Below are 1,093,421 nucleotides of genomic sequence, written 5' to 3' on the forward strand. Positions count from 1 at the left end.
TGTGTCTCTCCTTTCTGTGTCTGTATGCTTTCAAATAAATAAATAAATCTGTTAAATACATATTTTTACCCCCAAACAAATTTATTCCATTTCCACAAACTTTTGCAAGTATACTTGTATGTACAGCTTGTACCTCTGGCCACAGCATGGTGAGCTGTGAGAGTGAGAGTTAACATCAGTTAGCCTGAGTGGGGCCATCATCTCGTGGTATATTTGCAGAAATCAAAATACCACCTTTAATATGCACAATACCTTAAATATGCACAATTTTTACTTGTTATTCATACCTCAATCATTTGGGGAAAGAAAGCAACATGTACGCATTTTTTTTGTATTTGTTATTGGGAAAAGTAAGATTATCACATGCACTTGGTACATTTTAGACTCTCAGTAAATGGTAATTATTTTTCTTCTTCTTTTTGCGTGTTTGTTGCTATACAGGATTGGTATTTGGGTTAAAACCACTGTTTCTGTAACAGATAGAGGGATAACATCTCCCGGACCATGGCCTGGCGATTTAGAGATTTCCTATTGGCATACTTGAGGCTTTTTTTTTTTTTTTGTCATGAAAAATGGACCACTAAGGAAGCTTCAAAACAGAGTGCCGGGGGCGGTAGGGGGGCCTGTTGCACACAAGGCAGGACCAGGGAGGCAGCGTGACCCTTCCTTTCTTGGAATTGATAGCACTGGCTGCTTGTAACTCAGTCTGTAGTAAGCACTTTAGACTTTGTTCTGCCTTCTTCATGACCGGGGATTATATTTCTATCTAGGGTGCCATGTGGGTAATGATGTTCCCGTTTTGCTCTTTTGTGGTTGTGCCAGATTGGGTACAAGAGCATGCCACCCCTTCCCAGCTACCTCACATCACTCTGCTTACCACGGCAGCCCCATTCTCAGTAACCTTCGTACTGCAGGCCCGTGCCCTGGGCATGCCACCGCTCATGGCCCAGGGTGAGGACCCACTGTCAGAGCCTGTCTGATGGAATAGCTCCTTCTCTTCTGTGCAGCAAAGTCTCCAGAGCCTTTGGGGAAATGTTGATTCCCCCAAATCAGCCTCATTAGGAGAGGCTTTCCTGTTTATTTTATTAAAAACATTTTTTTGTTAAATTTTTTGTTTTAAAATTTTGGATTTTATGGTACAGTTTCGTATAAACTGGGGATTCCCTCCCCTCAAACTTCTACCCCCAACAGATTTTCCCCATGTTGCTACAGTAGTGTAGTTTTTCATAAGGAGTCATAATTCCATCAGTTGATTTTACTAAAAGCATTTTTATTTACTTCTTTTCATGTTTCATTTGAAAGGCAGAGGTAGAGATGGAGAGAGATCTAGCTGTGTCTCGTTCCCCCAGATCCCACTAATAGCCATGATCTGGCTGAAGCCAGGAGCCTACAACTCCATCTGGAATTCTCATACGGGTGGCAGGAACCCAAGTAATCATTTACTGACTCCCAAGACGCACATTAGCAGGAAGCTGGGTTGGAAGTGGTGTGGTCCGGATTTGAAGCAAACACTCTGATATGGGAGATGGGAATCCCACGCAGTATTTTACGAGCTCTGTCCCACACGTGTCCCAAAGAGCGTTTCTTCAGTGTGGAAACTGTGTATCTTAAGAGGTGTGTAAGTTGTCTACTAGATGCACAAGTAAAAGCAAGGTGAAAAATGAGCCTACTTAACTCTGGGGTAAGAGGCCCGATCGTAACTTTTTAGGACAGTTCTCCTATAAAGCTGTGCCTGAAACAACGTGTGTTAGTGATTAGATTGTTGAATCGTGGGGATCTCTGTTGTGACTCGATCAGAATTTGGCTCCCCAACCTTATTTATGCACCAAAGCCCTGAAGTCATGCTAATGATTGATGAATTAATGTTGAAGGTTGGTAGATGAAGGGTAGGCTTCTGATCCAGTAAAAGTGTCTGAAGGTAGGGCCTTCAGAAAGGTAGGGCTCATGGAACCCATGAGGGAATCCTGGTGGTTTCATGAGGGGAGCTTCCTAGCTCACCATAGGAGCCACCCTGCTTACACATCCCACCCTCAGAAACTGACCCCGTGGAACCACCCCAGACTGAGCTGGGAACCTCGAAGACCTAAGCTGACTTCAGTTTCCTTACTTCTCAAGTATTTTAGTTAAAGCAACAACAACAAAAAAAGCAGACTAATGTAATATCTCAGAATGTATACAAAAAAATAACACCGGCCCTTTAAGTCTCCTTAACCTATGGAGACTCCAGAAACTCAAGCCACTTGTGATGAAAAATGTATTTATGTCAGTGCAAATGAAGTCAGTCTGCCATTATGATCAATTGAATTAAAATAAAAAATAAAGGAGGAAGAGGAAAATAATCCTCGTGACCAGGCCTCAGGAGCTATGTGTTTGCAAGGATCTGTGTTGAGTGGTTTCATGTGCACTGTTTCGTGGGATACGCATAACGGCCCACATAACCCACAGGGGCATGCTCTGTGAGCTCTGTTTATAGAAGAGGAAGCTGAGTCCCAGAGAGGGAGACGAGCTTGCTCAAGTTCGCACAGAAATAAATGATATAGGCAGAGAATTTAAAAGACAGTCTGACCAACGTGAGAGCTTTCTGCCTAAACTCCGTGCCTTTTATTTCTTAGCATTTAGATCCTGTGGATGGATTGAAGAAGATATGCAGCATACCATGTCACACCATGTAAACCTTCCCTTAAACACACACACCCCAAAAGACACCCTCCTTGATTTGTAGTGTTTGCTAGTGTCTGTGGTGTAAATATTCCCTCTCTGGTTAGTTTCAAGCTGTTAGTGCTTTATAACCAAGCTTATAAAGTTCCTGAATTTTAAAAAATTGTCTCTCTCAACTGCTGGCTCCAGGATATCACTGCCTGTAAATATGTTGTAGGAGAGTGTCTGACATGGATTTCGTAGACGTATGCTTTCCTGTTTCCTCATCTAAATGACATTGCAGCAACACACAACCTCTTTTGCACTGCCCAGACTGCCCCCGGTTATAAAACAAAAACTTAGAAGAATCAGTTTCCTTGATCTCTCTTTTTTTTCCCCAAGGAACCTTGGGAAGAGTCTGTACATCATACTAGATCAGTTTGCAAATTACAGTAATTTTTAATACAAACATGGAACATGTGTGAGTCACTAGAAAAGTCACTGTTTTTAAAAACACTTACAGAGAGAAGGTGAGACAGAGAAAGAGAAAGAGAAAGAGGTCTTCCATGTGCTGATTCACTCCCCAAATGGCTGCACTGGCCGGAGCTGAGCTGATCCAAAGCCGGGCACTTCTTCCGGGTCTCCCACATGGATGCAGAGGCCCAAGAAATGGGACCATCCTCTCTGTTTTCCCAAGCCATAGCTGGGACCTGGATCAGAAGTGGATCAGCTGGGACTAGAGCCAGCAGCCATATGGAATGCCAGTGCTACAGACAGTGGATTAGTGTGCCATGCCACTGCACTGTCCCCCTAAAAGGTTCACTTTTAAGAAGACACATTCAGGGCCTGGTGTGATGATTCAGTGGCAAAATCCTTGCGTTGCATGCAGCAGGATTCCATATGGGCAACAGTTCTTATCCTGGCTGCTTCACTTCCCTTTCAGCTCCCCTGTGGCCTGGGAAGCAATGGAGGACAGCCCAAAGCCTTGGGACCCTGCTCCTGTGTGGAAGACCCAGAAGAAGCTCCAGGCTCCTGACTTTGGATCAGGTCAATTGCAGCCACTTGGGGAATGAACCAGCAGATGGAAGATCTCTTTGTATCTTTTTCTTTCTGTACATCTGCCTTTCCAATAAAATAAGTAAATCTTAAAATGAGAGACACATTCAATTTTAGCTTTCAGTTCAATAAATACAGTCCTCTATTCCGCTTTCCACCTGCTTATCGTGTCTACAATCTTCTTGACCTTGTCTCCATGTTGGGCAATAGTTGGAACGGAAACAAGTGAAGTAGCTTTGCAGTTTTACCTTGAAAGAATTTTGATTTCTAAAGGAAAATGTTTTTGTGACTTTTAAAACGATTATTTATTTATTTATTTGAAAGAATTATGCAAAGAGAACACAGAGAGAGAGAGAGAGAGAAAATTTTCTGTGCACTGGTTTGTTCCCCAAATGGCTATAACAGCTGGAGCTAGGCCAGGATGATATCAGGAGCCAGGGACCAAGGCACTTGGACCACATTCCATTGCTTCCCTAGACCATTAGCAGGTGGCTGTATTGATAGTGGATCAACCGGGACACCGGACACCATCTGAGATACTGGTTTGTAGGCAGCTGCCTTACCCACCACACTACAACACCAATCCCAGACCACTTCTTCCTTTTGGGTAAGGGCCTGAGAGGAATCACAAGCGAAGATAGGATGATCTGGAGGAGAGTGAGAGCTGTCCAAGTCTCCCTTGGCCCTGAGGACCCGCAGTGCTCCAGTGTCTGTGCTGTGGGCTTAGTCAAGCCTTCCTGGCCACCACCAGGCCAGGAGCCCCCGTGCCACAAAGCAGGAGATGCCACTTCCTTAGAACCGCCCACCCTGAGCAATGACTTCCCACCTAGACAGTGGATGCTCGGAATTCCTCCATTTTAGGCAGCCACACCTTTTCTAGAACCTACTTTTCATGAAAAATGTAAATGCCTCCGAGGAGTCCCCCCAAACATATTTGATGGTTTGTTATCATTTGGAGTTTTATAGCTTGTTAAAATAGACACAGAATTTCAAAGACCCTAGCAAGGGAAGCTTATGTCACTATAGGATGTTGTTAATGAGAGCAGGACAGGATTCAGCAGAGAGGGGGAGAAGCCTAAGGCTGGCTCACTTGGGAAGTACCTTTCAGCACTTGCCTGTAGTCCCCCTCCCTTCCCCAAGACGGGACCAGTCTCTTATTTGAGTGTCATGCGCTGCTCATTCTAACTCTACAGTTCTGTGGACAAGCATGTTTGATGTTGCATTCACCTCTCTGCTATTTAGATATCTCCTCGCCCAAGCAAGGTTCACAGGGCGGGAAGCAAACAGAAACAGAAATGAGAAGAACCATCCCCGAAAATCTTTACAGTGTGAGCAATGTGGGCCAGTCTCTGTGTGCTGTTCCTGTACTACATGTGCAGTGCTGGCTCAGGCTGGTAAGCATCCGTCCCCAGAGAGCATGGCTCCTGGCCGTTCTGTAGAGCACTTAGCACATTCTGAGTGTTTTTGGAAATCTGAGAACAGGAGGTTATCTTCAGAGATGTCTCCTCAGAGGAAGAAGGTGCTATGCAAATCCTAGTATTGTTATTCTTTGAGCACAAATTTATAATTGACTTTCTGTTCCACAATGCGGCGAGTTAAATTAATTCAGCATGATTACAGTCATTAAACCAATGCCTGGTAATGACTGCTTTCTTATTTTAGCAATTCCTCAAACCACTGGGGTAATAGCACGTAAGGCTTTCTTTCAGCCACATTGTCAGATTAACTGGAATGTAACAACCTGCGCCCCTTGACAAGAGCGGGCACACTGCCTCCCTCCAAGCGGAGGCACACTGATTTAAGGCTGCTTCTCGACTGGTGTTTCTTCTCCTTTTCCCTTCTGCCCTTGCCATCTTGTGACATATTGTTTACTGGTTCATTATAGCCTGCGAGTAGCTGAAAGCAATTCCCACCTGTTTTTTGTTTTTTTTGTTTTGTTTTGTTTTGTTTTGTTTCAAGAAAGAGAAGAAAGGTGCTGTTTTAAACCCACAGCTGGGGCAAGAATTCTCTCACAGTTATTCCTGGGATGCTGAAATGGACCCCGTGTGAGAGGGATGGTGAGAGTTTGAACCTATTTCACTGGGGAATGATCGTCCCACGAGTGAGATGGTAGCACGCAGGAGAGAAACAGTTAAGTCCTGAGGGCTCTGCGGCAAAAAACTGTCCGCCAGGGAGAGAAGCAGCACAAGAAGTCCCTCCCTGGCCAGGTGTGGATAGAGGCGGGCTGCTGTCCTTCAGCCACTTGACGTTCACGGTCAGCTGTCTGGTGCCACCTCAGGAACTGGCCTGTTTCTGGAGAGGACATTGAGTGATAGCTCCCTGCGAGTCAGCTGACTGCCGTGTCATAGCTGCTGCTCTTGGCATTCTAGCAACTGGCAGCTCTGGCTCCTGCAGCGTTCCCGTCGCAGCGCGGCAAAGCGGAGGCATGGGACTAGGCACAGAGCAACCGAGTTTTAAAGTCTTACTTGCCTGCGACTCTGCAGTAGCTTGTCTCACACGAGGAGTATTTACCTTCGCTTAGCCAGGAGCCGAGCTGCAGTCTGCATGTTTGTGATGGCTTCTAACTTGGCAGCGTGAATTTGCAGCTGAGCAGGTATTGCTTGGAGCCTGGGGACCAAAACCGCCTCAGCCGGAGCCATGGCTGGTTTCCCATTACTTGTGTGAATGGTCCAGAGGGCTTCTTGATGCCAGCCTGGCTCTACCTGCAGCAACCAAGGCTAGGACAAAGGAGATGGCGCTTGCCACGGTGTGCCTGGCTGGGGCCTGGGCAAGCGGCTCACCGAGGTGATGCTGTGCGACTTCCCAGCTCACAATGTAGGACTGGTGCAGAGCCCCGCTCCTCAGTTAGAACACCGTTGTAAAGGACTCATCAGACTCTGTGACTTAACTCAATGCCAGTCCGTCCGTGGACACGGGACAGCTGTCGACTGGCACTGCCACCACCGGCCACCGAGCGGAGAGTCCCTGCAGCCTGTGAGAGTGACACAGTCCGATTTTGGTGATCCAAGGGTTTCTTCCGGCTTTCCTTAAATAATCGCACGCGCTAAAGTAGACAATGGTCTGGATTAGTCTGCCTGCCCCACAGTCCTCATCATCTCTGGCTGGAAATCAGGGTGCCAGGCAAGCCTGCATTAGCACTGGTTCCCTCCTGCGGGCTGCTGCTCAGCCAGGATGGGTCCACACTGACAACAAAGAAGGAAGCAGGATGCTCCACTCTGTCTCTTCCTCTGATGTTAGTGGAACCTGACTCTTTGGCAGTGATGCCCTCGTATGTGTGTGCATGTACGTGAGTCCGTGAATGAGTGTGTGTGTGTGTGTGTGTGTGTGTGTGAATTCCTCTAATCGAAGAGCCTAACAGAAAACATCACGGATGCAATTTTTAATGATTCGGGGGTGGGGGATGGGAAATGCAGCCTGTGAAGACAGCTATTTGCGAGGGAGAGCAGCACATGTAGGTTATTGCCAATTTGAAATATTTGGTTTGCGAAGCCCAGCCCTAAGGGACCAGCTCGGTAACTGAGAAAGAGATCGTAGATAAAGAAGTAAAAATGACAAGCCTAATGGAGGCTCCGAGAAGGGACTGTCAGAGCATCAGTTTGTGGATGGCAATTGCGCCAGGCTGAGATTGAATAATTCATAGATTGAAATTACCCTGCTTTCACCTTTCCATTTAAACCGGCATGATCTGAATCTCTAATAAATTTTCAAGATAAAGTAAAACGCCAGTTTGAATCTGAAGAGCTTTTCAAACCAGATGCTGCCTCCCTGAATCTTTCGGCATCTTTCACAATTATCCTATGAGAACCACACTTCATCATGAAGCACTATTTCCAGGGAAAATCACTATGATTACAATAGCAACAATAGAATGCCTCCCAGTGCTCTCCAATTTACCTAATTTGCTAAGACTGCGTGGGCTCCAGACTCATTGTGTTACTATGCCCAGCGTCTGTGGATCTTTTTTTTGTGTGTGTGTGTGCTGGAACAAGAAGTGAGGTGTTGTATAGACCTACTAGTGTGATTGTGAAAGCCTACTAGACAGCATTGTCGAGGCAACTCATTTGGTTTGCACGCTTGTGTTTCTGGTTTGTGTGTGTGGTGTTTTTCTTTTACTGTTGCTTGTGCCCCCAGATGTGTGTTTGGGGAATGGTGAGCCTGTCGTGGATGGCAGGCTTATTCTTTGCCACAGGAAAGCATCGGCGTGTCCATGCACACACCACCCTCCTGACTGCAGGCAAGCACGTGTTTACCACCAGAGAGGAAGAATTCTGCTCTGGGAGACTGCAGCCGAGTTGTATGCGCTCTTTTCTGCTGTGAAAGCCGTCTGCTTTCAGGTTAGCAGCATTGCAGGGAGCTTCATCCCCAGCGTGATTTGTTTCAAACCTCTCAGATGTTACTCAAGCACGCATGCTGGATGCGGGGCAGCTTTGGCTCTGCTTGTGTGTGCTGTGTGCACTGACCACATCGGTCTTCCAGGGAGCTCGTTTTCTGACTGACTGTGCAGGTCATCTCACGGTCACCGTGCCATCCTGAGAGGGTGGCCTGGGTCATAAATCCTCCCTGGAGAACAGACTGCAGTCATCTAGAAGGCACGGTGGCTTCTGGATTTGTCAACAGCATGGTGTCACTATGAGTCCCTCCTAGCCAAGTGGTGTCTCTGGGTTTGGTTCTCTGCCATCTCAGGTCAGGGACACATTTGGGAGGAGGGTAGCTCTGAAACATCCCTGTCCAAGAATCTTAGGTATGATGTGTTCCTTAATCTGTTGTGATGGCTTTACCCCTTCCTGTATCCTGAACCAAGGAGGTAAGTTGTGTTTCTAATCATTGTTTCAGAGTTGACGGTTTTCTTACTGGTGTTTTGAGTATGTACTTGGTATATTTTCTGTCCACAATCTGCTCTTCTCCCTTGCCTCACAACCACTCACAACTTCCAGCTCCACCTCTGTGGTTTTCTAAGTCAAATAAAATTGTAATACTTTAAAATACGACCTAATATAGTTTTTGGCCACTTTAATTGCATGAGAGGTTTCGGTGTTTTTCAAGGGGATGCGGGGAGCAGTGTATGATTTGCGTAAGTCACCAGATAGGAGCTGTGTTACCATATTGCTCTCTTTAGCTGGCTCACATTTCTAACACTAGATTCCTTATTGTTATCTGCCCAGAAAGAGCCTAAATGGCGAGGGTTGGGGGGCTTCTCGACGATCCCCCTGCCTGTGTGCCGAAATGTTTTCTGTTCTTGCTAAACTGCAGTCTGGAAATTCTATAAAGGATTTTAAATGTCTGGCATTTTCAAGTTCTTCAGTAGCTCAAGTTTGAATAGGTAATCATGGATGAGAACTGGTGTTTTAACTCATGCAGCCATCATAAAATCATCTAGGATCAGAAATCAGATGTTGGTCAGGTTGTGAGGACTCAGACTCTAACTGCATTCACCTAATAAGAATAGCAAATTTAGAGCTAATCACTTTATGATTTAAATATCTGTCATTTATAGTGTTGGGAAATGAGTTTTGTTTTGTTCCATTAGGATGCAAGTGCAAGGATATTATTCCCTTCGATAAAATACCAGCAAGAAAGTACTGTCATCATCTGTCAGTGCTTGATGAGATTGGAATTTACTTGTTTTGACACCAAAAGACAGAGAGAGCGGGAGAAGGTGTGTCAGACAGAACTATTAATTTGTAGGAGTTGAACTTCACTATTTCTTTGAAACCAAAAAATTTTTTTACAGACCTTAAGTAACTGAATATAAATGGACATTTTCTTTCAAAATAAGTTTGTGAGATTTTAAAAAATCTTTATTGACACTCTAAGATTTATAGACCCGTCTTATTTACAGTCCTCTAGGTAAGCTAAGTGTAAAGGGTGGAAAGGCTATAAGGATGATTTTATAACTGCAGGTAATTGGAAAATAAAGCATTAGCTGTGAAAGTATGCTGGTCGGGATTATTTTAAGTAAACTCTGAGGCAGTTGTAGCTAAAACCTACTGTATACGTTTTTGTGGAGAGAACAGGAGAAATAAAGTGAAATGAATACACAGTCTCTCTCAGCCCCCCAGGGCATCACCTGCAGTTGTAAAGTGTGGTTTAACATTTAAACACCTGCCAACAGCCTCATGGAATCCACAAAATCTGCCTCGCTTTCAGATAGGCTGTGTAATTGTATTATTCAGTTACTTCTGGAATTGAGTGTGTTTTAGATTTCATCTCATCCTCCAAGTTCAGTTGGGAGTGAAAAACAAATTTAAAAAAAAGCAAACTAAATGACAAATCTTCACCAGATAATGTATTAATTGCTCCAGTGTTAATGAGTTCACAAACACGACAGCGAATAGATGCATTTCACACATCATCAGATGGGAGCCATAGTTGACAAGCAAAGTTGGAGATCTCTAATTAACATAATTTAGAAGAGCGATGACACAGCGTATTTCCCCCTGAGTTTTAAGTGAGAATTAACTTACCTTTATCAATATCAGTATCTGTACTGTGCTGTTCTGTCTATGAGAAAGTGGCAAGCCAAAAAAAGACACAGAGAAGAATGAAAGAAAACACTGTCATGTATTAAAGAACTGATATGATTGAAGAAGATTAATAACCTTGTGTCTGTACTTTTTTTTTTGATTGATTGATTGATTTGAAAGAGTTACAGAGAAAGAGAGGACAGAGATTCCATATACGGATTCACTTTTAAAGTGTCTACAATGGCCAGCGGGCCAAAGCCAGCAGTTTCTTCCAGGTCTCTGGAGTGGGTGGCATGGGCCCAAACCCTTGGTCCATCTTATGCTGCTTTACAAAGGCCATTAGCAATGAGTTGGGTCAGAAGTGGACTTAAATTGGTGCCACTATGGGATGCCAGCATTGCAGGTGACAGCTTACCCACTCCATCATGACACTGGCCCCCCATGTACTTACTGTCTTTTCAATGACACTCTTGTCTCTAGTAAATAAACGTTCTTTCCATAGTCTATCAACATTTCAAGTGTATGTGTAAGTCAACACATTGTGAGCATCCATATGTCAACCACTGTGAATATATATATATATATAAACATTTTAGTCTACCTTTTTGGTCATGTAGCTTCCCAGCTATCCATCCTTACATGTACTCATCAGCCGATCTTATATTCTGCGTTATCAAAATGAGCTGCAGATGCAGAACATGTACCACCAGGAACAGGCCTGTTGAAGCAGTCAATTAGAATTCAGCCATTGTTTACAGTACCTTCCTAAGTCAATTTGGTACATATAGCAGATGGCATTTTGAACAATAAAGTGCTGTGGTTTTTTACATGGCACAAACCATTGGTTTAACATGAGCAGAAGCCTGAGCCCTACCTCCTGATTCTATGTTTTAACTTGAAAGGCATACATGTCTTATTCACGGTCAAGGGAAATCGTTTATGGGAGAGGCAGTAGGCGATCACCAGCCTGAAGCAGCCCAGCAGGCCAGCTTTCCTCTACCACGCCCGGAGAGCACAAGGGGCTTGCTTCCAGTCTTGGAGTAGATAAGGAATCAGGGAAGAAATGAACAGTTCCCAGGGTCTGTTCTTACTCCTGGGCCAGTATTCCTTCTGTCTCCTAAAGGAACCTGAGAGTTCAACCCAGAGAGCTCTTAAAAACACCAGGCCTTCGATTTCTCTCTACTCTCCTTCTTCCCTCCGCCACTATTCCCATGTGACCTCCCCTTGATTCTTTCTCATAAATGTTTTGTTCCCGGGGGGGGGGGAATTCATTCTTGTTCCACTTCACAGAAATGGTTGTAGAAAGCTAAACTGAGGGATTAAAGAATCTAGCTTTATCATGCAATTCTAAAAAAAATACAGTTCTAAAGGCAGGTAGTTTCTCTTGGCTTAAATGAGTTGAGGATTGCTCTCTCAAGGTCTCCACAAATTTATCCTTTTGAGTCTAGTCTTGTGAATGACATCAACTCATTTCTTTCTCTTGCTCTTTAAATATTTATTTATTTATTTTTATTGGAAAATACAGATTTGCAGAGAGAAGGAAAGAGAAAGAAAGATCTTTCATCCACTGATTCACTCCCCAAGTGGTCACAATGGTTGGAGCTGAGCCGATCCAAAGCCAGGAGCCAGGAGCCTCTTCTAAGTCCCCCTGTGTGGGTGTGCAAGTTCCCAAGGAAACTGTGCCATCCTCTGCTGCCCCACCTTCCCCACCCCCAGGGAGCTAGATCAGAAGTGCAGCCACTGAAACACAATCTGGTGCCTATATGGGGTGCTGACACTGCAGGCAGAGGATTAGCATGCAATGCCCTGGCCCCAGTTATTTCCTCTTAACTGGCTCCCACATCGTATCACACCTACCAAGCTTCCCTGAGATTTGTGCTGATAGAGCTCTTCAGAATGGGATCATGCTTTATGTCCCCCCCACCCCCCAGACTACCAGGTTTTATGGACTCTAGCTGCCAGTCACTGTCTCTGGTCCAAAGCACTTCCATTTAGGAGCGGCATGAAGCTGCATGTCTTTGGTTCTTGCCCTCTCCCAGGCTTTCTTTGCTACGTTTTCATCCACCTGTACGAGGCCAACAGTCAGCTTTGATGCGGTTTCTCCATAACTAGGCCATTTTTCTTTATTCAGTGCAACATTTAACACTGTGTCTGTCCTTGGCTAAAATTCTACCAATTTTCCTATCTTTATAAAATAGTGATTGGATTTAACAGAGTTTAGGCTCTGTAGTAAGTTTAGGCTCTGCAGTATAATCTCAGCTTTGCAACTTAACTAGCAGCATTACTCCAGGCAAGATATTAAATCATTCTAAGCTTCTTCCAAGTGTTGCTGTGTTAGCTGACAGTTATGTGTAATAATATATGGAAACACAGCACGGTGCCTAAGACTTACTTGGTTCTCATTGTGGATTAGTATCGTTACATTATCACTGTCAATAAGTACCCTCTCATCCAACAATGTAGCCCTCCTTCCTTCATGATCACCAAAAGATCCTGGTACGCTGCCCTGTTTTCCTATGTCCAAAAATAATTTTAAAAGATATATTGATTGATTTGAAAGGCAGAATAAAAAAGAAGGAGCGAGATCATCCATCCGTTTGGGTCATTCCCTATCAGTCAGGGTTAGACCAGGTCAGAGCCAGGAGTCAGGAACTTCATCCAGGTTTCCCCTGTGGGTGGCAGGGAGTCAGGCTCTGCACCCTTATCTGCTCCCTTGCAGGCGCATCGGAAGTGAGCCTGATCTGAAGGACTGGGGAACCCAGACTGGACCTAGGCACTCTGATGTTGGATGCAGACTTTCCAAGTGATGGCTCAACTGATTATGCCGCAGCACTCTCCCCATTCACCTTCTTCTCCAAATTTGCTTATTTTAATAGGCCTCCTATTAAAACTCTTCCTTTTTAAGGTCTACAAATGTCCTATGTTTCAGCCCAGTGTAAAGCTTGTTGACCAACCTGGCCCGCCAGTATGTTCCACAGCAGGATCTTTTTGGAATTAAGTGTATTAGAAAAGCAAATTATTGAACATCCCCAAGCATAATTAAAATGCAGTTTTAACAAAGCGGCAAGCAGAAAGTCTTTCTTTCTATGAGGATCTGTCTCCTAACCCTTTATATATCAGGAAACATAGCAGATGACTAAGATTCTACCAGAGAAACATGACCCTTAGGCCAGCAAGAGAGCCTGCTAGCCTGGCCCCACACTTCTTTCCCAGGACTCTGCCCTTCTGCCTGCCCTGTCATGGCCCCGTCCCTTGGAGATGGAGTGAGTGTCTCCCCAGAGTTTTGCTTCACACCCTTGCAGAGCATGCTCTGGTCTCCCCAGCTTGGAGCCCTGGGCCCTCTGCAACTTCAGAGCCTGCGTGGGCTTCTTCCTGGGAAGATCGTGGTGCCCAAGGGCCTGCTAACGTGCACACTGTGAGGCAGCAATGATAGCTCAGAGTCTTAAGTCAAAGGCACAGCTGGGAATCAAGCCTGGACACAATATGGGAAGTGGACCTCCCAAAGAGCATCTTAAATGTCGAATGTCCATCCCTAGCTGAAGGTGATAGTCCAAACATTTTTTCAGGTCAGTAAATCCTGAATGTATTCATATTTTAAATTATGTATAAAATGGGAAAATAGTATTTACATAGTTACAGAAAATTTATATGAAACAACTGCGTGGATTTCAGTTTTCTTGCAGCAATATGAATTTATCATTTAATTACCCTTTTCCATGAACTTTTTAGAGTGCCTTTATGTCGTGTAACAAGAGGAAATAATGTTGTTTGCTGATGTCTTTCTCTCTACTGGGATAGCCGGAAGGTTAGCTGTTTTTGTTTTTTTGTAGTGGGTGTATCCAGAAAGCGGGCAGCCTAGCCTACTGAGTTACGATTGGGCTCAGCACAGTGAAGGATGGGGGGCCCCACATTCTGGGTTGGTTTGAGCAGCATGATCATTGTTCCCCCATGCTGAATTTAGTGCTTGGTTCTGAGCTGGGAAAGTGAAAACAGAGATGTTAAGATGTCAAAACTCAGGAGCAGAGAGTAATTTTCTCCATTGGATTTCCAAAAGAAAATTCACAGGAGACACAAAGCAGAAGAATTGGAAAGTATGAGGAAATAACATGCCTGAAACAGTGCAGATGTTTTACATATAATAAATCATTGAATGCAGATGTCATTCAGTGTAGGGCAATGTCCCAATGGGAGCAAATATGAGGATACTTCCGAAAGTTCATGCAGGGGTGGGCACTCTGGGGCTGCAGCTTAAATCACTGCTTGGGGTCCCTACCTGTCATATATTAGTGCCTGGGGCCACTCTCACCCACTCTATGTTGAATTCAACTTGTTGCAAACGTGCCTGGGAGACAGCAGAAGATGACCCAAGTACTTGGGTCCATGTAACCCATGTGGGAGACCCAGACAGATTTTCTGGCTCTTCAATTTCAGCCCAGCTCAATGCTGATTGCTGTGTGCCTTTGCGAAGTAAAACAGCAATTGGAACAACTCTGTCTCTTCTCTCTCTGCTATACTGCCTGTCAGTTAAATAAATAACTTTAAAAAAAAGCATTAGTTGGGACTGACATGGTGGCTCAACAGGTTAATCCTATACCTTCAAGCACCAGCATCCCATATGGGTTCATGTCCCGGCTGTCCCACTTCCAATCCAGATGCCTACTTGTGGACTGGAAAAGCAGCAGAGAATGGGCCAAAGGCTTGGGACCCTGTACCCCTGTGGGAGACCCAGAAGAAACCCTTGGCTCCTGGCTTTGGATTAATTCAGCTCATTTGAGGAATGAACCAGAGGATTGAAAATCATTGTCTCTCCTTCTCTCTGTAAATCTGCCTTTCTGATGAAAATAAATAAATCTTAGAAAACAAAAAGCATTTTGAATAAACAGATAAATATTCGGTTCATAGACAATACTGTTTCTGTGCAAAATTTTCCAATCCACATATAATTCTTTTGTTAGTACACATTTTCCATGAACTTTTAAAAAACCCTTTGTATGCTTGAATTTTGAAATTTGTTTGCACCAAAGTAAACTAACCTTTCAAATCTAGTTCCCTCAAGTTTTTTAGTTGTTGGTATTGTTTGGGGTTTTGTTTTGGCAAGGTTGAATTGTTTATTTGAAAGACAGAGTGACAGAGACCCTTCCTCTCTGAGTTACTCCCCAGTAGTTGTCATAGCCAGTCTGGGCCTGGCTGGAGCTGGAAGCCAGGAACCTGCCATAGCCAGTCTCCCAAGTCCCCTGTTGCCCTCCCGAGCTTTTTATCAGGAAACCAGATGGGAAGTGAAGCAGATATAGGAAGGGCATGGCAAGCCTCAACTTAGCCTGCTATACCACAATGCCTAGCCTCTGTACCAAGTTCATAGAAGACCCTCAGAGAACCAAGCTAAAGCCAAATGAATAGGACTTGAATCCAGACTTTGTTGCTTATTCTGTGCAACCGGGGTTGAATTTCCAACTCTTTGTTTCTGCTTGCTCAGACAGAAAGCAGCAATCCTAATGCCTTCCTCAGAGAGAAGGAATAAGAACTCACTTAATAAATATTTGCAAAATTATTAGAAGAGTGTTTGGCATGTAGTAGGCTCTGAGAGTACTTGTAAAAACATAAGGAAAAATGAAAGATGAAGAAGTTGAAACCCAGAGAAGTTATTAAGTTGATTTCAGTTATGCTGTGTACAATAAGATTTATCATCTGGCCTGGCTCGTCGTGGAGGTCCAGCTCTGAAAACTGTCCATTGCCCAAGAGCTGCTTTTGACCAAGACAACATATAAATTTTCATCACTTATTAGGTATCTAGTGGAGAAATGAAAAGAACTACAGTGTTGCACTGACAAATAATTTAAGTTTCTGTCTAAAAAAAAGTCTCCTGTGTTTTGTGTTTTTCTTCCCATATTCTCATTGTATTCCCTCTTCAAGTTAATTTCTTATTCTAGACCCATCAGCATATTGAGATACATGATTGCTTCACTTCAGTTGGTTAGCTACTCCAGAGAAGGGTCAGTGCCCCCACTCGAGCCCCATGCATTGCTGCATGGTGCCTGAGATCACACACACACACACACACACACACACACACACACACACACAGTCTCAGGCACTGGTCGTGCATTGCATATCCTACATTGTACCCATATCATTTTTTTCTTTTTTAAGAAAAAAAATATAGTTTATTTGAAAACATAATGACACAACAGGACAGGGAGAGAGAGAGAGAGATCTTCAGTCCACTGTTTTACTCGTTAAATAATTGCAACAGCCAAAGCCACGCCAGGCTGAAACCAGGAGGCTAGAACTCCACCCAGGTCTCTTACGTGGGTGCCAGGGACCATCTTGGCAGGGAACTGGATAGGAAGCAGAGCAGCCAGTCCTTGAATCAGAACTCTGACAATGGAATGTTGACATTACAGATGGTGACTTAGCCCTCAGGCCACATGCAGGTCCCCTACTTTTTGAAAGTAAATATAGTAACACTGTGTTTCCAAACCACTGAAGTATTGTCTTAAAAATGAATTCATTTAATTGCTCTTATTCAAATGTAAAAATCCCTCTAATAGCACAAAGATCCCCGTAGTTTTTATCATAAGTGTAATCACCTGACTTGCTACAATTTTTCATATGACAAGATAAGATTAACCAGACCCATTTTCTGGGCTGTAAGATTCACCATTGAACAACAGGCCCTTTCCCAGGCCCTGCAGGAGGCTTTACGTTGGGCAAACTGCACTGACTCTGGTCCCAGGGGTAAGGACCTTGCTTGCAAGAACGCATGCTCAGCAAACTGGGAGTCATAGGTTAAAAGTCACGGAGGCTTTGGCCTCTTAGAGTACAACGGGGGAAAGAACCAGACCCGCTCTGAGAGTGGAAGGGAGGAGCACTACTCGAGAGGCCAGGGTTCCTCCAGAGGCTGTTGAAGGCAGCCTGGAAGTGGCAGAACCTTGACACCAGAACATGTTGGAATTTGCATACTGTGCTGTGCTGCTCTGACACCTGCCTATACTTCAGAGCTTTGTCTGGGCACAGTGCTCCCCCATGACAAAGCTAGGAATATCCTCCCCTAAGTGCAACCACGTTCATGTCCCAGGCCTGTCCTCAGTCCCAAGGGATGGAAAAGGACAGCTAGGCCACAAAAGGGATTGGGCTTCTGGCCAGCGCTGGCTGGTACTGATCAATCCGATGATTTGTTCAGAAAGATCACATGACACTTGAGCAGCAAGTAGACTTCATGCCTGACTCTTACGTAGTCCTCTGGCAGGTGTCACTTCCTGTGTCTGATTCTTTGCTTAGAATAAACTCCTGGAAAGGAAATGAATTAGAAAAGTCCAAATAGTTTAAGACTTTTTGCATCTTAATGCTAAGTGTTTGCATTTTTTTCAAGGATACCGATTTCTTCTGTTTATCGCTAAGAGAAGGTTGTTAGGAAAGGGAGGACAAGCAAAACGAGAGTAGTTAATTGATCCTGAAGTATAATTGATCATTATGTATAAGTTTCTGTCTCTATACCATCCCAGAAGAATCGAATCACTGAAGAGATAATTAATCATGAAACATTTAAGCAGGCCCATGTAAATTTCCGCATGAAAAAGTGAGTGAGCTCTACCAGTTGTGCGGACTGTCAGAAAATCATCTAATAGACTAGTGAAAGATAGGCACTGGAGTAAGTCGAGGCAGTTCTGATCTGTCCCCTCAAAACCTCATTTTTTGTTTTTTTGCACAATAGACAGTTTTTGATCCTATTTTCATGCTAACTTTTTGAAGTTCCCTCAGCTCCAAGATCAGAGTCCCATTTTTATCTAATGCTTACAGAGGGAAAGTTGGAGGTTGGGGAGGAAAAACAGCTTGGTCAAAGCCGTGCACCTGGAGAGTTGGCCGGGGAGCTAGACTGCAGTACGAGGCCACTTAGACTCCACCAAGATGTGCCACAGGTTGTGAGGCGAAGATGAGCCAATTGAGACATGGTACCAGCTCCTGTAAACAGTCTTTTACAAGACAATCATTTTTGTTTAAGTTTATTTAAAAGGCAGATTGTGGAAGACAGGAAGAGAGGGAGAGAGATATCTCACTCTTCTGATTGACTCATCAAATGCCTGCAGCAGCTGGGCCAAACTAATGACAGGAGCCCCAAACACAGTCCAGGACTCCCAAGTGGATGTCTGGGATTCCAAGGACTTGGGTCGTCATCTGCTGTCTCCCATGGCATACATTAGCAGGAAGCAGATCCAGGACTTAAACTAGGTGTGGTGTGGGTTACAGGCATCTCAGCTGGCATCTCGACTGCTGTGCCAAATGTCTGCCCACATTGTATGTATATTTGCCTAATATAATCTGATTGCCTAAAAGTTGATCTTTCCAGCTGTGAGTTAGAAGAAAGTAGGATCCAACATTGTGAATGTGGAGATGGCTTGGCAGGGGGATACATGGAATGGCCTGGGGACAAGGGGCCTTGACCTGGTCAACTGCAGGGTGCTGGAGGTCCACAATAACCGTGCTGATTCTCTTTCCCCTGGGCCTGCGTCTGTGGTTCTTGCCCATGGCCAAGTGGAGGTGATTTTTGAGATTTGCCCACCAAATGGTAAGTCGCTGCTTGTATTCCACTTTCCTCCCATACCCTGGGAATTTCCCATCAGAAGCTGCAGTGGATACTCTGCTCGGGGTGTTTCCTTGTTTCATCATTGCACTTGACCTTTAGAAGGATGCATTCTGGGCCCCAGTTGAATAAATGCTGAAGATGAATGAGCATTCATTCAGAATGTCAATGCTGTGGATACAAATAAGAAGGAGATTGTGAAAAAAATGCTTAATTTCATTATCCCTGCTTATAATCTTTTAAAAAAAGGATTTGTCTATTTTTGTTTGTAAGGTAGAGCTACTCAGAGAAGAGACAGATCTTCCATCTGCCAGTTTGCTCTCTCAAGAGCTCCACAAACTCATCTCTTTGATCTTCTAGTCTTCTAGTGTTCATAGAGAAGAAGATAGAGAAAGAGAGAGAGAGAGAGATTGATCTTCCCTCCACTGATTCACTCCCCAAATGGCCACAATGACTAGAACTGAACTGATCCAAAGCCATGGACTCTCCCCAGGTTCTCATGCAGATGCAGGGTCCCAAGGCTTTGGGCCATCCTCTACTGCTTTTTCAGGCCACAAGCAGGGAGCTGGATGGAAGTGAAGCAGCTTGGACACGAACTGATACCCGTATGGGATCCTTGTGTGTGCAAGGCAAGAATTTAGCTAATTGAGCCGTCGCACTGGGCCTTCCTTTTAGTTCTTATACCGGGAGCATTCACTGTTTTGTCAGAGTAACAGATATTTGCAAATTGTGGTCTCCAAAAAGATACTGCGCCTTTACTATAATGGACAGTGTAGATCAAGCCAGCTGATGGGAGGCATGCAGCAGGGTACTGGTAAGCACCCTGGACCATGGCATGGGACCATGGCATCAGCTTGTCTTCAGCTTTGCTGGGAACTAGTTCTGTGACCTTGAGGAGTTGTGTACTCTCTTTTTTAGTTTCTTCAACTTCTAAAATATTAGCAAGTAGCCAATAGTTAGTATTGAGGTGAGGTCTGCTACTGCTAAAGCATGCACTACTCATACACACAGCACTAGCTCCTGAGGATCTGCTGGATGGGTGCTTGACTTAGAGCCAGCTGACAGTTGCGCTTCACATAGAACCTGGTACATGATGAGAGAATTATTTTCAGCTATCAGTAGGTACTATTTAGGAGAATTCCATAGATGAAACTGGTGATGTAATAATAGTAAGTACGTGTGAAACAGATCATCTAACTGATTGATGTGAAAGGATTCCTGGTTTTCCTTGTGGTTACATACAAAGACTAGAGGGGAATAAAATGTCCCTCAGATTTGCACCATACATGGGGAGGAAGAGGGACTTCACCTCTGGTCTCGCTCACACTCTTGGGCTGACAAGTCCAGGCTGGCCTGAATCTTCAGGGGGTTTGTGAAGTTGCAGCAAAATTACACCACATTTGCAAAGCTTGTGAAAGTTCATAATGCTGCATTGTCTTCCCTCCCCTGGGGCAGGAAGGTTTGTCTGGAAAAGGTTAGCTGTTGCCATTACAGGGGTCTGGCGTAGCCAAGAGAGAAATGTGAGGCAGAAATAAACCATGAGCTCTCAACACATTTGCCAAGTGATTTACACATGTGTTTACTTAAAAAATAAGCATCACACACAATCTTGTATAACATTATGTCTAGGGAAGTTTTGTGACTGTATTCTGAAATGCCCACATCATACTCAAGTAAATCCTCCACATGTGCCTCGTAGGAATTTAGACCAATTCTTAGCTTTATCCACATGCATTTTAGTAAACAAACCTGGATTTCCTGCTAGTATACTCACACCTCATCTATTGAGTAGTTTTTTTTTTTTCTTCACATACTCGAAGCCAGCTTTGTATAAGGAGAAGAACCTCTAACACAGCCTCCTTTGGAAGTGTCCCAGTGAAGGAGAGGGCACGGAAGGTTCTAGTCGTCTAGTCTCTCTTGATGTTTTATAATGCTTTGAAGCGTAGCAGAGACACTGCTTTCAAGTAGTAAATCAAATGATCGCAGACCTAAGGGATCATCTGGTCAATTGCTACGTCGTGGGCCGATGGACTTCTAGATTCCTGAGGCAGATGAAAATGAATATTTCTGAACTCAAAGCCCTTCAGAGATAAAAGCCTCTATCACCTGGTTGCAGGTTTAACAAAAGTTCCCTACATCAGACTGCAACTTCTCGTCTTCCACGTGACCCCTGGAAAAGAACTGATCTTGTGGGCAAGACAGACAGATGGATAGACTCAGCACCAATTCCCTAGCACTTTTTCCTTTCCTGCCTCTACTACAGAAACTGGGAAAATGTTACCAGCTTCCTTTGTAGCCAGGAGTGATGATGTGAAAACTCGGGCTCATTTTTAGTGGATGAATACCCTCCCAGAGGCATGTGAACAGGGTCAGGGACAAGCTTTGTTCCCTTGGTAAAACATGACAGATATGTCTAGCCACGCTGGTTTTTTTCCTGTCTTAAAAGCCAGCAGTGAAATCTGGAGCTCCAGCACTGTTTTGGAATCATGAGGGAAAAGCCAGGGGACCTACAATGATGGTATACACATTCTTCAGCTACCGAACTCCGCCAGCAACCACTAAGCCATAGACTGCCACTAAGAAAAATTTGCCCCGTTCCTTTCCATCCCTGTCATTAGTTTTTTCTGTCACTTGCAGTTTACTTCAGTGCTATGTGAAACACATCAACTCAAAGAGTGTGTCGCTGAGAAGACATAAATCGGCAACTTTCTGAGGTTGGCACTGTTGTACACATTTGCATGTTGTCAGCTCCCCCCATTCCCAATCAAGCTCATGGAGGCATTAGTTCCTTTATTGCTTTACCTGTCTTTGTTCCACTTCTGTCTCCAGATCAATGTCTATTCTCTCCTTAAATGCACATACCTACCCTACAGCCTTCCCCGTGACCTGTGCAGGCACCACTGTCCCAGTAAGACACTTCTGGGGCTCATGTTGTGGCATAGAAAGTACAGCTGCTGCATGTAATACCAGCATCCCTTATGGGTGCTGATTCATATCCCAGCTGCTTTGCTTTTGGTCCCATTCCTTGCAAGTACAAATGGGAAAAGCAACATCATGGACCAAGTTCCTGACCCAAGCCAAGTATGTGAGAGACCCAGAAGAAAGGACTGGCTCCTGTTTCCACCTGGCTCATCTCTGGCTGTAAAAGCTATCTTGGGAATGAATCAACAGGTGGGAGATGTCTCTCCCTGTCTCTCTTTCTTGCTTTCCCCTCTCTGTAACTGGTTTTCATATAAAGACATCTGCTTAGCCACACTCTAGTGGAGACCTTGCTGTGCAGTCCCAATGAGGATTCTGTCCCATTGTCCGTAAATGTGTTTGCACGTCCCCTGGTGTGTGTATGAGAGAGGCAATAACGAAATGAATTTTGTTTCTCTTAGCTTAATATGCATTTGAAGGATAGGGTCATAGATGCTTGCTGTCTGAGTTCTTCACGAACAGACTGTCAAGTTACAGGGTAGCTCATCTGCTGCTCCAAGCGCCTCCCTTTGCTAGAAACAGGAGCAGGGTTCAGGACAGATGTTTCATGGGGTGAAGAAACCACATTAAGGGCTACTGGCTAAAGGGAAAATGCCCTGAAACATTAGTTCTTCCACCATTCCCTGTAATCATGCATCTTCTGTGTATAAAAAGGAGTTTCTGGAGCAGATGTTTGGCACAGTGATTAAGATGTTGGTTGGGATGCCCACGTTTCATGGAGTGACTGGATTCAAATCTTGCCTTCACTTCCCATTCCTAAATTCCTAAATTCATACCCTGGGAGGCAGCAAGTAAAACTTCAAGTACTTGGATCCCTGTTAGCCCAGCAGGAGACCCAGATCATGTTCCAGTTTCCTTGTTTATGTGTTACTGTGGCAGATGGAGAGAGAGAGATCTTTCTGCACTTCTATTTACTCCCCAAATGCCCACTACATCTGGAGCTGGGCCAGGTCAAAGCCATGATACCAGAACTCCGGGTCTCCCACATGTATGGCACGGACCCAAGCGTTCATTCTAGGGCTGCAGTGGGGATGTACAACACGAACCTACAACACATTGCTATGTCATAAACCAAGAACATGTTCAAGGAACAATGGAGCCATGTAAGACAACTCAGAAGGTAGACTCCAGTAGACTCCTTTTGGCCAAATCTCAGATAATTCAAGTGTTGCAATAAAACTATAGTCTCCCATCACTATCTGTGGGGGAACTGGCTCCAGGACCCTTATGGATAGCCAGATCCACGAAAGCTCAGTTGCCTTTTGTAAAACCTCAGATGCCTCCAGACACAGGTAAAGTCACTGCCTGTGGTGCTGACACATCCTGGCCTCCAGTTCTAATCCCGGCTTCTCCACTTCCCATCCAGCTCCCTGCTTACGACCTGGGAAAAGCAGCAGAGGATGGCCCAAGTCCTTGGGACCCTGCACCCAAGTGGGAGATTGCAAAGAGGTTTCTGGCTCCTGGCTTCAGATCAACCTAGCTCTAATCTTTGTGTCCATTTGGGGAAGTAAAGCAGCAGATGGAAAAATCTTTGTCTTTAACTCTACCTTTCAAATAAATACACCTTTTAAAAGACATCCAATGTTTGTCTATGACTTGCATGCAACCTCCTATATGCCTCTCATTACTTCCAGATGGCTTATAATTCTGCGACTCTAATGTACATCTCCAGATGGCCTGTAATTCTATTACTATAATGCACATGCTCTGTAAATAGCCAGTAGTAGCCTTTGTTTATGGGATGACAAGAAAAACTCGGTAGAATCTTTTTTTCCCAAATAGCTTTGATCCAGATTTGGTTGAATTCATGCCTGCAGAAACTGAGCATACCCAAGGAGTGACTGCACATAAATACATTCCTGTGTACTTAGTAACTCATCATCTACAATGGCCTGACCCAGTCTCAGCTGTTGTGTGCGTGTGGAGAGTGAACCAGCAGAGGGGAGTTCTTTGTCTCTGTCGTCTCTGCCCTTAGGATAAATAAAATTCTTTTTTTTTTTCCAAAATAAAAAAAAAATTCCTGAATCAAAAGTACTTCTGCTCCCAGGCTTCTTAGAAAAAGGAATGTTGGGCCTGGCACGATAGTGTAGTGGTTAAGGTCCTCACCTTGAACACGCCCTGGGATCCCATATGGGAGCTGGTTCTAATCCCGGCAGCTCCACTTCCCATCCAGCTCCCTGCTTGTGGCCTGGGAAAGCAGTTGAGGACGGCCCAAAGCCTTGGGACCCCTGGGAGACCTTGAAAGAAGTTCCTGGCTCCTTGCTTCAGATCGGCGCAGCACCAGCCATTGTAGTCACTTGGGGAGTGAATCGTCAGAAGGAAGATCTTCCTCTCTCTCTCCTCCTCTCTGTATATCTGCCTTTCCAATAAAAATAAATAAATCTTAAAAAAAAAAGAAAGAGGAATGTCCAGTCCATGTGAGGAAACCTTTGAGATTATCCATAGTCAGGGGTACTAGCAAAACAAATTCTTGCATGAAATTGTGAAAACTTTATGGGAGATATTCGAAGTGAGAAGTGGTAAACACTTGGCCTTGTTGGATTGCAGCCAACACATACTGGACAACGTTTTGAAATCTTTAGAAATTTTTTTTTCATTTACATACTACATAATACCTTATCTTTGTGTCATGTTATGATGACCCTATTGGCACAGGTTTTTACACATTCTCTTACCTGGCTTCGTCGACCCTGAGAGATGACGTTCATCAGAGTCTAGATTTGAAATTCAAGGTGAGATTGAGTTTAGAAACCGTGGGAAGGAAGGAAAGCTAATTTCATGGTTCGTGTGGGTTTTTGCTTCATGTGAATAGGTATAATCTGAAAGAATCAGGAATAAGACACCTAGATCGCTTCCTGGGAGGGAGCATCCAGGAGATAACCTAGGCTGTGATACTACACTGCCCCTTTGGCTGTGGCTGTGTCTAGTGGCCTCAACTCGGTGAATTTCTCATCTATCTCTTAGAGTTGTCTTAAGCAATATACAAGGAGAATTTTTGTGTTGCAAAACTCATAACGCAGAAGGCCTTTGCATGGAAATACCTTGAGATGACTTTAAAACAATTTATTTTATTAGAAATACAGATTTTTAAGAAATATTTATTTATTTTTATTGGAAAGGCAGCATTATATAGAGAGAAGGAGAGATAGAGTAGATTTTCTATTCACTGCTTCACTCCCCAAGTGACTTCAAAGGTTGAAGCTAAGCTGATCTGAAGCCAGGAGCCAGAAGCCTCTTTGTGCTCTCCCATTTGGGTGCAGGGTCCCAAGGACTTGGGCCATCCTTTGCTGCTTTTCCCAGGTCACAGGCAAGGAGCTGGATGAGAAGCAGAGTGTCCAGGACATGAACTGGCGTTCATATGGGATGCTGCACTTGGAAGTAGAGAATTTACCTGTTGAGCCACAGCACCAGCCCCTTGAGATGATTTCTGTTTATTAGTCTACCAGAATGATTGATATAATCTGTTACTAATACAATTCATACTTATGTGTCAGTTACTGAATTGATGGAAACAAACAGATTATATAACCGTAGTGAGTAATCCTTAAACCTCAGTGGCTGTCAAATTGAAAGGCATGTCGTTATTATTCGTTCATTCTCTTACTTGAATGGCACACATAGAGAGAGAGAGATTTTCCATCTGCTGGTTCGCTCCCCAAATGCCTGAAAGCTAGGAACTGACCCCAGACCTCCCGTGAGGTTGGCAGGGGCCCAGCTCCTTGACCTATCACTCCTGCTTCCTAAGGTGTGCACTAATGAGAAGCTGGAATCAGAGGCAGAGCCAGGAACGCAGATACAGGAACTGCTGAGCCCAGTACCAGCCCCCTCCATTCAGGGAAGTTGTCCTCCTCAGGGTGGTTCAGCAAAGCTCCTCATCCAGACTTCCACGATGCTGAGTCAGGAAGACAGAGTTACATAACTGAGTACTGGCAACTTGATGCTTTGACCCACATAGGAAACGCCATTGCCACTTCCATTTGTGGTAAAAGCAAGATAGATGGCTAGAAGTAAGCTCAAGGTGCTTAAGAAATGCAACCCTCATGTTCCCAAAAAGAAAATGAGAAATATTAGCACTTGGCTCTGCTAGCTTCAAGTCTGCCATCATGGGTGATCTCCAGTTGAGATCTGGGGAGGGAGTTGGGGAGGGAAGTGGTCAAGAGTTGAAAACTAGGGTGGGGAGAACCCAAGTATCTATGTAACTGTGACACATAATACAATGTAATTAATGAAGTTAAATAATAAATAATTAAAAAAAAAGAGTTGAAAACTGTGGAAACTGTAGTGGACACTTCAGTGATTTCTGAAAATAATATAGACTCTTAATAAGGCTATTTTTTTTTAAATTTTTTGATAAATTCTATTTCTTACATGCTACAAAGAGCATGCTGCTTGTTCCCTGCTTTTTTTTTCCTGCACTTTTATGACTCGAAGAGATGGCAGTAAACCAAGTGCACACAGTCAGACTTTCAACTCTTTCTGAATTTGAACAACACCATCTTGAAGAGACCACATCTGCAAAGGCAGGCAATTGATAGATCGCAGTTCACGTCCAAAGTCACAAGGCACCGAGGGAGCCAAAAAGAGACTTTGACGTTCACTGCCATTAGCCACAAGAGTGCTTTTATAACTTCCTTGAGAAAAGTTGGCTCCAAAAGAGTTATTCATGTTTGTTGGCAGTTTGCAAAGGTGATTACCGCTTTTAGCCTTGGACTATGCACATGCACAGAGCATTAGACACAATGGTAGTGCAAAATGATGTCAGATACAGTTAAACACACAGCCTGCATGCAGGTCCCCTCGCAGATAGTCTGGAGAGAGAAAGCACACGACTGCTTTTCTTTGCCAGGTGCCTCTCTGCAAAACCTCTGCCACTGCGCAGTCAGCATCAGTACTTCCTGTAGCCTTTCCTATCTTCCTGATAGGAACAGCCTGTCTGTCTTATACTGGATTTTTATCTCCCTTAAAGATACAGATCTGTTTTTTTTTTTTTTCCTTTAGGATCTACTTGTTTATATGAAAAGCAGGGTTATAGAGAGGGACACACACTGTGTGAGAGACAATATGTTTCAATTGACAATTCACCACCCAAATACCCTCAACTGCTTGTGCTGGACCAGCTGACATTGGAAGCCTAGAACTCCATCCAGGTGTCCTAAATGGATGCTGAGCTGCAAGCTCTTGGGCCATCTGCCACTGCTTCCTCGGGTCCATTAACAGGGAAATGGATCCGAAAGGGAGCAGCCAGGACTCAAACTGGTGCTCATATAGGATGCTGGCATCACAGGCATTGACCTAACCCACTACACCACCATGCTGACCCCACAGATCAGGTTTTATTTAGGTTTTTATTTTTTTTTAAACTGTGAAGGCCAATTTGCAGAGAGGAGAGACAGAAAGACCTTCCATCTCCTGATTCATGCCCCAGATGGCCGCAACGGCTGGAGCTGAGTGGATCCAAAGCAAGGAGACTGGAGCCTCCTTAGGGTTTCCCATGAGGGTGCAGGATCCCAAAGCTTTGGGCTATTCTCCATTCTTTTCCCAGGTCACAAGCAGGTAGCTGGAAGGGAAGTGGAGCAGCTGGGATATGAACCAGTGTCCCTATGGGATCTTGTCATCGCTTGGAGGTGGAGGATTGGCGAGATGAGCCAGTGTGCCAGCCCTTATTTAGGCTTCTTACCCCTTACACCCAACTCGGAGACTTAAGCAAAAGGGAGAGAAAATAGGTCTTTGTTGAATTGGACAGTGAACATACATTCACTTCATAAACCCCAACTGTAGTTTTTAACCATATCTTTGCTATGTCTTAAAACTACCAACCAACACCTATTTGCTAAGAAGGACAAAACCTGTGTTTGTATTCTCCAGCCAAGGCACATATCATGCCAAAAGAGAGAACTGATTCCATTTGAGAGCTGAAGCCTCAGGTAGATCCAAATTAATTTGATCCTCAAATGACGAAGCCGATTAATTGTCAGGTCTGGCCTTTTTTCCCAGTCAACCTTAATCCCTTGTAATTTGCCATGAAATTAGTGGGAGTTGACTGTTGCAGGCATGAATAAGGTAGGTCTTGTTCAAAACCTCCCCGGGCCTTATTGAGGCAAGAAGGGCGATGGGGCTGGCTGCCCTGTGGAGGAGCAGGTGTAATGAGGATTAGCTCACATGGTGAGAAGGGGGCTGCAGCAGGCGGGCAGCTGGTGAAATCCCAGGTGTGTGTGATTTGGCAGGGGTACAAAGAGAGGAGAGCTGCAAGCAGCTCAAAGTCCCTGGGCTGTGCAGGTGCTTGTTTGGCACTTGTTTGGGACCCACCTGTAGTGTTGATGGGCGCAACCCACTCCTAGGAGCAAGGAAACATGAAAGGTCCATGAAACTGCAGCAGCCACGCCCCTTCCAGGCAGAAGGCTGGAGGAAGCCAGCTTTGCCCACTGACGGCTGGGAACGCGCATCAGCACATCTTGTAATCTTACAGTGCTAAAACACGGGAGATCTATGCCTTTTCTGTTTCAGGGGTTGGCCCTTGGGAGGACTAAGATAAAGTTACATATTTTCTTTGCCTTCAGGTACCTCTTCGCAAGCACATTTAGAAAGTAAGCAAAAAAAACAAAAAAAAACTTCTTGAGCCGGAGAATAAGTTAGCAGGCAGATACTCAGAGGAAAAAAAAAAAAACAGGCTTAAGGCTAAAATGCAAAAACAAATGACGATCCTTTCTCCCGAGCTGTGGGGAGCTCGAGTAAACAAGCTCATCAGAACAAGCCCTTGTTCATCTGTTTGTGTCCCAGTGCTAATAGCTCTTGCGGTTTTTCGCGGGGTGGAATACAGTCTCAGTGCTGAGGCTAGTGTTTCAGATTCAGTGACTGAGCTATGGGAGGTCTCTTGCTCTCCAAGGAGCTGCGAGCTGCAACTCTGACCAGTTGTACGTGCAGGTCAAACAGGAGTCTCTCTCAGATGTGCAGGCTGGGAAAGCACCGTTTTCTCCTCTGTCTGACAAGACTGGCTTCTTGACCGCTCACTGTTTCTTTTGGCTTCCCCCATCTCTGCTTTTGAGTACAAATGGTAGAACCTGCCGATTCACGCCATGAACTGCCATACTCTTTCTCCTAACAGAATCCTCTTTGGGACAAGAGGAGAGTAACAGTGTACACGGTGATGACATACTCTCCCAACTGGACTGCCATACTTGGGTGTGCCTGTCTATAACTTGGGTTGTCAAGAAGATTTAAGCAAAGAATGCCTCCCAAAGACTTCTCCACATAATCATGGCCCATTCGGAATGCTTCTTTTTTTTTTCCCTGCAGGGAACGCCAAAAAGGTATCAAATATGTGTTGCCTCCTGAACACCCTAAAGATACCATAGGAGAACAGAATGAGTCAGGGTCCTTTGTGGCAATAGCCGGGGGCTGGACCCAAGCCCTTACTATCGTCTCCTGGGCTTCCTCTTGGAAAGGATGACCTTGCCAAACTTGAGTGGACATGTAAGACAAAATAAAAACTGTCCATTGCAGAAGCATTGACTTGCAAGCCTGAAATTTTGTACAGTTCCCACAGGGTATTGGTTTCAAGGCTGCTCAATTCTGTATAAAACGGTGTCATATCAACACACGCCCTTCGCCCCTCTATACTGTAAATCATCTCTAGATTGTTAAAGAGGACCTTAAACATACAATGTGGATGCTTGCTGTACTATGTTGTTTAGGGAATGAGGACAAGAAAAAAGTCCATGTGCAGTGTTGATGCAGTTTTTTTCCGATAATTTTTGATTCTCAGTCGGTTGAGTCTGTAGATGGGGAACCCGTACACCCTGGGCTGACCCTGTTCCTGACAAGTTCCCGGATGCTGCTGACTGGAGACCGTATTTTGAGAACCGTCTGGGGTAACTGAGCTGCTGTCTATAAAGGTCACTCACAGTTGCACACTGTCCCAACTGACGCTGCCCTGAAGTTCTCAGTGCCAGTACAGCTTACCAAACCCTTCCCCTCCAGAGAGAGGTGGAAAGTTCATAGAACCAAAGGCGTAACTGCTCCATGAGGTTTGCCTTCGGTGTGGATTCTGACAAAAGAAGGAAGCATTAGGCCGAAGTGAAGAATCTCTACTGGGAACTCTGAGGTGTCATCGGAGCTGAAGGGAGGAGTTCGCTGGAGCAGGAGCCCAAACTTAGACACTCTGATGTCAGACTATCCAGCCCATCGCTTTGTTGACTTGCGAGTGGATTTTCTCTGCACCCTTTCACTCTTTCTTACAGTGGAATCTGGGGGAAACGATATAGCATGTAGGAGCCTTGGTTTTCTCATCTATAAAACTAGAATGATGATAACTTGTCACATGGGCTTGTTGTAAGGCCCGAGTGATGTCCGGGAGTCACAGATAACCCAAGTCTCTATTGTTGGAAAGTAGAATGGTGTGTGTGTGTGTGTGTGTGTGTGTGTGAATATCACAGAGATAACAAACAGATGTCTCAAACAGATAGATGCACTTGAACAATCCCTAAATTAATACAGGTATGTAATGCACTGGATTTTATGAATTCAACAAATATGTATAAAAAACAATCCCCCCATACATAGCATAAACAAAGGTAAGCATGAAATACATTAAAATGGTATTCTGTCAGGAGGGGGGAATGGGGATAGGATATGGATATCAAGTTTAAGAAATAAGAGTGCCCATCAAAAAATTTTTTTTGACAAAAAACACAAAGTCTGAGAAATACCAAATTTTAATGAAAATATGGTGTCCGATGAGCTCTCCCATCCTGTTGATGGGACCAGATGTTGGTGTAGCCTGGTATGGCAGTAGTGGTTCCCAGGACCCATTTCTATGGCTAAAGAGTGGAATCATGGTTCTTTAGCCAGGCATGTGGTCGCTCTCTCCCCAGAATTAGGTGTGATCCTATGTATAAGTTCTGGCTGGTGGTATAGCACTAGAAATACCATCAGCAACTTCTGGACAGTTTCCTTAAAGGAAGAGAGCTGAGTAAAATGACTGGGGACGGGGCAAATGCCCGAAAGAGATGGAAAGACACATCTCTCCTTTGAGCCGACCCAGCCCCCAACTGGGAATTAAGCAACTGTAAATGCTCATGCTCTCCTCAAGGGCTCTAGGAAACTACAGCGTGATCAGCCAGGGTGGGACGTGTCAGCATGGCTGCATCCTGAGAGGAGAGGCAGCTGTAGAGAGACCTGACGCTCCAGCACGGGGGGCCCCCGGAAGTATTGACGCCTCATTCCTGAGCCTCTGCTGCGGCCTGGCGATTTGTGAACAGCAATAGTGCTTCTTGTTTGTGCCCTCTTCAACATATACACAAATAAATATCTAAGAGCTTGTGGTTTTTTTTTTTTTTTTTTTTTTTGGTGACTGGGGAGCGCCCTTACAGCAAAAACAGTTATGAGTTCAATTTGTTCATATTTCTCTTTCCTTAAAAAAGAAGGCATTATGATTCTTAGTCAGCTGCCTTCTTTAACAGTGTGTTAACCACCGAAAGCCATAGCCCACATCTGTTCCTAATAAAAGCCCAGCATCAGCAATGCCCGTTGCCTTTCAGAACTTATTTCCTTCATTCCCAAACTATGCACGGACCTGGCCAAAGCTTGTTTCTGTTGTCACCGAAGACATAATGGCATTGCATTTATTCCAGGATAAATAAATCAGCCATGATTCCAAGTAGAATCCGTGTTAGCCACTTAGGCTATTAAACATTTAAGTCTTAACTGCAAACTGAAAATTTCATCCAATAAAGTGCTGAAGTGTACAAGCTGTTTGTTTTTACGTTTATAACATTCAACTCTTTATGATACTTGGTTTCAGGTCGGAAGGCTAAAATACACTTGATAATAAAAAACAATCCACATTTTCAGAACAAAAGGGACTCTCCAAGGAGCAACTTTCACACACACACACACACACACACACGTTTATAAAACCTGCAGACTTCATACTGATCCTGCAAATAGCAGAGTAGTCCACTGTCTAGCAAACGCCTTCTTGTGGAATTGGCCTGGAGGCTAAGAGCCCTTAGATATGGGATTCAGAGACAGCCTGCAGTTCTACTTGTAGCCTGTCTGGCTGCTATGTGAGATCAGTCTGCTGGGCTTGTTTTAAAAACAGCCTTTATAAAAGCACAGTATATAATTCTAGGTGAAAGTTTAGGGTCACTTTTCCTGGCAGTGACAAATCCAATATGTTTTATTTTGCTCCCTCTGAGAACAGTTGATCCTCAATGTTTTTTCAGCTTTGAGCCATTTTCAAAGAGAAGCACATGTTGGAAGTTTTAGCAAACTTCCATTTGTCCTAAAGCAACAGGGTAAGTGTGCAAAGCAGTGTACAAGAGGACAGAATACGGTGACACAGGCAGCAATGGGGGCCCAGGAGCAGCTGCAAGACCTTAGAGGATTTGAAGCACTTGTGTGCATAGCTACCCAGGCATCAAAATGGGAGCCACCATCCTGCATGAGTCCAAGGTGGGCCTGAACCCACACTGATCACTTCAGACAACAACATCTCCGAGTTCCATTTCTCATTGCTAGTAGGTGTCTTTGCGCTACAACCAGCTCATTCAAGGATGCAGTAAACAATTTACAGTAATCCCTTTCAACAGAGTGCCTCATTGTGCAAAACCCCGAAAATTGTAAATCCTGTTTTATAGAGTGTCACCAATTGAGGTTTGGGGAGTGATAGGAGGGGAAACTCATTGCATAGAAGGAACATGAAGAGGCTGTAATTTGGAATCTTAAGTATAAAAATGGAAGGTGACTTAATGATACTTTTTTTTTTCTCTCTACTAGGGAGCTGTTAATTGTGAAAGAATCCTAATTTTTTTCCCAAGGCAAGTAGCCTTAAATCTAGTAGTCCTGTTCTGTTTTGTGCTTCATGAACGAATGAGTTTGCACACGAAAATACGAAGTTGATTTTCCCAGAAAATCCTGAAAGAACTGGGATTGTGTTCCAATGAGACAGCGGGTAACATCCCAGGGGTTGAGGGGAAAATAAAAACATTGCCTCCTGATGAACCATGAGTGAGTTCACAAGCCAGACACAAGAGTGCACTGGCATTATCAGGGACCTTCGAAATAAAATGGTGGATTGCAAAGTGTCCTCTAGGGCCAGAGACGGGACACTTCAGGTATGTGGTAACGACTACAGTCATTCCATCTTAGCATCTGAACTGACACTAAGAGACTCTGTGTTGTCTGCAGGAGTTGAGACTTTGTTTTGCACTGAGCACCTGGAAGGACAAGAAGACAGGGAAGCAAGGAGACCACCTACGTCCTCTGATTCCCCCGCCAGGCTGGCGTTTTGCCTGTGAACCAGGTAAGGGTAGACCCAGATTCAGAGAAGCTGTTGACATTTAGGACTTGGGGCAGAAGCAGAGCTGGCTGCCTTCCCTCCCGCTTCCCCCTTGTCTCCAGAACCCGTGAAGTTCCAGTGCTGAAAGACGTGACTCCCACACGTTCATGTGCTACATACAGGGAGGATCTGCTGTATAAGTGCTTACAGAGCCACATAGCTCTTGGGAAAGGCCGAGGCAACTGTCCTCGGCCAAGGATAGTTACCAGTGACTCTAAATGGCCTTCACTTTGACCTTCCTTGCTTAATTTATTCAGTAGCTCTTCATGCAGCATTGAAAAGGCACCATGCACTCTTCTAGGTGATTCAGACATAGGAATGAACCAGAAGAAATCCTTGACCTGGTGGGGTTTACATTTTTTAAAATTTGTATCTGTTGTTAGTAGATCCTGAGACATGTTCAAACTGCATAGTCATTGAAAACTTTTAGAGCAGTTATGTTTCAGAGTTTATCCGAGAAAGACAATTCATAAATCAGGCAACACTCAGAACCAGAAGCTCCAAGGGCTCTGCAGGGCAGCATGGCTGAATTCAGGAGCAAAGTCATCACCTGTCGGCAACAGCTTATTTTGGCAGGGTGTGTTGGATTGACTGGCTGTAGGTGGATGAAACCCAGCTGTTCGTGGTTGGCTGGAACCTGGCTTTTGTTAACAAAATAAATATTACTAAGCTGTAATAGTAGTAGTTAGTAGTCGTCGTAGTAGTATAGGTTGTTTGATGGGAATGTTAAGGATGGAGGCAACCTCAGGCTCATGGACACCTGATTATTTTGCCATGATGATAGTACGTTAGACCCCAATGAGCAGTAAGAATTCATGGAATTTATATGTACAGTCCGGTGGGAGTCTGGGTATTTGTGTTAAGATGGTGGCGTTTACGATAGTATGAAAAGGAGGCCTTGTAGCAAGCTATGCAGATGCATGCGTGCATGCGTACACACACACACACACACACACAAAAGCATTTCAGGCAGCAGGCAGGCAGGTGCCAGGACCTGAAACAGGAATGCCCTGGAATGCTGGAAGGACAGTGACGTGGTTGCTCAGGTTGGACTGGATTAAGAAAGTGAGAAGCATGACGTCTGACAACCGACGAAAGTCCTCATGCTGCAGTGTCATGGCTGCTCTGTCATCCTGTGTGTACAGAGGGGAAGCTGTGCGAAGGGGTGGAGCAAAGCTGTGAAATTATCTAATTTGAGGGGGGATTTTTTTTTCCTTGAAAGGGATATTTTTCCCTTAACAGTTATTTATGTAAGTTGCAAGTCAGAATTACAGAGAGAAGGAAAAACAGAGAGTGATCTTCTGTCTGCTGCTTTACTGCCCAAATTGCCACCAATGGCTACAACTTTGCCGGTCAGAAGCCAGGAGGCTCTTCTGGTGAGATGCGGGTACTGAGTCCCAAGGCTTTGGGCCATCCTGTATTGTTTTCCCAGACCATAAGCAGGGAACTGGGACCAGGAAGTGGAACATCCAGGACTTGAACCAGTACCCATATGAAATATCAGAACTGCAGGTGGAGGATTCGCTTGCTAAACCACTATGTTGGCCCTGAAAAGGAGAGATTTTACCATTCACATCAGAACAACTCTCCCCTGAAATACTTGCAAAGATGGGCTCATTAAAAAAAAAAAAAGGCGTAGTGTAGCATAAAAGTCTTTGAGTTTGGGGAACTTGAATTTTTATTGCTTCTGAGCATTTCGTCTAACTTTGCCCTCAGCAGAAAGCCATCGAAAATGAAAGTTCCCTGAAGATGGAGTCGATTCCCAGGCTTGTCCCATATGGAGTCTGGAACACAGACCCAGGTAACTCAAAACTCAAGCAGTAGACAGAAAGGTACAACCATTCCGATGCTCTGGGGGCTCTGTCCAAATTCTGCCCTTTAAACTGAGGTCTGAACTGTATAGGGAGCCCTGCTAAAACTATATATGGCAGTTACTTCTGCTAAGGATTTGATCAAGTGCTGGATACCCGTTTCAACAGTGTCCAAAGAGGCTGTGAAGAGAAAGAACAAGAGGATGACTGAGCAAGGGTGCTGTGGCTAACGGAAGCTCCAAGGAGGTGCATCTCTGTGTTAAAGGAGAGTGATATTACTGGACCTTCTTTCCATCCTATGAGGTCAGAGAAAACCCCAAGCCAGTCAAGGTTCTAAGACTTCTGCAAGGCTTGACCTGGAATTGCTGTCTCTACTGGGGTGAGAAAGCAAGAAAGTGTGTCTGGGGACACCTGGAGCCCTTCCATCTGTTTCTCCTGTATGACAGCTGCATAGCATGCAGAAAACTTCAAGGATCTCCAGATAAATCTTCATGGACTCTTGTCTCTACATAAGAGCCCACTGCAGTATTAAAAATATTTTCATTTAAAAAGAAGGATTCCTGTTTACTAGAACAGAAAACCTTGTGGGGACATTGTGTGTCTGACTCAAAAGCCAAAACCAATTTAGATTGTTCGATTTTAGTGTCTGCTACCAAACAGGATGTAACTTGTCTTTATATAGAAGGGGGAAATGAAGGTTAAGAGGTAACATTTGCCTACAGGTTGGGATTTGTACACAGAATTTCCAGAATGCTGTAATTCAACAGGGATCACCATAGAGACATTGGAACTCATCCCACAAGGATTTCACAGGTGAAGGGCACTTGACAATGTTGATTTCTCTAATAAGTGACAAAAATTATGTGAGTAACAATTTGATGTCTGCTGAGTTAAAGTCTCTATTGAAATAGAAAGCGTAAATTAATACTCTTAGGAGACGTGCTTAAAGGAAAAAACAGAATGGAGATCATAAACCCTATTAACTCAAATGTCTCAAGTCTCTAATGAAAACTTCCTGAGTGAATGTGGAATGAGTGGGACGCACCAAGACCTCAAAACATTGTAAAGCTCACGAACATGAGTTTTATAGAGTTTCAACACAGCGTCCTGAACTTATTTTACAACTGCAATTTCCACTTCTAATCAAATAGAATACATAGTGAAGAATGACTCTGCTAAGCCCTCTCTGCAGAAAGAATGATAAGCCTCACCCCCCAAAAAAAAATATTTACTTCGTTGAGTAGTCTACCTTTTTCTGTAACTTCACACTGCCCCAGTTAGAAACTCAAAATCTATTGTTGTCATCAAATCAATTTCCCCATAGAATGAAGAATTCAGCTGCCACAATCCTCATCAGCTTTTAAGAACTCAAGGCAACAAGAATCCCTGAGATTATCTGGGCCCAGAGATTAAAGGCAGAGGATGCAAGGGAAAAAAAAGAGACACACACTGATGATTTTCCAAAAACTGCTCATCTTATCCAAAAGTGAAAGAAATGAAATATAAACAGATTTATTTAAATTCAGCTTCTACTCTTCTGCAGGTCCCTTTATATGCAAAAAATAATTTATTAAGCTAAAAATAAAAAGTATTTGGGGGCAAGAAAATTTGAAATCCATGCAGTTTTTCCCCCAGCTTCCTACTGATGTGCACCCTGGCAAGCAGCAGATGCTGGCCATGTTAGTAGAATCACTGTCGCTCATAGAAGAGATGGAGGCTGAGTTCCTGGCCTAACCTGGCCCAGCCCCAGCTGTTGCAGTCATCTGGGGAGTGAAGAAAAACTAAAAAAAAAAAAAAAAAAAAAAAAAAACAACTTTAAACTGACATTTTATTCCACTTTCACTCAATTTTTAAAATACTCTTGAATGCCTAAAATTATTTTTAATGGAATATTTTTAATGGGCACATAAATTTGTTCTATTTATGACTAATTCAGTACAGGTACATAATATGTATGCTCAAGTCAGGGTAATGCCTCTTTTCAAATGTATTTCTACATATTGGGAAACTTCAGACTCATCTAGTTATTTTTAAGTATAAATGACTGTTTACTATAGTTATGCATTTAATTTTTTTAAAAAGATTTATTTATTATTTTTATTGCAAAGTCACATATACAGAGAGGAGGAGAGACAGAGAAGAAGATCCATTGATTGACTCTTTGTCACCGACCTGCAACAACACTACTTACGAGGCTCACTCTTGAGGGTCTGGGAAATCAGGAACCGCAACTGGACCCCTTATTGCCAAAAGCGGCTGCTTTGATACCCTTTCTCTGCTGCTTTCCTGCTTTTCTCTCCGTTCTTCTCCCCGTAGGTCTTACTGCTTTTGTACCCATCTCTGCTGCCACGTTCTTCTCCCCATCCTCCTCCTTAGCTTTTAGCGGCTGCTTTTATACTACTGCTCTCCACCAATCACTTCTCCCCGTGGGTCCACTTGGCGCTACCTGATAGGCCAGTAGCAATGACATAGTTGCAGCGAGGGCATCAGCCTATCCCTGTGACTTCCTGTTTGCCTGCTGGCAAGACCAACCCCGCCTCCTGGCCCTGGGCCAGCCGCCATCCTGCGACAGCCTTTCCTATTCCTGGGAGCAGCTTCGGCACCCCACTCCCCACATTCTTCAAGCAGCCACAACTGCTGGAGCTGAGCCAATATGAAGCCAGGCACCAGGAACTTCTTCTGGGTCTCCCACTCAGGTGCAGGGTCCCAAGGTTTTGGGTTGTCCTTGACTGCTTTCCCAGGCCACAAGCAGGGAGCTAGATGGGAAGCGGTGCGGCCGAGATTAGAACCAGTGCCCATATGGAATCCCAGCACATTCACGGCGAGGACTTCAGCCACTAGACTACTGCGCTGAGTCCTAAAATTTTTTTTAAAGTAAAATAAGTTCATAAGAGTAATATCCACAATATATTCATACCTACTATGTGGCAGACTTTTTATGTAGTTATGTACTAATATTTTCTACAACTCTGAAAAGAAGTGTTAATATTCCCGTGTGACAGATGTGAAAATAAACTTAGGGAGATTGTCCAAATTTGAATCAAGTTTTATCAGTCAAAAAATATGTGTAGAGCCAAATCTGCACCTGCATCTAACTTCTAACCCTGGGACCCTCCCACCTCAGTGCTCCCTCAATGCTACAGCAATTAGCCAGCTGTCAGAATCCAAAGACACCAGCTTTCACAAAGAAAACTCTTCTTCCATAATGAAAGGACATACATTCATTTCAAATATATTTGTGTGCATGATTCTTCTAATCAACTCTAATCAGCTCCCTTGATTGAATTCAAATTTAATAGACTTCTTGATTCTAGCATGAAAATGGAACTGTTCTTTCTTCTGCACTGCTGGAACACCCACTGTGACGTGCAGGATTGCTTCAGACCCTGGGAGGCGAAGGCCTAAAGGTTTCGAAGTGCCTGCACTACCGCTGTAGCAAGAGCAAGTTACAAGCACTGCAGAAAGTGTTGGAACACACTGCTGTGAGATGCCACTAACACCGCTGCCAAGCCTGACTTGCTGATTCTTCACCTTTCATCTCCTCTATCCATGTGGCAGTTACCCAGGATTTTGCACTGTGTGTTTGTTGGTGCACTTGTCTTATAAGTTAAAGGTGAGCAGAATGCTGGATTAGAGGCTGGTTCTGCTGTACCTGTATCGTGATGTGCAGCTTCTCCAAGGCTCAGTTTCTTTGTAAACCTGGGGATGGGAGCCGGCGTGTTAGGGAGCTGTGGCTCAGCCTCTTGCGCACTCTGTAAGAACCTGTGTGTGTGGCTCCTCATTTCCACTCATATTCTTTTTGTTGCTCTGAATACCTGAAGTGTGTGCTTTGGGAACTGGCTGATTTCTCTGACACACTGAGCACTTTCCACACACCCAAGTTATGTCATAGCTAGAGCATCACAGCACTTCCTTGCCTATGGAAGCTTTTCCCATGTGTAAACTTTGTCCAGTCTGGTCTGCCAGCTCCCTCCTCTGTGCTCACACATCACTGAACCCACATTTCCAGCACAAAGCCACAATTTTCGTTGAGTTGTTGATGGTCACCTTCTGCACCAGCTTTTAATAATCTCTAGTCCTCAGTGCACTCAGAATAATGATGGCTGGAACAGTGCTAATAGATTCTGAACAAATAGATTCTCATTGCAATAGAAGGAGGCTGGGTGGTTGGCCAACGTGGTAGCTTAGTGGCTAAAGTCTTTGCCTTGCATGTGCTGGGATCCCGTATTGGCACCAGTTCGTATTCCTGCTTGTGGCCTGGGAAAGCAGTGGAGGACAGCCCAAAGCCTTGGGGCCCTGCACCCACACAAAGAGACGTGGAAGAAGCTCCTGGCTTCAGATTAGATCAGCTCTGGCCATGGCAGCCACTTGGAGAGTGAACTAGTGGATGGAAGATCTTCCTCTCTGTCTCTCCATCTCTATATCTGGCTTTCCAATAAAAATAAATAAATCTTAAAAAACAAAAAAAAGGCAGAGGGCCCGGTGTGATAGTGTAGCAGCACAAGTCCTCGCCTTGAATGCGCCAGGATCCCATATGGGCACCGGTTCTAATCCTGGAGGCCCTGCTTCCCATCCAGCTCCCTACTTGTGGCCTGGGAAAGCAGTCAAGGACGGCCCAAAGCCCTGGTACCCAGCATCCACGTGGGAGACCCAGAAGAAGTTCTTGGCCCCTGGCTTCAGATTGGCTCAGCTGTGGCCACTGTGGTTGCTTGAAGAGTGAATCAGTGGATGGAAGATCTTCCTCTCTGTCTCTCCTCCTCTCTGTATATCTGCCTTTCCAATAAAAAATAAATAAGTCTTTAAAAAAAAAAAGAAGACAGAGAGGGCAGGACTCCCCTGTAGAAGTGATGCTACAGGAACACAAGCAGCATTGAGCAGTGTGTCGATGATGGTATAATCACCTCCTGAAGACAGCAGAGTGCACACAACGCTGAATGTACATGACTGTTTGCTGAACTTGGGTTTGCATATCCCTACTTACTTACAATGTAGGCATTAGTATAGTTGATAATATGGCATATTTTATAATATACTGTATAAAACATATCTTTCTGAATCATCTTGCATTTCAGGTAAATATAAAATATTCACACAAGACAAGGTTTGCATTGAAGAGATAAAAGAGTTTTCATACTTTCTTGTGGCAGCCCCCACAAGAACACTTCTTGGCTGATCAGCACTATTTTTTTCTGATAGAAGAAAATAAGTCATGTTTTTCTTTCCCTAGTCTACTCCCTGATGTTGGCTGCTTCCTCTCTGTCTTCAGGTTCTCTTACAAGACCATCAACATTCTTCAAATATTGGTGCAATAAGACAGGAAGAGGGTTTGTTGCTCGGGAGTCTCAGAGTGGAAATGTTACAGTTTAATCCCGAGGGTTTGCTGTGAAGTTGTAATCATGACACTGTGAAACTTGACAAATTATTCTTGAATTCTTTGTTTGCTTTCCTTGTGACCTGACTCATAAAATTGATTTTATTTTTTTCTTGCAAACTCCCAGAGTATGTGGTCATATGACTTGAGAAGAGAAAAACACTGTCAAAACATTATCAAGGAATTGTCACTTTTACATTGTCATCTTTAAATAAAAAGCCTCAATGTACAGACCTAATAATACATTTTTATTTGTAGCTCAAAGAATCTCAATGCCATAGTTATTAATATTAGCATTAGTTATTATTTGTAGTATTATTATAGCTTTATACTCTAAAGAAGCAGTCAATAAGTATGAAAACACAGAATTTTTTAGGAAAATATATGCAAATGCCCACAACATTGAAACCATTTTAATTGCTGCCATGCACAAGGAAAAGATGAGATGGATATTTTATACATATACTGAGAAGGATTATCTTAGATGATGAGAGGCTGAGTTTAATTTTGTTTTCTTTATTGTATATTTTTGTGATTTTTTTCCAAACATTCTGTCATTCTTAAGAAGAACATGCCTGCCAATGCTGTGGAGTCATTGGCCCCCCCAGGAGAAAACTGCTTATTGTTCCTAAGTTCTGTACTGCATTTTAATTATAACACAATTTAAAAAAAGATTTTAAAAGGTTTATTTCGTTTTCTTTGAAAGACAAATTTTAGTAGGAGAAGTACGAGAATTAGAGACAGAGAGAAAGACCTTCTGTCTGCTGGCTCACTCACCAAAGGACCACAGTGATCGAATCTGAGCTGATCTAAAGTCAGGAGCCCCCTCTGTGCAGGGCCACAAGGACTTGGGCCATCCTACACTGCTTTCCCATGCCATAAGCAGGGAGCTGCATTGGAAGTGGAGCAACTGAGACTTACACTGGCACCCATTTTGGGATGCCAGCACTACAGGATGGAGGATTAGTTTGCTGTGCCACTGTGCCGCCCTTCATGTAAAACAATTTTTAATGTTATTTTGTTTTTGTGTAAAAAAAAGTTGGATTTTATTTATTTTTAAAAATTTCTTCCTTTTTGATTTAAAAAAAAATTTTTTTTGCCTGAAATATAGGATGATACAGAAAGATAGAGATCTTTCATCTACTGTTTCATTTCCCATAGGCCCACAGTGGGCTATGTTGGAGCCTGGGACTCCTTCCTTTTTCCCACAAGTGCTCGTGGCATCTTCCAGTGGTTTAGTAGGCACATCCACAAGGAACTGGATTGGATGTGGAACAACTGGGAGTTGAACAGATGGTCTGGTAGGGATGCAGCTTTTAACACACTGTGCCACAACATTGGCCCCAGCCCTATAAAATTTTAACTCAATTCTGTTCCAGAAAATCACCCTATTGATTTTGTTTTTGCAATACTAGTTCTGGGTTTTCAGAATAATGGTTAACATGTTCCTTTAATTCAGGAGTCTAATTTGTGGGTTCAGAACACTTGGGCCTTGACCTGGTACTCTAGCTGTCTGGGGCCCACATGCAGCAGCCTGCAGAGCTCTTATTTGGTTTAAGATCCTTGGGAGCCTGAGCCACGACATCACGCAAGGCAGTCACGTTGGTATTCTCTTCGGTTTCCATAGGATCTTAAACCACACTTTTCCCCCCAATTTCCTTGTCTAGGAAACTGCATTTTGCTCCCCAAGGCTGCTGCCATTTTCCCAGGACCCATTAGCTGCTGCAGGAGTAAAAAGGCTATTCTATCATTGCATAGAGGAGGCACCCATTTGAGACTGTAGAAAGACAACTCGACCCAGAAGTGCCTTGCTTCTCCATCAGTCCTTCTCTCTGTCTTCCCTGACAGAACCACCGCTTCCTCTGGACCTTCAGACTGCGTTTCCATCCTGCCTCTCTTCTTCCCATTCCACAACTCGGAAACCCATTGGAGCAGACTCAAAACTTTCTGCTGATTTGTTGCATGAAATAACATAGTCATTATTCTTACAGCTTCTTGCTTCTGAAATGATGTGGGCAATGAATATGTCAGTGCGGGATCCAGGTCCATGTCTTCCGCAGAGCTTAGCAATGCTAAGTGGAGGCTGGCATCCTTTGCAAATAGGAGTGGTTTTTTCAGCAGGAAGAGAATAAACACACATTCACATGGCAGTGGGGGTTGCCCCACACTGAGAGAAACCCTATATGAGTGGGCTGCAAGAACTGCGCATGAACAAGAGATAGAGAACACTCGAAACAATAGCTCAGCGTTTGTGGTTCACTGTGAAAACAGCACAAAAGGCAACTGTTCTCTATGCTGAACTCTCTCCCCTTCTACTTCTTTTTATAATGGAAGGGTTGTGGAGGGTGGTGCTGCAGTGTAACAGGTAAAGCTGCTGCCTGCAATGCCAGCATGCCATGTGGATACCAGTTTGAGTACTGCTTGCTTCACTTCTGATCCAGCTCCCTACTGATGTGCCAGGGAAAGCAGCAGAAGATGTCCCATGTTCTTGGGCCCTACACTTCCATGGGAGACTCGGGCGAACCTCCTGGCTCCTGGCTTGGGGCTGGCCCAGCGCTGGCTGTTGCAGCATTTGGAGAATGAAACAGCAGATAAAGAATCTCTCTCTTCCTCCTCCCTCCGTTTCTCCCTCTTTGTAACTGTGCCTTTCAAATAAATAATAAATCTTAAAAAAAAGAAAGGGAGGGTGGTGTCCTATCCTGTTATGCAAACAGGGTGGTGCCTGAGCGTGTGCTCTGCTTCCAGATGCTTAACAGTTAAAGAGACAGCATCAATTTTCAAGGACACAAGAGCTCCAGCTTGCCTAAACTTGAATTAACTAGCTGTATCAAGAGGACTCACAGAAGCCACATTTTTTTTAAAGATTCATTTTTATTTTTATTTGAAAGATTTACAGAGAAAAGGAGACAGAGCGAGAGAGAGATATCTTCCATCTGTTGGTTCATTTCTCAATTATCCACAACAGCCCAATCTGAAGCCATAAGGCAGGAGCTTTTTCTGGGTCTCCTAAGTAGGAGTAGGAGCCTAGGGGCTTGAACCATTCTCTGCTGCTTTCTCAGGCCACGAAAAGGGAGCTGGCTTGAAAGTAGAGCACGTGGAACATGAGCTGGTGCATCCCATATGGCATGCCTGCACGACAGGCTGAGGATTCACTTGCTATGTCATGGCACAGGCCCTGACAAATGTTTTTCAAAGCAAAAATGCCTGGCCAGTGGCCTCCATCCCATGCTTTGAGAGTGGGCATTTAGCCTAGTAGTTAACACACTGATGAAGATGGCTGTGTTCCACAAAGAAGTGAACCAGCTCTGGCTGCTGACTTTAGCTTCCAGCTGTTGCAAACTCTGGGAAGCAAATTCAGGTCCCATCACCCCTTAGCGGCCTAGATTGCCTTCCCAGCTTCTGGCTCAGGCTGCAGACCCCACTCTGGTTGTTGCCAGCACTCAGGCAGTAGGCCAGCAGGTGGGGACTCTTGTCCCTTTGGCTATTCCTATCTGTGTGTCTGCCTCTCAAATAAACAAGTAAATAGCCAATGTTTTTTCTTTTCCATTAATCAAGAAATATACTTAAAGGTACTAACACCCATCTAAAATATTCTTTTTTTAAGACTTCATTCGAAATTGTCACAGTCAAGTTTTCTTTTGGGATCCCAGAGTCTCTAAATAAGGTGATTCAAAAGACTCCTATGTAAGACTATTTGTCAAGCAAACAACAGCTATGTTTATTGCAGGACTATCATAATAGTACATTTGGCAGTAATCTAAAAGCTGACTAATGAGAAAATGATTAAGTAAGTTATCACATAGGTATTCAGTGAAATATTGTATAGTCTTTAAAAAAATTAGCCAAAAAGCCCAATGTGATAGCCTCACCTTGAACATGCTGGAATTACATACAGTCGCCAGCTCTAATTCTGGCGGCCCTGCTTCCCATCCAGCTCCCTGCTTGTGTCCTGGGAAAGCAGTCAAGGACAGCCCAAAGACTTGGGAACCAGCACCTACATGGGAGACCCAGAAGAGGCTTCAGACTCCTGGCTTCAGATTGGCTCAGCTCCAGCTGTTGGCGGTTGCTTGGGGAGTGAGTCATTTTACAGGGGATCTTCCTCTCTGTCTCTCCTCCTCTGTGTATAATTGACTTTGCAATAAAATTAAACAAATCTTTAAAAAAAAAGTTAGCCAAAAGGCATGTAAGCCACAAGATTACATAATTATGCGATAATAAATCCATCCATAAGGTGTCAGGGCGGGTGTTTGGCCTCATGCTTGCATTCTATAGCAGAGTACCTGTGTTAGATACCCAGCTTTAGCTCCCTGCTCTAGCTTCCTGCTGTTAGGACCACGGGAGGCAGTGAAAATAACTCAAGTAAGTGTGCTCCTGTTGCCCTAGTGGGAGGCTTGATGCCTGGCTCTTGGTTTGGGCCCCTGGTTTGGTCCTGGCTGTTACGGGCACTGAAGAGTGGAAGTCATAGAAGATCTCTCAGTTTTTGTCTGTCTGTCTGCCTTTCAAATTTTCTTTAAAAAATTTTTTTTAAGTAGGAAAAAAAATAAAAGTAGGGTATCAACTTGTATAGATGATGATAAATGATAAAAATATTTACTAGGGAGCATAGGAAGTTTACTAACGTACAACGCATGATGGTGTTTGGGTACTCAGACTATGGGTAGTCTGTTTCTTTGCTTCTTTTCTCTATAGACAAAATTCTCTGCAGTTAAGTCTGTTTTATTAGGGATAAACTTACAAGGTCATTAATCATGAGACCAGTTTGAACATACAGGATCACCCTGAAAGTATGAACCTTTAAGCTGAAGCAGGAACATAGAAGCTGTATGAAACCTGAGCATTGCATGTATGTCTTCATGACATGCCCAAAGTCCTGTGCTTTAAATTCACCTGTCATTCATTTAGTGGTACCTTTTTTCCCAGTCAGTTCCATTCTTGGGAGTGTAGTCAAGAAGTAGGTCAAAGTAAAAAGTAACAAGGTTCTGGTAAGCAGAGGGAATTGTCAGAGCCTGCATAGCTCTCAGCCACAGCCTCTCACCAAGAACCAGTTAGGCTTATTCTTGCCCCAATCCTAACAAGCTCCAATTTCTAGGCCACAGCATGTGGAAAGCAGGAAATGGAAAATGGATGGGATTGCAAAAACAGGAGTATTTGACAGCCAAACTGTCCATTCCAGAGATAGAGTAAACCACCCCAAAGTGGACCAAACTGTTTTGGTTACCGGATGCCAAGTATAACTGTACTCCAGCTCTCTCTACTGAAGTTGGCTGTACTGATGACATTGGCGTGCTGGAGAGCAAGATACTTACCCTACTTGGAATGCTGTCTTGTCACAGAAACGTGTGGAATACACACTTATAGAAAGAATTCTACATAACATGGTTGCTTTTCAGAATGTCTATTTGGTGCTTGTTTTGCCTACAAAGAAACAAACAAAACCACTCTAAGATCACTACCAAGACTTGCTCACTCCTCTCTGACAGGCAGTAGAAGAAGTTATAGTTGGATTTTTCATGGCCATTTCTAGAAACAACTTTCTTCTCAAATCTGTCTCATTTTGCTCTGTTGCTAATTAAGCTCCCTGAGAATGTTTTCGTCTCAAAGCTTGCAGTTTGTCCTTTGGTCTGCTTCTCCAGACCCTCCACCCACGCCTGTTCCCCTCCTTGCTTATCACAGGCTTGAGCTGCGCCAGTCTCGGGGGCATTAAAACGGAGATATGTAAATGTCAATTTCTATTATAACTAATAAGAAACCCTTCCCACCAGCATCTCGGCAAGTGCTCCCAGCCCTGGGAGATGCCCGGGTATCGCAACAGTCAGGCTGTTTGGAAAGTTTTCAGCTTGTTTGGTGAGTGGATTCATTCCAAGCGAGGCGCATGTTTTTTCAAGAAACGAATGCCAAAGATAACAAAAAATGCAAAGGAGGCAGGGGGAGGAGTGGAGGGAGACTTATCCAAAGGGCAGGAGTGAACCAGGATAAGACTTACTAAAGAGCAGAATGTTCAAGGGCACTTGAAACTCCATCATAGTTAGAAGAACCCGGAGTGCCGGAGGTTAAAAACAATGCAGAGTCGTTTTAGAAGACGGTGATTTGGGACTCTTGAACATGTTTCACATCTTCACGGCACTTGAGGCACAGGTCACTGTGTTATTGTCATTTTAGATGTTTACAGCTCCACTGGAGTGGTCTTTGCTGACCATGTTGTTTCTGAGTAATTTCCTGAAAACATTATGATTGCTGTTCCCTGTCATTAGCAGCTGTAATTTGTTTTCAGGACTGATGGTCAGCATTGTCATTGTGGGGAGAACACTGAGTGGGTTTGCGTGATGTTTGGGTGGGCTTCTGTTTAAACTTATGCTATGTGTTGAACATGTTTTAGAATTAAGAGAGTATGCCACTTCCATCTTTAAGGAAGCTCACGAACGATGATTATTTCCATGTTGTTCTAACTGAGCCATTCACCCAGCATTTACCTTTCCAAGGACATTGTGATCAATTATCCAGCCTTGTACCCTTGAGCTCGACACCATTTGGGTTTCTCTGATTTCTAGATAAACCGCAAAGGATTGGAGAAGGGTAAGTTGGCTGAAGAGAGGTTCCTCCCTTCCTGTCAGGATTCTCATCTTTTTTCCAGGCTACCCCACCCAACTGGGATATGCACAGGCTAGCTTCGGGACTGTGTTTGAAGTTTTATGTTTGATGTTCTCTGGATGTGTGTATAAAACACATTCCAAAAATCAATTAAAGATCATTTTTGGATTATCTGATGTTCTGGATATTCCCTATTAACTTTCACTTCCATTCATTCTTGAAAACCTGGGTTGAGTTGTTCATTTATGACAGGCAACACCTTAGACTCTAGGGGGAGATGAGGTCTGTGGGCTAGCAGCCAGATGGGAAAGGACAGAGGTGGAAAGATGAGCCCATGAGGTGCTTGTTACTGTCAGAAGGTACTCCAGGGAACCAGTGCAGTTGTTTCTTGGGAAGTCAGGGATTGTGTTTTTGAACTGGAATTTAGAAACCGCAGTTTTGTGTGCATTAGGATGGGATGGATAAAAAAATGATGGAGACAAACAGCTTTATTCTAGATGACACAAGGACACAGAAAATGAGAACTCAGGGAAGAATCACTCATTTGCCCTGATGGCTTGTGGTAAGGAAGTGTGGTGAATTGAAACTGGAAAATGATTTGGAGGAAAGTTCTAGATGTTCTTGAATTGTCTGCTGAATGGGATATACTTCTCCATTAAGCCGTGTCTCCCCAGTTGGTCTGTAGGTGAATGGAAGTAGCAGAATATAGAGAAAACAGTGGGTATCATTACATACATATGAGAGATGATTGCAGAAATGATGAAATGTGTGGGTAAGAAATGAAGTGAACAGATAACTGAGAGAAGTGAGCCAAAGAGCTGATTGTTCCTGACTGTCATCCCCTTGTGGAGGTGGCTGGTTCACAGTGTCAGCAGAGGGAAGAGTTAGGGGCATCATGACTTCTAACTGAGACCTCAAGGAGCCTCAGAGACACCTGTCCCTGCAGCTCACCATCACAGGGCTCTCTGGTCACCCCTGGATGTTGGCCTTAGAGATAAAGTGATCAAGGTATAAATTATATTGGTGGGTTTTGAACCAAGCAAGATTGACTAGAACCATTTCAGGTTTTATATCATTAGATAAATAACATCTTGAAGAGCTGCTCATTTATTTACCATTTGTAAGAGATTAAAGGGTTCCAGACCCTGTGACTGGCAAAACTCATTTGTTCACAGATGCCTCTGTCCACTCCCTTCTGATTTTTCGTCTCTGTCCTGTACTACATAAAGATGTCTTCAGGACAGATTGCACAGATAAGCCAACAATGTCAGTGACACTGGAATCTCTGCATTCCACAGAAATGTGTGAGACACATCAGAATCTTTGTCCATTTTGCTCTGCTACATATCACCCTGCTTGGAAAGCTGCCCCTCAGGACAAGTGGACCTGCCCACCTGATCTCAGGCGGGCAGGAAGAGGCAAAACTGTCACTGGAAGAGGTAAAACTCTCACTCACCAGAGTGTGGCATCTCAACAAAGCAACATATCAGAATTGTTTTCAGGGCTTGTGTGGTGACACAGCACACCAAACCTTCACCCTGTGGTGGTGGCATTCCATATTGGCTGCTCCATTTCCTATCCATTTCCTATCCAGCTCTCTATTTATGGTGTGGAAAAGTAACGGAAGATGGCCCAAGTCCTTGGAACCCTGAGCCCACATGGGAGACCAGGAAGAAGCTCCTGACTCCCAGCTTTGGATCAGCTCAACTCTGGTCATTGTGACCATTTGGGGAGTGATCCAACATACCAAATACCTTTTCTCCCCATCTCTCCTTCTCTCCGTAAAATGTACCTTCAATTAAAAATAAATAAATCTTTTTTAAAAAGTTGTCTTGAGTAAATTCTAAAGACATTGTTGAAGACATCTTCTTAGTAGTGACTAAATAGGCCTCAGCACAATTTCTAAACGCAGGAACCTCAGTTATTCTGAATGAAGAAAATTAATCAATTAGGAATTGTTTTATGAACTAATGTCCCTGATCATTAAAATGATTGTGAATGTCTTTCCCACCATCATGACTTGAGTTTCCTTTCTTGAGTCCTAATGCCCAGTAAGTTAGAATGGGACCTCACTTCGGATGGGGTCCTTCTAGAGGTAATCAAATTAAAATGAGGTCATTCCAACACAGTATAAACAGTGTCATATGTACAGGGGAAAGTTGAATACAAAAGCACACACAGAGGGTAGACAATGTGAAGAGATCCAGGGAGAGGGGACCATCTACATACAGCCCAGGACAGGAGGCCTAGGTAGTTTTTTCCCTCATAGCCTGCCTAAGGAACTAGTCATGCTGATACCTTGCTTTTGAATTTCCAACATTCAGAGGCGCAAGACAAGAAATAATTAAGGTGTAAGCCAGCCAGTTTGTGGTGCTTTGCTATGGGACTGTTAGCAAATGACCATTGTACCCCCAGTACAATGACTGTTGGAATTCCCTCTCCCTGGTATTCATCAACATAATTAAGAACCAACAGAACTGACAGCATTGGATGAGCTGCTGTATTTTTAGCTTTAAGCTAGATAGTAAGCTTTCCCTGCAAGAGCTTCCTTTTAAGTTTACTGATTAAATGGTTTCATATCTAAGAACAAATATTTGAATATTACTCTTTCTGGATTAAAAAATTTTAATTAAGCAATAACTTAGAGGTTGTAACCAAGTTGGAGCCCAACCTAGTGGTGACAGGTGTTGGCTGTAGCTTGGGTGGACTTCTACAGAGCTACCAGAAAGCATTAACAGTGTTCGGGTCAGGTCTTGACACAAGCATATGCAGCTTCTTGCTTATGATGTGTGAGCAGCCTCTTTATTCATCCCTTTTGCAAGTAATTTTCAAGACAAGCCCAAACATAGCTCTCTCAGTTGGTTGCTAGAAGAGTTAATGACTCCAACCTCACAAAGAATGGCTTTTTTTGATTATCCATTTGACAAAATCTCCCTAAGGCCATCACCTTCTACCCCCTGCCTACTTCCCTAGTTGAAGTTAGTGACCATGTATTAATTAGTTGAAGCCAGATTTCAGAAAGCACCAACCCTAGTCTTTTCTGGTTAAGAATACTAAGTTCACATTAGGAGGCAAATAATTCTAAAATTACCTTCAGGCTTCTTGCTATGTATCCTGAAAGTTTCCTAAATATTTTGTTCAAGCTCCCTAAGTTAAGGACTTGTCATCCCAGTGACCTTGACTCTCCAGGCATGCATGCAGATAATTGCTTACCTGAAACTATTAGAGCTAACATAAGCAGAATCCTCTTCAAAGCAGTTTTTACACTGGCTTGCCACAATTGAATGTCCTAATACACGGTGTGTAGAGTTAATCACTGTCTTCACTTCTTTATCAAGATGTATCATCCCTGGATGAATTAACCTCTGGTTCCTACCTGAACCTATCCACAGGGTTGGGGACCATATAGATGTAAGCCGAAAGAGCCACACTACAATCTGGAGATTGAGGTTCAGTTTTCCAGGAAACACTGGGACACCCTGTAACCAAAGCAACCAAGGGAGGGCACCAGGCCCAAAGTGTTGAGAGACTTGTCAAGATCAAGGTTGAGTTTGCTGAGCTCCTGCCTAATGGGGCTTCAGTTTGTACAGGTCCCAGCTCAGCAGTACCACCAGAGTAAGAAGCCCATCACTGGATGGATAGAGGACATTTGGAGGAGCGAGTATGTTAGTGCGAATTAGATCTTTGCATGGAATTTTCTGTGGCTCAACTAATGAGAACTGCATGAGAGGCTGGGTCTCCACTGGGGACTGCAGGGAGATGGCACCAAAAAGAATAAAAACTGAAAATAAGCCTCTTGATGATTCTGCCTCTATTGGATAAGGACTTTGCATTTTTTGCATGTCCTTTTGGATACAGAGAATGGAACTCTGGGTAACTTAGTGATACAAACACTTCAGGAAAGCAGATTGCTTATTTGGCTTAGCAAAGTGAAGAGAATTCTTCAGGCATAGTACACAGGGATTGGCAGGCTTTCCAACATTCTCTGCCTGCCAGGTGGCATCCAGGCTTCTGTTACCACCAGGGTCAGCTGTGTAATGTGTGTGGTCAGTGCAGAGTGAAAGATGCAGGGCCCATCGTTCTAAATGCAGAAAAACAAAAGACATCCCTCAAGGGCATAAAATAGAAAAGTCTTTTCTTTCTTCCATGATTTCTCTTTGAAGTCATGATTTTTAAAAATTTTCTATTTGGTATTGTTAAGTAAAAACAACTTGAAATTTTAAGTTGTTAGCATGAACTCTAACATTCTGTTTGTATGAGACTGATATTTTAGATGATTTTAAACTCATGAGGAATCTTCTTATTGAATTTATGTGTTTTTGAAGTTTTACTTTAGTTTTATTTACAGAGAGGAGAGACACACAGAGAGGGGTCTTCTATTCACTGATTCACTCCCCACGTGGCCACAAGGGTCAGAGCTGGGCCAATCTGAAACCTGGAGCCAGGAATTTCTCTCCAGGTCTCCCACATGGGTGATGGGGTCCAAAGACTTGAGCCATCCTCCAGTGCTTTCTCAGGTCGTAAACAGGGAGTTGGATCAGAAGTGGAGCAGCCATGATACAAACTCATATGCCTATGGGGTGTGGGCGCCTCAGGTGGAGAATGTTTGCTAAGCCACTGTGCTGGTCCCAAATTTCTGTTTTATAGCTTATAGGTGGTTACATGTTTTATTCCTACCAAAGCAGAAGAAACGCTGCACAAACTATCTCAAGCGCTTTTATTTTTCTTGTTACCCACACTGTCTGCCTTACCCCACTTATCACTCAGAAAGGATTAAAAGCAAATGGAATGTGGGTAGCCTCCCTCTTTCCTTCCCTCCGTGTCACTTTCAGCCTGTGTGGCTGGCTATTATCAAGAGAGGTCCGAATAGGAAAGAACAGGGTACTGTGCTTTGGTCACCGTTCTGCTTCGAACACCATTGCCTTCTTTCTCCTTGTGAAGCAAGTTTCAGCTTAAATGGAAAAGGTGTCCTCTGTGGGCTTACAGGCTCTTGCTCTTGCAGTGGTAAACAGAACACACTTTCCTTGAGCTCATTTGGAGTCCTGCTAAACTCCCATGCTCATGGTTGAGTATCTGTCTATGGAGTATTGCATATTGCCAACAGGTTCCAGCATGCAATGGTTTGGACTTGACCATGATAGGAGAACCCCACACACTCAGTAGAAACTGTGTTTGGAAGTTGGGTTTGGCTCTTTTCCCAATCTAAAGCTATGCATTTCGATCCTCTCCAGTGATGCTGGGCCATGCCAGTGAGTGCACCTCTCAGGCAGCCCCAGAGTTACAAGGGAACCTCCACAAACACACTTGTTCTGCAGTGTACTGAGGTACTGGGCCAAAATACATGGGAGGTTAGGGGCATTCAGTGGATTTTCCACTTGTGGTGTTTTCAACCTGTGATGAGTTTATCAGGATGCAACCTCACTGTGGCAAGTCAACTGCATTTGTATTGTAAATAATGCAGCAATGAGACATGCCGTTGCATTCTCCATGGTCCCTTTAGACTTTATGTGCACAATGTCAAGTTCAAAGATGAAATCTCTGAGACCATCAAGACAGTGACAGTGTTGAACCGGGAGCCAAGTGCTTCTGGTACATGTTTCATGCCCATGAAACTGATCCTGGTATCACAGTATGCCATGTGAATTTCAACCACCGCCAATCCCTTCTCACCCACCCACCATCCTTCACTCCTCCATTCCTGTGATCTTCCATTTGTCTCTTTTCTCTTTAATTATCTTTATCTCCTCAGCATTTCTCAAGGTCAGTAAGCACACTTGGGTTGTTTTGTCTGCTATTCTGTGTTGAGTGATATTACCCCCTCTAAAATGTATCTTAAAGTCTTACCTAGCAGTGTCCCAGGATGTGTGCTTATTTTGTGATTGTACTTATAGAAGTAATCAAGCTACAATGAGGTCATGGTAGGGATGGGGTTCTAACCCCATATGATGGTGTACTTATGAAAAGGGAAAATTTGGACACAGAACACACATATGTATAGGGAAGAAAACGTTGCATTAGTCTGGTGGGGCAGCTGTAACAACATGCCATTGTTAAGCAACATTAAACATTGACATTTAACAATGTAGATTGGCTCAACAGTTCTAAGGGCTAGTAATGTTAATATCAGGGTGCCTGCTAATTTCATCCTTGATGAGGGCTCTCTTTCTGGCTTATAAGAAGCTGCACACTTGCTGTGCCCTCACACGGGAGAAATAGTTGGGGGTGTGAGGGGCAGGCAGAGGAAGCGCTGTGGCACTTTTCTTTTAAGAGCACTAATTGTACTGTAAAGGCCACATCTTCATGACCTTTTGTGGAACAATCTTCCAAAGAATAAACATTTGAGGACTTATAAAAGCTCTTGGAAAATGCATAGTATAAAGAAGTACAACAGATATTAGCCGTTGATCACCACAATAAGATACTAGACAAATTCTTATGAAGGAAGGCAGTTTGTTTTGGTTCGTTATTTTGGAGGTTACAGTCCAAGACTGGTCGGCTCCATTGGCTGTGCCTTCTGATGAGGCTGGAGGGTGGCAGTGAGGGAGTGGGCAGAAAGGAACAATAACAAGCAAGCTGGGAACCAGAGCAGCTGAGCCTGACTCTGGGTTATCTAATCAAACTGCTCAAGAGAACTGCCTTCTAAAGACTCTCCTCAATGACTAAAACCCTCACACCAAGCCCTCTTCCTAAATAGCATGATTGCGATGAGTTTCCACCCTCTTAATACCATTAACTTAGGACTGGGGAGTTTAAACGTCTGCATGAATTTGAGAGCCATGCTGCTTGAAATATTGGCACTATGCATGGGTTTCAAAGTTATTTGTACCAAAAGAAACTTAGATTCTATTTTTCCACTAACTTTTTGAAGGAATGCCCCCCTCCCCCAACCCCACCCCATATCAGCACTTGAGGAATAGGATTTCTACAGAGGAATTTTAGGGAGACACAGCTCATCGCACTGCAGATACACATGAAGTCGGGGAGAGGATGACCATCTACAAGCCAGGAGAGGGCTGGGGCAGATTCCTTCCCTGCTCTGAGAAGGAGCCTATACTGCCAACTCTCTGGTCTCAGAATTCCAGCCTCTGGAAATGAGTAAAGTATCGCTATCTGTGCATCTTTATTATGGCAGCCCCAGAAACTAATGCATGTGCTTCACATTGGACTCGTTCATTGTGTGAATATCTGTAAATGATTGAAAATGCCTTTCTCCAAATGGTCTGCTTCTTTGTACTGGAGGCTACAACTATACACTCATTCAACATCCAACCTTCCAGGGATATTTAAGGTATTTTAAAAGTGAACTGTTCTGTTCTGTGTTCTGGATAAGATATGGGGTAATCAGCCCAGTTTATCATTAAAAATAAATACAGTTGGGTAAGATGATGAGATAGTCCTTCATATGAGAATTCGTGGAACCAGATCTTGTTATAGTCAGCAAGCAGTGCCTACTATGTATAGTATCGGGATTTTAAAATGTACAGACACAGTTCATGTAACAGTTCTATGATTTGAATTTTAATGCAGACACGCACTAATGAAATAGTGTAGTATACCTTATCCCCTTCTGTAGTTGAGAAAGGTGAAGTGCAGAGCAATAAAAGCACTTCTTGGGCATCATGAAATTTGTAAGAGGATTTAATTTCCAGTAGTTAGGCTCTAGAGTCTCAGCTTTTAATCACTAGGCTGTTCTGCCAGAATATTTCCTTTAGCAATGGAAAAATAAAATGAAATTGTAACCCTACCTCACACCACACAGAGAAATGCACTCAAACCGAATAGGAAACCTGACTGTGAAAACTAAAGCATATTTCAAATCAGTACATGTTACTGGGTTATTATTTCCTATCCAAAAAAAAAAAAAAAGTATACAATTAAGAAACATTTAGCTTGATTTGTTGTCTTTCCTCAAGTGGCTGTCCTACCCTTAACTTTTAAGGTTTTGTCTTTAGACTAGCAAATGTACCTTCTCCTTCCACTAACGCTGGCTACATTCTGGCTACTTGATCACATTATTTTCTTTTGATTGTTATTTTCCCCATCAAAAATTTTTTATTCATTCTGTATCATGCCAAACCACATAATCTGAAAGAACAAGCTACAAGTCCACTTGGAAAGACCTAATTGGGTTTCAGCCATTGCAAGGAAAATTGTGGTCCCTGTTCAAAATTATTAATTCAACTGGCCAAATGCCTGTTATTCCCAGATTAATAGTTTCTCCATGGTGCCTAAAATCTTGATGTTATTTTCAGTTTTACACTAAATTTCTGCAAATTGGAAGCAACAAAGTCCTAGTATGCCCTCAATTTCATAAATAAAAACTTCTGTTGTTTTTCCCATTCCCCACTTCAATAAATCTACACTTATGAAAGTAATTCTCACTGCACTAGTTTTCATGATCTTTGTCCATTCACCTACCCATTTGCTTTTGCTGTTGACAGAAGGAAACACTGGCTTATCCTGCATTTGTTTCATTCAGAGGAGCCTTGACATGTCCTACTTTAAATTATATGTATCATCATTAGTCTGGTGACAATAAACTATTTGTGGACCAAGTCAAGTTTAGACAGTAACTTTGGGATTGAATTAAATGCAATAAGTTTGCAATAGTATGGTATATATACTGCTTTAGTTATAAAGCACTAGGAAATCTATAAATCTATAAATCTAAAAATGCAAGCTTAGTGCAAAGCATAAAATAAAATACTCTTTCTGCTGCAAGGTGTTAAGTATAAAGTTTTGAAACTCTCAAGGAACCATCAGATATTTTCTGGTAATTAACAGAACTATTAAAAAACTAAAATAACTTGAACATTTTAGTCTTGGCTCCCTCAAGACAAAGTTTGAATCTGTTAATGACAGCAGGGAAAATAATTTATTGGTTTCCATGGCTTTCTCTTCTTTCTCTGTCAACCTTTTCACCTCCAACTTCTGAAATAGCCCAAAGTCAGAAAAATGTTAATGTGTAACTCAAGGGCAAATTTATGTACAGTGAGTAAAATCCAGCCCTGAAAAATCTGAAGCTGGGACTGCAATTCTAGAAAATTTTGTAAGGACGAGACAATCTAGAAAATCAATTGAGGAGGCTGTACTTAACATCACTCTGGGACCCTTGCCTTAGCCCAGTCAACCCAGTGCCCTGCCCCAAACAGGGGCATTTTGCTTATGAGGATGGTGATTACTCTTGGGCGTTAAGCCCTCTCCCCAACCTGTTATTGATTTATTGTCTGTATGTTTTTCTAAAGCCTAAAGCTATTTGTCTTTTCACGGACATAACAAATTATGTGCATATCCGATCTGTTACATAAAATGGAACTTCCTATTTATTTATCCCTTAAACCAACATTTTTAAGCTTCATAAAGATTCTGAGATTTGGGGAACAAGTCCTTACACAGATTTCCCCTTAATTTTTATGACTATATGGACTTTCATGAGTCCCCTCAGCTTTCCCCTTATCAGAAATACTTATCACAAATACTTTTATCCCAAGAAACATGGAGGAAAAGACTAATCATGGGGGAGGGAATGGGAAGGGGATGAAGTCTGGATTTGGCCATGGCACTGCAAAGGCTTCTGCTAAAGCTAGGGATAGCCCCGTAGCAAGTTCTGCGCATGTTGAAGAGGCAGGTGGTTGAAAGAAAGAGCTGCAGATTAAATCAGTTGCTACGCGCAGCAATAGGATTGATAACAAGTTTTAGCATAATAGAGAGTTTCTAGGTCTCAGATTTTAAAACCTCATTGACAAAACAAGTCACACACTGGTGTGATTTCACGTATATGAAATATTGGAATGGGCAAATCCATTGAGACAGAAGATTAGTGGTGGCAGGGGCCTAAGGTGAAGAGGGGATGAGGAGTGGATGATTAATAGGCACCGGTGTCCTTTTGGGGTGATAGACATGATCTGAAATTGGACAGAGGTGATGAATACCCCACACCCCCACACTGTAAATGCACTAAATACCATTGCATTGGTGTGCACTTTAAAATGGTGATACTGTGTTTTGTGAATTTTAACTTTAAAAGACCCTTAGAAAAAAAATTTGAGCAAATAAATAAGGAATTCATTGTAATGGAATTCAGTTATTACAACGCACATTAAAATTTCAATGATAGAACCCTTTATATCCAATTCTCATTTTATAGACATAGTGTATATATAATACAAGTAGACCTCAAACGGTTCATGGAAAATGAAATTAAAGATGAATTTATTTGAGTGCAAAGATTTTTTTTTAAATCCATGCCCAGCTTTTTCATGCTATGCATTTTCCATGAATTATTGAAATCCCTCTGTATGTCTTGAATTAGTATTTAACAAATATTTGAGTGACAACAATGTGCCACCCACTTTGCAGCTAAGGGAATTTGTCAATGGAAAAGCTAAAACTGACTCCAGTCTTTCCGGAGTTTTCAGAAACTAACCACACAATCATGGTGCTATGCGAACAACACTACAACAAGAGGCACCTGCAACTGTGGGAGGGGTTTGACACAGACTTCCTTGACCATCAAACATGCATGTGCTTTACTACGCTAATGCAGATAAGACATTTTGCTGTTAGTTCTAACGTTTTCAGGTAAATGATTCTTTATGGTTACCCCACAAGTTATTGTTGGTGTGTTTGTCTTACTCATTTTTCTCCGGCTCTCACTCACCCAGACTTCTCTCAATGTTGACCCAGACCGCCCACATTTCTGGTAACCTTATTAAAATTAGACTCTGTATTTCATAATCTGTGATGGTAGCACTTGGTTCAATTTACTGACACACTTAACCTGACCAAAATTACTTGAGCAGAAAGCTCTGTAAGAACCACTGATTGCTTTTATTCCGTTCCTAGGGCAAAATGCTTTCATTTCTTCGTAAAGCTCCCCCCCCCCTCCGCTGCCTTTTTTTTTTTCCTTTCAGAACTAGATTTGTTTCCCAGCAAAACCCACAAAAAACTTGCAATTATTGCCAGTTGTTAATGGATGCTAGCAACAGGCTTTTCCGTAGTAGAGTCAACCACATGAATTAGAAGGGTTGGGTAGCCTGGGCCAGGATGAATGAAGGGCAGGTTAGGCATCTCCGAGCAGAAATCTCCCCCAGGTCACCCTGGCCCTGGTGCCTGGGACTTCACCTTGAGTGAATCACCTCTTTGTAATAAGCATTACTTTCTGGAAGACATTCTGCAAAGAAATATCAGATTTAAGTCCAGTTGGTGGGCCAGCAGGGTGAGAGAGAGCACCACACAAAGGGAAGAGAGTTGAAATAAAGGTGTTAGCGTAAAACCTTGTGTACTGACAGTTTTATTAAGGATTTTTGTTACAACACCGGTACATGTGGAATAGGAACCAATTATGAGAGGATGATTCCAGGATGGTTGGAACCCTGAGCACATGCTTGATATGGTCTTACTATTTATTTATAGGAGAGCTTAACAAACAACCACAGATTGGGGCCGGTATACTGGCTCAACTGGCTAATCCTCCACCTCCAAGTGCAGCATCCCGTATGGGTGCCGGTTTTTGTCTGGCTGCTCCACTTCCCATCCAGCTCAATGCTTATGGGCTTGGAAAACCTTGGGACCCTGCACCTGTGTTAAAGACTCGGAAGAAGCCTGAAGCCCCTGGCTTTGGATCAGCTCAGCATCGGCTGTTGTGGCCACTTCACAAGTAGATCAGCAGGTGGGAGATCTTTCTGTCTCTCCTTCTCTCTGTAAATCTGCCTTTTTAATGAACATAAATAAACCTTAAAACACACAAACAATTGTATGTTTAATTGATTTTTAAAAATAAGCACAGACCTGATTTGAGGTTGGCCTAATTCAATACGAATGACATGTTTTGGGCCCAGTGCCGTGACCTAGCGGCTAAAGTCCTCGCCTTGAATGCGCCGGGATCCCATATGGGCACCGGGTCCAATCCTGGCAGCTCCACTTCCCATCCAGCTCCCTGCTTGTGGCCTGGGAAAGCAGTCGAGGACGGCCCAAAGCCTTGGGACCCTGCACCCGCGTGGGAGACCTGGAGGAGGTTCCTGGCTCCTGGCTCCAGATGGCACAGCACCGGCCATTGCACTCACTTGGGGAGTGAGTCATTTTACAGAAGATCTTCCTCTGTGTCTCTCCTCCTCTCTGTATATCTGGCTTTGTGATAAAAATAAATAAGTCTTAAAAAAAACCAAGTTTCTTTAAGACAATAATTTTTCTACTCTGTGTAATTCTGCCCTATTCTCTGAGAAGCTATTGGCAACATCTGGAGACATTGGGGGTTGTTGCGTATGGGGTTGGGAGATGGAGTTCTACCAGTGTCAAGTGGGTTGAGGCCAAGTGATACTGCTAATCACCCTCCAAGGCCCAGGGCGGCCTCATTACCCAGGCACTCCTGGATTCAGGTTAGGTCTTCCAACTTGACTAGGGTACCAGAAGCCTGAGCTGGGAATGGAAGAAACCTGTCAGTGCTTACTGAACCCAAGCCCACCCTACCCTCTGAGGGTGATTCTCCTCTAGCATCAGCAGGCTTTTTTCTGAGCTCTGAGTCCCAATCCAGGCGAGACTCCTGGATGCAGATTCTGTGTTTTCTTATGAATACCTACCGGGACCACTGATGCTAAAAAGACTCCTTTGTATCAGTACTGCAGGTGCCATGACTCAGCACCATGGAACCTTACACCGTCCTCTGCTCTTTCTGACTCGGATCAATGGCATCTCTGGGCTGCTGGGCTGCTGGGCTCCAAGCCTGTTTCCTTGTTTGATACTTGCTGTATCTGACTTGACCCTGGCTGGTCTGTATAGGACATTGCTGTGTGCCGAAGACAAACATCCAGATCTCCTGCTGCCCGAGGGAGAGAGGATGGTGCTAATCTTTGTTCTTGCAACTGAGATACATGGGCTGGGAAATGTCTCATCTGTGACAATCTTATCACGGCTTACTCCTTTGTAAATCCCTTAGTAAGTCAATCAGAGGAAGAGAGGGGAAAAATAGCCATGTTCTTCTCTTCCCCTAGTTTTATTCTTTTAGTCAAGTTGTGACAAACTACTGATTTCTGCCCTATTAATTATTTAGAATCCCATCTTCACGTTAGAATTGGAAAATCAATCTCCCTGATTAAAAAGTGACCAACCCCATGTTTCCAAATGTCTCTTTAATCTTTTAATTGTGTCTGGTTATAGATAGCATGAGGCCCAAAGAAGCTGAGAGCTGCAGTCTGTGCTAACTGAACTACAGAACGCAAAAGATCTATAGTTCAGCAGCCTTCTCACTGAACCATTTGGCATCGTTACTGTCAGGGCAAACTGCTCTCAGAAATATTGCTGGACACCAAGGGACTTGCAACTATTATATTTCTATTTCAAGGTCACATTAAGGCTTCACATTTTCTAACGTCTCCAACTAAAACCGAATTTATAGAATCTAATGAAAGACACTGCAAATATAAATGTCAGTTTAATTTTTAAGAAAAAAGATTTAAAGCATGCAAATGTCTGTATACTGGCCTGAGAATTCATCCCACACCCACCATCTTGGGAGTGCCAGCATCCCATACTGGAGTCCAAGATGCTCCACTTTGGATCCAGCTTCCTGCTAATGTACCTGGGAAGGTAGAAAAAGATAGTCCTTGGGTGTTTGAACCCATGTGGGAGATCCAGATGTAGTTGTAAGATTCTAGTTTTAACCTGGCCAAGCACTGGCTGCTGTGGCCATCTGGAGAGTGAACCAGTGAATAGAACTCTGTCTCTGGCTCCCCCCACCTTTTTTTTTTTTTGCTGCTATGCCTTGCAAGTTAAAAAAAAAAAAAATCTTAAAAAAAAAAGCAACGACAACAAGAAGAAAACCCGCTTAAATAGAAAGAGCTAGAGTAACCTGTGTGTGTGTTGAATATTTTATTTTACTTGAAAATGTTACACAGTAATTGTGTGTGTGTGTGTGTGTTGAAGATTCATTTTATTTTACTTGAAAGTGTAACAAAGAGAGAGTGGGAAACACAGAGGGTGATATCTTCTATCCACTGTTTCACACGCCAACTGGGTACAGTAGCAAGACCTAGGCCAATCGCATGGGAGCCAGGAGCTCCCTCTTGGTCTCCCATGTGGATGCAAAGTCCCATGTACTTGGCCAATCTTTGGTTGCTTTCTTAGGCCATTAGCCAGAAGCAGGGTTGGAAGTGGAGCAGCCAAGACTTGAACTGGCAACTCTAAGAGATGCTGGCACCACAGATGAAGGATTAGCTTACTGTGCTGGCCCTCAAGTGCAGTATGTTTTAATGGGTTTACAGGTGGCAAAAATTTTGGAATGAATTATAATCACTTCAGCAACCCAATCCTCATAAAAACCACATCTCCTCTCTGACAGGCAAGATGAAAAGCAGACACCAGAAGGCTCCCAAATGTAAACCTAGGCTGCCAAGTGCACAAGCAAAAACCATGATAAATCTCACAGTGATTGCTGGAAGAGTCATGTATCAGGTACCTTACCCACAACTGCAGTGAGATCTACAAGGAAGTGTCTTCTGGAACAACCCAATCGCGGCTGACTCCTTTGCAAATCATTTAGTTAGTCAGAGAAGACAATAATAGAACCAATATGGAGAACAGTAATGTGGTCCAAGAGACCAAAGCTGGCAAAACCCTGAACACAAACTGGCATGGAGCTATTGGAGATTTCATGTCCGAAAGTCCATGAGCAGAACCCTCAGCTGACTGCTGGGTTTTTGAAACACAGCTGCTGTGTAGCCTGTGCTCTCGTTGTGATGGGAATGCCAAGGCACTGCATCTCATACTGCAACAGGGCATGCCTTGGAGGTGGAGCTGTGGGCTCTGACTGTGTGGTTGGGGTACTGGGGTACTTAAAGCCTCAGGGAATCTGAAGCTCCACACTGAGCAGCAGGGGGAGACACTGGCTGAGAGGTTCCTGGGATATGAAGGCCCTGGGCAGTTGGCACTGCCCCAGGCTGCCTTGGGCCAGGCAGGTTCTGCCTTGACAACCCCCAGCCCCCGGAGCACACCCTGTCAAACCTGTGTGCATCGCTGATACCGCGAATATGTAGATCTCTGTCTCTTCAGGGACAACTTCTTCATCTACCCTTGTGTTTCTCAACCATGCTGTGGTGTTGTAACAACCTGAAGAATTTCTGAGCAACTTTAAAATGTCTACTTTAAATTTTATGTTAAATCCTTCTGTTTGAAACCCTGTAATCTGGAGAACACACACTGTATCTGTTATTCCTAAAGGATTGGGAAGATCTTCAACCCAAAGGACGTCTGGCCTGATTTTTTTTTCTTATTAGTATTGTTTTATAATACAGTTACCTAAAACCCCTCCTCCTCACACTGATTTCCCCCATATCATTACAATAATATAATTCTTCATAAATAGTCATAAGTCTATCATTGCGGGCATGGACAATGGAAGAGAGTCAAACATCCTGTTGTCAAGATACATCCAACAGTTTCATTGGGCGTCCATCTTTGATCTTTGACCTGTTAGTAGAGATGCATACTACGTTGTGTCCTCACACCTGGATGTGATGGGCTCCACTACATAGTCATTACACTTCACCCTAAGTTAAAAGCCATAAAACAAGATCAACAACAGGAAGAAAAGCATAAATTTACAATGCCATGAAGTTAAACAACATGCCACTGAATGTCCAATGTGTTGCTAAAGAAATGAAAAAAAAATCAAGAACCTTGTTGAAAAAAAAAATGATACTACCATATGATCGATGTCACTGAAGAATTTAATATGAGAAAAAATTTTGAAGAAATTAAAAACAAAAACATTAAAATCCATGAGATACAGTTTCTGCTGATCTTTGTTGGTGAAATAGGTCTCCTGTAGGCAACAGATAGATTATTTTTATTCCAGTCTAATAATCTATGACATTTGCTTGATGAGTTTAAGTCATTTACATTCAGGGTTAATATGAATAGTGGCGATTTGGTCCAGTCATTTTAGCAATGGGTTGTTCATTGTTTGATTTAGTCTTCTGTTGTTATTTTACTGGCATGTTCTTCACATTTCCCTTTGGCTTTGGTTGGTGCTATTCGTTTTCTCTGATAAGAGGACATCTTAAAGTGTCATTTGTAGGGCAGGTTTGGAAGAGGCGTATTCCTTTAAGTTTTCTTTACTGTGGGAGAATTTTATCTCATTTTCAAAGACAAAAGAAGGCTTTGATGGTCTGAAATATGTTGCTCCATCTCTTCTGGGCTGTAGGGTTTCCTGTGAGAGATCAGTTGTGAATCTTATATGTCAATTGTTTTTTTTTTTAAAGATTTATTTATTTTTATTGCAAAGTCAATATACACAGAGGAGGAGAGACAGAGAGGAAGATCTTCCGTCTGATGATTCACTCCCCAAGTGAGCACAACAGCCGGTGCTGCGCTGATCCGAAGCCAGGAGCCAGGAACCTCCTCCAGGTCTCCCACGTGGGTGCAGGGTCCCAAGTCTTTGGGCCGTCCTCGACTGCTTTCCCAGGCCACAAGCAGGGAGCTGGATGGGAAGTGGAGCTGCCAGGATTAGAACCAGCACCCATATGGGATCCAGGCGCGTTCAAGGCGAGGACCTTAGCCGCTAGGCCATGGCACCGGGCCCTGTCAATTGATTTTTTTCACAAGCACATTTAAGGATCTTTTCCTTATGTACAATTGAAGAGACCTTCATTATGTATTGTGAATATCACTTTTGGTCAATCCTAATGGGAGTCCCCTCATTGATGTTGTTTCCCAATTCTTTCTCCGGGTTAGGCAAGTTTTCCTTTATTAATTCATTTAATACATTTTAAACCCAGCTTCTCTTTCTGTGCCTTATGGAACTCCCATAACTCTTACATTTAGCATTTTAGTAGTCTCTCTTAATTTTTGAATACTTTATGTAACTTGACCCAGCTCTGCTTCCAGCTTTTTGATAGTTTCCCCATTGTGACAAGAAATATCTTGTCACAGTTCTGACACTTTCTTCTGCCTCATTCATTCCATTATTGAATTTTTCCTCTGAAGTTTTCATTTGCTCTATTGCATTCTTCATTTCCAATAATTCTGCTTGATTTTGTTTCAGTGTTGCTATTTCCTATGTGATATATTCCTTAAATTCCTTGAACTCCTTTATGTGCTTCTTGTTATTGATAAGAAGCTTTATAACGAGTTTTCTGAATTCTGTACTCCTCATTTTCTTGATGTCTCCCTCGGGTAACTCTGAAGTTGGCCAAGACTTTTGTCTTTTACAGGGTAGTCTTCAGTAATATTCATTGTGCCTCTGTTTCTTTTGCTCATTTTCATTGTACTTCTGGTTCCCAGGCTCGTCTCCTTAGGGCAGGTTTCCAAGCTCTGTCACCCTCAGGTCTACAATTTGATTTTACTTGTTTCAGTTGGTACCCACGGCTCTTTGTTTGCAGCCATTTGTGCCGCTCCCTCCAGCCAGTTCCAGATCTGGGCTCCTATGTTAGACTTCCACCAAGGTCCCCATAGCCCCAGCTCTTGGCTCACCATTCTCTACCTCCTGTGATGCCATGCTGGGGCTGCACTGTTGTCTTACAACCTTTCTCCCACTTCCTGTTCGAGCAGTTCCCAGGATTAGCGAGACACTAGGTGTCCTAAATAGCTAGGTTGTTGGTGGTGCTGATCTTGCCAGAACATGCTGGCCATTAGATCTGAGGGACATTTGGACATATGTTGACCTATAGGATGCCAAAATCAATATTATTTTCCTTGTGGTACCAGTGTAATATCCTGCGTTGTAAGTAACTTTGCTCTCAGTTCAGTGCATGCTCAGCTCACTGTTGTCCCTCCAGTAAAAAGTCTTTGCTACACTGTATGAAATGGTACCCGATGTGCCACTGGTGGAGGTCTGGATTTGCTAGCTGTTAGGTCTAGGGGATACTCAAATCTATTTTTAGTAGAATGTATAGGATGCCACGTTGTTGCAGTTCACTGAGTCAGAAATGAGTTCATTCCCAGCTTAATGCATGTGCAGTCCTATTCCATAGCCTTTACCTTCTTAAACAAAATCGTGCCCGATGCGGCTCTGGTGAAGGTCTGAGCTTTGAAATCCACCCTGCTCCTACACCAAGATGGGCCATTCTTTGGGTTCACCTCTTGATCTCCTAATGAACTGCCCTTCCCACCTGGTTGCCGTTGCAGGTCCAGCTGCTGGTTGAGCTTAGATTGCCGCTGACTGCCACTGGGGTATCTAGTCACTGCAACACTTACACTGTTGTCTCCACTGTTTTTCCATGTCCCTCAGTCTCCAGGTGCCCCTTTGCCATTGGCCTTTCTACTCTTTCCTGGAATGTGCCCTCTCTGCCTCACCCTGGCTAATGATTCTCTGTCTGTGTCCTTACCCTATTCCCACATCTTGATTCCTTAAAAAAATAAAAATAAAGTTTTAAAAATATCCTGGCCTGATCTTCACTGTGAAGGCAGGAGCATGGCTGTTTGGCCTGGGGGTCAGCCAGGGGTCCCACGTTGCTATGCCTGGGTTCCAGTTCTGGCTTCTGATCCAGCTCCATGCTAATGCAAACTCTCTGAGAAAGTAGTAATGCCTCAAGTTGTTGGGTCCCTGCCTCCCATTTGGAGAAGTGGATTGCCATCCTGGATCCTAGCTTTAGCTCAGCCCAGCTGTGGCTATTGTGAGCATTTGGGGAGTGAACCAAGATCAGGGATGTCTTTCTGTATTCTATGTCGGCCTCTCAAAAAAGAAAATGAAGAAGGTGTTTAACAGCCAGATGTTACTGGGCATTCAGGGAACACTAACAGAGAAGGGGCCATTGGTTGGTGGGTTCCTTTGGGATAAGCATTGTGCTGAACATGATGGAATAAAGGAAGGGTTATGCATACTATTAGAGGTCAAGGGACTTCCAAGCTAATTAGGAAGACAAAAATGACCGAAAGAAGCATGTTAAAATTCAGTGCTAGATTGCAAACCATGTGTTACTATTTATAGCAACTGGAGCCTTATGTGCTGGTCCAAGGTGGTATCTGTTCCAGGGAGCTTTGGTCCTGTTGGAGACAGAGGTGGAGGCAAATATTTTCCTGATTGCTGCAGTAAGAGCAGCACTGTGGCTGGAATTGTGTGTTACGAATAGCCCTTGTTACAGCACAATTGCTTGTGCTAGACAATGATGAAGGATTGTGTAACCAAATATGTCTGCTGCCTTCACAAATGAATTAGTGAAGGGGGGAGATGGCTGGAGACACCACACTTCAGCTTGTAGGTGAAAGCTGCAGACATGGACTGCTATCCCTGTTCCCTCTTGCCTTCTGACTTTCATTGCAGGGGGCTCCAAACCATGCCTCCCTTATCATTTGAGGGTCTCCTATGTGAAAAGATTGCCAGGTGGTCTCTTGAACTAAGAGAAAGAGCCTCAGTTTGTGCAGCATACAGAATCATGGCTGGATGCAAAGATAATGAGTCATATTTTCAGCACCATTAGTGATCCAAGAGTTCAGAAGAGAATGGGGGTTTATTAATATCAGCCAATAATTAAGGAAGAGCACAGCAAACAGTGATTCATCTAGTAAGAAAATACCTCAACCTGTGGAATTTGGACTTCCTTTATTTACCCATTCATTCAGTACACATGCATGAAGAGCCAACTTCAGGCCCAGCACTACACCAAGTTTGGGGCTACCAAGAGTAACACATGGTCTCAGCACTTGAGAGGGTTGGGTGCCTTGGTGGCGACAGAAGGGAAAAAGATATCTACCATTAGTTCTGTACCCACATCCTATCAAAAACTGCTGCCCCCAGGAGTTTACCTGTCTTGCTCATTTATTGTTACTATTTTAAAAAGATTTATTTGAAAAGCTTAGGGAGAGAGATGGAAAAATAGAGAAAGAACTTCCATCTAGAGATTTACTACTCAAATTGCCACAATGGCTAGGGTTGGGCCAGGCCAGATACAGGGGTCTGGAACTCTATCTAGGTTGTTCATGTGGATGGTAGGGTCCTAAGTACTTTGGCCGTCTTTTGCTGCTTTCTCAAATATCAGTAAGGAATTAGATCTTTAGGAAAGTAAAAAATAAATAAGAAAACCAAAAGAGATGATATTAGATAATGATATTGATCCAGAATGACCAATAACTGACTGATTGTTTCATAAGCTAAAGGAGGTGGGAGGGAAACAAACAACAAGAGTTACGGTATAAGAAAATTTTACAGGCTTTTAGAATAAAAGAACAACTGAAAGGAAAGACTTGACCAAGGAGCATCGTTTTGAAATTTCAGACCTCCAGATATAACACAATGTTCACATGAAAATGACAGGGAATTAAAATCACATTGAACTTGTAAACAGAAACCTTGAAAGCTGGAAGATAATGGTTCCATTACTTTAAATACAGATAGGAATTATGTTAAAACTAGAATTCAATTCTCAGCCAAACTGCCAAACAAATTCAAAAGTAGAATAAAGATACTTTCAGGCAGGAAAATTCCCAGTAAATTTACCTCATATGCACTCTTTCTCAGGAAGGGCGTGCCACTAAAATGTGGGAATAAAACGACAAAGAGGAAAAACATGGGAACCAGGTAGGCTAGTCTCCAACACAAGAAGGAGGTAAAGAGGGTCACTAGGATGATGACTGAGAGATGTGCCTGAATATTGATTCAGCCAAATTTGGGAGCAAGAGGAAACAGTATTGAGAGCTAGGAAACTTAAATCCTCACCCTTAATCACTATAATAGTCTAGTAGAATATGTGCTTTATTTAAAAATCCTAGGACATTAGTGATATCATAGCCCAATGGAAAACCAATAAGCTAGTACACATTGGGAAGGAAAAAAGCCACCCCATAAAGAGAGTGATAAATTTATATGTTATACAGCAGTGTGTGGAAACTCCGAGAGACTGTTAGAAATTGTGGCAGGACTTAAAGACAGTTGCATACAAAGCCAGAGTGGTGAAAAAGCAAGGCAATTGTTAACTCCAAGAAAAACAAAAAGTTGTACAAGAAAGGAAAAGTAATTATAGTGTAGCATTAGTTCAGTGGAGAACATTATTTATATAGCTATAATAATATAAACCTGGAATATTGATTTAGTCAAAACTGGGAGCAAGAGGAAACAGTATTGAGGACTAGGAGACTTAAAGCCTTACCCACAGTTGCTAAACCATAGTCCAGTAGGACACATGCTTTATTTTATTTTTTATTTTTTATTTTTTTGGACATGTACATTATTTAAAACTATGGAAATTAATCCCAGAAGAAAATTAAAATTAATTGAGAAGTAGTTTCATCCAGAAATATTTCTAGTGATAAAGAGAAATGACCCAAAAGATTGTGTTTTTTCCCCTTTGTTAAAACCTTTTAGTAATATTGATTTTTTTAAATGTGTGTGTTCATTCTAATAAATTTGCACCTATTTTTAAAAATATTAAGTTGCCATAACTTTGATTACTAAGGCTAGTAAGATGACATGTTCTACAAATTAGATCCATTTCTGCCCCTCATTAGTCAACCACGTAGACAACAAATCTGGGAAAACCATTTTCTAATGTAACGAAGTACAGAGTTAAGAAGCAGCCTGAATGTCTTTCCCCTGTTTTTCCTCTTCAGTTTGTAGAAATACTTAAAATGAAGATGCAACATGAACAGATAACTACTGATGTTCTTCCAAAACGTTTACTGGATTAATTACGTCACTACAATCTGACTGGATATTTGAACATGGTAGCCACTTGTTCACTGAAGTACTGTATCTTTTTTGGAGGGTAAGTTCAAACACACAGCACCGGGGGTCACTGAAGTTGGAGCCAACGTCTTTGCATAAACGACATGTGTAATTTGAAGGATGGGAGATAGTTCTGTCCCCTGATGCACAGAGAACAGTGAGCAAACAGGAGAGTTGTAGGTCAGATTCAGAGTCGGAATGGTCCTGGGGTTTCTCAGAAACTTGCAAGGTTTGGAGAAATAAGATGTTCAAGAGTCGTGAGAATGTAACCTGCTAATTCATCCCTAAACTGCAATCTCTTGGATCACAGCTGAAATCCCTGATAGACTAATAAAGACTTTTCGCCTAAAGCAGTGTCAGCCCCGACCAAGCAATAGCTAGCCGCCTCACAACAATAATAACGTGTTAATGACTTTGATAAGAGAGGATACATATCATTATCACCTCTTAATTACCTTTTGGGTAATGGGAAAGCAGCTGTAGAATACACAAATCAAGAAGCTGGGGGAGGAAGTTTGCCTCAAAGTGGTCCCTGTGATTGTTAATTTTGTATTTTCCTTGCCTCCCTTCCTCAGCCTTTTTTTGCTTTTTTAACCATTGCCTGCCATTCATTAAGCAAAGTAAAGTGGTGGATTCAGTTTCAATTGCAAACATGGGGTTTCACTCAAGGAACAAGCTTACAGTTGGCACCCATTGTTGATTTCCCTAGAGTCATCACTGGAAGCAGCTCTGCTCAGGGACCTCACAAGCCAAGACTGGGGAGATGTGTTGTCAGAATAAAATTCCTTAGGAAAGCAATGCCCAGTTTTTCTGTTCCAAGGCACCCAGCACAGTATGACATGAGTCAGCCAAGCAATCAATCTTAGCTGAGTCTACTCCAGATGTTATAGACATTATGCAGGTCTCACTCTTTTGATTTGAGAGTCCTGATATTTCACAGTAAATATGGCCAAAGCTGGACCATCTCTGCTTGTTCCACACCATAGTCACCCAGATACCCTCTGTAAACTACTTCTGTTTGCCATTCCAGGGAAGGGCAGGAATGGCTGTAGTTCTAACCAAGATTGTCCTTATGCTTTCTACATGTGGGATGGGGAACCCCCAAAATGTCAATCCTGAGGTAGCCTGTCCTTCAAAAGTCTGCCCAGTGGCCAGTCAGGGAACAAATGACTCTGTGCAGTCATTCAATACCCTCTCTCTCCCCACACCAAAGTCTGTCCCAGACTTCACAGAATTGGAGGTTACCTGACCACGATTCCCAGGATCACTTCAGGATTCCTCTGAGTGAAGAATCTTAGTCCTTGATGGGATTCTTGTTGGGCATAAAATTCCCTGTTCTTCTTTTGCTGTTATCAGTTATAATACTTAATGATCCCAAGACAGCTCATTTCTCTATTGGTTGGCAAAACAATTGTCAATATTCTGCCAAGAGACAGGATGGGGCAGGAAAGCTGAGAGAGCCAGAGAGAGAGGGTGGGCGGGAGGGAAGCAGTTAGGTAAGGGTCGGGGGGGAAGAGGAAAGAAGAAAGTAGGTTGGGAATCAAGTCAACTGAAAAAACAGTGAAATGCTGATTCTTAAGCTTTCGACCTTTTTTTCAAAACTAATTTTGTCCTAATTTGTGTTTTAGGTCTGTAGCAGAAGTAAAAACATGGCTGATGTATTTTATATTCATGAACTCAGGGCAATCTAAATCTAAGATTATCCTTCAGATCTGAAGTTAACATAAACCCACAAATGATGAGTGGGCAGCTGAGAGGACCACAAATTCTACTCTTTGGGTGAGTTCAAAATAAATGAGAAGTATTATCTAGATTAAGAGCCCTGCTGGTTTTTCTACTGGGTTTTTGTATCATTACTTTTTTTTTTTTTTGAAAGTTAAACAGATCATTTGAATTTTGTTGAAAATAAAAAAAGTAATAGTGCAGGCAAATGCAGTTCCCTGGGCTCAAAGCCCCTTGCTCTCACCTCTTGGTGGTCGCTGCTGCCAGTTCTCAGCGTCTGGGGCTAAGCAAGAGGCCCTCCCAGATAGGAGAGGAAATGAGAGAGAAATAGAGAGAGAGGCCACCCAATCCCACTTCCTCCTTCCCCAAGCCTTATTCAAACCCACCCACAGCCACTCCGCTCTGTTCTAGAGTCCAGTCCCCTTTGTAGCCTGGGGCAGACATTTTGCTAGAATAAGAAGTTCTTGCTCTAGAGAGTGGTGTTTGGGAATAACCTCCAGCTGACTTTCATCATCTTTGAGTCTTCCTCTTCCATGTTTGAACTTGAAGATGAAGGAAGGGCGTGAAAGCTCTACACTGAGCTGCCTTTACTGTCAGCATCACAGACAGAAGGCATCTGCAAGGTCAGGAGGAGGGGGAAGTTTCTGGAAGTCAAGCCACCCAAACTGCAAGTCTGATACCAGAGCAGTGGCGGCAGAAGAGACAAAAGTTACCTTATTTCAAACGCTCTGCCCTTCTGTGGCAAAAATCAGAGTGCCAAACTCTGGCCTGAGATATTCAGTATATTCTCAGTTTTCCTACTTATATACTGGGTGACTTTTCTTCATCTTCCAATTTTAGTATATGTGCTGCCGAAGTGAACACTTTTCTTCATCTTCGAAGTCGCAGTTTCTCACCCATAAATTGGTTATGAGAGTGCACTGGGCTGCTGTGGAAATTAAAGTGATCATCAACAAAGTAGTTCTCATGGATGCTAATATCTAATAGTGTCTAGTTAGTGTGTAATGAGAATAGAGAACTCCCAGTGAACACTAAACTCCTTTACTCCAGGTTCTCCTCAGCACTCAGGTCTGTGCTTTGGATATGTCACTCTGAACCCCACAACCACCCAGGAAGGAATGAACTGTCTTAGCAACTGTGGAAGCTGGGGGGCCAAAGGGCATCTCGTAATGGCTTCTACCACCAGGAAAATGGTCCCCAATTCTTTCCAGCATAACTATACACATTTTAGAGTAAGAAAATGTAGCTGTGGTGCACAGCGCTTTTTTTTTTTTTAGAAAAAGTATTATTATCTTATTTTTATTTGAAAGGCAGAGCTACAGAGAGACAGTGAGACAAGATCTTCCACCCACTGGTTCACTCCCCAAAATGGCCGCAACAGCCAGCGCAGAGACGGTCTGGAGCCTCCTCCAGGGTCTCCGGTATGCGTGCAGGGGCTCAAGGACCTAAACCATCCTCCACTGCTTTTCCAGATCATAGGCAGGGAGTTCAATCAGAAGAGGAGAAACCAAGACACAAACCAGCACCCATGTGTGATGCTTGTGCCACAGAGAAAGGCTTAGTCTGATAGAAATCTCAATCTTCCATCTTCTTATGACGCCTTGAAACTTTGATCCTAAGCTGGGGATCCTGGGTCACCATAAAAGCTTCAGAGACTGTCACGTCCTTCACGGGACACCTGGAAGGCAGGTGGGAGGGGCAGGATGCCGTGGCGCCAATGTGCAAAGTTGAAACCCTATCGCTTTCTGAGCAAATCTGTTTACATATGGTTAGAGCCTATGGTATTAATATTATACTATGCCAAACTTTAGGTACATAGTCGAAATAACAGGCTTTTGTGTGCTAGTCCTGGGACATAAACACACTATGCAAAAACTTTGTTTGAATTAGAAAAAGGGGTTCCAAAGTCCCAAGGAATATTCTTAGCAACGAACTGTTTGGGCACAACTGGTATATAATTTGCAAACATCCTGTGTGATTTTTAAGTCAACTTTAGTCATTTGTGCCCTGAGAAGATGGAGATCCTACCATTCAGCCAACACTGGTGTGCCTTCGTACTGAGCTGCTCTGCCCTCAGAAGCCCTGGAAACAGATGCTCAGTGGTGTTGGGCACTTTCCTCTCTCTCTCTCTCTCTCTCTCTCTCTCTCTCTCTCTCTCTCTCTCTCTGCAATCCCAAACCATCCTCTGGTACTGTTCTCTTTACCTGGCACTGTGTTTGTGGCCATGAGACTGAACTAGGTTTTGGTTACCTTTTTGTCCCGAGATGAGCAGAGTTCAGGCTCCAGTAGGTGCTGCAGAATGTTTGTTGACTGAAATAAATGACTAAAAGTTCTGAGTGCACACATATGAGTTCTGAGTAAATATAGTAAGGTGGGAAGGGAAGAAGGGGAAAAGTGGGAAGCAAAAAGGAAGGAGGGAAGGAAGCCAACAAGAAGGGACCAAGTCTGTGGGTACCTGTTGAATACAGCAGTGTTTATTTCCTGGATTAAAACACCCCGATTCTAAGATTCCATGAATTATTGAACAGCTGTTATGTGCTTAGCACAGGAGGAAAGGCAAGTGGGGGGTTAGCAAATAAGTATTGATCACGGAAGTCATTCTTACCATGAATGTATATAGGAGACTAAAATGAACACATGAGGCAATCAAAGGACATTAAGTTCTAATGAGACTCTAAACTACTGAATACAGACAGAATTACGAAGGCAGAAACCAGCAGTCCATATGAGCTGGGGGAATATTGAGTGGAGTCTATGAGTTTGGGAATTTGGGAGCCCTTGAATGTGACAGGGAGGAGGGAGGAGCCCAGTGGGGACCAAAGAAGGGATGCCACCGGGTGGGCATCAGTGAGACCAGTGTGGTTGGGTAAGGTGGGACCAAATTACAGATGGCCTTTGGAGTCAGCCTAAGGTGTTCACATGTGACATGGGAGCAAAGAGATGGGGCCCCAGAGGTTTTTGGGCAGGACTCGGTGACTTGCCTGGCTAGAACAAGTGGCTGACGAGCTCCTGAGAACGTGGTGGATGAGAGTGATAGAGGAAGCACCAAGATGTCTCTCACCCCAGGTGCTGATGAATCTGGACCAAGAAGTATCACTGTTTCCCCAAGTTCTGGGGCTTCGCGAATGTTGCAGGGAAAGGGGTGGGAGATGGGAATTAGGAGCTTGCCATGAGAGCATTGCCAGGCAGTATTTTGCGAGGGGCATTGAGTGTCAGACTCAATCGGAGATGCTGCCCACAGGTGTGTCACTTCTCATGCCAGCTAAGACATCAATCAGAACAGTTGGGGTGCTTTCCTCCTTTGCAAAACACCCCAACCTTTCTGTACCCTGGAGATTTTCTGATAGTCAAAGCAATGTTTTACCTCTATCTTTGAAAATACACCTCATACACACAGTAATGACGACCAGTGAAAACAAAAGGTGCCACAATCTTTGAGCTAGCATTATATCATCCTGATTATCTCAGAAATAACTGCTTGGAGTGATTGTGGTATTTATAAATATTGGAGCTTTCATAAAACGAAAACATGTCATAAAATAAATATCTTCAAAATTATATGCAAATGACTCATTTTGAATAAAAGAAATGTTAATTAAGATTGTATATGCAAATTAATTCTTATCAGCCATGTTTTCATACTTAGCTATTAACCACAACTTTGTTTTATAACTCACTGTAATTGGCTCTTCATTTAGAAAATATTAACGAAAGAATGCTTTATATTTTTATGCATTAAAGATTGAATGTTATCATTCAAATAAAAAAAAGAAATACACTTGACAATTACTATGAAACAATGAGGAACAATTTTATGGAATGAGTTTTATGTTAATTTGAGAATTGAGACTAGAGAAATTACGTGCATGTATGCTTCTAGTATGGGAAGTATGTTCAGAAAGTTAGTGGAAGTGTATAATATGAAACTAAATATGTTTTTGAAACATGTTTTGCACCAAGATAAAATTAGTGGTAGCTCCACTTTCCATAAGCTTTCTGAAGAACCTTGTATCTCTGTGGTCCCCCCTTGTTTCTCCATCAGACTGAGTTTTCAGATTCTTTTTATTGTATTTTATTTTTTGATAATGTTTATGTAGTTGATCAGGGTGGGAAGGGTCAAGGATTAGAGGAAAGTGAGTGAGATCATTGTTTCCAAATTTTCTTTTTCTTCCTCCTGTATCTGGGGGAAGGGGAGAAATATGGGGAGAAGCCACACTCAGCCTCCCAACTGCTTCAGTACCCAGGGATGACCACCCAGTAGTATGCCAGGGTCACCAGAGAGGAGCTCAGAGTTTTGACATATGAATTTGGAAGGGATCTGGACGTGCAGTCCATCCCAGTCTCCTAGACCCATGCTGTCCAACAAAATAGTTACTAGCTGCGTGTGGCTACCAAATCCTTTAGTGAGGCTTATGTCGAGCGACACTGGTGAGTACAAAATGCACACTCTCTTTTGAAGACATAAGATGCATAATACACTAGAAAATACATTATCCTTAGTTTTTACACTGTTGATGTGTCGGATGATAGATAGTATCTGGAATACATTGGGTCAAATGAGACTATTATTACATTTTATTTTGTGAATTTCTTCTCTTATATAATGTAGCCACTGGAAAATGAAAAATGACATTTGTGTCTGACATTCATGGCTGGATGATACAATCTTGTGCTCCCACCCACCAAAAAAAGTTTCAGGCAGCAGAAGACCACAGGTACACCTGTCATCCCATGAAACAGTGGCAGAGCTAAAAAGCTTCTGTCACCTCATGACATCATAGCCATTAGCATGGCCTAGTGTAGGGCATTACTCACCTACTTGTGTAAGGCTGATGCCAACACAAGTGTGCCACTGGTTGTGTAGTAAAGTACAGCAATGCAATTGCATGGTACATGATAGAGATTTATATCTTTAGTGTCTACACTTGATACAGTGATTTTTGAGTAGACTCCTTCTTACTTCTGTATTAAAAAGTTTACTGTCAAACAGTACACATGACACCAGCCTGAGCCTCACACAATCTCTTGCTTATTGTATCTCTTGAGTGTGTCAAGTGCTCACATTGAACAGTGGATCTGCACCATCCAGTTTAGAACAGGTGCAATGGAAGCTGTTTCCAGAATTTCCTCCCTCCCCATTGTTATTGTCTCATGTGTTTGATAGTCACAAAAATATTCATAACAGATCTCGGTAAGACCTCTCTTCACAGCCTCACTGTTTATCATTGAGACTGATCAGTGCTTTCCATCGTAAAGATTTGGAGCTCAATATGAGCAAACTAGGCAAGGGGCTCATCTTATGGGACTTATTTCTGCCCAAGGGGCTGGAATTGTGATGTGCTGAGACCAGATGCCACCTGCAACACTGGCTTCCTGTGTCAGAGCACCAAGTCAAAGGATTAGCAGCTTTGCCCCGATCCAGCCTCTTGCTAATGTGCCTGGGAAGGCAGAAAAGGATGATCCAAGTGCTTGTGTCCTTGCCTCACATGAAAGAGACTGAGTTGAAATTCCTGGCTCTGTCCCAGCCATGGAAATCATTTAGGGAGTGGATCAGTGGAAGGAAGATCTTTCTCCCCACCCCTCCCCTCTCGAAACCATTTTACTTTTTCAACTGAATAAATAATGTAAAAATAAAATGATAAGTCAAGTAATTGGCTGAATGCAGTTCTAACCTGGTGACATTCTGGATGTAGCATTCCTTTTGAAGGGATGTCTGATTTGGGCTGTTTTCCTTATGTTTTGTTTTTCTTCTTTTTCTTCCCATATAGTTCAGATTATTTTAGCTTTCTGTTCGTGTTTTGGCAAGGAGTTACAACCTCACTTAGATTTGATGCATGCAGTATATGAAGTTATTGAACCAATACTTCTTGTTGCTGTCTCCCTGCGCAGGAAAAGCACAGATTCCTTGAAGTTCTTGGTCAATTATTGCAGGAAAATAAGTTTCCCTCATTCAGTCCCTAGGAGTGGACACCTTCTCCATTCCTTCTGCACCCCATATGGTTTCATTTTGAAAAGTCCAATTTGAACTTCCAGATCTGGATGTCTTGCTCCCTATAACTTCCTCTTCTCAAAACACAACAGTTGCTTTGAGATTTAGATTAGGCACATAGGCTTGTGGATTTATATGGTTATTTCCAGTGCTGCTTGGATTCTGTTTTGAACTGGCAAGAGGTAGTATTCTCTTAAACTCTAAATCTTCAAAATTCAGGCAGGCGGGCTCCCCATGGAAGCAAAAATAAATTGGTTAGTGATGGGTGAACAAAATTATCTTGTTATAGAAACCACTTAAGGAAGACTGGGATCAGTTTGCAAATACTGTGCTGCATTATTCAACCACAGGAAGAAGGAAACCACATAACTTTACACAACTTGAGTACCTCATATAACCTTCCAGAACCACCCCCTCTAGACAGACCCACCCCTGCCTTTAAAGCGCCGTAATTTTCTGGAGTAAAAACTTTGGCTAAAATAAGCCTAACTAATTTAGACTCTGTATGATGTATGACTGTGTTTAATAGTGGAGAGTACTTGATTGAAGAGGAAGAGTTCCCCAAAATTTCAACTCTCTTCATGGGTACATGGCAGGATTGGGTGCACCTTCCCATATTGTTGGATTTAGAGGCCATATAAGTGGCTTTGACTGATAAACTATGACCAGAAACAGTGCACAGCATTTTTTTAAAAAATTATTTATATAAGTCAGAACGAGACAGAGAGAGAGAGATATCTTCCATCTGCTGGTTCACTGTTTAAGTGGCTGCAGTGGCAGGAACTGAACAGATCAGGAGCCAGGAGCTTCTTCTGGGTCTCCCACGCTTTCCCAGGCCAACACAAGGAGCTAGATGGGAAGTAGAGCAGCTGGGGCATGAACCGGAGACTATATGGAATCTTTGCAGATGCAAGGTGAGAACTTTAGTCACTAGGCTACTGTGCCAAGCCCAAATCACAGCATTTTTAAAAATGTACTTATTCATGTATTTATAAGTTAGAACTGGGAAGGGAGAGGCAGAGAGAGAGAGATCTTCCATCTGCTGGTTCATTCCCCAAATGGCCAGAATAGCCAGGACTGGATTAGGCTGAAGTCCTCGGCCAGGAGCTTTATCCAGGTCTATCATGAGGGTGCAAGGAGCCCAAGCACTTGGGTCATCTTACACTGCTTTCCCATGAGCATTAAGAGGGAGCTGTATTGGAAGTGGAGCAGCCAGAAATCAAATTGGCCTCCCTGTTGGGTGCCAGCACTGTAGACAGGGGCTTAACGCTCTGCACCACAGCACCAGCCTCCAATGTGCACCACTTTTGTTCAGCTTTGAGACAAAATGACCATGGCAACAAGCATCAGATACCCAGATGTCTACATAATCAGAGTCCTCCACACATCCCCTTTGTATGAGGGATATTCAGATAGTGTGTGGAAGTGCGTATTTCCAAAACAAATAACAACCAAAAAAAAAAAAAAACCCAAACAATAACAGCAAACTACATATAAATTTCAAAATAAATTTTACACCAAAATAAACTTCATTTTTAAAATATTCATTTATTGAAAAGGTGATTGTGCAGGGGAGAGAAGCAGAAGGAGAGAGATCTTTCGTTCTCCAGTTTACTCTTCAAATGGCACAGCAGCAGGTCTGGGCAAGGCTGAAGCCGGGAATGCAGAGTTCCATCCAGATCTCTAACAGGGATGGCAGGAACTCGTGCACCTGACCCGCCAGCTGCTGCCTCCCACAATGTGCATCAGCAGGAACTGGATTGCAAAACAAAATATCCAGAACTCAAACCAATGGGGTTCAGGCATCCCTTGCAGTGCCACGACCCCTTCTTCTACACTTATCTTTCGATTGCGTTTTCCCATGAACTTTCTACAGTACTCTCATGTATGTGGCATGAAATACTAAGTCACTAAGGTATATATATATATATATATATATATATATGTATATATATATATAAATATAAATAAATATATATATATTTTCATGACTATGACATGCCCTAGTCTGCCGTTACTAATAGAACACATCACTGGGTATCTAGCGTTTTCTCTACCTTTCAGCAAAGATAATGGCTTCTTCCCACCTTTCCATGGAAGGGGGGAATTTTATAAGCACATTTGAAAGAGTTCATTTCCAGAAAGAGATGCCCGGAAAGCACAGGGTGGAAAGCACGTGGTCTTCGGACAGCAATTGTTTCTCCTTCCAGGCCCTGTGTGTCTCTCGTCTGTTTTCACAGTGCCCCTTCTCCACGTTCAATACAGTGCTTTGCTCCAGTTTATAATCTGCGCCGGTTCAGCAGCAAAACCACAGAACTGCTTCTAATGACCAGTTTTTCCATGGCCTGATTTTGGTGTCAGCCAGTTTTCCATGATTTCTGCTATTTGTGGTCTGTTAGAAAGGAGACTCCCTGCTCGGAGCGGACACCTGCAGGGCTTGGACTCTGTAACCAACTTTTCCATGCACTTTTTTTTTTCAGTTTCCCCTTTGGGTACTGAGCACAAACATGCAGGCACGAAGGCTGGGTGCTAATAACAAGGGAAACTGGAGTTGCCTGTGATATGTCTAGGTTGGAGATTCTTCTGGCCACCTGGGCATGGGTCGAGCAGGTTGCCTCTGGTGACTCGGAAGTTTAGTTCTTTTCCTCTTTGGTTTCCATTTAATTTGCTATTTCATCAACATGGAACATGAGCAGCGTTAAAAAGATTGAATAATACTACAAAACCTGCTGTGGAAAAGCACCATCCATATAACTTTGTTTTCGCCCTTGGTTGATACATTAAAATCTAGTCATTGCTTTTCTCTGTTTGCAAATCACCCGGTTCTCCAGAGCTGCATGATCTTTTGGGCTTAGAAGTATCGATTTCCCATTGTAGAAACTGGAACTTCGCTTTATTTTATTAACACCTTCTACACGCACCCCTCCAAAACACACACACACACACACACGCACGCACACGCACACGCACACAGAGCTGTAATTCGTTTTCACTGTGTTAACAAATCGCCCCAGGACAGATTGTTTAAGGTCTTAGTACTTTGCCTCTACAGGTGGGAATTGCTGGACAGGTGATTTTAGTCATCCATGAGCTCCTCCCCGCAGCTGCCATCAGATCCTGGGGCAGCAAGGGCTGGCAGATCAGATGGCTCCTGCCAGGATGCTGTTGTACACCCTTTGCACTCTGTCACTTTCTCCCTTGCTCAGAGGATGGGTTGGGTTGTGGGAGGAAGCTAAGCTTCCTGAGGCTTGCGAAGAACAGGTTCGCTGGAGTTTCCTCTCATCCTCTCAGTCCTGTGGGAGGGGAGGAGACGTAGACTGCCTCTTCATCGGAGATGCTAAAAAGCCCAATTGCAAAGAATGCAGGGAAAACAACTGTGGGCATTTTTGTTACGTTTGACATAATACACATACGACACAGACACACACACAGCCACACACGCATACTTCCTCTTAGCATCGTCACCAGCATTCTCTTTAGCTATAAAATACCATGTAGCACCACTGGGAGTTGAATCTACGTTCAGTATTTACATTAGTGTGATGATAGATGTCTATTTACAACTAGACCTCATAATGAACCAAGATTATTACTTTTTCTTATATTAGGGTGTCGGCAACAATGCCCTCAGAGTAAATAACTGTTTTGAGTTGTTTGCCTGGTTTTCATTATGTAAGGACCACAAATTCTGCTCCAAGCTCTTGGCTGTAAGTGTAATTTCCTAAGAGCAACCACAACATGCATAGGGTCTGTTTCCACCAGCACTCCCGCCCCCTTGTAGTTATTCCCCTGGAGCCTGCTCTTCGGGCCTGCTACACCCATAATCACCCAGAGCTTCCCCAAGCTATGTTTGTCAGTGTTCCATCTTCATTCTGAATTTTCCCTCTTGTTGGAGTACTGTATCTCCCAGCAGATTCATAAAAAGGCATGCATTGGAGGCATGTTGAGTGTCCCAAAATGCTTATCCCATGGGGCACCTGCTTGGCAGTCTGCAGCAGTTCCAAGATGGGATTGATTTTCTTCAGTGTTATTAACCATTACTCTTCTTCCTTCCAATATTATTTATGAGGACTCCAAGGTCATTCTTTTTTTTTTTTAAAGATTTATTTATTTTTATTACAAAGTCAGATATACAGAGAGGAGGAGAGACAGAGAGGAAGATCTTCCGTCTGATGATTCACTCCCCAAGTGAGCCGCAACGGGCCGGTGCTGCGCTGATCCGAAGCCAGGAGCCTGGAACCTCTTCCGGGTCTCCCATGCGGGTACAGGATCCCAAATCTTTGGGCCATGCTCGACTGCTTTGCCAGGTCACAAGCAGGGAGCTGGATGGGAAGTGGAGCTGCCGGGATTAGAACCAGCACCCATATGGGATCCTGGCACGTTCAAGGCAAGGATTTTAGCCGCTAGGCCACGCCACCGGACCCCCGAGGTCATTCTAATGCCTGATCCTTTACATATCATCATAGTTTCTTTTCTAGAAGTTTCTAGGATCATGTTTATAATTAGGATCATACAAAGGGATAACAGGAGTCTTTTTTCATGATATAGAAACATCTATTCCTTTCTTTAGGGATTCTTCTTGAATATCATGTACAGATGCCCTAATATTCTTTTTATTATAAAACTATTTGTTTTGTCTCATTTTAAATCTTTGAGTGGCTTTAAAACGATTTTTTCTAGACCCAGTGTGGTAGCCTAGAAGCTGAAGGACTCACCTTGCACATGCCAGGATTGCATAGGGGCACCAGCTTGTGTCCTGGCAGCCCTGCTTCCCATTCAGCTCCCTGGTTGTGGCCTGGAAAAGCAGTTGAGAATTACCCAAAGCCTTGGGACCCTGCACCCGTGTGGGAGACCTAGAAAAAGCTTTTGGAGCCTGGCCTCGGATGGGAACAGCTCCGGCCATTGCAGCCTCTTGGGGAGTGAATCAGTGGACGTAAAATCTTTCTCTCTGTCTCTTCTCCTCTCTGTATATCTGATTCTGAGAAAAATAAATACATTTTTAAAAGCAATTATTTTTTCTACTTAATCGTCATTTTGTTATTTTTAAATTACAAGAGCTCTTGGAATTTTCTAAGACTTCTTTTTTAACAACGTGCTATTCTTGTTTCATAGATGCAGTATTTATAAATCTGTTTTTCTTCTGCTCCCTGGATGTCTTCCTGACTCTGTTATGTTTGCTAACTTTAGACGTTGCCTTTTGTGTTACATTTTTCCCTCAAATGTTGTTGCCTCTTGGCTCTCTGTTTTTTACAAACCCTAATAAGCTGATGGTAGCTAATGTTTGCAGCTGAGGTTCACCAGAGAGTGGTCAGGTATTTTGTATTTGTATTTGTTTTCCATTGCAGTTGTAACAAATTACCATGTACATGGAGGCCTCACAACAAGAAGATGCTGTTATACTGTTGAAGGCCAGGAATCTGAGACCAGCTTACTGTGGTAAAATTAGGAGGAGGCTGTTGGGCTACCTTCTTTCCTGGAGCCTCTCAAGGGGAATCTATTTCCTTCCTTTTCGTGTCTTCCAGAAGACTCTAATAGCAATCGGTCTGGGTGTTCTCACAGCACGTGACTTTGATGTTCTTTCCTGCCTCTCTTCTACCTTTACAAAGCTTGGTGATTATAGTATGCTGGCCTGGGGAACGTAGGATAGTACCACCTGATTAACCAACTTAGCATACCTGTTATCTTATTTCCCCTTTGCCACAGAACCCACCACACAGATTCCATCTACAGATATCTTGGGCCTATCAGTTTATCCAAGAAAGGACTCTCAGCTTCCCTCCATGCCTGTACAATCCTGCCAACATTGTAAGTCACAGGTTGAATTGTTGCAATGCCATAATTTGGTCTGTCATGTCCCTTTGTGCTTTACAAACACCATTGCCCTCAGCTGTGTTTAATTCCTCCCTCTAGAACCGTCTCGTCAACCTTGTTTGGGAGTGAAGCTGCAACCTTGGGTGATTTGGAGCAGACAGTAGCAGGCGGGGCAGGATACCGTTAGAGAACCCACGGGTCAAACTACGCCTTAAGCAGATCTTGCTCACTACTCTTGATTTCAGCCCTGCCCACACCCTTTCCAAGGCAGCTGGTGTCTATTGCTGGGACTCTCCAGGACTCTGTAGTCTCATTCAAGCTGATTTTTTTTGGCTTTCCTTTTACTGGCTCTTACCATACAGTCTTTTCTTGCCTGGTAAGTCAGTGATTGCCAACCCATCTGCTCTGTGGTGTTGAAATACTGCTCTAGAGAAGGACAGTGTGCCCTTCTGACATAAGAAAGAGCATTCTATGGGGATGGATTCTGGGACAGGCACCGCTCTTCCAAGGTGAACATTGTAAGTAGAATCTGGTGGGAAGGCCAAAAGCTGCAGCTTGTGGAACACCAGGAGCATGGCCAGGCCTCTCACCAGGAATCAGCTGTGCCTGTTTGCACTATTCAGTGTTGTGCGTTCTGACCTCGCAGTGTGGATTATAAAACCCACGGGCTCCTCACAACTCCCCAGGAGGAAGAAAATCCACTGGCTGCTTTTAGTCCCTTCCAGAGTACAGGTAAAAGTCTCTCCAGGTCAGATCTGTGGGTTTTGACCTTGGATTTAATAGTTTTCTGCATGAGCTCTGTTGCATTTAGGACTCTCATAGCACCACTGCTGTTTCCTGTTTTGCTCTCATGGTTCTTATTGCTGTCTCCCTAGTGTGACATAGGGGAGTTACAACTGTTTTTTTTAAAGATTTATTTATTTTTATAGGAAAGGCAGATTTGCATAAAGAAAGAAACACAGAGAGAAAGAACTTCCACCTCCTGCTTCACTCCCCAAGTGGCCACAACAGCCAGAGCTGTGCCTACCCAAAGCCAGGTGCTTCTTCCGGGTCTCTCATGTGGGTGCAGGGTCCCAAGGCTTTGGGCCGTGCTCTACTGCTTTCCCAGGCCACAAGCAGGGATCTGGATGGGAAGTGGAGCAGCAGGGATATGAGCCAGGGCCAATATGTGGTGCCCGAGCATGCGAGGCAAAGGCTTTAGCCACTAGGCTACCATACCGGGCCTGGGAGTTACTATTTTAAGATGTACTGATTTACTGGAATGTCTAAGTGAGAGAGAGAAAGAGAGATCTTCCACATGCTGGTTCACTCCCAAATGACTGAAACAGCCAGTGCTAGGCCAAGCCAGGAGCTTCTAGGTTTCCCATTTGGGTGACAGGGTCCATTTGGACCATCCTCCACTGCTTTTCCCAGGGAGCTGGATTGGAAGTGGAGCAGTCAGGTCTTGAATTGTTACCCATATGGGATTCTGGCAGGACAAGTGGCAGCTTTTCCTGACTCACCACGATGCAGGCCCCTGTGCTTTAACCTACCTGTGTAGCTGGAGGTCCCCATACTTTGTTTTCTGGAGCACCGAGCAGTTATGGCAACAGTTATATTCTTTGTGTGCTGCATGACAATCACTTTTCCATTCATTTTTATTTAATGTCAGTGATAAGAATTCAGACATTTTTGTATTCCCTGTGAAAGAAAAAATTCTTGGAATAATGGTGTCAGTTATCAAGTGGCAATCTCAAAATAGTAATGTAAGAATAGCCTGCTTTTCTTGGTCCAGAGCAAGTGCACAATAGGACGTTTGTATGAGTTTCATGATGCCCAAAATACACTCCAAGAATCATGCAGGTTCCGATATTAGCCCCAGTATCCCTAAGCATAAACCATGCATACTGACCTGGTGCTAAATAAATGATGAATTTGCTCATTGTTTCTAGATTGAAGCTAGGAAAGCCAGCCTGTGCCCAGTGTTGTAAGCAGATACTGAAAAGTGCTGCTTCCTAATCAACTTCAATAAAAGTCAAAGCTTGAATTCCCTGGAAAGCATTGAACCTGGTATATTGACAGAAGGTCAGCTAATTTTATGTGCAGATATGTGGGTTTTATTACCTCCTAGTTATATTAATATGTGATTATGTTCTCCTACCACCACACCATGCTTTCATTGTTTTATTCTTTTCTGACACCTTGCATTCAAGGAATGAAAGTTGGGCCAAGTTTTATTGTGACAGTACAGGTGAATAGGGTGGGACATCATCCAATTAGGGGTAGCATGAAAGCTACAATCTGACTTTCTTTTCCTCTAGCACCTTGACTCTTTTTGCAAGTAATTGCTGCCCCTCTTGTTCCCTGTGGATATCTATGAGAGGTGTGGGAGCCTTCACGCATGTAGCAGTTTGCTCAGCCCAGTAGTTAGTGCGGCAATTCATCAGATGCCCCCAAATGAGGATGCGGGCTATTTCCAAAAGCCTTCTCCCGGCCTTGAACCAGTGCCCCCAATTGTACTGGCTTCTACTGACCCCCAGGAGCAGCATCTGTACCCAGCACCATTATAACACCAGAGCTTTATTGTGTTAGTAAGGTCTGCTTCTCTGAAATGCTACTAATACGCTGTTAACACTTGGCACATTCATACACAACTCCCTGCATAGAATAGCTAGCTCAACTTGAGCTTAGAGTTGATAGCCACTGAGAAGGAATGGTTATCACACATTCTGTTCCTTCAGAGTAAAAAAAAAAATTATTGGATATATTGTATTTAATAGTACTTTGTTGTGTCATTATTTAAGGCTCCAAACGTGGACCTTGATTGGAAGGCATGTTGTGGAGTGGGAACAGAAGAGGGGGGAAAATATTTTTTGGTAATATGCTTTGCAATGACCTGAGGAATTGAAGGGATACTTATTAAAACCTTTACTAGCTTTGGGACCTTGGTCACAATCTTTCCTCTCTTCTGACTTGAATTTTTCTTGGTTTGGAAATGAAGGGATTGGATTCTTTATATGTTAAACTAAGATTTTTTTTCAATGTTAAAAGGTAATTTTCACAAGTAGTCAGAGAGCCTGTGAAAAGACAAGTCTCGTATTATGTAAGGATTTATAATTATACCCAGCTTGGATATAGTTTTAAAGTCTTCTATAACAAGTCCCTAGCACCTGTATTTATGTAATGGTGAGGAGTAGACTGAAATATGGAATAGAAAGAAGTAACATTTTAGAAGCTTCTAAAACATACTGCGAGAGGGGCCAGCGTGGTGGCTTAACAGGCTAATCTTTACCTGCAGACACCAGCATCCCACATGGGCATCAGTTTGTGTCCCAGCTGCTCCACATCCCATCCAACTCCATGAATATGGACTGGGAAAATTGGACCAAGGATGGCCCAATTCCTTGGGTCCCTGCACCTATGCGGGAGACCCAGAGGAAGCTCTTAGCTTCGAATTGGCTCAGCTCTGGCTGTTGTGGGCATTTGAGGCCTTGGTTTCTCTATCATGTGTAACACTCATGCCACAGTGTCTTCAGTAATTTGCTTTGTGGAACAATGCCAGTCTGAAATAGCTTACATATACAGAGAGATCATTACTACAGACTTATTCTGATGTGCTCATTGCAATAAACAAAATGACAATACCATACCACTGAATTTCACATGTCACATGCTTTAAATCTGACTGATAGCCTAAAATGCCAAACATGTTCATGCCAAACATTCAATACCTTTTGGGGACAAATATCATGGTGTAGCAAAAACACCAGCATCCCATATGGGTGCCAGTTTGTGTCTCAGCCACCCCACTTTCTGGTCCAGCTCTCTACTAATGGCCTGGGGAAAGTAACCAAAAGATGGTCCAATAATCTTAGGACCTGGCACCTGTGTAACAGACTGGATGGAGCTCTTAACTGCTACCTCGCCCAGTGCTGGCTATTGCTGCCACTTCTGAGTGAACCAGCAGGTGGAAGATTCTCTGTTTCTCTCTCCTTCCCTTCTTATTTCAAATTTTTAGAACATCATTATCTTCCAGCTTCTGTCATGCTTTGGTGATCTTCCTTTCAAACCTGCTGCTATTCTGACACTTGCTACTCATCCAGAACCTTCCAAGGTATCTTGGGCTCTGATCTCAGGGCACCCTTAATTTTGATCTTGAGGTCACCAACATAGAAGCTATGGACATTCTCTACTCTCACTAAGGGAAAGCAAACACACACATACACACACCCCTTCCTGTTAGCACACAGTCCTGGTCTTCTCTATCTTTGAATGATACCTGTTGGAATCCAAACACTGCAGCCATTAGTGTCTTGTTTGAAGCCAATTTATGATTCTCCAAGCTCTGCTCCTTTCTATGACTTCACCCACCTAGGGTTAGACCAACATGTGAATAATGAAGCCCTGGAAAACAAAGACCTAAGAAAGGCAGAAGTCTCAGTTCTGTTCCATGTAAAGGAAGACTTCAGCAATTGGTCCAGAAGAGTAGCTTCAGAAAGCGGTCACTTTATACACTCTTTCTGCCTTGCTGTATGGCAGTTCTTACTACAGGGCTTCCCCCGTGCAGTGAAAGACACCTGCTTGTGTCTTATCCATTTGTTAGCTGCCCTGAGCTCAATACTGGCCCCACTACTTGTGGGTGTCTGATTTGGATGTATCACTTAGCTTTTCTAAGCAGCTGTTACTTTCCATGAAAAAAGAGTTTACTCACTTCACAGGGTTTTCTGGGTTAAATAAGAAAGTGCTTTACAAAACATAATATTCTGGGGCTGGCACAGTTGGCTCAGGTCTGACTATTACAGCCATTTGGGGAGTGAATCAGCAAATAGAAGACCCTTCTCTCTTTATTCCTCTCTCTGTAAAATAAATGAATCTTTATTTAAAAAGAATATTCTGTACAAATAGTGTAACTTGAGGCTTGAAGGATCCCAGGTTGATACAGAAATTCCTCAATAAACAGACATTGTTGCATACCTATTGTATGCTGACAGGCAAATTAATGCTAAAGAGACTGTGGTGTGGGATTACCTACGTTCACATGCCAGTTCCAGCGCTTGCTAGCTGTGTGTCTCTAGGCAAATAGCATGTGTGTGCATCATTTTCTTTCTCTAAAACAGAGCCTAGGACTCTATGTAAGTACACACCACTGGTATGTTCACTTAAATTCAACAGTTCTCATAAAGACCGATACTGGGCTTAGAAAAGGCACACAAGTGTTGACTACTATGAGCAGAGATTGTGTTATTGCTAACTGGCCAATGGGAGAGGTTAAATAAATATCTGGGGTGACATTCCACATTAGTACCAGAGCTGGGATTTGAACTCTGGCCTTTGTGAATATTCTGTAATCTGTAAGTCCAATTGGAATGCTATCCAGTTCATACTTACCTACCTTATTTCTAAGACCATCAAGGAAACCTTGGTTAAATGTTTTCCTGGATTTCTCATTGTCTTGGTGGTGCAGGGGGTGGTGGACAAGAGAGGTCTGAGTCTCTGAAGACAGCAGCAAGGTAGATTAACATCCTGACCTGGCATGCAGGGGATTGCTTGGGGATACAGTTGATGAGTTCACTGCTCCTGAAATTATTGAAAAGCCCCAGGCCAGGCAACCCAGTCTGGTTCTTTATGTCATGAAAAAGTTCCCTAAAATGGCACCTTCTTACTTGAAAGTCCGTTTCTGGAAGTTGTATGTCATACTTCCCTTTATGTCATTAGCCAGAACTTAGTCACATGGCCACAGCTAGCTGCAAGAGAGGCTGGAAAATGTGGTATTCAGATACTTGTAACAGAGTTTAATGGAAATGTTGTAGGGAAAATCACATATCCTGGATTTTTTTTCTATGATTAAATATTTCTGAACTAGTTTACTGGAAGGACTTCAAGATAAACTTAGGAAGTACTGCCCCATGTAAGACAAGCCAAAGAGGAGAGAAGATGTATGAAAGACTATGTTAGGATATGTGAGATATGGATGTCTTAACACATCCATACAGAACTCCGTGCACCTGTCAGGGTGATTCAAGGTCAACAGCAGTTATGGTTTAATTAGAGATATTTCCATGGATAAATTTTATCCCACATCAAAAAGGAAAGATATAATTATGCAAGATAATCAGGCAAGGTCTTTCAGGAATGAGCAGAGTTTCTCTTTAAAAACTTCATAAAGTAAAGAAGTTATTCTCAGTGCCCTTAATTCCACCCTACTACAGAATTTTCCTCCTTGTTTGCACTCTTTGGGTATATGATGTGCACACGCACACACACACACCCCACACACAGTCTACACAGAGGTGTATACTAACTAATGTATTGGTGAACCATTGAGGAAGGTAAAAAATGAGTCTACTGAAAATGAACTCTTACCTACTTGAGATTTCACTTGCTACCCATCCCAAGAGGACTGTGCAAATTAAAGGTTAAAACTTCCCAGGAATCATTATATCTCTGATTCTATTAACAAATTCCTCGGGGGGGGGGTATATTCTTGCACAATCCTCAGAGGATTATAAAGAATACCTCAAAGAGGTTCTACTCCTCTATGTGGAGAGCCAGGCCATAAACCTCCCAAGAAAAATGCCCGATATGATTATTCAAATTAGTATGAGGGACCTGGGACAGCAGAGTGTCATCATAGTTTAGAAAAAGGCTAGCGGGCAATGAGTCGTACTTTTTAGGAAAAAGTGAAAGTGGGAAGAAGGGAGCACTTAGGTCAGGTGGAAGGACCAAGCTGAGAAGAGTACAGAGGTGGACAATGGTCAATAGTCTGTATGAGGGAGCCAGACTGTCGGGGGCCATCGTGAGGCTCTGGGCTGAAAGTACAGCTGGAGACCTTGGGACACGAGTGAGGAAAGAGGCCATACCTGCCAAATGAGAAAAAATCTGGAGCAGGACTGATCCCCAAGTAATGTCTCCTGTGGGCGGCACACTGACTGAAGGCTGAAGAGGCAGGCTGCAGGCAGGTGCAGTTGGAGACCAGATTCTGTCCAGGTCAAGAGCTACCAGGGACAAAAGCGGAGGCTGTGGAGACTGAGAAGAGAGAAAGCATCACTAGGTGTGGGAAGATCACATCAAAAAGAGTGGGATGTTGCGGCAGGGAGGGAGGGGAGACCTCGTAGGAGCAGGTGACAGGAAGTCAGCCCTCCACATACCCCAAGCTTAGGGGGATGCAAAGGGAGGAAAAGGCAGAGGAACTGCAGTGAACCAAAGGCGAGAATGGAAAAACAGAATCATGGATTAGCAGACCATCCACAAGTCTTATATATATATATATATATATATAGTAACAGAAGCAGGCTTCAGGGAAATATTGGTATCCAAAGAGATGTGGGACACACCTCTGCCCACCCACCCATCCCTGATGCTAGTGACTTGGCAGGAGAAAGAGAGATTACACATCCCAAACCACTATGGGGTAAGTCATGAAACAAATAACAAACTAGTGGAGACGACAATGCTTATCACAGATAAATGGCTCGTCCTTCATAGACAGCATGTTGACTGATCACAGGAAGTACAAGATGAAGGACCCAATAAAAACCAGACAAGATCCTGGGCAGATAGTTCACACACACACACACTGGCACTTATACAAATAGAAGAGACTCAACATGACCCAAAGTCAGAATGAGGCATGTTAAGATGACATGGTTAAGATTGTCAACAACAATACAATAAAAAAAAAAAAAAAAAAAAAAAAAAAAAGATGACATGGTTATCATTTCCTACCTCTTAACTGAAAGGTGGACCCAATATGGCTGATGAGGTTGTGAAAACATCAACACTGTTTTGCTACTGAAAGCGCAAAGTGTTACAACCCACAGGGAGGGTGACATGGTGAAAGTGATGGAAATTGCCACTCCTTTATCCTTCGACCCAGCAAACCAATTCTGCTTCCTCCTCTTTATTCACACACTTGTATGTGCATGAAACAGCATATACATATAGCTGTTCTTGTGGCATTATTGGAAAGAAAACCAGTCAGCTAACAGGAAGAACTGGTTCCCGAAACAAAAGAACAGCTGCCTTGTGGAATAAAATGCAGCTGTGAAAAGGACACAAAAGGTTCTTTATACCTTGCTAGAGAATAAGCTCCAAGCTATGTTGTTATGGGAAAAGCATGATGTGGGATATGCTGTTAAGTAGAAGGGAATGCCAAAGAGTGTATGGAGAACAATTAAAATCTGCTTGTTTGCAGCATCTTGAAATCCTTGCATTATAAAGGTCTTCCAAAACCTCACAGAAACACATACTGTCAAAAAGCTAGCCATGCATTTCAAACATTTCTGCACCAAAATAGCAATTTAATGTCCCCAAAACTTTTCTGGAGCACCTTGTATGTTATTTTTGGTGTTACAGAGAAGAAAAGTGCAAGTTTGTTTTTAAATTTACGTTTGACCTTGCAAAACACTGGATATATAAATGAGAAACTAACAATGTCAACCTCTAAAGGGAAGGGAAAAAAACTAGACAGTTTAATATAGATATTTATATTTCACTTTGATTTTTGTTTGTGTCCTGGATGTTCCATTTCCCATCCAACTTCCTGCTTAGGACCCAGGAAAGCAGGAGAGAATGGCTCAAGTCCTTGGGCCCCTACACCCACATGAGAGGCTTAGAAGAAGCTCCTGGCTCCAGGCTTCTAACTTCAGGTGACTCAGCCTCATTTATTATAGCCAGTTGGGGGAGTGAATCAGCAGATAAAAGATCTTTGTCTCTCCTTCTCTGTAAATATGCCTTTCAAATAAAAATAAATAAATCTTAAAGTAGCCATACTGTTGTAGGGTTTTTTGACCCTGATTATGGCAGCAACCTCAATTCTTGTCTCGTGGGAAAGAATAATTTTCGTGCGGACACAGTTTAGTTTTAAAGCAAGATTTATTAGAAAAGTTGAGAAAGGAGACTCCCATCCTAGTGATGGGAGGGGGCTTTGAGATCCTCTGCCATTGTGGCGGGAGGAAAAGCAAGAGAGAAAAACCCTAGTCTTCTGCCATAGTGGCAGGGGGAAAAGTAAAAAGAGACCCGCATCAATGGTGGGGAAAGCATCTTTTTTATTTTTTTATTTTTTTAATTTTTTTATTCATTGATTACATTGTATTATGTGATACAGTTTCGTTGGAACTGGGAATCACCCCATCCCCCCCCCCCGCCCCCCCCATGTGGAATATTCCACCTTGTTGCATATCCACTGATCAAGTACTGTTGAAATTCCCTCTTTGCAAGCATAAACTAAAAATAGAGGTTCCCCTCAAAGATGTTTCTCCATAAACAAAGAAAATTCCTGGTTTCCATGGTACCTGGCCTTGGGACAAAAGGCCAGAAAGGTGTCACTGGCCAACTTCCCTGGTCCCTTTCTATTGATAGAGGCCAGTCTGAGGCCCTCCCCCTTGGCAATGGCCAGAGACAGAATTGGGCTGAGACTTCAGGTGGGGAATAGATACGTTAATGTCGCCCTTGTCTCTTGGGGAAGCATGTTTCTGATAAGTTAAGATACGCACTTGTCTTGGGACAGACGTGCTCTGGTGAATCCAAGACATGGTGGGGAAAATACCCCTTTATATTTGAGAAAAAAATGATGACTTGGGGACCCAGAATTCCCTAACTGCCTACTACCCGGTCTAACTCCTCTCACAATACCATAGAATCTAGAAGCACGACTTGAAATAAGGCATCAATGATATTATCGTATCCAAGAGATTTGTCCTAACCGGAGCAGTCAGGGAGGGTTCCTTGAACTGCGATCTGAACAAAGCATTAGAATCTGAGAGCAAATCTGGGAAGCAAACCACACTTAGGAAGAACTGAATGGAAGCAGTAAAGCAAATCAAACACGGAGACAAGGCTGGACCTGTAATGGCAGGCCCCACTTGGGGCTCGTAAGCTGTGCTGAGACATGTGTATTTTAATTCTAACAGTGATAAGAAACTGTTAGAGGGTTCTTAACTGGCAGGCATGAGCAAGTCCAGGGTTAGTTTATACTTTATTCAGGGGATTATCCATAGTTACTAAAAACTGTCGAGGCAAGATTTGGTGCAGTCACCACACACTTGCTTATGGAAAGAACTGCTGGTCTCAGTTTTCCCACATTCACCCATAAAATCACACAATACTGCTAAAAGCATTGTGCATATTTTAATTATGACCCATCATTTGCTATTTGCTGAAAACATTACACAAATTGCACAAAGGATAAAGTTGTGATAGTGTAATTTACATTGGAACTTATCTTCGTTTCCAGGCAACATCATCGCCCTGGATAATGATGGCTCCAACCCTTGGAATCTTTCACAATTTGGTATGTGAAATGAAGGAGGAAACCAATTTCTGTGTGTTCAGGCCAGTATTGCAGTCTATTACATCCAACCAGGAAATAAAACCCATTGTTAATGTACCATTTGATAAGAACACTTAACCTCGGCATGTGTTGTAATTAAAGAGATAATTAGAACTTCACTAGAACTGCTTCAGACCAGACATACATTTGATATTCACCTAGAATGAAAATGACATTGTCTAAGAGCAATGCCAGGTATTTCTTTTTTCCTCCCAGGTTTACCTTCCCTGCTCCTCCTACCCCAAAGCTTTTACAATCTAATACATGTGAAAAGGTAAGAACTTTATAGGCAGTGTATATCATAGAAGGCTAATGAGTTCAGTCAAAAAATGCTTTACAGTTATGTGAAGACGAGAGGAGAAAATCATAATTTTGAAAGCCAGCTTGAGAGACCAAGCATGGAAAAGATGAAATGAGTCATGTGTGCGGAGAGGAAAAAAAACCCGCTCATGCATGAATCCACTCATAAAATGTTAATATATGCATAAGAAAATTGTGTTCCTTAATCTCTGAAGAAACACTTATCACTAAGAACCCTTTAATGCTTTTCCTGTGCTTGATTTATTAGCTTATGAAATTATGTTAATAGCCTTCATGTTAATGGTTTGGGGGCTCAAATGACCTGATTTTAATAATGAAGTAATTTATGCAATAAATGCAATCAGCATCTATGAATCTTACTTAACAGAACATATTGGTGATTAGCCAGTGCTAAAACAAGTGACTGTCAGCATGGGGCAGGCAAGGCTGTGCTTCTGCTGAGAGAACCAAGCTGCTGATGGCAGGGGAGGATGTGGGCTATGTGCGCCATGTGATCCGGGCTGCGGCTCTTGGCTGTGAAGGCTTTGCCAGAGTAAGGGAGAGCAGGCATGAAATTAATTTGCTAAGTGTTCAATGAGTCTGGTACATCAGTGACTGCAAAGAGTACATCTAAATGGGCTGTGTATGCGTGACGAGGAATATCTGTGTCTTCGGTGGAGTGCAACAGTTCCTAGAAAGAGACTGGAGAGTCCAGAAGACAACAGCCAGCCTGCTCTCTGTAAGAGAGCCCCAGGAGAGGAAGACCCAAGAGGAGCTGGCAGTGGGTTAGAGTGCGGGGGAGCAATTACGATCATCTTTAACAAGCATCTTGTCCTAGAGTAATGGGGGTGCTAGTGTTTCTCTTTGGTTGTCACTGGTGCTGTGTGGAATGCCACTCTTTTGGAGGTCTTCACTTGTTGCTATTCCCTGGAGATTTAAGCTTAAAAATAACACACCCACAGGCACCGGTGACAGTGCACAGGTACACTCATGCTGCACTGGCTAGCTGAGAATCCTTGCTTACCAATTCCCAGGAATTAAGTTTCCTTGACTTTTTCTTACTATGTAAATATGCCTTCTAGGAATTCTACAGGAGGACTTAAAAAAAAATTCATGGAGAATGAAATGAAAACACATTGATTTGGTGCAAAAAAAATTTGAAACCCAGGCATAATTTTTTTTTCAACAGTACACATTTTGCCATGAGCTCTGTGATGACCCCTGGAATCACCCAAGTCAAATCAAAGAAACCATTCTGTGACTGTCTAGAAACAGATGACCCTCACTACCATCTGCCTCCCCAACCCCTCTGACATGTGAAGCCCGAGCCTGGCCTATCTAGAGCTGGTCAGTCATGGCAGCGTGAGTTTCTCCAGGGCTCACCTGCCCGGCACAAACTTCCTTGTAGCCCCAACTCCACCCCAACACAAAGATGCCACAAACTGCTTTTCTAAATGCCTTAGAACATGGTCAACTAGGGGGGATAGAATACTGTGCTTGCCTCTAAGAAAGCTTAATGTCAACTAAGCTTTGGCCAAACATTAAGTGCAAAAAGAAAGAAAGAGAGAAAAGAAAATATTAAATTACCTACACTCTGAAGGGTAAGGTAGTAAAAATGACATTGACTTTGGAAGTAAACTTGGCTTCCATCTTCCATTGCTTGTGGAATTGGTGAAAGTACCTGGCTTTTTGAGATTTTTATTTCATTTTTTCTAAATTTAAATGACTGGGTATTATGATGGTTAATCCTATGTGTCAGCCTGATCAGGCTGGGGCATACTCAGATTAAATGTTATTTCCGTAGGAAGTCAGCATTTGATTGGTAGACTCAGGAGGGCAGGTTGGCTGCCTTCTGCCAAGTGGGAGGACATTGCCCGATCTGTGAAAGACTGGAACAGAGCAAAGAAGTGAAGAAAAGGGTGGGCGTTTGGCATAGCATTGAAGATCAGTGAGTTTCCTGGTCTAGTGCTTTGGTTCAGTGTCTGGCTCTGGCTCCTGGTCCCAGCTTCCTGCCAATGCAGACCCTGGATGTCAGTGATGATGGCTGAGGTCCCCGAGTTCATACCACCCCTGAGGGGCACTTGGATTCAATTCTCCGCTCCTGGCATCTGCCTGGCACAGTTCTAGCTATTGCAGGATTTGGAAAAAGAACTTTCTCTGGTTTGTTCTATCTCTCTAATTTAACAAGTAGAGAGGTTAGGGGCTGGCATGGTGGCATAGTAGGTAAAGCTGCCAACCTAGATGCTGGCATCCCACGTGGGCACTACTTCACATCTCAACTGTTCTACTTCCAATCCAGCTCCCTGTTCATGGCCTAGGACAAGCTGGGCCCCTGCCACCCCTGTGGGAAACCAGAGGAGATTCCTGGCTTCAGACCAGCCCAGGCCAGCCCAGCACAGCCCAACACAGACTAGCCCAGCTCAGGCCCAGCCCAGCTCAGGCCTAGCTCAGCTCAGCTCAGCCAAGCCCACACCAGCACAGCCCAGCACAGCCCAGCCCAGGCCAGCACAGTATAGCCCAGCACAGCCAAGGCCTAGCCCAGTCCAGGCCCAGCACCAGCACAGCCCAGCACTGCACAGCCCAGGTCCAGGCCAGCACAGCACAGCCCAGCACAACATAGGCCAGCCTAGCCCAGGCCAGCCCAGCTCAGCCCAGCTCAGCCCAGTCCTGCCCAGCACAGCATAGGCCAGCCCAGCACAGCCCAGCCCAGCCCAGCCCAGCCCAGGCCAGCCAAGCCCTGCCCAGCCCTGCCCAGCACAGCATAGGCCAGCCTAGCCCTGCCCAGCACAGCCCAGCCCAGGCCATGTCATGTCTCACTGTTGCAGCCATGTGGGGGATGAACCAGATGATGAAACCTTCATTCTCTCTCTCCCTTTCCCTCTGTAAATTTGCCTTATAAATATGCAAATACATTTTTTTAAGTGGAGGAGGGTTAGATTTTGCTCCCTTCCTGCCTGCTGAGCTGGAATGTCAGTCATGGGTTTCAAAATTCTTTCTTCACCAAAATAGACTTTTTAAAATTCCATTTTCCCATGAACTGTTTGGAGTCTTCTTGTATATCTTCTATTGGTTCTGTTTCCTTGAAGACCCAAAATGCAGGTATTGATTTTATGATAAAGTCACAATGTGTGTGAGTTTGGAAAATACATACAAAATACTGCTTGTAAGCAAAGAATATCAACTTTTAGCAGAATTTTAATTTTAATATTTTAATATTTGAATTTGAATTTGGGTCATCCTGAAAGCTCATGTTTTAGACATAACCTTACACCCCTATTTTTTTTTAATCTACATGAGGTTGATCATAATTTTACAACACTGTAAAATATGAAATAACATGCTTATGAAAGGCTTTCTGTAAAACCTGCAGTAAGAGCTTCCATAAGCAATTCCGTGGTGTAAAACAGAGTCAGGGACAGGAATGCCTTTCCCTGCAGTGCCCCCGATTATCAAGCTGACGTTGTGCAGGTGCAAGCTGAAGATTAAACAAGATCAGCTCACGAATCACTCCTGCTGAAGAGTTCCATGGAGTGTTGCTTGCATTTCATAAAGAAAATCATTCCCCAAGAGATGTTTGTAACCCCTTCTGTATATCTCCAAGCACACTGCCTGAGTATTTCCCCAACTATGATGTTTACTGCAACTTCACATGCTCATCAAACAGGAGTTTAACCTATGATGTGATGCATAGATTCATTCATAACATTGCGAAGAGCTAGTTCTGAGAGTTACCTTGAGATATCTCATGGAAAAAGTTGAAGTTTCCTTTTCCAAGTAGAAACCATTATAAAAAGGAAAGAAAGCCTATTTTTCCCAACACTGATATGGGAGAGATTTTAACTAATGTGTTGACGCTAAGGGATAGCATCTGAGACGTCCAACTTTGCTCTTGAGTTTTTCTGGAATTCTATGGCTTTTCATATTTTTCCTTGGTTCTTATCACTGCTATTTTAAGCGACTTTGCCGTCACCAGTGAGTGAATGAAAACTCCTAAGAAGACATTCTTCCATTTTTTTGTGGCAACTATTGTACTGTGTGAGGCAGGGACAAAAAGTGATGGCTGCAGTAGGAGCTGGTTGGGAAATGATTATTCTTTCCTCCCTTTTCTGAGCTTTGATTCTACACAACCCTCCCTTCATTTGGGGGAGCTAATGTCTTCCTTCCACCTTCTTCCCACTCCTCCCTCAGGTGCCACACTGTGCCCTTCTACCTTCAAGGCACAGTGGCCAGTTCATAACCACTTTGAGCATCATGAGAGGTGTCATAATTATTTTCTAGGTGGAAATAGAAGGTTAGTTACCCTGTGGGCTTGAGGTGGCCATTATGTTTCAAATACAACCCTTCTCTTGTTCTTCAGGGTTTATTGGCCAACTCATGCTTGTCTTTCGGAAGCATGGGCCTTTGTTAACTCAAGAGCTTCTTGTACCTGCTTACTCTCTTGGTTCAGAAGACACTCCTCCTTCTGTGCTTTAACTATGGCATCTTTTGCATTAGTTGCTGCTGTTGAATATTTTAAACCAGTCATTGTGTCAAAGGAAATGTGTTAGCATTTCTGCTATTGGTTATTTACATCTCTCTCTCTCTCCAAGCCAGGGACGAAGGGCTGAGTTCCTCCTGGTCATGTGCTTCTCCTCTCCTCCCCACACACCACTGTTCTCTTCTGGGCAGGGCAAAGACTCTGGCCCATTTTACGTTTGAACTCATTTTGGAAAATGAATGGGTAGCAGAGGGGGAAAAAGTTCCGATCGCTAAAATAGCAATTGCTGGGTTTAATGAATATAATCCCCTCCTCCCCCTCAAAAATAGCCAGAAATAGATTATTTTTTAAATCTCAGTGTCTTTTTATAACACAGAGCCACAGTATTGTGGTGGAAAATGTGGGTTCTGTAGCCAGAACGGTCCGGATCTGAATTTGGTCCCTTGTAATTGCTATGTGTCTTCAGACGGTGTCTTACTCTTGTGCTGCTTGCTTGGTCCAAGTTTAAAAGGAGGCTATGGGTGGGTGTGGAGTTCGGCTGCCACTTTGGATACTCACATCCCGTACCAGAATGCTAGTTCAAGTCTTAGTTATTTTTTCTTGCAGTCTAGCTTCTGCTAATGGGCAGGCCGCCAACCAGCTTAGGAAACCCAGATTGGGTTTCTGAATACTGGCTGCAGTCTAGGCCAACTCTCCCTGGTGTGGGCATTTGGGGAGTGAACTAGCAGATGCAAGATCATCTGTCTCTCTTACTCTTTTTTTTAAATTTATTTTTTGTTGTAAAGTCAGATAGAGAGGAGAATAGACGGAGAGGAAGACTCTCTCTGATGATTCACTCTCCAAGCAGCTGCAACAACAGCCAGAGCTGAGCCGATCAGAAGCCAGGAGCCAGGAGCCTCTTCCAGGTCTCCCACATGGGTGCAGGGTCCAAGGCTTTGGGCTGTCCTCGACTGCTTTCCCAGGCCACAAGCAGGGAGCTAGATGGGAAGCAGGGCAGCTGGGATTAGAATCAGTGCCATTTTGGGATCCTGGCACGTGTAAGGCAGGAACTTCAGCCACAGGCTACTGTGCTGGGCCCTTGTCTCTCTCACTCTTGCTCTCATGCAACCTTTAAAATGGATTTATTTTTTAAATAACAAAATGGAGGTAGGAATAGCCCCCACTTCAGTTGTAATGCAGACTGCATGGATTATAGATATAAAACCCTAAGAACCTCGGCACAAAGTAACTGCTGAATTCCTGTTATCTATTATTAGAGTAATATCGCATGCCAGGTCCAGTCCCATCAGTAAAATGTCTCTCAGGGAAAAGACTGTGGAACAGTTTGAAGGGTTTTTCAGACAGGACCAGGAAGAAGATGTTTTGCTCTCATTTCCTCTCTAAAACATTGTCCTATTTACTGTTATAAAACTCCTTTGATTAAGCACAATCTTCAGAAGATATTTATCAAGATAGCTGCGGGGTTGTATGTTTAAAACCAGATGATTTAGAGGCAATGAGATAAGTAAATGACTGGCAAGGCTGAGAACCCTTGACAACCCTGGTTGGAACCCTACGTTCCAGAAAATTCTCAAAGTGGGTGGCTCAGTCAGCTTCCTTGCAGAAAGAAAAAGCCATTTCGGACTGGAGGAAATTAAAATATTTGCCATTATCCTGCAAGAATTGCTCAGCCCACATATAAACTAAGGGTTGCTGTCACTGCATCAGGCTTTGAGGAGGGGAAGTGAAGATAGGGCTGGTGGAAGGAATTAAAAATTACTCATCCAAACTGTCCTACAACATTGTGTGGGGGGTGGGTTCTGGCAGGAAGGCCACAGTGTCTGTTCCTTCCACCCCATCAAGATTATCCTGCAACCTGACGTTTCTTAATCTGAGTTTATTTTCCAGGTCATTAATTTGATTTCTCAATGTTTTGCAGCCTTTGGAAGTCTCCATTAAAAACAGTATCATCAACATCAATCGTTTCATTTCTTCCTTATTTTGTCCCTCCTGTTTTTTTTTTAATCTGTTTTCTATCACTATTTTTGAAAAGTATCTGGCCTGTTTGCATTAACTGAAGCCAACCCAACTTAATGAATCAATTTTGAGTTTCTCAAGGGAGACAAATGGAAATCCAGGCAGACCTAGTTCCTGGGTTGTGGAAGCCAAAAGAGGAGCAACGTTCAGGTGTATTTTTTGTCTTTGCAGTTAAGCTCTGCAAGAAACAAAACTGACTTGCAATAAAATAAAGGACAATGCAGGCCCAGACATCCAAAACCCTGGTTACCCTGCACCCCAGCACCCACATGGGGAACCCGCGGGAAACCAGCTGTGGTCGCTGCAGCCACCTGGGGAGTCGATCAGCAGAGCCAAGATCTTTGTCTCTTTCTCTCCTTCTCTCTAAATCTGAATTTCCAATAAAAACAAATAAATCTTTTAACAAAGAACATGGCATGTAAAAGCTTCTTAGAGAGAGAGAGAGAGAACAATGCAAGGGAAAAGTATCACACCCCCCACCAGCAGTGTACTTCCATTAACTGTCTTTATCGTTTCTCAGCACAACCATGGGAGTATTTCCCTTAGCATCCTGCATGCTCTACTCTTATTATAAATATGGAGGGCATTTCTTTGCCTCTGCTTTAGGCAGATTGGATCTCCCAGAATATTGAAACTCCTAAGTGAATCAGGTTTTAAATTCAGAAGAAATTAAACTGAATTCCAGGAATTTCCCTGCTTTGCTGTTTAAAACAGAAAGGAGTTCAAATGGTGTGCTGAGGTCTTGGGCAGTAGGGCCCCCAAGCACCCAGACCATCCTTTGTTGCCTTCCCAGGTGCAGTAACTGGAGCTGGATGGAAAGCAGAGCGGGCTGGACTTTGAACCAGCTATCTGATAATGAGATGCCAGTGGTGTAAGGATTTAACCTGCAGAACCTTAAAAACCTTAAAACTGGCCCTTATTTGTTTAATTACTAGGTCTGGTTACGTATAAAACTAGGGCTAGCTATCTAGGAATAAGCACACTTAGTTTTATTTTGTTTTGGTTAGGGTACCTGAGGTCTGAAATGACTTGGCATTCTCCATTCTTACTGACTGCTGTCAGGGAAGCCCTGGATGTCTTCACCTAAACTTGGTTGGTTCTTGAAGACTGTTCTCAAACACTTCTGCTTCCATGGTGATCCAAAGCAGGACAGCAACTTTCTGCAGAGGCCTGACTCCTATCCCTTAGCCATTCGAAATCTCGCTTGTTAAGCATCACTGTCACCTGCCGAAGCGCTTCACATGAGAGCTAGATATTCTCAAAGGATAAGGGCAGTGATAGATAGGTGATTCATGCTATATGATCTTATAATTAAAAAAACTTCAGGGCACAGTGCAATAGCCTAGAGGCTAAAGCCCTTACCTTGCACGTGCCAGGATCCCATATGGGCGCTGGTTCTAATCTTGGTGGCCCCGCTTCCCATCCAGCTCCCTGGTTGTGGCCTGGGAAAGCAGTCGAGGACTGCCCAAAGCCTTGGGACCCTGCACGCATGTGGGAGACCTTGAAGAGACTCCTGGCTCCTGTCTTTGGATCAGTGTAAGTCTGACTGTTGTGGCCACTTGGGAAGTGAACCAGCAGATAGACGATATTTTTTCTCTCGCTCCTCCTCTCTGTATGTCTGACTTTCCAAAAAAAAAAAAAGAAAAAAAAAAGAAAGAAAGAAAGAAAGAAATCTTTTCTAAAAATTCAGAATACATTTTGCTTAAAAAAAGACTTATTTATTTTGGAAAGGCAGATTTTCAGCGAGAAAGATCTTCCATCCACTGGTTTACTCCCCAAACAACCACAGTGGCTGGAGCTGAGCTGATCCAAAGCCAGGAGCTTCTTCCAGGTCTTCCATGCAGGTACAGAGAGTCCTAAGGCTTTGGGCTATCGTCTACTTCTTTCCCAGACTACAAACAGGGAGCTGAATGGGAACTGGAATAGCCAGGACACAAACCAGTGGCCATTTGGGATTTCTGTACTTGGAGGTGGAGGATTAGTCCATGGATTCTGGGTCTTGCATTTGCTCTTAAAGATGTTAGGTACTTCTGTTTTCATGTTTACTATGAAAATTTAGTCAAGCTGTAAGGCAACTGAATTGGAATGTTGTGATTCCTCAATGTTCCTTTAAGGAAAACAATGAAGTATTCCTACAGTTGAGGTTTTGGAAGCAGGATGAGAACTCTGCCTTTGCTGCAGTCCCAGACTCCAGAATGTCATTTCTTTGTATCATCTCCTCCTTCCTCACTCAAAGGCAGAAGAATTTCTTTCTCTTTTTCTGTTTTCCCTCTGGAAGTCTGAGTGGGCTGCTTCTGTCCTCCCATAGCTTCTCAAACCTGTCTGCCTCATGGAGTCCTCCCCAGCAACCAGAGGAGGGAACCCAGGAGCAGGTGGTGACTGAACTCAAGAGAGAAGTTTCCTACAGCTTGTTACTTAACAAAGAATGTTCTGTCTCAGCTATGCAGTCCTTGGGGACTGCTGGCAGCGAAGAACGGTCGCTGGCATTATCCAATAATGCCCTAGTCATAAGACAACTCCATATCCATTACCGCACTTGGTGCCCACTAGGAATTTCCAGGGTAGGTGTATTAATCAGTTTTCTATTACTATGGCAAAATATTTGAGTTGGGTCACTTATAAAGTGATTTATCTCAGAGTTTCATGGTCTGAAAGCCCAGAGTGTCTGGTGCTCATTCTGATGAGGGCCTCTTGGCTGTTATACGCTGTGGGAGGGGGCACCCATGGTAGAACACATGTGAAAGGAAGAGCCACTTAGCAGGACAAGAATCCTGCACAAGGCTGGAGTCTCAGAAGAACTGTGCTAATACCTGCCTAGGGAAGCATCCATAGTGGCCTGATTACCTCCTACCAGGCTCGCCCTTTTAAAGGTCTTACCACCTTTTATTTGTATTATCATAGTGTGAGCCACTCTTCCAGCACATGAAATTTTAGGGGAAAATGCTGAAAGCATATCCAAATTTAGAGAGAACATATCTGAAGCTTGAAGGTGAGTGTCTTGAGATCGCTAGCAGAGCTAGGATTCCAAATTATCTTCTTTGGGACATTCTTTGTTAAGTAACAAGCTGTAGGAAACTTCTCTCTTGAAGAGTATCAACTCAGTCTTTGGTATGAATTCATGGTAGAGGCACAGGTAGAGCAATGATAGGATACATTTCTTTTTACTGCTATTAAGCAACTTCCCTTTGTAGGTTAAGTGATTTTTATATTTTAAAAGCACTATACTTTAAAGTTTCTTATTCTGTTGTAATCATGCAACGGCTCAGGAGCTGAAATTTTGCAAAGCAAACTTAATAGTATATAAAACAATTTATTTCAGGAATCCATGATTGGGCACTTAGAATTGTATCCATATTCCATTAGTAAATTAGTAGAAATATGGGATTATACCAACACAGACAAAATAACAAGTGGAACAATTCAGTAGACACTCATGAAAAAAATTTTTTAAGGAAAAAAATAAATACTTATCAAGACCCAATGAGCAATGTCATGCTAAACAAATTTCCCACCACATTCAGAAACGATATTGCTACCATTATTCAGAAAATGACGTGGAGCCAGTTGGCATTGGTGGGGCATTTTGATAGGGAGGAGAGAGCATTGCAGAATAGGTACCTGAGAAATTTGCCCTCAGATCCTGGGCCAAGACTTGAAAGTTTACGCATGGGACAAGATTCTGTGACACCTGTTGTAGGGAGGCTGAGAGCTGAACAGAGATGGTAGATATGACACAGAATTTGCAGACATTGAAATGGTGGCCCATCCAGAGTACAGAACCATTGCTGAAAACATTAGGTTTTAGTCAGAGTTCCAAGAGAAGTCCTGCTGTATGAATCAGGACCATACCCGAAAGTAAGGGACGTATGCTGGAGCTCAGGTCAAAATGGAAGGAGACTAATTTAACAAAGCCCACAACAAAATCTGATCAGGTCAAAATCTACTAATTACACAAGTGCCTACTAAAACAAACTTCAACACACTTTAAAAGTAGACAATACAATCTGTTCTCTCTGCAATGTCTAGCATGCAATAAAAAATTACTAGACCTGCAAAGAAGCAGATGGTTAAATCCATCATCGAGGGTGAAATAAAGGAAACAGACCTTGAAATAACCCAGATGCTGGGAGTAACAGATAAAAAATTTAAAACAACTATTAGAAAGATGCTTAAGGATGTGAACTAAACCGTGAGCAAGAAGGAAGTAAGGAATCTAAAAATATTACAACTATTTAAAAAAAAGAAGAGCCAATAGAAAGAGCAGAGCTGAAAAAATCCTGAAACAAAAGACCCCCTGGATAGGTTTAATAGCATAGGATACTACAAAAGGAAGTGTCAGTGAGTATAGTTTTCAAACTGCTAGACACACAGAAGATTGAAATACAAATGACCAAAGCCTCAGAAACTCAGGGGACATACAAAGTGTTCTATTCTATTGTCAATGGAGATGTAAGACAGGAGATAACATAAGGAAAACTTGTAAGTAGTAGTAGCTGGGAACTTTTGAAAATTGATGAAAAACATCCATCAATAAGAAAATCATACACAGGTAATCCTCATCAAACTGTTGAAAGCAAAGCTCAAGATAGAACTGTAAGGCGTTCTCGGAAGAAAAAGACACGTTATGCAGCAGGGAACAAAGATAAAGATGATGAGTGACAATTCACAAGCAACAATCAAGGCCAGGAAGTAACGGGATGATTCATACAACAGAGAATTCAACAGCTGGAGAGAAAGAAAGTTCTTCAATAAGTGAGGTTCAAGTGAGTTTCTGAATCCAAGCGTCCGAGGGAATTCATCACAAGCAGTTTGACTTGAAGAGAAGCTGGAAGGAAATATTAGCAGATGAACACCCAGTTATACAGAAAGAAACAAAATCCCACCCATTACTGTAAGCAAATTTCTTAAAAAGAAAATTATTTACATCAGTTATAAAAGCACTGCATTGTGCATTTTATCATATCTCTATGCAAACAAAATATGACAATTCACAAAGGATGGAAGCATGTTGAATTGTGCTGTGGTAATAGTTTTAGGTTTTACTCTGAAGCATTACATTATTAATCTAAGTAGACTGTGACAGATTAACAGTGCACAATGTAATTCGTAGAGCAAAAGTATTTTTAAAATATAGAGGAATAATTCAACACATAGAGAATCTACAAATGATGATACCACAGTTAAATGTCCACGTGCTAAAGTCCAACCCATACCTTACCCTGTATGGAAAAAGTTCATGTGATCAAAGATCATAGTTCAAAGATTTGCCTTTTGGAAAAAGGTTTCTGGAAGCAGGATTTAAAGGAACGTCTCACTGTTGAGAATACAATTTTTCTTTATGTACCTATCTACATGTTTTTCAAAAGTTTTAGGACTTACACCTAACAGCGTAGACTTCATATTATATACATTTTGCCTAAATTGAAAATAGAACTTAATACTCATAACAAATATAACTGAATCATGAAGAAATAGAAGGAAATCTTTATGTATGTTACACAAAGAACAAGACATAATATATAAATAGATGCAAGAATAACAAATTTTTAAAATCAGATTTCTAAGTTAACTGGATAAAGAGCAAGAAGGAGGATCAGTATTACAGAAAATACAGAAATTTTTCTCAGGTTTGAAGGAAAATGTTCTATTAATGAAAACAGGTGTAAAATGATGAATTATATAAATAATTCTTTGTTATAAAATAACCTCTACCCTATTTGTTAAAAAAAGTTTAAGGAAAAATTCTAAAAGCTTTTAAACAAGATTCAGACTGCCATTAGATATTAGAAGAGTATGATAGAGAAATAGCTTTAAAGTTACCAAAGAAAATAACTTGGAGCCAAGAATTCTATGATATATAAATATGTAAGTATCTATGTGAATATTCATAGTGTATGGATATATATGCATACGCATATAGCCAAAAGGAGAAACAAAAGAAGAAATTGTTGAAGAACTAGGCATAGAAAGGCACATAATTATGCAGTAAGTAACAATTAAATGAAGGAACTAGACTTACAAGTAGCTCTGCCACGTGTAGCTCTACAACCACTCTCCCAAGAGCAAGTTAAAAAAAAAAGTTATAGTATGATGCAATGTGTGTTAGCTGAAATTATCCTTGTTATGGTTAATATTATCATCAGAGAACATTCTTTTAGAGTTCCTTATGTGCCATTTGTGGTGTTAATTCTGTGTTTTAGTCTATTTAATCATCATATAAACTCTGTAGAGAATGACTGTCACCAGTTTACCAAGAAGAGAACTGAGTATAGAAAGTGCTTTATCTCAGGTCTCAGAGCTGATAAGTAACAGAGATGGAATGTGAATCCAGGCTGAACAGTAAGTTCAAACTGTATGCTCTACTGCCTCTTTGCGTTAACTTTCTGGTTACTACAACAAAATACCCAGAACAAGATGTTTATGAAGGAAGTAGGTTTGTTTGTTCCTCACAGTTTTAAGACCTCAGAGTCCAAATCAGTGTGGGTAGATTCCATTTGAACAGCAAGAGGTGAAGATGAAGGATGACAGTGGTAGAATATGTGCAGAGAAAGGATCCCAATGCAAGCTGGAAATCGGAGGGTAGGACGTAACAACTCAGGTTTTCTAACCAGTCCTTTCAGGAGAACTATCTTACAGTGATACACCCCTGATGACCTAAGGCCCTTTAAACAAACCCATCTAAGTCTCCACCCTCTCACTATTATCAACTATGATTTTGGGATTCAACCATTTGCATAAATGTGGGAACCACAGTCTCTGCAAATCATAGCACCCTTTATGGTGTTGTCTTACTCAGCAAATGTAGGAAAACGTGGTCAGGAAGATTCATCAATTTAATTAGAGTAATGATCTTGGAGCGGGGAAGAAAAAGAATCAGATGAGGGAAAGATACCAATTTCCATTTGTAATATTTTATCCCATTAAATAAAGCAAAGCAACTATGGCAAAATAGCGTGTTGAATCAAAATACAAGGTATATGGAACATTCTGTAAGATTATCCCCTGTGATTTGCCACACGTGCAAGCTAATTTAAATCAAAGTGATGAAGCTGCAAATTCTTTTCAGTTCTTGTATCTGTACATAGATGAGAGTCAGTGAATAAAATTGTTTTGCCAAGACTCCATAAAAGAACTGCGAGCCTCATGACCTCTGATTCTTGAGTAAAGAGACTTAATTTTATTGCTGCTTGTATTTTACAAGTAACTCATATTTCATATCAAGATGATAAATCCATAAAGAGCCAACCAACAGAATGGCAGAAAATATTTGCAAACTGTACATTTGCTAAAGGAACAATATCCAGAATCTTTAAGGAGCTCAAGAAGTCTAACAACAAAACAACCTAGTTAAGAAATGGGGTAAAGCTCTAGGGCTGTCCCTCACCCCCAGGTGCTGGTGTAGTTTGATAGAACAGCAGCAGCCCTCTCCCCTGTCTCTGCTGAGGATGCAGAAAACAAAACAAAACACCAAAACAAACCACTGAAACGCATGTCCCATTCACCTTCCTCCATACCTGACCTTCTCCCCCCTGAGCAGAGGCCCACATGTGTGTGCATCCCTCTCAACCATGCAAGCAATATTCAAAATAAATTTTTTTAAAAATGGGGTGAGGGTATGAATGGGCATTTTTCAAAGGATGAGATACAGTCAACAGCCACATGAAAAGATGCTCAGGATTCCTAGCCAACAGAACACTGCAAATAAAAACCACAGCGAGCTTAAACCTCACCCCAATTACAAAGGCTGCCATCCAAAAGTCATGAAAGAACACTGGCAAGGATATGGGCAAAGAGGTGCCCTAAAACATTGCTGGTGGGAATGTACTGCCATCATGGAAGACAGTGGAGATATTCCTTAGTAAACTAAAGCTAGAGGCACCCCCTGACTCAGCCATTCCACTCCTGGGGATTTACTTAAAGGGACTGACATCAGAATTTTCTGTGTGCCGTGTTTATAGCATGTTACAGGTAGGACGAGGAATGAACCCAGATGTCCATTAACTAATAATGACTGAATACAGAAAGTGTGATGCATATATACACGACAGAATACTACTCACTGTAAATGGGTGCTTAGGGAAAGAAGTCAGTCCCTGAAAGACAAAGTTGATGCATTTTCCCCCTGATTCATGGTAACAAATATATAGAGCACAAAAATGTGTATTAGCAAAATTGACATTTTGAGATTTGATTCGTGTTTAGAGTGATTGTCTACAGTCTTGAGGAACAGTGGTTTTTCTACTTGTTGAATTCTTTGTTTTGTGCAGGGTGAGGCTTATGATTGTAAAACGTATGGAAGGCATGTCATCCCAAGCAAGATTTCTTTAAATGAGAGAGGATGGGGGAGGGTAGAGTGGGACTGTCACTGTGTCTTTAGTATTGTTTGTGCAAAACCATGAAGCTTGTTCTCTTTAGCTACATTTGAAGGTTCTTTTAAAAAGATGGTGATTATACAGTTCACCATGGTCAACGTAGTGTTGGAAGTCTTATGACTCAACTCCTCGATGCAGTGGTGGCTCAGTCTCTTTTGTGAACTCGTTTTTAGAATTCGAGTATCTCACTAGCTTCACTGGACCAAGAGCCACAGCAAAGTCTCTCTAAATGAGTTGCTCATAAAAGCAGAGAGCTTTTCCAAGGCAATCGATCATGTTGTTTACAATGGAATTCAATTGTTAGCATGAAATTTGATTCAGTCAGACCTGCCAGTGGCACCATATTGTTGAAATTTCATTTTTGTGCACTCCTTATATGGAAGTGACATTAAAAAAAATCCTTATACTCAGTCTTCTTAGTTTCATGTATCCGGCAGTTAGTTTGACTGGGTCCTCACAGGGTAGGGGAGCAGTCAGCCTCATAATACCTGATTTTTAAGCTTTCAGGGCTTTATGTTAAACACAGCACTCTATTCTAAGTGGGAGTGAATACAAAGAAATATAGGTTAGGGTGTCTATTCTCTAGAACTTTCCAGTTAGGAAAAGATGTGCAACATTAACATAAACAGCTATAATGTAAGTTAGAATGAAAGATCTCCAGTGTGTGTGTCCAAGAGATACACAACCAGCCCTCCAAATGTATAGGTTCTGCCTTGGTGATTCAACCAACCACAGATTGGGCATATTTTAAAAATTCTATCTGCTGACCATGGAAAGATTTTTTTCATGTATTTATTCCCTAAGCAATGCCGTATCACAAGTGACTATACATTTATAGTATAGTTGGTATTAGAAGTCATCTATAGATTTGTATTATGCAAACCCCATGATATTTTACATGAGGAACCTAAAAATTCATATATTTTTATACCTGTGGGGTCCTGCAACCAATCCCTTATAGACACCAAAGGCAATTGTACAACTAAAAGGCTTGTGAGATTTAGAGAAGGAAGTTAAGGGAGTTAAGGTAGGTTAGCAGGAAAGACTTTTTTTTTTAAAGATTTTTTAAAAAGATTTATTTTATTTTTATTTGAAAGTCAGATATACAGAGAGGAGAAGAGACAGAAAGGAAGATCTTCCATCTGTTGATTTACTCCCCAAGTGGCCACAACGGCCGTAGCTGCGCTAATACAAAGTCAGGAACCCAGAACCTGTTCCGGGTCTCCCACTCAGGTGCAGGGTCTCAAGGCTTTGGGTCATCCTCCACTGCTTTCCCAGGCCACAAGAAGGGAGCTGGATTGTAACCGGTGCCCATATGGGATCCCAGTGCATGCAAAGTGTGGACTTTAGCCATTAGGCTACTGCGCTGGGCCCAGGAAAGACTTCTTAATGATCATGAAGTTTTTATGAGATTCTTTGAAAAATCAGGCATGGGAACTGAATATGGAAGGTAGTGGGATGGTAGGCACTTTAATTTTTATTTTTATTGTACATTTAAGAGAAAGATCCTATCTGTTGGCTCACTTCCCAGGTGCTCACAGTGGTCAGGGCCAGGGCACTACAAAGCCAGGAGCCAGGAACTCAGTCTGGGTCTCCTACATGGTCTCCTGGTTGTCGGGGATCTGTCCCCTGTGGTCTTCCATTCTGTATTATCAGGAAGGTGGAGCTTGGAGTGGAGCTGGGAGTTGACCCTTGGTACTCTGTTGTGGGAACAGAATATCTCAATCAGTATTGCATCTGGTTGGCCAGATGTCCACCACTTTGTGAGGTTTTTAGTAGATAAAATTTCCATCACTGGGCAAAAGAAAAGAGTGTTGGCTGGGAACAAAATGGGAAGATTCAGATAAGGATGAGGCTAAAACAGGAAATGAAAGATGTGATTGACAGGCTGATTTTACTGATTTAAGGTGAGGACTGGGATGATGTATGGTCTTGCAGCTTCAGCAAACAGAAGGTCAAACCATGGAAGACTAACCCTCTGTTCCGTGGTCCTTGGGGGAGGCTCATTTCCATGCTCCACAGTTGAGCAGGTAACACTGAAAGCAGATTTTTGCCTTTGCTTGTGACTTTCAAGAGCATTGAGTCCTGTATGTCTTTTCTGTTTAGAATAAAGCTTCAGACATGTCAACACACTCCTCCTGTCTCATTGGCAGACTGGAAGGTACAGCACCTTCCGGAACAAACACTGCATCATTCCTAGCTCGATCGGGGATTCCCTTTTCTCCCAAGCTATATTTCTCCATCTGAGATAACTGGATCTGAACAAATTAAGAATGCTTGTGGGATCAAAGTGTAAGGAATGGCAGTGGGCACTGCATGGACAACCAATAATACGCACCATGGGAACGAACCTGTGCAATGACACAGGTTTGCAGCGATGTTGAGCTTGTCTAACACATGCACAGATCTAGATCCAGGGGAAGCTGCCCAAGGGCCAGGCTGAGATGTCTGAAGCTTTAATCCACAGCAAAAATGCCTTTGTACAGGAAAAGGATACAATCAGAAACAAGTTTTGGAGGCTCAAAAGAAAGACACTTGTGGGAGAGGAGAAATTGTACATTTATCCAAGAGTAGTATGACTTCTTGTCAAAAGTACGTATAATTTTCCCTGGCTTTCCTTTATCTTTGGATTTTGTTAGTACCCCTTCTTTCATTCCTCTCTTTGGCATTGGGTCAGTTCAGCTCAGCTTGAACAGCACATGGAGCACATCTGATTTAAGATAAGGACTGGGATGATGTATGGTAAACGGATAAATCACAAATAACAAATAGCCTCTCATGCTACTCTGAGGGGCTTTGTATAATTGAAAAAAAGGCAACATGATCATTTGGACCAGTGGTGAAGATGCTGCTAGGGGTGTCCGCCTGCCATGTTGTGATGCCTGGTTCAAGTCCCATCTCTGTTTCTAATTCCAGCTTCCCACTAACGCGGTGATGGCTTGAGTGTTTGAATCCCTGCCACCCATATGGGACACAAGTATTGATGTCCAGGCTCCCAGCTTTGGCCTGTACTGGATCCAGAATATTGCTGGCATTTGAGGGACGAATTGGCAGATGGAAGATCCCTGTCTTTTCAGTCACACGTTGTCCATTTCCATGCCCTAGGTGTGGTGTTTTGCCTTACCCACTGCATGGTGTACATAGTTCCCTAGCTGGATCCCCTGTTACTCTCTCCTCTTGCTCAGTTCCCTGCCTCCATATCTCCAGTCCTTATCTCTCTTTGGTCCTACCCCAGCCATTAGGACATTTCCAAGGAAGTCTGGAGCTCGTTGCTCTTAACACACAGGATCCATCTCCTCCCATTCGTGTTCATGTGGTTTTTTTCCATACATCATTACCTTACTTGATCCAGACACATAGTATCCTTGTTCCTATGTTCAGGAGGAAGTGAGATTATTGAGATTTATGTTTGTTTTTTTAAATGTCTGAAATATATTTAGGAGTTGATATTTACCACCAGACTGTAAGAGGGTCCAAAATATCATAGGATGAGATTTAGATCATAAAATATTAATGCTGTCCCATGACTGACAGGTGCTAGGCAGTTGGGCTCCACACTCCTGTCTGGGGCCTGGGAGATCAGCCCCTGCCCAGGTCCAGCTGATAGAGGTCTGTGCTCTCACTGTGCCTTTTCTCTGGTGCCTCTACATCTCACCTTCCCCTACCACAACCCTCCACCCTGCCCCAGCCAGATTCACTGCGAACTGAACAAATGGGTGGCCTTCAGAAGGGAAAAGAGAGGAGAGGCCAAGGCCAGGCCTACAGAAACTATCTTTTCTCCTTTGTCATTGCCTTAAGCAATTCTACAAACACCTGTTAGTAGCTCAAGGAGAAGGCTTGTGGCAGGCAGCTGAACCCTAAGGTCAGTGAGATGAATTCAGAAGAGGTCCTCCACCAGGTTTGTCTTCAGGATTAGCATATATGGGGACACCTTCAGCTATCTGTTTACCCAGATTTCCTTCAGCTTCTATGTCACTATTGTCAGACAGGAGGCACTGCATGTGGGACTGCATATCCATACCACCTGCCTTTTTGGAGTTTGGGGTGTACTTTCTCAGCACCTGAGAAAGGTGGCTTTGTTGTGTTGGGAGACTGGACTGGGCTAGAGGCACACACAGTCTGCACGTGAAAGCCACAGGCAGAGCTCCAGTCCTGATCGCCCAGCACGTGAAATGCTGATCTAGGATGGGAGCTACCACCACCCTGCTCTTCCCCACACCCCGTCCCATCTCCCAAACCCTTTGTTGTGGCTCCATTCCAGGCAAACTGGGCTTTTCCAAGCAGAGTCAACCGATTCGCTCTCCTAGCATTTACTTGGGACATGCCGTCCTGGACTTAAAGCTTTCTGGGTGAGCCTTTTCCTCTAACTGCCTCTAGCACGCCTTCTTAGTATTGAGCAAACATCGATTCTGCCGATGTCATGATTTTGTCAATATGAACTGAAAATGTGCTGGCTTGTTTTATCATCACTAACAGCTTTCTTAATTAACCCACTGATAGAGTCAACAGCACAGTTCACTGTTCACTGTTGGCTCTGCAGCCACCGCAGAGCCAGGATGCTCTTGGAGAAGTACAGAACACTTGCCTGAGGTTGTTTTGTTTTCCAGTAAGAAGGGGGTTGGGGGGTGGGGAAATCACCACCGCAGTGAATTTGACTTAATTGCTAAAACTTCCTTTGGATTGTTTTGCCCCCGAGTAACAGCCCTTCCTTAACTAATAGCTTTAATTATAGCCACCACTAGTTATAAAAGTGTACCTTTTTTCTTGACTCGGTTTGTTCCAGCAAATTCTAATTATGAAACCAGGGAACAGGAAGTCAGCTTTACAGGTTTCCATTAAAAAGGCCGAAGCTTATAGATTTACCAGCTATATGAGAGTTCTTCAACAAGTTTGTGGAAAATGGAATGGAAAGATTAAAATTTTTTTCACATTAAAAAATGGAAATCTGTGCATAGCTTTTTATAATACACATTTCCAAGAATTTGGGGAGGGGGGCCTCGCTGGCATTTCTTGCTTTTGGAATCAACCCATCATGGCTTCAAATCTACTGGACTCTGTTTTGGTGGTTTGCCTGACATATACGCAGATAAAGAAGTAAAGTAAGCATTCGGTCCTCACGGAATTCATCTTTAGCGGGTGCTGAAGTTGAAGATGTTGTCTTCCAGCTTTAAGATGAAATGTAAATTTCCCACTAAACCCAAATCCTTCATTTCAAAAAGTGGACCAGGATGGTACAGTTATGGTTTTAAAAATCAGCAGGCAGCTAAAAAACCCAACACACGCCTGTTTTCTGGCTCTGTACCCAGCACATTTTCATGTGATCATGAAGAAAATAACATCTTCCTACACTTGAGGCTATTTTGTAAGATTTTTTTTTCTTTGTTAATGGGATGGTTTATCTGTCAGGGACCAAGTGAGGTTTAGGGCTGGTGAGAAACTGCTCCAGTGACCGTCTGTGGCTGCATCGCTGCCAGGTGAGGACAGTCTCATGTCTGATGACACATTGGAGCAAGATTGTGCAAACAGCAGGGAAGTGTTTCTAGACTGCTTTGCCTTTGCTTGCATCACCCAGCTTATTTCCCTCATGTTCCCATGCAAAGCTGCTCTTTTTCCTTCTTCGAAAAATCCCTTGGTTCCGCCCCCTCCTGTGTGATGGTGTGGGATGACCATTCTCCCCCTAAGCCCTCCGTGGGCAGCCTGTGGTTGGCCTCATTCTTGTATCCCAGGGGACATGAGGAAGGAAGGACCTTTCACAGCATGTGGCCCCCATGTGTGGACTGGGGATAACTGGGTGGGCGGTGACCACTGCCCGTCCTTGCTGTAATGAAGGTGGACAGCCCTACCCACAGACCACAAGAATTTCCCGCCGACTCAGTTGCAATGTTTGATGCTGGCAGATGATTTCCAACCAGCGCCTGTGTGCGCCTGATGGGAGGCTAACCCACAAGTTTCACTTCTTGGAGTGAGGTTTTCTCACTCTCTTTCTCAGTGTTCAATTTTAATTCGTAAGTCATTAGTCATTTCTCTGTTCTAGAGATAGCAAGCTTTCTTGGAGGGTTCCTTGGGAAAGAGAACATTAACATAAAATTAATGAGTACATCTCGGAAGGGGTGATGTGGACTGGCTGTTTTAGTTCGTTTTCTGTAACTATAGTAAAATACCTGGGACCAGGTACTTATAACCGAAAGAGGTTTTATTTAGTTCACAGCATGGTGCTGACTCTGGCTCATGGTGACACTATATATGTTGTGTAAGAGAAGGAGAGAGAGACCAAACGGGGTACCAGAGACGGAGAATGGCCAGCCTGCTCTTTCTACAATAGCCCTTTCCACAGAACTAACTCAGAATTCCCTTGAGGCTGCCATAATCCCTTTTGAAAATAGAACCAGCGGGACCTAATGTTATCAGAAAAGCCCAATGGTTCTTTCCTCAGCTTAATATAGAAATTAAAAGGTGGGAATCAGTTGCAGACAGAAAAATTTAATTATGAAGGGACCAGATGAGTGGGGACAGAAGAGGGAAGGGGAAAACACCTGCTGGGAGGTGGGGTGCCTCTCGAAAGGAGAGAGGGAGAGACCCCAAAGGTTTGAGGAAGGGTCTTAGGCTTTTAAGCCTTGCCTGACCCCTCCTTGTTGGGTGGGAACCTACAGGTAAGATGTTTCCCATTGGTGGTCTTTTAATCAGTTAGGAAATGGGTGGGCAGTGCTTGTGCCACCCACTTGAAGATGTGGCCAAGAGCTCAGCAGACCAGAATGGTCTCACCTTATAAACAGAAAACAGCAAGACCTAATAACATCCATTTTTTAAACAGCGGGCCACCTCTTCACAGCACCACACTGAAGCCTCCAAAGATGAATGCCTGGAGGAGAAACCACTTCCATACCACAGTGCAGACAAGGTATGCTGGTGGGAACACACCACAATGGTGAGGGGTCAAGGGGTCAGGAGAGGCAAACCCAGTTCCACTGGGAAGAGCTGGGGAGGTGGTTCTGGTGTAGGAATTGTGCAGCCTGAAAAGTCCTCTGGGCCCACGCGTGGGTCTGAGTGGGTATGCTGAAACTGCTAAGCCCAGGAATGCAAGCACAGAGCTGTCGGTCACTGGAGAAGATCTTCAAAATGCCATAGGTGCAAAGCCCCAGACCTGCAGTGGCACGCTGATGGTGGCTGTGGGTCTGCATTAGGGTGCTGCTGAAGGTTAGGGAGCCACCAGTGGGATGGTCACATAGTGCCAGTTTCCTCTCTGAGAAGTAATAACCTGGGTAGCTGATAGGGATTGAGGAGGATTGCATATCCACCCATCCCTGGAAGCTCAGGTCAGGTGTAATCTGAGAAACAAAGGATGGGGCTGACTTCATTGGTACCCAGAGGCCACAGAGATCATTTAGTTCTCACTTTGCAGGGGAGAGTTCATTAATCCAGAGCAATTTGTCCTCATTACAAAGCAAGTAATGAGAAGTATATGGTGCTGGCAACCAGGCCATTATCTTTCTGTCAAAACCTGAGTTTCCTGGGGTGGGTGTTTGACACATAGTGTCACCTATGAGACCTCCACTCCATATGGGAATGCGTGGGTTCAGTCCTTATTCCAGATTCCCACTAATGCACAGCCTGAGGGACAGCAGGTGTTGGCTCAAGTAACTGGGTCCCTGGCACTCACATGGAAGACCTGTAATTGCATTTTAGCTCCAGTGTCAGGTTGGCCCGGCCTGACCTTGGCTATTGTGGGTATCTGGGGAGTGAACCAGCAGATATGAGATCTTGTCTCTCTTAGTCTTACTGACTTCTAAGTAAATGAGAAATAAATAACCTGCTTCTCCTTCTAAATGAATTTTTTTTTAAAGTCTATGGTTTTGGCGAAGGGATACAAACTTCTTCGTTTGGAGTTTTGAGATTAAATGAATTTTTCTGTTTATTTAATGAGATATATGTTACCAGGTTTTCTTCAGTCACTAGGAAATCCTAGTTGTTTCTTGGTAAAATGACATCAGTAATGAATCTCTTTACTTCTGATCCTAATCCCGAATCTCTCTCCCAGGCGCTGGTCCTCTGTGTCCACTATTGATGCTACCCCTTTTCCTGGATGGTCCGTGAGCACTACCCAAACAGCCTGGTCAGAAGCTAATGGCTCTCCTGGGCTCCACCCAACCAAACCCCTCTTCAGAACTGACCTCTTGGAACTCCTCCCCTCCCTCTGGCGCAGCCCGCCAGCCTTTCCTCTCCATCACACGATGTCCTATTTTTTTTCCTGGCTCGTTAAATCCAATTTTCTTTCCTCTTTTTCAAACCCCACCATGGCTGAAGTACTTTAGGCATGTCTTATCTTTGATTTGGACTGTGAGAGTCTCCTGATTGGCTCTTGGGTTGTTCTCCCATTGCAGATTCAGAACGTATACCTGTGATCTTGTTACTCGTTAACACTGCTCTCTAGGCTGCCAAGGTAACCTCCTACCCCTTCGTATGTAATGAGGGCTGCACGGCCACTCACTCCTGTCTCAGGCTTGCCTCTCTCCCTTCTTCCTTCCTGCCTGGCCTCTAGGTGCCAGCCAGCCCCAGCTCTCAGACATCTATCTTTTTCATGCCCCCCACTCTGCCCTTGGGAGTTCCCTGCCCTGGGAATGTCCCTGTCCTAGCCTAGTGACCACTGTCAGTTTTGAGTGTCTCTTCTCCAACAAGCTCTTCCTAACCTCTCCATTGCCTGGGAGAGTTCCACCTGAACTCCATGTAGGTTTCTACCCTGGCACTGCTAACATTTCAGGGCAGCAAGTTGTTTCATGTCTGTCCTTGCTTTGTGACACTGAGGACAACTTGACGGCTTCTAAGCATATCATATTTATCCTTGGTTTCCTAGTAGCAAGCACAACACCTGTCATATAATAGGTACTGGATAAGCATCTGAGAAGGAAAGAAGGAAAGAAAGGATGGAGAGAGGGAAACGGAGAGAGAGGAATGACTGAGTGGAGACAGAGAAGGAGAAACTGTCCCAACATACAAGGATATTTCAAGAAGTTTATGAAAAAACAGTCAAAAGATAAACTTATTTTGGCACAAAAGTTATTGGAAATCCAGGGAGTTTTTTCAGAATATAAAGGTCCGATGAACTTTCTGAAGACCTTTTCTATGATTGTTTCTTTTATTTTTTACAAAAAGGCGTATTGGTTACACTTGTCACTGTTTCTATAAAACACTTTCTATGGTAGTTATTCTTATAATAATAGGTAAACCTAATTAGCAAAGGCAGTCAGGACTTCAATTAGCAGTGTTGAATAACAGAAATACTCATTGTCATGTTTTATATGATATGACCATTGGTGAGGTGTTCACAAAATTCTGTTGTGTCTAGAATAGACAGTGGCAATGTTTAGGGTGTCCAGTGTTGTGGGGTATGAGAGAGATCACGCCAGACAGGTCCAGGATGTATTAAGAAGTCTTTATTAACCAAACTTGGTGATTGTAGGGCCCACTAGAAATTAGCAAATGAAGTCATTGTGGCAATCCAGTCTGAATTGAAACCCTGAGAGAAACAAATGGTTGTTACTATGAAATCTGTCCATTAAATTGAAAACCTATGTTCCAGCTTCCCCAGCAATATAAATTATCCTAAGAGATGTGCAGCAAACAATCTGGACATACTTATAAAGCTGTAAACATCTACCTTTCCCTGGGTCTCTGCCCATATTGCATTATTGCTAGGCCTCACCTCTCCCTGAACCCTTGAAAGCACACATATTAGACATACAAGACATCTTAGCATTTGTACTTCACTGACTCACACATGTAATGAACAGAGGGTGAGGAATACAGATACACAGGGGCCATGTTCAGTGGCTACCTGTCCTCAGAGTCTGTCCATGGCAAGCCAGAGAGCAGGCAGGTATTCAGAAGGCCAAGAGGCAGAGTGCGAGAGTGATGGAATCATGCAATCAATACAGAAAGCCCTTCGCCATCACGGGCCTTTATGGGGGCTTGAGAGATTGAGAGAGTGGTTATGCAACAATGCAATACCGTACCCTCTCAGGTTCAAGGTGATGATGGGTGAGTGTCACCCTATACACAGGCAGGCAAAAAGGACCATGTAGGTGGTGGGGGTGTGTGGCTTCTAAGCTTGTGATCATGCTGAACTAGCTGCCTAAGACTACATCATCCAAGTGCTCTTCCTGTGCCTGGAGTACTGGGGAGGTACAGTCCATGTCTCCATAGTGACTACTGAATGCGGTACCCGCATTTGCAGACAGGGCCCAGATTCATCTCTCAACAGGGTTTAGCAACTAGAAGTACTATGAGGAACAGGAGTTGCAGGCATTAGGAGGTGTGAAAAGAAAGAAATTCCATGCTGGCAGTCCAAGACTTCACTGGCCATTCTGCAGGGGGATGTGAGCCCGGGCCCAGGGGCATCGCTTCTCTTTGTTTCCATTCAGTTTCCCAAACTAGTCCTCCGATTGCCCTGGTAGTTTTCTGAGCCAGCTATAACACTTTGAGCCATTCCCATTTATGATCTGAGTGCTTTCAGCTGCAACTGGCAGATCCAAAGATCCAAGACTTCTTTGGTGTTCATAAATGCTTCTGGCATTTCTGCTATTCGTGCCTACCATTGTGCATGATTTATATGACTCTAGTTGATAAAATATCTCATTCCTAGAACAGTCAATGGCTAGTACATTTCCACATCATTAGATAAATTTTTCTAGGCAGATTCTTTTCCACAAAAGCTTCCTCATGGTTTCCCCTTGTGTACAGTGCCTACCATAGAGGAAGGACTCAATACATCCTTGCTGAATGGGCTAATGGATAAATGATTTAAATCCAAGAGAATGTTACCTGAATTTACCACATCAGATGGATGCCTGGCATAAAGAGAACACGGTAGATGGCCTTTAGAAAATCTCTTTTCTGTGTGACCCGTTGAGGAACTCACACAAGGGCAGGGCTTGTAGGACGTGTAGTGAGCCGCTCGATTCTAGGAAAGCCACTGCTCCCTGCTCATCCTCTCTTGCAGTATCCACAGGCAAGCTCTGCTTCCTGCACTGGCTGTGATTCCTGGCCACACTTCATGTCGATTTCCCTCTGTATTCTCGCCTTTGCTATTCCTGTTCTACACTTAGCATCTTCTCTAACATTTAGCTCTGAAACGCTCACAAGCACCTTCTCTGCTGGATGCACTAAATCCCTGTGCACAGAAAGGCGAACACAGTGTGTCTTACACTCATGAGGTTGACGGAGAAGTTGGGAGATAGATGGGCCAAGGCACCAGAAAGTGTGATGAGAGCAGAGGGAAGCAGACACAGACAGGGCAATTAATGGTGGGAGCATGGCAGTCAGGGAAGGCTTCCGGGATGAGCTGTCTCGAGGGCAGTCACAAAGGAGGAGAATCAGAGAAAGCAGAGTGGTGCTCCAAGAAAAGTGATCCAGATAAGCAAAGGCCAACATGGAAAACATGGAAAACTGTAGAAGGTGAAGTTTAAGATAGGATTGAAAGGAAGCGCTCGGTGGTGTGGGGGGAAGGGTGGAGGAAGAGGTCAAGTCATGGAGGACTCCATGGGGACTCCAAAAAATTCATGAAAAAAGGTTTATTTTGGCTCAAAAATATTTTTTTTTTGGAAACTTTGAAACAGTTTATTGAGTTGCTTTATACAAGATTAACAATTTTCACACCACCCTGAACACCAACATGGTGGCCACACAAAAAGCCACAGCCCCTCTCACACCTAAGCAACGGCCGCGCCCACAAGAAACCAAACCCCTGCAGCCCCCAGGCCCCGAGCCTACTCTGCCCAACCCTCCGCTGCAGCAGGGCCTGCAGATATTTTTTTTCTTTTTAAAGATGTATTTATCTTTACTGCAAAGTCACATTTATAGAGAGAAGGAAAGACAAAGATCATCCATCCACAAGTGGTCACAACAGCTGGAGCTGAGCTGATCCGAAGCAAGGAGATAGGAGGTTGTTCAGGTTTCCTACACAGGTGCAGGATTCCAAGGGTTTGAGGCTGCTTTCCCAGGCCATAAGCAGGGAGGGAGGGAGGGAGGGAGGGAGAGAGAGAGATACCAAGATAGAGATCTTCTCTTCATGGTTCACTCCCCAAGTGGTCTTTGTGTATGTAGGAGCCCAAGTACACCTCTGTGTCTTCTGCTGCCTTTTTGTGTACACAGAAAAGCTTGGTGGATTCTTTCCTCAGCTTAATATACAAATCATAAGCTGGGAATCAGATGCAGACAGAGAAGTTTTATTTGTGAAATGAACAGCTGAGTGGAGAAAGAAGAGAGAAGGGAATAGCACCTCCCAATAAACAGCCGGGAGGTGGGGTGCCTCTTGAGATAGGGAGGGACACCTCAAAAAAATTCTATGAATACGTAGGATCATCAGAAATTTCATGAAATATGTGTATTGTGAAAAAAATGCATGAAATTTTTTTTTTGCACCAAAACAAATGTATCTGTTCATTTTGTTTGCCTTGGGCTTTCTGAAGTTATGAATAGGTTGTTGTACATTGGGTGTGCTTTGTTGTGGTGGATGTGTTAGACAAGCAGAATGGCACTTAGGCTAATAGGAAGCCCTGCAGGACTGTACATGGTGAGGTGTTTTCAGTCACTGGTGTGTGCAGGATAGTGGCTGGAAGGCACTGGCTGGACAGGAGGAGGCCCTTGAGGAGGTTATCAGCCTGGCCCAGGTGCACTAAGATCGCATGAGCCCCAAGTAGGGAAGTGGTGGGAGAGGCGGGGATAAAGAGAGGGAACAAAGCGGTTGTTAGGAGGCTCTGAGTCTCTGCAGAGGTTCACCTTTGCTCTTTTTCCTGGTTATTGTCACAGCCTGAAGAGGCTGAGCTGGTAGATGCGTGATAAATGGTCCCTTGGCATACCTCTCCCCCAGCTCACCACCTTCTGATACGATGAGATCGTGCCCCATCAGATTGGCAGTGAGGGTCCAAACCATCTTTCATCTCCCTTCAAAAGTGACAGGAGTAATGCAAAGGCCCCTAATATTTTTTCCGTGTCAGCAGACATCTTTGACATAGCGTAAATTATTAATATTTCTGGGCTTCCTTATAAAATATTTTCCATTTATCAAGACTGTCTTATCCAGAGGTTCAAACGAGTCTTTATCTAGAATGGCCTTTCTCCTTTTTACTGGCTAGCCGAAGTACATTCAAATCAAATAGACAAAAGAGAAGAAGAAGGAGAAGGAGAAGGAGAAGAAGAAACTAAAAGGGTAAACACACGTGACCAGTGGCTAACAATGTCAGGCATGGCTGTCCAATTTTGTCAGCGAGAAATGAGGCCAAACTGCTAAAGTCACTGGGATTTGAAATCCCCACTCCCCAAACAAATCTATGCTCGCACTGGTGTTCCGGGACTGGGCCCAGCAGACAGTCTGAATTCAGAACTGGTGATGCAGATACACTGGCTCTGTTCCCAGCAGGCAGATCAACAGGAGAATCAGTATCTCAGTAGCTTGGGATTGGGATAGCAAATCTTGTCCTTAATGGAAACAAACATGAGAACCATAAGACATCCTGTATCGTGCAGAGACTGATAGGGAAGAAGTATTTGGCTTCCTTGCAGAAATGTGTCCATTATGCTTGAACTTTGGGATTAGTACAAATTGCATTTGAAAAAAGAAAAAATCCTCAGAATGAGATTGAGGCTGCTCAGGAAGATGGTCATAAGTAAGATATTAGAGAGCCCCCACCCCAGCAAGCCCATTTTAAAAAGTCCAGACAACCGGGCCCGGCGGCGTGGCCTAGCGGCTAAAGTCCTCGCTTTGAATGCCCGGGATCCCATATGGGCGCCAGTTCTAATCCCAGCAGCTCCACTTCCCATCCAGCTCCCTGCTTGTGGCCTGGGAAAGCAGTTGAGGACGGCCCAGTGCATTGGGACCCTGCACCCACGTGGGAGACCTGGAAGAGGTTCCTGGTCCCGGCTTTGGATTGGCGCACACCAGCCCGTTGCGGCTCACTTGGGGAGTGAATCATCGGACGGAAGATCTTCCTCTCTGTCGCTCCTCCTCTGTGTATATCTGGCTGTAAAAAAAAAAAAAAAAAAAAGTCCAGACAACTGAAATTCATCCCTGCCAAGTGGTACAGTTCTTGTTTGTGCCAAAGGAAAAACATTAAAATCACAGTGGATTCCTATCAGCTCCTGCTAGGGGGACATGCATTTGCAGGTATACCTGGAGGGGAGTTCCACATTTAGCTTGTTCTGCCTCAAAAATAACGAATGAGAGCAACTGTATTTAGAAATGGGCTTTTCCTCTGGGAGAGCCCATGTCTACCTTGTCCTAGGGCACTCGAATTTTTCATTTCTAGACAAGCTTTTTCCTGGGCATTTTTTGGTCTGGCACTTCCAGGTGTCCAAGAAGAAAGAAAAAAAGAAGAAAAAAAAAAAAAAGGTCTGTAGATGGAAGGGAGTGTCTCAAAGACCTAATTGCAACTCTGACAAGCTTCAGATCAAAGGAGACTCTCCTAGCTTCTTTGATCTCCTGATAACCACATTTAGCACATCCCTGGGCTGTGCCTGGGGCAGGCAGCCCTCCCTGCAACTCCCTCTTAAATAATTCAGCTGCTAAGCATTTCCAAAAGAGTGAAAATAAGCAAATTCTTGAGGACTCAACTCCTTTAGTAAAGCCATCTTAACATACAAGTTTGGAAGATAAAAATCCCCCATGGAATCCCCAAGAGCGGTGATGGTTGGTGGTGTGGTGTCAAGGTTCTCCAGCCGTATTGGACTTGAAGTTGTGCAGTGAATGCTCAGGATAGGCTAACAGCTACAGCTGTACCAGCCGAGATACCCAGGTGGGGACAAGCAGGACAGTGGCTTCCTGTCCCTTTGCTGATGAAGGCAAGGACCTGAGGTGTCTCCCTTATCATCAACCTTCATCTCTCTTTCCTTCCTCCCTCCTTCCACGGTGCCAAGATAATTCAGTGAGATTTCATCCCGCATCTCCCAGAGTCCTTCCAGTGCTGGATTACCCCATCAGGTGGGCACAGCCTGTTCTACTCAGCAATGACCTTCATGGAAACATCAGCAAAGGAGAGGAAAACTGTGCTGTGAAACAGTGAGTAAATAAGAGCAGAGGACATCGGGTAATGTTGAATTTCAGACAAATGACAATAGTGTTTTAGCAGGAGTTTGTCCTAAATGGACCAATGTGCCTGAAACACCATTCATTGTATGACATTCAGGTGTAACTCAGTGTCCTGTATTTTATCCGGAAACTCCACCAGGGTGTCTTTATTGCCCACTTTGCTGGAATGTCAAGGTGTTGTCCAACTTCCGAACACCACAGAGACTCGGCTTCATCCTTACACCTCCTTGAGAATCTGGTCTTTTCCAGGTGGTGGCAAAGCCTTGGAGGTAGCATTTGTTGAATACCTGCTTGCTTGAGTTCCTTCTGAGTTTCATAATACCACCTCCCTGCCTCCCAGGGACTGCTAGAATATTCTTAGTTCCCTTGTATATTTGATGGAATTGAGGCCTGGAAAGCAGGTGGCCAGTGTAGCGGGGAGGATTCTAGCCCAGGCATCCCAAACACCAATGACCTGGCCGGTACCTGCTGCCTGCTGCTGGCTCTTTCCCCCTCCCCAGTGGAACAGGGCAAACCTGAGGCAAAGGGACTTGTTCCAACGTCAACAAGCTCCTGTCATTCCAGATCTTTCCACATCAATCATGAACTTCAGATCTTATCCTCTGGAACCCTGTGTTCCACCATGAGCAGCAGAGGCCTGTGGGAAATCCAGCCTGAGAATGAAAGATAGATCTGAATGAGGGTCTTAGGAATGGACATACACTGAAGGGAGTCAGGAAGAGTTTTCCTGCTGCATTCATGTGCACTCAATGTTGAAGTAAGACACCAGCATGTTAAGAAATCTTGGCTTCCTTGTTCTGGAGCACTGTGGTTCTCAGCTTGGAGTTGCTTCCAAACCTCCTGGAGGCCTTGTTTAAACACAATTTGCTGGTGTGGCAGTTGTGGCATAGCAAGCTAAGCTGCTTGGAACACATCCCATTTTGGAATGCCAAGGATCAAGTCCTGCCGACACTTCCAATTCACCTTCCTGCTAATGTGCCTGGAAGCCCCAGATCTTAAGGCTTCAAGACTTCATTTCCTACCCCCCCCACCACCACCACCAAGGAGAGCCAGATGGGGTTCCTAGCTCTTGGCTCCAGGGGTCACCAGAGGACAAAGGGAAGAAGAAAAGTTCATACAGAGGTGGGAAACGATATGACAAATTCAAGGGCTACAAGAAGTTTTCATGGCTGATTTGGTGATGGATGGGGTTAAGGGAGATTTAGAGGATCTCAACAGACAGGTCAGGCTACCTTCCTTGACTTCAAAGATGGTGATGAGGCATTGGGTGGCTGTTTAATTGTGGGATACCAAGATTAACCCCATAATTTTGTCAAGTTAGTAGAGAGGTTAGTGTCTTATGTTCAGGATACTATGACAAAATACAGTGAGCTGAATTAAAAAGCAGCTGTTAAAAAGAAGAAATAAAAACAGTAGAAATGAAAAAGAGATACTAATCTGTTTCTCACAGTTCTGGAAGCTAGTAAATCAAGCATGAAGACAGAAGTAGTGTCTGGTAGAGGCCATGTTCCTAGCTTATCACAGCATCTTCTTGCTGTTTTTTCACATGGCAGAAAGAGAGCTCTCCGGTGTCTCCTAGTAGGACACTGATCCCAGCTGTGAGGACTCTGACCTTCCTCCTCTCATGCTGTGGGGGTAGGATTTCAACATATAAATTTGGGGAGGGTACAGGCCATGGTATCCAGGAGTACCCCACACGGGGGGCAATGAGGGTGTAGGGGAGTGTGAAGGCTTTCCAGGCTGAAAGCAGAAGCAATACTGATCTGAAAAGAAAACATTTGTTTCACTCCCACTCCCATCTACCACTAAAGAAGACTACACGCGTGGCGGAGTAAGATGCACATGTTCGTTTTTTCCCCTCTCTATGTATATGTGTTTAATTTTGTTCATTTGTTGTCAGTTTATTTGAAAGGCAGAGAGAGAGAGAAGAGATTCCACCTGCTGGTTCACTCTTCCAGTTCCTGCAACAAACATCCGAAGGCCAAACTTGCAACGAGGCCTCCCAGGCAACAGATGGGGACTTAGGTCCTTGAGCGATGTGTCAGCTGTTGCCTGGTAGGCTGTGCACTAGCAGGAAGCAGGGTCAACAATAGAAGAGGAGAAACTCACCCAGGGACTCCAACATGGGATGCAGGCGTCAAAACACCTGCCCCTTTCTGTGTTAAATGCTCTGATCCCAGGCTCTGCCCTAAAGTGTGCGTTCTGCTCCTGGGATTTTTAACGATGACTTTTTTTGGTAATCAGATATGCAATTGCACTCTGCTGTCCATTCCTAGATGTCTGTTTATCTGTGCAAAATCATTTAGTAGCTTCCTGGCTGGAAAGGAAGGCAGACAACTGGAATTCACCATGGCACATAGTACAATGGGGGTGTGCGACAAGACCAGTGCAACCAGACAGGAAGGAGGAAAACACCCAAGCCCAGTTGAAGAAAGTTATCTTGTGAGCTTGAACAGAAAGCACTGACTTATCCCAAAGTTTAAAAACCACCTCCATGACGATCATGCATTTTTTTCCTCTTTGTAAGGCCTGATCTAACAGTCTCAGTACAGACACTGGATAAAATATTTCAGTGACTGAGAAAATGAAGCTCCTGTAACATATTAATCTCACTTAAGTATCAAAACTCTAAAATTAGTAGAACTGTCTCCATAATCTGTTTTCCAAATGCAAATATTTTATTTGATTTAAAGATATTTTTTACTTATACTAAGCGAAGGCAAGACTGTGTTATCCCAACCACCAAGAACACATGCTTAGCCTTAAAGAGAGAATCTGACTTTACCTTGGGGAGTGTTTCAATGAGAACATAGATGAAAATATGTCAATGTTCAGGAGTGGGAATTTAGAAGTTAAGAAAATGTTTTCATAAGTCACTCCTTCTCACACACTGAGAAGCTTTAGTGACACGATAAATCATTTGACTCTCTTTAAATTAGGCAAGTTTGAAAAATCATCCCCCTAGTGATTTGATGCCAGGTGCTTGGGGTGGAAGTGATAGAAGTTGTCCTGAAGCACAACAAAAACACCTTTCGCAGGGCCTCCTGTGGCCACAAGGTCAACCTGGACGGTAGCTTCCCTTCAACTCCAAAAATGACCTTGGATAACTCGTGCAAAGCAATGTCACTCTCTGCGGTGCCCACCGCACAACTGCTGTTTGTCTTTGGGAACGACCAGCAGCTCCATCCATCAACAGACCAGCCGTGCCCCTGATCCCTCTCATCCCGATGTCCTGACCTCACAGTGGGGAAAACCCAAACTCTCTCAGCCAGAGGAATCTCCAAAATGAAATCAAAGGCAAATTAACTGGGAGAAAGCTAGAGGAAAGAAATGAAGTGGCATGATTCATGATCCTCCTCCTTTTGGCTCTCGGTGGCACGGGTTCACAGTTGGTTTTGTTCTCTGCATTCAAGATCAGCCCTCAAAACGTGTGCAGCCCAGTGAAGGCAGCCTCATGGGTGTCCTGACCCCAGCCCTGGGAGACCACCCAGCTGGGGAGGCTGGCCGGCAGATTCCTAGTGTCAATCGAGACCAAAACCAGGAAGACATGTTCCCACACCTCTCCTTTTGCCTCCTTAGGACTGATGTAATTGCTAGCATTGTTATTAACCTCTTGGAAAAGGGGTGTGTGTGAAGAGAGAGACCATAAACATCTGTGACATCAAATTTGCAGATTCAAAAAAAAAGTGTGAGTGACTGACATACCTGAGAAGCTGTCAATCCTGGGAAAATTACAAAATAAACAGGCTCATCATTACTAGCACTGCCTGCTGCCCTACCACCTCTCACCTGCCTCACCTGGACCTTTCCACTGCCTGGCTATTTTCTGTTTTCACATATTTCCACTCTTTGGACTGCCTACACACCCCTGTTTTAAAATGTCTCATATATGGAACCACTCTTCCCTATTCCTCCTCTTGGGTCCAGCTCTGTCCTCTATACCATCAGAAATCACCTGCCTGGAGGAGCAGGTGAGTCTTCTGGCTGAGTTATTTGCACTCAGGTGAGAACGGTGTCAGTAAGAGCAGCAGGGCAGCCACTGGCTCATCCATTCTCTGTAGCTGTAATCCCAGGACCAACTTGTTTTCTCAACCAATTTGTTCTCTTGGCTGGCCATGAGTCACCGTGTTGGCCAAGGAGACATCAGCGCAAATCGGCTAGGGGTGTCCTTGAAAGTGTTTGCCTGATGGAAGGGGTCCACACACCCAGACTCTTTCTCTGTTCACTTCTTGGGAGCCAGCACCACAGCTGCAGGTAGCAACCAGGCTGCTGGTGCCAGGAGGCAGCCAGGAAGAGCAAAAGAGTATGGGATAGTCCTGTTTCCAACCCGACCCATGTGCAACCCAGGATCCCTACAGGCATCCTCTCTTGGCAGCATCCTTCATCCCCTTGCGTCCTCCTATGACCCTCTGTCCTGGTGACCTGGATCCAGCTGCTTCCTGACGTCCACCACTGAGTCGGTTTTGTTCTGTTAGTTGTGGTGAGAATGTAGGAGATGTGGTCCACCATCTTGGTAGAGGTTTCAGTGGCTGACTCAGCAGGGTCAGCTACAGGAACAACACTGAAGAAAAGACCTTTAGAACTGGCTCATCTGGCCTAGCTGGCGTTTCATTCCTGTGGATGTGCAGCTAACCTTTGCCGCTTCCTTCCTGGCTCCTGGCAGCCAGGACTTTTCTCTCTGCTTCTGTGAGTGTAAGTGCTGGAGACTCTGCCCCAGCCCCGTCAGATGGTCCATGCCATGCTTGTCCTGCTGTGCCCGGCTTAGCTCCCTGGCCATGTGGCAGATTTTCGTTCTTTCCGAAGGCTAGCGAGTATCCACAGCACATCTGAGGTCTTAACCTCAGTTTTCATCTTTACCGAGGCCTTACCTGGAGTCAGTCTACATTCACCCTTTCCCACAGGCACCGAAAAATGGAAACTATTGAAAATCAGTAACTTTTCCTGGCACTTCAGTCATGGGGAACTTGAAGACATCCCATTGTAAGTTCACCAAGTGAGATCTGCCTCGCCCTTACTGGTTCTTTCCTCATCATTACTGAGGTTACAGTCAGAGATGACCTCAATCCTTTTCCCAACTCTGTTGGAAAAACTGTTGCCAGGTGACTGAATTCCTTTTACCTAAAATTCTTCCCTTGTGAAATAAAATAATTTGGCATTTTTTAAAAAAAGACTTATTTTTATTAGTAAGCCAGATATACAGGGAGGAGCAGAGACAGCGAGGAAGATATTCCATCTGTTGATTCGCTTCTCAAGCAGCCACAACGGGTGGAGCTAAGCCGATCAGAAGCTAGGAGCTTCTTCCGTGGTCTTGGGACCTTGGGTGCAGGGTCCTAAGGTTTTGGGTCGTCCTCAACTGATTTCCCAGACCACAAGCAGGGAGCTGGATGGGAAGTAGGGCCGCCAGGATTAGAACCAGAGCCCATATAGGATCCTCAGATACGCAGGGCGAGAACTTTAGCCACTAGGCTACCGTGCTGGGCCCAATTTGACATTTCTTTATCAGTATGATAAAAGAAGTGCAAATGAACATATCTGCACATAGTAAGTATTTAGTAAATGTTAGCTATCATTTTTTGACAAGGTGTATGTCAGTACACAACGACACCTCTGCCACTTTAAGGCCACTTTTCTAGATACCATCTACAGTTCATTCACTGGGCTAGGCATCTGCTTGTCTGCAAAACTGCTTTTTATTCTTGAAAAGAGAAGAGAATTGGCACACAGACTTGAATTTGCTGGAACAAGCTGGCATAGAATCGGAATACTGGAGGCTGACCCAGTCTGTCGAGGGCAGTCAGACAGGAAAGCAACTGATGGGAAAAGTGGAAGCAACTGGGATCAAGACACATCGGCCCCAGACCTGATCCTAATTATTGCTTTTTCTTCTCTGTTGCTATGTTCACTCCCTTTGGTTTAAAAATATAGTGTCCTGTTTTAGCTCTAATTACGCCTTTTATTTTCCTATTTATAAGATTGCGTAACTTGTCCGGGACAAACTGTGATCAGAGTTGCTTGATGTGTGTTGTGGAGGGAAGGGAAGGCAGGCCTAGAGCCCAGCCCCAGTAGTGTGTGTAGCATGAGAACTAGTTTGCCGTAGGTTTGGGGATTGTTCTCCTAGCAAGGAAAACCAACTCAAAAGAAAACAAACAAGCTTGTATTCTGGGGGGAGTTATTTCCCAGAAAAGATGCAGGTATGGTGAGGAAGCCGGGGTTTGGTTTTGTTTTTGGAGCTGCAGCGGGTGGCGAAAGGTCAGTGCTGTGTTGTAATCCACTCTGTGCCTCTCTCCCGTCATCGTGACCACAGGCCTCTGAAGGCTGTGCAGTTGGCAGCTACAGGATGAAACTGCATTTTCTAGATGCTTTTTTTTCCTGATACCTTGACGAGTTGATGCTAGGTTTTGGGAATGTTGTGGGAAAACTCTGGTGGTTGAAATTGCAGAATTATTTCCCTGTGAGAAAGCTGCATAGACTATTTCCCTTTTTAAAAGCCAGTGAGGCCCCCAAGACGAGGCTAGGGTGGAGGGGGGTAAAGGTAAGGATCAGGATTCCTCTATCCCCTCCCCTCTTTTACAGTACTATAGTGCTGTAGTAACAGTTACAAGTTTAGCTTTCTGTTATTGAAGTGTATCATGGCATTGTAGATATCGGCAAAGATAGACAACCTAGCATCATACTGTAAGATCTATTTAACAATGTCATCGGAAGGACCCCTTTTATTCAGCCGTAGATATGCATACTGCAATGTGTTTTCACTCCTAGTATGCTCGTCTTTATTATACATTTCATCTATATTATTATTTCATCTATATTATACATTTCATCTATAACAATATATGTAGATACTTAATTAGTTATAAATCTATTTTGTACTTTTCATGAAAGCTGTCTTAAGTCAGAGAGACCATATATTTGTCTTTTGGGGGCTGGCTTATTTCACCAAGCATGATGGTTTCCAGTTGGGATCACTGTTACAAATGCTAGGATCTCATTCTTTTTTATGGCTGTGTAGTATTCCATGGAGTGGATGTACCACAATTTATTTATCCATTCCTCTTTTGATGGCATCTGGGTTGATTCTATGTCTTCACTATTGTGGATTATGCTACTATGCAGTAACTAAATAATTTTTTAAAACTTGTTCCTATTGGAAAGTAAAGATACAGAGAGAGCTAGAACTCCCATCCATTGATCCATTCTCCCAAATGCTAGATAGGCTAGCTTGAAGCTAGGGGACTGGAACTCAAAGCAAGTCTCTCACAGGGTGGCAGGGACTCACACACCTGAGCCATCACCTGTTGTCTCCCAGGGTGGGCATTAGCAGGAAGCTAGAGTAAGGAGCCAATCTTAGATTCATACCCAGTCACTCCATATATGGGCATTCCAGTGTCCTAACCACTGTGTCAAATGCCTGAACTAAAAGCAGCATCACTTACCCATGTGTGAGCGTGGGTTGCTAAGAAATCCACCACCACTGCACTCTGCATAGACTGCATCAAGCACAGTTTATCAGTACCAGCAGGAGTCTGTGTCTCCTGGATGGAATGCCTTGCCCTGGCCCATGATCTCTCTGGGGTCCTCATCTTCCTGTGTTCGAAACCTAGAACAGAACTGGCCACCTGCATATACTCAATGAAGCTTTCAAATGATGGAATTGCACAACAGTCAGTACCATTAGGGAAGGACATGCTGCTTAATGCAGGTTCCAGTCTCAAACTGATTAATAGTCCTAACTTCATTCATCTCATTTCTAATTAGTTCTGGCATTAAAGACTTAATCCAGCCTCCGCTAGGAAGTTAGCACTTGACTAAGTCGAGAGGCCACCTCCTCTGCTGTGGATTGACTTGCCTGCATTTCCACTCACAGTTCATATGGTGAGATTGTAACCTGCATGACCTGAGACTGTGACCCATTCAGGAGATAGTCTTGGCAGAGGTGAAGACACCAAAGCAAGGTCATGAGACCGGGCCCTGCATAATCGGACTGGTGTCCTTATTAAAGGGAGAAAAACGGACACAGACACATGTACTCAGGGAGCAGGTGCATGTCAGATGAAGGTAGAAGCAGAGATGGGTGTGGTGCTTCTGTAAGAAAAGAAGACCAGAGATGGGCAGCTAGGGAAGATGGTGCAGCAGGTGCCCACCCGCCCCACCACCCATCTTTCAGAAGAACCGACTCCATAATCCACGAATCAGGTGTCCAGCTGCCAGAGCTGTCAGACAAGGCATTTCTGTTGCTTAAGCCACCCCAGTATGTGGACTTGGTTATTGCAACCGAAGAAAATGATTCCATGTCGGGGGCTGAGGGCCCTTTGCTCAAGAAACAGGACACTACCATCATGAGCAGGAGAATAACGGTACTCACTTAAATTGGGGCAGCTTTCCACAGCCCTTGATCAGCAGCATGTTCCCAGAGTGGCATGCAGGGTTCTTACAATAATGAATAGAATTGCAATGCTTATGGTTAAAAAGCAAAATGCATTGCTTCTCAGTCATTCCCATCTGCCTTGTGCTATTATAGAGTTAACTTAATACCCACACATCCATGGTGTGAGGAAGATGAGAATGATTCTTTTAAACTCTGAGTACTACAAACCCATCTTATAGTACCTTTGACTTCACGATATTGTGTGCTGCCGCCACCCCACGAGCAGTACACATCTAAGTGAAAAAAGAACAAGAATTCCTGGAACCCGGATGTCAACATGTCCTGTGCCATTCAACAGCAATGCTGCATTAAATGTGAACATCTTCACTGCTCAAAATCCCTGGAGCTCAATGGGAGCCTGAAATGTTCTTAAGTATTGATAGATCCCTTTGGGGACCATGACTGATATTGCCAGAATTAAAAACACTCTAGCAGATCCCAGATGAAACTGTCTCTCCATTTCCATAAGGATATTGGTTTTGGAAAGCTTCATGCCTGGGACCGCATGCTCTGTGGGCCTTATAAAACACCCTCTTATACTGGAAAACTAACCAAGCAAGCTGACTCAATATTATCCAGCAGTTTTTCTGAACTCACTTTGCGAAAATCATCCGTGGAACTGATTATTAACATGTGAGCCAGTCATGAAAGCAAGTTTCTCCTTGAGAATCTGTGATCAGATGGGTTGGTACTTCATCCCCCTCCTCCAGGCGTTGCCCCAGCACCACTGGTACCACCGCCACCACCAACCCCAATATTTATATCTTCTTCCATGACTTCCCTTTGATTTTTCCTTCCAAACAGAAATTTCAACAGAACTCCACCCCAAAACACTTCCTTGTACTAGTGAGCCTATGCATTTTTATAAACAGAAAGCTGGCATTGGATATAGCATTAAGCAGAGTAGAAAGATCATGATTCACTTTATAGTTCTAAAGTGTACTCCTGTGTCCAGTCTGCAAATGCCCAGGTCAACATTTGGTGTTTTGAAGAGGAGGGAGGAAGTGGCACTTTGGCAGGTGGCTTCCAATCAAAGCATCAAATAATTGCTCTAGGATATTCTTGTGAGCAAGGTGTTTTAAAATAATTTTTTACATAAAACATGTCCATAAATATGTACAAGGACATAAATACAAGTGATGTAAAATAATTCTTTGCATAAAACATGTCCAAATACAAGTGATGAGGTCATGAATGTTGAGTAGTTGACCACATGGAAGGTGTGCCTCTGTCAACCTTCCCAGGGTTTTATCTTCATTTTTCAATCCTCTCTTGTAACTGTATGGGGACAGTTATCTCCTTGAAAGCAGTGGCCATGACCATGAAGCCCCAGGCATTTGGTAATGAGCTATCAGAACAGGAAAAGCTCAGTGTCTACAGACAGAAGCCTGAGTGCCATGGGGTCTCTGTCACCTTGCTTGCCGTCTGATCTCAGGAAATTACTCACCGCAGGGTCATTCTGAGGATTAAATGAGCTTGTGGGTAAGCACTGTCAGAGCAGGTGCTCAATCTTTGCTTTTACTACTGCTTTTGTTTCGGGGTAGGCTGGGCACAGAGTAGATCTGGAGGGGGACTCTTACGGACCCTGTTGGCCTGGCAACACTCAGTTGCTTCAGAATAGTCAGTCTCCAGCTCTGAGAATTGCTAACCCTGGCCACACTGGCACAGGTGACACTTTCCTGGAGCCTTGTGCTCCTTCTTGGAACTCTTTGCTTCTTTGGTTTGGGCCATGCTGCATTGCAGTGGACCCTCACCTGTGGAATGTCTTCTGTTCTGCCTCCTCTTTTGACCTCAGACTCGATGGTCTCCTAGACTGTGTTCTAACCCAGGGCTTGTAGCATCAGGCTCATTGCTCTAGCTGTCAGCTGAACATGTCCATGGGGGGTGCCTGTTAGCATTTCACATACAGTCAGTCCCAAATCAAACTCAGCAGGTTCCTGACCAGGCCCAGCCCTATCCCCCATTATAAGCTCATGTGTCCCAAAGGTCATAATTGCCACTGCCCTAGCTTTCAGGCCATCAGTAACACCTCTATTTACTGTTGCGAGTATCCCTCTTTCTCTCTCTCTCTTTTTTTTCCTTCTGATTTTATTCTTGCTCTGTGTGAATCCATCCTTCTAGAAAAATCCTAAAATATGGACTTGATCACAGTCCAGATGCCTCTTTGTCATCCATCCACAGAGAATACATTCCAAGATCACTAATGGATTCCTGAAACCATGGATACAATCAAATCCTGTAAATAATCTGACTCTTTTCCCTATAACACATATCTACCATAAAATTTAATTATAAACTGGACACAAGGAGAGGTTAATAATAGTAATCAATGACAATGTAGAGCAGTTATAACAATATACCATAATAAAATTGCCAGCATTGCTACTGTTGTACCTCGCATCCATTTAGTAAAAAAAAAGACACTTGAATATAATAGCCCAATAATTGATGTGATAATAATGGAACAGCCACAGGGTGACTAAGGGAGGGTAGCATATCCAGTGTTAATATACAGGGCAAAGAAGCAACTCAACGCCTGAGGAAGATGGAGAAGGACAGGGTGATTCTTAAAAATTATCTATTTGAGAGGCAGAAAGACACATATAAACACACACACACACAAAGAGAGTGAGAGAGAACCCCCCAGATAGCTGCAATGGCTTTAGGCCTGGGGCAGAAGCAGGAAATCAGGAACTCAACTCCAGTCTTCCACCTGGCTGGGAGGAACACAGTTCCTCAAGTGCTATCACTGTTACCTCCTAGGGTCTGCATTCACAGGCAGCTGGAGTCAGAGTTGATGGCAAGGCATCAAACTCAGGTACTGTGAGATGGGGCAGGGTCACTAGGACCATTTTGTCCACTCAATGTGATGAGATTGCACAAAGCTACTCAGACCAGTCCTCAATAGGAAACTTGTGAACTCTTTATTTTTGAAACGTTTAATATCTTTGGCCCGTGGTTGACCTCACTAAAATTGTCTAAAAGTGAAATTGAAGATGAAGAGTACCCTACTCACCCCTCAAACACATCCTCCATACATACTGACACCCCTTCAGCCTGCCACCCAGCAGCTCCGCTCTGGCTCCAGCTGGTCTTCCTGCCTCATCTGGGACACCAAACCAAACCACCAAATACCTCTAGTGTCATCCCAGTACACCAGGCTCCTGTTGCCTCCCATCTGACTTCACCTCCATCCCCTTCCTTCTTCGTGGTTCTTAGAGTGGATGCTCCTGACACCTGCTCGGATGCCACCTTCCTGCCATGGTTCCTTGCTCCAGCGCTTGACTACCACTTCCCTTTTGATACTAAGCTGTTCCTAGTCATTCAGCTCTGTGGAAGTGTGTGCTTTTGCCCATCTCTTCTCCAAACCACCTTGCTACATGTCTAGAGCAGGACTGGAGGGTGCGCTGCCCTCCCCTGCGTCTTCCCTACTTAGCGTTTCTGAGTACATGGCTTTGCTAGGGGGAGCCTTGTGCAGGGTCAGAGACCTTCAGCTCTGTGGGCTGTTCTACCTGAGCACCTCACGACCACACTGGAACATCACTTCTTCCTCCACGAAGCTGATGGCTTAGATGGACAAGATCTCTTCAGTTTTTGGTTGTTCAAATGAACAGGCTTTTTGTTTCTGTTCATCTCAATACCTATGATAATACGTCCTGTTTCCAGAACAAGTTAACTGTTTTTGCTTATAGTGTTTATCTCTTAAGCCAAATAAAGTATATGTCTAGGATATTTTAACCTTTATCATAAGGAAAATTTTACTTTCTCACTTGTGCATAATTAGTTCTCAACAGTGACTCCAAACATATAATCATATATATGCTTCAAAATGGCATGTGTATTAATAAGAGACTTTTCTTCTTGCAAAGTGAGTTGCTCTAGGAAGATTGGCATGGGTATAACCTGTGAGTCATAGAAGACACTGGCATTAAGCGTGAGATGTGCACATGTCTGGAAGTGTCCCATTCTGTTCAGTATGAGTGCTTAGCAGGTACCTAAGAACATTTGAGAGTGCCCATTTCCCACACAGACACCGAAGAGGGGCAGAGAAACTGCTGGAACCGGGGCCAGGGCCCAGCTATGTGAGCTCCACTCTCTCCTCCTTCTGGCTTCAGACCCTCTCAGCTCCTACCTAGGTCCCAATGTCTTGGCTCGGCTTGTTCCTTTCAGCAGGTTCTTCCACTCTTTCTGGGATCCTTGATCCTGACCAGGAAGGCCTCTGTCTTCTGCTCTGGGGCCAGTCTCGTTTCCATCTCTGTCTGTCAGAGGCCCTCACTTCTCCTGAAAAGTCTGATCATGCCAAGAATTTGCCTACACAGACATCTCTAACTCTCGGTCAAAAGTTCAGTCTCCATCTTCCTGACAACAGAATGCCTGTGCCCTCAAACCTCCGTGTGTGAGTTTGTTGATGAGAAATGCGTGGGGAAGGAGGGTGCAGGACCAGCTGTCCTGAGAGCTTGATCTCTGTTGGTGTTCCAGCCTCCAGAACGTCCAGTGCTGATACTACAAAACCAAAAAGCTTTGAACCTGTTCCTCCGGTAGAAAGCCATCCCTTCACCCGACCTTGTACATCCTGGGTTTAAGACTTTATTTTTTCAGTTGCTTATCATTTATTTCTATCCATTGGCATTAGGTATCTAAGGGGTTCTGCATCCAAGGATTGACCCAGTCACAGAAAGAAAATACTTCAAAAATTTTTCAGAAGTGCATCTGTACTGAAGATACAGATTTTATTTCTGCCATGTTCACCTGCACAATACAGTAAAGCAACATTTTACATTACATTTGATTTCTGTTAGGAACTGTAAATGACCTAGGTAAAGTGTGCGGGAGGATAAAGACAGGCCCTGTGCAAACAGTACACCATGTCATAGAAGGCACTCCAACATCTACAGATTTTTGTATCTCTGAGAAATCCAGGACTCAGTGCCATGCAGATACAGAAATAACTGTATCTTGAAGTCTGGCTACCGGAAGTGACACTCAAATAGAGGTGGTCAGTGTCTGTCTTCTCCTTGACAGAGAAGAATTGAAATTCCAAGCATAAAACTACTCTTCGGAGGAAGTGCCTGAAGGAGCACACTGGAACTCAGGATTCCTGTAAGACATGCAGAGCTGGAATGGCAGCATGAAGAGTGGAGCAAAGAGCCTGGTAACCGATCCCCCAGCACCAACGCTGGAGGGAGGCTCTGTTGCATGGGAACGCGTCAGCTTCTGCAGCAAGCCATGGCCATCACAGGCCGGGAACCCAGCAAGAGGAGCTACCTGGAGCTTTGCCTCAGGGAAGGAATTCGCTTTGTCCCCAATCCTCCAGGCACAGGCTGTGGCAGTGTGAAACTTCCTTGAGAAGAAGACCAGATGGATACTGCCCTAAGGGTGAAACCACCACCCCCTGCAGATCCCCATCTTGCAGCTCCCTCCCCTCCAAGTCAATCCATCTCACTAACAGAAAAGACTACGGCTTCTTCAATCCAGCCAGACCTCAGGCGACTGTGGCCCCATCACCTTAGTTGAAGTAGTGCCTGTACATCAGCATAGGTGCTTCCACACAGCAGCATGGGATTTGCCCGTGGGCCCTTAGGAGCACTGGTGTGTGGCTTTCCAGTTTGAGACTATTCCCACACATTCCATACTGTTCCCCCAGGGCAATGCCCATCACTCCATACTGAGCCAAGCTGGGCTGTGACTCCATTTCCAAGCCTTCCTGGCATTCATGGGCCATGCCCATCTACCATGAACTTTGGTCTGGCACTGTCATGACTGCAGGACTTCCACACTCCTGCTGGGACCGGGAGGAGTTTCCCATTGTCTCTCCTGCTCCCACCATTGACGACAGTGGGAAAAGATGTAGGGAACTATTCTTCAACATATAACCAGCGCTGAGGCCAAAGTAGCCTACCAAACTGGTGTCTGAAGGTATAACTTCAGGAAAACAGCTTTCATCCACAAAAGGTCCTCTGAAAGCAATAACCTATCAGATGCATAGCTGGCGAGGTAAGGAACAAGAAGTATGGAAGAGCGAGGCAATGTGACTATCCAAAGGGGACAAATAATGACATGGTGTCAGCTTCCAAAGAAAGGGAGATTGATGAAATTCCTGATTTAAAAACATTCTAAAGAATGATTACAAAGCCACTCAAAGACAATAGAGAACACACATAGCAGTTACATAGAATTAGGGAAGAATGCATGACATGAATAATGCATCCAACTAAGGGAGATTTTGAAAAAGAACTATACAAAAATGTTAGAAATGAAGAGCTGAACAACTGAAAAGAAACAAAGCAAAAAATGCAGAGTTGAAAGCCTTAATAACAACAACAGAGAGCCTTAACAACAGATTAGATCAAACAGAGAATTTCTGCCTTCAAGGTAGGTCTTTTGGAATAGCCCAGACAGGGGCAATACAGAGTGAAGACAATCTCTGAGTACTTTGAGATTAGAGGAATCTCGGGTAGACAAAAGGAGCAAGGGTACAGAAAAACCTATTCAATGACACAACAGTGAAGAACTAACCCAATCTGGGGATATACATGGATATCATGTGTCAGATACCCTGAGGACTCTAAGTAGACATGACTATAAGAAAATACTCACTGCAGGGCCTGGTGGCGTGGCCTAGTGGTAAAGGTCCTTGCCTTGAACTTGCCAGGATCCCATATGGGCGCCGGTTCTAATCCCAGCAGCTCCACTTTCTCTCTCTCTCTCCTCTGTATATCTGACTTTGTAATAAAAATAAAATTAACTTTAAAAAAAAAAAAGAAAATACTCACTGCAGTTCATTACATTCACACTGTCAAAGAGAGAATTCTAAACTAGTCAAGAGAAAGCTGCCAGATCATTTTTAAAGGAAGGCCCCGTTAGGCTATCAGCAAAGGTTTCACCAGTACCCTTCTAAGCCAAGAAGGAGTAGAAGGATGTATTCCACATTCTGAAAGAAAACAATGAACCTGATAACCAAAAATACTTTACTCAGTGAAACTATCTTTCATACACAAAGGAGAAATACAGACTTTCCAAGACAAGTAAATTCATCACTACCAGACGGGCCTTACAGAAGATGCCCAAGGAAGCCTCTAACAGATAAAGATGGCCTCCATCACAAAAACACGAAACCCACTAAAGAAAGAACAGAAATCATCGAAAAGCAGTGGAATTTTTTTTTTAAATAACAGGACTAAGTCATTGCTGATTAATAATCATCTTAAATGCAAATGGACTGAATTCCCCAATGAAAAATTATGGACTGGCTAAATGCATAAAGACACAAGGTCCTATGACAAGCTGCCTATAAAAAATCATTTATACCAGCATAATCTTTTTTTGAAAGATAAACAAAAGTAATGAACTTTTAGCTAGACTTAAAAAATGACAAGAGATTCAAATAAAATCAGGAGAAAGTGGAAGTATTCTGGTCGATACTATGGAAACATAAAGGAGTAGTGGTTATTTTGAACAATATACCTGAACAATTTGGAAAACCTAGAAGACATGAATAAATTTCTGGACATACAGAAGCTACCAAAACTGTGAGAATATTTAAAACACCAACAGATCAATAATGAATCTATAACGAAAAGTCTCCTACAAAGAAGACCCCCAAACCAGATGACTCTTTTATCCTAAACTTAAAAAAAAACAACAACCATTTTTTGAGGTTAGCAAAGCTGTCTTTCTTTTCTTCTTAAGAAGATATTTGTTGATATGAAAAACAGAGTTGCAGAAAGAGAGACAGAGAATGGATTTTTCTACACATCGAATTATGTCACCTACAAAAACAAGGGTAGGCAGAGATATCAAATAACCCATTTGTGGGTGACATGATCCTATATGTAGAGAAATCCAAGACTCCAAAAATGACTATTAGAAGTTACAAACCAATTCAGGGAAGTTTCAAGACACACAACCAACACACACAGATTGGCGCTTTTTAGAAGATTTATTTTTATTGCAAAGTCAGATATACAGAGAAGAGAAGAGAAGAGAAGAGAAGAGAAGAGAAGAGAAGAGACAGAGAGGAAGATCTTCCGTCTGATGATTCACTTTCACAAGTGGCCACAATGGCCAGAGCTGAGCTGATCCAAAGCTAGGAGCCAGGAGCCTCTTCCTGGTCTCCCACATGAGTGCAGGGTCCCAAGGCTTTGGCCTGTCTTCAGCTGCTTTCCCAGGCCACTAGCAGGGAGCTGGATGGAAGTGGGGCAACTAGGATTAGAACCATCATCCATATGGGATCCTGGCATATGCAAGGCAAGGACTTTAGCTACTAGGCTATTGTACCAGGCTCCCAAATTGGAATATTTTTGTACAACAGGTGAACTTACTGACAATAAGAGTAGTCTCATGAACAATAGTTACAAAAATACTTTGTAATAAATTTAGTTGAGAATGTGAAAGATCCTACCATAAACATTTAGTGTTGGCAACGCCCGCGTCGCCACGTACCCCGAGCCGAGCGGAGGGACTAGGGTTACACAAAAGACAATACGCAGAGAGCCAACACAAGACGCAGTACACCGAATGCCGATCTATGATAGATTGATCTTTATTGCAACTCCAGGCTTTCTTTTATACTCTCCCTAGCTCCTCCCAGTGTTTATCCAGTCCTCAAGGGACCACCCTAAATCTTCGAGTTCTTCCCAGTAGTGACCACCCTAAATCCCTTGAGTTCCTCCCAGTGTTTATCCAATCCTCTAGTGGCCACCCTAAATCCCTTGAGTTTTATCCAATCCCTTGGCAGATAACTTGACAAATAGGAAGTAGGAATTTGCGGTTAAGCCAGTGGCTAGATGTATCAGGCCAAAATTACCAATCCTGTTATGCTCTGAGAAACAAGCTAAGCTGTGGAGTTAATCCTTGGGAGACCGGGGCCTGCAATTTAGAAGTACTAGTGAAAGAAATTGAAGGAGACACACAAGAAAAGGAAAGAACTCCCATGTTCGTGGATTGGAAGACTCTATTAAAATGTCCCTGGTGCCCAAAGTGACTTATGGATTCAATTCTGTTCTGTCAAAATACCAATGATGTTCTTCACAGAACTAGAAGAACAATCCTGAAATTCATTTGGAAGCATTGCAATAGTTTAAGACATACAACATAACTCTATTATTATACCTAAATATTATAATACTGGCATGGAAGTGGACATAAAGACCAATGTAGCAGAGCAGAAATCCCAGAAGTGGGGGCAATTACTATGGCACAGCTGGTTAAGTTACCACTTAAAACACTGGCATCTCCTGTGAGAGCACCAGTTCAAGCCCTAGGTGCTCCGCTGCTGAACAAGGTCCCTGTTATTACGCTGGAGAAGCAGTGGAGGGTGGCCCACTTACTTGAGCCCCTGCCAACAATGTGGGATACCCAGGTGGAGTCCCTGGCTCCTAGTTTTGGCTTGACCAAATACTGGCTATTGCAGACCTTTGGGGAACGAAGGAGTGGACCACAGATCTTTACTACTCTCACTGTCCCCAAACTCTTGGTAACTTTTCCCTTCAAATAAACTTTTAAAAAAATCCCAAATATGAATCCATGCATTTACAACCACTTGATTCCCAACAAAAGTGTCAAAAACACATCATTAAGAAAGAGTGATCTCTTCTATAGCAACAGTGCTAGGAAAGCTGCATATTCACTTATAGAATGCCATCCTATATAAAAGTCAACTGAAAATAAACGAAAGGCCTAAACATAAGACCCAAAACAGCAAATATACTAGAAGAAAACTCATGGGAAATATTTCAAGTTCCATAGGCAAAGCTTTTTGGGTAACATTTTAAAAGCACATGCAACAAAAACAAATGTAGGGGCCAGTGCTTGGGCATGGTAGGCTAAGCTTCTGTTGGCTGCAGCAGCATGTCCAGCTGTTCCACTTCTGAATTACCTCCCTGCTTGTGTCCTGGGAAAGCAACAGATGATGGCTCAAGTACTTGGGTCTCATTTCCATGTAGGAGATCCAGAAAGAAGCACTTGGCTACTGGCTTAAGATCTGCTCAGCTCTGGCTGTTGTAGCCATTTGGGAGGTTAACTGGTGGGATGGAACATCTCTTTTTCCATCTCTCCTTTCTGTAACTCAACTTTTCAAATAAAAATAAAATACATCTTTAGAAATAAAGGATTTTTTAAAAAAGTAAATTAGGACAAGTGGGTTTATATCAAACTCAGAAGCTTCTGCACAGCAAAGAATACGAGCAGCAGATTGGCGAGACAGCCAACAGGATGAGAAAAGACATTCGCAAATTATTTGAATGTCCAGTAAGTAATATCCAGAAAGTATAAATAACTCAAAAATTTCCACAACAAGAAATAATCCATTTGAGAAATGGACAAAAGATCTGAATGAAAATTCCTCAGAATAGGAAATGAAAATGGCCAACAAATGTTGAAAAAAATATTAAACACTATTAGCTATCAAGGCAATGAAAGTAAAATCTAAAATGAGGGATTATATCATCCCAGTTAGAGGAGCTATGATCAAAAAGACGAACAATCCGTAAGGTATGGGCAAATATATGGACAAAAGAGAACCCTGTTACATTGGGGGGGGGGGATGCAAATTAGTACAACCAATGTGGAAATTTACACTGAGGGTCCTTAAAAAGCAGATCTAGCCAAGTTCTCAGTGTATAGTCAAGGGAAATGAAGTCAGCCTATCAAAGAGACACTTGCACTCCCAAGTTTTTTGCAGTAGTATTCACAATAGCCAAGGGTAAAAAGTTATCCTATGCGTCCATCAATGGAGGAATGGATAAAGAGGAGGCATTTGTGTGTGTGTGGCAACTAAGTACTTTTCAGCCTTTAAAAAGTAAGAAATCACGAGACTTTGAAGGACTCTGTAGGAAGTGGTGGTAATTAGGTTAAGTGATATAAGCCAGACACAAAAAGAAATTTACCATGTATACAGAAGCTAACAAAGTCTGTCTGAGGAATGTGATTGCTAGGAGCTGGAAAGGCAAACGTAGTGAGAAGTTGGAGCATAGGCACCAAGACACAGACACAAGAAGTAAGTTCTGATGTTGCATAGCGCAGCGAGATGACTACAGTCTACGATAGTATGGTATCAACTGTGTAAAGATCTGGAAGAAAGGAGCTGACAGGCTCCAAACACAAAGAAAACATACAGAATTATGGAAAGGCTGCTTGGTTTGATTGATTGATTAATTAATTAATTAATGTGTGTATATACACATACATACATATATATATGAAATATTGCAATGAGCCCCATGACATCTATAAGTACTGCGTGTTAATCAGAAGCTTTTTAAAGCTTCAGAAGAATTAAGAAGTCTGTCTAGCACAGAAGTTCATCAAGGCTGATGTTAGGAAACAGCAAAGAAGTGGTGTTCTGTGAGAGCTGGCCTGTGTCTAACTTTCCCAGAATTTACAGACCCAGGATTCCCTCTAATTGTAGAAACTCTCCCACCTCAGATATGCACACCTTAATTGCAAATGTTACCCAAGAATCCATGGTTACCCAGGCATCACTCCCATCAGAAACTCCTTGGGTGCTTGTTATAATGCAAATTTTCGGTTTCCTGCAGCCTCCCTGAGTGGAAATGTTAGGGTAACTTCCAAGGGCTGATTTTTGTGCTTATCGTGCATTTGCATGCATGTGAAACATCTCCGAGAGTTGTAGTGGAAGGTGTGATCAATTCTTGTAGGAATCTGAGGAATTACAACTAATTTGTAGGCAGAATGAGAAGCTGGAAGGATGAGATGGGGGCAGTTTGAAAATTGTACTGTCTTTGGGAGGCACCACCTGAGTTATTAAGATCTTCTGTCTTCTCCAGCTGGCTTGCACCTGAAGCCTACAACAGTTCAGAAACTTTGAAAATGAAAGCGCTGCTGAGCACTGGCACAAAAGCCATTGGTGTCAATAATGTGGAGCCCCCTCTTTCACAGGCTGACAGCCATGACAGTCGTTTTATGCACCAACTGGCCAAACAGGACATGTGCAGGTTTTAGCTTCCTCTTCTCCATCTTCTCCTGCTTGTCCATCTCCTGGGATGGACAGCCCATGTGCATTCCTCTTATGTTGCCATCTTCCTCTGGACCAGCAGCAAGGGGTCTTCCTGTCCCCAAGAAGTCTTTCTGACAGAGAGCCAAGTGACCTTTGCAATGCAATTAAAAGTGCTTAAGAACCAGCCCCCAGCTGCTGTTTTCTTTTCCAAAAATAATTCTCATATGGTGCATTTACCAAGAGGAGTTAATATTTTTGAACTTAAATTGTTGACTATTAATATAGATATCCCATAACCCCTGGGTAATCGTCCAGTGCATAGACTCAGAGTACATTTCAATAGTTGTGACCAATCTATCCTACAGCGACACACCAGTCATCTGCTTTTGCAACAAGATCCCTAAGAGACTGCCGTCCCTGCAATATCGTGTCCAGCAGCACACATAGGATGAGTGACCCAGTCCTGGAGATGTATTCTGGTAAGTCTCTGGATTCCTGTGAAAGTGACTTGGCTCTCCAGGGAGACCTTGCAATGAGGCACGGAATGAGTCTAACTTTGTTTCAAACACCTAACCACATAAATACTAGATGTTCAATGCAGTTATTGGTTTGGTTTTTTCTACTGCCTTTGATGAAGGGAAGACAGGATGTGCACACGATGTCAGCAAGGAAATATGCAGGTGCCATGGCTCAGGCTAACAGTATTTTGCCTGTTGAACCTCATTTGATCACCCTGCTACCAGTGGTTTTGTGTTTTGAAAGAATTGTCTGTTTGAAAATTAGAGTTATAGAGAACCAGGAGCTCCACCTGGATCTCCCATATGAATGCAGGGGCCCAAACTCTTGAAAATTCTTCTGCTGCTTTTGCAAGCCATCAGCAGGGTACTGGATTAGAAGTGGAGCAATTGGCGGTCCGGCATGATGACCCAGTGGTTAAATCCTCACTTTACAAGTGACTGGATCCCATATGGGCATCAGTTTGTATCCTGGATGCTTTGCTTCCCATACAGCTCCCTGCTTGTGGCCTGGGAAAGCATTAGAGGATGGCCTAAGGTCTGGGGACCCTACACCTGTGTGGGAGCCCCAGCAGAAGTTCCAGGCTCCTGGCTTCAGCTCAGCTCAGCTCTGGTTTTGTGGCCACATGGGGAGTACACCAGCAGATAGAAGTTCTTTCTCAGTGTATCTCTTTCTCTTTGTGAATCTGCCTTTCCAATAAAAATAAATAATTCTTTTTTAAAAAATGAAGCAATCAGGACACAAACCAGTACCCACATGGGATGCCAGCATGGCAGGTGGTGGCTTTACCCACCAAACCATACGAGTGGTTTCTAGTTCACGTGGTGGAGACATTCAGACATGGGATCTGGAAGGCTGGGCTTACTCTGCTCTTGCACAGCAAAGCTCTCTCATTCTTGGATCAGTATCAGACAACTGATTCAGAAGCTGACTCTGACTTCTGTGTCATTTTTGATACTGGCTAAAGACACTTGGACTTCAAACGGATATGTCACTTCCTGTCTGGAAATCAAATCACACTTTGCCGAGTAATTGTGTAAGTTAGACTTTGACATTGCTTCCCTACAACACACACACCAACACACACACAGGCTCATGGCAATATATTAATGACTCAAACTAGAAAGCAAAATGGATAGTTAATGAAGATTCGTGAAATTGCCTTTAATACTAGTGATATTGGGAGCAAGAATAATTATAAACTGTAGGAGTTGAAGTTAGGATGACTGTGACAAAACATTGAGTTTATCAGTTTGCTATTTTTCATGGTCTAATTCCAGGCATCATCTAAGCCACATGTTTCAAAAATAATAATGTGAGAGACAATTTTTTTTAAACAAAAGAAATGATTTAAAACTTTCATTTTGAGTAAACCATTTATATGCATTATTCCAATAAAAATCTACTTTCAGCTGCTGTGGTCCAAGTCTGGCTGGGACTATGGTTTTCCTTTACTGTGATGGTGGAATTTCCATGAAGGTCAGAGTTTATTCCTGCAGCAAAGGTTAGACAGGGCAATAATTTGGCAGTGGAATAAAGGATTCAAGAGGGACGGAAAAGAATTACAGCGAATATAAAAAATATGGGCTGCTCTGTGAAATGTAAAACAATTTACCCTAGGTCTCACGTCCCTGATACAGATGAACAGAAATGCAGAGAAGCCAGTCAAAGAAAAATTGTTTAATTTTGCTGTTTTTTTTTCCAAAGGTCTTTGAGGCTGTACAGACACACCCAAACCATTTTGGCTTGTCCCCAAAAACCCCAGACTCTAGTGCTGCTGTAAAAATAGCTGTCGGGCTACAAGGAATTGGGGGATGGGGGGAGTGGGAAAAATCTACATTTCTAAAAGGGGCCTTGTTTGCTTTCAGCCTCAGAGGCTGCCTCATGGACAACCTCATTTGTCCACATGGATAAATGCAGCCATGGCGATATTCGCATTCCCAGGACAGCGTCACGTGAAGTCAAAGTCTCCCACAGTGTCACGCTCAGTGGGGGCAAAGAAAGTCGGGCAGTCCAGATGTGGCTAGATAATGCTGAGCTGTTTCCATGAGGAGTTGTAGCAATGGCATTAGCTCACATGGAAATAATGTTTTCCCTAGCTGGGAGTGGTTCCTGGAACATGCCTTGATTCTGCCCAGATCTAACCCACCCTGGGCCACTGCAGAAACCCTACCCAGACGGGTATACCAGATGAGGAAAAAGACTTTAGTAGAACCCTGGTACACATAAAGTTGATTGGAAAAGGCATGGGCTCTATCACTGCTAGTCTGGGTTAGGTTAAAGGGCCTCTGAGAAGCAAGAACAGAACTCAGCCACAGCTCCTCAGAATGCTGCGATAATGCTGCAATGATGCCTAGGAAAGCAGGGTGATGAGTGTTGGGAGAGAGAGGGAGGAGAGGGAGAGGTTTCCAAGGGATTTGGAGGCTCATGTGCAGCAGCAGGCAGGAAAGCTAACTTCTCTACCTATCCACTGGGTTAGATCTGCCACTGATGGACTGTGTTTTTTTTTAATTCCTTGTCTATAGCAAACATTCCTGGCAACATGAATTCATTTCACCTGATTTTCATTCTAAGGCAATGTTGAAATGGCCAGCTCAAGTTAATATCTCTATTTCAGGGTAAGAAAGCGTATACAGAGGTCTTTGGAATTAGGCTTGGAGCTTGAGCCCAGCAACGACCGTCTCCCCTCCAGCACTGCCATTCTAGCATTTATAAGATAAAATGATGTTAAAAATTAGTCCAAGCAAGGTGTACACTCCTCTCTTAGGCTAAGACCTGGCTGCCTCTCCACAGGACCTGTTGATGCCTGCACTACTGTGAGAAACTCTGCAGAACCAAGCCTTAGCAGGATAGCGCTTTGAAAGAACATCTCTCTTTCTGTTTCCTTCTGTGGGCACAAGATTGTTGATCTGAAGGGTTAGAGAGGATCCATCAGATCTTTGAGGGTAGCTGCGCAAATATGGTACAACCTCATTTCATGACCCTTGAAGTCAGCTACTGCCTTGGCAGAGAGCAAAGCGGGTTCCCAGCTGTGGTATGTGCTTTGGAGGAAATCTACCAAAGAGAAAAGAATCACCTTGGGAAACAAGGATGTATCTGCAAAGCCAGGTAGAGACTGGGTGGGAGGAAGAGAAAAAAAAAATGAGAGGCAGAACTTGACAGTAGAAAAGCACATGGAAGCTAACCATCCCCTTTCAAGCGTTGAATCCCATATGGTCGCCAGTTTGTGTCCTGGCTGCTCTACTTCCCATCCAGCTACCTGCTTGTGGCCTGGGAAAGCAGCAGAGGATGGCCCAAAGCCTTTGGACCCTTCACCTGCGTGGAATACCCGGAAGAGTCTCCTAGCTCCTGGCTTCAGATCAGCTCAGCCCTAGTTGTTGCAGCCACTTGGGGAGTAAACAAATGGATGATCTCTCTCTCTCTCTCTCTATCTCTTTCTGTAAATCTGCCTTTCCAGTAAAAAGAAACAAATCTTTAAAAAATAAAAAAGGAAAAGCACATGAGGCATTAAGCAGATTTGGAAGGTGAGACGCTGGTATACAAAGAAAGATGGCTTTTTGAATTTAATTTTTATTGTTATTATTTTCCATGATATAGTTTTGTAGGTATATGGATTCCTCCTCTCCCTCCCCTTACTTCCTCCCTATTTTCCTTTCCTGGTATTTTCCCTGATAATATCACAGTATAATCAGAAAGGTGGCTTTTTATAAAGAAATTGGAAAAACAAGGAGCAGCTATAGAGACTCAGATTCTGTGCCAAGGAAGACAGCACGACCCCATTGGGTCCCTCCCTTGGCCCTTTGGAGAGTTGAACAACAGGTTTCACTGAGAAAGTTAAATATGACTTTAGTGAAAACAACATTCAGTTTGAGTCATGAGATCAAATCCAGGATGGCTAGCGCCTGGGACATACTGACACTGAAGGAGTTCTCCAGCAGTCATTAGCTACAGCAGTGGTATTGCTGTTTGGAACGTCTGCAGCCCATAGCTCAGTGCCTGGCCAAGTCCAGGTCCTCTGTTGGCAATCCAGCTTCCTGCTAACGTGTACCCTGGGAGGAGCAGATGGTAGCTCAAGTCACTGCCTCCTACATGGGAAACTTCCTTAGAATTCCTATCTCCTGGCCTCAACCTGACACAGTTCTGTCTATTGTGGATATTGAGGGTATTTGGCAGAGTGTCTCTACCTGTGAAATAAAGTGAAAAGAAACAATTTTTAAAAATTGATTTTGTTGTTTGAGATTCAAATGTAACTGGGAATCCAATAGTTTTATTTGCTAAGACATGCAATCCAGATTCAGTTTGCTAAACATAGTATGATTACTTAAAACTAGCTACAGACTACATAGCAGGCTTGGGTACATGTCCCTACTTCTTTTTATCTAAGAAACTGAGAGATGAGAGGGTTTAATCTTTCACTGGTGTGGCTTGGAAAACAGCTTGTTTTCGTCTCAAGTCTGGATCCCAGCATGCAAACCATATGCGGTTTATGAGCCACAAACCACACCAACTGTACCAGGACAGCCACTGACTGTTTCCAGGCCATGATTGCCAAGTCATTGTCTCCTTCATGCATTTACTTTATGCACTGTTGGTCAGGCAAAGCTTTGTTGGCCTTCAAAAGACTTTCCAAAAGGCTGAATAACCTTCATTTTTCACCCATTTGGCATTTCCTGGGCCTTTCCAGGCAATCTCTGCACAGTCTGGGTTCCCACTGGCAAGCTCTCCCTCTCTATTTCTCTTGAGATACCTACCAGTAGATTTGAGGCACTGTGGCAATTGGTTTCTGTCTTCTACTGCTTAGCTGCCAACTATACCCTCTGCTACAGTGTCACTCACTGGCTCCATGGGGGTGATGAGAACCCACATCTCCAAGCTGTGCTCTCTCTCCTGCGTCCCAGACTCCATTGCCTGTCACCTGGGTACCCGAGACCATCATCGAAAGTCAGGAAAGCATATGGACCTAGCTGCAGAAGGGGGAGTGCCCTGGAATGCCAGGAAGGAGTTTCACTTGGGAAGTGCCCATCTTATGGGACCTTTGGAGGGTTAGAACAGCTCATGAAACTCTGGGAGCGAGTTCCAGTCCCAGCCTGAAGGGCAGATGCAGGGCATAAAGCTCCACTTTTTGAGCCAAGGGGCCAAGGGAGAGGCTTTCTGGTGCCAGGAGAGACAGCCCACACTTGACAGGAAGATGGAGGGAGGGATGAGGACATTGACTCAAAGAGTACTGAGGGAAGTGGGTGCTGAGCTGAGGGTACGAAGTACTTCCCCCTTTTTCTTTCTTGTGAGCTCCCATGAGAGTTTAGCTTTGTTTTGTGGGGTTCTTTTGTCTTCTCGCAGTCTTGTAGAGGTTAACCCTCCTGATTTATTAGCATGTAATACTTGTACTTATTTTGGGGATTTGATGTCATATTTTAATACCTATAGACAGTTTATGAGGACCAAATTAAGGTAGTTAGCATTCCCACTTACTTGTCATTTCTCTGCGTTTGGAGCCTTCTAGGTGATTCCTTCTAGTTCTTCATGAAACAGAACAGGTTATGGTGAACTACAGTTCCTCACTGTGCTGTGAAACACTGGAGCGTATACCTTCCTTCTACCTCTGTTTGATATCAGTTACACCATGTCCCTTTCTTACCCCTGTCACTACTCTACACTCAGATCAAGTATTTTTAGCTTCTACACAAGAAAGAGAACATGCAGTATTTGTCTTTCCGTGTCTGGCTTGCTTCGCTTAAAATAATGCAGTTCTTGATATTTTATGGGTGGTTACTAGAAGCTCAATAGCATCCTCTTTAAGGATAGCAGTGGGAGCATTTAGCCAACAATGTGATAGGGGGTGACAGGTGTAAACCTGAGAGAGGTTGGTTACCTCCGTGGGTGATATTGGAAGAGGCAGACTTGATCAGCCCAGTGGACTGTTTGCACAGCTTAAAGCTTCAAATGAGATTATTGATTAGGTTAATTTTCCGAGGGATATTGGATTCGGTTTGCACTTCAACGGCAGAGTTCATTAAATTTGCATTGCGGTTGATTATCTTCCATTAAGAAGCACAACTTCAAGTTTCATTACTGGGAAATGTATGTGCCTTGACACATCTTTCGTTCTGACGTTAAGAATGCAAATAGAGGAGCTTTCTGTTGATTTCATCGAGTTTCCCTAGGTGGCCTAGGCCCATATTCTGTTTGAAATTCCTGTCCCAGCTTCTTAAAAAAATATATGAATACCACTACTAGTAACAACAAGGCAGGCAAGGCCAGAGCCCCTATGGGCCCATTACATGATGAACAGAATCATTTAATGAAGAAAACTGCTTTCCACAACAGTTCTAAGTTAGCAAATACTTCACTCAATGACTTTTGAGGATAAGTCACTAAGGGAAATGGAGATTTAGTGTTTTGTTTTGTATTGTTCTGATTTTTGGTTTTCAAATAGTATGATATCCGGGTTTCTAAAACTATCAAATGGTACTTCAGCAAGTTCATGGAAAATGGAGTTAAAAGGTTAGTGTGGGGCAGGCATTGTGGCACAGTAGGTTAAGTTATGCTTGGGACATATGTATCATATCTGAGTGTCTGGGATAGGGTTTTGCAGACCAGCTTCCTGCTAATATACACTCTAGGGGGGCCTAGCATGGTAGCCTAATGGCTAACGTTCTCGCCTTGTATACGCTGGGATCTCATATGGACACTGGTTCTAATCCCAGCAGCCCCACTTCCCATCCAGCTCCCTGCTTGTGGCCTGGGAAAGCAGTAGAAAACGGCCCAATGCATTGGGACCCTGCACCCATGTGAGAGACCTGGAAAAAGTTCCTGGCTCCTGGCTTTGGATTGGCACAGCTCCGGCTGTTGTGCTCACTTGGGGAGTGAATCATTGAACGAATAATCTTCCTCTCTGTCTCTCCTCTTCTCTGTATATCTGACTTTGCAATGAAAATAAATGTATCTTAAAAAGAATTTTTTAACATATATATATATATACATATATATATATACACACACATACATACATACAGTCTGGAAGGCAGTAAATGGTAGCTCACATACTTGGGTTCCTGCTTCACAAAGAAGGCTTAGATGGAGTGCCTGGCTCCTGGCTTTAACCCAGTCTAGCCCAGGTGGTTTCAGACAGGGTCAGAAGATCTCTTTCTTTCTCTTCTCCATCCCTTGCCACCTTTCAAATATGTTAACAATAAATCATTTTTGTTTTTTAATGCACTTTTTAAAAAAAATTATTTACTTTTATTGGAAAGGCAGATTTACTGAAAGAAGCAGAGATAGAGAGAAAGATCTGTCTGCTGATTCACTCCCCAAGTGGCTACCATGGCTGGACCTGAGGTAATCTGAAGTCAAGAGTCTGGAACTTCTTCCAGGTCTCCCACGTGGGTGCAGGGTCCCAAAGTTTTGGGCCATCCTTGACTGCTGTTGCAGGCCACAAGCAGGAGCTGGATGGGAAGTGGAGCAGCCAGGATAGGAATTGGTGCCCATATGGGATCCCGGAGCACATTCAAGGTGAGGACTTTAGCCACTAGGCTACTATGCCAGGCCAAACAATCTTTGAAAATGATACAAACACAAAAATTTTTGGAAAACTGCACATGATTTTTTTCATAATACATATTTTGCAGGAACTATTTGAAGACTCCTTGTTTGCGTAGATTTCTCTCTTTTTTTGCACCAAAATAAACATCATTTAATTTTATTTCTTCATGATCTTTTTGAAGTGCTTCTATATTTCACATTGATAATCCAAACACGATACATCCCCCAAGAACCTGAGAGCTGGAGAGCCCTCAGTACATCCCATGAACACTCATCAAAGATGAGTGAAAACATCCTCCAGGAAGGCCAAGGTCACTTGGCAGAACTCCAAGTGTCTTAGCCTTGGCTTCAGATGCTATAGGTAACTTTTCTTTTGTTATTATTATTGTTATTATTATTATTTTCATTAAAAAGAGAAAGAGGGAACTCCTATCCTTTGGGTCACTCTCCAAATGGCCAAAACACCTTGGAACTGGACTATGCTGAAGCCAGGAGCCAGGAACTCCATCCAGGTTTCCCTTATAGGTGACAGGAATCTGAGTACTTGGGCCACCTTTTGCCTTCTTAGCCACATTAGCAGGAAGCTGAATCAAAAGTGGAGCTGCTGGGACTTGAACCAGAGCTCATATGGGATGACAGCATAGCAGGCTGGGAACTTAACCTATTGTGTCACGACAGCAGGCAACAGAGGCTTGCTTCTTTAAGGCAAAAGCACATATTTATGAAAAATAAGAATTTCCAAGGAGGACTTTACAATGTTTAGACTTTATTTTTAAATCTCTCACTTTTAAGAAACCTGGGCTGCCAGGAGTTTAAGTAAAGCTGTTGAGAAAGCTCTCACTCGGTGTTTTGGGTTTGTTGTTGTTGTTTAACCATAGTACTGGGCCTCAGGCATGAGAGAGAGAAAGAAGGTGCTTGTGAGCCCCAGTGAAAGTCTGCCGGCATTCCAACTCACCCTGTTGGTGACAAGGTGACGTTTAGAGAAGGTCTCACAGTAGAGCACAGTAGTTCCAGGTTGGAGCTTGGCAGCGATTTGCACCAACACATGCTGTGCACTTCGGTGCCACGTCTGTCTGCCTGTCTGAGGAGTTTAAAGTTCTCTGTTCAGAGCTCTGGCTCCCAGTGGGAGTTTCTGAAGTTACACGCACCTTCTGACTACCCCTGGGGTCTAGAACCCAAAGCTTCTGGTGAAGACGCGAGCCCTGCAGATGTGTGGTCTCAGCCCTGTGCTTGTGATCCCAGCGTCTCCTGCAGTCACGTGTTCTCTTGAATTAATGTCTCACCAGCACTGATTGAAGGAGAAACCGGGAAGTCACATCCGAGTTTCTGGATGCAAAATGTCCCTTAAAATGCCTTTTGATATGGCTCAAGTTTTCTCCAAGAAAAGTCATATTCAAGAAATCTCGAGGAAGGCACACTTCAGAGGATTAAAAAAAAATCTGAGGCAGGGAATCTGTAAGCCAAGACAGTTGCAAAGGTCAGAATCCAGAGCAGACAATCAATTCAGGTCAAGTCAATTGAATACAATAGATGCATAAGATAAAACCTTGCACAGAGCCCAGATGCAAATTCAGTTATGTCTGGGCTGTCAACCCCAACTATACATTGGAATCAACTGAGCTGTATTTTAATCCAAATCCAGTACTCCATTCCTCCCTGTGTTGATTGGAGGTGGGATTGACTCTGAGCATCACTGTCTGAAATTCTTCCCAGGGGACTCTAATTTGAATCAGACCTGAGAAGAACAAAGTTAGTGCTTTTCTTCCGTATTCTTACCTGGGACAGTAGTGGGCCATCCTAGAGAGCAGGAACCTTGCCCTACGTAAGGACAGGGAATGGATGATGCTGGGATAAAAGGAACATGGAAGGAAGCAGCTGAAGGTAGAACTTGATGCTTGTGCAGCTATTTCCAGCCTGGATTCCAGAAAACAGAAGTGCGTCTGCTTCTTAGTTCGCACCAGCCTGTGTGGTATTGCTGGTATGCCCTCGGGTCTTCACGAGCCTCACTAAGTTAGGCGGCTCCATTGTTGCTTCTATTTCCTCATCGCTAAACTTCCCCATGGGGATCGTAGCACTGGCTTGTGTGCTCAAGGCCCTGCCATCTCAAAAGACTCAATTCTGTAGGGCTCCATTATCCGTCTCTTGAAGTTCCCTCATTTCCCCCGGCAAACTCTCCAGTCTCCGTGGACGACTCTAATGAGGCTCTTCACATCCGTCCAATATGGAGCAGAAGCAGAAAGCTGGTGTACTTTATATTTCTGTGAGCATCCAAGATCTTGTTGTTGTGACACAATCAGCTGAAATGTAGGTGAGCTAGAACTCATGTCTCACTACGTACTGATGCTGTCTCTCTAGGTATTGGTGTGAGGCACCCACCTTCTTAGAATGCACCTGTCACATCCAAGGCCAGGGTGCGTGCTGAGACCACACTGCATCTGCAGATCCAGCTGAGGGAGCACCCTCTTCCATATAAAAGGAGATGAACTATGCAAGAGAGCTCCTTTCCCACCATGGGCCCTGCTTGGAAGTACCATCTTCATTTTCTCTTCCTGCTGCAGACTGGAGGCATCTCTCCAATCTCACATAGAGGTACCGTTTCTGATTTTTTTTTTTCTTTATGGACAATTCATGTGACTCACTTGTGTTGAGTAGTTTTCAGTGGAAGGTGGCCCACACTGTCATGGGAATGTTTATTTATTCTCTTACTGCCAAACTTCCTATTTGCCCACGATAGGATGGCTGTCTCTGCTTAGTATTTCTGTGTGGGAGGCAAGAATCTGGATTTAAAAATTGATACGTTCATATCCCCTTTCTTCTTTGATCATGAAAGAAGTCTCGTGCTAGTCAGCTCAGTTACAGAGACGGAAAGCTTGCTGGCCCAATTCAGAGTTCCAAACAGACATTATAACTTCCTCCCGGCATGGCTTAATCTATCCTCTAACAGTCACCCTGGTCAGTTCCCACTCAGGGAGCTTCTCTGTTTCTCTTGGAATCTTCCAGGATTAGAAGATTGTGATTTCTTTCCCACATGATGGGAGCTGTTCTATCTGCCACTTTTTCACCTTCTGAGCTCTGTTTTGGATTAAACTGGCCTGGTAGTTGAAGTTCTTCTGAGCTCTGTTTTGGATTAAACTGGCCTGGTAGTTGAAGTTCTTCTGTGGTAACTCTGATTCTATTATTAAATCTGTTTTTAAAAGTCTTCATCTGCTTTTTGAGAATGATATCAGTAATTTCTAGGTTATGGGTATAACATATCCACCAGTGGGATCCTTCTGGCTGTAACAGAATTCTCAAAATTGACCACTGCCTTTCAGAAAGCCAGAACTCACAGAATTATTTTTCCTTTGACACTCATATTCTCTTTCAAGTTTCTCTTTTGCTTTTGCTCTCATAAACGCTCAAGAGTTATTTCTACACCTGAAGACACCCGGAGTGCAAACATAGCCCGTTCTCCAATTTCTTTAATAAAACCACCCAGGATGGCATCTGATGATTTATTTTTTTCTTATGATTTTACTGCAGATTCGAGAGCTGCCAGGAAATGGTCGTATGGTAGGTCACATGGCCTAGGACTATTTCCCTTGCTCTACGTTTATTCCACTCCTTATATTCTCCACTGAAAAGAGTGGGTTATCACTTTGGAAGACAGTGTCCTCAAAAGACCCATCAGGAAAAAACAGCATCTCTGCCATATATCACCTTGAATTAAGAACATTTACACATTGATGGCTGTTGTGTCGGGAAACAAAGGCTTTATTCTCTTTAAAATTTGACTAAGGCAGAGAGAGGAGCTCTTCCCACTCACTCACTGATTCCCCACATACTCCCAATAGGCAGAACTGAGTCAGGCTGGAAATGGAAAGGATGGAATTCAACCGGGTCTCCCTCAGGTCCTTTAGACCTCACCGGCTGCTTCTGATGTGTAGCTTAGCAGGAAGTTGGATGGAAAGCAGAGGTAGGACTTTATCCTAGGATCCAGGATGTAGAGCATCCCTAATGGCTTCTTAACTGGACCAAATGTTCCACCCTGCCTTTTTTTTTTTTTTTTTTTTTTTAGTTTTAAAGCGAGATTTATTAGAAAAGTTGAGAAAAGAGACTCCCATCCTAGTGACAGGAGGAGGCTCTGAGATAGAAAGGAACCTTACCCCCTGCCATAATGGCAGGAGGAAAAAGAGAAAAACCCTAGTCCTCTGCCATAGTGGCAGGAGGAAAAGAAAGAAGACCCATATTAGTGGTGGGGAAAGCATCTTTTAAAGGTTCCCCTCCAAGATGTTTCTCCATAAACAAAAGAATTCCTGGTTTCCATGATACCTGGCCTTGGGACAAAAGGCCAGAAAGGTGTCACTGGCCAACTTCCTTGGTCCCTTTCTAATGATAAAGAGGCCAGTCTGAAGCCCTCCCCCTTGGCAATGGCCGCAGACAGAATCTGGCTGAGGCTTCAGGTGCACCCTGCTTTTCCTTTTTCCTGTTTTGCTCTTTTCAAGCCTCTCTTCCAACACCTCAAGATCCAGACCACCCCTAGACTCCACTCAGGTCCTTCCTTTCATGGTGTCAGTGCTGCCGTTCTGGAGATTGGCTGCTCCCACCCTGGACGTTCTTGCTCTGGAAGATGGAAGCTTGTAGGGTTCTGAGATGGATTTCTTTTGTAGGGTAGTTTTAGGTTTGCAGCACACTGAGAGGAAGGTTCAGAGATTTTGCAAATGTGTCCTGTGTACCCCAGCACGCATGTGGTCTCTTACTGTCATCAACATCCCTTCCAATGAACATTGCAATCAATGAAGGCGTTTTGGCACACATGATTGTCAGCCCGGGGCTATGCTGTGTGTGAGGACTCTCTCTTAGCTCTCGCTTGGTGAATGGGAGCATTTTTTTAGCTCCCGGTTTTATGACACCTGCTCTGTTATTTGGGTTCATGGAAAGCTAATGAATTGTTGCTTTACCCTGCCTGCCCCATCAGTGGACCTGAGATGAAGAATCTTAATTCTGAGTTCTTTCTACTTCCAAAGGCCTTCAACATCCTGCCATTAGCTATTGCTATGAACTTAAAGTTCTGGAATATAGAATTTCTCCCCCTGCACATGACTTTAAACAATTCCTCAGGGTCATCATGTTCTCATGATATCACAGGGGTGAGTTTTCAGGAAAGGGATTGTCTTGGCCTGTGAAGCTAGCCATGGAGATCTCTTGATAGTAAGTTAAACAGTGCCAGATGCAGGGTGTTCAACTGCACCTGCATTATGGAGAGTATCAGGGTGCAGGATAACAAGTTACAGGATTGTTTAAAGAGAAACTTGTCCCGATTGCTTTGATTACATTTGGATTCTCCACCTCCCCCTAAGGTAGTCTTGGCTCCAAAGCAAATGCATCCTAGTTCATGTGGCCTGCTGGGAGCTTCTTCACCGACCAGGCCCTGACAGCTATAGTTTGTGAACACTTGACTGCAGCACTTTTTGCTGAGTTTTTTCATTGTGCAACTGGAAGAGACCCCTTCATTTCTAAAGGATTCCAAAGGCAGAACTCATCTCAGAGAATGGTTTCTCAGGGAATTCATTTATAGCAAACAATGAGAATTTTGAAGCCAGTCTGGGTTATTGTTTTGTACGCCCTGAGACTCTTGTTAACAAGCTAAAATTAGAAAATAGAACTTTTTTTTTGTTTTTGGACAAATAGACTCAAAGATAAGAGGAGAACCTGGTGACTTTTATATATATGTATGCACACATACACATTATATATGATGTATTTATAGAAAAGTAAGGTCTTCCATCTGCTGGCTGACTACCCACACGCCTGCAGCAGGCTGGGCCAGGCTGGAGCCCTGAGCCAACGACTCGGTCCAAGTGTCTCAAGTGGGTGACAGGCACCCAAGGTCTCGGGCCGTTATCTGCTGCCACACAGTTGTATTAGCAGGAAGCATGCAGTAACCAGGACTTAGACAGGTGCTCCATTACGGGATATGGGCTTCCCAAGCTGTTGCACAATTTGCTGCCCCACAGTTCTCATCCCTGCCGCTTTTTTTTTTAACTTTATGCAAAATAGGTTTCTTTCTGGAATCATGCCCATTTAAGTTATGAATGATGAATATGATTCCAATTTTTCTTTCACAATGTATAAAACATTTGTAAAATAAGAGTTAAGGGAGATGCAAGGAAAAAAAAGGAAGGTGCGTTTCCTGGTTTTGCTGCCTTTCTTAAAAATAAAGCTTGGTCCAAAATGTAACTTTGTAAAACTCTGTTTTGAAAATTCTCTTTGGGAGAAATAAGGATGGTATTTTCCAACTTCTTTTACTCTGTCGTATTAATAGTAGTCTCTGTGTTGCTTTTATCATTTGATTTATTAAACATTTATTTTATTTTCTTATTGGAAAGTCAGATATACAGAGAGGAAAAGAGATAGAGAGAAAGATCTTCCATCAATTGATTCACTTCCCATGTAGCCATAATGGCCGGAGCTGTGCGGATCTGAAGCCAGGAGCGAGGAGGTTCTTCCAGGTCTCCCATGTGCGTGCAGGGTCCCAAGGCTTTGGGCCGTTTTCTACTGCTTTCCCAGGCCACACACAGGGTGCTGGATGGGAAGTACAGCCATTGGGATACAAACCAGTGCCTATATGGGATCCTGGCGCCTCATGCTACGCAAAGACTTTAGTACTAGGCTACCGCGGTGGGCCCTCATTTTATTTATTTTCTTAAAGATTTATTTCTTTTATTGGAAGGCAGATTTACAGAAAGGAAAGACAGAAAGAAAGGTTTTCCCTCTGCTGGTTCACTCCCCAAGTGATTGCAATTGCCAGAGCTGAACCAGTCTGATACCAGGAGCCAGGAACTTCCTCCAGGTCTCCCGCGTGGGTGTAGACAGGGTCCCAAGGCTTTGGGCTGTCCTCTACTGCTTTCGCATACCACAGATGGGGGGAACTGAATGGGAAGTAGTACAGGTGGGACATGAACCAGTGCCCATATGGGATCCTAGTGCGTGCAAGGCAAGGATTTAGCCACTGAGCCATTATACTAGGCCCAGCTTTTATCATTTTCAACTCTTGTTTGAAATACATACATTAAAAAAACATTTGTATTCTTATAAATCAAGTGAAAACCTCTCTAGAGTGCCATCTCTTGAACTAAGATGGGTCAAGCATCTTGATTTATTTTAGTGTTGTATATTTTTATTGCAAACTGGCTTCAACCAATTTGGCCATTCACAGTTAACCTCAGGAGGCTGAAGGCAGTGATGTGCAGGCAAATGTTTAAAAATCACCTCCCATAATGAGGAAGGCTCTGATGTGGTCACTTTCTCATTGTTATAAAGGATTTCTGTCCAATGTGTGGTGTCACTGAGTACAGAATTGAGATTTGCATAATCAACTCAAATATGCAGACATAGAAACACATATGCAAACACACACCCGTACATTCTTAAGTTACTTTTTTTTAAGATTTATTTTTTATTGGACAGCCAGATTTACAGAGAGAAGGAGAGATGGGAAGATCCTCTGGCCCCTGGCTTGCTTCCCAAGTGGCCACATGAGCTGGAGCTGAGTCGATCCAACACTGAGAGTCAGAAGTTTCTCCCAGGTCTCCCTCACAGGTGCAGGGTCCAAAGGTTTTGGGCTGTTCTCCATTGCTTTCCCAAGCAGGGAGCTGATTGGGAAGTGGAGAAACCAGGGCACGAACCAGTGCCCACGTGGGAGCCCAGTGCATGTAAGGTGTGGTATCAGCCACTAGGCTACTGTGCCAGGCCCATACTGTTAAGTTTTTTAAAAAAGATATATTTAGGGCCCAGCACAGTAGCCTTGTAGCTAAAGTCCTTGCCTTGCATGCACCAGGATCCCATATGGGCATTGGTTCTAATCGCGGCAGCTCCACTTCCCATCCAGCTCTCTGGTTGTGGCCTGGGAAAGGAGTCTAGGACAGCCCAATGCCTTTGGACCCTACACTTGTGTGGGAGACCTGGAGAAGAGGCTCCTGACTCCTGGCTTCAGATTGACATAGCTCTGGCTGATGCGGCTGCTTGGTGAGTGAATCAACAGACAGAAGATCTTCCTCTCTGTCTCTTTTCCTCCCTATATATCTGAATTTCCAGTAAAATACAATAAATCGTTAAAAAACATTTATTTGTATTAGAAAGGCAGATTTGCAGAGAGAGAGAGAGAGAGAGAATCTTCTGAGCCAATCTGAAGCCAGAAGCCAGAAGCTTCTTCAATATGCAGGGTCCCAAGGCCTTGGGCCATCTCCACCGCTTCCCAGGCCATAAACAGAGAGCTGGATGGGAAGGGGAGCAACCTGGACACGAACCAGTGCCCGTGTGGGATACTGGCACTTGCAGGTGGAGGATTAGCAGATTGAGCCATCCTGCTGACCTCACTCCCATGTATTCTAACCACTAAGGATACAGTGAGACCAAATCCCAAACTGATTCTACAACCATCTAATAGCAAATAGGCACACAGGCCACCCCCACATGTTCATGAAGGCAGATGAAGAAACCTCAGGTCTTTGTCCCTATTGAGAAATGCTTTCAAAAAGATTTGTTTGTTTCTGTTGGAAAGGCAAATCAGATTTTACAGAGGAAAAGAGAGAGAAAGAGAGAGAGATCTTCTATCCACCAGTTCACTCCCCAAATGGCTACAATGGCTAGAGCTGAGCTGATCTGAAGCCGGGAGCCAGGAGCTTCTTCCCGATCTCCCACATGGGTGCAGCTTTGGGCCATCCTCCACTGCTTTGCCAGACCACAAGCAGGAAACTGGATGGGAAGTGGAGCAGCCAGGACACGAACTGGCGCCCATATGGAATCCTGACACTTGCAAGGTGAGGATAGAGCATCAAGCCATTGTACTGGGTTTCTAATGAGAGATTTAAAAAAAAGAAAAGGATTCCTTAAAAACATACATTCCCAAATCGTGATGGAAAGATTCTGTTGGCTTCTCAGTATCAAGTAACAGAATCAAGCCCAAAGCAGATGCTATTGTGAACAACTCAAGTTCTTAGGCTCACAGCTCCCCCGGTCCTTGTTGGTATTGGGCAGGGGGCTCTCTAGGTCTTTCCAAGGCAGTCCATGCATCTATGGATATTCCCCATAGAGACCATGCTAGGCTCTCTCAGGCTGGGAGATGAGAACAGAAAGCTGTGTAGCTCGGAAGTTGGCTCTCCCACCCAGGGAAAGGCCTGGGCTAAGATAGCTGGATGCCAGCCCATGCCCTCCTGCTCCCCGGGACCTCTTCCCTCCTGGTCTGCCTCTGCAAGGGAAGGGAAGCCAGGAATCAGAAGATGGCTCTCAGAAAGCAATCCACTGACTGCTCCAGCTGCCACATGGGTCTCCTGGTTTCCAGGTTTCCCTGTGGAGCCGGTCTACCCATTTTGTGCATTTGCTCTCAGTCTGTCCCAGTGAGGTTGGCTAAGCAGTGAAAGATTTGGAAGTGAAGTGAGCAAACAGGGTAGGTTTGGCAGGGGCAAGTTGAGGGTGAAGATGACAGGGGACAGCTGAGCAGCCCACCAAACTCCTGGGCTTGAACAGCAACCTGGGAGACAGCTGACATTTCTACCAGCTCATTTCATGGAATGGCCAATCTGTAATACCTGCTTGACATGGGGATTGGGCAAAGTATATAGTGCTTTGAATTTCTATTTCCTCATCTAAAAGAGAGCTTTAGGGACAGGGGTTTGATATAGCTCTTACGTTTCCACTTGGGATACCTGCATCCCATATTGGAGTCCAACTCATGGACTTCCCACTCCGCTTCCGATTTTAACATCTTGCTACTATGCACTCTGGGGATGTACACCCTGGTTCATGTCCTTGGGTCTCTGCTACCCACATGAAAGACCTGGACTGAGTTCTCTGCTCCTAGCTTTGGCCAGGCCTAGCTCTGGTTTTTATGGGCATTTGGGAAGAAAACCAGCAGATAGAATATCTCTCTCTGTGTGTGTGTGTGTCTGCCTTTCAAATAAAATTAATCAGTTCCTTCTTTAGAAAGCCAGGAAGTGATGCGCCTTGCTTGGGGAGGCGATATTGTCAGGTAGCTGATAGGACAGTGATTCTACCCTGTTACTGTGTGTATTACAGGCACAATTTTACATACTTTGGCTAATCTTGACTGATAGGTTTCAGGCTAAACATCATAGTCAATTTCACATTACAAGCAACTCCATGAGACCCTAAAAATGTGCTTTATTTCCCTAAAGTTTTTCTTCCTGGGAAAATGTCCCTAAAGTTTCTGTTTTCAGCCCAATCATTTATTCTTACTTCAGTTTGTTGAGTCAATGCATCAATTAACAATCTCTCTTTTTGTTTTTTAAAGATTTATTCACTTTATTACAGTCAGATATACAGAGAGGAGGAGAGACAGAGAGGAAGATCTGCCGTCCGATGATTCACTCCCCAAGTGAGCCGCAACGGGCCGGTACGTGCCGATCCGATGCCGGGAACCAGGAACCTCCTCCAGGTCTCCCACGCGGGTGCAGGGTCCCAAAGCTTTGGGCCGTCCTCGACTGCTTTCCCAGGCCACAAGCAGGGAGCTGGATGGGAAGTGGAGCTGCCGGGATTAGAACCGGCGCCCATATGGGATCCCGGGGCGTTCAAGGCAAGGACTTAGGCCGCTAGGCCACGCCGCCGGGCCCAACAATCTCTCTTTTTTTAAAAAAATTATTGATTGCCAATCTGAGAGATGTGGGGAGGTGCCGGGCAAGGACTAGAGGAAAAAGTGTGCTCACCACCATTTTTACACACTAGAAAAGAATAGCTAAGAATAACTGATTGGTTATGCAAGAAGAAAAGGATCTATATTTGACAATCTCCCCATTTTTATTTCTGCTAGACTGCCATGCCTCCTACTGTTTTAACCCAGTTTTGAACATTTATTTTACACATCCCAGCAGTATTCTGCTGTCACGAGTAGTTTTTATTGCCATGCTGTATCTCACGCCAAGAGGTCTGTGGCTGCTGAGAACATCTTTAGGGGATGATGTGGTTTTGTGATTGGGCCTCTGTGAGTAAGTGTATAAGCACAGACATATGCTGGTACCCCTAGACACCCTCAGGTCCACAGAGAGTTTTCAGTTTCCCCAAATGGGCTTGCATCTCAGGATTTCCTTTTGTTTATTTCTTTCTTTCTTTCTTTCTATTTTGTCTGCAACTCCCTAATGGCCTACCCTGCACCTGCATCAGGCAGAGCCTGGCTGTGACCTACCATCCTATTGTCCCATCACTCCAGTCTCCCAAGAGGCTGGGCAACTAGTGTCGAGCCAGGACCCACCCCGGAGCTCAGGCAGAATGGTGAGCACACTCCTTTCCTCAGCCCTTCCAGGGAAGGCCTGTGAGGCCAGCAGGAGCTCCAAGTCCCCAGAGGCCGTGCTCTGTCACTTCCACCAGGCTGTGGCAGCCTTGCCTTGCAGCTCACCTTAGGAGCACCTGCCGACACATACTAGCCATCAGCCTTCTGCCCCACGGTACTCCCAAGATGCTACAGTACGTAAAATGGAGAGACACACCATACATAGTCTGATGTCTGCTATGTCAGATAATGTGTGCGTCACCCAACTGAAAGTAGCAGGAGATCTGTGAGATTCCACTGCAGCCCACAGGGCCCTGAGCAGGGTTTCAGTGCTAGTACAACCAGAGGACACCTGTGGCTCCTGGAAGCATCTGAAGAGATAGACTCTGCTCAGTAAAGGGAAGAGGGCAGGCAGGAAAGGGGTCTGTGCCCATTTTAGAAATGTCTCTGCCTAAAACCACATCAGGAAGGGTATCCCCAGCAGCCCTGGCCAGCAGATAAAATAAACCTCTGAACATAGAGGGCTTCCCTTGCTGAGCCAGAGCTGTGACCACTTGTGTTTAGATGTGAGGACGGCAAGTCACAGAGCTATGGAAACAGATGAAACAGTATCTGTCATACACATCAAATGTATATATGAGCGTCTGTTTATTTCCTTGTCTATGAGGACCAGATCTGTTCCCCAAAAGATCCCCCTGGATCAAATGGAATCAGATCTTGGAATGCCTACCCCTGACCTTCCAGATATGTCAAAGCCCTAGAATGAATCCAGCTAATACTTCTGATATGGACCTCTCTGAAAAGTGCAATGCAGTGCAGGTGGTATAGGCAGTGACAGGCCCCTAAATAATTAAACACACTCAGTTAAAAAAAAAAGTCTTGTTGTCTAGCATCTACTAAAACATTACTGCACACCAGCCACTGCTTTAGATGGGTGTCTGGATTTAGATGAGCCAGATGGTTTCTGCCGTCAAGGAACTAACTGACTGATTTTCTCGCTGCAGAAAAAGGAGTGAAAAGTTGATTGTTTTTCAAGGGGACTGTCAGTAAGACAGAGTCCAGATAATTGAATGGGATCCACTTTAATGCTGAAATGCAGAATAAAGCTTAGCTCTGAGGGAGTTCTGGGAAAAGGGCTGAGAGAGTTGGAGGAAAGGCTTGTGAAGATGGAGGTTGGGAACAGGTGAAAGGAAGAGCATCAGGAAGAGGAGGGGTGAGGGCTTGAGGCTGGGCCATTGCATGCGAGTTGGCAGGTGCATGCAGTCACCTGCAGGGCAAGGCAGCGAATCAGACCACACTCAGACTGTAGAGAGTATTAAAACCCAGGCAACAGGAATGACCTTGGCCTTTAATCTTGTTCAGAAAAGTTGACTGTTCTTAAGGGTGAAGTGGGAACCCCAATTTTTTTTTCTGTCTGTGTGTTTCTGAAATCCTGAGGGACCAGAGGTCAAATTTTTTTTTTTTTTTTTTTTTTTGCCAGAATAACATCTGAGAAGATGGGCACAACCTTAAAATATCAGGGTAACTTGGAGACATTGCATGCTTCCTGTCCTAACCATGATCATGACCTTCACTCCCACTTCGGGCAGGAGGAAGCTGAATGTGCATGAGGTTTGCAAGAAAGGGTGGATACACATGCAGTGCAGTATATCAGCACACACTCAGGTGTGCCACTGCTGCTTGGCCTCAGGCGTGGGGCTGCCAGAGATAAGGACTTGGTGATGCTGTAATCCAGCTCCCTGCACTGAAGCACTTGGGTTGCTGCTTGACCACTGCCCCAGGAATGGTTTCCCGCCCTCCTTCCCCACACACCAGCAAAGCCCTATCTGTGTGATCTTAGCTCCCATAGACATAACATACCCTTGAATATAAATTAATGCTTATTACAAATCACGCGATAGCAATTTTTTATGAAGGGACAAATGGCTTTGCGTGCCATGTGGCCCAGTTCTGTTACTATAGTGTGTCATCAACCATGATCAGTGAGACTTATCACCATGAGTCACTGATTGTGACTGTGTTCCAATAAAACTTTATTTACAAAATTAAACAATGGACCAGATTTCCTCTACAAGCCATAGTTAGCTGGCTGTGACTGTTTCATATATGTAACAGTGCTTTTGAAGAACCTGTTATTATTTTAGAAATGTTTGCAAAGTCTTAATTCTTCCTCACAATCATGACAGATGGGTAGGGTCGGCATTGAGCATACCGTCTTATTAATAACTTGTTTGAAACAGTCAAAAAATTAAAGTGGAAATTCAGACCCAAACACATGTTTTCAGAGTTCAAGATAACTTTGTATGTCGCTCTAGCCTCTCTTCCCTCCTTTCCTTCTTCCCATTATTTTTGAAAGAAGGAGCTCTCATCCATCTGCTGGTTCTCTCCTCCAGATGCCTGCATGCAGCAGCCAAGGTTGGGCCAGTAGCCCAGGACTATCAATCCAAATCTCCCGCCTGGGTAACAGGAACCCAGTCTCTTAGGCCATCACTGCTGCTTCCCAGAGCTGTGTTGAGTGAAGAGAAGCATAGAGTGCTCCCAGAGGCTGATTCCAGATACAGGCACCTTAACTCATCTCACTGTCTCTCACTCCGGTGATTTCCAGCATGTATCTCTCCTTGTCAATAGATGTTATAGCAAAAAGGAGTTCTGGGGTCCAATAAGTATATTTGACCTTAACCAAGGTTAAGGACGATTTTCATGTTTGTTCTGAAAGTCCAAGGACAGATTATGGTAGATTGAGTTTTTCCTTCATATCTTCTCGGGTCTTACGCTTCTTGGATTGGTACCTGAGAACACCTCACTCAGCATAAACACAGCCAACAAATCAGAGAAGAAATTGCTGAGATTGCAAATAGGTTAAGGCCCTCATGTAGCTCACCTAAGACAGACCCTAAGTTTGGATCACATCCCAATCCAAAAGAGTAACAAGTGGATAATATAGGATCATCAAACTCCACACCTAAATTGTGGTGACTGAAAGAAGTCTGGAGGGAGATGTATTTTGCTTTTCCCACACAGTAGCTGGCTGTGTGCTTTGGCCTTCTCGGGAGGAATTCCCATCTCCTGGGTCCCAGTTCAAGTCAATGGTTGGGCTCTTTCTCCCGTAATCTCTATTTTAGGGAACAGGTGCTAGCCAGGACACAGCGTGTGGTTTGGTTAGAGTTCATGCTTTCTGACAATGCCAGGTGCCAATCACAATTAGTGGAATATTTCTTTGATGAAACAGTTATGTACTTCTAAACATGTTCCCATATGAACATATGTCTGTTTGGTATGCTATAGTGGTGACTATGGTAGCCCCAAATAAAAATATGTCCATCAATGAATGTGACCATGTTTAGGAAAATGCTCAATTAAGTTAAATAATTTTTAAAATAATTATTACCAGGGCCAGTAGGATGGTTCAACTGACTAATCCTCTGCTGGCAAGAGCTGGCATCCCATATGGGTGCCAGTTCCTATCCAGTTGCTTCATTTCCCATCCAACTTCCTGCTTATGGCTTGAGAAAATGGTGGAGGATGGCTCACAGCTTTGGAACCCCGCACCTGCACCTGCATGGGAGACCCAGAAGAAGCTCCTGGCTCCTTGCTTTGGAGCAGCTCAGCTTCAACCACTGTGGCCATTTGTAGAGTAAACCAGCAGATGGAATATCTTTCTGTGTCTCTCCTCCTGTCCAATAAATTCTCATTTGAAAAGATTTTTCTTTTCCAAGAAAGTCTTTTTTGGTAAAGATTTATTTATTTTTAGTTGAAAGGCAGACTAGCAGAGGTGTTTCATATACTGTTTCTCTCCCTAAATGGAGGGAATAACAAATAGGGATGCACCAGGCCAAAACCAGGGGCTGCATCCAGGTCCTCTCTGGGGATGGTAGAGGCCCATGTATATGGGCCATGAATTACTGCTTTCCCAGGAGCATTGTCAGGGAGCTGGAGAGGAAGTAGAGCAGCCAGAATTCAAACCAGCACCCTGATTCGGTGTGTCGGTGTCTCGAGTGGTGGTTTAATCTGTTGTGCTACAACACTGGCACCTAGAATTAAGGATATTGAGTGGAGGAGATAATAGTGGATGGTTGAGGTTGGTCTAAACCAAGCACAGATATTCTTAATAAAAGTACACTGAGGGAAAGTGGTGTGCAGAGATTTGACTAATACTGAAAGTTACCAGAAGCTGAAAAAGTATGGAAAAGTTCTCCTTCAAGCCTTCAAATGTGGTGCACATGATGTGGCCAGCATTGTGGCTTAGGCTGTTAAGCCATCTCCCATGACTCCCGTAGTCCATGTGGGCCCTGGTTTGAGACCTGGCTGTTCCATTTAGGATGAAGCTCCCTGCTAATGAGCCTGATTCAGCAGTGGGAGACCTGATTTGGGACAAGAACCAGCAGATAGAGACCTCTCTTTCTTTCCATCTTTCCTTCTCTCTGTGTAACTCTGCCTTTCAAATAAATCTTTTTGTTTTAAGAAAGGTAGTGCCACTCTGCTGGAAGTAAACACCTTTGAACTTCTGTCCCCCAAAGCTGAGAGCGAATGGGTTTCTGTTGTCGTAAGCCCACCCCTTGGTGATCATCCTTCATAGCAGACACAGTAAGCAAATACAGGCATCAACTTTTTCAGTCTGCTTTTTTTTTTGTTAGGATTTATTCAGTTTATTACAAAGTCAGATATACAGAGAGGAGGAGGGACAGAGAGGAAGATCTGCCGTCCGATGATTCACTCCCCAAGTGAGCGCAATGGACCAGTGCTGCGCCGATCCGAAGCTGGGAACCTGGAACCTCTTCCAGGTCTCCCATGCGGGTGCAGTGTCCCAAAGCTTTGGGCCATCCTCAACTGCTTTCCCAGGCCACAAGCAGGGAGCTGGATGGGAAGTAGAGCTGCCGGGATTAGAACCGACTCCCATATGTGATCCCGGGGCGTTCAAGGCAAGGACTTTAGCTGCTAGGCCACGCCGCCGGGCCCTTCAGTCTGCTTTTTAAATTAAATTTCAAATGTCACAGACACAAGGAGATGCTTCTTCACATTGAATGTCTAATTCTGCCCCCTGCAAGTACCAAGACCATATTCTAGGTCTACACGCAACCCTGAGCTAGCTCCAATCCTGACTTTAGAATTGGCAAGACTGGCTTCATGCGGGAGCCCTGTTTGGGTGCAGATGGAAAAGAAGGACATTCAACCAAGCAAGCAAATTAAGAGGAGAAGATATTCACAGACTTTGAACAGGGACTCGACTTAGGTTTCACAGAGGATTCTGGTAGTGCTACCAAATCCAGCCCTGTTGGCACACCAGGCTAAACCACCAAGAATAGCTGTGCAGAAGTATGCATCTGAACAACTGATACAGTTTCACCTGTTAACTTATGGCTGTGTGTCACACATACCTGCCACCTCCAAGCCTCCTTCTCATTTAATCTAGTACGACACTTTAATTTTGTCATGATTTTAACATCTTAGAAAATCACTGATGGCTTATACCCCAAGTTGATTCTGTCTCCCTCCAGAAACTGCAAGGGCCAGGGTGACTCCCAGGAGACAATTGCAAAGGATTTGGTGGGGGAAAATTTCTGAGTTTCCAATTCACACAAGTACTTGGAGAACTTTTTTTTTCTTCAGTCAATTAGGTCAAAAGGGATAGCAGATTTTGAAGGGATGAAGTGACCTCAAGGCACCCCCGCTTCCCCCAGCCCCGCACAGGATTTGAACTAGCACAATTCAATTAAGTTTCCCACAGGAAGGCACCTGATTTTTCTAATACACAGGTATCTAGCAAAAAAAGCTAACAGTAAGCAATAAGAGGGCAATAGGCATTGTTCCCAGTGGTCACGTCTCAATTTTCAGTGTCCTGTGACGTATTTTTCCACTGAGGGGGAAAAAAAAAACAAAGCAAAGGAAGCTGGAAGTTACTGCCAAAACAGATCAGTTCACCCAAAATGCACCAAGCAGGGCTCTACTTCCTGCTCTGGGAAATTATGTGGTCCTCTCCACCCTTCTAAACTACCCTGACCTCGTAGACTTCGTGTCCTCACTCATATACAGAGCACAGCTATTAGCTGATAACGTGGCCTGTGCTACTTTTGGCAGAGATCTATATTTTTTTTCCAAGAACAGAACTCAAGTTCTGGAACACCAGGCTTTTGGAATTAATGGCCAGTTCTTTGTCCTTTGCAGCGGTGTGTGTGTGGGGGGGTGGGGTGGGGGTGTCTCCTCTGTTACATCATCCAGCCATCAGCCTGGAGGCTACAGCAAGAGTGTCCGTGTCATAGTTCTTAGAAATCACAACTAAAGGAGGGGGTGTGTTACATTACCTTGGAAGTTTGCCCCAGATGTGTCTCCCTCCCTCTGTGCTCCATAAATATCCCTGCGTCTTACACAGAGGGAAGTCTGCTCCTAAGTTAAAAGTCATCACAGGTTTGAGGTCAAAATAGCAGCTGATGACCTCAAAATGGGTCAGGATTCGGGTCTGGTTGACCTGCTCAGAAATTCCCCGACAGCAAACTCCAAGCTGGCCCCAATATTTAACTTCCCACTGAAATGAAAACATTCGATTCCTAAATGGTGGTTTCAAATACAGGCAATAATTTGTTCCCAGCTGCTGCAATTGTTTAATGAAATGCCTGCTGGGTCTCCAGAAGCCATAGTCTCCTCTTCTCGGCAACAATGAAAATTACCCCATCTTGGGGGTCACTCACTCAATCCATGCAAAATGTTCTCAACTTGAAGTAGAAGGTTTTCAATGACAATAAGTTGCCATATGGAAGAAAGAAAAAAAATTTCAGAAGTACACAGTAACCTGGAAGAGAGGGGAAAAAATTCTCAGCTGAAGGCTTGAGCTATTTCGCTATTGGAATAATTATTCTTCGAATGCGTTAATCAAAGGAAGCTGCCTGTCTCTCTCCCTCATCTGTATTCAAGCCACCACACTTTGTAGGTGTTCATCTCCACGCCTTCAGGCGGTTCGAAGGAACGGAAATTGGCAGTGCCTGAACCGTAGAAGCCTGTAGGAGAACAGTACCCGGCACTGCCCTTAATTATCTCGATTATGTTAATATGTGTTGTTTGTCAACAGCTAGGAAGAGAAGAGAGGGAAGCAAGTAGGTGGTGGGTTTTTAGATGTCAGCTTGGGTGATGAAGATTGACTTTCTTTCATGATTTTTAAAAGAGTCTATTAAACATTGTCTTTATGAGAGTGGAAAAAGGGACTGAAAACTGCCCATAATCCCAACAAGTATTTTCTTAAGAGCATTTGTCCAATGTGGTTTCAATAAATTTTGTTTTTCTTTCTCACAAGTGATCCAAATGTTTGTCAACATAATTAGATAAATACAAATATTTGGCACAAAGGATCTGAGGATATAGGATGACAGGAATTTATTTTGCAGCAGCTAAGCAAATATATAAATTATGATATCAAGTCAGTATCACAGACTTCCAAAGGCTATCCAAGGAAATGATAACAAAACCATTTCATATTCAAAACCTTAAAATTAGTTGATTGTGCTAGAGCAATATAGAAAAATACATGTTGCAACATTTTAAAAAGTTTGTGGAAGGACCCAGCAGAGCACTAGTGGCTAAAATCCTCACCTTGCACATGCCAGGATCCCATATGAACACCAGTTCTAATCCCGGCGGCTCCAGTTCCCATCCAGCTCCCTGCTTGTGGCCTAGGAAAGCAGTCGAGGATGGCCCAAAGCATTGGGACCCTGCACCCATGTGGGAGACCTGAAAGAGGCTCCTGGCTTCATACTGGCTCAGCTCTGGCTGTTGCAGCCACTTGGGGAGTGAATTAGCAGAGGGAAGATCTTTCTCTCTGTCTTTCCTCCTCTCTGTATATCTGACTTTGCAATAAAAGATAAAATAAATCTTAAAAAAAAAAGATTTGTGGAAAATGGAATTAAGTTTATTTTTGTGCAAAACCTTTGAAGGCCAAGAACAGTTTTCCCATAACATACAATTCCCAAGAATTTTTGTAGACTATGCATTTAATAGGAGTCTTGGTCAATTTTCTATTTCCTGGCACAAACAGCAGCTCTTACCCAGCCTAGGATACTCAAGTATGGACCACAGAGGGAAGCTGACCTAACTCCTTTAGTTGTCATCCATCTCTGTTCACACGTTCTCTTCTGAGCAACAGAAGAGAGGAATGTGTGCTGATTTCCTGCAGCTTTGCACGGGAGTGTGTTCACCTTCGATTATCTAGTCCACGTTCATGCTTTTCTCAGAATGTTTCCCAGGTTTTCTGGCCTGAGCAGTCTGGACCCTGGTAGGAGAGAGAGCAAGCAGTAGATTGCCTGAATGTTGTGGAGCCAAATTCAGACTGACTGGTTTTAGCAGCCAACTCTAAATACCTCTGTGTTGTGGCTTGCTGGAGAATCCTGGAAGAGGAAGAGCAATAAATGTAGAAATGACATGTGATCATCTGGCTAATAGCATCAAGGGTGCTGGAGCTGAGCTGAGCTATTCTATTCTATTCTATTCTATTCTATTCTATTCTATTCTATTCTATTCTATTCTATTCTATTCTATTCTTCTATTCTATGTTTTAAAGTCTGAGTTAAAGAAATAGAGAGAGAATCTTTAACCCACAGATTGAGCTGCAACAGCCAAAATGGGGCCAGGCTGGAAGCTTCCTTTACTTCTTCTTTTTTTTTTTTAAAGATTTATTCATTTTATTACAAAGTCAGATATACAGAGAGGAGGAGAGACAGAGAGGAAGATCTTCCATCTGATGATTCACTCCCCAAGTGAGCCGCAACGGGCCGGTACGCGCCGATCCGATGCCGGGAACCAGGAACCTCCTCCAGGTCTCCCACACGGGTGCAGGGTCCCAAAGCTTTGGGCCGTCCTCGACTGCTTTCCCAGGCCACAAGCAGGGAGCTGGATGGGAAGTGGAGCTGCCGGGATTAGAACCAGCGCCCATATGGGATCCCGGGGTGTTCAAGGCGAGGACTTAGGCCGCTAGGCCACGCCGCCGAGCCCTTCCTTTACTTCTTCCTTGTGGATGCAGGGCCCAAGCACTTGGACCGTCTTCTGCTACTTTCCCAGGTTCATTCATGGGGAAAAGAATTGGAAGTGAAGCATCCAGGGTATAAACTGGTACTCATATGATGTGCTGCATTGTAGGCAGTGCCTAACTTGTTAGTCCAGTCCTTGGAGTCTTCTTTCTGAAGTCCAGTGTGTGACTGCCTCCTACAAGAGCCCTGAAATAGTTGGGCCACAGAGGGAAGGAACAAGATAACTATATATTAAAGTCCTAGATTCGAGTTTTGATTCCATCATCAACTGTCTGGGCAAGTTGGGCAAGCCACCACCGCTAACCAGGTGAGTTGAACCAGCCACCAGTTACAAGTTTGTTGAGTCGGGAAGTCATGATTTCCTAGCTGGGAGAGTTGAGTAAGTCACTTAACATGTTCAAAATCAGATTCCTTACCTGTGCAATGGAACCAGTGCAGTATCTCTTACACCGGGTTATTTGTAAAAATTGAACTAATCAAATTAACAAAGAGAAAAATTTTATAGAAAGTGGTATATGGTATCAAGTGCTATGAAGATGTACTCCTGCCCCCACTTTCAAAAAATATTTATTTATTTTTATTGGAAAGTCAGATATACAGAGAAGAGGAGAAACAGAGAGGAAGATCCTCTGTCCATTAGATTCACTCACCAAGCAGCCGCAACAGCCGGAGCTGAGCCAATCTGAAGCCAGGAGCCCAGAGCCTCCTCTGGGTCTCCCATGCAGGTGCAGTGTCCCAAAGCTTTGGGCCATCCTCAACTGCTTTCCCAGGCCACAGGCAGGGAGCTGGATGGGAAGTGGAGCTGCCGGGATTAGAACCAGCGCGCTTATGGGATCCCAGCGTGTTTAAGGCGAGGACTTTAGCTACTAGGCTATCGTGCCAGGTCCCTTCTTTTCTTTTTAAAGCAAATCCTACTTTTCTGTTCAGAACACTCATTCCCACTGGCATGCTCAAAACACCACCCTCAAAACACTCCATGCTTCCTATTTGATCTACCTCCTTGGTAATGTGTTAGAACACAGTTCTACGGGGGTGGGAGGGAGGGGATGTTTTGTAGTGAAAGAGGATATTTTAAAAATTCTCATTGAAAATGAGGCCAAATCAGATACAGCTGGCCCTGGATATCCACAGATTCTGAGTCCAAGGCATTAGCCAACTACAGATCACAAATATGTAGAAAAAAAATGTGTCTGTACTGGGCACGTTCAGTCTAATTTCTGCCTGTTGTTAGTGTCTAACATTAAGGTACAACAGATATTTAAATATCACTTAAACTACGGCAAGTTCTGCAAGTAAACTCAACACGATTTAAAGTACACAGGAGGGTTGTGTTATGTTATATCCAAATACTACCATTTAATGCATAGGGCTCAAGCATCTGCCAATTTCAGTAGCTGTGGGGAGTTCTGGACACACTCCCCCTGTCTCGATGCTAAGAATTCACTCGATACATGTGAGCTAGAAAGAGCTAAATGGAATGTAATTCACTGTGTACCTCAATTGCAAGCAAGCTGAGAGGGTGGAGCCTCTTTCTGTTCCGTAAGGGGACACAGCGAGAATGACAAGGTGTGAGGGCCCTAGTCTTACAGATGCCTTCTCCTTGATGCCCAGCTCAAGCACAGATGCCCAGTGGCAGCTGCTTTCCTCCTAGCAATAGCCAACAGTTGTAGTAGAGTTCAGTACAGCCCAAAAGGCCCGGTTAAGGTGCAATGTCAGATAGACCATGAGAAGTATTTTAGAAGTAGGTCCTAGGGGTCAGTGTTGTATTACAGGGAGTTAAGGTACCATGTGTGGTGTGGCTGCTCTGCCTCTGAACCAGCTTCCTGCTAATGAGTCTGAGAAAGTCGTCAGGGATGACTGCAACTGTTGGGCCCTGCCACCCACGAGGGACACCCAAATGAAGTTCCTGGCTGCTGGCTTCAGCTTGGCCCACAGTAGCTATTGTAGCCATTTGGGGAAGTGGCCCAATGGAGAAAAGATATGCCTCTCCCTCTCTCCCTTTCTCTTTGTCCTTCCGCTCCCCCACCCTCTCTTTTAAATAAATAAATAAATCTTCTTTGGGTCTGGCCTGCTGGCATAGTAAACTAATCCTCCACCTGCAATGCCAGCATCCCAAATGGGTGCCAGTTTGAGTCCCAGCTACTTCACTTCCCGATCCAGGTGTGTGCTTATGGCCTGGGAAAGCAGCTCTCAGGTCCTTGAGCCCCTGCACCCATGTGGGAGAAGCTCCTGGCTTCAGATAGCTCAGCCCCAGCCACTGTAGCATTTGGGGAATAAATCGGTGCATAAAAGATCTCTCTATCTCTCCGTGTCTCCGCCCTTCCTCCGTCTCTAGCTTTAACTTTCAAGCTGAATAAATAAATCTATAAAACGGAATGAATAAATAAATCTTTCTAGAAGAAGTATACCCTCAATATTATAGCTAACCTCCCTGAAGCGTTGCCTGTGGCAGAGGAATCAGTGCAAACCATGGGCTTTAGTTCTCTTTGTAAGAGAAGATAATGAAAGCCAGGTTCAGCCTTCTGACTTTATGCCTGAGTTTATGGAAGCCAGGAGAGTGACCCTGCAATAAAGAAGACCAAGGTCAATTTTCTACCTGTATTGCTAGTGTGACTGATTATTTATTTATTTTACTTGAAAATCAGAGTTCAAGAAAGAGAGAGAAAGGCTCACAGAGAGAGAGAGATCATCTACCTGCTGGTTCACACCCTAAATGGTCACAAAGGGCCAGAGCTGGGCTGGTTCGAAGCCAAGAGCCACGTCTCCCACATGAGTGCGGAGTCCCAAGGTCATGGGCCATCTTCCACTGCCTTCCCAGGCCATAAGCAGAGAGCTGGATCAGAAGTAGAGCAGCTGGGATTCAAACCAGAGCTCATATGGGATGCCAGCACGGCAGGCAAAGGATTTTCTTGCTATGCCACTTCACCAGCCCCGTGATTGATTTTTAAAGCCGGTTGACACACCATACTGTCATAGTTCTGAAGAGGTGCTCGCCAGTTGCAGGGACTATGTTGTGTTCAGTGGGAAGAGCCAGCTCAGGAAGGGCCCTGAATGAATGAATGAATGACTCTGTAACTGCGCAGGACAAGGTGGAGGTCCTCTGTTCACCATCCTTAATTAAGATAAGTCCATCATTAAGCAAGGGCAAAATCAGAGAGGGGCAAGATAGGCAGCTGGCGTGAGGGAGATTTTTAAGAGAATTCAGAATGGAAATGTATCGGTCACAGCTGCTTTGCCTGTCCTACCTGCACACCCCCAGGATGCCCCTTCTAACAGGTATGTGTGGGCGTCCCCACCCAGCACGCCAGCTTCCTTTCTTCCCTGGGAAGAATGGAGACAGGATATTGTTTGGATGCACATTTGCAACTCAAGGACAAAGCACAAAACAAAACAAAACAAAAGCATGTAGCGTAATTAAAGCTGGATTTGAAAGCAGGCTGGAAGCCTTACTGTGGCGGATACAGTGGGGAAAAGATGATATTCAAAGGCTTCAGCCCCATAATTATAAACCAGTCCTTTTTTTTCTTTTCAAATCCTTTCACCTTGTCCTGTGAGACACCAGGTACACACAGAGCATTATAAAGAGAATGCTAGGAGATAAGCTTTGTCTTAGCACTTCCTCCCCACACCTTAGAGCTGGCCAAAACACTCCAGTGATGCCACTGGCCAAGTCTCAATGCCCGTAAAACACTTTTGGAACTGCTATTTATTATAGTGTCTTTTGTGACTTGCCTTTAGTAGCACACACAGGCCACCAAGGGACTTTCCCCTTCCTGTTTATCCATTAGCACCAACGCCTTGGCAAGGCCCCCCTCGGAGACTGCACAATCTCACACCTGCCGGTGCTGGCAAGTGGTGGCAATGAGAGCTGTGTGCCAGAGCCCCCTGTGCAGCACTTGACTCCGTCCAAGTCCTGCCTTCCCCCTGGCTGTTGGCAAAGCAACTGATTTCTTGCACTTGCTGAAACTTTGGCAGCAACAATATGCAAACAGCCTATGCAAGGACAGAGGAGGATGCCAAGATCCAGGGGTTCTCACAGGGATACTCTGGCTGCCTCACATTTCCACCGCTTTCCACCATGCCCTCATCTCCATGTTCCTGTGCTCTTGATGAGAGTTTGCAAGAATGAGTGGAAAGACTCTGACCAAGAACATGTTCGGAGTACCGACCCTTGGTGAGGCTTGGTGTGAGGCCCATTCCTAGATTTGATCTCCTCTGATGCTACAGGCTATTCTGGATGGTCATGAAGGCCCCCATTTTATAGAGGAAAAACTTGTGGGTCAGGGAATGGGATGTTTCAAAGCTGAAAGCTGATCTTTTTTCTAGACTACATAATAATCTATTATACAATCTGTGTCCCAGTTAAAATTCCTTCATCAACTACAGCGAACCCAAGAGAGGACAGCAGTGCCACTGAATAGCCCACAACATGAAGACAATGCCCACGGATTTGGCCATAACATCATCACGTATGCCCACTTATTGCTGCATTCTTCCTGGACAAGAGTCTGGCCTATGCCTGGTCTATCAGATGGACTGGGCCCATTGAAAGCAGAGGAAGAGTGACAAATGTTTATGCTCCGTTCTCCTGAAACACATTCCAGCTTTTCCCTGTAGGTTGGCCATGCTCTATTAAAATTGCTGCTTAAAATTATCTTCATTTGATACTTTACTGAAGTATTGAAGTACCAATCACCTACCCAGTGCCATCTTCCTAAATGAACCAATCTTAACACTGTGCTTGACATCTGTTCATACACTCCTGCTTAGTCACGGAAAAATATACAAGCATCTCATATATTTATCAATGGGCAGGCTTTGATTTCACTACCAGAGACTCCTACCTGCTCTGTAACTCTGTAACATAGAATTAGATTACTCAGTGTGGCAAGGCAAGGATATCTTTCCCCCTTCCATTGCAAGGCTCGTGAGAGAGCCTGTATAATAAGCAACGTAGGCTAACAAAGAACATTACAAACTTACTTAAGGTTTTCGGTGATGCGGGAGCCGTTAAAGCGTGAAGAATCAAAGAAGCAGAGAGCGGCTGTGTTTTTATGCTGCGGTGTGAGGAAGAATGGACAGTCACACAGAAGTGTGGCTGGACAGAGGGGCACAGTCTAGTAGAAATAAACTGCTGGCCACATAGCAAGGCCCATTTGTTCAGCTTCTCTCTGGGTGTCTCCATGTCCTTTCCCAGAGTCCAAGGAAGGGCACCTGTCAATCAGAATCTTCAGGGCACAAGGGCAGGAAATGCTGCTGTCTTCTCAAGTGGCAAGGTGCCATGTTTTGGTGTATCATTTTCCTCACCCAATATTTAGGATATCCCTAAATCAGTTTTCTCTAATTTCTTTGCATACAGTTGAACTATACAGCATCACAGATTCACTACAGCATCATACAAGAAACTATGCCTTTCTAGGGCATAGCTCTTTTGATCTCTTCTGGTTCCAGGTTTCGGTCACAGTGAACACAGAGGCAGCCAACACTGTCTAATGCACTGCCTTAAATCACTGTGTCTACGGAGAATTTTCCTGGAGTGTTAACTTAGAGTATACTTCCATTTTGTCTCGTACAGATGTGACTGGAGCTCTCTCCTAACAGGCTGTAGCAACAATTCACATTTCAACCAAAACAGGCACGCACGAGCACTGCTTGCTTCTACCGGCCGGCTGGCAGGCAGGCAGGCAGGCAGGCAATGTTGGCAGTTTCGTCTTTTCTCAATAGAGTAGGTGTAAATGGGCACCTCATTATTTTAAGGCGCAGTCCCCTTACTGCTGGCGTAATTCAGCATCATTTCCATATGTTCTTGACCTTTTGAGTTTGCTTTTCTCTAAGTGCCTCGCAATTGCCTAATTGTTTCTCGCGCTCTCCCTGGAGTACACTGCCACTCCGGCAAGTGCCAAGTTGATTCTGTTACTCTGATTGCTTCTGGCTCCTGAGCAGTGTGCTGGAAAGTAGTAAATGCTCAATAAAAAACCATGGAATGAAAGCATGAATATTCTTCCACCTCGCAATTGTCCTCCAAGGAACAGTGCTGAGGAGGTGATAATGGTCGTGCATGAGGACTGCCAGTAAGAGCATGAATTATAGCTTTGTTTGTAACTGGAAGCAAGCTAAAAATTTCAATACTAAAGTTATAAAATACATAATGATATGTGACCCGGAAGGAAATGGATTGTGGTAACTAGAGGAGCTAGCTTTCACTTACTGGATAATTTCAGGTAGTGGGCTAAAAGTTTTCTTAAAACAAATGTTCTTAATAAATCTTCACAATATATTAAGTTCTTACAAAGCAAGTATAATACTATCTGCATGATGAATCCATTTGAAAGAAAGACTTCTCTAAGCATGTATAAATAACCAGAAAGATTCACCCCCAAGGGATCAGCAATGACATATTTGTGTAAATAACAAAGTACAAATTATTTTATTTTATGCTTATCGCTACTTTCAACATTCATAATAGGAAAAAGAATGTTAAGGAAAACTCTTAATAAATATTCTGCTGTCTAGTGATTTCTTCTTGTTTCCAAAAAGTATGTGTATACATATATGTATAAACATATAATATATTTGTATACATATATTTAAGTATCGATGTATTACCTATTCAGATTCACATGGAGGTGGGTCAGGGCCGATATGTACACGAATTTCTTTTAAGCAAATGAAATCCTGCAATAAGGCTGATAAATACTGAATGAAATAATTCATTGGCTGCCTCATTTTTCCCAGATAATGTATGTCCCGGGGCTTATTTCTCCACGAATGAGGCAAATTTATCTCCTCTATTTTTTAGGGTTGACCCATAGAGGCATTCATCATCCTGTCTGGAGCCTAAAGAGAACCCTCTGGAAACAGGCTGAGGTGCAGCGAACCTGTCGGCCACCAAGGCAATGATGGAGGTGACTGTCTGCCTGGCTGCAGCCGGGCACAGGAGTATGTGCTAAGCAACAGGTTCATTTCCCGCCTCACTAGCCTACACCGCAGGTGAGGCACTCTCGCGCATGCACCCAGAGCAATGGGGATCACAACTGGATGACTGTTCTGGAGGGCAGGGCTGACGTGCAAGGCAGTAAATGGTACCAGAACGGGACAAAGAAGCACTTGACAGAAGGGTAGGAGAAGGGTCTCCTGCTGCCCCTGCCTCCCCCAAAACATTTCAAACAAATTAGAAAAGAAAAAAATTCAGGGGTCAGTGTTGACCAGCACGTTAAGCCACAGCCTGCTGTGTTGGCATCCCACAGGAGATCCAGTTGGAGTTTTAGTTGTGTCACTTCCCATTCAGCACCTTGATAATGAGCCTGGGAAAGCACTGGAATATAGGCCAAGTCCTTGAGCCCCTGAGCAGGATGCCCATGGAAACTTGGTGCTTGAGGGGGCCTGGTGGGAAGGGTCTGTGTTGTGGAAGCAGTGACTCCAGGAGGGGACCCACTCCTTTCTCCCAGGGATGACTGGACATCCCAGCGGTCCAACCACCCCCCCTTCTCTCATATGGCTTCCCACCAAGAGCACTTGTCCTCCAGCAGCAATGCCCCAGAATCCAAGACCGTGACTCACTATGAACCTCTTTCCTTTATGAAGCACCTCCCAGGTATTCTGTGATAGCAACAAAAGAACTACGACCCTGTCCCCACAATGCCCCCAACACAGAGAAATACAGACAGAGCAAGTGGCTTTTTCTTTTTAACTTTTTATTATTTTTGATGATACAGGTCCGAAGGCTCAGAGATTTCCCCTCCCCCACTGATTTCCTTATATTATTACAATAGTATAATCCTTCAACAACAGTCACAGATGCCTTACTCTGCTCTTTAAGTGTATCCTGACATTGTAGGTATAGACAATCGTAGAAAGTTCAGCATCCTATTGTCAGGATATATTTAACATTTTCATCGGGAGTCCATCTTTAGTTCGGGAGTAAAATGCTTATGACTCTTAAAGTCTAAGTAGAATTCCTTCTTCGCAGTTAATGGATTTTGCTATTTGAGGAAAGTACACCAGGAGTGTTGAATTTGCAAATGTAGACACCTGTGTAAGCCTCCTCCCGTCTACACACAACGCCACTATCAGTAACAAACATTACTGTGAGAAAAGAGATTGGCTAAGTACCCAGAGCTACTCATGCCACAAGAACATTCTCTTTTGTGCAGTTACATTGACTGTGGTGGTCCCAGGCAAACATGCTAATTTGTATTTCCATCTCCTGCTTTATTCTTACTGCACAGGCCCCTCTGTCTCCTTTTGGACTCCACGACTTAAGATATTTACCGTTTCAAGGACAGACTTTGCCCAGGGCATTTTGATATTGGTGGAAAACAAAACTAGATTCACTTCAAAAATGACCCAAATGTTGTTACATTTCTGATTTTTTTTTAAATTGTCCTCAACCATTTAAAAAGAAATTCCTGCTGTTTGAAATAATCACCTGAGTCTCCAGAGAAGCTTTCAATCATGTTAGACAATTAAACAGATTGCTTGCCATCACCCTGGCTGTCTGCGGGTTGGGGTGGCTTGGAACAGCGCCACAGAGCTGGAGGTAGTAATTGGAGGGCACCCAGCAGTTGTAAGTGATGTCTTTTTTTTTCCCCCCTAGCAGAGTCCACATCTCAAAGTTGCTTTGATAACATCCCTGCAACTTGTCAGTGTGACACTTCCAGCACAGACTTGCTGCAAAATACCTCTTGTGTTGATAAGACCACATGGGTTTGGATCCCAGCTTGTTTTCTCACATTCGATACATTAGAAAAAGACAGAACTAGAGGACATGACGGCAAAGACGTCAACTTTCTTTTCCATGATTATCTATAGCACAGTGTGTCGCTGGGGCTACGTGTTGGTGGAACCACAGTTACAGGCACAACTAGCATATGCTGGTGCCAGGGGCCTACAGGAGCGGCCAGCCCCTAAGCACAGCTGTCTATATGGACAGATGGACAGTAGTTTTAGATCACTGAAAGGTTAGTGAGGAAATCTCAAATGTATGACAGTCAGAACGCTTCTGCCTTAGAAACAGTGCAGGGGTTAATGTGGTGGTGTGCCAGCTTACATGGCTGCTTATGATCCTAACCTCTCACATGGGAGGGCCAGCCTGAGTCTTGGCTGCTCTGCTTGCAATCCTGTTCCTTGTTCATGTGCCTGCCAAGGCAGCAGAAGATGCCCAAGTACTTGGAGCCTAGCCACCCAGACAGGAGAGCTGAATGAAGTTCTAGGTGTTTTGCTCTGGCTTGGTCTAGCCCTGGGTGTGGCAGCCATTTGGAGGATGAAGCAGCAGATGGAAGATCTCTTTCTTTCTCTCTCTCTCTTTTTTTTTTTTTTTTTTTTTTTTTTGTGCACTTGATCTTAGCAAAAAGGCCGAGAAGCAATTCTCTTCTTTTTAAAGATTTATTTATTTTTACTGGAAAGGCAAATTTACAGAGAGAAGGAGATGCAGAGAAAGATCTCCCACCTGCTGCTTCACTCCCCAAATGGCCACAACAACCAGAGCTGAGCCCATTTGAAGCCAGAAACCAAGAGTTTCTTCCAGGTCTCCTGTGTGAGTAAAGGGGGTCGAAGACCTTGAGCCTTTATCTGCCACTTTCTCAGGTCCTAAGCAGGGAGCTGCATAGGAACTGGAGCAGCTGGGACTCAAATGGGAACCTATATAAGATTCTTGTGCCATAGATAGAGGCTTAACTTGCTATGCCATGGTGCCAGCCCCATATACAAACTTATTTATCTAGATGCAATGGTGGACTTTGGATGCCAGTTTCAGATGGACACAATGAAATTGTTAAAAATCCCGATACCTTCAGGATTCATTTGTAAGCAACCTGGGTACAGAAAGGATATGGTAGCTTACAAAAATATATGAAATTTTAAACAAGATTTTTAAAGCTTTATGAAAAGTGAGATAGAGTGAGAGGTGTGTGTGCATGTGGGGAGGAGACAGAGCGAGAGCTTCCATCCCTTGGTTCACTTCTTCAATGCATGCAGAAGTTGAGCCTGGCCAGGCTGAAACCAGGAGCCCAGAATTCCATCTGGGGCTGCCATGTGAGTGACAGGGACCCAAGCACGTGGCTCATTATCTGTTACCTTCCCAGGCACGTTAGCAGACGGCTTGATTGGAAGTGGAGGAGCCGAGACAGGAACAAGCACTCTCACACAAGATGCAGGCGTGGCGAGCGGTGGCTTAACCCCCTGCACCACACAGTGTCCTATCTCTTTTTAAAATTCTGTTTAAATACAAGTAACAAAATGTACCCTCTTACCAACCTGCAAGTGTACAGTGTAGTTGCAGTATATCCCGTATTTTTACCTGGTCTTTAGAATGTTTTGTTTCACCAAACTGAAACCTAAACCCATGAAACAGCTCCCTAATGGCAATTTGTTTTACATAAGAAAATTTTGCATTACCCACAATACGTTTAAAAATTAACCAAAATGTGATAACCTTTGCTAGTCTTTCAGGAAAGCTTTTGACTATGAACGCAGTGATTTGGGGGACAGAATAAAAAGCTAATAAATGAACTGGAATACAGTGGCATGAGAGTAGGGAAGAGCAACCAGGAGCCGTAACTTTAGCACAAGCATGGTCAGTCTGTTGCCGCAGTTGATCCCTAACTTTCACCAGAGGTTCTCAGCAGCCATGGAAGAGTGACAGGCAAGCAGAGAACCAAAGCTAACTTTTGCAGCTTTCTTGAGAAATCACCAGAAAATGAGTTTCAGGAAGGGGGTTGTCCAGAAGTTTAAAAAGCATGAAAATGAAAAAAAGAGGCAGCTGAATAGAATTTGGGTGGATCCAGGGCAGGAGGCTAAGGATGCTTCTAGAATGCTTGCACGGAAGGATCTGAGTACTATGCACTTGACCTAGGTCTGCAGTGAGCGACAAAATCAGATAAACTGATCTGGAGTGTGGATTCTGGAGCATCGCGTAGCGATAACTGGGGGAAGATTCTGAGGCATTGCTGCATTTGTGAAGGGAAGTCCCTCTTCAGAAAGAACCTTCCTTATACCCAAGCCAGTGAGTAAGGTAAGAAAAAGTCACTCTCTCTCCCTCTTTTTAAGATTTATTTATTTTAATTGGAAAGTCAGATATACAAAGAGACAGAAAGGCGGAGAGAAAGATCTTTCATTGACTAATTCACTCCTCAGGTGGCTGCAATGGCCAGAGCTGAGTTGATCCAAAGCCAGGAACCAGGAGCTTCTTCTGGGTCTCCCATGTGGGTGCAGAGTCCTAAGGCTTCGGGCCGTCCTCAGCTGCTTTCCCAGGCCACAGCAAGGAGCTGGATGGGAAGTAGAGCAGTTGGGACAAGAGTCACTCACTCTGAATTCAGCTTCTTAGCTCAGCACTTGAAATCTATATCCAAGTGAGTAAAATATATTTCTATAGTCTGCATTCTGTAGTCCACATTGCACTTGCAAGGATTCCAAGACGATATCCTAACAAGGAAAATCCTTTGGCTGCTGGCACTAGAATCTACTAGCAGAAAATAGAGAGAACATCTGCTAAATTTTAGGAAAAACAAATGAAAAAATTCTGTTTCAGGATTGATGGCACGGATGCTATGGAAGAGAAAGTTTTCTTAGGTTCATAAAAGATACTTTTAGATCCACAGAAGAGAACTAGTCAAACTTGGATGTTCTTGACAGTGTCTCACAGCTTTCGTTGGAAGAATTTTAGCAATGTTCCCCAAAATTTGGACACTTTTCAAGCATATTCTATGACATTTTTATAATGCTGTATGCTACAGCACAAGTGTATGACTCTTAAACCATACAGGCATGTTACCATGGCACGAGGGCTGGGGCAGGTGCCATGGTAAAGCGGCATTAGATTCTTGACAAATTCTGTTACTGAACAGATCTGTGATAATGGGAAAATCAATCATTCTACATGTTCATCTTGCACCTGTGATATAAGGGTGATAAAAGTGTCATGAAAGTCATGGGGTCCAGGCATCTGGCCTTGCAGTCAGGATGCTGGTGAAGACATCCAAGTCCCACATCCACGTGCCTACTTTCAAGTCCCAGTTCTGCTTTCACTTCCAGCTTCCTGCACAGCCCGGGAGGCAGCAGTGACGGCTCAAATCATTGGTGTTCTTCCACTGATGTGGAATCCTGGCTTGTGTACCCCACTTTTGACTCCAGCTCAGTCCAGTCCAGGCTTGGCCTTTGTGACTCTTTCTCTCTTTCTTTCTCCTTCTCAAACAAATATATATATATATATATAAATTTATATATATATATATATAAATTATCAGGAAGAATGTGGGTTTGCAGGATGAAAAAGTGCTAAATGAATTTTAAAATTCAGTATATTCCTCCCTTGGTATCCTTAGGTTAGTTCCAGGATCCTCTAGGAACACCTGGGTTAGCATATGCTGAATATTCCTGTATGAAGCAGCAGAGTATTTGCAAGTTATCTACTTTAACTTATCTCTAGATTGCTTTCAGCACCTAAATCAGTATAAATGCTGTGAAAGTAGTTGTTACACCATGTTGTCTGGGGAATAAAGACAAGGAAAAAATGTCCATACATATTGTGCAGAAGCACAATGCTTTACTTAGACTTCATTGTTCATCCCGTTGCTTAAGTCCACAGACAAGCAGGCCTATCTGTACCTTACAAGACACCCACATAGTGGACACAGCATACACCTAGAATTGTAGATGGAGAACTACAGGCTAATAAGAGACTTGCAAGTGACAGAAACAAGTGAAGTCAAGACCCAGAGAGCAGGTATAACTGAAGAAGAAGTGGCCCCAAGCTTTCACTGGGTTTCTCAAGTTCTGGCTGCCATGTGGCGTGTTTCTAGTGCCCACAAGCAGGAGATGGGTGAGTGGTCTCTGCCCACTGACATCCTGAACAGAGAGCTCCTGTGGCCGTGGTGAGCTGTGCTAATTTGCTCAGGCTCCCATGTAAAGACACTACAGTCTAGGTGGCTGGAATGACCCGCACAGGTGTATTTATCTGGAGGCTGAAAGCCCAAGATGAAGCTCTGTCTTCTCTGTGGCTTGTAGATGGCCGTCATCCCCTTGCTGTGTCAAATCCTGGGTGTCTCCCTCACATAATGACGTCAGTGGTAGTGCCTGGAGCCTTTCCTGACACCCTATGTCCAGGCACAGCGAGATTCTAACCACTGGAAGTTAGTACTTCAACACCTATGTTTACAAGGGATGTAATTCATTCTGTAACAGGCACCGTCAAAAGGCATGCAGGAAGGCCTAGAGAAATAGCATGAACATTTGAGTCATCTCACCACTCACCGAGGGTCTTGAACAGGAAGGGGAAAGCTCGGCAGTGAGAAATAAAAGGCCAGGCCTACAATACAGATACAGATTTGCATTGTGAATATATTCTCCCTGTGCAGTGGGGCAGATGTGAGCTCAGAAATGTATATAAAATGCTGGCTCAGGCCCCAGCTGTTGCAGCCATGTGGGGAGTGCTCCTCAGGATGGAAGAGAACACTTCCCTTCCTCCCTCAACCTTCTCCTCCTCCAGCAGAAACATTTTTTAAAATGCATGGGAAGAAAAAGGCCAACTTTAGCTTGAGGCTTCCCTCAGAGGGGAATGATGTCCAGAGAGGTCTGGGGGGAAAGTATGATTTGGTTTTTAATATTTACTTATTTTACTTGGAAGAGTTACACAGAGAGGTGGAGGGAGAAACAGAGAAAGGGAGATTTTCTATCTGCTGATTTCACTCCCCAAATGGTCCCAGTGGCCACAGCTGGGCTCATCTAAAGCTGGGATCCAGAAGGTTCTTCCAGATTTCCCACATGAGTGAAGGGGCCCAAGGACTTGAGCCATCCTCTGATGCTTTCCCAGGTCATGAAGAGGGAACAGAATCAGAAGTGGAAAGCCAGGATTTGAAATCGATGTCCATATGAGATGCCAGCACCAAAGGTGGAGAGTTCGGTTCAAATGCCACAGCACCAGCCCCAATCCATGGCATTTTAAAAGAAGATACATGTGTTTTTATTGGAAATGCAGTTTTACAGAGGAGAGACAAAGATTCATCTGTTGGCTCACTCCCCAGTTGGTCAAAATGGCTGGAGCTTATCCGATACAAAGCCAGGACCAGGAGCTTCTTCTGAGTCTCCCATGAGGTTATAGGGTCCTAAAGCCATCCCGCACTGCTTTCCCAGGCCACATGCAGGGAGCTGGGTGGGAAGTGGAGCAGTTGAGACACAAACTGGTATTCCTGTGGAATTCCGGTGCTTGAAGAGGGAGGATTAGCCAGTTAAGCCATCACACTGTTCCTAATCCACAGCGTTTTTTAGCATTCAGTTCCTTCACATGTGAGGAAGTGTATGACATTATTGTCACAATCTATTTTCTGTTGTAAGAAAATACCTGTGACCAGGTAATGAATTAAAAATGAAGGCTTGGGCCTGGCAGCATGGCCTAGCAGCTAAAGTCCTCGCCTTGAACGCCCCGGGATCCCATTATGGGCGCCAGTTCTAATCCTGGCAGCTCCACTTCCCATCCAGCTCCCTGCTTGTGGCCTGGGAAAGCAGTTGAGGATGGCCCAATGCATTGGGACCCTGCATCCGTGTGGGAGACCCGGAAGAGGTTCCTGGTTCCTGGCTTCAGATCGGCGCGCACCAGCCCGTTGCGGCTCACTTGGGGAGTGAATCATCAGATGGAAAATCTTCCTCTCTGTCTCTCCTCCTCTCTGTATATCTGACTTTGTAATAAAAATAAATCTTTAAAAAAAATGAAGGCTTACAGGGGGAATCAAGAGCGATCCTGACAACCTCTTAACAGGAGGTCATATGCACAGAGCAGAGGGGGACCCCAGAGTGGAGCAGGGGGACAGGAGGAGGTTTGTATCCCAACCCTGGAGACTCACGGATCCTCACCAAGGACTATCAGTACGGGCACCAAGGACTACATCCCAACTGCCAAACAGACCACAGGGAATTGGAGTGCCTTCGGAGGCTGAGAACTCTGAGGTCACCCACCCCCATTTGGATGAAAGAAGGGATGAAAGAAGCCCAAATCCTTCCTTGCAGGATCCAAGGTCATTGGAACATCCAGGAACCCTGAGCAGTCCACAGAAACAGAAAAGTAAACTTCCTTCAGGACTAGGGAGAGGAGCTTTCTCTGGTCCTTACTTAGTTCCAACTTTGGATCCCAACCCTCTCTTGCAATAACCATCAGGGTTGCTCCGGAGCCCCCCCCAAATACACACACACACACACACACACACACACACACACTGGAATAGATCGACAGAGAACTACAAGGAAAGCTTAGATAGATCAACAGAGAACTACAAGAAAAGCTTAGAACCAGACAGGAAACGGTCAGCGTGGATTCACATATACCTTACTAGGTAGGACACAAAGATTAGTTACTCCTCCTAAGGTATTGAAGATTTCTCTACACACCCCTCCTAAAACTGTTCTGTACCTCAATTGTTGACATATGCCTTGTTAGAGTTATAACCCAGTTTAGACTATCCTAAAATCTGCCAAGTTCAGCAAAATTATGCTTCAACACTATAAACTGCTAAATACTGAAATGAAAATAGACACGAGATAGCTGAATAGTACCCTATAGCCATTTTAAGGTGTATAGAAATTGGTAGTATGTAAACTAAAATTGAAATGTCAATGAAGTAGTCACAGGATGGGAACTTGCATTTTTTAACATATTGGTTACTCAATACCATGTCAATTAATTCCATAATGTTATAAATTGTCATTGCTGTTAATATTGTGGCTTTTAATTGATGGGGATGATATTCTGCCAGCTCTGCCTTCAGACCAGAGATGGTCTCCTCAAGAAACCGTTGAATTTACCTGGACAATAAGATGCTGGACTCTATGCTTGGTATACTCTTTTTTTTATTATTATTTATTATTTTTAATTCATTAATTACATTGTATTATGTGACACAGTTTCATAGGTACTTGGGTTCTCCCCACCCCGCCCCAAACCCTCCCACCATGGTGGATTCCTCCACCTTGTTGCATAACCACAGCTCAAGTTCAGTTGAGATTCCCCCACTGCAAGCGTATACCAAACATAGAGTCCAGCATCTTATTGTCCAGTCAAGTTCAACGGCTTCTTAGGTATACCCTTTCTGGTCTGAAGACAGAGCCAGCAGAGTATCATCCCAGTCAATTGAAAGCTCCAACATACCATCAGCAAAAATTTACATCATTATGGAATTAATTGACATAGTAATGAGTAGCCAATATGTTAAAAATAAATGCTAGTTCTTAACCACCTTCTGTGACCACCTCATTGACTTTTCAATTTTAGTGTATACACAACATATAACATACATAACATGTTATACATAACATCATATCATCTTAAATTAAGGCGAACATGTGGTATTTAACCTTTTGGGATTGGCTCATTTCCCTTAGCATTATGGTTTCCAGTTTGGCCCATTTGGCCACAAAGAACTGCATTTTGTTTTTTTTAATAGCTGAGTAGTATTCCATGGAGTAGATGAACCATAGCTTTCTTATCCAATCCTCTGTTGATGGGCATTTTGGTTGCTTCCATGTTTTTGCAATTACTGATTGTGCTGCTATGAACATAGGAGTGCATGTTGGTTTCTCATAAAACATTTGTTCTGGATATATTCCTAGGAGTGCTATTGCTGGATCATACGGTATGTCGATTTTGAGTTGTTTGAATATTCTCCATACTGATTTCCATAGAGGCTGTACCAGCCTGCAGCCACACCAGCAGTGGAGTAGGGATCCCTTTTCCCCGCAACCTCGCCAACAAGTGTTGTTGGTGCTTTTATTCATGTGGGCCAGTCTTACTGGCGTCAGGTGGTACCTCATTGATGTTTTAATTTGGATTTCCCTTATTGCCAGGGAACTTGAGCATTTTTTCATATGTTTATTTGCCATTTGGGTTTGTTCCTTTGTGAAGTGTTTGCCCATTTCCCATGCCCATTTCTTGAGTGGCTTGTTTGTTTTGACATTTTGGTTGTTTTGTAGCTCTTTGTATATTCTGGATATTAGCCCTCTATCACCTATGTCGTGTGCGAAGATCTTCTCCCATTCTGTGGGTTGCCTTTTTACTTTGTTGATTGTTTCTCTAGCTGTACAGAAGCTTCTTAGTTTGATGAGGTCCCAATTGTTTATTTTGGTCTCGATTTCTACTGCATTTGGAGTCTTTTTTTGGAAGTGAGGGCCTACCCCTAAGTGTTGCAGTGTGTTTCCAACATTTTCTTCCAAAAGTTTAAAGGTTTCTGGATGTAGGTTTAGATCTGTTATCCATTTAGATCTGATCTTAGTGTATGGTAAGAGATGTGGATCTATCTTTTTGTTTCTGCAGGCTATTAACCAGTTTTCCCAACAGCATTTATTGAACAGACCTTCCCATTTGCCTGGATTGTCGTTTGTCTTTTTGTCAAAGATTATTTGGCTGTATCTGTGTGGGTTTCCTTCTGGTGTTTCTATTCTGCTCCATTGATCTTCCTCTCTATCTTTGTGCCAGTACCAGGCTGTTTTGATAACCACTGCCCTATAGTATGTCCAGAGGTCCGGAACTGTGATTCCCCCTGCTAACTTCCTGTTCTTCAGGATGGTTCTAGCTATCCGTGGTTTTTTGTGTTTCCAGATGAACCTTTGGATCATTGTTTCCACTTCCATGAAGAATGTTTTGGGCAATTTGATTGGGATTGCGTTGAATGTATATATTGCTTTTGGCAGTATAGACATTTTAATGATATTGATTTTACCTATCCAGGAGCATGGGATGTTACTCCATCTTTTGAGGTCTTGTTCAATTTCTTTTTTAAGTAGTTTGTAGTTTTCTTCGAATAAGTCTCCTACATTTTTGGTTAGATTTATTCCCAGATATTTCATACTTTTCTCTGTTATTTTGAATGGTATCTTGCTGGTTAAATCTTTTTCCATCTTGGGGCATTCGCATACACTATGGCTGTTGATTTCTGTTCATTAATTTTGTACCCTGCCACTCTACCAAACTCTCAGTATACTCTTGCAATGAAAGAATCTTGACTGAATTTGAAATGTAATACAGCAACAAGGTAGAGGAATCCACCATGGGGGGAGAGTATGGGGAGGGATTGGGGGAATCCCAGAGCCTATGAAACTGTGTCACATAATGCAATGTAATTAATAAATAAATATATATATATATATATATAGATAGATAGATAGATATATTAAAAAATGAAGGCTTGTTGGCCTCATTGTTCTGGAGGCCAGGAAGTCCAAGAAGTTGGCACCAGCACCTGCTTGGCACTTGGTGAGGGTCTTGTCCTGCAAGTGAGCATAGTCGAGGCTCACAGTCCAAGTCTCTGTTATGGTCTCCTTCCACGCACATCAAAAATACTTCCATGTCAACCTGACTCTGTATGTCCTAGAAGCAGTTTAGCACTCCTGTGTTAATAGCAAATGTAGGATTAAAGGCTTTTTAAGAACATGTGCCAGTAAACAGCCTGACAAGAGAGAGAGAGAGTGTGTGTGTGTGTGTGTGTGTGTGAGAGAGAGAGAGAGAGAGAGAGAGAGAGAGAGAGAGAGAGCGCGAGAGTGAGAAGAAGGGAGATTACAGGAAGAGGATACGCAATCAAGTTGTTGCCCGGATAGGAGACCCTGCTTTATGGGAAGACCAGGGTCCCTAACAAACCCTTCTGATCATTTCTGGTGCAGTGGAACTGTAAGGGTGACCTCTGCGTGGAAGAGGAAAGGACACTTGTCCCGTTGCAGTGCCTGCCAATAGGGAGCCCCCGGTCCAGCTGAGGCTCAGGGTGATTGTTATTCTAGCCTGGGGAGAAAAAAAAAAGTCAATTCAAAAATTGCTTGTTCATGTCATGGTAAATCTTTAATGCTTTTAATGAAAATTCTTCTCCTTCATGAAATATTTTCTATTTTAAAGAAGAACAGCAAATTAATACAGCATTTCCAATAGCCTTTAAGTCAGGTTTAATTGGGACAATCCCCTCCAGTGAATCGAAAGATGACATTCGTCTTCATTGCCTGGGTGGAATGTTAAAATGGAAGCAGGGAGGAAATGTCAAGGTAAAATAATGCTAATAATTATTCTGAATGTTACATTCTCCTTGACCTTGGAATTTAAAGGGCCAAAATGAAGGCTTTTTGTCAAAAGTCAAGAAGTCATCTAGAGACACAGCTGACATTTATGATTAATGTAATCTGGGATGATTAGGAGAGAATGCAGAATATGATTAGCTCTTAGTATCTCTGTAATTCATTTTTATATTATTATAGAAACCATATAGTATGTGGACATAAAAAGAGCTGACATGCTGTGGATAATCCTAATCTCTAGAAATTTAAAAACGAAACCTTGAATGATAAGTAAGACTTTTTAATTAAAGCAGCAGTGACCAAATAATTAAATTTATAGCTCAGGAGTAAAAGAGGGAAGAAAATGACCCCGGTCTTGGGAAAGATAATGATTTCTTCTGCACCACACACATGTGCACACAAAAGAAATGAAGGCCCTCTCTGCTGGGGCCCGTCACTTCAGAGAATTTTCTGGTTCATTTGCAGTGACAAGAGAGACCGAACGCAGCTCGCGGCACTGTGCCCTGAGCTGGCAACTCAAGCTGCTGCTGAAAAATGAGGCCGCGGCTGAGAGCGAAACACCTCTGTGGGAAGAAGGATGGCCCAGACAAGCTGGGGCGGAGATGCAGCTCCTGTTGCCGGCACCACGGTCAGGGTCAAGTACAAAGGCAAGAAGAACCGATGCTTCGTGACTCAGTTTCCCTGCTAGCTCCCTCCACCCCCTCCTCGGTCAATTCATGTCATTTTCCTGTTTAGCCTAAAGCTGAAAGGCAGAGGACAGAGCAGCAGGGGCACTGCTTCTGAGACGAAAGAAAAATAGCAAACTCCCATACGAAGAGGAAACAAAGCAAGACGGCTTGCGAGAGAAAAAATAAAAACATAAAATTTTCCATTCCATATTTTAAAAAGAACTGGAAGTAAGTGTTATGCTATGCAATCAAGTAACATTCTGATACATAAAAAGACAGCATTTACATGAAATACAATACATTATATATATGTACATATATACACATATACACACACACACACACATATATATATACATATATATGGAGAGAGAAAGATAATTTATGTCAATGTTTTCCCCCAAAAGAACAGATGAGGGATAATGAAGGAGAAGAGAAAGAGGAGGTAAGAAAACATTAGGAGGGAAATAGATGGAGCAAGGGCTATGGACCGAAGAGTAGGGCCAAAAGGAAGCAAAGGCGCAGGTCGGGTATTTGTTGTGCCTTGGTGTACCTCAGGGGCACGTCTGATGGCTGTTGATCAGCTCTCGGGCAGTTGACAGCAGATTGTCTGAGGTCTCCCTCTTGCTGTGCTGGCAGCATGGCTCTGGAGGGTTGGGTTGTGGGTGCTTTCCCTGTGTGATCTACAGGCACCAAGTGAAAGCCCCTCTCCTTCGTGGGCCCGGACAATCTGCATGATGCTGCAGACATTTAGCCTCACGATTAAGAATAGTTTGGAAGAAGCAGAGAGAGGTGTTATTTAAAAAGGCATCCTATGAACATTTTCACTTGCCATGTTGTAGGGAAGGTGCTTGGGAAACAAATGCAGGTAAGACACCTGCAAAATCCCAGTAAGGCTGAGAAATTTTTGTTCAAAATATAACTAAATTAACACAGCCAACTCAAGGACTTGAGAAGTCTGCAAGGTGTCAGGTCTGAGGTGAGGCAGCAGTCATAGTTCCAACATCCCTTCCCCACAAGCAGGTGTTGCTGTCTTGGACAAATAACAACCCTCAACCGATGCCACAAGAATAAAAGACACATGGCCAGTTGATGTTGAAAAGAGAAAGTATCCCAAGGACATAACCCACCATTAGACAGTGACAGACTATGGGGCTGATGTTGTCCACTAAGACCTCCACATGTCACTTCACTCCATGTCAACAGCATGTGCTGTGGCCCGTTGGCAGACCCTGCTCTGGGCCCTGGAATGTGGGGATGAAGAAGTGTCACAGCATTAGCCACCCTCCCGGTCCCCTGGAGGAGGCAGACAAGCAATCCAGCAATGAAAGGGGAGTGCTGTGAGAGCCTGGGTGCCAACAAGAAGTCCTGAGGATGTGTGGACAAGGACATTGATTCAGCAGGTGCACGGGCACAGGAATGGGTCACAAGACATCTCTGCAGAGGTAGCCCTTTAGCTGAAATCTTACTGACAATGGAGGAGGAATCACTCAAGCAGGAAAGGAAGGGGGTGTAGATGAGAGTGGGTCGGGTGGGGAATGCACATTAATGGGAAGACCCCCACATAGGCCATCATGCTGTGCAAGGCAACAGCAAATCAATAAGCGGCACTATGGTCCATCGAGTGGCTAAAGGCAGAGCCTAGGAGTCACGCCTAATTCCCCTGTGGCCCTCACAGCTCGAACCAAATCACGAAGTCCTGTTGAGTTGGCTGTAAAATAGCGCCGGAATCAGTCTTTCTTTCCCATGCAACTTCCTGGTACAGGCCTTGTCTCCTCTTCTCCAGACCCTGCAAATGTTCTCCTCATTCACTGTTCCAGACTGAATGTGTAACTTCCTAAATCCACACAAGGAAGCCCCCACCCGCAGAGGAGGTAAACATCTCCACTCAGAGAAAGTGAATGAGCCTGGCTCGGCGGCGTGGCCTGGTGGCTAAGGTCCTCGCCTTGATCCCATATGGCCGCTGGTTCTAGTCCCGGCAGCTCCACTTCCTCTCTGTCTCTCCTCCTCTCAGTATATCTGACTTTGTAATAAAAATGGAATAAATCTTTAAAAAAAAAAAAAAGAAAGTGAATGAGCCAAAGAATTGAAGCAAATGGTATTTATTGAGGGGCTGGGGGGCAATCCCCCAGCGACAGAAGAGAAACTATCAACCGGGGCAGGCATGAGACAGGAAAGAATTGCAGCTGGCGGAGGAGGCCACCCAGAGAAAAAGCGGGTCTGCTTTTGCCTGGAGCATCCTCGGCCTCTCCCTGCTAGGTGCTCAGAGAGGCCCGTGGAGGAAGACTGCTGACCCTTGTACAAACTGATGTGGTCTAACGGCACAGCTTAGGAGAGCTGGAATTCTTACACTCTACCAAGTAACATTTGTCTCTTTAACTGTCGACTTGACACACCCACCTTCATAGGCTGCACCTGTCGCGTCCCGTCTCCGTACCAAGGCGCATGCCCAGACCCCCTGCTCTGTTTGTATATCCGGCTAAGTATCACACCCCCTACTTCCAGAGGCTGAGAGCGGGGAGAGATCTCTGTCTTCACCACGGACCACCACCTTAAGAGGTAGGGTTTTCATTTTTTTTTCTTTCGCAGACAGCTCTGTGGCCCCCTTCTGTTGGGTGTTCCTCTGTGTGCGCGTGCGGAGTAGGGGTGGCAAGAACCTGGAGTAAGGATTAAGATGTTCGTGCCCACATCAAAATAACCCTGTGTGAGACTCAAGTGAATAGCGCCAACCTGCTGGGAAACCGTTGAAAATTTCCAAATGAAAGCCGCTTAGGGGCAGGTAGAAGGTGGGCTCCTGTGGGAAGCAGGAGCTCCCCATGCAGGTAGGGACCCACGACCCTCCTGCCTCCCCAGGAACTAGGAGAGGCCTTCCCACTCTTTGAATTCCAGCTCAGCTTGACCTCCTGATGTCATGAACTGCTATCTTGAAAGATTTCTTCCTCCCAGCGTCACTAGAAAACAGGGACAAAAACCAAAGGCAATGCTGTGGCATCCAGAGAGCCCCTCATTCCTTAGAACAGTTGGTGAACCACGAGGAAATGCCTCAATACCTAATAAAGGTGTTCTGCTTTCAGTTAGAAATTACATTCTCCAGCCTAGTCATCACTTTGACTCTCCATTGTTTCTAAATATCAGATCAGCCGCCGAAAGTCAAAGATTTGTCAATTTTATCTAAATAAATTTCGACGGCTTTTTTAAAAAAGCATTTGTTTTTAAAGTCTGAAATCAAAATGGTCTCAAAGCGATGAAGTGAGAGAGGTCCCTGGGATGTAATTTTGAGCACGTGCATTTTAAAAGTATCAAGTATGAACTGATATGTTTGTATGCATTAGGATGATAGATGAGTAGCTGTACATGTCACACACCAGAGAGACTGTCAAGATACTAATGGAATGCTCCCAGAATCTCATTATTCTTGAGGTTAAGGGTCAAGCAAAATGTAATTACAGGGTGTGCAAACTAGCCGCATGATAATCATCCACTTTGTTTAGTTTCACTTTTACAAAACATAAAGATATGTCTCCAGTTTTATTTCTAAATTTTTACTGCATGATAGCTGACATCAGTGTGGCTACATTTATAGCCATTAAATGCAAGACCCCATTAAAACGTTGTAGAGAGAGATCGGTAACCCTTATTTGTGACAACACGTCTTTTCACGACTGGCTTGCTATAGCTTCAACCAAAGTGCTGAATCTTCTACAGTCCATTAAATACGTTATCCTACCAAACTGAAAAGGTCATTTATAAAACCCAACAGTAACATTCATAAAATATTGGGGGTAGATGTTAAGTATTTTTTTAAGATTTATTTTTGCTGGAAAGGCAGATATACAGAGAGGAGGAGAGACAGAGAGGATGATCTTCTGTCCACTGATTCACTCCCCAAGTGGGTGTAATAGCTGGAGCTGAACTGATCTGAAGCCAGGAGCCATGAGTTTTCTCTGGGTCTCCCACGCAGGTGCAGGGTCCAAAAGCTTTGGGCCATTTCCACTGCTTTCCCAGGCCACAAACAGGGAGCTGGATTGGAAGCGGGACCGCCAGGATTAGAACTGGTGCCCAAATGGGATCCCAGCGTATGCAAGGTGAGGACTTTAGCTGCTAGGCTACTGCACTGGGTCCGGTAGAGGTTAAATCTTTTGAAGAAATTCTATATATTAGAAATTTTCTAAATTAGATTTCATCAGCCCCAATTACCCAATTACACAAACTATTTTGAAACACCATTGGCTAGCTATAGCACTTATTGCTACAGTAGTGAGGGTCAATGCCAGAACAAACTCCAGCCGCGTTCCAAATTAAGAAACCAACTGAGCAACCCATCAGGATTAGAAAATTTCTTAACAGGTTTCCCAAGCAACCATCTGACCTTATGATTTAAAAAAAATACATAGCTTTATTTACTTACAGTTTACACACAATTGACACACCCTGTGTAGAATACAATCGTTTTGGAAAACATATTTGATTGTGTAATTATCACACTGCCACTATGACTCAATTATGAAACATATCCATCAAGCTCCCTTGTGTCTAGTCGTATTCCATCTTTAATGGTTATCTGCAGGCAATTTCTGACTAGTTTTCTGTTTCCACGAAATTGCCTTTTCTGGACTTGTGGTCTTTCTTGTCTGCCCTAGGATTCATCTGATGTTTATACATGTTTGGAAGTTCATCAGCAGTTCATTTTTCAAAGTCCAAAAAATTCTGTGACTCATTCATACTTCATCTGTTCACTTGTTCACTGATAAACACTTGGACAATTGCTAGACACTTGGACAGTTCCATTTGCAACTATTGTTCGCAATTGTATTTACATGTTCTCACTCATATCTTTGTGCAGATATAAGGTTTTACTTCTTTTGGTAGATACTAAAGATATAATCACTGACTTGTATGTTAAGTCTATGTGTAACCTTTTAAGCAGAGGCCAAATTATTTTCTCAAGTGATTGTACCATTTTGTATACCTACCAATAGTATATCAAGATTCCAGGTTCTCCGTATCTTCACCAATATTTGGTACCATCATACTTATTTATTATAGCCATTCTAGTGGATATATTGTGGTGGTTTTACTGTGTTTTGATTTATAATGATGTTGAACACCATTTCAAGTACTCGTTCACTGTTAGCATGTCCTATTCAGTGAAATGGCCACTTAAATCTGCCAATTTTAAAAATTGGACGGTTGTCATATTACTTGGTTGGAAGCGCGTGTTTCAAGAAGAGATACAATCCACCACCAGGAGCACTGGTGCAAATGTGTGGAAATCTCAACTTTGCAAAGACAGATTTTGGTGCTGCTCCCTGTCCAATTTACAAATACATTTTTCTCGTCTGCTGCCTCTTAATGGTGTCTTATGAGACACAAGCTTTATCTTTGATGAATCCAGATTTTATTTTGGATATATGTGTATTCAAAATGCACATATGTATATATTTAAAATTATTTATATTTATTTAAAATAGATGTGATGCTGGTATTTATTTAGGAAGCTTCTTTGCTAATGGTTACAAAGATTGTCCTGTTTCCTTCATGTTTTAGGCTGTTACTGCTTCCATTGTAAGTCTCCAATCCATTTTGAGTTGATTTCTGTGTATCACGCCAGGTTTACATGGATGTTTTATTCCGGTGGACAAATTGCCAATTGTTCCAGCACTGTTTATTGAAAAGATTGTTCGTTTTCCTGCTGAGCTGGCTTTGCACTGTGATAAAAAAAATCAACAGACCATAAAGGTGAGGCTTTATTTCTGTTTTTTTAGTTTCGTTTCCTTGATCTGTGTGTTTCTCCTATGCCAATCCTATAGCTACCCAATTTTGGTGAGCTTCAAAATTGGGTAGAAAGTCATCAAACTTTGTTCTTAAAAATTGTGTTGGCTGTTTCAGGTCCTTTGCCTTTTCATATACACTTTAAAATTGGTGGAAAATCTACAGATTGGTTTAGAGAGAAGTGTTGTCTTAACAAAATGGAGCACTCTAGTCCACAAACATGAACTGTCCCTCCATTTATTTAGCTCTTTATACATTTTTGTCAGCAACATTTTTAATTTTCAATGTGAAAACATCTCATTGTGTTAATTTTTTCCTAAGTAATTTGCACTGGAAGCTATTATGAATAGGATGTTTCCCTCATTTCAATTTTTGGTTTATTGTTATTGAAAAATAATTGGTTTTGTATTGATTTCTGTGCAATAATCTTTTATCCTGAAACTTTTCTAAACACTAATAGTCCCATTAGTTTATTTCAACGGTGTTGGAGGTATAGTGGTGAGCATAGCTGCCTGCCATTAATTTGTATATTCTTTTAAAACTTAAAAATAATTTTAATATTGCTTATATAGTTGAGGGAGATGCACACCCTGTGGGCCTCCAGTTTTGGCGGGGTGAGTCGAGTCATGGAGCAAGGTAGGTGGGAGCAAATGTTTTAGTTCTTTTGTTTTTATTCTCCTGCTCTGCTGTCAAAGTCCGTTTCCGTTAGCACTCCAGGACTGGGGATGGTCATTTGGTGATGCCTTAGAGATCTCCATGAGGAGAAGAATGTTCCGAGGATGTTGCTTGAGTGCCTTTGAAAGCTCTAGGCCATTGTCAGCTTCATTGCGCCAGGGTTGAGTTATTGGCTGACCATGTCCATCTCAGTGTGCATCCATACACACAGACACTTGTTGCAAAGCTTGGTCATGAGAGTCGTTCAAACTGTTCTGCTTTCTAACCTCTGATGAGGCATTCAATATCCTCTGCTCGCCCAGATGAGCTGGCCGTCACATCCCCCGTGTGCATCTGGGCATGTTGTCCACTACACAGGACTGAGGAGGCCTAGTCCTGATACATGCACTCCAAGGTCAGGCCATAAACCTTGTGATTTCCCTGTGGCTGGAGTTCAAGTCCAGCAGTGTAATTGGGGAGTTCCCCAAGAAAACTTGCCTGGGTTGACCTCAGAATTGACTCTTCTGTGTGTCAGCAAGTACAGAATCAAAATTTTTGGAAAACCATGCAGTTTTTTTTTTATAATATACATGTTCTGTGAAACTTATGAAGATTCCTCATAAGCAAAGACTGTAAAATTTTTATACCACAATTTTATTTTTCAATTTAATATTTTGAACATTATTATTTTTAAATGTTATTTTTAAAATGCCCTTTTATGCCAGCTTCTTGAAGTACCATTATATATCATAAAGCACAATGACACTGTGTTAGCTTATTGCCTTATATGATCATACATATAGTTTAAACAACCTGGGTGGAAGTCTTTCCCTGTTCCTATGTCTTGGAGTGTGCTTCCTATGTTTTCCTTTAGTAGTTTAATGGTTTCTGGGTGTAGGTTTAGGTTCTTGAGCCAATTAGAGCTGATTTTTGTATAGTGCGACAGGTGCAGGTCCTGCTTCTTTATTCTGCAAGCTGCTATCCAGTTGTCCCTACAGCTTTTTTTGAATAGACCAGGTTTTTTACCTGGATTGTTTTCAGTTTTCTTGTCAAAGATTAGTTGACTATACATGTGTGAATTCCCTTCTGGTGTTTCTATTCTGTTCCACTGATCTTCTTCTCTGTTTCTGTACCAGTACCAGACTGTTTTGATAACCACTGCTCTATAGTATGTCTTGAGGTCTGGAATTGTGATTCCTCCGGTTTGATTTCTATTTTTCAAGACAGCTTTAGCTATTCGTGGTGTTTTGTGATTCCAGATGAACTTCTGTATCATCTTTTCTATTTCTGAGAAGAATGTTGCTGGGATTTTGATTGGGATTGCGTTGAATCTATATATTGCTTTTGGTAATATGGCCATTTTGATAATGTTGGTCCTGCCAATCCAAGAACATGGTAAGGTTCTCCATTTTTCAAGGTCTTCTTCTATTTCTTTTTTAAATGATTTATAGTTTTCATCATAGAGGTCTTTCACATCTTTAGTTAACTTAATTCCTAGGTATTTAAGATTCCTTTCCTCTATTTTAAAGGGAACTGTACTTACAATTTCTTTCTCAACGGTGGAATTATTTGTATACACTAGTGCCATTGATTTGTGTTCATTAATTTTGTATCCTGCTACTTTGCCAAAGTCTCTTATGAGTCCCAATAGTCTTTTGACAGAGTCTTTTGGTTCTCCTATGTAGAGAATCATGTCATCTGCGAATAGCGATAATTTCAATTCCTCATTTCCAATTTGTATTCCTTTAATTGCTTTTTCTTGTCTAATAGCTCTGGCAAGGACTTCCAAAACTGTATTGAAGAGTAGCGGTGAGAGTGGACATCCCTGTCTAGTTCCAGATTTTAGCGGGAAGGCTTCCAATCTTTCCCCATGTAGTATGATACTGGCATTGGGTTTATCATAAATTGCTTTGATTATGTTATAGAATGTTCCTTAATTTATACTGCATTCTCTATTTGCCCACATATTTATCAACCCTTATGCTTAATTTATTTTCTACTTATGTGTCCTCTACCTCAACTCCTCACCCCCCATTTGCCCTCCAAGTGATCCAGCTGGAGAAAAACAGGATGATACCATAAAAATACCCTGAAACCAAACACAGTCTGCAAATTGTGTCACTGAACCAATTCCTGAAAGGAAGAAACTTCATAAAGGGTTCAAGTACTATTTTGCCAAACAGCCTCTTGCTGTGAATAGAGAGCTCTGCATTCTATAATTTCACTTTCTTCTTTTTAAAAGATTTTATTTATTTAATAAAGCAGAGTTACACACACACACAGAGAGAGAGAGAGAGAGAGAGAGAGAGAGAGAGAGAGAGAGAGATCTTGCTTCTGCTGGCACACTCCCCAAAAAGCCATAATGGCGAAGGCTGGATCAGGGTGAAGCCAGGAGCTTCTTCCTGGTCTCCCACATTGCTGGCAGGGTCCCAAACGCTTGGGCCATCTCCACTGCTTTCCCCGAGGCATTAACAGGAAGCTGGATTGGAAGTGGAGCATCTGGGACTTGAACTAGTACCCACATAGAATGCTGGCATTGTAGGCAGTGGCTTTTACTGTCTACACCACCATGCTGGATGCTATGAACTGGTCCTTTGTGGTTGCTGATTTACTTGTTCCCATGGTTATTCTTGGCCGCCTCATCTGTGTGTTTCTAACATCTGGATGCTTCTCTCCACCTCTCAGTGAGAAGATTGATTTCATAGGTATGATTCCTTGGAATAATCATCCTAGGCATTTTTGAATGAATTAGATTAATATAAAACATATCTTTATGGAATGCAACAATTTAACGCAGACATAAGTCTTACAATACCACTCTGGGAGCCTAGTGGCTAAGTCCTCGCCTTGTGTCCATTGGGATCCCATGTGGGCGCTGGTTCATATCCTGGTTTCTCCAGTTGCTTTCCAGCTCCCTGCTTGTGACCTGGGAAAGCAGTGGAGGATAGTCCGAGGTCTTGGGGCCCTGTGCCCACATTGGGGACCCAGCAAAGGTTCCTGGCTCTTGGCTTCAGATCAGCACAGTTTTGGCCATTCCAGACATTTGGAAAATGGGCCAGTGGGCGGAGGATCTTTCTGTTTCTCCTTCCCTCTGTGGATCTGCCTTTCCAATAAAATTAAAAATAAAATCTTTGAAAGAAAATACTGCTCTGAAAAGAAACCCTTCAAGGTCTTTCAACTCTGAGATAATTAGTTAAATTCATAGACTTCTAAGTTTTTATTCCAGGTACTGATAAAACTTGACTAAATGTTTTATTATAATATAATTATGGTTTCAGTGTATCACTAAGAAAATATTCAGACATGTGATATCTGTTTTAAGTGGTTATATAAAGCTATGCACATAATTGCTTTTGCTTCATCAATTTAATTATATATTTGTGTTTTGAGTTTTTTGTTGTTGTTACTTGGTGACTTGGCATTCCTAAAATTACTGCTCATACAGCTTCCCACCCCTTAAATTAGGACTATAATGTTTATAGTCATAATCTATGCGATAGGGTGGTCTGTACAGATCATAGGTAGAAGGAGAATAAAGAAGGAAGGAAAGAAGAGTGGGAAGGAGGGAAAGAGAAGAGAAAGAGGAAAGGCAAGCAGAGGAGAGAGAGGTGGGGGGGGGAAAGGAGAAGAGTAGAAGGGAAAGGGAGGGGAGTAAGCAAAGTCGGAGGAGAGAGAGAGAGAGAGACGGAACTAGCATGCTTTGTGCAGAACTTGTGTCCCCAAATCTGTACAGATGCTTAAACCCTCAATGCCCTTTTTAAAAGTTTGTTTTAATTGTTATATTTTTGATGATTCAGGATTGTAAATATACAACTTCCTTTCTTCTCTCCCTGTTTCCTTCTCCCACCATTTCCCCCCACATTATTACAGTAGTATAGTCCCGTTAGTTACAAGTTTGGCATTTTGCTGTTTAAGTGTATCATGGCATAGTGGGCATAAGCAAAGCTATAACATCTAGTAGCATACTGTTGATGTATTTTTAATAGTTTCATTGGGAGCCCTTTTTCTGTTCAAGAGTAGAGATGCATACAGCAACATATCTTTGCTTCCTGGTAAGCTATAAACAGTTCATCTGTAAGAATATATTCATATATTTATTTGCCTGTATATCTATTTATTTTGTATTTTGTATAATGATGGACTTACATCAGAGAGCACATTTGATATTTGTCCTTTGGGGATTGGCTATTTTCACTGGGAATAATGGTTTCCATTCTGGGACCAATTTGTTGTAAATGGTAGAATCTCATTCTTTTTGATGGCTGAGTAGTAGTCCTTAAGGTAGATGTACCACAGTTTCTTTATCCATTCCTCTTTTAATGCGCCTCTGGGTTGTTTCTATGATTTTGCTATTGTGAATTGTGCTGCTGTAACTATATGCAGGTCGATTTCTTGTATGCACATTCACTTCATTTGGATATATTCGCAGGAGGGGAATAGGTATATCACATGGCAAATCCTAAATTCTTTTTTTTTTTAAGATTTATTGTTATTGGAAAGCTGGATATACAGAGGAGGATAGACAGAGAGGAAGATCTTCCATCCGATGTTTCACTCCCCAAGTGAGCCGCAACGGGCTGGTGCGCGCCGATCCGAAGCCAGGAACCAGGAACCTCTTCCGGGTCTCCCATGCGGGTGCAGGGTCCCAAAGCTTTGGGCTGTCCTCTCCTGCTTTCCCAGGCCACAAGCAGGGAGCTGGATGGGAAGTGGAGCTGCCAGGATTAGAACCGGCGCCCATATGGGATCCCGGGGCGTTCAAGGCTAGGACTTTAGCTGCTAGGCCACGCCGTCGGGCCCTAAATCCTAAATTCTTAAAGTTCATGCTTATGGATTAGTATTAGTGGTTGATGGGTAGGGGTAGAGGTGTGTTCTAGTTAGGGTGCCTGAAAATAGGGATCTTAGGAAGTAATTGTGTTGAATTAGCTTGCTAGGATGGAGCCGCAAAGTGAAGTCACCATGGCTTCACAAAGAGAGGTATAGGGACCTGGGAAAGTGTGTGTTCCCTGAGAGCTTCCTGGCTTGGCATGTCATCACTGCTCCCCTACCCACCAGCCTCACAAAATGGCTGCACCCATGGAGGACCTGATGCAAAGCTCCAAACATAAACTGAAAGAGGCCTCCTAACTTTCTGGGTGGTTGCTCTCGGATATTTGCTGAAGTAATGAAAAGATGAGTAATTTGAAAAGAAAGAAAACTATAAGCCAAACAATGTAAGGATTGGAAGAAATAGCCTTTGCCTCATCCTTTGGTTCTGTTACTACTCAAGAACACAAAACCGTGGAGCCCTAAAATGAAGGAATTACAGAATAGGGTCTGGGAGAAAACTTTAGGAAACTGTATATTAGGTCCTAATGCAATGGCTCAGTGGCTAAATCCTCACCTTGCAAGCATTGAATCCTATATGGGTGCCAGTTTGTGTCCTGGCTGCTCCACTTCCCATCCAACTCCCTGGCCTAGGAATGTAGTAGAGGACAGCTCAAAGCCTTGAGTCCCTATACCTGCTTGGGAGACTCAGAAGAAGCTCCTGGCTTCGAGTTGACTTAGCTCCAACCATTGTGGCCACTTGGGGAGTGAACCAGCAGATTCTCTCTCTCTCTCTCTCTCTCTCTTTTTCTCTCTCTTCATCTCTCCATAAAATCTGATCTGCCTTTCAAACTAAAAATAAATAAATCTATTTTAAAAATAAACTATATATTAGTCATCAACATGCTTTTTTTTAAATTATTTATTATTTAACTTCAGTAATTACATTGTATTATGTGACACAGTTACATAGATACTTGGGTTCTCCCCACCCCTCCCCAAACCCTCCCACCATGGTGGATTCCTCCACCTTATTGCATAACCACAGCTCAAGTTCAGTTGAGATTTCCCCATTGCAAGCGTATACCAAACATAGAGTCCAGCATCTTATTGTCCCGTCAAGTTCAACGGTTTCTTAGGTATACCCTCTCTGGTCTGATGACAGAGCCAGCAGAGTATCATCCCAGTCAATTGAAAGCTCCAACATACCATCAGCAAAAATTTACATCATTATGGAATTAATTGACATAGTAATGAGTAGCCAATATGTTAAAAATAAATGCTAGTTCTTAACCACCTTCTGTGACCACCTCACCTATACTTCAATTTTAGTTTATACACAACATATAACATTCAAAACATAACATGTTATACATAACATCATATCATCTTAAATTAAGGCAAACATGTGGTATTTAACCTTTTGGGATTGGCTCATTTCCCTTAGCATTATGGTTTCCAGTTTGGCCCATTTGGCCACAAAGAACTGCATTTTGTTTTTTTTAATAGCTGAGTAGTATTCCATGGAGTAGATGAACCATAGCTTTCTTATCCAATCCTCTTTTGATGGGCATTTTGGTTGTTTCCATGTTTTTGCAATTACTGATTGTGCTGCTATGAACATAGGAGTGCATGTTGGTTTCTCATAGAACAAGTGTTCTGGATATATTCCTAGGAGTGCTATTGCTGGATCATACGGTATGTTGAATTTGAGTTGTTTGAATATTCTCCATACTGATTTCCATAGAGGCTGTACCAGCCTGCAACCCCACCAGCAGTGGAGTAGGGTTCCCTTTTCCCCGCAACCTCGCCAACAAGTGTCGTTGGTGCTTTTATTCATGTGGGCCAGTCTTACTGGCGTTAGGTGGTATCTCATTGATGTTTTAATTTGGATTTCCCTTATTGCCAGGGAACTTGAGCATTTTTTCATATGTTTATTTGCCATTTGGGTTTGTTCCTTTGTGAAGTGTCTGCCCATTTCCCGTGCCCATTTCTTGAGTGGGTTGTTTGTTTTGACATTTTGGTTGTTTTGTAGCTCTTTGTATATTCTGGATATTAGCCCTCTATCACCTATGTCGTGTGCGAAGATCTTCTCCCATTCTGTGGGTTGCCTTTTTACTTTGTTGATTGTTTCTCTAGCTGTACAGAAGCTTCTTAGTTTGATGAGGTCCCAATTGTTTATTTTGGTCTTGATTTCTACTGCATCTGGAGTCTTTTTTAGGAAGTGAGGGCCTACCCCTAAGTGTTCCAGTGTGTTTCCAACATTTTCTTCCAAAAGTTTGAAGGTTTCTGGATGTAGGTTTAGATCTGTTATCCATTTAGATCTGATCTTAGTGTATGGTGAGAGATGTGGATCTATTTTTTTGTTTCTGCAGGCTATCAACCAGTTGTCCCAGCAGCATTTATTGAACAGACCTTCCCATTTGCCTGGGTTGTCGTTTGTCTTTTTGTCAAAGATTATTTGGCTGTATCTGTGTGGGTTTCCTTCTGGCGTTTCTATTCTGCTCCATTGATCTTCCTCTCTATCTTTGTGCCAGTACCACGCTGTTTTGATAACCACTGCCCTATAGTATGTCCAGAGGTCCGGAACTGTGATTCCCCCTGCTAACTTCCTGTTCTTCAGGATAGTTCTAGCTATCCGTGGTTTTTTGTGCTTCCAGATGAACCTTTGGATCATTGTTTCCACTTCCATGAAGAATGTTTTGGGCAATTTGATTGGGATTGCGTTGAATGTATATATTGCTTTTGGCAGTATAGACATTTTAATGATATTGATTTTACCTATCCAGGAGCATGGGATATTACTCCATCTTTTGAGGTCTTGTTCAATTTCTTTTTTAAGCAGATTGTAGTTTTCTTCAAATAAGTCTTCTACATTTTTGGTTAGATTTATTCCCAGATATTTCATACTTTTCTCTGTTATTTTGAATGGTATCTTGCTGGTTAAGTCTTTTTCCATCTTGGGGCTGTTCGCATACACTATGGCTGTTGATTTTTGTTCATTAATTTTGTACCCTGCCACTCTACCAAACTCTCGTACAAGTTCTAGCAGTCTCTGTATTGAGTCTCTTGGCTCTTCTACATAAAGAATCATATCATCTGCGTATAGTGAGAGCTTGACTTCTTCGTTTCCCATTTGGATTCCTCTGATTTCTTTTTCTTGTCTTATGGCCTCAGCGAGTACCTCTAGGACTATGTTGAATAGTAGTGGAGAAAGTGGACATCCCTGTCTTGTTCCAGATCTCAGTGGGAAGGGTTCCAGCTTTTCTCCATTCAGTATGATGCTGGCGTTGGGTTTTTCATATATTGCTTTAATTATGTTGTGGATTTTTCCATCTATGCCTACCTTGGTTAGGGTTTTTAGTAGGAAGTGATGTTGGATTTTGTCGAAAGCTTTTTCCGCATCTATTGATACTATCATGTGATTCTTGTTTTTCAGTTTTTGGATGTGGTGTATCACATTTATAGATTTTCGAATGTTGAACCATCCCTGCATTCCAGGGATGAATCCTACTTGATCTGGATGAATGATCTGTCTGATGTGTTTTTGAATTCTGTTGGCTAGGATTTTGTTGAGAATCTTAGCATCAATGTTCATCAAAGAGATAGGTCTGTAGTTTTCCTTCTCTGTTAGTTCTCTGTCTGGTTTTGGGATTAAGGTAATGTTGGCTTCATAGAATGAGTTTGGAAGGGTTGCCTCTTTTTCTATTGTTTTGAAGAGTTTGTAGAGGATTGGGGTCAGCTCTGTTCGGAATGTTTTGTAGAATTCTGGAGTGAAGCCGTCTGGGCCTGGGCTTTTCCTTGTTGGGAGGTCTTTAATCACTGATTCAATCTCTACTTCAGTTATGGGTTTGTTCAGGTCGTTTGTTGCCTCTGGGCTAAGTTTTGGCAAGTGGTAGAAGTCTAAGAACTTTTCCATTTCTTGGTGATCTTCTGATTTGTTGGAGTACAGTGCTTTGTAGTAATTTCTGATTATGGCCTTAATGGATGCGGTGTCTGTTGTTATGTTGCCTTTTTCATCTTTGATGCTGTTAATTCTTGCCTTCTCTTGTATTTTCTTTGTCAGTCGGGCCAGTGGAGTGTCTATCTTGTTTATCTTCTCATAAAACCAGCTTTTTGATTCATTGATTTTGTGTATGGTTTTTTTTATTTCTATCTGGTTGATTTCCTCCCTTGTTTTGATGATTTCTTGTTTCCTATTGTGTGTGGGGCTCTTCTGCTGTTGTTTTTCCAGTTCCTGGAGGTGTGTGTTTAGTTCCTGTATTTGGCGCCTCTCTTGGGCCTTGACATGAGCTCCAATTGCGATGAGTTTGCCCCGTAGCACTGCTTTGGCAGTGTCCCACAAATTTTGGAATGTTGTGTCAGAGTTTTCATTGGTTTCCATAAATTTTTTGATCTCATCTTTAATTTCTTCTCTGATCCATTGTTCGTTTAGTAGCATATTGTTCAGCCTCCAAGAGTTTCTGTATTTCCTGGGGCATTTTGAATTGCTGATTTCCAGCTTCATTCCGTGGTGGTCTGAGAGGGTACATGGTATGATTCCTATCTTTTTGAAGTTATTTAGGTTTGCTTTGTGTCCTATCATGTGGTCGATCCTGGAGAAGGTGCCATGCACTGCTGAAAAAAATGTATAATCTGTGGCCTTAGGGTAAAAAATTCTATAAATGTCAACCAAGTCCAGTTGTTCTATTGTTTGTATGAGTTCTGTTGTTTCTTTGTTGAGTTTTTGTTTTGTTGATCTGTCTATAGTTGTTAGTGGGGTGTTAAGATCACCCACTATTATTGTGTGCATATCTATGTCTCCCCTTAAGTCCGTGAGTAATTGCTTCACGTAGCTAGGTGCGTTTGAATTTGGTGCATATATGTTCACAATGGTAATTACTTCCTGATGGATCAGTCCCTTCACCAATATATAATGTCCTTCCCTGTCCTTTTTGATGTGTGTCAGATTGAAGTCCACATCATCTGAAATTAAGACAGCTACCCCAGCCTTTTTTTCTCGTCCATTGGCATGAAATATCTGTTTCCAACCTTTCACTTTCAGCTTCTTTGAATCTCTTCTGGTTAGATGTGTCTCTTGTAGGCAACAGATAGTTGGGTGCTGTTTGATAATCCATTCTGTTAATCTATGCCTTTTGATTGGTGAGTTCAGGCCATTTGTGTTGAGAGTTAAAATTGAGAGGTTGTGATTTTGCCCTGCCATACTTGTTTTTGTGGGTGTTGATATCTGTGTTATTGCCCTTCCTTGTGTGGACTTTAGTGGGGAGACCTTCCTGTTTGCCATCTTTGCTTATGATTCACCTCCTTTTTTTCTGGAATTAGTGCATTTCTAAGGAGATTTTGTAGAGCTGGCTTTGTGCTGGCATATTCTTCTAATTTCTCTTTGCTGTGGAAGTATTTGATTTCGTTCTCAAATACGAATGAGATCTTTGCTGGGTACAATAGTCTTGGTTGACAGTTGTTCTGATTCAGGATTTGGAAGATCTTTGTCCATTCTCTTCTTGCTTGTAAGGTCTCTTCAGAAAAGTCAGCCGTGATCCTGATTGGTTTTCCCCGGTATGTGATCTTTTCTCTGCTTCGTACTTGTCTCAGGATTCTTTCTTTGTCTTCGTTGGAGTGGAACTTGAGCACCATATGTCTGGGTGAAGATCGCTTTGGGTCATATCTGCTGGGAGTCCTCTGACCGTCCTGGATTTGAGCTGGATTCATGTTCCAAGTGTTTTGAAAGTTTTCCTGTATAATTTCGTCGAGCACCATTTGCATTCCTGATTCTTTTTCTGCTCCTTCAGGAAGGCCAATAATCCTAATATTTGATTTTCTGAGGTTGTCTTTCATTTCTTGTATGGTCTTATTGGCTTTGTTCAGACTTGTCTCCAGCTGTTTCAGGAACTGGGTGTGTTCGTTTTGTGTGTCTTCCGTTTCAGAGATCCTCTCTTCTGCTGTATTTGTTCTGTTGGTTAGGCTCTCAATTTTGTGCTCTAAGTCAAGGATTTTACTTTTCATTTGTTGTATTTCTGAGGCTATGTGGTTCTTGAATTCCTTGAAGTCCTCCCAATTCTTCTCATTGTCTCTGACATATTTTAACATTATTTTTTTTAATTCCTTGTCTGGTAGATCTTCTATGTCTTCATCTCGCATCTCTGAAATAGACATTGGCTTTCGATCCTTTATTGGTAGGGTGTTGGCACTCTCATCTGGATCATTACCTTTTCTGGTATTTCTTCCCATTGTGTTAGTGTTTCTTTTTTGAGAGACCTAGGCACCAGTGTGCTGAGGGGTCTCCAAGCACTATCCTGTAGAGATCGGAGTCTGCAGGCGTGGAGTAGCAGGGTGTGGGAATTTTCAAGGCACTTTTGGTGCGTCTCCAGAACACTGGACCTCAGGGCGCCTCTTCCAGGGTCCAGAGGATTCAAAGCGCACTCTCAGCTCGTCCCCTACAGGTATGCTACCACAGGGCGTGGGGGAGTGAAGGCACTCTCTGTGCGCGCACCCTGTTTACTGGATCACAGGGCTTGGAGCAAGGGACTATAGGGCGTGTTCCAGGTGCTCTCTGGAAACGCCTCCTGCGCAGGTCCGCCCACCCCAGCACTTGCAGGGGACCGACCGCCCCTGCGCTAGCAGGGAACTGCCCAGCCCAGAGGCGTGCTTGGGTTCCTGTGGGATAGCACCGCCCAGCTGAGTGCCACACCGCAAAGGCACAGGGGAGTATCCAGTGTGCCTTTTGCCTTTCTCCCAGACACAGTTTTGGCAGTCTCAAGGCACTCGCCCTGTGTCTCTAGAGGCTGGAGCCTGGGGGGGGGAGGGGCGGGGAGACCAATTGTGTTCAGGCTCTGTCCGTGCCCCTGGGGGGCCAACTCCCGAAGCCTCCAACCCACCACTGTCCCCACCCAACTCACTCAAACCTCAGGTTCTTGCAGTCTGCCTCTTCCTCTGGTGGGAATCCTGGCCGCCAGTGCGTCTCCCGACTGCTGCGTCCGTTGCTGGTCTCTGCGGGTCGCAATGGAGCCTGGAGGCTGCGGCTGGTGCAGGTCCCGGGGGTTGGCGACCAGGGTGGGCAGATGCCGGCGGGTCCTGGTGATTCAGGGTCCTGGTGTCCGCAGCGGGGCAGGTCCTGGCGAGTCCTGGTGACCAGGGTGAGCAGATGCCAGCGGGTCCCAATCACCTCCGGTCCTCACGGCCACAGCGTCTTCAGGTCGGTCTTTGGGTGGGTTCGGCGGCTTTCAGCGTGCTTTTGTCGCGTTCTAGCCCTCTCTGTCTGTGAGCTCTCTCACAGTCTTCCTCCTATGTCGGCCATCTTGCGAGTTCTCCATCAACATGCTTTAATTTAAAAAGGTAAATAGGACATTCTTCTGCCTTTAAACAAAAGGCCTGTTGAAATGGAAATCAATGGTGTCTTCGTAGGAGGGAGGGATAAGAAAGGGTTTGATGCAAAAAAATAACTAATATTCGTCACAGTCATTATTTGGTTATTGACAAACAGAAAGCTGTAGTTTAAAATTTTATCAAGTTTATCAGTTCCACCTAATTAAGGATAAAACCAAAGAGCATAGTCAGCCAAGCTCAGCTAACTTGTTTCTGTGCTCCTGGTTATTGTGAAACCTAACATCCTTCCTGAAATGTGACTGGTCGTCTCTGCTCATCTTGGCAAAAATTGGAAATATAACTCCAGGGCAACTGTCTGCTCTGGCAGTACCCAGGATAGAATTATCTAGAAATGACCTTGTTGGTGTCTGTGAAAAAGCCTTGTCTCCTGCCAGAATATTGTCCGAGAATGCATGAAATTTGTTCATCATCCCTCCAGGATAAAGAACATCTATAGAACCTTGGTGGAGGTATTTTAAAAGCTATTATTTCAATTACTGTTGCCATCTTCTACTCCATTTGTTCTAAAGTGAAGTCCAGCATCTTTTCAGAACCTTGAAGATGTTTCAGCCTGAGAGAGTCAAAGAGAGGCTTTTGAAATAAAAAGTTAGAAAAAGGAGGAAATTAGAGGTGCATGCCCATGCAAACACCTATTTGCTCCTTATTTCTCATCTTCTACCTCTTTCTCTTTCTTGGGAAGCTCATTTTTAATCTTCCTTCCACCTATGTTCATAAATATGGAGAAGCTTAAGAAGCAAGCTGTCCTTTTCCACAGCTCTGGATCATGGTGAAATGGGGGTAGCCACAGGTGCCTGCAGCTGAGAGGCCAAGCGGATACAAGTTGGGTATCCAGACTCAAGACAAACACCTATGAAGGCAAGGGCCAGGTGGAGAAAGAAGCCAGGAGCTAGAAATCTACTTCTTAGCCCAAACACACCAAAAAGTAAGCAAATGCTGGTGGTACACAGCAATGACTGAGTCTTCCACCAAGAACTCAGAGCATTAGAAAAAGGGACCCCAGAAAGGTGGATCCTTGGAGGCAAACATGCGCTTGGGGCAGATAATATTCTGTACTGAGAACAGAGCCTCAAATGCACTTGCTACCTGTCTCCCAACAAAGGAGTGATGGGCTGGGATCCGACTGCTTTGTGTCCTCTACAGGTTCTTTGACGCTGTAAGTATCTTTGTGATTCTTACAAATAACGTCTATCCCTCTGTAAGGTGGTGTTGACCTGATAATCGTAGTCTTGAAATGTAGAGCTGAGAGCCATCAGGGCTGTAATTTCATTTCCCTTAGTTACACAGATAGGGAAACTGAGTCTCAAAAAGACAACCTAAGATTGCACCTGAAGTTAAGGCATCGAGTTAGAAAACTAGTTGAGGACCTGGAAAAATGGCTCAGTGGCTAAATCCTAGTGTTGCACACACTGGGATCCTATACGGGTACCAAATCTAATCCGGTGGCCCTGCTTCCCATCCAACTCCCTGCTTGTCATCTGGGAAAGCAGTGGAGGATGGCCCAAAGCATTGGGATGCTGCACCTGCATGGTAGCCCCAGAACAAGCTCCTGGTTCCTGGCTTCAGATCAGATCCTCTCCAGCCATTGTAAACACTTGGAGAGTGAACCAGCAGACAGAATATCTTTTTCTCTGCTTCTGCTTGTCTCTGTAAATCTGCCTTTCCATGAAAAAGTAAATAACAAAACAAAGCAAACTTAAAAAAAACAACCAACTAGTTGAGTCACAAAACCTTATGCTCCTTTCAGTGCTTTCTATCCTATCATATGCTATCTTCCCTTCTGCAATGCCTAGAGATGCCAATACTATACTTTTACTTTGGCTTGATTTGACCACACCCTCTGGGTACTTTTATTTTCTCAAGGGAATCTTTCCTTAATGGGAAGGATACTGGGCTAAATTATACAAAATCTGCAATACATACTTTAGGAATTTGGCTTTTTCTTGCATAAAACACACCAAAGCCAGGAGTCAAGAACTCCATCCTAGTCTTCTACCTGAGTAATGGGGACCCAACTACTCAGGGCATTAACAGGGAGCTGGATAAGAAGCAGAGCAGCTGAGATTTGAACCAGTACTCCACTGTAGGAAGTGGCTTAACCCACTACGCCATAGTGTTGAACCCCAGGAATAACTTAGAAAAAAAAAACCCCTCTCAGGCAAAGAACCATTTCTGTAGTCCAGAGAAGTGAATGAACATTTGTAAAACTTAGGAGTGTTATGGCCATAGAATCTTTTCTCTTGGATTTTCCTTCTGAACTCTTTAACTGCCGTGATCACTTTTAAAGATATTATTTCCTTGTCCCCTTTACAACTGAAATAAATATTACCTTACTAAGTATTGAAAATTATTTGTGTTGAAGAACTAAGAATGTGGCTTGTGTTCATAGAATAACAGGTTAAGCCGCTGCCCACAGTGACAGTATCCCATATGGGTACCAGTTAAGGTGGCAGTTGCTCCACTTCTGACCCAGCTTTTTGATGATGTTCCTGGAAAAGCAGCAGGTAATGGCTCAAGTACTTGGCCCCTTATCTCCACAGGGGAGACCTATATGAAGCTCCTGACCTTCACCTGGCCCAATACTAGCCACCTGGGGAGTGAACCAGCAGATGGAAGACTTGTCTCTCTCTGTCTCCTTCTCCCTTGTAACTATGCCTTTCAAATAAATGTCTCAAAAAATAAATAAATAAGCCACTTCCAGGAATATTCCATGAATATAATTCTCAGGGAATCCCATTCTGGACAAGATGGAATGAAGTGTGGTGGGAGGAAGCATCACCTCCTCACTGGGATTCATATAACGTTCTGGGAGAGCATAGGCCAGGGTCTGCTTTACAGATTCGTCTTTGGCATTTCCTGCATGCTCACAGGAAATGTCCTATTCCTGGCCCCTTTTCCAGGGCCAGCCCTCAGCAAAAGAAAAAAAACTGGGAAAAGTTTGCCTTCTATAAATTGAGTCTATGTTCTTCCAAGGAGTTGATGATTTTCCAGTCATATTGCCTGTCTTGCTATAAAATCCTTTCTAGCCCCGTCCTTGCTTCCTGTTTTATTGACACATTCCACCCCTTCTCTGTCACTTCAGATCTAATGATCTCAGGCCTTTGTGCTTTCAAAAACTTCAATCAGTGGATTGTCTTTCCCAAAGGTGCTAAAGACATAGGATGTATTCATGGGTGTAGAATAAAAGGTTATGTCACTGGGTGACATAAATAACTGACTTTGGGATGTAGATGGGTAAAGCGTCTTGGTCCATATGCACGTGCAAGCTGCTTTGTTGGGAATTTTCCAGTCATACTGTTGTGGGACAATGAAAGCAATACCGGTTTTTGTCTCACGCTGAAGAAGAAATTCCACCCAGACAGGGACAGTGAGCAAAGTGAGATTTATTGAAAGTAAGACACCTCCTGCCACAGCAGTCAGGAAGGGAGCACCTAAGGGAGGAGCTGCTGGGGTGGCTTGCAAGTGCTGTGGCTTTTATACGTGAAATTGTCTCCTTTCTGAGGAGTATAGATTTAACCAATCAGGAGGCCAGAATAATAGCCAACCAGGACGTAAGGATTAGTAACTGTGCCTCAGCTGGTTTTCACCCGCCCCTCTGGTGATCCCAGACAAGTCCCCTGATATCCCATGTCACTTCTGGTATGTTACACAAGAAGTGGCAGGAGGACGGTGACTTTAGTTGCTTGGATCCTTCAGGACCAGCACCGCTGTTGTGTTACAGTTCTGTTACAGCTCTCTCCTCTCGCGGATCTGTTGAGTGCTGCTGCCTTATGGGTTCCAGTTTCCCTTCTCGGATGAGTTCTGTATCTTACAGTCTTGAAGGAATGAGGCACAGGGGCCAGGAAGTGGTGAGTGAAGCTCTTGGGTAGGCGCTTCCTGGTGTTGCCTGGTACAGGTGCTTCTCCAGACTACCTGGCTTAGACTTTTATTCATTTCTAAAACAGGAAGTTCTTCCCAATTGGTAGGTGTGTACGCTAAGGAGCTATGTTACATGATGCCCTCAGATAACTGAAAGTGCATGCTAATGACACCTGCTATATAAGCCAATGAACCTCAGAGCAGTCTGATTTTCATAGTAGTGTGCAGCATGCTCAGTTAGGTTTATTGGACAGAATCAACAACATCTGAAATTCCAATTTGTTCCTCCCATCTCCTTGGATCCTACTCCCTGAGAGCTCCTGGAGAGAGTTGTCATGTGCTTTTTTTTCTTTCCTATGTTTTTGTTTGTTTCCTTTCCAGGAATTCCTGGTGTCCATAACTCCCAATAGGAAAAAGGATGCTGGCTGTGCTTGCTGGTCATATTGGCTGCTTCATGCTAAAATGTGGGTGGGCATTCTTGAGGAATGGTAATGGGGGACCATCCCCGGAGATCTGTCAAGGGGTCTCCAGTAAATGGAAGTTTCCATGCCAAGTTCCATCTGCATGACCATCTGAAGCTTGATTAGCTCTAAAGAAGTGACTCAGGTTTGAAGATTGACGAGACAAGACAAAGACTCAGGGTTACCCTGAGCAAGTGGCCACTAAGGACCACAACCCTCGGAGGTAGCATCTGGTTGAGTACCACTATTCATGACAGTGACTTACCTGGGTGATGGTGTTTTCAGCCCTGTCCATGTACATGAAGACCCTACAGCTTAGCAGTGGCACCACTGGGTGAGGTCAAGAAAACAGGAGGATGAAAGGACAAGGCACACCAAAAGGCATACTATGAAACTGTGTCAACAGCATGCCCTGTTATAATCTGCCCAACCCCAAGGGGAATTGTGCGGAATCCTGCCTGTGTGATACCAGTGATCAGAAGTGTTGCTTCTGCTGTGAGGCTTTTATTGCCTTTTCTCTTGGCTGCCTGTAGGTGTTATTATTTGCCTTGCAAAGCCTTCTACCATTGGCAGAAGGACGTGCTGGCACTGTGGGGGGAACACAAGGCAGCTGCCTCGCTCGGAGCTTCTTGCTCCTCCTCTCCTTTGTGCACAGTCACAAGGGAACTTGCCTTGCACGTAGGCTCATTTTTGCCCCTGTTCTTCCACTCCCAGCGGCAAGGAGAGCAGGGAGACCTCTTTATTCTTCTCTGTGATCTTGAGGCACCATTCCAGCACACACGCGCACACACACACCACACATACCACACACACCACACACACACACCACACATTTCTGAGGAAAGGGACTTTGCAATCAAGCTGGTTGTCTTATCCAAATATCATCCCATTAGGCCTCTCACCCTCTTCCTGTTCATAGGTGTCTGCCATCAGAAACACTGATGGTGTGTAGGGTTTGCAATTGATTCTTCCAAGATCAATGAAAATGGCCTTTATCTCAATTCAGCTTGCCTACTGCTAGCAAGCAACAGACTCCTGTGGAAATGTGATGTGAGAATGAGGAAACCCTACCAGATGTGTTTTAACCTTATTTGATTATATGCACAGCACATCTGTAGCATAGAACAGCATCACTTCAACTTTTCTAAATCCAACTTTCCTGTGGAAGCTGTAATTTCTTTAGTCCATTGTTATTTTCTGTACCTCCCAAAATTTGTTTGAATTGCTCAGTAATGCAAAATGTTTACCTATAAAATCAAGCCTTAACTTCAGATTAAGTTGTTAGAATTGGGGAAATTCCTTAACATGTGTTGTGGAAGAGTGTGGTCCTTGGAGAGTTCCCATTTCATGATTATTTTTAACCTTTCCCATTTCATCTTAATAGGGGGATATTGGGACCCTACCCTTCATAAGAAGTTCTTCCAGAGTAAAGGGAAAGGGGAGATCCCTGTGCCATTTTGGCTGCAAGGTCTGCTATGTGATTTCCCTTAGTTAATTTATTGGTCCTTTACAGCCTATAATCTAACACACCATCGAGTGCATTGACCTCTCTCAGAGTAGCTCCACTGTCAGACTGGTAGCCACCTTGTGCTTGGACAGCTTAGGAAAACTGAATAGATGGCTCTGTATCAGAACATAGATCAAAACACACAGACGCACCCCACTTTGCATAACCTGAAGCGAAGCTCAATACGAATGACATTAATAGTTTGAGTGAAGTGGTGGACCCCAGAGCTACCCAGAGCTGGCAAGATGGCAGAATTCATGGAGCATCAAAGTTGTCCTGCAAGAGCTGTGGAACTCAGTGATGTCTAAATATAATAGGAAATCCCCAGCTACCAGAAGGATGGTGTCCCAGCAACCCACCAAGAAGGAAAACCACAGGGCCCTCCCCTCATCCACTGCTCCTTCAGTCCATGTCCTGATAGGATGAAAAGAACCAGCACCCAGCTCTCCCAGACTGGCCAGTACCCCAAGTGCCCAGTGGTCTAAGCTGTGGAAAGACCACCTGGAGACAACTGCAGGCACAATTGGTCCCTCTGAGTTGTTCTCCACCCCTACAATACTTTCGCCTTTAAACATGGGAGAGGTTTTTCAGCAGGGATCTCACTTGGTCACCCTTACAATCCGTTGGGTACAGTCCGGATCTAGCAACTGCAACAATAAGAACTCTGGATCTGCACACATTGGCATTGACGTGGCTGTTCCTCACAGTCACCTGCAGGGACCAGGAAAGAACTGAGTGTGCAGCTGGGCCCGGGATTTGGACGGCTCTCTCCAAGCACATCATCATGCTCTCTACCCTCTGCTCAGCTGTGCGTGGAGCCAACATCCAAGCAGCTCATTGTGTCCCCAGGAGTCGCCTTGCTATTTTTTTTTTCAGCATAACATTTGTGCAGTTAACTAAGCTTCACCCCCAAGCAGTTCTGTCAAGTCTGAGAAGCAACTGATGCCTCCTCTCATCCCTCTCTAGGGAAACCCCAGCTCCAAAGAGGCAGCATCCTGTGGGCAGAGTCCAGCACAACAGCCTTCCACAAGCAGCTCCCTCGTGTACAGAGCACTGTCTGATTGTAATAAAGTGTGTACTGACATTTTTTAAGAAGCTATCAGAAAACTGGTATCCAAGAGCTGTTATCAGACTGTAAATCAGATTGCATGGGTCTTTAGGGAAGAATGCAGAATGAAAAAATTGTGAAAATTTTTAAATAGCCACGGTTGCCACAGGATCATCAACCTGTTAGTTTTTTTTTTCCTAGAACATGACTGAAAGTTTAGTCTCATTCTGTATCTTGACAATACTTTTAATATAATCAGCATAAGCTAATTAGTTTTATCTTTTGACATTTCCAGGGGCCCTTCTGGAAACATCAAAGTTTAAAAAACTTTAAACATTGGCTTCAGAAAAAGAAAAATCTCCAAGAGGCCAAGAGTGCTTAAAATATCTAGTCAAAATAGGATCCCTTATCACCATGAAAGAGTGCCCATCCATTTAGTCACCCATTCGGAGTCCAGCTTTAGTCATGGCTGTAATGCCTTTGAACATGATCCCTGCAAAACAACCAGAACAGCAAAATGATATTTGCAGGGCTACTAATGTACACAGACTTTCCCCCCTTTTTTCTTATGTTTTAGTTGTATTTTTTTTAACTTATCTCACACATGTAAAAGAGAACATGCAATATTGGTCTTTCTGGGTCTGGTTTATTTCACTGTGATGTTCTTCAGTTGAGTCAATTTTGCTGCAAATGATAGAATTTTTTTTTCATAGCTGATAATATTCCATTCATCTGATGATGGCACCTTGGCTGATTCCAAATTTTGACTATTGTAGATACTGCTAAAAACATGGTGGTACCATAAATTCTGTAATTCATTGTATTGTAGTTTTTTTGGGGGGTATATACCCAGGAGTGAGATTGCTGCATCCAGCAGCAAGTTTATTTTAGTTTCTTGAGGCATCTTCACGCTGTTTTCTACAGCGACTGTAACTAACGTGCGTTCCCACCAATAGTGTACAAGTGTTCCACCTGGCTCACATCCTTGCCAGCATTTGTTGCTTTCTCTGTGTTTTGCATTTTAGCCATTCTGACAGAGGTGAGGTGACATCTCAGTGAGCGTATGACTTGCATTTCCCTGATTGCTGGTGATATTGACCATTTTAAAAATATATTTCCATATATTTGTTGTCTATTTGTATTTCTTCTTTTGAAAACTGTCTATTAAAGATGTTTGCCCATTTCAGAACTGGATTGGCTGGCATTTTGTTGTAGAGTTTTAAAGTTGCCAATATATTTGGGATATTAATTCTTTGTCAAATAGGTGATCTGCATATATATTTTTTTTACCATTCTGTTGGGTGTGTCTTTCATTCTATTGATAGTTTTCTTTGCTGTACAAAAGCTTCTGAGTTTGATAGAATCCCATTTATTTAGTTTTGCTTTTGTTGCCTGTGCTTCGGGGTGGGTCTTATCCAAGAATTAGCCCCCACATAAATATGTTGGATTATTCCTCCTACATTTTCTTCCGGCAATTTCTAAGTCTCAAGTCTTAAACTTAAGTCTTTGATCCATCTTGGATTGATTTTTCTATGGGATGGGGATATGGGTGTAATTTTGTTATTCATATATACATCCAGTTTTGCCAACACCATTTGTTGAAGAAATGATCTCTATTCCACTGTATGATCTGAGAACTTTTGTCAAAAATCAGTTGGCTGTACGTATGTGGATTAATTTCCATGTATTGTGTTCCATTGATCTATGTATTGCTTTTCATGCCAGTACCATATGGGTATTTAGTATGGCTTTGGAGAATGCTTTGAATTCAGGTATTGTGATGCCTCCACTTGAATTTTTTCTCGTGCAGGATCACTTTGGCTACTCTCAGTCTTTCGTGATTTCATATGAATTTTAGGACTGCTTTTACTAATTCTGTGGGAAATGTCATTGGTATTCTGATACAGATGGTGTTAGATCTGTAGATTGCTTTGAGCATTGTAGACAATTTAGAGATATTGATTATTCCAAAACATGAGCAAGCAATAGCTTTCCATTTTTTTTAATGGGTTGAGGATTTCCCTCATTAATGTTTGATAATTTCTACTGTAGAAAACTTTTACTTTTTTGGTTAAATGTATTCCCCAAATATTTGATTTTTTGTGTGTGTGTGTCTTTTGTGAATGTGATTTGTTTCCTGATCCTCTTTCGTGAGCTCATCATTAAAAAACAAAACAAAATACTGCTTTATGTTTTCTTTTTTGTTTTTGTAGCCTACAATTTTCCTGAATTGGCTGGGAATTCTAACAGCTTTTCATAGAGTGTTTTCCCACCTACAACATCATGTCAGCTGCAAACAAGGATAATTTGACTTGCTCTTCTCCAATTTTGATGCCCTTTATTTCTTTAGCCTCCTTAATTGTTCTCACTAAACCATCTGTGTTATGTTGAATTAGAGTGGCAAGAGTGAAAATCCTTGTCTTGTTCCAGATCTGAAATACTTTAGCTTTTCCCCATTCAATAGGATATTGGGTGTTGGTTTGTCATATACAACTTTTATAGTTTTGAGGAATGTTCCTTCTCTACATAACTTTAGGAGGATTTTTATCATGCAGGGTATTGAATCTTATGGAATTGTTTCTCTGCATCTATTGAGGCCATTCACTTTTTGTTCTTCGTTCAGTTGACATGATTTACGAGACTTACGGATTTGGAAATGTTGACCCACCTTTACATTTCCGGGATAAATCCCAGTTGATCATGACGTATGATCCTTTTAATGTGTTTTTGGATTCAATTTCCTAATTTCTTTGCATCTATTTTCACTGGGGATATAGGTCTATAGTTTTCTTTTCGTGCAATGTCTCTGGTTTTGATAACAAAGTAATGCTGACCTCATTAAAAGAGTTTCAAGCTCTATATCAATGTTATAATGCCATAGTTTTAATTATCTGTGATTATTTTATAATTTACTAAAGATGGGTGAAATAGTGATTTTTCTGTTCAATTATTGATGATAACCATTGTTGGTATTTCCATGAAACTAAGGTTCTTTTTGCTTTTTCCTTATTAAACTTATTTTTAAAAGCATTAACCCTTTTACTGTAGTACAAATATAAAAAGTTATCTCAAATATATATTTTTTATTGGAAAATCAGATATACAGAGAGGAGGAGAGACAGAGAAAAAGATTTTCCATCCGTTGAGTCACTCCCCAAGTGGCTGCAATGGCCAAAGTTGAGCTGATCTGAAGCCAGGAGCCAGGAACCAGGAACCAATTCTGGGTCTCCCACGTGGGTGCAGGGCCCCAAGGCTTTGAGCTGTCCTCGACTGCTTTTTCAGGCCACAATCAGGGAGCTGGATGACAGGTGGGGTTGCTGGGATTAGAATTTGCAACCATATGGGATCCCGGTTCGTGCAAGGTGAAAAATTTAGCCACTAGGCTACCGTGCCGGGCCCATCTCAAGTATTTTAAGACAAAGAAATGGAAAAGGAAGGAGAATGGGAGGGAGGGGGAAGGGAAGAAGGAGGATAATGCCATTGTGTTTTTGGAATAGTATCCAAAAAATCACATTGAGTCTATTAAATATTGCTTAAAATTTAAAAAATATTATTAGGAGGACATGAATGCATATAAGTTATGGAGTGCTTCCTAATTCAGAAGCAGGAAAGATAAAGGTTGACTAGAACAGTCAGAGAGAGTTACTGATTAAATGGAAACTGTGAAAGAATTTTGGGTATGGAGGACAAGTAGGGGAAGTAGAAGGACCAAATGGATTCTTTTGTGGTCCTGGTCAAGACAAAACCACCACAGTACTTGAGTCAAGCTGACAAACTTTGTAATCTCGATTGTCTCATAGTACCAAGAAGCCCTGTACATTAGGGACCTCAACCCACTTCCTGCTTTATGACAGAAGATATCTAATTGAGGAATGGTATTATAGTTAATTCCAGCCTGCAGAGGCCAATTTTGCCTATCCTCTGGCTTGCAAGGAAGTGGGCAGATCAGGCATTTTTTCTTCTTTCATCTCTGAGCATCGAAAGAATCCCAGTGTCTCAGGATGTACCCCAAGGGATGCCTGATCTGGATGGTTTATTTTCCATCTCTAATGAGAGGATAAAAACAGAAGTATCTTTCAGGTTTTTAAAAAATATTTAAAATTTTTTTTTAAATTTTCATCTGAAAGGCAGGTTTACAGAGAGAAGGGAGATAAAGATCTTCCACCTGCTGGTTCACTCCCCGAGTGGCCACAACAACTGGAACTGAGTTGATCTGAAGGCAAGAGCCAGGAGTTTCATCTAGGTCTCCCATGTGGCTACAGGACTCCAAGGACTTGAGACATACTCTGCTGCTTTCCCAGGTCATAAACAGGAAGGTGGATTGGAATCGGGGCAGCCAGGACACCAACTAGAGCCCATATGGGATGCTGGTGCCTACAAGGTGGAGGATCAATCTATTGACCCACTGTTCTGGCTTTAGTTTTTCTCTCTCATTCTCTTTCTGCCTACAGCACCCAGACACGCACTGAAGCCCACAGGGAGGGTAGAGGGTGGAGGTGACACTAGCATGGATTACCCACACTTAGCCCTTCCTCACTTGTTACCTGGACAGTACACTCTGGACCTATACAAATCCAAACTGTGTCTTATAGGCCTGAATTTAGAAGTGAGCCTCCATGACAAGAGTCTAAACTGGTTTTTTGAGCTAGAGTTTGCGTGGATAGCACCAGCCCTGGTCACCATCCAGGTCAGGGACTTAGCTGGTGAGGTGATAAAGGACCATGATAGGAAGGTAAAATGTCCCTCCTCAGGACGCTACCTCTGAGATGTGGGCTATACAAAGGACCCAATGGAGGGTAAGGGCAGGCCACATAGGGAAAACCCAGAAAAGGAAGGAAGAGAACATCCAAGAACATGCTGGAAGGCTTTTCTCTGTCAGTCCAGGTCACAAGGCACTCTATGCCTGAAGAAGTGACTGGATGGAAAGGCCACCTGATTCTGCAAGGTGATATCTAAATTCTGATCCCCCAAATGAACCCCATGTTTCAGGAGAAGCCAGTGATGTCACAAATCTGAATTCATACAAAATGAGGAGAGTTGGCAGGACCAGGAGTATCTGGGGTCCGTGGGGTAGTAAAGCAAGCAGGGGTGCAGGGAAAGATCAAGTTGAAGTCTGGGATTAAAGTAAGACCTTGGGGAATGACACCCATGGTTTCACTCCAGGCTGAGCCCCGTCTCAGTAGTACTACTCCCTGCACAAACGGTACTTCTCAGCCAAGCCCCATGGACTGTCAGTGTTTGGAGGCCAGCAAGCAGACTTTTGAGAAACACCATGGTATAGCCCCAGTCCCAATCCAACAGTCATTTCAAAGCTTTCTCCTAGTCTCTCACAACAGGCCAATCCATGCAAGAAGGAGGAATTAGACCAGAGTCTTGGATGCAAACGATTGTGATCCAACCCTAGTTAGCAAGGCAGAACTCTTGAGTCTTAAGATCTGCAGCCATGCTAACCACTTTTAAGTGGCTGGCCAACAAGAACCCAGTGTTGTTGAGAATGGCTATGTAGGAGAGTGGGGCAGAGGCAGGCAACTTGCTCACCTGTCTGATGCGGCAATCCAATGCAAATCTGAGTCAAAATATTGCAGGATGATGAGAGTGATATAGACTCTTCTCTCACACCAGAGAAATATTTCCACATGGACAGGACAGTGAGCTTATCGAAAGCAAGAAACCTTCTGCAGCACCAAGTCAGGAGGCAGGTTTCAAGGGAGGAGTTGTTGAGGAAGCTTTCAAGTGCTGGTTTTTATATCCAGAATGTGGCTCTCTCTGTTGACTTCTTCTGAGAAGTGAGTATGGTTAACCAATCAGGAAGGCACAATAACAACCAATCAGGATGCAAGGATTAATAACTATATCTTTGCCTGTCTTTGCATATTCCTCCACTGATCCTAGGCCAGACCCCAAATAAATTACGGAAGTTCAGGTGCAAGTAAGACAGAAATAGTAGCAGTAGGAGTCTGTGACTCTACTTGCTGGGTCAGTGTCTCAAAGCGATATAGCAGGTCCCCTTTTCTGGGCTTTATTTTATTGTTACTACTAGTTGTTTTCCATGAGACAGCTTTGCTGAGATAGGCTTTCTTCCCTCTGCTTTCTCTTCCTCCCTCCCCAACTTCCCCTCCTGCTGTCTTCCCCCATATTACCACAGTAGTATACTCCTTTAGTAGCAGTTACAAGTTTAACATTCTGCTACTTAAAGTAAATGTAGAATGTCTAGTATTATACTATCAGGGTCTACTTTTTGCTTCATTGGGGGGAGTCCTTTTATTCAGGAATGGACATGCATACTCTAATGTTTCTACTTCCCAGTATTTTTTTACTGGAGTCTTCAGGAGTAGCATGGCTCTCATGCCCTAGCTATTTCCTCTCTCCCAGATCCATTGAGTGCTACCACCGTCTGGTTACAGCCTCTCTTCTCTGCCGGGTTCTTTGTCTCATGACCACAAAGAATAAGACAATAGACAATGAAAGAGTGAATGAAGATTTGTAGTAACCAGGATGGCCTGCCCCAAAGGGTTGCCTGCTGGAAGCTCTTCTCAAGACTGCCTGGATTGAAATTTTAAAAGTAGGAAGTTCTCCCCAATTGGTCGATGTGTATGCTAATGAGACATCTTATGTCAGCCAATCAGGATGTCGACATTGGAGTAGCCTGTTTTTCACGGAAGTGTGCAGTGTGCTCAATCAGCTCTGTTCTACAGACACAACATCTACAGGTTATATTGTATATGCTTCTCTCCAGATTGTATTATCCATGTTCCTCTTCTCCTTCAGGGATCCAGTAAAAATCATATCTTCTGTGTTTTTCTTTCCTATGATTTTTCATTTACTTTCCATGGGCCCCTCGAGTCCTTACCAGCACAAAACCATGTTGAAAGAAAAAAAGACAGCTCCAACTTCATAATGGTTGCACAGTAATTTCCACTGACTCTTTCCAAATGTGTATGTCAAGTTTCTTGACCATTTTTTAAGTCCTAGTGTGTCTGTTTCACAATGTACCTAGTACTAAAAATAACAAAGAATAAAAACTTCTATTTCTACCTGCAAAATGTCTATCACATGTAAAAAAAATATATATAGCTGTAGCTTGACTGGTGGGCCTAACCAGGCATGTAAAAGATCGCTTTTCCTAGGATTCCCATCACAAGTTCCAAGGAGCCAGAAAATATGGACTCATTTTTCATATAAGCCAGAGAATGGTTTCAGATCCCTTCCACCCAATTTGCAGAAGGCCTGTTAACACAAACCATACTGTAAATAGCAAACAGGATGATGGAGGCTATTTTTATGATGTTATTCCTCCCATCTGGGGAGCAGGAATCAGAATATCATTTTGAATCCTGGAGGAGCCCAATGCTGAGCCCCAAATGTCACAGCTTGGTCATAAATGCTCACCATCACCTTGACTGTTTTGGAAAAAAGTGGCACTATTCCACTGTCCTTGATTTATATTTGATGTGGTTATTCCTGCTCTGCTTCGTGCCAGCCAGAAGGGCTCTGCCAAACTCTGTTTTTCTAGCAGAACGAGCACGACTTACAAAAATTCAGTCTGACAGTGAGTAAGTTTGTGCATCTCAAATCATATTGGATGTCTTGATGCAGAATTCTAATATTATAATCAAGTCATAATGTTTCTGGGAAATCTAATTTTGACCAACTAGTTACAAGCAGTGGGCAACGTCAAACAGGAAATTCCATAATTCAAATAGACCATTTATCCATTTTCTGAATTTCAGAAAAATCCTTGATGGGATTTGAGTTTTTCCAGTTTTCTTCTAGGGCCATTGATTCATTGGGTTACGTGCAAAGTCCTTCTGGTTTTCCATTCCAGCTTCTTGACAAGCGGATCGTATGCCTGCCCCTAGCATTTGGAGAGGAGGAAATCACTTGAAAGTGACCTTGAGTTTTGTGAAATGACAAAGTTTATGCATCCATTTCTCTTGAAAACAATCCTTGAAACCATTCCAAAACAAAAAAGAGATGAAAACATAAAGTTATCTTTAAGGAAACAGGTCAGGTGTAACTACAGCAGCAATGAATCGTGATGGGGAGCAAGGGAGGCCTAGGAACCACTTTATAGAGGTAGGGATTTGAACTTAAGTGTTGACAGAGATGGGCATTTTTCCTCTTTGAAAATTGAGGAGAGCACAGGTATTGGGACATTCCTTTCAACAGAAGAAAAAAGGTATATGTGACATAGGAGATAAACATAGGGAAAACATCCTAAATACTGTGTGGAAACGAACTGACCCTGGCTCCTTCTCCACCTTTGTTGGGGAACATGCTCCAAAATGAACAAATCCATAAACAAGTAAGCTCCCCTTCTTTCGTAAAAAAAAAAAAATGGAGAGAGCAGAAGAAAATGTCAAGACATGATACACCTAAGATGTGATTTTAGAATGACAACAGCAACAACAATAATAATAATGTTCAGCATCTCAGAGCTCCTGAAAATGGAAAATATGAGACTTTCAAATTGATTGAGCAGATGGAAGATGGAGCAGCATTTTATATATTGTGTATATATATAACAGAATGTTACACAAATACATATAATATATGTTTATTATACAGAGTAGGGACAATAGAAGGAAAAAGGGTTTAAAAAAAACACCGTGGATTAGATGAGAATATCCAACACCCAAATAATAGGAGTTCCAGAAAAGCATTAAGGAGAATACTATCTAATAATAACAGTAATGATTTTTTTAAAAAGTAAAATTCTAGAACTGAATTTGGTGCCTGGAGCTTAAAACTAAAAATACCCACAGAGTGAATATTGAAAACAAAGGATACAAAATGTATTATGGTAGTGCTGAACACTAGAAACAAAAGGCAGATCCTGAACGCTTCTAGAGGTCATGTGCAAAGCAGCTAGACTCAAATTAGCACTCAGCTAACCCTCCACCTGCAAGCGCTGGCATCCCATATGGGCACCAGTTTAGGTCATAACTGCCCACTTCCAATCTAACTTCCTGCTTGTGGCCTGGGGAAGCAGCAGAGGATGGCCTAAGTCCTTGGGACCCTGTACCCACATAGGAAACCTGGAGGAAGCTTCTGGCTCTTGGCTTCAGATAGCTATTAAGTTAGCTATATGAATTATATCACAGTCATACAATGGAATAGTTGGTAGTTATTTAAAATCAATCTTAGAAGAAGAATTAGCACATTCCAAAAACTAACAAGACGGTGAAGGTGAAAGTGTGACAAAGCAGTATAAGTGACACAATCCAGATTGGGATTATCTGTCTCTCTGAGGGAAATGTATCAAAATATCAATGCTTATCACTAGATGAGAGAGTTGCTTATTGGTCTTGTTTTTAAAGGTGGTCTTATTTTTTAGGGGTTTACTTCACTTTCTAAATATTCTACATCAAACATTTCACCATTTTAGAATATGCATGTCTATTATTTGAAAAGCACATTATGATATTTGGCTTTTATGAGTGCCCAGCAGATTAGGCAAGTTTATTTTCTATACTACTTCCCAGCACATGAACCGTGAACGCTGTACTAGCCACAAAAAGCAATGGGAGTGTGGTTACAGGCAACACAAAGAACAAATGAGAATCCTTTGCGAGGTGTGTGCATCAGCCTCTGTGTTACTGCAGGGGAGACAGGCTGCTTTTAGAAGTTTGTTTGCTTCTGGAAGTGTGAGGTCCAAAGAACATGCGCAGCCTCTTTGGAAGACCCCTACCCTGCTTCCCATAATGACAGTAGTGTGTGTCTATCTCTGCTCTGTGCACTGTCTCTCCCAGTTCCCAATCAAGCTACCAGAATTCAGTCCCAGGCAAACCACCCTAATAGCATAATCCAATCACTTCCCAAAGTTCCCACTCCTGAAACCTCATTGCGGGATGAAGTTTTCATCCTCTTAATCCCAGTAGCATAAGATTTGGGAGATTAAACCAAGCACAAGCTCAGCAGGATAAATCCTTTTCAAGCAGGACTAGGAGGCATTGCCATGCCTGTGAGTGCTGGTGTCCAAAAGTCCACCCTCCTATTCAATGTTTCCATGACCAGAAATTGTATAAAAACATTTGCAGCTTCTAGTGAAAATTTCCTCCAGGGGCCTTAGGACTTGAATAATGCTTTCTCTCTAGACCTCAAAGGGAATTCCCAGAGGAAAGGCAAAGTTATGCTCATGCCAACCAAACTCACCTAGTATTTCAGTCTCACTTTTTCTTTCTCTTTCCTTTTCTTTCTAGCAAAGAACTTCACTGGAGAAGGAGCCGCCTCACTCCCCAAGCAGCAGGTAAGCCCTCTCTCTCTCAAGCCCAGAGTTGTGTTGGCAGAGCCCTCTTACAGGAGCAGATGGACCCAGAGAGTTGGCAGAACTATGGAACCATAGTAGCGAAAACAGATTTATTTTTAAGTTTTCTCTCACCAGTGGTATCTGAATCTATACCAAGCCCCACAGATTTTACTCATTAATTCATAAAATTACTATAAAAAATTAACCATGTAGCTACAATAAGCAAGGAAAGCATTTACAATTGGACACTATCATGGAAGAACTTGCAGTCCACTGGAAGTGGCATATTCTTATCTCACCTCCAAGAAAGATGGGCACATTCTACTCAGGATTACCCAGCATCTTTGACAGAAGTCTCCAAATAAATGATGCTCTTGCTAGACCTTCTCATATCCCAGTTCCCCCTTGTCATGCCCACGTGGGACTGTGTCTGTTTCCATTCTACCCTAGACCTGGAATCCTACCATGAAAATGCCTAGCCAGTGATTCAGCCAATCCTTGGTGTAGAAATGAGCAATGGCTTGCTCTTCCAGTGCCTCTAGTAGCCATACAGATAATTCTGAGGTCTGGGTGCTATTTCCCTCTTCACTCTCCCGATTCCCCCTCTCAGCCCTCTTCCAGCTCTTCTGAAGCAGAACTGAAGCTCCTCCCGTGAGCCGTGCACATCCTCAGTGGGAGGGAGAGAAGGAGAGGCGATGTGAGCAGTTCATCGGCAAGCGCCCTGAGCATGGCCATAGGGACCCCAGCAGCAAGTGGCACTGCAGTGAATCTCTGGGGGACTAGGGGAACATGCCCTTCCAGAAGAAGGCATCAGAAGAACACAAGTGCCAGATGTAGAGTTGGCAAAATCATATGGAATCGATCTAATGTTTAGTAACAAACACTGTAACACCAAGGCTTAATAAAATTAGCATGCCTGGTGACGATACAAAGAGGATTAGAAAAAAAAATGTTATGTGGGCTTGAAACACTTGAGGAACCAGTGTTGTAGTACAGTGGGTTAACCCACTGTCTGTAAATGCCAGCATCCCATGAGTACTGGTTCAAGTCCCAACTATTCCACTTCTGATTTGGCTCCCTGCACCTGAGAAAATAATGGAAGATGGCCCAAGTACATAGACCCTTGCCATCCCATGGAGACCAGGAGGGATTTCAGGCTCCTGACTTCAGCCTGGTCCAAACTAGCCACTGGGGCCATTTGGGGTTTGAGCCAGCAGACAGGATTCTCTGTCTTTCAAATATTAAATTTAGAAAAACATTAAAAATTGTGAAACAGCAACACTGCAGCTCAACTTAAAGAAATTCTGATAAGAGTACAGAGAGAATAAATCATAGCATTAAACTTCAGCCATTAGTGAGCCATCATTTATTCCACAACACTGTGTATATTAAAACACATAGTTCTGCATGAGGACTTTTGTTTGTTTTGCAAAAAATAAAACGCAACTGTATGTTACAACATAGGCTGACTGCCTCCTGATCCCTAAGTCCTCACAGTTCTTGATGCATCTTCCCTCTAGAGATTCATCAGGGCCAAGTTCAGTTTCTGAGCATGAAAAAATAGATTTAGGGGTGTTTAATGGATTCAATAGTGCCCTCTCCCAAAAAGATATACTGAGGTTGTAACTCTCACTACCCCATCATGTACAGTATAGTACACTTGGTAGTACAGTAGTTGTCAACATGCTGGATCAGGATGAGATCATATTGGGTGAACTGTTATCCAGTATGACTGAAGAGAAGACTGGCATGCCAGAGGAAAATGCCCTGAGATGCCAGCAGAGGTTGAACTGGTACATCCATAAACTTGAAAACACAGTGGTCTACCAGCAGCCCAGGAAGGAGCATCCTCTGCAGCCTTCAAAAAAAGCATGGTGCTGACAACTGAATTCCAGACTTCTGAATTCCACAACAGTGCAAAAATAGATTTCTGCTGTTTGCAGCCACACAGCAACCTTAGCAAACTAAGCCAAGTGGTCAGAATGTGTGGGTAGCTCTCCCCCAACACTGTGCAGTCAGTGCAGCGTATCCATCAGGTGCTTCATTTGGTTGAGAATCATATGAAGTCAAATGGCAACTGGTGAGTTCCCTGGGTCAAGTACAAATGAGACCGATGCCTCATTTTCAGAAGAGGGGAAGTGAGATCCTCATTGAGGAAGGTGTACAAACACAGGCTTCCCATTCAACAGAGTTGTGGGAAATGATTTAAGGTTTCTAGATACAGAACTGGGCTCTAGAAGCACCCAGAAGTATCTCTCCTAAGTCTTTGCCTCGGGCAAGGTCCCTTGTGAGAAGTGTGCAGAATCCAGGTAGGTCCAGAGGCCTCCTTGGTCAAGTCTTAAAGAAAAACAGTGTTGAGCAACTTGTATCCAAAGCTGTGGCATATACCTTAACATACTCTCCACATGGAAAGTAGTCTGAATTTCCTGATACGGACTTTTGTCAATGCCTTCACATATAAAGATGATCCTTACTGTAGGTTAGATGTTATGTTCGTTTTCTCTCACATTTAAAATCTATTGAATCACATGCCTCTTCCTATCATGCTGCATTAGCATGACTGAGGTAGATTATTACAATGCTCCAAAAGAAAAATGTGGCTTCTCTGTGAGAACCATGTGCCCAGGCAGTTAGATCACGTGCCTGGTTTATGGCTCATTGGAAGCCATGTGACGCTCAGTGACAGACGTGAGCCGATCTGGGGTCTTGTCCTGCTTTCTGCAGAAGTAGGCCAGGGAGAAGTTGCAACCCCAGAAATCAGAGTGGAAGTGGCAGGGCACATCTGGGACCTGCAGAGGTCCAGGACACAGGGCATTAGTGTGCTGTATGGCTCATTTAGAGTTTCCAGCAAGCCCCCCCACAACCTCTCCTCCCCCCGCCCCAAAAAACAAACCAGATGCTGTGTTACACACATGACAGCCTAATTAAGGGCAGGACTAGTTTTCTAAAAGGAAAAGCAATTATTCTCTGTTTTAATTGTAACTGCTTGGCTTATGTAAAAATGTATTAGGAAGTCAGAATCTGTGTTTTTTTAAACATTTGTTTTATTTTTATGGGAAAGTCAGATATACAGAGAAGAGGAGAGACAGAGAGGAAGATCTTCCTTTTGTTGATTCACTGCCCAAGTGGCTGCAACAACCAGAGCTGAGCCAATCCAAAGTCTGGATCCAGGAGCTTCTTCCAGGTCTCCCACGCAGGTACAGGATCCCAAGCGTTTGGGCCATCCTTGACTGCTTTCCCAGGCCATAAGCAGAGAGCTGGATAGGAAGTGGGGAATGCCAGTGCCCATATGGGATCCCAGTGTATGAAAGGTGAGGACTTTAGCTGCTAGGATACCACGCTGGGCTCTATGTGGCTTTTAAATAGAACTTATTGAAAATGGAAAGAATCATCCAATAGCTATACCTATGTCTACAGCTCCGTCATTTAAGCAGAAGCTGAAGGGTTGGTTGGTTGGTTTTCTACTCTGGTGTGACTGCCAAGTTCCAGGAAGTAACTTGACAGATGCTGATGTGTTTCCTTATATACAGGGGAGTTGGTAAAAACTGGCCAAACATCCGTCACTGTAGAAAAAAGTGTCTGAGGTGCCCCAATTCCTTATTCACCTTTACAAGTTCCCACACCAACTCAGTTTGAAAGCCCAGATTTCGGACTTTGTACTTGCCTAGCCCTCATTGTCCTTGTGTAAATATGAATGAGAGCTGGCTCTATCCACACCAACCCAGTCTGCCCATCTCAGGCCTACTGCCAGGGTCTCTGGTCCCAGTCCATATTCCCGCTGGTTCTCCAAGCTCCACAGGTCACATGCTACAGTCGTTCTGAGAGCAATGGTCAAACATTGAAGTAAAAGCAACCTCAGCTCCATTGGACGAGCAGAGTAGAATCAGGTGTGAATGTCAACCAAACTCCAGCAAGGAAGGCAAAGGAGCTGCACCACACACACACAGAAGTGTGGCGCACCAAGGTGCACTGCTCTGCCATTGGATCCACTTCTACCTGTGGCAACTGCAGGCTGTCAGTGCCAGAACTCATTAAAATATCCACTTTGTCAGGGAAATAAAAGCTTTCAGACTCCTTTCTGTCTGCCTCAAGACTCTAGATGAGAAAAGTGGGTCATGAATCTTGTGGTCAGGCAGAAGAGTTCATTTGTGTGGTCTGAGCACTTACAGGAGGGTTCCGTTTTGGAAATGTAGTCTTAGGTGTTACAAATACAGTTATCAATTCTTGGTTAATAGTGCTGTAGTGTGAAGATCATTTCACCAGCATTTATCACACTATCCATCAGTGAATGAAAAAGCACCATATAATGGAATAATACTCAACTACACAAAGGAAGGAGGTACTGACATGTGGCTGTGGTACTCATGGATGCTGTGTACATATTACACATATGATTCCAATTATATGAAGTATTTAAAATCATCAAAAACAGAAAGGAGGCTGGTATTAGAGGAGTTTTAGGGTCAGGGATAAGAGATAATGGGAGGTGACTCGTCCAAAGATGGGGAGTTCCAGAAGGAGATAGTGGTAACATTTGCGCAAGAGTGGGAACACGAACATCCTGTCACCAAGTGACATCCTGTCACTTTACGATGGTTAAAATGTGGACTTTGCTACAGGTTTTTAAAGAGACGATTAAACCTCTGTATTTTGTTCCCTCAACTCTAACTGTACAGATTCTTGAGTCCGTCTTCTCTAATCTAGTACAAGAAATAAAGAAGTGACTTGATGAAAATCTTTGCAAGTGAAAATGTGTTTGAAAGGAGGCAATAAGAGGCACCCTGCTGAGTATATACTTGGTGGCTAAAACTGTCCAGGTCCCTCTGGCTAGGATGTTAAAGGAGGCAGCTGTCCTCTCCGACACCTCATGGGGCAGCCTCTCTGCTGCCCACTTTTCCTGTTCCCTCCCCACTGCAAGCCCAGCCCCTTCCCCAGTGACTCCTAAGATAAATTGCCAGTCACAATTTACAACAGGAATACTACTGAGAAATAGAAACAGGCCGCTGTGCTTGTTCCTGATGTATTCCAGGCACTTGATATGCAGAGAGCACAAGGCGATCTTTTTTCACACGGCTGAACTCCTTAGGGTCTGTCTTCTAGACCATTTCATCGGTTTCAAATACACTGTGGTTCAAGCATTGTGAAATCGGCCGGGGTGCCTGGAGCAGGGAAGAAGGGCAATTTGGTTCACCATGCTGAGATTTTTCTTGTATTTAAATCATTTAAATGTCCAACTCCCATCTTTTATTTCTTTCAACAACACTAAGCGTTAGTGTGTCACTTGCCCCTCTGTTTCTAGGAACCAAGAGTAGAAATGTTAATACAAAACATTAACTCAGGGGCCTGATCTGGCAGCGTAATAGATCTTTAGAACTGCAGTGGCAGGACCTGCCCGAGCTTCCTCCAGTCACAATAAAGCACTATAATTCTTTTATTGAGCCAAGAGCGTTTAAGTCACAAATATATCTATGCAGGAAGCAGTTGTGGCAGCTCCTGGAGTACATGACTGAAGGAACCATTCAGTAGCAGCTCTGATGGGGCCTGGTGCTAAAGGTGAAAATAACAGGGTAGATTAGAAAGAACTGCTCAGACCCAGAGCAATCAATGACACCTCAGAATTGCCTATTGGAGCTGTGATCACTCTAATTTCACATGCAAGGCACACTGCATTAGCAACCAGATGGTATCTTCTTTTTCCTTGCTGGACGTCCTAGGGTTTCCAAAGACCCTAGCCTAAATTATTTCACTTTCGCCAGCCAGCTTAATAAGGTTGCAGCTAGCTGACAAGCCTGAATACAAAGAAAAATGAATCCCAACATATAAGCACAATTATATATTGGGTTTAAAAGAAGAGAGGAGAGAAGAAAAGAAAGCATGGCTTAGACATCAATGAAGTCAGTATCTGTGAGTCTCTCTCTTTAATCCACTGAAAACTCACACAATCTCAAATCTGGAAGGGATATCAGAGGGTAACTAGTCAGTGTGTTGAATTAGATACCTACTAATATATAATACATCTTCCCAACATCCAGAGGCTTGAATGAGCAGCATCTATTAGCTCAGCACTTCTGCAGTGCCAGGAGTCCAGGCATGCCTACATGGGTCTACCGTGGCTGCAATTCTGGAGAGAATACAAGGGCTGCAGTCACCTAAAGGCTTGTCTCACCCTCCCACCATTCAAGAGCTTATAGGCTGGAGTCAGTCACTCCTGGAAGGCTGTTAGATGGAGGACATCGGCTCTCCTGAGCTGTGAGCCAGGAGGCTCTCTCTGTTCCTTGATGTGTGAGCCTCTGCATAGGGTACATTTCTTGTTACCCTGTATACAGATAAAGTGAAGAGTACCTATAGGAGATTGGGGGGCGGGGTTAAGGAGCAGCTAGCAGAGTGAGGACTAAATGAAAACATGTTATGTGCTTGCTCTGTTATTTAAAATTCGGTGGCCTGTGTTCTGTGGCCATTAACATTGTTCCCTAGATTGGAGTGTGTAGCTAACATTAAGCTAATCAACTTTGAAAAAGTTGTCTCATGAGTTGGTTGATTCAAATAGACATGTTTCAAAATGAGCAATGGCAGCAAATATTGCACCAGAAGCAAGTAAGATGCCACCTGAGTCCATTTGCTGAAATGTTCACTTGTGAGCCATCCAGTGGCACCATAATTAATTGAGAGTATATTGATCTGGTTTTTGCCACTTTCACTTTTTAGCTTCCCCTCTCTGCTATTTACATTTGCATCCTTAGAAATAAACTGTGACATCCTAATTCTGTATGCATTTCCCCAGCCTTCAGGGTGGGGAATTTAAGGATGAGAACCAAAGAATGCATGGACTCCATCAGCCCCCTGACTCCAGCACTTGTCCTACATGCTACAGAGCAAATTTGACATCCTCATTAAGACTTACATGCTGAGTCCCCTATTGGTGAACAACAACATTAATCAGTAAAACAAGTATCAGTAGAGGATGAATGGGAATACAATGAAGTATGTCCCCAGAATTCATGGGAGAAACTTAATTCCTCCTTGTTGAGGCCTAGTGGAAGATGTGTTAGTCATGGCATGGAGCCCTCATAACTAGATCTTTGCTTTTCTCATGGAAATATATTCACTGTCATGTGAATTTTACTCCTTTTCTCTCTCTTCCACTCCCACCCACCCATTTGCTTTCTGTTTTCCACACTGAGTTCACACAGCCCTCACCAGACACAGCTGCCTCATCTTGGGCTTCTCATGCTGCTCCAGAGCCATGGGCCAAAAGAGAGATCTTTTCTTTATAAATTGGCCAGTATCAAGATTTTTGTTGTTGGAGTATTAAAAGGACTAAGACAGGTGTGTTTTTACATCCGCAAATAATAGTAAGCAACCATTAGGCCTCTAGAGATATATTAGTGATAGTGTATAGAGGAATATTACAAATATGAGTCAAAATTTGTTCTCAGGTGCTGAAAGCACGTTTTAGCAAATATGCAATCATTTGGAAGTACAAATGTATTTGTACAACAGGCCTGAATTAACCAAACAGCCGTAGAACAAAGGTTTTCTAAATGCAAGATTCCTCTAGAGCAGCGAACTGACCTACACGCGTACACACCACTCACCATTTCAGGCCGGCAAAAATAGATAAAAAGCTAAAAATCAAAACATTATGCTTCAACATTTAATTTCAAGGAAATTTAAGGTGTCTTTAAGCAGTTCAACTTCAAATAGAAGCAACCCTTACTCACACACCTATCAAAATTTCTTTCAGATTTTCATATTCTGATTCACAAGTTTCTAAGCGAATGATAATAAAGTATTCTCACCTCAAAGACGTATATAGTTGTCCTTCAGTATCCAGGCTCATCTGTGGATAATAAAACTTAATTGATGCTCAAGTCCCATGCATAAACCCATGTAGTATTTCACATGTAACCTCTGCACATCTTCTCATGTATACTAAATCACCTCTAGATTACTTAGAATACCTACCAAGCCTTATCGTTTAGGAAATAACTAAAAGGCAAAGACCATGTTCAGTGCAGACATGTTTTTCCCCAAATATTTTTGATCCACAGTTGATTGACTCTAGGGATATAGAGCCCACAGAAATGGAGGACTAACCATACTTTAAAGAATGTATCTACTGGCAAATTAGGAGAAAGGAGCCAGGGAGTGCTTCCTTCCTCCGTCTTTGTCCCTTAGAAGAAGATGCACAGCGGGCTGCATAAATCCTCCTCCTGCTTCTGTGGCCTGGGCTCTCATGAGATGTGAGAATAAAGAAGATCATTCCATGCCTCTGTCTTTGGCCTGACTTAATAACTTACTAATTGTAATTGACTAAACACTAGGCATCAACTCACACATGTCAAGACTCATTCCTGTCACATTTTTGGACCCATTGTGTTTTACAGAGAAGCACGCAGTGCAGGGTTTAATAGGTCAGCACAACATGGTGGACCCAAGATCCATATCACAATCATCCAGAATAGGAGGCCAGATGGTCTGAGAGGCAGGGACAGGAGCAGGGAGGTGCAAGTCAAGCAGACGCTGCAGGAGGAATGACCAAGGCCAGCAGTCCCGGGCTCCTATGATTGAACACTCCCTGAGATGTGTGAGTGAGCGCAGCTCTGAAGAGCCACAGTTGGAGCACTAGGTTAGGGGATTTTTGAAACTGGGTTCATCTCACACCTAGAGAGAGCCACTGCCCAGGCTAAATAGCTTCCGTTCTGGACACCTCTGAAGCATCTAATCCCCACAATTGGAGTTTGTTCCTCTGGGGAATGATGGACCAAGGGACATGTGACTGGTTACCTAGAAATACTATTTGCCTTGATTTGGGGATGAGGAGGATGTGAAATAGGATCACACCCTGAAGCAGTTTCACCCAGCCCATAAGCACCCTTTGTCATCCTCCTATCGGATTATCCGGGGAAGTGGCATGAGGAGGGTTAAATGTCTTGGCCCAAGACAGTCAGAGTGGAAAACCTGAGCTATAACCAGGATTTAGAGCTTCTGAGTTCTAACTTGATGCTTTTTCTACAGCTACTCTGCTATCTTTGCACATAAGTTGTTAAGATAAAATTCCTGTTTTCATTGCCGCCTAACACATATGCAAGATAGAATTATCTACAAAACGGAGCCCAAGAAACATTATCTAGTAGAGCACTGCATGTCAAGGACACATCAACTATTAGAATGAGGCAATGAAGGGATTATTGCTGCCCCAGGAGTTGGTTTCGGGAGGGCTGTACATTTTTACCCGCTTCCTGTGGACCCTGAATGGAGACACTTGGTTTTTTGATGGTGACAAAATGTATAGAATTAAACACCTCAGTTACTTGTCATCTCACAGTTCAGTAGCATTAAATATGTAACGTTCGTAGGCAATCCTTCTCATTATTCGTCCATCAAACTCTTTTCATTTTGAAATCTGAAATTCTGCTTGGAGACACCATTTGAAAACATTGTCTGTAAGGACCAGTTTTCTTTTCTCTGGCGTCTCTCAAAGGGCTGTGGGGTTAATTGCTTGACAACTTTCTATCTCCTCACCCCTCCCAGCCCAGGGAATGGCACTGGGCCCAGCCAGCAACCTTTGCTGTAATCTCTGCTCCTCGGAAGAGACAGGGCGGAGGCTGTCTCCAAGCCTGTGACTCTGATAGGACAGACTTCTTCTCTCAACACTGTATTTATTACTGGGGTGTGAAGCACAAATCTGCAGCTGCCTTTTCCATTTGCCTGCTGTTAGGAGCCTGCTCAATAATTTATTTCTCTCTCTTCCTTGCAGACATTTGGGCTTGTTGGCTATTGCTGAGAGTATGGGATAGGGTTTGGGGGTGTTCTGAGTCCTCCCATCCCCTCTGCCATCCTCCTTTCTGGCTGGCTGGCTCTCATCAACATGAGTTTGCAGCTGTAGAGGCAGAGGCTGTTTCTTTCCAGGGCAGCCACAGCCATTATTGCTCTTTCACAGACATGGGACTGTGCCGGCTCCCATTAGATTATCACTGCAAATTGATGGTTACTTAAAAAAAAAAAAAAAAGTAAAGGAAAAGACAGTCACAATAGGAGACCAAACACTGGCAACAGATTAAACAAAAAGAGGCACTGAGCTCTTTAATTAAGGTTCATGAAGGCATGTGAAGCCTGCCTTTCAGTTCCCCTGCTGTGCCTCTGCCTGATTAGCTTCAATGCATCTGCTCGGTTTCCTGGTATCCATCTGTACCGTGAGGGAGCAATGTATTCGGTTTGCCCTGATTCTCAATAAGATGACTGGAAGGCATCAGCTGCAGATAGACTAATGGTTATGCGTGTTGACAGAGTGTCTCTTGTGCTCCTTGCTGCGTTGACATGCAAAATCACACCACCTTACACGTACCTAGGCATAACCTACAGCCATGCAGGCAGCCAAAATGAAATGCCTGCTGCAAGGAAGCCCAAAGATTTTTAGGATGGCTCATTTCCCTGTTGTGGTGTTTTTGGTTGGAAGTAGACCTTAATCACACCCTGTTCACAGATTCTCCCCATCTTTCCACAATGGCTAGCACCACACAAATGCTCCATGTGTGAGAATGACAATGAGAAGTGGGACTATTCTGCACAGGGCAGCATGGGGACTTTGCATTTCAATGCAGCAGTGGCAGCAAGGAGTGTGTGTTGTGAAGAAAAGAGCAGGGGAGACCAAAGCCACCTCGGTCTGGAGCTGTGTGGGCCAGAACATGCTTGCCACTGAGACGTGTTGGTTCCGTGTAAATTGAGAGAGCTAATCCAGGTCACGTAGGAAAATGAGGATTTGTTAGAAAGTAGCACTTCTCTGGATTCTACCATTCTCGATCAAGGTGCCATTGTGTGGTTTATTAGCGCTGATTCCATGAGCTCAAATCATAGAGTTTTCCTTTATACAAACTCAGGTGTTTGGAACTTGAAAATATTTTTCTAAAACTAATGAACACTGGTGTATTTTCGAATTAAATTTACACTTGTTTTTCTTACTTAGGTATAAATAAAAGCAAAACTTAGTTTAAGCTTGATATTACCAAGAAGGGAAGAAAAAAAGTCCATCTGGCTGTCTGATCCCAGAAAGACAGGGGCTTAGGAAATCATGGATTAAAATTTTGCTATCATGAAATTGTTGCTAATTTAGATCATTTCATCACTTCTTAAACAGTTTAATTTGCTACAGTGAGGCAGCAAGGGCCACAGTCTTTGGAGGATTTCATATTTTTTTTGGCAAGAAAATGTTCAGATTGCATGTCTTGAGCTATGAGGTTAATAACAGGTGTAAAATACTGGGATTAAATCCATTTCAGGAGGAATTTCTCCTATAAAGTGCCTTGGCTTAGAAACCTAATGCAAAGCTTTATGAATACTGGGAGCAGACTGGGAGCAGACTGGGAAAGACCAAGCATTGTTTTCCCTTTGTCTGCCAGATTTCCGTCTGCTTGTTCACACCAGCACATAAATTAGAGTTATATTTGGGGCAATTATCATTAGACTAGCTCTAAAGAACATTAAGGAACTCGTATCAGAAGCCCCACTAGAGTCTTCGAGATAACGTTTTTCTTCCCAAGTGTGACAAGTAAGGTTCAAAAAAATTGAGAACACCCAGGCAGAAAGAATTTGAAATCAAGTGTTGCAAAATTATAAGGTGTAATTATTATTTTTTAAATTTTACTTATTTGTTACTATTATTTTGATTTCATGATACAGTTCCATAGATCATGGAATTTTCCTTATCCCCTCCCCAAATCCCTACCCCGACCCACTGAGTTCTCCTATATAATTACTAAAGTATAGTACTTCATGAATAGTCATATGTCCATCATTGCAGGCATGACAATACCAGAAAGTCCAGCATCCTGTTGTCAAGATATACTAAACAGTTTCATTTGTAGTTAATCTTTGGTCTGGAAGCAGAGATGCATACTATATTGTATCCTCAGATATGGATATGATAATCTCCATTACACAGTTACGATACATCCCCTTAAATGAAAAGCCACAATACAAAATCAACAACAGGAAAAAAAATAGAAATTTTTAACACCATGAAGTTAAATAACATGCTACTAAATGCGATAGTCTCCATTACACACTTAAATGAAAAGCCATAAAACAAAGTCAATAGGGAATGCCTTTGGTTTTGGTGGGTGCTATTCCTCTTCTCTGTCGAGAGCACATCTTTAAGAATCATTTGTAGGGCAGGTTTGGAAGAGGCATATTCTATGTGTCAACTGATTTTTTTTTCACGTGCACATTTACGGATCTTTTCCTTATGTTCAATTGAAGAGAGCTTGATGATCATGTGTCTTGGTGAAGATCGCTTTTGGTCAATCCTGTTGGGAGTTCTGTGCCCCTCCTGGATGTTGTTTCCCAATTCTTTCTCTAAATTAGGAAATTTTCCTTTATTATTCCATTAAATATATTTGCAAACCCAGCTTCTCTTTCTACACTTTCTCGGACTCCCATGACTCTTATATTTGGCCTTTTAATAGTGTCTTTCAATTGAGTCCTTTTTAGGTTGAGTCAGCTCTGCTTCCGGTTTTTTGTTTGTTTCCTCCTGGTGACAGGTAATATCTTCAATTCCGAGATTCTTTCTTCTGCTTCATTCATTCTATTTTGGAGACTCTCCACTGTACTCTTAATTGGCTCTACTGTGTTCTTAATTTCTGGTATATCAGCTTTCATTTGATTCATTTCCAATGTGACATATTCCTCAAATTTCTTGAACTCCTGTATTATGTGCTCTCATTGATAAAAAGTTTTATAACAAGTGTTTTGAAATCTGTATGCCCCATTTTCTCAATGTCTTCCTCAGTTAACTCTGAAGGTGGCAATGGGTTTTCCTCCTTCGCAGGCAAATCTTCAATGATAATCATTTTGCCTTTGTTTCTTCTTTTGCTCTTAGTCATTGTACTTCTGGGGTTATCAGATTCTTCTCCTTGGGGCAGTTTTCCAAGCTGTGTCACCCACAGGTCTACAATGCGATTTTACTTATTGCAATTGGTACCCGCGGCTTTTTGCTTGCATCCACTTGTGCCACAACCTCCAGCGAGTTCCAGGTCTGGGTTCTTATGTTAGATTTCCACTGTGGTCTGCACAACCCCAGCTCTTGGCTCACCACTCACCACCTCCTGTGATACTGTGCTGAGGCTGGACCGTTGTCTTTGCAACCTTTCTCCCACTTCTGGTTGGAGCAGGTCCCAGGATTAGGGACACACCAGGTGTCCTATAGAGCTAGGTTGTTAGTGGTGCTGTTCTTGCTGGGACCTGTTGTCCATTAAGTCTGGGTGCCACACGGACCTATTTTGACCCATACGATATGAAAGCTAGTATTATTTTCCTATGGGACCAGTGCAATGCACTAAACTGGAAGTGATTTCACTCCCTGCTTAGGGCATGCACAGCTTGCTGTTATTCCTGAAGTCTGAAAGCCTTTGCCACAGTGTACAAAACTGCACCTGATATGCCACTACTAGAGTTATTGATCTGCTAGCCATCAGGTCTGAGGGCTACCCACACCTATCTTGAGTGGAACCTGTAGGATGCCACATTGTTGCAGCTCACTGAGCCAGAAATGAGTTCACTCCCAGCTCAGTACATGTTCAGTTCTGTCCCATAGCCTTTGCTTCCCTACACAAAATGGCACCCAATTCAGCTCTAGGGGGCTGACTGGGCTGTAAAATCTACCCTGTTGCCATACTGCCCATCTGGGGCCTGCCACTCTGTCTCTGCTCCCAATGAAATTAAACAAATCAGGATGAGCAGTTCTTTGTCTGGATTCACCTCCTGAGTTCCTGGTGAAAGTCCATAACCCTGTGCTGTTGTTTTGTCCTCTGCTATTTACTGAAATGTGCCCTCTCTGCTTCACACTGGCCAATGTTTCTCCGTCTGTTTAAACATGTCCTTACCCATTCTGCCATTTTGATTCTCCATAAAGTATAATTATTATTGTTATCATGGGCAGCCACTGGACCAAAATCACTCAGCTGCTTAAACCATGGAAGATTCTGAACTCCAAAGAGCCAGGCATAAGTCTTTATAATTTAATTATGGACAGTACTGAATCCCACATGAGGAAGTGTTTAATAAATAATCAACCAATTGCAGTGTGGATTCTTTAATCCCAAGCCAGAGGAAAGGATCGCTTTCCTCTTCAGCAAGAGCGCAGGCTAAAGAGAAGGCATTTGTCCATCAGTCTGAAAAGAAAGCAGAGGAGAAGTTTGCAAGTTTTCCTCAGGGAGAAGACTGTAATTGTTAGGAGCTGCTCTGTTACATCCATTTAAAAGTTATATTTCTGAATTAAGAGAACATTGAGTGGGGAAAATACTTTCTTTTGAAAAACTAATTACCAACCCAGTGTTTGTATGCCAGTACCCTTCCTAAGTACACAAGTCATAGCCTGTTTTGTGCACCAATGACACCTACCAGGGCAGGAAAAACATCAATCTTGAGATACTTTCCTCGCCGTCCCCCATTTCTCTTGATCTCCCCCAAAGCCAACTCCTTTAAAAACAGATCAGGTTGAAATAACCATGTTCCATGCTAAATATCAACAAGATCCATGGCAATGAATGAGAATGAAGGAGAACATTTCATTTCATATTTAAAATGTTAAATTGGGTGCTTGTAATTCCCCTGATTTAGTTTTTTTTAATTAAAAAATTCAAGCTTTATTCAAGATTTGCATATTCATGCCTCTATAATGTGCACTGATTGCATTAAAGGCAGAGAAAAAGCATGTTAAGTGCAGCACAAATATAGTCACTCATCAAGTGTACCATCTATGCATGCATAGATAAATATTTCCAAACAAATTAACATGCACCCCAGTGCAGGTGCTCTGGCCTCATAGCTCCCCCCAGCTATTTCAACTCTTCGTTCAAGTTTAAAGAACCCAAAAATCAGTTTAGAAATGGTCTAATTTGGTGATTTATAGAATTAAGGAGCCTTTTGACAAGTCACTGAAATCATTGGTCAGAGTGATTGCTTTTTTTCAGTTTATGTATTTCAAAGGCAGAATGAGAAAGCAAGAGCAAGAGAGAGAGAGAGACTGAGATCTTCTGATTGCTGGCTCACTCTCTAAACGTCTATACCAGCCAGGGCTGGGCCAGGTGGAAGCTAGGCACTGTATCTGAGACTCCCATGTAGGTTGTAAGTACTTGAGCTGTTCATTGCCTGCTGCCTTTCTGGGTGTGTTAGCAGGATGTTCACTTGGAAGCGTGTTGGGCTTGATTTGAACAGACACCATAACATGGGATGCCAATGTCCCAACTATGGCTCATTCTGCTGAGCCACAGTGTCTATTATATGAGTGATTAACTCTTTTTTTTTTTCTAGTAACAAAAATCCATATGCATATTCCTTGACTTTCTTTTTTTTTAGTATTGAATTTTTTTGACATTTTATTTTTTTATTATTATCATTTTATGATACAGTTCCATAGGCTCCTGGCATTTCCCTTATCCCCTCCTCAATTCCCTCCCCCCCACCTAGTTCCTCTATATCATTACTAAAATATAGTTCTTCCTACACAGTCATATGTCCATCATTGTGGGCATGGACGATGGCAGAGAGTCCAGCATCCTAGTGTCAAGATATAGTGAACAGTTTCATTGTAAGTCTGTCTTTGTCTGGGGGTAAAAATGCATACTACATTGTATCCTCACATCTGGATGTTAGTCTCCATTTCACAGCTACTGTACATCCCCTTAAATGAAAAGTCATAATACAAAATCAACAATAGAAAGATAAATAGAAATTTGCAATGCCATGAAGTTAAATGACATTTTACTAGATATGACAGTCTCCATTACACAGCTACTATACATCCCCTTAAATGAAAAGCCACACAATAAAATCAACATCAGGGAGAAAAAAGAAATTAACAACACCATGAAGTTAAATAACATGCTATTAAATGACTAACATGTAGCTGAAGAAATGAAAATTAAGAACCTTCTTGAAGAAAATGATGCCACTGCATGATCTACGAGTCATTGAATGATTTAATCCGAAGGAAGTGTTTTGAAGAGATGAAACTAACAGAAAAAAACAAAACCCTTGTGATATAGTTTCCACTGATTTTTGTTGGTGAAGTGTGTCTCTTCTAGACAATAAACAGATGGGTTTTTTTTTTTTAAATCCAGTGTACTAATCTATGATGTTTGAGCTTAAGCCATTTACATTCAGAGTTTAATATGTATGGGTGTTACTTTGGTCCTGTCATTTTAGGAATGAGTTGTTTGTTCATTGGTTTAGTCTTCTGTTGTCATTTTACTGGGATGTTCTTCCCATTTGCCTTTGGTTTTGGTGGGTGCTATTCCTCTTTTCTGTCAAGAGAACATCTTGAAGTATCATTTGTAGGGCAGGTTTGAAGGAGGCAAATTCTTTTAGCTTTTCTTTACTGTGGAAGAATTTTATTTCATTTTCAAAGACGAAAGAAAGCTTTGCTAGATATGTTATCCTAGGCCGACAATTTTTTTCTTTTAGAATCTGGAATATGTCACTCCATTCTCTTCTTGCCTGTAGAGTTTCCTGTGAGAGATCTCCTGTGAGTTTAATTGGCATTCCTTTATATGTCAACTGATTTTTTTCACGTGCACATTTACGGATCTTTTCCTTATGTTCAATTGAAGAGAGCTTGATGATCATGTGTCTTGGTGAAGATCGCTTTTGATCAATCCTGTTGGGAGTTCTGTGCCCCTCCTGGATGTTGTTTCCCAATTCTTTCTCTAGATTAGGGAAATTTTCCTTTATTATTCCATTAAATATATTTGCAAACCCAGCTTCTCTTTCTACACTTTCTCGGACTCCCATGACTCTTATATTTGGCCTTTTAATAGTGTCTTTCAATTGAGTCCTTTTTAGGTTGAGTCAGCTCTGCTTCCAGTTTTTTGTTTGTTTCCTCCTGGTGACAGGTAATATCTTCAATTCCGAGATTCTTTCTTCTGCTTCATTCATTCTATTTTGGAGACTCTCCACTGTACTCTTAATTGGCTCTACTGTGTTCTTAATTTCTGGTATATCAGCTTTCATTTGATTCATTTCCAGTGTGACATATTCCTCAAATTTCTTGAACTCCTGTATTATGTGCTCTCATTGATAAAAAGTTTTATAACAAGTGTTTTGAAATCTGTATGCCCCATTTTCTCAATGTCTTCCTCAGTTAACTCTGAAGGTGGCAATGGGTTTTCCTCCTTCGCAGGCAAATCTTCAATGATAATCATTTTGCCTTTGTCTCTTCTTTTGCTCTTGGTCATTGTACTTCTGGGGTTATCAGATTCTTCTCCTTGGGGCAGTTTTCCAAGCTGTGTCACCCACAGGTCTACAATGCGATTTTACTTATTGCAATTGGTACCCTCGGCTTTTTGCTTGCATCCACTTGTGCCACAACCTCCAGCGAGTTCCAGGTCTGGGTTCTTATGTTAGATTTCCACTGTGGTCTGCACAACCCCAGCTCTTGGCTCACCACTCTCCACCTCCTGTGATACCGTGCTGAGGCTGGACCGTTGTCTTTGCAACCTTTCTCCCACTTCTGGTTGGAGCAGGTCCCAGAATAGGGAGACACCAGGTGTCCTATATAGCTAGGTTGTTAGTGGTGCTGATCTTGTGGGAACCTCTTGGACGTTAGGTCTGGGTGCCACACGAACCTATTTTGACCCATACGATGCCACAGTCGGTATTATTTTCCTATGGGACCAGTGCAATTCGCTGAACTCAGTGAGTTCTCACGAGCTCAGCACATGCGCATTTCACCGTTGCCCTCTGCAGTCCTAAAGCTATTGCCACAGTGTACAAAATGGCACCTGATGTACCAGTGCTAGAGTTCTTAATCTGCTGGCCATCAGGTCTGAGTGCTACCCAGACCTGTCTTGGGTGGAACCTGTAGAATGCCACGTTGATACAGTTCACTGAGTCAGAAATGAGTTCACTCCCAGCTCAGCGTATACTCAGTACTTTCCTTTGCCTTTGCCTCCGTTAGCAAAATGGCACCCAATTCAGCTCTAGGGGGCTGACTGGGCTATGAAATCCACCCTGTTCTTGCACTGTCCGTCTGTGCTCTGCTGCTCTGTCTCTGCTCCTGGTCAAATCAAACGGACCAGCAGGATGGACGGTTCTTTGTCTGGATTCACCTCCCAAGCTCCCAGTGAAAGTCCCGTCCCACCTGGTTGCTGGTGGAGTTCTGTCTGGAGTTCAGATCGCCATTAGCTGAATGCTGCTGGAGTATCAGTCACTGCAACACCATACCACTGTGTCCGCTGCTTTCCTGTGTCTGTCAGTCTCCAGGTACCCCTCTGCTGTTGTTCTGTCCTTTCCTATTTCCTGGAATATGTCTTCTCTGCTTCATCCTGATTAAATGTTTCTCTGTCCGTTTAAACATGTCCTTGCCCTATTCTGCCATCTTTATTCTCGAGTGACTAACTCTTTAGCCAGCAACAGCCAGGAGAGAAGAATATTCAGCTGTACTCTGTATTAAAAACCAAAGGTATGGTCCTCGGCACAATGGCTCAGTGGTTCAATGGCTAAATTCTCACCTGGCAATCACAGGATCCCATGTGGGTGCCAGTTCATGTCCCAAGTGGAAGCACCACTTCCCATCCAGTTCCCTGCTGTGGTCTTAAAAAGCAGTAGAGGATGGCCCAAGTCCTTGAGATCCTTGTACCCAAAGGGAGAGGCTCCTAGCTGTTGCCTCAGGTCAGCTCAGTTGCAACCATTTGGGGAGTGAGTGAACCATTGGATGGAAACTCTTTCTCTCTGCCTCTCCATCTCTCTGTCTGTCTGATAAAAATAAATAAATCTAAAAACAAAACCCAAAAGAACAAAGGTACATCTTCCATCATTGATAGACCACCAACTCTGTGTAGCTATTGGTCACAGGAAAAGATACTTTAAATCCCTGAGAAGGGAGTCAGTTGGCTAGGCCTGATGGATACTACCGATGGTCCAGCCAGAGCTAGTCCCCTCTGACTTCCAGCCCGTTGACCATGACTTTGTATGAAACCGCAACATGCTCAACTCAGGAATAGGCCTTGCTGTGTTGGCAAACTACCATGGTCCAAATTCAGCCCACCACTTGGTTTTGTAAACAAAGTTTATTGGGAACAGACATACATATTTATGTGCTAGTTCAGGACAGACCTGAGTAGTTGCAACAGGGATCATAAAGCTTGCAAAGTCCAAACTGTTTACTCTCTGGCCCTTCAGGGAAAATACCTGCCAATCCCTGGTCCAAGCTAATGCCTGCCAAGTTCCCAGCCTCTCTTGTAGCTAGGAGGATACGGAATGCTGCACAATAGTGAAGGAAGAGAATGTTGCTGCGGGCTACTCTAGGTAACAGAATACATGGCAGAAATACTTGCTGAGACAGGAGTTGTGGAAGTGCACTGAGTTTGGGGAATGAAGGGAAGAAGATATAATTTCAGGACATCAGAGAATAGGATTTGAAGTACCTAGGGGAAGTCAAGTAAATATGTCAATATTCAAACACAGAACTCAGATAATTTCTGAGGAGTAGCCCTAAGATTTCAAAGGTGATTTGTATGTGTGACTCAAATAGACTCTTGCTGGGTCTTAGGCGATACAAACTGTGAATTTTTAGATCAGTCGTCTTGACCAGTGCTGCCTCCTTGTCATTTGATTTTCATTTAGTCTCTGCAGCATTAGTGGTTCCCTAATCACCTCTCAGACTGCCCCTTGGTCTTTCTGCCCGGATCTCATCATTTCACCCCCAAACTAGGGGATTCCTTCAGATTTATTCTCAAGCTTCCATGCTCCCTTTACTGTGTTCTTTGCACCTTCTCATCAACCTCATAACTTTCAAGCAAATGACTCCCAAATTGACATTTCTAGCTCATATCTCATCGTTTTCTCTGGACCACATCTCTTTCTTTGATTTATGTTTGCAAATTTCCAAATAGGTACCTCGTTGGCAACTCAAAATCTGCATACCAGAGCTAGTATTGTGGTCTAACAGGTGAAGCCACCACCCGAGATGCTGGCATCCCATATGGGCACTGGATTGTGTCTCAGCTGCTGCACTGCAATGGAAGATGGAGCAGCTCCTTGGGCACCTGCCACCCACATTAGAGATCTGGACAGAGCAGCTGCCTCCTGGCTTCCATCTGACCCAGTGCTGCCCATTGTTACCATCTAGGCAGTGAAACAGTGAATCAAAGAGCGTTCTCTCTCTCTTTCCCTCTCTATAGATCTTTCAAATATATGAATATGTATTTTTTAAAAATACATGTAGCTAAAATATTTAATTATCTTCCTCCATCCCCCCTAAACACAACAGGGAAAATACCTGCCATGGTGTCAGAATTACTCATTTTGAGCACTGGCTTTGAATCTTAGTAGTTATGTAAACTTTTACAAATTCCTTAATTTGCCTCTATTTCATCATTTCTATGTGCTTCCAAATGAACCCAAGGTCTTCCCCTTCTGACTGCTGACTTGGAATACATAGAGAAAGAAACCTGGAAACCTATAGACAAAGACAGTATGTGATTTGAAGAGTGTAAAGACTTCAAAAATCCATAGTGTGTCCTTTGATAGCGCCTGAGTTTAGTATATGCTGCAAAGGAACACACTTCCATCCCCAGTTGGAAAGCCGAGACAATTTTTTTTTTTGGTTGCCTGCCTCAACTCCCTTAGTCCAACTTCTGTTCAGACCCAACAGATCTACCCAACCCACTTTGTCTCCCAGATATTCCTGAACTCTTGAATTTCCAAGTCAACTGAAATTTGACCTCAGGTTGGCATCTGCTTTGTCCTCTGTTTTAACCTCCCCGATTGAAAGCCCCACACCCAATAACAGCAGTAACAGAACAATGGACTGAGCTTCACAAAGAGACAGTGTGGGTTTAAGTCCCGTAAACCATAGGATCATAAGCAAGACACTAGCCGCAACTTTCAGGGATGTCCCTTTATGCCAAGCAGCCAGAAAACTCTGTGGCCCTTCCCTGCTGTGGCTGGCTTGCTGGTGGTCCTTCTGGGACTTGGTTTGTAATTGAAGGCAGTGGGCCTTTCTGGCCTCACTTGTTTTCTACATGACATTTCCATTTAGGTTTGCTGAAAAGATCAACTTAGAACCTTCCTGTTTGACCCAAAATGAATCTTTTCCCTCCAAAATCCATACTATTTGAGCAAGCAAATTCCTTTTTAAAATCTTTTCAAGGCTATCATTTCAGGGATTTCTTTATTCCTATTCCTTAAGAAAATAAGAAAGCAAACTGGGTTATGAATGGAGGACAAAAAATGATTTTTTAAAAGATTTATTTATTTATTTATATTGGAAAGGCAGATATACAAAGAGAAAGAGAGGCAGAGAGAAAGATCTTCCATCTGCTGATTCACTCCCCAAGTAGCTGCAATGACCAGAGCTGAGGCGATCCGGAGCCAGGAGCCAGGAACTTCCTCCAGGTCTCCCATGCGGATACAGGATCCCCAGGCTTTGGGCCATCCTGGACTGCTTTCCCAGGCCACAAGCAGGGAGCTGGATGGGACGTGGGGCTGGGACTTGAACCGGTGCCCATATGAGATCCTGTTCCATGCAAGGCAAGGACTTTAACTGCAAGGCTATTATTGTGCCAGGCCCAATTCGTAAGCCAGGTAGCTTCAACACACAGAAAGTAAAAGATGGGGCTTCCTCTGATCTGACTCTAACACATTCTATGCATATACCAAAATGTCACATGGTAGCCCATAAATAGATACCATCATCACATAGCATAACAATTTAGAAATACGTACTTTTTGAAAGGATGCAATTCTCATTGCTGTCTCCTGTTCGCTGCGTTAGGATTGGGAGCTGCCCAGACAGACAGAGTTAACACAGACGCCAAACTCCTCTATGTGAGTCCAGCAGCAAAGTTCTCTCTTGGTTCTCTCTTTGTAGTGAGGACGAGGTGCTTCTGCCAGTTAGCGTGGGGCCATGGGCCTGGCATTTGAACAAGAAGTGAGGCCAAGACTAAACGAAATCAAACTGTGAATAAAGGAAGATTAAAATAAAAATTGACAGCATGGTTCACAGAGCTAGCGCCGTGGCTCAGCTGCCTGGAAGTCGTTGCCATCATACACTTTGGACACAAGACATGAAAAATTGCCTCGAGAGGTACTGGCAAGAGAAGGTTGTGGGAAGCAGATTTGTCTGCACTTTGTCGCGCCCACAACACTGGAAAGGTAAGAGGGGCTGGTGAGAATGTTGACAGGCTGATAAGTTCCTTTGGAAACAGCTCGTAAAGACTGCCAACAATGTGAGAAGCTTCATGTTCTTATTCCAAAGTGATACTTCCCCTGCTTTAGGACCTCAGCAAGATGATTTAAAAATAACTCTTACAGAAAGAACATGGGATTAGGGATTGGAAATGTAGAGCGTTTTTTTTTTTTTCTGACAACTTTCCTTTTCTCTGACAACTCATCATCTAGCTTTGCATGAGACATCTAGCTCCGACGGGTTAATGTGCTAGAATTAGGAGTATTTTCAGTTTGGGGCAGGGGAGGGAAGAGACCTGGGGAAATTGGAGAGGGTTTGGGAGGAGACTTGGTTCTGGTCTAGACTGGGCAGAGATGTGCAGAACAGGGCTGGGCGACAGCTAGTCCACAGGCTTGGGTTTATTGCTCAGCATCTTGATCGGAACATTGGGTTGATTAGATGTTCCTAAAGAAGATATCCACGTCCTCACCAGCAGAAGCCATGAATGTTATCTCGTCTTTGAAAAAAGAGTTTTTGGCCCATGTAAATGAGGATCTTGAGATGAGACCATTCTGGACTTGGGGTGTGCCCTTTATAAAAGCAAGCAGAGGGAGGATGGAGATACTCAAACACACAGGCAAGAAGGCCGCATAAAAACCAAAACAGGGATAGAAGTCCCCAACCCCAAGGCCACTGGAACCTAGAACCCCAAGAAGGTGTAAACAGCAGCAAAGGATTCTCCCTGGAGGTAGTAGTGGGAGTGTGCTCTGCCAGTACCTTAATTTCAGACTCTTAACTTCCAGAACTTGAGAGAATAAGTGCTTCTGCTATTTTACACCCTAGAGCTTGGGGCAATTTGTTACAGAATAGCCTAGGATCTTTCAAAACCAAATGCAAAAAACCAAAGCCTTCTTCTAACCTTGTGGTTTTAGAAACTTTCACTTAAATAAGTTTCACTCTCCAGAGAAGCAGGAGGCAGGGTGGGAATGTTTTTCCTCTAACCCTTTCAAACACCAGTTATTCAGGAAGAGGAGGGCTTTCTGCACTCATCTAACCTGAGCGCAGAAACCCAGAATCAAGTCTCATCCCATCCCCTTGCCAACCTCTCTGGTCTCTCACAGTCTCCTACCTCCCCTTCCCAAACTGAACTGTCACAGCAGCAGCTGTGTATGAAGAATTAGGGTCATGGTGCTGGGGGTAGAGGGAGACATCTTTCCCACAGGTATTTCCTAAGGGAAGATGAGAGATCACAAAACAGGAACAACCAGTTTTCAGTCTCAGTCCCAGCTGGCGCAGAACTCTCGCACTCTGTGTCATGTGGTTGTAGTTCCAGGAGTCCACCATCACCATGCTATAGACTTCATACAGGTCCCTGATACCACCTGTCCTCCCATGGGTAGGAGTTAAACTCTTGGGCTTCCTACATTTTTCAATCCAATAGTTTCTGGGCCCCAGTGGTTGATATTGCCTGATTAGTGCTCACCACCCCCAGCTTTGACCCTTGTCCCAACACAAACCGTGGCAGGTGTGTGCCAGAGAAGGGCATGGCTGTGGTCCTCGTGTGTCTTGTAGTTGATTGGTTGAGCAACAAGTCAAGGAAAGGACCATGTACAATAAAGATGCCTGCATTTTTCCAAAGGAGCTGGAGTGATCATTGATTTATTTTAAATACCCATTGAGAACTTTCATTACCGAATTCACTTGCCTCCTTATGCCTGGACCAAGAGAACTTTTGTATAGAGCTTCGTTCAGGTGGAACAATCCTCTTTAATGCTTCGCAGTGCACTGATCTAAGAATAGGAGCTACAAAAATATTCTAGGGGGTATTCTCCTTTTCCTTAGACAGAAATGATTACAATCTTGGCTACACCATTTCAGTTTTAACTAGTTAAATGTTTTATTATTTCTACCATTTTACGTGTTCCGGAGTATTAAGTAATCACTAAGTGAATGGCAGTTCAATACAATTTTACTGGTTTAATGGCTCCTCACCAATGAAGTGAATGTGGTTCATTGTACTCACATAGCTATACAACACATAGCTATACAATCTCTAGAACCTTCTCACTTTGCAAAATTGAAACCGTTTCTGTTTGATTAATCCCTATTCCCCTTCCTAAGCCCCCACCCCTGCCCTGGGCAACTATTCTCTGTTCCTATGAGTTTTACCATTATGGTTATTTCTTCCATGTGGAAATCATACAGTGTTTGCCTTTTTGATAACTGCCTTCTGTCATTGACTATAAATTGCTCGGGTTTTGTCCATGGTGTAGCATGTGTCAAGATGCCATTCATTATTATTATTCCTTCAGTCCTTATTATTCATTCCTTTCCAAGACTAAATATTCCATTTTTGTTTGCATCACATTTTGGTTATCCATTTACCAAGTGGACATTTGGATTGCTTCTACCCTTTGGCCATTGGGAACATGCTGCCAAAACATAGTTGCACAAATGATGAGTGAGAAGTTTGTGGGCTGAATGTTCCTTTCCATATCTTACTCAGTACTATTACAAAACCATGTCATTGTTATGAATGTCCTCAAAGAGATTCCTGTGCTGTCTCTTTGCATCCAAGGCTCGCAAAGGATCCCATAGCACATTGACAACTCATTCCTGGCTGTTGCCATCTGCTTGGTCATAAGGAATCCTATCAGTGGCCTTTGCCACTTTGCTACAGTATGTCATCATTCACACAACAGAACCAGAATTGATTTTCATCTTCTACTCATTTATTCTACATTTATAATCCTGTGGCAAATGCTGCAATGTTCTGAGATATTGGTTGCTAGAACTTCTGACCCTTCCTATCACCCTGATACAATTTGAATGACATTCTGTCAGAGAGAGACCATGCTTTTCATCCTTGAATTTCTAATGAACTCTTCTGTTACCCTAACTTACCCTGAAATAGAGATTTCAGGGTTTGCATCTCTTTCAAACAGGTCCTGTGGATCTTATAAGCATAATTGCAATGCTTGACAATGGCATTGTCTTCTTTTTTCTTCTAAGATTTATTTATTATTATTGTTATTGGAAAGGTGGATTTACAGAAAGTAGGAGAGACAGAAAGATCTGCCATCTACTGGTTTACTCTCCAAGTGGCCAGAATGGCCAGAACAGAGCTGATCTGAAGCCAGGATCCAGGAGCTTCTTCCGAGACTCCCACACGGCTGCAGGTCCCAAGGCTTTGGGTCATCCTCCACTGCTTTCCTAGGTCACAAGCAGGGAGCTGGAAGGAAAGTGGAGCAACCAGGATACAAACCAGCTCCCATATGGGATCCCAGTGCGTGCAAGGCGAGGACTTTAGCTGCTAGGATACCATGCTGGGCCCAGAATTGCTTTCCAAACACAGTCCAACTCCACTGAAAATCTAAGGCCTCTATTTAGGTAGCATGGACATCAACCCCTCCACTGTAGAAAGAGGAAAGGATGCAGAGGCCACCATGTGGTTTTGGGACCAGCCAGGATGCTCTGAATCATTATTGTCCTAGGTGTTCTTTGATGTCACACTCAGAAACAGCAAGTGGAAGGGTTAGAACTGTTGAAAGCTGATTATTAATCCATGTCATCAAAAAGTGTCCCTCTTTGCCAAGTGCTTGGAGTCTCACCTTGGTTTCATCATGTAAACACTCTCATCAGTTTGCTCATCTGTAATAAGGGATTAATGATTGTGCCTGTGCCACTGTGTTAAAATTATTAAGCCAGTCAACACTTGTAAATGCTTATACATGTACAAATGTATATCTCAATATCCTATCACCATGACCAGTTTACTTGTTTGGATTGGTTTTGGGCCATTTTCCATTATTACTCACTCCTCATCTGCCCAGTTAGCCATAAAGGAGAAAGATTTGTTTTGTTTTTATGATGAGCTAGTCATTTAACAGGCAAATATATTTTTAAAAAACTGGCATTTTCTCTGTCCGGGGAGCTGCCTTGGACAGAGTCGAACCCTGCTGCTCTAACGTGGGAAAGATCCGAGCTCTAAACCTCAAGCCAGGTGGGTCTACTGAACACACATCATTGCTGAATCATCATTAACTTGCATCAAGTATAAGTTGGGAACTATCTGTATGAGTGGCATAAAACAGGACAGTTTTTGAAACTTGTTCTATTGGTGGTACCAATCAATGTAATGAATGATACATGGAGGAAACGTCTTAAATTAATATTTATTTGATAGAGACAGATCTCCCAATGTACTGATTTACTCCCCCAAATGGCTACAACAGTTATGGCTGGGCCAGACTAAAGGCTGGAGCCAGTAGCTTCTCCTGGTTATCCCATGTGGATGCAGGGCCTTATTCATTTAAGCTATGTTCTGATGCTTCCCAAGGCACATTAGCAGGGAGCTGGATCCTGGGACTCAAACCAGCACCCATGTGGGGATTCTGGCACTGCAGGCAGCAGCCTAACCTATGACACCACAGTGTCAGCCCCAGTGGAAAAGGCTTTGAAGGCCATTTGGAAAACCATACAGAGTTAAAGAAGGAGGAAATTCCAGATACCAGCTGCCAGCTGCGGTGGCCCCTCCTCAACTGGGTCCTCCATCCTAAAGCCTGGCCCAGGCTAGGTGATGAATAAGCTATAGAAGAAACACATGCAATGCCAGGCTCAGTTTGCTTGGGCTGCTTATCATAACAGCCCGGTCATCTGCTCCACTCGAGCCCTTCCTGCCAGACCCTCCCACTAATTCTCAGAATTCTCAGTGCGTACCCTGAGCTGCTGGAGACTATCCTTATCTTTTATGTAAACAGCCTTTCAAAGTAATGAGAGAAAGTTGTGGACCTCTATGGCTCATAAAGCAGCTTGTACATATCCAACGTAGCACAACCAGCTTCCCTTCACAGTGCAGTTTAACACATCTTCACACCCCGGGGATCTTGAATGTTCAGTAGCTAACGATGAAGTGAGAAAGAAGCGAAGGAGGCTGCATGAAGAGGCGTGCTTGTAAATGAGTGGCTGGTGTCCCATGTAAGAAACCTAACACCTTCCAGACATGACAGGGGTAATCCTGTGCGTGTCATCACAGAATAGCTATGAAGTTTATGATGGTTTGGATTGTGTCTTCAAACCTGTAAGCCTGATATCAAATCCACTTTCATCTCTGTTTTTTTCATATATGGTATCACAGTGTTGGGGGTTTGTACATACATTGCTCGTACTAGGAAGGTTGTGGCCAGGTTACAGGGGGCTACCAAATGTATCACAATTTCACTCATACTGGGGAGCTGGCCCAAACACGTATCCACTTTTAGACAAGATGCAGCTGGCCCTGAAAGCTGACTGACTCATTCCAGTCTCTTGACAGGTCTTGCTGTCTCTGCCAATTTCCCTTCTGACCATGTTTCAGCAGCATGGTCCCTCAAACACAGCTACAGGTCAGCCCTTTCCTTCCGGCTGGCATGGAGAGATAGAGGCCTGAAAGTCAGCCTGTGTCCTGCTCATAAACCCTCAGCTCCCACAACCCACACAGCCCCAGCATATCCACCTTCCTGTACCTGCCTTTACCACTCCCTGGTACCTGTATGAAATTTCCACACACCTGCTCAGCATGTCCCTTGCCAAAACGATTACAGTACCCATTACCAGTCAGGTGACTGGATGCCTGAATCCATGGATAGTGCCAAACTCTATTGGTAACTTCAAAAGTTTATGGAAAAACAAAATCAAAAGCTTATTTAGGTAGCAAAAAAATATTGCAAATGCATGCATACTTTTTTTTTGCTTGTGAACATTAAGACTACTGCATATAGAGATTTCAAGGGTTTGTTGCATCAGAATATATCTCTTTTCATTTTCCATAAACTTTTGGAACTGTTTTCTAAAGACAAGTCCTGATATGAATTTTAGTTTATAAATTAGGCACAGTAAGCAATTAATCACAATAACGAATCAGAAAGTAAAACAAGTATAACACTATACTGCAATGACAGTTACATGAACGTCATTTATCTTTTTGTACTGTAGTGCTCATCAGCCTCAGCATCTGATTCCTATCTTGAATTATGAACTTTGGCTTAAAGGAAGCACTCCGTGTCTTCTCTTGGTGTGTCTGAAGTGCATGGCTCTTGCACTTCAGTATCATAATTAAGTAAAATAAGGGTTCCTTGAATTCAAGCACTGTAATACCGTGAGAGCTGACCCAACAATTGGGGTAGTTATTAAGTGATTGACAGGATGGGAAGCATATATGGGCAAGAGGATGAGTCTCATCCTGGGTGGGGTGAAGCAGGTCACTGCAAGATTTCATTAGGGTTCTTACAATGCCATGCACTATAAAACATGCACATTGTTTGTTTTTGGAATTTTCCATTTCGTAGTTTCAGGCTGTGGTTGACTGCAGGTATTGAATCCTCAGAAAGTGAACTTAGCGATATGGGAAACCTGTTGCATTCCCAGTCCACCTCTTGTCCACCATTCTGCAGATGGGAAGGGAATCAGCCCCAATGTCAAAATGAGGAGAGTATGAGGTGACTGGCAGCCCTGCAAAACAGAAACAAGCCATTTATCGAGGAGGGAAAACTGAGGCAGCCGCTGGGTGCTGCCATTGTAGCTGCAGGCTGGGCAGGGAGTCATCTCTCTCCTTCTCTCCCCAATCCCTTCTGCATACACTGATAAGGAAAACACATGTGCTCTCCTGCTCTGGGCTCCCTGGTTCTCTCCTTGGTCCAAGGTACTGAGTTTGTCTTCCTGCCCGAGGAGCCCTTAGTTCTCTTCCTTAGTCTCTCTGGTGAATGATTCCCTGGACCTTTCGGTGCTTCCCGGACACCTTCCCACAGCTGCAGCTCTCATGAGGCATCCTTGAGACATGAGGGGTGGCACATTAGTCGGGACAGACTGAATACTGGTGTCCCAGGTGGAAGCCGCCTCACCCCCAGTTGTCCAGGAAAAGTGCGCCTTGCACAGTGTAGTTGCTACTCCGGTTTTCATTTAGAATCTTGTGTTTGTTCTCAACCAGTGAACACTGCCATAGCCGACAGATGCTTGGTGCATACTCCACATTCTCCAGCAAACAGCAGATGTGAGCCAAGCACTCAGCTTACCCACAGTTACAGGTTCATGTTTTGTTTTGTTCTTTTCCTCACTTGGAAGTGACATTCTGGGCCCATTTTCTCATGAAATAAAGAGATCTTTCCTTCCCATCGCTCAAGCATAGGTTTTTCCAAATTTTCTTCTTCCATAGAAGCCTCCAGAAATCACTTCACATCAACAGACACCACCCCCTACTGTGAATTTTATTTCACTTACAAATGCCACACAACATATTCATTTCCAAATGTCAAAATCCCTTCGTTATTTTCTTCATGTTTACCTTCTCTTGGTAAATATGTCACACGTTTTAAATGCTATTTTTGTAGCATCTGTCCCACTTCTTACATCCAGTAGCTCCATCCTTAGGTTAAGTTACACATTCTTGATTTTGTGTAATTGTATTAATTTGTTGAGCAAATCCTCTGTTTAAAAAACAGTAGGTAGACATGAGAAAGATAAAAATAACACACAATCACAGCTCTTGAGGATTTCAGACAACACTAGGGGTGAAGTTCTGACAAAAATATTGTCATAGAAATTTGAATAAAGTTGGGGAAATGGAAGAGTAATTCACTTTTCTGGAGAAAGATTCAATGAGGGGACATCATTGTAGCACAGCAAGGTAAGCCACCATCTGTGACACCAGCATCCTATACATGCCCTGGCTTATAGTTTCAGTCCTGCCTGTTCTACTTCTGGTCCAGGTTCCTACTGACATGCTTGGGAAAGAACAGAAGATGGTCTGAGTGCTCGATCCCCTGCCGCCTACATGGAGTTTGAAGTTCCTGGCTTTGACCTGGGCACAGCCCTAGCTGTTGTAGCCATCTGGGGGAGTAAACCAAGGGATGAATGACCTCTCCCTCTCTTTGTCTTTTCTCTCCCTCCTTTCTGTAAACCCTGCCTTTAAAACAAATAACTAAATCTTTTTTATAAGGGAAAGAGGAAGAGCCTTTACAGTGGGAGCAGGGATGTAAAGGATGCAAAGACGTAACCCTCACAGCAAAGAAGGAAAGCTGACCAAGCAGAGGATGTATACAGACAAAGGCATCATCACTGTTAGCCATGCGTGGTTTAGAAGACAGGGAAAAATCTCAGAAGACCTGGGGTGAATTGCCATGGAGATGATTCACAAGGAGTAGTTTGGCAAGGCAGGTTGCCAACATAGAGTAACAACGGTAGGGGATGCCGCAGAGTTTAAATATGATGTGGTCAGCACACGGTAGGGATCAGTTTGTAAAGTCACCTTTAACTTTAAATGTTTTAAAACTAGGTGGCAATTTCCAGCATGGCAGTTGTGATTAGGATGTGTGTGAAGTTCAGGATGGTGGTAAGGCCACAGAACCCATTGTGCTGAATGTGAGTTCCGAAGGGAGAAATCACTTGGCCAAACCTTAGTTGTGACTACCCAGTCCACCCAAGAAAGGTCGCTGCACCATGATAATAACCCAAGTTCCTCTTCTCAAAAAGCATAAGTGCACACTCAGCTGTGGCCAGGCCATGGTCATCACTGGAAGTGTAAGCATACTGTTCGGTCTCATGGGTCCTACTGCTCTCCGGGATTGACGCCGGGCTCTGGTCCACCTCACTTCCACTTCATCGCCAAGGGAAGCGAGCACAAACCACATCTATTCATTCCCTTCATTCTAGTAAAGGCCTGTGATTGGTCCCTTTCCTAGCATGGCCGAGGAAATGGCTATCTTACATCTGGAAATAAATGCAAAGGTAGACTCATCAGATATAAATATTTTACAAAGTAGAAACAGATGGTTTAACATTTTTGTAACACTCAAAGCTTGTTTTATCTTCACCCTTCTTTAAAGGAAGTGATTAAAGAAATCTCTTCAGGTGATATCAGTCATCTACTAGCTGTGTGACTCCAGTTAAATCACTTCTTCCTCTAAGACTCAGTTGTTCTGTAAAATGGGCTATGGTGAGGTTGAAATGAGATGATGTACAGAAAGGGTGCAGAACAGCACCTGCTATAAAGTTGGTTTCTTTTTAAAAATGGATTGATGGATGGATTTGAAAGGTGGGTGGAGAGGGAGACAGAGGGTGAGAATGAGAGAGAGAACCTACTGGTTCATTTCCCCCAAATAGTTGAAACAGCCAGGAGCCAAGAACTCTGGGTCTCCTATACCGGTAGCAGGAGCCCAAGCACTGAGACCCTCATCTGCTGCTTTTACAGCACATTAGCAGGAAGTTGGGTCAGAAACAGAGCAGTCAGGCTTCTAACAAGCACTACAGTTTGGGAGCTGGCGCTGCAAACAGCAGGCTAGCTTATTATGCCAGAACACTGATTGCCTACCCCAAAGTTAGAGCTTAATCGATGACATCTAGTACTTCAACAAACTCCTTTAGATACCCTTAGAGCTTCTAAAGTCTTTGAATGAATTAGTTTCAAGAAGTTTCAGCATAGCCATTAAGTATATAAGGATGATATTTTGGGGTAGTATCCAGAAAATTTCCTTCTTAGTTACACTTGATCATGACCCCAGATCTTCCCTTCATGGTAATTCTCAGCGAGTCTTTAGCTTAGTTTCTTACTAGAACTGACTCTACTTGGCCAAAGTGACCTTAGCTCAGCCTAATTCCGCAGCACGCTTGGGGACCAGCGGTTCTAACGCCACTCACAAGTTTTGTGAAATGATTCCATCCTGGCATAGGTGGAATCCTCCAGCGCCAAGGAAGGGAAGGAATGCTAGTCAATTATTCATTGCTGTTCATTATAGATGAGGGGAAAAAGTAAGTTCACGTTTCTTCTGACCTCTTTTGAAATTCAAGGCAGGCGGGTTGTGAAGACAACACCCTCTCACGCATCCAGAATTGGTGGGATAGGACAGTCACAGGCAAACAGTCAGTCCCTGAACATCAGATCCTCCAGTAAGAGCCTGAACAATCCATAGGGCATTTCCATGGAGGAGAACCATGAAAGCCAACAAGGCAGCTCCTGCACCTTCACTCCCCACTTGCCACAGCAAACAGATGGCTGTGGGATCCAGCCCTCAATCCAGCAAGGGTGCAAGTTGTCAAAATGCTGAAGGATGGGAAATCTTTACAAAGACATTCGCGAATTTCTATGTGAATTGCTAAACGTTTTACAAGTCTGCAAAGACTGAATTATTCCCTTTCCTTAATCTGTCTCTGAAGAGTGGAGTCTGTGTCTGCAGACAAATCCCAGGTGCTATGGACTCCTAAACTGGAGCTGTTAAGGACAGGGCAGCCCACAGCTATTCCCAACTCAACACTAATCAGCGTGCTGCTAAGATAAGGTCCTTCTGTGCTCTGAGCGCATGTATAAGTCACCTGGACAACCTGAAGAAGAATTAACCTAATGGCTGAGTCTTATTTCTAGCACAGGATTCTTGAATTTTGTTGCATAGAAGAATCACCTGGGGGAAATTTTAGACTTTCCAATGCCCGGGCAGTACCCCAGACCAATGTTACTTTCTCTGGAGATGGCAGCCCAGTACCCAAAGCTCTTTAAAAGGTCTCATAGGATTGAGAACCAGTGTGCTAGAACTTCTGATCCAAGTGGTAGTAGATGGCCCTATGGGACCATCTCATTGTCCAAACCCTGCTCTATCAGCAGCGAAATAAGACACAGATGACAAGGAGCCAATCAACAGGGACACATCCACAGGAAGGAATATGGTAGGAAGGACAGAGTGGCCTGGATGGCCTGAGTGGACTGAGGTGGACAGTCTTGGCATTCATTTGAGGGGACCCCTTCACTATTACTAACAGAGCATGATTTTGTTCTGTTTTAAAAGCCCCATGCTCCAGGCTGGTTCACAGTAATGAGCAGACACGCACTGAGCTGCCAGCAGGTGGAAGTGATAAGGCAGAGAGCCTACAAATGCACTTCGAAAAGGAGACTACTCAGCTGTAAGAGCTTCTGCTGTTGATCCTTCTCCTCAACTCTTGCTGGAAATAAGAGTGGGAAGCTGGAGTGTGGGACCCTGACAGAACCTGGAGGACACAGCCACGGCACGCCAACAAGGTTGGTACAGAAAACCTAGAAGGATGGAAGATTCTGAAGTCACCAAGGAGCCGCTCAACCAGCCCATCTGAAGACTGCAAGTAAGAGAATTATCCCTGCTCTGAGCTTTTTTGTGTGTTTGCTTTATGCTTCTGTTCTGGGTGGTACACCCCACTCCACCCCACACCCAGGGAAGAAAGAGAAAAGATGAAGCTAGTGAAGTAGGGAAAGTATGGAAACTCATTGCAGAAAGTGTGCATTAAAACCCTTGAGGGAAGGGACAGAAATGTGGTAGAGAATGTCTATATTTGAAGGATAACCTGTCTCTGTCATGTTAGTATTTCTGTTTTTCACTGTTTGTTTTAGTTTCATGACTCCTTTTGAAGTTTCCTTGAATTTGACTACTTTTCCACCATAACAACTCTTACAATTGTGAGCTCTGTGGCTTATTGTTGACGTATCCAAGAGTACATAAAGTACTCCAGAAAGCTTGTGGCAACTGAAATGAAAAAGCTTATTTTCCTATAAATACGTGTTTGAAATTCATGCATCCTTTTTTTTTTTTGCAAGTTATTTTCTGTTGGCTTTTTAGTTATTTACTTTGTCCATTTTTTTCTGCCTTTTAGAAAAATACATGACTGACCAAGAGAGATCTCCCATCAGTTGTTTGAACCCCAAATACTCACAATAAGCAGACCAGTTCTGGGCAGGCTGAGGCCAGGAGCCAAAACTCCATCCAAGAGTAGTTGAGCTATTACCTGCTGCTTTCCAGTGTGCTCGGGAGTGCGGTTAAGTTGGAGAGCTTCATCTCCAACCAGGCACTCAGATACAGGTTGCAGGCATCCCAAGCCATGGCTTGGTTGCTGCGTGAAATGGCCGCCCCTTCCATGAACTTTAGCTAAAGACCTTGGGTCTGCATGGATTTCAAAATTGTTTTCCACCGGGACAGATTTATCTGAGTTGTTTGGAAGTTCCTTGCATATGCAGTGATCATGCAAATAAGTGAAACCATTATATGTGTGTGGGTTTTTTTTTTTTTTTTTAGCACAAAACATTGTCTTAACCACAGACAAAAAATGCAAAGACATTTTTTTCTTTGCTGTGAGAGATCTCCTCGGACTGAACAGAATTCGACACAGCATAGATACCATTACATGTTTCGAAGGAAAGAGGAAGGGTGGAAATGTCAGTGGGGCACCAGGGAAATATTCCCTCCGAGCTAGGGAAATTTTAATGCGGAAAAATGCTTTTAAGTCACTGCTGGCCACTGGGTAGTGAAGATGTTTTGACATAGTTATTCATGTGCAGTGATTCTGTGATGGCACTTCAACATTCTATAAGAAATTTTAAGGTAAGCTTATTTTAGTATGGGTTATTTTGAAATCGTGCCTATTTCTTCATGATGCATGCTTTCCATGAACTTTTTAAAATGCTTTCCTCTATGGGACATTTCAAACATTTATAAATAGTATTGTTTCTTTGCAGAATTGACTTTCTCACCAGTCCTGGGAGTCTTCTCTGTGTTGCTGATCATGCTTAGGGATTTCCGCAACGGAAACACAGCTACTTTTAATTTGTCTCATTATTAGTGAGAATTCTTTTGACACTGTACAAATTAATAAGCGGTTCCAAATTTCAAGGTGATTGTGTTCAGTGAGGTGACTCCTGTAAAGTGCCTACTCGTGTGCTAGCCAAGCTGGAAGGTGCATGTTGGTTTCTGTTGATTGATTTTGGTTAGGAACATCATGTTCTGGGATGGGAGTTATTGGTGTAGCTTCTAGTCAGTGCTGGGATTTAAACATTCTGAAGTAATCTTACAGTTCTTGCAAGTGCTACTTCCAGTTGAGAAATTCTTAAATTGTTGAAGTTGACAAATGTTAATTTTTTTCAGTTCTGTTTTACCTCTTTGCTAGTCCTTTCTGACACTAAGATGACTGGTTAAAGTGGCAGCACCAGGTGATGGGGAGTGGCTCACAGCTGTGAGGATGACAGCGCTATTGGGTCTCCATAAATGATAGCCCTTGTCTCACTCCCTTCATGCTGTCCTTGTATGAATGGACAGGAAACTTACAGCTTCCACTCTTCCTGGTGTTGAAGAAGCTAATGAAAGCGGGAAAAGCATCTTGTTTCGTATGCACAGGTTACACTTATCATGGAAAGATGCAAAGAAGGAGATTTTATTTCCTTCTTCATGGAGTTAACTCTATGTCTATACCACAATGGGTGACAAATTGATACAGACCCAGTGGGTATTGATCAAATCAGGCTACTAGAAAGTATTTCAATGTTCACAAACACTTTAAAAACGTTTCAAAACTCTAAGTGTACTCTGTGGAGTACAGAATAACATTTTAACAAATGTATATAATACTTTGGACCAAATGAAAAGACAACACCTCCGTTTCTCTATTACTATATTGGAGCCTTTGAGTGCTTCTCACCTATTTGTTCATAAAATACGCGATGGGTTACTGTGAACTCCAGTAGCACCATGGACCTGAAGTCCCCTAGACTCACATTTGTGCCTAATCGAGTGTTGGTACCTGTTACTCAGCCTCCCCCTTCTGCCCTCACTTTTCCTAACCTCTCGTAAGCACTTAGGTTCACATCACGTGAGAGAACAGGTAACACTTGCTGTTCAATCTGATTTCACTTAACGTGATGCTTTCCAGTTCTACATTTTTCTGCAAATGATAGAAAAGCTTGTTTTTTTATGACTGATATGTCATGTGATATAATCTGATATGATGTGAATATATCACATTACATTATCTTTGTCCACTCATCTATTGATGGACAACTACATTGATTCTGTAGCTTAGCTATTGTGAATGAAGCAATAATAAATGAGTTGATATCTCTTTGATATGATTGTATTTTTAGTTATATAACAAATAGGATAGTTTACATCACAGATCTCTTAGGTTTTTAAAAACATGAACAATATATAAGGGTTTCAGTTCCCACTTGCAATGTGTAAGGGTTCTCTTTCCTCCAAAACCTCACCATAATGTGTTTTTTTTCTTTCATGGTAGCCATTGTAAATGGAGTCAGATGATAGTTCATTGTGATTTTTTTTTAAAGATTTATTATTTTTATTAGAAAACCGGATATATATAGAGGAGGAGAGACAGAGAGGAAGATCTTCCATCCGATGATTCAGTCCCCAAGTGAGCTGCAATGGCCAGTGCTGTGCTGATCTGAAGCCAGGAACCTGGAACCTCCTCCAGGTTTCCCACAAGGGTGCAGAAACCCAAGGCTTTGGGCCGTCCTCAACTGCTTTCCCAGGCCACAAGCAGGGAGGTGGATGGGAAGTGGAGCTGCTGGGATTAGAACTGGCGCTCATATGGGATCCCGGCGTGTTCAGGGCGAGGACTTTAGCCGCTAGGCCATGGCGCCGGGCCCATTCATTGTGATTTTTATTTAGTTACTTTTATTGGAAAGGCAGATTCACAGAGTGGAGAGAGAAATCTGCTGGTTCATTCCCCAAATGATCTCAATGGCCAGAGCTGAGCTCATCTGAAGCCAGGAGTTTTCTCGGGTCTCCCACATGGGTGCAGGGTCCCAAGCACTTTGGCTATCTGTTTTTCCATATCACAAACAAGGAGCTGGATAGGAAATGGAGCAGCTGGGACATGAAGCAGCACCCGTATGGGATCCTGGCACATGCATGGCAAGGATTCAGCCTGGAGCAGCCAGGACTGAGCCATCGCACCAGGCCTCCCTTACTGTGATTTTTTTTGGCTATGATTTCCCACGTGGCTAGCCATGTTGAAATTTTTTCACACATTTATTGGCCATTTGGATTTGTTCTTTGGAAAAATTTTTCATGTCCTCTGTTCTTACAAAAATTTATTCGGTTTATTTTTGAGCCGTTTGAGCATCTTCTGTATCCTGGATCTTTAAGTCAAATAGTTGGCAGAAATTTTCCTCCATTCTTTCTCTTCCCTCTTGTTGAACAGAACTTTCATAGATTAATATAATCTCGTGTGAGTAGTTCTCTGTTGTATGTGCTTTTGGATTCTTAGCCCCCCAAAACACCCATTGCCTACACGCGTGAAGTGTTTCCCCTGCATTTTCCTCTCATAGTTTTATACTTTCCGGGTTTGTATTTAGATCTTTGATCCATTTGGAGTTGCTTTTTGCAAAGAGTGAATATGAATAGCAAGTTTCCACACACCATTTCTTGGAAAAACTGTCCTTCTGCAGTGTTTGTATTTGACTTTGAGAGTCAATAGGCTATAGGTGTGTGAATTCCTTCCTAGGGTCTATATTGAATTCCATTGATTTACATGTGTTTTTATGCCTATCCTGTACTGTTCAGGTTACCAGGTGTTGTGTTATCTCCAGGGTTTTTTTGTTTTTGATTGTTTTTCCTATTACTTGCATATGAACTTTATGATCTATTCTAGTTCGGTTTCATTGAATCTGTCATTTTGGTTAGCATAGACATTTTAATGCTAATATTTCCAATCCATGCGTATAAGAATTCTTCTATGCCTTTCTGAATTTCTTTCACAGTGTTTAACTATTTTCACTCTGGTGGTTTTTCACATCCCTGGTTAAACTTACTGCTAAGCATTTTTTGAAGATTGATTTATTTTTCTTGGAAAGGCAGACTTACAGGGGAAACAAAGGTCTTTCACCCACTGGTTCACTCCCCAACAGAGCTGAGCTGATCCGAAGCCAGGAGCTTCTTTCAGGTCTCCTGTGTGGATGCAGGGTCCCATGGCTTTGGGCCATTTCTCCTCAGCTTTCCTAGCCACAAGCGGGGAGCTGAATGGGAAGTGGAGCAGCCAGGACATGAAGCAGCACCCACGTGGGATCCTGTCATTGGCAGGTGGAAGAGGAGCAGAGGCTGGGGGCCGGCACGATGCCTTTTTTTGTTTGTTTTTAATAGCAATTGTGAATAGAACTGTTTCTCTACTTTCAGTGAGTTCCCCACTGGTATATAAGTGGTTTTTGTTTTTGTTTTTGTTTTTTTGTTTTGTATATTGTGTACAACTTCACAGTTCCAGTAGTCTTTAGAGTATTTAGGTTTTCCTGTATAAAGGATCATATCAGCGGTAACTTGACTTTTTCCTTTGCTGTTTGTATATCTTTTGTCTAAGATTTTGTTGTTAAGATTTCAAATTTAAAACTGAATGAGAGTAGACACCTTTGGCTCCAGATACTGCAGAAAATCCTTTCGGCTTTTCCCCATCAGCAATGCTATTGGCTGTGAGTTTATCACTGACCGCCTTCCTTAATTTGAGGTGTAATTCTTTCATTGACTTAATGATAATTTTCTCAAGTACTTCCTCTGCATCTATTGAAATGATCAAATGATTTTTATCCTTCATTCTGTTGACATGTATCGCATATTGGTTTGTGTATGTTGAACCAATGCTACATTTCTGGGATGAATGTGACTTCATGGGGCATGATCTTTTTGAGATGCAATTGAATTTAATTTGTTAGTATTTTGAGCATTTTCAATTTACACCAAGGAATATTGGTCTACAGTTTTCTTTTTTCATTGTCTTTTTTTTTTTAAATATGGAACACTTCACAAATTTGCATGTCATCTTGTATAGGGGCCATGCTAATCTCTGTATCATTCCAACTTTAGTATATGTGCAGCTGAAGTGAGCACTCATTGTGTCTGTATGGTTTTTCTATCAGAGTATTGCTGGTCTCATTCTGTGAGCTGGGGAGGGACCCCTTGTTTCAGTGTTTCTGGGGGAGTTTCAGTTTCAGTTTTTTGGAGAAGAATTTGTGTGCTTTAGAAAAATTTCCAGGATTTAGGCCCAGCACAGTAGCCTAGTGGCTAAAGTTCTCACCTTGCTTGCACCGGGATCCCTTATGGGCGCTGGTTCTAATCCCAGCTGCTCCCTGCTTGTGGCCTGGGAAATCAGTTGAGGATGGTCAGAGTTGGAACCCTGTACCTGCATGGTAGGAGACCCAGAGGAAGCTCCTGGCCCCTGGCTCCTGGCTTTAGGTCGGCTCAGTCCAGCCATTGCAGTCACCTGAGGAGTAATGCAGTGGACGGAAGATCTGTCTTTTTCTCTCTGTAAATCTGACTTTCCATGAAAAAATTTTTTTTAATGTCCAGAAATCAATAATGAAGGTATCTGTGTTTGAGTTTTTCATTTTAATGGAAACTTTAAGTTACGGATTCAGTCTCATTACCAATCTGTTCAGGTTTTCTCTGCTTTCATTGTTCCAATTTAGTAGGTTATGCAAGTCTGTTTCTTACAGGTTTTCCGACTTGGGCATATTTATTCCTAATAGTGCTAATGACCCTTTCTGTTTCTATAGTATCGGAGTTTTAAATCTCTAGTAAAAATAATAGATGCAAAAATTGTACATTTTATAACATCCTTTGATCCAGTGTATTAATACATTGTATAATATCTAACCAGGGTAAATATACTTACACTGTCATGTATTTGACATTTCCTAATAGTGAAAACTCTTTAATTCTAGAGAAACTTACACTGTCTTCTTACTAGGTTGTAACAGAACCCCAGAACTACTACTTCTTAGCTATACGCTAGTGCCCTTCAACCAGTTTTCCCAGTCCCTCTCTCCTCCCTTTTCTCTGCAGCCTCAGCTGATCACAACTGCGTCTTTAACTTCTAGGAGGTCACTTAGATTCCTCATGATTTATATCGTATAATGTTTGTGTTTCTGGGCTTGGTTTGTCTCACTTAACATAATCTGCAGTACCATGCATGCTGTTGAAAATCAGAAATTTGAGCTTTTTATGGCTAATATTTCATTTTGTATATCTGCCAGTCTTTATTCATCAGCTAATGGACTGGTCACTTGTTTGTGTTTCCTGGCTGCTAAAAATGGTGCTAAAATAAGTGAAGGAGTGTAGAGATCTCTTTGACAGAATAATTGCATTTTCCTTGGATTTTATATACCCAGAGGTGTGATGGGTTGTATGGTGTGATGGGTTATATGGTAGTGCTATTTTTCACTTTTTCTGCAATAACTGGACTGATTTAAATTCCAGAGTGCAGCAATTTGTTTTATCTTTTTGATAATAACCAGTTTTACTGGAGTGAGACAATATCTCATTGTAGTTTTAATTTTCCTGTGAACAGCTATTTGGAACGTTTTTTCCTCTACTGTTGGTCATTTTTCTGCCTTTTAGAAATGCCTGTTTAGACTCATTACAGTCTTGACCTTTGTTTTTGCTATTGCTTGAGTTTTTTTTGTATATTTTGCATAATAAGTCCTTGTCAGGTGCATAGCTTATGTATACTTCATCCCATGTTCCGGGTTGTCTGTTTCTTTGGCTATGTAAAAGCTCTGCAGTTTAATGAAATTGCGCTTGTCCACTTTTGCTTCTGGTTCCTATGCTGTTGGGATTTGATCCAGAAAATCCTTGTGTATTCGAATGTTCTTGAACATTCTCCCTATGCTTTCTTACAGTGTCATAATTACAATTCTTGCATTAAGTCTTCAATCCATTTTGTGTTAATTTCTGTAAATGATAAGTAGGAGTCTATTTTGATTCTTCAGAACATGCATATCTAAATTTACCAGCACCATTTATTGAAAACACCATCCTTCCTCAAATGTGTGTTCCTAACACCTTTGTTAGGATCTGTTGGTGGCTAATGCATGGATTCACTTCTAGGATCTCCGTTATGTTCCACTGTCTTAAGGATCTGTTTTTAGGCTATTTGTGCTGCTGTAATTACTTCAGCTTTGTAAAGTCAGATGGTATATTTCCTCTAGCTTTGTTCATTTTGTTCAAGATTGCGTTGTTTATTCAGGGTCTTTTGTAGTTACATATGTAAGTTTTTCCTAGGTCTGAGAAAAATGACACTGGGATTTTAGTCAGGTTTTCTATCTGAAAATTGCTTCGCGTAAATGTACATTTTAATGAGCTTGACTTCCCAAATCCATGAACATGGGATGTCTTCCCATTTCTGTTTGCTTCATTTCACCCATCAGTTAATTATAGTTTTCACTGTAGAAGTCTTATCTGTTTGGTTAATTTTTTACCAGGTATTTTTTATTCTGTAACTAATGAATGTGGAATTGCCTTCATATCTTTTTGGGTGACTCATAGATATATAACAGTGCTGCTGACTTTTGCACAGTGAAGTTGTAGGATATAAAGTCAATGGATTTGTTTATGCTAACAGCTTTTCATTGAATCTTTGGAATTTTCTACAGAGTAGAAATTTGACTTCCTTCTTCCAAATTTGGATGATCTTTTTCTTTTGTCTAATTGCCCTAGCTGTCACCTTCTGTATTATGTTGAGTGAAAGTAGATATCCTTGACTTGTTCCAGACTTGCAGAGAAAGCCTCAGCTTTTTACCATTCAATAGTTTAGATTTTGGCTTGTGTGTATGCTGTACATTGGGTTAAAGTAGGTCCCTTTATACCAAATTTGGTCAGGGTTTTTTGTCATGATGGGATACTGAAATTACCAAATCATATTTCTGCATCTGAAAATGATTATCATTTTTGCCCTTTATTCTGTTGATGCAGTGAATAACTTACCAATTTGTTTGTTGAACTAGCCTTGCATCCCTGGGGTGAATCCTACTTCACTGTGGTGAATGACGATCCTAATCAGCCATCAGGTTCAGTTTGATAGCATTTTGGTTTAGAATTTTTGCAACTGTGTTCTTTAATAATATTGGCCTGTAACTTTTAAAAATTCATGTCCTTGTCTCCTTTTTGCTATCAAGGTAGTACCAAAATCAGAATAAATTTGGGAGAATTCCCTCTTTTAGAAATAATTTAACAAGGATTGGTGTAATCCCATCAGTGAAGCCATACATTTGTTACTTTACTTTTCTTTCCCAATAGTTTTTTTTTTTTTTTTAAGATTCGTTGTATTGGAAAGTCAGATATATAGAGAGGAAGAGAGAGGGGAAGGTCTTCGATCCACTGATTCACTCCCCAAGCAGCCTCAGTGGCCCGAGCTGGGTCAGTCCAAAGCCAAGAGCCAGGAGACTCTTATAGGTCTCCCATGTGTTGCAGGGTCCCAGGGCTTTGGGCCATCCTCGGGCCACAAGCAGGGAGCTGGATGGGAAGTGGGACTGCTGGGGTTAGAACCAGTGCCCATGTGGAATCCTGGTGCATACAAGGCAAGGAATTTAGCCACTAAGCTACCACGCTGGGCCTTCCTGATAGTGTTTTTTATTTATTTATTTATTCATTTATTTTTATTGGAAAGTCAGATATACAGAGAGGAGAAACAGAGAGGAAAATCTTCCCTCTGATGATTCACTCCCCAAGTGAGCTGCAATGGCCAGTGCTGCACTGATCCGAAGCCAGGAGCCAGGAACCTCTTCCAGGTCTCCCACGCGGGTGCAGGATCCCAAGGCTTTGGGCCGTCCTCAACTGCTTTCCCAGGCCACAAGCAGGGAGCTGGATGGGAAGTGGAGCTGCCGGGATTAGAACCAGCACGCATATGGGATCCCAGGGCGTGTTCAAGGCAAGGACTTTAGCCAATCTAGCCACTGCTTACTGAACTTCTTAGGCATTCTGTTTCTTCGTAAATCTGGGTCATGTCAACATGTCCAAGACTTTGTCCATTTTCTTCTAGATTATTGAATTTGTTGTCATAATAGTTGATAGTAATCTCCCAGTCCTTTGTATTTTTCTGACGGTGTTCATGTCTTCATTTTCCTATGTAATACTATGCTGTTGAAACTTTCCTCTCCTAGGCTACTCTTAACTAAGGGCTGCTTAACTGTATATTAAAGAGTAAGACATCAATTCATTGTGTTTTGTTGCTGTTTGGGGGCATTTTTTTTTAGTTTGTATCGTTTATTTCTGTTAGTTTGAGTTACGTCATTTCTTTCCTGCCAGTTTTGGATTTGATTTATTACTTTTCTGGTTGCTGCAGGGTGCTGTGCTAAGTTGTTGACTTGATCCTTGTGAATTTTATCTGTCTTTGATGCAGGCATTGGCTTGCTGTAAGTTTCTTAGTACTGCTTTTGCTGTATCCTGAAAGTTTTCATTGTCATTATGGAAATACTAATAAAAATCACGTTGAGATTCCACCTAACCCAGATGAAATCGCCTTCACATTTGGAAATGTTAACAGCTGCTGGGTGTGGCTGTGGGAGTAGAGGACGCTACCCCCAGTGTTGGTAGGAACGTAGGCTGGTGCAGCTGTTGTGAGGGAAAGTATGCAGAGTGCCAAGACAACTGAAAACTTTGTACTATACACCCAGCTATCTCACTCCCAGAAATGTATCCAAAGGAAGAGAAATCTGCATATCAAAGAGTGACCTGCAACCCTATATTTACAGCAGCACAATTCACGAAAGCAAAGTCGTGGAAATAACTAGATGCCAATGGAAAGAAGAATGGATAAAGAAACTGATAGATCAACTCCATGGAATACTCCTCAGCCATTCAAAAGAATGGGATTCTATCATTTGCAACAAAATAATCCCAAGTCGAGACCGTGATGCTCAGTGAAATAAATCAATAAAGGGCAAATATCATATGTTCTCTGATAAGTCAATCTCCTCGCAAAATGTAAGATACAGATATATATAAACATGTTTACTGATACATGTTTCAGTGGTTGAACTATATAATGGAACCTAGCATACTGAGAACTGAAGATATGCTGCAAAATGCATCTACTCCTGAATAAAAGGCAGACTCCCAATAAAACCATCAAATATACCTTGACAGTAGGGTATTAGACTATCTACCATTGTCTACACCTACAATGCCATGACACACTAATTGACAGTGGTGGGCTTGTGACTGTGGAAGAATTATACTATTGTAGTAATATGGGAGGAAATGGAAGGGAGTTAAGAGGAGGGGACATTCTTGTGTCTATGAACCTTTATCATGGCATTTTTAAAATTAAAATTAAATACAAGAAATCAAAGAAATCTTTAAATCTCCTTTATTTTCTTTGATCAGGAGTAGCTGTTTAATTTCCACGTATTTGTTTTTTATTAATTATTTTGCATTATGTGACAGTTTCATAGGCTCTGGGAATCCCCCCACCCCTCCCCCTCCCCTCCCCCCTGGTGGATTCCTCCACCTTGATGCAGTATTACAGTTCAAATTCAATCAAGATTCTTTCCTTGCAAACATATACCAAGCATGGAGTCCAGCTACTTATTGTCCAGATGGGTTGAACAGTTTCTTGGGGAGACCATTTCTGGTCTGAAGTTAGAGCTGGTAGAATATCATCCCAGTCAATTAAGAGTCCCAATATAACATCAACAGCGATTTGCAACATTATGGAATTGACATGGTTTTGAGTAACCAGTATGTTAAAAAAAAAAAAAAGTCCTAACCACAACCTCTGATTAGCTCATTGACATTTCAATTTTAGCTTATATTCAGGACCGGCTGCTATATACCTTAAAATGGCTATAAGGTACCATTCAGCTGTTTCGTGTCTATTTGATTTTAGTATTTAGCCATTTGTTGTGTTGAAGTAGAATTTTGCTGATCTTGGCAGATTTTAGGATAATCTAGACTGGCTTGTAACTCTAACAAGATATTTGTCGACATTTAAGGTGCAGAACATTTTTTTGGGGGGGGGGGTGTGCAGGAAAATCCTCAACACCATGGTAAGGAGTAACTAATCTTTGTGTCCCACCCAGCGAGGCATGAGCCAATCCACGCCAGCTCTTTCCTGTCAGATTTCAACCTCTACTTTCTGTTGTTTGTCTATTTATTTTAAGTTTTTTAGTTTGTATGATTGTTTGTTTGCTGTGAGGGATTTTCGAAGCGATCCTGATGGTCATTGCGAGGGAGGGCGGGGGTCCAGAGGTGGAGCCAGGAATTTCCACATATTTGTTTACTTCATAATTTTCATATTGGTTGGTAGTTTGAAAATCACACTGGATATATATATATATTTTTAAAGATTTATTTTTATTACAAAGTCAGATATACAGAGAGAAGAGACAGAGAGGAAGATCTTCCCTCCGATGATTCACTCCCCAAGTGAGCTGCAACGGCCGGTGCGCGCTGATCCAAAGCCAGGAACCTGGAACCTCTTCCGGGTCTCCCATGTGGGTGCAGGGTCCCAATGCATTGGGCTGTCCTCGACTGCTTTCCCAGGCCACAAGCAGGGAGCTGGATGGGAAGTGGAGGTGCCGGGATTAGAACCGGCGCCCATATGGGATCCTGGGGCGTTCAAGGTGAGGACTTCAGCCGCTAGGCCACGGCGCCGGGCCCACACTGGATATATTGAGACTTGTTTTTAGCCTACTGTATGATCTGTCCTGAAAATTTAAATATTCTGTAATTTTTAGAAGAATGTGTATTCTTATGCTATTGGCCGAAAACTTCTGTAGATGTCTGTTAGATTACACCCTTGATCAGTTGGCTCTTTGTTTAATTGATTTTTTTGTCTAGTTGATTTGTCCATTCCAGAAAGTAGGGTGTCAAAGTCCCATACTACTACTGAATGGGAACCTCCTTCTCTCCCCTTAAGTCCATTACTAGCTTTATAGATTTGGGTGCTTTAGTAGTAGGAGCCTTTATATTTGAGTGTTATTTCCTCCTCCTGAATTGAGCCAATTATTATATGATCTTACTGGTCTCATTTTATTTATTTATTTTTTTTACAAAGATTCATTCTTACTTGAAAGGTGCATTTACAGAGATGAGGAGAGACAGAGGGGGGAGTCTTCCACATACCAGTTCACTCCTTAAGTGGCCTCAATGACCAGAACTGAGCTGATCAGATGCCAGGAGGTTCTCCTGTGCGCGTGCAGGGTCTTAAGGACTTGAATCGTGCTTTGCTGCCTTCCCAGGCCATAAGCAGAGAGCTGGATCAAAAGTGGAGCAGCCAGAACAAAGACAGGCACCCATGTAGGAAGCTGGCTTCACTGGGTGAGGATTAGCCTAAGTGCCACAGCTTTCAACTGCTTTTTGATTTGAAAATCTATTTTATTCTTTCTTCCTCCAATTGCATATTTTGAAATAGTCTACCTTTGAGCTCCCAGATTCCTTCTTTGATCTATGTTGCTATGAATGCCTTCTATCTTGTGTTTAATTTTGCTTTGTGTATTTCCCAGTTGAAGGATTCTTGCTTGATTTAGCTCCAATAGATCTCACTATTGGATCTGATAACATACTGAATCATTTCTCTATGTTCTCTTGAGTTTGAGTTTGCTTAAAATGGCTGCTTTGGGATCTTCACCCAAGCATTTGAAAAATTCAGCTCTTAGGTGGTAGTTTTCTGGCACCTTAGTTCCTTTTTCTTTATTTTCGAGCAAAGAAACACATGAGTTAGTAGAGAAGACCTCCCATCTGCTGGTTTACTTCCCAAGGAGCTACCATGGCCAGGGCTGAGCGAGGAGCTAAGAACTTTTTCCAGGTTTCCAATGACATTTGGGCCATCTTTTGCTGTTTTATAGTAGTTCATTAGCAGAGAGCTAGATCAGAAATAGAGTAGCCAGCACACAAACTGAGCTGGTGCCCATATGGTATGGAGGTATCACAGGCAGAGGCTTGACCTACTCCATGTCAGTGTCAGCCCCACTGTTCTTTACATGAGGTAATGGAAGTTCCTGATGCCTGTTGGAATATGATGTCCTCTGCACATTGTAGGTTTGGTTTTTATAAACCGGTTTCACTTATGGATATCCCTCTGGAAATCCTAAGAAGTCTGTTCTGCTCCTGAGATGGGTATAGCATTATGGCAGTGACCCCCGACAGCCCCTGGAGATGCTATGAGGCATACAAGACTCCTCAAGAAGCACCATGAGACTCCCCTGGGTGCTGCAGCCGGCCCAGAGGCGCCATCTGGATGGAAAGTGACCTGGGGATGGGGATTGCTCAAAGGGACTTGGTGGTGGGTGTTCCCAACGTGGCACAGAATCAAAGCAGGCCTGGGAGTCCTTACTGTCTGCCCAAGGTTGGAGGAGGAGTGAGAAGCAATTCCTTCATTGCTCAGGTAGTCCTCAGGCGGGTCACATCTGGTCTTCCAGTAATGAGACCCTAAGGTGTCTTGAGGGTAGACACTAGGCCTGCAAGAGACTGGTGGCGCTCCACACCAAAACACACCCATCTCACTAGGCATGACTCTGCCTGATACAGGGGCAAGTTCTGAGATTAACCAGAGGAACTGGCCTAAGGGAGGAAACCATTAAGACTTGCCCCACAATGGGTTTACCAGTCCACCTCTGGTTTGACACTGTATCTTGCTGTCTGCTCAAATCAGAAGGGTGACCAGGGTCCTCTACCCGCCACTGACATTGGCCTCAGTCTGGTCACATCTGCGTTCCAAGTCCCCAAGCCTCACCAAGTCCTGGGGCTGCCTCCATGCCCCCCCCCCAAGGCTGGCAGCAACACACTCCAAAGTGAGTCCAACCCACAGGAGTTCAGGGGTCTGCCTGAAGGCAGGCGAATCTGGAGAGTCAGTTTGTGAGCCCTGGCTGGGCGGTGGAGACCTTCGGACTTGAGCAGGTTTCAGGTCTGTACATGGGCAGGCTGGGTATGACTTCCAAGGCAGAGTTCTAAGCTCCTTCTCCTAGCTCCTGCACGCCTAGGAGTTTCCTTTCTGTGGGTGGTGTGGAAGGCCACCTGATGTGAGTTTCCAATACTCACTTCAGAGCTAAGAGTCTGGTGGACTCAACCCGATGGAGTGATTTTCATAGTGGTGCAAGAATTCCATGTTCTCTTCTCTTGCATGCCATGCTCCTTGAAGCCATGGCAGATGGACATGGAGAACACTTTGCTTCTTGCTTTTTTAAATGTGGCTTTTCTTAAGGTCATAAGACAAGGTAAAATGGTTGCTCACTTGACTTCCGTAGCTCTCAGGAGGTGATCTGTGGTGGGCACCACAATTTACCATGGCTCAGCCTTGGTATTAGTTTTGACACCAGTTTTTTCATTGTGATAGCATCATGAATCATCTGTGTCCTTTCTTTGTATTGTTTCTTGTTTGGGCTACCTAAAGGTTTGCCCAATTTGTCTACCTTTAAAAAGCAAAAGCTATTACTGATTTTTTTTCATATTTTCTTTTGTTGTTTTCCTATTACTTTGAAGAAGGGAAATCCACCTTCCACCCACTGAGTGGATACCCAAATGGCTTCAATGGCGGGGCTGGGTGAAGCCTAAGCCAGAAACAAAGAATTCGTTCTAGGACCCCAATGTAATTGGAAGAAGCACTTGAGTCACTCCCCATTGCTTTCTCAAGCACATCAGCCAGGAAGTAAATTGGGAGCATAGATTTAATCCACTGCTAAAGTATGTGATACTGGTATTTCAGGCAGCAATTTAATGTGCTGTCTTCATTAGCCTCTCTGTCTGGTTTCCAATTCATGGAAGTTCTCTTTTATTGTAAATACTCATTGTGGCAGTCCAGTACAAATATGTGACAGAAAACTAGTGAAGATGGATAAGAATAAGGACTCATGTTCTGCAAGATGGGCAATGCTGCCATAGCATCTATCTCAAACCTTTGGAGTCGATCTTCCAGAACAACTCGGAGGCATTAAAATGTGAGAGTCAATCATTGGCTTGTGAAGCACACCCAAGAATTGGCACTATGTAGGTGTAAACCTGCCCAGAAAGTTGCAAGGGGAGTGTAGCTAATGTGGCTATTTCTACTCAGGTGAACACAGTGTTATCTAAGAGTAGTTGATCCTCCTAAACACTTCTTACTGGACAGGCTCCTAGTACTGGATTCAGTGTTGCTTAGATTGACCAGTCTTCAGCTTTAAAGGGAAAGCTTTGCTTGAATAGTATTCTTGGAAATTTTTTGTCTCCTTTGTGGTGTTTTTATTATCTTTTATTATATTTTTGACAATCTTTACATAGTTAATTAGGGTTAAAAGGTTCAAGGGCTATAGGAAAGTGGGTAAGACTATTATTTCCATATTGTTTCCTTCATGTGTCTGAGGTAAAGGGGGTATTGAGGGAGAAGCCCCACCCAGTTTCCCACCCAGCCCAGGTCCCGGATGTAGGGCATGCTCCGAGATTCTTGCTCAAGTGGTTTTGATAGTTCACCAGTTATGAATCGCTGCCAGTCTCGCCACTCCAAGCACGATGAGGTCTCTGAAGAATCCACTGATGGACATAGTCCATCATAGAGTCTCCATTTGCCCAGCATTTCGCTGCCAACATACAGCTGAGGTGGTTGATTGACTTGTTCTGTCTTCTATCTTCTTTTGATAAGGGTCTTGAGTCCGGCAGTTCGATTGAGGAGATCCCCAAAGAAACTTTGTCTGAGGTGATCCCAGACTAGATTCTTGTATGTACTAGTAATTATAGGGCCCGGCACAGTCCATTGCCCCAAACAGCTGGTGGCTGCAATTGCTGGGTTGATTCTGTTTTCAACCCCGACTTCCACTGGAACCAATGGGTGTTGCAGTCCAGCCTGGTTCTGCCCAGCACATACTCGGCCCTCACATAAACCAGTGGGAGCTTCAGCCTAGTCAGAGCGACCCACACTAACCCCTACCAGGCCTGCCCCCTACACTGGTTTGCCAGTATGTGTAGCAGACTAGTCCAGTCTGTCCCACATCCCATTTAGCTGTTGTACATGTGGATGGGTATTGAAGCTTAGTTCCAGCTAACCAACTCAACTATCTAACCCTCGCGGGTATTGTTGAGTGCCTCTCTGTCTAGCCACCCCAGCCCCTGTCCTAGTTTTCATGCTCTCCCGTGAGAGTGGTAACTCAAGAGGGAGGAGCCCACTATCTGCCCTCCAAGCCACTCCCATTCCCGGATTATGCACTCTCCAGGTGGCTCTGTGGTTTGACAGAATTATCCCCCAGTGCCACCTTCTGCCAGCTGATGCTACGGCTAAGGCCAAACAACCCTCACCCCTATTATTATTAGGCCAGCCTGGCTTTTCTCTGATCTAGTCCACATGAGGCGCACAGGTGTTGTAGCCCTGCTTAGTCTGGTATGCCCACATTCCAGCTCATGCTCTCCAGTGGGAGTAGCTGTGCAGCGAGGGAACCACCCCTTATTCCCCTGCCGGCTCTGCCCCCTCCCTTCCTGGTTCTCACGCATGCTGGTTGGGTGCTGTGGTCACATCTGATACAGGCAACTTCACCTTGGCATTCCGTATTGTGCACTGGTTTTTGTCGTGACCGAACCTGGCCCGACCCACACTCTGTTCTGGTGCTCAGATTTGCCAGTGGATGATGTGAGCTGATTCAGCCTAGTCTGTCCCCGACCCATGCCAAATGTATGCCAGTGGGAAACTTCTCATGGCCTACTCTGGGCTGTTTCCATTCATGCTTCTTGCACTTACCTGCCGGGTCTGTGTCCTGCCAGAGAAGTTACCCAGGCTCCTCCATCAGAACCCCTCTGAGTGCTAGATTTCACGCATAACCAGTCGGTCCATGAGCCAGCCCTACTCAGTTCACTTCCTGTCCTAGCAGGAGCAGTGACTTTTCCAAACTGGCCTTCAACCCAAGCTGCTTCTTGCTGTTGGATGTTTCAGCCCAGCCACGGCTCGTCTGCACCCACATACGGCTCACACATGGCTCAGTAGGAGTTAAGACCTAGCCTAGTCCGTCCCACATCTACTGTGGTCCTCCAGGACACCAGACAGTGTTGGAGTCTGGCCTGGCTTGGTGCGTCCAGTCCCAGTCCACACTTGTGCCAAGGGAGACTACAACAGTTTCCTGATCAGAACGCAGCCCCCATTCCAGCCCACGTGCCCCTTGGTGGGAACCTCAGCCCAGTTAGGGTATCCCCTTAGCTCCCCAACCAGGCCTGTTCCCAGCTGTAAATCACATGCATGCCAGTGGTTGCTCTGACTCAGCTTGGCACAGCCCGTCATCTGTCATGACCCCTGCCTTAGACACTGTGGCTTAGTGTCCCAGACTCACACAGACCAGTAGGTGCAAGAGCCTAGCTTGGCATGAGCTATGCTCCATCCTGGTTTCTACTTTCGCTTGTAGGCTAAGGTTGCTCAGTCCTGCCCAGTACATCTTGTTCCATTACCAATTCACATATTAGCTGGCTGTGGGAGCTAATTTGCCCAGCTTGTCTGACACTCAGGTCTGGACCACATGTTCACCAGTGGGAGCTATGACTCGCCAGGGGAGTTTCCCAAGTTCCTCCACTTGATCCACTCCCAGACCCAGTTCTCATACATGCCCTTGGGTTTTAGGCCAGTGCCCGGCACAGTCTGGCCTTCCATTTGGCCTTGTATGAGCTGGTGAGTGTTGCAGCCCGGCCCACCCCACACCCTATTCAGGATGCACATTCGGGTGCTGCTGCCTTGGCCAGTCCAGACTGTTGTGGGTTCCTTTACCTGTGATCGATGGCAAGCTCCTTGGTCACACCTAGCTTTGTCCATCACTACCCCAACTCTTAAAGTAACCAGTGGGGCTAGTGATTCCACAGGATTTGGCCGACACATCCCCCACAGAATCTACCCCCGGATATGGTTCTTGAGTGCTAGTTAATGTCATGGCCATGCCTAATGTGACCAGTCTGTTGATCTACTATCATGTCAGGTAATATGATATCCTGCTGGACAAGCCCCAAGCCTTAGATTTTGCATGGACTGGTGTTCAGTGCTCAGCATTAAGTGATTACAAGCCTTTCAAAGGAAGAGTTACTGTTTAGGATTGATTCACAAGCCAGAAAGCACAGTGGGTTCAACCTGGAGCTACCTAAGCAGCGATTTAAAGAACCAAAACCCCAGAGCTCCTGGCCGGGCGGCCAGCAGGTGGACCCTAGCACCAAATGGCGCACTGGCCGCCTAGGGACAGCTCACCATATGCATGTGGTGGCTGGAGCCGGGATCCGAGCAAGATGCCCCGTCCTGAGGCCCCCCAGCAGCCGGGCGGCTGCTGGAAGTTTAAAACCCCAGGCCCAAGGTTGTGCCCCTCTGGTCTCCTTTGTTTTTTAAAGATTTATTTATTTTGATTGGAAAAGCAGGTTTATAAGGAGAAGGTCAGACAAAGATCTTCCATCCACTGATGAACTACCCAAATGGCCACAACAGCCGGACTGAGCTGATCCAAAGTTAGGAGCCAAGAGCTTCTTCTTGGTCTCGCATATAAGTGAAGGATCCCAAGGCTTTGGGTCATCCTCTACTGCTTTCCCAGGCCATAAGCAGGGAGCTGGATGGGAAGTGGGGAACAGTTAGGGACACAAACTAGTACCCGTATGGGATGCTGGTACTTGGAAGTGGAGAATTAGCCAGTTGAGTCATGTCAGCCCTGGAATTTCTTGTTTAACCAAGGCTTGTAAGATAAACCAGAAACCTGGGGCTAAAATTAATAAATTTCTGTTGAAAATCAGCTATTAGTCTAATGTATGTGTCCCTTAAATGTGATTTGGGTTTTTCTCACAGATTTTAGAATTGTTCATTTCTTTGATTTTAATGTGTCAATGTGACACATTATCTGATCATGTCTACTTGGCGTCCTGTACTCACTGTCCATTGTTTTCTCATGATTGGGACCACTTCAACTGTGCCTTTTTCTTTCATATATCCCCCAGGTTTCTTTCACATACTCCCAGATTTGAGTATTTCTTTGCTTCATGGTGTCCTAGAGATTGTCTTTTTGTTGTTTTTTGAGGTATTTCATAAGTCCTGTTTTAAAACTCAAACATTATTTTATTCAATGTTATCTGTTATTACAGTAAATAAGCAAAATAGAGTTACAAAATAATCGGGGCTACAGGGAGAGTTGGAGATATCTTCATCCACTGTCTCACTTCCCAGACGGACGTACTGAGCTAGGGAGAAGGTAGGTGTCTGATGTCTCCTCTGGGTGACCTGAGTGAGAGATGCTCAGAAACTTACGTCATCCTCTACTTTTCCCAAGCCACTAGCAGAGAGCTAGATTACTTTGCTTACTTTGCTTGGTATAATGGCTCCCAATTGGGACTGTTCTGTTACAAATAGCAAGCTTTCACATTTTTATGGCTGAGTAGTACTCCACAGAGCAGATGTACCTCAGTTCCTGTATCCATTCTGCTGTTGATGGGTATGAGGCTTGTTCCCATGTCTTAGCTATTGTGAATTGTGCTGTTAACAAACACAGGATTGCAAGTCACTCTCTGGAATGCAAATCTTTTTTCATTTGGATATATTCCCAGGAGTAGGATGACTGGATTGAATGGTAGATCAGTTTTCAGTTGTCTGAGGATTCTCCATGCTGACTTCCATAGTGGCTGTATTACTTCACATTCCCATCAGCAGTGGATTAGGGCATCTTCCCCCCATCCCATATCCTTGCCAGCTATTATTTGGTGGCTTCTATATGTAGGCTATTCTTACTGGTGTTAGTTGGAACTTCTTCATGGTTTTTATTTGCATTTATTATAGCTAGAGAACATGAGCATTTTGTCATGTTTTGAATTTCATCTTTTGAAAAAATGTTTGTTCATGCTTTGCCCATTTCTTGACAGGATTATTTGTTTTGTTGGAATTCTTTGTAGAACCTGGATATTAGTCCCCTGTCTGTTGGCAGTGTATATGAAGATTTTCTCCCAGTCTGTTGGTTGTCTCCTTATCCCTTACTACACAGTCACTTCTTAGTTTGGTTTAGTCCCATTTGTTCACTAATTGTTCTTTTGGTGTCTTTTTTAAGACTTGGCCTACACATTTGTTTGGATTCTTCATCAGGCATTTGATCAATCTCCTTTCCTTTGGAGACGGTTATTAAAGCACCAATATTTTGGAGGATTTTCATGCTCTTGGTTTTTGTACTTGTATCCTTGGATTGATCTTTGTGCATTCCATAGATGGGCTCTTTCTGTCATTTGTAAAGGGTGGTTGTCAGGGCTGACATTGTAGTGGCACCCATGGATGGGTGCCAGTTTGAGTTCTGGCTATTCTACTTCCAGTACAGCTCCATGCCAATGTGCCTAGAGAAAGCAATAGAGACTGACCCATGTGCTAGGGCCTCTCATACCGGCATGGGAGATGCAGAAGAAGCTCCTTGCTTTGGCATGGTCCAGCCTTCACCATGAGACCAGCTGGGAGGTGAATCAGCCAGTGAAAGACCCCCACACCTCTCTTGCTCTCCCTCGCTCTCTCAGGACCTATTTTTAGTGGAAAGTCAGATATACAGAGAGGAGGAAAGACAGAGAAGATCTTCTGTCTGCTAATTCACTCCCCAAGCGGCTGCAATGGTTATAGGTTAGCCAATCTGAAGCCAGGAGCCTCTTCCAGGTCTCCCACATGGGTGTAGGGTCCCAAAGCATTGGGCCATCCTTGACTGCTTTCTCAGGCCACAAGCAGGGAGCTGAATGGGAAGTGGAGCAGCTGGGACACAAACTGGTGCCCATATTGGATCCTGGCACATGCAAGATGAGAACGTTAGCCACTAGGCTACAGCACCTGGCCCTTTCTCTCTCTTTGGAACCTTGCCTTTCAAATAAATCTTTAAGAAAAAATTTATCTTAAAAAGGCTGGCTTTTATGACAAAGGCTTTTTTCCCCTGAAGATAGGCCTCTGGTTTGGTAGCCTGCTTTGGCTTTCGTTTCAGCTGAGTGCTTTAGTGCAATCGCCTTCTCTTGGGGATTGGTGGTGGTGGCAGCAGTGGCCTGGTCCATCAGTCCCAACTAGGTTGCATGGGTCCCTTGGTGATGGTGCAGGAGCCCTTCTCGCAGTCCTGGGGCAAGGGATTTGGGCTGTAAGTCCAGCTGTGGTCCGTGGGGGTATGAATAAAGTCACAGGAATGCTGATGATAGGTGAAATGGGATGGGTACTCCTGAAGGTGGCCCAGGATGTTGTGGAATTGCTGCAAGTCGGGAGGGAGGGACCCTGGCAGGAGCCCCAGGCAGTGAAATCACAGGAATATGGCTGTCGGAAGCCTGGGCAGAGTCTTCGAGGTCAGGAGGAAGCCAAGAGCCTGGAGCTGTGGTCAAGGGGGCCCTGGCTGGCAGTTCCAGTCTGCATGTGTTCCTGAGACCGTAATAATGCACAGGTGGCAGAAGGGGAAGCAATGCCAGGGGTGGCACCCATACATCCATACCTCTAACACCTTGCCAATGGGGTCCTCCTGCTGTACCCTTGTCCTCTGTAGGGCAGAGCAAGGGCAAGGGCTGGGGTGCTGGGTCCCCAGGAACTGGGCTGAATCCAGTCGGATTTGGGAGGTGACAGCCCCTTCTAGTGTGGTGGGATGTCTGAGGCCTCAGGGATGAGATGCCAGGATTTTTGTTCCCTAGGTAGGATGAGTTCCCACTGTGACTGCTTTCTCAAGATGGCATCACACTGCCTTGGCCTGTGCTCTGGGTGCCTGGAGGAGGACGACGCAAGACATCCTCGGAAGCTGGGCTGTGTGTGTCCTTGGGTGTCTCCCCTTTCTGGGCTCCAAGTTCATGAGGCCTGTGGATTCTTCGTGCTGTGAGGATTCCAGGGGTAAGGCATCCACGTGGCTGCTCTCTGCTGGAACCTTCCGGTTTACCTGGCCCTCTGCAATGGGGATCGCTCTCGCCTGTGGGGCCGGAGTCAGTTGCTGGTTTGCTTGATTCCTCTCCTGATGCTGCCTTCCCAGGTCTCCATGTCACATAGCCTTCCCACATGGCCCCTGAGGAGTCCCAGTGTTCCTTCCGCCTCAGGCATGCACATAGAAATGCAATTTTTGTGTTTTGAGTTCTTCTCTGAGGAGGCAAGTGCCAGGCACCATGATTCAACTATCTTGAAACTCAAATCTTTTTTGAAATAGGTGGAAGCATTGATTTTAAACGGATTAAACAACCTACAGGTCATTCTGTCAAACCCATAGTTGTACAAGGAGTGACAAATGTCAATGTTTTTGATAACTGTAGAATACAAATACTGATTTAAAGAAATTTAGTTTGCCAAAATGTTTTATCTAGAAAAGTAAATCATGCAATTCAAAACAAATTTCCATTGGGAAATTGAAAGTTATTCCCCAAAGATATTCTATTTGGGGCTGGCACAATGGTGTTACAGGCTAATCCTCCACCCTGTGGTTCCAATTCCCTAAGGGCACCGGTTTATGTCCCAGCTGCTCCACTTTTGATCCAACTAGGTTTATGGCCTGGGAAAAGCCTTGGGACTCTGCACCCACGTGGGAGACCCACTAGAGGTTCTGGCTCCCAGCTTCGGATCAGCTCTTCTCTGCCCACTACAGCTGTTTAGGTTGTGAACCAGTGGATGAAAAGACTTCTCAATCTCTTCTCTCTGTAATATCTGCCTTTCATATAAAAATGAAGAAATAATATTTTTAAAAATATTCCATTTTAGTTTTAAAACTTTTTATTTGAAAAGCAAGAAATAGCCAGAGAGATTCCCCCAAATACCTATAGTAGCTGGGCAACCAAGCTAAAGCCAAAAGCCTGAAACTCAGACTCTATCTCTACTTGGGTAGCTAGAACCCAGGGACTGAACCATCCTCCCTCCTCTGCGTGCAAGGATGCACATTCGCAGGAAGCTGTAACCTGAAGTCGAGCTAGACCTAATCCTGTATACTCTGAGATGGAATGCAAGTACTAAGCAGGTGTATTAAACCCATGTGCCAAATGCCCATCCCTGAAGCTACTTAAAACTTATCACACTCATTCATAGATGATGACTTAGAAGATCAGAGTGTATTATGTAAAATTTCGAGTAATTTTGCATGGGACAATGACTTACCAGTTCAGAAGATGGGCTGTTGCTAGATAATAGTTCAAGTAACAAATGTGGCTTTTTAAGATACTGCCAATAATCCCTATGCAACAGTGCAAGCGTGTTCACTCTTCTGCCTGTCTCTATATTCTAAAGCTTCCCACTGAACATTTATACGGAACTGCTGAACACTTATAGTTCCTGGTGAAAAATAGAGATTGACTATGCAGCAATGTTCAAAACAAGGTATTTGATATCCACCTAAACGGATGTAATAACCCCTCACCTATTTTAATATATAATAAGAGTGAAAATTAGCGGGCTTCAACAGAACCATTCTAGTACTATCTGACTCATTCTCTCCCTCCGTGCATGCAAAAATGATAAAAACAGATGAAACGACACTAGGAGTATGGCACACTGTAGGACACAGGAAGCCTCTCCTTTGAGGTTTCAGTACCCACAGTGAGTGGCCTGGAAGTCCTCATTCTTGTCAATCCATTTGATTTGAAAGGAGAGGAGGGAAACTCCTAGGCATTGCTTTATTCCCCATACACTCAGGAGGTGAGAATTCCAGCCACTTCTTCCGTGTGGGTGGCAGGGAGTCACCTGCTTGAGCCATACCCAGCTGCCTCCCAGGGAACTCATGAGCAGGAAACTGGAATCAGAATAGAACTGGGTCTCAAACCCTGACACTTACCTATGCAACACGAGCATCCCAACCAGTGTCTTAAATTCTGTGCTAAATACCTTCCCCAGATTTAAGAATATCAACTAAAACATTCCAGAAGTAAGCTACTTATGAGGTTTAAACTGCACACAATTCTGAGTGGCATGACAAGATCTTGCTCTAGCTTGCTTGGGATGTGAGTAATCCCTTTATCCAGCATGTCCATACTGTGTATCTTCCCTACCTATTAGTGACTTAGTAGCTGTCACAGTCATCAGATCTCCTATAGAGCTACCATAGTGCTTGGGTTCAGATAATCCTTATTTTACTGAATAGCCGCAAAGCCTGTGAGTAGAGATGTTGGCTGTTTCATCATTAGTTATTGTCATTAGTTTGGTTTAACTTACCAATTAACTCTTATGTGTGTGGATGTATAGATGTGTACATATACATGTACATACACAGATAATGAAAATATAGGATGTGGTACTATCTACAGGTTCCAGCATCCACAGAGGCTATTGGGATGTGTCCCCCCACAAATGAGGAGGAAAAGTGACCTTCTAGAAAGCAAGCTCAGCTATTCCAGGCATTCTATGTTCCCCAGGCTTAGGAAATTGATGTTTTGGCGGGTTCCAGAAAAAAAACCTTGGTTAAGTCATTCTGTTGACTAGTGAAGCCATAGGCAACTTCAAGCATGGTTGAAACAGAACAAGGGATGGCAAGCATTTACTTTCAGCTTATCTACAGTGACAGTATAATGGCAACGCTCTTTCTTTTGCTCGGTCAAGTCAGCTGGTTCATTGAAATTGATGGTTGTAGTTGAGTTTTTTTATTTTAAAAAGAACTTCTTGGTCTGGTGTTGTGGCATAACAGGTTAAGCTACTACATGCAGCACCAGCATACTATGTGGGTGCCAATTCTAGTCACAGCTGTTCCACTTCTGATCCAATTCCTAGCTAATGCATCTGGAAAGGCAACAGCAGAAGACAGCCCAAAGCTTAGGCCACTTTACTTATGTGAGAGACCTGGAAGAAGTTGCTGGCTTGGGTCTGGACTAGCCCCAGCTATTGTGGCCATTTGAGTGGTAAACCAGTGGATGGAAGATCTTCTTCCCCTCTCTCCTTTTCCCCTTCCTCTCTAGCTTTGCCCTTCAAATAAAATCTTTAAAAAGCAATGACTTTATTTTTTTTTAGATGTATTTATTTTTATTGCACAGTCAGATACACAGAGAGGAGGAGAGAGAGAGGGGAAGATCTTCCCTCCGATGATTCACTCCCCAAGTGAGCCGCAATGGGCCGGTGCTGTGCCAATCCGAAGCTGGGAACCTGGAACCTCTTCTGGGTCTCCCACGCAGGTGCAGTGTCCCAAAGCATTGGGCCGTCCTCGACTGCTTTCCCAGGCCACAAGCAGGGAGGTGGATGGGAAGTGGAGGTGCCGGGATTAGAACCGGCGCCCATATGGGATCCTGGCACGTTCAAGGCGAGGACTCTAGCCAGTAGGCCACGCCGCCAGGCCCAGCAATGACTTTAAAATATATAAACCTCCACTCAGTTGAAAATCTTTGTTACCCCAGAGTCGTTACTGTGAGTATGGATCTACTACTTGCAACCAAGTCCTTCTTGAGCAGATCACATCCACAAATGATGCTCTTCAATTCTTAGTGTCTGTTTAGGATGGCCTGAGAAAGTGGTCATGTGTGAGAATCTGGACGCAGGAGCCTTCCAGACACAGCTGTGCTTTCAGATGGCTTGTTTGCAGTTTTGTGTAGCATCTCCCCTGAGTCCTTTCTTTGTAAGTCACTCAATTTAGTTTTCACTGAAACCATGACTATCTCCTCCTTTACAAACTTACATTCAATTTAAATCCATGTCATAGGTGTAGTATGTAAACGCTGTCTGCAGGGCACGCAGCCGACCCACTTTGAGCTGGCAGAAGCGCCTGTGTGGCACCCAGGGAAGGAGGAGCAGCCAGTGACGTCAGTTACAGGGTGGCTTGCTACCAGAACTTCTCCTATGCTTACTTGTTAGGAAATGTACATGTTGACAGCGTTTGGGGACTTTGTCTTCTGAATGCTTCCTCGTTTTGGGTGACTTTCATGTCTTTCACTCAATGGCAGAGCATAGGATGTTTTGCCCTTCACTGCTCAAAGGGTACAGCCTCTGGAGAAGGTTGCCATGGGGCTGAGAGAACCCTGGCTGTCCACAGAATAGTCCAACATTTCCCAGTATCTCTTTGTGATTTGTTTATTGTCACAATGTAAGATCTTTAAAATGCAAATTGCTGTCTAGCCAAGCTGAAGAAGTCACTGGGGATCTCTGATACTTGGCTAATAAGATGTTGTCAGACGTTTTTATATTAACTGTATTCCATTTCCTAAACCATTGGAATAAGCATTCCACAGCTAAGTGAACCCCCCGCGTGGGATGTGAGGGAATGGGGAGTGGCTATGCAGAGGGTCGCTATCATATGGATTCCATTTACAGAGCTCATATGTCAATGTGTGCTCTATAAACCAGGAAATGCTTGTGTATTATTTCTCTTGAAAAGAAAATGCATTAAAACAATGAAATGCCATTTTACAGCTACTGTAATGGCTAGAATCTAAAAAACTAAAACTGCTGATGGGGATATAGAACAGCAGTCACATTCTTTCATTATCATTTTGTGTTTCAACAAATGCAGCTATTTTAGAAGATGGTTTGGATGTTCCTCAAGACACTAAACATTTTTTTTTTGCAGTGTAACCCAGCAATTGTGCCCCTTGCTATAGACCCAAATTAGTTGAAACCTTTAACATGTGTGCACGCATTTGTATGCATTTATCAGTTTTATACACAGTTACAAAGCCTGAAAACAAAGATCTAATGTTCTTAATAGGAGAATGAACTAATGGGTTTGGCATACCCATGCAACTGAATATCATTCAGTGACAAAGAAATGAGCTACCAAGAGGCAAAAGGACATGGATAAATTTTAAATGCATAGTGCTGATTTAAAAAGTTGGTGTGAAAAGGTTGCATATAACATTTCAAGAATAGTCCATTCCAGGAAAGACAAAACTAGAGAGCAGATTTCCAGGACCCAATAGGTGGGTGAGAGGGCTGAGGAGGTAAAGTATCAATACTTCCCAAGGCATTAAAAAAAACTGTATGCTATTAAAGTGATAAAAATAAGACATTTAGTATCTGAAAACTCAGAGTAACCATAAAATGGTACAAATCTTAATCATTTCTAAGGTGAGGATCTTAATATCTCAAATGAAATAACTTCATTGATGGTATCAGAATAAGGTGCTGACCACAAATGCTTTAGAAATCAGCGAAGTCTTAAAAATAAAACAAAGGGAATTGGATGAAATAACTGGTCAGACTGCTTCCCACTGGGGTACAGGTTAGTAACTTGTATGGTTATCCATTTGTACTGGAATTGAACAATTTAGTGAATACACAGCAGACAGTGGGAGCCAAGTTTCTCATTGCTAAAGTGCAAATTTACAGATGAACACCAGTTAGAGGCTAAAATCTTGTATTTATAGATATAGCAATATATAGTTTAGAATTGCATAGAATTGGAAATATTACTGTGAACTTATGGTTAGTTTAATAGATTTCTTACACGTCTGTATACACACTTATGTACACACACACACACACACACACATTTCTCTTGCTTATCAGCTGACAGGGCTTAAAATAACCAGTTGGCAGAGAATCAAGATGGTGAAATAGGGCAAGGACACTTTTAAACAGATGGAGAATGGTTACTCAGGGCGAAGCAGATAGGGCCCATTCCAGGAAATGGGAGAGGATGGGCCAACAGCAGAGGGGAACCTAGAGACTGACGGAAATGAGAAAGCAGCAAAGACAATGGCATGGTGTTGCCGTGAGTGACCAGATACCTAAGTGGTATTCAGAGAGCAGCGATCTGAGCTCCACTGCTGGCCAGAACTCTCCCAGCAACCAGGTGGGAAGGGACATCCACTGGGGATTTAGGAGTAAACCCAGAAAAAGAACTGCCCATCCTGCTGGTTTATTTGATTTGATCAGGAGCAGAAATGGAGCAGCAGATCCCAAACAGGCAGTGTAGGAACAGGGTGCTTTTACAGCCTGGACCCCTAGTAGAGCCAAATGGGGTACCATTTTGTTTAGGGAGGCAAAGGCTATGGTACAGGACTGCGCATGTGCTAAACTGGAAGCAAACTCATTTCTGGCTCACTGAATTGCAGTGACATGGCATCCTACAGGTTCCATCCAAGATAGGTCTGGGTAGCCTTCAGACCCAACAGCTAGCAGATGAAGAAATCTAGTAGTGACACATGAAGCACCATTTCGTATACTGCAGCAAAAGCTTTGAGACTGCAAGGAGAAGAGTAAGCTGTGTATGCCCTGAGCTGAGAGTGAAATCACTGAGCTCAGTGTATTGTACTGGTCTGACATTGAAAGTAATACCAACTTTGACATTGCACAGGTCAAAATAGGTCCATGTGGCCATCACACCTACAGCCAACAGGTTCTGGTAAGATCAACACTGCCAAGAACCTAGATATTTAGGGCACCTGGTGTCACCCTAATCCTGGGAACCAGAAGTGGGAGAAAGGTTGTATAGACAATGGTGCAGCCCCAGCATGGCATCATCGGAGGTAGAGAGTGGTGAGCTAGAAGCTGGGGCTACAGAGCTTGTGGTGGAAGTCTAACACAAGGGCCTGGATCTCAAATGTGAATAACATCTCAATAGAATAACAGAGGACTAAAAGAACAGCCTATTGCTAAAATGACAGACCAAATTACCACCTATTCATATTAACCCTGAACGTAAGTGGATTAAATCATCAATCAAATGTCATAGATCAGTGGACTGGATTAAAAACACAATCTGGGGCCCAGCGCCGTGGCCTAGTGGCTAAAGTCCTCGCCTTGAACGCCCCGGGATCCCATATGGGCGCCAGTTCTAATCCTGGCAGCTCCACTTCCCATCCAGCTCCCTGCTTGTGGCCTGGGAAAGCAGACGAGGACGGCCCAATGCATTGGGACCCTGCACCCACGTGGGAGACCCAGAAGAGATTCCTGGTCCCGGCATCGGATTGGCGCGTACCGGCCCGTTGCGGCTCACTTGGGGAGTGAAACATCGGATGGAAGATCTTCCTCTCTGTCTCTCCTACTCTCTGTATATCCGGCTTTCCAATAATAATAAAATCTTAAAAAAAAAAAAAACACAATCTGTTGCCTACAGGAGATACATCTCGCCAACAAGAATCAGTGGAAACTATCATTTTGATGTTTTTGTTTCATTTCATTAATGTTTTCTTGTTAAATTTCTGACTCATACAGTAGCATAATTTTCAAGAAAATTCTTGATTTTTTTCAGTGATGCATTAGTCATTCAATAGCATGTTATTTAACTTCATGATGTTATAAGTTTATTTTACTTCCTGTTTTTGTTTTGTGACTTTTCATTTAAGGCAATGTATAGTAACTGTGTAATAGACTGTCATATCCAGTGACATGGTGTTTAACTTCATGGCATTGTAGATTTTTTTTTCTGTTTTTTTCTTTTGTGGCTTTTTTAAAATCTAATTTTAATTTTTGAAATTCATCATACAATTCTGTATAGTCTGGGATTCCTCTCCCCTCTTTTTCCATCCCTGGTTGATTTTTCATAATGTCACAAATCTCCGTAAGGAGTTACAATTCCATCAGTCTATGTGTGTCCCAACATTGCTGCTACAGACATCAGACAGTCCATCAACCCAATGTCTAGATATATCCAACACTTTCATTGGGAGTCCATGTTTTGTTTGGAAACACAGATGCATGTCGCATTGTCTTCACTTCTGTATATGGTAGTCTCCATTATTCCACCACTCTACATTCCAATTTGCGTGACAAATTCCTTACTAGAGCATATGGTATTTCTCTTTTTGTGATTTATTTCACTGAGTATAATGGTCTCTAGTTGGGACCATCTAGTTGCAAATGATATAATTTTCATGATTTTTAACAGCTGAAAAATATTCCATGGAGTAGATGTACCACAGTTTCTTTAGCCACTCCTCTTTGAATGGGCATCTGGGTTGTTTCCATGTCTTTGATATTGTAGATTGTGCTGCTGTAAATACAGGATTATAGATCCCCTTCTCATATGTAGTTTTAATTTCTCTTGAGTATATTCCTAGGAGTGGGATAGCTGGGTCATATGGCAGGTTTATTTGCAATTCTCTAAGCACTCTCCATACTGATTTCCATATTGGTGTACTAGCCTGCACTCTCACCAGCAGTGAAAGAGGCTACCACTCTCCAAACATCCACACTAGCAGGTATTGTTAGTTGAGTTCTGAATGTAGGCCAATGTCACTGGAGTTAGGTGGTGCATCAAGGTGGTTTTCATTTGTGTAGCTTCGATGGTTATGGAGCCTGAGCATCTTCTCGTATATCTGTTAGCCATTACGATCTGTACTTTTGAAAATTCATTTCCTTTGCCCATTTGGTTACAGGGTCTGTGTGTGTGTGTGTGTGTGTGTGTGTGTGTGTGTTTTGTTGTTGTCCCTGGGTTTCTGAAGCTCTTTGTAAACCCTAGTTATTAGTCCCCTATCACCTCTTCACTTTGTTGCTGCCTTTGCTGTACAGAAGCTTTTCAGTTTGTAGTTCCATTTGTTAATTTTGGCTTTGATTGCTTTGCTTTGGGCATCTTTTTCTAAGAAGTCTTTCCCTGTTCCTATATCTTGGAGTGTGCTTCCGATGTTTTTCTTTAATAGTTTGATGGTTTCTGGGTGTATATTTAAGTCCTTGATTCATTTAGAGCTCATTTTCGTATGTGACAGGCCTGGGTCTTGCTTCTTAATTCTGCACGCTGCTATCCAGTTGTCCCAACAGCATTTGTTGAAGGCCAGGACTTTTGCCTGGATTGTTTTCAGTCTTTTTCTCAAAGATTAGTTGACTATACATGTGTGGGCTCCCTTTGGTGTTTCTATTCTGTTCCACTGGTCATCTTCTCTGTTTCTGGACCAGTACCAGACTGTTTTGATAGCCACTGCTCTGTAGTTTTTTTTTTTTTTTAAGATGTATTTATTTTTATTACAAAGTCAGATATACAGAGCGGAGAGACAGAGAAGAAGATCTTCCATTCGATGATTCACTCCCCAAGTGGCCGGTGCTGTGCCGATCCAAAGCCAGGAACCTGGAACCTCTTCCGGGTCTCCCACGTGGGTGCAGGGTCCCAAAGCTTTGGGCCGTCCAGGGTCCCAAAGTTTTGGGCCGTCCTCGACTGCTTTCCCAGGCCACAAGCAGGGAGCTGAATGGGAAGTGGAGCTTCTGGGATTGGAACCGGCGCCATATGGGATCCCGGCGCATTCAAGGCGAGGACTTTAGCCACTAGGCCACGGCGCTGGGCCCTAGTATGTCTTGAGGTCTGGAATTGTAATTCCTCCAGCTTGATTTCTATTTTTCAGGATAGCTTTAGCTATTCGTGGTCTTTTGTGATTCCAAATGAACTTGTGTATCATCTTTTCTATTTCTGATAAGAATGTTGGGATTTTGATTGGGATTGCATTGAATCTGTATATTACTTTTGATAATATGGTCATTTTGATGATGTTGATCCTGCCAATCCAGGAACATGGTAAGTTTCTCCATTTTTCAAGGTCTTCTTCTATTTCCTTTTTAAATGTTTTATAGTTTTTGTCACAGAGATCTTCCACATATTTAGCTTAATCCCTAAGTATTTGAGAGTCTTCTCTATTTTAAAGAGGACTGTGTTTACAATTTCTTTCTCATCAATTAAATTATTCATGTACTCTAGTTCCATCAACTTGTGTTCATTATTTTGTATCCTGCTACTCTATCAAGTCTCTTATGAATTCCACTAGTGTCTTGACTGAGCTTTTTGGTTCTCCTATGTAGAAAATCATACCATGGGCCCGGCGGCATGGCCTAGTGGCAAAAGTCCTCACCTTGAATGTGCCGAGATCACATATGGGCACTGGTTCTAATTCCAGCAGCTCCACTTCCCATCCTGCTCCCTGCTTGTGGCCTGGGAAAGCAGTCGAGGACTGCCCAATGCACCCATGTGTGGGACCCTGCACCCATGTGTGGGAAACCCGGAAGAAGTTCCTGGTTTCCGGCTTTGGGCTGGCTCAGCTCCAGTCATTGCGGCCACTTGGAGTGAACCATCGGACAGAAGATCTTCCTCTCTCTCCTCCTCTCTGTACATCTGACTTTGTAATAAATAAATAAATAAATCTTTTTTTAAAAAATGTCATCTGCAAATAGAGATAATTTCAGTTCCTCATTTCCAATTTGGATTCCTTTAATTCCTTTTCTTTCCTAATAGCTCTGGCAAGGACTTTCAATACTGTATTGAAGAATAGTGGTGACAATGGACATCTGTCTAATTCCAGATTTATTGGGAAGGCTTCCAATCTTTCCCTGTTTAGAATGATGCTGGCATTAGGTTTTTCATAAATTTTTTTGCCTGTGTTGTAGAATGTTCCTTCTCTGCCTACCTTGCTTAGGGTTTTCAGCATGAAGTGATGTTTGATTTTTGTCAAATGCATTCTCTGCATCTATTGAGATGGTCATATGTTTTTATTCATCTTGTTGATGTGCTGTACCGTATTGATTTGCGGATGTTGAACCATCCCTGCATGTCTGGGATGAATCCCACTGTTGGGTCCCGTTGGCTCGTATTTTGTTGAGGATCTTTGCATCCATGTTCATCAAGGATATTGGTCTATAGATGTTTTTCTATTTTCTCTATCTGGCTTTGGTATTACGGTGATATTGGCTTCATAAAGAGTTTGGAAGAAATGCCTCTTTCTATTTTTGGAAAAGCTTGTGGAGCATTGTCGTAAGTTCCTCTTGAAATGTTTGGTAGAATTCAGCAGTGAAGGCATCTGGTCCAGGACTTTTCTTGGTTGGGAGCGCTATAACTACTGATTCAATCTTGGTGCATATTATAGGTCTACTTAGACTGTTAATTGCTTCTTGATTCAATTTTGGAGTGTATGTGTCCAAAAATCTATCCATCTCTTCTAGGTCTTCTGGTTTGTTCGCATATAGTTGCTTGTGATCGTTCCTAATAATCCTCTGTATGTTTGAGGTATCTGTTACGCTTCCTTTCTCATCTGATGCTATTGATGCGTATCTTCTCCCTCCTTTTTTTGATTAGTTTGGCTAGTGGGGAGTCTTTTTTTTTCTCAAATAACTAGCTCTTTGATTCATTGATCTTATGTATAGTTTTCTTGGTCTTTATTTGGTCTATTTTGTCCCTTATTTGATTTCTTTTTTCCTAGTAATCTTGGGATTGCTTTGCTGTTTTTCTAGTTCCTTCAACTATAAGGTTAACTGATTTACTTAATGCTTTTCCAGTTTAACATAAGCATCGATTGAGATGAACTTTCCTCTTAACACTGCCTTGGTTGTGTCACAGAAGTTTTGAACATGGTAAGCTTCTCCATCTTTCTCCATCAAGGTTATGTTGATGCCTTCATTTGTTTCAGGCAAATTTTTTTAAAGAATTGGTTTTTTTTTTTATTGGAAAGGCGGATATACAGAGAGGAGGAAAGACAGAGGAAGATCTTCTGTCCGATGGTTCACTCCCCAAGTGGCCGGAATGACTGGAGCTGAGCCAGTCTGAAGCCAGGAGCCAGGAGCTCTTCCGGGTCTCCCATTAGGTGCAGGGTCCCAGAACTTTGGGCCATTCTCAGCTGCTTTCCCAGGCCACAAACAGGGAGCTGGATGGGAAGTGAAGCTGGAACACAACCTGGTGCCCATGTGGGATCCTGGCACATTCAAGGTGAGGAATTCAACCACTACGCTATCACACTGGGCCCCTCAGGCAAATTTTTAATTTCCCCTTTGATTTTCTCCCTAGCCCATTACTCATTTAGTAACATATTATTCAGTCTCCATGCGTTTGCAAGTGTTTTGACTTCTTGGTCTCTAATTTTACTCCATGATGGTCTGAGAATATACATGGCATAAATTTGATTTTAAAAAAACAGGCTTATTTTGTGACCCATAACATGGTCAATTCTGGAGAAGGCTCCGTGCAGCTGGCCCTCATATAAATATAAATAAATAAGAAATTGAAGAAAGACCAATCCCTTCTACCAAATGGCGATTTGTATTGCTATTCCCCTCACAGGCAGGTGCTGCATGACTGCTTCCTAAGTGTGAGCTACACATAGGACTTACTTCCAAAAACAGTCTTGATCCCTGAGCTAGTGGGACCTTGATTGCTTAAATACATTGGGAGACAAAGATGCACGTGCCTCAGCTGCACCCTGGACCTCCTCAGTCTCTAGGGTCTGGGGTGGACAGGGACACAAGAGCTGGCAATTCTCGCTTTCAAAACCAAACATGTCCTTTTACATTAAAGCATGAGAATGACAGCTATAGGAACTTAACGTTCAGGATTTCAAAAATAAAGTATTTATTTGCAATGAATGAATAAAGATGCCACAGGAAGAAGCTATTTCTTCATTTTACAGTATAATTTATTCTTTCAAAAGCGAATAGCCTAGATAAAGGGAAGAGGATCACAAGCTACTTCTAGGATGAAATTTAAATATAACCTCTTCCAAGACAGCAGAGCTTTTTGGATCCGGATTGAAATAAGTCAAAGTCAAGATAGTATTTTCAGACTATCTTGGAAATGTAAATACAGAATAATATTGACTGATACCAAGAAATCTATTTTGTGATGGTGTATATTTCAGAAAATGCTGTTCCTTGTTTAGTGTGGCTCCAGTGATTTGAAGGGAAGTCATGGGACAACTTGGTATGTGCTTTAAAATGTCATCAAAAATCGGAAAATGGCTGTGTATGGAAGCAAGTATAACAGGTTATGGTTATTGAGAATGAGTGGCAGGTGTATGGAGTTTGTGGTACTTTGAACTCTTGCATTTATTTGAAAAATTTTCATAGCCATTGTTGAGGATACAAGGGAAGAGCACTGTATGTAAGAGAATGACTTGCCTAAGGTAGACGTCTAGGAGAACGGTTTGGCTTCACAAAGTTATAGAATTACCATATCACCTCGCAGTTCCACTCCTACATGTGTGGAAGAAAACTACCAACAGTTGCTCAAACAAATACATGTGCATGCATTGTCTTAGAACTACCCGCAATAAAGGGGGTGAGAGTCCAAAGCTCAAGAGATGAACAATTAAGTGTGTGTGTGTGTGTGTGTGTGTGTGTGTGTGTATAATTGAATCTTATTCTGGCATGGGTATTACCAAGTTCTGAAAAGAACGGGTAACCTGGCAGTTAAGATGCTCATATGCTCACATTGCATAGAAGAGTGCTTGGGCTTGGTTCCTGGTTCCACCTTCCCTGGGAGGCAGTAACAATGGATCTATGCCACTGTCAGGGGAGACCTGGGTTGACTGGGTGGAGCTCCTGCCTCAGGGCTCTAGGCGGGACATTTCAGAAATTCAGGAAGTTACCAACAGGTGGAATCTGTCTCCCCCTGTGCACTCTGTGTCGTTGCACACTCATCTTTTTGTGTAATATTCAAGGTTTTAAACCATCAGAACTTTGCTGTCTTGCCATGTGTATGAACCTTTAAAATGTGCTGACAGACACAAACGGACATACTTGCAGTGTGAATTTCCACTTACTTGAGGTGTCTAGAATGGATGAATTCATACAAGGTAAAACAAAGGCTGCCAGGGCTCTGAGTAGGCAAATAAAGACCTTCTACTTATGGGGACAGTTGCTCTCCAGCAATTAAGATTCTGGAAATACAGAGATGGTTGTATGGGATTTGTGGATACACTGAATGCCACTGAAATATTCATGGCAAAATGCATGTTGTAGGAAATTCACCTCAGTCTTAAAAATAAGAGGAGGAATGCTAGGCAATGGTGAGGGATGTGAGGGTAGTGGAGGGTTTCCCCTATGTCAATGAAACTGCATCTCTATCACCAGGTCCTGTCTTCCTGGCCAATGGGAACATATGAACAAAAAACACCCCCACAACAAATGACCACCCATGTTTATAGAACACTAAACGTTGTAAGGCTTTAGCACATTTTGCCCACATTAGCATCTTGAGTTTCTTAGAATTTTAAAAATTATGTGATTCTACCATTTTAGGTTGGAGTCCTTACTCAGGAAAAACTTGTTTTGAGGTTTGACTGGATGAAATCCACAGCATCAGAGTGAATTCTAATGCACTATATCTTTGACACCATTATTTGACATAAGAGCGATGCTTGTCAGATGGACCAGAAGGGGTTGGTGAGAGCTGTCAGCATGAATGCCTTCCCCATTACAAATACACCTTCTGAAGGTTCAATGTGTTGAGTGTGTCTGGACACAAAATGAGCTAATAAGGAGGGATGCTAACAATTAGTGTTCTCCCTTGTAACCAAAACCACCAGAGAAGGGGCAGGTATTGCACCTGCATGCTAAGATGGTGATTGGGATATCCACATCCCACATCAGCATACCTGTGTTTGAGTTCTGGTTCCACTCTCAGTTCTACCTTCTTGCTAATGTACACCATGCAAGGCAGTGGTGAGGGCTCAGCTGGTTGGTTGCCTGCTACCCACATAGGAGACCCTGGTTGAGTTTCTGGAACCTGACTTCCACCAGGCTCAATCGTGGACATGGTAGACCTTTGGGACGTGGACTAGTGGTGGATAGGAAATCCCTGCCTTTCAAATTAGAAAACAAAATACCACTACAGCAAACTATTACCTGATACCAATTCGAGATGAATCAAAAGTTTACATTTCATCTGACAGTGTCTCAGGAAATCCCTCTTCTTTGCTCTCTTGCAGGACTGTCTTACTCCTCATCCTGTTACACCCAAACACTGTTACTCAGTGTTCGAAATACACTCCCACTCTTGTTCTTTTGTATAATGGGCTTTTCCCTAGATTGGCTTTAGAGACAGGTGGTGGACAATATGTTGGAGAATGTGCGCAGCTGGTGCCTTCCAAGAGGTGTGGTTTTACTGATGACCCAGGGTACATCCTGTGCAGACAAGCATTTCTGAATGTTTTAGCACACCCTGCCTATGGGTTCTTTGCCTTTCAAATAAATAAATACATAGTAAAGAACAGTTAGAGATATGGGAGGTAGAAGAAGAGAGGGAGAGTGAGAGAGACAATCTTCCATCCACTGGTTCATCCCCCAAATGACCGAATAGCCAGGGCTGATCTAGGAAAAAGGTGGAAGCAAGGAATTTCACCCAGTACTTGGGCCTTGCTCAGCTACTTTTCCAGCCACATTACAGGGAGCTGGATTAGAAGTGGAGCAGCCAGAACTTGAAGCTCCACTCTCGTGCTATGCTGGCATCACGTTGCACCTCAATGCCAGCCCTTGCCTGGCTGCCATGTTCAGATGGGTGGGACAAGGATGTGCATGAGGAACTGAGGGGAAACTGTTCTCCAGGGCCTTTGTCCTCTGGGCCCTTGCCTGGGTCAGATCATGGAATTCGTTCTGTGTTTCCGTCTTTTCATCCAGTTCAGGGAAGAACTGGAGCCTGTGTGGTTTTTGTTTTTTGTTTGTTCTTGTCTTTAGAATTTTCACTCCAAGTCTGTCCACTCCTTTTTCCTCTTTGCCCTCCAACATTAGGGAGCCACCCCAGTCTTCCTACAATCCATGGTCTAACAAGTTTTCCTCAGGAGGAGGCAGACGGAGCCGGACAACTTCCGTGAGAATTGAAAGATGTCAAAGATTCGGAGTTGGAGAGTTGTCAGACTTCCGTTTCCATGAGGAGAAACTCTATTTTCACTCGTAGCCCAGCAAGAGATTAGCAGCTTGAAATCACTTTGACAGCGTCAGTTGCTCTATTGCATACCACAGGGAATTTTAATTCCAGCCTGTGAAATTGTAATTGCTTCTCAAGGAGAGGTGAGGAATCCTGGGTAATGGCCATAGTCAAGCTCAGTGTCAGAGCTGCCCGTTGCTGCCACATCAGATATTACTTGCTGTTATTCAAAAATCACTCCAGCTTTCCATATGGGAAGTTGAGCCGGGGAGTGAAACTAAATTAACAGAAACTGTCAGCTGTTCAGAACAGCACAGACAGCAGTGTGACAGGTGGGTGACTTCCCAGCAGAAAAGGTAACTTTGCCCCTCTTTCTGGTTAAGATAACGAGTTTCACAAATTTCATGACTTAAGGTATGCCACTGAATGATGTCATTATTAGGCAAAACATTATCTGGTGCGTGGTATAAGATTAAAGCTGCCAATTTCTGTTTACTCCTTCTTGGAAAAAGTATAGGGTAGAAAAAGTAGCCTAAAAGAATAAAAATAATGAAGATAACAAGTCCCTGTCAGGTGGATGTCTGGTGGGTTGAAATGACGATCTCAGCAAGACATTTGAGAAGTTCCTTTCTCAAAGATGTAGAAAATCACTTCCGGGGGGGGAGGGGCTACTTGACCAGTAATAAACAGCACTGAAATTCATGTTTACTGTCTCTGTGGAAGGCCAGAAAGAGGAGGAGCTAAATAGAATAGTCCAGAAAAAATTAACAATCTGGTGTTGTGTGTTGGATTTTTTTATGGAGAAAATTCTGTGTTCTGCATATCCATATTTGATCATATTTAGTGCAGATTACAGGTGCATGTCAGATCATTTTCTGGCCAAAAGACATTCTCCTACTGAAAGTGCTACTTGCTATAACTTTATCTTTCCAGTGAAAGATGGCAAGAGGTTTTGTGCCTATTTTTGAGTGCTGTCTTCTCCCACTACTATTTTCACTGAGTTGACTCTCTTTAATTTAGAGCCTGACACGGGGTGGGGGGTGCAGCATGATGGGTTAGCACATTAGTGCTATACCTGCAACCCCTAGGGGCACTAGTTCATGTCACAGCTTCTCCACTTCTAATCCAGCTCCCAATTTATGGTCTAAGACAGAAACAGAGGATGCCCAGGTCCTTGGGCCCCTGAACCCATGTGTCTGACCTGGAGGAAACCACTGGCTCCTGGCTTCAAACTGGTTCAACAACTGTTGCTGTGGCCAGTTGGGAAGTGAACCAGCAGATGGAAGATCTTTCTCAGTCTCTCCCTTCTGCAAATCAGCCTTTCAAATAAAAGCAAAGAAATCTGAAAGCCTGATGCTGATGTCTTCCAGTGTCACTACAACTTGATGCTCCTCCCAATCCACTCAGCTACCAAGGTCTGTTTTGCTTCTTCTCTGAGTGAATAAAATCTTTCTCCAGTTATTGAAGATGCAAAGAAGAGGCTTAATTTTTAAAAAGATTTTTGATGGATACAAAATTATATGTACTTAAAGGGTCTATAACATTTTATTGTACGTGAGGTTGTGATACACACATTGACATTGGAGTAATTAGCATATCCCATTTCCATAAACAGTTATCATTTCTTTGTCATTAGAACATTAAAAATCCTTTCCTAGCAATTTTGAAATAAACAATATATTCACTGTAGTCACCCATTGTGCAATAGAACACCTGAACTCATTCACCCAATGTTACACTGACTAATTGTACCCACTGACTAATCGCTCTACCACTTCTTATAACTGCTAGTCTACTGTCAGTTGCTAAGGAATCAACTTTAAAATTCCACACATGAGGACGATCATGAGATGTTCCTCTACATTGTTTATTTCATCTAGCATCTTCTAGGTTTCCACTTGTTGCAAAGGACAGGATTTCAATACGTTGTCTTTAATTGTCATTTTATGATACAGTTCCATAAGCCCTGGGGTTTCCCAAACTCCCAAATCCTCCCTTTTTCCCCCCATTTATTTCCTCTACATTGTTAAAATAGAATAGTTTTTCCTTGGCAGCCATGAGTCCATCATCGCAGGCATGGACAATGGCAGAGTCCAACATCCTACTTTGAAGACATAGTAAACCGTTTAATTGGGAGTCCATGTTTGATGTGGAAGTAGATATGCATACTGCATTCTAGCCTGACATCTAGATGTGATACTCTCCATTGCATAGTTACTACACATCCCCTTAAATGAAAAACAAAAAAAAAAAAGGAAAAAAGGAAGAAATTTACAATGCTATGAAGTTAAATAACATGCTGCTGAATGACTAATGTATCACTGAAAAAAATCAAGAACCAACTTGAAGAAAATGATGCTGTCATTTTAGCAATTGGCTGTTCTTTGATAGCCTTCCATTATTCCACTGGGATGTTCTTTACATTTGCCTTTGGTGGGTGCTATTCCTTTTCTGTCAAGACAACATCTTGAAGTATTATCTGTAGGGCAGATTGGTAAGAGGCATTTTCTTTACTGTGGAAGAATTTTATTTCATTTTCAAAGACAAAAGAAAGCTTGGTTGGGTACACTATCCTGGACTGGCAATTTTTTGCTTTTGGAATCTGGAATAGGTCTCTCCATTCTCTTCTGGCCTATAGTTTCTTGTGAAAGGTCAGCTATGAGTCTGATTATCATTCCTCTATGTCAATTGATTTTTTTTTCATGTGCACATTGAAGGATCTTTTGCTTATGTTCAATTGAAGAGAGCTTGAATATCATGCGTCGTGGTCAAGATCACTTTTGGTCAACCCTGTTGGGAGTTCTGTGCCGCTCCTGGATATTGTTTCCCAATTCTTTTTCTAGATTAGGGAAATTTTCCTTTATTTCACTAAATATATTTGTAAACCCAGCTTCGCTTTATGCACCCCGTGGAACTCCCGTAACACTTTATGTTGGGCCTTTTAATAGTGTGTCTTAATTCTTACACTTTTTTTTTTTAGCTTGACTCAGCTCTGCTTCCAGCTTTTTGATTCCCCATTGTGACAGGAAATATCCTCCATTTCTGAGATTGTTTCTTCTGCCTGCTTCAATCTATTATTGAGACTTGCCACTGAATTTTTAATTTGCTCTGTCACATCCTTCACTTCCAGTAATTCAGCTTGATTTTGTTTCAGTGTTGCTACTTCCTGTGTGGCCTATTCCTCAAATCCCTTGAACTCCTGTATGTGCTTCTCATTAAGAAGCTTTATAATGAGTTTTCTGGATTCTGTATCCCCCATTTCCTTGATGTCTTCCTCAGTTAACTCCGAGGTTAGTAAAGGCTTTTGCTCTTTTGCAGCGCAGTCTTCAGTAATATTCCAGTAATATTCACTGTGACTTGTCTTTTCTTTTGCTCTTGGTCACTGTGTTTGAGAATATTCCATCGTGTGTGTGTGTATATATGTATATATGATATTACATATATATATCATATACATGTACATATGTATATATTACACATATATATCATATGTACATATATACATATATCATATATATACATATACATATATCATATATACATATATATATGTAATATCATGCTTGCTTCACCCATTCATCTACTGATGGACATTCGGGTTGATTCCATATTTTGGCTTTTATGACTAGTGATGCAGTGCACACGCCAATGCTTATGTGTCCTTGGACTCACTTTACTTCTGTGGACACGATGCCACTGGCAGAACTGCCCTATGATAATTGATATATATATTTTTTAAAGATTTACTTTTATTGCAAAGTCAGATATATAGAAAGGAAGAGAGACAGAGAGGAAAATCTTCCCTCTGATTCACTCCCCAACTGAATGCAATGGCCAGTATTGCGCCGATCTAAAGCCAGAAGCCAGGAACTTCCTCCAGGTCTCCCACACGGGTGCAGGGTCCCAAGGCTTTGGGCCGTCCTCCACTGCTTTCCCAGGCCACAAGCAGGGAGCTGGATGGGAAGTGGAGCTGCCGGGATTAGAACCGGCGCCCATATGGGATCCTGGCACGTTCAAGGTGAGGACTCAGCCACTAGGCCACCACACAGGGCTTTTTTTTTTTTTTTAAGAACTATATTATAAAAAATGTTAATTTTATCTTTGGAAATAAATTCAGAAAACTGACTTAGAAATTTTGAATCTCCCCATGCATATTTGTATTAAATTCATTAAAGCATAAAGAATGCACTAAAATTGTTTCAAACCTGTTTCCCCAAAGATAACTAAAGGCTTGAATAATTTCATTGGTCAATTTTGGATATGAAAGAAATAATAGCATAATAACCTTCCGAAAATAAGGATCTTTCTCATTTTAAGAGACAAGCTTAACTGTGCTATCAGTCTAATGAGAGAGGCTGCCATTGTGGCACACTGTGGGTTGAGTCACTGATACCAGCATCCCAGATGGGCAGTGGTACATGTCCTACCCAGCTGTCCTAGTTCCGTTCCAGCTCACTGGTGAAGTGCCTGGGAAAGCAGCAGAAGGCCCAAGTCTTCGGGGGCCCTACGACCCCTGTGGTAGACATGGAAAGAATCTTCTAGCTTCTGGTTTCTACCTGGTGCAGCCCTGGCCGTTGAGGTCATTTTGGTATGAACTACAGGAGGGGAGATTTCTGTGTGTCTCCTGTCTCTGTGACTTTACCTTTTAAATAATCTTTTCAAAAGACAAAACCTCCTGAGAGGGCTCAGTGTAGTGACACTGTGGGTTAAGCCATAAACCACTACCCAGCATCCCTTCTCCTGGTTGCTCTGCTTCTGACACTGCACCTGCGACTGTACCTGAAGAGGCAACAGATGCTGATGGCCCAGGTCTTGTGGCCCCAGACTCCCTTGTGGGAGTTCCAGGTTTTGGCCTGGCCCAGCCTTTACTGTTGCAGCCAGTTAGGGAATCAACTGGCAAATGGAAGATCTATGTCTCTCCCTCTGTGTCATGTTGCCTCTCAATAAATAATTTAAGAGCACTTAACGAACACAAGAATTCTTATAGTCCTAATTCATACTGATGAAAATACTCTTAGATAGCAAACGAAATCCACTGAAAATGTAAAAAATAAAGCATGAAGCATTACATGTTGGTGTCTGCTGCATAGTTGACGTTAGGATTTTCAGGGTGATGGTTATTTTACTTCGAATCCAGAACTCCCTTAAGTATTTTGTAAGACTGAATTGGTGGGGAATTTTCTTCTTTTTTTTTTTTTTAAAGATGTATTTACTTTTATAGGAAAGGCAGATTTACAGAGAAGGGACATACAGAGCCATCTGCTGGTTCACTCCCCAAGTGGTCACAACAGCTGGGGCTGAGCCAGTCTGAAGCCAGGAGTTTCTTCCCAGGCTTCCACGTGGGTCCAGGATCCCAAGGCTTTGGACCACCCTCTACTACTCTTTGAGGCCACAAGCAGGGAGCTGGAACGGAAGTGGAGCAACCAGGGTATGGACACCTGGGATAACCCATGCCCATATGGGATCCCAGTGCATGTAAGGTGCGAACTTTAGCCACTAGGCTATTGCGCTGGGTCCCCTACAGCTTTTGCTTGCTATGGAAAGTCTTTCTTAATTTCTCTTTTTTTTTTTAAGATTTATTTTATTGCAAAGTCAGATATACAGAGAGGAGGAGAGACAGAGAGGAAGATCTTACGTCCGATCATTCACTCCCCAAGTGACTGCAATGGTTGGTGCACGCCGATCCGAAGCCAGGAACCAGGAACCTCTTCTGGGTCTCCCACGTGGGTGCAGGGTCCCAAAGCTTTGGTCCGTCCTCAACTGCTTTCCCAGGCCACAAGCAGGGAGGTGGATGGGAAGTGGAGCTGCCAGGATTAGAACCGGCACCCATATGTGATCCCAGGACGTTGAAGACGAGGACTTTAGCCACTATGCCACGCCGCCGGGCCCCTTAATTTCTGATTGGAGATTCCACTGGATGTAATATTGTTGGCTGGTAACTTGTCCTTTCGGGACTTAGCATATTTCATCTCCTTGTCTCCTGGCCTGTACAGTTTCAACAAGACTGCCTTAAAAGTGACTGGATGCTTTTCTGTGGCAGGTTTTAGAATTCTTTCACTCCAGTTTGCTGCTGCTGTTGGCTGGGTTTGCTATGCCTCAGAGCATCTCTCTTCACTGACTATCAGGGTCATCTGAACTTCTGGACCTGGATGTTTGTGCCTTTCCCAAGATTTGGAAAGTTGACAACAATGATTTCATCAAATAGGATTCTATGCCTTTTGCCTTTTTCTCCTGGAGTGCCCATATGTGAAGATTTGCTCATCTGACGGTGCAGTCTTTGCTCCTTTCTTTAAACTTAATGTCCCTTTTTGGATTTCAAAAGACCTATATTTTAAGCTTGTTAGTTCTTTCCTTGACCTGCTCAATTCTACTTTTGGGCCTTTCTGCTATATTTTAAATTTTATTCATCGAGTTTTTTAGCTCCAAGATTTCTGATTGGTCCTTCTTATTTGTCTCTTTGAGTTCCTCACTGAAATCAAGAATTGAATAGTCTTCATAATGTCATTGAGTTACCTGTGTATATTCTGATCCATCCAAGTAACTTTCTGTAAAATTATCCTGTTTTTTCCTTTCCAGTTTTATTTTAAAGGTTGAGGGTTACAGAGACAGCAAAAACATTCCCCACACAAATGTACTTGCTTAAAAAGGCAGAGTGGGAGCAGGAAGGGATGCATCACTACAGTTTTCTTGCTTTGTTTAACATAAAAGAAACATAAGGTACAGAACATTTTGTCTTTCAGCTCCTGTTGGCTAATATTTAAATACTAGCCCTAGATATCCCTAACTAACTGTTGATTCCTTCCACAAATTTTCCATTCCTTTGTTTTGTTTTTAAAGCTGAGTTAGAGAGGGGCTAGATCTTCCATCCACTGGTTCACTCCTTAAATGACCTCAGTGAACAAAACTGGGCCAGACTGAAGCCAGGATCCAGGATCTTCTGCAGAGTCTCCCACAAGGATGCAAGGGCCCAAGGACTTGGGCATTCCTCTGCTGTTTTCCCAGGCACGTTAACAGGAAGCTGGATCAGAAATGGAGCACAGGGATTTAAATTGGGCCGTCACGGCATGCTAGCATCATAGACCGCTTAACCACTACACCACAATGTCAGTACTGCCAGCCCTGTTGAAGAAATTCTGCTAGTTTCCCCTGGGGGACCACCTTGTGGGGTACAGCAGATTAAACTGTTAACGTGTAACATTGGCATCCCATGTTTGTCCCACGAGGTTATATCCTGGCTGCTCCACTTCTATCCAGTTCCATACTGATGCCCTATTGGGAGTGAGTCAGCAGATGAAAGGTCTGAGTGTGCGTTTCAAATCTTTTTTAAAGATTTATTTATTTTTATTGGAAAAGCGGACATACAGAGAGGAGGAGAGACAGAGGAGGATTTTCTATCTGATGGTTCACTTCCCAAGCTGCCACAATGGCTGGAGCTATGCCAATCCGGAGCCAGGAGCCAGGAGCACTTCTGAGTCTCCCACACAGGTACAGGGTCTCAAGGCTTTGAGCTGTCCTCCCAGGCCACAAGCAGGGAGCTGGATGGGAAGTGGGGCCGCCAGGATTAGAACCGGCGCCCATATGGGATCCCGGGCATGCAAGGCAAGGACTTTAACCACTATGCTATCTGTGCCAGGCCCTCAAATCTCTTTTAAAGAGGCTTTTACAAAGCCACCAAGACCCCCTACAATGAGCCCCATCCCCTGTGCTCAAAAGAAAGGCAGAAGGATCTCCCATCTGTTGATTCACTCCCCAAATGGCTGCTTCAGCCAGAGATGAACTGTTGCTAAGCCAGGAACTTCCGCCAGGTCTCCTACACAGATGCAGAGTCCCAAGGCTTTGAACCATCCTCTACTGCTTTCCCAGGTCATAAGCAGAGAGGTGATGGGAAATGGAGCAGCAGTGATTAGAACCAGCATCCATATGGGATGCCAGCATTTGCAGACAGAGTTGGCCAGTTGAACCACAGTGCTGCCCTCTCCACCCCCTGCACAACTTCCTTGAGTTTGATTGGATGTAAAATTTTCAGTCATCATGGCTGTTAGAGGGACCTTCCCAAGGGCCAGCCCTCAGTGGATGTTGAGCGAAGCCTGGCTCACACCTGATCTTCGGCCCCCAACTTCCAGGTCAAGACCGAGTCTGCCCGCTCAGGCAGACCAGCAAACTGTTACTGCCTCTTGGCCTATGAGTCATAGGAGGGCTTGCTGGGCTGACTCTTTAAAGCTCAGTCTCTGCCTCCACCTCCTGTGTCTCTAACAATTTTTTGAAAAAAAAATTAAAAGGTTTTGTGTTTATTGGAAAGGCAGATTTACAGAGGAGACGCACAGAGAAAGATCTGTTGGTTCACCCCCCCAAATAGCTGCAATGGTGCATCCCGAGCCAGGAGCCTCCTCCAGGTCTCCCATGCTGGTGCAGGGTCCTAAGGCCCCAGGTCGTCCTTGAGATGGATGGGAAGTGGAGCAGTCAGGACACGAACTGGTACCCATATGGGATCCCAGCAGATGCAAGGCAAGGATTTAGCCACTAGGCTATAGTACTGGCCTCTTTTGATTTCTTTATTAGGTAGCTATTTTCATCTCATTTTTTTATTGTCTACCACTAGGGAACGACTGTGTTCCTTTGGAGATGTGGTGTTAGCTGCTTTGTGTGTGTGTGTGCCTACATTGACTTGTGTAAATAATGGGTGAGTTGCTTCTACGTTTACAGTGGTTTACATGGTAAAATATGTCCTGCTGGATGTTGGTTGGAACACAGCATTTGCCTTGCTTCCAGATGGGTGACTGTAGGCATATGGGCTGCTCTACAAGTTCACATGCCACTGCCTTGGGCTGGCAGGTTCATTGGCAGCTGTGTGCGTGATGTAGCAGCTGGATATCTCCCATCAGGTAATGCAAATTGTTAGGAGCACAGCGCCAACCCTGCAAGCCCAGGTGTGGCACAGTGTGCCTGGTTACAAGTTGGCATGATGGGGAAGGAGGAAAGGGAGTTGAGCTGCAACACCGTGCCCGATGGGGAAGCATACAGGTGTCTAAGGTAACTCCATGGGACCTCTGGGGGCTGACCTGCTCCTAAAGGGTCTGTCCAGTTGCTTCCCAGGACTAAGGATGAGTGAATGAGACCAATCCTCTGCTTATGGCCTCAGCAGCTACAGCTGCTAACTGTGGGCTGTTCAGCCGCCTCTTGGGGCCACAAGTCGTGGGTGGGTGAGGATGTTCATCTGCTTCCGTGGGCCTCTGTGCACCAAGAGCCTTGGAACTATTGCCTGGTTGCTTTCTGAGTTGAGCGTGAGTGAATAGGGTCACTTGTCTGCTCCTGGGGCAGCAAGACAATGGGTATGGTACCCACAGTTCTCTGGGGCTCCTCACTGGCTAAAACACTCAGGAAGTACCAATCACATTCTCTTGGGCCATCAAGGGTAGGTGAGGCTTGCTGGCTGGGTCTGTGGGGCAGCTAGGAGCAGCGGGTTCACGGGCCTTCAGATGGGTGAGCGCCTCAAGATGACTCATGTAGGAGGAGCCTGGGGGAGAGGGAGGGTATGCAGAGTGGGCTGGGCCCTGCCTCAGGAAGCTGTTCCATGGTCTAATAACTGTGCAGCACCTACGTTGGCCTTGATCTGTGGTGGCCTTGGTTCTCCAGCAGCAGGTGCCTCGGGTGTCCGGTGTGAGTGTGGATGACTGGAGGCCTCCTGTTCACCCTTCCTACCTAAACCCCTCCTGATTATGGGTTGATCTCAGACAGATCCCCAACTGCTATTTGCCTGGTTGCCTTCTGTATAAAGCCATTGTGTGTGTGTGTCTGTGCTGCCACACTCAGTCTGGTGCCCTACTGCCAACTGCATACCAGAGGTTGAGAAACCCCGGTCCCCTGGCCAACATACTTCCATGGACGCTGGTCTGGGGGTGGACACCGTGGAGCTCTGCTTGTTTCAGGGTCAGGTGCTAGGGCCTACACTTCATTCTCCCTGGCTTCTCTAATGAGCAGGCTTCTCATTCCATGTGCGCCGCTTGGAGGTGGGCTGGAAGTGATGTGGGCATTTCCTCCTTCCTGCATCTTACAACACTGAATTGAGGGTACCGTGATCCCTTGCCTGGTTTTCCTAGCTCTCGCTAAGAAAGGTTGTGTGAGCAGCTACTCGAATTCTGTTCAAATTGGTGTCTCTGTGGAGGGTCTTAGCTACCATTTTTGTTCTACCCTCACCCTTACTACTGAGAGGGTGTTTTTCTTTTTAACCCTGCTTCTCTTTTTCCATCATCAAATCCAAATATTTTTAAAAATCCAATTTGTTTGAGATGTTATACAGATAGTGATCGGTCTCTTGGTCATTATAATAGGCTGGGTGTAGGAGAGATGTTGTAGTGCAGTGGGTTAAGGTGCCACTTGCAACAGATCCTTACATCAGAGTGCTGGTCTTGAGTCCAAGCTACTTTGCTTCTGGTCCAGTTCATTACTAACCTGCCAGGAAGGTAACCCCTGCCAAACATGGGAGACCTCAATAGTTTCTGGCTTTGGCCTGGCCCAATCCCGGCTGCTGTGGCCATTTGGGTAGTGAACGAGCAAATGAAAGATTCATTCTCTCTCTCTCTAGCATTACCTTTTGGATGGATAGATGAATCATTTGGTCTTTTAAAACATGGGCTCTGGAATACACAAAATGGTGACACTCAATAGGCACTAAGGTAAAGTGGCCTTTGTTTCAAAGTGAAAGGCCCAATGGTTCATTTGCATAATATGTATCTAGATGTGCAATAACCTAAACCTCCATGCTCAGGTAGTGCGTATTGTGAAGAGGTATCCAGTCAGTCTCAAAGCCCACGTCATGCCCAGCTCCATTTCCTAGTGAGCCGAAACTCCATTCTGCTGTTGGTCTGGACATACCGACCACGTCATGCCCAGCTCCATTTCCTAGTGAGCCGAAACTCCATTCTGCTGTTGGTCTGGACATACCGACCACGTCATGCCCAGCTCCATTTCCTAGTGAGCCGAAACTCCATTCTGCTGTTGGTCTGGACATACCGACCACGTCATGCCCAGCTCCATTTCCTAGTGAGCCGAAACTCCATTCTGCTGTTGGTCTGGACATACCGACCACGTCATGCCCAGCTCCATTTCCTAGTGAGCCGAAACTCCATTCTGCTGTTGGTCTGGACATACCGACCACGTCATGCCCAGCTCCATTTCCTAGTGAGCCGAAACTCCATTCTGCTGTTGGTCTGGACATACCGACCACGTCATGCCCAGCTCCATTTCCTAGTGAGCCGAAACCCCATTCTGCTGTTGGTCTGGACATACCGACCACGTCATGCCCAGCTCCATTTCCTAGTGAGCCGAAACTCCATTCTGCTGTTGGTCTGGACATACCGACCACGTCATGCCCAGCTCCATTTCCTAGTGAGCCGAAACTCCATTCTGCTGTTGGTCTGGACATACCGACCACGTCATGCCCAGCTCCATTTCCTAGTGAGCCGAAACTCCATTCTGCTGTTGGTCTGGACATACCGAGCTCTCATTCCATTTATTCTGGAAGCTGTTTGCTCAGAGCCTCTCCTCTGGCAGAGGTTAATCACATTAGATGACAGTATGCTGAAAACTGTTGCACAGCAAAATCCAGAATTTAATCCCCGAACATCCTGACACCAAATACTTGGGAGACTTGCTCAGAAATGCCTCCGAAATCAGAGGTGTTGCCTTGGGTGAGTCTCTTAAATTTTCCATCTGTACCACAAGTAGGTTCATGTATGTGATCTCCTGGATCCCCTTGCTTGTTCTCTAGGTTGAGTTGTAAGACTGGCATCCCATGCCTCTGCAATTCCAGGTCCCCCATGCAACAAACACACAAATTGCTTTTCATCAGGCACTGAGAAATAGCGCCTTATTGTGACTCTCAAATCTCCACTCAGATGTCAGATGCTACTGCAAAAACGCTTGAATTCCCTATGTGTTTCAAAGAAACAGGCTTTTTAGGGTTGGTTACCAGAAGGCAGCCAGGGGTTACTTTCCAGCGCCTTCAATTTGTGACCAGCATCGGGTGCCACAGGCTTTGCTATTAATATTAATTGGAGTTACTGTAGCACCTCTGTCAGCTTGACTCTGCCACATAGCGTGAGGGAAAGCTGGTGTTAAATTGCCTGGGTTTTCTTCCCCCTCACTCTCCTTTTGATTTGTACGTCTGAAGCATTAAAACTATTCTTGAACCTGAACCACAACATTTTCAGCTGCTGTTTTTTTTTTTTCTTTTATCCTACTTTTGGCCCAAGGCAGTCTGGCTTGATAAGATTAAATTTTTGGGACTGGTATCCAACTTTTTTCTTAAGCTTGCCTTGGAACTTGCAAGCTTTCAGCTTGCGCAATCTTGGAGGATGTCGGGTTAAAAAGGAAAAAGAAGAGAAGAGGACCCTAATGGAAGGCTTGAGACTCTCACCTTGAATAGAGGGGTTAGAGATCAGACAGGTAGGAAAAAACTAGTGGAGAATCAGAGATGAAAAGATGTAAAATCAGGGAAAGATGCAAGCATTCAAGGGCAGCAGTTACAGCACACTTTGGGGGACTTCTAGATCATTCTGTTGAAAGGCACAAAGCCCAAACCATTGTGGATGTTTCTTCACCTAAATCATTTTCAGGATAACTGACCAATGCTCTTTTTCCCTGTCCTGGTGAGTGGGCCTGCCTTCTTCCTTCACTGTAACTTTTCACTGGACTTTCCAATCAGGAGATTGCTATGCAACCATCAAAAGTAAAATCGTTCCATTCCCTAGTGAATTTATATGAAAGCTCTTAGTAAAACCAGGCCCAAGTGCCAAAGGAGACACTGGAGAAGAACCAGGCCAGGTTGGTAAGGAAATGTCCGTGAGATGAGGCATGTAACTGTGTTATGTCAAGGTCACCATCTTAACAAGCTCCTTGGACAGCCAGACAAGTATTTTTGGGACCATGATTTTCTTCTTTGAATGAGCTGCACTACTCTGTCGGGTCAGTAATAAACATAATGAAATCTTTTTTGAGGGAAAAATGATCGTTTACTTCTCGAAGTTCAATTTTTGGCTGCGTGTTTTGTTTGGCTTCTGATTTTACTTCCAGATGTGGGACCAGAGGAGACATGATCTTGACCCCTTTGCCTTTGATTCCTAGGAATAGACAGAGCTTGACACCAGGTTGACTTACTTGGCCCTAAAACATGGAGTTGAGACCAAGGGTTTTTCCTATCTGACCAACATGTTATGAGGTACTCTGATCAGGATCAGAAATTCAGTTTTCCTATCAAGTTTGGGTGAGGCATTGATGTCTTTAGGAGAAGTCCTTTCTTTGTAGCTCAAATAATAGCAAATTAGTGGTGTGATTTTTGCCAACTTAACAAAACTGAAAACAAAAAAACAGGAATAAAAAACCAGGAACATCTGGCCTATAAGATTATAATCTAATACTCAAGAGGCTTTTTGTGAAGCGTTCGTGTCCATCCGTTTATGAAGAATAAAGAATATGGACGCTTAACAGGTGTAGTAACAGAATTTGAGAAACGGAAGAGCAAAACCAGAAAGACTGGAGTCAATTGTTTCCATCTCAGTGGATCAACAGAGAAGAGAGGTGCTGGGGGGTTGCTGGGTCCCCAGAAGCTATTCATGGTGGAAGTGTCAAAGCAAGGATTAAGGATCAATAAGGCTAGCTACAAAAACAGGAGCTTGTTCTTGCTGAAACACTTGCTTAATTAAAATAAGGATGGGATCACAACTGCACCACACACACACCAGTGTCGGCATTGGCAATGAGGAAACCAAGAGCCACCACCACCTGCAGAAGCTGGGGCTTGCTGACAGGTCTTGCGGACAATGAACACCCTTGGGAACTTGGTTTCAGTGTTTTATCTGCTGCCAAGGAGGGATTAAATCTCTTCCTACATCTTGCTTAGGAAAATGGCTGCCATGTTGTCTATTTCCAGAAGGGTCAGCACAGAACTAGGTGCCCAGTGATCTGGATCATCAGCTAGAGAACCCGCCCCTTGGCACGTTGTTACTAGACCCTTCTCACAGCCTGCAAGTTCAGCAGCCTGCAGTGGCTCGTCCTGAGCAGAGCAGCAAAATCCTTACAGTGTGGCCTGGGCTGATGGCTTAGCCTAATGTCCCATCACTTCCCATATATGAAGATCCTTCTAAAAAGGTCATGGAAAATGGAACTAAAATGTTCTTAATGCAAAACATTTTTGAAATCCTTGCATAGTTTTCTTATCAGATATTTTCTGTGAGCTTCTGGAAGACTTCTTGTATCATGGATTTCAAAGATCCTTGGTGTCGTAACATGCTTTTAATTCCTTTTTCCACGACCTTTTGAAGTACTCTCTCGTATGTTATTTTTACCTCATACATCCTGAAAAAATTTGTGCCAAAGAGGAACTCCCCTCCCCCTCTGCTCATCCCCTGGCAGCCTCTGTGTTACTTTCTGTCTGTATAATTTGTCTATTCTCGGTGTATCATGTAAGTTTGTCTTTCTGACTTATGTTACAAAGCACATTTTCAGGGCTTATCTGTATTGTGGTACCTAACAATTTCCCTCCTAATTTTAAGGCTGAAAAGAATTCCATTGTTTTGTACATTCTTCTATGTATTCACCTCCCAATGGACACTGGGGGAATTTCCATCTTTCAGCTCCTGGGAATGCTGCATGAATGTCGCGGTACAGGCATCTGTTTGAATTCTGCTTTCAGTTCTTTTGAATTATGGATTTATTTTGGATTATGTATTTGGATATATATATTTGTATTTAGAACTGCTAGGGTGTGTGATAGCTTTTTTAAAGACATTATGTGTTTTTATTGGAAACTCAGATTTATAGATGGAGAGAGGAAGAGCTTCCGTCCACTGATTGATTCTCCAGGTGGCCGCAATGGCCAAAGTTAAGCTGATCTAAAGCCAGGAGCCAGGAGTTTGTTGCAGATCTTCCAATGTGGGTGCAGGGTCTAAAGGCTTTGGGCCATCCTGTACTGCTTTCCCAGGCCACAAGCAGGGAGCTGGATGGGAAGTGGGGCAGCTGGGACATGAACCGGCACCTATATGGGATCCCGGTGCATGCAAGGTGAGGATTTAGCCACGAGTATTTAGCCTGTATGATAGTTTTTAAATTTTGAGCAGGGCAGGTATTGTGGCCTGCCTCCAATATCCAAGCACCAGTTTAAGGCCAAGCTACTCTACTTCCCTTGCAGGTTCGTGTAGATGCACCTCCCGCGAGGAAATAGACAATGCCTTAGTTCTTCAGTCCTGCCACCCATATTGGGAGACCCCAGTTAGAGTTCTGGACTTCCGGTCCGGCTGTGCTTGTGGTCAGCATGTAGGGCAGTGATCCAGCATATGAAGATCTCTTTGTCACTCATTGTCTTCCAAATATAAAGATTTTTGAGGAACTGAGCCATTTTCTATAGAAGCTATACCAATTTTACATGTTCAAATTATAATGATTCTCAGGAGCAGTCCTAACAACCTCTTAACAGGAGGTCATATGCATAGAGCAGGGGGGACCCCAGAGTAGAGCAGGCGGACAGGAGGCTTGTATCCCAACCCTGAAGACTCCCAGATCCTCACCAAGGACTATCAGTACGAGCATCGAGGACTACATCCCTACTGGCAAGGAGACCACGGGGAAATGGAGTGCCTTCGGAGGCCAAGAACTCTGAGGTTACCCACCCCCTTTTGGATCTACCACATGGGATGGAAGAAACCCAAATCCTGCCTTGCAGGATCCAAGGTCATTGGAACAACAACCAGGATCCCTGAGCGTCCGCAGAAACAGAAGAACAGTAAACTTCCTTCGGGATTAGGGATAGGAGCTTTCTCTGGCCCTTGCCTGTTCCCAACTTTGGGTCCCCACCCTCTCTCGTAATGACCATCAGGATCACTCCAGAAACCCCTCAAAACAAACAAACAAACAAACAGAACTAGAATAGATAGAGAACAACAAGGAAAGCTTAAAAACAGACAGGAAATGGTAAGCGGAGATGCACTTATAACTCACTGGGTGGGACACAAAGATTAGTTACTCCTCACTTACAAGTGTTCTCTCCTGTATGTATTGACTGCTTGTGTTCTTGGTGGTATCTTCTGATACGTAAGTCCAACTTATCAATTTTCCCTTTTGTCTGTATTTTTTGGTATCCTATCAGATTATTGCCAAGTTCAGTGTCATGAAGATTTTCCATATTTTCTCTATGAGCTTTATAAGCTTAGCTGTTAAATGAAGGAAATGAAGGACTTTAATTTATTATGGGTTAGTTTTTCATATGATGTAACATAAAGGTGAAACTTTATTCTTTTGCTTGTTATTTGGCTTTTTACTACCTATACTAAAAGTACCATTTTTATTGAGTAGTTGTGACATCATCAAGAATCAGTTGATACGTGAGGATTCATTTCTGGGTTGTCCCATTCTGTGCCATGGTCTGTAAGTCTAACCTTAAGCCAGTGATACATTCTTTTAATCAATGTAGTTGTAAGTTCTGGAGTTGGGACATGTGGGTCTTTGATCTTTTTCAACACAGGTTTGGCTATTTGGCGTCTTCTGTGACATTATATGAATTCTAAGTATCACTTTTTCCATTAAAATGTTATTGGAATTTTAGATTTCATTGATTCTATAGCTTGCTTGTTATTGACATATTAAAGATGCTACGTAATCCTGTCCATGAATGTGGGATGCTTTTCTGTTTTCAGTGTTCTTACGTTTCTTTCAGCAACGTTTATTAGTTTTCAGGATAAACATCTTTCACCTTTGGATGTCAGAGAGGTCTTCATGAAGTTCATGGACAAAATGTAGTATGAGAAACTATACATGGATTTTAAAAAATGACACTACAATTGAATTCTAATGTACAATACTGGTACATTTTTATGACTATGGTATAATACTTCAAAACAGATAAGCAATGTAAACTGATTGGGGCAACTGGCATTTCCTTGTCCTTTGGAGGTTGCCAGTGCCGCTGTGTGAGTGCTTCTGACTGTGTGCTGTGATCGCAATTGGTTCCTCCGCTGTGCGGTGGAATGCCAGAACTTTTCCTTTGATCTACCCATTACCACATAGCCCTCCATAGTCCCCCTCCACCACTCCTATGTTCCAGCAATAGTTAAGTTCAGATAACTTTCTAAAATTCCCACATAGGACAGAGTGTCTGGCTTGTGTGACTTAACATAATAACATGTAATTTCCTTCATTTTCCTGTAAATGTCAGGATTTCATATTTTCTGGGTGGATGGAATAGGAATTTAAATGACATTTTCTTTCATGGGTAGACACCCAGTTCAATATTTTGGTTTTTGTAAAGAGAACTGCAAAAGGTGTAGACTGCTTTTATTACTTTAGGCTATATATTCCCTCCCCTTCAAACCCTCCACCTAAACCGGGTTATTATGGTAGATTTGTATTTATATACATATTTTTTAAAGTTTATGCATTTTAATTTGAAAGTTAGATCTTCCATCTGCTGATTTCACTCCAAGATGACAGCCACAGCTAAGGCTAGACCAGGAGCTATGAGCTGCTACTTGTTCTCCCATGTGGGTAACAGGCCATTAGCAGGAGCTGGACCGGAAGTGCAGCTGCCAGGAGAGAAGCCAGAGCCCATAAGGGATGCTGGTGTCCCAGGAAGGTGCTTTACCCACTATGCCAAAATGCTGTCTCCTATTTTACTTTTTTGAAGAACCTCTGTACTTCTGTCATAATTGTTACATTCCCATATCTCTTCAAATAGGACATATGGGTTTTACAGATCCTTGCCAATACTTATTTTTGTTTTTGGTAATTGCCATTCTGAATGGCTGTTGACACTTCATCTCCCTGATGATATTGAGAATCGCTTTCTACATTTGGTTTTCTTTAAGAAATGCCTATTCAGATCCGTTGCTCATTTTTTCATTGGACTGTTATTGCTGCTGTTCTTGCCTACCCATTAAATTTTTTTACTTGTAAGGCATAATTACAGATGGAAGTAGAGACGGAGAAAGATCTTCCATCTGCTGGTTGACTCCCCAAATGGTCAGAGTGCTAGAGCTGAGCTGATCTGAAGCCAGGAGTCGCCAGGAGCTTCCTCTGGGTCTCCTGGAGGGTTAGGGTTAGGGTTGATGCTGCCTTCCCGGGCCATAAGCAGAGAGCAGGAAGGGAAGTGGAGCAGCTGGGACATGAACCATACGGGTTGTTGGAACCATACTACTCCAGTTCCCCTCCTACCCCACCCTCCACTTCTTAACTTTCACTTGTTGAGTTTTGAGTTCCTTATATTTTCTGGATATTAATCCTTTCTCGGAAGCATAGTATGCAACTATTTTTCCCTTTTCTATCAGCTGTCTCTTGACTCTGCTCTGTGTGCAGTAGCTTCTTAATTTGGTATGATCTCATTTATCTAGTTTGGCTTTATTACCTGCATTGTGGTGGTCTTACAAAACAAAAATCTACACTAATACATCCTAGTTACAGAGTTGGGTCTTACGTTTAATTCTTTGATCCATCTAGGGTTAACTTTCATATGAGGTCAGAGGTAAACATGAAGCTTCATGTTCTGCATATCAACATCCAATTTTCTGAGGCCGTTTTTGTCTACAGTGTGTATCTTTGCTAGCCTGGTGGACGGTACTCCTTGAGGACTCTGCTCGTTGTTCTTTTGAGTTCTTCATCAGGCATTTCAATCAGCTTTTGTTTGGAGTCCATTAGTCAAAAATTACTGGGTTCCTTTGGCAACATCAGACTGCTTTGCTTTTAACTGTGCTTCCTAAGTTCATGTGCTGGTATCTGTATTCTGGCAGTGTTTCTGCAACTTGTGTAGGCTGGCACTCCTGGTGGAAGACTTTTCTGAAGAGGTGACTTTGAGTGTGCACTTCATATTTTGGTTCTTACTGGATGGAGAGGTACATCCTCCCTAACCCTGTCTTCCACTAAAATGGATGGCAGCTGAAGTGGGATGCTCCTCTCGGTTCCGGCATGGGTCTCAGCAGAAGCCAGGAAGGGGGTGGCCTTTGGGGCTGTTGGCTCTCAGTGCATGGATGTTGCATGCATAATAACACAGGTCCAAACTTCCAGGAGAGTGTGCACAGCCCTTGGGGGTGGATAGTAATATCAGGCTGAAGTTTGGGGCAGGTGCATAGCTAATCACTACTTAAGTCTTAGAATTTTCTATGATGTTTTAATGCCACTTCTTTTCCCCCAAGCATTCTGTGTTGTGCTGTCTGGGGCTCGGAGAGGACTGAATAAAGCAGTCCTATAATGGCCAACACTGCAATGCTGCTAAGAACCCATAGCCTACAGCATGACAGAACATTGCATGCAGTAGATCACAGCCCATGTTGTCATGGGCCTCCTGCTACTGAGGTCACTGTACTCAACCACAGGTCATCCTGACTGGCAAGTTTTCTTGTCTAAGGCCAAAGGTCTCCATCTGGGACAAAGTTCAGGGGCTCCATCCATGAGCGATGTCCTGGGACAAGACACTGGCCTGGCACTGAGTTCCAAGATGAGGTCTTGTGCTCCCCTTGGTGCCCTTCTCCTTGGTTCTGGAGTCTCACTCCTTGCTGTTTGCCCAGGATTTGGGGAGGGCTGGTGAAGGGACCCTCATGACCACTAAGACTGATGGTAAGCAGAGCTGCCCCTGCATCGAGCAGTCAGTGGACTCTCCGCTGCTTTGTGGATGGGTGCTGGGCTTGTACAGGTCTCCAGATGACAAGGGCTAAACCACTTTGCCCTAGCAGGGCACAGGTCTCCTTCTGATGCTATGTCTTGGTCTGTGTCTGAGTTTGGGGAGCAGGGGCCATGGGGCTCTGATACTGGGGCTCACTACAGTGGGACTGGCATTGAGCTTCAAGAGTCCAAATACCTGCCAGAAGTTGGGGTTGGGGTGGTGGGCTCAATCAGTCACCTGACTGTGGACAGGGGTTAGTGTGCAAGTACTGGCTTGGGGGCAGGGACCATGGGGTCCTACCCAGTCCTGGGTTTCAAGGTCAAAACCTGGATGTAATTCCATCTTCCTTCCCCTAGTACGAAGCAAAGGGTCTCTAAAGGCTGACACAGGCATGTTTCCTTCCAGTCCTTGTTAGTATATCTTTATTAAGTCAAAACCAGAATTCTGGGCTTCCCCTTGGCTTCCTTAGCTCTTGGGATGGTGATCTGCTCATTCGTGACTGTTCACATTGGTGGCTGGGTGTGCTGATGACTGCTGGAATATCTGACTCAACCCTCATCTTATTCCTCCCCTACAGTTTATTTAACTCCATTTTTTTCCCATGAACTTTTGGACGTACCTTGTATCAGTTGGTGCAAGGCAAATTGAGGTCAAATGTGAGACAAAGGAGCAGGAATATTCTTAGCACATGCATGCAAGCTTTGGAATTGAGCTGTGTCCAAGTCCTGCCCCTATAATTTAGCTGGTCTGTGTTTTCAGAAATTACTTCATCTGTTGGCTTTGAATTTTTTTAGTAAAATGATAGTAATGCCTATCTCATTTCTTCAGAACAATTTTAACAACTGTACAAAGCACATCTAGCAGATTTAAAGGATAGCTTATGGTTATCAATATTATCATAAATGGAACTACAGGCCCAGTGCAATGGCTCAACTGGCTAATACTCTACCTCTAAGCGCTGGGATTGTATATGGGCACCAGTATGTGTCTGGGCTGCTCTACTTCCTATCCAATTCCCTTCTTACAGCCTGAGAAAGCAGCAGAGGATGGCCCAAAGCCTTGGGACCCGGCACCTGCATGGGAGACTCAGAGGAAGCTCTTAGCTTTGGATTGGTTAGCTCAGCTTTGGCCATTGTGGCCATCTGGGGAGTGAACAAGTAGGTGGAAGATCTTTGTCTCTCCTTCTCTCTGTAAATCTGCCTTTCCAATAAAAATCAGTCTTTTAAAAATATTTGGACCTGTGCCATGGAAGAGAGGAACAGACAAGGTCTGTAGAAAAATATCGAAGGTTCAAAGGAAAAAATTTAGTTTAAATCCACTGCTGGCAGGCATGCAAACTGATACAATGATTTCAGAAAAGCACTCGGCTGTGCCCACTGAAGCTGAATTGCTTTGACCCAGCAATTCTACTCCTAGGCCAAAATTTACAGTGTGTGCCAAAACATGCTTCTAGCTGTGTTTTCCTAATAGCGACCAAACTGGGAACAAATTACGAAAGGATACAACATGATAGAGTCATACAGTGGAATACTACTAAGCAATGAGCATGAAGCTCACAGCCACTGAATGCCTCAGTTTGGAGTTAAAGGAGGCAGATTCAGAAATGATACTGTGTGATTGCATTTGTATAAAACTGATCAGGAGGCAAACCAAGCTTACAGTGTTAAAGATAAGTAGTGGTTCTACTTCAAGGAAGTAGCTGGGAGCAGGTGTGAGGAGCCACCTGGAGCTGGCTGCAATGTTTGTGCAGTCTTTCAAGTTTCTGCAATTCTGCACTTTTTCATAAGGATATTCTACTCTAATAAGGAGTTGAGGAAATTGTCTAGGCAACAGATAAGATTTCTTCCTGGTTTCTGTTATACAGGTGGTGGGGGGACACGTGAAAAAAAAAATAGGTGTTACTAAGGGAAAACAAAAAACATAGCTGTGTTTTCAATCTGCAGGTAAAGTGTCCCACCATGCTGGGAGTTGGGCCACGCCATGGCACAACCCCAAAGTCCAGTTATTTCACACAACAAAAGCACACTGCCTGTTCACTGGTGCATCTTTGGACATGCTGCTGGGGGCTCTGTTGAGGATCCTTCACAGTGGTGGGACAAGCACATGGGGAGCTCTGCTACACAGGAACATGTGCCCCATGCATTCATACTTAAACAAGCCATGTGGCCATGCCTGCCTTCAAAGGGTGGGAGTGCAGGCTCAGCCCTGGGCTTGGTCCTCTGCAGAATGCCACTGGTAGGTGTCTACATCACCACCTCCCTTCCTGTCGCTGGAGGTAACAGGAGAGCAGCAGCTGGGCTTCCAGACTTTTGTTAACACTCTGGGTCACGGAAACAGTGGCTGAGATCACGTGTGCTCCAGGCTCTGCTGCACAGCTGTGCCTCTTGTCCCTGTCTGGACCAAACGGACAAGGGAAAGTGGCCATCCGGGCAAGTTGCCATCCTGGCGTGGTCTGCACAGCCGGAATAATCCTTGAGGACCCCTGGCCAGGCATGAGCTGGATACAGTGTGACTGTCCAATAAAATGGGAGGGGAAGAGTGGGGGCAGCAGGAGCAAAAGAAAGCAGCAAAACCTGTCGGATATGGGGCTCAGGGTTCTTAGGTGCCGCACAGGTGACTCAAGGCTTTAACATGGTGTTTTTCTCCCCTGGGTGTTGGCTAGATGAGTATCATTTCTATTCACCTGTCTGGTCCAACTGTGGACAGCTCGCAACTGGAAGCATCCTCTGCCAGCCCTCCAGACTTCCCCAGAGAAGTGAGGGGGCTCCCAAGTGGATACTGGACTCATCTTGGATTGTAAATGTGAGTTCTCCTTACAACACATAATGGGTTCAAGAGAAAAGTACTAACACCTAGAAATAAAAATATTAAATACATATATATGTGTGACTATATATACATAAGTTTAAATTCACCAACCAAAGGCATATTTAAATTTTAATATGCAAGTACCATTACAGACATGCAAGTGTTATGGGTTTAAAATCCGCAACCTCCACCAGACACCTGATTTTCATTTGCCTGAAAATCCAAGTAACTTGAAATCTGACAAGTGTTGCATTTCTTTATTGCACCAGTTTTTTTTTTCCACTGCAAGTAGACTCGCTGAATTCAATGGTGTCAGGTAGAAAGAAGACGTTAGAAAATGGGTACGGTCTGTTTCTGACAGATGCCGTCTGTGGGAGTCTGTGGGTGCTGCAGACAATAGGTGATGGCTCAAATTTTACAAAGTGTTGAGCAGAGTCCTTTAATTGGTGGCCTTTTCCTGTGCCTTCCAAAAATAGGCTTCAATATAAACTTCTTCGGCATACATCTGCTGTGAAAAAAGATGTCTGTAGCATTAAGACTTTAAACAATGCATGAAGGGGAAGGCGTATGTAAAAATGTTTATTAAAAGTTAAAAATTCTTCCTGGGAAAAAGATGATCTTGGTCATTGTACTGACTGCAACATTTTTTTTTAATGCCACCACTTGCATTGCTTCCTAAAAATAAACCAAAAGGAGTTTAATTTGAAAAATATGCTGTGGCAGTTGGGATTAGGTTTCAGGTCAGATAACCAAGGGGCCCCACTCCGTGAGAGACAGGGTGAGCCTCATTAAGAAGTGTGTCGGGGAAGAGGCAGCTGGGCTCGCACAGATCACTGCCCTTTGGAGAACTGATGTGGTGGCCTTCCTGGCCACTGAGGATTTAATTAGAATTCCTTCTTCATGGACACTTGGTTTGGTTGTGTTCTAATTACAGACCCTGACTAAAGAAGCCACGAGAAACGCCAGCAGCGCGAGGCCCACTGCGACCCTCAGGGCGCAGTCCTCATGCAGCCTTGGTGTCTTCTGCGCCGTTCTGGAACTTGCTGCGCTGCGGGATGTGGAACTGTGGTGAGTGCCGAGCTTGCTGGTGGTTTCCTAAGGAGACAAACAGGAGAGAAGGTGACTTGAGGATGCGGAGTCAGCCCTGCTGTGAGGTCCAGCAGTGAGCAAACTCCCCACTGCAAAGCGCATGCCGTTGAACACTCACTGTAGACCAGGTGGCCCAAGGTGGGTAGGAGTAAGTCATGGTTGCTTTCCTTGATGGGCCAAAGCCACCTCATTTTCCTAATGCAAGACTACAGGAGGAGAAACAGTATACCTACAGTGAACCAAGGGCAGATTGATGAAAGGTAGACTTTGTGACTTAGATTGTCCCACCAGAATGTTCTAGGGCTGCAACTAGGCTCACTCAAAGAATGAGGGTAGAAAAAGATGAGAGCCATTATATTTAGCAAACACCTTCCTTAGGACCGACTTCTAGCTGCTCTGCTGGAGGGTCTGGGTGACAAGCAGATCCCACCCACAGGCAGTCCCTGACACTGACCCCACTGTGCCAGGTGAATTCTGTAAGGCCCAGCCGGGGTGGGTGACGGGAAGCCTACGTGGAGACTGAGAGGGCCTCACCAGGAGAAGGCAGCTTCCTCCTGGGCCAGCAGTCCAGCAGTGACAGAGGGAACCACCAAAGTTGAAGGCACACTCCTTTGTCCCCTAACCTCACCTCTACAGCCCCCCAATGAAACAACCCCTCACATTCCCTGGGTGCGGCTTCCCTAGCCCACTGTCAGTACCAGACCAGTGAACCTCGCCTGGGAGTGCTCCCAATAAAGCTTGATTCAAGCTGAACTCTATTTTTTTTAAGATTTATTTTATTGCAAAGTCAAGATATATAGAGAGGAGACAGAGAAGATCTGTCCAGTGATTCACTCCCCAAGTGACCACAATGGCCAGGGCTGCGCTGTTCTGACTGGGAGCCAGGAACTTCCTCCAGGTCTCCCACACAGGTACAGGGTCCCAAGGCTTTGGGCTATCCTCGACTGCTTTCCCAGGCCACAAGCAGGGAGCTGGATGGGAAGTAGAGCTGCCGGGATTAGAACCGGCACCCATATGGGATCCTGGCCCATACAAGGTGAGGACTTAAGCCGCTTGGCCACTATGCCAGGCCCTGAACTCTACTGTGTGGATTTCTGGTTCTGAACATGTCCTCCAACTCTATAAAGGCTATTCCTCCAACTCTATAAAGGCTATTTTCTAGGTACACCAGGCATGGAAAAAGCTCTGAAATGATTTTGGAGACGGTGTGAGTAGCTGGGACCGAGACCAAGGAAGAGCAGGTAGGGAGCACGTGCCATTTGAGAGCTTTTATTGTTTCTAAGCGAGTTTGTGAGGGGAGATTCCCTCCCCCCAAGGTGCCACTTTAGGAGCAGTGTCACCTCCCCCTAACACTGTGAGAAGTGGGCGTGGTAAAGAGGTGGATGAGAAATGCTGGAAGGAGAAGTGAGGGACATCCTGGAGGCAGGACTCAGAGGCCGCCAGGGAGGAACCAGGGAGTCAGTGCAGCACGGAATGCAGCCAAGAACCATTTTCTGGGCCCATTTCTCCCAGCATGTGCTCTCCGCTAGCTGTTGGTGAATTTGCCTTCTTTGGGGTCACCATGTGTGCTAGATGGCGCCTGTGCAGGGATGTGGGGGGTGATGAGGGAGGTGCAGGCATCCACCATGGAGCAGATCACCAGGGCCTATGTTGCAACTGTTGCAGAGGGGATGGAAAAGGAAACAGTTGTTGTGGACACAGAATGTACAGGATGTGAATGCATGAGTGGATAGTGAGAGATACTTTCATTTCTTCATTCCTATTCTTTGTAACTTCCACAGTGCAATTTCCACAGGCTAATATTTACACATGATGGATGAGGAAGGAGCCTGGCTTTGACTGTAGGAGACTAATTGCAAAATTAATAAAGCTGCTGGCCTCTAGGATAAATCTTGCAACCCTGATTAAAGTCAAACCATCATTTACATCCCTGCTCCCAGGTAGCTGGGCCCCTACTCTGTGGGTTTCCTTGAACTCTGGGTCCTGCCCAGGCCGACACACAGCTGCACCGAACGGAGCAGCCATGCCCACAGCAGGAAGCACTGATGGTTACGTTCACGGGGACCAATGACGGCGTAGCCGAAGCTGCTCCAGCCCCTGGGAGCCCCTGGCTTTCCGCATGGTGTTCTGAGGTTGGAAACATATTGATGACCTTCCATTTGGATTACAGATAGCTCCAAGGCTGCAAGGGCGGGGGCGGAGAAAGATGGTGGCTGAACAAGGTGATCCTCTCGACCGAGATCGTGAGGTGGACCGTGATTCACATACTAACAAGAGGTAAGGGAGCCGGGTGAGGGGCCAGAGTGTCTGCTTTCAATATACTAACAGGAGAAGACTCGCTTAAGGGAGCAGAAAGGAAAGAGTAGTCGTCTCTTTCTTCCACAGTCTGGAGAAAGATGCCTTGCTTTCTGTTGGCATGAGGTGACAGTGAGAGAGAATTAAGCTCAGTACCAGGCTGCTTACCATGCAGCCTAGATGAGGTCCCACTACCCCTGTGCCAGGCCAGTACCTGTAGTCTTTGGGCCCTCCTTAGCTAGATGACCAAAGGCCTACACCTCCCCCAGTTTCTGGTACCAGACTAAGCTCCAGGGGAGGTCCACGGGAAATTGAGCTTAGGCCTCTGCCTTGAAGCTGAACGGCAAGCTTGCCTTGGTGAGTCCCAGCACCAGACAGGGCCAAAGGCCACTCTGCCCCAGGCCAGTGGTCACAATGCCTGTGAATTGGCCTGACGTCACACAGGGACCTGCGCCATGGTGGGACAGATTCACTTTGGTGTGTGTCACTGCTAATTGCATAGGGCCTGGGTGTGCACTCCTGAGACTGCATGGTACCTGGTGACTCAGATAGGTGAACAGCCCAGGTCCTAGCCAGGGTGGCTAAAGGGGCTGCCACCATTTCCCAAACCTCACTCAATAAGCAGGACTTGAACTACAAGAGAGTAGGGCAGGAAACTGAGATCAGAGTTTGCCTGCGGCTCATTGCCACTGCTACAACAATGAGATCCAGAGGTCCCTAGCCGCAGGCCAGTATCTGCAAACAACCACCTAAAGACCAGTGCCTTGATTCCTAGGATGGATAAGTGTCTTAGCCTGTACGACCATATCTTCTTGCATGGATCTGGTACAAATATGATAGACTGTGCAGAGCCCTGTGGCTTCCTTCAAGTCTTAGTACGTGTAGCCCAACTTAGTGTCTGTCTAGTTAGGCAACAGAATGTTCACCACCCATCCTTAGAACTCGGTGTTGGGGCCCAGCGGCATGGCCTAGCGGCTTAAGTCCTTGCCTTGAAAGCTCCGGGATCCCATATGGGCGCCAGTTCTAATCCTGGCAGCTCCACTTCCCATCCAGCTCCCTGCTTGTGGCCTGGGAAAGCAGTTGAGGACGGCCCAAAGCTTTGGGACCCTGTACCCGCGTGGGAGACCCGGAAGAGGTTCCAGGTTCCCGGCTTTGGATCGGTGCGCACCGGCCCGTTGCGGCTCACTTGGGGAGTGAATCATCGGATGGAAGATCTTCCTCTTTGTCTCTCCTCCTCTCTGTATATCCGGCTTTCCAATAATAATAAAATGTTAAAAAAAAAAAAACTCGGTGTTGGTTGGTGAAACAATCAGCAGATCCCAGCCATCTCTGCTCCATGCCAGCATCTCTGGATAGCGCCTCTGGTACCTGCCTTGGTACCATCTGGATTACTGTGGCACTGGATAACTGGACTCATACCCTGGTCACTATCACCTGTGATTGAAATGACCCTGGGGTGCAGCTGTACCTCAGCAGTGTGAGCCTTGGCCCAATCCTGTGCTGGGGGCACTGCAAGGTAGACAGCTTGCTGCGAACATTCTCAGGGCATCTGCCACAGTCCCAGGTAAGCTAAGTTTCCTTGGGGGATGAACAGGTACATTCCACAGAAACTCGGGGCTGGCATGACTATGATCCCAGTGCTGCTCCTGCTAATGTGGGGCCCTAAGTGACACCATGGGGCACTACTGAAATCCATGCAACTCTGAAAAGGTTGGGAGGTGTGCCACGTAATACAGGTAGGCTACGTTATAGCCTCCAGCTGAAACCAAAGCTGAAACGGTCTAACCAACCAACACCTAGACATACATTTTCATGAAAAAGCCATTTGCCCTGAAACACTCATTAAAATGTATAGAAATAACTGGTCATCCACTGTGCAAATATCAACATGTGGTTGGAGGAAGTATGGAAAAGCAAGGCAGTATGACGTCCCCACAGGAAAACAGTAAAAGAAAGGAGAAGGAGGAAATGCCTGGTGAAGAACGCAAAGGGATGTCAGACAGTTGCAGGATAATGTGCAAAACAAAGAAATTAGAAAACCAATGCATGACATGAGAAATTCCACAAAGAGAAAAGACCTTAAGAGTCAAACAAATCTTGCAAAGATCTTGCTAAGCAAAAAACATAGTTGAACACCTCAAGAATAGATAAGATGAAGTGGAAGAAAGAATGAATGTGAAGACAACTTTTTGAAGTATCTATCAGATGATAATAGGCTCCCAAACGTTCCTTTTTTAACTAAGCATAGAAAACCCATTCCCTTAAATAATAGCTTTAAAATCCCAATATTGAGAAAGATGTGAACATTCAAGCATAGAAGGCCCCCAGAGCCCCAAGTAGACCTGCTCAGAAAAGATCCTCCTTGCAATGCATGGAAGTGTTAGAGCAAAACTCAATGGGAACACAAAGTGATTATTAAAATCTGTAAGATAAAACTGACAAGTTCTACTTAAGGCAGCACTCACTAGATGAACAGATTTTCCTTCCAGTAGACCACTTACAGGCCAGTAGGAAATAGAATGATATATTCCAGGTTTTCAAAACTGCACCTTTCAGATAAAAATCTGCCGCTCAAGAATGCAACACAGAAAAGTTCTAAAAGTTGGCAGAAATAAAGACCTCCCAAGACAAGTAAAACATGAAAGAAGGAAGCCGCATCAGACCAGCCTTGCTCCAGAAGGACCCCCTTAATTTCACCTTCATAAAAACACGCGATGCTTGGGCTAGGCATGCAGATGGGGACCTCTGCTCCATCGGCTGCTTTTGGCTGATGGGGCGGGGGGGGGGTGCAGCCTCGCCCAACTGCTTAAAAAATCAACCAGCGCCATCTTGGCTCTGGTGGCACCTAGCTTTGTCCACTGGCTGCCTGCCGATGGGCTCTGGGCTCATGGGGGTGTGGAATAACTGCCTGGGGACATCCATGGATAAGGTCATTGTACAGGCAGGAGAGGAATGAATCCTGAGGCACTCACAATGCCAAGGCCATTGTACTTGCAGGTAAACCAGGGGACTGAGCCCTGGTGGTTTGGAGGGGAAAGACTGGAGGGTCTGTATAGGCCAGACTGATTCACCAGCCCACATGGGAGTCCTGCTTGTTAATGCAGAACATCGCTGACTGCCACAAGCCAGCCCACATGAAAGCTGGGGCTGGGGACCTCTCTAGCAGGGCCAGATCCCAGTCCCTGACTCAGTGTCAGAACAGGGGACGGCGTCACATTAGTCCGGGCCATGACACTATCCAGCACGTAAGTGAACTAGGTCTGGGGCTAGATTCTGCAGGGGGTAAGTGAGCCCAACCCTGTGGAAATACAAGTCCCACTGGTTAGCTTACGAGTTGGGGTGGTGATGGACTGAATTAGGTGTGATCACGGAACATGCCAACACTCATAGGTCCTGGGACCGAGAATGGGCTAGACAGGTTCAGGTTGTAACATCTGCATGTGCATGGCCCAGCAGGGGAGTCCCATGCAGCTCCCCTGCCCAGTTCACACCCTACCCCCAGGGTCTCACGTGTGCTGGTTGTGCACTGCAGCTTAGTCTAGCATGGCCCACCTCACCTCGCCATTTGCCAGTGGGTGCTGTAGCCTGGCTGGGCCCAACTCACACTGTTGGGGGCTACAGCCTAGCCTAGCCCAGTCCAGCAGGCTTCCAGTCCTGTGAACTGGCTTGTGTTGTGGCAACCCACACTCCATTCTGGTGCTCAGATTCATCAGCAGGTGATATGAACTGGCCCAGCCTGGTTTGCCCCCAACCTGAGCCAAATGTATGCCAGTGAATACCATTACCTGGCTGGCCTGGGCTGCTCCCTATCATGGTTCTTGTGTTCACTTGCAGGGACTGTGTCTAAAAGGAGTTCCCCAAGCTCCTCCATCAGAGCCTCTCCCAATGCCAGATCTTGTGCACACCGGTAGATCCCTACTAAGTAGGCCAGCCCTACTTAGTCCCCTTCTTGTCCTAGCAGAGATAGTGGCGTTTCCTGACTGGTCCTCACCCATTTCCAGTTTTTACCATTGGGTGTTACAGCCCAGCCAAGCCTAACCCACACCCGGACACAGCTCACACATGGTTCAGTAGGGGCAGAGACCTAGCCTAGCCTGTCCTACACCCACACTGGTTCTCATGAGCACCAGTGGGTGCTGGAGTGTAGCCCAGTCTGGTGCACCCCAGACTGCACCTGTGCCAAGGGAGACTAACCATATCCAGACCGGACAGCAGCCCCTATTCTGGACTTTGCACCCACCCTGTGGGAACCACAACCCAGCCAGGGCATCCCTTTAGCTCCCCAACCAGGAGAGTGCAATAGCTGGGGGGGAGGGGGGCAGACCAGAACAGGCTGGGCAGGGCTACAACACCTATTTGCATATGAGCTGGATCAGGGAAAAGCCAGGCTGGGTTGACTGTTGCTACTGGTGCATACAGAAGCCAGAGTGGGTGTGGGTTGGCTGGGCTCTGCCACAGTATCCACTAGCAGACGCTAGCACGGAGGGGTAATTCTGTCATGTTAAACTGCAGACCACCCGGGGAGTGCAAGGTCCAGGAGTGAGTGGGCACCTTCTTCTTGGGTTGCCACTTGGACTGGCAAGCATAAGAACCAGGACTGGGGCAGACATGTGGCTAGACAGAGGTTCTCACCAGCAGGTGTGTAGGTTGCATAGTGGGACTGTTTGAACTGGGCTTCAGTGGCCACTGACATGAGCGCTGAATGGGATGTGGGACAGACTGGACCAGTCTGCTGTACATACTGGCAAGCTTGGGAACCAGGGCAAGGGGCAGGCCTGGTGGGGATTATTGTAGGTCACTCCAACCAGGCTGCAGCTTCCACTGGTTTGCATGAGGGCAGGATCAGGCTGGGCTCAAACACTGGTTTGCACAGAAGACAGGGCTGGAGACAGAATTCATCCAGCAATTTCAACTACCAGTGTGTGTGACAGAATGGCCAGAACTGGTATTCGCAAATATAAGAATCCGGTCTGGGAATACCTCACTAAAACTTTCTGTGGGAATCCCCACAACTGAATTGCTGGACTTAGACTCCCAACCACGGAGGAATTGCAGAATTGTGGAGTGCATGTGTTAGAGCTGGGCTGCCTCTGTGGCTTAGATGGAGCTGTGGACAGCATATCCACGTGCACATGGGGGATATGGCAGTACATTGGAGCCTACAGAGGATGGAGAACAGAACACCTTGATCAACTACCCCAACCACATGTTGGCAGTGAATACTTGGGCAAACAGACTCTAAGGTAAACTATGTCAACCAATGGATTCTGTAAAGATTGGATGATGCTTTGAGTGGCGAGATAAGTAATTTAGAACTGTTGAACTATCAAAACTTCTTGACCAGGACCCCTGGAGCTTGCCCTACATCAGAGACCCTGGGATGGTGTCAGGTGGCTGTCTTCCATCCCAGGATATAAAGGCAGCTAGGAAACTGGGTGTGGCTTCTCCCCATTTCCCCAGATGCAGGAAGAAAAAATGAAAATAGTGGTTTCACCCACTTTCCTGACCCTTTGCACCCAAATCAACTAAAACATTAAAAAATGTAAAAATATATACATGAAACTACAAGGGAAAAGGTGTGCTGATTTTGCCCTGGGAAATATACAAGAACAAGGGTATAGGTTGGCTGTGCAAAGTCTACAGGAAGAGGGTAGACTGCGCAAGGAGCAGTGAGTGGGACAAGATGGGGGTGGGGGACTTCCACAGCCAGTGGCTGGAGGAGGGGGATGTTATCAGAGTAAGGAAAGAGAAACCAGGGGCAGCTCCTGGTACTGGTGCTCCCCAATGCCTGGGGGAAAATGTCGTGGTCACTACTGGCTTTGAGTTTGGCCTGGGTCCCTGAAGCAAGGGCATGGTGCTCCCCTCACTCTCAAAAGGTGCCTGATTAAACTTCCAAAGTGGAGCACCAACCTCTATCGGATGGGGAGTCTCGTGGGGCTGGGAACACCTTGGTTGTCCCTGTGACCATGCAATGGGCTGTGCGGGCGTGGCTCCAGCAACTGAGCTCCCTGTATAGACCCTGAGTGGGTGGGACATGCAGGCAGTGGGGGGTCGCCCTGGCAGAGAGCTTTGTCAGGATGTCAGCATGCACATCACCACCCTGTCTCTACCACTTGCTGAAGACAGAACGGCCATGACCAACCTGGTGTCACTCTGGACTCTTGCCCCATCCTTCACTGGCTGGACCGCTCAGGCCACACTATGCATCCTTGGAGCCTCAAGAAGGAACACACACTCCACTGAGCCAGTGACAAGTATTTCAAAGAGAAAAGGTCTCCGAGGAGAAAACCAACAAGTGTTTCTACTAACAAGAGGTATAGAAATACAAGGAAGACACAGTAACATTTCAATATTACAATGTGAACATGAAGAGACTAACAAAATGCCTGAAAATTTGAATGAATGGTCAAAGAACAGCGACCCAGCTGTTCCACTTCTGATCCAGTTGTGGAAGTAGTGGTAGATGGCCAAAAGCCTTGAATTCCTGCACTCATGTGGGAAACCTGGAAAGAAGCTTTTGACTCCTAGCATTGGACCTGCTCAGCTCTGGACATTTGGGGAAGTGAACAGTGGATGGAAGATCTTTGTCTCTCTGTAAATCTGACTTTGAAAAAATAAAACTGGATCTAAGAGCACCTTAAAAAGATCATTCATCCGGAGCAAGGGATGCTGGAATATTCAGTATACACAAAACAGACATAACCTATCACAAAGTCATATAATCATCTCTACAGATGCAGAAACAGGCATTCAATAAAACATTGTCACGACTAAAGGCCTACACTAATTAAAAGGTAGAAGGATTGTCCCTTAAAGTTATATACAACATATGGACAGCCAGTTTATCATACTGAACGTGGAGAAGCTGAAAGCGTTTTCTCTATAATGGGAAACCCACTCCCATTAGTCTTGTTCAGTAGAAGTCAAGAAGTTCTACCCAGGGCTAATTGAAAACAAAGAATGGTAAGACATACACATAGGGACAGAAGGGTCAAATTATCACTGTGGATCATGTGAGACTGTGTGTGCATTACAACCTAACCACTCCATGGAGAGACTAACCAGAATCGACAGATGAATTCAGTAAAGTTGCAGGACACAAACACCTATAGTCGGCAGATTTATACACCAATGAGAAACTCAGAAATTAGAACAGTGTCATTCACCATAACTGCAAATGTAAAAACCCTGAAATAAATTTAAACCAACAGTGTAAATTTCCCCAATGAAAGTTATATAAAACACTGATGAAACTGAAGACATGCAAAGAATAGATTCCATGTTCATAGATTAAAAAGATTCTTACTAAAATGTTCATAGTACCCAAAGCCATTTACAGATTCAGTGTATTTATTGACAAAACTAGATAAAACAATCCTAAAATATGTATGTAACCGTAAATGACCCCAAATATCCAAATCAAACGAACAAAAAGAACAAAACTAGAAGCATCACAAAACTTGATTTAAAAACATACTACTGAGTAACTGTAACCAGAGAGCATTATACTGACGGAAAAGCAGACACATAGACCCCAGCAATGAATCCGGTGATTCTTGACCAAGGTGCCAAAGACATGTATTAGAGAAAGGGCAGCCTCTTTAATAAACGGTGCTGGCAAAACTGCATAGAAGATTTAATCTTATATTTCTCCTACCATTAACATTCACCTGTCACAAAAATCAACACAGCATAAATCAAAGACCTAAATGTAACACTGGCAGCCAGGACAGTACTAGAAGAAAACACAGGGGAAACCATTGAAGACAACACGGGCAATTTGGTTTTCCAGAAAAGTCTTCAAAAGCAAATCAGACCAATGCAAAATCAGACGAATGGCACTGTATCAAACTCGCACGACTACACAGCAAAGGAAATAATCAGAGTGAAGAGAATCAACATGGGAGAAAATATTCCTAACTCGTCTAAAAAAATTACACAGCAAAAAGACAAAATGAAAAAAGATATTTGAAACGAGTGATCTGACAGAAGATTAATATGGAGTTTTTGAATTCTTTAACAAGAAACCACCTTGTTAAGAAATGGACAAAGGAGCTAAACAGATGCAAATGGCTAACAAGCATACGAGCAAATGCTTAACATCACCAGGCCACAGGAAAATATACTCCTCATGCTGTTATAAAAAAGACAGAAAATAAGTAATGTTGATAATGATGGGGAGAAATGGGGATATCAAACCAATGGTAGGGGTGCAAAGCAGCATAGGTTCCTCAGGAAGCTAAGACCAGATCTTCCATATGGCCCCGCCATTTCATTTCTAAGTATAACTATAAACCCAAATTAATTGAAATCTTCACATGAGAGATGCATTTGCACTGTCATATTCACTGTATCACTATTCACAATGGCCAAAACATGGAATCAAACCTGGCATTTATCACTGTGTAAATGGAACCGGAGGTCATTATGTTCAGTGAAATTAACCAGACATGAGATGACAAATACCACAATTCTTTCTCTTGTGTGAAAGGTAGAATAATGATTACTGCAAGTTATGAGTGGGAGGGGCAGAGGAGATAGAGGGCAGTTGGGTAATGGGTGCCAAACACGGTGATGTAGAAGCAACAGGTTCTGATGTTTCACAGCATAGTGGGGCAACTGTCACTGACAATGTAGTATATACTGCTTGAGGATAGGTTCCCCATCTAGAGACAAAAGTGCGAATTAACTGAAGTGGTCCATTTACTGCATGCATGTGTTAAAATATCTAATGGCATGTTAATCAAGAATTATATACATATAAAAAGAAGGCAGAGTCCCTCTTTGTCTCAAGTGATGGAAGGTATTTGAGTTCCCAAGAGGCAGCAAGAATGCCTAATTCTTCTCTGGCTTCCCGGAAGGGAGTGTGGCTAGAGAAGTGTGTAAGTGTGTACGAATGCATGAACACAGAGCAGTGTTTTCCAATGAGCTCTGTAACCACCGAGGACACACCTGAGATTCAGGTCCATGTGTCTGTCACATGGTATTTTCAGGGCAATGGCTGCACATGAGTCACGAACTCTTGTCTCTACTAATTAATGAAATCATCACTAAGATTGGTTTTGCAAGATCAGAACCAAGAGGCGGAATTAGTGTCTCCTAGACTGGAGTCTTCATGTTTGCCACTCACAGATGGCTCTGAGATGTCAGTGAGACCTACAGACTCTTTCCCAGAGATCTGCACACAGCCACACTATTACCACAGCCAATTCAGAGGTAGCTGAACTTAGCCATGCATCTAGATTATGTACATGTTAATATCTTTTCCTAAATTTCCAAAAAAATTTTTTGTCTACCAACCGGTTCATTTCTCAAATGCTGGAAGGCAGAAACTCCATCTTGCTCTGCAAATGTCTGGTGCTGGGATACAAATACCTGATTCATCATCTGCTGCCTACCAAAGCGCTCACACCAAGAAAGCCGGAATCCACAGTGCAACCAGGGCTCAAAGCGAGGCGCTCGGTGTGGGTCATGGGGATCCAACACTCTGTTTAGCAGCCACACCAAACAATTACCCCGATGCCTTCTGTGTGTGTGTGTGTGTGTGTGTGTGTGTGTAAAACTATGAATACAGAATTAGGTACAGGTCTTAAAGGAGTCCTTCAAAGTAAAAAGTACTGAAACCCCAGCTCCACTAGGGAAAAATCCACCCCTGCCCTCAGCCACAGAGCAGAACATGACCTTGGTTCTGTGCCTGCAATTTGAGAAGTGGCCACTTTGATTAGCGATGTGAGGGCAGGGGTCGGGTTGACCCAGGCAAGGGTAGGGAGTCTTAGAGCATTAAGCACCAGCTCTGGGTTCATAATACATTCTGCTCCACAAAGCTATTCCGGGAATGCGCCTGTGCTGTTGGCCTGAATGCAAAAACAAAAACACAACCCAAAGCCTTCTGACATCTGATGTCAATTTCAGAAGATTTTTTCTTGGAATCACTCGCAGAAAAGTTTTGCTTAGAATACAAATGTTACCTATTAAACTATGGAACTAGGTTATCAGTGGCTGCTTTCAATGGGGTCATTCTCCCTTGGATGTTGATTTTTCTTTTGGCCCCTGAAACATGAAGTACATCTGCACAGAAGGGTCTGGAGCTGCCCTGCGGTTCCAAGTGGGACAGCTGTTCCGAGTGTTCCAAGTGGGACAGCTGTTCCGAGTGTTCCAAGTGGAACAGCTCTGTGCGGCTTCTATTTTCAAATCTTCTATTTAGCAAATCAAGATCTTGATACTGTCCTTCCATATAAAACTGAAACACAAATGTCTCTGCTGACACAGTTAGTAACCACTGACTCTGTACATTACAACTGTCACTACCTCCAGGATATGACAGGAAAAATAACTTGGAAATGTGGGAAATACAAGGTCTTCCTCATAAAGTTCATGTTCAATCACTGAAATGTATAACCACAGCAGATTTCTACAGGGTTACAAACTAATGTAGCACTTCTAAATGTAACAAAAAGTGCTCACAGGTGAAATGTTTATGAATAGCCAAAAGAATGCACAGTCATGTATACAATTGTTGAAAAATTCAGTATGTTAATATTTCTAGAATAGGAAGCTCAAACCTGCCCTAAGCCTTTTAAACATCTTCAAGGGTATTTCTGAAACTCTTGCCACATATAATATGATATATAAGAGATTCTTTTGTTAACACAGACCAGATGTCCACTTATTAGATGTCATTTGAAAAAAGTAGAATTTGGGGTTGGCATGGGGCACTGGGATTCATTTTTCCTTAGGATGCTTACATCCTGTTTCAGAGCCCCTGGTTTAAACCTGATCCAGCTTCCCGCCTCTGTGCTCCCGGGAAGGCAGCAAGTGATGGCTCAAGAACCTGGGCCACTGTCGCCCATGTGGGAGATCTGCCCTAACTGCTGTGGGCACTCGGGGAGTGAATCAATCAGGAGATGGAAGAAATCTCTTTGGTCATCTCTCAGCCCACCTTTCTTTCAAGTCAAATGAAAATAAATTCTGTTAAAAACCTCCATTTCTACTCAGAAATGCCTCTTTCACCACAGGACAAAATTTGAAACAAGCCAAGCTTTGATCTTTGTTAAAAAGATCCATGTATTCAGATACGGTAGCCCAACAGTCCTACTAGGAAGTCCCATCAAGTACTCTCGTTATATTTTATTATCCTGTGTTTTCTCCCCTTATAAGTTTCACTGTTCCCCTAAGTAATTTCTAAAGCTACTTGCTAACTCTTATGCTCTATTTTTTTGAAATTTAGAGGAATAAATTTATCAACAACTGCCCAAGTAAGAGATGTGTTATAGCAGAACCAAGTATATAAAATACAAAGGAAGAAAACTTTCACGTTCAGAAACTTGAGGGAATGGATTTCAGTCAGTTACAAAGGAAGGTGGAGTCAGCGGGAGGCTGAGTAAGATACTCCACCAACACAGATGGCAATTCAAACAGTATCTCACGCACCAATCTACCTTCACAAGAGTGGGGAAGCCAGCCCAGAGACGATGGTACATGGCTTAAGTGTAGTAAGTAAATAACACTGAAGAAGGCAGGAAGAAAAGTGCTGACTGTCCCACCCCTCCCGATCTCTAAGCAGCAGGTTGTGGAGAGGGACACCTCTTGCTTGAGGAATGAAGAGGGAATTTAGTGCAGGTCTTAGTACTAGGCGTAACACCAGGCTTGCCATGGTAAAATCCAGTGTTGGGCAGAGCACTAAAAACTGGTGGCCCAAAGCCAGGTCCTATGCACTGAGCCTCTGGACTTAAGATAGCCAACTGGCCAAGGAATGCCTCTATCACATTTCTACAACTCTGTATGGTATGGACGAAGACCAAACTCACTGCAGAGGTTGGAGGTTAGAGGGCAGGAAAGAGAGCAGGGACACACATGATGGCCTGTAAAGGGAGCTAAGCACTCAGCAGGTGCTGGTCTGTCTCCTGAGCCCAGGGGCACTTTGCTTGGCAGGTAACGGGAAAACAGGAGGGCCCTGGCAGTCACCCCATGTTATAGGCACCTGAGGCATCTACTGCTGGAGAACCCTGGGGCCTGCAGGCCCTGAGCTTAGCTACTGTGCTATGTGGGATGAGGAGCCCAGCCTATGTTGCACCCTTTGCATCCAGCAATTGTACTCCACACGACCAATGGCCCCATGAAGCATGTTCCACAGACAGCCCTGCAGCTCAATGGGGAGGTCCTACACACCCTCCTGTGGCCCCAGGGAGAATGTGGGTGGCATGCCCTGAGCAGCTTAGCCTGCAGGGAACCTGAGAAAAGAGTTGGGTGGCCCAACCCACTCATCTGCTGTCCCAGAAGCAGCTTGTTGGCCAAATGTACCCACTCTGAGCCATGAGGGAAGCATCTGGGGAACTAACCTTGAGTTGCTTAGCACACAGAGGCTGCACTCATGTCTCCAGGAAGCAACTAAGTAGCTTTCTTGAGAGTCATTAGGCAGCAAATGGGTGGCTTTGCCTACCCCCCTGTCCTCAAGGCTCAGCTGAGCAGCCTAGCCTCGCAGCTTGGTCTACTGAGACCTTGAGAAGCAGACACATGGCATTGCCACCCATTTTCCAACCTGGGAAGCTGATTTTCAGTCCTCCCTGGGCAGGTTGCCCCCCTCCCCTGGAGGACCTGTAAGTTACCTATGCAGTCTTCAAACAGCAACAGGCACTCCGCTTATTGTGGCCCAGCCCTTTTGCAGAAAAAGACACTGACAAGCATGCCAACCTGCTACTGTGCACACTGCACTGTATAGACCCATGGTCACAGGACCACATCAGGAACCTTCTCCATGTAAGGGAGCTACATGGCACCTGGCAATGCAATGCCCCAACCCCTGCAGCTCAGGCCACTGAGATATCCTCGGATATCACCAATGGTGAATACAGCTGAAGAAACTATGTGGATGCTAAAATAAAATGCCTATCTGGAACCAGTCAGCACAGTATATCCAAATGAAACTCTAGAACCAGCATTATCTCTGGCATATTTACTATGAAAGATATCCTGCAATATTGCTAGTAGCAACTGACCTATTAGCACAAAAATTCACATAAGGACACAAGAAGCAGGAAAAAAGCAAGGTAGAATGACATTTCCAAAGAAACACAATAATTCCCCAGTAATAACATGCTAGGGAATGGAAACTAACTGGCTGACAAAGAATTCAAACAATTTTAAGGAAGCCATGAGGGACATAAAACCCCAGACAACTCAATGACATTAGAAAGCAAGCTTTCGATATAAGACACCCTTCGTGCAAAGTACAGAACAAACAGATACAGGTAATCGTGTGTGTATATATACATATTTATTTATTTATTTATTTATTTATATTTTCTCAGATGAACTGCATAATGGCGACTACCATGCCAGGAAGTAAAGATCCATTGTAGTACATGTCGCTACTCCCCAATAAAAGTAAGATTCCCAATGAAACATTTAAATATACCTTTACAGTACATTGCTAGATTTTCCTACCTTTGCCTATATTTACCATGCCTTAATACACTTAAATAGCAGAAAGCTAATAGCTGAAGGGCTAACTTGTAACTATTACTAAGAGACTGTACTACTGTGACAATGGGGGGAATGGCAGAAGGAAAACGGAGGGAGGAAGAGGAGGGAGGAACTCCTATTCTTACAAAGGTAAATCATTGAAAACAGTAATGATGAAAGTCATAGCTAAAAAATAGCTTTAAAAGATTTAAATTTTCTCCGAAGAAATGATAAGTTGATGAAATGACTGACAAGTTCATGAGTTTGATTTTTCTAATTTGCATAAAATTAAAAATATCATTCAGCCATAAATACATGCAACTGTCATGTCAATTAATTGAAATTTTGTATAGATAATAATAAGGGGCAAAATTGAGAATCCAAGGTCAAAAATAGAGATTTAGAGATTAGTAATTGCTGAATTGTTAAAATGTGAATAACTGATTAATATGCAAGTTATTATATTCTTGTAATCCTGGACAAAATAAAGCTATCAAGACTTGCAGGGCGGTATTTCACAGTTTATGTGATGGGTGTTTCAGCAGAAGAGAAGGGAACAGACATATAAAACATATTCAATATACAATAATTTCTAAAAACTTTCCAAATCTTAAGAAGGATATGGAAACCCAAGCCCAGGATGCCCAAAGTACCACCAGTAGATTTAATGAGAAAAGATACTAAGATATATTATACTTAAACTGATATTTGAAAATATTCTAAAAACATCAAAAGGGGAGTGGATTAATGGATGGAAGATCTTCCTCTCTGTCTCTTCTCCTCTCTGTATATCTGACTTTGCAATAAAAATAAATTTAAAAAAACACTGAAAGCATTATGTGTGTCAGGTCATTTCTAAAGGAATTCACATGAGATTAAGAGATTTCTCAGTGGAAACCTTACAAGCCAAGACAAAATGAAACAGCTCCAACTCCTGAGGAGGAAAAGAGTATTATACCCAGCAAAGCTAGCCCTTAGAAATGGAAACAGAATCCATGGCCTCTAGATTGGCCTACAAAAGATGCTTACTGGAGTCCTATATGAGAAACTAAGGAATGACACCCACTATCGTGGAAACACATGAAAGTATGCATCCCAAAGGTAGAACAAACATGGAAAGAGAAAGGGGAAAAACCCTAATCCAAATCTTTGTTTATAATAGATTATATTTGCGATACATCTAGCTAGGAGTATTTCCAGTGTTAACTAGGATTACAAATCTCTAATTTTTTTCTGGCATTCATTAGGCTTTGATATCTAGATATAACTGGTCTCGCAAAATGAGTTGAAAAGCATTTTAGCCTTCTGTGTTCTCGGAAAGAACATGCAGTATTACGAAAATAATTTAACATTTTGTAGAATGCATCAGTGAAATCATTTAGGCCTTTACTCATCTCTGGGGGAATATTTTCACAGTGAACTTAATATTTTTTTATGTATTTGATAGGCAGATTTATAGAAAGAAGGTTACAAAGTTACCATGCGTCCATCCACTGGTTCATTCCCCATATTGCCACAACAGCCAGAAGTGGTTCAGGCTGAAGCAGGCTAGTCAAAATGCTTTCTTTCCATGTCAACTTTTGGAATTTGTGTTTTTGAAGAAATGTGTTCATTTCACTTAGTTGCCAAAATTGGGGAGAAAATTGCTGAACATCCTTAGGAGAAACAAAAGTTGAGCTACCCCATGATGCAATAATCTTAGCATTGGCTACATATCCAAAAGAAAAGAGTCAGTCTCTCTGAGACATCAGGATACGTGTCCATTAAAAGAGGAATGAATTTAGAAAACGTGGCATTTAAACAAAATGAAATATTGTTCAGACATGAAGAAGACCAAGTGTTGTCACTTGCAACTACAAGGATGAACCTACAGGACATTACATTGGGTGAAATCAATCGGGCTCAGAAAGACTAACACCACAAGATCCTTCGCAGGAGTGGAATCTAAATCAGTTGAGAGAACAGTGGTTGTCAGAGGGTGGTGATGAGAAGGGACATGGGTAATGAATGGAGAGAGTGGAGAGAGGTCATTCACGATGTGCGATGTTATAGTCACATTGGAAGAACAAGTTCTGGTGTTCTAGCACACTGCAGGATGATTGGTTAACAATAACGAACTATTTTATTTCAAGATAGAACAGGTGCTGAATGTTAACAAAAACAAGGCAATGGGATAGACATGTTAATTTAATCATTAGATTGTGTATGGATGTATCAAAATGTAACACTGTAAATCATAAATACATATTTATAATTATGTGCCAGTCAACAAATCACACCAACACAATGTGTCCAGAACCCAAGCAGAAAGCCTGGGAGACAAAGGTTTACTCTAAAGAGCTGACATTACTGTGACATGATAGGAGTGTGCCTTGGAATGGAGGCCAGGGTCTTTGTGCCACTCATCAGAGAACGGAGATGATGACAGTGCCCCAACCTGAACATGGCGTTACCGTCCCAAACACAGACCCAAAGATCTCCTGTCCACCATGCAGTCAGCCATCTCTCACTGGGCTCCTACCCTTGGCAGTCTCTTGTTGCTGTTTTCTTCCACAGGACATGCAATAGGAATCTCTCTTTCAACCACCGCCTGCCCAACATGAGCCTGCAGGTCCTGTCCACTGGCCCTCAGCCTGGCACATGTTAACAGTGATATGAATATCTTGCTTCCTGTGTCTTGTGCTGCAGGGTGCCAACTCCTTCCAAGGAGCATCAAGGAGAGAACACCTGCAGCAGAATATCTGATGCTGGCATTTCTATCTTAACATTTGTATTGCTGCAAATATTCTTTTCCCAGTGAGTGGTTGTCTACTTATGGTATTTATATGCTCAGGATATTTTTTCCCCTCAGACTCAGGAGTTTAAACCCCAGAGTCATATGTTACTGGTCCCGAGAAAGTAGACTTTTGCTGCATTATGGTATATGGGGCTGGAGCCTCTGGGAGGTGAGTAGATTGGCTTGGTTTGTTGGGTTGGAGCTGCCAGCGCTGAATCCTGGTGTTCTATAGAAGAGCTATAGAAGGACATATGCACCCCTGTCCCTTGCCATGGATACCCCTTATCTCTGGGGACTTGGTCAGCATGAATGCCATAACCAGAGGCTGCTCAAAGGTGGACTGTGGACTTCCAGAACTATGAGCTAAATAAACCTCTTTATGAAGTCGTCCGCAGCAGGTACTTTGTTATATTAATGAAGTGCAAAGACAAGCATCTCTCATGAGATTGTCAGGTATTAGAAACACAGAGTCACGCATCACTAAGACCTCATGCCATGAATAAAATAGGGCCACTAGGGAGGAAAAGTACCAATGTAGAAACAGCATGCTGTATTAGTACTCTCCGATTCTTTAAAAATGACCACAAACCTAGGGTGTTAAGCAACATAAAATCTCTTCACTCTGGAGGTCATAAGGTCTAACTCAAGGTGTTGGCAGGGCTGTTCCAGCTGGAAGCCCTGGGGGAGGTTCAGGTTCCTTGCCCTTGTACCTGCTAGAGGCTGCGTGCAGCCACTGGCCTGTGCCTTGGAGTGCATTTTTAGAGCCAGCAATACAGAATGGTTTTACAGGATTTTTTTTTTAACAGTGGAGTCACCTATAGAATCTAGGTTCACCACCCCCATCTCAAGATCATTAACTTAAGCACAACTGCAGAATCTCCTTTTGCTAGAAGGTACCATAGTCTGAGGTTCAAGGCATTAGGACGTGGATATCTTTTGGGGGGGAGCACTGGTACTCTCCAGGCTCTCATCAGCAGATGTGCTCAGTGACATTACAGTTGAACCAGCAGCCAAGAGAACGCACTCCAGTGTAATTGTGATGCCCTCTTAGGCTACCTCCAGGGCAGATGGAGGAGTGCAGGGCCTGTGGCTGGCTGACCCTGAGGCATCCTGCCCTGTGAGAGGAACACACACGCACCTCCAGGGTTGTTTACAGCCTTTCCTTCCACTGAGCTAGGGCAGAGCTGCTGAGCCAGCTGCCGGCCAAGGAAATGGGGAGAAGATGGGCTTTCGGGACCACCCAGATTTGTTGTACCCATTAGCTATCAGAGATGAAGACTTGAAGGAACAGGTGCCTAGGAGGCAGTCTATCCCTGTTTCCTGGGGCTTACTTGTACTTCTATCACTTTGTATTCTAGAGCCGCATTTTCATCTAGCCACAAATATCCTTTTCTTGGAAGGTGCATGGCCTTAGGCACTCTGTGGAAGAAGGTCACAGTACTCGGGGGCCATTCTTAACCAAAACACTTCCTTTTCACCAAAAATACGGATAAACTTTAACATGGACAACAACTATGGAACCAAATGAAGAAAGATCCCGTGAGAAAGGGAGAGGACAGGATAGTCACAAAAACAGTAACCAGAAGAAACATTGATGGAATATTAGAATAAGACCAGTAGGGTTCTAAGGACTCGGCCTGCCTTTTCCCCAGTTTTCAGTAGCTCAATGAAGGAGTCAATGAGATTATGAGTTAGCCCCAACTTCAGCCACTAAAAATAGCAGATGCAAGTCTTGGCATTAGTTGCACTAAGCATGGCCCTGTAGCAATGTAAGTAAATGAGAGAGAGAAATAGAGAGAGAAAAGCTGTAGCAATGTAAGTAAATGAGAGAGAAAGGAGGGTTGGGGGAAAAGCAAAACACAACATGATCGGGGCTTGGCATGGTAGCTTAGTGGCTAAAGTCCTTGCCTTGCATGCTACAGGATCCCATATGGGCACTGGTTCTAAACCCAGCAGTCCTGCTTCCCATCTAGCTCCCTGCTTGTGGCCTGGGGAATCAGTGGAGGACGGCCCAAAGCCTTGGGACCCTGTACTCACATGGAAACCCAAAAGAAGCTCCTGGCTCCTGGCTTTGGATCGGCACAGCTCCGGCCGTTTTTCACTTAGTTGGGTTTATCCACTTTAACTTGCTACTGTGTCTTCTGCAAGTAATTGTGGGCTCTCGTGTTTGCCTTCCAGAAAAGCCAGCCTTGGGGACGCAGAGACTTCTCTGCCATGCCAAGCTTCAGTGTGGCCTGTAGACGGCACATGGCTGAGAAGTCGCTTGACACATGTGCATACACACACACATGAGAACACGTTGCAGAAATGTGTTTTAATGAGGAACAGTTGGTCTGGTTCTGCTCAAATAAAAGATATCCCTGTAAGAGAGTTGCCACCTGTCTCCCCATCTTGCAGTGCAGCCTCTAAATGAGTTCCTCTGTCCCTGACACCAGCAGGTGTTGCCAGCTCCCTGGCTCCGGTTGACAGACAACCCCGCCCCTGGGCTTCCTGTCATTACCAGACACACACACAAATGTAGAATGAGACTGAGGGCGCAACACTATTGTTCGGCAACATCCTTCCAGATATTCCCCAAACAGGGCCATCTTAGTATCACATAAGCAGCAGTGCCCAATTAGCTGCCAACCAAAGCTGTTAGCCTTGTCTCATTCTTGAAGCCTGTGTCAAAAGGATGTTAAATGCAGAGTCCATCAGCTTTACAGGCACGTTGGAATGTAACAGGATCAACACACCTGGAATTAATTATGCCTTTTCCTTTATTGTGGAAAGAGCATTTACATTTTAAAACCTTTGTCACACAGTCACATGATGAGAACACAATGCTGTCAGCCTTTCTGTATCATTTTTGGGAGTAATTCTCTCCAGCAGACCTAATCCAGATGAAAGTCTTCCTTTATCTCCTTACCTCGCCTGTGTAATTGCTATCAAGTCATTAAAATTATGATGGGGAAAAAAACACTCTAAATTTGAAGAAACAGACCAAAAAAGTCACTCTAAACTTAATATCATAGATGAGTTTTTATTTTAGTTTGGTGAGAGTAAAAACAAACACGAGGCTTTGCTAATAAGGTGGAACATAAATTATTAATCTTTCTACTGTGTGATCAAACGCATCTGAGACTATCTTTTCTGAATAATCTTGCCTTGAAATTCACCAAAGGGATGGATCTGACGTGCCCCTGTGGTCCTGGTGATCCCTCTCTTGGAGAATGCCCAGTCCTCAGACCTGGGCCATGCCAAATGAAAGAAAGACATACTCAAATCACAGCCCGGAGTGTGGCATCTGTCCATTACCTAATTATTAGCTGTCTGTAAAACCCCGTTTTATCCGACCTGAGAGATACAAAAACAGTTCTCTGGCTCTGAACTTACTTTAATGGATTCAAAACATTTCTTATGTGTAAATTTTTCTCACAGCTCTCTCAGAGGCACTGTTAAAGCTTCAAATGTGAGCTAATAAGGATAAAGGGGGAAAAAAACCAAAAAATGTGTTTGATAACCCACATCTCAAGATAAATCAGAGTTCAGAACAGGTAGTTTTCAGCACCCTGCTCCCTCCTGACTGACCCTGAACGTGGCAGCAATGCAGCAAATCTACTGAAACTGAATACATGACTGATCCATGATGCTCCTGAAATACGCATCATGCAACGCAGAATATGCTCAGAAGGGAGTTTTGTAAAGTTTGTGGGTTTAAAAAGTCTGCTTTGAATATAAAACTGTCCCCTTATCAGAATGCTATCTCTGTCCCAGACGTATCTAAATCCCCAGAGTATGTGCTGGGGAAGTCCCTCCTTGTCAGGGCTATGAGCCTGAGCAGTGGCATCAGTCCTCCAGGGCAAGGAGCCTCGGAACTGGCCTCTCAGTCATCTTAGCACCTTCACAACGCTCCACTTGTGGGCTCCTGTCCGTCCTTTCGTCCCTAGTATTCTTGGTCTTTGTTTCATTCAGCACCACCTGTCCAGTCAAATGAACTTGTGCTCTCTCAGTGTTGGTCTGATGCATCTACCAGAATAACACAGCACAGACTCTTCTTTGGAATTTGTCTATGCGCAAGTTCCTTAGTTCCACCAAAAGTGGGTACTTGGTGTGGAAAGTGCACATCAACTACTCAAAAAAAGACAAGGCCAGGGTCAGGCACAGTGGCTAAATCCTTCCTCTGCTAGTGCCAGGATCCCATACGGGCTCCGGTTCATGTCCCAACTGCTCTACTCGCCACCCAACTCCCTGACTGTGGTCTGGGAAAGCAGCAGAGGATGGCTCAGATCCTTGGGTTTCTGCACCCACATGGAAGACCTGGAAGACTCTCCCGGCTTCAGCTCAAGCGGTTGCAGCCACATGGAGAGTTAACCAGCAGACAGAAGATCTTTGTCTCTTCTCTCCATAAATCGGATCTGCCTTTCCAATAAAAATAATTGTTTTAAAAAAAGAAAATGACTTGGATATGTTTACTATAACTACATTAAATGAAAATATCTGAAGAAATTTTACATCCTTACATACTCTCCTATCATTTCCAACGCTCCTTTGCACGTTCATCCAGAGTCCCAGACCAAGGTCCACTCATGCTACTTCTCTTTTGAATGCAGATTATATTTTAAAAGTGGAAAACAAATCATGGTCCTAATAAATACCCTTAAAATAACTGGGAATAAATTCATGCCAAAAGATTTAATGATTTATATGAGTATCATTATCAAGGGTGGTAGCAGTTGTGAACACGGCCTGCAATGATCTTTGCCTCCCAATATTCACACCCTTGTGTAAAGCTTTCCTCTTGATTCTAGGATGAACTTTGCAACTTGCATTTAATTAATAATGGCTGATATAAGGATGAGCTGTCACTTCTCAAGTTAGGTTACAAAAAGCTGTGGCTTCCATTTTTCTTGTTCTCTCTGTTTATCATGCTGTGAGCTGCTTGCAGCAGAAACCCACATGCAAAGAAATTAAAGGAGGCTTCTGACCAGTTCCCTGAAAAAGGCTGTGCCCTCATGGTCACAACTCAGCAGGAACTGAATCCTGCTTTTACCATCCTGGGTATCTGGGTGCAGCTGCAGCACTGGCTGTGTCCCTGGGTTAGGCCAAGGCACCCGGATTCTAATGCATGGAAATTGTGAGGCAGTAAACATAGTTTCAAGTAGCTACATTTTTGCACTCAGTTGTTAAACAATGATAGATAACTAACACAAAAAGTTAACAAGTAGAGTGTTAAAAACCAACACATACACTTGCAGGAGTTTGATTTATAATAGATCTACTTAGGGTCAGTAAAAGGATGGAGTTTCAATTGAAAAAAATAAAGACCTAAAACGATTGGCTATTCATCTGTGAACCTAAATCTCTACCTACCATGTTTAGAAATCCATTTCTGGCAGATTAAATATCTGGCAAAGGCGCAAAACTGGAAAAATTACAGCAGACAATATGGGAGTAATGTAACCGTAAGGTAGAGACATATTTCTTAATCCAATTGCAAAAATACATCAAGTTCTAAACAGACAAAGAGAGACTAAGGCTGCCAACTGGGAGGAGACACTTGCTTCATATATAGCTGACTTTAGCTTATCTAAAGAAGCCACTGCCATCAACAAGAAAGTGGAAGAAAATGTAGAAAAGACCCGGATGCATCAGTGAAGAGGAAACTAGAACAGACTAATAAACAACTTCATTTGCAATTAGAGAAATAACTTAAAGACACAATGAAATACTAATTCACACGCACCAGGTTAAAAGCTAAAAGCTTTAACACTGGCCTCACACAATGGCTCAATGGCTAAATCCTCACCTCAGAAGTGCTGGGATCCCATACGGGCGCCGGTTCATGACCCAGCTGCTCAACCTCCCATCCAGCTCCGTTTGCGGCCTGGGAAAGCAGTCGAGGATGGCCCAAAGCCTTGGCACCCTGCACCCATGTGGGAGACCTGGGAGAAGCTCCTGGCTTCAGATCGGCTTGGCTCTGTCCATTATGGCCATGTAGGGAGTGAACCAGAGGATAGAACTTCATCTCTTATCTCTTTCTCTTTCTCTCTCTCTCTCCTCTCTACAATCTTGTCTGCCTTTCTAATAAAAACAAATACATGTTAAAACAACAACAACATTAACACTACCAAGTCAGTGTTTAACTTTTTGAGAGTGTGGGAAGTCAAAGCAGTGGGACACTGTTGCTGTTACAGGGGCATCCACATCACCCCTAGGCACCCATGGGTAACTAGTGAGGCAGAATACAAGATTGAGAGGTATATGGTAAGACAGAAACTATCACAGCAGCTTCCCAGGATTGCCACTCCTAGGTGCATCAGCCAGACTGGGAACAGTATTAGACAAGTGAGAACCTCAAGCTGCCATCACCGAACAGGGTGTGGACTAGAGATGGGGGAGAGCGAGAAATTGGTTAAAGATCAAGAAAGTGGCCCCAGGACATGGTGCTCAAGACCTGTGGAGCTGGCTTCTGAAGAATTTAACTCTCCACACTGTCCAACAACCTTTCTTTTTTCTAATGGGCCCCAGTCGACTCCCTTTCTTGTTCTCTTTAGCACTCTTCTTTCCCCACCTCTCAAGTCCTACGTGTTCCTTTCCACAGCATACCCCAATTTGCTTAAATGATAGGTCATTATGCAAAAGAGATGAGACATGAAGCCCCACATCTCCTCATTTATTCATGGCTTCTATGGGATAAAAATCGGAGCCTGGAATTGTTTCCTAGGGTTGTTGTAACAAACTACCAGTAACTGACTGAAAGCAACACAAGGGTATGATTTCACTGTCTGGAGCTCAGAAGTCATATAGAAATCTCACTGGTATCAAATCAGGCAGGGTGTTAGCTTCTTTCTAGAGGCTCCACGGCAGCATCTGTCTCCCTGCCTTTTGCAGCTGGCATCCCTTGGCACGTGGCCCCTCTATCTTCAAGGCCAGCTTTCCCGTTACTGTACCTCAGATTCCCCTGCTTTCTACACTGACTCCTGGGAATCCCCATGATTACCTTGGGTCCATCTGATTAATCCAGAATCATCACTTTCAGACCACCTGATTCCAAAATGTAATTCCAGTTGTAAACTTAAGGACTTCCTGCCATGAACCTGACATATTCATGCGTCCCAGGTGTTAGGATATGTATGTTGTTGGAGGACTATTACATAGCTTATCACAGGCCCTTGTGGTGAACAGGATGGGAGTGTTGGGTACAATACAGAGAAAGCACCTGGAGTACAGAAAAGACAATTCTAGCCAAGGTCTCAATTGAACCAATTTCAACAAGCCTAAAATTTTCCAAATGTTTAAGCTTAGTGAACTAGAAATGTTTTTAGTTCTACTGAAATCTACATTTATTTTTACTGACATCTAGATTTCAGGTTCTTTTTTTACTGGATCATGCCCTTCCATTTCTACAACTCACTAATAGAGAGCTGTAGGGATGAGATGGACAGCTAGAGTCACGTGTGAGTCCTTGTGGGGTTATATAAACTGAGTGGAAAGATGGGAACATCGCAGACACAGACACCCCATTGCACAGGGTGTGGCCAACTCACACCAATGGTTCTAGCTCTTTCCACTTCCCTGGACTGAGATTAGCCTTGGGGCTTAGTTGATCACTGAAATGTTAACAAACATAAGGCACGCCAAGGCTTGAAGCACAGTTCCGTACATCTACCTGCACGTTCTACCAGGAGAACGTGTTCCAGTTGGCCTGTTACAGGATGTGACACACGGGGCTGAGCTGATTCACTGGAGCCACCAAGATGTACCAACTTCAGCTGAACCCCAGACACGTTAGGGAGCCCACCAGGGCTGGATGGGCTGCTGAGCCACCCTGCAGGTGAATACACATTTGTGAGTGAGACCAGTTGCCATCAGTTAATTCCCCCTGGGGCTTTGTGGTTTTGTGGCTCTGTTTATCATGGGGCATCAATGGTGGCAACAGATGTCTAATATGTGGGATGATGTAGGATGACCAGATAGGTACTCCGGCAATCCTTCCACTGAATGGGTATGCCCAAGTCTCCAGAGCAAATTCTTCCCTTCAGACATTTACTGAGCATTTGCTCCATGCCAAGCACTTTTCTAGTCGTTAAAAACAGAAGAGAATGAAGCAAAGTCCTAGCACTTAGAAGCTACAGACAAACACATGAATGGGGTGGGTGTTATGGCACAGCATGTTAAACTTGGGCTGCTCACATTCCATGTTGGAGCATCCGCCTAAGTTCTGGCTACTCTGATTCCAAACCAGATTTCTGCTCTTGAATCCGGGGAGGCAGCAGAGGATGCCTCCACTGCCTGGCCTCCGGCAGTTCTGGGCTCAAGACCTTGGCCTGGCCCAGCCTGGCTCTCATGGCCATTTGGGAAGAGAACCAGTGGATGGAAGGTCTGTTCCTCTCTCCCCCTCTATTGCTCTTTCTTTTAGGTAGATGAAAATAAATCAGTAAGCATTAAATGAAAGGAACATAAAGATTTTGTGCATCTGATGGTGAAGAATACCCTAGGGGTTGATATAAAGACAATCGTAGGGGATGCTGGGAAAGTGTGACTTTTATCCAAGGTTACCCAGAATGTTCTCCCTGATAAGGCACAGACCAGAATAAAATAGGTAACAGAGAAGACACAGGGCCTATAGGAGAAACACATTCCAAGAAGAGAGGCTGGCAGTGGAAAGGCCTTTGCTAGGGATGACATGGTGTATTCATGTCTTGGGAGCACTGTGGAGGCCAGTGCTGTTCAGGGTGCTCACGGTGAGAAAGGTAAGGGTCTTGGGCCTTGCAGACCACGGGAGAGCTCTGTAGCTTTTGCTCTAAATACACTGGAATACCCCTGATGGTGTTTTTTTTTCCCCCAAGTGAATGTTTTATTGTGGTAAAGCAAATAACATCAGATGTTTTAAAGCAAATAATTCAGGGACATTGATCACATTTACCACTGTATATACACAGATCATGGTCACCAGGCTGTGTGGTCACCATCGTCTCTTGACAAACTTTTCCCAAACTGAAACTCTGTAACCATTAAGAAAACAACTCCCCAATCCCAGCACCAGATCCTAATCAACTCCAACCTACTTCAGGTCTCTGAATATGCCTATTCTAGAAAACTCACATACATAGAATCATACAATATTTCTTCTATATTTATCTGGCTTATTTTATTTCACATAATGTGTTCAGGGCTTATCCATCATGTGCCAGAACCTCATTTCTTCTCATGGCTGAATAAAGTTGCATTGTTACTCATACTACATTTTGCTTATCCATTCACCTGTTGATGGATATTCGGGTGACTTCTACTTTCTCGTTATTGTGAATTATGCGGGTATGAACACTGCAGTACAACCGTCTGTTAGACTGCCTGCTTTTCAGTCTTTTGTGATTATGCGTAGGAGTGGAATTGCTGGGTCACGTGGGACTCCATAGATGATGTTCAGCATCGGAGACAATCTGATTTATATACAGGGCAGAAACAGGGAGACCAATTATGCAGATTATTCATGTGCTTTTTAGATAATAAAGGACAGGTCAGGGAAAATCACCTCCCACAAGAATATTTCGGAGAGAAAAGCTCACTGTGAATGACACTATCTTATCGTATGAATACCTTGTTGTTCAGAGGAAATGACCTCACAGGGAGAACAAAAGAAAAAGGCACCTAAAGTCAGTGAGTGAAAAGAGGAAACTTAAAAACACTAGCACAGAGCATTTATTGGAGACAATGGCCAGTTCTCGAAAGACCAGTGACCAAGTATTCTCCTCATGGTACATACGTAATGGGGCAAAGCATCACCCATGTCCATGGATACTATTAGTGTCTTCTTTTTTCAATTTTATTTGAAAGGAAGAGAAATAGACAGGGACAAGGAGGGAGATGGGGGAGACTGATTCTCTGTCCATGGGTTTACTACCTGAATGTCCAGAACAGCCAGGGCCAGGCCAAAGTTGGAGTGGGATCTCCATCCAGGTCTCCCACATGGGTGGTAGGGGCCCAATCACTGGGGCCTGCTGCCCCTCAGGGTGCATGCACAGCACGGGAACTGAATCGGAAATGACGTAGCCACGCTCTGATATGGAATATGGGCTTCCCAGATGGGAACCTGACCACTGTGCCAAACACCCTAGTACCTGATTAACTGGACTCTGAACAAATCTTCAGTTATCACCATGCCACCAATTCCACTCCACATATTGATTGATCAGTTACCACAGCCACGGAACACTCCGAGTGTCACCCATGTTGTTCCTGACTTCACTGTCCAACCACTGTAGCAAACAGGGTGTTCCGGTCCCCAACTGATAGGTGAGGAAACCCAGAAAGGACAGTGACCAGATGATGCTCACCATCATTAAGGGGAAGCAGCACACCTGCAAAGCTGAAGTCTAACTCCAATGCTCATGTGTAAATGCTACTCTATTTTTTTTTAATACAACTTTGCAATTAAGGCGGCCTGGGAGCCAGAGATCTGTGGAAAGAAAATGTTGATTATTGCAGGCTGCAGTGGTCCTTGCCTTATGCTGTCCTTTGGATTTCTCTGGCAGATCTGAAAGGTTCTGCATCCTATTTTCATAGTTGAATGACTTGGCATATGGCTTTAAATAATTTGTGTTTCTAGGGAATTTTATATGAAAGCATGGATGTTTAAAATTGTGTGTACCACAAATAACTTTTAATTCTACTTTTCCATGAACATTTCAAAGTCCCCCTCATAGAGCTGTATTTGGGAGAGAAGGATGGGGAAATTTTGTTTTTCCCAAGTCCTTTAAGTTTAAAACACAGCAGATTATGCAGAAAACAAGCATGTTCAGCTTCATTAATTTAAGCATATTCTATTTTATTTAGCTAAAAAATAGGGTTCTATTATTTTGGGCACGAAGTCAATCCTCTGAAAGTGACAGGAGAACTAGACTGTCACTTTCATCATTGAAAGGAAGAAAGAAAACTAAAACTTCTGGTTAGAAGCAAGCCCTGCTCTAAAGTACACAGTCTTATAGTTCCCATGACAAGAATTTAAATGTACAAGATTATTATCAGTTTTAAAAAGAGCTTTTGCAATCTGCTTATCAAGATGTCAAGTAACTTCTAAGAGCAAGTTGGGTGGCTTGACTATGTGTGTGTTTAAGCACTCAATGAATAAATTAATGTTCTACGGAGAAGTAACAGAAGATTCCAAACTTGCATATAGTCTCAACTTTCCTGTCCCTGGTGCAGAACTCATCCATTCCACCATATTTGTCACTGAAAGTCAAGTTCACGCCACGGATACATGCTGAACATCAACTCCAAGGCAGCCACCATGCTAGGGCCTGAGCTGGTGGTGAACAGAACAGAGTACACAAAGAGACCTTCCACTCCAGAGCTTGCATTCACTTATTTATGGTCACGCTCAAAAAAGTTCCTGTATACACGGTACGAATTTCTAGCATTCATCCATATCATCTCCTTATTTATATATAAGTATGCATTTCCCAGGCTCCTGACATTCGAGGGGGCAGTGGACATGAACAGAAATACCACATGCCTCTCTGGTGTTGAAGCAGTGAACACCTGAACTTGCCAGCAAGGCTCTTTTCTTGCCACAGACCCACGTTGTCAACCTGTGTCCATGAGCCACTATGCGGAAAACACAGCTCTTGATGCCAAAGTGCCTACTGAATGGTAAAACTCATCAGTGTGGGCAGGAAATAAACCTATGTAGGTAAAAGAGCACAAGTTTCATTTGTCACTGGAGTATATCCTAACTTCTCCTGGATCGATAGATGTACTGGCAAACCTATTAGGTATTAAGGGATTTGACTTCAAAACCCAGAGGTCCTACTCCTTATATTGAATGTCATTTTCCTCTGCTTCCCAACTACTCCCAAATCACACTTATCCCTGCATATCCTGTCCCGTGACCTCCCTTTCACAATGAGAAAATATCCCTCTTCACTTGTTGGAGTAGGGTCCTTTTCCTCTTCAAAGTGCAGTTCTAATCCTACCATGCTCGTATACCCTCTGTAATAGAAATTGGATATCCTGCACACATTGTAAATTCTACTTTACTGGTATCAATTTCAAATAAAACAGTTCCCAAACTCCTTTTGTTCTCAGGCTGTAAACACAAGACCCAAGTCCCACAAGGCCGATGCAGCACAGTCCCTGCCTGCTCCCATTCCTTCATGTGCAAGGAGCTGACCAGGTATGGGGCCTCCGCCTAGCGGAGCAGGTGTAGCAGTCACAATTCCAGTAGCAGTCCCTATGCGGTTCTTGGTACTGTTTCTGGAAAACTCTGTCCAACCCTTCTAACAATTCTGTCAACTATCCAGTGCTCCTTTATAAATGCCTTCCTGTTTAAACTATTGAGCTGTTTTTCTTTTGTCTGCAATGAACCCTGCTCCAAATATCCCCTTTAAGTCTTCAAAGACCTCCCATCCTCCAGCCCATTCAGACCTGATGCCACTCAGTGTAGCATCTGAAATATTACAGACTTTTATTCCCATGCACATAATGTCTCAGCCTGTTAAGGCTCCTAAAACAGACCAAAAAAAAAAAAGTGCTATAAAGTGAGTAGCTTTTACTTTTTACAGACATTTACTTCTCGTACTTCTGGCGGCTGGCGTGTCTAAGTTCAAGGCACTGGCAGAGTCCATGTCCAGTGAAGGCTTTCCGGTTCACAGCTGGTGCTTCTGGCTACATCTTCACATGGCAGAAGGGACATGGCAGCACTCTGGGCCTTTATTATAAGGCTGCCAACTGCAGCCATCAGGCTGATGTGCTTAGGAACTAAGTAAGCACTCCCAGTGCCCTACCAGCACCCTGGTGATTGGAGATCAATACATGATTGTGTTGGGAGGCGGGGGAGACATCAACATTCAGACCACAGCACAGTATTCTCTTCCCACTGGATTTGAGCTTCCTTGAGGTCAGGGTCACATCTTAGATGCCTATATCTCAAGCAACACTTAGCTTGGTGCTGCATCTGTTTTAAGAATTCACAAGATGAATCTAGGATTTATCATCCAAACCAGGACATTTAGGGGAGTAGGAAAAGAAAAAAAAAGGGAAGCTCAGTTAGTGATGCCAAAACAACAGGTGTAAACCAGGACATCCCCTGATAGGCTGAAAGACGGGGCTGCTTGGCATTGATCGTGACCAAACGTAAAGGAAAGTGCCTGGAGGGGAGGTAACACACTGGAAACGAGAGCCCTGAAGCGCAGTTCTGGACACTTGGGTTCAAATCAGTTCTGGAGGTCAGACTGCCTTGAGGTCTCCCCAGCCCCAACCTGCATGGGGGAGGCTGGGCTTAGAGGACCTTTCAGCTGCAGCTGGCACACGGCTTTGCTTCTCGTAAGGATGCTTTTCCTAACGAATGCATGAAGAACATCCCTGGCTCACAGGAGGTACCTTTTAGATTTGGTAACAAAACCCCTGAAATTTTAACCACAAGAGAAACTGCACTATGCAGGGCCACTTGTGTACATATGTAAGGCCCTTCCCTCAGCCAACCCCTCCCATCAATGCCTCTCTCTGTCTCTCTCTCTCTCTCTCTCTCACACAGACACACACACACACACACACAGCAGTACTACCAGAAAAGCAGCCACAGTAATATCTCCTCCAAGGCCAAGACCACATTCATTATTTTTATCTTCATTTGTAGTCCAGGGCCTAGGTAATGTTATGTCTGATAAATGGTGCAACATCCAAGAAGTTAGTCATTACCTGTATGTTTGGATATGTGAGTAATTTAAGCTAGGTCGACTGATTCTTTTCTCTCGCCCCCAGCCTTCCTTGCTTGCTTCTTTGTCTCAAGCTCGTTGCTCCTTCTGCCCCTACCCCAAATGTGGGCAAAGAATCTGGAGGTAGGAAAAAAGGCCTGCCCTATTTCCATACAATGATGCCTCATTGTGGGTAAGCACAGCAGTGCTGACAGCACTTGGCTGTGGTCTGGGCAGCCTAGCACACCAAACCGAGATAATCCAAGTAATACTCCTCCATACTGAGCACACAGTAGAGGCTCACTGAAACCCAGCCATTGCTGTCAGTTACCATCATTGAGGCACAATTGGCTCTTTGACACATTTAAGTCCTCCTACTATAGCCCAGCTACGATCCTCAGGAGGAGGAAAATTTTCATCAGTGATTGCACAATTAGTGTTGCAAGTGAAACGAAAGCTAATTGTTTAGCATCAGTTGGCTGTGATGATGCTTTGGATGGTACTCAAATTGGTACATGGAAGGTACCATAAACATGCTAAACACAGTTCTGGCTGACATAATCATGCAAGTACAGCTGCAATGGTCCAATAAAACACAGCTCGGCAGCACCGAATAAAAGCTCTGTAAATAAATGGTAAAACTCAACTATGAAAAAGAAGAAACGAGCAAAATATTAAATGTGCTATGTTTTTATTGTCTGTGACACCAGTGCAACATATGGGCAATAAAGAATCCAATCCTGTATAAAGTTTAAGAAAAAATAGAACTGGAAAAACTGCTTGGGACTAGAGCCAATGTCTTGGGGGTGGAAGGAGACTGGGAAGGAACACGCCCTCATTTGCTTCCAACACGGTTAGCTGGTCTGTTTGAAATTAGATCCACCTTCAACTGTTTTAACTTAATTATTAAGCCATTTCTTAACCTCATGAACGCAGGTTTCATGTGCTTTCAAATCTGGCCCTGAACTAATAGACCCTTTCACTTCACTGGTTTTGGAAATGAATGTTAGGTGAAGAGGAAAGCATTTTCACGGTGTTTTTCTAGGGGTCAAAGCTCTGAAAACACAGTCTAGGTTGTATATAAAACTCACCACACCTGAATATCCTGCTGGCGCTTTGTCTACTAATGAGGCAAACCATGCCACCCTTTAAAACGTGCACTTCCTTTCTGAGAGCAGGCGGCTACGTGGGCGCTGGGCTGCCCCGCTGCTCCAGTGAATCCATTAATAGCATCAAAGTCCCAATAGATGGGAAACAGGTGTCAGCCAGGCACCTGGGCGGGGGGGCAGTTTTCTCTTGACTTGTGAGAACCAGAATGGCAAGGCCAGGTATCCATCCTAAAACATTCTCCTCACAAATGGGACATAAAGAATAAGAAGCAAAAACCATCTGTCCACAGGAAGAGACAATGTATGGGACCGCTGCTGAACCTCTGCCAATTTGTCATTCCCATTGTGTGGGGGAATCTCCTAAGTGGATCCAGATTTATCGACCGTTTCATAAGAAACTCATGGCTGGTCAACACAAGATTTGAAATGACAGAATACTATGCAAACTTTATCTGCACTGATTAAAGCAAAATCACGCCTTGGCATGGATCACAGATTACAATAAGAACAGGAATACTAGGCAATGTTTATGAATCGCTAAGCCATGTCCGTGCAGAGCGGAAAGAACCAAGGGTGAGAGAGATTAAGAGGCCTAATTTTTTTCTTGATAATGGTTTAAAAAAGAAGTTTGAAGTCCAGGTAATCAGAATCCAGAATCCATGTCTTGACTGCTATACTATACCGCACAATGAAATCCAGAGCAAAGAATCTCTTAAAATTAAAGCCTTCAAGAAATCAAAATAAAAGTGAAAACATTACTGTTTTTTACAGCTATTCTTTAAAAATTTTTATTATTTTTAAAAATATTTATTTTTCTTGGAAAGGCAGATTTACAGAGATGGAGAAACAGAGAGAAAGATTTTTAGTTCACTCAAGTGGCACAATGGCCAGAACTGAGCTGATCCAAAGCCAGGAGCCAGAAGATTTTTTTTGATCTCCCATGTAGCTTTTGGCTCTGGCCACCAGCAGGGACCTGGAAGGGAAGTGGGGGCGGCAGGGACACGAACAGGCATGCATATGGGATCCCTGTGTATGTAAGACAGGAATTTAGCCACTAGGCTACCATGCTAGGCACTTTACATTTATTCTTACTGAATCCTTTTCATCAAATATTTCACATCCTCTTACGTGTCTGTCCACATCATCTACTTTAATCCTCTTTGAATTGGTCATTACCTATATTTTACAGGACACTGACTCAAGAAAATGAGTTGACTAGAACCTCAGGAAATGTAGTTGTCACTTGAACCCAAGCCCCGCAGACTCCAGATCCCCCAGCTCCTTCCCCAAGGCCACCCTACCTCTTGTCACTTAAAAGTGATCCTTTACTAGTAGGAAAGAATGCAAAAGGAGCAGAAAGCCTTTGCAGAAAGTTTCTGCAATAAAACCGAATTTTAAGTGGACATTTTACAAGGGAAATGTGCTTTTCATCTTCCACCAGGCACAAAACAGTTCTGATTTCTTAAGTATCAATTGAAGAAGGGCTAAGAGTCAAGAGATTTGCTATAGCATCAGTCATATAAGAAGAAACATCAGTAGTAAAACTGATGCACAGTAGCAACATACATATTCTCATCTGAAGGCAGACTTATAACTCCAATACCATATTTAAATAAACACACAAAACATGATTAATACCGCACGTGTTCACATCATTCCCATTCTCTTATCCCCTGTAAGCTTACTCTGGTATACAAAAGGGATCTGCTATCTACATGTTATCAAATAGGTCTCAATTGAAAAGGAAAAGACAGTCTGAACTGACTTAGGCTTAAAAACACAGGCTTGGGGCTAGCATATGGCATAATGAGTTAATTACGACAATGGCATTCTATGTCTGAGTGCTGGTTTGAGTCCTGGCTGCTCCATTTCTAATCTAGCTCCCTGCTCATGTGCCTGGGGAAAGCAGAAATTGATGGCCCCAGTTCTTCGGCTCTGCTGCCTTTGTGGAAGACCAGGATGGAGTTTGAGACTCCTGACTACAGCCTGGCTCAGACATAGCTGCCACACCCATCTGGATAGATGCATGAGGTGGGTGAGTGGCTGGGGGTGTGTGTGTGTCCTCTCTGTGTAATTCTGCCTTTTAAATAACTTTTAAAAAGAAAGCCATAGGTGTGATCCATATTTGATAGGATGATTATTATTAAGGAAACAGGAAATAATTAGTGGTTGGTGATGGTGATACAATCTGTAACCCTATGCATTGTTGGTGGACATTCTAAATGGTACAGCTGTTGTTGGAAAGAGAATGTTGTTTCCCTGAGAAAATGAAAGAGGGTGGCATTTGGTATAAAGGTAAAGAGACCAGTCGGGATGCTCGCATCCCATATTGAAGAGCCTAGGTTGAGTGCTGGCTCTTCTGCTTCTCATCAAACTTCCGGTGTACTGGAAGGCATCAGATGATAGCTCAAGTACTTTGGTCCCTTACTACCCACATGAGACACAACGGTTGAGTTCTGACCTCCTGGTTTTGGCCTGGTCCTGTCCTGGCTATTACAGACATTTGAGAAATGAACCAGCAGATGGAAGAGGATTTCTCATTCTTTTTCTCTGTCTCTGATTTTTCTAATAAAGTGAAAATTTGAAAATAAAATCAGGGGCTGTTGCTATGTTGTAGCAGGTAAATGCTCTAACTGTGGTGCTGGCATCCTATATGGGCACAAATTCAAGCCCTGGCTGCACAACTTCTAATCTGTTTCCCTGCCGATATGTCTGGGAGGGCTGTGGAGTCCATGCAGGAGATCCATAGGGAGCTCGTGGCTCCTGTCTTTGGCGTGGCCCATCCTCGACCACTGTAGCCATTTTGGAAGGGAACCAGTAAATGAAAAATCACTCCCTCTTTCTCTCCTACTCTCTCTGTAACTCTGTCCAGCAGGTTAAAAAAAAAATCAGAATTACTATATGATCCAGAAATCTTACTTTTGGGCAAATATCCAAAAGAGCTGAATGCACAGCTCTGATGAAATATTTGTGTACCCTCATACATGGCAATAGCATTCATTAATAGTCAAAGGGTAGAAACAACCCAAGTGTCTACCCATGGATGAATGGATAAACAGACAGCAGCACACACATGCAGTGGAATATTACTCTGGCTTCAAGAGGAAAGTTTTGATTCATGTGTATGATTCTGATTGGAAAGCTACTGTGCTTTTCGATCAGATGTGTAGAATGGAAGTAGACTGAGTTACCAATGGCTGGGGAAAGGGCAAAACAGGGAATTACTGCCCAATGAGTACAACTTCCATTTTCAAAGATAAAAATTTCTGGAGATGGGCAAACAACAATGTGAAAGTGCTGAACACTACTGAATGTGACACTCAGACAGGGCTACAAATCATATTATGCTGTACATATTTTATCCCGATCAAACAACAAAAACACGAGTCAGGAAATGCCCCTCCCATGACTCTAAGTTCTTGAGCCTTCGATGCTCTGATTCTGCAGCTGTGAAATGGAGATGCTAACAGCTCCTTCCTGACAGGGCTATGAGGACAAGAATACATGCGCGTAAGGTAATGAGGACAGCAGTTGGCCCAAAAGCAGCCCTTTGTGCCTCTTAACTTCAGGGAACTGTGGTAGGGTGTAAGAATTTGACCCATGGCAGTTATAGTGCAGTTATTTTTAGATTCGATGATGTATGCAATTGTGTTGTTAAAAGGAATGTTACAGGTATTTACCGATACATTTCTAAGTGAGACGAAAATGACAAATCCTCAAGAATAACCAGAGCGGAGGGGGTGGGGGCAAGTGAGAGTGACATAACACTGGCTACGGTGTGGCAACTGTCACAAGCGGGCAATAGGTTTCATGAGATTATTATCCCAAGCCTTCTACTTCTGTACGCGCCTGAAATTATCCATAAATATATTTCCATAATACAGATTAAAAATCACCAATGCCAGCCTTTGTTGGTGGCGCTTAGAAAATTTTTCTTAGTGTTGAAGGGTCCTAGATTTGGTAGAGGGGACCTCAGTTCTGACTCCTGGAGGTTTTCTTTAGGCAGAGTGATTGAACAGAGCAATAGTCTCACAAGGAAGTCTCGGGGATGTAAGATGCTTCCAGTGAACAGGCTACCACAAAATGAGGTACTCTGAGAGGAGTGTAGTAAAACTGCCAATGCCTCAGCATCTGAAAAACTTTTTTTTTTCTGATCTCCTATTCTTCTGTTTCTTTCACTGCATGAACGTGTGCACACCCACACCCACTCTCTCTCACAGCCCCACCTTCATTTTTATAATCACTTTCTGAAGAGCGATGACTGCCTGTATCTCCAGCATGCAAACTGGCATTGGGAAGGCTTGGTATTATTATACTGTAATATCAAAACTTCCCTGATAAACACCCAACCCTGCTCTCTGTCGTATGAATCCTTTTCTTAGACAGTGGATCTCAAAGTTCAGGGCTTGCAATATACCACTAACATCTGGAAAACCCAGATGCTCAGGCCCACTGCCAGATTTTCTGAGTCAAGAAGCTTAACGTGGGCCCAGAAATCTGCATTTCACAAGTTCCCAGAGAATGCTGATGCCGTGACTCTGGGAACCATGCTTTTAAAACTACTGTCCTAGAATGTCCACGAACACTTGTCTCTACTTTCTGCTTACTCCATACTGTTTTTCCATTCTAAGCACAAGGTCCCTTGACGTATCCCACGGAAAAGTTCATGAGCCAGGCATCCTTTGATTTTTATTTATCCCTTTGAGCTTTGGGATGCTTTCCTTTGAATAATTATTATGCAACATCTTTCTGAAATTAATTACTTATTCAAAAAAATCCCTTATTAGGTTGGAGGTGCATTTTGGCATCCCATTTTTCCCTAAACATAATCAGGCTAATTTCGTCTCTCCTATTTTCCCATTTTTCTCTTTGTCCATCCCTCTGATCAAGCTGAAATGAGGAGTACTAATCACAAAAAGATGTTGTTTTGTGGCTTTTCCATTAGAATAAAATTTCTTAGAGGACAGTAACCTTTTTATTTCCAATGTCTTATAGCTTTTCCTTTCTATCATGCTATGGGCAGCTAGTTAGTATTATCTGAAAATAACAAGGCTTGCCTGATAGCTATTAATATTTATAGAATTCAAAGGATAAGCATTTGTTCTATTTCTTTTAACATTTCGAAATGTATTTGAAAGCCAGAGTTACAGAGAAACAGGGAGAGACACAGAGAGATCTTCTAATCACTGCATTTGCATCCATTTGCCTTTTCCAAATGAATGTGACAGCCAGGGCTGAGCCAAGAGCTCAGGCCAGTCTCCTGTGCAGATGTAATGGCCCAAGGACTTGGGTCATCTTCCCACTGCTTTTCACAGGCCATCAGCAGAGAACTGTATCAGAAGCGCAACAGCCAGGACACGAACCAGTTCTACATGGGATGCCAGGGTTGAAAGCAACAGCAGCAGTTTTACCTGCTATCCTAAAACACCAGCTCTCAATTCAATCCATTTTTGCTAAATAAAATATTTTAATCGTAGGATCTCCTTAGGGTGCAAGGGTTCTTTTATGATCACTACTTACTATCATTTCACATGTGAGACAAACAAGGTACAAGAAACCCAATCATGTACAAATAATCATCACATATGTTTCTGCAAGAAACAGATTATATGGTTCAGACCCTGGACTACCAGCCCAAGCTTTTCCCCTGGTCTGTTGTACTTCTCACTCTTTCCATCAAAGGCAGCCATTCATGCCTCAAATGAGACAAATAAAAATAAAATCCAAAGCATGGGGAAATTGTTCCAGAAAAACTCTGGAGCAGCCAGGAGGATTTAGAAAGACAAAAATTATGATGGGGTTGGTTCTGTGATGCTATTATTCATAAAGAGAACATACACACTTCCTTGCCCAGCTCACCAAATACAAGGTTTAGTGCATGAGCATGGCTCAAATAATGAAAGAGAAACAACAACAAAACTGTTAGTGCCAAAGTCATCCATAGCTGGGTCATGCTAGAGGCAACCAGATTAGGGAGAAGAGAAAAGAACTACTCGGTAAATACAAACATAGGCCAGGAACAGTATCTGTTAGTTCACAGGCACTACTGAGTGTACGCCTTTCATTAACATTATTAGACAGATGTCAAACCTCAGCTCTATCCAACCCCCACGACCTTCACTCACATAAAGCTAAGTTGGATTCTATAAGAACAGGCTTTGATTTAGTTTTTTAGGATTTATTTATATTTATTGGAAAGTCAAGTATACAGAGAGGAAGATCTTCCATCCAATGTTTCAATCCCTAAGTGGTCGCAGTGGCCAGAGCTGAGCCAATTCAAAGCCAGGAACCAGCAGTCTCTTCCAGGTCTCCCATGTGGGTACAGGGTCCCAAGGCTTTGAGATACCTTCAACTGCTTTCCCAGGCCACAAGCAGGGAGGTGGATGGGAACGGGGCCACAGGACATGAACCAGTGGCCACATGGGATACCGGCATATGCAAGGTGAGGACTTTAGCCACTAGGCTATGGTGCTGGCCCTAATGTATTTTCCATGAGCATGATCAATGTTGGTTGAGCTATAACACAGACCTCCAGTTGCATGTACTGCAGTTTTAAAACAAAGTGGGAGCGGGGGGACCCTCAACTGTTAAGCTTGCTAAAACATTTCTACACTCTTTGCTATTTGCATAATCTGGAATGCAATCTGTAACTACAAGGCTCCTTGGTGTATTTATGAACAAACCACTGTAATATCTCCCCGTATAAGCTCTCTGCTGCAGTCAATCCTGTATTTCCCTGTCTTGTAACCCTACCCAATCCCTCCTCCTGCTCTGTTAGCCCAGCAACTGGTCTGGGCACCCCATCACTTGCCCCGCCTAAGGCAACATCTGGGAAGATTGCGATTCCCAAAGCACTCAGCCAGTGAGGAACTGGGCGAAGGGGTCTGTGTACCAGGAGATAAAACAGTGCTTGGTTTCTGTCCTGGCTGTGCCTGCTACCAGCCACTGCCCTGCAAGGTCATGCATGAAGCTTTGCTTCTCATGACCTTCCTGTGTCAGTCCAGCCATCAGTGGGTAAGTGGTCTCAGGTGGGCCTATTTCCCACAGTTCTTCATTCGAGTCCCACAGGCAGCATTAGCTATCAGGTCAAAAAGCCTGAATCATGATTATAAACTCTATCTACTTAAAAAATGAATCCTACAAAATGCAAGTTTCCTGATGAATCTGTATAGGTTCATAGTACTGGCAAAAACATGTGTTAATAGTAGGTCGAATTCAATAAATAAGGCCTTTTGATCTTAACACATTTGGCATATCTTTAAAACTAATAATGAGTAAAAAGAATGTTTCCTAACTTAGAGCAAGTCAGAAATAGTGATGAAAGACTTGCCTGATGTTTCCTGTAATGTGAATACTCAAATCAGTCTCCCCAACCCTGTCGCCACACACATGCCATAAAGCTGCTGGAAGTCCAGGAGGGCCAGCGGTCAGCTGTCCTGTTTCCCTCATCTAATCTAGGACTTTTGGGTCACCGTGATTTGCAGCAGGCTGTTGGCAGGACTGAAAATACTATTTTCCAGGCTGGAAGAAGAACAGATAGAATAAAAGACTAACCAGGAAAACTTCAATGGGGATGCCTTTTCAGAAAGTAATTAGAAATTAGTTAAGGAACTAGTAAGTGGACAACACTTTTCCTTATCTATGCATTTTCCTTATCTATGCACTATGCACCGTGGCTCAGTGTCTAAAATGGCTCAGTGTCTAAAATCCTCGCCTGGCACATACTGGCTCAATTCCCCGCTGCTCTGCTTCCCATGCAGCTCTCAGCTCATGGCCTGGGAAATCCGTGGAAGATGGCCCAAAGTCTTGGGACTCTGCCCACCCATTGGAGTCCCAGAAGAAGCTCCTGGCTCCTGGTTTCAGAACAGCTCAGCTCTGGCCGTTGTGGCCATTTGTGGAATAAACCAGCAGATGGAAGATCTTTCTCTCTGTCTCACCTTCTCTCTGTAAATCTGACTTTCCAACAAAAATAAATAAATCTTTTATCTGGATAATAAGATGCTGGACTCTATGCATGGTACATGCCTGCAATGAAAGAATCATGACTGAATTTGAACTGTAATACTGCAATAAGGTGGAGTAATCCACCATGGGGGAGGGTATGGGGAGGGGTTGAGGGAACCCCAGAACCTATGAAACAGTGTCATAAAATGAAATGTACTAAAAAAAAGAAAAGAAATAAATCTAAAAAAAAAATCAATTGCTTAAAACACACTATGTAAGAAAGTGAAAAACTAAGTCAAAACTTTCTAAAGTATTAGCGAACATTTCCAAAACCAAAGCCCTGGTTTTACAAAAGAGGCGCTAGATTACACTGTTGTATTGTGGCTGTCCATCCCACCCCTCCCCTCACAAAAAATAATAGCAGGAGAGGCAGCAGATGTGGCAGTTAAGATGCTACATGTGACACTGATATCCTATACCACAAAGCCTGCGTTCGAGTCCTGGGACCTCTCCTGATCCCAGCTTCCAGCTACTGTGCATCCTGGAAGCAGATGATGGATGGCTCCAGAGTGGAGAACCTCAATGGAGTTCCCACATCCCAAGCATTTGGGACGTCTCTTGCTTTTCCTCCCCTCACCCCCAAAATTAAAAAAACATTTATAGAAATATCAGTGATGAATAGCTTTAGAATTCTCCTGGGTGAGCAGGAAGACCCACTGAGCATGGTTTTGACAAACGGTAGACCACACCTTTCTGTCATGTACCAGAGCAGAGGTCATGAACACAGCCCTTCATATACACATAGCAAGCTCAGCAAGTGTCACTCCAGTTGGATCTGAGAGCCCAGTATCTAGTCCATGGGAATATAATGTGCCTTCTTTGTCACTATCCCCAAAGGAAAAGCTACACTCCCTTCCTTTACTTTCACTAACATGCTCATCCGATTTATTTTGTAGGAAAAGATAATGCACAGATCAAGACAATTTTAGAATTACATGGTCAGATAAGTATCAGTTACCCTTTTTTTTTTTGGTATGTTAAGTCACTGCCATATACTTTTTTTTTCCAAGCGCTTAACAATTGTGTTGGAGAAAGGACATCAAATGATGCTTAGAAATGTGATACACATTTCCATTTCACACCCCATCAGCTTTTACAACTGTAACTCAATGCAGTGTAGAAGAGAACTTGGCAAACGGCCATATTTACCATGGTAGAAAATAGGGGTCAGGTTACTTTTTTTATAGGAAAAAAAAAAGTTTAATTTTCACTCCACATGAATCAAGGAGATATGCAGCTAATGCTATAGAGAAATGCACCAAACCACACATGCGACTTGGTATGCTGCCTATTCAAGCACATGTGGGTTTTTACATTATTCAAAACAGCTTTGCAAGGAAAGAAAGCCCTGCTTTCCTCAGCCCCTCTATTGCAGATCCACTGATACAGAGACAGGCTGTATCAGCTTATCTTCAGTGTTCAACCTCTTACCTGCAAAGAATGCTTTTGCTCTCAGCTTCCAGCCTGCAAGCAGAAACAGCTTATTCCCTTTGCAGTAGGGAAGTGAAGCCGTAGGCATTAGCAAAACCACATTTTTCTAATTCAGGTTTCAGTCTGTCAGAAAGGATTAAGGCCTCATGCCTACATGAAAAGGGACCCGTGAGCGATCCTGGAGCCACCGCCTCACCCCAGTCTCCCTCTTCGGCATGGCTGGGAGGAGGACGGCATCTCTTACCTTGGTCAAGCCCGAGACCTGGCCCTTGGCTAATGGTGTGCTGATGGACGGTGTGTATACTTTGGCGTCTGATACTGGCTGTCCTTTCATAAAATATTTTCCCGATTCATAAATGTCCACTTCAACCATTTTCCCCAGGAAGGCGGGATTCTTTGGCACTAAAACCTTTTAAAAAATTCAGAAGGTTAAATTTTTCTGAGATAAACTTTGGATTTAAGGTTAGAAACGTTGTAAAGACAGAACACAGAGTTCCTGTATATTCACACCCAGCCTCCTTTGACTACAGTCACGCCTTAGGTTGGTATAATACATTTGTTACAATCAATGGACCCAACATTGATAGATGACTATGACCCAAGACTTCTGCCTTCCTCAGTTTTCCTCTGAGGTCTTTTTTCTATTCTGGAATCTATTCTATTCTGAAGTGGGTATGGCCCCCACTTGTAGCATCCAGGGGGTGTTCTGCAGGAGGGCAGACCTGGGAAACAGTCTAGGAGGCAGCTAGCACCCCTTGGGCCTTTCAGAGTCAGCTCCTGGCTGTCCCACGCAATGCAGGAAACAGACAACACTGGGGAAAGCCTTGGACTTGATTTGAGTTCATAGTTCAAATAAGAGTTTGTATGTGTATAGGTATGTACATAGGTGTGTGTGTGTGTTGCATTGTATGTGGCCATACACACATGTGTGGGTTTCAGAAGAGAAACATTATAAAGCAACCGTTTCTATAACCCCACACATTGGCAGCTGGAGCTACATGACTCCTGTAACTAATGCCTGCTATGCACTTCTCCAGCTCTGCTAGAAAAACAAAACATGTGTATGTTAGTTTTGGGAGCCCACCTTCACACAGAAGCAGCTACTTCAAGGGTACTTTGGCCAGCTCACAGGAAGCTGTCACATGTTCCCATTTCACTAGATAGAAGCACTACTGACCCGGAGCGGATGCTTTCCCTCCCCAGCGGCTTACAGGTGCTTGGTGCGCATGATGTCTCCCCTTTCGCTTCTGTTTTAGTACGTTAGCTACCTGCCAACCTTGTCAAGTGAGGATCCAAAACAAACAGGCCAATTATAATCCAGCAATAATTTGACATTTAGATACAATCATCACTTCTGGAACTCATTGAGATATACAGTTCCTACCATAAATGTATGCTTCGTTGTAGACACACACACACACACACACAATCAGATGAGAGCCAACAGTTTTACAGCCAATCTCTCTGAAAAGCAAACTCAGTTCTCAGTCTTTTGTGAGTTTGATTTTTACAGTGACCAAGTACACTGCTTCATGACAGCACAGGTTGCCAGCATGGTGAATCACTCAAGGAAGGCAATCGCACTGAACTTTAGGATCGGGATAGGCTTTCTAACAGAAGGAAACCTCCAGTCGAAAGTGGCCCTGGGAGATCTGCTGCTCTCCTGGGGCAAAATGTCTCTCCTTGGTCTGTGTGAAGGACTTGGTGTGTTTTCCTCCTCCGGTTTTAATAATTGGAAAAAGCCTGGCTGTTTTAAATGGGAGGAAATGGTTAATGAGGCATGCCATTGCCTTTAAAATGAAGAGAGGGAGAAAAAAAAAAAAAAGCTGCCTGCTGCGGCACAAACCCAGATGGCAAGAAAAAAGAGAGGGAAGGAGCCCCTGAGACACAGTGGAGCCGCTCCCCAGGGCCCAGCTGAAGTTTGGCCTGCAAAGGACGATGGTTCCCTAGAGTGGGAAGATGGTGTGGGGCTCAGGATGAGGCTCGGTGCACACCTTGGGCACTGGAACCCCTTCCTCATGTGGGCTCCACAGGGTGCTGAGCATAGCATGTGTAGTCTGACTCTGCAGAGCTGCCTTTCCATTTCCTGAGGGCCCTTGGCCCAGTCCTAGATGCCTCCCAGCACAGCATCTGCACTGGAGGCCTTAAGAGCTCTTCTGCTGTTTCACGCAGACAGAAGCTTCCCTGGCTTGCACTGTAGCACAGCCTGTGAAGCCAGTGCTGGCGTGTCAGCATCCCACTGAGCACTGATTCCAGTCCAAGCTGTTGCACTTTTCACTCCCGCCCAAGTGTTTGGGTCCATGCAACTGTGTGGGGCACCTGGATAGAGTTCCATCCTCCTGGCTTCAGACTGGAGCTTCCAGCCTGGCTATTGCCGACACTTGGGGAGTGAACCAGCAGATGGAAGATCTCTTCCCAGCCGTCTTCCTCCCCCATTTCTCTATGTCTGTCCCTTTCTAAGTGTGACTCTCATTGCAGATAACGAATCTTAAAGCTTTTTCAAGCCTCAGCTCCATGATATTCAGGAAAATGAAAACCACTGCTCATTTTAATGAAGAATGAAAGAATAGGGAAGCCCTTTGACTTCAAGCAAAGATCACAGAGTGCACAATCACCATGAGAATCCCTTCACCTGTGGGAGAGGCCCTAGAGCTTTTCCTCTCGGCCCCCAGCCACAGTTACTGGGGGAGGCACCCTGCGTGCTTCAACTGCTTGTAAGGCCTTTTTCCAAGGGACAAGTGGAAGCCCAGAAGCTGTACCAGAAGTCAGGCTCCCAGCAGGACAAGACGGGCTGGCATAGTTGGGTAAGGCGGGGAGATTGGAAAGTGGTGAGAGCCCAGGCTTGGCCTTCAGCACTCTCCACAATGGCGTCCAAGTTCACAAAAGTTGGGTGGAGGCCAAGTAGTAGATTCCTTTTCCATTGTTCCCAGCATAGTTATCAATGCAGACATTAAAAAAAAAAAAAGACTAAAACTAAACACAACTGGAAAATCAACCAACTGCCCAAACAAAGCAACTGGACGAGTGGTGTGGCAGCAGAGGAAATCCCTGCCCTGGGTGCTGGTGTGGCCCACGCACACATCCTTCCTGCCGCCTCAGTGGGACCTTCCAGCGCCCAGCCAGGCTGTGGGAATCCTGGCAGTTCCCCTGGCCTCCCACAGGCCTACAGCTGGCCCTGTCAGAGATTAACACAGACCACAACACACCAAGCGTACTTACTGCTCTGTATAGAATGCACTGTGGAATATGTCACAAAGCTGGGCTCCAGCTTTAGCCTACTTGCTTCATGCTATAAAGTAGCTTTCCCACGGTAAGAGTCAACTTTCTCCCCTCTTTTAAATCTCTTCTGCTTAAACTTTTGGGACTCTTTCTTGTTTTGGAGGAAACACAAGAACACCAAATATCTCTTACCTGTTCGTAGAATCGATTGTGTGCGACATAAAACTTGGAATCAAAAGATTCTTCGGTTATTAACACTTGCTGTCTCTCACCAATCTGTGCAGAGAAGAAAAAGGGGAGATAAGGACAGATACCCAAGAATGCAAAACTCTCCCATCCCAGTGCCTCTGCACCCAGTGGCGTCCTCCTGGATTGAAAGTAGACTAAAACGGCAAGTTATTTCACAGTTAGCACTGTTTAAGCCACCAATTCAAATTTCTTGAAACACAGAATTGTAGAGTAATATACAGAGTAGGAACTCTCTTTTCTTACAGAATTTTTTTTTCTTACAGGAAAAAAAACCCAGAATTTGATCTTATTTTTTTTCCTTCAACATAAGTAGGATAATTAAGGCTTCTAAGACATACCCAAATCTTCTAAATATCACTGTTTCTTAAAACAAAGTTTCAAAACAAGCCAGAACAAGCTGCTTCTAATCCAAATTCATGAAAATATTTTGGCAATATGAAAGAATAGTAATAAACATTAATTTGAGGGATGTAACACTAGAGAAAATGCTTCCCCAAACTAGTCGTCAGGCCCTGGTGGTGCACTGGTTTACACGCTGCATGTGATCCAGAGAAGACGAAAACACACGGCTTTGATTATATACATTTTTCTCTGTCACAGGTAACTGTCTCTTTGCTGTGTCCATGACCTTTGGTCGATCTTTTTTTTTTTCCGAAGAGAAAAAGCAAAATCCAGGACTGTTATAGCTACATATACAATTTAAGTACATATCTCTGGTCAATAAGAAGTTAAATAAATTAAAACACTGGCTAAGGAAATAGGATTATCCTCAAAAAAACAAACAAAAATCAAAAAACAGGAAAAAACAAAAAAAGAGAAAACACCCACCATTTCCAAGTTAATTCCACAGTGAAATGCAGCATTTAAAGTATCAATTACTTTTTTTTTAAATGAAGTTGTCATCAAGTCTGATACAGCAAACCAGCTGGATTGAATGATTGTGCCCAGAATTATTTTTGCCACTGCTACTTGATAAATACAACCCTCCAAATTGAAGCATACTGGCAAGATGATTTTTCTAAAAGAAATCCCTATTCTCATTTGTAGCAACTTGTCACCGTGTTCAGGCGGTTACCATTTAGGAAACAAACACAGCTGCACTCAACGGACCACCTAACAATTAAAAACAAAACAAAAAAATCAAAATCCCATCTCTACCACACAACGACAATACCTAAAAACACTGTGATTTAATGTATGGCTTTCTATCTCATTCCAAATGCAGCCCCTGTAGCCAAAGGTTGTAAGGTCTTTGTTCCAAGATGACACTTACGAAGACTCATTTCACTCCCTGAAAGCCAATGAAGGTTCCCTGACATCAATCTTCAAAAAAGTCAGGTAGCAAAGGTCGGCACCGTAATGGAACAGGTTAAGCCAATTCTTGTTATGCCAGCATCCCATATCACAGTGTAAATTCCAGTTGCTCTGCTTCCCAGCCAGCTTCCTACTAGTGCACTGGGGGAGGTGGCAAAACACGGCCCACGTATTTGAGTCTCTGCCACCCACATGGGAGATCCAGAGTGTTCCTAGCTCCTGGCTTCAGCTCGGCTACCAGCCTGGCCAGGGTAGCCATTTGAGGAGTGATCCAACAGATGGAAGGTATTCTCCCTCAAACAAATAATTTTGTTTTAAAAAGCAAGTGCCAAAAACAGAGAAGTTCCCCTAACATCCACTTTGAACTCCGAAATGTGTTAAAAAAAATAGTCTAATACTGGGTGATTTCATTGACGTATATTCTTCTGGAAGAAGGCTTAGAATGTTGGCACACATTTCACAGTGTGAGTTGTTCATGACTTAGGATAAGTATCTGTCAATGGTTCTTAAGGAAATCTGCAATTACACTTCCTCTAACACTAAGTTTTCAGGAAATTAACCTAGCAACAATATGACACTGCAGAGTCACTGAAAATGGATCCTGTGACATTGCTCTTGCTAAGATTAATGTGGACAGCTTGCAGCCATCATCACCTGAGATGGCCACGAAGACATCAAGGCATACACATCAAGCTAGAAAGACTTACTCTTCAGGACTGGGCTCTCCTGCATCCATGAGAGAACTATTCATATATGTGAGTATTTACATACTGTTTGTCAATAACAGAATTGTCAAGCATGGTGTTTTCAAAGGGCAGACACCTCTCTAGTCACCTGAGGTGTGCCCTTTCTTGCAATGTTGTTAAAGTGCATTTCAAATACAATCTTTAAGAGAACTGACTACTTCAGATTTTTTTTTAAGCAGTAATAAAGAAGGAGAAATTCAGATGGAACTCTTGAGAAAGCAAATTTTCCTGGGTGACAATAAAGAAACCTGGGGGTAACTGAGAAAGTCTCAAGTCCATGGCATGCAAAGAGGGGCAAGGCTGTAAACAGGCTTGGGCCAGTAAGACCACATCTCCCAACTACCTATGATGTTAAAGAATCCATACAGAACATAGAGAATCCACTAGAAAGGAGGCAGGTGTATTCAACTAATGGTGAGATGCCTCGCTGTTTCTGACAGAACCTCTCCTAGAGGCTGATGCTGTGTCACAGTGGATAAAGCCAATGTCAGCAAGGCCAGGATCCCACAGGGACAGCACTTCATGTTCAAGGGGCTTCACTTCTGATCCAGCTCCCTGCTAACACACCTGGGAAAAGCAGTGGAAAATGACACAGTGCTTGGGCCCCTGCCATACATGTAGGAGATCTGGCAAAAGTTCCTGACTCCTGGTTTCAGCCTCATCCAGCTGTCACCATTGTGGCCATGTGAGCAGCGAATCAGGGGATAGAAGTTCTCTGTCTCTTCCTCTATCTATAATTCTGATGTTCAAATAAAGAAACAAATCTTGGGAGGGAGAGAGAGAAACTCGCCCAACAGCTGAGACCACCAACAGGTAATCTGCCTGCCAGTTAACATTACTCTGAAAGACAAAATTCTAGAAGTATGGAAGAGGTTGAAAACTATGGTTTTCAAAAGTATTTGATGGGCAGTACAGTTGGGCTGTTCTGCAGAGATGATTCAAATACACCTGAAATGGCACATCCAGAAAGCTCTTGTGGTTGGCATCAGGGGACTGTGATATTAATGCAGGAGGGAAGGGTAAGGTGGCAAGGACAGAGAAGGAAACAGTGAGAGGTTCCAATAGAAGCCAAGGCAGAGGAGCCAGAAGGGTTATTCACTCCCCGCCCCGGTGTCTGGATAGGCCAGGAGGGAAGGAGGATAGAGGGTCTGGCAGATCATTCTAGAGATTATAGAGATTTGAGTATGCTTTGGGCTTTCAATATTCTTATCTACAAACTGGAAGGCAGACAGAAGTGATGGAGTGCAGAGCTGGAGAGCAGGTAGATAATGGTACCTATGTAACACTTCTACTCCCAAGTTTTCAGTCCTTGTTCATAAGAGATTTGTAGGTCAGGGGCTGACATGCCCCTCAAGGGAATCACCAGAAGAGAACCATGTGTTCTAAATCAACACTGTGTCTTTTTCTAAGGTAAAGGCATGCTTGGCAACCTCTGCGAAGTACAGCCATTTTCTTGCTGCACTTAAACAACTTGATTTTTGGGGAAAAAAAAGATAAATATATTTGAATCATAAAATCACAGACACTGTAGATGAGACTGACAGCGAGAGACCTTCCATCTTCTAGTTTACTTCCCAAATGCCTCCGAGCTAGGGTTGGTCCAGGCTGAAGCCAGGAGCCAGGAACTTCATTGGGGTCTTCCATATGGGTGACAGGCATTCAAATATTAGGGCCATCGCCCACTAACTTGGTGCGTTAACATAAAGATGGATTGGAATTGCAGAGTAGCCAATATTGAAACAGACAGTCTGATATGGGATGCCAGCATCCCAGGTGGTGGCTTAACCCACGGCACCACAACACTTGCCCACAGCTCGATCTTTTTTTTTTTTTTTTTAAGATTTATTCATTTTATTACAGCCAGATATACACAGAGGAGGAGAGACAGAGAGGAAGATCTTCCGTCCGATGATTCACTCCCCAAGTGAGCCGCAACGGGCCGATGCGCGCCGATCCGATGCCGGGAACCTGGAACCTCTTCCGGGTCTCCCACACGGGTGCAGGGTCCCAATGCATTGGGCCGTCCTCCACTGCTTTCCCAGGCCACAAGCAGGGAGCTGGATGGGAAGTGGAGCTGCCGGGATTAGAACCGGCGCCCATATGGGATCCCGGGGCTTTCAAGGCGAGGACTTTAGCCGCTAGACCACGCCGCCGGGCCCCACAGCTCGATCTTTAATACCCACCAGAAGATGACAAAATCTTTCAAAAGGCTATTGTGTGATCTGATGTCTCCTTAGTGCAGCCTGTCAAAATCTCTACGAAGTCCTTTCTTTTCTGATGTGCTACATAGGTATATACTTTCTAAGTGATTAAATAAGATGCTTACTTAATTTCTGGTACATGCCAGACCATAAGAGCTATTTTTGACAATACAGTGCCCTGCGACAGCATTTCTAGGGGACATTTAGTTTCCCTTTACAACACTTTGATCTGTAGGAAAATAACTTGATTCCAATGATCTGAGAAAAGGAGTAATCCTTACCCTTAAAGCTTGGGTCCTTCCCGAAATGAGCTCTGTCAACTTTTGGATATGGCCGTCATTGTTAGTATCAGCTTTAACAAGCTGGGTACTCCTGCACTTTACAATGAACTTATTAAATGTAAAATGTGTTCATTATTGTTTCTTAAGATGTACAGGTCTTCACTTAGTCCATCTTAGCTCTATTTTATAAAAGCAATTTTTATAAAAACCAGATTTGTAAGAAGAGTCTTGTAAACCCATACCTTCCAGTTCACAGACTGCATCACTGGAGTGAGGGGACCTGCAGACCAACACTGCCCCTCCTCCCTCACCATGACCATGCATTACAGGGAGCAGACCCTGCAAGAGACGCCTGGCTGTGGGGTAAAACGGGCTAAGCAGGGGGAGCAGTAGATGATGCTAAGCCTTGGGAAGGGAATACAACAAAAGCTCTGAGAAGAGGGGACTTTAAAAATGCCCTTGTGGAAAATGGAACTAAAACATAAATTTATATTTTGCTGCAAACAATTACTGAAATCCACGCATACTGTTTTTCATAATACATTTTCATAAATTTCTGAAGATATCTTTATGTGTGGATTTCAGAACTTCTGTCATTGCTATTGCTATTATTAGTATTATTGTTATTATTACTATTTGAGAGGCAGAGAGAGACAGCCAGAAAGACACAACTAGTTTAGACCCCCAAATGGCTACAGTGGCCAAAGCTGGAATAGACTGAGGTGCGGAGCTGGGCACTCAACCCAGGTCTACCGTGTGGGTTGTAGAGACCCTAATACTTGAGCCCTCAGTGCTGCTTCCCAGGGTGCACATCAGCAGGATGTTGAAGCTGGGACTGGGGCCAGGCCTGAACCCAGGCATTTCAATGTAGGACACGTGTCCCCCCAACTTATTTTTTAACTTTTAGGCCACATGCCCTCCCCAACTTATTTTTAATTATTTTTCCTATACATTTTTCAAAGTACCCTCATGTTTTTTTTTAATCCTCAAAGGGAGAAAATAAAGGCAGTACTTGCCCAGACAGATACACAGCGTAAGAACTCGGACGGGGTTCAGCAGTCTCCCTGCTGTCACAAGGAGGGGACACGTGTCCAGTGAGAGGGGCAATCTGCTCAGAGGCAGCGGCAGAGGGAAGAAAAAGTCTTTGAACTGTTTCCACTACTCCTGTTTAATTGTTAGCTGTAGAAAACTTAGAAAGCAAGGATTTAATTCAGCAGTGTATGACTTTCCTTGAGGAGAGAAACACTGAGATAAACAAAAAGCCATGTTTCTACAATTCAGATGGCTGAGGGTAGATTTTTCAGTATGTTACAGAATCAGCCGGCTGTGTCATTTGTGTCACATCTATGCTTCAATTTTCCAAAGTGCCTGGAGTTGTGAGAAACATCAGTTTAACCATATGGCCAGAGAACACACATCAAACACAAGTTTGCATTTAAAAAAGCAGTGGTTACCAACAGAACTCAGTTGCTGAATGAAGGCTCATTCAAGGACACTATTCCCCCATTTGTCCTGAGACAAACACCACTCCACGGCTGTATACAAGGATGTAAAGACAAAGTGAAAAGAAGTGTTAAACAAAGACATCAGGGTATTTGGGCTAATGCCGTTAAGTCGGTGAGAAACGTTAGCTGCATTAAGTACTCTTTTGGCTAGAAAAAGCCCAAGATTTCTCATAGACATATATGGCTCCAAGCAAAAACTCTGTTCGAGTACACTTTTATTGTCATTACTTGTTTTCTGTCTTCACTTTAACTTACTTAAACAGAAAAACTGAGATGGCCTTATTGAAAACAGCATCAATCCAATTTTATATTCTGAAACGTTGAGTTAAAAAATTATTATTTCAGTGTAATAGTTTAAAAAAAGTCTCAGAGGATTAGAGCGGTCCGCAGAAACAGAAGACAGTAAACTTCGTTCGGGACTAGGGAGAGGAGCTTTCTCTGGTCCTTGCCTGCTTCCAACTTTGGGTCCCCACCCTCTCCTGTAATGACCATCAGGATCGCTCCTGAAACCCCTCAAAACAAACAAACAAACAAACAAACAAACAAACAAACAAACTAGAATAGATAGAGAATAACAAGGAAAGCTTAGAAACAGACAGGAAACGGTCAGCGGGGATGCACTTATAACTCGCTGGGTGGGACACAAAGATTAGCTACGCCTCACTGGGGTATGAAGATTTCTCTGCACACCCCTCTAAAACTGTTCACCTAAACTGTTGACATATGTCTTGTTATAGAGTTAGACTACCCAAAAAAACAGCCAGGTTCACAGAAACCATGCTTCAATGCTATAAACTGCTAAATACTAAAACTAGAATAGACATGAGACAGCTGAATGGCGATCTATAGCCATTTTGAGGTGTATAGAACAGGGCTGAATATAAAGCAAAATTGAAATGTCTATGAAGAGGTCACAGGTTGTGGTTGAGAACCTGCATTTTCCTACTAACATATTGGTTAATCACTACCATGTCAATTAATGCCATAATGTTGTAATTGGTTGTAAATATTATGTTGGGACTTTTAATTGATTGTGATGATACTCTGCTGGCTCTACCTTCAGACCAGAGATGGTCTCACTAAGAAACTATTGAACTTACCAGGACAATAGGATGCTGGACTGTATGCTTGGTAAATACTTTCAATGAAAGAATCTCCACTGAATTTGAACTGTGGAAATGCAACAAGGTGGAGAAACCAACTTGGGGGGAGGGTTTGGGGAGGGGTGGGGGGAATTCCAGTGCATATAAAAATGTGCCACATAATGCAATGTAATTAATAAAAGTCTTAAACTCCAAAAAAAAAAGTCTCAGAGGATTATATATACACACACACACACATATATATATAAACAATACACATAAAACATATATGTGCTATGTATGTATCTGTGGATCTAAGATAAACGATTGGTTTTTTTTAAATAATTATAAGGTGATAAAGAGTATTACTTTGCTTTCCCCTCTCGAGTTCTTAATCATGATTTTTCTCTGTTCCTTTTTGCCTTAGGGAAAGAATGGAGATTAAAATACACTTATCACAAGTTCTTATACCATCATGGTCCTAAAAAACAAAAAACTTTGATTTTATCTCTGTTTATGCCATGAAATATTCTGACATGCTACTTCTGCAACTAAGCCTTTTTCTTTTTACTTCTGTAGATAATAAAATACAATTTTTCTATCTGAGTGGTTTCTGAATGCATGACTCTGGGAAATGTCAAATGTCAAATGTCTTTCTTTAGCTCAAGTCAAATTAGTTTTTTTTCCTTCTTTTTTTTTCCCCTAAGCTGCCTGGAACATGTTAAACACAAGGCTGTGACCTTAAACTCTGAAATAATATTTCTAGTGTCTGGGCAGAGGCTGCCCTCATATACACCTTTAGACTAATTACTGCACTGTAATGTTGCCAGTGAACCGCTGTAATTACACTGGGAGAAAAGTATGGTCTTGTTCTTTCCTAGCTAATGAAAATGATAACCTTTCCATTTTGATTCATCATTCACAACAGGCATAGGCTGCGATGCGGGGTCTCCGGGGTATACAGTAATTTTCCCGACTGTTTAGGAACACTTTTGCTTTCTGGCCTTGTAGAAGCTGGGAAGAAAGAAGCAGGCACACTTAGGCTAAAAACAGTCAACAGTAATAACAGCAATGACATTAAAACTTAATGTCCTTATTCCACAGTTCCATTCTATAATGAAACAGGGCCATGACACGGGGATGCGTGTCAGAAATGATGGTAGTACAGAAAAAAACAAGCTGTGAGACTTGGTCCCCGATATTCAAGATATTTCACCAACGTTCACTGGGCTAGCTGAGGATTCTCCAGGGAAGGGGGTGGAGGGCTTACTTTCATAGGGGCTGCACTTGTATCTAACTCTTAATGACAAAAAAACGCTTCTCAGATTTGTAAAATCGTTACCCTGTTTAGAGGGGAAAAACAGTTGTTAGCTATGCTTAATAATAGGATTACATTTATCTAAAAGGAAAAGAATGTTCCTTTCAGGTGGAATATCATGCTTTTATGTCTTTAATATACTCTTACCTACATGTCATGAGTCTCGCAGTGACCCTGTTTCCAGAAAAAGACTTAAACACAAAGAAAAGCTGCAAAGCAGTTGGGTTCTGCAAAAGTCCCTCCTCTAGAAACAACCAGGCAAGATGCACAGATCAGACTTGGGGCAGCTCTACTGAATCAAACCACATGATGAAGTTTCTTCTGCAAATACCTTCCTTGATGTTTTTCTTCCTTCATTGGCTGGTTTTCTTTTAGCCACATGTGTGTCCACCAGAGTAAGAGGACAGCTCAAGGTGGACTCTGCTGGAAGCACAGTCTCATTCTCAATACATCCACTGACGGTGAACCCACAGCAACGACAAATGGCCCAACCCCTTTCTAGCATCAAAGATCCACACCCAGTATGGACTGAAGTCCCAGTTCAACCAAAGGTGGAGTTAAAACTACCTGCGTACACATTCTTCACATCTACAAGGCATTCACACAACTTCTTTAGTTTATAAATTGTGTTAAGACACACAATGAATATTCTCTCCATAAACTCAGACAAGTTGACCCTATAGACTTGGTTCAAGTACATTACTTCAATTTTTCCCCACAACAAGTAAACTCTAGTCACACCTTAGCAGTATGGGAAAGTGCTCAACATTTATAAGAATCTAAAGTCCTATGGCCAGACATCACTGGTAATATTTATTCATGAGATCTTATTATAGATACTAAATGGGACCCTCAGGAGCTACATGCCTAGAACCTTTTCCTTTTAAAAACTAAATCCTAAAAACTGAACATATTCTCCATTCACCTTTAAACTTCTGATCTTTTCCACTGGTCTCTGTCAGGCATTGTTTGGTAGGCATGTGTTAATCTTCTTTGGTAAGCTTCTTTTAAAGGCACATATGTGCACTGAATATCTTAAATAAATGTAAACAATTGTCTGAACACAATTTTATTTGTTAATTAAACCTCAAAAAAGATGGAAAATACTTTGTAAAATTTTGCTTAGCCACATAATATTGTAAAGACCTATTTTTAATATAGTGCCATGTTACTAAAAATGAGACTTTTTTTTTAAATAACAGCTTGTGAGTTTTAAATCGCATGCCCTTCTGAACAGAGTGCTGAAATCTCACACCATCCTATTCTATCTTCCCCAGGATGTGGTATCCCCACTGTAAACATCACTGCTCATCAGTATTCATAGCACAATAAGGTATTTTCAGAGGAGGAAGCCATATTCATATAACTTTTATTACAGTAATATTATTACACTTTTTCCTTATTATTGGTTTTAATCTCTTACTTTGCCAAATTTACAATTAAACATTATCATGCATATGTATATAGAAGGTTTATGGCACGCATACATCAGGGGTATGAACATATGACCTTTAAGGAGGGAGGGTCTTTACAAATCTCTCTTTAGAATAAGGGCTACTATATATAAAGTACTACCAATCAACAAAGTTAAAAAGAAATTGAAAAATTTTACTTACATGCTGTATATTACATATATGAGGGTACCTTAAAAAGTTGAAAAAATTTTTCTTCATAATAAAATTATTATTTGTCTTAAAGATTTTTATTTTTATTGGAAAGGCAGATTTGTAGAGAGGAGAGACAGGAGCAAGACCTTCTGTCTACTGATTCACTCCCCAAGCGGCCACAACGGCCAGAGCTGAACCAGTCTAATGCCAGGAGCCAGGCGCCTCTTCTGGGTCTCCCATGCGGGTGCAGGGTCCCAAGGCTTTGGGCTGTCCTTGGCTGCTTTCCCAGGCCACAAGCAGGGACCTGGATGGCAAGTGGCGGTGTTGGGATATGAACTGGCTTTAAGGCGAGGATTTAGCCACTGAGCCATTGTACTGGGCTCAACAAAATTATTTTTAACTTCATGTTTTCAAAAACTTTCTATGTAAAAACAGGTTTAATAAAACAGTAAAAAAAAAAAAAACAACGGAGGTTCTCATTTCAAAGAACTCACTGACAGTCGGGAGGAGTGGAGGACAGTCACTTAGCCTACAGGTTCACATGCTGATTCAGAGGCCTGAGTCCCGCACAGGAGTCCGTGGCCCTGCTCTGGGGCTTGGGCCCCTAACTGCAGCTTCCTGGTAGTGCAGGCTCTACCTGGGAGCTAGAGGTCATGGTTCAATCAATTGGGTACCAGCCATCCACGGGGAGACCTGGATTAAGTTCCTGGATCCCTTGGCTCCAAAAAGACAAATATCATACGTTCTCTCTGATCTGTGACAACTAATACACAGAGCATAAAAGTGATCACACCCAACCAGCACACGTGAGATCCAGGAAGGAAGGGAGGGGCAGAACTGGCGGGGGGATTAAGGGGCTGGTTCCCTCGCCGGACAGCTACTCCCACCGGAAGGAGAGCGTGGGCTGGGATAGAGACAGACTAGACTATGCAAGGCTACAACACCTGTGCGCTGCATGTGGAATAGATCAGGGAAAAGCCAGGCTGGGCTGATTATTCCTGCTGGTGCAAGCATAAATTAGAGTGGGTGAGGGATGTTTGGGCATAGCCGCAGAAGCTGGCACTGGGGACTAATTCTGTCAAGTCAAATCACAGAACCACCTAAAGAGTGCATAAACCGGGACAGAGAGACCTGGGAGGGAAAAAGTGGGTTCCCCCTTCTTGGGTCACTAGTCCCGTGGGAGGGCATGAAAACTAGGACGGGGGCTGGGATGGCTAGATAGAGAGGCACTCAACAACACCCATGAGGGCTGGATGGTTGAGTTGGTTAGATAGAACTAAGCTTTAATACCCATTGACAAGTGCCAGAGCCAAATGGGATGGGGGACAGACTGGTCTTCTGCTACACATACTGGCAAACCAGGGTAGGGGGCGGGCCTGGTGGGGGTTATTGTGGGTCGCCCCAACTAGGCTGCAACTCCCACTGGTTTGTGTGAGGGCCGAGTACGTGCAGGGCAGAACCAGACTGGACTGCAGCACCCATTGGTTCCAGTGCAACTCTGGACTGAAAACAGAACCAACCCAGCAATTGCAACCACCAGCTGATCGGGGTGATGGACTGTGCCGGGCCCTGTGCTTGCTAGAACATACAAGAAACTAGTCTGGGAATACCTCAAAGTTTCTTTGGAGATCTCCCCAATCGAACTGCTGGACTCAGAACTCTAATCAAGAAAAGACAGAAGACAGAGCAGACCAATCATTCATCTCAGCTACATGTTGGCAGCGAAAAATGGGGCAAACGGAGACTTTATGATGGACCATATCAATCAGTGGACCACCTCATCGAGTGAAACTGGCAGCGATTCATAACTGGAGAACTATTAACACCACTCAAGCACATATCTCAGAGCATGCCCCACATCCGGGACTCGGGGTGGGCGGGAAACCGGGTGGGGCTTCTCCCTCAATATCCTCCTTTACCTCAGATACAAGATGGAAACAATATGGACATAATAGTATTGCCCACTTACCTATCCCCCTGAACCCTTTTTTTTTCTTTCTTTTTCTTTCTTTAACTGTAATTAACTATGTAAAGATTGTCAACAACAACACAATAAAATAGATTATAAAAAAAAAAAAAGTGATCACTGTAAATGAGATTACCATAGTGGGAATATAACACGCATCTGTACTCCTGAGTAATAGCAGCATTTCCATTTCCTATTTTCTTTATTTTCTTTCTTCTACTTGCTACACCAAGACACCTTTATATATAAGAAAGTTAAGCTTGTTACTGTGCAGTGAATGAATATGCTATGGTAATAATTTAGGGAAAAATAAGGGGGGATACAGGAAAGGAGGAGAAAGAGTAGGGAGAAATCATGAAAAATGTAATGTACTGATTTTATACACATTTTTCAACAATAATCAAATTAAATTAAGAAGTTCTGGCTCCCTGACTGGGCCTTGCCCATTCCTGGCTGCAGAAGGCATTTGGGGACCAAGTCACTAGACAGGAAATCTCTGTGTGTTACCGCTGTGGGGGATCTTGGCCTCTCAAATAAATAACGAAAGGAATTTTAAAAACAGACAAACCAGAAAATCTGAATTATCTATAGATATGTCAAAAACTTCCACTTCACTCTCAAAGAAACAATGAATAAGAAAATACCTCTTGTTCTACAAAGGGGTCAAAATATGACCACACGCCACACTCAGAGTTTGGTTGAAAATGGAAGTTTCTGTGGGGAAGGTCTGTCCCCCTATTGATCAGACACACACATCAGCCACCATTGTTTTCAAAAAGAAAAACAGAGGCCCAAGCTGAGTCTGAGTATTGCTGTGTTGCTGTCCTCCACTTGCCAGTTCCCTTTACACCTTTGTTCAGATCCTCACTGCCAAAGCTGGGGGCAGGGCACCTCATCTGCCCACACCACCAGACCGCGCCCCCCTCATTTCTACAGGACTCAGAGGAGCTTATGAAAGACCCAGACATCTGCAGGAAGAAGGGCAGGGTGTACAGGTGTGAGTACACAGGGCACTGTCCAGCCTTGACTGCGACCCAAGAAAACGTCTCCTCAAATACAGAACTGTGAGTGGAGATGGACAAGTGCTCGCTGACTTGACCTCTGAGAATTTCTTTAAAATGAGGCATTCAGAGCTGGAGTGGCTGAAAGGTGAGACCTGGCCTACCCTTCAGTCCATTTTCCCTACATCAGAAGACAAAGGCACGTTGTGGAGTAAGTGACTTGCTCAAGGTCAGACAGCTGGTAGTATTTAATCCATATGTTAAAAATGTATTTTATTTCCTGACAGTCATTATAGGCAAGTGGGAAATTCCTCAGTGACTCAAACTGTGGCCTCCACTTCATGGGCACCAGCCCCAAGTGGCCTGAAATGTGGCTGAACTCAGAGGTGCTGTAAAGTGCATGCCGCAGATAACCAAGCATGAAAGACAGACTATAAAATTCCTCATTTGTTTCCCTGTTGATCACATGATAAGGTGAGAATACTTTTCATGCATTGAATCGAGTAAAATTTATTATGGAAATGAATTTTATCTGTTTGCTTTTAAATTTTTAATGGGGCTTCCAGAAAAATTAAAACAACATTTGTAGTTCACCTACGTTTCTATTGAACAGGGTTGCTCAGGGATACTACAGTCCTCCATTTCACAATTTCAGAATCAGAAATTCATCACAAGAATCCTAACTATAGCAATCATGGACTGTAATGCAGTGCTTTAATTTTAGGAGAGAACGTATACACGGCTATACATTGTAAAAGCCAAAAATTTGAATTTCTGGTTTTGACCTTTACATTATTCTTCCCTCTCCGTGGTTGACCTCAACCTCCCTAAAATCTGAAGGGTGTTGGCAGGGATATGAAGGCAGACAAGCAGCAGTCATCTCAGCTTTCCAACCTGTCACTTCCCACTTGGTGTGCCTGAAAAAGCCAGTGTATAAAAAAACAACGGCATTTGGACTTCAAAGGCAGAAATCAGTCATTCTCAAATTCATTAAAAAAAAAAAAAAAAAAAAAGAAAAAGGCCATCACGGAATGTCCAAAATACATACTGCCGTTGGTAAGATAAATCTTTCATTACTCACCCTATTACCAAAGTCCTCAGCATAGATGTGAGCAAGAAATAACACGTGCAGAACATCCTACCATCTTTCAACCATTTGCCAGGCAGGGCTCTGGCTGAGGAAGCAGAAAGGATTAAGCAGAAATCAAAGACAGCCAGGCTCTAATGGTGTCTAATTAGCATAACAAAAGACCCGGCCACAATCTTTCAGCGGTGGGCAATACATCTCATTAAAGGAGACTGAGTAACAATTATTCTCTTCTGCCCGCCGCCTTCCCCACCCTGCACTTGTTGAGACGGGAGAGCTCAGCTCGAGAGCTTCTGCCTTATTGACCATTCAGGCTGCAGGGGAAAGAGCCCACTTGTATTACTGTGCACCTGCATCTCAATGCTTTATTCCCATTTCCTCTCCTGCTGTGAAAATGCAGCTTCTTCAAGCACATACAAGTCCTGCTATGCCGTTTGTACGAACAGAACATTGGAAATGTCAATGAGGATAGGAAAGAAGCAAAAAAGAATATAGCTGCCTCTAAAATGTCTTTCTTTGTAAAGAAAATGGATCTATTTGGTTCTCTTTGCCTATTCTGTTTTTCCTATTTAATACTACTTCACTGTCTAGGACTTAATGAAGCCAAATTGAAATTCTACCAAATTTTACAGCAGCCAGTAATTAGCCATGTGCACGTGCACACACATGCGTACACACACGCACACACATTCTGCAAAATAAAGAGGAATAATTTGATCCAGACCTCTCCTCTCCCCGTTTCCTTTTGCTAACAGTTTAGTGAGAAAATATGCTACTCAACACAAGGAAACAGACATTTCAGATGATCATACAGTGAGTAGTTTTCTGTACATTTTTGTGTGAAAAATTTTTAAACTGTATTTTATTTTTTACATGTTAATATGATACTAGTACAAATAGAACAGATTCAATATAATTCATAAACAAGTTCTAAGAATATAAAAATATCCCCTCTTTACCTTCCTTCTTCCCTCTGGTGTTTGTATACATTTAAAGCAAGAACAAAGATTTCGCCTAAATCAAGAATTAAAACGAAAAACCTCTTCTCTCATGTTTAATAAGAAATCTAAAAGCTCCAAGCAATCTTGTGGACTTTTTCATGTTTACTTTGGAGAAAGAAGTGAAGGGGTTAAGGCAGAAAAAAATGACAGTTATTTAATACAAACAATGTTCAATGGTGAGCTGTGTTTTTTCTTGTTTAGCCACACCTTTCAAAAGGGATTTTGGGGGAGGGTTTGGAGGGGGCAGCGTGTGTGTCTGTCTGTCTGTCTTTCTGTCTTTCTGTCTGTGTTGGGCTCTTCTGCGAAACACACTATCAAGCATCTGCTTGCGCCTGAAGACTGCCATGTCCCCAGGAAAAGCAGCTTATCACGGATGCAGGCAGGAACCGTGCCATTATTCCTGCACTGCACAGCAGAGACGCAGTCCACTCGCAGGAGTGGCTGGGGAAACCTGCTGAACCTATTTGGTGTGCGTGGATTTTCCCAACTGCTGCAAAAGCTGCACTGTGAGAGAACTGAGAGACCTTGAGACTATTCAAGTCATTAGAACTATAGACTGGAGACCTGGGGTGAGACATTTTAATGCTCTAATACTCTGCATGTCACAGCATCCACTTAAAATAAACCTGGGGACATCACTTAAATCCTAAAATGCCCTTCTCAACGTGGGGAACTACTTGGCATTCAAGAGTGGCTTGTGGATTTTTATATCTTCTCTCCTGCTGAATTTCTTCTGCTTAATAAATCACGTTGTCAGACATCCATATTTTTTACTTCTTACCTATCTGCATTTTAGTTTTGTCAAGAAGGCACGCAAATGGAAGCTTGCATTATTACTGTGAAGCTTGCACTGCTGTCTGATGTAAAGTTCATTCACATGAATTTTGTATCTTGATCCATAGTCCCTTGTTACAGTTCATGTGAGTTAGAACCCTGGCCAAGGGAATGGGGAGAGATCCAGCAGGGAGTTGGTGAGCCTCAGTCTCCCCTGAGCCACTAACTAGCTGCCTAACCCCAAGCAAGTCACCGTCTCTCAAGCCTCAGTTCACGCTTCTGAAAACAAGAATTGGTGCCTTGGATGCAGAATGGAGATGCCATCAAGCCCTAGTCCCTCAGCTTCACAGATCTTCAAAAATCAAACATCTTACCAAAATGAACTCATTAAATCCAGGGACTGGTCCACTGGCCCCACAGAGTCCTTGATCACAAGACACAAGAGGTCATTTCTCCTCCCTTTGGATAAATGGATGCCTGGAGGGATTCTTTCCCAGGAACCCCAGGCACACCACAACAAGTTGATTGGGAACCGACAATGCTATCACCAAAATTCCATCATCAAAAGTTCCCAAGAAGGATCGTGTGCACCACAGACTAACCAGGGATCTGCATAGCAGATGAAGATGTTACCTCTCAAACCCAACTTCCAGGTGTAGCACCCCTTATCCTTAAATCCTGCAGGAGCCCAGAAACTAAGGAAGAGTAGCCCACCTCTTTGTTCTCTGCACTTTGCAGAAAGTACCTACTTCTTCCAGCCACTCCAATGTCAGTGACTGGGTTGCAGCATACTGGGCAAGCAAGCCCAGGTTTGGAAGCTTCTTTTAACATCTCTTAAAGTAAGAGAACCAAGGAGGTGTCCAGCAGTGCCCAGTGGAAAGGGAGGTCCTACTCTCCAGGGCTGGGGCATTTGTGTAGGTCCTTCTCCCTAGACACAGTTAGGGCTGGCTCTGGCCTGGTAGACTGGCCTTCATCCCATCACCACCACTGTCCTTTCCTTCCACAGCTGGCACCCAGTGTGGGATCCAAAGACAGAATGAAAGAAGTACCATTTGGGAAACTGTTTTCTTTCTGAAAGGAAGCATTAACACTAAAGACAGTGGCAGGAGTCACGGTACAGAGAAACCCAACGGAAGTGCCAGAGAAGTCAGGTAATTATTGGGAGCAAGCCTTGTGCAACTGATAGCACTTTCGTAATCTCCAGGAGGGTCCCTTATCAACTGAGCTCTCCCTATATCTTCCATGAACTAAGAGAAGATCGCTCTGTGAGTTGAAATGGACTCATGGTTTCAACATTATGACAGAATATCTTTAATCAAGCCTCAATTTTAAGCAGAATACTGTCCTGAGGTTTGGTTCAACTACAGCTTCAGACTAGAAGCAACTTTTAGAGAGGAACACTCTCTGGATGCACAGCTAATTACTTGGAGTCCAGATTGTTGTAAAAAGCACTTAACAAAGCGGAGGGCTGCAGGAGGCATAAGGATCTGGGATCTGGTGAGGTACAGGTTAGCATCCTGCAGGCTGTTTCCTTTTGAAGCCATGGCTCCGAAGGATTGCACAAAAGACACAACATATGTAATGGGGAGACTGGAGGAACATTTCCCAAATATAAATCAATCTGCAATTAATTCACGTTTCAGTAGCTATTGGAAAGATGGATGACACTGGAAAAAAAATTCCAAGCAGTTTCTTGTCATTCCTAAAACATGATTCTCTGCCTGCCTGAAAGAGTTAAGGCTGTAAGCTGTATAAATATTTATCATTCTTCTTTCAAAAGAATAAAGAAAGATTTCCTCTGCATACATGAATTACAGATTGCTAAGCAAACATCAGGATATGGTCAGGGAGCCATCATCTTAATGAGGATATGGTAATGATAATGATTTTTTTTTAGCTTGCTTATATGTGATCAAAACCTGGAGTCTGTGATTTTTATACTCAGGCATGCATGGATCCAAGAACAGTTAATGCTTTTGGAAGCATATGGATGGGATGACAGGAATACCATCAAGGGCTTACAGTGGGACCAGGGTAAAAGATTCATTAAAAGTGATAAATGGAATATGCCTTTCTGAATGTTCTGCGATTGCATATTCAATACAGCAGGCTAGTGACTATGCATTTTAACTGTCTTTATTTTTAAGAGAGCTGCCAGATTTTAATTACAGATTAAACAGTTATTTGCAAATGAGTACCTCTTCATTAACATCCCAGAACCATAATAATAAACCATTCTCTTACTGAACAGAACATAGGATAGTATGAAGTTTATTAAGAATAATCTGTATGTATGGCACCAAGCAGGGCACAATCTCTTCTCTATTTTGAGCAAACTGATGACCTTAAAATGTGTTAAGGGAGATAAATGACCTCAGTGAAAGCCCACAGGATCCGAAGTTTCAGCAGTGGGGGTTCTGTTTGTGTGCAGCTGTGTTACTAGTGCCTAACAAAATAATGCTTTGGTCATAACAGCTTCTTGACAAAAATATTAGTTATAGGAATGAATAAATGAATCTACTCTTTTAATATGCAGGCAGCTACATTTTTGCAATTAAAATGTCAAGCCCTGATACCTTTAGAAAAATTTTTAAATCGGAATCAAGTTTGCCTACTCGGTGTTTTTCTCTAAGGATTCCATCCTGTCGTGTGTCCTAGGGGCATTTGAAGTACATCTTTCTGTTACCACCAGCACCACCAAGGGCAGCTACGATAACCTGATTTCGGTAGTGCCTTATTTTTCATTTTCACTTGTACTTTTGTTGATTCCCACCCACCTGAGAAGCACAGGGAACTTAAGTAACATGGTTCAGGGTGACTGTGTTAGACCTCTCAGGTGACAAGTATCCTAACCTGATGTTTTGGGTGTGACATGATGCTGTCCATCTCTGCTACTTCCTGTGACTGGAAGCAAGCCTAAAAGTTTTCTGAGTGGAAATAAGAGGTTCACGAACAGCCACTAATCATAGATACTAGCTCTACAATAATGTAGAAAAAGATGGGGAATGCAGATTTTTTTTTTCGTTATTATAGTTCACTCATCAGTAGGGGAAGATGGAAGATACTGCAAACGTTCTCTCAATATAGCCATCAAGAGTTCTTTGCTGCTTTGTATTATTCACACCACAGAAAATACAAAAATGCTAGCATTACAAGGAGACAATGAAAAATTGTCTTTAAAACCAACATATAAGATTTGCAAATGTCTCCATCTGGTTTGTGTTGTTGTAATGGAACACCTGAGAATGGGTGATTTTATAATAAAAAAAATAATAAATTTACCAAGAGGCTGAAAAGTTCAAGATCAGGGGGCTGGCATCTCAGGAGAGCATTCCTGCTGTATCACTCCTTGGCAGAAGGCAGAAGGGCAAACAAAGGGTGAGGGGGTGTGAAGCTAACTATTCCTACTGTGGAGAACTCACTCCTGTGATCACAGCTTTCATCTATCCATGAGGGCAGAGCACTCAGCACTCATGGCCTGTTCTCTCCTGAAAGTCCTACTTCCCAACACTGCAGAGTAGGGGGTCATGTTTTCCACACATGAACTTCAGAGAACACAGTCAAACCCCCCACAATCGCCACATCAGCTTGTGCAAGATGAGGACAGGCTGGGGTTCCACCGTTCAGAGACAAGGAGGATTGGAGGACATGAGTGAAAGTCAGATATGGACAGGTCATTGCTGGCCAGATCACAATCAGAGGATGAAACCACAAAAGGCTCTTTAGAAGATGTAATTTAAAAAAAAAAAAAGAGGGGAAGGGGTTGGCATACATGATTAAACTGGACACAGCAACGTTGGCAGGGCTAAAGAAACATAAAGAAAGGAGGAGAGAGGGTATGGTGAGAAGCATTACTATGTTCCTAAATCTGCATCTATGAAATATATGAAATATAATCACCTTAAAAGGCTAAAAAATAATTTTTAAAAGGCCAAGATGTTTCAAAATTAAAAATGTTAATCCAGTCTCCTTAACAGTAATTTAGGAGTGGCCGAGCGATGGCTCAATTGACTAAATTCTCCTTTGGCCAGCGCCAGCATTCCATATGGGCACCAGTTCCTGTCCTGGTTGCTCTACTTCCCAAACAGCTCCCTGCTTGTGGCCTGGGAAAGCAGTCAAGGACGGCCCAAGGCCTTGGGACCCTGTACGTGGGTCCTGGAGGAAGCTCCTGGTTCCTGGCTTTGGCTCAGCTCAGCTCTGACCATTGCAGCTATGTGAGGAACGAACCAGCAGATCAAAGATCTTTCTGGGGCTCTTTCCCTCTGTAAATCTGCCTTTCTAATAAAAATAAATAAATCTTAAAAATAATTTTGCACTGGGAAATATTCTAAAATACCCTAATACCCCATCATGGTTTAGAATGATAATACGAAATGTATTTTCTACCATTTTGCTTCCCTTTCCTTGGATACTGAATGACTATCCCTTTAAATCTTCACCTACTTTCCCTCTGCATACAACACTGGCAAAGATGATCTTGTAAATTGCATTTTCTTTATTTTGTTAATAGACTACAAAAAGTATGAATTAGAGACAAAACAGGTTGAGTTCCAGAGAGATTCTTACTCTTGTGTGGACCAGCTTTTCAGTTCCGCCTTTTATAAAATGAGAGAAGTTTATAGCAAAGACTATGTATGAAAAGATCAACTAAAATACTATAGTATCTATTTTAAAATTTCATATTTTCCAAAGAAATTATTTTTGGTGAAAATTTCATTCCTTATACTGATTTACTCAACATTTTGAGGAGGCTGCAAGTCTAAGAGAAAATTTCAGAAAATCACAAGATGCATCATTCTATATGCTTTCCTGTATTTATTTCTAGCAGAGCCAATATCAGGCTAATTATTCAACACACAATGTACCTCTTTGCTGCTGGAAAACAGAAAAAAAACCAGGTCATGTGATGCTTTTAACAAATACTCAGCCAGACTCCACATCATAATGCACTCTTTACATCAAACCTCTAGCAAATCCAACCCTTGTTTTGTGTACAACACCCACTTTGCTCATCTATTCATTATTAGTAATTAATGATACAACAGAGGAAAAACATCATATAAATTGAAGCTTCTGAACAGAATTAGGCAGTTAAATTAAATCTATGCAAAATTTGTTATCATTATAAACCTGAACTGGTTCTTTCTATATTTGATAACAGATACACTATCTACAAAATAAACTGCGGAGGAATCAAAGTGCAACTGATCAAAACAGTACCAGGCTACTTAAAAAATGGAAATAGAAAGTGAGGCCTTCCATCTGCTGGCTCACTCCTGAGACTGCTGCAGTGTCCAGAGCTGAACTGACCTGAAGCCAGGAGCCAGGAGCTTCCTCCAGAAGGCCATGTGGGTGCGGTGGCCCAAAGACCCAGGCAACAAGCAGGGAGATGGATCGGAACTGGCACCTGTATAGGATGCTGGTGCTGGCAGGCAGAGGCTTAGCCGATTGAATCAATGTGCCAGCACTCATGTATTTCATATGTACAATTCTAAGAACATAATAATATTTCACATCCCCCAATTTTGCTCCCATCCTTTCCTGATTTCTTTATTTTTCTTTTAATTTTTTGATGACATACTTTCAATTTACTTTATAATCATAAAATTAATTCTCCATTAACTAAATGAATCTAGCAAGTAGTAAGAAGAGAGCTCACTGTTCTGCCTCTGGAGGATAGCAAGGGCTGTAATGCCTTTCTAATAAAATAAACTCTTTAAAAATACTGCTTTGAAAAGGAAATACATGAAATCTGTTTCCTTTATAAACTTAAAAAAAATTTTTAAAAAAAAGGATACAAACTGATACATTAAGGTAGAGAGAGAAGACACTCTAAAGTTGAAGGGAAGAGATTTAAGTTTAAAAATCATGTAGTACAGTAGATTTTTATTCAGTTCAAGTCTACCTAAATTAACTGAGAATACCCAAATGTCTAAAAATGCATAGTTCACGATAACTTTAATTTAAGGAAGAAAAACCTTGCTTATGTAAACAATTCAAACAATCAGGGAAGTTGGTAAGTTTTCTAATCATATTTTTTTCTCTAATAATCGGGGGGCTGTGAGAATTGCTTCTTATAAACTGACTTCCATCAAGTGAAGAACGTTTCAGACTACAGGGACAGCAAGATCCCACGCCTCAGCTGCCTTCTGATTCTTAATATGCCACATTCCAATGCACACCTATCATGCTCAGTGGGCAGGAGACTATCTGTCCACATTTATAAATCGAAAGCAAAAACTTTAAGGGTTCTCTTATTGCAGCATTGAATATTTTGTGTTCTAAGGAGGCCCACTTTAGGTAAGGATCTATCCATTGTACTTTTTAATTGCATAAAGAACCATTGCACAGGCCTTACACATTTTTATGGTTCAATGTCACGTAAAAGCACCACCTGGAGGAGGGATCTTCTTGAGGGGAGTGAGGTCCAGGGACACCAATCCCTTGTCTGCGATGCCACAGCTGGTAGGTGACAGGCACAGCCTGAATTCACACTGTGCACTTTGGTGGAGTCTCAACTACAGTGGCACGCTATTCCAGCCAATCTATAGCCAAATCTTAGTTATAAAGCAACAGTACACACATTTCCTTAAATCTAGACGTGTACTCTGCTATGGAAGTAAAAATAGTTCTTTCTTCTTGGAAGATCTTTCCTAAAACAATGTGAAATATTCACAGTGTTAGGAGATCAAAGTCAAATGACACCTTAAAGTCACCAATAGATCAAAGAGACTATGCAGTGAAAGTGAGAATGCCAAAGTTCACTTATTTATCAATAATTCCAATCTGCTAGTTTTTAGGAACGGATAAATTTGTATGCAATAAGTACTGACACAGCCTTGGAAGATGCAGATAAAAAAGTGAATCAGAGAACGAAACGAGACGCCAATTACACTCTAGATCGAAGTTTTGGTCACTCTCCGGAGCTGGGTGACAAATTTGTTTCTGAGCTTCCAAGGGTAGTTGCTAAGTTCCACTGTCTCAAAAAGGGAGTGCTGGGAGTCTCTGTCTGCAATGCGAATGGAAGGAAACAAATAGATTCATAATTCCAACCAGTTTAATGGGTGGATTTTCCATTCTGGAAACCAACATTTTATCATCATTGTCAAGGTAAGTGCATTGCATGCATGCAGCAGCTCACAAAATATGTCCCAACAGTACACCAAGCTATATTGCCCCGTGGAAGTATATTTTGGCTGCGTGACAGCACTGTCTCAGCTCTTCACTGTCACAGAGTCACCATTAGTGCTCAACTGAATTAATGGGCTTCTAATGGGCTTCCTGACTCAACTCTGTCTCTCACCCATTTCCCATAATCCATCCAGAAAGACAATTTAGAAAACGCCAAGCCTGGTCATGTCTCATCTTCACTTAAAACCCTCTGCTGGTTTCCCATTGCTCCCAAGAGAAAGCCCATGACCTCATGTTGCCACACAAAGCCCCACTTTCTTTTTGAAATCTGTGCACAGCAGGACTTAAAATGAAGTTGCTTTCCTATTAAAAAACATTTGGCTTGTTCACAAGTTTTGGCTATTACCAATAATATAATGTCTCTTTGGAGAGGTAGCTGAGTTTTTCTCTAGAAGTGTAGTTATCAGGTTGAAAGATGATTATTATATGATTTTCATACAAACAGATATGGAATGTGTGTATACCAACAACCAGCTTAACTAACATGGCTCTGTAGGTTAAATCACCACTTGTGACATCTGCATCCCTTTTCCAAGTGCTGGTTGGAGTCCTGATTGCTCTGGTTCTGATCCAGCTTCCTGCCAGTACAGCAGTGGACATTGGGTGATGATGGCTCATGGACTTGGCTCCACTGCCAACACATGGGAATCCAGGATAGGGTTCCAGCTCCAGACTTTGGCCTGGCCCAGTCCTAGCTGTCACGCACATTTGTGGAGTGAACCAGTGAATGAAAGGTAATTCTCATCTTGTCTGTCTCTTTGGCAGATGAAAACAAACAGTAAAAATAATAATGAAAACATGGGAAGAGTTGATGTCATCATTCTGTTATACTGTTCCATCTAATATGCTGTTTTATTAAGCATGCTTTTCTATTCTTCTGAAAATATTAGTTTCCTGCATAAAAGTCTTAAATATTATTTCGATATATTTATTTCTAGAACTCAGTATCTGTTTAGTCTCTTCTGTGAATAAGATCTTTTTTTGCTGCATATATTTAAACTGCCCTTTCCTATTAATGTAATTGATGAGATCTTTTAGCCAGTTCATAACTGTTTTGTTAGTTTTTCAACTAGTTATTTCTGTGCCTGTCAATATTCTCTATCAGATTAAAAATTGCATGACAGATAACATCTATCTGTTCCCATTATTGCCACTGCTGCATAGGTAACCAACGAATACCTTCTGAACTAAATGGAACTGACAGTACAGAAGCAGGCCTCTCTTCCCGTGAATGGGTGTAAGCACATGTTCAATTCTCCTTGTGAACTGAACTCCCTGAAGGAATGAACAGAGGATTCTCCTATCTAAAAATGTGATGATTGGTGGGTGCAGATAACACATTTGGAAATTCAGAACAGTTTCTAAAGAAGCACTGGATTGGAAGACAGAAAAATTCCAAGTCAGTCAATTTAGAAGACATGAACAATAAAAGAATAAGATATTCAACTTTTAGCATTTAGAAAATGAAGTCATTCATTTTAAAAAGGGGTTTACTTATTTATTTAAATGACTGGGTGGTCGAGGGAGAGATGGAGAAAAAGATCCTCTTTCTACTGGATCACTCCCCAAATGGCCATAATACCCAGGGTTGGGTAAGGCCAGAGCCAGGAGGCCAGAATTTCATCCAGGTTTCTCACATGTGTGATAAAAACGGAAATAACTGGGCCATCCCTGACTGCTGTACGGAGCACATTAGCAGCAGGCAGAACTGGAGCTGGAGTAGCTGGGACTCCAGTCAGTGGGGTAAATCCACACTGCCACAATGTGCATCTCTAAAAGTAACACTGAATACATTTCTCTTAACGGGCTCCAGGCAAGACTTGCAAGAAACATCATCCTAAACTTACAGAAACAGATTCATGACATAGAGTGTGACATTTTAGGAAGGCAATGTGACTAAGATTAGAAAAAGTGGACCAAATTAGACGGAAGAAAGGATAGGAAAGTTAAGAGCTTCTCTCTCCTAAAGGCTGTGGTAGCAGGGTTCAGCCAGTTGGCGCTGGGGTGGAAATGTCTTGGCTGTGTCCAGAGGCCCTGCTTCCCTTGTTCCCTTGATTCCTGTGACCTACAGTCAGCCACAAGCAGAAAACATTAAATAGAAAGTTCAGGAAGTAAACACTTTGTAATGTTTAAGTAATTTGTATTATGGCATACTGCTATCATCTGTCAATTTTATTATTTTATTATTGCTCCTATCAATCTCTTACTGTGCATAATTTAGAAACAAAACTTAATCCTAGGTAAACATGTATGTGAAAAATATGGCGTATATAGGGTTCAGGAGGACTGATGGTTTCAGGCATCCGTTGGGGTCCTCAGGATGTTCTCCAGGGCGGTAGCTGAAACAGGAAGAACACTGGAGCAAGCTACCTTCTCCGCTGCACTCAGATGTAAGGATGAAATGAAACAATTCCTGCTTAAAGCACTTAGTATCATGGCAGCAACCAAGCACCTATGGCTTTTGTGAAAGGATTATTCAGTGTCCATTTAAAATATACAGGAATCTGAATGCCTGTCAAGACATCTCATTCTGAAAGGAAGTAAAATTGTTTGGATGAGATTCTTAAGTGAGTCATGGCCCTTAATATGATCTGACGTACTGCCACTAAACTCACTCCTCAGTAGAGTCCGAGAGCAACAATCTGGGCAACGTTAAGTGGAAGAAATACAGAGGTACAACAAGAGAAGCATTTACCAATATCATGAAAGGTTACTTTTTGGGGGTCAGTGGCCTCCTGGTGCAACTGTACACAGGACAGCTCTTCTAGAAAGCATTTTGGCAGCATCTATTGAGATGCTTAATCCAATACTATCTGTACTCTTTAACTTAACAATTGTACTTCTGAGATAAAAATAAAAGTGTGTATAAGACACTTAATATGAAGTAACTTAAACAAAGTAATGAAAACAATTTGCTCGTTAATAAATTGGTGTACTCTTTCAATGACGTAGTATGGAACAACTAAAATCAAGCTTTCTGAGCACTGCAGTAACACAAGCCATTGTAGACAGAACAGTGACCTCATTATTAAATAAATGTTCTTAAAGGAAAAATACCAAGCTGACCATAATGATTAACTCTGGGAGCTAACATTGGGATCATTAATGATTTGCCTTTCTTATCAGATTTTCTAAAATGAATAATGTTTTAAACATATACTTACTTATATTGGGAAGTCAGATTTACAGAGAAGAGAGAGAGAAGTATCTTTCATCTACAGGTTCACTCCCCAAGTGGATGCAATGGCCAGAGCTCAGTCGATTCAAAGACAGAGTTAGGAACTTTTTCCAAGTCTCCCCCTAGGGTGCAGGGTCCCAAGGCTTTGGGCCATCCTCGACTACTTTCCCAGGTCATGAGCTGGGGGAGTGGATGGGAAGCAGAGCACCCATATGTGATCTTGGCTCATGCAAGGCGAGGATTTAGCCACTAGGCTATCACATTGGGCCCAACAAATAATCTTGTAAAGATTTATTTATCTATCCAGAGAGAGAGAGAGAGAGAGAGAGAGAGAGAGAGAGAGAGAGAGATATCTTCCACCTTCTAGTTCACTCCCAGACGGCTGAAATCTGCAATGACTGGGCAGGATCAGCATGAAGCCGGGAGCCTGGAGATTCTTCTACCTCTCTTACAGGAGCCCAAGCAATTGGGTCATCTTCTGCTGCTCTTCCAGGACACTAGCAGGCAGCTGGATTGGAAGCAGAGCTACTGCAATACAAACTAGAGTCTATATGGGATGCTGGTGTTGCAGATGTAAGTTTTTGCAGCTAAATCACAAGGGCAACCCCAGTAAGTATTTTTTTTTTTAAACAATCAAGGGAAAGCCATTAAAATATCTTAATAAAGCAGACAGAGGCTGGTGCCATGGTGTGATAGATTACGCCTCTGCCTACAGTGCTGGCATTTCATATAGGAGCTATTTTGAGTCCCAACTACTCCATCTCTGATCCAGCTCCTACTATTATGCCTGGAAAAGCAACAAGAGATAGCTCCGGTGCTTGGACCCCAGCATCTACCTGTGTGATCTGGATGGAACTCTAGGTTCCTGGCTTTGGATCGGCCCAGCTGTGGCCAGTACAGCCATTTGGGGGGTGAACCAGAGGTAGACTATCTCGCTCTGTCTCTAACTTTGTCACTCTGCCTTTCAAATAAAAATAAATTTGGAAAGAAAAAGCAGCTAACAGCAGGTCATCAGACGGTACTACTGTTTACCATGTGTGGTGATAATAATATTCTTTCCATTTTCTGTTAGGTATTAAGATGATTTAAAAATACTACTGATGAATGACAGTCCTACAAACAAGCATCATTTCATGTCTTATGTATCACCTCAGAATGAGGGCTCAGAGAAAGGTATCCGGCTTGGAAGGTCAGGGTAATGTCTTCTTTAGTCTCTGTAAATTGCAGGCTTTCCCTACCATCCACATGAAAGTATCAGTGAGAAAAATTCCATGCATCAGCAACATTATAGAAACAGTACCATAAATTTTTAACTTTATAAGGAAGAAAGAAAATCTAAAATAGTTCTCAAGTCATAATTCATGAAGGTACTCCAGAAAGTCCACAGAAAATAGAATTTAATGTACAAATTTCCTGTGGTGGAAAAATTTTGGTGCAAATTTTCTTTCATAATACATGAAAAATGCTTATTATGAAAAACCTATGCAAAAATCTCAACATTGTTTTTGCATGAACATAAACTCATTCCCCCCCCCCCGCCCCCCAGAAAGACTAATTTGGAAGGTGGCCACAACACTTGGGACTAGAACATTGTGGGGAGCCAGAAACTCCCCTGAAGTCTCCCTCATGGGTGGCAGAAGACCAAGTGCTTGACCATTATTTTCTGTCTTCCTAGGTGCATTAGCAGAGAGGTGGTCAGAAGTGGGGTAAGCACTCAAACCAGCACTGAGCTATCGGATGCACACATTACAAGCAGTGGCTCGATCTACTGCAACATAATGGTGGCCTAAACTCATGCCTATCATTCTGCTGCCCACAAACCTTTTGGAGTAACCGCTTCCATGAAATCACACAGCCAATACAATTCATGTTGCTGTTTCCTCCTGGAACTTCAGCAGTACAAGAGGAGATGTATCTATCAGTGTGTCGTCTGAGGACGAATACCAGCCTGGCGGTCACCTTGGGAAGTTTGCTTCCGGGATTTCATCAGAGCTTAAGACAGGTGCACTGCACATCACTGTATGAGCCACAGATCATTAGCTGTCTTTGCCATTACTGAGCTTCTCTCAGTGGTGGGGATGAATTCATCTACATGCATCAGACATTTGATGGCTTTTCTATCACTTTTTTTCTTCATTCTGTCAGAAAATTGACAAACCCACTGAGAGTTACGCTAGTCTGGTAAACATCACTTTTTAAATTACACAGGTTTTCAGTGCGACACAGGTGCACAGCATCTATAATAGCTGCTCATCTCTATTATCATCAGATGGTGGACGTTGAAAAATACCTTCACTGCAATTTTTTTTAAATGCACAACATGTAGATCATGTTATTTCACACTGGTTTATTCCTTTTCTCTGGAAACAAAAATCACCCTGCAGTGGTTCCTACTGTCTCTAACTAAGCCATTTTTTCTTTGCTTTTCTCGCCTGATTGCTCTACAAGCTTTCACTGACCTGGAACTCTGTCCTGCAGTCCAAAAGATTGTATGTGTGTTAAACTGGTTCTTTTCTTGGGGAAAAAAAGAATGATACACTGACATATTTATGAACTGATGAAGGTGGCTATTTATAAAGGCAAAAGGGAAGGAAAGAGATTAAGAGAGGGAGAGAGTGAAAAAGAGGGAGAGAGTAGAGAGGCAGAGAAAGGGAGAGAGAAATAAAGCAAGACAGATGAGAGAAAAACTGAAGCTCTATTGGTTTATTGTAAATACATTATCAAGAAGAAAACTGCTAAAAAGCCTACTATTTACATGGGCTATGGGTACAACAGTGCATTAGAAAATGTTTTTATAGCTCTTTGAAATGACACTCATTTTTAAAAAAATTCCCTTTAGCTCTTAGAAACAGATGGTGAGCTTTTTATTTTGAAATTACCCCTTCCAACTTTTCCCAATTGTGGCATATTACTCTCTGATTTGTAAGGCAATAGCTCTGAGTCCAAGGAAATGTACAATTAGACACACGCACGATTTTTCTCATGTGTAGCTATGTCAGTGAAGTAGTACAGGTTCTTCCCACTAGTGAAATCAGAATTAATCTCTCTGAGCTTCCATATGTTACCTGTAGAGCAGCTGCTCAAATGAGTTGTCTTTCCTGCCTGGCTGACATTTTAGGACCTGATAATGATGCCATCTTGGTTTAATCTCAACGGCTCTTCGTGAGTGATGCTGCGGAAAGGGCTGGAGCAGCCCTTGTCATGTGCGATGGATCTGGATCTCACAGAGAGGCAGCTGGGTGCACTGGTGCTGGAAGCCCCCTCCGGGGAAGGCTCAGCCTGACTGCACTGACTTCAAGTCTCTTAGACTGTTGCTCTCAAGTCTCTAGTAGGGTGCACCACGTAGCCAGCTGCTGGCCCAGGTGCAGAATGGAATATAACTCCTTCATTCTGTAGGCTGCCCACTCAGTAAGGCTGTTGGACACACCTTCTTCAGTATCGCCCGTTGACTCTGTGGATCACCACAACAGCTTCTGGGGCCTGTGAAGGCATCAACAGGAGAAGGTGCCAAAGGGCTTCGAAAGCACTGATGTCCATTCCAACATCAGCTCGATGGTCCTGTGTCTTCTTCAGTATGGCTCAGGAAGCCATTGCTAAATACATTTTTATTAGATCAAATGCAATCTAGGATGATCCTGACTTCTTCCTCTAGTGACCAAGGGATGTTGTCTAAAGCATTAATAACACAGTAACGATTTCAATCAGTTGACAAGCTTCATGGTAGTCATTTGAGAGTGGGCATCTTTTTGTATCAAGGGAAGGATAGACAAAGCCAAATCTCTATCCTTTCCATGAACTTTATGTAGGTTTCCTTGACCACACGAGGAAGTCTGAAATGATGCACTAATCATGATGACACGGGCTAGAGGATAAAGCTGAGCAGCTACTGTTGGATAAGTTCCTCATGTCTGCCATAAATGAGTCATGGTCTTTGCTCTAAGCTAATTACAAATTCTCTGGTATTTATACAACAGTCATTCCATGGTTCATATGGAAATTGGTCATGGTTACTTTTGGTAGACAGTCACTAGAAGTGATTAAGCCAATCCATGGTAAACCTTGTCATACATTTGGCAGAAATGTTTCAGAAAAGCAAATCTGAGATCATAGCCTAAAAGCATCTGTATTTAACCTTCTCACCTGAAACGCGACAGAATCAGAGGACAAACAGAAAACTCAACCTAGCCCATGTTAGTGTCCCGCTCAGCTAGCCAATGTCTCTGCTGCTTTTCTGGTCTCATCCTGCCTTCACCAATATTATCTCATTTGATCCCGATGACAACCATGGACACAGGTGAGGAAACTGAAGCTCCCAGAGCGTCAAGTGACAGACCAAGGTCAGCCAGCAGGGTAAGTGACAGAACCAGACACTAGTGTTTCCAGGATAGTTCCCTTCCACTCTCCCACCTGCCCTCCCAGGGGATTGGCACAGATATAGTCATGAATAGAAGTAACAGGTTAGATCGAGCTGGGTACCATGTATTTAATAGAAGCTTTTTTTTCACCAGTTGTTTGATTATTACTCTAAAAAAATCTGTATGGTCAGCATTATGTTTGCCTATGAGAGCCTGTTTGAATCCCGGCTGATTCTCTCTCTTTTTAAAAATTTATTTATTTTTATTACAAAGTCAGATATATATAGAGAGGAGGAGAGATAGAGAGGAAGATCTTCCATCCGATGATTCACTCCCCAAGTGACGGCCAGAGCTGAGGCGATCCGGAGCCAGGAGCCAGGAACTTGCTCCAGGTCTCCCATGTGGGTGCAGGGTCCCAAGGCATCGGGCTGTCCTTGACTGCTTTCTCAGGTCACAGCAGGGAGCTGGATGGGAAGTGGAGCTGCTGGGATTAGAACTGGCGCCCATATGGGATCCCGGGGCATTCAAAGCGAGGACTTTAGCTGCTAGGCCACCACGCTGCTGATTCTATTTTTTTAAAAATTTATTTATTATTTTTAATTCATTAATTACATTGTATTATGTAACACAGTTTCACAGATACTTGGATTCTCCCCACCCCTCCCCAAACCCTCCCACCACGGTGGATTCCTCCACCTTGTTGCATAACCACAGTTCAAGTTCAGTTGAGATTCCCCCATTGCAAGCATATACCAAACATAGAGTCCAGCATCTTATTGTCCAGTCAAGTTCAACGGCTTCTTAGGTATACCCTCTCTGGTCTGAAGACAGAGCCAGCAGAGTATCATCCCAATCAATTAAAAGCTCCAACATACCATGCTGATTCTATTTTAATCCAACTCCCTGCTAATAGCCTGGAAAAAACAGCAGAAGTTGGTCTAATGTTTAGGTTCCTGTATCCATGTGGGTGATCCACAGGAAGCTTCCGGCTCCAACCTTCAGCCCAGCTCAGCCCTGGCTGTTGTGGCCTTCTGGGGGTGAACCAACACATGGGGGATTTTTTTCCTCTCTTTCTCCTCTCCTCTCCCTCCCTACTCTCATGTCTATCTCTCTCTTTCTGTCTCTCTCTCTCTCTCTGATGTTCAGTTCCTTATAGGAACTAAACACTTTCCCTTCCAATAAAAAATTATCCACTGTGCCATGTTGATTAGTACGCTGAGAATTAATCAAGCCTTTATCTACCTAAAGGTTTTTCAAGACTTAAATTCCAGATGAGGACGCTTGACTTGCTTGGTGACCAGTGTGTCCAAGAGTCTGAACTGTCACGCATGTATGGAAGCCATCACGCTGCAACTGAAGTGTCAGGCGGCAGGTGCTGTCTTCCTCAGTCCACTTCAGAAGGTCTAAGCTCTACAGTGTTTCTTATCTGGCACGGTATCTATGATCTACTTCATGCTATCACCAATCGTTGCTTTTCCTAGCATTAAAACTGATGAGATAATCGTCTTTATAAAGTTTGAATCTAGTTACCAGAAATCTTGTAATGTCCCCCAAAACCCACAGAATACACTCTAACCTAAACTGTGTGTACACTTCCCGTGTCTCTGTAGTCTTAGGTATAATGACTAATTTGGGGGCAACAGTGTAAAATAACATGAAGAACACTGAACATGATCTGTTCTCATACACATGTACCATTACAATCATTCTTTTTCTTTCCAATTAAATTCTCAGATTGACATCTAGTAATAGTGAAAAACTAACTCTATGCCAGACTATTATGTTCCTCCCATGCATAGCAAAAACTGTGGTTATTTTAATATACATATAAAAGATTTAGTTATTTACAGATTTATTTATTTGTATTTGAAAGGCAGATTTACAGAGAGAAGGACAGACAGAAACAGGAAGATCTTTCATCCAATGGTTCATTCCCCAAATGGCCACAATGGACGGAGCTGAACCAATCTGAAGCTAGGAACCAGGAGCACACAGATGCAGGATCCTAAGCACTTGGGCCATCCTCTGCTGTTTTCCTAGACCATTAGCAGGGAGCTGGATGGGAAGTAGAGCAGTTGGGACATGATCTGGTGCCTACATGAGATGCTGGCACTTGAAGATGGAAGATCAGCCTGTTGAGCCATGGCGCTGTCCCTACTTGATTCATTTAAAAGGTGGGGCTATAGACAAACAGGGACAGAACGAGTTCTTCCGTCGGCTGGTTCACGCCCCCAGAATGCTGCAATAGCCAAAGCTGGGGCAGGCCAAAGCCAGTAGCTTCATTTAGTCTCCCAAGTAAGCGTAGGGGCCTAAGGCCTCAAGCTATCTTCTGCTGTTTTTGAAAACCATTAGCAAGAAGTAGAGCAGCCAAGATTTGAATCAGCATCCATGTAGAATGCTAGCATTACAAGCAATGGCCTAACTGTTCGCCGCAATACCAGCCCTATTTATTTATTTTAAAGAGAGAAAACAAGAGATAATACCATCAACTTCCTGGCTCATTTTCCAAGTGGGAACAACAGGGCTGAGCCAGGCTGAAGCTAGGAGGCGAGGGTCGCCTAGCTTGAGTCTCCTGTGAGTGCCAGAGAGCCAAGTACTCAGAGTCATCACCCCTGTGTGCCAGAGTGTGCATCAGGAGGAAGCTGCCATCAGAAGCAGAGTGGAGACTCAAATCCAGGCGCTTCTTTATGGGATAGGAGTGTACCAAGCAGTGTCCTAAATGCTGCGCTGCACACCTGCCCTAACATGTACTTGAGCATGTGGGATGCTTACAACAGCTCTGCGAGGTAAGCACCATCTGATAACAAGGAAGCTACTGGCACAGAAAGATAAAATTGCTTTTCAAAGATCACACAGATAGTTAATGGAAGAACTAGAATGTGAATTCAGGCGAGCAGTTTTCCGGACATATTCAAATCAGGGAGTCAACTCTTAAGCTCAGGTGACACTTCTGTGGAATGTCTTCTGAGCAGCCCCTAGCCTTAGCAGGTGTGTGACACACCCTCTTCTCAGCTGCCACACACACCACATCACATACTGATCTGTAATCAGTGAATGAGACTCCCTCCTGACCTGCTTGACTGGGAGGTGAGCACTGCCCCATCCATTCTGTGCCCTCCACATCTTTTACGAGTTTGGGACACAGTCAATGCTAAAACACTGCCTTTTAGTCCAGCAAAATGACAAAAAATGTATATTATTACAACGTGAGTAGTATGTTAATATGATTATGTGCTAACCTAGTTTCTTCTAAAGGCTTTCAAAAAAGAGCATTTTTTTCTTCTTTACAAAGCTCAAAGATGCATAATTCTGAAGTTTTTTTAAAAAACCTAAACAGGAAAGAAGCTATGAATGTATTTGTTATATCTACTCACAAACTTTTGAGAGCAAATAATCTAACAATTGCATCAGCTATGCCTTTGTAGTACAGCCTCAGACTCCCTTCATGACACAACAGAGATGTGGGTACCACGTGCTGGGGAGTCGGGCAACAGAGGGACAGCTGACTGCAGTGAGGGGTGTGATGGGCAGAACCTCCTGATTAGCTTGGTTGCTCCACAGAGGCGATCGGTCCTTCCCTCCCAAAACAGGAAGTGGAAGGGAAGGCTGGAGAAGTGGGTGTGAGGGGTCGCCTTTGCCACTGCCAGGGCTCTGGTTAGTTGGCAACTTGGCTCTAGCCAGCAAGGGGGTCTGCTCCTCTGAAGAGAGGCTTTGAGGAGGCAGAAAAGGTCTTCTGCTATCACATGGATTAGCTATGTCTGCTGCCTCACCATTGCGACATCTGCAGAGTGCGTGCTAAGGACGTGAAGATGAACTAAGACAGGTCTTGGCCAAGGAGCTTCACAGTGCCGTGACGGCAACAGAGATTCCTTCCAGCATCAGTGGTGCATGCTGTTGAGGGAGGGGCAAGCACACGGCAATGTGGCAACACACAGGCTGGCATACTGCCGGTGCCGCTGGTGGTGTTGTGTTTCCATGAAGTTCAACAAGGTGGGAAGGCTCAGAGGGCATTCTGACCTCACTGTAAATGCCAAGGATTTCTGGACTCGGTGTGGATGAACATTTACCTTGTACCATCAGTGATTTTTTTCCAGTTTAGGTCAAGGATAGGGAAGGGAGCTAGTCCATGGCTTGTGTGTGATGCTATAACACTTGGACTTCTTTTTGTTTTTCAATTTCTTAACAGCCACATTATCAATTGTATATTTATGGAGCACTATGTGATGTTTCACTCAATGTATATAACATATAATATCCAATCAGAGTAAAGACAGTTATCCTTCCAGATATTGCTTTTACATATGATGGTGGCTGCTGTAGGTCAGACATGGTAGTCATATACACACACGCACATTTAGTTTAATGCCTATGCTCACAGTCATTTCTTAACAGGAAGGGGTTTTCAAGGGCAGACTTTAAACTGATCACATTGTATTGTTCTCAGTATTGTTCTATGTGTAGATTGGAGAAAATGTCACCCAGGACCAGTATGTAGTGGAACAATAATGAGGAGTGCTTGGATGCAACATTCCGGGTCTTCATTAAGATTAAGCAGAGGGCCAATACTGGTGATGGGGAGCCCAATTAATTATTAAAATAATAGCATTATTTTATAAACACAAAGTTTAAAGTAAGATTTGCTTTAGCACTCAACTCTATTTGCCTTTGCCTGGTTTTCATCTAACAAATACCTGCGGTGTTGCAGCCTGCACACAATGGGGATGTTGGACAACGTGGGAGCCTCAGACGAGTGTGGAATGAACCCGAGTGGAGAGAAACATGCAAGGCTGGCAGAGGAGATGGTGACTTAGAGAGACCCTGAGGGCAGCCATGCCCCTGAGCTGCAGAAGGTACGGCCTGGGGTCCTAATCTGATGCCTGTGGCGATAAAAGCCCTGGACCCAGATCACCGCAGCTGGAGCCAGACAGGAGGCCTCTGCATACCTGAGAATATGGAGTAGAGCAGCTCACGGAAGTAACCCAGGCAGAAGGGGTTGGTGGCACGAGATGGGAACAGCCAGCAGTAACTTCCCCAGGCGGGAGTGTGCAGGGGTGGGAAAAGATGTGAGGGAGAGTGGCATTTGCTAGCTTCACACATAAGGCATGATTCCTAGGTCCAATTCTGCATGCTGGGCGCAGAGTCCCAGTGCCCTTCTGGCTGGGTGTGACCTGAGCCAGTCCTCTTGGTGGGTCATGACAGGAAGGCTCGGACTGGCCCTAAGCAGGAGAATCAAGCCAGGCCTGCTCTAGATCTTTCAGAGCAGACAGGGGGCAAGGACATTACAAATGGGAGGTTGAGCCTGACTGAGCTGGGTGGTGTTTTGTTTCTATTTTCTATGTCACAGCAAAATCTTTTTTTTCCTGAAGATTTATTTTATTTGTATTGGTAAGTCAGATATATAGAAAGGAGGAGAGACAGAGAGGAAGATCTTCCGTCTACTGATTCGCTCCCCAAGTGACTGCAACAGCTGAAGCTGAGCCAATCTGAAGCCAAGAGCTCAGAACCTCTTCCGGGTCTCCCACGCAGGTGCAGGGTCCCAAGGCTTTGGGCCGTCCTTGATTGCTTTCCCAGGCCACAAGCAGGGAGCTAGATGGGACGTGGAGCAGCCGGGTTAAGAACCACATCCGTGAGATCCTGGTGTGTTCAAGGTGAGGATTTGGCTGCTAGGCTATTGTGCCAGGCCCACAGCAAAATCTTGATTCCAGGGCCTGAGCTGATTTTAGGTGACACAGAAATTGTGAAACAAGCCCGAAAATTCTGTGTCCTTTTACCCTGTGTCACTCTGAGGCATATTTTTCAGCTTTGCTTCAGTTGGGAAGATATTTGCTTGTATGTCCTCAAATGGGAGAAAATTTTATGAGGAATTAGGAGAGAGAGAGAGAGAGAGAGAGAGAGAGAGGAGTTGTACCCCTTTGGCTCTCCTGACAATCACATCATTAAAACTGCTTTTGGATGTTTTCTAGACTTTTGGTAAAATAGCAGTAAATTGAGGTTGATAGGCAAGAATGCTTTTAAGACAAGATTTCAAAAGAATTCTGTAGCGGGTCAGTACAGCTCACTATATACAGTGTAATATTTATAGATAAAGTTCCAGCACCAAATAAATCAATGCTCAGGAAAAAGTTCCCTAAACATCAAAGATGCCATGCTCACGGATACATTTTAGACAGAATTTTAAAGCAAAGATTGCAAGAATAAGGGCCCTCTGTTGAACCTGGAGACAGCAGCTCACTGTTACAAACCACTCCAGGATTCTCCCTGCAGATTCCTGCAAAGGTCTTTGTGCATCCCATGAGTCAAAGCATCAGGGAAAATGGGATACCTGTTTTTGGAGTTTGAAACTGTTCTTGTCTCTCTTTGCTAAGGTGCACCTGAATCTCCAACCGCTTTAAGAATATATCACCATGAATCAACTCGCGGAAGCGGTGTCTGTTTTGCTGAGGAAGACTCTGGTGCTAGGCACTGTGGACTCTTGCACTGAATTCACATAAATGGCAATTTGCATTTTTCCATTCAAATGCGCTTTCTTTTGCACCAGTTTCACTTCCTTCTAAATGTAGCTTTTCAAAGAAAATGACAACAATTAGGAGCCCTTTGAGACTTAAAATAGGAAATAAAGGTCTAATAAATTCCTTTATGTGTTACATTATGTCTGCCTAATTACTCCGTACCCATGGAGGAAGCAATGTGGAAATGGAGTTGATATATTCACTTTACAGAAGAGTGAATTTTGAGATGCTTTTCTCGAAATTTAATTCTCTGTGTACATTTAAACATGTTTACTCAGAGACACTATAAATCTAAAACACAGATCATTCTGATAAATGTACTATGTGGATAAAACTGATTAAAATCATCAAAAAATTCTTCATCTCAGAAACAGCAGCTTACCAGGCCAGTAAGCATCTCTTTGTATTGTTCAAAGTTTATCTCTTCCGTGGATTGAAGTGAGAGATATAACATGTTTGCCTCAACTACCAATACAGTCAGGGTTTTCTACAGAATGTAAATAATGAGGCAGGCAATCATCCCTACTTGGAAAAAACAGTCGTTGTTTATCTGCTGCTGTTTAGGAAAATCTAGAAAGCCACATTATCATTATGCTGGTAATACCCATCTTACATGGTGTCTCTGGAGAAGGTAGAACAGTCTTGTACAGTACATACGGAAGACGGGCAAAAGTGATGTAAGGTTCATGTCTTCACTTTAGAAGAGGGCGACCATGACTTTTGCATACTGATCTGCAAGGTCAGGTTGGACACCCCAGGAGGTCTTCTTCCTTGTGGCTTCTCGGGACCTCTGATGCACCCCCCAACACAATGGGCCTCCTCCATTAAAACCAGTTCTCATTTTAGCCGTAATTTGAATTGTAGAGCTGTTCAGCGCATATACATATATATATACACATATATATATACATATACATATATATGTTTTTGTTGTCACCACTAATTTTTATACATCTTTTGATCTGGGAATTATGAAACAGAATTAATCCAGCCTCACTGCACAGGTCTTTTTCAACAGTGGCTAGAAATATATATATATTTCTATAATGGGAATAGCCACTGCTCAGGTGAAAATGTTACACACAAAAATTGTTCTTCAGGGGTTGGAGTTGTAACAACTGTGACACCACCATCCCACATAGGCAGAGTTCACATCCCCAGCTGCCCCACTTCCCATCCAGCTCCCTAGTAATGGCCTGGGGAAAGCACTGGAAGATGGCACAAGGATTTGTGTTCTTGCAAGCCACCTGCGAGACTCAGATGCAGCCCCTGGCTTCTGGTTTTGGCCTGACCCAGGGCTGGCCATTGCAGCCATCTGAGGAATGAGAAGAAAATCCATTTCTCCATCTCTCTTTCTCTCTTACTCTCTGTCTGGACCGCTTTCCAGATAATTAAATAAATCTATAAAATAGTAGTAGAGAAAAAAAAAAAGCATTTCATTCCTCTTCAAAACAGAAAGAATGAGAGCAAAAAGGAAGGCTAATCATTCCAAAGACATAAAGGACATACTCTCTCACCAAAACTTTTAAACTCAGGCCCATAGGACTGGAGGTAAATCTGGTGACATATCTACAGAATACCTGTATTTCAAAACAAGCAAGATGCTTCCTCAGAGAAGATCCAAAAGTAAAGAAAAGCAACTGATGATTCTAGGTCACAGAACAGATCCTATGTTTTTGTTGTCACCACTAATTTTTGTACATCTTTTGATCTGGGAATTATGACACAGAATTAATCCAGCCTCATTGCACAGGTCTTTTTCAACAATGGCTAGAAAAAGTCAACAATATACCTTGGTTGTGTGCACCAAAGCCATGCGTCTGAACTCCTTCTGGAAGCATCAAACCCTGTCCAAGCAGGGGTTTGCATTGCAAAAGGCTGGTCAGTGGGTCAGTCAAAGAACAGAAGGTGAGACTTTGGCACTGTGGTGATCCGATGAACTAGATATTGCCACTCAGAATGAGTTCCTGCTCAAACTTGACCAGGGCAAGCAAAGACACGCTGTCACTGAACAAAGTGTGCTATGGACACCATCTTTTACATTGAATTATTCTACAACTCTTCTCTGGGCATCTACCACAGGCCAGTTACTATGCTGCGTTCTTCTAGAATTTACTTTCCAGTGAGGGAGACGGAACAGGTAATCAAACCCACCACATAAATGAAAAATGGCTCCGTAGGTCACAAGGAACCACAGGTTGTTATGAGTGAGTGACCCAGTTGGGACGGTTAGGGGAGGGAGAGTGGCGGGTAGGAGCAGGGAGGGCAGGCCAGATGTGAAGAAGTGGTCCATGGGCATGTGACTGTGGTGACAGCGAGGGGCTGAGAGGTTCAGGGGAGTGTGCGGAAGAGGTCTGGCTTTGCAGATGCATAAAGGTTTTTTGCCTTTTTCTTAAAAAGCACGGAAAGCCATTGAAAAGTTTAAGCATTGAAGCACAACAACAAACAGATGTGTTTGTATGAAAGCTTGTTCTAGTTTCCCTCTAGACGACAGACCTGACACGGGATGGAGGATGGATGTGAGGCGCTGGGTAGTCAGGGAGAAGCAGGTTGTCGGGGCTAGACTTGACTTTCCACAGAAATGCATGCATATGGGAGTACTTCATAAAGTTTGTGGAAAGTGAAAATCAAAGATAAATTCATGTTAGTATAAAACAATTTGAAACCAAACCCAAGCACAGTTTTTGTTGGTTGTTTTGTTGTTTTTAAATGCTATGCATTTTCCCTGAGCTGTCTGGAGGCCACTCTTATTTCCCAAGCAGAGCGCTTCACCAGCGCACAGTTTCCTAATTTTGAATAATAGAAGCTGCATTCTACACTAGAAATGAATTTAGTCTCAGTTTTATTTCTTTCTCTTTGATTCAAGACATTTTTTGGCCCAATATCTTGCTAGTAGAAAGATGCCAAAGAGAACGCCTAGACACATTAAGATACTGCAAAAAAAAAAAAAAATCTGGAGGAAAGGCCAGAAAGTTATCCACAGGCACAGCCTGGGACAAGCTCAATAACTTAGCTTTGTTACCGGATGAAGCTACTCGTGACTGCCTCCGTATGCAAGTTCTCAATCAGATGCCTCTAACCCCAGCTGCGGGCTCTGTGGGACTGAAGCCTGGCCAGGGCAGCCCTTCCAGAGCTGCTGAGCGGAAGACTCACCAAACTGCAGGAGCACAGAGCGCAAGGGATGTATACCACAGAGACCCCAAGGATGGAGCTGCCCCAACTGCTAGTTAGGTCGTACAAACAGACCCACTGTTTGTACTTTACTAGGGGAGAAAAAACTGTCTAAAGAAAAAAAGAAATGCCTTGTTTTTGATGAGCAATAATATAGAAGTCATTAAAAATTTTAAAAAAAGTTTCAGAAATCAATGGCCAAGAGATCTCAGTGCAAGGCATTAGGCAAACACCTAAAAGTTCGCAATGGTCAGAATAAGCATGTTTGGAAAGGATCATTTCTCCTAACGAAATTTAAGAAGAGCAAATCAAATATAAGTTTATAAATAATCTTCAAATACACGTGTTCAGTTGTATATATTTCTAACTGAAAAAAATAAAAGAAGCTGAAGACTCAAGTGGGAAATGTATGGGAATATTTAGTTACTTTGGTCAGAGTTTTAAAAGATGAAATATTTCTATTTATCTCAGATCACTTGAAACTCCTTGAGTATAACATCCTTGATATGGAGACAATAATGAAAAGTAAAATAAGCTAGTAGCAAAAAGATTAACATCATAAGCTTTTTATAATATAAAGTAGCTAAAAAAGAATACAAAAAAACAAACAGGAGTGAGCTTGTCACGTCGGGATATGCTTGTCCTTTTCAGCACGTTTACACTCCTGGGGAACTGTGGGCTTCTCGTTTTTTAACCTGCCGAAAATTACAGTCAGTGGCAGATAAAGCCTGCAGATACACACTGGAGAAAATTATACCTTAGCAACAACTGATGGGGCTAGGGAGGCAGGGCTGCTGCTGAGTGGAGCAGGGCCGTGCGCCAAGTGGAGTCGTCTTCTCAGACTCACAGCCAATCTGCACTCTTTGTATTCATGAAGCATTTAATAAACAGAAAAAACTAGAAAATTAACACGTGGGCAGTAGGTTTCAAAGAAAACACAGGTAAATTCAAACTTTTTCATGAAATTGCTTTCAGGTTGGATATAAGGTGCAAAAGAAACAAATTAACTTCATGTTTGGATTCGAGTCTATCCTTAACATATCTAGTTATGTGTGTGAAAATACTCCAAAATTTTAAAAAAAAAAATCCCACATCTGCAATGCATCTGGTCCCATGGATTCTGGATGAAGGACACCTAGCTTGTGCTGAATGATGACATTCTTACTAGAATTTCTAGATTTAAATGGATGCCATCCGATAGGCTTTGCTTGTGGTCACTTGGGTCTCAAGAGAAAGGGAAATGCTATATGATATTTACAAAATGAAGCCGTTATTTCTGACAGCGATCAAGATACAAACCCATCCTAAGTTTATTTCCGCGAGGGAGTTAGCAGTGCCTGCAGTTATCTGGCTCGCCGTCTTCACCATGCTAGTGTACATCTTGCCCCTGAGCAAAGTGTACACACCCCTAGCAAAGGCTGGTGCTGAAGGCAATGGAGAACAAAGCTTTGACACTGCAATGACAGGATCGAACAGACTGCAAGAAGCAGTAATAGCAACAGGATAATCTGATAGACTGGGGTTGTAAACTTTGCCGGAAGCTAAACTGAGCTTACAGTGGAAGATAAGGCGACACCATTTACTTTTCTGAGTAAAGTAAGGTTGGGTCAAGTCAGGCAAAGAAACCCCCTTATGTAAATGGAAACTAGTTCACTATCAATGCACACACAGAATATGTCCATATAAAAACCACAGGCTATAAACATATATAAAACTTCATGCTAACACATATGTATACAAAGCATTCATCCATTGGCCTAAGAATAGATGGTAGGAAAGCCAGAAAGAAAAACTCTTGTAAAAGAATCTTCCAAATGGAAAGAGTACTCTAGCAATTTTAAGCTCACTTAGTATCATATTGCTGCGCAAGTATTACAAATAAAATGCCTCTGCATCACATTGCTTTTCCAAATAAACAAGCACATGTAGACACAGATTTTGACTGCGAAGATTTAATTCACAACAGAAGGATGTTGCTTATGGAGTGCGAAGTGAAATCACATCCCCCTGGGCACACGCAGGTGCTCCACCAGCTCCCCAGAACAAGGCGGAGCGATGTGCTGGCAATTCCGAGACTGTTTGCTTTCCATAGACCACTTTGGGTGACAGTGGATGTCACAATGCAACAGGAACACTATCAAACAGCTGACTATGGTTAGCAGCAGTCAGAACCAACCAAGCAGGTTGTTTGCCTTGGTGAAGATTTCTGTCCTAGTTATTTTCTTGATAGTACCGAGTAGAAACTACCAAAAAAAAAAAAAAAAAAAAGCCAAACAAAAACAACAACAGAAACAAAGCAAGATGTCAATACAAGTGTATGCTTTTCCAATAAGACACATCGGGATGGTATAATCAAGAGCAAAGAGTATCTTAAGAGCAATGGAAGACAGTAACTTAGCAACAACTCGTGACTGTCTATTACTGTGAAAGGCACTGAGCTGGTGACTACACACAAACACCTCGTATAAATCTCTGCAAGGGAATTGTTACTAACCTCATTTTAACACTGCTCACTCAGCACAGAACCAAATTCACCCCAGGCCATGGAGCTTACAGGTGACTGAGCAGGGAACAAACCTGGGTCTGATGAATTCCGTCAAGCTCAAAAGCCTGTATCTTTACTCTAAATATCATGGCAGAAACAATATGGTGCAGAAAAATAAAGCAATAAACATACACAAAAAGACAAAAGAATGCATGGCTAACACGTGCTTAAGTCCTATGTTACAATAAAACAAAACCACCACAGCTGAGACAGGCCATTCTCCTTGGCAAAGTTTACCAGGAGTGTAATATTCAGATCAGTGCTACGTCCCACAGCTCCACACTCCTAAGTGGATGCCACGCGAATGCCAAGACAGCAGCACGCCTGCCAATCTTACTCCCAGGATCCAGGCATCTTGCCGAGCCGCTCTTCCAGGATTGTGTTAATGTCACCATGCAGATTCTTTGGTAGATGCTGCTTGGAGGTGTTGACTCATCTCTTTCTTTCCCCCTGTGCACTGTTCTTCCTCCCTCCCATGCATACTTCCACGCCTTACAGGTGCGCATGCTCCACCCCTCTACAAAATGACACTGGAAAACTCTCCTTTCTCCTTGGTTTCCCCTCCCTCCCTTCTCTACAAAAAAAAGTAAGACCATTTAAAATAAAAAGAAAATACAAAAGGGCACAAAAAGGAAAATAGAGCCACTCAAGATTATGACTCTTACAGGTAACTCCAGAAAAACTGACAGTGTATTTACGGTACTTCTAAAAGTTCATAGGGGAGCTGATGTTATGTAGCAAATTAAGCTGCTGTCTACAACCCCAGCATCCCATAGGGACTTTAGTTTGAGTCCTGGCTGTTCCACTTTCAATCCAGCTTCCTGTTACTGCGCCCTGGGAAAGCAACTAAGGATGGCTTACCTCGTACCTCATGAAGATGGCAACCATATGTTCGGGCTCCTGCACCCATGTGGGAAACCCGACCAAAGCTCTTGGCTCCCAGCTTTGGACTAGTTTGACTCCAATAAGTGCAACCATTTTGGGAAGGAATCAGTGGACAGAAGATATTTCTCTTTCTCCTCTTATTATAACTCTGTCTTCCAAATAAATAAGTCTAAAAATAAAGTTCATGAAAAAATGAAAAGTTTTGCAGTAACAATATTTTGAAACTTGGGCATAGCTTTTTCATGATGTATACTTCGCATAAACTTTTTGAATAGCACTCCTATGAATAATTTGAAAAATTTTGCAGCAACATAGATTTACCTTTTAATTCCATTTGCCACATACTTTTGAAGTGCACTCACACTTTATCAGTCTTATTTTTCTAAGCAAATAGTTAATAACTGTTTAATAATATTGATGTTATAGATAGGTCATCTTGAAACAATTTGTCAACTTGACATATAAATGAATATCCTCTACTACTTATGATTAAATATGCTCACATAGCAGGTTTGTAGTGACTGCATGGCATTATAACATGAATAAAGCATGTTAAGTTGTTGCCTATTGTTGGACATTCTGGCTGCTCTTTAAATTTTATTATTTTAAACTATTCTGCAATGAGCAGCCTTACTGATTTATGTTTTATCAGATCGGTGACTCTTCATTACACATTCCTCAGCATATTTGGAAGAACCTGATACATACGGTCAGGCTGCCTTGCTCACAGATCTTATCAACTTCCATTCCGTCATGACTCATTCCTGATGCATGGGAAATGGGGATTTTGAACAGAATGAATGATTCCCAAATGACACAGTGACTTAAAAGCGAGTGAAGTCATTCACTTAGTACTCATGAGCCCTTTACACATGTGAGACACCAGGGCTATGGCATGCTTCCTGCTCCTCCATGGCTTCCTGAGTCTTGAGTGGAAAGCAGAGCAGTCACAGCAAGCCCAGAGAGGTGCAGCGAGGGGAGCCGATGTCCTGGGCAGAACCAGGCTTCTCCAGCCCCTGCTCAGACTCAACCCCTTACCCTCCAGCCACCAAGAGCATCCTTTGCCCTTGTCCTCTTCCATGTCTCACTTTGGCTGGTGGACCACAGGGCACTCCCAAGTCCAAAAGGAAGCCCTACTAAGTCCCATAGCATTGAAAAGTTATTGATCCTCGCCCCACTAATTATGATGAGTAATTCTAGAGAAAAACTAGAAAAAAAAAAAACAAAGCAATTACTTCGAGGGGAAAAATGTCCTAAATATTTAAAAATCTAAATCTAAGTGTTTTCTAAATGTATTTATTAAAATGAGTTTCTAGGAATATTGTCATCAACAATATGGTAAACAATTCCGATGAACATAACCAAAATTGCTCAGCACTGAATGGCTTGAGGGTTCTGAATGGAAGCAATCACAACATGCAATAATTGCAGTCTTAAGATCATGTCATTATCCCATGTGCTTTAATATTTAGTGTTGCATTTAGCCACCACTGAAGCTTAACTTTTGCAAAGTAATTTACTTTTCCATTTCATGTAGGCAAGAATCAAATGACTAAAACTCTTAACATGTCTGATGAGACCTAGTTACAACACTGCTTTAGAAACAAAATACATTTTTGCTCCAAAGAACAATTGTATAAAGATTAAAAATATAATCAAAACTTTAAAATTTTGGCTTTGGGGATGACATCGCATTAAAGTGAGCACAATAATTTTGATAATAAATTATTAACTGACTTGTTCAGGATACAAAACACTTCATACTTGAAGAGTTAAAATTGATAGAAGGGTTTTAAGGAACCACTTTTGTTTTCTTAGAATGGGTTTTAGATGTATGCCTTCTTTGTAATTAAGTTCACAGTAAATACATAAAAAAACAAACTCCAATCTTCTAGCAAATGCATGTCCATGAATATGGGAGATCTGGATGGCATTCATCCTAAGCAAATAGTTCTCCGCTTGCTTCCACATGTGTTAATTTAATCAGCAAGACAACTCATTGAAGAAACAAACTTTCCTTATTCCAACTGTCACGGATGATGAACACAGTGACTTCTTTCCTCAGGGTAGACAAGTAGGGATAGCAGACTTGGGAATCCCAGCCACGTGTGAGCTCCGGATGCCACCTAGGGTGGCCCTGTCCCTCAGACCCAGATGATGAGCTCCCACCTTCCTTTCCCCTCATTCTTTGAGTCACTTTAAACACTCAGGGCTGTGCATTCTCATGATCCGACCCAGCTCCCAATTTCTCATCTTGGTTCTGTAAGTATCAACAGGAAGAGGCAAACAAAGCCAAAGCTGAGCATCAGTCATTCCCTACTGCTTCCTCCTCTTTCAGCACCCCTTCTCTATGCTGAGAAGAAAATAATCCATTTTTCCCACTATGCAGAAATTGCTTCAATTCTTCACAGCCGTGTGGCTAACTCCCACTTTTAGGGCTCAAGTTCTTGAACCGTTATCTGTTGCCTCTTAAGAATGTTAGCAGGGTCTGGCATGATAGCTTAGTGGTTAAAGTCTTGCCTTGCTAGAATATAATGGGCCTATATACATAACAACAAGCAGAGAGCAGTCTTGTAATTGCAGACCTAGAACTCTGACACTACCTAGTGAGAATGTCCCAAGAACAGTGAACACAGGGCCTGGCGTGATAGCCTAGTGGCTAAATCCTTGCCTTGCATGCACCAGATTCCCAGAAGGGCACCTGTTTGTGTCCCAGCTGCTCCACTTCCCATCCAGCTCCCTGCTTGTGGTTGGGAAAACAGTAGAGGATGGCCCAAAGCCTTGGGACCCTGCACCCGTGTGGGAGACCTGAAAGAAGCTCCCGGCTTCTGGCTTTGGACTGACACAGCTTTGGCCATTACCAGCATTTTGGGAGTGAATCAGCAGATGGAAGATCTTTCTGTCTGTATCTCCTCTCTATATATTTGCCTTTACAAAAAAAAAAAAAAAGAAATAAATCTTAAAAAAAGGAAGAATGTTAGCAGGGAGCTGGACCAGACGTGAAATAGCTAGGACTCGAACTGGCACTCCAATGAGGAACACAGGAATGCCAAGTAGTGTCTCAACATGCATTGTCACAGCGCCCATCTCTGAACTGAATGTGCTATTTAGTTTCCTAATCAAAGTCAGGCTACTCCTGAGAAAAACTCCATTGTGTGCTAAAACAAGGACTCCACTCTCCCCACATGTACATAAAATATGGAAATGAGACATCCTATATTACAATTAATATAAAATATTACAACTGATGATTAAGCAGCTGCCATAACAGAGCAGATGTAACGTATGTTCGCTAAATTTTCAGAATAGAGGCAGAAGCAATGCAAGTTCAAAGGGAATTAGGTTAATGCTTTAAAGTCTTAAATAAAACCATATGGAAGCCATTATTAGCTTTTTTTTTTGTATTTGAGAACTCATGGTTAGAAATGACAACGCTTATGCTTTTTTTTTTTAACCAAAAGAAATCACATACCATTACCCTGCCAATTAGGTTGTCAATACAAATGACAAGTGTTAAAAAGCCATGCCAAAACATGATTAGAGACAAAGGTTAAAAAAATAATTGGAGGCAGACACAAATTTCTAAATCATATATGTCTAGTTCACATAAAAATGAACTTGTAAATTCTCACATATATCTGAACTAGTGAAACTGATTTATTCACATGGTTTCATAAAGTAAGAGGATGACAAGAACAGAAGAAAGAAAAGACACGAAAAAATTTATAAGATATATCACTGTTTCAAGCCCAAAGTATTTCGGGAGCACCAACATGCAACGTCACCCACACTGGGCAGTGTTTGGCGCCTCTCAAAGTTGCATGGTTGAGAGGGTGAGTGGCTGAAGCTGACTTGTATTTGGGTATTCTCTCAAACAAAAAGAAATCCTGTTTTTGAAACAGTCTTTGCTTTCAAAACGTGCTACAGCAATAGAGGAAAACTTGCATTAAGTTTGTTCTATGTGAGGGGTCTTCAAAAATGTCATGAAAATATACATTGTGAAAAAATATGGAGATTTCAAAAAAATTTCCTTATGATTTATTTCATTTATTTGAAATGCAGTTGGGGGAGAGAGAGAGAGAGAGAAGAGAAGAGAAGAGAAGAGAAGAGAAGAGGAGGGGAGGGGAGGGGAGGGGAGAGGAGGGGAGAGGAGGGGAGGGGAGGGGAGGGGAAGGGAGGGGAAGGGAGGGGAAGGGAGGGGAGGGGAGGGAAGGGAAAGGGAGGGAAGAGAAGAGGAGAGGAGGGGAGGGAAGAGAAGAGGAGGGGAGGGAAGAGAAGAGGAGAGGAGGGGAGGGGAGAGGAGAGGAGAGGAGGGGAGGGAAGAGAAGAGGAGGGGAGGGAAGAGAAGAGGAGAGGAGGGGAGGGGAGAGGAGAGGAGAGGAGGGGAGGGAAGAGAAGAGGAGGGGAGGGAAGAGAAGAGGAGAGGAGGGGAGGGGAGAGGAGAGGAGAGGAGGGGAGAGGAGAGGAGAGGAGAGGAGGGGAGGGGAGAGGAGAGGAGAGGAGGGGAGGGGAGGGGAGAGGAGAGGAGGGGAGGGGAGAGGAGAGGAGGGAAGAGGAGAGGAGGGGAGAGGGGAGAAGAGAGGAGGGGAGAGGGGAGAGGAGGGGATGGGAGGGGAGAGGAGGGGAGGGGGGAGAGGAGGGGAGGGGGGAGAGGGGAGAGGAGAGAAGATAATAAATGCATCATTTACTGCTGGCTTACCCTCAAATGGGCATATCAGCCAAGGCTGTGCCAAGCTAAAGCCAGATGCCTGGAACACCATCATGGTCTCCCATGTGTGTGGTAGGTGCACAAGCCCCGGGACCATCGTCTGCTGCTGTCTGAGGGGCAGCAAGAGGGAGCTCGACCAGAAGCAGAAGGGCTGGGACTTGAAGAAGAGCTCCTTATGGGATGCCAGTGTCGCAGGTGGTAGTTTAATCCACGGCACCACAATGCTGGCTCCTGATCTCAAATTATTTTTTATATCAAAGTCAACGTATCTTTGAGTTTCGTTTTCCATACACTTTTGAAGAAGTCTGCTTGCAAACTTACTTCATTATTTGGGCATACAGATAAGTTCAAGACAAGCAGTTTGGCTAGTATGAGCTCTAGGAAGAGCATTCACTTGCCCTCCTAAAGACTGTTCTTCCCAGTTACATGTTGCTTGATCTCAACTCACTATGTTTGCTATTTTAATTGCAGGCCACCCATGCAGCAGGTTCCCTGTTGGGCAGGTGCAGCAGGAGAAAACTGCTTAAGAGAAGAAACCATACACACAAGCTATATACCTATTGCTTGCCTCACCACCTATACCCGTGGAGCGGTAGATTCATTTTCAGCAAATTAATGGTAACTGGGTAGCTGGAAGAAACAGGTTAAAGGGGGGAGACTACTGCTGTGCCCATCTGAAACGGAGAAGGAGTTACAGGGAGAGGAAGACACAGGACTTGTGGGGACGGTAGATAAGGGATAAGGATTCCAGGAGTTCCAGGAGTCATGACTGAGCTTGGTGACGGAGGAGTGGATGGTGTTCTGAGACAAGAAGGAAAGAAAGAGAAGGAAAAATACAATCAAGCCATGAAGCACAGACCTGTGTGCAGGGGCAAAGAATAGGACATAAGGACACACACTCCATCTTCTCAATGAAAATGATAACATGTCCATGAAGGTGCTACTGTCAGTAGAGCCTGCTGCACGTCAGGAGAGCGGAGCAAGCAGGCTCTGAGCCCTGAATTGACAGAGGCAGAGACCAAGCACCATGTTTCTGCGTAAGTGGGAAGGCAGGACAGAGTACGCGACAGGTAACAAAACTGCTTTAGATAGGAGCCTTGCTTTTCAAACCAATGTTTTAGTTGTTCAATAGTTTTATCAAGAACTGTGCTGGGTACTGGGGGTGAGGGGAGCATTAGAGAAATGTAAGATAGGACTCTTGTCCCTGAAAAGTTAAATAATAACCCAAGATATCTCATGGCAAAATGTGTAGATATGTCAAGAGAGAGAGAGAGAGAAAGAGAGGACAAAATGCTTCGGAACAAGAACTATTCATCTCATATTTTCCTGTATGTTACAGTCTAATAACTGCCTGCTCTATTATTTTTGATGTTTATTGTGTGTTTTATGGTCAATAAAAAGGCTGGATTTCATAGAATAGTTAACAGACATTTGAGTTCTTTGTTTGTGAAAAACAAAAACAAAAAATCCTCAAGGTTCAATGAGTCCCGGGGCTCCGGCTGCATCCGGGTCATTCATCAGGTGGACAGAAGGGGCTCTTTGTCAGCAATACACTCTGTTGACCTGCAAGACTGTTTCCTGGGACTCCACAACACACAGCAACTGTTCTACTGCTCAGTCACACTCGAGGCTGTAGCCGATAGGGTTAAACTAAAAACCAAGTGACGTTGCTTCCCCTTTGGTTCACTACAGCTTTTCTATAATTCTCTAGAGCCACGCAGCTGACAGCATGGATTTTTATTGAAGAAATGCTATGACATTTGTTCTAAATGTCACATTTCTCCCCCACAAACTAAAAATAGCATGTCACCATACCCCTACCCCTAATAAAATTGTTGGCTTGGAAATGACATTGATAAGCAAAATGAAGCATATAACCTTTTTTCCCCTTTTCTATAAATGTTTTATTTACTCCCAAGTAACATTTGGTATCTTTTGTGGGCTGAGATCAAAGGCAAAAATCAGTAAATTTTACTGCTGGGGTAGTCTTTATGGGATGGGACTGTCACTTTTAAAGCGTGTTCCAGGCAGGCGCAGCTGTCATTTGAGTAGTGATCTAGTGACTGAAAGAAAATATCTGTGGAAATAATGTGTGTTCTCATAGTAATGTGACATTTTATGAGCAGTTTGACTGTTTTCATTACTCTGATTTCAGTTTGTTGGAGAGTCAGTTAGAAAGCCAGCAATGGAACACAGAAAAAGACTGTCAGCATGGAGTTGTTGGGACAACCCTGAAATGGGGCGACTACATTTAATAAGACTTGATCAGAATTATCTGAAGCCATTATAAATAGTAAGTTGCCCTAAACGCTTAATCTGATCAATTCCAAGGTCACTCGCTTTATTGACAAGTGTGTTTGGCCAAGTGACGAGCTGAAAGTCAAGTTCCAGACAAACTTTTAGGAGGCTTTGGCTTGTGCATTTGCCTTCATTATCTTAACTCTGTTTTTATCTGAGAGTGAAGATTGAGTTATACAGGGGAAAAACTTCATTACCATCAACTCTGTGTCCAAACTGTTCTCTTCGGTGGCAGAACTGTGCTAAGAACATACTGCTAAACACAGGTCTTGGAGTACAGGACCTGGCTATGACAATAGCTCATCCAGAAGCTCTCCAGGAAGTCACCAGATTTTAACAAGGCAAGGAAGGAATGCCTGTGTACCTTGCTTATACATGCCCAAGGCCCATTTATCTCTGGCTACTGGTGAATGTGTGGTGTAGGTGGGAAATCCTGAGATCCCACAACTCCTGCTTTGAACAAGGTATGCTCAGAACACACATGTGCTTATTTTGTTGATGCACAAGTTTGGAAGTCCCAGACTACATCGACATTGAGAAAGTGGAGTCACTTCATGAGGGACATCAGCCCATTCTTCGTGTGCACCTGCATAGAGCTTACTATTAGTATCAGTGATTTTGCAAATGCCTGAAGATATCACTCAAATTTTTCTATTACTTCTGAAAAAAAGTTTAGGGGACAGAGGGAAGCTTCTATCTGCTGGTTCATTGCCCAGATGTCCACAGTGTCTGTGGCTAGGGAGGGTGTGTCAAAGTTGGGAGAAGCAAAATCAATCCAGATGTCCCCGGTGGGTGATAGGGAGACAACTGCTCAAGCAAGTTCCTGCTGCCTCCCAGAGTCCGTGTAGGCAGGAGACCAGAGTCAGGCATCAAATCCAGGCACTATGACCTGGGGTAGGAGGATCCTAACTGGAATCTTAATCACTAAGCTAACAATGCCCTTCCCTCTAAAGCTTTCTGTGGAATTCTTAATATTCACAGAGGCTTAAAATGGACCATTAGCAAATGTCAACAGACTACTACTTACCAGGAATGTACAAGACTTCCAAAACTAGGTGGAAGGATGAAGTTGAAATATAAATTTATTTTGATATGAAACTTTGAAATCCATGCAGTTTCTTTCGTAACGTGCATTTTCCATAAAATTTTTTGAAAAACAAAGCATTATTTCCATTGACTATTATTAAAATAATACTTCATTGTCTTCATCTAAAAGATTCTGATTTAATGCTGTATTTCCTGTGTTGCTGTAACTTTGAGTTCGCTCTTTGAGGATGGCTACTACTTTACAATTGTTGGTTTCCCTAAGCACCTAGCAGGCATCTGCAATGTCCTCCAGCAAACTAAAGCCAATGTCTGTCCCACTTCAAGATAAAACTTTATCCTGGAATTCTAGTATTCAAATAAACACTGTCTTTACTTCATAGAGTTATAATGTCTAAACCACGTTTCAACACATTTCACTGATTTATTAGTTTCTCAGCAGCCACATTTATTTGAACACTAAGGGGATGGAGAGGGACAGAGAGATCTGGCCTAAGCTGTTCGCTCTCCAAGGCCTGCCACAGCCCGGGCTAGGAGCACGGCTCTCACGCCAGGTGTCCCACGGCAGTGGCAGCGACACACACATTTGAGCTATCACCTGCTGCATCAGAGGACATACATTATCCAGAAGCTGCAACTAGAGGCGTGCTGGAACTATAACTCCAAAACAGAGGGCAGGTAACCTAACTGCTGTCTTAACTGCTGCCCCAGGCCTCTGGGGAGAGATTGAGAGGAACAGAGATTTTCAGCCTGCCGGTTCACTTTCCAAATCCCCAGATGTCATCAAAGCCAGGAGCTGGGAACTCAAGATAGGTCTCTCACACGGAAGGCAGACATGTAAGCCATCACATTTTCCTCCCAGGGTGCGCATGAACAGCATGCTAGAAGCAGGAGTGCCACTGATTAAAATTCAGGCATTCTGAATTAGGATACGGACATCCCCAAATAGTTTTTTTTAATTATTACTTTTCCATGATATGGTTGTGTAGGTGCAGAGATTCTCTAGTCTACCTCCCCTTCTGAAACACCACATACCCAACTCATTGATAATCTTTTCAAACTGAAAAAAATAAGTCTGCAGTTCACATTGCCTTGCCTTTCTGCCCATCACCAGATTTTTATGGTCTATTCCTAGGGACACCACAGTCAAGACACTGCTATTCTCTGAGTATAATCAGATGCTTTAAAACTCCAATCATTTCCTTCAACTTTGAAGACATAATTAGCAAGCTTTGACAAAGCTCGCAGCCATAGCTGCTAGTTTAAAAAAGAAAAAGAAGAAAGAAAAACATACTCAGAAAAACCTGTAACAGTTTGAGAAAACAGGATGAAACAGTACTTTAGTTGGAACTCTATAATACTGTAATTCTGGTCTTTTTAAGGATATATAACACTGAAAAATAAATGTTTCTGAATTTTGCAAAAGAATCATATATTCTGTTGTATTTGAATGAGTTTACATTTTTGCATAATGGTGCTTATTATTTTGTTATGTCGGAATTTTTTTCCTTAAAACGGATAACTAAACGTGACTACTTTTCTCAGGTGAGTGGAGCTATCCATGTAGATGCTCCAGGCAGAGAAGGACCACCTCCCCACCTCCCCAGGACAGGGCTGTCCTTCTGAGGCCCCCTCAGGTAAGACATGGCTCCTGTGGTTCACTCTCAAACACGTCTCCCTTCTGGTCTCTCGTCCCATCCCCCTCCACTCCAAACAAAACATTTATTAACTGAAGCTTCCAACTGTGACAGAAATTACAGTCATGTTAATGGTACAGATGGTGCAAAAAATGCAATCAAAAAACATGATTAAAAACTCACAAGCTAGGTAACCCAGGTTCATCTCGGACATGGCTGACCAGACATTGATGGGGAAGGAAATACACGTTTTTGGTTAATTGGTTTGCTTTTATCCATCCCTGTAATTAGAACATGCTTTCCCCCTACTTAATCCTAAAACAGTCATTAGATTTAATAAACCTTTCTCGATTGCCACAAATGAGAAAATGAATTAGTTAAAAAGTAAGCATTAAGCTGTATAAGCAATATGATTGTAACATCATGTGCATAGAAATGTTTTTGTTTAATTATTAAGCACTAAATACATCATTTTGCAGCTTGGTGCAAGAGATCATTCAGGTTTTTCTTTCCCACCTTCTTCCTCATGTTGGTTCAGAATGGAGTAAAAACATTAATTTTGCCTCCACAGAAGCTTTTAAACCAAATGGAAGGGATTATCACTCATTCTTTCCACAAATCAACCCACAATTAGCTCCTTCTCAGGACAAAGTGGAGCCGGAGTCCCATGGGACCAAGGGAGGAAAGGTGGTCTTGGTGGCGGGGTACCAGCTCAGAAACCTGGAGGAAATTACTCCGGGACCTCAAGGCCCGGATCACTGACAATGGAAACAGGGCTACAGGTCATCTTTGTTTTTCTTGTTATTTTCTTCCTCCTTTCTGTTTGGTTTTGTTTTAGGGCTTATTTATTTATCTGAAAGGCAGGATTACAGAGAGAGAGAGAGAGAGAGAGAGAGAGAGAGAGAGAGAGAGAGAGAGAGAGAGAGAAACAGAGAGAGGTTTCTACCCACTGGTACACACCCCAGATGGCTACAATGGCCAGGGCACTGCCAAGCAGTAGCCAGGAGCTGCATCCAGGTTCCCCTGTGGGTGGCAGACCCCTGAGTACTTGGGCCATCTTCTGCTGCATCAGGAACCAGATCAGAACTAGAGCGACCAGGTGACTCCCATTTGGGATGCCTGCTCTACAGGCAGGAGCTCAACCTGCTGTGCCCAAACTCTGGATCCTATTCTCATTATTTTCAGTCTTGAGCCTTTCTGTGAAGCTCAGACCTTCCCAGGAGTCCCCCTCCACTCCAATTTTCACCTCCATCACAGTGTATCTGCCAATCTAGTAACTTACATAGTACAACTCATCATTTGATCATAGGTTAAAGTAATTTCAAAGAGTTTATGCATGTGTGATGGTGGTCCCTAAGGTTATACTGCATAGTGATTTCATAGTCCTCTTAGGTTGTGTACATTTATCCAATGATGTTTACAGAAGATTGAAACCACCTGATGATGCACTGCCCATGATATGTCCCCATTACTAGGTGATGCATGATTACATTATAAAGCTGACGACTGGGACCAGTATCTCATACAGGTGCCAATCTGAATCCTGGCTGCTTTGCTTTTGATCCAGCTCCCTGCTTCTGGCCTGGGAAAGCAAGAGAAGATGACCCAAGTGCCTGGTTCCCTATACCCATGTGGGAGAACCAGAAGAAACTCCTAGTTCTCGACTTTGGCCTAAAGCAGCCCTGGCACTTGTGGCTATTAGGTGAGTGAATAGGTGGATAGAAGATCTCTCTCTCTCTCTCTCTCTGAAATTTAGCCTTTCAAAGAAACAAATGATGATGATAATAATAATAATAATAATAATAATAAACTGTAGATCCAGGCTTTCTAAGCTGCCATTTTGTTGAGCATTCTCTGTGCTGTTGGAGTCCCTCTCTCTTTTTTTTTTGTCATTAAACATTATAATGAAACAACTTCCTGCAACTAAAATCTCAAATTGTGTTGAAAACATTAATGTCAGAACTCTTTCCAATAACTTCTCTGTAACTCTCTCAAGTAAACAAAATAAATAAATCTTAAAAGCAAAACTATCTGCTCCCATGGGTGCACTGGCTTGTTCCTGGCTTCTCTGCTTCCAGTCCAGCTCTCTGTTAATGCACTTGGGAAAGCAACAGAAGATGGCTCAAGTGCTTGGGCCTCTGCACCCATGTGGGAGACACAGAAGAAGCTTCTGGCTTCTGTCTGGCCTAGACCTGACTTTCATGGCTACTCAGCAGTGAACCAGAAGATAGAAGATTTTTCTCTCTTTCTCTTTCTGTGTCTGTATGTATGTGTGGGTGTCCCTGTTTCTTATTAGTTGAGATGACTTTATTTTTGAAATTCCTCTCTTTGCATGACTTTCCCCTATCACTGTATCTTCTAGGTTCTTTTGAGGTCAATAGGATAATTTACAATTTTGAGCACATTTCACAGAGCAGAAAACTGAGGCTCAGAAAAGCTAAGTGATTTGTTCAAGAGAACAAGATTTGGTGGTGAGATGATGAATGTATATAAAATACTAAACAAACAAAAATGAGATGATTTGGGAATATCTAAGTGAAGGCAAAAATTATCATTTCATATGGAATGGCATTCTGACTTTTGCTAAATATGGCTCCTAAAAATTCAACGTCTTTCACCTTCAGACTCGAACTGCACTTGGCCATGAAGAGGTGCTTGGCCTGTGGGCTGGGCTGGCAGGTTCTCTCACCGAAGCAATGCAGTCAGTCATCCGGCATGTGGCAGAGAGCTGCAGCACACAATTATGTGCCCTGCGAGGGTCCCCTAAGACCCAGACCTGGAGAATTACGGTATTAAGAAATGGTGCTTGGTCTGATCAATAGTCTCTCAGGTTGACTTAATGTGGAAAGAAAACAGCATTAAACAATTATGTCGCATAGGCGCATGCCACAGAGGAGGGCACTCTTGACCATTTTTATGGTTTCATAAAAACATATTTGCTGTTTGTTTATTACAAATGCACGAGGAAAACTGAAACTTCTTACACGGAATGGCAGCTGGTTGGCAAAACACCAGCTCAGAATGAAAGGCAGGCAAACTCAAAAACACAAAATGCCAGTTTCTAATATGTGAATAACATCAAGACCATTTATTTTGTTTAAAGACAAAAACCAGACTGTTGTTTGAGGCTGCTGGTTACCCTCATGCTTCTTCAACAGCAAAACGAACAGGGAACTTTTGTGATGAAATGCCAGGGGGAACAGTTGGTTGGGCCCTACCTTGCACTCAAGAGACAAGCTTGTCATTGCAGACGCACTGGCTCTGATGACACAACACTTAAGTAGAGACAGGGAAAAAAAAACAATCTACAAATTACAGAAATGTCAAGGGAAAAACAAACTTTCAGAAATGTGTTACTGAGTGTGTTTGAGCTTTCCTAATCAGGGTATACTGCTTTATCCTATTAGCTGATTTTATTTTTGATCTGCTGGCAAAATGGTGTTTTTAACTTCTAAGAAGTGAAATATAACTAACTGAAATATGAACGGTGAGGTTTCTGTTTTACCATCTGAGAATAAAGATTAGGGCAAACCAGCAAATTAATTATGCCCCCCTACATTTTGAGCCTGACAGAATGATTATTTGGCTACATGCTGCATAGATCACGCATTCTTGTCTATAACAAGGCAGATTAGATATTTATGCTTCCACTGCAAACAATGCAGACACACTGTCTGGCAGGGCTTTTTACTAAGCATTCCTGTAAGGAAAGCTTTGGAGTCTTTCCATGTGGCGGTGCAGCCTAGTGTACACACATGAACAGTCTTTATGAGGGTCACATGGCTGCCTACTGAAACAGCCAGTGATGGGATGGTTGCCATTACGATCTCCAGGTCCCAAGGATTCTGCAAAAACGGTGCTCTTGGTATGAATTTGTATTCAAACTAGCTCATATTTTTACATAAAGGCTGTGTCATTATCTTGCATACACCCCTTTTCCTGGAGCAGTCTGTTTGTGGACTTGTCCATCCTTTGGGTTCAAACGATCAACACTGTTCATCTGAATCTTCACGGTATTGGCACAAGTCTCCCACCTCCAAGAGAGGTCAGAAACTGTCTCCTGTAATCTGCTCAGTGGCTTCCACTGAGGGTCCTGGGCTGAGGCACCCAGTCAGCTCCACTGGTTCTACAGCAGACCACGGTCAGGGTAGAGAGAATGTTGGCATTCACTAGGTCTTCAAGGAGACAGATGTTGGACCTTGTGGTGCAGCCACATACCCTGCTCCTGGAGTAAACCGACCTGGGCATGCCAACTTCTAGAGTCCTGGTGCCCTGCCAGTCTGGTGTTATGCATAGGAGTGACCTATGTGCCCTGCCAGCCTGGTGTTATGCATAGGAGTGACTGCTCTGATTTTCAGATTGGCTTGACTGTCACAGTTAGGAGCTGCCTTCCCCAGAACTCCAGGGACCCAGAGAGGACTCTGACCCTACTCATTAGCCTCCATCTCAAGCCAGGCATCCTCTGCCTGGATGGGAGAAGTGAGGGAAGAACTGAACAGTTTCTGCTTCTTTGGCATCCAGCTTGGAGTCTGGTAGGCAACAAGCTGGATTCTACTGGGAGTACCAGTGCCTGTGTTGCTCACACTGCCTGTGCTAAGGACCAGAGGCTCAAAGAAAACCCTTCCTTTTCAGGGGAAAAAAAAAAAAAACCCTTCAGATCCATCAGGAACCAATTCTTTACATAATACAATAAAAATTCAAGACTAGGAAAATGGAATCACCGAAAAATGAAATCTAAGACAAATTTTGGTATTTTAATGTAAGACTTGGGTGAGAAAAAATTCAGTCAAAGCCCTAAATGCTTAGCTCAACTTCTGTGCCAACCTTATTTTCATACATTTGTGGACTTACTAGGTGGCCCCAGCTGCTATGTTCCTCTCCCAGCTCTGGCCGTTGTGCAGTGACTCAGGCCTGAGTGTGTCCCCGTGTAAGCGTACTTTCTCCCTTCTTGCTACCACTTCCCTGCCCCTGCACAAGGAAGCGTTCCTTCCTCCATAAGGCCAGTGTTGTTGCTATCCATACCCACGCAGGCCTCCATTTTGGGCTCTTCCCAGTCATGGAGAACACACAATATCATTTTCTTTTCTGACAATGCTAATGATGGAGTCATTCCAAAATTATTTATTTCGTTGCTCCACTTCCCATCCAGCTCCCTGCTTATGGCCTGGGAAGGCAGAAGACGGCCCAAGGCCTTGGACCCTTGCACTCATGTGGGAGCCCCTGAAGAAGCTCCTGGCTCCTGGCTTTGGATCAGCTCAGTTCTGGCTATTGCAGTGATTTGGGAAGTGGACCAGCAAACACAAATTCTTTCTGTTTTTCCTTCTCTGCCTGTAAAAATCTACTTTTCAAATAAAAATAAAATAAATATTTTTAAGGATAATTTTTAAAATTTTATTAAGTATTATATATCAGAATCTGAGCAAACTGTTGGGACATGCAACTCAAGAGACAGAAAGTCAGCAAGTCACCCGACGCAATTCGCTGGGATAACGGTCATGCCAGAGGGAAGACACGTGAAGGTGTCAGAGTTGTTGAAGCTGCTCGGCTCCTTCTGGGTGTGCAGTGAACACAGGCGTCATGAGCACCAAAGCAGAGGGCTCAAAGGGTAAGGCATCCACTAGGGGCCAAAATGGCACAGGATCTGCTGAGATGCAGAGGTACCCACAGGGCTGGGCCTGCCCAAGAATGAGGTGGCTCAGTAAGGCTGAAACACAGTGTGGGGGGCAGGGGGGACAGCGAGCAGGAAGTGGAACGCAGAGCTGGTTCATCATGAGTAGTGCAGTTTCCTGCTGAGACTAAATGCCAGGAGTACTGCCCACCCCACTCCCCGCCCCCCCCCCGCCCATCCCCGCCAGCCATGGACCCCACTGAGAACCCGGGGTACTTGAAGATTTGGTCAGGAAGCAGAGAAATCTCTGAAGTGGTAGCAGCTTGCCCTGAAGTATAAAGTGCTGTTCCAAAGGCACAGCCAAGGGAGAAGAAGCCACAGCAGCCACGTCTAAGGGATGTCCAAAAAAAAACCATGCCAGCCTTCGCTAGTGCTTACACCTGGTCTCCACCAAGTGATTTGTAAGTAACTTTGCCATTAATTCAGTTCCACTCAGTAAGCATTTACTTAGAACCTATTAAATGTCAACCACTAGCTGAGGTTCCTTTAAGGGTATCTGAAAACATAAGACAGAGCCCCTACTCTTGAGAAATTTACAATCTACTTGCTCAGATATAGTGCAACAAATACACCAGGTAATATATAAGCCAGGCTTTGACAGCATATTATTCATACGTTTCATGGGAACATTTAGTAATTAAATGGATTCTTTTTTTTAAGTCCTTTTCTTTGTTCTTTCCTATCTGGCCCAAATTCCCTATCAGGAGAATAAAAGAAACAAGAAGTCAGCAGAAAACTGAGATCACCAACAATTACTTATAAGTTTTCCAGTTTTTCCCTTATTAGGGGTTGTGGAGAAAATAATACTGCAATTTAACCAAGGTGTGTATGTGTGTGTGGGAGAGGCGGGGGAGGAGCAAAGATCCTCTTGCTTTTGCTGCATATCTTAATAGTTAATAAGATTCTCATTCATTCTGGGATGTTTTCTGTAAGCAAAGTTCCAAAAGATTTTTATTTATTTACTGAAGAGGCATAGTGAGAGTGAGAGAGAGAATAAGGAAGTGAAAGAAGAGAGGGAAAGGGGGGGGGGCAGAGGAAGGGAGAGGAGGAGAGGGAAAGAGGGGAGTAGGGCAAGGGTGAGAAAGAAGTAGAGAGAAAGAGAGAAAGATTTTCCATTTTCTCAGTTGCTCCCCAAATGCCTATAACAGTCAGGACTGAGCCAGGACAAAGTCAGGAACCTGGGACTTCATTTGGGTTTCCCATGTTTATGGCAGGGGGCAGTTAGTTGGGCCACCATCCGTTGTCTCACAGGTGCAGTAGCAGGAAGCTGTATGAGAAGTGTGGAATCGCTGGGATCTGAACCTGCACTCAGCCCACGGTGCCACAATGCCCAGCCTTGGTACAGTTTCCTCATATCTATTTTCCATTTCCTTTTTGAAGATTCCTTACGATAGAAAGAAGGGCAAGGAAGTGGGAAGTATTTTATAGTTGCTAGAAAAATGGTATCTTCACAGTGGAAATTATTTTCCCCAGATCACAGATGACAAAATGTGAGGGTCAGAACCGTGAGAAGATGTGTGGTGAACGTGTGGAGTGGCAGGTTAGCAGCTGCTCGTGATGCGCATGTCCCCTGATTAGAGTGCCCAGGATGGAGTCCCATCTCAGCTTCCCGCTATGGCATAACCAGAGAGGCAGCGGGGAAAGGCTGCAGGTGCTTGGCTCCCCGCCACCCACTTGGGAGACCCAGGCCGAATTTCTTGTTACTGACTTCAGCTCAGTCCAGTCCTGGATGCGGCAGATATTTCAGGAATGAACAATGGATGAGAGAGATTCTTTCTTTCACTCTCGTTCTTGCTCGGTTTTCAAATAAACTTTTTTCTTAAAAAAAAAAAAAAGAGGATAAGGAAGAGAAAGAGGAAGATGAAGGGAAAGAGGAGAGGAAGAAATAAACAAAGAAAAAGATGAAAATGTGTCCAGAGTTTCACATCTACTCCATGAGGGAATGGACATTCCAGGCCAGCGCCACACAGCTGCACAGCTGCTGCTCTTCCCAATACATGCCCAGCATGACGCCTAGATTATAAAAATAGTAGAAAAATGATTTTTAAAGTAGCTTTCAGTCTTGTGTATCTGTGGTTGAAATAATAAAAGGATATCCTACCCTACCCATGTACGCCTGTTGTTGGTTATTATGGCTCAGTTACATTTTCTGTTGCATGCTAGCATTTATAAGGCAATAAACTACCCACCCAGATTCCTGGGAAGAGGGCTGCAAGCATCTTTTGACACAAAACATGACTTCAGGATTAACGTATGGAAGTGAATTACATAGCTGATGTTCAAGGGGGTGGGGGAAATAAATGAAACAAGAATGAAATGAGACCAGAGGGATGAGCATGGGTGGGGGCTGCTCCACAGCACAAGGTCCATGTGTGCACTGCACACAGAATTCTAGAAATGGCTATGAACTGTAAGTGCTTGTGGCATGGCAAGCTGTGGGAGTAAGGCTCCTGGCTCCCAGGGGAAGCTGGACGCTGGTGTTCGAAGTGCTTTGGTTCTGATGAGCAGCTTCCTGCCTTCTCTAACACTCGTTCACACTCATCACCTAATATTCCAATGTTCTTTCTTCACTGTTTCGGTCATCTGAAATCAGCAAGTTCATGCAGGAACTGAGCCCTTACCGTCTTCCCTGTGAGTGGTTTCTTCAATGACGAATCCTAACAGAATGAACTCCAGGAAAGACAAATTTCTATTCTCTTTGTGTTCTAATATAAAAATGGCTAAATCATAAGAATTCTCTTAAAAGACAAACACTCCCATATTTACAAGACAACAGTGCCCTGTGGTCTCTGGGCTTCCACACTTTACCTCTAGAACAGGTTGTGGGAAAGACAGCAAAGGGGCTATTGTCCCTCTCCTTATACAATGCCTGCCAGTGGTGGTGAGTGTCAAGTCTGAGCCACTAACTTAAATGAGTCACAACTAGTAATACACAGGTTGATCAGCTCTGGTTACAAATAAACAGCTCTGTCACCAACAACAGTCTCTTCACCTCAAAACAGAATAGTTGCAGGATCCTGGATTTACTGAAGTGAAGCGTTTTCAGAGCGAAGAACAATGTTCTCTCCCCATTACTGATGTGATGAGTTGGTGACCTTTCATTCACAGGGATGTCCCCAGACTGAATAACGCATGACTGCCCTACCCCATTCTCGCACAAGTCCTCTTAGTAGTTCCCTGGCTTGAGGGGACACAATTGTATGAGGCGATGGAAACGGGCTCTCGATAGCCTGGGATGCCTTTGGAAAGAACAAAGGGCAAATCATTGATTCCAATAAGGGAGAGGGAGCTAGGAAGTAATTCCTCAGTATCATCTTTATGATATCAGAGTCAAAAGAAGTAACACATGAGCTCGGCATTATCAGATGGCCATGTGGTTTGTACTCCTTGCTTTTTTTTTTTTTAACAACTTAAGCCAGATGTAAAACTCTGGTACCCAGAATTACCATGCTCCTGATGAAGCTGGCACAAGAACCACAACAATGTAGACAAGCATCCAAATAAGGTCTTTAGGGGAGGAGTAAGTCAACATTTTCAAGGTTTTAGGAGAAATTATTTGAACCAAAGAATGCACGGATCGTGGTTTTTCCCCACCACCCTTTTTTTACTGAATATTTTATTCCTTCAGGGTTCCAAATGACTCACAGTTAACTGTGGTTCCTTTAAAACATATTTATGCTTTGCTATTAATTCTCCCACTAAAAAGAGAGTAATTAATATTATTAGTGTTACTGACATCCTGTATGAGTGTGGACTTAAAATTAGCTTGGGGCAGGTGTTGCGGGGGCAGTGGCTTCATCTGCTGCTTGGGCTGCCCACATCTTAGGTCAGAGTGCTGCTTCTGGCAACTCCACTTCTGAGCCAGCTTCCTATTACTGCACCCTGGGAGGCAGCAGGTGACAGCTCAAATACTTGGGGCCCTGCAACCCATGTGGGAGACCTGCAAAGAGTTCTGGGCTCCTGGTATTTGCCTAGTCCAGCTATATCTGTTATAGTCATTTGGGAAGTGAACCAGCAGACGGCAGGTTCTTCCCTACCCCCTACTCCTGTTACCCTGTCTTAACATTTTAAAAACTAGCTGTTCAAGACATGGGCCTTTACTCAATGGTTAAGATGTCTGTCAGATGACTGTCCTACAGATGACTGTCTTGAGTTGGAGTCCCAGCTCTTCTCTGCTTCCAGCACCTGGGAGGCAGTGGGGATGTCTCCAACAATTGGGTTCCTGGAGCCATGACGGAAACCAGAGTCAAGTTCCCAGCTCCTGACTTGGGCCTGGCCCAATGGAAGCAACAATGAGCCAATGATAGGAAACATCTCTTTCTCTTGGTCTCTCTCTCCCTCTCGTCCCCCATCTGTCTTTCTACCCTTTAAATAAATAACATGTGCTGTTCAGCTCCATCATCCTCACAGATGAAGAGTGACATGGTATCTTACTGTTTGTAAGACATGGTATCTTAGTGTTTGTATTTCCAGCGCCTTCTACATCCATGATTGATTCATTCATTCAGTGTGAGACACATAGGATTTTATAGAATTCTATTGAGTTCCATCATGAAGACTTAGTTTTTATGTACATGCAAACCGGCTCTATGGCAGTAGGTCCAAGTTCACAGGGGTTATATGACTTCACCCAAAATATTAAACAGCAAATGTAACCTACAATCAAAGTTATTTTTCCTTGATTTTCAGAATCTATAAATCTTTAGACAAGCTGGCAACATTAAGAAGTGCTTAAAAAAACCTGAAAATACTATGTCAATGGTCCGATATCAATGACAATGTAAAAATACAACAACATAAACTCATTAAAAATACTACAAATAGGAGTCAGTATTGTAATGTGGATTAGCCCAGCAAATGCAACACTGGCATTCCATACTAGACCACTGGTTCGGTGTTAGCTGCTCTACTTCTGATCCAGCTTCCTGCTAATGTACCTGGGAAGGAAGCAGGGGATGGCCCAAAGGTGTGGGCTTCTCACACCAGTGTGGGCGACCCAGCTAGGTTCTGTCTGCTGGCTGCTGTGGCCACACTGGGGAGTTAAGCAGAAGATGGGAAATCTTCACCACTGCTTTTTCCCTAACACTGTGTCTTTCAAATAAATGCATAAATACATCTTTTTAAAAGTTACAATGAAAAACCCTTTGCGGATACCAGTATTGGATTAAGCTGCCACCTCTAACACCAACAGGTGCTAGTTTGAATCCTGGCTGCTCCACTTGTGATCATGTGCCTGGGAAAGCAGCAGTATGTTTATAGGGGCTTCCTCTTTCAGTTTGGTCTGAGTTTCATAATGAAATGCCCTTAGTTTTTTTTTTTTTTTTTTTTGATGATGTTTACATAGTTGATCAGGGTGGGAAGGATCGAGGGTTAGGGCAAAGTGGGTGTGATCATTGTTTCCAAATTTTCTGTTTCTTCTTCCTGTATCTGGGGGAGGGGGAACATAATGGGAGAAACCACACCCAATCTACCAATGGTCCAGGGATGGGGAATGGCCATCCAATATCAATCCAGAGTCCCCAATGTGGCGCATGTTTCGAGGGTTCTGTCCAAGTAGTGGTTTTACTAGTTATGAAATGTTGCCGGTCTCACCGATCCAAGGGTGAGGAATCACTTCCAATGTCCATTGGCTGGCATAGACGGTCTCAGAGCTCTCATTCTTTGACTCGGGTAGTTGTCCAATTTGTTCTGTCCCACTTCCTCTGCTATGGTACCAGATGTCCTCTGTAGGCCCCAGCGGGCTGCCGTATCATCTGGGCCAGCCATCCACTGCTCTATCTTTTCTACTGAGGAGGTCCAGCTCTGACACATGAACTCCATGTTCAGACCACCAATCCTGAACATGAGACCCCAGGCCCCTGCATGCACCCACCTGTGCCATTGCCAGACTCCTGCAAGCCCACACACCAAGTCTCCACAAGCATGCCCCTGGGTGGCCAGTGAGATTCCCCAGGTGCCATAAGCATACCAGGTAATCTGACTAGGGCCCTGCAGGAACCACCCATCACAGGGGCTCATGGACCCAGCACCCACCATACAGGTGGGCCCAAGGACACAGGCCAGGCAACCCAGCACCACTAGACTTCCCACCCTTGGAACTCACAGACCTGGCACCCACCATGAAGGTGGGTCCAAGGACACAGGCCAGGTGACTCGAGCCCTGCCAGAATCCTGCCCCCAGGCTAACAGTCCCGGCACCCACCATGCAGGCTAATGCCCTCAATTTTGAAGTTACAGTCCAAATAGCTTTCATGTTGCCAGAAGTGTAAGATCCCTTACAGGAAGAAAACAAGTTTTAATCTCTACCATAAACTCTAGGAGGGAAATGTGGCCACTGGGAAATACGTGTAGCCATCATCCCATTGGTTCCTAAAACCTTCTGTAACATAGGAAGAGAATGCATCATTGTGCATACACTTATGAATAGAACATGAAATTCAGAAAATTCTTATCAAAGAAAATGTTGGCATTTTTGTCAGACTTAAAAACCTCTAACACATTCATCTCACACAACCCCCCCCAAAACAGCTGACAAGTAGAACAGTCATGATCTCCATGTTTAAGATAAGAAACCAGTCTTGAAGTTATTAAAGATACCTCATTATTTTTTTTTTTTCAGGTAAAAAGCTCACTAAGACTCTCAAATCTTAAAAGAGAGTTAGCCAGGAAATGGACCAGCATCAGTTTAGACTTAGTTTTTGAGATCATCCAGCCAGCCGGCAATCAGAGCCAAGATTCAATCCCTTCCTTCTTGGAGCCAGATAAGTTCTCTCCATAAACCTTCTAGAACCCCATCCAGGTTTACCTGTTCAACTCGGCCTCAAGTCAGACTCCGGATTACATAATATCTGCTCCTCACCGTATTCTTGGCAGTGAGGGTATTTCTTTAAATTCATATGAGCAGATTGAATTAAAGAATGGCAGGAACTAAATTACTGGAAGAAAGAGCTAAAAGTGATTTTAAAATAAAGGCCAGCCGAATAGGAAACTATTTGTTTTACCCCTGAAATGATTTTTTCCCCCCAGCTTTCTGGGCAATGTTCTCTTAGCATCTTAAATTCTAATAATGGAAGTTTGTATCCACGTACTACAGTCTCTGCACTTTCCATCGGTACTGCTCACAGTGCTTCTGCGACTAATTAAACCTCTTTGTAATTACATTTCAAACAGAAGCTGCAGTTTACTCATTTCTCAACACAAACTATGATCGTGTGCCTTGCTTCCCATGCATTATCCCATGACTGATTGCTGGTACAGTGTGGGCCGCATTTTGCATTCTGTAGCACACAAACATTAATCTGCACTTATTCTCCAATCAATAGTCTCATTCATTATAATGCATACTTTAAATTTGAGGCACACAGGAGAAGATGTACCCACCGAGGAATACAGTGCTCTTATGACCAACACAATTAATAAAACATAAAATGTGTTTTATGAAGTTACAGTTTTAATTTGCTACCTCAAGAAATATGCTCAAGCAGTTTTGTGCAGGGTAACTTCCCTGGAGAATTTAAATCTCCGTTACTCCCCCTTCCCTGGGTCCTGAAAGGATTATGATTAATGCACGCTAAATCTCTCGGCACTGGAAAAAGTCCTAGCAAATTTCTAAAACCGAACGTGAGCTGCTGATAAGTACTGTAGTCTGAATCTGGAGCCCAACTTTGCTTGACTTGTGAATTCCTCCTCTGCCCTTCCTGGCCTCTCTCATCCTCTCCCTCTCCGCATCACTGTTATCACACAGCATGGGACCCAGGCAGAGGCGGCACAAAAGAGCAGGACCACGGCCATCCCCAGCGGTCCAGGCAAAAATCGATGACCTATATTAGGTGCCAGGAGTTCAAGCGAGAAAAAGTGAATCTGGGTTGCAGCTTGCGTTTAACCTGGATTCCAAGAGGCAATTAGAGAGATGCAGAAAGTAAACATGGGTAAATATGTGTGACAGACACACATCACTCTCAATTCATGGGCGATGCCAGCAGAACTGTATGTGTTCATGGAAATGTGCACATGGTCTTCCTTCTCTTAATTCCTCAATCTTCATAAACAAATGTACTAGTAGGAGGTTAGGCCGAGTAAAAACAGCACTAATGGGCCGCATATTAATATTTATGCTTTACTATATAAAGACCTTGCATACATTATGACTCTGTTTTGCAAGCCGAATGAATAACTAATGTTACATTATGTATGGGTACATATTAAGCAGACATGTCTACACTTTCTTAGTTCAGGATATGATTAATGCGGCCTATCAGAAGCCAGATGGTGCAGAACCACAACCATCAATCAAAATGAAAAGACCACTGCGCGCTATCCACAATGAGGTTCTCACAAATGGAGATTCTGTTCACAGGCCCTAACTGGTAATAGGCAGAAAACGCCAAGAACATAGCTGCACGTCCCACTGGGATGAGAAGTCGTAGCTCAGGCTTGGCTGCATAAAAAATCTGGCATAGGAATATTCAGCCTGGAGTCCTGAGTATCAGAAATGGGAAAGCCTGGAGCAAAACACCATCACAGCCTGTCCTTAACAATATGGGGGGGGGGGAGGGAGGCAGCAGCAGCTTTTAAATTATTTTAATAATGTTTGTGCTGATGACAGTATCTGTCAAACAGTCCCCACTTCCCATTTGATTTTGGATGGGACGGTGCCACGGAGTAACAAAGCAGCTGCCACAGTCTGCCTGACACGTGGACTGGCATCTTGTTTCTTTTGCACAGGTTTTATTATAAATAACCCCACATGCTTTTGTGTTATTCTGCAGCCTTTCTCCAAGGATCTCTGGGAAATGATTTTTACTCTCTGTTAGGTGTAATACGGATGGAGATTGTTAGGGCAGTTGTAGAGAGAAAGGAGGCGGAAAGACACTTCCTGTCCCTTTAATGGCTGTTCATAGAAACAGCTTTGGAAACCTGAGGTGCTTTGTCCTTGTAAATGGATCTTGTATACCTAGAAAATGCTAAAATATCCCAATGCACTGTAAGACCTCAAACAAAAATCAAACAAATATGCAGGTTTCATTTCTCAAGATTCACTGAATTCAGAATTTTGTGGAGTTTGTCAGGGGTGAACAGATATGGAACAAAGGAGAACATTCCATGACCTACAGCTTCTTCCAGAGGAGCTACGCAGTAAAATGCTGAGTTACTTAAATTTAATATACTAAAACCATAAATATAAAAGGATGATGTCATGGGTAATATTTGGAAAACCTAAATGCATTTTGGAAAACGAGGAGCCAATTTTACATTCAGTAACACTGAAACAGGAGTGAGAGTGCTTATTAACATACATGAGGCAAATACAAATTTATTACACAAATGTAATATAAGTAAAATGATTGTCTTTTATCTGCTATTTTCATAATCATGTAGTTCTAAAGTAGGACTGTCTTCCTAAATATAAAATTTTGTTACCTTCTCTTCCCACTAATAACAGGAATAGTTAGTAGCTACACTGGAACAGACTCGGCAGAAATGTTTTTCAGCTGGGTGTTGTTCCTCTGCTTTCCCCCCTCATCCTGCAATTTACTTAGACAATTAATTTCCTCAATAGCCAGAAAGAATGTTTTTCCCCCCTCTCCTTCCTAGTATCAATAACAATGCAACAACCATCTCTTGTAAAAAGAGCTATTTCTGTCTTTACGATTACTTCCTTAGAATAAATTTTTACAAGCCAAATTGCTGAGCTAAATGATATCAACTCTGAAGCTGGTTTTGAAATTTACATTTTCATGCAGCATGCAGGAGTCTCAACTCAAAAACCTTTAGTAATTGTATAGATGAAAGCAGTACTTGCTGCAATTTATTTTGTGTTGTTTTAATTACTAGAGAAATTACAAACTGTTCAGTGGTTAAAAAACTATTTCCATTCTAAAGTCTTATGGGTATCTTTAAAATACAGTTTATATATTAATTCTTGCCTCATTACAAAAAAAATCACAAACTATTCCTCTTTAGAATGCCGATTTTGTCAAATTAGTTGAATGCCTTGAGTTTAATTCACTTAGACAATATTTAGACTCTGCACTAATTTAGGCAGGTCTCTCATGAAATTATTTCAAATCAATGACAACATAATTAACTAAATGCTCTGAACTATGGTCACCTATTTTTATGTTTTTTTCAGTATTAGCAATGTTAGTTTTCTTAGTAGTGCTTGCAATATTACTGCTTTTCTGCTATCAAACATAATATTGCACAGTCAAAATCAAATTGCATTAGGCTCAGAATCAAATTGCATTTGGCATAGCTTTGATGGCTTCTCTGATAGATACATACAGATCATATCTATGTAACAAAGATGTGTGATATAATATGAAAGAATAAATAGTTGTGATTAATCTTCAAGACTATTAAAGTGATTCAACAAAAAATAAAATTAAGTTGATACAAAATTATGTGTGTTTTTAGTAGACATAATTAAGTCAAAACCCTCAAAAGACAGTATCTATCATGAATAATTGGGGTTTCCAAAATTCAGTGGTGCTTACATTTAAACTGCAAGTAATATATAGCGGGAAGATTACATTTTTATATAAATAAACATATGTATACATGTGTAAAATCAGAAACAACCAGAATTTAAACAATAGTCATCCAAATTTTCTCTGACAAAGTCACAGCCTCTTTTACGCCTCACTGTTAAAAATCATGTTCCATCAGTGGTAGATAATTCAGAATCACAGATACACACATGGCTTTGCTATTCTGACTGAGTATGCTGTTGTGTGCCTGCTCCACGGCTCTGTGCCATTCAGCCTCGTCTGGGGTCACACTTCCAGCCTGAACATGGTGGCTGGAGCTGAGCAAGCACCAGAGGATGCGAGTACATTCAGCACCACTGGTCAACGAGGAATGAATTCCAACTCACCACTGACTGGCAGGTCCTCTCTGCCTTGGCACTGGCAGTTTCTGCCATCCCGTCCTCTCAGCAGATTACTTTCCAGCTGTTTAGTTGGGTTTATTCCTGGGGTGGCAGCTGCAGTGAGGTAGGCCAGGGAGCTAGAACTGCCCTTAGCCTGGCCAATTCAGAGGCTTTTCACCAGCAAAAATGCAACAGTGGCAAGTCAGAGATGCTGTTTGAAAGGACCAAGAGCAGTAGCTGGGTCACAGCACCCCAGTCTGTGTCTCTTGCCCCATACCACATGGAAGCGTGGTAGCCTGGAAATCCACTGCTCAGTTAGGCATATCACCTGCAGAGATCAAGTAGCGTGTTAGGTCTGGTAGGTCTGGTTTTGTAAAGGGTAGAGCACAGTAGAGTTCTGAATTTCAGAATGATGGAAAATAAAAAGCAGTTTTGTCCTGCAAATTACAAACACTGGAAATCAACAGCTGTAAATAAACAACAAATCCTGCCATAAAAACGAAAATGTTCACAAACAGCAAAAAAAAGCGACCCCAACCAAAAACAACCAAACCAAACCAACAAATAAAACGAAACAGAACATCCTGGGCTAAGCGAAAGATATTTCAGAGTAGGAGGCAGAAAATCGGGTTTGTTATTAATTATCTAACTGCCTATGGGCCCTAGATTCAAGCTCTAAATTAAAAAAAAAAATTGAAAAAAGCAAAGACTGTATTAAGTGGATCCTAAAAAAATCCTTGATGCCTCTCAATGCTTACACTTAATTATTCTAAAAATATACCCTGTTACTTTATTTTGGGGACAAACATAAAAAGCAATCAATCTCCACCACATTAGTATGTAAAGCATTCCAGGTGATCTTCTTTTGGGTTCTATCTAGAGCTGGTAACACAGTGACTAAACTATTATCCCCCTGTACCCTTTTAAGCCAGTAAACTATATTCAGAATATAGCAATCCTGGAAGACAACAGACCTTGTCAAGTCAGCCACCTAGACACCAATGACCCTGCATGCAGCTCAGTGCCATTCTGAGGCCGAGGGGCTGTCAGGAAGTGGCGAGTAATCAGGGCTGCTCAAGGTTCACACGTTAGCTAGCTTTTCACCATTATGGCATCTTGGAGAGTTTCAGTGCTTGTCTAAAAACATTTCTCTCTATTACAGTTCCAGCCTGTTAAGATTTCTTAGGTAGTTGAAGGATTCTGATGTAATCCTTTTCAAATCAACTAGAGAATTATAACATCTATAATTTTAGGTAATCAACATCAAAATATTCAAATGTATGAAGCAAACATTCTTAGAGCTAAAGAGGGAAATACACAATGACAAAACAATATTACCAGATTATAATATCCCACTTGGAAAGATGGATAGAGAATCTGCATAGAATGCAAAGAAGCAGAGGAGCTGAGACATACATGATCCAAGGGGCCTAAGTACATGCAGACTAGCCCACCCAACAACAGAACATACATGATCCAAGGGGCCTAAGTACATGCAGACTAGCCCACCCAACAACAGAACATACATGATCCAAGGGGCCTAAGTACATGCAGACTAGCCCACCCAACAACAGAACATACATGATCCAAGGGGCCTAAGTACATGCAGACTAGCCCACCCAACAACAGAACATACATGATCCAAGGGGCCTAAGTACATGCAGACTAGCCCACCCAACAACAGAATAGATGTTCTTTGTAAAGCCGAAGGGAACAACTGGCACTACAGAACACATGGTAGGTCATAAAATAAGCCTTGATTTAAAAGAACTGAAATCTGATGCTATTTTTTCAGCATTTAATTGCATGCTTTCTTTAAGTACCATAAAGATCTCACTGCTGACATATTTATGGGCATTTAGTCAGAGGAATCAATGTTTACTGATAGAATTTTTAAGAATCATCCTAACTATGATTTATTAAGCCCTGACTACATTCAGGGCAGTAGGCCAATGTGTAGTAACAGATCTTCTATTGCTCAATCTTCATTATAACCTTGGGGGGTAGGTGGTAGTTTCTCATTCCCATTTTAGAGAGGAGAAGGCTGAGCCTTGGAGAAGTTTCCTATACCACATAGTGAATAATCAGAAGAGTCAAACCCAGGCCAGATTATGTTTCTGCTGAAAACTGTCCAACATGGTTTAAGAGCTTATTGGGTTTTATCAATTTTATATCATGGTCCATTATGCTGTTCAACACCCCTGCAGAGGAAGATGGATGGGATATACTCCATTTAGAGATTTGCCCTGAGAGCAGGTTGCCACTCCCCTTAACTGAGAGCTGTGCATTTAGCTGCATTTGTCTTTTTGCCTTTGCTACCCTGAAACCCAGCCTTTGATCTCAGCTGCAGCAACGTCTCTGACGTTGAGTGAACAAGTACTTATTGTATCTTAAGTATCTTTTTTCTTTGAAGACTTATTCACTTATTTATTTGAAAGGCAGAGTGACACAGAGGGAGAAGACAGAGATTGCCAGTCTTCCATCTGCTGGTTCACTCTCCCAACGGTGGCATCGGTGAGGGCTGGGCCTGGCAGAGGTCAGGAGCCAACAACTTCACTGGGTTCTTCCACGTGGGTGGTGGGGACACCAGCACCTGGGCCCCGACTGCTGCTTCCCCAGCAGGAAGCTGGACCATTAGTGGAGTAGCCGGGGCACAATGTGGCACTCGGGCACAGGATGAAATCTGCTATACTACAATGCTGGTCCCCGTTCCACATGTCTTATTATGTGCTTTTTATATAGGCTATGCTGAAGCTTCTTTAGACAACAGCACAAATAAAAAAACACAGGTTTTAAGTAACAAAGGCCATGTATTAATAAAATTACATTTTAATTATGAAATTTTATTTGGTCAGGTAAAGTCAACCTGATGAACTAGTAAAATTAACAGTAACAATTAACGCTGACTTCTCATTATATGCTTTAACATTTATTATCTCATTTGCTTCTCACATAAATTCTGTGAGATGTATTACATCTGCACTTAGCAGATAACAGAACCAATGATCAGAAAAAATAAATAATATATCCAAGGTCAGACAGATAGTTAAATGGCAAAGCAATCTGAAGTCAGTTCTTCCATTACACTGATCTTATAATATTTATTAAAATAACTTTTAATATGCCCAGAAGAATTAAACTAATTAATTCAATGATATAAGTGATTTCTTACACTATTTCGAAAAAGAATACAGCTATTACTCTTTTTTTTTTTTTTTTTTGCATTCACTTCAGTAGGACTTTAAAATGGTCTAAAATAAGCAATTCTACATGTAACAACAGTTCAAATTAAGCATATAGTGCTCAAATGCTGATATAGCCTTTCTGGACAGATAATACTGGCATAATTTGCAGTAGTTGAACATCTGTAATTTCATCTTTGTACATTCTTTACTCCTTGGGCAGTTGACAACGACTTCATCTCCCAAACATCAGCCAATGTGTCTAGAGTGCTTGGTTTTACCCCAAGTCCAGGGGGTGAAAATCCTGATTGACTCAATTCAACTCACTCAGTTTCTCTGGTCCAATTCGGGTCTGTACCCCCAGCTCAGAGCACTCAATGGAACTTTGCTTAGCTTTTGCAGGCCTTCTCTCTCGTTCATGTCTGGTGCTAGGCATGAGGTGTAGACCTGCAGCAGCCACTTTGCTGGTTCCCCGTGGGTAAACCTTAGATTAGTTGACAGATCAAAGACTGCCAAGTGAGGGCTACACCAGTGTACTCTGAGTCATGAGTCAAGCCTTGCTTAATGCTGAAACAACCTTGACAGTTCAATTAAGGAAGCCAATAAATTACAAATATAAATTACCTCTTTGTTTTAAACAGTATGAGTTGGGTTACAGGATAGCTCTAAATAAAATATCCTAAAAGTCAATTAAAATCCTCAGGGCCAAGCATTACATTATCAGATAAAGTACAATATGGATAAAAATAAATATTCAAAATGATAACGTCGATTCTGTTTGGGCAACATAATAGAAATGAATTCATGGGAGCTGGGGAAATCCAGCATGAGCCAGGGAGCCAGGAGGATCAAGGAAAGTGATGACATTCAGGACAAGAGCCAGGAAGAATGTGAGAAGAAGCTGACTGGATAGACGCTCTAGGATCAAGACTGGCTGTCCAGCTGCTGTGAGATGGCTTATCTGTGCACTTAAAGCAACACAACATAGGCACAGTTGTGTAGACGCAGGGCTCTAGAGCAATGTTCTATAAAGAATCCTGAGTGATTCTCATGTGTCATCCAGTGTAAGAATCTCTGAGAGGCGGAATATGGGTCTGAGAAATAAATAAAACCATTCTTGTATGCAGAGATAACAGCCAAAGAGAGGACTATGTCAAATTTACATAAATCAGATAATATGCATAGGAAAGTCAAATCAATTAGAATTATTGGGAAGGGGATGGGCATTTGGCCTGATGGTTAAGACCAGTTAAGACTCAGGTATTAGTGTTTAGCCAGGTTAAGCTTTCAATTCCAGTTTCTTTCTAGTGTTCAGCCAGAGAGGCAGAGGTGATCGCTCAAGTAGTTGGGGCCCAATCAATTATGTGGGAAACCAGATTCGAGTTCCTAGATCTTGGCTTTCACTTTGCCAAGCCCTTGCCTTTGCAGGCACTGATTAAGCCAACTGGTGGGTGACAGCTCTCTGTTCTTTCTGCCCCATCCTGTCACCTGACTCTCACCTTTCAAATTAAAAAAAATTAAGCTGCATGGAAAATATATTATAAAAACAGTGTTGGGTAAAAGGGGAGGGCGAAATTCAAAATGATACCCTGGTTTATGCCTTAGTTGCTGGAAAGATGTGAGAATATTCAAGACACTAAACACTGCACACAAATGTGTATTGAGTGCAGTTGAAGGAATACAGGAGGAGACAGAGGGAAACATCCCAGAGTCGTCTAGTAGTTTGGGATATCCAAGAACAGTCATGGGCTACTGAGAACAGGGATGCTTTTGTGAATGCGCAAGAGCAAAATCAGACAAAATTGAGAAGCAGCTTGGGAGAGATCAAAGAGGTAAGAAGAAATCCTGTTAGTGATCAATACAGCCTACTATTCAAATATTATGAATTACATATACTGAGATAAGCTTAGTGTAATCCTAGTAGGAAGTTACATGTACATGTCAACTGCACATTCAGATTGTGTTTAATGAACACTCATGAAAAGGATTTTTTTACTTCTGAGTTCAAAAACATTATTTTAAATGAACACATTTGCATCTTACAACTGGTGAATGCTTCAATCTATCACAACAGAGTTCTGAATCACTAATCAGGTCTTGAGACAGACCCCTGAGAGAGCTGAAGTGTTAGCAGCTGTTGACCTTTGGGGCACCAGTTTGGTGATAGCTTGGTAGCAATGCAAATCGGTCGTTCAAAGCCTTACTGCAGACTGTGACAGTCTTTCCATGGGAGATGTTAGGATTGTCTCAGTTTTTCAGGGCCAACTTTTCGGCTTTGGCCTTTTCTTTCTCAAGTAAGTGCAAGGTGAGGGCCGGTAAAGTCAGACACGCACATCAGCAAATGAGTCAGTGATAGACGCAGACTTTTAGAACCGGTGAGATGAACTTGAACCTCAGTGGCTGCCTGGACAAGAGCAAGGGCACTTGAGTCTCCCTGACAAGGCAGGAGAGCAGGGGCAGGCTGTACTGTAATAAACAGGCTGAGTTTTTAACAAAACCCTGACTTAAACTCTATCTACTCAATGTAAGGCAGCAATATCCACATTGAATTCTGAGTACACCCCCAAGTTTTAAGGTCACTCAGAAGATGGGAAAAATAATATTAGCCAGAAACATGGCTTACTGGTACAGAATTAGTTTATCCTAGCTCATTTTGGTATCTACCAGACTTTATGTGTTAGTCACAGCATGCATATCTTTCCCTCTTTCTCTTTATCCATTTACTAAATTTTACATATATAACAATTTATAAAGACATATTAAACAATTTTTATATTATGAAAACATTTTATATTTGCCCTATTCAAAATAAGTAAATCAATATTACACTTTAAATTTTCAAAGATCCAGAATAGACTTAGGGTATAGGGGTATTCAAATACACCTGCTCCAGTTAAAGTCCACAGAGGACTTTCAACAGGCAGTCTAAAGTAGGAAATTTCTACGATTCAAAAGGAAGAACGTAAGGCTATGGAGTCTGTGGAATATATGAAGATTTTCCTGAAATCCACGGCACATACAGCCAACAAACTTGACTTGGTTACAAAATTATGACAGTCATGTACTAGTAACAATGCTTGTGTCAACAGCTCACCACATACCTAATAGCGGCCCTTCCCTCTGTATTACAACAGAGCCCCAAAAGTGCTATGGCCTTTGATGTTGCTGTAAACATACCTACTGAGCAATCATATAAAAGGATACTAAGTACAGTTGTACACAATGCATGGCATCAAAGAATGATGTTAAATGATTCTGTCACTAGTTTATTATTCGCTATAGCTTTGTCCATTTTTTAGAGTTCACATCTTCTGTTTATAATACGAGCCAACTGCACAGGTATTTGGCAAAGTGGTTCAGGTCCGTATTGCGTGGTTGGTTGAGTCAAGGCTTCCTGTGGATGCAGGCCCTGAAGAAGGCAGCAGCCATTGCATTCCTTCTGTCCACCTTGAGTTCCTGGCTCCTGGCCCGTGGCTTCTGGCTCAAGCCTGGCTGTTGCAAGCAATTGGATGGAAGATCTTTTTCTATCTCTTAAAGTCATTCATTCTACTTTCCAAATAAATTAAAAATCTTGAAAAATAGTCTGGTTGTAAAACCCTATGTGCTGGCCCCATACCTCCCATTTTTACACAATCTTGCCTCAAAGACCATGTCTCTTGATTGTCCTATACCATCTAGGCTTGTGTAAAGATGAGAATACTTTGAAATGTCAATAAAAATGTATCTGTGACCTGTGAGCACCTGTAACTCACAAAGAATAAAGATTTTTAAAACGTAATTTCACCTTCCATATTAAAGCTCTTATGTTACCAGTGCCCAAATCAATAGTTTCTTTTAATGCACAGTTTTCAGCGACCCAAACTGAAACTATACTATTATAGTGAGTATGTGTTAAAAGCTTAATATGGTCATAAAAAGATCCTATTATAATTGGATGAAATGATAAGATTGTAATCTAGATTTTATAAACTGTTGACTGAACTCTAAGGTAAGCTGTTCTACAGATTCTCTGCAAAAATGTTAGAGGAGGAGACAGATCAGTTCCTTCAATCAACAAATAATTACAGAGTATCTCTCATACGGTAAGCACTGTTTCAGGTTTTTAAGGATATAGCTTTTAACAGATAAAATCTCTCCTTATCTGCTAATAACTATAATTTTACATTAATAAAAATTAAAAGGTATTTATTGGAAAGGTACTATGTGGCGAGTACTGGCAGTATATCTGACATTTCAGTAATTTTAGCTTTAGGAAGAATAGTCAATTATTGAGCACTTTCGTGCAGGGGGGCATTTTCTGGGTACTTCTAATTTTATCTTACAACAACTCTGAAACATAATTGAAAACTACAGGGCCTAGTGTGGTAGCATAGTGGCTAAATCCTTGCCTTGCATGCACCAGGATCCCATGAGGATGCCTGTCAGTGTTCCTGATGCTCCACTTCCCTTCTAGCTCCCTGTTTGTGGCCTGGGAAAGTAGTAGAAGATGGCCCAAAGCCTTGGGACCCTGTGCCTGTGTGGGAGACCTGGATCCTGGCTCCTGCCTTTGGATCGGTTCAGCTCTGGCCATATTGGCTGCTTGGGGAGTGACCCAGAGGATGGAAGATCTTTCTCTCTGTATCTCCTTCTGTGTATCTGCCTTCCCAATGAAAATTACATTAAAAAAAAAATAAATGAAAACTGCATGCATATGGTTCTCCCCCTTTCCCATAACATGAAAAGATGGTAATTAAGTTGGAATAGCATATACTATACCAGGGTTGGTGAGGAATCAAGCAAACACTCTCCCACACTGTTGATAAAGCATTCTTTGGAATTCTTGCTTGACTAGGGACCTGGCAGTATCCACTCTGGTTAAAAATGCACACACTTAATATCCAGATATTACAGTTCTAGAAACTCACCCTATAGCTAACAGTTACAAATGCATGAAATGACCTGTTTGCTAGATTATATAACTGCAGCACCATTTGTAAAGGCAAAGGATCAAAAGCCACTCAAAGACCAAAAGTTCAGTTAATAAACATCCGGTAGAGTTTATATGCAGCTGCTTTCTAATAAAAGAACGAGCAGCTCTTTAAGGGCTGACTGAAATGATTTCTAAGACACAACACAAAGCGCAAAAAGAAGAAAGTGACAGTTTGACTTGAGACAAATATTTAGGGATTGGTGTTGTGGTAGAGCAGATTAAGATGCCTCTTGCAATGCTGGTATCCCATGTGAATGCTGGTTAAAGTCCCAACTGCTCTACTTCCAATCCAGCTCTCTGCCAGTAATACCTAGAAAAGTAGGTGATGGCCCAACTTCTTGGGTTCCTGTAACCTATATGGAATATCTGGATAGGGTTCCTGGCTCCTGACTTGGGTGTGGCCTTCCCCCGTTTTGTCCCCCTGTCTCCTTCCATCTGTCTCTGTGTCACTCCTTTAATAAATAAGTTTTTTAAAAAAACATAGATGTAGATGTATAAAATAAATCTAGACACATATACACAAGGAAGAGGGGTTGCTTCCGGGAGGGGAGAGTGGTCAGTAGAGCAGGGCAGAACGGGAGATTTTCCTTAAAATGGTAGTAAGTTACTTAACACATTATCTCTGTCTTTACCTTTCTCTACAAACATCACCAGAGAAAGTTTTGAGAGAAAGTAATTGAAGAAGCTAAAATAAACTTCCCTCAGTTGACAGCAAACTTCTGGGCTTTCCCATAAAGCCACCAGCTAACACCTGGGTGAGAAATTGGATCCATTCCTCTGTATGTCCAATCCAGGCCCAGGGCTTATAATGTCTGTCTTTAGCAAAAATAGGAAGTTGAGCTTAAGAAGTTGAGTTTTTAACTTATAATATTTACATGATCCTCTGAAATTTTTCCTATATAATCTAATACATATACCCTTCTCTCTGCCTCTCAGATGAAAATACATAATTTTTAAAAGAAAATATTATCTTTATTAAATAGTCTTTGCATCATTGTTGACAATCAATCCTGTATGTGTGAATTTACTTTGAACTCTGAATTTTGTTCCCTTTTTTTGATGTCTATCTTTATGTCAGTAGCACATCATCTTGATTATTGTATGTTAATATTGTTATTAAATAAACAACTGTGAATTCTCAAAAAAAAATGGTAGTAAGTACAGGAGTTACCTATTTTCCAATTAAACTAAGAGCAAATTGAACATATTCTTCCATAGCTGTGTCCATTATTCCTTCTTTTTAAGATTCATTTATTTATTTTTTATTAGAAAGGCAGATTTACAGAGAAAAAGAGACATAGAAAGATCCTCCATCCACTGGTTCACTCCCTAAGTGGCCACAATGACTTGAGCTAATCTGACCCAAAGCCAGGAGCCAGGAGCCTCTTCCCAGGTCTCCCATGTGGGTTCAGGATGCCAGGCTTAGGGCCATTCTCTAGTGCTTTTCCAGGCCACAGGCAAGGAACTGGATGGGGAGTAGAGCACCTGGGAACCAGGAACAGGCACGAACTGGTACCCATATGGGATCCTAGTGCATGCCAAGGCAAGGATTTTGCCACTAGGCTATCATGCTGGGCCATTGGTTCATTATTCTTGAGACATTCTCACTAGGTACTGACAGAATTCCAAATCTGAAATTAGATGACTGGATTTCAGTTTTCTGCTTTTTGTTATGTATATACATAAGCTTATTAAATTCTAGCTCATATCTCAAAGTCCTTGCCTGGTCAGGTAGGGGAACTCACAAGATACGGCCTTGTTTTTAAGACACTAAAAGTGTAAAAGGGCAAATAGTGATGTCCACAAATAAACACACAACAGAACAGGGTAATTACCATACAGGTTACCACCATCTTGCCTCGTTTTTAGACTATGTATTACCTAGTTATTATTTCTGTCTCCTAAAAAAAGTGATTACTTCTTGAATTTTAAGAGCACAGCAAATCAAACAACAATTATGTGAAGGTACTTTTAGAAATTGATTGAGAATAGAATTAAGACATAAGCCTTAAAAAATTATCAATTCATTTGAAAGAGAGAGAGAGAGGGAGAGAGAAGTCTTTCAAATTCTGGGTCAGTCCCCAAATGGCCACAGTCCCTGGGGCTGGTTCAGGCTGAAGTCAGCAGCCAGGAGCCAGCAGCTTTTTCTAGGTTTTCCATGTGGGTTCTGAGGGTTCAAGCAACTGAGCCATCCTCCACTGCTTTCCAAGGCATATTAGCAGGGGGCTGCGCTGGAAGCAGAGCAGCAGGGAGTCATACTAATACCCATATACTGGATACCAGCACTACAAGCTGCAGTCACAGCGCTGGTCCCAAGAGGTAAAGTTTATTTTAGTGCAAATTTTTCTTTCTGAAATCTCTGCAAAAAATTTTTTATAATAGCATTTTCCATGAACATTCTTTTTTGGAAGATTCTGCACAGTATTTATGATGGACCCATACACATAGGTCCTTGATGTAAGTTCATGACAACAGAACAATTCCGTGTATCAGGAAGCATGCAAAATGAATGTTATATGTTGTGTATAAACTAAATTGAAGTATAGGTGAGGTGGTCACAGAAGGTGGCTGGGAACTCGCATTTACTTTTAACATATTGGTTACTCATTACTATGTCAATTAATTCCATAATGATGTAAATTTTTGCTGATGGTATGTTGGAGCTTTCAATTGACTGGGATGATACTCTGCTGGCTCTGTCTTCAGACCAGAGAGGGTATACCTAAGAAGCCGTTGAACTTGACTGGACAATAAGATGCTGGACTCTATGTCTGGTATACGCTTGCAATGGGGGAATCTCAACTGAACTTGAGCTGTGGTTATGCAACAAGGTGGAGGAATCCACCATGGTGGGAGGGTTTGGGGAGGGGTGGGAGAACCCAAGTATCTATGTAATTGTGTCACATAATACAATGTAATTAATGAAGTTAAATAATAAATAATTAAAATAAAAAAAAAAGAAGGGAAGAAACTCAACAGGGTCTTGAAGGATGATGAAGAAATCAATAGGAAAGGGAGTCTTGAGGCTTTATAGAGCGGAGATGGCATCACATGAGCTCTAAGGGGCTTCTCCAGTTTATGCCTCTCATCAGGGAGGAAGGACAGACACATTATTGTTTCCTGTTACAACCTGCCGTAGAAGAGAAACAAGGACTTCAAGGTATGCTGTTGAGAATTCCCAAATCACACTGTCCAGAAGGAAAATAACGGATTGGGGAAAACTGGAAATTTCTAAGAAATTACATGGAGAAAATATGAGTAGCAAGAATGTATATAAGCTATTCAGCCTTCAGGAAAAGAACCTGAAGACAAGGAAGATAGTAGCTGTTACCATACAGAAGGGTAGGTAGGGAAAAGGAGGAGAAAAGCAAATTTGCATTAACTTAAAGTCTTAATGTTATAAAAGTGCTGATAAGAAATAAAAATAATCAAGACAAAAAACCCCGCAGTTTCAAAAACAACTCTTAGCCCCCCTCCAAAAGCCTAAAATAAATTGGCAAGAATTCATAATTACTGGGTTAATTTTTATGCTTCTCCCTAATTAAAAATGGAGTAGTCTCCTTTTATACCCAGGTGTGTACCAAATGATGGCTACATTCAACAGGATTTGAGTATTTAAAACTCCTTCACTTTTATTTGACACATGTGCATCTACACTTCTAGAATCCTGAAACGCACCCAAAGATAGGGTGTTGGATAATGGTAAACATTACCAATCATTCAAAGCAGCAAGTTAACTTATTTTCTTCCCAGATGCTAAAACTTAGCTTTTCAATTCCAAGACAACAATGTTAATGCATATATATTTTTTCAATACATAGTTTAATTGTGCCATAAATGCACACTCTAATCACATCTTCTTAATCTTATAGGAAAACTCTGCAGAGAATGAATTATTTGCCTTGGAAATACTTTTGACCCACTACTCTTTGTAAACAGAATCCTGGATATTGTTTTGCACAACTCAGAATCTGTTCTGAGGGTTGGTAATCATCCGAGAGTGGCACCAGGTCTGGGACCTCTTAGTGAATAATGTGCTGAGAAAGACAGAGGCCAGGTCTGGGGAGCCCGTTCCTCAAACAGCCTCAGCCCACATTCTGCCCAGCACAGGGCTCTGGACAGCTTTAAAACACTTGGGCTGTAGAGCCAAGAATAGATCAGGCAGTATGCGCTTCTTCCTTTCTCTGCTGGATGCCTGCATTGCTTGCTTTAACCATCCTTAGCATGAATGTTTCTCAGAACATTTCAATAAGAATGACTTGAGCCACAAAGAAGTCATTAAAAATATGTTGTGATAAAATGTATTGCTGAGAAACAAAGTGTATCTGTTTTCGTGGCGGGGAAGTGATTTGAGAATTCTTCCTTAAAAATATGGATGGTACTGTGTTTTCTTCTCTTTCTGCCTTCCAAGATATCATCCAAATGAGTGTTCTGTTGCAAGATTTGAACATCATAGTCAAGGGAGTTCTTTTTTTCAGTAAGTCAGTAAATGTTGGGCCAACTGTAACTGACACATGCCATGGCCTTTTACAAGGAGGTTGGGCACATTGCAAAGGAAGGTTCATCATAGTAAACAGAGTTTACAATAATTTTTTAGTTCACTCCACTGTAGATGCTAATTTCCTTTTTGACATTCCATCTTCATTTTGCCCAAATAAAATATGTACTGTGCAGGCAAGTGGCACTGCCACATAAATAGGACCCAGAAATCAATAAGAATTTCAGTCCAACATAAATAAAATGTTAGTATCAATATTCCCACATACTGCATGTCATACTACAAACATGATCAATCCACTGCTTTCCTAAAATTCACATTTCATTGGGTTTCTCATATTATTAGCTATGTCCTATGCTTAACCAATTGAACGCAGTAAAAGGATAGTAAGCCAACCAAGAGGCTGAGAAGAGTTGAGGGACAGAAAACCCTGGTGGTGAAGACACAGCAAACACAGGGTTGATGGGAACAGAGCATGTATCAAAACCCTAACACTGTCAACAAAGGTGGTATACCGTGATGGGGCTCAAGGTCTGATGGTGGAGGACAAGCCAGGGTACCAAGCAGTGCAGTGGTATGGCCTGGGCTGCTACTGATGGATGGTCCTCATGCTGGTTCTTGGCACGATGCAGTTGCTCCTTGCTGCTCTGCTCACTGCTTCCTTAGGCTAGTGAATTCCACAGAAGCAATACATAACCAACTGACAGTGGAAACACACATGTAGGCTTAGTACGTAGTTTGAAAATACAGCAACTGCTGTAACTACATAAATCTTTTGACCAGCTTTTTATCAACACTTTTTATATGGAATGTTAGCTAAGGATTTGACCATGAGCTGCATTTGATCCCTGTTGCTGATACTCCTGGGAGAGCTTGGGTAAGAGACAGAGGAAAGAAAAGATGTTCTTACATAGGGTACTCTAAGACAGAGGAACTTACCAGTATCTGCATCCTGAGCACAGCTGTGTTTAAAAGGAATTCACAGGATTAATTTCCTCCCAAATTATAACACTCTACACTTTCCCAATTTCAGGACCAATATTGTGCTAATCTCTACAAGTATAAAGTGACGTGATGGCTGGCTTTGTAGCACAGTTTGAGCAGCTACCTGTGACACTGACATCTGATATGAGTGATGGTTCAAGTCCCAGCTGTTCCACTTCCTAGCCAATTCCCTGCTAATGTGCCTGGGAGAGCAGTGAGGGATAGCCCAAGTGCTTGGGCCCCTGTACCTATGTTGGAGATCTGGTTGGAATTCCAGGCTTTCAGCTTCTGAAATTCTTGGCAGTGGGTCCCATGGTAGCGGTTACACTCATCTGCGCAGTGAACCAGCAGATCGCTCCTCTTCCCACTCTGCTTCTCTATAACTCGTTCAAATTAAAATTTTAGAAATCTTCAAAGGGGAAATTAAATACTATCTATAACCTTGTATTCTTAATTTTGCACATTCTGGGGAGAACGAGTAAGGACCCACTGAAATAATTTCACCTCACTACACTTTGTAAACAGTATTCTGGAGAATTTTGCACAGGTCAGAGCTGTCTTGAGGAGCTTACATTATGCCATAGTGGATTAACCCACAGCTGGCAATGCCAGCATCCCATATGAATGCCAATTCAATCCCCAGATGTTCTACTTCTAATTCAGTTCCCTATTAATGTGCCTGGGAAAGCAGCAGAAGACAGCCCCGATTGCTTGGGCTCCTACCACCATAGGCGAAACTCAAAAGAAGCTCTTGCCTTCTAGCTTCAACCCGGCTCAGCTCTGGCCACTGAGGTCATTTGGAGAGTGAACCAGCAGCTTGAAGATCTCTTTTTCTTTGGGTCTCCGTAACTCTTGCCTTTCAAGCAAATCAATATATATATTTATTTAATTATGGAAAGGTAGAAGTAAGGGGAAATTTTGTTGCAAACATACATAGTTTTTTTTCCCATAATGTGTCTTCCATGTATATTCTGAAGCCGCCCTTTTATGAAAATTTTTCAGAACAGGGCTAACTATGTGACGTGCCTTAAATGACTGTTGTATAATCATCATTGCAATAAAGGTTCACTCCAATTTCCTTTCTAAAGCAGTCGTCAGGGCACAACTGTGGCATCTACAGCACTGTGGTATTCTGCGTCTGTAACAATATATTTGGTTATACCGTTTCAAAATCTTCGCACTTGCCCTTGTACTACCCATCTTTAGGGTTCTAGTAACAAGTTACTTAAGCCAGTATGTGCAAAATAAGATTTAACACTGGAAACAATACAACATGAAAAGAAAAAAAAAGTGTGTTGGGGGGGGACATCTGAGAACAATGCCAAAGGCAGGCCCAAGGGTACTCGATGATGTGCTACTCAATTTGCATCACAAGTTCTTGAGTTAGAAAGTGAGGAAGACATTCTGGACCACTTAGGTACATATGAGGGAGGGAGAGTGGGTAAGGCGCCCTGGCAGAGACAGGAGACAGCTGTGTCTGCAACTCGGGTACAACAACATGATCACTGGGAAAGGGAAGCTATCTTTTTTTTTTTAAAGATTTGTTTTATTTTTATTGCAAAGTCAGATACAGAGAGAGGAGGAGAGACAGAGAGGAAGATCTTCCATCCGATGATTCACTCCCCAAGTGACCACAAGGGCCAGTGCTGAGCCAATCTAGAGCCAGGAGCCACGAACTTCCTCCAGGTCTCCCATGCAGGTGCAGGGTCCCAAGGCTTTGGGCCATCCTAGACTGCTTTCCCAGGCCACAAGCAGGGAGCTGGATGGGAAGTGGAGCTGCCGGTATTAGAACCGGTGCCCATCTGGGATCCTGGTGCGTTCAAGGTGAGGACTTTGGCTGCTAGGCCATGGCACCGGGCCCCAGAGGGAAGCTATCTTAATGAAAGAAAGCTCAGGGCTTACACCAAGTTGTCCTGTGTGCCCTTTCATGCAGTTGGCTCCACAATGGAGTCGAGGCAGTGCTCTCAGTATTTACTCAGGCACTCACTTCCTTCCATCACAAGGCCACGTTCTGAGCACGGTTTTACTAGAACATACAAACCATAAGGAAACTCAACCAATTACATACGTGTTCAGTTGTTCTCGATATTTAGTAACATCCCTAAAATTACTTTTGAAACATTTTTTTTAATCTCTGCCAAAGATGAGAACTGGAGTTCAGTGCACGGATGGCTTTGTGCAATCTGCTGCAAGGAACTGTCTGAAGCGTGGCATAAACACGCCAGATCAATAACTTGTTTCTTCATCTGCACGTGCCATGCAAATCTGGCTATCATCGAGTGCCGGATCCATTAAAAACTGAATTTGCTATTTCCAGACAGCAGATAGCTCAAAGCTCAACAGGGCCAGCAGGCAGTCATCCAAATCCACATCTCTGTCTCCAGGAGAACAACTCAAAGCACTCTGCTGCTACATTATGTTATTCAAAGAGCAGGAGATAATGAAGGCTTGACAACACCGCGGCTGTTCAGGAAGGAGTCAAAGAGCCCTTGTGTTTCCAACGCAAAGTGACTTTGCGATCTGACATCACCAGACAACCCTGATCTAACACAGAAACATGCACCAATAAGTGACTTCTGAAATGAAGTTGCCCCTTCTGCTGAAGAGGCATGCGAGAGATATTTATGAAACCTGATGCCACAGAGCCTGCTATTTGGAGGGAAGAAGGAATGGCACCTTACACTTTGAAGAAAGCTTACTTATTCTCATTACTTGAAAGGCAGAGCAAGGGAAAGGATGGACAGACAGACAGATGATGAAAACTGATTTTACATCGGCTCATTCACTCCCAAAACACCCACCACAGCCAGGGCTGAGTTAGGTCAAAGTCAGGGACCTAGAACTCTGCACAGGTTTCTCATACAGGTGGCAGGGAACCAAGCACCTGCGCTAGCTCTGATTACCTCTCAGGATGCACTAGCAGGAAGCCAGATGGGAGGCAGAGTAGCAGGGACTAGAACTGGTACTTCAGTCTGGGATGTACTTTTCCTAAGCAGGCGTCTAACATGCAGCGCCACAATGTCTGCCCTAACACTACACTTTTAAACAAAGACTTTTACTGTATGCTTTTTTTTTTAAAGATTTATTTTATTTTTATTACAAAGTCAGATATACTGAGAGGAGGAGAGACAGAGAGGAAGTGGAGCTGCTGGGATTAGAACCAGCGGCCATATGGGATCAAGGCAAGGACCTTAGCCACTAGGCCACGCTGCCGAGCCCTACTGTATGCTTTTGCCCAACGCTGCAGAAAATACTTTAAGTATGATATTTTGCTGTATACCAGCAAAGATAAATCACAGACTTTTAAAAAAAATTAGTAACAGTTTTTGGGGAGTAACAGCCTTGGGGAATATTGATTATTGAAACATATATCAATGTTTTTTGCATATTTAATACTGGAATAAGGATCCTCTGTATTGATACATTACTTACAATTATTTCACTTAACTAGAAGTCTTTGTAGTATCTAATTACATGAATAAATCATTTTTAGTATTATTGATACTACTTCCCTCATTTTTTACTCTCCTAAATCTCTGTTGTACCTTAACCAACCACCAACACATAGTCAATTGTTTGTGATTTCTTTTTGGTTAAAACACTCTCAACAGTAATACTCCATTTACTTCACCTTTTTAAGAAACAGCTATTCCTAAGAGGATTTTGAACAGACTTGTTCCTTAAAATACCAATGTTTCTAAAAATAGTACATGCACACTTCTACTATTTGTAAGTGAAACATCTGTCAAACCAATGATGTTCTCATGGTACCACTGACTGCATGGGGCACACCTGGGTGTTTGGGTCTACAGAAGTGGCTTCAGGCAGCTGCTCTGTTGATGACTTGTGGCTTTTGCAGCCCGGACTCGCTTTCATTCAGCATACTGTCACTGCTGATTTGAACTCTGACTTCCTGAAGCAATAGCCACCCTCTGTGTTAACTGGGAGAGGGAGGGAAGGAAAGGAGAAGGGAGAGAGAGAGAGTGTGAGCGGGCTGCTTGTGGGCAGGGGACTGAGCAAGGAATGAGGTGAGGGGCGAGAGCCGAGCAGTAATGTGCATTCGGGCCCAGGTTTGGTGCAGGTTCTGTATTGTGCCGAGAAGGCCCAGATGACAGCACCAGGACCTCTGGTTGACTGACAGCAGTGATGAGTTAACTTATCAAGGGCATTCATCCATGGCTGGTTTTGCAACAAATTTGTTCATAGTTCCATTGGTGTATGTCTACAGATGCAGAAAAATTATTACAAATCATGATAGTCAACAAGAGATAAAAAAGAAAGCCCACTTCACCAATGCAAGGACTGTATATTTCTTCTCAACATGTCCCTTTACTTATATTTATATGTACACAAAAGATTAATGTAACAAGTCACTAAAGGAAAATGCGAAGCCCATCTGATAAAACACAGCAAGAGCATGAAGACTCACTTTTAATAGCAGAGTAAGTCCTGATTCAGATTTACCATGTTTAGGAACTGATTCAACTCTGTGCTTTTGCCCAAACTGCTCTAAACTTCAAAGAGTTCTCTTACTTTTTCCTTCACAGAGCTTCCATATTTTTATAAGAACTTTCTATTAGCAGATTATAAACACCTGTATTTAGTTAGTAAACCTAGATTTCGCCCAAATTCCTGATAAAATTTACCAAAGGAAAAAAAGATACCTTTCATGTGCAAGACAGTATTTTCTTCAAGTCAAGGACACACAGCACATGCTGATTTATATGACTTTAAAGAAAGTTTTCTAATTATAGCATGTCTTGACTGACCCTTGAAATTATCCAAAGGAAACATTCAACTCCAGCTTGGCCTTCTGCAATCTGCAGGCCTCTAGCCCTGTCACCTTTCCTGGAAGTTGGTCAGGGAAGTTTTCAGAAACTGCCAGCTGTGCTTACTATCTGTTTACTAAAGCAACAGGAAAGGAAGCAGAGCACCAGACAGAAGCAGGTGACCCGCTACTTGGCAGTACCTTTCCTAATGTTTCCTTTCATCAGGACACAGCAACGGGAGCTAGCTTTCCTTGAGCCCCGCCCCCTTTCTTTTTCTTTCTTTTTAATCCTAAGAAATCTCAAAAACAATTTTTCAGACATGAATATGGAACCGGGGACAAACTGTCCCAAACCAAAATTTTTTTATGGAGGAACTCAAAGTGTTTCTTGAGATGTATTTTGGGTGCACATTTTGTGCTGAGCTGTATTTGCTTTTTGCAATGGCACTGAAGAAAAAATCAACTGAGCATTTACTGCCTAAACAATGGCTTTAGGGTATGACTAAGAAATGCACCTGGCCTCTCTCAAACAATCCGTTTGTTTAACCTGGTGACTTTCCTGTGTCTGGGGTCAGGTAGAAGCAATCTTGCTTGGGGAGGAGAGAACAGCCAAGAATACAGCCTGACTCATGGAGAACAGAATGGCTGGACTAACTACCCTTGGTAATTACAACTGTTTTAACAGTTTCTATTAGGCAAGGTTATCATTTAAGTGACCATCTGTAATTTGGGATCAAACTCCAGGAAATTATGCCAACTTTAGAACAGGGGTTGCATTTCTGAGTTTACTCAGTATCAGGAATCTACTGAAATGCTGAGTATTCCTTCTCTGGTACAAACTGACGTCAAGGGAAAAATTAACACTAAAAGGAATTGAACTAGAGAGAAAAGACGACCCACAACCTTCACTCCTAGGAGCAGACCTTAGTTTATTTTACTTTTCGTATCTATTTTATTATGGGAAATTGCAATCCCATGAAAAAATATACAGAACAGAATAATGAGCCCTCACAATCCCATCAGTCTGTTTCCATAATCACCAACACATGCTCAATCTTATTTTACTTATTTGACCTTGTCCACTTCGCTTTGAGTTTTTTTAAAGCAAATCCCAGACAGCTGATATTTGATTTTATATAAGCCTTTATTTACAATGCACGTATGTATTTTCGTAAAGATTATTCTCCAAATCTCAGCAAGCACGAGATGTTTAAAACAACCTGAACCACGTCTTGTAAAACACTTTACACTGAAACCTATCTGCCTAGAAAATGAATCTGCTGGAACACAACTGATAATTGAAATGACAACATAAGCTGAAACACAAGGCTCTATTATTTCAGTTTTGGGGAAGAAACACACACACACCCACCATTCCATGGCTGAGAAAACAGAGCATGTTCCTTCATTCCTATGGTTTCTAGTCTTGGTGGACATTCCAGTCAACAAGAAGCAAAGTCAAAAGCAGTATGGTTAGACTTGCCTGGATGGAGCTGGGAAAGTAGGAAGAGGCTACTAAGAGGTCAGGAGCTGCCTGGAGCGAAACTTTTCCCCTCCTTCCTTCATCACGTACTCAGAGAATTCACCAGGCTAACCTAGGAGTCTCAGAAACCACTCACAGAGCCGACCAGAGACTTCCAGTAATTTATTGCCCATCTTAAAACAAAGATCAAAAGGAGCCCCATCTAGCATTTATACTCCTCACTGCCTGATGACTAATTTGTAGAGGAATGAAGTCTTCATAAGGGTAGCCAAAATAATCTGAGGTGACTTTGATACAATGCCACAAAGGATATGAAGAGGAAGCCGGGAGAAGCTGCAAATGGCTTGGTTCCATTAAGACTTGTAATAAAAGAATAATGGAATTTCCCTTAACTGTGAATTTAAAAATGTTAGAAGTGGGTAAAATTTAGGTAAGTCAGGCAGAATCTTTGATTTTCTCTCTTTTGTCTCTTTCTTTCTGGTTGAACTTTAGCCACTTAATTTCATTAAATGGTTTCATCTGAGAAAAAAAATGCATCATTCTCATTACAAACGTGGCCAATTGCATTCCTTTTGTTGTAGTATTGCTTGTCAGCCTGCACCTCTGTATGCACTGTCAAGACACTACTGGTTCTCTCAGTTTTTCAAATTCTGTGTTCTGCAGAGCAATGGATGAGGCTAGAAAATCATACTTCAAAACAACAGAATTTGTAGTCATGTATATCCCCGCCCTCACACAGAACAGAAACACATCTTTCGCAAGTTTTTACTGCTGAAGTCCATGGGTCACTTTAGAAACACTAGCAGCTACTCCGAATCACTGAATGACTATGAACAACTGGCATGACTTTTCCCTCCTGAATCCAGACAGCTCTGTATTTTCAACTGAGGAAAGTAGTTTTCACACTACTTATTTTGGCTAGTTAAAAAATCCCTACCACATGTCTCCTTGTAAATTCATAAAGATTTAAGTTTATATTAGCATTTCAACTGTGCAAATTTTTTGTTTGGTTCTGAAATCACCTCAAATTAACAGATTGATTGGAACCCAACATGGAATAGAAGTTTCACACAAGCCTCAGGAATCTTGTGATGCAATTCCCCACAAAAACATGGTGAGAAGCATTTTCTTCAAAACAGCTATAAGTTTTAAAGTAATCACTCTTTTATATTTTAAAATGTACAGTAAGATCCTTCTAAGAGAAAAGGCATGTGGGAATTCTTCAGATTTGGGGATGGAGTGTGTGTTGTGTAAACGCAAAAGCAACTATGAGTCTATGAAGTTGTATGGGATGGTGAGCCAGGACAATGATCATACCATTTGGTTTCCTGGGCAAACTCTCAGCAGTGAGCATTTCAGGCATGATGTCACGTCCTGCTTTTTGTTAATAATTTATTCAGAAAAAAATCTTCTATGAGGAAGACAGAGAACCAAGATCCATCAGCCAATTTTTCAACTACACGAATCTGAAAGCCAAGTTCATCCATGGCAGAACTTGGAAAGAGAAAGCCAAAATGAACCCAGCAAAGAATATCCAAATATCTGTCTTTCCATGGTCTTTGCAATTTCAGTGACAATATGTAGCTAGATTTTAATGTGAAGGCAGCATAACAATTTCAGTTCAGAAATACAATTTTTTGTGTTCTTTAAAAAGTTTAAAGAATCAAAATGGAAACATAACTGGCTAGAGTACTTCAAAATCACCTTCTATTGGTTAAAATCGGGCTATATCACTCCAAAAGAGAAGTGTAGCTGGTTTCCTGATAAAACACCAAGTCCTAGGTTTTATAACAACACTAACCATCATTAAAACTCCAGTATCTAATACAGAAATGAAATGCATCTCTTACCTTATGATCATACGGATTGTAAGAATGAAACACTCGCGAAAGATCTTTTGTTCTTTGCTTTTTCTGCCAAAGGAAAAAAAAAATTGAGAGTTGGCAACTGTCAATATATGTATATTTGCATATATATGAGCGTATCTATTTTTATCTGTTTATAAATAGACTTTTATTTTTACTGTTCTGCTGTCTTCCTATACATAAAGTGTAGGGCGACACAAAGATGCAATTAAGAACCAAAGTCATTGTGGGTCACAGTCACAGAGCAAGCAGGCAACCTCTTCCTAAAAGGTTTTATAATGAAAACACTACCAACAAAAAGATGCATAACTCAAAGACTAAAATGAAGAAAAAACAACAAAGAGAAATAACACAATATAGATTGAGGGCACTTTTAACTCCTTTGTAACATCAACCACTGTCTCTTGAATTTGGGCTTCGAATCTTCATACACATGAGGCTACTTCAATATGTTCATGGAAGATGGAACTGAAAGATGTTTCTGAGTGCATTTTTAAAAAAAATCTGTGCATAGTGGTCTCATAATACATATTTTTCATGAGCTTTCTACATGGATTTCAGAATGCTTTACAATGAAATACACTTAAAATTCTGTTTTCCATGAACATTTTGAGGTAATCACACACAGAGGTGATCACTATTTTGAAAAAAGGAACCCATTCCAAAACAGTGTTCTGTAATTTCCTTTTTTCCAGGTCACAGTTTATCCTTGCTCAATTTCCATGTTTTGGTATAAAGACCTGCAGGTCCTGATGGGGACTTCTGAAATTAAAGACCTTTTGAAACTCAAACTTCTCTCTGCAATTCATTTTAACTTTTTAAAATATCATAACATTCTTTGCACAAATATCTTTGCCTGTATCAGAATGTGTACTTTTAAAATAAATTATGGAATGCAGTTTGAGGGTTAAACAATTCTGTGTGTTCCTTACTTTGAGAGCTACAAACTGTCTCCACCTACCACTCAACTACCACTCTGCTTACTTGCCTTCTCTTAAGAGAGGATTAAGTTGGAAATTAATGTACACCTTCAATTTAAAGGTGTACACTTCAAAACTTAGGTCAGATTTAGAATACTGAATATTTCTGCACTTCCTAATGACAGAATTTACTCCTTGTATTTATTTCTTGTCCATCAGAGTTAGCCACAATGACACCTTAAAATTGACATGCAAAAGACCCGCTGGCCTTTAACACTGCCCTTGCCTTGCCTCTGGTTCTATCTCCGGGTGATTATTCCAACTGCTAGGCAACATAGCTGCTTCTTGGCTTGGTATCCACGTGTCCCTTTATACGCTGGCATCCTCACTTGACTATCACAATTCCTCAATGTCACAGATCTAATCAGATCCCAACATCCACTTGGCTGAGCAGTGAGATCTGGTGTTAATCAGGGGCTTGTCTTAAAGTCATCCGTACACACATAAACAGTTCCCATAAACCATTTCCTTCTTTCAGAACCATCACTAGAGTTACAGCGTCAGCAGTCAGCCTTCAAAGCACTTGGCCTGTTGTTTCTTTCTGATGCCAATGCACTTCATTTTCCCTGCAGCTCAGCTGAAGTTCCCACCTCCTCCGGCCACCTGACTAGTGTTTCTGACAACCTACCCTAGAGTAATTTAGCACTCCTTCTGCCCAGAGAGCAGAATCATGTCTCTAAAATGATTGGAAACAGTTCCCTGGGCTAATGAAATGTCAGCCCGGAGAGCCTTGGAATCTGCTTTGAACAGGTCACTTGCCCATCAAAGTTTCCATTAGCTTATAATTTTCTTTCCTTTCCATACACCCACTTATTTGGTCTAACAGTTCTTGGCTTATACTTCAATCAAAAGAAAAATGATGGAAACTAACACTTCCTTTGGAAGGAGACTTGATAGAAAACATTAGGGAAAAAAATGGGACAGGAAATTATGCTACAGCAGATAAAATAGGCATTATATCAATACTCCATTTAGGAGGGATCCCATAGTCTGATGGATCTCCCAAACGGCTGAGCTACCAGCTTGAGTTGGCAGGTGTATAAGCAAGAATAAGAAGCATAGAAGTCATTGCGTGAGACTGTTTTATGTGGATTTAGATTTTATCTTCTATTTTGATCTCGAAAACCTACATATGCCTTTTATCATAAGCAACTTCAAAGAATTTTGGGAAGGAAGTGGGGTTAAGCAAATTAAAAAAAAAGTATTGGGATTATCTTCAAAAACAAGTCACTTTTTATGACAACAAATTTATTATGTGAAATCACAATTAAGTCTTGGCCATGAGTATTGCTCACTGCTTTTTTTTTTTCCTCCCTCCCCGGAAGTCAGTTATATGGCTCAATGCAAATCTTCTGCTATCCAAAACAAGGGTAGACAAAATATGGCCCATGGACCAGTTCAGGCCACTGCCTGCTTCTATAAGTCAAATTGTATTGCTGATATACAGCTATATCCACTCAATTATTATTTTCTACAACTGCTCTCATAGTACTACAGCAAAGCAGTTATAAGAGATTGAACATATCTTATCCTAAACTATTTTTAGGTTCTTTATAAATTAACCCCTTGCATTCTAGAATCTATCCCTTAATCCCAAATCAAAGGGATAGTTAACTATTCATCTGGATAAAGTCTCTTCCTCTTACTTATGTGAGGAAGAACCAATCATAACCCACATCCTGACACATTGGGAGGAACACATCAGGCTTAGTGACAACTTGCTGTGTTGCTGCACTGCATTTTAGGAAAAGGCAGAAAATATTACAGGTTAGTTTCTAGAACATGTTGAAATGAGTCTTTCACAGCTTTCTGCATCTACCTGTGACTCTTGATCATGGGGGCCCTGATAAAAAGGACTGTCATTTACATTGTAGTGCTACAGCCAAGTACAAGGTTCCACAGACAAGTAACTAAAACATGGCCATTGTTATTGGCGAGCTAGCCAGCCAGGAGCAGGTAAGGTTGAGTACTGCTCAGCAAAGCTTGTTGAGCCTTGCTATTAGCACTTTTAACTGAAACTCAATTCAGAGCCAAAAATGGAATAATTAGGTATTTTCCTATTGCATCAGAGTGTATGTCTAAATAACCTCCCACTGTTTAGCCTGTTAAAACAAACATCTCAGTCATGCTATCACCTGTTGATTCTTCAAGTGTTCAAAAAAGTAAACATGTTCAACAAGTTGTGTGATGAACTTGCTGCGAGGGTGGCCAAGGTACAGTGGGTACGGCAAACACCTCTTCCAGAATTGTGTGAGGTACTTGCAAAGTCACCTTCATTAGTAATCCCCATGTACTGGTCATGGAAAGGAGAGTACATTTGAAACTACGGGCTGAGTCTTGCAGTGCATGTGGGCTGCAGTGGCACTTGAAAGAGAGGGCAGTGTGAAAGTTCTGCAAAAACTTCTAGACTCCTGAGAAAGCTAAACACGTGCAATTTCCACTGCACAGACACTTTATACATTGCTTTTGCAGATGGATCTCCTTAGCAGAAAACAATGAAGACTCCCTTTCCTTACACTCATGTTTTTTCAAAGCCCAACAAATACAACTAACAGCCTTGAGGGAGTCTTTTTAACATAACATAATTACCAGATAACAAATCATTTCAATTTTATCAAAAGTATGTAGCACAGCTCCGACCTGAAAGAGGTTCCCTGTGTCAGGAGAACTGGCATTCTGAATATGAGGTTATACAATCAGCTGCACTTTAACAATATCTACCAATTAAACTCCTTTTGGTTCCTCAAACTAATTCCATTCTCTTTGCTAGTTTGGAGACTTAAAGTCCTGCCCCCCTCCCCGCAGCCCAAATCACACTACCATTAGGCAAAGCTGAAATAAGACAATGGAATTAGTTTCCACACGTGGATTATCAAAAGGTGAAAAAGCCAAAAAATTTTGTGAGAGTTTGATAAGTTTAAAATGTACTGTACTAAAATGGAAAATGCTCAGTAAGTTTTCATCATCTTTTATGGTAAGAAGCCAAATGGGCAAGTTTGAGTTTCAACACACTTGTTTTTTTTCTCTGCTTCCTTCCTGGTTGACAGCCTGGTTGGAAAAGGTAAGAGGAAAGATAAGAGGCTAGGACAGCCCACAGACTGGACAGTCAGGCTCTGAATAACTCAACGCTGTGTCACACAGGGCCACTTGTGGCAACTGGACAGTGATTGGCGGAGATGGACGGCTAGTCTCTCAAAACATTCCCAAAGAGCCTGGAGTCCAACTCCAGGTCATAAAAGCTAGGGATCAAGGACTTGGCAGTTAACTACGTGCCAGGGACAAACACTGTGTACAGAAGGCAGAGAACCATAATCTAAGGCAAAGAAAGGGTTGGCAGCAGCCAGAGGGTACAAGACAAAATCAAGTAACTGAGTGTCCAGGAGTCCTTGGAGAACTGGTCAGAAACTGGGAGAATCACAATTGAGAATCAGGGCTTGGCAAGAAGTTGTAAGGGACCCTCAAGTCAGGGATAAGAACTAAACTAGCTAGAAAGCCTTAGGAGGTAAGTGAAGGTATTAACCACCAAGGATGTGGCCTGCCGTTAAAGGTAGGTCTGCCATTTATCTTGGAATTGCCTATTTTGTACTGCAGGGCAGGTTCAAGGTCAGGGAGTGGGCCATGGTGAGCCTGTGAAATCTGGTGTGCAAGGTGATAGCAATTGGTTGAAGCAGGAAAAATAAAGCTTACTGGAGAGTTAAATCTTTGATAAAAAAAACAAAAAGCAGGGACTAAAGCACCAAACTCTACAGATAAATGGCGCCATGTATAGATTGCAAGGAATCAGGTAGAGCGTGGCCGTGTGAAGATAGAGGGAAAAGGAAAGGACCTTATTGAATTTTTTTTTAAATTATTTATTATTTAACTTCAGTAATTACATTGTATTATGTGACACAGTTACATAGATACTTGGGTTCTCCCCACCCCTCCCCAAACCCTCCCACCATGGTGGATTCCTCCACCTTGTTGCATAACCACAGCTCAAGTTCAGTTGAGATTTCCCCATTGCAAGCGTATACAAACCTAATGCTGAGAACACATGATTATAAGAAATTTGATCAAGTTTCTCTTTCAGATATAGCACCCCAATGTTAAAGACAGAGCTAATGTGGGAACAAAGCTAGAAGCACAAGATGGTATGAGTGGCTGATATAGTCAATCAGGAAAAAAAATAACATCCCTAATGAAGACAGAGGCAGTGGGAGAGGGCAACAGAGAATTCTTAAGAGCCATGAGGCAGGACCGACAGCATGTCATGACTGAAAACTCTAGAGTCCATGAAGGAAGGGCAGAGGACTGACATTTCTGAAGCAGCTCACTGTAGGGACAGAGGGCCTCTTTGATGATACAGGTGATCTGGATTGAGCAGCAAGTTTGGGGACTTGGTGGGGGGGGAGGGGAAGTCAGGTTTTAATGTTCTGACTGTGAGACACTTAGAGATATGAAATATGTACCACAGCAGTAAATAGTCCTCAGAAGAGAGATATGACCCACAGTTCTGCGATTAGGGCCTAAACAATGATCTAACTTACAATGGGGAGGGAAATGGGCTCACAGAGGGCGTATATACAGTGAGGGAGGTGAGAAGATGACAGAAGATGGAGGCAAAAATCCTGACAAGCCACAGCTTTCTGACCCTGAGACAAGTGGCTTAGGTCTGTGATTCTAAATCCTGGTTGACTTCAGAATTACTGGGGAATTTTAAAATATACTCATGCTCCAGTCTTAGTCCCCAGTGACTCTGATTTCACTGGCCTTCTAGGACCTGGGCTCATGTATTATTTAAAAGCTCTTGGGTATTTCCCATGTGTGGCCAAAGGTGGAATTCCCTGACAGAGATGACCCCTGAAGTCTTACCACTGTTGACCTTGGTGCTGCTTTTAGTAACGGTCACTTGGTGTTCTGAATTGTATCAGGTTTTTCATTTCCAATCTTGCTATTATGGCTGGAACTTGGCCATGTTTCCTCTCCTCCTGTTTTACTTAGAAATGGACTCCACAGGCAGTAATCTCTATGGGCACACTGAGGCTTTGGCTGCAGGACAGGCTGCTGCTATGTATCTGGTTCCCTATTGGTGAGTGCTTCCAAAAAATAAGTGTGAAGCCCATTTAATAACCCAACTGCATTTGTTGTTATTGATGTCCAAAATATCACAGGCTTAATTAAAAACCCCTGACAACATTTGTACTCTGTCACAATCTCATGTTTAAGCTGTCCATATTTTGATTGTATCCCAAAGGCGGTAGGTAACACTCCTCCAAAAATCAGTGAGATGGGGAAAGATCTTGGGAATTTGGACATGAACCACGAAATCTGGTGGAAAACTCTTGATGTGAAATATGCTTGGCAGTCAAGAAGTATCCACAAATACACAGGGAAACAGGTAATCTAAGGATCTAATCTAAATTTCCTTTGTGAGGCACATATGTCTAATATTTTCCCATTCTTCTAAGAGAAAGAATGTTTTCATTAACGTCCTTGCAAAAGGAAAGGAAAACACAGCTGTTCTTCCCAATATATTTTTATCCCTTACTGTATTAAGATCTGCAAAACAACTGAGATGACAATAAAGGTAACTAATTGTATCCCTGGATTTCCTTCCCTTCATATAGTTGCATTTAGCTTCTTTAGTTTCTTCTTTGTCTGCTGTACAGCACACAGGGCAGGCATGTCTTGCAGGACTTAGAACAGTACACTTGTAACAGAGCCAGAGAACAGGTAAGGGAGGAGTTGGATGTGGTGGTTAACAAGCTATTGGGGACTCCTGCATCCATACTGGAGTGCTTGCATTTGGGTAGCAGTTCTCTCAATTTTAGCTGTCTGCTTATGCCCACTTTGGGATTCCCTACCATCTATGTGGGAGACCCCGATGGAGTTCCTAGCTCCTGGCTATGGCCTGGACCAGTCTTGGCTGTTGCAGGAATTTGGAAAATAGCCAGGGGCTAAGATAGCTCTGTATACCTGTGTCTGTCTCTGCCTTTTAAATAGAGAAAGAAGAAAGAAAGAGAAAGAGGAAGGGAGGGAGGGAGAAAGGAGAGAGAGCCAGAGAGAAAAGAAAGAAAAGGAAAGTAGGTAAAAGAAAGAAAGAAAGAAAGAAAGAAAGAAAGAAAGAAAGAAAGAAAAGAAAGAAAAGAAAGACAAGTAGACTTGTTTATCTACCTGATTGGCATCAAAATATAACAGCTAGGTATGTGTGGAAGCACACAGCTGATTTCAAAGCATAGGAGAAATCATTGTGAAACACTTTTCAGCCTTACAGATTCTAACATAACCTTAGAGGAAAGAATGCATGAGTAATATTCTCATTTTCGCTGGAGGCAGAGAGAGGGGTGGTAGAGGGGCAGATACCATTTACCTGGTAAGTCCTTAACTAGGCAACAAATGCCGGTAGGAAACGCAGAGAATTTTGCATTCATTCAGGAATATGTGATTTGATAAAATAGAAGTAGCCGTATCATCTCCCAGCAAACTGATTCTGTTTTCCAAAGAGAATGTTTGCTTTCAAGGAGAGGCTATTCTTTGGCTACTAAGGCATGGGCAGCACACAAGGAAGGAAGGAGACGTGGGTTAATTTGTAGTTATCGCATAGGGCCAAAATGAGCAGCCATCACAACTGGGACAGAAAGAGCCTCTCTGCTAAGGTAAATCTCTGTGCAGCTTAAGGTCAAAGGGCTCTATCTGAACAGTTTGCTCTGATAGCCCTGGTATGGTCCCGTATGGGTGCTCACAGGTCCCTCACAGAGAAGGGTATGCTCTGAACATGAATTCAGCATCACAAACCCTCACACTGTCCTTCAGGCTGACCTCAACAGAGCACTGCCCTGGCCTCTTGTTGGGATGAGGACAGTCACATTTGCCTCCCTGGCCTCAATCTTCTCCCTCTCTCTCGACGATCACCTAAATATTGTTTGTGGCCCAAATACAGCTAGCTGACTACATTTGTACAGTCTGCATTTGTTTTTACATTTTTTTTTCCCCATGGCTGGGAAAGAAGCAGAATATTTGTGATATGTGCAAATCCCATGAAATTCAAGTCCCATACATCAGGGGTGACTGGAACACAGCCACACAGCTGTCTCTCGCTGATGCTGGGCTGTCACAGCAGAGCTGATCGGCTGCAACACAGACCCTCCGGCCCAGAGAGCTGAAAAGATTTACTGCCTTGCTCCTTTCTGGAGTTTGCCAAACCTGGCTCTAAATCGCAGACTCGCTACTTTAGTTGAACACTGGAATCTGGGGATTTAAGTAATATGGACGCCTGGGTCTCAGGCCTAGAAATCTTGATCGAATTACTTTGATGTTTAATTGCTTAACCTACCCTTCTACTGAGTGGAAAGCAGAGCAGATACAGTACTATCATCATCTAAGGTAGCCTACCATCACTCTACTCTTCAGAAACTCCAACGGCTCCTCACTGCTCAGGGAATCCCATTTCAAGACTGCATCTCACTCTTCCTGCTGGAACCAGTATTTCGTTCCTAAGGGACCCTGAATTCTCCTGACTCTACATCTTGCCAATGTTTCTCTCTTTGCCTACAATGTACCCATCACCATCACAATGTACTTCATTCATTTCTAAAAAGCAACTGAGTGATTCTCTCTTCCTGGATTCCTCAGATATGCCCACCACATTCAAGATGTGTTAACTCCTCCTCAAGGAAAGAAATAATGTTGCCATCATGGGGACACTACCCCATTCCCTCTGCAATTCTACATGAAAGTGCCTAGACCTGTAGCACAGTGGATTAAGTCACTGCCTCCCAACTCCAGCACCGTATATGAGCACAGGTTTCAGTCCTGACTGCTCTTCTACTTCTGGTACAGCTGCCTGCTAATGTGCCTGGGAAGGCAGCAGCAGGTGGCCTGATACTTGGGTGACTGTCACTCACATGGGAGACGCAGTGTTCCTGGTTTCTGACTTTAGTCCGGCCCAGCTCCACTACTGCAGACATTCAGAAAGCAAAACAGCACATGGAAAATCTGTTTTTGCTTTCTGTTTGTTATTCTGCCTTTCAAATGAAATAATCTTTAAGAAAATTTTTCCTTTCTGCTTTATTTTGAATTCTATGATACAATTCCATATGCTCTGGGATTTCCTCCTCCCAAATGATTTTCCCCATATTATTACAATAAGGAAGATGCTTAGTAAATATTTCCCACCCTTTAATTCTACAACCCTTTTGGTTCGTTCACATTCATAGAGTCTTCTCACTCCTTCAACTATCCACCCAGGTCATCTGTTTCCTCTAGGCTCTCAATTCATGACACAACACCTTAACTTCTTTCCTGTCAGTAACCTCAGCTTCCCCTCGCAGACTCTCCCTCCCTCCACTCGCCTTATGCTAACCTGAACGCCACAGCACTGAGCACTTGAGGACTGATTCTTGGTTGTTGTTTCTATCCCTGTCCAAAGCCTCCCAGCATGTTTTCTCATCTCCACTCTCCCTCTCTATGCCTACAGTCCATTTGCTACAGGTTAAAGCTTATGTGATTAACTGGATGACATGTCCAGTCGACACTTCTACTGCACACATGCTGCAGGCATCGCAGCAGTGAGAGAAAGCAAGGTGGATAGGCAGTGAGGCCACTGGACTCAGCGGGGCTTCAAGGCAAGTGCGGCATGTCAAGCAATGGCATACTTAACCAGCAACCAGGCATACAGTAAGTGCTTAGGTGCTGGCTGGATGACTCCAAAATTATTATTAATACTGCTCTCCAAGTAGCTATGTGGATGAATGACCTGCTCACAGTTCTTAAGTAGATTACTAAATCAAATGCAAATTTTATGCTCTATAAATTATTTTTACAGTTATAAATAGTACTTCACTATGATAATTATAAACATTGTGGAAATTGAAATTTGTTTTCTGCTGGACTTTAGTTTTGAGTATTTAGTATTTCTAGATCAACACATGGATAGTAATGGTGCCCATGCTTACAAACGTCACTGTTTTTCCTAAAACACAAACTACCCCTTGAACATATAAAAAGATAGCTATTCTACAGTGATGACTTTGAAAGATTAGCAACTTTGGTGCTAAAAGTTAGCCTTATCCCTACAACCCAGTGTGAGACCACAAATCTGCTGCAACCCAAACTGTTCTTATTTCTGTCTTCAAAGTTCCGTGTTATAGTCTTCATGACAATTAACAGAGTAGAAAGTGTGAGGCCTTATTTAACAAGTTTATACATTTTAATAATGCTTGATTGCTACAAAGTAATTTAGTAAGGCCAAATAATGCAATTAAACAAAAGGTAAAAACAGAAGTCCTATTAGAGATGTTAACTATAAAGAAGTAAGATTTCCCAACTGGAAACAATAAAAGCAGTATGGGTTTTGCTAATCAGTACTCTAGAGTTCTATGTAGGAGTTCTTCTAGAGTGTCACTAACCACCTCTTGCATGTATGGAGAGATGTGTGAGCAGTCCATGAGGACAGGATGAGAGCCAAGCTCCGCCGAGCCTGGATCTACATGAACTCTATCAGCACTAGAGCCACACACTAGTTTCTAGGGGATAATCTGCACAGCCCTCAAGGGGGAAAGAGATGAGAAAAGAATGGAGAAAACAAAATTTCTCTGACCCATGGATAAGCCACTACACAGTTCTAAAAACTGATCAAAACGAATGCATTTCATGTCATGACCCCAAATAACCCCGAGGATCACCTCACTGGAAAAGCTCAAAAATTGTCCTGTGCCAGTTATTACTGAATCTCTAGATAAGTCCACAACTCATTTTTATTATGATTCCTCAGCTGGGACCAGGGAGGTCAGACATGACAATGTAGGCTTGATAACTCCACTGCTTTCTACATCTAATTTAGCACCTACTGCAAAAAAAAAAAAAAATCATTTCTATCAGCCATGCAACCATCATTGATATCTCTCTCTGCTGCATCACGCCAATAATAAGAGTCTCAAATTCATTTCAGGGGTGGCTGGGCTTTTTGACCTATCTTATCCTCAACTACTATGTCAAAAATAGTCTTATTTTTGTTCCATATATTAAACATACATATTTTCTTCTTTATCTTTGGCCTTTATGACAAAAGAGTCTTTATTTGATAACCAGAAGATGATTTAATACACAACCTGTCTTTACGTCACTTCAGAAAACAGTTGATGGTTTTCTTAGGTTGTAGGGTGAGGTTACTACAGAGATTACCAGTGAAACAAAATTTCTAAAGTTGGCTCATTGCCAAAACCTATTTTTCAGTTACAGGCAGGAAGGGGTCGTGTTTGTGATGGGAGAGAGCAGAGGCTGAGGAATAGTGGTCTAGGGAAGAGGCCAGGCTGCAGGCATGCTTTGCAGAGAAGGAATGACTTCTGCAGTCTTCCATAGACTAGGCCACTGCACCAGCAGGTAGGTGAGGGAGCTGAGACACAAAGCAAGTAAGCTGGGCTTTCCCCTATGCCCACCAACCCTAGCTCTACATAATTCATGCTATGAAATTATCAACCACATTCACTTCATCTGGCGAAAAGATGTCCACACAGTACAAATAATGCTTCAGCTAAGTCCACAGAGCACACAGGCATCTGTGGGGCTCGAGTATTGCTGTTCTTTCATTCATCCTCATCACCCTCAGGAGCCCCGGGCCCATGGCCTGACACATATTCTCACAAGCTTAGCTCAGGGCTCTCTGTTTAACCTCAAGAACCTGTCCTCACAGCCAAGCCTCTTAGCGCTCTGCCCCTCCACTGTCCCCGTCTTCATTTAGCTCTTTAGAGACAAGAGCTAAGTGAGAGAACTGAATCATTTACGGACTGTGTATGCAGCAGATTTTCTGGTTTTTCATTGAGACAAGATTCTGAAGTATTTACCTGCCCCCTCAAAAAGAACTGAATTAGTTTAATACACAATAGCACTTACAAAGTTCATGGAAAATGGAATGAAAAGATATTTACTTTTGGTACAAGATTATCCTGAATCTTAGGCACATGGGAATTTTTCAGTTTCTGGGAAACACCTGCTCTTAAAAAAACTATCCATGGAAACAGAAATTCCTTTGCTCCAAAATACACATCTTTTCAATCCACTGTACAGGATTTTTGGAAGAACCCTTGTAGATAGATACATGATTCGGATGTAAAATGACAAGTATATCTCCGGAAAGCTCAATGAACTACCTATGATGACTATAAAGAAGGGATATGTAGGGCCCAGTGTAATGATCTTGTGGTTAAGTCCTTGTCCTGCATGCACCAAGATCCCATATCAATGCCAGTTCCTGTCCCGGCTGTTGCATTTCCCATCCAGATCCCTGCCTGTGGCCAGGGAAAGCAGCAGAGAAAAGTCCAAAACACTGGGACCCTGCTTTCAAACAGGCAACCAGGAAGAAGCCCCTGGCTTCAGATGGGCCGCCTGGGGAGTGAATCAGCAGATGAAAGCTCTTTCTCTCTGTATCTCCTTCTCTCTCCACACATCTGCCTTTCCAATAAATATAAACTTTCCTTTAAAAAAGTTAAAAGTATATAATCCATTTCAAAGTCTAAACACCTTTGATATTTACATGCCATTATTTATTTTCAGTGTTCATGGTTATATTTTAATGATAAAAATACATTTGTCCAAAGCTTTATTGATTGCAAACTCCATGCATATCAGCACACTACCTCTTTTATTTTCCCCCATGTCTTCCTCTGTGTCTGACAGCTAAGTACCATCAATTAAAAAAAAATCGTACAACATTAAAAGTTCCTTATCACTCTATTAATCGTAAAGAGAAGCTCTATGTTCGTTTTACTTTTTTCTTCTTATTCAACAGCAGCATCTTTCCAATTCCTTATATTCCTGTGCACCTGGAGACGATTCTAGGGGCTTTCTGGAGCAGTGGGCATTTATGCACTGGTGGAGGACAGCTGTGCAGGGGCCAGTGTCCTTGTGCCAGTGACTTATCTGGGATACTGTGGTCTGGGGGAATTCCTTGGCTATTCTTCTCACAGGCATGTGAGTAACAGAGTTCCTCTTTATTGGCCCCATTGGTTACGTTCTGAAATGAGTGATTCCATTTGACAGTAGTCATGTTCGCCACATGCATATGAGCTGAAAGCGTCAACAGCTCAGCAGCTCACCAATTTCCTTAGTTCATTCTCTTGACATTTGTGTCCAGGCCACTAAACAGCATGTCTTTGCTGTTGCACTTGTTTTTTGGTGCTAACACCGTCTACTGACTTCATACTTCATACTATAAAAGATGACATTGTAATCTTCCCTCTGGCTGTTTAGGTTATTTGTATGGTTTCCACCTCTGCTTCACAAGACAAGTCCTTCCTGCCATTCATATTTCCATCATTTCTTTACTTCAATTACATTTTCATTCCTGTATATTTTGTTTTCCTTGGTAGCTAAAAAAAAAAAAAAACCAACTTTTTTCCTTCGCTAAATTTTCTATGTATTTATTGTAACTTCATTTCCAAATTTTCTTCTACTTATCTAAATCATCACTGTAGAATTTTATTCATACTCAGTAGTAGCCTTTTTAAAAAATTAGCTTAAAGATGAATTTTACTGCATGTAAAATGATATAAATGATGTCACACTATAAATAGCAAAAAAGTTTATAATGAAGTAAATCGGCATATTTTTCACCTCACATTATTTCCAACTTCAGTGTGTACGTAGCAAGGGCAACTAAAATCTATGATTTTGGCAAAGAAATGGAATACAATACAATTACATTAAATAATGTTCTCCACAAGCCAACTCTGTAGAATTGCTTTGGTCATTCAAGGTTTTTCAAGACTACATATTTCAGGATTATTTGCTTCTATTTCTCTCTAAAAAATTTTTAAAACTATTTACTTATTTGAAAGGTAGAGAGAGGAAGGAGAGACACAAAGACAGGGAGAGTATGAACGACAGAGAGCAACAGAGAAAAAGAAAGTCTTCCACCTGCTGGTAAACTTGCCAGATGGCCACACAGCCAGCGATAGGTCATAACCAACCCAGGAGGAGGAACTTCGAGTCTCCCACAGGGAAACAGGGATCCAAACACTTGTGCCGTCCTCTGCTGCTTTTTCCCAGGCCATCAGCAAGGTAGACTGCATGGAACTGGGGCAGCTAGCACTTGAACTGATCCCCATATAGATGCCAGCATTAAGTGGAACTATTTTCTTGACCTCCCTTTTGGCTAGATTATTCATTCATAAAAATGCAACTGGTGGCTGAATTAGTAGTAATCCTCCAACTGCAGCTTTGGCATCCCATAATGGTTCTGCTTCTAATCCAAGATGCTCCACTTCCCATCCATCTCCCTACTAAAGGCCCGGGAAAGCAACAAAGGATGGCCCAGGCTTTGGACCCCTGTACTCATGTGAAGGGCGTGGAAGAAGTTCCTGGGTCCCAGTTTCGTACTGCCCATCTCTGGCTGTTGCAGCCACTTGAGAAGTGAATCAAGAGATGGAAGCTTTCTGTCTCCCCTCGCCCCCCACTTCTTTATAAGTCTTTTAAGTAAAATAATTTTTTCTTTTTTTAAAGCAACTGATTTTTATACATTGATTATGTACCTTTGCAAGCTTACTAAAGCATTTATTCTAATAATTTTTGATGGAATTTTAGGGCATTTCTACACATAGAATAATACCATAAGTAAATAAAGTTACTTCTTCCTTTCCTATTTGAATGCCTTTTTAATTTTTCTTGTCCAAGTGCTTATGCTAGTACCTCTAGTACCATAACTACAAGAGTATGTAATATTATCTTGTACCACATATTAGAAGAAAAGCTTCCAAGCTTCTCCCCATTGGTTATGATGTAAGGTATGTGTTTTTCAGAAATGAATTTCATTACATGCGGAGATCGCCCCTGGGTATCTGCCTGTTTGGCCTATGTGGTAGGTCCTAAGGACAGGGGAGTCCCCTTACAATGGTCTTGGCACACCAAGACCTCAACCTGACCTGATCACTGGCCACACAGGCAAGAGCACTGGGCCGCACCCCCACATTCCTTCTCTCTCCTTGGATGAGCTGCACTGGGGCTTCCTTGTAAACTAGTGAGAAGTCAGTGCGGTCCCACATTACCTGCCAGGTGTAAATTATATGTGTGACCTGCAGCATGGCTGGCAGCCGTAAGTGATGTATGTGACCTGCAGCAGGACTGCAGGGTCCAGAGACACAGGGCTGCCCTTCTAGCCAACTACAGCGCTGTTGGTGGGTTATAGGATTGCCAGGAGATGCCCTTCTGCCAGCCCATTTTCTGAGCCTATGTAAGTTTGTGTTTGCTTTACAATAAACAGACAGTCCCTGGTATCTCATCATCACTGCCACTCATCTCCTTGGTGGTTGCCAGGGTCAGAACCTGTGAGAATTATGCTGAGAAATCATTTTCTTTCTTTTTAAAAAAATTTATTTATATGCATGTGTTACATCCCAGGAAAAGAATCCAGAATTTTTCCCTCCTGTGTGTCTTGCTTCTTCACGATCTATGATGCCAGTTGAGATTGTCAGTACAACGATATCAAACTTGCAGGATGGGAGCAGATTATCTGCCAGGTTTCTAGATCTTTCAGCTGCATGTCCAATCTGGAGCTGATACTTTACACTTGTTTAACCTGTCCATGAGTTTCCTAGTTCTGTGGTCACCAATGAGTTCACTCACCAATGTACCCAACTTCATCATCATGGGGAGAGAGCGGACAGTGTCCTTGGAGTACGGCCCAATGAAGAGCTGGCATTTGCCTATTTTCTCAGCACTGTAGATGCTCTACAGGGCATTGGCCAGGACACTCATGCATGCTGTTGTGGTGCCACCGAAAGATGGCACCAAGAGAACTCTGCTATTCCTAAACTATTGGAGTTATAATCCACAAAGGCTGTTGAACTCCGTCAAATTTCTGAGTCAAATATTTTCTTATCTCATTCTGCTAATGAAATATATTACATGGATTCTTTTGCCTATGTTAAACTAGGGATATCAGGGATATGCATATTAGCGATACATCATATTTGCTCATGCTGTATATAATCTTTGGATATGTTGCTGAATTCAGTTTTTTTTAATTTTACACTTTAATGGTGTTCATTAGAGATACTGGCCTGTGATTTTCTTTGTTGAGGCCTATGGATGAAGATGGAGTTGGCCTTTTGGCTAAGATCAAGTGTCACCTATCTTCATCTCACCAAAGATGCTTCTGGAAGGCTCTGTTGCAATCTGGCCACTCTCCAGCTCTGCTGCCCAGCTGTCTCTCCTCCCGACACCCTGGAGATCCTGCTTACCACTCTTCTTTTCCTTTTTCTCCTGGCCTTCTCTCATACCTCACTCTCTTGTTGATGATGTTCAGAAGATTTGGGAACACTCTGAGAAGGGGTATGCTGAAAGAGGAGGGGTGCTGTGATGTGGTATAAAATTCTAGCAGGAAAAGTACTATTCCTTAAAATGTAGAAGATATTCCTCATTCGTTGTCTGAGTGCTGCTGAGAGGTTTGAAGCCATCCTGTCTGCCGATCGTAGAGTGTGCCTTCGTCCCTGGGCCTATTCTCTACTCAGTCCAGAGTGACTGTTTCATTCGCCAGTTCATGCCCTCGCATAACTAGAAATGTTCTTGAACTACGTCATTGATTATTTTCCCCTTCTCCTCACTGATTTTTGGAATACCAATTATCTGAATGTTGAAATCCTTTCGTATTTTTACTTTTCTGCTGTTTCTACTGTTTTCTATCTAGAGATTTCCTGTTTTAGAAAGTTGTCCCAATGTTATTAAAAATTTTTTTGCAACCCACTTTTTTAATTTCTAAGAATTCTGTTTTGTATTGTAAATCATTGTTTTTGTCATGGTACTTTGATCTTATTAAATTAATTCAAAACTGACTCTCATTTATCTGGGAATATCAATGCTAGCTTTTATTTTCTACATCCTGATTAGTCCTGTTTATAATTTTTTATTTTTAATTTTTCTCACTTGTCCCTGTCTGCTTGTGTGGGTCCTATGACCAACTGCTGAGTCACCTGGTGCCTTTTTTCAAGTGTCTGGTAATCCTTGCCTGTCACTGATACTTAAGGGACTAAAAGGCTGGCTGAAAGGTCTGGGTTGATGGTTGTACATGTTAATATGACACTGGTTATAGGGATGATGTGGCTGGACTGTTGAATTTGTAAACACTGATAGCCAACATTTTTACAGACTGGATCCAACAGGTTTCCCAGACACTTTTCTAAACTCTAATCAGGATGGTAAGCTCATGTTGGACTGCCAGTCTCCCAGCTGCTGAATGAACAAAAAGGGCATTAGACATCCGTATGCGGACCAAACTTCTCTGACCCGCGGTGTCTTTCAGCCTACAGATTTTGTTTCCCCAAAAGAAAAAAAGGATCCAATATTTTGTTGGGGGAACTCTGGGATGCTACCTGGAAGTCTGAGTTGTGGACAGAATGAAAGAATTTAATGGCTTCTTACACAGTTTTTAAACATTCTTATTTTATTGCCTCTCTTCCTATTTTTCTTTCAGACATACCAGCCAATTCTTCTACTATCTGAGGACTCTGTGGTATACAGCTGTCCATTATTATCTGAGGATGACTAGTTCCAGGACCCTTGTGGATCCAAAATCCTTCGGATGCTCAAGTTCCTATATAACATGATGAAGTATTTGTATGTAACGCACAGAATCCTTCCATATTCATTAAACTATATTATTATAAACTGAACTTTAGTAACAATACCAAATAAAATGTAAATGTCATGCAAATAGTTTTATGCTGAAATATTTTTTTGAGGAATAATAACAAAGCAAAAAATGTGTACAAGTTCAGTAGACAATAATACCTTTGTTCTACAAGTGGCTGAATCTATGGAAGCAGAGTCCATGAATCAATATCAGGTTGATATTTAGAATTTTAAGTTTGGTGAAATTAACTGCTAATTGTCTGTATTGTCTCCAGTTATTTTTGTGTCATTATTGCTGCTTCCATTCCTATGGTTTTTATCCTTGAGGGCTAATAGAATGTTATATACATATAAAGCCTCCATGCTGTAGTTTTGCCAGGATTTCTTAACCAGAAAACAGACTTAGTATTTGAAGCATTTAATGAAAAAAGCCCTTAGTTTACACGTACACATATGGAATTCATGTGTCTTGTTTCAAAATAATCAACAAAGAACAAATTGAGTTATAATCTAACATTAGGATCCCATGCATAGATGAAAGTGAATTTCACATGAGGCTAGAAATTCTATGATGATCCCCCTCCGGCCCCCCTTTGTTAGATTTATTTACTTTTAATTGGAAAGGTAGATTTAGAGAGGGAAGGAGAGACAAAGAAAGATCTTCCATCCACTGGTTCACTTCCTGAGTGGCTGTAATGGTTGGAGCTGAGCTGATCCACAGCCAGGAGCCAGGGATGGGAAGTGGAGCAGCCAGACGGGAACTAGAGCTTCTGTGGGATCCTGGCACTTGAAAGGCAAGGATTTAACCTACTGACATGCAGTTCTGGGCCCAAGGATGACTTTTTTTGTTTTAAGATTTTTTTGCAGTCAGTGTTATGGCATAGTGGATTAAGCTGCCATTCAGAGCACTAGCATCTCATCTTGTCCTTGTTACTCGTTCTAAACCTGCTCACTGTTAACGCAACCAGGAAGGCAGTAGAGCTAAGTACAAAGGGTGCTTAGCACCCTTCACCCACATGAGAGACCCAGAAGAAGCTCTTGGCTCTGGGCTTCAGCCTGGCCCCGCCTGGCCACTGCAGCTATTTGGGGGGTGAACCACCTGATGGAAGACCTCTGGGTTCATCTCTCCTTCATTCTCTCTAACTCTGCCTTTCAAATGCATAAAATAAAACTTTCAAAAATAAAACTTACTTTACTTGAAAAGCAGAATCTCTCTCTCTCTCTCTCTCTCTCTCTCACACACACACACACACACACACACACACACACACACACACACACACACACAACAGATAGAATGAATGAATGAATCTTGTGTCTGTTGGCTCATTCCCAAATATGCCAAATAGTAAGAGCAGAGCAAGTCCAAAGCCAGGAGCCTGAAACTCTATCCATCTTAGTCACGTGTGTCGTAAGGACTCAAATACTTAAGTCATCATTTGTTGCCCCCCCACCCCGAGGGTGATTAGCTGGAAGCAGAATATCTGGGATTCCTACCAGGTACTTTATATAGGACAGAAGAGAGGCAGCTTAACCCACTGCACCACAACGCCTGCTCAGGGTTCCAACCAGGCACTTCATATAGAATAGAAGTGTGGCAGCTTAACCCACTGCACCATGATGCCTGTCCCTTTCAGGTATACTTTTATGGCTTTCTTTGTCCCAGAGGCTGTACCAGAGTCCCTACCAGCAAAAGGAGTTGTGAAAGTGGAATCATGTTTTTTTTGTACTTGACTCCAGAATCAGCTTAGAATATTAGAGCATTGCTTCCTCACCTTTTTATATTTGTTTGGCCTAAAACAGCAGATTCAAAACAGCATTAAAGTACTTTGAGAGTGAATCTATGACTCACCAGCTAACACAGGTTGAACAGAGATATAGGATACATGGGAAGTATTTTTGCCTATGTGGTTTGCCTATGACACTAACTCATGTCCAGATAGAATCAGTGAGTCACTATCTTAGTGCTTCAAAATGAACATTTTGCTCATGACCTGGGAATTTCCCCATAAAAGTTAAAAGATTCAGCACTCAAAAATTCACTTTTTAAAAAAACTCATATGTCTTTGATCTGTGCAATTTTTGAAGATGAAGGTGTATGTGTATCACCTGCCTAATAAATAGATGAACCCTTCAGTGAAATTCTCTACCTTTCCAATTTTGGTTTCCAAGTCACTTAATACCCAATTTATTCCACTGTGTTTTAAAATACACACACACACACACAGTCTGAGAATGCAACACTTCCAGAAAAAAATGCAAAATTTACAACAAAAATGTTTAGACTGTACAAACGTGGCAGTTCAAGTCATCATACACTTTAAAACATGGGGTGGGTACTGTGACTCCATGGAGTATGTACTGTGGCTCCATGGAGTATGTACTGTGACTCCACGGGGTATGTACTGTGACTCCACGGAGTATGTACTGTGGCTCCCCGGGGTATGTACTGTGGCTCCATGGGGTATGTACTGTGGCTCCATGGGGTATGTACTGTGACTCCATGGGGTATGTACTGTGACTCCACGGGGTATGTACTGTGGCTCCATGAAGTATGTACTGTGACTCCATGGAGTATGTACTGTGACTCCACGGGGTATGTACTGTGGCTCCACGGGGTATTACTGTGGCTCCACGGGGTATGTACTGTGGCTCCACGGGGTATGTACTGTGACTCCACGGAGTATGTACTGTGGCTCCACGGGGTATGTACTGTGGCTCCATGGAGTATGTATTGTGGCTCAGCATGTTAAGCTGCACCTGTGATGCTGATATTGGAGGGCTGGTTCTAGTTTCAGCTGCTCCAATTCTCATCTAGCTCTCTGCTAACATGCCTGGAAAAGCAGCAGAAGATGGGTCAACATGTGGTGGGCGAACATGTGGTGGGAGTTCAAGGCTTTTGGACTCTGATCCAGCTCACGCCACTGGGGTCATTTGAGAAGTGAACCAGCTGATGGAAGATTCATATTCTCTCTTTTTCTTTCTCTTCTTTCAGGGATGAATGTTTTACTGTTTGTAAGAGCAAGGAACAGGAAGACAGAATGCAGCCCAGGCACTGAGCTTTTTTCACTTAGTTACGGAATCTGGGGTAAGTTGACTTAATGAAATACTGCTGAAAGAATAACAAGAAACAAAGAATGCAAGAAGCACACACTATGCTTGAGTGCAGTAACATTCACACAATGGAAGCTTTTTCCCCTGCCCTAGTCACTTCTTATCTTATACAGCACTTGTCTGAAGCCAGACTATTACGAGTACCAAAAATAAAGGAACAGAACATTCATCTTAGATTGTAAGACTTGAGATGGAATACAATAGAGGAGTGTACTTTCATCCATTTAAAAGCTTATCTGGCTCATATTTGATCAGTTTTTCCTTAATGCTGAAATAAACATGGTAACCAGGGGCAAGTATCAGAATGGCGTTTCACACTGGATTACCAGATACACCCTGCTAACCAGAATACACACTTAATGTTAGCTTTACCATTGAAAATTACATGTTTAAGTCTCTTACAAGGTTATAAAGTTATTAATGAGCCACAGTTATCACAGAAAAGAGAATCAGATTAGAAAATCTAGATAAGTTTTTTTTTTTATCTTTAGAAGTTACTCCAAAGAGTCTACTCACTCGTAACACTGTTATTAGGGTAATAAAAATGAGTTCAAATCAAATATTATAATTTTAATAAATCAAGTTCATATCAAAGGCGCAAAGGAATTATAGAGGTCTCTAATTTTTCTGAAACTTACATAAAACAAAGCATGTAGAAAAGTTGGACTGAAATATAATAAAGATGACTTTCAAAGAATAAAATTCATATTCTCTTAATACATATTTATCCAGTCTTTCTGAACCCTGGTATCTACCAGCACTCAGCATCTCAGAGTCAAACTTACCACCACCTATCTTATTACTCTTTTGGAATTTTCTAAAAGCAGTATAATAAAAAGAAATATCAAAAGTAAAGCAAAAAATTAAACCCGAGTGCATTTCTTCTACAGAGTGTTTCCTTTCAGCATTTTAAATGATTCCCAATCAGCTCACTATACGCCAGAGATTAAGACTACTAGCACTGAAGTCAGGGTCTCAAAATGTATGAGTCTTCAATACTCTAAGGTCCATGTATTTAAGCACACTTGAAATACTGACTTTCCCAAACAAACCCCAAGTCCCCCAATACAGACATTCCTGATTCTTCCCTGCAGTGGCTTATAATTAACCAAAGAGTTAGATGAACGGGCCTTTGGTGTCTGTGGGATTTTTCTTATCATAACCTTCTTGGACAAAAACCACTTGCCAGAGAAACAGGGTCATTTCTGGAGTTAGCTGATGCTTGTCATGCGAGTATGACACACGTTCAGTTCAGCACCAGCAGGTCAGAACTGGACAGAGCTGCATGGTACTCTGCGTCAGGCAGGTATGAGCGTAGGGTGAGAGGGCAGAGTTGTGAGGCGTAGCAAGAGAACACAGGGAAAGATAGGTTCGGCAAGGATGCTTCTGGCAGAGGAATCAAGAGTGTGTTCTTGAGAATTCACCTGCAGCGGCCCTGGGGAGCACGCTCCTCTTGGCGCTTCTCGGGGGCCCTCCGTACAGGTCCCCGTGCACCATGCTGTGAACCCCCTCCAGAGCATCTGCTTCTTGGAATGAGTGCTTCTTCCCTTTCACAACATACTGACCAGACACCTGTTTCAATTCAACACAGACTAATTACACTTAACTTTTCTGATGTCTCAACGTTCAAGACGGAAGACACCAAAAGGCTTTGTGATGTTGGCAAGGCCAAGACAGCATGTGGGCACTGGCAAGCCTCCTCCTGTGCAGCTGAGCTGAACAATCACCTTTTATATGTTTTACGTTTTTCAGTTATATAAATATTTTTACCTTCTTTTCCTTTAGTGTCTTTAAAATTTTAGTGTGAGAATGGATAAATGGATAAAAGGGAACCACTCTGCTTAAAAAGGGTTTTTAAAAGAATTTCCAATTAGATCTCCAGTTTCTTCAAATGTTCCCAAATCCAGCATGTTCATTCTCATTCTCTCTGTCTCTCTCTCTCTCTCTCTCTCTCTCTCTCACACACACACACACACACACACACACCCCACAGACTGAGTTGATAAGCTTATCGTCTAGTGCTTAGAATAACAAAAATACAAAGATAAAGAGGCTACAAGGAAAAAGCCAGTCTCGTAAATGTAGAGCTACTCTGGCTTCAGAACAGACAAGATCGCGAAGGGCAGACAAGGGGAGGGACCAGAAAGCAGTGTACAGGGGCTGGCAGCTCCAAATCAGAGTGGAAGAGGCACAAGCCTCATCCAGGCAGTAATCTCAGGACTGTTAGTACTGGCTGGAGTAAAAGGCAGAAGAAATTACTGCTGCAAGTTTTAAAAAACATTCAAGGGTCCTTGTAAAATGTGCTGTCCTACCAATACTTTATCTACAAGTCTATGTGGCATTAACAACAGAAAGAGAAATTATCACAATTAATTCAGCTATCTTGGAAAGTCAGATAATTCTATAAGGATTAAAATATCCCACAAGGGCTGGTGCTGCAGGGCACTGGATTAAGCTGCCACTTGTGGCACTGATATCAAGTACAGTTTTTAGTCTCATTTCCTCTGCTTCTGATTTAGCTTCTTGCTAGCGTGCCTAGGAGGCAACAGATAATGCTTCAAGAATGTGGGACACCCTGCCACCCATGTGGGAGGATGGAGTTCGTGGCTTGAGGCTTCAGCCTGGTCCAGAGGTGGCTGCTCTGGTCATTGGGGAGTGAATCAGCAGGTGCAATCAAGCAATCAGTCTCTCTCTCTCTCTCACCCTACTTTATAAATAAATATGCTGTCAAAAATAAGTTATCCCCCAACTAGTGGGTTAGTTCCTTATTGTTGCACTAACAAGTTACTGCAAACTCAGAGGTTTAAGACAACACAAACTGAATATCTTATAGTTCTGGAGGTCAGGAATCTGAAATGGGCTTTGGAGCAGAGAGCAGGCTCTTAGGGAGATCCTGCTATGCTGGATCCTTGGATCCATGGTTCATTCCTTCCCTGACATTCCAAGTGCATCATTCTGCCATCTGCTTCTGTCCTCTCATTTCTAACTTCAGCACTCTTGCCCCCTTCTCAACAAGAGCCTTATGATTACAATGAACATACCCAGAAAATCGATAGGAATCTATCTTAAAACCTTTCATTTAAACACGTCAACAACTCCTTTTCATTATGGAAGATAAGAGTTGCACATTTTATGAGTGAGAAGTATATATTTTGGGAGGGGGTCATTACTCTGCCTACACTGACTGGTCTCATTGCTGCCATGTAAACTGCATAGAGAACTGATTTAGTTATGTTTCACTGCTCCTGACTGACATTCAAGAAAAATTCAATCACTTGATTATATGAGCAAAAATGAATCATATTTATGATAAAGTTAGAAGGTGAATAAATGTGGAATGGAGATACAATGGTCAGGACAATCATCTAGGGCAAGAAAAAGTATCTAGATCTTCTTATATACAGTTTGAAAGGCAGTCTTAAACTGAAAGACAAAGAATCAAAGGCTTTTTAGGAAATTTAGAGAGATCACATAAACAATCATAATGAAAAAAATCTGGTAAGCAATCTGTTGCTATCTAGACACAACAAAACCACGGTTAGTTGAAACACTCAGTGAGGAATGATGTGGTCTGGACGTTGGCTGCAGTAGCTTCAGCTGCTGGAGCCCACTGGGATGGATTCCTGGCTCCTGTCTTTGAACTCAGCCAGCTCCGGCTACGGTGGCTAACTGTGGAGTGGACCAGTGGATCAAAGCAACCTCCCACTTCCTCCTTGCCTCTTCTTCTGTCACTTTGCCTTTCAAACAAATCAATAATTTTTTTTTTTCAAATAGAAGAACCAAGTGGCATCAAACACAACTACTTAGATAAGAATGTCAAGATAGCCTTAAAAATGGGAAAATGAGAAGTATTTTTTCAGAAAATGGCTCTCCTAGAGTCACCAGAAAGCCAATCAGTAATAAAAAGCCTGCTAGAATCTACAGCGTAAGAACTCCTGAACTGTTTTTTCCCTGGGGTTGGTGTGGTGCAAGCAGTTAATGCTACCGCCCACATGCCAGCATCCTATGCGAGTGCCAGCTTGAACCTCAGCTGCTCTGCTTCCAATTCAGCCTCTGAAAAATAGTCCAAGGACTTCTGTCCCTGCAATCCATGTGGCACACGGCACTTCTGGGAGCCGGTCTGCCTGGCCCAGCCCTAGCTGTCGCAGCTATCTGGGGACTGAACAAGATGAAAGATCTCTTTGTCTTTCCCTCTCTAACTTTTTCACACAAATAAATATTTTAAAAAATTTCTTTCCTGTTTTTCAAAGAAAAAAGTTTAATCTGAAGAACTAGGATTTTTAAATAATTATATCACCAAGAAAGGTAACAGTATCAGCTCTGTTCCTATTGAAGCAACTTAATGGTTTTTAAAATGCTGAATTGTTAAGTGTAAAAACAACATTCTGAAAAAAAAAGTTATAAAAATTTTACAGAAGGTGACATTGCCCTTTTATATACTATGCTTCGCTTCTTTCACTTTTGTTTCTACCTTATCTTGGACTTCCAGGCAGCCAGTTTGGGTGAGTCAATACTTAACTGGCTTCTACATATGATTTAAGAGCATTCCTCCTTTATATTTATTCCTACTTGCTTTGAACAACCACAGCAACACTTTACTCCTTCATGAGAAAATTCACCATGGACAACTTTGGCGAGTCTGTCTCTTTCAGTGCCAACAATGTATCCCACCAGTTTCACCAACACACCTCCTACTCAGGTTTGAGGAAGGAACACTCCAAGTCCACAGTCCACTGTGGCCATGCTCCCTGGATGCAGACAGTCTAGCTGCAGCAGGTAACTAAGCAATGTTTGCTTTATGCTGACAAAGTTGAAGGCATTGTCTTTACTCCCTGGTTCCAGGATGTTAAGAGAAGTAAGCAGGTGCATTTGTTATTATGATTTAACTCCACAAATCAACAAGAACACCCCGACAGGCATCTTTGTCATCTACAGCAGTTCCCCCAAATCATAGCATCTAAAAACAAAGAATTCATTATTCTCTACCAAAATTTTCCAAAAAAAGCAGTCTGGAGCTGATAGCTAAGGATCAAAGTATTGTTAAACTTAGGCGACCTTTCATGGGCAAACCAAAAATCTCAGCCACATTTTAAAATACTACTCTAATTACTTAAGATGCATGAAGGTTAATTAAGAAAACCTTAATGGAATAGAAACTACACACATGCAAATTTGACTTTTCATGTAAAATTCTAAAGTCACTTTCATTTGGCTTAGGTAATTTTACTATCATTTCTTACACATTACTACTCTTACAAAAACTAGGCGAAAAGTTTTAAGTTTATTCTATTCACAAAAAATATATTGCTCAATTTATTTTTATGTATGTTTAAGAGGGTGATATGCTTTACTTGGTAGGCAATAAAGCACTGGCAAGAAATTCTTCTTTCATTGCTGAACAAATGCAGAATTCAACCAAACAGTACTCCATTCATTTGGTGTTTTAAGTGATTAAAGATTATGCACAGTTGATTCATTAGAGTTCTCCTGTAAAACACTAAGACACCAAACTTCATTTCTACTAAGTGTTTGTGTAAAAATAGAGAAAAGCATATACTAAAATTACTTCTGTTGTGTATGAGTAAAGCAAATGCTTTGAGCAGAATTAAAAGAGCTAAGAAAATGCTATCTCCTTTATAAAAAGCATTCTAAAATTCAAAATTAAAGCCTTAAGTAGGTGGCATTTAATAAGATTATTTTACTTTTTTTGGCAAAGAAATGAAAAATGATCAAATATGAAAAATTTGTTGCCATTTTGTAATGGCGTTACAGTGAATTCTTCATGTATATGGCAATTTCAAAAGCTACATGCGACAGGAAGAGCTAACCATATTAATTTTTGGTCAATGTAGGAGAACCAACAAGGCACAATACACAATACATACATATATATATATTTATAATCTGAGATCAAAAAGAAAATATGTATATTCTTGTGTATGTGTATATATGTATATATTCTTTTTGATTTCAGATTCATTAAATATTTGTTATACTTAATTATTTTTGAAACTCTTTTATTATTTATTTGAAAGGTAGAGTGACAACAAGCGAGGGAGAGGCAAAGTACTCTTCCAGCCACTGGCTCATTCTTCAAATGGTCACAAAAGCATGGCAAGATCTCCATGCGGCTCTCCCTCGGATCATCACCAGCTGCCTCCCAGGTTCATCAGGGAGCCTCTGGCTTGGAAGCAGAGCCTGCACTTGAATCTAGGCACTCTGGTGTGGGATGTGAATGCCCCCAGCAGCATCTCAACTGATGTGCCAAATGCCCACCTGCCAGGAATTCTCCAATCTTTTTACCTAAACTTCTGAATTGCTTAGAGGAGCCTCTTCCAAGTGATCACTTTACCTGCAGTGTAATTGTAGTAATATAAAGGAGTGTTTTGGACTGAACTGTATTTATTCAAAAGGTTGTGCTGAAATCTTAATTACTGGTACCCCAGAATACAACTTTATTTGCAAATAAGGTTACAGACTGCATCCTTAATTCAGCATAATTGATGGTCCTTATAGAAAGATGAGGCCAGGGATGCACGGAACCCCTCATGGCAAGGGTACAGACTAGAATTATTTAAATGTAAGTCAAAGAACACCTAGGGTTGCTAGGAAGCGGCAGAGGGCAGAGGCTTGTCTTCATACTTGGAACCTACAGTCCTGGGAGGCAGTTCAGGTCTCTTTTGTACCTTAGTAGAGCTACCCCAAAAAACCAAGAAGAGGCTGAGTGAAGAGACATCTGAATGAATGAAGAATTCGGATAGAGGGTTTCCTAATACTGGGTTTCTGAGAACACAACAATGGGACTGCAAATGATGAAATAAAACTCTTACATTACTAACCTAGAACAACCCTAATCTTTTTTTTTTTTAAGATTTATTTTATTTTCATTACAAAGTCAGATATACTGAGAGGAGGAGAGATAGAGAGGAAGTGGAGCTGCCGGGATTAGAACTAGCGGCCATATGGGATCAAGGCAAGGACCTTAGCTACTAGGCCACACCGCCGAGCCTGAACAACCCTAATGTTAATATACAGTGAAGAGTTGACAAGTTTTATAAGTGACACATGCAAAAAAAATCTACTTTAGGAGAACACAAGCCATAAAATGGGAGAAACACACAAAACACATAATGATTAAAAATACTGTTATCTAAAATATACAAGGAAAGCTCAACAACAAGAAAATAAACAAGATGGTTTAAACATGGGTGAAAGAACAGAACAGACAGCCACCCCATCAAGGAAATACACAGGGGTCAACAAGCATTTGAAGATACTCCGTATCACACATCATCAGCGCCTACAGTGAGATACCAGCACACCTACTGTGACAGCTGAAATCCTAAATGACAACATCAAAGGCTAATGAGGATGTGGAGCAACAAGAACTCCTGATGGCTGCCGGTGGGCAGCAAATGTGAACAACACACTGATCCACGCTGTGTACCACTGATGTGGTAACAACCACTTTCAAACAAAATGTAGTGGTTGCGGGCCCGGCGGCGTGGCCTCGCGGCTTAAGTCCTCGCCTTGAACGCCCCGGGATCCCATATGGGCGCCGGTTCTAATCCCGGCAGCTCCACTTCCCATCCAGCTCCCTGCTTGTGGCCTGGAAAAGCAGTCGAGGACGGCCCAATGCATTGGGACCCTGCATCCGCGTGGGAGACCTGGAAGAGTTTCCTGGTTCCCAGCTTCAGATCAGCGCGCACCGGCCCGTTGCGGCTCACTTGGGGAATGAATCATCGGATGGAAGATCTTGCTCTCTGTCTCTCCTCCTCTCTGTATATCTGACTTTGTAATAAAAATAAAATCTTAAAAAAAAATGTAGTGGTTGCTTACAGCACTGAATACAATCTTACATACAATTCAGTACTCACACTCCTTAATGTTTACCTAAATGAGCTGAACACTTATGTCTATGCAGAACCCTACACCCGGATGTTTATGGTAGTTTTGCTGATAACTGCCAAAGCTCGGAAGCATCAAGATGTCTTTTAGTAGGTAAAGAAACTGTGGTATGTCTAGATATTATTCAGCAATGAATCACATTCAGTGCTAAAAAGCAATGAGCTATGAAGCTGTGAAAAGACATGGAAGAATCTTAACTGCATCTCAGTAAGTGAAGGAAGCCAATCTGCGATGGCTACATATGTATGTTGCCAAAGACATGACAGGCAGGGGAAGGCAAAGCTCTGAAGAAAGGAACAAGATCAGCAGCTGCCAGAGTTGGGGGAAGCAAGGCATGAACACGAAGACAGCTTGTAGAGCGATCGGACCACTCTCACAATACTGTGGTGGTAGACATGTCATCATATATTTCTCAGAGCTCACAGAATGGATGATGCCAACAGTGAACATGGAGTGCAACCCAAGACCTTGTATAACAATCACAATGTCAGTGTAGGTTCACTTGAGTGTAAAACGTGGACTAGGCAGGTGCAGGATGCTGACAATAAGAGGCTCTACACGTGTGGGGACAATGAATAGAGTGTAACTCTATAGGCTTCTGGCTCAGTTTTGCTGTGAACCTAAAGTGCTTTAAGAAAATAAAGTCTAGGGAAAAAAAAGATTCCACCATGCAAGGTTTGAGCAGCTGCTGTGTGAAAGCGTGAGAAAGACACTGAGAGGCTGTGATAAAAAAGGACAAGACAGAAAAAGCTCTGGGGAGCTGGGACCCAGAGAATTCCATTCTGGTGGAAGGAAAAGCAACATTGCTGCCGTGAGCAAGTACGAGTGGAGAAGTCAAAGTGCTAACTCTAAAAGCCACCAAGGCAGTGAGAACCTGAGGGACCCAGCTCTGCACCAGAAGGAAACCCACAGAGGACAGCTCAGTCTGCAGAGCCAATTTCCCTGCCAGGTGTTTGTCAAGCTGTAAGTAGCAGTTGGGAGGTTGAGCAGCCAAACAAAAGCTTAGAAAGCTGAAACACTACACTGAACCTGGTACACTGGCAAGAGCTTGGGGTGCTGGGAAGGAGGGGTCTGCCATGAGGGACAGGCTGTGGGTAACACAACAAGGTTTCAGTTGGGAATCAGAACTGCACATGGTGATATGCTGGACCTAGCTCACACAGGCTTACTAAAGGTGGCTGTGTACATCTTCTGCCAATTTTGTGGCCAGGGGTGTGGTGGGTTTGAAACCAGCAACACTAGAGAGGTTTGCATCAAGGGATCCGGCAAATGCTGTATGTCTAGACCCATTCTCCCGAGAGGCAGCTGTTAAGCAATTGCCAGCACACAAGGCCAAGGCAGAAATAAGCTAATCCTCTGAAAGACTGGGAAACCATTCCAAAAAGCAAAGCAGTCCAAGAGAGAGGTAAAACGGCTAGTCCTTCCTTAGGGCCCTCCTTGCCCTCTAAAACACACAGGGTTTGTTTTGTCTGATAAATGATGGTCATTACTCAACAAAAAGTTATTATGGACATAGAGAGGAAAGAGAAAAAAACCGAAGTTTTCTGTTTATATTGTTTAAAGAAATTAGGAAGGAATTAAGAAGAAGCGAGATTTAGACACTGGGGAAATTAGAAAGTAATACAACAGTAATATGTTCATAAAATAGAAAGGAAAATATGGAAATCTTAACTAGAATAATAGAATATGAAACAGAATCAATTTCTAAATCTAGTAAAAAAAATGAACTAATATTAGAAATTTCAAAAATGGATTTTGTAGATTGAAAATAAATAAAGGGTTGACTTTGGGAAGGAGACACAAGGGCCCAGTTCTGTTCAGTGGCACATTGGATGTACAAGCCAGTCAAAAGGAAAAAGAAATAAAAGCTATGAGGATAGAAAAGAAAAAATAAAATCATAATTATCAGATGATAAAATTGCACACACAGAAAACATGAAAAATTAAAACTACAAATAAAATTAAACAAATATATTTTTTAAATTTCTAAAGAGCAACAAAAAAAATGAAAACCAAAAATCTTAACCATAGCAGAAAGAGATAAATCTAATCAATAATATGTGAGACATACAGAGAAAACTAGGAAGCATTACTGACGGAAGTTGGAGAAGATCAAAACAACAAAATGCCAGTTAATACAGGGATAGAAAACTTGATAATGCTATAATGTCAAGTTCCGTCAAGAATGACCAGTAAAATAACTACCATGCTAATAAAACTGACGGCCCGATTTTTGCTAGACCGACAAATTTAGAAGATTTTACATAACTGCAACTGGACCATAGCTGTAGAAGTACAATGGAAAATGAGAGAACCTGTAAGATGGTGTGGTAAAGTAAAACGTTTCTTTTTTTTTTTTTTTAAGATTTATTTTTATTACAAAGTCAGATATACAGAGAGGAGGAGAGACAGAGAGGAAGATCCTCCGTTCGATGACTCACTCCCCAAGTGAGCCGCAACGAGCCGGTGCTACGCCGATCCGAAGCCGGGAACCAAGAACCTCCCCCAGGTCTCCCACGCAGGTACAGGGTCCCAATGCATTGGGCCGTCCTCGACTGCCCTCCCAGGCCACAAGCAGGGAGCTGGATGGGAAGTGGAGCTGCCGGGACCAGAATCGGCGCCCACATGGGACCCCGGGGCGCCCAAGGCGAGGACCCCAGCCGCGAGGCCACGCTGCTGGGCCCAAGTAAAACGTTTCTTAAACAGGACACAGAAATCACTAACAATAAGAAAGGTACTCCTATCACCGTACTGTATTAAAGATTAAGGATGTGCTTTGAAAGGTGCCATGATAACAGCTGAAATGACAAGCTATAGAATGCAAGAAGCTATTTCAGCTACCATGACCTAACCCACAAAAGGTTTATTCTCAAAATTCCCAAGTAATTCCCATTTATCAGGAGTAAACTTGAGAAGTCAAAAGACAAATGAGAAACAGAGTTGAATGGGCACTAAATGGAAAAGGACAGTCAGTAAACGCACTGTACTCAGTATCACTGGTTAGCAGGGAGATGTTACCTCAGAGTGAGGTACATTCTATTTCCTTCAGAAGGGTTACCACTGCCAGCACCACACTGCCAAACGCTGCAGAGTACGGACAGCAGCTATCACTTTCATATACTGTGGCTGCAAATGTCATCAGTTTGAAAAACCATTTTGTGGGTCCAGGATGAAAGCGTAGCAGTTAAAAGTTCTCACCTTGAGCATACCAGGATCCCATATGGGTGCCGGTTCTAATCCCGGCATTCCCCCTTCCCATCTAGATCCCTGCTTGTGGCCTGAGAAAGCAGTCAAGGACAGCCCAAAGCCTTGGGACCCTGCACCCCCGTGGGAGACCCGGAAGAAGCACCTGGCTTCAGATTGGCTCAGTTCCAGCCGTTGTAGCTGCTTGGGGAGTGAACCATCAGATGGAAGATCCTCCTCTCTGCATATCTGCCTTTCCAATAGAAATAAATAAATCCTTAAAACAAAATGGAAAACCATTTTGTATTATCTACCAAAGCAGCTCAACTGCACCATATATAACTAAGAAACAATCCTCCTAGTTGAACACAAAGCACAAATGTGGACATGCGGGTAGCACAGGAGACAAAAGAACTGATTAGCTGTACTAGAAATATTGGATTACTAAAAATGCCCATTTCATTTGCTTTTGTTTTAAATTGGAAAGTTGGATTTACAGAGAGAACAAGAGACAGAGAGCAAGATCCTCCATTGCTGGTTAGCCTCAATGAGGCTATGATGGTTGGAGCCAGTAGCCAGGAGCTTCTCCTGGGTCTCCCACACAGCTGCCAACTCCCAACGCCTTGGGCCACTTTCTGCTGTTTTCCCAGGCCACAAGCAGGGAGCTGGATGGGAAGTGGAGCAGCCAGGTCACAAACCAGTGCCCATATGGGATCCCGGTGTGTGTAAGGCAACGACCCCAGCCTACTGTGCTGCGCCCTTTTTTTTTTTCATCTTATCATTCAACATTTCCAAGTCTTTATTTTTATCAAACTCAGAACACGGTGACAAAAACACCCTTGTATCACTGCAATCAACTAATCAACTATGACACTCAGACATTTATCCTTGCATTCCGTAAAAACTGGGCCCAGAGCAATAGCCTGGTGGCTAAAGTCCTTGCCTGGCACATGCTGGGATCCCATATGGGCACCAGTTTATATCCCGGCGGCCCTGCTTCCAATCCAGCTCCCTGCTTGTGGCCTGGGAAAGTAGTGGATGACAGCCCAAAGCCTTGGGATCTGGCACCCACATGGGAGACCTGGAAGAGGCTCCTGGCTCCTAGTTTCAGATCAGTTCAGTACCAGCTGTTGCGCTCACTTGGGAAGTAAATTTGCGGATGGAAGATCTTCCTCTCTGTCTCTCCTCCTCTACATACATCTGATTTTCCAATAAAAAAAATAAAAATAATTTTTAAAAATTTAAAAATAAATCTGCAAATTCATAGTAACTGAGGACACATGATTTCTTATTAAACAGCTCCAGTTCATGTGAGCAAGCATTAATAAATTTTTTAAATGCATCAACATGGAAAATGTAACAGGTTCAATCCTTAATTTTTAAAACATTTTGTAGGATTACATTTATTCACAAGAGATTGTGTCAAATGTGTTCCACTAAAACTTTCTCCATCCTTTTTCCTTTCTGCTGCATACTGCTGTTTTATTATTATCTTTGATTCCATACGAAAGCTACTCTTACAGTTTCACGCATGGGGGCAAACTAAGGCAAAAACTTCAGTTTCCTTGACATCCAGAGTTCACTTTCAGGCAGAGTATGATGGAGCAGGATGTTAGGGCACTGTGGGATTTACATTCCAGTGGGACCAAGGGGCATTCATACAAGTTAAGAGGTTATGGTAACAGGAGAGCAGGCGAGTAAGAACCCACGATGAGGAAAGACCAGATTGCAGGGCAGTGTGATCCGGCCCACTATACACTCTGATAGTAAGCAAGGGAATGGCTACCCCTTGAGAGTTGAGGCAAGGAGAAGGAAGCATGGCATCAGACCTTGGCCCCGGTTCACTCAGTTCGTTAGGCTGCCATCAACTTTGGGAGAAAACATAAGGCATTCTGTGCTAATGTGATCAGCTTTTATGGCACCCTTTCTCTGCATTCTGTTCAGAGGAAAACCCTACTGGCTTACAAAGTCATGGAAAGTGAAGCATTACAGGTGCTGCATTGATGAGAGGGCCACTGGAGAATGTGTTTCCAGGTAGCCTCACTCAGTTTTAACAAAAGAATGGAAAAAATTGTGATATACACATGCATGCAATCCTATTTGTCAATGAGAACAGCAATTCAGTACACCATGGAAACCAGAGCCTAGTTTCATTGACATAATATCAAGGGGAAAGAAAAGACCGTAAAAACTCCCTGCAAATTCAAACACTGGTAAATTTGTCCAATTAAGTGGAAATGTAAAACATTGGCAAGCTGATACTTGGTATCTGCAGGAGTGGCAACTGTTTCCTGTTAGGAAGAGAAGGCGTGGCTCAAATGCAATAATGGCACCACAGAGATCTTGCCACGCTGGACATTTTTCTTCATTTGTTTTCCTTCCCTTCCCTTCCCTGCCCTTCCCTGCCCTGCCCTTTCCTTTCCCTTTCTTTCTTTTCTTTCTTTTCTTTCTTTCTTCCCTTTCTTTCTTTCTTTCTTAATAATTTTTACCTAGTTGAAGGTACACAGAGATAAAGAGGGGTCTCCCACAAGCTGCTTGCCTTCCCAAATAGACCCAGGTTGAGTTCAGCAGCCAGGAACCCCATCTGGGTCTCCAACATGGGGAACAGGATCCCAAGTACTCGAGACATCTCCTGTGCTGATGCAGGCCCAGAGGTAGGAAGCAGAGCAGCTGGGACTTGAACCAGCATTCTGACATGGGATGCTGGTGTTAGAAACAGTGCCTTAACCTGTGATGCCACACCAACTTCTCCCATTTGCTTTGACTCGTTATTTTAATATATACATGCACAAATTTAAAAAAATGTTTTTGGCACCAACACAACTTACTTTTTAATTTCATTTTCCAAGCACCCTCCCACAGATAGCTAAAGAGCAGGTAACATCTACACTTATTTTCACAATGTGATGTGAACCTCTTCAAAAGCAGCAAAAGGGTATATTTTAGCTGCTTACGGTCATTGAGTTTCTCTGAGGTCACCCTGGCTCTTTCCCTCTGTTTGGAAATCTTCCTGGATTTTACATGAGTTACACCACAAGCAAGTTGTGTTTATGTGAACGACAACAGCGATATTATAGCTACTGAAAAAAATAATAATAAAAACACCTTACAGGAAAAACATCTTACCACGTGTGCTGGAACTTGTTCCATTTTGGCAGCAGGGGTTCCTGGTCTTGGGTAAAACTGGTTAATAAAGAGGCTTGGAAATCTGTACTCTTCAACGAGTTTCACTGTTTCTTGAAAATCCTGATCTGTTTCTCCAGGAAAACCACAGATAATATCTGTGGCAATGGTTATTCCAGGAACTCTAGAAAAAAGTAACAAGACAAAAATGTAAAAAAGGTGATTTTAGGTCATAATTATTCTACTTCCCTGACATACTCAATACCATTTAAAAAATTAATGTTTTAAGTAAGACACTTGCAGATTGTCCTTAAAAGCCCTAAATATTAAAAGCTTATAATGAAAAATGGTGCCCTCACGTCATCCTCAGAAACATGCATTTTAAATTTAATGTTTCTTTGTTCCTTCCTCTCTGTTAAAATGAATGATTTTGCCATTTATAGATTTTACTTTTTTAAAGAAATGAGGACTTAAAAATATTTACTGATTTATTTGAAAGGCAGAGTTACAGAGAGTGAGGAGAGAACCTGGATCAGCAGGCTCACCCCGCCACATGGCTGCAGTGGTTTGGGTAGTGGTTGGGGCAGAGTCCGGAGCCTCTTCTAGGTCTCCTTTGTGAATACCAGGGTCCCTGCACTAGGCAATCCTCCGAGGCTTTTCCCAAGCCATTAGCAGAGGGCTGGAACAGAAGTGGAACAGCCAGGATACGAACCAGCACCCATTTGGGATACCAGCGTTGCAGGCAGTAGCGGTACATGCTATACCACAATGCTGGTCCTCTAATACTGATGTCTAAACACTGAATGTATTATATAATCCACCAATTCTTTTTTTCTTCTAGAAATGACTTTCTACTTTCCTTGGTCATGTGTTTGTTTTATAGTGAATTGGCTATTATCCTTGGATGTTGCTATCTGTGTCCTTCCTTTCAACCCTTTTTGAATGGTCCTATTTCTGCGTTTCTGATTAAGCCGGGAAATGCCACTACTATGAACTTAGCATGTTTGCATGTGTCTTCATCTTATCCAGCTGTTGACAGCAAAATTGTATAGCACATTCACAATGGAAAAATAGTATCGGAATTTTGTACTACTTTTGTTAAGCTGGTAACTTAGCTGATTTCCTCTGATGCACACTTCATTATATGTGCCCCTAACACTCCTAAGCATCAATTACTCCTGATGATTGTCGATTTTACAATATTATGAATTGGATGGCACCTTTGTATCCTTGCATGAGGTACAGTCCATACATTTATGGTCTTCAAGCCTGGGAAATGTTCTTCTTTACTGCTTCCTTAGCAATTTTTCTCTTCTTAAGAATGCTCTCTGAATATTGAATCTACTGCATTCATCTTCTATTCGGTTTCTCTTTTTTCCCATCTTGGCCCATTCGTTCCATTTCCTGGAAATTTTACTTGAACATATGGGAGTACTTCAAAAAATTCACAGGAACAGGAATTAGAAGATAGTTTTAGTCTGTGTAAACAAAATTTGAAATCTCTCCATAGTTTTTTCATAATACGCATGTTTTCCATGACGTTTTTGAAAACTCCCCGAATCTTCCAACTTTCCTTTCGGCAGAACTTTAATTCAGCTGTATAGTTTCAATTTCCCAATTTTTTTGCTTTTTACAACATTCTCTTCTTGTTTATCTGGGTTTATTAACTAAGCCTGTTGGACTTTTTCTGCGGCTCACTATATTCTGTCTATATCCTCGGGGTTCCTGTGTTCTCACATTTGGGATTCAGGCATGGCTTTCCACTCACAAACAGTAATTCTTGCTCTCCTTTGCTATTTAAGAGTAAATCACTGACAGCTTTGCAACACAGAATGACTGGCTAAGAAGCTGCCCTTGCACTGGATGGACCCAATGTTATAGCTTACAAGTGACTTCTTTGGTCATTCAATAGCTCCATGTGTATGCTACAATGTCTCATTGTATTTCAACAGTCCAACAACAAACAAATGACATTACCAGTACTCAAAAAATACAGTACTACTCTGAATCTATGAATTACAGGAAAAACAGCCTCAAACATTTCAGTTCATAACTACTACAGAAAGCACTATCGATTTTCCTATCATCTCAGTGAAGTTCTACAGAGCAATAAAACAATCTAATGGAGACATTTAAGACAGCTTGAAGCATAAAAGAGAACCAGGACATACCAATGACAAAAGGCAAATTACTGGATTTATAATAAAACAGCTCCATTAAAAAAAAGCTTTTCATATTTTGCTTATCAAACACATTAATGTCTGTGTAAAAAAAATCACAGCGTATTAAAAATCTATTTCATTTCTCATTTCTACTTGGTCTCACCTACGTAGCTATTAACTCATTTGAATTTTAATTAGTAACATAAAATCCAAGGATTGGAACATAAATCTGCAATGATAAGTAATATTCATATGTAAAAAAAAGAAATAGCAGTATTTAGAACTTCAAAAATTTCATTGTCATATAATCACAGTTCCCTTCATTAAGGGTGATTGTTAGTTACATTTGAAAAATCACAAACATCATATGCTGTTATTGTAAGTTGTACATACAAGACCATTTATTTAACCAACAACAAAGCATGTGGAAACGGAAAAGTTAGGTGAATAATTTTTAGTTAGCAAACTAGCTAATGACACTTGTCCTTAAACTACTCCAAATCAAAATAAGCACTTTAAGTAAAAGTAAATAAAACAGATTACAACAGATAACAGAGAAGAGTCCATCAAACACTTGGAAACACACACACACAAAAGTCAACCTTGAACTATTGCAGAAACAGACAATTGTTTATTGTCTTCAGTTATGAATTGGAACAAACTGGCACTGGATCACGGGGCATTCCCGAAGGAAAGTACCTTACTGATCTTCCCCATCCCTCTGGATCCATGCTAACTGAGCTCAGGATTGTGTAACACCTGCTCACTTCGGCCTTCAGGTCGACACACAGAAGGAAAAGACAAGCATTCAGAAGGCTCATCACAGATGTTCCAGAGGATGTTCCACACGTGGCTATATTTGATGAACTATTCTAAAACTTTACAACCTAGGATGAATTAGTGACTGACACTAGTCAATATTTCAAAGCAAGGGTAGTTTATCTGGTTTTAAAGTATATATGGATCTGATCATTTAGATTTTTATAGCTGTAGAGTGTAATGTCACAGGAGGATCATCTATACATTAGTTTTATGTATGCAAATGGTGCCACTTACATTCCTGAAAGCAATTTGGCCCCTTAGGTGAGCCAAAAACAATCTCATTTATACTGCTAATTTGCCTAGTAAATAATTCTTCTCAGTGTATGAGCAAATCATAGAAGTTTGAAGTGGAACAAATTCTAAATTAATAGCAAACAGTTTTAGGGGTGAAAAGAAAATAATAAGAAGGTGTAACAGGGAATATTAATCCAAATATTTAAGATGCTAACAGTAGGTAAACGCTCCCTTGAGATGCTATGAGTTTTTAAAATGCTACCTTTCAAAAAGTAATTTCCACAAATCCTCTGAAGTTCAGAGGGTAATGTATGTAATTTCTAAGTAATGTGTTCTTAAAATTTAAAGACTTTCCATATTTATTTTTCGACAGTTTTAAGAAATATTCTGAAGGATGAAAATGGACAGAATCAAGCCCTTAAATAACTGTTGACACATTATAAGTTGTTTTTTTTTTCTCTCTCTCTCTTTCGCCTTATATTTACTGGCCAAAAAAAAAGGCCTATCATATAACTTGGGATTAGAATTTAAAAATTCCAGAAACCATTTATAAATCAGTGGGGGCATTTTCAAGCAGGTTAAGCTGAGCGTGCCACATGGGAATCCCACATGGCAGCAGTTTGAATTGCTTCACGTCCAGTCCAGCTCCCTGCTCCTGCGCCAAGAGAAGCAGCACAAGATGATGCAAGCACCTGGGCCTCTGCCGCCACGTGGGAGACTCAGAGGGAGTTCAAGGCTTCTGGCCTCTCAGCCTGACTCAGCCCTGACTGTGGTGGTACCCGGAAATGAGTCAGTGTACTGATCTTTCTCTCCTTTGTCTTTCCCTACCTTTGTTTTTCAACTAAACCTTTGTAAAAAAGCAGAATGCAAACTACTTGTTGGCTCTAAATTAACATTTCAGAGACACCTAAATATTCTAAGACCTCATTACTTTTTAAAAAAGATTTCTTTATTTTTATGTGAAAGGCAGATTTAAAGAGAGAAGTGAGAGAGAGGGAGATCTTCCATTTGCTGGTTCCCCTCATGGCCCCAACCGCTAGAGATGGGTCTCTTGGAAGTCAGGAGCCAAAAGTTTTCTATATGTCTCCCAAATGGTTGCAGGGACCCAAGGACTAGGTTCTCTGCTGCGGCTTTCCCAGGAGCATTAGCAGGGAGCTGGCTAGGAAGCAGAGCAGCCTGGATTAGAACCGCCACCCATATAGGCTGCCATCACCACAGGGGAGAGGCTTAACCTCCTGTGTATTATACCAGTTCCAAGACTTCATTATCTTATTTTGCAGAAAAAATACACAATATTATACATTACACTTTAAACAACTGAAATACTCCTTAAAATAGTGTAATTTAATTCATCTCAATATGTTCAATTGAATTCACTGTTTCATAAGGCAACATTTGTTTTTTTACTCCATCGTTTAGGTTAATAAATTACATTTAAATTCCACATGTAAACAAAAGTAAAACTAACACAAATGCTATTTGTATCAAAAGGAAAAGGAATGTGTGGCAGAGGATGAAAGTCATTAGAATAAGGCATAAATAAAACCCATGGTTAGAAGGAACATTTTCTAGTTTTATGGAGATATATTTAGTATTTTTGGGAAAAGTGAACAGGAGGTAGGTAGGGGAGAAAAACGTCTTTGAATGAATGAAAATGAAAGTGTAACACATCAAAATACATACACTGTAGCTAAAGCATAGCTTAGAGAGAAATTACAGATTTAAATGAATACTAGATATAAAGAAAATAACATAAGCTTCAATCCTCAAGGAGCAGCAAATCAAATCCATAGCAAGACAAAGAAAAGAAATAATCAAAGAGAAAAATCAATCCTATGAAAATAGTAAGAAAATTCAACAAGACGGAAACGAAATATTTGAAAAAAAAAATCACTAAAGTACTATGTAAGCCAAGAAGGAAAAAAGAAAGAAGAAAAAAAAAGGTTGACCAACTTTAGCCATGGAAGAGGGAATGATACTACAGATGCCACTAACAGTAAAAGGGAAGTAAAATTGTTATAAACCATTCACAATTTAGATGAAATAGGAAAGATGCTGGACTCTATGTTTGGTATACGCTTGCAATGGGGAAATCTCAACTGAACTTGAGCTGTGGTTATGCAATAAGGTGGAGGAATCCACCATGGTGGGAGGGTTTGGGGAGGGGTGGGGAGAACCCAAGTATCTATGTAACTGTGTCACATAATACAATGTAATTACTGAAGTTAAATAATAAATAATTAAAAAAAAAAAAAAAAAAGAAAAGTAGAAATTATAAAAATGAGTCTAAGGCAAAATGAAAAAGCCTTTTTTTTTAAAGATTTGTTTATTTTTATTGGAAAGTCAGATTTATGGATAGGAGAGACAGAAAGACCTTCTGTCCACTGATCCACTACCCAAGTGGCCGCAACAGCTAGAGCTGAGGCCATCTGGCCAGAGTTGATCCAAAGCTAGAGCCAGGAGTTAGGTCCGGGTCTCCCATGTGGATGCAGGGTCCCACCGCTACTGCTTCCTTAGGCCACAAGCTATAAGGGACAGGATCCCACACATAAATAACATTTTATTTTTATATATTAATAAGTAGCAATCTTAAAATGAAATCCTGATGTCATTTATAACACCAAGAAATACTCAGGAATGAATCCGAGAAAGCAAAAACGGTAAACACTAAAAATTAAGAAGAAAATTTTTCTTAAAATTTGCTGAGAAAAAATTCAAGAATGAAAAAAACAAAAAAACAAAGATAAATGGAGAAATGGAAATAAAGAAGATTCATCATTAAGATGGAAATTCTCTCTAAATTTGTATGTAAGCAATATAACTGCTCTAAAAATATCAGCAGGATATCTGCAGAAATTGAAAAACTGATCTGAAAACTTACATGGATTTAAAATAGCAAAAACAATTTTCAAAAGGAAGAAAAAATTTAGCAGAATTTAAGAAATTTAATTAATTGGCAGGGACCAGTGTGATGGATCAACTGGCTATTCCCCCATCTGCAAGTACCAGCATCCCATAATGGATGTTCAGTCTAGCTGCTCCACCTCTGACCCAGCTCCCTGCTTTAAGGCCTGGGAAAGCAGCGGAGGATAGCCCAAATACCTGGGACCTGCACCCATGTGGGAGACCAGGAGCTGGCTCAAGGCTCCTGGCTTCAGATCAGCTCATTTGTGGCTGTTGTGGCCATTTTGGAATAAACAAGTGGATTTCAGATTTTTCTCTCCATCTCTCTCTCTCTGTAAATCTGCCTTCCCAATTAAAAAAAAAAATGGTATGGGGGCTAATGCTGTGGCACTGCATCTGAAATCATTGCTGGTGATGCCAGCTTTCTGTCCTGGGACTGTCAGTTCACCCGGCTGCTCCATTTCTGCTCCAGCTTTTGGCCAGTGTGCCTGGGATGACAGCAGAATATGACTTAAGCACTTGGGTCATTACCTATCATGAGGGAGACCAGATCCCGGCCTGGCCCAGACTTAGCTTGTGTCGTTAGTCTTCAGGAGTTAACTCAGCACATGGAAGATTTTATGCTGTTTCTGTCACTTCTCATGAAAAAAAAAAAATCACAAATCTTTTTTTTTAAATGTGTCAAATCTTTAAAAAAATACTATTTAGCATAAAGGTATAATAATCAATACCATGCGACATCAGAACAATAATTAAATCAAGTAATATAGTCCAAAAACAATTTTCTACATTTATGGTTAACTAGTTTTTAAGAAAATTGTCAAGCCAATTCATTGAAGGCAGGAGACAAATAATTTTCAATGTTGCTATAACAACTGGATAGCACATGAAAACAAATTTATTTCATCTTCATCTTACACTATTCAAATTTTCAATTGTGTCACAGACTGAAGAACTGGAATTATTAAATGTCTGGAAGAGAATATGAGAGCAAATCTTTGTGGCCTCAACTTAGACAAAGATATCTTAACCATAATAGCAACACTGGAACCACAATTCAGAACAGAAAAACTTGATATACTAGTACATTTAGCTTATTATAAAAGGTACCATTAACAAAATAAAAAGATCAACCATACATGGGGAGAAAATACCTGCAAATCATTTAACTGCTAAAAACTTATTTCTGGGGGTCAGCATGATGGCCTAATGGCTAAATCTTTGCCTTGCACATGCCATGATCACATATGGGAGCCACTTCCTGTCCCAGCTGCTCCACTTCTCATCCAGCTCTCTGCTTGTGGCCTAGGAAAGCAGTCGAGGACGGTCCAAAGCCTTGGGACCCTGTACCCGCAGGGAGACCCGGTAAAGGCTCCTGGCTCCTGGCTGCAGATCGGCTCAGCTCTAGCCATTGTGGCCACGATAGAAGTGAACTAGTCGATGCAAAATCTTTCTTTCTGTCCCTCCTTCTCTCTGTAAATCTGATTTTCCAATAAAAATAAAATAAAATATTTAAAAAACAAAAGTATTTCCAAAACATATCAAGCTCTCTTTTTCTTTAATGGAGTCCTTTTGAATGTTTATTTTTATACATTTGAAAGGCAGAATGACAGTGAGAAATAGAGAGGATTTTTCATCTACTAGTTTAGTCTCCAAATATTGACGACAGCCAGGGCTGGGAGAGGCTGAAGTCAAGGACTCCTGTGGGACCTCTCAGTTGGGTGGCAGGGACTGAGGCATGGCAGGCATCCTCTGCTGCTCCCAGGGAGCGCATTGTCAGGTAGCTGGTTGGCGGGTAGGATGGGATCCAGGCACTGGGAAATGGAAAGCAGGCACCCCAACTGCCAACTTAACTCAATACGCTGTGTCTCCCACCACATATTAAAAACTCCACCACTCACTAAGAAAAAAAATACAGCCATGCAATGGCTTAAAGATTTTTACTAACACGGTATCCAAAGAAGAACATGAACAGCTAATAAGTCTATAAAAAGTTGCTCCACATGATCAGCTGTTAGGCAAATCCCAGTTAAGCCCATATAAAAATCCAGTGGAATGGATTGTTACCAGGAAAAGATGAAAAAAGAACGTATGTTGGCAAACTGCACAAAAACAGAAACCATAGTGCACTCACTTTGGGAAAGGATTGGACAGTTTCTTTAAGAAGTTCAACATATATCTGTAGTCACACAGCAATTCTACTACTACAATCTAGTCAAGAGAGATGATAATAAAATCTCACAGGAAGTTGTGTACCTGGATGTTCACAAACCACTCTCCCTAGGAACCCTATGCTGGAAGAGTCCATGTGTCCATCAAGCAGAAAAGGATCAATGTCTCAAGGCACATCCCAACAATGGAAACTGACTTACAATCGAAAGAGAACCAACTGCTGATATACACAACAACACAACAGATTCCCACACATTCTCCAGTCAAAGAAAGGAGACACATGGGACTACTATTTTATGATTAATTTATATGGAATTTCAGGAAAGCAAAACTTCCTACAAGATTCACAGAGTAGCTCAGAGTTGCCAGGGGCTGGGAGTAGGGACTCATTGCAAAGACAAGAAGAAACTTTCTGATGTGATAAAAGCTTTCTAAACTTGAACTCTGTGTGTGTGTGTGTCTGTGTGTGTGTGTGTATGGAGGTGCCTGGTATGATGGCTCAAGGGCTAACCCTGTGTCTACAAGAGCCAGCACCCATTTGGGCACTGGTTCATGTCCTGGATGCTCCACTTCACATCCAGCTCTCGGCTTACGGCCTGGGAAAGCAGTGGAGGTTGGCCCCAATGGGACCCTGCAGCCACGTGGGAGACGCTCCTGGCTCCTGAGCTATCGGGTAAAGATCTGTCTTTTGCTCCTTTTCTCTGTAAGGAGAATAAATAAAAATAAATGAATTTTAAATACAAAAAAAAAAAAAAAACCTGAATCATGATGGTAGTTGGCACAGCTACACTTACCAAAAAGCTTTAAACCACACACTTACACTTGATCAATATTTCTCTCCAAAATTAAATCCATGATAAATAATAAATCTGCTAAAAGGGAAGACAAAAAAGCTTTCTGAAGACAGCAGGAATCTTCTCATTCTTAGAAACATGTTCTGAGAAACCTTTTTTTAAAGTTTTATTTTATATGAGAGGCTAAGTTGGAGAAGGAGAGGGATAGACAGAAATCTTCCATCTGTTGGTTCACTCTCCAAATGGCTGCAACGGCCTGGCGCTAACAGGCGAAAGGAAGTAACTTCTGCTGTGGTTTCCACCTGGATGCCGAGGCCCAAACACTCGGGCCGTCCTCCACTATCTTTGCCGGCACATTAACAGGCAGCCGGGTCAGAAGTGAAACAGTTGTACCACACTGCAAGCTCAAGAGGGCTTCACAGCTGAACTTATGACTGGGTGTAGCAAAAAAAAAAAAAAAAAAAAATTAAATGGGACAAAGAAAGGCAAAGGCAAAGAAAACACAAAGCAGTAAGGTTGAAAGGAATTACGTTCAGAGCACAAAATCTTGAAGAACTCAAAGTAAAACGTAGGGGGCCCACACAATGGCTCAACTGGCTAATCCTCCACCTCTAAGTGTGGCTTCCCATATGGTTGCTCTCCATTTCCCATCCAACTCCCTGCTTGTGGCCTGGGTAAAACAGTAGAGGATGGCCCAAAGCCTTGGGACGCGGCATGGTGGGTGCCAAGTGGGTTCCCACGTGGGAAACTCGGAAGATGCTGTTGGTTCCTGGCTTCAGATCAGCTCAGCTCCTTCTCTGAAAATCTGCCTTTCCAATACAAATAAGTAAATCATTAAAAAAAGGAGCAAAACCTAATGCTACACCCCACGAAACACCCATGACAACAAGGGATGTTCCAACTGAACTCAAAGGGTAAGTTTAAGGAGAAAGAAGTCAACATTTCTAATGAAACATCAGAAAATTTTCAGCAGCTCAAAATTGATTCTCAATCTGATGAAAAAACAAAAAAATCCTAAATGACCTAGGCCAAAAACAGACAAAGCACCAAAACCTTTGGAGAAGGGTGGCAGAGCAGCAAGGGTCTCTTGGACAAAGAAGGACTCGTGCGATCTGGGAGTTCATCACTCACCTTTCAACAGGAGTATGTGGTCCAAGAATCGGCCCTTCCATAACTCAGCTTTTCCACCACTAATTGATGCTTGCTCTTGGGATGACACAGAGAATGCCAGAGTACCCACAGGTAAAAGCAATGCATTCATGGACACACAGACTGTTCAGAACAGTGTTTGGTATGAATTCACTATTATTGTTGTATCCTTGTTAGAGCAATGATACCAATTACAATTATAGAATCCTGTGTACCACGCAATACCCCTTGTTTAACCAACCATCTGTAAGTAGATTGTATTTCAATCTCTATCTGCAACTGACAAAGTACAATTGAGCAAGCACCATTCAGAAGGGGAGAGTTCACGCTCATTGTGCCCAAACCAGCGCATGGTACAGGAAGGATCCCCACCACCCAGGGCCACCTGCACTGATGTTCTGCAGCACAGAGAAAACAGGTATTACTGTTAGCACCCGTTTAGTTCAGCTTACTACAATGTGGTAAAGCCTGCCTGTGTTTTGGAAGTACAATTTTACAGAGAAGGAACAGTGGTTTGTAGAGATTGCGTGAGTGATGACAGGTGATCGAGTTATTGCTCGCAGGATGAACTCGAAACTTCCAATTCGATTTGTGCCCTTTCTATTGTTTTTGCTTCAAACAGGGAGGAAATTTCAAACCCAAGTAGCTACTGGCTAAACTGATTCTTTCTAGGACACTTTCATTTTTGTTTGTGTGTCTCTTTTCAGATTTATTGTGGGCCTGGTGCTGTGAGCATGGCTGGTTATGCCAGCCTGTGACAACAGCATCACACCTACAGGACCCAGAAGTTCCTGGCTCCTGGCTTCAGTCTTTCCCTGCTCTGGCCATGAAATAAATCTTTCAGAGAATTTTTAAAGATATGCTGTTCATTTGAAAGACAAAGTTAAAGAAAAGACTGATCTATCTTCCATTTGCTGGTTCACTCCCTAAAAGGGTGCTAGGGGCTGGCCAGGCCCAAACCAGGAGCTCCATGTATGTTTTCCACACAGAAGCAGGGATTCAGTTAAAAATACAGAACCCTTCACAAGTTTGCGTGTCATTGTTGCACAGGGGCCATGCTAATCTTCTCTGTCTTGTTCCAATTTCAGTGTATGTGCTGCTGAAGTGAGTACAGAAGCAGGGATTGAATCACATGACCATCTTCTGTTGCTTTCCTGGGAAATTTAGCAGGGAGCTGGATAGGAACTGGAATAGCCAGGATAATGCCCTGTGACCATATGGAGAGTGGCCTAGGAGGCAGCTTAAGACACTATGCCAAAACATCAGTCCCACCTTAATTCTGGTTTTTGTCATATCATCCCTCATCAAGGAATGAGAGTCTTTTTTAAAAGGCTGATTCATTTGTGTGAAAGGCAGTGTGATATAATGGGAGAAAGCGGTTTTCCTTCTGCTGCGTCACTCCTCATCTGCCTGCAATAGTCAAGGCTGGCACAGGCTGAGGTCACGAACCTGAACTGCCTCCAGATCTAGCATGCAGGTGGCATAAGCCCAGTCAACTTGGGCCATTTTCTGCTGCTTTGCTAAACTGACACTCCATAATGGGATGATGCCAGCATTGCACGTGGTGGCTTAATCTGCTCCAAGACTATGCCAGCTCCTCATTAGTTCACTTCGCACACAGTTCAAACAGAAGAAGTAGCAAGAGTGTCAGAAGAAAGGAATCACAATTTAGGCTAAGAAAGCTTTGGGGCCATGGTTACAAGCCACCTTCGTTCAAGTTTTCTGACTAATCAGACCCTCAGGCCCTTCCCCGGAACAGGGCCAACATCACATCTCTGCCGGCCTCACTGGGAAGCTCAAGTCAAGCAATCAAAGTACAGCATTTGGAACAGCAGCTTGCGCACAGCAGGGAACTGGCAGATGCCAGTTGGCTTTGGATTCCTTGAGACTGACAGACGTGAGGACCAAACTGCACCAGCCGCCCTGAACCTGGATTTGTCCTTCCAGCACATTCAGGCCCCCTATGCATGCTCACCTTCCCTCTCTGCCTCTGGCACTACAGGTCAACCATTGGAAAACCACGGAGGGAATGTAATCAGAATCTAAAACATCCTGAATGAAAGAGACCTTCCACAACATGACCATCAGGCTTGTCTTTAGCACAAACTGTATCACTTGAACTTGGAAGACACTGACATTTGGTGAGCTGGTTTATGCATAAAAGATAAGAAACCCTAAAATACTTTAGATCTGGTAAACCTTCTGGCTGCGGTAAAACCTGACAAACAAGTTTTTAAATCTCTAATGAAGGCATCACGTCAGCATGAAGTTTGTTTCTGAAAGTTTGTTATGTCAAAAGTGATTGCATAAATAAAAACTGGCCAAGCCATGCTGAGCTCTAAGCAGACAAGATTTCACCTAGAAAGTAATTCGCTTCTTAAGTGGCAGTTTCATACAAAGTTTTGTCTTTGGTAACAGGTGTTCATTTGATGAGTAGCTATGCATCCATCTGTCTGTCCCTCCATCCACTCATCTGCCCTCTAACTGCGTTGTCACTAAGTACCTGGGATCACTCTCCTATAGCACACTTATGAGCAGGTGGACACTGTAGTTTCAAATAGGCAAATTTATAATGAATAAAGATGAAAGAAATGCCAAGGAAATCAAACAGCTTGACAGCACTGCCTTCCCTACCTTTTTTATGTCATTCTGTTTATTTATTGGTGTCAGAAGCCCGGATACTGTACGCAAAATAGAATGTGACATTTTTCTAAGGGAAGTGGTTATTATGATCTTGTTTTTTTTTGGTGGGCTTAATAATATGTTAATAAACATGTCTGTGGAGTTTTAGAAAAAAAAAAAGATGACGGGCAAGAGGTAACCCTAGAACTGGTAAGACAGTCCATGATTAACAGGGAAAGAAAGGTTCATCCAAGCTGAAGTCATCTTTGAAGTAGTGTCTTGTACGATCCATAAACTGAGACACAATATGCTGTTGCTTTGGGGAAGTGTGCAAATTAAAAAGTGGACAAATGTCACTTTCGTGTGACTTGACTTTCATAAAACTCACTAAGTGAAACTGTCTCCACTTTGTCAACTATTTTGGTATTTGGAGATCACGAAAACAGATATTATTCCTACTGACTGGGAGTCTCCAGAAATCTTCTGGGCTGTAACACTGGAGCTGTGCATCCAATGGATGGCACTTTTTGCTTCTAGTTCTGAGGTTGAGATTCCAGGGTCTAGGACGTGCCATGGCATATTTGATCATCAACCCTCTTCCATGTTGCTCCTTTAGTTAACAGTCTTCTGAGCTTTATGCAACCAATCTCCTATGTTAAACATTCTTGGTGAGAAACACCAAGCATAGGCATGGGTGTGATGATACAGCTGGTGAGGCCACCTCATGAGACACCTACATCCCATGTGAGACTGCCATGTGCACACTGGGTTGCTCTGTTGCAGATCCAGCTCATAATATACCTGGGAAGGCACACAATGGCGCTAGTACTGGGTGCCTGTCACCGGCATGGGGGGACCCAGATGGAGTTCCTGCCTCCTGGCTTCACCTTGGCCCAGCCCAGCTTTTGTAGGCATTTGGGAAATGAACCAGTAAATGGAAAATCAATCTCCCCATCTCTCAGCTTCTCTGTGACAACGTGCCTTTCAAAACTAAATAAATCAATCTATTAAAAATGTTAAAAAGGAGTCTTAGTATGGTTTTTCTTCCTGACAAGACCCTGATCAAAAAAAAAATATCAAATTCACCAGTGTTTAGATTTAATGAGAATATGTTTACAAATCTACATATTCACTTAGCAATATATTGGAAAGTGACAATTAAAAGGTAGACTTTTAAAAAGTCTCAACTGTATTTACTGCAGACAAAATAGAATAAGAATATATATGTATTCCTAGGCAAGAATAGGTGTCATTTTCCATTGAAGAAAACCTATAAAATTTCTTTCTTTTATACAGAAATCTGAATCTACTTGTTTGTAGAAATTGTTCTCAAATGTTGGGCAAGAGCTAGAGGATAGCAATCAATTAACTTACCCAACATACTTGATATTTATAATCAAAGGCAGCCTTTGAAGGTTTCTTTCTGAAAAATATTTAGTAGCAATTAGTTTTCAAACTACTCTCTGCCTTTGAAAGAAATAAAACTACTTTCAGAGGTTAAAAAACAAAACAAAACAAAAAAACCAAATAATTCCTACATGAGTCATTTTGTTTCAATTTCCTATAGTTTTTGAAGCAAAAAAAGCAATCTGTAAAACAAGGACAAAGAAATACATGGATAAAATGACTTAAAAAAACGCTAAATATCTGTGGTAACAACTGGATAGATGTATTGAAAAATCATTTCTGAAACTCGAAATGCAACATGGTTGTCATGTGGCCTTAAAAGGGGGAAGGGAGACAAGGTACGGTCAACACACAGGGATGGCACCAGGAATTCAATGCCATTCGTTGCATTTCTAACTTGGCATGAATCCAAAACATACAGTTTGGCTTCAAGTAAAACTCAAATGAATCATCAGTGTTAACCGAAAATTAAATAAGAACGTTAAGTAAGTTTTCTATCCTGTAACATTATGCCGGCACTCCACGGCAAATATTTTAGAATCAGCACAAAGCTTATATAAGAGCAAAGATATTACTTTAAAAATTAAAAGTAAGCATACTGGATAAGATGGTTATAATATTTAAAAGGGACCATATTAAATTTCAAAGAATCCTTACACATCTGTTATTAAAATCATTTTATGATCCCGCTGGTTGGAGTGAAGGTATTTACTATCTATGGTACTGTTAACACAATTCTTATATTGAGTTTTTCTGTTTCTATGGTAACATGAATTACAAGGTTCAATGAAGCCGGATTCAGTAATGTGTATTTTTCTGTTATTCAAGGTGAAAAGGAAATGAAACATTTCTAACATTCATAAACTGCAGTAAATGTCTGAATTCCATTTGGAGATAAGACGATAATTATTAAAGTAATTAGAATTCTTCCTGGATGGAATTATTTTACACACAGTGGAGATTTAGATTTGGGAATGAAAGCCGAGGCCAGAGTACATTCAGCATCCGTAATTAATTACCCCCCAAACCAGTCCCCCATCCCACCATGTCGGAACACATCACACCTTCTTCGGCTTGCTGCGGACTACAACATGAAAGGAAACTGGGCTCCCACCCCTGTCCCTCAAGTCAGAAAGATAAAGTGGGTGAAATCATTTTATTCAAGAGAAAATCCAATTACAGAAATAATCAACCTTACCCTCTTGCTTTATTTTTTCATATTTGAAAGGGCATTCACATTAGCAGAACCAATTAAACGAATATCGGGACAGGGCAAAAATTACAAAATTGAGCAAATTTCTTAAATCTTTTGAAATTAAACTTTGAAAAAATACCCCACTTATTGAAATTTTATAGACTCAAACTCAGCTCAAAGTATTCTTTAATTGAAAGGCAAAACTCAAACGTGACTAAACACCAAGTATCAGGAAGAATAATTTATAAAACCATACAGTTGTAATGCAGTTGTCTCTATTGTCCATCCAATTATTAATAAGAAATTAGCCAAATTATTATCTGTAATAGAAATGGCATCATTAAGAAATGGTACTCAGAGACATTACAGTTCAAGTCATATGTCATTTGAAAGTACAATTTGTGCAGAATCATCATAAATAATCCTGAGCAGGAATTATGAAAATCAAATTCCAGAGAGAGAGAGAGCTGGAGAAAGGTAGGGGAGATGAGAGGACAGAAACTAGAACAGAAACCATTCAATCAAAACAGAGTGATTTCTATTATTTTCTTTGTTCCTTATTCACTGAATTTCTGTTGTTGTCTTGGCTTAAAATTAATTTACCTTCATTAGGCCATGGATTAGCAAACTATATATCATGTGTCAAATTCAGCCATTGCCTATTTTTGTAAATAAAGTTTTACTGGAACACAACTATATCATTCATTTGCACACTACCTATGGTGCCTATGGTACAACACGGACTTGAGTAGTTGCAACAGATCACATGACCCTGAAAGCCAACAATATTTAGCATCTGCCTGAGAGCCTAACCAACTAGCCACATGGTTCTGATATTTGCTAAACAATGCCAGTGACAATCCATTGTAAGTTTCAGGGACAGTGGGTATATGATACTCTTATTGATCCAACTCAGATGCAGCACCCTCACTGCAGCTGAACATACTATTCAGAGTGGCTTATGTCTCTGAATGAAAATTTCCTTGATTTTCTCTTAGTATCTTAACTCATTTACAATTCCCTATAGTAACTGTGTTAACTTTTTTTTTTTTTTTTTGCTAGCATCAATCTCAGAATTTGCCTGTGAAGTCCTGGAGGTTATCCAGAACAGGGGAAGTGCCAGTGGAGATCCAAAGGGCTTTGTAGGCCATGGGCTTCTTTTGAGGACAGGCCAGATGGTGGCTGCTGCTGAGAAAACGAGAGCTGCAGTTCACCTGATCTGCTTAGAGGCCCAGTCGCAGTTCTGAAGTCAAAACGCAGTTGGAAAAACATGCTGTGTTTTTAACATTTCACTTGAACATTTCTATTTCTAGGAATAATTAGGATGTTGAGACTGGTTCAATATTTATACAAAAGGGTACTGTGAAAAACCGGTGGAAAAACAGAATTAGATGATGTTTATCTGGTTCTAAACCATGTTGAAATCCATGCCTATTTTTTTTTTTTTTTTGCAACCTACACATTCACTGGGACCTTCCTGAAGATTACTCACTGCTATGCATGGACTTCAAAAAACCTTTCAAGCCAAAGTAAACTCAGCTTTTAATTCCATTTTATATAATCTTTTTTTGTAGGACCTGTATATTAAATAATGACTTTACCTACAACATTCTGTGAAAATGTAGGCAAAGGGGTATAGTATAGGCTGTAGTCAAGGGTCCTGAAAAGGAGTTTGACCCTAATTCTGCCTCACGGGTGATCACGTTTGCTTTAGAAAGGGAGGAGTCCCATCACTCCCATACCAGTTATGGACTAGATGGTGTGTTTTCCTCAAAGTTCCCAGTGGTCACCACCTACGAGGCCTGCTGTGGTTAAGGATGGCAGTGCCCAAGAACCCTGTCCACACAAACACATCTGCAACCTGACTGCTTCTGTCAGGGACTTCGCCCTGTTCGGACACAGCCTCTCAGATGCCCGCTGGGCCTGTGTCTCTACCACAGGAAAGGGCTTTGTGAGGTTGTCACTGGCTGGCTTCGCAGCTGTGCCACTTCCTGGTTCCCACAGTCAGCCACCACAGAAGCCTCAGATGTGCTTCGTCGGCCTGCAAGACGCTCCAAGGTCATCCCAACTCCCAGTAACCCAATTCCCCTTGGGCCACTGCAGCTCTTCCAGAGTCTTCTCCTTCACCCTCCTCAGCAGTACCAGATGTTGGGTGTCAGTACCACACTGGCAAAAGCAGAGCTTCGACCAAGAAACACTGCAAAGCTCGAGAGTGAAACCACTCCATTAGGGAACATCGGGGTCATTACAGCAACCCCCAGAGTCATCATGTAGGGAAGGAAAGAGCGTTAGTCACACATGAGCTGGCTCCACATGGGGTTCAGACTGTGGCATTCCCACCCTCTCTAAGCTTACGGTAATAAAAGCTGCTGCTGACACTCTTGCAAGGGCTTTTCGTATGATGACTCACTGATTCCTCAAAGCAGGCTAGGAGACAGGCCATCTCCTCAGTTTATAGGACTGGTATTGGAAATGCAGCAGAGCAAAGCCACCTACTGAGCAACACCCAGCAATGAGCAGCTGGGTCTGGAACTGAATGCACCTAGCACCTGATTTCAGAATCTGTGATCAAGCGAACCACTGCCTCCTACTGATGAAGGGCACTGAACACTGAAGGATGCCAGATACACCGCTCCCAAAGGTCCTCTTCTCTCAGAAATTACTACTGGATATCATCTCTTAGGGACTTGCGACTGCTGTACACGAGCACCAATGCTGTCCCATGACCCTGTAACTGCTACAAAAACCCCCCGTGTAATGTTAATTTTCATCCACTCTTCCATTATTAGATTGCTACCCCCATGTTAGAAAACAAAACAAAACAAAACAAAACAAAACAAGGCACTGAGGCCAGGTCGCTTGCCCATGCTTACGCAGCTAGCTGATAGGAAAAAAGGCCTGGGATTAGCACTTCTGGCTCCCAGGGCTCTACTTATGCATTTGTCGTTTCAGCCAAGGAAACATAAGGAAAAAAAAAAATCCTCACCGGATAACATATCTGTGCCAGTTGCCAACAAAGAGAGATTCACAGAAGCTTACATCTCATCACACATACTTTCTGGGATGTCAAAATGAGGGAAACAGAGATAGGATCCCATGAGACTAGAAACATTAACAGATACAAGTAGCCTCTGGCTTGCAGTCAGTGAGAAAACAAAAAATCTTGTTAATCTTAACACTTTACATCATGCCACAAATCATGCAAGGTCTAGAAAGTAGCACTGATTACATCACATTTTGGCAGACTGATCACTACATGGCAGCACTGGATGCCAGATCCTGGACAGTTCCTACCTTGACACATACACCAAAGTGTCTATGTACGATTCAAACCAGAGGCATGCCTTCACAGGCTCACAGAGGACCACGCAGAAATGCCCACCTTTGTTTGGTTTTGTTCTTGTTTTTCACTGTTTCCTGCAGAATGCACGCTCAAACGTAATCCCCTCAGGTACTAAGAGGTGGGGTCTTTGGATGGGGATAGAGTCATGAGGGCTCCATCTCATGGTTGCGACCCAAGGGCTGGAGGTTGAAGGGAGAGCTGTGGCTGGCCCTTTCTTCTCTTATGCCTGTGAGGACACCCATGTGACACCTTCTATGAAAAGCCAGCCTGCATGAACCACTGAGCCTACCGGACTGTAGGTTTCCCAGCCTCTGACACGGTAAGAGATAAACTTCTACTGCTTACTCAACTGCATGGTCCCAAGTACTCTCAAGTACCAAAGCCTTGGGATCCTGCACCTGCATGGGAGACCTGGAGGAAACTCCTGTGTCCAGATAGGCTCATTTTCAGCCATTTGCAGTCATTTGGGAAATGAACCAGAGGATGAAAGGTCTTCATCTCTCCTTCTCTCTGTAAATCTATCTTGCCAATAAAATAGATAAATCTTTAAAAAAATATCCTGAGAAGGAAGGGGTGATAAGTTTACTTGCAAAGGGCAATCAGAATCTGAACACTATTGTCTCCAAAGAGGGTAGTAAAGGAGAAAATTCTGTGATAAATAGTGGAGAGAGGAAGTGTATGGAGGCGATTACGAAGTAGTAGGTGGTCAGGTGTATCAGGATGGCATCTTGACTTAATGGCAGTTTGATTCAATTCAACTAGTATGAACTGAACACCTATCAGCAAGCAGTAGGAAACAGACGCAGAATAGAAGGCTGTACAGCATTTACAGCACTATTGTGCCAGCTGATGAGAGCATCAGGGGACAGCCTCAACAAGACAGGCACCACAAGCCTTAGAGAAAATGACCTTGGAATTACATGGGGAGAGAAAAAAGACACTGTGGGGGTTTAGCAGGACATGAGCTATAATGAGCTGCCACCTTATGTTGAACTGCAACAAAGCATGACACCCTTATATTTATATTCCATGTCAACCTTTATGCATGTAGCTTTAATTACAGCAAACATTTTCCTTACTAAAGACTTTTTTAAAACAAAAATCATTTCTGACTTAAAAATAGAAAAAGAAATGAAGAGACCCCAGACAGCAAAACCAAATTAATTACTGTTATCTCGCCACGGTAACTGTCCAAAGCAAGAGTCACCTGTTGAGAGCCATAAACTTGCTGCCCGCTCTGAGCTCCCCGCTCTTAGTACAAAGCTGCATTCCCTGGGGGGCTGTGAAGAATTGTTTTTCATTGTATGGGGATGTGTTCTGCACATGGGATATACATAAACGGAACATAACAATCCCAAGAACGACTCTGAGAAAGTGCACAGGCATGTGGGCCCTGTAAATCAGAAGGATGGACAGAGCAATGTTCAGTGGCCCGAAAGTGCGGAGAGAAACATCAAAGTGTGGAGAGAGAATACATCTCTAAGTGAGCCCACAACTTTTTTTTTTTTCAAAAAGAGAGGACAGTCGTAAGAAGCATACTTAGGAGTGTTGGCCAGGACATACCACTAGGAAAAGCAGAAAAGGAGGAAACAATATCACACAGGAACGGAAAGCCAGAGAGAACTTTAAATATTAATGCAGTTTTCCTCAGACCACAACCATTTTTAAAAATCCTGCAGGCAGAAGAGTTTCTTTGGGCTTTGATGACTTCTCAAAGCACATTCAATTTAATCAACATTCGATTAAGTTGCTAATCTAACCAAAGCTGTATAAGGACCTCCTATGTTCCCACACTGTGTGACATGCCAGACACCAGGATGCTACACCTTCGTTAAGGTCTCGCTCACAGAGATCAGCACAGCAGACAGCAGAAGGGGAAACTGCCCAGAAATGCACGGACCATGTCTGCTTCAGATTTTTTTTTTCAGATTTGAGAATATCTGCATAAATACTGAGGCAGCTGGGGATGCAGACTCAAATCTAAATAGCAAATTCAATGTTCCATATATTCCTTATACTCATAGCCTGCAGGCAGTGTGTCCTCATTTTGGCTATGGCCCAATCACAGTAAATCATGTTTGGAATTTTTCTCTTTTTATCTAATCCTCCCAGCACTTGGACAAGGTAGGCACTATCACCATCCCTACTTTTTCCTTTTTTTAATTTTACAAAAGCATAGAAGGCTTAAGTGACTTCTAGGTAACAGAGTTAGTAAAGATCAGAGCTGTGATGTGAATCCATGAAGCTTGGCTCTGAATTCTCAGCCTTGTGCTCAGTCATATCTTATTACCCGGTAAATCAATCCAACCCAGAGCACATTGCAAAACTGCTACACAAGCACTGTAGGCTCAGTACTGCCATGCAGAGAGTGAGAGATCCAAGATACCTTCATGAAAGTCGTACAGGTGTTCATATTTTACCTGAAGAATCATACATACAGAATGGTCCCTGACAGCAGAAATACGGTACAAGTAGAACATACATTGATATGTTTTCTAACAGTCCCATTAAAACAAGTAACAAGTGAGGCTGGTGAAGTCGTATAGTATGCTAAGCCTCTGGTTGCAGCCCCAGCATCTTGTATAGGAGCCAGTTGAGGAAGCTCCTAGATCTTGGCTTTGAACTGGTTCCGTTCTGGCCATTGTGACCATATGAACAGTGAGCCAGCAGAGAGACAATCTCTCTCTTCCTCTTTCTGTAAATCTGCATTTAATATAAAAGTAAATAAATCTTTAAAAAGTAACAGGTGAAATTACTAACTTTTAAAATATATACGCTTAATATTTGAGAAACAGACAGAGAAGTGGAGATGGAGGCTGGTCTTCCATCTGTTTGGTTCACTCCCCACGTGCCCATGATAGTCAGGGATGGCCTAGGTTCCTCCATCCAGGTCTCCCAGTAGGGTATCAGGAACCCAAGTCTTCGGGCTACCTTCTACTGGTATCTCTTGGGAATTAGTAGGAAGCTAGATTGGACGCCAGGAGCTGGGACAGGAGCTGGCACTCTGATACGGAATGTGGGCATCCTAACTGGTAGTTCACCCCACTGCACCACAAGGTTCGACTCAAGATTCGTAACTTTCCAAACACAGTATATGAAAATTATTTATCAAACATGTAGTTAATATAAAAGCCAGTGATATATGTTATACTCTTTTGAAATGTTGTATGTATTATATTCTTATAGCTAGCCATATTCTGCATGCTCAACAAATGCTATGACTGCACTGCTGACTCCAGTGGATAATGTGAGTACAGAAAGGCATTCAGTAACAAGAAACCAATCCCAAACAACACGGGATGCAATGTGTATGAATGAAAGTGATGGAATATTTAGCTACAAAGGAGGCTAGGACCAGCACATAAAAGAGTTTAGCAGAAAGCAAGGCCAAAGAGACTTGGGAGAAGCCATATATAAGTAAGATGATTCTGGTAATAAGCAAGAATGGTTTCAGTGAAAGATGATATAAAACCAAACCAGGATGATCTCAACTAGAACACTGACAAACAGGGAAGGAATAGGGCTGGTTGTGGCTGGCTAGGGTAAAGGCATTGCAGGTAGAACCAGATCACTTGGATTTTTAGTATTCCCAGTGCTCAATGCACAAGCAGCACCTAGAAAGTTAAGTAGCATGGAAAGAGAAGCCAAAGGGCAAAGAGAGGCCAGAAGGAAATGATCATGTAAGGTTACACAAGACAAACGAGCATCCAGTAAGTGGAATTAGTGTACCCCATTGATAAGAAATACTGGGAAGGAAATTGCAGCTGACTTTAAATGGACTGTGAATGGAGGATTTCAACTTGAATTTTCCCTGGTAGTTGAAAGCAATAAAAATAGTGACGACATCAAATTGCACTCTAGGTAAGTGTTCCTTTATCACATGAAAGGTGCAAGCATCTTAGAAAATACGCTTACCAGGTAAGTCCTGCTTCAAACATTTGAAAGAAAATACCTTCTAACAGGTAAACTGTGTTACTCCTGGAATTTACTTCATCAAAATCAATCTTACAAATGAATGCAAAACATTAATGAAGTGCTTCTTTGTACCCTGATTAAATCAATGTGACTTTGCCAGATTATTCGCTACTAATCATAAAAACGGCGGGATAGATACATCAAAATTAATATAGTCCACAAAATTTAAAAACAAAAGACATAGCAAATCTCCAATATTAAACATGATAAGCAAACACTGTAGACCATATAATGAAACCCCTTTTGCAGAAAAAAAAATTTGAAATGTAAAGAAAACAAATGATTTTTTGGAATTAACAATGAAAAAAAATATATGATAGAAAGGTTATTTGATGCGAAAACTATTTTATTAAATTGGGAATATAATTTAAAGGAGCAATTTTTAAGCCTGAGTTTTTTGTTCAAACCTTCTGTTTCGATTACTTTTTACAAATTTAAATCTGCTGACGGTGTGCAAATTTCCAATAAATACAACAGCATGAGACTCTATACTAGCAGGACACCTGCTGACATCTTTTATTCATGGACGTGCTCCCAGTGCAAAGCAATTATATTATTTCAAATACTTTAAAATGTTTTCTATTACTGCTTCACATAACTGTGGGTTACCTCACAAATAATCGCTTTCCTTTCGCACTCTCTGTCTAATCTATGAGAAAAAGCCTTATCTGTTGGTGTTGCGTACAGAAGTCAATAATAGCTTACAAGTAATCTCGGTCTGGTTTTGCTTGCATCTGATTACAGACGTGAGAACATTGCTTCCTATCAAATGCAAGAAAAAGACATGCACGTAGAGATTTTGTTTCTTATCCTTGATCCAGCTCCTTGGAATTGGTTTCCAATGTTACAAATGCTGAAGCTGGAAATGAGTGTTAAAAGCTAGTTATTACAGCTCCAAAAACCCAGCAACAGTCACTGTCCCCCACGGGGAGCTTATCGTCACATAACTAACCACAGTCTTGTCAGCTTCTCATTGTTAGGCATGGACATAAACATATGTAAGTGTAGAGTGTTTGAGAGATAGAGAGACGGGGGAGGGCGAGGCAAAAACAAGCAAAGAGCCAAACCCAGTTTTGTCATATTTGCCTCTACTATTGCACTGGAGATAATTTAGTTACAGTTTGCAGCTGAAAATGATAAATCTGAAAGGCAATGGATTTCTGAATGCTAGTATTAGGTTGACATATTATGGATATATTATGTCATTTATTCTCAGTGTAAGTATCCAAGGTGAATACAAGGCTAGTGCTGAAGATTAGGAAAAAACTGTGCTTTTGGCACTGAAGCAGTAATCCCAATGTTTAATGTTATTTTAATCAGAAAATATTGACATATGCCTAAAGAAACCAAGGATTTTCAGGAAAGCCACTCCATCTATTTAAAGCCAAAATTCGCATAACCTACTAAACATTAATTGTAGCTAATATCTAATTGGCGATAGCTTATCTCTACCCATTTCCAATCTGAGCTTTTGCAGCTGATGATGACTACTCAATGAAATATACACTTCATCTCAATCTCATAGAGATGTCCTTTATAAAGAGAATAGCCTCACATAAGGCTTTATCGTATGAATCCGAGCCTGCAGACCATCATTATTTTTATGAGTAAAAAAAAATGAGTGACTTAAGACAAAAAGCTCAACATCTTTAAACTTCATTTCTATTCATTCTCTAATAAATACCATCTGTTGTGTACTTTAGGGATCTAATACCGTCAAAAACTCCATCGTATTATGAGAACCAGCACCAAGTTGATCTGAAATGCATATTTGAACAGATGTGTTTAAATTACATCTCCGTCTATCCACATGCAGAAATTCAGAGCAAGCGTGTGTTGATTTAAAATGCATAAAAGAAGGATTTGGAGATGCATCAGAAGTGAACAGCATCTCAATGGATCAAGGCTCACATTATGAAAGGTCATTACTAAAAATAAAGTTTGCATTTATTAAGGTTGCACCAGGGGGCTGTACGTGGGGTCTGACTTAATGTTTGTGGCACAAAATCAGTCATTGAAACAATTCTAATTTTTCCTCCATGTAAAATGTGAAAACTGTCATGCGTGAATACAGAAAAAAATGGAATAGTAGACATCAAAATAGAGAAAATCATACAGTAGATCTATTGTTTTGGCTCATACAGCTTAGCTGCCCATGTAACAAACTTACTATGCATACTTTCAAAATGTTTGAGTGACTTCTGCAGGCATATTATTATTCTGATTTTGTGTTTCATGGATATGAAAACAATTAAATCCCTTTGGACCCGTGGGGTCCATCAACATTTTAATCAGAAAATATTTTAATCAGAGAAACTAAAAAAGTCAAAATAAGGGCACAAAAGTGCAGGCCTTTAAAGGTATATATATAATATAAAGATGTATTCTGCAAGGCGATCATTTTTTTTTTTGCTGGCTTTTATTTTCAATAAATTTTACTGACGAGCTGGTGTTACCCATCCTCCACTAGCGGAGCAGCACGAAAAACAAGAACTCTAATTGCGGAGTGAAATTCTGAGTATCGGTGCTAATTATATGCTACATACACGTGTGGCTTCTCAGCTTTAGCACAGAAGCTGAATGTAAAATAAATACATCAGACCAATTCTTGAGTACTCATTTCCTGGGATTGCTATTACCCAAACAATTGTTAGCTAGACCATACACTAATATTTTCTTTATTCATAGATGAGGAAAGTACAACCCAAATGTCAGGGCCAGCACTGCGGTATATCAGACTAAACCTCTGCCTGTGATGCCAGCATCCTATGGATGCTACATCAAATCCTGGCTATTCCAGCTCCCCGTTTATGTGCCTGGGAAAGCAGTGGCGCATGGCTAAGTCCTAGGGCCCCTATACTCAAGTGGGAGACAACAACAACAACAACAACAACAAAAAACCCTGTTGTTAAATCCTAAATATTTTCAAGGTGTGCTTGGGCTGGTTATTTTGTCCTCTCCAGCTCCCAGCTCTTGCCATGGCCACTTTGCTGCCCAGCTGTGGGCCCCCAGAGGCTAGTCCACTCCCTTCCCTGGCTTCCACAGCTTACATGTGACAATCTGGTCCCTGTGACTTTCCATTTTTTTAACCCCTTTACTGTCTTGCCTACATACATACACTTCCTTGTTGCTTCCAGAAACTTTCACAGAGCTAACTTCTGCTCTATGAGGGTCTCAACAAGACTTTTCATTTAAGGAATCTTCCCTGAATTTAGAATATATTTGGTATCTTCTCAAAGCTGCCAAGTCCTCTATCTGTTCTGCGGTTCCATTACACCTGCTTGTGATTTCTCATTTGCATTTCCTAGGACTGCTGTGGTCCTAGCCCCTCTAGGAACTTTTTTTGAGATTTGACTCTCAAAGTTTTATCTGTAGTAGGTAAAATTAAATAAATATTAATGGGAAACATTTAATAAATTGCAGCAATCTTTTAAGCAAGTGACAAAGTAAAGAAAAATACCTGGAAAATGGAGTGAGATTGAATGAAACCATTATCTACAGCTAATCTGACCAATATGGTAGATGCTAATCACACATGGATATTTAAATTAAAAGCTGTTGAGTGAACTAGTTTCCTCTGGTGTTAGATTACCATATATAACCAGGCACAACCACAGTCAAAGCCATAGGTATAGAATATTTGCATCACTGCACCAAGAACTACTTTAAAGAGTAGAGCTCCTGTAGGTGTTAGAACCTAAAGAACAAACAAATCCATACCAATAAACACTCATTTCCTCATTTTACAAAATGGCAATAAAACCCATAGATCGCACTGCAATGTTAAATAAATGATAGTGCAGTGACTAACACATAACAGGGATCAAAGCAGCTTCCTCTCTACTCCTACCATGTAAAGGTACTACGTTCAAGGCAGATCCTACCACTTGGTGGAAAACTGTCCTTTTCTTACTTGGTGCTAAGAAAAATGTTTTCCATTAAAGATTTATTTTATTCTCATTGGAAAGTCAGATATACAGAGAGGAGGAGAGACAAAGAGGAACAGCCTCCATCCGCTGATCCACTCCCCAAGTGGCTGCAACAGCTGGAGCCAAGCCGATCCGAAGCCAGGAGCCAGAAGGCTCCTCCGGGTTCCCCTACAAGTGCAGGATCCAAATGCCTGGAGCCGTCCTCCACTGTCCTCCCAGGCTAGAAGCACGGAGATGGGCAGGAAACAGGGTCACCAGGGTACGAACCAGTGCCCACACGGGATCTGGGTGCGCACAAGGTGAGGACTTAGCCACTAGGCTACCATGCCGGGCTCAAGAACAATATTCTTCAAACTGTTATTGAGTGAAAGGGAAGACCAGGTGGCACTTCAGGACAAAGGGTGCCAGGGCCTTGCACTTTCTGACTCCAACAGAAATGGCTTCAGAATTAATACATACCCTACACATCTCTCTCCCACGCTTTGTCCCTGAGAGAGGCCAAACAAACCTACAAGCAAATGTCCAAGAAATAAAATCCCCTTATTTAAAAAATCTGTCCTGTGGCTGGGAGGAGCTTCCACCTAACCTTCAATAGGCACCGACTAGCACGATGTAAGACACCCAGAGAAGAATCTCAGAATTTGTGTCTTTCAAGTGATAAAACTGTTCAATAAAAACCATGCTATCCTGATATTTCACGACTGAATTCTCTGGCAGTAGGATCTGTGTGAAGAAATTTTAAAAGATAAATTATCTTCCGTCTCAATACATATCAACACTGACAAATCAATAATAATTTACTTTAATAGGACAAACATAAATTTTAAGGTAGAATAAGAGAAATATTACTCAAAGTAATTTCATTCCTTTCAACAGTAGACATCTCTAACAAAAAAATTGCATACATTAACATTACTTTTTAATTGCCTCAATTAACTAACCTCTCTTCCCTCAGATATATTCTTGGCTCTTTATCAACAAAGATTACTAATTTCTGGCCCAATCATCTTGAATAGCTTAAAATATCTGTAAAAATAAAATTCTCCTCTCAAATTGAGCTGTGCTTGAAAGAACATCCATGACAGTTAAACCATTTTTAGAATAATGACTGAGACTCAGTGTGCAGGAGACTCTCAGCAGGGCATCAAGCTAGATGCACCTTTTCCCAGAGACTGCCCAGGCTTTCTTTTTTTTTTCTGGATAATTTCACATACAGAAATTGAGTGGGTTTAAAACAGGCTCAGTTTCCAATGATGGATCTCAAAATCTTGCTTATTGAGAAATTAACTCTTGAAAAATATTTAATTCTATGCTCCTGTGATTGTTGTTGCTAAAGAACGATGTTAAAATAAAGTTCACTGAATCACAAACATCAACGCATGCAATCATTAACAGAATGTTTCAATATGAAAAGTCCTTAATATGCCATTGCATTTTTATTCTATTTCATTAAAAACGAAACCCAGTAAAAGACATTATCTCCTCACGTGTGATATGTGGGTTATTCATATCGTAAACTTCATAGGTTAAAACATTTTAAAAGCAATTGAATTTATAATTCACAAATAAGATTCCTAAAATCAATGCCTGTGCCTTTGTGCTGCTTGTTTAGATAGGGGAAAACGTGTCAGACAGCAGTTGTTCATGTTTGCTTTCTCTGTATTTATCAGGTATACCAAGACTGGTTATTAAAAAAATAATAATTTGCTGAGATTAGATTATGAAACAGCTATGCTAAACTAACCCTATTGCTCCCAAGAATGACTCTGAGATGTGCTAAACTTACAGGCTGGTTGCACTGGTCTGAGCTGGACCAAAGCAGATGTTTTCTGAGTACTGTGGTTGCTTCATTACATAGATGTGTACTTTACAAACTGCTTTCATTTCTCTACAATGGGCCCGTCACACGAGCCCATACCGCAGCCCCTTTAATAGCCCACGTCCTTGAAACTACACAGGTGTGGCTGCAAGACTGATTTTTAGTTTGGAAGTATTCTTTATCATAAATCCTTGAAAGTTAAGCAAGGTAAGACTAGAAGCTGAGTCCAAGGTACAAAACCAGCAAGTGCTTACAGAAAATAACGCTGACTCATTAACTGGGAAGACGAAAACCATGTGGCAACACTGAGTTTTAACTTCATATTCCAGTGAAGTTTGGTTGAAGTTGCTCTATTTCTTCCTAGACTCCAAGGAATGCCTTTGCTGCTCTGTCACAGTTCTCTGAGTCCTGTGCCTGCTCCTTTCTTCAGCATTGCCATGCTCTCCCCCTGCATTCTAGCACCTTCCCTTGGCAACTAGACACTTTCACAATCTCCCTGCCAAGGCCCACCACTCTGCCTCTGCAGTTACGGAACAAGCCAACCCAGCTCGCCTTACCTAACTCCTCATTCCCCTCTTCTTAACTTTTCCCTCCTTCCCAGACTTCCTGAAGAACAGACTTTGGCTGGTGCTTTTGTTTCCTCACCAGTGATTTCCGGGGAAACTCTATAATCTGGCTTTCCACCCCCAAGCATGCCGAGGAAAACATAATCCCATCACTGGCAGATCTGTCCATATTAAACAGTTTTCTGTCTTAATTGCTCATGACTTAGGTATCCACACTTTGAGCTACCTTTTCCTTAACTGCTCATTTGACAGACAGGCACTTGGTACCCATGACAAACCAGGTTTCACAGCTGCGGTTGCTACCTTCATGCCCACAGCCTGGTATGAGAGAAGTGACACAGCAGGGGCCCAAACAAGCCACACAGGCAGTAAGGACATTTTGAGAAAAAGATAGGACAGGAAGTGGAGGAGGGAGTGGAGGAGGGACCCCCCCTTGCAACACTCTTTGCTTGGCTTGTGTTTCAAAGTCATTTATAGGATTTTTTCCCTGGAGTCCTCTGTAATTCCTTCCCAGGGATTTTGATATCACTTTCCAAATGACATTGATGTTTCCCGGTCAGGTTAGAAAATGCTGAGTCAGCTCGGAGGCATCTGTTGCATCCTTTACAGTCAAGCTCTAGTTAAAAAAATGCATGACCCAGTCTCACAAGCTCGCCCTTCCTCATCCCTTCCACCTTCCACTGCCAACCTTCATCTCTCAGTGGTCACCGTCACATGCTCTCCTCACCTGTCGGCAAAATTTATTATTCCAAGTGCAAAAGCACAGGCATAATTTTTAAATCCCTTAAAACTTTAAATCCAGTCTGGCTGTCCATCTGCACTTTCAAACTTCTCAACTATACTCTGCCAAAATCCAACCTGTTTTCCAACTGGCAAAAATACACGTTCTACTAATCTCTAAAGCTGATTTGGAGACACTCTCACCTGGACTGCACCCTCTCTGTTGAGCAGCCAAATGGAAAAAGATCCTCAATACCCCAAATCACTCTTCAACAACAAGAAATATTTATGAACCTTTACAAGGTGATTACTGCTGCCCAGGCATTATTCAACTCATTGAAATGCACCAAAAAATTAGTTAGCTTGTACAACAAAGAAGTTGACAGGCATTATAACCTATTAAGAAGCAGAGAAGGGGTAAGCAACTTGCCAGTCAAAAATGGACAGAGTCTTCTCTGTAGAGCACTTCTGGAGTAAAGAAGCGAAGGGGTGATCTTTCTGCATCATTCTGCTTGCGGTCTCTCTGATGTCCAGTACAAAGGCAAAAGCGGCAGGTGCCAGGGTGCCGTGCTTCCTTCATGCAGACACCAGAACAGTCACTCTGCTACCCAGGCACAACACAGGCCTGGGATTGCATTGGAATGAGCCAAAGGTCCATGACTGCTATTACGTAAGCAGCACAAGGAAAAAGCAGCTGAGAAAGATGGGGCTTCTAGAAGCCTCAGTAAAAGGCAAGCTGTGTCTATCAATTTATTCAGATACAGGCACCGTTGAGCAAATAGGGTACGAGGAGGATGCCTCAAGAAGACTATGGAAAGAGGGAATTAGGTTATATTTTAGCATGATAAACATTGAAATCCATGCAGTTTTTTTTAAATGAACTTTTTAAAGATCTGTTGTTTGGATTTCAGAGGTTTCTGCACTAAGATTAGCTTACCGTTTTATTCCAATTTTCCATTAACTTATTGAAATATCTTCATGTTAATGAATATGCCAGGCAGAAGCCAGATGTTCCTCATCAAGCAAAGACAAAGTCACAGATAATGGCAAGAACACAGGGTTAGGTGATTGCCTATCTGGGAAGTTTAGGGACTTGAAGGCATGTTCCGAGTAATGCTCAAAAGTTAGGCAAACAATGCTCTGAGATTAGAATTGGTAAGGAGAGAAGAGGAAAGAACATAGGGTTGGTTGACTCCTAAAGCATAGGCAGACTGACAAGATGAGTTAGACTGTGAAAATAATCAAGCCCACTGCTCTCCACCACTCCCAGTGCTAATTTCTACCCCAAGGCACTGTTTCCAACCCTATACAGGAGTTAAGACAGTCCTTATAACCCAGTATAAAATTTGAAAGAGAACGGTAAGAATTCTCCTTCTAGTCGTCTAGATTCAAACTTAAAATATTTTCCTCATTATTTCTTCACATTGTTGTTGTTGTTTGCATTTTAGTTGAAAGGCAGAGACAGAGAGTTTACCACTGGTTCACTCACTGAAAGGCTGCAAAAGCCAGGTTTGGGATAGACTAAAGCCAAGAGCCAGAAATTCCATCCAAGTCTCCAACACGGATGGCAAGGACCCAAGTAACTGAGCCATAACATGCTGCCTTCCCAGGGAGTGCATCAGCCAGAAGATATACTGGCAGCAGTGTTAGGACTCAAGTCATCACTATGACATGGGATGTGGGCATCCTTCAGCGGTATTCTTAACTGCTGTGGTAAGGGTCCATACAGGCTTTTTTTTCTGTTTTAATTTTCTTTAATTTTTACATATTATTTGGGATACAGAGAGATAAAGTGAGTGAAAATGATTCTCTCTCTCTCTCATACACATACAAACACACAAACCCAAGCTAAGATACTTATGTATGTCACAGGAACTTAGCTACTTGGGCCATCACCCCAGTACTCTGAGCCTGCATTAGCAGACAGCTGGAACCAAAAGCCAGAACTGGGTATCTAATCCAGATACTTCAATAAGGGAAAGGCAAATGGCCTACCCTTGAAAGGAAGAATCTTTTTTTTTTTCCTGGCAGGAATTTAAATGGTGCTCCAGGTTTTGTAAACATCTTTTTAAAAATGTTGTAAAATCAAATTTCAAATACTTCACAGATTAGGAGCCTCATGATACTCCCCACCCTATCCTCCCTGTCTGTATGCCTCACCCACCTTTCTCCTTGACAAGAAGAATTCTAAGATTGTTCCTAATACCTTCAATCTCTGTCGTGTAGGTGCTTATCCCAGTTAGTCCACCACACACTTATCTGTGTTGCTGCTTTTAAAGGATACTGCACATGGAATTAAAGTCCTAAATCAGTGGACCTCAAGAACATCCTGATGGATCTGATCTAATCAGAGAAAGAGTTCAAATAAAGCAAAAATGCCTTTTTAAAAGTTCATTTATCTGAACATCAGAGTTGGAGAGAGAGAGAGAGAGAGAGAGAGAGAGAGAGAGAGAGAGAGAGAGAGAGATCCTCTACCCACAGTTTTCTCTCCCCAAATGGTAGCAACAGCCAAGGATTAAAACCATGAACTTCACCTGAGTTTCCTACATAGATGTAAGGGCATGAGGACTTGGGTCATCTCTTGGTGCTTTCCCAGGCACATTAACAGGGAGCTGGATTGTAAATGGAGTAGCAGGGACTCTAAAAGGCATCCATTTGAGATGTTAGGGACGCTGACAGCAGCTTAACCCAGTATGCCACAACACTGGCCCCATTTTTCCCTCATTGTTGCCAGGAAGGGAAGTCAGAGAGATGCTCTGGATGTTTTATTAAAATTAATTAGACATCCATGTTCTCAATTACCAGTGGGCGCCATGTGGCAAAGGGCCACAGGCATCCCACAGGAGCTGCTCAAGCTGAGAATGCTGCTGGCTAACAGCAGCTAGCAAGAATTCAAGCACTTCAGTCATAAAGCTGGAAGGAAGTGCACACTATCAACAACCAGGGAGCTTTCCAGAGGACCCTGTGTCCTAGATACACGGTCCAAGAAACACGTTAGTTCCAGTCTGATGATATCCTGAGGCGAGAAACCAGCTACACTGTGCCAAACGTCTGACTACAGAAACTGTGACATAATAGTTTGTGTTCTTTTAGGCAACTGGGTTGATGGTCATGTGTCACACAGCAGCAGAAAACAAACTCACAGAATGCAACATGAGGCAGAGTCTAAACATCTGTTGGCACCCCATCTTTACTTAAAAGAAAATGAACAGACAAGTGAATGAATGAGTGAAGTCTTCCTTCTTCAGTTCCTCTAGATAACGGTTAAAGCGAAAGATACACAGGCAGGCACTTCAAAGAGCTCCTGGAGAGGCAGCCGTTTGTCACAAGGTTCAGATGCCATTTGGGAAATGTGCATCCCATTTTGGAGTGTCTGAGATGGAGGCCCAAATTTGCTGCTTCATCCCAGTTTATTGTGAATGAGCACCATGATGCTGATGGTGGGAAGAACAAGTGAACACTTAGTCCTACGTGTGTGACTCAAGAACTTGGATGTGTGCCCCCCACATAGGGATGTGGACTGAGATCCTGGCTCCAGAAGATGCTACCTTCATCAGCTCCTTCACACTCACTAGTACCAGGGCCTCCCTGATTCTGTCGTATGTCCTAGCCCCCTACTCTAGTGCTGGTATACCATTGTTTCTAGCTCAGGTGTGGCCCAGTTCCAGCTGTGGAAGGCACTGAGGGGCAAACCAGTGGATGGAAACGCCTTTGCTCCTTCTACCTCCTGTCACCCTGCCTTTCAAATAATCTTTTATTAACACCTAGTAGGCAATTATTAAGTAGCTATGTGACTTTGAGCCTTTTTAAGTCTCTTTTTGAAGATTTTATTTATCTTTATTGGAAAGGCAGATCAGATGGATGTAGGTGTCTATTTTTTAGTCTATAAACGGAGGGTAATAACTGTTACAGACTGCACTCTATCTCTCCCAAACACCTGTATGCTGCAACTCTATCTCCAGTGTATGCTACAGACACATCCTTGAGGTATGGAAGGGTGAATGAGATCATAGGCATGGCGTATTGATTTGAAAGGGTCAGGCTCTGGGTGAGAAAGAGGAGACCCAAGGGAGCTCTCTCTGCCCACCCACTCATGAAGAAAAAGTTACACAGGGAAGAGAAACAAATGTCTATAGGCCAGGAAAAGAGCTCTCACCAGAGACCAAGTCTGCCAGCACCTTTGCGTGCAATTTCCAGCCTCTGGAACCCTTAAAAAACAAATTTCTATTGTTTAAGGCACTTGGTGTGTAGCATTTTTTTTTCCCAGCAGCCTGAACAGACTAATACACTTGCTGGGTACAGTAAAGATCAAACATCTATACAATCCTAAGATACTGTCTGATACACAGCAATGCATTATGTATCATTACCACTGGAATGTAACAGCTGGATCAGAGCCAGAAAAACAAAACCATTTAGGAGGTTCTTTGAACTGTCCAGAGACAATATTTTACTGACAGGCCCTCTGGATCTCCAGTCATCATAGCGTCACCATTCTGCCCAGAGATTCCTGTCATTTGGCCTTGCCCCATGTGAGCCTGGATGGAGAGCCAGATTCTCTTGCTGTTCAGTTCCACGGAATGAGGCTTGCATCCTTACCCTTGGGGATCATACACGTCATTAGACATACACATATAATCCCCACAAAACGCTACCTCGGCAGTCCTTCAGATGCACTAGTGCCAGGGCCTGCCTGCTACAGTCACAGATTCCCTGCCTTCTCCCAACACTCAGAATACTTTCATGTTTCCTTTCTGGATCTAGTTAACACCCTGGGCCTCTGAGGTTTACCTCGGATTCATGGGCCAAAGCCTTCGGCTGACTTCACATGCTAGGCCTCCAACTAACTCCATCTTCCAGAACATGGCTATTGAGTAATGCCACCTCTCTCACTCCGGCCCTCTATGGATCAGCTTCAGTCTACAGAAGAGGCGAAGTGGTAACTTCTCAGACAAGAGGATGGAGAATCCAACTAGTATGGAACTGTGTTTTGAGGAAGATAAGGAGAGGGAGAGTGTGCCCACTGTTGAGGAGAGGCTTGAACAAAGCTGGAGCAGAGGACAAAGATTGGACATGGCTAACACCAACATGGAGGAACAGGCTGAGGCACTCAAACAGGAATGAATGTTAATAAAATAATACAACTCCCATGACAAAGTTTAAACCAGGCCTGGCCAGCCCGTGAAGCAATATGGAAGAAAAAGGTAGGTGGAGAGACAAAGGCCAGGGATGAGTGATGCACAGGTTGAGGAATGCCAAAACCAATACCAAAGATATTACCGAAACAGAGCATCCATGGTAGATGGTGGAAGACTAAAGAATTCAGAGAGGTAGGAAGCCTGGAGATCAATATTAGGATGAAAAATATGAATGGAGAACAAGAGCAGGGAGTCTGAATCTCACTGGGACATTTCTGATCACCCATCTGCAGTCATTTCTAGTGACAAATAAACACGAGCAAACAACCTCAAGTGCCTGAAAAAGAAAAGATCTGAGATAACATCTCAGTTAAGACTGCAAGTGTGTCTGGTTTTGAACACAGGCAGTCTGTTGTACTTCTCCTTACAGAGAATTCCTAGAAGACGCATCATAAAATTCTGCCTTTTCTCCTAGGAATACTAAAAACACTGACTGTTGCTCTCCTGATGGTGACGCTGCACAAAGTCGATTACAGATAAGACCAAGAATATATCATAAAAGCAAAGCTGTAATAATAAACCAATGCAATCACTTTAAAACAGTGAAACGATAATCCAAGTTGTTCAAATGATGGAATGTTAGAGCAATGGAGGACCTCGGCATCTGTTTAACTTAATCCTCTTGCTGAAAACTCGAGACTCAAAGTGAAGCCAGAAAGATTAAGTCGGTTTTTTCCCCCAACTCATCAACCAGCACAACAAACTTGTTTCATCATTCTCAAATGCTTTCATGGCTCATTTCAAACAAGTCTCACAAAATAAGCAAGACACGCAGTGCATTCTGGAAATGGGAAGATAATCAGGGTAGTTTCATAAACAAAAGTACTTCAAAAAGTTCATGTAAAATTTATTTACTTGTCGATTTATTCATTAATTAAGACTTCGGTATTTGAAAAGGAGAGTGATAGAGAGGGAGAGAGAAACAGAAAGAGAAATCTTCCACCCACTGGTTCATTCCCAAATGACTGCAACAGCTGGAGCTGGTGCCAAAGAGAAAACTAGGAGCTTGAACATCTATCAGGATTTCCCGTGTTAGGGGCCCATGTACTAGGGCTACTTCCTGCTGCTTTCCCAGGCACATCAGTTGGAAGTTGAATCGGAAGCAGAACAGCTACGACATGAGCTGGCACTCTGAGATTCAGGCATTGCAGGACGTGTGTATCACTGAGCCAAATACCATCTCTAGGTAAAGTTGTTTTAGAGGTGAGCATTGTTGCAGGAGTTGAGCTGCTAACTGGGGCACCTGCTGCCTGTATCACAGTGCCAGGGTTTGAGTCCTGCATTACTTTCTGATTCCAGCCTCCTTTTAATGTACTCTCTGGGAAGCAACAAGTTATGATTTAAATACCTGGATACTTGCCACCCACATGGAAGGCCTAGATTGAGTTCTAAGCACCAGGATTCAGTCTGGCTCGGGTTTGGCTGTTACAAGCATTTGGGAAGTAACCCATCAGATAAACTGATCTTATTCCTTCCTCATTTCCTCAAATAAAATGAGAAATCAACTTTTAGAAATGAATGAATAAAAAGCCAATTTTGAAAAAAAAAAACCCAACAACCTTGAATTCATGCACACAAAAAGTTTTCAAGGACTTCACAGAGGGACCAGTGCTGTGGCAATAATGGGTAAAGTGCGGCTTCTAATGCTGGCATTTCATATGGAAATAGGCTCATGTCCCAGTTGCTCCACTTCCAATCTACCTTCCCATTAATGGCCTGGGAAAAGCACCAGAACATGGATCAGGTGTTTAGGCCCCTACCACTCTTGCGGGAGACCCAAATAAAGCTCCTGGCTTCAGATAGATCCAACACTGCTGTGGTGGCCATCAGGGAGTGAACAACTGGATGGAGGGTCTCCCTCTCTCTCTCAAACTCTTTCAGAATAAGTAAATTGGTCTTAAAAAATTAACACTAAATGTATGCTATGAAAGGATGTGATTTTAATTTTTTTGCCTCTATATAAATTTATCTTTAAATTCCATTTTCAATGAACTTTTTGAAGTATTTCCATATATGTACACAGATACAGTGAACCTACAGAAGCAAAAAATGCAAATGTACTTCGCCGTTGTTTCATATTCCCTAATACTGCAGTAATATTATATGTATTCATATTTGCATGCATTTTTGTGTATCTGCATGTATTTAACTCTTGCTTCTGTGGTATCCACCTTGAGAAAAGGAAAAACAATCCACTGAGTTGTGAATTTAGACAACAACATAGTTGAAATCTAGTATCACTGTATTTTTTTTCTATAAGGTTATGTCATGTCCATTGTAAGCCAATATAAAGTAAACAGATAAATTTGGGCCCGGCGGCATGGCCTAGCGGCTAAAGTCCTCGTCTTGAAAGCCCCAGGATCCCATATGGGCACCGGTTCTAATCCCGGCAGCTCCACTTCCCATCCAGCTCCCTGCTTGTGGCCTGGGAAAACAGTTGAGGACGGCCCAAAGCTTTGGGACCCTGCACCCGCGTGGGAGACCCGGAAGAGGTTCCTGGTTCCCGGCATCGGATTGGCGCGTACTGGCCCATTGTGGCTCACTTGGGGAGTGAATCATCGGATGGAAGATCTTCCTCTCTGTGTCTCCTCCTCTCTGTATATCCGGCTTTCCAATAACAATAAAATCTTAAAAACAAACAAACAAACAGATAAATAAGCTGTCAGGGAAATTTGGAATAATGTTTTCCTTGCAGCTAGAAATAGGAACAGAGGGCTTCATAACACTATTCTACTGTTTGTTTATTTCCAAGAAAATGTAAATACTCAAAGAATGAGCTAAAAGTTTTAGGTTCCATGATCTAGAGAAAATACTAGTTTGAATTGTCTTTCTGTTCACCTTTACTTCCTTGTTCATGACCTTCCTATGCCCAAACTAGGGTGTCTCTATGTGTGTCCAAAGAGAAAGCTGAGAAGAGATGGTCTGAAAGTTCTAGAAGGAAAAAAACATATGTAATATTATATATTTTTAGATATATATTTCTAGATAACATATCAAATATATATTTTATGTAATCTAAAAGTATTTATCTAAATATTTTAGAGAGAAGCCCACTTCCACACTTTAAAGCCTGCTTAAATATATACTATACAAGGAAAGCAAACCAACCAAACCAAAAATACTACAGCAGTAACATAGACCTTTGTGAAAAATGGAACCAAATACACGGAGAAGCAAATAGATACGAATATTGAATGAAAAATAAAAACCTAGTGTGTTTCACTATCAACTACACTGATAAAAACATACAGTCATAGCTCATATTTATAGTCCAAAATACAAAGAGAATTCTGGGGAGGGAAAAGGTTGAGGACAAGGTGACTGATTGTGAAACCAACAATTTACCAGAACCAGTATTCAAATCACTTATTTCTCATCAATTGTCTAAAAATGGATTAGTTACATCACACAGATTTTTTTTTAAAAGCCTGAGGATCTTTCCTTGATTGGTAATAACACACAACTCCATCACAGATATTGTTTGAATAGTATCAACATTACTACCACTCTATACACACACTAGTTCCCAGAAAGAGCAAACCAGGGGCCAAAGAACACGGGACCTATCAGCCCCTCTAGACGGTCTAAATTAAAATAATTAAACCATGCTGCATGAAGGCTTTGTGTTGGCCTTCCTCGGGACTCTGATTTGGCACTCTGTTGCCTCCAGTGAGAAAGAAAGGAAAACAGCTCCCCTGTGGCTGGGAATGAGGCATTGTGTTACAACAAGTCTCACAGGTCAACTTTTTGCTCCCATCTCACTAATAAAAATTCTTGTGTTTGTGAACTCCGAATCTTTAAGCTTTTTGAAGATTTATTTATTTTAATTGGAAAGGCGGCTATACAGAGAGGAGGAGAGACAGAGAGGAAGATCTTCCATCCGATGGTTCACTCCCCAAGTGGCCACAATGGCTGGAGCTGAGCCAATCCGAAGCCAGGAGCCAGGAACTTCTTCTGGGTCTCCCAAGCAGATTCAGGGTCCCAAAGCTTTGGGCTATCTTCGACTGCTTTCCCAGGCCACAAGCAGGGAGGTGGATGGGAAGTGGGGCCGATAGGATTAGAACTGGCGTCCACATGGGATCCTGACACATTCAAGGCAAGGACTTTAACTGTGATGCTATCGCACCGGGCCCCAGAATCTGTAATTTTTTTAAAAGATTTATTTATTTTTATTGCAAAGTCAGATATACAGAAAGGAGGAGATACAGAGAGAAAGTTCCTTCATTTGATGATTCACTTCCCAAGCGGCCACAACGAATGGTGCTGTGCTGACCTGAAGCCAGGAGCCAGGAGCTTCTTCCAGGTCTCCCACACAGGTGCAGGGTCCCAAGGCTTTGGGTGGTCCTCAATTGCTTTTCCCAGGCAACAAGCAGGGAGCTGGATGCAAAGTGGGGCCGTTGGGATCAGAACCTGTACCCATACGGAATTCCAGCGCTTTCAAGGCGAGGACTTTAGCTGCTAGGCCACAGTGCTCGGCCCAGAATCTTTAATCTTACAGGCTACCATCATGTACATGACAATGTTTCTCTCCTTGTATCATCTTATACAAAGTACAAAGTCAAACATGCAGGCCAAGCCAGATAGTTTTCTGGTAATAACCGTAAAAAAACTGTTACTACTGAAACTGCATTGGCCCAGGTCACTTATCTTCCACATTTTGTCCCAGGAAAGAACACTGTTTCTAATGTTTACATTTCTTGTTGACTCACTCATAAAATTAAACCTTATGAGAGGAAAGCATAACCCAGCAGATATAAACTTATTAAGATATGTATTATTGTTTCCTAAAAGCTGGTGTGCAATGGCCAAATTATTTGTAATTTGACTAGTATGTATATATTCATAAATCACTCAAAAAAGAAACGATATTCATTAGAATTCACAGAACTTTCTATAGTGGAGGATAATTTTCCCTTATTTGATGATCTTGCGTAAACCAAAGAACAAGCAGTGAGTGACTAAGGCACCCACTAAAATGAATGACAAGAGGAAATGATGAAGCGTCATGAAAGATTTGTTCCCATTTTGCCATGGAAAAGCTAAATGGATGTGACCCTATGTTAAATAGAAACATATGTGTCATTCTGTTTATTTTTCTGTTCTCAGTGAAAATTTGCACACTGTTCCAAAAATAAATGGAAACAAAACTGGAAAGTAAAATACAAGCCAGGAAAAGTTGTAGAACGTATTTTCTCAAAGCTTTTACCATTAGAAAACAGAAGTATCCACAAAGGAGAAGCAAATCATTTAAATGATTTAGAGACATTCAAAATTGTAAAGGGAAGGAGATAAGGGTTATCCAGTTCGATAGCAGTGTGGCGAAAGAATCACTTGACCTATGTACTAAAAGGGCTTGGGTTTTCCAAACCAAAATCTAATTTACAGAAAGAACACAAAAGCAATTCATATCAAAACACTGCCCTCAAGGTTTCCTGAGACTCCCAGCCAGGTCCTAACAGGAAAGTGTAAGGTTACAGTCACCTTGAGTCACCTGCTGGGGCTCAGCTCTTCACAGTGCTTCATCCTCCAATTAGGGTATTCTTTCTTCCAACCCAGAGAAACACATATCTCTAGAGAAGGGCTTAAATCACTGCAGAGTAAATAGACCAAAGCTAGTATCCAGGAGGTATCAAGCTTCCATTTATGTGTGTGTCTACATTTTAAAATAATAAATCATGACTACTGAAGTTCAAAGAAATAAAGTTCTCTGCTAATGGCAAAGAAGAAAATTTAACTGAAAACCACTCTTTTTCAAACTTACACACAACAATAGAACTGACATTAAACTGTTAATGTCTTTCACATATTTATCCTCATGCTTTCAACCTTAGATCACTCCTAAACCCACATCTAAACCTGAATGATCTAATCAAAAGTAATACAGATGATTCATGCTGATGCAACATTAATTCCTGCTCTGCTCTAGCCTAAAATGTACTAGAGACAGGAGTTCTTCCTGAAAATCCACGGAGCGCTACATGGCATATGGATACAAATTCTGATACTGTGAACAGCAATACATTTGCTATTAAACATCACCAGCACAAGCTAGATGGAGCAGAAAAAGCTGGATGGAGCAGAAAGCACACTCTTACTGTGGCGGCTCCGCCTGGCATTTGAGTGGCTACAAGGCCAGGGGTGCACATGATGACGGCAAGAAGAAGTTTCTAAAGCCAGGACACCCAAGAAGTCACAAAGGACCACACACTCAGGCTGGGTGGAGCCTGCAGCAGGCACGAGGCAGGAGAATGTGACCAGACAGCAGCTGCCGATTACTGGTAAAGGTTTACAGTTATACCAGCTGACCCAAACCAGAGTCAGGCCTAAATATGAGTCAAGCTCTCTTGACAACTTAAATCAACAGTCCGGGTGTTTGTAAGCCAACCCACCACTTAGCTGAGTTCCCGCCACAATGCATTGTTTGGAGTTAACTAAACTGATTGCATCTCATAGGACTCTGGGCAGCAGCCAACCCAGGAGAGCCATGAAGATTATCTATCCCTGCAAATAACACTCCAAGTTAACTCTGTACCTGGGCAAGAAACTGCAGGGCAACTTGGGACAGGCATTCTTTAACTTTATTTATTTTGAAACAAACGGTAGAATGAGATAATGTTTGACGTTGTGTGAGGCTCAGCAAATGAATACTGATTTGAACTATAACTGCACTGCCTCCCTGGGAGAGCTGGCAGAGAAGCGGAAAGGGAATGGGCATGTGCATAAGGGTGAGACAGTAAGATTCCTGGGCCAGACTCACTTTCCACACAATCCACTCTCACAGACACTGGCCGGATCCTGCGAGAACTGCATCAGTCTCTTCTGAAAGCAATGCTCTCGGTGAGCCAATCACCTTCCTCTAAGCCTCCCCTCTAACACACACACACACACACACACACACACACGCGTGCTTAGAGATCCCACCACCTCAACATTTCCACTCAAACCATACGTGAACTAAAGTACTCACACTGGGTCCCTTCAGTGCCCAAGCTAGCTTCTGCATTTGCTTTAAGATGTGAAGATTCAGTAAGCTGGCAGGTAATCAGCAGTGACAGGAACACAGGGTGTCCCAGGAAAGCAAATATTTCTGAGCAAAGACTGAAATGTATGGATAGCTGGAAATACGAGGCACGGAAGGGGAGTATGTCAGCTGCGGCAGCTCTTTTCGGTGAGGGAATAAAGGAAGAAATGTTTACTTGTGGTGAAAACCCTGATCCTGAAAAAAAAAAATGTCTAATTTCAACCCTGAAGCCCCAAGTCATTACATCATTCTTAGAGGCATTGGTGGACAGCAATTAATATGTAACTGGGATATACTCACCCAGCTCTCTTAATGCTTGACAGTTCCGCCTACTAAATTATCCTTTTAGGAAGGGCACATTTTACAAAACCCAGCAGAATTACTACAAAAGCATGTTCGCAGTCTCTATTTGGTTTCAAACTGATTCGTGTGCATTTTAGAATAACAGAACTGGGCCCGGTGGCATGGCCTAGCGGCTAAAGTCCTCGCCTTGAACGCCCCAGGATCCCATATGGGTGCCGGTTCTAATCCCGGCAGCTCCACTTCCCATCCAGCTCCCTGCTCGTGGCCTGGGAAAGCAGTCGAGGACGGCCCAAAGCCTTGGGACCCTGCACCTGCGTGGGAGACCCAGAGGAAGTTCCTGGCTCCTTGGTCACTTGGGGAGTGAACCATCGGACGGAAGATCTTCCTCTCTGTTTCTCCTCCTCTCTGTATATCTGGCTTTGTAGTAAAAATAAATAAATCTTAAAAAAAATTTAAAAAAACAGAATAACGGAACCATGAGTGTGGGCTTCCAGCTATCATTATGTGCTCATCTTTAGGTTGCATTTGTTGGCTGTATCCTCAGTGGTGCCACTTGTTTCATTATGGTTTAATTAGAAGAAATGCCAGGAGAGATCATTCAGTTAATGTTTCCCAGGACTCATTGAATTCACCAAAAATCTTAAAGAACAGGTATGAGAACAGGTATGACTCTCCTCATTTTACAGACAAGACCAGCAAGTCAATACTACAGAGACAAGTTTCACACCTGGTTTACCTGACATCATGGCTGTGCTCAGTGACTGGGCTACAACGCATTATTGATCAAGAGTTCTTCAGTTTTAATGACTCTCATAGAGAAGCTACTGTTTAGAATGAAGTACTGGCAGCAGCTGGCTTCACACCCTCTGCCTGAGTGGCGGGATTCCCAAGTCACTTGGCTTCACATTCTTTGTCTTTTTATTTTCATTCACGTACGTGTACCTGTGACTCAGTGCCTTTCTATCAAGAGCAGCAGGAAGTAGTTGAAGATATGGTGCTAGATCAAGGAAATCCCCTTGATGTTCCTGCTTGGAATTTTGAGCAAAGAAGCCTTTTCAGGCAGCCGAGGTATACCAAGGTTGACCAGAGATGAACTTGGCCACTACATGTAAGAGAGACAGAGAGAAAAATTACTAATTTTTTAGGCCTCAGTTAAAAATAAATTGTGGTTTTAAGCTACTTTCTAATTCCACATGTTCATAACCAAATTCATTAACCTGGCAGAACCACATACCTGATACCTTTTCTTTTTGAAAGGAAAAGAGAAAAAAGGTTTCTAATAGGGTTAATACAATAGTTCTTAAGACTTCTAAACAGTGTCATTTGGAATACTGGCATTAAAAAATTTTTTCTTTTGAAGATAAAATTTTTGTTGAGCAATAGAGGAAAAAAAAAGTGAAAGAGGAACACTGGCCATTGTATAACGATCTTACAAAAAAACAAGAGAGAAAAAACTAAGCTGCAAGCAACTCTTAAGATTCTTTCCTCAGTGCTAGTTGAAACAGGTCAATGCAGTAGCCATATTGCTGTTTAGCATCTCCTAGTGGCCTGCTGGTACATGAAGCATCCTGATGGCTAACATGGAAAAAAGTTGATTTGTTCCATTGCTATATGGGTCTCAGTTCTTATATTCAGTGAATTAAATTAAGACACAAATTTAAAAACCCACATAGTACACCTTGAACAAGGCCATATTTCAGCACTCATACCAGCCAGCCACTGGCTGTTGTGACAACTCCTACAGCTTATGGCAAAGGCATTATTAAAATCTCGTATACCTAAACCACTAACACGCTGTACTACATCAAGTCTGTTTTTAAAATGCAAAACAAAAGTGCTCTGGGAGCTACAATTATATACACAGAACCTGACCAGTAGTAGGAAGAATACCACAAGGATACTAATCAGAAAAAAAAAAAAAGCAATATATTTGCAATATTGTAGCAAATGGGCATCTGTAGAAATAATTTCCTTTAAAAACCGGAGAAAAAGAAAAAAAAAGGGAACAACTCAGTGACTTCAGGGGGAAAAAAGAACAATTTGTTCTGTAAGATACCACAATAAATAAAGAACGTGGCAGATTACAGCAGCAAAGAGTTTGCGAAGCAGGTGGCTGGGCCTCCCTTTTGCCACCAGAAAAACAATCTACTCTGTATGAGGATTTGACATCATCTAAATAATCATGTTGGGAAATAATAGAAGAGTGAGTTAGCCAGAAAATCTCTGCCATCGTAAATAACAAAAACTAATGACTGGAAACAAAACAGTGCTGTACGAATTTGTGCTATTACATTTTAGGTTAATGAAGGCTTCTTGTGTTCCAGAAGATTTCATTTTACCAGAAGCACAATGTATACAGCACTGGCAAGAGATCAGGTAGTTCATTCTATGTCTAAGTACAACCTCTATGACTCAGGCAAAAGCTTATCTAAACACTCAGTAACACAAGAGAATTTCATTTTTATAAGAATACATTCCACTAAGGTGACATGATATAAAAAGACATCATAACAAAGTGCTACATCCACATATTTGCACTTTCAAAAATCAACTTCAGTATTAACACTTCGTTTTAGGAGAATTAGAACCCAGTTAGTTAGGCTGGAATCAACTTTATTTTTCTCGGCAGCTTTTGAAAGCCAAAATCCAGCAGTAGGGGCCTGTTTACAACCAGAGCCAGACTGTACATTCCTGACTTGGTCGTCAGCTTTATTTCCCTTGGTATGACATTATTTCTAAAAACATAATGTTGGCCCTGCGTTTGGCTATCTAACTTGGAAGTGCTACTTTAACCCACACCTCTTTTTAGGAGATGACTATTTCAGTGATTTGTTTTGAGGAAGGGGTAAATTCATACTGTGCTTTCTGCTGGTACAGCAAACACAGCAGCAGCTTCCGCGCTGCCGGCTGCAGGGAGGGCACGGCCTGCTCTCTGACTCCGGCTAGCAATCAGTTTATGGCCTCAAGCACAGAGCTTTGTAGCCCTTGCAATTCTAGATTAGCTTTTGGAACACTTGGTATTATTCATATAAATGTCAAATTCTTATTGCTAATATGACCTAACAGTGTTGGTGACCTCAGCTTACACTCTCTAAAACATCTCAGAAACTGAGAAATTATATTAAATTTTATGTATTTGAAGTTAAGCTCCCAAGAAAGGGCAAGAACAGAGTTTGCTGCTACACATGGGCTACCAATGCTGTGTAAAAGCCAACCATTGAAGCAATACAAACAGGCTTCACAACACCAAATCATCTTACAACAACAACGAAAATCGTTCTCTTTGAGCAAAGAATCAGGCAAAATAGTTAAGAATGCAATTAATTTTCAATGGCTGTTTTCTATTAAAACAATTATTTTGCCTTAAAGTATGGGATATCTGGGTGTGAGGCTGCCAGCAGGCTGTATGTACTGAACAAAACCCTGCAGACATTTGCCCAACCTGCAAATCTTATACACTTAGGTGATGATGCCGTCATCAAATAAATTAGACTTACATTCCCAGTTCTTGAAAGCAGAATTCCAAAGGGAAGAAAGAACAAAGCCAACTAGTGAATCTACTGTGAAGATTTAGAACAAACTGAACAATGGATCATATTTGAAGGAAAAGCCCCAACAAAATAATTACACAAGTATATTCTATCAGTGATGCAACTGAAAGTCTGAATCATAATCAATTTTAAAAAAGTACATGGTAAAGAGTCACTACTGGACAGTAGGACCTAAGAAGGGAAGCTAATGTTGAGCTTTGCTTACGTAGCTTAACAAATACAATTTGTTCTAAATAACCATTAGGGGAAAAGATACCTGTTAACATACTTAAAGAATATCAACAAGAAACTGCTGAAAGGAAAGATGCCTACTCTTAGTATACTAATTCCTGGACATGTGATTTGTTTAATGACAAAACACTGACTCACAAAAAAAAAAAATTATGTGGAAGATTAAGGGAAGTTAACTTTTTGTTTCCTGAAAGCAATTATACCATCGTAGTATCCAGTAAAAAATAAAGAGGAAAGAAGTTAGAAATAATATATTCAAGATAAATCAATCAAAAAAACATGATTTGGAGTGATTCCCCAATTACATGGCACTTGGTACATGTCGCCAAACTATTTAGCATACAATTTTCCAAGTGCAAATTTAGTATTATACCAAAAACAATACATTTTTCTTCTGATAACTATTCCAACGATATTTATTTATTGACTCAAGCAAGCAATGGAAGAAAGGGAAAAGAAGTTGACTATCTCAGAAAGAAATCTGACAAAAGATAAAACTGCAGGGCCAGCATGGTGGCATAACCTGCTAATCCTCAGCCTGTGGCACCAGCATCCCATCTGGGCACTGGTTTGAGTTCCTGCTGCTCCATTCCTGATCCAGCTACCTGCTTATGGCCTGGGAAAGTAGCAGATGATGACCCAAGAGCTTGGGCCCCAGCACCCATGTAAGAAACTAAGAAGCTCTTGGTTTTGACTTAGAATCAGCCCTGCTCTGACAACTACGGCAATTTGGGCAGCAAGCCAGTGGATGGAGAGAGATCTCCCTCTGCAACTGATCTTCAAGTAAAAAAAATAAATCGAACAAAAGACAAAACTGCAAATGTGACCCTTAAAGATGTTCAAAATAACACCTTAGTCAAAGACAGTCAAAATGAAGAAGTGAAGTCAGGAAACATTTTTCTGGGACTTATTCTGCCTAAATTATCTTGTAGGTGGTTATTCATTGCCTAGAAACACATCTGGAAATTAATCTAAAAGGAAATCTAATTGCCTAATCCTTAAAATTTTTAATTGTTCTTATTTTTTGTAGTTCCTTTTCTTCTAATCAGACAAGTAGTGCTACTTATGTGTCAAACCATTAGAAAGAAAACTAAATGGACAGGGCAAAATAAAATACAATGTAACTTAACACCTTTCAGCAGATGTGTTTCAGTAACATCACATGCATGGTGAGGATGAATAATAGGAGAAAAAGACAGACACAAAAACCTTCAACATATTACTCAATTAGCATGAAACTCTGCATACCAACTAAACCTAGGCCCTAAGAAGGCTTAGCAACTTGAGCTGTGCCTCACAGAAATCATCACAGCAAAGTGACACTGCTTTGTGGCGACAGTCAAGGGTGAAACCCTTTCCAGAAGGCTATGACCTCCCCTCGGTTTGCTGCCTCAGGCCCAATTACTCATTACTTACTTTCTGGGGGATTGCACTGGGCAGGCTCTGGGTAAATTCAGAAGAATGGATTTCAGAGCGCTGAAAGTTCACTATTTTATAAACAAGGCAACTTAATCCAGAAATAAAATATACTGTGAAATGGTAACAGCAAATTCTGTGAGGGCTAATGTTATGAGGTTAAAAATCACTGCAAAGATGCTACAGTAACACTAAACTTGCAGGCAAAAATGTAACTTCATTAATTCATTCAAATATAAGTACCACCTGAGGCAGGAGATCTCTGACTACTCCTTTATCTGTGTCACTCAGCCTTGCAAATAAATTAACACATTCATAAATAAATTTTGTCTAAACAGGCATTTTAAAGAATAAATGTTCATTTCTTAAAATAGGTGTATTAATGGGGCATTCTTACATGTTTCTTTCACACTTTAACGTGTGACTTTGAAAGCGCCAACTCTTTTCTTTAGCATCATATGCATGTTTGCCACAATGATGACTCATGTTGGAATGTTTTGAATATATGCTAATACATGGTTTGTGTGGGACAGTGTGTGCATTTAGTGTTTTTCAAATATGGGGGGGTCCTATCCAAGTTCATGTCCAAGGTCCCTAGGTCCTGGGGACACAAATTATATAATCCCAGCATCTCAAAGTAAAAAAAAGAAAAAAAAAAAAAAAAGTCCTTGAACTGAAAATTCTCTCAAAATTGTGTGATAAAAAATTTTTAATCACAGCATTCTGAAACATTTTTTTAAATCCCAGCAATGAGAGAAACCAAATAAGAAACAAAAATAATAAAATTCGTGAAATATTTTTAACATGATTCTACATCTAGAAATGTACCTTTGTTCTGCAGAGTTTCTTTCCACATCTCTAAAAATCTCATATATTTCAAGGCATACTAGCCATTTAAATAGAAACATCAAATTACTTAATAATGTTCAACTGCACTAATAAAGCAGAATAGGATAATTTCAGACACGAGTCTGTTTAGGGCCAGCTGTTGTGAATTAGTGCACTGAGTGATTTAGGCACTCTTTTCTGCAAAGGTTGCACCATTTGACAAATTCCCAGACGCCTCTGCACGTGCCCACACTGCTAGGTCATCTTCAGTCGAGGTGCTGTTAACCATCAGGACTACTGACTTTCAAACAGCTGGAAGGAAGGATGAATTAGCTGCAAGTTGGCTCAAATGTAAACTTCTACTGCTAAGAGCTAAAACATGGGCCACTTGCAATTGTAAAGAATTTTAAAAAAATAAGATTTCATCTCCACCATGAAAAACACGCTCCACAAAATGCCACTTGACCAGTGGTTTCAAAGTATATGGCTTCAGGTGAACTTCCTTTGCTTGGTTTCTCAGTCTCAAATGCTGTAGGTCTCAAGGATTGGACTGGCTTGAGGAAGCAGATTAGGAAATACCTCCTTTGTAATTTCTAACATGAATATTTAAGAAGTCTCAGAAAAAAAATTAGATTTTCATTTGCTAACAGTTCAATACACACACACACACAAATAAGTTTTCAAAAACTTCAAGAGAAACAGGAGATACAAAAGCAAAGAGCCACTAGTTTAACAGGGTTCTAAAATGCAATTAAAGAGGAACGCACCAAGTGAGACATTTCAAGTCAGGGTCATTTTAAGAATGGCTTTTAGGCACAAATCAGGGCCAGGTAACAGTATTAGGTGTTCTAAGAGTGGATATAACATACTGATTGAATTCTAATAAATGCTGGATGACACAAGTTTTGGCTGGGTCAGTTATGTTAGCGATTCTACAGAAATCCCTGAAACTTTGATGTCTCCAAAATAAGCACTACTATTTGTGCAGAAAATAAGCAAGATACATGACAGAAGTTGGCATTTATTTCTAAATTTATTTCTAAATTCCCACAATAGCTGGGAAGTCCTCCCTCAATGGTCAGACTCTCCCAAAGGAAACAAAAATTCTTTTTTCCAAAGTTGGATTATACTGTTATTTCACATCAGCAATAGATTGGACTGGAGAAATACAGAACTACCTGGATTTAGCAAGCTCATGTAGTATAAAATATTCACTTAATTCATAGCTATAATCTAATTTCTTAAAAAATACAGAATCCCTGAAATTTACTCTGTTCTCTGCTATGTATAACAAGTAGATCCCATGGTCTCCTTGCCATGGTATTCCAAAATGCCTTGGTTATCCTCTAAATGTAAAACTGTTCACCAGGTGGCTTCTGTGTTGCTTCATATTTGCAACACAGAGTTGATTTTAAAATCTCTTAGGGATGCTAAATGCCTAGATTTATACTCTACAGTCCCAGTAACTTGCAGCATTTGAAATGAAATCCAGCACAGGTATGGGGTGGAGTGTTTTCCACAGCACCCCTAACATCCTCTTCCAGGGATCTGTGATATTTTCAGTACTGAAGGTATGAGAGATCTTTGGGATTCTGCAGCTAATGTTAAATCTACATGAATGCCCCAAGGTAATTCAGAATCTAAAGAAAAGAACCTGGGTTTGATCTATGAACAAACAGACAGGTCACTATTTCCTAACACCTGGATGTGATCATCCTCTGACCTTTATGTAGCTCGCAGAGGATGTTGAAACTGTTCAAGATGCGATGGACTTGACAAGTCCATCTTCAGAGCAACATAAAAGGTTGGAACTTATTGCGAAACTGTTGGCCAGTTAAGTAGCCACAGTAACAAACAACTGAGTCAGCAGTCACCCAAACACAGTAAAGGAGAGGTGTTGATTCTCATTAAAGCTCATTTGATCCTATCAATGCAACAAACTATTTGGAAAGTGTTCTGACCTATTCTGCACAACAGCGTGCATGTCCACACTTGGAAAATGTTGTGCAACACGTAGGAGGGCTGCACATTATTTGCTGCTGCTTCCACAAGGAGGAGGCAAGAAATTTCATGGGTACAACAGTTTCCTTGCAACTTTACAAACAACATATTCACCAGTGCCAGTATGCCCAAAGGAGTCTCTTACATGAAACTACTTCAGCTAGCATAAACTAGAATGCCTGCAAGGCAGTGAAGTAGGCCAAGATACTGAACAGAAAAACATTTATTCGTTAGTCATGACGTATGCTGAAGACCCAATGACTAGTGATGGGCTAGTGACGGGCTCTTCTCTTTGTCACTTTGAAGGCTGTGTATACTTAATGATTACAATGATGAAATCTTGGGATAAATATACCTTCTACTTAGTGATTTGAATATTCAAACAATTAGATGTATTTATCTCAACGCATAGTGTCTTTATTCCCAGTGGTTAGAATAATCAAACGCCTAGAGGTGGAAAAAAAATTAGACATGAAAGAAGGATGGGAAAGGAAAGAAAAATAGAGGAAGGAAAAGACTTTGAAACAAATATAAACTAATCATACCTGCATAAAACTTCAAAATGGTACGAAGGTGCAAAATTATCAACAAGATGATGGAAACAATAAAAATGTCTCTTAATGAAGAGCAATAAGAGGAGGAGAAATTCCGGAAAGTAGGAAGACCCATACCACAACTATGCAAAGAGGAATGGCACACTGCTTCCCCCTTCGGGAGAGTTCTGTGTGACCTTGGCTGGCACTGCTACTTCCTGCCTTGTGTAATGTGTGGTGGTGAGGAGGAGGAGGATTTTGAAGAACATAATTAAGGACTGCAAGTGTTTTCTGTGGAAACAAAATTATCATTCATGTTTGAGATTGTGTAAATATGTTTTAATTTTGGTCAGCAGTGATTTGAGCTTTTAAAAACTAGAACCCTCAAACATAGTTATAAATCACAATTCTTCAAGTTAACTACAGGGGTTTGTGTATAAAGGTAAAGAAATTCCAGATACTCTGGTCAAAAGATTATTTTGTAGATTACGATCTAGCTTTTGGTGACACAAGATTTGGCCTACGTCCATGTCAAAACCAGCTTACACCTTCAAAAAGCCACATTAAAGGTGTGTGTGTGTGGGGGGCGGTTAGCAGAGCAAAGCTCAAGCAGTTTTCATCTACCAGGCCAGGTATAAAAATAATCACAATTCACGCTACCTTAGGAAGACTGGCAATCTTACACAAATTAATGGTGTGTCATGCACAGATGTAAGGTGGAGAGAAGCTAGGGAGAAAGGAGAAACCACATCAAGGGCGGCTAAGGAAACTAAAGGCTTTTGAAAGCATCCAAGGTCTCGCCTTCTGCCCTGCACACCTTTAATTGTGAGGTTGAAGTAGGTGCATTTTGGCCACATGCTTTTGACGGAAGAAAGCTATGGTGATTTTCTTAAGTACTAACAGACTTACTTCTCCTTCAGGAAATCCACCACGCTTTTGAAGTCAGTCACGCAGTACTCTCTCTTCATCGCCATGAGCACACTGTCAGAGGCTGACTGGACTGGGATGTGCAGGAAAGCATAGACTCTGGGGTGATTGAGGATTTTTGCCATCTCCTTCAAGAGAGGAAAGAAGAAAAATATTCATCACTTGCACAGATCTGGGAATGATCTTCAGCTCCAGGCACACAGATGCAAGCTGACAGACACAGCTGAGAGGAAAGCCATCATCAAGACTGCAAACGAGCAACCACACAGATGCTTTATGCTAGCCCTGGGTCAGGACAGGTGACTTTCGGAGGATCCCATACAAGAGTTATTTCCTGCCCTGTCTCTCTCCCAGGTGACCGGAGAGACACAAAGTCACATGACGGCAGCCAACCAATTAAGAGGTTTTTAAGGACTTGAAAACAAACGTCCCTGCTTCATGACCTCAGGTTTGCTATTCTGCTTTGTGAGGCGGGGGGGAGGTGACAGTATTTCAGCAGTGACATCCCACTCTCCTGGACACGTAACACCCCACTTCCGTGGACACCTGAAACGGACAAGGTCTCCAGATTTCCAGGAGTGGCCACACTGAGAAAAAGTGACCTGCAGCGCATCTGCTTCTTCTTTCTTGTTGCACTTATTCTAAGAACCAATGTCATTTTCAGTATCAACTATGCACAAAGCACCCGGACAGACAGTGAGGCCGGCCAGTGGGCTAGTGGGCTCCAAGGCTCAGGACACAGACTTCAGAAGATGACAAAGAGGGAGGAGAAGAACTACCACGAAAAGTGACACAGAGTAAAGCTGAGGGAAATAAATGAGGACATTTTTAGAGCATTTTATAATTCTTCTCAAGATACAAGGTATTTATCAAAATCAAAAATTGATAGAAACAAAGTTGTGCTCTGAGCCAGCAGTGTAGGCAGAAAGACAACGGCTGACTTGAGCGCCCCACTCCCCTACCCCCGCCGCCAGCCATCAGAACATCAAATTGAGGTGGGCTGTGAACCGAGGGTGTCACGCAGAGGCCAGCAGTGTTAACAATGGCAAAAAAAAAAAAAAAAAGGTGCTTTTTAAAAATGTCCATGTGCCTTGTGATTTTTCCGCTTTAAAAGTATCAACATTTTCACATCTGTTAATGATACTTCAGCCTTACAACAGTATTGGAAGGCTCTTGTGGAGTTAAAAAGCCAGCCAGATCCACAGGCTTGCTTCATGGTAACTTAAGAGCCAATCCTTAGTTAACTGCACTCTTTGCCTCATTTCGTTCTATTGTGTGTATTGGGGTGTTTACCCAAGTGGGACGGAGAAGTCCACATCACTGAATTCTTAAAAACAACAACAAAACCCAGGTATATTGGAAGACAGACAGGTGGAGAGACAGACAGAAAGAGATCATTCACTTACAGCTTCACTTATCAGATGGCTGCAACGGCTGGGGACCGGCCCATCCACACGTGGGCGGCAAAGGCCCAGGTACCTGGGCCAAGTCCCACTGCCTTCCCAGGTGCATTAGCAGGGAGCTGATTCAGAAGTGGAACATCCAGAACTCCAATCACTGCCTATATGGGATGCTAGCACTGTAGACAGCAGCTTTACCCGCCAAGCCACAACAATGTCCTCCCAAATATCTTGACAAATAGGACGTTATATGAAAAGATTCTTCACTCAGTCTCTGTGGCCTTAATTTTCTCATCTATAAAACACAGGCAGTGATAATTTCTACCTCTTACTACAAAAATGAATTGGGAAAACCAGTGTGTGCTTATACAGCAAGCCGTCAATGCAGAAATGATCTAATGTTCTTTCTCCTTGGAAAATAGCTAAGGCTCCTTATAAAAAAAATACACTTTCATGGAATTAAAGTGGTATAATAATAAGCCAGCTCTAAAGCTAGCAAGTAAAGGACAGCTAACTTCTGTTGACTGGTGTTACCAAAGACTCTGGGCGTTTACCAGCAAACATGACCTGGGTCATGAAAGGCAGTACAGTTTTTCTTGGAAACACTCAGGGTGGTCTTCTTCTGTAACCAGGTTTCCATGCTAAGTCAAACTCTGCCCTGTTACAGGATGCCAATTTTACACATTAAAATGTTAATGATGAATAATTAGGATGAATGTGGTAGCTTTTTTCCCTTTTAGTTCTCAAAATAAGGCTTTTGTAATGACCTGCAGCTTCATACTATGGAATCGGCAACTTAGAACATGTTAACTGCTGGAATACGAAATAAAACGTGCTTCTCCCAGGCTGCGTCTGCCACCAAGGACACCCCAGGACTTAGAATGCTGCAAGCTAAGGACACAGGTTATGTAATCTTCTTCGGTTAGTTTCTTTGATGGTCTTCTCATTCACTATTCCTGGTTAACAGAAACACTGCTCTCTTCTGTTCTTTTTCAAAAACCTCACCCTGGTGTTACCAAAGGGTTTATGCAGTTCTACCTGACAACATGACAATGGACTTCAAGACTGAATGCCCTGGGCTCGGCGGCGTGGCCTAGCGGCTAAAGTCCTCACCTTGAGCGCCCTGGGATCCCATATGGGTGCCGGTTCTAATCCCGGAAGCTCCACTTCCCATCCAGCTCCCTGCTTGTGGCCTGGGAAAGCAGTCGAGGACAGCCCAGAGATTTGGGACCCTGCACCTGCATGGGAGACCCGGAAGAGGTTCCTGGTTCCCAGCTTCGGATCGGCACAGCACTGGCCCGTTGCGGCTCACTTGGGGAGTGAATCATTGGATGGAAGATCTTCCTCTCTGTTTCTCCTCCTCTCTGTATATCTGACTTTGTAATAAAATAAATAAATCTTAAAAAAAAAAAAAAAGACTGAATGCCCTACAAAAGCAGTGTAGGCCAGGTTTTTGCTTGTGTGAAAGAATGCCTAAAGCAATTATGTTGGCTTATGGGTCTAGAGCTGCAAAGCTTATACAATACCGAGCAAACTTTTCCAGGGGTCCCTGGGCAGCCTCAGCTGCTACTGAGGGCAGGTGTTTGTCTTTCTGTGTGATCTCCCCTTGGCGGGTTCCAATTTAACAACAATCTAATCCAATCATTTCCCAGGGTTTGCCCTCTAAATATCATTGCGAGGTCAAGCTATCTCTTACTACCATTAATACAAGGAATTTGGGAATTAAACTCCTGCATTAATTCCAGTGGATAGATAATATTCAACCACGGCAGGTGGAATCACGTCTTACTTCTTTTTATGGTTCTTTTTTTTTCAGGATTTTTAAATTTATTCAAAAGACAGCATTACACGTGTGTGCGTGTGCACACACACACACACACTCACACACACTATACCCACAAGTCCATGCCTCCCCATAATAGCTGGGGCTAGGTCAGATGGACACCAGGACATGGGCTGCCCATGGCAGTGGCACGGCTGAGCAGGGTACACATTAATAGGAGGATGAATTTGGAAGCAGAGCCAAGACCTGAACTGAGAACTCAGGTATGGAATGTGTACTTCCCAAGAATGACCCAAATACTGCCATGAAAAGCCCACCCCTAACATTTTGTTATCAACTGATAAGTATCTATACATAGTTATGGAGTACAGTTTCTGATCTATATTACATACATTATATATAATATAACATATAAATAGAGTGCAATCAAATCAAGGTCAAATATATTTACTTATTTTATAGAAAATGTCAAATTAGGAATAGTTCAGTTTGGTTAAAGCAAGCAAACAAACGTCTATTTAGGTGGCTAATCGACCTGCCTTAATTTTTGGAAAAAGTGAAAAGTTACATGGGACTCTGTCAGTAAACCTTCATATAGGTTCCAAAAATCCAGAGAATTTGGAGTGAATCCCACTGACCTGTATTTCTAAAGCATCTGCTGAAGCTCTGGATTGGAATCATATACTCTTCTACTTTCTTAAGGATATAATTTATAAATGATGTGTAAGAATGAAGTTCCCTGGAGGCAGAGGGAGCACTCGGTTCAAAATCAGGCTGAGGAAGAATGGCAGCCATGAGTTTCGAGTGCTCTGACCTGGATGAGAGCCAGAGCACGAGCAGAGGGAGTGGGAGGCTGGGACCGGGCTCTCAAGACTTCCAAAGGCACTTTGTGTGCACACTGTATCTGCTTTAACATTTTGCATGCACACTGTAACTGTTTTAACTTCAGGCCATTTGTAAGCAAAGGATTGATGTGGCAAAGCAACTATTTCATGGGCAGGGACTGAAGAAGAGCTAAGCAGATTAACAAGACAGTTTTTCTCTCCACCACTGATTTACGAGGGGAATCCTTCTCACCAACTGATAATTACATCAATGTTTAGAACTACTTATGCTGAAACTAAAATATAAGGATAAACCCAGAATAAACTGAATGAAAACAGACTTGATTGGTAAAAATGCAATGCTCTGTATGGCTATGGTTTGGAAGGAACTAAGCTTCCTTTTTTTAAAAAATATTTTTATTGCATTTTTTGAATTAATTTATACATTAATTACATTGTATTACGTGACAGTTTCATAGGTACTGGGATTTTCTCCACCCCTCCCCAAACCCTCCCCCCATGGTGGATTCCTCCACTCCGTTGCATAACCACAGCTCAAGTTCATTTGGGATTCCCTCATTGCCAGCATATAACATAGTCCAGCGTCCCATTGTCCAGTCAAGTTCAACACCTTCTCAGGGAGACCCCCTCTGGTTTGAAGGCAGAGCCAGTAGAGTATCATCCCGCTCCGTCAAAAGCTCCAACATACCATCAGCAGCAATCCAAGTACAATGAGGCAGGTGCAGAGTCCACTGATTGACATAGTTCATCATAGAGTCTCCCCTTACCCAATGTTTCGCTGTCAACATATAGCTGAGGTGGTTGGTTGATCTACTCCATCTTCCATCTTTTCTTGGTTAAATGCCAAGGCGAGGCTGCCTGTGCCTGTTAGGAACGCAGCACCCAACCAGCACACATCCCACTGGTTTAGGTGAGGGTCGAGTGTGTGATGGGCAGAGCCGGGATGGACTGCAATACTTATTGGTTCCGGTGGAGGTCAGGGCTGAGAATAGAACCAACCCAGCGGTTGCAACCACCACCTGATGGGGGGACGGACTGAGTTGAGCACTGTGCTTGCTAATACATATAGGAACCTGATCTGGGAACACCTCAAAGTCTCTTTAGGGATCCCTTCAATCAAAATGGAGGAAACAGAACATTAACTAAGCTTCATTTTTACATGCCCTCAGGTATCAAGTTAATCATCATCTTCCACCTGGTTTGAAATATAATATCCCAGGGCCCGGCGGCATGGCCTAGCGGCTAAAGTCCTCGCTTTGAAAGCCCCGGGATCCCATATGGGCACCGGTTCTAATCCCGGCAGTTCCACTTCCCATCCAGCTCCCTGCTTGTGGCCTGGGAAAGCAGTCGAGGACGGCCCAAAGCTTTGGGACCCTGCACCTGCATGGGAGACCCGGAAGAGGTTCCTGGTTCCCAGCTTCGGATCGGCACAGCACTGGCCCGTTGCGGCTCACCTGGGGAGTGAAACATCGGATGGAAGATCTTCCTCTCTGTCTCTCCTCCTCTCTGTATATCTGGCTTTCCAATAACAATAAAATCTTTAAAAAAAAAAAAAAGAAATATAATATCCTACCAGCTAAAAGAAACTACTGTGGGTGAGGGTGTGCAATATGCTAACACGTGCCTTCTGACGCATGTGTATTCACACCGATAGTTATCAATCAGAAATAATTCTCAGATTACAGCTTTGTTATGAAATAATAGGCATACTTAAAATGCTGAACTACACGGTGCCATGTTTTCAGCTAATCTGATTGATAAAGCAAAAAAAAAAAAGCCTTTAAAAAGAAAAAAAGAACTTGCACTATTTCCTTTCTAAGACTTAAAAAATAACTTTTTAATTCACATATCAAGCTGACATAGTCAAAGTACATGATTAAATTTTGAAGCACATTTACAGAGTTGTACCACGATCCCCACAACCTGATTTCAGAAGAATTTCATCAATCAGAGCAGTACTCATTAGCAGTCATCTGCCTTTCTCCCACTTTCATCAAATTCCCCCAGGCCCAAACAATGGCTAGTCTACTTCTGTTTTATGTTTAGGTAGATAAATTTATATATTTCTGGACATCTTATATAAATGGAATCCTATAATGTGTTACTTTGTGACTGACTTACTTATAATATTTTTAACAAACAAGATAAATGCTGCAGCATGTAAAAGCATTATTTCAACTAAATTATAAAACACAGGGTTTAGAATTTATTGCACAGAATATTCTAGGTATAATAAGCTATTATTAGATTACTACAGTGGTAAAAAAGGTTTCACCCATGCATAGGGAATTTGATAATAATAATAAAACATTCTAATGGCATAAACCTCACAGCTATTCCATGTAAGGTTTAATTAGGGAAATACTAATACAGAGATAAGATGAGGAGGGAAATATTAGGAAATTTTCCCTTAACAACTGGTGTGCTTAAAATGAGAATAATGAGAGCTATTATTATATGGTTTATGTTTAATTGTGGTGAAGTATATAACACAGAACTTACCATTTCGACCATTTTCAAGTGAACAGCTTGGTGACATTGATGATGCCATCCACCCACCATCCAGCATCCATCCCCAGACCTCATCCCTCTTCCCAGATCAACGCTGTCATCAGGGCATAATTGCCCTTGCACTCTTTCCTGGCCCCTGAACAGCAGCACTCTGCTTCCACTCTCTGACGGGGACTCCTCCACCTGTCTCATCTAAGTGGAGTCCCATGGCCGAGTGCTTTTTGACCTGGCTGATTCTACACAGCACCGAAATGCAAGGTGCATCCCTGCTGTTGCAGCATTACACTGCCGTTGTTTTCCACATGTCCTGCCTTGGCAGCAGATGGCTCCCTTCTCAGGGAAGGAGCCCACGGATCAGACTTTTGTACTGTTTTTTTATATTTCCATGTCATGCAGCATTACCGCACATCTGCACAACCCAAGGTGCTACACTACTATTTCTCAGTTCCTTGCTCAATGCCTGGCTCTTCAAAACTCAAATTACAGCTGTGTATATGAAAGTTGGAGACAAGCACTCACCGAATGATCAATATGACCCAATCAACTATCGGCATGGTTCTTTTGGAGCAAGCCCCAGGACTTCTAAAAAAATAATCAAACATAGGATGCCTGTGCTCCAGGAAATCCTATTTCTGGAATCATCTCAACACTATGAAGTCAGATAAGTCAAGATGGACTAAGTGTAGTAGTCTATCTCATCCATTACTTCATTAGTGAACTTCTAACCACCACTAAGTGAATTACCAGTACCTACATTTATACTCAGCAGCTCGGTAATAAATTATCATTAACAGCATCAGAAAACTAATCAGGAGCATAGGAAGGGAAAATTTCCAGGCCTTACGTCCCAAATGGAAAGGGTTAGATTCTGTGAACAGATCCTAATTTACGTTTGACCTATAACTTAATTAGAACAGGAAATTCACCTTTAAACTGCAAAGAGTTAACATTTTCAGTATTTATGCTAAAACAGGTTGACACGGAGTGTCTGGTCTAATTAGCTCTCCCAGACATGTAACAGGACTTAGTGTTCCTTCAGCATCACCACTTCAGCTCAGATCAGATTCAACAGTCAGACTCTGAATTACGGAGATAAAAACATACATCTTGATACTCATGTCAAGATGCTGAGTTTAATTACACACACACACATACACACATATATTTTCAAATGACATTATTAGTATTTTATTTTCAAGTTATTATTTTGGCCTGTTAAGAGGCAAGATCGTGGCAGTGCTTTCATAAGTCTACACATATATTTAAACCTCATGAAAGGGAATATACCAAAAAGTCTATTTTATTACAATAATATTTACTTCTTTATTTGAAAAGCAGGAATCCAAGGCCTGGTGCCATAGCCTCGTGGCTAAATCCTTGACTTGCACATGCCAGGATCCAGTATAAGTGCTGGTTCGTGTCCTAGCTGCTCCACTTCCCATCCAGCTCCCTCCCTGTGGCCTAGGAAAGCAGTGGAGGATGACCCAGTCTTGCGACCCTGTACCCACGTGGAAGATCTGGAAGAAGCTTCTGGCTTCTGACCTTGGATCAGCTCAGCTTCAGCTACTGCGGTCACTTGGGGAGTGAACCAGTGGATGGAAGCTCTCTGTCCCAGTCTTTCCTTCTTTCTGTATGTCTGCCTTTCCAATAAAAAATCAGCTTAAAAAAAAAAAGAGCAGAGGGCCCGGCACCGTGGCCTAGTGGCTAAAGTCCTCGCCTTGAACGCCCCGGGATCCCATATGGGCGCCAGTTCTAATCCCGGCAGCTCCACTTCCCATCCAGCTCCCTGCTTGTGGCCTGGGAAAGCAGTCGAGGACAGCCCAATGCATTGGGACCCTGCACCCGCGTGGGAGACCCGGAAGAGGTTCCTGGTTCCCGGCTTTGGATCGGCTTGGCACCGGCCCGTTGCGGCTCACTTGGGGAGTGAATCATCGGAAGGAAGATCTTCCTTTCTGTCTCTCCTCCTTTCTGTATATCTGACTTTGTAATAAAAATAAAATCTTTAAAAAAAAAAAAAAAAGAGCAGAAATATAAAGAAGCCTTGTATCTGCTAGTTCACTCGTCAAATGCTCACAGTAAGTGTGGCTGGACCAGGATGAAGCCAGCAGCCAGAAGCTCTGGCAGAATCTCCTACCTGTGTAGCAGGAAGCCAAGTACCAGACTGCTACCAGCGGCAGGGAGCTGGAGCTGAAGAACAGCCATGCCCTCAACGAACATTCCCACATGAGAAGTGGGTACTTCTTCTTTTTTTTTTTTTTTTTTAAGATTTATTTTTATTGCAAAGGCAGATTTACAGAGAGGAAGAGTGACAGACAGGAAGATCTTCCATTCACTGATTCGCTCCCCAAGTAGCCACAATGGCCGGAGCCAAGCCGATCCAAAGCCAGGAGCCCAGAGCCTCTTCCTGGTCTCCAACACAGGTGAAGGATCCCAAGGCCCTGGACCGTCCTTGATTGACTTCCTAGGCCACAAGCAGGGAGCTGGATGGGAAGTTGGGCTGCCGTGATTAGAACCCACGCCCATATGGGATCCTGGTGCATGCAAGGTGAGGACTTTGGCCGCTAAGCTATTATACCGGGCCCGAAGTGGGTACTTCTAAGGAGAAGCCTAGCCTGCCGTACCACAAGGCCAGCCACCACAGTACTAACTTTAAAATAAACCAGTAAGGAGCAAAGAAACAGTAAAATCTGTGACCCAAACCATATAGGACGCAACAGGGACAGTTAAAAGAAAAATGTTAATCCACTTAGAAATCTTTTTTCTGCTTTAATTACAAAAACACACACCCGCAAAAACTAAAAACAAAACAAAACAAAACAAAACAAACCAACCTGAGTGTAACACTTAATATCAAAACAAATCAAACAGGTCAGTTTAAAGGAAAGTACTCAAATTCAGCATGAAGACAGGACAGTTCTGTTGGTTTCTCTTAAATGATATAAAGAGTTAAGGAATCCAATTGAAAGTAGGTGTAGAAGATATATATTTAGATATATTTACACTATAGGGTGGGCCCTGGGTTAGCCCGCTGCTTGAGACACGTACATCATAATGGAGCTCTAGTTTCAGTCCCAGTAGCTCCACTTCTGTTCAAGTTCTCTGCCAATGCATCCTGGGGGCAGCAGATGACACGTTGAGACTCTGCCGCCTGCATGGGAGACCTGAATGCAGGTTCTGGCTCCTGGCTTCAGCCTGGTGCAGTCATGGCTATCGCATGGCTATTGAATGGGGTGTGAGGAGCGCAAGGGGCTGGGAGAAGCAGCAGATGGAAGATCTCTCTTCGTATTTCTGCCTTCCAAATGCATGAAAATAAATAAACGTTTTTTAAAAACCTTTCACATTGGTTGCCTGTGGACGGATGTCCGAAACTGCGGCTGAGACTGAGAAATTTTTGCTTCCCATTTTAGGGAGTCCAGAGTAGGGAGAATGGTCTAGTATCTTACGTCACTGCTTCAATTCTGAGTTTCTCAGTGTGCAACTAAAAAGGTACTCGCTAAACATCACACTTTCCGGGCTTCAGAACACAAAGCAGACAAGACCTTCCTAAGTCCTGGCATTTTGTAAAGTGCACAAATAGCGCTGCCTCGAACAATGGAGCAGAGCGTGTGCGGTGCTCTGCTCACGGGTTAGGACCATCTCATTCACCTCACTGGTTAGGCACATCACTCAGTATGGATCTTTATGGTTTCTGTGACTGATGTTACCATTTGCCAAATATTCTGACATCCCTGCTTATGAAAGTAGCATAACCCTTGTCAACACCCAAGAGTTAACTGTGTGACTTGCTACAATGAAACAGGGACAGAAGTGACCTATGTCAGTAACGGAGAGAAGGTTTAAAATCCATGGTTCTCTCTCTCCCTGCCTTCCCTTCTTGTTCCACAGTCTAATTAAAAAAACAAACAACTGGAACACACCTTTAACCAGTTCATGATGGATGTGCCGAGCAAGAAACAAAAGTTTTTCTATTACAAGCCACTGAGAAATTGGGGGGGGAGGGGAGGATGTGCTATATTACATAACTCAAATAACCTTTACAAACTGTAACAGCTGACATTTTGAGTCAACCTGACTGGGCTAAGGGATGCCCTGATAATTAGTTGGGACATCTCCGGGTGTGTCTCGGAGGATGCTTCTAGAAGAGAACAGTACATAGAGCGCTGGACAGTAAGAGAAGGGACACCTTCATCCATTGGAGCAGCCACCACCCAATCCACCAAGAATCCAAACAGAAGAAAAATGCAGAGAACAGAACTTTTTGTTTCTTGAGCTAGGCCAGCCTAGACCTAGTCCTAAGAGCTTCCTGACCTAAGTCAGAAGAGCTGCTGGTGCCTGTGGTGTGGGCTCCCTAACCACAGGACCCTCGCGATGCGCAGGAGTCTGCTTAATGTGCGGACTCTGCTGCTTCTCCAGCTTGCACACAATAGAAGGAGAGACATGCAGGTCTCCACATCCATGACAGGCAGTTCCCAGAACTAATCTCCTCATGGGGGTGTGTGCTCCTCTGTAGGACTCTAGGTAATCCATTTTAGAGACAAAATTATGGGTTTTCATGTGATGACTTAAAAAATCCAATGTTTAGAGACATTCAAAAGTCACATGCCTGCAATCAAGAGTACTGTGGGGAATAACTGGATTCAGAACCGCTACACTGCAGAATCACTTTTTTCTAAACACCTTTCAATCACTACTGGAACAGAAGCACGTATCAATTACAAAGATAGAAGAGGGGAGGAAACTATCAGCCATGTTATATAGGAAAAGAGGATTTAGCAGAGGGAGAGCTCAATTTAGAAAGGTTAATTTTTTTCCACTTGGAATGCAACAGGTAACACATACATTTAAATAATAAAAAATGGATGCCCAATGCTTGATACCACAAGGTCAACCACTCACAGGTAATGAGAACAGGTCATCCTCACTTCTCCACAATGCTAACCCTAAATATAAACAAAACAAGTTGGTTTCTCATAGATGAGATTCAAATGGAATCACAGTAGGTACTGTGCTCAGTGCAGCAAGACACCGCTTGCAGTAATTGGTTCAAGTCCTGGCTACTTGGGCTCAGGCTCACCTTCCTGCTACTGTGCACTCTGGAAGAAAGCAGCAATATGGCTCAAGCGCTTGGCTCTCTGGCACCCACACAGACGACCCGGACTGAGCTCAGGGCTCCTGGTGTCAGCCTGGCTCAGCCCTCACTGCTGCAGGCAACTGGAGTTTAGAACAGCAGATGGAGACGGATCTCCATCTCTGCCTCGCTGAACCTCTCCCTGATTCTTACATGAAAACAAAAGTTAAAAATACACACACACACACACACAAATCAGAGACTATGTGATGACCCATCACACACATCAAAAAAAGGTCGAAATAATTCCGCTTTCTTTCTTTGACGAACCCTGCTAGAACACTGAGATTTCCTACAATTTTGAGTTTGAGACACACTGGTCTACTCACTATTTTTTTTTTGTATGCACAATAAACTATTTAAAACTCTAACTTGAAATAAATTCAGAAATACATACAGCAATCTCTTAAAACACATGGTTCTTTATTTTATAAATCATCCAACAACCCGTCATGTCACATGTATGTATGTAAACATGCATTTACATACATACATATACGTGTATATATGTGTACATAACTACAAACAAGAAGCATACTTTTAAGGGCAGTAAATCGATAGCTGGAATGAATTTTTCCCATGATCCAACAGGTTTTTCACAGATGATCTGCATTTGTAGGTGTAACTGGGAGTCTTATTGCCATTAGCTTTGAGACTTTTGCAACGCACTACTACCCAACACCTATTTCAATTAATCTGCAAATTGTTTCAATCTTTATTAATACCATTCTAAAGACAGAATTATTTTAAGGTTGGGCTTATAAGAGGTTGAACTGGTTACATTTTCTTAAAAAAAGAGGCTTTAAATAATTAGTGCACGTAAAATAAACAATTTTTTGTTAAACATACAGTAATGTGTCCTGGGCTACTCCCGGATCATGTACTTTCCAGGTGGTTCTGCAGTTTAACTTGACAGAATCAGCCCCCAGTGCCAGCATCTGCCAGCTGATGCCAGGCAAAGCCCAACCAACCCTCACCCATTCTGATTTAAGTGTGCACCGTAGGGACAGTCAACCAGGCCTGGCTTTTCCCTGACCTGGCTCACATGAGGCCCACAGGTGTTGTAGCCCCACCTGGTCTGGTCTGCCCACATCCCAACTCATGCTCGCCAGTGGGAGTGGTGTTCCAGCAGAGGAGCCCTCCACATTCCCCCTACCAGCTTTACTCCCTCCCTCCCTGGTTCCTACATGTGCTGATTGGGCGCTGAGGCCCAGTCTGGTATGGCTCCCCTTCACCTCAGCATTTGCCAGTGGGTGTTGTAGCCTGGCCCAGTCCGGCCCGGCCCACACATACTTCCAACTGACGCTGGTGAGGGTTACAGTCTAGCCCAGCCCAGTAGGCACCCAGTACCAGCTGTAATGTGTACTGGTATGTGTTGCAACCGAACCTGGCCCGGTCCACACTGTTCTAGTGCTCAGATTTGCCAGCAGGTGATATGAACTGGTTCAGCCTGGTCCGTCCCAAACCTATGCCAAATGTGTGCTGGTGGGTACCTTTTTCTGGTCTGGTCTGGGTTGCTCCCTATCATGGTTCTTGCCCTCACCTGCAGGGACTGTGTCCTGACAGAGGATTTGACCAGGATCCTCCATCAGAACCTCTTCTCAGTGCCAGATCTCGCACACATCAGTGGGTCCATCAGCCAGCCCTACTTAGTCTACCTCCTGTCCTAGCAGGAACAGTGGCCTTTGCTGACTGACCTTCAACCCATTCCAGTTCTTACTGTGGGATGTTTCAGCCCAGCCAACGCTTGTCCATACCCAGACACAGCTCACACATGGCTCAGTAGGGGCAGAGACCTAGCCTAGTCCATCCTACATCTACCCTGGTCTTCCAAAGCACCAGATGGTGCAGGAGTCTAGCCCGGCTTAGTGCGTCCAGTCCCAGTTCACACTTGTGCCAAGAGAGACTGCAGCCATATCCAGATCCGAATGTAGCCCCCACTCTGGCCTCTGCACTAAGGGGGCCAGCTAGGGTGTCCTCTTATATTCCCAACCGGGTCTGCTCCCAGCCATAGGGTTATCACTCCCACTGGAGAGCTGGATGGTGGGCCTAGGTGGGTTGAACTAAGCTTCAATGCCCATTGACATGTAGGAGAGCTGAATGCAATGTGGGACAGACTAAACAAGTCTGCAGTACATACTGGTAAGCATGGGAACCATGATAGGGGTCGGGTCTCATGAGGGTTATTGGGAGTCGCTCTGACTAGGCTGCAGCTCCCACTGGCTTACGTGAGGGCCAGGTGTGAAGTGGACAGAATCAGGCTGGACTCTAATATCCACTGGTTCGTGTGGAGGACAGGGCTAGAATCAGAACTGACCCATCAACTGCAACCAGCAGTATGTAAATAACCTGATTAGGGCAACGGACTGTGCCTGGCTCTGCACTGGCAAGCACACACAAGAATCTGGTCTGGGATTGCCTTAGACAAAGTTTCTTTGGGGATCTCCACAATCGAACTGCTGGACTCAGAACCCCAACCATGAAGAGAAGTACAGGTTCCATGTTCTGACTATGGAGTGCAAGTGTCAAAGGAGGCTCAGACGGAGCAGTGGACAGCATATCCAGTGGACAGCATACCCAGGTGCACATGGAGGATATGGCAGTCCATTGGAACCTGCAGTGGACACCTGGTACCACAACAGAGAACGGAGGACAGAACAAATCAATCAACTATCCCAGCCATGTGCTGGCAGTGAAAATCTGCGCAAATGGAGACTTGAAGGTAGACTATGTCAGCCAGTAGATTCTGAAGAGATTTCATTGCACTTGGAACGGCAAGATTGGCAGCAATTTAGAACTGTTGAACTATCAAAACCACTCGAGCAGGACCCTCAGAGATGCCCCACATTAGGGAACTGGAATGAGAGGGAGACTGGATGGGGCTTCTTCCTCTATCTCCCCCTTTACCCCAGATACAGGAAAAAAAAGCAATAATGTGGAAACAATAGTCTTACCCACTTTCCTGTAGCCCTTTACCCTTTGTGCCATAATCAACTATGTAAAGATAGTTGAAATAAAGCAGTTAAAAAATATACAATAATACGTATGTAAGACATTTTTAAATAGAAAATTCATCACTGCTCAAACCGATCATTATTAAAATAATTCATCTTTGGAATGACTCAATAACAAAATTACACCTGATATTATCTCCTTGGCTTAGGAAAAGTGAAATAATTTTTAAAGATCAAAATATTGAGGTAGCAGTATTTCCTGACATCAATATAGCTAAGCTCAATTTCTTCCAGAATAAAGGAGGAAAACTTTTTTGTAAGCAAGGTCCCAATCACCTAGGCACTTATTCTCCAGCGATCTAATGCTTGCACAATAATGTAACAGGAGAGAGAAATCTGAATATGAAAACAACAAAGGAGAATCCGAGATAAAATTCAGCAAAACCACCCAGCATAATTCCTGAAGAAGTTATTACCTTTACTTGTCCCTGGAGCTATGAAGACAGAATGGAAAAAATAAACAGACATGAAAGAAAAGACCTTTCTTTGTTGGAAGAAACATTAAAAGAAAGAGAAAGAAAGAAAAAGAATGATGGGCAATTGTCTTCCCCCTCCAAATGTATTATAATATAATGGAAGCTTCAATAAATTTTTATTTTTTTAAGACCTCAAGTCTGAAAAAACTAGAACCGCAAGAAATGTCTTACTTGCCAGCTGTAGGCAGCTTTTGCTGCTGGGAGAAAAGCAACCACTAGCTGGCAGATATTCTTTTAAAGATAAGTGGGAGGAGCGGGTTGGTACCCACCAAAAGACCAGCCCAGGGCCCATGGTGGTGGGGCGGGAACAGGGTAGGTGGGGAAGGAGTGGTTGCTGTGGGTTGTTTGGGAATGTGTGGGAGTGGAAGCATCCCAGAGAGCACAAGGACCGGGAGTGGTGACAGGTTGAGTTGGGCAAGACCATGCAACTCCAATGACACGGAACCGTACTTGGGAGCAGGCTGGGCTGGCCCAGGCTGCAGCACCTGCGAATGCAATTACGAACTGGGTCTGGGGTTGGGCCGGGACTTGGTACCTATCAGCATATGCAAAGGCCGGGACTGAAGGTGGACTATACTGGGCACGGGTCTAGCACCTGCCAGGACATGTAAGATCTAGGTCTGGACCTAGGGCCTGGTAGGGGGACCAGGGGGACCAGGGGAACTTCCTTAATAGGCCACACAAATGGTGAGCATGAGGGCTGGGGTGAGCCAGGTCAAGCAGTGCTGAACCACTGGTTAGCATTTCTGTGGTCTGCTCAGGGGGCAGAGCAGGCTGGGATGTGCCAAGTCTGGCTCAGCACAGAAGGGGTTAAGTTGGGGGGAAGACAGGCCGGGCTGGGGCTGGCCAAGCCTTAGTACCCCCTTTCACGTACAGGAGCCAGGATGGGGTGTGGACTATGTTGGGCTAGGCTACTTCACCTGCCAGTTCATATGAGAGTCAAAGATGGGACGGGCTGTGCAGTGCTAGGTCACAACATCCACCAGCAGGAACCTTTTGCCAACATCAAAAACACAGAAGAAGCTCCTGGCTTCTGGCTTCTGGCTTTGGTTCAGCCCCAGCCATTGTGGCCTTTTGGGGAGTGAACCAGTAAAATGTAAGATATTTTTGTTGCTTTTCTCTGTAACTCAGCCATTCAAGTAAAAACAAATCCTGGGGGAAGAATTAGCAGCAAGTTACAGTGTGTGAGAATCAGAGACAGCAACAATAGAGAGAGAAAGAGACCCCCCCATCTGTTGGTTCACTCTCCAAATGCTCACCAAGGCCAGAGTCAAAGTCATGAGCACGAGTGAGTTAACTAGTGTGGGTGTGCACACTGAACCCATTACTCAAGCTATTACTGCTGCATCCCAGTATCTGCATGAGCAGGGAACCCAGAACTAGGACTGGAACCTGGGCATTCTGATGCCCATGGGAAACGGGCATCTTGACTGCTAGACTAAATGCCCACTTCATATAAAAGAGAACTGTTAATGACTGGCTAACCAAAAATTACTTGTCATCATTTGTAAATATAAGAGACCAATTATGAATATTACTAAATTATAGGGGCCTGAAATAAAAACATTTTTAAGTGAAACAACAACAGCTCAAGAGGCAGCAGACAAGGCCATTCAGTTGATGAGTAAAATACACTAAATAGTATGTTATTGCTCAAACATAGATCTCCTGTTGGAAACAGATTTTGTGAATACAGAAAAACTCTACCCTTTACTTAAAAAAATAAATTCCATATTCACTAGCTATTTCACTACCCCTGTCACAAAAATATGTATAACATGAAATTGAATTTTTTTCACCGTACCATATGTACAATGAGAAATGTTCATAGCCCGTATCAAAGAAAATGTATCATATCCCATCACTCAGTAATAAAACTACTAACTTGCAGTCTAAAGAGAGTCAGGACACTCGGTAGTCTCAAGCACAGCTCAATGAAGTACTATCTGCTGCTTTACCCTACATCTACTTCATGTTGTATTTTCACAGACTATTTTTTTTAAGATTTTTTAATTATTATTATTGGAAAGCCGGATATAGAGAGAGGAGGAGACACAGAGAGGAAGATCTTCCGTCCGATGATTCACTCCCCAAGTGAGCCGCAACGGGCCGGTGCCAAGCCGATCCAAAGCCGGGAACCAGGAACCTCTTCCGGGTCTCCCACGTGGGTGCAGTGTCCCAGTGCATTGGGCTGTCCTCGACTGCTTTCCCAGGCCACAAGCAGGGAGCTGGATGGGAAGTGGAACTGCCGGGATTAGAACTGGCGCCCATACGGGATCCCGGGGTGTTCAAGGCGAGGACTTTAGCCGCTAGGCCACGCCGCCAGGCCCATTCACAGACTATTTTTGTATTGCTAGATACAACCATGTACTGCTGTTAAGAAAGCCTTAATATCAAGCCTCTTTTAGTCTCATCTGGATGCAATAAAGTAATGCAAGTCCAAAATGGTACAAGTGTGAAAGCAAACATCTACTTTTGATTGTAACAGAAACAGCTGACTGGCCCTTTCCTCGCCTACTAATAACGCTAAGGAAAACACTGGGCACGCGTGAAGCTCTGAGCCAGTCTGAGAGTCGGCGAGCTACACACAGGTTGACTCGGTTTCAAGCTGACTTTACAAAACCTGATCCAAGGTCGAACCTTTGCAACATTTTTTGTGGAGTGTCCTTTGGGATTCTGATGATGTAGTAGCTGAGTAGCCACATCTGCAATGGGTTACAAAACCAAAGCAGTTGCCAGTAAAGTTTTTAGTATTTTATTTTTAAAAACATACAATTTTGGTTTAGAAAACCTTCTATTATCTTAGTAGCTGAAGAACCTCAGTATTTTCTGCTTTTGTGATTTCTGCCTTACTTGCTTGGTTGGTGGCTGGGTGAACTCCAGGCCTGGCAGTCTATGTGACACCTGGCAGGTCACGTAGGCAGAGCACTCCTCAGGAAGGAGGCCCCTGGTGTCAGATAAGACTCCTCACTGCCTTATAGCCCACCAGTTTGTACTATTTAAAATTTGCTTGCTTCAAACCCACCGATAGAAGTCTGCCAATTTGCTCTTTGAAAAAGTTGATAAACTGACCAATCATGACTGCATAATTACATGGAATTGGCTTAAAATGTATAAAAACCCTGTGCTGTTGAACCTCGCGCCCTTCCTCTGCCTCTTCTGCTGCAGCTTCTCCTGCTTCAGCCGCTGCCGTGGTGGCTGTCGCTGCTCCCCCATCCTGCTGCGCTGGGAGCCTAGGTTGGTCTGAATAACCCACCCTTACGTGTTTGCATTGACTTCAGACTCCTGATGATTTTCTGAGGATCACAAAATCTGGCCATAACATCATGTGCAATTTTAGATTTACTTCCATGACTTTAACTAACCATATTTTTCTCTTCCTTGCATCAGTGAAATTTGATTAATTAGACTGAGTTAAATATCATAAGGAAGTAAAATATTGACCAACTTTAAGAGACTTACAAATAAGTCAGATAAAAAGAAGTTGAAAAGATCCAAAAGCTCATATAGATCAAACTTGCCTCCCATCACCCTTATTTCTAAAGTCATGGATATTGAAAGGAGTTACATTATCTGCCTTAGGTCACGTGCCAGTCGCTCGGTGCTAGAGTTAGAACCATGGTCTTCACATTTTTGTAACAGTGACTGCTTAACTGTGACTTGCACTATTTAAAAATTACGGATTTATTTCAATCATGCCAGAGTATGTTTTATATTATATGTTATATGTTTAACAGTTTGGATACCTGTTATAATGTTTTCCAGCAGTGCATGAAGGTTCCAATTTCTCCTGATCCTTGGCAACACTCATTATTTTTAATACAGTCACCTCAGTAGACATGAAGTGCTATCTCCTAGTGGTTTTGCATTTGCCTGCCTGATGCTGGTACGCATACTTTCTTTTTCTTTTATGACACCATTTAATAGGCACTGAGGTCTCCTTTCTCGTCCCCAAGTTCCCTCCCCTCTAGTCTTACAATGGGTGTCTTTCATGAATTTCACAAGTCCATCATGCTGTCACTGAGGTGTCTCCCAACAACACAGGAGATTGTTAGCCATATCGCTGTGAGTTCATCCTTGTACTACATGCATGAGGGCATACTTCTGTTTCCACCTATGAACATATTAATTTCCACTACATTTCTATTATGCATCCCCTTGAGTACAGTCTGACATGAGGAAAAAAGTAAAAACAGACATAAAAGAAAAAAAATAGTGAACCTCACATGAGGTTGATGAACATGTAACAAAGGTATCAGTGTGGCACTAGGGTGGTGAAAGAATGTCCAGCAACTTCACATAAATTCCAGTTTGTGCCCCGTGTACAATGAGGCGAACTAGATCATTATTACTTATGGGCAGCAGCAATAACAGTGATATAAGGGACATTGAAAATCTCAGGTGATTACAAGCAATCAGTCTCTTATGGATGATTGATTAATGAATTACATTATGAAGTCTTATTGCAAAGGTACAAATAATTAGGAAGTGCAATAAGATAGAATTCACAAGAAAAATCCTTAGATTTGACATATTATATTATATTGAGGCAAACATCTTGACATCTGATCTTTTGGGATCGGCTCATTTCCCTTAGCATAATGGTCTCCTATTTGGCCCATTTGGCTATAAACAATTGTATTTCATATTTTTAAATAGCTGAGTAGTATTCCATAGGGTAGATGAACCAGTTTCTTAATCCAGTCCTCTGTTGATGGGCATTTAGGTTGCTTCCACGTTTCTGCAATTATTGATTGTGCTGCAATGAACATTGCGGTGCACGTTGCTTTCTCATGTAACAAGTCTTCTGGATATTCCTAAAAGTGGTACTGCTAGGTTGGATGGTAAGTAGATTTTCAGTTTCCTAAGTATTCTTCATACTGACTTCCTTAATAGTTGCACTGGCCTGTAATCCCACCAGCAGCGGAATACGGTTCCTTTTGCCCCGTCAACCTCATCAGGTGTTGATAGTTTTTCTGTATGTGAGCCATTCTCACTGGAGTTAAGAGGAACTTCAGTGTTGTCTTTATTTGAATTTCCCATATTGTCAGAGAGTTTGAGCATTTTTTTCATATGCCTATTAGCCATTTGGATTTGTTGCTTTGAAAAGTATCTGCCGATTTCCTTTTCCTTTTTCTTGACTGGTTTACTTATTTTGTTGCTATGGATGTTCTGGAGTTCTTTGTATATTGTGAAAATTAGCCCCTTATCTCTTATATAGTGTACAAAAATCTCCCATTCTATTGGCTGCATTTTTACTTTGTTGATCGTTTCCTTTGCTGTGCAGAAGTTTTTTTTTTTTTTTTTAAGATTTATTTATTTTTATTACAAAGTCAGATATACAGACAGGAGGAGAGACAGAGAGGAAGATCTTCTGTCTGATGATTCACTCCCCAAGTGAGTGCAACGGCCAGTGCTGCGCCGATCTGAAGCCAGGAACCTGGAATCTCTTCTGGGTCTCCCATTTGGGTGCAGGGTCCCAAGGCTTTGGGCCATCCTCGACTGCTTTCCCAGGCCACAAGCAGGGAGCTGGATGGGAAGTGGAGCTGCCGGGATTAGAACCGGTGCCCATATGGGATCCCGGGGCGTTCAAGGCGAGGACTTTAGCTGCTAGGCCATGGTGCCGGGCCCACAGAAGTTTCTTAGTTTGATGTAGACCCATTTGTTTATTTTGGTCCGTGCCTACATCCTTCTCTTGCAGAGCATTTCCAACTTTTTGCTTCCAGAAGCTTAGTCATTTCAGGGTGTAGTTTACATCTTTAATCCATTTAGATTTGATCTTTGTGTACGGTGAAAGGTGTGGGTTTGCTTGGTATTTCTGCAGGCTGTCAACCAGTTGTCCCAATAGCATGGTTCTGGCTATTCGTGGTTTTTTGTTTCCAGATGAACCTTTGTATCATTTTTTCCAGCTCTGTGAAGAATGTTCTTGGTGTTTTGATTGGGATCACATTAAATGTAGATATTGTTTTGGTAATATGAACATTTTGATGATACTGACTCTAACCATCCAGGAACATGGTCTGTTTCTCCACTTCTTGAATTCTTCTTTTTTTACTGTTTTGTAGTTTTCTTCATAGAAATCTTCCACATCTTTTGGTTTATTCCAGGTATTTCATTTTCTTCTCTGTTATTTTGAAGGGTACTATGCTGGTTAATTTTTTCCACCTTGGAGTTGTTTGTATACACTATGGCTGTTGATTTCTGTTCACTCATTTTGTACCCTGCCACTTCACCAAACTGTTGTATAATTTCTAGCAGTCTCTGTTCTCCTATGTACAGAATCATATCATCTACAAACAGAAATAGCCTGACCTCCTCAATTCCAACTTGAATTCCTTTGATTTCTTTTTCTTGTCTAATAGCATTTGCAAGCACTTATAGTACTATGTTAAGTAGCAGTGGCGATAGTGGACATCCTTGTCTGGATCCAGGTCTTAGTGGGAAGGCTTCCAATCTTTCCCCATTCAGTATGATGCTGGCATTGAGTTTTTCATATATTGCTTTGATTATGTAGTGGACTGTTCCTTCTATGCCAACCTTGGAGCTTTTAGCATGAAGTGTTTGATATTATCAAACCTTTTCCTGCATCTATTGAGACTATCATGATTCTTGTTCTTGAGGTTTTTGATGTGATGTATCACAATTACAGCTTTAGGTATGTTGAACCATCCCTGCATGCCCAGAATGAATCCCACCTGGTCTGGATGAATGATCTGTCTGAAGTATTCTGTTGGCTAGTATTTTGTTGAAGATCTTAGAGTCTATATTCATCAGGAATATTGGTCTGCAATTTTCCTTAGGTGTTTATTCTCTATCCAGTTTTTGTATTAAGGTGATGTTGGCCTATCAGAATGAGTTCGGAAGAACTGTTTCCCTTTCTGTTGTTTTGAAGAGTTTATAGAGGATTGGGGTCAGCTCTGCTTGGAATGCTTTGTAGAATTCAGCAGTGAAACCATCTGGGCCTGGGCTTTTCTTTGTTGGGAGCATTTTAATTATTGATTTGATCTCTGCCTCTGTTACAGATTTAGGTTTTCCGTTGCTTCATGACTAAGTTCTGGTAAATGGTGGGAGTCCAGGAATCTATCTATTTCATGGAGGTCTTCTGTTTTGCTGGCACACAGTTGTTCGCAGTGATTTCTAATTATTTTCTGTATGGCTATGGTGTCTGTTATGTCCCCTTTTTCATCTTTGATACTACTAATTCTTGTTTTCTCTGGCTTTTTCTTTGTCAGTCGGGCCAGTGGGGTGTCTAATTTGTTTATTTTCTCAAATAACCAACTTTCTGATTCACTGATTTTGTGTATTGCTGTTCTGCTTTCCATTTGGTTTATTTCTTCTCTTATTTTGATTAATTCTTGTTTTCTGTTTTGGGGGTTATTTTGCTGTTGTTTTTCTAGTTCCTTCAGGTGTGTACTGAGCTCATTTATCTGTTTTCTTTCTTGTTTCTTGACATAAGCTCCAACCGTGATAAGCCTACCTCTTAACACTGCCTTGGCGGTATCTTACAAGTTTTGGTATATTGTGTTTGGGTCTTCATTGGTTTCAAAAAATTTTTTGATTTCTTCTTTAATTTCTCTTCTAAGCCATTGTTTGTTCAAAAGCATTTTGTTCATCTTCCAAGAGTATACAAATTTCCTGGGGTGTTTAGTTTATTGATCTCTAGTTTCATTGTGTGGTGGTCTAAAATGCATGGCATGATTTCAATTTTTCTCAAGTCCATGAGACTTGTTTTGTGTCCTCTCATGTGGTTGATCCTAGAGAAGGTGCCATGTACAGTTAAAAAAATGTATATTCTGTATCCATGGGATGGAAGGTTCTGTATATATTTATAAATTTTCTGAGGTATACAGACATACACACAGACACAGCAAGAGAGACAGAGAGAAACTCTCATCCGATAATTCAGCTCCTAAAAGGCTGGAATGGGACAAACTGAAGGCAGGAGCCCAGCCAGACCTCAACTTCTCATCTCCCACACAGGATGCAAGCTAAGTATCTGAGCCATCATCAGCACATTCCCAAGTCTGCATTAGCAGGAAGCTGGAGTCAGGAGCTGGAGGCAAGAATGTGAACCCAAGTAGCCATATGGGGGCAGAGGCATTCTAAACACGTGGCTAAATGTCCACACTTACATCCTAGGGGAATAAAATCCAGGATATTTATCCTTCCATAGAAAATATTAATCTTGGGCCCGGCAGCGTGGCCTAGCGGCTAAAGTCCTCGCCTTGAACGCCCCGGGATCCCATATGAGTGCCAGTTCTGGTCCCGGCGGCTCCACTTCCCATCCAGCTCCCTGCTTGTGGCCTGGGAAAGCAGTCGAGGACGGCCCAGAGATTTGGGACACTGCACCTGCATGGGAGACCCGGAAGAGGTTTCTGGTTTTCCGGCTTCAGATCGGCATAGCACCGGCCATTGTGCTCACTTGGGGAGTGAATCATCGGTTGGAAGATCTTCCTCTCTGTTTCTCCTCCTCTCTGTATATCTGACTTTGTAATGAGAATAAATAAATCTTTTAAAAAAATAAAAAGAAAAAAAGAAAATATTAATCTTATCCATGTTCATGAAATTCTTCAAGTGTAAGATTGTAAATCTACAGATACACTATCAACTTTTTACAGAAACTAAAATCATTGTCCATTTTGTGAAATGACTAAGTCCATGGTACTGTTTCTATTCCAATATTGTTATTCAAAAATTGCTTTGTATTTACATTGGAGAACAACCATCTTGATGTAATTGTTTAACATTTTCTCAAGTACAAATGGATGAAATATATAATAAACACACATAACAAACATATGCACTCAACAATAAACCTAAATAATATGCAACAGAGTTGCCTGATGAAGTCGTGTATGATATATAGCAAAATAAATTACACATCAGAGCTCCTTGCAGACAGCTTCAAGAAAAAACTACTAAATCCAAAGGGATCAGATGATCTGGAGGGGAATACACAAAGAAAATCTCTCTTGGATGGGGAAATCCAAACAGAATGGAACCTGAGCAATCTCAGTACTGGTGTCTACAATGCAGGCTACCAACTACACGGAGGTGATGGAGAGTGTCTGTACTTCCAGTGTGGGTTCACAGATTGTTTGCTAGGCATGGTGATACGTAAAACATCTAATACTAACTAATATATTCCACTTAGCTCTGATTATAGAGTACTGGACATTTTTGAGGTAACAGAAGCAGGTAAGATGAATATCTAGATTGTGTTACTAAAAACAGCCTTCCTCTTTGAGCCACGATCCAAATACCTTATTTTTAAAATGCAGCTGATATTGAAGCCTTATCAACACAGCATCAGTCTCTCAGGGCAAAACAAAAACATAAAAACAGAAGTTCTTCCCTATTAATGTTACATATTATACAAACACAATCTGATTTCTCAGATAATAAAGTGAACTTGAGAGCCCGGCACCATGGTCTAGTGGCTAAAGTCCTCATCTTGAATGTGCGGGATCCCATATGGGCACGAGTTCTAATCACGGCTGCTCCACTCCCTGCTTGTGGACTGAGAAAGCAGTCAAGGACGGCCCAAAGCCTTGGGACTCTGCACCCATGTGGGAGACTGAGAAGAAATTTCTGGTTCCTGGCTTCGGATCTGCACAGCACCGTCCATTGCGCTCACATGGGGAGTGAATCATTGGACAGAAGATCTTCCTCTCTGTCTCTTCTCCTCTCTGTATATCTGACTTTATAATGAAAATAAAATAAATCTTTAAAAAAAAAGTTAGCTTGAGCTTAAAAAAAAAAAAAAAGCATTGAACAACCAAGTATTACTTATTTCATGACAGAAAAGAAACACAATGTGCTTTCCATTTTCATTATCCACCATAAAGCTATGGCAGATTGAGCTCACTGCCTACTAAAACCCTCTCTCCCTCAATCTTTACCTCAACAGAACTCCTGAACTTTAGTCCACGACCGCCTAGGGCCACGTGACTATTTCGGGGCAAGGGCACATGACCATCACCCGATTCCCTCTTTCTGGCCTGGATGCAAACAGCAGGGCAGGACACACAGCTCTCTTCCCCCAGAGAGGGAAGACATAACCTAACGGAAGGCAGGACTCCACAGTGGCTTTGGATCATGCTACTCTGGCCTGTGACACTGTTCAAAGTCACCATACTATGTCGCCTCCTATCCAGACTCCCTAGCTAACACAGCAGTGTAAAAGATTTCAGAGAACAGCGTTGTAGCACAGCAAGTTAATCCACCACCTGCAATGCCTGCACCCTGTATGGGGGTCAATTCCAACGTCCATACTCTTCTACTTCCAATCTGGTTTCCTTTAAACATGCCTGGAAACGGAAACTAAGACCCAAGTGATTGGGCTCCTGCCACCCATGTGGTTGATTTATATGAAGTTCCTGGCTCTTGACTTCAGCCTGGCCCACCTGCAGCCATTATAACCTTATATATAGAAGATCCCACCTAACCCCAAAACTATTTTCCAAATTAACAAATAACTCTTCAATAAACACTTGAAGATGAAGCATTTTTCTACACAACACAGCATCACTCTACACTTGTTTCTCTAAAGTTTTTTCTTCAGCCATTGTTGGTGAACACAGAGCCAGATGGGGACTGTTGGCAGGACCACGGTAGGTGAGGCAGACACACAGGCGACACGGGCACAGCTCTGTGCTTACAGTGACTGTAGCATCTCACATTTTCATCAACAGCTCTCACATACATCAGGCTCCTCCCTACTGACTGGATACCACAATTTGCTTTGCTCTATCAATCAAGGGATTCCCAATGAGGGAAAAAAAAACATGAAACTTGGCATATCTAATATAAAAGATCCTTTTATATAGGTAAATAAGTTCTATATTTTGAAATATTTGTGGGTGCAATTTATTTTTTAAAAGATTTGTTTATTTTTATTACAAAGTCAGATATACAGAGAGGAGGAGAAACAGAGAGGAAGAACTTCCGTCCGATGATTTACTCCCCAAGTCAGTGCAATGGCCAGTGCTGCGCCGATCTGAAGCTGGGAACCAGGAACCTCTTCCAGGTCTCCTAAGCACGTGGGTGCAGGGTCTCAAGGCTTTGGACCGTCCTCGACTGCTTTCCCAGGCCACAAGCAGGGAGCTGGATGGGAAGTGGAGCTGCCGGGATTAGAACCAGTACCCATATGGGATCCCGGGGCATTCAAGGCGAGGACTATAGCCGCTAGGCCACGGCGCCGGGCCCATGCATGCAATTTAATACAAAAATTACAAACTCCCTCTCACAATAATTTTCATTGTTTCCTTATTTTTCAGAGAAATGTTATATTTGTATAATGCACTCCAATGCCAGGAATGGCAAGGATGGGGAGGCAACACCCATGCAACCTCATGTGGGGATGAAGGTGATCCTCAGAGAGAAGAGGCCCTCTGACCTCTGATAGGTCAGCAGCAGAATGGCACAAGGGAGGAGCTTCTGATTCCTTGGCAATGGCCAAGCAGCACACACTGTTCCAGTATCAGTTCCTGAGCCGGCCCCACTCACTATTCAAATCCTGACACCAATAATGTTAATTACTGCTCTGTCAATGGTCGGGCAACACTTGTTTGGAGCTCCAATCTGGCTACCTAGAGCATGGAGGTGCTACAGAAAGGTTCTTTAGATCACTCCTCTGGCCTACTCAGGAGGAGGCAGGCAGACCCAGGTTGACTAAGTTCTTAGTACAACAGCGGAACAGAGTGGGAGAATTAAGTATTACCTCCAGGAGTTTTAACTGCTGAGCCCCTACAGTGTGCTAGGCACTGTTCTTAGCATTCTATGCAATTGGATTCTTTGTTCCACGAATATTCATCTATCACTAAACAGTGGTATTCTGTTACATAAAGTCTTTCATTTATATAGCATCTCACAAAGCACTGCTGATTGACTATCCAGTATTCGTTATATAGGTATCTGCTCATATGCCCCCTTACGCTGTATCTGAAAGCATCAAAACACATAGAAATGTGAAAATGTGTCCAGTACTCTGTACAACTCTGAACAAACCCCAGGCTTCATGAAGCAGCAGCCTTGATTGCAGATAAATAGCAACACTCAGTTCAGTTTTTATAAACACTGAGATGTAAAACCAAGCTCATTTGCTCAAGGAAAGAGAAAAGAGGCCCCTGGTATATGCAGCAGTGAGGGCTGGAGATTCAATCATCAATAACCCACAGTCCAAGGAAGAAATACACTTGAAACTAAAGGAATGAACGGAGGTGAAATGGGTTAGGCTGACGGAAGAGTAAAAGATGAATCAATATATAGGTTATTGTTTAACTTATTGTCACTTAAAAACCTCCTCCAATGCCCCCCAAAGAATCTGGAGGAATTGGAAATGAGAATCTTAGAAACGAAATGACAGGCTTTTCCACATAAAATTGAGCGTGTAAAAGGATGAACATTTTCCCCATGTACCTGGGAAAAACAGGAAGGCTCACCAAGCACCAGTGCAGTGTGTAAGGGCTAGGAATAAAGTGTCAGCCAGGGGGTCGACCGGGAGGTTGCAGAGATCACAGCCACCAAGAAGGTCCCCCACTCCTCTCCAAGGTCATTGGCAAGAAGAGCGCCATCTGCAGAACCATCAGTCCTTGAATGGCAGGTTTGGCCAGGCCATGCTTCTGCATACATTTCATTTTCATATGGTTACTTACAGAATGAAAAACAGAATATAGGAAAGGAGGGTCATGTTATCTTAAAAAGAATGCTTACTTCTTGGGTGTAAGTGCAAGACTCAAGCCCAGGGAGTGATTTTCTGTGCTCACCAAAGCAACAGAAGCTTTTGTATTCCGAGGCTTTCTGACACAAGGTTACATAAATATGATTCACAACAGTCAATGCCAGTGTTGAGACGATTATTCCAAACCAAATGACAGCTTACAAAGTGGTTCAGCCCTTATTTGATATGCTGCTTTTTTCTCTCTTAAATTCCAAGTCTCATCAAGCAAAATGAGCTTAAAAAGAGTTTTAGCAGGCCGAGAATTAGATATCACAAAGAAAATCAAAAGTCTATTTCACTCAGGTCAATCCTTTTAATATGGCTATGCTTTTAGGAATGACTCAGATGGGAATGGAGTGATTAGGTTCAACTAGTTTGTAGACTAGTGACAAAACTGACTGTAATTTAAATTTCTGGAAAAAATGTTTCATTTATTTATCGGAAAGGTGGAGTAACATACACACACGGAGGGAGGGAGACAAAAAGAAAGATCTTCTGGGCCAGGCATGGTAGCCTAACGGCTAAAGTTCTCACCTTGCATGTGCCAGGATCCTATAGAGGCACCGGTTCTAATCCTGGCAGCCCCACTTCCCATCCAGCTCCTTGCTTTTGACCTGAGAACACATTTGAGAATGGCCCAAAGCCTTGGGACACAAGCACCCGTGTGTGAGACCCAAAAGAAGCTCCTGGTTCCTGGCTTCAGATCGGCTCAAGTCTGGCTTTTGCAGTCACTTGGGGAGTGAACCAATAGATAGAAGATCTTCCTTTCTGTCTCTCCTCCCTTCTGTATATCTGACTTTCCAATAAGAACAAACAAATCCTAAAATAAAATAAAATAAAATAAAATAAAATAAAATAAAATAAAAAAGATCTTTCATCTTCTAGTTCACTCTCCAAGTGTCTGCATTGCCCGCAATAGCTGGAACTGGACCAGGATAAACTTAGGAGCCTATAACTTCATTTGGATCTCCCATATGGGTGGCAGGGGCTCAAGTCCATGGTCATGATCTTAGGTGCATGATCCAATGGTGCATTAGTAGGAAGTTGGGTCGGGAAAAAAAAGTTGAAATTTGCACTCTTGATATGGGATTCAAAGCATCCCAAGTTGCAGATGAACTCACTGCACCACAATGTCCAACCCTAATTTAACACATCTCAACTTCCATCACCTCTCCATACAATAATTCATTTGGTTGAAAAGATAAAACTAAAATTTCAAAAAGATTTACCAAAATGCTGGAAACAGAACTGAGCCACACTAAAGATTGTATTTATATCCATGGTAGAAAAACACTACACTGCAGATTTCAACATGTCTCTTTCTCAAAATTGAATACTCCCAAAATAACACTAGCAGTGCACTGAAAATTCTAGAGTTTAAACTATTAACTTAAACTTTACCATATTTTTGTTTAGTAAAACAACACACAAATGAACAGGTTCCTGATTGGTGCACTCTGCTTTCTAAGACACTACACAGAGGATGAAACATGGCTTTGAGACAGACCCTTCATCTGTCAGAAAGACGAAGATCTCCCAGGAATCCAGCCCAAGAGAGGCACCAACAGCATCAAGCACATCAAGCACATGATTAGAACTTGACTACCCATTAGAATAGGAATTTAACAATATACGCTTTGAGGCTTTGCATGAAAGTATCAAAAAATGGAAGGAGGCAATTCATAGTCATGGACGAAAGTGGATGTGTACCACATCATTTTGACATTTTAATCTGTACATATATGTGCTTCCCGTGATGGTGACTCAATACTGACTGTTGGCAATCAATAACCTAGTAAGGACATAAAATTCAAAACCATTAATAGAGTCCATGACACCATAAGTGATGGATGACACCTTTGACACAGCAATCAAAAATTAAGAAAACTGATTCAATCTCAAACACCAATGGCACAATGGCCAAAAGAGTATCAAATATCTAATAACATATATCAAACTATTTTTATGTCAACAGCAGTGGTGGATTAAAGACATCTGAAAATCCTCTCTTCTACCAAAACAATGAGGTTACTGACCAAAATCAGCTTTTTTCAGAACTCTGCAAAGTTGCTGTATAGCAACTTGGAGAGTCTTTATTCAAGAAAAACAAGCAGACCACAGGAAGCACATAAAGTGCACCGTGTTTTCAATGCACCCTACTCTCACCTTCTGCTTTCTGGGTTCAGAGTTTCCTTGAAGCCTTCAGTCATGATAGAAACCAGTAGCCAGGCAACCAATGGAGTCAGCAAACCAGGGTTTGAGATGCTTCAAAACCCCATTCCCAGAAAAATGCCATTATCTGACTGCCTGGAAGCGCCATGGAATAAACCACAACTTGCTCATTTCACATGACCTGGCATTCACCCAGTGAGAATAGCCTTCTGCCCAAGGGCATTTGTCAAAAATAATCAGCAGCGATTGTTTAAATCACAGCTGCCTACGGCTATGAATTACAATTGCTAACACTAAGCAAACCAGAAAGCTTAAAAAGAAAAGCTAGGGTATGAGATATTCATAGGGGGCTTTGACAAACACTACCTATTCCTTGGAACCTAGAAGCCCAAGTCAGTGTACAGGGCTACTTGTGTTCGGTTGAGCAAATGCTCAGCAAAACCCAGACAAGGGGGCCTGGCATGGTGGCCTAGCGGCTAAAGTCCTTGCCTTGAATGTGCCAGGATCCCATATGGGCACCAGTTCTAATTCCAGCAGCCTGGTTTCCCATCCAGCTCCCTGCTTGTGGCCTGGGAAAGCAGTCGAGGATGGTCCAAAGCTTTGGGACCCTGCACCCGCATGGGAGACCTGGAGGAGATACCTGGCTCCTGGCTCTGGATTGGCACAGCACCGGCCATTGTGGTCACTTGGGGAGTGAATCATCGGACGGAAGATCTTCCTATCTGTCTCTCCTCCTCTCTGTATATCTGCCTTTGCAATAAAGATAAGTGATTCTTTAAAAATAATAAAAAAAGAAAACAAACCCTGACAAGGAGTTAAGCTTCACCTCTGGATAAATCTGAGCCTTTCTGTACAAGGAGGTAATGAAAGTGTAAGTGGAGCTGTAAACTAACAAGCTGAACACTGCGGCATACCTGCATGCCTTTACAAAAACTGAGAAATGTATTGGGTCATATCATTAGCTGACCACTAAGCTAAATTGGTAGAGGATCTCACTGTCTTCATATGAAAAACAGTACAGTCTTACTTCACAGAGTAAGGTCAGAAAAGGCTTTATACAAACAAGGGTCACAACCATCATGGGCATGCAGGAGAATCTGATTTCTAGAACTGCTATAATCATATTATTTTACAAGTCCAATTTCAATAAAAAGTTGTAAAATATATGAAAAAACAAAAAATCCCCCCCCTTTCAAATAAGAAAATATGGCCCCATATACTTAAGAAAAAATATGCTCAATAAAAAGTATCCCAGAGAAAGTCCAGTAATAAAATGTAATGATCAGCAATTTTGATGGTTAAAGAAATTTTAAAAGCACATTGAAAGGAAGAAACAGAGAATGATGTCTTACCAAATAAACAATATCAATAATGAGAACAAATTATTTAAAATGATCTCCAGAGAGAAATTTTGGTATGATTCATCCAAGAACTGAAAGACAAAGTTCACTATAAGATTTGAACAGGCAGAAAAAAATAGTAAGAACTTGAAGAGTCAAATGAGGTTATTTGGCCTGAGAATATAAGAAGAAATGAATGTATACACATTGACAGAGCCTTACAAATCTGTAGGAAGCCATCAAGCATGCCAACATATATGTAATGGGGATTCCAGAAGGAGAGCAAAGAGTATAAAAAGAACATCGGAACAAATAATGGCTGAATTCTCCCCAAAATTTGAGAATTGATATGCCCTCTACAAATTTTACTGAGAAGCACAGATATCTAAGCCTATGAAAACCACAATTGAAAAGTTCAAAGTCAAAGCAAAAAGAGAATCCTGATAGCAGGAAGAAAGAAGCAACAATCCTGATTAAGAAATCCTAAACAGGATTAATGTCTGATTTCTCAAAAGAAAATACAGGGGCCAGAAGGAAGCGGGAGGACACAGAGCATTGGAGGACAGTCTTGTCAATGGTGCCAGTCCAGACCATAAAATCTGAGACAATAAGGCTAGCTCTCCTGAATCATTTCTGGGACGTATGCACAACCTTGGGTTCTCGGAAATGTTTCCACCTTCAAGACCCTAAGCTAGGCCCTGGTATTGGCCCCTGCATCAGCACTACCCAGTTTATATAACCCGTTTCAATTATTTGTGGCAGAAAATAAAAGGGTAGTTCTAACTCAGAGCCCAGGGCCATGGCAGCAGCTGGTAGCTCATATGTCAGAGGCTGGACCCAGTAGTTGCAGGATAGCTGTCCAGCCTTTGGTTGATGGTAGCCATGGCTAGTAAAAGAAGTTGAAGTTTGTTCTGGGTCACAATCTCCCACTTGTAACCCCCCCACTCAGCGGAAGCCCTCCTGGGAAGCTCTCCAGACAGCTGGCTAAGAAAAGCTTCCCTAACTCAATACCAAGCTTTACTTTCAGACCAGCCCAGGATAAGATTTCTAGTAACTTCAACCCTCAACCTCACTGCTTTGCTCCATGATGATTACTTACCTTGACAACTCAGTGCATGACTGTGTGTCATTGAAACCCTTTCTGGCCTGTGCCCAGAGTTGACTGATATGCCTTGAACTGATCCAGATGAGGTATTGTACACTGATGGGAGCAGCTTCATGCAGAGCAGAGTCAGGTATGCAGGAGCACTGGCTATTAAAAAGAAACAGCCTGGACGCAAGTCCTGGACCATGGGATCTCTGCCCAAAAGGCTGAGTAAACTGCTCTGATCCAGGCCTTGAGATATTCAGAGGGGAAAGTGGACAGCACTTACACTGACAGACATTGCTGCCTCTGCTACCACCCATGTGCATGGGTCTCAGTATCAGCAGACAAGATTATTAACCTCAAAAGGAAAACAAAACTGAAAACATTCCAGGGCCCAGCACGTAGCCTAGAGGATAAAGTCCTTGCCTTGCATGAGATGGTTCATGTGCCAGTGGCCCTGCTTCCCATCCAGCTCCCTGCTTGTGGCCTGGGAAAGCAGTCGAGGATGACCCAAAGCTTACACCTACGTGTGAGAACTGGAAGAAGCTCCTGGCTCCTGGCTCTGGATTGGCTCAGTTCCGGCCATTGCAGCCACTAGGGGAGTGAAACAGCAGATGGAAGCTCTATCTATCCTCTCTGTCTCTCCTCCTCTCTGTATATCTGACTTTGCAACAAAAATAAATAAATCTTTAAAAAGTTAACTCTCATTTTATTTGTCCAAAAACCAGATCTCAGTTGTAAAAACGGTCATTTCTGCCAGCTGTGACTGTCCAGACTTGGACGAGTCCAATACTGGACTCTGACTAAAAACCAGTGGTGAGAGTGACAGCTCAAACAATGAAATATGACAACAGTAAGGCTAGATCCCCTGAGATATTTCCAGGACGTGTCTATAGCCTTAGGTTCTCAGAAAGACCTTGGGTTCTTGGAAGTCCCAGGAATGTGAAGTAGAGTGCTGATTGCAAAAACCATCCCATTCCAGGATGAGCTCTTGCTCTTCTGTTACAGCTCATGGAGTAAGGCAATTGCCCCAAATTGGTTTCTGTGCATGGAAGTGGAAGGATCTGTCTGGATCTGTTTGGTTCAGTTGTTTGCCTCTAGACAGGATGCAGCTCCTACTTACTACACAGTTTAGACAGCAAGATGCTTAAACTAATTATCTGTTTAATACCACTACAGTTAACTGAATGATTTGTATTGTGCACTGACATAAGCTTTGTTAACTGAATGATTTGTATCATGTGCCAGTGCTCTTAGTTGATTGGATGATCGCTGCGTAAAAACCCCTGAGCATGGTTCATCAGGGTTGCTCCCCTCTTACATTTGCAATGGTATGGGACAGTCGACTGGTTGGCACCAGCCAGTGAATAAAGACTCTGGAGCTTTCCAGAGTCTGCCTCTGACTCATTTCTGGGATTACTTCAGTCAATTCATAACATCAACCAAGATTGCTATCAGTAGAGAAGCCATTGCTCAAAAATGAAGAAATCAAGACATTGTCAGACAACAAAAAAACCAGAGAATTCACTGCTGGCAGAAATGTTTTCCCAACAGTATTAAGTTGTTCACACTTAAAAGAACACTGGGAAGGAACTCCAACCTACATGAAGCCATGAAGAGCACTAATAAAGACAGCATTTGTAAACATGAAAAACAGTACTATGTATCTTATTTATAACTCTCATGTTTATCTTACCTGATTAAAACGACAACTACATAAAATGCTAATGTGAATCTATTTTGATGGTCACACAGTATATAAAGACAGTTTATATTATGAAAAACCTAATACAAAGAAAGAGGGTAGAAAAGGGGCTACCCCCATTGTTGTTGTTTATTTTCTTGCAAAGGCAGACAGACAGAAGGAGATAGAAAGATCCTCTGTCCACTGTTTCACTCCCCCAAGTGGCCAAAATGGCCGGAGCTGAGGGAATCCAAAACCAGGAGCCAGGAGTTTCTTTCAGCTCTCCCATGAGGGTGAAAAGTCCCAAGGCTTTACACCACCCTCTACTGCATTCCCAAACCCAAGCAGGAAGCTGAATGGGAAGTGCAGCAGCTGGGATAAGAACCAGCGTCCATGTGGAATCCCAGCACATGCAAGGCAAGGGTTTAGCCACAAGGCCATTGCACTGAGTCTGGAACAAAGTTTTTATATTCTGATGTAGTTAAGTCATATTAATGCCAATTAGATAGTTATAAATTATTAATTATATTCCCAAAGCAACAATTGTGTATTTCATATCATTTACATAGAAAAATAAGCAACAAATGAGTCAAGATGGTACACTAAAAAGTTGCTATGGTAGAATTCTGTCCCCTAAAAAGATGTGTTGAAGTCCTAATCCCAAGTTAAAGTGAACATGTTTTCATCTGTTAATAGACTATTTACAGAAATAACCAAGTTGAACCAAGGTCACACTGCATTAGGGTATGCCCGATCCAGTGACTGATACATAACAAGAAAGCATTTCAACACAGAGACAGACAGAGAGAATGCCAGATGAACCAGCAGCTGCGGATCAGAGTGATATGCCTGCAAGCCAAGAAACCCCATGGCACTCCAGGAACCTCCAGAAGCTCTGAGTGTGGAAGTGAACAGAATTTCACTCATAGCCCCCCAGGAAAATGACCCTGTGCATACCCTGATTTGGGACCATGCACCTCCAGAACTCAGAGAATTAACCTCTGCTACTTGAAGCTACTGAAATTGTGAGCCTTTGTTCCAGTCACTGAAGTAGGACAAAGGCAGTAACACAGGAATAGAGGAACCACAATCAAATTAAGTTTTTTTTTTTTTCTTTAAGGTGAAGAAAACAAAAACTGAAAGTGCTGCATCCAGTTAACTAAAAGGCTAATGTCTAGTCAATTCCCTAAAATAGCGGAAATGGCCAGGGTTCAGCCAGACTGAAGACAGAAGCCGGAACTCCATCTGGGCATCCCACAAGGGCTGTAGACTTAAAGAGTCCAGCCATCAGCAAATCAGAACTGTTGAACTATCAGAACCTCTTGAGCAGGACCCTTGGAGCATGCCCCACCTCAGGGACTCTGGGATGGTTGGGAGGCTGGATGTGGCTTCTCCCATTATTCTCCCTCCTTCCCTTAGATACAGGGAGGAAAAAGAAAAGGTAGAAATAATGGTCTCACTCCCTTTCCTGCAGCCCTTGACCCTTTGCACCCTAATCAACTACGTAAAATAATCAAAAATAAAAACAATCATCTTAAATTTAAAAAAAAAAAAAGGAGAGTCAAGCCATCATCCACCGCTTCTCAGCGCATTAGCAGGGAGCTGGATTGGACGGAAGCAGCCAATACAGGAACCAGTGCTCTTGCAACACCAGGGTCCACTGCCTTACAACACCAGCCCTGGTGATCACTTCTGGATTGCCAAACACTACCGACAAATTTATTTGTAATATTTTCCATGCTCAAACAATTCTTTATGGGAGCAATTCAAAATTCCATGGAAAAAGCAGCTAATAGTAAGTTTATACATGAAAAACATTTATGAAACTTTTGCATAACTTTTTTCATAATATGCATCTTTTACAACCTTTTGTGAAGACCATGCATACATGCCATAAAGAGAAACAGAACAGATTTTTTTTTTTACCCCCTCAAACTAACGAACAATTGGAAAGCTGTCAGTATTATCTAAACAATCAGCTTGATTTTCTCTGGCTCACATACAGAATTTTCTGATGCTAAAGACAACCTAAAACACACAGACCATTTGTGCCCATTATAATTTATTTGGTTGTTGCTACCATTCATGAAAGCGAATGAGTTTGTAACAGCGGTTGTAATGATAATAATAACACAAAAAAATTTACTTTTCCATTTTGGACACAATGATTATTCATTGTTAAAGAAAATGCGGCATTTTGGGACTTAAATTCTGGAAACTTAACATTTTCCTGTAGATTACTGTGGTGGTAGGAAAAGTAAGATGAGTGTGTGGGCAGGTGGGGGAAGGATAGATCAACAAAGAAATCAACAATTTAACAGAGTCAAAGTAAACAGAAGCAGACCACAGCTATGAACTTTGTTTTCTGATAAATAGGCAATGTCCCTCAACTATCAATTATTCTATGAACCATTAACTTCATTACCGATCTTGCTGTTCTACACCATGAATCTCCTGAGAATTCTATTACACACCTGATACAAACTATGAAGATTTCATTTCAGCAAAAGCTGAATTATCAAGTGCCTAAGGTAGCTTCTCATTTGCTCATCCGAGCAAAGAAATCAATAAAGGACTTCAGAATCAAGGGAAAAGAGTAAGGGGGACTATGCTGCTTGCCTTATGTGCTAGCCTTGCGGTGTGCTTGAGCAAGGAAAGGTAAAGACAGCCTTCCCCAGAGGTGTGAGCCTGACTGACTTCCTCAATTAATAAGGAAGTCAAAGTCTGCATTCGGCTCACTGTGAGGGCTGAACTGTACTGATTTTGACAGGTGACATGCAAGTCTTCTCAAGTACTCCAGTGAAATTAAGGAATCAGGGCACTGGCAAAGTAAAAGACCTTTTAAGATGCAAATTAAATCATAACCCTGTCTAATGCCCTCCGATGTAAACTGAAATATACACTAAAATGAATGCCATAAATGAACTATTTAAATTACCAGCTTCTTCAGTATGCTCAAATGAAAGAGATTTAACTATATATTTTAGAAGTCTGTTTTGTAATATATAGAAGTCTGTTTTGTTAACAGCAAAAAAACGCATGGATCCAAATACCTGATTGTGATGTCCATTTCTGTATAAGGGATTTGCTAAAGCATTTTCACTCATTGCCCTGAAACACTATTTTATCCCTACATTCTTCTTTTTCTCTCAGCAAAACATCAGCTTTTGGAAATGAACATCTGTAGTTACAACATTCCATGAACAGTATTCTGTAATTTAGGCCAACTGCAAGGGAGAAAATGGTATTAGCAGTTGGGAAGCTCCAAAGTTTATGCCATAGCATGGACGAAGGCATTTCAGGATAATTAAACATGATTTGGCCATTTACATGTCCACCCTGAGCCAAGAACCTCTGTGCATTCTATCTTGTAACAGAATCTGGAACTAAGGTGTGAGGAGAGTGGGTCTCTTGATAAATTATTGATGGCTAAAACAGAGTTTTGGAGTAAGGCATTTCCCCCATTGTGCTCAAGGGAGACATATTCAATATTACACAAGGAAATCCATATTCATTCCCAGAACAGCTTATTTTCCCCTCTGAAAGCATACACAGGATTATAAACATTGTGCAGCACCAGAGAAAACTTATTCCAAGATCAAGTCTATCTACTTAGGCGCTCATTTCTTTCCTGGGTCCTCAATCACCCAGACATCTTACTACTCACTGAGGCTCAGTCAGTTAGTAGTAAGTTATGCACACATTTCTGAGGGATCCTTGAGTTCAAGAAAAGCTTAGGCTCTGTGGCAGGGCTGGAATCCAGGGCTAGAGCCTGGACAAGAAAACAAGTGAGTATCCTGGGAGAGAAGAGGCAGAGACACAGTGACGGGCAGAGAGGTAAGGCTGTTGGTTGGCGGAATATCCCTACTGAAGCTGTGTTAGTGCTTGGGCCCAGGCCCAACAGGCAAGGCAGTGTTGGGTAAGCTGGAAGATGCATCAGAAATCTCTCTGTCCTTGGAGGAAGTCAAATCTGAACCATCTCTTCCACCCACAGCTTCACTTCCTGAGGGCCTGCTGCCACCTATGAGAATTCAGTGCCTGGTAGAGTCTGGGTAACTTTCCTTAGTGGGCAAAACTCTTTTCTTCTCCCTCCCACCCTTACTCCTGTTTTTCAGAGGCACAAATCTTGCCCACACTTTCAAGGGATTCACTGACCTCTGAAAATTTATTCATAAATGCCATGGTAAGAATGAAATAGAGTTCTGATGATTACAAATAGCAATAAGCTGGTGCCAAGAGTATGGTCAAACCACACATGGTCATGTCTCCAAGACTATCAGTGGATGGCAGAAAAGAAGGATTTTCCATTTCCTTGCTCAAAATAAATCATCTAGCATGTCCTCTTATTTGTCAAAAAGGAAGGGAATGTTTTAGATACAACAGTAGACTGTATATACATATATTTCTCTTATTCAGAAAAGTATAAACCCTAAGGGGAAAAATTCATAAAGGCCACCTATGATTTGCTGTGTTCAATTTTGAAACTCTATTGCTTTGATGAAACATTAAGCACGAGTAAGTATTGAATGTGCTATTATTTTAGAACTATGAGGTCTTTTCAAAAGTCTGCATAACCTGAGGTATTGTTAATGATCATAAAACTCCAAGCAACAAAAGTCTGTCCTTTGCCAGACACAATGATTTTGCTAAATTTACAACTGTATTAGGATATAGGTTATTTAACTAGAAGAAAAGATGCAAAAATCAAGGGTAGCAGGAAACCAATTTTCTGTATCGAGTAAGACTATCAAACTAAAACCACAGGGGATACTGAATGATCACTACTTGTGACTGTCTTCATGATGACATATAATATAAAACACCTAAACGTAAATGCTGCATAATACATCAATTCAAGCTAAATAGTTGTATCAATGTGAAAATCAGCATCCATGCTTTGTAGTGATATCTTATGAAGATATTAACATGCAATTTATTGCTTCAATCACAATTTAAATTTAATATCCTTAATAAGAAGCATTTGCACTAAAATTAGTTGTCTCTGAGATAAGCACCTAAGTGATCATTAAAACTCTGATATCATGTTGAGACATACTGTACTCTTGAAGTAAAATAACTGCTGCTTTAAATTATTAACAACTCCAGGAGAACCAGGAGAGTTTAGATAAGCCTAACAAACACACAGCTCCAATTTTCCTTACCACTCAGAGTCAGTATTTTTCTCTTATCAGTCAATCCTCAAAACTATAATCATCACAAACTGATTTTAATTTCTCCATAACAACCTACTGCCCACTTCCCTAATGAAGATTATAAGAAGCAGAAGAAAGAAGAGTGTAATTTAATAACTGCACAATGAGCTCATTTGTCTCTGTGGCATTTGAACAGGGCAAATAAAGCAAAATGCACTCTCAGGTGAGATTTCTGTGACTCAAGAGAAAAATAAATGATGAAGACTGCAGTGCAGGAAGTGAGCTGCTGCCCTTGATGCTGGTACCCTGCGTCAGAGTACCAGTTCGTGTGCAGGATGATCTGCTTCCAACCTAGCTCTCTGCTAAAGCACCTGTGAGAACAGTGGAAGACGACCCAAGTGCTTGCGTCCCTGCTATGTACATAGATGGCTCAGAAGTTTGACTTCGGATTTCAGCCTGGTCCAGCTCTTGGGCAGTCACCATCTGGGGAGCTAAGCATTTCTCTTCCTTTCTCTTGCGCTCTTTCCTACTTTCCTCGCTCTGGTTTTTTCCTCTTTCCTCCCCTCTCCCTCTCTCTGCCACTGTCTTCCAAATAAAATAGAGAAAAATGCTTGCCGGTTATCCCTAACTCTCCCTAAACTAGCTGCTCTTCATAGATATGAAGGTATCCAATTTATAACTACATAACACAGACAAGGAACAGCTAAAAAGCTAAAACTCAGAGCTGTCACATTATGCAATACACACTGAGTGTGTGTTATCAAAGGTACTGAAATGCAAAGACAAGTGTGACAGCCTCTCCCTACAGATGACAGTGCTTTTGTTAGACATGCACGTTAATAATCACTGAGCACCACAATGAGCACTGAGAGAGACCTGCTGACCAAGTGCAACACTTCACAGAAGGTAGGCAGGAGCAGCCCAGGAAGGGGAAAAGTGCTTTATACTCAAGCAGTTTCAGAAGCTAGCGAGCAACATGGCTTAACCAGTTACTTAATCTAATACTTGGCTACCCAATCAATAAGAAGACAACAATATCCATACAGTTAGCTTGCTGTTAGGAGAAAAATTATCACAGATGTTTAAGAAATCAGCATGGTGTCTTAAAAGTCATAAACACTTGACAAATTATACTGGTCTCACCATTATTGCTATCGTTGTTCAGAACCAAAAAGAAAAGAGGCTACCAGTCACTTCTGACGTGCCACTGGCAGTAGCTGTTACATCACTACTACTGCCCTTACCATACCATCTTGGGTTCTTTTGTACTAGCTTGTGGGGGAAGTAATGGTTCAACACGGACTGCCTACCATGAGGATGGCAAAACTAAGCAATGCAGTTAAAAATGCAGAAAAAAAAAAAAAGAGGAAGGTGGATAAGAACCATGGGAAAAAGGGAGGAAGGGGAAAGGTATCATTACTGTGAAATATGTGAAATTGTTCACCTTCCATGGATAAAATAAATTTAAAAATGTGTATGCAAGGTCCCAAATCATTTCACTTGATAAAATGAGAGCTGATTAAAGAGGGGCACGCTAGGGTTATGACACTAGCAGTATCAACAGCAAAGGAAGCACAGGAATACCATCTCTTGCGTGCCACTACAGGATCAATACTACCAGTTAACATGACGGGCTCGCAAACAGGAATGCATCTGATTCACATGACTGTTACTACCATCTGCCAACATACAGTGAGTATGGAAGAAGAGAAAAGTAAAGTGGAAACTTCAGAAATACCAAGTGCTGAAAAAAATAACAAGCAATAATGAAGGCTGTACAGGAGGCCTGACAAGAGCACTAAGGGGAAAGGAGCCCAGGATTACAAAGGCGAAAGTCTATTGAGGATTGCACTTATCATGCCAGTGAGCCAGTCTTCAGCCTGCCGGCAGTGGCAGAGGCACCAGCAGATGAGCTCAAACAAGTGTTCAATCTATTGGTTTACCACTTCCACTATTTTTCCAAACTGAATACAGTATTACATAAGCTCATTGTCATGATTAATGCCAGCGTGTTTCTACAGTATATACATTTGAGATAATGTTGGCAGTTACGTCATCATTACAATGAATCCTATATTGTTTTTAAGTGGGGATAAGTTAAAACCAGGGATGCTGAAGGTTACAGAAGGTCACTTTACTTTGTGCCTCCCTGTTGCTGGGAATAAAGACTTTCCCCTCCCTCCCTGTAACTTAGTATGCATTGATTCAGTATCTACCATATAACATGCCGCACACGTTAGGTTCTTGATAAAATCTTAACAAGTGCCTCTCATGTGAAGTGTAATAGGTATCTTCTATCCCCAGGGAGATTTAATCAAATGAAATCTCAACCATCTATTTTTCTACACCATACTATTAAACAATACGGTAAAAGTCTGGGTATTTTCCTTTAATTTTTTTCCCCTTTAAATTGTTCAAGAATTTTTTTAAGCTGGTGAAGGTTTCTTTCCTTTTGTTTTTGTTTTTTTTTTAAAATCTCGATTGTTAAGTGAAAATGAAGCGAAGGGAAGGAGATGGAGAACAGCCCAGTGAACCGCTCTATAAAGAAAACCTGCCCCATGATGCACCTTGCAGACACACAGGAGAGCTGAGTTCTATCAACAGCGTTCTCCAGAAACCCTCCGAGGGCAAAAACGCAGTAGAACAATCATTTCAAGGTAGAATCCTTCAAATCTTCACTTAAAAAAAAACCTACCACTTTCTTTCACAGTCATTAGTTTCTTTCTGCTCCTCTTTTCTTTCTCTTATTGATTAGCACTCCTTAGATAAGCCAGGTCGTTTTTATAGAGTGGCCTGAATGCGTCGGAGGAAAATGGAAAAGCCCACGGGCTCCTAGGCTTGGAGATCACCCTCACTGGGCTCCTTCCCACTCTCTTTCCAGATACCAGAAGCCATGTGAGCCTGCCACATGACTCACTTTTCTTTTCTGCCAATCAGGTTGTATCTGTGGAGTGGCAAGCTCTGGGCTCTGCCACCCAGATAAGGATGAGGAGAATCCATCAGGAATGAAGGTCATGTCAAAGTGACAACGAGGTGAAAAGGCTCCGAAGTTCAGATGGCATGGCTTCCATGTGCCCATTTGCCTTTGTTTTCTTTTGCCCCTTAGCTCGGGTTGGTGTCTCCCCATTGGAGTGTCCAATGGCCCAGTCCACTCTGCCTGTGAAGTACAAAGGACTGGAAGGCTTTCTAAAGGTCAGATCCTCATCTGGGAAGTTCATTTACCCCATCATGACCTGATTTAATTTTAAAGATTTATCTATTTTTATTGAAATTCACATCAGATTTACAGAGAGAAGGACAGAAAGTTTCTCCATCTGCTGGGTCACTCCCCAAATAGCCATAACAGCTGGAGCTGAACCAACCGGAAGCCACGAACCAGGAACTTCTTCTGGGTGTTCGATATAGGTTCAGGGTTCCAAAGTAGATCATTCTCTACTGCACTCCCAGGTCACAAGCAGGGAGCTGGATGGAAAGTGCACCAGGTGGGACACGAACCGGCTCCCATTTGGGATCCCAGGACTTTCAAGGTGAGGATTTACCACTGAGCCCTTGCACTGGGCCTCTTCTGGTCAGAGAGTCTACATTTAAGGTATATGGCTACACTGTAAGCTGTACAACTCATTTTAAGCAGAAGGCTGTTTGATTCCTTCTCTCCTTCATTCATTTATTGAGTCACTACTGGGAAGGGTATATCCAGAGACAGAGATGACAAAGTCCTGTTTTAAGATGGCAATGTAGGAGGAAGACCAGATTCATACATACCTTTAACACAAAAACTTACTATAAATGATGACAAAGTAGAACTTGCGATCACTTGTCAGCTGTGAACCAGACATCTGGTATCTCCCAATAATACTACAATGTTGTATTTTGGAATGTTTCATTCATCTTCAGATCCTCTCCTCCAGCATCTATTTTGGACTGCCTGGATTGGCAGCACTGGCACTGGTTTAGGTGGTGAGCTTGAGGATTTGCTATGCATTCTGCCTTAGCTAGAGAAATCTTGTAATCCACTCAAATGATGAATTTAGTTCAAGTAGTATTTGGGTTAGTCTATTCAGAGTTAACACATGAATATTTCTCCTGTGTGGACTTATCTGAACTTCTGACTCCAGCTACTACGGGACTATCCATTTCTTCACTTCAAAGAAATTAACATGTTATCACAAACCATATATGGGTGAGGCCTGTTTCCCTTTATGCTCACACATTCACCGCATCCACTGGTGTTCACAATGTGTGTCTCACCTTTACTGCAAACAGAGCATGGCTGTCATACTTCTTGGTATATTTTGTTTTGGTTGAGATTCAGTTGATCTTACAAGTGTTGAGTCAAAGTGCTGAATAAAATTGGACATGACTATGACAAATTTGTAAACAGCAAGTCTTAATCATCCTACACTGAAGTACTCAATAAATTTAACATATAAATCACATATAGTTACTAAAATGACCTACCAAGGGAAACAAGAACAATGCTAAAATTGCTAAGTCTCTTTCACTGTATATTCATAGTAAACAATCAGATTGATATGAACCACACAGAATCGCTAAAGTGTTCTTCTGGTAAGGCAGAGGCTGTTCACTAAAACTTCACCAAGTATAGAACTAGGCATCAAACAGGAGCTCCATGTCCCTGAGCATGTAATGGTGGCTGGGTGAGGCAAGGCAGCCTAGGTCCGTGACTGGTGACTTTGACCCCATCAGTAGCCGAGAGGCATTGGCAGCTGCTTTAGCTGTGCTAGGCACGCCAAGCAAGAGCTCCATCTCCACTCCAACCCCAATAGCATTGCAATCCCTACTACTGCCCATGCAGCAATATCAAGACCCGTGTCAGGAGCAAGAAATTGGAACCATTTCTCTTTCATCTGTAATTTTAAGAGACTGTACCCTGGTGATGCTCTACCTAACATGGTTAGGGGATGTTTTGTTGTTCTTCTCAGGGAATGGCTTTTTTTGTTTGTTTGTTTCAATTTACAGTTTTGTGGTATCAAATCCAATTATTTTTTCCTGTGAATTTACCTTTTCACACTTTCTAATTATTTATATCTTTCTCAAAAACTTCTTGTGATTCATTAATTGGTCATCCATAAGAGACTGCTTGTAAACATCTGAGATTATTTAATATATTTCTATATTGAATTTTGAATTATGTGGTACAATTTCGTATAGCTTGGATTTCCCCTCCCAAACTCCCATCCCTCAACAGATTTTCCCCATTTTACTACAATGGTGTAGTCCTTCATAAGGAATCATAATTCTATCAATCTTATTTCAGTGTACCCTGACATTGTTGGTACAGTGTCAGACAGTCCAGCATCCCATTGTCTACACCTGTCCAACAGTTTCATTGGGAATCCATCCTTCGTCTGGAAGCAGGGATGCATGTTGCATTATACCCCCACGTCTGTATATGATAGACCCCAGGACTCCATCACTATACATTTCCATAACTGAGAAGCCATGAAACAAGGTCAACAACTGGTATGAGAACAGCCACAACAACAACAAATTACAGCAACATGAAACTATATTATTTACAACTAGGTGGTCCCAACTGGAGACCATTATGCTCAGTGAAATGAGTCAATCACAAAAGAACAAATACCATATATTCTTTCTTATATAAGGAAACCAGCATGGAAAGTGTAACTTCAATAATCCGATCCATACTGCTCTTTCTTTGTTTGGCTGTATCACATGTGTTTTGATGTCTTCTATTTCAATTTTGTTTATTCCAAATAATTCCTTTTCTCTTGTAAAATTCATCACTGGCTCACGGATTACACAGAGGCATCATTTTTCTCAAGAGACTTTTGTGTTTCCTTTTTGTCAGTCTTGTGTCGGTTACTCAGTGGCGGTTTTTTAAACACCTGAGACTGATAATGTGCCTTTTATCACTGTTATTGCTACATCTCATGAGTAGCAATGTTCTAGTTTCTGTTGTAATCTCTTTAGCACAAATGTGGCCTGCGCTAGCATCTATTCCTACATGAAGGTTCTTGACACTCTCTCACTGCTCTAGTGATGCACGGGTATTTTCATTGCATGTTCGTTAACTTTATGTTTTGAAAGTTTGCTATTTTTCTCCCCATTGTGGACTGTGTACATTGGCTCTGTATTTAAAGGGATGCATAATAGAAGTATAGTGGAAACAAATATGTACAGATATGGAAACAGAGCAGTATGCCCCTATGAACCCCCAGTGAAATGGCTGAAGATGTCCTGACAGTAGGACCCTGGACTCTCCAACACTGTCCATACCTACACTGTCGGGAGACACTTCAAAGGCAGCATGATGGACTTATGACTGTTCATGAACGACACCCACTGTAAAACTAGAGGGGAAATCAGTGGCTAGGGGAGGGAACTTGCAAAGGGGGATGGGAAATTCAAGTGGCTATTAAATTCTGTCATTAAACAAAAATTAAACAAAATAATATAGAGAGCTAATTTTAAAAATGACAACAGTAATATCCATTCAATTGTCAGATGGTTAAGGCCTCTTCACAAAGTTTATGGGAAATATATACTATGGTAAAAAAAAAAAATACAGACTTTAAATCGGGAGAAATAATCTTTTAAATGCTTAGATATTTGCATTTATCAATTTCAGAAACTGCATTAAATTTCAGCTTTTGGGCCCGGAGCGATAGGGTAGTGGTTAAAGTCCTTGCCTTGCACACCTGGGATCCCATATGGGCACCGGTTCTAATCCCAGCGGCCCTGCTTCCCATCCAGCTCCCTGCTTGTGGCCTGGAAAAGCAGTTGAGGACGGCCCAAAGCCTTGGCACCCTGCACATGTGTGGGAGACCTGGAAGAACCTCCTGTCTCCTGGCTCCAGATTGGCTCAGCTCCACCTGTTGCAGCCGCTTGGGGAGTGAATCATCAGACAGAAGATCTTCCTCTCTGTCTCTCCTCCTCTCTGTATATCTGACTTCCCAATAAAAATAAATAAATCTTTAAAAAAATTTAGCTTTCTTCTGCACAAATATACTGCAAAGAGCACACTGATTTAAAGTAAGTGACTTTCCCCCAGATTTTATACAGCGCTTGACAGACTGTATGTCCGTCACTAAGAGTCTGAGGTAACTATTCTGTTTCCCAAATGACCTTCAGGCAACCAGTGGATACTCTCTAAGCTAAATGCTTGCTCTCTTGTCCTTATTCATTGCTCCCTGTTTAAAAAAATTTATTCAGCTGTTTATTTCTTCGAAAGACAGGAACAGACAAAAAGGTGGAAAGGTAGTTCACGGGTACACTCCCCAAAAGCCTGCAACAGCTGGGGTCGGACAGGCAGGAGTTGGGCATCAGGAACTGAATCTGGGTCCTCCACATGGATGAGAGGGATCCGGCTGGTTAAGTTATCACTGTTGCCAGCCAGGATGCATGTGACAGGAATGGGAGCAGAGCCAGGACTTGAACCCAAGCACTCTAATATGGGATACAGTTGTCCCAAGCACTGCTTTAATGGCTAAGTCAAATGCTCCCCATTTCCCTGCTGCCACTTGTCATCTGGTACCACAGTTACGTGGACATATGTCCATTTCTCTCACTTTTTCACTTGAGCATGAGCACACTGATGGGTAAGGAGAGCATGGGTTTAATGACCTCCTAGTTCGTTTGCAGTGACCCTAGATGAATCAAGTGGATGGACATCAGACTCTGGATTTCCCATATACCATTCATCCCCAGATGAAAGAATGATGTTGAAATCCATCCTCTAACTGAAGGTGTGGTATTCTTCCTCAAACAGGTTAAAATATTTCAGGTAAAAACACAGTGACTGTTAGTTGCAAGGATTACTGTTATGTGACAGCAGCCAGGAACTAGAGAGGGTTCACCAGGGAAAAACTAAGGTAAATTTTTATGATGAAAAGGAAAAGCTGCAAAGAGCTAAGGTGGGAAATATCGAAAAAAAAAAAATCAGGCAACATTCATTAATGAAGAGGAAGGAAAGAAAACGAACAGGCTGGCCACAGTCTGAAAGTCTCCATTCTCCATCAGGCGGCACTACAATAGAAGCTGGAGGCAACCGCATGGCAGTCTGCAATGACTCACATGGGGAGTCAGTGATGCTGGCCCATGCTCAGGCCTGCTTAGGCTCCGTGTCTTGAGTCAGTGGCTCCTTTGCCTTACCTGCAGATGCTCCAAAATATAGGGTGGGTTTGTCATGCCAAGTCTCAGCATTGCTCCCTCGGGGATTACTTCAACCAGCTTCCACAAGAGCGTGGGGAGGTCAGTGCCAATATCTCTGCCGTAGGCACCTGTGTCCTCACTGGTCAGCCAGATCTCACAGACGCCCTCTGGAATCAAGGAGATAATGAACAAACCTGTTAGGTACTGTCTCGGGTGGCATAGCTGCTCACTCTGATGCAGTATTTCTCAGCATCATTAAGCAGTCAGTCTGGGTATGCAACTGCAGAGAGTAGGCAGCTTATCCCATGGTAGCAGTGGGTTAATAAGTCCATTTTATTAACACCAAAGAGTAACAACATTGCTGTGAAGTATCAGTGCATTCTATGAAGTGATTAACATTCACAGCCAATCGGTTCAGCTGTGCTTCCTCAGAAGCACTTTGATCAAGTCTAAAGCTTCATCCCACCTCAGAGCATATCTACTGCATTGAACACCACCAGCTCTGGAACTAAAACAGGCTCCCCACAGAACAGGTACCATCAGCAGCTAGCTCACTCATCAGCCTGTCACCAGCTCTAGAAAGTATGTCAAATGTAGCTTTAACTCACAGAATTTCTCCTGCAATAGCTGTTCAAATCTGCCGTTTTTATGCAAATAAAATATGTGTTCATTTTATTGCTGCATTCAGAAAAGCTGACTGATGTGTTAAGTTCTTTGTGTTAGAAAAACTTCACAGATAGCCTGCATCCTATTTTCTATCAGTCAGGCTAGGAAAATGAATACATGCACACAATACATTCTGCAAGCAATCTGGGTACCACACACACACACACACACACACAAAACATGCATATACAAAGGTGTGTTTATGTGTGCATGTATATGCTATCATAGATGTACAAAATACTGACTGCAAATATTACAGCTTATAATAAAATCATTCTGAAAATCAACAGGAAATGCTTTTAGTTCACTGGGTGCTACTTAAAATGAATGACAGTCAGCAAGAGTCATCCAGATTTTCATGGTCCACACACAGAACTTTTCAGAACTGAAATTCCAACGATGAGCCTATTTCAGAAGGCCAGGTGATTGACAGGGCTAAAACGCACAGGGAATCGAGCCTGGGAATTTGGTCCCCGTTCAGGTGATTTGCTGCTCTGAAGAATCCAACACGTACACAGGCCATAAAATGATACTTTAGCTTGATCCAAGGTAGATGTTTCTAAAGAGTATCTTAAAATTGTAATTTTAAATTGCCTTTAGTTGACAGTACACAAGAATTGCAAAACACACTTGGATATTCCTTGTCAAGAGACACATCAACATAAAAACCCCACAAGTAGTCTTTGTGTGAGTGTAGACTTAAAAGTGAAATAAAACAGCAGAAAATAAAGATCTGTAGTCCTTAACATATTCCATGGAGGCAGAATAACACACAGCACCAGTATCTCCAAAAATGATTTTTTTCCTTAAAGATACATTGACTTTATTATTTTAAAAAATGCCCAATCTATGTAAAAACATTTTTTTGTATTTCCCCACCTGCCTATCTTTGAGACATGCATATCCTCACCCATATCCATTTGTCATCATAAAAAAAAGCATCCCGAGGAGGGAAAGAAAAGTTTAGCTTTCCAAAATTACAGAATCAATGACTTAGCACTGAGAACAGAAGACACAAATCACAGCTCCATTTTAAAAAGTGGAAAATGTTTGTAGTTTTTGAAAACCAACAGTATTAGGAAGCCATGGATTTTTCTAATTAAAATATCTAACTGCAGAAATAATCTTTAGTTTTAATCATTTAATAACAAGTCTGTATCTTCCAAAGAAATAATCTGGCATATACATAGATTATCTTTGTAGTCTCAATTTTATAAATATTCTGTTCATGGAATATTTTTCTATTTAGAATTGGACTGCAATTAGCAGTATCATCTTCATATCATATATGCCATCAGACACTGAGCTAATAGTCTCTCTTTTCCAAAAAAATATTTTTAATCACAAAACCACTTTAGGAAAAGATGGCTAAGTAACAACATAAACAGATTTCAAAACATTCTAAAAGGGGTTATAAAAACAGGACATTATCCATGATTTTCCAGTTACTGGCATTTGAGCAACACAATGTGAATATTTTAAAATGAACAGAATAATTTTAATTTATAATTTTTCCATCCAAATGGTTCCATGTTATGCCGTATGTAGAGGGAACGATTTCTTGGAACAGTGCCTCGGTTGCTTGATGAATATAGAAGGGGAAAATCACCATGAATAGGAATGGAAATAACAACCATGCAGAAAACAGCAGTCGGCTCTTAAAGCTACATAGGTGGAGGAGACCAACAGCCCCCTGGTGGGGTGAACCACCAAATGAAATCACAATCACACACACACACACACACACACACACACAGAGCTGCTGGAAACCCTCCTATATGGGCAAAACAAACAAGCAGCAGCCTGGGTATCTCCAAGATGAAGGTAGCTGAAATACAACATGTAACAGCAACCTGGTACAAGAACCAATTAAAGGACAGCACCTGTGCAAAAATACACACACACCCCCACACACAATTCTTTACTCAACCACTGAATAGTTACTAGGCCCTCACCTACTGCAGCTGTTTCAGCTCAGCACACTGATTCATTATTAAGTTTCTGTGAGCATTGAGGGCCAACGCTGTAGCACTCTGGGTTGAGGTGACATCCTATATCAGAGTGCTGGTTCTAGTAGTCCTGCCTCCTCAACTTCAAATCCATCTCCCTGCTAATGGGCATAGGAAGTCTGCCTAAGATGTCTTCTCCTCGTACTTGGGCCACTGCCAACAGATGCAGTTAATAAGTTTTGGTTTTTGCCTGGCCTAGCCCTAGTGTTTGCAACCATTTGGAAAGTGAACCAACAGATGGAAGATGACCCTCTCTCATACCCTTTCATAAGAATCCTTTTTCAAAAATCCCATCAACAAAAACTATGACACAGGAGCTGATGAGGAAACACTGACAGAGGGCAAGTTCATGTGCTTCCCTAGCGGCAGTGCCAGAAGGGGACAGCTGGACCAGTCTTAGAAACCAAATGAAGGAGTTGCTGGGATGACCTAAAGTAGATAGGACATCACTCCAAACGAGATAAATGCAGGCTGCACCATAACTTGGACTTTGTGGAAGAACTGAGAAATGATGGTACACTAAGGAGTCCCAGACCTGTAAACAGAAACACATGCCAACAACGGAAAGTGGTGGGAAGCAAAGCACGACAGAAATGAGCTGTTCTTGCAAGCTTTCAGAAAGAAATTTTTACATTTTCCCATGACTGTTCATCTGTCTGACATTTACTTCCCTGAAGTTGTCCAGTCTCCTTGACTACTGTGATGCAATGCTGGGTTCACCGAATCATGTACTATCTTCTAGATGAATTCACCTTGAAAAGCCGAAGCCAGTACTAACACAGAATGAAATGCACTTCACAGAAGAAAGCCCTTAGAAAACAGCTGACTTGTTGGAATCTGCTACCATCTCACAATCACAGATCAGTCTGTAGCTGGAACACACAGCTATGTTCCCATGCTCACAGGGCACCCTCTACAGTCGCCTTGTGATCTCCAACTGACAGTCATGTGAGATGACGACAGCTGACGGAAAAAGTAGGAGACATAAAAGGTTAATAATAAAACAAAGATAATGTCCTCAATAAAACAATCCTCCAACAAAGAAAATGTGCTGGAAAAACTGAACTTTGCCAAAACTCAATTTCAAAAGTTGATGACTCACTCTGACTTTCCCTAGGTACGAACTTTTTTGTAATGAGTTAAAATTTGGGTGAAGATGAATTCCATCTGGTCAGAGAAGAGATATTTCTCTAGTAGCTCTGGCTTTATCGTTGAGAAAATTTCCACAATAACAAGTTGTTCAAGTATTCCAAGATGAGCAGTCTTCAAAAATAGGAACTAGAAAAATAAAGAACTGCAAACAGGTATTAAGGGGATTACAATTACAGGTTCCTAGATGAAGAGACAATCACATCAATTAAACAATCTGAAAATTCCCTCCACCTGCACCTCCATCTTCCTTTCACTGATGTACAGCTCTCCTTGCCCTTTGTTCTCCATTCCTATTCTTTTCTCTACTCCTTCATCCTCCCAATTTTATACCCCATTCTCCAACATCCTAATGCAGGTTTCACTCTCCCATAAGGAATAAAAATGAAACATAGTATTTGTTTTAGTAATTTAGTGTGCATTAAATGATCTGCTTTTACTTCTTGTCACTTGATTCTGTTAGAGTACATATTAATTATGTTATGAATTATTTCTTCATAAAAATAATCTTAGAAAGTCAGAAATAAATACGGCCTTCCGTTCAAGCATTTGAACGGTGATGGAGCGGCCAGGGCTGTACTGCAGTGGATGGGGTGAGCTACTGTGGTCAGCATCAGCATGTATATGGGTGATGTGTCAAGTTCTGGCTGCTCCACTTCTGGTGCAGCTGCCTCCTAAAGGCCTGGGAAAGCAACAAAAGACAGACGTGTGCATGTGCCCCTGCTATCCACATGCAAGATCTAGATGAAGCTCCTGGCTTCTGTGGCCGCCTGGGGAGTCAACCAGTAGAAGAGTCTCTCTCTATCCCTCTCTCTCCAATGGTAGTGCCTAGTAGACAATACTATATATGAATACATATATATGTTTATTGTCTACTAGGCACTATCATATATTATACAGGCTTATTTTTTTTTCTCCCCAAACCATCTGAGAACTGGTTGCAAACATTATAGCACTTCACTTCTAAATACATCAGCACATGTTTTCTGGGAACAAGAACACTCTCTCTCAACTAGTGCTCTTGATGAACAACACAGCAAAACACTTCCACTTCAACCAGGATAAATTCTCTGTAGCTCACTGGGCAACTCGTTGAAGTCTCTGTGCTTTAAGCATACACTGTTTCCCCTTCCACTCCTCTTTGCATAACGACTATTTCTTCCAGAAAATTTTCATGGAAGCTGAAAGTAATTTACCTTCTCTCTTTTGTGTTCTCAACTACCAGGTACACAATTCCCTAACATACTGTTACAATTATTCACTTGACTTTTCTCTATTGACAGAACATAAATATCACCTGGACAGAGGTGCACAAATCTTAACAAAAGCTCATAGGCCTAGGACCACTGACAGCGCCTATCAGACAGCAAGCACTCAGGACATGTTGATTCCATCAGCAGCATTTAAAAAGGACGTTTTCATCACCAAAAATGTGCACATTTAAACATATTTTATGTATCACCTGAAAAGCATTTAATCTAACACACACATAGCACATGTGTGTATGTACACACATGAGCACATACACAGTGGGAAGAAAAAGCGTGCACAGGAGAGGAGGAGGTTCTGTATTAGCCAACGAGGAAACAATGTGTATATTTCTTGGACAATATAGACATGCAGCTTAAATGCTGTAAATCTGGTCGCAATTCTCTTACCTTCTTCACAAAATCAGTAATTTTGCTTTAGCCACAGCCCAACAACATACTACCTGGACATCTTTTTTGTTAGAAATGAGATTTCTTTGTATAAAACTATTCATCTTTCAAAATTAATTATATGGACTTCATAACGATAACAAACAAGCGGAGAGGCCCATAGTCCCGCAGTTACCATGCCTGTATCCCACACTTGTGCGCCTGAGCTTTGCCCTTGACTAACTGCTAGAACAGGCTATGGGACACGGGAGGCAATGGGGATGGCTCCAGGACTCATATTCCTTTCCAGGACATGATAAAGAGTAGGAAACAAAACAGAAAAAAAACAATGAGGAACAAAGTTGAAACTTTTTAGGAAAAGAGTATATTTTTAAAAGATTATTTATTTATTTATTCATTTATTATTTGTGAGGCAGAGTAAGAAAGAAAAAGAGACACACAGGAAAAACAGAGATTTTTCTCTCCACTGGTTAGTTCCCCAGACATAATGAAACCAGGAGCCTGGAAGTTCATCCTCGTCTCCCACATGAGAGGAAGGGGTCCAAGGGCTAAGCATCTTCTGCCTTCCCAGGTGCATTAGTATTAGCAAGAAGCTGAACGGGAAGCAGAGCAGTCAGGATTCCGACTGACACTGATAGGAATCCTGAAGTCAACAAACGCTGGCTTAAACCAGCGCACCAAAATATCAGCTCCAAAGACGAAGTATTTTTTTATGACTCGTGTCTTTTTAACCCTAAAAATCTTTCTGAAGAGTGGTATCCACCAACGTGTGTTCAATAGAACCTGAAATTCTGTGGCTATAATAGTAAAATCTATTTTTTAAGATAAAACTTCTAATTTGGTACTGCAAGTATATTAACTATTAGTTTTCCATTGTGTAGCTATAATCTTACATTATATAACTGAATATTCAAGCTGAAGGTGTAAGTGTTCTAATGCAAATAAAACATAATTTATTCTTTGTTCCTTTCATCAAATTATTGTTGAGTGTCTAACTAGACACTGCTTTGAATATTACTAATATTTCTGCCTTCATGAAACTTATCCAGATGGCAGGGAAACTATTCTGAATCAAGTGGCATACTGTCAAGTAGCAATAACTGGTAATAACATTTCTTAATGGAAGCTAAAAGGTACGAGTGATAAAGTGACTGGAAAAGGAAGGATACTGATATTTCCAGCAGGGAATCGTTGAGGAAGACTAAGGATGATCTAAACCTGTGTGAGCCCAAGCAGTAAGCCACCTCAAGCTGTCCTACAGAGGAAGGACACCAGAGGCAGAGGCAATGGAAGAGCAAAGCGTGAGTGTGCCTGCACTTCCCTTGAACTCCAAGAGACCTGTGCGGTTGCAGTCAAGAGCAAGAGGCACTGTGATGAGAAAGAATGGTTCAGATGGGTACCGACTGCTGCACAAGGTGAACAGGGCAGGGTTGAGCAAGCAAACTGACACACCGGCAAATTATGCACCTTCATACGCAATCAGCACGCGACAGGCCTACTGTACTATCCCCGCCAGTGAAAGCTCTCAGGATCTCCATGCTTCACAGGGCACTCATGCTTGCGCTGATTAACACTGAATGCACTTCCAGGACCCCCAAGTCAGCACATTTGGTAAAAAACAGTCAGGAAAGGAAAGAATGGATGATGTTCCTATCCAGTCTGCTCCACCAAAATCCTTCACTGTTTTTTGCTGGGACAGGATATTTACAATTACTGACAAAGAATCAAGAAACAACACTGACAAATATCAATGGACACAAGGAAAAGGAGCCCCAGATGAGTAAGACATGCACTCATTCACCCAGCATCACCTCAAAGGAAAAGAGCTGGTGTTTCTCTTTCATAACTTCTCCTTTTTCTTCCTTATTTTCCAATAGGGACTAAATACTATTAACTATTGGGTCTCAGCTTTCTTCTTCGCATCACTTAACCTGACACCCCCAAATCAGCCACTGCTTTGCGACACACTCCAGTGTCTCAGAGTCTGAAGCACTGGGATGGCTGCAGAGCAAAGGGCAAGCAAGAGCATGTAAAAGGAAATCTCTTTCAAGCAGTGAGCGGCAGGGCAAGAGAAGTGTGTTCTCAACCTACGAGCACATGCAAGTCTCTGTTAACGACCAATGTAACCACCAGAATCACTGCTACTCTTTTCCACAGAATAAGCAACTGATCAAAGGGTGGTTTAACTAAAACAGTCTTTCTGTGTGCCTTTTTCAAGCCCGAGGTAAAACAGAGGTCAGAGGTTTATGCCCTACAGAGAATACAAAGTGAAAAAGTGTGTGTGTGTGTGTGTGTGTGTGTGTGTGTATGCACGTACGCACGCAGGAATGTATAACATGCAGGACAGACTGCTGGCTCTGGCCATACTAACGACAACCAGAAAGCTTAATTAAAAGAAATACTGAGGCACTCTGACACACAAAGGAGTAACTGTTGCAAGGATTATCTTAACACTATCAACAATTAGAAAATTTAGTAAAATACATGACTCAACAACCAGTAGATCAGGAAAAGCAGTTAGTATAGGAGCATGATTCTTTTTTTTTTTTTTAAAGATTTATTTTATTTTTATTACAAAGTCAGATATATACTGAGAGGAGGAGAGATAGAGAGGAAGTGGAGCTGCCGGGATTAGAACCAGCGGCCATATGGGATCAAGGCGAAGACCTTAGCCACCAGGCCACACTGCCGAGCCCAGGAGCATGATTCTTAAGAGACAAATGCAGCAAACCTGAGGACTTCCGGGCCTTCTGTGGGGACCAGGCATTGTGTGGGCCACAGTGCACAAAGCAGCAAACAGACAGACCTCAAGGATGAGGCTAAGTTCAAGCAAAAGATACCCAAGTTCAGAAGGTACCAACTTGCAGAGGAGAGAGCTACACAGAGACACAGCTCCAAAGGTCAGGAGGAGGTTCCCCTCCAATTCTCAGCTGACTTGTATTGGGCTTGCATGAAAAAAAAAAAAAAAATCCCACAGCAGTTCCCAGAAATCATGTGGGAATGAGAGATGATGTTCCTACAAGCAAAAGGACAGACACTGAAATGTGTCAGTCATTGGATAGTCTCATGAAGTGTATTGCCCTAGCGATGGAAGAAACATGAGTTTTAACTGAAAAATGTTCTGGACCTGTGCTAATATGCTTACCAAAATCTACAAAGAATTTAACTAATACCAAGTAACTTTACACAGAAAGACACTGAAAATTTTTTAAAGAAATAAATCTGACAAAAAGAAGGCAAGGACAATGAAGTGCTCTGGTTCACCCTGTTCTCTGTAAGACGATGCTTAGTAATTGGGGCCTGGGCCCTATTGGGGATTGTGTACTTCACCGTACAAATGATATAATCTCATTTGGGGGCCAGTTCACATGCTGGTTGCTCTACTTCTCACCCAGCTCCCTGTTACTGGACCAAAGCCTTGAGACCCTGCACCCACATGGGAGACCCGGAAGAAGCTCCTGGCTCATGATCCCTGGCTCTGAGTTAGCTCATCTGTGGCTATTGCAGCCACCTGGGGAGTTAGCAGCAGATGATCTTTGTTGCTCCTTCTCTGTAAATCTGCCTTTGCAATGAAAATAAACAAATCTTCACACACACACAAAAAAAAACACAGCAAAGACCAACAGTCAACAATGTAAATTTCAAAATGTCTGACATGAAAAATAAAATGAATAGACCCATAGGTAAGAAAAATACTGGCTCTGGTTATGATGAAGAAAAATATCCATTAAAGCAAAGACAGCCAGAAACAACCGAGATGGGAAATGGAAAGGTATGTGGGATATTTGACTAGCTTACAACGTGTATACGTGGTGGATTTCTGCACTGTATGTCATACAATGGATAAACATTACATGTTCATCTGAACTTTTAACAAATGGATTATATTTAAAAAGAGAAAGAATTGATGGAGATAGTGAAATTAGCAAACACCTAAATACAAAAAAAAAAATGAAACATTATGAAAAAAAGAAACCAAGTATTAGAAAAACCCTCATTTGAGCTTCTGGAGATGAACCTGATGACCTATTAACAAAAACAATGCAAAATAAGCCAGAAGAAAAAGAGCACTGGGAACAAGAAGGAACAGAGCAGGAGCCAGCACTATGGCACAGCCTGCAGTGGTGCAGCCTGTTACGCAGTCTCTCGAACTGATGGCACCCATATCAGAGGTTCAAGGCCCTCAGGTTCAACCTCCAGTAGATCTGCTTCCAATCAATCACCTTACTAATGTGCTTGGGAAAACAGAGGAAGATGGTCCACGTGTTGTGGACCCTTCTACCCACAGGAGAGATCTGAATGGAGTCTGGAGTTGTGAGTTCTGGCTTAGGTCTTGACCAGCCCAGGCAACTGTGGCAATTTTGGGAGAAATCAGGAAAAGAAGATCTCTATTTTTCTTTCTCAGTCACTTTACTTTCAAGAAAATAAAATGTTTAGAAAAAACACATGAAGAGAATAGAAAGACTAACAAATGAGTAATTAGATAACCTAAAATAATAGTTAGATTTTTCCAAATTTGTTGCCAACCAAAAACCACAGATTGAAGAAACTCAACCTTTCATAAGAATAAATATACAGGACAGAAATTAAAGTCACAAAAAAGAAATACTTTAAAAAACGATAAACAGAAAAATGAAAACCAGGGAATGTGGGGAGATGTATACAGGCACAAAGATGAGAACAGAAGGGTATTTGTCAGAAACTATGAAAGCCTAAGTATCATGGAGAGACATCTCCCAAAGACTGAAAATAAATATCAACCCAGAATTGTTTATGAAAACAGCCAAGTGATTCTTACATCCGAAGGCAAAGTACTATGAAGACAGACGAAGCACAGAAAAGTCAATGTCAGCAGACCTCTCTTCTAGGGAATAATGAAGATCAGGAAGTAGGGGAGACACCATAGCACATGGAAAGCACCAGAGCATCCCCAAGGGAAAGAGCCGCACCACAAACAAGCATGCAGGCATGTGGATTGCAACATTTTCCCACCAAAATAGCTTATTTTTAAAGGATTTATTTATTTATTTGAAAGGCAGAGAGTGACGGTGTGAGTAGGGGAGAGATGAAGTGAGATACAGGGAGGGGGCGAGAGAAGGGAAGTGGCAGACAGAAGGGGCGAGGGTCCTTGGAGCAGCTGTTGCACTCCGCACACGCCTGCAACAGCAGGGCCTGGGTCAAGATGACGCTAAGCAGGTGTCTCATCTGGGTGGCAGCGGCCCAGTGCTTCTCCCACCTGCCATTGCTTTCCCAGGTGCATGCGCAGGTAGTGGGATCAGCAGTGGAACAGCTGAGATATGAACAGTGTTTTTGGGGGGATGATGGTGTCCTGGGAGGGGTTTAACCCTCATGTCACAATGCCAGTGCGGATAATTTTTTATTTCTACTAACCCACAAACTTTCTAAAATATAATTTGTTTCTCATTTTTTAATCTATTTTTAGGATGAAATATTGATGATAAATGTGGTTTTTTTTTTTTTTCTAGATTTCTTGACTTGAAGGCAGAGTTACAGAGACCAGAAACAGAGAAACAGAGAGATTAAGAAAATGAGACAGAAATAAAAATGTCCCATCTGGGGCCTGGCGGCACGGCCTAGCAGCTAAAGTCCTCACCTTGAATGCCCCAGGATCCCATATGGGCGCCGGTTCTGATTCCGGCAGCTCCACTTCCCATCCAGCTCCCTGCTTGTGGCCTGGGAAAGCAGTCCAGGACGGCCCGGAACCTTGGGACCCTGCACCCATGTGGGAGACCTGGAAGAGGTTCCTGGTTCCTGGCTTTGGATCTGCACAGCACCAGCCGTTGCACTCACTTGGGGAGTGAATCATTGGACGGAAGATCTTCCTCTCTGTCTCTCCTCCTCTGTATATCTGACTTGGCAATAAAAATAAATTAATTTTAAAAAATGTCCCATCTGCTCATTCACTCCCCAAATGGCTAGAAAAGCCAAAGCTGGGCTGGGCTTGGCAGCCTCTTCCCCATCTTTTTGTTGCTTTCCCAGGCACATTAGCAGGGAGCTGGACTGAAAGCAGTGCAGCTACGACTTATCCAGTGGCCTTAGGAGATGTCAGCATTGCAGGCAGAGGCTTAATTTGCTATGCCATGGTACCTACCAATCACTCATTTTTAATCTCTTTGAAATGTAACTGCTTAAAGCAAAACTAGCAACAGTATAGCATGGGGTTTACAGTTTGTAAAATCATGACACTAGTACAATGGAGCAAGGAAGGAAGGAAGGAAAGAAGGAAGAAATTTTTTATAACTATAAAGTTCATACACTATAACTGGAGCAGTGAAATTAAAAGTAGATTGTGAAAGCTAGAGAAATATATTTACAGTGTAGATAGAGCAACTCCAAGTCAATGAACAAGTCAAAAAGGTCTAGCTAAGAAGACAATCCTGGAAACGAAATGGAATTACAAGACTCAGTCCAAAAGCAAGAAGGGGAATCTGTGAGAGGAATTACACCAAATGATGAACTCCAGAGGAAACAGAAGGATCACAGCAGATCCAACCAGTGGGCTTCAACACCAACCCTGTTTCTTTAAAAAAATTTTTTTTGGAGTACGATAAAACATTATGATGTGATACAAATGGAAGATGTATTTTCATATGTTGGAAATAGTTTTAAAATTTCATAACAATAACCAACATGATTACACAAGTTTTGATGTCCGTTGTGCTTTTACTTCAAAAAACATTTAGAAACAAGCTCAGTCAACAAGAGAAGTATGTGTGCTTCAGAATAAGCATAATCAAGTAAAATGACATTTACTGAATTCTGGTAAGGGAGGATAATATAGAGAGCTGGTATTTAGGATTTACAAAATACAGACTGTTGGGCCCAGCACAGTAGCCTAGTGGCTGAAGTCCTATCCTTGCATGCATCGGAATCCCATACGGGTGCCTGTTCTAATTCCTGAAGCCCCACCTCCCATCCAGTTCCCTGCTTGTGCCTTGGGAAAGCAGTCAAGGACGACCCAAAGCCTTGGGACCCTGTACCCATGTGGAACATCAAGAAGAGGCTCCTGGCTCCTGGCTTCAGATTGGCTCAGCTTGGGCTGTTGTGGTCACTTAGGGAGGGAATCGGTGGACAGAAGATCTTCTCTATCTCTCCTCCTCTCTGTATATCTGATTTTTCAATAAAAAATAAACTTCTAAAAATTGTAGGTTATTAAAAAAAAAAACCCAAAAACCAGATTGTTACCACAACACTGCTCAAAGGGGCAAAACAGAATAATTATGTTTAAATAATTGTTTCATTGAAGGAAAAAAAATGTCAGTTTCTTATTATCAAGAATTCAGTTTTTCAAAGAAAGAAACCATACAACTAGCTGGTGATACAGAGGAAAAAAAAACAAACAAGTCCGCTTAGCTCACTTTATTCCAGACCAAATTAAACAATTCAGAGCTTCCCAGTTTTTACCCAGATATAAGATTTTTAACAATTTTACAACTAAGCATGAACTAACCTGGTTTCTCTGTCTTCATGGCCTACTGCCACAGTTCACTAAAAGTAAGTTCTATTAGGCCCTTTTCAATATCACATCTGAATATACTTGGATGATTTATCATTGTATGTGAATTTTTTAAAAATGCATAATGTTTACAATTAAGAATTATCAAGGGCCCTGTGCAGCAGTTGCCTGTAATGGCTGAAGTCCTTGTCTTGCACGCAATTGGGTCCCATTTGGGTACCTGTTCTAATCCCAACTGCCCCGCTTCCCATCCAGCTCCCTGTTTGTGGCCTGGGAACGCAGGCCAGGATGACCAAAAGCCTTGGGACCCTGCACCAGCGTGGAAGACCCGGAAGAGGCTCCTGGCCTCAGATCGGCACAGCTCTGGCCATTATGGCCACTTGTGGAGTGAATCAGCTGATAGAAGATCTTCCTGTCTCTCCTCCTTTGTACATCTGACCTTCCAATAAAAAAAAAAAAAACTTAAAAAAAAAAAAAGAATTATCTAATGACAGAATGCCAAACACCTTTATCCATTCTAATCTACTAGAAGGCTCAAAGATTAGAGGCGTGGAGAGACTTTCCCAAAGACACGTAATAGCAGCAGCAGAGCAAGGATTATAATTAATCTCTCAATCTCCAGGAAGCAACTCTAACATCAGTATTTTTATGTCGATTTAGTGACTCAAACAGAACACCTATGAAATACTGGTCATAATTATGGTAACATAGCAAGTACCTCCAAAAAAGCCTTAGGAGCATCAGAAGCAAAAAGTGAAGGACGGAGACCAGAACAAGAGATGCAACAAAGATCAAATGAATTAACCGACACTGCCCAGTGTGACTACTAAGCGCCAGGAATACAGTTTTCTGAAGTGAAATGGCAATGAGTTAGTAAGAAGAAAATAATGCAAGACATTAAGATTCTTCATATTAATTGCTACTGACACAATGACAGTACGGCATATTTTGAGTTATTTAAAATTAATCAAATAGGCCTGGCACTGTGCTACAGCAAGCTGGGCTGCCCCTTTCAATACTGGTATCCTATATTAGAACGCCATTTCAAGTTCCAGTGGTTCTGCTTCCAACCTAGCTTGCTACTCACGTGCCTGGAAAGGCAATGGAAGACAGCCCGAGTACATGGGCCCCTGCTATGGACATGGGAGATCAGGACAGAGTTCCTGCATCCTGGATTCAGTACCACCCAGATGGGGCTTTTGCAGCCAGCTGGGGAGTGAACCAGCAGGAGGAGATCTCCGTTCCTGTACCCTTCCTTCCTTCCGACCCCACCTCTGAGTCACCTGACCTTCAAACATACCCTTATGCAGAGGTCTTTGGAAGGCTGGGTGTGGTTTCTCTCCTCACCTCCTCCCTTCCCTCAGGTACAGGAGGAAAAAAAAAGAGAGAGAGAGAGAATGTGGAAATAATGGTCTCACCCACCTTCTTTTAGCCCTCAACCCTTATCACCCTAATCAACTCTAAAAATCATCAAAAATAAAAATAAGCATAAAAATATTTCAAATAAATTCAGCCTGCATCTTCTTAATATGGCTACCAGAAAAAATTTTAATTACACATCTAATGCAGAAATATTTCTATTGATAAGCCCTGCTGTGGAATACAGAATTGTCTTCGCTGAAGAGCTGGAAGAAATAACATGATTTTCTATTTCATGTGATAGCATGTGAATAACACTATACATCTTCTCTCAGTACTTAACAGCAGAAGCTGACAATTCTTCATCGTTAAATAAATATAATTTACAGATTTGAGATGCTAAACCTTTGGGTAAAGAGACCACCTACGACACTGGCAGGTCACATGGGGAAGGATCAGTCCCCTGGTCGCTCCACTTGCACTCTAACTCCCTGCTAACAGCCGGAGAAAAGCTGAAGATGTCACAAGCACTTGGGCCAGAGGATGCTCCTGGCTTCAGGCTGACCTGGGCCTGGCCACCGCAACATCTGAGAATGAAATCAACCGACCACAGTCAGCACTCTCTCGCTCACTCGCCCTCTTCCTATATCTATAAACCTGATTTTCTAACCTTAAAGGAGAAGATGTTAAATCCTTTCCATTTTTGTGCTTCTTTTACTTACATTTAATTTCTGTTTTTCTGTGTTGACACATTTCACTCAAACTCATAAAGGCAGTAAGAAACATCAGTCACAAACTTTAGAAAAAACCATTTTGAGTGTTCTTTCAGTTACATAATTACCTGAAACTGAAATTCTGCTGAAGGTTTCACGTTAACTGAATAAAAACCAACACCACCCTCAGCCTCAGTCTCTCTCCAGAACACAAGCCATCCCACCCCCGCCTGCTCTCCAGCCAATTTGTTACTGAAGAATTTACTAACTATGATTTTAAAACAAAACGGAGTACTTGTGAAAACTGTGCTGGCCCCAACTTCAGCAATTACAAAAAAACTACTTTATTACCGTTTCTAAGTGTGCTATTATGTTTTTTTTAAAATATTTATTTATTTTATTACAAAGTCAGACATACAGAGAGGAGGAGAGACAGAGAGGAAGATCTTCCATCCGATGTTTCACTCCCCAAGTGAGTGCAACGGCTGGTGCTGTGCAGATCCAAAGCCAGGAACCAGGAACCTCTTCCAGGTCTCCCACATGGGTGCAGGGTCCCAAGGTTCCGGGCCGTCCTGGACTGCTTTCCCAGGCCACAAGCAGGGAGCTGGATGGGAAGTGGAGCTGCCGGGACCAGAACCGGCGCCCATATGGGATCCTGGGGCGCGTTCAAGACGAGGACTTTCTTGTGTGTGCTTGCCAGTACAGGATCTGGAGGAGTTCGTTGCCCCATCAACTTATGCATATGCTGGTGGTTGCAATTGCTGGGTCAGCTCTGTTTCCAGCCCTGTCTTCCACGCGAACCGATGGGTATTGTTGCTCAGCTTGATTCTGCCCACTTCATACTTGGCCCTCATGTAAACCAGTGGGAGCTGCAGCCTAGTTGGGGCGATTCCCCATAACCCCCACTCTGGCCCCCACCCTCAGAGAACCCCACTCCAGCTAGGATGTCCTCTTATACCCCCAACTGGGCCTGCTCCCAGCCCTAGGTTGCTCTGACCCAGTTGGTTTAGCCCCTCACCTGTCTCAGCCTTTGCCTTCAATGCTGTGGCCTAGTATCCCTAGGCTCAAGTAGACCCAGCAGGTGTAAAACCCTAGCTTGGCATGACCTGTGCTCCATCCTTATTTCTGTTCTTCCTTGTGAGTTAAGATTTGCCCGGCCCTGCCTGGTCTACCCGTTTTCAGTTGGAGCTCGGCCCACACCACATCCTGTTTTAGGATGCACATTTGGCTGCTGCTGCCTTGACCTGCCCAGACTGTTGTCAGTTCCGTTACCCATAAGTGATGGCAGGTTCCATGGCCACACCTAGGTCAGCCCATCACTACCCCAAATTGTGAGCTAACCAGCAGGACTTGTATTTCCACAGGGTTCGGCCTATACTTACCCCACAGAATCTACCCTCAAATCTGGTTCTCTCGCATGCTGGTTAGTGTCTTGACCCTGCCAAGTGTGACCCGCCCCCCGTTCCATCACTCAGTCAGGTATTAGTACCTAACCGTGCCAGACAGGCCCCCAGCCATAGCCTTCATGTGGACTGGTGTGTGGCAGTCAGTGTTGCTCGGTGCGAACAGCCCATCTCAGCATTCCCATGTGGGCTGGTGAATCAGTCTGGCAGAAATATATCTTATGGACTCTCCCCTCCAAACCACCAGGTCTCAGTCCCCATACCTGCCAGAAAGTTCTGTGACCCATCGCTGGGAATCACCGAGAACTCAACCCTCACCTACACTCACACTACACTTCTCCATGAGTGTCCCTAGGCAGCAATTACATGCCCTAAAAGCCCCAGAGCTTGCTGCCGGTTGGCCAGCAGGTAGAGCCTGGCGCCAAACAAGCCTAGGACTTGGTCACCACTTGGCAGCAGTGACCATGGGCCTGAGCCCCCAGCATTGGTTCCAGCCTGGCTGGGGCACCCCCTGTAGCCGCCACGCTGAAGGAGGCTTCTTTCGTCCCAGCCCTAGGGACAAACACTACCCCAGCTCTTCTTGCTGCCAGATGATAGCAACAGGGCGGAGCCAGGGCCTTAATTCAGTTCCCAAACTTCCCTTATGACATACTTACCCTGAGGGAGTAAGTCTCTCTGGTCTGGAATCACCTAGGACTTGGTCACCATGTGGCAGCAGTGACCATGGCCTGAGTGCCCAGCATTGGGTCCATTCTGGCTCGGGCAGCCCCTGCAGCTGCCACGCTGCAGGAGGCTCCTTTTACCCCAGCCCCACGGCCGAACTTTTTTCAAGATCTCCAATTGTGCCATATAAAGAGAAATAACTCTGGGATGTTGTGCAGGGGAGGAAAACATGGAAGGAAGAGTGGGAGGGGTATCGCTCTGATACTCACTGGATGGTTTACTTCTGATTACGTTCACCCCACATGTAGAACGTAAAGTAGAATTAGGACTGGGATTGTCTTCGATTTTATTCACTGATTAAAGCTGCATTAGAACAGTGCCTAACACCTGGGAGGCACTCAGTGTACATCCACTGACTATATGACCTTATTATGCTTTTACACGGCAGAAACACAGGAAACTAACAACTGTCAAATGTATACACGCTTATTCTCATTACAGGAAAAATTTCACAATCAGCAAATGTCCACAATACATTTACACGTATTCATTTAGCATATATAGGTATTTACACATATATTTATAAATTCATGTATTTATAAATATATGCATATATTTACACTTATATCTGCATAGATGTGTTATTATATATTTACAGATACATATTTAGTAATAAAATAAAAAAAACAGGCTGATAAGAATTATAAAAAATGTTTGAGCTTCTTATACCTCTCTCCTACTTTCCACAGTTTATATCTTTTATCTACTCAGACAAATGCGGAGTGGCAAAGACACATTCAGAAAGCTTACAGAGAAATACACAACACTGACACAATGCTGTATCCATTTAGTTGATGCACATTCACTTTTTAATGAGAAAAAAGTAGCATATTTAATTTTAATACGAAAAGGGCAAAACCTCATCAGAGACTCATGTGAAGACTAGGAGGTCTCCACTGAATCCTCATCTTTTGGTTCCAGTTGAACTCCACAAACATGACATTGAAGACTTTAAGGCAGAAGACCAATTTGCCAGGAGCAAGGAACACAGGTAATGATTGGACTTTGGTTTTTAAATACCATGCTTCGATTTAAAACGAACAAGAAAACCAAAAAACCTACAGAAGACAGGCTGGGAGGGATAGGTCAGGCTGTTGCTTCTGCCAGGGTTCAAAAGCTGAATTGAAGGATGGCCAGGTAGAGAGGCCTGGAGGGTGTCTCCTGGCTGGGTCACTGCCCCTGCTAGCACGTGAAGATCTGAGGTAGGGGCAGACTGAGCAGGGCAACCTGGCTGGGGGCTAGGATGTTTGAGTATGATTACCTCAGACCACTAGCAACCCTGATCTTGGTGAACAGAGCTCACAGATGTATTCCAGCCTTGGAGCACAAGCTGCATGGTTGGCCACCTCCTCTGACAACTCCTGGACAAAGACGAAGAACTTACCCAGGTGCTCACGAAAGATGAGACACCCACTCTCCTGATCCAACTGAAGACCTCAAGTATCTCTTCAAAAAGTGCAAAGATAAGCAAGCTGACCAACTCTTCAGGCCAAGTACCACAAGCAAGCACCATGTCATGGAAGGTCACTGATACACTTAGATCAATAAAGAGCTTGTGTGGGGATACATGAAACTTGTCAACTCCTGTTCAACTGAACTGAACAACTTCCCGGAGCAATCCAGAAGATCCAGGGGACAAAGTGATGGGCACCATATGGAGGGTCTGCAACTCAGAAGGATCCATTTCAAGAGAGAATGAAATGGGACAACTAGGCAACACATTAAGATTGTGAATTGGAAGTCACATCTACCCTGCTCTATGTAAATCCCATGCACATATCAGTCTAATAACCAGAAGCCAGGTCCTCCCCCAGGATGTTCCTCCCACTCCCAGGGTCCTGTGACTACTCCCCTTCCCTGGCACCAGCAGCTCGGAGCAGGGACATGCTCTCTCCCCCCACAGACACACAAGGTAAAGTGGAAACATTCCTCTCACCTACCTTTTCCATCCCTGTTCATGGCACAAATGTGTTTTAATTTATAAAAAAAAAATTAAAAAGCACGAAGTTTGCTTAGAAAAATGGTTGATTCCAGCTGCACTGTTAGAACACTGTCTGGCACTGGAAAGTAAGAAAGTGGTCACAAACAATGAAGGACTCTCAAAAAACATAGTAGTCAATTTGAGGAAGCTCCCAACCGTCCATCTGGGGCAATTTGAGCAAAACAAACAAAAAAAAATAACAAAAGGAATGTAATATAAAGTATAGAATGATGAAAAGGAATGGGTCCATACTTAGAACAATAAGTAACTGAAAAAGTAAAATAAGTGAGAGAAAAAGTACAACTCTTAATACAATAAAAGTCCCTATTGGTAAAAATGAAAGACAGAGGCAAGAATAATCGGTGGGTTTCTGTTAAAAAATTAAGATGTATTATGTATACCTGTATGTGTATATGTATGCATTTGAAACACAGAGCTAGAGAGAGACTGGAGAAAGCCTTCCATTTCCTGGTTTATTCCTGCAATAGGCACATCTGAGCCAAGACAAAGTCAGGATCCTGGACATCCATCCTGGTCTCCCAAATGGGTGGCAGGGGAGCCACTTAGCAAATCATCTGTTACCTGATCAAGTTCATTTACAGGAAGTTGGATCAGAAACAGAGCAACAGGGATTTCAACTGGCACTCCAATATGGGAAACTGGTGTCACAAAAGGCAGCTTGAGGTGTTGTACCATAATATATGGCTTAGAAATTTCTGTACTTTAACTATCCTTATTAATTTAAATGCAGGGAGAGGGGAGAGAGGGAGAGAGGGAGAGAGGGAGAGAGGGAGAGAGGGAGAGAGGGAGAGAGGGAGAGAGAGAGAGAGAGAGAGAGAGAGAGAGAGAGAATTCACTTCCACATCCTAAGTTCATGCCCCAAATGCGTATAACAGCCAAGATTGGGCCAAACTGAAGCCAGGAGCTTGGAATTCATTCTGGGTCTCCCATGTGGTGCCAGGGACCTAAGAATACTTGAGCCATCATCTGCTGCCTCCCAGGCATTCACATCAGCAAGGAACTGGAAATAGACGTGGATCCAAGACTTCAACCGAGGAACTTCCAATATGGAATGTAGGCATCCCAAGCAGATTCTTAACCATTAAGTCAAACGCCTGTCCCCAATGATGCTAAAGGTATTTGGCAAAAGTGATAAAGGGACTGCTTTCATCATATTGAAGTATTTTTTAATAAGACAATCATTAATTAGAAGGACAAATATATTAAGTACACAATGGAGAAACCTGGCACCACTTTATTAAAAATGAAGCTCACTGCTAATGATACTTCACTTCAACACTGCCCTTCATACCCTACAAAGCGTATCATTTCAAAGGTGTCCTGCCCAAAGGCAAAACCCATAATGAATAAAGCACAATCCTGAGACAGACCCCTTTTGAGAGAACTTCTATAAGACCCCTGGACCGGCACATTTCAAAAATATGAGGGATTTAAAAGACAAAGAGCCGAAGTCCTGACTTCTGCTGCAGGTGAAGACACTATGGAAACACATGAACTAAGCACAGCCTGGGCCCCTGGGTTGGATCTGGGACCAGAGACACAAAGTGAGTCTCACAGTGAGTGAAATCTGAAGCTGTCTGTAGCTCAGAGTACGTAGATTATTTCTTCAATACAGAGCGCCTATTAAATGGTCATGCATGATTTGAACACTAGAGGAAGTCAGAGGAAAAGTAAACACAAACTCTGCATCGTTGATGCAACACTTTCGGGAAATATGGTTAACAATGAACAAGGAAGAGGATGAAGGTGAGTGCTGGCATTAGTGCAAAGCACCACAGCTATGTGAGACTTTGCTCACCAACTTCCGCACTAGAAGTTTCAGGTGAGGTATAAAGTAGGGCAGGCCTAGCAGCTTTTGCCTGATGCAAATCAAGAACTAGTTTCCTCCAGTGTTGAGTCAAAGCCTTCTAATTAAAAACAGCTATTATTAGAATGCACCTAAAAATCATTATCTTATTTAAAAAGCCCATCAGAGGAACACATTCTTCAAAGAAGTCTCATATACTACAAAAATGGAAATCTGTAATATCCTGTATCTACAATTTGAAACTTAAAGGGGGGAAAAGTGTCTTCTGAAAGAACTGTCTTTATCATCATCAAATATAATTTCTTAAGTAGTTGCCTCCAAGCCCCATGTGAAATTTCTCAGGGCATACATAAGCTAAATTGAAAACAAGGCACTGAATGAAAGAAATTCAATGCAACGAAGAATTTTAACCTGAAATGTTCACAACACAGCAAAGTGCAAGCACAGGCAATAGGTAGAGTGGATGTGAAAATGACCATGACTGTTGGCAGTGGAAGGAATGTCAGTCTACATTTTTTAAGATCTAAACTTATAAATTCACTTATTAATCTGCCTTTTTTCAACATGGTTGATCAGATTAACAATCTAAACACAATGCTTTAACCATTACTGGCATTCAGTAAATAACAAATTACCATTTACTATTAAAACCAAAGATTAAACAGTGAACAATAGAGGGTAGAAATCTCTAGTGACCACAGAACTGCTGTGACACTACAAGCTATATTTTACTATAAAAAGGTCTCAAATTACAAAATATGCAGATTATCTTTATGCAAGAACTGTACCAAATATTCTAAGATTCAGAGTGCCTAAAAATATTCATCCAACTGGGATGATTTCAGATTAAAGAAAATAAGGCCTGTGTAATTATACACACTTACCTTGACAAATAGAAAGCAATCTGTGATTAGAACACAGCAATTAGTTACAAAATGCTTCACATGGATTTAATTACCCATCCGTCTACATGTAGCTTAATTACTTTTATCTCATTGCATCAGTAAGAGATTTCTGCCTGAGGCAACTGCCAGTCATATATTTATAAGGCTTCTAGACTTTACAGTGAATTCATTATAATATTCAGGCAAATGTGCTAAGTTACAGTTGCAAAGGCATTCCCAATCTTGAGCCTGTAGTTTTAGTTCAGAACCGTCTCTTCTCTTTCTTAAGAGTCAACTCCCATCTAGTTTTCAAAATGACAGCATCACCTGTTTGGTTAAGTTACACTGTTGACATAAACATCAGTTCTGTTTATTCTAACACAGAAGGACAGACCTTCAAAACCAAAACAATTACCTTATTGCCCTGCAGGCTACAATAAACAATGGAATGCAGGAAGGAGATGACCCCACTTTCTTCAGGATGGTGAAGAGGCCCTTCTTGCTCCCTGATACTCTGCTGATCATGGCTTTGTTAAGACAGTGGCTTCCAGGGATGGGCTGTTTTGTGGTTCGGAGTAGAAAGTGCTATCTTCCATACACTTGTCCTTGGAATGAAGCATGTTTCAAAATCCAGCTAACCAGATTTTGATTCCTAGCTTTTTTGTTGATGAACCCAATATCTTTAAACATGTTACCTAATTAACCTGAGGATAAGTGATAACAATCTCATTCAAGTGTTAAATTCAATAACACCATTAAATGAGAAAATAACTAGTAGAGGGCCTAGCTCCAGTGAATCCATAATAAAAGTTAATGTTCGCTGGATTTACCTTTGAGAATCACATGAATTGTGGAGAAAAAAAGGGGGAGTTTCGTGTTAACTAATTAGAAAATACCCTCCCTGTACCTTTTTTGGAAGAAACATTTTGAGGGGGAGTAGGCTCAGAAATTAGTTTCTTTCAAAGGTGAGACCTTTTCACGACTGTGGAATCTGGTGTTGTAGAGTCTGGCTTGATACCCTGCATAATGGACACAGGTGCAGGTAGAGTTAGATGGCACTGCATCAACTCACACAAACCTAAAATGGCTTCCACCAGATCTGGCAGCATTCCTCTGCCACCCCTTTCACATCATACTTTCTTCTGCTCTGCTTTAATACAAACAATATTGACAGAACAATGATGCTCAAGTGTTACTAAGCTCGAGTCACCTATAAAGAACAATGTACAACTCAAGTGGGAAGCAGGGGATGAGATGCTAATTAGGGAGGTGTGCAGTGATGTCAAAGATTGTGATCATTGGTGATCTCGACAACGAAGTTGTGAGACACACCAGGTTAGAATCACGCCAGGAACACAAGAAATAGCAACAACAGCCTAAATCACTTGCTTGTTGGAAGTTGAAAAACATTTGTAGACCTCTCAAAGACTATTCCTCCCTTGAATTTAGTTAATGCTCACACTATGATTTTATTCTCTCATTTACACATCTGCCAAAGGAATTACTGATCTCCCAAAGGAATAAAGGCCCTTGATTCTTAAAAACAGATTTAAAAGGGTTCATGTATCACCATGATGCATAACTTCTCCAACGCAGTTAAAAGAAAAAGAACTGGGTAAAAGAGCTTCATGTATGACAAGTATATCAAATATGGGCATATCTACGCCCAGTGCAGTAGCGAAGAAGCTGACAAGTCCTCACCTTGCACGTACTGGGATCCCATGTGGGCGCTGGTTCTAATCCCAGAAGCTCCACTTCCCATACAACTTCCTGCTTGTGGCCTGGAAAAGCAGTCCAGGACGGCCCGGAACCTTGGGACTCTGCACCCGCGTGGAAGACCCAAAGGAGGTTCCTGGCTCTTGGCTTTGGATCAGCTTGGCTCCGGCCATTGCAGCCACTGGGGGAGTGAATCAGCAGATGGAAGCACTTCTTCTCTGTATATCTGACTTTTCAATTAATAAATAAAGGAGGATATCTATGACGTGAAATCAATCCAATGAAAATTTAATGGAATTTTTCACTCCTTTGTAGAACTCATAGCAAGAACTAGATACTAGTTGTTCAGGAAACATTCTGAAGTTCTTTCACAGAAAGTGGGGGTATTTAATCATTCAGTGTACCCTGCTGCTGTTGGGACAGTGACTACAGTTTATATTAAGTACTAAATTGATGCCTGAGAAATGAAGGAAATGGATGGGTTGGAAACACTTCAAAAGTACCCCCTTCTAGGCAGGGAGGTATGTTTTCCAAAATGTTTTTCCCACTACTACAGTGGGTAGAGAATCAATTATTACAAAGTGTTTTAAGGATAATCAAAAGCCACGGATATAAATAACCACTAAGCATTTCAGAAAAGAGCAATTACACTTCAATTTCTTTGTGCAGTTGGTCCTCACCTAGCAAAGGAAGAAGAGCTCTGTTTGGAGACAGTCTCCCTTAAATTTGCCTTTAACAAGGTCATGAAAAAACACGTCTATATATCTTATGCCTTGATCATAAAATGGCCATAGTGACACTGCATTAGTACAATTCACTGAGAGTAAATCTCACAATAAAGGACCTGGCACAAGACCTGCTAGCTGGCACAACACCAAATATAAAATTCAGTATATTCAGCATGAAGTGACTCCAAAGATTAACTATAACTAGAAAACCACTGCAGATAAAGTGGGAAAAGCCCATTCCTATGTATCAGCACAGAGCCAGGATTCATCCATGTTAAGCTTGGCTGCAGGTCATTCTGGGTTAGAATCCGGCTGTGCCATTTATAAGCCACATAGCCTGGGCAGATTTAACTACACATCTTGGAGTTTAGGCTTCCGAACTATGAGATTATAATTGCAGCACGCACCTTGTAAGCCTGATGTAAAGATTAACTTTATAATAGATGTAAAACACCTCCCACTCCACTTGACGCACTATGAGAAATAACACTGCAGATTTATTATTTCGGTAGGTGACCAAGTAATGAGGGGTGTGGATCCAGCCCAGATCGCCACATGGCTTTTGTTGGCTACACAAGGATCCACTGCCATTGGATATAGGAAATCACAATATGTTGAGTAACACATTTGAGCTACTCTAGAGTTTGCATATAGAGAAAAAACTACCTCTGTGACAGTAAAGTTCCAATAAAAATGAACAATTATGGCATAGCTTGAACGGACCGATGTGCAGAAATCACTCCAGTTGCAAATGCGAACCACCCAAGCACAGAAATACAGCTTGAAACAATGAAGTTAATTAAAAGAAAAACATACTTTTAATAGAGTTCAAAAACAAGTCAATTTTCTTTTCAAATTTACATTCATGGTGTTAACAGTCAAGCAGTTAAAAAAGCAACGAAATAAATGAATAAAACCACTTCAACTGACTTGTCTTAAATAGCTTTCATTAGTTTGGTGTGAGTATGTGTTTTAACTCATTAAGTATTTTGAAAATTAGATCTGTTCCTTTAATGTAGCTTTTCAGGTTCTTTACTTTATGGCAAGAAAGACATCCCAAAATCACTTACACTTTTGATAAAAAAAAATAAACTCAATAAATATTATAGTAAAACAAGTATATTGAAGATAAATTCAAAGCAAAAAATACAGAAAGATAGTCTCAAATGACAAAAATAAGTGCAAAAGTCATAAATCAGGAGAAAACTTTCTTTTAATAAATTACACTGTGTCCCTGATCCCTTTTTTCTCCTCATATTTACTAGACTATAAACAAGGAGAGGGCGAAACGAGTCAACCCAAGGCGAACAAGACCATTTGACAATAACTCCTAAATGGACACGTGTCAGATAGTCAGCCAGCAAAAATTAAAAACAAATCAGCCTACCTGCTGCAGCAAAGTAACACCCTCAAAGCCTGTTTTGACCTTGGTGGAAAAAAATTAAAAGGAAAAGTTGCTGCAAAGAAAGTCAAATTACAGAAGGTGAAGATTAAGTATGAAGCTCAGATGCGTTATCATTCCTACATTAATGCTTTTGTCACTATATTTTTTCTTAAAAATTTTTATTTTTGTATTTCAAGACAGAGTTACTGGAGTCAGGAGAATCAAGATGGTGGAATAGGGTAAGGACATGTTTAAACACAGAAACATTATCCAGTATGAAGCAGAGATGGCACATTCCAGGAAATAGGAGAGGACAGAACAACAGCAAGGGGCATCCAGAAACTGACAGACACAGGAAAGCAGTGAACACAACAGTGTGGTGTTGAAGTGACCAATAAACCAGCAACATTCAGTGAGTGGTGATCTGAGCTGCACCAGGAGTAGGAACTCCCCAGCAACAAGGTGGGAAGGGACATTCACCTGGAGCTCATGAGGTGAACCCAGACAAGAACTGCCCATCTTGCTGTTCTGTTTAATTTGACCAGGAACAAGACAGAGCAGCAGGTCCCAGATGGGCGCTATGGGAACAGCAGGATTTCACAGCACACTCCACTCCCTAGAGCCATATCGGGCACCATTTTGTGTAGGGAAGCAAAGGCGAAGGGACAGGACTGAGCATGCACTGAGCTGGGAGTGAACGCATTTCTGGCTCAGTAAACTGCAACAATGTGCTATACTACAGGTTCCATCAAAGAGAGGTCCCAGTAGCCCTAAGATCTGACAGCCAGCAATCAAGAACTATAGTAGTGGCACATCAGGTGCCATTTTGTATAATGTGGCAAAGGCTTTAAGACTGCAGGGACAACATTGAGCTGTTCATGCCCGGAGCTTAGAGGAAACTCACTGAGATAAGTGCATTGCACTGATACCACAGGGAAAATAATACCAACTTTGGCACTGTACAGGTCAAAATAAGTCCGTGTGGCCCTCACATGTAATAACCAACAAGTTCTGACAAGATCAGCACCACCACCCACCTAGCTATACAGGACACATGGAGTCTCTGTACTCCTGGGGAACTGCTGGAACCAGCAGTAGGAGAAAGGTAGTATAATGACGCAGGCTCAGCATGGTATTACAGAAACTGGAGACTGGTGAGCCAGGAACCAGGGCTACAGAAACCATGGTGGAAATTTGACATAAGAACCCAGACCTGGAACTCCCTGGAGGGAGTGGCACAAGTGACTGCAAACAAAGAACCATGTATCAACTGTAATAAGTAAAATCGAACTGTAGACCTATAGGTGATACAGCTTAGAAACCTGCCCCAAGGAGAAGAATCTGATAACCAGAAGTACAATGACCAAGAGCAAAAGAGACAAAGGCAAAATGAGTATTACTGAAGATTCCCCTGCAAAGGAGCAAAAGCCTCTGCCAACCACAGTTAACTGAAGAATACATTGGGAGAATGGGGGATACAGAATTCAAAACACTTGTTATAAAGCTTCTTAACAATGAGAAGCACATAATACAGGAGTCCAAGAAATTTAATGAATATGTCACACTGAAAATGAATCAAATGAAAGCTAATACATCAGACATGAAGAATACAGTGGAGCAAATTAAAAGTACAGTGGATTGTCTCCAAAATAGAAGGAATGAAGCAGAAGAAAAAATGTCAGAATTAGAAAATATTTTCTGTCACCAGGGGGAAACAAACAAACAAGCAAAAAGCTAAAAGCAGATCTGTGTATGCTAAAAAAAAGTATTCAAGAATTTAAAGACACTATTAAAAGGCCAAATCTAAGAGTTATGGAGTTCCAAAAGGAGCAGAAAGAGAAGCTGTGTTTACAAATGTATTTAATGAAATAATAAGGAAAAATTTCCCTAATCTAGACTAAGAATTGGGAAACAACATCTAAGAGAGGCACAGAACTCCCAATAGGATTGATCAAAACTGATCTTCACCAAGACACATGATAATCAAGCTCTCTTTAATGGAATATAAGGAAAAGATCCTTAAACGTACATGTGAAAAAAAATCGGGCCTGGCGCAGTGGCCTAGCGGCTAAAGTCCTCACGTTGAACGCACTGGGATCCTATAAGGGCACCAGTTCTAATCCCGGCAGCTCCACTTCCCATCCAGCTCCCTGCTTGTGGCCTGGGAAAGCAGTAGAGGACAGCCCAATGCATTGAGACACTGCACCCGCGTGGGAGACCCGGAAGAGGTTCCAGGTTCCCGGCATCGGATCAGTGCCCACCGGCCCACTGCGGCTCACTTGGGGAGTGAATCATCGGACGGAAGATCTTCCTCTCTGTCTCTCCTCCTCTGTGTATATCTGGCTGTAATAAAATGAATAAATCTTTTAAAAAAATCAACTGACATATAAAGGAATGCCAATTAAATTCACAGGAGACCTCTCATACAAAACTCTACAGCCAGATGACAATGGAGACATATTTCAGATTCTAAAAAAAAAAAAAAAAATCAGCCCAGGATAAAATATCCAGTAAAACTTTCCCTTGCCATTGAAAATGAAATAAAAATCTTCCACAGTAAAGAAAGTCAAAAGAACATGCCCCTTCCAAACTTGCCCTACAAATGATAAAGATGTTCTCTTGACAGAGAAAAGGAACAGCACCCACCAAAACCAAAGGCAAATGTGAAAAATACCCCAGTAAAATAACAGAAGACTAAATCAATGAATACGTTGCTAAATGACAGTACCAAATCGCCACCCATTCATATTAACCCTGACTGTAAATGGCTTAAACTTATCAATCAAATGTCACAGATTAGCAGACTGGATTAAAAAACAAAATCCATTTATTTGTTGCCTACAGGAGACACATTTCACCAACAAAGATCAGTGGAAACTGTATCTCATGGATTTTTTTGTTAGTTTCATCTCTTCAACATACTTTCTTCTGATTAAATTCTTCACTGACTCATAGACCATACAGTACCACCATTTTCTTCAAGAAGATTTTTGATTTTTCATATTGTCAGTACACATTAGTCATTCAATAGCATGTTATTTAACTTCATGGCATTTTTAATTCTTTTCTTGTTGATTTTGCTTTGTGGCTTTTCATTTAAGGGGATGTATAGTAACTGTGCAATAGAGACTATCATATCCAGAAGCATGTTATTTAACTTCATGGTGTTGTAAATTTCTATTTTTCTTCCTGTTGATTTTATATTATGACTTTAAAATTTAAGGGGATGTATAGTAACTGTAGTGATGTGAGAAAAAAATGCAGTATGCATCTTTAGTTTCAGACAAATATGGACTCCCAATGAAACTGATAACTATATTTTAAGAACAGGATGCTGGACTCTGCCACTAACCTTGCCCGCAATGATGGCCATATTACTGCTTATGAAGAATTATACAATAGTAATAATATAGCGGAACTTGGAGGTGGAGTACTTAGGAAGGGGGGTAAGAGAAATCCCAGGGCCTATGGAACTATATCATAAAATGATAGGCAGAAAAAAAAATAAAATGAAGGTGCTAATGAAAATATCTCAAAAAAAAAAACAAAGCAAAAAAGCAAGCAGAGTTACTAAGAGAGAGAGAGAGAGAGAGAGAGAGAGAGAGATCGGTCCTCCATCTGCTGGCTCATACTTAAATGGCTGCAATACCCTAAGGCTGGGCCTGATCAACTGCAGAAGCCATGAGCCCCATCCATGTTTCTTCATGTGGGTGACAGGAGCCCAAGTATTTGGGCTGTCTTCTGCTGCTTTCCCAAGAGCTTTAGCAGGAAGCTGCTTTGGACCATCCAGAACTTGAATCAAGGCTCATATGGGATGTTGATGCTGCAGGCACTGCTGTGTCACAATGCTGTCCTCAATCATTGCTTTATGTAAATTATCTATTTATATGACACAATGACAGACAGTATTTCCAATCTCTGATTCACACCCCAGATGCCGGCAATAGCCCTAGGCCAGGGCCTGGATCTCAATCCAGGTCTCCCACATGGAGGTAGGAATCGAAATGCTTGAGTTATCACCACCTCTCAGGGTCTGCCTTTGCAGGAGCCAGGGTCAAGAGTCAGAGCTAGGAACTAAACACAGATGTTCCTTTGTGGGATGCTGGCATCTCACCTGTCAGGCTCAATGAGCCCTCCAACTGCTTTCTGGAGCACCAACTCTGACCCTTTAAGAACCTCCCGCAGGAAGGGTGAGGTCCCTACCTCCCACAGGAAGGGTATCTTTATGTGTCCCCTCTGCTAGAGAAGTCCTAGGCTTCCTAAAGGAAAACCTAGCTAACAAATGGTTACACACATGCCTGAGACTTCAACTAGACAATCTTTTGCAGGTCTACTTGGAACCCATCACTATGTATGGGACTTCCAGGGTTTATGCATATGACTTGGCAAAAAAACAAACAAAACCCACCAACACTATGCTTCCATAGTTTAAAAATTGTGGTAGAAAGGGATTTTTCTCAACTAGAATATGTAATAAATATTGGCTAGCTTTATAGATATCCTAAAACTAAAAGGAGAAACAAAACAATATTCTAAGATAATATGAACCCAGTTCAAATGTTTTGAGTTGAATAAATTTCTGTATGAAAAAGAGGTCATAATGTTTTTTCAATTCTAGGTTCTGAACATCAACTTACAGAAGAATATTGGAAACCTTGACAACAGTCTACAGGAAAAGAAATCATTTCAACTGTAGCCCTTCTATTACTGCCTCATATTACATAAATCCCTTGATTTCCATCAGCTTCATTTTCTTCATCTGAAAAATAAGAAAACTTGGTCCAGGCACGCAGCTCACATTTCTGGATTAGTGATCCTCTTTGGCACTGAAGCAAGTTAAGGAACATTTTCACAATTAAGCTACTGTCGCAACTAAGTCGATATGTTAGGTGATTTATAGATCCTTGGAAGCACATATGTGAAAAACTTCTGAACTACATACATATTAAGTGTGATGTTACATTCAGTGCACACAAACACATTTTAACAAGCAGGTATCTGTTTTGTGGAATCCTTAGAACTAGAAAATCAACTTCTTTACATCCCCAAATAGCCACTGAAAAATTGCTTGAAAAACTTAAAAAAAAATGTTGACATGACATTCACACTCCCTTCCACTCTCCGTGACTGTAACATAATCAGGCTTCCAGCTGAAGACACTGCAAGAATCATAATGTCTTGGTCCTGAGACTGTATAAATTCTCCCCCAACATCAATGAGATACTGTTTAAGGCTAAAGGGACATTTCCAACACTTCCCTTTTACATCAACTGCAAGCTGTTTGCTTAGGAAACGAAAACAAGAGTGGTTATGAAAGAATTCTACTGATCAGCAGACACGTGATCCAATTTAATAAGCAACAGTATGAAAGTTTAGTGAAAAACTGATATTTTTGTATCAAAGACGAAGATAAAGATCAAGATTACTGCTACAGAAAATAAGGAAATTAAAGATGTACGGCTGTTTTACATTTAAATGAGAAGACACCACTTTGAAGAAGAAAATAGCCATTATTAGGGATTGTAAGACACCAAGGCAAATAGGCAAGTATGAAGAAATTTTAAAATTAAAAATATTATTGCAAAAGTAGGATAGTCCTTTTGGATTATTAATAGGCAATACAACTGTAAAGGTCTTTGTTGGCTAGCTATTCTTCACTGCCCTTGCGAACAGTTTCAGAATAGGAGGTGCTGAAGCATGAAGACTGTTTGCAACCACTGCCTTCTGAAATCACAGTGTGGGGAACTGGCGGAATTCTTGCCACCTTGGGTGATTATCAGATACGGTGAACTCTGTTTGAAAACCGACTATAAATTCTCGAGGGGGTCCCTTCCATCAAGGAAATATTTAAAAACAATCCCCATCTCCCATTTTAATGTATTCTGCCCAAAGACTGCCATAAATATTTAATATAAGAAAGGCACTATTTAAACACAATGGATAGCTTAAGAAATTAAAGTTGGCAGATGGATTACACTATATATATCATACACTGTAAATAACGACAAGGAAAATATGAGCAGCATTGCTAACTTTCTCTTATTTCTTTTGACACTTCTTAAGGAATATTTCAACGATAATTAGATGTGAAGGTCCTAACTGACATCAGAGTATGACTAACCCTATAAGCCATTCTATTGTTGACCATGTATATAAACAACTTTGTGCATTAATACACTGAAATGAGGCAATATGCTTTCCATTTCTCAAGATGCCTCACTTCGTTTGCTACCCACTTTTACAAAAGTCACAGAACTAGTAGGGATGCCTTAGGTACAGATTCTTGTGTTTAAACTGGAGTCAGCATGTGCCGTTAGACATCGCTATCAAAGACATAAAATACATGTTAACCAAATGAGTACATACAGTTACTACCAGATGCAATTTTCGACTGCATCCCAGATTCTAAGCAAAGTTATTCCTTTCTCTTTCTGGTACTACTCCAACAACCAACCTGCATGTTTTCAATCCCCTTGAAGATCCATTTATTCTCTACCTAAACAGAAGTAGAGAACAGCTAGCTTTTCCTCTCCTTATAACTCCAGGTCATTTGATTCTTACGTCCAAATCAAACAATTTACACAATTTTTCATTTTCCCACAGGCTCCTTTTTTTTTTCTAGCCCATTTTCATGGAACTTCTGCAGAGTGTAATAGAAGAAATTTTCTCAATATTTATACAGTATGCCCTAAGGCAATCTTAACTCATACAAGAATAACACATCTTTGACAAAATCTTTTTTTTTTCTTTGCTGGGTTAGTGCCAAGCCCCATTTCTTTACATGAGCAACTCCACATTCAAAACACCACATGGTTATTGATGTTTCTGATGAAACCTTCCACAGTTAATCCAGATTCTGTTATTCTCTTGATACCACTGATTTTTCCCATATTGATATCATGCATCAATGTTTTTCATTATTTTGTCATTTTATAACGTTTGTGTGTTTTCCACTCCATTTAATAAATCAAAGGCAATACTGTTCTAGGCTAATCATATCATCTGTAGAAAACCATGCCCAGCAGCTGGGGGAGATCTGTATAGTTACCTAGAACACATGCTGATTCACTTCTCTAAAATTCGTACAGAAAAAAAAAGGTTGGAATATCCTCATGATTAGCATTAGTGTCTAATTTTAGGTACATCCTTAAACATAACTAACATAGTATTACTAACACAGAGGAGTTATTAACATGAAAAGTCAGACTATTACTAAATTGATATTTTGTGCTAGAATTCTAAACATCTTAACATATTAAATATCTAGGTTTATGTGGGGATGTTTTCCTCCAAAAAGACCTGTCAGCCTTATGTAGTTTCTAGCTTGTTTTAACGAAGTACCATTTAAAAGATTCATTTCATTTATTCTGAAACTCAGCATTCCAGGGTGGGAGAAGAGAAATCTTCTACCCACTGGTTCACTGCCCAGATGGCCACAACTGCCAGTTCTGGGCCAAGCCAAGGTCAGGGGCCCAGAGCTTCATCAGTATGTCTTAGGCGGCTGGCAGTGCCAAGCACTTGAGACATCTTCTGCTTTTCCCAGGGAATTAGCAGGCAGCTAGTTGGAAGTGAAGCTGCGTGGATACAAAGAGACATTAGCATCAGAGACAATGCCTTTACCCATTACATCACAATGCCAGCCCAATAAGAACTTCAGTCAAATACCACACCTCCACTATCCTTACGTGTATTATTTATGAGCCCTAAGCCTAAATTGTGGTATCCATTTATCAGAATATCATGATTAATGGATAGATGTGCCTAACATACAAACCATTGGATAAATTTAGGAAAGTTCTATATATTATCTAGACTCACTGAAATGAACTTTTTGTATCAGACAAAAACTTCCCAAATGATCAGTTACTGCTTGAATAATTATAAAACCTACAAAATTGAATTTTTATTTTACTAGTTAAGGGGTCATCAAAACTTTCTTGGAAAATGTGCATCATGAAAAAAAGCACATAGACGTCAAAATTTTTTACATTAAAATAAACTTATCTTTTCATTCAGTTTCCAACAAACTATTTGAAGTTGTCTTCAATTTGCATCCCAGATGTAAGTCAGAGAGCATCAACTGTAGGCTGTTGTTACATTTGGTGAAAACATACGTTCTCAAACTATTAAAACTTAACACTGAATGTAATGAACAAGAAATCACCCTTGGTTTGCACCTGCCATGATCCTGTTGTAGAACCATACACATCTCTCTTTACAAGGCCGGGCACAGGGCTCCGGTGTGGTAGCCCAGTGGCTACTCACCTTGAAGTGCCGGGAGCCCATATGTGTGCAGGTTCTAATCCCGGCGACCCTACTTGCCATCCAGCTCTCTGCTTGTGGCCTGGGAAAGCAGTGGGGGACGGCCCAAAGCCTTGGGACCCTGCACCCTCATGGGAGACCCATAAGAGGCACTGGGCTCCTGGCTTTGGATCAGCGTGGCTCTGACTGTTGTGACTGCTTGGAGAGTGAATTAACAAACAAAAAATCTTCCTGTCTCTCATTCTCTCTGTGTATCTGACTTTCCAATAAAAATAAATCTTTAAAAAAGAGCCAGACACATACACGCATGGACATACGCTACCAGCTGTGCAATGACTCAGAATCATCACTGCAACACTGCCCTACCTTTCCCAGGGGAGCTCACTCGGATCTGATTATTTCCATGATCCCTCATCAAACCTCCCAGCTATCAGGAATCCTGTGAGTGAAGAAAGAAAAGCTTCAAATATAGGATTTCTTCATAACCTAGTAACCCTAGACTTGTGTCTCCCGCTCCTCCTCCTTTAAAGAAGAGAAAAGATGTCCGGCACTAGTAAGGCCACTAGTCAGGCCGGGTCCCAGATCCACGGAGCAGCCTGGTACTCACTGGCTGTTGAGGCCATGGGTGAAGAATGCGAACTAGAGAAACTAAAGGCTCACACCGGAGAAATGACTTCAGCAGTAGGCAGTGAAATGACGGTGCTCTTAGCAGTCACTGCCACGTGCTAACAAACAGGCTGTGACACAGCCACACAGCATGTGCAGAGGTGGAGGATAACTGTGACCTGACGACAGGCTGGCAAGGGCAATCCACTAGGTTCCCACGTCAGAGGGAGAGTACGCAAAAATAAGGTTCTTAGGAAAGGTATCCAGGTTCCTTTGTATTTAAAAGTTACTCTGCTATGTCAACTGAAAGCAGACCTGCAGAGTGAGCTATTTCACCTCTGTGAAGCTTAGTTTTCTTTACAAGTTAGGATGGGCAGGCAATCTTTTCCTTTGTGTTTTGCAAGGCTTCAAGATCATTTCTGTAAAGCATCTAATGCCTTGAGTTTACCTAGTTGGTCCTTAATAGGTGGAAAATATAACCATGATCACTTTCTCTATTGGTAAGAACATGTAACAGGAAATTTTCAGCTCCGTATCTAGGGGAGAAGTTAATTAAGATCAATCTTAAGTGAGATAGGCACTTAGTAGTACAAGTCATTATTAGAGTCATACTGCCTCCTGCCCACCATGTTCCCATGTTACATAACTACTTCAGCAAATGCTCACTGCAGAAGTCTGTTGTTATATTCCATGCAGCACTAGCAGAGCTTTTTAAAGAGCTGATTTAAATTGTACAGTTTCAAAAACAATGAAAAATAGACAGGTAGGTCAGAATTCAAAATTTTCCACTGACTACCTGTTAGGTACACAGTACTGTTTTAACATCTCAGGATACAGTGGTTTAAAAAAAAAAAAAAGTCCAAATTCTCACGGAATCTACACTGAATTGGGATGTGGTAGAAATAAGAAAAAAAAAAGACAAACATAAACTAAATCAGATCAGATTACGAAGTAAAATCAGGGAAGAGATGAAAGGTGGTCACTTTGAGCAGTGACGGGTACCAGTGTAGGGAGAAAGCACAGGTAAGGCCTCCCTGAGAAGGTGATTATGTGGATATTCAAGCCAGTGTGACCTGCAAAGAATAGAGAGCCTGACTGGCTTCCAGCTCCTGTCTGCTGACTGGGCTGTGAGGCTTTCATAATACCTCTGATTTCATTCCCTAGTCCTATCTCTCTCACTTGTTCCTGAGTCAGGACCTCACTCCTACTGCTCACCTGACGTTTACTTAGGAAATAAAGGCCTGACCAGCATACCACCTCCTCCCCGGAGACTCATCCGCAGAAGCAATGCTACTAAATCCATCTCCTCATCCAGGCAGGAAAAGTCTATTGGGTTGGATTGGACCACACTTCAGATGAAAAAGCAAGCAGCAAACATTAGCTAAATGGAAAGTTGGGGGCTTAGAAAAAGAAGAACACTGGACACATCTATGAATTTAATTCAAACAGTAACAATAATAAAAAATTCCTGGCAAAAATCAACAGCAGAATCAGGGGATGTTTCGTTCCCTCTGTCCCTAATACATATATCTTAAAACAGGCAATGAATCAGGGGCATATTAATCACCAGGTGGTAGAAAAATACAAGCCATATCAAACTATTGGGTGGTCCTTTTTCTACAAGGAAAGTTGTCAGATCCATCTGACTTTGATCACTCATTCACAGAAACAGCCTGGAGAAACTTCTCCACCCCATAAAAATAATAAATCTGAAAAGCCACACACTCTGCAGGCCAGAAATCACCTCTGGTGAGAAATTCTCTATGCCAGCGGGTTAAGTAAGCAGACATTAACTGTTCAAATGCTCGGTTGGAAACATCACAGTGGGAGAAACCAAAAAAGAAAACACTGAAATGGGATGAGCCAGGGGAAGGAGGATCTCCACCTCTCCATCTTTCTCTGTCACTCCACAATTCAAAGTAAATAAGTAATTCTTTTAAAAAGTTAACCAGACTCGCATGCTCATCTGTTCCTTGGGAGAGTCTAGAAAGCTGTTAAGCAGTACCCCAGAAATCACTAACAAAAACATCTGGGGAACACTAGGTTCAAAATACATTAGAACAGTGAGAGGGTTGGTGGTATAATGAGAGTGATAGAGACAACAATCAAGAAAACAAGAGCTGGAGATATGAATGCTTTTCTAGTTCAGAACACAAGACAGGGAATAGGGTCAGAAAGTCACAGTACTCGGCTTTTGGCGATGGAGTGGGATGCTAACTCAACTGTTAAAGCTGTTTCCTCGGGGCCCTTCTAGTCGTGTGGACCTGCTAACCTCACAGGACATCTTGACCAAGGTTGCTTTGGGAAAGGAAAGAGGACCTTTTGGAGTGTGCAGCTCAGCCCCTTCTGCAATGCGTGCTGGAAGCGAGGGTCCTGCCTGGGAGGGGACTGCACAGAAAGATGATCTGCCTGCCTACAAAAGGAGAGTCCAAGGGCAGAACTGTTCCTTGTTTCCGGGTGGGCTCCCTGCAGCTCACAACACTGTAATATGTTTCCAACAATGGAAAACTAACAAGCAAAACCAGGGAAAGCATCACATTTAAAAACAATCTGTCTTCTAAGTTGATTTTCAACAAAGCACCTAAAGCATTTAATTAAATCTGATTGCAAATGCGGTAATAGCTTGGGTTTGACTACTAGCCATTATAAGCGAAGTATTATTGGTTTATAAAACTGAACTACACAGGCTCGGCACAGTGGCCTAGCGGCTAAAGTCCTCGCCTTGAACGCACCGGGATCCTATAAGGGCGCCGGTTCTAATCCCGGCAGCTCCACTTCCCATCCAGCTCCCTGCTTGTGGCCTGGGAAAGCAGTTGAGGACAGCCCAATGCATTGGGACCCTGCACCCGCGTGGGAGACCCGGAAGAGGTTCCCGGCTTCCCGGCATCGGATCAGTGCCCACCGGCCCACTGCGGCTCACTTGGGGAGTGAATCATCAGATGGAAGATCTTCCTCTCTGTCTCTCCTCCTCTCTGTATATCTATCTGACTTTGTAATAAAATGAATAAATCTTTAAAAAAAAAAACTGAACTACACTAAGGAAGTGAAAACTCACAGGATTAATTCCAAAAGATGATAATCATGACATAGTCTTTGAACAGTGTGACCCATTTTTTGATCCTTTCACTGATTCTGATTATCTAATTCCAATTATCTTCTAGTACTAGATGTTTGGAAAGATCATTGAGCTTGGTATAAATAGGATCCTGTCTCATCGAGCCTAAATTCAATGAGATCATTTGAGACCAAATGAAAAGCTAAATTAATTCATACCCAGAAATACCGCCCCCCCACACACACACACTTTCATACTATAGCTTACTTTAGTTTTAGAATTTTTCCTAAGTGGTTACATTTTGTTTCATAGGTTTATTAGAAAAGGCTGCAGAACAAATGGGGACCAAGCAGAATATTAGACAACTCATCAGAACATATTTGCTGTCCAGTATTCATTCAAATTCATAGTAGCAAGACTCAAGGATGAGAAATCTATGACAAAAGGAATCACAATATTATGACTGGACCAAAAGCAGTTCTTCAGTAAAAACACAAATTAAAATTCCTTTCAGAAAAATAACCAGGCACAGTATGTAAGTTGAAAAAACGTATTTCATCACATTATAGTACAAACATTTTGAGACAGACTACAATGGAATCAGCCTACAATGCACTGTTGAAATGCCAGGAGTCCATTCACCAGAAGGCTGCTATTTAGGATAAAAGTGTCTGTAAGTCTATTGCTGCCAATTGAAAACAACTTTTCTCCTACAAACATGATGAAAGAAAGTCACACAAAGCATTAATAGGCTCATGTGTGTATATATGTATACACACATATAACTTCTTTAAATCTTTATAAACAAAGATTGCAAGGATGAGAAGCTATTAAACATTTAAATATAGCATTATGGTGGTGCATGATACATCCAGTATTAAATCAAGTGATGTGTAGTTCAGGATACTTTTTTGTTTGCCTAAGTTTCAAAAGATTCAGAAAGAAATTCCTGGTTATTCATCAATGAATTTTTTATTTGCCTTTATAACTCATATGTACTTAAAACTTACAGTTTCAACCAATATTAAATGTTTTCAAATAATTATACCCAGCCCTATTCAAATGAGATAAGACAATATTCAAATCTTATGACAGTGACCATGGATATTCAAGATTATCACTTGTCATTTAGTGAAAAATATACTTTCTCAGGTTTCCATTTAATAATTCTAGTATTTGAAGTGTCTCTATTCATCTATTTATTGGAATATTTGGGTTAAAGAGAAAGGAAAAGACAGAGGAATGCTCCATACATTAATTCATGCCCTGAAGCATCCACAATCTGGCAGGAAATTTTTCTGGGTCTCCCACAGGAGTGTCAAAGGTCCCAGCCAGTTGGGCCATTTTCAACTGGTTTTCTCAGCCATTAGCAGTGAAACTGCAATGGAAGTAAAGCAACTAAGGTGTGAACCAGACCCGACATGGGATGCTGGCACTGCAGGCAGCAGCTTTACCTACTATGTCATAGAACTGGTCCCCAATTACCAACTTTCAGGGGTCCCAATGTTCAGATTGCATCTGTGGCAGTTTGTTTTGTGTGAAATGGCTATGCTGGGATCCCCCAAGGATACTACTCTGGACAGTCCTAGCGCTCCAATGGCCTAAGAGGAACTGGTATGAGACCTAGCAGCAGAATCAAACAACAATCACTCTCTCTTCATGAAGGCTGTCATGGTTGCCAGTGGTGGCAATGACACAAAGAACCCAGCAGGTCTCAGCTTTTCTTCATCCTCCTCCTCTTGGCATTCAGGCTTCAAGGCCAGCAGAAACTGCTGAACAACAGAACCCCCCGATCACCCAGTGTCTGCAGCAGAACCACTAAGCCATTGCTGCACACTCCCAGCTCCCCAAAAGCCTCATGACATTCACCTCCACTACCCACTTGGGCAGCCAACTGTCCTGGGATCCTTGTATTTCTGCTTGGCCCACCAACCCACCCTGGCTCCTCCCATCCATGAAAGTTTCAGTTCCTAGAGTAATTCCCTTGTCCCAAAATTTGGTGGTTGGGCTCACCCCCACTGATAATTTCATTTTGCCCTCTGGCTCCCAGATTCCAAACTTTCTGGTGAAAAACTCAAGGAAAATCCTATTGCTGTTCCATTATATGTGATAAAACAGCTCTCTCTCATTGTTTCCCAGCTATTATCTAGTTTTTCCAACCTCTGAGTTCATTGTACTTGTAGTTTACTGAGCTTATACAATCATGTCTTTCAGTAAATCTGGTTAAGTATTCAGTCACCTTCTTTTCAAGTGGTCACAACAGCCAGAATTGAGCTGATCCAAAGCCAGAAGTCAGGGGTCAGCGGCCTCTTCCTATTCTCTGATGCAAGTGCAAGGTCCCAAGGCCTTGGGCTGTCCTCCACTGCTTTTCCAGGCCACAAGCAGGGAGCAGGATGGCAAGTGGGATGGTTGCTGGGACTCAAACCTGCACCCATATGGGATCACGAAGCACACAAGGCAAAGACTTCAGCCACTAGTGTATCATGCAGGGCTCTCTTGTAAGACTTTCACAAGCAACATATTGATACATTTCAATGGTGTGTTACAGGTTCCCTTTTTTTCTTATTCAGTTGCAATCAGCCTATTTTCAAGGTCATGGATTCTTGCCTCTACCTTCTCAGAACTCCCTTTAAATTACTCTAGTGAACTTTCCATTTCAATCATAATACTTCCCAGCTCTAGACTGTTTTGGGTTTTTTGAGGGGTATTTCTTTTCTGTATTGATATTCCCATTTTCTCATGTTTTCTTAATGTTACACTCATTTTTGTCTATTTAACGTTTTTTTAATGGAGAAATGATCTACACTGCAGCCATCATTCACACTTTTAGGATGACATCTATTTCTTTTAACATTTTAACACAAATGTCTTAGGTTTTATTTGGCAGATGGGCCATGAGGTATGTTGTAAACATATTTTTTGTGGGGCCTGGTGCCGTGGCCTAGCAGTTAAATTCCTTACCTTGAACACACCAGGATCCCATATGGGTGCCGTTCTAATCCCAGCAGCTCTACTTCCCATCCAGCTCCCTGGTTGTGGCCTGGGAAAGCAGCTGAGGATGGCCCAAAGCCTTGGTACCGTGCACCCACGTGGGAGACCTGGAGGAAGTTCCTGGCTCCTGGCTTTAGATCGGCACAGACCGGCCATTGCAGCCACTTGGGCAGCGAATCACTGGAAGGAAGATCTTCCTCTCTATATATCTGACTTCCTAATAAAAATAAATAAATCTTCTTAAAAAGAGATTTTTTGTTGCTGGTGGTTTTATTTTTTCCTCTGAACGGGCCACATTTACTTGACTTACTACATTACTACATAATGTTTTCACTTTTTTTCCCTTCTTTATTAAAAACTAGTCATTTCATATAATAATGTTGTAATTGTGGAAATAAAATTCTCACTTCCTGAGAGTTCACTGGGGGGTAGGGATGGGGCGGTGTTTTGATTGCTGTGGTTGCCCCTACCCCAAGGATCACCCACAGGTACAAACTTGACATCTGTTCAGATGTTTTCTGAATCTGAACCACTCCTGGGCCGTGTGCCATGAATTTCTAATTTCTCCACACATGCCACTGCCTTTGATTATCCTACTTTTTCACTATCTGGCTTCTAAAAGGGGCAAAATGATAAAAATAAAGATCAAAGAGGATCTAGTCCTTTCATTTCCCTGAAAGTTGGAGGAGGAAGGCTCCACAACAGCAGCTTCCATATATCTGTGTGACAGGAAGCAGTAAGAACACAGAATGTCCATCTTTGAAGATCAGGGTCCTTGTTATTGACCCCTGCTAATACAAGCTGCTCCCGGAATAGGCATAAGACTGCCTGCCATGACGATGAAGTGTGAGAGTGAGAAGCTACTACAATGCTAAGAACTGTAACAAACCAAAATGAACCACAATTCACCATCCATGACGTCAACAAGTTTTAACAGATCCCAGAGTTCCAAACTAGTTAGATCATATAGGTCGGTCCTGCCACTGAACCTGCTGTCTCAATAGGGAATCAGATTCCTGACACTTCCTATTCTGCTATTGTCTCAGAATTCTCTTCTGTTAGTTACTTTTCAACTACAGTTTCTAACCCAAAAAGGACTCATGTTTATCATAACTAAATTAAGCAAATCCAACTATACCCTCAGATATAAATGCACATGAATTTCAAAGTTCGTTTCTTAGGTGTGATTATAAACACTATAAAATAAAACATTTTCTATTTACAATTTATACTTTGACTACCGAATTCTCTTGTTCTCAGTGACCATGTTCAAGTAATGGAAATAGTCATGATTGAGCAATCACACTAAAGCATGGAGTAGCAGAAAAATCATCCCATCTTCAATAAATACCTAAGGAGCTCTGTAAAAGCAGCAAAGCTAAAAGAGGGAACATCAAGATCGATCTCTGCAGACTTCTAAAATAACGCATATTACTAATGTTCAATTATAAAATCTCACAGGAATTAAGGCTGAGTAAAGTAATGAACATGCATTTACCAACTCCAGCAGCATGTATTCAAGAACACGTCTCCAAATAACGATGCTTGGGAAGATTAAACGAGATAGTGTTTCAAAGCCTAACCCAGGGCTGATCTCCAGAATATACAAAGAGCTACAAAACAACCAAAATGTCAAAACTAACAAGCCACTCAATAAATGGGCACGGGAAATGGGCAAACACTTCACAAAGGAACAAACCCAAATGGCAAATAAACATATGAAAAAATGCTCAAGTTCCCTGGCAATAAGGGAAATCCAAATTAAAGCATCAATGAGGTACCACCTAACGCCAGTAAGACTGGCCCACATAAATAAAAGCACCAACAACACTTGTTGGCAAGGTTGCGGGGAAAAGGGATCCCTACTCCACTGCTGGTGGGGCTGCAGGCTGGTACAGCCTCTATGGAAATCAGTATGGAGAATATTCAAACAACTCAAATTCAACATACCGTATGATCCAGCAATAGCACTCCTAGGAATATATCCAGAACAATTGTTTTATGAGAAACCAACATGCACTCCTATGCTCATAGCAGCACAATCAGTAATTGCAAAAACATGGAAGCAACCAAAATGCCCATCAACAGAGGATTGGATAAGAAAGCTATGGTACATCTACTCCATGGAATACTACTCAGCTATTAAACAAAACAAAATGCAGTTCTTTGTGGGCAAATGGGCCAAACTGGAAACCATAATGCTAAGGGAAATGAGCCAATCCCAAAAGGTTAAATACCACATGTTTGCCTTAATTTAAGATGATATGATGTTATGTATAACATGTTATGTTATGAATGTTATATGTTGTGTATAAACTAAAATTGAAGTGTAGGTGAGGTGGTCACAGAAGGTGGCTGGGAACTTGCATTTACTTTTAACATATTGGTTACTCATTACTATGTCAATTAATTCCATAATGATGTAAATTTTTGCTGATGGTATGTTGGAGCTTTCAATTGACTGGGATGATACTCTGCTGGCTCTGTCTTCAGACCAGAGAGGGTATACCTAAGAAGCCGTTGAACTTGACTGGACAATAAGATGCTGGACTCTATGTTTGGTATACGCTTGCAATGGGGGAATCTCAACTGAACTTGAGCTATGGTTATGCAACAAGGTGGAGGAATCCACCATGGTGGGAGGGTTTGGGGAGGGGTGGGGAGAACCCAACTACCTATGTAACTGTGTCACATAATACAATGTAATTAATGAAGTAAAATAATAAATAATTTAAAAAAAAGAAATTAAAATTTAGATATTCAGCATTACAGTCTTTGTGTGTGCGCTTCCACGAGACAGCAAGTGAGAGTGAGCGAGCACCAGCCAGTCTGGCTCTTCATATAAAAATTAGGCATGGAATTTAGGTTTAAAAAATACACATTAAAAAATGTCCTTGAGGCCAACATTATACATCAGCTGGTTAAATCAACACTGTTAATCCATGCGTCCCAGCTGCTCCACTTCCAATCTAGCCCCCTGATAATGTGCAAAGGAAAGCAGTGGGAAATGGTCCATTCAGTTGGCTTCCTGCCATCCGTGTGGGAGGCCCTGAGAGAGTTTCTGGCTCCTGGCTTTGGCCTGGCCCATACTCAAACATTGTAGCCACTCGGCGAGTGAAGCAGGGAATGGATCTTTCCCTCCTTCTCTCCTCTCTCTTTAAACAAACAATACATATATCTGTATGTAGATATATGTAAATCTTTTTAAACCTTTTATTTTCCTCAAGTCACAAATTGGAACTTACTTATATCCACCTCAAAATATCAGTAACTTCCAATTTCACCTGAATAGCATCTTGTCTACAGAACATAGTGGCCGCTAAATGAAGGAGACAAAACAAAGACAATTTGTTGGCAAAAGCGTAAGGATCAAGTTGACCACATGGCCCGACTCCTGGGTGAGTTCTGCCCTGGCATTTCTTCATGTATCAGTTGTTCACTGAAACCTATTCCTCCTCTTCTGTTACTGTACTTCTGCAAGCCTCCTCTTTTCTTGTCTCCTGTTTTGCATGGTGTAACTGTTTGAATGTGATTTTACTTAAACGCTCCAATACGATTTTAAACTGCAATCTATATTTCAATAGCTCGCAAATTTTAATCTGCAGTACAGATTCCATTTTTACTCTTCAGATACACATAAAGGGAATTCAGAATGTTCATAGAAAAAAATGTAATGAAAAGATGCTTGTGTCAGTAAACAAAATAAAACAAAACAAAAGCCTCACAACTTTGACAAATCTTCCATCCACTGTTTCACTCCCCAAGTGGCCCCAACGGCCAGAGCTAAGCCAATCTGAAGCCAGGAGCCAGCATCTTCCTTGCAGGTGCAGGGTCCCAAGGCTTTAGGCTGTCCTTGACTCCTTTCCCAGGCCACCAGCAGAGAGCTGGATGCAAAGTGGAGCACCTGGGTCATGAACCCACACCTATAAGGGATCCTGGTGCATGCAAGGCGAGGACTTTAGCCACTAGGCTACCACGTTGGGCCCCCATTTTTTTTACATAAAATACATTTTCCATGAAATGTTGGATGAGCTCTTAATTTAACTGCTTCCCTGAATATTCTTTTGATATCTTAATGATTTCTGCTAGCCTTCAACATTCAACTCCTTACCTAAACACCTGTAAACTGTAAATGCTTCCTTCTTACTCATGTGGCATATCTAAATTCAGCTTATGTGACCTAATAAACAAATTGCATATGAGTGAACGCTTGGTGAAGATGTTTATTGCTCTCCCTATGTGAAGCCACCATGTGACACCCTCAACTGGACTCTTCACTTACATTTGAGATACCCAAACTGTGTGCTGCACATTGCAGCTGCTGATCTTAGGGATTAAGTCCGATAATGCCATCCCATACTCTATGGTCTTCCCATAGCTTCCTGTCACGGGAAACGGTTCAAAATACATAACGGGTCCCTGTGAAAAAGCCAAAGGGTTGCAAGTGCTAGAGATCTGGAGAGGAGCGGCACATTGCTTTCTGAGCTGCTGGGATATTCTATTTCTCAATCTACATACTGCATCCATTTTGGGAAAAACATAGCTTTAAGAGTTGCTTCTACATATATATAAGGGTACTTATGTGCAGAAAAATTTGAAATCCATCGAATTTTTTTGTAAGACACTTTCCATGAACTTGTACCTTTATGCATAAATTTCAAAGATGCTAGAATAAAAAAATAGACTATTAAAATTACATTTCTCAGGAGCTCTTGGAAGGATTCTCACATGCTATGTTGAATAAAAATAAACTAAAAGCCAAGAGGGAAAAAAAAAACAGGCAATAATCATAGCAGTACCATTTCCATCAATGTGCATCTGCGAACAGGCCAGGTAGCATGCATCAGGGCATCAGGTGCACCCGATCTAGACTGCTCTCCCACTGGCCTCCTCTCCCCAGCTCGTCCCCGCCTCACACCGAGCAGGTGCCACGGTATCACCTCTGGATTTCAAAGCAGACACAAAGGCTCCTATCCTCATACACGGGCACCAGTGGACATCACCTCATCATGGATAACACAAAAGGACACTTCCCATTGATTTTCACCACAAGACTGTTTCAGAAAACTATTGTCAATTACATACCATTTAGGACAATGTTTTTTTTTTCACTTAAATTTAACATTTTCTTTCTAAAAAACAATTTACACACATGATAAAATAGGTCATTACAGGTTCATAAAAAATTTCCTTAAGGAAACGGACCACATTTTCTTCCATTACTTAGGTAGAAATACTACGGTAAGATTTTGAAAATGAATTTGTGTTTCCTCCTTTACGAAGAAGAAATCCATTAGCAAGAAGCGTGGTGACTGCATAGAAAGAAAGATGGAAATGACTCTACCCTAAAGGTGTTGTTTAAAAATGACATTTCTGACAAAGGAGCAGATGTGTGGGCGGAGTCTTTCTGAACATGCACAGTTAATGACACTCAGACTCATCATTAAGTTTAACAGCAGCCCTTTCACTGGAGGAGCCCATATCTGATGTGCCACCAGCAGCACCTACTTAAGGAGCAGCAGCTTTAATTTGCAGCCTGCACCAAGGCATGGGACATTTCAAGTGGGAGTGGGAGGGGTTACATGACAGCGCCGAGGAGTGTCTCACAGCTTCCTGAGGAGGCAGCTTCGTTAGCACTGAAATCTTTCACTGTAACAGTTCGTAGCCTCTCTTTCAAATGTTTGGAGCCATGAAAAAATGGTTTCCATGCTGTCACTTCTACCCACTGGCCTTCAAGAGTGGCTTCAGTGGGATCCTACTCTTCCGAAAGAGCGAGCCAAGCACTCAGTCACTATCTGAGAAGCGATATGTGTCAAACTCTGTGGTGATCTAGAGTAAAGTAGGAGGGACTGTTTGATTTAAAATCTTCTCAGAACAGTTATTGTAGGTGAAAATACTAGAATATTGAGAAGATTAAGTGTACACAGAAACTGTACCCCAGCACAGTAAAGACAGATGGTTCTGTCGTGTCTCTCATCATCCGGAAGCACCTGTATACGATGCTCATACAGCATGGCCACAGTGCATACACATTTACACTAACATGGTCAAAGCTTTCAGGCCTATTTTGCATCCACTAGATCATCAGCAAAATGGGGAAGAAAAAAGATACCTTTCAGATTTGTGAAACTAAAAATACACCAATGACATAAAAATTATCTGGCAAAGTATCTATGAAACATCCTGCTTTTTAAAAAAAGACTTTAAAAAGCCAAACCATTCAGCATTAAGAACATATACTATGTTCTAAAAATAATACTCCATTAATAAGACATAGTGTGACATGGTAGCTCAAGAACACACACAGCAAGGAACCTAGAAACTCTCTTGGTTGTGCTCACTGGTGTTAGCTTTAGAATATAAATCCTGTAGCTTCCTGCTACTCAACTTCAACACAGATAAAATGTGCAGTTCAGCAAGATAATCTTCAAGATACTTCTTGGCAGTAATATTCTGTGCAGGAATCCTGGGAGCCCTCTACTATGAGCGGAAGCTACTGTGAACTAACATGGAGTAGGAAGAAACTGTTTATAAAATTCCATTTTAAGATAATATGTAGAAAAACCATATCATATGTGAAAATCTCAAAATATTTTATATGATTTATTTCATAAGACCTTATTTGATTCAATAACTTTCAGGATAATACCACTTCAGTAATGTCTGGTTTAGCAGTCTACTTTAACAATTAGTGTTCCTAATCCTATGAAACCCATAGGATTTATGAAGAGGAAACAGGTTTCCACCCCTCCGACTTCAGATGCCCAGACAAACAGTCATTAGTCAAAAGAGGAGTCCACTGGAGAATGACGGTACCCCATAAAAATCAGCTCACCTTCAAGAAGAACCCATGAGAAGCTTAGGAGGTCACTCCCACAATGACAGTCCCATCTAAGAACCTCTTCCAGTCATTACCTAGTGTTCCTAAAAAGCCCATTCAGAACACTCCAACTGGAGAAGGCTGTAGAGCCATCAGGATCAAGAGGAAGTTCCAAGTAACACAGCAGGGAGAAAGGGAAAGAGCGCTGCACAAGTGGACAGAAACAAAGAATGGCATACAGCTCAGAAACAGGGACCAAGAACACTTAGAAATGCGGAGAAAGACAAGCACAACCAGATGACATCTACACATCAGTAACAGTTGAGGCAAGAAGGGAATACAGGTAACTGAACCCAAACTCAGCCCCAGGAGAAGCTACAAGGAGCCTAACCAGGCTGCACTGCAGAACACAGCTGCCACTAACTACATGCAGACCCAAGGGGAGCCAGGTTACCACTCCCCACCCAGAAGAAAAGGAATCATGATTAATAGGACTGTACCATAAAAAAGAAGCTACATTTTCATGGTGTTCACTACAGATTCTGAAACTTGATTTATCAATTCATTAGATCTCTGAGTCATTCATATATTCTAGTGTTAAATAGATTTTTAATGTGTTTTTAATTATGCCTTAAAATGCATCTTAATTAATTAAATATATTTAATTACTTTCTAATTAGGAAAAGAAGGCTTATTCATGTTTGTAGTAAGAACTACAGATGAGCACTATCAAAAATTTCATGAAATAAAAATTTTAAAGAGTTCACACAAATGCAAAGAGAATCATTGAAACATTTTTTTATGTAGCCTTGTTTCTAGACATGAGACTGTTTTACCTTATAATGCAGTGATATCACAGTTCCTTAGTAAAAAATATAAAATATTATCTGGACTTAAAACTAAGATTTTATGGCAGAACAAAACAAAATTAGAGCAATTCCTGTTCAGATCATCATCATGATTATTTGTGTTTCCTGAATTACTGATAGATGCTATATGAGGTCATGGAGGTCATGACCTGTAGCTGGTCTGACTTGGGACAGCATGGGGCAGCCTCCACTTTTAGCCAGTTGACATGCTAATGAATCCTCCATCACAGCCAGCTCTTCCCTCATGCCAGCCTCTGTGTTTAGTATTTCTACTGCAATTCAGCAAGCCAGTATACCTACCTGCTTGTGAAGTCCCACTTGACTTTGCCTTTTTGAACAGATCTTCAAAACTAAATCATCTTTAACAATAGGATATGAATTGGCATCTTCTTGGCATAAAGAAGTAGGACCTTGGTGTTGGGGGTTGGGGTGGAAGGTGAAAAATCCTAAGAATATCCTCCTAGAAAACTGAGTCTGGTCCCTTAAGAAAAAGAGGAACTGGTCGAGCCCTGTGCTATCTGAGGACAGGTAAAAAGTTGTTATCGGGGAAGCAGGGAGTGGATCTCACCATATCCTGACAGGCCACACACTGTCCTCAGAACTGGAGTCTCCACAATGATGAGCAGTAAGCTCCAGGCTGTTTGTAAACCACGCCAGTCTAAGACAGTTTGCTACAACAGCCCAAGCAGACTGATTCAATCATTTCTGAATCATTTCTGACTCCACACCAGAGTCCCAAGGTCACAGGTTTCTTTGGGAGGTCTAATGTGAGGAGAGTAGACAGAGGGGCCAGGAAGAGGTTAAAGACATGATCTCTGGCAGACTTCACTGCCACTGTGGTAATGCCTGGTAGTCTTACTCTGTAACTAGAGGCACAGAAACCTAAATGGTAATTAACTAAATAAAGAAATAACCCCTTAATTTGATGAGCTCACAAATCAAACCAAACTGTATTTTATTTATTTTTAAAACCACAAAACTCAAACCATGGCCTTCATTAGTGATTTAAAATATTCTTTACTCGTTACTTTGTTTAGTGGTCAAAAAGTCAGTTAAAGCAATTTCAAATACATGGATTTTACATCAAATGGACACACACAAATGTGCTTACTAATTTGTTTTGGCCAAGGCTTTGTAACATGTTCTTTCTAACCCCATTTTCAAACTGCATAAAATGATTTCAAAAGAAAAGCAGCCACTTCCAATCCCCATCTCTTCATTTGTATCTGTCAGTGTCCCTTTAAGTCCCTGCCCAGAATGTTCATATTTTTTTTTTTCTGACAGAACTCCAATGATCCTGGAAACCAGCTGCAAATGGTAGAGTATGGGAAGCCACACTGCAGAGGGAAATGACATTTCTCAGTTTTATCAACAGGGCCACTGGGCATTCAAAGCCAATGAAAAGACTACAAGAAGAAACTGCTAAAATAGGCATATTTCCATAAAATATGTGTTTGGCTTTCATAATGTTTGCACTAGAATGGATCCTTATGGGGAGCCCACCCCATTTCTTTCCAGAAATGATGCAAACCCCTTGAGATAAGCACCTCTGGCATGGATACATCCATACGGACCCACTACCACCTCATGCCAGAACGCAAAGCCATGAAGTCCATTCTTGCAGTGGATACATTTAATTCTGAATTTGGAAACTGAAGAGTAAGCAAGGATATGGAGGCAAGGAAGCATTACACTCTGCTAGGAAGAAGTCTACGAGAGCACAGAGGTAAAACTCAGCAAGTTGAAAATAAGCCTGGGGACCCGGCGGCGTGGCCTAGCAGCTAAAGTCCTCGCCTGGAACGCGCCAGGATCCCATACGGGTACTGGTTCTAATCCTGGCAGCTCCACTTCCCATCCAGCTCCCTGCTTGTGGCCTGGGAAAGCAGTCGAGGATGGCCTAATGCTTTGGGACCCAGCACCTATGTTGGAGACCCGGAAGAGGTTCCTGGATCCTGGCTTTGGATCGGCGCAGCATCGGCCGTTGTGGTCAATTGGGGAATGAATCATTGGAAGGAAGATCTTCCTCTCTGTCTCTCCTCTTCTGTATATCTGACTTTGTAATAAAAATAAATAAATCTTAAAAAAAAAGAAAAAAAAAGAGAATAAGCCTGTTTATTAACACAGACTCTCACAGGAAATATAAGTTGAAATAACTTACATGTGTCCAAAAGGAAACACATTCAAGGATGTTCACTATAATTACATAACTGGAGACAAATCCATCGCCACATGAATGAACTATAAATTCACATAACAGGACTTTATACTGGCACTACTAAATGAAGTGATTCAAAGTTTTGATCTTTGTCATGAATCATAATATTGATATATCCACATTGCTAATAAAAACATGTATGCACATACATGTATAGAATATGTCGAGTAAAAATGCCAAAATATTTTAAAAATTGTTAATCTAAATAAATTAATTCAACTCATACTTTTCCGTATCACTCAAAACATTTAAAAATAAGCAAAAAGAGTGAAATATATGTAGAAATTTATAGTTCTTACATGATATGGTAAGAGAAAATGGCAAGGTTTTAAAAACATGAGCTTAAGGCCCAGTGCTGCAGCCTAGTGGCTAAAGTCTTCGCTTTGTATGCGCCCAGAACCCATATGGGTGCTGGTTCATGTCCCAGCATCCCCACTTCCCATCCACCTTCCTTGGGAAAGCTCTCAGGGATGACATAAAGCCTTGGTCCCCTGCACCAGCATGCGAGATCTGGAAGAAGCTCCTGGATGTTGGCTTTGGATTGGCTCAGTCCAGCCATTGTGGCCACTTGGGAAGTGAATCAGTGGAGGGAAGATCCTCCCCTCTGTATATCTGACTTTGCAATAAATAATTTTTTAAAGTGAGCTTATAAACCATATTCTAATATCATAAACTAACAAACATACAACTAAAGATAGAAAGAGGGAGGGAGGTCTTCCATCCTCAGGTTCACTCCCAAATGGCCATAACAGCCACACGTGGGCCAGTCTGAAGCCAGGAACCGAGAATTTCCACTGAATCTCCCACCTGGGTTCAGGGGCCGAAGGACTTGAGCCATTCTTTGCTGCGTACCCAGGTCATAAGCACGGAGCTGGACCAGAGACGGAGCAGCTGGGACTCAAAACAATGTCCATACGGAATGCTGGTGCCACAGGCAGAGGTTTAGCCTATTTATTAAAAAAAAAAAATCACAAAAAGAACCTAAAAAAGCAGGTGACAAAACTAGTATCTGTCCATCATTCTCTAAGAGGAATTCACCAGTGTTAGCTATATTTTCTTTTGTAGTCTGTGTTGTTTTTGTCAAAAACTATACTTGAAAAGTATCTTAATGTAAAAATTCAAACAATGGTTATTGCTATGAATGTAGAGGTAGTTACTCTATCCAGCATACTTCTTCAAACTTTCCAAGAAAACTAAAAAAACTGCTTGTTCAGACAAGCAGCTTTAAAAAGAAGAGTATCTATCAAACTGTTCTAGGAAAACAAAGCTGCTTAAACCTGACATTTTAAAAACACAGGAGTCAAGTTTGTTTTTTCCCCAGGTTTCCTGAGTTATCTACTTTATGTTTGGAAGCACAGCAAACAATCATGTAGGCTATAGATTCCGAGGTTACTTCTCCCAAGTTGTAATATTTTTACATTTACCACTATTAACTTAGATCATCTGAAGAGAGCAAGAATAAAGTACCGTTAGAAATACATACTAATTTCTTAAAATGGCATCTATATAATCTGTACCCTTTATACTAATAAACATTTAATACAAATACTAATTTTAAAGCATACTTGACTGAAACATTTAAGATTTATTTATGTGGAAGACAGAGTTACTGAATGATCATTTATCTGCTGTTTCACTCCCCAAACAGCCACTAAAGTTGGGGCTGGGCTAGGTAGAATCCAGGACCTTCATGTGGGTCTGCCACATGGATACAGAGGGCCTAACACTGGACCCACCCTCTACTTCTTTCCCAGGCACATTAGCAGGAAGCTGCATGGAAAGTGGAGCAGCTAACTCTTGAATCAGGGCTCCTATAGAATGTTAGTGTTACAGGCAGTAGCTTAACCTGTTATACCATAGCAGTGGCCCAAAGCTTGCTGTCTTTTCAAGTTTATTTATCTGAAATACAAAGAAATGAAGCATCTTTCATGTGCTGGTTCACTCCCCAAATGCTCAGCAACAGTCAGAGCTGAGCCAGATCAAGACACACGGTCTCCAATGTGGGTGGGCAAGCACCCAAGGAGTTGAACTGTCACCTGCTACCTCCCGAGTGCTCATTAGCAGAGGCTGGAAAGGAAGTGGAGCTAGTACTTGATTCTAGGACTGTAACATTGGATTCAGGTGTCCCAACAGGTAGCTGAACTTGCAGTTCCACAATGCCCATCCCTATTCTAATTTTTAAAAGCGGCCAAGAATGCGATGAATAATAGGCTGAACTAAAACTACTGTGGCATTCTGACTTCAATATGCAGCTAACAAACAAATGAACTACCAAGATCCTCAAATATACTTAGCATAGAATCAAATATCTGAAATGTTTAACAGATAAGTGGGAGTGGGTGAGGGGGGAAGGGAGGTAGGGAGTGGGGAAGAGAAAACAGGTGAGCTCCCATGTTCTTGATCCCTTTGCAAATGTCTACATTGCCAGGGCTGGTCCCGGTCCATCAAAGTTTAGAGCTGGGAATACAATCTCTGTCTCCCACATGAGTGGCAGGAACTCACATGACATGAGCCAGCCCTGCTGCCTCCAAAGGGCTTGCATCCACAAAGCTTGAGTCAGGAATCGAACCTGCACCCTGCTGCGGCATGGAGATGGCTTAACCAGCTCTAGGATAAACTTTTTTTTCTTTTTGATAAAGAAGTTTTACTCACAAAGCAAACAAATAAACATGAGAAAAAGGAGGGAGGGAAAAGCACATCATAGAAGGCATCTGGGAACTGGGGAGTCTCCTGAAAGATCACACACACACACTCTCTCTCTCTCTAGCATGAACTCTTAAAACTCACATTTACTTTCTGTACATTTATAATTTCAACTCTATTTGCATCATTTGAATGCTTTGACAAGGGCTGTCATACTGGCATGAAACAATGTTAAATGTTGCTCTAGTAAGAAACATTGGGGGCAGGTGTCACAGCACAACCAGTTCAGCTGCCATATGCTGCTTTATGAGATGCCTGCATCCTATATGGGAGTGCTGGTTCAAGTCCTTGTTACTCGACTTCCAATTCCAGCAAATACAGCCCAGAAGACAGGGGATCTAGCTCAATGGCTCCTTTCCCTGCCATTCACATCAGGGATCTATATGTAGTTTTAGGAGTCTTGACTTCAAACACAAACAACCCTGGTTGGTGTGGGTGCTGGGAGACTCACTGGGGAATACAACTCCTGCTCCCTGTCACTCCTACTTCCTAGAAGGAGAACACAACCAACCATGAAAAAACAGACAAACAAAAATGCTATACCCATACACTACTATACTACCCCTACTACTTATAACTGTCCTAAAATCAAATCTTGAGCACTTACTCCATGTCTTGCACTGTGTATTTTTTCATTGAATTCCTATCCCAACTTCTACTATCATCACATTATAAAGCATGAATCTGATGTCACAGATATTAAATATCTTACTCTAAGTCAAACTTAGCAAACAAGAGAACAGGGCTTCACCTGATATCAAAATTCAATTATTCAACCATTATAGATTTTATTTGACTATAGAAGTCAAACATTTAACTAATGTTCTACATATATTCAAATTTTTTTCAGAAAGTTGAAAACAGCATATGTGTAGTCATGTTTAAGACAACAGATAAAGCAGTGAGGTAAATACACTTTAACATTTATATTAATTTTCCCTATGGTTACACCTTTTTTGCTCAACAAATCCAGTCACATACCCCTTAACTTATATCCCCTGGTCTTCGCTGTGACTGCTAGAAAGCATTTGCTGTAGGCATGAGATCTAAACTGAATATGCCAAGAACCATTTATTTATATGTGGGGAAAGCAGGCACAAGGCATGCTATTGTTCTTTTGCTCTAAGGCAAGCAAAAGGCCAGTGAATACTCGTGGCAGCAGGCTGCCTATAAACTGCCTTCAGAATAGCAACTTGAATAAATCATGATTCTCTTACTGACTCCAGTCAAAATCCCAAAGAATTTAGCATGTTATTAAGATGTCCTAATGTGCTGCTTTTGTGATGCCAAGTCAAAAACATCAGCTATTAAAAATGAGGCTGTACAAAGGGCTGCATATTTGGGATCATTCCAGACCCACCTACAGGGTAATGCTGTTCTGCTGTCAACAGCTGTTTCTACTTACCTGAGGTGCGGCAGGTGCGGAACAAAAGAAGCAAGAGACTCTGCATCTGCTCCCTCAAATTCAGCTCAGGTAAATCAGTTAAAGTGACCTTTGTGAGTCTGTCACAAGCAGCAGATGTCCAGTGGAGGACCAGGAGCTTTTCATCCACTTGACTTTGCCTCAGTCTAATTCATTCACTTTAACCAATCTGATCAGATTCTATCAACAGATGTTTAAGGCCACTGCTTCCAAGAAAGTTTGACTTAATTTAGAAAAATCCTGTCAGGAAATGCTGGAACCAGATCTTACCAGACCAAGGTGGAAGCTGGTAGTTAGTAAGAGGTAAATGGAGACACCTTAGGATACTGCAATGTGAAAACTGCCTTATTAAGTCTGGATATTAGTGTAGATGAAGAACAGTCATGAGAACCTATTTTAAACTTTCATTAAAACATATATAATGTGAAGGTACATCAAAAGAACATGGGAAATTAAATCAAAGATAACCTTACCTTGCTGCATTTAACAATCTGTGCAGTTTTTTCATATGCACATTCCATGAATTTTCTAAAGAATTGAAAGTACCGTATAATGGATTAACAAGTACTTATTAGTTACTTTAAATAAATATCAACCCATAGCCAGTCGCAGAATCCACTTCCCAAAGATTTTTTTATTGTTACACAATAGACTTACACATTTTTTTTAAAAAATCAGGAATATTTAGTTTTTAATTGCCTTATAATGGCCCACTTAAGGTCCATCCATTGCAATTCCCTTAAGTCTTTTAATCCCTACGGTCCCGTCCCACTTCAGCCTCCACCACCTTTCCACATAATGCTCCCTATCTTTTTCTTTGTTGAAGAAATTGTTGTTATTATTATTATTATTATTATTATTATTATTATTATTAGGTACCACAGTTTGTCTCAGTCGGAATTTTGCTGACTGCGTAACTGAGCTGCAATACTGCTCTATTCTGCACCATTCTCGATCAAATTCAAGTTCAACTTTTGTCAAGCTCCTTTATGGCAGGCTGTGTGTAAAGAGTGTGGAAACACTTATTTTTAATAGAGATATACACGCAACATTCACATGTCATGCAAGTGCTAAAGGGGAGACAAGACACCAAAATATGAGCATTCTTATTATAAGAATGTTATAATGAACACTAGGGTTGAGGGGAAAAAACTCTGCAGACAAGATGAAATTTGAAAAAGGGTAACAGATGACCACCAAGAAAGCCCAAGAGCACCATATGCCATCAGAAACGAGCAGGATGGGCAACAGAGAGTAGATGCATATGGAGCCGAGGTCAAGAAGACCACTGCACTGGGGGCCGTCATTAGCTGTGCTAAGGGCAGGCTGTGCACACCCACTGTCCTGCTGCTAACCAGGGCCCAAGCCAGAGCTCAGGCAAACACTTCCCACTGGCAGTCGGTTCAAGATCAAAGCTGCCTGCAAGGAGATCAGGAGTGCGGCACAGGACCATGGTTATCCCCATTTACTCACCGCAGAGAAACTCTTTCCAGCCTCCCTTCCTCATCACCAAATCAATCTATTCCACCATTTCCACCAAAGTAATCTGTGCTTCCTGCATCCTTGATGGCGGTCACTTACAGCACTGGGTCAGCCATAAGTGCTGCAGTTGAAATCTAAGGGCTGCCTGACCCTGACACCTGCGGTCCAAGCAAACATCATCTGCTCTACCTGTGTCCGTTTCAGTAGTAAGATTTTAAAAGAAGGAGGTACCATTTTTTTTAGAATTAAACTAATATGAACAAAGTTTTCAGAACAGTCACTGAACAGTCAGCATTCAATAGTATTATCTTTACATTGCTTTTATTACTATTGGATTGAACTATCAATCTTTTTGGTCACCAATAAGAACTACAAAATCTTAACTGAAATCTTCATATATATTCTTTTCTCTTTTTAAAAATATTTTTCTTTGAAAGGCAGATTTATAGAGGAAGAGAGAGAGACACGTCTTCCATAATCTGGTTCACTCCCCAGATAACTGCAATCTCTGGAGCTGAGCCAATCCAAAGCGAGGAGCCAGCATCTCCCATGTGGGTCCAGGGACCCAAGGACATCTGCCATCCTCTGCTGCTTTCACAGGCCATTAGCAGGGAGCTGTGTCAAATGTGGAACATTTGAGGCACAAAGCAGTCAGCGCTTGCAGGTAGAGGACTAGCACACTGAGCTACCAACTACGCCAGCCTCTTCCTTTACATTCTTTAACATAATGTTTATTGAAAAGGACTAACATCATGATCCCTGCCCATCCAGACAGCACAGCAGTCTCCAGGGCATGAGTGTAGGAATCACACTTTGACTAATACTAGCTAACTCCTTTTCACCTCTTAATTTATTTAGTTACTTCCATTTTATTTGAAAGACAGAAACATACACAAAGAAACAAGACTCAGAGAACTCTTCAAGACACTGGTTTGTTCTTCAAATGCCCCAAAACAGCTGGCACTGGACCAGGCTGAAGCCAGCTGCCAGTAACTCAGACCTTTCCTCCCAAACGTGTGTCACGGATCGAAGTTATTGAGCCATCACCTGCTCTTTTCCATGGCAGCATCAGCAAGAATCTGGAATTGGAAGCTGAGTAGGCTCCAGACCACACACACTCTGGAATACAGAATACAAGTATTTCCAAAGAACATCTTAACCACTGTGTCAAATGCCTGTTCCACCCCCAACTCTTTTACAAAGAAATGTTGAAGACACACTTGAGAGCCCAGGAGAGAAAACACGATGCCACCAGAAGGCTCCAATAACCATAACTTTCATTCAGCTGTATATAAGTTATGTTGGCCACTGACAGAACAACCTTATTTCTTTTTCTTTTTTTTTTTTTTAAGATTTATTCATTTTATTACAGCCAGATATACACAGAGGAGGAGAGACAGAGAGGAAGATCTTCCATCTGATGATTCACTCCCCAAGTGAGCCACAACGGGCCGGTGCGCGCCGATCCGATGCCGGGAACCTGGAACCTCCTCCGGGTCTCCCACGCGGGTGCAGTGTCCCAATGCATTGGGCCGTCCTCAACTGCCTTCCCAGGCCACAAGCAGGAAGCTGGATGGGAAGTGGAGCTGCCGGGATTAGAACCGGCGCCCATATGGGATCCCGGGGCTTTCAAGGCGAGGACTTTAGCCACTAGGCCACGCCGCCGGGCCCCACAACCTTATTTCGTAAGTGCTTTTCCTTCCTTGAAAATACATCAAACTGCCTATCGGTTCTTCCACATTATTGAGTACTATTTTCTGGCAATATTGATTATGGTACTCCAGTCCGGGCACCAAAGATCTTATTTCAGGAGAAGTTCTTGAGAAAAGAAAACAAAACTGCCAAGAACAGTGTGCATCTTCTTTAGCATCTACAATTGATAATGAAGCAGTAAGAGATGTGGAGATGAGGCCTGCAGCACTAGCTAACACACAAGGTGTGCACGCTGCGTGACAGCAGGCCGTCACAGCCCCAGGGCAGTGCTACCAGTTCCACGAACATGCAGTTGTTTGATGGTGCCATGAAACTCATGGATTTTTGTTTTTCATATCACTAGTCTTTTATTTGATAGCAAATTTATATGAAGTGAAACACACAGATCTTAAAGTCATTCTGGCAGCTATGTACATCTGTACTATGAAAATTACTTTCTAGCCACTTAACACTACAATTCCTCTGGCAAGAGACCCTAGGAGCCACCTCAGACAATTTCTCCCCACGCCCATGTCTGGAAGTAATGCAAGTATTTTGACTTTTTTCCTACTCTGCCAACTAAGTTTGCCTCTTCTATAGATCTGTATAAATTGGAATCGTATTTTGTGGACTTTTTGCATAATGCTTCTGTCACTCAGAATAAAATCACTGAGCTAAATCCCTGCTGTTGCCTGAATCACTGGTTTCTGCTTGTTTTTTTTTTTTTTTTTTTTTTTTTTTACGATTCATTTATTTTTAGTAGAAAAGATTTATACAAAGGAGGAGAGACAAACATCTTCAACGTGCTGGTTTATGACCCAGATGGCCTCAAGAACTAACGCTAAGCAAATCCAAAGACAGGAGCTTTTCTAGATCTCCCACACAGGTGCAGGGTCCCATGGTTTTGGGCCATCCTTGACTGCTTTCAGCTGGATAGAAGAGGAGCCAATGGGACACAACCCATCACCCCTATGGGATTCTGGTGCTTGGAGGTTGAGGTTTAGCCAGTTAACCAACATGATGGCTCCACTTCCTTCTTTTTGATCCACAAACAACTTTTAATTTTGTCAATAAACCTCATGCTACTTCTTTATTCTTTTACTGAGGGACACACATGCTGTTTCTAATTGTTAGAACTGATAAAATCGATATCAGCATTCTTGTACAGGTTGTCTTGTAAAAAAACTTCTGCAATTCTCTTCAGTAAGTACAATTACTGAACATAGAACTCATCATAGAACAAGTGGATGTTTACTTTCATGAGAAGCTATCAGACCTTTCTCCAAAATGTTTAGAAATCTTGAGTTCCCAGCAACAAAGTTCAAGGATTCCAATTGTTCCACATTCTTGCCAATACTTAGTGCTGCCAATCTTTTAACTCTTATTATGCAGCAGTATGCTACTACAAACTAAATTCTTTCAGGACTGATAAAACTAAACATTCTTAATATTTCTGTCATTTGTATCTCCTGTTGTGGAATACCAAATCTTTTGCCCATTTGAAAATATAGTTCAAGTGTAGGAATTCCTTATGTCAAAGATATCAATTCATTTTTTTTTTAAATTTCAGGTGATGTTTACATAGTTGATCAGGGTGGGCAGGATCTAGGTTGAGGGAAAAGTGGGTGTGATCATTATTTTCCAAACCTTCTCTTCCCATTTCTGGGGGTAGAGGGGAGACAAAGGGAGAATCCATACCCAGTCTCCCAATACCCCAGGACATAGGGGTGGGAACCACCATGCAGTATAAACCCAGGGTCCCTTTATGGCACACCCTGAGTGTTCTGCCCAGTTGGATGCTGTAGTTATGAATGCTGCCAATTTTGCCAACCTTTGGATAAGGAAACCCTTCCAATGAAGGACATCAATTCTTTACAAATAAACATACTATGAGTTTCTTCTCCCAATTTGTGGCTTGATTATTTTTAACAGTGTCTTCAGTTCTAATTTTACATTGCATACACATTTATTACAGTCACAATGTTATGCAAAAATTATTTCCAAACTTTTGTCATCGCAAATAAACTGTGAATCTTACTATTGTTGAACACCCTATAATGTGTTTATATTTTTTCTAGAAATATGTGCTTAGACCCTTTCTAATCATACTATTTACGTTATTGATTTCAAGACTCACTTTATATATTCTGGAAATCATACGTCAAATCTATCACTTGCAAATATTTTCCCCTATTCTGTAGACTGTCACAGTCCATTGCCACATGAGTTTGTTTTATAGAATTACAATTTATCTATTTTTATCCATTAATTTGTGGTTTTGGTGACATGTCAGCATTAATTGCTAAATCAATCACATTCTCTGTTTTCTAGAGTCTTAAACTTACATTCAGATTCATTTTGCTTTTTTTTTCCCCCCTTAGATTTATTTCCTTTTATTGGAAAGGCAGATATTGGGAGAATGAGACAGAAAAATCTTCTATCTACTGGTTCACTCCCTAAATGGCTGCAAATGCCCATAGCTCAGCTGACCTGAAGCCAGGAGCCAGGAGTTTCTTCCCAGTCTCCCACACAGGTACAGTGTCCCAAAACTTTGGACCATCCTCTAGTGCTTTCCCAGCCCATAAGCAGGGAGCTGAATGGGAAGTGAAGTAGCCAGGATACAAACTGACACCCATATGGGATGCTGCTGCTGGCAGGTGGAAGTTTAGTCAGTTGAGTCATCATACCAGCCTCCTAGATTTAGTTTCAATCAATCATTTAAACAGTGTGAGAGAGTTTAGCACGATCCTTTTATGTGGACAGCTGTGATGTCCCGTGCCAGCTGATGAAGAAACTATTCTAAGTGGACTTGTGACACTTGTCAAACATCAATTGGCTAAATATAAAGAGTTTCCAAATCCATCTCAACTGATCAATATCTATTGCTATGTGAGCACTACAGTATTTGGACTATTGTAGCTTTGTAGTGACTGTTGAAATTGCAAAGTGGAAATCTGCCAATTCTATTATTTTTAACGAATGCTCTTAGTTAACCAGGACCCATTCAAGTGCCTATGAACTTACCTATTTCTGTAAGAACAGGAGGGTGAGACTATGACAATTTTCACAGGGATTTGATCAAACTATAGTATACTTCAGCTCATAATAATTTTGTACTAAATCTACCCACTCCAGAAAATGGTAAGTCCTCTAAAACATATTTCAGTAATGCTTTGTAGCTTTCACTGTACAATTCTTTGCAGTGAATTTAGTCCTAAGCACTTTATTTCTTCCCATGCTGTAAGCTGAATTGCATTCTTTATTTCCCTTCTAGACAGTCCCATTTTGTGTAGAGAGACACCAATTTTCATGTTCTCCTGTTGTGAAACCTTGCCAAATTCATTTCTTAACCCCATCAACCTGCATACTCTATGGTTCCATTTATGGAACATCTGGAAAATGCAAAACTATAGCAGCAAAACCCAAGCATGAAGGCACCAAATCTTGTTGTAGGTTTCTACTACACTCTGCCTAGGCGTGCATTTTAACGAATACTTTTAACTATGTAAATGGTGTAACTGTGCTGTACAATGCTTGTAATGGTGCCTACAGTGTCCAAAAAGACAATATTTTAAAGTGTGTGAATAAAATAAAATATTTAAAACTTATTTGGAGGCAGAATGAGGAGATTCAACATTGTATAAAAACAAAGGACATGCTAGAATAATAATAGCAAGTAAAGCAACGATAAGACATTTGGCAGATAGTTATTTTAGGACTAATTAGAGATCAGAGAGAGAGGAAAAAAAGTACAATCGACTAGTCAGAAGCCCCAAAAGGATCAACTAAGAAGCTACAAGAATAATAATTTAAAAATCAAATCAAGTATCTACAAAAGGTAGCAAACTTCTCAGGTTCTTCATTTTACAAGGGTTGGGTTAGAAAATTCCTGCAAGGGAAAGAATTCAATCATCAGAGTGCAGGGAGAAAAGAGCTCAATAATAATAATGTATGGGATTCAAAACAGTAAGTGAAAGTTGAACCACTTATGTAATATATATACTGAATAAATGTTTATGAATATACATGGCAAAGAAAGAATCATCAACCAACAGTGGAAGAATGCTATGTCTTCAGGCTTTGAAAAACAAATTTTTACACTCAACTCCAGACTGACTGAATTGCACACTGTGAGCACCGGGCTCAGTGAACTTTAGCAAGTCCTTCATGAAACTGTCATGATACTGTTGCTGGGGATCATGCTTGCACAACTGTAAGTAACAATGAACAGTGATGATGGAGGGCAATGGGCAACTAAGTGGAAGAATATCAAATCAGTCTTTCAGATACACTAGATCTGCTTTATGTAACTTCTATGTAGACAATCATATATGAATGAACAGCAATATAAAATAGATAAGCTTATTTGGTGCAACTAAAAACAATGCTATGTAATTTTTCCTGATGTGCATTTTCCATAAAATTTTTCAAAGACCTTTTACAATGCACACATTTAAAAAAATTAGCACTAAAATCAATTCATCTTCTAATTCCATTTTCCTAAGACCTGCGTGTGCATGTGTGTGTGTCTATTTTTTATTTATTTCTATATATTTTTAAAATATTCTTGTATGTGTGTATTTCAAAAGCTTATCCATGTATGGGCATTTCCATCCTGACATAGTGTTGCGGGGAATTCGATGGGAAACAAGGCAGCAACCCCATTTCCTGTCTCACATGAAAAGAATTTCATGTGGACAACTCTAGTTTGCAAAACAAGACTTATTTAGGTACAGGAGAAAGAGGGCTCCTGGCCGGGGTGGGGGGTGGGTGGGCTCCACAGGAGGAAATACCTGAAATGGTGGAGGGAAGGGGGCTCACATGAGTCACCCCAAGGGCAGAAAGAAAAAACCTCATTTGCAATGGGCAGCCATGTCTACCACCTCTCCAGAGCTAAAGGCCATCACGGGGTGGGACTGGTGGCTTCCTCCTCGCATTCTGATTAACTGAGAACCAGGCAGCATCTCTGATGGTAACCCAGACACAGGAACAGTAATGGCTATGTCTCCTCACTTTTGTTAGGACAGCAACTCTAAGAGATGAGAAGTGATATGTTGATTTTGTCCCTTTGTTTTCCTTGGGGGAGAGGAAGTGTGTTCCTGGCAGAGTAAGAAATGCGGAAGAGCACCAATCTACAGTTTAAAAGGTAACTTCACCAGGGACCAGACCCCCTAACTGCCTACTACCCTGAGATTCCTCACAATAAGCTACATATGGAAAAACAGTTAGGGATTAATAGGTTTTTGCGATGCAGGTGGCTGGCCAATTCCCTCAATTGTCCTAGAGGATCCTCTCTGGCCAAGGGAAACCCCCTTCCCTGGCCAGCAATCAGGCTCCTGTAAATTCCCCTCTACCTACTGATAGGTGTACTTAACCGGAAGGAACAAATTCTCTAATTCTTGTTTCCTAAATCTTACAGGAACTTACTTAGCAAGCCTACCCACCAACATTCTTATAGTACATAAATTATCTATTTGGCTTTTGGATAATTAACTTTCAAAAATTTAGGAGGATTTAGGTAAATATATATGAGATGTAGAAATTTATAAATAGAAAAAAGTTGTGCTGTGACACATTATAGCATTTTAACAGCACATGTAAGATTTTAAAAACTGAAAGAATTTAATTTCATTGACAGAATTAAACACACAAAACATGTCGAACTGTTCACTATTGCCTCACAGACACCTTACATTCTGTCAGCACTGGCTGAGATAATTACTGGTGGGGGAGATTTACTTAAAATCTGATAGACTTGTGACAGCATTAAAGATTTAGTGAGTTAGCAACACTTGAAGGAGTCCAGGACCAAAGTGTTCTGTGTAGGAACAAGGGCAGGGTATGCTCTAGGGTGTGTAAGCACAGGAAAGGCTGGTGTGGGTGAAAGCTTCCTGGGAAGAAGGAGCAGCTCATTAGATGCGAGCAGATAAAGAGGGCATTCAATCTCCTTCTTGGTTATTCCCCGAGAGCTGGGTCTCCACTCTGCTCCGTAAGCAAAAGTCACTAGATGGGAGATTGGCAGAAACAATTCACAATCTCACGGGATGATAAGACATGACACATACAGCCACAGCACATAATGAGAAAAACAAAATGCCATAAAATATACACAGGGCCAAAAAAAGAGAACTCATTTCTGGTGGAAAAATCAGGGCAAGTTTCAGATGTGACATGGCAGTCTGGAGCTCAGCCTGGAGGAAGGGGGCAGGCCCAGCCTCACCTGCTCAGCAAGGGCAAAGGCTTGACAGAGCAGCAGGGAGTAGGGGGTAGGCCTAAGACTGCAGGTAAGACAGCACAGATGGCCTAAATTTCCAGCATTTGGAGTTAGGATTATAAAAATACAAAGTCAACTAGTAACATTCAAATGTCCAAGTCAAAACGTAACAAGAGATGCTGCTTCAGAGAGAAGGCAGGCTCAGTTAACTCCCAAGTAGACAACAAGGACTGTGGCATGAGTCATGTCTGGATGAGCAACAGTAAGAAACAGACAGGGAATTCACCGAGAGTCACAAACAGGTTCTCATGCTGAACCTTAGCTGAAGAAGCAGGATCATGGCCAGCCAGGGTGTTAGAGGGTGAGTCACTAGCAAATCAGTGACAAGGCTCTTAGCCCGAGGACAGTGAGCTCAGGTGGCCTGCATCACATCCAGACAGACCGCTCCCAGGCTTGCCCAGTCTGGGAGGACACCCTAAGACTGGCTGACAATGGGAAAAGGACAGCAATGTTAGAAAAACAGAGGGTCTGAAAACACTTGGGGCACTTTTATTTCAGCAGATTTTAGAGGGCAGATGCTTCTACATGACACACACCAGGCTGCCAGGGTCAAAATCATCGTAACCATTTAACAGTGTGCAGTGTTTCCATGTGCAAATCCTAACTGTTGTGTTAAGTGTTCCACATTCTACATCCCTTTCTGCAAGAGATCTTTCCTAACCACAGGGCACTGGTCAAGCTGTCACATAAAAGCTTACTGATTTTCCTATATTCTCAGCAGTTGCTACCCACTACCCACTAGACTGTACGCTTTGAGGCCAGAAACGTAACCATCACCATTACGCCTCGCAACACTTAGCACATACTCAGGGTTAAATCAGTGTGCTGATCAAACAAGCATACTGAGTTGTCGGCTAGCTCTGACTAGCACGCAAATGTATAGCATGTACAAGTCTCATCTGTAGTAGGACTCTAACAAAGCAGAGATGGATGACAGACCTGTGTGTCTGCATGCTCACATGTGATAACCACATGTACCATCCTGTCACTGTCTTCATCAATGAAAAGGGCTAAAACGTAACACTCAAAAGGAAACTGTCTTCATTTGAGGAAAGAAAGAAAACGATAGTCATATCCTGAATTCTGGTTTCTGCTTCTACTTATAGAATCAGAATATACTGGGTTTTCAAGTCACACACAACCATGAGTTATTCAGCACATTAACATGTTTCCATTTTGAAGCACCAAAAAGACAAAAAACCAAAAAAAACCACCTTACATTGAATAATGTATCCTATTCTTAACTCTATACTTAGGCACATTAAAAATAAAAGCCTACTAACCACAGAAGTAACTTCTCATCTATGAAATGAATCCACTACTGTTCGGGTACATGATTATATAACAAATACTAACCCTTCACATCAAATTTTCTGTTCATATTTGTAGTATCAAGGACCTCAACACAGTGTATAACCGGCACAGACTCCAGGAGAGGAATTACTCCTCCAAAGGACACAGTGTTAATACAGGCCACAGGGACCTTTTATTTACATATTTCTAGGCTCACAGAAACCGTACCAGGAATGGCAGTTATCCGAGGAATTGGATAATATGAATTGTTCCAATAACTTTACTATACAGATAATATTATTGCTCCTTTCCAGATGAGCAAACTAAGGCTCAGAAAGTTTCAGAAAATTGTTTGGCAAGATCAAATGGCCAAGAAGTAACAGAATCTATATCCATATCTGGTGATACCAGACTTGAAATTCAAACTCTCAAAGAAATCCCTATCTCTTACATGCTCACACTAAAAGCCGTGGACATGAAAAAAAATATTAAAACAAACTTAAAATAGACTATGTAATTTCCCAATAGTGTTTATTGTCATTTTGCCTAGCATATGTTTGACAATATCTAAGACACTATTGCTAAACTGAATTCACCCTCCAAGCATGACCCACACTCAAAGGTAGTGGCATGGCTGATGTTCCAACAGTCAGCAGCAAGTGTACGGCCTCCTTGTTAAACCGGCCACATGTGTGCAGAAAGGGCACTCATTCCCTGTCCCTAGTGGAACACTCTCCTACCTAAAATCACAGCGACTTTTTTTTGATCACCAGTCCAGCTTAGCCCATTTTAAACAACACACTCATATTTAAGAGGAACATTACACCAGTGGGTTTAGACCCTGTGTGTTTAGCTGGTAAAAACGGAATGCTAATTCATTACAGATGGCAAAATGTTGCTTGTGTTTGAATACATTTACATTTTCAGAAATTCTGAATCCGCAGTTCACAGTGCCAAATTATTGTAACGTATAAGGTTAGCCTTTTTAATTGAGTCCATGCACAACAAAAGTAAGTTTGCATGTTAAAAATTCTTCTAGCAAGCCCTATTAGTTCTATATTCCCAGAGTTGAGTCTTTGTTGAGTGTCTGGCTAGATAAATCACACTTAGAGTCAGGTCAAAATGAGGCCTAAATCAGACCATAATGTTTCCAATGGAAGTATTAGTTGTGAGGGTAATTTTATATTTATACAAATGCCATGTTTAGAAATGTGAGACTAATAAATGACTAAATTGTAAGATTATTAAATAGCTCTATAGTGCTAGTTTTTCCCCCCAGTGGTTTAGATTATAGGGACAGAAAACGCATCATTACTTAATTTTAAAAAGCAGCATTGAAGAGAGAAAGGACGCACCCACATAGAATGCTTACAGCGCTGCTGCCCCCTCCTGGAGTCACTCTTTCAGCCCCTCGTCACAGCGCAGAAACTGCAGCAAAGGGGAAATCTCCTAATTTCCAATAGTAAAACATCGGATAACAATGCCTATGACTTCCTACTATTTCTTTTCTTCTCTTCCACCAACATTCTACATGGATATATTTAACCATCAGGTCACACACAACCATTCTCATTCCTATTGCTTACTGGAAGCAGACATCCTTAACCTCTCACTGCCTCCTATGAAGAGTCCCCAAACCATTCCTTTAAAAGTTTCTACTCTTTCTAACATAGGTTAAAAAAAAAGAAACTGGGGGTGGGAGGGAGTTGGCACAAGAATGCTCCTCTTTCCTTGTTATGTCAAAGTAAAAAATGTCCCTAAACTTTTGATAGTCTAACATTCCTGCCCTTTCAAATCTCTTTCAGAATGATTTGCCCCTCAACAAAGATGCCTGATGCTTTCTCCTTTCTTGTTCTTTGCCATCCAGAACAAGGTGTGAGTGCAGAAATACCAACTCTGCAAACAGCTGCGTTCTCACACCCATTTTCCCCCATAGGAAAAATGGAAGTTTTCCATGGGGCTTTAGTAATACCCCGACTCCAGCCTCAACTATTTACCTTTATGTCCTAGGCCCAATGCCACTACAACCAACAGAAAATACACAATGTTAAGGAATGTAGGCATGCTTGGCTTAGGACTGCCATCTCAGGCCCATTCTACACGGACTACTGCATCTCTTTTTGTTATTTTAAGGATTTATTTATTAATTTATTTAGAAGGCAGAGTTACTGAAAGAGATCTTCCACCCACTGGTTTCCTCCTCAGATAGTCGCAGCTGAGCTGATCAGAAGTCAGCAACCTCCTCTGTGTCTGCCACATGGATGCAGGGGACCAAGGAATTGGACCATCCTCCCCTGATATCCTAGGCGCATTAGCTGAGAGCTGGAATGGAAGTGGAACAGCCAGGACTCAGAGCCAGTAACCACGCAGAACACTGGCAAAGCAGGAAATGATTTTAGTGCCTATACCACAGGACCAGTTAGAACTCTTACAATTTCCACAGTCCTGCCTTTATTTCCTTCCTTTCCCTCTCAACCCAGTTCTCTGCAACCTAACGTTGTCTCCAATTATTCACTAAAATTTCATGGAAGTGAAGAGAAGCCTGGTCACTTACTTACTTTAAGGCTCAAAGAATATCAAAAATTAAGCAAAATCACAACAGTGTCACAAATCAACACATTTGCAAATACAGCACCTATGGGTATGTGAGTCTAAACATATGGACCTCCTGGAACTGCTTTGATAGGTCCAGCACTATTAAATAAACACTGACTATTAGCATGTACTGGGAATACCACATTGATCAAGATCTTGGGCTGCAGACTCATTTCCTGCTGTGTAAATGTTTTAAGGAGTGAGCTTATATATGTATGTATTTAAAAGGCTCAGCACAGAAAAAAAGGAGATGGAGGAAGAAAAGAGGGAGAGAGAAGACAAGGAAAGGAAGAGGGAGACAGGGACAGAATCTTCCATCTACTGGATCAGTCCCAAAACGCCTGTAACCGTCAGAGCTGGGCAAGGCAAAAGCCAGGAGCCAGAACTCTATTCTGTTCCCCTCATGGGTATGAAGGACTCAAATATACTTTGGTCATCTTCTACTGTCCTCTCCAGGCACATTAGCAAGGAGCTGGATAGGAAACAGAACACAGGGTTTCAATGAACATTTCCTTAATAGATGCCTGAAGATACAAACAAGTCTTAACCTTCTACACCACAAGGGTAGCATCTGATAGTATAAATTTCATCAAACTTCCATGTGATTCTGCTTCCCACTTACACAATACAAAAGCTTGTAGTGCGTATCTGCAGTGTTCTTAAGAATGCGAGGTGAGTGGATGGACAACAGAGACAGGAGGAAGAGTAGGGTGGGAAGTTAAACTACACCTCTAAAATTAGTATTGTGAAATTTGTTCACTTAATAAGTTTTCTTTCTAGGGGGACAAAAAAGGAAGAGAAAGAAACTGATTACAGACAAAAATCTGCCTAAAATAGTTCCTAGAAGATACTAAGTCCTTAACATATCTCAGCTATCACACTACCATCATAATCTTATCTTCATCTGAGTGCTTATTAACCTGACTTCCAGGTCCTGCATTTATAATAAGCTCCTGAGAGACCCTTTCCAGTGTTTTGCAAACCCAAATTTGAGAAGGACTAGTCTTAAGAAATATGTCTTCAGATAACCGACAAATTTCGAGTCATCACATCAAATGATCTCTTCAACGTTATCCTACCCAACCTCTGCAAGAGTTGGCAGCCCATTAGCCTTCCACTGTAATATTTGAATCCTAAAACTTCATGTGGACTTGAACTATGCAATTGAGCTTCAGAGGAAACTCTGGACTAGACCACTGTGTGACTATTTTTCCAGGGAGAAACACTTAGAGCATATTTTACTCTGTCTAGGTTGTTAAAATGAAATGCCTCGGACTAGCTAATTCATGAAAAAGAATTAGCTTCTCACAGTTCTGCAGGTTGGAAAGACCAAGACCAAGGCAGGGAGTGGCAGATCTGGTGTCTGGTGAGAGCCCATTCCTCACAGAGAGCAGTGTCTGTGTGTCCTCACTGGGCAGGAAGGGAAAAGAGACAGCAAGAGGCAGGTATGGCTCAGTGAGTTAAGCTGCTGCCTGTAATACCAGCATTCTAGTTGCTATGCTTTCTACCAGCTCCCTACTAAAGAGCCTGTGAAGACAGGCTGACTCATGTATTTGGGCCCCTACCACCCTTGTGGACGAGCTGAGGCTCCTGGTTTAGGCCTGACCCGGCCTCAGCTGTTGCAGCCTTTTAGAGGAGGATTATGACTCTGCCTCTTTCATTGCGAGTTTGCATTTCAAATAAACATATCTTAAAAAGAGAGCGGAAATAAAGGCAGCAGCAGTTTCCCCAACCCCTACAACACTCACGTGCTGCCACTAGATTTTTTTTATAAGGACATTAACTCCACTCATGAAGGTTCCACTCTCAAGATCTGGTGGCTTCCCAACAGTCACAACTCTTAACAGGAATACACCGAAGAATGAGTTTCAAACTATGAGTCTCGGTGGAACACACACATTGAGCACAGCCCTGGATGGGGCTGGAGACTGCGATGCCCCTTTCCTGGGAAAGCTGCTGCTCTTCTATGACCACTCCTGCAGCGCTGACACGCCTTCTCCAAGCCCTCAGCCAGCCGTGGTCTTCTGTGCCTGTGCTCTTCCCCAGTCCCGGATATTTCAAGATCTGTGCTCACCAGCATCCTTTGCTTCTGACCTATCCTTTTCAATAACCACTGCTGAAGTGGAAATTTCACACCAAGAGCCTTTAAAAACAGCCTTTAATGATCTTCTCGGCTTCCCATGTCTTCCTGTTTCAAACCACTTTTGATTCTACAATCTGAATCATCCTAAAATGTAGATTTGTTCATGCACTCTGAGAGAAAATGGAAATATTTATTTCTTTACAATGGCATGTACAGTGACGGTTAAGCTTATTAGCATAGGATATTTGGTCCCTGGAGCACCCCACTGCACACTGCCATGTAAGCACCTATTCAGACTGCACAGTGCACCCGACCAGCATACACATGCCCCTCTTTCATTACTGGCTCTTGCAATTTCTTCAGCCACAAATGGGAGCTTCCCTTCCCATATTACAATTTACTGCATCCCAAGTGTCCTTTAAAATCAGCTTAAAGGTCACTTCCTCTAGAATCTTGTGCCATCTTAAAAGCCAAAATCAATCTTTCACTACCCTCTGACAACCCTCACTGCAGTGATATTTTTACTCGGTTCTGAGTACAATTTTGACAATCAAAACTATACTAATGGATTAATCTACTAAAGAAATAGGCAAGAAAGTGTACGTGGGCTGGGTAGGTGGGAGGAGGAAGCTTTTTACAGAAGAAAATTCTGCTGTCCTAAAAACACATTTTAAAGGAAAATATTTTTTAACATACAAGTTGTGTAACATATTTGTAAGCATAGGATATATTTTTGTTGCCTTTCTTTTCTATATTAAAAATATCTGAAACTATGCAACACCAAGGAAAATGCTAGATTCTTCTCTATTGTCCCATAATTTGGCGAGAACATTTTAAGACTTTTGTCTAGACATCTCTAAAAGTTCAAGCCAAATCATTCGCAAATCTCAACCTCATAATCTTCTTATGCACTCTTTGTTCAGAGACAACTTGGGCTGTAAACTAATTGTCACAGAGCAGTGACACACAGATTCAACAGTGAAAGACACATATTTCATAGAAAAATCAGGTTGTAGTTCAAATGAGATAACAACATCTATATTCGAATTTAAAAGTAAGGAGCTATTTCATATCCTAGGACATAGCTAATTTTACAGAATGACAGAGGTAGCAATGAAGGGCTCATCAACCAGCGGTCTTGGTCAATGGCTGGGACAGTATTAAGCTACTGGTGTGACACTGTTAGTCTGTTTTTAGATTATTTTTCATATTACCAAGTGTGTTTACTAGTGTTTGTCATTAAAGCTATGTCTCCTTCATTAACTAGGCTAATTCTGAGCTGCCTACACGCTACTGGGACTAGAAGTCTTATGTCTAAGCCCTGAAGGACAGATCTGGGAGACAGAAGGGGAGTCTGGATAGTAACGCTGCCACCAGACCCTAAGAAATCAGACACTGCCACATCACTTCAGTCACTCCAGGTATCCAATCACCCACTACTCTGAAATTATTGTATAGAGCACACACAGAGATACATCCTGTTACTCAATGGATTGATAAAGCAGCACATACACTACACAATTTTAGATACTAATATTAAATTTAATTTACCGCCTGCTCTTTTAACCCTTTAAATGTTATTTTTGTGTATTTGAAATTAGAATCAGAAGGGACCTATTAGATAGAGAACACTTCAGAAAGTTCATAAAAAGTAAAATTAAAAGATATTTGTTAACCAAAAAACTCATAATGTAGAGCTCTAATAAATTTTTAACATACCTTAACAACGTACATTTCAACATTTTTTTGCACCAAAACCAACGTATCTTTTAAGCTCAATTTTCCTCAAACTTTTTGAAACGCTGTGTATTTCTAATTAGCTAACGTCATCTTGTCAGCTGGCATTTTTAAAATTGATGATATTGAAACCATTGCAGGGGTGGTGTTATGGCCTACTGGAGCCGGCCTCTGCTTGGAAAGCAGGCGTTGCATTGAACAGCACTGGTTAGAGTACAGGATGCTCCAGCCACAATCTTGTTACACCCCTGGAAAAGCACAAGTGTTTGAGCGCCATCACCTACTTGGAAGACCAAGAGGAGTTACTGGCTTTAGCTTGGTCCAGTCCTATCCCACTGCGGTCATTCTGGTGAGTGCACCAGTGTTTAGAATCGATCTGATCCTCCATCATGTCACTCTGCCTTTCAAATCTGTTTGAAAGTATTTATTTACAAATACTATGTAAAGAAAAAATATCACCCTTGTCCTTTAGAAATGGACAGTATTATGAAATATAAGAATGGATTACTACTCTTCTGGAAGTAACGTAAATGCTATATATAGCATGAAGTTTTAATTGTCTCTGTGTTATGTATCTTTTGTTGGTAAACAGAAACTGTAGCAATAATCTTCCAAGGCCACATACAGGGTCAACGCTGAGGGTATATTACCACGATTTCTCACAAGTTGTATAAGGTAAAGAATTATTATGTTTATGTTACAGTTAAGAAGCATGAGGCTAAGAGTCACTCCTTTCTCAAACCCATAAAGCTGGTTAGTGGGCAAGCTGGGATGTGAATAGCGTGACTACCTGCCCACCTCTTCACTAGCTCAGAGCCTACTACACAGGAAATCAGCAAATACATGTTAGATGTATAGCAGGTGGTGTGGGGCGGGGAAAGGATGAACATCCTAACATCTACATGCTTTGAACATAGTTTACTGCCATACTGTATAGTGCTAAGAGATAGCTGAAAGAAAGTTCTCAAACTCTTCTCACAACTGCCCTAAGTCATTTTACAGAAGGAAAATGGGCAGGCAGAAGGGAGAGAAAAGAGGCACATTTTATTAGCTATTTAATGTGTTTATTCAATGCAAGCAAGTTAAAATTTTAATTTGGCATTGAAGTATTAAAATAGCTTACAAATAACAGGATCCTCTCCCAGTACCCAAAGCATCTGGACACCAGGTTGGGAATCAGGAATGAGATATGCAAATGGCAGGAGTGCCACCAACAGAAAAGCCACTGTGGCACCATGACAGGGGACGGTGCGCTAAGGGAGGGGCTGTACCACTAGGAGCACCCATGTAGTGTGGGATCAAACTGTTGTGTTCTTCTTTTTAAGACATCTTTTCGTGTTTATCTGAAAGATGGAGAGGTGGGGGAGGGGTTTACAGAGACAGATCATGAGAGCTAGACAGGGACCTTCTATCTACTGATTCACTTGACAAATACCTGCAACAATAGGGGCTGGGCCAGGCTGAAACCAGGAACCTGGAACTCTTATCTGGTTCTCCCACATGGCAGTAGTTGAGCCATCTTCTGCTGCCTTCTCAGGCCCAGTAGCAGGGAGCTGGACAGGAAATGCAGCAGCTAGGACTTGAATTGACATTCATGTGCTATACCAGCATTTCAAGTGGCAGCTAAAACCATTCTGGAAATGAACGACAAGATACCTAGGGATCCTCTAAGTGGAAGATTTTAGTGGGGGCATTTCATTATCTATGGAAAGCTCTTTAAGAATCTCTGACTACAAATATCATACTGAAAGTTTTTAAAAGTGAGAGAAAAATCATGAGTCAATTAAATGCAGTCACAAACACTAAGCCTGCCCAAATTATTCTAGCACATTGCACTGCTATAAAATATATTAGAAACAGGTCAAGTTTGACTCTAGTAGCATGTATTTATATAACATGCAGAATAATTTTTTTTATTATATTCACACTGATAAAGAAACCATATATGAACAACTTTCTAACACTATGCTCAGTGCTTTCATCATATTATTGCAATGTTACATGCGAGAAGCATTTTACTTCCCTACACAATATACATTTTGAACACTATTTTTTCATTTTCCTTTAATCTTTTTAAACATTCTTAAGTATACAAAGTCCGGTGCTATTCAGTCTATACCTATATGGTTGGGCAATCACTACCATACATTCTCATTTTGAAACAAGACTAAAAACCTAAGTTTTTGTTACATTTGAAGTAAAAAAACTGTATCCGCATCAGCCTGTAGTAATAACACACGGGGGGCTGGGGCCTGCCTGATGCTGCCTTAACTTGGGAACCCTGACTCCTTACTATGGAATACCTGAGTCTGAATACCAGCTTTGCTTCCAACTGCAGGTACCTGCTGGTGTACACTCTGAGAAGCAGCAGGCGATGGCTCGAACCCATAGATCCCTGTCATCTATGTGATGGTGGATGACTTAGCTCAGCCCTTGCTGCTACACGCACCGAGGAATAACGCAGAATATGGAAGGTCTGTCAGTGTACAGCCTCTCTCCCTATATCCCTCAAATAGAAATAAATAAGAGCCATAGTTTAAAAAAGAAGATCAACGTAAATGCAATGTAGCTCTTTTTAGATGTTATACTTTATAAATTTTAAAAAACAAAGCTCATATGGTTGTACAGATAGCATTATTAAAAACAAACTAACAATTGCTTACAATCAGATGGCCATGTGATAAGTGTGCATTATTCAGAAAAAATCAGCTGGATGATTTAATATATTTCACTAGGCAAGGTTGTGAATTACATCATATCAATACCACTGCTGAGAGCAACTTCCACCTAAAATGAGATGGGATTCTGAACAGATGAAGTGCTGTTCAAAGTCAATGCAGCACAGACTTAGGGGACAGAAGAATTAATGAGAAAATGAGAATCTACCAGATGGTGCTGCAGTATCCCTCGCTGCACATCCTCCTCAAGCAGCTTCTATACATGCAAAGCCCCAGGGCCCCCACCTGGTAGCGGCATAATTACCCTAAATGTGCACTTGTGTTTCATTACACCTTGGCCATTACTATGTGCACTGATTACAAGTATCAATCCCTTTCATTTCCATACACCTCTGCAGTTCCATAGCATTCAACTGTGAAAACTCAGCACTCCAGTCACTTCTAACACATGGCCCATGCTGATAAAACCACAGAGGGTAAATTATTTGTCACTCTACAGGGTGCCAATTCAGTTTGATAAGGATGACATCATGCCCATTTTACCAATAACAATGGCACTAACAAGAATGTGTAATCAACAAACCTCAGTCCTCTGCTAGCCCTGGCAGGTGCAACTCTTTTTTTATGCTAAAAATAAGCCAACATTAGCTTCCAGCTCAAAACTATTTCTTTTATCACAATGCTAAGCAGAAGTTGGCTTCCATAAGGCACTGCAGCTGCTGCTGCCGAGGCCGCTTCTGCAGATGCCTGCATTAATTGTATCAAGGACTTAGTGCAGTAAGTGCTTATTCAGCACAATGGCTATTGGGGAGCAGCTGGAGGCACAAGACAAACCGTCTTGAAGAGACTGTACCAACCCAGTGTGTAAATTACAATGATGAAGTACAGAGAGACCCTAAGCTTAAGGGTATACTCGAACTGCAGCACAGCAGGAAAACTTAGTGTTACCAGTGGTGCCTGGGTCAAATAAATACGAGCAGATTCTGTCAGATTTGACCAAAACTGCTTTCAGAATGCAGGTGCTACTCAGCACATTTCAACACAGCAGAAACAGGAAAGTAGGTATTCATAGCATAAACAGCATTGACACTGCCCTTCTCCTGTGTATAAATCATAATACAGTTCCCTCCCATATGTATGTGTACATGTATGGGCATTTCAATTAATGAATTAAATAGCAATTTAAGAACAGCATTGTTTATTACAAGAAGCAACATTTGGCTCAAAAGACAGTACAGCCTTCTTCCTTATCCTCTTTCCAGCTATTCATGAACTCCTTATACATTAGTTTACACACTTCAGTCATTACCCCTCCATTTTCTAACTTCCACATTAGAGAGAGGAAATGAGATAATGGTGACTAAAGGCTATATTCCAGGTGACCACCAATTACAGCACTTTTGCTTGTGTCGGTGCAGTGGTGATACAGAAATGGATCAGTATAGATACTGCTAGAGCACACGGGGATGTGAAGTGAGAGGAGCAGCCTGGACCCTGCCCTCAGTGGTATGGTTCTCCATTGGCCTGTACTGTGCTATCTGTCCTGGCACTGAAGCCCTTGACAGGAGTCTGAAGGTCTCTGCACTCCTGTGCTGCTTGGGAAATGGGCCTGAAAACACAGTGGTCCCCATGATACAGATGTCCCTAACCAAACTGTCCTCTGAGATGACAATCCATCTGCTTTGTCTTTGCAGCTCAGACAGCATTGTCTCAATGGTCTAGGTCAAAAAAGAACCCAATTTTGAACTTTCATGTGATTCACGCTACTAGTAAAGAACTCCAAAAATTAGAAGTGACCTCAAAACAAAATAACTAGGTAATGACAAATTTTCAAATACTAGGGTCTTCAAAAGCTCACTGAAGATATAAATCAAACTACACATGGACTTCAAAATCTTTCCTGCCCAAATAATTTTTAATGCCACTCAACATGAACTTTTTGAAGTAGCCTCATATTAAAATATTCAAGTATTGACAGACATCATAACAGAGGTTAGGATAGTACTGTGGTTGATTGAATTTAGATGACATCTTCCACACAGAAAATATTTCACTATGTACAAGTAAAAACTCACGTGAGACATTTTTGTACACTGTAGTGAGACACCTTAAGTGCTTAGCCGCCGACTAGACAGGGCTCTCTTAACGATGATTTGCTCTTTCTATTTGGGCTTCAGAGAAGATGCTGTCCAAATACAAATCCAACTCTCAGATAATTCAAATGGATTTTCTTCAAACTCCCAAAGTATGAAGAAACAGCTTACAAATGAGAATGGCATTCCACAAAGTCACCCATTGCCAAGGGTGTCTGTATCAGCCACTAATACAAGGTGCAGATCAAGTACAGTTTGCTTTAATTGAGGATAAATATGAAAAAGGTGTTCTCCACCAAGAGAAGGGCAGGTTCGCAAAACACAGGGAAGCACACTTACACAACATCAGCTGCATCTGTAATCGGTACGAGGCACCAGATTCCTCTGTCCCCACCAACACACACACACACACACGCACACACACTTACAATAAAAATGTGTTTTTACATAGAATCTTCTAGTATAATTGTGATGATGTTAAGATGGTGCTACTGTCATATACATACCATTCTATTATCTTCAATCCCATAAAATACCATTTAATGATATGTCTTCAAATGATAAATGAACGCTCTCAAAAAAAACGTAGCTGACTTACTGACAGCAGTCCTAGCCCGAGCGAGTGCATCCAGTGACCCATGTCACTCCAATCTATAATATAATAGCTGAATAAATATCTAAGGAGTTAGAAGTAAGATAACTTTTATGAAGAGTGAGAGCAAAATTTCTGATGCAGAACTCGAAGTACCACAGCTCTTGTGCCCAAAAGGGTCATGACAGTACTTTATGCTGAAGCAGTCCTGTAAATGTCTGATCTTTGACAGATATACTACCTCTTGAGCAGCACTGATCATGTTTATTTTAAATAGGTTTGCCTTGCAACAGCTGCCTAAGATGCTAATCTCCTTCCTTGGACCTTTTGTAAATATTTGAAATGACTGTTCATTAACAGTTGCACATTTATTCAATCCTGTTGTACAGCTTGAGAACTGGAATTAGTTTTATTTTATTTTTCCTATCTGTTGGCCAGACTAAAGAAACCCCGCTGTTTGGGTTCAATCTGTCAAGGTTCAAATTACCCTCAAACTGAGAGTTAATCAAGGGCACCTGACCTGGTTTGCAAATAAATGCGGGACAAAAGTGGGTTTATTTTTTCTTTCTTTGCAGCATTGCTTCAAGAAAGTGAAGCAAAACAAGAGCAGGTCACAAATGCAATTGCCTGAAATCAAAAACAGGCATGAGCAGCAGCTGAAGATGAACTGGATTTACTCAGCGTTTCTGAAGCCTTGGATTGCAAGCTGTAAATCCATTTTTTACAGGAATTGGTTTGCAAATACACTTCATATTAAAATTCACAGTTCATTTAATGCAAGTCTGTGGCATGAGGAGCACAGAGATTGCAGGCAATCTCGCTGCTGGGATGGGAGCGTCATACACCATAAGCATCTCCACGGATCCCAAGCTGCAGACTAATAGGCATGTGCAGCAGAACTAATCTTTCTGCATCATTAACATCCTTACCATGTCCATTTTATGTACGTCTCTGAAACACGCAATGGAAGTGGCTTTGCAACATCTTCAATGCCCAAGCCTGACAAGCATATTTACAATTCAGGAGAGTTAGTTTTAAATGCACCTTAACAAACTACTTGGTGAATGTACTTAAATGAATTCTTATTACTAACACAACATAAAACACTATATCCTTACTATACTGAGGTTCCCAAAGAATAAATAATAACTGATTTCAGCATTCAGTTGTTTGAAAAAAAATTTAATCATTTGAAACAGATTATTACAAGGAAACCAAAGATCTGGGAAATGTGTTAGGGCTACCACTCAGGACTATTTTGATTGCAATTCCACTAAAAGGCTTCCCTCAAAATGATTCCAACGGATGAAATGACCCTGGTTATCCTAATCAACTAAACTTCACTATAGAAACCAATGCATTCACAATGCCACAACACTGAGTACAACTTCTTCCCCAAGGGGGCCAAGCTACAGTGTGAAGCACACTGGCTCAGCAATCAGGAAATCTTTATTTCAAAAGCATTCCTCACCCTCAGTGTCACTGCTCTGTGGCTTGGTAAAACAGGGATCACAGTACCAGCAGCGAAAATTCAGTGTAGAAAAAATTTACCAAGCCAGAAATAAAAAGCTAGGTGTGGAAGTGCAAAGAAAATTATTTAATATACACATATCTCTTAGGCCATTTTATTAACATACGTGCCTAGGAAAGAGCATACTGTCTGGAACAAACTTTTAATCATGATGACTGACATTAAAAACAAGAGTGAAAATTAAACAAGGAATAACAACACCAGCAATATACAAGCAAGGGCTCTACTTTATGTTGACTGCTGGTATAATATACCGATACGATGTAGCACAAAGATTTCTATTTGTTAAATGGTGTCAATTATGATTCTTGGAGCCAATACAACTAGTAATACAGTAGTTATCTGATGTCAAGAATTAGTTGCTAAGATGCAACTTGAAAAATATCTCACTTTACCTAAAGCATATATGTAAAATATTTAGTTACCCCCTTATTTCAACAATTAGAAGACAGCCAACATTAAGTACCACCTTCTATTTTAGCAGTTTTCGATTTCAGAAATATGAAGTTTCATAACTTGCTATCAACTGCCTGAGACAAGAAGTTGACATTTATGTCAGAAAACTCAAAATGTAAACTGCCTTTTAGCAAAAGCCTTTTCTTTTTTAACTTACATTAATCTGAATGGCAGACAGGCACAGAAAGAAAGAGCAAGACTGATCCTTCCATTCACTGTTTCACTTCCCAAGTGCCTGAAAATAGAATGGGCCCAGGGAAGACAAAAGTAGCAGCCAGGAACACAATCCCTTCCCTGCGGGTGCTGGGACCCCATGTGAAGTCATCACCTCCCCATGTGCACATCAGAAGGAGACACGAATCAGAAGCGGAGCAGACACTGCAGAGACACGGCAAGCAGACATGCCAAAAAGTGCAGCCTCAGCAAAAACAAATCAAAACTGTCCTCTGGTTAAGAGATATTTGACAAATTCTGATAAATGAAAGTGAAAATTAGCGTGCACACTACTCTCAATGGAAACAATTCTTTTGTATTTACTCAAGCTTTTTTAAAAATTGCTTAAATTTATTATTAGATGTCATTAAGTTCACAAGCATGGAACACAAATGTTGGTTCACCTGAGGAAAAACAGTTTAAAATTATTTGGAAAGCATACTCTTCACATAATTGCAATATTTAAAAATTTTCAAAAACTATGCACTGCTTTAAAATTTAGTTTCAGAAATATTTTGCACAACAATGATTAGACTAATAGCATTACAGAAGCTATTTGGAAATATTTATTCAATTTATTCTCAGAGTGTCAAGTTTCTTTTATTCCCCCCATACACACATTGTTTCAACTAAAACTAATCAGACAGCGCATTACATATTACAGTCAAGACAACTGCAAGAAAACAGCAGCACTGTTTTCATATAAGCTACGACAGTCCACAGATAGACATTAAAACAGAAACCAATTGACTTGTATACATAGTGACTTCATTTTTCAAAGGGAACATTTGTCTTTTAATTCCAGTTTTCTTCATCATTCCCTACGTAGAAGATATGTTTTGCCTCAAAGATCACTCAATTTGTTATGACTTTTTTATGACAATGTATACCAAAACACTGAGAGAAGTGAAGTCTTAACCACGTCTCATCCACACTGCACTCCTGGAATCACCTGGCATTTGTAAATACTCCATCATTCCCTCATCATCTACCAAGGGTATTGGGGGTCTTTCTGTCAGGCTCCAGGTTCCACAGGGAGAGAAGGCTCAGTTTAAAGTGTTCCGCACTTTCTTCAGGGGAGGTTAAAAAAAGTCTCAATTGTACAGTACTGAAATGCACAAGAGCATGCATTCATTCCAAATGCATTTGTTGGAACTGTGATAGGCTCACTAAAACCCAAACAATCTATTGCACAGAAGGAAAAATGGAGGATATGAACACATAAACAAATCACTTTAAACACACCTGGTAAGCATTATCAGGCATCCTTACAAAACATTGTGTGTGACTGGAGAGCAGAATACACAGTACAGAACAACATGAATAGCAGCTCAAAATAAGAGATTGACTAAAATATAAAGAGACACATACTCTAAGAGTCAATACTATCAGCATCACCCAAAATAGAGCTTAAGAATGTAGATTCTTGGGGGGCAGCACTCCAGTGTAGCAGGTAATAGCACAGCCTATGATAACAGACCCCCATTATGGGTCCCAGTTCAAGTCCCAGCTGTGCCACTACTGATGACCTGGGAAAAGCAGTGGAAAATGATCCAAGTGCTTGGGCTCCTGCCACATACGTGGGAGACCAAGATAAATCTGCTGCTTCCTAACCTAACCTTGGAGCCAATCAGGGAATAAACTGATCGAAAAAATCTCTGCCTCTATCTGTCTCTGCGATTTTCACTCCTAAATATTAAAAAAAGGAATGAAATGAAAACCATCCAAATAACACAAACGTAACCACAATTCTCCAGTGATTTATACACTGTAAAATATGAGAACTGTGCCCATAGCAGTGTTTGTTTTAATATGTCTTTCAGATAGACAAACGAGGCCAGAGAAAGAGAACAAATGGTTATCTTGGAGTCACAAAACTAACAAAGCATAGAAACAGAACTGAGCCCACTATGCTCTCCAGCAAAACGCCATAGCATCATGTCTCATCTGCATCCTCCCTCTTACCACCCAGATATAGACTGTGAGCTCCTTCATCACTGGCTCTGGGGTTTTCAGTTCCCTCTATGGCTAACAGTTGCTAGTAATAAGACATCAACTGCTAAACCACAAACCCAGTATTATCACTTGCTAATCAATGATGTAAAACGTAACTGGATTTATCTTTTTTTTTTAAGATATTCTTTTTCTCCCGGGTCTCCCCCGTGGGTGCAGGGTTCAAGGGCTTTGGCCATCCTCTGCTGCTTTCCAAGACCACAACCAGAGAGCTGGAAGGGAAGTGAATCAGCTGAGACATGAACCAGCATCGATATGGGATCCCAGTGCTTGCAACGTGGATAAGCCAATCAAGCTATTGCACCATTATGCAAACTTTTAAAAAATGAGTTATTTATTTTATGAGAGAGAGAGAGAGAGAGAAAACACACACACTTCCATCCTCTGGTTCACTCCTCAAATGGCTGCAATGACTGAGACTGAGCCAGTCCAAAGCCAGGAAACAGGTCTTCCATCTAGCACATGGGAACAGGGGCCAGGAAACTTGGACCATCTTCCACTGTTTCCCAGGCACATTATCAGAGAGGAAGTTGGATCAGAATTGAGACTACTGAGACTTCAACTGATACCCACATATGATGTGAGTATTAGGACAGGCAGCTTAATACACGATGCCACAATACCAAACACTATCTGACTAATCTGAAAAGGTCAGAAAACATATGAAAGGCAGCATGCTATTTTTTTAAACATCAAGGACAATACTTCTACTGCTGCAAGATACATGTTGTACAAAAATTTAGTAATCTAAAATAGTAATTATTATCTCCTATTTGGGTTAGGCTCTGGTGCACAAGTCTTTTAATCAACATGGTGGCTCAAATATTCAACATGGCTTCTTGAATCACCTGTTCAGATTGTTGGCTGAAAATCAAGCACATCTGAGGGCTGACTAAGTCTCACTGTCCAAGTAACATCATCAGTAGGGTAGTTACACCCTGATCCAAAGTAGCCTGGGGTTATAAGCAACAGTGGACAAGAACAGGTGCCATTCAACAGGCTTATCAAACTTCTGCTTGCATCAGGACTTCTAATGTTCCCCTCATAAAAGCACAAGCTGGCAGCCAATGCGGAAAGGCTCTTAAAGCATCACGACTGGATGATCGACTCAATGCGGGCTACCGAATAACAGCCTGCCAAATAGCACACTTGTTTTTCATCACGTGTCAGGAAGCAGGAATTATGGATGCTCCCGATTACTTAATATATACGTAAGTAATTATAAAAAAGTCAGCAAAGTGTCAACATTTCAATTACGTTTTAATGTCAAAATTGAGCTTTGTCCATTGCACTCATGGCATTTAAACCCTGAGTCAAGTCCTCCACAAGTGGCAAACGCTTGGGTTTGGGGAAGGAGAAGGGAAAGGGACGGGAAGGGGAAAAGACAACACAGGAGAGAAACCAAGATGAAGAATGCTGGCAAGGAAGCAAAGCGTGATATTCAAGAAGCAGAGATGAAGGCTGACAGATTCCAGAGCTATGGGTAGCCTGAGTGGGGCCTGAGAGCAGAGCCAGAGCACAAAGGGCCTCTGGGGCTTTGACCAGACGGGAACTGCACTCTCCTCCAAATAGGCAATACCCCATCCGACTCTATTCAAGCCTGTCCTTCTAAGAAACTACTGGGTATTCTAGTCCACAATGTTCCCTAAACTTCTGCTCTTCATCTCTTTTTCTCTCTTCCATATGCTTTGAAATATCTTTCCTAAAGGATGCCCCCAATGCTTTAGCTGCGCAAAGAAGTCACTACCATGGGTGAAAGGAGCCAGAGGGCGCCTCCTACCCTGTGGAGCAGTGACTTCTCCACGTCTGGAAGTAAAAGGCTAAGGACTGCAAGGTCTTGCTGGAGTGCTGCAACTTCTGACTGAGTCACAAGCCTGTACTTAGTACTGTAGAATGAGGCAGGAAGCTGGAAAGCCAAAGTCAGGTGCTTCCAGGTGTTTCCTGAAGCAGATCTTCAGAATAAGGTGTGTTATTAAAATTCTTAGCATATCAGACCATCGTACACATCGTACAGTGTCTCCAACCATTCCAAAGCAATGCACAAATATCTTTAGTTCAATAAATGCTTCTATAGTCACATTTCTGTTTCCGTGTCTTTAGCAATCAAAAGCGACTCTGATTTCAAACCTTTGTGACTTAGCTTTCCTTACTGAAAAACTCCAGTAACAGGAAATTACTTCAAAATAGCCTTTTTTCTATATTGTTTCTATACTTCACCTAAAGTGAAATGTAGCTATGAAAGACTTGAAAAATGCTAAGAGGAGAAAAAAACTAATACATTCTTTATTACTTGAATAAAAGTAACTTTTGGGTTTCATTTCTCCTTTTTTCTGTGCTTAATTTTTGGCTACTTCTTTTTCAAAAATCAATTGTGATAGCACAGTTCATATGCTTTCCCCTGTCCCTTTTAACAACAACAAAAGCCCCCAAACCAAAAGCAAACAAACAAAAAAACAAAAAAACAAAAAAACAAACCCTAGCATCTGGTTGCTGTCAACTCACAAAAGCTTACTCAGTGATCAGGCAGAACCTGACCTTGCCAGGCCTTGATCGTGGCCTTCTCAGCCTTCTGTGCTGGAAGTAATATATTTACACTGGTGAGGAATTTCCCAGGCAAAGGCATGCTGTGACAGCCGTCTGAATGGACTGCTGGACTACAAGCCTCCTAGTGTCATTTTCAAGGCTCCCTGAGTTTAAGAATCTCTACTCTAAAAGACTTGCTGAAAAGGGCAGAAAGGCTCTAATCTGTAAGAAATTTTCCCTCTTTAACTACCCTTTTGGTGCTACAGTTTGAGGTAGGCCTTTCAAAACAGAACATCACAGTGTCATAATCAGAAGAATAAAGGGACCATAAATTCCCTTGTATATATTTAATAAAACAAAAATGCCCATATTATAGAAATGACTATTATATATAAACCTGTTAGAAATAATTAGCTCATTTGTTTTAAAGGTATAGGAATAAGACGCATATTTGTGTAGTTTCGGGACATATGTGCATTTTTCTACTATAGAAAAATACATTTAAGATATGCTAAATCTATACAGTACTTAAGTCTGTATCCCCACTAGTTTGGAAAGCACTTGAATTTGAGGCATTTTCACAAATGGCATAATAATGAAGTCTTTTTCTAAGGGGACAAAGGCATCACTTTTTTTTTAACAGTTTATTTGATCTTATTGGAACATCAGATTTACAGAGAGAAGGAGAGACAAAAAGAAAGACCTGCTTACTGGCTCACTCCCCGAGCGGCCATAATGGCTGGAGCTGAGCCAATCCGAAGCCAGGAGCCAAGAGCCTCTCCTGGGTCTCCTACGTGGGTGCAGCGTCCCCAGACCCTGGGCTGTCTTGGACTGCTTTCCCTGACCAAAAGCAGGAAGCTGGCAGGGAAGTAGAGCAGCGGAGACGTGAACTGGCACCCATAAGGGATCCCGGTACACACAAGGTGAGGACTTTAGCCACTAGATTCCCGCACTGGGTCCAGGTCTTCCTTCTTAACATAGTGGGGGTTCTCTTTGAGAAACACAAAGTTTCAGTCCCTAACAGAGAGCTGGATGAGAATCAGAATTCTTTCAGGTGAAGCCTGGGAAATCAGTATTTTCAACGTTCTCAAAATAAATATTGACATCTAACGCCCCAGATCTTAGACGTGGTGTCCTTGATGGAGGGCTCTTTCCATCCCATTCCACCCATTCTGGCTTGTGAGGACACAACACTCCACCCTGCCGGAGAACTAAGCAGCAAGGCTCCATAATGGAATATGACAATGAGCCCTCACTAGACAGGGTATCTGTCAAGTGCCTGGGCTTCCACTTCAAGAGTGGGAGAAAGAAATTTCAGATCTCCATAAATTGCCCATTCTGTGGTACTTTGTCTTAGCAGTGCGAATGGACTAAGATAAAGGGGCTGGCATGGGAAGAATGGTTCTGGCCCACCGAAGGACTAAATGGGAACAATTAGCCCAGGTTGTTACAGCCTCTCAGCACACTTCTTTCCCATCTCAAAGGAGCATCATGATCAGATGATTCGGGGTACCGAAGCAAGAATGTCCACTATAAGTAAGCTCACTGGTGTGTTCTTCAGATCACCTGCAACCATCGCAATTATTTGTAATGATTCACCAGCGACCAGTTTCTCAGTCTAAGAAGGCTACGAAATCAGAACTGCTGAGAAGTTTGTGTTTCAAATACATACCCCTGAGCTCCAGAAACAATTCTTATCAACTGCCAAGGTTTAAACTGACTTCTACAAATGATGACTGCCTCACCATTCACCTTCCTGAACAATTCAACAAACCAAAACAATCTATGTACAATGTAGGACCATTTGAATCATTCATTTCTTTCTTTATTCTTGGACTTATTCATCACATCTTTCTCATTCTTTCCCAGTTAAATTGTTACTGACTAATCTTTTTACCCCCTAATTTTCACATTTTGGACACTACCAAAAACAGTGATCTAAAGCATAATTCCAAATATCAGCCACCGGAAAAATTTTTTCTTGTAATAAGCAAGAGATGGCTTGCAACTCACCAAGAGAAATAAAAAAGCTTAAGTGAGAGCAACAAATGAAGAAACACAGGAATATATCTCCCAGAATAGCCAAGGTCCCACTAACAAGTATTTTTCTCACGCACAAAGTTGTACATCATACGGGATGCTGCACAAGTATGTTTACTGCAATTTAATATCCACACAAGCAGAAGAAATTTAATAATTCTTCAAATGAAATGAATTGACACAAAGTGCAAAGAAACTGCAGACTCCACAGAATCAATATAAGCTGCTGCCACCACAAGGTAGTACTTTTGCCCAGAAAACATCTCAAAAGGTCAGGTTTGCAAACCACCAGGTAGCAGGATCACTTTCCCATCTTTCTAGGGCTATTAAAATTTCATTAAACAACCTACCAAAACTAACCAGCAGTCTTCAAAGTGCACCCAAACCATCACAGGGATAGTTCAACCTCAGTGGAAACTTGGAAAACAAGCTCTTGGCTAACTTTAGCTGCTGTGTCATCAAAAATCGTTCGCAGAATTATATTTAGGAAAAGGAAAAAAAATCAAAGCAAACACATATTTATTTAAAGCCATCAACGTGGGGTGAAGCAGATGCACAATTTTAGTCAGAGGATAGGCATCCTCCAGAAATGGCATTTCAAAAGTAAATTCATTACCTGTTACAGACCCAGGAAAGGCACCCCGAGTAACAGCTGCTACTACACAATGACGCCAGTGTTACAAGACTCGGCACTCAACGGTGTGGAGGAGCACATTAAACTATGTGCCTTTCGTGTATTCCAGGAACACACTGTATTCTCACTACTGGCTCCAGATCACACGTGGAATTTCAGCAGGCACGATCAATTCTAGATTAGTTACTCATTTAACATTTACTGCGCACGTGTTAAACTCACAGCCACACTGTAAAAAACCTGCTGAACACCAAAGCCCTCTCAACTTAGTATTCCAGCATCTCAAAGACCTTCCTGCAGTTTAGGAGGATATATGCACTCTTGGGAATGAAGTGCCTTTCTCAACTTCTGGCCAGAGTTGCAGAGCTGCCTGTAAATGCAGTACTGCAAAGAGCATAAACTTCATTACTGGTTTATCTGACTTCAAAACCAGATGCACGGGCACTCAATCATAACAGAATAGGGACACCAGCCCTGTTCAAACCACACACCTGGTTCCAAGAATGATGCTCACATGGAAAATAGGCGCTCTCTGTCCCTCTGTATCTGTGGTCTCCACATTTTTCACTGTTAGTTTTTCTGAGTCTGTTTAAAATTCATCCCCATGGATATATGTCTAAGAATCACATTCATGAGCTATTACACTAAATAAATGAAACAAAAAAAGGATTTATAAAGTAGGAAAATGCAAACACACATTCTAGTGTCTGTTTCCTGTGCTCTGATGTAACACCTCCCAGAGCAATGTAGGACGTGCAAATGCCTAAGCTACCTGCCTCCAGCAGAAGCCCTTGATGGCACCCAAAGGCTACAGCATGAGCTAGACCTTGAGTGAGTGGCCAAGGTATCATCCATGTTGTCTTGGTCTCCCGAGAAAGCATTTTGGCTTGTGATGAGTGTGATGGGAGTACTGCTGAGACCGACTTTGACTCCCAGTTCTCAATAAATTGCTACATGAAAACTTCAAAATCTAACATCAAGCTGGTTTCCTTCTCTCCCTCCTTCCCTCTCTCACAAACATAGTAAGCCTATGGTAAGTTTAGGGTTAAAAACAGGAACTAGATTTTTAGAAAGCCCCCTTGTGATTATGGTGTATTTTCCCGAGTCTTCCAATTCCCCGTCAAGTCTTGAGGTTTCTATTCTCGTCTGTTTCCCCAAAGTCTCATTATTTTACAATTTTCTATTCCATCTTACATTTGAAAGTTGTTTTGTAGAACACAATGAAAATATAAATAAAACTCACTAGAGACAATGGGGTAACAATATGGCTTTCACAAATATGGACACAAAAAGGTACTTCTTAAAAAAAAAAAAGAGGTGGGTATTTCTAGAAGCTCCAGATGTTCTGTGCTTTAGATCACCTGGAACCCTGAAAAGTCACAGAACTGTGAGCATAGGTCATCCTGTAAGATGCCCTCAGTATCCTGTTTCCGATGGATAGAATGAGCTGTCTGATCGGTTATCGGCAAACCTTGTCTGCTTGCTCCCCTCCTCCTTCCTCCACTCCCCTTCATCCCTGACTGAAGTAGTCAAACACTGATTATAATAACTGATACATAATAACTGATTATAATAACCAAACAGTTCTAATAGTTACTTTAGGTAAAAAGCTACTTGAGTTTCTTTCATGAACTTCTAGCATCACACAAACCACACGATTCAGAATGGAAAGTAGAGTTCATCTCCACTACTAGGTGTAATCCAATGGAAATGGCTAACAAGAACTCCACAGCGAGAAGAGATTTGGTGAAGATTGGCAGCGCATGTGGCAAGTTAGGGAAGGTAGAGTGGCCACACAAATATTGTCAATAGCTGCCACTACCATGGACACATTTTGGATGGCCTGTGCACAGGTATTTGGCACCAACTGCAGTACCTGAGTTTTAGTCCTGGCTTTCACAATTTCAGCTTCCTGCTAATGTGCATTTTGGAGAGCAGCAGGTGATGGGTCGTGTCACTCACGAAGAGAAGCAGCCTGAGATCTGGCCTCCTACTTTCGGCCTGGTCTAGCCGCTGTGGTTACAGACTTTCAAGGAATAAATCTGTGGAAGGAAGCTCTCACATTCTTACATAGAGAAAAAGCCTTTACAAAAGGTAAAAAATAGACCAAACACTAACCTATACCAGCAGATTCTGGCTGGATGGGACAGGTTCTGGGGAAACCTTTGATGTTCAGGAAACCTGAACAGCTCTTACAGAAAGTCAAAGAATGGAGCAGGCAAAAGCCAGGAAAAACACACGATTTTTGCCAGGGGTGGTAAAGGACCAACAGTCTCTGAAATCAAAGTGATGAAACTTAGTTTTAAATTGAATGGAGAGGGCCCGGCGCAGTGGCCTAGCAGCTAAAGTCCTCACCTTGAACGCACCGGGATCCCATATGGGTGCCAGTTCTAATCCCGGCTATTCCACTTCCCATCCAGCTCCCTGCTTGTGGCCTGGGAAAGCAGTCAAGGACGGCCCAAAGCTTTGGGACCCTGCACCCGCGTGGGAGACCTGGAAGAGGTTCCTGGTTCCCGGCTTTGGATTGGTGCAGCACCAGCCATTGTGGTCACTTGGGGAGTGAACCAGTGGACGGAAGATCTTCCTCTCTGTCTCTCCTCTCTGTATATCTGACTTTGCAATAAAAATAAATAAATCTTTAACAAAAAAATAAATTGAATGGAGATGTGACTATCTGAGCATTACACCCCCCAGATAGGTATTCTCTTCACCTAGCTATTAAAAAAATTCACTTTTAAAATTCTATTTTGGGTTCATTTTCCATTATATAAAATTCATATTCAAGCATCAATTACAAAACTCTTGATAATATACTTCCTGCCATCTTTGAGTCTCATCTCTAACCACTCCAGTATGAAAAGACTGGAACATCAATTACCTTAAATTCTTCCTGAAACAAAGGCAGTACAATCAAACAAACTAGGAACACACTCTGTCATTCCTAGATTTTTTTCCAAGAGGACTGATAATCAGATTTGTTGTGAATTTTCTGTATATTGAATGAATGAAGATAGAAATTGAAGATTAATATGTACATTTACATGATTTCATTTTTGTAAAAGGCAAACGTGCATTTATGTGTGTTTATATATACTTGTATATACAAAGGAAAATGTTTCAAAGGATATACTTTAACTTGTTCACAGTGATAACCTCTGGGGAATGGGATTAGAGGGAAGGGGATTTATGTAGCTGTCTGTATACTGGGTGGGATATTGTGCTTTTATTTCTGTATTTGAATTTTTAATAAATATGTATTATTTATAATAAAAAAATAAAGAAATGGGATTCAGAGTGAAAAAAATAAAATAAAATTCTATTTTAATATTCTGTTTGGGGCTTTTTCAAGAGCATAAGGAATCATCATGACAAACTATATACTACCTTTTATGCACTCATATCAACTCATGCCAATATTTCCCTGTTCTGGAGAGGTAGAAGTCATCACTTGTGGAATCAACTCTTCCTTCAAAACAGGGGACAGTGTTTTCTACAGCTTCTACTTTCACAGTCTATTACATGCAATCATTTAATGTAAGCTGCCACAAATCCTTTTTGAAAGTTGACAATGTATAACAAACATGTAAATTAGCATCATTAATCCCATAGAAGAAATGGATTTCCCAATTTTATTTCAGCATTGCCCAAATGAAAAGATAAGAAATTAAAGAGACATTTAATTTAACTGCCATAAAAATTAATGGAATGCAATTACTGGACCCTTTTTGATCTTGGATCAAAATCATTATATAGCAATCAACATGAGAGGTGATCAAATGATGTACACAGCTCAAGTGAATAAGCTGATGCTTACACATAAGAGAATCAAATACTGCTCATATTACTTCCAATTTGAAATGGTACCAAGTAATGTTTCATTTCATGATTAATCTATTATACAACGGACAGGACCATTATAAATCTTAAAATACAGCAGAAAACAAACAAAATTCTAACATTAATAGTGCAATCACTGAGCATCAGGAAATTTTCTCTGGGCTCATTTTAATTCATTTTACCTTTCTATAACCGGTTTATGCCGCTTATCTTGCGGGAGAGTTTCAGATTTATGAGGGTGGAAAAAAAAATAAACCCCACAACACACAAATGAGATCTAGAAAAGCCTGCAATAGCTATAAAAACAGCTCATCCATCATCTCTACATTTTGATTCCAGAGACAGCAGTGGAAGGCGTTTCCACACCACTCACCCAGCACACTTAAAAAGGTCTGCTCCGTCACTTGCACAACTGAGACTGATTGATTAGCTGCTAGAGAAAAATCAATACAAATATCCTGGAAAACATTAGCTTGTAAATTCCTGGCCCCCAACTAAGTCCTGGCCATTGCTTGACATGTTTTTCCAGATACCTAACCCCAAGCCCTGAACACAGTTAATGCCAGGAATTGTTAAAACCTCTATCTCAGTATAGGTAAGGAAGGAAGGAAGGAGGAAGGTTTCCCAAGAGTCCCTGAGAACTATGGCCTGACAAACAGAAGCTGCCTGGAAAATTCTACACTGAGAATGCAGAACTGTCCATAAAAAGAAAAGGCACACAGGGAAGGGAAAAATAGTCAATGAAAACATGAAGAGGAGTAGGTCAAGTGGAGGGTGAGGGAAAAGCTAGGAAACCAATTAAACACATATTTTCTCTCATTCTTGCTCTCCATCTCTGCTGCACTCACTCCCCAAACCCCTGTGAGATACACACATATGCACTCAAAGCAACATTGGAAAATTCATAGAAAAATAAAACATTTATTTGATACAGAATAATTCTGAAATCGATTTATATGGGGGATCCTCGAAAAGTTCATGGAAAATATGTCTCATGAAAACCTATGCATGGATTTCAAAATATGCTAACTAAAGAAACTTACTTTCTGATTTCCTTTTTGCACAAAAATTTTTGCAGTGCACGCATATATGTGGGCACATATCATGTATAAGAGAAATAAGTTTTCTATTTAAAAGTTCTATTACAATGCTATTTATTTTAAGTTGGCAAGGTTTGTGTCATTTTTACCAACTACACACAAATGAAACACACTTTCAGCAATTAAGGAACAATTTTGCAGTTAATACTTTTCATAGTTACTGCAAAATTTCTTCTGTTTCTGATTTTTAGGTTAGCCCTAACATTTTTCTCCATTCATTAGACAAGTAGTAAAATAGACACGGAAAATGTTTCAGAAGAACAAAAGTCATAAAGAAAGTTGTGGTTTTATTGTATATTCAATCATGACAGGCAACTTGGTTTCAATCCCAATGCCTAAACTGACTTCAGAATTCTCAAACTGAACATTGTATTTCTGACACTTAGTACAGCTCCAAAAAACAATGACGAAGATGACAAGAAAGAGGCAAGAGTTTGGACTAGCAACTAAAAAACTGTTCAGCACTCCCATACTCCATCCGTCCCTTGTAAATGCTCATGGGCTCAATACGCGTCTCTGATTCTCAACTCCAGCTTCTGGCAAGGCCAACCCTGGCAGGCAACAGGTGGATGTCTCAAGCAGTTGGGTTCCGCAAATCCACATAGAAGCCCATGGTTGAGTTTCCCGTTGTTACTTCAATTCCCAGTCCAACCCCAGCTGTTGTGCTCACCTGAAGAGTGATCCAGCACACAAGGGCACTCACTCTTCTCATTCCCTCCTCCGAAGGCCTCTCAAATCAATTAAAAACGTTTTTGATGGAGGAAAGAAAAAGTAAGGAAATGTCACTTGGAAGGAAAAAAATAGCTTCTACCAATAGAACGGCTAGAACCACAGATGGAGAATTCAATGACAGCATATTAGACTTTCCACTTTAAAGTAACTTCTCAAGAAACTGTTTTTCCATTGCAGAACTGCCAAGGTAATTATGGTAAAAATAAAAATTAAGTGGGCCCGGCGGCGTGGCCTTGCGGCTAAAGTCCTCACCTTGAACGCCCCGGGGATCCCATATGGGCGCCGATTCTGATCCTGGCAGCTCCACTTCCCATCCAGCTCCCTGTCTGTGGCCTGGGAAAGCAGTCGAGCACGGCCCAAAGCATTGGGACCCTGCACCTGCGTGGGAGACCCGGAAGAGGTTCCAGGTTCCCGGCTTTGGATCGGCGTGCACCGGCCCGTTGCGGCTCACTTGGGGAGTGAATCATTGGACGGAAGATCTTCCTCTCTGTCTCTCCTCTCTGTATACCTGACTTTGTAATAAAATAAATAAATCTTCAAAAAAAAATAAAAATAAAAAATAAAAATTAAGGACTTCTAGACCAAAACATATTCCTAACATCTCAATGACTAAAAACTAAATATAGAAGATAAATAAGAGAATGAGTTTTCTGTTCTATAGATGCTTATAATTATCCTTCACAATTTTAAAGCTCAAATTGCGGCAATCTCTGATTAGGAAAATCTTAAAGTCCTTTGTAGATAAATCTACTAACTCAATGTCTTTATAATATGAGCTTGCAGACTGATATTCCATATGGTAAAAGCAGTTAGAAGGTCACCTCTAGCGTGAATCTGTCCTTCTCCAGTTTGGAAAGTAAGAAGTAACTCTCTCAGTGAGGAGTCCTTTGCTCTAGAGAAATTTTTCATGAAACATGTATTTTAGAAATTTTAAAAACCCTATTTTTAAAAAAGATTTATTTATTTTTATTGCAAAGTCAGATATATAGAGAAGAAGAGAGAGAGGAAGATCTTCCATCCACTGGTTCACTCCCCAAGTGACCACAACGGCCAGAACTATGCCAATCCTGAGCTGGCAGCCAGGAACTTCTTCCAGGTCTCCCACATGGGTGCAGAGTCCCAAGCCTCTGGGCCATTATCAGCTGCTTTCCCAGGCCACAGCAGGGAGCTGGATGGGAAGTGGAGCAGCTGGGATTAGAACCGGTGCCCATAGGGGATCCCGGGCGTACAAGGTGAGGACTTTGGCCGCAAGGCCACGTTGCCAGGCCGAAAAACCCTATTATTTTATTCTAATCATTACCATCTTCCAATATGCTCGCCCAAAGTTAAACTAGTAGATTCATTTTCAATTCCTTCAGTATAAGTAACATGTCTTCTTCACAATACTAACACAGCAAATGACTTGACTTTGTTATCTCAGATCTTACAACAAACAACAGTAAATGTTCTGGTGTGGAAGGCATCATGGCTTGTCCAGATCATGTGGCTGTAAACAATACTGCTGCAAACTCCAATGCCACCTATAGCTAAGAGCCCCAAATATGTCACCACTTAACATTTTCCTGAGCACACGGGCTCAACCAGCAAGTTGTGACCTCAACGCTTTAGCACCACATATCAGTCACACAAAACTACTTATCCACCAAGTTAGTTCACTAGTCCAAAACCTGATGATCACTTTCAACTCTGACTCACAGATAGCAAAGACTCCAGAAATACTGCACACTGCAAACAGTGCAAGACCCGGAATAAAAAGTTATATATACACGTCTGCTGGGGCTCACGGTCACCCCTCTAACACTTGTGCCATGAATAGTCACCATATCTCTGCTGATTTGTTCTTTGACTTACTCAGCTCAGCTGGCCCAACTCACTAGAATAGGACATTATTAACTGGAAGCTAAAGACCTATATGCTGCATCTCTTACTCACAGGGTATTTCTAAAGACAACTTTTGAAAACTCAGCTGTGTAACTTTGGAAAAATGCTGTAACTCTTTTATAAAGCCTAAGTCTCAGTCTTCTCTCTAATGTAAAGTCAGGAAGCAACCATATTCAAATGTTACCCTTATCATCGAAGAGTTCAGGCAAAAATATGTGGAGAAATTACTTTCACCACCTATGCCTGGTGATTTCTCTAAAGAAAAAGTTTTCAACTAAACAGAATCAGATATTATGAAATTGTATGCTGTTGTACTTAGGCGTAGATAAGAACCCTGGCGTAGCAGTTACGACTTCACTTGTAGGTCCGGCAGTTTGGCACAGCAAGGAAAATCATTCTTCTGTAATGTGGCACCCCATGTGGTTACTGGTTTCAGTCCAAGCTGCTCACATCCAATCTAGTTCCTCATTATTGACCTGGGAAGTGCGTGGAAGAGAATCCAAGCACATGGGTCCCTGCCACTCACAGGGGAAACCTGGAGGAAATTCCAGCCAGGCCCAGACACTGAACCAGCATATCAAATATTTTTGCCTCTCCCTTTCTCTCCAACTACGGCTTTCTCACTGATCAATTAACCAAGCAATAAATCTTAGGGTGGGGGGTTGACAGCACAGTGGCCTAACAGCTACTCACCTTGCATACACCGGGATCCCATATGGGTGCTGGTTCGTATCCTAGCTGCCCAACTTCCCATCCAGCTTTCTGCTAATGACCTGGGAAAGCAGGAGGGGATGGCCCAGGGCCTTGGGACCCTGTACGTGTGTGGGAGACCTGGAAGAAGCTCTTGGCTCCTAGTTTCAGATCATCTCAGCTCCCGCTATTGTGTCCATTTGGGGAGTGAGCCAGTGGACAGAACTTTCTCTCCTCTCTGTAAATCGGACTTTCCAATAACATAATATATTTTGAAAATAAACAAATGTCAGGGCCGGGGGGTGGGGGGGAGAAGCGACTTCATTTAAGACACCCATATCCCACACTGTTAATACATGGTTTGAGTTCATGCTCCACTATGTGCAATGTAGCTTCCTGCTAATTCACACCGTGGGAGGCAGGTGCGATGGGCTGAAGTATTTGGGGCACTGCCATGCAGATGAGACATGCAGACTGGTTTCAGGATTGCTGGCTTTGGCCTGGCCTACTTCTGCCTATAGTGGCCATTTGCAAAGTAAAACCAATGGATGAAACACGTCTCGTTCTTGCAAATGAAACAGAAACGTAAAAAAAATTTGAAATTGTGATTTTATAAACACTAATTTCAAGGTCTTCTAATTAGTTCAATTTGGTAGATACAAATATATTTAATATCCTCATTATCTACAGAGGGAAAGGCAACTAAGAATTGTAGCAAGGACCAGCCAATGGCTCAACTGGATATTCTCTACCTCTAAGTGCTGGCATCCCATATGAGTGCTGGTTCATGTCCCGGCTGCTCCATTTCTCATATAGCTCCCATATTATAGCCTGGAAAAGCAGTGGAGGATGGCCTTGGGGCCCTGGCCCTGCACCTATGTGGGAGACCCAGAAGAAGCTCCTGGCTCCTGCCTCTGGATTACATCAGCCCTGGCCATTGCAACAACTTGGGGAACGTACCAGTGGATAGAAGACCTTTCTGTCTCTCCTTCTCTCTGCCTTTCCAATAAAAATAAATAAATCTTTTTTTAAAAAAAATCACAGCAAAGGCATCAGGTTTTCAAAAAGACCATGTTTCTGTGCAAATTTGTACCCACAAGCTGGCTACCTTAAGGGTTTTTCAAATGGGTTTTCCTTGGATGAAACAATGGCACGGTTCTTTTTTTTTTTAAGATTTATTTATTTTTATTGCTAAGTCAGATATACAGAGAAGAAGAGAGACAGAGGGGAAGATCTTCCATCTGACGATTCACTCCCCAAGTGATCACAATGGCTGGTGCTGTGCAATCCAAAGCCAGGAGCCAGGAACCTCCTCCGCGTCTCCCACGCGGGTGCAGGAACAAAAGTCCTTGGGCCATCCTTGGCTGCTTTCCCAGGCCACAAGCAGAGAGCTGGGTGGGAAATGGAGCTGCTGGGATTAGAGCCGGCGCACATATGGGGTCCTGGCGAGTCAAGGTGAGGACTTTAGCTGCTAGGCCACGCCGCCGGGTCCTGGCACGGTTCTCAAAACTGAACAGTAGCAAGAGTCAATGCATTTCTTTTGCTTCTCTTCAATTCTATTTGAAAGTGAATGGAGGAGCTAACTGAACTAAGGAAATTTAAAAATTGCTGAGCAGCATTCATAAATCAAATAAGGGTATGCTTATTTGTATTAAAAGGAACATTCCCAGTGCATACTACTGATAAACACTGTAGGTAGACTACATGTTTTGGGAATTCACACTCTTTGAGGTTCAGGATATGACCTACTAAAAATAGCACAGCAAGAGACTTGCTGGGGGGGAAGTACACTGTTGGTAATATAATCCACAAGATTATGAGACAATAGGTTATCTCATGTTGGGTGTAAAAACACACCGCTATTATTTGCTCGGATGATGAACAAAAACAGAAAAGGAAGTTCAAGGTTAAGCAGCAATGTATGGGCAAATGTGTGACTCATATTATAGATAAGTCTCTCATTCAAAGTAAGACACAGCTAGACAATCAGTTTCCAGCAAATGATGACTCATTAGCATTCCCCAGCCAATCCGTTCCTTACTGGACTAACAGCTCTGCACCTAAGGAAGGAGGTCTTCCCTGCTATTGCCAGGAAAACTTAACTTCTCCATCAAAACTCCTGGAACCTTTCACTTGCCTTATTATTTAACAGCCAAAAAGTGAAAAAGTAGTAAAATCTAAATATCTCACTCCATAGATAAAAAGACTGATATTCGAGTCTCGTGGGTATCATTTTTTTTAATTTTCACCTTTTTTTAAAAAGACTATTTTTATTAGAAAGGCAGATATACAGAGAAGAGGAGACACAGAGAGGAAGATCTTCTGTCCAATGGTTTACTCCTCAAGCAGCTACAAAAGCTGGAGCTGCGCCAATCTGAAGCCAGGAGCCCGAAGCCTCTTATGGGTCTCCCATGTGGGTGCAGGGTCCCAATACTTTGGACTGTCCTCGACTGCTTTCCCAGGCCACAAGCAGGGAGCTGGAGGGGAAGCAGGGCTGCCAGGATTAGAATCGGTGCCCACATGGAATCCAGGTGCTTTCAGGGAGAGGACTTTAGCCATTAGGCTATTGAGCCAGACCCATAAATATAGTTTTATTTTTACTTTTCTGGAATCTAGAGATGGGTAGTAAAGTTTGATATAGATTGCTTAAATGATAAATACATGGAAGGACAGAAGTAGAATAATTAATACAAATAACACAATCCCAACCAAAGCACCAAGGATATTCTTATCAGATCTAGCTAAAATTCATATGAAAAACAAGACAGCCCAATAACTAAAGTAATCTTAAACAACAAAAACAAATATGGAAGCAACACACTGTCCCATAGAAGACATAATACAGAACAGCTGTAACGAAACAGCCTACAACTGGCACAAAAATAGACATGCAGAACAATTGAAGAGGTGAACCCCAGAAATTAACCTACACATTTACAGCTGATTTTTGTAAAATGAGCTAAAATCAATTCCTGAGAAAAAACAGTCTCTTCAACAAATGGTGGAGAAAATTGGATCTACATGTGCCAAAGTATATTTAAAAAAAAATCCCTCTCTCACACCTTATATAAAACTCAAGTCAGAATGGATCAAGAATATAAATCTATGACCTGATACCACAAAACATTGGGGAAACTGCAAAAACTTTAGCATAATGACTTCTTGAAAGCTCAGGTAGTACAAGTAAAAAATGGGATTATACCTAGCAAAGTATCTTCTGCACTTAAACACTCAATGAAGTGAAGAGTTACCAACAAAATTGGAAAAAAATACTTGCAAACTATGCAGGTGCTCAAAGATTAATACCCCAAATCTATAATGAACTCACAAAACTCAGTAACAACAAACCACACACACAATCCAGTTAAGAACCGAGCAAAGAACACCTTCAAGGCATTCTTTCAAGGATGAGGTACAAATGGCAGACAGACACTTGAATTGATGCTCAGGACCACTAGTCATCAAGGAAAGGCAAATAAAAAGCATAGTGAAGTTTCACTTCACCCTACGTAAAATGACTGGTGAGGATGCTGGGGGTAAGGCAGTATAAATCACTGTTACTGGGAATATACACTAGTATGACCATTATGAAACACAGTAGAGAGATTCCTCAAAATTCTGAAAATAGATCTACATTCAGTATTTGGAAGATTTATTTGTATACTCATGTTTTTTGCAACTCAACTCATAATTGCCAAGACATAGAATCAACCCAAATGCCCATCAGTGATGATCAGTTAACCATGTGCTATGTATACGCTATGGAATACCACTCAGTCATAAAGAAATTCTGTTTTTTGCAATAAAACTAACACAATTTAAAACCAGTATGATCAATAAGTAAGTCAGTTTAAAAATTGCAAATATCATGTCTTTTTCTTACAACATATGGCAGTTAATACAGAATTTAAAAAAACATAGGAATGAAATGGACATCTTGTAACATGATTTGTCACTTTTAGCTCCAGTTTATACTCCTGTGGAACTCTGGTCTTCCTGCTTCTTACCTGCTGAATATTATGGGTAGCGGTTAATTGGGACTGAAAACACTGGTTTTTGAAGAAACTGATGAAAACGAGAGAGGAAAGGGAGGCAGAGCTGGGAGGAAGAGTGGGAACCACGGCTTTATTCTTGGATTATACCTACATAGTGCACACAAGTTACTCTTACATTAATTAAAATACGCAAATAAAATCTGAGTGGCTGCATCAGTACACATTTACTTGTACCCGAGGCAAGATATTCACAAATTCTTTAGAAAGCTAAAGATATCAAATGTGAAGTGGTGCTTAGAAGACTAATGTAACATATTGTGTATTCCAAATAATCTCTTTTCTCTAGTTGAATTCATCACGGGCTCATGAATTATATGATGGCATCATTTCTCCCAAAAGACTTATGTGTTTCCTTTTTGTCATTCATTGATTACTTAGTGGTGCATTTTTTTCATGGTGTTATAATTTGTTGTTGTTGTTGTTATTGTTATTGTAACTGTTCTAACTCATACCAGTTGTTGACCTTATTTCATGGCTTCTCACTTATGGTAATGTATAGTGATGGAGTCCTGGGGTCTATCATATACAGATGTGGGGGTACAATGCAACATGCATCCCTGCATCCAGACGAAAGATGGATTCCCAATGAAACTGTTGGGCAGGTGTAGACAATGCGATGCTGGATTGTCTGACATTGTACCAACAACGTCAGGGTACACTTAAATAAGACTGATAGAATTAGGATTCTTTATGAAGGACTACAGTAATGTAACAAAATGAGAAAAATCGAACGGGAGCTGGGAGTTTGGGGGGGGAATCCCAGCCTATACAAAATTGTACCACATAATTCAAAATTCAAAATAAAAATATATTTAAAAAAGAAGATTAATGTAACATTAAGATCAGCTTCTCAAGGATTTAGATATTCTTACCTTGAAAAGACTGCTTGGCTCTATCTACGAGTTCATCAATTGGATAACTGGCCAAATTTCCTCTGGCATGTTTAGTTTTGCAGTAGGTGCAAGCATTGAGACACCTGTTGAAGTGACAGCAATAAATAAGGATCAGAATTATAGATGGTATGTCCTTAAGGGGAGACCCACTCAAATACACATGATAGTGCTATCAGTAATAGTTGCTTAATACATCTGGATTTTAAAAAATGAACATATCCCATATTTATTTCCACTAAACCCAGAAAGTTGCAATTGTTTCAAATTTCAACCATTCCAGATGATTGTATAAATCATGTATTAAGTGCACATGTCCAAAAGGCAGTTTATAAATGTTTATGATGAATAATCTGAAGACTGTTTAGTCACACACCTTTTTGCAGTAAACCACTGACATTTGGCCATCATAAACTAGGAAACTGTAGTACTGCTCCTGTGTGTGTGTGTGTGTGTGTGTACATCAGAAATGATGCAGACTCATCTAACTTGTAACTAACAATGTAAAAATAAATAGGCCACATGACATTCAAGAAAATACACCCTTAGAAATTTCCTAAAATAGTTTTCATTCCTTGAAATCTGATAGAAGGAATATTAAAACCTTCCCAGTGAATATTTCCTGGGATTGCTTTAATCGAATTAAAGAAGTAGAATGGCAATGGTTAGCTTTAAAAATTTAGAAACTAGATTTTTTTCCCCAATACTTTTTAGGTAACTTTCAATGTGGTAGGTTCTACTTAGAATATTTAAAAATAATTTAAATATACACTTGTTACAATAAAAGCAAAAGAAACAGTTACAGCATAATAGTCTTTCTTCCAATAAATGAATCACAGCAACACTGCACAAAGCAAACAGGAACATCTCTTCAGTGATCCAATGACCCTACTAACAACATTTTGGAAATGCCATCCACTATCCAAATGAGTGCTTTAAAATTCCACACCCCCCCAAAAAAAGAACTTTCAATCACTGGACCTGACAGTTTTTTTTTTTAATTAACACATGACTTCAAAATATACACATTCACTGTACTTAGCAGTCAAACATGCAAAGCTTAATTTCTGATCACTTTCCCATGGAACTCCTACCGTCACCTCCCTATGCATTGTGAAATGTGCTTCGCTGTTTAAATAACCATACTATCTTAAGTTGCTTATAACCTACCACGTAAGCAATTTATATTATTTCTATAAACGCAAACTGCGGTGTTGGTTATGTGAGTACAGTTCCCATTCTTTCTGAAATTGTGAAGTGAGTAGAGAACACTCTTCTGGTTTTCTGTCCTTGGGATACAGACAGCTGTCTACACTTATTCTAACCTCAGCAGCGATCTTGCTTCTATTGAGACCTCGCTGACGACCAGCCTCTGACAGATGTTGTATCTGCTTTATCATTGAGTATTTCTAAAGTCGGGCACCACTGACTGCATCTTACAGACAAGAATCTACCCCCAAATATTGCTCAGGGTCATGTAACAACAAATTTAAAATCTGGTCAGTCAAGATTTCAAACAACATGGTATTTCCGTATCAAGCCACCTCTCTTGGGAAAGTGTGTTAGGCCTCCTAGTTCTATTCCAAAACAAAGAAAAACACAGCAAGACATTCAACAGAAGATACAAAGTAACAGGCCATCCACATTCCAAGATGTGGCTAGGACTTGTTTTCCTGTGAATAAAACTGTAAATCATGCTATTCTGCTATTCTATGGAAGCCTAAGATCAGACTTCTGGTACATTCCCTGGCTCACACGTGCCACTTTCATCCTCCTTGCTATTGTTCAAGCTGTTTTGATCCTTTTGCTGGTTCTAGGATCAAACACGTCATCTCATTGGATCTATCCTGTTATAAATTCTATAGTTCAGATTACCTAAGCTGTTTGCTGGGTCCACATCCCCTCAGACATTTTTCTCAAGAGTCTCCATAACTCACTGTATTTAGGAGACCCTGCCACTTACCTGTTATGCCTCCTTATAGCTTTAATTCCATGATATATACAAGAAGTACTCAAAAAAGTCAGATGAAAAGCTATGTGTGGATTTAAAACAAATTTTTGTAACACTAAACTTTTGTTTAGTTTCAATTTCCATTTGCTTTTTGAAACATTTCTATAGGTTTTCATCTGTTGTGCCTGACTGGTAAGACCCTCCCCAAAGGTATGTCATAGCAATGTAAACAGGGCCCAGCACTACAGCATAGTAGTTAAGGTCCTTGGCCTTGCATACACTGAGATCCCATGTAGGCACCAGTCTGTCCTGACAGTCCCGCTTGACATCCATCTCCCTGCCTGTGGCCTGGGAAAGCAGTCGGGGACAGCCGATGGAACCCTGCACCCGCGTGGGAGACCTGCACCCAGCTCCAGTCTTTGTGTCCACTTGGGGAGTGAACCAACAGACAAGATTTTCCCTCTCTGCCTCCCCTGTCTCTATATATCTGACTTTAATAAAATGAATGCATCTTTAAAAAAATTAAAAAAAAAGAAATGTAGAGAGTGGGTCATAGGAAGCTTCCAATTCCTGCAGGCAGCCTGTCCCACATACTGGAGAAAGGAATGTGGAAGAATCTGAATGGAGAGCCCGTGCTGCAGTTTCCCCACTAGTCTGTGACTCAATGAAGTTCCAATAAAAACCCAAAAGGTCGGGATTCCAAGAGTTTCCCAACTGAACATGTGGCGGCTCCTGGAGTGTGGCCTCTACAAAACACAAAGAAACTACTCACTTCTCTCCAAAACTTGCCCTATTCATCTCTGCATCGGAGTACTCCACAGTATCCAGTAAACAGAAGTGTTTCCCTGAGTTTCAAGAGCCCCTGTAAGACTTTAAACTCCAGGAGAACAAAGGCAAAACAACCTGGGGCTTGGAACGAGCACCTACAGGGGAAGGAGTTAGTGGGAGTGCAGCCCTGCATTGTGGGAGCTGACACCGTGTCCGGGAAGACTTCTGAATGGAACTGAGTTGGAGGACATGGGGCTAATGTGCACCGCTGCAGCAATGACTGCTTGCTTATTGATGGGGAGAAACCTTCATACCTTTTGAGGTCACAGAATCTGTGTTGATTGTGCGACGAGAATAGAGGGGGGGAAAATGTATGTTTTTTTTTTTTCCCTAAACAACTGGCATTCATACAAGTGAAGTAAGCACCCTTCCAGGGATCTGCCACATCGCCTACTGGTACCACACGGGTCTCTAAATGGCTTTCTCGTATTCATCCTCCTATCAACGGACTGCAGAGTCATCAAATAGATGATGTTAATAGAATTACTAGTATATTTGACTTGGGTTATAACATAAAATGAGTTAAGCCATGTAAAGCACTTGGCATAGTTCCTGCCCTAGTGATCGATAAGCATTGGTCACTAAGCCCATTAGCATGACTGTGTTTAAACAACTGTACAAGGAAAAGTAACGCATTAGCATGTCCTAGGTACACCCAACTTTATGAAACAGATGTGTTTCTGATGCGTTAGCTAGCACAATGTCGGCATCCCATGTTGAGTGCCAGCTCAAGCCCTGGTGGCTTCACTTTCAATGTGCCTGGAAAAGCAGTGCTCAGGCCCCTGACACACACGTGAAGGACCTGGGAGAAAACTCCTGGCTCCTGCCTTCAGCCTTGGCTATTGCTGGAAGATTTCTGTCCTTGCTCCACTTAATTGTGCTACTCAAAATTAGTCCATAAATTTTTTTTTAAATGTTTTAAATTTTCCTTGGAAAAGTCAACTTTGTTAACCAAATCATTTTCCTACTGCCCCACTTTGAAAAAGTGTAAACATGTTCGGAATGAAAAGTCAGTCATGAAAGCTACTAAAAACTTCAAACGAAACATGGTGATAATACAAAACAGTACACTTAAAACAAGCCAGTAAGAACAAAAATTGGATTATGAATGCTAAATATTCTTCACTGAACTGTTTTTCGGCACCTGATCTTGGCCAAAAGGCCGAGAAGCAATCAACTGCTTTTCTGAAATTACGCTATTTAACAGTCCTAACTCAAGTGTCAAAGCTACCTCGTCCTGAGGCTAACTGTGTTACAGAGAGTGAAGCTGCCATCTGTGACACAGCCATTCCGCACAGTTCAATTCCCAGCTGCACGATTTCTAACCAAACTCTCTGCTAACGCACCTGGGAAAGCAGAAGACAGCAGAAATGCTTGAGCCACAGTCACCCATTTGCGAGAACAGAATGAAGCTCCTGGCTCATGGTTTTGACTGGGCTGTTACGACCATCATAGCCAATTGGGGAATAAGCCAGCAGATGGAAGGTCTCCTCCCCTCTGTGTCTATCTTGTCTCTCTCTCTCTCTCTCTCTCTCTCTCTCTCTCTCTCTCTCTGTCTCTGTTAATCTGCCTTTCAAGTAAATCAAATATAACTTGTTAAAAAGACTATTAGCAATTAGCTTCTCAATCCTCTTTGGTTTTGAAACAATTTTTCGGATCACCAAGAATTATGTTGATCAATCATTTCACCAAGACATGATTTCCATTAAACAAAGGATTTCATAATATAAATTTTTAGTAAATAATTCTAATTCTCTGTAAACAACTAAGGAATTATCTAAGAGGCAGCACACTGAGCGTGATTCTTAAGCCATTCCCCAAACACAAGATCTTTGAAGGCTGTCTGTTGAAAGTCAAAACCAAGAAGTGATGCTTGCAGAAATTCAAGGAAGACAAATTCATGAATCACCCACGCTCTTGTGATAGGAAGATAAGGCCTACATACCACGTCTCCTCATCGTAGTGAACTGGCCGCAGGCCAAGAAAGAACTGAAAGCCTCAATAGCATGGGGAGGTTAAATACTTAATTAAGTAGTAAATTTCTGGCATCTTAAAGGTTTAAGGTTGCATATTAGTTTTTATTTAATTTTTTAAAGGCACAATGAAAGACAGAAGAAAAAACTCACGTCCCAAACACCCAAGATGGCAGCAGACATAACTGGCTCAGGTCAAAGCCACGAGTTTGCAAAGTGTTTCGGACCTCCCACACGGACGGTAGGACCCCAAGTATCTGAGATGCTATCTTCTCCTTCTAGGGTGTACATATGCAGGAAGCTGGATTGGAAGTGGAGAGAGTAAGACTCAGACCAAGCTCTTAGCTCTGGGACACAGACAAGTGGCAACTGCTGTATTAAATGCCAGCTTAAATTATTATTGATTTCCAATAAATAAGGTACATATTTCACATACTACAAAAGAACATTCTCTTAGTAGTAGCTAAGCATTGAGAAAATCCTACTTTGATCAAGCCACTTCCTACACTTTGAATTCTCACCAAAGAAAAAAACAGTATTCCAAGAAACAAAAAGTAAACATGGTAGACGAAGCCAGACTGGTAAATTAATTCTATTGTGAGCTGTCATCTTGGTTTGAAAAGTTTTTCCAGAAAAAGTACAAACCTTTGGGTCTTTTACACAAATACGGGAGATTCTTGTATCACCAGGGTCTGATTTAGATCTGCAAGTGATAACATAATACCTGTCTGCCAAGGCCAAAATCCTGGGCAAAGAATGACATACTAGGAAAATTTGCAGAACATGGTTTCAGATTCCTAAATTGTTTAAGCTTTCTGTGGCCAAAGCTTCTGCATCTAAAAGGAATCCGTTCCCTTGGTTACTGTCCTGACCTCCTGCGCCAAATCCAATTTCATATTCTACTAATTAGCTTCACTGTCTCCCACAGTGCCCACTCTGGAGTTTTCTCGCTTCTGCATCAGAGAACTTTCCTGAATTAACGCAACTGCTGCTATATTTTGTCATCTTTTATCCCCATATCAAAAAGTCATTCCAACATATTATAACTCCCTATCATTGTTTCCTCAAATTCACCTGCAAGCCTCAGCTATCAAGCAACAACCGCTCTAAAAAAATCACACTGAAGGAAAAGTGGCTAATAATAAAGGATAGTTGCTAAATGCTTGCCAAATACTCAATTATGCATTTTTACATTATCTATTCTACTTTCCTTATAAGAAGCTTGAGTAAATATTATTCCTACCTATAGTGGAGGAAATTAGCACTCAGTAAGATTGAAAAACTTGCTCATAGCTACACTAACAGTAAAGTCAAGTACAGAATCTTATCTGAAATTCCTTTATCAGTTATTATACTCTAAAACAATTACTCTAAATGCTTTTTCCATTGTACAATTAACTTAGGGAACAAGTATACATATGAGTGTATATATATCTTACTTATGTTGCTAATTGCATTTAGCACAGCACTCTATATGCTAATAGACTTATCAGTAAATATCAAAGCTCTTAGTGATTTCATCATGGGCAAGATCAACATTTGGACTACAGCTAGAAGGTATTCTGGAAAAGGTCATTCAGTAAACTACAAGGTGGGGAAAGGGAAGGCAGGAATGTAAAAGGCATGCAGGAGTCACAATAACACCCTTGTCTTAGAAGTCAGGAAGTTGGAAACAGAAAACTAAAGCTTAGAGACCAAAACTTTAAGATCAGGGGCCTAAGACTAGGTATAAACACATTACAAGTACACACCATCCAAGAGACTACCTGCAAGAGGTTAACACAGGAGAAGTGAGTTAACCAGGGTGTCACCTCAAGATTTGACTAAACCACACACTAAATACAGTGATCAAAAAACAAAACAAAACAACATTGAAGAATGGGTCCCAAAACACTGTCTGCAAGTAAAAAACAATCAGCAAGCGGAGCTATTGCTTTTGCTCCCTTGGGAACTTACGGCTGGTGTCTACTGAGGTGGAAATCTCACAGGAAACACTGACGGAAGCTAATTCCCTAACATTTAACAGGTGCCGCATTTTGGCTCCTAGGATAAAAGGTATTATTCTTTTTTTTTTTGGGGGGGGTGTAGCCAGAAATTTAATTTCTTTTTTTTTATATATTTTTTATATTCATTTATTCATTAATTACATTGCATTACATGACATAATTTCATAGGTACTGGGATTCCCCCCCCCTTCACCCCAAACCCTTCCCCCATCATGAATTCCTTCACCTTGATGCATAACCACAGCTCAAGTTCCGTTGAGATTCCCTAATTAAAAGTTTACACCATACAGAGTCCAGCATCCCACTTGACCAGTTCAAGTTCAACGGCCTCTTAGGGAGGCCCTCTCAGGTTTGTAGGCAGAGCCAGCAGAGTGTCACCTCGATCAATTAGAAGCTTAAAAGGTATTATTCTAACAGTGGTCAAAACATGCTGGGAAAAGGGGAAAAAATCTTGTATTTCAAGGATTTTGAAACTAGAAAGTTAAATTCAGACAAATTTGTAACCTCAGGTCAAGTAATGATATGAGCAACCACATAACAAAGAGACACGAGGTGTTTAAACTGAAATGGAAAAGTCATGCCTGGGCATTTACCAATTAACCACCATTTTTAACTTCAACAACCCTTCTGAGTTAATCCACATAATAGTACTTCACCTGTCCCTATTTCTTTTCCTTTTTTTTTTTAAGAGATCACAACCTTAGAACCCCAACAATGAATAGACTGTCAGCCAGTGGATTCTGAATAGGGTTCATTGCGATTGGAACTGCGAGATTGGCAGCAATCCAGAACTGATGAACTATCAAAACTGTTTGAACAGGACCCTCGGAGCGCGCTTCCTGTTGGGGATCTAGGGTGGGTGAGAAGTTTATTCAAGCTTCTTATAAGGAAAGTAGAATAGATAATGTGGGGTTTTCCCTTTGTTTCTCCCCTGACCCCAGATACAGAGAAAAATGATAATATTAGTGTGGAAACAATGGTATTACCCACTTTTACCCTGTAGCCCTTGACCCTTTGTACCCTAATCAACTAAGTAAGATTATTATAAAATAATTTTCAAAAAAAGGAAAAAAATAATAAAACATGTGACTTGACACAGGTGCAAAAAAAAAAAAAGAGAGAGATCACAACCTGAAGAGGGATCAGAACAAAGTATACTTAAGAGAGAAATGAAATGAGGAAGTACAGGCTCTTCATCAAGAACCAACCAGACTTCAGGCTGGCTGCTCCCATCTCTGCAGGAAGAAGGCTTGCTCACTGGGTTCTCATTCACACAGTTGGTTCAGTGTATCTTCTCCCTCGTACACAACATACCTTATTCCCTAGACCGACTGGAAGAATCACTACTGATCCAACAACAGCTCTTTCTTACTTCATTGGGATGTGGAGAGGGAGTGATAAAAAAAATATCCCTCTTAAATACAGAATTGAATTGTTCATAAAAACAAAGACAAAAACAAAACTAAACCAAACCGCACTGCATTTAGACAGAGTGAAATGGGGTATGAGGCGAGGGTAGGGGAGGATTTGAGAAAGAAAGCTTTCCATTGCTGGTTCATTCCACAAATGACCAAAAATGGCTGGGGCAGGACCAGCTGAAGGCAGGAGCCAGTAATTCCATGTGTATTATCTACATGGCTGGCAGGGGACCCAGTACTTGGGCTATGACCCACTTAGTGTGCAGGTGTTTTTGCAGGCAGCTGGACTGGAAGAGCATCCAGGACTGCAAACAGTGCTCCACATGGGATGCTGACATCACAAGCCAGGGATGAACCCGCCAGTTCAGAAAGTCCCGAACAGGGGCTTCCTAAGCTTCTACTGCTTTTCAGCAACTGGCAAACACTGGACTTGACAGAGAATAGCTGAAACTTAGACTATCTATACATGACTATCTTAGAGGCATTAACTTTTTTTTTTCCTCAAAAAAGTTATTACTGAGACAGGAGAAGACATGAAACAGCCAGATACAGAAGACTCCCATACTCCAAACAGCTCTCCCCAAACAGCTGGGATTGAGTCAGGCACAAGCCCGGAACTCAGAACTCAACCTGAGTTTTTCACCTGGGTGGCAACTATTAGAGACATTACCTGCTGCCTCACAGGGTGTGAGATAGAATTGGAAGAACAGTCATGACTTGATCCCAAACACCCAATATGGGATGTGGACATTTCCAGCACAATCTTACCAGGCCAGATGCCCACTCCCTGCCTTCTTTACAGTGTCTGGGGACAGATGATCGCTGCAGTTACAATGTTAGCACCGAGCACTGGAATGCTTGGATCTGCTCATATAGACCTGGGAGGCAGCTGGTGATAGACCAAATGCCTGCGTCCCTGACTCTCATAGGAGGCCCATATCCAATTCTGGGATCCTGGCTTCAGTTTCGTACTACTCATTGCATTCATTGCTGGTCATCTGGGAAGTGAACCAGTGGCTGGAAGATGTCTCTTTCTCCTTCTCTTTCCAACAGTAAAATATATATATCAGGAAAAATGAAAAAGAAACACTTCAAAAATCCGCAAACATTACATCTTTGGTGACATGACAACAGCAGTCTAGTGAATCAACTAGCCTTGGCAACACCATCATTAGTTTGATTTACATCAGGTCTTTTCTTTGCTCACTGTCAATTCTTTTGCAACTCCAGGTTTACTTTACCAGTATGCAGTCATGTATCATACATCTGTGGCTTAGTCACAGGACAAGCACCCTTATGTTCTCTTTGTGTCTGCACAGGAGGTGTAAAAAAAAGCATGGGTGAGAAGAAATTCATGGGTATCTCCTGGAAGAACTAGAAGTTGGATAGGAGTTAGAAGACAACAACCAAATGCCAGGTTTTGTGTTTGCAACTATTTTTTTTTTACTAGTCTTTGGCAGGGGACTACCTTATTTCTTAATATATACCATTTAATGAATAATTGTAACATTTACTGAAGTAAAACCGATACAATATTAAGCGTACTTTTCTAAAATGTGTAATTTGGTAAATGTTAGTTTAATGAACATAAAATGTGAAATTCTTTCTAAATCAAGACAATGAGTTTCTCCATCACCCTAAAGGTTTTAACGTCTTTGTCACCTTTTCTTCCCAAGATCCAAGAAATTACTGTTCTTTCTTTCTTTCTAAGGTAGCATTCATGAGTAATTAGTTTATAACAATTTTATATAAATAGAACAATAGAATACATGCTCTTTTTGGTCTGGCTTCTTTCATTCCCTCCATGGAGAACAGTAATTGTCCACTCTTTGTTACTGCTAACTATTATTCCATGGATTTTGTTTTGCCAGCTGCCCAATGAGTCTTCATTAGAAGCTAACAAATCATAAAAAAGCTGGACAAGAGAGAAGGGATTGCTCTTTTTTTTTTTTTCTTAATTTGTTTCTTCTCATTTGTAGCACTGGTTTCTAGGTCAATATCAGAACTCATAACCAATGAGCACATGCCTTTAATTCCATGATTTTTCCAGACAGTTTTGGTTTCACAGATGCTTCAATTTAAAGCATCTTAAGTGGGAAAAAGAAATCTTAAGATTGTGGAAATGTGTTGCCAACTTCTTCTGATCTAGATAAACTCAGGCTGAAAGCAGAAAAGCGAGAAAATATGCTAGCAGTACACAAGTTCCTCTTCCTCCAGGACTCCCAAAAGCTCTAACACCAGCAATTTGGACTCCAGCAAGGTTCAAACAAAAGCCAAGGAAATAAACAGAAAGTCAAGCCGTAGAAGCCAAGCTTGGATTTGTGAAAACCCAGACTGGAAAAGTTACAGATTCCATAGAAGATGATATTGGAGCCCAGAAGATATCTAAACCCCACCCCCACAGCTGTTCTTTCCCAAGCACCTCCAGGAAAGCAAGCCTTGCCCAACAAAGACAATGCAGCTCATTGTGAAAACACAACAGAGATGCAAAGGGCAAGCTGAGGCCACTGGAGGCTAGGCCTTTAAAGTCCTAAGGTACAGGTAGATGCTTGTAGCTTCCAGTGGGAGAATCCTAGACTTGGCAAGGATAAAAAGGCTTGGCCTTTGGCTGTGGTTACTGCAAATGGAATGGACCATAAACAAGTAAACTGGCAGTTCCCTTAATTTTTATGGGAACTGACTGGACCAAAAGAGCCACAGAAGCCTGCTGAATGTCTCAGTAGGTGGTTCTGAGTCGGAAAGAGCATCAGAGGTTCTGACAGTCTCATCCAGGCCAACTGTGGGACCCCTCAATCTGACTCAAGTCTGCATCCCAGTGACAGTAACACTGCCGGGCATGGGACTGTAGCCTGAGAGCCACAGTAAGGCAGCCCGTGAGGCACTAATTACAGAACAACAACGGAATATTACTGTTTCCAGATCAGTCTTTTCCAAAGGCTGAAAGGCTGCTAGGAACACAAGGAAGAAAGCCACACAAGCAGGGAAAAAAATATCAGATGCTCTCAAATACACTAAGAAATTTAAATTTTCTGCCACCTTGGGTAACATTAAGTATTCCTGGATTATAAATAAAATAACCAATGTGTGGTCTTTCTGGTCATCCTCCTTTTAAAATGAGAATTGTTTTCAAAATCACCCTGTTCCTGCTCAGACATTAAAAGGCAGGCACACATGACTTACTCTTCAGGCGTGGGGTGCAAGACCATCAAGTGTTCCATCAGATTGAGACAGCATTACATGGACCCAGGGATCCTGGTCTTGAAACACGATTAAACTCAAGATCTGTGCTCTGCAGTGTGGTGGGATACTTCCTTTATGAGCAAGTTTCAATTAAATACATGAATAGAAGCAAAGGTGTGGATATCAGGGAGGAGAAGAGGTGACACACTCAGGGTGTCAGACTCCTACTTAAACCTACTACTTTCCTAAAATATTAAATTTGATTTGAAAATCTACTCTTCTGTCCTGCAGTCCAGAAAGCTCAAGGTAAACCAACCCTAAACACTAGCTCCAGAGTAGAGTTCAAAGGGAAATCGCTTTTTCTTTTTCCGATAAATGCTTAGTTCAGGACCTCAGGCCCAGGACAAAAAGGCACATAGCATTCTTGTGGAAATTGGAATTCGTTCAGAATTATGCATGGGACTAAATTCCTATCACTGACATGTCAACGGACTCTAAGAAAAACACTGCTCTTAAAACAGAGCCCTTTTCTTTTAGCGATTGTGACACGTTTGTTCTCAGCACCACCTGACACTCAGCCTGAAAGCCAAAGGAGGTACTGTCCAGGAAATCACAGGAAGAGGCCGTCAAACTGCTGGATTGAGGTATACTTCTGAATTTGAAATTATGCAACTCATTGCATTTAATTACCGTTGGGTTATCTATGATGTGCAGTGGAAATAAGCATCTCAATAAGCAGCACAAGTATGAAAACCACTGAGAGCTTCAAAGAACCAACTAAACGGTGACTGCCACAATAATTATATATTCACTTGAACAATTTTCTTTCTATTTACATTCTTCTAGATGCCAACTTCCAAGACTACCTGGTATTGAGGTAAATGAGAGTTATTAGGAGAATAAAATACAGTCTCTAGCTTCAAATGATGCAAGTATTTTAGGGCAGGCATGTTGCAGAGCTTTTATAAAAGCTCATACAGGGTAAGCTGCTAGATTTCTGAACTGGAAGCTTTCCTAAGATTTAAAAATCTGATGGATATAAAAATCAAAAATAGAAAGCCCCTCAAACTACACATCTACTTACACCTTCTCATTCTTTCAAACACAAAATTTGAAGAAGCAAAACACAGGTTTTCTGGAAAGCAGCTTAATACCTCTACACCAATGGTTCTCAATCCTTTTTCTTGGCCAAAGGTAGTGCTAAGATATGCCCCACCCCCCACAGAAACGTCAGCAGAAGGCAAGAAGAGGTATAGGTATACCAGACAGAGAAAGCAGTGAAGAAGTGAAGAGGGATACAGAGAAATGCTGCTGGTGGATGCGAGAGAACAGGCCGAGAATGCTAGAACATGAGCAATGCTGCTGAGGGAGGAAGTATGTTTTACTGCTGTCTCAGTGGTTTCGATATTATGCACAGTGTTCTCTTAGTTTGTGTTAGAAGTTTTAATTTAGCACTGAAATACATGATTCTAAAATTCACTTCTTCAGAAGAGAAACTTAGTGAACTTTCAGGAAATGATACGAGTGGATTCCTTGAATATTATTATTCTCAACTTGGTATAAACATTTTCATGTACTACAGAGATATAGGACAAAAATATAATAATATCATTGTCTTTACAATTGGATTAATTTATTTGCAGAAAACGAAAAGGGAGTCATACTTCTCTTATCTAATTTTGTTGATGTTATTATTCTAAAGTTTAGGTTCAGCATAGTTCAGCTATGCAGTACTGGAGAAAGTGAAAAGGGACCCATACCTCCACTATCAAGTTCTTTTTTGTTGATATTATCATACCACAGTTTAGGGTCAAAACAGTTCAGCTGTGATGTCACTGGTAGGCAATAGTTCACTTTAGAGTGAAAAACAAACCGTTTTTAAAAATAAAATCCAGAAATTCATTGTCATGGTCACATTGGAAAGAGCTAATCAAAGCATTGAAAAGTTACACAGTAAAGGTTTACAGATCTTCATACCTTCTATAAGCCTGGGAAATTAACATTACTAAGGCCAGTCCATTTCCTTATGCTCGATACAGAGTGACCTCAGATAAAACAGTTCAGGAGACTTTTTTTCCTTTTTTTAGGGGACGGGGATGGGAAGGTGGTCATCTCAGCCTTTTGGATATCATGGAAAATATTTATCAAGAATCCTGCAGAGAAGGTTGTACATCTATGCCAAGGGTGGCCCTGTGTTAACTTGTATGAAACACAGACGGGTAAGGCCTGCCTTGCATGTAGCCAATTAAGTTTTCCTGAAATGAGGGAGCAAGCAGAAACAACTGCTATAACTAAAATGTGAAATATTCATTATACTACACATGCCAGAATCGAAATGGATTTATTAAGGACTAAATATTGGCATGGTGGATAACAGTGAGGCTTTGCTGAAATGTAATGACAGGATCTCAAAAAAAAATGTATGTAACACAAAATCCCTGTAAACTGTAAATATAAAATGACAAAACCACTAGTAGTTTTTCAAAAAGTCAAAAACAGGATCACCACATGAGTCAGCAATTCCATTTATGGGTACATAGACCAAAGAACCCAAAGAAGAGATGTGTATGTCAGTATTCACAGCCAAAGTTCTTCACTAAAGCCAAAAGGTGGAAGCAATCCACATGTCAAGCAACACATGGCATATGGGAACAAAATGTGACATGAGCACAGATTGCAATATTGTTCAGAAATAAAAAATTAATCCAGGAATTCATTTTATCCAGTTTCTGCTTACTAAATAGTTTTAGGTTGGGAAGGTGAAAAGTTTCTGGAGATGGAAGATGGTAAACAAAATGAATGTATTATTGTCACTTGATTGTACACTTAAAAATCATTAAAATGGCCCATTTGATATAATGCATGCTTTACCATAAACAAAGGGCATGAGACAGGTTAATGTTAACACTGCATTAAAAAACTTGAAGAGTAAAATAAAATTCAAAGGACTCTCAATCAACCCCAAGTTATAAATGCCGGTTAAATTTCAACATAAATATGATAGATCAGGTACCACAATACTTTTTATAAAAATTAGTTTTGTATTATCCCCAGAATGACTGCCAACTAAATCCCATGCCTACATATAATAAAAGTTTATTAAAACTAAAACTGTTTTTCCCACACTAAAATAGGGCAATTCGACATTTGTTGTTTGTATTTCATCACTGTTTTTCAGACAGAACAAGAGTTCTGCTGCCTACACACCATTTCTCAGCATCAACACCCATTTTCTTATGCAATTTTAAGTTGGCAGGTTTCAGGCATTTTTTCCAACCACAGACAAAAACTTCTTTTGATACTCTAAGTGAACGTTCAAGGAAATGTTCCTAATAAAAAAGACTATTTAAAACAATAATGTGAATGTGCATCAACAGTCTAAGGAAAATCTAAGCGGTAATGCAATGAAAACTTCACTTCTAACTACAGGATCCGAGGACTCTGTAGGTACACCCTTGAAACATGACCTCTTGGTCTCTTCAACAAGGAAAAAAACAAATGTCTGAAGAACATAGAATGCTAGAATGCCTTAAAATGAGCAAAAATACATTACCTAGTAACCTATGCCAGGCCATGAACTTTTATCACTTCAAACACTATCATGCAATAGTCCTTGATGATTAAAAAAAAAAATCTTTAGCTTCATTTATTCATTCCTTAAAAGTTACAGACAACTGGGAGCAGCTATTTAGCCTATTAGTTAAGACTCCAGTAAAGACATCTACGTCCCATGTCAGAGAACCCTATTTTAAGTCCTGGACCTATTCCTGATCACAACATTCCACCAATAATGGAGATCGTGAAAAACAACAGTAATAGTTCAAGGAATTTGGTTCCTGCCACCCATAGGCAAGACTTGGATTGAGTTCCTGGCTCATGGCTCTGGCCTCAGCCCCACACTAGCCATTGGGACATTTGGGGAGTGAATCAGCAGATGGTACTTCTGTCTCTGACTCTCAAATAAATCACTTAAAATCTTAAACAGTCACAAAAAACTGACATATATTGAAGAATATTAGCTTGAACACAAGTTCTAATTCTTGCTTCAGGCAGCTCATAAAAGTTATTTTGTATAAAATAAGAACACCAATGATGACAGCAAAAATTTACACAGCATGTATATGGCAGAGCTAGGTATGGCTATAAGCACTTCACATGTACTAAGTCAGTTACTCCAGAACACCAATCAGGAACTAGGAATTACTGTAGTTTCCAGTTGTCACAGGGAAGAGGATGAGACATGGAGTGGTGAAATGATTGAGAGATCGCAAGAATATCGCAGTCGGTCAGTGGACTCAGCACACTGAGGTTCTTTCAGGCACTTGTCAGGTGCACATTACCGATCATCATATGCTGGGAAGTACAGATCATTTTAATAAATCTCTTCAAAAACATAATAGAAAATTTTTCAGTTGCCTATGGACCACTGCAATGCATTAACTGTTTCCTTGGGCATTTTTGGCTGTCAGAGCTTTTGTTTTTAACTCTGTGCCTCCGCAAGAAGAGCAACAAGGACAGGAGTCACTATTGGAACCTAGACTCTAGGTACTTTCATAAGAAAGAAGGAAGTAAGTACCAGAAATTCGTGGCTAGTTGAAAAAAAAATCTTGAATTTTTCAATCACTATACAAGTATAGAAAAAAAAAAAAAAAACCCGACAGGAATAGGTGTTGGTTTGTCAAAGAAAGAAACCATATCCTTCTATAAGGGGTTTAAAACACAGCCAGCCAGTCAGACTCACTAACAGAAATATAAAACTGAAATTTTCAAGATATTAGTTTCAAGATGCTGAGGTATAGGTAAATTGTCCAAAATAATCAGAGGCTTAGAGGAAGGGCAAAGTTCATGGTCAGTATGACTCACACATGGCTCACAGCAAAACAAAAACCACCAGACGGTTTATCTTTCAAAACAAAAGACACTGAGTCTGGCACCAGCCTGCAAAGCAAGAAACACCATGTGCAAGTCAGACGTTCCTGTGAGGTTTAAAAATAACACGGAGAGCTAGGCACATGAGGAGTGATGACATCTAAAGCCGACCTTCTCTGAAATACATAATCCATTTATAGCTTCAAAAAACAAACAGAAAAAAAACCCTCAAGCACCTGAAAACATCAACTTTGACAAGCAAGTCAGAAAAACTAAAGCCTGAGAATAAAACACATTACAGTAAAAAATTACTATATTTACAGAGAAAAAAAAAGTACTGTTTTTGCCATACTGAATGTGATAATGAAGCAGGGTACTCCTTCTCTGTACTCACATGAACTCCGTGAGATCAGCTGTGCCTTCCCTTCAGCCAGCCTAAGCTGGCCTGGGTGCACTGGCATACGAACCATCTCCCACCTAGAGAAACTGTTCCCCAAAACTTCAACTTGGGGGAAGGTGTTTTGGCATATCAGGTTAAGCTACCACCTGAGAAGTTAGTATTATATATTGGTGCTGGTTCAAGTCCCAGATGTTCCACTTTGAATCCTTCTCCTTGCTGATGTGCCTGAGAAAGCAGCAGCAAATAGCCTAACTGCTTTGGCTCCTATATGCTAGTGGGAGACCAGGAAGGAGTTTCTGGTTTCTTGTGTGGACCTGGCCCATTCTCACCTATTGCAGTCATTTGGGAAGCAAATCAGCACACACAAGATCTGTCTCTCTCTGTGCACCTCTGTCTTTGAAATCAATAATCTTAAAAAAAAAAAAACACTCTGGAAAACCAAGATGGCAGAATAGGGTAAGGACATGTTTAAACAGACAGAGAAATATTAGCCAGCGTGCGGAAGAGAGGGCACATTCCAGAAAACAGGAGAGGACAGAACAACAGCAGAGGGGTACACAAAGACTGACAGACATAAGAAAGCAGCAGACACAACAATGTGGTGTTGCAGTGACTGATACCCCAACAGCATTCAGCAAACAGCGATCGAAATTCCACCAGCAACCAGGTGGGAAGGAACGTTTACTGGGAGCTCAAGAGGTGAACGCAGACAAAGAACTGTCTGTTTTGTGGTTTTGTTTGATTTGATCATGTGCAGAGACAGAACAGCAGGTTCCATATGGGCACTATGGGAACAGGGTGGATTTCACAGCCTCCTAGAGTCAAATCAGGCGCCATTTTCTTTAAGGAGGCAAGGGTTATAGGGAGGGACTGAGCATGCACTGAGCTAGGAGCAAACTCATTTCGGACTCTGAACTGCAAAAACGTGGCAACCTACAGGCTTTACCCAAGACAGGTCCAGGTAGACCTCAGATCTGAAGGCTAGCAGATCAAGAACTCTAGCAGTGTTGCATCAGACACCATTTTGTATAATGTGGCAAGAGCTTTGAGACTGTGGGGACAGTGCTGAACTGTGCATCCACTGAGATCAGCTGGAACTCACTGAGGTAAGTGCATTGCACTGGCCCACAGGAACATAATACTAACTATACCACTATACGGGTCAAAACAGGTCCGTGTGGCCCTCACACGTAACAAGCAACAATTTCTGACAAGATCAGCACCACCAACCATCTAGTTATTTAGGACAGTTGCTGTCTCCCTAATCCTAGGACCTGCTCCAACTAGCAGTAGGAGAAAGGTTGTAGACAATGGTGCAACCCCATCATGGTATCACAGGAGGTGGAGAGTGGTGAGCCAAGATCTGGGGCTACAGAAACCATGGTGGAAATCTAATATAAGAACCCAGACCTGGAACTCCCTGGAGGGAGTGCACAAGTGACTGCAAACAAAGAACCATGTATCAACTGCAATAAGTAAAATCGAACTGCAGACCTGTGGGTGACACAGCTTAGAAACCTGCCCCAAGGAGATGAATCTGATACCCAGAAGTACAATGACCAAGTGCAACAGAAGAGACAAAGGCACAATGAATATTACTGAATACTTCCCTATAAAGGAGCAAAAGCCTTTGCAAACCTCAGAGTTAAAGGGGGAATACATCGAGACAATGGGGGATGCAGAATTCAAAACACTTGTTTTAAACTTCTTGTCAACAATTAGAAGCACATAAAGCAGGCATTCAATGAATTCAAAGAGTATGTTACACTGGAAGTTAATCAAATGAAAGCTAATGCATCAGAAATGAAGAATGTAGTGGAGCAAGTTAAAAGTACAGTGGAGAGTCTCCAAAACAGAATGAAGGAGGCAGAAGAAAGAATCTCATAATTAGAAGATATTTCTTATCATGAGGGAGAAGCAAACAAAAAGCTGGAAGCAGAGCTGTGTCATGCTAAAAGAAAGTATCCAAAAACTGAAAGACACTATTAAAAGGCCAAATTTAAGAGTTATGGGAGTCCCAGAAGATTCAGAAAGAGAAGCTGAAGTTACAAATGCATTTAATGAAATTTCCCTAATCTAGGCAAAAAATAGGGAAACAGCATCCAGGAGGGGCACAGAACTCCCTACAGGGTTGGCCAAAGCGTTCCTCACCAAGACACATGATCATCAAGCTCTCTTGAATTGACATAAGGAAAAGATCCTTAAATGTGCACGTGAAAAAAAAAATTAATCAACTGACAGATAAAGGAATGCCAATTAAACTCACAGCTGACCTCACAGGAAACTCTACAGGCCAGAAGAGAATGGAGTGATATATTCCAGATTCTGAAAGAAAAAAATTGTCAGCCCAGGATAACGTACCCAGCAAAAACTTTCCTTTGTCTTTGAAAATGAAATAAAATTCTTACACTGTAAAGAAAATTAGAAGAATATGCCTCTTCCAAATCTGCCCTACAAAGATACTTAAAGATATTTTGACAGAGAACAGGAATAGCAGCCACAAAAACCAAAAGCAAATGTGAAGAACATCCCAATAAAATAACAGAAGACTAAATCGATGAACAATCCCTTTCTAAAATGACACAACCAAATCACCACCTATTTGTATTAACCCTGAATGTAAACAGCCTAAATTCATCAACCAAACATCACAGATTAGTAGACGGGATTAAAAAACAAAACCAATCTATTTGTTGCCTACAGGAGACACATTTCACCAACGAAGATCAGCAGAAATTACATCTCTTGGTTGTTGACTTGTTTTTGTTAGTTTCATCTCCTCAGAACACTTTCTTCTGATGAAATTATTCAATGACTCCTAGATTACACAATATCATTTTCTTCAAGAAGGTTCTGGATTTTCATTTCTTCAGCAATACATTAGTCAGTCAATAGCATATTATTTAACTTCATGGTGTTATTTTTTTTTCTTCCTGTTAATTTTGTATTGTGGCTTTTCATTTAATGGAATGTATAGTAACTGTGTAATGGAGACTAGCATATCCAGATGTGAGAATACACTGCAGTATGTATTTCTACTTCCAGATTAAGATGCATTCCCACTGAAGCTCTTTACTACATCTTGATAATTGGATGCTGGACTCTGCCATTGTCCACGCCCGCAAATGATGGACATATGACTGTGTATGAAGAACTATACTATAGTAATGATGTAGGGGACCTCAGTGAGGGGGGAGGGAATTGGGGAGGGAAAAGGGAAATCCCACAATCTATGGAACTCTGTCATAAAATAATAAAAAAAAAGGATTAAAATAAAACTGATTTCCATCTAAACTGAGAAATGTTAAAGAGACACTGTACTTTCTATATGTATTTAGATACAAATTCTACTTCAGAAGTATACAGTACATGTTGCAAGAACATCCCTTCTTGGACCCAGTTCAGGTCCTATCGATGGGCAAAGACCAGACGATCTCCTCAAAGAGTAATGTAATACACATTACTGAAACAGGATCTGATAAATGGAGAGGAGACACTCATCCACCAAAAACAAACAAAAAAAGCCATGAAAGTACGTCCACTGGGGACTTGTGGTACTGTCTCTATCGAGAATTGAAAATCTTTAAAAAAAAAAATCACAGTATTTTAGGTCCAGCACAGTAGCCTAGCAGCTGAAGTCCTGACTTGCACACACTGAGATGCCATGTGGGCACCAGTTTGCAACGCAACAGTCCTACTTCACATCCGGCCTGTGGCCTGGGAAGGTGGTCGAGGACAGCCCAGGGCCTTGGGATCCTGCACACATGAGAGAGACGCGGAAGAGGCTCCTAGTTCCTGGCTCTGGATCAGCTCAGCTCCGGCCATGGAAGCCACTTGGGAGTTGATCGCCGCTTACGGAGTGAACCAATGGATTGAAGATCTCCCTTCTGTCTCTCCTTGTCTGTGTATATCTGACTTTCCAATAAAAATAGATCTCCAAAAAAAGATTTTCAATATTTTAGTAGTGTTATAGAAAGAAAAGGAGAAACAGACAGCAAGATACAGTGTCTGCTGCTTCACAATCCAAATAACCACAAGAGCCTGAGCTGGGCCAAGCCAAAGCAAGAAGCTTCTTCTGGGCCTCCCACTAGCGTACAAGATCCCAAAGACGTGGATCATCCTCATGCTCCCCTTGGCTAATAGTAGAGAACTGGATGAGAAACAGAGCAGCCAGGACTCCAACGGGCACCCATGAGGTAACGGCTTAGGCCATGGTGCTGGCCGTAACATTTTTTAACACATAACTAATAAGCAACTTGAAGTAAGTATTGGTAAACTACCCATTTAAAATTCTTTAATTATACTTGCATAGTCACAACAATTTTCAAAGTATTTACAGTATCTATAGCCTGTCACTAGGGGCTATGCTCTAGGGGCTATGCTCTCATGTCACAAAGCATTTCTAGGCGGAATTAAACACAATATAGCAGCTCAGGAGAAGAGGGATAAAAGCCTAGGATGTGATGCGCTGGTAGCAGGCTCAAGCACACACACACATGCATGCACTCACGCGCGTGCGCGCGCACACACACACACACATACACACACACACAATCCTACAAAAGCTTCTAGGCAACCTATTTCTGCACAAGCTCTACCACAGAGCAGTAACATGCCCTGCCACACCAGCAGCATTCCACCTTCTGTGCATCACTGATGTATAGCTATCTCCAGCTTCTTCCTTACAAGCCCCAGAAGGCTGGAGTCTCAACAGGACCCACCTGAAACCTCAGTCTCAGAGAAGCAAGCTCAGCATTACTGTCTCGTCATTTAAACCATAGAGCGACCACACAGTTTCCGAGCACATAAACTCATTGAAGAAGCAAGTGTAAAAGTAATTAATCTCTAGTAAGAAAAAAGAAAATGGTCCAAGAGAATAGAGTTGAAAGGAGTAAAGAAATAGAAGGGGGACCAGAAGCAGAGCTGCCTGGATGCAAAGGCAAGGGCTGAAGATGTAAAACATAATCAACAGTGTAAGATCCTACCCAGAGTTCATGACTTGATGTGTCTGCTCTCCAGCAGACTACCTCAAAGAGCTGATAAGAAACAGATGACGTATCAATGTAAACTCAATGAGAATTACTAGGTAACTACAACCTATCTCCTGGAAGTACAAATGTATTTTAATTACTCTTATGCATTCCCACAAACACCATCCCAAAAGTTCACAATATTTCACGCACAAGCAAGTGAACTGGCCCTTCCACAGGCAGAGGATTCTCCCAACAGCATGCTCCACGTGAATGGGCTTGTTGGCAACAGACTATATTTAGCATGGTCTGCATACGTCTACCTGCTGGAAGCCACACCCTCCCCTTTAGGTGTGGACAGCACCTCTAATTTGAATCCAATGAAATACGACCAAGTTGGCATGGTAAGATGCTGCCCACACAACTGCACATGATTGTGTTATATTTGACTACAATATCAGTCTAGCTAGGAACCTTTTCCTTTACTGGCTTTGAAGAAGCTATCATTTTGCACACTGCCAAATGGAGCAAACCATGTGGCAAATAATCAAGGTGGCCTCTGGGTGACAGCAAGAAATGGAGGTTCTCAATCCAAAACCCAGTCCCTAATGACCAGATGACTTTGGATTGAGACAAGACTTTGGATGAGATCCGTTTTACAGAAGACCCTAAGCTGACCTGGAACCCGATCATCACAGATATAGTATGATGATCAAGGCAACTAGGTTTGGAGTGCTATCACTTGAAGACAGTAAAGAACACACACCAAGACTTTACAGTTGCCAATGCATTCCACTTACGGATACTTTATGATCCTTCTGACAGGCTGGGGAATCCACAACCCCCACCAGCCACTGAAGATAGCAGGACCTAAAGCATTTGCAAGAGCAATGGTAGCAACAAACTGCTTTGGTAGGTCAAGCCATGCTTGTATCCACATGAGGGTGAATTCACAAATGTTACACACACACTAACTACCACCCACGTGGGCCAACAGCAAAAGTGCCTCAGCACAGTTTTGAAAATTGTGACTTGAGAGCAATGCAGCAGACTACACACCAGGACAACATATCATGTGCAAAGACCACTCTACACTGAGCACTGTGTCATCATCTAGGCAAGTCCAGTGGGCAAGGAGACCTTGACAAAGGGATGACACCTGAGGAAATAACAGTGAGGAGCACAAGAATGGGCAAACCAAGCAAAGAATCATGGTAACCAGAAGCAGGACAGTAAATTCACAAATGGACACCAGGGCATGTCCCCAGATGGAGACAGAAAAGCTGCTGTGTGTGATGGGGGGCAGGAGAGAGAAGACAGATGAGACAGGGAGCTGAGAGAGGCAGAATGAACCGACAGTGTGAGCATAGGAAACAGTAGGTGTTATTAAAGTATAATCAGGCTGGACCAGAAACTGAACATCAGATGGAAAAGCCTGCACTTAATTTACTAAAGATTCAAAGCAAAATTTTAAACAGCTAGGGTCAGAGAAAACGATGCTGTTTGCCATTTGGCCTGATGTTATGAGATTCCAAAACTGTTATTTAAGGAGTGTCCCTGAGGCTAGAATTCTCTTGGGGCTTGGTCTGACTGCGGAAGGTGGGACTGCAAGGGGGCAAAGTAGGAGGGACTACAATATCTAAAATCACTTGTAGAATTCTGTTTTTAATTCTGCCTTTTGATATTTTGCAAATAAATCAATGTGGTTGAGATAAACTATATTGTTTCAAATACATTCTCGTTGTTCAATATTTGCTCTCATTAACATTACTTTATAACACATTTTCAGATGGCAGTAAGATCTGCATTGCAGAATATATAATACCATAAACATAAGGTGTATTAGGACCTGGGGCACATTCTGCCCCTAAAGAGCCAGCCAATAAATATTTCAAGTTTTAAAGGCCACAAGGGCTGTTTCACAATTTCCCAATTCTGTTGCTACAGAATAAAGCAGCCACTAACAATGTGTAGATGAATGAGCCCAGTAGACCTGAAATGAAATTCTACTTGCAAAAACAGGCCACAGCCTGAGTTTAGTCCATGCATCACTATTTGGTGATCTCTGACCTATATTCTCTAATATTAATTTATCTCCACATAAAAGAGTAAAATGTGACCTTATTCTGCACATCAGCTTTATAATAATATAATCGTAGCAATGTCTGAGGTTGACTTGCATGCCAGGTTCCAAGTTATTACCTGTAATCTATTCTTCCAAAAATGCATGAGAATATACAGATGGAAATTCTATCAGCTCTGCCTATAAAATACACAAACTCCTCTCCTCCCCAGACCCAAACTCTTCACACCTCCTTTTGCCTCAGTACTTAAGCTGCCCACTGAGTAAGCACCTATCAGACGCACACTTTAGGCCAGGATGTAACTCAGTTTGGTCCGGCTAAGCCTGGGCTGTCCTGGAACGAAGCACGCATGACTACAGCCCTCAGGTGGAGGCTCCCCACAGGATGTTGTTGCCACCACTAACCCTAGGACTCCTCAGCAGCATCTCAGTCTCTAGTCTTTGGTTCTGACTCCACAACAGAGGTTCTCTATGAAGCAGTGCAACAGCACTGCCAAGCTCACCTTCATATCACATTCAACTGCAGCACATGGCGTACAACGCCCAGAGGCCGACCTAGCTCCTGACTACATCCCCATCTCACATCCTACTACATGTCCTGATACACTGCTCCATGGATCCAGGACCCCACCCTCAGCATTGCACCCCTGATGCCTCATATAATCTTGGCACAGAGGAGCCTCCAACGAACATTCCCACAAGCTCATGCAGCAGCCAAGTGGCCAAGCCAGGACTTGTGCCTGTAAATGCTGGATACCAAGGCCACACTCCTTACCAGTCGTCACCAAAGGCAGGTCCTCCTTGGGAAAGGGGCAAGACAAATCACCAAGTCAGCTGTGAGGACAAGGCCTCTTAGCCCCAGGTTTCAACAGATTTGTGACAGTCCACAGATAAAACCTTCATGGCTAGTCACTGTTTCTAGAACCTTCCAGGACTGAGAAGAAGAATATTCATGCTAATATTTTGTAACTGTTTCAAGAAAGCCTGGAACATTACAGGTGAGCATTATGTATTTACTATCCTCCTCCTCATCGTCATCATTACCAGAATGAAATGGCTTGTAAGCATGAACACTCGACTCCAAAGAAACTGAATATACACAACCCTAGACAACCACTGGAGGAGGGTGATTAAAACCAGAAGCTGTCTCCCTCCTCCCAGGTGTGGGAGGCAAGAAGCTGTAGACAGGTTTTCAACCCATGACACTCCACTCTGGTTAGTGAGGTATGGACAGCACCAAGAGCGAGCAGGAATGAACTCCTCGAGGGAAGTCACTGGCCCCCACGGCAGCCCTCCAACCAGCCATAGGGAAGCCTCCTCCAGGTAGGACAACCGGGGTACTAAGCTGTAACGTTTCCAGGGCAGGGCATCCTGGATAGGGATAGATACTGCCATATGGGGCCTCTGGCTGAGAGGCTTGGGCTACAAGGTAGCTTCCTCGGTAGTAAACAAAACAACTCTACTTCCTCCACACTGCATTTATCGCTATCATCTCATGAGCTCATGGTCCTAGCTGTTGAGTCCAGCTTCTTAAACAGACTCTGGAAGGCAGGGGTGATACCATAACTGGGGACCTGCTCCCTCATGGGACCCCAGGATTGTATTTCCAGTTGTGACCTTTGGCCTGGCCCACTATGGACATTTTGGAGAGAATAAACCAGCATAGAGGAGCTCTGTCTACCTGCCTCTGCATATTCATCTCTCTCTTAAATAAAAATCTTCACACTGTGTTTGGACTTAGTTTCAAGTAGAGAAAACAGCCTCACTTGTTTATTGATCAAAACTTTCAATACAACACAAGATAAATATACATCATGATTTTTAGATCATCTCATGCCTGAGTACTTGGTCACTAAGGATAACATCTATTTTTTTTTCCTTTAAACTAAAAGTTTGGAAAGCAAAAGTTCAATTACTAGTTTGAACAGCAGCAACCCAGAAGCTGGAGCCCGCCCTCACCCCGCCGCCAAAAAAAAAAAAAAAAAAAAAAAAAAACACATCTTACTGGACCCGATACAGTGGCCTAGTTACTAAAGTACTTTCCTTGTACGTGCTGAGGGCCCATATGTACACCAGTTCATGTCCCAGCTGCCTCTTCCCAACCAGCTCCCTGCTTGTGACCCAGGAAAGCAGGAGTGGACGGCCTAGGGTCTTGGGACCCTACATCCACATGGGAGACGGAGAAGAGGCTTCTGGCTCCTGGCTTCAGATCGGCTCGGCCCTGGCTGTTGCAACAACTTGGGGAGTAAACCAGCACACGGAGGATCTTTCTCTCTGCATCTCCTCTCGGTCTGATTTTCGAATACAAAATAAAAAAACCTATTAAAAAAACCCCACATCTAACAATTTAATGTACTACCACTCCTTTTAGAAGTGAAATTCATAAAGCTGGAATCATACAACATCTACTAGAAGCACTGTCTCAGAAGTTTTCTAAAATTATGAGCAAATTATTTTAAGTCAAAATAAGAGAGCTTTGATTAAAACCCTTTGTAGAAGACTGTCATCTATCTATGAATACAGGTCAAGAAAATGTGCTCTAGATAGACAGAGATGCTGCAAACCATGGAAAAATAAAACAGCTCATACTGAATCAAAGTTTTGCAATAGTGTAGAATAACTATGTGGACGAGAAAAGAAAGACAAAATACCATTTGAAAATAGTATTCTCTGAAGTTGTTCTGAATGACCAAGCTCAACTGAGTCCCATGTGAAACACCATCAACTCTAGTTTAACCAGATGACTGCTTTAATTCAAATCATAAACCCATCAAGCGCTTGAATCACCCAGAAAGAAACAAACTCCCTTTGCCAGTTAATAACCCAGAGGTCATGAGCAGATATCCAAAACACTCTGTTCAACCTGAATTCTAAGCACATGCAATAAGCAAGATGTGCCATAAGGTGAGCAATGCTCCCAGTAGTCCCATCTGATGTCATTTCCAGCAACAGAGACATGTGAAAAGTACCACATGGGTGCACCATAACACATTTACCAAATTTTACCATGAATCTCCGATGTTTATTGACGCTTAAGCATCTACTTTAGCAACGTTTATTCTTTGATTCTGTACCATGTCTTATAAAACCAAACCAAGAGGGCCCCCCCCAGCACAGTAGCCTAGTGGGTGAAGTCCTCGCCTTCACACGCTGGGATCCCATATCCCAGCTGGTTCTAATCCCGGCAGCCCAGCTCCCCATCCAGCTCCCTGCTTGTGGCCTGGGAGGGCAGTTGAGGATGGCCCAAAGCCTTGGGACCCTGTACCCGTGTGGGAGACCCAGAAGAGGTTCCTTGCTTTGGACTGGCTCAGCTCTGGCCGATGTGGCTAGTTGGGGAGTGAATCAGACGGAAGAACTTGTTCTGCCTCTCCTCCTCTCTGTATATCTGACTTTCCAATAAAACTGAAACTAAAACTAAAACTAAATAAAACCAAAGCTATAATTATGTAATCATGCTTCCTTGTTTTGAGTATTCACAATACGGTTATGTAAGCTTATTTTAATTTGTTTTTATTATTATTACTTGAAAGGCAGGAAGAGAAAACTCTCGCATGTACTGGTTCACTCCCCAGGCACCCACAGCACCTAGATCGTGCCAGGCCAAAGCCAGTGAACAGGAACTCTATCCAGCTCTCCCACACAGCTAGCGGGTACTCAAGTACTTGAAACCATACCAGTCATCCTCCAGGGTATGGGTTAGCAGGAAGTCGGAAGAGGAGGGAGAATCAGGACTCAAACCCAGGCACTTTGACATAGGATGCAGGGGTCCCAGACGGAATCTTAAAAAATCAATATACAACACATCTGCTCAGCCTCTTTGTACTTTTTAAAAAGATTTTAAACTTTTTTTATTGGAAAGGCAGATATAGAGAAAGAGATCTTTCATCCACTGGTTTACTCCCCAAGTAGCTGCAATGGCCTACTGCTTTCCCAAGCCACAAACAGGGAGCTGGATGGAAAGTGGAGTACCTGGCATTAGACCCGTACGGGGTCTCATATAGGGTCCCAACGGATGCAAGGTGAGGATTTAGCCACTGGCTATCGCGCTGGGCACTACCTCTTTGTACTTTCATAAGTGAAGTTTAGGTTCTGCTGAGCAAAATTTATAAAGTGAATATTAATCAACATCTTGACATGCTAGCAGTCAGCTACAGCAACACTACCCCCATAAACAGATTTACCTACAGTGCCAGATCACTGGGAAAAAAAAAAGAACTGGAGTTCACACAATTTCCTTAGACGTTTACCCCAGTTGATTTTAAAAGATGAGAATGCCCTTTCATTATTCTTGATAATAATTTGGTTGCTTTTATCTTTAACTAAATAGAATGATTTTTTAAATCCAAATTAATCATTAAAAAAAAGTCAATCCAGTTGCATTAGAAAATCTGTAAATATGTTGCCTTATATTTCTGTTTCTGTTCGTTGCCTGGTTTAGTTTAGTAAGTCATTCCTGACCCTTTTTCATGATATTCATCCTGGTCCTTACACAACACACAACACTCCTCAGTCATCTTTCTCATTTCTTATTCAAATATTTATCTACCACCCCTTTTGCTTTTTTTGTTATCTGGCCAGTCAATAGTTATTCTGTATTACAATGAGTTAAGTAGTATTGCAGCTGTGTTTAACACCTCGCATGTTAAGTAGCCTAGATAGAGGACCTTGGAAAGCAGTATGTAGGAAATGGCCCAGCATCCTTGATGTTACTCTGTATACTACGGTGTGCTCTTTCCCATTTAGTTTTTCTTTAACTCCTAACACTGTACTAAAGCTATGCATCACACCTATTATAAGTATTACAAAACTTAACACAAAAAATTATTGCTTGGCTCCTGGTGTGTTTTGCACTAGTGCTCAGACTAATGTTTTGCTAGAACCAGCTCCTTTTGTTCTGTATGTACAGGCAGCCTCCAGCTTAGGCAGGGGGTCCTGTAAGCATCTCGCAGGTATTCTACAAAATAGCCCACTCTAAAAAGTGAAGGAGAATTTTGCTTAGTTTTATTCCCATTCATATATTATCTCATCACTGTAAATGACAGGTCAAAAAGTCAAGGATGGTGGACAACATATTTTCATGCCAGTAACTTTTTACAGTGAGGAATTTTCAATGTTTCACAAAAGTACAAAGAGTCCACTGATTGTGTTGTTTGAAGAGTAATGGTGATGTTGTTCCTCCACCTACAGCAAACACAGAGACACCACTTGTGTAAATGCTCTGTGCAATACAAAATAGCACAAACCTACTAGTATTTATCAAGTAAATACTAGTATTGGTGCACTATTTATGGCTCATATGAATAATGAACTTTTTTCTAGGTTTTTTTTTTAATTCATTTTGTCTCAGGCAGCAGCATGAACATGCTTATATCCTGACGTGTGAGGCTCTCAAAGGAGTATGTTATGCCCCAACACCCTTCCCCGAGCCCCTTGCCTCCCTCCCACAATCCCATTCATCCTCCTCATCAACCCTGGTGTCCTGGGGTTCACAGGGTGGTGTCACCTGTACCCAAAGAGCACCTTCTCTGATCATGACCGGTAACTTCTCTAACAATGGAATGTTCCTGAGCTGTCACAATCTCTTGTCTAGTCTTATGGGAATGAATGTTAAATTGTCATGATCAACGGTTGAACTATTGTCTTTGGATAACATGTCTCAAACTGGACTGAGCAACTTTTTCACCTGAGGTGTGTTTAATTGAATATGATTAATTCTTGAGTACCTGGTAATGCCATGCATCTCATATTTCTACTTTTCATCATTTACACACGATACAGCAGTGATACTACAACATTATTAGCTTATATTACAACAATCCAGTATCAACTACATTTTTTGTTTGCTTCTGAGAACACTGTGTTCAAGAAAAGTGATAAGGATCCTCTCATTAAAACCAATACAATTTTACTCTGCCACTTTGCATAATTCAAATAAAATACACCCAAAAAATTATAGAGGTGAGTACAGTGGCTAACACACCACCTGAGTGGATCCCTTAGCAGAGTGCCTGATAAGGGTTCAAACCCCAGCTCTATTACCGATTTCAGCTTCCTAGTAATGTATATCCTAGAAATCTGTCTTTCAGATAAATACAGTACAACTTTTACAAAGGTTTATTTAGCTAGCTATTTGAATGCCAAAGCTATATAGAGAGACTGAGACAGAATCATCATCCACTAGTTCACTCCCTGGATAACTCCAACACTGAGGGCTGGGCTAGGCCACAGCAAGGTATCAGATTTATCTGGGTATTTTACAATTAATGGCAGGGGCCCAAGCACTTGGCCATCTTCATCGCTTTCCCAAGGCCATTAGCAGGGAGCTGGATCTGAAGAAGAACAGTTGGGAAACAAAAGGAAGCCATATGGAACGTGGGTGTCACAGGGAAACAGCTTTACCAACTATGTCAAAAAGTCACCACATATTTTCATATTTCAAAACTGAGAAAAACAATGAAAAGCTGTAATGGACTCAGTAGGGCCCTCCCTAAATTCACGCCTATCTGGAACATGTGAATATGAACTAATTTGGAAATGAGCAGTTTAGAGATTATCAAGGTAGAATGAGATCAAACTGAAACAAGACAGGCCCTAATCCAAGGGCCAGCACCCTTAGAGAAGAATAGGTTAATCTGCACACACAGAGAAAAAGGCCACATGAAGACATATGCAGATTACTTTTCATGCTGAAAAGCTGGAGATTACCAAGGATGTCAACAACCATCAGAAAAGCGAGGGAGACTTCTCCAGACCTTTAGGACAATGCTGGCATAGTATGCATCCTGATTCCAGGTTCTTGACTGTGAGAAAGTAAATGAGAAGAACCCCAGTTTTTAGTATTTTCTTAAACTAGCCTAAATAAACAAGTACCGGTGTGTGCACCAAAAGTTGATCAACTGTGTTAGCATTAACATGCAATTGCATGCATACTAACAAAACAGAAGATGCCAAACTAACATGGCTATCTGCAGGTGTTAGCATGACTGATTTTTATTATGCCATCCATGCTTTTTTCCAAAAGATCGAAATCCTTTTTCAATAAACCTGTTTACTTTTATAATCAGAACAAAAGTAAAGTTCATACCACACACACAAAAAAAACTGTACAAAGTTACACTAATTGTGAAGCCAGGAATTAAGGAAAAAACATGCAAAATTAAAAAGGGCATGGGATAAATTACGAACCAAAAAGGACAAAAATTATAAAAGACTACACTATACAAACTCACATAAATGAATATGAAAACCCAGAAAATGTAGATAATTCCTTAGAAAAATACAATATAACAAAAGTGATCCCAAGAAAGGAAGAAAGTCTAAGATTTGAATGAATACAGAAGTAGAGCATCTCCAGCATTTTCCTATCTCTTCAGCCTTTAGACAGCAGGTGATCTAACTGCTACATAAGTTATTCCTAGTCAGAAGAAAAAGGAAAATTCTCACTACTTTTGCTGTGAAACAAACATGAGCAGTTTGAAACCTGACAAACCAACCAAAATGGAAAAATGCAATCATGCCGGAGATGCCAATACAAAATGCTAACAAATAGAGCAAGGGCCAAGGAATTCTCTAGCCAAGAAAAGGGACAGGGACTCAGAAACTTCCCCTTATACATTAAGCATGTAAGAAGTGAGACAAACCTATATGGAATAAAAACAAGTCTCAGACACTGCACCAAAAGCCGGGAACAACCAGTGCAAGAAAGTAAGAACTGAGAAAACGGGAATAAACGGGATGAGCCTGCAGATCTTCAGATCTTCCAGCATCCTGCACTAACAGTGGCCAAATCTTGGTATACAGTGTACACAAAAGGGGCACAAGAGCTCTGGCAGGCTCCATGATGACAAGAGAAGTATTCAGATCCAACAAGACTATGTCAACAACAATTTGCACCGAAGGGTTTAAATGATGAATGACCTTGAAAGAATTCCAGGGAAGCTGAGGAAGGTGTCCCTTCAGAACTGACCAGTGTACATTTGGAGTCAAGAGAAAACATTTGGGAGAGAAACTAGCAGAACAAATCCTTACAAGCCAGGAAGAAAGACTTGCTAACATGCAGGCACCTGGGTAACAAACTTTACCAGCAAACTTTGAAATGGCCAAGCTATTATCCAAGTAACTTAACAGTGCCCAGCAGAAATACAGTCCAAATTTAGAAGAATAAAAATAACTTTACAATGTCTGGATCCTAATAAAATGATCAGGCATTCAAAGAAATAGGAGAAAAGATGAACCATAATTGGGGGGAAAATCAGTTAATAGAACACAGATCATAAAATTAGCAGACACAAGTTTACAGAGCAATTCTAAGTATATTCCATATGCCCAAAAAGGCAAAAGGTAAATTGTTTATTAAAAGGAAGCTAAGAAAATGAGTATCAACCTTCTAGAGATGCAAAGTAACAGCAGTAGAAAAAGGAATAAAACACTGCACAAGAAGGAAGTAAGAAACATAAAGGCAACAATAGAAACAACACAAAATACAGAGGAAAAAATGATAGAAATGATTAGCAAGTACTACTGAACTGGGCAGTATCAAGCAAACAAGCTGAATCCCATGAGGACAGAGATATTTAAAGAAATACTACCCACGGTTTTGGAAATCTGATGAAAATATTAGGCCCAGAAATGTCCATGAATCTCAGTGAACATGAAGAAATTATTTAACAAAAGTACAACGCAACATAATTAAACTCTTCAAGACCACAGATGAAATGTTAAAAAAGCCAGAAGACAAAAAACGAAACAAACAAAAAAAAAATACAAAAAACTATCAGACTGAAATTGAAGATGACAGCTGACATCTGGTAAGAAATGATGTTAAGACAGTAAGAACTGGTGCAAAATTGCTTAATATTGGGGGAAAAGCTGTCTAGTGAAAATTCTAACCTTACTGAAAATACCAATCAAAAATGAAAAGTAACACCAAGACTTTTTCACATCTACTGAAGGGAGTCATTTCCAGCAAACCAGTACCACAAGAAGTGGTTGAAACTACAGAGAAAAAGATATCAAGTGGAAACCCAGATGTACAGAAAAGTTAGAAGAGTACATGAAATTATAAAAACATGTGACCTTCTACAAGTGACTTTTATTCAAATACATGCAATTTCAAAAGTCAATATCAATTTCAAAAATATACAATTTTTGGAAACAAAGCAAAGGTGCCTTCTTCAAGGGACATCCATGGGAGCACTGCGATCCTTTAAGCAAAAATCAAAACAAACCAAAATACTCAACAGTTACCTTTTGACAGTACTAAACAATCTATTCATGTTTTTGATAAAATGGAGAAAAAGCACGCATAAGACATCTCTATGTGAACTGTGCAGCTAAACCACCAAATAATGGGGAACCCCACCCCCTGAGGAATTTCAACGAAAAGCTGAAGAAAAAACAGAATTAAAATACACCCATTTGTAAAGTTTTATAAAATAATGGATCCTGTCCAGAGGTCAGCAAGCGACAGCCAGCTTACTAAGCCTACCCAGTGCCTGGTTTAATGTATGAGCAGGGAGCTAAGACTGTTTTTTTATCCACATAAAGGATTGTAAAAAGAAATAAAATTATCTGCCAGAGAATTCTGTAGTTCACAAAGCCCAAAATATTTATTTCTTGGGCCATTATAAAATATGGTTATCTATCACTGATCTAGCTAACAACTCACTCTGCTTTTAGTATTACGCAAACCAGCAACATTCTGCGCTTGGCACCACAGCCTAGTGGCTAAAATCCTTGCCTCTCATGGTACCTGGATGACATACAGGCAAAGGTTCATGTCCCTGGCTGCTCCATGTCACATCCAGTTCCCTGCTGGTGGACTGGGAAAGCAGCACAGGATGGCCCAAAGCCTTGGGATCCTGCACCTATGTGGGAGACCTAGAAGAAGTTCCTGGCTCCTGGCTTCGGATCACCTCAGCTCAGGCCACTGCAGCCACTTGGAGAGTGAACCAGCAGACGGAAGATCTTTCTCAGTCTCTCCTCCTCTCTGTAAACCTTTCAAATAAAAAAAAAATCCTTAAAAAAGCAACATTTTACAAAGCCTGGACAAACTAATTACACACAGCTCACAGATGACCAAGTGGGACAGTAAGACATCAACTTCCTACGGTGATGCTATATATAGCACACAGCATTAGCTATTGCGGCATTCTTTGGAAAATTCTGAACTCTGATCAAGTGGACAAATCTAACTTTTTAAAGATTTATTTATTTTTATTGGAAAGGCAGATATACAGAGGAGGAGAGACAGAGAGCAAGATCTTCCGTGCGATGATTCACTCCCCAAGAGGCCGCAACAGCTGGAGCTGAGCCAATCCGAAGCCAGGAGCCAGGAGCTCTGCCGGTCTCCCATGTGGGTGCATGGTTCTAACGCCTTGGGCTGCCTTCAGCTGCTTTCCCAGGCCACAAGCAGAGAGCTGGATGGGAAGCAGGGCTGCCAGGATTAGAACTGGTGCCCATATGGAATCCCGGCGCGTGCAAGGCAAGGACTTCAACCACTACACTATTGTACCGGGCCTGCCAAATCTAATTTCCAGTTTATAGCAGAAATTGGAGAGAAAGCAGCATATTAAATAACACCTTGTGGATGGAATCAGCAAAATCCAGACAGGGGATCTCCATCAGACAAATCAGATGGTTTCCGTAAATTGCAAAAGAATACTTCAAGAGATCATAAGACAAAGGGTTAATGCTGAATTTCCTAAGAATGACCTCAGACCTCCTATTCTCACACTCCTTCCTTGGAATAACTGAGAAATACAGAATGTTACGTCTGCTTTGTTATATGGAACTGCCCTTACATTGGGTAGGCCTTGGTGTGGCCTCACTATGGTGGTCTAAGAAATTACGGAAAAATCAAGACTACGTTTTCATTGTGTCAAGGTGGTATCTTCTGTACAGCTGTCAAAACACACCATTCAGCTGACAGGCTAAAACAGTACATCCATTGTGATAACTGCTGGTTTCCTGAAGACATGAAAAATGCTTTACCTGGCATGTCTCCTACCAATAATCCTCACATGATTTTAGATTAGTCACTTGAATCTGTAATTTTAGATGCACAGATTTTATTTGTTTCCTGTTTCAAAGTAACCAGTCACTGGGAATTTACATCTGGTCCAGCAGCCAAGATACCACCTTTATACTGACATCCTATATCAGAGAGCCTGGGTTGCAGATCCAACTTTGTTTCCACCTCCAAGCTCTAGGTGATGCAAGGCAGTAGGTGATGGCTCAAGTACTGCACTGCTTGCTCCCCACGCAGGAGACATGGATTCAGTGCCCAGCTTCTGACCCATCCCGAACTGGCCTACACCAGCAGCTGGAGATGTCTGGGGAGTGAACTAAGTTTAACAAACCAAATCTCACCACTATCGTAAGGATTGAGGGTGGAGATGAAAGAGAAGAATGGACAAGAGCATTATCCACAAAAGTCTAGAGAGTGGCCAGGTATTTGATGACATTAAGGAAATCTGATTAATTTTAGGTTGACTATGATATGAAGTTATGTTGCTGCCTTGACCTGTTTTCCAGAAAGGAGAGATACAAAGAGGGAACAAAGCTTTCCTGTAGTGAATACCAATTAACTGATGTCATATCCAAAACCTGCTTCCTAACAGTCCAGTTGAGCTGAGGCAGAAGGGCCAAGGGCAGTAGATGATTCATGATAATATCTGAGGTTACTGTGGCTTAACAGCTGCAGCTTGATAGGTACTGGAGGGTTCTTTCTATCCTGTTTCTAAATATCTTCAGTTTTCCCTAACTTAAAATGTGGCAAAGGATGTAGGAAAACAGTCCACAATACTTTCCATCTAAAGTTTTAGATGTGATGACATCACCCTTAGAAATCTTTGCATTTTACCTTTAACTCAACTTGCTGCTTCCATTTCCATTTTATATCTGGTAAGTTTTTCTTCACATTATAAAACTTGAACAGTAAACATTCATACTTTCAGATTTTTGCTATGAGCCTCATTTTTCAGTTATGTATCTTAAAAGACATAACTTATGTAAGAATGTCATAAAATATAAATCAATCGCTGTTTCTAAAACTTTATATGCAGTTACTTGAATGTCAGAGAGACAAAGTGAGAAAGAGACAGAGTTCCCATCTGCTGACTCTCTCCCTAAATCACCACACTTGGGACTAGGTGACGAAGAAGACAGAGCCAGGAAGGCAATTCAGGTCCCCCCCTCCCCCCAGATGAGGGAGCCATCATCAATCATCTCCTAGGGTTGCTTTAGCAGGAAGAAGGAATTAGAAGTGGAGCTGGGACTCAAACATTCCAATAGGGTTCTCTGTTGTGCCAAATGCCCACCACTTGGCTGATTTCCTGTCACTTGACAAGTTCTTCAAGAACTACAGCTACCTTTTTTCCTTAGAGTTTATTAATTCTTAAGTTGTTATCCCTAGGTTGGTGATTTTATTCAACACAGAAAGAAAAAAAAAATAACTTGTTCACTAGAACAAAGCATTCACAAGGAAACAAGTGAAAATAGAAAAAGCAGAGCAAAGCATGGCCTTCTCAGAAGCCAGAAGTCAAGTGCTCATCATCACCTACTTCAGATTCCAAAAGCCTTCCTGATGCACTGACCCGCCAGTGCATTAAATCCCCTGCTCCTTGGCTGGTTCATCAAGACACCTGTTCAGCATACTCCATTGCTAAGTTGAGTTTCAGAACCAGGCACCATAAAAAAGTTAGTGACACAAAGTAAAACAAAATTGTCCATCATACTGTTTTAAACTGAGAGAGTTATGGCCTCTGGAAGCTGAGTACTAACATGAAACACACACTGGTTCAAGGAAGGAATGGCCCGTGAATGAAGGCTGGGACTGGGAGCTCCAGTGGAATATTCTTAATTAGGAAATACTGACCTTAGCTGTCTGTTACAGTAAGTTGTTTTGGAAAGAGTCCTCAGGCAAAAAGATCACAGATTTTGTTATGCTTCCCACTGTACACAAGTTTTAGCTTTCCCTCTGATAAAAAACACTGCGGTTTCTGCAAGCAACAGTAATGGAGCCAAAAATGTGTGTCTGCTCTCTGCCTTCAAAACTGATCTGCTAGAGTCTATTTTAGCTGAGAAGTTCTATGTAGTGAAACAGCATTAAATTATGTAGGCAAGAGAATGTGACTTATTTTAGATCACGGTCTGTTTCATAAGAGAAAATACATTGGAAAAATGTATTTATTTTCTAAAGGACACAGACTACATTAAAAGCCACGTCTATGAGTCTATCACAATATTATCCTAGTGACAACTTGTCCATGCCCTGATTCCAAAGTCCTTAACTAATCGCTGAGAATCTCCCACCACATCTCAGAGTAAAGTCAAAATTCAGCTGATCCATCTTCATTGATCTGCCAAACCTCGTCTCCCCTCTGAACTCTGACTGCAAGAATAGCACAATGTCCCAGCCAGCAACCTGGGCTATCCTTTCTGGTTTTTTCCATCACATCACTTATATCCAATTAACAAGGAGCTGGTAGATTATTTCATGTCAACCATCTTTTTTTGTACATAAATATTTTTATAGGTCAAACGACAACATCAAAGGTATTATGCAGATATATATATATATGTATAAAGGTACAACAAATCTCCATGAGACTGATTAAATTCAAATGTGAGAATTAATACAAGGATTTCTGAAATATAACTATTAATGAGAGAAACAGAATCTAACTTGTTGGGGCAATACTGTAACTGGGATTCAAAGTTAGTATCTCCTACCATCAAATAGATTACAAATGTCCATCTATTGACATATAAGTAGTCTACTTATTTCCTCTTTGAAATGTCTTTTCACACAGGTAGGTAATAGCAAACACTGAAAGCAATCCACATGCGTGTGATGTTAATTCAGCAAATTCATGACTTACAAGGCATTTATAGAAGTCTATTATTGGTATTTACGTTTTAACATGTCATTAACAATCCAGATCAATGACTTCCAAAAGAGGTTAAGCGGTACCTCCTTAGCGAACATGTAAATGAATTTTGAAATACAGAAATTTCCCTTGCTCCTGAATGGATGTCCAAACCAATGCTGCCAGAAGTGTAGCTGGAGGGCTGTCTGCTCTAACTTCATGGACATGAAGAACTTGCACTTGGTTTAATTTGGCGACAAATCAAATGTGGAGAGTCCTGACATTACTTGTGCAAATGTAATTTGCTATCAAACTGACTTCACTGTTACATTTTACATAAACATGCCTGTTTGTTTTTTTTTAAAGATTTATTTATTTTTATTGGAAAGGCAGATATACAGAGGAGGAGAGAGAGAGGAAGATCTTCCGTGCGATGATTCACTCCCCAAGTGACCACAATGGGTGGAGCTGAGCCAATCTGAAGCCAGAAGTTTCTTCCAGGTCTCCCATGTGGGTACAGGGTCCCAAGGCTTTGGGCCGTCCTCGGCTGTTTTCCCAGGCCACAAGCAGAGAGCTCAATGGGAAGCAGGGCTGCCGGGATTAGAACCAGCTCGGATATGGGATCCCGGCGCATGCAAGGTGAGGACCTTAACCACTACACTATTGCGCCAGGCCTCTGAGTTTTAATCACAAATCAATTTCATTGCGACATTTCTTCAGCAGGCCCAACATGATGGGCTAGTGGCTGAATTCTCTCACCTTGCATATTCCAGCACTCCATGTGGGAGCCAGCTTGTGCCTCAGCTGCTCCACTTCCCATCCAGCCCCTGCTTGTGGTCTTGGAGAACAGTGGAGGATGGCCCAAATCTTGGGCACCTGTGGGGGAGACCCCAAGGAGACTCCTGGCTCCTGGCTTCGGATTGGCTCAGCTTTGGCCATTGTGGCCACTTGGCGAGTGAACCAACAGATGAAGGATCTTTCTCTCTTTTCTCTCCATACCTGCATTTTCAAGTAAAAATACTAAATAAAATTTCTTTAAAGACATTTCTTCAGCAAAACCTACTTTCCATGTCAAATACTGTTCAAAACTGGAAACAGCAAGCGGATCTTGCTCAGAAAAATTTCAGTTTTGACCCAACCTCAAAAAAAAATTAAGAAAACCCACAGTAAAACTTTCCTATAGTACAAAATACTAACAGGAGGGAGGACAAGTGAGAATACTGTTTTAGCTTCAGAAAAAAAAATTCACAGATCTCATAATTGGCTGTATCTTCATCAATTCACCAACACTTAATACAGATTCAAGCACTTCAATGTGCTGACAAAGATAGTAAATACAAACATGATCCAATGAATAATTCAGCAAGCAATTATCTACAAAAATGAATGCCCGCAACACAATGAAAACAAGGAATAGCTGAACACTTTAACTGCCCTATATTTTTACAGATTGGTAAGATTTAGACCTTTCCTGCCCTACAATCTCATCATCAGTTGAGACACATCGTAGCAGATTCCACTTCAGCTTGTACTGAATTCATAGCTTAATTATTACAAGCTATTACAGACCTTCATTCTCCAGTTCCTTCAAACTCGCCACCGATTTCCTCTAGTACACAGCTGAGTGAAACCAAAGCCATGACATAAACCATGTTAAATCATTTGATTTAAATCATTGATAACAACATCTACTGGCTAATAATCTTTACTTTACTTTGTCTGGGAATACATCCTCAGCTGCTGTAATCAAAGATGTTTTTTAAAAAAATCAATCTGTGATTAATTGATCATCCATGAGAGATAGATTGCTTGTAAACACCTAAGGTTGTAAACGTCATTTCAACACTGTTTTGCTACATATCACGAATAATGAACTACTAGTTATTATAATTCCTCTAGCGCCACAAGGTCATGCACTGGCATGTATTCCTACAAGCAGGTTTTTGATTCCTGGTTTTACCACTCTTGTGATGCATTTTTATTTTAGTGGCATGGTTAACTTGATGGAAAACTTCTTTTCATCCTGATGTGGACTCTGCTCTGATTCTGTAAGTTAGGGGATATGTATGAAAGTGGAGCAGAGACCGATATGCTCAGATATGAAGACAAAGTGCTGTATAACTCTATGCATTCAGACCAGAGATGGACTCCCAGGGAAATAATTGAATATATCCTAACAATATGATGATGGACTCCCTAACAATGTCCCTGCCTACATTGTTGGGAAATGCTTGAACAACAAGATGGACCTGTGATTGCTAGCTAAGATACATCGATCTTCTACTGGCTAGTTCCCCCCACAAATGGCCACAATAGTTGGAGCAGGGCCTTGTTGAACCAGCAGCCAGGAATGCCATCTCATCTCCCATGGGAGTACTCAAGTACTCAAGTACTCCCAGGCACAGTAACAGAAGCAGAGCAGCATTCTGATAGGGGAGGTCAGCATCTCAAGGCACAGCTTAACCAGTTGTTCTACAGCACCCATCCCTGCAAGCTGCTTTTCTGAGTTGTGACTAGAGTGAAGAGGCATGTTCAGCCAATGTTAAAGCATACTGTATTATTTTAAACAATGTTTTTCACTTAATTTGATATCAAAGTTATTCAACAAACTACACCATTCAAAGCATATTCATTTTCTCTCTCCTCTGTCTCTTGTTCTATGGGTATATTCTCCTAATAAAAAGTAATGAAAAATAAAAACAGTGACACAAATTCATTCAAAATGCTAAATAAAATGGATATAAATGAAGGAAATGGATGCATGAAGAGACCTATGACATAGTAAGGGCAATAAAATAGACTTCACTGTGGGTATACATGGTCTCCAACATCGCTGTTTCAATTTTTCTGCATCAAAATTTTAGAAAATATAAGCGTGCTTGCTACATTGCTTTAGATCTTTTTAAGTAAGCCTTAAAGACCATAATACAGAATATGAGTTATACTTCTATTCATTGCCTCAAACATAGATCTAGATTACAAACACAATAGCAGGGTAGTACTTCTCACTGTTACAAATAAAGATGACCCATTTTGAGCTATTAAACATCCCTTGATGATGAATTTATTTGACAGAAATAGGAACCAAGAGAAACCAGCCTCCAGGAACTGTTAGGCTGGAAGCTGAGATTATATATAATGCCAGAGAAGAGCAGAGGGGCTTTATATCAGATGAATGGAACTAGGCCTTCCCATTGAAGAAATAATGTTACTCTAGCAGTGGAGAAGTCGGAGATTCTCTTCCACAACTCACTGTAGTGCTGTGTCTAATACTGAAAAAAAAAAGGAGACTGGAATAAGCCTTTTAAGTGGATCAGCCCAGGAAACAGAGACTCCTTAGAAGTAAAACACAAATCCTCGGCTTAGAAGTCTGGGCAGTCCAAGGGAATAGGGAATGTATCAAACAGGAAAGAAATCATAAATAGCACCTCCTAAGCCATAAGTATTTAATATGGGTCTCCAGATTCTTGTGGGTATGCACACATTTTAACAGCCCTCTGACTCCCATCTAAATGCCCACTTGCACTCGAAATGTTAGGTGTATGTGTCTTTTTCCTAATTTTCAGACAAGAGGTCCAGGGTGGTCATCGGACATAAACTAAAATCCGTGAAAAATTACTAACTGAAATGTAACTCTTGGATCAATGTACATGACATAGTAAAGGATTTGTGAGGATGACCTTAATAAACCTGTACAAAAACCACCAGTTGGGCTAAAGTCCATTTTCTGCACTGGATCTTCCATCATCTTCCTTGAGCCTCAAAACAAGCAAGCATTCAAGAGTATTAACTGTATTGTCAAAGGTGTATATGGGGAACACCAGGTAAATGTGTAAAGCCCACGTTACTAAATGTAAACAGTTACAAAAATGGTAGCACTGAGTGCTTCCTCCATGTGCTAATAGTTGCCTCAGAAGCCAAGAAACAAAAACCTGGAGAGTATACACAAAAAACCAGCAAGACAGAACACCAGGTTGATGTCTTACGTTCTTGAAGACAGCGGTACTATATCAACATTTGCTCACTTTTCAGCCATGAGTCAAAGTCATTCTTCCATGACTGACATTTTGTTCTAAACAAGATTTCATCCTTGCCCTTTAACCTCTGGCAGCACCATGGAACTTCTGAAAGTTGTTTTCCAAGCAACAAATGGAGACCGGCAGGATATACCAAAATGAAACAGTTTTCTTTAATGGGAAATGACACCAAGTGATTAAAGATTTCTATTTAATAAGTCAAGCCACAGCACAATTCTGTCACTTAACTGTCTTATTATTCTTCCTCTCTTACTTAGAGATGACATTATTCTGTTGACTCCTGCGGACAAACCCAGTAATGCTTTATTTAACTTTCAGCAACTGTTCTGAAGCTCAGCTCTTCTCAAATATACACACTCAAATCTGTCTCCCCTCCCTGTCCAGATGACCTTGTTGCCTGTTTAGATGACAAACTATTTGAAATAATTTCAATTTGCCCTGGTTCTCTACCTTTGCAGGTTTAATTAACTTCTTTAAAATACCCATATATATATATAGTAGAAGTGGTTTTCAGAAAGATTTTCTATGAATTCAATACACTGAATGATACACATATAATTATAGATAGTCAATTATACATATAGATAACTCTGTATAGCCACCTTCTTTGACTTGGCATAAGGCTTATTCGACTGACCCAAGATGGTGAGGGCATCAGTTGTACCTTTCCTTCCATTGCTCAACAGCAGTCCACTGAATTAATGTTAGCAGTTTATTTTTCCATTTACCTGAAGACTATGAGCTGTTTTTCATTTGAAACCATCAAGAACTGCTGTAACACTCAAATGTAGGCTTTGTGCAAACTTGAATTTTTCTCATACGAATTTGGAACCTTGGTTATGCGAGGTAGACATTTAACGTTCTAAATTGCTCAAACTATTTCCTAAGTGGATACAATATGTGGAATCCCCACCAACAATGTACAAGAATCCTACTTATTCTACAAACTCATCAGTATGTATGTGGTACACTCAGTATTTTATTAAAGCCAGTTTTACAGGTGAGCTTTAGTATCCCCAATAGTAACGATACTGAAAAATGTTGTATACATTTGTGATTTGTATGTCCTCTCCTCTTCAGTGAAGTATTTGTTCAAGTATTTCACCCATTCAAGTCATTTCTTTTCCTATTTTTTTAGAACTCATCATATATTTGAGATAAAATCCATGCTGGTTATCTCATTTCCAACTGAATTTTACTTTTATTCTCTTAATAACATCATTCACAGACAACTGAAGTTGTAACAGTGATGAATCCCATCTTACACAATTCACACTTTGGGTGTCATGTCTAAAAACTCCGGACCTAACGACAGGTCACAAAAAATTTCCTTATGTTTTATTCCACAACCTTTACGCTTTTACATTTTGATAATTAATCTCTTCTGGGTAATTTAAAAAAAAAAATACATGGAAAGTTTGAGTCAGATTTTTTCTTTTTTCTACCTGTGTATCTATTATCTCACAATTAAAACAGTTGTCCCCCATCCTTTCCCCGAGAACTAACTTTTATATCTGTCAAAAACTAGCCTTGTCCGAGCGGGATTCCTGTAGCTCCAGAGGTTTGTGTGCCTGTCCCTCCAATACCACCATACTGCCTTGGTTACTATTACTTCAGATTGTCTTACAATAGGGTAGTGTAATATCTCCAACTGTGTTCTCTTTCAAAACTGTTTTAAATTACTTTACTTTCCTTGCCTTTCTGTGTAAAATTTAGCATTACCTTACCCAATATTATAAGAGGATTCCTACTGGAATCTGTACTGAAACCACTAAAATATAAATATGAATATATATATATACATCACTACATATGTGTATGTATTTATTTCATGGGGAAATGACCCCTTTATTACATGTATTCTTCCAATTCATGAACACTGTTGTGGTTACTTACATCTCTGATTAGGGTTCTGACATATATATACACATCATACACATTTTAAAATTTATATGTAAATACTGTATATTTACAATTATATAAATTAAAAAGATTCTATTTCAGCTTCTTGTTGTATATTGCCAGTATCAAGGAATATGATTGGGGTCGGTGCAGGGAATAACAGGTCAGAGCTGCTGCCTGTGGCACCACCATCCCATACCCTAGGTAAACACAGTGCCAACTCACAAATGCCAGAAGAAGAGACCAAGTTCATGCTCATCACACTCGACCTACAAGTTCCAGTCTCTGTCCCTCAGCCTTGAATCTTGTGTCAAAAATCTAGCAAGTTTCATATGCAAGCCCACACAACAGCCAGTTCAACATGCTGGCAGTATATGCTTTGAGAAAAATAGAACAACATGAAAAATCTACTGCATGCTAATGTTTTATTTTTCTTTCCCCAAACAAAACAAATTCACTGTAAGCTATTCATCTTTACATCAACTTAGTAAGAAGAAAGCTTTGTAATCTCACTAAATAAATGTTAAAGCACTAAAATCAAGTCAATGCATGACAATAAATTCTTGGAAAAATCAACCTCAGAGGGTTATTAGAAGCAACTGAATAAATCTGCCATTCTTAGTATTCTAAAGATGACTACAGAAAACTGAGCTGTGACGCCCTGTCAACTCTCCCAAGGACAGTTCACAGCTATTATCACTTCAGATGCTGAGGAGAGCAGCTTGTTCACTGTAAATAAGGAATGCTTTAGGACGTTCACCCAGGTCAAGACTCAGAAAATTGTGTGACTTTGCAACAACATTATACCACCAGTATTTGCAAATTGAGACATAGAAAGTATTTTCTAGAGAGCTTCTATATGCTAATTACTATCACATACAAGGGATCTAATCACAAACATCGGAATAAAAGGAAAGTGCATGGTAGGAGCAGAAATAGAGAAGGGCAATACATTGTGAAAAGGAGAGGAACACAACATACTAAGAAGCCTGGAATTCCTTGGAATACTCACACTCCAAAAAAAGTCTCAACAATGGCTTTCCACTCCTTGTAATACAAGACAATAAATATAATGTTGTCTTGTTTCTTTCAACAAACATTACCGACAACAGTGACACGATTTCTGGCACTCTTCACCTATACACTTTCCAAACCAAGCCAATATAAACTACTTTTTTAATCAACCATTTATTTCCTAAACATGGGTATAGTATGTAGGCCACCAAGAAAATGCTGTCAAGAACGAGACTATGTATTTATACTAGATACACTGAAACCGAGCTAGTTCCGTCATTTACCACACTAAAACAAGGAGGAGTTTAATAAAAATTACTACAAAAATATGAGAAGTATAGATTCAAAAGGCGAAGACGGCAAAATGTCAAGGGGACACAGCAATGACTTTAAAACAAGAGACTACAGGGATATAAGAACACAAAATAGTTATAAAAAGATCAACCAACTGAAGTCTATGATCTAGAGGTGTCCAGGTTCAACAATTTTTGTTATATAAGCAAAGCAGTACTGAAATAAAAAGCACCACCACTGAGAAAATTAGGCACCCTATACTAACACTGCTTCAAATAAGCATTTGTGGGGGTATCAAGAAAATATTTTACTGATGGTCACACTGAATTATAAAATAGGGCATGAAAGAAAAATAAAAACTTGAGAAACAGCCACTGAAACACTGGTATTTCCTCTCTCCATAGCTCATTCTGGACAATCATAAGAACTTGGAGCGGGGAGCTTGATGCTATGGCACCAGAATCCCCATATGGATACTGGTTCAAATTCCTGATGCTCCACTTACGATCCAGCTCTCTAATGCACCTGGGAAAGCAGCAGAGGATGGCACATGTTTCTGAATCCCTATACCCATCTGGAAGACCCAAATGAAGTTCCTGGCTCTTGGCTTTGAACTGCCATTTGGGAAATGAACCAGCAGATGAAAATACCTTTCTCCCCTTCTCAGCCTTTCAAATTAAAAATATATATATGCATTTTTCATTTAAAGTCATCTAAAAGATACCATTACATTCCAAATAGAACATCTGGGCAACAAAACTCCAGTAAAATTAAGAAAATTAATTATTTGATGAAGAACTACAAAAAGCAAACTATGTAAGTGCAAGTCAAGACATCAGACAGCAGGCAATCACCATGTAAGCCTTTAAACAGCCATCAAAATTCTGCACTTACAGGTGAGTGTTGTGGTGCTGACTAACATGCGACTTTGGACACCAATGTTTCATATTCCGTATCACAGGTTTGGGCCCCTAGCTTCTCTGCTTCCAGTGCAACTTCCTGCTGATACATCAGCAAAGCAGCCAATGAAGGCAGTTCCTGGCTTCTGGGTTCAGCCTGACCCAGCTCTGGGCCTCAAAGCCTTGAGCCCCTGCATCCATGTGGGAAGGAAGCTCCTGGAGTTGCCAGGTCACTTCTGGCCATGACCACCATTTCAGGAGTGCCACTTCCATCTGCCAGTGAACGAAAAATCTTTCCTTCCCTCTCTGCATCTCTGCTTTCAAATAAAAACTTTTTTTTTTAATTTTAAAGTTAAAATGAAAGCAGAGACATTTGCTTTGATATAGTAAGCACAAAATCAGCATTTGAGACAACCTGGGCTGCCTGAACTCCAGAGTGAAACTAGTGCATGACAATGGTGACTAAAAGCTGAACGGCATTCAACCAACCAACAAGGTATAAAACTAACATCACACACATGCTGTCCGTTATTAGTGACAAGCCTAACTTTAGCAGTCATACCATACAACTCCTATTTTACATATTATCATTACCTGTGGTAATCTTTAGGCCCACAACTTTACATATAGGGTACCATATAGTTTACAAGACTAAAACGAAATTATCTGCAACAACTACACTAGATGGCCAGGCTTTTTGGAACAAAGATGCAGTAGGTAGGTCTTACTTGTTCTATTGCACTTAATACAGCATCTGATTAAAAAAGAGAGGTTCAATAAATACTCAATACCTGAGTGAAGAACACACATGAAAACATGTGAAAAAACCCACAAATAAAACAAACCCCTCAATCCTGATTGATAAAATGTTTTAACAAAGGTCTCCCAAAATATAAATCTAACATTGTTAGATTCTAAAAAACAGATGAACAGGGGAGCAAATACTAAGAAGGAAAAGAGAAATTGGAAAGGGGAAAATACTCAAAATCCAGTTTCAACCTGTGTTTTTTCCCTAAGAGCCATGACAGAAAACTATAGACAGGCAACATATTTTTCAAGCTACGAAAGTCTTCATGCATTTTTTTTCATGGTAAAATTCAAAAAAAGATTGTCTGAAATATACATTTAAATCACCAAACTCCATGCAGTGTCTTAAAACTGAAACCAGCATTGCATGCAATGACCTCGCCTTCAACCCAGTTTCCTCAGTGAATTTATAGAACAGACATTCCTCAGAGAATACTTCATCAGAGAAAGGCAATGAGGTCTTCACTGCACGCACTGTTGCCTTTTTAAAAAACCAAACAAAACATTCTGCTTTGTCAGGCTTAGAAAAAATAAAACCGATGCTACCATGCTGAGATGTAGTAAAATAAAAGCCAGTGGTTTCAAAAATAAATATAGGATATATATTATCCTTGTATTGGAGAAAATGGGTAGGCGGTCATCTGCCATCACATGTGTATCCAATTATACCCAATTACAGTTGGGCTGCACAAATCCTGAGGTTTCTTTCCTCCTGAGAGGGCTGGAAAACAAGTTTTCTTGAGGTAACAGGAAAACCAAGAGATGTCAGCTCTTTGCACATGTCCAATCAAAGCACTTCGAAGGGCAACTCTTTACACGCACCTTCATTCCAGTAAAAGATTGCTAAGAGAGAAAGACGACACAGGAAGCCAAGGGTGGGCAGATGCCGGGGCATGGATGCTGACCCTCTACCCGCAATGTCCGCATCCCAGGTGCGCTCCAATTAGTGTCCTGGCTGCTCTTCACATTGTCACAGCAAATCATGAGCAGATCTCAAGCTGTTTTAAAAGCTTTCTTCTGTCATTCCCTTAGTCAAAACACTGTCACACTGACCCAGTCATTGTTCTCTGTGAAAGGCACGGTCTTTCATAACTCAGTATCACTCTTAATGTGTTTTTCAATCTACATAAATTGCCTTTGAAATCACCTGAGATAAATTGTAAGATACTGTTTAAATAGTTCTCTCCATGGCAGCCTGCTCTAACTCAGCTGTTATCCATCATGATCCGAAGATAACGGCTCATTTCTGAACTATTGCTCTTATAATGCTATATTATAATCACGGTGCTTTGTGTGTGTTCCACGTCCCATTCTGTGTGGTTCTTAACTGCAAGCATCAAAAGAACTTAATTTTCCACCCTCAGCAGTCATGGAAGGCTTTGTATTTGTTAAATCAAAACTGAAAACTGGAAAGTAGGATTCTTTTCTTCCTTCCTCTTCCTTCCTTCCTTTTTCTATATTTCTCTCAGAAATAGTGTATCATTTTTGCAAGATTCATTTACGTTTATTTGAAAGGAAGGACAAAGAGAGAAAGATGTTCTGTCCACTGGTTCACTCTACAAGTGCCCATAACAGCCAAGCTGAGCCAATCTGAAGCAGCGAGCCAGGAGCTTCTTCCAGGTTTCCATATGGGTGCAGCATCCCAAGGCTTTGGACTGTACTCCACTGCTTTCCCAGGCCACTAGCAGAGAGCTGGATGGAAGTGGAGCAGCTGGGACATGAACCAGCACCCATATGGGATCTAAGCGCATGCACAGCAAAGACTTTAGCCACTAGGCTAATGTGCTGGGCTCTTTACTTCTCTTAAACAGCAATCTTTCATTATGAAATGTTTATTTTTAATTATAAGCATAATTTACAAAATGATAAAAGCAACTTGAAGTTGAGATTAATATAAATGACATCTAAATCTATGAACCAACATGAACAATGTGTTAACTATTATCACTCAATTAAAGTTTCCAAATGCTGTATCTAAACTTGAGCATATTTAAGTTTTTGCTTTTCATCCAACTTCAAAGTTATTCTTCATTTTTCAAACCAAATAACTGCGTTACCTAAAAAAAAAAATCCACTTTTCAGTTGGGGCAACCGAATCCTATACCATGCTAAAACTTGCAATGACTTTCTGAAGCCCATTCTATGATGTCTCTGTAACATTAGCTACATAAATTGTTTATTCTTTTTAAAAGCTTACTTAAAATAAAAATTACATAAGGAACAACTTTTGAATTTTAGCATTAACTCCCCAGCCTGGTGCTGTCTATACCTCGTAGCTGAGCTGCTCTCTTGAAAGAAATGTATTAAGCCAGCATTTCCAAGTTCTGGAGTTTAAGGATGATCGCATCACAGGTACAAGCCAACAGTGCCATCCACTGTTGCTGTGAGTTATCTTTCCAAGAGCAGTGTTACAATGCACTGAAAATAAACAACACTTTAAAATCTTATTTGTGCAATATTTAAGGGGAAAGGGAGATATTTTGGGATTCCGTTGTAGACATCCAAAAAGCAGCAAGTTTCAGGACCACTAGTTTTTACAGTCACCAGTGAAACTGTTGTAACAAGCCCAAATTTGCCATAAATACTTCAATTTCACACATTTAATTGTTTAAGTTTCATTTCATTCACAGTCCAAATTAACATACTTTTTTTTCCTTGCAAAACAATCATCTAGAACAAGAGAATTCAAACTATATGCCAGTTCAGTCAGAAAATGTTTTCAGCATTTAAGCAACACTGGTGTCACGGATATACTTAACTATTTACGGAGGGAGAGTGTGAAAGGACACAGCAATAAAAGCTACTGGAGATTTTAAGAGAAAGGGGGCTTTTATTTTTTAACTTCTAGCAGGCATTCACTTATCAACCAAAGAACTGATGACGAGTAAGATATAGTACAAGCCCAGCAGATTTTTTGCCCTAATGATAGAAAGAAAAATGAAGCGGAGAAAGGGCACTGAAGAACGGGGGATTATAATGTAGGATATAACATCCAATTTTGAAAGAAAATACTTACTAATGTGTCAGGCCACACATAATGCAGGTGACACTGGGTCTATGTGAGATGAGATCACCTGGAAGAAGTCATCTCATTTGACTCAAGCAGCTAGAAACTGACAAGATGAGTGACACTGCATGACACCTGGCTCCCAGCCCTTACCCAGCACTCCTGCACTTTCCAGAATGGACTGGGATCAGATTCTAGGCTCAGAAAACAGAGCTCAGGAGCCCGCACTCCAGTAGGGTGGAGACCAGGAACTGTAACCACTCCATAGTTTCCTCAGGGAAGAACCAACAGATGTGATAACCTCTCAATTTTTAGCTATGCAAAGGTCTTGTTAGGATAACTTTGCATTATTTTAGGAAGAATGCAGAGAGCATGACATGAACTGCAAAAGATGATATAAGCTCCCAAAGCTTAGGACTCTGAGCAGCTGGACTCAGAAAGCCCACCTCTTGGGAGGAGATCAGCTACCTTTAAGCCTGGGCTAACAGAGGTTTTGCTAATTAGCATAACCAAGGTGGAAATAAGTTTTCACTTTTTAAAGTAGCAACTATTAACCACCTGTGGTTAACTAACAGGATTAAAAATGATAAAATAGGACATCGTTAGTGAAAGCAGCAGCACTGGAAAACACTTGGAGTGGCTAAAATAATGTACAAACAGGGGAAAGAAGTTTGCAACACAGAAGCCAGGAGCAGTGTTTCTCCAACAATCTACACGAACAAACCAAGATTGTTACTGTCAACTGCTCATAAACCAGTATTTGTGTAAAATACAATGCGAGTGAATATTAAGATATGATAGCAACATTGAACTGTGCTGTTTGCAAGTGCTGGCTCCTTCCTTCCACATTCACCATAGAGCAGCACTGGTCCCCAGAACACACTGTGGGGAGTACTGGCCCAGACCAGTAATGCTGGGATTTCAGTCTGATCCCTAATCCACCCACACTGAAGACACAGGGGCTGAAGTGGACAAAGGATTCAGCTTGTCCCTACAGAAACACTGACTGTAGCCTGGCTCAAGGGAAAGCAGTAGCAAACAGCTGAAGGTCTTGGGACCCTGAACCCTCATGGGAGACCTGGAAGAAGCTCCTGGCTTCAGATTGGCTCAGCTCTGGCTGTTGTGGTCACTTGGGGAGTGAATCAGCAGACAGAAGATCTCTGTCTCTCCTCCTCTCTATTTATCTGACTTTCCAATGAATAAATAAATCTTCTTTAAAAAGTCATACTGAGTCCAATACTAAATCTTTGCCTCTCATGCACCATATGCCATATGGGCGCTGGTTTGTGCCCAGGCAGCTCTACTTCCCATCCAGCTCCCTGCTTGTGGCTTTGGAAAGCAATCAAGGAAGGTCCAAAGCCTTGGGACCCTGCACCTACTTGGGAGAATTGGAAGAAGCTCCTGGTTCCTGTCTCTGGATTAGCTCAGCTCTGGCCATTATGCCCACTTAGGGAGTGAACCGGAAGTGGGCAGAAGTTCTCTGTCTCTCCTCTGTGTAAATCCGATTTCCCAAGACAAGAAAACAAGAACAAGAACAGGACAGGAACAAGAACAAGAGGATGATGAGGAGGAGGAGGAACAAGAGGAAGAAGAAGAGGAAGAGGAAGAAGAAGAGGGACAAGAAGAGGAAGAGGAAGGAGGAGGAGGAGGCATTGCTACATGGGATTAAACCTGCATTCTTATTCATTTACTCTTTCAAGTAATTACAGAGAGATTCTGTCTCCAACACAGAAACAGAGAATAGTAAAACCTAGAATGTACAGGAAGAAAGCAAAAATATTCCAGCTAAGATGTTATTTTCTCAAAGCTAAGATGTTATATGGTAGGGGTAGGGGAGAGGAGTTATACACACTTTTTAAAGGTGCTAATAATTCAAGTATGTAATTAACCTCAAAGAAAATTACATTCCCCGACAAGGTTCCTAAATTTGTCCTTTTACGTCCGACTTACAGAAAATAAGAAAAGATCAAGTCTTGAATGGAAAGTATCAGTGGAATATTACAGCGGGAGGCAGTATTTCTAAGATGTGTTTAGCCTGGAGGAAGATTTCAAATCTCTAAACCAGGGATAACCCGATAGGCATATCTACAAAATGATAGAACTTATATTTAAACTGCTAAGTAGCAACTGAATCTTGGCTTTGGAAGATAAAAACTGCCAAAAGATTATCAGAACTGATAACTTTAACAGTGATGGAGAAGGCAAAATAAAACTCAGATTCTCTTTATGACCTAATTTCCATTTTTTTTTTTTAAACTTCGATGCCCTACACAATTACCTCACCATCTGTCTCCGTACTCCATTCCCACGGTTAGAAAGTAAGAAACCTAGGGGTCAGTGCTGTGTCTCAACAGGGTAATCCTCTACCGTGTGACTGGCATTGCACATGGGCACTGGTTCCTAAGCAGACTGCCCTACCGCGGATCCAGCTCTCTGCTTATAGCCCGTGGAGGCAGCAGAGGATGGCTTGGAAGCAGGTGCACCCACATGCAAGATGTGAAAGAAGCGCCTTGCTTCTGGTTTAGAACCAGCTCAGCTCTGGACTTTAGGGCCATGAGGCCAGTGAGTCAGCAGATGGAATACCTCTCCTGTGTAAAATCTGCCTTTCAAATGCAAATAAATGAATTTTTAAACAAAAATAAAACATCCCCTCAATTGTGCCTCAGAGAAACATTGAACTATTAAATATTAGCTCTCTTTTGGTTAATGCAGATGTCAGCCCCACTACTGACTCTGGGGACACTTTCTCTTAATTCAATATAGATACACAAATATTTCAGAACTACGACCTCCTCTACTTATTTAATCAGAAGAAGCAAATACTCTGGCAAGAATCCTTAAATTTTGTTTCTTCAGAAACTCCAGTACTTCTGGTCAAATATCTATTAGAATCTAACATGTTTAGATAGTTTCTAGGTGGAACCACTAGCGGAGGAGAGGGAAGGAGGAAGTGAAGCAGGCAGGAAACCAAGGCTAAAAGAATGCCCCAAGTCCTTGTGATGGGTGAATGACCCTATCTCAGGTCAACATCCGGGAAAAAAAAAAAAAGATTGTGCTTGAGTTAACTAAGCCATATGAAATGTCCCACCTGCATTTTGTCTGCTAAGGTGAAATGGCCAGGATTTTCCCAGAGATGAAAATAACGAGTTCTCCTGCTTACTCAGTCTGCCACTCCAGTCTTCAGGAAGTCACAATACCATCTTTCTTCCTTCCCAATTCTACCGTTCCTGTTTTTCCCCTCGCATTTTAATGGCTACCCTCTGGCTCTAAACAAGGATAGAGATCTTCCTGTTCTTTTAAGAACACATCACATTTTGCGGTTTTATTTCTGCAGAGTAACCTGCTTTGTCAGAGCTTACTGATTTCACCCGAGTCTTTCATTCGAACAATCCAACGAAAGGGCTCACTGTTCTCAGTGCTGTACCTCCTTATCGAGCTGGAGGGACATGCTACCACCTGACTACCTCTATGTTATAGAGGACATCTTCGCGTCCTGCCTGCAGGCACTGGCCACTCCCCATTAGTATCCCATCCACTCTCTTCTATCCAAGGGGTGGCCCTCTCTTCTTCCTGCCAGCCTGTCTTTGGAACTGTCAATACCCTGGTTTCAAAAACTGCCCTGGATTATGCCAAAGCTCATATTTATTAGCAGTTCTGTCATGCGTGTTTTCCATTCCCCAAACTACCCTGGGGCCCTCACTCCTTCCACCAGGTTCTTCAAGGAGTTCTTCAAGAACACTGTTAAGGGTTCTCCTTGCCAGTCTGTCCCTACACCACATCAACACACACTGGCATCAGAACAATCCTCCTCACACACTCCATGACTATCCCTCACCTCGGCACGCCGCATCCTGCAGCAGCTGAGTAAGCATGGGGAAGTCCCAGGCTCCACTTAGCGGATACCTGGCCTCACAATTCCTCAGAATGCAGGAAACCCCAGGACTAGTGGACAAAATCATTCTCCTCCCAGGTGATGTGCAGTGTCCTTACCTGCGCTTGTTCTTTTTCTTCTCTCTTCCTACCCTTTTGCTTATTTCCTTAAGAATAATGGTCCTCTAAGGACATTCTCATCTTAACCTCTGCAGCTTTTCACGGCAAGGAATAATAAAGTTACAGATGAAACAAAGTTGCTAATCAGCAAGGATTCAAACAGAGAGGCTAGTTGGGATGGTCCAGGTGGGCTCAGGGAAATCACATAAGGTGGAAGAGTCAGAAAGTCAGAGGAGGATGTAATTAGGAAAGCAGTAACAGCTGGCCTCAGAGCCAGATAAGAAGCCTGGAGCATCAGGAAAGTGGGTGGGGTTTTAGATGCTGACTAAGCAAGGCAACTGATTATCCTCCTCTGGCTCCAAACATCACCCAGCTAACCACCTGGATTTAGTATTGTAATACTTCTGTTAGACATCAAATTCCAGAACTGTAACATAAATTTGTGTTCTTGAAAGAATAGGTGTCTGCTGCATTTGTTACTGCAGCAATAAAAACTTAGTAAACCTTCCTTGTATCATCATCAAAATTCTATCCTCCTCTAATGAGGTGTCTGTTGCCACAAGTGCCCTCCATGCCAACTGTAGCAGATGCTGAGTCTTCATTTCTCAAAACTTTCCAGCATATCTGGCAGGATTTAACAGGTGAATTTCTGTCTTACCCACCTATCATGAATCAGCCAAACTGTGCTTGATTTTCCTCATTGGCAATACATCTCTCACGACTGTTGGAAGAGTTAATTTCAGAAAACATTAATATGCATGACTTTCAGTCTTGTCTATATAACTGATCGATAGATCAGCAAAGCATGTACCTATTCATGTTTATTTTCTGTACTGTTTTCATACTGGGAAAGCCTGGAAATAGTTGTATTTGAAAACTGACTGTTCACCTCAAAAGAACACTGTACACTAATGAATCAACTAGAATAAAATTAATATACTCACCATAGTAAACAGTTGCCAACAGAGGGTATAAAGAAAAAAGTGTTATTTAACCAGTAAAAAGCAACTTCATAAATAGAGAACAGTTATTAAAGGTTGCTAAAAATTTATGTGAAAGGCAAAGACACTGAAAAGAATCAGAGAGAGAGAGATCTTCCATTCGCTGATGCTCTCTCCAAATCCCTGCACCGCCAAGCCTGGGCCAGGCCAATGTGAGAGCCAGGAACACAGTCCCTGTCGCCCAGCTGGGTAGCATGGACCAAACTACTTGAGCTGATGCCTCCTCAGGTAAGCATCAGCAGCAAGTCTGAATCGAAACAGAGCCAGGACTTGAACCCAGGCACTCGGATGAGATGTGGACATCCACAAAAACCATCTTAAACACTATGCCAAATGCCCATCCCTCTATTACTGTTGTTATTACTCTGGAAGATAAACAACCAGAAGAGTCATTGTGTATACCGTCTCCAAACAAGCAGTATGCAGCTGATCAAAATACAGCATTATCTGAAAGTGCCACTTTGCTCTCTAATGCAAGTAAAGTACTGTCCATTTTAAGTTTTAAATTAAAAACATAATGAAGCATAACAGTCGTAGAGTCTAAAGGCAACTTGCATAATTCACTAGTATGTGTAATAAAACTTGCAGGGAATGAAATCAATTTCCTTAAGAAAAAATGGAAAATTTATATGAAATTTGTAAGCCCATATCCAAAAGGAAAGAAGACTTTGAAAGGCTCTGAGCTCTTGATGAGAAGCATAATCTTATACGGACCAAAGCATTGTGGGTATACACATTTTCAAACATTCAAAAGTAAATAGAAAGGCAATAAGCTCCACTAAGTGGATTTTAAAAATGAACTCGGAGCCAGGATGCTATAGGACAACACACTAGACAAACAGAATACGTCTATCTGAGAGCCAGTGATAAGACAGCAGCCGACTCAGAAAATGCAGTCAGGGAACGGTGGAAACACATCTCCATTCAGAAACACAAAGCAAGTTATCTTTGCACGCTATTTGCTAACTTACTTAGGAAGGGTAAATCATACATGTTACTGTGAGAAATACAAGAGGATGAGAGAGTGACAGTAAATATCCAGTGAGCCTTCAATGGACGATAACGTAGTTTCATTTGAGAATATTCTAAACCCATGAACAGGGAAATTCATGTAATACACATGAAAAACCCACAATGCTATTTATACTGATTAGCTAAAACAAATGTTCTAAAATTTTAATACATCTTTCAATTTACTAGAAGCTGTGAAAGAACATGAAAAGGCCGCAGTGACCCAATGTGATAGCCTAGTGACTAAAAGCCCTTACCTTGCATGCGCTGGGATCCAAAATGGGATCCCAACTGTTCGACTTCCTATTCAGCTCCCTTTTGGTGGCCTGAGAAAGTAGTAGAGGATGGCCCAAGGCCAGGAAGTCTGCACCCACATGGGAGACCTGGAAGAAGCTCCTGGCTTCAGATTAGCTCAGTTCTGGCCATTGCACCATCTGGAGACTGAACCAGCAGATGGAAGATCTTTCTCCGTCTCTCCTCCTCTATGTGTATCTTTCCGATAAAAATCAGTCTTTAAAAAAAGGGTTGCAAAAGGGACTGATATTGTGGCATACATCAACACCGGCATGCCATATAAATGTTGGTACAAGTCCCAGCTACTCCATTTCTGATCCAGTTCCCTGCTAATGCACCTAGGAAAATAGAGAAGATGGCTCAAGTGTCAGGGGGCCCACACCTATGTTGCAAGAACCACATGGAGTTTCAGGTTACTTGCTTCAGCTTGGTCCAGCTCCAACTGTTGTAGCCATTTGGAGAGTAAATTACCAGATAATCTCTCTAAATTTGCCTTTCATATAAATCTTTGAAAAGAAGTTTGCAGAAAAATGAAATCTAAAGGTATGTTTACTTTAGTGTCCAAAAACTTTGGAAGACACGTACAGCTGATGTTACAAATTTTTTGGCACCAAAATAAACTTAGCCCTTCCACACCACCCAGGTATAAATGATACAGTGGGAAATGTCACGACTGTGTTAAAGAGGGGCAGTGGTAGATACACAAAGACAGAGGATACAGTCAGCTAGTTTTGGAGGGAGAACAAAATAGCCTCCCATCAAAAAGACATAAAGCTAAGTGGAGAAGGCTCCTAACCTGGAAAACAGAGAAGGAAAAACATGCCACCATGGCCCCCACCCAGCAGAGGGGCCCCTCACCCACTGAGGATGTCAAGTAGCTCAGAGCAACTGAACACTGGAATGAGGAGGAGGCAGCTGTTAACGAACATGTACCTGGAGACTACATAAACTGGAGACAGATACTCCACAGGTCCAAACAAGTCATGAAGTCGACTGCAAGAGACACAATAGCTTTCACCTAGAAGAGGTTGACAGGCTGTGAAATATTGAAGGCCAACAAATCCTGCACAAACCAAGACAGATTTGACTTCAGTCTTCCACAGGAACTGTTTGGGAGACAGTAAGTGTAGTTGTCCAATGGCCAGGAAGCCAGTAATGAAGAGAATGTAGCACATGCCTGTTAAATGCCATCACTATCTACCTCAAGAAATGAATATTTATCAAACCCCTAACAATCTAAAATCACTACCACCATGGAGCACTCATGCCAGGAAGGAGAAAGAATCACAGTGCAAGTAACGTCCATTATGTTGAAGCTACAGAGGTCCTTAAGGAAAGGGGGAACTAAGGAAGGCCACAATCCGCAACAGCAAATCAGAAGTTAACAAAGAAAGTACTGCAAGGTGTCAAGGAAGAGAAATGAAAAAGAAAAAAACAAACAAAAACCCAGCTAACAGCCAGTGTGGATAACAAGACCCTGGCTAAGAGGAAAGACCAAAGCCCTACTGCGGTAAAACAGCTGGACTCCTCACCACCAAATTTTGGTTTAATCACTAGTTTCGGGCTTGACAAATTCAAATTTTCAAATGCTCAAACACTGAAGCCCTGGCAACAAATTCACAAGTCAATCAAATGCCACTCAAGAAATTTAGGCACATTTTAAACCTCTGCCAATCTTTTTTTAAATGATTTTTAAAATTATTTCTTTATTGTTTATTTACAAGGCAAAGTGAGAGAGAGGGCAAGGGAGAAGCAGAAATATTCCATAGGCTGGTTTACTCCCCAAATGGTCACCAACAGCCAAGTCTGGTCCAGGATAAAGTTATAAGCCTGGAATTCCATCCGAGTCTCCTAGGTGACTGGACGGCACCCAAATCCTTAGGACACAGTCTGCTGATTTCAAAGCACATGAGAAGGAAGTAGACAGAAAGCAGAGCAAATTAGGATTCTGATACAGTAGACCAGCATTGGCAAGCAGGAGCTTGAATTGCTACATCACAATCCCAGCTCCCTTTAGCAGTCTTTCGTATTAGTGTGAAGAGGGAACCAGCATCGTAAACAGCAGGAGAATGACTAGCAGCAACACAGCTACAGTAACGAAACGGGGAAAAAAGAAAGCACTGAGTCACAGAGACAGACACATGCTATAAAAGGAAAGCCAAGCTCCTCTTATTTTAACTGGGAAGAAATACAAGGAAATAAGGGGACAGAAGGAGAACCATTTCAAAATGGAGGGAAAGAAGTCAAAATGAAGAGGAAGTTTACATTCACAAAAGTGACCAGAAGATCTACAAGTTAAGCTCTGCGTAACAGAAGCCCTTGATTCACCAAATTTAGAGAACACAATCACCTTTTCAGAGACTGTTAGAATTTATTTTAAAAACCCAAGTGTAACAAATGCCAATAAAACAAAGTATGAATGAACACACCAAGAACATAATCAGGAAAGATTTCAGACCAAAATATGGAAATTAAATCATTGCTTATTCTGTGATGCTTTTCATCTTGGAAACTTATAAGACTATCATTTTAAATATGCATTTCAGATAGTCATCAAAACATGGTTAGTCATTTGGGAAACAGTGACTACAACCTTACTTTAAAAAGCAGTCAAAGATGATGATCAGTATATTAAACATTCCATGGGGAAAAACGTTATAAAATAGATTTAACCAAGGGCATACATAACTAGAAAGTGAAATCCATGTTTATTATCAAAAAGAAGACGATTATTAGTCCAAGACATAAAATTCTGCTGCAAGAGTAAGCGTACCTGCCAGGAACATTTCAGAAGGACATCTTACAACTACAGCTACTGCTTTACAGATCTGTATGATTTTTTCTTCTTTCCCAAGAAAATGTTCACCTAATTTTCTGTGTCAAACGTCCAGGAGAAAAACTGAATTCTTAGAATATATTGACTATTTCATGAGATGAGTGCAAGGAAGGCTTACCCGGTATTGATGGAGATGATTTCTATCAGTGGATTCTTCCTAATCTTTGGCAAATCCAGTCGTGCTCCCCCCAGCCGCCTTCCGTTCTCCTTTTTCTGACCCAGCAGTCTCACAGAGTGACCTTCCAATCAAACACAGATATACATTAGCAAGGATAATACAACTTCAGTTCAGTTTTCAACAAATGTGTGTTTGCCTTCACATTTCGATGTGGGAGTGGGAAGCAAACAACCTACAGAAGATGCCATCGTTGGAAACTCAGGAATATTGTCAAAAAGAACAACAGTCACGTTTAAGGCTTATACTTAGATGTGCCTTGTGGGGCCACTGCAGTGGCACAGATTAAGACACCAGTGGCAATAACAACATCGCAGTCCTAGCTGCTCCACTCCACATTGGATCCAGCTCTCAGCTAACCTGCCTTGCAAACCAAGTAGCGGAAGACGGTCCAATTGTTTGGGTTCCTGCCAGCCATAAGGAAGAGACTGACAGACATGAGGGTCCTGACTTCAGACTACCCGGCCCTGGCAACTGCAGTCATTTGGGGATGAACCAGTAGATGGAAGATCTTTCTCTCTCCGCCTTTCAAATTATTAAATATTTTTAAAGTGCCTTGCTTATATTATTTGCACACTTTTACTTCAGAGATGAGAAAGCAAAATAAAATCCTCAAAATATCATTCCACAAGTGTGACTGCTCCCCAGTGAAGCAAACATCAAACTAAAGCAGTAAACAATCAAGACTGAGAAAAAAAAATTGTACTTTAGGGCTCACTTGGCTAAAACAGACACAACTTTCTAAATGTGTATAAAATGTCACATTAGAAACATTTTTATAGTTCCTTTTTAAAAAGACTTATTTGAAAGGCAGATTTTTTACAGACAGTGAGGTCTTCCATCCATTGGTTCATTTCCCACATGGCTGGAGTATCCAGAGTGGAGGTGAGCTGAGCTGAAGCCAGGAGCCAGGAGCCTCCTCCCAGCCTCCCAACTGAGAACACTGGTCCAAGGTCTCAGATCATCCTTTTGTTTTACCAGGTCATAGGCAGAAAAGTGGGTAAGAAGTGGAGCGGCCAGGACATGACTCAGTGTCCATGTAGGATGTCAGCACTTTATAGGCAGAGGATTTTCATAGTTCTGAGGTGTATTCTATATCCTATAAAGTTCACTCACTGTGGGCATGCAATTTAATGATTCTCTATTTTTATAGCTTTGCAATCACTAACCCAGTTTAAGAATAATTCAATCATCCCAAAATTCCCTCAAGATTATAAATAGTTCAACTCTCTCTGCATACCACAAGCAAGTAAGGTGTGTTTTGTTAATCCCTTCACTAGCTGATAGACATGGGTGTGAATCCAACAAATTGCATTTACCAAAAAGCTTCTATGAAGATTTATATACCAATGTTTGTATGACCATGTTCTCACTGGACTTGGGGAGAAACGTGGGGAGGAATTTCTAAGACCTGTGATAAATTGATATTTATTAAGATGTGCTTTCCTGACTCTTATGGTTGGTACCATTTAATAATCTGGCCAGCAATCAATCAAGTTTCAGATTTTCTATATCACTGCAAACATCTCACATTGTAACTTTTCTTTGGTAACAGCCAAAATGGTAATGAAATATGATTGTAGTTTGGAAAATACACATAACTTGCCAAATGTATTTCCTCAGAAATGGTTAATTCTAATATGCTAACTTGATTGGACAACAGAGTGCCCAAATATTTTGAACAGTTATTGCTCCGGATCTTTCTAGGCTGGTATTTCTGGGTGAGATTAACATTGGATTTGGTTGATTAAGCAAAGATGATGTGCTGTAATGAGTGGGCCGCACTCCCTCAGTTGAAAGCCTGAAGGGAACAGAAAGAGGAGCAAGAGTCAGTTCCTCTGGACTGACTGCAGGAGCTACAACACTGGTCCTTCGCAGCCTGCACTCACATGCAGCGCCCTTCTTCAGTCACAAGTATGTTTGCCCGTGGAGTGGAACCTACACCACCAGCTCTCCCAGCTCTCAGGTTCTCAGAGTACACATCGCCTTTCCAGCATCTCCAGCTCCTGTTGTGGGTTGGGCAACTTCCCAGTCTCCACAATTGCACACATCAGTTTCGTGTAATGCATCTCTCCACTTTCAGCATGTTAATTAGTATCAACTAAATGCATAACACTCTCCCCCTCCCCAGTTTTCCAACATTTTAACTGCAATATTGCCATTACTGAATTGTAAGAATTCATAGAGAAAGCCATTCTTATCCAAAGATTGCACATTTGCAGATTCAAGCAACCAATGATAATATTCCAAGTCATTTACTATACTAACCATATACAATTTGCTTGTCACTATTCCCTAAGCAATACAGACTAACAACTACTTACATACCATTTACATTGCATTGCATCTACATCTGTAGATGACTTAAAGAATATAGGAGGATATCCAGAGAGCTATGCCAATAGTATGACATTTCTATCAAGCGACACTCAGCATGTGCAGAATTTGGTATCCCAGAGGGGCCCTGGAATCAATCCTCTGCAGATACTGAGGAACAATTGCACACTGTGGTTACAAGAATTCTATCAGATATATGATATGTAAATATTTTCTCAAGCTGTGACTTATATTTTCATTTTCATGATAGCATCTTTCGGAAAAAATGTTCAATTTAATTAAGCTCAATTTATCTTGTTATTTCTTTGATGGCTCATGCTCTTGCTATCACATGTAAGAACGCGACCTACCCTTAAGGCACAAGGATGTCTCATATTTTCTTACGAGTGCTTTATTGTTTTAGCTCTTATATTTAAGTCAAGGATCTGCTTTAATGCTTCTGTGTATAAGTTCCTACTTTTTTAAGATGGACATTCAATTGTTTCATACTTATTTCCTTTACTTCTTTTTTTTTTTTTTGTGCTTCAGTAATGCCTATTAACATAAAAGCTGCTTAAGGCCGAAAAACATGGTGCTATAACCATTGTTTTATATGATTGTATTTTTATAACAAAGGAATATTCAACAGTACTTACATGTATCCAAATGTCATTTCCAGCCCTTGCAATTTGTTACAATTTGATACTCCTTGCTTTCTGCCTCAAGAACTTTAAAAAATGCCTGATGAAACAACTTAGCTATCAACAACTCCTGCAATTCTTTGTTTATTCAGTTCTATCTCACTTTGCTTCATTTATTAAAAATAGTTTTGTCAAAAATACAACTGACAGTTGGCAATCTTTTTCATTAAGCTTTGAATATAACATTCTATATCTTTATGGTTTCTGGCATCAACCATACATTTCTTTGTTGCTCCCCTGTGTAAGTCATTTCTTCTCCTATGCTTTCAAGAGCTTTTCCTTTCAATGCTTTGTAAGTTTTCTAGCTCTGGATCTCTGACTATCCTATAGCAGATTCCATGAACTTTTTGCATTAATAAAGTAACATCTATCACCCAAATTGCGAAGCTCTCACCATTTTTTAAAAATGATTTTCTTCTATAATTGTCATGACACATTTATTGGCATTCTAGATATCCCATAAATCTTTCAAGCTGTTTTAGTCAGAGTTCCCTAAAGAGACAAAATGCATGTGTGTGTATATATGTATATATATGTATATATATGTATATATATGTATATATATATATATTCACAGAGATACATAAAAAGGACTTCACTGGGAAAATTGTATCACATGATTATATTGGCTACAAAGACCCGTGAAGGGCCATGAGACATAAGCCAGAGAATCAAGGAATCCAGTCACATGGTTCATCCCAAGTCTCAAATCTCAGAATCCAGGAAATCAATGGTGCAATTCTGTCCAAAGCTAGAGTTTCAAGAGCCTAGAAGGCCACTGGTGTGAGTCCCAGAGTCAGGCCACAGAACCTGACCTATGAAGCCCCAGTGCAGAAAAGGAACTGCTTCCCAGCACTGCAGCACACAGGGCAGGAATCCTCTCTTTTACGTTGCAGCCTGGCACCTGAGCTCACTGGATGATGCCTACCCAGACTGAGCATTGATCCTCTCCTACTCCGCCCACTGACGCATTCTAATCTTCTCTGAAGGCACCCTCACTGAGGCACACCCTGGACAAGCCAATCTTTCTAATATAAAGGAAAACCACCTAGGAATCCCTTGCAGAAGAGGTATAAACTTAGTCTTACTAAAGTGTTGGGAGTCAACACTGCTTCACTGGCTTTCTGAGTATCACTTATTCTCACAAACACTTGTAAGTGCGGTGAGGACATTTCGAGGATTAGCAGAGTAACATGTTGATTCGTTTTTGACCATTTGTCCAGCTTTATTGTTGCTTTTGGGAGAACGATCTGATGGCCTATTCATGAATTCACGCCAGAGGCAAATCAAATACAGCTTTTTAAAATCAATTATTAAAAATATCTTCAAATACAGATCGATTACAGAATCAAGACTAAGCAATTATATATGTTTCATTGCCTCTCATTTCGGAAACATGCATTGCTTAAACATCTGCTGTACAGATAGCTTTTCAAAACCAGAAGTAATAAAACCATCAGTCACAGCTTTTTTACACTAATGACTTTAATAAGAAACACTAATACTTCATTCATCCTAAAATTTTTTGCTCTGACATGAAAATGTAACTAAAGTCAAGGAAGCATCTAGCAAATGAAATTCCTCAGATTTTGAAGATAAGTCAAACTCATCAAAAGTCCAGTTAATGAAGAGGTGAGCAAGATTGGCATGATAACAGTGCTCTATGAGATGTCAAAAGTTCAATAATGAGTACACAAAGGCATGCCATTTTCATACTAGCATGAGACAGATTTCATTATATCCTGCTGAGACTCTGGTAATACGCAGCCTGCACTAATAACATTTGATAAATTATTCATCTGCACTATCTACATGCAAATAAAGGAACATATCTGTGCATGATGATATAATGAGTTATTTTCCAATCCATTAATTATAATTCCAATCCAAATCATTAAAAAGTAGGTCTAACAATCAGCTATTTTTAATTGAAAAATATAGTACACTGAAAACAAAGGAGGAAGTACATTAAAAACTGTTTCCTATATGTGGCCCAAGATAAACTACAGAAAAATCAACCACAGAATTATTTTCTTAAAAAAATATATAGTGAAATAAGTCTTGTGTTTGTGATACAACACTGCTTATAAAATACTATTTCAAATTGAACGTTGTTGCTTCAAATTAATTCCTTAAATGCATAGGCCATGACCTAAAAACAAATACTGTCAATCATTACCTATCTTACGTGCAATTATAGGTAGACTTCTAAAACAAACAAATTTGACAGAGTGAAGAATAAAACTGAAGCAGGTGTCTTGAACAACATATCTTTCTAAAGAAAGTAAAAGAAAACAAGGGCCCAAGAAACATGCTGAGAAAGTCAGGAAATTAAAAGTGAAAGGGAAATTCTCCAAACAGCATGTTCGTTTTGAAGGGAAGTGAAGCAAAGACCACAAGTACACAAAAACAAATTCCAAGGGTAAGGACAGCTTTTGTGATTCCTGTGAATTTCATCACCCTTCTGTCAGGAATGAAGAGGGAGGGGAGAACAGAAATCTGAGCAAGGGCATTCAAGAAGAGAGGGAAATGTTTATCTCCTGTTATCATTTCAATCATGTAATAAAATGAAAGAAGGAAACATTATTAGAAACAGATGGGAAGAATGATGCACCAGGCGACAAGACCAGCTAATAATGACACAAAACGACTGACAAGATGGCAATAGAGATGTAAAATGATTGACACAGATATGCCACTTTAACAGAAGAATTAAAAAAAAAAAGACACTCCATACATAGTGGGATATACTAAATGTTAGCTCGGAGATCTTCAATCTTTTCCACTTTAAATGCAAATTCACGTTTCAATCCCTCTAAATAATGGTCAAACATGTCTCTGTGGGTTTATTAACTATCTTTAATAAACAGCCCCCTAAGTTGTTACTTACAAGTGTCACATAAAATTCAACCCTGTTAAATTCAATTCTAAGCCTTGAGGCTGTCAGTAGTTATTTATAAAACAGCCACAAAACCCTGATTCCATGCTGGTTTCTACATTTGATTTAATCCACTTTTTAAAGAATGTTACTAAACTGTTTTTATCACAGCTACCATTCGTATGTGTCAAAAATTTTCAAGCAAGAAGCTAACTTCTCTGTAATTCACTATCATGTGCACATCTCTGCATTCATGACCCCGGAAAACCTCTAGGAAGAAAAACTCAAACACTGTACTGTACTTGAACAATCACTGCTATCGTGGATGAACCAAGGCTCAATGCTGTCTACAGATACCGAAAACCAGAAATCTTTCCTAATTCACATAGTGCTAAATGCATTGAGCATTACTAGATTGTACTGAATCCATCTCATCGATAAATACTTGACAACCGAATCTGCCAATGTTATCAGCAAGTCCATTAACGGTCACTCTCACACACACACACACACACACACACAAATCCTTGAAACATGCAAAATGCGTATTAGCAAAGACATGTTTTTGACACAAACCAATATTTCCCCCTTTATTCTCACGAACTATGTCATGCATTGTACATGTAGGCAGTAGGTTAGCACCACCTATTATAGAAACACCAAAAATCTGGCAACTTGGATGTTTATTATTTTTCACTGTAATTTTTTTTCTTTTAAGGGCTGTATAAACAGCCAGATTTTCCTTCAATACTTTATGCAGTACACCTAATTTTAAAAGCCATTGATTTGTTTCCTCAACATGTGACCAACAACCAACACCAGGGTGGGTTCATGCCAAGGTTTTTTTTTTAATCTCTTGTTGGCTGCCCTCACTTCCCACATACTATTAAGCACACACTGAGAAGACTTGTCTGAACTCTCTACTTTGGGTCGATATACCGCGATCCAAGAAGCACAATGCCAGGGAACAAGGCAGAAGACCACTGGTAGGAAGACCACTGGTAGAAAGACAAGTGAAAAGAAAAAAAAATGAATACATGTAATGTAGCCTACAATTCCCCTTCAATAACTTCAGTCATACTGTTTTATTTAATACACAATTGTGTTCAATCTAACCTGTCTAAAATAACAGGGTCGTCACTTGATACATCAACCACAAGCATTTTTAACTATTCCAACACGAAGCCAGAGAGAAGCAGTCAAAAGACTGTCTATCATTTCTCCTTTTCAGGAAGGGTAGGGCAGGAAGGAGGGAAGAGGAGAAGGGGGCAGGGAGGCATTTTCTGAAATTCAAACTACAGTGTGACTCCACCTTGCAACACTTCTATCTCAAAAAGGAAAAAAGTGAAGAAGTTGGGTTAAGTGGAAAAAGCTGTCTTGTCACAATTCTATTGGAAAAACTCTTAAGTATGATTATGCTAGAACTGACAAGAGCACCACATCGTGATGCTTCAAGTTCCACTTTTTAGCTACGAAGATTAGGCAGTTACCCGTCTGAGTCTCAGGAGCTTCACTGTTACTTAGAGCAACAGAGCAATGACACCTGGACAACGATGGTACCATGAGGCGAAAATAGTAAGAATCAAGTCAAATCAAGCAGGTAAGTGGAGAGCGTGTACGGTCCTTGAACACCTTGCCTAGAAGGTGGCTGGGAGAGCATGAAGGCTGGGGGAAGGAGATGAAAGGACAAATCCTACCACACAGATTTCATCCCCAAAGTCTATTTAATATCAAAACTTCTACTACACACAAAAATGCATCTACGCTTTGACAGTTTATATATGGACAGGAACTATGAAAGATGAAAATGATCGTATCTGTTGAAATGGATGGCTGCTGGGTATCTTCTCTGTCCATTTGCACGTTGCAGTGAATTCAGGTGAAGACAATTAAGTTATGTTATCAAGGGATACATTTGTCAAATAATCCATGTCCGTAGAATACTCTCCTAAATCTATGGGTGATACCTTCTGAGGACAAACTCCAAGGAGCACTTAACGGTGTGGGTTAATTATGTCTTTTGCAACTGCACATGCTTTTTATAACAGCACGAGGAGACTGTGGTGCCAGCTTTTCGTGTAAAGCAAATGCACGTAGGAAGGGCCAAGAGTTCTAACAGGGAACAGCACTGTTGCGCAGTGAATTAACAGTAGCAGGCAGACATGCAGCAGTGAAGTGCCAGGGATGAAATCCTGGCTCCTCTTCCATTACAGCTTCCTGCTAATACAGCAATATGGTGACAGACGATGGTCCAGGTGATTATCTGCCACAAATGTGGATGACCCAAACCAATTTCCTGGCTCCTAGCCTTAGTTTGACTGAGTGCCAGCTATTGTAGAAACTTGAGGGGTTAACCAACAGACGGGAGAGCTCTTTCCCCTGCCCATTCCTTTTGTTACTCTTCCTTTAAAATACACGCTTTAGGGCCTGGCAGCGTGGCCTAGTGGCTAAAAGTCCTCGCTTTGAACGCCCCGGGATCCCATGTGGGCGCCGGTTCTAATCCCGGCCGCCCCACTTTCCATCCAGCTCCCTGCTTGTGGCCTGGGAAGGCAGTCGAGGATGGCCCAAGGCTTTGGGACTCTGCACCCGTGTAGGAGACCCGGAGGAGATTCCTGGTTGCCGGCTTCGGATCGGCACAGCACCAGTCATTGCAGTCACTTGGGGAGTGAATCATCACATGGAAGATCTTCCTCTCTGTCTCCCCTCTCTGTATATCTGACTTTGTAATAAAAATAAATAAATCTTAAAAAAAAATACACGCTTTAATTTTTTTAAGTCAAAAAAGTCTGATGAATACCTCAAAATTATCTCATACACATAAGGCAGACAGAGCTCCCATTCACTGATTCACTCGCCAAGTATCCATGATGGTTAGAGCTAGGAACTCAATCTGGGTTTTCGTGTTGGGAGCAAGGATCCAGCTACTTACACTATCACTTACACTATCACTTGCCCAGGGTCTGCCTTGGCAGCAAACTAGAGTGAAGAATCACAAGAGCGCATCAGATATGCTGAAGTAAGAAGTACGCTAAACACCTACTCCCACAATCCCATTTAACTTATGAAACTCAGTCTAGATTCCCAATCTCTACCTGTAATTACAATTTCAACTCTATTCTTGTTTGCCTCAAGCCACCATAAAGGATGTCAGGAGAGACAGAAACACAGAAAGCTGTAGAGAAGGCTCCCGTAAGTCTCTTTAAGAATGCCTGTCCCTCCTCAGTGCCCTTCATTCCACCTCTAGTTGAAAGCTGGGCACACTGGCGGTGAAGTTCGGTGCAGTAGCATAAGCTGTTTCTGCTGTGTGCATCCTAGTCTCAGCTCTGCTTTCCACGCTCGCATCCTGCTAACGTGCAACTGAGGAGACCGCAGGTGATGAAGCCTCAATCTCGGAATCAGAGACCCGGACTGAGTTCTAGGTTCCTGGTTTCAGCCTGGCACACCCCTAGCTGCTGCCAGCGTTTGGAACTAAGAAGCACATGGGACGTAACTGTGCGTCTCTCTCAACATGTTTTTTCAAAGGGCAAAACATACTTGTACTGAAGGCAGTGTAAGGGCAACACAAACTAGGAAGCAGGCATCCAGGGTTTGCATGCCTTTAAATTCACACTGGTGGTCCCTGAGATTAGTGCTCTCAATTCTCTCAGCAGACATAGCAACAGTGCCACAAGTTTACCAAGGTAGGAAAAACAGATACATGTTTTACATTAATGTACTGCAACAGAAAACACTAACACACATGCTAGCTGCAATAGAAGCCTGACAATACTACAGATGAGCTTAAAAGGGCAGCAAGAAGTATTTAACTAAGTAATATAACGGGAAGACTCTCCAAATGTACCCTGTCACCTTCCCAACCCCATTCTGTCCTAGCTATACCCTTCATTTCTGTCCTGAAGAGACTAAAGCTCTTGCAGGAAACAGATTCAAAGAAATAACTGAAGTGAACTGTCAGAGATCCTCTGAGGAATGTTTCCAGGGCTAGGAAAGGGAAGGTGAACCCCGTGAACGTGTGGCCAACAGCTGAGGGGGAGGCAGAGGTTTCCAGGAGGGAGGCTGGGCAGGCAGAGCGTGCCAACCCAGGACCGTGTGCTTCACGGCATCCGCTGCCATTCCCCACTGCCACTAATGTTCCGCTTCTTAAAAACAATCTAGTGAAAACCCTATCACTAAAACTAGATTTTACTGAACAAAAAGTTATTCATGAGGGAACCGCAGGGTAAAAATCACACCTCTAAGAAAATGCACCTAAAATATAATTTACAAAACAAAAATTACGGGGCCTGAAATTCTTAGTTCTTGCAAAAAACTAATCAACTTGTGGTTTGTAAACTGAATCCTAATAACAAAAATAGTTATGAAATGTTGAAGAATAAAGCTCCATTAAAATACTTTAATGTTTGCAATAGCTGCCTGGTTGAAATGCTAAAGACTCAGAACATAATTCACATTGTTAAAAAACGTGGGAAATCTTTTAACATAATAATTGAAAAGCTAAAAAATAAAAATAAAAAATGCATAAAGTGTGTTTCATACTAAATCCTTCAAACATTACCTTTAAAATACACAAAGGAGTTTTCTCTGTAGATTGGCTTAAGTTTTGTGGATTAGGTTATCTTTTGATTGCTTGCTTACAGTTAATACTTTTATACTTTTATTTACTCATATCCTAACTTAAGCACCTTCACAGTAAGTTATGACCAAAATATTCCATCCACAATTTTTAAACAAATGAAACAAATCTATATTAACTCCTAAAAAAATGCATTTTACTAAGCAAGTTTCTGTTCCCAAAAAATAAATTGGCAACTAAAACTAAGAAAATGGTAAGCAGAAAAAAGTCAAAATAAAGACAGGATATTAGAAGGATCAAATTGACAACAGAATGAACTACAAAAAAGAATTAAGTAGTGATCTTAAACAATAGCTAAGAGTCAAAGAAATGAAATTCTCTTGCTCACTTCCTCAAGTTCCGTGTAAGCAACTTAGAAAATAGAAAAGGAATATGGAACCAGAGGACTAGGTCTCCAGTCATGGTTAACTGCTTCTTAGCTGCACAATCACCATGATTCAGTATCCGGTGGAGGATACAGGAATTCATATATACAAAGAGGTACAAGCTACAAAAAGTTAGACTGAAGTTCATGACATTTACTGCCATCATGAACTCAAGTGTACTCTTACCACGACCTAAAGTGCTAATGACGTTTCTCAAAAGGCAAGCAGGTTGTCAAAAATGTCACACACCACAAGTGCAAGTCATATCCCATTTATTTTAAAAGCTCTGGAGAGACAGGAAATAAGTCACACATGGTTGCATTGATAATGATATTCAAGTCTATGAATGGCTTGTTAAATAAAGCAGATCCAAGGTCATCCCTAGGAAGTCACTTGCATTTTGATATAATTTCCCGAGTATGTGAGAAGGGCAGAAAGGATTAGTAGCGCATCAGGAACTGTATAGGAACGAGTCTTAGCAATGTGTACCTAGACAACGTTCAAGTGATACCCAGCTCCAACAGTGGCTCATGATGACGATGGATCCAGCCGAGGGACCTGGCTACCTCATTCTAGTGGTAACCTCTCAAATTCAACTCAGGGTCACAAACTCATACAGTGCAACAATTTGAGGGTGCAAGGAAACTGTGTGGGTTGTTGAAGAGTTACTCTGCAAAGCATCAGTATCATATGTTTTCCCTGATGTGTGGTAACTCATATACAGAACAGAAAAAACACTGTATGGGCTAAACTGGGGTTTGGAGATTTGATTACTGTATATAGCCCTTTGTCTAGAGTCTTGATGAACAGTGGTTTTTCCACGTACCACCTGCTGAATTCTTCATTTAGCAGAGGGTTAAGCTGGTCGTTTTAAAGAAAATTAAAGTATGCCATGTAAAAATCAAAAACCCAAATAAGCAAAGGAGGATGAAGAGAGCAGAAGTGAAGGGAATGTAAGGTGTAACGTATCATGCTTTTAAAACAGTATATTTGGGGCCCAGCGCAGTGGCCTAGAGTCTAAAGTCCTCACCTTGAATGCACCAGGATCCAATATGGGTGCCAGTTATGTGTCCCAGCAGCCCCACTTCCCATCTGGCTCCCTGCTTGTGGCATGGGAAAGCAATCAAGGATGGCCCAAAGCCTTGGGACCCTGCACCCACTTGGAACACCTAGAAGAGGCTCCGGGTTCCTGGCTTTGGATCTGAGCAGCTCCAGCCAGTGAGACTGCTTGGGGAGTGAATGAATGGACAGAAGATCTTCCTTTCTGTCTCTCCTCTTTTCTGTATTTTTGACTTTGCAATAAAAATAAATCTATTTTAAAGACTGTATAGATGTAACAAAAAGATATTGCAAAAATTAAAGCAGGAGGTACATTTGAGGGAAAGGAGAAGAGATAGAAGTATGGTTAGCTTCTTAGAACTGTATCAATGAAATACATTAAAACTTCTGCTTATATTAACTTTTTTTCATCAGGCGACACTGCCAAAGGCAAACGTCACTATAAAACACAGCTCGTCTGACCCCTCCTCACTGTGCCATGGAGCGTCACACAGCTGCGTGCTGACATTTGTAGAGTTACGATAAATACTGAATGTATTGGAAGCCATCTTTTATAAGGACATTTCAATTACTATTTCTTTATTGCCCTATAAAAATGTGCTGCATTACTGAGTGGTAGAGTTGACATGAGTAGAAGTGTTTCTGCTTAAAATCTGTAAACTTTTACCTAAAACATATCAACAGCTGATGCCCTAAACAGAGACTCTAAATGAGTTTTCCCCCTTCAAACCCATAAGTAAATGAAATTGCTATTTATTCTCCTAGTTTTAGAAGTAATAGCTATATTTCTGCTTCGCGGTGTTAACACAACTAAAGAAAATGCACGAATTAAAAACAAAGTACAGGGCCCGGCACAATAGCATAGCAGCTACAGCCTGGTGCGTTCAAGGCAAGGAATCCCATATGGGCACCTGTTCTAATCTTGACGGCTCCACTTCCAATCCAGCTCCCTACCTGTGGCCTAGGAAAGCAGCCAAGGACGGCCCAAAGCCTCGGGACCCTGCACCTGCATGTGAGACCCAGAGGAGGCTCCTGGCTCCTAGCTTCGGATTGGCTCAACTCTTAGCAGTTGCGGTTGCTTGGGGAGTAAATTAACAGACAGAAGATATTCCTGTCTTTCCTCTCTGTATATCTGCCTTTGCAATAAAAATAAATTTTTTTAAAAAAGAAAAAGTGCAAACCAATAGATGCCAACTGTTAAGATAGCCAAAGTATTTTTATTATGTGCATACTAGTATCGACATCAGGGTTCCATGATAAGGCACACAGGGTCAGTAAAGAAAGGATGTATTACAACCAACAAAGTAAATTCTCCAATAAAATTATTTAAGAGAAAATAAAATTTGAATTTCTGATCTATCTATACCTGAGCTATTAAATTACTCCATGATACCAACTTTTTTATTTGGCTATTATAAGTGACTTCCCTGGCAATACAAAATCTGTGTTTGGAAAAAAAAAACAAAGCAACAACAACAACAACAAACAAAAAACACCCTCAAGGTTACCTGAAATTTTGAAAACCTTATACCTTTGACCCCTAATATGACTTGGTTTTCACCTTGTAATTTCTCTTTAGAGAACTCAGTGATAAAACAAAGAATTATCAATTTACTACTGTGTTAAGAACAATCAAGCCTAAAAATACCAAAATTCATCAACAATTTTCACTATTTAGAAAATGTCATGAAGCTGCTTATAATTTTTTTTTGTTCATGCTCACATTACCTCCAAATTCTAACAGGCTAAATACAATTGGATGCCAGATGGCAACAGGCTTACTGCTATAAACCACACACAAGTTGTTCTGCATGGGTGTAGGTCAAGGTAAAAGAGCAGATCTGGGACAAACTGTAGTTTTTTCACTTCTGTAGATGATCCAAAGATGAGTAAAAAGCACGTGGAAAATATGTAAGAGGCATCTAACAGTACAGCTGGCTGCATCAAAAGGTGAGAGAATGGAGGTCATGGAAGAGCAAGCCAAAAATAGCCAGAGCACAAGACAAGATCATATTAAGAAGCTACAAACTAACTTGTTGGGTGACAAGCACCGAGTGGACATACAAGCAGGTGAGTATGTAAGCCCAGGGTCACAGCAGCTGCACACTCAGAGAGCAGAGTCATGATGCCACATAATACCGGGACTCTTCCAGCAGGCCAGATGGTAAACACACAAACGAATTGTGACCCTTGCACTCAAAGACCGCATCCACTAATCCACCCCATTTTAATATGAGAAAACTGAGCCTCAGAAAAATACCTTGGTGAGAGACAATCAACCTTCTGCAAAAGTCATGTGACTTGATGGACACTGACTGTCAAAAGCACAAACTAGCAGTAAAAACAGAAAGTGATGAACAGAAGCTTACTGGCAGTCCCAATTGTTCACCGGGAAAGAGATCTCAGACCTGAGAGATCTTTTTGCTTCCTAATGTGCAAATTAAAGATACCTAGGCGGCTATCACAATTATTCCTTACCTCATTAAAAATCTTGCCACAATACTAACAGGCCTGAATCAAACCCATCAATGAAGATATCCATCAACCTCCCCTTAGCTCGCCTTTGCTGTCCGCTCATTCTAGAAAATGCAGTTTAATGAATCCACTGCAGTCCAAACCCAACAGTGAAAAGCCATCCCTGATTAACTCAAGCTGAGGGAAGGGAACAGTGACAGAATTTCTCTGGGAATACTAGGTGACCTATATCTCTACAAATCATTTGACAAACACATAAGCACACTGTTAATTATTAACTGAAAGATTTTACTTATAGAGCTATTAGGTAATAAAATTGAACAGAAGTAGAGAATTTCCATGTGCCACTGCCATCCCCAGTATTAATATCCTGCCCTAAAATGGAACCAGAGTCTACACAGATACAACATCAACACCCAGAGCCCACAGCTTACAGTAGAGAGCACTGTTGGTATTATCCATTCTATGACTTCATCACATCTCTATGGATTACAGTATCAAACAGGGCTGTGTTAGTCAGATTTTACCACTAAGAAATACCTGCAACTCTATAAAGGAAGGGTGTTTATTATGGCTCATGGTTTGAGAGCACCCTGGTCCACAATTTGGGATTCTGTTGGTCTCTCTGGGACAAGGATGCTCTCTGACTTTGGTTTATTGACGTCCACAGTTTCCAACACTTGCATGACACAATACATGCAATTTCTCACAGGCAGTTCATGTTGCCAGCACCTCTACCTTCTTAAGATTTCCTCTGTACTGCCTTTATTTCTGTGTGTGGTATATTCATCACTGCCTATCCTTTAAATAAATGCAAGTACTGACCCTTTTGAAAAATTTTAGTTTATTACTCTATAAAACAATTCCATAAACTTCAGGAATTCCTCTCCCCTCAAATCCACATACCCATGACTTCCCCCATACCATCACAATAGTATAGTGCTACACAGTTGGTCATAAGTTCATCATTGTGCTATTTAAAGTGTACCCTGACACTGTAGGCATGGACAATAGCAGAGAGCCCAGCATCCTATTGTCAGGACACATTGAACAGTTTCATTGGGAATCTATCTTTGATTTGAAAGCAGAGATGCACACTGCATTGTATCTTCACAGCTGTATATGATATTCTCTGCTACAGTTACTATACATTCCCTTAAATAAACTAAAACAAAATCAGAATAGACAATTTACAATATGAAGTTAAATAATATACTACTGAATGAAACATGTGTCACTAAAGAAAATCAAAGACCTTCCTGAAGCAAATGACACTACTGTGTGACCTATGAGTCAGCGAGGAAATAAGGAAAACAAAAACTTTTTTTACTCAATAACACCTGCTGTTGTGGATGTAGGGAGAAAAACCATTTTTCACTGTTGGTGGATGTGTAGGCTAGTGCAATCACTGATCCTTCTACTCTGCAGTTTAATTGCAATGGTTCAATTATCAGTTTGTACATCCTGCAAAGGCCCACGTGTTAAAGGCTTTGTACCTGAAGTCTTATGTTGAGGTCTTATGGATTAATGTTAATGGTTAATGGATTAAGAGTGGATGCTTGATTCATTATGGCTGCCCCGTGATGGGCTCACAAAGAGAAGACAACACAGTCATGCAGAAGCTTACTCTCCATGTCTCTGTCTCATCACAGGATCTACTCTCTTCTGCCATCCCCACCATCATCTGATGTCACTTTACTAGGACACACTGACCTTGAATTATGAACCTCAGAAACCATGAGGACAAATAAACTGCCTTTTTCCTAAGTACCTTCTCACTGATATTTGTTATAATCATGAAAAACTAATGTGTCACCCCTTCTACAATGTCCCAGGGACAGCCCTTTCACTCTCCCCTCTCCAATTTGCACTTATGATTCAATTATGGCTTTGTCTTTTCATGAGTTAATGACTTCTTTCTATTCAGCACTGAATGCAAGTCCATTTTCTGGTTTGTCACAGATTAGTGACTCACCTACTTACAAAAAGAAAGCTTTGTTGTCTCTCTAAGTTTTGCCAATCATGAATAAAAGTTTTATAAATACCATGGGCAACTATCCTTGAGGACATTTACGTCGTCAACTCATTGTGAGAAATATCAACGGGCACAACTGTTAGGTTGACATGTTTCAACTATGCCTAGTTTTGTTAAGAAACTGCCAAGCTGTCTTCAAAAGCAGCGGCATCATGAAGCAATCAATGAGGGTTCTTGCTCCTGGATAGGTAAAATCAATATCATTAAAATGTCTATACTGCCAAAGGCAATATAGACATTCAACACAATCCCAATCAAATTGCCCAAAACATCCTTCATGGAACTGGAAACAATGATCCAAAGGTTCATCTGGAAACACAAAAAACCACGAATAGCCAGAACCATTCTGAAGAACAGGAAGTTAGCAGGGGGAATCACAGTTCCAGACCTCTGGACATACTATAGGGCAGTGGTTATCAAAACAGCCTGGTACTGGCACAAAGATAGAGAGGAAGATAAATGGAGCAGAATAGAAACACCAGACGGGAACCCACACAGATACAGCCAAATAATCTTTGACAAAAGGACAAACGATAATCCTGGCGAATGGGAAGGTCTGTTTGATAAATGCTGTTAGGACAACTGGTCAATAGCCTGTAGAAACAAAAAGATAGACCCACATCTCTCACCATACACCAAGATCAAATCTAAATGGATAAAAGATCTAAACCTACATCCAGAAACCTTCAAACTTTTGGAAGAAAATGTTGGAAATACTTTGCAAGATCTAGGGGTAGGTCCCTACTTCCTAAAAAGGACACCAAAAGCAATAGAAATCAAGACCAGAATAAACAAATGGGACCTCATCAAACTAAGAAGCTTCTATACAGCAAGGGAAACAATCAACAAAGTAAAAAAGCAGCCCACAGAATGGGAGAAGATGTTTGCGCACTACATAGGTGACAGAGGGCTAATCTCCAGAATATACAAAGAACTACAAAACAGCCAAAACACCAAAACAAACAAGCCACTCAAGAAATGGGCATGGGAAATGGGCAGACACTTCACAAAGGAACAAACCCAAATGGCAAATAAACATATGAAAAAATGCTCAAGTTCCCTGGCAATAAGGGAAATCCAAATTAAAACATCAATGAGGTACCACCTAATGCCAGTAAGACTGGCCCACATGAAAAACACCAACAACACTTGTTGGCGAGGTTTGGGGAAAAGGGAACCCTACTTCACTGCTGGTGGGGCTGCAGGCTGGTACAGCCTCTATGGAAATCAGTATGGAGAATATTCAAACAACTCAAAATCGACATACCGTATGATCCAGCAATAGCACTCCTAGGAATATATCCAAAACACCTGTTTTATGAGAAACCAACATGCACCCCTATGCTCATAGCAGCACAATCAGTAATTGCAAAAACATGGAAACAACCAAAATGCCCATCAGCAGGGGACTGGATAAGAAAGCTATGGTTCATTTACTCCATGGAATACTACTCAGCTATGAAAAAAAACAAAATGTAGTTCTTTGTGGGCAAATGGGCCAAACTGGAAACCATAATGCTAAGGGAAATGAGCCAATCCCAAAAGGTTAAATACCACATGTTTGCCTTAATTTAAGAAGATATGATGTTATAAATGGCTAAATACTAAAATGAAATAGACACGAGACAGCTGAATGGTACCTTATAGCCATTTTAAGGTATATAGCAGCCGGTCCTGTATATAAACTAAAATTGAAATGTCAATGAGCTAATCATAGGTTGTGGTTAGGACTTGCCTTTGTTTTTCTTTTAAACATACTGGTTACTCAAAACCATGTCAATTCCATAATATTGCAAATTGCTGTTGATGTTATATTGGGACTCTTAAATGACTGTGATGATATTCTACCAGCTCTCACTTCAGACCAGAAATGGTCTCCCCAAGAAACTGTTCAACCCATCTGGACAATAAGGAGCTGGACTCTATACTTGGTATATGTTTGCAAGGAAAGAATCTTGATTGAATTTGAACTGTAATACTGCATCAAGGTGGAGGAATCTGCCAGGGGAGAGGGGAGGGGGAGGGGGAGGGATGGGGGATTCCCAGAGCCTATGAAACTGTCACATAATGCAAAATAATAAAAAAAAAAGAAGATATGATGTTATGCATAACATGTTATGTTATGGATGTTATGTCATATATAGTATATAAACTAAAATGGAAATGTGAACGGGGTGGTCACAGAATGGGGTTAAGAAATCACATTTATGGGCTCGGCGGCGTGGCCTAGTGGCTAACGTCCTCGCCTTGATCCCATATGGCCGCTGGTTCTAATCCCGGCAGCTTCACTTCCTCTCTATCTCTCCTCCTCTCAGTATATCTGACTTTGTAATAAAAATAAAAGTAAATCTTTAAAAAAAAAAAGAAATCACATTTATTTTTAACATGTTGGCTGCTCAATACTATGCCAATTAATTCCATAACGATGTTAATTGTTACTGATAATATATTAGTGCTTTTATTTGATCGGGATGATACTCTGCTGGCTCTGCCCTCAGACCAGAGAGGGTCTCCCCAATAAGTAGTTGGACTTGACTGGACTATAACATGTTGGACTCTATGCTTGGCATATGCTTGCTAAGAGGGAATCTCAACGGAACTTGAACTATGGTTACGCAACAAGGTGGAGGAACCCACCATGTGGGGAGGGTGTGGGGAAGTGTGGGGAGAATCCCAGTTCCTATGAAATTACAACACAATGTAATTAATGAATAAATTTAATAAAAAAAAAATGAGGGTTCTTGTTGTTCCAGGAAATTCTCACCAGAACTTGGTGATGTCCGTACTCTGGGTGGCACATCTTGGCTGCTTACTGTGTATTTCACTCTGACTTTTGATGGTGAGTATTTTTTTTAACATGCTCATGTGCCATCTGCATACCTTATCTATTGAAGTATTACACTTTTTAGCCATTTTTTTAACCAGCCATTGATTTTCTTATAGATAAATTTAAGAATTCTAACTGGATTTGGTATTATATAGGTTAATCATGTGACTTCCACACACATTAATTGTGTTTTCCTTTTCCATTCTCTTCACAGTGCATTTTGCGGATCAGAAGCTTTCAATTTTAATGGCATACAACTTGACCAGTTATTTCTTTCCCAGACTATACCTCTGGCATTACAGCTAAGATGCCATTGTCATACTGAAGTTCACCTAGATTATCTTGATGACCACTGCGCTTTTTAATTATTGTGTGTTCAGTGTGTGTCTGGTACACAAGACCCAAGATGAACAAAGCAACAGAACCTTCAAGCATCCTTGACATTGTTTAAACAGCATAGTCAGACAAACTTGAAGACAGTGACTCTCAATTAAGAGAAAACAGAAAAACCCCAGGACTGTGTGAATCACAGGCTTCGCAGCCAGACTCCTCAGACTCAAATACCAACTCAATCCATCAGCAACTGGGTACCTAAAATGAGCAGAGTATGAATCTTTACCCCATGGTACTAATATAAAGATTAAACTACTTAAACCTTGTGAAATCTTAGCTAAATCCATACTAAATGCTCACACTCAGATTCCCCAAGATGAGGCTGAAGTTTAGTTTGTAAAGACATTTGGTATCATTGTAAACTTATAAATGTCATTTTGGAAATTCAGTACAGTCTGATCATAACCGTACTTGGTGAACAGCAAATCTAATAAAATATTTCAAAATTAATGAATCAAACCCTGTGGTAGCAGACACAAGGCAACAGGGAGAGTTCAGCAGTAATGACTCCAATTTTGCAGACGTTGTCCATACCAAGCTTCTCATTCATAAAACGTGACAAATTTTACATAAAAGTCTCAATTCAATTCTTTTTCTAATCCAGTAACAATATCGATATTTTTTTGTGCTAATCAAACACTTGGAAGTTAGTTTACAAATACTTAAAATAAATGCACCTTTCAAAAAAAGAAAACCGCATCTAATTACCTGTTTAAAAAAAAGCAAATGGAAAAATCTTTACTTGTATTAATTCAATTTAGTCTTTTCAACTGAAATTAAACCTAAAACCATTATACATAAAAATTTTAAGAGCAAAAAAAAAAATCATCTTGTGACTCTTAGTCATTTAAAAGCCAAAGAAATATGTAATTTCTTCATTTTATGTTACATTGGCAATGCAGAAACCTAAGAAGAACTTCAATAAATTTATACATAAAGTAATAAGCTTTACAAACATGCTTGGAACCTGTCAAGTTAGTGATATTTTTATAACATAGCTCAGAAAACATATTTCCTTCCTTATCTCACACTCAAGTTACCTTTAATTGTTTCCTCCACAACTTCTACCACACGATCTATCTGTTGAACCTAGAAAAGAAAACACTGTTAGATAAGCAATTACAGAGAAGAATTTATTCGTATTTATCTTTCTGCTTGAGTCAGTGTTACACTTTCTGAGCACATCAATGTAGGTTTACTCTAATTCACTCACTTGGAGATATCATTTTAAAACTCTGTATTAATGTTCTCGGTTACAATGAAGTATGAAATTATTGCCTTCCTGTTTTCCAAAGATAAATGAAGAAAATACACTGCATTTAAATAAAGTACCTGGAGCTGGATTAGGACAGCTTATCAATAAAAACTCAGCTTATGTGCAAACATAAGCCTAAGTTGGATTGATACCTATTTCTTCATGCAGATCTTTAAGGAAAATGACAAGCACACTGGAGCATGCTAGTATTAAGGATATCTTTCCAAAATTCTACTCTATTATTTCAACAATCAAAACTGTCAGATTTTCACCATCTGCTGAGTACCGAACATGGAATAAAAAGTTAAACAATATGGTTGCTAGAAAGATTTCCCAAGGTACCTGGGAAGACAGGAAGGTTCATAAAATCTGACCACATGATCCAGGAATACTCTCTTGGAGAACAAGAGAGATCGAATGATAAGAGAAAAAGCTCAGAGTAGAGAAGGAAAATGAGCAACTTCTTCACTCATAATTATACTTTGCTTTAGAGGAACAAAGTAAGAACAAGTCAAAGTTAATTGTCTGAATATCTGCAAATGTTACTCATTTACTGTAGAAGAAACGCATGTTGCTGGCAAAGTTAGAGCTGAATGAGAAAAAGCAAGGAAGTAAACCAGTTTACCCATCACCCTCATTGCAACTCCATACATAAACTCACTCATTTTGAAAGGCAGAGACTGAGATGTGTTCCTCTGTTAAAAACGTATTCATATATGGGTCTGTTTTATAGGAGTTTCCCTTAGCTGTCTGTTTCTCTTACTCAAATAAATTTTTTCAAAAACACAATGTCAAGTGCCTTTAAAGCATTCCTTCAGTCTCAAGGTCTCGCAAGAGAAAAGGGGAGACAAGAACACAGTGGAACCCTCCTCGCCTCCAACCACTCAAGCCCAGCGTAACAGTGGCAGCAACAGTTCCTAAGGAACTGAACACAGTAAAATAACAAGGAAGGGAGTGCTCAACCTTGCCAAATGGCACAGAACAGCAGGTAACATGCAAACTACAAGAGCATGCTTGATTTAACAATGAGGAGGTCAATACGCATAGGTGAAGTAGCGAATTATGTAGTAATGAATCATAAATAGGAAAATGGAGACAGCTAACAGAGACCACTCTCACACACACACAAAAAGCTGTGTAAAAGGGAAAAGAGGAAAAGGACATCTGATGAGTACACACATCTCTATTAAGGCTAAGACACTGAACCTTTTGTTTGTTTTTAATAGTTTCCATGCTGAGAGAAAATGGCAGGAACGAGAGAAGAACTGGAGATTGAAAAAAACAGATGAAGTGAGGACCCCTAAATTATGATATTAAATTCCATCCTAAATGATGGATGGAACTACATCGGAAACACAGGTAGAAAAATAACCCCAGAATAGAAAGACAAAGTATGCTGAAACAAGAAAAATTAGGAGGGAAACATTGAACCATATGCTAGTCCAGGCGAACGCTAAGCAAATTCCTACTATTGACCTCAATTTTTCTCAATGAAGTAAAAAGCCCATATGTGAAGAGACGGAGCATATTGTGAAATAAGAACAGAGTGAACACTCAACACTACCTATTACAGAGAACAAGACATCAAAATGACTGGGAACATGTAAAAATTGCCAGACAGCATGGAGACACTTTTAATTTAGGGACTAGGAGTTTCTGTCAATGACTCCAAGGGTAGGTATCATTTTCCTCAAGGACCAGCAGTTCTGGTACCGAAGCAGACTGTTCCATCCAACATTTGTTAATCTCATCATTCATGTGTTCATCATTCATTGAGTGCCTACATTACAAAGATGATTAAATGTCACTGAGATTTGAGTACAAATTAGAAAGAATCAGCCTACAAAAGTTGGCTATCCATTTCAGGAAACATGTAACTCACAGAATAGGTTAGGCAGGGAAACACAAGGAGGAGAAATGAAGTGCCTGAACGTGGGAAGGGAAGTAAAGAAAGGAGGGAAGCAAGGAAGAGATTGGGGGGGCGGGAGGAAGAGACATCAAGAGACCACAAAAATAATCTGGCAGCTCCTCAAATGCTTCAACATGTTTATCATAGGATGCAGAAATGTTAACCGTAGACATAAAAGCAGCATGTTTATTAATATCGCTAAACAATATTTTATTAAATATATAGTATATTTATGATTGTAGTATAACTATTAGATAAGTATACTCATTCAGTGATAATAATTAGTAAGCAAAATGTAGAAGTAAAGATTATACATTCATGTAAAAACTTGTATCATACAATGTCCAAAGCATTATCCATCAATGCCAAATGGTGGAAATCATATCTATTCGCTGAGAAACAGATACACACAATACGGCATATCCACCCAATTAAATATTAAGCTAAAAAGGAATGAAGGATGCTACAATACTATGCTATTTCAAAGAAAAACAGGAAAAGCAGTCATATGCTTGCATTGATATGAAACGTCCTCACAGGATAATCTGGAGAGACAACCTGGCTTTGTGGTTGTTTTAGGATGATGGAAGAGATGGAGGGACATGCAAGGGAGTACTGGATTTCTTTTTGGAATGAAGATTGTCCGATTGTGGTAATGGACACACAACTCTTAATATACTAAAAACACTGAGCAAATGCATCCTTCTCAGGAAGTTAGTTACTACTGAGAAAAACTTGGTTAAATGGCTGCATGAGGGGCAAGGAAACATGAAGGAAATGTTACAGATTGAAACAGACTAAGGAGGTCTGTCTACTGAAGTTGAGTACAAATGCGGGGCCCTTCTTTTCCTCAAGAGTATCACTGACACAAACAAAATGTGCATACAGCCTGCGGACTGGCTTGTTGGGCGGTATCAGTGTTGGCCTCCCAATTTTACTGATTACATACTATTGACACAAGATGATGTCCTTGTTTTTAAAACACACAAGCGTTAAGATGTAAATATAACCTGCTTAAAACTTATTTTTCAAAAAATATATGCACAAATAACAGATTTATGAAAATATCAATATTTGGGAAATATTAGAATTCAGGGTACTTTGGAATTATATTAGTCAATTTGAAGACATTTATTTCATAGTGGAAAAACATGCTGAGTTGTTGGCTCTTCTGGGAACTTCCTGAACGTGCTAAGAGGCAGATGTGTCTCTAGAAGATGGGTACACATGTCCCACAGGAGAGTTCGCCACTCTGGACTCCCAGTTCTTGCCAAGGCATCTGAGAGGCAGCAGTCATAGCTTCCACTCATAGGCGACCTGACTTGAGCTTCAGCTCCTGGCCTTGGCTCCATGCCCCCACACTGTGGACATCCAAAGAACGAGCATTCTGTTTCCATCTACCTCTCACCTTCTTCCCTTCCTTCCAAATTCACTCATTCATATTCTCTCTCTCTCATAAATCAGTCAATAGATGAAAATAAGTAAAAATGCCAAGATTTTTCAAAGTAATCAACAACAAGCAGGAGAGATGTTCCTTAAATGATTCAAAGCAAATACTAGGAGCTTTTCCACTAAAAAGGACAACAGAAGAACTATCACATGGAAAAACTACAAAAAGAAGGAATACCCAGAATTAAAAAAAAAAAAATAGTGGTAGGACTCTCACACGGTTCTCCAAGTGCAATAGTTGGGTAACAGCACTGACTCTGATTCCAATCCTAGCTTTCGGCCAGTGCTGGGAGGCAGCAGGTGACAGCTCCAGTAACTGCATCCTTACCACCCACAGGAAACAAACAAATTCAGGACCCAGCCTTCTGCTGGCCCTGCCCTGGCTATTGGGGACCTCAAAGGCAGCAAAACACTGCATGGACGATCTTCAACTCTGCCTGTTCTTTAAATAAAGAAGAACAAAATTAGACAGAAAAGTGTCCAGCAAGCAGGTTAAATAAAAGAGGAAAAAGGAATTGAAAAAAAAAAAAGTACAGAATGGGAAGCTGGGAGAGAAGCAAAGTAAGCAACAAGAGAACACTCAAAATACACACAGTGATGAAGACTACAACAAATTCACTCTGGGGAAAAGGAAAGCCACTCTTAATTAATACTATAAATTGTAGCCCTGAATACACAAGAGCTTATTCTCTGGCATATAATTCAAATAAAGCAAATGCAACAGTATCTTGTGTCCTTCAGGCGCTTAGTTATAAATATCCAGGAAAAAAGGCAGGCAGTATGTTCTATTACTGACTCCATATGTTCCCAATAATGAAGAAAGGAGTTGGTGAATAAACAACTCATAAATAACATTAATGAGTCATTCTGCTGCAGAACTTTTAGAAGAAGTCCATAAAAATATTTTACTCAGCTATTATGAGCTACTCCAAATTGATAACTAAACAAATGTTGAAGACACAAGCCTATACAACAGCATCTAAAGCAAATAAAAAGTGTTCTTCTAAGACCTGCTAATTGCTTGGAGCAGTGCTATCAACAGACCTAAAGACAGTGATGGAAGTGTTTGCCCACTGTGCTGTCCAACACAGTATTCGTCAGCATCATGTGGTCATGACACACTTGAAACTGTGGCTGGTGTGACCAAGAAGCTGAAACCTTCATCAAGTCTGAATTCAGTTACACATGACTACCAGCAAGCAAAACGTACGGGTTAGGGAATGGCAGAGACAGCCATTCGATACACAAGAATTGGTTAGAGAAACCCTGGAAAACGCACAAACAGCTCACACAAACACTTGTCAGCAAGACTCAAGCAAAGGTGCACCCTTGGCGGTCTGCTCCAGAAGCAGTCTGCACCCTGCAAAGGGTCTGCTGCAGGATGTGTGTTACTCGCACCAGCACCAGGTGAAGAAGGCCTAAGAATAGCACAATGCAGCTAAGAGTTTGAACAAGGCCTTTGGTTCAGAGACTGAGCTGAGGTTGCATGTGCGTGATCACTTTTCACCTTCACAAACCCGTAAGGCAGGAGACTGTGCTGGTACGTTTCCAGGAGGAGGGAACTAAGGCTCAAGGATACCCAATTGGAATTTTGCGAAGTATTCTTAGCACATCATGGCCAGGAATGGCAGAGCAGTAGTCCTGCAAACTGAATTCCCTCTTCCTGTGCATGTGGAGGTCATCACTGAACAATCACAGACTAATATCCAAATGCACCTGGACTTTCAAGAGACTCAGCAACACCTATTCCTGCCAAACGACTGCTGGCATGAATGCAATCACTTGACAAATACGGATTAAGCACCAATTATGCACTGCATTCCATTCAAGGTACTGGTTATACAAGGGTGAAAATACAGAGTTTCTTATTAGTGTATTTTGTATTCTACTTGTAATAGGCAGATACACACACACACAACACACAAACTGCAAATCTTCCATTTCTTTTCATTTCAGATTCTATAAAGAAAAAAAGATCTAGGAGTGGCACGAGGTATAGAAAGCAATTTTGCTACAGAGGCCAAGATAAATCTTTAAACAGGCGACATTAATCTAGGGACCTTAACCACACATGAACCCCGATGGGAGGAAGCAAGTGCAAGGATAGAGGAAGAGAAATGCTGCAGATTGGGCTGCTAGGTGAAAAGAAATTCCAGTGAATTTAAGACTGAGGGGTGGGAGACAAGGGCAGATGGCCGCAGAAGACTGTATGAGATCTTAGAACCCACACTACGCAATTTAGATTTTCTTCTATTTACTAAAGACGTTGAAGGTGAACAACAAAAAGTAACTTAACACTGCCTAACATAATTCTACTGAAAATGTTTGAAGACTGCATTTTATTCACATTTTTATATTACTATGTGTGACTCCTTATGGCTGCATGAATCTGCCAAGGATTTTATCCCAACACCTTCAAACTGTTTGGACATAAATACAGATCAATACATTATATAATATAGAGAAACTTTAAAATGGCAATTTGTTATTCCATTATAAAAAATATCAGAGCAAAGTAAAACTACATGAAAACTTCACTGACCATCAAAAGCAAAGAAAAAAAACCCCAAAAACAAACAAAAAAACCATGAAAATATGCAAGGCAAGGATCCATTTTGTTTGCTGCACATATTCCTACCACCACTTTAATCTTTCAAATGTTTACTTATTTTTTCACTGCTTAAAAGCAGAATGATAGAGAGCTCAATCGTCTATCACCTGGTTCCTTGCTCAAAGGCCTGCAAAACATAGGGCTGGACCAAGAAGAAGACAGCAGCCCAGAACTCCATCCATGTCTCCGATGTGGGTAGAAGCATTGCAAGAAACTGGACAATGACAATTTAACCTACCAAGTCACAACACTGCCGTCTACCAATGCTTCCCCTCCACTGCCATTTGTTGAAGTTATTTCGCCACTGTCTCTTCTTGGAAATCCAGCAGAAAATCAGTTTACAATAAATGTTTGGGCCTATTTCTGGGTTATCCATTCTGCTCCACTGGACTATGTCTTTGGTTTGGTTTTGGTTTAAAAAAAAAAAAAAGATTACATTCTTATGGGGAAGTTGGTTCATAGAGAGAAGGAGAGAGATCTTCCATCCACTGGTTCACTCCCCAAAGAGCTGAAATGGCTAGAAATGAGCTGATCTGAAGATAGGAGCCAGGAGCTTCTTGTGGGTCTCACATGCAGGTACAGGGTCCAAAGGCTCTGAACCATCCTCAATTGCTTTCCCAGGCCTCAAGCATGGGGCTAGACAGAAACTGGAGCAGCCAGACTATGAACCAATGCCCGTTTGGGATCCTGGCATATACAAGGGGAGGACTTCAGTCATTAGGCTACTGGGCTGGGCCTAACCTATGTATTTCTATGTTAATATAGTTTTCATAATGTAATCTGAAAACAGAAAAAATGAAATGATGCTCTTGCTCAAGTCTTGGTTCAGTGGGGTCTTCCGTAATTCCATGCAATATCAGAACTGTTTATGAAAAAATTCCAGTAATTTTGATAGAAATTGCAGTAAATCTACATATTCCACTACACTTGCACATAAAATGGTCCAGATGTGGATACAAAGCAGTATGCATCTGAGGGGGGAATCGGATACAATCCTGACAACCTCTTAACAGGAGGCCATGTGCGTGGAGCAGGGGGGCACTCCAGAGTGGAGCAGGTGGTAAGGAGGAAGCTTGGATCCCAACCACGAAGACTCCCAGACCTTCACCACAAACCATTAATACGAGCAACAAGGACTATATCCCAACTGCCAAGGAGGCCACAGGGAATTGGATGCCCTCGGAGGCTGAGTACTCTGAGGTCACCCACCCCCCAACCGGAGCTTCCGCAGGGGATGGAAGAAGTCCAAACACTACCGTGCAGAAATCAACGTCATCGGAAAGACAACCAGAAGCCCTGAGCGGCCCGCAGAAACAGAAGAACGATAAACGTCCTTCGGGACCAGGGAAGAGAGCTTTCTCTGGTCCGAGCCTGGCTCCACCTCTGGACCCCCGCCCTCCCTCACAATGACCATCGGGATCGCTTCGAAAACCCCTCACAGCAAACAAACAATCATACAAACTAAAAAAAAAACCCTAAAATAAATAGACAAACAACAGAAAGTAGAGCTTGAAATCTGACAGGAAAGAGCTGGCGTGGATTTGCTCATGCCTTGCTGGGTGGGACACAAAGATTAGTCACTCCTCACCATGGTGTTGAGGATTTTCCTGCACACCTCCCCCCCCCCAAAAAAAAAATGTTCTGCACCTTAAATGTCGACAAATATCTTGTTAGAGTTACAAGCCAGTCTAGATTATCCCAAAATCTGCCAAGATCAACAAAATTATACTTCAACACAACAAATGGCTAAATACTAAAATGAAATAGACACGAGACAGCTGAATGGTACCCTATAGCCATTTTAAGGTATATAGCAGCCGTCCGGTCCTGTATATAAACTAAAATTGAGATGTCAATGAGCTACCCATAGGTTGCGGTTAGGACTTTTTTTTTTTTTAAACATACTGGTTACTCAAAACCATGTCAATTCCATAATGTTGCAAATTGCTGTTGATGTTATATTGGGACTCTTAATTGACTGGGATGATATTCTTAATTGACTGGGATGACTCTAACTTCGGACCAGAAATGGTCTCCCCAAGAAACTGTTCAACCCATCTGGACAATAAGTAGCTGGACTCCATGTTTGGTATATGTTTGCAAGGAAAGAATCTTGATTGAATTTGAACTGTAATACTGCATCAAGGTGGAGGAATCCACCAGGGGGGAGGGGAGGGGGAGGGGGAGGGATGGGGGATTCCCAGAGCCTATGAAACTGTCACATAATGCAAAATATTAATAAAAAAAAAAAAGTAGTATGCATCTCTACTTCCAGATCAAAGATGGACTCCTATCTTGACAATAGGATGTTGGACTCTGTCATTGTCCATGCCCGCAATGATGGACATATGACTATATGAAGAACTATGCTATAGTAATGATACAGGGAAATTCAATGAGGGGGGAAGGAATTGGGCAGGGGATAAAGGAAATCCCATGATCTATGGAACTGTATCATAAAATAATACAAGAAATAAAATTTATTTTTTTAAATTATTTATTATTTAACTTCATTAATTACATTGTATTATGTGACACAGTTACATAGATACTTGGGTTCTCCCCCCCCCATACCCTCCCACCATGGTGGATTCCTCCACCTTGTTGCATAACCACAGCTCAAGTTCAGTTGAGATTCCCCCATTGCAAGCGTATACCAAACATAGAGTCCAGCATCTTATTGTCCAGTCAAGTTCAACGGCTTCTTAGGTATACCCTCTCTGGTCTGAAGACAGAGCCAGCAGAGTGGCACAGAGAAACAAGGTGCTACCTACAATGCAGGCATTTCATGACAAATTCCAGTCTGAGTCCTGGCTGCTCGATTTCCAATTTACACTGGAGACTCAGATGGAGTTCCAGACTAATGGCATCAACCTGGCCTAGCCCCAGCCATTTCAGTCATTTAGGGCATAAACCAGCAAACAAAACATCTCTAACTCTTTCAATCATATAAATTAATTTTTTAAAATATACAGTATTTTCCATAAAAATCAATGTTGAAATTCAACTACTATAATGAGTTTGATAAATGAATAGATCTACATTCAAACTCAATTTTATGTTAAAAATAGAGAATAAAAGGGCCTGGAGCAGTAGCCTACTGAATAGGGTCATTGGCTTGCATGCGCCAGATCTAATTCCATTGGCCCAGCTTCCCATCCAGCTCCCCGCTTGTGCCTTGGGAAAACAGTCAAAGACGGCCGGAAGTTTAGGGACCCTGCACCCGTGTGGGAGATCGAGAGGAGGCTCTGTGCTCCTAACTTCGGATTGGTGCAGCTCTGGTTGTTGTGGCCACTTGGGGAGTGAATCAGCAGAAGGAAGATCTTCGTCTCTATCTTCCTCTCTGTATGTCTGATTTTCCAATAAAAATAAATAAATCTAAACAACAAACAACAACAACAACAACCAAAAGTATACAACCATGAGCAAAAGAAGAGACAAGAGGCCCAATGAATATCACTGAAGATTTCCCTGCAAAGAAGCAAGTCTTTGTCAACCTCAGAGTTAAGTGATGAATAAAATGAGAAAAAGGGGGATACAGAGTTCAGAAAACTATAAAGCTTATCAACAACTAGAAGCATGTAAAGCAGGCATTCAAGGAATTTAAGGAATATGTCACACAGGAAATAGTAACACAGAAAAAAATCAAGCAGAATTACTGGAAGTGAAGGACAAAATAGAGCAAATTAAAAATTCAGTGACAATTCTCAATAACAGAGGGAAGGAGGCAGAAGAAAAAAATCTCAGAATTGGGAGATATTTCTTATCGCAATGGAGAAACAAACAAAAAGCTGTAAGCAGAGCTGGGTCAAGCTAAAAAAATTATTGAAGAATTGAAAGACACTATTAAAAGGTCAAATATAACTGTTATGTGAGTTTCGGACGTCACAAAAAGAGAAGCTGGGCTTAAAAAGTAATGAAACAATCAGGGGAAACTTCCCTAATATGGAGAAAGAATTGGGAAATAACATCCAGGAAAGGCACAGGATTCCCATTAGCATTGAAAAAAGCGATCTTCACCACAACAAATGATAACCAAGCTCTCTTGAACTGAACATAAGGAAAAGATCCTTAAATGTGCACATGAAAAAAATCAATTTACCTATAGAGGAATGGCAATTAAACTCACAGCTGACCTCACAGGAAACTCTACAGGCGAGAAGAGAATGGAGAGACATATTCTAGATGCTAAAAGGAAAAAAACTGTCAGCCTAGAATAACATTCACAGCAAAGCTCTTTTGTCTTTGAAAATGAAATAGAATTCTTCCACTGTAAAGAAAAATTAATATGCCTCTTCCAGATCTGCCCTACAAATGATACTTAAAAATGTTCTCGACAGAGAAAAGGAATAGCATCCACCAAAACCATAGGCAAATGTGAAGAACATCCCAATGAAACAACAACAGAAGACTAAATCAATGAACAACCCATTGCTAAAATGACAGAACCAAATTACCAACCATTTACATTAACCCTGAATGTTGTATTAACCCTGTTGTTGATTTTATATTGTGGCTTTTCATTTAAGGGGATGTACAGTAACTGTGTAATGCAAATTGTATATCCAGATGTGAGGATACAATGCAGTATGCATCTCTACTTCCAGATCTAAGATGGACTCTCAATGAAACTGTTCATTGTATCCTGACTATAGGATGCTGGACTCTTTGCCTTTGTCCATGCCCACAATGATGGACTTATAACTGTTCATGAAGAACTATGCTATAGTAATAATATAGTGGAAATCAGATGTGTGGGGAGAGGGGCTTTGGAGAATGGGTCAGGGAAATCCCAGAGCCTATGGAACTGTATCATTAAATAGTAGTAAACGGGGAAAAAACTATTATATGACCTCACTTAAGTGATCACTCATATTTTGTCAAAATCAAACAGAGAAAGACTAAAATAGTGTTGGGCAGAAAGGGAAGATATTGGGGAAAGGAAACAACGTTCAGCAAATACATGACATAAAATGAGATGAACGATGTATAGCACTACAGTTAGTAACGGTGCTGTGCTGGGAATGCATGGTAAGTCTATTTAGCTGTTCTTGTCACCCGAAGTAACTATGTGAGATGATAAATACATTAGTATGCTTCACTACAATTACCATTTTGCCACCTTTATATATCCAAAAGCATCAATGTTGCCTCAAGTAGATTTAATAAATACACTTGCATATTTAATATACAAATCTAGGGGCAGCAAGTAGGCAAGCCCATGATGACACTTCAAGGAACACATGCGTCCATAGCTGGAGTTCAACCTTTTTTTTTTTTTAATTTTTTTTTTATTGGAAAGTCAGATATACAGAGAGAAGGAAAGACAGAGAAAGACCTTCCATCTGCTGTTTCACTCCCCAAGTGGTCTCAATGATGGAGATGAACTAATCCGAAGCCTGCAGGAGGAGCCAGGATCCTCCTCTGGGTTTCCCACAGGGTGCTGGGTGCCAAGGTTTTGGACCAACCATCATGTTTTCCCAGGCCAGAAACAGGGAACTGGCAGAGAAGTGAAGCCAGGACATTAACTAGCACCCATACGGGATCCCAGCATGTACAAAGTGAGGACTTCAGCCACTAGGCAGCAAGAGATGTCTCAGATGCTTGGGTCTCTAACACACACGCACACAGATACACACGACCACATGAAGCTCTTGGCCTGGGCCAGGACTTGGTCATCTTCGAAGTGAACATGTAGATGGAAGTATTTTCTGTGTGTGTGTCCACGAGTGTGTGTTTTTCTATCCCTCGTTCTCTAATTCTATCTTTCAAATAAATAAATCCTTTAAAATGATTAATATCAATATACACAAGACAACAAATAGAGCGCACAGAGTGTCAATCACTGCATTATACTACCATTGGCTTCCTCTTCCCATGCAGTTATCACCCACCCCACCCGCCCCTCAAAGCTTCCACACTATCCTACCAATCCTGGCCTCATTTCCTTGAGGGAGAACCTCGTTCCTACATCCTCCCAACTGTGGTATCACTCATCTGAATACCTCAGGCCATTCCTCCAACTTAAGACTGCCTCTTCCACTGCTTCTTAGTGATCCTTCTCCTTTCCAGGTACCCAAAGGCACACGGGCCCCCTTCTTTTTTTTTTTAACATTTGTTTATTATTTTTATTGGAAAAGCAGATAAACAGAGAGGAGGAGAGACCGAGGGGAAGATTTTCCGTCCAATGGTTCACTGCCCAAGTGGCTGCAACAGCTGGAGCTGAGCCAATCCGAAGCCAGGAGCCAGGAGCTTCCTCCAGGTCTCCCACATGGGTGCAGCGTACCAAGGCTTTGGGCCATCCTCAACTGCTTTCCTAGGCCACAAGCAGGGAGCTGGATGGGAAGCATGGCCACAGGGATTAGAACCAGCGCCCATTATGGGAACCTGGGTGTATTTAAGGCAAGGACTTTAGCTTCGAGGCTATCGCACCAGCCTCACTGACACTTTCTAAAACAGGCTGAGATTGCATGAAAGCCTGCCTCCTTTATCCACTCCGCAACCAAAGCTCATCTTTGAAAGCAAGTCAAGGAGGGAACAGCCCTCTCTGTGCCCATAGCCATGTGTCCAAAGCCAATCTGTGCCTCTCATGAGATTTCACGGTCATTAGCAGAAAGACATTGTCTTGATCAGCTCAGTATCTCCACCAGATAGTTTCGTTCCAGGTACACAGTTGCTCTCAATGTTGATTCTACCATTAAGTGAATTCAGGAGAAAAATGTAATAGCCAATAGAGAGTACCATATGCCAGGCAGCACGCTAAGTGCATTACATGTGTTAACTGATGTCACTCTTCCCAACCTGGTCAGGTTCTACCATTATCACTACTTAACATATATATAAAAAAAGCTAAGGTACAAAGAAACCAAGTTGCACAACGTGAATCAGCCATGAACTGGCAATGTAGGGTGCAAGCATGCACCATCCAGCCCCTCAGTCTTAAGCACTACATTGCCCTGCACTGTAATATGTCAACGGATGAAAAGCACACACACTTGCACACTAGACAAAACGGGCCCTAATAAATAAAAGCAAGAGGCCCAGCAAGGGAAAGGCAGGAAGGGGATATTCAATGTAAATGTTACTGCTTTCCTACTACTTTTCAGATCACACAAGGTCAAACAAGGGGAATGTAACACGAAACAGGAGCTGTGAAGAAAAGCAAACAGGAGAATGCTTCCCCAGTACCAGGCCATGGTCACAGTGACATTGTGTGACTCAGTGCAATTGTTTGCCTTTTCCTACATGGTATATAACAAATACGCCCAGATCCACGTCTTCCTCAAACCATTCTGAATACTCAAGATACTCAAGTGTTCACATTTGAAGCAACCACTATGCCGTAACTTTTCAGCATCAGAGCAATCTGCCTGAAAAGCTGTTTATATCACTGCAAAACAACCGGGGAATGACAGTTGTTAAGGACACAGTTGTGTTAAAGCACATTTCTGTTCAGCTCTCCAAAGGGAATGTCCACTTCCCAGCAGGACTCACAGCTGGAACATGACAAGAACTGTCTCCCACATCTTTTAATAACAAATTATACATTCTCCTGCCAACTCCATGTTGTAAAATATTGCAACCAGTGTTATTAATTTACAAGATTTCCAGAGATATGATATCAAGTCCAATAAATCAACACCAAGTTCAACTGCAGTCCTTGCTGTTAGCACAAAACATCTACACAAAATATGCAGCTTTGTAAACAAACATTCCTGTAAAAGTGTAAGAACCTTTTCCTTATGTTCAATTCAAGAGAGCTTGATTATCATGGGTTGTGGTGAAGATAGCTCTTGGTTAACCCTGTTGGGAGTTCTGTGCCCCTCCTGGATGTTGTCTTCCAATTCTTTCTCTAGATTAATGAAATAATAAGGGAAATTTTCCCTAAATACATTTGTAAGCCCAGTTTCTTTCTGCTCCTTTTGGGTCTCCCCTAACTCTTATATTGCGCCTTTTACTAGTGTCTTTCAATTTTTGAATACTTTTTCTGGCCTGATCCAGCTCTGCTTCCAGCTTTTTGTTTCCCCCTGGTGACAGGAAATATCTTCCAATTCTGAGATTCTTTCTTTTGCCTGCTTCATTCAATTTTGGAGACTCTCCATTCCACTTTCAATGTGCTCCACTGTATTCTTAATTTCTGATATATCAGCTTTCATTTGATTAATTTCCAGTGTGACATATTCCTTAAATTCACTGAATGCCTGCTTTACGTGCTTCTTGTTGATAAGAAGCTTTGTAACAAGTGTTCTGAAACTGTTTCTCTGAAATCAAATTCTAGATAACTTTTTGTCCAAGTAGAAGTTTTCCAAAATATCCCATTATATGCACTTAATATTTACACATAAAACTTAAGTGCAGAAATTCAGTTCAGGAGTGAAAACAGCACTGAACTGTATCCATATCACAGGATTTTAAAGTGAGTTCCACTCGCCTCTCAATTCCAAGCTCCCAGCTAACACAAACTCTTGAAGACAGAACACAAAGGCTCAAGAATTCCTGTCCCTGACACTCATGTAGGAAACCTAAGCTAAGTTTCTGAGTCTTGATTCTATCTTGTTCTGTTTTGTTTTTAAGATTGATGCATTAACTCGGCTTGGCACAACAGCTCAATGATTAAATCCTATCTTCCAAACACTGGGATCTCATATGGGCACCAGTTCTTGCCCTGGCTGTTCTACTTCTGCTCCAGCTTCCTGCTTAGGGCCTGGGAAAGCAGTGGAGGACAGTCCAAAGCTTTAGGACCTTGCATCCTCATGGGAAACCTGGAAGAGGCCCATGGCTCCTGGCTTCAGACTGGATCACCTACAGACTTTGCAGCCTTTTGGGGAGTGAACCAACGGATGGAAATTCTTTCTGTCTTTCCTTCTTACTGTAAATCTGCCTTTCCAATAAAAATAAATACATCTTTTAAAAAGCATAGTTTTGACAGGTCTGGCGTGGTTGCCTATTGGCTTATGTCCTCGCCTTTCATGCTACAGTATGCAAAATGGGTGCCGGTGCTAATCCCAGCTGCTTCACTTCCAATCCAGCTCCTTACCTGTGGCATCAGAGAGCAGAAGAGAATGGCCCAAAACCTTGGGAAGCTGCACCCATGTGGAAGACCCAGAAGAAGCTCCTGACTCCTGTCTTTGGATCCATTCAGCCCCTGTTGTTGTGGCAACTTGGGGAGTGAATCAGCAGACAGAATATCTTTATCTCTCCTTCTCTGTAAATCTGACTTTGTAATAAAAAATAAACAAATCTAAAAATAGTTTTGAGAGTACTTCTTAGTAGAAGATAGATTAAAAGTCTGAGGAATTACGCAACATTATAACAACGCATTCGTGTAACGTAACTATGAATTTTCATTCTATCTGCTTTTCAAAGTGTACTGTAAAACAGCTCTTTAGAATGTTAATGGTATTAAATGGGACTAGCAGAATGACAACTGTATTAAACAAAAACAAGCTTTCTTTGCTAATAGCAAAACTATCACCTTTAAAAATCTTTCCTATCAATAATACACCAGCAAACCTCCTTTATACTTCAGGAATCTTCCTGTGCCCCAGCATGTACAAGTTGTTCCCTTGTGCACCAAGGAGTTCAGAAATGATCACAGCATATGCAGGAGACTTTCTAAAGAAAGAAATTCTGCTATCCTAGGAACTTACATCCTTAGCATGAAATCTTAGATGAACTCCAAGCATTTGCCACATTCCATCTCTCAGAGTTCTTAACTGGCTTCCTATTTCCCCAACACAGCAGGATTATGTTTAGAGAGAAAAGAAAGCCTGACATGAAAAGATAGCTGAGGAGTCCCATATTCATTTCGTTCCTCAAACCAAGAGAAATCAAAGTGTAAATAGACAAATGGTGAAAACAAACAAAAGTTACCAAACATTCAAGTTCTGTTTGTTTAAAGAAGAAATGTTTGTTCAAAGATTATTAAATTTGCTAGTGAGGTAAGGATTTCACAGCAGAATAGTTTATTATGCTGAGAACATAACACAAGAACTTGTGAATAATACAGCAAACAAGGAAAAGCTATTAAACTCAACTCAGACACCAATCATTCATACATCAACTTTCTCCATGGGTATACAATTTTTATATAGAATGACCCATTCCATAAAAGGCAATCATTGATGAACTACTGGGTACAGATTCAATAGACAGAATTTAACAACCATGAGCAAGTGCTGAAAAAATGCCAACTATATCAGGGCATTTGGCAAGCACTGATGGCCACAAAAAAATGTTAAGTGAGAGAACAAAGAGTAGCTCCAGACTTCACAGAGCAAACTATGCATCAGGGAAAAGCATGCCAATGACAAAACCGCAACTGTCAACAAGCACTGATGCACACACACGAGAATTCTGAGAAAAACTGGAGAAACATGGCAGTGCTTCTAAAAACAGACTGAAAGCTGCCCTCACGAAGCTTTCACCTAAAAGAGGGGGAGCTCATTCAAGCAATCGTAAAGCTAAATGTAAAATCCCACAATTTTGTCCTGAACAAGCAAGAGGGAATCCAGAGACAGGATCAGGAAGGAGGCCATAAAGTGGTCTAACAAGGCTTTACATCAGGGCTGTGCTGGAACTTTCCATGGGGGTGAATGTTAGATAGGTGGACATTCCACAGGTACCCACATTTAGGGGGTGCCAAGTACAAACTGCATGAATGAGGTGAAAGGGGAATTGTAATGATATGGAAACACATGGTAATGGGAAAAAGATGCGGTTATTAAAGGATCTCAGCTGCCTAGCAAAGCTTTTTATTGTGTTCCTCTTTCTTATGGAAACCTGGAAGATGCTTTTGCAATAAGGTTTCATTACAGACATGACCAAGTTGCACTGACAATGGAAAGTGCACTTAGCATACCCATTAGCAACACAGAAACCGGAAATAAAATGGGGAATATATGTTGACGACATAAAATTTTCTTTCTTCTCATCTGGTGTAGGCTTACCCCAATGATACTCAGTCCTTTAAGGTAGTCCTGACGGGGCTGGGCTTGAGGAACGCATCCAGCCAGCACCACCTTCTTGTTCTCTTCCTGAGCCTTCCTAAAAAGTTGGAGAGAAAACAGCGTTGAATGTCATTGCCAACAGGTGTTCCACTGGAAGCTGTTTTCGTGCACACAAGTCCTCCCAATAATATGCTCCTGCAGCATGAACCAGAATTTTCTTCCAACTGCTTTAATAAACTATAGTAACATCAGACTGCTGTAGTATATGTCAAACTTGCTATGTGATTAGAGAACACACAGCAATTCCTCAAACAACACCTTTCATTTTTATCTCATTACAAAACAAGACAAAGAAAATCAATTATGCAGGAATCTCCAGAGTATGAATCCTTCTTCAGGACATTTTTCCAAAGTAACCAAATTAGTCATTTATAGTAAACATTAATAAAAATATTCAAACCTATTATTCCCCATCATTTGTCTGAAATAAAAGCAATACGCGTGTGTGTGTATTTCTTTTTAATGAACGTTCCAATGGAGAGAACAACAAATAGAAAATGAAGTACTCCACATTCTGGAAATTCCCCCATCTTCCCAGTCCTGCTCCCCAGGGACCATCGGGTTACTGATTGCTTATGTCTGCCTTCCAGTGCATTCCTCACATGTATAAGCAAAATAATTAAATTTGTGTTGTATGCAGACATATACTTGATAAAGTATGTATTGTAGAAACCCAGATGTAAAATCTATGTTCAGCTGTGTCTTTATTTGCCTCCCTAGCATAAATTCTAAGGAGCAGAAATGCTGGTAAAGGATCAATATCTCAAGAGGGAGCTGTAATACATTTATAGGCGGACATTACTCATCGGTGTGAACATCCATATTGTACAATAAACACTGATTCTGTGCTTGAAGTCAGCAATGAACAAAGCAGTTTCCACCTTTTCACAGAAACTACCCATATGCTTCACGTATTTTGAGATTATATTTTCCAATCTTCAATTCCTCTTCAAGTCAAGGACTCAGCAATGTTTTGGCATTCTCTTGACTTTCCCAGCTAAGTACTCTAGTACTGTGTTCTACATGCATCAGTTCCTTCTGCCTTAACTCTTAGGTTCTGACAACAACTAAGGGCATCAGTACTGCGGTGGACAACTGGCTTCAGACTATACTGCCAAATCAACGAAAAGCATCCACACTTGGCATCCTCTCATCTTTTCAAAAGTACAAAGTCAGAACTGGATGGTCAATAGGACTAAGTATGATACACATTATATCAAAACCTTCCAGGAAGTAGATCAAGGATTAAATCAATAAACAAGCATAACACATGATACTAATTTTTTTACATAATACTATCTTGACAACACATAATTAATTCATTGACATTAGAATATTATTATGTAATTTTAAGATTGAATCCTGAAAAATCTTAACAATTTATTAAAAAAAAAAAAAAGCCTTGTCTTCAGTAGACTGAGTAACAAAGCCCAGAGACTTCCTGCATGGCTCTTCTACCTGGTTCTCCTTTGTTATCAGTACCAAGCAAATACTTTTCCCATAGGAAATGGGAAATACCTTATCAAATGATCAAATCTGCAGTTTCCATCTGGCTCCTTCATGAACTTTAGATCTAACACCTAATGTCACTGTCAAATAGCTAAGAGATTGTTAACAATTAAATCCAAGCTTAAACAGCTGCTTCCTGTAACACAACTTAATCATGTAATGATCAAGAACATCCAACAGAGTACAGTGAGTGAGGAAGGGTATACAGCAATGTGGAAGCACTTTGCACTCACCCTGCCAGTGCTTTATAGCAAATGAGATATGAAAGAACCTAACACAGCAGCAACTAGAATGCCCTTAGTGACAGGTGGGTATGACATGAAGAGTGTGAGACAGGGAAAGATAACAACAAAGCACCATGAAAAAGAGAAAAAGATCAAGAGGCGAATTCAGCAGAAGAATGTTAGGGAACAGTACAAGAGGAAGAGGAGGAGCACATGAATACCAGTTCAACTCCTGGCTATTTCATCTCCAATCTGACTGCTTGTGAGTGTGCCTGGGAAAGCAATGAAAGATGTTGACCCCGTTACCCATGTGGCAAACCTAGGTGGAGTTCCTGGCTCTTGGCTTCCAGCTGTTTCAAGCCCAGCTGCCACAATCACTTGGAGAGTGAACCAGCAGATGGGAGATTAAAGTCATTCTCATCCTATCTCCCACCCCTTTCTGTTAAATAAACTATTTTATTTTTAAAAAGCATACAGTTAATGCTTTACCTATGCCTGATCACAGCTCTGTTGCAAATACTTCACGCTGTCACTTTAGTGCAAACTGAGCCACAGACAACACTTAAAGAATGAGGTGGGTTTTTTTGTTGTTGTTTATTTGTTTTTGCATACAGAAAAGAACAGGGAGAGGGCCAGACTGGGCCCCTGGTTCATGGTCCATGGCCCATGGTCCACTGATCCCTAAACTAAGCAAATCAAACAATCAGGGTCTCACCAGCTGTCAGCTGTTAGCTGAGTACCAGGAGAGAATTCTCACGAGAGACACCAAATCTGAAGCAGATATTGGCAATATATTGCAAAGTCCTAGATGATGACAGTGCAAGCTGCAGTTCCCAGTGGTATGGAGAGAATCCTACTGAGAACACAACTTCATGGGTCTTCCATTGCCTATCAGCCTCTGGAAAGTAAAAATACTGCCACAGAATAAAAACACTGAAGAAAACAAAAAGAGGAAACATACCAATAAGATTATAGCAATAATAAACATGCCATATTATGGTAATAATCATTATATGTTAGTTATACAAACTATGAAAACATGGGTGGCTGTTTGGCCTAATGGTTAAGCTGCCAATTACGGCATACACATTGTGGATCAGAGCACCGGGTTCAGTTTGTCTCCAGCTGCCTGCCAATGTCACCCCGACAGGCAGTGGTGACAGCTGAAGGACTCACTTGCTGACTTTCCAGTGGAAGCACTGAACCGAGTGCCCTGGCGTGGACGGTCCAGCCCAGCTCTGGACAGCTAAGCAGTGAACACACAGATGTGATTTTTTTCCTACACCATGACCTCCAGCTCTGCAGTTCTCAGATATAAAAAATAGTAAAATACAGTAGATGCCAATAGATAACAATTAAGAAAAAAATGTTCTGCTGATGCAAGAAACACCAAATCAGGTTACGAAATCATACTAATTTTAAAGGAGTAAGAACACCAGAAAACGAAGGGGAAATTTCAAAACACAGATGTGTGGTGATGAAGAAACGTATTTAAAAAATAATGTTTTTGAGTAAGCCTTTAAAACATGAGAGCAGAAATATAAATCAAACAAAAATCAAAACTTAGAAAAAAACCTCAGCATTGTAGTATTAATACAACTTTTGGTAAGTGACCAATCAACTTGCAAAAGTTGTAATGCAAATTTTCTAGTCATTCTTGTTCTGAATCTTCTCTAATGGTACCCTGTTCTTTTCATCTAATGAACTTTACTCAGTTAAAAAAAAAAAAAAAAGGAGAAATGTTTCTTTAGAAATTTAGCAAACACAGATGTACTTTAAAAAGCTTTTATCCTTAAAAATATGAGTATTGGTAAGAGTAATAATTTAAGAGTTTAAAATAGCATGAATTCTCATATCTTCATTTCAGATTCCCTTGAAATGTTAACTAAAATGAAAGCTGGTTCACATTTCGGGAAACTTCTGTCAAAACAGAAGTGGTGATGTGCCTTGTCGGGACCATTAGCTGAAGTAATAAGGAAACACACAAAGAAGCCTTTCACTCTCCCAGCCCAAGCACTGAATATGAGAAAGAATTTGTACATAATTTCAAAATACATAGCAGCAAAAATTGCTCAGAGACGCCATGAGATCATTCCTTTACTGATGAGAGAATTAAAGGTTAAAAGATGAAACGATGGAGGCTCCAAGTCGTACACCTGGGGGAGTTGACCAGAGCTGTAATGAACATCTGAGACCTCCTGGTTTCCTTAGCGTCACACTACACAACATAAATTGAACTTAGATTTTGATTGTGCGATAAACATTGAAACAAGTGTTTCTTGATTAGAAAAGCACAGAGACATACAGAGCCATAGTATACTAAATGGCTATAGAGGGGCCGGTGCAGTAGCTTGGCAGCTAACGTCCTCACCTTGCACACTCTGGGAGCCAATATGGGTGCCAGTTCTAATCCCGGCGGCCCAGCTTCCCATCCAGCTCCCTGCTTGTGGCCCGGGAAGGCATGGAGGATGGACCAAAGCCTTGGGACCCTGCACTCACGTGGGAGACCCAGAATTGTCTCCAAGGCTCCTGGCTTTGGATCATTGCAGCTCTAGCCGTTATGGCCACTTAGGGAGTGAATTATCGGACGGAAGATCTTCCTCTCTGTCTGTCTTCCTCTCTGCATATTTGCTTTTCCAATAAAATAATACTAATAATAAGGCTGTAGAGGTTGGCATGTGGTATTAAGTTGTCGTCTGTGGTGCCAGTTCGAGTCCTCGCTGCTCTATTTCCAATCCAGTCCTCTGTCCACATCCCTAGGAAAGTAGCGGAGGACTCACGCAGGAGCTGCACATGAAGCTTCTGCCTCCTGTGCCTCCTGGCTGCACACAGCTGGCTCAGCTCTGAGCGTTAGGGCCATTTGGGGAGCGAACCAGTAAATATGTGAAGAGGAAAGCAATAGACGGAAGATTCATTCATTTCCTCATTCTCTCTCTCCTGCATGCACACACTTTTCAAATAAATCAACCTTTAAAGGAAAAAAAAGACTACAAAGTAAGCAATGCCATTGTAATAGTTGAGTATTTGACACTTCTTGTTGCTAGTGAACTGAGTCGGGGTCTAAGGAGAGTAGCAAGTTCACGCACATGCTGGGAAGAGCACAGCTCTCCAGAGGCAGCAGGGCAGGAGGTGCAGCTTCCTCCACGTAGCCCTTTGTCACTCCCATCCCTTCCCTGCCAAATGCTCAGGAGGACATCCATGTCTTTACCCCGACTTCCTCTCACGAAAGTGCTCGATTTGAATTGTGAAATGCATACTAACACACCATAAAAACCCTTCCTCCCGACAATAGCAGGAGGAGGGAAACCCAGCTATTTCTGTCGAGAACAAGCCTAGCTCTCTCCGCTGCACATGATTGCTCTCTGCATCCAAATGTTCCAGGGAGAGGACACCAATGTAAGTACTGATGCGCAGGAGTGCAGCGGTGTGAGCTGCACACACACAGCAATAGGAGTAACGTCAGAAAACAACAAAACTAATGAATGGCAGCAGCAGCATAGTCGTTAACCACGATGTCTTTCCAATCTTTTGGAACCAGCCAGGAAGGAAACAGTTCATATCAACATCACACTAAATACATATATTATCTGTTGTTAGAACATGAAGAGATAGCCTCTATATTGCCAATAATTGAAAACAAAGTCACTTTAACATACGATGATTTCATCAACCAGAGAAAATAATCCATCAGGATATATTCACAATGTAGTTGGGGATATACAGAGATGTAAATCCATATTAAATAATGTATGATCTTGGGAACTCTAGATGGAATGCTATCTTAACCAGCAAAATTACAACACTGCACATTTTATGTGCCTTATGAAGGAAAGCTACAACAAGGAAAGGACTCATGTGCATATCACGTAAGGAAGTAGTTGAAAGGGTACAAGCGAGTGGGCAACACCCCAGGCACGTGGTCAAGGTAATCCAGCCTCCTGCACAGAAGCTGTCATTCTGTTAGTGTATCCAGGTACAGCAAGCTATGACATTCTGATGAAGTGGCCAGACAAAACCAGTCAAGAAGTCCCCTTGAACTTGATTCCAAGTTCAAGTGGTTTCCTTTACTGCAGATTGCCAAGAACTACTGTTTATGTAAAAGTCACTAATTCATCAATTCATGTTTTCACTCTACCATTCACTCATGTCGACAAGAAACAACGAAAATAAAGATAAAACAGTCACTGATCTCAAGTTGAATCTGGAGACAATACAAACAGCCAAGATGCGGAAGTGGCAGGGAGAGGAGAGTAGCATTAGTGGAGAGCGAGTCAGCGGAAAGAAGCTATTTTGTTTTTTCTCTTACTTGCTCCACTTTTGAAATAAATCATTTTTAAATAAATAAATAAGTAAAAGCTTCTCCCCTGCACAGAGCTAGATCCCAAATCATTTATCTACTCTAAAGGAAATGCTTCTCCTACACAAGACATTTTTACATTACAGAAAATATAATGGATCGATACTGAACTTGTGCTTGATTGCTTTAAGTAATCACTGTGGATACAAAATTCCACAATTTTAACACGCCTCTTTTCCAGCCACGTCATGACATTTTATGAAAAAGGAAACCAAGGATTGGAAAGATTCAATAGCTTGCCAGAGGTCAAAGTAAAGGCAAAATCAGAACTGTAAGCCATTCATCACTGCCCACTGCCTTCACTTAACACGCCCTGGGCCAGGGGTTACCAAAACCCATGAGGTTCTATGGCCCCAAATAAATAATTTCAGTAGGTCATAAATATTGATCACTCTTTCTGTAGATGTCAGGCATTACTTCGCCACACATCTAACCTGTCCACTCAGCCTATGCTCATCACTTCCAACTGTATGCAACAAATAGGAATATTTAGAGAAAGTGAAAGAAATTCAGATTTTCATTTTGCATATCATACTTGCTAGTTCTTTAATAGACTACTTTATGCTTTTCATGTATATAATATCTACTCAATGGCACAGCAGATAGCAAACGGAATTTTCACTTCTAGGAACACAGATGAAGTTTAGGTCTCTCTTCCCTAAAGAAAACTAAAAAAAGTAAATTATACAGAGATACAAACATTTTAAATTAACATGATTAAGTAAATTAATTCACAAACTAGTGGCCATAAAACATTTTATCAAGGCATTTAGTATTTTTTAAAACTCCAAAGGTAGAATTAAAATCCCTCAAATGACCCAAATATATACAACTGTGTAAAAAACCTAGTCTCCCATTTGAGTGCCAGAGGCCCAAGCACCTGAGCCGTTTTCAACTGCTTTCCCAGGCACAACAGCAGGAAGCAGGATTGGAAGTGAAACAGTTTGCACGTAGGGCATTCCAATACAACATACCAGCGTCAAAAGCAGCGGCATAATACTGGATCCTGTACTAAGATGTTTTATACATTGTAAAATATGCCTTAAAATACACATATTTTAAGATGAGTATTACAAAAGGAAAATTAGTTATCTGAGCTCAAACAGGGGAGAAGTCACTACAGGATCACAAAAAGGATTAATTAGCCTCATAAAGCCAGGTATAATATTGTCAGTCAACTAGAAACCATTCTTCATGGAAGGAAAGGAAACTAAACCAATCACAACCCACCACTAGGGCATAAGGATCATTTTGATGAAACAGCAGCCACAGATACAAAAGTTTTCTGTCCTACCTGGCTTACCTAGAAATAATTTAATCTGATTTGAAAAATAATTTATAAATGAACCTTATTTAGCATGTATATTTAGGTCATTTTTGCACAATTAACCACTTCCCCTAGAAGCCTCCTTTTAGTTTGCTGACTCTGTTCTCTGTATTTTGGCTCCTTTGTTTTGATGGTTTATAAACTCTGAAAAAAAAAACCAACTCCTTGGGTCCCATTTCTTTGTGAACTTCTGTACATATACTTGTAACTAAAATTTTTGCTATTACTCTGTGATTTTTCACTTTGATTTGTGGGCCTCAACTGGTCAGACTAGGAGAGAAAATGACTTTTTTTTTATTCTCCAGTATTTTAAAATTTAAATAGCAATTTCGTCACCAAGGTAAAGATGAATGAGTGCTGCTCCTGAGGAGCCATGATATGCATGTTAAGACGCCTCCCTTGTTCAGAGCTCGCCTTTGCACTTGGCTGTTACAGAAGCCTTTCCTTCTTATACAGCAAGATAAGCACTCCTATTTTAAAAGAATTTCCGTAAGCAAATAAAATTCAGTGTATGACATGAACTAGGGTGCTACAAAAGCTCACAGAAATAGAACTAGAAGTTTATTTTAGTACAAAAAGTTTTTAAATCCACCCATATGACAAATCTTCAAAAAGCCCATGAACATTCATGTATACAACTTTTTTAAAAACCTGAAGATTTCAACTTCTGCAGCAAAAGAAATTTATCTTTCAATTCTATTTTTCCATAAAATTTTGGAAGGACATTAGTATGCGCCTATTATGGAGAAGACCCACTTCCAATAACAAAACAAATCAACAGTTTAAACAGTTCACCCCCCTTAGAACAATACCGATACTGACCAAGCATCACTGTACAAGGTAACACCCCTTCCAAAGAGGGATAAAAAAATTAAAATAGAAACTCAAGAGTGTACTAACGTATCAGAAGACTTCAATCTAGTGACACTGAGGAAAGAAGCCCTGATCAGCTGCTACACCAACTGAATTCACCACCTAATTTGCACATCCTCTTGTACTTTAACACATTCATCAACCATGACTAAAATGAGGGCGTGAATCTATTATATTTGGGGGCAAGGGACAATCAAATTCAGTTTCCAGCTAAGACTTGAAAGGATAAAGCTTATAAGGTATTTTAATGTTTTTCCCACTCAGTGTTAAAAGTCCTGAAGCAAAATACATACTTGGGTTTATTATTACTATCCACACTCACCTAAAGACGAGGAGACTACTAGATCTCAAACTGATTTTTGATCATAGACCCAAGCAAACTTAAAATGTGCTGTACACAGGTGGTTCTTGATATGCAATGGCTTTATAACCCAATGAACCCACTGTAAATTCAAAGCACGCTCAATTAAAAATGTATTCAATGCACTTAACCTATTGAACTGAGAATTTTTACAAAATATTTACCACTTTTGAACCACTGTAAAGCCAAAATATTGCTAAACGGAACCATCTTAAGACAGGGGCTATTCAGATATTGAAACAAAGTTTCTTTAAAATTTAGGGTTTTTTTTACCTCCTTTTGTAGCCACTTTTCAAGTGTGGTATTACTTAATTCATTAATACAGCTGATCTCTTCCTTAGCAAGAAAATGAAAAATATCTTCAGTTATTGAAAATTTTAAAAAGTGAGCCCTAGCAACTAATGGAATCCAGTCAGAAGGGGCAATTCCTTGACTAATTTACAGCCATGGAATCCCACACCTTCTGAGACACAGGCAAACACTCTCAGCTGGGCTTCAGCAAGTTCCCATCTCACCTGATGGAAAGATTTTGCTACAGGGGGAAAAGGCAGCCAACACTAGAAAATTCACCTTGGCCATTCTCTTGTTGAGCTGGGTATGTCAAACCACAAAAAAAAAAAAAAAAAAAAGTGTGACTTTATCTAGATATGAAGCACTTTTCAGGACTCACAGGAAATGCATATTATGGGAAAAATATACAAGAATTTTAAGTTTCCCACCAGAATTAATTCACAATTTTAATTCCATCGTTCAACAAACTTTCAGGAGTCTGCCTTTACAACTGTCTCTAGCCTATCTTTCCACATTAGACAATAAGCAACGTGAGAATAACGGCAAGACAGGATACACTTTACTCAACGAGTAATTTTTAAGAAATGTTTTTGTAACTGAACAAATGAAAGGAAGCCAATATCAGGAAATACAAAACCAATCGTTGGTTAACACTGTGACTAGCAGCTATGCTTGTGTCTAAACTGAATAATCACCATTAAAGAATTTTTCCCCACTATATGAAATACAAATACAATCAAAGGAAAGACTTGATTATAGCCAACAATTCTTTGTCAATTTCATGGTCACTGTATTTGTACTACAGTAAATGCCATCTTTGCAATATACTCCACATACGCTTTCATAAATTTAACAGTTGATAAGAATCACCATGATAGTGTTAAGAATTATCTTCTTACTCTTTAAACAGCACTACTTTTCCGTCTTTCTCTCATATCCCTTGTATTTCCCCCCTTTAAAAGGCAACAGTTAAAAAAAAATTCTTCTATTTCTACTATGTCTGCAGAAACATACTAGATATTGGTTATAAAAAAATCTGACCTCAGACCATGATTCATCACAAAATTATGTAACTTAATACAGTTTATAAAATATTTTGTGAAGAATTTTAATCATTACTGGAGAGAGATGAATTTAGCAGTCACCATCTATTTTTAGTTCTAGATAATGCAACAATTTACTGAGAGCCAATGTCCCATATGCTGAGTGATAGAACATTAAGGTCAATTGCACACTCAAAATAGAACTCAATGTTGGGAGACAAAAAGCTGCCAAGTTCATGTTTTTTGCAGTGTAAATCAAAGAACTGACACTACCGTCAATTCAAATTATCACCTGAAATAAGGTAATTATACTCATCATTTAGCAACCTCACTTGAACAAACTGAAGCCACACCGTAATAACCAGGACACTTAGTGCAGCAATTAAGATGCGGCTTAGGATGCTTGCATTCCTGACCAGACTGCCTGGCTCAAGTGCAGACTGCTTCCAACCTAGCTTCCTGCTAATGCACAACCAGGAAGGCAGTAAGAAGAGGCTCCAGTACTTGGGGAATCAGAAGCTCACCTGGGAGACAGAGGCAATGTTCTGAGCTTTTAGCTTTGGCAGCCCAGCTTTAACTGTTGTGGACATTTAGACAGTAGGGCAACGGATGAAAACTTTCTTCTTTTTCTATCCCACCCAATCCCACCCCATCACCTCTGTTCTTTCTGTAGGCATTTCATATAAAATGACCAAAAAAAAAATCACTTTACAAGAAAATGAGATTAAAACCTAAGTTTATTTTGGCAGAGAAATTTTTTCAAAGGGCTGGCACTGTAGCACAATGGGTAAAACCACCAATGGCACTGGCAACATCCCACGAGAGTGCTGGATGGCGTCTTAGCTGCTCCACTTTGACCCAGGTTACTGGTAATGCACCTTGGAAAGAAGAGGAAGATGGTCCAGGTACTTGGGCCTCTGCCACACAGCAAAGATCAGGATGGATCTTGGCTTTGGCCTAACCTGGCCCTAGCCATTGTGGACATTTGGGGATTGAACTGGCAAATGGAAGATCTGCATGTCTGTCTCTCTTTAAATCTCATTTCGAAAATTCAAGTCTTTCTTTTCCTTTAAAGATTTGTTTATGTTTACTGGAAACGTAGATTTACAGAGAGGACGGACACACATCCACTAGTTTACTCCCCAAGTAGCCACAACAAGGCAGAACTGGGCTGATCTGAAGCCAGGGGTCAGGAGTTTCCTCCAGGTCTCCCAAGTGGGTGCAGGGTCAAGGCTTCAGGCCATCCTCTGCTGCTTTCCTAGGCCACAAGCCTGGAGCCAGATGGAAAGTGGAGCAGCCGGGACATAAACAAAAAGCAGTATGGGATTCTGGCACTTTGCAAGGGAAAGATTAGCCAATTGAGCTATTGTACCAGGCCCGAAATACACAAATCTTTAAGAAAAAATGCATGCACATTAGAAAAAATATTCAGTTAATGGAAATGATTATGAAAAAACTATACAGACTTCAAAACTTTTTTGCACCAAAATAACTTCCATGAACTTTCTGCTGTACCTATGTATGCAATAGAAACCAGACTTTCGTGATTATCACCTTCCACTATGCAGAAGTGTAAAGCCCAACAGAATCACAGATGGGACTTTAGAATTCTACCACAGAGGCTGTGGGAAAGAACATGCTTATGCTCCCTGAGGAATGGCTACAATATGAAGACTGCATCTACACATGATAAACCTTACACAGGCAAGTGAGATTATTATCCACTCAACGAAATGGTTCCTGACTGTGTAGCAAGGTGTGAAGCATTTGGGTACAACAATTACATAGCCTAAGGCTGAAGACAAAAGATTGAACTCTACCAGCCCCATTAATGATGCATTTCACTTTGTACAAACAAAGCATGAGATGATTTTACAAAATTAATCACTTGATTGGTCCTTTAAGTAACTAGGAATTTGACTAATGGCAAAAATGAGTAAATGCATACATACCTACAGACAGATTATTATGTACAGGGAGAAGAGTGGCAATGGCAGCAATATTCTATTAAGCTACTGCTTAATTTTAATTTCAAGATTAACATACCAAGATACTACATATCTTTGTATGTTTTCACACAAAGCAAATGAGACTGTAGAATTCACATAAGTAATATAAAAAAATTTAATTTGAAGCTAGAAACAAAAGGTTGAGGGTCTGAAACAAACAAGCAATAAAATCCGAACTACCACAAAACAAATGGCTGGAAAAAAGTAAGCCGCATCGGGGAACACAATAGCTGTTACTGTGTGTTATGCGTTATGCGGCTGCACGTGCAAGCCACCATTTCACAAACTCAAGCAGGAAGAAACTGCTGTGTACCACCGCACCTCCACAGACTTTCACTTCCACCTGGCAGATCTCCCTGCAATCTGGTTTGGAGGACTGCCCGTTCCACACTTGGCAGTGAGAAGTTCCACAGTGCTTCTGCTCTGCTCCTCCCAGGTCATACTCAAGGCGACGTTTGGGGCAAAGGACACCCCCTCTCCCTCGCAGCCTTCAACAACTGTAGGAGATGTTGGCAAAAGCCCCGGAGCAATGCTCACACACGCCGAGTGAGGGACCAGGGTTTACCTTTGCTTCTGGCTGGCAGTTAAAAAAAGAAGAAGAAAAATCTGGGCCCAGTGTGATAGCATAGTGGCTGAAGTCCTTGCCTTGTTTGCACCAGGATTCCATATGGGCACCGGTTCATGTCCCAGCTGCCTCACTTCCCACTCAGCTCCCTGCTTGTGGCCTGGGAAAGCAGTTGAGGACACCCCAAAGCATTGGGACCCTCCACCCGTGTGAGATACATGGAAGAAGCTCCTGGCTTCAGATCAGCTCAGTTCTAGCGGTTGTGGCCACTTGGGGACTGAACCAGCAGATAGAAATCCTTTCCCTCCGTCTCTCTTTCTCTTTGTTAATCTGACTTTTCAACCAATCAATCAACCAGTCTTTAAAAAAAAAAAATCTGTTTCCAACCTGGGGGATCTGAGGAATGACCCTAATGCACCTTGTAAAATCAGGAATTTTTTAATCAGTTCTAAATGCCACCGGAATCTGGTGGATCTAGCAAAGAACCCATTTATATTCCACCTCTCTAAATTCGTAGCCCACAGAGCAAAATTTCCTGTACACCTTATAGTCACCTGTAGAATGGAGCAGCGTTCAATCGCTTAGTTCCAACAATAAAGCCACTGGTGTTATAAGCCACAGTGCCCATTTGAACTCTCGTAACAGGACCTGAGGAGTTATCCATCTGCATCACACACTCCTACAGCCAGAGTCATTAGTGCCCCAAACTCCAGCATCACTCAAGCTCCTGGCTGTCACAATCACCATAGAGACGGACACCAAAGTCTCTGTGGACCAAAGATAACACACCTTGAGGAACCATATTCATCCCAAAGCCAGAGGTCCATCACTGAATTCAATCAAATCAAACTACTCCTTTCACTCAAATGCAACAGACATTAAACACAACAGACATTAAGACAAAGAAATCACTCAGACTATACTCCAGGGCTCATCTAGAACCAAAGCCAAAGCAAGAAGCCAAGTGATGCCTACACGCCAGCTAAACCATAAGCATTTTGCAATAAAATCTATTTCATGAAGAGGGGACAATTACACCAATGGCACAGACATCAACACAAAGACATGGAAGACATGAAGAAAGCAGCATGATGCCCCCCAAAGAGCACACTAAGCCTCCAGAATTAGATCCTGAACTGAAATCTAGGAAACAGGCACAGAATTCAAGATAATGATCATAACGAAACTCAGATGCCAGAGAACACAGGGAGGATACCATTGAGTGGCATTAATCAAAATATTACTAAAGAGATAGAACTCAGAAGAAACAAAGAAATGTGGAGATTGAAGTTCACCGACTTTGAAGCTTAATCATAAAAATGACTGACAGCTGTAACAGAATAGACCAAGTAGAGCAAAAACTGACACAGAGGACTTAAAATACCAGAATGAGACAAATTTTATTAAGAGAAAATTAAAAATAGAGTCTATGTGAAATATAGGATACCATTAAATAAGCAAACACTCATAGCATAAATATTCCTGAAAAAAAGGAAAAGCACACTGAAACCCTAATAGGAAAAAAAAAGTTGGTAATTCTGCACATCTTAAGAGTCATGACCATCCAGATACGAGAAGCTCAACAAAGCCCAAGCAGACACGCAAAGCAGATCTTCTCGAAGCATGCTGTAAGCAAATTGTCAAAAATTGAGGAGAGAATCTGAAAGACACCAGCAGGAAGGTGCCATATACAGAGCATATAAACAAAGTACAGGACCTGAAGCATATAAAGCAAAGAATAGGACCCGACTGAATAAACATGGCTGAATTAATACTTCCTTGTTGAAGGCTTTGTATAACTTCAAAACATTTCAAATTATTCTAAAATACTGAACAGCATAGAAATCTGACATTCTTTTTATGAGGCTGGCATGACATCGATAGAAAAACCAAACAAAAACACAAAAGGAATAATATAAATCTATACTCTTAATGAAAATAAGATGCAAAGCTTCTCATCAAAATGCCAACAAATTGAATGCAAAACCACATCAAAAACAGTATACACCATGATCAACTGGGATTTATCCAGAAATCCAAGAGTGGTTCAGTATCTCCAAATCTATGGCACCAGAAATCACATCACTAGAACAAAGAACAAAAATCACAAAGTGATCTCAAAGTTAAAAGAAAGCATTTGATAAGATGCAACACTCCTAGTGATGGCACCATGGCTCACTGGCTAGTTTTCCATGTCTAAGCAGTAGTATTCCATATGGGGCCAGTGCATGTCCTAGCTATTCCACTTCCCATCCAGCTCCCTGCTTGTGGCCTGAGAAAGCAGCAGAGGATGACCCAAACCTTGGGACCCTGCACCCACATGGGAGACCCAGAAGAAGCTCCTGGCTCCTGGCTTGCTTCAGATTGGCTCAGCTCCCGTCATGGTGGACATTTGAGGAGTAAACCAGCAGACTGAAATCTCTCTCTCTAAATCTGTCTTTCCAATAAAACCAAATAAATTCTGAAAAAAAAAATGATTTGACACTCCTTCATGATGAGAAGAGGGGAAAAACCTCCAAAAAAACATATAGAAGGAACATACCTCTAATTCACAAAGACTACAAATGAGAAACCAGCAGCCAGTATCATACTGACTGGGGAAAGCTGCAAGCATCGCTCCTCAAATCTGACCGCACCATGGATGTCGCTTTCCCCACTATAAATCAAAATAGTACTGCAATAGAAACTAGGGAGGAGAAAGAAATGAAAGGCACCAAGACTGGAAAATGGGAAGGTAAATTAACCATGTTTGCAGATGACATGCTGTTATACATGGAAAAACCTAAACACACCCCCAAAAAGCTGTTATAACAGATAAACCATTTCAGTAAAGCTACAGGTTACAACAGTAGTTTGTATTTTAATGCTGAGCTCAGAGATGAAAAATCCCATTCCATTCACCATGAACACCAAAATAATCAAATATTTAGGGATTTCTAAAGAGATTTATTTATTTTTATTAGAAAGTCAGACTTATAAACAGAGAAAGGGCTTCTATCAGCTACCTCACTTCCCAAATGCTCACAGCAGCAGGAGCTGAGCTGATGGAACCCAGCAGCCCCTTCCTGCTCACCCACGCAGGTACAGATTCCCAAGGCTGTAGGACATCTCCTTCACTGATTTCCCAGGCCAAGGGCAAGGATCCGGATGGGAAATGGAGCAACTAGGACAAGAGGTGGTACCCTTATGGAATGCGGCAGTGGCATGCATTGCATTAGCCAGTTGAGTCATCAGGAAGACAGCAAGAGCCCTTGCAATTACTTGGGAAACCTGAAAGGAGAAGCTTTCAATTCCAAACTAGTCCAGCAATGGCCCTTTGAGGCAGATCTCCAGAAGGGTCATGATTTTCTCACCAATTAAATACAAACAGTAAAAGAAAGCGAGTCTTGTGGTTTATTCCAGTCCTAAAACTTTGACTGTGACAATCAATAGCTTCTGAGGTAGCAAGCATCACCAAAACCCAGAGTGACGGTGTTTTCCCTATTAAAAGGAGAAAATTATTTGACTTCTCTTCCCATAAAGAGCAGTGACCAATGTTCAAGTTTTTTCATCCAGTAAATAAAGAAAACTGACTTCAGTAGTTGGGAGAATCAGCAAATGAAAACAAAGTTCACTCTAACATCTTAAATTCCGGTTTTATTTGATGGCTGCCCAGGGCACCGGAGACAGGGGGCTGGTCTGCTCCAGCCCAGCGTATTTCCCAGGCCTCAGTCCGGAACAAAGGAGCCACCGGAGCCAGTTACGGCACTGACCTGGCGGGATTCCCACTGGCCAATGGCACACCTAAATGGACATTCCTTACATAGCTAGGGCACGGACAGCCCCTTTCCCTGCCCATGTGTCTGGGGGTTATAAAACTCCTCTGCCCCATCTCAGTTGCCCTTTTCGCCTCACTCCTCTTTCCCCTCTGCGCGAAGGGGGTCCAGGAGCGGATTTTCCAATAAAGTTTCCATTACAACGCTGAACAACTCGCTGATATTATTCCACAAGTGGGCGGTCGGTCGGTGGTCATCATCTAATATTATTTTGCTAACTTTAATATATCCACCTATAAAATGCAGTTCACCTTTTCTAAAGCTCACAGCTCAAAATCCAAAATACATTCAAGTCGCTACCTTAAGCCACTCAACAGAAAGAACAAAATGAGAAGCACACATCTGTTGGAGATCAAGGACAGGCGTTCCAGGGGTGGACCTGTGCCAATAGCCATGACGTGTGGAGAATAAAACGACCACCACGACAAGACACTGCTCTCTCGCTGCTTGGGTTTTTCCAGATGGTTTTCATCCCTTATCACATGCCACCTCATGAGAAGCTTATCTTGCCATGCGTTCAAGGGAGAATTCTTCCCAAATGGCACACTGCGGTTCAGGTAAGTTAACTTGAAAACAGAACGCAAGAATAAGGGACGAACTTCCTTGGCCTCTACTGCTTGTAACAAAAGTGTGCCCTTAATTTATTGAAAGAATGCAGAATGTACACAGGGATGGCTTCTTGGTCTGCTGGCTAAGCCCATATAGAGGATATATGCAAGGAATATATGCTGTGGTTCTGTGTCTGTTTCCAGAGGAAGATGGGTTCACTTTAAAATCTCATGGGGCACAGAGGAGGCAAAGTAAGTGAAGCCATGACCTGCAGCAATGGCGTCCCATAAGAGTGCTAATTCAAGTCCCAGCTGCTCCACTTTGAATCAAGCTCTCCGCTTATGGCCTAGGAAAGCAGAGGAAGATGCTCAAGGCTTTGGGACCCTGTAGCCATGTAGGAGATGCGGAAGAATCTCCTGGCTCTTAGCTCCAGGCCAGCCCAGCTATAGCCACTGCAGCCTTTTGGAGAGTGAACCAGCTGACACAACATCGCGCATTCTTCTTCCCTAATACTGATTTTCAAGTAAAATAATTTTTTTAATTTTTATTGGAAACGCAGATATACAGAGAGGAGGACAGACAGAAAGGAAGATCCTCTGTCCACTGATTCACTCCCCAGGTGGCCACAACGGTTTGAGCCGAGTTCATCTGAAGTCAGGAGTCCCAGGCCGCCCCAGGGTCTCCCACGTGGATGCAGGGTCCCAAGGCTTTGGGCAGTCCTTGACGGCCCTCCCAGGCCACAAGCTGGGAACTGGATGGAGAGTGGGGTTGCAGGGATTAAAACCGGCGCCCATATGGGATTCTGGTGTGTTCAAGGTGAGGACTTAAGCCGCTAGGCAGCCGTGCCAGGCCCAAATTGAAATAAATCTTTGAAAGCAAACAAACAAAAAAAACAAAACATATGGCACATTGGTTAACACCCACTGGGAGGAAGCTTGTGTGATGGCTCAAGCACTGGGTCCGGCCATCACATGGGAGCCTCAACCTGACTTCCTGGCTCCCAGGCATTTTCTCATCTTAGTGATGAGAGGTCTCTGTGCCTGTTAGTCTGTCGGCCCCCTCTCTCACACTGTCTCTCGAGTAAAAACAAAGTAAGTGTTAAGAGCAACAGTCTTGAACAGAAGTCCATCTCACGTGGGGCTGTCGCAGGTGGGGCACTCCATCCTGGCAGGGCAGCCGGTAGTTCCACGAGGCTATCACTAAGTCCTGAAGTCTCTAGACTGCTCAAACCTGCAGAGTAGCTGTGTGAGCTCTCAGACACAAAAGAGTGTTCTGCTTCTCCCCTGAGTCATAGGGAAAACCAAAGACACTGCAATGAGGCGAAGGCAAAAAAATCAAGGTTCCTCAATTTCAACTTTCTCTCATTCAAGAAAATCAGGGGAAGAGAGGACAGGATTTTATATATGGCCAGTGAAACTCAACCCCACGTGTAAATAAGATATCTGGACATACTACTAGCCATCTTAACACCAATAAAAATAACAAGTCAACAGAGGAAAGTATTTCTAAAGCATTGTTTTAAAACTAGTACGGCTGTTAGTGTGCCACCAAGCATGCCTGCATCCCATCCTGGAGCGTCTGGATGAAGGCCCAGCTGCTGTACTTCCAATCCCACTTCCTGCTAAACTCTACCTCGAAAGGCAGTGGGAATGGTTCAAGTTCTCGGATTCCTGCTATCCACGTGGGAGACCCGAGTGGAGATCCAGGCTCCTACCTCTGGCATGGTCCCATCCTGACGTGGCTATCTCGGAAATGAACAAGCAGACAGAAGGTCAATGGGTATTTATCAATCTCATTCACTGAATCCTCCTATATGTGCTTCTGTCAACCTTGGCCTTTCAATTAAAATTAAAATACACCAAAATCTGGGTAAAAAATTAAGCAAACAAAGCACTGCACACTCCTAACATGGATGGTCTCTGCCTATTAGAAATCTCAAATGGGGACCCAGCGCAGTGGCCCAGCGGCTTAAGTCCTCACCTTGAACGCACCGGGATCCCATATGGGTGCCGGTTCTAATCCCGGCTATTCCACTTCCCATCCAGCTCCCTGCTTGTGGCCTGGGAAAGCAGTCGAGGATGGCCCAAAGCCTTGGGACCCTGCACCCACGTGGGAGACCCAGAAGGAAGTTCCAGGCTCCTGGATCCGGATTGGCTCAGCTCCAGTTGTTGCAGTAGTTTGGGGAGTGAATCATCAGACGGAAGATCTTCTCTGTCTCTCTTTCTCTCTGTATATCTGACTTTGTAATAAAAAATGAATAAATCTTTAAAAAGAATAAAATAAAATAAAAAAGAAATCTCAAATGGCCTGGTGTCGAATTTCAAAGAAAAGTCAGAAACTATCAGAGGGTACGTGGTACTCCTTCACACTCTCCCTATCTATGAAATATGAACAACAATGCTTCAGAAAACAGCTCAGTTTAGGGCAACAGCTCCATGGTATAGCAGGTTAAGCTTCTCTGCACAGCGCTGACATCCCACATAGCTATCCGCTCACGCACCAGTTGCTCTACTTCTTAAGTTCCCTCCTAATGGCTCAGGAGGGCATAGTCAAACGGCTCAAGTCCTTGCACGCTGATACACAAGTGGGAGACCCAGAAGCTCGTGACTTCAGATAGGCCCACCTTCTGCCATGGGCCATTCTGGGAAGGAACCAGTGCAAAAAAGATCTTTCTGTCTTCTCTCACTGTAATTATACCTTTCAAATAAAAATAAATCTTAAAAGAAAAAAAAGCAAGCAATGATAGGCGCTCCTCAGGGCCTCGCAAGCCAGATGCTTCCTGCTCTGTGCTCCACACAGCTACTCTCACCCACGCTGTTCTTGCACATTGTGTTCTTGCAAGTGCCCCCTTTTCTTCTAAGCAATCTCTCCTTCTTGATGGATCATACTCAAGAACACACGAACATCAAGTAATACGCAATCTTAAAAATACAAGATAAAAACACTTCCCTCTCTAGCTCTGGCTTCATTCTCTCGCCCTTTCTAGCAAACTGCCTTTAACACAATCTGCCCCCAGTCTCACTTCCTTGCCTCACATTCCATTTTAAGCCCAATCAGTCCCGAATCCCCACCTCTCCACTGAAACTGCTCATCAGGAACCACTACCGGTTCCCACTTGACGAACTCGATAGATCAATTTTGACTTTTCGTCAGACTCAATCCCCCAGCAGCACTTACACAGATGATCACTCTCTCTTTGGGAAACACATCCATCACTAAAATCCTCTGGGCTTCCTTCTCTATTGCTCAGTATCCTTGAGTCGCCAAAGTGGCCTCACTCCCCAGGTGGCCAGCAATCTTGCAGCTTTAAGTACCATCCAGAGAGTGAAGATCCTCGTAGTTCTATCATCTCAAATTCTAACTTCATATACGCAACCTGTCATCCAGAATATCTAGTAGGCAAAGCACCTCAAATTAAGTAGTACAGACCTACAGAGAGGGAGAAAGAAAGAGAGGTGCCATCCACTGATTCACTCCCCAAATGCAACAACAGCTGAGTGGACCAGGTAGAAGCCAGGAGCTAGGTCTTCAAACTCATCTCCCACATAGGTGGCATGGGCCCAAGAACATGGACCATTCTACACTGCTTTTCCAGTATGCTGGCACCTGGATCAGAATCTGAGAAACTAGGACAGAAATAGGTGCCCTTATGGGACACAAGCATCACAAGCAGCAGCTTAACCTTCGATGTCAACGCAAGCCCCCCCATTCTTGTCTCTTAAAGATAAAAGAATGCTTCATACTGAAAATACATAGTGCCTTCAAATTCATACAACTTTTTTCTTGAGTAGAAAGGATCATGTTGAACATTTGCTGTTGTAGCTACAGATAACTGAATTTGAGTCATAATGAACATTAAATCTTACATTTGGCTTCAAACATTTCATAAAATATTTCCAACCCACCACACGGTCTGGGTCAATTTGGAAGAAGACTTAGCTGCTCCATGACTAACTCCTACATGAACCTACTCATTCTTCAGGTAGAGACTCAGATGTCACTTCCTCCAAACAATGTCTTTTCTGACTGTCACGACTTTGGAGTCATGTTTCACATTTACCCGCCATCTAACCCATTTCCCCATAGCAGACTGCATATGTTCTTTCTCAGTTTGTGCAACTGCTTCTGGATTCTGAGCACTGTGGCTCATTACCACCGGCCTTCTCAGGTTCTCCCCTCAGCTCACCTGCTTTCTTCCTGGCACACAACTGATTTTGTCACTTGACCTGGAACGCGATATGGTCAGGACTCAATCAGAGCCAGTGATGTGCAGTAGAGCTTTTGAGAATGGACTTCCTTCCTACTAAAAAGAATAAAAATACCTTTCTTATTCTTCGTGCTGGTATATACATCTGAAACCATTGTTAGTATAGCAATACTGACACCATGGATTAAGTTCTCGTGAACAAACTGAAAATGACAGACCCAATCACTGGAAGATTTCACAAAAGATATCCTGAAGCTATGAAATAATCAACCTGGAACCACCAGTGTCTAGATGCTTGCCATATGACCAAACACTTAAAGTTCAAGTTACTTCTGGCTGAGGCTTCTGTTAGCTTAGTCAAAGCTATCCACACTGAAGTAGCTTCCTGGGATAAAATGCAGAATCCATGGGATGAACCCATTTCTGCCTGACTCTAGCGTCCATGTTTTCATTCCAGGATTCCATGAAGCATTTTTTTTTAAAGAGCTGAACCAGGATCACAAGCCCCAAAACCCAAACACCTCTTTGCTGTACCATAGGTCATCAAGGGAATCTTTCCTCTATTCTGTTTACAAACCAATTTCTCTGACAACAATCCTGATGCCCAACATCATTAGAAGTTCACTTGGCCAATAAGGCATTAGAAGTATTGGGGAAAATCTAAAGTGCTTATACTTACCAAATATTTCCTTTCTAAAAAATTAACAATTTTCATTAAAGGAAAAAACCCACTATTTTCTAGCATCCATGTATGCAATGAGGACAAACAGCTACCTCACAAGCTTCATTCACATTTTACTTCATATTGCTCAAACTTCAAACATATGATTTCAATTCCAGCATAAAGTCACCCAGAGAGGAAAGAGATACATTCAATTTCCAAAACCAGGATGGGCTAAAACCAAGAAAAGCAAGCATCATTCTGAGGCAACTGCAAGGCAACTTGTGCACAGAAACAGAAATGAGGACTCACAGAAGTTCAATGTCTTACTAAAAATCATACATACAATTATCACAACTAGAAACTTGGAATCTCATTTCCAAATTCACTGCTCTTCCTATAATAAATACTTCCAAGTATCCTAATAAGTTACTAAGAATATGTGGCCAAACAAAAATTATCAGCTTTTGTACATTCGAGTAATCCAAAATCCTTTTAAGGTGAAGGTGACGGGTACAAACAAATTACATTTCACTTTTCTATACAAGATCTTATTTAATAAACAAAACAATCTGATATCAAAATAAGGGAGAAAGTGTGATCTCTAAAATGTAGCATAGTACGGTGCATCATATTAAGTAAATTTAAAGACAGAACTTACATATTTTTGTATTTTAAATGCTTTAATTTCCCCCAATAAAGTAGTTATCTCGGTAATGTTGATTTTACCCAGCATCCTTTTGGTTATGAGCCTAATTACTCTGCAGTATTAACTTGGGAATCGGGAAATCAAAAGTCTTTAAAAACCTATTTATAGGGTGCAGCACAAAAGTCCAGTGGCTAAATCCTTGCCTTGCATGCTCCGGGATCCCATTTGAATGTTGGTTCATGACCCAGCTTTTCCATTTTCCTTTGCAGCTCCCTGCTAGTGGCCTGGAAAACAGTAGGAAACGGCCCAATGCCTTGGGACCACGCACCTGCATGGGAGACCTGGATGGAGGTCCTGGGTCCTATATTCAGATCAGTTCAGCTGTGGCTGTTGAAGTCACTTGACGAGTGAACCAACAGAAAAAGATCTTTCTGTATTTGCTTCTCTGTAAATCTGCTTTTCCAATAAAAGTAAATAATTCTTCAAAAAAAAAAAAAACCATAAAGTCCAATGACCATTTGACTTAGTGAATATCATGGTTGATTCTAACATCCACTACACTCAAGCTGATTGTTGTAAGCCAATCATTACAACTCCATCTCCTTTGCCAATCTTCAGGGGAGATGAGTGTGAAGTCAGCCAGACCACTAAGCTATGAAGAAAACCGTGCTCAGGTATTCAAGAATACTAAAGCCAATCGCTTTTCACGAAAAGGTAAATAAGGAAATTATAGGCCTGGTTGTTCTTGGATTCACAATCAAAGAAAGCAACAGCTTTATGGATGAAGTTAAAGAGGAAGACAGCAGGATGAGCTTGTGACTCTTAGCAGTACACTGACTTCAATCAACCCACTCTGAAGTTTTCTTGGACTGTATATGGTGCTACATGAACCACTTCCTTATACTGAAGTAAGTTTCGGTTCAGATTTCTATTACTAAATCAAAGAGGATCTTGATTGATAAACTAATAAAAACCAGATCCAGGGATAACAAGCACAAGAAAAAGGAACTATAAACCTACAATATCACAAAAACCATCTCTCAGAAATAACTTCATTAGATGGTTCAACTCTCAGGCAATATTCAGGGACTTCTATAGAGTCAAGGAGCTCCTTAATAATACAAAAAGGCTATATTTCCAGAACCAGCAGAAAACTAAAGCATTTGTGTTCTGGTTGAATAGTTGTGAGACACCCAGCATTCTTCCTGACTTAGGATACAGCTATAAACCAAAGAGAGCCTGCCTTTGGAGCACACATCACAATAGGAAGAGGCTTGACAAGTAAATAAATCTCATCCTCTGGATTTAATTATACCTAGGAAAAAATCACCCAGTACCCAAAAAAGCTTTGTCGTGAGAGTTGTCTGAATATTACAATTTTTTAGGGTAGATAAAATCAAGAACTGGTCAATACTTTTACCTCAATGAAGGTCAAAGAGACACAGAAAACAGAAAAAAAAATATATAGACTTTAGACCAGAATTATAGAAAACAGAATAAAAAAAAAAAGAAAAAATCAAACACACACCAAATAAGAAAATAAGGAGGCGATTTTAAAAACATCTGTTTTAATTTAATCCTATTAGAAACAGGGAGACTAGGACAGATGGGATGTTAAACCAATTAACAAGGTCTTGAACTTACACACTTCTAACACCTTTTTAAAAAACACCTATCTCAGACCAGAAGAAAAGACCAAAGTTCCCAGGGCAGATCCTAGAGTCCTTCTAAACCACAAAATGACTTGCCAAAACCCTTTACAGTGCAACCCACGTTTCAAGGCTGAGCTGAGCCCATTCTGTCTCATCAGCTCTCCTGACAGACAAGAAACACCATCTTATTACCATCTACGGAAAAGAACAGAAATTCCTACCATCTTGACTGTAACATAACTTAAGGCTTATATGAGATTGGAAATTTAAAAAAATAAAGAAAAGGGCCTGGCACGGTTATACTAGCAGCTAAAGTTCTCACCTTGCATGTCAGGGATCCCATATGGGCACTGATTTTAATCCCATTGGCCCCATTTCCTATTCAGCTCCCTGCTTGTGGCCTAGGAAAGTAGTAGAGGACCCACATGGGAGACCTGGAAGAGGCTCCAGGGTTCCTGGCTTCAGACTGGCTCAGCTCTGACCATGGCAGCCACTTGGGGAGTGAATCAACAGATGGAAGATCTTCCTCTCCGTCTCTCCTGTTTATCTGACTTTCCAATAAAAATCTTAAAAAAAAAAAAAATGAAAACTTCTAAAGCAATAAAAACATAAGTGCAGGAAAGATTATCCAATCTTTATATACTAGAAAAGTAACAGAACACCATCAGGGAAGGAAACCAAAACACTTGGATTCTTTAATTTTCTCTGAAGAGATTTGACGAGTTTCTAAGTAGCCACTGAACTGTTGAACAACTCCAACTCAAAATGGTGAAGTTAGGGTGTAGGGTAGGTTATAGCCCTTGACTAAGTGGTTCACACACTGAGCATGTCATTTACATGATTTTAGAAGTGTTAATTGCAATCTTCAAGAGTTTTTCCCACCTGTACACTACATGTTAACATGGTGTCAGAGTGTCAAACTTAGGTCAGCACAGCCAAGGAGCTCTGGGTCTTAACACCAGGAAAGCCTACAGATCCTAACCTCTGAAATATACATTTTTAAAAGATACTTGGCAGAAAGTTTTAAGATTCTTTTAAAAGCATCCAGAGATCTTAAATTTGAAGCTATATGGGAAGTGCTTACTTTGTATGAACTATTGTATCTGCTGTAACTGATGCAATTTAAACACAGGAACACAACTGATTGCTCCCTGGGTTGCCTGTATACCAGAGTTACTTCAAGTCCAGCTCTTCTACTTCTGATTCACTTTCTCAATAGCACATCCTGGGCCAGAAGATGGCTCAATTAGCTGGATTCCTGTTACGTGGATGGTGTTGCAGGATCCTGACCTCAGCATCCTAGAACCTTTACTTGTGTGGTCATTAAGGGAATACATCAGCAAACAGAAGAGCTCTCTCTTACTCTCTTGCTCTTTGTTTCTGTTGCCTCTATTTTAACTAAATAAAAATGACATTAAGAGACAGAGACACATATACATACACAGGAAAATTCTTAAATGCATGAGGAATGCTTGCTTAACCTTGACTACAAAGGGTGGTATAAATGACCAGACCTTACAGAACTGGAAAATATCCTAGTCTATACTTCTTATTCCAGCATAATTATTACCCACTCTGTCACTCCTAGATCTGACCCAGCTTAGCCACTCAATTATATGGTTACCCTATGGCAGTGGCTAAACAGACAGGTGCTTTATGGTAGCTGGTTACCATAATGCCAAACAGGTTTCTTTTTTTTATGTTGTAGATAAGAACAAGCAGCCTCCAGATAAGATGTAAAGACTCCAATGTTCTATCAACACAATAAAAGCATTCTGTGGTTGCTGAATAATAACTTTAAAAGGGATTTGTTTTCTTAATTCAAAGACTCAGTAGTCAAATACTCCATCATCCTGTGCTACCAGATTAATCGTTTGCAAGCAACTCAGGCAAATCCCAAAAACCACATGACCAGCCAGAGAACCAAAACACTGAGGTTTCTTGCCAGACTGCCAGAAGAACAAAGGCCTAGCAGGTGGCCATCCTCTGGCTCCAAATTAGATCACGCGGCACAGAACACTATCTCCATCATCATCTAATGTTGTTTGTACGTAATGTAACTCCTCATATCCAATTTTCAAAATTAAGACAAAATTGTTTTCAATGACAGACAAATCAACAGGAAATCACCATGATCCCAGTAAAGCTGCTTAAGCTGCTTGGGATGCAGTAAAAAGGGCCTCTTCCAAGTCCCACAAGCAACCACTAAAGCCCACCCTTCTTCACCCTGATATTTGTTCAATGTAGCAGTGCAGTATCTGGAACAGATCCCAAGGCCTTGTTAAACACCAGGTGGTATACTCAGGTTTTTTTTTTTTTTTTAAAGCGTAACCTAGCTCAAACTTTTCATCTTTATGACATGCAGCACAGCACTTGTGCAAGTAAAACTGTCTCCCAAGTACTTGACACAGGGACCATAATTACACCTGTGAGTCATCACCTTCAGCCCAGAGGCAGCAGGTCAGACAGATGCTGTCCTCCTGGATTATTAACGGCTCTGGATGGAAGACATTTAAAGGATATACCTAACCCAGGAATACAGAGATATTTAAGTGTACTTAGATATTTCTTGATGTTGATTTCCCCTGCTGTAAAGTAAACCTGTTGGGAGGTTACATTAAATAAGCACTTCGGTTTGAGCAAGTGAAGATAAAATGGGGGGGGGGGGGATACATATACAATATCATGATGTCTGAGATTATAATATTTTCACAAGAAATTTAGCTGGGGTTGTATCTTCTAGGGATCTAATCCTACTTGAAGTTCACCAGAAAGAAGGCAGGTAGGAGTCCAAAGAGGAAGAAGCTGAACTGATCGACTCTCCTGTCTTCAATGCCCACCAGGCCTCGCCCCTACCCACCACACACACACCCACACACACACAGCACAGATCCAACCCAATCAGCTTTGCCTCCCCACCACACAAGGCTAATAAGGAGTACGTTTATCTTGCTACAGCAGAGAACTGGGCTGCAGGGATGTTCCCACAGTACCTAGGGCCTGTCAGGAGGCAAGCTGTCTGTGCCAGCTTACTGGAATGGGTCTTCCTCACCTGCAGAGCACTGGGAAGCACAGAGCAGAAGGATGTTCAGGAATACTCCCCACCAGCACCCATGTGCAAGGACATCCAGCATGAAGACCAACAGCCCCTTGCTTACATGTTGGGGCATAACAAGTACCTCACCCAAGGATCCCATCATAAAGCAGCTCTTCCATGAACACATGCTAAGGCACCAGACAGCACAGAGCCACTTACATCCTAAAACACCAATGCTGACACCCAAGAAAGCTACCAATGTTGACACAAAATCAGATCTCCAAACTAGTGCCAGACGCCTCTGAAATCCGTGCAATGTGCACTGGTGCCTAATACATGTCACACATACTATGACTTTCAAGGAACAAGAACTGTCCTGAATTCCCACAAATATTTGCCGAAGAGCTTTTCAGAGTCGATCTGTTTAGATGTGAGAGTCTTCCTAGTGAAGCACTTCCCTCACTGTCTCAATGACTTACATTTCACCTCTCTTTGTGGGATTTCAGTAATCATTTCTAACAGCTGAGCGTTGAAACTCTGCAGTGTTCCCAAAACAGTAGCTACATAGTTGTGGCTCATGGTGCTACCTGTAAAATATAATCATCCTGAATCAGTAATAACTTCATTACATCAAAAACAAAACTTCATTCATTGATATGGATCGAGTGTCCCTTATCTGAAATGCCTGAGCCTACAGAGGGTTTCAAATCTTGTAGTTTTTAACTTTGGGAATGTGTGCCCAGATTTTAACCAGTGGAGTCAGCCTGATCTGAAATTCCTAAATCCAAAATGTTCTTGAACCTAACTGAACACAGGTGTGACCTTGAAGATGTCAGAGACCTTAGTGCGGGTACTTACAGCAGTGAGACATCGGAGCATCTGGCTTCAGTCCCAGCTCTGCTCCCCAGCTCCAGCTATCTGATATGCACCCTGATAGGCTGCAGAGAGGACTTGATGGTTGGGTCCTTGTCTCTCAGCTGGAAAAATCTGGACTGGGCTCCTGACACTCTGCTGCCTGGTGAGTGACCCAGCAGATGGGATCTCTACCTATCCCCAATTTCTCTGCCTCTCAAAGAATTAAAAAATGTACATAAAATATATATATTTTAAAACAAAGCAACACATGTATTATTTCAAGAAGCATTGCATGTTTTCAGAGTAAAGAAAATTTGTACTTGTTTTAAAATTCAAAACCTCCCCTAAAAAACACTGCTCAGCTATATTGAATAAAACTAAATTGCCACAAATGCTGTCACTTAGAAAATTTTTAGAAGTCTGTTATTTTTAAGTAACTACTTTTGTTCAAATATATTGCACAAGCCCTAGGTTAATTAGTTCACACTTCAAGTCAGCTACATAGTATGCCTTGTAATTATAAATACCAAGATCAGTATATTGACAATTTCAGGAACTTGACCATTTTGCACAACACTTCCAGGAAAAATTAACACTTGGAACAAAGTTGACTTTTAAATTTACAACTATTAATTATCATCCTATATCTAATCTCCCCTTTACCCTAGCACAATGAAAAATCATTGCAGGCTATGCACATTTTAATTGAATGTGAATTGCTATTCTCATTTTAGTCAGGCTTTCTGACCCATTTGTTCCAACCCTCATATTCTCTGCAGCAAATTAACCAGATGACCACTATATAATGGGCACTGGCACACCATAAATTCAACAATTTATACTGGCCTCAGGGCACTGGACTGTACCATCTAGATTTCCATTTTCAGACAGTGAACTGCCAAAAGCTTCACAGAATTGAGATTTAATTTGGGCCATGAGAAGCAAATGGACTCTTAATTCTGACTTCTTGGTCTAGGGACAGATCCCATGGACCCTTGCATCCTGGTTTCACACCACTGTCCCTCCACACAGAATTTACAGCCCCAGGTCAATTTACCTGATGTAAAATTCCATATAAAATAAACTCATCCCATGCTACTTTCCCCTAGCTCCTTCATCTCCATCCACTCTGGCTCCTCCTTGACATCCTTTGCAAGTAACAAGCTCACCCCTCCCCTGGGGTTTTTCCAATGAAGCTCCATTTTTCTGGAATGTCTGCCACTAATAGTGATATTACTTAGGCATCTGCTCATATTTCCTTCAATCAGGGAACTTCCTGAAAAGTCAACAATAGCAACTCCATCTCTTTCAAGAACAGGTTTTCTTCTGCTTTATAGGATTTGCTATCCAAATTAAGTTAACTTTCTTTTCAACTACAGTGTTTCAATGACAGGCGTATGAGACAAAAATTTGTCTTGGTCACACTGCCATAGTCCCAAGACTTAGGAAGCACCTCTGGCAAGGATCACTAAGTAACTGAATCAGAGGCCAGCACGATGCTGGGTTAAGCCGCTGTCTGCAATGTCATCATACAATGTAGAAGCACCAATTATCCAGGTGACTGCACTTCCTTCCAATCCAGCTTCCTGCTAACGTACCTGGAAGATGGTCCAAATTCTACTGTCCCTGACACACACAGGAGACTGAGGCGGCATTCTAGCTCCTGCCTTCAGCCAGAACCAGAGCCAATCACTCTGGTCATTTGGAGCATGAACCAGCACACAGATCTATCACTCTAGCTTGTGAACCAATCTTTAAAAATAAATAACTGAATCAATGCATGTTTCTTCATCTCCTCATTCGTGTTAAGGAGATATTTTTGTTTCATGAAATGCTGAAATCCAAGTGCCTAAAACAATGCTTAGTATTTGAGACTCAGTAATTATGTTGAATAAAATTTGCAATATATGCCTGTTCTTAAACTCTCAAAGTTCGAAACAGTACGGATATCTTATTAGTGTTTCATTTGTTCACTAAATGGAAATTCAGTATTTCAAAAATAAACCTCAAAGTTTCCTTTTTTGTATAAAATCAAATCATTGACTTATTTGAAAGTCAGAGCAACAAATGAGAGAGAGAGAGAGATCCTCTATTCCCAAATGGACGCAAGCAGAGCTGTGTCAAGCCAAGAGCCCAGAGCTTCTTCCAGGTCTCCAATGTGGGTGCAGGAACCCCAGGAATGGCCATCCTCTCCTGTTTTCCCAGGCATATTATCAAGGAGTTGGATTAGAAACGCAGCGGTCAGGACTCAAACCAGCACCAAACAGGATGCCTATATCCCATTTCTGCGTGTCTGGCTTCAGTCCTTTCTACTATATTTGGTTTAGCTTCCTGTTAGTATGGACCCTGGGAGGCAGTAAGAGAAGACTCAAACTTGGGTCCCTGTAGCCAATGAGACTTAGACTGAGTTCTGTCTGTCTCTGTCTTTCAAATAAAAAGAAATTTTTTAAATCATTATACATTCATGGAAGCATCATGTAAAACTAATCGGGCAGTGACATGTTTTTGGATTCACAAGCATATTATTCCCTCCCAAAGAATCACAACCCAAAACTCACATGAAGGCAACAGACGGAACTGAAAAACAAGGAAGCAGACATTCCAGGGAGCACCTAACGGGCAGCGCTGGTAAGCTCGGGCCGAGTACAGGCTGCAGATGCAGTGCTGCCACATCAACAGGAACTCCAAGAGAGCCAGAAACGGGATTTAAAAAAAACCAGTGAAGCTACAATTTGTGCGTGTTTTGTTTATTTTTGTTTTTGTTTTTTAAAACATTCAAGAGGCCTAAGAAACTTGATCTGTATGACAGACGGTTGGGTTGTAAGGTTTTCCTTGCTCTGGTAGAAACTTCACTCTCCAGTATAACCCAGAGGGGCAGCGCAGAGTTGCTGGTGCACTGGCTTCTCTACAGGTCAGCAACCAGCCTGGCTTTCACACTGGGGTCCTGCCTCGTGGACTCTGAAGGAGATGCCATTCGAAATCTGCACTGCTCAGGGAGGGAGTGTCCATATGAAGTTAAGAAGTTTGCAACCCACACTGAAGCTCCCGAGTTCAATTTTCACTCCTCTGTTTCCATCTAATGTACACCCTAGGAGGTAGCAGGGATGGCTGAGAGTATGGGTCCCTGTCACCCACACAGGAGACCTGGATTAAATTTCCAGTTCTCAGTTTTGGTGGGCCTCTGTCCCATCCACTGCAGGTATCTGGGAAATAAAACAGCGGATCAGATCTCTGTTGTCTCTGGGTTTCTCAAATACTAATTAAAAACTTTTTTCAATTTACATTACTCTATAAAGACCTACAAAAGTAAATTTAGATATTTCCAAGATGTTACGTAAAACAATTTTAACTTTCTCTTATCAAAGTCAACTCAAAAATTAAAATGATTTAGAAAGAGCTAACAAAAAAAAAAAAAAAGAAGAAGAAATGAAAAAATCTCCAGGCCACTCTGAGATGAAACCACTTCCATATCTACTTGGTGCTCAGTGATGTGTTCAAAATGCAATCTGGAAATTCATATATACAAGTTCTACCTGGTTCTGAAATCAGACAAAAGGTGGCTCAGCGGGTACCTTCCTTTCTCACTATTTTGTGTATCTTACTCCCAGTTCAGCTTGCTCCAATCAGTAGTATCTTCCTGTGGCAGAAGGTGAATTCCAAACAAATCTGAGCTTGCCATGAAATTTAGGCTACTTAACTTGGGGCAGACCTGTCACAGGTCAGGCCTGCCAGCTGCTGTGCAACTTCTGCTCCAGTTTCTGCCCAGGCCTGTAATTATTTACAGTCTTGCACCTGTCAGGATCCTGGAACAATGACTTTCCTTGTTCCTCAAGGTTTACAGCGAGCCAAGTGCACTCTGTTTCAAAACTGAATAGTAAGACACACTGGTTAAGGGCATCACTACAGTTCAGCTTTTAAAATATTTGTTGCTTTAGTACTACATAAATGAGCAGAAAAAATAAGCTTTATAGTTGGTAAATAAGAAAGCAGTTAATCTCAATCTTCCAGAACACAGGAATTATTTGTGAGTTGTTTGAAAGATATGCTTAAGTAAAAAGGGAGATCTCCAAAATAAGAATTTTAGGAATGGGGAAACTGGTTCATATTTTCCATAGGGTATACAAAGTATGTTTCTCAAGTAATACAACAATATAATAAACAAAAACCATCATCTTAAAAGACTGCTTAGTCACTACTAAAGTTGAATCAACAACTGTTTGGGGTAATGGGGTAGCCATTTATTATATACTTCAGTGAACAGGTAAAATTCAAGTACTAAATACACAAAAAAAGGAAAAGAATGAGTGTTCTATCTGACCACTCATGAGAAACGTAGGTGCAGGCATTGTGGTCCAGCAGGTTAGACCACTCTTTGCTTCATCCCCACATCCCGCATCAGAACACCTAGGATGGAAGGCTGCTTCCACTTTTGACTCAGCTTCCCACTCATGAGCCTGGCAGGCAGTAAAAGGCAGCTCAGTACCTGGCTTCCCGTCAGTCACGTGGGAGACCTGCATGCAATCTCCAGGCTTTGGCCTGGTCCAGTCCTAGCTCTTGAGGATATCCAGGGAATGAACCAGTGAACAAAAGGTATTCATTCTCTGTCTCTTTGTCTCTCTCCCCTCCCCCCGTGCCACTCTTCCTTTAACACAGATAAATAAATCTTAGAGGAAGGGGGCAAGGGGAAAGAAAAACATGCAGGCAGAAAAGAGACAGAGGCAAAGAGAAGAGAGAAATGACCCCAGGACAGGACAGGGAGTGTGAGCTCCAGTCAGGAGCTCTTTAGTTTCCCAAGTTATGCAACTCTGTCCAGAAGGTGCATATTTCTTTAAGGCATCAGCAGCCCTGGGTAAACAGGGTGCATCTGGTGAACACATGTCCACGAGCAGGTAAACACATGATCTCAGTAATTGCTTCCAACGCCATCTGTCAAGCAGGTAGTTCTGAACCTACTCAACAGGAAAGGCAGTTTGAAGTAATTTTTTGCTTAATAAAAATGAAGATCAAAATACAGACCTAGAAACCTGTCTCCTTTGCCCTGAATTTACCCAGGGCACAGCCAAACAGGTTCCTTCTTGTAACTCAAATGGATAATAATGCTGCACTGCCTAAGAAGTACATGAATCTGATTAATTATCCCCAAAAGAAAATTTCTTATAATTAAAAATGGCAGTAATTTATTCATCACTAATCAATAACTAACAAGACTTGTCTCTGTAATAAATTAAAGTGTGTCACCTGTCTGCAAAACTGCCTCACCATTAATTAAAGAATAAACCACTCTGCTGACAAATGCTTTGAAATATTTCCCAATATCATTAATTCTGCTTAGAACACAAGGCTTCGTGTGAAAGGAAACAGGGAAAAACTAAATATACATGGCAGGAGAGAAAAAGATTAAGAAACTACAATTAAGAATTTTTGCGACTTCAAAAATCTGGCTCCTGAGAGACCTTCTAAAAATCCATTGCATTTATGTGTAGCTGTAAACCACTGGTCAAACTTTCATCACATAAAGACTGTCAGCTTTTAAGATTTGAAATGCAGAGTTACATAAAGTAGGGGCATGCTGAGACAAACTCATCCATCTGCTGATTCACTCACGCCCCAGATGGCCGCAAGGACTGAGGCTCGGCTAGGCTGAGGCCAGGAGAACATAAGTCCATCCAGGTCTTCCAAGCAGGTACACAGGCCCAAGGACTTGGGTCATCCATCTGCTGCTTTCCTGGGCACATTATGAGGGAGTTGAATAGGAAGTGGAGCAGCAACGACAGGAACTGATGCCTATATGAAATTCCAGCAGCATATCCCACATGTCACAGCAACAACACAGGCTCCACTTAACAACTCACAGCTTCAAAAGTGATGCAAGAATGCGAATTCATACAACTGACCTCCCAAAGAAATTTACATTTTCTTTTGGATACAAATCCCTCCCCTACTTTGCCACAATTTTTCCCATTGCAGCACTGATTGGTATTATACATCTTTATTCTTCTCATCAATCCATTTTAAGAATGAAACACTGGTCACTCAATACAATGTCAATTAACCCCATAATGTTATAAAATGTTGTTGATGTTACGTCATGGCTTTTAATTGGTTGGAACGATACTCTGCCAGCTCTGCCTTTAGACCAGAGACTGTCTCCCCAAGAAACTGTTGAATTGGTCTGGACAATAAGATGCTGGACTCTATGCATGGTACATGCTTGCAATGAAAGAAACAAGACTGGGCCCAGCGCAGTGGCCTAGCAGCTAAAGTCCTCGCCTTGAACGCACTGGGATCCCATATGGGCGCCGGTTCTAATCCCGGCAGCTCCACTTCCCATCCAGCTCCCTGCTTGTGGCCTGGGAAAGCAGTCGAGGACGGCCCAAAGCTTTGGGACCCTGCACCCGTGTGGGAGACCTGGAGGAGGTTCCTGGTTCCCGGCATCGGATTGGCGCGCACTGGCCCGTTATGGCTCACTTGGGGAGTGAAACATCGAATGGAAAATCTTCTTCTCTGTCTCTCCTCCTCTCTGTATATCAGGTTTTCCAATAATAATAAATCTTAAAAAAAAAAAAAAGACTGGATTTGAACTGTAATACTGCAATAAGGTGGAGTAATCCACCATGAGGGAGGGTACGGGGAGGGGTTGGGGGAACCTCAGAGCCTATGAAACGATCTCATAAAATGAAATGCAATAAAAAAAAAGAATGAAACATTGAAAATAATATTGCTCAGGATATAACCCTACTAAAAAATGATCAGAATGCCACTTAATTTGTGTAGTTTTCTCACTCAAAATATACTGTAAACATGAGAAAATCAAATTCAAGAGGCATTGTTCAAAAGAACTCACCAGCTTCTACTTATCAGGATCAAACTATGAATTGTCTAAAAAAACTGAGCCAGCCAAGCCAGAGGAGACTTGACAGCTAAGTGCAACACAGAATCCTGGACGAGGTCATAGAACACAGCAAAGGCACAAGGGAGTAATTCATAACATTTGAATGAAGTGTGATGTTGAGTGAACAATAGTGTACTTACATAAACATCTGTTATAAGAAACATACTAAAATGTACTAAGATGTTAACAACAGGAGCAAAGTGTTACTGGAAATTTCTAATTTTTTTTAAATTATATTGTTGACAATCTTTACATAGTTACGGTAAAAAGGTTCAGGGGCTATAGGGATGTGGGTAACACTATTATGTCCATATTGATTTCCTTCTTGTATCTGAGGTAAAGGGGAATACTAAGGGAGAAGCCCCACCCAGTTTCCCCACCCTCCTCAAGTCCCAGATGTGGGGCATGCTCTGAGATCCTTGCTCAAGTGGTTTTAATAGTTCACCAGTTATGAATTGCTGCCATTTTCGCCACTCCCATCTTGGTGAGGTCGTTGAAGAATCCACTGATTGATAGAGTCTTCATTTGCCCAGTATTTCGCTGCCAACATATAGCTGAGGTAGTTGATTGACTTGTTCTTTCTTCTGTCTTTTCTTGGCTAGGGTTCTGAGTCCAGCATTTCGATCGGGGAGATCCCCACAGAAACTGTGAAGTATTCCCAGACCAGATTCTTGTATGTTCTAGCAAGCACAAGATCCGGCACAGTCCATCTCCACGATCAGCTGGTGGTTGCAATTGCTGGGTTGGTTCTGGTTTCAGTCCCGACTTGCACTGGGACCAATGGGTATTGCAGTCCAGCCTGGCTCTGTCCAGCATGTACTTGGCCCTCACATCAACCAGTGGGCTGCAGCTCCCACTGGTTGAAATTTCTAACTTATTCCACAACTTTTTTGTAAATCTAAAATTATTCCTTTAAAAAAAAAGATTTATTTATTTCTATTGAAAATGCAGATTTACACTAGGAAGTGGAGAGAAATATCTTCCATCCGCTAATGCACTTCCTAAGTGGCCACAACAGCCAGATCTGAGATAACTGAAAGCCAGGGGCCAGGAGCTTCTTCAGGGTCTCCCAAATGGGTGCAGAGACCCAAGGCATTGGGCCATACTCTGTTGCTTTCCCAGGCCACAAGCAGGGAGCTGGAAGGGATGTAGAACAGCCTGGACATGAACTGGTGTCCATATGAGATCCCCATGTTTGCAAGGTGAGGATTTAGCCATTGAGCTATCACAGTGGGCCTTGGGTTGAGCCTTGTAGTGAAATATCATGGGGATGTCAAGCTTGCTTGCAGAAAGAGGATTAGACAATTGAGGTATGTAGGTTTATTTTTGAATGTGCTTCTCTTCAATGAGTAGAATGACCACCATTTTTATGAAATTGTGAGCATGTGACTCAAGAATCATTAACAAACAGTCTTGATTAATCCAGAGTCAATCATCTGCAAGTGCTTCTTAGTTAAGATACTTTTCATTTCAACTACCAAATTCACATTTCCCTTCCCATTAAAGCGACCTTTTTAGCAAGAAGTATCTATCTTTCAAAACTAAGCAAGAGGTTAGGCACTAGCAGGTATAATCCATTTGACTTTTTAAATATCTCAACTTGAGCAAAAATAAAGTCTTTCAGAAGTTACTAATCTGTGATCCATTTCTGGGTTTCAAATAATTTTACCTAAAGGTTCAAATGGTTTGCACTTCAGTAGAAGTTTGTAAATAAAACCCACAGATTTCACTCAAGTTTACAGGATTTTCATGCCAATTTTTGTACTGAATTCTGCTTGCAATTCAATCCAATCCCAGTAAACAATCCGATTTCCTCCTTTTGCATCTCTCATGCCTTTTTTCATTCTGAATGAACTGGCACAAGGATAATTACCAGCAACGCTGTCCAAGGTCAGATTATCATCTCGGCATTCGAGTATCTGATACAGCAACACACACGGAAAAGGCTGAAATTTATTCAAGCGAAGGTTATGAAAAATGACTCTGGTATCCACAGTCCACAAGATATTCTTCAGCACATACTGTACACATCAAGTTCGAAGTGAGGAAAGCTGGAGAGACAAGTAGCAGTCACTGCTTCGAACGGTTACCTCACAGTGAATCCAACACCATACAAGCTTTAGTTTTTATTCTATGACAACATCTGTCAATTTAGCCTGTCTCAAAATAACACTACCATGAGAAATAGGAATATTTGGTCATAGAAACCTATGGGATATAGTGAGGCAGAGGGGGACGGAAGCAGAGAGGGATGGTTCCCTATGCATTTGAATCTGTATCAAGGGCAAGACAAATGAATAACTGCACATATTTTTTTTAAGATTTATTTTTCTTTATTGGAAAGGCAGAGTTACAGAGAGAAGAGACAGAGAGGAAGGTCTTCCATCTAATGGTTCACTCCCCAAGCCGCCACAATGGCTGGAACTGAGCCAATCCAGAGCCAGGAGCCTCTTCTGGGTCTCCCACATGGGTATAGGGTCCCAAAGCCCTCGGCCATCCTCAACTGCATTGCCAGGCCACAAGCAGGGAGCTGGATGGGAAGCAGGGACGCCGGGATTAGAACCAGCACCCTTATGGGATCCCAGCGAGTTCAAGGTGAGGATTTTAACGACTACGCTATCGCACCAGGCCCTGCACATATTCTTTTAACAAGAGATGGAAATACATGGTCAGATTTTACATAGATAAAAATAGCTAAAATATCGCTAAGAAATTAAATATAAAGCCTGTTTTCCCCTAATCTAAGCACAAAACCATGGATAAAGTATAAAAAGGAGATTAAAAAAAAAACACCATCTTTGCATTCAGTTCTACATAGAAAAATCAAAGGAAGGGCTCGGCAGCATGGCCTAGTGGCTAAGGTCCTCGCCTTGATCCCATATGGCCGCTGGTTCTAATCCCGGCAGCTCCACTTCCTCTCTATCTCTCCTCCTCTCAGTATATCTGACTTTGTAATAAAAATAAAATAAATCTTTAAAAAAAAAGAAAAAACAAAGGAAAATGGCTTGGCCAGTTACTAACCTAACTTGTAATTTCTGTTTTCTGAAGGAGGGATATCATTTCTTTCCCTACATATTACAGTTGCTTTTAGCTACCTGGCTTCCTAAAAAACTCAGTCTGACTTTAAGAACTTTGGAACTTTAGACCCTTGATAAAGCTGAACATGAAATTCTCCCTCTTCTAGTAAAATGTTGCTGACACTGGAGGATCTAAAGACATGGGGGGGATGCATTTGCTTTTAGCTGGTTCTTCAAAACCAGTGTTTATTTTAATGAGCAAGCTCTATTACAGATGGGGCTCCCCATGTGTTGCTCTGCTGATCCCCATTGGCCAATGAGGATGCTTTTTGGAGCACAACCACAAGAAAGAAAACCGCAAGCTCAACTGGTGACTGAGCAGGAATTGAGGCAATGTGGCAGTGGCTTTTACAAATGTATATATAGTATATATATATATATTTAAAATTAGGAATATGACTATATAAGATGTATGGGAAAAATTCAAAGAAAAAAATAGAATAGCAACTCCTAAAGAATGTTGAAATGAGAAGGCAGTTATTGTTCTATGCGTATGGCATTTCAGTTTGGGATAATGAAAGAGTTCCAGAATTGAGTAACAGTGATTATTGTACAGGAAGGGGAGTATTCTTAATGTTTCTGTATTTATATATCTCTATCTACATCTAAGCACTTTGGAAAAGGGGATGCAAATCCAGATTATGTGTTTTAGGTCTGAAAAAGGGGTGGGGGGGAGTCAAAAAAGAATGAAGGAATGAAGTTAGCAAGGAACTAGGTGGTATGTGGGCATCGGCAGACACAAAAAAGGAGGGGCTGTAGAATGCTGTACAAACATCACTTCCCTCACTTGTAAGCAGACGTCTGGGCTCAGCTCTGTGTGAGAGATTATGGTGCACTCATCAACACCCAAGGAAACCTTGTACCTGAGAAGTACTCAGTGATGGGTCTGACAATAACTTTTCACCCAGGCAGAACAAAAAGGGGGTGTCGGGGGATTAATGTGACTGATCATCAGGTGACAGAAGTTGGAGATTAGTGGACCAAATACACTTAGTTTTTAGAAAACAACTGTAGGTATTTCTATCAGTGAAAATTTTTCTCTAGGAGAAAGCTTGGTTCTGACAGTCACACACTATCTGTTTTTATACCAGCAAACCACCATCATTTAAAAAAAAAAATGTCTGGGGCTGGCATTGTGGTATAGTGAGTTAAGCGGCCACCTTGTACAGGTGTTGGTTTCTATCCCAGATGCTCCACCTACTACCCAGCTCCCTGTAACTGGGAAAAGCAGCAGAAGATGCTAAGAGCCCTGCCACCCATGTGGGAGATTCAAAGTTCCTCAACCTGAGCAAACCTCAGCCATGGCTATGTGTGGTCGTGAGAGTGAAACTGCAGATGGAAAACCTCTGTCTCTCTCTCTCCCTCTAACTCAAACAATCAGTAAATAAATATTTCTTGTTTCAAAAATTAAAAACAAGGCCTCAGCAAGGCCAGTCTAGTGGCTAAAATTCTCATCTTGTATGCACCAGGATCCCATATGGGCACTGGTTTGTGTCCCGATTGCCCCGCTTCCCATCCAGCATAATCTCCCAAATTCATGAGACTTTATCCAATGATGTGTATAAAGCACAAAGTAGAAAAAAACAGAATGAAATAATAATGAATTGTTTAATGTGTCCTCCCTTCCCCTCTGTTGTCAAAGCATTGCTTTATCTCACCCAGAAGTGTGTAGCCCCCACTTACAGGTCAACTGCAAGACACAATGAAAAGCAGTCACAGAGCTCTTTCACCAGGCTGAAGAGGCCACGACAAATCACTGAGGACTGAAAACCTGTAGCTCCGGAGAGTTGCTTTTGTCCTTTTCTCTGTTACTGTCATGTCTCCCAAAGTAACAAAGGGCAAGGAAGGAAGTAGAGAGCAGACAGTAAGTTCAAGGCCACCAGTTAATTCAGTGTGCTAACAAGGGGGCTGACTAGAACCACAGATCACATTAACTATTTCTGTTCCTTCTGCCATCTATGGCCTCCACCTGGCCAGGTACCCTGCCTCAGACCATTACTCTGAGTAGGTTCTGTTATCAATCACCCTCTCCAGCATCACAATGCAGAAGGCAGGCTGGCCCCACCAGGCCATCTGCACGTGCACCTGCTCGAGCAGCAGTGGCTGCTTAGGGTCTGTTGGTCCAGAGATGCCTGGATCCAGTGGATGCTGTTGTAAATTCATACTTTGTACAAACTAGTCCAAAGATTTCAGAAGAAAAACTTGAGTCAAACATAAAAGGAGGACACTGAATGGCAATATTACAAATATGAGCCACATAATCTCCTGGGGACTAGGGAGAGGTGCTGTCATGAACTGTTCTGCCCACTTATAGTGCCTAAGGGATTTCAAAGCTGTTATTGCCAAGTGCCTCTTTATAACTTCTGCTTTCCTGAAAATCTATTAAAACAGTATTCTGTATAATACACACTCCCTATTACCTCCAAAGTATATCTAACGTGACATACAGGCTAACATTTGGCATAGGTATGAGAATCCTAATTAAAGTTACAAAAGCATTCAAATAGCCTTTGGTGAATATGTGAATATGTAGAAATATTAACCAGTGAATTCACATTATGTCTGAAGATTCTATTCTCAAAATTTGAACGTTAAATCCACTCAGTAAAATTATTCAGAGCATGGTGAAGCAGTTTTGACTTTAAAGTTCTCTTAGTTAATTTTCAATACAAAACGAGTTCATGTAACTGTAGAGAAAAACATCAAGCCTACAATACACAATATCAACAGCAATTAATCAAGCTAAATGAAAAATGATAATTTTAATATGAACAAACACTAGTTGAATGAAATATTACATCATTATTTTGTATTTTATTTATGTTATCAAAAATAAATTATTTTTGAAGATTTATTTGTTTAGTTAAATAGTAATGTTAAACAAAGAGAAAGGGACCCCAGCTGTAGGCAAATGCCTAGGTAGCCTTCTACCTAGGCAAGTGTTAGTACTGCTAGGGGAAAAGCAGCTAATCACTGGCAGACATTCGGGGTCTGATTAATGCCAAATCTGTGTTGCCTGAGCCAGTGTGCCAACATAGTTGTCCATTTATTTGTTTCAAGACGTGGGGAATGTTATGCTATAAAATGCCACCCTGACCCTAAGGCTGGGCCGGGAGTGGGAAAGGATGCTGCAGTGGGTCTGAAGATATATTGGAATGGGTGTGGGTGAGGGTATACATGACAGGGAAGAAATTTCTGGAGCCTTCCATGGACTGGGCCACTGCACTTGCAGACAAGGCAAGGGAGCTGAGATAGAGTAGGTTAGAGGGACTGGAGAAATGGAGGGCATGTCTGAGTCAGCCCAAGGTACCAGTCCATGTGAGAGACCTGGGCTGGGCTAAATAGTCACCTGCCACCACTGGCACATGTAAAAGCTGGGGCTTGGGGCATGACTTACTGGGCTAAGCAAAAGTATCAACTCTGAGTGTAGGTGGAATAAGTCAGGCTGGGCCAAAGAACCCACCAGCATGCAAGAGAACCAGATCTCGAGGGGACTTGTGGGCTCAACTCTGTGGGACTGCTTCACCTACCACTTTGCACTAAAAGCAGGGGGCTGTGACAGGCCAAGCCAGACTGGACCACAGAACTCACTTAATACTCACGGGAGCTAGGACCAGGACAGGTACAAGCTAGGCCTGTGGCATCTGCTGGCACATGCAAAGGCCAGCCTGAGGCCACCAACATGCATGATATCCAAGACCAGGAGCAGGCCTCAGAGCGGGGAGTGCCCTGTCAGACCACAGGTCCGACTGGTGAGTGCAAAAGCTAGAGTTGGAGGCAAAAAAGGCTGTGCAAGGCTACAGCACCTTGTTGGCATATCTGTGGGCTGGGTTCAGGGGCAAACCAGACTGGGCTAGGGTCCAGCACTCACTGTCACTCACAAGAGCCAGAATGGGTATGGACAGGCCAAGCTAGGCCAGTTCACATGAGAGTCAGGTCTGGGAGTGGGCCAGGCTGAGTTAAGCTGTCACCTACCTGTGAAAGCTTGAATGCATGCAGGCCGGGTGGGCTAGGTCACAGTACCCACCAGTGAGGGTCAGGACTAAGGACTGCCGAGGTCAGACTGGACCACAACACCCACCATCACGTGCAAGATCTAGGTCTGGGAATGAGCCTGGTAGGGGATCTGGGAGAACTCCCCTTCTAGGCTGCAGCTCCCACTGGTGAGCATCAGAGTCAGGATTAGGGGGCAGGCCAGATCAAGCTGAGCTGCAGCAACCATTGATGTATGTGTGAGCCACAGCTGGCAGCAAGCCAAGCTGGGCCAATACACAGCACATATTGCCATGAGTAATGACCAGGACAGGGTGCAGGCCAGTCCACCAGTTCACATGAAGGCTGGACTGAAGGTGAACCGACTGGGCTAGGCTGCTGCACCTTCAGGAATGTAGCAGACCCATTGCTTGGAGCAAACCTGGTAGGTGAGCTCTGGGGACTCCCTTAAGCCTTGTTTCTGCTAGTGAGTGCGGGAGCTGGGACTGGAAGGCGGCCAGTCTGGGCAGGAGTCAGGCTGGGCTAGGCCACAGCATTAAATGACAAACGCTGCAAATGGGTGTAAGTCATGTCAGGTTGGACCTCTGTACCTCTGGCAGGTACAAAATCCGCAGCTGGCAGTGACCCTGGAGGGAATAGTTAGCACTCTCCTGCTGTTGATCATGACAGCCAGGTATGAGGGGCAGGTCAGGCTGGTCAAGGCAACAGCACCCATTGGCTTATGTGTGGGCTAGGTCTGAGAGCAAATTGGACTGAGCTAAGCTGCAGCACCCATGTGTATTGTTGAGAGCCAAATGGGATGAGAGATAGACCAGGCTAGGTTACAGCATAAGATAGCACACACAGTGGCCAGGGCTGAGGGAAGATCTGGTAGGTTGCCCTGACCAGGACCCAGCAGCAGCTGGTGTGCATTAAGACCAGGCCTGTAACCGACTGGACTAGGCTAGGCCTCAGCACCCTCTGCACCATTGGCTGCTGCACGTGACAGACTAAACTTGACCCTGCACTGGCTGGTGAACACAGGATGCAAGTCTGAGGTCACCGCTGGCAAGGTTTCTTAGGGGACTCCAGGAAAGACAGCTGGACTCAGACTTTGGCCACAGGGAAAAATCACAATATATGTAGTACGGCCTTCGAGTGTACGTATCAGGCCTGGGTTTCTGGTTGCTGCTGTGTGTGCAGTGAAGAGCATGCCAGATGCACGTGCAGGACGTCGCTCATCTTGGCCAGCAGAGAACATCAAGTCTCTCAGAGGACTGAAAGCACAACAAGTTGGACTATTCTCCAGCCAAGTTTGGCAATATGTTCCTGAGCCTGTGGATGCATGAATATACCAGTTCAAATCCCAGCTGCTCCAATTCTAATCCAACTCTGTGCTTATGGCTTGGGGAAGCAGAGGAGGATGCCTCAAGTTCATGGGGTCCTGTACCCTCATGGAAGAACAAAAGAAGTTCATGGTTTCTGCCTTTGCATCAGCTCAGCTCTGGGCATTACAACCATCAGGGAAGTAAAATAGCAAATGGGAGATCTCCGAATCTCTCTTTCTGCAACTCTAACTTTGAAGTTAAGTAAATAAATCCTAAAAAGAAAAAAAGTTCACAGGTCAACAAAAAATTTTCTGAAAAGCAACTATTTTCTAACATTGAGACCAGCAATAAAAGCAAAGTTCTTATTCAATTCTGAATAATTCTGAAATCTCTGAAAATCAATGTCACAGCATAAATCTTCAACAAACAGCAGCAGCTGAGAAGGCAAACACCAGTTACGCACAGGCAAAATTACACAACTCGCATGGAATCACCACTATAGTTTTTTCCAGTGAGTTTTCTTCCCCTAAAAGATAACTGTCAGACATTGAGTTTCTAGTTCAACATGTGAGAGTTTGGAAGTTGCCATTTCCTATTACTGTCAAGTAAAAAGCTAAGCAAACTGGAAAAAAAAAAAAAAACAGCAGCTGCTAGATACAAGCGAGGTCACAGAACAAAACTGCTGCTGTTGATATTGGAAAGACCAACAGGCAGACAGAGAATGGCAACTCACCTCGGCAGCAAAACCACAAACAGAAACCTACACAGGAGCCAGTGCAGGGACAGGAAAACCTGAACTCCAGCTGAGAACCACTGGAGGCTCAGGACAGAACACTCCGAGAACTACATGGCTAGGGTGATGCAGTGGGGGGGGGGGGGGGGGTTTCCACACTTCACGAAATTTTACTTCTGGGAGCTTGATTTAGTTCTCACAGTGAATGTTGGAGAAAAAAAAAAGAAAGATCACTAACACTTGCAGCAGAGGAATGAGTAAACGCAGCCATAGGGAAGCAAGTCACATACCACTCTGCTCTTGACAGGGCCTGCCTGCTGGGGCTGGATCACAGCCCAACACATCAGGGAGAAGCAGCCACCTTCTGCCAAACTGGCCTGAGTCTGGGGGGGCAGCCACCTCCTGCCAGCCTGTCCCGAGTCAGGGAGTGGGGGGATTACAGCAGTGGCACAGGCACACCTAGAGAGTAAGGCTGACACCACACTCCCCTCTCCCATACTTGACCCACACATGACTAAATAAGGGTTTACAACAACTTCTTTTCCCTAGTTCATCATGGCCAAATATTAATACAAGGCACATTACAAGCAAAAACTCAGTTTGAAGAGGCAAGAAGAATCACAACTAGAATCAGCTGGCAGAGATGTGGGGATTATCAGACCACAATTTTACAACAGGATTTCAGAGAAACTACATGGCATACAAGAACAAATGGGCGAAGCTGGCACAGTGGTATAAGGGATCAAGCCACAGGCTGCAACACCAGCATCCCCAATGAGCAGGATCCAAGTTCCGGCCACTCCACTACAGAAACTACCCGAGAAACACAGCAGAGGCCAGAAGATCCAGAAGAAGCTCCTGGCTCCTGACTGTCAGCTGGCCCAGCCCTGACTATTGCAGCCTTGTGGGGAATAAACCAGCGGATCAAAGATATCTCTTTGTCTTTTACTCTGCCTTTCAAATAAAGCCTTTTTAAAAATTAGGAATAAGCAAGAACCAAAAAGGAATGCCTGAGCTCAAGACCACTGTAACAGAACTGAAGAGTGCCTTTGATGGCTGATTAGACGTGACTGGAAAGACTCTCCTGGCTGTCATGACGGAAACATCGAAAAACTGAAAAACAAGATGAGTAAAACTAACCTAAAAGGTGGAGCAGAATACTGAAGAACTGTGAGACAACCACAAAATGCACAACTGGTACAAAGCAGGAATACTACAACTAGAAGATAAAGGAACAGAAGAAATACACAAAGCTGTAGTTACTGAGATCTTCGTAACTTTATGCGAATACCAACCGAAAGGAAGCGCAGAGAATACCAAGCAAGAAAATGCCTAAGAAACTATACACATCCTATTCAAACTACAGCAAATCAAAGATAAAAGCTCTGAAAGCAGCCAGAGGGGCAAAAAACCTGAAGCACCTCTTACCCATGGAGAAGAAAGACTAAGAACTATCATGGACTTCTCCACAGAAACCAAGGGAAAAAATGAAAAGAAATAGCTAAAATACTGAGCAAGACACAAAACATAAAATTCTCCAATTGGAGAAAACATTCCTCAAAGATAAAAAATAATTTATCAGATTAACATTTAGGTAACTCACCACCATTTTGTATTCCTGGTGAGAATGTTAAAAGATCTTCACAGAGATACTAATGTACCCGAGAGAGGCTTAGACCCACATACAGAGCAGGTACTGATGAAAAAGCACAGTAGGAACACAAGTTTCCCATTTTCTTCTTAATGGCTCCTACAGGTAAATTTATTCATAATAAAAGCAACAATACCTTCAATTATGGCTTCTTGTCTCTGTACGTATATTAATGATCATGTTTTAAATTAAATAGCTGACAGCAAATAACAACTACTACTATAACCTAGGTTCTATCTCACATAATGGTGTTTGAGCCATTAATGTACTGCATGTACAACAGTGGTCCTATGATAGTTGAAAAGTTTTGATTCCCTGGTGACATTGTAATTGTCTTAAAGGCATCAGCAATGCATTACTTCTGTGCCTCATGATGCCAGTGTAAACAAATCTATTTTGCTGAGAGTCACAAAAAATACGCAAACATGCACAGCAAAATACTCCAAAATAATAACAAATGACTGTCACTAGTATGTAATAGTAATAGATCTCTATTTGGAGAAAAAAGATAAGTACAAAATATTATGTCATGTTATACTGGAAACAGCTTGATTGATCTTAATATTTCTCAGAATGCATCCACATCATTAAGTAACACATGACAGTATTTTAAATGAAAGAGAAGACATCACTATAGACAAAGCTATAAGAAGGACAATAAAACCGTATTATGAATAATTCTATGTTCACAGATTTGATTGGCCTGGACTGATTAATCAGTTCCACATGGGAACAGGAATTTGTAAAATATACCAGATAGTCTGAATAAGCCAACAGCTACTAAAAATGTCAAATCAATAATTAACAACATTCTTGGGGCTAGCACCATGGCACGGCAAATCAAGCCACCACGTGCAGTGCCAGCATCTCACATGGGTGCCAGTTCAAGATTGAGATGCGCCTCTTCTGATCCAGCTATCTGCTAGGGAACCTGGTAAAGCAGTGCTTGGGCCCTTGGACCCCTGCCCTGGGCTCCTGGCTTTCGGCTGTCACGGCGCCAGCCACAGCAGCCAGCTGCAGAGTGCATCAGTGGAAGAAGATTTTCTCCATGTGTGTCTGTGTGTGTTTTTACATCTCTCTGTAATTCTGCCTTTCAAATAAATGCAATCTTTAAAAAAAGCGCTAACATTCTTAAACTCAGTGTACCACACTTAGAGGGGTTAAATGGGTTCACTAGTGAATTCTACCACACATTCCAGGAAAAAAATGCGTGGTAGACTTGCAGTTTATAATATCTTTCAGAACAGAGGGAGGACTTCTTAACTCATCCCAGTGCAAAACCAGACCAAGATAACACAAAATGACCACAGACACAAGCTAAGTTGAATCTAACCATGTGTAAGACACTATGATCAACTAGAATGTATCAGGTATGCAAAGCTGATTCAACAGTTGGCAATCAACATGGTAAATCAGCTTACATTGGTAACTGACCACAAACAGTTATTTTTTTTAACCAAGATGCAGCAAAAAGTACTTGACAAAATAGCGCCTACTAAACCAGAATAGAAATTTCATAGAACTTCTTAAAACTATAAAAACCTATTCAGTGAAAAGAAACTTGAAGCTTTTCCACTAAAATCATGAGCAAGGCTACAACAGCCCTTTTCATACTTTTCAAATTCATGCAATTCCTGGCTAATGTGATAAGAAAAAAAAAGGGTGGAGAAATAACAGGTGTACTAATCGTGAAGGAAAAAAAGTCAGGCCATCTTTGTTCTTGGATAAAATTATTATCCACATAAAAAGTTGAAAGTAGGACCCGGTGTGGTAGCCTAGTGGCTAAAGTCCTCGCCCTGCACGGGCCGTGAACCCATATGGGTACCGGTCCTAATCCCGGTGATCCCACTTCCCATCCAGCTCCCTGATTGTGGCCTGGGAAAGCAGTGGAGGATGGCCCAAAAGCCTCGAGACCCATGTGGGAGACCCAGAAGAAGCTCCTAGCTCAGGCTTTCAGATCAGCATAATTCCAGCCATTGTGGTTGCTTGGGGAGTGAATCAGCAGATGGAAGATCTTCCTCTATGCCTCTCCTCCTCTCTGTGCATCTGACTTTTTAGTAAAAACTAAGACAATTTTTTTTAAAAAGTCAAAGTAATAGACAAATTGATTCCTCAGTTAACAGTGTATCTAAGCAAGTTCATAAAATGTAACATTAATGTATAGAAGTCAATTTGCCTATATTCCAGCAATGTATAAGTGGAGTTTGAAATTAAAAATACCCTTTTCAGAAGCACCCCCAAAACTGAAAGTTACAACTGTATCAATATATATGTATGTATAAATATGTGATCTATGAGGAAGCTATAATACTCTAATGAGTTAAAAAAATAAACCAATGGCATTGTATTACATACTTATTTACAGAAAGATTCAATATTGTCAAGTGGCAGCTGTCACTTTGGTCTGTAGATTCAATGTAATCACTATCAAAATTCCAGCAAACAATTTTGTGGCTATAAACATGCAAAAGTTTATATGGAGTAGCAAAAAACGGAAAAGCCAAGATAGAACTGAAGGAGAACAAGGTGAAGCAAACAACACTATGCAACTTATAGAGCTATTACGAAGAGTAATCAAGAGAGTGTTCCAGCGCAGAAGCACAAATAGATCAATGGAACACAGTGGAGAGACCAGACACGCTTCCACATAAAGTCAACTGGTCTTCGGCAAGGGAACAAAAGCAATACGATGGCATAAACATGATGACAGCAGGACAAATCAGACATGTGCAAGTGGAAGAAAGGAACCGGGCACAACTTCACGGTCTTCACGAAAATTAACTTAAAATGGATCAGAGACCCAAACTCAAGACACAAAACCATAAAACTGCTAGGAAATACGAGAAACCTTGACACTTGAGTTTCAAAATGACTTCAGAAGCAACACTAAAGAAGTAATCCACTGAAACAAGAATCGATAAGCTGAACTTCAAAAGTTTAAAATTTTCCTCTGCAGAAGACATGGTCAAGAAAATCAAAAACAGGCTAAATAGGGAAAAACATTTACCAAAGATATCTCTAATTTAAAAAAATCTAAATATTCAAACTTTTAAAAATCAGTAGTAATAATTCCACTAAATTAAGAAATGCCCAAAGACTTGAAAAGTACTTCAAAGACAACATACATATAACATGTATGCAATGTTCCACATCATGTAACAGGAAAATGCAAATTAAAATGATGCAATAATACCAGGTACCCAATGCACTCTGACAACATCAAATGTTGGCAGCAATGTAGAATAACAAGAACTCTCACCAGTGAAAATGCAAACTATCATCACTCAGAAGACACTTTGGCAGCTCCTAAACACACTTACCCAAACATCTAGCAATTGTCGTCCCTCAGTATTTTCCCAGAAGAACTGAAAATTTATGCATAGAAATCTGCACATCTATGGGTTCAATCATAACTGGAAAAATCTGAGCGCAACCAAGCCACCCTTCTCTAGGTAAATGAATAAATTGATAAATCCATATAATGGAATACTATTCAGCAGTAAAAAAAAGTTTTATCCAGTCATGAAATCACATGGAGAAAACTAAACACCTATTGCAAGTTAAAGAAACTAATGTGAAGAGGCTATTACGATGCTTGAAGCCAACTATATCATATCCTGGAATGGATAAAAACATGAAGAGGGTAACAATGTCATTAGTTCAAGAGTTAGGGACTGGACCCGGCGTGATAGCGTAGTGGCTAAGGTCTTTACCTTGAACGCACCAGGATCCCACATAGGTGTTGTTTTTAATCCCCACAGCTCCACTTCCCATCCAGCTCCCTGCCCATGGCCTGAGAATGCAGTCAAGGACGGCCCAAAGTCTTGGGACCCTGCACCCGTGTGGGAAACCAGGAAGAAGCTCCTAGCTTCGAATTGCTCAGCTCCAGCTGTTGCGGCCACTTGGGGAGTGAACCATTGGACGGAAGATCTTCCTGTTTCTCCTCCTCTCTGCATATATGCCTTTCCAATAAAAAATAAATCTTTAAAAAAAGTTAGGGATTAGTAGAGAAAAGATGTTTTAGGGCTGTAAGATCACTCCAAATGGCACTAGCACAGGAAATACATATCATTACCCATTTATCAACACAAAGCACTAGGAACTCACCTTAAAAACTATCATCTTGGTTGATTATAAAAGTGTCACTGCGTGTTCAACTGTCCTAACTGCAGAACCGTGGTGGAGATATGACCATGAGAGGGCGGCTATGCACGTACAGAGCCAAGCAACGTAGGCAGAATCTCCTTCTCTTCCTCACACTGTTGCCAAAGACCAAAAATTCCTCTAAAAGTCTATTCTATAAATCACCGTTAGAGAGGTGGGTACAAATTGGACTAATTTCTATTTTGAAAAGAATCAAGAAGCAGTCCGCCATTAATAAAGTAAGTCAGCAAGTGCAGTCACCTCTCACTGTCTACAGGAGACTACTCCAGGGCCACTGTGCGCATCTAAATCGAAGGACACTCAAATTCTTTAAATGGATGCCTAGTAACTGCATAAAACCTTTACATCTCTTTTGGTATATCTTGAAGTCATCTGTGAATGACCTATTACCTCTAATACAAAATACATACTCTGTAAAAGGCTCTTGTACACTTAGAGAATGACAAGAAAAAAAAAGTCACTGTCTTCAATGCAGATGCAACTTTTCCAAATATGACAGGCTGAATGCATGGACGCAGGACTCAGACTGGGATAGTTAATCGTATAACACACAAATAGAACTAAGACTTATTAACCAAATGCCAGCTTACCTTGGTACTCTAGTGAATCTACAGTAAATTCTAATGAAAGTAAACATTAGACACACAAGAAAAGGATTATATTCCAAAGACTTGTCTAACTCTCAACATCTTCTGAACACTTAAGACTTTGGAGGGGAGAAGGCCCTGGCTTAGAAATCAGCTCTGATTTCTTAGCTCTGTAAACTTCCTCAAGTTTAAAAGAGATTAAACCAGACAACATTTATAACAGTACATACCACTCAGAAGACAGCTATTACTTTTTCCTCAGTCATTTTCTAATTGCAACAGAGAAGAGCGATAGAAATTTGAACTAGTTCAATAAGCGTCTGAGAGGCTCTGTTAGGCCCTAGAGACTCTGAAGTACAAATGGCCAGAGGGTTAAAAATGAAGTCCAAGGGGATAAGACAGTTGCAGTAAATTGAGGGTGTTGTGAAAGAGTGCAAGGTGGAAAAGTCTAACCCAGGCTGGGAAATTGAAGGATTTGTCAGTGGAGCTGGACAATGAAAGCATCACCAAGAGTGATACAGAACGGAAGATGAACAAAGCTCAATGACAGCTGTAGCTGGAACCAGACTCTGTTGTAAGACAAAGCCAGGCTGTGGTCTCCGGGTGGATCGCTCCCTCTCAACTCCACACAAACCAATCTCATCTCCAGTGCAACAGTGTCTGTAGCAAGACCTCTGAGTAATTTGGTGTTCTTGTACAGTAGGCTCCAGAGCTCCCTGCCCCTCGTACCATGTGGGGACACAGCTACAATGAACAGGGACATATCACCCCTCCAACACACCACAGCTAATCTACCATCACCTTCATCAGACTCAGCAAACATTTCTCTTACAAGTCACCCTCTCTATGCTATCCTGTTATAGCAGGCCAAGCAGAATGATATAGCAGTATCCAAGAGAAAGCAGGATTGCTACTGCACTACCATGTGAGCTCCATTACACAGCTCCACACACATACCCCACGCCATCCAACCCAACCCCAAACCATCCTACCCCACCCCTGGTTGCACTGTGAATGAAAAAAGCAGGAAGATGGAAACCCAAAAGGCTTTTTCTGCTGGTATCACCTTGCAGTTTCCCTCCAGCACCATTTCCTAACAAAGCCATCATTATACCAGCTAACAAAGAACAACTATCCCAGGGCAGTCCCAACAACAAAGGCAAAGCAAAGGTGGCTGGACAGGGAGCTGAGAAACAGGCACACTCCCTTTCCTGTTAGAGACAAGACCCTGTCTTATTCTTCTCTCCTTGGTCCCTAACACAATGCCTGGCCTAAGGCAGTAACTCAATAAATGTGTAAAGCACAGTATAATGGAGAGAACACAGATTTACACACAGCAGACAGTAGTTTGAGCCAGCCCAGACACAAGGCAGGTACAATCTTGGGCTATTAATAAGCAACAGGAAAGAAATGTATCTCCCAAGAGCGATGCATGCACTGTTGCTTGCCAGAATCATTCTGAATGCCAGACATTATTTTAACTTTCTAGAATGTTCCTTGCAAAAGCTAATCTAAAGAGAGGCCATCTTTCAATTCCGTTATAAAAATTCGCAACAAACTGAAACAAGTGAGATCAAGTCAGCCATCAGGGAAGAGACTCAAACTAGCAATCTCCAGCTAATGTGATTCAATTAAACAAAACTGAAACCATGCCCTCTTCCTAACCTGGTTTTTCATTGTTCAGAGAATATTGATTGTCCTCTGAAGGCATTAAATAGCTTGGATCTTTGGAGTCAATAATCTGTTATTTGCTCCTCCTGGAATCATACCCTGATGTCTCAGAACTTTGAGCATCAAACAAGATGCCTCTTCGTGGACTACCAAACAAGAAATGCGGGTTTAAATTTTGCCCTGGTACACATAACCTTGCCTTCTGGAACACAGTCAGCAATGCTGGATTCTATTTTTCAAGGCATCTGATGGCTCAAGATTTGATTCAAAAAGTGCCCATCAAGTGGAGTGTGAAAGATTTAATTTCAACCTCAGTAAAAATTTTTAAAATAATTACAGGTACACAGCACAGGGAACCAACATTTATTGTTAATGAAGCTTTGCCCATTGCTCCTGCCAGAACGAGAGGTAGACAAAGTCAACCTGGGCCAAGCACCCACTGGTGTGCACAAGATCTGCCACTAGGAGATCTGACAGAGGAGCTTGGGGCTACTCCTTTGTCAGGATGCAGTCCCTGCAGGTGAGCACAGGAAGCAAGGCAAGGAGCAGCCCAGACCAGGCCAGGCTACAGTACCTGCCAGCATACATGTGGGTCAGGTCTGGGGGCTGGCCAGGCTGGGCCAGTTCGTAACATCCAGTGGAAGATCTGAGAACCAGGACAGGGTGCAGGAGGTGCTGGGTTGGGCTGCAACACCAGCTGGCTCACACTGGGGATGGGACTGGAGGCTGGGTGGGCTGAGTTAGGCTACAGCATCCATCAGCAGGAGCTGGAACTGGGGGAAGGATGGAATGAGCCAAGCTGCAATACCCACTGTTGCATGTGAAGGTGAAGCAGGCCAGACCAGTCTGGGGACAGTGGGTGCTGGGTTCATGAGCCCCGAGGAAGACAATCTGCATGGTGGGTGCCAGCTTCATGAACCCTGGGAGCAGAGAGGGCTGGTGTGACCTGGGTCACCTATCAGGGCCCTTGGGCCGCCCTGTGCAGTGGTATCAGGGTCACAAGCCCCAGGACAGGGGGTCTAGCAGAGCCCAGGTCCCCTGGCCTGGGTCCCTGGACCTGCATACACAGTGGGTGCAGTGTCCATGAGCCCAGGGGCAGAGTGTCCAGAAAGGCCCAGATCGCCTGCCTCAGTTCCTTGGGCCCCAACTGTAAGAATTGGTCCTCCTCAGTGGAAAAGACCGGGTAGTGGACAGCAGGCCCTGATGCAGATAGAGGATATGGCAGCCCACCGGGGCCATCATAGGACATCTGGTAGGATAGCAGAGGAAGGAGAACAGAACAAATTGAACAACTACAAATATCTGAGAAAATGGAGACTCTAAGGTGGACTGTGTAATCTAATGGACATTGGAAGGGTTCTTCATCCATGTTACCAGTGAGATCAATAGCTTGTCAGAACTTTCACAACAACCGGGGCAACCTCAGACAGTGTACCACATCAGGGCCATGGGTTGATAGCAGGTGGCCATTCCCCATCCCCAACGCACTGGGGCAGATAGGAAACTGCGTATGGCTTCTCCCCTTATCTCTCCTGACCCCAATTCATAATTCTTAAATTCAGAAACAATGATCACACCCACTTTTCCTTAACCCTGCTTCCTTCCCACCCTGATCATCTATGGAAACATCATTTAAAATTAAAAACATTGCTGAGAGGGTCCGGCACGATATCCTACTGGCTAAATTCTCGCCTTGCATGTTCCAGGATCCCATATGGGAATCAGTTACTGTCCCAGCTCCCTGCTTATGGCTTGGGAAAAGCAGACGATGGTCCAAAAACCTTGAGACCCTCCACCCAAGTGGGGAGTGCTAGAAGAAGTTCTTGGCTCCTGGCTTCAAATCGGCGGAGCTCCAGCTGCTGCAGCCACATGGAGTAAACCAGCGGATGGAAGATCTGTCTGCCCTTCTCTCTGTAAATATGACTTTCCAATAAAAAAAAAATCAAGACATCTGAAAAACAATGCAGAATGACAAAAAAAATCATAAAACTGTATCCAGTCCTTAGGTGATGTAACTTCACTAAAATAACACTACTTTGCCCTGTAAGCTCACTTATTACAAGTAAATTCCTAATTTAAACATATATGTACCAACTAGATTTATCATGGAGTTAGACAACACGATATTAAAATTCATTTAAAAAATACTTAGAAACACCATGGGGCTGGCATGGAGGGATAGGAGACAAATCCTCCACCTGTGGCACCAGAATCCCGTATGGGCACAGGTTGATCCAGCAGACGGAAGAGCACACTGTCTCCCCATAACTGACTTACATTTTCATCCAGCAACCTCTGCTGCAGGTATTTAAAGGTACAACTCAAACACACGCAGAAGCTTACTCATCCCAGTACTATCTGGAATTCCAAAGTACTTCTGAAATACCCACACAGAGCAGAGTAGCTGAACCATGAGGAAAAAAAAGGATATCGATGAGCTGAAGTAGAGTTACCAGGTCCTATCTCCTCCACCCCCCAAAAAAATATCTACAATCTGTTATCATATAGGTAAAAATCAAAGGGAAAATTTTAAAATTTGTGAATTCCATACACAGAATTCTATTTTTGATATTATGCCCATAGAATAAATAACCATGAATGTGGTAAAAAAAAAAACTGAAAAAATTAACAAATGGGAATAGTATACAATTACTCCTTGTTGTAAAACTATGATTAATACATGTAGAATGTATGCTTGAAACAGAAAAATTGCCACTGTGTTCATGTATATTTGTACAAAAAGGTATAAGATAATCAGAAATAGGCTCGGGATGGAAAGAACAAAGATGTGGGAATGCTTAAAGAATTAATATACTTTGAACTTTGGGAGTAATGCTAATGCTTCACATACTCAAAAAATTAAAATCAACCACAAGAGGACACTAGTGGTAACAAATTATCTTAATTGTATTACAAATTACAAGCACAATCATACTGAACAGAAAAAGAACTAAATTTGACAAAAAAGACTTCTATCTAGTTAAATTTGGTCTGTGCAAGATGGGTTAGAATATTCTTAAATATTCTAAATACATAATTAGAATGAACAAATAATGTAAACATGAGATTTGTGTTTTTTACTGTTTTTTAATTGGGGAAAGAGCTAAAGCAGAAGCAAAGGGAGAAGTCTTGACCTTGCCCCCTTTTAAAACAGAGATAAAACAAAAACAGACACAGTTGTTTGTGTACATACATACATCTCCCAACTCTGCCCATTACATGTGGCAAGCAGCCAGAGCAGCCCATCAGCAGGAAGGGCCCAGATCTTACAGCCCAATCCAGACTTGAAGCAAGGAAAGTACCGGATCTGCTGGTAGTACTGACTAATGGTGCCATGAGGAGCACCATGTCTGACGGAGGCAGGATCAACACATACAGGAGCTCTGCCTACAACTGTGAATGGACCCTGACTGCACTTCTCCACTAGGCACTTCACAACAGGTGGTAAGCCTAAGACACCTACGGAAGTTTCTACACGTTAACTGTTTGCATATTTTTTAGCTACAAAAACTTCTCACCTATACAAAAAAAAGGAGAGGAGGCAAACAGGTGTGGCAAGATACTAGTATTGGGGGAATCTGGACAATGGGTATGTAATAACAGCACACTAATCTCACAACTTTCCTACTAGTCTGAAATTTCATAAAACCTTAAAATTTACCAAAAACATGGTATGTACAGAAGAAATTATTCCTTGAGATGTGGCAACTGAATTCCAGGCAACTATCTTACTTATTAAAGACTAAGATGTCACACTGAACTTGACAAAATGGGGTGGGAGGGGGGGAAGCCAGAAATGAGTAGGATTTTCAGTAACATCTTTGCTCTATTAAACCTGGAGCTGCCCTTCCTGATACTTACAATGGTAATGAGCTTTTCTTGGGGGCAGGAGGTATAAAAAAAGTGATACTTGGGAACACTATAGGTAGACTCAAGTAAGACCTCAGGTTTCAAAAGCTGAGGTACACATTCAGGTACCCATCTCCACGGAGGAATTGCTACCCCACATTCCCAAATCTCCCAGTTCTCCACCCCCTAAACCCTGCTTAGTTTGAATAACTGAAGTCAAGCCAAGACCCCAGCCTTCTTATTAACCAATGAGCTCTCAATTGCACTGGCTGCACCTCATTAACCCTTACACCACCAAAGCCTTACATAACAGTGGGCAGTCAACAAGGATTAGTCAAATTGAATGAATACTAACTCTAGCTTATCACTTATCTAAACATGCCTGGCCACACATGGTACAAACATCAGAAACTTTGAAAAAACATTCCCAATAGTGCTACTCAGGACAAGACCAAGAAAATACAAGTTTATTTTAATGCAAAGAAGTTTGGAAATCATGCAGTTTTTTTTTAATATAAATTTTCCAAGAGCTTTTTGAAGAGCCTTATCTCATTTTACAGGGCAGTGTACACCACAGTCATATGTAAACAGAGCATGGCTAATAAACAGAAGAGACAAAACCTACATAGCTAAGAATGGCCAGAGAAAATAAACATTTGTTTCAGATGAAAAGTTCTACATCTTCTAAGGAATGCACAGTTAATGTCTGAAATTGGACTCTTAAGAAGAATCCAACATTATTCCACGGAAACACTCATGTCACAGCTACTGACAGAAGCAGTTTGTTCTTTAACAATAAGCAGAATCCAAACACTTAGAAAAAAGTTATCACGGCATGTTTGTGTGTGTTTTGAAAGAATGCCACGGAGGATAATGTTATCACAATCAATGAGCCAGAAAGATGATGTTAGAAATATAGAGATACAGGTCCTCATGTTGCTTGTCCTCTGGGCAGCTCTACAGAGGCAGATACCAGGATGAACAGCAATAAAAACACCACCAATGTGCCCAGAGAGGAGAAAACGCAAGTAGTATACTATGGCTAACTTGTTTAACTCCTTTTGCATTCTCAACAGTGACACCTTGTTTCCATTCTTGCACACTGGTCTTTTCCTATCTACATCAGAGGACTATAGAACACAGGACTGCTAAATCACAAAGCACACCTGTTTCAATTTTCGTACTTTTCCCAGATTACAGCAATGCAAACCCTCACCAGCAATGAAACCGTAAGCATTTCTGATACTCTCAGTGGCAATGAACCTATAAGAAAATAGCTATCTAGTGGACAAAAATCAGTCTCATTTTAATGTGCATTTCCCTGACTACTGGTAATGAACAAGCCTTTTTCATTTTTATTTGATACCGTACTTTCTCTTCTATAAACTGTTGCTACAATTTGGGTATAAATGAAATTAATATACTCATAGAGCAGCTCTCATTTATGGTTTTAGCCAATTTGAGCTGTTTAAGGTCAGACAAATTTTAGTCATTATCTGGTCAAGTCTATCAAATCTTCTGAGTTCTGACACTGATTCCAAGTTGTAGAGTGCGCAGAAGTCAGGGTACTAAATGCCTTCCACAGCACAGGTCTCTCCTACACAAAACATGAATTCTGAATATCCGACCAGACATTCATGTAGGAAAAAAACCCACATGAACTCAGTAAAGGTCTAGCTCACATGCTTATACATTTCTGGCACAGTTTCTGAAATTCAACTTCTCTGAACAAAAGAAAAAAAAAACTTATTTAAAACTTTAGCAAGACTTAATCCAGAAAAGCCGATCATTGGAGTAACACTGTTGTTGATACTTAAGTTGCTAAGGACACACATATCAGTGAGAATTCATCAATTGGAAATTCACTATAATTCTACACCCAGTGCATTTCAGCAGGAATTCAATTGTGTTTTTGTCTAAATATTTCTACTTTGAAATATGTAATACTACCATTTTTCCTGTTTACTTTATTTGCATTAATCATATTGACAGCACTGTGTTAGTGCATTTGTGACTATGTGCATATGTAGATTTATTTACGCATTTCATTTATAGAATAAAGGGTGCAATGCAGACTTCTTAATAAAAGCACCACATATATAATGCTCTTCAGAAACACTGCCCCAGGTGAAGACGGCAGGTGCAACACCCACCATCCCAGTTCTGCATCTCTGTCCGTTCAGCCGAGGCTAGGACAACTACTCCTCACTCGCACCCTTCCCCACGACAGCAGCTCAGCCTCTCAGCCACACTTGCGGATACTTTCACTCATCCAGCTCTACAGTCCTCGCAGCTGCCCAAGGTCTCGTGGGCTGTGGGACGACGGGAGGAGATCATTTCGCTCATGATCAATCCAAGACTAAAAATTTCTAATTATGGTATAAATCACTCAAGTCATCCCATTACCAAGTCAGTATATTTCAAATTTCTGTCTGAATGTATCTGAAATGATAGGAGAGAAAATGTTTTGTGTTTTTGAACTTGTTCAATGAACTAGCCACAAGCGCTGTACGTTTTTTTAACTTTTAAAAATTTACTTGGTAATGACACAAAACTGTTAACATATAGTAAAATTATCAAAACTGTGAATTAGTCATTCAACTGTGAATGACAAAAATACTACAAAAATCAGTTGACTCAAGCCATTTTCTCACTTAAAAACAAGCCCTCTCTACACTTTTCTAAAATATTGACAAGCATTTAAAGAAAGCACCAAATTAAAGCTCTTAGTTCTGCCATAAACTTTATCTGATCTGTCTTGTAACATTTATGAGCTTGAAAGCATACCACATCATTGGTTGGCACAAAGGATGAGCTGTTGACTTCTAAAACACTGTTAAAGAGATGATTGGCATCTACTTTAATTTGTATTTTTCCAAAAACAGTTTCTACCATATGATTCTGTCCATTTCCTTCCTAGCACATCTACAGAGAGAAAAGCAATCAGGTAAGCCACACACACACACACACACACACACACACACACACACACACACCGCCAGAAGAAAACCAAGAACCACTGTAACAAATACGCCCGATAGTTTATGACAGTGCTACAGTATCATCACTATGTGCATACAAGAAGATACTTATGTGGACCACGTAGGTTACATTCTAAGGTAAGTATTTCATATCCTTAACTGCCCTTTGCTCATAGCACCAGTCTATGGAATAATCTGCAATCAGTTTTACAAGTCTCTCTTCCCATTGGTAATTTTCACTGTTATATCCAACTCTCCATTTTCTTCCATTTAAACATAGAACACTAAACTTTGATATTAGTAAGATATACTGTTCTCACTTATAACTTACTTGAAATTATACAAGATAATGTTTGCTAACATTTTAATAAAATTTGTTATTCAACCTATTTGTTAAATCACTGAAACAATAATCTATAAATTCAGTTTTCATGTTTGAATCTAAAAATTTCCAGTTTTCTGAACCAGACTTATAAATACATCATAGAACTGACTCTCAAGCAATGGAGAACTGCTTTCCTGATTCAATTTTGTTTTTGAAGATTTGTTTGTCTGAAAGGCAGAACAAAAGAGGGAAGTAGGAGATGAGACACACTGCATCCACCAGTTCACTTTCCAAACGATGGCAAGATCCAGGGGTGGAGTCTGGTCTAAGCCAGGAACTCTGTTCTGGTCTCCAATGTATGTGCAGGTACCCAAGAAGCCGGGCTATGGTCTGCTGCGGCACATTAGCAGGGAGATGAATGGGAAGCAGAGGAACCAGAATTCCTAACAGCACCCTAACATGGCCATTTAAAATATGGTCATTGCAAGTCTGAAGAGTGGAAAAGATGCGTAAGCTCCAATTCTTTGTGCATGTGAGTACATCTGTGTCATGAGATTTTCCTGTGTATTTTGCTATTACTTCATCAGAAGTTGCTGAGGGTAAACAAAATAGGGAATGTTGTCAAAAGTCTGCTAAGTTATTTCTTCAGTGTCCTAAATAAAGACAGTAGAAGATGCACTTTTTCACAGGCATGGTGGTGGTCATCTCCCATGTACTAGTCCTGATAAATGATACAAAGGTAAATAAAATCCCTATCTGCCCCAAAGTATACCCATCAACAGAGACATGTGAATACCCAGTTGACTTCAGTTGATTATCCACAGCAGACATCCTCCCTTTCTTCCTTTCTAACCCCAGTTCTGTGGGGAACACTGGTCACAATATAAAACATTGTATTTCCCAGGTCCTCTTATAGTGGTAGTTTCATGTGCTGCTTTCCAAGACAATGAGATGCAAGTGCAAAGCTTTGAGTAGGACTTCCAATGAAGCTCCTCAGTGGAGAGGCAGGCTCAGTTGACTGTACCTTTGATACATCTTCCTTTGGGGAAATTTAACAAAAATCAATTCTCTTCCTCACTTAGGCCTCTACACTTTTTGGTTTTCTAAGTCATGCTGTTGAAGCTAAATTCACAGTCATACAACCTAACAAGAGGACGACCCATAAAAAGTTCCATGAAAGTCCCCAGAGGATACCAGAGGCAAGGGGTGGAGGAATTGAGAGCCCAGATAGGAGCGGCTTCACTGATTTGTTCAATAAACAATGTCAACCACCGTACTAGGTGCTGGGACACAAATAAAAGACACTGTGGCTGCCCCAAAGGAACTGTGAAAAGAGGGACAAAGACATTATTAAAACAGAGCTTTTTAAAGGGGTGGCCGTACATAGTGATGCCGGACTGTGTTCTATAGTTGTCCTTACATCCAAAGGAGCCATACTGTCAAAGGTGAGGTAGAGGACAGGCTTCAGCTTTTAGAGACTCAAAGCCAGAAGCAACAGGCAGATGGAAGTGGGCAAGATCTGCATCCACAACTACAGGCGGCAGTGCACAGCACCCGTGGGTTTCCTTTCTACTTCACTGCCAGCCCTATCCGTTTTTCAGGATCACAGAAAGCCAGGTCTTAGGCCAGTGTGAAATCTCAGCAACTGTGTTAGCGTGCTCCAGAGAACACCTAAGCCCAGACACTGCCCTGCGAGAGGAACAAAATACATTTATATTGAACGCTTGAGTCGCAAGTGCTATGGGTTTAAGGAACCGGATTTTTCTTTTATTTCTATATCAGTTATAAAACAATGCTACTGACTAAAAATTTGAAGAAGATTATATTTGTCACACAGGGTATTCAACAAGGAGAGAAAAACCCCACCAGACATTTCCCCCCCTCTGCTGTTGTATAAACACACACACCAAGAATCAGTAGATGTCTTTCAAACTCAAACAATAGGAAATCACTCTTGGCTCAAAGCACGGGCTCGGATCATGTTGATTTCTTCTTTAATCCTGCTATAGCACGTTTCCGCATGCTCTCTGCAGCCTCCACCTACAGAGCTGTTAGGACAGCGGCCAACACATTTATTTAATCACCTAAGTATTCAATGCTATCAGCCAGCTGTTGCCAGTACATAATACACTGACCTCTTTCACGCACCCTCATGCATAAAATGGCAAAAACAAAGCAACTGTTGATGTAACAGTAATCATGAAATATGCAAAGCACTATTCTACAGAAAGATTTTAGATAACTACAAAACTTGGTTTTGCATTTTAAAACAACTTACTGCCTAAGAACTGCTTTTCCTGTTCTTGGTTTGCAAATTACTTAATCTTAACTGTAAGTTCAATTCTTCCTTTATTTTGCTTTTCTGAAAGTCAACTAGGTATTCAAGCCTTAAACATGTTTTCTTGATTTCTAATTGTATGTCTCACCAGGACATATTACATGATAACCTTCACTCCAAACTACTCACAGGGGGAATCAAGTACAAAGTCCTCACAACAACAAAAAGTTGACTACACAGAACATGACAGATGAACTCATAAATGGCAGGTGATATGAAGACAAAAGTCCAATCCAGAAACTCATCCAGGGAAATGCGGCCCTGAGCCAATCAACTTTAAATGCAGTTCAGCATACAACCGAACACTATGTAACACGCACTGTACTAAAGACTAAGGATTCTTGCATAAGGAAAACATCATTGTCCCTATAGATGTCCATCAGTGTGTCACTCTTCTCCCAAGATTGTATCAGGTAACTTCAGCAACACCTAATTGGTTACTTTATTCACTTCTCAACTTCAGTGGTATAATGCTTTCCTCATTCATCAAAACTGAACAATCTGACCCTCAAATCTAAGACAAGTGTGATATTCATACTGGGTAACTGATACAATTTATAACATGCTTAATATAATACACTAACAAGGACTCAATGCAATGACAAGAGAATGATGCTTAGCTCTGTTTTCCAAAATAAGGAAGAATCACTTCAACTGAGTTGTCCACTGAGCTACTGAGTAACTAATTGTGTGTCCACATCATCAGGAATGCATCCACCTTTCCTGCGGTCTGTATCCAGATGCTTAATTAGGCGGCCACAGTCCAGTGGCTGGACAGTTCATTTTGTCTGATAGGGTGAACAGGATGGAGGCATTCACAGTATAACCAAGTAACTAGTACAAGAAAACAGATATTCTTGCAACTATTACTATTTACACCCACCCACGCCCCCCCCCCCCCAAATTGAGGCATTATGGAGAAACACATGCCTCCTACCTGGTTAGGACAAAACAGGTTTCTTTCTAATCTATGGAAACAATATAAACAAGCAAAACAGCATAGTTTCTTAGAAGAGAATGTGACACAGGAGCCACAGTAGGATGGGCCTGGGGGCATTCTCAGGAAAATGAAAACCGCCACACATTAGAAGCAGAGGGTCACAGAGCCCACAGAAACAGTTTTCCAGAGATCAGTATCTGGACTTCCAAACTCACAATCTAGTACAGAACCTAACAGGTAAACAAATAATAAAACGTAACGGGCAAAAAGAGATGTATGAGAAAGTAGCACAGAACAGAGGGCGATGGCAGGTGTGGACTTTGGAGGCAAGGGGGGAAGGCTAACAAGCAGATGACCTCGCCGAGGATCGCTTTGGTTACTTGGCCAAGCAGGACTAACGTGGCAGGGGGAGAGGTGAGCTGGCAAATGCACAGACGCAGGTGGGAGAAGCAGAAAAAGATGCTATTCCAAGACAAAGCATGTATTTAAAAGACATTATGTGCCTGGAAATTTTAAAATTTTTTGGAATGGGGGATAACATTTTAAAGGAGACTAATAAGATGTAGGCCAGAAACAAACAGAATAATACTTTGCTACACCAAGAAACTACAGTCGCATCCTATAGCTGAGAAGGAACCATTCCAAGCATGTGGAGGAGGAGAAAGCACGAAATGGAACAGAACAGACGCTCCGACTAAGCTTTAAACACATACCAAAAACAAGTCTACTGTAGTACTAAGAGCAGAAGATAATGACAACCATAACTCAACTAGCAGTGATCAGGACAGGGAGAGAGAATAAAGTTTCGAAGACATGTTCCTAGCGTCTGACAATTTTTTTAAAGATTCATTTTATTTATTTATGATGTTATGTATGACATGTTATGTTATGTATGTTATATGTTGTGTATGAACTAAAATTGAAATGTCAATGAGGTGGTCACAGAAGGTGGTTAAGAACTAGCATTTATTTTAACATATTGGCTACTCATTACTATGTCAATTAATTACATAATGATGTAAATTTTTACCGATGGTATGTTGGAGCTTTTAATTGATTGGGATGATACTCTGTTGGCTCTGTCTTCAAACCAGAGAGGGTATACCTAAGAAGCTGATGAACTTGACTGGACACTAAGAGGCTGGACTCTATGTTTGGTATATGCTTGCAATGGGGGACTCTCAACTGAACTTGAACTGTGGTTATGCAACAAGGTGGAGGAACCCACCATGGTGGGAGGATTTGGGGAGGGGTGGGGAGAATCCCAGTACCTATGAAACTGTGACACATAATACAATGTAATTAATGAATAAAAAAAAAGATTCATTTTATTTATTTCAAAGGCAGAATTAAGAAAATAGAGAGCGGTAGAAACATATCTTCCATGCGCTGGTTTACTCTCCTATTGCACAAATCCACTAGAGACAGAGCAGGCTGAAACCAGCACCGTCATCTAAGTCTCTCCTTTGGGTGCAGGGGGACAACAACTTGGAACTTCACTGCTTTCACAAGTGAATTACCAGGGAGCTAGCTGCACAGGAATTAGAGCAGCTGGGACTCGAACCAACACCCACATGGGATGCCAGTGTAGCAGGCAGCTGCTTTACTGGCTATACTACAACACAGGCTCCTAGTTCCCGACAATTTACTGAAAACATGAGAAAACATGGGTTCACTGCTGGTCGCCATAGTAACACTAAGCACCACAGTGAGTAACGAAAGCCTAGTAACTAATACAGGGCAAAACTCTGGAAAGGAGGAGTAGAAATTTTGCACACAGAATTCATTCTCCACAATCATGAACATTTCCAGCTGACTGCAACCAAATATGATAGACAATACTAATGTAAGCAGTGTCTAGAGAAAAGGTAGAGTGCATGAGGAAGAGACTGGGGCATGGGGATTTGAAATGTCCACGGCCATCCACACGGAGGGGTCCAGGAAGGCCCTTAGAAGGAGAAATAAGGGGCAGACACAAATGTGGGAGAGCCCAGGCACTGGAGGCGGTACCTGGACAACAGAAACACAGATGTGAATGGACAAACTGTAAATTTGTATTAAACCTATCACTGGCTGGGGGAAAATTCCTAATGAAAAATAACTCATGGGAACTACACACTAAGGTTAAATTCCCGACACTTTGAACCAACTTTTCATGTGGAAGGAAACTTTGCTGGGCAAAGATGGATGAAACAGACTGACACCGGTGAAATCATGCCATGACTTAGTGTGTCTGCTATCAATATCTTGAATAAAAGAAAGCCGATATTCAACACAAGCTCCTTCACACAAGAAAAGCCAAAAATCAAAGCATCTGACTAAAACGCAAACTACAGCACTAAAATGTAAATTAAGCCAACATGCATTATCCAACTTTTTTTAAAGGGTAAAATTATACCCCAGTGTGACTTTTATCTTTCTAATGCCAAAAACTTCAGCAAGAATTTAAGCATTTAGTAAAAACATAACCTATCAGTGAATCCTGTGAACAGAAATCAATTGAGGTGCATTTCCTTCTGAATCAAAAAATTCTATCTGGAAGAACAAGCACTCTGTACTTAAGTCAGCTTCTCTGACAGTATTTTACAAATTCAAGGTGAGTAATACTCTCCTTCAACTTCAATTTATGATAAAAAGGAGATCTACATAAAACAAAGGATATTTTCACAACAGGAATGACAACTTATGTATTTGCTTGACAAGGTTATCTTGGGAATCTTCTTGGAGATTAGACAGCAGCTAGAGCAGGTATCCTGTGTCAGACAGGATTTCCTCCACATCCACTTCTGCCTCTACTTTCCACTGTGCTGTCAGGAACTCTGACATCTAAGTCACTCCGTCAACATTACCATTCATTTCTACGGGCAACAGCAGTTCACAGACCCAGTGGCTCTTGTGGATCTCCTATCAGTCTGGTTAAACCACAGTGCCCATTTGGGTTAATAATGTGCAAGGTCAGACAGAGGTTGACACTCCATGATCAAAGTCAGCTGGCTAGTCTTTCAGTCATTTATACAGAACACACAAGATGTGTTTATTTTCACCAGCCTCTGCCTGACCTCCTTTAGAGGTGGCATGGAAAAGATCCCACATTTCTATAAAGCATTAACTAAAGAAGTTTTCTGGTTTGATATTCTCATTAAGAATTTTTTTTTAACTTTTGATCTTTTTTTCATTTACTCAGGAACCCTTCAAGTTAAATGCCATGTTGTATAAATTAAATTGGTATAATGGATAAAACAAGGACATGGCAGCTGACAAATGTTCCAGAGGAAAGAGAAAAGAATGAATCCAACAGATTACCCTCATACAATGTGGCACCCATTAGTGATTTTTTTTCCTAAATTAGTAAAGGCCATAGCATTTAAGATCTCAAAGTTCAAAAGACAACTAAAAAACTCACTCTGAACTCTGCTCTGCTATGCAAACCTCTTACTTTTTCATCAGTCTGAACTTGAGTAAAGCCTTAGGAACAATACCAAAACAAAGTCAAACAAGAACAATTCGGTCAATGACTATCCTGTCAAATTCAGAATTCCTACATCTTACTCAACAGGACTTACTAATCAGAGGAAACAAACTTCTCAGAGTCATTCTTCATTACTTTTTTTAAAATGAGGTGTTCTACCTAGTGGCTGAAGAGACACAAAACAGGGTGGCAAATAACTAAAGACCAGTATTAACAACCAAGAATATTTATGTGCATGGATTTCAAATTATTGTTTCACCAAAACAAACTTAAGTTCTAATTCAAGTCTCCACCAACTTGTTGAAGTACCCAAATGCATTGCAAGAGAAATAAAAACAGATGATCAAAGATGACAGTCTGTTAGGAGCAAAGTGAAGCAGGCATCATGGCGGAGCAGTCCAGGTAAGTAAAACCAGGCTTCACCCCATTATTGTAAACCTCTCATATCCAAGTTTGAGGGACAGGACCCAAGAGAGCAGCAACACTACATCACATTCTTCCTGAATGTAAATCAGACTGCAGACTCAGGAAGGGGGGTGGGAGAAGCAAACTGCATGTAGACTGGAGTCTGAAGGGAAAAGATGGTACCAGAGGATGAAAGCAGATAAAGGCGTGGATCCGTGAGTCCACGAACCACTCTGCTTTGCTCTGGAAGGAAAGGGTGACAAGCGGGAAGGCATCTGAACACAAGATGCTCAACAACAGCTCATCATTCATCTATCACTGCAAGCTTCAAAGACGTGAGTGTCGCTGGAATCTGATGGTTCATTCAATGTACACTGCTATAGTGCCTTTTACAGAAGTTACCCTGGAAACCAAACTCTAGCTTTCTCATTGTGTCCTGTTTTAAAGGTTTCTTTATTTTACAGGCAGGGAAAAGGGGAGACCTTCTATGTGCTGATCACTCTCTAAATGGCTTTAACAACTAGCACTCAAACCAGTGCTACAATATGGGGTGCCAGGGTCTGGGCTTGGCTGTAACAGGTTAAGCTTTGACTAGTGATGCTAGCATTCCATAGGTATACCAGTTCAAATCCCAGCTGCTCTACTTCCTGTTCCCTGCTAACACACTTGTCAAGGCAGTGGAATATGGCCGCAAGTGCTTGGCCCCTGAACCCATGTGGGAAAGCCAGAAGTGGCTCCAGACTCGTAACCTCACCTTCTGAGGTCACTTGGGCAATGAAACAGCTGATGCAAGGTCAATCTCTCAGTCTCTCTCTGCAACTCTGTTTTTCAAATAAATAAAAACTAAATCTTAAAAATAAATGGGGGCCCGGCTCAGTGGCCTAGCAGCTAATGTCCTCGCCTTCAACACCCCGGGATCCCATATGGGTGCCGGTTCTAGTCCCGGCTGCTCCACTTCCCATCCAGCTCCCTGCTTGTGGCCTGGGAAAGCAGTCGAGGATGGCCCAAAGCTCTGGGACTCTGCACCCACGTGGGAGACCCGGAAGGGGTTCCTGGTTCCCGGCTTCAGATCAGCACAGCACCAGCTGTTGCACTCACTTGGGGAGTGAATCATCGGACAGAAGATCTTCCTTTCTGTCTCTCCTCCTCTCTGTATATCTGACTTTGTAATAAAAATAAATAAATCTTTTTAAAAAATAAAATAAAATAAATAAATGGGATGCTGGAGTCATAAGTAGCAGCTAACCACACTGTGTGGATCCATGTTTTTCATCTTTTTTTCACCCTTAATGTCTAAGTGTTATTTAACAAGAGTGAGTTGTGATAAGTATCTTCAAAGCCATTAATGTATATTTAATCATAAATGATGTTCTCTTTAAATAATTTGTCCAACAGAACAGGGACAACTCTACCACTTGGGAAGTGAACAGCCTTGGAGAACTTCATCTATAAGTCAGATGCCTTTCAGCTGTGAAATCAGAATAAAAATGTCATCTGCATACGAGGCCATGGACAGCGAGTCAGATAATAGCCAACTCAGGCAGAGTACTTACAACACTGCCATGTAGGAGCCAATGAAGGTCAAGCACATTTATTAAAAAAGGCTGGCTGTGACTCGATAAAGAATACCAAAATGAAAACATGTCTTCCTTCAAGCAGAACTCTTTCTAGAACTCCTTATTTCATTCTGAAAGCCATAGCCCTCACAGGCATGGCTACTGAGGTGCAAAGAATGCTTCCTTCATATAGCAACAACTTCTGCCTATGCTCAATGTTCCCTTTCGGATGACACCATCTGAACCTGGATTCTGGCAAGCCTGACCTGAATAAACTCCAAATCTGTACCCCTCCTAAATACACACATCCTTCACACAGCTCAAGAATAAACCCCCGGGATGAGGGAAATACAGAAAGAGAAAAACCGTTTAATGATTTCTAACAGTGTAGACGTATAGAGTATGTGCTGCATGGAGAAAGGACGTGCATTTGTTTCCTCAACAATTCTTGACTCTTAGGAGAAACATCTGCAAGGCTCACAACGCTGTACGAAGGAAACCACACCCTAAGAACTGGGAGTTGACTGGCGTGCCTTATCCCACAACTAGAAAACTCAAAACTTAAGTTTACCACAAGTCACCTAAAAATTCAGTGTAACTACAATCACATCACCATAGTATCTCTTGTTGACTTTACAAACTGACGTTAAATGAATATGCAAGTGCAATGAGCCAAGATCTAACATAATTTGAAAGAAAAAGGTATTAATGCTATCAAATACCTAGAAAATAATATACACACAATGCAATGACTGTGCTGAACAGAAACCAGAATAAAGAAATAGATTAAGGGAACAAGCCAAAGGTCTAATGGATTGCCTCAAACATTGATGGATAGTTAACATTCAGATAAGAAAGAAAAACAATGTACAAATAATACAGAATTAACTGCACAACTACATTTAATAAGAAAAATGAGCTACTTCATGGTACCATACCAAAAACAAAGTAACAATACCTCTAGAGCTAAAATCATGAAACTTTTAGAAGAAAATATAGGAAAATACCTTGCCAGCTTCAAAGTAAAGCTTCTTAACAGTAAGTACACAGACCCAAAGGATAAATTTAAAGACAGAATTTTTTCCAAAAAGATACCAATAAAGGAAGCATAAAGTTAAACTACACTTAGTGGAAGACAGCTGTATCATGTGTAATATTTAAGGATCAGTATACAAAATACATGTGGTGTAGATGCTTGGCACAATGGGTAGGTAAAGTAACAGCTGGAATACCTACATCCAAAGCGAGTACTTGTGTTTGAGCCCTGGAATCAGGTTTTGCTCCTGATCCAGGGATCTGCTAGTGTGCACCCTGGCTGGCAGCAGGTGATGCCTTAAGTCTTTAGGCCTGACATCCACATGGAAGACACACATACAGACGGCAGCCCCAGCTGCCACCCAACCCATCCCCAGCCGATGTTGGCATTTGGTGGTGAACTAGCAGATGAGCGATCTCCCTCTCCAATAGCTTGATTCTTTAAAATACAGGAATCTAGTCAATGAGTTTTTACAAATAGTTACTAAAAGGGGGGGGGGGGGGAATAGAAAAGTAGATAGAGGGCCAGAAAAGTCATTTCACAAAATGAGAAATTTAAATGGTCAATAGATACACAAAACATGTTCAACCTCATTAGTGATCACAGAAGCGTAATAGGGGTCCAGCACAGTAGCATACTGGCCAAATATTCTCCTTATATGTACCAGGATCCCATACGGGCACCACCAGTTCATATCCCAGCTGCTCCACATCCCATCCAGCTCTGTTTGTGGTTTGGGAAAGCAGGATAGCCTTGGGACCCTATGCCCATGTGGAAGACCCAGAAGAAGCTCCTGGTTCCTGACTTCAAAACGGCTCAGCTCTGGCTATTGTGGCTGCTTGGGGAGTGAACCAGTGGACTGAAGATCTTTATCTCGCCTCTCTGTATATATGCCTTTTTCTCTGTATATATGCCTAATAAAAATTAAAAATCTTAAATAGGACATCTTCACCGAAAGCCTGACCACACTGACTCATCTACTGTCAGAGGGAATGAGCAGTGGCACATGCAGTTATGAAAAGAGATTAGTACTGTCTGCTAAAACCTGAACAGACATACCTGGGACCCAATCACCAACTCCTAACTGTACGTTCTAGAATAATTCCTCTATGCACTAGGAAACATTAAAAGCATACATGGCAGTATTCATGAACGCAAAACAGAAAAACTAACATTAAACATGGATAAACTGGCAAATTCAGTGAAATATCAGGAATGGCTAGATGCTTTGGAAAGAGGTAAATCTAGGGAGAACACACGATATAACACCAATACCAAAGTTCAAACAGGGCTACTTTAAGTGACACATGGTTTAGATATATATACTTGGGCCTGGCGACGTGGCCTAGCAGCTAAAGTCCTCGCCTTGAACGCCCCGGGATCCCATATGGGCACTGGTTCTAATCCCGGTTGCTCCACTTCCCAGCCAGCTCCCTGCTTGTGGCCTGGGAAAGCAGTCGAGGACGGCCCAATGCATTGGGACCCTGCACACGCGTGGGAGACCCGGAAGAGGTTCCAGGTTTCCAGGCTTCAGATCAGCACACCTGGCCCATTGCGGCTCACTTGGGGAGTGAATCATCGGACGGAAGATCTTCCTCTCTGTCTCTCCTCTCTCTGTATATGACTTTGTAATAAAAAAAAAAAAAAAAAAAGAATGGTGGCCTCCCCACGTGATGGGATTTGGCATCGCTTTAAAAAAAAGAAAAAAAATAAAGATATATATATATTTAATAGAATGTCTAAAAATAGTAATAGAATGACTCCTTGTCCATATTCCTGAGGAATGGTGGTTTCTGTACTTCTCATTTATTGAGGATTTTTTAGTGGAAGGTTTGGTGATCACAAAGTGGAATTAAATCATTACAAAAAAATATATTTCTAAAGAAGTGAGGAGGAAGAGTTGAAGAGAAGGGGGGCCGAGTGGAAATATCATGTTCTTCACTGTATGTATGAGAGCCCAGCATGATGGTTCAGTGGCTAAACCCTCGCTTTACAAATGCTGGCATCCCATATAGACTCCAGTTCATGTCCTGGCTGCTCTACTTCCCATCCAGCTGCCTGCTTGTGGCCTGAAAAAGAGTAGAAGACAGCCCAAAGCCTTGGGATCCTGCACCTGTGTGGCAGACCTAGAAGAAGCTCCTGGCTTCGTATCAGCTCTGCTCTGGCTGTTGCAGCCAGTTGGGGAGTGAACCAGCAGATGGAAAATCTTTTTGTATCTCTTTCACTTTGTAAATTTCTGCTTTCAATAAAAACATATTTTTTTAAAAAGACTATATGAAATTCATAAAGTCGGTTCCCTTTTTTTGCAAGTACAAAAATTCTTAAATAGTAATGATTACAGAAGTAAAGATTATTTCTTGGGAGACATGATTCAAACAGGGGAACATTTATCACTGCTTTTGTCTTCACAATGTTACATGTATTTTTTATGATGCTGGAGTGACTATGTAGATGTTTATTATTACTGAAAGCAGACATTTTTATATGACATGCTTCACAATAAAATACCAAAATAAATTCAAGAAGTAGCAGATCTTAAGAAGTATCAGGTGGAGGGCACAAGAAAAAAAAAAAAACAGGACAGGGCCCGGAGGCGTGGCCTAACAGTAAAGTCCATGCCTTCAACACCCCGGGATCCCATATGGGTGCCGGTTCTAATCCCAGCTGCTCCACTTCCCATCCAGCTCCCTGCTTGTGGCCTGGGAAAGCAGTCGAGGACGGCCCAAAGCTTTGGGACTCTGCACCCTCGTGGGAGACCTGGAAGAGGTTCCTGGTTCCTGGCTTCGGAGCGGTGCAGCACCTGGCCCGTTGCGGCTCACTTGGGGAGTGAATCATCAGATGGAAGATCTTCCTTTCTGTCTCACCTCCTCTCTGTATATGTGACTTTGTAATAAAAAATTTATAATTCAATCTTTTAAAAAAAAAAAAGGACAGTATCTGGGCACACAGGGCTAACTGGACATGGGCCTGGTTTTTTTTTCCTGTTTAAAGGCTAATGAAAAGGTACCAATGGGGTTAGAGAGAGTGGAAATGCAAAAAGAGGAACTGACTTACCGAATGGGGCTTCGAATGAGGCTTCTTAAAAGGTGGGGGAGGCAGAGACTCAGAACACACATTCAAAAGGAAACAATACTTCCCCTTTGACCTGAGGGAACACAGCAAGCAGCTTATCTTGTCCAAGCTGCTAGGGTTCCCCTGCAGGCCTCAGCAGCAGGGCACGGGGGAATGAGGGTGTTCTACCAGGCAGCTTCACCCAGCTCACCCTGGATTCTCTAAGAGCTCAGAGTAGCGAAGAAGTCGAAGTAATACCTCTTCTTAGCAGATAAATTCTAAAGACAATCATCTGAAAAGCACAACTCATTTTTCAGAACATACCGAACATTTTGACATTAGGTGCTTCTAGAAGGTCAATTTGTTTTGGCCAGTTCTTACCTTGACGACAAAAAAAGGGGGGGATGCGGGGGAAGCAACTTGACTTACTTAATTGAATTTCTAAAGTGGTCCTCGGCTGGATTTTTTACAGTACAACTGTTCAGGAGCCATAAATCTGCATCCGATGCATTTTCTAGCAAAAATAAAGGGAAAATCAATGTCAACATCACATTTAATCAAATATGTCCCAGTGTTCACCCAGATAGCACTGGAAATGCCAGGGCAGGGGAGAAGGTCAATGGATACTCAGGTAACCAGTAAAACAACACAGCAAGCCTGAGCAATAGACAAGACATACATTTGACCTGAAAAGTCGTAACAATTTTTTATTTGCAGTATTTGAATGCATTATTTTATGACCTGCAAAAACTAAAGTGAAGTTAGCCCGATCTCTGAAATGTAAAATTACTTGCCCCTTTTCTGAACTGTTTGCATTTATTTCTCAAGCACAGGTATCAGCAGACACAGAACAGTCAACTTGAGAAATTACTGAAAATGTAACTTACCTGTCTTGAAAATGATTTACCTCAAACTTTTACTATCAGTTTTTTTACTATAACAAATTCACTGTCAATGCAAATCCCAATTCCAAATCTATATTAAAATTAATGTGTTAAAGTGTATGAAGCCATTCTACCTGCCTTACAGATCTACTAGTTGCCTAAACCAATCTTACAGATTAAAGATTACCATAAAGGTAACCAAAAACTGAAAAAAATCAGTTGCAATTGCTTTAGTTAAGAAGCCAATTTCAAATGATCATTATTGCCCTACTCCTTCCATTTTTTTTTTCCAAACTCCTGCTCTAGTATCTCAATCTGCCACCAACAACCCAGAGAGACCTTTTATGAAATATAAACACCACTTCTTTGCTCAAATGCTAAAATCATGAGCATTCACCTACTTTCTCCTTAGTTTTCTCCCAATTCTTTCCCACAATAGCACGAGAAACAGTCCTCTCATATTGACCGGGCCCTAAACAAGCTTTCAATCTTCCCCCTGATTCATTATGGTATTACAAAACCTGTCCAGATCCAGCCATCCACCTTTCACCTGCAATAACCCCTTCTTCCTGAACTCATCTACCCATGCAGCCAATCTCTCAGTCGCCTTCATTTTCTGCTTAAGTCTTGCTAGAGGCCACTTCTCTGCCCTCCCACAGTGGACAGAGCACAGGATATTCTTGCACTTTACAACTGTGTATTAAAATCACTCACTTTCCACCCTATTCTTACTAATTATTTAAAAAGATGCTGAAGGCAACAATTTTATCTGTTGCTCTCTGTAAGTCCACATGTTAACACAGTGACTGGCACAAAGCAGGGATGGCAACAGTGTGTAAGGTGTCAGGATAGTGACAAAGAGGGTGGCCCGGCGCTAACACACACGACACTTGCAACAACTTGCGAGGTTGCACAGGCCACACTCACGGTCAAAATCGGGCTTCAACCAAGTCCCAAACTTCCTTAACAGATATTTAGGACTGAGACTTCTTCCCTAATCACAGCTAGATTTGCAGCCCTTACTACAGTGCCTGGTATATGGTAGATGTTTGCTGAAACTATATCAAATGTTTAATTTTGAAAGGCAAAGTAATACTATAAGCAATGCATTATGCAGGCAGAGAAAGTCATAGATGTCTATTACCTAATGCTAAAAGATACATAGCTATTGTGGATTTATCCTGATAAACAAGCCAATAAACCACCCTAATGGCAGAGCAAGCTGGGCCAGATGCCAGCTTTTATCTACTTAATTATCCTTAGGTACTCACAGAGCTCTGATTCCAGTCCCTATTCAAGAAACTCCAGCAATAAACAAGGAGAACCATTCCCGTTTATCTGAAATTCTACCAGTATTTGCTTCAACTTGAAGCAAATAGAATGGTGCTTCCAAAGGTTCAAGGGAAAATGGAATTAGTAGTTAAACTGGATTCAAAAAGATTTTGTGAAGTTTATTCTCACCATTTATTATTTCCATAAACTTTTTGGAGATGTTCTGCATCAAAACATGTAATTTTTTTATTTCATATTCCATGAACCTTTGGAAATATCTGTATACTATCTTCGCCGATCTCGCATGAAACATCTTCATACTGAGTGATCTAGAAAAAAAAGACTCCTGTGACTCCATCAGATTACTCAGCTTTTCAGGAAACCACTTCATTCTGACAGGAAATGCCCTTTTCCATTAACAGATTATTTTTTCTGAATTCAGTCACTGCTGAAAGCAACAGTTCCACATAAAGGAATCAAGCAATGATGAGCCCATGATGAGAATTTATCACGTACCAAGCTGTGTTCTGAGCACTGGAGAAATAAATGGCTGTGAAATTACCCTCAAGGAGTTTGAACTCTTGAAGACATCTGACTTAAAGTTAAAAATTTCAAAAAGCAAGGAAACAAGTAAGCAGTACCAATCAGTGACAGAGATGACAAAAAAAGGCAAGGAACCAAAAATAACTGGGGCTGCCAACTAAAGAAAGCCTCCCTTGAAAGTGGAAATGTGAGCTGAGAGTTAAACAGCAGGAAGAAATCTACTGCACCAGGATCACAAGACAGAGCATTCTGGGAAGAGGAAAACCTCAAAAACAAAGGCTGGGAACCTTTCTTCGCATCAGCAGAGCAGGGAGAGTCAGGGAGACAGGCAAGACCCAGCTGACGTGAGCAAATTCAAAGTTTTGGATTTTATTCAAAGTGTGACAGAAAGTCAGCTCTGGATTTCAAGCACAGGCTCACGCTTATGTACGAATGTCATTCTGATAGTGCTGGGAAGAATAACAAAAATGAGGAAAAAATAAACACGTTCAGGGTGGGGGACAGAGACAAGAAAACCAGTGGAAGGAGCGACATTAGTCTACAAGTAAATGAAAAGACTACGGAGACATGACATGAGCTCTCAGCACCCAGGAGTGAAGTGAATGAGGACTGTACTTCCCAGGTAGACACAAGGGAAAACACCAATACAGCAGTTGATGGTTGAGCAAGAAGGTATCAGGTGGAATTCCTAAGCACATGGGAAGGATTCAGGCCTTAGCATCCTTCACTTGTCTGGGCACTAACACTGAGGTAAAAATGTTTCGGAAGAAACAGATTTGGGGGACAGGAGACTAATATTTTTTGCTATGGCCATGTTACTTTTCAAATTCCTTTTAACCAGGCCCAGCAGCGTGACCTAGCTGCTAAAGTCCTCGTCTTGAACGCCCCAGGATCCCATATGGGCGCCGGTTCTTATTCCGGTTGCTCCACTTCCCATCCAGCTCCCTGCTTGTGGCCTGGGAAGGCAGCCGAGGACGGCCCAATGCATTGGGACCCTGCACCCACGTGGGAGACCCGGAAGAGGTTCCAGGTTTCCAGGCATTGGATCGGCGCAGCACCTGGCCCATTGCGGCTCACTTGGGGAGTGAATCATTGGACGGAAGATCTTCCTCTCTGTCTCTCCTCCTCTCTGTATATCTGACTTTGTAATAAAATGAATAAATCTTTAAAAAACAAAACAAAAAAAAAATTCCTTTTAAACAGCCAGGTAGAAAATACTGATCAATGATTGGTAAGCATCATTTAAACATAAAATTTTAACGATACTCCAAAAAGTGTGGATAATGAAATACAATACATTTGGGGACAAAAGAGCTGAAATCAATGTGCAAAAGAGCCCTCAAACATGGAACATGAAGAGCAAGGGAAGTGAGGTAGAGTTGGAGGTTGAGGGAAGGAAGAATGGGAGATGGAGAAGGGAAAGGGAGAGGAAGGAGGGGAAAGGTAGACACCAGAGGGAGGAGACAAAAGACAAACACTGGGACATTCAAAGATCTGCCAGACAAGTAAAAATAAAAAAACTAAAAATTAGTAAGAGCAGAGAAAGACTATGGAGCAGGATGTAGTAAGTCTTGAGAAGGCAGCATTTTTTTTAAAGAAAAGAATCAATTATAATGAATGCTAAGTGTTCGAGAAATCCTTGATGTCAATATTGTTAACAAATGCTGATCCTATCCTTTATTTTCCGTTCTTAATTCAAAGTATTTGCTCACACAATCATCTAGCTCAGGCACTTTTTACTAAGTAATTTAGAAAACAAACTCATGAGAAAGGGAACCAAGAAGGAAAACTGTATATGCCTATTGGCCAAGAAGGAATGCTGCGTATACATGGTTTTAGCCTTTTACGAATGCATTTCCTGGATTCCATCATGGCATCAACTCTAAAACACATTGTAAGAACTCCGTAACAGCTCTCTCAGAGGACTGGTACCTGATATGTTCCTACCAATTTTAGATACACTTGGAGGAGCAGGGAAAGAAATGTATTTGTAAAAGAAAAAAAAATTCAGTCAGTTTGGTATATTCGGAATGCAAACATCTACAACAAGCAAGAAATGTGAGAATTCTCCTTTCCAAAATCTTGTGTCCCAAATGAAATGGATGTCCAAACATACAGATGAATCCAGTTCTTGCAGAAAATATCAGCTAAGAAAAAGATAATACTTTGGTGCTGCCTTACTGAAAACATTCCCGGCAGGTTCTCTGGTAGCCCTGAAGGAAGGACAACACTGGAACAGCACAAGGGCACAAGAGGATCAAGGAAGAGTAAGGCAAAGCAGGCAGAAACCAAGCTCGCAGGCACTGCTTTGGAGAGGACCTAGGGTGAAGCTTACCACTTGCCAATGTGGCCTAGAGCACTGGAAACCTCTGAAGACAGCTAAAAATCACCTTAGGCAGGTGACAGTGTGGCATACTGAATTAAGCCACCTCCTGGGATGTCAGAATCCCATATGGAAACCAATTCAAGCCCCAGCTTCTCCAATTCTGATCCAGCTCCCTGCTGACATGCCCAAGGTGGCAGAGTGCTTGGACCTATGTCATTTACCTGGAAGACCCCAAAGAAGCTTCTGGCTTCAGTCTGGCCATTACAGTCATTCTGGGTGTGAACCAGTGCATGCAAGTGCATTTGCTCTCTCACACTCTTTCCACCCCCCTCCCTTCCCATACTCTGTCTTTCAAATCAATATAAATGAGTCTTTTTTCAAAAAGAAGTATCTGCACATAGCTCACATGTTGACAATGCCAGAGCTGAGATACAACAGGGCTACTCTGGAAGCCTGCGCATCTCAAGCTAGCCAGATACCATCTAGACTCCACTGAATGCAATGAACATACCATTTTGTGATCTTCCCAGACTACTCTTGAAATCAAGTCCAAGCCAGCACCTCTGAGCACAGGTTTAAGCTCCAGATGCTTTGGATCCAGATCCCTAATAATACCCCAGGAAAAGCAGCACAAGATGGTCCAAAGTGCTTGGGCCCCTGCACCCACAGGGACATCCATCCCCAATGGAATTCCTAGCTCCTGGTTTGGTCTGGCCCTTCCCCAGCTACTGAGCCAACTGGGGCAGTTTGTCAGCATATGGAAGAATTCTCTCTCCCTCTGTCCACCAAGTGTTTCTGTATCTCGGTCTCTCCATTTTACAATTAATGAATAAGCAAATAAATATTTAAATGTAATGATGTGAAAATTGGAAATCCATGCGTGTTTTTTTCATAATACACATTCACCAGGAACTTTCTAAACCCACCTCGGATGCGTAGATTCCAAACATTTCTGCACCAAAATAAGCACCTATTGATTCTATTTTTTCTACAATGTTTTTGAAGTGCCCTATGTCTAATATCTCATTTGTGTTTTAAGAAGGAAAAGATAGATAATCTGTTCTATGCAATTTTAGCAGCATGAAAGCACTGAGGCGCTGGCCCCCTAGATAGGATGGAGCAGGATGAAAACTCCCCTGTATGGTATTCATGGATACCTTTTAGACTTCCACCATTCTTCTTTAAAGCTTGATCCTCAAAGGTGACAGACAAGTATTTAATTGATATCCATTTGCACTGTCCAACTTTGTGAAAACAGACCTTGAGTTTACAAAACTAATCAACCAACACAGGCACATGTGTCTACGTCTACATATTTGTTAGTTTCAATTCCACAGATTTAGAATCAACAGCATCCGTTCATTTTAAGGTGAGAACATAAACTATTTTGCTGCTAGAATCCATCATGACAATGGTGACCCTGATATACATTTTCTGAGGGATGCTTTTCACCTCATTAACAGCTTCTGTGCTCAAGGAACCAAGAAATGATGGCTATTAACAAGGCACCCATGACAACTGTGAGGACAGAGGACAAACTATTATTTGTTTTAATAGAGACACAAACTGCTCCTCTACACACATAAGACATTATTTTTAAATCTAAGGTCAAAACAATGAGTGGGTGCTGGACAGCATCACCGAGTGTAGATTGTTTCCAGCAATGTGCCAAGCATCTTACAAGCATTTTGTCATGTAATCCTCTTTTGAGGTGGATTTCTTTTTATTACAGTTCTACAGAAGAGGCATCTAAGGGCTTAGAAAGGAAAAGTCACTTGCCTAAAATCACTTAGACAGTAGACCAGGATTAGAAATTCAGACCAATTGAGTCGAGACTGAATTTAAGGGAATCAGCACACCTTAGTGGCATTGTGCCTCGATTAAACAGACAATACAACCTCTAAAAACAAAACCAAGAGGTATTACATGGCCTTGAGGGTGGTGTATCACAGTAGGTTCAAGAGGACAAACATCAGGCTTCACAAACTGCTATTTTATTTCCAAAATTTCCAACATCTTTTTTTTTTAATGTACTCTACCCTGCTTAAGTAAAGCCTTTTAGATTTATTTTATTTTTATTACAAAGTCAGATATACTGAGAGGAGGAGAAATAGAGAGGAAGTGGAGCTGCCGGGATTAGAACCAGCGGCCATATGGGATCAAGGCGAGGACCTTAGCCACTAGGCCACACTGCCGAGCCCTCAAAATTTCCAACATCTTGAACATGTCAACTCTTGGTCTGCTGTCACCACAGGGACACAAGGAAGCTGAAGGGGAATTAACCATGAATGCATGAATTACCACTAACCAATCTCCCCTACCCCAGCATGCTCCCATCAACACATTCAGGAGAACACAACATTCATCTTCCAGGCCTGTTGCACTTGAATTTCAACCACAAGAGTGGCATTCAACAATAAGTATAGTCGAAGGCTGAAGAAGGGCAATGGGCTGACAGAAATCCAAGTTCACTAAGAACAGAATGGGGGAGGGGGTGAGATGTGACTGGACCAAGCACACAACTCTGGAAGGCAACTCTATCATTTAGTCATACACACGGTGCTTGCGTACTAATACAAATCACCAAGTGCCTACTGAAGTGGTGAGAGGCTGCTTTAGTGAGAGAACCTGAAGGCATTTCAAGATGCACCATGAAAACTAAAGATTCTGGTCAATGGGTTAATTTTTTTCTTCATGTTTTATTGTTTATAAGGAGTGGTCGAAGCATGGCATAAAGTGCTTCTGTTTTCAAAACCTGCTTTCTGAAAATAAAGTGATTCATGCCAAAATATTTACCCATTAGCTCAGGAGGGTTGATTAATGAGATGAGGAGGGGAAAAAGAAAGTGAACAGCGGAAAGGAGTTGGAGGAGGAGGAGGAAAGGCAGACCTTCTACAGATGGGGCCTTAAAGACTCGGTGACGACTGGCATGGGCTGTGCAGCAACCATGACTGTGCGACCCTGGAGGGCCGGGCCCCTGGCTCCTGCAAGGAGCACTTATCTTGGCCATTACTCACAGAATGATTTTGTTCTTTCAAACTGTCCTGCTGAGCACTTCACAGCAGTAAAGTGAAGAAACTAAGGGTCAGAAAGAACTCTATTTATATCAAGAAGAAAAAAACATTTTTAATGAAAAGTAATACCTGGCAAAGCTCTAGCAGAAAACTACCGAAAATTAACTGCATAGCTAAGTAGGCCTGGTCATAATCAAATTCAGAGTGCAAGGCAGACCTTTTGCTCACTGTGCAGAAAAGAACGCTGCTAATATTCCCTATCCTCATTCCAAATCAAATTGCTTTGCTGATCCTGACATACAATTATTTCAGAGTTACTACAGCCTAAGAATCCTTAATAGGAGATCTACCTCTACATGGGGAAACCTGCTGTGTGAATAAAGAGCTAACAGGCAGAGAGGCTGCCCAGAGCTCTTTACAACCAGGTCCCCGTGTTCTAAGTCATTCTCTACCATCTCCCTCCTGAAAGCTGTGTCCCTGCCACGCTGAGCCTTGAGGCCCAGCAGATCAATAGGTCAGTCTATGGAAACCTCAAAAACCAAGATGACCAAATCTGCCAGGAAAAAAAAAAATACGCAAAACTTAAACTGAGGTTTCACGAGAAAGTATATACAAATATGACTTTTAAACACACGAAAAGATATTTAACCTTATTCTTAGCTAAGTAAATGAAAAACAAGACTGCAGTAACTTAGAGAAAATGCACCATTTCTACGCCCAGATGATCAAAACTCCAAAGGTGGGCCAGGGGCAGTAGCCTCGCAGCTAAAGTCCTCATTTTGCATGCGCCGGAATCACATATGGGCACTGGTTCTAATCCTGATAGCCCTGCTTCCCATCCAGCTCCCTGCTTGTGGCCTGGGAAGGCAGTCGAAGATGGCCCAAAGCCTTGGGACCCTTTACCCATGTGGGAACCTGGAAGAGGCTCTTGGCTCTTGGCTTCGGATCAGTGCAGCTCCAGCCATTGCGGCCAGTTGGGGAGTGCATCAATGCACAGAAGATCTTCCTTTCTGTCTCTCCTCCATTCTGTATATCTGACTCTCAAAATAAATCTTAAATTCCAAGGGCTTGATTACACACCGTAATGATGCAACTGGAAACACACAGGTATCCATGCATGCTACTGCTAGAAATGGCAAGTGGTTCAGCAAGCACAGAGGCAATGTGAAATCAACCTTTGAAATGGGAAATGTGTTTCTTCTGACCTAACGGATATGTTTCTAAGAACAGAGCCTGCTCCTGCAAACGTGCTCACACAGGTACATGATTATCTATGACAGCACTGTTGGTAACAGTAAAAGGTGACTGGCTGAAGACATTTCCATACGTTCCAATGGAGTTCTCTATAAACCTCCTCAAAGAAACAAGCTATTAACACCTAAGTCCCTATTGACAAGGACCTCCAGGATACACTGCTGAAGAGTAATACACTAAAAAGTACACTGGAAAGTACTGGAAGCTACCTCTAGGGAACTAAAAAAGGAAAATATAGAAAACACAACCCAAGGATGGTTGTTTTTGCATCAAACCTGGATGTGGGGGGAAAGGCATTTGCCTAGCAGCTAGGCAGCAATTAAGACGCCCACATCCTTTATTACAATACCTGCCTTCAAATCCTAGCTCCAGCTCCTGACCCTAGCTGAGGAAAACTCTGGGAGGCTGCAGTGATGTGGAACAGTTGACTTCTCCCACCTAAGCGGGAGACCAGGACTGAGTCCCAGTCACCCCAGACTAACGGTAGACAAGAGTTCTCTCTCCAGCTTTTTCCTCAATTGGGCAGGGAGAGGGTGGCTTCCAGAAACAGAAGATAAAGGCTTGGATTGGAAAAAAAAAGGTATGTGAATAGGACTGATGGACAGATTTTTATTTATACAACCTCCATTCTTAAATTATTTCTTTAAATTATTTTTTTTTTTTGGCAATAACTTCCATGTGCTGGTTGACTCCCCAAATGGCTGCAATGTCCAGAGCTGGGCCAGGTTGGAGCCAGGAACCCACAGCTTCCTTCTGGTCTCCAACTTGTGTGCAGGGGCCCGAGCTTTGGGGCCATCCTCCACTGCCCTCCTTGACACATTAGCTGGCAGAAGAATGAAGAGTGGAGCAGCCAGGATTTGGACTGGTACCCATTAGGGATACTGGCACCAAGTATATCGACACTACCATGTCACTACCTTAAAACACCTCAAAAAACAGAGAGAAAAGAAAAAACTGTTTTATGTAAACCATACTTGGTTACTTCCAACTCATTCATCCCTTCATTTTAGCAAAAACTTCCAACCATTCACCATTTCCCTAACACTATCCAAGAAGACTGAGAGGAAATGACACAGATACTTACAAAAAACACAGTGCTGTTAACAACACTCTCCTTGAGGAGTCAACACTGTCGCTTTTCTCCTTTCACCTTTGACCTTTCTGCCTTATCTCCTACCTCACTCCCTGAAGAATTGGAGTTCCTCAGGACCTAGACTGGGGTTCACTATGAAACTCCATTAACATCAGTATCAAAATGCAACACGTAAGTATCTTTTTTAAAGATACATTTTGGGCACGGTGCAAAGCCTAGTGGCTTAAGTCCTCACCTTGCATGCACTTGAATCCTATATGGACACCGGTTCTAATCCCGACCACCCCGCTTCCCATCCAGATCCCTGCTTGTGGCCTGGGAAAGCAGCTGAGGATGGTCCAAAGCCTTGGGACCCTGCACCCATGTGGGAGTCACAGAAGATGGTCCAGACTGCTGGTTTTGGATTGGTGCAGCTTCAGCTGTTGCAGCTGCTTGAGGAGTGAATCAATGGATGAAACATCTTGCTCTGTCTCTCCTCTATGTACATCTGCCTTTCCAATAAAAATAATTACAAAAAAAAAAACTTTAAAAATCCATTTACTTTTATTGGAAAGGCAGACTTACAGAGAGCAGATACAAAGGGAAAGATCTTCCATCCACTGCCTCACTCCCCAAATGTCCACAATGAGTGGAGCCGAGCTGATCCAAAGTCAGGAGCGTCCTCCAGGTGTCCTACACTGATGTAGAAGTCCAAGCACTTGAGCCACCGTCCACTGCCCTCCCAGGCCACAAGCAGGGAGTGGATGGGAAGTGGAGTCGTTGGGACACAAACCAGAACCCGTGTGGTATGTCAGCACTTACAAGTGGAAGATTAGCCTGTTTAGTCATCAAGCCAGTTCCATCACATGAGTATTAAGTTTCATATAATGATCCCCAAATTTGAATTTAAGTTTTCACCAGTATAGTCATCATACCGTATAGCAATCATTCCTGGTTAGGAACAGAGAACCCACACTGAGTACTAAAACAGAGAACAGTTAATACAGAAATGTGTTTGCATGAGTGATGGAAGAGCCAAGATCTCAAATGAAAAATGGTGCAGTGATTCCAAGATGAGTTACAGCATTGGAAGGGATCAGGGCATAGGACCCCAAAACATGACACCCTGGGATACTATTTTAAGCTGAAGGAAACAGAACCACAGCAGTCTCTGATCCCCCATTCTCCCTAAAGCAGTTCCTGAACTCTCAATGAAATGTTCTGACCTTCCCCTAAAGCAGTTCTCAAGACCCTCAGGTGGGATGCACATTCCTCACCACTAGGAAGACAGGAACACTGGCCTCACTCAGACTCCCCCTTAGAGTACAGACAACTGCCCAGCTTATCCTATTTCTCCCAGTCTCTATTTGTCCTCAAAAGTGCTGTAAGAAAGGCTTCACTGCTTCTCTGAATCCCCACTAACTTAGGGTCTCATATTAAGTCAACCTGTATGCCTCTCTTGTTGACCTGTCTTGGTCAGACTCACCTGCAGTAGCTCTGGGAGGGTCAAGGGGACACCGATAACCCTCAGGCTAGAGCAAGGGCTGCCTACAAGGAACTCAGCAGAGCAGGGAGGAACTGTGGGGTAGGAGCTGAAGTCACAGAAACAAAGATGCCATTCCCCAGCCACCAGCCAGAGCAAAGAGAAAGTGAACACCCCATCTCTCAAGACCCTTCCCTCCCACCCGCCAACAGCATCTCTCCCATCACCCAAACATACTCAAAGTTCATGCAACTCAAAACAGGACAGAGATAGTCACTGAATCGGACGTGAGACCCAAGAGGCAGGTGATTAATCCTCACCTAATCCAGTCCTCGCCAACCTGATAAATGACCCATCTACCAAATGCTAGAAATAGAACCCTGATCCATGGCAATCATCTTCTGTCTCCCTTTAGCTGCCACTGGGGCAATGCAGAAAGAACAAGCACACAAAGGGACAATCACAGCTATCTTAACACTCATGGATAAAAAAAAATTACCTGTAGAATTTAAATCCACAAGAACAGAATACATGCAATTGGCTGCTAAGTACACATTTCTTATGAGAAAGTTATTCTGAGAAATTATCCCAGACAGAAAAAAAAATAAAAAAAATAAATAAATATAAGCCTAAATGTGTTCCATGAAGAATTTCTTTCCTTATTCAAGTATTTCAAACTCGATACCCTGAAAAGATTTCTATTTAGTCAAGGAGTACGTCTTAACAAACAAGAGAAAACCACTCACTAAAACACTGTAATTGGAATGGAAACCAGATGTTTTGGCAAACAACCTGCAGTTGTTCAGCAAAAATCAAAACCTTGAGTCATCTGCTCAGAAAGCACATTTTCAGGATCAGCAATAAATCTGGAATACCAGCAGCATCTCTGAGGAGACCCTACATTATCTGTTTAGCACAAATGCCATTCTAGTATTTGACCTACCCAACATTCTGTTTCAAAATTATTACCAAATCAGTAATTAAAAATAAAACCAGAGCCCAGCGTGGTAGCCTAGTGGCTAAAGTCCTTGCCTTGAACACGCCAGGATCCCATATGTGTGCCGGTTCTAATCCCGGCAGCCCCACTTCCTATCCAGCTCCCTGCTTGTGTCCTGGAAAAGCAGTCAAGAACGGCCCAAAGTCTTGGGACCCTGCACCTGCATGGGAATCCAGGAAGAGCTCCAGGCTCCTGGCTTCAGATCAACACGGCTGCAGTCACTGCGGGCACCTGGGGAGTGAATCAGCAGACGGAAAATCTTCTGTCTCCCCTCCCCTCTATATGTATCTGACTTTGCAATACAAATAAATCTTAAGAAAAAAAAAAAAAAGGAAAACATCAAGACGGGAAATAACCAGCTCAAAAAATAAAGCTTTGGACTAGTTACATAGGCTCGATAGACTTCAAATGTGACCACCCCCCCAAAAGCAAGATCTAACGAAGGCACAAGAAAAACTGTGCATTTTTCCAACGCCCGTGACACACTTAATTAAGTATTCTGAAAATGACTAGAAAGACCATCAGTCAGCCATACACAAACATGAACTGAACTGGTTGACAGATGTGTAAAGAACAATGGAAGTCTAAAATTACAAATGTGTTTCATAAACGAAAGAATACTAGAAGCTTTAAGACACAATGATGCCTTAAAAGACCATTTAATGGGGCCAGCACAGTGCAATAGCATGCTCATCCTCTGCCTTGCAGTACCAGCATCCCACATGAACATCTATTCATGTCCTGGCTACTCCACTCTCAACCCAGCCCCTGCTTATGGACTGGAAAAATACTGGAAAATGCCTCAAGTCTTTAGGCCCCTGTATCCACTTGGGATACCCCAAAGAAGCCCCTGGCTCCTAGTTTCAGATTGCTTCAGCTCAGCCATTGCAGCCATGTGGGCAGTAGAAGTGAACAGATCCATCTGAATAGCAGGAAACTTCTCAAAGACAAAAGTGAGTATGTATTACACAGTAGCGTAGTGGCTAAAGTGAATGTGCCAGGATCCTGCATGGGTGCCGGTTCTAATCTCAACTTGCCCACTTCCCATCCAGCTCCCTGCTTGTGGCCTGTGAGGGCAGTCTAGGATGGCCCAAAGCCTTGGGACCCTGCACCTGCATGGGAGACCTGGAGAAAGTTCCTATCTTCAGACCGGCACTGCTCCGGCTGTTGCAGTCACTTGGGGAATGCATCATGGAATGAAGATCTTCCTCTGTCTATTCTCTCTGTATATCTGACTTTGCAATAAAAATAAAACCTTTAAAAAAAAAAAATACTGCCATACGGACTAAGGAGAACCATCTTTAAAAAACAGGGACCACTTACCTAGAATTCGATCTGTGGACTTCGCTGTTATCACCTAATACCCTTTCACTCTTTCAGATCTTAAAAAGTCTATTTTTTTTTAAATTTTTACTAGAAAGGCAGAGTTATAGGAAAGACAGATCCTTCATCTGCTGGTTCATTTCCCAAATGGCTGCAACAGGTCTCCCACATGAGTGCAGGGTTCCAAGGACCGAAGCCAGGTTACAATCAGGGACCTGGATCCATAGTGCTGGAACCAGGACACAAGTCAGCCACTAAGCCACAGCATCGGCCCCTTAAATTTTGTTTTAATTGTTGAAATTGTACTTGATTCATTTCAGCACATTTTCTACTTACAATGTCAAATGCAATCTGTGGTAGTCTCAATTTTGCTTTAAAAAACTGGAGGTAATATAAAGAACAATTTTCAATTAAATGGTGAAAAGAAAATTTCTACAATGCTGTAAGAATAGATGACAGCCACATAAAAAAATACTGTTACAGGAACAGAACTTGACCTAATAGCTCAGGGTTCACATCTTAAAGTTCCAGCCCTGCCTTCTTGGAAGACCACACCTACCATTTCATCCCACCTAGTCCCTAAGTCTTTCAAAATTACCCCCATCATCCCTTCTTGGGTAAAACATACACTGGCCACCAATCAGTCCCAACAACTTCTGTAAACCCTGAAATGCCAACCACATGCAGCCCAATGGGTCTCGCCTCAGAACCGCCTATACAAGACTCTCCCTCGCCAGTTCCATGCCATTCTTCTCTGTTGAAGGCTGTTGCTATCAGCTGATGAATAAAATCTCAGGGAGTTGAATGATGGTTCCAAAAGCTAACAACTGTCATTAGTCATCAGGAAAATACTAATCAAAATCACAATGAGGTATCCTATGTGAGTGCCATATTTGAAGAGTAAAAAGTTCAAAAAAGCTAACGCCTACATTAGTATTGCTACAAATACAGTTTTGCAATCTTTATACATCTGTCAAATCAAGACTACTATACTACTAATCTGATTATTTTACAATTCACTGTCTAAAAGCAAACTGGTCATCTTTCCCTCAGATTATCATTCATAGCCCCACCCATATTCTCCCAGTACTAGTCTTCCTGCTATTTACTTGTTAGATTTTTTATCTAGTGGAGCATTAAGTTCTTGACTGTTATGTAAATTAAAAATGTCACTTGAAAAACTAAAGGAAGGGAAGGAGAGGGAAAGGGAGAGTTGAGGAGAGGGAGGAAATACCATTAGTCTTAGAATTATACCTGTGGACTACAGTGAATTTGCTTTAAAAACCTAAAATTAAAATAACAGAATGAATCACACATTTTTTCTACTAGGATGGCTTCAAATTGAAAAAAAGACAGTGTGTTGGCAAGGATTTGTAGAAACTGTATAAATACACAAATGGATATACTAAATCGCATGGCTGCTTTGGAAAACAATGACATATCCTCAAATTGGTAAACAAACATCTATATCCTACACAAGAAAACATTCACTCTGAAGCATATAAGCATTAGCATTACTTCTAATAATCAAAAACTGGAAATGCCCCCAAAAGACTACTCACTGAATAATGGGTCAATAAAATACTATAGATTCATACAATGGACTATCATCCACCAATAAAAAGAAATGAAGGGGCAGATGTTGCAGGACAGTGGGCTAAGCCTCCACAAGAGACAACCACATCCCATACTGGAGTGACTGTTGTAGCCTGTGGAACACTGTGGCAGCAATTCCTAAATACATAATCCCTAGAGACAGGCTATTCATCTTTAATCCCAAGAGCTGAGCTCAGGACAGAGCGGACAATGGTTTCATTGTGCCTCAATGAATGAATGAACAGATGAATAAGCAAAGACCAAGAAGGCAGGAAGGTATGCAAATGTGTGAGCTTGTATATCAAGTTGAGGAAAAAAAATACGGGATAGCCAAAGCAATCAGAAGTTACCACTAGACAAACAGAAGCTGGATCAAGAAATACCAAGAGACAGCATCTCTTCCAGAATATATCATGCTCCAACAGGAACAGAAATAGCAACTTTGAGCCTATGAAATACTGTGCAACATGGCATGTGCTTTTGCTGTTATTGCCAAACAAGACAAGGAGTGGGTGCTGTGGCACAGCATCATAAGCTACCCCTTAGGATACCCACACCAACTGCATACTGTCAATGTACTGGGAAGCAGGAGGCAATGGCTGAAGTACCCGAGTCCTTATCACCCACATGGAGATCCAGATGAAGTTCCCAGATGGTTTTCAGCTGGCCCAACCTGGCTGGTGTGGCCACTTGGGGAATGAACTAGCAGATATAAAATCCTCTGTCACTCTTACTTTAAATAGATAAATCTGAACAGAAGTATAATTAGAATATCAAAGCAAAATAAAATCACCTTTTTAAGAGAGGAGAAAAATGCATCAAACTGTTAACTGAAGCTGTATCTGGATATTTAAATTTGTATTCTATGTATCAAACTGTCGTAGACTGAAGATGCTTCCAGACCGAAAGATGGGCCTGGCAGGGTAAGTTGCTTCCTTAAGTCCATGCCCCATCCACAGGAGCATTTTACAGGTCTCTGTAAACACAGTGTGCGTCATCTAACTGGCTTCTCTGAGAGCGGCAGCTCCTGCAGCACTAGTAGAGGCCCAGGAGTCTTTTCCATGCGATTATAATCCCGGTCCAGTCTGGAACCTGGCAAGCCAAGGTTCTAATGTTTACCTTGAAAATAAGGGCAAGAGTGGAGCAGGTGGACAGGAGGAGGTTTGTATCCTAACCCGAGAGACTCCCAATCCTCACCAAGGACTATCAGTATGGGCAGCAAGGACTACATCCCAACTGCCAAGGAGACCACAGGGAATTGGAGTGCCTTTGGAGGCCGAGAACTCTAAGGTCACCCACCCCCGTATGATCTACCACATGGGATGGAAGAAGCCCAAATCCTTCCTTGCAGGATCCAAGGTCATTGGAACAACAGCCAGGAGCCCTGAGAGGTCCACAGAAACAGAAGAACAGTAAACTTCCTTCGGGACTCTGGAGAGGAGCTTTCTCTGGTCCTTACTTAGTTCCAACTTTGGATCCCCATCCTCTCTTGCAATGACCATCAGGGTCGTTCCAGAGCCCCCTCCCCCTCAAAATATGAAATTAGATTAGATAGAGACCAATAAGGAAAGCTAAGAACCAGACAGGAAACATTCAGCATGGATTCACTTATACCTTACTAGGTAGGACATAAAGATTAGTTACTCCTCACTAAGGTATTGAAGATTTCTCTGCACACCACCCCTAAAACTGTTCTGCACCTCAACTGTTGACATATGCCTTGTTAGAGTTATAAGCCAGTTTAGGCTATCCTAAAATCTGCAAGGTTCAGCAAAATTATGCTTCAACACTATTAATTGCTGAATAGTAACATGAAAATAGACACGAGACAGCTGAATAATACTCTATAGCCATTTTAAGGTATATAGAAGCCAGTTGTATATAAACTAAAATTGAAATGTCAATGAAGTAGTCACAGGATGTGGTTAAGAACTTGCATTTTTTAACATATTGGTTACTCAATACTATGTCAATTAATTCCATAATGTTGTAAGTTGTTGTTGATGTTATATTGGGGCTTTTAATAGATCGGGATGATATTCTGCCAGCTCTACCTTCACACCAGAGAAGGTCTCCCCAAGAAACCGTTGACTTTATCTGGACAATAAGATGCTGGACTCTATGATCGGTACATGCTTGCAACGAAAGAATCTTGACTGAATTTGAATTGTAATACTGCAACAAGATGGAGGAATCTACCATGGGGGGAGGGTACGGGGAGGGGTTGGGGGAATCCCAGAGCCTATGAAACAGTGTCACATAATCCAATGCTATTAATTAGAAAAAAAAGAAGGGCAAGAGACAAATTGTCAATTATGAAAACAATGAAGCTCAAGACACCATCTTGGAGATGACAGGGCAAAGACTCACTGGTTTCCAACCTAGAAGGCTAATCCCAAGAATGGCTCCAGCAACATAAACGAGTATTCCCAGGAGAACCAAGTCAAAGAAAGATGCAGGGGCAGCATGCGGGGTCAGTGCAAGACCCCTGCCCTGTGTCTCATCACTCCCCACTGATACATGCTTGAAGAACAGGGCAACAAGTCAGTGTCTATGCATCGAAGAATTACAGGAAAGTTGACAATGAGATGTCACCAAAGATGAGAGACAGCAGGCTCTAGAGCAGGCGTTGACTATTACACAAAAAGGGAGAGAATCACACAGAAAATAGAAATATGTCACAAAGCCATAATGAGTGGGCAGGACTTCAAAAGAGGTATGTTTGTTGGGCTGAGAAATGGTGAGAAGCAATGGACCTCAAGACGTGGTGAAAAGAAAACTATGCTGCCTCCTCCTCTGCCTTATGAGTCATAGAGAATTTGCCTAGCAGTCATAAGTGCAATTAAAACACTTGACTTTAATTTCCCATACAGCTCAATTTTGACTGTGTAATAAATTCAAACAAAATAACCACATTTGCATACCATTTTCTCATTTGCAAAACATTTTCAAACATTATGTTGAGCTCCCAACAGTCCCTTTCATCCCTGTCTCCCAGGCAAGAAAGGAAAGGGAGAAAGCAATGCTGTGAACTACAAGTAGGTATCATCAACTGGAAGTCAAGAGGCAGAGCCAAGGTGAACCACGGGCCTGAGAGCCTGAACAGGAGCCTGAACAGGAGGATACTGAGTGCATACTATCCCCAGGCCAAAGCCAGGCAGCATGAAGTGGCACGCCCTCACTCTCACATACAGCGACTATGTGTTTCCTAATGCCCCCAGCCAGGCTTTTGCACGTTTACTCAATGAATTGTAGTCATCTGCTTTTCCCCAAGGAAAACAAACCTTACATTTAGAACATTATAAATTTCCACCTGCTTACGATAAATCAATAGGTAAAAACTGATGAACACCAGAAAGCTGTTTAGAACATGGCAACTGAGGGGAGACAGAAGCCAACCCTTCCCTCCCTACCTTATTAGATCAATTCACAAGGACAGTCAGTAGGCGAGGTGGAACAAGGCAGGAAGTTGTGTTGGTGGAAGGTGGGAGGCAGCAGCGGCAATGTACCCTGGCCTGGCAAGGACACCAGCAGGATGAGCGAGGCATCTGCATGAGAGGGTGACTCAACATGCTCATCAATGCCCAAAGGAAAAGGAAGCTGGGGGTGGCACAGAGCAGAGGTGTCTGGCATGAGTCACCAGAATCCAGGGACAGTCCTCAGCCCCCCACAGGGCCTCAGAGCCCAAGAGAAGGGATCCCTGCAGAAGGACAACCAAGAGGACACACCGGGGAAGGTGCACACTAGATGAATGTCTCAGGAGAGGGTGGCCTGACCTGGGGTGCCACAGCCCAGAAGAGTGCCAACTGAACAGGGAGGCCTATAGGAAGAGCTAAAATAGAGCAGGGGAGCACCTGTACAGGAGAATAGCCCGGCCCAGTTTCACCACAGCCTCCCTGCTGGTACCTGTCACCTGCGATAAACTTCTGTTACTTGAAGCTAGTGTTGAATACCAAGAGTTACTTCAACTAACAGTTTTGAAGGGCCACAGTTCAATTCAAGATCAGGTGGCCCCACTAGGCTGCTATCCACTGCACTGAGAGGACTGCACAGGCAGTTAGGAAGCAGGGAACCTCACTGAACTCATCTGAAGAGCTACCTTCCAAGTGCACACCCTGACAGTCTTAAGGACCTCCCACAGGCCACACCTCCCAAACACCAGCACTAGACCAAGCCTCCACCCTTAATCCATTAAGCATTTACCAATTTACCGATAACCGATTAATCATTAACATAAGCCCTCAGGGATGAAGTCCCCAACAAAATGGCCTTTGGAAGACACCGTGAATCTAACCCAAACCATAAGGCGATCTGGGGGGATGAGAGGAAGCGCCCCTGGAAAAGGCAGCAAGAGACAAGCACCAAAGCAAGAGGGGTGAAGGTTCAAAGAACAAGAAATTTCAAACGCATCCAAGAATCTCTTCACAAACAGATTAGCTACAAAGGGGAAAAATATAACCTCCCAATACAGAAAACCAGCAGACCCTATCATCAAATGATCAAAGTTAACATCACCAATAAAAGGACAAATCAAAGCAAGGGCCCTTATAAGGTGCACTGAGGGGAAGTAGCCATCACTTCTGAGAAGATCCTGCTAAGACTGTTACAACTGGAACCTACACCTGCGGAACATCAGACAAACCCATATCAAGGGATCATCATTCCAACAACTGGCCCATGCTCTTCAAAAATGTCACAGACACAAAGGCAAGGAAAGACAGAGAAACAGGTCCAGATTAAAGGAACCTTAAAAAGGAAGTGACAACTCAATGCAAAATGTAATTTCACACTGGACCCTTTTGCTATAAAGGACATTTTGGGAGTAATAGGAAGGAGGTATGAGAAGGAGCAGCAATACCAAAATGTTAATGTTCTGGTTTTGATGATGGTTGTGGTTTAGTCAGCAGTCTTACAGTCAATATACACTGAGGTCTATGGAAATGATGGGATACTGAGACAGCAGCCTACAGTGAATGTTCAGAAAAAGGAGTATGTACTGGTGGCAACTTTTCTACAGGTATCTTTTTTTTAAGCTTTATTTTTGAAAAAAGAATACAGAAGCAGGATATTTCTCAACATAATAAAGCCTCTATAAATAAATTAAATAATTAAACCTTCAAGAGATGGTAATGCACTATAAAACATGGAGCACTCTCTGACCACTGAAATTTTTTGTTCTTGAGATTAATACAGATATCAGTGTTACACAAAGATCAGCAGCAGGACCAAATATACTAACAAAGTTTCTTATTCTTTAAAATGTGTAAATCAGGGCCTGGCAGCGTGGCCTAGCTGCTAAAGTCATCGCCTTGAACGACCCAGGGATCCCATATGGGTGCCGGTTCTAATCCCAGCAGCTCCACTTCCCATCCAGCTCCCTGCTTGTGGCCTGGGAAAGCAGTCGAGGACGGCCCAATGCATTGGGACCCTGCACCCGTGTGGGAGATCCGGAAGAGGTTCCAGGTTCCCGGCTTCGGATCAGCACGCACCAGCCCGTTGAGGCTCACTTGGGAAGTGAATCATCGGACGGAAGATCTTCCACTCTGTCTCTCCTCCTCTCTGTATATCTGACTTCGTAATAATAAAAAAAAATGTGTAAATTAAAGGGACATTTTTTTCAGGGTATAGAAGGTTAACCTGCCACTTGCAACAAAGGCATCACCTATGGGTGCTGGTTCAAGTCCACGCTGCTCCATTTTCAATCTAGTTCCCTGCTAATGCACCTAGAAAAGCAGAAGATGGCCCAAGGAACTAAAAACCAGAAGTCTTACAAGATTCTGTGCATTTTAAATATTTTAATTTTAAAAGAGTAAGAGACTTAAGTCTCTCTCACCCTTGATTGAGACAGACCCAGATGCAGCTTCTGACTCCTGCCTGTGGCCTGGTCCAGCCCTGGCCCTTGTAGCAATCCAAGGAGTCAACCAGCAGATGGAAGAGATTTCTCCATCTTTCTCAAACTCTGCCTTTTAAACTAAAAAAATATATGCATTTGCAAATTCAATGAGTAGAATCTCTCATGTTTCCCTACATATGAATGCACACATGGAGTTCAGAGTCCGATAACATCTTTATGTAACATTTATTGCCCAAAGTACTATTTGTTTTCATATAACATTCAAACGTCATCACCGTACTGCTCACATACTACCTTAGTTTCAACTATAAAGTGATCACTTTCCTTCACAGTATATTTAATTACCTATGAAGTACATAATAGGCTTCTGACAAACACTCAGAAAATAGGCATAAGATTTACCTGAAACACATAAAGAACATCCAACAGCAAAAATCCTGTGGCTAACAACTTTCTTGATGTTAGAAAACATAAGTCTTTAAGATCAGAAACAAGGCAGTAATGTTCAGTCTCACCACTCGACAATCAACATAGCACAAGAAATACAGCCAGCAAATTCAAGCAAATGAAGAAATAAACTGTATACAGTAAGGAATAAAACTACCTGTAATTTGCAGATAATCTGATTGCGTAAGATTGCAAAGAATTTTATCACAAAAAAAATTTCCTAGAGTTTTGCGAAGTCACAAAACATAAACTAGGTGAAATTGGTTAGTACATAGTAACAATGAAACTGAAATTTTAAAAGCAATAACACTTAGAAACACATTTCTGGGCTCCAAAAAAAAAAAAGTACTGAGGAATATGTTCCACAGAATCTGCATGTTGGAAGTTACAAGATTTGTTTTTTTTTTTTTTTAAGATTTATTTATTTTATTACAAAGCCAGATATACAGAGAGGAGGAGAGACAGAGAGGAAGATCTTCCGTCCGATGATTCACCCCCTCAAGTGAGCCGCAATGGGTCAGGTGCACGCCGATCCGATGCCGGGAACCTGGAACCTCTTCTGGGTCTGCCACACGGGTGCAGGGTCCCAATGTATTGGGCCGTCCTCAACTGCTTTCCTAGGCCACAAGCAGGGAGCTGGATGGGAAGTGGAGCTGCCCTGATTAGAACTGGCGCCCATATGGGATCCCTGGGTCGTTCAAGGTGAGGACTTTAGCTGCTAGGCCACGCTGCCGGGCCCAAGATTTGGTTTTAAAAAATGAAATATCTGTAAAGAACTAGAGGGATTTACTATGTTTAGATTACAAGATGCAACAGCAACATGCCAAGTTTGTCCCAAACTGTTTTGTAACTTTAACACATATCCTACCAAAAGTCTACCAAAGGTCCAGCATGGTGCTACAGCCTGCTAAGCTTCCGCATCTGGCAACAGCATCCCATACGGTCACTGGTTGGGAAACCCAGGTGCTTCACTTCCAGTCCACCTCCCCGTTTATGGCCTAGGAAAGCAGAGGAGGATGGCTCAAGTCCTTAGGTCCAAGCTCTCATGTGAGACCCAGCAGAAGCTCCTGGCTCCCAGTTGCTGACTGATACAACTCCAGCCATTGTGGCCATTTAGGGAGTGAACCAGCGGGTGGAAGATACCTCCGTGTTTCTCTAACTCTTTCCAATGCCAATAACTAATCTTAAAAAAAAAAAAAAATGGTCATCCAAGACTATCAGACACAACCCATTCCAAAATTTATAAGGATAAGTCTGTAGTCCAAATACTTTAAGAGTACGGCGGGGGGGGGGGGCGCAGTTGGGGGGGAAGGTCCCCGGTGCAGTGGCCTAGCGGCTAAAATCCTCGCCTTGAACAACCCCGGGATCCCATAGACACCCATTCTAAGCATGCAGCTCTACTTCCCATCCACTTCCCTGCTTGTGGCCTGGGAAAGCAGTCAAGGACGGCCCAATGCTTTGGGACCCTGCACCCGTGTGGGAGACCCAGAAGAGCTCCTGGCTCCCGGTTTCGGATCAGCACAGCACCGGCCATTGTGGTCGCTTGGGGAAAGAATCAGATGGAAGATCTTCCTCTCTGTCTCTCCTATGTACAGCTGACTCTGCAATAAAAATAAGTCTTACAAAAATATACAGCAGAACTTATTGTATCTAATTTAAAGATGTACTATAACATGACAATTCCCCTTCCTCTTAGCTTTCAATCAAAGAATGATCAGCTACAGTGAGACCTGATGAGATCAAGCGGACACTCCAGCCTTTGAAGTGGATATAGTCAAAGATGCAAAGATGCAGCATCTCCCACAGAGTGGGCGGGAGAGGACTGATTTGCCTGGAAAGTGTGTTCATCAGGAGAACACAATGTTTGGATTGTGGCTAACCAAAGGGGTAGATTTTCTATGTTAGCCAACTCAGGTTTTAGAGGTACAAAGGAGTACTGATCAACTCCTCTCCCTTCCCCAAATCCAGACTGGAAGCACTAACACATACTTTCACAAGCTTTCTTCCAGCAAAGAGGACCATACGAAACAGCCTTGGCTGTGAGACTTAGAGTAAGTTCGCAATGGCACAACGTTTCCAGCCAAGTGTTTCCTGGTAACACAAGGAGACACGGTGATATTAACCCATGCCCATGCCCCTTGGTGGTGACGCAAACAGCAAGGGCAGCAGCAGCAGAGCTTTATTAAAGAGAGGCCAAGAACATCACAGAATAATAGTTCTAACATTGTCAAACGGCCTGGTCAATGACAGTGGACATTTACTTCCAAAATTCTACACAAGTAAACCTTCAGATTAAGCCACAATTCCATGCAACATACATTCAAAAGTATCCATCCCTAAGCATGTCACTTAATAATGAATTTTTAATTATTAATAATTAAATAATTAATAATGATTAATACTGCATTACTACTTCCAAATAGTCCTAAGGCCTTTTTTGGTAACTCGTACTTTAACATATTCATGTGCTGTTCTAGGTTATACAGCCTCAATTATTCCCTTGGCCTCTTTGAGTTCATTTTTTTTTTTCATTTAACATGCACTTTTTGTTTGCTGTACCTGAAACCCTAGGCATTACAAAAAGAAGGCGAATGAGAAAAGCTAAGAGAGTGAAGTTAGATGATCACAAATAAGAAATGGGAGGGAGGAATGAGCTCATTCACATCCTGTAGAGCACCCCGCCAACACCCACCCCAATTCCATGCAAGCCAGGCAGACCCAGAGGCAAAGTGAGACTTCCACGGAGTGGTCAGGAAAGGGACAATCCAGGCAGGGCACTTCAACAAGGCTCTTGTTTCAAATGTATTTAAGTCAGAAAGAGGAGCTAACATTGTCAACAAGGTACAGAAAGTAACAATTGCAATTTTATGGAATCTGATTCAGCTGTGTTGGTTTGTCTTTTGCCTAGTAGCCCACATTTTCATGTAAGATGTCATTTTTTTGTAGTCTTCACCACACTCAAGACCTTGTATGTGGAGGTATAACCAGGAGCAACTAATTGTAAATGCCCTACTTCTACGTACAATAAAACAGATCTAAACATTTCAATCTCTTCAGAAGCTTAAAATACCAAAAACACATTTGCACCAAATACTCTAAACGACCACTAATCAGAATTTAGGGGTGGGCATTGTGCCATAGTAAGGCTAATCTGCTGCTTGGAATGCTTGCATCAGATATGACATTGTGGCATAGTATGTTAATCCACTGCTTGGAATGCCTATATCATACATTACAGTGCCCAGGATCAAGTTCTGCCTCTGTTTCTGAACCAGGAATCTGCTAATGTGCCTGGGAGGCACCAGAAGTTGTTTCAAAGTTGTTTAAGAGATCCTGATTCCTGGATCTGGCTTGACTTAGTCCCAGTAAATACAGGAATTTAAGGAGTAAAACACATGAAAGATCTTCATCTGTCCTTCTGGGTCATTCTGCCTTGCATATAAGCAAACTTAAAAAAAAAAAAAACTACATCTTACAAGACTTTATATTCTATGTGTACCATCATCCAACAGCCTGTCAAAAGTCAGAAAATACATTCCAAACTTTTGAACTTATGAAATTCCACACATTCCCTTAGAACCGTGAGAACCACACACACCCTTAAGACTTTTGTTAAACTAAACAAAGCAGAGGAGGTAAAATGGACCCATTATGTATGACTCATAATTTTAACTTACTGCATCCATTAATTATCCTCTAATAGTTTCTCTTTAAGATTTATTTATTTTGATTGGAAAGGCAGATTTACAGAGAAGGATATCAGAGAAAGATCTTCCCTCTGCTGGTTCACTCTCCAAGAAGCGGCAATGGCCATAGCTGAGCCTATCCAAAGCCATGAGTTCCTTCTGCGTATCCCACACGGGCACAGGTACCCCAGGCTTTGGTCCATCCTCCACTGCTTTACCAGGCCTTAAGCAGGGAGCTAAATCTGTATGTAGTAACTTTTACAGAATACTAAAACATGTGCATAAGTGAGGCTGACATTTTGAGATCTGATTATTATTTATACCTCTTATCTATATTCTGGAGGAATAGTGGCTTCTTTGTTTAATACTTTCTGAATTCTTTATTCAGTGGAAAGTTAAGACTGATTATGAAGTATACTGGAAATTTTTCAATAGAATATTAAAACAAGATTAAGAAAGGCAGGAATCAGGGTGGAATGAAACTGGAATGCAGGGTGGAAGTAATGCAATGATCCTATGAGTGCATACAATAAATACATGAAATGTGTTCCCTTTATATAAAAAGGTTTTAAGACTTTTTTAAACATTTGTTTTTACTGTAAAGATATACAGAGAGGAGGAGAGACAGAGCAAGATCTTCCATCCGTTGATTCACTCGCCAAGTGAGCCACAATGGCCGGTGCTGCACCGGTCTGAAGCCAGGAACCAGGAACTTCCTCTAGGTCTGTCATGCAGGTGCAGGGTCCCAAGGATTTGAGCCGTACTCGACTGCTTTCCCAGGCCACAAGCAGGGAGCTGGATGGGAAGCAGGGCTGCCGGGATTAGAACCAGTGCCCATGTGGGATCCCGGCATGTTCAAGGCTAGGACTTAAGCCGCTAGGCCATTGCACCGGGTCCTCTTAAGATTTTTACGGTCCAGGGCCCGGCAGCGTGGCCTAGCTGCTAAAGTCCTCACCTTGAAAGCCCCGGGGATCCCATATGGGCATCGATTCTAATCAGGGCAGCTCCACTTCCCATCCAGCTCCCTGCTTGTGGCCTAGGAAAGCAGTTGAGGACGGCCCAATGCATTGGGACCCTGCACCCGTGTGGGAGACCTGGAAGAGGTTCCAGGTTCCCAGCATCGGATCGGCACGCACCTGGCCCGTTGCAGCTCACTTGGGGAGTGAATCATCGGACGGAAGATCTTCCTCTCTGTCTCTCCTCCTCTGTCTATATCTGGCTGTAATAAAATGAATAAATCTTTAAAAAAAAAAAAAAAGCTTTTTACGGCCCGTTACAATCGTGCAATAGGCTAATTCTCCCCCTTCAAGCACCAGGATCCTATAAGGGTACTGACTCTTGTCCTGGGTGTTCCACTTTCCATCCAGCTCCCTGTTTGTGGCATGGGAAAGTAGCAGAGGAGGGCCGAAAGCCTTCGGACTCTGCTCCCAATTGGGAGACCTGGAAGAAGCTTCCAGCCTCCTATCAGCTCTACTCCGGCCATTGCAGCCACTTGGGAAGTGAACCAGTACATGGAAGATCTTTCCGTCTCTCCTCCTCTCTGTCAATCTGCTTTTGCAATAAAAACAAATTCTAAGACAAGTTATTTTTAATAGAAGAGATGCTCATTCTTGTAAATCTTTATATCATCTCCAACAAAAATAGATTAATCTTTCCTAGGATTGCACTCTGTGAAACATGTTTATCCAGACTGCCTCTGATTTTGATCTTACTGCAACCAAAGGGAACAGAAATATTTTCTTCTTCAATTAGGTGTGCTAGGTATTCTGAAACATCAGGGCAGATGAAGAAACGTAGTGACACTATTTTATTAACCACAATCATCTAATTCAGGCCAAAAAACATAAAAGCATTAAAGATAGCTTTTTTGTGATGATTTTGTTGAAGCAAAATTCTAATTCTACTTCATAGCCTATCATATTACAAGTCATTGAAGTGACTATAATAAACTCAAAGGGACCAGGATAGTTTTTTGGTAATGATTTTGTTGAAGCAAAATTCTAATTCTACTTCATAGCCTATCATATTACAAGTCATTGATGTGACTATAATAAACTCAAAGGGACCAGAAGTTGGCTTCTGTAGAAATTCTGTGCACTACAGAATTAAATACAGAAGCTTAGGTAAACAATCCGAGTACTATGCAAGCTTAATGCAATTTCAAATGCTATTCAACTATTCCTGTCTGTCTTTATACACTATTATGTTTGTGGAAGGAGATGGCTTTTACATTACTGCTATTGCTCAGCTCTACTGAGGTCTTTGCCCACTTTCATGGGTTTATGGGGCTCCAGTAGATTAGTAAGAAATCACTAAGGTGAAACAAAGCACAATCCCAGTTACATCAAAGGCAGAACTTTCTCATTTCGGGGAGTTTCCTTGTTTTGGGGTGTGTGTGTGAGAGAGACAGACAGACAGACACACAGACAGACAGACAACAGAAGCCATATACCTGCTATCTGCTGGCTCACCCCTGGGTCAGAAGCGAAAAGAACTGAAAGTCTTTTGGAGCAAAATATATATCATATATATATATATATGATATATATATATCTCATATATATCATATATATCATATATATAGTATATATATATACTATATATATAGTATATATCATATATAGTATATTTTGTAACTTTGCTCCCTTATTTATCAAATATATTTGATGTATTGATAATATATATATATTTGATAAATAAGGGAGCAAAGTTACAAAACTCTATTGTGTTTCCTTTAAACATGATGGCGAATAGAATGATGTAAAGTAAGGTGATCGCTCTTTCCACACATCTCAGAAGCTAAACAGCTAACCATTCATCCAATTGATAACATCATCTTTCAAAGCAAACTGACCAAATTACGTCATCAACTCTTCCAAATTAGACAGGATCAGATATCAAGAAAGCCCCCAATAAACTCCTTGTCAAAGGTTCTCCAGTCTTTCAAAAATATGTTAGTACTAAACCAATATCCCCAAAATGTGACCACATTTACCATTTATTGAGCATGCTCTTTGTGCCAGTCTCATAGCGTGACACACAGCAATTCCTCCTAACCATATAATTCTACAAAGCAGGTATAGGAACGTCCCCATTTTACTGGCTAGGAACTCACATTGAAGGACTAACCCAGGTCACACATTACCAAATGGTGAAACAATCTGGCTCTAGAACCTTCAGCCACAACCAGCACCACTGTGACACCCATTTTAACCCGCAGCAAAGTAGAACAGTATAATAAGGGACTGTCACGAATTACTGTTCTTTTCATTGGGCACCATGGCTAAAGAATAAATATACCCTTCTACCAAGTAATTATGCCACAAGCCTTGGTTGACTTTGTAAAACGCACTCTCTCTTACACTACATTTAAAAATCAATATACTCCTCCAGTGAACCACACAATGAGATACATTCTAATAAGGTGTGAATACAATACAGCAATTTCCCTTCCTTACTGAACTTCCACCTCCTTCCCTGAACTTACACTTTAACTTTAATACCCTAAGTGCTACAAAATAAGTTTAAGCCTGCAGACGATGCTATATTACAATGTCACATTCTATTCCTCATCGCCAAAACTGACCAGTACATGAACTTATTAGGCTGTCCTCCTTGCTTATGAAGTTAGCTTGTACCATCATTATCTTAATACTTCTAAAAAGTTATTCTCCTCAAATATAAATTTCACCCAGACTTTTTCTGCTATTGTTAAATAAACACGCTTTCCCCAACAATCGAATGTGACTAGAACAATCTATTTTCCAAGAAGTTATGTGACTTTGCCCTGGAACTGCTAAGATTTATAGTTCACTGCCTTACTAGCCAACAAAATCCCTTTAATATACATTTTCCTCCCACAAAAAAAATTACATAAACAATATAGTAAGTTACCACAAATATGCTTAGGCACAAAGAAAACATTCTATTGACTAAAAAATGCAAGTTGTTTCCTGCTTAAAATTATTAGTAAAGGGGGCCAGGCTCAGTAGCCTAGTGGCTAAAGTCCTCCCCTTGAACGCCCCGGGATCCCATGTGGGTGCCGGTTCTAATCCCAGCAGCTGCACTTCCCAGCCAGCTCCCTGCTTGTGGCCTGGGAAAGCAGTTGAGGACAGCCCAATGCTTTGGGACCCTGCACCCGCGTGGGAAACCTAGAGGAATTTTCTGGCTCCTGGCTCCAGATCAGCACAGCACCGGCCGTTGCACTCACTTGGAGAGCGAATCATCGGACGAAAGATCTTCCTCTATATCTCTCCTCCTCTCTGTATATCTGACTTTGTAATAAAAGTAAATAAATCTTTTTTAAAAAACACCATGTTTTTAAAAAATTAGTAAAGGGAGAAAAAAATTCTCAAATGATTTAATTAAATGCCTTGATCTTACAATGGGAGCTGTACAAGATGCCTGCTAAGATAACAATCAGAAATCGCAATTGTACTTAGACATATAGCACATTTGGAGTGTCTATAAGATACAGTGTAATGGGTTTTATCCGGAGAAAAATGCAGTCGGTAGAATAGAAAATAGCTGACATTATCTTTCTCAAAACCCAATGAACTAAACAAAATAAATAAGATTAGCAAAGAAAAAACATCAACAGTGTTAACTAGGGAAGGGAATCAAATTCTATACATTTCCCTTACATTTTAATTTGTAAGGCAGAAAGACAGGAAAAGAGACAGAAAGATCTTTTATCTGCTGGCTCATTCCACAAATGCCCAAAACAGGGAGCAGAGGCAATGTGGCCATAGCCAGGAGCCAGAGTCTTCCACGTAAGTGCAGGGACCCAAGTACTCAGGTCACATCACAGGCTTCCTCTTAGGGGCACATCAGTAAGCTCACTGGAAGCAGAGCCAGAACTCAAACCCAGGCACTGTGATTTGAGATGGGGGTGCATCTTAACCACTGCACCGAATGCACAGCCTTAAAATGCCATCCGAAAGTTAACAAAACTAAACACATATTATTTTGGTAGTCAACCCATTGCTATTTTCATCCCCCTCAAAAAAAAAGAATGTCCTAATGAGAATAAAAGGAAAAATAATCAAATGTCTCACTGACTCACTGACATTCTTACTTTTAAAAAGCGTGTAATTGGGCCTAACACGATAGCTCAATTGGCTAATGCCGGGATACCACATGAGTGCCAGTCCATGTGCCAGCTGCACCACTTCCCATCCACCTGCCTGCTTATGGACTGGGAAGGCAGTGAAGGACGGCCCCTGTACCCAGGTGGCAGACCCGGAGGAAGCTCTTGGTTTTTTGTTTCAGATTAGCTCATCTCCAGTCATGGCTGCCATCTGAGGAATGAACCAGAACATGAAAGGTTTTTCTGTCTCTCTCCTCTTTATAAACTTGTCTTTCCAATTAAAATGAATAAATCTTTAAGAAAAAAAAAACATACAATTACAAACATGTGGACACAAAGTTTGGAATTCTGTGCCTGTGGACACTTTCGGATAGGGGTTAGGTTTGCACAGAAAGAGCTAGATAACCCACAAAAGCATTAGAAGGATTCACGAATGGAGAACCGATGTAACTGATGGTGAGCACTAAGATCATCTTAATACCAAAGTAAGATTAACCAACAGGAAAAGATTTAACTGCCATAAACTTTACAATTATTAATCATCATTTAAATAGTAGAGTTCTGATGTATTTGAGTTAGAGATGTCAGGAAGAACACATTTAATTTCGTAGATTCACAAAAAAATTTCATAGATTCACATAAAAACATCTGTACGTATGGCAAATACACAATACACAGATATTTCCTTGCTCTGCCACTGAGGTCTATAAGAAATGACACCCTCACTAACCAGCATCCATCCGTGGTTTCTAGCACCACTGTCCGATAAAAGAAACTAAGACTTCTTAGAGAAATGGGATTGGAGGGCTGAAGCAGAAAACGTACAAGATGAATCCAGAGCACGTGGTAGTGCTGAGAGGAAATGCTGAAACAACTGAAGGTCAAAGGGACAGAGAATTAACTGAAATCAAGGCCAGAGCTGAAACAACTTAGGTAACAAAACGTAGCAGAACTATGGGCAAAGTTGTTAGAAAATGTGCATTATAAATAAGCCTACATGCAGATTTAGAAGTTTTGTATAAAAACTAGCTTCTCTTTGAATTTGTGGAAAAATGGAATTCAATGTTTTTAAAGACTTATTTTTATTAGAAAGTGAAATTTACAGAGAGAAGGACAAACAGGGAGAAAGTTTCAGACTGCTGGTTCACTCTCCAAGTGACCACAACAGCCCGAGCAGAGCTCATCCCGAGCCATAAGCCAGAAGCTTCTTCCAAGTCTCCCACATGGGTGCAGGGTCCCAAGATTCTGGGTCATCCTCTGCTGCTTTCTCAGGCCACAAGCAAGGGAAGTGGAGCAGTCGGGATATGACCCAGCACCAAAATGGGATACCGGCACTTACAAGTGAGGACTTAGCCACTGAGCCATTGCACTAAGCTCTCCACATATCCTTTTAAGTATCACTGTATTAGATTATAACCCAGGGTGTAATATAAGCATCAATGAACTCATAGTGACAAATATTTAAATGAACTGATATATGCACTCAAAGAGTGACGAATTCCAAGTAAATCACGCAGCTCTTCCACCTGACAAAAAGGGAATATAATTCATCCTCATGAGGTCAGGGTAGGAATACATAATGACTTTCCTAAGCACAGCATGGAAAAGAAAGATGGAAAAAATTTTGCAGTGGGGGATCCTCACCAACACTATTCCAGCCAGGCTGAAGGCCGTCATGAATCAGAGATTATGACAGTACATACCTGTGCTACGAGGAGATGCAAATGGTACTTGAGAGATCTTCCTCCCAATAACCCTTTCCCCATCTTGTGAGAGAAACACAAGACATATTCCAATGGAAGGCCAACCTATAAAACATACCCAGTACTTCTTGTAACCTTTACCCTATCATGTGCAACCAGTAGTCCCCACAAATGTCAGTGTAGTCCATAGCAAAGGCATTCTGAGAAACCACCGCGGAAAGAGGCGGCTAAGGAGACATGACAAGTTTCATGAACATGGACAAGACTTTAAGCCCAAACTTTCACCTCTTCAGCTGATCAATGTGAACAAAGGGAGTGAGAATCTACCACAGAACAGAAATTCTGGGTAAACATGGAGAAACTAAACTTACTTACAGAGAATGCGTCACGAGAGGAAAGAAGAATTTGCTGGAGCCAGAAAAGAGAGAGTTGGGTAGCTTTCCACTAAATCAGTTAAGAGACTCGGTCTGCCCCAAGTTTGTTCAACTGCTATATAGTAACAAACTGGGGATGGGGAAGTGAATATAAGACCTATTAAACACAAACTTTTATTCAACAAAATGATGGTATGAAGGATGGGATAGTAAAAACTGAAGAAATTCACATGCAGAGGCCTCCTCCCATCTTTTTCTGAAACTGCAGGGCACCATAAGGGCCCATCAGGCAAACACCTAAGCGACTCACCACCCAGAACAGACTACAACAGGACACATAAGCAAACACGTGTTAAAGCCAATCCAGCAGCTACAGAGTCATTCAGAAAAGGAAGAATTCTCAATCCAATGTGATCTACGACTTGTGCAATTAAAGGAAATCTGATCAATTTATACTGCCACAGGGCAGTTAGACAATAACAGAATTTCTTATTTTCGCTCAATTAAGGTATAAAAACTATGTGTGCTTATGACATACAACATGACGTTCTGAGTATAACATACCTTACGAGATGAGTAAACATAGCTAAATGATGTGTGCATCGTGTCCTGCATTTATCACTATGCTGAGAACACTTCACACCCATTTAGCATTTTTCAAAAATGTAAGTACAGTCAGTGTACAACCGACCTCCCATCTAACTGAAACCTGTGAGCTTTAGTTCTTCATTGAAGAAACCAAAGTGTTACCAATAACCAAGAATGTGATTCATGTTTTTAGGTTTATGAAGTTGCCTTTGGAATACAAATTGGAACATAAACTTATCAACAAGCACTATCAGAGTGGCTTAAAGTTAAACAGGTTAAGCTGAAAAAGGAATTATATCCATGGAATTTTTTTGACAAATGCAAACTGAACTGAAATTTATGATTACCCAAAACATTTTCACGCATAAATGTCATGGGAGTATCCTTTCTTGTGTGAAGCTAATCAAACCAAACAAGTCTTAGTGACAATTCTAGGATCAAATAAGATATAGGTCCCTGACCCATACAGTGAAAAACAGAAGTTGTTCAAAACGTTACAGTTTTCTAGCAGTACATGCCTAACAAACTGAACCACCTCTGAAATATTTTTAGTGTTCGTCCCATTTGGTTATTTCTAACCACTGCTTAAAGAGGTACCATTCAAGTCATACTGTCTCCTCTCCCGGGGGTAGGGAGCTCAGCAGACCTCCAGGCCACCCCCCCCCCCCATTCTGGAGGTTAGGTTTTTTGACCTGCACAGATGCTTATAGCCAGGTCATGTGGCTCCCCCAGGAAGAGCCCGGGCACCCAAGGTGCAAAAAGATGGCGCACCCTCATGGTTAGAGTGTCTTGATTTACAAGTGGATGACAGGATCACACAGGTGACAGTGAGATGACCTGTGCTTTTATAGTGGTGGAGGAATGAAGACTACCATATCCCAAAGTGAGGACACAATGGAAGCAGAGATGTATGTTGTAAACAAAAGATGGATTCCCAAAAGATGGATATATCCAGACAATGGGATGATGGACTATCTGACTTTGTACCAGTACTGTCGGGGCAATTTAAACAGCAGACTGATGGAATTGTACCTCATTATGAAAAGTGTGAGGAAGAAATGAAATATTAGTTACTCCTCACTAGGGTATTAAGGATTTCTCTGCACACTCCTCCTAAAACTGTTCTGCACCTAAACTGTTGACATATGTCTTGCTGGAGTTATAAGCCAGTCTAGACTACCCGAAAAAAAAAAAAGCCAGGTTCAGCAAAATTAAGCTCCAATGCTATAAAAGGCTAAATATTATAGTGAAAATAGACACAAGACAGCTGAAAAATAATCTATAGCTATTTTAAGATGTATAGAACCCGGTTGTATTTAAACTAAAATTGAAATGTCAATGAAGTAGCACAGGATGTGGTTAAGAACTCGCATTGATTTTTTAACATATTGGTTACTCAATGCTATGTTAATAATTCCATAATGTTATAAATTGTTGCTGATGGTATGTTCAAGCTTTTAATTGATCGGGATGATACTCTGCCAGCTCTACCTTCAGACCACAGGAGGTCTCCCTAAGAAGCCGCTGAACTTAACTGGACAGTAAGATGCTGGACTCTATGCTTGGTATATGCTTGCAGTGAAGGAGTCTCAACTGAATTTGAACTGTGGTTATGCAACAAGGTGGAGGAATCCACCATGGGGGGAGGGTTTGGGGAGCGGTGGGGGGGATCCCAGTACTTATAAAGCTGTGTCACATAATACAATATAATCAATAAATTAAAAAAAAAAAAAAGAAAAATCAATCAGGGGGCAGAAAATGTGGGGAGGGAATTCAGACTATACAGAATTGTATGATAAATTTCAAAAAGAGATTTTAATTACAGCTGAGGGACTTTCATAGATAAGTCCACATGTGTATGTAAGTAGGGGACTGACACCAAATTGGTTTGGAGGGGAGAACAAAAATGAGAGAAGTGGGTCCGATCACGGCATCTGTAGGGGCAATGTGGGCTCACCCACTGCTGGCTCGCCCAAGAATGGTGGATGGGATTAGGCCTTGCTGGGAAGCTAAGGTGGCACCCCAGCTGGGTTGGGGTTCCCACTGGTGAGAATGAGTGTAGGACTGAGGGCAGCAGGCGTGGCTGTACAGGACTACAGACTGCACCGGTGCGGGTGTGCACTGGGACTGTGGAGTGACAGCGTGGGCTTGACTCCAGCCCCCACTGGTACTCATGACAGTCAGGGTGGGTATAGAACAGGCCAGACTAGGTCTTGGCTCCTGCTGAACTATGTGAAAACTGTGTCTGAGTGTGGACCAGATATCACTGGGCTGCAACACCCAACAGTAAGAATCAGAATGGGTGTGGCTAGTTTAATAAGGCCACTGTTGTGATCAGGACAGGAGGTGGACAAAGTCAACCTCGGCCAACAACCCAGTGTGTGCGAGAACTGCCACTGCAAAGAGACTCGATGGAGGAGCTTGGTGAGCTCCTTCATTGGGATGCAGTCCCTGCAGGTGAGTGTAAGAAGCAAGACAAAGAGCAGCCCAGACCATTCCAGGTTACAGAACCCACAGGCATATGTTATGAGTCAGGTCTGAGGACAGACCAGTTTGGGCCAGCACATAACATCCACTGGCAGATCTGAGAACCAGGGCAGGGGACAGGAGGAGCCAGATCGGGTCAAAACACCAGCCAGTTCACATTAGGACCAAGATAGCAATCAGGCTGGGCTGGGATAGGCTGCAGGACCCACCAGCAGGAGCTGGAACAGGGGGCACACTAGACTAGGCCAGACTGCGCAGTAAGATTGTGACTCTTAGGTGAAGCAAGTCATGCTAGCCTGGGATCAGCGGGGGCCAGGTATGTGAGTCCCAGGCACAGGGGATCAGACCATGCTTGACTAGGGTCCTAGGGTTCACCTGTCTGGTAGGGGCTGGGTTCCTGAGCCCCGGGGGGGGGGGGGGGCGAGGAACTGCTGGGGTATGGGTCACTTGGCCCAGATCCTGGGGCCCGCCTGCTAGGTAGGTTTCATGCACCCCGGGGGCAGGGAATTTGGCTGGGCTTGGGTCTCCTGATCTGGGTCCTGGAGCCCACATACTAGGTGGGTGTCGGGTTTGTAAGCCCCAGGGTTGGGGGATCCAGTAATGCTTGGGACGCCAGTTCCAGGTACTTGGACTTCCCTGCAAGAACATATCCTACTTAATGAAAAAGTGTACACAGGCCCTGCTGTAAAAGGAGAATATGGCAGCACATTTGGTGCTGTAGCAGAAGAACAGAACAAACTGGACAAGTACCCCAAACAAACAATGACAGTAAAAAATCTTGGTAAATGGAGCCAACAGACACTGGGAGGGGACATCATCCTTAGACCAGTGAAATCGGCAGTATTTCAGAACTATCCAAACCCCTTGGACAGAACCCTAGGGATATGTACACATTGAGACTCTGGGTTGATATGAGGTGGTGTTCAAGCAGACTGACAGACATCTCGGGCCGGCACAATAGCTCAGTTCACCAATCCTCCACCTCTAAGCACTGAGATCCACAAGGAGGGGGAGGTGCGGGTTCATGTCCTGATACTTTCTCTTTGCTTCTCTCTGTAAATCTTCCTTTTCAGTAAAAATAGTAAATAATCTTTAAATAGATATGTAAGAAAAAATGTACCATTTAGGGCTTTGGTGCTTGATAAAGGTGTCATTCAAATTAGAATAGGAAAGTACTCAGCACATGGTATCAAGAGAAATAGTTAATCATCCGTGGGCAAGGAGAGTTAGACCCGTGTGTCACACATCAAACGAATACCAAGTAGCTCCAGGAGTCCTATGTAGGAAAATGAAACCATTGCAGTCACAGCAGTTAACAGCAAAAGCACTGGCAGCATCCTCTGAAGAGGAAAAACAACATGGACAAAAATCAACTGTGGCAAAGAATCATTCCTTTCTTCATGGCAGAAGAAACCATCAACAGCAAATACCACATGGGGGGAGGAGGGAACAAAGAGTTACTCTCACAGGGAGCACCAGTATATTTATAGTAAACTTTATCTAACAGAAAAATTACAAGGGCATACAACAAGGTCACTGAAGAAGAAATGAAGTAACTCTTATGTAAACATGAATTAAAAGACACTGAGATACCGTTTTTCATTCAAATTAACCCAAGGTAAGAAAGTCTCATTCTAAACAATGTTGGCAAGAATGGGAGAAAACCCTGCTGATGCAGCCTACTACAAACACAACCTCCACAGAAGGCAATCTGGCAATATCCAGCAACATTACAAAGTTACTCAACATTTTATGTAACAGTTCTACCTCGAGGTATCTACTCAAAATCTTTTTGCATGTGCAAAATGATACAGAGACAGGGGTATCACAGTAGCATTGTAAATAATCACAATAAAGAAAAACTAAAACAAAGGGTTTAGGTAAATAATTAACCGTTTTATATCCATACCATGGGATACAGCATCACTGTATACAAAGAAATTCGTATGAAATAGTAAATGGAGATGAAGTCATATCATTACATAAAAAGGATGATCACATGAAAAAAGTATAAAGCCATGTATATCATATACTGTTTAGTATATTAAAGAGGAGACAACATGCATACAAGAGAATGGAGTCATTATTATACACTTTGAGTTGTTTCAGATTTTGTCCATGTGAAGAAATGATCCTTTCAGAAATATGCATGAGTTGTATTCACAGTACTAATTCTAAACAAACCCATGGCAAAGATCACAAGAAAAACCTTCTCCATCCAATACACACCAGTAACACAGCTGGCCTTTTAAAAAGAACTTAAATCATCTTTAGTCTAAGACTAGAATATCTCCTTCATGCTGGGGTAGCAGGTACAGTCAGCTCTATGTACAGGAAAACAGTTTGCTTACACTCTTTCTCTGCACTACAGTAAGATAAAAAGTCATAACTAGAGGAAAAGGATTCTGGGATTTGTTGATATGTATTGGAAGTACTGTCTCTAGCCAAATAGGAGGCAAAGAAGAAAAGGAGTGTTAGGTGGTTAGAAGAAAGTGACCAACAGAAAGGTTGGAGGGTTTTCAGAAGCAATAAATCAAGCCCAAGAGCTACAATAGTTTTGAGTTAAGCAGTTGTTCAAAGTTTAGATCCTAGGCTACATAGACTTGAGTGGGTTGCCGTATTTCTCCTACATTTGTCCATTCACTTATTTGCTTATTTTGTTAAGGTTTGTGATGAAAAAACTTGTTTACTGGTCTTGGGAAACCCTTGTAATTCAGCTATCACCCCATAAAATTCAGTGCAAACTGTTGACAACACAGAAGGCACGGATAAGAAAATAACTCAATTCTAAATGCCTATGAATGTTAAGATTTACTTTATTAGCACAGTAGTCAGGCAAATGTAAGAAACACCAATGAAAAAAATCACTCTTGCAAAGGTTTTGCCTGCCTCGTGAGAAGATAATTTCCAGCTCTCATCATGCCAGCTGTGACCACAATACAAACACTAATACTTGGATAGCATTCAAAACAAGGCACATCATGCAAATCTTTCTGAATAACTTAATTACGTGGGCCCTTTAAAAATAAAACATTAACCTCCCTGACAGTAGATAAGAACGTTAAGTAAGCACCATCATGTTCTTTCCTGATCTGGTTTCCCAAGGTAGCACTATCCCAACTGTTGACTAAACCAGTTGTAAAGTACTGAACTGCAGACAACTTCAGACTTCAGTCTCATTTATCCCAGGCTTACAAAGTAAAATAATTGGCTTCCTCTCTCCTGGTATCAGCCATCATTTCTAACAGATGGTGTCGTTAGAGGAGGAAGGTATGGTACTGAATACAACTAATGACTAACCATATGTCAGCAACAATAATGTTCTCATCAAGGATATAACAAACTGGATTTTATTTACTTGTTTATTCTTGGAGAACACAGTACAATGAAGTTGCGGAAACTGATCACAGCTTACAACCAGGAACAAGCTTAGGAACTCACTAAAAAGGAGATTCACAAATTCTGTTTCCCACCGTGTACTAACTATATACAGGAGGCCACCATGGTGGTGCAACGATTTAATCCTCTGCTAGGAGCACTGGCATTCCACGCAGGTGTTGGTTAGAGTTCCAGCTGCTCCACTGCCCATCCAGTTTCCTATTAATGGCCTGAGAAAGCAGAAGATGGCCCATGTGCTTAGACCCCTGCACTTACATATGAAACCAGGAAGAAGCTTGTGGCTCACAGCTCTGGCCACTGCAGTCAGTTAGGGTGTGAAACAAGATGGACAAATCTCTCTCTCCCTCTCTCTCTCTCCCATTCTCTAGCCGTAACTCTTCCAAGCTAAATAAAGAAATCTTCATGAAAGTTCACATAAAATACAGTGAAAAAAACCAAGCATGGATTTCAAAAAAAATTTTTTGCACCAAAATAAACCGCTCTCTCAATTCCATTTTTCCATAAACTGTATCCACCTGTGTTTGAGCGTGTATGTACGCATCTTACACAAAATGCCAATGTCCTTCTTAGAATCAATTTTTGTATTAGCTCACGACTTCCTCAACTTTGTCTACAAGTTTCAGAAAGCACTTGTAATGATACTGTTTATATAACACTAAACTTTTTTTCAGCAAACGTCTACCCAAGTGATAATTTCTAAATACATTAACCTATTTCCAATAGAACAGAACCTGTGCAAATGCAAAGTGCCCTTACTTTCTCTGAATTCACTGAGAGCTATCTGAACATGCCACTATTTAACATTAATACAACACTTAAAATGCAGACAGACACTGAATGTGTTAAATTGTACTTTATTCTTACAAAACCCCATGGGGAAAAACAAGCAAAATACCTGCAGTCCTCATCTTCCGAATACTTCCGTTTTCATGGTGCTATTTGAATTGTGCTTCATGGTCGGAGGCTTTTATTCCGGAAAAGGGCTCCCTTGGTCTTTTTTCCTAATACTGACCTTACGACCCGAGAAGCCGTCTGACATTAAAGCCTAGTCTATGGATCATTTAACAATGGTGCATGATTATCCAATTGAAACATTCACCCAAAGAGCATGCGAAAATTTTACTATAAATACACACGATCATTTCAACAAAAATAGGTGTACACTTCTCTGTAGCAATTAGAATAGGGAAAACATGGAATCTTGGTTAAATGAACTATTCAGTCTGTACTTCCTTTCAGGAAAAAAGAGGTTCATATGATGACCAGGAAAATTGGTCAACTTCAGAACTACTTTAGGTTCTTGTATTTTTGCTCCTTTATTCAAGCAAAGAAATCTCCATCTAGTACCCTTGGGAACAGCAATCCAGGCATGTGAGGAAACCCAGGAGTTAAAAGCCCAGGCCCAAGCCCTGCTTAGCATCAGCGACCTGAAGTCACTACCTAACCGCATAAGCCTCAAAATTCTCATCCTTAAAATGAGATGAATATCACACACCTTACAAGATTTGTTAAGAGGACAAAATGAGATACTGTATGCAAAGCACCTGGCACAGGGTCAGGCACAAAAACCTACTAAATATAACCTTGATTCCTAAGACTTTGGGCCGTCCTCGACTGCTTTCCCAGGCCACAAGCAGGAAGCTGGAAGGGAAGTGGGGCTGCTGGGATTAGAACCGGCGCCCATATGGGATTCCGGCGCATTCAAGGCGAGGATCTTAACCACTACACTATCGTGCCGGGCCCCTTTTGCAGCGTTTTTAAGATCAACTCTTTCAGCCTGATAAATTCTGACATGCATTTAAAAAACTAACAAATGCAGAAATACATCCTTAAAGACAAGACCTTCAGAATATTGTGCTTTGAAAGCTTCTCTTTGGTTCTTCCCTTTTCTCATGCTGCATTTATTTACAGACAATTCCTTGGTGCTCAGATAAACTACTCCCAGACTCCTCTATGTCCTTCCTGAACTTCTGCACATTCATCATCTCTAGGCACACAGACCTACAGAGGCAATCAAGTTGAGCTTATCTGCCCTCCCTCTCCTCTGTTCTGTTTGTAAGGAGAAAATCAAGGGAGACACTAATCTTCAATAAAATGTTTCACCATTGTGAATAAGTCATTCTAACCAAGTTATAATAGACACCATTATGCACAAAGGCTTTCTTTAAATTTCCTGGGTAAGCCATGTATTTTCCAGTTTACTCTTAGCCTATAAAGCATTGCATGAATATGTGGTTTGAAATATGTATATTAAATGTTCCTACCTGAAACAACCAAAAAGCAGCAACAAGATACAAAAAAAAAGTTTTCAAGATACCTAGCTTAAGACAATGACAGTGACCCCTGAGGGATGGTGAACAAATGAATTGGGCCCTCCAAGACCCCGGAGAACTGTCTTCAGTTTCCTAACAGAGTTCAGGAAGGCATTTCAGAAGACTCCAAACTACAACAACAGAGTTAAGAATTTGAGGAAACAAAGGCCTGCTGTAGTTTCCAAGTCAGAGTACCACAAATGGATAGTACACCCAACTGAACACTCATCAGGGCACACATGTGAATGTACTGTATTGAATGTTGGGTAAAGAACGACTCCCAAAACATGCAGGTAATTGTGACCAGAACGTACTCAGGGCTGGGGGAAGTTCCTGTTCTTTCCAACAGGATGTGACAACTTAGATTCATGTGGCACTGGACAGACTACAAGGATCTGATCTCAGTTCTGGGGAATAATCAGTTGGCAGCAGAGCAATGCTTTGGTCATGCTTAGAAGGACTGAACTATTTCCAAGTAACTTAATTGTATCCCAGAACAATGCTCAAGCATACCTACAAAAATATTAAAGTATATAGCACCCAACAAAGTAAAATTTACAATGCCTTGCAGCCAATCCAAAGTTACCAGGCATGATGGGGCAGGCATTTGGCACAGTGGTTGAAGTCACTGCTTCAGGTACCTGCATCATGTATCTGAGTGCCTGGGTTGAAGTCTCATTCCACTTCTGCTTCCTGCTTCCTGCTAGTGCACACCTTGGCAGGCACTGGGTGACAGGCAGGGGCGCAGTGCCCTGCCATCCACCTGGGATATCTAGATGGAGTTCCAGACTCCTGGCTTTGGGTTGACCCAGCCCTGACAAGCACAGGCATCTGGGCAGTGTTTCAGAGGATCGAAGACCTCCCTCTGCCTGGCTGCTCCTCACTCTCCCTAACTGCCTACCCCACCGTGCCTTTCAAATACAATGAAAATTTACAATGCTTTTAAAAACTACCAAATAGGGGCCGGTGTGGTGGCTCCACTAGCTATTTCTCCACCTCCTAGTGCTGGTATCCAATATATTTGCTGGTGCATGTCCCAGCTGTTCTACTTCCCATTCAGCACTCTGTTTATGACCTGGGAAAGCAGAGGATGGTCCAAAATCCTGTGACCCTACACCCACTCCGGAGACACGAAAGCAGCTCCTAGTTCCTGGATTCGGATCAGATCAGATCAGCCCTGGCTTTTACAGCCAGCTGGGGAGTAAGCCAACAGATGGACGACCTTTTTTCTTCTTTGTAAATCTACCTTTCCAAGAAGAATAAATACAGCCCAGCATTGCAACCTAGTGGCGAAAGTCCTCCTACTGCATGCGCCAGGATCCCACATGGGCACCAGTTCATATCCCGGCTGCTCCACTTCCCTTTCAGCTCCCCCACTTGTGGCCTGGGAGAGCAGTAAAGGATGGCCCAAAGCCTCAGGACCCTGCATCCACATGGGAAATCCCGAAGGAAGCTCCTGGCTTTGGACTGGCTCAGATCTAGCTATTGCGGCCACTTGGGAAATAGACCAGCAGATGGAGGATCTTTCTCTGTGAATCTGATTTTCCCATAAAAATAAATAAATCTTTAAAAAAATTTTAAATTACCGAATATAACAAGGAGAAAAATGAGTAACTCAAAACTGACCCAAAATTGGCACAAATGTTATTATAACCGCACTATTTATGTTGAACACTACAGCAGAGATCTGGAAGATTTTTATTAAAAGCTTCAAATAAAATGTCACCTGGGAAAGTGACCCAAACCTTCACCTCAAAAGATGTGAGTCATTAGGCATCTTGCCATTTCTTGATTAGTGTAGTGCTCTCTAACCTTTCTATTAGGGATGGAAGTTCTAACAGGCGCCTAAAGAATCCCTGGCCCTCAGATATCATCTCCTTAATTGTACTGGGTAGCAGGAATCCAATTTCTCCTTGGTTCCCAGAACAAATCATTCCTACAAGTAAATCTGTTCCTTTTAGGACAGCTGTTCAGTGATACAAGGACCCTAAAACGGCCAAGTGGCTGCCTACATCTCAATCCCATGGAACCATTGCTGTGTCCGCTATTGGAAACCTTTTCCCTTTGAGGAATAAAATCTGGAAACCAGCAGAGGTCAGTGTTTGCAAGCCAGGAAGCACAAGTCCGCCAAGCGTATTACTGGCGTATTACTGGTGTAACAGCAAGCACTGTCATCCTTATTTAGACCACTTCCATTCTCAAAGCCACAAATTATGGCTACTAGGAAAACAGCAAATGTACCAGTTTCTAGCTTAAAGTGTACACTTTGATTCCTATAAAGAAGAATCTCACCGTTTCATAATATTGCCTCCCAAATGGCATATTTGGCAAGCTATTCCATGTTTCAAGCTGGCCAGCCACTTTAAGGTAATGTAATATGGATCAAAATATGTTAATCCATGGACACGAACCCACAGCTCTACTTCTGCTGTGGAATGAACTCTGGTCAGAAGCAATACCATGCAGAACATGGTAACAGTAGGTAAGGTTTACCGCAAGTCAACATATGGTGATGCTGACAGAAACATTCTAGGTGGAGAAAGTAAATCCATATGCAGAAAATGCAGCTATTCCAGTGAGGAAACGGCCTCACCTTCTCCATGATGGAAGTGGTCCAATATAATTAACCACCAGCAGATGGCTGGCTGGTTCCCTCAGAACAGAAGTGTATCGGGGACTACATGTTGGACTCTGCAATAGGCAGATTAGACACTCAGCAGTAACATCAGCCAGTCAGTCTTGTTATAGTAGCAACAATCCTTATTGTTGAAGCCATGAATAGTCTTCAACCCTGCCAACATGGCCACTTTTTCATGGGCTCATTGAACAAGCTCAAGGTGACTAAAGAAAGAAGCTGACTGATGGCCACAGTGCCATTTGTTCTGTGCACTCATTGGCAAGTCTCCTTTGCAACAGATGTTCTTTGGATAGCACTCACATTCTGGAGACAGAGGTGCACGCACGAGCCTTGTTCTTAGACTTCCCTGTCACTAGTCTTCAGATAGTGTTCGTTCCAAATCACTATCCAGACAAGACATTAGCACCTGCCAAGTAATCAGTGTAGATCTGTATCTCTGGTCATCTACTCCAGACAGCATTTTCTTGCTTACTATAAGTTCTGCCCACTGGGGCCGGGGGGCAGGGGGTGGAGTACTATACCACTATCCTTCATGGTCAGTTTTGTGTGAAGTTTTATTGCTGTAAATCACCCAGACTCCAGCATGCCAGGTTCAAATTTTATTCATCTTAACCAGTCATAAGGAACACTGCAGGAAGTCACCAGTATACATTGGAGAAAAGGAAACCCTAACACTCAAGTTGGCATTAGTCTGTGCCACCTGCTCATAGAACTCACTTGTACCTTCTGTCCCTGCCCAAGATTGGACTCTGGATATCCATTTAAAAACACAACTGCTGTCCATGCCCAAGATATGGCTAAGTGAATCAGACAACTGTCAATTTGTGTTGGGAATCTTCGAGCACACAGATACTGATATGAGATGACTAAGCAGTGTTCAGTCTCGTACAAGGACCAATAACAAGCCAGATGCTGTTTCCACGAGTGTGAATGGTTATGTCGTGCAGAAAGCAGCCTAGATTTGCTCCAGATCCTTCAAAACACTGATTCTTTCACTAGCCTTGCTAGAGAGAAATAACAGGAAGAAAAAACAAAAATGTAGGCGGAAACAGCCATGATGAAAACCTCTGCTTACACCTTGTTTCCCAACTCAGAAGAACAAGTGGAGGCCACTCCCTGACTACAGCTCTGAGATTTCATCAGTAACACAAGATTATAGTGCCAATCAAGGAGCAGAACCGAAACATCCCTGCATGGAGAAACAGGATGTGGCCATCTTTTTCAGATTACAAAGAACATGATGAATGTGGTTGGTTGAAAGAATGGATAAAAATGCATTACTCTAAATAAGGACACAGATATCCCAGGCTAATAAAACAAGTTTTGTGAAACAGATGAACCCATTAGTCAGTAACCTCTGAAGACTTACAAGGAAAGGCGGAAAGGCGAATGACAAGGGACCCAATATCCCAAGCTAAAATAAATTGCATAACTTGTCTATTTGCCATCAATCCTCTAAAGAACAGAATGACATCACTTGAAAAGATGGTTTATAATTGCTTTAGAAATAACTCACCAGTGGGGAAAAAGCCTGAAAATCCTGCAGACTAAGTAATTGCAAACTACTCCATCCTGCCTTCCTAACAGATGGAGGATCTTGCCAAATGAACTTAACCACATGCAGAAGTCCAATCCCCCTTGAAAACTGGAAGGAGATCCAACTAGCTGACTTCCACAACATAAAAGAAAACATTTAAAATTCTTGGGTCCAGGGCCCGGCGGCGTGGTCTAGCGGCTAAAGTCCTCGCCTTGAAAGCCCCGGGATCCCATATGGGCACCGGTTCTAATCCCGGCAGCTCCACTTCCCATCCAGCTCCCTGCTTGTGGCCTGGGAAAGCAGTTGAGGACGGCCCAATGCTTTGGGACACTGCACCCGCGTGGGAGACCCGGAAGAGGTTCCAGGTTCCCGGCATCGGATCGGCGCGCATCGGCCCGTTGCGGCTCACTTGGGGAGTGAATCATCGGACGGAAGATCTTCCTCTCTGTCTCTCCTCCTCTGTGTATATCTGGCTGTAATAAAATGAATAAATCTTAAAAAAAAAAAAAAAAAAAAAAAAATTCTTGGGTCCAAAGCAATGGCTCGATTGGCTAATCCTCCCCGCCACAAGCACCAGATCCCACATTGGTGCCCGTTTGTGAGCCAGCTGCTCCACTTTTCATTCAATTCCCTGCTTATGGGCTGGTAAAGCAGTGAAGTACAACTCAAAACCTTCGGACCCTGCATGCACATGGGAAACCCAGAAGAAGCTACTGGCTTCAGATTTACTCAGCTTTGGCTGTTGCAGCCACCTGGGGAGTGAACCAGCAGATGGAAGTTCTTTCTCTTTCCTTCTCTCTAAACCTGCCTTTACAATAAAAACTCATCTTTAAAAGATTTTCTTGACCAAAATTCATCTGTTATTGCACAACAGAGCTGAAAAAGGCTTTGGATCTTCAACAGCTTTCCCCTCAATACCAAAACACAATTAGCAGCAGAAAGATAAGGTAGGGGTTCAAGTCTGTGCTGCCACTCTCAGGAAGTATGTACCGTTCAGCTCTTTTGTAAGACTTCCCTTTGCACCTACAATAGTGTCATACTATCCACCTCACCCATTTCTTTGAAGAATAACATGTTCGTGTGTGTTCAGCTTTTTGCACACAACCTCTCATGCAGCTAGTCCCAATGTTACAGCAGCTACTATTTTTAACTGTCAGTAGCCCTGGTCTTCAGCAGACCTGTGAAATAAATTTTCCATTAGGTCTTTCTATCTCCTTTCTCAATCATGCTTAACCATCTGGCAACCCAGTAACAATTACATATAACCAACAAACCCGGAAAGAAAAGAGGGCAAAAGAAAAGAATTGAATAAATAAGACCATGGATGCCAGGCTGCCAGTAATTCACTCAATGACTTGGCACAAGTCACCCAATCTCTACAGACCTCAGCATTTGTAGCTCTAAGACAAGCTTGAGTTAAATGCTGTCAGGAGTACATCTCTTCCACAATCCTACAAGGCAATAACCATAAACAAGTTTTTTATTTATTTATTTATAAATATTCACTTAATTTGAAACAGAATTACGAAGCGTTTCCCTGTCCACTGGTTCACTCCCCAGATAACCACAACAGCCAGCACTGGTCCACATTGAAGCCACCACAAGTGCCATCTGGGTCTTCTACACTAGCAGCACAGAACCAAGTAACTGGACCATCTTCTGCCGCCTTCCCAGAGCATTGGCAGGGAGCTATATCAGAAATGAAGCCGCCAGGATTCAAACTGACACCCACAAGGAAAGCTGGCATCACAGACAGTGGCCCAACCTGCCACATCACAACACCAGACCCCAACAAATGAGATTTTTAAATTTTGTGTTATTATATCTATACCTGGTCCTCCCAGATTTGGGCTCATATCATCCCCATCCTTCCCATCCTTACCAACTAGCAGCCCACAATCAAAGGAAAAGCCCTAAGGGTGCTGAATACCCTCCTCTGCAAGGGCAACTCAAATCACTTCTTAATTTTATTTTACTTCCTTCTGTTCAAACTCAAAACTTTAATCATCATTTATCATTCTCCTCTCCAAGAGCATTCATTGCAAGTTGACAAAAATTAAACAAAACACCACCCCTAAAATAAAATTTTGCTGGCTTGAATCAATTGAGGGAAAAAACAGAATCATTTTTATTATATGCTCTTCAAGTAAGACAACTCCCACATGATCAATGATGCTGAATTTAGCTACACTAACTCAAAATCAATCAAGCTGCCACCATGCACATTTAATTATGTTTTTCCTCATTCTCAGAGTTATTGAGACTTTTGTAACCATCAACAAGGCATTCATCGGTAACACTGATTTTTCTCAGCAATCTAACCTAAGCATGAGCTGCAAGGAGAGCAAGACAGAAGAAAAACGAAAAACTCGGCAATTCCAGCCCATTGAGCTCGCCACTTTCCCCAGCAGATGTGCGATGAACCTGATTCAAAAGCATGACCACTCCACATTCAGCAAACAGAATCGGCGAGCAAGAATAGACCAGGTTTTGTGGAAGCATATTTCACCCTAAACCCCATCCAAATGTAACACAGCACGCACGAAGTCAACTTTTCAAATTATATACTTTAAATATAATAAGGACACTCTTGTTGGAACATATGGATACAAACACAGAAACAGATATAGTTCTTCCAGATTTTTTTTTTTGACCTTTTAGTTTTATTCAAGGCAAGCAAAGCCTTACAAATAAAAGCAAATGCCCAATCATGAGTATCAGTTGCTTTTTAAAACTTATTTTAAGGGGCCTGCGTTGTGGTGCAGTGCGTCAGGCCACAGCCTGTGATGCTAAAATCCCACATAAGGCTGAGTTCAAGTTCTGGGTACTCCATATCCAATCCAGCTCCCGGTAATGCCCCTGGAAAAGCAATGGAGCAAGCCCAAGTGCTTGGGGTCCTAGATGGGATTTCACACTCCACTCTGGCCTTGGGTTCAGCTCCAGCCATGAAGAACATTTGGGAAGTGATCCAGTGGATCACTTAACCCCCTCCACTTTCGCAAATAAATCTTTTGAAAAAATGTTTTGGAAAACATACAGACATCTTATATGAAAAACAGAAGCATTTTAATAGAGGCTACTGAATATCTGATATCCTTCAGTAACTATAAGGAGGTATTTATCTTGAAGTTCTACAAATAAAAAGAACTTTAATTAATAGAATTGCATGGTTCAAATTCAGAGGCCTTCTCAATGGCCTAAACCCCTTACCCAAAATATTTACAACAGATTCAACCACAGATGAAAAAGGATAAAACACAAGGGGTGATGTTTCTTATGCCTTTCCAAACCGGAAGCAATCACTGTTCCAACAAGAATCTAAAAACTTCACCCAAACAGGAAATTAATCAGTTCCGTGTACAGGCAAACTACTATACATGCAGACACTCATACCGTATTTGCTAATAGGAATTACCTTCTCCAGTCATCAGAGAAAAATCGAATGATTTGCTAAGTCTCCCAATAATGTCAGAAAATAGGTCTGCAAAGCAAGGGCCAACTCAAAGTATGTAACATTGGTGTGATTTCCTTCAAAATTATAAAAGCTGCCATAGGCCTTGGGAGCCCTCCTTCCCCCCCGCCCACCAAAATGTCACTACCACGAATCAGATCTCATGGACAGAGTACTTGACACAGCACAGCTGCTGGGACTTGAAACCTGCCATCCACCATCTCCAACTGGAAAGGTACTGTCATATGTGTTTGACACTGAATACTGTAGCTAATTTCTAGAAAGAATTTCCGTGAAAACCAATGTGCTTGGATTGGCTTTTCATCAGTCAATCACAGAGTCACACAGGCTACCTAAGGAGTTAATATTTTGCTCACTGTACCTTGAACTAGCAAGACAACCCATTTTATGCAAATGTTCAACTGTAAATGGAGTTGGGTTAATAATCACAGGGTCTGGATTCAATATGCAAATTTGACTTAAATGCCCGAGATGGGTTACCCTGAGAACACTGCCTGTCATGGCACCTTTTTATTGGGTACACACTATGAAAGCTTTCATATCCACAGGATTTGATCTCTTCACAATACACAAAGCTAAATGAACCATGTCATTATTCAAATTTTAACTTAACTCCTTTGAGAAACCCAAATAAATACAGGTGGTAATATCAGTATAAAGTGCCCAGTGTTTGCACGAGCCAGCAAGTTTGCATAGGATGGGTCAAACAGAAACAGTTCCAGGCAGGCTAGGTTTTCTCCTGGAATTTGCTATTCTGAAGATGAAGCCAGCTGGTATTTAACCTGAAACTACTGGGGCAGGGTGCCTAATTTATTTTCAGGAATGAAAAATTTTGACTCTAAGTTATTACCTAACATTCATTATCTGTTGCCTAAGACCTCTGGATTTACACTTTAAAAAAATGAAATAAAAGGGGAGATTAAGATATGTATGTACTCGCTTACATTTGTACAAACTGTGGAAGAATACACAAGAAATGGTGGATGGAATATAAGAACTGCATAAATAATGAATTGAAACAGGAACTTTTACCCGTACATCTTGATAAATCCAGTGTATTTTAAACCATGAGAAGACATCCAGCTTTAAATACTAAGTAAAAATACAAATAAATTATGTAATATACCGTTGTAGCGCAAAAGCCTTTTTATTAACTGCAGAAGTTAAAAACTGGGATTTTAACATTCCAAAAGGTGGTAATTGAGAGGCTACAATGCATTAGATGTTTCAGAACCATACTTTTACAATTTAAAAAAAAAAATCCAAGCTCTTAGTTGAATACAAAACCCCTAGAACACAAAAGCACAAATGCAAGGGTTTAGATGAATGAATTAATTTCCCCCTTCATCTTCCTGAGGCAGAAATCTTATAGCATGTAGTAAACCTATTTTAATTATCTTCACTCAGTGCTAAAAGCTAATTAATTATGAAGAGCTGATAAAATTATTGGCATTTTGATGTGATTCTAGTTTTGAATGTGTATTTTATTAGACACAATAGACATGTTTCAGTGGGCCAACATTTATGAATTTAAAAAACATGGAACTAAGCCCCTGACAGGAGGGCAAGTCATTATGGACTTACTTTCACCAGCTGTATCAGACAAGGACCACATGTCGCACTTCATATAAATGTCCAAATACATTCTCTTCAAAAACAGCCATTACCAATTTTTCAGATATCACTTTACAATTCTCAAAATCAATAGTAATCCCAAGTAAGCTCAGATTTCAGTTTCAAAACAAGTTTGCATTCTGCATTTAAAAAAAAAAAATTGGGGGAGAGAGATTGGCAATGTGATATTCACAAGAGCCAATTGTGATAAAACTAGCCCATGCCACAACTTTCCCAAGATTCAAACTTTATTTCAATGCTCTTTGTGATGATATCCATCACAGGTGGATTTAAGAAATCACAGCCTCATGTAACAGTACTTCTGGAACTCTGTTAGTCCCCAGACCTTTACAGCTTCTGGGGGTCCCCAGGCTACCACTCTCAAACAGCAATTCCACTGTAAGCATCACAACCCATGGCAACATAGAACTCCAGCCACCCTCATCCCTCACAGGAGAGTAATGGACAGGCAGGAGGGAGTCACGTGACAGGGACAAGAGAAATGTTGGCTTGGGGTTCACACCCTTTCCTAGAACTAACTCACTAGTAGAACCTTAATGATGCATCCCACTTTCTCACAGAGCCTGCAACTAAGAAAGACGTTTATTTCAATGGTGGCTACAACTCTGAATGCCAAAGGAGTTTTTCCTTTTAGAAACTCTGGAGAGAGATGCAAGGATACAATGCAGTATGCATCTACTTCCAGACAAAGATGGACTCCCAATGAAACTGTTTACTGTATCTTGACAATAGGATGCTGGACTCTCTGCCATTGTCCATGCCCGCAATGGTGGACATATGAATGAATGAAGAACTATACTACAGTAATGACATAAGGGAACTCAGTGAGGGGGGGAGGGAATTGGGAAGGGGATAAGGGAAATCCCAGAGTCTATGGAACCGTATCATAAATAATAAAAAGATTAAAAAAACTCTAGAGTCCATGCAGCAGAAAACAAAATTACAGTGGATTAAGGAAGGATGAAAAGAGCTATCAAGCCAGGTTTTCAGGAAAAGATATTAGGTAAAAATTATAACTACTATTAATAAAATTAGGGTACCCTTCCATTGACCACAGTAAGTCATTTATATGCGCAGTCATGCATCATTGCAACTACATAGTACAATCTTTTAGGTACAACAATATAGTTTGTTTAAAACAGGAAAAATTACGGTTAAACAATGCAATTCTATGACTGTAAAATGACATAGCAACAACTCAAACATACAGGTACGTTAATTCCATAAAGACAGCAACAACACAATTACCTAAGCAGTACTGGCCTACTACTTTTGTGTTAATTCCTCACACCATACTTACAAGCATTCCTAAGTGCAATATTCTTAAATATTGCAATGTAAATTCATTTCCTCCTACTCAAAACCATGTGGAATAGGCACTACTGACCTCATTTTCTAGTTGAGAAAACTGAGTAAAGAGATGTTAAACAACTTGTCCAAGGTTAACACAGCAAGGCAGGTGGCTTTTAGTAACCTGTCACCACCATCCACACTGTTAACTGTTACACTGCTCACCACCTCTCCAATTTCTAAAATAAAGCCTTAAGATTAGATGGCACAATGGCTCAGCTGGCTAACCTTCATGCACGAGCATCCCAGACCACAAGCAGGGAACTGGAAGGGAACCAGAGCAGCCGGACATGAACCGGAGACCATATGGGATCACGGTGTGTGAAAGGAGAGGACGTTAGCTACTAAGCTACTGTGCTAGGTCCAGAGCAACCACATCTTATACCCAAGCTTTCATATCATCTGGACCAAAACTGATTTACAAAACAGCACAAAATGTTCCAGTACAAAATTTTAAGTTGTTCATTTCACAAATTGGACAGCTCTGTCAGTCAAATTTCGACCAGTGAGTATTTGGGTGAGTGGAGACTAAGGAGGACTAGGTCGACTAATGGGCACGTGTCCTTCTCAAATATGTTAACATCAAAAATCAAAAACAAAACATTACAGAAGGATAAAAACAAAGGATAAAAAGTTCTTTACGTCACAAAATTGATCTTACATATCTAAGTCTGTAAAACAAAATGGAAAACAGCTAAGTGAAATTATGGACATCTTGGCTGATTTGGGCTTTATGGTAAGTCAAGGGAAATATGCATTCATTTTTAGGATGATCTCTACATCAAAAGCAGAAAAAAAGACTTCATTTAAAGTATTTTCAAGAGCTCCCTACCCAACTCAGTAGAGAAGCAGAGTTAGAAAACAATGAGCAGAGTTCAATCAAAGTACGATTTTACTAATTTTGCCTCTGAACTTTTGAGAGACTGCCAAAGAGTCCTAAAGAAAAGGGGGGAAAATTTAATAAAATTCCACCTCAGAGTCACGGAATGTAGGAGTGCTAGAGGGAAAAACTGAAATAGAAAGAACTTCAAAGAGATTCTGTAATCGAAGATGCCTTATTCCTGACTGCCTCATCTCAGAGATTAAAGAAGATTTTTAAAGCTCTTCCACGGACATAGAGATCAAACATTTATAAATGTTTATAATTTTACAAGTCCTAAATTCAAAGGTGGGCTCAAAAAAAGTCACAGAGGCAGCTGGGCTGAAAGGAGAATTCTTGGGTGAGAAGGGGATGTAGGAGACAGCTTTGAAGAATGTATTCTTTGGGTTGGGTGGGGAAATAGGATTTTTGAAAGGTTCAGTTAGCACCCGGACACCTACATGATTCAACAATCGAGGAAGAGGGAACCAAGGCACAGCTGTGATTTATTTCTGCCGGATTCTAACAAGCAGTGAACTCAGATATTCCCGCAGCATCTATTCTGCAGCTGACCAAGATTATCACTGTGAAAGAGGTAAGACTCCTCTTTTGCAATGACGATCTCAACAGCTCACATTTACTTTACAAAAGCATGTACATGATTGAGAAACTGAGACTGATGGCTTTTATTATCCCAATTAGTTTTCCATAAAATTTCCAAGCCACAGTGGGAAAAGGAGAGGATAAAGCGAGCAAACATCAGCTCTTATCAGCAATGGCTTAAAGCAAACCACCTACTGGGGGTGAGGAAGAACAGTCATACAGGTGCTGATGGAATAAGATAGAAACATTAAATAATCATTAAATGATTAACATAGCATATGAAATGCTTATGGAAATAAAGATGACCTTGAACCTTCTATAACTGCACTGTAACCTCACTATAACTCCAAATACACCGAGTTCCCTGAAACACCATATTCATCTTTGCATCACCAGGGCCCAGCAGAGTTCCATGTAACACAACTTACATGAATACACACAAATTTTGTTGTCAAAGTGCTAGCATTATTAAAAACAAGGTAAACCTAAAATTTCAAGTCAGGTTATCTCAATCTTTCTACTAAAATCAGAGAACTTTAACGCTTTTTTAAAATTTAAGGTTCAGTATCTATGAAGCAAGTTCTGAAGCAGAAGTCATTGCTAATTCCTCTAATTCCTAAGAAGCCTTTGTCCAAACGCCAACAGGAGCAGATCCCTTTGACTGTAATTACTCCTCATTAACCACATGTGTACTGAGTGCCTCCTGCAGGCAGGGAGCAGCTGTTCCAGGCTATGCTACACCAGGGGCACCAGACCCCCGATCTCATTTGCTTACATGCTGATGGGAAGGAAAATCATAAACGAACACAGGATACACTGGACGGTAATCATTACTCAAAGGCAGTAAAGACTGGAGACAGGACAGCAGGACTATTCTACGTGGGACAGTCAGCGAGGGTCTTTCATAAGGGAACACTTGAATCAAGACCTGGGATGAGCAAACAAGCTGCTACCTGGGAAAGAACACTCCGCGCATGAGCGAGCAGCAAATGCATGTACACCAAGTATATTCAGAGAATAGCCAGATCATCAGGGTGGCTGTGGTAGGAGATGAAGTCAAAAGAACTAGAAGAGTCCGGACCACTTGACAGTTTGGGAAACGATCGAAATCTTTCACTCATGTGGCTATTAATTAAGCTTTATAATTCTGTTCCTCAATGGCACTGGTCAGATTTTAAATACTTAGTCACATGCACCAATGGCTGCCATATTAGCACAGAATAGAGTATTTCCACAGTTGCATTAAGTTCTATGGGACAGCAAAGCAGCTGCTGAGCAGAAGGAAATAACCTGATTCAGGTTCACAGACTCTCTCATTGCAAGGGAGATAAACCAGATAACTATCCGCTAGGCAAGATGATGAACTGGCTTACACCAAGGTGGTAGCCTAAGTGGAGGCGATAAACAGATGTCTGAATACGGCTTAAACAAGAGGATTGACTGAAAAATTCAATGTGTGCCATGAAAGCAAGGGTAGCTTTTTTTTTTTTTTCATTCCAAAGATTCCAACCCAAGCAATAACAAGGCTACACATTCCTTCTCCTGAGACAGGATGACTGTCACAAGCAGCTCCATGGGGAGGATCACGAGTTCCAGACACATCACCTACATATCTACACAAGCGGAGTCCATGGATAAGAGAAGTACACACCAGAGGGCTTCAGAAGGTCTGTAATCAAGTGGAATTAAAAGGCAATGCGAATTTTCCATGAATTTTCTCAAGCTCTGTCAAATGTGGGAAGCATCAGCATGAAGTACGTAAAAGCTGGATATATTTTATGAAGGTCTCCCAAAAGTGAGCTTAGGTAGAAAATTAAAGATCAAAAGTGCCTTGGAGACACTGCAACATTTAGATATTATAAAATGAAGAAAAGGTAGCAAAGATGACTGAAGAAAACAGGGAAATAGAAGAACCAATGACCACCACGAGTGGGCAGTGTGCTAGAGGCCAAGTAAAGACTGGATGAGCAAACCAAGAGCTATTAGGGAGCACAAGCGCTAACAGAAAAGGACTAAGGACTGGGAAGAAGCAGGCATTAAGCCATCTTGAGGTCTCTTAAACAAGAGAATTTCTAGGAAAGAGGGATGACAGAACAAACGCAGGCAGTGTGAACAACTCCTTGGAAGGAGATTTGCTATTAAAAGGAAACGAGAAATTAGACAGTTACAGAGGAGTGTATGTTAGGGAAGATTACTGTAGCATGTACCAAAGCATGTTTGATGACAGCAAACACTGGGCAAAGAGGGAAGGTGGATTCAGCCAAGAAAGCAGAAAGTTGTAGCAGCAATGACCTGGAGCAGGTGTGATAGGGTGAGGGGCAGGCCACAGAAGTGTAGGAACACAGAAAACCAATTATCAGGCACAGTGGAGGAGCTTAGAGTCTGTGTGAAGTAAAATTAGAGGCAAGTAGATTGGGTGCGGGCAAAGTGTGGATACTCTTCACGGTTCAAGATAGAAATGTGCCTCACTGGATTGACAGCTGTTCAACAGAACGGGCTGCTCTCATCATCTGTGTTCCATGCACTAGCAAGCTGGCACACGTTCAATTATTCAAGAGTCGTATTGAACAAATGCATCTTTTCAACTACGTAACTGCTCAGGGATCTCAGCTTAAGCCTTAACTCACGGAGGCCTTAGCAGTGAGTTGTGAACTGTGAGTGCTTGGTATTTACACACAGGGAAAGGTTCACCCACCCACCTGGCTCCTGTCCCCTTCCCACAGATAGGACAGGAAGGTTCCGCATCTTCATCCTGCAGGCCCAGGGAAGTACACTCTACCGGTTTGACCCAAATTCCAAAATGCCCATCTGTTGTGCCCGACTACCCAGACACTGCTGTTGACCCGGGCAAAACTGAAGCCTCCTTCCTCTCACTCAGCATGCTGTGGGGCGTTCCACCCACAGTGACCAACCCTAACTACTGCACCATCCCCTCCGTGACCCAAAAACACCATTCAGAATGTGTCAGGTTTTTAAAACTAAAGACATAATACGTAATTCAATTTCCTGAGCCCTTTCCTAAGAGTACAGAAACTAAAACTAAATCGAATGTGAAATATGAGCAGCAGCATTTCAGAAGAGACACGAAACCAGCAACGCACTGCCAACAACAGTGCTGCTCAGCACCAGGGCAAATCCAGATCCTATGCAATACCTCTGATCTGTTTCCTAAACTTACTTTCTGACTTAAGATATTCTTAGTAAAATAGATTTGTTCATTAAATCTGCTGCAAGCATTTCAAAAATCTTTCATCTCAAAAATGGTCCGAGTAAAAAAAAAAAAAAAAAACAAAACTATTGAGCATTCAACTTTGAGCACTCACCAGCATGCTGAAGCCCAACTAGGGGGTGGGAACCTTGACTGACACAATGTCTGATGAGCTATGGGACACACCGATCATATCTACTGTGGCAATACCATTCAAATCACCAGTGTAACTAAGACTCTCAGCATTTCCATTATAAAGACCTGTTTTTCAACTCTGCCACCTGCCATCCTTCAAGAACATTCTCCCATTGAATTCCTGTGTTGATCCTGGAAAGACTACCTACCACTCCCACTCAACAGTTTTGCTCTGTGGATTATCATGCAAATATTGCAAGGGTGTGTTTTGTCATTCTACATGGCAACAGGTCTGATTCAAACATCACGGTCTTAAAATCGAAAAGGAAGGATTACAAGAATATTAACCCAAAATGCAGAAAAATTTGGTAGAATCTTGGCAGTACATTAGAACATTACTCACACCCAATGTAAGGGTTCAGATATTCGTAACACTAAAGACACAAATACTGACAAACATCTTCAGCCAATACAATGAGAGAAAAAAAAATATCTGAAAAGATAATATTAAGCACAGATGTGAAACTGAAGAGTCAGGCAAAATGCTCATCTCATGGCCAGGAAAAAGCAGTGTGCAGGGAGCGGCCAAGTAAGGGAAAATGCAGAGCTTGGCATGGTGGTGCACCAGCTTAGGTCCCCACTTGCAGTACAACTGTCCCACCCTGGAGCTCTGCCACTGATGTGCTTGCTAATGACGTGTCTGGGAAGGCAACAGAGGAAGTACTGCCATCCTCCAGACTCTCTGCTTTGACCTGGACAAGACCTGGAAGGTACTGCCACCTGGAGAGTAATTCAGTGGATGGACATCTCATGTTTGTCCTTCTGTCACTCTGCTGTTCAAGTAAAATAAATCTTAAAGGAAAATTGGGTGAAAATACTGTCTACCATCTGAAGGCGTTAGCCAACTAGTAAACAAATGCACCAATTTAAAGCACAATCTATTTTTTTTTCCTTTGCAGACAGAAAAGTTTATTTGCGAAGGGACCAGGTGAGCAGGGAAGGGAGAGGGAAGGGGAAAGCACCTCCAGAAAGGAAGCCAGGAGGTGGGGTGCCTCTGGAAAGAGGGAGAGAAAGACACCCAGCACAATTTATTTAAAAAAAAAGTCATCCCTCAGAAAATACCGCTCCATTTTCTATTTGTAATTAATTTCACACATTTTATAATCAGGATCTATTTCTCCTCCCATCTCCTTCTCATATCATTGGGAGGAGACACAGCCTGAGCAACAGGATCCCTGGAAGCCTGTCCCCAGGCCCTCTCATGGGACTCAGGAAAAAACTACACTGAAAGCAGGAATGAGAGGTCACTCCAGTTAATGCTGGGCAGATACTGGATTTCATTATAACAACGCTTCTAACCATGACTTCCTGTAAGTAGTAGTTATACCATAGACATCAAGATGCTTGCTTCCATAGCAGAAAAAATGAAACTGACCTTCTTTAATGCTGAGAAAGAGTACCTGGAAGTGAACTTCAGTGACCACATCAATGGATCTAAAGTATGTTGGATTTTGCAAGTGAAATGGAACTGAAGTATAGAAAACTTAAAACTCCAAAGGTACTTTTACTGAAGAAAAATCTCTTATGTTTAAGAGAGTAATTAAAACTTGAAGAGCTTAATTAAAACTGCTTCATAAAAAAAGAAGAAATTCAACATTCCTTTAATTTTTATGAATTTTACTATTTATTGCATATAATTTCAAACATTTCTGTACTACCTTTCTAGACATCAAGATATCTGACTTTCTCATCTGTATTCCTAAAGTTCATATTTTCAGGTTAGCCAAAATTCTTTAATCTTCTAAGTGGAAAAAGGAGGTATCACCTTGTATCAGAATTATCTTACTTTAATTGCCCCAGGTAAGAAATATAGAGCAACTTTCTGAGTAGTATTATATTCCTCAGCACACAGCATTAATACCTCACAGATACTCAAAGATTCTGGAAGTTTTTTGCACCAAAATAAATCTCTTTTAAATTCCATTTTTTCCATGCCCTTGAGGCACCTTCCGAAAACTGTACTCACATTTCTGAACGAGCAGGCTGTCCAAACCTAGTTTTTGAAAGTTTTTGCTGTACTTTTCCAACCCCACTCAGTTCTTTGTGTGAAGATAATGTAGGTTTAGCACTCAGTAAAATGTGGCACATAGCAAAAGCTAATTCTTAGATACACTACAAATTAAGGTAAAAGCTCACTGACTTGCATCTTATTGTTCTAGGCAAAACCCACAATTTCAACATACTAAGAATTATAGCTAATTCAAAAAAAAAATTATCAAGCCAAAACATTGTACTCTAAACGACTGCAGACAGATGGTTTTAGCTGTAAATTCCCCACTGCTCCATGCTGGAGCCTTCATTAAGACTCCACTACCCTGTCACAGTACTGAAGTCACTTTTATCACTAACATTTCATGAGGAACAACATGAACAATGAATGTCATGTTTAGGAGGGGTGTGCAGAGAAATCTTCCATACCCCAGTTAGGAGTAACTAATCTTTGTGTCCCACCCAGTGAGGTATAACTGCATCCCCGCTGACCGTTTCCTGTCTGGTTCTAAGCTTTCCTTGTTGTTCTCTATCTATTCTAGTTTTTTTGTTTGTTTGTTTTGAGGGGTTTCTGGAGCGCTCCTGATGGTTATTAGGAGAGGGGGTGGGGACCCAAAGTTGGAAGCAGGCAAGGACCAGAGAAAGCTCCTCTCCATAGTCCCGAAGGAAGTTTACTGTTCTTCTGTTTCTGCGGACCGCTCAGGGATCCTGGTTGTTGTTCCGATGACCTTGGAACCTGCTAGGCAGGATTTGGGCTTCTTCCATCCCATGTGGTAGATCCAAATGGGAGTGGTTGACCTCAGAGTTCTGGGTCTCCGAAGGCACTCCATTTCCCCGTGGTCTCCTTGGCAGTAGGGATGTAGTCCTCGGTGCTCCTTGGTGAGGATTGGGAGTCTTCAGGGTTGGGATAAAAGCCTCCTCCTGTCCGCCTGCTCCACTCTGGGGTCCCCCGCTGCTCTATGCGTATGACCTCCTCTTACGAGGTTGTTAGGATTACTCCTGATTCACCCATATGCCTTTGTAGTTTTGCTACTGTTGACATATATCCTGTTAGAATTATAGAGTTAGACCACCCGAAAAACAGCCAGGTTCAGCAAAATCATGTTTCAATGCTATAAACTGCTAAAGATTAAAATTAAAATAGGCATGAGACAGCTGAATAGCAATCTAAGCCATTTTAAGGTGTATAGAATACGGTTAAATGTAAACCAAAATTGAAATGTCTATGGAGAAGTCACAGGTTGTGGTTGAGAACCTGCATTTTCCTATTAACATATTGGTTAATCAATACCATGTCAATTAATGCCATAATGTTGTAAATGGTTGGAAATATTATGTTGGGACTTTTAATTGATTGGAATGATACTCTGCCAGCTCTACCTTCAGACCAGAGATGGTCTCACCAAGAAACCATTGAACTTACCAGGACAATAACATGTTGGACTTTATGCTTGGTAAATACCTCCAATGAAAGAATGTCAAATGAATTTGAACTATGGAAATGCAACAAGGTAGAGCAATCCACCGTGGGGGGAGGGTCTTGGGAGGGGCGGGGGGAATCCCAGTGCATAAAAAAAAATATCACATAATGCAATGTAATTAATTTTAAAAAAAGGAAATGCAATAAAAATATATGTTAAAAAAAAAATGAATGTCAAGGGTGGGCCTAGAGCCTAGTGATTAAGGCACCAGCTACAAGATTCGCCTACTGTCTCAGAGTAGATGGACTGAAGTCCCAGGCTCATTCTCAATTCAAGCTACTGCAGACCATGCGGGGCTCAGCTGATGTCTCAAGAAGCTGGGCGCCTGCCACCTATACAATGGATTGAAATTGTGACTGGAAACCCAACCTGGCCCAACCGCAGTCACTTTAGGCACCTGAGGAATGAACTAGTGTATGAGAGCTGTCAGCTCCTCTCTTCTTATCAAGTATGTTTCGAAGGTTAATAAAACATGATAAATATGATAAAGAATTCAAGAGTATGCATAGTTTTTCCAAATATGTTCCTAAATCTTAACGAAAAGCATTATGGTTCAAGTTGTTGAAAACATGTGCTGCTTTAAGGAACACATGTATTCTGAGAGCCAAGAGCAGAGTTCATCTCTGCCACCCCACAGCACTCAGCTAGTACCTCTCAAATGCTTAGTATGTACTGAATGAGCTCTGAAAAGGACTCCATATGGAATCCAAAACTAAGCCTTCTCTCAAGCCAAATATAGGCAGCATACTTCATGAATTAATAATCAGAAAAATAACTGCTTTACCAAAGCATATTTTTACAGCAGCCTACTCCTAAAAGAGGGTATGTATTATCTTTATCAAAAGATAGTGTGAGATAACGAAGTCTTTTCTGGATTATGGTGCAGCACAATGGTAGCTAATTTTACAAAGTTTGTATTAGCATATCCCCATTCGGGTTTCTGAGCACCCAGTGTTCCAGGCTAATAGCAAGACGAGAATGATCTACCGTGTGGAAGGTCAAACAACAATGTCTTCTCTTGGAAAAGTAATAAGTTTTAACTTCAAAAAAGTTAAAACTAAAAGTACCAATAAACCCAACTCACCAATAGCTAAGGGGAAGCCCTTGTGGCTGTGGCACCGGGATAAAAAGGAGTAAATGCCACTCAGAGCACCTCAACCCACAGCTGAGAAGAGTGACATGCAGAAATAGCTTCTTAATAACCTGAAGAAGGGAGAAGGGCATTTGAGAATGCGAAACAAAACACCATGTTTAAAGAACAAGTTCCATGAAGGACAGAGGGGTGCAAGTAACCCTGGGGACCACGTGCAACAATGAAGCTGGCACACAGGACAGGAGAAGGCATGATGAGAATGCGTTCTGAGACCTCCCCAAACCACACACGTTGGAAGTGGAGAAGACACACAGCATCATGAGGAGATCACGCTCACAAGCCGAGCCGCTACAACTTACACTACAGACTTGCGGCAGCTAGATCCTTCATGCATTACTCTTATAATCCTGTAACTCTATGAACTTGATAGCATTTTCAGAACAAATGACTCAATGTCAGACATTCTGGCAGTTCTAAAATGACTGAAACCCCACCATGTTAAACTCACAAATGTCAAGGACCTGCTTCAAGTGTGCCCATCTTTCCAGGTACCAGGGCCTCACATGTGTTCCCCAGAATACTTTCAACTGTCACTGACAAATTCAGGAGACACACTCAGGGGATCTTCTGTGCAGCCTCTTACCTCCAGAGCCTATGGTGGACTAGTCCCAAAGCACCAATCCACAAGAATAGGCTGGAGTAAGTCATAGCATTAGCTGTGTTCTGCATTAGCCGTGTTGCAGCAGATTAAGTTGCTGTATCGCCCCGTTCTAAATACTCTTCTCTGATCCTCCAGAAGAACTAAACATTTTTGGAAATAACATAAATTATGAAAGTTAAGATCTAATCAATAAGTCTGTTTTGGTGCTGTCAACACTCAAAATGGTCAGCCAGCATCATTAGCAACATCAAGGAGTAAGGAGTATGCAGTTCCCAGGCGAAGGTGGGACCTAGTACAGTGATTCAAAGCAGAGGCCCTGAAACCAAAATGACTGGGTTAGAGTCCCAGCTCTACCAGTTTTACCTACCCAACTTTGCTCTAGTCTATTAACCTTCAATTCTGGCCTGGGATGGAAACCAGAGATTACAATGAAAAAAATCCCCTTCTCAGAATTGTGAGAATGAACACACAACGCAGTTATGATGGTTAGTTACACAACACACCACATCATGGTAGTGCTCATCAATCAAAAGCTACCAATTAAAAACTGCAAATGCGGAGGGGGCAGGAAGGCATTGTGGCACAGCAAGTTAAGCCAGCATCCCATGAGTGTCAGGTCAAGGCACAGCTGCTCCACTACTAATTCAGCTTCCTGCTAACACCCCTACAAAACCAGTGGAAAATGACCCAAGTCCTTGGGCCACTGGAATTCCAGATTCCTAGGTCACGAACCAGCAGATGATTCTTTGATCTCTCCTCTGTGTAGCTATATTCAGGTGAATGAATTAATTTAAAAAAACAGATCCAAAACTAGGCTTTCAGAATTCAACAGAAAATGGGGCAATGATTACAGGCCTCTTCCAAAGGCTTAGCAATACCATTTATTCACATACACAAAACCCACTTCCTCACAGCCACAACAGGGAGATCTAAGGTAATACACTTCACTTTCTTTCCACCCAGAGCATCTTTCTGTGGATCTTTGCCCCCGTCCACTTGGTTCAACAGTTCAGCTCACCAATACCCCCCCATAAGCAGTGTTGCGTCCTGAGGAAAGTCATCAGAATTTGCGATCTCAAGACAGGGGCAGCCGGGTGATAGAATCTTCAGATGGGAAGTACGGAAATATTCTCTTGCTATGGGGTGTATCAAATGGAACAAATCCACTGCACTGAACCCTTCAGTTCTGTGCGTTTTATAGAACAGAAACTACAACTGAAATTTTTGAAAATGTAAGAAGCAAATACACCAGTGTACACCCGCTGGGATGTTGCTAACACTTAGGTGACTTAGGGGAAGGTGGATCAGAACAACTACCCAAGAGCATGGAGCCAAGGACTTGATGAGTTGGGGCCCAGGAAAGATGAATACATTATTATTTACCCTCTCCATACTGGTGACACCCCTTCCCTGTTGTCTCTGGATTCTGACTGCTGGCTGGGTCTCTACTCATCTGTCGTCTGTATCCCCTGCTAGCACCGCCATACCAGAGTTAGCAAAGAGAAAGCCCATGAATACCCAATAAAAACAGCAATGTTTTGATTAACTAGCCCAGCAGCTGTGTGAGCAGAGACTTGTAAATGCATCTGTTCTACAGGATTTTATGTTTAATTCAATTTGTTCAAATCAGAGCAGCAAGGGCCTATCACCAGGAGCTCGTCAAGGAAATAGTTCTGCTGAACAGATCCTACAATAAAATGGTGTCCCTTAGCAAAGAATTGTACCTATTCATTCACTCATTCATGCTGCAAGCACTTGCTAAGTACCTGCAACCACCATAGCTATCATATACGGCACTGAGAACAGAGCTGAAGTGTAGGCCTAGCAGAGGTGACAGACATCTGAACAGATGGTTACAATATACTGGCAGGTTCAACAACATACATGGGCTGAGGGTGGCACTATGAAAGCACAGGCGGGGGAAGATTGCCTTTGAAGGCAAAGCTTTTCTGGAGCAAAAAGAAAGGGAGAGTGAAAAAAACACTCCCAGAACACAGGGCCCAATACGTGGCAAGAGGAGGGAGGGCTTCAGCTATACTGATAGTATTTTTGTTTCCAAGGCTGGAGAGGTAGAACGTAAATGGACCCTTAATTTATTCTTCTAATCTTTTGCTCAGTCAAGTATTTCCAAACAAAACTATAATATAGTCCTTGAAACAGTGTCTACGGACTTCAACAGTCTTGACAGTCACCAGCTCCTTTTCCCACAAAAGGCAGCTTAGTTGCCAAGTGGACTCGCCCAAAACAGAGGGGAATAAGAAACAGGGGAAGATGTTGGTATCCTGCTAGAATAGCTGTGTACAAGTCCCCAAGAACACAGGGATTGTCCCCTCCAAATGCACTGTAAAAAGACAAAGTACCCAGCACACAGCTCGGCTTCATTTTACACATGCATACCAAAAAACTGACCAACATAGACCTTTGCAGTGGCAATAAAGTGTCTCACAAAAGACTACCTCTACCCATGGTCGCCGTGATTCACTTCATAAGCATCCACCAACACCTGCTCCATAGCATGCATGGGTGGAGGAAAGCGAGCTCCTGCCTCTGACGGAGCTGCAGGCAAGTGGGAGTCAGTCGGGCTCCCCCTCTGAAGAGGAACAGGGGAAGGCTCCAGCAAAGGCAAGCCCAGAGTGCACTGTCAGGTGTGGCACACAGGGTGCAGGGAATTTGCCAATGCCAAGTCTTGCAGCCACCGTACAACGTCACTGGTCACACCAATAGGTGCATTATACAGAAATAAATGCTAATGGTAGAACAAACAAAAAGAAATGCCAAAAATACTGATGGCTTGAATGCAGTAATCAGGTTACCACAACATCTCATCACCTTGCTTAATTTTATTATACAAGACCTAACAGCAACAGGCATGAAATTTCCAATGAAACAACACCAATCATTCTCCTGTATCATAAACTTTGATCATATCTTGCTAGCACCTCTTCTTAGTGGGAGAGAAAAACTGACAATCTGGGACTCTGAGAAATTCAAGGTTACAGCACTGTGCTAAGATTAGCTTAAGCCAAGATGACTGCCCGGCACATGCCAGGATCTTTGAGCAAAGCACACGGAACAGATAACACCACTCAGCCCTCTTTCCTCCTTCCACCTTTCTCACGGACACCAAATAAGGATGTCACCAATTACATAAAACCTTCCCTTTCTGTCCTTCAAAAACAAAAATCTGTTCAATGTAATGTAAAATAAATCCCTTATACATCTCACTGAATGTAAGGTGCTTTGAGACTAATTTAATTGACCTTCTTTTCCTTCTCTGACCCTCCAGTCACATGCGGAGTGAACAATGCACTTCACCCCTTACCACCTCCTCACACTTGCGAGTTTAAAGGTAGGGGGCAGGACAGATTTGTGATGTTGTGACACAGTGTGTTGCCATGGGAATGACTGGCTGGTTCCTGATGAAGCACCATAACCTCAATGCAAAAGGAAAAAGGAAAAAGATGGTTTCAGAGGAGTCAACCCAGAGAAAAACCGAATAGGATCCAATACCAAAAACAGACCAACTGGAAAAGACTGCTGTGTCATGTGCTTAGCGAAACATACCCAAAGAGCTTTTAACAGCTTTGGCCTCCAAAATAGGGACCTTATCATCAAAAACAAAGATAAAATATTAAGGTGAAGATAAACCTTACCTAAGACTTAGTCCTGTGGTTTCTAAATACATTATACCTCCAGTCCTGATAAATTATGAGGAAAATCCTGACTTTCTAGGGCTATGTTATAAAATTAAATCCGCATCAGCTTCATACTGGTCCTCTTCTCAAACCAGCCTGCCTTTTTTCCCCCTTTCTTTCTTTGCAGTGGCCCTGTTTATACAGCTTATCCCTTATCACACTGACAAGACTGGGAACCACAGCAGATGGTCCCCCCAGACATAATTCTAACAGGTTTTTTGTGCAAACACAAGATAAAGAAGGCTACAGCAATGATTTACTGATATCTAAAGTTGAAAAGTGACAAAACACAAACTGCTTTTTTCTTACTGTTTGAACTGTTTATCCTTTAAACTACTAAATAAGACTGATAGGGCCAAAATTGAACGGTTGCAAAACCAAATAACCACTTTTAACAGCCATTAAGCTTTGTCTTTAAGTTCCCAAAATGTTTGAAAATGTTTAAAAAAAATTCCCACTACTTATATTTATAAAGTTCTCCTTTTTAAATTCCATCTAGCTGTTAGATTATGAAATACACTGCTCTGCTTTTTTGTTTTTGTTTGTTTAGGAAAAATGCATTTGAATTGAAACTCCAAAGGACTTTCCCAAGAACTCACTAAACAATTAACTGAACTAAATCCAAAACTTGGTTGTGGAGCTCAGGTCTATCCTATTTCAAAATAATCTACCCACTGAACTAACAGCAAATGGAAAAATGTCCCCCTAGTTACTCACACTCCAAGATTAAAGAGTTGACACACCATGGAACAGAAGCTCCCCCACGACAATTTAATTGCAGAGAGCACTGTTTTAATAGAGTACCTTGAAAACCCAGCAAGGGCCCCCAAACAATCACACCGAATGAAAGTGACAAGCATCTGAAATAAACTAGCTGGACATCAAGCAAAAACAGACAGACCCACAGGGCTCCTTAATGCAGGTCATGACTGTCAGACCATAGCAAAAACATGGTGACCCTTGATAAAAATTAACCTTGATTATATGTAATCATGCACATATTTTGCTCTCAGGAACTGGTCCTCTGAAGTAGGTCCACACGGCTGTAAGAAGCGGCTATCACTGTTCTCAGGAACTGCTTTTCACCCAAGAAAACGACTACTCTGTCATATTCCTGAACAATCAGGGTATAGCCCACAACCTCAAAGGACTCCCCACTCCGGGGCTAGGAAGATATCCTCTTGAGAGGGGTACACGGCTCTGTTTTTCCATGGAAAAATTACATAAATGAACAAATTAAAATCAGGCCACGAATAATAGCTCAATCACATCAGCTCTTATATGTCCTATTTGCATAGAAACCAATCACAAAGTCTGACACTGAGATGGCATTAAAATGTTTACTTTTCAATAAATCCAGGCTAGCTTACAAAGACAACAAATTCCCTATGCCAAACAAAAACGAATTATGTCCACGTGGTACAATTTATCCACAGCTAGTTAGAATTCAGACAGCATAATACTAACCTAACCAGCATTGCTAATTTGAACTAGCATGAGCCAGCTAGTTGTACTGCCTTCCACCACAGCCACAAAGCAGATGTTTGATTCTGCTAGGCAGCCATCACACATGAAAACTGAAACAGGACCAACTGGGAGACCATGCTCAAATCAGTGCAAATCCATTACTGCTGAAGAGCAGCAGGTCAGAAAGTTCAACTCTGTAGGGCATACATCATTCAATGGAAACAATAGGTGTTCTCTGTACAGTGTTTCCAAATCCAATCTAAGGCCACTGTACCATGGACAAGGCACATAATTCTGATGCTAGATATATCCAAAATCAAAAAATGATCACTGCATTAAGTGTAATCTAAATGTTATTTGGTGGTCTGTATCTTACACTAAACAATACGGTTATTTCTGAACAGAAAATAAATTCTGCCAAAGACATACACCTTTGATTCTTATTGCCCAAGGACAGCATTTATTTTAACTCAAAGCCAACACACAAAGAAAGTATCACGCTGGTGTCAGATATAGTGGAAAGTCAGGGCAGCATGTTTTCTTAGACACATACTAGGTTCACTTCCATCGGCCATCTTTTGGGAGCAGAAACAAGCTCCTAAGAGGAAATATGCTTGCTAATAAATATGACTTGGGATTTTTCTCTAAATTGCAAAAGTGTTATGAAAACTGTCATTTTCATATGGCTCCAATCACATACTCTTCTCATTACGGTCCCTATACTCACATTCTGAATATGTACGTAACAAACATTGACAAGCCAGGTAAAATGAGAAAAGCACTGAAATCCACAATGGAAATTTCCAATCTGAAAAGGCAGATCTAACACAACTTAAAAAAGCACAAACAGGAAATGTGGAACAATGACTTATGCAACATGGTCCTTAAACTGCCGCGCGTACTAAATGTCATCCTACTAGGAGACTCTGGCTACGAGTTAATTTAATACTTAAATGTTAATATAATTTCCCCATTACCACATCTGCCATGGATGTTTTTAACCAATAAAAGCAACTTTCGAAAATGGTATGTAAGAGTGAAAAGGAAAAATCTCTCAGCAAAACTGTTAGCCTAACAGCCTCGATTAGACACCATTTCCAGGCGTAGGCTGAAAACCATTTTTTAATCACTCTACTTTTGAAAATTTGTGATCATTTCAGCAGAAATAAAATAACTAGCCTGACAGAAAAATACATATGAAATAACTGAAATTAGGTTATCATTTTCCAGGCACAGATTTATATAAAAGTATGGTCTGTATTTCAATATGCAGAACTAACCCTAAAACAGATTAATTTTGACAGCTACCATGAAACAAGTGAGTCACAAAAACAGCCCTGGCTAAATCTTCTTACTAGTGCTGCAAGGTGGACCCATGTGTATGATAAATAAAGTGTAAGCACTCAGCATTTCTATGTATACTGCTTCTGAAGGATTATTATGGAATGCACACACTGGCTGAACTTAAAGTGCTTGGGTTTTAAACATTAATTTACTTTGACTATGTGCATGTCAAAATGAAAGATTGCTGTCTGGATCCAGACATGCCATATTAATATTGAACACAGGCATTCACTTCAGGTCAGCAGTCACTCCAAGTCGACTTCAGCAGGTGGTAAAAGTAATGTACTCATTAAAATGTATGTGATACAAGGTTACTCACACAAACAGCTCTCAAATACAGGGAGCCTTGAAACTGAAGCACCAGATATGCTAGAACCAACCTCTAATTGTCTCAAGAACTGACTCCTGCTACCTAATAACCAACAAACTTAGTAGCTTTCATCAGTATCTTGGGAGAAGTCAGAGATTTCAATTCGATGGAGCAAACCTGATCACTGCCAAGAGCTAACTCTTGAACCAACCTACACTGACTAGGGAGCATCCTAGGAGATACGCAGGCCACACAAGGGATTCTTCTTCACTTTAGAGGTCTCAGGGTATTTCCCAATTAAGTGCAGTGTTAGTCGTTTCCATTTTATTAACTCCAAATTATTTTCCCCTTTGGTGATATAATAAAATTGAATTTTCCAGAATAAAGGCATAAGGTTCAAGATGGAAGGCGTGACTTAGAGGTTTTCTGAAATAAAAAAAGATCACATTTAACTTAAAAGAAAGATTTTTAGTGCAAAGTCAGATATACAGAAAGGAGAGAGAGGAAGAACTTCATCCAATGATTCACTCCAAAGTGGCCACAATGGCCAGAGTTAAGATAATCCAGAGCCAGGAGTCAGGACCTTCTTCCAGATCTCCCAAATGGTTGCAGGGTCCCAAGGCATTGGGCCGTCCTTGACTGCTTTCCTAGGCCACAAGCAGGGAGCTGGATGAGAAGTAGAGCTGCCGGGATTAGAACCGGTGCCCATATGGGAGCCCTCCGCATAAAAGGCGAGGACTTTTGCCACTAGGCCACCATGCTGGGCCCCACATTTGACTTTAAACATTTGGAAGTCTGAGCAACTATTCCCAAAAAAGTCAAATGCTTTCAAAATTAATTTACACTTGCTACCCCAAAAACCAATTACCCCTACCTCAGTCTTTTTTCGCGTCTGATTTACAGGTTACCCCATCAATGTGCCACTAATGTAACCCATGTGTTCATTTTTAACATTTTTCACTTACATAAACTGTATCCCTCAAAGGGATTTGGTCTTCCCAAAAACGTTGATTCACTTTATACCTAAAGGCTGGCAGGAACCCCGAATCTGTAACTAGTGGCGTCACATGTTTTCACTCAGTAGATAAGAAGAGAGAAGACAGGACACAGAGCAGCAGCAGCAGAAGCCCTCCCACGGGCTGCGGACACAGCTGTCCCAGCCACTGCTGAGGGCACAACACAGGAGTATACAATAGGAGTCTAATGAATAAATGAGCTTACAAAGAACCATCGAACACTAGCACACCAATCTTTCACTCCAAATATGAATCAAGGAGGGGCTCAAAAAGATTGCAAGGCCTGGCTGGGGCCACCAGACCGGTCAGCCTGACAACAGACTGAATGAGTGCATCTTTATTCTCCCCCATCCACGGCCCTTTAGGTTCATCATAACTTTCTAAAGATTGACATAAGCTTCCCCTTCCAGAAGCAGGTGGAAATCAGTCCCTCCCCACTAGGTGGCTAACCATTCTGAAAATCCCTACAGCAGGAGAACATGTTAGGGGAGAATTTTAAGATCTCCCCAGCAGAGCAGGATAAAGAAGCTGGCAACAGAAACAGATCTTCCGCAAGCTCCTTTCAGGATTTTAGACCATCACAATGAAGACATCACACTAAATGCAGAGACTACATGGACTGACATCTTTACCCTTTCAGTTCAAATTAGTGGATGGTGTACATTTCTAATGGGTCTCTGACCATGCCCTGATTTCTTAAAAAAGTAAAAAGAAAGATCAATCAGCATTTCCCTTTTCATAGTCTCATTTACATGTGAGTAGATGTCTATGGACCTGTGGCAGACAAAAATGCATTCCAAGACGCTTTCATTCCAACAATGTTAAGCCAGTCACTTCTTACCACATGACAGATTCTCACTATGAAGTACCACTTATGAACCCAGCATCACCTCAACCATCAGATACAAAAGGGTTAAGACTGGGGCACCCCAGGTTCACTCCCCAGACCTAAATCCTGCACCTATAATCTCTTAGCCAATTTCTTCATCAATTCCCAAATGATTTCAAAGAGGAATGATTTAGATAAACCTAAGTAAAAGCTAATAATTCTGAAAGATATATTTAAAGCATACTTAATACAAGCCACTAGAATTTCACACAAAGGGGAATAGCATGGGGTAGAGTAAGGGACACCTTAAATATCATAGGTAACTTCATATTCAGATAGAAGACTTTTCCATACTCCACAACACCTTCAAGAATCAAACTGAAGCCCCCAGAATCAAGCACTCTGATAGCTGGCTTCAAGTTCATTAATATGACATGCTTATTAGACTACCAAACATGCAAAAGTAGCAAAACCTAACTTACTCCAAGTATTCTTGACTAAAGTCAAAGCATTTCTTTGGCAGGTGGCAGAAGGAATGATGAGTCAGGAAGAAATATGTAACACTGGCCAGATGCCTCAAGGAATCACCAGTAAGAACAAGAAAATTAAAAGAACCAATTGAGGAAACTAACAAAGAACAATGTGCCTATTTTATTCAGTTACTTCAGGCATGAAATCTATACTTACAGCACCCATGAATCACAACATTTACAAAGCTGTTTGCTATGGTCAGGGTCTCAAAAAGAGCTTATTTAAAAATAAGTGAAACTTGAAAAACCAACTTTAATTCTTTCAGGTGGCTACAAATCAATTAAAACAAGAGCAACACAAACAAGAAACCATCAATGTGCTCCACTTATTTCTCAGGTAGGCCATGAACACTTACATGAATTCATTCACCAATGCTCAGTCTTTATTACAGGCCAAATAGGTGGCTGTTACTATTAATACCAAAAAAAAGTCTATTTCTGTACTCAAGTTGTCTTACCAAAGGAAAAAAATACCTTAAAAAAGCTATTTCAACGGAGCCTAATAAATGCTACAAGAGTTAAAGACAAATCTAGGTCATAGCAGCATGTTGAAGAGGAGCGATTTACTTCTGGGAAAAGAGGAGCAATACAGTTAGAAGTCTGTTACCCTCACATTTAATAGAAGTTGCTTTGAGCCTGACATGGTAGCCTAGTGGCCAAAGTCCTCATCTTGAACATGCTGGCATCCCATATGGATGCTGGTTCTAATCCCGGCAGCCCCGCTTCCCATCCAGCTCCCTGCTTGTGGCCTGGGAAACCAGTCAAGGACAGTCCAAAGCCTTGTGACCCTGCACCCGCGTGGGAGACCTGGAAGAAGCGCCAGGCTCCTGGCTTTAGATCAGCTCAGTTCCAGCCACTGCAGCCATTTGGAGGTGGAAGTGGATGATCAGTGGATGGAAGATCTTCCTCTCCATCTCTCTGCTCTGTGTATCTGACTTTCCAATGAAAAAAAATTAATGAAAGATGAGAAAAGTTGCTTTACCTTTTTCAAAGACAATGCATGTATAACAAAAAAGCCAAAAAATAAAGGTAAAATTGTGATCTGACCCAAACACATCTGTGTCAGTCAAAATGGACTTTTCACAGCTGAGAATTACCAGGCTAAGAAAGGAAAATGTCACCAGTAACAACGTCAACTTTGGAACGGGACCCCAAGTCTTCAGCCCCTAACTCCATTCTCCTGTGATCTCTCTCCATCCTGTCTCACAAGTCACCATCACATCCTATATTGTGCGCAACAGCATGAGAAAAAGATGTGTAAGAAACGCATTAACAGATTTAAATGGATTCAATACATGTTCAAACCATATTTCCTTAATGTATCAGCTTGCCTCGGAGACTCAAATTTAAAATCTTGACATATAATGGTGACTTTTGTTTACTTACACTTGGCATAACAATGGTTAACACTTATCAACCAACTATCAATCATCCCAGTGACCCTGTAACCCAACTTGAGAGACGGGCACTCAAGGGCTCAGGGAGGTTTGAGAAATACTCAACCAGCTATGCCAAGAACGCCGATTTAAAAATTCCCGAGTTTTCCAGATCTTGCACTTAATTGGCATGCTGCAAATCAAGACCCAACATGGTGAGACAGCAACCTCAAGATGGAGCTAAGGGGTATTACACTTCCCAACGGAGGGCCAAATACCAGGTAAGACATCACCAAGTGCCCAGTTTCTACGGGAAGGACAGAAATCATTTATATGGACAAGTTTATGTAGGTGAGGGAATCTAATACAAGAATTGCATTTAAGGTATTTAAATAAATTGCAACAGAATAAATCTAGTAAATAAGTTGCTGAAATTTTTTATATGCCTTCTATAGAATTTCAGTGATTCTTTTAGAATTTTTGAGTCTCTTCATCTGTTTTAGGCCTTTTTCACCCTGATCTTACTTTCGCCAAAAGGATCTAAACTTTTCACACACACACACTTTCCTACCATGGAGATTTTTAGAATCGTAAACCAACAATTAATGAACAGAAAATTGAATGCAATCAATTGGTTTACTTCTTTATAACTGCCTACAACATCCAGTTTCCAATTTTGTGATAATTTTTTTGTTAACATCAATGAAAAAAAAATCAAGGAAAAAAAGATGTCAATAAGCCCTTGCTTAATAAAACCAGCGACCCAACTGTCTTTGCTAATTAAAAGCTTCCAGTACATGCAGTACTTATTTTCACTGAATGTTCAAACCTAACACTCTTATTAAGATTATGCCCGTTTTATAATTCCCTCCATTACTAGTGCACGCTTGTAAGAAATTAGTTCTAAGATACATTCTCCTTGTTCTTTTCCAGTCCTTGACGCAGACTGGTGAGTGATACTGCAGACGAGCAAGATCCAGCCACCAAGATGATTGAGATGAAAAAGCTACAGCGTATTAGCAAACCCAGGCCACACACAAGGTCATGAGCTGAGATCACCAGCATAAATTAACACAGTACTACAAGGCATCGGAAGGAGCTAGACAAAACCTGCATATTAGATCTTTTTGTCGTAACGAATACATAATGCTATTTGAATGGGCTTCAGCACTGGCATTGCTTGGGGAACCAAGACTGGCAGTCAACACCCTATTTCAAATGCTACCCTAGGATTGCAGATTTGAAATTACAGAGAACTGAAGGATTAGAGGGAAGGAGCTTGCTGAAATCACTAAGGACAGTTTGCTTTTGGACAAGTGGACAAAAATGGCTAACTTAAAAAATCACTAAGCATATTTTTGCTTAATTCCCCTCAGAAAAACGACAGCATGAAGTCCTTTTGGATTACAGACCTTCATTATTGACCAAATCCATACTTTTGACATCCACTGAAGCAAAGGTGGGGACCCCTGCTGAGTGGCTAGTTTTGATCTCCAGTCAGTTCCCAACTCCAGCTCCCTGCCGATGCAGACACCGCCAGGCAGCACATATGGTTCAGGGAACTGAACTCCCACATGGTGCTGGCAGCACAGGTTCAAGCTCCCAGCTCCCAGCTTTGGTCAAGCCATCGCAGCACGTGCGGAGAGCACCCTGGCATGGATGTGTCCTGTCCATGTACCTCTCCAAGCTTTCACAGGGAGGTGAGAGAGATCAGCCTCCTGCTAAATAATTACAATGCTGTTTTTTATTTTTATGATAAGAATATCCTTAGAGAACGGCTTCAGAAATATTCAAAGTGTCACGACACACTCTTCACACTTTTCATATTATTCACAGCACACACAGCCTGGGTCAAATGCTGAAAGAAAATGTCTAAAGGACAGTCTAAGCTACTGGAATTCCTGCTGAATCGAATTTTTCATAAATTATACATTTTTAAACAATTAAGAATCACAGACATCACATTATTAACATCCACAACTCCTACATAAGCACACACACTCCTTGCACACAGAACCAACACCCCACTGCCAAGCGAGCTTCGGCCCCAATCTACCTCCACTTTGGCAGTGCACACGGTCATTCCAGAACCATCAGCTTGGGCTTTTAATGGAAGAGGTGTTCAAAAACAGTCCCTATTGTTTAATGAAAGGCAACAGGGGCACACATCTGCAATTACTTTGGTTTTTTCATCTGTTCCCCAAGAGTCAAGGATGTTATCAAAATAACAGGCATTCTGTGCTTTTGGAATTCCAGTAAAAAAATCATTAGCAAATGCCATGTGTACTGAAAATCAGCCAGCCAGCTCTGACTGGACAGAGGAAGATCCTGCTCACTGCCTCACTCAGGCCCTAGGATGCTCAGGGAGTCAATCAGCAGGTCTACCCTGCCTGGGAAGCTCATTCACCATGTTGTCCGGATATGAATAATCCTAACTTCCACTCAGGTTCAGGCCATCTCGTTTTTGCATTTCTCACTTGGAAAAGTTATTCACAGAACCTAGATTCTCCTTTTATCATACCACTGCCAATAGCAATTTGAAGCAATGAAAGGTTCTGCTAAATTTCCCAAGGTCCTTGTAACATAAAATAACTTTCCAAAATGGATAACTCTAGATAGCGAGACCTAAACGCCACACAAATCATTTATTTATGGTTGTTACATTTTAATCACTGGACTGTTCTCAGAGCCTTAAAAAAAAAAAAAGCCTTTTTCCTATTCAAAAATGTTTCAGCAAAACATTAGCTGTCACATTTAAACACGGTTTTATCATTAATTATTCTGGATTATCCAGGAGTTTGTCTACAAAATCACTGTTAAATGTCCGAATTTCCGAACCATTTCAAAATAAAAATGAAATCAAGTCCTAGTAAATCCTACATGAATTAGAGCTCCACTTACGAAACAAAAAATTAAATGTTAAAAAAAAAAACTCTATTTTAATACATTTTCAGATAATACATTTTTTATATTAAACATGGGTCAACAGTGCCATCTTTTGGTTTGTTCAGCAAATGCAATGAGTCACATGAAAATTTCAATAATACAGCATGGAGACAAATTCAAAAACTACCTGTTTACAATTTGGTAATACTTAAGCTCAGTAAATATGTTTGCCATTTTTAAGCTGAGAAATCTTCAAGAACTAAAATTTTTATCTAACACATGTTTCTTTTCATTTCAGTTTCATGGGCTGGACAAAACAACATTACATTGTAATAGAAACAGGCTAGGAAAATGTTAGCAATTGAGCCAAAGCGCCTTTAGTCCCAAGTGGCTGAGCTCAAAACTGCTGGTTTTTAACTTCAACATTAATTGATTAAACTTAAGCGAAACCAGATCATTACCCTGTGTTACAAGCAAAGAACACATTTCTAAGGTTTTTATAAGGTTTTTTTTAACATGGTTTTGAATGGGGTTATTGTTTTCAATATGTCCTATACACAATTAGCAAAGAGACTGTATATTCTTCATGTAAGAACTCAAACATAACGAACATTGACTACATTCAGAGCTATCTTCACCTCACAAAGCAAAAACCTCTAATCCAATATCATAGAAAATGAGAAAAAGCTTTCACTGAGAACTGGAGATTTTTTTAAAGCCCTTTTTTATGACTTGCACACAATTTACACCTTTCCAAGCCAAAGAAACTGCTACAAATGAGATGGAAATGAGAAGTTTCAAGTACTCTCCAGAAAGCTTCTTGGCTTCATTTGATCTCGTGTTAGGCATCTGCATACCACAGTTCAGTTTTGCAGTGACTTCCTGAAAAGTTGTATTATCAGAACAATCATTCTAGAACAAATCATGGTTCCTTCATTCTGCCACTGCGTCACTTTGTCCTTGCATGCAGAGAAGATATTCCTACCAAGAAATCCCCCACCTCTGAGTCACCTTGTTATCATGAATTTGCTGAAATGGCACTTATGGCAGTTACACATCAGGTTTTAAAAGCATGGAAAAAATGATGTCATCTTAAATTACACAGCAGCTCAACTGACACTGAAGGGCCAAGAGCTGACGAGAAGAGGGTGACAGGAGCCTGCGCAGGGCTCTGAGAATCGCATCCTCCACATCTCAAGTCCACCCACAGCACAGCAGCTAGATGCTGAGATATTGCTGCACGACTGAAGTAACATTTGCAGAATAGAGGTTTGGGAGCTGGCACTACGGTGCAGCAGGTAAAACCACTGCCTGTAACAACAGCATCCCACATGGGCATCCCATATGCTCCACACTGCTGGCCTGGGAAAGCAGCAGAGGACAGCCCAGGTGTTTGGGACCCTGCCACCCAGGTTGGAGACCCCTAGAAGCTCCTGGATCCTGGCTTTGACAAGGCCCAGCCCTGGCTGTAGTGCTCAACCAGGGTGAGGACGGGAGGGTGTGAACCACACAGATAATCTGCCTCTAACTCAAAGAAATAAATCCTTAAAGAAAAAGAATGAAGGTTTGAAGGATTTCATTTCATTCCACCCCAAAGTTCTTTCTCTGTGGTTAAGGGAACCTCAGAAGTGGGTGCTGCGGTGCAGCAAAGTTAAACCACTGTTTGGGGCCCCTGCAACCTACAGCACAGTGCCTGAATGAGCCCACCAGCCCTTCTCACCCAGCATCCTGCTGATGCCCACCCTGGGAGACAGATGATGGTTTGGGTCCTCACCACCCAAAGGGAAACCAGGATGGCAATGCAGGTTCCTGGCTTCCGCTGACTGCTACAAGCCACCTTTGGGGAGGGAGCCAGCTTTTTGTCTTTCAAAGAGTATGACCTTAAACAACATGAACAGCATACTGTGGTCTCTCTGGAGACTCAATTTCCTTCCCCTAGTGGAGACCCAAAAAGAAGTCTGTATTACTCTGCAGGTAAAAGAGGGGGTGCAATTCTTGTTTGTTCCCATCACTGTACCATGCCCTTTTCTATTCTTTATTGTCGCAATGAACTCTGCTCTTAGAGTCAGGGTTGTGGGACAGCATGTAAAACCACCACCATGTAGATGCAGTGCTGGGCGGAATTCCAGCTGTTCCACTTTCAGTCCAGCTTCCAGCTGATGTGACTGGGAGTGCGGAATACAAACATCCCAGTGCTTAGGCCCTTGACACCTACCTGGGAAGCAAGATGGAGTTAAGGGTTGCTGGCTTGAGCCTGGGCCAGCCCCAGCCTGCGTGCCTATGTGAGGAACACACACCTGAAGCCTACTCCCATGCTGGCTACTCTATTCTTTTTCAAATTACTAATACATATATCCAATCAAAAACATTAAGAGAGTTCTACTGGTGAATACAAGCCATGCTCCAAGAAATTTTTCCTCTCCACCTCTGAGTGCATGGGAACAGGCACAAGTCAATGGAAATACATACAACCATATTTTATTAAGTTTGAAGCAACATCAAAATTTTCTAATTCAGAATTCAATCCTATTAAATTGAAAGCAATTACTGCTTCCAATCTAATAAAAAGAGATTAAATTAGATTTCTGATTCAATATAATTTGCTGTGTCCACATCAGGAAAGTGATAGTGTAAGGACCTTTGCCAAGACATGTCAAGACCATGCAGACAGGCAGCTCCACGGGATTCTACTGAAACCCCCCCGCAAGGCTGGTGTCCGTTCTCTCTCTCTCTCTCTCTCTCTCTCTCTCTCTCTCTCTCTCTCTCTCTCTCTCTCTCACACACACACACACACACACACACACACAAACACACACGTACGTGCACAGCACAAATGCAATCTTTGGAATTCTTAATTTTTTTTCTGCCTGAAATATAAAATTACTTTCACAAAATTAATTTTTTACTTGCTCATGGACATACATGAAACACACCTGAATTGCTATTTATTTTGTGCCAGGTACTATACTTGATAACACAGACACCTGGGACATTTTACATGCACTGGGTCATTTAGTCTTCAGGAAGTCATCTTCACTTAGGAATATGCAAGCCTGAGATGTGAAGAGAAGATAAGTAGGACAGAAAGATCTTACCCACTGTAGAAAAGACCATGAAACAGAAATAACCCCAAGACAGGAGTTAGCTGTGTGCTTACTTTAGCCCCTCTGCCAGGACATCAGCTGGGGCAGTGGGTTGGGGGGGTGCCAGGTGGAGGGGGAAGGCAGAGAAGTAGCTCACATAAGGAGTTAGGATTCTAAAACCATCAGATTAGGTGAAAACCACAGTCACAATTTCCACCAAAGACAGCCTTAAGTCACAATATGATCAGTACCTGCTTGTTCAACGTTACACAAAAATCCTTAGACACCCTTACATGTGCCTGTCACCAAACCATGATGAAAGATCAGGAAAAAGCAAAATGCATGAAAAATGCCACACCATCTGAAATCATTTGTCCCTTAACCTAAACGATCAAACACAATGGAGTCTGAAAGGCACCCACTGACTCCACTCTGCTTTAATGGTGATCCTCTTTAACCCTTACTCTGTTCCGATCTGTGGATTCAGGGCCTGCTCAGGTTGCATTCTGTGTAAGGACTCATTTCCAGGAAGGGTGGGAGCAAGGTCGTGGGAAAGGTAACAAATGTCTGCCCTCAGACTGAAGCGCTCCCACCTGGACAAGCTCCCTAGGAGCAGCAGAGTCAGGGAGACGGCAGGGAAGGCGCCATCACTCAGCCAGCGACTGTCATCCCACAACTGGCCTCCAGCGTCTACACCCCTGCAGACAGTGGTCCCCACAGGATCATGCTGCCTCTCACAAGCCCATTGGTCCTTACACAAAGACTGTTAAAAAGTTCAAGGGGCAAAAACAAAGTCAACGAAGCAGAAAAAAATGATACCTAACTTAAAGATTCCCAATTTTCCAACAACATTTGTGACAATTCACTTTTCATACCCAACAGTGTATTAGAGCTGCAGCGAGCGTGTGATGCAATACTGCCATCTGTTGTCCAAAACAAAATACACCATGTCTTCAACACAAACCCATTACACTTCAAGTTAAAAGTCAGAGACAAAACAGTATTTCACACATTCAACTGTAACATCAAGAGGTTTCCTTTCCCTCAAAAAGAAAATGCAAATTCAGATAAAGCTTTCATGGCAATTAATCATCTATCCGCTCATAAAAAAAAAAAAAAGGTTAAGCTGTTCTGAAATAAATGATCACAAAAAATACTTTATACAAATCTCTGGTATTTGTATAGTCTGGTAACTAAAGGTAATTCTGAAGGTTCTTGCCATAGAGAAGGGTTAAATGACCAAGGAGATAGGTGTGTTTAAACTGGACATTACACAGTAAACACAAACACCATACCCCATTACTTGCTTTTAACATATAAATACACTATATACGAGCAATCTTTGTGCAGTGGATTAAAAATGAATTAATACTTTTTCAAGCAACAAACAGGAAGTATTTTAGAAAATCTCTAAAGGTAATTTTGATTAGTAAGTGTCAACTTTCTGAAAAATAAAATCTACGGATGTTGATTTGTTTCCTTAAAATTAAGATTAAAAAATTAAGATTAAATTAAGAATCTTTGTTAATTTAATTAAGATTAAAAATCTAATTTAAATTAAATTTTTAATCTTAATTAAGATTTAAAAATTAAGATTAAAAAAAAAAGCCAGGTTCAGCAAAATTATGTCTCAATGCTATAAAAGGCTAAATATTATAATGAAAATAGACACAAGACAGCTGAACAGTAATCTACAGCTATTTTAAGATGTATAGAACTCGGTTGTATTTAAACTAAAATTGAAATGTCAATGAAGTAGTCACAGGATGTGGTTAAGAGCTTGCATTTATTTTTAACATACTGGTTACTCAATACTATGTCAATTAATTCCATAACGTTATAAATTGTTGCTGATGTTATGTTGAGGCTTTTAATTGATCGGGATTTTACTCTGTTGGCTGTACCTTCAGACCAGAGAAGGTCTCCCCAAGAAGCTGTTGAATTTATCTGGACAATAAGATGCTGGACTCTATGCTTGGTATATGCTTGCAGTGAAGGAATCTCAACTGAACTTGAACTGTGGTAATGCAACAAGGTGGAGGAATCCACCATGGGAGGAGGGTTAGGAGAGGGGTGGGGGGAACCCCAGTACCTATAAAACTGTCACATAATACAGTGTAATTAATAATAAAAAGGAAAAAAATTAAGATTAAAAGCAGAAATAGTTTAAGTTCAATTACCAGAATGCCAGTAATTCTGAAAATATTAGCCATATGAACAGTTCAGGACTCCTGCATGGTTCACACACAAAAACGTAACATAGGCTACAAAAGCGCCAGTCAGAAATTCAAGCACTCTGGACACAACCAGGTCAGCAGTGCTACAGTATGGACAACGATGATCTAATTCCCAAAACACGGCAGGAAAAGAGCAGTTCCGCCATGCCCTGACTACTGTGGAAGCCGAAACTTTATCAAAATAATTTCATTAAACAGTTATTTACTACCAGGCATTCGCTTTCGAAGTAACAAGCCAAAAAAAAAAAAAAAAAAAAGGATATGAGCCAAAGACCTTTAGAATTCACAATCGGCTACAGCTTCTCCCTCCCTTACAAACAGGATGACTTTTCATCAACTATTACAGGTCTGCTCTGTAACAAACAAATGCGACTACTGCTCAGGTTCAGGGAAAACAAAAAAAATGCGGACACTGATTGGCTTCGTCAGCACATAATTGGGCACAGAATTTAAACCAGTGCCACTTAGCAGTTTCACAAAATGACAGATACATAGAGGAAATTTCTGGGCCCACAAGATGAGAAACAAAGTATTTCTGTGCTCAATTTAAAGGAACTAAAAGCTGAAGGCAGAAATTAGAAAACTCCTCATGCATCCTATTGAACAGAACAGTATTGAAAGACCCTTAAACATCTTTTAAAATGAACTGAAATGCTTTTGAAATGCTGCATTCCACACTAAAACACTGTCAAACTTGATAAGGTCTCAAGACACAGATCTTCAATTGCAGCAACTTGAATGAAAGTGTTCTCCCTTTCTCAGTCATACTGGACTCCTCTGAAGATCATGTTTAAGATACTATAGCTGGGCCCGGCGGCGTGGCCTAGCGGCTAAAGTCCTCGCCTTGAACGCCCCGGGATCCCATATAGGCGCTGGTTCTAATCCCGGCAGCTCCACTTCCCATCCAGCTCCCTGCTTGTGGCCTGGGAAAGCAGTCGAGGACGGCCCAAAAGCTTTGGGACCCTGCACCCACGTGGGAGACCCGGAAGAGGTTCCAGGTTCCCGGCTTCGGATTGGCGTGCACCGGCCAGTAGCGGCTCACTTGGGGAGTGAAACATCAGATGGAAGATCTTCCTCTCTGTCTCTCCTCCTCTCTGTATATCCGGCTTTCCAATAATAATAAATCTTTAAAAAAAAAAAGATACTATAGCTGACATGGGCTACATCCCCTGCCTCTTTGCCAAGCCCTTAAGCAGAGAGCCGAAACCCAAGTGGAGCAGCCAGGACACGAACTGGCACCATACCGGATGCTGGCAACAACGGGCTGAGGGTTAGCCTACTACCCTGTGCCAACCTGCCTTGGCTCTTACTCTGTTGAGTTCCTTATATTCTCTGTACTCTGGGGTTCAGATATATTTTTACGAGAGGAAACTGCAGAGATCAGACTGGTCTTCCAACATACAAATCAAAGATGACAATGGAAGAATAAGGCAGGGCATGTTTCATGTGTCAGCATCTCTGCTGAATGCCTCCATCTGAAAGAAAGAGGGCAAGTGTAATTGAAGAACTGCATATAGGAAGATCGTCACGTACAAAGAGATCACGGATTCGGGTAGTTAATTACCACTTTTAAATAAACTGAACATTTAATTCCATTTTCACACAAACTTTACTCTCAAGTCCCTTTGAAAACTAGACAGGCCTGTTTCACAACCGAAGGGTATTTTGATATATATAAAAAAAACTGTACTGGAAAGTTAGATTTACTGAGAAAGATCTTCCATCCAACGATTCATTCCCCAGGTGACCACAACGGCCAGAGCCAATCCGAATCCAGGAACCTCTTCCGGGTCTCCCAAGCAGGTGCAGGGTCCCAAGGCTTTGGGCTGTCCTTGACTGCTTTCCCAGGCCTCAAATAGGAAGATGGATGGGAAGCAGGGCCACTGGATACCATGTGAGATACTGTACATGCGAAGTGAGGATTTTAGCCACTAGGCTACCATGCTGGGCCCAATCACCTCATGTTGTGTGTAACATTTTCATTGTTGTCTGGTCTCAGGGGTAAGTTTGTGTATAATTGTTATGATACAAATGCACAGTGCAGCCTTGACCACTGCAGCCATCTAGGGGAGCGAACCAGCTGAGAGATCTGTGTCTAATTCTTTCAAAGTATCTTTTGAAGAAAATGTCATGCATATGAAATGAAGTATTACTCAGTTACAAGAATGAAATACTGACATGCACAGTAGAAATGGGACTGAGGTCTTGGTTATGTGAAATAAACCAGACACAGAAAAGCAAATTATGTCCTCTCGCATTTGGAAATTTTAACAAATCAAAATTTAGAATAAGGCTTTGCAAGAGTATGTAGAGAGGGTTGAAAATAGATAAATTCAGATGCAAAGTACAAATTTTAGTTTTCTACAGCACAACAGGCATACTGTAGCTCACAATGCACTCTATCCTAAGTATTACACAAGCATGCATTGTGTGCATTAGACAAAAAGATGGAAGAAGGCAGATGGTTGGCTCCAAACTTAAGGACATGCTCATTCTGATTTGATAAGCTTAACCGTGTATATGCTGTTCAGTTTTCCATAAATGAACAAGTTCACAAAAATCTCAAAACGAGGAGTCCACCCGCTCTTTGCCACCCACCCCCAGATGTTTACATAGCATAATACTACATGCCCAGAGTCCTCATTGGGCTTAAGCGCTCTTTGCCTACATCTATCAGCTATTTGAGTCTAGACACATAAAACGTAGAAGTTATCCCTCAGATTCCTCCCTCCCTCCTTGTGAACTGAGTCCCTTGGAGAGAATCTGGAGGAAGGACACAGCTCAGTGACTGATGGCCACTGTCAACCCTGCCACAGGTGGAACCTTATTGGGAGACACCCTGGAGAAATACTTTCACCCCCCATGCTGTTAGAACTCATGTGGAAACAACTTTGAATACAACTATCTTCTAAGATTTGTGGCTGTGGCAACCTCATAAACACCAAGACTCAGGAATAGCCACTTAAAATCAGGTTGTTTTCATGAATTAAACACATTTTCCACTATTATGGAAGCAAGGAACACGGGAAGAAATGACCGTCAAGTTAAGGAAGTACTTTCAAGGAATAGTGAGGCAAGTGAAGTGTCCCAAACCAAAGGGCTTTTAAAAAAAGATTTTATTGGAAAGTCAGATTTACAGAGGAAAGCGGAGACAGAAAGATCTTCCATCCACTGGTTCACACCAAGTAACCACAACGGCCAGAGTTAAGCTGATCCAGAGCCAGGAGCTTCTTCTGGGTCTCCCACACAGGTGCAAGGTCCCAAGGCTTTGGGCTGCCCTTGACTGCTTTCCCAGGTCACAAGCAGAGCTGGATGGGAAGTTGAACATCGAGGACAGGAAGTGGTGCAGGCAAGGTGAGGACTTTAGTCACTAGGCTATCGTGCTGATCCACAGGGTATATAGATTTAAGAAAATTATAAAATTAGCTCAACACACCCAAAGAGAACATTCTATATATCAACACATACAGTTCCTATTGAAGTGCATGAAAAGCTTTTTATTCTTTATGCAATCCTTAATATGCTTTTCCTGAGCTTCAGAATAATGCCAAGGCCAACAGTATTTACAAGCTGATGGTCACCTTTTGCACTACAGATCCTCCCTGTATGACAACAGCAGAGTTGAATTCTTCTGTAACTCCAGAAGGACATAATGTAAAATAAAAGGCATCAGCTCTGGTTGAAGAACTTCTGCAAGCCAGCTCTGGCTTACAGTAAGAAAGTTGCACCACTCGGAGGGCTGCGGGAGAGGACGTCTAGCTCGGATCCCGAACCCAGTCCGCCATGTGCCCATGGCTCATGGCGGGCTGGGCCCGGACATGCCTGGGTGCGGGGCCTGCTTCCTTCTGGGGTGAGTACGCCGAGGGGGGAGGCCTCTGTGACTGGGCATGTCCGGGGCCCACCCACCACCCTCATTGGGTAGTGAACGGGATTGGGGAGGGGCGCAAACTTGGGCCTGCAGGATTAAACCTCCGGCTGCCAGAGGCGAGCCGAGGGCTGCGGGAGAGGACATCTAGCTCGGATCCTGAACCCAGTCCGCCATGTGCCCATGGCTCATGGCGGGCTGGACCCGGGCAGCCAGTGCGCCATTTGGCGCCAGGCTGTTCCTGCTGGCCGCCCGGCCGGGGAGCTCTGGGGTACTGGACGTCTGAATCGCTGCTGAGATAGCTCTAGAGTGACCCCACTGTTTCTGGGATCTGAGTCAATCCTAAAGATTCCCAATGCCAGTAACTCTTCCTTTGAAGAACTTCCAATCCCTTAATAATGCTGAGCTTTGAACACCTATCAAGTAAAAGATAAGCTCCGGCTTGTCTAGCAGGCTGGCACCTAATGGTCCTCGGAGCAACCACGTGCAGGTGCGTGATTTACGGCTAGGAACGGTCCCAATCTGGGATGCCACAGCTGGGATGAGGTTCCCACCAAGGGGTGTATGTGCTGGAATGGGGGCTGCGTTCTATCTAGGAAACAGTTGTAGTCACCCGAGGCACTAGTGTGGGCTGGGATTGGATGCACCAGGCCGGTTCAGATCCCAGCACCATCTGGTGTTATGGAGAACCAGGGTAGATGTGGGACTGACTAGGCTGGGTCTCAATCCCCTTCTGAGCCATGTGTGAGCTGTATGTGGGTATGGACGAGCCATGGCTGGGCTGAAACATCCAACAACAAAAGTCAGAATGGGGTGAAAGCCAGCCAGGAAAAGCCACTGTTCCTGCTAGGACAGGAGGTGAACTGAGTAGGGTTGGCTCAAGAACCCCCTGGCAAGCGCAAAATCTGGCATTGGGAGGGATTCTGATGGAGGAGCCTGGGCAACTCCTCTGGCAGGACACAGTCCCTGCAGGTAAGCGCAAGAAGCATGATTGGAAACAGCCCAGAATAGGCCATGGAAAGTTTCCCACTGGCATGCATTCGGCATGGGTCAGGAGCAGACCAGGCTGAATCAGTTCATGTCATCCTCTGGCAAATCCGATCACCAGAACAGAGTGTGGAATGGGCCGGGTTTGGTTGCGACAAAACCAGTACACATTATGGAACGCCAGGGCGTGGTTGCCTGTACTGGATATGAATGCAGCACCCATCCAGCACACGTGAGATCCAGGAAGGGAGGGGCAGAGCTGGCGGGGGGGTTAAGGGGCTGGTCCCCTCGCTGGACAGCCACTCCCACTGGAGAGCGTGGGCTGGGATAGAGACAGACACGACTAAGCAAGGCTACAACACCTGTGCGCTGCATGTGGACTAGATCAGGGCCACAGCATCAGCTGGCAGAAGCTGGCACTGGGGACTAATTCTGTCGAGTCAAATCACAGGACCATCTAAAGAGTGCATAAACCGGGACAGAGAGACCTGGGAGGGAAAAAGTGGGTTCCCCCTTCTTGGGTCACTAGTCCCGTGGGAGGGCATGAAAACTAGGACGGGGGCTGGGATGGCTAGATAGAGAGGTACTCAACAATATCTGTGAGGGCTGGATGGTTGAGTTGGTTAGATAAAACTAAGCTTTAATACCCATTGACAAGTACCAGAGCCAAATGGGATGGGGGACAGATTGGTCTTCTGCTACACATACTGGCAAACCAGGGTAGGGGGCAGTCTGGTGGGGGTTATTGTGGGTCGCCCCGACTAGGCTGCAGCTCCCACTGGTTGATGTAAGGACCGAACCAGACTGGACCGCAACACCCATTGGTTCCAGTGCAACTCGGGACTGAAAACAGAACCAACACAGCAATTGCAACCACCAGCTGATCAGGGTGATGGACTGTGCCGGGCCCTGTGCTTGCTAGAACATACAAGAAACTAATCTGGGAATACCTCAAAGTATCTTTGGAGATCTCCCCACTTGAACTGCTGGACTCAGAATTCTAACCAAGAAAAGACAGAAGACAGAATAGGACAATCATTCATCTCAGCTACATGTTGGCAGCGAAATATGGGACAAATGGAGACTTCATGATGGACCATATCAATCAGTGGACCACCTCATCGAGCGAAACTGGCAGTGACTCATAACTGGAGAACTATTAACTCCACTTGAGCACATATCTCAGAGCATGCCCCACATCCGGGACTTGGGGTGGGCGGGAAACCAGGTGGGGCTTCTCCCTCAGTGTCCCACTCTACCTCAGATACATGATGGAAACAATATTGACATAATAGCATTGCCCACCTCCCTATCCCCCTGAACCTTTTTTTTTCTTTTTCTTGTTTTTCCTTCAACTATAGTTAACTATGTAAAGATTGTCAACAATACAGTAAAATGGATTAAAAAAAAAGAAAGAAAGTTGCATCACTCAAAACATAACTCATTATACACAGCACTAAAACAATCTAAGTCAGAAAGCTAAGTGTAGGGCCCAGCACCGTAGCCTTGAGGCTCAAGTCCTCGCCTTTAACATGCTGGGAGCCCACATGGGCGCCGGCTCCACTTCCCATCCAGCTCCCAACTTGTGGCCTGGGAAAGCAGTTGAGGGCGGCCCAAAGCCTTGGGACCCTGCACCTGTGTGGGAGACCCAGGAGAGGCTCTGGGCTTTGAATTGGCTCAGCTGCCGCCATTGTGGCCACTTGGGGAATGAAGTAAATTGAAGATCTTCCTGTCCCTCTCTGTATATCTGATTTCCAATACAAATAAAGAAAGCTAAGTGTCAACATATTTGTAGGTAATTTTTAAAAGCTACTGAACAAAATCTTTGTTAAATAAGACAGTATGCAAGTGTAAATAACTGCAGAGATAATGAAGGAGCAAGGTAGCTAGGGTACAGTGGTTTCCCTTACTATGGCACACACTTTCATCACTCCATTCTAATATTACCTCCAATACCAGTTTTTGTAGAGATGTTAACTTCCTGAACTCAAACCTACAATGCTATAATCTGACCTGACATTACCACAAAGCACATCTTAAGTACGAACTATAAAAGTTGGTCCACAAAGCAGGTCCCAATTCCCGATTATAAAACAATGAGGGAGCACATTACAAACTTGCATATTTCTCAAAAGTATCTTGTAAGAATTTACAGATGAAGGATTTGCCTTTGTCAATACAAAAAACGCTTTTCTGTTCAAGTCCATGGCTAGTTTATTCTTGCCTTCAAGTCACTAGCATTCTTCTCTGTAAAGACACAGTGTGCCAAGACAATGTTTGTTAAATTGATAAATTATACACAAATTCACAAAGAGACTATCAGGAATGTTCAGTCCTGCCATTTTCCAATTTTTAGATGATTTCTCAGAAGGGCATCCAAAACCAACCGGTCATACATATAACATGTTCTCCTGTTTACAAACTATATATACCATGCAGTTTACCAACTACAGCCTCAATGGCTGCGATGATTATTCTAATTTTAAAAAAGGAAAGAAACCCACACTATATTCAGTCACAGCAGTGCCACAAGCTAAACATACAGCTCTGTCTATACAACTGTCCTTGAAGTGGTCACATGGGAAGTCATCTTTACTCCACAACGGCAACAGAGTGGTCACCAATCCCTTAATGAAACTTTGTTATCATGATGTTCTTAGGAGATTCAAAAGAAAGGAATTAAAATTATCTATGGTTGCTGATGACTTGACTGTTAGAAGAACCAAAAGACTCAGTCAAGAGACTAATGGCATGGAAAAGACTTTGACAAGGTAGCAGGATACAAAATTAATGAATACAAATCAACGGCGCTAGCATATACAAATTTCATGGCTGAGAAATTGTAAATGCAACCCCCTTTAAAATAGTGAAGAATCCTAAATACCTATGAGTTAATCTAACCAAATATGTCAAAGATCTCTATGATGAAAACTACAAAACATTAAGAAACAGAAGACAGTAGAAGATGGAAAAACTTGCCGTGTTCCTGGATTGGCGGGATCAACATCACAATGTCCCTATGACCAAAAGGGACATAGAAACTCAATGTGATCCCAATGAAAATCCCAACATTCTTTTCAGAAATGGAAGATACAAAAGTTCATCCAGAAACACAAGGGACCACAAGTAGCCCAAGCTATCCTGAATAAAAATCAAGCTGCAAGGAAACACAGTTCTCAGACCTTTCAAGACATACTACAGATCAGTGATTATCCAAACCGTCTGGTACTGATACAGAAACAGAAGAAAATCAATGGAACATAATAGAAATACCAGAAGACAGCTCACATATGTGTAGCGAATAAATCTTTGACAAGAAAAAGAACAATCCAGGGGAAAAGCCTGGTCTCTGGAACAAATGCAAAGGTAAGAAGCAAGAACCCTAACCTGTCACCTTACATAAATATCAGCTCTGAATGGATGAAGGACCTGTATCTACACCCAGAAGCCATGAAGCTATTAGAGAAAAACATAGGAGGCACTCCGAGGTATAGGAATGGGAAATGACTTCTTGAAAGACCAAAAGCACAGGTAGTCAAAACCAAAATAAACAAATGGGACTACCTTAAATGAAAAAGCTTCTGTATAGCAAAAGAAATGATCGAAGTGAAGAAGCAACCAATGAAATGGGAGAATTTTTCTGCACACTACACCAGCAACAAGGGACTAATACTCTGGATTTACAAAGAGCTTCAGAAACCCAGGGACAACGAAACAACCCTATGAAGAAATGGGCAAAGGAAATGAACAGACGTTTTTCCAAAGAACAAATTCAAATGGCTAATACACATATGAAAAGATACTTAGGCTCCCTAGCCATCACAGAGAAACACATGAAAACCACACTGAGGGAGTTGAGAATCACCAAACTCCAAGGAGGCTGGCCTACATATTCACAACTCTATGAACACTCGCTGGCTTGGATCCGGTGAGAAGCGTACCCTCCTTTACTGTTGCTGGGAGTGCAGGCTAGTACAGCCTCTATGAAGTCAGTATGCAGAGTGCTTAGAGAACTATAAATAAACCTGCCATATGACCCTACTATCCCGCCCCTAGAAATATACCCAAAATAAATGAACACTGTATATGACAAAGGGATCTGTAACCCTGTATTTGCAGTGGCAAAATGTAGAATAGCAAAGACAAGGAAACAATCCAGATGCCTGTCCAAAGAGGAGTGGATAAAGAAACTGCGGTACATCTACCCCAAGGAATACTACTCAGCCATTAAAAAGAATGAAATTCTATTAATTTGTAACCAAATGGTCCAAACTAGAGACCATTATGCTGACTGAATTAAGTCAATCCCAAAAGGACTAATATATTCTGATAAGGCAACCTTCATGCAAATTATGAGATCAATAGCACTTTCAATACTGTTTTTGCTGCAACTCATGGGTTTTGTTTTCATTTCTTCTAAATAGTTTACTGAATTCTTCATTGACTCATAGATCATACAGTAGCATCATTTTCTCCAAGGTTTTTGTTTTCTTATTTACTTAGTGACAGTTATTTGAGAATATGTTATTTAACTCCACAATGTTGTAAATTTTAACTTTATTCCTGTTGATTTTGTTCTATGGCTTTTCATTTAAGGGGATGTGTAGCATCTGTAATAGAGACTATCACATACAGATGTGAAAATACAATGCAGTATGCATCTCTACTTTCAAAGACGGACTCACAATGGAACTGTTCAATTTATCCTGACAATAGGATGCTGGACTCTACCATTGTCTGCACCCACAATGCCAGGATACACTTAAATAGCATAACGATGGACTTATAACTGCTTATGAAAGACTATACCATTTTAACATGGGGGAAATTAGTTGTGAGAGGAGTTTGAGGAGGGCATAAGAGAAGATTTTCCATCCGTTGATTTACTCCAACCAGCCGTAACTACTAAAGCTGAGCTGATCTGAAGCCTGGAACCAGGAGCCTCTTCCGGTTCTCCCACATGGGCGTAGGGTCCCAATACTTTGGGTCGTCCTCCACTCTTTCCCAGGCCACAAGCAAGGAGCCGGATGGGAAGCTGGGCCACCAGGATTAGAACCAGCGCCCACATGGGATGCTGGCAGTGCAAAGTGAGGACTTGAGCCACTAGACTACCACGCCAGGCCCAAGACTCACTGCTACTCTTAACATCATTTTCAGAATTGAGAATCAAGAAAAATGCCTGAACTAAACCAGCATCAATTAATCTGGTGTCATATATCTTATTCACCAGATTCGGCTCCAAATGACCTGTAACCATGTCTGATACTGAATATACTGCTAAGACAAGACTGGTCACAAGTGTGGGCTAAGAAGCAATTCACCAGGATCTGGGGCAGTGGTTTAGTACATTAAGCTACCACCTGTGACATCAGCACCCCATACTGGTTTCAGCTTTAGTCCTGGATACTCCATATCCAATCCAGCTCCAAGCTAAAGGCCTAAAGAAAGCTCCAGAAGATAGTCCAAGATTCCTGGACTCTGCATCCACATGGAAGAGTGGAATCAAACTCCTGGCTTCTGCCTAGCAAAGTCCCAGCCATTTCGGCCTTTTGGGGAGTAAACCAAAGGATGGGTATGTTTCATGTCTGCCATGCCTTTCAAATAAATCTTCAAAAATATGATGTACCAACCTGTCCTAAGAAAATAATCTAAATATTCCAAACTACAGAAATTTTAGACACCAAAACTACTGTAAAAAGAGCATGTAAAGTGAATGCATGCACTCAAGCCATATTTGTTTAAAACCACATGGATCTGGGCCTAGCGCAGCAGCTTGTGGCTAAAGTTCTTGTCTTGCATGCACCACCAGCCCACGTGGGCGCCGGTTCGTGTCGTCACTGCTCCACTTCCAGCACCCTGACTGTGGCCTGGGAAAGCAGCAGAGGATGGCTCAAAGCCTTGCGACCGTGCACCCACATGGAGACCTGGAAGAAGCTCCTGGCTTCAGATAAGCTCAGCTCCATCCATTGCAGCCACCTGGGGAGTGAACCAGCAGATGGAAGATTTTTCTGTATCTCTGCCTTTCCAATAAAAAAATAAAAAAAAAATAAAAAAAAAATAAAAAATCTTTGAAAAAAACATGTATCCACAGGGAAAGTTGGGTTGCCTCCCAAAACAGTGGTTTAATTTTATCACAGAGCCAGTTGTTCAGCTTACAATTCATCTGTTCTAAGTTTTGGGAATTGATGAAATCTTTCCTCAGCAGATTTGCTTCTGAAAGGAGAGGCAAGAAATCTGCTCTACAGTAAACTTTTCCCTCAAAAAATGCTTGAAGTCATAAATGGCAGCTAGCTGCTCGAAGCCTTGATGACATTTTATGCCTCAGAATTATATCCTAGACTCAGTTGTAAGTGGCAATATCCACGCAATATCCACAAGTATGTATCTACACAATTTTCTTGCAAGCAGAAAAATACCCACAACTGGTATTTGGGAGCTAATTTTAATTTCTCTGTATAGTTTAAGCAAAACTTACATTTTTATATCATGCAATTAACATTTCAGGCATAGATTCAATTAACAAAATCATGACAAACTATTAAGCAAAAAGTTTATGAATTCTTACTCCAAAACTCATGTACATGATCTCCATCTAAAATTAGATAATTTCTTCCTTGCTTGCATTTGTTGGGCAATGCAATGATAGTGCAAAAATTTGGTGGAAAAAAAATTTATTCAAGGACAGTAAGTATCCACAAGCATTGACTGATATAAACAATTAGAATGGTGAAGAAAGCACAGCTCTATGCTACAGAAGAACTCCAATCCATGAATATAAATGAGGGGAGAGGTCAGTGCTTCACCTAGCGGTTCAAACACCAATCAAGAGACCCATACCCAAGTACCTAGACTTCATTTCCAGCTCCAGATCTTGGTTTCCTGCCAATGCAGTTTCTGGGAGACAAGGGTGACGGCTCAAGCAACCAGGGCCCTGTCACCCACACGGAGACCTGGGCTGGGATCCCAGCTGCCGGCTTCCTCCTGGTCCAACCCAGCCATTGTGCCGTTTAGTGAACCAGTACATAGGAACTCACACTCCCTCATCTCCCCACTCTGTCACACTATTCTCCCTAACCAGTATTTTAAAAATGAACAGATGAACCGAAAACTCAGCCTTATACGAACATGATACAGTTCAAACTATTCAGAGAAGAGCCTCTAGATACTATAGTTTGTAGGTTAAAAGCCAAGGAGAAACAGGACACTTGTTCACTGAAAAGAGAACAGCAGCATCACTAGTGAGCAGCCCAGCAGTCAAAGGCCAGCAGGCCAGCAGGCCAGCAACAGGACATCACAGCCCCACGCGATGTGCTCAGAGCACTCCACTCAAACGCTTCCAGCTCGGGATCCAAGCGGGTTATTTGCATACACAGAGTAAAGCATCTCAGGGATGAGACTTAAGTCTAAACATGAAATACACTGATTTTTTCATTTCTAGCTGATAACAGCCTGGAGATGACTGTCACAATTTTTAACCATAATTGAGTGTGAAATAAAGGCTTAGGATGTCAAACTTGCCACTCACAGTGTCAAGTCGGTACTTCAAGTTTTTGATTTCAGACCATCCTGAATGGCAGGTGTTCGGGCAAATATTTCTGTGCTCTTCTTGCCAAAAACACGTAACTTTGCTCTAATCATGAAAAACCATCAGACAGCCAAGATGGAGACACATTCCACACAATGAACCAATTCTGAGGTATCAAGGTCAGAATACAGGGAAAAGAACTGAGCTACTGTCACAGGCTGCGGAGAAATGAAGAAAAAATGCGCTAGCTGAACCCTAGGCAAGATTCCGCCACAGAAAACCAAGGTAAAGCAAAAAGTGGTCAAACCCAATAGAATGCATGGTTTAGGTAACAGTAATACAACTAATGTTGATTTCCTGCTTATTAACTGTCACAATTATATAAAATTATGTTAATATTAAAGCAATTGGGTAAAAAGCACACAGATGAACTATTCATTTTCCTCCATTTTTAGAGAAAGATTTATATTGCTTCTCGCCCTTCTGGCTAAGATCAAGTGTAAAAAGGTTTTTACTCATCATCACGCAGATTTACAGTGAGAAGGAAAGCTAGCGAGAGGAGGTCTTCTAACTGGTGGTTCACTCTGCAAATGGCTGCAACCACCAAAGCTGAGCTCACCCAAAGCTGGGAGCAAGTAACTTCTTCCCCATCTCCCCTGTTATCACAGGATCACAAGAACCTGGGCCATCCTGCACTGCTTTCCCAGGCCGTGGGTAGGGAGCTGGATCAGAAGTGGATTAGCCAGGACACAAACCGGCATCCATTTGGTAAAAGATCAGTTTGTTGCCCTTTACAACTTCTCCTAAAGTTTAGATTTACTTTGAAATAAAAAGCTTTTTAGCAATCACGGATGTTGTGACATGGAAGGATAAACCACTGCCTTCAATGCCAGCAGACCGCATGCGTGCTGGCTGCTCCACTTCGGACTCCAGTTCCCTTGCTATTGGGCTAGGAAAAGCAGCAGATGGTCCAAGGATCTGGGTCCCTGACACCACCTATGAGATCCAGAAGTTCCTGGTACCTGACCTGGGCCTGGCTCCACCCTGGCCACTGTGGACATCCAGGGAGTGACCCAGTAGACAGACGTAAGCTCTGTTCCTCCTCTAACCTTAACTTTAAAAAAAAAGCTTCTTAAAGATTTATTTGAATGTTTAAAATATGATGTTTATCGTTAACCTAGGTAATCACAGTTAATTATCATTTTCCCTTTAATTCGCCGTTATGCTAACATTTCCTTTGATCATGTGCATTGGAATGTGTATAGCCAAGATTGTAATTGAGAAATGTAGCAAGACCATAGGTCCCCTACCTGTAATGTGGTAGCCATAAGCGGCTAACTGTCCAGCCATATACTCCCCGTCGGAATTATTGTGAGAACATCCCCATGTCCGTATCCAAATTTTCTGTATGCCTGGAATAATGCTGTTAAACAACCAATTGTTAAGAGTCAGTCTTATAAAAAGTCTCGCTAAATAAGTTCAAAAACAAAAATCAGAAATTATACAGCACATTATACATAACTCACAGCAATCAATTCACAAACTGTTCATTAAATATACCAATTTTACTTCAAAAACTGTCACAGAACTCTAATACCTGTGTTTTGTCCGAACTGCATTTTAAACGTATGCTACCTACCTATTATTGCTAAGTTCAACTCCTCAGAAAGTACCAATGTGCTCACAGACCATCAGTGGAAATCGTCATCTACTTTAAAAGTAGGAGGACAGGCATTTAGCCTAGCAGTTGACACCAGGCCTACAACCATCGCCAAACACACCCGCGTCCGACACTTGGCCCTGGCTCCTGGGCCCAGCTTCCTGCTAGCACAGCACTGACAGCTCAAGTAACTGGGTTCCTGCCAGCCATTGGGGAGACAGTGTTCTTAGCTCCCAGACTCGGGCTGACACAAACATGGCCACTGGGGGCACTTGAGTGAACCATAGATGCCAGCTCTCTCTTTACCACTCTTCCTTCTATTCATGTTCTGTCTCTCAAATTAAAAACACATACCTGTGTCATCCTACAGTACTATTAGGTACTCCACCTATAAAAATAATTCTAAAAATGTGTTATTTCCAGGGAACAAATGTGTTTTGATTTGGATTGCCCGATACAAGTAAACAGAAATTACCTGAAGGACATGTTCAGGATAGAAACCTCATAGACTTCAGTCATTAAAATGTAAGCACATTTTAAATTCATCAATTTTAAAAGCTTAATGTTCTAAATGGAACAATCAAGGCTCTTAAAACTTCCAATTTACTAGAAAAATATGAGCTTATTAAAACTGAAGAAACAACTCCTGTGTGCCTGGTTTTAGAAATTCACTGACTAAAGGCCTACTAAAATAGGACAATGTTTTTGTGCTCAATGCATTTAGTAGATCTGAAAGTATTTGCAAATTTAAGGAAAACAAATATCCCAAACACCACCGCCTCAAAAAAAAAAAATTCACAAATTCTAGAAAAAAAAATTATTTGGAAGTAACAGAATCACCTACCAGCTACAATATCAGACTCCTACTGCCCTTGCCAAACCTGCAAGAAACATCTCATCTGACATGTTTTCCTTTTAGAGCCAATTACCTTGCCAAGTTTAAAACCATTAAAAGGAAAAAGTTATCAAAGCTCAGATATTAAAAGCCTCACACGGGTCAACAGTGCTGAGCCTGCTTCGGGAATGAAACATTATTTCAAGAAGAGAAGCTCACCTATCACTTGGTGGACTGTCTTCATCCGGCAGGCACTGTTGGGTGTTCCGCCTTCGCACCTTTGGAACAATGTGTTTTCTTGCAAAATGCCTGTCTTGTGGCTTTGAATCCTCCTGTGACACGATGTCTTCAATGTCATCCAGCAGAGCATCACAGGATGCGGACGGCATCTATCACAGAAAACCCATGAGTAACACAGCTTAGGGAAATCGGCTTGACTTACCAAGCGAACCTGACAATCGTCCTGACAAACCTGAACCTAATTTAGTCCTTCATTCTAAGTTTAGGAAACGTAAGAGACAAGGAAACAAAATCAGACAGACCCTACCGACAGTGAAACATTGCAAGATTCAACTGGAATTGTGCCTTCTACAGATTAGCATCATGGAGAAAAAAAAGGAGAGGAACTCCTCATGGGTAAAGGCAATGTAAAATGTAACACTTCTTCATAGCCAGGAAGAATATAGGCGGTGAAGACAGCAGCCTCCATGGTGTTTTGATCAAATGTCAGATACCTGGCCTCCCAGCCACACGTCCGCAATTTCACATTGTCAGAGCACTCGCTCCTGGGAGGCAGCAGCTTCCCTAAGGAAGGAGGCATGCCACATATTTCTATGATTCATCAGAGTACTGAAGAGATGCGTCTCTCAGGGTCCAAGGTGATTTGGGAATACAAAGGTTTCCTTGGATTGCGATCCAGTTTTGTCACAGACCTGTGTTCAACTGTGAAGTGAGTATACAAGCTAAGGAATACGGTCTCCTGATGAATTATGAGAAAAGTCAAGTCCAGCAAGCAACATTCTTTTAAGGATGTTATCCAGCTAGCCATAAAACAAAACTGACACTAAGGAAAATTTTGGTAGGACAATATATAAACAAATATAAAATATTACCCTATGCTTGCAAAAATCTATTTGTAAAGGTTCATTTAGTTCTTCATTTGAAAGGCAGTTACACAGAGAGGGTAAAGACAGACAAAGGTCTATCCACTAGTTTACTCCCAAAAAGGCTGCCAAGACCAGGGCCGAGCCAGGTGCATTGGTCCGCTGATTGGAATATTCGGGGTCCCAACTTTTTGACTGCCGTAGACTCAGAGCTCTCCTACTTGGCTTCTGTGACCTGCAAAGAGGTGGAATTACAGTTCTGGGGTATGTGGGATGTGGGAAGGAAAGGGATATTTTATTTGTGTGTGTGTGTGTGTGTGTGTGTTGATGAAATAGAATGGCTTTTTTGGTCTTGCTAGGCTGTCCTCTTCAGTTTTTGATGAGAAAGTAAGCTTATGGGAGGCTTTTTTCTCTTTATCTGCTGGCCTTTCTGGATTGCTGGTATCTTCAGCTCAAAACCTGGAATTGAAGTCCCAAGGTCTCTAGCCGCTCTGCTACCTTTCCAAGGTGCTCTTTGGGGACTCAAAGTTTACAGGAGAATATGGAAGACTATATCTCCCTGTAAGCTGTGTTCAATTTTTAAAAAGTTACAATTTTGAACATTCAGGCAATTTAAATAGATTATAAGTACCAACATATTTACTAGGGTTTAAGTTTTCCCATAACTTAATGTATTTTCCTAAAGTGTTTTGATGTCACACATTAAGACACGTTTCATTTCTAATATTCAACATGCATTTTTGAAAAAGAAAACTTGCAAGGCCAATGTCATAACTCAATGGATTAAGCCACTGCTGATACTATCAGTAGCACATACGAGTGCTGGTTCAAATCCCAGATGCTCCACTTCTGATCCAGCTGCCTGTAATGTACTCGGAAATATTTCACGGAAAAATGGAATTTAAGTCAGTTTATTTTTGGTATCAAATTTGTTTATATTTGAAAGGTGGAAAAACAGAAAGATCTTCCATTCACTGGTTACTCCTTGCAACAGCCAGAGGCCGGACACACTAAAGCCCAGTATTATCTCCATTTCCAATGTTGGTAGCAGGGACACAAGTACTTGTGCAACCATCAGCAGCTTACTGATCCAACTGCCAGCTAATGTCTGGGAAAACACTGGAAGATGGCTCCAGTACTGCGAGTTCCTGCCACCCATACAGGAAACCTAGATGGAGTTCCTAGCTCCTGGCTTTGGTCCCCGTCAGCCCCACCACTGAAGCCATTTGAAGAATGAACCAGTTCTCCTACTCTCGTTCTGCCTTTCAAAAAAGAAAAGGAAAATTTAAAGGGGGAGGGCTTTCAAGGTAAGGAGTATTATGAAATTATGCATGTATTTCAAGAAAAAATTCTGCCCCAAAGTGAACTTTTGCTTATTTATTAATTTGAGAGGCAGTGAGATACACTGAGCCATCCATGGGTTCATTCTCCAGATACCTGCAGAGGTGGGGGCTCGACTAGCAGAATGAGCCGGGATCCAGGAACCCAGTCCCCAGTAACCCAAGTATGTGAGCCATCAGCTGCCCCAGGGTGTGCATGAGGAAGCTGCATCGGGCACGGACTCAGTCCAACAGAGATGCAGGTATCACTATCAGCACCTTCATTACTAGGTCAAAAGCCAGTCCCTTCACTTGTCTTAAATCCATCTGCATGAACTTTTTGAAGCATCCTTATATGCCTTGAACAATTTTGGAATGGAAAAGGGGCATTTGGAATTGGCCTGTCCAGTTTTTAATGTAAAGTCTTTATTTGAAAGAGTTAGAGAGAAACAGAAAGTATCAACAGAAAGATCTGTTATTCAGTCCTTCACTCCCCTAAATGCCCACAACAGCTGGAGCTGGGCCTCACTTAATCCAGTAAACCCGAATGGGGTTTCAGGCTCCTAAGTGGGGCACAGGGGCCCAAGTACGGGGCCATTCTCTGCTGTCTTCCTAGGTCCATTATCAAGGAGCTTACACAGCAAGTAAAGCAGCTGGGACTTGCACAGGTGCTCAGGGGGATACCCACATTGCAGGCAGCAGCTTAACCAGTTACAACACAACGTCAACCCTGGCTCTGCCTGATTTTACATTTATTGGACAACTAGAGTAATTCAAACTGTGGTACTGGTGGGGAACGAAAATGGATCTCAGAACTCAGTTCATTTTCACAAAAAGGCAAATACAAGTCAATGGTTTAGCAACTAGTGTTAGAAAAATTGGGCATTTACAAAGAACAGATCTAGGCTTCAAACTTTTATGTAAGATTTTAAATGGAGTACAGATTTAAAACATGAACTTGTAGAAAAAAATGATAGAATATTTAACTCAAGAGTTAGATGAAGAATTCTTTCAATTTGATATCAAAAGTACAGTTCATAAGGAAAAATCATTAACTTAAAACCTTGTTGTAACAACTCTTGAAAGGATAAAATGTCAAACTTAGATTGAAGAGAATGTACTTGCAAATGATGTGTGATGAGAGAATAGTATGCAGAACTCAAGTAACAGAATTTAGAAAGCGTGAACAGGTAAAACATGAAAATACATTTCATTCAAGTTTAACACAAGGCAAATAAGCACAGAAGAGATTGAACATTAGCACCAGGGAAAGCTAAAACCACAAGGAGTTATCACTATATACCAAGCCTGTCAGCTGACATAATTGTGAGACACCAAACGCTGGCAAAGATACAGAGAAACTGAATCATTCCTACAATCCTGGCAGTAATGTAAAAATCCTGGAAGAGAATTTGGAATTTTTCTTAAAAAACTATACATGCAACTATGATGCAACCAAGCAGGTGTACTCTTGGGTGTTACTCAAGAGAAATCAAGACTTATATTCACATGAAAACCCATACACGATGTACTTCTAGCAGCCTTCTTTGTGGCCAAGACGGGGAAACAACCCAGATCAACTACATAGAGTGAAAGGGTAAACAGCACGTTCATATTCTGTAATACTGCTCGGCTACAAAGCTGAATGCCTTAACCTGGATGAATCAGAGAATAACGCAGAGGTTATATACTCATGTATGGTTTCACTTAGACCACCTACCCAAGATGACAAAGTCACAGACATCAGGAAAAGAGTGGATGCACGGGACTGAGAGGGTGTGACTGTCGGAGGGCAACAGGAGGCATCCACAGGAATTATCAGCATCTTGTCAATATCCTAGCTCTGACATTGCGATGAATAGTTACACAAGATGAACTACTAGGAGACATGGGGAAAGTGTACATTTAATAGTAACTCGTACAGGAGCAAGTGTGTCTATAATCGCATGAAAATATTAAAAACCCTGCCTGGAATAGACCTCCTACTTTGATATTTACTACTAACACCCTGCAGCAATGAAGCCAGTTCTCAGCAGCAGCATCTCAACTATGCACAGCAACCTGACAAGGCAGACAGTATCAGCCTCCTCTCTTAAAGACAAGCTAATAAACACAGAAGACAACTTGCCCAAGAACGAAAACGAAGACTCGCTGCTGACAAATCCAAGCTCACACTATGCCACACTGCTGCGCTCAAGACCACTGTCCCTCACCTGAAGCATCACACTAAGATCTTGGATTCTTTCAAGCAACCACAAAGTTTTTCAATGAGTTTGTTGAATCTTCCCACTCAACTAACCAAGTGGCTTCCACTCCTGTTTATTTTTACTAGGTAGTGAATTCTTCACAATTGCAACAAACTATACACTGTAAATCAGACTTGTGTTCAAATCTAAGCTAGATTTAAACTGTGCTAAGATCAGAAATAATCCAAAAGCCAAAAAAAAAGGGGAATGAAGCCCATCCAGAAACCAAAACATAAGGAGTTATATGGACATTTGAGCATCTAGATCCAACCAATGCCTAAAGCCCTTTTCAGTGCAGTAATTAAAAAGAAAAGATTTGCTTATTTTTATTGGAAAGGCAGACTTACAGAGAGAAAAACAAAGATCCTCCATCTGCTGGTTCACTCCAAATGGCCACAGTGGCCGGAGCTGAGCTGAAGCCAGGAAACTCTTCCTGGTCTCCCACGAGGCTGTAGGGTCCCCAGGCTTGGGGCCATCCTCAACTGCTTTCCCAGGCCACAAGCAGGGAGCCAGAAGGCAAGTGGAGCAGCCAGGATAAGAACCAGCACCCATATGGGATCCTGGCACATGCTAGGCAAGGTCTTTAGCCACTAGGCAACCACACTGGAACCTACAGTGCAGTCATGTGAGCCAGTAAACTCCCTCCTTGGCTCAAATTGGTCTGAGCTGATCCGGGCAGCTCTTGCAAACAAGAGCCCCAGCCAACTCAGCCATCTAGGGAACCTAAAATGAACTTCATTAGTCTTTCCATAATTGCCCATGCTTAATTTAAAATATTAGCTATCAAATGGGAAAAAAATGGTTTCAAGGTCAAAGAAAAACCTGGGAAATACTGTCTCCTTACAGATTCACAGAACACATAATGAAAGACTATGAAATCAGGATTAAAACTTAAAACATTCACCTGGGGAATTTTGAGAAATCCATTTTTCCCCGATCTCTTTCTGAGCAAAGATGGGACCAAAAACAGAAGGTCTGAATGATGCAGACCCTCAAATACCCTCCCACACTCTGCCCAGATGGAGCGCTTCCTTCTGCTAGGAAATTGTTTTTAGCCCATATGCTCTGCCTTCCAGTCTGTTACTAATGAATGAACAGTCCGCCTTACCAACAACAGACCTACTGACCAAGCAAGCACGGAATTCCCTTTTCCTTCCTCCTCATTAACTGCCTACCTCTCTGCTAAATCACTGCTGTATCATCCTATCTTCCCTTTAGAAAACAAGAATGGGGTGGAAGTTGTGGAACAGTGCATTAAGCCACCACTTGTCATGTCCACATTTCCTATCAGAACACCAGTTGCAATCCCAGTTAGCTCCACTTCCAGCCCAGCTTTCCGCTAATGTGCCTGGGAAGTCAGTGGATGATGGGGAGTGGAGTCCCGTCACCCACATCAGAATCAGAGTTCTAGGTTTCTGGCTTCAGCCAGGCCCAGAGGAGTGAGCCACAGGATGGAGGAACTCTTCCTCTCTCACAAACTCAAAGACAAAAACATGCAACATAAGAGACGACTGACAAGTCATAACTATTAATCAGTCCTCTGGCAAGGTGCTGATACCTTGCATGTGCAAGGAATTCAGACAACAGCAGAAAAGTCTTGATTTTAATAAAGACTTGGACAAGAGCTGGGGTTGGGGTGCAACAGGTTAAGCGACTGCCTACAACACTGGAGTGTGAGCTAGGGTCCTGACTCTGCTAGATCAAGCAGGATAGTGGCAGGAGATGGCCCAAGTGCTTGAAGGCCTGCTACCCACACTGGAGTCCTGGGTGAGGTTCCTAACTCCTGACCAAGGCCCAATCAAGGAGTAAACCAGCAGATGGCCAATTTCTGCATCTCTCCCCTGTTAATCTACCTTTAAAAAATAATTTGAGTTTTGATATTTGTATATTTATTTTATCCGAGTTACAAAGAGTGAAGTAGAGTGTGACAGATCTTCCATTCTCTGGCCCATCATCCAGACGGCTGCAGCACACTGGTCCAGGCCAGGCAGAAGCTAGTATCTTCATCCGAGTCTCCCATGTGGGTGCAGGGTTCCAAGGCTTTAGGCCGTCCTTGACTGCTTTCCCAGACCACAATCAGGGAGCTGGATGGGAAGTGGAACAGCCAGGACATAAACCAGCACCCAAGGGGGAATCACAGCATGACAAGTAGCAGTTTCAAGCACTGCAGCACCATACCAAAAATTACTAAAATGATCTGGATAGGCGTTTCAAGGTAGTATACAAATAACGTACAGGCATATGAAAAAATGCTCATCACAAATCATGAGAAAAAAGCAAATCGAAATCACGATCATCACAGCTCAGTAAGAACAGGTAACACCAAAAAGCTTTAAAAAGAAAAAAAACACAAGTATTGACAGAATGTAGAGGAAGGAGAACTCGCAGACGTTGGTGAGGATGCAAATTAGAACAGCCACAGAGGCTCCTCCAGAAAACAATCTATGATCCAGTAATGCCACTACTGAAAACGAAATGAAATACGTCAGAGATATCTGCACCTCCATGTTTATCACAACACGATTCACAGACAACATATGGAATCAACGTAAGCCTCTGTGAACCAATGAATGGATATGGGAAATCAGAATAACTCAAAGCATTGGGACCCTGCACCTATGTTGGAGACCTGAAAGAAGCTCCCGACTCCTGGCTTCGGAATATCCTAACTCTAGTCGTTGCAGCCACTGGGGAGTGAATCAGATGCTGAAGATCTTTCTGTATCATTCTCTTTAAATGTGCCTTTCCAATAAAAATAGATCTGGGCCTGGCACAGTAGCCTAGCAGCTAAAGTCCTCGCCTTGCACGTGCCAGGAGCCCACAGGTGTGCCAGTTGTAATCCTGGTGGTTCCACTTCCGATCCAGCTCCCTGCTTGTGGTGTGGGAAAGCAGTCGAGGACAGCCCAAAACCACTGACCCTGCACACACGTAGGAGACCCATAAGAGGCTCCAGGCTTCTGGCTCCGGATCTGAGCAGCTGCAGCCATTGAAGTCACTTGGGGAGTCAATCAGCAGATGCAAGATCTTGCTGTCCGTTTATCTGATTTCCCAATTTAAAAAGAATCTTAAAAATCTTAAGGAAAAACATCCCACCATACCTCATACCAAACATGTCCACTAAAAACTAAAAGCAAAGTCTCCCTCAACCCAATTTCCTCCTCTTACCTCCATATTTCCCTTCTTTAAAAGGAAACACCTTCCACCATAATACTTTGGGATAAAAAAGAGGAGGCGAGTTAGGGGAAGTGGAGTGGGTAGGGAGGAGCCCCTATGCTTCTAAATCTGTATTGTGAAATATGTAAAACCCATCCATTTTATGTAAACAGAGAAGCACTTTGAAAATGGTCTATTTTTCCCCACCCATTCTCTGCTGAACCAGGCTTTCAGTCCCACCAAAACTGTCCCAACAAACACTACATGCAAAGGTCAGTCCTTGGTCATCTTTGAGAACCTGCCTGAAGCATGGAAAACTTCCCTCCTGGAAGCCTGTTCTTCCCCGGCTTCCGGGAAGCCACTCATTCCTACTGTCGTTCTCCTGCAGGAGCCACTGCTCTGGTCTCCCACCTTCCTGCCACCTCACCCAGCTTCACAACCGAGATGCCCCCACCCCATCCCGGGCTCCAGCACAGGGACTTTCCTCTTCTCCAGTTACAGGCATTCCTTAGTGATCTCATCCAGTCCCAGGGCCTTGAAATACCAACTCTGTGCTCATATAACCAGCCACCCTCCTTCCTTGAATTTCAGACTCAGATGTCCAACTGCCTAGGCACCCCTGCCAGATTCTCCGATTAATCCAAACTTAAAAGTCCTCCCCGCGGCCCAGTGGGCATTTAAAGAAAGAGATGGAGGATCTCTATCGTCTCCAAATAAAATGTTCAAACATTTTATTAAAAATTTCCCTTAAGTATAAGGGAAATAAAAACAGCCCAGGGAAAGAGGAAACAGAAAATGATCGAGAAGATGTAACAGCACAGTGACCGACAGTGTTGAATTATTCGGGAAGCTTTTTATAGCACAGACTCCATTCTGAATCAGAACTTGAGAATTAACCTAAAAACCGCCCAGGCAATTCCACTAAACATCCCCCGCCAAGAACCCTGGCAGGGGCTCCCAGCCTAATGTACTCATTCTGTTCACCTGAGGAGCTTATCTATCTTAACCTGCAACCTCAGCACCAGGCTGCCTGAACCTGGGAAAGAGCCTGGAATTCATCTTTTTTGAGGTCTAACTTTGTGATGATTCTCATGCATGTAGTTACGCTGGCAAACCAATGTTCTTTCTGGATTAATGGTTTTCATGGTGTGGCTCCCAGACCAGCAAGTTCTTAGAAATGAACATTCATGAGCCCCCTACTCCAGATGCACTGAACTGTAGTAAAGTTCCAGAGTTTTCAACATGGTTTTGCCTTTAACTTTGAGAGTCATGGTCCTAGAGTTATTCTTTCTTAAAAGGAAACAAAAGAAGAAAACTAGAACACATGTCAAAAATCAAAAATACCTGCTCAGGGCCCAGCGTGGCAGCCTAGCAGTTGAAGTCCTCACCTTGCACATGCCCATATTTGTGCCGGTGCGTATCCCAGTGGCCCCATGTTAACAGCCTGTGGCCTGGGAAAGCAGTCCAGGGCGGCCCAAAGCCTTGGGACCCTACACCTGTGTGGGAAACTGGGAAGAAGCTCCTGGCTCCTGGATTCAGATCGGCTCAGCTCCAGCCATTGCGGCCGCTTGGGTATTGAACCACTGAACAGATGATCTTCCTCTCCAGCTCTCCTCCCCCCCCTGCGTATCTAACTTCCCAATAAAAAATACATCTTTTTAAAAAATGAAAACTCATACAACAGATGCAACAGAAGAAATATTGCAGATCAGAGCAGTAGGTCAAGATTCCTGTCTGCACTGCATTTTAGAACACTGGTTCAAGTCCCAGGCGCTCCACATATGAGCCAGCTAAACTGCCTGACAAGGCAGCAAAAAATGGTCCAAGAGCCTATGCCTCTGTACCAACTATGTGGGAGGCCCGGATAGAGTTCTAAAATGAAGAAAGTACTATTAAATTATGTACCTGGCAATAAGACAAAAATGTGCCTGGTTATTGCCCCGTATCACAAATAAAGATTAATAATCCAATTGAAAGCACGGGCAGGGAGAGCATTAGCAGCAGCACAAGACTCCACTCCAGGCAACTTTATCAGCTGTCAGCCCTTAGGTTCTAGTCCCAGCTGCACCTCCAACTTCCTGCTAATCAACACCCTGGGAGGCAACTGGGGAAGCTCCAGTGTCAGATTCTGCCGCTCTGCTGGAAGACTCAGACTGCATTCCCAACTCCTACAGTCCCGAGTCTCAAGCCCAAATGTGGCTAGCAATCGCAGAGTCAGCCAGTTGCTAGGAGACCGCTCTCCCCTCTACCTCGGTCCATTCCAATCAATCACAACGTTAAAATAGGAGCCAAGTATTTGGACAGACAAGTCTCCAAGGAAGATAAGCAAATGGTTGACAAGCACAGAAAAACAGATGTCAACATCATTAACCATCAAGGACATCCAAATCACACCAGTATGCCATTTCACACCCCTTAGAGTGGCATAATAAACTAAGAACAGGGCCCGGCGGCGTGGCCTAGCGGCTAAAGTCCTCGCCTTGAACGCCCCGGGATCCCATATGGGCGCCGGTTCTAATCCCGGCAGCTCCACTTCCCATCCAGCTCCCTGCTTGTGGCCTGGGAAAGCAGTCGAGGATGGCCCAATGCATTGGGACACTGCACCCGCGTGGGAGACCTGGAAGAGGTTCCTGGTTCCCGGCTTCGGATCGGCGCGTACCGGCCCGTTGTGGCTCACTTGGGGAGTGAAATATCGGATGGAAGATCTTCCTCTCTGTCTCTCCTCCTCTCCGTATATCCGGCTTTCCAATAATAATAAAATCTTTAAAAATAAATAAATAAATAAACTAAGAACAGATAATGACACGTTTCACAGCATATGGATTACATCATCACACAGGGAGAAAACCAAGCCACGATGAACTCCAAATCTGTCACGTGGAGAACAACCGTCTATAACGGAAGCCAAGCAGCAGCCAGCAGAGGAGAAAGGCAGGCCACAGAAGACCAACAAACGGAGCAAAAAATGTAGACACCGTCAGCAGTGCAGATGGAAATGAAAGGCTAAGTAAAACAGCTGACAATAGGTTTTGGATTTAGCGGTATGAAAAAAATTCATAATGTTTCCATAAAACGATGGTGGTAAATTTTGCAAGAAATCAAGCTACCTTTCCTCGTATTCTAATGCTTAACATGCCGTCTTAAAAATCAGTACCTTGAGGATCAGCAATGTGTCTCAAGTTCTCTTGAGAGAGGAGTCTGGAAAATCAAGTGATTAGGAAAAAAAAAAAAAGGTGCTTGTCTTAACATTCAAAACAACAGCACAAGGACTCCCAACTACCTCCAAGGAGATCAGCCTCCGCGGGAAACTGCTGCCTGGGACAGCGCTGCTGAAGTTCCAGAAGGCTACCTCCTGGTGCTGACAGGTGTTGGCTGTCTGGAGAACACCACCCACACGTGGATGCGATGCAAGAACCCCAATCACTACGACACAGTCATCAGGTGCGCAGGTAAAGACACACGTCCCCCCGAGAACCTGACAAGCTTCACGAGCCCAAGACAACAAGGGAGAAAAGCGAGAAGCACCTACTCCTCTGGCTAACTTCGACCTGGATTCTTAATAAGACACCTCTCTCTAACTTATGACACACCCCGTCACTTCCCACAGACTGACCAGCCAGGCAAGTGGGAGAACAGCAGAGCCAAGCCGCCTGCCTCCCGAAGCCCCATCCCAGACGGCAAACAGTCCGAGACGGAAAACGGAGAAAACCAGGCTCGCCACAAAGGAGGGAGGCGCAGACAACTCTCCGCCCTGCTCCGAGCCACCCGCCAGTCTCACCTCGCAATAAGGACTTCACCAACCGGCTCACAGCCAGAACCTGTCCCTCACTGCGCCGAAACTACGGACTTCAGATGGAGCGCGCCATGACACCCACGTCCCGCCACGCTCATTTACGCATGCTCGACGACGGTGTCCCCGACAGGCCAAACAGCGTCACCGCCGAGCGCGCCGAGTTCCGGCGTGACGTGCTTGAATCGTTTAAATAGGTTCCTTCTGCTCAACTCAGGTGTCACGCATTGAGCTAATCGCTTGCCATAAACAGTCTCTCACATTTTATGTATAATGACTCACAAAGCACTTACAATAGCCAGAGCAGGGAGTTTGAAGCACTTAGCCGAAGTTACTCTTGAATCCCCTTCTGTGATAACCTAACAGCCAGATTTCTCCCTTACTGTTCTGCGAGCTTACTTAAACTTTGTGAAAAGTGGTTCTGCTTGAATAGGAAAGGTCAGTTACTCAATTAAATTTAACAGATAATTGGACATCAAGCCAGTTTCGGGGTTTGCTTTATATTTGTTTTTCCTTATTTTCAGGGTGATGAGATGGCAGTTTGATGGCAGTTAATGAAATACACTGATTCTCAGTACTTTTACTTTGTGATTCTTGACCCAAGACTTAGGAATTTGAGCTATTTACAGGAAGAACAACTGGGGGTGGGGGGAGTGAAGCCACAATCCATGAACAGGACCCAGAAATCGAGAGTTTACATCCAACTTTAGGTCTAAAAGTGATTTGCAACAGTTTCCTTATTTTGTCCTTTCCTAGTACAGTTGTTTCTAATGAAGATATCCCTTTTGTCTGCTTAATGCAGACCCATAAGAAACTGTGATCTGGTGTGCCCCGCAGGCCAGCTGAACAAGATTGGGTGGCCCCCATTTACTCTGCTTAGAGCAAACCTAGTCCCTCCGTGACCTTCTCGCCTGGAATCCCACGGCCTAGCACACGGCGTTGCATGTAATAGTGTCTCAGTCAACACAAATAGAACAAATGAGCCTATCCAGTCATTTTGCTCTTTTTCAAGTGCAGGATGACCCCAAGAAGAAAGATGGTGACAGTAAAGATAGAATGAAGAAGTTTCCCAAATGGATGAATTTTTCACCACAGAGGACAGACACGAGGGGGAAGCATGCTGGTACTTGGAAATGGGCAAACGGTATGGAAGCACATGATGAGAACTGCAGCAGACCTGCTAATGGCCGATTCTGCTCTCCAAGGTTTCAGTTATTCCCAATCAACCATAGCCCAAAAATACCAAATGAAAAACTCCAAAAATAATCTAAGTTTAAACAGCTTTTGTTAGCATACATTGCTAGAATAATTGTGGTTTATCATGTGACAATTGCTCATTTGTCACTATGCCTACTTTATCATAAATATGTGTGCTTAGGGGGAAAAATAGTATCAGTATTGGATTCAATAATATTGATGACTTCAGACATCCACTAGGGAGTCTTAGAAGGTGTCCCCTGCAGATGAGGCGGAGGCGGGGGAGTGGGGGAACTTCTTGTAAATTAACCTCTAGTATTCTTTAGACTAATGGTGAATTTTCTTTATGCAACCTAACCACTAGGGGTCAGAGTGCTATACTTCTAGCATCAGCCATTCTACTTCATCAATTTACACAGGTAGGTCTGATTCTCAATTCTATAAGTAATTCTATTTTTTCACGCTCCCCACGTGTTTTGGGGGAGCTGTACAAGTGGCCTGTGGCCTAGACAAGAGCTATAGGAACAGCACGTTTCTCTGCCACCAGGTGCGTAAAACAATCAAATTCTGGGCTCTCCATCAACACACTCTGAGGCTAAAGCTTCCAGGTGACGGTGTGGAGAACACCTGCCTGAGATTAAAACCATTTCAGAGGAAAGTGAAGTTAAACAACAAAAGGCGAAATCACTAGGTTCCAAAGACAGCTACAAGCTCCTGCTCTCAGCATGTGCGGAGCCAGTTTTACTTTGAGCTATTTAGTGAAGAAGCAAATCCCCGCTTTTAAGCTCCTTGGAGTGAATTTCTGTCACCTCCAAGCAGCTCCAGTTTCAGTCTGAATGTTCCACTTCTGGTCCAACTCCCCGCTAATGCATCTGAGAAAGCAGCGAAAGACAGCCTAGGTGCTTGGACCTTGGGAGACCTGGAAACCCAGAAGAAGCCTCTGGCTCTTGGCTTCTGCCTGCCCGTGCTCCATTTGTTGCAGCTCTTTACGGAATGACCCAGCAGATGGAAGACCTCGCTCTGTGTCTGTCCCTTCCTCTCTCTGCAACTCTCTCCTTCAAATAAATAAAAACAAGAAAGCTTTGCAATATTCCAACAAAATACTGACAGCGTCCAATACCAGGGCAGAGCTGTAGTCGTAATGAGAAGTAGTTTGAAGATCCAGCCCATATAATTTCCTGCCTATAAGATGAAGGGCATAAGAAAAATAAATAAACGATTACTTTAAAGCTTGGGACTCGGACCCAGCGCAGTGGCCTAGCGGCTTAAGTCCTCACTTTGAACGCGCCAGGATCCAATATGGGCGCCAGTTCTAATCCCAGCAGCTCCACTTCCCATCCAGCTCCCTGCTTGTGGCCTGGGAAAGCAGTCGAGGATGGCCCAAAGTCTTGGGACCCTGCACCCATGTGGGATACCCGGAAGAGTTTCCTGGTTCCCGGCTTCGGATCGGCACAGCACTGGCCGTTGTGGTCACTTGGGGAGTGAATCATCCGATGGAAGATCTTCCTCTCTGTCTCTCCTCCTCTCTGTATATGTGACTTTGTAATTAAAAATAAATCTTTACAAAAAAAAACTTGGAGCTGTACAAGAAGAAAAATCAACAATGAAAACAAAATAACAACAAAAAAAATTGAAAAGCCCAACACGGTAGCTTAGTGGCTAGAATCCTCCCCTTGCATGCCCCGAGATCCCATATGAATGCCAGTTCGTGTCTTGGCCCCCGCACTTCCCTTGCAAATCCCTGCCTGTGGCCTGGGAAAGCAGTTGAGCACGGCCCAAAGCCTTGGGACCCTGTACCCACATGGGAGATTCAGAGGAAGCTCCTGGCTGCTGGCTTCGGATTGGCTCATCTCCCACCATTGTGGCCACTTGGGGAGTGAATCAGCAGACGAAGATCTTTCTGTCTCTCCTCCTCTCTGCAAATCTCACTTTCAACAAAATAAATCTTTTTAAACGACTAAAAAAAAAAAAAAGGAAAGTTGCAGATGAGCAGGTGTGAAGTGAGAAAGAAGAGATCAGGAGTACAGGGGCTTTAGGGGCTCTTAAGAATCTTTGCACTTTGAAATAGTTTCAAATTTTTCTCAGGTTACAAAAATACTCAATTCATGAATCATCTTCCTTCAGCATCTGCAGATGATTAAATAAAATGATCAATGCCTTGAAATGAACACTGACCTAGGACAGCTCTTCACTTTTGAAGAGGAATAGCCAGTTATTTTGTAAAGAGTTCCTTTGAGTCTGTCTAGTATTTCTTCCTGCACAGCTTAATTCAGGTTACAGGCTTGGGGCGAGAATATTCCAGAAGCAATGGGTGCTGGGACCCTCCTAGTGCAGCATATCTCCTGAGTTATGGTACCGCCCCGTACACCTGGTCTTCCCCCTGTGAAACAACTGCTTTTCCTTTTTTGGTAATGTCTTGTGGGAAGATACTTCGAATTTATGCAAGTATCCTGCTTCAAAGCACATTGCTGCCCACGACTCTGAGCATCCCTTAATGATACTTGTAGGCAACCATGATAGCTGTGATATTTGCCAAATGGTAGTGTTCCATTTCCATCACTCCTCCTTATATCGTTAAATGAATTTTCCCTTCTCATTTATCTATTCAATTATTTATATTGGTATGCACTCATGGGTGTTCATTTTACTGTATGGCTTATACTCCATTACTAGCATTACTTTTTGCTCAAACTATTCCAGATTCGATCATTAGCCTTCAGGTTAGCTTCTGTAGTCTTTTAACATTCTAATTCATTATGTATTTTTGATAATTTCCTTGTTTTCTGGAACCACAACATGCTGCAGGCTCATCTTGCACTTTCTCTGGCCCATCCTTGGCATTCTCCAGGGACACATGGTTCCCGTTAGTACAAAATGGCATTTAAAAACAATATGGGCACTAGCCATGCTCACTGCTACTGAGTATTATTGCTTCAGGAGCTCAGGTTTTTTTCCCTATTTTTTTCATATTTTTGACAATCTTCACATAGTTAATTAGGGCACAAAGGTTCAAGGGCTACGGGAAAGTGGGTAAAACTATTATTTCCACATTTTTTTCCTATATCTGGAGTAAAGGGGGAGGTAAATAGAGAAGCCCCATCACCCAATCTCCCACCCATCCCAGGTCCCCAATGTGGGGCATGCTCCGAGGGTCTTGCTCAAGTGGTTGTGATAGTTCAACAGTTATGAATTGCTGCCAATCTTGCCATTCTAAGCATGATGAGATCGCTATAGATCAGGCGCCGAAGCTGGGTTTGAATCCCAGTCTGGTATGGCCAGCCTCACCTCAGCATTTCCCTGTGGGTGCTATAGCCTGGCACAGGCCGGCCCACCCCCAGTTCCAGCTCACGCTGGTGGGGACTATAACCTAGCCAGCCAAGCCAGCCCCTAATCCCAGCCCTAATGTGGACTGGCTGGTATTGCAGCCCAACTGGCATGACCCACACACACATTTCTGGCTCTCACATTTGCCAGTGTGTGATATGAACTGGCCCAGCCTGGCTTACCTCAGACCTCAGTCAAAGGTAAGCCTATGGGTATCAGAATCTGGCCTATTCTGGGCTGCTCCCTTTCTTGGTTCTTGTGCTCACCTACAGGGACTGTGTCCAGACAAAGGAGTTGCCAAGCTCCTCCATCAGAACCTCTCCCAATGCCAGATCTCATGCAAACCGGTGAGTCTATAGGCCAGCCCTACTTACTCCACTCCTGTCCTACAGGAACAGTGGCCTTTCCTGACTGGCCCTCACCCATTCCGGTTCTTACTGTTGGGTGCTACAGCCCAGCCAAGTCTAGTCTGTACCCAGAAACAGTTCACGCATGGCTCAGCAGGGACAGAGGCCTAGACCAGCCCATTCTACACCCATCGGGTTCTCATGAGCTCCAGCGGGTGCTGAAATCTAGCCCAGTCTTGCACTCCCCAGACCCAGTCCACACTCAGGCCGAGGGAGACTGCAGCCAGGTCCACACCAGACCACAGCCTCCACTCTGGCCTCCATGCTCTCCAGTGGGACCCACAACCCAGCCAGGACATCTCCTTAGCTCCCCAACCAGGCCTGATGTCAGCCACAGATCTCGCGTGTGCCAGTGGTTGCTCTGACCCAGCTCGGCATAGCCCCTCACCTGTCCTGCCCTTTGCCTTCGGATGTTGCAGCCTGGCCTGGCCCAGCTGCCCCCCAGTCGCAACTCTCGTTGGCAGGTGCTGCAACGTGGCCCTGCTCAGTCTGCTCCTTTGGATGTTTTCTTAAGTATCCCATCCCATTCTTGCAAATCAGTAGGTGTGACAGCTTAGCTGGGCATGACTCACACTACATCCTGATTTCTGCACTTGCCAGTGGGCTATGGTTTGCTCGGCTCCACCCGGTCCGCCTCGTTCCAAAACTAACTGACACATTTGCTGATGGATGGAGCTACCCTGCCAAGCCTGCCGAACATCCAGGCCTGGACGACATGCTCATCAGTGGGAGCTATGACCTACTAGGGGAGTTACCCAGGTTCCCCTGTGTGGGCCACATCCAGCTCCACATCTTCACGCACGACAGCGGGTACTTGGCCGTTACCTAACATGACCTGCCCCATCTGTCCCAGCTCTTGTTTCTCGTTTGTTTGTTTGTTTGTTCAAAGATTTATTTATTTTTACTGGAAAGGCAGATATACAGATAGGAGGAGAGACAGAGAAGATCTTCCATCCAATGGGTCACTCCCCAAGTGGCTGCAATGGCCAGAGCTGCGCCAATCCAAAGCTGGGAGCCAGGAGGCTCTTCCAGGTCTTCCATGTGGGTGCAGGGTTCCAAAACCTTGGGCCATCCTCAGCTGCTTTTCCAGGCCACAAGCAGAGGGCTGGATGGGAAGCAGGACTGCTGGGATTAGAACTGGCGTCCATATGGGATACCAGCATGATCACAGTGAGGACTTAAACCACTAGGCTATCAGACCAGGCCCCATCCCAGCCTTTGTATGAATTGGTGTTGCCCGACCTGCCCCACACCCTGTTTTAGTGTGCTCATGCAGCTACTGCAGCCTGGACCTTTTTCTCTTGCATGCTGGTTGGTGTCATGGCCCGAGAGTCTAATGTGACCCATCCCCTAATCTGACACTCACTGTCAGGTACTGAGATTCAGCCCTGCCAGACAGGCCACCAGCCATAGCTTGCATGTGAGTTGGCGTGTGGTAGTCAGCCATGTTCCAAGCTAACAAGCCCAACCCAGGACTTCCATGTGGGCTGGTGCATCAGTCTAACCCAAAAATATCCTCAGGTCTCTCCTCTCCAAACCACCAGATCTCAGTCCCCTCGCTTACCTGCAAGGACAGAATCCCTATCGTTGGGTGTCCCTCAGGATTCATTCCTCACCCACATGTACGGTGGCCTTATCCATAGATGTCCCTATGCAATAATTCGTTCATACACCCAAGATCCCAGAACTCACTGTCAGGCTGCCAGCAGGCAGAACCCACGAGCCCAGGACCCTCCCCAGCCTAGCAGCGGTGGATGCAGAGCTAGAATTTCCAGCAGGAAGCCTGAGCTGGCACAGGTACCCCCAGTCACAACCACGTGGCTGGGGGACCCAGACACCCATGCTACAATTCAGACTTACCTGGACTCTGTCCACCAACATGGCAGCAGTGGCCAGAGCCATGATCCTGAAAAAGCCCAGAGCTGACTGAGATCCGTCCCTGGCATGGTCCCCAGCAGAAAGCCTTGGCCAGCACAGGTACCCCCAGCCACAGCCATGTGGCTGGGGGATCCAGACATCCATGCGCTGCTCAGACTTCATACTCTATGAATCTTTTAAAAGCTTCATATTAGGCAATGGAAACACACTGTGTTCCTTGGTTTGACACATATTAAACTTACAATAAATGCATTCTCATTAATGGCCAGAAATTGCACAGCTTTCTTACATACCCTTTAACAACTGTGTCTAATAGCCATTGTTTTTCCTTTTCCAAAACAACCTACTCTAATTCCACGTGGTTGAGGGGAGCAAGGACTTTATCAACCTCTGCTGGCAGAGACTGGGAGCAGTCCATCAGAGCCTGATGTTCCTTTGTTCATTGGAATGGATTTCCTGACTCCATCCAACCCTGGCCAGTGCCTTCAGCATCTTATCCTACTTGGCAACAGATTTATGGGTGAGCCCAGGGTAGGAGTGGTCAATGTCCACATGCCATTTTGCAAAATGTGATCATGCCCTTTTGGCCCAAGTTGATCAGGCTAGAGTTCATTCCTCAGTAAATTGAGCCAATGAGAGCTCTCTCCTCGTGGGTTAGAACTTGTGACTAAGAGATTCCAGTGTCAATATCCAATATCCCGTATGTTGCTTAAGGAAGCGACTGTAGGAAATTAGTGTGAGTTTAGAAGAAGGAAAAGCAGTTCAAGCGAGAAAAGATGGAAAAAGAATGAAATAGTCAGATAGAAACAGAAATGAAAATGAAGAGAAATCCTGATTCTGAGACTGAAAAGGTCAGGCTACAATCTTGATTCTCCAAAGGGACAAACATGAATCTTCATATTCGTCTCCTTTTTTAGAGTTAGTACAAAGTTGTTTCTTACTGTCCATCAAGAGTATTTCTGCTGGGTGATATTAATAGTGAAGAGAGTAGAAGGCCAGGAAATGAAGGAAATAACACCAGTGGGAAGAGGTTGGAAATGAAAGAAGCAAGAATGGGATGGACCCAACCAGGAGAAAAGACAGCGCTGAGCTTGGAAGGTGCTGCAAGGCAGGAGACAGAAACGGACAGGAGGGAAAGGTAGGTGTGTGCTGAGAGCAGGAGGAGTCCAACAGGGCAGCCAGGATGCGGCTAGGAGAGCGGGCTGATGAGAGGAAGTAACACTCTGAGACTATGGAACTTTGATGCTAATGACTGTAATGCACAAGGAAGAGCCAGGAGATGTGGTGAGTGTGTGTGAGTTAGAAATACAGGCAATTAATACAGTCAAAATGATGAGGAAGACTTTAATTCTACAGTGTCAATAATGAGAGATCAAATGGATGAAGTATGCCATAATAGGTCCTGACGTGTTCAAATGCAGAATTAATTGATATTTGGAATAAATGAGCTAGAGGATCTTTATTTCTAATATATGCAAAGTATTCTCCACATTAGTCAGCTGTGATAAAAAAGAAGTAAATACCAAAACATTAAACAAAAAATACCAAATAACAACATGAAGGAAAGTCCAATACTTTAAACAACAGATTATCAAGCAAAGAAGTGAAAACACAGTGAAAGTTTCTTACACATAATTTGAAAAGAACTTTGAAGAAAACACTTCTCTTGGTCCCATTGCAGAAGCCTAGCGGCTAAAGTCCTCAATTTGAATATGCCGGGATCCCATATGGACGCCGGTTCTAATTCCGACAGCCATGCTTCTTATCCAGCTCCCTGCTTGTGGCCTGGGAAGGCAGTCGAGGACGGCCCAATGCCTTGGGACCCTGTACCCACATGGAAGACCTGGAAGAGCCTCCTGGCTCCTGGCTTTGGATTAGCTCAGCTCTGGCCATTGTGGCCACCTGGGGAGTGAATCATTAGACGGAAAATCTTCCTCTCTCTTTCTCCTCCTCTACATATATCTGTCTTTCCAACAAAAATAAAGAATTTTTTAAAAAACCACTTCTTAGAAAACCATGAAAAGTGTAAAAGCTCTTTGTGGAAGAAAAGACATGCCTTTCAATTTTTATTAACACAAAATAAATGTATCCATTAATATCTTAGAAAAGTACATTTTGAGCTGGGGCAGTAGCCTAGTGGCTAAATCCTCACCTTGCACACACCAGAATCCCATACAAGCACCAGTTCATATTCTGGCTGTTCCACTTCCCATCCAGCTCCGTGCTTGTGTCTTGGAAAAGCAGCATGGATGGCCCAAAGCCTTGGGACCCTGTATGCATGTCGGAGATGCAGAAGAAGCTCCTGGCTCTGGGCTTTGAAATGGCTCAGCTTTGCCTATTGCAGCCATCTGGGGAGTGAACTAGTGGATGGAAGATCTTTCTGTCTCTCCTTCTCTCTGTAAATCCACCTTTCCAGTAAAAATAAATCAACAAAAACATATATCAGAACAAAAGAGGTTGGCAATGTTGTTTAATTAGTAAACAGATGAATCTTGTTATTTCAGTTTCAGTATATGTGCTGCCAAAATGACCACTAAATAGATTAACTTTGGTACACACAAACAGGAAATACACTCAGCACAAAAAAATAAATGAACTAACACACTCAGCAGAAGGGCTGAATCTCAAACATAGTATGTAACATGAAAGAAGTCAGGTTCAAATGGTTGCATTGTGTATGTTTCCATTTGAATTACATTCTGGAAAAGGTGTCATTATTGGGATGGGAACTGGGTCAGTGATTGACAGCCATTAGGGATAAGGAAAGATTTGAAAAAAAAAGGGCACCAGGGCACTTTTCTCCCCATTTTTAATTTTATTTTTGACAATCTTTACATAATTAGGGCACAAAGATTCAAGGGCTACAGGAAAGTGGGTAAAACTATCTTTTCCACATTTTTTTCCTATGTCTGGGTAAAGGGGGAGGTAAAGGGAGAAGCCCCACCCAGTCTCCCACCCATCCCAGGTCCCCGATGTGGGGCATGCTCCGAGGGTCTTGCTCAAGTGGTTGTGATAGTTCAACAGTTATGAATTGCTGCTAATCTCGCCATTCCAAGCACAATGTGGTCACTGAAGAATCCTCGGATTGACATAGTCCATCTTAGAGTCTCTGTTTGCCCTGTTTTTCACTGCCAGCATATGGCTGAGGTGGTTGATTGATTTGTTCTGTCCTCTGTCTTTTCATGGCTAGGGATCTGAGTCTGGCAGTTCGATTGGCGGGGGGAATCTCTAAAGAAACTTTGTCTGAGGTGTTCCCAGACCTGATTCTTGTGTGTACTTGCCAGTACAGGGCCCGGTGTACAGTCCAGTACAGGGTCCAGTACAGGTTCCAGCACAGTCCATCGCCCCGATCAGCTGGTGGTTGCAATTGCTGGGTCAGTTCTGTCTTCAGCCCTGTCTTCCACTGGAACCAATAGGTGTTGCAGTCCAGCCTGATTCTGTCCAGCACACACTCAGCACTCACATAAACCAGTGGGAGTTGCAGCCTAGTCGGAGCGACCCACAATAACCCCCACCAGAACCTCCCCCTACCCTTTCTTACCAGTATGTGTAGCAAACTACTCCAGTCTGTCCCACATCCCATTCAGCTCTCATATATGTCATTGGGCATTGAAGCCTAGTTCAACCTAACCAGCTCCACTATCCAGCCCTCATGGCTGTTGTTGAGTGCTTCTCTGTCTAGCCATCCCAGCCCCCCCCCGCCCCCCCCCCCTCCTAGTTTTCATGCCCTCCAGTAGGAGTGGTAACCCAAGAGGGAGGAGCCCACCATTTCCCTTCTAGGCCACTCCCACTCTCGGATATGCACTCTCCAGGTGGTTCTGTGGTTTGACTTGAACGAATTAGCCCCCAGTGCTAGCCTGATCATCTAGTTTACATGAGGCCCACAGGTGTTGCAGCTCTGCCTAGTCTGGTCTGCCCCCATCCCAGCTCATGCTCTCCAGTGGGAGTAGCTGTCTAGCAGGGGAGCTCCCCCACATTCCCTCTGTCAGCTCTGCCCCCCCTCCCTGGTTTTCACGCGTGCTGGTTGGGCGCTGCAGTCACATCCAGTACAGGCAACCTCACCCTGGCATTCCGTAATGTGCACTGGTTTTTGTCACAACCGAACCTGGCTCAACCCACACTCTGTTCTAGTGCTCGTATTCACCAACAGGTGATGTGAGCTGGTTCAGCCTGGTCTGCCCCCAACCCATGCCAAATGTATGCCCATGGGATACTTTCCATGGCCTATCCTGGGCTGTTCCTATCATGCCTCTTGCGCTTACCCACATGGTCTGTGTCCTGCCAGAGGAGTTGCCCAGGCTCCTCCATCAGAACCTCTCTTAATGCCAAATTTCACGCATACCAGGGGGTCCATGAGCCAGCACTACTCAGTTCACCTCCTATCCTAGTAGGAACAGTGGCTTTTCCTCACTGGCCTTCAACCCAAACTGGTTCTTGCTGTTGGGTGTTTCAGCCCAGCCACGGCTCGTCCATACCCACATACGGCTCACATATTGCTCAGTAGGGGATGAGACTTAGCCTAGTCCATCCCACATCTACCCTGGTCCTCCAGAGCACAAAATGGTGTTGTAGTCTAGCCCGGCTTGGTGCGTCCAATCCCAGTCCACACTTGTGCCAAGGGAGACTACAACCGTATCCTGATCAGAATGCAGTCCCCATTCCAGCCCACGCATTCCTTGGTGGGAACCTCAACCCAGCTAGGGTGTCCCCTTAGCTCCCCAACTGGGCCTGTTCCCAGCCATAGATCATGCACATGCCAGTGGTTGCTCTGACTCAGCTTGGCTCAGCCCCTCACCTGTCCCGGCCCGTGCCTTAGATGCTGTGGCTTAGCATCCCTGGCTCACGTACACCAGGAGGTGCAAGAGCCTATCTCGGCATGACCTGTGCTCCATCCTGATTTCTATTTTTGCTTGTGAGCTAAGGTTTGCTTAGTCCTGCCCAGTACATCCTGTTCCATTACCAAGTCACACATTAGCCAGCCATTGCAGCTACTTTGCCCAGCTTGTCTAACCCCCGGCCTGGACTATGTGTTCACCAGTAGGAGCTATGACCTACCAGGGGAGTTTCCCAAGTTCTTCCACTTGACCCACTCCCAGACCCAGTTCTCATACATGCCCTTGGGTTTTAGGCCAGTGCCCAGCATAGTCTGGCCTTCCATTTGGCCTTGTATGAGCTGGTGAACATTGCAGCAGGGCACTTTTTAAAGGACTAAAGTGCTGTCTATTCGAATCCTGTCTAGTTACTCCATTGGAACACATGTCTAAGTTCTCTGAGTGACCCACATCATCAAGTTAAAGCCTAACACACACACACACACACATATGACATACCCAGATGGTGATTAAGAGGAAAGTAATGGCCCAACCGGTCATCACACAAGCAATGCCCATGGAAGTACAACCCTCAGATCTACCTTGTTACCCGGCTGCCTGCAGTGCAGTTACCAAACAGGCGCTTCTGGCAGGATCCTCACCTACCCAGCTTTCCAGCTAAGGCCATGCTCTTCCTGGGCAAACCCCAGGCAGAGACAGGGGTTTCAAGCTCAAAGGCTTATTCATAGCTGGTCATTTCTGCCTTGCGCAGAGGATACAAAATCTTGCCCCAGAGCTCTCATTACAGTGATCTGGATTTTATATGATAAGACTTGGTCTGCTCAGTAGCATTTGCTTCCTCTGTTTTAAAAAACATATATTTATATTTATTTGAAAGGCAGGGCTGAGAGGGGGAGATACAGAAAGAGAGAGAGAGAGATCTTCCATATGCTGGTTCACTCTTTAAGTGATAGCAATGGTTGAAGTGAGCCAATCTGAAGCCAGAAGCCAGGAGCTTCTTCCAGGTTTCCCGCGTGGTTGCAGGTGCTTAAGGACCTGAGTCATTCTACAGTGTTTTCACAGGCCAAAAGCAGGGACCTGGATCAGAAGTGGAGCTGCTGGGAGTTGAACCATGCGCAAATGGGATGCTGACACCATTGACGGAGGTTTAGCCTACTATAGAAAGGCACTGGATGCTTTTTCTACCTCCTACAGGTAGCTCTTCCTTCCCCACCCCCCAACACAGTAGCATATCCTAAACAGACACAACATGCTCTTTCCAGCATCAAAGCACCAGGAGAACAGAATCAGGATAACAGTGGGGCGTTGATGCATCATCATCTTCTGTTTTTGTTATCTGGCAACCGTCAACCCTTCTCTGGGAAAGGAAAGGACAGAAGAAAACATAGATGGGTCCTCAGTACTGAGCACACATCAGCTGGGAGGAGTTACAAGGTCTCCAATCTTGCCAACGGACTGTTTCTCAGTCAGCTGAAGTGGCCCCTTTTCTTCCCATGGGTGTATTTGAGGTGGACACTGCGAGAGAAGGCTTTCTCCTCCTGAGCCTACACTTCCTTAGCACTAATAATAGGGTAGAGCACTACAGCTAACATAGCCACCAATCTTCTTCCAGCAGACAAGCGCTAGTTAATTCTTTCTTCCATGCAACTCTCTGGGCCAATAACCAAAGCCAGATAGTTGACACAGTTGAGTCTAGAACTGACCCTATGGGCTACTGCTTCCTAGCAACACTCTTCAATGCTTGGACCTTCTCTTTGTCTTCATCTCCTCACCTTTCTCAGGCTGATTCAAAAGCATGTTCAGAGATGGGTAGGTAAGACTCAGCTGCTCCAGGCTGGAGGTCTATCCACGTGGTTGAGAATGGAGATTGCCTCTTTTGTTAATTAGAAGTATACTGAAGGAGGTGGTTCAGATAGGGCCTATGAGATTGTTTTAAAAATATTCGTGCTGAGCCCAGCAGCGTGGCCTAGCGGCTTAAGTCCTCGCCTTGAAAGCCCCGGGATCCCATATGGGCGCCGGTTCTAATCCCAGCAGCTCCACTTCCCATCCAGCTCCCTGCTTGTGGCCTGGGAAAGCAGTCGAGGACGGCCCAAAGCTTTGGGACCCTGCACCCGCGTGGGAGACCTGGAAGAGGTTCCAGGTTCCCGGCTTCGGATCGGCGCAGCACCGGCAGTTGCGGCTCACTTGGGGAGTGAACCATCGGATGGAAGATCTTCCTCTCTGTCTCTCCTCCTCTCTGTATATCTGACTGTAATAAAATAAATAAATCTTTAAAAAAAAATATTCGTGCTAGCTGTGAGATGTCAGATGAGCCACTATCAACCTGAGCTCTCCTTTAGGGTGACATAGCATAGGTAACAAGCAATAATCTACACACTCAAATTCTGGCATGGTTGCACCATGCTATCATTCCACCTTTGTCAACACATAAGCTAAGTCCTAGAATGAAACACAAAGTAGTCATTTTCACTAGCACTTCCTTCTTTGTAGAAAGGCTTAACAATTTGCAGCCCAAGATGGAGGAATCTTACTTCTTTAAAAAAAAAAAAACCTTGTTTATTTAAAAGGCAGAGTGACAGGATGAATCAGAGACAGAGAGAGACACAGAGAGAGAGAGAGAGAGAGAGAGAGAGAGAGAACATGGACCTTCCATCCACTGTGTACACTTCCTAAATGGTCTTAACAGCCATGTCTGGATCAAGATGAAACCAGGGGCCCAGAAATACATCCTGATCCCCACATAGATGGCAAGGGTCCAAGTCCTTGGGTCATCTTCTCCTGCCTTCCCAGATGCGTTAGCAGAGGGCTGGATAACAAACAGAGTAGTCAGGACTCAGACCAGCACTGTGATATGAGAGGCAGGCATGGCAGGCGGCAGCTTGACATGCGGTTGGTTCTACAATACCCATCACATGTCTTCCTAACATTACCCTTCACTTAGGTGGTTCTATTTTTCACCCTAATTCTGGTATAAATTTCTCCATCACTTATAATTTCCTTTTGGTTGCAAGTAACAAATAACACATCCAAATTGGCTTATGCATATATACACATTTGATGGTGTTGTTGGCTCAGGTAAGTGAAAATCTTCCTTCAGTCCAAGCTGTATTGGGAGAAAGATCAAGCAAGAAGTTGTTAGGAAACTACATCTCAATTTCTTGCCTTGAGAAGGAATGTGTTATTCTCCAGCTCTGCATGGTGCCAAGATAACTTCTTACAGTTCCATCTTCCCAACCTCAACTCCATTAAAGGAAGGTTTTTGTTTTTAAGATTTATTCATTTTTATTGGAAAGGCAGATTTACAGAAAGAAGAAGAAGGAGATATGGAAAGATCTTCCATAACACTGGTTCACTCCCCAAATGGCCACAATGGCTGGAACTGAGCCAATCTGAAGCCAGAGTGCAGGAGTTTCTTCAGGGTCTCCCGTGCAGGTACAGGGTCCCAAGGCTTTGGGCTGTCCTTGACTGCTTTCCTAGACTATAGAGCATGGAGCTGGGAGGGAAGTGGAGCAGCCAGGGCATGATCTGACACCTACATGGGATCCTGGCGCATTCAAGGCAAGGATGTTAACCACTGAGCCATCATGCCGGGCCCAATAAAGGAATTTTAAAGTTTGACTTCCAACAATTCCAACAAAGTTTAATTTCTTCTTGTTGGCTTTATTGAATTATACAACAAAATTAATGTAGTTAGGAGAAGGTAACATTCTAATTACTCAGACTAGGTCACACAAACTCTCCTGAAAAGTAGTAATAATCTTCAGAGATGTGAGTCACATGCTGTAAAATCGCCCCCAGATGAACTCTTGGCAGAGTGACATAGATGATGCAATCTAAAGCTCCTGAACTGAAAGCTAGGGAGGCCTGGTTTCCTAGACAAAAATGGTACTGTTTCCAGAAAAGTGGATGCTGGCCACCCAAAACAGACTGGCTTCTAGAGACTCCAGTGGAGGGGACCCCTTCATTTTTGTGGAGTTTAGCAGTATCTCCGTGGGTTGGTTCCATGGAGACCCAGTTTACAACAACTTACCCGGTACTCTTCTATACATGGTGAAAAGCCTTTAGCCCCAGATTTATATCTATCTCTCCACCTGGCTTTGTGTTTAGGATGCAGTCCAAAGGGAAATTTTCTCATTTGCTTCTTTACAGTCCACTTTCTTTATGCCACAAGTGTGTTAGCTCTGTCATCCTCTAGCCACATCCTGAGAAGGCTGTGTAGTTGATTGAGAAACATCTATAGCAGCCTTTCCTTTCAGGTTTCTGTAACATAACACGGGTTCACAGGCTCTTGTAATGCAGGATAAAACTTAACAGCCCATGTCTCAAATTAACGGCACCATCTTCAAATCCTGTGTACTCCACCTCCTAATTCAGTGAGTTGGGGCAAACCACTTAAACCCCCTGGACTTGGATTCCTTGATGAGAAAATCAGAATAATAATATCCCAACAATAGTTAGGAGACCTACAAATGAGATGCTGAAAGTGAAAGGAGATAGAAAATAATACCTTACTTAGTTCCTCTTCCGCCCTAATCTGTGACCCTTGACAAAATACTTTGATGTGCTTCTTGGTTCTAAAACTATATCAAGTTCTGCTGTCAAAATATCTTCAAGGGAGAGTGAATGTTGTCAACTGGAGGCACTCTTACAAAAAAAAATGTATTTAATTGAACGCAGAGTGATATTTTCCATTCACCAAATAACTCCCCAAAAGGCCACCACAGCTAAGGCTAACTCAGTCCAAACCCAGGAGCCGGGAACTCCATCCAAGTCTCCCATGGACACAGGGGCCCAAGGGCCTGGGCCATCTTCTGCTGCTTTTCCAGGTGCGATAGCAGGGAGCATGATTGGAAGCAGAGCAGCCAGAATCAGCAGCAGGATTGCTGGTGTCCAGGTGGGCAGCCACAAAGCTGGCTCTATGAAGGCTCTTTGCTTTTCTGAGATTTCCCATTGCCTCCCAGGCCAGAAGCAGGGAACTGGATCAGAAGTGGAATGGCCAGGACATGAATCAGCACCTATATAGGATGCTGGTACCACAGGTGGAGGCTTAGCCTACTGCTTCATGGCACCAGCCCCTATTCTCCAACATTTTGGTACAAGTAAATTCTTGATGGAGATAAAGACAGGGCTACAAGCGTATCTGAGAACTGACAGATAATAGCAATCATTGTGTTTAATAGTACTATTTGTGACAAAAATGACAAATGGAGCCTTTCCTTGCCCCTGAGGGTGCTGATTCTTCATGTGTTGCCAGGACATGGCTTGAGGCCCAAAACTATGAGAGGTCATCACTCTAGGTGAGTCCCAAAGGAGAGACAGATTCTCTGTAAGATACTGGTGTTTAAGAAGCAGCCTAGAAGAAAGAGAAGCAAAGGGAAGGAAGGCATTCCAAGCTGAGGAGACGCATAGATAGTCAAATGCTCAGAGATGAAAAACAGGGCCATGGCAACTGTGGCATACCAATGAGGAGCGAGTAGCCGGAGATGAGGTTTGGTAGATGATAGAGATCAGCTAGGATGGGTTTTTGCTACCCTTTAAAGAAATATTTATTAGGGCCTGGCGAGGTAACCTAGCAGCTAAAGTCCTCACCTTGCAAGCGCTGGGATCCCATATGGGCCCTGGTTCTAATCCTGGCAGCCCCGCTTCCCATCCAGCTCCCTGCTTGTGGCCTGGGAAAGCAGACGGCCCAAAGCCTTGGGACCCTGCACTCGCAGGCTCCTGGCTCCTGGTTTCAGGTGGGTGTAGCTTTGGCCGTTGCGGTTGCTTGGGGAATGAATCAGTGGACGGAAGATCATCCTCTCTGTCTCTCCTTTCTGTATATCTGACTTGACAATAAAATTAAATAAATGCTTTTTTTTTTTTTTAATAAAGCAGAGCAGCCAGGACCGGAACTGGAAGCCCATATAGGATGCCAGTGTAGCAGGTGGTGGCTTAATGTGTTGTGCCACAACACCAGCCCCATTTCTACCCTTAATCAACAAGTGGTACGTATTGCCCTCCAGGAACCTGTCAAGAATTATAACGTCAAATGTCCCACTGTTCAACATTGACTAAAACTTGGTTGACAGTTACAATATTTATAGCTGATTGCCTAAAGCGTACGGAGTGCATGCTTGTCTCTGAAAATCTATCCGTAGGTGAAGTCAGCTGAGCTGAGAGCCGGACCGCACCATCAGAGGGAACTGTGGTTTACTGTCACATTGCCAGATGAAAGGATGCATGGCCACCAGCATCCAAGATAACTCCAGCGATCCTCTGCTTTGCCCATTCCTCTCGCACACTGAACACAACTAACCTGTGTTACCGTAGGATGTTGAGGAAGCGACAAGGTGTGATTTCTGACACTGGGTTGCACGAACTTTGTGGCTTCTGCCATTTTGTCTCTTGGATCACCTGCTCTGGGAAAAACACCGTCCACGTCAGGAGAACATTCAATGGTCCCGATAAAGAGTTCCACACAGAGAGAAACTCCAGTCTTTTGTGAGCAACCAACACTGATGTGGCCACCAGGAGAGTAAATCAAAACAAAGTGGACATGCCTTCAGAGTTGTCCCTCCTGGCTAACATGGCGACTGCCAGTGCCTGAGACCTCCCCGGGCTGCACCGCCTAGCTTAGCTGCTCCTCAAGGTGTGATCCATAAGAGCTGAATGAGAATAAATGCTTGTAATTTTTTTTAGAAAGAGGGTTTTGGCGTGTATTCTTATGCAGCAGTAGATGGAAGCCGACTTACTGTGACACGATTCTAATAAGCTGTTTGGTTTGTGATGATCACATTATATATTCAAGGTGAGTTTGGGGATATTATTTGACCTCACTACATCCTACCACCTCAACTGTCAAAAAGGACTAACATGACCGTCTGTGTGTCAGAATGTTTATAGCGCTAAATGGAAATAGATCTCCCAAAGCATCAGGTAGAATCAGGGATAGTCCAACTTAGAAACTCCAATAGAATGGTTGATGTTATTTTATTACTAGTATGTCTAATTTAAAAATTTTAATGTTAACCCAATCTACTTCTCTTCCTGTCTTTAAGAATCACTTAGTAAGACAACATTATCCGGGCCCAGCAGCGTGGCCTAGCGGCTTAAGTCCTCGCCTTGAATGCCCCGGGATCCCATATGGGCGCCGGTTCTAATCCCAGCAGCTCCACTTCCCATCCAGCTCCCTGCTTGTGGCCTGGGAAAGCAGTCAAGGATGGCCCAAAGCCTTTGGACCCTGACCCCTTGTGGGAGACCCGGAAGAAGTTCCCAGTTCCTGGCTTTGGATCGGCGCAGCACCGGCAGTTGTGGCTCACTTGGTGAGTGAATCATCAGATGGAAGATCTTCCTCTCTGTCTCTCCTCCTCTCTGTATATCTGACTTTGTAATAAAATAAATAAATCTCTTTTTAAAAAAAAAAAAAAGACAACATTATCCCGATGGCTCAGAGAGCACAAGCGTGGGCACTACCCTGGAATGGCTTATTCTTCACTCTTCACATTTAGCCCACCACTACATTCTTTTCCATAATTTGTATTTATTTATTTTTATTACAGATTCAGGGATATGAGAGAGGGATGGAGGGAGGGAAGAAGACAGAGAGAGAGAGAAAGAGAGAGATCCCAACCACTGTATCACTTCCCAAAGGTTGGTAACAGTCAAGCTGGAGTAGAACTGAAGCCAAGAGTTGGAACTCAATCTGGGTCTCCCACATGAGTGGTGAGAACCTAGTTATGTGAGCGATCCTCATTGCCTCCCAGGGCCCATGGTCGCAGGGAGCTGGAGTTAGGAGCCAGAGCCAAAAGCTGAAGCAAGGGACTTTGCTATGGTATGCTGGCATCCTAACCTGCATCTACAAGCTGGTCCCTCCCTCATCACTACATTCTAAATACTGTATTTATTAAATACTTTCAGAGAATTTTCTTTATCACTACCCTCTTGGTCCTCATTTTGTCAAATTCCATCATAACTGTTAAAATTTTTTTTTCCTAAATGGTTTCCTGACTTTAATCATATTCCCTTCAAAACCAGTTTTGCACCGCAGTCAGTGACCTGTCTATTGCACCAATGTGATAAGGCCCCTCTCCTGCTGAGCTCCTTTCCTTGGCCCACTGGGAGCGCCTTACTTTGGCCAGTAACATCCGTCACTCTGGCTTCTGACTGCCTCTCCTCTTCTTAACACTGTGTATTAGTGTTAGTTCTCTAATTGCTTGCATTTGGTGCTTTTCTCCCGTAATAGCTTTCATCAGATGTCGAGTGGATGTTGCTTTATTTTGTGGTTTTTCTTCCTTGTTCCTATTTGCAGTGTGGCTTTAGATGAAACAGCATCTTTGTCCACTGAAATTAGATTCTCTGGTCACCTCCCACTGGGTTCAAGTTTTGATAACAGGAAACTGTTTCTGATGATTGCAAGTGAGAGCTGGATCACGGGCCAAGGTGAAGGGCAGGGGCAGCCACACTCTTCCGGTGCTGCACAAAAATAAATGGTCAAAGAACACACAGGTGCCTGTCTCACTCTGGATGTGGCAGTCAGACTGGGCACAGCAGAGTTGGCATCCCCATGCATGTGTTCTCCAGCTAATACCACCAATGCTACGGAGAAGCACGTTTCCTCATCTCCTGCCCATGACCTTGAAACAAAAGAAGACAATTCTGTCCGAACACCAGCAGGGTCTGTGAGTTGAGCCCCATCGATTCATAAGTGAATATTGCTTTGGCAGAGAGGATTTGAGAGGCAGAAACACAGGAAAGAAAAAAAATACAAATTAATTATCCTGACAAATCCTTCCTCTAGAGATGAATGCGGCAGATTCTTGCATAATGAAGCATTGTTCCCAAAGAGGGCTCAGCATCTATTTCCTTGCTTGCCTTTGGGGGGGAGGGTCTTGAGGTACTCATAAATGAACTCATGATGGAAAAAAAATTGCGCATGAGAGCTGAATTAAATGTTACAATTTTCAGTAACTTGTATTACCCATAAAAGTGACATGTGGGTCTACATGTACTAGAAATATACCACGATACTAACTTTTTCCAAGGGCAAGAACATGGATCCTGAGAACCAAACTTGTAATTTTCCGTGCAATTTAAAAAGTACTATCCATCTGTTAAATTTAAATTTCAAATTTGATTTGAAAAAACAATATTTTTGGGGCTAACATGGTAGAACAGAAGGTTAGTTCTCTGCCGGTAGAGCTGAGATCCCATATGGGTGCTGGTTTGTGTCCTGGCTCTTCCACTTCTGACTTCGCTCCCTGCTACTGGCATAGCGAAGCAGCAGTAAATGACCCAAATCCTTGGACTCCTCCCTGTACACACATGGAAGACTTGGAAGAAACTCCTGGCTCCCAGCTTCCAACTGGTCCAACTGTGGTTGTGGCAGTTGTTTGCAGAGTAAACCTTACATGCAAGATCTCTCTCATTGCATCTTTCATGCCCTTTCTCTGTAATTCATCTTAAAAAAAAAAAAACCATAATATTTATTAACTATTGTAAATTGCCAAATATTTTAGAAGTGATTTTTTTCAAAAGCTAATATGAAAAATGATCTTATTTTCTAACTGTTGTATACTTTACATGTTTTGATAAAATCATGCTGTTTTCCCCAGGTCATTAGTTCAGAGCTGAATCAGAAGTGGAGCATCTGGGGACCAGTGTGGTAGCCTGGTGGCTAAAGTCCTTGCCTCGCATGCACCAGGATCCAGAATATGGGTGCCAGTTCATGTCCTGGCTGCTCCACTTCCTGTCCAGCTCCCTGCTTGTGGCCTGGGAAAGCAGTTAAGGATGGCCCAAAGCCTTGGACCCTGTACCTGCGTGGGAGACCCAGAAAAGACTCTGGGTTCCTGGCTTCAGATAGGTGCAGCTCTAGTTGTTGGTGGCCACTTGGGGAGTGATTCAACAGATGGAAGATCTTCCTCTCTGTCTGTCCTCCTCTCTGTATGTCTGACTTTGCAATAAAAATAGATAAATTTTAAAAAGTGGAACATCTGGATATACAGTATAGCCCATATACACAGTATAGCCCTTAGCTTGATGCACTGGTCCAAATACCAGCCCGTAGTCATAGTCGTTTGTTCTAGGTTTTCAATATAGATAACTCTGCAAGACCCAATTTAAATATATATAGCTTTAAAGATACTGATTTTATAGCCAAAAATTGTACATGAATTTGATTGTGTATCTACAATTTGTGACTACAGTGATACAAATAAAAAAAAAAGTTTCCATATAATTTGAGTTTTCCTGTCAGTGATAATCTGAGAAATTAAAACAATGTTATTACACTTACAGTGTACAAAATGTATCATTATCAAAATATGCAAAATGTATGAAAAAAATACTTCTTGAAGGACCCTCATGTATAAGCAGAGAAATGTGCTTCTTAGAACCAAGATGGTGCCCCTACTTGGGGCCTTCCAATTTTCTCCAAGAGCAGACCTACTTTAGTTTTGGAGTATTCTCAGTCTACAATCTTGACTAAAGCTTTGAGTTATCTCTAGTTTTTCCTTGATTTAATCTAGACACAAATCTTTATGGTAATTCTAACCCTAACAACTCTCCCTTATCATAGTTAGAAAAACAAACATCCCCAGGGCTTTATTCCAGCAGGAAATTGTGGGCTGGCAAATGGGGAAAGGAGAGGGGTGGGAGAAGGAAAAGGGTGGGGGAAGGAGAGGGGGATGATGCAGGGACCCCAGAGATCCTGATCTTTGTTTGCTTTCATGCTTGAGAGACGGTGAGAGACCTTCTATCCACTCGTTCACTACCCAGATGCCAAAGCCAGGATCGGGGACCTTAATTCAGACCCATGGGTGGCAGCAGACCAATTAGACCTGAGACATCACTGCTGTTTTCTAGTGTGCATTAGTAGGATGCTGGGTCATCAGCTAGAGTCAGGAATCAAGCCCAAATCTGATTCCAATGCAGGAAGCAGGCACGACTAGGCTGAATTCCTATTCCCACAGCAGATCTTCGGATACTTATCACAGTGATGTACTCAGGCTCTTCTTATTGTTGCCAATGAACTTTAAGTATCCTTAGGAAAACCTATTCAAATTTGAAACGACATTGAAGCAAATGTCTCCGTTTTCTCAGTCTTATTTCACTGATAACTAGATCCTATTAATGTTTTATTTCCAGGAATTCTTCAAAGCTTTTATTTGCTGTGTAAACCCTTCTAGCTTTTTGGTGTCATTGTGAATTACTGCATTTAAAATACCTTTTTTTGACATTCCAGTAGGTGTCTGCACAGGCAAAATCATTACTGTGATTACCATGCCATGTTAATTCCAATGTAGTTACTGACATTTTTAACCTTACTGCCTGGTACTAAGGAGCCTTAGTAACACTTAAAGGCTTGAGTTCTCAACATACACACTGCTATGTTAAGATTTTGTGCCTTCTCCATCACTTTCTATTTCTCATTCAAATACTCTCCTTACCCTTCTTCACCCAGCAAACTCATACAATTCCTTTAAAACTTAAAACTCGGGTATTATTTTCTCCAGACAACAGCCAATTGATTAAACAGAAAACTAAATAAGCCTTATCAGATACCTGTTTAAGTTCCCTTACCTAATCAATATATGCATATAGCACATCTCTGAGGTTCCAAGACGAAGTATTTGAGACACATGCTAACAATATTACTCATTCTGGGCCCAGTGTGATTTAGCACAGTGGCTAAAGCTTCGCCTTGCATGCGCCAGGATCTCATGCGGGTGCTGATTCATGTCCTGGCTCCTGGCTTTGAATCAGTTGAGCTCTGGCCATTGCAGCCCCTTGGGGAGTGAACCAGCAGACAGAGGATCTGTCTACCCTTCTTTCTGTAAATCTGCCCTTCCAATAAAAATAAATAAATCTTTAAAAAAAAAGACTCACTGTTTATATGAAAATCTAATTTAACTCAGCATCCTGGTTTATTTCCAAATCTGGCAATGTTGATCTTGTCACTTACTCTACGCTACAGGACTGCTCATAAATGTGCCCCTCCCTTGGGTACTGTTGTTCTTTACAGGAGGAGGGATCCTGTCAGTTGTGTTTGGCGGAAGGCTGACAGGATGGGAACCATAGCATGGCAGCTGGACACACTCAGTTGCATTAGTTAGGATCTTTGGATTGCAGATAGGAAACAAATGCAAGCCCAATTAAATAATGCGGATTTGTTGTAAGGAGAATTCTAGGGTCAGCGTACAACTGGCTTTAGGAAGCGTGAGGACACATTGCTGCCTCTCTCTCAACTCCCAGATCTCCTTCTTCTCTAATAACTATGGCTTTCTCTGCTTAATCAATTGGCTTGCAAGATCAACAATGCTCCTCATATTCCAGGTAGATGCTGGTTTCTCTTTCCTCAGTTCCAATTTCTGGGGAAGACATGGTGTTCAATCGGCTGAGTGAGGGGAGGGAGGGGCCTGGAGAGGCTCACCTGTAACCTGGGGTCTAACGGTGGAGAAATGAGAGACATTGAGAAGGTTTTCACTGCTTAGATGTTGTGTTAGTGTTCTTGGGAGGACAGCAGCAACAGGCTGTGTGTGTGTGTGTAGGGTGTATGAACATCACTTAAGGAATTGATGCATGTGATTATGAAGGGTGGCAAGCATACCATCTTCAGAGGGAGATGGCTGACTGAAGACCCAAAACAGAGCTGATGTTGCAATTCCAGTTCAAAGGCCACCTACGGGTAGCATTCTCTTCTCCAAGTCTTTAACTTGGGTCATCTTCTGATTCTATAAGGCCCATTCACATGTGGGGAAGTAACTTTATTCAAAACCTATGAGGCTAAATGTTAATCTTACCAGAAAAAAAAAAAACCCTAAGAGAAACATTCAGAATAATGTTTGATCACATAGCTGAATCTCATCAACCTTCAAAGTTAACACATAAACTAGGTATCCTAGACGCTCAATAAACGTGTGTGGAATTGAACTCTCTCCCCCGACAATATTTAAATGTTGCTTTCTCTGTGAAGATCTTCAGAGCAATTGTGACTTGGAGATTTCAGAACCAGGGATATGAGGCCTTGGGCTGAGTTCGGTTCTGTTCCATGAACCCTGACTCATGTCATGGCTCATGGTCTTCTCACTGTAGCCGTTCTACAAAAGTTGGACCCGGACTTCTTTTCTAACACGCATGCCATAAAATTGTATGCATTTTATACACTAATTTCATTCCTATCTACATAGTATCTTTAAAGCAAATCTCATTTTTAATTTCTTGTTTAAAAGATTGATTCACTTGAAGCAGTAATAGAGAGAAAGACAAAGAGATCTTCTATATACTGATTTAGTCCTTAACTGACCACAAAAGTGGGGGCAGGGATAGACTGAAACCAGCCATCAGAGCTCCATCTGGGTGGCCCATGTGGGTGACACGGGTCCAAGCACTTGGACCATCATGTGCTACCTTTGCAGGTCCATTGAAAGCTAGATGGGGAGTGGAGCAAGCTGGGCCTCAGAGCAGCACTTTGATAGAGCCTGCCAGTGTTGGAAATGGCATCGTGCCATGGCACCACAGTGCAGGCCCCTCATTTTCTACGTCTTAATTGCCACCACTAACCTGCCTTTAAGTTTCATTTAACATCCCTTTATGGAAATAGAGTGGGTTAATGAAGAAAACGCTTGTCAAAATTCTTAATGCACTTTTTATGATTCTGAAATGAACAATTTATATTTTTTAGAAGTTCAGCGTATGATCGGATCCCTACATCCCTGCCATACCAGTGTTCCTGCGTATAGTTTTAAGAGAAATTCAGCACCTCTGTCCGACGCCTGCCATTCAAGACATAATGAGTCAAGCGCTCAAGACTGCAATATGCTGTCAAAACACCTCCAGGCATTTCTTGTTTTTTACTTGTTTTAAGCCAATGTAAATTGCTCTTCTTTTACCATCTTAAAACATATGCTCTTTCCCTCAGATCTTCAAAAGCACTGTCTTCTGAAAGTGCCCACGTTTCAGTGGTTAGTAGAACTGAAAAGTGAGGCGAAATTAAGAGACAGGAGCGGAGAGTAAACACAAAATCAGAAGTGGTTTTCATGCTTATAAATGAAATCTGTTAAGTCAACAGAGTTGGCACGGGAATTTTTCTAAACAATCTGAAAAGGATCTTTAATGATACCTCTATGTGATGAAGTGTGGGAGGTTACACTGCAACCACTCTATTTTTGGTCATTGAAGCAACAAGGACTTCTCTACAAAGCTTACCTCTGAGTGAAGACTTGATGTGGTGTCCCACGGGCGGTCCTTGAGTGTGGCGGCTTTGCCTAGTAATGTGAAAAAGTAGGAAGAGGCCAGAGGTCATTCTCCATTTCCGGTTCTATTATCAAGTCACTTCCGTCCCCTAATTAGAAAAGTAATATCCCTGAAACAGGAGCTTCTGTAACTGACATAGAATTTCATTAAAGATTAGTACTGTATCAGTTATGCCAGGAAATAGTGGAAGAAAAATACTGTAATTTCACCCCAGAGAATATCTTTGTAATTTTGAGGAGCTGATTAAAAAGTGAAAAGTGTGTATGGATTACATGACATTTACTCCCAAAGTGCAATTAAAAAAAAAAAAACACACAAAAAAACCCAAAACAGCAGAGCCTTAACGAAGGTCCTGATTTGAATTCAATGGCTATTTCAAGAAAAGATTGAATAAAAATATTATTTTATTGTCTCTGCCCTTACATCACACGTATGCTATCAGAATCAGAATTGCAAGAGTCATGTCTGGGAAACCACATGCTAGCACTTGAGGGCAAGAAAAAATATTGGTGTGTAGGTGTGGTGTCAGGGCAGGCCAGGCGCATCACCACCCGACAGAGCCAAGAAGCCAGGGAAAGCAAAGATGATCCAAAGCGGGCAGCAAAACTTGGAGAATTGAGAAGTAATACATCAGCAAAATGGCTCAGAAAGACGTTTCTTACTCTAAGATTTAGCCCTAGGCTTTTCATGAAATTACCAAAGAAATGGTAGGATCCAGCACAGTACCAGCCGTGCCTTGTGCTCCTCCTGCTCCTCCAGTCTTCCCCACTGGCACCTGTACTAACCCTCTTGTGCTTGGGACTTGGAAGAAGGTAATGGGATACAGCTGGGCAAGAGCCTGCGGGAAAAGCAGATGTCATCAAGCCCGGTTCCCGACCCAGCTGCACACGTTAGCGGCTCAAAGGACACAGTGAAGCACTCAATGGACCCAGTCAAAAACTACAATTTTCTTTTGAGTTTTGAGTTTCTGGCTTAATTCTTGGCTTTTCCCTTCCATTCATTGAGCTCATTCTTTAGATCTCCTGATCAGAAGCCTTCATTGTAATGCACAGCAAGCAAGGTTACTGCAACCTACAGGGCACTATTCTTTTTTTTTTTTTTTTTTAAGATTTATTTATTTACTTATTACAAAGTCAGATATACAGAGAGGAGGAGAGACAGAGAGGAAGATCTTCAGTCCGATGATTCACTCCCCAAGTGAGCCGCAACTGCCGGTGCTGCGCCGATCCCAGGCCGAGAACCAGGAACCTCTTCCGGGTCTCCCACAAGGGGTGCAGGGTCCAAAGGCTTTGGGCCGTCCTCGACTGCTTTCCCAGGCCACAAGCAGGGAGCTGGATGGGAAGTGGAGCTGCTGGGATTAGAACCGGTGCCCATATGGGATCCCGGTGCGTTCAAGGCGAGGACTTAAGCCACTAGGGTCACGCTGCTGGGCCCAGGGCACTATTCTTTATAACTAATTTAGATCTTCTCTTATTTATATTACTGGTTTATATTATTTATATTACTAGGAGTAAGGAAACATCATAAGACCAGTTGATTTTTAAAACAATGGTCAATTCTTTGCTTTCATCTTTCTGGCATTTGGGGACTCAATTTTAAGAAACACATTTATATTATGTAAGAATTTTACATGCCAAAAACTGAAATATAAATGTAAATTGTGGTGTTTAATAATAGTGGAACTTGACTTCATCTAACTTAAAGACAAGGCACCAATACCGTTGTGTTTAAACTGTATCCAATTTATCACCTTTCTCATAAGTCATTCTCTTCATATCGTATTTTTTGTAAGCTATCACTAACTTGAGGAATTCCAGGTTGTTGTTAATGTTCTCTTCTGGAAGTTTTATAAATCTGCATTTTATGTTTAGGATCCTGATTCATTTTGTTTTTGGGAACACTGTCTAGGATTTTTTTTGGGGGGGGGCATGTGTTATCCCAGCACAACTTTTTTTTTTAAGGTCTATTTATTTTTATTTGAAAGGCAGAGTAATAGAGAAAGGAGAGAGGGGAGAGTGATCCTCTACCCACTGGTTCGCTCCCCAAAGGGCTATCATGGCAGAACTGGGTCAGTCTAAAGCAAGGAGCCTGGAGCTTCTTTGGTGTCTTCCATGTGGGTGCAGGGGCCCAAGACCCTGAGCCATCTTTCTCTGCTTTCCCAGGCACATTAGCAGGGAGTTGCACTGGAAGTGGAGCAGCTGAGACTTGAGCCAGTGTCCTTATGGGATGCTGCCATTGCAGGTGACAGCTTAACCCACTACAACACGATGCCAGCCCCAGCCAAAAGTCTCTTCATTTTTTTAAGATTTATTTAATTAATTAATTTATTATTGAAAAGGCATATTTACAGAGGGAAGAAGAAACAGAGAAAGATCCTTTGTCCGCTGGTTCACTCTGAAGCCAGGAGCTAGGAGGCTCCCCGTCCCAGTCTCTCCTATGGGTGCAGGGTCCTAAGACCCTGGGCCACCCTTCACTGCCTTCCCAGGCCACATGCGCCAGGGAGCTGGATGGGAAGTGGAGCAGCCAGTACAGGAATGGTGCCCATATGGAATCCCAGTGGATGCAAGGCAAGGATTTAGCCACCAGGCTGTCATGCTGGGCCCATAAAAGTATTTTTTAAAGATTTATTTATTTGAAAGGCAGTTACAGAGGAAGAGGGAAAGACACACACACACACACACACACTTACAGTTTTTACCCTCTGGTCACCCCTTAAATTGCCACAAGGGCCTAGAGCTGGGATACTCCAAAACCTAGAACCTGGAACTCCATCTGGGCCACAGGATGTGTACTTTGGCCATCCTATTCGGCTTTCCCAGGCACCTTAGGAAGTGATGAGAAACAGAGCAGCTGGCACTCAAACTGGCACCCACATGGGATGCCAGCATCCGAGGCAGCAGTTTCATCTACTACACCATAACACCAGCTCAGCTCAACACAGTTTCTTCCTTCCTTCCTTCCTTCCTTCCTTCCTTCCTTCCTTCCTTCCTTCCTTCCTTCCCTCCCTCCCTCCCTCCCTCCCCTTTTCCTGTCCGATGGCATTCAGGCTTTCAGTATTCTGCTGAATATGACTGGGAAATGAGAATAGCTTGTTCTTTAAGAGAAAGCATGCAGTTTCTAATTATCTGTGATGCTAGCTACCAGGATTTCGTCAATGTTCTTTACCAAGAAAGCAGGTTGAAGAAATTTCCTTGTATTTCTAACATGCTGGAGTTTTTAAATAATGAACAGCAAAATTTTATGAACTGCTCTTTCTGCATCCTTCAAAATGAGCAAATGGTTTTTCTTTGGACAACTGACATGATGGGATACATTAGTTCATTTTAGAATATGGAATCAGGCCTACACACCTGGAACAGATGTCATTTGGCCACAGTGCATAATTATTTTTATAGATTATTGCATTGGATTTGCTGACATTTTGTTGAGAATTTTTGAATCCATATTCATGAAAGGTATTTGCCTATAGTTTTTCCATTCTTGTAATATCTCTGATTTTAATATTACTATAAAGTGGGTCACATAGAACGAATTAGAGGCATTCTCTCAGCTTCCATTTTCTGAAAGAGATGACAGTTGGTGGAACTTCTCCCTTAGATGTGTGGTAGAATTCACTAGCGAATCCATCTGCTGTTACGGCTTTTTGTTCTTGGAGGTTACCTTCTATTCATTTAATATCCTCAATGCTACAAACCCAACAGGATCGCTTTGCTTCTCTTTAAGTTTTGGTTGCCCATGCATTCAAGGCACTGGTTCATTTCATTTAGGTTATCAAGTTTGTGTGACAAAACATCTTTTACCATCTTTTCACCATCAGATTGGTAGTGATAACCATTCCTTCACGTTTGATAAAATCTTCCTTCTCTCTTTTTTCTAATTTGACTAGAAATTTATCAATTTTATTAGTCATTCTAGTAAACAAACCTTAGATTTTGTTGACTGCTCACTCTCTGTAATTTTTACTTATTTCTGAGCTAATTCTTACTGGTTCTCTCCTTGTTCTGTTTAATTTACTGTTTTTCTAGTTCCTTAAGGTGAAAAGCTTAGGCGACGGACGTCAGACTTGCTTTTCTTTTCTAACACATGCAGACAGTGCTGCAAGTCTCCTCTCAGGAATGCTCGCCTTGAATCCCATAAAGCATTTTTTGCTTTCATTGAGTTTATGATACATCACAACTTATTTCTCATGACATTTCTTTGACATTAGAAGTATAGTACAGGGCCTGGCGCAGTGGCCTAGCAGCTAAAGTCCTCACCTTGAATGCTCCAGGATCCCATATGGGCACCTATTCTAGTCCCAGGCAGCTCCATTTCCCATTTAGCTCCCTGATTGTAGCCTGGGAAAGCAGTCGAGGATGGTCCAAAGCCTTGGGACCCTTACCCTCATGGGAGACCCAGAGGAAGTCCGTGGCTCCTGGCTTCAGACCAGCGCAGCACCAGCTGTTGTGGTCACTTGGGAATGAATAATTGGACAGAAGATCTTCCTCGTGTCTCTCCTCCTCTCTGTCTGACTTTGCAATAAAAATAAATAAATCTTTTTAAAACAAGTATATTACTTAACCTCCAAATATTTTTCTCTTTTCTTGGCATATTAATTATATTTCTTTTCAAAAATTTCAGTGGGACCTACCATGATCGTTCAGTTGGCTAATCCTCCCCTTGCAAGCACCATCATGCACCATCTTGCATAGTTTGCTTTTTCCATCAAATCCCTTAGCATTATGAATCAGTTTTAAATTCTCAGTCTCAGAATTCTTAAATATGTACTGTATCATTTAATTATTTGAAACACACACACACACATATACGCAATCTTTTATCTGCTGGTTCACTCCCCTAACGTTTCCAACAGCCAGGGTTGGACCAGGCCAAAGCCAGAAGGCAAAAACCCCATTCAGATTTCCCAAAAGCAGGGTGGGAACTTAAGCACCTGCTTCTTGAGCTGCTGCCTCTCAGAAGCACTGGCAGGAAGCAGGCTTGAAAAGTGTGAAATGAGCTAGTTGTCTGGTCAGAACTTCAACGTAGCATGCAGGTGTTACACACTTACCCCCAGAATCTATTTTTGGTTCTCAAACTTTGTTTCTGTCATTTGGGATGACTTAAAATTTTTTTCTTGAAACCAGATACTTACTGGGTAAAAGAAATTGGGGAAGCCAGTTTTTTCAGTGTGAGGGTCATGTTTATCTGGCTAACAGTTAAGCTATATTTACTGCTTACTGTGTCTGTGATGTCAAAGCTAGAATTTCCTCGAGTATATTTTTGTCTCTTCTGTTGTCTTTGACTTTCCTAGAGACTCCTTTTAAAAACTGGATCTAGGATTACTGAGCTTTCAATTAACCTCCTGTTGTTAAACACAGCCCTATTGATGCTGTGTTGAAGTATGGGGAGAGGGAACCAACAGTATATAACTAGTTTTCAGTATTTTACTGTAACATTCACAAACTTCTCGTATTTTTTCATCCCTTGCAGGGGATAGGAAAGGTAGAACGGACTGGGTTTTCCCCTCTCACACCAGTAAAGGTAGGCAAATTCCACACCGGCTGGGCTTTGGTAAAATGATTTTCCTGGAGGACAAGCCTTTGTTAAACAGTGCTTTGTGACTCTTTCCTGCCCCACTACCATGATCAAAGTTTTCTCACCTCTTCCCCCTGAGAACCTAAAGAGGCTCCTGGAGCAAGAACTAAGAAAAGTGTGATGATTTCCCAGATTTTACCTCAAGCAACAAAGTTGACCAGTTTTAGATGGTCCTTTCAGTTTCTGGTTCCAGTGCAAATTCTGCCTATAGATAAGTGATTCTTTGTATTTACTCATCTCTCTTGTGTCCAGGCAATGATATCCTGGGTCTCCCTTCCCTGATTGGCCTACGAAGAGTTGTTATTTTTCATATTGTTTAGGGTTTTGCCGTGTTGTTGGAAGAAATGATTTCTGCACTCTATAGATGGAACTGGAAAGTACCATACCACCTGCTTTTGTATGATTCATCAGCAAAAGATAATTTATATATCTTTAAATCATTAAAAAATTTCAAAATATCACTTCACTACAAGTAAAAATTGCATGAAAATGAAATTTGATCATCCATATACAAGGGTTTATTGAAACACAGCATGACCATTTATTTATGTAAGAATCATAATCTCAGAGGCCGACTTGAGAGACTTAGTGTCTAAAATATTTATTACCTGACTTTTACAGGAAAAGGAATACAAATCCTTGCTGTATATCTCTTAACGTTTCTTTACACATTTTCATTTCTTCGTTAATACATTCTTGGTGAATTTGTCATATTTGCTGTCTTCCAGGATGTTAGAATCTTTATCCACATAGAATCTGATTAATGTTTTAATTTCTTTTGACAATTTTAATTTCTAATGTTATATAGTTTTCTAATCCATCAGGAAAATTATGATGCTATTTTTAATTTTTGTGATACCATCTTCTTCTTTAAACATTTAATCCACTCAGCTTAGATTCTGTGTTGGACATTTTTAGTCGAGTTCTTTGAAGCCTGAGTTGGGTGCTTGTTGCTTTTGCTCCAAGTGCTCTTGTTTGCTTATGCATTTTCTGATCCTTGCCGATGAGCTCCTACCTGTTGATTTGCATTGGAGATACCTTGTCCAGAGAGCATTTGTGCTTACTTTTGTCAAAAGCCTGGAAGAGGATGATGATCTGGGAACAACAAAGTCTTCCAACGACTCTGGCTGAATTTGGGTACCTTAGGTTCTGCTCTCCAAAACTGTGTTGCCTCTAAACCATTTTTCAGTCCCAGCAACAATATTGGCAATAAAGTTGGTAGCTGTCCTTAGATGCACCTGTCTTCCTAAAATACATGCCTTTCTTCTGGCTTTTTGGGAAGTGTTTGCAATCTCAGCATGTTGGACCTAGACCTCTTCTAACAGGAGGATTTTCTAATTCTATAATTTACTACACTCCAAGAAGTGGAAGTTCCCTCCAACTTTTTTCCCCCCTGCATTAAAAGTAGTTGAAGCATCCACTTGCTGTTTTACACTCTTCCTGGGGAAACATGCAGTTGTTTCTACAACTTTCCACTTTCCTTTTCCTCTATTATATCCTATGCCTGCCCTTTTCCTCAGCCCTACCCTAGTCCCTTAACAAACCCCAACCTCTGAGTCAGTGGTTCCTCTTGGGCTAAAAGAACCTGCCTTGGTTTCTTACCAAGGTCTGGGGTTAGCATATGTTTTATTTGAAACACAATGGGGGCCCAGTGGCGTGGCCTAGCGGCTAAAGTCCTCACCTTGAACGCCCCAGGATCCCATATGGGCGCCGGTTCTAATCCTGGCAGCTCCACTTCCCATCCAGCTCCCTGCTTGTGGCCTGGGAAAGCAGTTGAGGACGGCCCAATGCATTGGGACACTGCACCCGCGTGGGAGACCTGGAAGAGGTTCCTGGTTCCCGGCTTCGGATCGGCGCGCATCGGCCCGTTGCGGCTCACTTGGGGAGTGAATCATCGGACGGAAGATCTTCCTTTCTGTCTCTCCTCCTCTCTGTATATCTGACTTTGTAATAAAAATAAATAAATCTTTAAAAAAAAAAAAAAGAAACACAATGGGCCCTTCTCTGTCATTTCACCTTCTTGCCATCTCTCTCTCTCTGTTACTACCCATGTCATGATGTTCTTTTTGCTTGCATGGTTTTTATTTGCTCAAGTCTTTATTTCAGGGCCTTTGTCACAGCAGTGGTCCCCTCTCGTCACCCTCCCCATTTTTTTTGCTCATTGGGTCTCCAGGGTATGGCTCAACTGCACAGGCTTTTCTTCCCCCATTTACAGCACTGCTCAGACACTGTTCTGTCATTTTCAGATTGATTAGATATTCTACAGCTGTTGTCATCAGTTACAAATGGATTTAGATGAAGAGATGGGCGTATGGAAATGTGTTCAGTGTAAAGCACGCTCCAGTACTGTGGACTACTCAGGGGTGAGACACATAGCCTTATTTAAGCTGCAGCTAACGCAAAGGCCCGACTTGGATTACACAGAGAAACTGGCTTAAGGACTTCTGAGCTGCACAGGAAGAAGATTCCTTCTTGGAGGAAATAGAACATCCTATTTAGAAACAGCTGCCAACTTGATCCTTCCTGCATGTAACTAAAGCAAACCCATTTTCATCAAAAGCTAAGGACAAAAGAAACACTGAGAAATCGCCCAACTTTGTGCTTCCTGACAGATCCCGTCTTCCTCGATGGGCTGTTGTGCACCTCGGCTGGGAATCATGACCACTAGTGCCTCAGGAAAGGTGGAAGGCTCTACAGTGCTGGGGCATCAGGGATAGGGACTGTCCAGAGCCTTACATCCATTCAGAGTGATGGACTAGCCGCGACAGCCAGGCTATGCTACCAGGCCTAGGAGCAGGAAGATGCAGGCTTCTGATAAGCATATCTGAGGAGAAAAGCAGGAGGCTTTTAAAATACAGTATTGGAGTAGGAGTCTGAAAAAATCCATATCCTGTAGGGAAAGAACCGACGATTGAATTGTCATGTGATGGAAACAGCTCCCTTGTTGGACATGTACAGAGTCTTCCAACTCTGATAATGTAATTCCATGATCGCTATCTGCTGACATAGCTTTGTCTGAGTTACAAAACTTGACGTTGATTCATGTTCTTGTTTTGTTGGATTATCTCAGTTCCCTGGGCTTTAATTCCTGTGTTCTGGTTATAGGTCAAGTCAGCTCCTGTTGCTGAGGTTGGCAGAGGATACATGCCATTCTTCACCCAGGCACAAATCTGTCTACCCTGTTACATGGAACCTGCCTGAGTCTTCAAACTCCAGCATCAGGAACTCCAGAACTCTCTGATATGGCTCTTCACACACAGAAAACCTAACAATAACATCTAGTGCTGTACAAACTTGAGACTACTTTAACCAGTTCTTTTATCTCTGCATCTCCAAGGTCCAGACTGAAGGGCATGATGAAAGGTCTCCTGCAGTTCTACGGAGCACTGCGGCTTCCAGCTCTCTCTGTTACTTCTGAATGACCCCAGGTTAATTCTACATCATCAACACATGCATTCCCTTTCATACTCTCACATACAATCAAGACATTTTCATTTTATTTGAAAGGCAGAGAGACAAAGAGATCTTTCACCTCCTGTTTTGGTCCATAATTGCCTGCAAACATCAGGACTGAGCCATGACAATGTCTGGAGGCTGGAACTCCATTCAGGTTTCCCAAGTGGGTGACAGAGAGGAATTGCTTGAGCCATCATCTGCTCCCTCCCTGGAGAGTGCATTAACAGGAAACTAAACACTGAAAATGAAGAAGCTGGGATTCCAAGTGGGCATCCCAAGTGGTGTTGTAATGGTTCCATCAAATGTCCTGCTCTCTAAACAGTTTCATCTTGTATTTCCCTTCACATCAGGGCTATGGTCCGGCTCTAACTGGGAAACCCCTAGGAAACAGGACTCATTGATGTATGTGAATGTGCCTGCTCAGATAGTTTTGTCTTCAAGCACTCTTGCGTTCAGGAGAAGGCCTGGGCCTGGGAATTGCTCTGAAAACACTCTGGAAGAGAACCTCTTTTGCTCTGTTAAGCTGTTCAGGGCAAGGCTCCATTTACTCTCCCGCACCCCCTTTGGTTTTAGACCTATTTGTCCTTTCACGCCTTCCAAAACAGGCTGCAGAAAAAAAAATGGCTTATTAGGGGCCAGTGCTGTGGGGATAAGCCTTCACCTCTGGCATTCCATACAGGCACTGGATAGAGTTGCGGTTGCTGCACTGCTGATCCAGCTTCCTGCTTATGGCGGGGGCGGGGGGAAGCAGAGGAGGATGGCTCAAGTCCTTGGGCCCCTGCATCCTTGTAGGAGACCAAGATCTCCTGGCTTCAGATTAGCTCAGCTCTGGCCATTGTGGCCATTTGGGGAGTGAACCAGTGGATGGAAGATCTCTCTGTAACTCTGCCTTTTAAATAAAAATAAACGTTAAAAACAAAAAAAACCTTATTCAAGATCTGTCTTCCACTTCTGCTTCTCTTATCTAAACTTTTTCTTTCCCATGTGAGACTGTAAACTTTTTCTTGCTGATGGAAAATTTGCTTTCTTCATTGTGGGATCCAGCATTTAGAACAGTGCCTACTTCGAATTTGCAGAAAAATGGAATGGAAAGTTGGATTTATTTTGGTGCAAAAAAAAAAAAAAAAGATCAATGCAGTTTTCCAGGATGTTACATTTTCCAATGGAACTTTCTGAAGAATATATATATATATACACACACACAAGATTTTTGCACTAGGATAGGCATTTGGCACCCATGTCCTAAATTTAAGTGCTTGGTTCAAGCCCTGGCTAGTCTACTGATGTAGCTTCCTTGCTAATACACATCTTGGGAAAGCAGCAGATGATGGTTCAAATATTGACACCTACATGGGAGACCTGGGAGGAGTTCCAAGCTCCTGGCTTCAGCCTGGCACAGCTCTGGCTGTTAAGGGTATTTGGGGAGTGAACCAGTGAAGATCTCTCTGTGTCACTCTTTCAAATGAAAGAACTAAAAAAATGTGCTTAAAAATGAGCTTGTAACTCCACATTCCACACACATTTCAAGTCCTGTAATAGAAATCATTTTAAATTCATTCAGAATGATTGAACAACTGACTAAATGAGCCACCGTTTAATCTCATGGCTACTGAATGAGAGAACACCATGACCTCTTCCTGCAATAATCTGATTTCCATCTGACTAGTATTTCTGAGATCAATTTCTAAACTTCCCTCAGTGTATAGCCCATTCTGAAATGATTAAGTCAAGTTCTGGATTATAAAATATTTACAGGTCCTGGTCCACAGTCACCTTCTGAAAGGACGCAGCCCTCCGTAAGCAATGCAGATCCTTTTGAGTCCATTTCTCACCTGCTTGTGTAGATGGGCAATTCTGGTTCACTTGCCAGCCCTCTCCTATTCCCAACTCCTCCTCAGCAGACTGCCCACAAGGCGGCACATGTCTCCATGTTCTTCCGTTCAGCTTTCATCCTGGTGTTTGATCCTCTGCTGGCTGAACGTGCCCATGCTTGGCTAGGATAGCAGCTTAGTTAAGATGACAAGAGTCAGGCTCCCAAAATCTGGGAGAACAGGACTCAGAACTAAAGAGGCAATGCAAACATGAAGAACAATCAAACATATAAATAAAGCAAAGTCAAGTACAAGATGAGGAAGGCCAGCACTTGTGAAAAAAGCCCCAGTCCACCTGGTTGGTCTTTGTCTTGAGTGTTTTTTTTTTAAACCTCAGATTACTCACCTGCAAAAGAGGAATCTTTCATTCACATATGTAGTAGGTGCCTATTATGTACCAGGCACTACTTCTTCTAGAAACCAAGGACACAACAGCGAACATTACAAAGCACCGCAGTAACATATGCTTGGGGAGAAAACCACCAAAAAGCAAAAAACAAAACAAAACAAAACAAAACCACCAAAAAACAAAACAAAATACGTCAAACACTTCAGGTACTACCTGACATTCCAACAGCTGGGGACCTGGATAAATGGAGCATGGTACATTCCTACAATGAACACCAATGTGTCATAAAAAGGAGCGCAGCATTGATGGATGCAGCAGCAAGGCTGCACCTCAACAGCATGCAACATCAAAGAAGCCAAACAAAACCAACCCTGTATTGTGTCATCTCATTTATAGGAAATAAGCAGAATAGGCAAGCCCATGGGACAAAAGCAGGAGCACCAGGGAGAAAAAGAAGTGAGTGCTTTCTGGGGACAAGGTCTCCCTTTGGGGTGGTGAAAAAGTGAGTCAAGGAGCTGGTTGCATAACACTGTGATCACCCATGGACACATCAAGAAAGGATCCGGCATATTATGAAGTATTTTATAAACCTATTTCAGCTGTTGTAAGAAGGTAAACGAAAGTATCTCTCCAACAGGAAATTACTAGAATAAGTAAGTGATTAAGGAAACATTTAATCACTGGAGTGCCATGCAGCCCAGGAAGTATGCTCTGTAAGTCCTAGAGTGGAAGAACATCAGAAATACAGTCAGTGAAAAGGAAAACCTTCAGGCCAGCCACTATGGTGTGATTCACATTCAAACACACATCTCTGTCCCCTGGGGTTATCTATTTACGGACACTTAGAGAACAATGAGACTGGGAGGGCAACAAGAAAAACGGGCAATGTTATTTCTGTGATTCATTACTTATTGCACATTTCTCACTCTTCTGTACTGATTATATGCATGGCAGTTCAGGAACTTTCAGATGACAAGTTCAGAGTTAAAAATCTGTAATCTGTCCAAAGATGGCATTATGAGAAATACTGAGTCCAGAATATCAAAATTACCAGGCTTGAGGACTACAATTTCTTTGCTTCATATTCCTAGGAAGAAGTAGCACTTGACTGGAGGGCTCTTTGCTCAGGGTGAAAACCCTACTCCGAGGGCGCCTGCGAGTGGCTCTGCTCACAGAGGGGCCGCCCTCTGCTTCCCCGAGGGCGGGGTGCACGTGGGTGCTAGCAAACGCTCCAGGACCCCAGGGTGACGCAAGTGACGGGGCATGGCTAGCAAGGAAATCCACCCACAAGTCTGAACTCTTAAAAAAAATCATTTATTGATCCTTTACCATACAAAATTTATTCAAATTACAACCATTTGAAGTGGTGAGATCACAGCTAGAGAACAGGTCACCCTGTAACAAACTATTTACAAAATCCATCATAAAAGCTTTTTTTTTTGCTTGTTTTTTACATTATATTACATATTTCCTTTTTAAATTTTTTTAAACTAGCATACAACACAAAGCTAATCTGATTAGTAGTTTGCCTACTCCCAATTTTGGGAGAAATATTTCCTTTTTACAAAATCATGTACCCCATAGCAAAAGTAATTCCAACACCCTGACAATTACCAACTGACTTACTCCACAAGCCACCTGCCTTCCAACCCCTCTGCTCACACACACAACACGTTTTCATGCACACATTGAGTTCTTACTTTCTTTTTCCTGAACCCTAAAGCTTTAAATATTGAAACTTTATTTACAGATCTACATGTCCAACAAAAATGAAAACAAAGAACCACCACCACAAGGAAACAATAACAGAGAAACGCCGTTAAAAAATTACAAACCAGCTAGAAAATATTCTGGCAGTGTTTACAAATCAATTGCTATTTTTTGTTCGTACAAAATTGCTAAATAATGAATGTGTGAGTAGACTACATATCAACTTAAATAAGACAACAGCTATGCACAACTCTGTACATATAAACACACACCTAACACTGTCTGACAGCTCACGCGTTGCCCTGGAGACATCTGATTTCCCCAGGCTCACCCAGTCATAATTCGCACACTTGTAACTTTGTAGCCATTTCATGTGTGAGCTTGAATAGCAGCAACTCAATGGTACCAGGAAACCTGCATACTTAGTACTTCAAGTAACATAAATACTGTAGTACTAACCCTCTTCGTGTGCCAGGTACTCTGTCAAAAAGAACAGGACTGATGCAAACTTAATACAGCATGGATGTTTCATGAAAGTCTACCAGTTAAGCCCATTAACTGGAGAAATCTTACACATGAAGGAATTCTTAAGACTTATTATTATTAGTATTCCTTTCATTAAAAAAAAAAACAATAAATATGGCATTAACATCACGCAAAGGCTCAACAAGAAATTCAACCAAACACACAACCACCTTGCCCAGATGAGCTCAGTCTTTAGACTTTGGGAAAGAAAAGAAAGAAAAAATTCCTCTTTGTGCAGCTGGCAAAGAGAAGCGACACAAAGCTGGAAGCGGAGGCAGCTAACCAGATGAGATAAATATGGGAAATGAGGAAAAGCTTGGCAGAAACGGTTTCCCATACAGGAAAACACCCCACAGTGCATTTCCAGTAGGCACTTAACACAAAGCTCCCCCTCCCCGCTTCACCCTGCCGCTGCCTTTCGGACCACACGGGTATTCTGTACCAAGTCCAGGGTGAGTGAGGGGAAGAGGCTGGGGACGGAGGCTGAGGAGGAGACACAGCAAGTTCGTCTGCACCTTTAGTATTATTCTTCCCAGACACACACCCACGCACACCCACACACAGAGTTTAAAGTGCTGGTGTCATCTGTGCTGACGTCACCACCACTTTGCATATTGTGGAAATCTACCGAAAGGAAACTGGCCAGGGCGCTTGTGGTTCCCCAAGGGCTAGCTGCGATCTAAGCCAACACAGCCGGGTGGAGCGCCGTCGTGTGCCGGGCCGCTGGGCCACGCACGTGGCATTTCCATTCGACCAGCTGGGTCTGGAGGTTTGTTTTATCTCTATGACTCCCACCCTCCCCATCCCAGTCCCGCAGCCCTTAGCATCTAGGGAATGGGTATGAGGTAACTGTGCCACTTTCCCAGGGTGCAATGGCCACCACCATGTGTCAGTGGGCATGCCATTCTTGGGCGTGATGGGTAGGACGGACAGACAGCTAACATGAGGCCTGGTATCCAGTCCCTTCACCTTTTCACTTTCTGGGGCTACCCCTGGGGCCAGCCCCACTTCTCCTCCTGAGAAGGGTATTGGGGTTCCAGTCCCTGCAGGACATGGTGGGAGAATTCCCTGTTCTTACTGGCTCCGTACGGAGGTGCCAAAGCTGGAATGCCACGCACACCTGGGGGAGAGTCCCGGAGGCCTCTCCATCGGACCCCCAACCTGAGAAGTGTCTCCCTGAGTGTGGCGTATAAGAGAGCCCTTTCCGCGGCCACGGGGGCCCGGGGAGCCCGGGGATGGAGGGGTTCAGGCCTGCTGCTCCTTGGGACTGTGTTCCATTCTACCTGTCCTCCCACCCCAGGGGCCAGCCGTGCCAGCTGGACTGCCAGCTGCTCTCTGGGGAACAGGGAAGTAGGACGCGCCGATGCCTCAGCTCCTGTGGGTTTACACGCCCTGCTCCGTAGAGGTTCTCTCCCTCCGCTCACTAATAGGAATTTGCACATCTCTATATATAATATATATATAAACACACACACACATACACACAAACCAAAAATCGCTTCAAAGTAAACAAGTCAAATGGTGATGGGCGCCACAGGAATGCTTAAATGGCCACTAAATAATAAAATAACAAAGTAAACAAACAAAAAAAAATCCCCAAAACAAAAAAAACCCCAAACAACAGTAAGAACAAAAAAAAAAAAAAAAAAAAAAAAAAAGAAAGTCTCAAACAATTCCCAAACAACTCCTAAGTAGGTGTTTGCTACAAATCAACAGGAAACTCACAAACACAGCTGGGAGTGGATTATGGAGACAGCAGCAGAACTCCACCAGTCCTGCGAGTGTCTCAATGAGTGCTAAGAACCAGCTTCTTCATCCGAAAGCCTGTTGGAGGTTCTCTCCACCTCCGGGGGGGCGGGGGCGGGGGGCAGAGCGGACACACGGTCCATAGCTTAATCATTTAAATATTCCTAAAGGAGATCTTAAGAAATCCGTTTTCATCCTTCTGCATGACTTTTCAACTTCACCTTGGCTGCAGTTCCGTTCTGAGCGGCTCCCAAAGACATGCATTCTGCGGAGAAGGCACGGCTTGAAATGCTATTAAGGAAGATGGCTGTGTCCAAGTGTGGGCCAGGTGGCCAGAGCCCGCTCCACAGTCCATCCGTCAGGCACAGCAAGCCAGTCCGCGGCGCGCATGTGCACACGCGCGTGACAAAGGGCACGAAGGCGGGAGGGGACGGTTAAGAGAGACCTGATTGCACATTTTCTCATTTGCTCACTCATCCAGGAGATTTTTCGGAGCCCGGGGCATGGCAGGGCTTTCCCGGGGGGGTGGGGGTCGGGCGAGCCTGCAACTGTGCGTTTAGACATTTTTTTTCTTAAAAAAAAAAAAGGAAGAAGAAGAAAAAAAAAACTTCATCAAAATGTCAGCTTTGTTCTGAAGTTTGTAGTTTACTTCATGATACTCTCTTGGAGGAGAAAGGTAGGAGGGACAACACTGCATGACAGATGTTCTGCTTCCGTGATTAAAAAAATAGCGGTTTGTAAGGAGCATTCACACACGGAGTGTAATCAACTACACATAAAATCTTCCACCAGCGGGAGCTTTTCCAAATCGTAGGTGTCGAAGAGGTCGCTGATGCCCTCCTCCTCCCCCAGGCTCAGCAGGTAGTCCTCCTGCAGCAGCGGAGGCAGCAAGTTCACGAAGGGCCCCTCCAGGTTGGAAGGGATTTGGTCCTCAGTGTACTGGAGGAGGTTGGCCGGGGAGGCCAGAGGAGAAAGGCTCGCCATAGAAACGGAGCAGTCACGAGGTCCTGAGTTGGGTGAAGCCAAGTCTGCGAGGGAAGCACGGGGGGGGGGGGGGGGGGAGGAAAGCGGGGAGTTAGGGAAGCAGAAGGACTTTTCCGGGAGGAAGTGGACATGGCCATCACCCAGGGACAGACTGTCTCGCTAAGGGTGGGGAGGTGGCTGCCCTGCAGACCACGAAGGTGCGTGTCCCTCTTCTCTGCCTTCGTCGGCCTGCTGCTCATTAACCAAGGCAGACGCAGTATCTCCCTAGAGCAGCGGTGCAGCTAGCAGGGACACTGTGCAGCTCTGGGTGACAACATGTACCTAGACTTGGACATGCATGCAAGTGGAGGCTTAGCAGGATCACACTAGTATTAACTCAGTCCAACAAAAACCCCAACAATCGCAGCACACAGAGCTCCCTTGGGGCCAGGGAGAAGTGGAGAGGGGGATTTGTTTCTCCCTGGCTTTACCGCCTTCCCTTCTGCTGATCGTTCTGGGAGAACATAAAAGAAAAACGCTCTTTAAGCAGTTTTTCCTTTCTGTCTCCCGTGATGTTTGTGGCACCAAAGGCCTGTGGGTGGGTGGGGAACCTCCAGGAGGGTCCACAGTATCACACCCACTTCAACTGAGATCTGGAACCCTGGGAGGAAATGACTTTAGCCGAAAGCGGAAGCCAGAAGGGGCTCCGAGAGAGCCGTTGGGGAGCCATCTGTCCAGCATCGCACTTTAATCCTGCAAACCGGTCAGGATGCCTCATTAAAATAAAGCATTACTTTAATAACAGTGTGTATCGTCTTGCCTAGACTTGTGGTTCTAATACAAGAGCCCTCCTTTTCCATACAGTCCCCCAGAGACACCGGGTGGGGATTTCTTTTTCTTTTTTTACCTTTGGAAGTGGATTTTGGGATATTCCCATTGTGGTCTTGGTTGGTTGTTTTCACGGGACTGTGCGTTTCAGTCTCTTCTGAACACAGGTAGACCTCAATGGGTCCTTGGGTACTTGCCAAGTGTATTTGTAGGCTCTGCAGAGACAAGCAGCAGGATTTCAATCCTGAAGTGACAGGAAGGGCACCCCCCACCCCCCGCCCTGCCCTGCCCCAACCTCCCAAATTAGGTCAAGTTCATTTTGTTGCTTCTCTACCATTGGGGGGTGGGGCAGCCAAATGCAATACAGCCTGAGGGGCCCAACTCAGTCTACCCCAGGCTCAGTCAACAAGGAGCCCAGCCCTGCCCCTGCACAGAGTTAACGCACTGCCCCTTGGTTGTTTTCACATCACAAGGGCAGAGTTCAATGCCTGGTAGAATAGTCCAGAGACAGACTCCAAGGCTCATAAAGTCAAATACATTTACTATCTGATAGCTGAAAAAAAAAGTTTGCAGACTCCTGCCCCAGTTTTGTTTAGGGGAGGGGAGGCCACTTCGAACGGAACACTGCGTGCGAGAGGTGAACTGGGCTCTTCCAAGGGAGTCTTTCTGCCAATGATCAAAAAGGCCGTTTGAGGGTTGCAATAAAGGTATCTCTAAACAATGAAACCTTATGGCAAGGCTTTTTAAATCTTGAACTTTGAGAAACTGTGTTTAGTAAGACAATGGGGGCATATAGCATACTGATATTTAAAGTCGTTCTTGGTCTACCTCACAGAATTATTATCTTCCAAGGGGAGAGGTCTACCCTACATGGTAGCTTGTAAATGTCATCCTTTTTGTAAAACAAACAAACAAAAAAAAAACCCCACCAAACAAACAAACAAACAAAAAACTTCTTTACATTTTCTTTTTAAAATGTTCTTTTTTCTCATGACATTCTGGATTAACAGTTACCTCAAAGCTTGTTTTAAGTAAGTGTGTTATAAATGATAAAGAAAAAGAAAAAGGATTTCTAGAATGGGCCAAGATAAATTAGGGGATGTCTTAAAACCTCTGCACCTCCACTCACGGTGGGGAGCAGGAGACCCAGGGTTATCTACACACCATTTCCCAAAGGGGTTTACAACTTGGGAAACAGTGAACACACACCAAGGATAGGTACCTTTCCACCTAGAGTGCCCTGCTAGGCTAAACTCAGACTTTCTGGATGCTCAGAAGTGAAGAAACTGCTCAAGCACTTTCACATTCAGGGAGAGGTAAAGCAAAACGCGACCAAGCTCTCCCATCAGCAGCAGCGGCCAGACTTTCACCCGAGCTGACCATTTTCTAACTTGACGCATTGCAGAGGCATGACAAGGACTTGTCTTCTTACCTCCACGCAGTCAGGCACTTCAAGTCTTGTTTCTGGAGGGGCTTTCACAACTATAACAGTTTGGTCTTTAAGGCCACTAATTTTTCGAATATCTTGATATGTAACATAAGCTAACGTACTGCGGGTTAAGGAAATCTTCCATCTGATCGCCGCAGATGTAACCATCATGAAATGACAAAAGAGATGCAGAAGAAACATTTCCCAGTGCCTTCCCCACTCCCTTTCTGGCTCTGCCAACATGTGAGGGTGCCCCACGGAATCTCTTTGCTAAGGGATGTTCTGAACAGCCAGAGAAATGCACAGCTTTGTTCTGCATGTTTCTACCAAGTTCATGGCTATTTACAACAAATACAAGAATGCTAGAGTTAAGTGATCAAATGTGAAGCAAAATCCATTCAGTTCAGGGTGTGTGAAGGCAGGTTCCCTTGGAGTTCAGGTTAGGCCACGGTCTCCACCGAAGACTTCTGTCACTCAGACTGACTGATGGCACATTCCAGTGTGCAGAAGATTTAAGTTCTACTGATCAACTATATATTTTTTTAACCTTCGGTTACTTTCAGCTGTCATTAGCAAGTGTCAGCAGCTACCACATGAATCAATAAGCAGTGAATATATTTAGAGGAAGAACTCAGGATGCAGCCCAGGTTGACTCTTCGCATTGTTAAGTGCACGGGAGCTGCTGCTTCTTCTATATTATCTACAGATAAGAGCGTCATGGCTTCTGTTGGAGAAACTACCCTTTGTGTGATTTTATTAACTCAGCCAACATTTCAGCATTCACAGGCAGGAAAGCGATGTCCAGGTGTTCTGCAACCTGAGTGAATCTCAGAAACATTGAATGAGGAAAAAGAGAAAATAATACTTCAGAACCTCCGGTAGTTATCTTAAGCACTGAACAATTAAGTGGCCTGGCAGCCAAGCCCAAACAATAATCATGAAAAAATACGGTATTTATTCTATGACAAGGGCATTCATGTGAACTGGCCTAGAGAGACAAAATTCTTACTTGGTACTTAAAAGAGAATTGGATACTAAGTTTTCTAAAAGAACATGGAATAGCATAAATGAATACACAAAGTTTTAAGCCAGTTTTTTTTTTTTTTAAAGATATATTCATTTACTTGAAAAGCAGAGTTATGACAGAAGGGGGAGAGAGGGAGATTCCTCTCCACTGGTTCACTCTCCAAATGGCCATAACAGCTGAGGCTGGGCCAGGCTAAAGCCAGAAGACTCATATGGATCTCTCATGTGGGTGCATTGGCCCAAGCAGGTGGAACATCTTATGCTGCTTTCCAAGGCACATCAGCAGGGAGCTGGATTGGAAGTGGAGCGGTCAGCACGTAAACTGGGGCCCACAGCAGATGCAGATGTTACAGGTGGCAGCTTAACCCATGATGCCACAATGCCAGCCCCTAGCCAGCTGCTTTTAAAACATGAGCCCACAAACAAGTGTAGGAATAAAATACCAAAAATAATCAGTGAAGGAAAGGGAGGGAGGGAGGAAGGGCATATCATTCTATCAGAATTGCATCCAGTAGCTATACTGATTCTGTTAAAAACTACAAATAAATAACTTTAGAACAACTAAGAGGTGATACAGCTAAACATACACTGGACCTCCCAAAACTGAAGGGAGAGTAGGCATCGTGGCTTAAGCCACTGCTTTGAGATGCTGGCATCCCATGTGGGAGTGCCAATTTGAATTCTGGCATCTTTGCCTCAGGTCCAGTTTCCTGCTAAAGTACTTCGGAAGGCAGCAGAGATAGCTCAGGTGCTTGAGCCCCCCGCCACTGAAATGGGGGGAACCTAGACCTTGTTCCAGGTCCCTGATTTCAGCCTGGCCCATCCCTGGCTGATGCGCTCATTTGGGAAGTAAATCAGTGGATGGAAGCTCACGTTTCCTCTTTAACTCTGGCTTTCAGATAAATTATATATATGTATATATATATATATATATATATATATATATATATATATATAATCAACAAAGACATTTCTTCAGGTTACGTCATGTATCACAGTAATATCTGTGATTTGACAAGTTTAGTACAGAAACAGGCTTACAGAACCTGGAGGCAAGATGTCCCTTGAAAATAGCAGCTCCTTAATAGACACTGAAGCCAGTCATCAATCTTTTCCCCAGTGGAGGAAACATATCCACAACAAGCTTTATACACACTTAGGGGTGTCCATCGCAGACCATGTTCCTTAAGTGTCCAACGTTGAGTCAACAGTTTTGACCTCAATAGCATCTGCTCTTAAGCATTCCATGGTTTGGTCCTCCATGGAGCCTGCTGCAGCCTTCCTGGGAGCTGGACAGTTCTTCATAGCTACTGAGAGCACTACTAACCAGGTATTTCCATTACAGCCCACTGTCACAAAGCTGTGTGACAAGGACACATTAAAGTAAAAACTCAAGGACAATTACTCAACATGCTACAGGAAGGAAAATTTCAACACATTTGTGCACAAGCTGTACCAAATAGGGAACTGAATGGCAAATTGAAAGAAATGGTGCAAATATTATTCTCTAATCTTGCAAACTTAAAAGTGTTTCATTTGTGGATCCCTTCCGAATTTGCTTCTCTGGTTAGCAGTCCCCCGCAAAGAAGCTTTCATTTCAGGTAACAAAGGCCTTAGAGAAAGCTAATATAGGTGACAATGCTGCAAGCCACATGTTCTGGAAGCTGCCAATCATGTGTAGGCAAGCATACATCCGGTCCCCAATGGGGTTTCTAGCTCAACAGGGAGTGAAAAGGACTGGGGTTCTTCCCTTGTAAACCCACTCTGGTCACCACCAGGGAGTCAAGCAATCACATCTCTTCTCCACTACTAATTGTGAACCGGAGGTCAATCCTTTCGTCAACAGGAAATGAACAACCACAGGTTAAAAAAAAAAAAAGCTACCTGAATTGGGCAATGCACGTTGTACAGCCTTCAAGGGAGGGCTGCTGGAGATGATACAGCAGAAGAATCTGGGCAGGAGAGATTCTGTCTTCACACAGAGGTGTGACAGCAGAGTCGTCTAAAGTTTACACACACACACAATTAGAGATGCCACCACCTGAAATGCCCGTATGCTGCTGCTCGCTGAGAACAGCAGCAAGGAGACCTGGTCTCCCTATGTTTCACTCTGGGAGAGGGGTGGTCTCAGGTCTGCAGGTGAACGGATGAGGTGAAATTTCTCAGGACTTAAGGGTGCCTCTGAAGTCAGGCTTTGGTGCGGGGAAGCAGCATCATGCACTTCCATCACATGTTTTTCTACACTGTTTCAACGACAGCCCAGTCAGAATATATATTTAACAAATTCCCATTGCTACGAGGTCTGGTGAAAATAGAACGTGAGAACCCCAACAGTGACAGCTGACACCCACCAGAAATCTGGAAGCCAAAGACAAGTCTGCTTAGTGTAGTCACTAATATTAGCACTGACACCTTCCCTATGGTTGCACAGTGGCCTTACATGACGGGTGTGTCCGTGTGTCCCAATCACAGAAGGATCAAATGTTTTTAAAAAGACAGTTTCTTACTTGGCTACCAAAACAGATGAAAGGCTTTAGTCCATTAATTATCTTACCATAAACAATTTAAACACACACACACACACACACACACACACATGCAATCCCCTGCAAGAAAACCAGCATAAAAGAAGATCTACCTCAGACGGTCAATTCTGCAAATGGGCTGTAAGGCACGAACCCCCCAGTGAACCAGTGGCACAAAGGATATCTCTGATTCTCTGAATCCTCGGTTAACAGTTTGAGGTCCAGGGTGCAGCTTTGGATCAGTTCATCTAACTTCTTCTCTTCCTGACTGAGCTCTGTCACTTCTTTTGACAGGCCTTGGCACTGGGCCAGCATGCCCCCGTCCTCAGACAGATTGCAGCCCCTGGAAACCCAAACACAAGAGAGCCGTGTCCACTCATACCAGGGATGGGGGCGGGCGGAGGAGGAGTCTCTGAGGTCAACGTCCTCTCTTATGACATGGGAGGTGATGCTGCTCGCTAGCCCAGAGTCAGAATCAGGTATTCCACACCCCTGCCCAGTCCCATTCAATACAGTCCTATGCTTCGCACAGCACACTGGGTGAAAAAGTGCAGCTCTCTTCAGAGTGCTTTCCTGCAAGAGAGGACTACTGGAGCCTTCAGAAGGCCCCAACTCAGAAAGGCAGCTACCTGCCCTACCACACCTCCTGGAGATGAGGGGCTGGGAGATGATAAAAAGACAAAATTAGAAGAGATGCAAGGATATCTGCAAAGCATCAAAGACTCAGGGGATTTCTGAGGGGTACATACCAACAACTGCTAACGAGAGAACAAAGAACAGTACCCTGTAGGTTTCTCTAAATCATAGCCCACCAAGGATGACAGGACAGTCATTCCAAAAGGCACACATAAAAAGCCACCCACCCACGTTACCGTGTGTGAATCAGTACCGTTTCAACGTCTCCCCCTACCACACCCATTCCTCTCAACATGCTTTAACAGTGTCCTCATCAAGCACCAGCTCTCCAGGCGCTCTGCTTGTAATTCTCTAATAACACTATGAAGCATTTAACCATCCTTGTGGGAGTACAGGTAACAATTGTCATCACCCCCGTGGTAAGTTTTGCCTTAACTGACATATTACGTACTTCACCTACTATTAGAACCATGGGAGAAGTTACTATGTGGTTGTGCCTAGACACAGGCAGAGCTGACTTTTCTAATTCTCTTAGAGACAAACCAAGGGCCCACACGTGAGCCTCTGTTCCATCACACGGGTGAGCCCACAGAGCCAGCTCACATCTCCAGGGGCTGGTTTGATTCACAGATCCCCTGGCTTAAGGTTTATCAGCAAGAAACCATGGCCCCTCTCTGACAGCATCTAAACAGGAAGTCTTTGTGAAATGACCTTGAACACTGATTCAGAAGGAGTGAAAGCAGAGGAGGAGAGAGGTAAAGAAATGGCGTGTGGGCATGGCTGTGAAAGGCGGGATGCGGAGAAGGCGGCCCCAGGTGAGCACCTGGTGCTCTGACTCACATCCACTGGACGTTGTTCTTGGACTTCTTCTTGATGAGGTGGATGCCTTCCAGGACGTTCGTGATGTCGTAGATCCTTCGCTTCTGCACCTTCAGCACCTCGGCCGCCTTGTTCAAGTCCAAGACTCCATCGGGCGACTGGCTCAGCAGCTGAATGAACTTCTTGGTGAGCAGACCAAGGGACGTGTCATACCGCGTTTTTTCTGAGGGAGATTTTGGAGCTTAAAGGAAAACAAAAAATCCGAGCGGGTGTGGGGGGTGGGGAGGGGACAGGGGGAAGGTAAAGAAATGAAGGGTCTCTTTACAGCGCAGCAAGCCCCTCCCCGCCCGCAGCCTGAGCGTTAGTGTCAAAAGCAAAGCCGCCACAGCTGTTGCTTTCTGGCCAAGCTGGAGAAAGCCACAAATGCTCCATCAGACGAGGAAGGGGCCACAGAAACCCCTTCCTGGGTCTACTCAAGTAGCTCATACACTTTATACCTAAGGCTACATATACTGATGAGGAAATACCTGGGAAAATCCTTCTAGCAAACCTCTCCATCTGCCTTAAATTTCCTTAATGAAGGCTGTGTTTGCTGTCTTACAGGTGCACAGGTCACAGTATGAAGCAAGCATTATGTGTAATTTACAGAGTGTCTAAGGTATACATTGTGGGGAAGGAATCAGGTCAGTCTCCTTTAGCCTTCACACTCCATGCAAATCCACAAAAGGCTGCTTGGCTATTTCTAACCTACTTTTCCCCCTCTCCTACAAGAAGCGCGGCAGCACGGGATGGCGAGGGTAGCTAGCTGCCGTTTCCTGGGCTCTGCTGATTCTTCCGCTGCCATGTGCTGAGTGCGCTGCACAGTGAGGTCGGCACAGACATTAGTGATTCTGGCATCGCTCGTCTACACCGGCTAGCCTCAGGCTCTGCAGTCGTGTCCAGTAGGGGAAGTCAGAATGAAATTTGATTACAGAACGATGCCCAAGGCTTGCTTTCTGAGTTGAAAAACAAAACTGCACTCAGTTCAAGCTTCTCTGTTTGCGGGTGTGGAGTGATGCCGGGGCCTGTTGCCGAGTATCTGCCGACTTCAGCTTTTGGATGGGCACAGAAAGAAATGAAAACTAAGAAAGCATGCCCAAATCACCCGCATCACAGCACGCTTCCAGCCACAAGCGTTCAAAGTCAGGAATTCCATACCAAGGAGAGTAAGGACACAGGAGGGAGGATGCTTACTTTTAGGACTGTCGGGACTTCGGAGTGCAGCTCTTCCTTTGCCCTTGGGGGTTTTTAAACCATCTGAGAGGTACTGATGACCGCTTTCTCCCAGCTCCAGCCTTCGCTTGGCCTGGAACGAGAAAGCGTGAGTGTTTGTTACCACCCCGAGAGACGGGGAATGAGAAAAGAAGATGTACCGCTGTGCCCTATAGACAGCTGTAAACTCAAGGCTGGCCTCAGCCCTCTGCTCCATCATGTTGTGCCACTTGGCACTCCGGCAGGCCCCCAGCCTCTCAGGTTCGCCTGGTGGCTGTGCTGTCACACATATAGGCAAGATTAGCCATTCAGTATTCTACATGTGTGCAAGGCATGAGGCAAAGAAGAATCACAGGCACCTGCCAGGGAACTTTAATTCACTCTCCCCATGAGCCTTCCTGCCCGTCAGTTCTGCCCTGGGTCGGATACCCATCCATGTGTTCAAAATCATACACCTGCTGGGTACTATGGCAGGAGTTATTTTACCTATCTGCTGCAAGTGGAGGCTGTTTCCTCACGTATCTTGGTACAGAGCTGAATTTCTATAGGTAGTCAATCTCTCTCCAACAAAACAAAGAAGGACTGAGTAGCAGTAACAGGCTGTGGACCACTAATGGTCCTCTATCAGAACAAATGCTGCAAACATAGTCTTAGGCTTCAACCTGTGAGGCCATTTTGTCACTTGAAGTAAGATTTATTTATCCATTTGTTTATTTGAAAGGCAGAAAGAATCCTTCCATCTGTTGGTTCATTTCCCAAACGTCTGCAACAGCCAGGCCTGGGCCACCCTGGTCTTTCACATGGGTGACAGGGACACAAACACTTGGGCCTTTGTTCCCAGGTTCAAAAGCAAAAGCAGAGGAGCTGGGATTTGAACTGGTGCTCCAACACGAGTCATATATATTCCAAAAGGTGGCTTAACCTGTAGTGCGCCACACACTCCTCTGTGTCATCAAACCCAAGTTTGCAGCGGGATCTTGGTTCACGGGAGACATATCCGCATACTGTCTTCTAGCTACTGAGCACTGTTCTCTTAGGGCATACAAGACAGCAGGGTGGACAGGAGTCTCTGCCGTCCATGAGCTTGCCATCCCAGACTAGAGACATTTGTTCACATTTAAACATGTAATTGCAGGACTAACATGCGAGTAGAACGGGTATTTAGGTATGGCTCACTATGTATGAAGGCTCATTTGGGGACAGACTGTTCTCAGGAAAGTTGTCATTTCAGGATACTTCTCCCATGAAGCAGAAACACACGTCTTAATGTAGCAGAGGCTGATCGACATCGGCTACTCTGACGGTTAGCAGCTAATCCCAGGCTGCCAGGTCCAGCCACCTCCAGCTCACCCCAGTGGAATCATAAGGACAGTATCTCAAATGGGTAAAATGGCAACAATGTTTTAATATTGATTATGCCAAGCATTGTATTTTGGATTTATAAAATAGTAAGAAATAACAGTATTAAAATTATATTACACGTATTTATTTAAAATGTTTCTCTTTGAAAGGCAGAGATAGCACAAGAGTGTTCCTATCCAGGTGCCCTCAATGGCTGGGACCAGGGTTCCCTGTGGGGGGGTGGCAGGAAAGCAATTATTTGAAGCCATCCTGCAACTTCCCAGGGTCTGCATTAGCAGGAAACCAGACTCTAAAGCTGAAAGCGGCAATCCAACAATGTTTGCGGAAGCTACTCCTAACCTCTCATGGCCTAGGTGTACCTGTGCACACACGTGATCCCAGCCTGGCTAAGCAATGTGCTCCATCCTGGCCTCTCCCCAAAGTGACTGGACAGGCCAAAGCTGGGCCACCAAGGCCAAACGCGGAGATTTTTCTTAGAAGTGCTAGCGAGAAGACAGTGGGTCCTTCCTAATGAGGTGGATTCGCTGGTAGCCTAGGTCTGAGAATGGAGAAAGGAGAGAAAGATCTGTGGCCACTCGTAACTCAGTCCCCTAGGCAACATTTGTATACACGCACAGAGAAAGTGTTATCAGCAAGAATTGGCTCACACAACTACAGAGGTGACCTGACCCAAGATCTTCTATCAGGAGGTTGAAGACACACATGTTATCTGTATATATATATACATATATATATATATATATATATATACACAATCATAAAACATGTATATATACACATTTATACAATCATTTACTACAATTTATAATTTCTCTAGACTGGTATAGCAACTGTAAATAACACGTCAAATTACCAGGGTATGGAAATTTATTGTATATACTGTTAGTAATTACAAATAATACTAAGTGCTTATGGGGCCAGCATTGTGACACAGTGGGTTAAGCTACTGCAGCTTACCACATCGGCAGCCCATACTGGAGTGCTGGTTTGAGACCTGGCTGCTGTTTCCAGTTCAGCTTCCTGCTAATGCAGTGGAAGATGGGCCAGGAGCTTATACCCCTGCCACTCACGTGGGACAGACCCACATGGAATTTCAACCTCCTGGCTATAGTCTGGCCCAGCCTTAGCCATTACAGCCAGCTAGAGAGAATCAGGAGATGGAAGGTTCCTCTGTGTGTCCTTCACTCTGAAACTCTGCATGTAAAATAAACACAATTTTTAAAATGATAAACAAAAAGTAAACAAAGAAAACCGAGTCTCCTGGGTATGTAGGAGTCACGGTGGGTCTTCCCCAGGTCTTTTGGTCGCATTAGGCAATAATGTGTCTGCTGCCTTTTAAGTCCTCTGCTTTGGGTCTCTGGAAGCTGCTGCTCCAAGTGACGGTCTGCAAACAGCAGCTGAACCGAGGTGAGCTGTGGTTCAACAAGGGGCTGGCGGCCCTGAGACAGCAGCCAAGCACTGTGGTCACTTTCCATGGCCATGATGGGACTATTACTGAGAGACATGCTTTGTTTGAGGCTGGTCCACCTAGGAGCAGACAGACACCTGCTTTTTCTCTGTGGAAAAGCAGCCCAGGACACAGAGCTGTGCACAGGCACTTCAAAACTTCATGGGAAAATAGGATGAAAAGACGAGTCTATTGGGTGCAATAATTCTGAAATCTAGGTACGTTTTTACCATAATACGGATTTCCTACAATTTTTTTTGAAAGAGCCCTTGTATTCTCTACCCCAACCAAAGCGAACAGCAGGAAGGTGATGTGGGAGAACAATGTGGGCACATAAGGTTGGACTCTCAGCTAAGAATCATCTGCAGGGTAGCAGCCAGGTACAGTTCCTAGCTGTTTTGCAAGCAAAAGTGTATGGGAGCTTAGGCTGTACCAAGTTCTGCTGCTAAGAGAACTGAGATCTAACTTTCCAAGACCAAGACTAATCTCCATGTGAGACTCTGGATACTAAACACTGGACAGATGACGGCTATACCTCAAAAGTGCTTTCACAGCCAGAGCATGGCCCGTTTACGGCAAAGGGCTCTGTTGTCACAGTCACTCAGGGAATCCATCACAAGGTCCCCAGCCTATGTGGGAACAAATGAGCTAGCTGTGAGAGAAGCGCACCCCAGAAACTGCTCCTGGAGGACAGAATGTGGACGCCTCCTTGGTCGGACATGTGACACACCCACTTGGTAGGTTATACACCGCTGCAGCAGCCTAGTAAAGGCCTCCTCTTGCAAGCCCGGCCTTGCCTTGCACAGCCACCTGGTGCTGTGGAAGACAGCACCAGGGGCTGGTGAAGACGGCCTCTGTTTCCGGTTTCCCGGCATTCAATTTCTAACAGTCTTGGAATCTCCAAAGTAATAAATGTCTTTAAAAAAGAGATTTATTTCATTTTTTATTTTGAAAGGCAGATTTTACAAAGAGAGGGAGAGACAGGTTTTATATCTTGGTAGTTCATTTCCCCAAACGTTCACAATGGCCAGGGCAGGATCAGGTGGAAGCAGGGAGCCAGGAGCTTCTTCCCAGTCTCTTATGTGGGTGCAGGTTCCCAAGGACTGGGGCCATTCTCTGCTGCTTTCCCAGGTCATTAGCAGGGAGCTGGAGAGGAAATGGGACTCCAATCAGCACAAATAAGAGGTGTTGGTGCTGCAAGTGCAGGATTAGCCTACCATGCCAGTGTGTCAGCCCGTCTTCTAAAATTTTTAACTTATTTGAAAGGCAGACAGAAAATGACAGAGCTCTCTCATCCTCTAGTTCATATCCCCAAAGAACTTTCAACCTAGGTTAGGCTGAAAGCCAGGAAGCAGGAACTTAACTCAGGTCTCCCATGTGGGTGACAGGGCCCCAACTACTTGGGTTCCATCCTGCCATCTCCCAGGGTGTTCATTAGTGGGAAGCTGGAATCAGAAAGTACTTGGACTCCAAGGCGCTCTGATGTGGGATGCCAGCTCCTAAGAGTCAAAAGCCCACCCTGACAAGTTTTTTGTATAAACTAATGAGCAGAAAGATGGCTGGCCACACCTAGGTTAGGTGAGGCTGGTCCCAGGAAAGACCAAGCTACAACTGCAGGATTAAGACTAGTAGGGGTTGATCTTGTAATTTCAACTGGTTTGCTTAGAGCTGGTGGTGGTGCAGGATGAGCTAGGCACAACCATGCAATAAACCGACACTCATGGATACTGGGGTTGGGTACAGGCTGGGTTGGTCTAGGCTGCAGCACCTGCAGACACAACCAAGAATATGCTGTGGGGCAGGCCTGGCTACAGCTTTCACTGCTCATACATATGCAGGACAGAACATATAGCCTATGACTGGTAAGGGCCTAGCACACATGGATATGGGTGAGCTATGAGTCTGGGAATGGGTCTGGTTGGGGAACTAGGGCAACTCCCCTGATGGGCCATTGCTTCTGCTCGTGAGTATCCGACTCAGCCTGGGTGTTGCTCAGACCAGGCACAGTAGTTCCAACTGTCCGCACGCATGTGAGGTGGTTTAGAAATGGGGTGGACCAGGCAGGGCCAGGTTAACCTTAGCTCACTGGCAAATTCAACAGCCAGGTTGGAAGGCTGGGCATGCCTGCCCAGGGTATCACACCTGGTGACTTGCATGAGTCAGGGATGGGAGTAGACTGAGCATGGCCAAGCTATAGCCAAGCTATAGCATTTGTCAGTGAGAGTTGGGACTGGGCATGGACTGTGACAGGCCAGGCTGCAGGATCTGATGGCAAAGGTGAATGGGTGGTGCAGCGCTGGGTCAGAGCAACCACTGGCATGCACAAGATGGGGGCTGGGAACAGGTCTGGCTGGGGACCTTAGGGGACACCCCGGCTAGGTTGTGGTTCCCGATGGTGAGTGTGAGAGCCAGAATGGTGGTAGTTTGGGCTGGACATGGCTGCAGTATCCCTTGGCTCATGTGGACAGGCTGTGGACTATGCCAGACTGGGCTAGACTCCAGCATCCACTGGTGCTCATGAGAGACAGAGTGGGTTTAGGACAGGTTGGGCTAGGTTTCCGCAACCACTGGGACACATGAGAGCTCCGCCAGGGCAGGGACTAAGTGTGAATGGGCTGTAACACCCAAGAGTAAGAATTGGATTGGGTATGGGCCAGTTGGGCAAGTCTACTGTTCCTGCCAGGACAGGAGGTGAACTAAGTCAGCCTGGACCAAGGACCCACGGGTGTGCGCGAGATCTGCCACTCAGAGGAGAGCCAACTGGGGAGCTTGGGGAACTCTTTTTGTCAGGATGCAGTCCCTGCAGGTGAGTGTAAGAACCAAAGCAAGGAGCAACCCAGGTCTTGGGGTGGGCCAACTAAGCCAGTTCATCTGAAAACCAGGATGGGATGCAGGATGGGCTGGGTTTGGCCGCATCACCAGCTAGTTCACATCAGGACTGGGACTCGGGGCTGACTGTGTAGGGTTGGGTGGCAGCTCCAACCAGTGTGAGCTGGAATGGGGGCAGACTGGGACAGGCCAAAGCTATAGCACCCACCAGCAAAGGCTGAGGTGACATGGGCTGCAGCACCCACCAGCACACATGAGATAGGGACAAGGGCTTAAGCCTGGTAGGGGAGCATTGGGGACTCCAATGCAGGGCCACCATTTATGCTGGTGAGCATGAGAGCTGGGATCAAGGGCAGACCAGGCTGGGCAGGGCTACAATACCTGTTGGTCTACATGTGAACTGGGTTAGGGGGAGAGCCAGACTGGGATAACTGATTATATCTACTGGTGCAGGCATGAGCCAGAATAAGTGCAGGTTGGTTGGGCTTTGCTGCAGCAGTAGCTGCCAAGTGCTGGGACTGGGGGCAAGTCTTGTCAAGCTAAACCGCAAAACCACCTAGAGAGTGAGAGATCTGGGACAGGGAGTGGATCCAGTGGAGAGGTTGTTGGCTCCTCTCTGATGAGATGAAACTCCCACTGGGGAGCGTGAGAACCAGGACTGGGGACAAGCTTGGCTGGACAGGTGGTGACACCCACTGGCATGAGTGTGTGCTGGAGGGTGGAGTTGGTTGGGTTGAATTAGGCTTCAATGCCCAATGATGTATATGAGATCTCAATGGGATGTGGGGCAGACTGGACCAGTCCACTGCACATGCTGGCAGACACAGGAATTAGAGCTGGGGGGCTGGGCCAGTGGGGATTATTAGGGGTTGCCCTGAATAGGCTGTAGTTCTCCCTGAGGTACATGAGAGCTGAGTGTGTGTTGGCAGGGCTGGGTGGGCCACAGCACCCATTGTTTTGCTGAAGATGGAGGACAGAACAAATTGATCAACTACCCCAGTGAAGCTTGACAGCAAATTTCTGAGCCAACGCAGACTCCGAGGTAGACTATGACAGTCAATCGACCTTGGAAAGATTTCCTCATCTGTGGAGCAGCAGTATCAGCACCTTCTTGGAACTATCGAAAACACATGAACAGAACCTTCAGAAAATGCCACAATGGGGAACTTGGGATGCTGTGGGGCTGCAATTCCCCAATCCCTGGGGTAATATGGCGGTTGGGAAGCTGGGTGTGGTTTCTTCTCTTGTGTTACTCTCTCCTCCATATACAGAAAGAAGAAGAAAATGTTTAAGAAATGGTCTCACCCACTATCCCCTGACTCTCAACCCTTCCCACCTTGATCAACTATGTAAACATCATGAATAATAACATTAAAAAAAGAAAAGGACTAGTAGGGGACTGAAGACAGTGGTGATTGCACCAGCCGTGCCTGGATAATGAAGCTTCCACAAAAGCAAACCAAGCAAACAAGCAAGCCAAGACTGGGTTCCTAGAGGGGAACACTTTTGGCACAGATGCTCCATGTCCTTTCTTCCACACCTCAGCATAAGCATCTCTGCATCTGTATGCTCTGTCAGAGCCTTCATGATAAACTGGTAGATTAAATGTTTTCCCTGACTTCTGTGAACTGAACTCTGAAAGGGCCATGGCAGCCCCGATCTGCACCAAGTCTCTCAGGAGCAGGAACAGAAGCAGACTGAGCCCTTGGCCTGTGGATGCCAGGCCATGTTGAGACAATGTCAGAATTGCCTGGGATCCAAGGATACCCTGCCTTGGGGCCTGCAGAGTGGATAGCCTGCCTGTGCTTCAGGTCAGCAGGCTGAGTGGAGGAGGATGAATGGAGCTAGTCTTTCTTTCATGATTCCTACAAGTTTGCAGGCCAGCCTTCCTATTCCATAGCTTCTACTTGGCACTCAACAGAGAGGCTGGCCATTTAGTGTTGGCAGAGAAAATGGCTGGACATGGGAGACAGTAAGTAGAGCATACGAGGAATTTCTGCAGCATTATCAAGGGCAATGTTAATATAAGCAAGGATTGCGCTAATATCTTTGTACCAAAAGAAGCTTCTCTTTTAGTCTCAATTTCCATGAATGTTGCACCCATATTGGGTGCCATGTTAGACGCCTTCCACCTGATCACATAATGTTCACAACTGCACAGGGTAGCTGTTTCTCTCTCTCTCTCTCTCTCTCTCTCTCTCTCTCTCTCTCACACACACAGTTAGTTTTCATCTATCTGTTCACTTTTCAAATGCTTTGCAATGGCCAGGGAGGGCTGTGCCAGGCCCAAATCAGAAGCTCAGAACTCCATCTGGGTCTCCCATGTGGGTGGCAGGGCCCAAGAACTCAAACCATCAAAAGTTGCCTCCCAGAATACACCTAGTAGGCAGCCTGATTGGAAGCAGAGTAGTCAGGACTTGAACGTGGTACTACAATATGATATATCGGAGACTCAGGCAGTGGTGTAACCTGTTGTACCACAACATTTAATTTTTCTTCAGTGTGCACTTTCCATGGGTTTTGTAAAGACCTCAACACTTCTACATGACACCTTTTAAAAAATGCAGTGCTGACATCCTAAGTGGGCACTGGTTTGAGCCCTGGCTCTCAGTTTCCAATCAAGTTTCCTGTTAATGTGCCTGAGGAAGCAGCAGAAGCTGCTCCAAGTGCATTCAACATGGGAGGCAGGGATGAAGCTTCTGGCTTGGGCCTGGCCCAGTCCCAGCTACTGTAGACATCTGGGGAGTAAACTAGCGGATGGAAGATTTCTGTCTTCCCTTCTCTCTCTGCAGTATCACCTTTCAAATAAATAATAACCAAATATTTAAATATTGATGCAAATGGTGGTAAATAACATGCAATGCTATTACTAATCTTAGATGTTTGATCCCTATCAGTGCATACAGAATGATCTTATTTTTCTTAGCTGTGTATTAATATACCATTTTATCTACTTCCCAGTCTCTACTCCTCTACTGTAATCATCTTCCCCAATAAACACCCATGATAATAATGAGGTGCTGGGATCACTTCCTGGGCTTACACTGAGGCACCAAAGTCAAGGGCCTACCCAAGGTCTCAGTTCACAAGTGAGATAACCAGGCTTCATATCCCAGTTTGTTCAAATCATCCGTCAGTGGCCTTGACTTCACCCTTCTTTGCTTTTGTAGCAACCTATAGGCTGCTATTGCATAATCTCATCACAACAAATACAAGCTCCAGGTTTCCTCACTGGACCATAGGCTCATGTTTTAAGCAGTGATGATTCGCTGGAGCCTTGTACATACAATGGACTTAGCTGCACTTGTTTCAAATGATCCAAGGAACACATTTTCAGAGTCCTTTGACAGGTAAATTACCAAACTCTCACATCACCTACATTCATGGAATATCACACACACCCCTCCATATACTCATGAATGCTGAGTTTAATCTCTCCATATGACTTGGTAAGCTTCTCAGGAAACAGAGGGGAGTTGGGGAGAAATCAAAGTTGTGCAAAGATATGCAGAAAAGGATCCCAAAGCAGTGAAGAGCTAGAACTACAGACTTCACTAAAGTTTTTCCATATATGAAAGGAGTAAAATACCGAAAGTTAGTAGTGTTTATCTCTGGGAAGTGAATGTTCATGGGGCACGTATTGTGGTACAGTGGGCCAAGCCTCTATTTCAGATGCCCACATCCCATAGTATAGTGCCTGGTTCAAGTCCCAGCTCTTCCATTTCCAATCCAACTTCCTGCCATAGCACTGTAGCTCCGGGCTCTTGGATTCAACCTGGCCTGGTCCGGTGAACCAGTGGATGGAAAATTTCTGTCACTCTGCCTTTCAAATAAATAACTAAATAAATCTTTCTTTTAAAAAAAGTGTCATGTCTACATACAATTATACCCTCAAATCAGCAACTCCATACATTTATGTTGCCTCAAGGACTTACAGCCAGTTATCTGAATATTTGTGATTCTGTCCAACAAAAATGACCAGCCTCAAAAGAAAAAAAAAACCAGGAAGATACTGTACATTTATATAATGGAATGTCCTACACTTCCTAATGACGTACATCTACATATGTGGTTTGAAAAAAAGCAGGCGTGAATAGTGAAACTGCATTCTTATGGGGAAATCATAAGCACAGAAATCAAGTATCTGAGGACACCCACTGCACATCAATGTTGAAATGCATTCAGTTTTTGTGGTAGGCTTATGGGATCTTACTTCCCTCTTCCTCCATTTTTATATTTCAAAATCATTTTAAACCGAGCGTGGGTGACTTGTATAACAAGAAGAGCAAAATTCATTTCCATGTGGAGTTCAACAAAAGAAAGGCTGGTGGTTTATTTTTCCGTCTTGTGTGCCTTTATGGAAATGGGATATGCTGAGAGAAAGGGCATCTCAGCTTCGTGGTAGGGAAGGAAGTGACGTGCTTACCTCCCAGGCAGCTTAACCACAGGAAGAACTACATCATGAACAGGGCATGGCCAGCTCTGTGTTAACAAGCCAAATGCTAGGAGATCAGGGCCAGAGAAAGGTCTAGATACAGGATCTATTTCACATCAAAACCAAAGATGACAGAGGGCATTCTGAACAGAAAAGCAAGGAAAATAACCTAAAGCCTAACAACCAGGTTGAGGGCGCCAGAGCAATCATCCAAACGAATTTCCAGTTTGAGACCAGACCACAGCTGGAAATCGATTGCATTCTGCTTGTTCAGTCAGTGAGCTGGGGCATCAAGATTTTTAAGGAAGGAATACCTGGTTTCCAGTGGTAACTACCTAGTAGCTCCGTCTGGCTATTCACTCTTTAATTCACTCAAATATTTAGTAGGTGCTTGGTGCGTACCAAGCCCTGCCTGGGCAGCTAATTATGATGGCAATACGATGTGCAATCAGGTCAAGTACAGGGAGATGCCGTTTGCACACTGTGGGGCAAGAGGCAGGGATGGAGAAGAGGGTGGATCTGGACAGACTGAATCTCCAAGGTGAGAAAGTGTGGGAGCTGGGAGGGCTGTTTAAGCAGAAACAGAAGTGCCAGACCCAGCGTGATGAAGGGGCCAGCTCTCCTGACTCCTGGAGTCAAGGTGTCACTGGAGAAAGGAGGTTCCTGGAGGTAAGAGCTCTGAGGCTTCCTGTCTGTAAGCCTTTCGTTTTGCTTACAGCAAGAAGTGAGTTCAGAATCCAAGGAGACTGGTTGCTGGGAGCTGGCAGGGCAGAAGCCAACTGTCTGGGAGGAGGAGCTGGTGAACCGACTGGGCGTGCACGAAGTCCCAGTTCAAACCTTGCCACCACCTCTCCCTGGGGGCACTGGGATGGACCCAAAACACAGCCATTTCTCTTGATCTTTAAAATGATGAAAAATGTTTTGTTCTGATTATGACTAAAATTTGAAACAATTTGGGATTATAACCATAAAATTAATGTTTTCAAACTGACTCACAACTTTTGGAACATACCTTTTGTAGACTTGTATAAAACGTTTTCAAGAACAATTCAAGACAAAGTAAAAACAGCTCTGCTTGTGTCTATGCATGGAAACTGTGTTGGTTCCATGAGAAGTTGTTCTCCATGTTTCTGACTGTCCTTCAGGCACACTGGTGCATCTGTCTTATTCCACCCTGTTACATGTCCTCTCCAGGCCCCTGCCCCCCAGCTGTTCAGATCTGCAGCCAACTGTCCCCCGGACCTGCTGTGCATGCGGCACCTGCCACACAGTGAGTTTCCTACACTGCGCACATTGCTGAGCTGAGGAGGTCACCTGCCCTTGTATTTGCCTGCACGGCAGCTGAACAGCTCTGCCTATGTTTACAAAGTCCCCCAGTTGATCAGGTTTGCAGGGCTGGGAGCAGGGGGAAAATCCTTCATTTAGAGAAGCTAACGACACCTGATTCTCTTTTCCAGGAAGCTCAGAGTGTGAGTTAGGCCAAGCCCACATCCACTGTGGATCTGGAATCTAGAATTGATCATACAGAGATGCAGACCATTGAAGAAGCTTTTAGACAACCCCAATGCCTTGCGCCTGCGGTGACAGGCACTGCTAGACCCTGGGGGAAGGCTGTGGAGCCTGGGGTGTCAGCTGCCAACTCCTTCTGTGGTCCCAGCTGCCCAGGCTACCTTGTTCCCGCCTGTTCCCTTATCTTCCTGACTATACTGTGAGTTACCCATCATCCTTTCAATCAAGTCCCTTTCTGTTTGTATCAGTCAGAGATGGCTACTCTCACACGCAGCTCCGCCGTCCTCTGCTCACAATGCCTTCCTGGAACACAGTCCAACAGCAGGAAGGAAGAGAATGAGACCTCAGACACCTGAAAACATGCTCTGCCCACCTGCCGTAGCCCCCACTTCTGACCAAACACAGAACTCAAGGGTGAAATCAGCTGTCCCGAGACTCCCGCAGGCATCCGAGTCATCGGTCTTTAGATCCAGCATCCATGACGCGAAACCTGCAACCAATAGGATTCTCATCCTTTTGATGCTATGTGACCTTTCAAAGGCTTATTTATTTTCAAAGCAGAGGGGACCTTGAGGTTCTTTTCAGCAAATGCAGCTGCCATGTTCCCGAACATCCCAAACTGTGAGCGAAATAACCTCTTCCCTGCGTTAAGTGGCCTGTGTCAGGTGCTTCATTAGTGATGAAGAGCTCACTATTATTTTGGTAAGATCTCAAGAGGATGGAGACACACGTGTGATAACCAGCCTTTCCAAACCGGAAGCAATTCCTTCCCTCTAATTTCATGTGTTGGAAAGGTAAAGAGAGACTCAAGACAGATTTTACCTTCTGGTTCATTCTGCAGATGCCTGAATCAGACAGGACCAGGCTATAGTGAGGAGCAGTGGCGTATCAAGAAACCCGTCCAGGTCTCCTAGATGGGTGACCAGGACCCAACTACCTGAGCCATTACCTGCTGGCTCCCAGAGTGCACACCGGTAGGAAGCTAGAATCAGGAGCAGAGCTGGGATTTGAACCCAGGTGCTCTTAAACAGGATGTGAGTTTTCCCAAGCAGTGTCTGAATGTCGGTGCCAAGTACCTTTCCCCTGCTTTATATATATAAATATACAAACAAATATATATTTGTTACATACACTTGCATATATTTGTACAAACATATATATATATTGCACATATATATTTACAACTTCGCTATATTTCTCATTTATCAAACTGCCTGCCCACTCGGTGGGAAGCTCTGTGCTTCTAGGAACCTTGTACTAGTGAATGAACTCACCAAACAGGCTATGGGTTCTTTTGCAAGGAATAAAAACTTTCTTTTTAAAAAAAGATTTCTTTGTTTTTATTGGAAAGTCAGATATACAGAGAGGAGCAGAGACAGAAAGGAAGCTCTTTTGCCCGCTGATTCACTCCCCAAGTGACTGCAATGGCCAGAGCTTTGGGGCTGCTGGGACATAAACTGGCACCCCTAGGGGATCACAGTGGGTGCAAGGCGAGGACGTTAGCAACTAGGCTACCACGCCAGGCCCAGAACTTTCCTATCAAAGTTTTTATTCCAGTGTAAAAGGCAAACATCTCCGAAAACTGTTACTGATTAATTCATATCAAGTTAAGAATAAAGGGACACTTAAGAGAAGGATCTGATTAATCAGGTAGCTCAGCCTAATATTACTCACATGCAAAAGCAGCAAATGAGTAATACTGTTACCAATCGGGAACCCTGCAAAGGCCTTTTGTGCCTGTGAGTCATATTGGGCTTAAATCAGAATGGTCTGGGGTCTCAATTCCCCACGCAGTACTAGAGCTTTATTATTCCCTTTGAAGTCTGTATTTCATATGCTTGCACAGACCTAGCAGGGAAAGCTGTGCAATTACACTACTAACTTAGAAGATTTTAAATTTATTCATCCTATCAAAACTATAATGTGTTGTTTCTTTAAAATTACTGCTTAAGTAAATAGATAGTGTTCATTAGATAGACTAGAAGAATTCTCCTCTGCAGTTTTCTGAATTTCCAATTTGGAGGCTGGCAGAAGTACTTTGAATGTGTCCGGTGATGGGCAGTTAGAACTAACTCTGCTGCTCAGATGTCTCTCAGCAATACTGTATTACAGTCTCCCATGGGTGCACCACTCAGTGTATCATCTTCAATCTCATTTTTTGGTGTTAAGATGTTAGTCTCGCTTCAAAACCAATGGGAGGAATGAGAAATTGGTCACTACTTTCTACAAAAAAAAAAATAATAATAATAATTGGGTGGTGACTGTTGGATCCCTGTCGAGACACAGCAGCTGTAGCTATGCAACTCTGCCACCGTAGCAAGGCAGCGGCCCCAGAGAAGACAGAAATCAATGGGCTGGGCTTGGCTGTGTTTCTACCAAACTTTATTTATAAAACAGGCAATGGGTCAGAGATGGCCTACAGGCCACTTTGTGGACCTCTTGGGATGAGCTATTATCCTCCTGCAATCAACTTACATTTTTATTAAAGGACATATATATTGCTCACAGCAAACACTGGGATTTTATGAAGCAAGAAAGCCAATCATCTTTTCGGGTAATGGAATTACAAGGCTGTCATGCTATGTCCTACATTTGAGGAATAGAAACATGTACTAAAAATAAAAGTGAATTTGAGCTGTCCATCTGAATGGCTGGACTTTATTCCATCCATAGAGAACAACGAAGGTACTCTTTTCCATGTCCTTAACATTCATAGCTGAAGAGATAGTTTACAGGTGCAATGAAGAGCCATAGACCGTTTCTCACCGTGGGTTTGACAGGTCTATTTCACAGAGCAGCTATTCGAGTACTTTATTGCCAGCTTCAAAACACCTTCTCCCAGCAAACTTTTCCCCTGAGTTATCAGGGACACACCAGGATTCCTTTGGCCTCTACACTAGTCATTTACAGAGGCGTATTTCAGCATGTGCCTGCTGTGCTGTGCCAGCTGTCAGACTGGTCCCAACACCTTAAGTCTCAGCAAAAGAACATTTGTTTCCCGACCATCCCCAAAAGAGCACAGCACTTGTTCCTGATGGACAGAATTTCATCAACTATGCCCTGGAGCAGAAGCATGATAAATGGGTTCCAAGAGGGCCTGGAGGGATGGCTCAATCGGCAGATCCTCTGCTTGCAACCGTTGGTACCCCAAATGGGCACCATTTCATGTCCTAGCTGTTCCACTTCCCATCCAGCTCCCCGGCAAGGTCTGGGAAAGCAGTAGAGGATGGCCCAAAGTCTTGAGACTCTGCACCCGCATGGCAGACCTGAAGGAGACTCCTGGAGCCTGGCTTCAGATTGCTTGGCTCAGGCTGTTGTGGCCATTTGGGGAGTGAAGCAGTGAATGGAAGATCTTACTCCTTGTCTCTCCTTCTCTCTGTAAAATCTGCCTTTCTGATAAAAATAAATAAATCTTCAAACAAACAAAAACCAAAAGTTTCCAAGAAGAATTCTTTTGAAGGACTAATGACCAATTGATCTATGTCTTAAAATAGATAAAATTAGGGCCAGGCGCAATAGCGTAGTGGTTAAAGTCCTCGCCTTGCACGCGCTGGGATACCATATGGGCGCCGGTTCTAATCCTGGTGGCCCCACTTCCCATCCAGCTCCCTGCTTGTGGCCAGGGAAAGGAGTTGAGGACGGCCCAAAGCCTTGGGATCCTGCACCCACGCGGGAGAACTGGAAGAAGTTCCAGGCTCCTGGCTTTGGATCGGCACAGTATTGGCCATTGCAGCCACTTGGGGAGTGAATCATCAGACAGAAGACCTTCCTCTCTGTCTCTCCTCCTCTCTGTATATCTGGTTTTCCAATACAAATAAATGAATAAAAAATAAATTATTAAAAAAATAAATAAAATACTGCTTTAAGAAACTCAAAAGATAGGAACACCTGCTAGTTAAGCCCCTATCAGATATATCAATCTGAAGGCCAACGAGTGCTGTCTTCTTGCTTTTTGTTTTGCTTTATTTTGTTGTTCCCCTGATGGCAAACTCATTTCCTTTCTTTGGGAACTGAAAATTTGGAAATTTCCAGGCCACAGTGATAAAAGGAGGAATCTGGCAAAAGCCTGGCAAATACTCGAGGCCAGAAGTAGCAGAGCTGAAACAGCAGGTCAGAGTGGTCAGGACACCTGGAGAGAGTACCAGAAAGGAGAGAATTATTTGAAAAAACCTTGGAAATCTGCAGAAACTCCTTCTAGAACATTTGGTAGAGTATCAAGTATAGAGTAGGTGAGGAAATTGACAAATGCCGGGAAAAACAATCATCCGATAGGAACATAAAACCATGCCTACAGGCTCCCATAGGTCAGGAATGATGCCCAACTGGAAAAACAAATCCCTAATTCACAAGTCACAGGGAATTCAGGTACTGTCTTACTGGTGAGGTAAAACTGGCCCTAGCTTAAACACTGCTGCTTCCACTTAACAAAACAACACTGAAAAGCCCAATCTGTTGAAGAACTCCACTGCATCTCTGAACAAAAACCAAGAAGTTACATCAACACCAAAATGTACCCCAACAAAGTCTAGCATCCAACCCGAGATGACCAAGCTTTTAAGGATGCATGAACAGGAAAAATCTAGTGAGGAGAAACACCAGCCCAGAGAAACCAACCCAAAAGCACAACAAATGCCAGAATCAGATGACAGGCACATGGAAGTTCATTAACTTGACGTTCAAAAATTAGAAACACAGATGAGGGCCCGGCGCAGTGGTCTAGCGGCTAAAGTCCTCACCTTGAACGCCCCGGGATCCCATATGGGCGCCGGTTCTAATCCCGGCAGCTCCACTTCCCATCCAGCTCCCTGCTTGTGGCCTGGGAAAGCAGTTGAGGATGGCCCAATGCATTGGGACCCTGCACCCGCGTGGGAGACCCGGAAGGAAGTTCCTGGTTCCCGGCATCAGATTGGCGCGCACCCGTCCATTGCGGCTCACTTGGGGAGTGAATCATCGGACGGAAGATCTTCCTCTCTGTCTCTCCTCCTCTCTGTATATCTGACTTTGTAATAAAAATAAATCTTTAAGAAAAAAAAAAACAAACCCACAAAAATTGGAAACACAGATGACACTCAGATAAACTTACTGATTCAAGAAGCTTAAGAAATCCAAAACAAAACAAAAACCAAGCAAAGTAAGCTCCAGTTCCTGCCTAAACGACCTGGGAAAGCAGTGCAGGATGCCCCAAGTACTTGGGCCCTTGCACTTAGACGCGAGACCCAGAAGAGGCTCCTGGTTCCCGGCTTAGACCTTCCCAGCTCTGCCTGTTATGCCATTTGGGTACTGAACTAATGGTTCAACTGAACAAGTTCCAGTCATCACGGTCATTTGGGGAATGCAAGAGTCCCCACTCTGTCCATCCTTGTCCCTCTCTCACTGTGTTTGAAATAAGTAAAATTAATCTTAAAAAAAAAAAAAGAAGTAGGTACGGCCAATTTTGGAGAAAAAGAATAAGGGAGAGACTTGTTCTACCTGACTTTCGTTGTAAAACTGCAATCAATACTGAGATGTAGGGAGAGACAAACAGATCAAAAGAACACCCAGAGGGCCCAGCGGCATGGCCTAGCGGCTAAAGTCCTCGCCTTGAAAGCCCCGGGATCCCATATGGGCGCCGGTTCTAATCCCGGCAGCTCCACTTCCCATCCAGCTCCCTGCTTGTGGCCTGGGAAAGCAGTCGAGGACGGCCCAATGCTTTGGGACCCTGCACCCGCATGGGAGACCCGGGAGAGGTTCCTGGTCCCGGCATCGGACTGGCGCAGCACCGGCCCGTTGCAGCTCACTTGGGGAGTGAAACATCGGATGGAAGATCTTCCTCTCCGTCTCTCCTCCTCTCTGTATATCCAGCTTTCCAATAACAATAAAATCTTTAAAAAAAAAAAAAAAGAACACCCAGAAACAATTCCATACATTCATGAAAGCATCAAAGATTCCAAATGGTACACCGAAGACCATTGCAAAAATATGAAATACTTTATAAACTATTATCTGAGAAGATAAAATTGAACCTCTTCCTCACATTACACCCTAAATTCCACTCTATGAGGGGAAGAAAACATACAAAATGCTTAATTACATGGGAAGAATGCTTAAACAGCATGAAATGTACCGATAACACTATGATCCTAACAGTGAAAGACTGGTAAAATTGATGCCGATCACCAAAAGATCACAACAGAATATTGACAAGATAATCTACACATCAAACACGTGCTATACACATAACCACCTAAGAATGACCACCTGGAAACAACAAGGAATGAGTATGAAGAAAAGACAAAAGAAGTCGGGTTCACACTGTGGTGCTGGGGATTAAACCACTGCCTGCATCACTGGCATATCAGAAGGTTCAAGTCCCAGCTGCTCCACTTCCAATCCAGCTCCCTGGGAGACCCAGATGAAGTTCCTGGCCTTGGCACGGTCCAGCCCTGGATGGTGCAGCCATTTAGGAAGTGAACCAGAAAACGGAGGACCTCTCTCTCTCCCTTTTTCTGTAATCTGACTTTCAAATAAATAATCTTAAAAGAAAAAAGATAAAATAGGTATTTCACAGGAGAGTGTACTAAATAGTCAACAATATTAAATGGCAATCACCGAGTTGTCCATAATCAGTAAGTCTCAAATGATCGAATGCCTCCAACAGACAAACCTGTCGCACTCTGCCTGAAGTGGGGTTCAGGGGGTGGTGCCTCTGAAGAACAGGTTCATCATCACTTAGAGCAAACTGCCAACATCTTGCACACATGCACAAAAACCTGTGAGACCCCGGAGCAGCATGACTATGGGCAGGAGGTCATCAACACAGACTAACCATATAGGTTACCAGGTCAAAGAAGAATCAGACTGTCCACAGAACCCTTCCAGAAAACTTGATAGAGTGGTAAGATAACCCATGTGTCAGAAAAGCCTAAATACGAAATATACACAGATATATGTATGTTTCTCATACTTAGATATATATGCTTATGCGTATTTCATATATATAAAGAGAGAGGTGAGGAAATACAAGGGGGACAGGGGCCATGTAATTAACGAGGGAGACAAAACAGCTTTCAGGGACACTGCTGGTATCATGGGGATGCTACTCTTCCTATTTTTTTGTTATCTGAACTATTAAAAGGAAATAAAAAGTGAGCAGGACTCCAGCAGGCAGGGAGAGGTTGGGTGACTTGATACAGCGACTCCTGGAGGGTCAGCTGGCAGGCCACCCGCACCAGACATGAATGACAGCTTAGCCCTAGAATTGTGTTTCTGGGAATCAATCTATTGCACAACAACACTAAAAACTAAGCACCTAGAGGCCTGTACAGGATTTTTTTTTTTTATTACTGTATCATATTTGACGGAGAGAAGCTGAAAACCACCTAAGCGCCTACTGTCTGTTCATAGGGGAATGGTTACAAAACCATCCCATGGCACAGTCATGCTGGAGAGGACAGTAGCTGCACAGTGCTGGGGTTGGCACACGTTGTGGCTGCACCTGGGCAGGAAAAACAGGAAAACGGAATCCGACAACAGTGTAGTCTCTGGTGTTGAAGCAAATGCAGTTGGTAAACACACACACACACAGCCTAGGTCCAGAGAGACAAACTGGAGAGGACCCTGAAGTCAAGGTGTTTGGAAGAGTGGGGTGAGCGAGGCCACAAGATGGCAGGGCCTTCTGGGAGACAAGAGAGCTAGGTCCAAAGGAAGACCCACGAAGGATAGGGCTGAAGGAAAGCATGAATGTAATATGTGGAGGAAAGAAGGGAGAAGTGTGAGTCTCTAGATTCCAGGAGAACTAAGCATTTCTACAGCATCAGCATTCTGCAGGTAACTCCTTAATTTCCAGAAAGAAAACTAAAACTTACCAATGTTGTTCACAGATTTCCATTTTGATTGGGATCAACTAACAATTTATTCAGATGAAAGATTGATTTTTATTGGAAATGCAAATTTTAGAGAGGAGAAAGAGAAATCTTCCATCTGCTGGTTCACTCCCTAAATGGCCGCAACAGCCAGAGCTGAACCAATCTGAAGCCAGGATCCTTGTACAGCCTCCCACACAGGTGCAGGGTCCCAAAGCTTTGGGCCATGCTCTGCTGCTTTCCCAGGCCACAAGTAGGGAGCTGGATGGGGAGTGGAGCAGACAGGACGCGAGCCCACGCCATATGGGACACTGGCGCTAGCAGGGAGAGTATTAGACAACGGAGTCAGTATGTCAGCACCAGGATGAAAATTTCCTTAAAAAAAAAAAAAAAAAAAACCACTTTCAGGCCAGTGCTGTGGCTTAGGGAATGAGGCTACCACCTGCAGTGCTGGCAACCCACGTGGATGCCAGTTTGAGTCCTGGTTGTTCCTCTTTGACCCAGTTCCCTGTAATGGTGTGGAAAGATGCAGATGATCCAAGTGCTTGGGCTCTGGCAGCCATGTCGGGGACCTGAACAAAGCTCCTGCTTCCTGGTTTCAGCCTGCACATCAAGGCTGGTAGTTGCGGCCATCTGGGGAACGAAACAGTGGATGGAAGTTCTGTCTTCGTCCCTCAAATTCATTTTTCAAATAAGTAAAATTAATCTTGTTTTTAAAAGATTTTCCTGTCCTTCTTCCTCCTCCTTACATTTCAAGCAAATATATATATATCTATGTATATATATTTTTTAAAGATTCATTTATTGAATGGCAGAGTGATGGAGAGAGAGAGAGAGAGAGAGAGAGAGAGAGAGAGAGAGAGAGAGAGAGCGCTTCCATCTGTTGGTTTATTCCATAAATGGCTGCAATGGCCTGAGTTTGGCTGATCTGAAGCCAGTAGCCAGTAGCTTCTTTCAAGTCTCCCACATGGATATAAGCGCCCAAGGACTCAGGTCATCCTTTGTTGCTTTCCTAGGCCATTAGCAGGGAGCAGGATTGAAAGTGGAGCAGCCAGAACTCAAACTAGTGTCCAAATGGGATGCCCGAGCCATAGATGGACACTTAGCCTGCTATGCCATGACGTCAGTCCATCAAAAACCATTTAACAAAATAAAAAAAAAGGATCAACATAGACTTAATAATAACATTAACTCCCAGATATACTGGGTCTTTGTGAGGAGCGCCTCCGCCTCACGGCAGTCCTTGCACAGCTGCCATCACAGCTCTGGGAAGATTGCGTCTCCTCTTGATAACCCCTGATTTCCTTCCTCCTGCTCTTCTTCCCAGTGAGGCACTTCCTGGCCACATCAGGGAAGGGCAAACAACTGTGGAAGATGTCACACAGATCTCATTTCCCATGCTCCCCAAGAAGGCAGGTAGATTAAACAACTGCTTAGAAAGTAAGTTAAGTGTGTGTGTGTGTGTGTGTGTGTGTGCGCGCATACACACACAGATGGAAACATTATTTTGGAACACCAGGCCGGGGCAGGTGATGGATGATTCTTCCTTATTAGGTTTTTCGTCGGAACTCTTTCTGGGGAAGAGATGATCTAAACATGTACTGTCTACACAAAGCTGCTGCGGTGTAGTCCCTAGGCTTGGAAAGTTTCATATTGCAGGACAGAACCCTTGGAACCTGAGTACAGGGTCATGGATGGCATCCGCGTTGGTGTGAAGGTGAGAATGCAACTATCTTAAAACCAACAATGAAGAACAGAAACTGTGGGTCTGGTGTGATAGACTAGCTGCTAATTCCTCCCCTTGCATGTACTGGGATTCCGTATGGGTGCCGGTTCATATCCCGGCTGTTCCACTTGCCATCCAGCTCCCTACTTGATGCATAGCAAAGCAGTCGAGGACAGACCAAAGCCTTGGGACCCTGCATGCGTGTGGGAGACCCTGAAGAAACTCCTGGCTCCTGGCTTTGGATCAGCTTAGTTCTGGGCCACTTAGGGAGTGAACCAGAGGACAGAAGATCTTTCTTAGTGTAAATCCGACTTTCCGATAAAAATTAAAAAATAATTATTTAAAAAAAAAAAAACAGAAATAGATCTCTTAAGTTCCTCTCACAGACACACAGGCAAGCCGTTTTCTCTGAGGCAATGGGAGGTGGGGAGGAAGGAGCCAGGAAGCTAAACGGCGGTGTGGGCAAGGACTTGGGCTACGGGTACCAACTGACCTGGGATTTGAGGGTCCCTCATGGGGAAAGCAAAGTGGTGCTTGCATTCTCTCTTTTGAGATCTACTGGGCTAAATAGAGCCGTGCAAACATGAAAGGCCCAAGCCCTGAGAGGGAGTCCTATTCCTTCATTCACATTGTGCACTTTTATAGCTCCCCAGGTTCTAACATGTTAATCAAGAGGTGAACTCCCACACTGATTTGGGCCAATTTTGATACAGGACTTGGTTCAGAGGAAGGTCTTGGGTTTTTTTCTGCTTTATAATGAGCTACCTCCAGCAGTGATTGCTAATGAACACATACATACACAATGTCGTTCCTTTTGCAAGGGCGTACAAAAAACGATCTTGCAACATACTAGGAAAAAGTGCTATGACAATGCAGGCTGTAGTAACGGTGATCGGATGGCTCTGAAAATACACAAGCTTGATAATAAGAAAGCCAATGAATACGTACTCAAGGAAAAAATGTGGCTTAAGTGTGTTTCAGGGAGGGGTGTCATGCATTGTGTAGAAAGGGTTGATGCTAAATACTAACCTTTACTAATGATAAAATCAATAACACACCAGGAAAGTTTATCAAGGACCCTAACTCTATTCAGCTGATCAATTATTATAGGAAAAACAACAGTTTATTTGGTGGAGAAACTGCGCAAGCTTGGGGCAGCAGCAAGTGTACTAGTGGCCCCTCTGTCTTCTGTTGAGAAGAGTTTTTTTTTTCCTAGCCCAGTTATCTCTGCACTCCTTCTAGCCCATATATTTTACAACAGTTGTAGAGGTGAGATTTGCATTCCAACAGCGATCTGTTAATTGGGAGAAGAGAGAATCAAGTACATCAGAACTCTAGCTGAACCTGATACACTGGAGCACAACTTCTTCCCAGGCGTGGCTGGGTGTCGGTGAACGCACGAGAGGGTCTGTGACTGAAAACCCTTCCTCGAGGCCTGCCTATGTCAGAGCCGCCCATGGCACTGTTTTCCTTGGGAGTGACTCCAAGTGAACCTCAAAGAAGCGCACATGGGATCTGATGGGAGGACTGTCCAGGGATTCCTATCATCAACAATGTTGTTAACTTGTTGCAGATGACAATGGCCAAGTGTAAAGTAACTCCTTGGCTATGTTAAAAAAAAAAAAAGAGGGCTTCAGAAGGCTCATGGGAAAATGGAATTAAAAGATAAGTTTATTTTGGTGCAAAAGAATTTTCAACTCTATGCATAGCTTTTTCATGCCACAAACTTCCTCAAGACTCCTGGAATCTCTTTGTGTGATAAACATAACTTCAGAATCCCTACAAATCAGTTAAAGCTCACAGATCTGAAAATATCATTTGCTAATTACTATTACCTAATCCAAAAGACTCCGACAGTTTCAGTAAACATGTAGTTAACTCTTTTAGTACTTGTCTGGACTAGTGGACTGACATGAAATCGGGTTTTACACAATCTGCATTTGCACATTGCACTGCTCACTAAAATGCATCTGTGTGTGTGCCTAGGCAGCCATTTCATAAAAAGGAAGAAAAGAAACAGGACTGTTTTGAATCATGCTCCAGTTTAGGAGAATGTTCTTTTGTGATCATGATCTCAGAGTTGTTTTTAAAGGTAAATTAAATAAGAAATGGCAGAAGAGACATATTAAAAGGAGTCTATCTCCAGGCTGCTGGTAATTGTTTTTGCCAGTTTGCAAAATATAGTGTAAAAACAATTCTTAAAAAACGTACAGTCTGGAGGAATGGTAACATAGCATGGCCAATTTACAACGCTCTCCTGGGCCTATGTTTCTTTGCTGGATGGAGCGAGACGGGGCTGAGCATCCTTCCTGGAACACTCCCCGGATGTGAATGACACACTCACTGAATACAGTACCCCTGGTGCCCTCTGCAAATCACACAGACCGCCTCCAGGCCAGATGCACTAGGACTTTTGCTAGACTGCAGTGAAGCCCACAAGGGAGGAAACCTCAGAAACCATCGAGGAATTCTGTCTGTCTCTCAGTGGCCTGGCACAATCCACAGTGGCTCTTTCCCTCACGCCTTCAATGCCTGCCCATGGCCTTGGCCTGGTGTTCTCAGGGTTTGTTGCTACAATCACATGGGGCTGTAAAAGGGCTGACAGTTTCTTTCTATCCTCTGCACCACACATATATCATCTCATTTTGGGACACCCATGCCTCAGGGCCTCATGAAAGTGCCTGACTCTCAGGAGGGGCTGATGCCCTGACCAGAGAAAACAGGATGCTGAGAGAGGTTTGTACTCAGCCCTTGTCTCCCAGCAACGACAATGCGCTGCGTGAAAGATTGCGCAGCAGGTCAACAAGATGAAAGCACAGACCCCTATGATGAAAGGTCGTTGACAGCTGTCGTGGGTAGGGTGGCACTGAACAGCCAGAAGGACCAATGCTTGCCCAGGACAGTGGGAGCTTCCACAGGTCAGAGTCTCCAAAGCGGGTTCAGTGCAGTCTGCTAACTGAATCAACACAGAGCCGCATAGGGAAGTCCAGCCCTGACCTCCCGCTGGTGCGGGAAGTCCCTGTCATTTCATCACTTCGCTGGCAGCAAGAGAATCAACCAGTGAGATCGTGACAATGAAATGCAGGAGATATAGACAGGGACATGTATGACTGCATGGCTCTTCAAAGAACGAGCAAGCCATCCTAAAAGGAGTTGATTTCACTTTTAGGTGATACGCTATTTAAAAACCACAAACACCATGTCCTGACTATACTGTAATTCAGGACTACTTCCTTGCGGGTAACACTTGATCCCTGTTACAATAAACACATGTGGCCTCATCCTCAACATTGGGCAGCCGTTGTACCCTCCAACTGGGAAGGTTCTAAAACAAAATAGACTTCTACATCCCCAGGTACCACCCGAGACAGGGACTCAGCTACCCGGGGCGTTGCCCATGTAGCAAGATTTTCAAAGCTATCCAGAAGATTCCAAGGTTCCCAAAAGTTTTCAGACCACTGCTCTATGTTGAAACCTAGGTGGCAATTAGCTTGAGTGGTTACAGCTGCTTAGTGGACCACTGCCTGAATATGCCTGACATAAACACCAGGGTGGTGTGTCTTTCGCTGCAGGTAGATAAGTATTCTGCATTGGCAGCAAATGATTTTAAAGGCAGGGGATGAGGAGAAACAAAGGTGTCTTTGTAGGGGTAGGACAGATCCTCAATGCTCCAAAACTTTCTAGTACATCATATAAACTGGTCTGGCAGGTTTTTAATTATATGACAAAATGTTGAACCACACAGCGGAATTTTGGATGTAGGATGCATCCATCCAAAGCATTAGTTAGATTACCTCTATGACTTCCGGCAAAACAAAACAAAACAAAATGGAGAAGCTTCCTACTGCAGGAATACCACCACCGAAGAACTAATACCTCCAGTTCCTGCTTGCTTTCACCCTTTCATGTCAGGAATATTAAGGATGGAACTCATGTACCCGCAGGACAGGGCCATGGGCTTCAATCTGTCATTGGGAAATGAAATATTTGAGTCCTTTAGAAGTCATGGCTCTCAAATTTGAGCATACTCAGAACCACCTGGGAGATTTGTTAAATTCAGGCCGTTGGGTCTCTCCACAATTGGTCTGTGATTTTGTACATCAAGGGTGGGCCCACAAAAGGTAGGGTTCTTGTTCTTAAGAAATGTTTCAGACCTGGTGCAGTAGCCTAGTGGATAAAGTCCTCGTCCTGAAGGCACCAGGATCCCATATGGGTATTGGATTGTATGCCGGCTGCTCCACTTCCTTCCAGCTCCCCTGACAGTGGTGTGGGAAAGCAGTTGTGGATTTCCCACAGCCATGGGAGCCTGTAGCTGCGTGGGAGACTCGGAAGAAGCTCCTGGCTTCTCACTTCAATTTGGCTCAGCTCCGGCTGTTGTGGCCACTTGGGGAGTGAACCAGTGGATGGAAGATCTTTCTCTTTGTATCTCCTTCTTCTCTCTGTAAATCTGCCTCTCCAACAAAAAAAGAAATAAATCTTAAAAGAAATTAAGGAATGTTTCTACAGAGCAGTATTGTGGTGAGCAGGGTTATGCCACTGCCTGCACCAGCAGCATCCTATGTAAGAAACCTGTTTAAAACGGAGTCCTGACTGCTTCCCTTTCCATCCAGCTCAAGCTCTTTGAGCTCCCGGCTTCGGCCTGGCCCAGCCCTGGCTGTTGTGGTCATTTGGGTAGAAAACCAGCAGACGAAAGATCTTTCCCTCTGTAACTAACTCTGCCTTTCAAACAAGTACATACATCTTAAAAAAAAGAACGATTCCATTCAGGGTTTGTAATAAAAAGACAAATACTCTGAAACAAGACATCATCTGAAAAAACTCTTGAGCTTGATGCCAAGAGGCAGAATTGCATCATTTCCCTAAGGAGGAATCAACAGGATGGTTAGGTTAACCTCATTCATTCACTTGCTCTTTCACTCATACAACCCTGGAGGGAGAAGTGTAAAAATTGTCTTAAAAAGAGAAGGACCTAAACATTCTTTCCAAACAAAGCACATAACACAATCCAAAAAATGAGCAATCATCTCAGAAGACATTTCTTCAAAAAATACAAATACCAACATACACATAAAAAGAAAATGTTTAATAACATTAGCCAGCAGGGAAATGCAAATAAAAGCCACAATGAGGTATGAGCTGACTCCAGTTAGACCAGTCATAATCAAACAAAACAAAACAAAACCAAACCTAACGGAGATGCTCATTGAAGATATTGGAGGAAAAAAAAGAATTCTAACATACTGGTTTTTTGGGATGTAAATTAACATAGTCAATTAAAGAAAATAGAGTTTCCTTTAAAAACACACACACACACACACACACACAAAAACTGAAAACAGAATACGAGTTTCAGTCCTGGTTGCTCCATTTCCAATCCAGCTCCCTACAGACAAACATGGAAGGTGTTGCTCAAGTACTTGGGTCTAACCCAGACAGGGCTGTCGGGCTCTCACCTCTAGTGAACCAGTGGAAGATACCTTTCTCCATGTCACTTTGCCTTTCAAAGCAATCAATTAGTAAGTCTGAAAAAGAAAACCCACTAAAAACAGACCAACTGTGTGATCTGGCTGTGCTGTTTCTGGACATGCATCTAAAGGAAATCCAATCAGCCTGTCAGACACCAGCTAGGCCACCCCCATAACAGCACTGCTTCACCAGGCCAAGGGGTGGAGCCACAGAGGTTCCCATCAAGAGACGAATGGACCAAGCAAAGGTGTTCCATATACACACCATTAAACATTATTCACCATAAAGAAATCCTATCATTTCCAACGAAATGGATGAAAGCCATTATGGTAAGTAAGATAAGCAATACACAGAAAGACAAAGGCTCTGCATGTTCTCTTTCACATGGGAAAGTTAACAACAACAATAACGACAACTGTCGGAGTGGGAGTTTGATCTAGTGGCCAAGACACAGCTGGGGCAGGGGGTGTGGGGGTGCTATGAGGTAGTAGGTTAAGCCTTCGTCTGTGGTGCTGGCATCCCACGTGGGTGCAGGTTTGAGTTCGAACTGCTCCACTTCTGATTCAACTACCAGCTAATGCACCTGGGAAAGCAGTGGAGTATGGCCCAAGTCCTTGTGTTCCTGTACCCACATGGGAGATCCAAAAGAAGTTCTAGGCTCCTGGGTTTGGACTGGCTCAGATTCAGCCATTGCAGCTTTTGGGGGAGTGAACCAGTGGATGGAAGCTCTCTCACTCTGTCTCTCCTCTTTTTACAAAACTACCTTTCAAATAAAATAACTCACAGAATTTGGGGCATCAGCATTTTATATCAGAACACCTGGGTCTGAAATCCTAGCTCCACTTCCAATCCACTTCCTGCTAATGTGTACACTGGGGGGGGTGGCGCATCAGGTTCAAGTAGTTGGGTGTCTCTCACTCATTAGGGACTCAGTTTAGGCTCTGGGCTTCCACGTGGCCCAACCCTGGATGTTGTGGGCATCTGGGGTAAGGAAACTAGTAGATGGAAGATTTCTCTGCTGCCTCTCCATCAAATGAAACAGATATATATATATATATATATATTTAAAAATTAACACAAGCTTATTCATTATAGTTCTACAAAAGAACTAAATGAAAAGGTTGACCTGAACGCATAATAGTTATTACTTGAGGAGGTTGGAAAGGATGAAGGAGGGAGGTAAGGGGAGATTGGGTAAAGTGTGCCATATTGGACAGAGGAATTAAGTTCTGGCGTTCCAGAGCACAGCTCAGTGACTACAGTTTACAATGATGGAGAGAAAGACCTGTCTTTTGGAACAGTTCCTGAATGCCCACAACAGCTGGGGCTGGTCCATGCCAAAGCCAGGAGACCACACTTCAAGCTGGCACTTCTATGTGGTCAGCAAGAACCCAACTACCTTGACCACACCTGCTGCCTTCCAGAATCCACACAAGCAAGAAGCTGCAACTGGAGCTGAAACACAGGTACTGTGAGGGTGGATGTTAAAGGTTCCAAGCGGTGTCTGAAAGGTCGTACCAACACCACCTCTACTACAGCTTCTGTGAGGAAGTAGGAGACCCAAAAGCTGCACACCAAAAAGCTAGAAATGCAAATCATTTGACTGAATCATTGCATGCTATAGGAATGTCAGTGTGAACCCCCTAAATATGTACACTTATTAGGAGAGTACTCCAGAAATGTAAACATTTGTCATGGAAAATGGAATCATCATTTCCATGTAATAATTTAGGGTATGTTGTTGTGGTTGAGCCCGACTGTGATGTGAGCATCCTATACTAGAGTGCTGGCTCAAATCCTGGCTGTTGTACGCTCAATCCAACTCCCTGCTAATGTGCCTAGAAAGATAGTGAAGGACAGTCCAAGTGCCTGGGACTCTGATCTGCACATGGGGGACCCAGATAGAGTTCCTACCTCATGGCTTTTGCCTCTTTCTCTCTGTGTCACTCTGCTTTTCAGCTAAATAAATCTTTTAAAAATGTAAGCTTATTTGGTGCACTTTAAAAAACACCTATGCAATTTTTTCTGGAACTACCTATGATTTATAAAATCACTTTGAAAAACGTTAGTTTACATGTTTATTCTCTTTTTTTAATGACACAATTGTACAGACTCTGAGATTTTCCTTTTTAATTAACTTTTCTGAAAACCCCTTGTACGCATGGATTTCAAAATTTTGCACAAAATGATCATTTTAGTTCCATTTCTCAGACTTTCTAAAGTACTCTTACACATGTCAAATAAAAAATGTGCAAAATCTTTATGAAATGTAGAACTGATTAAAATTACATATAAAAATTCACTTCTGCATGAGGTAAACAAAAACCTCAAGCAAACACTAAAGAAAATGAAACAAAAATATTTGGAGATCAGATCAGGGAGTCAATGTTCCTATTACATACAGAGTGCTTACAAATCAATATTAAAGAGATAAACCCAAGAGAAGAGTAAATAAAGTACAGGAATATATAGTTTGGGGGGGAAAAAAAGGCAGGAGAAGAGGCTAAAGAACAGAAAACCAGATTCCCTTTAAACATAATATGCCCTATTCCATGATTTTAAAAAAGGCATCTAGTGGTCTGTATTTGGCCTGGAGTTACTTTGCTACGTGAGAGGCCCACATTCATACTGGAGCATCTGTGCTCGAGTCCAAGCCTCCTTCAAACCCTGGGAGGCAGCCAAGGTACGTTGGGTCCTTCTCACCCATGTGAGAGTCCAGAATTCCTGGACTCTGCTGCAGCCTGGGCTAGCCCTGGTCGCTGTGGATATGTGAGGAGTGATCCAGTGGATGAGAGGTCAGTGTCTTTCTGCCTCTCGAACTGATAAAATACGTTAAAACACACGCAAAGCTATACCATATTGATGTAATGGTATACACTGCATATGGAGTTGGCGTAACAGAAAGTTTGATAACTCACTCTGCTGTTGAAGCTCTCAAAGCTTGTTAGTGCAAAACAAAGCAAGCCACAGGAAGGGTAGTCAACACTATTATAAGTACATTTAAGTACATTCTCACCTACCTGGTGGCCCAAACCTCCATCCTCCTATAGGGCACTACCCAAGAGACATACCTGCACATGGTCAACATGATACTCACACAAGATTAGTTATTGCAACTTTGTAACAATGGAAGAAAACTATCTGGAAGGGCACTTTAAGCACAATTGTGAGACACCCACTGAATACTACACAGCTCTGAAAAGTACCACGTACCTTTCTATGCAAATGCTATCACTTCAGGTAAAAATAAACATGGACTTCCAGTTAAACATTGCTAAGAGGACAGAAGTTGACAATAACCTCATGGCAATGGCAACCTGTAATTGGCTTAAGAGAGCGGAGTGGATGGGGACAGGCTGAATGGCAAAGTTTTCAAAATAAATCTTCCTATAAAAGTTTTTTCTTTTTGTACATTACTGAGATATATGTAGGAAAACAGAAACTTTGGTGTCGCGAATACCTTCATAACAATGCAAAATAAAAAAAAAAAATAGAAGAAAGCAAGGAAGAACGAGTGAATGGACTTAATAAATAAACCCGAGTTAAATGATGGGGCTTATGCCAAAGTTCCTGACCTCCAGTGGACCAGGAATCGGATGACAAAGTCCACTGTGCAGCTCAGGGCTTTTTAGAACGGCATTTACTGAGGCAGACCTCCAAAGATGAAAGAAGCCAGGCTTTTCATTTTACTGAATCCTTCAATTTCTATAAATACTCTCTTCCAATTAAGCCAATGAATTTACATTTCTTTGCAGCCCAGGCTTTTAAACGAAGCTCAGATGTTTGCCATGGAATGCTTTTTCACGGTGTGGCACCTGTCCCCTCCCCCAAGCTTTGTTTTATTAAATAAACAATCAACACAAGCACCTAATTATAGAGATCAGGAATAGAAAATCCCCACACTGGACAAGACAGATCTCCCATTCTTCTCCAACACCTCCAGCCTTTCCAACTATTTGAATTCTGTATGAAATACACCATATGGGTTATTCGAGCAAGCAACAGTCACCAAGGTTCTCTATTGCCTCTGTGACTGCAGGAAGACATGCCAGTTCTCACAGTCTCTAACGTATGCCACCATAAGAGCAGCCATGGCTTGTGCCAACTGATACAAAAGAGACAAACACACTTCATTTACTCCAGGCACAGAATGAAGCTCAGGGTTAGCATCCGTGGGCCTGCCTGTGACACAACACAACGGAGGCAGCTGAGGTCTCCTCCCACAGATCCTGGGAATGCCCAGAGTGAGGACACAGCCAGCCAGGTGGTGCGCCCGCCCGTGCCAGCCTTCCTTGGAGAGCTGATGAGCCTCTCTCTGGAGATGTTTCTCTAAGTCGCATACGGGAAGAACGACGCGTGACAACCGAGCAGAAAGGAGCCAAGTGAACCTTTCAGCAGCCCCTGCTCAGTGTACCTGCAGAAAGGCAATGGGGCTGGAGCAGAGGAGACCTGTCCTAAACGGGAGTGAAGCCCTCTCTACGGTGCCACAGGAAAAGCCCAGAGCACAGAACATCACCAATCACGAGGGTCCAGAGTCTCTGGTACAGTTCCAGCTCCATGTGCGACCTGGGCAAGCCCCTGGGCCTCGTGGAGCCTCCATCACCCAGCCTCTTTACAAATACCTTTTGGAGCACTCAAGAGCTGGAACTCCAGCTTGCTGATTCCCAAGGACTTTTTCTGTCAGTTGGAAACCCAGTTTACTGGCAATAATAAACTGTGGCAATGACCTCAGGTGAATTGCTCATAGTGAGTAAAATGACTTCATAACCGAATCAGTTAAAGATTTTTAACTCTTGATTAATACAGCAGGTCTCTACACAGGATGACATGATATAAAAAGAAATTCTCGGGGGGCCTCAGGACGGGGCGTCTTGTTGGGATCCTGGCTTTAGACACCACGTGCACGTGGTGAGCTGTCCCCGGGCCTGCCTGGGCTCCGGAAGCTGCTCCCTTCGGGGTAAGTCTCTGGAGCTGGGCTGGGCAGGCTCTGGATCCGGGGCCCACCGGCCGCTCTCATTGAGCTATGGACAGGATTGGGGAGAGGCACGACCTTGGCCCTGGGGGCTTAAACTTCCTGCAGCATCCCGGCTGCTGGTGGGCCTCAGGACCGGGTGTCTTGCTCGGTTCCCAGCTCCAGCCACCACATGCACGTGGTGAGCTGTCCCCATGCAGCCAGTGCGCCATTTGGCGCCAGGCTCCATCTGCTGGCTGCCCGACTGGGGATCTCTGGGGTTTTGGTTCTTTGAATCACTGCTTAGGTAGCTCCATGTTAAACCCACAGTGCTCTTGGGATGTGAATCAAACCTAAAGATTCCCAATGACAGTAACTCTTCCTCTGAAGAACTTGTAATTACTTAACAATGCTGAGCACCAAACACCAGTTCATGCAGAAGCTAAGGCTTGGGGCTTGTCCAGCAGGATGTCCTATTGCCTGACATGATGATGGAGCAGCAGAGGGGTCACAGTAGGCACGGCCATGACATTAACTAGCACTCGAGAACCATATCTGGGTGCAGATTCTGCGGGGAATGTGTGGGCCAAACCCTGTGGAAATTCTAGCCCCACTGGTTAGCTTAAGAGTTGGGGTGGTGATGGACTAAGCTAGGTGTGACCAAGGAGCTTACCATCAATCACAGGTAAGGAACTCACAACAGTCTGGACTGGTCAAGGCAGCAGCACCTGAATGTGCATCCTGAATAGGGTGTGGGGTGGGCCGGGCTGCAACATTCACCAGCTCATAGAAGGCCAAATGGAAGGCCAGACTATGCTGGGCACTGGCCTAAAACCCAAGGGCATGTATGAGAACTGGGTCTGGGAGTGGGTCAAGTGGAGGAACTTGGGAAACTCCCCTGGTAGGTCATAGCTCCTACTGGTGAACACATAGTCCAGGCCTGGGGGTCGGACAAGCTGGGCAAAGTAGCTGCAATGGCTGGCTAATGTGTGACTTGGTAATGGAACAGGATGTACTGGGCAGGACTGAGCAAACCTTAGCCCACAAGCGAAAATAGAAATCAGGATAGAGCACAGGTCAAGCCGAGCTAGGCTCTTGTACCTACTGGTCTGCGTGAGTTAGGGATGCTAAGCCACACTGTCTAAGGCAGAGGCTGGGACAGGTGAGGGCTGAGCCAAGCTGAGTCAGAGCAACCACTGGCATGTGCATGATCTATGGCTGGGAACAAGCCCAGTTGGGGAGCTAAGGGGACACACTAGCTGGGTTGAGGTTCCCACCCAGGGGCACATGGGCTGGAATGGGGACTGCATTCTGATCAGGAAACAGCTGTAGTCTCCCTTGGCACAAGTGTGGACTGGGATTGGACGCACCAAGCCGGGCTAGACTACAACACCATTTTGTGCTCTGGAGGACCAGGGTAGATGTGGGACGGACTAGGCTGGGTCTCAACCCCTACTGAGCAATATGTGAGCCGTATGTGGGTATGGACGAGCCGTGGCTGGGCTGAAACATCCAAGAGCAAGAGCCAGTTTGGGTTGAAGGCCAGTGAGGAAAAGCCACTGTTCCTGCTAGGACAGGAGGTGAACTGAGTAGTGCTGGCTCATGGACCCACTGGTATGCATGTAATCTGGCACCTGGACGGGTTTCTGATGGAGGAGCCTGGGCAACTCCTCTGGCAGGACACAGACCATGGGGGTAAGCGCAAGAGGCATGATAGGAACAGCCCAGGATAGGCCATGGAAAGTATCCCACCAGCATACATTTGGCATGGGTTGGGAGCAGACCAGGCTGAACCAGCTCACATCACCTGTAGGTGAATACGAGCACTAGAACAGAGTGTGGGTTGAGCCAGGTTCGGTTGTGACAAAAACCAGTGCACATTACGGAATGCCAGGGTGAGGTTGCCTGTACTGGATGTGACTGCAGTGCCCACCCAGCACGCGTGAGAACCAGCAAGGGAAGGGGCAGAGCCGGCAGGGGAATAAGGGGTGGTTCCCTTGCTGGACAGCTACTTCCACTGGAGAGCATGAGCTGGGTTGGGGACAGACCAGACCAAGCAGGGCTATAACACCTGTGCGCCTCATGTGGACTAGATCAGGGAAAAGCCAGGCTGGGCTGATTATTCCTACTGGTGCAAACAAAAATTAGAGTGGGTGAGGGTTGTTTGGGCTTAGCCGCAGCATCAGCTTGCAGAAGCTGGCACTGGGGGCTAATTCTGTCAAGTTAAACCACAGAACCACCTGGAGAGTGCATAATCTGGGAGTAAGAGAGACCTGGGAGGGAAATAGTGGGCTCCTCCCTCTTGGGTTACCACTCCCATGGGAGGGCACAAAAATTGGGACGGGGGCTGGGGTGGCTAGACAGAGAGGCACTCAATGATATCCGTGAGGACTGGATGGTTGAGCTGGTTAGATGGAACTAAGCTTCAATGCCCATTGACATGTACAGAGCCAAATGGGATGTGGGACAGACTGGACTAGTCTGTTACACATGCTGGCAAACCAGGGTAGGGGCGGGCCTGGTGGGGGTTATTGTGGGTCACTCTGACTGGGTTGCAGCTCCCACTGGCTTATGTGAGGGCCGAGTATGTGCTGGGCAGAACCAGGCTGGACTGCAACACCTACTCGTTCCAGTGGAAGTCGGGGCTGAAAACAGAACCAACCCAGCAACTGCAACCACCAGCTGATTGGGGCGATGGACTATGCCGGGCCCTCTACTTGCTAGTACATACAAGAATCTGGTCTGGGAATACCTCAGAGTTTCTTTGGGGATCTCCCCAATCAAAATGGCGGACTCAGAACCCTAACCAAGAAAAGACGCAAGACAGAACAGGTCAATCAACCACCTCAGCTATATGTTGGCAGTGAAATACTGGACAAAGGGAGACTCTATGATGCACTATGTCAATCAGTGGATTCTTCAATGACCTCATCGTGCTTGGAGTGGTGAGACTGGCAGCAATTCAGAACTGTTGAACTATCAAAACCACTTGAGCAATTATCTCAGAGCATGCCCTACATCCGGGACCTGGGGTGGGTGGGAGACTGGGTGGGGCTTCTCCCTCAATATCCCCTTTACCTCAGATACATAAAGGAAACAATACGGAAATGATAGTCTTACCCACTTCCCTATAGCCCTTGTACCTTTTTACCCTAATTAACTATGTAAAGATTGTCAAAAATATAATAAAAAAAGAAAAGAAAAAAAGAAATTCTCAATGTCAACCTGGCCCTTACCTTTAGAGGCTAGGTTTGTACCAATCACTGTCATTCGGGACAAAGGGAGGAAGAAAACCATCCCAGCTCACACAGGTCCCTGCAGAACAACAGCTTGAGGGGTACAGACTGCACCATTGTGTGGTCCAGCTGGTAACACAGCAGCATGGTTACAGCACTGGCTGTGTCTACGTGTGTGCATGATACATGCCAGTTATGACACAGTACTGCCCAGCTATGCCCCTGGGCAAGAACCCTCAGCAGAGTCAGGGTCCTTTCTCCACTTCTCCCAGCTGCACTGACCAGTCGCGCCCCTCTCTGGCATGACACTGGAGGGCCCTTCTAATACCTGTTGTCCCTGAGAATGTAGCTTACTATGCCGCATCCTTGTTGTCACTCCAGAAAGACAATCACAACCGCCATCAGGCAGGAAGGAGGCTGCGTTCTCACAAAAAGATGCAGTGAAAACAGCGACATTTCACGAAGCTCCCTTTGCTTCTTAAAATTAAAATTTGATTTTCCTTTTCACTTTCACACCTCCTTTAAATGTTGAGCTATCAGGCGCAACACACAGTGTTGCGAAGGGGGATTACAACTCTCACATTCCCTTTCCTAGTCCAGACAGAGGTGTTTTATATCAAGGTAGGCCATGATTACCTGCAGGGTGGCACACAGCATCCCTGGGTGTCAAGCAGGCACTTCTGACGACTTCTGGGAACCTTTCAGTGACATCAATTTGTGAAAACCACTGTCGTGAAGACATACTGTCCCCTCTATGTCTTTTCATCTTCCCTAACCTTCCAAGTCACAGCTCAGACAAGGCTAGGTACAAAGTGGCCGAGTGAAGATGTCAACCTAATTCCTTCTAGGACTCACTTTCTAACAACTGTCACTCTGCTGCCAGCAGTCAGGCGAAAACACTTTTCCTGGCTGCAGGTGCTTTGGATGGTGAGATGTACAGCCACTCTCTCAACTAACATAGAGGGAGATCAATGCTAAAATGCACCCACTCAGATACACAAACACACACAACCTGCACAGCCTAGAAAACGGAGACAGTTCTTAGGCTCCATATTCTTGCATCCCTGGACCCAAACAACTGCAGATCGAGAACTTCAGGAGGAAAACAAGTGCATCTGTACCCTCCAGACTTGCCTGCCTCTGTCACCGTTCCGTAAACATCACAATATAATCAGTCACTGAGCACTTAGGGTTGCATTAGGTCTTACAAGTTATTCAGGGATGTGACGTAAGGTGTGCGGGAAGTTGGGCAGGAGGCCTGGAGGATCCATGCAAACAGCATCAGACTTTACTGCAGGGCCCTGGGTGGCTGTGGGTACCAACAATTTTTTCAAACTTCTGTAATCCTGGCAAGGAAGGATGATGCTGAAACCACCTTCTTTCTGTGCTTTTCTAGATATTCTTATATCAACTCATCAACAACTCACACACATCTGCTCGCGGCTCCTATCTGAGTGAGGAGGAGTGAGAGAAACCTGACAGAATACAACATGTGCCAGGGTGCAAGGAGTGGCAAATGTAGCGTGGCTCAGCTCGGGTCTGAAGGCCGGCTCCGAGTGTTTACTGGGTGCTGGGCCCAGGCGTCAACAGGTCAAGTTGCTGTGCCCAATGTGACTGCTGTGTGCAGGCCCACATTTCAGGCCTGCCACACCCACTCAGGACCTCAGTGTTGACTCACAGCGCATTCCATGACTTCATAAACACAGCGATTAAGAAAATGTGCTTTCTGTTTTTTACCTGACATTTCAGGAGGCAAGTAATGTGTGCAAAACCACAAGGGGGAGGCACATGCTCGACCCACGTTTCCCTCTGGTCTGGATACAGCAGTGATGAGCAACACATGTGCCAGGGAAGGCAGAGCAACAGACCCACGGCTCAAGTTTCAGTGGACTTGGGGACTAATGTGTTTGGAGGGGCCATCAGGGACCACAGTAGATCCTAAGTGTTCTCGCTTTCTTTGGGAGTGACACTAAGAAACAGACTTCTTACTAAAGTGTCAAATGTGAACCTACATGAAAAAGTGGAACTGTGCAGGACATGATTGAACTTTATTCCACAGAGTGAATTTTACGAATCACAATTAACCAATAGGAACAATCTCTTTGGGGTTAGTGTTGTGGTATAAGTAAGTTAAGTCACTACCTGTGGTACAGGCATCCCATTTCCTCGCTGCTCCACTTCCAACCCAGATCCCTGCTGAAGATCTGGGAAAAGCAGTGGAAGAGATGGCCCAAGTGTGAAAGGCCTGGATGAAGCTCCTGGCTCCACCAGGTCGAGTGCTGGTTGTTGCAAGCCATCTGAAGAGTGAACCAGCAGATGGAATCTCTCTTTGTAACACTGACTTTCGAATACATAAATCTTAAAAGGCCTTCCTATCTAGCTGGGAAGGGTTTTGCAATGCTTTACAAGCAAACTGATAAAATACTTGATAAGGAATTTAAGTACAAGAAATGAAATGAGATAATCAACTCTGAATTTGATGAAAGTCATTGCTCAACACAGATACACATAATTAACCGTCAAACCATTCCTAAAAGTAATCAGGCTGCTGGTATTCACACCAGTCGGGACAGTATCCGTTATTCATAATCACCAACTGCGGCCTTGCAGATCGCAAAAAGGTGTCTTCTTAGAAAGAGTGAGCCAGAGGGGAGTTACAAGTTGGAATGCAAAATTAGGGACAGGCCCAGCTCAGTTACTCCATGATGAGAGAAAGAATGAGGAGCCAGCAAGGCCAGCTACAGCCACGGCGAAGGGCACACCTTAGAGAGAAGCCACATAGGGGCCAGTGACTGTTCTAAGACCCCAGGGCTCCTCCCACTGCACCCAGTCAGTCCTGGGCAGGTCCAGCTTCGATCTCTTTATCTGTCCTGAGAAAATATGGTACCCAGGAGCCATATACAAATGATTCAAAGGTTAAACAAGCAGAGTGGACTTGAGCTACTTTTATAAAAGTGATTATTAGAGAAATAGAAATGTTCTCAGAAGGCTTGGACTCTATTGGTCAATGAAAAGATATAAATATGCACACAGATCTATATTTAGTGGCAGGGATTTAAAGTGCTTGAAATAATTCTAAATTCCCTTCCTTTCTTACTAGAACATAATGATAAAAGGTATGCAAAGCTGAACGTTTCAGAAATTCACATTACTGTAAACCTTACATTAAGGAATAAAAAGTACCAAAGTTGCCAAGAGAATTGAGGATAAAACACCTGACACATGAGGCGCCTCTCCTCTGGGAGAGCAGCACAAGATGAATTTTTCATTTAATTGAAGCTGTAGTTGTTACGACGATGGTAACTGGGAGAGTGAAAAGACTCCACAGTAGACTGCGTGTGGAGGTGGCAGGGTAGGGTGCACTCCTTTGGGGGGGGCGCTGCCTGGCTCTGAAGAGTCCAGTCCTGCTACAGCAGGCTGCTCAGGTTCCCAGTGCATCAACTGTCTGGGCACAGCCAACCAGGTCAGCAACAGCACAGCTCACACTGCAATTGTGGAGGGGTAGGGAGATGGGCCCAAGAGTGAAAGCTGCTACAGGACAGCCGGTGAGGAGGGAGGAGGGAGGAGGGAGGAGGGAGGAGGATGAGTTCTGGTTATTAAAGCAAAGCCAGGTGACAGAGGAGTCAACACAAGCACATTCCTGAGCTGCTGCACATGGTTGGTGGGAGAGTAGCATGGCTCAGCCACCGCAGCAAACGACTTGGAAGTCCCCCAAAAGGTTGCCATAGAATCACCTTCCACCTCGAGGATATATGTAATGGAGCTGAGCCTAGAAGCTAGTGGATACATATACACCAGCATTCACTGCAGCGTCCTTCGCAACAGCCAGTCGGATCCAAGCCCCCAAGTGTCCACCAAAGACAGATGCAGGGAAACACGCAATGGGGAATATACATGCAACGGAATAGCAGTCAGTCAGAAAGAAAAAGGATGGGATTCTGAAACATGCCACCACGCGGGCAGAAGCTGCCGATGCTATGCTTTGTGAAATGAGCAATGAATGGTTTAGCATTCCACTTCTAGGAGGGATCTAGAGGAGCAGAGTCGACAGGTGGGAAGGAGAGTAGAGGTGCCAGGGCCACAGAGCAGGAGCAGAGCTCCTACACCCGTGGGAGGCGGTGAAGCAGCCCTGGACACCAAGAGGGACCATGCTTCTACAATGCCTGTGCTCCCAGTGTGACCGCGATGTGCAAGTCCTCCTTCCTATGTTACCATAACAAAATGAGACAGATTTCTCAAGGATGTCCTCACCACTTGCAAGTCCTGTCTGAGTTTTGGGGGCGGCAGAGTCTTCCTACGCCTGTCTGACCATTTTCCCACTCCTTGATCATCTCTGGGGACCTTAACTGTTGGCAGAGTCAAGACTCTGATCAATGGGAGAGCTGGTGCTACAGCAGGAGGCCTGTGACCCTCGGCCCCAGTACCGCACTGACGGCACCAGCACGAGACCTCCGTTCCCAGAGGACAATCATTCATTGCTAATGAGTGTTCCAGAGACCGTAACTAGCAACACTTAGGGTCATTGTGGAAAGAAGACTTGAGTTTCTCTAGTGCAGGGGGCAGACCAGACACTAAGTAAGAAAAATGTTTTTTTTTCAACTGGTCTCAACTGGCCTCCCACTAGGAGGTCTACAAAAGGGACCAAGTATAAAAGGTATACACTCACTCTTCCCTACTCAGGGTTAAACTCCCTCCCTTGCTGTTGGGACTGACATGTGTGTTTCTGTAGCAACAACTGCCTTGAAAGGATGTAGGTTGAACTAAGGTAAAAATCCAACAAAGCCATTTGTTTCCTTGAGAACATTCCGGAAAAATGCTCAAAGACTGATGATATTCATACTGCTAACTTCGTGTAATTTTTAAGCAAACTAAGTTTAAAAGGCAGGATTTTCTTCAGTGGTACGACACTTGTCACAAAATATGCATTCATTACGGACTTGTGGAATGAAGAATATTTTTTTTAAAAAAAGCTCTGCTTAACAAAACATAAGTTCAAACTACATGATGAAACCACTGTTCCCCACCATAGGTGAATTCTTCATTGATACCATATGGAGTTGGTACAAGAGCAGTGTCCAGAAAGAAAAAGATCAATACTACTCATGAATGGAAGCATTTCCACTGCATATGTGTAAATAAGAAAAGTTCTGTCAGGTAACTGAGGTGTTTTTTTTTTTAATATTTGAAGGGCTAAGACCAACTAAAGGGGCTGGGGGTGGGGCAGAGAGAAACCCTTCCATCTCCCGGTATGTTCACTTTCCAAATGGCTGCGACAACCAGGGCTGGGTCAGACCACAGGTAAGGAGGCAGGAACTTCCTCTGGGTCTCCTGTGTTGGTGGCAGGGGCCCAGGCACTTGGGTCATCTTCTCTTGCTTTCTCAGGTGCATTAGCATGGAGCTGCATCAGAAACAGAGCAGCAGCAGGGACTTGAATCAGCACACGGATGTGGGGATACTGATGTTGCAGGCAGCAGCTTGGCCCCGCTATACCATGATGCCAGCCCTCTCCTCTCCTCCCCTTCCTTCCTTCCTTCCTTCCTTCCTCGTTCTTTCTTTCTTCCTTCATTCTCTTTAAGGTAAAAGACGGCAAAAGACAGTTGTGGAGGGACACACAACACTGCTTGCAATCAGAATACATTAAGAGCTGCAGTGTTAAAATCAAGTCTAACAGATAAACAGGTAAATAAATTAAAAACTACTCAGGAAAAAAAAGTGAACATGCGTGTGTGCCTCTCCCCGTTCCCTAAAGGCATCCCGCCTCAGCAACCTGCGCTCACGGGTGGTCACTGCATCTTGAAAATCAGCTTGAAACTGGCGTGATTCTGCATTCTGTTTTGCACTGACAAATCCTTTGCTGCTCCTTATTTATAACTTATTTCCCTCAATGGTTCTAAAGCAAGGGAAGAAATAATTTCAAATGAAAATCATTACTTATACAGCTGGAGTGTCCATTTAATTAGGAAAAATTAGTAAAGAAAATGGTTGGTTAGAATCTGAGAACAGTTTTGAATGTTTCACAAAACCACACATCAACTTCCAGATCCTTCTCTCAACACATTTTGCCAACTCAATATGGGAAACCCAGATCAACCCAAGCAAAGGGTTTTGATCTGGGCACCTCCTTCAGCAAGGGCTTGGGGGGAATCTTTGAATTAGCAACAGAAATAGCTCAATTAAAATATCATTCCTACTCTATAGTCAGTTTTTGTTTGAAAAATGAGAACTGGGGACTTGCTTGCTTGAGTAAACAGAAGACAATTATTCAGGCTGGGGTCTACAGAGCAGAGAGCAAAGGAGACAGCTGGCAATTAACTGGCTAACTTGACCAGACAATTCATGCCTAAAAAGTCACTCTGGTGCCTAAATCCCCCAGATTGGTTATTTTCATAGAGGGGCGAGAGTGTAATTACCAAATCCCCTTCCAACCTGTGCCACCCACGCTGTGCCTGGCTGGGTTGTCTCATGCCTACAACTGTATCACAATCCATCCTCAACCCTACGATCCTAGCGAACAATGTCCCAGGCTTTTCACGTTAGACATCTGAGCATTTGCTGAAGTGTCCTATGGTCTTGCAAGAGGCAGCTTTTACTGATATTGAATAAAGCATCAAATACTTCAAAAATATCGAGGGACAAAGGCCTTAAAGGGAAAGCTTTTACATTTTTACAGTTTGAGACAAAGTCTAGATAAGCAAGCAGTACCATAATTCTCAACATGAAGATGCCCCCGCCGGGGTGGGGGGAGGGAGGGAACCAGGGTAAAACTAAGTAAAGAGAAGGTATAAGATTAGGCAAAGAGTATCCAAAATGCAAAAACAAAACGAGGACAGGATGCCAACACCCTTATAGCACTTCATACTTTTATAGAATCCCCCATGACGGATCCTCCCAAGTGTTGCAAGGTTACCTGGGTTGAGTGTTAGGAGGGGAGCCCCAAGATTCACTGAAGCAAGGCTAATTTCGAAACTGAAACTTGAACCCAAGTCTTCCGGATCCAAGTTTTAACTGCCCTTTCCAATGCACTGTGCTGAAGGCTAAAGTTAACTTAAAGCAAATAAAAACTATCACATTACCCAGGCAAATCTGTGTTATTTCCCATCACAAACAGTCGCACAGTCACACATGTCAGTAAATAAATCTGAAAACTGAGCATGGCTCACAGCCTGCCGAGGGGACAGCATAGGGATCAGGGCGGCTGCTCTCTACCAGCTCTGCAGGCCTGGGCCAGGCACAAATCCGGGACACAGCCTCTCCACCAGAAGAGACTCTTTCTGGTCCGCTCAACATCAAGCTGATGATGACACTCTAGTTCACGCAAGGAGGCAAGCGTTGTTTTTTCTTCCTCCCCAGGGTGTCAGAGGCTTCTGCTTGTCAAAGCCTTCTCCACTTGTCTACAGTTCTTAAATGGAGCTTTCAAATGCACACGGCTAACTTCTCACCCAACCGAAGCCAGAGAGCAGTACATAAACACAACAGGGCCAATGTTTTTAAAAAGAATGATTTCATGTTTTCTGAAGGTTACTACGCTGCTTCGTTCCATATCCAAACTTGGATTACTTCAACCAACTTCCATGCTTTTCAGGCAGAACAAGAGTATTAAAAACCAGAGTAAAAACAACTTTCCTTGGATCAAGAAACAAAAGCTACTTTTAAATGATGCCATTTCGAAAGCAATCACATTTTGTTCAAATTACTCTTCATTTGTCTTTGGCAATGACTGATATTTTAACTTTCCATGTAAGGGTAAGTTTAATGGAGAGACTTATATTTTATAATATGCATACTATCTGGGAACATGGACTTAGATTTTTTTCTTTTTTAAAGATTTATTTGAAGCCTGGCACAGTGGCCTAGTGGCTCAAGACCTTGCCTTGCATGCACCGGGATCCCATATGGGTGTTGGTTCTAATCCCGGCAGCCCCACTTCCCATCAACCTCTCTGTTTGTGGCCTGGGAGGGCAGCAGAGGACAGTCCAAGGCCTTGGGACCCTGCACCAGGGAGGGAGACCTGGAGGAAGCTCCTGGCTCCTGATCGGCTTAGCTCTGGCAGTTGTGGCCACTTGGGGAGAGAATCATTGGACGAAGATTTCCCTCTGTCTCTCTGAAGATCTCTGTCTCTCCTCCTCCCTGTATAAACGACTTTCTTTTTTGTTTGTTTGTTTTTCTTATTTATTATAAATGACTTTCCAATAGAAATAGATAAATCTTTTTCAGAAAAAGTATTTGAAAGGTAGAGATAAAGAAAGAGAGAATCTTCCATTGCTGGTTCACCCAGCATGGCCTCAATGGCTAAAACTAGGCTGGTCTGAAATCAGAAGCTAGTTCTGGGTCTCCCATGTGGGCGCAGGGGCCCAAGTACTTGGGCCATTCTCTGCTGCTTTCAGGTTGCATTGCCTTCTAGGTGCATTAGCATGAGCTGAATTCGAAATGGAGCAGCCAGGACTCAAACCAGAGCCCATCTAGAATGCTGGCATCACACGTAGTGGCTTAACTCACCCTGCGACATAGCCAGCCTGATAAATATATATATATATATATATATATAAAATTTTTTTTAAGATTTATTTTTATTGGAAAATTAGATATAGAGAGGAGGAGAGACAGAGAGGAAGATCTTCCATCCAATGATTCACTCCCCCAGTGGCTGCAATGGCCGGGACTGCAGTGATCCAAAGCCAGGAGAGCGGAGTTTCTTCTGGGTCTCCCATGTGGGTGCAATATCCCAAGGTTTTGGGCTGTCCTTGACTGCTTTATCCCAGGCCACAGCCTGATATTTTTAAAAGGCATGAGAGACCATTCCATACCCTAAATGGACCAGATGGTTAGAATGCTTCTGTAAAGCCTTTAGTGGAACCCTGCTGGAAATTCAAGGGCTTCAGTCCCAGAGGAATGGTGTGACCTGTCCATGTGCTTCTCACTCCTGCCTAGTAATTTTAAGGGAGGACAGAAAAGGGGACACTAAAAGGGAAAGCATCTAATACAAGAATACAGGGGAAGAAAATATGGTCTCTAAACTTTCATAAAGGTGCTAAGAGGAAAACCAAACATTCCTCCTAAAGATGTTTATTTAGTCCAAGAGCTTAACTTGGAAAAATTCTCCTACACTAGGGGAGAGTGGGATGGATAAGACATCAATTTGCACCAAAACAACAAACACCAACAAAAGTAGTGACAATAAAAGTTATTATTGATAACAAAAGGCATCTACTTTTCTTTCTTTCTACATCTTCGTAATCATGGTGCTCATTCAATGAGCTTTTCTAGTGGATATTGCCCCCCCCCCCCCCTTAAAGCAATTGGCTTGGTAACTGTCTACAACTTCCCTATCAAATGTGAAGGCCAAGCAAACACACCAATTTCCCACAAGCCTGAGCATGTTATAACCAACCCTGGCCTTGGGCTCTTCCTGTAAGATGGGCACACCACTAAGTCCTTCAAAGAGCTGTTGTTCCCGGGAAGAAGAAATCAAAGTCACTGTGAGATATTCTGCAAAAATCCAGCAGGATCTCACTTGTCTACTGCCGGCCACATCCATCTGCAACTGGGTGCTGTGCAGAGTAGCCGGGACTGGGACCCAGTATTTCTTGGTCCTCCTCTCCAGGGCCAGGCTGTTCCCTCTCTTAGACTCCCACCCCCTCTCCATCTGCTGGCCTCTCCTTATTTTACAGAGCAGGAGCCTAGCTGGTGCATGTCTTCCCAGGACTACAGGATGACGCAGGCCTAAGAAGGCTGCAGGGAGCCACTGGACTCGCTGGTCCTAAGTGACATGAAGAAATGAAGCTCTCCTGTACAATCATTACGTGTAATCCAGGCATTTTTTTCGGAGTGCCTGTGTTTTTTTTTTTTTTCCTTTCTTATTTACAGAGAAAGAAAAACAGAATACTTTTGTAAATAAAAAGAAACTCAGGGTGCCTCTGGATGTTGGCAGTGGATCTCAGACACGAGTGGCTTAGGATAAGGGTGACTACCCGTTGGTCCTGACATCACTGATTACATCTAATGATGCCATCAACCAGTGTCTCTGACTTCAGAGTGTCCTGGATTGTAGAGATCAACTCCACTTCCTGATACAGTGGATTGCAGACTGCCACATCAACAGCCCAAGGTTTCTCAACCCCGCTGCACCACCTTCTTCAGAGTCCCAGCGTTGACCATGCTCTTGGCCCACAGCATGGATTTGCTCACGGATATTTTCCTTTAATATATTCCTGCCACAAGTGAATTTAGGCTGTTCTTAATTAAGGTCTTCAGCAAGAGACCATTTGGAGAGCTGTCCCTCCCACAAGGCAGGGCAGGCTTGTTTGGACCAGCTGTTTTTAGATTTTTCTGCTCCATCATCAGCGCTCCCAATGTCCTCTTACTGTTCTGCTAAGAAGAATCCTTCTTCCAGCAGTTCCACCAAGACACAACCTCTCTTCAGGAGTCCAGAGCAGGGGGTTGGATCACTGTGGTAGGAATGTTTCAGGAGCACGGCTAAAGATGTGGTGATGGGACCTTTCTTTTCAAAGAATTCCACCAGAGCTCTTTGGGACACACAGGCACGCTATCCACTACCAGAGAAAGCTTAAGAACTTCTCAGACGGAACTTTCAAAAGCTCCATTATATATAAATAGATATTTATTTGAAAAGCAGAGCGAGAGTAAGAGAACGATAGATCTCTCCTATCTGCTGGTTCACTCCCCAACTGCCCACAAATGCCTGGCCAAAGGCAGGACCCTGGAACTGACTTTGGGTCTCCCACGCGGGTGGCATGGATCCAACTACTTGAGCCAAAACCTGCTGTTCCTCAGCGAGTATGACAGCAGAAAGTTGAATCTGAAGCAGAACAGGGACTCAAAGCGTGCACTCTGATAGGAATTGCAGGTGCATTAAGGGTTGGCTTAACAACTGTGCTGAAAAGCCACTCTTCCTCTTGATGTTTTTATAGACCTAAAATGAAAAACACAGGATGGCAAAGGAAATTTCTGTATTAAAATGCATCTAATGAAGATTTTTAAAAATTCAAATACAAAAATGGTTTTGGACTGGCACCAGTGATACATTAGGCCAAGCCGTGGCTTGGTGGACTAGCACTCCCTAGTGGGGTGCTGGTTTGAGTTCAAACTGCTCTGCTTACAATCCAGCTCCCTGCTAATGTGCCTGGGAAGGCAGTGGAAGATAGTCTAACAGCAAGAACTCCTCTCAAGTGATAGCTGAATTATAGACAAGGTGCCAAGGACATACACGAAAGGGGTGAGGCTTGGCCAGGCAGCGGAAAGAGCAGGTGCAAAGGCCTCGAGGAAGGAGCTCGGCACAGGCCTTTCTAATCTTGTAACTTAGCTTATTAAGTGCTGCTGTCCTCCCTGCCCTTCTCCTCCTACGCAGCACTGCCTGATGGACTGACTTCCTGACACACTTGGATTCTAGGTTCCTGGCTAGAACACATTTTCTCTGTTCCTACCAAACCTGTTCAACATTCCTTCACACAACACCTCCTCTCTGGTCTCCTCAAGTCCCCAGAGGCCCTGTCATTCCTCCTGCGGCCTCCACTCTTCCCTCTGTGATTGTTCCAGGACACATTGAACACTCATTCAGAGAATTTCAGGGAAGAAGTTTCTTCAATCAGCTCACCCAACCATGCCTTGCCTGGCAAGAAAACCAACCCCACGGAAGCAACACGCCTCCTCTAAACACCCAAGAGTCCGTGCCACGCAACTCATCTCACAAAAGCCCAACCGCGCCTGTGCTGACAGAATCCAGTGGCTGGTCATGTCCTGCTCAGACAAAGCTCCTTCAGCCAGCAGCACACCCTCCCTAGCAAGCAGCAAATACAGAGGCCAGCCGGCAGATTTCAAGACAGGCAACTCTGATTTCATAGCCCAACCCCTGAAGGCCAAATTAGGTAGATTTTAGGCTGAATGGGGATGTGTAGTGAAAAGTTAGGATCCTAGGGCCAAATCATGATGTTGGGGTAGCTTGTATTCCAGAGCAAGCTTCTCTTTCTCACTGTATTTCTCACCTACTCCCACACTGAAGCCCTAGTCCCCAGTACCTCAGAATGTGGTTCCATTCAGAGAGAGGATCTTTAAAGGAGTGATTAAGTTTTAGCCCCGGACCTTGTGGCCATGAGGGGCAGTGAACAAGCAACTGCAAGATGTTTTTTCCTATCACCCTGTCAAACAAATAAGTAAGCCTTTAACAACAAGAGAGTGAGTGAGTGAGTGAGTTAGTTAAAACAAGACCATTAGCATGGCCCCTAATCCAATCCACACCTGAGCCTGTGGGCAGAGGGCCCGGTTGTGTGCAGGCAAAGCCAACTGAAAGCCAACAGAGAGCAAACACCTGCCTCCCTCCCCCACAAACACCTTGATCTTGGACTCCAACTCCCAGAACTGTGGAAGTTTAAGTCACACAGTCCATGTGCTTAGGGTAGCTCACTCTCAAATTCATTTGATGGGTATTTACATATGGGCATCCCTAAGGGCAGGGGCCAAGACAATGGCATGGGTGCAGGTATTTTATTTGGGAGTGTTCCAGGAAGCAGGTACATTCTTTATATGAGAACAAGGTCATAGTGAGAGATAACAGGGGCTAAATTTTGCTGAAGCTTCCCAGGAACCATCCACAAAGGCTTCCCCAGAACTGCTGTGGGATCACTTCCCCACTTGGATCGAGACCTGAACTCCCATGACTCTCAAGTTTTAGTATGTGCGGTGGAGAAAGCAAAAAGCAGCTCTGCATGTACCCAAGGCAAGACCCAAGCAGAGGTGGGAAACCCAGCACTGAGGGCAAAGGCTGAAAATGCAGGTGGGTGGGTGTGGGGTGTGGTGTGGAGCATGGGGCGGTCACAGCAAGCAGTACTGACACAGCTGGCTCCTCCTTTAGGGCAGAATCATCCTGAAGGTCACACAGGGCAGCAAGGTTCTGCAAGGGCAGATTTACAGAGAGAAGGAGAGAAATGTCTTCATTTGCTGGTTCACTCCTGAAATAGTCACAATGGTCAGAGTTGAGCCTATCTGGAGCCAGGAGCTTCTTCTGGGTTTCTCACATGGGTGCAGGGTCCCAAGGCTTTGGACGACCATCCTCCACTGCTCTCCCAAGGCCACAAACAGGAAGCTGGATCAGAAGCAGAGTAGCTGAGACTTGAACATCCGTAAGGGATGCTGGTGCTATAGGTCACGGCTTCATCAGCTATTCCACAACGCCTACACCCTCAGACCCATTTTGAGGCCACAAAAATACAAAAATGTTGACATGCTGCAACAAGTGTCATTTAGGTAATGTTGGGAATGATCATCTCTAGTGAACTACGTGTGAAATGAGACATGCAATTGTTCTTTATTGCTACTTTCCACAGTGCGTATAATTCCATCACAGCACAGCTGTCCCACATATCATAAGTGATCTTCAAAGCTAAAGCCAATTTTACTGCTTATGAATGGCAGAGGGTCTCAGGATCGTATTCTCACCTCAGATACTGAAGTTCTAGGGAGCCGAGAGACCAGCCTCACAATCACCACATGGGTTATAACTCAAGCCACACTGTAAAACTCACAAATGTGATGAAAGAGCAAGTCTTCTAAACCACTTTCGGAAGTTCATGCCATTCTTCCTGGCAAATAACTATCTGAGAATTATTACTGAATAAGCTTGAAAAGCAACTCCATTCAGGAGAGTTATATAGGGAGATGTCAAACCTGGTATTTTGTCAATTGCTCTAAGTCCTATCCTTTAAGGTTGCTAGGTATAGCAAACAAGGGGGCAGGTGTTTGGCACAGAAGTTCAGACATTGCTTAGGATGCCCACATCCTTCATCAGAGTGCCTGAGTTGGCTGCTCAGCTCCAGTTCCTGACTCTTGCTTCTTGCTAATGTATTTTCTGGGACATAGCAGGTGACAGCTCAAGTGGCTGGGTCCCTGTCACCCACATGGGATTCTTGGATTCGATGCTTGTGTCTGGCTTTGCCCTGGCTTAGTCCTATCTCTATGGGCATTTGGAGAACGAACCAGTGTATGGGTTATCTATTTCTGTCTCTCCTTTCATCTGCCTTTCAAGCAAATAAATATACAAATAATGTAAGAGATAGAGAGCAGTTAAGTCCAAATTTTAGATAACTCCTTTTTTCAAGCAATAAATCTATTTCAGGGGCCAGTGTTGTGGTATACTGGGTGCAGCAGCTGGACAGGATGTCAACAGCATCCCATGAGTTCCAGTTTCAGTCCTGGTTGCTCCACTTCTGATCCACTCCCTGCTGGTGGGCTTGGGACAGTAGAGGATGGCCCTTCAAGTATGTGGGTCCCTGCCCCCCATGTTGGAGACCTGGATGGAGTTCCAGGCTCCTAGCTTCTGCCTGGCCTAGAACCACCCAGCCCTTGGGGCAATTGGGGAGTGAACCAGTGGACAGAAGACCTGTGTCTCTCCCTCTCATTAACTTTGCCTTTAAGATAAATACTTTTCCAAAAATATTTGTTGTTTTTTCTGAAATTCAAATGAAACTGGCATCCTATGTTTTATTTGGCAACCCTATTTTCCTAGATGCTTCGGAATGGAAGAAGTTCAGCAAAACTAGAAGGCAAAAAGTAGAATTTATATTTCAAATAAACCATCTTTATTGCTCTTTTTAACATCAATTAACTGCAGCAGAATACCCAGAGCATGATTGGTTATAGCAGGTTGCTGTTCTAACAGAGAGGATTCATTTTAGAATTGATGGTCCATTCTAACGGTGAGGCAATTCAATTCAAAAGAAGCCAAGCATTTTCAAAGCAAACATTAAAAAACCCCAAGGAATCAGTGTGTGTTCATGAACTCATGCATCTTTCTTTATTTAAAGAACGGCAATTACAATATAGTAAGAGTATGCTTTATTTGCACTAGTGCTTACATAAACTAAAACATGAATGTAGGTTACGATACAGGGGAACCAAGCTACCAAAATAAAAACTGTTGAGAAAATGTTCTGACTGATTTTCCTAGTTTAAAATATCTCTGACAATATGAAAAACAGAAACCGTTTCTTCTCCATCTTTCTTCATTTACAGTTTGAGAAACCGTCCCTGATTTTCAGATCTTCAATGATGATTCATATGGAAACTAAAACACCTCAGAGCTCAAATACGCTTGGAGAAGACTTACGTGTCTCTGAGTTTGCAATGGAGGGAGACGAGTCACGTGCCACACAGGCTGTATCTGCATTGGGGGCTGACCTGTAGGGTTGAAGATGATTCACCACATTCCTGGCTCTACCCACTGGATGCCAGCTTACCTCCCACCCCCAGGGACCAAGCCAACAACGTCTGTAGAAGTTGCCAAAAGTCACCTGGATGGGGTGGGTGGGGGGAGCACACGCTTGGGGAGGTTGAGGGGGAGGGAGGAGAGTTGGCGGTGCAAAACAAGTCCCATGGAGAATCACTGGCTAAAATCATTGCAGGGTAGCTGAGAATTACAAAATGAAAACAGCAAAAAGCTGACGGCATGCCAGTCAAAATGGTCCTAAACATACTGACGCTGTAATAAAAACAAATAATGGGGATCAACCTACATCAAGATGCCTTTGACAGAAGTTGCGTGCTGATGAAAGACAGTCCAGAGCCTCTTTCAGTCCTACCTGTCTGGCTTGCTCAGCACAGAGAGGAGCAGGCTAACCCTCCTGACCCACTCTGCAATCCACTTCCGGCCCCCATCTACCCTGAGAGGTAGGTCAGTCAATGTCCCCACATTACAGATGAGGAAATGTGTGCCTAGAAAAGCAAAAGATCCTATCCAAGCTCCTGCAGCTGGTGAAAATTTTAAAGCCTAATTTTAAAGTCCAAGCCCGCACCTTGCGGGGAGCGTGACCTGATGTTCTGACCTCCACTCCACTTCCTCACCTGTAACTCACAGGCAACGCGCCAGCTCCTCACAGTGCCCGCTGATGGAGGGCAGGGCCCCAAGAGTCCTGGCACTTGGCCAGCAGCAATGCCAGGTCATCTCAGAATTGCCGAGTATGTGGTAGCACGGTTTTGGCACCACTTCAAGTGGTGCAAGTGCACCAAGAATCAGTGGGCACTGTGAGTCTTTGGGGTTTAGTCACGGAGGGGCCGAGTGCGAGAGGACGTCAGAGAACCTGTGGGCATGACACCTGGGAAAGGAGTGATCAAACCATCCAGACCTTTCTCTCTCCACCTCCAAACCCCCATTGCCCTGACCCACGTGAGCACACAGCAGTCCTGCCCATTGCCACCCACACTTCAGGCAAGCTCGCCTCCCTCAGCTGTCTCCTGGTCAGTCCTTCAGTGAAGGACACAAATAATTGCTGTGCAGCTGGCCCACCTTCAGCAGTCATGTTTGTCATGGACCTATATTTTACAGTAGTTGTTTCAGGACCAAATTATTGTTTGGAACTTCTAGGAGAAAAAGGGCCAAAAACAAAGTGTGTGGGGAACTTAGTCAAAATAACATACATGAAGCATTTCATCTCTGGGTTACAAAGCCTCACTGTGGAAGAAGTAGCTGTAGAAACAGACATGGGTTCATGAGTCCCATCATGCGATGAGGAAACGTAATTGGGCTGCAGTCAGTCCAACACAGCTGAGGGAGGCAGTCAGCAGTGATGGTAGCAAGTCTGTATCAGAAAAGCAAAAATCAGCTTGCACCGTGCCTTGTCTAGAACTTTGTATTCTAAATAACTTTTACACATGCACAAGCCTGTTCTCTTCAGTCCCCCCAACCCTGCCGCAACAGATCATGGTGGCGAGGCCAAAGACAGGTGGTTGTGGGGGCTGGCAGAACAGACTATTCAAAGAGAAAAATGTCTTCCTCATAGTTTCATGAAGCCACATTTAGATTCCAGGTCTAATTTCACCAGGTATCAGCACAGTGGAGCTACGGTTACAGGGCACAGATCATTTGTCGAGAATGGAAAAAGCCAGGATGCCAGGGCAGTTGTGTTGGAGGGGTTTGGAAGGAAGGAGTGAACGCCTGTTTCACAGGAAAGGTACAGAAAACTGCTAACACAGAGGGCTGAAATTCAAGCTTAAGTCCTTGGCACAAGGGAACACCCAGTCAGCAGAGGCCGAGTCAAAACTTCAGGACTGCAAGCACCAATGGTTATCGCTGGTGCAGCCCAAGGGCTGGCAGGTGGCTGACTCCAGGGAGGCAGTGGGAAGGGCAGCGCCAAGGGGGGAGGCACGAGATAGAAGGGTATTTCAACCACAATACTGATGAACAGGTTGGGGCAGTGGATGCTTAACAAATGACAAAACTATGATCTATTTTCCTTCCAGCCTGGGAGGCAAAGCCATGTGTAGTCACTCAGTCAAAACGAGAAGTTTTGATGAGATGCCTTCTAGAGTACCCAGAGAGCCAGGAATGAGGACCAACAGGCAATGACACAGCAAAACTACATATTCCTGCGAAGCTCACTGAGGACCCACCTCCTCTACACTTGTGCCAGGAATGGTGGAAAGCGAGATAAATGACTGGATCTGGATTACAGAAACGTAAACCGGAACTCCCTCCAATCACCAAGTAGTCACTTCATGATCTAATCTTTCCTATTCTGGGGTAGTAGTTTCCGATGGTTATTCCGTTAGATACCCTGAAGCATAATTTCAAATGGACTCCATATCACCGGCTCATAAACTCAATCTACGACCATCAGTAAACAGTGTCCTTCCCCTGACGGTCCTGCAGGACTTAGTAGGACTGCAGTCGCGAAGGCAGTTTCAGAGTTCTCAGAAGAAAATGACTTACCCTGTGTTCATCCCAGGGGACCCACAGAGGCACCCATGTGACACAGAGCAGCGTCCATGTTAAACAACTGTCTCCTGCCATGCATTTCTGCTTCTCCGGGAGTTTGCTTTCTTCCAAAAGGCAGGCGACTCCTATGCTTGGGGTGTGCTTCTCCTACCAGTCTGGCATGCCCCCTTCTACTCCAAACCCCTTAGACACAGCTGCAGCAGGACCCGACTCATGCCCTCTTATCTGAACAGAGCATGCTGACAGGACCACATTTTCCAACTCTTGCTGTCCCACAGGGTAAATCCTGGGGAGAGACCTCGGCCTTCACACAACAATGCTGCACTCTGTTGGTGCTGTTGGCCACCTGCTGCCCATGAACAACCATGTGGGGAGAATCCACGCGTCTGGGTAGTGCAATAGTTTAGGGCGGCTTCCTCATCACCTGGACTTCACTCCAGAAGTCGGGTTCCAACAGAGTCCAGAAGGGATGCCTTGGAGACAGTCAGACATCCCTGAGTCTGTCCCTTCTCTCAGCCAGAACACCATTCCCAACCCCACAGGCTGCTGCAGTGCAGACAACGCGGCAGTGTAGACAGCCACTATCCTTTTCTCACTAGTCTGAACTCAGCAGGGACGCAGAGGAGGAGTCCCTTGCCTCAAGGGTAAGCATGAAAACTAGAATTTTAATGACAACAAAAAGTGAGAAGGGGCAGATACACTATTTCCTTAGAAAGAGACCAAGGTCAATGGAGTAGAAAGGAGGGCCAGACACAGAGTAGTACAGGCATAAGCAAACGTGTGTGTGCACGCGCACACACACACACTCTTTAATGAAATAAAGGAGGCATTGTCTCAACCACTCAGTAAATGATACCAATATAGCCAGCTATTCGTTCGGAGAAAAATGTAAAATCTGACCTTTAACATATATACACATGCCCTTCCAGAAAGGTTAAAGGTCGAAACAGTAACACAGTGAAGTCCAAAGAAGAAAATGTAGGAGACCATTGTTATTATTTGCAAAGGCTTTCCCAAAGCAAACCACTAAACACATAAACTGTAGAGGTTGTGATTTTATACATGGGCATACGTTTACATATATGTTATTTATAAATGCACAACAACAACAAAAAACTCTTACAGAGAAAAACAGATCCCAGATAAAAGTAGAATAAAAATGACAGACTGGCAGGAAAAAAAGCATTTACAACACAAACCCATACATTGGAGAAAGCCTAATTGCAATAATCCAGTCAAAATTCTAATCATCCGGGCCCGGCACGGTGGAGTAGCACTTAAGGTCCTCGCCCTGAACGCGCCAGGATTCCATACGGACGTTGGTTCTAATCCCGGCCACCCCACTTCCCATCCAGCTCCCTGCTTGTGCCCTGGGAAAGCAGTTGAGCACGGCCCAAAGCCCTGGGACCCTGCGCCCATGTGGGAGACCTGGAAGAAGCTCCCGGCTCCTAGCTTCAGATTGGCTCAGCTCCAGCCATTGCGGCCACTTGGTGAGTGAACCAGTGGATCAAAGACCTTCTTCTCTGTCTCTTCTCCTCTCTGTATAGGTGCCTTTCCAATCAAAATAAATAAATCTTAAAAAAATTCTAATCATCCAATAGGAAAACTATAAATTCCTTTGTAAACAAAATGGTATAGGGCTCACTGTGGAAGAATATTCAGAGAAGTGTAGGCCAGGGGCAGAGAAAGTCAGATTTACTAATCCATCTCGCTTTCATCACCTATAAAGTTGGACAACAGTCACTTCCACTCCATGGAGATATGAAAGATCAGATCAGTAAATTGTACAAATGTTAGCCAGTAGCAGCAATAGCAGTGACATAGCGGCAGGTGTAGTAATAACTAAAGAATTACAAAGTAAAGATCACTTAGCATCATTTGTAACATGGCAAAAAGAACTAAGGTATTCAACATTGTAAAGAAAATGAGAAAACAGGTCTTGGTAGGAACATATACTGGTTCACCCATTCTGAAAGACACCCAATCTGGCTGTCTACCTTTAAAAAAAATTATTTGTTTGTTTATGTGAAAGGCAGAGTTACAGCGAGAGCAAGAGGGAGATCTTCCATATGCTGGAAGATGAGATGGCTCCAATAACCAGGGCTGGGCCATGCTGAAGCCAGGAGCCAGGAATTTCCTCTGGGTTTCCCATGTGGGAGGCAGCACGCACTTGGACATTCTCTATTGCTTTTCCCAGGTGCATCAGCAGACAGCTGGATCAGGAATAGAGTAGCCAGAACATAGACCAATTCCCATATGGAATGCTGCAGGCTTCACTCACTGTGCCACAAGGCTGGCCTCTGTCCACCAGTATTCTGATATGTGCATTATGGTGCAAAACATATGCACACAGATGTCCAGGGTAGCACTTTCATAACTCAAGATTAAAGTCAGAAGAACAGGTATTCACCAGGGATCACACAGCTCCTGATGTAACAATGAGTGTCAATGCGTACGGAGATGGGAATTCGTCTGTACCTAGCTCAGTGAAACCTGCAAACCACAATTCCAACTGCTCTTGTATTTTTAAATCATTTGTACTTTTATATAAAATACATGCTTTGCAGAATGGATATAAACAGGAGAGACCAAGCTGTTATTGTGGTTTCCTCTGGGAAGGAAGCAGGACCAGGAGGGAACCAAGAGGGTATTTTAGGGTTTGCTCCACTTATATATACATTCACAAGTAAGGTCTCAAAAGTGTTTTCTCTAAAAAAAGAAAAAGGCGACAGGGTCTGTGTTTCTACCACAAAGACTCAAGGAGCTGGACACCGGTGCCCATATGCTCCATACACAGCCAGCACTCCCCCGTCTCTGCAGGGACACCACGCAGCAGGGAGCTCCCAGCTGCAGGAGACTAATAGAATCACTGCGTTCCTTCCTTCTGTCTCAGCAAACAATCTGACTGGGAACACAGGCCATGGCAAGCCCTGCAACTGTCCACTTGGCACTTGCACATCACAGTCTGCATTTTAGCTGATCAGCCCCTAGCTCTCATATGAAAACGTAGTAGGAGTCTTCCTGAGTATGACCTTGGAATGCCTCATCCCACAAGGTTGGTAGGGCTTCCTTCTAAGGTGCGGACACTGCAGCAGACCCGCATTACCTCTCCGGAGCAGCCTGGGTGTGTGCCGTTTTTACGCTAGGATCCTCTGTTAACAGAAAATCAAAAGCGAGACACAAAGAGGGTGCAGCTGCTGGCCGCCCATCACTGTCGCATGCATCCCAGGTTCAGCTGACAATACTCTTAAAGTTCAACCCCAGACAGAATGGCTCTTTCTGTTTCTTCGACTCCACAATTCAGAGCGGACATGCGCATCTTGGTCCCAGAGCTGGCTTTGGAAGGGAGTGCAGGGGTTGGGGCAGGCCTGACACCTTGAGGGCGTGCTCACAGGAGGAGTCTACCTTGGCCTTACTATCCAGAGCAGCAAACTTCACTGCCTGCCTCCTGTTCCCCACTTCTACCATATAATCAGCCACAAATGGTGAACCTAAAACGGTCACTGTCCCCGGACATCACGTGGGCTGGAGGTGGACAGAGGGTGAGGAAGTGCCCACCCGTGGCCAGCGGGGGTTTTAGAAGGCAACCGCAAGACAAACCCAGTCCATAACAGCATAGCAGGGCCTTGGACATACTTTGTACACCTTTTCAAGAGTCTTTTTTTTCCCCAAAAGGAACTACAAAACATGCCTACTGACATGGCAATAATTAATTCATGTTTGCAGATTAAATGATTGCTGACAGACACAGTACTTATCAGTAGACCCAGGTTTGGAGGCAGCCAAGTATGTGTGTCCATCTGATTCAGTTACTTTCTAGATTAACCCATCAAGAAGGCAAAGGAAAACAAAAACAAAACAAAAGAAACCCCACAACAACCCAAAACAGGTAAAATCTATTTTTACTTTACGAGTTTTAAAATTTATTTCATTATATTTTTTAAAGAAAACAAAAACTCTAATCCAGACATCTAGTTTTATGATTTTGGTGATAATTTACATATTCATTCAAAAGGTGCACAACCTGAGGTTTTTTTATGCTAACAACTGTGGTGTCTGTTTCATGCTTCCACCGGCTTTCACAACAAACCAGGATGGGGTGGGCAGTGCACCAAGATTCATCAAGTGGCCACTCTGGCTGGGCTGGACGCTTTCCATGGTCCATCAGCCCACTTCCTCCTCACAGCATCCTTCCAGACCCAAACACTAAGCACAGGAGAGCCATCACTGCACTTCAGCCCAGCCCTGAGTGACTGGCTGGCAATCTGATTGTGGAGATTGTTGGTGGTGTGAGGTAAGAGGACAATGAAGAGAAACAAACTGCTAATCTAACAAGCCGTCTTTGGAAAAGGGGTGGGGTGGGAAGGGGGAGAAACAAGTTTAGTGGCTCTCCGGGTGATGAAAAGCTCAAGGCCGATCCACTGGTTCATTCAGGGGCGCCCTGCTGGCTTCACCCTTGATCCAGGAGCACCTCACGTGTCTCAATAACCCTGACTGTCTTTTGGTAACGCTGGTGAGGTGAGAATTACATGATGATGTGAACAACAACTCATCTAACTGCACCCTGGCCCAAGCAAGACCTTTCGCATCCCAAATGCTGGATCTCATGACGCATGTCCATTATCCGGGAAGTGGTTAAGCCACACACTGCTGGCCACACCTGCTCAGCTTCCATTCAGTCCGTCTGCCATACAACCCCCAAATTTGCATTGCTATCCAGTTCCCAAATGGTGCTGCTGGTCTTGCACATCACCTCTAAGTACCCAGATTCTTAAATAAATAATAAAGCGAAACAAAATAAAATGCAGGCCAACCGGAATCCTTTGAAGACAAGGAAAGGTTATATAGTACCTGGCAAACTTCCACCAAACTTTGTATGACACAAGCCATACAAAGGCAGGGAAATTTTTCTCAGACACAACTATACCCTGACACTGAGGATGGTGGCCGGATGGTGAAATTAGTCAACTGACACAGTAGACCCATGGTTGAACCTATAGTCAGTGCCTAGATGTGGTGGCAAGAACAGTGGTTGCAGAGGCACCACAGGGAAGGGTGGCTGAGCTGCCCTGAAGCGACAAGGACAACGGCAGAGCCAAAGACGCCTGAGAAGAGCTGCTTGGGAAAGAAGGGCTGTGCTTACAGTTGGCCGGTTCACTAACCCCACGAGCCTGGGCTCTGCTGCAGGCCAGCAAAGGCAATCTGCTTCAGGCTTGTTTTTTAAACCCATTATTCCATTAAAAAAAAAAAATCAACAGCTGAGTAACCACTGTTCCAACTGTGATAACATATAAAACATTTCTGCCACCCCCTCTCCAAAATAAATAAATAAATCAGGTAACATCTAATTGTTGATAAAGTTTTTAAAGTTTAATCGCATTAAAAAACTGTTGAGGTTCTTCTGCATGTTCTTCCTTTACCCTCTTTTATGGCCTCCCTTTACGAAGCCATCCTGATTCAATCATGGGGTGCTAGCCCAGAAACCCAAACCAATCACTCCCCAAAGGTGTCATCTTCAGATGTTGTATCTGGATCAAGCTTCTACCATAACCCATCAACCAACAGCCTTTCTCCATTAAGACGGATTGTGGGGCTGCTTTTTAAAAAAATATTTATGTAGAAGGAGACAGAGAGAGAGAGAGAGAGAGAGAGAGAGAGAGAGAGAGAGATCTTTTATCCATTGGCTCATTCACCAAATGACCACAATGCCTGGAGCTGGGCCCACAGGATGCCAGGAGCCAGAAGCTTCCTCTGGGTCTCCCATGTGGATGCAGGGGCCCAGGCATTAGGGGCCATCCTTTGCTGCTTTCTCAGGTACATCAGCAGAGAGCTGGATCAGAAGTGGATCAGCCAGGACATGAACAAGCACCCATGTGGAATGCTGGCACCTCAGGCCTGCTCCATCACAGTGCCAGCCCCAAGACTGTGGGGTTTAAATCTCTTCATGAATTTGGGGGGGGGGGGCTGAGTCTTGTTTAATCAGTGACAGGCAGGACAGGGCCGAGGCTACAGCCAGCACTTCACAGGTATTATTGCACTCTATACCTCGACCCTGAGGTGTTTTCCGTATTGAAAGGGCAAGTGATGAGGCTGGCACAATGGTTCTATTGGCTAATCCACCTCCTTCAAGCGCTAGGATCCCATATGGGCACCAGTTCATGTCCTGGCTGCTCTACTTTCCATCCTACTCCCTGCAATCAGCATGGGAAAGCAACAGAGAATGGCCCAAGCCCTTGGGCCCTTGCACCTGTGTGGGAGACCGGGAAGAAGCTCCTGGTTTTTGACAGGTTCAGCTCCTGCCATTGCTGCCATTTGGGGAGTGAACCAGCAGATGGAAGATCTGTCTGTCCTGTTCCCTATAAATCCGCCTTCCCAAGAGAAATAATAGGTCTTAAAAATGAAAAAAGACAAGTAATGTATCCAAATCATTGAACTGTGAAGCAGTAGACTGAGATTAACAGACCAAACTACCGGGGTAGGTGTGTAGCCTCACGGTGAAGATGTCTGCATTCTAACCTGGAGCACCTGGGTTCAACTCCTGTTCATGCAGCAATAGTGATGCGAAGGGGCTGGGTGCAGGATACCCACATGGGAGACCTGCATTGTTTCTGGGTCCACCTACATCAGCTTGAACCAGCCCTGGCCACTGGAAGCATGAGGGGCACAAACCTGCAGAACAGAGCATACCATCTCAAATCTCTCAGCATCAAATAAATAAACTTTTTTTTAAAAAAAAATAACTACAACCAAACGGAGACACTCATTCTGAGCAGAAGGCCTCTCTTAATTGCCCAGCTGAGTCAATCAGAAATGCAAAAAAAGAAAAAATCCCTTCCCTGAAGTGTAGACTTTGATCCTTCTCCAAGCCAGGGAGGATTCTCACAGCTGATTCAGACGCTGCCTGCTCACAGGCCTGGCCTCTGGAGGTGACACAGAGCACTCATTTCCCACACCATCAACCCAGCAAGTGGATCACAGTTCCTAAGCGCGCTGGGCAAGCATTCCAAAGTTAACATCCAGTAAGGAGAAACTATTTGCTTTTGCATTATTATTATTCTTTTACATAATAATATGTTAAGTATCTACCATGTACGGAAGATGCATACATTGAGTCCCTGTTTCTTACTTGTCTTCAAGATCCTGCATGTGGAAAGCAGGTGACTTTTGTCCCTGGGAGACATTTGGCAGTGTTTGGAGACAACTTTGGTTATCACTGGGGGTGTGAGTGGTGGTCCTGGCATCTAAATGAGTTCTGCCAGATCAGAGCAACCCTCATCTCAAAATTCTACCAAAATGTCAGCGTGCTGATACCCCGCTGTAGTTTTAAACTTCCCACAGCCCCCACTGCCTTGGATCACTACTGTTTTCTTATTGTCTTTATGGCCTTCTATTTTTAAAAGCAATTTTATTTACTATGCAGAGCCAACAGACAGACATCTTCCATTTGCTGGTCCACTTCCAAAATGCCACCAACAGCAGGGGCTGGGCCAGGTCAAAGCCAAGAGTCCAGAACACCATCTGAGCCTCCTGCACGTGTGGCAGGGGGCCCAAGCACAAGGGCCATCCTGCTGTCTCCTGGGCTGTGCTGGATGGAAGAGGAGGTGGGACTGCAACCCAAGATGGGTGGTCCCAGTGCCTGCCCCAGCTTATGGATGGACAAGTTTCATCTCTCCTTGTTTGCTGGAGCACTCCTTGAGGTCTATAATGACCTGACAATCACCGTGAAATCCCCAGCATGCAGGAACTGCACTCTGCACAAATGCAAACAGTACGTGTGCCAAGTGTTCAATATAACAGGACTTGAAAAAGCTGGGGGAAAATGGAATTAAAAGTTTTTGGTGCAAAAACACTGTGCAACTCATGTACACGGAAAGTTCACCTGAAATGCTCAAGTGTGTACTACAGGGGGAAAAATGCATTCATTTCAAAACTGTACCAAAATAAAGTTCTTTAATTTTTCCATGAACTTCTTGTAAGTACCCCTCAGAGTCTGTTCTCCCCAAAGAGGATAAAAAAGTAGTGCTGAAGAGATGAGCACTTCCTACTTTGAGGTACAGCTGGTGGGGAACCACTTTCTCATTTAATTCTTTCAACCGATAAAGGAGACAGGATCACTATTTTAGGGAAGCAGGAGGGCTCCCAGAGGCAATCGGTAACAATGCTGCCTGCAGGTGAGCAGCAGTGCCTGTGTCTGGAGCCAGGCTCCTTCCGCAGCCTACCCATGGCACCAGGGCACCAGGCCTGCCAAGCCTGTCTTCCAGAGACCACTCCCAGAACTAGCGTGTCTGACACGCTGACAGGCAAAGCTGAAAACACAAAAGGTTGCCAACGACCCCATCCCTAACCCTCCCAAGTTCTGCTGCCCAACATGGTGACTAGTCTGCTTCCACACAAAGCTTGAATTCAAACCTCAACAGAGAAAGGCACTAACAATCGACACAGCTCTTTTCTCCAGAATGTCAGAGGATGACTTGGATCTCTAAAGTTTAGCATATAAAAACAAATCTACTTTTTAAAAATTGGCAAAAATCAAGAGATACTGGTCAAGGGAGCCATCCTGGTGCAGGGCACTGTGATGCGACCATTCCTCCTGTACAGCACTGCCCAGCAGACTTTGCTGACAGGCGACAAACATGGGGCCTTCTCAGAGCAGCTAGGAGCCAGGCATAGCCCCGGAAAGCAGCTAATAAATAACCTCCAATGGCTTGTCTCTGGGAGCCCTCACATTATTGATCCCCAAAAATCAACCTGATGAATTCGTCTCGTTTTCATATTACAGAGGGAGAAGTGAAAATGACAGGTTTCTGTGGCACCACACTATTATTATTATTTTTTAAACCAAGTTAGGGAGACCAGCGCAGGGTTACTTAAGGCTGAAACCTCTATGCAGGGTCACATTTCCAGGGCAGCATCCTGTTGGAAAGTTGGAAAACTGTGGTGTCACTCACTATCACGTCAACCTCATGGAGCATCCCTGGAGTGAAGCTCAGCCTCACGCGTTCCTCCAGCCCCATGAGCTAACCATGCTGGGAGTCAGGGGCCTTGCACTCTTCTCCCGCAGCCCATCCTTCTCTCACCGTCCGTGCTGCTGCTCCGTTTCCATACACACCTGCTCCACAGCAATCACTCTCTCCAAAGTGTGCTTTGGTGCTCTTCTCATTCATAAGCCTGGCTTTCTAGCTCCCTGTTCTAGCCACAGCAGGATAGAAAGTTTTCCTACTCCAAGGCAGGAAACTCATGCCCTCCCTGGACTCCCAGGAGCTCCAGAGCTGGCCTGTATAGTCCACCCTGAACTCCCAAGTTGACGTTCATTAACTCGTGCGGGAGTCCCCCTCATTCCAATCTTTTGGGTTTAAGGTAACCCATCTTTGGACGGCTTGCCCTGGCAATGATCGGGGAATCCTGAAGTTGAAACTGCAAGGGTGGACAAAAGGCCTGGGGCCCAGGGTTAATGGGCCTGTCCCTGCCAACCAGGAGAGCTGAGCTGCACACAGCAGATTCTAAGAGCACTCCTGCCTTCACCTGAACAACGCAGCCTCGGGAAGCTTCACCTGGGCTCTGCTCCCTGCCACAGGCCTCCCAAGCATTTCAGAAAATCCCGATTAAGCAAGGAGGAAGCATGCAGCCTTGGAAGCCTACATCTAGAACAGGTGATTTTTATCATCTGAAAAAGTTTGGGAAACACTGGATTATTATTGACAGGTGTCTCGGGTTCCTGCTGCATGCTTAACACAACGCCAGAGACACAGAGGATAAAAACTGGAAATAAGCGGAGACTTTGGAGCCAGGCTCCTTGGGTTTAATTTCAGTTGCCCTAGTTATTAGTGGGGCCCTGAGCCAGGCCCTTAACCCCTGGCTGGCTGTTTCCTCCTGTGTAGAACACAGATGATCATAATAACCACTTCATAGGTTGTTACGTGAATAATGTGCTAATGTGAGTAAAGCACTTAGTTTAGTGCCCTCGATACATGCGGGCACTCGATAAACATTAGCTATTATTATCCCATAGACTGGAGACTGCTGAGTGGCAGCCCTTAAGCCAAATCTGGCCTACAGACCTATTTTGTTTGGCCTGCACATTTTCCTTTTTTAATGGAGCCAACATTTTTAAACTGGTAGATTTCTGGCATTTTGAGAAGCCTGGAGGCTTGGTGCAATCCAGGGCCTGCCTTTCCCTCTGGCAGCTGTTGCCTGGAGCAGGTTTCAAGGTCCACTATAAACAGCACAACACGCAGGACAAGGCCACTCCCAAAAAGGTAATCCCCTATTTGAGACCCATGTGATGAACAGACCCAGAGTGGGGTCCCATCACTTCCCCAGCCAACCGGCCTCCCCTTGTGCCAACCCGCTTCCTTTCTGCCCCTACTCTGGCATGTGTCCCGAGCCAGAAAAGCCTTCTCTTTTGTCCTCCTTCCCCTACCCTTGGCACTCCAAGAGTGCACCCCAAATCCATGTGGGACACATGAAGGAAAAACCCCTAGCTGAGGTCTCAATGGGGGTCAGAGTAGGGAGGGTGGCTGTCAGTTTTCCTAAAAGCACCCTGGGAGATTCAAAAGCTCCAGGCTCGCAAATCAAGGTGCTATGGTCTCCGTGTTCCCAGGGTCTGCTGACCCTCAGCCGCTCCTTCTGAGGCACACCATGCACCCGAGGACTGTAAGTTCTGTTCTCCTGAGCCCTGGCTAGCCTTGCTTGTGGGTGGATCACACCTCATCCTTCTCTTGACCCATGGCACTGACCCAGCCCCAAGGACACTGCAGGCTGTCTAGTGAAACCCTGCCTTCCAGATGCTTGAGTCTACAATGGCAAAGGCATCGCAGCGACCACCTGAAGGTCAGACTGACTCCTCAGAGTGCACAGATGTGGAGGAGATGTGTAGGACACAAGTCTATGATGCACTAGAAGTGACCATGAACTCAGGGGAGTACGATGGTCGGGGAGGTGTGGGAGCCCCTGGGAGGTCAGGGGGGGTCTCTGCACTGGTCTTGAGGGTCCGTGGGAAGGACGGCAGCAGGACTAGCAAGATGTGAACTCCACACGAGTACACGCACAGGAGGGAAACCTCCTCCCGTCTTGGCAAACACAGTAGGGGAGGTATGACTTCATCCTTCCTTAAATGTTAGGACAAGATTATCACTGGTGGGCTCAAGTCCTGGAAGCAGCTGCTGAAAGCTCAAGTCTGTACCTACTGGGAGCCAGGCAGAGGGAGAGAGACAGGAAGGTGTGAAAGGAGGGACAAAAGTAAGATGAGCGGGCTAAGAGAGAATGGGAACAGGGAGACCTAAGGCAGGTTCAGCCCTTCTGCAGACAAAGACTCCACCCCCAACCCATGTACCCATGCTGGTAAGCCCCCAAGTCAGCCGGGGGCCAGGAGCTCAGACACCCTGATTTTTGCCATTCAGTCTTAAGCCAGGGTCGTGTACGGAAGTGAGATTATGTTAATAGTGCCATTTACTAAGATTCCATCACAGAAATACAGGCTTTATTCATGCCACTGTGGCTGCTGATACTACTGTTATAATAAACTTATTCTTCTTTCTCCCAGGTCAATGCACAGTTTATAAAGGGATACAAAGACCACAGCCTAGATCCCAATGACTGCTTCAGGAGAAAGCTGTCCACAGTCCACCCTTCCCCATAACCAGCATTTTCAGATACAACTGGGCTGAAATTAACACAAAGACCACAGCAAGATCATGAGAGAACCCAAAAGATGTTGGGGAGAAGGCAAGTCCATGAGGCTGTCTCGTAGACCCTCACAGAGACCTTGCCATGTCCGATGCACTGCACCAGCTTCACAATTACGAATTTACTTTGCCTTCCTGCTGCCCCGAGAACTCATGAGGTATAACTATTAGCCTCCTGGTGTGTCCCCTGCAAGGAAATGAAGACGGTGCAAGTCGTTGGCCTAAAAGCTTCACAGTATAGCTGGGTGTTGTTGGAGTCAAGCTTCTGCTGGCAATGCCTAAACCCCGTATCATCAGAGTGCCTCTTTTCCAGTCCCAGCCACGCTTCTCATTCAGCTTCCTGCTGATGCACACCCAGGGAGGCAACAGAAGATGACTCAAAGCACTTGGAGCCACAGGCACGGGAGACCCAGGCTGAGTTCCCGCCTCTGGTTTCCATCCAGCCTGGCCCTCGCTGTCATTGGCATTTGGGAAAGGAACCAGTAAATGGAGAACCTGTGCAGGCAGCACAGGAACCAAGCACTCTGGCTCCGGGCTCCAGCAGTCAGGGAGGCCTCTTGGTACTCTTTAGCAGCCCAGGGCAGGTTAGATACAGAGAGCCTCCTCTCCAAGGGGCTGCCTGTCATAGAAGGAGGATGCAGAGGGGCAGTGTGGACCCCAAGGACACAGGTCTCATCAGGCAGGAGGAGAGAGAGGGCTGTGAAAAGTTCACGGAAAATGTAGATTCAGAATGGGCTACGCATGGATTTTAAGATTTTGTCATCAAAAAGAAATAGACCATTTCATTCCATTTTTCCACAAGCAGAAGCTACCTGTTATCCTATTGGTCCCCAACCCTGGTAATTACCAAAGCATCGGAAATAGGGTGCACAGGGGAAAGAGAAAGCCACAGGCCCCAAGTTCACAACCCATGTCCCTGAGAACCCACTGCTATGCACTACAGCACAGAAAAGTGCTTCTTAACAGTCAGGAGCATGCTGCAGGCACCGAAATGTTCACTGAGCTGTTTGACAAGAGCCAGCTGGCAAGGCCAAGGGCGCGGCTTCCAAGTCCCCATTCCCCAAGATGGCCTCCACCTGCCGACAACATCCTCCAAAGGAAATCATCCCCACCAGTAGACACGCTCCTGTCCATTGGGACCTGATGCTCATGCTGCTGCATGTAGGCAGGGCTGCCTTCTGGGCCGTGAAGCGCAGCTCCCCACCGCCGCTACCAAGTCGGGGAACGGCAGCCATCCTGGATTATGTTTCATTCTCAGGCTTCAGGCCTTGCAGCGATTCTATTTTTTTTTTTTTAAAGATTTATTTTATTTTTATTACAAAGTCAGATATACTGAGAGGAGGAGGGATAGAGAGGAAGTGGAGCTGCCGGGATTAGAACCAGCGGCCACATGGGATCAAGGCGAGGACCTTAGCCACTAGGCCACGCCGCTGAGCCTGCGATTCTATTTTTAAGCTTTCTTGATTCCACGAGTAAAAAAGAAGGCATTTTAAGGAAAGGGATGCTGGCTTCGTGATGACTTCCGCTGGAAGAGGTAAGTGGCCTGCTGCTTTGTTCAGTCTGGCATGTTCCTGCAGCTACCCACCGAGTTAGAGCAGCTTGCTACTGGGTAGAGGTCCGGGGTCTGCTGCAAACCAGGAGGGTCGGGTGGGATCTCAGGACATGGCTGGGTCAGGACAAAGCCCGTAACATGAGAGGTGTGCACAACTCCCCTCTCCCCAAGAAAGCTGTGAGAAAATGTATTTAGACTTATATATACCTTGGGTAGCAGTGCAAATGTCAAGATTTTTCATCATTCCTTCTGTTTTAAAAATCAATCCTTTTGACTTGACATTGCAGGTAGCCTGGCTTAATTTGTATCTCTGTGAGTGAGTTGTCACTCCATGGCCAACTGTCCAAAGGGCACACTTTTAGGTGTACGTTAAAAACAAAGACGTTATCGGGCCTGAAGGCAACACAACATGCATTGTACATGTCCCAGTTCTTCCACACACGGCACATGAGAGAGTTAACTTTCTCTTGATGAATGAGGCTTCTTCTAAGACTCGAGTCTCCAGTTTCAGTTCTGGCTTTGCCACAGCGAGCTTGTGACTTTGGGCAAGCAGTTTAACTGCACTGGGCCTTAACTTCCTCACCTGCAAAATGAAGGGCATTGGGTCGATGAGGAGTCTTCCAGACGGCTTTCAAATGGAATGATCCCAAGATCTCATCATAAATCCTCAACCCTACCTGGACCAACCTGAAATGCAGCTCTTGGCGCTGGCCAGGTCCTAACACAGTGGCCTGGACAGTTCATATGCTCCAAGTTGGGCTAACAGCAACAGAAGTCAACTATTCTTGGTTTAATCCTCTTCCTCTTCCACCGGCCACCACGTTGGGCTGACAGAGACCCTACCTTGGTTTACAAGACGGGGCTTTAGGATACACCTGGCACCCAGTGGGCTTAAGAAAGCGCTTCAGTTTTTCCAAGTTATCCTGCAGCTAAGTGGCGTGGCTGCCACACTGACTTTCAGTTAAGGTCACAGGGAGTCAGATGGTGTTCTTCTAACTTTCCTATTCTTCTAAGTTCTCAAAACATCCAGCTTTTAAGGGACAATGTTTGAAGACAATGTATGAACAGAAAATAAACCAATATCCCTCTTACTAAAGCGAAAGCTCCCTGTGTCATCTTCTCTACTGGTCCCCATCCTCGCCCTGTAAGGTTTCGATTTTTGAACCTTCTGTTGTGTCATTCTTTGAAGCCAAGGAGAGGGTCAGAGCAGCAGGAAGGAGATAGCATTGGTGGCTTCCTCTATTTACTGTTTTCTAGTTGTCTGTCTTTCTTAGTCCCGTGAAACATGATTAGCAGGGACCAAAAAAAAGAATGTTTTTTAGCAATTGTAAATACATTCTCCAAGACACTTAACAAGCATGAAGAGAATGTACTAAGCCACACACTTTAGAACTTTAAAAGAATTCAAGAAGTCCCTGTCTCCTTATAAAATAAAATGAGCTTAGACTATCTGCTGAGATGTGCAATCTTTACCTTCTTCACCTGGCACTCTCTGCAGTGCTTTCATGGCAATCCAGCGGGGACTGGACACCAGGAGTCCAGCCAGCTCATGTTCACCCTTCCCCGTTAAAAATGCCAGCAGCTACTTACAAGGTGCTCAGCTGGGAAAGTGGGTTTTAACTGGTCCTACAGCGGGAGCAGGCACAACACACTATTTGAAGTGATCTGCCAAATGAACCACACAGGGATCTTGGACAGGGGTATACAGGTGGGGTGGTCCACTTCTGGGGTTGACAATGACGCCGCCAGAGTCGAGGGAAAACAATAAAAGCTCTGCTACCCCCGGTGTTGTTAACTTCTTCGTGTTTAAGCTGAGAGTATTATTGTCTGTCTTCACGTTAGCTTTACCAGCACGTCAAACTTGGAATCCACGTTCCCCAGTGCGACACAAGGTGGTGGTGGACAGGACAACCACGCCAGCCAATAAGCCCCTTTCCTGTTCTCCGGCTCGGGTGCTTTCACTCACGACACCACACTTCCACGTGCTTTGGCTCAAGGGATTGCAGGGGTGGTGCTTTTTGCAATGCTCAAGTCTGGGTACTGCATTCTATGAAAACTTCCATTCTGAAGTATTAAAAGTGACCACACATGCTTAGCTTGAACTTGGCATCAAGCATGTATCTCAGCAGAAGCCAGATGACTGAGTGCAGAATCGCGGTAAGCCGGCTCTTCTTGTGCAGGGAGAGTCCCTGCTGAAGCTGCACCCTGGCTCCTCCATGCTCAGACGAAAATCCCAGTGGCAAGGGTTCTCTCCCAAGACGTAACCAGCAGGCTGCTACAACAGGAGGATATACGGGATGAGATGTGACAGGTCACTGCCTCTGGCACGAACAGATCTCCATTTTTTTTTTTCCTCGATGAACGAAAGCCCCACCTGCTCCAGTGGCCAGCACTTGCGACGTTGGTTTCTCTGGATTCATCTCCGACAGTTCACCTCTAAGCACTGATTTTTATTGGAAAGGCAGATCAGATTTACAGAGAGAAGAGAAAGAGAAAAATCTCCCATCCACTGGTTCACTCTCCAAATGGCCGCAATGGCCAGAGCTGAGCCGATCTGAAGCCAGAGGCCAGGAGCTTCTTCCGAGTCTCCCACCGGGTGCAGAGGCCAAAGGATTGTGGGCCATCCTCTGCTGCTTTCCTAGGCCATAAAGCAGGGAGCTGGATGGGAAGTGGAGCAGCCAGGACATGAACTGGTACCCATATGGGATGCTGGGCTTGCAAGGTGAGGATTTAGCCACTGTACCCAACCTCTAACACTCAAATCTGTTCCCTGCAAGTGTTTGACATGGTGAAGGTTGAAGAGTTGGAACACAAACTGTTCCCCATGACTGTCAGGTCCCTGAAATCCAGGGGAAGACTAAACTCAGGCAAAAGGGTGAGGAGGCACAGGTCTTCATTTGTCACAACTCAAGATGCATGCTTCAGTGGCGTCCTTCTTAGCAAGGAGTCCCAATTTAATCTACTCCTGGGATGGCCATATTTTAGACATACAAACACCCACATGCATTAATGGCTTAAAACAACACTTTCATAAATGCTCAACCATTCTGCTTACATATGTGAATACAGGGGCCATGTACAAGCGGTCTTAACACTTCTCGAAGTCATCAAAAAGACATTTCTCAACTGTAGGCATCCACGACTTGCCAGGCACTGCGCCACGTTTTACACACATTTCATACTTAAGTCCTTAGACCCTCAAAGATAGCACTGGCATTGCCCCTGCTTTAAAAAGGAAACAGTTCTACCAGCCAGTGACTTGCTCGAGAGCTGACGAAGGCCCTTGGCTGGGTCAGGCGGCTCTCCCATCTCTCCCCTTTCTATAGCTAAGAATTTGAGACAGAAGGTGGGATCAGAACCAGGTGCATCTGCATAGCAGGCCACCTGAAGCTTTCTAAACTCCTTGGGCTCAAAGTGAGGAGATGCTCTTATCTCTGTGGAACCAATTACTATCAGCTCCCGCCTATCCCTGCTTAGAGAAAGAACAGCATGAAATTGCCTAGACTTGGGGCGGGGGATTACACAATTTTGATGAGGAAAAACCAGTCAAACTGTACATTCCGTGCCTAGAACCTTGAATGCACTGAAGAACTACAGCCCTCCACCCTCCACAAGCCAATAGCTCTTAAAAGCACAATTAACCAGTGATTCAGCACGCACGGCAATCCTATACAATAATGCTGCTGAGTAGGTATACGTGCAATATTTATATTCCTTTAATAGAAGATACTATATACACACATTCAAATATATAGATCTCCCCAGAATAATAAGCCCATAGGATAAAGTTCTGAAATAACTTCGATGGTGTTGAGGGTCTTTTAAAAATATATATATATACTTTAAATACTTAAATTCAATGAATCACACTAACATTTGGCTATGTTAAGTCTTGGAAACCTAGCCCTGCAGGAATTGTATGATTTAAAAAAATAAAAGCGCCATTTGGTGGTCTCACAGTCTCTCATGACTAAAACTCCCCCACCCTCTCCCCCCCATAACAGTGAATCCACTCCGGGAAGTGTCAGTGGCCGGTCTGTTTCAGGTGAGGTTCTCACACAGCCACTGGACTGTGGATAGGCAGGAGTGGAATGGGCTTACCATATGTCCAAGCATGTTTCGGTCAAGTCAGTGGGAGTATTTAGTGCTCATAAAAGCATGGAATATTCTTGCAACTCAGAACCCGGCACGCCAGCTCCCCACGAGGTGGAAAGCAAGAGCTGTACTCTTTCCCCCCTGCTGGTGGACCCTAGTCACTAAAAACCCCGGTGAGCTCCTTTGACACACTGCATCACACATCCCCACCAAGTACCTGCGGGGCGCCTAGGAGGCAGTTTAGAAACCCAACCAAGAGAGGGACAGGGACAACAGTATGGGAAGAAACACCTTCATTCTCCCCAAACCCCTGCCAGGTCGCAAAGTGCCGCCCTATGTGCAGACTCTAAGACAACCCCCATCCCCCTGGCAAGTCTTGATTCTCCAGAAAATAGACCCCCCACTGGCAGCTGAGACAGGAGGAGCTCCAAGACCCGTGTCAGCCGGCAAGCCTTTATCCAACCGAGTCTGGGTGGGTTCTAGCCTCGCCACGAGGGTGAAGGACCAAGGGGATGCATGGAGGCAAGGAAGAAAGGGAGAAAAAAGAAGAAGCGGTGGGTGGGGGGAGGGAAGACCTCCCGGACACACTTCTTTCGAGTACCACGGAAAAAGAGAAGCCGCCTACTGACCTCAATCATCCCTCAAAGGCGCTTTATAAATGACGGGGACAAAGGGAGGGGGCGGCGGGAGGCCCGGGAACCCCTCGGACACCCTACCCTCTGACCCGCCCCCTCCCCCTCCAGCACCGGGGGAGGGTAGACGCGCGGCAGAGCACCTCTCGGCCCTGGGAAGAGAACCCCCTCCGCACTCCCGGCGCCCATCCATCCGCCCCCGGAGAAGGCAGCCCGGTCAACACCGTGCCCACCCTCCGAGGCGCACCCTGCCACCCCGGGCGGGGGGGGCTCCCGGAGCCCGAGGCCGGGCCACTGACTTAGTTAGATTTTTCTTGCTTACTCATTTCCCTCCAGCACCCAACCCCCCGTTCCCACTCCAAAACCCCGCGCACTCGCCTCCCCGCACGGCCTCGGCCCAGCCCCGCCCGGTGCCCGCGGCGGCGGCGGCAGCCCCGACTGTCCCGGTCACTAACCTGCTGCTGTAAGGGCATTTCCGAAACCAGCCTGGCTCCGGGGAGGCGGGGGCCGGCTGGAGAGGGGGGCCCGGAGGGCCGAGCAGACCGGCGGCGCCGGGCGAGGGCGGGCGCCGGCGGGGGTGTGTGTGCAGGGGGAAGAGGGAGGCGAAGCGGCGGGAGGCGGCGGTGCCCGGGGCGGCTGCGAGGGCGCCGGGACCGTCCCAGGCCAGGGAGCCGGCGAACAGGAGGAAGTGGGTGCCCCCTCTGCCCCTCCAGCGCCCCCTCCCGCCGCCGCCGCCTCCCCAGTCACAGGCGCGTCCTCCGCGCACGTGTGCGAAACGTCACCGGCGGGTCCCGGGGAGACGGACAGACCCTGGCGGCGGGACGGGAACCGACTGCCCCCGCCCTCCGCCGCCCAGGGGCGGAGAGCAGGGGGACGGCGCCCGAGGAGGAGAGGGGCCCAGCCTCGCAGAGGCGGGTCCAAGGCAGGCCCGGGGCCCGGCGAGGAAAGGAGGCCACGCGGGCGCCGCCAGGATGCGCCCAGGCCGAGCGCCAAGCCAGCCCCGAGAGTCCCCCTCGGCCGGCCAGCCCACGCCCCAGCCGACAGCGCGCTCCTCCACCCCGACCCCGACTCCCCTCTGCCTCCCCCAGCCCTTCTGTGGCCCACCCCCAGAGTTCACAGAGCGTCCCCCAGTCCCCCAAAATGTTGTCAAGCGCAGCCCGGCCGAGCCCCTTGCAACTGAGAGCTCGCTGCAGGGACGCCCCCCTAGCCACCCTCGCGCCTCCGACAGTGGCGTGGGGGATGAGCACCCCCCCACACACACACGCTAGGGTCGCAGGGGCCGCATTGCCGGGGGTCCCCCAACTCCCCAGTTCCCAGCTCCCTCCCCCACCCCCTTCTCCATCCGGGGCGTGACCCCTTCCTACGCCCGAGAAAGAGGAAGCTTCGAGAGTTGGAGGGGAGGAGAAGCACAGGGGGGGAGGGAGGTAGGGGGAAAAGTGCAGGGGAAAGCAGAGTTGGGGGGGGTCCGAAAAGTTTGGGAATGTGTTGCACGGGTCGCCCCGAAGCCGTCCCCGCTGGCACCCGGCGGCCGGGCCGCGCTCCCCGCCTGGCCGGCCGAGCGGCGCTCGGTGGGAAGGCGCAAGTCCAACAATGAGCCCTCGGAGGACGAGGACGAGGAGGACGAGGAGCGGGGCGGCCTGTCGCAGGCCCGCGCGGCTCGGCCTCGCGCTCCCGGGCCGCCCGCCACCCCCAGCCCCGCGCGCGCGGCCTTCCCCGCCGAGGCTCCCGGAGGGCATTACCGGAGGGCCGTCGCCGCCGCCTCCGCGTCCTGGCGCCGGCGCCTGCTGCAGCAGCCCGGCTGTGCTCGAGGGTCCGTGCGGCGTGCTGTAGAGCAGGGGGCCGGCCGCGGGCTCCGCGCTGGGGGCGCTGGGGGCGCTCGGGGGGACGGCGCCGCCGTGCAGGGAGGAGGAGCAGGACGTGGTGGAGGTGTTGGTGGTGAGGATCTGGATGTACGCGCCCGGGGCGGCGGCCAAGCCCGGGCTGGCCAGCAGTGCCCTTTTGTCCATGGAGGCTGTGGCGGCGACGACGGCCGCCCCCTCCCCGGCCCCGGCGGTCACCAGGTACTGCTCCAGGGCGGGCTGGATCCCTTTTCTCATTTCTCGCTCTTTGCTCTCTTTTTCTTTCTTTTTTTTTTTTAGTGTTATGCTCTATTCATGTATTGCTTTCTTTTTCTTTTTTTTATTATTTGCAGCCGGAGTTTCCAAGTCTGTCCTTCTCCTCGCCTCCCCGCCCGGCGCTTCCTTAGCCCCCTTCTCTCCTCTCTCTTTTCTTTTTATTTTTCCGCACCGCACAGGCCCCGGGGGCCAAAAATAATCGGGGCTCTGGAGAGAGGAGGGTCCTGGCCGCACGGATAGCTGGCCCCGAGACGGGATGGAGGCGTCGGGGGCGGCCGATGCAACGGATTGCGAGGCGGCGGCGGCAGCCCGGGCTGCTGCAGCCGGCAGCTGAAAAATGGCTCCAGGAAGCTGCTGCTGACAATGAATGAAGGGATACGGTTTACGCGCCAAGGTCCTCCCGCGAAACTCAGATTTCCCGCCGGCTTTTCAAACCAGATTTGCATATCCCCGCCCCACAGCCCTCCGAGGCCCGTTCCGGCAGCCCATTGGGCCTGCGACTCCTCCCTTCCGTACCAATCGCGCAGCAGGACCGCGGGGGGGTGGTGCTCATTGGCTGCCGTGCATCGCGGTTGCCGGGGCGACAGGGGCTTCATTTACATAGGCCTCCGTGATTGGCTCGGAGCGGAGCAAGGGTTTTTTTTTTCCTTAGGGGGTGGAGCAGAAGCCTTCCTTCTAT

At 42.6% G+C, this 1,093,421-nt stretch overlaps 2 protein-coding genes, 4 long non-coding RNA genes, 2 other non-coding genes and 1 pseudogene across 13 annotated transcripts; 4 read left to right on the forward strand and 5 right to left on the reverse strand.

Moving 5' to 3' along the window:
- Positions 1-32,866: 32,866 nt before the first annotated feature.
- On the forward strand, positions 32,867-114,369 carry LOC131481871 (uncharacterized). 2 transcript variants are annotated; one of them, XR_009246602.1, is made up of 6 exons: positions 32,867-33,016; positions 68,360-68,514; positions 70,103-70,253; positions 83,928-84,060; positions 92,210-92,266; positions 114,282-114,369. It is a non-coding gene; the product is annotated as an uncharacterized LOC131481871 (long non-coding RNA). The 2 variants fall into 2 exon arrangements; XR_009246601.1 differs by lacking the exon at positions 83,928-84,060 and having other exon boundaries at positions 32,877-33,016.
- A 79,024-nt stretch (positions 114,370-193,393) lies between these two features.
- On the forward strand, positions 193,394-248,845 carry LOC131481872 (uncharacterized). The gene is made up of 3 exons (XR_009246603.1): positions 193,394-193,515; positions 226,642-226,688; positions 248,557-248,845. It is a non-coding gene; the product is annotated as an uncharacterized LOC131481872 (long non-coding RNA).
- Positions 248,846-265,402: 16,557 nt separating this feature from the next.
- On the reverse strand, positions 265,403-265,505 carry LOC118758375 (U6 spliceosomal RNA). The gene has a single exon (XR_004995672.2). It is a non-coding gene; the product is annotated as a U6 spliceosomal RNA (small nuclear RNA).
- A 55,360-nt stretch (positions 265,506-320,865) lies between these two features.
- Positions 320,866-969,791, reverse strand: CDKAL1 (CDK5 regulatory subunit associated protein 1 like 1). Of its 2 annotated transcripts, XM_058667489.1 has the most exons (15): positions 969,558-969,770; positions 958,178-958,347; positions 956,774-956,886; positions 862,319-862,403; positions 789,821-789,917; positions 772,688-772,736; positions 751,909-752,029; positions 693,132-693,235; positions 593,414-593,580; positions 545,943-546,088; positions 494,142-494,322; positions 459,214-459,276; positions 367,481-367,564; positions 364,314-364,478; positions 320,866-321,323 (listed from the first exon to the last, which is right to left on the reverse strand). In XM_058667489.1, exons 2-15 carry the CDS (start codon positions 958,345-958,347, stop codon positions 321,153-321,155), a joined length of 1,716 nt encoding a protein of 571 aa, XP_058523472.1. In that variant the 5' UTR covers positions 969,558-969,770; the 3' UTR covers positions 320,866-321,152. The 2 variants fall into 2 exon arrangements, with proteins under 2 accessions (XP_058523472.1, XP_058523483.1); XM_058667500.1 differs by lacking the exons at positions 320,866-321,323; positions 364,314-364,478; positions 367,481-367,564 and adding an exon at positions 404,585-404,704 and having other exon boundaries at positions 969,558-969,791.
- LOC131480966 (uncharacterized) lies at positions 321,164-323,334 on the forward strand. Its single transcript, XR_009245923.1, has 3 exons — positions 321,164-321,296; positions 322,480-322,558; positions 323,099-323,334. It is a non-coding gene; the product is annotated as an uncharacterized LOC131480966 (long non-coding RNA).
- On the reverse strand, positions 474,554-474,938 carry LOC118758251 (small ribosomal subunit protein uS8-like; annotated as a pseudogene).
- LOC118758367 (U6 spliceosomal RNA) lies at positions 505,381-505,487 on the reverse strand. Its single transcript, XR_004995665.2, has one exon. It is a non-coding gene; the product is annotated as a U6 spliceosomal RNA (small nuclear RNA).
- A 41,484-nt stretch (positions 969,792-1,011,275) lies between the features above and the next one.
- E2F3 (E2F transcription factor 3) lies at positions 1,011,276-1,091,370 on the reverse strand. Of its 4 annotated transcripts, none has more exons than XM_004593092.2 (7): positions 1,091,084-1,091,370; positions 1,020,127-1,020,238; positions 1,018,915-1,019,116; positions 1,017,623-1,017,781; positions 1,013,891-1,014,005; positions 1,012,538-1,012,673; positions 1,011,276-1,011,695 (listed from the first exon to the last, which is right to left on the reverse strand). In XM_004593092.2, the coding sequence occupies exons 1-7, from the start codon at positions 1,091,099-1,091,101 to the stop codon at positions 1,011,433-1,011,435; spliced, it is 1,005 nt and encodes a 334-aa protein (XP_004593149.1). In that variant the 5' UTR covers positions 1,091,102-1,091,370; the 3' UTR covers positions 1,011,276-1,011,432. The 4 variants fall into 4 exon arrangements, with proteins under 4 accessions (XP_004593149.1, XP_058523514.1, XP_058523508.1 ...); XM_058667531.1 differs by having other exon boundaries at positions 1,018,915-1,019,134; positions 1,091,084-1,091,369; XM_058667525.1 differs by lacking the exon at positions 1,091,084-1,091,370 and adding an exon at positions 1,070,062-1,070,136.
- LOC131480970 (uncharacterized) lies at positions 1,018,356-1,019,545 on the forward strand. The gene is made up of 4 exons (XR_009245927.1): positions 1,018,356-1,018,493; positions 1,018,756-1,018,829; positions 1,018,953-1,019,079; positions 1,019,497-1,019,545. It is a non-coding gene; the product is annotated as an uncharacterized LOC131480970 (long non-coding RNA).
- Positions 1,091,371-1,093,421: the final 2,051 nt, after the last annotated feature.

Source organism: Ochotona princeps, chromosome 1 (assembly GCF_030435755.1).
Source record: "Ochotona princeps isolate mOchPri1 chromosome 1, mOchPri1.hap1, whole genome shotgun sequence".
NCBI lineage: Eukaryota > Metazoa > Chordata > Mammalia > Lagomorpha > Ochotonidae > Ochotona > Ochotona princeps.

Coding starts and splice junctions, on each gene's coding strand:
- CDKAL1 (XM_058667489.1), bottom strand. CDS start 958,347: ATGCCGTCCGCATCCTGTGATGCTCTGCTGGATGACATTGAAGACATC. Junction 862,404..956,773: donor TTATGGCTACCACATTACAG/GTAGGGGACCTA, acceptor TATTTTTGCTAG/AAAATGCATCGGATGCAGAT. Junction 494,323..545,942: donor GTGGATTTCCTGAAGGAGAA/GTAAGTCTGTTA, acceptor ACTTTTTTCTAG/AGTTCCTGGAATAACCATTG.
- E2F3 (XM_058667518.1), bottom strand. CDS start 1,070,121: ATGCAGATACAGCCTGTGTGGCACGTGACTCGTCTCCCTCCATTGCAA. Junction 1,020,239..1,070,061: donor CATTGCAAACTCAGAGACAC/GTAAGTCTTCTC, acceptor TTCTCGTTCCAG/GCCAAGCGAAGGCTGGAGCT. Junction 1,011,696..1,012,537: donor CCCAAAATCCACTTCCAAAG/GTAAAAAAAGAA, acceptor CTTCCCTCGCAG/ACTTGGCTTCACCCAACTCA.